The sequence below is a fragment of the Chroicocephalus ridibundus genome, chromosome 5 (genome assembly GCF_963924245.1).
Source record: "Chroicocephalus ridibundus chromosome 5, bChrRid1.1, whole genome shotgun sequence".
NCBI lineage: Eukaryota > Metazoa > Chordata > Aves > Charadriiformes > Laridae > Chroicocephalus > Chroicocephalus ridibundus.
In genome coordinates, this window is record NC_086288.1 from 72,342,760 (window position 1) to 73,348,532 (window position 1,005,773).

At 40.4% G+C, this 1,005,773-nt stretch overlaps 15 protein-coding genes and 1 long non-coding RNA gene across 56 annotated transcripts; 9 read left to right on the forward strand and 7 right to left on the reverse strand.

Moving 5' to 3' along the window:
- The first annotated feature begins 7,518 nt into the window (after positions 1–7,518).
- SRD5A3 (steroid 5 alpha-reductase 3) lies at positions 7,519–15,259 on the forward strand. The gene is made up of 5 exons (XM_063336822.1): positions 7,519–7,888; positions 10,662–10,813; positions 11,227–11,421; positions 12,821–12,943; positions 13,484–15,259. The coding sequence occupies exons 1-5, from the start codon at positions 7,692–7,694 to the stop codon at positions 13,741–13,743; spliced, it is 927 nt and encodes a 308-aa protein (XP_063192892.1). The 5' UTR covers positions 7,519–7,691; the 3' UTR covers positions 13,744–15,259.
- Positions 15,260–15,579: 320 nt separating this feature from the next.
- Positions 15,580–26,428, forward strand: TMEM165 (transmembrane protein 165). The gene is made up of 6 exons (XM_063336746.1): positions 15,580–15,799; positions 17,192–17,417; positions 19,990–20,165; positions 20,999–21,181; positions 24,003–24,108; positions 25,507–26,428. Exons 1-6 carry the CDS (start codon positions 15,626–15,628, stop codon positions 25,581–25,583), a joined length of 942 nt encoding a protein of 313 aa, XP_063192816.1. The 5' UTR covers positions 15,580–15,625; the 3' UTR covers positions 25,584–26,428.
- A 6,837-nt stretch (positions 26,429–33,265) lies between these two features.
- On the reverse strand, positions 33,266–98,946 carry CLOCK (clock circadian regulator). 6 transcript variants are annotated; one of them, XM_063335721.1, is made up of 25 exons: positions 98,828–98,946; positions 87,681–87,782; positions 84,508–84,595; positions 78,416–78,474; positions 69,514–69,628; positions 66,888–66,978; positions 65,184–65,243; positions 64,843–64,991; positions 60,374–60,465; positions 59,043–59,132; positions 57,437–57,557; positions 56,201–56,314; positions 54,020–54,138; positions 50,079–50,161; positions 49,747–49,853; positions 48,954–49,101; positions 48,661–48,736; positions 47,669–47,810; positions 47,180–47,280; positions 46,153–46,242; positions 45,100–45,258; positions 42,733–42,939; positions 41,283–41,491; positions 40,727–40,979; positions 33,266–38,403 (listed from the first exon to the last, which is right to left on the reverse strand). In XM_063335721.1, exons 6-25 carry the CDS (start codon positions 66,932–66,934, stop codon positions 38,221–38,223), a joined length of 2,550 nt encoding a protein of 849 aa, XP_063191791.1. In that variant the 5' UTR covers positions 66,935–66,978; positions 69,514–69,628; positions 78,416–78,474; positions 84,508–84,595; positions 87,681–87,782; positions 98,828–98,946; the 3' UTR covers positions 33,266–38,220. The 6 variants fall into 6 exon arrangements, with proteins under 6 accessions (XP_063191791.1, XP_063191794.1, XP_063191793.1 ...); XM_063335724.1 differs by having other exon boundaries at positions 98,850–98,945; XM_063335723.1 differs by having other exon boundaries at positions 87,681–87,779; positions 98,828–98,932.
- A 4,176-nt stretch (positions 98,947–103,122) lies between these two features.
- PDCL2 (phosducin like 2) lies at positions 103,123–109,942 on the reverse strand. The gene is given in 7 exon segments (XM_063337221.1): positions 103,123–103,235; positions 103,238–103,258; positions 103,617–103,825; positions 105,352–105,495; positions 107,968–108,058; positions 108,540–108,660; positions 109,760–109,942. Coding segments are annotated over 7 exon segments (882 nt in total).
- A 3,211-nt stretch (positions 109,943–113,153) lies between these two features.
- Positions 113,154–130,185, reverse strand: NMU (neuromedin U). Of its 2 annotated transcripts, XM_063336425.1 has the most exons (10): positions 130,005–130,185; positions 126,581–126,639; positions 122,864–122,911; positions 122,706–122,765; positions 122,135–122,164; positions 121,978–122,028; positions 119,724–119,798; positions 115,390–115,443; positions 114,425–114,464; positions 113,154–113,328 (listed from the first exon to the last, which is right to left on the reverse strand). In XM_063336425.1, the coding sequence occupies exons 1-9, from the start codon at positions 130,129–130,131 to the stop codon at positions 114,429–114,431; spliced, it is 540 nt and encodes a 179-aa protein (XP_063192495.1). In that variant the 5' UTR covers positions 130,132–130,185; the 3' UTR covers positions 113,154–113,328; positions 114,425–114,428. The 2 variants fall into 2 exon arrangements, with proteins under 2 accessions (XP_063192495.1, XP_063192496.1); XM_063336426.1 differs by lacking the exon at positions 121,978–122,028.
- Positions 130,186–202,915: 72,730 nt separating this feature from the next.
- EXOC1L (exocyst complex component 1 like) lies at positions 202,916–209,472 on the forward strand. The gene is made up of 3 exons (XM_063336250.1): positions 202,916–203,039; positions 206,450–206,580; positions 208,525–209,472. Exons 1-3 carry the CDS (start codon positions 202,916–202,918, stop codon positions 208,786–208,788), a joined length of 519 nt encoding a protein of 172 aa, XP_063192320.1. The 3' UTR covers positions 208,789–209,472.
- A 4,730-nt stretch (positions 209,473–214,202) lies between these two features.
- EXOC1 (exocyst complex component 1) lies at positions 214,203–246,195 on the forward strand. 7 transcript variants are annotated; one of them, XM_063335781.1, is made up of 21 exons: positions 214,203–214,326; positions 218,537–218,670; positions 219,555–219,685; positions 221,743–221,902; positions 222,775–222,795; positions 223,305–223,492; positions 224,440–224,667; positions 224,911–225,043; positions 225,208–225,317; positions 225,873–225,926; positions 229,627–229,776; positions 231,218–231,323; positions 234,678–234,722; positions 235,884–236,047; positions 237,787–237,897; positions 238,384–238,460; positions 239,015–239,243; positions 240,392–240,575; positions 242,639–242,838; positions 244,349–244,543; positions 245,508–246,195. In XM_063335781.1, the coding sequence occupies exons 2-21, from the start codon at positions 218,547–218,549 to the stop codon at positions 245,658–245,660; spliced, it is 2,763 nt and encodes a 920-aa protein (XP_063191851.1). In that variant the 5' UTR covers positions 214,203–214,326; positions 218,537–218,546; the 3' UTR covers positions 245,661–246,195. The 7 variants fall into 7 exon arrangements, with proteins under 7 accessions (XP_063191851.1, XP_063191854.1, XP_063191855.1 ...); XM_063335784.1 differs by lacking the exon at positions 234,678–234,722; XM_063335785.1 differs by lacking the exon at positions 225,873–225,926.
- Positions 246,196–248,139: 1,944 nt separating this feature from the next.
- CEP135 (centrosomal protein 135) lies at positions 248,140–289,885 on the forward strand. Of its 4 annotated transcripts, XM_063337001.1 has the most exons (26): positions 248,140–248,273; positions 252,040–252,204; positions 253,378–253,568; positions 254,038–254,205; positions 255,592–255,733; positions 257,325–257,409; positions 258,400–258,528; positions 260,242–260,457; positions 261,027–261,092; positions 262,085–262,235; positions 263,511–263,704; positions 264,191–264,334; positions 265,027–265,170; positions 266,597–266,674; positions 266,839–266,990; positions 269,380–269,495; positions 269,566–269,720; positions 270,185–270,240; positions 271,317–271,485; positions 276,218–276,328; positions 278,178–278,363; positions 280,064–280,273; positions 281,239–281,441; positions 286,604–286,708; positions 287,129–287,275; positions 289,101–289,884. In XM_063337001.1, the coding sequence occupies exons 2-26, from the start codon at positions 252,092–252,094 to the stop codon at positions 289,120–289,122; spliced, it is 3,453 nt and encodes a 1,150-aa protein (XP_063193071.1). In that variant the 5' UTR covers positions 248,140–248,273; positions 252,040–252,091; the 3' UTR covers positions 289,123–289,884. The 4 variants fall into 4 exon arrangements, with proteins under 4 accessions (XP_063193071.1, XP_063193072.1, XP_063193074.1 ...); XM_063337002.1 differs by lacking the exon at positions 266,597–266,674 and having other exon boundaries at positions 289,101–289,885; XM_063337004.1 differs by lacking the exon at positions 289,101–289,884 and having other exon boundaries at positions 287,085–287,219.
- A 4,668-nt stretch (positions 289,886–294,553) lies between these two features.
- CRACD (capping protein inhibiting regulator of actin dynamics) lies at positions 294,554–437,219 on the forward strand. 9 transcript variants are annotated; one of them, XM_063335627.1, is made up of 13 exons: positions 294,951–295,154; positions 295,768–295,823; positions 360,891–361,031; positions 374,153–374,224; positions 392,763–392,931; positions 408,665–408,800; positions 419,101–419,265; positions 422,109–422,177; positions 423,495–423,677; positions 425,376–428,832; positions 430,317–430,507; positions 431,387–431,564; positions 434,445–437,219. In XM_063335627.1, exons 4-13 carry the CDS (start codon positions 374,200–374,202, stop codon positions 434,603–434,605), a joined length of 4,734 nt encoding a protein of 1,577 aa, XP_063191697.1. In that variant the 5' UTR covers positions 294,951–295,154; positions 295,768–295,823; positions 360,891–361,031; positions 374,153–374,199; the 3' UTR covers positions 434,606–437,219. The 9 variants fall into 9 exon arrangements, with proteins under 9 accessions (XP_063191704.1, XP_063191697.1, XP_063191700.1 ...); XM_063335630.1 differs by having other exon boundaries at positions 360,895–361,031; XM_063335634.1 differs by lacking the exons at positions 294,951–295,154; positions 295,768–295,823 and adding an exon at positions 294,554–294,573.
- Positions 437,220–437,475: 256 nt separating this feature from the next.
- AASDH (aminoadipate-semialdehyde dehydrogenase) lies at positions 437,476–461,738 on the reverse strand. Of its 4 annotated transcripts, none has more exons than XM_063335636.1 (16): positions 458,718–461,738; positions 457,571–457,824; positions 455,405–455,525; positions 454,359–454,699; positions 453,337–453,529; positions 450,715–450,956; positions 447,807–447,913; positions 447,185–447,357; positions 446,452–446,644; positions 446,164–446,226; positions 445,826–445,944; positions 443,643–444,480; positions 442,302–442,465; positions 441,570–441,695; positions 440,066–440,197; positions 437,476–439,016 (listed from the first exon to the last, which is right to left on the reverse strand). In XM_063335636.1, exons 2-16 carry the CDS (start codon positions 457,798–457,800, stop codon positions 438,609–438,611), a joined length of 3,450 nt encoding a protein of 1,149 aa, XP_063191706.1. In that variant the 5' UTR covers positions 457,801–457,824; positions 458,718–461,738; the 3' UTR covers positions 437,476–438,608. The 4 variants fall into 4 exon arrangements, 3 of the variants coding, with proteins under 3 accessions (XP_063191706.1, XP_063191708.1, XP_063191709.1); XM_063335638.1 differs by lacking the exon at positions 458,718–461,738 and adding an exon at positions 458,669–458,717; XM_063335639.1 differs by lacking the exon at positions 446,164–446,226.
- Positions 461,736–471,519, reverse strand: PPAT (phosphoribosyl pyrophosphate amidotransferase). The gene is made up of 9 exons (XM_063337222.1): positions 471,316–471,519; positions 469,821–469,933; positions 469,575–469,720; positions 468,735–468,807; positions 466,203–466,354; positions 464,814–464,941; positions 464,381–464,602; positions 463,204–463,324; positions 461,736–461,911 (listed from the first exon to the last, which is right to left on the reverse strand). The coding sequence occupies exons 1-9, from the start codon at positions 471,517–471,519 to the stop codon at positions 461,736–461,738; spliced, it is 1,335 nt and encodes a 444-aa protein (XP_063193292.1).
- A 6,149-nt stretch (positions 471,520–477,668) lies between these two features.
- On the forward strand, positions 477,669–519,245 carry PAICS (phosphoribosylaminoimidazole carboxylase and phosphoribosylaminoimidazolesuccinocarboxamide synthase). Its single transcript, XM_063337223.1, has 21 exons — positions 477,669–478,071; positions 483,857–483,943; positions 487,068–487,505; positions 488,617–488,706; positions 491,251–491,286; positions 493,989–494,075; positions 497,268–497,339; positions 498,053–498,454; positions 499,895–499,960; positions 501,023–501,242; positions 507,924–508,003; positions 509,210–509,748; positions 510,066–510,111; positions 510,387–510,584; positions 513,334–513,512; positions 514,150–514,329; positions 514,420–514,533; positions 515,829–515,912; positions 516,017–516,197; positions 517,177–517,335; positions 518,026–519,245. Exons 1-21 carry the CDS (start codon positions 477,684–477,686, stop codon positions 518,190–518,192), a joined length of 3,813 nt encoding a protein of 1,270 aa, XP_063193293.1. The 5' UTR covers positions 477,669–477,683; the 3' UTR covers positions 518,193–519,245.
- A 7,177-nt stretch (positions 519,246–526,422) lies between these two features.
- LONRF1 (LON peptidase N-terminal domain and ring finger 1) lies at positions 526,423–543,199 on the reverse strand. Its single transcript, XM_063336467.1, has 12 exons — positions 542,476–543,199; positions 537,590–537,708; positions 535,026–535,148; positions 534,276–534,425; positions 533,586–533,823; positions 533,414–533,504; positions 532,468–532,582; positions 531,755–531,876; positions 530,423–530,581; positions 530,152–530,314; positions 529,602–529,754; positions 526,423–527,699 (listed from the first exon to the last, which is right to left on the reverse strand). Exons 1-12 carry the CDS (start codon positions 543,074–543,076, stop codon positions 527,541–527,543), a joined length of 2,193 nt encoding a protein of 730 aa, XP_063192537.1. The 5' UTR covers positions 543,077–543,199; the 3' UTR covers positions 526,423–527,540.
- A 270-nt stretch (positions 543,200–543,469) lies between these two features.
- Positions 543,470–689,185, forward strand: TRMT9B (tRNA methyltransferase 9B (putative)). 12 transcript variants are annotated; one of them, XM_063337052.1, is made up of 13 exons: positions 543,470–543,489; positions 543,809–543,923; positions 549,342–549,413; positions 549,923–549,973; positions 634,268–634,425; positions 637,265–637,456; positions 655,363–655,517; positions 658,974–659,147; positions 662,359–663,555; positions 678,856–678,989; positions 684,280–684,355; positions 684,737–684,908; positions 688,471–689,185. In XM_063337052.1, the coding sequence occupies exons 7-9, from the start codon at positions 655,364–655,366 to the stop codon at positions 663,393–663,395; spliced, it is 1,365 nt and encodes a 454-aa protein (XP_063193122.1). In that variant the 5' UTR covers positions 543,470–543,489; positions 543,809–543,923; positions 549,342–549,413; positions 549,923–549,973; positions 634,268–634,425; positions 637,265–637,456; position 655,363; the 3' UTR covers positions 663,396–663,555; positions 678,856–678,989; positions 684,280–684,355; positions 684,737–684,908; positions 688,471–689,185. The 12 variants fall into 12 exon arrangements, with proteins under 12 accessions (XP_063193122.1, XP_063193124.1, XP_063193123.1 ...); XM_063337053.1 differs by lacking the exon at positions 543,470–543,489 and having other exon boundaries at positions 543,798–543,923; XM_063337054.1 differs by lacking the exons at positions 543,470–543,489; positions 549,342–549,413 and having other exon boundaries at positions 543,795–543,923.
- A 1,015-nt stretch (positions 689,186–690,200) lies between these two features.
- Positions 690,201–965,474, reverse strand: DLC1 (DLC1 Rho GTPase activating protein). 4 transcript variants are annotated; one of them, XM_063337039.1, is made up of 18 exons: positions 965,459–965,474; positions 910,570–911,734; positions 870,541–870,690; positions 867,697–867,837; positions 829,249–829,282; positions 718,321–718,392; positions 715,162–715,243; positions 707,095–707,158; positions 702,808–704,234; positions 700,749–700,925; positions 698,646–698,805; positions 698,205–698,403; positions 695,623–695,836; positions 695,106–695,220; positions 693,964–694,185; positions 693,045–693,262; positions 692,690–692,863; positions 690,201–692,155 (listed from the first exon to the last, which is right to left on the reverse strand). In XM_063337039.1, the coding sequence occupies exons 2-18, from the start codon at positions 911,623–911,625 to the stop codon at positions 692,035–692,037; spliced, it is 4,626 nt and encodes a 1,541-aa protein (XP_063193109.1). In that variant the 5' UTR covers positions 911,626–911,734; positions 965,459–965,474; the 3' UTR covers positions 690,201–692,034. The 4 variants fall into 4 exon arrangements, with proteins under 4 accessions (XP_063193109.1, XP_063193108.1, XP_063193110.1 ...); XM_063337038.1 differs by lacking the exon at positions 965,459–965,474 and adding an exon at positions 926,818–927,137; XM_063337040.1 differs by lacking the exons at positions 829,249–829,282; positions 867,697–867,837; positions 870,541–870,690; positions 910,570–911,734; positions 965,459–965,474 and adding an exon at positions 794,653–794,956 and having other exon boundaries at positions 690,208–692,155.
- On the forward strand, positions 832,485–849,725 carry LOC134516629 (uncharacterized). The gene is made up of 4 exons (XR_010071384.1): positions 832,485–832,621; positions 834,346–834,464; positions 841,437–841,539; positions 848,541–849,725. It is a non-coding gene; the product is annotated as an uncharacterized LOC134516629 (long non-coding RNA).
- Positions 965,475–1,005,773: the final 40,299 nt, after the last annotated feature.

Here is a 1,005,773-nt window from a genome sequence, read left to right on the forward strand (position 1 = left end):
CATGACCTCTAGGGACTATATGCAGGCTCCTTTTGACAGCCACTGTAGAGTTTCTCCAAGGCAAGCCAAGTCAAATACGGCAGTCAAATAAGCTGCCGGTCATGCCAACACACGTACAGCTTAGCTGCTCTGGAGTTTGGCCACACGTAGGCCATGCTTTCAGGCTGGCCCTCTGAATGAAAAGCAACCTCCAAATGGAAAGGAGCCACGGAGTGGTCCATTAGATGCGGTTGTAGACAAAGTCTTTCCCTTCAGACAGTTTTGAAGCAACTTTTATCCTCCTGGAACAACTTCTGTAGCCCCAGAGAAGAGCAGCTATGTCCCAGACTCCCTTCTGTTTCCTAGCTGATTCTTATGAAACAGGTACCAGCATTAAAATACTTTCCATACAGACCCAGAGGGCAAAGGGCCACTAATGCCATCCATTTCCACGGAGTGCATAAAGCAGCATACAAATGGTCTTTGTTTCCTTGAGGTAATTTTGACCCTTCCCAATTGTGAGTTATAAATGTTGCTATTACCTTTCTCATCGCCTGCCAAGTTTACTTAGAGCTTTCCCTCTTCAGTTTATAGCCCCGTTAAAACTAACCGCCCTCCATGGCTTTTATCAGCATTGGTCTTTCGCCTCTGGCAGGCAGCAGGTGCCCCTGAACTCTCAGCTCTTGTATTTGAGTCCGAAATTTTCAACAGGAATCTCAGGGTAAAACCTTCACTTTTGAACCCATACCTCAATGCAGTCTCTAGTCCAGGAAAATCATTTTCCGAGCAAATAGATTCTGGCATATTTCTAAAAGAATATAAAACAATATACAGAAGACAGAAACAGGTGAATATGTCTTCCATAATTCCTTTGAGGATTTTTGGTACAGAGTCAGACAATTATTTGCTACTATTAAGGGTCTGAATTCTGCTCCTGCCAAGCCCTGGGGTTGTATCATGGACCAGTGGCCTTTGACAAAGAAAGTATTAATGATGCATCCCTGGGAAGTTTAAGTCATCTTCCCTGCTTTCATTTTAACCATAACTTAACTATAATCTTAACTAAAGGGGTATTTATTTCTCATTAAGCTGTTCGGCAAATCAAAATGATTCAAGCGATAATTGCGAGCTTTAGGTAGTTTTCTCCCTTACAAACTTCCTTAGAAAATGATAGGTTTTTTTAAATCCAAATGCAGGTTCATATAGCAAACAACGACTTGCCCAGTCTTGGCCTTCACAGCACGTGACCAGCCCGTGATCAGCACCATATCACACAAACTGTAATAAAGCTACTTTTACCCCCAAATGAAACGCCAAACTGTCTCCTCAGATTCCAGGTCAAACTAAATATATATACTTGCTAGCTGTGATCAGTGAAAACTCAGCAAATAATATAGCTGGATAGTGAATAAATCATGTGTCTTAGTATCACAGCTCTAAGAGATGCAGAAGTCACACCTTGAAGTCTACGGATTCGTGTGTATGAATCATGCATTAAGAGCTATGGAAACAGTGTTGATCCCAGGAGCACCAGTCCTGCACGGGAGCTCTCCTCTTATCAGAGAGTAATTCCTGCTTTCCGTCAGCTAGTGGAAACACTCACATTTTCTAATTTGAAAACCAAGGGCACGTAGTGATCCTTGAATGGTGGGAAGTGCGTTTCAGTGCAAGTTTCTCACATCTCTAAGGGCTTTTTTTTTGTGCTCTGTGATTTATGTTTTCTTGGCCCCAGTATCTCGGTATTATCTTCCAATGATTAAAACCAGTAAAGCACAGGCTAGTATTTTAGCCTTCAAAATATAGCAATCTGTTGGCTTCCTTGGTTTACTTTCCCACAAATCACAGACGTGTGTGACTTCACCCTATTATGCTAATTAGCTGAATCAAGAAATGCATTACTAATTAAAGTTCCTAGACCCACTGGTACCAACCAACTTAATTAACATAGATTATCATGTCCCATAACTGAGCATCTAGATTTAAGTGTCCTCACCCATATTAAGCCTGTTCATAAAGGTCTGAAGGACAGTGGCCTTGATTTGTACTTTTAAGGTTGTCCTTATCCTAAATTCACATCAAATCCCATCTCACAGAGGTTGCCAAGACACCCACCTGTAGTTATTTTACCCACAAAGATTTTTGGTGTTCGTTAGCAGATTAAAGTCTTCCTTGGAAAAAAAATTTAACAAACCAACCAGCAAAAAGCATCTGAGTAACTGAATAATTTCCCTATTCTTCATCATAAATTAAGAAAATAAACCAAAATCACCACATAAAATCAGTGAGTAAGTCTATCAAGTCCAGAGTTTTTGTCCCTTGCACAGATAAATTCCTTTGAATAATATGACGGTCTGAGTCGGAAATCTCCAAAGCAGACCTTTGCTCTCCCACCCCTACAGGCATTTCACGAAGCGCTATCAGACATGACAGTCCACAGTGGCCCACATGAGTCCAGCTTCGTGGTACATTAATTTGAGCTCTCGTCTGTTCACACCAGCATTTTCTATACGGTTCAGCCAAGCCTTGACCCTCTTTCCCACCCTTTGCGCGCCATCTTTTCAGGCTCTCTCTCCATTCTCCTTGGTGAATAAGTTATGTGATGCCTCACAGCAGCCTATAAACTGTCCCAGCAGGTCTCCTTAACAGGCAGGAAACACGAAGCTGTTACACTCCCAGATAACCCTCTTGTGTGACACAGACCTTTGTGGGAAAGTGCTTTTTTTAATCAAGGTGAAAGCTTTTTTGCATGACACTCATCAAACCAAATCCAGATCCGTGAGGGTAAATAATTTATACCCATTTTTTTTCTGGATCCTTTAAGATTTTCTTCCCACCAGGAGGATCTTCACCAGGGAGGACGATTCAGCTCAACAGCTGAGACATCTGTATTTAGGAAGAAAAAACCTGGCACTCAGGAGATACCCATCTCCATCAGTTATACTAGGAAGCCACCTAACTAGTTTCAGCCAGTTAGGTTTTACATGGGTAAAGTTAGGTAAGCTGAATTCCACCCATTAAGATGCAATAAGTGTCACACAGCTGAGAACATATATTTGCCATGAAAAGCTAACATGCAACCACAAACATTTGCAATTGTCAAATTACAAAGCCTACAAATGCTATCGGTATATCTACTGTCACAAATCGCTAATGCCAGGAGGGACTGCGAGGTGAGAGCCCTGCAGCACTGCTGGTGGAAGGATGCTGGAAGGATGCTTGGAGGATGCTGGAAGGATGTTGCAAGTATGCTCAAAGGATACTGGAAGCATGCTGGAAGGATTCTTGAAGGATGCTCAGAGGATCACAGAATTACAGAACGGTCAGGGTCGGAAGGGACCTCTGGAGATCATCTAGTCCAACCCCCTGCCAGAGCAGGGTTGTCTTGGAGCAGGTTGCACAGGAACGCGTACAGGCGGGTTTGGAATGTCTCCAGAGACGGAGACTCCACCACCTCTCTGGGCAGCCTGTGCCAGTGCTCTGCCACCCTCAAAGTAACGAAGTTCCTCCTCATGTTGAGATGGAACTTCCTATGCTCAAGTTTGCGCCTGTTACCTCTTGTCTTGTCCCCGGGCACCACTGAAAATTGCCTGGCCCCATCCTCCGGACACCCACCCTTTAAGTATTTACAAGCATTGATAAGATCCCCCCTCAGTCGTCTCTTTTTCCAGACTAAAAAGACCCAAATCCCTCAGCCTTTCCTCATAAGAGAGGTGTTCCAGTCCCCTAATCATCTTGGTAGCCCTCTGCTGTACCCTCTCCAGGAATTCCCTGTCCTTCTTGAACTGGGGAGCCCAGAACTGGACACAGTACTCCAGATGATGCTGGAAGGCTGCTGGAAGGATGCTTGAAGGATGCTGGGAGGTTACTGGAAGGATGCTCGAAGGATGTTCGGAGGATGCTGGAAGGATGCTCGGGGACCTCCCGTGCTCTCCCGGGCAGCAGGAGCCAGAGCCCAGTGCAGGGCAGGCGGGCTTCGGGGGAACCGCAGAGTGCTGGTGCCACCTAGAGGGAACCATTCGTCTAAAAAGTGGGAAAATCATTACCGCACACGGGTGACATAATGTGTCACAGATGTACGGCAACGGGGAAAAAAATCCTAGAGAGAAGGGCTTTAACTGCTGTGCAAAAATTATACACAATTATGAGAAGCAGCAGTGTACAACTTACATCTTCTCCTCAACATAACTTGCAAATATAAATATAGAAGGCAGATTTCAGAGGACCAATTGGCAATTCCTCTCTCCTTCAAACCATTTCCCAGACCCACGGCTCTATTCCTTCCCTTCTTCCTCCAATTACCTAAGCTCTGATGAAATAGCCAGCAAATGGACCACATTTGAAGGTCAGATCCCGCTTCCCTGTGCTGCTGCAGCACCGGCCGAGGCTGGAACCAGCTGGCAGCTGGGGGTGCCTTGGGAAGCACTGACTTTGCAGCCAAGAAAGCCTCGGGGATGCAACTTCACAGCCTTCTGCTCATCACCAGCTTTGCCGAATGACCCACCTGAAGTCTAGCGTCTGCCCGTCTAACTGAAAACTGCTCTGCAACACAGCGGGAGAAGAACCAACATCCACAAGCAAAGGAAGGACTGGTACATAAATACAAGTCACCGTCTTTCTTCCACCATTAAATCTGCCACTTGCAACCTACGGGTCACTGTAATAACTACAGCAGTGATGATATATCATGAGGACACTGTGGGACTTGGTGTGGAGTTGCTGATGGGTGACTTTGCAGCTCTTTCATAGTAGATTGAAGTAATTTTTGAGGAAGTGTTCACCAAAACAGTGCTTTTCTCACCTTTAAGCTGCTGCACATGGTCCCTGCCATGGGCTGGTCTGTGGGCATGGCATTCACCCTGTGGCTTTTACTTGTCCCACAGGAAACCTCACGTGGCAGCAGTGCTGGAGCCAAGGAACACGACAGGTACTAAAAAGGATTTTCTCTGTCTGTTACAACTGTACTTCTCCTCAGACTCATTTCTCTCCCTTCCCACCTATATATCCTGACAGAGTGCAGGGCAAGGCTTGGCTTGTGCCAACTAAATCGCTCTTTCCCTGGCTTTGACAGTAACGTTGCAGCCAATGCAACGCAGATGGTGACACAGGGAGCCAAGGAGAAATAAAGCCTCGATCCTACCGTCCGCTACAGACCCATGCATAGAGCCTTTCTGCTCTCCATTCCTTAAACAAAGGTTACTTGCCGGAAGAGTATTTGATATCAAACTTTTGCTAGCTCACTGACCTCCGTGAGAGCTGTACCTCCATGGCTCTGGGTTAGTTAAATTTAGGAGATGACTGAAGTGCCAAGAAGTTGGGTACCTGTCACCCCAAAGGGGGACACGGCACGATGCACTGCGTGTCCCTGGGTGCGTGTGACTGTCCTGCCGGGGTCCTGCTGTCATTCATCAGCTCCATCCCCCAGCAGCACACAGGTAGCCCTTTGCCCGCCACTGTCTCATAGGCACTGTAACAGCCACATTCCTTATCTTTCGTTTTACAAACACCCCCAAAGCCCAAACTGCACAGAAAAACGTAACTTGGGTGCAGTGGAAGCCAACGACCTTCTCAGTACGCTGCAGGGCCATGCCATACACCCAGCCAGGAGTCTTCAGACCATGATCTCAAGAAAATGGCATCCACGCTGGCCACCAAAATTGCTGAGCAAAGCTATTTGAAGTTTTAAAAGTTTAACGTTCAAAGGAAGGACCCTCTTTATGGCCCAGACTATTTCCACCAGGAGAATCTGCAGTGTATTTTTAAAAGTGCTTTAAAACCGCTGTCAACCCCAGCTCCCTGCCGATTTAAGGGATTTGCCTCTTAATTCTGTGCCCCTGACTCCAGAGCTAATCCTGCCCCGTCATGCAGATGACAGAGCTGGTAGGTAAGGAAAGCTCAGCTCTCCTACCTAAAAATCACCACGTATTTCTCACTGATTGAGCTCCGATTGTTTCCCAAAGGAATGTTATTGATGTTATGAGTTCTTCAGCTGAGCACGTGCTGCTTGGTGGGATTCACTGACAGGATGAATTAACACAGTCATACATGTCAAAATAATTTAGGGAGGGTTTCTACGTCTTTTTAGAAGAGTACGTTGGTAAAATTTAAAAATTTTCTTTCACTCAAGCCTGATCTACACCCAAAAAAAAGATAGTATATGGGTTTGGTAGCTGGCTGGGATACAATTAAAGTGCTTATGACATAATTCGATCCCGTATGGGAAGAAGTCACCCACACCTTTAAAGATACCGTGGGAGGTATCACGAGGAAGGCAGCCACACTGGCATTGTGGAAGCGTATCTCTATCAACAGAAGTTCCTCCTGATGTCAAAAACCTGTGTGTACTTCAGGCCTGAATCTCAGTGAGCTGCAAGGTGGCGACATTCGCTTTATTCTCTTAATCTACTGATTTCATGGTGGTTTGAAGTAGCACTAAAGACTTACCAAATTAGGTTGTTCCGTATTTAAAGACTTGGAAATACAGTCCAACTATTTTTTTCCTGAGAATCCTGACTTAAAATCTTATTTCACTCTAGAGCATTAAGAAGTACTAGTATAACTATGCCCACACTAAACTTTATTACTTCTCTCATATCTATTATGAAAAGTTTGAAATATCTTTCGGTACCTCCTCGGAGTCATATAGTTGACTCAGTGATACTTGCTCAGACAACCCAGCACCTGAGCAGCCACCAAGTCACACTTGGGTCTCTCTTAAGAAGGGAAGGCTTGGCCCGCATCCCCATGCGCACGCAGGAGGGATGTGGGCTGGGGGTCATTCCCTGGGGGTCCCAGGGAACCGTCTCCCTTTGGTGCCAAGCTGGTTGGCTTCTTGGTTTCTCAGGGCACAAGGAAGGCAAGGAAAGCCTTTCCTTTCTTGTCATAGAATCATGGGATGGTTCATGTTGGAAGGGACCTTGAAGATCACCTAGTTCTAACCCCCCTGCCATGGGCAGGGACACCTCCCACTAGACCAGGCTGCTCAAAGCCCCATCCAGCCTGGCCTTGAACACCTCCAGGGATGGGGCAGCCACAGCTTCTCTGGGCAACCTGTTCCAGTGCCTCACCACCCTCACAGTAAAGAATTTCTTCCTGATATCCAATCTAAATCTCCCCTCTTCCAGTTTGAAGCCATTACCCCTCATCCCATCACTACATGCCCCTGTAAAAAGTCCCTCACCATCTTTCCTGTAGCCCCTTTAGGTACAGGAAGGCCGCTATAAGGTCTCCTCGGAGCCTTCTCTTCTCCAGGCTGAACAACCCCAACCCTCCCAGCCTGTCCCCATGGCAGAGGTGCTCCAGCCCTCTGATCGTCTTCGTGGCCCTCCGCTGGACCCACTCCAACAGGTCCATGTCCTTCTTGTGCTGAGGGCCCCAGAGCTGGACGCAGGACTCCCGGTGGGGTCCCACCAGGAGCGGGGGTGGTACCGGCGGAGGCCACCGCCTGACCAGTGGCTTTGCCTCTCCCCGGCGCCGTTAAACGGCCGGCACCTCCCCTACGGCCGCGGAACCCGGGGGGAAAGCGGCCATGGAGCCAGCGATGCACTCGGTAACGGCATAAACACAGATCCCCCCCTCCATCCACCACAGCGCCCCCAGGTCCCGCACGCCCCGGTCCCGGGGCTCCCCAGGGCGGGCAGAGGAAGGGGAAGCGCCGGCGTCGGGCCGCGGTGGGCGGAACGGGGCGGGCCTGTGGCGGCGCTGGGGCCGCGGCCATGCTGGGGGCGCTGGCCGCTGCCTGGGCCCTGCTGGCCGCCGCCTTCCTGGCGGCTCTCCTGCTGCTGCTATGGAGAACCGGGCAGCCCGGCGGCTCCGTCTCCGGCCTCTTCCAGGATCTCATCCGCTACGGGAAGACGAAGAGCGGCGGCGGGCAGCGCCCGGCCTGGCTGCGACTCCTCCAGGTGCCCAAGAGGTGAGGGAGGGGGCGGCGCAGAGGGCGGGCTCCGGCCGCCATTTCTGCTCCCCTGAGGGAACGCTGCTCTGCTTCGGGTGTTGGGGAAGCGGGCAGCGGAGGGACGGCCGCCATACCGGGCCCACGTCTCCCGCATTGGAACAAAAACCCTCACCCCTTGGATCCCCGTGCTGTGCAGCGTCTGCAAAACCAGCCTTCCTGGCAAGGCTGAGGTGGGCGACCCGGGAGTACGGACTCCTGAGTGTGCAAATGTACCACGGGTTTACTGTCTCAAACCGATTCTCAGTCGTCGTCTTCCTTCACGGATTCTTTTTAAAGTGTCGCAGCATGCTAATAACAGCACGTTAACATAACAGTCTGGACCCTGCATTGTGAACAGTCTCTAATTAAAGGCGGAAGATCCACTGTATTATCCAAACACATCTTGTAATAGGCGTTTAATAGGATAAAAGAGGGGGGAAAAAACAAAAACAAACCAAAAAAATACAGCTTTCTATACATTACAGGATTTCATCATTTTTTTGATCATTTGAGATTCATGACTAGAACTCACCTCTGACTTGAATGCAGTAGTGACAGGCTCTTGCCTGGCCAGCAGCTTAACCCAATGATCTGATTGCCCCCCGTGTAACGAGCTTGTTAGCTTTCAAACCAAGTTTCATGACACAGCATGTTATTATTTATGGGAAGGTTGTAATGTAGTATTTTGGTTATCAGGCTTCTGGTTACAGAAAATATCCGGGGGTGTGTTTAAGCCCTGAGGTACCCTTAGCAAAAATAAGGGCTCATTAAGGCTTTGTCTTATTTGCAGCGTACTGCAAAGTGCCACGTTCTTAAGGTAGGTTCCCATTTGAGTTCACCTTTCTCCAACAGCAATTTCCCACCACCCCGTCTTAGGGAAGATGGGGTCATGGGAAAATGACTTCTCTGACTTAGAGAAGATGGGGTCATGGGAAGATGACTTCTCTGACTTAGGGAAGATGGGGTCTGAAAAACATGGCTTTTTCAGGGAATTGGTCTTGAGCTCTCAACATCTACAAAGCAATTCTGTTACTTGAGTAGTGAACCCATAACCCTGCTAACTGAAAGAACAGAGAAGATCCAGAAGGTAGCCGTTGAGGCATTTTCTGTTTCCATTCATCTGCATCTTGTTTCCAAACAAGCGCTGTATTTTTGCTAGCCTGGGATAGTCTTTAACTTTGCTGTTCCATCTTGTCAAATGTTATGATTCATTTCGGGTTGGTTTGGCAAATACTGAACATTTGTGTCCTTGAGGGATGACACAGCAGTGCTGGATCGCTCTGTAGGCCAGATATGTCCCCAGCGTAATTGGGATTGCCAAAAGCTCGCAGGGCATGTCTCTGCTAAGCTGGCAGGGCTTGGTTGTCTGCTGGTAGCAAAAAGCAATGCATGTGGAGAAAGTTTCCTAGTGAGTGATGAGACAGAAGTCTACTGAGTAACAGTGGGGAAAGAGCTTGAAACTTGGGAGGTGGAGTTTTTAATCGGTATACAAGTTCTCTTAGTCTTCGAAGCAGAAAACAGGGGAGAGGGGCTAAATTTTATTTCTGCCTTTGCAAATCAACAGAGCAAATGTTGCTGTCTCTGCTTGGTAGGAGAAGGAACTGAAGAGGAGAAGGGATTGTCTGAAGGGAATACCAACCACTAATGGGCAAGGCGCTCTGCAGTGTGCAGGAATGCTCACTACCTCTGCGGTTCGGACTTGGCCTCTGTATTGCTGTTGAGAGACACCTGAGCCTTTTTAGGAGGGGGTCACTTTATTTGGTTTCACTGAGCAAGGGTGTTGTGCCCCTACACTCCATGAAAAGAAAAGTTTGCGTATTTCCAGAGAAATATAGCCTTCTCTGACTATGCAGTTATATCCTAGTTTTGTACCAATAGTTACATTTTCAAGGCAAGGCTGTTGGCATCTTCTCATGGTACATATTTCACCTCTTTCCAGGTGTTTGCAGAGATCTTGATTTTCATTCATACCCAGAAGGACTTCTAGTTTTAAAAGCAAAGGAAATACTGCATCACCTAGTTTGAGCTGGGTATTGTAGGCTGTTTAAGTCCATCCAGTTACCTGTCTTGACCATAATTGCATTTAAGTAATGCATAATGTGCTTTTATAAGTGTGTTATGGGGTTGAGGCTTACTTTGTTTTATTAAAAAAAACGTGGTCTTGCCTTGTAATCACCCAGTGGTTTTGGTGGTCTCTCCTTTTTTTCTATGTGATTGTCACAGACCCCGAATTTGCAGAGGGACAAGATATTTTAGTGCACAGCTGACTAATTACTTCTGAATGCCTTTTGCCATCTGCACTTGTCATTTGTCAACTTAACAAGTCATGTAATGCATCCACGAGAACTAAGGAAAGTGGGAGTGCTGCTGGTGCAACAACCTGGAACTGCCCAGAAAAATAATTTGGACATGCTTTCAGTGGTGTAAATTATAAAGAAAAAGTTGTGCACATCATCATTAGTTGTAAGCGTTGAGGAATACCTTTGCAATGTGTTGTTTACACTTTCTCCTCTTTAGTGCAGCTATGGTTAGTATGGTAAGCTGAGTTAGAGGTTATTCCAGGCAGCATTTTGCTGGGGGACGAAGGCATTAGGGTTATTTCTGCTTGGTATCACTGGAGTCCCGAGTTGTCTACCTATTGATGTGGGAGCCAAAAAGGAACGTACTCACTGTCAGGCAAGCATGTCCTGCAGCTACGTTTCCAACTAAGGAACGATGAGAATATTAATGAAGCCCATTTTTGTTCCCACAGGTGGTTTACGCACTTTTATGTGGTTTCTGTGCTCTGGAATGGCTTTCTGCTGATCTGGCTTTTCCAAGCCGAGTTCCTCGGAGTGTCACTTCCATCGTGGATCCAGCACATGCACCATGCTCTTGGCAGAGATTCTCAGAGCAAGGACACGGGCAAGTATTCCAGCTATTATGATGTGGCCATATAAATGTTAGAAAGCAGCACTACCATCCTGTGCTGAATTTGTATTCCTCAAGTGCTACTTCATCAGCTGCTTTTAAACTAGGCTCCAAGTGACTTTCCTGGAATACCAAGTCCCTTTGTCATTATTTAAGGTAGAAATCATGCTAATTTATGGATATGATGGCTTTCAGCAGTCCTTTTAGCAGAAAGGACTGTTAGCACCTTCCAGAATTAATCTTGCTGTGGTCAGCAGTGCCTCAGATCTACAAATATTTTTCCCAGTGCTCACTTAATTTAAAGTGAGGGTAAAAATATGCTGGGGGCGGAATAGCCTTTTTGAAACATTGTCGGGGTTAAATTGTTCCTGTCTGTCTCAAAGTTGCTATTTTTTATCTGGAAGCAGATTGTGAGCACTTCTCTGTGCTCCTGGTTCTCCTGCTGCTTTGGCTGCATAGCTGTCGAAGACTTGCAGAATGCCTCTGGACCAGCGTATTTTCCAACTGCGTCATTCATATCGTGCAGTATTGCTTTGGACTTGCTTACTACGTGGCCGTTGGCTCAACTGTGCTATGTCAAGTGCCTACTAACGTCAGGAATGGTAAGTGCCTGCTTAGTTATTACTAAAGGCATATTTTTCCTCCCATTTGTTTCCGTCGTGGGAAATGGTTCACTTGGTTTCATAGAGGGCTGCTTGTATGAGAAGTGTGTTAACTGATGAGACATAAAAATACTTACTGGCATAGTTCAAAGTAACTACATTTCAGTATTTCATCTAATCAACGAGAATTACACATATATGCAGACACTGGCCCACACTTTCATGTTAACCATCACTGTTATTTCCTGAAAGACACCTCACACAGATGCTTTCAGGATCATTACCTGTCAGATTTGCATTGAGATACATATGCTTTATGGAGGACAGTAGTAGGTACCAGTTCTCAAATGCCACTGGGCAACTTCCGTTCTCAAACTGGAGTTTGTTTTTTGTTGTAAGCCTTCCTGCAAGGTGAGTCTGCAAGGCTGTCTTGGCCACCTCCTTTGTTTTCCACTGAGATCTTGCCACTGCTCTGCCTTGCATCAGTCTCTTCTTTCCCTCAGTACTGTAATGTCTCCATTAATGCAGGAGAAATTTGAATTATATGACTTATTTCTGCCAACACATCCGCCGAGTCTCACAACTGAGCTGCTGTTCCCCTGTACAGATGAATCACGAGCTGGTTGTAGCGCTTCTACCATGACTAATTCTTATAAGGTGGTCACTGCCAAGTATGTAACTTTAGTGAAGTTTTTAACCACTTCCAACCACATCAGCTCTAGTTTAATCCAACGATTTTTTTAAAAGAACCTTCTAATATCCTATGTCTAGATAAAGCCTTTTTCTTTCTGGACCTTTCTTCTACTTTTCACATCTTGTAGATTCTTAGAGAAGGTGTACTGGCTTGTAAATTGGAAATCATCCTTAATACAGGTAACATTTTTTTGAAGGCCTAAATGGTTCGCACCATGTGTATGTATGTGTTGCTGTATGTATGTATGTACGTGCGTATGTATCTCACTCATTGTGGAAAAGACAAACAACTGTGTATTTAGATGTTGACCTGAGCCATGACAACATCTTTAATTAGGATGGTAAGAATTACAGTGTTGAATAGTGAGGTCTTAATTTATCAATTATGTGTTGGTTGTGCATCATGCTGTACCTCAAGCTACTGGATTAAAAGCTAGTTATATATAATGTATATAAATATATATATATAAAATATATATTAAAATATATATAAATATATATATATTTAGTATAGAGTGGTTAAGAGAAACGAACTACCAGCTGAGCACTTAAATGATGCAGGATTTAAAAGCAGTTTTCAAGGGAATAGGGGCTCACTCCTAGAATTTTGTAAAACAGTAACATATAAAAAATGTATACAGTGTTTTGGGATGATGGTTGGAAAGGTATTTCCTGGTCATATAATAATGAAATGTATTTTGTTCAGGAAAAGAGCTTTCTATGCAGATCTGCTGGTATCACTTTGTAGGAGTTATGATGTACATTTGGGCCTCTCTCCACCAACACAGATGCCTTGTGATTCTAGCTAATCTTAGAAAAAGTAAATCAGGTAAGAAGTTTCATTTCTGCCAATGATTTACTTAGATAATTTTTTCCCGGGTGTTCCAGTAGGCTTCTGTACCTTCTAATACCTGAAAACACACGTATTTTTCAGTTCCTGTAGTGGGGTGCTTTCTGTGAGGCTTTCAGTAGATTAGATGAAGTTGTTGGAAGAGAGATTGGATGGCTGAGTGGGGAGTGTGTGTGTGTGTCTCTGTGTCTGTATATGTAGTTTTATAGAGCTTAAATGAAGGTCTAGCTTCTGTTGTCCTAAGGACAGACACATGCTAATGCTCGGGACTTGTGCCACTCCTCGAGGACCTCCCTTCTGTCTCCCTGTGGGCTTAAAAATAGGTTTCCTTACTCTGTATTTGCGCAACCAGCCAGAGGTGGCGTTTTATTTCATTAAAGAGTGCAAAGCTGCCAGATCAGATGGAGGTGGATGATGATGATAACTTTAATGAGCCTATTGTTCTGTAATTGTGAGTAGAAGATAAAAGTTTGTTTCATGCACGTTTTCTCCAACTGATTTCTTTCTGTTTGTTTGCAGGAAAGGTCATAAGTCTGAGCCACAGTGTACCTTCCGGAGACTGGTTTGAGAGAGTTTCTTGCCCTCATTATTTTGCAGAGCTCCTGATATATGTATCTATGGCCGTCACGTTTGGATTGCACAACGCGACGTGGTGGTGTGTAGTGATGTACGTTCTTTTTAACCAGGCACTGGCTGCTGTTTTGTGTCACGAGTTCTACCAGAAAAACTTCAGCTCCTACCCAAAGCATCGAAAAGCATTTATACCGTTTGTTTTTTAGAATATTTATTCTAAAGTGTCTTTAGTGCAAACTGGAAAATGTTTTCTATAAGGGAATAAGAGATTTACAGTTTATTAAAGCCAAGGTAAAATTGCACATTTTCTCTAATTCTAGCTTAAAAGCTCATAATTTTAATGATATTCTCATCCGTGTTACCAATTTATGTGGGGAAATGTAAGGTCTCTGTGTATCATACAAGCTAAAAAATGGTTTGCTGAAGACCTTAATTCAAACCGAAGAGATGCTAATCAGCTCTTTTCTGTTTTAGAATTCTATCTTATGCGTAAAGCACTTGCTGTTGTGCAGCAAGCCAAAATACATACACATGGAAACTGTGTAGAGAAAGGAGGGTGCAGGGAATCATTTGAAATACTGTATTTCATGCCTTGTCTAGGATTTAAGCGTATTTTTTTTTCATAGTCTCTTTTCTTTGAATCACTTCAGAGGGAGGCAAATTGAGTATTGTCTTTCTGTGCTTCCCTGTTGATAATTAAAACCAACCGCTGCTTTATGACTGCAAGCGCAGAAGCGGGCAGAGAAAGCTGCGGTGGAGGAATGACTCATGCTCAGCAGCGGAGATAAACAGACACATTCTCTGCGTGCTCTTCTCTGCAACGAAGTCAGTATTCATTGATGAAAACTCCTTGTTTATACCTAAGCTGGGAAAATCATGGAAGGTTCTCTGTCTAGAGAGACAGTAGAAGAGAGTTTGCAGGAAATTAATGTTCTTGGTTACGGTTCTGTCATCCTTACTGCAGGATATTGGAATCTCTCGTGTGTTAGAGGGGGCAGTTATGCAGGATGACCGCAACCACGGCTACACTCGTTCATAAACAGCCTGTGGGAGCGGGTGTAATGAACTGCCGAGGCAGAGAACACATGAAAACCTGTACCTGACAAGTGTTGCAAAGGAATTCCTTACTGGGGAGATGATGTCACTCAGTACAGGGTGTTTTTTGTCATAGAATCACAGAATGTTCAGGGTTGAAAGGGACCTTGAAGATCATCTAGTTCCAACCCCCTGCCCTGGGCAGGGACACCTCCCACTAGACCTGGCTGCTCAGAGCCCCATCCAGCCTGGCCTTGAACACTTCCAGGGATGGGGCAGCCACAGCTTCTCTGGGCAACCTGTTCCAGTGCCTCACCACCCTCACAGTAAAGAATTTCTTCCTGATATCTAATCTACATCTCCCCTCTTTCATTTTAAAACCATTACCCCTCATCCTATCATTCCACTCCCTGATAAAGAGTCCCTCTCCATCTCTCCTGTAGCCCCTTTAGGTACTGGAAGGCTGCTGTAAGCTCTCCCCGGGGCTTTCTCTTCTCCAGGCTGAACGACCCTTTTTGCACTGAACCATTGAATATTTTGGTCATTTTTATGATACTGGAGTGAATGATGAGTTTGCGTGATGTAGCATATGGATGCTGCTGTTTCAGCGTGTTTTCTATTTAAATGCATATATTCTTTTATATATAAGAAGAATTTTTATACACTGACATATATCTTATGAATTCTCTAATTAAAACGGTTCGTTACGCCTCCTATTTCTGTTTTGTGCAATTTTTCAAAGCTGAGCTGTGTATTTGCTAGACAGGAGCTGTCACTTGGTACAATATGTGCAGAATGGGCCTCACCGGGTCACGGCGGGGGGGCTGCAGCGGGTCTCCCCGCGTCTCCACGCCGGGTCTCCCCGGGGGTCGGCGTCGGGACCCGCCGGTGCCCCCGGCAGGGTCGGGCGGGGCGGGGCGAGGGGCGGGGCATCTGTCAGCGGCGGCCGTCAGCGGGCGTGCGCAGCCAATGGGTGCGGCGCAGCTCCGCCCCCTCCAGGGGGGCCCGGCCGCTTCCCCGCCCTCCCTCCTCTCAGCACCGCGCTCGGCCGCCATGGCCTCGCCGCCGTTCCCGCCGCCGCTCTGGCGGGCCGCTGCGCTGCTGATGGCGGCTGCGCTGCTGCTGACGGCCCCAGCGGGGCTGAGCGCCGCTCCGGAGGAAGAGTCCGGAAGGAAGAAGGAACCGCCGCCAGCACAGGCGGCGCAGGGAGCCGAACCGCGGGCTGAGGTGAGGCGAGGCAGGCGGGGCTGGGCCCGGCCTGCAGGACGCTTCGCCTTTCAGAGGCCGGCGGACCCCGAAATTCCTCTCTTTTGACAGAAAAAGGGAAGGTTGCAGGGCATTCCTTCGCTGTGGCCCTGCAGCTGTCCCCCTTTCTGCTAACAGGGAGAATTTACGTCCGTTATGAAAAATGGACTAACGCTTTTCTTCACCAGATAAATATTTTTGTGCCCTGCTTTCCTGCATGCTGAGGGGGCTAACCGACCTCTTCCTCAGAAGCAGGTGGAAGCAGGCTTTCTGGCGACTCAGAACCCGCCAGTTTTTTTCCCTCGATATTTAAGATTAATTTCTTTGGGTTAAAACTTTTTTAACTGGTGCTCTTGGTTAGGGGATTCCAGTGCCGGGTGAGCACACTGGATGAAAAAACGATTACCATACGGCTTGATGTAGCACGTAGAGTGTGCCAGATTTTAAACATAAACAGCAAAAAAAATTTCCAGCACTGCTAAAGGTGCAGGAACTCTGGGAAGTCATTGCGTACCATAGAGAGCATGGAAACTTTTAAATACTAAACCCCCAAAGTTACAGCGGTTATAAAAGTGGAATGCTGGGAAGGCACCGTGTTAAAACACGTTGCAGTCTGTCTCTGCTGGTGGATGTGCTGAAACAGGCTTTCTGAGCCGTCTCTGGTCAAGCCATCTGAACATCGACTTCCTCATTGTGGGTCTCGCTCTTGACTGTACGTGTCTTTAAGTCCTGTAAAAGTAAACACTTCGGTAAGTGAGATCTGGAGTCTGCTGGTCTGGTTTGACCGCTGGCAAGTCTTTAAGCTAGTTTTCAACAAATGGAGCATGCACAAAAAAAAAGAGTAAAATTTTAATGCAGCTGAGATGTAGAGATTCTGCAGGGGAAGAAGGTGATTCTGACAGTTTTTCAAAGGACTTCATATTTCTGCTGAGCTACCCTAGTCACCCAATTTGAGTTTGAAGAGTTAATTTCTGAATATTTATATCAGAAAATTGCTTGTTTGGTGAAGGTCATAAAGTAAGTAGCCAGGGATTGGAAAGAAGCAATATTAGAGGTGAACTCAAGCAACTTTCCCCATGTTTTGTTTTAACAGTGGTTCTCATGTTCTGGTAATAGTGTGTGCAGTAAAGTACTGCTTTAACAATCAGTGCACGATCTGATCTTGCGAAGTGCCTACCTAGCAATTTGATGTAGGTGGCAGCCAGTAACTAGTTAATGATCATTAATGCTGTGTGAGAGGTATATACTTAAAGTGTCACACTACACAGTGTGATATGACGGGAGAAATACAAGGCTAGGTACTTCTGCAAACTAATTATTTAAGTATAATTAACTAGTGGGGTTTTCTGTTGTTTTTTTCTCCCCCTCTTACAGAAGGGGTCGTCACCAGTTGCTCCGGTTCACATTGTCAACGAAGAGTCAGCTGACAAGACTAATTTGGGCTTTATTCATGCATTTGTGGCTGCTATTTCAGTCATCATCGTCTCAGAACTGGGGGATAAGACTTTCTTCATTGCAGCCATCATGGCAATGCGGTACAACCGTTTGACTGTACTAGCTGGTGCTATGCTTGCCTTGGGACTGATGACGTGTTTATCAGGTTAGCACTCTCTTCTTCTTGTTTCACCTCTTAAAATGTGCTGGGTACATATATATCAGTAAATCTTAATTGAAATTAAAATGAAGGTAGTCAATATATGCAGTTTTCCATTTTGAGGAGAGTGTGAAGGTTTTCCTGGGGACCATGTCTCAGACTGAATATTTAGGCTTTTACCTGTAATGAGGTGTTTGCACTCCCTAGACCTCACTATGAGTTTAAGGAAGAGGCATGGGATTGGGAGCCTAAGCACCTCTTTTGATTTTTGGGCTGCTAGTTTCCTTTTTATTTTTAGCTCCTATTAAATTAGCATGCCTAAAGGGAATGTGGGAGTGACTTCTCTTTTTCCTCCTAAGGCGAAAGATTCTTAATAGATGTGAAATTTCCCTCGCCTGACTTGTATCCCTGTATGTGTAGCTGTTTGGATTTGCGCTAGGAGCTGCGTAAGTGGAAGATGACGTTCTGCTGTGATCCGTTGGGATGGGTGGTACTGACAGAGCCAAGAGCTGGGGAGGGAGTGAGGTGTCAGGTGGCACTTAAGGAACCTGTAGTCATGGGTGCTTACGTAGCAGCGATCGTAAAATGGAGCAGTCTTCAGGTATATCAGATGCAGCATAAGTTTTGTTGTAGGTGTGCTCATTTCTAGCCATGCCCATTTCAGAAATAATTGAAATAGTGTTCATTGGTTTATATATATGTTGGAGACAGACAATTAACTGGCTTCAGGCTTCTCGGCAATTGTTTCTATGAATGGTTTTTGGATGTGTAGCTATTGCTATATATATATTGTTGCAATTATTATTGCAGTCTTGGAGCGGTTTCCATTTGCACTGTGTGTAATGATAGCATTGTATGAGTTTCTTCAATTACTCACTTAATATTACAGTCTTTGATGGTTCTTCCACTTCTGCACTCCTTGCTTCATTTAATGTTATTTAGTACCGCAGGTGATGAATTATTCTGTAAATCTTGCAACCTCTCTTCTCCTGCCCATTATGGCTTTCACATTTTCTGTATTAAGTCTTTCTTGCTGCTTTTTTATGACAGCTTTTCTGCTTTATCCCCCAGTTAGAGGTTCTCACCTATTTCTTCCTTTTCTAGAAAGGAGCCCTTTTTTTTTTTTTTTTCTTTTTTCTTCTTACCTCTCTCCACTGCCCCTTGTTTTACACAAGCTGTGTCTGCAAATTCCTGGGGTTTTTGCCCACCTTGATTTCATGAAAACATGCTCACTTAAACTCACTGGCTCCAAATGATCATTACTTGGGATTTTTTTTTTTCAAGCTGTGCTTAGAGACAGCTCTACCCTTATGACAAAATAAGCTGCCTTATCATTCTGATTATTCCATTGTTTCTATAGTTGTATACACAAGTAATGCTAAAAAAAAACAAAAAAAACAAAAAAACCTTTTAATATAGTTTCTGGCATTGCTTTACTTCAATATTTTCAGTCTTTAAAAAGAAGTTTAGTTTAACTCCTTTTTTATTTAGCTATGCAAGTAATACTGTTATTCATATATGTACATGCCGTGTTTTCTGGTAGTATAGCCTGACTAATTTTGGTCTCCTGGTCTCACTTTTGGTAGCAGCAGTGTGGATTAATTTCCAGATTACGTAGTAACTTCTGAGTGCATTTTTCAAGTGAGAAAGCGTGTGCAAGAAAATACACACGGTAATATGCTTCCTTTTAGCTAATGGCACATAGAGTAAACCAACAGAAACAGTTGTGAGCACATGGTCCGAGCAGCCTTGGATGTTAGGTGTGGAGTTCTAATTTCCTGTCATTTATACAGGCCTTTTTTGTCCAAAAATGTTAACTAGTCTTACTTTGTGAAGTAGCAAGTACTTTGTCCTGGATACATACTTCTTCTTTGAGAAGTAGTTTTGGCTTCGTTTGATTGCCTTCAATACCCGTAAAAGTAGATGCACCGTGGAGGTAGCTTTTTGGGTTTTGAGTGGGATCAATGCTTTTAAATTAAAGGAAGATCAAAGCTGGACACATTGTTTGTGGGGAGTGTGGGAGAGAAGGGAATAGTAACGTGCAGGTATTTGCACTTGGCAAAAGAAGACAGACATGGATTCGTACAGCTGGATGATTTGTGGGTATGTCTAGTAGATTTACCTTGTAGAAAATCTTATCCTAACTTTATCTGATAAAGTTTCTGGTAAGAGATGCTATCCAACATGTAGTCATATATAAACATGGAATTAACCTTACGTGATTACAGATGATAGTTTCATGGCATGCTTGGAGAAAGACAGGAGTTGCATAGTCCTCGATGGGAAAGATAACGTTGCTTGGACTGGCCACTGGGAATAGCAGCACATCAACTTTGCCTGGTGTGCCTTGTCTGCGTGTTAATCGACCTCAGTCTCTGATACGACTAGTAATGGTTGGAGGTTCTAGAGTGTCCTGCCAAAAAGAATTAAAAAATTATACAGAACTAATAAAAGATGCAATATTTGTTGGTGGATATTTGAATAGCAGACTTTGCTAGCGAACATTTCTTAGATGTAGGAAAAACAATTATGATCCTCATGCTTATTTTTTTAAATGATGCGTTTGTTTTCTTTTCAGTTTTGTTTGGCTATGCCACCACAGTTATTCCTCGTGTGTACACATACTATGTGTCAACGGCACTGTTTGCCATTTTTGGCATCCGAATGCTTCGGGAAGGCTTGAAAATGAGTCCGGATGAGGGTCAGGAAGAGCTGGAGGAAGTTCAAGCAGAAATTAAAAAAAAAGACGAGGAAGTAAGCCCTAAACTTTCTGTGAATTATGGCTGATGAAATAGTTAGAGCCGTGAAGCTGCAGAAGGGCACTGCCATGTTTGGGGTGTTCAGCTGTGTCTGATTAATAATCTGACACACAAAATGTGTGGTAAATGTGGCAGAAGTGGCCCCTGGAGGCTGTTTCAACAGGTTATTCCAGTTCTGGGTCAAGCCTGGCTTCTCAGGAAAAAAGGGACTTTCTCCATACAGTCCTTTTGTTTGTTTGTTTTTTTAATGCATTACTAGCAGAGAGGACATCAGCAGTGTACTCTCATCTCTACTTTTTATTTCTTTGTGTGTATGCTGAGGTTTATAGTGTTGCCGCAAAGGTCTTTGTTATAGCTTTAAATATACTGGTCCATTTCCACGGAATAGTGTGGAGTACTAATCTTATTTATTTAAATTTTTTTTAAATTAATTTTATCAAATCCTAATTTGAGAGCCACTGCTTGGGAAGAGGGGGATCCCCTCCCAAATAGGAGGAAACCAGTGGTTAGAAAGCAGGTGTTGTTCCTACTGAAGTTGCTGCCTATGTGCAAGCAGCACAAGGTGGACAATAACTGGAGGTTAGAGGTGATTACAAGTATATATACGTGTGTTTGTGTACACACACATATGTGTGTGCATATATGTAGCTAGTTTTTTTAAGTGGTGTCTAGTATAAATATTATATTGATAATGCAGCAGTCAGTGGCTAACAACATTCCAGATACTAAATGGCTAGCTTTACTGTTTAAGTATTTCATTTGGGTTGTTTAGATGATGTTTCTAATCTTACGGTTGGGTGGGGTTTTTTTCTCCTTTGTCTTCCACAGCTTCAGAGAACTAAACTGTTAAATGGGCCAGGAGATGTGGAATCAGGGCCGGGAACCACAATACCTCAGAAGAAGTGGCTACATTTTATTTCTCCAATCTTTGTGCAAGCTTTTACTTTGACGTTTTTAGCAGAATGGGGTGATCGTTCCCAATTAACAACCATAGTCTTGGCCGCCAGAGAGGTGAGTGTTGCAGAATGTCCGCTGTTTTTTTGCCCTCTTTGGGTTGCCCGCAGAGAACCAGGAGAGACAAAATACTCTTGCAGGAGGTACCAGATTCACCCTTGCTGTGCCTTAGCATTACAGCTGTGGCGAGACCTAAAAATAAAGGCACTGAAGCTCCGTGTATTATTAAAGCTATTGTAACATGATGGGGACTGCAGAGGCATTTCTGGAAATAGTTGTTTTATATCACGCAGCTGAATACAGTTGTTCTTGTTACAGTGTTGAGAGATGTTACAGAACCTCTTTTTTTTTTTTTTTTTGATCTGTGTGGCCATACAGTTTTAACACAGTAGCTTTAAAAAGAGACTTTCATTACAGGGAACTTAAAGCTGTTAAAAAGACAACTTTTAAAAAATCTAAGTGAATACAGTACAGTGTATAAAACTAAAATAAACTCTAAACTGCTGTGCAGTAAGTAATACTGTAAATGAAATTATATTCAACATAATGATTGGAATGTATATAACTGTATTCTATTTAAACGAAATTTAAGGCTTATACTCAGCCTTTTAATAAACGTAAGTAGCTTGCCTGTGTTCTTTCATGCATTGAGATAATTTACATTTTTTCCCTAGGCCTTCTTTCAGTGCACTTTCAGACCTTCCCTGGGGATAAATCAGGGCTGTGTATGAAGGAGGCTATAATCTGTAGGAACCTCTTTCTCTGTTACAGTTCAGGGAAGGTGCTTAGAGCTAAGGAGGCAGGGAACAGCAGGACGAGAGGATGATCTCATCCTTCAGACAGGTACATGCCATCTTGGAAAACACAGAATCATTATACCGCCTCTTCATAAGTTTTTATACAGTGCTAGGCAAGTTCCTTAAGCCCATCTTTTCACAGGTGGTGGTTGACTTCTGGTTTGCATTTTCTGAGTGTCCCATTAGGAAGTGTTCACGAGACTGTGCCATCCCATCTGTGAAGTGCTGAGCATTGCAACTAAAGCCTGTGGGATGTTATGCCTTTAGCATATGAAGTGTTTGTATAAATGCTACAAAAACAAATGCTGCAAAAAATGAATTGAAGATATCTTGATCTTGTCTTTCAAAATCAGTGAATGATTATGATCTGGATCTTTATTCATTTTATCTGTGGGATTCTTTTTACCTCTTTGTTTCATAATATATTCAGATAAGTCCTTGTTTGTGAAGTACTAAGTTATGTAGCAGGAGTACTACAGAAGTGCTTATGAGGAATGAAATTTTGTTTATTCAGAGACCTAAGTAGTGTGGCGAGTCAGCTGGGACCCTACATTCTTCACTGAAAAGAAAACAAAATCCTACTGCTCATTATTGAGCAGTGTCCATCCTGTCACAGCAAACATACAGGGCTCCTTTGGAGGAAAAAAAAAGGGTGATAATTTGGCTGTCTCAGTGCATACACCAGGGGAATGAGTTAAGTCTGTCTTCATGAATCTAGTCCTGATAGCAGTCCTTAAGAATTTGATTTTACACCTCAGTAGCTTACTGTGTAAGAATTGTTCATCTGTTTAAGGAAACAGAAAAGGAAACTCCATAATGTCCCACTAGACTGGCTTTGCCTCGGCTGCTGTGTCTGAGCATTTCTGCTCCCAGAGACGCTGCACCGAGGGAAGCCGTCCTAACTTGTTACCTTCCAGGGACAGCTCTAGGGAATGGGGTGGGGGGTGAGATCCACCCCCTGCCAGCAGGGGCTATACAGGTAACTGCTGACCGCAGAGAAATGGGGATTTCCACGAACTTTGGGTCCTGATCCTGGAGGCAAGTGTGTTCTGCTGGCACAGCCCTGCTTCCAACCTGCGCTTCTTGGGGGTTTCCTACCTGTCCTCTGCTTGGTACTCGCCACTGTTTCGCACCGGCGTGTGGGTTTGGTTCTTTTGGCCAGTCAGTGATGTCTTTTCTTCTTACCATATAATTTCTTAGACAGTTTTGCTGTTTGCCTGTTAGGAATTCCCGCGTTCCTCACGTGACGGCGGCAGCTTTTTTTTCCTGTCAGAGCTAAAAGCCTTACAGAGATGTGCAGGGGATTCAACTGCACTTTCCCTCATTCATCTTTGTACAACAGAAAGTCACACTCCTACCTTGCCTTCGTTATTGGTCATTAAAATATTGTTTTCTGTTTCCAATGCTGAAGTCTTCCATTTTATGAGGTGCCCTTAACTGTGTAATTTTTAAGTATATCTGAGAAACCTCTTTACGTGGAAGAGTTGCTCACATATTGAGTAGCTGCTTGTTATGCAGTGATGTGAAGGCTGTTGTTGAAAATAAACTTTGAAAACAATCTGTTATCCTCTGAGCTTAAATTCTTTCACACTTCCCTCTTTGGATGATTGGGGAGGCAGAGTGTAGAGCACAAACTGTGTAGCTGGACAAAGGAATCACAATGTTTTAGCTGCCGAAGGCTTTCATTTGCGGTTCATGGATTTATTTTTCTGTTTATAGTTAGGTTGGTGTTCTTCCAGCTGATGCATATTGTGTTTCACAACAGCTGCCACCTTCCCTCTAGAGGTTGCTTAATTGTTTAAGTACAGAAGAGCAATTTCTGGGTCTATATTTAACAACTTGAAGATGCTTCTTGGTTGAAACATGCCATATGCTCCTATATTAGTCAGGTTTTGATTAAGTCTGTCTCGCTAGCTGATGTACATGGTTTCTGGTCTTTAAGGCAGTGATGGATAGCAGAGCAAACACCAGAGAGTATCTTCCAAGGAATTAAGGCATTGCTCTTTCATGGCAGGAGGTTGTCATTGCACTAGTGGCTTTTTCAGCTGTGCTGATGTTTCCTTTCTGTGTTTTTTCCTCAGGACCCCTATGGTGTGGCAGTAGGAGGAACAGTGGGACATTGCCTGTGCACTGGTTTAGCAGTTATTGGAGGGAGAATGATAGCACAAAAAATTTCTGTTAGGACTGGTAAGTGAAAACTCCAACCAAAAAAAATATGCTGGTAGTGTTTGTGGTGTAAATGACTATGTGCTTGAGAACAGTCTTTCTCAAAACTTTTGTAAAACCCCAAAACTTTATTTTTTTTGAGTCTGTGTCTTCTGTCCCAGCTCCTGTCGTGGAGGGGGTGACCCTGCGCTGGTTCCCTGGGCTGGTGCTTCTGAGAGGTCTGGCCTTAATTGAACTTAACAGTTTACTGGCTCTGATTTAAGGAGTCAAAATGGGTATCGTAGCTCCAGGTTTAAGGACGGACACAGGTGAAGCATGTTTTGCTTCACTGTTAGCTAGCTTGTAGGACACCAGATGAAGGAAATACAGTATTTTGAATAGTCGGTACATATTGTTTGACAATAATAGAAATTCTGTCACAATTCTGAGTGCAGACCTTCAGTTGAGCAAGAGAAGTGCATAAGTACAAGTTATGCCAGCCTTATAAAAGCTTTAAAAGCTACTCTGTATGTGGCTTTTTTTTTTTATCATACTTGTTATCTGTAACAGGAAGGACCGGTAAGGTTACAGTGGGTTGTTTGTTTTTCCTCAGGTTAGGTTGTAGCTTGCTTCAACTGTCCATCCTGTGATGTAGTGAGGTTTCTCGCACCCTGGAAGGATTCTGTGAAGCTGCTTCACGCTGTGAAGTGTTCATTCGGAATATTTCTTCCGTAGTTACAGAGGTTGTAGAAAAACCAACTTCACTGCAAAAAGTGAAACCTGCATTTGGTTTTGTTTGTTTGCCGAGGAAATTGATGACGAGGTGCTAATCTAACAATGATTTCATATGCTCCTAATTAGCTCAACGTGGATCTTTGGCCACAGGAATGGCCTAATTAGGTTAGACCAAAGATCTGTCGAACTCATTAGCTTGTTTAAAGAAGAGTAGGAGAACGGTCCAAATACAGTGGTGCGTTCCCAGAATGCTGTCCCAGCCTCCAGCAGATCGTGGCCATTGCAAGCAGTTAATGCTTTTGATACTGTCTCTCTCAATATAGTTACCTAAACTGTGCAAAATATGCTAATTAATATGTCACTCTTCACTGATGGCTTGCTCCAGCATGAGAATATTGTATCTTCTTTTCCCCTGTACAGTCAAATATTCAACAGCAGGCGTCAACTTCAGTTTTATACTAGCTAAATAGTAAAACAAAGTGTCCTTCTAAGGACTGGAATATATTCTCGTAGATGCGGTTAGTGGAATGGCATATGGGCTTCCTGACATGGAGCTAGAAACAACGTCCGCTGTTTGCAGCATAAATTTTAAAGTAAGATTATTTGTGAAACTGACATTTAAAAAAAATTGAAATGTGTAATTTGTCATGGAAGACATTTAACTTTCAGCATCTAATTTCTTTTTGGTTTGTTTTTTCTTTTCAGTGACAATCATAGGAGGCATTGTCTTCTTAGCATTTGCATTTTCTGCACTATTTATAAGTCCAGACTCTGGTTTTTAAGATTTTTCATCACTGCAGAAGAACAAGGATTGGAAGCACCAAGCAGCTGTCCTTGTGCATTTTTGTATATAATGTACAGAATTATAGTTAAACAAGCACTGAAGATGAGACACTGAACTTTTTATAGCGAGTGATTCATGGGACTGACACATTTGTGGACAGCTTCTGCAGTGGAGATCTGCTTATTGTTTGGTTTGTTTACTCTGTGGTGCCTGCTCCTGTGGTGGGATTTGCCTGGTTTTCTTGTTTGCCAGACCTGGCTCAGCTGAGTTTTGAGGATCTGCTCTCACAAGTATCCTCTTTTCTTCCTCTGTTACACATGGCCACCTTTCTTCTTTCTTCAAGAGCTGATTCTCAAGGCTTCTCAAAGCAGATGGTGTCTTGTTCCATGTTGCTCAACAGACGGCGTTAAGGAGAAAACTGCTGGCTCCCACCTCCGAGGACACCGGTTCCAGGTTGCGCCCGAGGCTGGATAATTGAAGCAACAAGAAACCTGGGAGCAGTTCCTATAGCATTGAGTGGCTGAGCCACTGACAGAGAGTTTTATATGCTTAATTTAGAGGGAAAAGTTCTTAATCAGGGATTTTTATCAGGAAACTGATGTGTGGTGATTAACAACCTACCATGTTCAATATGCAATCTGTCTGGAGCTAGTATTCTTTGACTTTTTTTTTTTTAAATTTGAAATATTAAAGTATACGAAAAGTAATAAAATGGTCCAGCTTAACAATATTTCATTCCCAGAACTGAACAATAATGGAATTCTTAGATTTAGATGTGTTCCTGTTTTTCTTTAGGAATAGAAATGTAATCTGGAGGAGTATTAATAAAACACGGTGTCTCCATTTGAGGATTTTTTCAGTATTGTTTTTGATGGTTCCCGTAATTCCTGCCACAGGGGTGATTGTGTAGTTAAGGTGAGGGAAGTTTTATTAGATTTATTGTGGAGACCATAAATGCCAGCGTTACGAAGACTTTGAAAATGTTGACTGCTGAAGATGTGTGGGTTGCAGAAGTGCATGCTTTGTTCTGCTCTGCAGTGACGATTTGGATTCTGAGCTAATGGCTTAAATAACCCCCTAAGATCTACTCAGTCACTCAGTCTTGTAAAATAGAAGATGCGGTTTCTAATATTATTAATTTGCCTTGAAGCCGGAGTAATACAGAGTGCGACAAATTTGACAGTTCCATTTGTAGCTCACAAACAGAGCAGTTGCTAATCCTTCTCTTAGGTTTCTCCGCCCGGAAAACCCACATTTCTCAAGCTCTAAAAGGGCAGCAGCGCAGCGCCTGTCACGCACGGTGGTGTGGGAACAGGCTGCGTTTTTTCAAGCTCCGGGTCTAAATGTCCGCATCTTGGCCTGAAGGAAGGCCGCTGCTGGCAGCGCCATCGCTAATGACAGGGTGAGGCACTGCGTTGCTTTGGTGGTGTGGTTTTGGGGTGGGGTTTTTTTTGTTGTTTTGGTATTTGTGTGGGGTTTTTGTTTGATTTTTTTTCCTTTTGATCCAAACATTGTCAAAACCTGCAGCCTCTCCTTTCCCACAGCCTGGAGACACACACTCTGTCCGTGGTGTGTCGCAGCCCCTGCGCAGAGGGGATTTGTAGCAGAGGTTGTGTTAAAACAGGGCAGGAACAGGGAAAAGCCCAAACTTCTAACTGTTTTCTGGACAGCCGCTGCTTGTATTAATCAAAAGTGGTGCAGCCGCACTACAGCGCGTTCATACAGATGCGGCCTGGGTGAAGTCGCTGTGGTGCCACAGTTCATCCCGCTGAAAATTCTTTCTCAAAGTCCAAAAAGCCAAACCAGTCGTTCATATTCTAATGTAGAAGCTTTCCAAACTTTGCGTGTGCTGCTTAAAGCTGGTTTGATACGAAAACAGCTAGGATCACCAGAGAGATGAAGTTACTTAGCGTGTGGTTTGTAGAGGTCAATGTGAAGTTGGAGAACAAATCTCTGCATCTCCCACACTTATATTTTACTATTCCAAACTTATACACGATGCAAAGGACTGCTTTTGGCCAGTCACAGCAATGTATTTGGCTGGTAGGACTTAGTTCAGATAGTGGTCTTCCTTTCTTTTTAAAAAAAAAAAAAAAAAGGCACAAACATTGACTTATCCTTGGAAATCTATTCCAAAATTAGATAGCTCATGAAATTTTAGTAAAAGCTTTGAGGAGGTGCTTTAGGAGCTGCTACTAATTACACTGATTAAATGTTGTCAAGGGCCTGTTGGAATTTCTCACAATGTAAAGAATCTTGTTAGAGTGTAACTGAAGCCCCTCGAGGGTGATGGTGGCCACCACTGGGGTATTTTTAGCAGCGCGGTGCCTGCCGTGATGTATCTTGCACAGCTGGTGTCCTTCCCCAGCCTCCGAAAGCGCTCGTGCCCAGCCAACTGCGCGTTTTAGCAGCTTTCATCATAATTCCTTCTTCTGTTTCTAGGGCGCTGCCATCGGGGAGGTGTGTGGCACCGTCCTCTCTTGAAATACCTGGATACTTGAGGTATGGCTAATATCTTAGGGACTCCGTGTGTGCACATACATGTTCTTTACAGATATATATGTAACAGTGGCTTACCCTTGAAGGGTGAGTTTGCATCAAAAGCTTCCACGTTTTGTTAAAGCCTTTCCTTTGCCCGTGCTCCTTAGAGCAGTGGGCCTTTGTTGAAGAGGTGGGTGTGGTCGTGGTGAGATGAACTTAAGTCTGGTGAGATGAAGCTAAAACCCCTTCTGGGAGAGTCTGTGAGCTGGGCCACCGGCCCCGGGGCTGAAACTCCCTGGGGATGTTGAAGGCAGAAGGTGAGAAGATCTGACTTGTGGTGCCCTCTGAATTCAGAGGAGCTGGAAGCTCGTGTTGTGACGCTTGAGGTGCTGATGGACGTGAGCAATAATTCATTCCCTGCCCCTCCTTTCCCCACCCTCTGCCCAAAGCGGAAGTTACTGATCTCTTCATGAAAGAAACTCTTGTCCCTCTACTTCTCCTTACGCCAAGAGATAAAGCAGGAACCATGGGGCATGTCTGTCTGATGGAAGGAGCCGTGCAGTTCACTAGGCTCACGGGGTGTTTGGGAATGGATTGTGTTGTCTTTTCAGCAGCTCACTGTAGCACTGGCCTCCTCTCCGCTGAGGTACTGTCCTGACGAGGTATTTACCAAGTCCCAGCAGCATTAAGCCTGCACGTTGAAGCACCAAGGCTGAGCAGAATCTGGAATTGCCTAGGTTGGAAGAGACCTTTAAGATTATCAAGTCCAACCATGGACCCAGCACTGCCAAGTCCACCACTAAACCATGTCCCTCAGCACCACGTCTGCCTGTGTTCTACACACCTCCAGGGATGGCGATTCCACCACTTCCCTGGGCAGCCTGTTCCAATGTTTGATAGCCCTTTCATTGAAGAAATTTTTCCTAATATCCAATCTAAACCTCCTCTGGTGCAATTTGAGGCCATTTGAGGTTAGGGTGACAGAGCACTGGCACAGGCTGCCCAGGGAGGTTGTGGAGTCCCCTTCTCTGGAGGCTTTCAAGACTCGCCTGGATGCAGCCCTGAGGGATGTGCTCTGGGCAATGCTGCTCTAGCAGGGGAGTTGGACTAGATGATCTCTAGAGGTCCCTTCCAACTCTGAAGATTCTGTGATTCCCTCTTGTCCCATCGCCTGTCACTTGGGAGACGTAACGAGCCTCAGCCCAGTGATCCAGCCTGTCCAGATCCCTCTGTAGCGGCTTCCCACCCTCAAGCAGGTCGACACTCCCACCCAGTGTGGTGTCATCTGCAAACTTACTGAGGGTGCACTTGATGCCCTCGTCCAGGTCATTGATAAAGATGTTAAGCAGAACAGGCCCCAGTACCGAGCCCTGGGCAACACCACTTCTGACCAGCCGCCAACTGGGTTTCACTCCATTCACCACCACTCCCTGGGCCCGGCCTCCAGCCAGTTTTTAACCAGCGAAGGGTACGCACGTCCAAGGCATGGGCAGCCAGTTTCTCCAGGAGAATGCTGTGGGAAACGGGGGCGGGAGAGATGTGGTGATTATGGAGACGCCCAAGCTGTGTAATTGCAGCCAGGCCCTCGGGGAGGGCGGTTGGATGCTTTTGGCCACATCAGGTTGCTCACGTGGAAGAGACACGACCATGTGTCTAGTTCAGTCCTGCTGCGGCAGCGATTGAGCTGCTCGCGGGTGGGTTGGGGGGAGCGTTTGCAGGGCTGGGAACTGCAAAATCTCAAAGACAAGAGAGCCAGCCTGATGTGTGTCCTGGGTATAATATATATATATATATAAAATATATAAAACCTGGTGTGTTCCACGTGGTTTTATAAATGCTTCTGTCCCGGGTCATCACGTGTAGCCACCTCCTAGGTGGTGGTACTTGTAGGGCAGGAGCTGGTTGGTGCATTAGCCAGCCAAGGCCTGGCTTTTCAGGGAGAAAATATAGAAAAGGTTTAAATAATAGCGCTCTTTCCCTTTTAAACGGAAGTAAGTTTGGGGGTTGCCTTGCATTTTAGGGCTGGAGCACCTCTGCTGTGAGGACAGGCTGAAAGAGTTGGGGTTGTTCAGCCTGGAGAAGAGAAGGCTCCGGGGAGACCTTAGAGCCCCTTCCAGTACCTAAAGGGGCTACAGGAGAGATGTGGAGGGACTCTCGATCAGGGAGTGGAGCGATAGGACGAGGGGTAATGGTTTTAAACTGAAAGAGGGGAGATTTAGATTAGATATTAGGAAGAAATTCTTTACTGTGAGGGTGGTGAGGCACTGGAACAGGTTGCCCAGAGAAGCTGTGGCTGCCCCATCCCTGGAGGTGTTCAAGGCCAGGCTGGATGGGGCTCTGAGCAGCCTGGTCTGGTGGGAGGTGTCCCTGCCCATGGCAGGGGGTTGGAACTAGGTGATCTTTAAGGTCCCTTCCAACCCAAACCATTCTCTGGTTCTATCTGAAAGAAGCCCTTCAGGTGACCAGCCGAAGTGTTTAATTGCCGCAGTCCCGTGCAATTTCTTGCCCTGTTGTAGCTGGAGAATGTGAAATGAAGTTGAGTGTTCAAGCGTTGAAGGGACGCCCTGCAAATCGCTGCAGATACAAAGTGGGAAATAATAAATAGGCAACTGCCCAGCACAGGTTTCTCATCCGTCCCGCAGCTCTTCCCGCTGGGGACCTGCTGCCAGAGGGACCTCAAAGTAGCATCTAAAGTGGGATGAGCATCTGTCTGCGTGTGCACACAGGGCTCTGAAAGGGCATCGCTACCTGCAACTGCTCATTTCCTGGCAGCAGAGACACAATGGAGACGATGACGGGTCACTTCTACCGGGATGAAAAAAAAAAAAATAACCTCACATCAACCGAGATGTTTAAAACAAGGAAAAGCTTGTGCTTGTTCCTTTGGAAGGTGCCTGTTCCCAAGCCGGGGGTAAAGCCCGTCGCGTTACACCGTACGTGGCAAAGTGCAATCAAGCAGCAACGATGAAGGCAAACGTATGATTTTTCGTCCTGCCGGGACAAAGTTTTTCAAAGGAAACCTGTTGAACCAAAGGGCAGGTCCGGCTCACAGGCAGCTCCTGGGGCAGAGCCGCCAGGTACCGGCAAGGGGCTTGGCCTTGCTCCTTCGAGATGGGCAAGTTGGATACCGAGTCTGGAAAGGTGACGGTGACGGAGCCGGAGCTCTGCACACAGGAGCCATTTCACAGCACGAGTCTGGAAAGGGGCTGAGTCTCCTACATGTCCCTCCCGGATTTTGTATATTAAAAAAAAATGTATATAAATCTCAGCTCTTGAGTGAAGAGGACGGGGCAGTTTCATCCCAACGTAACCCCTGTTATCCTTCATTTCCAGAGACGGGGAGATAACGATGGGTCGGCACGTGCTGTACTGACGTGGCATTTTTCCACAGACAACCTCGTAGGGCCCCAGAAGGCGGCACCGGGGCGAGTCACAGCTCCGGGCCGTCGGGACAGGTTCCGTTTAACCCCTGACATTTTCCGCCCGTATGATGCGTCTGTCTTCTGGAGGATTTCAAGCTACTTCCCAAGTGAAAACGCAGGTGCCGAAGGGGTGCGACAGCGATAGAGACCGCGTGCTCCAAGGAATGCCACCAAGACCAGGGAAATTCTTGTTCCTTATTATATTTTACCCTCCGACAGCTGAAATTTTCTGGAATTTCTCTCACTAAATGCCCGAGACTCAGACGCGCAGGTAACCTTTGGATTGCTAATCTTTACAAGTCCTTAACAGCAGCATTCTCATATAAAGCCCGTTTTTTTTTTTTGTTTGTTTGTTTCTGACTTTGCGCGGCAGCAAAACGCCCCTGGAACGGTGTTGCTTCAGGTGCGGCAGCAAGGTGCAATTCCGGCTCTTCTCCTTGATAAGCTTATGGAAAAATATATTGATATTTCCAAAGTTCAGTTTTAAGAAAACTGATAAATCTTGCTCGCTTCCGCGCTATCGGTCTTATCGTGGGTGGGTGTTGACGGCTCTTAGCCACAACCGGAGCACTTCTCTGGCTAATGTCGGTTTGGCCCCCGGGGCAGGGGGGGTTTATGGCACCTGGAAGCGGTACAAAGCTCGCACCAGGATTATTTAATTCCCCGAGGCAAAAGCTCAGTATCTCCACAGGGCGGTACTAGAGACAGCCCGGGATTACAGGAAGAACTGCAGAAAGAATAGCTAAGAATATTTATAATTTTTCTCCGGGCAGCTTGAATTAATGGATTTCCTTCCCTCCCACCTTTCCTTGAACACGTAATGGATTTCTAATTATTAATGTTCACTCTGGGATGGGGGAGAAAGGACTAGGACCCCCCCCCCGGCAGCTCTTCAGAGCTCTCAGCCCCAGGCGAGTCTCGGCTTCCTTTTCCAGTGGCGCAGCCGGCGTTCCAGGTAAAAAGGGGGAGCTGGGAGAATTGAAGGAGGGCGTTTTGCCCCTGCCAGAAGGGGAGGGAAGGGCCGTGCTTGACAAACGCCCCTCCACGCGCACGCGGAGAGACGGCAGCGGCCACGTCGGGCACCTTCGAATAAACGCGGCGCGAGTAAACGCCGAGGCGGACACGTACAGACACACCTCAAAGGCCTGCGGCCTGCCGAGCGGGGCGGCCCTTTAGGAAGAGATCCAGAGACAAGGGAAAATAAAAAATAAAAGTGACAGTCTGCGTTTTTACTGAAATATGTCAGAGGTCATTTGGTTGGGGGGCAGAGAAGAAGACATGGACACGGAGCAACTTCCCGCAGGTGGGTTCTGGGTGGGGGGGAGAGGGAAAGTGCCGTTGTCAGAGGGGTGGGAGGGCGGGAGAGGCTTCGCCGCGACACCCGGGCAACACCCGCGTCGAGCAACTCGGGAAAGGAAAAAAACACCCAACTTCTAGAACCTCGGAAGCTACAGAAAGCAACAGTTTTAAATGAGTTACATTTATTCAGTTAAAAAATTGACAGTTAGTAATGGTCACATGAACACCAGGGAACTGTATCTACATTTCCTGACGTCAATATGAGCGGCACCGGGGTTTTTCTGTTTGTTTTCCTTGCACGTATACAAATCTAATGCCAGTTAAAAAAAAAACAAAAACCAAAAACAAAACAAAAAAAAACCCCCAAAAAACCAAAACAAAACAAAACCGAAACCCAAGACGCTGTGAAATCAACACTGCTTAAAAACTCAAAATCCCGCCGGATATATTTGGAAATAAATAATTTTTACCTTTCTCATTTAAAAAAAAAAAAAAAAAACAAAAACGACTCGCCGACCGACCGCTTTCAAAGCAGTGACATCTTTAAGACCGTTCCCAGAAGGGTTTCATAAATAATTACCCATTGATTGTCTATTAATGCAGCATCTCGCAGTCTCAGCTGGGGGCTCTGTATGAGGCCATACAGTATTTTGTTGAGACACAGTGTTTTGTTTTGTGTTTTTCACCCCCCCGCCCCCCCCCCCCCATTTTATTTCGGTACAATTTCTTCGACTATAGCACGTCATGCCGGCAAAATTCATGCAGATGACAGAGCATGAAGCGTAGCAGAGCTTAAAATCACCTGTTTAAAACCAAAAACAAAACAAATCAAAACAAAACAAAAAAAGACACGGAATGTAGTGTTAAAAATCATGACAGTGAAAAAGCAACGATCCAGTCCCGTGGACGACCAAGACAATTTCAAACGTTCTCTCACAGTTGTCTACGATTTGTTTAAATACGTCTTTTAAAATCCAAATTCACTTAACTCTCTTCAACTTTTTCCACCAGGGATAAGTAAAAAAATAAAAGGTTAATTATTAAAACTAGTCTCTTTTCCCTTTTAATCAAAATAACCATTTTCCAGCCCTCTGACTGTACATCTAATTTTAATAATGATTTCAAATAGAGACACTTACGAATCTGACACGTTCGGCACCTCCCGATGCCCCGACATTTAAAACACTCGTAACGATACCCGGCCGAAACCTCGCAAAATAGAAACGGGTCTTGAATCGACTCCAACATTGGAAAAAGGCCACATCTTTACACCTTCCCGACATTTCCAGGCAAATTATAATCCTAAGGGACACTTAGAATTACCGAGCAGGCAAACGAGCCGCCAGATGATTCTCTCTCATAGGCAACCGTGCAACTTCAAAAAGCCTCTTTCCTTCCTTCCTTCCTTCCACCCGAGGAATCCTTCCTCGCTAATCCCGTCCCCTGGCCACATAAAACACGAAGCCCCCCCCGGTTTTAGAAGCCTTTTTAATCTTTGCACTTTGAGCCTCGAAGGATCACCGTATTCAAGAAACATTTTCCAGAAATGTCTCTCTTGACAGTTTTACGCATGTTAAGTTATTCCTCGATGCCCCCCCCCTCCCCGGCTTTTAACAGTTTCACTGACTAAAGAAATAAACTGCTTTTCAAATAGTCTTTTCAGTAAAGTGCTTGGTATTACTCAAAAAAAAAAAAAAAAAAAAAAAAAAAAAGAGAAAGTGCTATTTAAGAGAATTTCTTTTGCTGTGAAAAAACCTGCCTGATATAGCTTCAGTTTATTCGTTTTCACCTAAAGCTGAAACGAAACCTCTCTCTCGTAAGGATACCGGGTTACTGGTTTTGGTGTTTGGCAGCAGGCGGGACGCCCGCAGAAGGTGGTGACACACTGGAACCGCAGTGCAGAAGGTAAACCTTCTAGGTGAAATGGAAGGCATATGGAGAGCTCCTACTTAGAATCCTTTCGTATCTATATACAAATACAATATATATTAAATATAATATAAAAATAAGCTATATTCTTTTTTTTTTTTTTTTTCCCTCTGAAGTTATCCTAGAGGCTTTTCTTCAAATCCTCACCCATCGCAGGCAAACAATGTCTGTCTCCTCAGCTCCACGCGGTCACGCCGCCTTTTCCGCGCCACTCGGAACCACCAGCCCGGTCCTTCATAAGCCCAACCCTCTCCTTAACGGGCTCCTTCCCTTCTGTCGGAGCCATCTCTAACCTTTGCCCTCCAGAACCTGCAGCATCGCGGCCTTCGTTACCCTGCTATTTATTAGGAGGTTGCAAATTAAGTCTACGAGTGTAGTAAAGGAGCCCGGGCAGAAGCAAAAGGCTGATTAAGAGGCGACAGCCTGGTTCTCCTCTTCCCACTAAAGATCAAGGAGAGTTCAGCAACTGATCCAGCGACAGGGGAAAAGCTGCAGAGCCTTTAAAAAAATACGCTTTTTTAGTCATTAAGCTGTGAAACAAAGCATCCGCATCCTCGCACGGAATCTGGCGCAAGGTCTACGCCCTCGCTTGCCCGATTCGTGGCAGGAATTTTTCAAGCGCGTGCTCCGTTTTTCCAGTTTGTTTCTTTGAATTTCCCCGTCCCCTCTCCTTTCTCTACTCGCCGGCAGTTCTGCAACGGAGCGACCTCCCTCCCGGGTTACAGAAAAGCTGCGCGATCAAAGCGGACGTTTCGCTAGTTCTCTTTCAGCCATCACCTAATTCCTCTCTCGCCGAGCTTAGCCTTTTTACTGACAGACCGATAGCAGCACACCAGAGTGTTTGGGAAGGGGGAAAGAGGATGAGAAGTTTAAATGAAGCTTTATATAAAAAGCCGCATCATTAACTGTCTGGCTGGCATCTCTATTTTCTGTAATTCTCAGTATAATAGCTTAATAAAACCTATTTTACCGCTATTCAATAGTTCTAACAGCACTATTAAAGCTCTCCCAGTTTTCTTTTTTAGTGCTATATTATTATGGTAATTGGTTAATTTTTAATTTTAATCTAACCTATCTTCCATTAAGCAAAAGTAGCACAGACGTCTAGTCAACGCAGCTTAATTTCGAAACAAGGTGGAATGGCGTGGTAGGGATAATAGAGCAAGGCAGGATTTCTTTACACAGAACTTTACAGAAAGGGGTTTTGGACAATTATTCCAGCCCAGTGAATGCCAGAAATCCCTTTAAAGAAGGGGAAGTTTTCCTTGCTGTGTTTGGTATTGGCATCTGTTCCTCGCTCCAGGTTGCAAGAGGCTCCTCGGAGCAGAAAACCATCCCGTTCTCTTTGGTACTGTGTTTCTCCCACTCTCCTTCCTTGTTCGCTACTCTGCTTTTTTGGTGCCAAACTCCTGCTTTGTAACTCGGGGGAATAACAAAAGATCTAAGGGTGGGACGCGTGCGAAGGCAAAAGCCGGTCTCGGAACGCAACCGACTCCACCAAAGGCTTGGCCAAACCGGTATCGCCTTCCTGCGGGTTTGGTTCCTCCAGCAATACAATCAAACTGCTTCATAGTACAAAATAGTCCATCACCATTTGGTTACATTCATTCAGCTCCTCCTCAGCATTCAAGATTAATCCAGCTTTCTCTCCCTAGTACTAATTTTAACTGCTTTTACTGTTTTTAATCATCAGATCTATCAGCATTTTTTCATCTCCCTCTGAAGTTCTGGTTTCCACAAACTAGTACCTTAAAAACCTACTGAACGTTTACTTAAAATAGCACATCCTATCTGTTGGAACTTTTTATTTTCTTTATAAAGTGAAGTTGCCTTCTGAAGTCTTAGTTCAGTGGTATCTCTTAAAATCAATAGCCTGGTAGTGTTAAATGCAACCATGATCTCCCCCAACGCACACTTTAAACGCTACAAAAATGATTTAAAACAACAACAACAACAACAAAAATCAGCTTATTATTCCTCCTCCTGCAAAAAGAGTAATGGATACTTTTAGATTTTGTTGATCTTTTAAGAGCATTACCTTCAAGGTCTGAGATTTGAGAGACTCCTCTCTGTTTCCGGCTAGTGTTTGAGGGGGAGCACCACTCAAAAATGCTCATGTTCTCAACTCAGACCATAATCAAAACCAACACAGGTACAGAAATAGCTATGAAGAAGAGACACAAGTCTGGCTGACAATGTACTAAGACTTCAAAATCGGAAATGGTTACAGATTGAAGACGTCGTAATTCAAGATGTTCAACGTTATCACCTGAATTCAAATCAAGGCACTATGGGTTTTGTTGTTGTTGTTAAAATGACCCTGAATTAGTTCTGACTTAGTTTTGAAGGAGAATAAAAAGATTCCAACATATTTTAACAAGTTACAATTCTCACCACAGAGAAAGTGTTTAAAAAGTGCCCAAAAGGTTATTAAATGTAAATATATTTTTGTGCAAATTACTCCTATAACTGAAACATTCTTGAAAATTACTCTTTTTTTTTTTTTTTAAACCTTTTACATAAATATTTCCAACTATGAACTATATCAAAAGATAGCTTTGGGGAATAAAATTCCAAACCATCCGCAAGAAAGCAGTGCAAATTCCTATTTTTCAAATAAAACGATGAATTAATTATATGAAACGATGGATGATCCTCATGAATCTGAATGTCCTGAACCCTGATGCGTGATCACCAGTTCAAACAGCTTCATCAATAATTTAACTTCGAGAAGTCAACTAACCAACACACACTGTACCTCACCGGACAAACCCTGACATCACAGACAAAGCACAAACAAGAGACTTGTGCCCACATTAAGGGTGAAAATAACGATGCATCGTGTTGTAAACAAAAAGGGTAGAACAGAGGAAAACATCAGGCTGAGTATGGCGTGAGAATTTAGGGAAACGAGATTCAAACCTACAAAGAACAGATTACGTTTTCATGCATCATATAAAATATTTTGCTCTTTCTCCTTTTATGCAGACATATACACAATATTTTACAGCATCTGTACAACAGAGAACTGGATTTCACACAACATTTTCAAAATATTTACTGTCCCATAATCATCTGAAAAAAATTAGATGGTTTTTGGACTATATTCCTGGCATTTTTTTTTCTGCTGATTCAAACAATTGCTCCGTGTCCATTTTAACACTTTAAAAATGTACAGGATTGATAAAAATACCAATATTTTCAGCATCCCTCTCATTTCAGTCACATTTTGAGATTTCACCTGGACAAATTAACACATGGCAGCAAATCCTTTAGAACACAGAAACCGGGGCAACTATCGAAGTTGGCCACGTCCCCACCACCGTCTTGTGGCTTTTCTTAACAGATTCTGGAAGTCAGGAGTAGATCTCAACACCGCGGCGTTAGAAAGCCTTTGTCCTGCTACCTCCGCAGCCTCAGTGCAACCGTGTTGTGGAGCAGCCCCCTCCTGGTAGTTCGCTTAAAAAAAGAAAACCAAAACCAACCCAGAGGCAGAGCCCCACATTATTGTGGCTGAACTTTGGAAGGATCCGTCATCTTGTCAGTTCTGTGTCGTGACAGTGGCTGCTGCTGCTGCTGAGACTGATGCTGCTGGTGGTGGGACTGAGTAAAAGTGCTTTGTTGTAGTGGGAAAGCAGCAGAGAGGATAAGCTGAGCTGACTGATTTCCGTGAAGTAACCTGGATGTCTAAAACAGGCAAATAGGAAAAGATTATTTTTTTCCTGATGCACCGGGAAACACAGGTCTCGCTGGTTTTTGAAACTTTTCACAAGGGTTCAATCAAAATAAACTTCTGATTTGGTCATTTAAGCCGAGCAAACAATGCAAAGTTTAGCACATATGAGCATCTGACCAATTAATAAAACAGCTGTAACTGGTCGCCGTAATTTCCCGTGACGATGGGTAGGAACACACGGCAATTTGTCTCCATTTCAACCCACACGAGCATAACAGGGCTTAAGGAATCTATTTGAACAAGCGCAGGTGGCTGTCACTGCAGTCAAACGAAAACACAGTCCATGGCTTGGCACAGCCCACATTTATCCCCCCAGCCAAAATGAACAACGAAACCGCCACATTTGCAGCCCCAAACGACTCCTTTGAAGGCAATTAATTACTACTGGAAATAGTACTTTGTCTTAATGTTCATCTTCTTAGAACTAAAAGATGACGGTTACCGAAGAAAAGCAACGAAGGATGGGCGCAAACGCACTTGGATGTCTCAATCCAGAAACATACGCTGCAGCAGAAAATAAAACTACATCGACTGCCGCACCTACAGACTCAGACTGCAAGAAGCCCCAGTGAGCAGAGGCAGGAAAAGCACTTTCCTCCCTTTTTAAAGAGTGTTTGCTTCACTTCAAATTCTAGCACTTTTAATAGCTTGTATTAAAAATACTAAACTTTTGCCTGGAGAGAAACTCTAGGACAGGGAACAGACCTTTGGAGATCTTCATCTTTCACAGATCTTCTGGTTTTCACCAGAATTAAGTCAAACTTGTACAACCTTTATAATTTATAAACAGAGGCACAGACATTACCAAACTGCTAAACGGCATGGTTGTTACGGTATTGTTTTTATATAATATACACATTTATATAATATATATATTTTTAATATATCTATTACAGACTTGTCAGAGAACACATGCCAATCTGTGCTCTGGTTTGATTCAGTTCAAGAGCCTCCCGCTGCATGAGTGCTAAAATTCTTCAGCCCTCTTCTTGAGAGTCAACTTGCAGCCGAAAAGCCTTTGCCTGATGCACGACCGAAATCGGTGTGTTCCCATGAAAGATTTTTTCAACAAGATAGTATTTTCCGCCAATGACCCAGAGGAAAAAGGTTTTACTCAGCCCTAAACACAACCGTAACCATTCCTTGTGCATATAAATGTAGGTTAAACCCCCAATTACTTACTGCACTTGTATATATTCCAACCATGCACAGGGTCCCAAATTTAGTGCAAATGGGAGACCAGACATAGTAAGAAATACTTGCAAAATAAGGATATTTAATCATGCATACTCTTAAAGAGTAAAAAAAAAATAATTTACAATCCCAGAGTAGTTAAAGAATGTTAAGAACGTGCACAAACTACATTGTGGTAGTTACATGGGCTTTATCTTTCTTTGAAGAAGGCAACATCAGAGGTCAAATTAAGATAATTTTTAACCCACGTCTTCTTGGAGGCGCTTCTTCTCACGTTCTTCCTACCACTACATCTCCTCCACCAACATCACCTGCTGGCGAGCTACATGCCCGCGATAAACTGGAATCAACAAACGGCAACAGATTTTCCCATCACTTCTTTCTACCTTCTGTTTCGTTTCTTTTCGAGACTGCCTATCTCTAAAGCCTTTGGGTTTCGCCTTCCTTCTCTTTTAATCTGTCCTCTCTTCTTTCTCCACTAAAACAAGGTTATTCTCTACTTTTTGCTTACAAGGTTACTTGCTGCTCACTGGACAGATGTTCATGCCTCACGTTACAGGGACGTGTCTTGCTTTGGGCTGCACGCTGCTTTCCAGACCAAGCAATTCTGTTTGAGGTCATCTCTTATACCTTCTTGCATTAATATGAGAAAGCAAAGAAAACGCAAGCTGTTTTAAAGGGAAACATCCATTTCTTCATCCCATGCTCAACTAAGAGCAGTGATTCAAAGGAAAGATATAGAACAGGACAAAGCAGAAAGTGAAACTGCAGGAAAGACAAGCTCTCCTTTAAGTAGTAAGATTTTAAAGAATGGCTTCAGAATAAACTTATCTCATGCATCAGGCTTGGTCATAGGTTACCAGGCTGGATGGGGCTTTGAGCAACCTGGTCCAGTGGGAGGTGTCCCTGCCCATGGCAGGGGAGTTGGAACAAGATGATCTTTAAGGTCCCTTCCAATCCGAACCATTCTACGATTCTATGATTTTAAGCGCTCTGTTTGCAGATAAAGCACCTCTAGGACAAGCTAGCAATGCTGAAAGTGTCAGGACTTTGAAAAATTTGCAGAGAACGCTGCTTTACCTGTAGGAACTGCTGGGGGTGCTGGGTCAGCTGCGGCTGAGCTGGTTGCTGAACCGTGGTGAGCTGCTGCTGCTGGTCTTGCTGACTTTGCTGCTGCTGCTGCGATAAAGTCTGTGGCTGCTGCTGTTGGGCAGCAAAAGTGGGATAAGCTGTCACCACCTGTCCCATAAACATAGTGCTTGGTACCATTACTGCTCCACACGCTACTGGGGCCGTGACAAGTTTTGTTACAAGCTGCTGACCTTGAGAAAATCTGTTAATGGAAAAAGATATTTGGAGATTTGGAGTCCCTTTAGGAAAAAGAAAAATCAAGCATCACGTGCAGTTGAGAAATGCAGATTTGTGAAGCTCATACTTTGCTATAACAACAACGGTTTCGATAAGCCTGTGAACATGTTATTCTGGGCAAAGTTTAGTTTAACAGTTGTATCTAGATATAGTTAAAATAATAAATCACGTTATTTTTTACTGCTACTTTAGTTCCTTTTGCATATGATGCAGCTACGTAAGCATATCATTATAGCAAGTCATCTGAATATTGGTCTTGAAGATATACCTGATTTGTCTTTCCTGTGTGAAAGTGGTTACTGCAGCAGCATTCTGGTTATTGTTCTGTGGTAAGCTAGAAGGAACCTGGACCACATTTCCCGTTGTTGGCTGAGAAATCACCATAGTGTTATACAAAGGTGCTGAGACTGTGTTCTGTGACTGACCGGCGAGAGAAGACTGTTGATTGTGTCCACTAACTACATTTTGTTGATTATGCTGAAAAGAAAAAAAATATTTTATGAGACAGTAATTAGAACATAGCCAGGTACTACAGCTGCCCTCCTCATTGTCATTGCCCATTATTCACAACTGACAATGTTTTTCTATTACGAATGAATGCTCAATTTCAAGTACGCAGGTATTTCTGCTGACTGAGGACTTGGAGGTGGGACTGGCCCTCAAACATCTGAAAATCTCTTACATTAACCTCTTTTCCTCTTCAGGTTATTTTTTCCTGTATTTTTTCAGCTACTTGCATACTGTTTGCTCAAGAGCCTGTTTTCTACTCCTTTAGCATCTCTGTGCCAGGCTTAGACTGAAATGTGCACACCACGTCAATCAATTTCTTACTTGCAAGCTTGGAACTAGCTTACTGCCGAGATGGTAACACTGTGCACCACTACTCTGCCTCTTCACAAATCTCGAAAAGAAAGTATGGAATTTGGATAAAGGTTCAGAGGAGGGTGACCACAGAGTCGGAGGTATAAAGAGCCTCCATATACAAAATGATCAAACCCAGCAGAAGTGTTCAGCTTGAAGAACAGGCTTTTATGGAGATACATGTGACAGAGGATTTGAAGTCATGTATGACTGAGAAGATGAAAAATGAATAGCTGCTCAATGTGTTTCCCAGTATATGAGCTTGGTGGTAGGTTTAAAAAACAAACAAAATTTCAGAGATAGAAAAGCTGCAGAACAACACTGTGAGATACTGTGGATTTCAAAAGTTTACATGGAATCAAAAGAAACTGAATAAAGTCATAGAAGAAAAAGGCTATTATAGATGTCATGCGCCTATGGCATCTAACTGAAACTGCTGGAGGGTAGAAAAGTCAACTGCAGAAGCACCAATTTATGCTCGTCCTGCTCCTATGCTTTTCTAGTTATTTGCTAACCTAGTACAATTTTCAAGTTGAGCCTTCCGTCAACAGAAAATTAAGAGACACTCAAAAAAAGGCAAACTAAAAGTTTTCTTGATACTGGTCTTTCCAAAAAAGCTACTTGTTATTAAATATTTACATGCCTAAGTCTTAAAATAAAAACAAGATCTGAAGTTGCATTATCAAGAACATAAAAGCATTTTAATTGTAAAACTTGGAACATCAAGAAATTAATACGACTCAAAGGACATCAGTCCAAAAAAATGGGGAAGGGGATGTCAGGGACGCTATTGTTGTGTTTCAGGTATGGTTTTGAGCATATATTCTCTCCAGCAAAATCAATAATGAGAATTTTACCTGCGTTGCAGTACTCTGCAAAGGCTGCTGCTGTACCATGTGTGGAGCACTTATATGGCCTGTGTTCATCCCACTTTGAGTCTGATTAGTTTGAACAACTTGACCTTGCATGTTTATTGGCGTGAGCTGCTGAACATTTGAAGAATTTCCAGAAGCAAGCTGCACAGAACCAAAGTTGAGTCCAGAAGTTGACTGCTGCAAGAACATCTTAAAAAAAAAAAAATATCCACAAGTTAGCTTTTAAGAAAAATCTGTTAACTGTGCAAGACGTTTTAAGAGAAACTGAACTTAATTATTTTAAATTAATATAAAATAAAGTTTCATCTTGGTAATTAGAAGTGTTGAAACAGCACTGCAGCCACCAACAGCAAAAGGCCCAACTCCCATATGGGGTCAATATTCAGAGACTCTACTGTAATTGGTAAGATACGAATCAAAATCCTGATTTATAGAGCCCTAAACATTAAGGCTTAATATTTGTTCTTGAAGAAAAAGTACTATTTAGAGACTAACGTGCAACGTAGTCTACAACTGTCTACAGACAAAATGTATTTGCGATCACATTTCTGTTTGTAGGATCTCCAGTAGTGAAACAAATTCAAATGAAGAAAATCTCAGAATGAACAGATCCAGGCATAGCACCAAGAATGTAATTTTCCTTGGCAACAAAGAAATCATAATGATTATAGTGATCTTTCCAACATCATCATCATCAGAATAAACTGAATTCAGCACATAAATATTTGAGTCTTTCCAAAAAGTTAGGCCCAAGACTACGAGGGGACAGGGTAATAAGGTAGAATGTGCAGCACTGTTGCGGTTTGGGTATTTTCTCAATTATTTCTTCTATATTTTCCCTAGTTTCCACAGACTTGAACAAGGTCCCTCCACAGTGCATGAGAAGAGAGCTGGGAATGTCTCCTTTTGTGTCATCTCTAAGTTTACTGCTGTCAGGCTTAACGCTAGACATGATAAAACACTGAAAATGGCACATGCCAGAAACTCCTACTCTTCAACAGAACTTAAGCTACATATTCAATACTTCTGTGAAGTAATTTTTTCTACTCTTTATTCACAATCCACACTGAAAATATTTACATTATTTCCTTAAGGTATATTTTTGGTTTGGGTGGGGTTTGTTTGTTTTTTTTTTTCTTAAACTAGAAAAACCTAATAGGGTCATTCTTTTCTTCCAGGGAGCGCTGCTGAAAAGAGAATGTTTAAAATTAGAAAAAAATATACTGGTTAAAATACAGCTATCAAGTAGTCAGCTGCTTGACTGAGTAATGCATCCTCTAGACTTCTTCTCTGGTTCAGTAACTACTTCAGGAATAGCGTGGCCAGCAGGAGCAGGGAAGTGATGGTGCCTCTGTACTCGGCACTGGTGAGGCCTCACCTCGAGTACCGTGTTCAGTTCTGGGCCCCTCTGTACAAGAGGGACATTGAGGTGCTGGAGCGTGTCCAGAGGAGAGCTACCAGGCTGGTGAGGGGTCTGGAGACCAGGTCATATGAGGAGAGGCTGAGGGAGCTGGGCATGTTTAGCTTGGAGAAGAGGAGGCTGAGGGGAGACCTCATTGCCCTCTACAACTCCCTGAAAGGAGGTTGGAGAGAGGTGGGTGTTGGCCTCTTCTCCCAGATGAATAATGACAGGACCAGAGGAAATGGGCTGAAGTGGCGGCAGGGGAGGTTCAGATTAGATATTAGGAGGAATTACTTTACTGAAAGAGTGGTCAGGCACTGGAACAGCCTGCCCAGGGAGGTGGTTGAGTCACCATCCCTGGAGGTGTTTAAGAAACATCTAGATGTGGCACTTCAGGGCATGCTCTAGTGGCAGAGAGTGTAGGTTGTTTGGTTGGACTCGATGATCTCAAAGGTCCTTTCCAGCCATGAAGATGAAGATTCAGTACATCATGGAAAGTACAACCACTTCACCAGGAGGCTATGTGAGTAGACCACAGCCTGACAGGACAGTTTAAGAAACAAAAGGTAGGAATTTGACACCTTTGAGCTAAAAGAGGGAAATACATGCTTATCTTGCACATTTTGGATGAATATTCTAATGGCGGCAAAACTTTGCAAGAAGGAACTACCACTGCATCCTTTTACATTTGGGTTTAGGCAGAAGGTAGGCTTGAGCTGCTCAACACTGACAAGACACAGTGGGGCACTTCCAGATCCATTCAGAAGCAAAATGGCAATTAGTTTCACGAACAGTGGTTTCAGATGCTATGGCTTTTAGGCACACCAGGCCCAGACTGCATCTGTCAGCGGGTAGGGAGGATCAACTTATGGAATTAAGTGCCCAAGTCTCATTTTAGATGCCTGAATTCTCTACAGATCAAACCTGTAAGAGTTACAGTAACTCACCTGGAGCCCTTGACCATGGACAATTTGAAGCTGCTCTTGAATCTTACGCAACTCTTCCTGCTGTCGATGAATATTTGCCTCTATCATGCGTGTTCTTTGCTCTAGCTGGTCCTTGAGATGCTGCATAGCTCCTAATTGAGCTGAAAACTGAAACACAGGCTGTAGTGTAATGAATAAATTAAAAGCTGAGCAAAAATAATGACATTTCATTTACAGGCAGTAAACACGCTTCTCCACAGTAGCAATGAATTCAAGCACCGCTTTTTAAACTGCTAATAACCATAATCTGAGGACAAAATCATTAGCATGAAAAAGTCACAGAACTCACATTTCACTGATGTCACATTTCATTGATGCATCAGAATTGGTGAACTAATAAAAACAAATCCATAGCAAAAGAAATTGACTGGTGTCCAAATCACCAAGACTCTATAAAATGCCATAGGAATTTACATGGTACTAAGAATGTTAAAGCTCTCTCAGGTTAAAAATCAGAATTGTTTACCAAACAGTTTACCAAAAAAAATTAACCAAAGCTAAACCATATGCAAATTAATTTGGGAATACCCGCAGTCCCAAACTGTTGAAGGCTAAGCCCATAGAGAAATTATGTTTGCCACATCTGTTCTTCCCTGCACATCAGTATAACCTGATATTTTGATACTTTGATACAGGACATACTGGTTGGATCTGATACCACTCTTCTTATTTCACAAAAGTGTATCATAGATTAAGTTGCCTTGTGTTACAAGCATATCAGTAGAAAGTTACCAGCATAGTTGAAGGATTTTTAAATTCATATCCTAAAGTATTTTATCTTAAATTGTGTTTGCATCTGTGTTTATAATGGCCAAGGCTGAAAACTACATCCACACATATAACTGAAAGGAAAAAAATAATGGAAGCGTCAAACTGGGGAGTTTGCTCATTTCAAGAGAATAAATAATGCTAAAGGTGACTTTGGCACCAAAGAACGCAATTTCTGAAAGAGAAATTAACCTATTCAGAACCAGAATGTTTAAAAATTAAACAAGAAACCAACTTAATCCATACCTGGGACATGCCAGACTGGAGCTGTAAAGTCGCAGGCTGAGATATGGCTGTCTGTGCTACCGGTTGTCCGAGAGACTGGGAGCTTAAAGACTAGGATTTAAAAAATTGTTCCATAACTGGAAGAGAATGAACTTCATACTTGACATGAAATATTTCTTTACATAAAGTGTTAATTCCAAAATAGCATCATATGAACACATGATAAAAACAAGTAAATGTTTCCTGAACTATCTAACCATAAATATTAGAGAACTGGGAACACAAGAGCAATTGATTGCATAAATACAATACAATATATATATATAATTTTTCCACTGCTAAAAATATACAAAAGCAGTAGGTATAAAACAGGAAAAACAGAAATTACAACTGCTTAAAAGTCTTACTTGTGGTAAGGAAAAAGCTTTTCAACATGTTTGGAAATTGACTCCTTTGATTTATTCTTAAATCAATATTTTTTAAAAATGCATATTTTATTAAGCATCCTATTTTTGAAGTGAATGTATTAGTTCAACTGGAACATGAGTGCCAAGTACAGGAAGCATGACATCTTCTCATGTCACCAAAAAACTATATGAAAGTATTCACTAATATTCTTAGAGTCATAAAGCTACGTGAATTCTCTACAGGGATACACAGCATCACATTAGCAATTTTATATGTATATATATATGTGTGTGTGTGTGTATGAGTGTATAAGTAATTATATACATATATATATATATAAAATGCAGAATTGTAGGAAGAACTTATGTGTGAGAGAAAGCGGAGATTCATACACAGTCCTGCAAACCCTAATGCCAAAAAATGCATTCTCATATCATTAATTATTATATTGCCTTAAAATGCAGTATACCCAAGTTGTATATTGATGATACAATTCTGATAGTCACGTATTCCAAGTGAAACTGTTACAGTTTAAATTATGTGCTTTCAGAAGAAATAAAACAAAGACGATATGGATTTAATAATACCTTTTAAAGGTGAATTACACTGATAATTACAAATTTTTTCTCTGAAGAGTTACCTGACTACTCAGAGACGATCTTCTTTGTGCTGTCTTTTCATGACCAGTTAAGCTTTGCCTCGGAGGAGTGCTAGTGTCCACTGTCATTTTAGTTGGTGTTGCTGACAACGTACAGAGTTACAACAGAGGGAGACACGTTAATAGTAATCTCAATTCTGCAATGCAATAATCAAATCCCAAGAAGCTTTTCACGAACAAAAAAAAAAACGGCTGAAGGCTTGCACTCTTTTTATACCCTGACTATCCAACAATAAGGCAATCCGATGGATTGAAATAGGTTGCTATTGTACTTTTAGAAATAGAAGTCACTATACAACCTCTGCAAATCTGAGTGGTCGGCAGATCTCTGAACTCTCAAAAAGGACATTTTCATTTGCACACTTTTCAGAAAATGATGGTTAACTGCTAGTAATGCATTTGATTAAAGTAAGTAAAGTAGAAAAAGTCTTCACCTGGAAGGCTATTACATTTTCAACAGTTGGTGCTTACATGAATGATCTGATACCGCAGTATGTGAAGATTTTCTTGAACTCCTGGAGGAAGCAGAAGGTGTGGGGCTGGTATCAAACCTTTCCAGTGCTTCTTTGAGACTCACTGTGTTTATGTGATTGTCAGATCCAGAGTCCTGACTCTGAAGAGACACACACAAAGAACAATTATTTTATCTAATCAACCCCCTTACACAGGTGACTGTGCAGAAGCAGTGGCCTGGTTGGTAACTGTAAGCTCAATTCCCATTTGTGGCTTTTATCCTTGGAAAAGAAACCAAACCAAAGCCATATAAGCCTAGAAACCAAAATGCACGCAGACACAGGCCACAAACTGACTGCTGAGCTGACCTCCTTCCCTAGCAACTCAGTTCACTCTGAACACTTGTGTCAGGAGTGAACTGCTTATTCTTTTGAGGGAGGATGAGTTAATTCCACAAGGAGCACTATCAAATGAAACTTGCTGAACTGCCATGGGAAAACACGACAGAGCATCTGCACAAGCTGGCTTATCTAAGACTCACTGAGCTTCCAAGGGCATTAACTCGAAATGAATTTTGTATACTTCAAAGAAGTGGGACAGAGTCACACAATGGACCAGCCACCACTTTCCTCTTGTGAATTCCTTTAAGCCATATTTGTGTGTTGACCTTGGTTTTGCAGATTATGGGTGCCTCCAGTAAGGAAGAACATTTATGAATCAAACTCTGCGAGAATCAGATCTTAATAAGGACTTATGGATGTTGCCATGTTATAACTACATGCGCATGAACTCATGGAAAGAGGAGGGTAAGAGTTCGGGGCAGAATACAGTTAAACGAACACCTTTCCAAGATTTCTTGGATCATTTTACATAGTCACATTATTTAGAGGTCAAAATAATTATTTTATCTGTAACAGGACAAAACAATTCTTGCTGCTGTGTATGTGCTTACATATTGTTTTTACTATGAAAGAAAGAAGAGGTAAAATAAAATTATATTAGACACTCACTTTATCTGCTGTTATCTCTGGAAGAGACTCCTCAATACCAAGTTCTCGTCGTCTTTCTGCTCTAACTTCTGCATAACTAGAAGAACAAACCAAATATGACTAGTATATTCTTGGATGATTTAGAAAATACCTCAAAACCAAACTCCTCGGAGGTACCTTGGTTACAAAGTATCCCAGGAAGTTTTCCAATGATTCTTTAAACTGCTATGACTTCTCTACCTCCAAAAATACCAGCAATACAGCTTCCATGCCGTTAGAATTTCTCTAATACAGATTTTTAAAAGGTAACTTACCTTACAACAGTGTGCGTACAGACAATAAACTCTGGCCTGGAATTCCACTGGTGATAAGTGATGTAGTAATGCGTTTGCAGCCAAATCCATTGCTGTCCCTTTGTAAGGAATCTGTAGTAACATGACTTCCCTTTCCCGTACTGCATCACTATAAAAGTGAAGAATAAAGTTTATTGTCTTTCCAGTCTGTAAACATTGCAATTACATAATAAACATTGTTTTGTGGCTTCATATGGCCCAAAACCATATCCAAATCCAGTATTATGACAATGACTAAGAACAGGTTTAAAACTGTAGCTTTCTTCCAAAGAAATTTACACTGCACTTTTCAGAGAACTCGCAGAATTCAAACTTTTATTTTTCTGGGATTTTTGACATATTGTGATAACTTTATGTAGAAAAAAATTTAAATATAGCTCTATGAAGAAAACCATAGCTAAACAGAAAGCTTATTCTATTACACGTTTAAAAAATTTTTGCATTTATTAAACATCACAAAGCTATTTAAAATGATATTGGAAGAACTGGAGAAATATTAGTCATAGTGCTGTGCATTCCAGTTTACCACAAAGAAAACTCTAAATTATAAAATAAAGTTAAATCTGTTTTCTAGTTCTGTATCAAAAGAAAAACGATGAAGATCAGCGGTGCAATAATGTCAAATGAAGGGAGTAAAGACACTTCACTCAAATACATCACTAAATTTCACTACAACATTTGTACAACTTAACAGACTTTAAACTGACATCTATAAAGCAAACCCGTTTTACTGTAGCAGCTTAGTCGTACTCACAATGCTCGTGACATTTTGCGAGATTATCTAGATCATCCACATGATAATAATCATAGCCTGATGTTCCCAAAACTTCAAATGGAAGATAACCTATTATCGGAGGTGCCCTAATTAATACAAAAATTAATGTCATTTTATTTTCACACACAAAAACCCAACCAAAAATTGTTTCATTATATAACTTTTCTTGTTTACAGTATGTGCTCTGAAAAAAATTAAAAATTAAACCCAACGCAAGCTATGCGTACTTAATGCTGATTAGTGAACTCTAAATATTACAGTCACCACTGCGATTCGGCTACTATTGCTGCTATACATAGAAGGAATTGCACCTGTGATCCAAGAATAGGAACTTCCATTCTAAGCTATGTCTAGATGTGAACTCTTCATTGGGTTCTTCAACAGTGCACATTTCCTAAAAAGTAAAAAAATAAAAATCTCTCTCAAAACTGCTCTATTCTAATTCATAAGCTCTTTCGAAATTCAGACTTACCTAAAGTTAGTAGATAACTTCACAACAGTTATAATGCCATTTTTAGACAGCTTCGTTGTTTTTGCTTGTTTAGATGCATAGTACTGACACAGAAACTAATCTCAGCTGTGCCGGGCTGACACTCAGTTGATTTAAACAGAACAGCCCCGGCATGAGATTAAACTCAAGCTCAGTATCTACAAACACAGTAGTACAAGCAGAAATCCATAGTTGCTGTAGTTATGCTTTTAACGCGTAACAAGCAAAAGAAGAGACGCAACACTCGCACCAGACACTGATCACAGTATATGCTTATAATGGGTAAAAAACATTAGCAAGATGGTTACATTACTTTGACTTTAGGGACAGGATTCTTCCTTTTAGTGAGTACGGAGTACTCCAAATCACTTTGCCTTGAGGGCACAGGCATGTACTACAAATAACACTCTCTTGTGACGTTTAGAACTCATGAACGGTAAGAGAAATGTTTGTATCCACTATTACAACAAATCCTCAAGGTATTCTGTACATCATTTTAAACGTACTCCACTCAGACATACGTGCAATCAGTGCATGTCAGTCGATTTCTATTGTCCCCTTCCAGAGAGGCAAAGACACCCCTCCAAGGACTGTGCCTCCTGCTGAGACAGTAACAAAGATAAATACCCCAAGCCAAGATTCTTTTGCAAACTCCACTCGTACTCCCTTACAAGAAGAAAGATGGATGATGGAATACATGCCTACATACAAGTATACCCCTCAAAGAACTACAATAAAGAACAGAGATCAGTAAATCATTCTTTTTTGGACACCTGTGCACCTTTGCCACACTTGTAGGAGCTTGCAGTGGTATTCCCATTGCTAGGAACACCGTAGAATCTAGCAATGATCAGATACAACAAAAATGTCCTGAAGGCTAGAGTATGGAACCCGCTGCTGCGCTGACAGAGGACGACATTCACGACAGATGTGGACAGACGAGCACACTGCTGCTCTGCAAACATCTATAACTAAAATGGCCCTGCGGAAAAATACAGTAGAAGACGAACTCTTGTTCATACAAAGGGGCCACCTTCCTTTTCATTCTTTCAGGTTATAATACAAAGAGTTTAAGTGGATATTTTGCATTTCTTTAAATAGATATTTCTAAGTTTTCTTTCTATGAAAGAAAAAAGTCAACCTATCTAGGCAATGTTTTTTCCTCACGTTCACTGGTGTAAAATCTCAAGACAATGACCAGAAAGTGAGATATATGACGGAGGTAATGGCCCAAGTTTGTGCCATTGGCACTCGGGGCACAAGTTCGTGACTCTTGGTGTGACTTCCAGTTCGCAAAACGTAACCTTCAAAAGTGAAACTACACCTAAAAGCCAAAGGTCATCTACTTTCCTACGATTACAGCATTTAATAAAGCACTGCTCATAGCAAAGAAATGACAGAGCAAGCCTATATCCTTGAGATATAGTTTTGATTTGTCGTTTCTTTTAATGTAATTATTTTGGCACGAGTTGAAACAAAAGGAAAAATAACTTAAGTGCAGGCAGTAAAATCACAGTCGAACCACCATCGTTAGAGAGGAGCTGACAACAGGTTAGTATCTGATTACTCAATGAATTTATATTAATGATTTACAGATATTCCACTGTAAAATAGCCCTGGGTAGAAGCTATTTTGTTCAACAAGGCATCTTGTTGATGTTGTCAACAACATATCTAGAAAAGACAGGAGTTCCATTTGTAAGAAAAAGTATTCAGGTAGAATCCTTTTGGCTGGATTAATCCTGTTTTCTTGATAGGATTCAATCATTTACCAGCCAAAATGCAAGACAAATGTTTTAAAGAACATATAGAACCAAATCCCTTCATTGGGGAGCAAAATTTGTGGCACATTTTTTTACAAAAGTGGTGGGGTCATATGCAGAAAATAAAAATGTGAACTTTCAGAGATTATTCTCTTGAATACTATGTCTTTCTGCAAAAGCACTGTATACCCTTGAGAAATTATATTCTATGTAAAAAAAACCACAGAACCATATACCATCTGAAATAAAAAGTGGCAGATGAGCAGGCAGGTTCTACCTTAAATAAGGCGATCCAGTACTAAAATACACATCTCATTACTGGCCGCATCACGCATCTGTTAGTAAAGTTACCGGGATGTTAACGTTCCTGACGTAACACTTATTTGCTAGAGTCTAGTCAATGCTAGCCTCGATAATAACAGATGGCATCAAAAGACTATAAACAAGCATTGTCAGATTAAAAGTTTTCATGCTGATGTTAATCTTCTTCACAAGAATGTTTCTCAGATGAACAGCACAAGTTGAAACCCTTGAGAGGATCTTTAAACCCCTGTAACGTGAAAGGTTCCTTAGGCTCTCAGGGCCTGGAAGTTCAGGTGAAGACGGATGAAAATTTGGCCAGAGTATTATCTGTAAGGCTTTCACCCTCAAGAGACCAAGAGACCTGAAAGATTATAAATGGATGTTCCTCATCCTCCAAATATTCTCTTCCAGAAGTAGGAAACACAAAAATTTTACTATTGTACATTCTAAACTGTCAGACTTTAACAGATAAAAATATTTACAAATACTGCTAGGTTGGTCTTTTTTCCCCATGTATTTTGTGAAGCAAAAAATCACTTATTTAACATCTCTACCAACCATAGGCATAACAGGAAGAACATTATTTAGACCCGCACGGGAAGAAAAGCATCAGATGAAAGATTTCCATGGCTTCAGGAAAAATAAACACCAAACTCTCTCTGGCATGCAGGCTGGAGAGACCCAATTCCTATTCAGCCTGACAAAACTGAAGAAGTTTATATGATTCTGCACAGGCTCCCTACTACACTTCCAAAGTGCAAAGTATGTAGACCATGTCTTCAGAGGATACCACCAACCACCTTCAGCTTAAGACACTACTGCATTCAACTTACATGCGGAATATTGAAATATTCAAAGAGTTCTGCATGACAGACAGCAGCCTAACCACGTGCCATACACATTTCATGGCATTTCTTCACAAATGAATTGTAAGAACAGATGTTTGATAGCAGACTATCCTGTACCTTGATTAATATGTTTGTAGAAAACATACAGTCTGAATCACCATCACAGACTATCCTATACTGTATCCTGAGTATTTATTTTGATTCATTTTGGTGAGGAACAGGCTTATACTTAGTAAAGTCTATACATTTCACACACATCCAATTCTAAACTTGTAAAGATATCTTCACTGTGCATTAGCAATTAAGCAAAACGTTCTCTTGAAACAACTGAGTTACTGAATAACAAAACAGTACTGAAACACAAAGACTTTTATTACCTCAAACCTGACTCTCAGTTGCTGACAAATAATTCAAGCTTTCATTAAGCCCTAAAGGATCTGCATCTGTGTCAAACTACAGCAAGATCACCAGCAGCAAAAACTTCACATCCAAGTGTCAACTAAAATGATTAATTTTTCCAGTGAAAGTGGAATCTCAGTGTTACCTTTCATTGTGATTGTTAAACTTGTTAAATTATATTTCTATGGATTTCTAAATTTATTTCTTGCATATTACTATTTGATATGATTATTTAGAAATGGCACTCACGATAGCAACCGTATTTGATACTTTGCATAACATTTAACCTATTTATGTTACCTAAGAAACATAAAACACTTTCAGTTTCATATAATAAAATGCCTTATGTTTTTCGTTAATCGCATTTGAAATGTGTGCATTCTCTCTGAAGTTTTATTGTTCAGGGTACATTTAAAAATGATATATAAAAGTGATTTCATTTGTATATACCTTGATAAATTGAGGTGTAGCTAATCTAACTGTGGCTACAAAGCAAACTTTGTCTTCATACGAAGGCCGGTGCGATCGCTGAATAGTTCCTTCAAAACCGTTGTGCGCCGAGTTGGGAACTGAGGGAAAATAGATGAGGTCAACACAGATTACAATGTAAGCATGAAGGAAAAATGGCAGTAATGTCACAAGACAAATGGCCCAATATTTATCTAATGTGATTTGCTTATAACTTAACATGCATTAAGAAAAATGCTACGTATAATATATACACGTATATATGCACAGAACAGTAGTTGTACAGTAGTACTGGGAACACAGTCATCAACTAACTTTCTCAAAGAACTAAAATTACAGTTAACATGATATTATCTGTGGCAAAGCAGTTTTAAGAAACTAATAACAATTCTAATCCTTCTTGGTAACTATTAAAAATGACTGGAATACATCTTCAAAAATATCTTTAAAGTCTTTATCTTATCCCTTCTCCTTTGTTCTTCAGAGTTTATCTTGCTTTGTAAGTTAGATTTTTAAATTCTGAATGCTTTCATTGCTCTACTCTGAACTCCTTCCATCTGCTTTCCTTCTGACAAATGGCGTCAAAACCAGAATGAGGACATACGGGTGCTAAGAAGCGCAGAGGGATTATTTCATGTGGTTTAGACTATATTTTAGGAAGACTTTTGCATTTTCACAATTTGGTGATTGGCCATGGTGATTTGGTCCTGTTTGGTTTACATTCCACAGTAAATCCTTTTCCTCAAGGCCTGCGATCTCGCTGACTGTAACCTTTTTCCATGTTCAAATAGTTTGTTATTCCTCAACGTAGTGACTTGCATTTGTTTAGTCAACTTGAGGGGTTTTCTTTTTAAAAAAATTATTTTCTAAATGTGGGGCTGAATTCTCATCCTGTTTTTAGTGTTATTGCATCATTTCATGACTGAAAACTGTGTTCATAACATTAATGAAAATACCGATCAAATCCAGTAGTCTATGAAAACTCCATTTTGAGGGTGAACATCAGTAATCTTTCCAACCAGTTTCTGTAGTTTCTCTCCCACTATTTCAATTAACACGTGCTTCTCTTGCACGTTTGTGAGAACAGAATATGACAATTGTCAAAAGTATATTTATAAAGTCCATCATTTATTTGCCTTTTGTCCTCTTACCCATGCAGTGTGTTACTCTTTGGTAGAGGAAACTGAACTGATTTGATGCTGTTTCTACCTGAAAAATCCACAGTGGTTGCTATTCAGTTCCTTGCTAGCTTCCTGAAGCTCACATATATAGCTTAATTATTTGTTGTGGAATATTTCCCAATATTTAATTGCAAGCGATAGGTCTGCAGTTTCTAACTCCTCCTCTTTCCAAGACCAGCACTATATTTGCCCTTTTCAGTCCTGTTTCTTGTCTTTTCTATAATATTACATACCTGCATTTGGCACAAAGACTCAACCTCTCCCCATTTTGTAAGAAAAATACTGGTATCACATAAAAAAGCATAGGTTTATTTACAAGATGCTGGGTTTGCTAATATTTTTCTGGCTGACCAAATAAACCTGCCTCTCAAGGAATAGCACAGGCTGGCCAAATAAATCAGAGATGTACTACAGAGGAGTAATATTAGTACATAACTAATAAAAATAACTTCAATGGAAGGGAGAAAGAATTCAGTGCAGAAAACTGTAATGGCTCATCCACTTATCTGAGTGGTAATTTTTGGCAGTGAAAGCACAGAATCGAAATGGGGGGGAAACCTAAATTTTACTTCCCAGCTCACTGCAGGTACTCTCAGTACCACTGATATTCAAGTTACTTAGTCACCTGCTTAAGTATGGATTATCCGTAATTAACTGAATTCAGGCTATTTATTTTAAAGCATTTGCTTAATTTTCTCTTACATTCTTTTAAAAAATGTTTTACAAGATACTAGTTTTCTTTAATTGAAAGCATTAAGCATAATTACCACATTTTGCATTCAAGCGCACAGACATGTAATACTTGACAGGCAGTTTTTCTTCTTTTTCTTTAAAACAATATAGAAGTGATATAACTCTGCTTCAAGCTCTTCTTTTGAAAGACTGATTTTAGTCCACCATTAAGTTTTGCACAATGGTCCCAAGCCTGTTTAACTGTGAAGGTGCCCAAGTATTCCACTCCAACATCCCTGAAATTACTTACCATTATTCAAACACTTGAAATTTCCTATAAATTTTACATATTCGTAGGTAGGTTGCTCTTTTGGATCTATTGTTCCTCGCAGCATATGGCAACAGAATTCTAGTTGATTTTTTGCTGAGAAAAGAATAAACAAATTAAAAGGCTACATGCTTGATGAAGCTCACAGGAAATGTGAAATGGAAAGCAGGAATAATTAAGCTGCATACTTATTGAGATACTGTAGAAGTTGTGATTACAAATGGCTACTGCTTTTAACCAGCACATTAACTAACCTAAAGAAAAGGACTCCTTTAGAATTTGTGCATGAAGGGTCTGAATGCTAATGACACAGAAACCCCCTGAAAACTAGAGCTATTTTTGAGAAGCACCTGCCCTAAATTTAATTTTACTAAAGCATGTGCTTCCAAAACCCATTAGGCTGCTATGTTTTCATTCCTGCCAACTCCTACAACTGTCTAAATAGAAGCTGTATAAACAAGACGAACATTTCTAATACATGGGGAAGTCATAGAGTAAAAAGCAATCCAACGCTCAAAATTTTTTTTTTTTTTTGGGGGGGGGGGGGGGGGCGGGGGAAGTGCTTCTGTTCTTCAGGGCTCACCCGTATGTTTCTGCTAAAATAACACAGGAAGAAAAGAACTGATCACATGTGATACAAAGCAGATTATTTTTAACACGACTGGTTTCGTCTAGGGTAGAGTGAATTTTCTTCATAGCGGCTCGCGTGGTGCCGTGCTTTGGATTTTGACTAAACCAGCACTGGTAACACAGGGATGTTTTCGTTATTCCTGAGCAGTGCTTGCACAGCGCAAAGGCCTTTTCTGCTCAAGTAGGCTGGGGGTGCATGAGAAGATGGGAGGGGACACAGCCAGGACAGCTGTCCTAAGGGCTATCCCATGCCGTATGACATCGTGCTCAGCAATAAAAGTTGGGAAAAGAAGGAGGAATGGGGAGAAGACGGTTTGTCTTCCCAAGTAACCATTACACCTGACGAAGCTCTGCTTTCCTGGAGACAGCTAAACACCTGCCAGCCGACAGTTAGTAGTGAATTAATTCCTTATTTCGCTTTGCTTGTGTACATGGCTTTTGCTTTACCTCTTAACCTGTCTTTATCTCAACTCACAAGTTTTCTCACTTTTACCCTTCTGATTCTTTTCCCACCCCCCTGGGGGGAGTGAGTGAGCAGCTGCCTGGGGCTGAGCTCCCCACCGGGATTAACCCGCAGTAACTACTTACATTTTAAGTATTCTGGTGTCAATGAATCACTTTCCAGCAGATGAGAAGACAATATTTTATAAATTTCTGAATGTTCCCCCTCTGGGATAAAATTAAATACACTCTGATCCACAAGATCAGACTGAAAGAAAAAGATTTAATAAGCATTAAAATAATGGAAGACATACAATGTCACAAAGCCTACTATTTTAATGCAAAACAATTCCACAGATCAGAAAAAACATGACTGACTCAACAAAGCCACCTGCTGGAATACACATGAATATTTTGCAAGAAAAAATCTCGCTTTGATCTGTCTTAATTTTGACACTGTGAACCATTTAATGAAAAATACGATGAATGCAGCAGAGAGACATACACATCAAAGTTCAATGGAGCTTGAATTAACCTCCCTGGGATGCAACAATTCCAAGTAAAGGAGTATTTTAATTAGAAATTATAGGGTGTTGTTCTAGGGCACTGTAACCTGTCAGTGGCATCCAATACGTTGAAACAATGTCTTGGAACAAAAAAGTGTCTCTCCCTACATCATAGAGATTATTATGTTACCAATAATTATATCTAATTGCAATTGATTTTATGAATAAATTTCATAATCAATTCCCCAACTATGTACACAAAACTGGGAACCATAGAGATGCATGCAATAAAATGGAACAACTGATTATATGCATAAATGCATTTGATTAAGTACTCAGAAAAGATGGATCATAGAATGTATGTTTAGAATATATAAATCACACCCAAAAGCAAAGGACAAATGTGCCTCTGAGAAACTGGTAAACTCTACTTTAAAAAAAAAAATAAAAAAATCACAATTACCTGGACATTTTTGTAAATTCTTGAGCTGATATCATGCATACCTTAGTGGAATTTGTGTTTTGCAGAATCATTTTTTAAATATGCCACTCCAAGACTTACAAAATACTCTTATCACAGTAAGGCAACTAGCCTGTAACAATGACTTGTCCCTCTCTTCTAAAAAATAATTCATTGTTTCGCTTATTCATTGTTTGTATTTTTGAGTACTAGTTAGCCTCATTTCAGAAAAACATTATTCAAAGGTAACTTTAAAAAAAACCCTGGGATGTTACATTTACCAGTGATCTATGCCACCAAGATTAAAGAAGAGTTGAGTGTGATAAAACCCAAATTATATACCTAACTTAAAAAGGAGAACCAGCAGCAATGTATTTCTTATAAGAGTTCTTTGGCAAGAAAGGAGTAAAGAAGTAGTTTAAAAAAATTCCAAGGATATAGCCTTTTAGCAACACTCTTCTGACTGCTGTAGAGACTGTGATAGGTGTGAACTCTAAAGGGTCTCCTGCAGTCAACTGTGTTAGTTCAGTTATGCTGAAGAGAAACTGATGCTGGCCTGGCACTTCATAATTCTGCCTAACAGAGTGCTGACTGCATTCTGTATTTCCAAAGGAAATGTTTAATATAGGAGACAGACCCACAGGACGGAATTGCGCTGAAGAAAAAGCATTAGAACAAAGCATATATCTGTTCTATAATGCCAAAAAGGCTAACAATTAATTAGCACTCATAGCAGAACACCATCCATAGATAAAGTGGTATGTTACAGACAGCAATTTGTACTTACTGGCAAATGTTCAAGTAAGGGAGTTATACTTTCAGACACATATATTATATTTCCATCTGTCATAATTGCTAAAAAAAAACCATCAAGAGCCTGAAATTAAACATAATGGGCAGTTAAACAAAAAGAAACAGAGCATATTAAAAACGTTAAGCTATATTCAACATGGAAAATAATTTAGAACAGTTTTAGTTTCATTTATTATAAAAATGAGAATAACTTTCACTACTAAAACTTCTTAGTCTTGCTTTTACACTACAAGCATTATGATTCCCATACTGTTCTGTTCCTAAATAACCGGTGGTTTCAGAAGCAAGACTTCAGTCCATATACAGCTATACTGTTTCCCCCATCTCCCACTCTGCCTGCCTGTTACTTTTAATTCCATCATAATTTTAAACATCAGAAAACTCCGAAAAATGAGCTAGAGACAAAAGCAAGAAGAGGTGGAAAAACTAAGAGAAGAACAAGTGAAAAAGGTGGTAAAATCAATGAATTTTAGTATTTAAAATCTTAATATTCCCAATCTCAGCAAAATAAAATTACAGCAAGATTTTACTGAGACTTGAAAACTGTGAGATACAGTTCTGACTGCCTTATCTTCTACTTAACTCAAACTTATTTCCACGGAACATAACGCAAGTATCTTTTAGTTGAACACTACAAAACACAAAGGCATGACAGGACCGTATTTCTAAATAGGAAATTTTAAAGCTCACATCTTTTTAACTATGGAATGAAAACACAAAGGGCTTGTTCATTTACTGTAATATTTTTCATTTAGCTATTATTAGAAATTGTTTCACTAGCAAGATACAAAAAACTTCTCATTTCCAAGGAAATGATAGCTCATTCTAAAAGTTTATTTCTAGTAGTAATCCAACTATTCATGTAATCTTCTTTAGCAAAGTAATGCTCACACACCATTTTTGGAAAGTGTAACAAGCAAAGAAATTAAACACTTTATTTCTCACAAGTTACATGGATGTGTTGAGCCTTTTTTATAATTAAGATTTTAAGTTACGCATAACAATTCTTTATTTGACTAGTACCTTCCTTATGTTGATAATTTAAAATACCCACTTTAATTTGACGGTAAAGATGTTCATTTGTGGACTTGCTTTGTTACAATGTTTTATGTAATTGAAATTCAATTAAAATAAAAACTGTTTTGCATTGCACTGCACACACAGGAATTTTGACTGTTTATCTTCATGAAAACATATAGATACAATAAAATACAAAAAGTTATGTCATCAAACTGAAAAAATTCATCGTGGAATGCCTCTCTTCTGAGGAAATACTGTACTCCCAGAAAAACAGAAATAACATACCTCTAACATTAACTGTGTGAACTCTTCATTACTAAGGAATGTTGGTTTCCAGTCCTGTCGAATCTCACTGGCATCTGATTGTGCAGTAATTTCTACAATGAAACATATATACAATATGAGGATCCATAGTTCCAAAAGCCATTCTTTTCCCACTAAGTCATATATACACAGCAGGACGTAGCAGAAGGTTCTCCCCTGTTGTTTATTCATTACATATGCATGTTGCTCCTTAAAAAGCAAGTAAGTATCTTCTCCCTATGTCATAATGAGAATTGTTTTCTCTTTCCTTCTACCAGTTTGTGCTACCATCCTGCCAGACTTCACGGTAAAGCTGAAGTTAATGACAGTAAGTAATGGATTTTGACAATAGAATAATATTCTTTCCTCTGAGACTATAATAAAATGTTTTATTGAGTGTTGTTTTTCAAGGATTTGGAAAGCCAAAATTCCTGATCAATTTAGGTTATTAAAACATATAATCCTCAAGTATCTTGGACAATCCTGGTCATTTTAACCTTTGCACTAAAAGTTGTCATTGTCCTTTTTCTCTTCTTCCCACCCTTTTCTGTAAAGAAATATGGTTACATTAAGAAAAGAATAGGTTTGCACCAAAGACTGTTAAGAGCTGTATGACATATTCCGCTGCAGAATTACGGTCTGGTTCGTACACAGAGACAAATTTTGAAGAGACAATCCTGTAGGACTTGAGAGAAATATATAGATTAACTTCCCATACATAGGTGAGAGAAACAATGGGTGTGAAGCAAAACTAGACCCCAGGTTCTGAAAGCTGACGCTCCCTTATCAACTGATAACTGAAACAACAAGAAGCGAGACCACGTAGTACTTCGGTATTGATGAGCAACAAGGCCATTACAGACGTAACAGTTGTAAGAGCAACCCTGAACAAGTCATTGTGAATGAAGAATTTACACAAACCCAAAGAACCAAACCATGTGGAGGTATTTAAAAGAGCTGTAGACGTGGTGCTTAAGGACATGGTTTAGTGGTGGTTTTGGCAGGGTGAGGCTGATGGTTGGACTCGCTGATCTTAAAGGTCCCTTCCAGCCTAGGCGATTCTGTGATTCTACATCTTTAAGGCCTTTTGATTTCTAAAGCACAAGTCTGTACAAAGGCCGTAAGCTGGTTTGTTAGTTCAGATGGCTCAAAGAGAAGAGAAAACCTGGAACTGAGTTAAATATGCAAAGGGCTGGAACAGTTCAGGGCTTTTTTTCCCAGACTGAAGGGGGAAAACTTTACCAAAGAGCTTTAGACTTAGCTAAAAGAACAGTAAACAGCAGCAATGTCATGCAAGAAACTGGCAAGAAGCAGAGCGCTGCACAGAGAGGGGGAAAAAATACCAACAAATAAGACAAACCAGAATTTCCAATGATCAAATCTCACAAAAGACATAAATTGATCAGGCTTTCACTACCTGTTTTGAAATGGTATCTTTTTGAAAAGTCAGTCTGGCTTCTACAGTAGAAAGGATTTATACTAAAGAAAAACTAAAATTTATGCCTTTAATGAACCATTCTGAATTATCTTACCACGAGTGTGGGAGTTCTTTTACATTTTCCGTAATTTGAACAAGTATGATATTGGAAAACCGAGCCAAAGTAACAGGAAAAAAACTTGTTTGACTTGGTAACTTTAGAGAAATGCTTAAAAATTATGGCAGAGAGTTGCATTCAAAGATAAATGACTCTGAGGTCATGTTCCTGAGCTAGATACCAGACAAAGATGCAGAACTAAGCTTGCACTCATCCAGCCCTCAGTTCCTGGATCTGAAGCAACTCTGCATCAGCACTGAGCATCCTCAAAAGAAATTGCCAGCTGGGGTGCCCAGTGACAGGACAAGAGGTAACGAACACAAACTTGAACATAGGAAGTTCCACCTAATCATGAGGAAAAACTTCTTTACTCTGAGGGTGGCAGAGCCCTGGCACAGGCTGCCCAGAGAGGTGGTGGAGTCTCCGTCTCTGGAGACATTCCAAACCCGCCTGGACGCGTTCCTGTGCAACCTGCTCTGGGCGACCCTGCTCTGGCAGGGGGTTGGACTGGATGATCTCCAGAGGTCCCTTCCAACCCCGACCATTCTGTGATTCTGTGTAGCATTTATCTGCGGGCTGTATGAGTATCAGTCTACTAGTTGTAATTATAAGCAGCAAAATTCTTCAGTATTTCATTATTTTCAAAAATTTCTTGTTTACAAATTCAAAGGAAGATGATAGGCAGTACTAGCCAAGGAGAAGCTCTCAGTAATATAATTTCAGTGTGCTTAGTCTGCTGTTTTTCCCCAATGAGAAACAGAATCCATGCTGGCCAATAACCAGCTCAGAGAGTTCCTCTGGAGCTGCCGCCAGAGTACCAAGCCTGGCCAATGTGGAAATGGTCCAGAAAGAACCAGAAGCAAGGCAGTTAATCAAAACCTGGTGGCTGAACACAGTAGGATTTTCAACAATAAAGCGGCTAATCAGCGCTGAACAATTCATTTATTGCTGGGGTCACTCTCTGCTTTATTGTAACAAACAGATCCAAGCACCTTCAGGAGGCAAAGAACGCTTCTGACCTTTGCCAACATTTTGTCCAGAACATTTTAATGTAAACCAGTGCAGAGCAATGCTACGAAGCACTGGCAGCCAGAGCTTTAGAGACCTTAATATGATACTTGCAGTCACCCAAAGCTGCATTCTGTCCCACCAGGTGAAGGACAAAAGCGTCATGCCCTAAAAGGCACCCATCTCCAGGGCTGCCTTCTTCCCCTTTATCCTAAAAAAATAAAAAAAATAAATTAAAAATAATCTCAGGAAGCACTTAGAAGACAAAATTATGACTGGTGCTGCTGGTCGGCTGACATGTGTTCAGTCTACGCTCTATTTAATGACAGGAATCATCAATACAAAATAAAGTGATTTTGAAACAGAATCAATTTTCACAAAGGCCTTAGACTCTACAGAACTGAATTTTACAGAAAAGGAGCCTTCATACTGTTTTTGTTATGAGAGGAGCATGCCTCAGAGAATTAAAGCAGCATAATCAATATTTAACTGGCAAAAAAACCCCAAACCTATGAATTCTTGCACAAATTACTCTCCCTCCCTTTCCATTTTAATTGTTATGTTTACCTTTTAACAGCAGTACTGAGTACACACCTGGTGCTACTTGAACCATAACACTAATGGAAGAGATGTGCTAGGGCATGGAAAAATATGTATCATACCTTAACATACCTTAAATTGACACACATACTGTTGATAAATACATACCTATCCTTCCACTTCGCAGCTTTACTTATTTTATTCTATAACCTAATAGCTGGTTTTTTTGTGCCTACTGCTTTCTAGTTAGTATGCATGGTCAGAAATTACGCAGGGAAATAGGTTAACTACCGAAGCAGCTCATTTTCTTGAATTTTTAATCTTGTTTTTGGCAGTGTGAACCACAAGGTGCCATATTAAGAACAAGTGTAGGAGCAGGAACAGGGTTTTTTTATATACAGAAATATCTAACAGCCATAAATAAGTGTACACTTGGTAGAAGAATTTTCTCGTGACAGAAATAACAACCTGTAATGAACTTCGGTACAACGTATCTGGGTATATCCCACCATCAGCTGACGCAAACAACCAGAGAAATAAAACAAATCAAGGATGTTCAAAGACACTCATCATTTTGACATTTCACATAATGGTTTACAAAACACCAAACACAGACTCATTGGCTAATACATCAGTGGATATGTCTTGAAAATTAGAAAGTCCAGCTAAAAGTATTTATAGGTTTTCTGTTTGCCTTTTTTTTCCCCAGCTAAAACGAAAAAAGAAAATGCCCGTGCTCCTGGTCTGTATGCCCACTGCATGCCACCCCCTCTCTTCAAACAACCTACCCCGATACTGCTTGCTGGAGACTGCAAGGCCCTTTGTGAAAGCAGCCCGTTGTGTAGATACACAACATGAAGAGAGGGAGCATGAAGTTCCCTCAGACTAGGTTTTTCAGCGATTTATTTGCTGTCTGTGGGACTTGGAAAGACAAACCAACTGTTCAGACCAGTCTTATCTAAATATCAAAATAAGTACTTCCACTGAAATGGATCAGCAGAGTTTTCCTGTGAAGCACAACTTTGACAACTTGGGTCTTATGAAGCCACTATATTCCAAAGGTCTCCATCTGTCCACAACAAAAAACTTGAAGGTTATTTCAAAAATAAATGCTTCTCTTTATGAAACAGATTTCTTTGACAACTATGGGACAAAAAAATATTAGTACTGGCTGTTGCAAAATATTAGCGAAAACATAGTTATATCTCTGCAACCTAAATTAGGATCTTAGGAATATCTTTCTTTGGGGACATTTTTTGACAATTAACTTAAAGGAGCTGCAAAATTGTCAATGTTTTATGTACTAAGTGAATATCATTAAAATAACTCAGAATTTACAATTTTTTTTTTATTATTACAAAGAATTACCTTTGTGCTTCCGTAAAAAGTCAATGCTCTTCTGCAGTACAGTGGATTTATCCATCTTCCGAGCATTACCTGGAAGCATGGAACCCAGCTCTTTGATAAGGACGTTAAACTGATCTCGACGTTTCTTTTCAGACTTGTTTCTAGACACTCTGAAAAACAAAACAGGAAATGTTTTATAACAAATATGACACTTTTTTAAAATAAGCTGCATAACAACAGCAAAAGAAATGCCGTTGAATAATACGGTTGTTTATTAAAGATTCACATTTTTATTGTTTAGAAATTGCCCCAAGTGTACAAGTATAGGATATTTCTTAGTTTTAAATAACTTTAATACTTACCTTTTTGCTTTATCTTTGTCATCTTCTTCCACCAGCCCATCAAAAATGCTTCCATCATTTCTGAAAGAAACAAATATTAGAGTGTAAAATTTCTCTCTTGTACAGTCCGACCACAACAAAGGAGAAAACGATTATTCATTATCTCCATTACATCAAGAAACCAAAGCACTGTTTTACTGTGATGTCTTGCAAAGACCATCATCAATTACCTGAAGCTACGTCTGCTATAAATTTTTCCTGCAAGACACTTAACTAAACAGAAAGCAAAAAACCCTTACATTTCTGACACAACTCAAAGGACTGTCAGACTATTTCTATATTCAAACACTTAATTGAACACTATGTAATTTTATTTTTCTAGCTTCTTGATTATTTGGATTACCGTACCCTTTTGAAAACATAAGAGAGGACAAATAAAATTTATTTTTACTTATTGGCAACTTCTATTGTAATTACTGGAAATATTAATAGTAAGAAAGCAGATTTTTCCTAAATACTGAAGTATCATTACTGGCATATGCTGAGGAATATGCTATACTTCATCCATGTATGTAATTTTATAAATATACAATCGCTATCAACAGTAAACAGTAACAATAATTATTCATTATGTTTGTTTCTTAACAAGTATCACATAAATTTTCCTCAATTCACAACTGTCCATTGAGGCTAAAGAGGTGTTAAAATATCAACATAAAAACATGTTTTCCTTTGAGGATGCCTCAATATGCTTCATACAACACTTCTGTTTAATTTCCTTTTGTTTTAAAAGTCAAGTCAAAACTGTTCTTCTGTTTTCCAGAAGTGCTGTATAATGGATTTTCACATTTTATTTCTCTAACTTCTTGTGTTTGCTTTCAGTCTATTTAGGGGTGTCCACACTGACTCTGTGTCCACCCTTAATTTTTTTATCTTAATGTTTCCTTCCCTTAACGCAAGTGAACGTCATCAAGCAATCATACGTTATGATAAGCAGTGATGTTAGGAAGTAATTATTTTGTACATTTACTACATAAATATAAAGCAATTAAAAGGAATTTGTATATTCAAAAGGCTGAAGTTTCAATGAAATGCCACAAAACCTCACTAAAAGAACTGAGAAACTCAGGCAAGTTTTACCCTTTCCTTTTATTGTTATTTATTTAGAGCAGGTTTAACTTTCTGTAAATTTGATGCAAGTTTCATTTCCTGAGGTCTCAAAAATGGCAACACACAGAATATCAAGGACAGATGTTCACCTAAGCTGCTAAGAAAGTCCAGCTCAAGGAATCAAGCAGAAACCATGTCTCAGCTATTACTTTTCCCTTGAAATAGGTTAGCAGGTCACTTTACTATCACCTGCAGCATCACTAGTTGTTTAAATGTTTTTGTTTTCCTTAATTAAATACTGAAGTACTCAAAAAAAATTGAAGTAAACATCAAAAATCAACTCAAATTGCACAGATGCTGTTCCGTGTCTGAAAACAAGCAATACATTTTAAGACTCATTTCAAACAATAAAAATCATTATTTCCAATGACCACAAAGCAACCCATCTAACAACTACTAAAATAACTTTGTAAAAAAAAAAAAAAAAAGACAAAAACTCACTCCTCTTATTTATTGCATAAATTAATATTCTCTATATATTAACACTGAAGAAAGATTATTAAAGAAAGCATTGAACAGTAATTCTCCCAAAACTCTTACTGTCTATTAACATACCTGTCTGCAATGGAGCTCATTTTATGGGTGCTTATGGTAAAAAACATAACATATCACACTTTAGTCTTGTGGTAGACATTTGTACGTTTGCCTGTAAGAGAAGAAAAACCATCAAAACGTGACTCTGGAGGAACAAGCATGTTCCTCATTAGAGCCTAGTGAAGTTTTTGTTTGCTCTATAAGCTGCTCTAAATCTTCCCCTCTCTTCCAACCTTCTGCTCTGCCCTCCTACGTTCTCTAATGCAGTCTCCATTATCACCACAACCTGGACTTTAATATCTCATTTTACATGCCAGAGAGTTCAGGAGAACATTGTTTTATTAGATTTCATGATAAATAAGTCTGGACTAAACCAATACAAACCTTTTTTCTGTCTATGATTCAGATACAGCTTTTGTTTTCTATTTTAACTTTTACTTAAAAGACTCTCCAAATGTTGAAGATTGAACAGACATAAAGTACACTCCTCAGTAGTAATACATTCTATTTAGAAACTGTACAAACAAAAAGGATTTGGGATACAGTATTTTACAGCTATTATTTATTTCTTACTATATTTTTTTCTCAAGCACATTGTTATAACAGACCTGTGAAATGATGACAGTAAGGTATCTATTAGAATGTGTCCTCCATACTGTGAGAAAGTTAGAGTTAATCTGGCCATTTCTTAAAGCAGTCACTTATTCTTTACAATGGTTCGGTAGGAAGTTTTTCATTTTTCATGTGTCCACATGATTTTGAATAAAGAATGTAAATGAAATATTAACAGAGAGAGCAGAAATATAAAATTAAAATAAGTATTTAATTCAACAAGAACCAACTCTTAGGTACCCCAGAATTACATGAACACATGGAAAGGCTGTAATGTTTGTGAAAACATGAACCAATGCAATTAAACCTTTCTCCTTGATATAGAAAAGTCAGATGTCAGAGGCTGCTCAAAGGGAGCCGCAGGACTGTCACACTGTCAGTCATTAAGGAAGAACTGCATGATGCAAGGAATTTTATATGAGCTGAACTTGCACGTCTTTGGGAATTTTTACTATGTTATAAGCTTAGTAGTAAAAATGCATTGCATTTATTTCAGAGGAGCTAGGTTTAGTCACTGTAGTGACTCATGGTTTGTGAGAAGGAAGGATTTGTTTGTTTCTGATAGTGCCAAATTCAGTGGAACCAGCAGTGGTAATACCACAAGAGAAATGGCAGCTGCAACTTCATGATCCGGACAGTCTGCAAAATGTTCCAGGAAAATTGTATCCCAGTTTTTAAATATGTGGGGAAACTGAGGAAAAAAGCTTATGTCTCCACCGAATTCTCTCAGGATCTACAACAGCCACACACTATGCAGGTTTGCTTCACAAGATGGGGTTTTTTCTCCCCACAAAGTTTTGTAACTTGAGGCAGCGGGGACGGAGCTGGGAGAGCTGTGCTGCAGCACCATCTCCTTCAAGGAGGATCACAAGGTGTGCAGGCAGCTTCCCCAAGTTCCCCACGAGCCCCCGTAGCCACTTCTTCGATTAATGAGGCCCAACTTTATCCTGCCTTTATTCTCCAAAACCTAGTGCCCTGAAGAGACACGGGAAGCAAACCATTCCTTCGCTCCAGTTCTTTAAAATAACAGTTGTACTGCCCATACCGACAAATTAAAATTCCCAAATTAGTTGGCCAGCTTTTATAAAGAAACAGAGTTACGCTATTTGAAAACCAGCCAGAAATGGCAGGAGGAAAGTAAACTGAGAAGAAGTGTTTGGTCAAATTTTTGTCAAAAGCAAGCAATAGACAGGTCGCTGTCTATGTTTGCTATGTTTATTGTTTACACAGTTTACAGACTATGTTTACTGTTAACAGCTGTAAAAACAAACTACCACCACTGGCATGGAATTAGGTTTTAAATCAAGACACCCATTAGAAACCTGTTTTTGTTTAGCTTACACAGTACGTGCTAATACAGGGATATACTGATTACATTTCTAGCCCTTTTTAAATGTTTAATTTAATTTAGTACCTAACATTATAGGGATCAAGAGTAATATGAAATTCTGTAGAAAAAAAAAATACGTTGTTCCATTAATCTGCAAAAGAAAAATACATGTTCAGATAAATACAAAAACCTTTCACCGGTGACACAACTGACACCTTCACGATGCAGAATCAGAATTTAAGAATGGGTATTTTCACTTTAACAAAGCACATGATTTCTAGATTTCAGCAAAATCAATCACTTGTTACAGTATACAGGTCCTACGTCAGAACTAGCAACTTAGATTTGGTATCCAAGACAAATAGTTAAAAGAACTTAAAAGACTACAGGAAACGCACCTGTAGTGCATTTGTTTCTCTTCAATGTCTGACCCTTCTGTCTTTGCATCCAAATTTGCAATACATTAAGCATTTTCAGCACTTACACATGCCAACGGGCAAGACTGCAGAGATAATGCCAATGAAACCACTCAAGTTTAAAGCAAACACTACAAGAAATCAAGGACTATGTCTATTTCTGAGAATCAAATTCCCTCATGTTCTGGAGAACAAAAAGACACTACTTAACACTGCTACTCAGCCCTTCAGCGTTGAAGACTGAAAGCCACGGGAACCTTATTAATTATTATTACGAGTACAATTTTACCTTTTACACTTTGGGACTTGTTAAAGTGTGAGGTTTAGTGATGAAACCTGGTTCCTTTGAAGAACAACGTGGAGTTAGATGTATCCTCTTCTGCAGAAAAGCATTAAATTCTGAACTGTAAAAATATAAAAAAAAGAGAATTTTGTAATCAAGGAGTTTTACAACAATCACTTATTTTTTTTAATAAAAGAGAAGTAATCATTCCAAGAGTAATTTATAAATGTAATATTCTGCGTACTAAAAATACCCCAAGTATTTCACTATCTGAATTCACCTTGCTTTAAAGCTCCTCTTCATAAAATGGATATTCTGAAACAATTTCATTCTGCTTTAAGCTATCACTTTATGCCAATCGTTAATCTTGATGTCATTTTTACCATTGAGTTCAGTATCTCCCACGCCATCTACATCTTCACTTCCACTTGCTACCTTCAAAGTATATCGTTATGCCATTATTTCAACACCTTTTCTATTGAAACTCTTACTTGGGCCTCCACTGGCTTTTTCAGTTATGTCTTTTCCTCTCACAGTCTCCAAAATTGCCACCTTCAGGACTCCAGAATGCGTAAAATGCTGCTACTGGCAAGTACCAAAGTTGCCCAGCTACATTATTGCTGCTCCCTCAGACACAGTCATTAACCCCTTCTTTCAAAACCCACTTCAAAAACACTTTCGAGAATGTATTCCAAACCTACCTCACAAATGCACTTTTTCCATAAAAAAACCTCAGCAGTAGTATAAGTGATCACCAGCTTCCAGTCTCTTTATACCATTACTTTTCATTTATACAGTTTGTTCCCTTGAACCATGCCATTTTCTACATTTTTTAAGCTACACGAAATCGTTTTTTCTCCCTTCTTTATCCCGTTTCTCTCTGCCTTGCTTACTGTTCTTAAAATAAAACGTATTCACTATACAATGTACATGTAGTACTTCCAGAAAATTTAATTTAAAGCCTGTTAAACTCTAAAAAGGAGGCTGGGATCTAAAAACTAAGCTTATGCTACTCCTAAATTCATTAACGGATTTTATGGAAAACACCAGAATTTTCTCTTATTTGACTAGAGAAGTTTCGTTTCTCCTTCCCCTGCACCTAGCAGAGGCTCTTAAGCGGTTAAAATAGAGATGCAAATATTAACATAGGCAGTTAAAGCCCAGCAGAACAATCTGCCAACAGGAGAAAAACAATTACAGCATGATTCAATGAAGCCACTCGCTCTTTTCTGGCCAAATAACCTGCTGGCCCATTGACCTACTTTTTTAGGTGCTTACAGCCTCCTCTCCTATTCTGTTTTGTTCCGTTTGACAAGTGCAAACATTAATAGTGACAGAGAGTCCCATGGAAGTCTAGGTTACAGAGACTGCAACATGAAACCCGTGTTTTTAAACTGCTTGGAGTCCAACAACTCTGCCAACTCTCACCCAGCTCCTAACAGAGTTCCGAGGCGGAAAATTTTAGACCTCATCTCTGCAGTAGTGCATTTAAAAAGAATAATAAATCACAACTAAACACTTAAGACAAACACCACAGGACTTAAGCACAGAACCGTACTTGATAATGTCTAAAAGAGAAGGAAAAATTAAAAAAAAAGGGAAGTTTTTAAGGATATTTCAAAAAGGGATTTTAAGACGAGGAGGAAAGGAATATGTTTATGTCATAAATGAAAATAAGCAAGCTTAAACCAGACCAAAAGGAAAGCTCATCGCAGTGGAAAAGCTTCTGTAACCAAAACCACGCAGATCTCTAACTCAGTAGAAATGGCATGCCTGTGAAAGCCAGCAGAAAGGTTAAGACGCCCACACGCCAGCGTGGTCAGCCTCAAATGTCCAAAGGTCATGGGTCCATCTCCACAATTCATGAAGTTTTTTTAAATACAATGAATTATGTGTATTTGTCTCCAGATACTATGTCTTTTGTACATGTTCAGTGCATGTTTTTAAACTTTTCTGCAACCCGGAAGGCTAGAAACTTACTATTTTTAAGAAAGTTGAGGTCCTCAATCAAAAACCTTAGCTGCTACCATGGATATACAAACTATTAATACACAACATTGCTCAATCCTTAGCAAAATCACAAAAACTAGCAAGACTGCAACTTCTGCGCTATGCTGACTTACCGCTCACGGAGAGGCAAGGAGTCACTGGGTGCCAAGTTATTGCTTGGCCAAAGAAACAAGGTTCTGAGAAAGTCATGGGGTAAAAAGCCACAATCCAAGCGAAGGTAATAGTGAAAAGTTCACACCATCTGATAAACACATTCCATGTTTTAGACTGAAACAACTTCAGTAACTTCAATTTTATCGTTAATACTGGCATGCACGTTGGCTATATTAAATCTTAGAAACAAATTCAAAGATTGAACAAAATGTGAAATTACGCTACAGTCTTGCTCATGACAGATGTTCTGTCGGGACTGGACTAAAAAATGGCTGGGACAATAGTCAATGTGTTGCTTGTACTTCATTTTGTATGTAGTCAGTGACTGAAATCCTTTCGCTTCCAGCACTTCACCGTAACGGTAACATCGCTAAATAGTTTTGAGGAAGAATCAGTATTACCCTTACATTGTAAAAAAGACTCTTATATAAATATCTTGATTTTATAAGTAATGTTTTTGTGACTTTACAGATTACAGTCCTCAGACAGAATTAATGCGAGGTGACATATATTATTAAGACAAATACTTTCACCCAGGAAAGATCACAGGAAAAATATAGGAAACAATTCAGTTTTCCAACACTAGAGTTTCTGCAAACAGAAAGAGATTAACTTCTTTAATACAACCTGATCTCTGTGCCGTAATCCTATTTTGTCGAGGGAGCAAACTAGTTATTATAATCACTGAGGATTAGCTTGAGAGAAGATCTCGTTTAGAGAAGCAAAATCACAGCACGCTGGTCTGCGCTCGTGATGGCCCAGCAGAGCTCCACCACTGGTTCCATACCAGGGTCAGCCAGCCAAGGAGCAGAAACAACACACTGTGAGCAAAAAGCAGGGCCAGAACCCAACTCCCAGTGTAAGCACAGCACCAAAAGCCCTATTCCTTATCACAGAATTGTAGGGTCTGGAAGGGACCGCTGGAGACCATCTCATCCAACCCCCCTGCCAGAGCAGGGTCACCCAGAGCAGTCTGGCCAGGAACGCATCCAGGCGGGTTTTGAACGTCTCCAGAGAAGGAGACGCTACAGCCTCTCTGGGCAGCCTGTGCCAGCACTCTGCCACCCTCAAAGTAAAGTTTTATCTAATGTTGAGATGGAATTTCCTGTGTTCCAGTTTGTGTCCATTGCCCCTTGTCCTGTCACTGGGCACCACTAAGAAGAGCCTGACCCCATCTTCTTGACACCCATCATCATACAGATTCTGAGGATAATTATAAACCTTCTTGATACTCCTTGCCAGGAGCAAAGAAGCATTTGCTTCTGGTAACTTGGATTATGAACTTCCGTGGTTTTATTCTGGGACGTGCCACTGTAATGCACAAGCAGAGATACGTCCATTATCTCACGTCCAGAATAGCGTGTCACCATCACACAGGTTTTCCACTTAGCTCTTTGCTCCGTAGGTTTCCCGCTCCCCTCCCAGACCAACCATTTTTCTCTTTAGCTCTTTTAGAGGGGAGGAAAAGGGGAAGAATTTGCTTTGGTTTAGTTCCTCTCTAGTAACCATAAACTTTTGGAGAGAGTGAGAGATCTTTAGACAGGTAAACCATAACCTGCTTTCTAATCAGATAGTTTGACCTAACAGAACAAGCTGGCAGGTTTTGAGGTACTCGCTCCTTTGCTTGCAATGGTATATACACCAACCGAAAGCAAATTAGGGTAATGACTGATTGATCCCTTCTCACAGGCTATCAAAGGCTCTGTTAAAATACTATGTTTTTATGTCTCTCATTTCCTACCTCAAAATAAAAGAAAAAAAAAAAGCAGAACAAACCAACAAACAAAAATATCAGACGATAGGGCCAAAAGGAATTTCAAGAAATGTTGTCCAAACTTTGCAGCTGAAAAGGTTATTCCAGCAGCCAGGAATAGTCATACAGCGCAAACTTTTCTCTACCGTGTCAACAAACCAACAGTAATCTTGGTCTGGACTTGTGCAAAGAGCTGACCCATCCCAGAAATGTCATCTTCTGTAGATACAGAAAAACAGAGTAGGAGAGTGCTGTTTCTAGCACAGACATCCACACAGCTTGAGCCCAGATGGCCTTTTAATAGGAAAATTTGTGAGTGGACACCAGTGGAGAGAGGAATGATGAACAGGCGTGTTTCCTCTAACCATGAGCTAGAAAAAAAATGGAAATCGCAAACTGCATTCAGTCCCAAGTTACAGAGGAAAGCTCTCTCCTGACAGTGGGACAGACTAATATGCGATGAAGGCAGGAGAGAACTGCTTTTTTTCCTCAAATCCTCATCATCCATCTGTCTATGAGGATATTGCTTACAGGGACTTTTAGCCAGACTTGTGACAGCAGCTTGCTTAGGTCCATTACCTTTGCAGGGAGTAGACAAGCATAAAGGATAATCAAGAAGTAGTACAAACCTAACCAAATTTATAAGAAAAATTTGAAAGGCAGCGTTTAATGACCTGTCCATCGATTGTTATTCTACTTTATTCTCATTTAAAATATTTTCCTCAGTTCTTTGCATTCTCAGTTCCTTACTGGAGAACTCCTTCCTCCAATAACAAAACCGTAAGTGTGGCAGAAATAATGCTTATAAATCCTGTGTGACTAGTCTGTACAAGAGAAAGTCTGCGGCTACGTTACAATTCTACTTGCACTCGCTTTTATTTATGAGGCTCCACCCTGCTTCTTGCCACCCTTCCACGGCTTTTACTGGAGGAGCACACCACTTCAGCTCTGGAGGCACACTGAAGCTGATTTGTGAAATGATGTGTCTAAAAGAACCCACATATCACACAGTTTTAAATATAATATTTATTATCATGTTCTTATTAAAAAGTGTGGCTTCATGTACCTTTGGTAATTGGCACAGCTGAGGAACAGTACCCCTCGACAAGGAGGGGGAGGAACCTCTCAACTACGTCTGCCACTGCTGGATCTGGAACAGGGAGCCACGGGTTAGACTTCAGAGAATACACTGTGTGTGCGCACCTAAAATACCATTTAGCTCATCATCAAGCCTGGCTGAAAAGTACACCTACTGCCTCCCCTTTAAATGGGGCTTAACAAAAAAAACAATGCTTCACAAGGTGAGCTTTAATCAAGAGAAGCTAACATGTTAGTGTTATAATTCAAAACTGAAAATCTTCACCTCTCTCTAAATCTCCATTTCCTTTACTGGGATTCTGAGCAGCAACAACCTGCGGGCAGCCAGCTCAAGAATGGATTCTAAGTTCATGTTCACTGCGCTGCAGAAAAAGCGCTGTAGATGGTGTAAAATCTGGAGATTCTGCTATTCTCTCTCACAGCATCTAAACTTGGACTATTTCACAGCCAACAAATAAAATCCCAGCTTCCTTCTTCCAGTCTCTTAAAGGGAACTAGGAAGGTAGGCAATTGGCAGGGTTTTTTCAGAAATTGAAAAGGGAAAAAAAATACTACACACATGCTCAAAAGTTTAAATTCCTACTGAATAGTAGTAATTATCCCAGAAAACTATTTGCTACATACAAAACAACTCTCTACAGAATAACATTACTAGACGAAAAAAAATAAAAGTCTTCACTTGATGATTTCTCAATATTAATAGAATTTTAAGAAAAAAAATAAAATTAAAATATGGTACCAAGATATTTATCCTGGAGTTAACACCACTTTGAAATGATTCATCCAATTACAAATGTGCATATTTATGAAACAGACCATTAGCAATTTTAAATGTTTTGTATCAGATACAGATGTTAAACAATTGGTCTAAAGCAGTTTGTCTCATTTTCCTCAGAGCATAAATAATACCAAGAATACTAATAAACCTAACCAAAGAGGAAAAATGTATTAAACACTTTATTCCTACACTGGAAAATATATATGAAAATTCAACTGAAAAATGAGACAGACCAAGAAGAGTTAAAACGTTGTTTTTCCTCTACCCCAATAACAAGAGGAAAGAGTGTCTAGATATAGAAAGTAAGCTAATTTTTGAGAACTGTAATGGAGAAAATTAATTACCAAATTCAACAGACATAATTATTACACATTCAAAGCAAGATAAGGCAAATTCTTCGATTCCATACAAAATCTCTGCTCAATGTTGACAAACTCATGTTTAAATTTAGAAAGTGAGACTTTACAACTATCATTACTGTGACAAAAACAAACACTCAGCTATCCACTACAATTAATCTTGCAGAAAAACATGAACCTACGTGTTAGGCGAGGACCTTAACTGCCAGACTTTTAGTATGCATATGTGTGTTGTGAGGTGGGAAAGGCAGCTAAAAAGCAGGTTTTGAAATTCACACTGATGAATCGTTCCAAAATTCTATCCTACACCAGAAAAATCTACCCAATGAATATTTATTAGCTTTTATGTCCAAATGAACACAGCTATACTTTTTTTTTTTTTTTTTTTTTTTTTTTTTTTACACACACATCTTACTACTACATTCTAAAATCTTCAGAAATTCAAGAAGTCAACAGATGGCCAAGATGGTCTGTAAGAAGTTAAGGTACACAAGTTATTTCTGCACCCAACGCTTTTACAGTCTATTTAGGAGAAATTTTAAGGATCTAGCTATAAGTCTTAAATCAGTTTTGCTTGGTTTATAATCCACCTTACCTTTTAAAAGGCAACCAACTATTTCATATCAATAACTTTAGGAAGTTCCACCTAAACATAAGAAGGAACTTCTTTACTCTGAGGGTGGCAGAGCACTGGCACGGGCTGCCCAGAGAGGTGGTGGAGTCTCCGTCTCTGGAGACATTCCAAACCCGCCTGGACGCGTTCCTGTGCAACCTGCTCTGGGTGACCCTGCTCTGGCAGGGGGCTGGACTAGATGATCTCCAGAGGTCCCTTCCAACCTTATGATTCTATGATTCTGTTCCTTTAAGATACTATTTTCTAGCACATCCCTATATCCAGAAACATCTTACCCTTTCTGTTACACATACATTAAAAAGGGGTGGAGGGGACAGAGGGAAAGTGGCATGAAATAAATGCAATTTCTTTTTTTTTTTTTTTTTTAAACAGGAGACTTATTCCTAACTGGTAGACAGGGTACTCACCTAGGATGTGGGAGAAACAGTCTAACTACTTCCTCTGAATCAGTCCACAGGTGAAGAATTACCATATGTAAGACAGCAAAACCAATATATACATAGACCATGGAGGTAACTACATGGCTACAGATGAGGCACTTCACACTGTAATAGTTATTTATATTTTTATGAACTCTTTGGTCAACCTGCAACTTTTCATGTTAGCCTTTGATCATTACTTTGACCACTCATTTCCACACCCATATTGAATTCCCTCTCTTCTGCTAGCATTAGTATCTCTGACCACACATTTGACACAGTCGAAAACTGGTCCAGCCTAAAACTAACTGAAATATTATTTCATTCAGCTAAATCAACTAAATTTGTTTCGCCATATGGCTGCTCAAAAGCTGTGCTGGCACAGGGGAAGGGGAAGCAGTGAATCACCAGGTTAGACATCTTTTGGCAGCAATGCTGTTTCATGCTGACCTACACCGTGTGTTAAATTACAACCAAAGAACAAAATTAGGAAAAATGAGATTCCAATTTGTGCTCAAAGAAAAAAGAGTAGTGTAGCTACTACTTGAGAAGTCTGCTTTATATTTAAATGAAACATCTGTACTCTCCCAAGCATTGCTGCATCTCACATGGCAACCCATCACAAATTAAGTTTCTGGACAGAACAAGGTTTGTTTATATACACTGATCCATCAGCTTCTGGATATGAAAATGAATCCAGAACTCAGCCTTAGAGTCAATGGGAAACTCAAGCAAAATGTAAAGCACAAGAGTTTATATACCTGATGTGTTGCTAAGTCGTTATCAACCTGTCTATCAAATAGGATGTTAATTAGCATGAACTGTGACTGTTTTAAGATGAACCTCAGTACAGACACTTACACAAGGGTATTCACCAAAATGAACGATATGAAACTGAGAAAATTTAATGAAAGAATGATTTGTACCAAGAGTGGCTATTTGTAACTCTTAGAGTTGTATAAAAAGAGATTGGGACAGCCTGCAAACAGCAACACCCAAAAACATGGCACCCAAGAAGTAACAGGTGTTTCAGAAAGTCAATATTTAATCTGAAACATAATTATCCATCTCATGCAGAAATGCGAACACTTAAATAAAGCATTTTAAAAATATTTAGCGATGGGCATAATTTTTTTTTTCCAAGTTGATTGCACAATCCTCGATTTGTGCAGCTGTGGAAGTGCTCTGATGCCTGGATTTCCCAGCGCGGGTGACTCATGCACAGCTAAATTATTCTGTGAAGCTTTTGTGAAGAGTGGACTGTTTGACTGCCTGAAGAATGGAGTAGGCAGTGCACTTCGTCGGAAAGCGTCTTCAAAAAGAAAGAAGTGAGATTTCACGTTCACATTTCCATAAAACGAGAGAGTAGGAACGCTTTAAGCTCCAACACTAAAGCACAGTCCAAGTCAAAAATTACCGATTTAAAAAATTAGCAATTTTTACCAATTACTAATAGCTCCTCCTCCCTGCCTCCCCCACCCCTTTCCCCTAGAAGTCCTCTACATCATCCTGGAGACCGGGAAGCGATAACAAAAGAAAAAAGAATGAGGCAGAACAAAACCAGAACAAAATGAAACACGGCAAACACCGGGGGATGCTAACTTCAGTGTATTCCAAAGTAATTTGTCAAAATACGGTCAGCGTGCTACTACAGAAGCATTATATTCATAAGATTAACAAGATACAACAAAAGTAAAGACTTACTTTACTAAAATTCTGGTGTCTGACAGTGGATCCTTCAGTTATTCCCCCAATACAGCTGCCTGTTGTAGAAAGAGCAAGGTTATTCACTACATAAAAACTAAATGCTACAATTACAGAATTCCTAACCCCTGCATTGCGCTACACCTTACTTTCATGAAACGAAACACTACAGTTGCTCTTTTGTCAGAACTTTAAATGTAACAATCCAGGCTCAACTGGAATTGCAGTGATTGCAAAACCTGAGATACAGTCCTTCACATCACATAGGCAAGAAGTGCCTTAAAAGGAAAGGGAAAAAATAAAACAAAATAAAAAGGTTTTGCAATTGCAGAGAGGAAACGTCTTGGCTAAAGAATGGACAAAACCAAGGCAGAAAGACTTGACTCTTCTTGTCTTACTCTTTGCAAAACACTTTGTAACCACTTTGGGGACAGGTATGCTTTTGCCACCCTGCTATAAGCAAGAATCAAAAAAAAAAAAAAAAAAGAAACAGCCAACATTTAGTCAGTAACTGGACTTGCTCAGGCAGGAAAGATGGTGAGTTATTTGGGGGGGGGGGGGGGGGGGGAATACATTGTATGAACTAAGCAGAAACAGCAACGCAGCGATAGCAAAAAGCCTATAAAGTCAACTCTGAAGTTAATATAATTTTGCTGCACTCCTCCCTCCCTTGTGGCCTGCTGGTGACATGAGCAGAAACTTTCAGAGCTTGTGCCAAATAAGCGAGTCCAGAAAACCCACCGAATTCACCTTCTGAGGGTCACCAGAGAAGCAGCGAAAGCAGACCAACAAATTCCTTTTTTCCATAGATCAGTACGATCTTCAAAATATTGGGCCCAGACAATTTAATTACAAATTAAGTTGATTAATTATGACGACAATATTACTCTTCAAGCATTGGGAATTTTTTAAAAGGAAGGCTTTCTGGACCTTGCAGACTAATTCACCACTCAGCAAAAATTCTGTCAACTATTTCCCATTCCCCTAGCTCTTTCAAAAATATTTTAAGATCACAATATTGATTGAAAGACATAAAACATAATATAACTGAGGAATTTCTAGGCCACACCTTTTTAAGCTTTGCTCCTACCATATTTGAGGTAAGAATTTTCAAGATTAGGTATGGGGAAAAAAAAGAGAGGTCACAAATTCATCTCCTTTTTGTATTTGTGGAAAATCAGGTTCTGTCCTGATACTTACCTATAAACTTTAAAACATTTCAAATAAGTCCTCAAAGTTATTTACGTGAGAACTATTAGTCCCTTTTACCATCTACAATACTCAACACAAAATCATATCAACTACTTGAGACTATACTCACTACATTTGCATGACTTTAAACTCTTCAGCTTTTTTTTTTTTTTGCGCTTTTACCACTTTTCAAGCTTTTCTTTCACAGAATGATCAGACGACACTATTTCTAACTACCAAAACACGTGTCTCAGTCTGCTTACTTCTCGCTCCTCAAAGCTTTCTCTGCGCTCTCAAGTTCTCAACACCTCCCAAATTAGCATCACCATATTTCATTTGCAAACATTTAAAACCTTCCTTTCCAGGTCACTACTGAAGATGCTGAAATTAGCACTGCTTAGAAGACTGCCATCTCCACATCAAGTAGGATCTAGTTAAAAAAAATCACGTTGCATTAGATATATTTTACAATATTTTAGATCAAAGCAAATGCAGTAATCCACCCTTATAGGCTCTTTTCCCACTTTATTAACAGAACCTGACTTAGATCATCCAATTAAGTACTGAAAAGTAACATTATGAAAGCATTTATAAAGGCATTATAGCCATTCCAATTTTCAATTAATATATCAGTTATCAAAAAGTAAAACTATACTCAGATTTTATTTTAAATGGCAATTCTCTTCTGCTCCGAACATTGTGAATGTGGTTTCAATGACCTAGGATCTTGCTAGTAGCCTATTTAACAGTGGCCATCGAGGAACGGGATTCCAAAAGCTGTCAATATTCACAGGAAATCCTGAAATTAATACAAATTGTATGTTGAAGCCACATGCTAAGAGGCTAGTGAAAACAGCTGTACTGTATTTAAGTGCACATTAAGGCATGAAACCTTTTAGTTATGCCTAACACATTAACAAATACGCAAATAGAATAAGAATGAAATACGCACTTCAACATAATATTGCACTATTTGTAAAACAAGATTATCTTGCCGGCTTACAATTCTGATGTTTTGACTCTCGACATTTTTCTTCATTTTAAAATGAGGCTTGAAACTGCCTCCTCCCAAAGCTGCTATATGAAGCAGCTAAGTACTAAATTTTGATTTTTTACTTAACACATTGGTTTTTTTGCTAGCTAAAGTGCTACATACACACATGGCAGTAATAAACGCTCTAGTAGAAAGGATTATACAAATTGAATGGAGAGATGCTTAAGCCTAAGAGAATAAAATATACTTTTATAATACGTTGATGCTAGTTACAACATGAGGGAATAGACTGAATAAAAGCAACTTAAATTACACTGCAAATAACACGATTTGAAAAAAGTATCTGGCTTCATTAAAAAAATGAAAAATGCTGATTCTTGTGCTGCTACAACATTAGATTTTTTTTTAATTATTATATTATAGGGCTGTCCTTTTAAACGTCTCTGTCAATAGAAATCTTACTTGAATCTTGAAAATTTTATGGAAAACAGTCAAAGCTAAGGCCTAGATTCTGCAAAGATCTAATAAACAAGAAGTATCACTGAGTTTAGTCCTAATAGAATCATAGAATCATTTAGGCTGGAAAAGACCCTTGGGATCATCGAGTCCAACCATCAACTCCACTCTACAAAGTTCTCCCCTACACCATATCCCTTAACACCACATCTAAACGACTCTCAAATACATTCAGGGATGGTGACTCCACCACCTCCCTGGGCAGCCTATTCCAGTGTCTGACCACTCTTTCCGTGAAAAATTCTTTCCTTATGTCCAGCCTGAACCTACCCTGCTGCAGCCTGAACCCATTCCCTCTTGTACTATTGCTAATTACCTGTGAGAAGAGACCAGCACCAACCTCTCTACAATGTCCTTTCAAGTAGTTGTAGAAAGTGATGAGGTCTCCCCTCGGCCTCCTCTTCCTCAAGCTAAACAGTCCCAGCTCCTTCAATCGCTCCTCATAAGATTTATTCTCCAGGCCCTTCACCAGCTTCGTTGCCCTCCTCTGCACTCGCTCCAGCACCTCCATATCTCTCTGGTATTGAGGTGCCCAGAACTGGACACAATACTCAAGGGGTGGCCTCACCAGTGCTGAGTACAGGGGGACAATCACCTCCCTCCTTCTGCTGGTCACACTATTTCTAATACAAGCCAGGATGGCATTGGCTTTCTTGGCCACCTGGGCACACTGCTGGCTCATGTTCAGCCGCTTGTCAATTAGAACCCCCAGGTCCTTTTCTGCCAGGCAGCTCTCCAGCCACACTGCCCCAAGCCTGTAGCGATGCATGGGGTTGTTGTGGCCCAAGTGCAGGACCTGGCACTTGGCCTTGTTGAAGCTCGTACCGTTAGCACTGGCCCGTCGGTCCAATCTATCCAAGTCTCTCTGTAGAGCCTCCCTATCCTCATGTAGATCAACACTCCCGCTTAGCTTCGTGTCATATGCAAACTTGCTGATGATACACTCTATGTCCTTATCAAGGTCATCAATAAAGATGTTAAACAGAAATGGTCCCAACACTGAGCCCTGAGGGACACCACTTGTGACCGGCTGCCAGCTGGATTTAACTCCATTGACCACCACTCTTTGGGATCGCCCATCCAGCCAGTGCTTGATCCAGCAGATCGTATGCTCATCCAGGCCATGAGCCGCCAGTTTTTCCATGAGAATTCTATGGGGGACAGTGTCAAATGCTTTTCGAAAATCTAGGTAGACAATGTCCACAGCCTTTCCCTTATCCAATAATCGGGTCATCTTGTCATAGAAGGAGATCAGGTTTGTCAGGCAGGACCTGCCTTTCAATCATTGGCTTAGACATGTGAGATATTACACTAGCAGTAAGTGTGCAAAATTCTTGGGAATCTCCATACTTAAAATTATACGGGACAGACAGGGAGAACTCTTACAAGTATTACTTCAAGGTAAAATGATTTAACATTGGCAACTAATATTACTTAAATTTTTGAAACCTTAACAACTGCCATCTACAACCTCAAATTAAGGAATTCAGTCCAGGAAAAAAAAAAAAATCTGTCTTGATCCATGAAAGCTCAATGCACAGAAAGATGGTAATAAACGCAAACACCTGTGAAGAACACACCTCCATTTTTTGTCTTGATCCTACTTAATGACTGCAATAAAACACTGGACTTTTTTTTTTTTTTCATTGCAGATGAGTGACTCAAGCAAAACACTTAGGATGAGAACTATACAAGTTTTATAATTCTATATGAAAATTATGAAATTAAAGAAATCAGAAGACTGCTATTTTTGACAATTTAACAATATAAGCAGGGAAGAAAAAACAGACTAAACGACCAAAATTTCAAAAAGCAGTTACGATTTAGTCATTTGATTTACTGTCACTTGTAGTATTTGTCTGTTTCCTTGACAGTTTGTATTAACAAAAGTTACAAAAAAACCACCCACCATTAATGACACTTTAAAAGTTGTAAATATTAGCACCAAAACTTGTAACTGGATTTGTAGAATAGACACATGTCACAGATGTTCATTGCCCTCATCTACTGACCTATAACCAAAGTGAACAATTTTGGCTATGTCTCCACTAGCAAGTAATGTGGAGCAGTAGAAATGGATCAGTAGATCAAAGCAGCTGGTGCTGGCACTTCTATGCTAGCTGTTCAAGAGGGTTTAGTTTGGATTAGATTTCACCTGGTGTCCAGAAGCAAATATCACCATCACACAGGCCATTCAAAGTTTTCCCGGGTTTTAATAATCAATTCAGACCCGTATGTCCCCAATAGAGACAGAAGAGCCCTTTGCACCCACAGCAGAACTTACATACTAGTTTTCTGGGACAGGAATGTTGTTCAGACACACTGAGCAAGTATGCGACAAGGGGAGATAATCGAAAGATTTTCTCCAAATCAGTATTAATGATCCAAATCAAAATGGTAATGCATACACCAGAATGACATCCTACCTTCCCAAACCAGACTAATCAAAGCAGGTGTCATCTCACCAAAACAGAATACTTGAGGCAACTGAAAGACTGTACCATGGCAATCTGCTGGCTACCATAAAAAGAATTTATTTCCCCTATTCCACAATTCAGCAGAAGACACAAAACCAGATATCCCTCTCATTTTGGCTGCATTTCTCTTTTCTTCCTTTCTTCACTCAATCTTTTACATCCTTTTTTTTTCCCCACTTTAAATATTTCACTTCTTTTCTTGTCTCCCCTTTATTTCTCTCAGATTTTTCTCACATTTATTTATTTCCTCCTATTACCTGTGCTATTAAATACAGCAAGAGAAAACCAAAGATTCTGGCAACTCTGAACTTTCAGATAGAGCTGTCAGTGCTGGTTTTTATTTGGAAATTCAGGTAGTGTAGACTGAGACAGGTGTGTAAGCACTACTACTGTGATTTAACTTGCCCTAACTCAAACAAAATTCAAAAGATGAGCACGTGTTTGCTTCAATCATTCAAACTGATCTCTAAATGCAGTGCTAAGCAACTACGTGAATTGAGAAAAATCAGATTAATGACAGAGGAATATTAGCCTACTGAAATTAGCCTGGCTGTAAACAACATCTCAAAGAACAGCCACAGAAACACCATGACAGAAATGCAGAGAGAAACTAATCAAGCAAGTTACGTTACAGAAGAACTTCATTACAGAAACACTAGATAAAAATATATTTGGCATACATACAGCTTTTTACCTTAGGAGTAAAGCCAGGAATATATTGCTTAATCTTTGCCCTTTTTTTTTTTTTTAAATTTCTTTCTGAGCTATGTCATTTGTTTATATAATAATTGAATCTTCTACATTTTAGGTTAAATGCCAGACTTTCTCTTAGCATTGGAAGTTATAAACAGGACTTTGCCACACACGATTAACTCATTAGTTGCCTAGAATAATCAAAATATTCAGACACTCACCTAGTTTCACTGACATTCAATATACAACATCCAAGTAATCTTCCAGAAGGTTTTTGCAAATGAAAGAACGGGATTCACTCTGCATTTGCTACAATTTAGATGAAAAGAAAATTAGATCTCTTTAAAGCAATTCCTAAAGAAAAAATTTTTCAAAAAAAAAAAAAACAAACCACAGAACAACACCATACAGTACTATACAAACTTTCACATGTACATAATTTGAAAATTTTAAGTATAATGACAATCCTTTTAATTCCAGAACCTTCCTTTTGTGTGGACCTGGGCTTCAATGCAAAACACCGAGAGTTTTAATGGTTTTAATTCTGCTAATTCTGGTTTTAATAACAAAAATTAGTTGGCAGCAGTTTTCATCAACATTAAAAACAACTTATTCCATTGATTTTTTTAAAAGCCTATTAAACAATTACAGAATTCTAATGTAAGTATTATATTCAGATAATATATTATGTATATTATAATATAACCATTAAAAAATTCTGGTTTTAATAACAGAAAAATCAGAAACAATCTCTTTTTTCCCCTTAAATCTCAGTTAGGAACCAAGAGACCATCTTCAGATCATTAGTTCTTTATACACTATTAAACAAATTTTGATTTAATGACTCACAATTTTTCTTCACTGTGGCAGACAGAGCAGCCCCAGTAATTTTGACCAAGATAACGAACCACCCTACGATACTACATTTCCCATTCCTTGTGGATGGGCTCTGATTGTGCTGCTGCTACTCCTTATTCATTGCCCTTTTACAGCAGGTGTATAAGAACAAATCGGAGTAAGACCGGTTTGATTTCACTGTTCTCCTAAGTAAACGTGTTTTTACATAAGTAGTGATGTGGGCACGTTTCCAGAGAAGCACAGAGGCACTACTGCAAGCACTCACAGCGCCCCACAAGTCAGTGAGAAAGAGCATAACAGCTTTCGAATCTTTCTTCTATTTCTACAAATCAGTGCCAAAAGTATTTTCTCTATATTTAGTGATTTGCTTTTCACACTTCTATGAAAAACATTAAGAAAAACATATAAAAGCCATTTTTTATAAGTAAATACAAAAGTTCTGTAACTTAACAGTTTTAAAATGAGGATTTTCAGCACAAGTTAGAAAAAAAAAAAAGCTCTGAGGAAGAAAGACAAGTAAAAGGACTAATGAAAACATAAATGTGGAGGAAAACAGCCCATGGAGAGACAAGCAGGAAAGAAACTGAAGTACACCCTGGAAAACAAAAATTGTTAATAAAGCAAAGTAAGACTTCGTGGTCTAAAAAGGTTACTTGAAAAGCAACACCAAAGGTGCACAGCATGCCTAAGTTTTCAGGATGCTCAAAACGAAGTTTTTCATAATTTTAACCACACACAGTATGCATTGTTCAAATCAATCTATTTTATTATAGGCTGTTCTGAACACAAGAACAGCAATGAAGAAGAAAAAAAATAAAAATCAAAGAATGTAGAAAAGTTGAATCAAAAATGCACAACAGTTATGGAAATTACTACTGAAGCAGCACTTGACAGACAGAATCAAGAGTAGACGGAGGATGTTGTTAAGGAAAAGTACAAGGAGTGCAGAAGAAAGTCTCCTTATTCAGTGTTTGTACTTGACATTACAATGGAGTAGAGGAGATTAGGCCTGTTTACTTCTCACAGCCCAGCTCGAACATGCTCAGTAGCTCTGTCCGGTTATGACTAAAAGGATTTGGAATATATCTACCTCATCTGAGTTGGACAGATGAAATGGATTTACGTAAATCACTGAACTGGTACAAACCATATTTTCAGAATGTATCATGCCACCTAATGCAAGAGTTTGGGACGGCACAAAACCAAAAACAACCAAAAAAAAGGCAAAAAAAGAGTGCCTGATATTGCAGCATAACAGTTTAAGTTTTCTCCTAAAACCTCGAGTGCTTGCTCTAACATATGGAGGTGCTTTATCTTTCCAGTGGCAAGATTTTCGTTGCATTTTGAATCAAGAAAACAGTACATTCCTTCCCCTCATCCCATTCTCAGACACAGGCTGACTTACTGCTCAATGATTTAAGTCTTGCTAAATTATAATCAACTAAAAGCAGGGTCTTAGAATAGAAAGCGTCAAGCATCATTAACTACAAGCACTTCTACATGTAACTCCATTCACTTTCCTTCACGCACGACCAAACATCTCCAATGCACGAGAAGTCATTAGGAATATAGGAAGGGTTTCTGCCAGCAAGACAAAAATCATCCAGTTTCAGCAATGGCACAGCGTCTGATCTACCCAAATACATCAGTTTCTTGAACCCAGTCAAAAAAACAACGGAACATCTGTAAAAGTTTAACAATAATATCTACTTACAAAGAGAAAACATATGAACACCTACATGAAGGCGAGAGGGGGCCATGGCCATGACCCTCATGATACATTGAATCCAAACCCTTTTGTCACTCCTAAGTCAAACCGCGCTGTCTGTCGTGCATTTCCCTTTGTGTGACCATGGATGTACAAAGCAATTAGTAACCTTACTGCAAGATAAGACAAATCTTGCAAAGATGAAAATCTGCGTTTCCCTGGCCCATCTTCAGCTGGACAGTACATAGTGCCCAATCAAGGAAGCGGGGAGATGCCACCCTTTCAGAAATAAGATGACATGTGAACAGAGATATTGCTACTTGAACCCGTTAAGATGCATTATTTTGCTTTCTATATATTCTTACATTAATAGGGTATTAAGCTCATCTCCACTTTAACAAGAGCATCTGGAAAAAAAAAAAAAAAAAAAGCAACCACCAACACCCAAAAAAGCTGCGAGCACAGCGATAGATATGCCCATTCACTGCAACACATCCCTGGGAGAGAGATTAATTCAGTCTCCAGAAACCACCGGGCCACATCAGCACACTGCACTGCTGGGGGCAGTGCCATCGTGAGGTCTTGGGGTTTTTTTTCCTTCTAGCTTCCAAGGCAGCTCAGGTACAGTTAGTTCAATTGTTTCACTCTGTGTTCCAGTGTACAGGATGAAAGCTTATTAAAAGCTCATTAGAAGTTTATTCTTGCCCCCACACAACATTAATTTCAATCTCAAACTGAAGTGTAATGTCTACCTTGCCTGAGGTTGAAAAAGAGATGCTTCGTTTAAAGCATTACTGTTCTAGTAGCAATAAAAATCTACATACTTACTTAAATTATCTAGAAATGCATTGTGCCTTGTAGAGTGGGTGGGTAGCATTAGTAGTCCAAATGTGATGTCATCTGAGCAAAAGTCTTCTTTGGCACAGTCTTCTGAAAAACAACAACAACAAAAAACCCCACAGTTCTATAAAGGTGAATCCATGCAAAACAACTTTTAGACCTGAGCCCTTGGTTCCTGCTCTTTGCTTTCTCTCCTGCCATTTCAGTCACTTTATTTCCATCCCTAAACTGTCCACGGCTTCACTTTCCAATTCCTCTATCCACCATAATGAAGTAAATACACATGAAGGAGAACTTCAAAATTGTGTACCACCTTTTACGTAGCTTTGGCACTGCCCAAAATCCAGATCCGCGAGACAAATGCAACAGCCTAATGGTAACACTAAAGTTACGGTTCTGACATTGCCTACAAAACATTAATATTACAATTATTATATTACAATTGCTTTGGGGTGTATTGTGACCTTGCAGAACACCAACAATACACCAGGCAAATTTCTGGAAAGACAATACATCAGTACAATCTTAACTCTGTGTGTGTGTGTATATGATGGTTCAAACAGGAGATGAGATCCACCTCAGAACACAGTTTAAAACTCTCCGAGAACATGGCACACAACAGTGTAAGAAAAACTCAAACATCTTCTCCTCACTAATGAAAACTAATTTCACTAAGCTGTACTGAGCAAAAGCTAACTATACAATAGGTATTTCTATTCACAAACACTCTCCTTATTCCACAAAGAAATACCTCCCCATCTACTACAGATCATAAGTTCCACATTCCTACATACAGTGCTGTGTTTTAAATACGCAGGCACCAATTTGGTAATAAAATCTTACCGCTGACAAAACTACTGCTAGTTATTGCTATTGATGCTTTATACTCAGCACTCCCACGTGGCAGGGCACATCCTTTAAGGTATACATAAATCTATTTCCTTCCATCGTATGCAAGGATAGGCAGATTTCCTTTGACACACAAAAAAAAAAAAGGAACATCAAACGCCCTGTTCTTTACCACCTTGTCCCCAGTACATACAACATAGAAAGAAGCAGCTAGGGAGGAAGAATGCCAATATTTGAAGAAGGTCTACTGGTCCAGTCTAATGGGATAAGCAAGGCAGGCCATTATCATTTACTTCTCTACTTTTCTATGCAGTAAAATGAAATATTCTGTTAGAAATCAACGTTTCTAATCAAATACCAGTATAATAAGAAATGCCAAACTGTACCCTACGGTGCAGGAAAAGTGCCTAAGTGCCATTTTAAAAAACAACATATACAGAAGTTTATGAGAGGTTATTTTTCATTTCTTACGCCAGCAATACAAAGACTAACATAATTCAATATAAATCAACCGTAAATTTTATCATCTGTATAAAGGTAGTACCAGTTTAACTAAAATAATTTTGAAAAGCAGTTTCAGTTATTTTAATGAAAAAAAGTTTGCGATCCATTTGACTTCATAAGTGGTAGTGCCTCAATTACCTTTGATGTTAGAAGCTTGTATAGCCTCACCTGAATTGCGCCGAAACTCATAAAAATTCCTCAGCTTATACAGAAACTGGGTGTAATAGGAGATAGTGACAGAGCAACACAAACACCTGAGATTGAATTTTCAGGCACAGTTGCCTGTTGTTTTCCTACTCACTTTAACAGCGAGTTAAATTGACAGCTAAATTTCTGAAGGGGTTAAAAAAAAAAAACCTAAGTACTAGAATTTGCGTCCTGACTTTCCTGCCAAACCCATCAAACCAGCACATGCTCAAATCCTTTTCCTTTCTCATCTTTTTTTTTTTCCCCCAATAAAATCCAAATCCATCAACATAATTTATAAGTTTTTAAATATCTTTTTCCTGCCCCATTTCCTAACATCTAGTTACTTCTCATCTTGATTCAGACTGCTCTTCTGATTTTATTATGCTTTCCAGATCCTGCAAAAAACACAGATTTTCCCTCTTTTCCTTCAAATCCCTATAATATTTGGACTTGCTTTATGCTGTCTCTTGCTTCTGTATTCTCATGTTCCTCCTTGCTGATGTACCTTATTCTGTTCTTAGAAACGACAACTTGTTTAATTCACTCACTATGACTCACTTATTCATTTGAATCCTTGTCCCCATTTCTGAGGTCATTCTCCTCATTTTCTATGTCAGTGCAATTAAGATCACAAGCTCTCCAAGGCTGGAACTGTATCTTACTATCTATGAAACATCATGCAAAGCTTTAGTGCAGCACAAAATGTTTAGCTAATGCTTCTGAGCTGGAAAAAAAAACAAAAAACAACAGTTTGAAAAAAACCAAACCCTGAAGTACAGTATTTTAACAAAAAAAAAAAATTTTTTTCAGAAAACATATTTTAAGCAAAACTGCTGAGATGTTAGAGAGTTATCATTGGAACTACTACATTAGTTTCATCCTCAACCACACAACTGCTAGTAGTAGCTTGATTATATATAATGAATGTTGCTGCCGTTGATGGCAAGAAAAAATTTATTAAATCACATTACTACATTAAAATTTGACAGCAAGAAAAGTGTGTGAGTGGGGGGGACACACAACCTGCATTCCTATTCCGACAGTTCTTGGAAGCCGTGATTCATGCTGCTACTTGCTTTTCTAATCACAGTCAGAGGAAAATCCTGTTTCCTTTAGAATATTTGTTGTTACTATGAAAACTACTTGAAAATAAGCACAAATCAAAGTCACCTAACTATTGTGCAGTCCACTAAGATATTTTAAAACTGACGCATTTTAATACTTGAAATTAATGAATTAAAATTTGTGAATTGAGCAGCGAATTCTCTAGGAAATGAAAGTAGCAAGCTAATAGAATTTTCTTCACTCTCACTAAGTCTATCAGAAGTTTCTCTAAGCCTATGAGTAGGACAGACTAAAATTCTCCACTGAGACTTGATAAAAATCTTATAGGTTGAAAATAATGAGGTAAATTTCAGTCTGCTGTTTATCATGGTTAATAGGTAACGCGAACATAGGCAAGATAGGAAAGAACCAGAAATGTCATTCTAGACAGAAGTCCAGCTCCTTCTGCTTTTCAACTAATAACTCCATGTTACAAGACAGCGGAGTGGGTTTATGGGAAACCCTATTTGGGAGGTACTACCTTTTTTTCCTATGCTGAGAGAAAAATATTAGTCTTTGGCTATTAATGGACATATTCCATACAGTAACTGGTACAAACAGACATCTTTAGACGGCACCCTATCAGTTTTATCTCTCTACTATTAAAAGCACTTATTCCTTACGGCCTTTAGATGGAAAAGTCCTATTCCTTAAGGTCAAGTTACACTTTCTTTTCCTTTTTACTACTGAAAGCGAAGTCTAAGTTCTGGTCTTTTCAAAGAAATACACCAAAACCATTTTTTGCCCCTGAAACAATGGGAAAATATGAATTTAATCACACCTTAAAGCTATTCTGTTTATTTCAGAAGGATTTATTTTACATACTAAACCAAACCCTGCAGTCAGTGAAATATTGTACCATCTAATTCTGATCAGGACAATAATTCCGTGGCTGATGGTCAAAATACCTTTTATCAGCTCAACATTAAGCAAGTTTTTCGGTGGGCAGTAAAGCACCGTTCTGATAGCTCTCCTCTCCCCCAGTACGAGGAGCCAGCTTCCCCTGCCATCGCCCCTCTGACGCACCACCAGATCCTCAGTCCCCATCCCCTTCCAAAACAGCCCCATGTTCTCCTCAAGCCCCGCTGGAACATACAACCCTCTCCGGTTCCTCTATCCAATGCAGAGCCAGCGCTTGCTGAAAAAAAGCAGGTCAGAGCCAAACCCGCATTGCATTATCTCTGTCTCAAGAGAGGGCAGCGACGTGTGTTCCTCTCTACCCAGTTTGCCTGTTTTCCCAAAACCTGTAGGAACATCATGGGCTTTGAGATTTCTCTCTCTCCTACAAACATGGTTGCAATTGGTCAACGATTTCAAAAGCTATTGTTGAATATGTAAGGAAAGAATGAGTGAAAACCAGGAAAAAACATAAATTACATTTCCTTAGGAAATTGGGCTTAAAAAAAGAGGCAACTCCCTACAGCTTTTAATGGAGAAAATTTCTTGGTTGTTTACTGAGACAAGGGAAGTAAGCAGATTTTGGCAAAATGTATCCTGATTTCTTTGGCTTTTCATAACTTCACACTTAGGTTCAAACTATACCTTTAGCGGACTAAGGACTGGGAAAGTCACTCCACGTAACAAACACTTTTTCCCTAATATATCTTGAAGCTTTTGGATGATTGATGAAAACTCAGAAGATCCAAAGCTTTGGAATTTCTCTGACAAGATCCATCTGAAAAATAACAAACCACTACCTTACCACACCAGCAGGAGTCTACCCTCTCTGAATTCACAACCACCTACTCGCCAGCAGCCACCACCAAACTGACAGAATATTGCTCTGTCAGGGTGCACGTCAGTAAGAGCCACAACCAAAAAGGCAAAACCAGCCTCTCACATTACACTAAATATGCAATGAAACAGATAAACACACACATCAAATGCTCCTAAATGCCAGAAACTAATATTTACTATGACATTAAGAACTTTAGTCAAATGTAAAAATAGTCACTTATGTTTTATTTACAACAGCAGCACATTCTCAGAATTGGAAATATGACATTAGCTATATTAATACAGTTTATTTTGAAGTATCCTTTTTTTATTAGGCGCCTTAGTATCTCATACTCTCATTCTCTAAGATCATAATTTAGTATGCGAAAATATGTATTTCCTCAAGATTTCTAATGCACGTTAGGAAATTCTCCTTCCTACAACAGCCACTTGTTACAGGTCTGCCTCCTCTACGGTCACAAACACTTGCCTTGATAGTGTTTAAAAATGTCCTGGAACTTTCTGGATACCCTACCAGTTCAGCAGATAACGAGACGTTTACAGAATCTGAGATCATCCTTCTTCAAGCAATTGAGACATACTCACAAACTTGTGGAGCTACAAGCTAAAAACTCTTGTAGATGATGTTGTTAGCGATACTAAAACCTACTATAAAGTACTTAAAATTCAGGTATCATGCTGGATGATCAGCCCATTCCCAGATACTCCGCCTCTTCTCTGTGTCCCAAAGCAACACCACTACCATGTGACGAGGTAGCAATTAAGCTGTGCTGCCTGCTCTGTCTGTAATAGGCAACACTACCCTAAACTATAGCCTTCACTAAAAGAGATTATTAGCAGGGCACAAAAAGGGGATTTCATACAACAGGATCCACAATTCTGAAGTACCAAAACCAAGGAGAGTTGCATCACTCAGAAAGACTTTTGAAAAAGTTAGTAGGGATGCAAACCATAAAGGTAACCAGTGAACACAATATTATGCCTTCACCTTCACCTGTTTCTGAAGGCCTAGGGCACAGGTAAGGTTAGTACTCACAATCCTGGTCCCTGTCCTTGACAAGCATAGCTAAGCTTTTCATAGAATAGAATCATAGAATCGCCTAGGTTGGAAGGAACCTTTCAGATCATCGAGTCCAACCGTCAATCCAACTCTGACAAAAACCATCACTAAGCCATATCTCTAAGCACTACGTCTACCCGTCTTTTAAATACCTCCAGGGATGGTGCCTCAACCACTTCCCTGGGCAGCCTGTTCCGATGCTTAATAACCCTTTCGGTGAAGAAATTTTTCTTAATATCCAATCTAAACCTCCCCTGGCACAACTTGAAGCTGTTTCCTCTTGTCCTATCACCTGTCCAACCCTCACCTGGCTACAGCCTCCTTTCAGGTAGTTGCAGAGAGCGAGAAGGTCTCCCCTCAGCCTCCTTTTCTCCAGGCTGAACAACCCCAGGTCCCTCAGCTGCTCCTCATAAGACTTATGCTCCAGACCCCTCAGCAGCTTTGTTACCCTTCTCTGAACCCCCTCCAGCACCTCAGCAAAAGGTGCTCCCATCAAAACAGGAGTAATATATTCTTTGAACATGCCAGCAGGTGGAAAAAGATGCCCTCTCATTTTGTCCAGTAGCATGGGTTACAGCACAGTAACCTGCAACAGAAAAGTCTGAAAGCCAATCTCTGTCAGAAGGGGTTCAAACCGTAATCTCTCAGCAGGTGGATCAACTCGCAACTTCTCATTGTGGCAGCAATCTTCACAACATGGAAGAAAAAATAAAAAGGAAAGCTTTGCTGGACAAAACAGAACCAGCAGTGTGCAACGCCTCTCTAGAGAGAGGGGCACCCAAATTAAGAGAGACGAGTCCTGGTTACCAGTTCCTAATGGCATTAAAATTTTAAATGGAAGCAAATACAAAATAGGCTTTGGAACACAGGCCAGAACACAAGTTCTCCCCTCCTTTTTCTCCAACAAAACAAGTGGCCTAGTATCTCTCTTTGGCCCAATTAGACTTTAGTCATCTTATACACAAGCAAAAGTGGATTTTTAGGGTTTGGAGTTTTGTTGGTTTGTTGTTTGTTTGTTGATTAAAGAGACATCAACAAAACCTCTTCCTCCTCCCCCTCTTTGTGTTTCTGAACAAAAGAGAGAGTCACCACAGGGTTTTGGTCTGAGTCCAATCCCGTAGGTGTGCCTGAGGTGTGGTTTGAACATGCCTTTGGACAAGTGAATGCCTAATTTACAGATTGCCTAATTTATGAATAGTAAACAGATTTAGATGCCAAGATGCTCAGTTGTGACAAGATTATGGATGATCTGAGCGAGAACAAAACTTCAAGGTGTTTGGAAGACTTTACTAGTGAAAACTTAGGGACCTGTAAAGTTTAGCCAACACATGGCTACAATTTTATTTGGGCTAGACACCCAAAATCCATCTAAATCACAGTTTTGATTCCTGTATATTATTTTATGGATCTGGCCATATACCAAAGTAACATACATCAAAAACCTTTTCAGGCATACCTGTAAATATCCTTTTTAATGGAACTCTAAAAGGACCTCTACAGAGGAGCAAGGCCACATATATTTAGTTTTTAAATCCACTTTAAATGGATCTGTCTTACTCCACGAACTGTTTTCTTCTATTTTAACATAAGCATAGTATTCTAGTGCCGTTTATCTTGTGGTACCAGGCTGTCATTATAGGTAAAGTAATATTAGCTTCAACACTGAAGCTTTCTCACATACTAAGATTATTAAATTCAGTTATAAGGATGAAGCATTTAAGTAGGTACATTTATGCCTAATTTGGCTACATTTCTATCATGAAGATGAGAAATGCCCATACTATCTACTAAGCTTCATAAGATTCACTCTCTAAATAGAGGTTTTTATCAGTCTTGAATCTCGTGGGTATATCTAATTTTTAAGGATCTATATTTAATAAAATATTAATACTACTAATGATGATTTTGTAATATACTCAGCAACGCTCCTCAGAACATTTAGTGATTTTAATGACAAAATGTAACAGTTGGAAAGAGTCCAAAGCGTGCAACACTAAACTACTGAAAGAATCTGAGAAGCCTTGTTGCTTCCACATAATATTAAATATATAACAACCGCAGAGCACTGAAACTTTTTACATATATGATTATATATTCTGAAAGCAGCTATAATTAAGAATTTATATTATACATAAAAAGTATGGCAAGAGAATATTAAGGCTATAAAATTAAACACTCAGGCATGAGGTATGCCAAAATTAAAGTGGCTTTTGCATTACAAAGGAATTTTGTGGCAGCAGTAGGGTTGAGAATTCAATCCTTCAGGGCAGCACACAGCTGCATTAACCATGAGTCTCCCTCCTCTTCCGTGATTTTGCATTTCACATCTTTCACTCCTGCAACAAACGAGCAGGGAAACAACCAACAAACAGTTTCAAATTATTACAAACCACCATCAACCCAGTTAACAAAATAACTAACTGCAATAGTAACCTTTTTCCCCCAGGTGGACCACCCACAACACTGAATGAGATACCTTCCCATTAGATACAGCCAAATTTGCTTGTGCCAGAGTTACAATGAGACACTGGAACTTTTCATTTCAGACTCTGCAACCTGACTGAAGGCGTGCTTCCTACACCTTTTTCTATTCTGAAAGACCACTAAATTCAAAATACTAATACCAATACCACTACTAATAACTCAGTACTAGTAGAAGGTGAGAGAGACCATTGAATGGTTTGGCTGCGTATCTGAGACCACAGACAGACGTTTTTTTCCCCTCCAGAGACAAAGCCACCTTAAACGAGCTACTGCTTTCCCAGCAGCCTGGCGACTCTCTCCTGTTGTTCTGCCATCCCTTCAGTGGTGCCAGTAGAGCTTTCTACAGGGTGAACCATCTCAATTAACATAGAAAGGTTAAAAATATGCTGCAAAATGAATAAAGAGAAGGCAAGACCAGCAGGAACAACTACTGATGTCTTTGCTATGCAACTATCTACTAATACCTTCTATCCTCGGAAACATTTCTAGATCTGCTTTATCATCCAGCCTTGATAATTTCTAGGATTCATTTGGAAATGAGTACTTTAAAAAGGCTGAAACACTAAAATGCACTTTTCTTTACTTCAAATATCTACCAAAGTCTTTTCCTCAAGAAAAACAAACTCATTACAATGTGATGAAAAGGAAAGCACCTTAGCTGTAATTCTGCTTCTTCCTAATTATATGGAGTGTTTTGTACTAAAAACTATATTAGAGTACTAATTTTCTATTCTGAGAGGAGAACTATCCATATTATTAATCTACAAAACTAGGCTGAAGCAGTGAGGCTTTAGACAGCAAATTATAGATCTCTCCTGAAGGGGTGCATAGCTAAAAAAGGAGCTGTTTTGAAATTATGAAATTACCTGGAGAATAAAATTGCGTTTTTGATTCACAACTATTTTCAACAAAAATCTATTATTTTTAGTATATACAGAAAAAATCACAACTTTTCAATTTGATAAAAACATTTCATATAAAGAACACGTGGGGAGTATGGGGGTCAGTAACTCTACTACTAATTTGTATCTTCAACTTTTTGCACAAATTTAGAATAGGGTCAAAAAAAAAATAGCAAAAGCTCAAAGCTCTTGAAAGCCGCAGTTTCCTTGGCAAGACCAATCCATCCATGAAGATTCATGACTTCATTGAAATTCTATACTAACAAGATAATTAACCAACACTACAAATTAAATTTAAAGTAATTACCATGCAGTTTTTAAATTGCTGAGTACAAAAAGTGTAAAGTTAGCTACAACAGAGAGTCTATGGGGTCCTTAGAGCATTAATAAAGACATTCTCTGCTTTCCTCACATCCTTTTATTTTACCTGTATGTTACCTACAAAACTTTCCCATGTAAGAACATGAAGCGGAAGAAATAAAAACCAAACATGGCTGAATGACATCCTAAACTATTAAATATCAACCCGGGAGATTTTTTTTTTTTTTTCCCTGTTTGGACTGTTTGTTAAGAAGAGGTAACTCTTGCCTTGCCAGCAAATTTCTCAGACCTTAAAAATGCTAGCGCCCACATTCAACCAAAAACTCTAACCCGAACGTGTAATGTTTGGTAATATGAAAGCAGCATCTCTAACACTTTTGAGAAAGTATCTTAAATGGATATGTATGAAAATCAACAGTTTATTAACAAAAATAATCGCAAAGTTACTAGTCCTGTCAAGTAGAATTCCTCTATTATAACAGTCAAATACTGGCCACCTGCAGGTATTCATAGACAAAATCAATTTTATTCCTGTAAGATTGAACAGGGTGAAACAACTGCAACTACTCATATTGAACTTTGCCTGGACTACCAGAGTTGAGGTGTATTTTTCTCAAGTTCTTCTTCCACTAGGGTATTTGCTTAAACAATCCTCTTGCCTTCTGGCACACCTGTCACCCAGAGAAATGCGCTAGGTTAAATATAACCACATTAAAAGGGGAAAAAAAAAAGTAGTTAATTTTAACCTGGATCATTTCCCCAACCCAGTTACAGGCCAGAGTTCCAGGAACCGTTGTGCTGAGGGGGGCAGCAACGAGGTGGAGGGCTGGGAGCAAGGCACAGACAGGCCTGTTTAAGTCAACAACGCCACCAAAAACGCCGCTTGTTAAACTATGTCATCAAAAAAAGATACTTACTTGAAGGATTTAGAGGATCAGGATCTATTATCAGCCATTCTGCCTCTACATGACACTTCATATCCCAGTTACAGCTATACCTGACTTTCCTTGTGCCTCTTAGTAGGTCAACTTTTAACGTGTACATGAAAACAACGGTCTTATAAAAATCTCACTGCAAATATGTTTGATTAGTTTACAAGCATGCCTCATAATGAAAAAAAAATAACAAGATTTCGAACTTATATCCAGGCCTAAAGCACCAGGAATTTGAAAGCGAAGCCAACCACAAATCCAAATCTACCTTAAGAGAAACACAAAAATGAGGTACCAGGGATTTCCAGTCCCTCGCTGGTCGCGTTTCACACAGGCTCAGAGTATCTGACACACCGATTTTTAAGGATACACCTCAGTCGGGAGGGGACCGGGGGTGGGCCACCACAAAGCCCTCACGTTTGAGGGCACGAACACGTTGTAAACACCCCAATAAAGTTAGCAGAGGGGAAACAAATCAGCCCGTACTAAGCCCCGCGGCTCTAGCCCCGCGGCCGCCGGGCCCCCTCCAACCCCCCACCGCCCCAGGCCCCGCCACCCCGTCCCGCCGCGGGGAGGGCCCGGAGGCCCCGCCACGGCCGGCTACCCCTCGCCGTGCAACCACCCCCCCCATCCTCCTCCGGCTCACCGCGGTGCGGCTGGGCTCGGTTCGGCGGGGGATGCCGGGGAGCCCCACGGCGGCGCAGCCCGGGCAGCGGAAGGTTGGGGGGGGATAAGGAGATGGTGGCGGTGGCGGGAGCGGCCCGGTCGGGCGCCGGGCCAGGCGGGCAGGGCTCCAAACGTGCCCGGGAGTTGTGACAGGAGCAAAGTGGGTCACCGGGCCTAGCGGCTGCCCCGCCAGCGCCCCCCGCCCCCGCCGCCGCCCACGCCCTGACCAAGGGCAGCCGCTTCCCTCCCCGACCGCCGCCGCTGCCCCCGAGGCGGAGGGGGACCTGCCGCCACTGTCAAACTTTAACGTCTCCCCTCCGCCTTTCCCCCGCCGCCGCCTCAGCCGGGCCCCGCCAGAGCCTCCCACGCCGCCCCACAGCTCCTCACCGGGCCCAGCACACCGCCCGACCTCTCCCGGCGATCAGCCTCTCCCCGCGCCGCAGCCCCGAGCCCGCCGGCACAGAGCTCTCTCCTCCAGCAGCCAGGCCCGGCAGTATCGTTCCCCCCCCCCAGTTCGGCCCCCCCCCGTTCCCCGCTCCTCCGTCGCCACAGCGCCTGCGCCGCCGAGCCCCACCGCCGGCAGCCGCGGCGCCTCGCGCCACCGCGCGTGCGCCCGGGCGCACTGCAAGCAGCCGCTGCTCCAGCCCCGGGGCCGCCGCCGCGCATGCGCGGGCCCGGCCGACAGCCCGTCTGCGCCTGCGCGCCCGGCGGGGGGGGGGAGAGGGGAGGGGGGCCGCGCGTGCGCAGTGAGGCGCCGCGCCGCCCTGACCTGGGCTCACCTCGCCTCACCTCACCCCGCGCCGCGCCGCTGAGGGGAAATGGCGGCCGCGGGGGCGGCCCGGCCGCTCGCTGGGCTGACGGTAGCCGGGCTGGCAGGTGGGGGGACCTGGAGCGCCGACGGTGCCGCCACGCGTTATTTGGGGGTACAAGAGACCCGGCCTGGCGGTATCTTTTATCGGTGTGTGCAGACTTAATGGAGCGGCAGGGAACGGGCTTGTCTTTCTCGGCCCTTCGTACAAGGTTCTTCATACCGGTTTTATAAAATAGTCTTACTTAGCGTTAAAAATAAGAAACGACCCTAGCCGAGTTTAAAATCTCTACGTTTGATGAAATCCTGTAACTTTTAAAATGCCGTGCTAATATGGCACGGTTTGTGCAGTCTGCGCTGTGCGGCGCTGACATTGGCTGCCGGGGTCTGGGGGATTTCTGGAGCAGCAAACTGTGGCAAGGCCCACAGCAAGTCAGTTTCCCGCTTTCCAGCTTGAAAAGCAGCAGTTTAAGTCCCTTATTCTGGTTTGCCAGCCCTTACGGTTTGGTTTGGGTTTTTTTATGTGGCTGTAAGGTAAAAGAGTAACTGCGAACTTGATAAACTGAAGTGCCCTGTATGGGTTTTAGTGTAAGGGCTGAAGTATTTGGTTAGGCAGAGCACACAGGAGGTGTAGATTTCTTAAGAAAATGTATCATTTTGGCACAGGAAGACACAGCTGTCACGGGGCTTTGCAGGGCTATCTCATAATAAAATTAGGCATTCTTGTGTTTGTGTTGGTAAAACTTATAAAAGCTGTAAGATGTGCCTGTGCTATTGACTGCAGGGAAAGTTGTGAAACAGCACAGCTAATAAATACAGAGAGCATCAGGTGTCAGGGTTAATCGGAGATGACTGACTGATACTGCACGGTCTTTATGTACAACTATAATGGATTCCAGCTGCCTGCAGGACTGGAATATGCTTAAATGTGCAGTGATTATGTTAGCATAAACCTGTTCCTGCAAAATAAAACATTGCTCAGTGCTAATAGTATGTAAATACTCCCTGCTTTCTTTCTCAGTTACAAGGATGTTTATTTTTAAGTTGATCCCCTAAACAGCAATATATCTAAAAACATAATTACAAATGTGTATCTGTAGGAGCTTAATTAGTGTTTGTGTCTGGAATGAAATAAGGAATTTGTCTTGGCTGCACAATCTCATGGATTTTTCTTTCTGGTTTACTTTTTGGGTAGATCACTTTCCCATTTTGATTCACCTTGTGACCAAAGTCATCTGCAAAGGTTTTCTAGGGGCAGGAACCTCTTTAGCAGTAATGCTGCTAAAGAGCTAACCATGAGCTCAGTTTTTCCACTGGAAGAATTTTAAAAAGCATTAGCAAGAACGCTTATTTTTGTTACTTGCTGATTCATAATACTCTATTTCTACCTTTCAATTGAGGAAAATGTGATATAAACAAAATTAATCATTACAATAATACTCCTGTGATAAAATGTAATAAAGATAACAGGATATAGCAGGAATGGAAAATCCAGGAGAAAATGCAGGGATATTTTGCAACAAAAATGCATAATTACCAGAACTAGAATATAGCCAAGAAATCAGGAGACTAAAAATAGCATCAAGCTGTATGTATGAAATTTGCTGCGAGATCTTTAGTAACCACTAGTAATTCTTCAGTAAAAGAAGGCAGAGATACTGTACTGTCTGACTCCACACCTTGCATGGATGGGAGCATAACCTCTACCTACTGCAGTGTCACAGTAGCAAATTACTCTCTGGTATTTGACAAGATCAAAACAGGCAATGTAGCTGTGGAAATCACACATATTTGCATTTTTCCACCAAGGTTGTGGCCTAACCAAGGTAATTTTTTAACTAAGGTAATTTTTTTAATGCTGCTTCTCTTTTGAAAGTATTTTAAAGGATCCTGCAGGAACAGGACAGAAAGCTTAGAAATGGTGTGGGTTTATGAAACTATTCTCCACCTAGAAATACTGTTTTTCTGGCTCTTACTGTCAACATGAGTTTGCTCTGGTGTGTAATGATAGTTTTGTTTCACTCACAAAGGTTACATGAGAGCCAACATAATTTTCAGACGTTGCCAAATTACAAGCAGGAAATCTTCTGAGAATTACTGAACGATGGGACTAAACTGGGTCAGAAATGCAGAAATTTCCAGTTTACTTCCATTAACTATAGCCATGTTTCCTGCGGAACGGTCATCGCCATCTTGTGCATGATATGCTTCAGAGCCATAGAACAATCCTCTGCTCAGAATGTTCCTTTTTGATCCTCACTGGCATATTCAGAACAGGATCTCCTTGAGGAAGCTTCTTTTGAAACTAAATTTCGCATCACTCCAGAATACTAAAATCAGGGGATTTAACAAAGGTGCAGACTTTAAAGCCTGTTACAATCTACATAATCCTTGTAAAGCAAGGTTTACTAATGTTCATTCCTAGACCCTTTTCCTACAAATGGTGTAACCGGCTAAGAACCAGAAACATCTCCTTTTAACCTGCAGATTCCCTTGGATTTTGCTTTGTCGGATGTGATGGCTGTAATCGTGATTGCAGGGTCACTTCACTTGGATGAAGTCAGGGTCACCAAAGGGGAGATTCATCCCTTTCCTGTCATGTCTAGTGACACATTCCTATTGCCTCCAGTGTGACAAAGCGAGCACTTGCAGAGTTGCACATTGTGCCGATGTACCTCACGGCAGCCACAGTAGCAGGAGGGAGCTTCACCGCTAAGAGGAAGCGGGTGGTAGTACTCCTTTTACAGCAGCCGACACTGATGTTCACCTGACATGGCTGTGGAATCATATCTGAAGTCACTGATGACCTATTTACATTTAAAACTACTAGTTCGCTTTAGTTTGAACCGGCAGATAAGCCATTATCTCTGAAATGCATCTACTCGTTATCTCTTTGAATCTGCAAAATAAAAGTTTCTAGGAGAGGTATCTGCTGTTTGGTATCTACTAATACCGCAGCTGTATCCTAGTGGGTGGAAAAAAACAGTGATGTTAATTTTCTTGCTCTTCTGAGGTATCAATGTGTGAACTGTTAAGTGGACTGTTTCTGTTTCATTTTTCTTTCTGCATCCTGATGCTATAAACCATGTCAGCTGTATATAACTAAATCTTCATTAGCACATTGAGATTGGGGTTTTTTTTAGGATGAGTCACTGGGAAAATAACGTTCGTACTGTACAATTTCATTCACTACTCATAATAAAAATGCTGAGTCGGGAGTGTGGTCTCTTCATTTGTGTAATTTTGCTTACCTACAGTTGTACCGTAAACTGTTTTGTTAAGGATGTACTTATTTTTCTTAGGAAGGAACAACTGATCCAACTGTCAGTATTCTAAACGAGTGGGAAGATTATCCTTGACACTGGAGAAAATTCCTGAACACCTGTCAAACAAACGGAACTGTTAGTCAATGGATTCAGGGCTGAATCCTGATTTTGTGTCACTGTACACATAATTGTCTTTGGGTCACCTTTTCAGGGGGGGCACTGACAAGGCACGTAGCAGAGCAGAGTTCCACTATGGTCACATCGCTGAGAGTTAAAGGAGTATCTGGCACGCACGCTGGATAAAAGGAGGAAGAAAGTACGGATTAGAGCCCACCAGCCAATACCCTCCCCTTCCATCGAAGCAGAGTTTGTATGAAAGGGAGAATGCAGGCGCTCGGTGTCAGTGACAGGCATCTATACGTATCCAAAGGTAAGTATTGCTTTCATTTACTACGTCAGTTTTCTTCCACAGATCAAAACGAGAAAAACTTCTTCTTTTAATCGTTTCAGGCTTAGCAAAGGAGTAAAAAAAATACATTTGAGCTAATTTATATCAGAACAGATGATCTGCATTAGAATTTTTTCAAGTAATACGTGGTTTCATCGCATCACTTTTTTGTATCAGTGTCTTCACAAGCAGAAATATTTTGCGCTGACAGTGTCATCATATTCATAATGTCCTTTTGGGGGTTTTCTTCTAAGTCAGTTTCTATTGCTCCAACTTTGCTAGTTTGCATTCAAGCTCTGTAAAAACAAATTACAATTTATTCTAATAATTGCAATAAATTCCTCACTTCAGAGGAAAAGGACTTTTACTAAAGATCAAGCTCTATCTCAACAACAAGAAAAAATAGAACCATCCTTGCAGCAACCCAACTTTATCCCAGTGAAATAGCTAACCATGAAATTGCAAAATATCTATGCTTATCCAATAGTTTTACCACAGAATTAGATAAATTAATTCTTTGCTTTTTGCAGACTTTTTTTCCTACAAAAATAATCCAAACCCTTTTCTGCCTTTAAGCAGCGATCTTTAGATCTAACAGTTACAGACAACATAAAATTTTGTATAATGTGAATTATTTAAAAATATTTCTCATACCTTCCACTTTAAGATATATTCCCCCACATTCAGCTACTCCAATGAACCTGCCTTTTATTTCACCAGTTTTATATACAAGTATTGTGGGTAAGTATCTGTCATGGTAACTCTGAATGCAGCTGTTTACAACGGCTTTGAGAAACTTGACTTCTGGAAACTTCCTGGCCAGCAGGCTGAGATGGTCATTAACCAGTAAACACAGTGGGATGCTAGAAAAGAATAAGGAAGTATGACAATAGCGGTGTAAATGATTTGTAAAATAACTGAAGTTATTAAAAATAAAGCCTTTGAAGAATAAATGTATGTTTTCTTATAGTCTGCTTCTACTGTAGTTTGTTATAAGAATTGCACCACAAATTTTACTTAACTGCTTCTAAGATCATTGTGATTTAAAGAGCTGTCCAAGTTAAAATACATAATAGGCACAGTTTATACAACATGTCAGGAAAGCCAGACGCTTCAAGCATCGTGCCTCAATTTTGTTCTCCGTGAAGATTTTAAAGCTCATTTTGTCCACTTATTCTAGACTTTAAATGAGATTTTTTTAATCTGTAATATACGTTTTACTTTAATTTATTTGAATTGGCTTTCAGTTTGACATTTAATTACTCGTTCAATTCTTGTAGTAAAATCTAAGTAACGTCAGGAAAACCTTTGTAAAGGTTTGATGTTTTTCTGTTGTTCCGCTCTAGCCCGTTAACCTTTCAGAAGTGAGCATCTTTGTTGGAACTGCCAGAAGTTCCAGAAGCCGGTTTAAGCCTATGGACCCTCGACGAGTTCCAGCAGCACCCTCTCGTGGCCAAAGACCGGTGAGGCGGTTTTGTTACTAGCCAGGAGAGACTCCGGAGATCTCGTATTCCTTCCTAAGGAATTAGGAGTTTCCTCACAGACTCGTATTTATGCAATGGTAAAGTGCAGAATTGCTTCACCAGTAAACAAAAAACAATGAAAATCCAGAAAAGCTGCTGTTTTCTTTCTTCAAATCTGTAAATTTAAAGTATTGCAATTTGAACAATTTCATGTGATCGACCTATTCCTATTGCTCCTGGAAATAATACTCAATTCATGAAAACTGAGAAGAATCAAAGAAGCTTCCTCCCAACAGGCTTGAAAGAGAAACAGAAGAGAAAACTCGTCTGAATGTAAAAAATGCATTAAATGTTCTAATTCTTGGTGCTTTTGAAAAACATCTAATAGAGTCGCTAACATATGCTGAACTAATCATGGGAGTCCTTTGACATTTCTGCTGGATCCTGTCACGACTTCTGCTACCATTAGAGAATTTATTGGAAAACTAATAAACCAACAAATTCCCTAGCATTCGTCAGTTTTCACAGCTGAGACTTTTCCTATTGGACTTTTGATCTGTTCAAGTTAAAGGGGAAATAAAGGTAGAATAATCCTGGAAGAGCACTGCTGCAAACGAACTCCTTTAACACAGACAGCGGACACCACTTTCTCAGTGAAACTCAGAAATCTCAGTGAGGTTCAGTAGGTGGTGGTAAGCATAGAGAGCAAAAGAAATCTTTCATATAATTGAACAAAAGTGAAGTGATTCACTCCCACAAAGTGAATTAACAAACCAAGGAGGTCCCATGCTCTATGATTCCATCGCTTCCAAACAATAGCTATTTCATTAGTCTATTGCATTTCATTTTTCTTGGTATTGCTTTTTAATTATCAGTTCAGTTCTCTTTATTGAAGTATTTAACATCTTAAGCAAGAATGTAGTTACCTTGCCCGATAAAGATGAATTATAACTCAAACATCCTCTGGAGCATTTGTAACTTCCTCTACATACTGCTCTCCACCAATTTCTCTTAGCTCCCCATACTTTTGCCTCCTCTGAAGACATTTCCATTCTTGCAAGCGTTGCTGCCTAATTAAAAAGTAATAATAAAATATGCACTTTAAAATAATATCTATTGCATTTATCTAATTACCTTTAAAAATGCTTTGAGTAACCCTTTAGCTCAAGGTCTTCTAATGTAATTTCAGAGCTAGAATGGCTTCCATGCTACTTTTTATTCAATAAGATAACATTAAAATACGGGAAATGGGTAACAAACATGTTGCACAAGGGTTTATCATTTGAGACAAACCAAGAAAAAATTAAAGCAGGTACTAATTGTTTTTATGATTCTGAAAATGAGATTAGTTTGAGGAAGAACTACCAGTACTTATACAAGTATTTACGAGACAATTTTAAAATAATTCATGAAAATGGGAATGTAAAAACAGTAGATGGCAGTCTTCATCTATAAAAATCCTTGCAAATTGGAAAAGGAAGATGCCTCACTGAGATTTGTTGAACTAAAAGCAGAGATTAATTTTACTAACTGAAAGCCACTATAGAAGTGGCTTTTTCAAAAAAGATTATATATCTGCAATGTTATTATACTCTAGCAAAAATGCATGATAATTTAGGTTCCCAACTTCCACATAATTATGTGAATTATTATGTTATGAGAATACAGTACTAGTTACACAGTGTTAGCACTAGAATAATTTTAACAATGCAAAAGCAGTAAGTACAGAATGTAGACAGAGGAAATTTTTGATCATATTAGCATTTTTATTCTGTGTAAAAGCTCTGTGTGCAGAGCTCTGCAGAAGTCAGCAGAGTACTTTGTAAAATGCCTACAAAAATATACATGTGGATGTCCAGTATAGCTATCATTACTAAGTCTGCATAAAAGTTGCCAAAGTTTTCTGAACCTGAATGCATAAAACATGCTGGCTCTGCATGATATTGTGAGTAAAATGATTGGTGTACTCCTATTAAATAGCTGAATAAGGTCCTGGGTTGTGCCACAGTTATGCCTAAGAACAGTACATGGTATGTCACAGAATTGCAGGATGGCTGAAGTTGGGAGGCAGCTCTGGAGATCATCAGGCCCAACCCCTCTGCTCAAGGAGGGTCAGCCTTGAGCAGGTTGTCCAGACGGCTTCTGAACATCTCCGAGTACGGAGAGTCCACCCACAACCTCCCTGGGCAGCCCGTGCCAGTGTCAGTCATCCTCAGAGTAAAAAAAGGTTTTCCTAATGTTCAGAGGGAACCTCCTGTGTTTCAGTCTGTGCCCACTGACTCTTGTCCTGCCACTGGGCACCACTGGAAACCCTCTGTCTCTGTCTGCTTTATATCCTCCCTTCAGATATTTAAAGACATTGATTAGATCTTTCCTGAGCCTTCATTCAATATGAACTTCAAATGAAGTAAGAAATAAAAAAGCCATTAAAATTAGTCTTGGACAAGAAGCAAAATAAACACAATAGTTGTGTATTAGGGGTCCACAGTTGACTTGATAACCATCTTTCAAAACCACACAAGTTTATCAACTATCACCATTCCAGCATCGCAACTGCAGCGTACGATACAGTGAAACTGTAGTTTATAATACATTTTACATTGCATTTTTATTTCAATAATATATTTAGAAAGCATGCTGTACCAGAAATGAGTGCTATCCAAAAGGCAGAAATGTATTTTGTTCCTAATACTCAGATTAATTATTTAATTATCAATTAAAAATACTAAACAGTTTGATTTCAGCACTGAAATACAGTTTTCTTCTTTAATGGCACTGCATCCTGATATAGCTGGCACACAGTCCATATGCACAAACTCAGTATCTTTCACAAAGGTGGGGCCATGTATGTTGGGACCTTGTTTTTCCTAATGTTCCTGTGCAACACGCTAGAAAAGGGATACCCACGACTTACTGTCTGTCCGTTTCCTCCTGCCTTGAAATCCATGGAAATTGCTAAGAGAGAAAACGGAATACAGAACTTCTCCTTTCTTTGAATATTTATCACCATTTCTCTGACTTCTAAGGACTGGAATAAAGTATCTTTGGAGTGGCAGAGTGAGGGATACAGTTTAATCAGGCAAACAGAGAATGAGCTACTTGTGTAGCTCAGGTAAACGCTGAGTACAGAACACTTCAAACATAAAATGCACCTCTACATACAGTAGCACGGTATTTCTTCAGCTGAACTGGGATTGTATAACAGTGGTTTCCACTGTGGCCCTTTCTATTCTTTTTCTTTTAAATATCCGGCTTTGGGACTAAATTAAGTATTTTAAAAGGGGAATAATTTTGTTCTAACAAAATGTAGAAGTAAAATATGGTGTAAACTGCTTCTCTTTGCCACTGGTAATCAGGGAGAAGTAGGACGGTACAGTGAGTGCTGTCTGTCTGCTGGCAAAGGAGTAGAAGATGAAAAAGGGCAGTTGTGTCCGTCAGCAGACATTGCTGTTCAAAAGATTCTGAGTTTATTTTTCAGGGGCATGTACAAGTACAATAGTAACATGTACACTGTTTATCTGGGTAGAAATATTTCACTTTACCTGTACATTTCAATAGCTTTCCTATCAGCCTCATCAAAGTCATCTTCAGCTTTCTTCAGTTTTTCAAGATTCGTTCTTTCATATGGTTTCACTAGAAACAACAAACAAAAAATTAGTTACCCTTTGTTCTCCAAAGTGTCTGCAAACATTTTTAATGTATGAGAAGTATTACACAGGCATGGAACTAATGAAAGAAAAAGAAGTACTATTTCAGAAATTAGTCAACTTTGGCATAACTCTGGGTAAGAGAGAGGAAAAAAAGAAATGTATTTAACTATAACTATAGCGGAAAATACAGAAATACAGGAGCGGATTACTACCAGTTTCTCAGAATGTGAATCTTCCTTTATGAAGTTATGAAACTTAAGTTATCCATACATGTTACATGCCATAATGTTTGTCACTAACTGTGTTGTATGTTTAATTCAGAATCCTTTTTAAAATAACCAAGCGAAAGTAATTAAAATAAAAATATAATTATCGTACATTTACGTTACAAAAAGCATTATTGAAAATACCTCCACTTTAAAAATTTTGTTATACAAATGGCATGTATTTTTAATTTTACTTGCCTTCTGCTTCTTTCTGCAAGTGTAAAACCATTTCTTCAGTTTCATCTTTCAGTTTTTCTTTTGGAGGAAGTATTCTAAAATCTCTCTCTGTGTCATTCCATTCAGTAAATTCGTTTGGATCCTGGTTTGATATTATGAAACAAAACTAAATCAACAAATCAATCTTGTGTGCCTTTTTTTTAAACCAAAACCAGGCCTTTTTCACTTTGGCATATATTAAGGATGTAACAAAAGGAAACCATTACTTAAAGGCTGCAGTATCTTCATGGACCATTCTCTATCATGAACATTTGTCATTTTTCACTTCTGAACAGAAAACGGCAAGGAAAAAAGGTAGAAAGAAAACTCAAAATTTAAGCATAGATAAAACAATTAGTCTCCAAATTATCAGCTAAACAATTGTCTAAAAGATATATGGAAACCTACTTCAGAAACCCCAAACTATACACAGCTTACTTAAACACACTTAAAGAAATAGAGCTTTATACAAGCAAGATTTTTGTATCTTATTTATGTTTTTTTATGTTATTAATAAGGTGTGAATAAACATGTAATAAGGTGTGAATAAACATGTAAAAGCATGCCTAGAATCAGAAGAAAAAGACCTTTTTATTTTAAGTTAATGATTAATATTAATGTGTCAACCTAAGTTACTTCGTAGACCATGTTAATAACACAGGTCTTCTGTAGGTGTTAAGTCTACCTTTGTGGTAATTTTAATTAAATGGTTAAGATAAAGGAACTGTACACTATTTATAAGGCTACATTTCTACGGAAATTATCACATTAAAAGAATCTGTTTATTGTAACTGGACTACTGTTGGAATGGTAGAACGGCAACACATTAGGAGGCCTCGAATATGGATAAGAAGTAGTAAAGCAGATTTTAAAACAGGTTAATCAAAAAGTGTGGGGTTTATGGCCCTGAAATAATGTCTTGTTTGAAAATGTCCATAAAGAAATCTCTATAAATATGTATATATCAGAAACATTTAGCGATATTTATGATTCATTAATAAAGTAGCATCAAATGAACAAAAAGTACATGACAAAAATGTTACCTGAGGAAACATCCAGGATTTCCACTGGATTACTACCATGCCATGAGTACATACATTAGCCATGAAACCATACTTGAGAAACGCACACAGAGAGTAAACAGAATAGTGCTGTTGCTCACAAGGAAGGTAAGTACAGCGGGTTCAGGAGAAGACTCTTACCTCCCCCAGTTTCTTCTGGCATGAGTGAGGAAGCAAGACTTTGGAGGGTTTGGAGTGGAAAGGAAGTGGGAGTAGTTCGTGAGAGTTCCTCGAACACTCATGGAGCATGGGCTGAGCAGACTGCAGGCAAGGGTACTGCTGCCAATAGTCACTACTACTGGAGCATTCTGGCTTTGCAAACATCTAGTGCCTTATTGCTAAGATAAAGAAGAGATTTCATACCTGAATACTTTAATTGATTCCTTCTGCAAAGCTCCTGTATCCAGATTTTGGACTCCATTGTAGTTAGTTATAATATTTGGAAAATTATTTCCTGTAACAGTCTGCCTCTAAGAACATGGTAGTTACATCACCATGTCTTTCAAATATACTAGCAAACTTACTTTAACTTTATCCGCATATGAAAACGTAGATACAGAATTAAGAATAAGTGATGTTTTCTCCTTCTTTGATTGAAAAGTAATTGGTATAATCCATTGGAAAAAATAAAAGAGAAGCTCCATATACAATCTGATGAATTAGATGGTCTCTAATAGGTCTGGAATAGGAAAAACCCAAATGAAGATTTTGCTGCAGTGTAATTCCCCAGGGTTTACTTCCATAAAGAAGTCCTGCAGTCAGTGTTACTGCAAGTTTTCAAGCCTTTACCAACGCAGAATTTTGACTTAGGTACAGCCAGGATATCAAAAAATCCACAGAACCAAGAGGGCTACTCCTCCAAGGGAGCCACTGAAGAAACATGCGTGATGGTGCACGTGCACTTTGGCCTCCACACAAGTGTACGTTTTCCTGTCTTAATTCAGGATCAGATTTCCCCACTGCACAGAAAGCAAATCCTTCTCCATAGCAGAAGGATTACGAAGAATCAGGAGGCATTAAAAACAATAATAAAAATCATCAATCGTAACTGCACAAATAATTTTGAAACCACGCAACAAAAAGGACTACTGAAACAGAATTGGAATGTAGGTAACAAAAGATAAGCTCTGGCCTGTTTTTGTCAGGAAAGATTTTGGCATATTGTGTTTTTTCTGTAAATTTAGGTCCTACCTAAAATCTTTCCATAGTATTTTACTGAAATGGTGTATTTTATACTATTTCTATTTAATGTTTGTAGCACTCAATATGTTTGTGTAACCAGTTGTACATTGGACGTTTTCTAGGTGTTGTTACATCTCAAAATGTAAAAGGAAAAAAAAAACAACTGGATCAGGAGTCCTAGATCACAGTAAACATAACAGAAACAGGTGTCTCTGACCAATCTGAACTCCGGTCTCAAGGAAGAAAAGATCAGAAGCTAGCAGACCTTTAACAATCTTTTAACAAATTGAGTTAAATCAATGTTTTAAAAGTTAATCTTAACATTAGTTCAAGGTTGCAGTAATATGCACAGACCAAATAAATGAAAGTGTGCCAAAAACTTGAGAAGATATTTGAGGGTAAGAGTGCAAAGGAGGCAAGCGATGGCAAAAGTGATCCAACATAAATTGGTTTTGGAGTATGAAGCTAGACCGTTTGAAGCAGTATTACTCTACTAGCAGGCCACAATCCCAAGTGAAAATCTCATAACACTTCTCACTGCTGCTAATGACAGTGTTAATTACCACCAGCTTTGCCAGGGTGATGCATATATCAGGTTTGGGAGCCCAAAGGCTGGGTGACTTCAATCCTCTTGGCCCCAACCACCGCTCCCCCCCAGCCTCCGCCATTTCCTTGGCATCCCAGCACCAACTCCCTCATTGCCCTCCATCTCAGCTGCCGCCCCGCCAGGACAGCTCAGGGCTGGGGTGACCCTCTTTGCCCACCTGCATGGCTCCCCCCAGGCTCTGCCTCTCCTCAGAATGGCCACCAAGCCAACGGTGGCAGGATGGTGGTGGCTGTTGGTGCAGGGCTGCCCTGCCCTCACTGGGTCTAATGATGGCGGCATGAGGCAGGTGGGCAGCAAGGTGGCAGCTGGCCCCAGTCATTTGTCCTGTTGGTTGTCAGTTACTGCTGACAAAACAGTTTCAGAAGAAAAAAAAAGCAGAAAACAAGCAAGAATAAACAAAAACCAACCAAACAAACCCATCAAACAGGGGGTAGTTTCAGCCTGGGCCACCGTAGGCTGGGGGTGCGACTGAAGGAGGCAGCCCTGCTTCCCTGCCCGCCATTCGGCCACGGCCTGCTCCTCCCACGGCCTGCTTGGGTGGAAGCTGTCGGTGGTGTGGTGTAAGGCAGCGTGGGGGGAAAACCGAAACAAATAACCTAACTTAATACAATACAATATAACAAGCGTTTTGTGGCAGAAGGCCACACGTCAGTTCCGACCAGGGGTCATATAAAACGGGGTCCTCAGTTCACAAATAATGGCACCAGCTCGGCTGGAGGCAGAGCACACTGCAGAGTGAAAACCAGTGGGTAAGAAGTGGAAAAGGACTTTTTTAACCCGCCTTCCACCTCGGAGGCTTCCACCTTGTTTTCCCAGCTACCTTCTGGAGCTCAGCGGCTCGTCCAAGCTTGCAGGAGCAGGAGCAGTAATGCTGAGGTGAGTTCAAACGATGTTCAGAACAAGAATCTGCTGCTACACTGAATTAGTCACTTTAAACATAATTACAACCTCAACATCATATTTTAACTCAACCATGGTGTGAAAACAAATTCAGAAGGAGAAGCTAGGAAGAGTGTTAGGCTAACTTGTTCTTTTTGAGTGGAATTTCTTTAATTCTACATCAAAAACACTTGAGTTTTCAAACGGATCCTAATTCTGGAAGAATTTAATTAATGCAGTTAATTCTTCTAAATGAGAACCATACTGCTTCTGTGTTCTTAATAGCTAAAAAAAAGACACAGCTAAAAAAGTGATGTCGTATTTTAGTTGAAAGAAGTAAAGATATTTCTTCAAAACAGGCAACTTATTCACTTTCCCTTAGTTAAGGGAATAGAGATTCTAATTTTTTTCAGCCAGTGAAGCACTATTAACCTGAAGGCTTATTGAGGACTGCCAACTCCTCTGTCATCAACATAGTTGTGTAGACCACCTGCAGAGCACTTATCTCGACCCTGCAGACTGCCGGGAGTCCGCAGGCTACAGCGAAGCCAGTGGAGGGATGGAGAACATCATCTTGAAAAGCCAACCACACCTTTTGTTTGGCCTGCCTCGATAAGCTGGGATTTCAAAGGCTGCACAAACCACTTACGATATCTTCCGAAAAAAAAAAATCGGTAGTCTACATCGCAAACATCCTCATTAAAACAACCCTCTAACTGAGTGCTTTTATTTATAAGGGAAAATAAATGTACATAACTGTTATTAGAGGCAATGTTGCATGCATACTCTGTGACTTTTTTACAGTTGCATTACACACAGCTGTAAACATCATAACACTAGGAAACAAATAATTTTAATATGCTTTTAATATAATCAACAAAGTAAAGAAACATTTGAATCCTAACGGAATCTAATTTAAGAACATTTACATTCTAGTCATTTTTAATTGTACATTGGTAACGAATAATTTTTGTAAGGAAAACGGTATGTCCATGTTCTCAGCATTCCTGCAGCATTCGTTCTAGGTCAGGAATCTAAAATCCTGAAAAATAAGAACGAAGCTTTAGCTGTTGGTACAATATAACACTAAATACTTAAAATATGATGGAGATGTAAGACAGTTGTATAAGTAACTGTTAACTGTTGTATAAGTGCTGGAGCGTGTCCAGAGGAGAGCTACCAGGTTGGTGAGGGGTCTGGAGACCAGGTCACATGAGGAGAGGCTGAGGGAGCTGGGCATGTTTAGCTTGGAGAAGAGGAGGCTGAGGGGAGACCTCATTGCCCTCTACAACTCCCTGAAAGGAGGTTGGAGAGAGGTGGGTGTTGGCCTCTTCTCCCAGGTGAATAATGACAGGACCAGAGGAAATGGTCTGAAGCTGTGGCAGGGGGGGTTTAGATTAGATATTAGGAGGAATTACTTTACTGCAAGAGCGGTCAGGCACTGGAACAGCCTGCCCAGGGAGGTGGTTGAGTCACCATCCCTGGAGGTGTTTAAGAAACGTGTAGATGTGGCGCTTCAGGGCATGCTTTAGTGGCACAGATTGTAGAGGTTTGGTTTTTTGGTTTTTTTTTTTTTGTGTGTGTATGGTTGGACTCAATGATCTCAAAGGTCCTTTCCAACCATGAAGCTTCTATGATTCTATGATTCTACATAAGAAAACAGAGCATTATAATATTGGCATAGGGAAACTTTTTTATATTGCTCCAAAGAGGTGAATGATTTGAAATTAAATCCTGAAGCCGGTACTTAGTTTCAGTGTGAGGTTTTTTGCTGTGTAAGAACAGGAGAATTGCCCACAGGATGTCAGTATATGTTCAATAGCCAGTTGTATCAGTTCTTCCTGACACCATTGTTAACTTTCCAAATTGCTTACAGATCTGGGATATTTTCTATTTCTTGCTGCCTGAAACAGCTGTATGTTCTCAGTTGTAGGAACTCAGTACCTACAGCTTTTATTTACTTCACCTGAACGTACATGAATTGAGCACATCTGGGAAAAGCTTGCCTGGAGAAATCTAAGTTGGCCAAACAATTAAAGGCTTTCTGAGACTACTCCTCAACATAAATATTGTGCTCTATTTGTATAAAAATAAACTAATTTAAATATAGATTGTGATTAAAAGCATTAAATACATACCTCCTTAGCGAAAATCCACTGATCTCCTTCCGTTGCGTGGCTGAAAGACAAATATCCAATAAGCCTTCCATAAAACTGACTGGTTTGAGTAACAAAGCGCCACCCAATTTGGTATGTATAGAAATTGGGAAATTTCTCAGTTCTGTCAATGTGATCATCATTAAAGATAAACCTAAGACCAGTTATTGCTTAATATCCACTTCTGGAGGAGAATTATAAAATAAAAATTACTGTATACAGAGTGAAGAATGAATTATACCCATCTTGTATGATTTTATAGGGGGAGAAAGCCACAAGAAGTCACTCTAAGAGACCATTATCCCTAAATTCTTTTTGCATTTTCTTAAGATGTGCTTCCAGATTGTTGTTATTATTGCAGTGTAAGTGTTGTAATTAACAAAGAAATACATGTCACTCAATGATTTTATTTTTAGACTGTTCTTTAATATAGGCAAAGAGTTTTTCACTTTTCACCATGGTCATTTCAGAAATATTTGCACTACAAAGGAACGTGATACAATGTCTTCTAAAGCTGATAGAAAATCTCTGGCTGAGCTTAATAAGAATTTGCTTTGCACTCTGGCATCATGAATGCATCGGTGTTAATATCACCAATAACTTTGGCCTGTTGTAAGAACTCTGCAGATCCAATCCTGATACATAAGAAATACAACTATACAAACTTGCCCTCTTTTCATTAGCCACTTTCTTATTTAAACAGAAAAAAAGATTAACCAAAACCAAGAGAATTATTGTTAAGTTTGACTTGCCATCTTTAACTTGCTCAATATTGCAAAAATGGAGTAAAAAGGCTCTATGGCACCAAAGATGAACAGAATAGTTTCATTCTCATGAGAATTCTGTATCTAGTTTCTGATCTTACTGGTCAAAACACAAGGAAAATGGTAAAGTATCTGTTTCAGTACATCACAAAACGAAAAGAAAAAAAGTCAAACAAACCATACCCTGTAGAAAAAGTAGCCTCTACTTTGAATCCCTCCAGGTCCTTGAAGTTCTTCCTGAAAAAAAAAAAGTATTTCAAATCATATCTACTCTTGTACGTGAATCCATATAGAGAGGTTGTTTATGTACATATTAAAAGCATTTCTTCAGTACTACTACACAGCCTTGCCCCTTAAGGCATGCTTTATATATATCTCTCCATGCCAGTAACAAGAAGTCCATGCTGTCATGTAGAAATAGCAGAGAACACATGAATGAGGGCCAAATTCCACCTCAAGTTTTGGCTCAGTTCAGATTGCTTTAGAACGGTACTAGTAATGATGAGCAGCCCTTGCCTTCCACTTTCCAGGTTTCACTACCCAGACACAACCAGTGCCTTCATGGTAACGGAGTCTCTATAGACAAAATCAAGTTGGTCTTTGCACCTTGCAGACAGACAACAAGGCAAAGCTTAAAACCCACAAATACTCAGGCTCCAGCCCAGGAATGAGATCGCAGACTGTTTACAGAGGTGTGTCTTCATCACCCCACTCAGATTAACCCCCAAAGAAAAGACCAGTGCTTATGATATTCTTCCCTGTCTGCGCTGCGCACATCGAGAAACAATTGTCTACTAATCCATACAGCAAGGCAGGGGAAACTAACAATGAAGAAAACAGAAATTCCAGTTAAATGTAACAAATACAAAGCATGAAGTATCCAGTTATTTTAATGAGACCTTCATGATCAGAGAACACATAAGCTTAATGACAGGATTCTTATTGCTTGTGCTAATATCCGCTATATGAGTGAGGTGTCGGTCCTGCAGGTGGAGAGACAGGCCAACTCAGAAACAAAATAGTTCGAATCTTGTGCTTAGCAGAATGTAAAATCTAGATGGAATTTATTTAGCAATGATGGTATTTCTCAATTAAGAACTGAGATCATGTGATCTCTCGGGCTATGATCATAACCAGAGTTGTTATAGAAAGCAATCACTCCATTTGCAATTTGAATGTGCTAAGAATCGTGTAAAACAGGATGGCTCCCATCATTTCCTAACACAGGAGTATCTTCAATCCAAGGAAGCTTTCAAATGAAGTAGGGTTTAAGCTATACACTATTTTTTGAGTCTTGGTTTTAATTTCAACTTCAGTTCATCGGGTATACCATTACACCCAGTTTCGTTGCTGTAGGTAAAACATGTGTCTGATTTTTATTCCTGTTGTCCACCTCATCCTAGCATTACCTGGGTTTGAAATACCCATCTCAGATCTATCATCCATTCAACACTAGAGGGAGTTTATAACTGGAAAAAGCTAAAAATTCACCTGTTAGTAGAGTTTTGTGCATTGCCATTGGAGTGTCTAATGGTATTTGTATTTCATTATTTTTCTACTATTTCTATTCAATGTGTGAACAAACATAAAAACAGAAAAAAAACCAGGCAACTGTTGCAAGTTAAAGAAATTAATCTAGAACATTAAAGGACTCAAGAGTACAATTACTAATATGGAATTATGATTTATTTTATGGACATTTAACATACTAATATGCCATTCTCTACTTAGAACCAGACACCTCTTAAAGAAGATTACATCATATCCTGGTTTGATTTCATGTCAGGAGGTTGATATTAGAAAATAACTGAAGCTAAAATCTGTCTTCATTATACGCTTGCCGCGTACTTTTCAAGGGTTTGGAGATGTTAAAAAAACCAACACCCTAATACGTTCTATAGCATACATGCATGTATATTCATAAACCTGCATGTATATATGTATACAGAAACATATGTATTCATGAAGAACTGTACTTATTTAGAGTTTAGTGTCTGCCCTCCAAAAGTTATCTTGTTCAATCTCTTCAATTGACTTGTGAACAAAATGCTTTTGTGTCTTCTGCCTTAGATCATATTATGTCAGTCAAGATGGAGCTCAAGAGGAATCAAATTGGTGACAAAATCTGGTATCACTCCAAACTGGGAAGAAAGAATAAAGTTAATAGAGTATGTTTTCTCCTTCACTCATCCACCATTTCAATTCCTTGCCTGGTCGGGGAGAGAGGTGGGTGTGTTTGTGTACAGCAAGTTTTGGTTTTCTTCCCAGTATGAGGAGAGAAAAAAAAAAAAATCATCAGCAAGCTAACCCTTCCTGAAGCACAGCCTGTGACACCAGAGCCACATAGTCCAACCAAAGGTGGGCAGCCTGTAGGAACTGCACCGTGGGGTCAGAGTTCCTCTGCACATCTTAGAAAGAGTTGCTTTGATTCTCTACTGGTTTTAGGATTTACTGATGCCATTTCCCCATCGGCCCATCTGGTAGAGTCTATGGGAAAGGGAGACTTATAGATTTTTCATAGTCAGAGAATACTTGCCCTACTTTTATTATTGATGGCAGATTTTTTCCGTATTTTCTTCATTTTCTTGTAAACTGCTCTGACCCTTAGCAATAACATTTAGAGAGGATTTTAAACTCTTTTACTAAAATGCACTGAAATCTGCCACATAAACAAATATGATAGGCACAATATACATGAATTTCAAAGGTTTATTATGACATTAAAATAGATAAGGTGCATGCAAAAATACCAAACCCAAAAGCATCTGCAGACAAAATTGATTCCAGAAGATGATAGCATTTTGTAAATGTCCGGTGTTTATGCACTGCACACCAGTAAATAACACCTTTAACAAGAGGACTGGTATTCACAGCAGGAATTGACAACAGGAAAACAAAAAAGTTGCTTTCTATAAAATGCAATTCGATTTAGAATTTCAATTGCTTCCTTAGATTTTGTGTTGGGTTTATGAATATTTTAAAATGGCTATATTCTGTATGTGTTGGCCATGTCACTGCTTCTCTTGGCCTCAGCCTTACAGAAGAAAATGTATTCAAGTGCATATTTAGTATTAGACATTTTCCTTGGGATTTAATGATCTCCTCACTTTATAGGCCTAAATGCCAAACGATAAAACATCACAAAATAATAATTTAAAACAGATAGGGAGAAATCAAAGGTGGTTAAATCCATTAATGACTATTTTACATAACGGTCCAGATGAAGCCTTCAGCTCGGAAGGTCTCTAGGAGGTGCCTGACAAGCTAGAGAGTACACCAGAGGACTGATGGCTCCAAACTTCCTCTGGTCCTTCTACGTTTCTCCTGTCTATGCACAGCAAGATACTGTTGGACACAGGATATTGGACTGGTGAAAATACAGTCTCAACTAGTGTGGTGTTTTTTCTGTCACTGGATAAGAAAAACGTGATTCAGGGAATATAGTTGGGACTATGCTGTGATCCGAAGAGAGGGCTAGATAGTATTGCCGACCACAACCATGACTAGATGAAAGCTGATGTACATAATCATAGGATTAAGAGTTCATTGAAAATTTGGCAATTAGCAACACAGCCTTTATCCGGATTAATAAAGGAAAAGTCCTACTTATGGGGATGCCACTACCTGAGTATTAAATACTATACATTCGTACACTAATTTAACTTGTGTATCAGTGACTATGAGGAATCATATCAGTGAATCTAAGGAATAACCAAGCTGAAGTCAATGTAAACCAAGAAGAATCTGCATCTTAGGTTTTGGTATACTCTATTATAGTTGAATCTTTAGCATTCTTGTAAAGAAAGATTCTTATACATCAGCCTGAATTTTTCTCTTCTCTCCATAGCCACACTAAAGATATGGACATTAATAGCCATCTGCCTTTTGATTTTTGAAATTGCATTTGCAACAAATATACACAAATTTTATGATATTTTGGAAACAGCTGGGCTATTTGAAACTATTGTGAAACTTTTGTTCCAAAACACACTGCTTTTCTATGGAAAATTAGTTCCATAGAGAACTTCCTTATCTGCTCCTTAAGTTAAACAGTAAAATCATCTATAAATTACTTGGAAATTCTTAGTGCTAAAAGTCATAAATAGTATATATTTAAGGAATAGATATGTTTTGAATTCCAAACGGGGGGAAAAAAAGACACCCCCCTAGAAAATATGACTCAACTGCAATTAATGGTGCAGATAACTGAAAGTATTTTTCTTTTTATAAAAGAACTATCAGATCCATTTTGATACACAAGCTCTGTGTTCTACCACTGTTCTGTTAAGCATATATTACTTCAGTATTTTTTGTTTTAAACGTTAAATATCAGCAGCATTATTTTTCACTAATTAATGAATAGAAAAACCTCACATTTCTGATGAAAATACACTACTGTGTTATTAAATCATGAAAATAAAAATGTTATGAGCAGAAAGGTGTACAAGGACATTTTTAGAAGAACTAATAAATCACGAGTGTGAGAACACAAACATGCAGAGTTTAAGATTACATACGTCCACTTTGTATCTCTTCATTCTTCTCTCATTAAGCTGGGGAACGAGTTGCAGCAAAGGATGCAGGACAGACGACTGAGAGGACACGAACACAGACACATGAGCAACAATGAAATTCGGACCATATTATGCAAAAAACGTCTCTTCCTGCAGCATTGCCTTATGGACCAAACATGCACCAAAAAAGGACTGAAGATGTTAGTTGAGAAACTTATTTTTTTGAGCTTTCGGACTTGACAGCAAACAGGTACCAACATTTATATTTACACTAGGACTGTGACTCACACAGCGATGGAGGGAAAAGCTATGCGCCCTCACCATTACTCATTGAAAGTTCAGAACGGCAAATGCAATTATTCAGACTTTAATCAGCCTCTGTGAGTGGTACAGAGAACATTTCCATACACTACTCCTACTAACATTTCTACCATTATCTGCTGTGGAAGTTAGCAGCTTCAATCTCCTTTGTACTGAAAAGTTCATTTTACTCAACGTAACTTAAATTGCAGCAAGAAAAATATTTTTTTGTTAGAAAACAGTGTGCAGGAGGGATCCATTCTCAGGGAAAATTTGTAACCATGGCACTGGTGGCTGTAACATGGCCACTGCACAAGCTCCAATCGTGAAATTCCTTGTGTCCAGCAAGACTTTATGCTTGCAGAGATCCTGGTTGAGCACGGTGGCATTGTGTGCAGTTTAAGTGTCCCCCTCGCAAAACACAACCACGTGGGCTTGTGGAGAGAAGTCCACCGTGGAAGATCAGGTAGAAACCCCATGTTCTGTCAACGACTTTCAACCTTAAACTCATGTAAACATAATTTTAAAAATATTGTATTTTTTAACATTACTTCTTAGAAAAGTGATACAAGAAAGAGAAATACAATTTATGGAATAACTAGAGTTACCAAAGTGATACTCTAGTTAATAGGTAAAATGAACTTGCCTACTTGGAGCCAATTTTGCCTACCTAATGAAGGCAATGTGGCATCATAATAGCTAAAACGGTAGAGGCCTGACATGTCGCGGAGGAGTTAAAGGGCATCCCAGCTGCCCACTTGGGCTCTGTCTTGCAGTCATAGAATCACAGAATCATAGACTCGCCTAGGTTGGAATGGAGCTTTCAGATCATCGAGTCCAACCATCAACCCAACTCTGACAAAAACCATCACTAAACCATATCTCTAAGCACTACGTCTACCCGTCTTTTAAATACCTCCAAGGAAGGTGGAGAGAAGTTAATAAAGCCAAAGAATGATGGATCTCACCTAAGTCAGTATCTCTGAGAACTGGGCTAGAAAGAGTCACTTGAACAGCTAAACCAGGAGAAGTGAGAAAGCGGCAATGCCTGGGAGCAGGCAGGGGCAAAGGCATTCAGGATGGGGACGAAGGGGGATGCAGTAATCTCTGAAGCAGAAATAGCTCATTTCACTGTGCCCGCATTACCATCAAAACCTCCAGAGCAGTTCTATCACAAGAATACTGACCCCGATGTCAGCAATATCACTTTCTAGGAAATATACTGCATATTTCTGAAGAAAAGTAAAGAACAAGGCAAAAATGGACATTAACATATCAGATAATCGTTAAGACGTGAGAAAAAAAATGAATAGGTTGAACTTTCTCAAAATCCTATCATGCACAGAAAAGACACATAGATGCACAGAAAAAACAGACCATGTTTGCACTTTAAAAGCAAGAATGGATCGCGTGTAGTTTTGCTTATGTTGCTGGATTATGAGAATATTTTTATATCAACAATACGAGGCTGGTCTTAAAATCATGTTTTTCATTTAAAATATAAACCAAAATCTGAGTGATACTTAAATACTATTTTGCCTGATGCATATTTACGACATGCACAAATAAATGCATACAATTTAATTAATAATGAATAAAAATTCATTAAGTGTTCTTGACATTTATGGTCATGTTCTCAGCTTCTATAAATCCACATTGTTTCACTACATATGTTATGTTCCAGTACCAGAAACAAGCATTTGGTCTTATTCTTAAATGTCATAACTACAAGATTAAGATGCAATTGGGATTCTGTGAGTGTTTGGTTGTTTTTTTACACTCTTGGACTGTATTGATGATCGTCTTCCATGTTATTAAAGTGTATTCTATATCTTAAACACAAAGCTCCCAGTTCAGAGCTTGCTATGCAGTTGGAGAGACCACTGCAAAAAGGAACGTTACCTTGTTTTTACATACAAGCACACACGTACTCACAAGGAAGTGCTACGCCACTTACCGTGATGTCTGAGTTGCCTGAGTCATGAGTCTTAGAATAATGAAATAAGAACTGTTCAAAAAAATTAAAAGTGGGGTTTTACTACAAAACAGGGCAAGGGTGTTATGATTTTCTCGACAATTTTAGTGTGATCATAAAACATACATAGAAATCTTACCCTTTTGGTGTTGTCTTTTTCATCTAAACCCTGTAGGAATAATAATTGGTAGAGAAGCTTTTATTTGTTAAAAAAAAAAAAAAGCGCAATGGGTAATTTTGGTTACATTATAAACTTTTCAGTACCGCATTGGAATATCATCCTTCCTTGACAGATACATTACATGTCTTTGCTTATCAATGTAACTACTCTTTTTAAACTCTGTAGGGAGCATTGATTACTTTCCAGTAGAAGAGTAGATGGGTTTAGCGGATGCTCCTTTGTATGTCCCTATGCTCTTACAGGTAAATTTCTTTCTCCATAGAGAGCTCATCATTTTTCTAATCTAGAGCAATAAAAACATCTGAAACCTTGTATTCAACCTGAAGATTATTTTCCAAACATTGTAGTCTCCCTGTAGTCTTTAACAGGCATTGAGTTAGGACACATAGCATTTCAGAGTGAGAACTGATAGTATTACTTCCAGCACTGAGGGACACTTCAGACACTGGGTCCTCAGAATTCATTGCAGACATTGGCACACTGAGCTATCAGGCTTCAGAAATGCTACGTAGCCTTTCGTGTGCGTTACCTGTGGTTTCTGGAGAAAACCCACGACCAGAAAACAAAGTTCCTCCAGCGCACTGGACGCCTAATGTAAAGAAAACATGAACTCAGGTATTAGACTTCCAATCCTACTGCGTACAACAAACAGTATCAAAATAATAAAGTAACCTCTTTCTGACTCACCTGAGGCTGGGAATCTCTGGACAGGTAGGCAGAACACGCATCATCTATCTGTAAAATTTCACACCACACAGTTCTTTTTTAAGAAGTCAGGTTAATAAAAACCAGTGAAATACATGTAATTTCAAAAACAGTTCAGTGCAGCCAAAGGTATGGCAAGCTTGTCCACCATCAGGAATTCCTATAGGTACCTTCATAAAATATTTTGTATTCAAGGGGGAAAAAAAGCCCTTGACCAAATAAATTTATACTTGTTTGATCACAACAAACACATACATATCTGGGTCCTTTATTCTCTAACTCCACGCACATCCCTCCTCTTTGTAGCCTTCTCAGACTAAGTCATATTTTAAACTATGATTTTAAGCATCTGGGGTATGGACTATGAGCTTACATCTCTTCTGTGATATCTTTGGATTATACAAAACTACGAAACAAATGACAAAGCAAGTGACTCAAAGAGCAGTCCTCAAACACCACTCTTGCGATTGGATTCCAGCCTCCCTGCAGGCTTATGACACACGCATCTTCTTGAACGATTATGATATGTGCCAGCACGACTTATGCATGCCAGTTAACTTGTGTGAGTCACCAAGCAGCCAATACCCAAGGTTCGCGCTGTTTTCTTTGGCAAATGAGGACCCTCACAAGATTTTGTTTAAAGGACATGGTTCCCAAATCCCAGTGCCGGTAAGAGATATATTCAATGTATTTCAAGAGATCTAAACTCAAAGAGCACCGTGGAAGAAGTCATTGCAATTGAACTTGGATACGTCAGCACAGAACGGAATGTTACACACATAGACACAAAAGAAAACAAAATCCAAAAATAAATCCACAAACCAAAACAAGAAGCCCCAAACCCAATCAGCCATTTCACCTGGATCAAAATAAATGTCTGTTTGGCTCTGCATCTCCAAAACTGGCCATACATTGGCACCCAGGGAAGTGCCTAGGAAGAGACCAGTGCTCTAGTAAAACCCATGCTCTCCAATCACAGTGGGTTTCTGTGCCTTGAATTTAACCAATCTCTCTCTGAACCATCATAAACTTTTAGCATCCCCAATGTCCTGTGGTTTCCTACACAGTGCACTTCCATTTGTCTTGATCAGTCTTTTAAAAGCCAGCTTCATTCAGTGCTGTCACGATCTTGTCTTGGAAGAGGTAATGAACAAGCGATCCCTACCCATCGTTTCCCTACTGTTCATTACCTTGTGTAGACAATTAATCACATCCTCTTTCTATTGTGTCTTTGCCAAGACAAAAGAATTCCATACTCCTGAATCAATTTTAGCAGAGTTGTCAATCAAGAAGGGAGAAGAAATGGAATTAAGAGCATTGGAATTAATGGAAATAATGTTACCAGTGCTGAAAGCTCTAAGTCTTCTGTAAGGAAAAGAAAAAAATCTCAAGTTAACTTTAAAGTTAACTTTAAAGGTTAACTTTTCAGTATATAACTTTAAAATGGTATCAATATCAAGCTGCATTGGTATGCAACATTTCTTGCATTGAATATTTGATACTGTTTGTCTAGATGCCAAAAAGCTTTGCTAGTCATCTAGTTCATAGATGGCATTAAAATTTTTTTTTTTTTAAATAAAGAGTAGGTAATGCAATGGGTCTTACGATTTTATTATATGTAAAAAGCCCTAAACAACACTCTTTAGCAATGAAAACATTAAGTGAAGAAAGCAATAAACAAATAATGCATATCTGAGCGCTTCAAGACAAGAGATGATTCATTTCTCTGGAGACAATCTACGAGGAAGCATTAGCAGAGATACTGGGAAAGCTAATAGCTCACAGAATTCCCCTTTCAAGTAGTTTTTGTTGGTAACAGATCCTCCCCGTTCTCTTTTCCCTTCATCACGCATTTGTTTGTCTCCGGGTATATCAGTTCAGCTTCACCACTTTCAGAGTAAGAAAACGTAGAGGGAGAAATGAGCAGCGAATGAGAGAAACTAAACTGAAGTCATCGTGGAAGCCTCCGCTAAAAATCTGCTGTTTCTTCTTGGTGAGGGATTTTGTTGTTGTTTTTTTGTTTGTTTGTTTATTCTCTTGTTTTGTAGTTGGAGGTGACTATTAGAGAACTACCATAATTCAGTAGCAGGACAAGATACTGTGCCTTCCACTGTGTCAAACACAAATCAGTATCTCTCAGCCAAAACCTGCATGGACAAAACAAAGGCTGAGGAAATGCCATTTTCTGTTAATTCCTTTTAAAAAAAAATAATTAATAGTTCGCATCATCTTTGATGTGCTGGTGTTGGTTAAATAACATAAAGAAATGAAAGTATGTGAGAGACGAGTAGAGGAACACAATACTTAGTTACAAAGTTCCCATATTTATAAACTGGGAGTCATTTACCAAGTTAATGTAGAGGCAAGGCTTCTCCTGAATGATCCACTAATAAAGTAACAAACGGGGAAGAACTGATTCTTTTCATTCCAGAAAACTCTGGTGAATTAGTGTGATTCTGTAGCCATGTTGATTTAGGGTATAACCCTATGCATCTAATTCTCTTTCCTTAGAACCTCTCAACTCCTGCATTATTCTTGCTATAATAGTAAGTATTAGAACAGTTAAGTTGCATAATTTTACCCAGAATTTAGTATTTTATGCATACTTTTTTGTTTGCTGATATCAATGGAAACTTTGCCTTTGCTTCCAGTTGGTGTAGGGACAAATACTGTGTTACAAATAGCAAATCTTAGCAATAAATGCAGAAATGTGTAAAGCAGCAGTTTCAATCCAGAATGTCTCATTTTCATATACTCCTTAGAGCTGTCAGGGCCTTACTTCCCAAGAGACCACTTTCTTCTAGGAGAAAAAGACCACCAGGGCTTGTTCAAGTGCCAGCCTAGGAATATGTTGGTGTTTGAGTCAACACTACCGAAACGTTTTAAGGGGAGCTGGCAGCAAGGGAAGTGTCTCCTGTAAAGCCCACAGTAAGATGAAAGTTACTCTCTGCCTCTATAATCCTGGTGAGTCATTTGCTTTCCAGTGTTATCAGAAGCTACAAAATTAAATGTCAATGGAGTACTTGAAGGTTACAGCCACGCCAGGGCACGTGAGTTGCCGGCTAAACCCTCTCTGCGTGTCGTGCCCTGCCACTCCATCAGTTCCAAAAGGGCAGGGAAGAGCCAAAACACACTTTCGTTTCAAAGATGAGAGTGGAAGTAATGATAGCGATCAGTAGCAAAATGTTAGAGGGGCTAATTGACACGGTACATTACCCTTTACCTAGCAAATTGAGAGGCCAGGATAGGATTAAATACAGTGTCCCAGCCCTGGGAGTGGAACAGAAGAAGTAAGAGGAAAGACTGGATGAGTTGAAACAATTGTGTACAGACTATAAAAATACTAGATGGGACGCTGTGTTTCTCGCAGGGACAGTGACTGCCTGGTCATGGACAGTTAGATGACAACTGTTATCAAACGTAGCTCTCCGTTGAGCCAAGACAGTCTTTTCCCCAAACAACATCTCAACACCCAGCCTCAACATTCTTCCGGAGCAACTATTCAGAAAATCTTTGAAAACAAGATGTTTCACTTCTTCGCTGATGTCAGGATAGGAGATGTACAGAAGAAGCAGGGCTGGAAAAAGAAGGACCTGAACTCCATGCAAGAGAAACACTGGAGAGTGAGGTGTGACCATGGCAAGGATGGGCATAGAAGAAATGGAGTATACCATACCGCAGTGCGCAGATGTTGCTTACCTCTTTCCACAGCTGCAAATCCTGATCTGCCTCGAGTGGTTGGGATGGCATCGGTGCCCCTGGAAGCACAAACCACACTTGGCAGTGCTGTACAGCAAAGGTCGTTTGTATAAGTATCCCGTATCGGTGATTTCAATAAAAACTCCAAACACAAGATGATACCTAGCACACTCATCATTGTCCATCAGTTTCTGCCTGTTCTATGTCAGCAACACGGGAGGCTTCTTCACAAGTTCATAGCAGATATGGACACTCAGATCTCATAGCAAGAGACAGTGTGGAAGTCACTCAGCTTTCACCAGGGGTCAGGCTGGCATTAGTCCGTTCTCAGCAATAAGTAGCAGGCAATAAAATTTGCATGGCAACTCTTGAACGCCAAGATCTGCTCAGGAAAACACATTCCAGCATCTACAACCTCGAGCTTTCTGAGGACTGAGCTCACCTCCAGCATGTTTGCATCGCAAGGTGAGAATTTGGATCCTACCTCTTGCTTTGTTGCATGTCACAGTTAAACAATTAAAGATGTGCTATGTAACGTACTCTTGCATATTAATAATACCTGTGACATGAGGTGACAGACAGTACATGTGTAACTAGCTTTGTTTCCTCTCTGTGGCGTATGTGATGTGGACAAGCTCAGTCCCTTAGAAAACTGAACGCGTTCTTGATTCCATAATGCTGCAGCGATGCTGTGCTTGGCTTGAGGGCAGCTCCTTTCTCCACCTCTGCCCATCCAGGCTACAAACCAGGAATTCACTGTCTCTGGGTCCCTCCTGGCCCAGCACCCAGAATATCCACCTTTCCATACTATTATTTTATCTGTCCGTATCTTTCTAATAATAATACTGCATTATCAGAGTCTCTGTAAATAATAGAAATGAACATCACTGAACTGTGGGCACACTAGAGACCACACAAGTGTATCGATGTGGGGATGTGTTCATAGAATCATAGAATGTGTTGGGTTGGAAGGGACCTTTAAAGGCCATCTAGTCCAACCCCCCTGCAGTAAGCGGGGACACCTTTAACTAGATCAGGTTGCTCAGAGCCTCATCAAGCCTGGCCTTGAATGTCTCCAGGGATGGCGTTGTAACTCACCTGGGAAGGAGGTTGGTTCTGGAGAGGGTGGTGCTTTATCTGTACTGTCCTAGGACTGCAGGAAACCCTACGAAGTCATCTAATTTATCCCCCTGCCCAAAGCTGCTGCCCATGAGCCATGCCTGACCAGTTTATGCACTGTTCTTGCAGTCTTCAGAGTATTAGAGATTTTATAACCTCCAAGTCTATAATTACCTGTGGTCACATTTTTTTTCCAAACAGTTGGACCAAAGTAAACACAAAAGAGGTGATGGTAGATTTAGCTAGAATGGCCAGGTGAGCAGGGTATGAACGTACGTCACCTCCATTTGTTTTACAAGTACCACTAATAACAATAATTGCAACAGCGTTTAGTTCCAGGCATTAAAGGGCAGATTTCAAAACCGTAATTTGGTACCGGTACAGACTTAAGGTGGCTAATTATTCTCGATGCTTATTTTCTGGAAAAAAAAAAAAAAAATTAGAAGGGGTCTTAATTTCACCCTGTGTAGAAGTGGGATATTTCTGAAATCTCTAGGAGGTTCACATAATAGGAAAACTGCTTTCTGATGAAAATTTGCTTTTTTTTTCTTTTTGATGTTTGTTTTAGTTCGAGGAATAACTCCAAATAAATGAAAGGTGCTACAATTCTCTTACTTTGTTTTCTGTTCTTAAATTTCTGTATTCCAATTGCAGTATTGCCTGGGACTGGTATCCTGGTTGTAGAACTGGGCAGCACCTCAAATCAATGCACTTTCCCCATTAAACCTTTGCCTGCCTGTCACTGAACGCTGTTTCTACCATTGCCTGGTTCCCAAGGCTTTCCAGAGGGAGCAGAAGAAATCCAATAGCCTGTAAAGCTTAGGACAGCAGGCAAGAAAGCCTGAATATTACAGCTTACTTTTATTTTTTACTTTTTTTTTTTTTTTTGCCTGGAGCATAAACTTTTGGACAGAGGAGATGCAATTATTTCACCACCTCCTAAGTTTCCTTAACCCTTCTCCACTTATTCACAAAACTCTTATTTTGCGTGCAGTCCCATCTGCTTTGTGCTCACACCCGGGACTATGTGTCCCCCCCGCACAGGTCTTCATCCATTTATACACATACACAATGGCACACGCAGGGAAACAATAAGTTATTTTGAAATATACACAAAATAACGGCGGGGGTGGGGGGGGAGGGTGGTCAAGTGCTATTGAGGAAAGCAATCCTATTCAAAAGGAACATATAAGAGGAAATCCTCCAACAAAATTGATGCTATCCGTGATATATTTGTTCTCTTATCCTTCAATTTTGCCAAATTCTGAAAACTCAGCTTCTCCCAAGGCAGCAGAATGGCAGCTGCACAGTGTCAGTCACTTTTCAACCTGGGATTCACTTCTTACATCTCCTCTTCCCTCCACGGCTCTCCCTACACGAACTCCTGGCAATCATATCTGTGAGAACAATGATCAAATACCTTCCTTGCCCTCCTTTTCCTTCCCTCTCTTCTTCCATGTCTCCGGAATTTATTTTTAACGGAATATTCAGTATACTGCACTCGGATTTCTTTGATTCTTGATATTAAAAAAACCCACATCAAACCAGAACAAAAATTCCTGGTGAAAGTAACTCACACACATATAATACAAACAAAACTGAACTGTTCCTTGCATAGCAACTTATTTTGTAATGTTACTTTACTCCGCAAGGTATATGTAGTTAATCTGTCTGTAGTGGGAAAATAGAATAGAAAGGAGTACATTTTGTTAAAAAGCCCATTAGCTGTGCTTGTCAAACAAGCACTCCCTGTTAGAAAAAATAGCAACTTTCAGGTTTAAGACAACATTTCAAATTAAATCAAGATAATCGAGCTCTCTGCTTAAAGCAGCTCTATCCTTTCCCACTTAACCCCACCCCCAGAGACTCCTCATGCAATGAATATTGCTTCAGGTTAGGCTAAGTGCCTTCCAGAGGGTCCGAATTTTCCCTACAACTCTGCGATACATCGCAGAATTAGCTTTTAAATCCGAGTAAGATATACTTAAAACGAAATTGCTTTTAACAAAAGCCACTTCTCCAAGTTGCTGGCGTGTAGTTTTGCCGAGACAGGCTAATCCTGCCGGGGTACAGGAGGAAAAACCCCCCCAAAACCAACCCCTGAAACCGTGCCCAGCATCTCCAGCCTCCCGCGCATCCCTGCGTCTGCCCCGGCCTCGCGTCCCGTCCCAGCCCGGCGGCGAGCAGGCGGCTCGGCTTCGCAGCCCCCTCGCCAGGCTGGCAACCTGCTGGGGTCACCTCCCCCCCCCCCCCCCCCCCAAAAAAAAAAATATATCGCAGGGATTGCCAAAGGGATGCTCCTCACCTTCGCAAGCAGGCATCGAGGAGGCGAGGAGGAGGAGGAGGAGGAGCGGGGACCCCGGCGGCGCCGCGCCGTCCCCTGCCTTCCTCCGGCAGCGCTGCGGGGGCTGCTGGTGGCAGGGGTGTCCCATGGCCGCGGTGTCCCCCTGCGCTGCCTCCCTGCCGGCCGCTCCTCTGGCCGTGCCCTCCCTCCCCAAACTTTTTAAATCTCCCTGACACGTGGACGAGCATCAGGCTGAGTCCTGCCCACCCGCCCCCCCCCCGCCCCGCCGCTCCCCCTGCCCCTGCTCGCCCAGCCTGGCGGGGAAAAGCCATGGAGGAGGTGGGTGGATGGGATGGCGGGGGGAGGCTCTGAGGATACGCACCCACCTGTCCCCTAGGACCCGCCGGTCGCTGGATTTTCTGGAGGACCCCCGTGCTGCAAAGGGGGTGTGATGGGCTCCTGACTCTCCCCATGCCTTAAATACACACAAAATCACAGAATCATAGAATGGTTTTGAGTTAGAAGGGACCTTAAAGATCATCTAGTTCTAGCCCCCCTGTGGAACAGAACTCAGTAATGTGGTGACATTTGGGGATTAAAATCCTAATTCTGTGTTTAGCAAGGCGTTTTACTCACAACACAGCTGCAGACCTTGTTCTTAGGTGGTATTTATACCTGTAGACAGCTGACACAGCTCCATTATAACATATTCAAAAGCACACAGACCCCAGATCTGTAGAGACACTTCTGCAGCTTAGTCCAGCTGCCCCTGAATCGCCACAAGCCCCATTTTACCAGACATGCCACCCCGAACCACCAGAGTGTGCTCAGTCCCGGCAGGATGCTGGTGCTGGTGCTGAGCTGCTCCTGCTGCCCAGCCCGGCGGCAGGGCCTGGCTTCCTCCAAAGGCACATGCCTGACAGTCCCAGTTCGCTCCGGGATGATCCTGCCCAGCTGAGGTGCGGCTCCAACCCCAAGATGCCACAGAGAGCATTTCAGGGCAGCATCTCCCAATTTACAGTCTATCCTTATGATTTATCTCCACTTTTTCTCTTTTCCCATTCACTCCTATTTTTTAGCTTGGCTGCTTTTTTCTGACTTTTAAAGGAAATATTACATCATGGTCCAGCTGTGAGACAGTGGTAAAATATCAGAGATTGTTCTTAAACAATGTGTACTTCCTTTCGACCATGTCAGTGGATTTTGACTCGGAGATGAATGGGGGGTGGTGGAGTAAAGATGCTTGACAAGAGCGGTGCGTGTCACTGCGAAGCAAAAGGTAACTCAAATTTATAATCATAGCATTGCCCCTTCCATGGAAATGTCCAAGGCCAGGCTGGATGGGGCTTTGAGCAGCCTGGTCTAGTGGGAGGTGTCCCTGCCCAGGGCAGGGGGTTGGAACTAGATGATTTTTAATGTCCCTCCCAACCCAAACCATCCTGTGATTCTACGATTGCTGTCTGCTCTTTGCCCTTACCCTTATTAGTCGTATGTGCTACAAATTGTGCTCTGCCACCATGGCCGCTTTGACGAGCCATCAACATTTCAAAAGCTTTGCCAAGCAGCACGCTGAGATGCCATAAAATTCTCATAGTAAGAGAAGTATCTTCTCTCTCAGATCCGGTGGCAAAGCTTCCCTTAATAGGACTGGGGACACAATTAATCCTTGTGTCAATGGAAAGCCAGTACATAAATTAAAAAGCTTGTATTTTATATGTATTTATATCTACCTAATTAAAAGAGTTGCTTTAAAACAATCCAAATTGAGGAATTGCACTTGGTTCTGGCGTCTGTTAATAAAACCAGAAGACATTTATTCAGAAAACATTATAATAAACGGGAAGTCATCAGCGCTGAAAGGTTATCTTCCTAATCTATCTGAATTCAAATACATGAATCAGTGTCCTGAGCCTTGGCCCGGGGAAGGATTTAATTTGTTATGCATTTTAATTAATACATTCTTGTTAAATATTTAATAGATTGTGAAAGAAAATACAGTATTTTATAATTGGAGAGTTAAATACCTGTAAACATTCTACACCCATGAACGGTGCAGAGTGTTTTAAGAACAGTGAAAAAAAGAGTGAAAGACCTCTGATTAGCCCAGAAACTGCATTTTTGTGATAGCTGGTTTAATACTGCAGACTGGAAAATGTTGCTGAGTCCACTTGCACAAAAACACGTTAAAAGAGATTTTGAAGATGGTGGGAAAAATTTCCAGATGGAAAGATTTAGCTCTTCCATTTACTGGGAAAAAAAAAAAAAAACAACACTTAAGACTTATTTCTATGCTTGGATTTGCATTGCTCCATAATCTTTCACCTGCAAAAGCAGTAACCGTTACGCATGCAATCCGATTTGCACCCCGAGTTACGTCATCTGCATCCGAGCAGGCTACAGTCTTCCAGTTCTTCCAACCCTTCCGTTTTAGACTCTGCCTTTTTGCTAAAAGCAGCAATATAGTTTTGCATTTCCTGATACACGGGTCAGGTAAACTGATTTGGGCATAACTGTAATCCTCCTAATCGCACACTAGAAAAAAAAAAACAATATAACTTTTAGCAAAAATGTATATTTGCATTAAGCCCAAACTGAAGCTTATACGGAGACAATATTTCCACTGAAAACTCTGCGAATTTTGACAGAGCAAGTTCTCCAAGCTTGAAACTCAGTTTATAGGAGGTTTACATAGCTTACGATTGTCATCTTTATGCAAGGAACTCACTGAAATGCAAGTGAGCATCCTTGTAAACAGGAGAAAAAAACACATCTTTTTCTATGGTGTCTGGTTTTGTTTTTTTTTAATTGCTTGATGAAATTAATGTTACACTCCTGCAGGAACAAAGCACATCCTCATTAAACGAATAGCTTGGAGGATGTTTTGGACGCTGTAATTAGCTTCTTTGAAATATTTATGTTCTTCCTAATGTTGCTTGAATAAATGTTAATTATGGCTAGTGGAAAGGAAATCACACAGCTGAGTATGTGAAACCATCATCGTCTTCTGCATCTTCAGAGAAGGCAAGGTCGGGAGGTACGTCACTGCCTCCCTGCGAGCACACACGCAGCCTGCGAGGAGGGCAGCGCGTACTGGGTTTTTTTCTACGACTTTGATAAAAATGATGAGAGATCATTCCACCTACATTCTGAACTTAAGCACTAAGAGAGTTTTTTATCGGTGCTGCACTCCCTTCACCAAAATATTCCAAACTTACTGGAGAGTGTTAGAGATGGGTCCGTGCGTGCGAGCTCACGGGTGTCTCTCACAACTTCAGACGGGTCCGTTAATATCATTCCTCCTTCTGGGGAATGAACAAGTTGCATACATGGATTTTCTTCTTAATTGTTTACCTTCTAGGGAATTAAAATTTGGGGAGGCATGTCTCAATAATCAACTAATGCCTGCTCAGATATTGCACTTCTTCAAGGTATTCTCTCTATATATAGGGCCACAAAGATGATCAAAAGTCTGGAGCACCTCTCCTACGAAAACAGGCTGAGCGAGCTGGGGTTGTTCAGCCTGGAGAAGAGAAGGCTCCGGGGAGACCTTAGAGCCCCTTCCAGTACCTGAAGGGGCCCACAAGAAAGCTGGGGAGGGGCTGTCTGCAAGGGCATGTAGCAATAGGACGAGGGACAATGGTTTTAAACTAGAGCAGGGCAGGTTTAGATTAGACATTGGGAAGAAGTTCTTTACCCTGAGGGTGGTGAGACACTGGCCCAGGTTGCCCAGAGAGGTGGTGGAGGCCCCATCCCTGGAGACATTCAAGGCCAGGTGTGATGAGGCTCTGAGCAACATGATCTAGCTGAAGATGTCCCTGCTTACTGCAGGGGGGTTGGACTAGATGGCCTTTAAAGGTCCCTTCCAACCCAACACATTCTATGATTCTGTGATTGATTCTATGATTCTATGATATTACTAACTAATAATGCACAGGAAGCTTGTATCAGAACAGAAAAAGATCCATGAAGAACAGTCCCTCAATTCAAGAACCAGCATCTCTGAATGGGCTTTTATTAGCGTTGACTTAACTCAAAAAGAGATTCACTTAGTAGAAGTCTTCAGGGACATCTCCCTGTAAATAGGAAACAAACAACAACAAAACCCAAAGGCATGACAGGCCCTGTATTTTCTCAGAATGTTATTTTATTATTTTATCCAAGACGATGCCTCAGTTCTTCCTTTATGAATTAGTAAAATTTAAATGATCTCAGGAGCCTCTAATGAAGGAGTGAGGGGAACTTGGCTGAACTACTGGAAATCAGCACAGAAACAGCAGCCCCTGGGCTGAGAGAGACGCCACTGGGGAGCTGATGGCAGCAAATGTTCAGGGCTCTCCTCAGAAGTCCGAGAACATTTTGTATAAAAGGTCCTTGCATAAAAGAGACATGGCTGAGCTCTTTAAATGACTAAAGAAAATTTGCTCAACAGACAGCAGTGGCCAAATTCAGCAAAAAACATAATAATCTTTCCCAAATAGTGGGTACATATTTAAATTAGGGCTGAATTTGTCTCAATGTGTACAGTGAGGCTGAAACCTCCTCTTCACAGATGCACAGCAAGGGCTCAAACTGCGTAATTCCTCGTTCCTTCAACATCCAAGGAATCCTTAGAGGTAGAATAGGAGATCTCTGGATTTCATCTCTGCGTTGTTCGTAGTCTCAGCAGACAGATCAACGTTCCTATGTGAAAAGTAAGGCATGTGGAGAAAAAGAACCCTCATGGTACGTATGCAGCACCAGGCAGTATGCCAGCTACCATCCCATAGAGAAGAGATACCAGATCCACCATGGATATTTCTACATGGACACCAGCTCACTTCCCAGTGAAGTTAAAAAACGTGAAATAGGATGTTGTGAATCCCTAGGAAAGAAGTACTATCGCTACTAATATAATTATAAAGACATGGCCAAAAAAAAAAAAAAAAAGAAGAGAAAGCCTCAAGATAAAAACCATTGCACAAGCCCCTACTGCTTCCACATATGGATTACTGCAACTATGATCCCACCGTCCCTTCCAGATGAAAAATGGAGAGGACTGTAGTGAGTTCAGTGCTGGGTAAGTTTGACAAGACTGGGGCTCTTCAGTGTGGAAGTTTTATAGCTAAAAAGACCTTAAGGAAGAAAGAAAAGAACTGAAGGTGGACGGCTGCTGACACTTAGGAAATGTCGTTCTGCCTTCCACGTGCCTGTGAGCTGCGCTGCTTTTACAATGGGATCATTTCTCTCTTAAAAAGAGACGAACTAATGCTGTGACTTAGCAATGGTTTAGTGTAATTTATTCCCAAGAGGTACATAAATCCAGTGGGAAGGAAGGCATCCTGGAAGTTTTGCTTATAAAACTCCAGTGTATTTTGCCAAAAGTTTTGAACTCCCATTGGCTTCAGCAAAAATTATAATCCAGGGCTGAATTTGAGCTTCGTCTAAATTCTCTGTTTCTCAAGTCCTTCTCGGCAGGGCTGCTCTCAACCCCTTCATCCCCCAGCCTGTATCGATGCCGGAGTTGCCCCAGCCCAGGTGCAGGACCCTGCACTTGGCCTGGATGAACTTCATGAGGTTCACACGGCCCCACTTCTCGAGCCTGTCCAGGTCCCTCTGGATGGCATCCCATCCCTCCAGCGTGTCGACTGCTCCACACAGCTTGGCGTCATCGGCAAACTTGCCGAGGGTGCGCTCGATCCACCGTCTATGTCACGACAAAGATGTTAAATAGCGCTTGTCCCAATACCGACCCCTGAGGAACGCCACCCGGGTTCCAGCTTTTCCAGTCAGCTCTGTCAGTTTGTCAGGCTGAGTCCAATTCAGCAAGACGGTGTCTGCCACCAGCTTTACTTCCCAGATGTGCAACCTCAAAAATCACACCCGTCTGCCCTCCATCGACGGGTGTTGCACCCATTCTGTACTTAAGTCACCCTCATTTCTCTATAGATAAATGGGAGAAGGTACTGCTGGTTAGTTTATTGACAACCGAACCCAGGATGGGCAGAAGCAGTAGGAGAGACTCATGGACGGTTAATCAAGGCTGCAGGCAGAGCTCTTCCAGCTGCAGCTCTGCCCAAGGGGAGGACTGGATTTCAGGTAATAAAGGGCACCATGCTATCACCTAAAAATTAAGAGCTGCTCTCTGGCAAAGCTAAGGAATGAAGCAGCATAAGGCAGATCAACATATTTTAATAGGTTAAAAATGACAAAAAATGACAGCCGGGAGAAAGGCATGCTTTTTTTTCTGTTTTCTTTAAGTGCACTCAGAAATCTAAGACAAAAAAGTTTTAGCTGCCAGAAAGAGCATGAAGGTGTCATGCCCTTCAGGGAAAAATCAATCCAATCTACATTAATGAGATTTTTCCTTCCTAAATTCTTTGACTTTTGATTTTATATTGTTGTCTTCTCAGGCAAAAGGACTCCTCAAATACACGCACAATCTATGCAAAAAAACCCAGTTTTACCGGTGACGTGAGATTTGTAAAAGGTTATTATTTGTTTCTGCTGGTGAGTATCAGAAATGAAGACTGCAGAAACCCAGGATGTCAGAACGACTCCAACCGAACTGTGACATTGGGAACTCCACGACAAAATATCAAATTAATTCAAGCAGTACATGCTTAAAAATGCAAACTTATTTCTTTTCAAACGGGCTGCAAACTGACAGGAACTTATCAAAAGAAAGACTATGAACGCAAAGTGCAGCAGCTGAGAGGGAAGCAGGCTACAATACTACATAATACTATATAATAGGCTCTAATATATATTAGGTCAAATTCTTGAGAAGACTTAAGGAAATTCTCAGCAAGGATTATTTAACAAATATTACTAGTTGGTGGGCTATGAAGGGATTAAAAGGGCTAGAGCTCAATTGTCTCTCCAGGACACATTTTACCACTTCTGGGTACACGGGCAGAAAGGGGAGATGTAAAGGTTACTTCCAAATTTGCGCTGGGCTGAGCAGAGTTTTACAGAATAACATGACGCAGCCTTTCCCGGGCGAAAAGTGAATGCAAAGCACTGCTAAATCAAAATGGAATCTCTATGTAATTTTTCTTCGGTAAGAAAATTGGGTCAGAAAACAACCGACTTTTTGAATCGGGCTCAAATCTACTTTTAAATTACTGTGCTATGGTTTTACATTCTGCAGACGGCAGCGTTACAGAGCACCTGCCTTTGAGCTGAAAGTCCTCAACGTTGCTCTCCTGTGGAACAACCACCCATAAAAAGACCTTAAAAATTGCAGTCAGGAAAGTTCAACCTAACATATGCAGCCTGAAATCTATTTATACTCACCAAGGAACCAAAGACGTCTTTACAGCAGTTTCTGACGTGACATTGTTTATGGTTAAAACAAAGCAAAGTCTGCTTGAGTTTGAATCACTGTGTGAATGAACAGGATGCTTGATAACACAGGTTCAAATAACAACAGCACTCAGCGACATATAATCATGTTTCTTTTGTCCTTTCTGGGCAATCTTTAATAACATGGAGAACACGGGCAGCCATCAGCCCTATCGGGAGCAACCATGAGTCGACGCTTCGGAGCTTTGCTTTTGTTTTCAGTCGTGGCAGATTTTCACTGACAGATCAGGCGAACCTCATTACTTCGAGGAGTCATGCTTCAGGAAGTGAACACCTTGAAATGTCATGCCCTTTCCACGACAAGAAAAAATGTCACCAAAGGAAAGGGGATAGGAGTGGGAGAAAGGGACTGTGGATTGCAATTAATGAACGTATATTTATTTCACTCTAATATAGTAGTAGGCTTTTTAATGAAAGTGCAATGTCCACCTGAATAGTTAAATTTCTAAGCAGACAGACACAGAATACATGCCCCAGTTTATCAGTCAGTCAGTCCCTGTTGAAAGAGCATCTGCTGCTCTGTTCCTCTGGTTTGACACAGGGGAAGCATTGAAACAACGGAGCTACACCAACTTTAAACTGATATAACACATGATGACACCCAATCAGTCGTTAACGTATTCTGTTCTGGAAATTCTTATTTTAAAGCTACCACTTCGGTGTGTGTCTGGGTTGGAGAGGTAACATTTCACTAGACATTTCAGTAGACATATAGGACCTGACAGCTCCTGACGGTAGTCCCTTGTGAGGAACGCTCCAAATCTAGAGACAGCTTCTGACTTCTGGAAATATTTAAATGAGAAAAACTGTTCAGGGCTTTTGTTGGCATGAACCACACAGTTATGCTGAGGAGAGGTACTGGTGGAGTTACCTGCATTTACGCCAGCTGAAGTTTTGCTCCAGACGATCTTAATGTCTTAGGGCTGAGAGTTATATACAATAATCTATACAGAATTTTTCTCTATGTGCATATACAATATTAGAGTTTTTCGCCATATGTATATACAATATTTTATGCTGCATACAGAGGTCTTGTACAGTTCTTTTTGTACAATAGAGAATTTGTAGAATTTTGTACACAAATATTCGATATACAATATTCTATGCTGCTTATAGAACTTTTCTCCATCTTCCTCCCAAGTAGCTGCAAAAATCTTTAGGCTGAATTCCCCGTTTCCCTGATTATCAAATGGGGTTATTACAGTGGTGTTGTGGTTTAACCCCAGCCAGCAACTAGGACCAAGCAGTTGGTTGGTTCACTCCCCCTGCTTCTCCCCATAGGGTAGGGAGAAGAGGGAGAAAAAGAGGGGAAAGGGAAAAAAAGCCTCATGGGCTGAGATAAAGACAGTTTAATAGAACAGTAATGGAAGAGGAAAATAGCAATAATAATAATAATAATAATAATAATGGTAAAAGAATATACAAAATAAAGTGACACAGCGCAAGTCATTCTCACCACCCGATGATCAGTTGCCCAGCCTGTCCCAAGCAGTGATTGTGGATTCTCGGCCCCTGGCCGAGCCCCGTTTATATCCTGAGCATGACTTCTGTGGTATGGAATATCCCCCTGGCCAGCTTGTCCTGTTTACGTTCCCTCTCAGCTTCTATGGGAAGCTGATAAAGTCCTTGGCTAATGTAAACATTATCTAGCAACAAATAAAACAATATGCGTTAGCAACATTACTCTCATACCAAACCCAAAACACGGCAGCTACTAGGAAGAGAATTAACTCTGAGTTATCTATAATACCTACATATCTTTATATAGATATTATATATATATAATATAATATCTACCTAGCTGAAACCAGGACAAGTGGTTTCTGTGCTCGGCAGCCTGCCCTGCTTGTCTTTTAAAGCTTCACCCTCCACCACAGGGATGGTCCAAGTTCTTCATGAACCAGTGGGTTCGTCAGCCAGGTACAGCCGGGTGCAGGAAAGCAAAGGAGTACGAGCACTGACTTTCCTTAGCGTCCAGCACCAGCTCCTATGTCTTGGGCTGGAATTTGCTGCAGGTGACTCAAAGCTGACTGAGGTGTTGGGCAGATAGCTTGGGGCAAGGGCAGCTACAGGGTGAACTGCCCTGTATTGTGAAATCAGCCCTGAGTTACGCATTCATCACTGTGTACTAGAATGATAGAACATGACAATGACCCAAACTTGTGAAGCTGAAATTTAAATTGTTATTTTTCACCTACAAAACTATCAGTGAAATGCCACAGAGGCTGCATGGAAATATTCCTTAGTCTAATTTCCCGGACAACTATCTGTCGTCATTAAATTCTTGTTCATTTGTAAATCTAATCTTTTAATTAAAAGATCACAAATACAGTTAAGACCCAAATAATTCTAATGCACTGGCTGAAGCAGCTCCAGGGATATGTACAGCGCTGTCTACCCACAGGCTGGTGTTCAGGCCCCAGAGGAGGACACAGAGCAGAAAGTCAAGTGGTGTCCCGTCTCCTGTGCGCTCATCCCGCGCACTGGTGGAGCACAGGGCCATAGAGTGCGGTGTCAAGGCTCCGCTTTTCCTCCACCCTCCAAGCTGGTAGGGGTCCCTGGCGGGAAGGTGCAGGTTAATTCCTCCTACCTTTCCAACAGAGATGTAGTTAAACTCTACCTGAAGCAGAAGAAAGTCGGGATCTGCCTACAAAGAGCGGCCAAGCATGGGGAACAGGCTTCGGTAAAGATGATGGTATGCAGCTGAGGGAAGACTAAGAGCAGGCCTTTGTAAAGGAATCACGGTTACACATTTGGTGAGTTTATAAGCTTTATTGACAACATATTTTTTTAAACCGCAGTGCTGTTTTATCCCAATCACGCTCAAGGAAAGGGTAAGGACACACCGCCATGCCCTGCTTCCTTTTCTTGACTATGTTTTTCAGAAAGTTTGTGTGTGCTTTCTGGTCCCATGGACAAACACTTTTGAACAGAATAGTACTTTTACAGCAACAGATACTTAAAAAAGTTAATTATTGCCATCCTCCCCCAAAAGGAAGGTAAACAGAGTATGTATTACCTACTTTTCTCAAATATGGAGACCGAAGCTAGAAAGTATTCATCAAAGGCCAACAAGGACAGCCATGTCAGGTTTGAATTCCTTGGTTCTTTTTTGAAAACGTGCAAGCATATATCTTTCCCCCAGAAGATAAAAAGAGAAGACATAAACCACAATGCACGCTCCACGTTAGTTAGCTATATCTCACAGGCAGGAAAAAAAGAGAGAAGGGATGAAAACCTTCCACTGGTACAAGGCTCATAATCGGGAGGCTCCTACGTTGGAAAGCAGAGTGGACCCTTCTCTTTGCTGCTTCCAAGAGTGTTTGAAGGACAGGCAGCACTTGTGAGAAACTCCCAGTACCATTAAGTGATTAATACGCCTTGGTTGCATCTGCAAAACGACTGATCACTGTCATTTGCAATTTTCCCCTTTCGGAGGGCATGATTTCACGACTGTCACTCTTAATCTTTTGGTCTGTTTTAGGATTGAAGTGCTACTTTTTATATATTTTTGAAGTTTGATTCAGAAGTGGCAGCTGGGATATTTATCTTCCACAAAAATTGACACATTCCAGTCATTTTGAATTGATTTATACCACATTGCACATTTCCAGATTAAAGTTCTGAAAAATTGTAAGTGCTTCTGTATAATAGACAGACTTAAAACCTTTTCTAGCTGAAGGACACTTAGAAAGTCTTAATGCTCAAATGGGCTTAAATCCATATACTGTGGATGACACAAACTCTTACTCTTTTTTTCTTTTTTTTAAAATCTATGTATTGGTGACTGTCATAAAGCAACTGCAATATTTGTGTTATACCTGTGCAACAGGTAAAGTATCTACAACTGGGAATAGTATTTTATGATACATTCCTTCTTTGAGAGTGGAAGTTCCTTACTTAGATTCTTTTTTTATTCCCATCTTTTCCCCTATTTTGGCAGCATCCTCTTCAGCAGTCCCAAGCATGTGAGTTTTCTCTTTGAGATTCCTTGATATGTCCCCAGAGATTTACAAATCCTTGATATGTCCCCAGCTACAGTCTATTGTAGCTGCAAACCATTTCCCATTTGTCATAGGTAGTAGCTTTAAGAGATTTGTGCAGCCTCTTTATCTGTTTCAGTTTACTAATTCATCCCAAATTATAACACATAGAACCATAGAATGGTTGGAAGGGACTTTAAACATTATCCAGTTCCAAGCCCCTGCCATGGGCAGGGACACCTCCCACTAGACCAGGCTGCTCAAAGCCCCATCCAGCCTGGCCTTGAACACCTCCAGGGATGGGGCAGCCACAGCTTCTCTGGGCAACCTGTTCCAGTGCCTCACCACCCTCACTGTAAAGAATTTCTTCCTGATATCTAATCTACATCTCCCCTCTTTCAGTTTGAAGCCGTTACCCTTCCTCCTATCACTGCACTCCCTGATCCAGAGTCCCTCCGCATCTCTCCTGTAGCCCCTTCAGGTACTGGAAGGGGCTCTAAGGTCTCCCCTGTTCTCTTCTCCAGGCTGAACAGCCCCAACTCTCTCAGCCTGTCTTCAAATCCTACAATATCAGCCTGCAATAGGCATTAAAAAAACATCCTGCAATAGACATTACCTAAAGATTTTCATTATCTGAAGACAAGTTTTGTTTAGCAAAACAACAGTCTTAGAATTAAGTGTACCCAGGAATCTGAAAAATTAGGTTAGGTTCTCTAACAAGTCTATTACTTTCTCACCATCTCTAATTACTCATGAGCATTTCTTGATCTCGCAGTACCAATTTAAAAGCCCATCTTTCTTCTTTTGCTACTGCAGACGTGTGGGGCCATCAGGTTACTTGTGCGTCATCTCCATCCCACAAGAAAAAGAAAGGTTTAAAAAATAATGCCCCTGAATTGAAAGTCCTGATCCTGAAAGTCAAGCATGAGTTGACGTCACTTCTCTGGGCAGATCTAAGTCTTTGAAATGCCTTTTATAAGGGCTGCAGCCTCTGGCACTGTGGTCCTCCTTTCTGGATGCAGGACACTGCTTAGCACTGCTCGTGTCATCAAGGAGACAGTGGGACCTTAACAGTCCAAACCCAGTGAAACGGAGCATAATGCTGTGTTCAGACCATTTAAAAAGCGAGGTCCGTAGGCTCGTGATGTGCACTAGGGCTCTAAATTGGGCTTTTCAGCTCCAGTTGTATTTTCAGATATGTGAGTAATACCCGTGGGGGGAAGAAGTTGCAAATTGGGGTTATGATGATGCGCACTGATACTTCGCATTAAAGAGTCCTTTCACCCCACAGACCTATTACAAACAAAAAGCTCTTTTCTTTCATATTCTCAATATAGTCCTAAGGTAGCAGTTCAGTGAGCTTTCAAAAAATAATATGGTTGATGAGGTTTTTTATTGCTAATATGTTAAAATCAAGCTTATTTTCTTTTGCCTAAAAAGCAAATGAATTTTAAGAAATATGAACCATTTTGGGGGAGAAAGAAAATGAGAGAAAACATTCTCAACTTTTGCAAAAATCTGTGAACTTGAATTAATTGTACAGGCTTCCCTGATGCTCCCTCCAAAATCAGGTGGATGTTGGAAAACCTCAGCACTTTGCCCATCTTTACTGAGGTACATATGTTGAAATAACCAATAAATGTTCAAGACATGAAGAAAAAAGTTTTTAGGCAACAACGTTTATGACAGCAGGGTATGAAAGCCGCTGACACCAAGGAAGCTGCACTGTTATCAGAGAGAAAAATATTATTGAAAAGGAAAAGATTATAATAAGAAAATACTTGAGCCGTTGGTCTAACTTTGTGCATGGAGTAAGTGTGGATACCCCAATATTTGTTTTTTTACATCTTTATACCAGATCCAAATGTAGTTCTTTGTCAAAACGAAATCTTTTTTTATTAATACTGCCCTCTAATCTTGCACTTTCGCACCAGGTCGTTTCCAAGGACACCAGCTGGGGCGATGCCAGCAACAGGGGCCAGTGCTCTGGACTGCAGAAGGTCAAATAAAACAAACCGGAACTGGATAGCGCAGGTACACGCGATCTGGCTTTTGTGCTGTTAGACACAGTGAGCGATGCGGCATCTCTGCGATTCGAGGAGTAAAATTGTTGTTCAATAACTATCTGACTTCAAAATCGCGCATTTTGGGAGCTGCTGTCAGGCTACCAAAACAGAGGCAGAGGAAGCTGGGAGGTGAGCCCCTCTCCCTCTCTCTGCTAAGGAACGAAACGCTCATCCTGGTCACCAGTGCAAGGCCAACGTGCTCCAGCTCTGACCGTGCAGCAGAGACGAGGCTACCGCACTGTTTGCTGGTACCTCGGGACTGCAGAGGTTACCCCACGTTAATCAGCGTGTAGACGGGGGGATGCGGAAGACCATCAACCCACACCGCTTACACCGTGCTGACAAAAGGCACTTTCAAGGCGAGTAACTGCTTGTTGCTGGGACAGCTTTCCTCGTTCCCCAGCAAACCTTGCCTTCCCTCTCGTTTCTCACCACGTGTCACACAAGGATGTGCTGCAAGCGAGAATTATCCATCACAAGGCTTCGTGCTGGCTTTCGGTTAACTTCCGAGGAGAGGGAAGGTACAAGTGCTCTACCTCGCTTCGTTAGGGGAAGATTTACAAAGCAGGTATGGCAGCACCAACACTGAAATGGCTGCCAGTGGGGCTGTTTGTAGGATTTAGTAGTGCTAATAACGGATATAAATAGAAGTAATAACCATTTTCAGCCTGCTGTGAATTCCTTTCTTTCATAATACCGACAACGCATTTAAATTTTAACAATAACCCATTTGCACTTGCAACGATTGAAGTTGTTGGAGCTGGAGCTGCAGGACACTAAAGAACAGCTCAAAACTACCATCCTGGTTCCCCAGACTAATGTTCTCCCTTTTTATGACACCTAACCAAACTGCTAAATATTTAACAGTATAATGACTAGGACTATAGAATGGGTCAATTTAATTTCTCTTTGCTTGGCTAAGATGGCTTTTGTGTTGTCCTGCGTACGTGGCGGTAGGAGTTGTGTATCATTAACAAGAACAGCAGTTAACAATTTCATCTGCACGGTAACTCCAATAGCGGGTTTTCATGCAGCTCTGAAGGCCAAGTTTCTTTCAGATGATAGTTTTCTCAAATGGAGGACAACAGATGTCAGGTTGGCTTAAGAGTTGTAATTTTCTTGACTTTCTTTGTGATGATTTTTTTTTTTCCCCAGCTAGGTAAGCACAATTTGGTTTCAAAGATAGTTAGATTATTATAAACCATCTTCCTGCAATTCGCTGTGCCACAAGCATCTCACACCCAGGTTTTCAAGATTAGCCAGTCCTTTAATTTTGCCTCCCCTAAACTGCCTGGTGTGAGCCATTGAGTTTACTAATAAATCACTTCAAGCACTCTAACCATGATGTATATGAAGGGGTGACACTACAAGTGACGCCTAATACCCTGAGCATCCCCCAGACCCTTTTGGATCAAGTAATCTTTTTGGACCAAGCTCATTACCTAGCATTTGACCTTGTACTCCTCTTTCCAAGTAAGAGAACAAATTGACTGCGCTCACCCGCAAACGATACGCAGCTGGGTGCAGCAACAAGCCGTTTGGTCCTAAGGCGACACAGGGCTCTGGCACACCGGGAGGTGTGATGCTCCAACTGGTTCTGACGGGCGTCTCTTTCACACCTCCTCCCCTCTGCCCTGGAGATGGCGAGCGGTTAAAAAGGAACAGAAATGGGGCGCTGCTTGGTTTATGAGGGGAACAGAAGGAATTTTCCATCCTACAAATATAATCCCACGCCGAAACTTGTAAATAAATTATGCCGTATTCAGACATGTTTTTAATGATGGTGAGAATCTTCTAAATTATAGATGATGGAATGAACTCCAGATTTACACAGAGAGAAGTGTAATAAATTCTCATTCCCCAACAGGCCCAGGGAAAACTTGATATACTAACTGAGAGGAGGCAAACTGTCCATTGAACATCCTGAGATGCTTTATAAGGCCTCCTCAATTCTATACGTAATACTTCGCCGATGGCAGTCTGCAATAGATACTAATTCCCCCTAAAACTTCAGGCTTTGCTGTGAGATCACTGCCAGGCTGCAAAAGTAATCTTAAAACGGTAATGGTAAATCCTAAATCTGCCCCTATACCTCACCAGACAGCCTGAAAAACAGATATTTGTGGGATGGCGACGACCCTGGAGGCAGCGAGCAGAGACGCTGGGGCAAAGCAGCTGGAAATAGCTCATGTGCTGCGAGGGGCACAGGAGCCCTGGTAACGTAGGAGATCACCATCCATGGTGCACTGCTGGACATGTCTGCAGGGCCGATGTCTCTTAGCAAGGTTTTGGCTCAGGGTTCAAAGATTCCGGGCCAGACTCCCTGGAAAAGCGACTGGGTTTGGAGAATTTAGCAAAGGCTGTGGTACAACTGGGATAGAAATCAGTGATAGAAGGACCTGACCAGGGCTGCAGCTCGGAGGATAATCCTGGAGTGTCCCCACACATGCGTGCCCATCTGGTTAACGTGCCACAACTCTGAAAGAGTGCCTTGCCTGTGAAACGAAGCCCCTTGAACCACAAACAGCCAGTTTCTGCTGAATTACACCCGAACCCCGGGTCAAATCACAGCACGGAGAATCCAGAGCAAACCATCCGTCTTCAGTTCAGACCACATTTGGTTCAGCGATTTTTTTTTTAATTATATTTTATTTTTTCCCCTGCTACAGCTGAGAGCAGAACGTGGCCCTCAGCCTGCTGAATAATAAAAATCAGAAAGATGACAAAGGAGAAAGCAGAGTTTAGCTCATACCAGAGTCTGAAAGTTGTCCTGAACTATTTGCCCTTGCAGCTTTTCCTTCACTGCTGTTGTTGCTCCCCCGTGTTCACACTGTGTCACTTCTAATAAACTAACCTCCAGTAAACAAGCAAAACATAAATGATCTACGCTCCCTGACACCAGCAGCGAAGTGTTCAAGTTCAAAAAGCTTTCTCCCAATGCCTGTGTTTCCATACTACCCAGCCACCTGCCTGTTGTTCAGAGGTCCCAGGGACCTGTTTTACTGCTGGATTTCCATTTGCCCGGCCTGGGAAAGCTGCTTCCATCCTTTCCTGGGAAAGCTGCTTCCATCCTTTCCCGTATGCTATGTCCATGCTGGGAGCGATTCTCCGGGTGGGAGCACCACTGTGGGGTGCCAGAAGAACAACCCTCAGCTCCCTTCATGGCAGGAGCCCAGAAACAAGACCTGCAGCATGAAGTCTTCACGTGGGGACCTCTTTACTGCCCACCCCTTCAATAGCTCTGCTGGCACGAACTTTTACTAATTACACAAACTTGAGCATAGGAAGTTCCACCTAAACATGAGGAGGAACTTCTTTACTCTGAGGGTGGCAGAGCCCTGGCACAGGCTGCCCAGAGAGGTGGTGGAGTCTCCGTCTCTGGAGACATTCCAAACCCGCCTGGACGCGTTCCTGTGCAACCTGCTGTGGGTGACCCTGCTCTGGCAGGGGGTTGGACTAGATGATCTCCAGAGGTCCCTTCCAGCCCCTGCCATTCTGTGATTCTGTCATTCTGTGATACATGAATACTAATTGCAGCATTACATGCAAAATAATTGAAGTTCCTGCCATGCTTCCCCACTGCTCCAGCTTTGCCCTGGAGCTCAGAAAGCCTCACCGTGGCAGCTCGCTGTCGCAGGGCTCCCCTGCCTGCCTGCTCAGCGTCCTTCTGGCCCTGCGTAAAATTGGTTTCGCATAATGAACACACTCAAGCACGGCCATGGAGTTGTTAGCTTTACTTCAGCAGTGCTTTTTAATACTCTTTAAAAATTAACTACTGTGTAATCACTATCCTAAGGTCAAATCTTAGAGGTCTTATTAGCATTGGCTGAGTAAAAAGGTGCAGCTAGCTGTTGGGAGAATTTCCCCAGGGAGATCTGGGGACATCTGAATTGTGTAAGGCTGTCTCTATCCCACTGGGCACTGGAGTCCTGGTCCTGGCTATGGGGCCCGGCTCCCATCTCCCAGCCCAGGCTTCACTCAGCTCACAGCTCTTAGGCAGCAGAAACAAAGGATCGGTGCAGGGTCAGCTTCCCTTGAGGGTTCAAGACAGCTGAGGTACATGTGGGAGCTGGGAAGGACTAGAGACATGAACTTAAAATGTAATTCTCCTCATAGTACCATGGTGGTACAATAACTCACAGTACCTTGTGCAGCATCTTGTTTAAAGATCTTGTTCATCTTCTGTTAATATTCCCTTACTGAAGACAGCTAACTGAAAGGTCTGCCTTAAAAGCACAAACAGGACAGTCTAAGGACATGCTGTATTTGACTGGGTATGATGTCCCTGGAAACCATACATGTTACAGAAACTCTTACTGTCATCATCCTTTGCAGTGGAACCGAGCAGGCATAAGATTTTTTGGGGGGGCCAGATCTTTTTTTTGTCAAGAAAGACATTGAGGTGCTGGAGTGCATCCAAAGAAGGGCAACGGAGCTGGTGAGGGGTCTGGAGCACAAGTCTTATGAGGAGTGGCTGAGGGAGCTGGGGGTGTTCAGCCTGGAGAAAAGGAGGCTGAGGGGAGACCTTCTCGCTCTCTACAGCTCCCTGAAAGGAGGGTGTAGCCAGGTGGGGGTCAGTCTCTTCTCTCAAGTAACAGGTGATAGGACAAGAGGAAATGGCCTCAAGTTGTGCCAGGGGAGGTTTAGGTTGGATATTAGGGAAAATTTCTTCACTGAAAGGGTTATCAAACATTGGAACAGGCTGCCCAGGGAAGTGGTTGAATCGCCATTGCTGGAAGTATTTAAAAGACGGGTAGACATGATGCTGAGGGACATGATTCGGTGGTGGACTTGGCAGTGTTAGGTTTGCAGTTTCTCCAGGTTCTTCTTCTCTACAGGTGCCTGTGGACATTACACATACAGAGCAAGTATAGTAGCTATAGAACTAATCATAGAATCATAGAATCTTCATGGCTGGAAAGGACCTTTGAGATCATCGAGTCCAACCAAACAACCTACAATCTCTGCCACTAGAGCATGCCCTGAAGTGCCACATCTAGACGTTTCTTAAACACCTCCAGGGATGGTGACTCAACCACCTCCCTGGGCAGGCCGTTCCAGTGCCTGACCACTCTTGCAGTAAAGTAATTCCTCCTAATATCTAATCTAAACCTCCCCTGCCGCAACTTCAGACCATTTCCTCTGGTCCTGTCATTGTTCACCTGGGAGAAGAGGCCAACACCCACCTCTCTCCAGCCTCCTTTCAGGTAGTTGTAGAGGGCAATGAGGTCTCCCCTCAGCCTCCTCTTCTCCAAGCTAAACATGCCCAGTTCCCTCAGCCTCTCCTCACAGGACTTGTTCTCCAGACCCCTCACCAGCCTGGTAGCTCTCCTCTGGACACGCTCCAGCACTTCAGTGTCTTTCGTGTAGTGAGGGGCCCAAAACTGAACACTGTACTAGAGGTGAGGCCTCACCAGTGCCGAGTACAGAGGCACAATGACTTCCCTACTCCTGCTGGCCACACTATTCCTGATACAAGCCAGGATGCTGCTGGCCTTCTCGGCCACCTGGGCACACTGCTGGCTCATGTTAAGATGGCCACCACCATCAATCAGTCTTTCCTGATTGTTATTCCAGACATGATCCTGTGGGATGTTTTAATGGTAAGAATAATTTTTTTAAATTATACAAGTCTCAAGAGGCACCTTCTACTTCTAGAGGCACATTGTAAGAGAATTAGACTCCTTAAGTCTATTTCTTCAAGTGCCTCATTAAAGGCCTCATCGGAAAAAAATTATTTGACTTTATTTAGTTCTCTCTTTTTCAGTGGTAGTGTTATCTTTGGGGGCACATTAATGGATCTTGAATGTAACTTTTCTCTTGCCCTGGCTCTGATGGTGGGTTTGCCGAAAAAACCTGAAACTGCAGCTCAGTATTCTTTGAATCATGAGGGAAGGGAATCTGCATTTCCAGCCTCTGTAGTCCTCGTATCATGACATAAGAGATGACAATAAAGTTGTTGTTAATGGCAACACATTGTTAAGAGGTTCACTCACCTTCCTCGAGGGGTAATAGCCTTTAGAGACTGATCCACAGTGAAGAAAATTGATTTTTTCTCTTCCAGGGTCTGTCCTGCCTCTCGTAAAAAAGCCTTGGTTTCACACGATTCCTATCTCCAGGGTAGCAGTTTATCTCACTCTTTCTGAGGATATTAGAAAACTGGAAGTTGTGGAAAGATCTTTATGTACATGCCTTTGAGATCAAGCCATAGCCCTTGAGGCCATTTTTTTCGAGAGTGTGTTTCAGAAAGGGTGTAATTGTGCAGACAACCTGCAAACGTTATGTCAACACGTGCTTCCAAATCATCGGTTGGCTTAAAATTAATAACTGAAAAAAAATCTATTGTTTTTAGCTCCGAAAAGAGGCCCTATTCAGCTTAAGCATGCCATGCTTTAAGTTGAATATGACGGTCTACTAACTATATCTTGGTTTACCATAAATTGTATTTCATATACATGCACCCACAGGAGTTCATTACATCTGAAAAATTAAGATTCTCTTCAAAAAGGCATACGTGTGGTACTTGGGCAGTTTATAGAGAGCACACATACAAGTTTTATAAAATAACAGCTTATGCAAAACGTATTAGAAGAATCCCACACAGCTTCTTTGCTGATGATTTACGAGGATATACTTTCACCTTACTAGAAACATAATCCACATATTACATTGAATATATATGTATATACAACTGCCAGGTATGGGAATTTTTGTACTCCAATTCAAGCTGCTGATAATAGGAAGAACCAGCTGCAGGTGGTTTGCTGAAAAAAGACAGTAAAGCAAACAATCCCCCCTTCCCCCGACATATATAGGCCATGAAAATAGCATAAACAGACAATAAAATAGGAGTACACACAAATTTCTAGTGTATCTAAATTATACAACAAATTCTAATCACAGCACTACTTCATTTGTGTGACAACAGAGATTAATATAAAGGTCTGATTTCCTGTTCTGGAAAAAGAGGGGATACCTTTGATTCATTGTGTTTCTACCTTCCCCATGTCCTTCAAACCTAAAAACACAGAATATCTGATTGTCCTTTGAAGCATAATTAAAATAAAAATATCCTTCTGGAAATACCCGAGACTAAATAGTGCTGTATCAAGTCCTTCCAAGTTACAACTAGAGCACGTATGTGACTTTTGTTCTTTTCTCTCCTGCAAATTTAATCTGTTTCGCTACATCCTTCCCAGATATAATGTCTCTAAAAACATTCACCTCTGGCCTTAGCAGAAATGAAGGAGAGAAATTTCCTCCAAAATCAAAACTTAGTTCAAACTGTGACTGGCAGTACATGAAGACAAACAATTTCATTTACCCAGTACCTTTACTCTTTGGATCTGCAGTACTGCGTCTCAAGAGAGACAAAAAATATTTTGCAGCAAATTGAACAGACAGATTGGTTTTCCAAGACCAATGACAAGACAAATGTAATTTTGAGAGCTATGGTTGCTATATAATTCCTTAGCAAATCAGTACTTCTATCGACCGTGGCTTGGGGCAGGGTTTGGACTGCTGCAGTGAAGGACTCAGCCCTCCTCCATGGCGAGCCTAAGGCTCACCTTCACCGTGATGGACCAGAAACCTCTCTCACCCTGAAGATGCCTTCTCCTTATTTAAAGCCAAGCTCGCAAACGCAACCTTAACCTACAGACTGCAGCCGAGCTATAAGAAGGGCAAGAAGCCACCAAATGAAGGAAAGACACATTTGCTTGAGCATACAGAACAAGTCCCATATTTTACACATTTCAGCAAATAACAGGGAAAGCAAGGCCAGGCTTTGCTCACAAATGAGCCAACACCACTCGATTGCATTTTGTTTCCAGGATTACCTACAAGAAGCTCTGGACTCTGTCGGGTTCTGGGGCAGCACGCCACAAATCCGGTGCTGTAGCCATCAGAAGATGGTTGTTCAGCATCTTGTTCTGTCATTCTTCAAGCCAATTATATCGGCCAGCTCTTGGGATACATGACAATTATGTGACATGTGGGAACTGTTGGTGTTCTGTTGTGGAGTGGGTTTTTTTAAATCGTCTCTGACCTCTTCTTGAATTATGTATCAGTTGTCTCTACAGTGATCAATCCCATGGGGCAGCCCGAGGGAAAGACGCCTGTAGGAACCAGGACCTGCTTCACAGACTTTCCTTTTATCGGTTCTTGGCTTACGCAGGAGACAAGTGAACATTCCCTCCAATTGCAGGGTTGCCACAGCTATGGGGAAAAAAGATTCCTGTCCTCGCCCTAAAGGTTTGGAAAATATTTGTCATTCTATGAAACCCTTTTTTATTCACTCTGGATAATCGTTAAAGCCTAATCCATGGTATTAATACAGATGAGAGCTGGAGTGGGCTCACCATAGGCTCAATATGAGAAGGAAAAGGGCATCTCTGCAGAGTGGTGCATAAACTCCTTGGTTACCCCTCATATCTTTCAACATGAAGTGCTTTATACAGCCAAGGTGCACAAACAAAATGAATCAAAGCATTTTTCCACCTAGAACAAGAAAAGTCAGAATCTGTACTCGAGGGAAAAAGATGGCTAAAGCACACACCTCACGGGTCAACTCTCCACCGAGTCTGGCACCCATTTATTACAAGGCCTTACAAAGCCCCATTTCGGTCACCCCATGGCAGTCCAGGCCAGTGTGCAAACACTAGTGGGTATGTTCGTGTTCTGCCTTTGTTTCCACGCTCAAATGCAGAAGGATTTCGGATCATCTGTTGCAAGGTCTCCTGCCTGACCTGCAAGATGCAGGATGGCTTGGTAGAGCTCGCCAACTCTAAAAATGTAACATTTACGTGCATTTTGTTACGATTTCCATTTTCACTGTATTATTATTGGGACTGCTAGTATTACTAATGTCAAACTCCAAGCCTCTTCAGTTTTCTTTGTGTTCCCCCAGAAAACCACACAAGTCTTGTCTTTTTTTTTTTTTTTCTTTTCAGAAATATTCACTTCTTATATATTGGAAAAAATTGCTTCTGTTTCCAGTTACTGACATTTTATGAGCTTTTTCACCTAGCATGGATATTCTGGGACAAAATCTACTCTTCTACTCATATTTCATACATACACGTCACAATTTACAACTTCTATGCTTCTATAGGTCCATTTACAGTAACTCCAGCAAACTATTTCTAGTCAAATTCTGATCTGCCTCAAACGTTGCTGATCTCAGCAAGTCAGATTCACCCCCAATTAACGGTGACAATTTGCTCTGGCAGGACAGCCCAGCGCTGGCCTGAAGCGGATTCCCACGGTACTGCTTTGAAGTAAGTTATAACATATAGAGTCTGAACCTAAGGATACAGCCCGAGGATGCTGGAGTCAGTGAAGACAGAGGCTACAACGCACTTAAATGATGTTTTACATCTGACAATGCAAAATAGTAAACAGGATACAATTGCAAAATAATTTTTACCTGCCAAGTAGCAAGTAACTCAGAAATCCAGTGCACAGCATTCCAGAAATCTCAGACTGCACGTGGAACACCTGAGATGTTAAACCAGCACCGCAAGGGACTTTAAGCGTTGTGGTTGGGGAGGCACTACAGCTCCCTGCAGAGGTAGGCTAAGATAATGCTAGATGGAGTTGGAAACAAAGAAAGTGTTGTTTTGAAGTCGGATGGTTCCTAATTTCCCTTCCCACGTTAATTGGTTGAGCGGTTATTGATCCACAGGGCAGAGGAGGAAAAAAGAGCCTTGAAGGCGCATGAAGATACGTCGACTGGTACGACAGGAATCCAGAAGTCAGGATTCACGGCTGGTTTGTCGTTGCTGGGCTGTGCGAGCCTCCAGACAGACTCACCTGGACACGTACGGACTGAGAGCAACCAGCCAGGCCAGGCAGCAACCTCTTAGTCCACTCTGCAACCTCCTCCAGCTGCAGGGCTGTGGAATAATTACTAAATTGGCCAAGAATACAAAAATACAGCATTGTTCACACATTAAGGAAAGTCATAAAATCAAGAGGCTTCTGAGGCAGAATACAGCCGCAGGTAGCACACGAAGAATGCAACATCTGTGATTCCCTGTACAAGGTTGTTTGTGAAACTACACGAGGGATGGAACGGAACGCGCTTGTTCCGTGGCCTTCCCTTGTGACGAATAGCAGATATGGGGACGAGATGGTACTACGGAACTGATAAGCAGCCTACACGCTACCCAAGCCAACATTTCGTCAAATGTTGATGAAATGCTGTCCTTTTGTGCGAACTTTGCTCACCACAATGTACCAAAACACACCTCCATCCCGGAGGCTATCCGCCCCCGAGGTGTGAACACTCCTCCTTGAATACATTAATCATAATAAAAGTACGTATGACTAAAGTCACTCAAACTCCACTTTGAAGATAAAAAAATAATATAAAAATAGCCCAAGAGAGAGGGGATGTCGGGGAAGACACCATCGCGAAGAATTCCACTGCTGATTTCCGGGATCAGTCGACGGGCTGAGCCCTTCTTCCCCCCAATAGGGACGCCTTTGGGTAAGACTTCGATTACACCGAGCGCTTTCTCGGGGACTTAGAAATTTCTCTAGAGAATCTCTACCCTACATTTATAGCCAGGCTGTATCGTTTATAATTTTGTCGTGCGTTTGTATACTTACCAATATTTTTATTTGCACGTGCTTTGCAGACAGTGTATTTATCACCGGCAATCCTAAAGAACCTGTATATCTGTTGTTTAAATAAACTGCACTGTTTAAGTAGCTAGCCGTTTCGCTTTCTCACTGAACGCGACCAAAGACTCGAGAGTGGCCGTGCTAGTTCAGGAGCACGACTAGACTGAAGGTGCAGTCCACTATTAGTGTATCCAAATCGTAGTAGTTTAATACATATTAAACGCGATTGGACTGATAGTGCTGAATTGGGCATCACTCAGAATTTAAACCTAGCCGCACCTGGCCTCCCACCTCGGTGAGGAGCGTTAGAACGCAGGGGGGTTTATCTTCTGCCAAAACCGCTTGGCCCCGTTTCACGCAACAAGGGCTGGGAGGGTTACAATTGTGCCGGGAATTGCTGGTTTCAGAAATCTGCTTCCTGCTTATTCTTTCACTTGTTGCAATTGTGAATCCCTAGGAACCACTAGCACAGGCGGACCCGCCGTGTCTCAGAGAACGACAGCCACCAGATAATTAACCCCTTTGACCTCTGCTGTTCGGCCCGTGTCTGCCACTACTTTAATTATTTATGTAGCCTACACTAACCACGCAGATGTCAGCACCGCTCGATGTAACGCATCGCGTCTTACCACTTCCACAGAGGGCAGAAGCACCAGGGCTTGAACCCACGGGTGGGGGGACAACCTTCAACCCTGGTGAACTGCTGAGGCAAGGAAATGGAATCGTTCTTAAAGGGAAAAAAAAAGGAATTAAAGTGACTTTTCAGGGAAAAAGCTGCTATTCAAGCCCTGCCGTGCTGCAAGCTCAGAGAAACACAGGATCTGGTACATGTCTCAGATGGTCGGCTCCTGCCTTCTGATGTGTGCACAGCTACCAGCTGGCACCAGTAAGCAGCACGTGTGTGGTCAATCCTTTGTTCTACTGCCCATAAAGCCTTTATAATATTAACATGAAGGAATGCAGTAATGATTTCATAATAATATTTTCCATAAATATTTTGTGGTTAATTTAAGAGCTAACTCTCTAGACAAAACCTGTCTTTAAACTTCTATTAAAGTTGTATTTTAAAATTGTCTTGTGCTAATTTGCTAATGCCTGCCTTGTTTGGAACGGTGGGAATGTTGAAAATACTGCAACTGTTTTATTTTCCAGGAAGTTATACTGAACACATTTGTTAGCTAGAACCAAAACCAAAAGACATGGTATTTTTATTAGATTAGTGCTTTTGGATTGTTTGCAAAACTTGGGTTTGGCAATTTAGCACAAGCTGTCGTAATGATATATTGAACTGAGACACGTAGCAATGCAAGTTTGATGTCGGTGACTTATGTGGTCAATAAGAATCCGACTCTCAAAAGTATTAATCAGCAGAGTCAGTAAATGTATAGAAAAAGCATAAAGCAGATAAATGACTTTTAAAGATACATGAACAGTTGGGAACATTTCCCCAAGAGGAACTTCTGAGTGCCATACCGTCTTCATTTTGCTATTGCTCTGCTAGGATGAATGAAGTCAAAACAACTTTGATTTTAGCAATAATAAGTATTAGGGAAAAAAAAGTAAGATGAAGAATGAAAAAAGTAAGATGAAGTTCCTATAAAATCATCTGCGGGATTTCAGTATTAAATCCAGCAAAAATAGCAAGTTCCAGTTCAGATCTATTGGGTCTTACTTGAACAGGCGAGCTCTGACGTTTGAAGATCAGCCGCCCATAACTTCCCCAGGGTACTTGGTGGAGTGGGACCACCATCTGCAGAATCATCTGCATTCACGTGTGCGTTGTGCGTCTCCATGGTCCTGCACGTCCGCAAGTAAATGATTTCCCATGAGCGCACGCCAGAGTATCATCACCCTTTCACTCACCGAAAGTGAAAACATCTATTTGCCAAGTAAGTAATCACCACACAGGGCTTCCAAAAACAAAATTGAGGTGAAAAAGGCCTTGTGCAACTCTCTAGCTGTTCAATGATGAGTTTGGTCTTTAACACGCTCCCAACCTTCAGGCTAGCGTGCTCCTCACTAATCGTGCTCTCTGTTGGGTGGCCGTTTGCCAGGGCAAGTGCCACTTGTCTGGACTTGATAGTCCTTTTCTAAGGATTCTTTTTTTTTAGGAACAAAGGTGCACTCAGTTGCCTCACTAATGTGTAGAAGACTTAAAGAAAAGATCCACCCAAAACAAGCCTGGTTTCTAAGCAATACAAAAATCTTTTCCTAGATACTCCCACGCTCTGTTGATGCCTGCTTAAATTTGCATGTGCATTTACCACCACGTGATCTGCATTTACCACAAATATCAGATCCAGAATTATAACTAAATCCAACCAGAGAACTGACAAGGTGCAAGAACTAACAATTTCGCATTACATATCTATAGACGAGAGGTAGGAAAGGTGAAGTACCCTACCATTCAGAATAATATTTTCTTCTGTCTGGAAAATGATGGGTTCGTTTTGATCTTAATGAAATCTGCAAAGAACAAGTATGCATTTAGAGACAGGTTAAAGTAAAACTGAATGAGATTATCATCCATATTCTGGGCAGACATTTTGCTGATATGATTAGGGCAATTGCTTTGGTTTGAAATGATAGAAAAATTAAATATATTCTCCTGAGCAGACAGATTTCAGACCACATCAGTTTTGCTAGCCAAACTTATGCGGGGTTTAAAGAGAAGCTACTGTAGCTTCAACTGCAGTTAATTGCAGAGGAGAATGATCGGTTTTCCAAAGCCTCTATTTGATTTAATGCATGTAGTGGCATGGCATTTCTCAAATATCGGCAAGAAACCCGGCACTTGGGAGGAGCGAGCGCAGCACATGTGGAAAGGTGCCAGAGCTGGCTGCACCTCCGGCTGCCGTGTGGCATATCCTCACATTTCAAATTTTAAGGAGCGTGGCTTTGTAGGGTAGAAGTGTCGGAGAATCTCCTCCTTAAGTGAGACAAAAAGGCTAACGTTACGGAATTTTGTGCGGCCCCAAGCAAGCTGTCTGCAGGGTTTGCCAGCCAGGGGCTGTGGACACTAACTCGCATCTGGAATAATATGACGCAAAGCATCATCTGCTGATAGAACTGGTAGCAGAAGCCGTGGTGAAGAGCTGAAGAAGTCACTTCAGGAGGACCTGGGAGAGCGTCTCAAAGCGCTCTAATTCTCAAGCCTGCAGTGATTTTTGTCCATGAGGCATCAATTCTCCAAGACCTGGTACAAGCACCAAACAAACAAGGTCCGTAGTTGAAACGTTCACAATCAGAAAGGCAGCAATTTCTTTATTTTATTCTATTTTATTTTTTGGCTGGACGATTTATTTTGATTGGAAAGGGCTGATTTGTCGCAAGTGACACACTTCCACTCTGAAAGTGAAAAATCGCAAACAAACGGAACAAAAAAAGGCTCAGGGAGAGCAAGGGAGCTGATGCGGCAGTTATAATAATGTAAGCCTGGCACCGAGTTATTTTCTAGACTACTATACATGCAATGTTAATCATTTAATGAACATTGTTTACAGTTTTTGTCCCTAGTTAACATGACAGTTCTCCACTCTTTTATACTTATTAAAAGAAGGAATATATTATCAGCCTTTACTTCACACTTCGCTCTGTAAATTGAGCCTATTAGCGTGTGTGTGCTTGTGCGTAGGTACGAATGCTATGAAGAGCCCACATTTTCGTTAGTAAATAGTAAGACCCCCCCAGACTCATTTCTTTACTTTCCCACAGAAAGTCTCCGAAGCTGGATGAAGCAGAGTCTCAGCTATTCCGAGCAGCCACATTTCCATTTAAAGCCACTGGGGACTGTGTATAGACAACATCTCTACAAATCCTGTCCATCAAGCTGGTATTTGTTTTCGTGAAAGCAGTCATGATGACATGAAAAAAAAACATTCCCCAGATTAATGAAAAGCTGAGCACTTAAAAACAATTTTTTTCCATTCCATTAATGAGCAAAGAAGTTTCCAAAGTAATTTGCCTAAATGTATGTTGACCAGCTTCACGGGAAAAAAGCATTTTATTATTTTACTCCTCAATAAAACAAAATTGCTTTCAACCTAAAAATCCCAAAAGTTCTGGCTTACAGCAATCTTGCTGACATTCTGGAGGCTTACAAAATGCTGCGCAGCGGAATATAGAAAGTTAGTAGGGCAGAAACTACGGCTTTCAGAAACCAATGACTAAACACAGAAACAGGTCGTGATCCACTTTGTCGTTCACGCGGCACCAGCAGCAGACCCGGAATGCTCCTGCAGATCAAGCCCTACCTCTGCAGTGCTGGCAGGCTCTCGGGGGAGCGCAGAGCCAGTGTGGCGATCGCTGGCAGGGCAAAGCCTGACCGGGTGCCGCTCTTGGCTTTGGAAGGCGTGCTCTCGACTTCTTCATTCAGAGCACAAGACCAGCTACACCTCTGACTGTAACTTCTAGGTTTATCTGGTGAGACAAAATAAAAAGGGTCAAGTTACTTTAATTTGCCAGACACTTCCATGCTCCAGCGGCTTCAGATCCCATACACTATTGCATTTTACTTACATCGTGAGGATATCCTCCCTGTCCTCCATTCACCTTCTTCCTCCAAGACTTTCTTTATAATGGCCAAATTTTCTCTTTTTTAACATGTAACAGCTATACTAATTTGTTGTTATTATCTCGAAAATGAAGAACCTATACTGCTCTGTTTTATATTAGGCTGTTCTCTTAAACCTCCGCTTCACTACACGTTCACACACACGTACAAAATTTTACGGTGAGATCTCCACCAGTTAAAACCATTACAGTCAGCGTCAATGGAGACATTTGATGAAAAGACTGAAGATGGAAGGCATATGGTATAGAAATAACCTCTCAGCTCTTCTAGGAACATAAAATATTGTGAAGAACATCTTCAATTTGACCATCAGGCTCAAAATAATATCCAGTCTTTTTTAACAATGGTTCAGGAGGCAGTAAGCAATACCTGAGGAGAGAGGGGTTGCATGACTTTATTTTTATTTTGGGGAAGAAGAGTAAGCAACGAAGGAGAAGAAGGGAATAGCAGTAGAATGTGCTTTTAAATTACTGTAGAAATGTAATAAAAGGAAAGTCTGTTTTAACAGTTGCATTATTTCTACATGACTACACTACAACACTAGAGATGAGATCTTGCTAGTCACACATATTTTTTTGTGGTTTTAAAGAAGTTTAAATACGTGAAAATGACCACGTAGAGAGTTTATCAAAGTAAAATCTCCACCTACATTGCTAACAAAACATCCCAAAGGAGAACGTATGCTTTGACAGGTGAAAGAAATATTTTATAAGGCAATCGGAGAGCACGGGGCTGGGCACAGGAGAGGAACGTGTTTCCCGTGTGAAAACACGCCTGTTGAAAGTGTTGCTGGCAGCAGAGCAAATCCTCCAACAAGAACATTTTATGTAGGGAAGCAGGGAGACTTTTACTATTTCCATAGCTTCATGATTGCCTTTAAGCTAGTAGACTTATAATAAGTCTCTGTCTTCAGCCACGTGCCGATGATGAGGAAGGTCTGCCTTCCCTCAGAAGTTCTGCCTTCATGCTTCGGCTTCCCGACAGAGCTGTCGCTTCCCAGAAGGGCTGCCTGCCCCTGGATCTGCCCTCAGTGCCTCATCAGCGCTCCGACGGGTCACCGAAGGCTCCTCTGGCCAGCAGAGAATGACACGAGGCCGCTGGCGTCTGTTAAACCAATTGAGGAAGATGTTAGAGGAACAAAGTGCTTAAAATATTCATTAGTTTTTAGAAGCACATATATCTTCTTAATTAGCTTTGTCACTGGATCAAAATTAACAAGGTTTTAATGACAGTTAGTAAGTGATATATTAATTAATTTAGGAAATGATTCATTTTCTCTGACTTTTTTAATTCCCTTCTAATAAAATAAATTCTGGCATGAGTTTTTCAATTAGGCATGATGTCTTTATTTCACGTGGTGTAATATTGCAGCTTGAACACCAAGATAGGATGAGTACATTCAAGAAAAAAAATAAAAAAAATATTGTGATTAATTCCAAAGAATTGTGGGACTTCTGAAGTCAAGTTTTTCTTTTCCAAAAATGTGTGTTTGTTCAGTTTTGGCTAAAGATTTATTAGCAGCTTTAGCATACTTACAATTCTTCCACACCGGCCTAAAATACGCTTAAGTACCTCTTGATTAATGTTATTTCTTAGGCATTTTCACTATCTGGCCACATGCACAACATCAGTGCTACATGGCTAAAGGAAGAAATAAAAAGCAGTCGTTGTGATAAAGAGCCATTATTTCAGCAATGCCTAACAAGACCAGCTCCTGTCCAAATCAATCAGACCGCTCACGTTAGTACCAGGCCAGACCTTAGTAAAACATATTTATTATAATTATGCCTTTTATCAGTATTTCTGCAGCGACACGCGAGAAGGTCAAGCTAACTCTCTACTAGTAATTTTAACAACACAAAACTTTCTGATTTGTCTTTGAGTTTCCAGTCTAAAACATTGCACGCGAGAGTCTGCTCCGTGAGGTGTAGGAATTCACCTGGTGACTGCAGGTGTCCGTACAGTTTTGCTTTAATGAATATAATTATTTTTTTCCCAACAAATTAAATGAAGAAGAAAATAAAGGTACAGTATTAGTTACATTATTAGCATGCAAATACCAACGATTTATTCTGAAATTGTTCTGATTACCCAGGACATTTATGTTGGAGGAAGACGCTCTCCCTTTCACATCTTCCGGGCTCTTTAATCAGCCTTTAATCAAAATATGAAATGTTAGCCGTAAGTCTTGGCTCTAGAAATCTACAGTGCTTCCCAGATGGCTCTTGAGGTAACATCAATCATCTTTCCAGCCTTGAAAGACTCTTCATAGTTAACAAACCTCTGTTGATTGATTACTGAGATGTTAAATCTACTTCCAGCTTTCAGGGAGTGCGTCAGGTCTAAGCAGCAAGACGTAGCCATGCACTGACACTTCTCCTTAGTACCTGTGGTTTGGCTTTTGGACAGATGAGCAAAAAACCTGCATCCTGACTGCACAGAGCTACGCAGGGGCTGCTTTATGTGCAAGCACCAACATGGAAATGGGGGACATCATTTCAGTCTAAGAAACTTGAAACCTGTATCTCGTACTGTCTGGGAGAGCATCCAAATAACGGTTCATAGGGTCTGACTGAAGGACTCACACAGATTATATGGGCCAAAATCTATGTATTCCTCGCAATAGCAGCGATGCAATTAATTGTGCAGGGGAGAAAGGAGAGACAAAAGGGAGGGGAACGTCCAATCACCATGGATACACACACCGTGGACCATAAATATTCCTCATACCTGCAGGAGCTTTAGGTCTACTGTAAAACAAAAGCCACAACTTAAGAAGTCCACCCAGGAACAGCACAGGTGAGGACAGGCTTTGCTGAGTCTCTCGTGCCTTAAAACAGTGGGTAATTCATGATCAGGCCCGAAAGGTGAGCAGCAAACTCACCACACTTCTCCTCTCCCTGTTCACTCCTGCCCTGTTCCCAGTCCGGGGCCCTCCAGTTGTGTTTGGGTATTAAATTCCACGGTGTGTGGAGGGTTGAGCATCCTGCCCTGGGGCTGCACTTCACAGAAGGCACCCAAAGGCTAAGTAAAGGGGTGCTTCGCACCACTTTGATAGCGAGATGAAAGGTTGCCCTGAAAATCACCCTCCTCATACCCAGAACGTGAAAACCTCCAGCTCACAGCCCCTCCTCAGAGCCCGAACTCCAGAACAAGCACACAACGCTTTCTCACCGGTTTCCAAGCAGAAGCAAAGCTCTTCCAGGAGGACTGTGGTGTCATCTGAAATACGCAACTCTTCTGCTGCTTGCTGCATTCACACTTTTTCCCTTGCAGTTTCACGGCTGCCAGACTTTTCGTTAGCGTCCTCATGGCAGCTTTCAGCGCCATGCCTTATAAGAGCTTAAATGTACCTCCTGGAAAGCAGGTATCTCTAATATACTTACCGATATTACAGTGACCATACTGGGATAACTCCTGCTCCTGTCCTAAAGAAAGCAGAGAAAATACAAATTCTTGGAAGCAAATCTCTGAAATTTCTTAGGGCGATGGCCATGCCATGGAAGTGGAGGGAATCTGTGCTTTGCAAGCTGCAAAAAGCTGTCTTGAAAACTATGTTTTTCAACATATTTTCCAGTCTGTGGAGAAATTTGGAGCCTTACGAGTAGAAGCACGCCACTGTTCACTTCAGTGGCAGTGTTAGAAGCCGTGTGTTACACTGTTTAGTTATAGGTGGAGTTTTTAAGAACCTATTCTCCAGTCACTAGGAACAATGTAAATCCGGAGCAGCTCCACTGCATTTGGAAAGCTAGAACCTGCAGTACAAATCCAGGGAAATGCTGGCAATATAATGGTGGCAGACCGAGGCAGATAAATACAGTGATAATGCTGCAAAGCAATGGTTTCCTGAGCTATTAGAACTGGCTACATTTGCACCTAGTTATTAACAAATTCTCCCTACTGTTCTGAGAAAAAGTATTCTTTTTTAATATTTGGTTATGTTATGTTTTACTAGCGAGAGTCTGTAATATCTCCACAGGGAGCAGTGGGCGAGAAAGCCACTTTTTTTTCTGAAAAGGGCACCGCGAGTCTCCCGTTGAAAAACAAAACAGGGTTTTATGCTTGTTAATAAACCTCCCACTCTGCTCTGAGGTGTTCGGATGCAATTATATTTTTACTGAAATAGAACGGAATTACTCTTTTTAATTGGGATCTACAGGTCCTTCCATAATCCATAAAGCAGGTAACAACAAAAACGGGGCTTGAAAGGCAGAGGCAGTGCCGTGCCTCTCACCGCACCTTCGGTTTGCCGTCGCTCAGAGATGTGAGAGGTGTTTGCACCGACCTCCAGACACCCCGGCTTTGTCCGGACTCATCTCGGCCCACCCGGGGCTCTGTTTTAACTCATCTAGCTATAGCGGCAATTCTCTAATGAGCTTCGTTTAGGCTTTTGCTTCATTTTGCATGACTGTGTGGTGCAAGACGTAGGTATTTCTGTAACTAACAGGCAGTGACAGCGAGGGGTTATTCTGTGCAGAGCGAGCTGTCTGTGACTGTAGGATAAAAGCGCAGCCTGGAGATGGGAGACCAAGCACCCAACTCATAAACCACAACATATATAGCTAATTCAGATGTAAATTAGCCTTGTGAACTGATGAAAAAAGAGCAAGGTGTTCAGCATGTACAGAAGCGTTGCCAAGCAGATCCTAATGTGAGAAGGAAGAAACCACCACCAACGTACTCCTCTCCGCACAGGACTCATAGAACAGAATGACAGAATAGTTTGGGTTGGAAGGGACCTTTAAAAGTCATCTGGTCCAGCTCTCCTGCAATAAACAGGGACATCTTCAACTAGATGAGGTTGCTCAGAGCCCCATCCAACCTGACCTGGAATGCTTCCAGCGACGGGGCACCTACCACCTCTCCGGGCAACCCAGGCCAGTGTTCACCACACTCATTGTGAAAAAATTTCTTCCTTATATCTAGTCTAGATCTTCCCCCTTTTAGTTTAAAACCATTACGCCTTGTCCTATCACAACAGACCCTGCTAAAAAGTTTCTCCCCATCTTTCCTGTAGGCCCCTTTTAGATACTGGAAGGGGCTACAAGGTCTCCCTGGAGCCTTCTCTTCTCCAGGCTGAACAACCCCAACCCTCTCAGCCTGTCCCCATGGCAGAGGTGCTCCAGCCCTCGGATCATCTTCGTGGCCTCCAGAGGCCCACAGAGGACCCACTCCAACAGGTCCATGACTTTCCTGTGCTGAGGGCCCCAGACCTGGACGCAGGACTCCAGTGGGGTCTCACCAGAGCACAGCAGAGGGGCAGAATCCCCTCCCTCGCCCTGCTGGCCACGCTGCTTTTGATGCAACCTGGGATGCGGTTGGCTTTCTGGGCTGCGAGCGCACATTGCTGGCTCATGTCCGGCTTCTCATCCCCCAGTAACTCCAAGTCCTTGTCGGCAGGGCTGCTCTCCATCCCTTCATCCCGCAGCCTGTACTGATCCCCAGGGGTTGCCCTGACTCAGGAGCAGGACCTGCAGGTGCAGGACTCAGGATGCTGACGACTCTCTGCTACTGAAACCAGCCACGTCAGGATGAAGCGGGGCAGTGGGAAGACGAGACTGGGAAAGGGGGAGATGACAGCAGAAAGTTTGTGTGCATAACACAATACATTCTACTGTCTGCATTTGCTAAACCTATCCATTTTAATATAATGAAAGTTTTATAATGGTTTCACGGTAAAATACTGTATGTTAATAATTATATCTATGTTGATTTTCCATGGGATCTACTCTTTTCCGACCAAGCAGCAGTATCTGGAAATTATACTGTCATATGGCAAATTTAAGGAGATCTGCAGAGGAAGGACCAATGTGCTCATAAGGTGCTTGATTCAATTTTTTTTAATATCCAGAAGCCATAAAAAATTTAATTTTTTAGGGCTTCTGTCCTGCAAAATCCAGACTATTTTTGTTCTAAATTAAATTGGACCCAGGGAAAGGAAGAAAATCTCCCTGTAAAGATTAGTCGAATATGGAACAACATTAGAAATGACCTGCTAAATGCTTTATGAAGTCTAATTTCATGATACATCTGCTGATTAACTAAACAAAACTGTATTACATTGCAAAGCGATAACAACTCCATCTGATAATTTTCCTGGTGTCACTCCTCACAAGCGACTTCATTCTCGTGGCAGTATGTAAGGGTCTTTAAACAAAAAGGAATCAGCAAAGGCTGACGCCATGGCAATCCCTTCCCCATATATGAGGGTAAAAAGGGACACTTGGCGGGTAACAGTGGCAAGTGGAGGAAGAGGAGGGAGCCTGTAAGGTTTTTCAAGGTGTCACCACCAGAAACTCAGAAATGCTGGGTGAGAAAAGCTCCCCTCTCTTCCAGTCCGTCTGTTTTCTCCCAAAAGTGAGATAAAATACAGGGGAGAGTAGGAACGGACAACAGGGAAGCTTCTTGCTTTGGCACAAAGAATGGAGAAGGCTTTCCAGATAGTGCGCAGAGAGAGGGTGGCCCTTCACAGGCTGTGGAAATGGGATGCAGAGCCAGCCCTGGAGGCAGACGTTCTGTCTGCAAGACTTCTGAATTTAAGTAATTTTGTGTTTTGACTTTCATGGACAGTTTGGTAGTAAGTGGACCAGGGGAATTTAAAGTGCCTGCTGTGGAAGAACAGCGCAAGGCATACCTTTGCTGCAAAAGTCATTTTCTTTCTCACACACATAGACAAACACGTGCTTACCCCCAGTTTCTTCTGTAATACAGAAATGAAATAACACCTGTTTTATTCAATTAGGTGCATAACTGCACCTATTTGGAGGTTTGCACATCCCTGATATGAGTTTACCCTGAAAGAGCTTCCTAACGTCCAGCAAGACAATAGGATGCTCAAAGCCCGTGTTTGATCATGCAGCAGGGAGTCAGTGACGTACACTGGTGACATCCCAAACACCACGGCTTTCTTCTCACTGTATTTGAACGCACTGACTTTGGCTACATCGTAGGAACAAATTCTGTAGGACAGAAGACAGGGGACGTCTTCCATTGTCAAGATCAGGAAGTGATATCCAGTCATCAGCTCAACAAGTTTCGTACAAACCAGAGCAAAGTCAGATGTTCTGGGGGGGTCCTGGCCACACTTGTTGCTGCTGGAAAGGCCGTTCTGGTGCCTCCCCTCTCGGTACCACAGGGCGTATCTATCCAGATGGGTGCAACTGTGCGTTCACTCTGCCCATGCTTCAAGCCAGCTGCCTGCAAACTGCAGTCCAGAAGCCACGTAACCACATTAGCGCCGACGGTGCCTGCAGGGGAGAGATGGACTCCAGCCCAGGGCTGTGCTGTCACGGGCAGCCACCATCCTTCAGAGGAAGATCATATTAGAGCAGCGCCGAGGGTGTGTTGGGTTGAAAGTACAACAGGTCCTACGTCGGTTCCTCTCGACAAGCTCATTATTCACTAAGGCTAAATGTGCCAGATGTCGTAAACTTTTCATAAAAATGGTTATCATGAACGCTTCAAAGTGATCCACATGCATTCAAACATTGAGGTTCTTTCCAAATAAAATGTAGTCGATGGCTGTACATTTATCAGGGAATGACGCTTGGCCTGGGTCAGTTTTCATGCATGGGTAGATTTCTGCCTGTGCATACAATCAAGGATTTCTACACTTAAAGTTATCCCATCTTTTTAAATAATAAACCGTCTTGTCCAAATTGCTAAAAATAAATGGACAAGACAATATAGCAATCATATGGCATATTGGTTTCTCAGTTAAATATTTCTAAAGTTGTTAAATATGCTATTACATGAAGCCTTGCACTTTAATATATAGAAATAACACAGTGGAATGAGCATTAATTCATTCTGCCAGTGTTGGGTTGATGGTTGGACTAGATGATCTGAAAGGTCCCTTCCAACCTAGGCAAGTGTATGACTCTATGTTTCTAAAAATCTTAGCATAAACACAGTAGAATAAATTTAATGCTAAACAGACATTGTGTTGAGAATATAACTGTCTACTTTTTTTACTCATTGCTTGTATCTATAAAGCAATAACCATACTAATTTTCTGAAAGCAAAGGCTTTTTCATTTAGAAATGAATTACAGAGCAAATATTTAAAATTTTCAAATAATTACCTAAAGGGCTTTTATTGTTTTTCAAAATGAGCAAAAGCTGCAATAGAAAAACACCCATACAGAGAAACCAGGAGAAATTAATTCCTGCTTCAATTAACACTTATCTTTAAGAAGAAAAAATAAAGTCTGCCTCTGCTACAAGTATTTCCACTGTCAGAGAAGCAAGCTCAAGGAGGTGGTTCAAAAGGCTAGTAGCACTCAATTTTTAGAATCACATCATATTTTTACTTGAATTTGTGCAGTTTTGGTCTCTGGTCACCAGGATGTCTCACGCGGGCAGCTCACACCTGCCTGTCTCCGGTTTGCCTGGGTGGAGATCTGCTGTTCCGCGGACACAGAGGGACCAAACCTGGCTCTGCAGGAAGCCAGCCTGAGCCAGACCACTGGCTCAGATCACAGCTTCAAAGGTTCATCTCATTTCTTCATGTCTCTGGGGAATCCTGCGCTCCTGTTATTTCAGACAACAGCAGGCAGACTAGGTCTTCCTACTCTTTACGCACTTCTCCAACTCTTCTTTCAATCTGCCCAAATTTTCAGTGTTATTCTTTGACTCAGGTCTCTGTCGTGGCTACTTGTCCACCAGGTTGCACTGGGATTTCACGGTCTATCCATCATAAAGCTGCAGCACTTCCAGGTTTGCTACTTCCAGAGATGCTATGGAACGACCTCTGAAAATGCCCTGCCTGCTCTCCACGTCTGTATGTGTACTATAACAAAAATACAAAAAGTCGTATCCAAGTCACCAAGAAATTCAGTTACTCTTTGCTACCTTCCAACACCTTTTGTCTTGATTGGGCCCTTAGCATTTGCTCATTCAATCCAAAGTTGTCCAAAGACAACTTGGACAACTTTGTCCAAAGACAACTTGATGGTGCACTTCCATATTCTTTTTAAAATTCTTCCTAGTGACTCCATGAAAAATATTTCTGCATCATCACAGAAGTTATGGTCTGCACTTCCCCAAAAGAGAACAGAGATATGTAATGAGCAATTCTGGTTTTTCCAGGTTAAAATTAAATATTCAACCAATTACACCTTAAGTGATCAAGTACTAGTGTAAGACAATTCCAGTAACTACAACTCCTTCTGGTCTTTCCAGATTTGGTCCCTTTCATGCAACAGTCCCTTTGCCTTTTGCCTTTCCAGAAATGTTCCCTAATTTTTTCCTGATTGTTTCTTAATTCTTACCTTATGATCTTCCACAATAATCCCCGAAAACTTTATTATTAATTTTTTATCACTGGGTTGTGCGTTTGGCATCTTGTAAAATGTACTGGAATGGCTCTTAATTGTTATTTCCCTTTTTCTGTTCAAATCCTCTCTCCACCTGAATTTGCTTACACTGAAGTTTTGAGCTTTTGGAAACTGTTCCTCGTAAACTACCATGGACAACTGTTCTTTGCTATGTTCATTACACAGACCGCAGGAATATAATACAGAGTTATAGCAGACACCAGCTAATTCTGCGTTTTGAGTTTTCTGTAAAACTTTGGTCCAAGAGTCTCATTTGCTACAGAAAAGCAGACGGAAGCCTTAGACTCCACCAGTGAATAATTTCTTTATTCAGGCTGAAGTTAAACAGCAGCATTTCTTAGCTAGGAAATATTCTAGAAATAGTGTGAGCAATGCTGATGCCTAGTGGTAGAGAACGAAATAGTCACAGGATGACGATGAAGCTAAAGATGCATAAAAATATATGCATATGCATATGTAAATAAGAAAGCGGAGGGAATGTAAGAGCACTAAGAGCAGAAAGCTACAGCTAACAGTGTGAATAATGATGTTTCTGCGGAGAGGGGCCAAGTACAACAACATCTCAGAGAAACAAATTTAAGCTGATCCAAATCTTTGATTTCGACCGATTTAAAGCCAACAGATTTACTTCAAAAATAAATCCAGCTTTGTGAGATTTTCTCCTTAATTCTTTATTTCACAACATTTGAAAAACGATCAGCTTCACAAAAATTCAGAGTTGAGATGGAAAAAGGACGGATACAGTGTTATGTCTTGGGATATAAATGAAATAAAGGCTTCATTTATGACAGTCTTTTGCCACATTTATTATTAAGTGAAGATCATGTTTTGGTCAACAGAAAATTAAGCCTTGGGAGGCAGCAGCACCCAAATATAAGATGAAGGATAAACTTTGAAGCCTTTTTGTTTGACAGGGTAGGAAAGAGGCAATTGGTGAATTAATCAGGACAAAGTCTTTTACTGTCCAAGTCTTTCCTTTTTGTGCGTGTGTTGGAAAAAATGGAAAATCCCAACTGGCAGAAAAATGTTGGTGAAAGTAGACAAGGATACAAAGACAGTTAGACTGTTGAGCAATGGGATTTGAGAAAAGGCCAAAGAGTGTCACCCTGAAATGAAAATGTCTCTCCTCATGAGAATAACTAGCGACAAGCAGAAGACTTGAAAAATCAGTGAGAAAATCTATATATGACTTTCAGCAAGAGAAATTATTTGGGAGTCAAAAAAAAATGAAGGAATTCACCATGTAATGGTGGATTTCTACTGGAAAAAGGAGAAAATTTTGCAAAATCAGTTTTAAAATGTTCAAGTCTAAGGCTGACAAGGTTACTCCCAACTTCTTTGGAACAACAACAAAAAAGGATCCACGAGCCAACAAATTTCTAGTCTTGTTACTGCCAAGGGATCACAAAACGTTCAAGGTCTTACTATTCCTTCATGAGACCTTTACATACAAAGAACAAAATGGGGAAAAATTCAGCAACCTGGCTTTTAGTGTGATGTATAAGGCTACCTACGCCTGGCTTTTCAAATTGAAGCTTTGCAAAATTCATTAAATCGTTGTCTAGTTGAAGCACCAGGATAAGTGGAATGTATAGAAAATCTCCTCAGACAACCTTCTTCTCACTTCCTTCAGAAAAAATTACTTCATTTCTAACCAGAGGTTGTCCAAGGTTCATTATAAAACATTAAACAAGGTTTCCCAGAGACAGCTCGCCCTGGGAAGGACTTTCTGTCCCCTCCAGCATTGCCGTGGGCAAAACCCGAGTGGCAGTTGCCCTCCGAAGGATGGTCAGCTCTTGGGCAGGTAACATGGCACGGGATGAATCAGAAAAGGTCTTGATCTCACACAGATCACAAAGAGTGCCTCAAAAAAAAAAAGGAGTCCCTCAAAATCCACAATAAAATCTGTCCAATGTAAGGAAGGTTGATGAGCTAGGAAGCACAAACAGAAGATGAACTAGGACATGTGTCTTAATGGGTGTTTGAGGTTATCTCCACGTAAAACTCTAGGCACAGATTGTATTTACAGTTGTTATCGCTGAATGGTTGCTTCCCAATAACAGTGTGGACAGCATCCTTTCATTTTCACCAAGCTGTGAAGCCGTGAGCTGTTCTTGTTTGATTCATGTCCTCCTAAGGTTATTGTAGCACATGCCACATGAGTCAGCATCATTTATCTGTCAGTAGCCCAGGCACGTACAAAACGCAACATTAAAAGTTTCATGCCAAGACCATATATTACACTGGGTTTCTTGCAGCAACCACAGTGGTTTCTGTTGTCGACATAAATATCCGTATTTAAATACAAAATCATTATGATTTAACAAGTCCAAATTATCACACTGAAATGACTAAAGCCTAAATCATGTGAGAATTTTGTATAAACATGTATGAGCCACAGTTTTTGGAAAGAAAGTGAAGTATGAGTATATAACTGCAGTTGTTAAAGGTGAGATGTAATCATGAATATAGATTATTTTGTGCTTATATGATGTGTAAGTATCTTTAAAATATATTATTCAATAGAGTTGCCATTTTTTTACATCTACTTTCCTTAGACTTGTGACAACAGAGAAAAAACACAGAAGATGGAATTATTTGCTTAGAAAATATCATACCAATTCTATGTAAGAAACTGTCATTTCAGCAAGTATTTCGCTTTCTGCTCCAATTACACGACAATTTTCTTACCAGTAATCCTTTTAAGAGGACCTCACAAAGTCAAAGTGGCTTTATTTTCCTTCCCGGGGTCCATTAGCTATCACGCAGCACCATCTGGTGGACATTTTTCTACCTATGCCACCAGATTGTCTTTTTTTTTTTTTTTTTTCCCCTGAAATAATTTGACTACCACGTAAAGACAGAGCAAAATTTGCTGAGGTCTGTGTGAGCTCAAGGGTTCTCATGGGCTCTAACGTGGGCTAATACTAGTTCCCAATGTGTCTCAGATAGTTACTTAACTTCTTTGCCTCCATTTACATGCATTATTAAGTAATTCGCAGCGTTATTTCAAAACAATTAAGTTGACTTAAAATAATGGGATTTTTCCTGCTTTCTACAAAGAGGTACAAGCATGCAGAGTGATACTGAAATGTTTATCACTATTACAGAGGGCAAACAATGGAATATTTCCTTTTACAGTTTACAAGACATTGCATCGCAAAGTTAGCCCCATATATGAGGGAACTTCCCAGCAGGGCACAGGTACGTTCTGTAACACGTAGGCATAAGCCCAGCCATGAGCCTTTTTCCACCATCTACTTGTTATGAAAGAGCAGCTTTCATCCGCCACGGGAAATCCTTTCCGTTATCTTGGCACCAGATATCACCAGCCGCCTCATTAAAAACTGCGACTTCGTGGAAAGAAACCGCATGGCTGCCGGGGAACCCCACAACACGTTTAGACACTGTAAAGAGTCTGACCCCTACTAGATATTGGTTGGCTACCCACAAAGGAATATAATATTCAGTGTGCACCAAATCCCTTTACACCCACTTTTCTCTTTCAACCACACTAAGAAGAATAAACCTAGCGTAGCCTAGAAGGGAATAGGGTGGGAGACACGGCAACATATTGGAAAAGCGGTTAGAAATAGTAACCCATCAAAATATTTCATTTACTTGCATTTATGAGAAGGAATTAAAAGTGTCAGGATTCTTCTGTTTGGGGTACTAGGCAAATCGACAAGGAAGATTTCATCCCCCAAACCTCATTTCTAGAGGCTTGATTCCTCACCAGGGTTTTACTTCAAGATCAAATAAGGCAGAATTTATTTCACCTCCCTCCGCTGCTGCTCATTCCTGCAGCTACATCAACCTCTCCTTCTGCTAGCAAAAGCAATTATGAGGCCAAACTGATCTGGGGAGGTTATTGCTTCCTGCTGCTGTTGGATCTGTTTCAACTTGGATTAAGTCCCCAGTTCGGTTTCCCGCACAGTCAACATGAACTTATGCTGGCACAAAGGAGTGCATGGCACTGGAGTGATCAAGGGTGGAGGGGCATACGACTGAGCCTGCCAACAGTGACACCAGCTTATGCTGAGTTAAAGGGTTTCCATAGCCATGTCCCTACATGTAGCACTTTATGTTATTCATTCAGCTCATCCATCATGATTAATCCCCTTCATTTGTTGCAGTGCTTCCCTTTTGTATCATAGAAGTCATTAGACATAGATCTCATGAACATCCCGGCCACAAGCTGGCCCCTAACATAGAGGCCAAATACACGTAAATATGTATAAATGTATGTGAGTTTGACAGAAGATGGGTTTGTGAAGGATTCTGTACCTGATGCTTCCCGGTCTTTCTATCAGAGCGTGGGAAGCCACCTCATGGAGCTATGAACCTCACCTCAGCAGCTATGAACCACATCTTGGGGGGTTTCTGATCCCCGGTGATGAAACACCACTACCCAGGACTGCCATCTCCTGTAATCTAGTCTAGAGAAACCAAGTCACCACCCAAATGTTAAATGACTGCTCGCTCAGTTTTTTGCTGAGTTCATGGTTCTACATTTTGAGACAAAGCAAACCATGAACCAAGACCTCCAGCTATTGAAATTCAGTGGTCTTTAGGACAGTGGAAGAGGAAAGCTTTTGTTCCTGCCTCAATCAGGTCAGGATACCTTACCATTAGGGCAAAATCAGTGCAGTTCTTAAAATAGTGTTAACACCAAAATAAAATAAAATGCAAACTCAAAGATTTGTTCCTTCTCATTCCTCACATTGTGGAGACAGGACTATTAACTCCCTACGCGTGGATAATACACTGGTAACACACTAGTCAACATGAGAAAGTTGGAAAGGCTGACGTGGATCAGTAACAGTAGCAACTGTGCACCCGAGCATCTCTCTCTCTCTGGTCTCTCCTAGTCTCCTTCACTTACCCTAAAAAACCCCAAACCTATTCCAAGAATGAAAGTTCAGAGCTTCTACTTCAAAATTCCACTTTTAATAAAAAAAATATGCATTTCTATTATATGACATACACGAAACAGAAATATTATTTGATCAAATCTTTTGCCTTTTAAAAAAATACATTAACAAGTTCAGTCAAAAATTGCTGCCAAAAATGCCTGACATAGTCCAATCTTCTTAAGAAAAAGGGAACTATTTTAGAAACAAATTAAAATAGAAAACTTCTAAAGATAGGTTTCAACACATCACATTTCTAAAAATAATGCTGGGATCAAATCCCTTTCCCTCAGCCAAGGTTGACTGAGTTGCTGTAAAAAGTCAGGCCACATCACGTTGGGGCTCTAACTACAAGTATACATTAATAATGTGCTTAAATCTAAAAGCAAAACTAAACAGCAACTGTGGTAACGGAACATTAAGCATTATGGGTGGACATGATTTATGCTCCTCAGCAGCCACGTTTCTATCTGAGGTTGCCAAAAGAAGCCCCGGAACATATTTTGGAGTTCACGAAGACTGAAAGAAGGTCAGCGATACCAAAAAGAGAAGGCAAATTCAGGAAAAGAAAAATTGTCAGGAAATAGTTTTTGAAGAATGTTCTGAATGGTTTCGCACCTTCAGAGATTACACAGCTCTTTTTGATTTATAGCATGTGCTACAGGATATAAACGCATCCTAAGAACTTGTCAGTGCAGCTCCCTGGGTGAAAGGAGGTGCTCAGGGACCAAGAGGAGCAGCAACTACCTGCAAGGGCTGAAGGCTGGAGCAACAAGTTGGGCCATGGAAAGGCTGGAGCGGGAAGTTGGGCCATGGAGGCTGTTCAGAAAACACCTGCCCCTGAGTTTTGTTACCTTCCTGCCTTCTTGCTCTCCATCAGAGTCACGGTTCAAGGCCCCCACAACAGGAAAAATGTGGTTTGGGACCAGAACGTTAGCCACCTATGGCAGCTGCTGCACAAACTAAAGAAGTTCACGGCGATATAGAATAAAAAAAACTTGAAGAGATGGGAAAAAAGAATTAAAAGGATATATTGAAATACGTTACCAAGTAGATAGAATAATTACCTACCCTAGAGTGGCCAAATTTTTTGGAGATACATTGTTTTTTTTATACAGAATTGGAGTCCGTGTACTTCTTGTAGGTTAAAGCCCATGCTCCTCAGTACCAAATTTCTGTGGCCATCTCTGGCTAACGGCACCAACCTTTGGGATGCACCCAGGGACGTGAAGAGTGGGAGGTCTTACGTACTGCTCCGCTTACAATACTGTGATGTGGTTGAGATGTTACCATAAAAAAAGAGCACCCAGTCCTAATTAGAGGAACAGGGGGCATGTGGTGGCCTGTATCCAGATAACAGGAATAAATTCTTTCCATAAAATTATTATAAAAATAAAAAGTACTGTTACCAATTGAGAGTCACTCGCACAACCAGCACAAGATAGTAAAGACTTAAGTGATGGTGTAAGTCAAAAACCAGGAACTGACTATACAGCCAGTTTTGAAGTCTTCTGAATGTAGGTCGGTGCAGAACAGGCTGCTTTTTTGCATACACTTCATGCTCTATGGAAAACTAAAATTGGGCGTTTTATCTGATAAAAATATGAAAAGTGTTGTCTTGACAGCCTTCATTCTGTTTAAAACTGGCTTTTCTTTTGGTAACTTTAGAGGCATAAGAACCAATAAAAGTTTGCCTTCCAATAGTTTGTACCAGTTTAACCAAAGTGCAATTAAACCAAATTTTAATTCCGTTAGATGTGCCTGATATTTGTAAATTGGACATAATCTACCCATTTTAATTTATTTGCAACCAGCCAGCAGTGCAGTTTAAATTACTAATGAATGTGCGCCTGGGTGTCATGCATTAAGCCTCACATCACAGCTATCGTGTGTTTTCATTTATATCTGAAAGGCAACTACCATGATATTGACACACAGAAATTAAAAAAAAAAAAAATCGATACACGAAACAGATATAATAGACAAGCATAACATAAAATTAAGATACTTTTAAAAAATCTCTATTGTTTTCCCTGTTATATTTCTCTTTCATGTCTCTGGTATTATATTGATCATTTAATTGATGGCACATTTCACTACCTTGCCTTTTATCTCCATTTTCCAAATCAGATATATTTCTCACGAAACCAACACTGTTGTTAAAGCCACAAGTGAATTTATTCTCAGCATCTCTCTGGAACTATTTAACTCTACGGTTAAATTCCAGATGAGCGTGGCTCGCTATCCAAGAATATTTATCAGCACTCTGCAGTTGTGTGCTCATTATGACCTGATGCATAACCCAGAAGTCAACTGGAGGATGTCAGCTAATATCAGTAGGGTTTAGACCTAATTGTCAACGAAGCTAGATAAAATCCAAAGAAAATGAACAAAGACAGATAGATCATCTTATCCATAATACCTGGCAGTATTACAGCCACGTCTGATTGTCTGATTTAAATCAGCTAGTTAAAGAAAACTTTTCCTTAGAAAGTTGCATATTGTGCAATATTTTTCATATAGCAAATCTGCAAAAATATGATTGAAAACCTGCAAGAAAAAAAAAAAAATTAAAGCTGTAGCTGTGGAGAAAAGTGCAGAGTAAGAAACAAAATATCAGTAAATCTGATGAAAGAAAACCTGGTGTCAGGTTCCTGGGATGTGTTAATTGGTTTTAATGTTGGTTGTTCAAAGAGGATGACACTGTAAAACAATAAAGCCAGTTCTTTGAGATTATTTAGGGACTTGAAGATGTAAATGGGTACTTAGCAGAATTTGCAAAACGCACATTTAAACCCCAAGTACTTTCACAAACTTTACACCTAGTTTTGTGCATCAGAAGCCTTTGGAAAGCCGAGATTACCTCAGCTAGATCGTGTTTATCCATCTGCCTACTGATGCCTCCAAGGAACCCCAAGAATTCCGTGGGGCAGGAGTTAACCTTTACAAAAGCCACACTGATTCTTCTCCAGTATATCATATTTACCCATGAATCTACCCATTATCCTTACAGTTTCTTAAAAAAAACCCACAACATTCTTATGATTTCTACATATTCTGCATGTACATATTGACTTCTGTAATGTCTTATTCATTTTGTGTTATAAGCTAATTTAGACTGTAAGATCACCAGATCAGTATATATCTCTTACACAACAGTAAGTGCTTAACAAGTAACAAATAGAAATAATAATATGGCGTGAGAAATCACTGCATGTGTCCTTTAAACTAACTTTCTACCTTTTAACTACTGGTGGCTTAAAAAACATCCAGAAAGACTCAAATGCTTGTGATGACAAAAGAAACAAGACAACACACCATCGCTCCGCAAAAGTTACTAAAATTGTGCGAGGCCAATACCCCCGCTGGAATGAGAAAGGTGGGCAATCCGCTGAGCACCAGTCCCTGCCATAAACTGAGCCCCTTCTGATCAAACTTCTCTGGACACACCAGTGGGGACACACAGAGTGTCCGTTCTTTTCGGGGTGTCACGTGCGCTCTGGGTGATACGGTATCATGGAGACCAAGCACTGGGTAGCCACCACCCGCAGACTAGATGCACCCAGGAAGGGTTTGTAAGAAATCAACAGTTTTCAGAAGGGAGAACCACAATTACTTCATCTTAAGAAGGTGAAACAAATATTAAAAGGCTTGTTAAGGATGACAGTATAACGTTAGGATAAAAATTTTCAAGTTCCTGGGTGTCCAGTCCCTTCTCAGTTTATTTTGCTCATTTTCTGTCTTATTTTATTCATGATCACTGTTCTTTATACGCTTTTACCTTTAGCAAAAAATCAGACTGTGCCCTGACTAATCTGACACAGTAAAATACACACGTAACTCCATTTCCCTTCACAGCTTTTATAAAAATGCACCTATATGAGAGAGAAAGCTTACACGCAAGGTTCAGGTTTTGTTTGCAAGGATACGGCAATCAAAACCCGTGACTCAGCTTGAACCTCACTGGTGAGAGCTTGCGTGCGGTCCCTCACTCGTAAATCGAAAGAGGGCCTATTCCAGAGAGAGGGGCGTACCCACCCTGACCAGGAGACCGCTCTACGTCCAGGAGTTAGCGATCCACACGGCAGCAAACCTGAGTAGGTAGTGAGCCTGCTGCATGTCCAGCCTGGCCTTCAGGCTGGGATGGGCTGCACGTGTCCCTTGGCCGCAGGGACAACCTCAGCCACCTCACGGCAGCGCTGGAGCCTGTGGGCAGCTCCCACTCCGTACCAGCCATTACACCCCCTGCACGGCCTTGCCTTCACCTGAAAGTGCAGGGAGAAGTGCTCACGGGAACACCCTTTATGAATAGAGTTGTTTTCTTGTAAGAAAAGCGTGTAACAGCTAGAAAGAAGGATCCTCTCTCCATGGAGGGGATCTGCACTGCATGCCATGGGAAAATCCATCCAGGGTCTGTCTGATGCTGCGTGAACACGGCGTGCCCAGCACCTGCAGGGGCTTTACTCACCGTCTGTATTCCTTTCTGTATTATGCTTTATTAAAGGGCTATTTTATTAAGTCATTTGTTGTCTGGCACTTCTTACTGAGACCCAGAAAGAACGCTGCACCGTCTCTTTCCCATCTCCCCACCTCTGCTGCCGGTGAAGAGCAGAGGATTTATAGGTGAGTTTGCACTGATTTAAGTAAAACTATAAATTAAGATAAAACTGTGGTCTCAACTTGTGCCAGGAATTCTTTTGCTCAAATTTTACCTCTAAATCTGATATCTGAGTCATCGCACCTTTCGCTGCCCATTTTTTCCATCTAATGAAAGGAACACCCAGCTACCTGCCTGAAGAGATACTGCTTAAAAAAATTGCTGAAACATGTACTGAAGATGCGAGGTACTACGAAGCACAAACCATTGTCACCCGAAATCCTTGGGGCACATGTGTCAGTCTGGAATCTGCGGCTCAATAGTCTCAACGAAACCACGAACAGAGCATCATGCTGCCTTCTGAAGCAACTTCACAGGCTTTGAAAGACCCCTCAAACCCTTCACACTTGCTTTGCCTCTCCAGGTGTGACGTCCTTCAAAGACAACCTCGCCTAGAGGTGAAAGCGCTGCACCAAGTAACTAAAGAACGAAAACAGAAATAAAGCTGTAATTTAAAAAGCAAGTGGCAGCTCCACATTTACCTCTGCCAGGGACAGCCAGTGTGCCCGGCAGCAGGGCATGCCTTTAGTAAGACAGAACCTTTACTTTAAAAATGTGCCATCAGGTCTATTAGGGAAAGCATCAATAATTAAAGTTAATGCCTGGAAACTGGCATCAGCTACGGGCATGATGACTCAACCTCTTGGAGATCCATTCATTACATTCAACTACAAAAGCTAGAAGTTATAAAAAATGCATGAATAAATTCTTTAAGTATTAACACACTACTTCTTTAAATGTTTGTTCTGACCCAGGTGGCGCTGCTCTGACTTTCTCTGCAGCTTCTTTTCACTTAAATGACCTTAGATTATTGTAGCTGTCTCCCAGGATTAAACAAATTACTCTCTTAAAAATGTATTATTGAAGGTTCCTACTTCGTAAGAGAGAAAATGCTCTCTGGCATGCTCTCTTCAAACTCATTAGGAAATGTTAGGTTTCACAGCAAAGATTATACTCTTAAATTTAAGTATTTTGAGCTAAATATGCCATTTGCCAAATTGACTTCTGGGATGGGCAAAATTAAGTAAAAGCATCCTAAGAAATAGGGAAGAGACCCCTATTTTGTGTCTCCAAACCTCACCAAGGTAAAGCAGGTAGACACAGTTCCACAACGTGTCTTTTGGCCAGCAGTGGTGGCACTCAAGTGTCTTCCACATTAAATCAACAGCAGTAACAAATGGAAAGTACTTTATGGAGGTTTCGGCATTTTTCTTTTGGCAGAGTGAAAACTCTTTTTGTCCTGTGATTTTGGGGTTTAAGTTTCTAGATTGCATTCCTTTCCTGTTTTGCTTAACTTTGTTTTCTAGGGTGACTTATTTCAAGATTTCCCATTGATAGGTTATTTTTGGGGTTCGTCTGTAGTTTATAAGTAGAAGATTCACAGATGATGAGGAGTAATTGTCCGCTTCTTCCTGCACATGACTTTTCTTCCCAGAGCAAGAGGAGTTGGTAGCATTTTCCATATGAAAGAAGAGCCAGAGGTTTCAAAGAAAGAGAGCTTGAACCTTGGTGTTTTCTGGCTCTGCAGCCAAATATCCAGAAATTTCAAGCTACCTGTCATGTTTTCTCAAAAAAGTAATCTTAAAACAACCCAACAGATTACTTAGCAACTGGGTAAAAATTAACGGAAGTATTTACAGCTGTATTACATTACTTATTCCAAGCTAGAAAGAGAATATGGACATTAAAAGAAATAAATGTTTCGATTTAGAAGGCATATAGTAAAAAATTCACTTTTGAAAATCATCGCCGCGTTTAAATACTGCTACCAAGTTTCAAAAAGATCCAGTTCTTCATCTCACATACCACCGCTGTTGTCCTAGATTTTATGGACCACCCACATCTTACGCATCTCAAGTGCAGACTTGGCCATTATTGGCCATTATCCTACCAGCTAAACACTACAGCATCTTTTCGCTACCCCTTAGTACAGCCATGAATCAATCACTGCCGGTATACTGCAGTAAATATATTTTTTTCAAGTATGCATATAGTAGGTTGGATTTTTAAACCCCATTTACATCCTTCTCTGCAAAGTTAAGGAGTTAAATCCTGTGATAGTTTGAGAAAAGCTTGCCAGCCCTGTAAATCATTGAACTCTCAGTTCCCACTGAAATTGATGACGGCTGAAAAACACCGAGCACACCCCTCCCTCCCAGAGTCAGGCCCAGAAAGCAGCGCGGGGGGAATTCCTCCGCCGCAAACCAGGCAGCTGAGATTATAACCAAAAGGCTTCCTATAATGACTTAACAATTCACTACTTCTGGTAACAGCAGCAAGAATCTCGCATCAGCGTTAATTTTGACCCAGGCAAATGTAGTAATGTGCTGCCGAACTCAAAGCCCCTTGATGAAAGCACATTACCGCAGCACTTCCAGCAAGCGGGGCACTGCGGAAAGTGCGGTTATGGCCAGAAAAGTGTCTGTGTAGGAATGACACCTTCATATCACACAAGACTGATCTGCATACCGGTGTAGGCGCTGCATCGCATTTGTTTATCTTCGCAGTAAAAATGCAAAGGCCCCGTGTTCTGACCACTTTTAGTACCGTGGAATGCATGCAGTTACAGAAGAATATAAAGGATTCTTTTTTGAGTCAACCTGTTCATATTTCAAAATAAATTCCAAACACATATTTTTTTTTTACCATAAGATGTGTATGTCTGTAAGATACATAGCTAGATATTGATCATAATTATACCTGACATAACTTCGATGGGGAAAGTTACAGCAACAAAAAAAGTAACTTCACATGCAGGTTTCCATGAGAACTTTCAAGGCTGACAGTAAAAAATAACACATTTTCATGCAGAAACTAAGGTAAATACTGATGTTTCTTATCAACACGAAAACTGAAGAGCTAGAGTTACTTATGCAGTCTGTTATCTAGCTACTAACCTAGTCAGCAGATAAATAACATTCACTGCATGTAAAGGTGACAGTGCAGCCCAGAAATGCCTTTACGAATGAGATTAAAAGCCCAAGAGTTAGAAACTGCATGTTTGTAATATGTCTTTAAAACACAACTACGTTTAAGTCATCATGATAGAGTTCTGTTTTAATGAATCTCATAAGACATCTATGAATTTTTTCATTGAATTCCTGAAAAATTCACCTCAGCCACCTGTCCAGCTGATTAATAAACTGTTACAACATTTACTGCAGTAACTAACTGTCAATGCAATCTAATTATACTGTATACCTTACTACATTTAAAAGCAATAAGACAGATAAGTCAATTAAAGCTACAGAAGATTGACATTTAGCACTAGAGACAGACCTGACCTTCATGTGACTAACTACAGGAGAATCCAGAGCCCAAGGTAGGCATGTAATGTCTATAGACAACACTTACTCTTCATATATGGTTTGAAATCCCTTTAGAGGACTATCCTACCCCCTGGGTGACTACTTTGGCCAGGAGTAAAAGGTCTGTCTTTGGGGTTGGTGGGGGGTGTGAAGGGGTTTAGGGATCAGTACTTTGGTACCTAGAATGACAAAAGATACAGCACTTCTGGGTATAGGCCGAGAGGGTAGAACATTATCCCACTATCATGATGTGGTCAGTACCACAACTCTGACACCAAATTAGTGACTCATCCTCATAGTTTCGTCTTATCCTTTATGAAAAAAAATCCAGTAAAAGTGGTTCTAAAATCCTTCCTAGTATCAAGTTCTTGTGCTTCACTATCTTTATAATGAGTTTTTGAGATCTAATGAAAATCTTCTTGCTGCACATTTCGTTTTGTCCATTGTAAGTATGACATGAAAAACAATGTCATCACCCTCCTCTTCACAGAAAGCTTTTATACACTGGCAGACAATTTCATTTATTCTACAGAGGAAAAACAATGAGCAAGTGATGCAAATTTTCTCCTCAACAATTTGATTTTCTAAATCTCTGATGACAGTGTCATTGACCCTTGGGATTCGTCCATCCTAGTCTTCAAATATGGATCTCAAACTAGATGGTGTGCTCCAGGCACCTGTAATCTCCAAGAATGCCTTCAGGATTTGTGTACCACAGTTGAGGAAAAGATGTTCTTGCAGTGCTTAAGGTTGAACATGAGCCAGTAATGTGCCCTGGCTGCTACAATGGCAAATAGCAGGTCAAGGGAGGTGATCCTTCTCCTCTAGTCAGCACTGGTGAGGCCACAGCTGGAGTCCTGTGTCCAGTTCTGGGATCCTTAGTACAAAAGAGGTATGGACGTACTGGAGAGAGTCCAATGGACTATCTCTCCTATGAGGAAAGGCTGAGAGAGCTGAGACTGTTTAGCCTTGAGAAGAAAAGGCTCGGGGGGATCTTGTCAATGTGTACAAATACATGAAGGGACGGTGCGAAGAGAACGGAGCCAGGCTCTTTTCAGTGGTACCCGGTGACAGGAAAAGAGGAAATGGACACAAACTGAAACAGAGAAGGTTCCCTCTGAACATCAGGAAACACTTTTTCACTGTGAGGGTGACCAAGCACTGGCACTGGTTACCCTTGGAAGCTGTGGAATCTCCATCCTTGGAGATATTCAAAAGCTGCCTGGACACAGTCCTGGGCAGCTGGCTTTAGGTGGCCCTGCTTGAGCAGGGGAGTTGTTTAGGATGACCCCCAGAGGTGCCTTCCAACCTCAACCACTCTGTGATTCAGTGATAAAAATCTTTATGAAGCTCTGTTTCACAGAGACTTAGTATAAAAGAAACCAAATTTGATCTTTGCCTGAATCTTACGGAGCCTTCACTGCAATTGGTATCAGCTGTTACTGGACAGTGCTGACCATTATGTAGCAAAGCATTCAAAAGGGGGAGTTTACAGCCAATGCTACTGCTTTGGGATCTGTACAACACATCTGTTGACTGTAACTGCCATTGCTAAAATACTGGAGAAGTTTGCCCATGCCTTTTATTTCTGCACCGCTATTTATTCATGCAAGAGGTGAAAAAAGGAAACATTTACAAGAGCTACCCACATACTGGACCTCCAAATCCCAAGAGCTGAGAAAGCTTTTAAACTTTTTTCCTGTATTCCATTACCTACTTCACCTCAAGTAGACAAATTTTTATGGAATTTGAACTTCAATCTCTTTCTTGTAAAACAAAGAACCACAAGCCCTTCTGACTCTATGATATTAATAATGCATAAAAAGGTGGATGGACAACTACCATCTGAGTGTGAGACATACTCTCTGTTTCGGAGAGCGTTTCCACAGTCAAAATATGTGTAGTGAAATTCATAAGGAGCAAAAGGAAGCAGAAGAAACATCCCTTTTAAATGGCTAGACTACTGCTGTCTAACCATGGACATATTAAACATCATCCAAATGTAACAAAAATGTTATTGTAAAAGCATAATAATTTTCTTAAGGCCATTTAAACTTCTTGAATGTACGTGTCATCATGCTGGGAGTGGCAAAGTGGCTTAGCAGTTCTGGAAGATGGTCACCATTTCTGAATGGACCACTCAAAGCAGAGGTGCCTTTTAGACCCAGACACGAAATAACTGGGTGGGTAGGACCAGATGGAGATGTTGAGGAGCTGGGTTTCCTCCTGGATGTATTTAGTGCAAAACCGAGATCTGCAGACATGAAATCATACCTATTTTCCAAGGATACAGGGGTATTTTGTCCTTTGTGGAAAGTGATTTACAGTTCTGTGCAGGCCAATATCTGGCCTTTGAGCTATTATGTGGCTCTCAAACTGGCCAAGGCAGCTTCCTTCTGGGAGCTACAGTATTACAAGGCAGGTGAAAGATTGTGTTGGCCTGGAGGAGACGATGAGCCACTGGGTATTTTCAGTGTTAACTGTGGTGCACTACTTGAGACCAGATGTTTACCCACCCTCTTCATCTGCAGAGGAAAGCTGTGCAAATACCGTTGTCTTCTGCATTACCTTCTCCCTTACTACCCAGTTTCCCCAAGTATATGAGATGTTTCTTTCCGTGGCTGATCACACAAAGATTTTGGCATTCAGGTCGTAGAATCAGAAATGTTATCTGCCTTCGAAACAGCTAATACTAAGCCAGTGAATTAATAAAAATATGATCTGTTGTCTGAGGACACAGGGTGCTCTCTCATGCTCCTTCCTATCGCACGATGAAACGGAACAATTCTGATCCTCTGCTCCTTTGAGCAGCTCTGTCTCAAACAGCACTTTCATATCAGAAATTAATCCAACAACTTTGAATCTCAGAGCAAAACACTGAAAAATTTCTTCTGGTTTAGTAAGTACGATATTCTCCAAAATGCAACTTCACCTCTTTTTAAAAGAAAGAGGGGGAAGGAAAAAAACAATTTGCTTGCTTTGTGCCTCAAAGTCTTCACAAAATTTCCATGATCTTTTTTGGGTTTTCCTCAAGCTCTTCCACTCCCTGGATGCAGCTTACTTTTCTGTTTCTGTATCTACTTGTTTCTTTCCTTCCCATACATAATTACACACACACACAAACCAACAGCACTGAAAAATGTGAATTCTACTGCTGAGTAAGATGAAGAGTGAAAAAAGAAGAAATACTGATACACTGAGAGACTATATGAACTACTACTTACTAGGAATACTATAAAGTCTCCCAATGTTAAAGAAATTGATTCCTTACATGGGATACTAACTCTTTGTGCCTACAAATGCCCATTCAAACTCAGGGAAAATCTCTTAATAAGGCCGAGTAATAATACTCTGTAGGAAATCACACTCACAGAGTCCACATCAGAACCATTTCATTCATTGTCTCCGTTAGCAGTTGATTATTCTTCTTAGTGAAGAGAAGTCAGTGGGTTAATTGTGCTCCCTCTCTCCATTCCTCTCTCAATATTTACATATGTAACAACACCTCTTATACATAGTTTCTTTAATGGGGTATTCTGCAGCACAGATTATTATATCACATTTACTACTTTCACAGTTTTGGGAAGAACAAGAAACTAGATTTCAATGTTTTGACTAAGTTCTTTTGAAAAAAAAATTCCACAAAACCATGACCATCACGAAACAATACACTTTGCTAAAAAGTACAGAATGTTTCCTTTGACATTTTTAAATTGAGCTGCATTATTGTAATATATCTTGGCCATTATTCAGAGCTTGATTTATCTTTGCGAATATCAAATATTGACTTTTATTTGGTTAGTATTGACAGAAGAGTCTGATTAAAAATACTTAACCTTTTATACCCATCTAGAACCATTATTTGATTCCATTAAATAATTCTGTGAAGTCTCTCCTTGCTTTCCTGTGTATGTCATTAAACGCACCAATAACCAAAAGCACTTCTGGGCCATCACTGAAGACCACAAAGTGTCCTACAGCTACACTACAATGTTCTAATAGGGTCGGTAAGTTCCCTCATTTCTCCGTCCTCAAACGAGACAAATCAAGTTTCTTACTTCAAAGTTCCCTACAGAGAACATAATCAATTAACTCCAGTACCTGGCACATCATGATATAAAACCTACTGCTTTCATAAGAAAAGGAAATCGCTGAGTAAATAGCATTAGAAAACTACTTAGACAGACTCCTAGCTTCAGGGACTCATCCTCTGAATGAAGACTAGGTCACTCAAAAATGCCTTCAGTAAATAGTTTAGAAATACAAAAAGAATCCTAGAATGGGCAGTAAAAATTGTTCCTTATTTGTAATCTTAAAAAAAGAATAAATCTCCAGCTTTATCTCTGAAAAGACTTCTGTGTCAAATTGTGCTGCAGTTGGCATGCAACTTAGGTCTTGTCTGCTATAACATCAGTTATTTATATACTGCCACATCCTGTCATGGGAAAAACTCAGAACTTTTTTTCCATGTTCAAAGTCTACCCCGGTTCGACATTTCTTCCTCTACAGATGTTTTTTCTGCAGGTATAGAACAAACGTTGCTGTCCCAGGAGCAGCAACGTCATCTCCGTGAGTTTTACTATTTATCAATATAATGTAAGCTGTGCACACCAAACTCATCAAACACCACTCATTATCCTTCATCATCAAAACACACTCATGTGTACAAAAGCGTAGATTTCACTATTTTGACATTATAAATATTATTCAAGTATTAATAAAAAGGATAGAAAATACTTGTCAAAGCGTTGACCTTCCTTCTTTGACTTTGAAAATACAACCTTAAATAATTTAAGAGCTTTTTAATTATTTTTTTAAAATTTGAATGTACACACCTAGTGCTATGAAGTCTCCTTCTTCAGCTTCACATAAAATTTCAGAGACAAAAGTCTGAGCTTTGAAATTTTCACTGCCTCTGAATTTTCCAAACAGTATTAAACAGCATCCACCTGGTGCACGTCCTTGCCTTATAATAATGGTTCCAAATTCACACCTAAAAGACACATATCTAGAAGCAAAAATCTAAACACGAAGCAATGTCATCAGTGAATAATTATAAAATGCTGGCAGCAAAATGTAGACATCAGAATATTTCTTAGAAAATCAAGCATAAGATTCCCTCACCGGGACTTCATGAAGTGTTTTATGGCTAGCAAGACTATTTTTATGTCATACTAGGGTCAGAACAACCCCGAAAGTCACCGACATGTGCACGTCTCCTGTACAATTACCATCAAACCAATATCAAAACACCTGATTAGTAACTTGCATGCACGTTTACTTCAGCAGTTGTCCAACACATTAATCACACTTATGCATTAGACACATAAATACCAATTTTTGCACAAAACCTTTGCACACAGCATTCTAAAAGCCTGATTTTTTTGTACTAAGGTATTGATCTGCGAGGCCTTTCAACAACCTAAAAAAGGAAATAGCAAAGTAATTGCAAAATTCAATTCACTTATGCTGTCAAGACATGTTGCCCATGCAGTCCGCCCTTTCAGAAATGTTTACAAAGGAGCAAATTTTCCAGTGTAATAGGTCCCCAAAACCATGGAGGCACTGCAGTTTTCCAAAGGAGTTGAGCACCTCAGTTCCCTTTGACCTCATCCCTGGATAGGTATACATACATACCCTTTAAAATGTATACCTATATATTTATTTTCATAATAAATCTTGGAATGGTAGATACAGGCTGATTCACTAACATTAATTACATGACTATATGTGCTTATGATACAGGAAATACTAACAACTATTTATTAAGAGCTGGTGGAGTGGGGGTTGCTCGGTGATCCAACTGGGATCTATCTGGTGCGGAACAGAGTGGATAAAAGAAGTGACCTGACTGCAGCAAGAGCAGAGGCGTGCTCCCTACCTGTTCCCCTGCAATACCTGGGATCACTAATGCTCTTCAAAATGCCAAATGTTAAATATCTTACTAGGTCCGAAGGTATGACAAGTCTAACGGTCTCGTAGTTGACAGCCCAGTCTCATACAGCCTTCATCCATCCTCACCACGGCCTAGGCAAAAACGTATCATATTATCCCACAATGCAAGAAAAAGGTGCTCAAAAGAGATCTGAAGACTTGTTGGCACTTTCCCAGTGCTTATCAATAGACTGTTTTTTGCACTGAGAGACCTGTTTTTGCCCCGTGTTCGTGGGCTTTTGTCCGCATCATAAGCCTCAAACAAGGCAACCCCCTGGAAATTAGACAAAATTTTGGAGGGAAGTGGGAGACAGTAGGATAATCTACTTGAGGCTGAGAAATTTCTTGAACAGTTTGAAGAATTTAAAATTTAAATAATTATCGTTAACATTTTAAAGAGTATCCTTCCGTACAGCACGCTGGTTTTGCTGTGTTGCCTATCATTGCTTTTGCCACAGAGGACATTCACTTCTTAACTACTTTGGACACAGTTTGATGGGACTGTGGCTGAACTTGCAAAATGTCAGAAGGATCCTTGTCAATGTCTTATTTTGCAAGGTCAAGAGTCTGAGGTATGATTACCATTTTATGATGAGACTTTGATTTTTGTTTTGTTTGAAAATACTGCTTGTTTGAAGAATGGTACAATATTATTGCCTCTAACTTTTGATAACCTACAGCTTGGCAAAGCTGGAGGTATGTTTTACTAGATAAATACTAAAATGTTCTGTTCTTCTTCAGAATTATTTCAATTTGAAAAAAAGAAATAAAGATTTTTTTATTAATAAAGGGCTTGTGGAAACTGACAAATCACACAAGAGCCACCTCAAGGTACATTGTGATGAAGGTGAAGTTAAACCCTGCCAGAAATTACTCACTGGCAAAAAAAGATTGCAAAGAAGATTTTTGTAACAGCAGCGCTTGACGTCCATTGGCTAGTTCTGTCATTTCTTATCTTTTTGTTATTCTTGTTAGATCAGCCATTGCATAAAGGAGTAAACTGTTCTCCTTGCTTGAAAGTCTCTTTTGCTACGTATTCCTTAACCTTCCTTGAATAGGACGCATACTACCCCCTATATGTCCTATTCCTCTAGGTCTTCCAGTGAAATTATTGACCCTCTGTGATTCAGGGCCCCATGGGAGGGCTCCTCTCACATCTGAAGTGAAAGGGGACAGGGGAACAAGTTGTACCAGTTGTTGCCATGCCCAGTTCATTGCTGTCTGGCCTACAAATTGCTATCCCTCATCAAAGTGCAGGCAGGAGTATCCCAACACCTTCCAATAAAAAGAGAAGGGAGAGGGTTGTAACCTCGGTGGTAGCTCAGTAGAGGAACAAGAGATGATGCCAGACATGCCTGCCTCTTGGAAGAAGAAAGTGGAGTAAGGCTTAGCCTTTCCACGGTCTGAGGAAGAAACCGGTGGGACTGCTACTATGGGAATGAAAACATTTGTCCGTAAAGGTTACTGGTGACAGACACTGACAATAAAGAGTTCAGAAGAGTGTTTGTGGGTCCAAAAGCCTAAATAGTGCCCAAGAGCAGCCTACCACTAACACTCCGAGAGCTGAACTGGGAATTACTTCATCAATGTGAGCCATGAGACTTCGCTTCATTAACACATTTGCCAAATAAATACACGTTCAGTAGAATAGAACAGTGATTATACCATCAATTCCATGAACTGACAAAAAAAATGGTTCCCAAAAACTTTAAACTGGCAGCATTACAGAAGTGATAGCTGGTTTATCAGTCACCTTCCTGATGAGCAAGAGAGCCGATGCTGCAGTCTCTTAAAGGAGGCAATATTTGTCAATATTTACCAAATGCTATAGACCAAGCCTCATGCTTACAGAAAAAGTTTATCCTATTATTGCAACTAAACAAAAACCTATTAACTCTAAAAATTCTGTTTATTTTGTATCCACTAAAAAATGGAATCTAAATTTCTTTGCTAATTATTGTATATAAGAGGATTATTCTATTTACATAAGGTATTAAAACTTAAAGTGCAGAAAAACATCTTGTCCCTCTATGTCCTTCTTTTCCTGCTTAATTGTGAGAAAAAAATTGATAATCCTATAGAGAATGTCCTTGAACTACTTTGAAAGTCTAAAAAACCCTCACGTATTCAGAAATAAATCTCCCATCATGAATACTCATTCCCCTGATATCAAAGAACTGTTTTCAAGCATTCTTAATTATCTTGTTTCACCCTTGTTCTTTCTCTTTCCCCTCTGCAGAATGCTTTCCCCAGTAAAATAACAGCAAAGACTCAACCCAAATTGCTGCTTTCTATAGGAGAAACATTCTCAGTTCTCTCAATGTACCAGCATATTTCAGTAGTGGAGTATTTATGCCTAATAATATATACTGAAGGGCCAGGTTTCCCCAGAGCATACACATTGCCAGTGTTCGATACCGTCATCTGCTCTTCTTTCATACCACAGCAAAGACTGCCAAGCGCAGGTCCCTCAAGATCAGGAAACTGATACCGGCTAGATTAGCACTCTCATACTCAAGGCAGGAATGACAGCTTCAAGTGAAATAATCTAAAATGTCAGAACCATCAATAATGTTGCACACTCCCAGCAAATGCTCTTTCTCCTTCTAAAAGATATTTGCATAGATGCAATGGTTATGTATACGGGGCACCAGTATTACTGGATTAATTATTTATCAGCAGAAATCTATTTTGCTTACCTGCCTGCAGTCTTGCTGACTTCTTTGCTCTGAAAAACTCTTCAGTAAATACTTAAGCTTTTCAAAATCTTTTTTCTGAACAAATGGAATATGCAAATATTGGTCTGTGCATTTATGTGGATTGTGTCCCAGCTTCCTACACAGACACTTACAATATTTTAATTATAAAAGTTTCTATAGTAGTCATGGGGAAACATCTGAGATATGAATTCATTTTTCTTCAGAAAAAGCACTTTAATACCTCTTAATCTATACAACAGATTCTTTACAAAATACAACAATGTGCATGTTGTGGAACACTTGACAGAAATTAGTTTTATCTGAATGCTTTCTACACAAATAAAAACTCCGCCAACACCTACAACCTGCTATTTTGAGTTTCAGCTTCATGCACTAGACAATTCGCTACCTGCTTGGGCCACTACAGAGTCCAGGTCTGAAGCTGGCGTTGAGCTTTCTGGTCTGATTTATTTTCTTACTACTGCTCCAATAATATAGGAAAAGGTGGAAATAACGTGTTGTGATGAGCCCAGGCAGATCATTACGCCTGATCAAATCTCCTATAAGCGAAGGCGGCTGTACATATACGCAGGGCCAACGCACATAGGCAGACTGCAACGAAGTCGAGGACTGAGTGGGTAATACGAAGAATAATAAATCTCCTCATGTAGACAACACCCTGAAAACATTTTGTGTCTGACCTTGCATACCACAAAAATTGGTAGGAATTGTAATATTTATCAGGATATAAATTAACACAGGTGAAACAATCTATTAGGGAAGAGACCATAGGCGTTGCAGAGATAAATCATGGTTGTACGTGTATTAAACTGTCCAAAAGAGCTGGCAATCATATTGGCATGATGTCCAGCTGATGGGGTACACACAGATTTCCAAGAGCTTTCTACAAGCTCTCACCAAAGTTTCTGAAGGGAACCAGAGAGACTGACATAGCCGAGGCTGACGGAATAAAAAGGAAATTCCTCCCCTGGACCCAGGAGTAGGGAGAAGAGAGGAAACAAAAGGCAGAAACGAACTGATGATTTTCACAATGATAAAAGCTACTCCAGGTCCTTCAGGGATCTGCGCTGGGTCCTCGGGTCCTCAACTCTCCAATATATGGACAAGTGAACTGGAAAAAAAGGAATAAATAACGAGGTAACAAAATGTATTGAGAATACAAAAATTTTCAGGTTGGTCAAATCTAGAGCTGACAGTGAGAGACAAATCGGTGGCATTTTGATGGGCTGCTACACTCAGCTGAGAGATCCTCTCCAAAAGTATACGGTAGAACACGGTAAAATTTGAGGCAAATGTAGCGAGACTGGTCATAGACATAAAGTTACAGATTAGGGTCTTTCAGTTTATAAACCATAGGATTAAGGGAGAGGATATGATAAAAGCCTATAAAACCACAAACTATTTGGAAATATACAGTAACCATTCACTATTTCTTACACCACAAGCACTAGGAGATGTTCAAAGATATTATCAGATAGCAGGTTTAAAATTAACAAAAGCAAATACTTTCTTTTCGGACATATTAACTGAATTACGGAACTCTCTGCCCCAGGATGCTAAGGAGGACAAAAGTATAAATCACTTTAAAATTAAATTAGATAACTTCATAGAAGATAGGTCTACTGATGGCTACTAAACATAATGGTGTTCAGTCCAACCCAACCTCAGGCTTAGAAAGTCCCTGAGACATTGATTGCCAGGAGCCAGCTGAGTTCAGGAAAGACCACTACACACGGGACCAACATGGATTCTGATACTGTGTGTCAGAGTCACGGCAGGATACTGAGGAGAAGGGGAAATCTCCATTTTGACCTAATATGGCTGTTTTATCTTCTGGGTATCAGAGCTACTGCTCCTATGTATTCTTACTGTGGAGAACGCATAGACATTAAAAATATCAACCAGGTTACCTGTAGAATAATCACTGGTTTTGAATGACAGATCTCTTCCAGCATGAGACAGCCTCAGGTGAACATTGCCCATTGCACCACAGGGCTCTGGCCAATGTATCTAGAAAAAAAAAAAAAAAGAAAAAAAAATTGTACAAAAAGTTATTACTTGAATGTAAGGAAAAGAATTCAAAACTGCATAAACATTTATGTATGTGTTTTGTTTTAAACATGAGAACAGTTAATCCAATGAGATTGTTCATATGCTTCAAGGGTAAGCAGCTGCAGAGGAGCAACGCAAAGCAATGAAAAACTAGGATACTCCAAGGAAACAGTGGCACACGTGTTTCTATGTGTACATTATTTAAAATGCACATTCATAATTTAAACCATCATAATCATCTGCAACACTCTAGCCTAGAAAATAGGGCATCTGCAATCGTACAAAATGCACACGTGCAAGCGCAGGCAATCACTATTGCCACATACCCAATTTTTACTTCTTTACTTGCTTACTGTTATTGATAGATATTTGAAAGTCTACACAAGAGAGAACGCTCCCAGACCAGTGAGTGCTTCAGCAGTCCATGCTCTACCAGGGCTCCTGCTCCAGAAGAAACTGAAACTGAGGTGATGTGGATTCTCTGCTGCCCAACGGGACATTAATTACGATCAAAACTTTTCCTGCGGCTGGGACATTCACAGCAGCTCCCACCAGCTTGGTCTGGTGAATAGCTCCCACGCAGCCGTAGTGCGACTCTGCCACAAAATCGACCATCCCCCCGACAGAAGCTCTTTGGAGTCCAAGTTTAATTAGTTCCAGAATTAATTAATTATTTAATTAGTTCAACAGAACAGCTTGATTCTGAAATGTTTTTATGTTTGGCAGACATAATGAAATTTCACTATCATGTTGCGATAGGCTTAAATCATTATGCGTGCGTGGAATATATTTGTCGCTTTTGTTCAAGTATCGTTTCCAGACTACTGGAAAAGTGTTCCCAAAAATTAAAAAAAAATAATTGACAGTCTCTAGGTTGGATTGACTAAACCGTGAAACTGGATGAACCCTCTCATCAAAATGACAAACATAGGGGTATTTTATACTTTATGACCAACGTAACCAATGGTTTTTTTTCATGAATATTGCTTCCATCTGTTCAAGATTTTGCAAAAAACATAAAGTACTGTGCTTGAATGAAAGATACTGTTTGCTCTTTTTATTCAGTTATCCTTTGGTGAAAACCTTTTCAAAGGTAACAAATCTGAACCGTTTTGAGTCCCCAGAGGCAAAGTAGCAGAAAAATTGTATTTATATACTTAATGTGTTGTGGATATATGTTTGCTAGGCATCTTTATTAATCATTTACATGGTCACAATGTTTAGACTACTGCCTCATGATCCAGTCATTGCGTTTTATACAATAAAATATTAGCCATTTATTTACAATTTTCATGTAATATTTTGTAATATTCTGCACAGCGTATTTTCAACTTCAAAGACCCACAGGAATCATCTCCAGTCATATAATTTAGATAACACCTAATTCAAAAAGTCCACGTAAACTAGTGTTTAGTGAGGATTTTTCCCTAGATCCAGCTACCTGACTTTCAGCATATACTGCTTGTAGAAGAAGTAGAGGTGTCATTGCCCCTTAGCAGTACAGCACCCGAATTTTCCACTGCCAGTGTAATCAAAATAAGCAGATGCTTATTCTAGGATTTAGTGTATAAATGAACGAGTGGAAAAGCACAGAACCTTTTCAAGCTCTCATTCGCCAGTAGCTGAACGGGCAACACTTGAGTTCACCAACCATTAAAAGTCTGCAACACAAAAAGGATTTTGTAGGTGTTACTCTGCGTGATCAGATTTAGAAAACAAACCAGAGGGACACCAGCAACAATGTTAAAGATCTGAATTTGAATTAGTAAACATAGGGCATCGAATGAGACCTGCACACGTTACAGAAAAAAGCTAGTAAACACGACCCAGTTGTCCAAAGTAATAAGGCAAACAAGTCTGCAACCACCTATAACAACTTGTATATACTTGAAATAAAGACTAAAGAACTTACATAATAATTTAATGACCAAATTGGAAGCTCAAGAGGGCCTTTTCTGTATTTTCTGATTTTAATTAATAGAGATGCCCTTGTTTCAATGAAAGCAAAGTAATTGCAGCATATTTAACTTTCATGTTGACGACAGATGAAACTACCAGGTTTGGGTGTTTTTTAGGATGTATCTTAGCAAAAAATAGGATTCAAAGGGCTTCGCCAAAGATTTCAGAGGTGTGGCTGTAGCTCTTTGGTGTGTTTCCTGAAGGGCAGATCTTTCTGAAATCCTGTATTTCATTGATTGCAGCAACTTTTTAACAGCAGTATGAAATATGTTTGGAGAAAAGAATTTCTCCCTTAATAATGATTTTACAGGTATATCTTCTTCCACACAGTAAATGCTGCAGGTGGAACAGACCTTTCAATGGACAGGACCCGTGATTTTCTGATTACACAGTCCCAGGCCACCAGTGCCTTGTTGACTGATTTGGTTCAGCGCCATCAGTGGTGTTCACTCATGGGTGGAGATCAGCCACGCCAAACCAGGTGCAGGGTCCCAGTCTACATTTCCACAGGGCAAGGACCTTTCTATGTCTTCACCCAGTTCTTTACCAAGATGCTAATGGGAAGGAAAACAATTAATATATTATGTCTGTCTACAGAAGGAGAGAAATGGAGACAACAAAATGTAATTATAGGAAAATGCTAACCGTATGCTTAAGTAACATGAGCCGGCTGAAAAGCAGACAGTCAAGACCTTTCTCTGGTCTTTCACTTGCCATGAGAAGGCAACGGGCAACAGGGGATGTAAGTGTAATCCAGGTTATGAACTGAGGCCTGGCAGAAACAAAAAGAGGCTGACCCACACTTTTCCCATCTTTGTGCAATATTCTCTAGTTCTAACTCAAAATTCAGACAATAAAAAAGATGAAGCACCCTGTAGTTTTATTTTATTGAACTTACACTAGTCTGCAACTATTTTTTTTTTTTCAGTTATGGGGTGAAATGTAAGAATTTAATGAAGACCAAGAAAAAAACATAATGGATCCAAGTTTTCATCACCAAATGTTAAGGAGTTCACAAGTCAAAAAAGCACAAGTTTGCCTTAGACACCTACTCTTTTTTTCAAATGCCTTGCATCAAACCATGACCATTTTATGCATCCAGAGAGCACTAAAGACGTCAAGTGGGTAAGACAAATGGGGGGTACTAGAGTTCTTTAAGTTCTGCAGTTTGGTACTTTATGACCCGTATAGAAGTTGTGGCTCTGATTATGAGGTGACCAGACAAATTATCAATATGGGGTTGATCCTGCCTTTAGAAAGGCGAATGATCTAATTGTCTTGTGAGTAGTTTCAGCTTCCAGTAGTTTCTTCCATGTCCGGGACTCCAACTAAACTGGACAACATAGAACTGACATTTGTCTTCATTGCAACAAATCCTTTTGGCTCCATGAAGAGGATGATAGAAACTGGTTTAAGATCAGATCACATAATCTGTAAATGCTGGGTCATTATATCTCAGTTAATTACCCTTATACTGAACCATGTACTTTGTAATTGACTGAAGTTACTCTTTGACAATGCCAGCCACCTTTGAAAGCATTTGGAGTTTGTGTCCACCCTTCCCTTACTAGCTTTTTCCCATGATGAATTAAATTCACTCTCAACATTTTTGTATTTTATTTATTCTCTAAATATATTTGACGCTAACCTTTTTGAGTAACTGTCAGAATACGAACTGATAAAGATCTATATAGACTAAAACGTATTTTAAGCCACACAACTGTCAACTATGTGCTCATCCCCTAAATACAATATCCACACAAATTATGCAGTTGTATAGATTCCCGACTCTTTATGAATTTTTTAAAAATGGATTAGATATCCAACAGAAGTTTATAGTGTTTTAAGAGTGCTTTGCATCACGTTGATGTATTGATTTTAAATATAAATCCACATTAATCTGAAGTAATTGACTATCTACATTAATAATAATGTTCAATTTTCATGAGGGAAGAGAATGGTTCTTGTGCCAAGACAAATGAAATTTATTACTAGAGACTACAGAGGTAGAGATGAAAATCATTATTAAAACGTCTGAAGAGGCTTTTGACAGAATATCAGTTACAGTTGCTCTGGGTAGCTCTTGAAGAAAAACTGGGTTTATTCAAAAAATTTACAAGCAAATGAGACCATAAAAGGGCAGTTTCATTGGCATCATGACCTAATTTACTTCAAATGTAATTATCAAGGTATTTCCTGACTTCTTGGTCAAGGTAACTCTCTATTGTTCTTTCTCCCCTGTATTTTAATAAAACATGCCATCAAAATTTACTGTTTTAAATACAGATGTCAAAAGCCCGAGCTACACTTTCAAAAGCTTCCAGCTGTCAGAAGATTAAGTCATTTGTTTGCCTAGAAACTCACAGGATTTTTTTAAACTTTTTTTTACTACTTTTTTTTTTTTTTACCTTATCGCCATCTTCAGGATTTTACCTCCACAAAGAAAACTGTCCGACATTGAATGGGTTATATTTGAATAACAAATTGCTGAATCTATCACGCCAGGATTTTATGCTGTTAATTAAATGTGGCTCCAATTCATCAATGTGTTATTATGTGCTTTGCTGAACAGGAACCTAAACTCTTATTATATAAGTTAACTTTCTTAAGGCCCTAATTTTTTGCTCATACACGTGTAAAATTCAACACATGTGAATTCTTCATAGAAGAATTGGATACTTCCTACCTATGTGATATGTTTCAAAATATGCTTCTAAAATTCATCCATAAAGCAGCATCTGCTTACTATCCTATGAAGAAAGAGCACGTTTGCTGTTGGAAGGAAAGCTTTGGATGGGATGTTGCCATGATTACATTTTGAGGATGATAAACCAGTATAAACTCAACATAAACTTGACAAATTCAAGCTTCAGTTTAATCAAATCTCAAATAAACTCTTTTATTTCCTTTCTTCCAAGGAAATACAACTTTTCTAAACCGAGTCGTTACATCATACCATTAGAGAAACCATTCATATTTGGGTTTTAGTGTTCTTTAGTAGAACTGATGAGATCTTGAGTAATCCTCTATTTGAGCACCCATATAGCCTGAGCTGGGTACAGGACTCTTTTAATGGGATCCCAAAAGGAATTCAGGAGAAAAGCAGTTCTACAAAAAAAACCATTGTAACCACTGATATCTTCTCCAGCATGTATTTCTATGCCTCTATTTTAAAATTGAGAAAGTGACTCAAGCCATACCTCACTGAATAGCACTTCTGCAGGAAAAAACTGCTACGTCTGCTGCTTCCAACAGGTTTCAGTACAACTCAACTGGGTCTGTGCTTCACTGCACAGGGATCTAATTGTATTGGCAAAGCCATCACAACATGTGAATAACTAGCCATAGCTAGGAGCCAGATCTTCTATAAATGTCAGTGGGAAAGAGACCTGAAAAAAGTAAATCATTAGCAACAAGATGGAGAAAAACAGGTCATGATCATTCAGAATCGGTTTTCTGAAGTCAGCTTTGGAAACCTCTCTATACAGCCAACTATTGCAGAATGTTTTTCATGATTTCTAGTTCATAGTCTAAAATCTCACCTATGATGTCAAACAAGTGGTCTGGAGCCCTAAAGCTGTGAAGAATACATATTGTCTGTAAGACAATAAACCAAGCATTAACAGAGAAAACCATGCCTGGCTGAAACCTCGAACAGAAACAACAGCTAGAGGAAACTAAATCGTAATTTAACTAAGATGGTAAATGATGCTTTTCAACCCACAGGGATCCTTTGCATCTCAGAGAGATTATTCTGAATCTTGTATTTTCATTCCTTCTTTTTATTTCAGAACATTAGCAAACAAGGGGCAATGGGAAAGATGCTTGCAGCAAACACGGCTTTGTAAGGGTGTGCTTCTTGCCGGGAATTTGAGAGAGATCAAATGTACATCCTCTGGAGGGCTTCAACACGCAGAACACAGTCAAGTCCCACCTAGACACGGTGACCGCTCTGCTGTTCCAGTAATGACTACTCTGAAGCCCACCAAAATCAAAGGCAAACATGTTACTGACTTAATGGATTTTGGATCAAGCCCCAGGTAATCAGTTACATGTATATATACTAATGCACATTAGTAGATCCAAAGGAGTATAGGGACTCATCATAAATATTGTTTTTAAAGCTGGTGAATTGATTTTTACCAGAACAGTGTGACTGAGAAACAATAAAGATTGGAGAGATTTATCCTTTCAGGACCTGCTACTACATCTATTAAAGGCAATGTCTTGCGTACAGAAAGAAAAACTGTATTTGGACATGGGAAAAGTTTTCAGGGAAAAGACAGGGCACAAAAATGAACAGAAGTAATAAATATTTGGCAGAAAGGTCTGAGACACTCCCCTGGTGACCATTTCATGTTGTAAAGGGTTCCGTTGTAGACCACTGTGAGCCTGGGGTGGAGGGCGCACAGCTTTCATAAACATCTGTAGTTCCTCTGTCTGGACAGTTACAGGCAAATCCAAGTTAAATTTGGATTTAAATGTATTTGTGGCACTGGTAATAAGGTGTTTAATCTGTTCTGGTTTATGTCCATACGACACACATTCACGGGCAGGTTTAGCTGAGGGAAGGAGGGACATTTGGCTGGGGTGTTGGGTGCCAGAATGGGAAGTTGATCCCAGACCACAGTTAGCGTGTCCTTGCTGGCTGGGTAAGTTACTGCCCAACTGTTGGTGTTCCGTTATGAACTGTCAGGATCTGGGCTACAGCATTTCAACTAAGGTGGGTCTGAAACCTCATCGCTCAATACATCCCCACAGCTTCTAGGAAACTGTTCCTTTTTCCATTCAGCAGTAATAATACCAGCAAGAAGAAATATTAAAGGGGAAGCTTGCTATGGCAGGTTTTGAGTGGGATGAAATTTGGGTGACCCGGAGAACTTCAAATTGCAAATCACCAGGATTTCCTATCATAGCCTTGAATTGCATATGTTTCTTTTCCAGTCAAAGCATGCTTACACATGTGTAACGGTGCCTACCTGCTCTCGGTTAAACTTTAGCTTTGTATATCAAATATGTGTTTTTTTTGTATAAGTCATCTAAAAAGAGCCTCTAAGTCCCTAAGATGTACATGTTGCAGAAGATTAAAGAAAAAAGAAAGAACAAATATAATATTGGAAGAAAAGCAAGACAGAGAACAGAAACAGAGCAAGGAAACAGAGGACAGAAGAACGTGTAAGTAGGCAAGAAGCTCTGGGCAGGCACTGCAGAGGCTCTTTACTTACTGCAAGAATCATCCTTCACAATATTTAATATACTGACAACCAAGCAAGGAGACATAAAAACTAGCTTTATGCATGCTGTAGAGGAAGGAGATTCTAAAGCCTAACAAGCTTTATTTCCAGCCCACCCAAGTCAGCAAAGTAGTAAAGAAATAGAGAGGAAGGAAGTGATTTTGTGAGTCATCGCAAAATGGGTTGGTCATTTCTCCCCACTGAATTCTAAGAATAGAGAAAAAAACTATGAAGCGTAGGGTAGATGTAAATAAAAAATAAAAATGTTTATGGGCATTATCCAAAATACTACAGGTAGTCCTGATACCAGCTGCACCAAAACTGTCCTGTTACGTTCTAACAGAGGATGGGCGAACAAAGAATCCAAAGAACGAAGAGCAATAGTGAATTATGTTTTTTTTCTGTTTCTTATTAAAGCATTCAACATTAAAACCACCATTGTACCTGTCTATGCATATACTCAGAGTGGTTGGTTAATGTAGTGTTTGAGAATGCATTAAAGGGTATTGCAGAAGTAGTTTAATCTCTACAATACTTTTTGAAATATAAATTGATTTAAGAGGAGGTATGGGGAAAATAGTTACATCACAGGATAGGATCTTCGGAGCACTATCTCCACACAGAACAGCTCAGAAATAAATCCAGAGGAGTCTTTTACCGAAGCCTATATAGCAGTGGTCTTCTTATGGACAGTTGCATCTACCAGGTAGAAATTTTTAAATTACTATATGAGTTACCAAAAACTTTTGCTCCTTTTCCAAAATATTCCTAAACATGAAAACTGTAATTTACCTGTGCCTGTGCTTTAGGAGTAGATGTTTCGGGACACAATATGCAGATATTTATGAATGTGTTTGCCACGAGCCTCACACGTACCCAGCGTGCACAACAGATGCTCAAGTCAGTGTACAGGCAATGCTCTTTCCGTACAGTGAAATCAAAGTAGGCACGGACACAAGAAGGTAGGAGGTAGGGGAGCATTCGTTAGTACATTCGTTAGTACTGCTCAAATAGCAGCTACACAGCCCTAAAGCCCCACCTAAAGCCCAGTTATGGCTTTCAATGTAAAGCTCCGTTAATGCACAAATTTCTACTAGCCATGTACTACTGAGCAGAGTGGCACAATATTATTATGCAAGAATATCCAAAAAGACAGAAAGTTTAAGAAGATTAATATTTCAAACCTCAAAACACTCTTGTGAAAACTGAGGTAGAATGACTCACAGTTTGATCAAACTGTGAAAAATAAAAAACTAACCCAAGAAAGACCAGATCTACACACCACTCTTGTCTCAGCTCCACCACTTCCAAGGTGCCAGTGATGCTTCACCCACCACCTTTGCAGTTCCTCCAGTACCAGCTGAACCTTCCACAAGGGAAAAACTGATGGAAAATTCTTCCAGAGCTGAAGGTATTTTTCTAAGGGTTTTTTTGTCTGTACATTTGTCGCTTCACAACTGCAAAAAAAAAAAAATTCAAGCATCTGAGATGCAACATGAGCTATGGGTTGGCTGAGTCAGAATCAGCCTCCTAATGAGGACTCTGGCACTGAGTACGAGCACTAAACCTCTCCAGCCATGACACTATTAACACTGATGGTGACGAACAGAAGTCTGGGGCACAGGCCTTGACAACTCTGCCAAGGGCTGGCAGAAAAAGAGGAGGGACCATGCACTGCGAGCCAATTTGTGCATCAGTCCCATATATTCAAGGCATGGCCAGGTCACCAAGGCTGTGGGCAGGCATCTGGGGATCCCTGAGCCTCAGCTCACTAGGTGGAAGATCTCCACACCGGGCACTTTGCTGACATGCAGTTGTCTCCCTTTGGAAGTGAGCGTCATGGCCTTATCCTAAGATAAGCTCTTGTAGTGAAGTTCATATCTTCTTTAAAGATAAGAGATGAAATTTGTCCTTACTGTACTAATAAAATGTATCCAACACCTGAAGCTTAGAGTAACTTTACTCTCCCAAAGCAGGGATGAAAATTAACCTATTGATTTAAGAATTACAACTATGTCTCCAAACACATAGGATGAAAAGGAGCAGAATAAATCAAAATATTCTAGTTTCTTTTCAATCCCTTTCCCACTCATCCAGCCACTATGATGACTATCTATAGCAGAGGGTGATTCTCCCTAATTTCACATCATCATTTTACTTGATCCCATTTTGCTTCACATCGGCAAAGGACCGTGTAGACCCTATGGCACTAAATTATTGTAATGGTCTAGTGGGAGGTGTCCCTGCCCATGGCAGGGGGGTTGGAACTAGATGATCTTTAAGGTCCCTTCCAACACAAAGCATTCTATAATTCTATGATTCTAATAATTTTGTCCAAAAACTTTTTTTTTTTTAATCCTCAGATTTTTTTACCTTACCTTCTAAATCTTCACTTTAACACTCAATTTTATTCTAAGGTTAGATTCATTACGTTCCACTGAGACTGTAATGAAAACCCAAGAAGGTATTTAGACATAATAAGCTTGAGCATAAGAATTAGAAGAGCACACCCGACTTCTATAAGCAGCCAGAAATAAGTCCAAAGGGAAAACTCTAACACAGGCTACTCTACACACTGAAATTAGAAGAGTACATTCTCCAGGAATTTTACCCACACACCTGGAAAGTGCCAGGAACACCCAAAATTTCTGCAAATATACTCAGAGGAAACGGCCTCAAGTTGCACCAGGGGAGGTTTAGACCGGACATTAGGAAAAATTTCTTCACTGAAAGGGTTGTCAAGCGTTGGAACAGGCTGCCCAGGGAAGTGGTTGAGTCACCATCCCTGGAGGTATTTAAAAGACCTTTAAAAGTATTTAAAAGGTGTTTAAAATTGTAGATGTGGTGCTTAGGGGCATGGTTTAGTGGTGGACTTGGCAGTGCTAGGTGAACAGTTGGACTCGATGATCTTAAAGGTCCCTTCCAACCTAGGCAATTCTATGATTCTATGATTCTATGTCTGATGTATCAGGCCCCTCACATAGAAAAGCATCCCGAGGATGGCAGATCCTCTGGTCCCCAGGCTGCACCCGCCCTCCGAGGACTCCTGGTGCATGGAGGTGAGTTCACTTCCTGTTCACAACGAGTGGCATAAGGTAATTTTCCCCTTAACTCTATTAATAGCCATAAAGCTATTAGTGCAGTAACAGCTATAAGGCAATGTAATTCCTTTTAGAAGGAATGACTCTTTCCTACTAACTCTTTTATCTACTGATAAAAAGAGTTGCACTAATTGACAACTCTTGGTAAGCTGCCTTTAGTCTGATTCCTCTGCATGTTTCCTTGCTCATTCCAACAGCATCCTGGCCTGCATCAGGAACAGTGCGGTGAGTAAGACTAGCAAAGTGGTTGTTCCCCTGTACTCGACACTGGTGAGGCCTCACCTTGTGTACTGGGTCCAGTTTTGGGCCGCTCACCACAAAAAAAGACACTGAGGTGCTGGAGCGGGTCCAGAGAAGGGCAATGAGGCTGGTGAGGGGTCTGGAGCACAGGTCTTATGAGGAGCAGCTGAGGAAGCTGGGGGTGTTCAGCCTGGAGAAAAGGAGGCTGAGGGGAGACCTTCTCGCTCTCTACAACTGCCTGTAGGCTGTAGCCAGGTGGGGGTCGGTGTCTTCTCCCAAGTAACAGGTGATAGGACAAGAGGAAACGGCCTCAAGTTGTACCAGGGGAGGTTTAGATTGGATATCAGGGAAAATTTCTTCACTGAAAGGGTTATCAAACATCGGAACAGGCTGCCCAGGGAAGTGGTTGAGTCACCATCCCTGGAGGTATTTAAAAGACAGGTAGACGCTGTGCCTAGAGATAGGGTTTAGTGATGGTTTTTGTCAGCGTGAGGATGATGGTTGGACTCGAGGATCTGAAAGGTCCCTTCCAACCTAGGCGATTGTGTGATTCCATGATTCTCTCCCCCTCCGGCAGGGAGGCGTCTCCCGGGCCCGTCCCGGGAGGGAGGGAGGGCGGACACGCGCGGGGCGGGGAGATGCGCGGCCCGGCCTCTCCCCGCTCCGGTGACCGGAGCCTTAACGGCGGCGGAGGGGGCTGGCCGGGGTGGGGGGGACTGTCGGTACCCGGACCCCGCCGGGAGCGATGCCTCCCCCGCGGCCGGGGGGCAGCCTCCGCCGCTGTCCCCCGCGGGTGCGCGGAGCGGCGGCTGCGGGACGCGGGGGTCCGGTACCCGCCGCCCAGGAGCCGGGAGGCGGCGGCGGCGGCGGGGGGGGGCGGCGATGTCCTCGCTGGTGAAGGAGGAGCTGGCGAAGAGGCTGTTCGGCCCCCGGCGGCTGAGGCTGCAGGAGTTCATCGAGGTGGAGGAGGGCTCGGGCGCCCAGCGATGCTACCTGTGCGCCGCAGGTAGCGGGGCGGTGCGCGGGGGGGTGCGGGGGATGCGCGGAGGGGTGCGGGGGGATGCGCGGGAGAGAGGCCGGGGCTCAAACTCATGCACGCTTGCAGGCATCAGTTGTAATTTATAGAGCTTTTGTCCTTTGCCTTGGTCTAATGTCCTATGTGTTGTCCCAGTTACTTTGGTAACAATAAATTAGTCTCGTGGTTTGAATAAATCCACATTTGGGTTAGTAATTAGCACGAACTGTGAGTAAAACAAGATTGCCGTGAGTGCTAAACTTGATTATCTGGCTCTTTGCTAAATTTGATTTCAAGTGTATCTGCTTCATAACTAAATCTGATTTCAAGTGTATCTGTTCCATAACCTTTTCAAAACAAGGTTTCAGAAAAGCTCATTTGTTCTATTTTATTTTATTTCACAACACTGAAGGATACTGCAAAAGAGAAATGCTCTCACCCGTAAGTAGTTAGGTTGAAGTGAATGTTTCTTCCATCCCATTTCCTCTTCAGGCTCAAAACACATATATAACAGGTAGACAAAATCTATGTACTTGAGACATAGATTGGGTTAACATCCAATATGGGGTGATGTCAACCGTATTCTGTGATCATGATCTTTGTAAACATCTGAAGTTTTTAGAATATTTAAGTTGTTTTACAGATTACTGGAAATAGGGAGCAAGCTATGTTCCCTGCACTCACGTGATTTTAGTAGAACAGGCTTTGTATTTTAGAACTGTAAAAAAGAGTTTTAAGAAATGGATTCCTGAATGTCATAGAGCTTGTAAATGCACAGAAATACCAACCCGATTCGTATTTTATAAAACTATCCAGTAGAATTACGTTTAGTTGCATGTGGTAGATCCAAAGAGTTCACTGTTATGAAACATCCAAAGAGGAGAAATAACATTACGGACCTTTAAAATCTTTACTAAAAATTTCTTTTTAAGGTTGAGGAGAACAAGCCATAAGGGAAGCCCCTAATGAGATTAACTGATTGGAAGTGACATAAAGACCAAGTGACAAAGAAGACATAAAGGAAAGCTTATGTAGCATATTAAGAGTGGGATCTCTCCAGTATCCAATATTAAACTCTTAATATATTCAGGCATAGTCAAGTAAGCGGTGAGTAGAGTGGAAATCTGATTCTGAAGGATGGGTTGCATCTGGCTGCCAGCAGCTACTGTAATCTGCTGTGATTCCGTAGCAGCAAAACACATTATCTAAAATCTTACCCCTGACATGCAACCCCAGTATATTCCTGTTGATTTCAAATTAACATAATTTAAAAAAAAAAATAATTAAAATCAGTCAAACTATAGGCAAAACTTTAGAAGGCTGTGCCTTTTGAAATCTATATTGCAACAAAATCTTGGTGTGGATAACTGAACAATCTTATTTTTGTGCCATATGCCCTACATCATTTCCCTTCCTTTTCACAACAGCAAGTCTCAGTTCTTGGGTGATGGCAATAGTGTCCTTTCACCAAAGGCTTTATAAACCCTGGAGGAACCTAAAGCTGAAACGCAACCACATTCAGGAATTTTCACAGTCCAGTAGTGGTATGCCTGAGAAGAAAAGTAGGGATAACATCCTATTTTCCAGCAGAGACTCTGAAAAAGGTGTTCAGTCCATGGAAGACAAGAAGTAGTTTGTGATCTATGAAGGCATTGCCATAGCCCTGCCCTCACCAAGAAAAGCTTTTAGAGTTTAATAGGATGAAATGGCAGATCTAAGCTCATGTTCTATGTAAAAAATTAAATTTTCTTTAACTTTGTCAGCTGAGTGCAACAACAAGCAGTATCAAAAATACAGGAAAAGTAAAGAAAGATTTTTTTATTGTTGTTTTTTATTTTTAGTTGAAAATAGTCCGCCCAAGTTTCACCACTGGGCAGGACATACTCCTGGTTTAATTTTTCTTAACACATCTGTGCTATATGTCTTTGTGCCATATGATTTCTGCTCCTGCATGGGGGTAGACAGGTGGCAGTGTGTGGGACGTGGGGGCCACTAGGACGTCCCCCTGTATTTCTGACAGGACTGGGGGCTTTTGGGCTTGTTTCTTTTCATTTTAACTCCTGAGGGAGACAACATATTCCCTCACAAGCAAGCAAACAAGCAAAATGGGAGAAACTGAAAGCATGAAGAGAACTTTCTAAGATTAGCCTACTAGATTTGCTTGCAAATGAAAACCATTGTAACTTCTCCACAGAAGGTAATACAGTGGTGCTCCTTTGCTTAAAAGTCACTGAGCAACTATGACTCATAGGACCAGAAAGAAAAGCAGCAGTGATTTGTATTTTCCAGGCAGGGAAGCTGTAGGCCGAGCGAAATTGTCATCAATTTATATATTTTCCACTGTTTTTCTTTGCAACGGAAAGAAGGCACATCTCCAACATATATCCTTTGTTTGTCTTTATTTGAATAACTATTTTCTTATAGACGGGTGTGAAGTAAGAGATCTTTTAACAGGAGTAAGATAAAATTTGTCAAGTTTCACGATGCGCTTTCAAAAATCGAGGCAGCACTTAGAAATAAAAGAATTTTGCTCCTGCATCTGTAGCCTTGTGCTGTGATGTCAAAATGCTCCTACGAGACGTACGTGCCGTCTTGCCCTTCCCTTAGGCTACAGGATGGCTTGGGGAAGTAGCCTGCCTGCAGCCATCGTGCTGGACAGGCAGGAGATTGTTCAGGCTCCGGTGCTTTTCACACTCATTGTTGTGTGTTACAGAAATCCAACCTCCCACGCAGCACTCAGCGTAATCAATTAATAATGGTAGTTATTGCAAAGAGTATCTTGGTGCTCTTTTTACTCTCATTTCCCGCCCAAGTTGGAAAATAGTAATTTCAACAAAGACAGCACTGGGTCACTTGAAGCTTTAGGTAATATTTTCGATGTTATTTTTGTTAAGTGTCCTACTTACATATTTTATAGGGAAATAAGAATTTTCTCTTGAAAAAGTAATGGCTTCATAAGAGAATGCCCGGAATGGAAAGTAGAGCACAAGTCATGTAAATACAGAGCCTTGGTAGCGGTTTTCCAGTTTTCTGACTCTAGTACCCCAAAAGATTCCCCTTAGAAGTAAGTAGGATAAGTGGATCTCCACACAGCTCCAGTGCCAGAATTAGGCTTTCATTGCACTGCTGGTGAATTCAAATGGAAGGCTTTTGCACAGACAATATTCTCTTTTCGCAGGATGAATAAAGTAAATCCTAATTCTACTAAAAGCTGCCAGGTTTCATAGGTTGAGAACATGGTGTTATTCCTACTACCTGGGCAAAATAAAACTATTAAGCCTGGTACAGCCCTGCCCATCATCATTTAAGTTATTATCTAAAACGTAGTTTGATTAAGTCTGTTATGATTGGAACTTTTGGGAATCACTTGCTTGCATATCTAAACTATTTTTTTCTTGCAGTGACTAAAAGTGAAGAAGTAGAAATATGCATGGTTAAACACTTGCGAGTGGATCGAGAGGAGAAATATGAAATAGTTGAAAAGTGGTTTTTGAAAGATCTTGAGATGATTGATGGAAAAGAAGCAGATACTGTAAGTGTTATGTATGATTAAATACATATATTAGAGTATACTTTTCTTGTGCTGCAATTTGGGATACAAGTATTAAAATGCAGTTAAAATGCATTATCTGAAAAAGAAAGTTACGTAAAAAAAAATAAAAAAAAATAAATCAAATCTCCAAGGAATTTTGTTTTTTTTGCATGTGAGAGGCTCCACATCGCATTTGCACTGTTGGAGGGGGAGAGGAAGGATAGACTTTCTTGTTTTTGATCTTCATCTCTCTGGCTGAGATCTGGGGCACAAGCTGGATGTTTTCTAATTTGTTCATCATAACTGGGAACAAAAGTTCTCCGCCTGCAGCTCCAAGTGTGAACTGGAGTTAATCCCATAGATTTTAATTTCATTAATAAATAATAATTTAATGACATTAATTAATTTATTTAATTAATGAATTACATTTACTTAATAATAATTAAATAAATAATAATAAATAATTTCATTAAATATTTTTATAGTGATTGTGACCCTGACATTTGAGTGTGTGAACCTGTTCCCTGTGTGACAAAGTCAATGTGCAAAACATCTTGCAAGAAAGTGCATTGTTTGGTGTACCAGCTCATGAAATTGTGCCTCTTTCACGTAGCTTAATCTCACATTACTTTGATCAATTAACTATTTGTGTATTTGTGTGTGTAAATATGAAACAGCTTTGGCTAGATCTGGCTGACCTTACTGCCAAAAAAAGCCCTAATTTCTCAGACACAACTTCAGAAGGGTAAAATGAGCCTGCAGTACTACAATACAGAACACCAATAGTAGAATTAAATCCTATTTTACAAAAGCTAGAAGAATATGCTAAGGAGAATATCTTACTGCGTGGCTGAGAAGACATTTTAACAGTTGTCTGTGCATAATAAATGTAGTCCAGGAAAAATTTTTTATCCCTTTGAAAGTGCTTTCAAGTGAACATAAAATAGAATTCAGGTTACATTATCCTAGTGAAAGAGAAATGAAGAGCTCACAAGAAAGGTTTCAGAGCCTTACTCCCAGGAAAATAACAAACTGTGGTTGGTCTTCTGTCCTGTGCACATTGTCCTCAAGTCTAAATCCAGGAACCTGGGAGACGGAGGAGGTGAGCTCAGCTTCAGAGTATCCCTGCACCCTGGGAGCTCTTGGCAGTTCAGGCCAGAAGAGAAAAAAAGCCAAACCTTATAATTCTTTACATCCCTTCTCCAAGTTATCTTGCTTATGGAGATGATCCTGTCCCTTCCCCAGCCAAGGCAGTCAGGGGATTTCCTTATCACTTGCCTGCATGAGTTTACTTTAGCTTTTTTCTGAAGTGTTGTGCTAAAATATCCTTTAGAGATGATTCAGCCTTCCGTAACTGGGATGATCAAAATCTGTCTCATTTTTGGTTAAAGAAACGCCTAAATGAACCTCAAACTCATAATTATAGGGTGATTAACACTGCTATACATATTCATAATAGTTATTCATACCCACAGAATTTAACGGAATTTAGCCGCTGCTGGGATTAATTGTGCCAAAGAGCCAGAAAGCACAGAGAATTACGATTTAGGCAGGAAGGGCAATCAATATTCTTCTTCTGACAGGCATATATAGTTATAGTTCAAGGCAAGTGCTTTTCATATAGTGTTTTTTAGGCAACATGACAAAATGGTTCATTTCAAAACAAGATTGTAAAATCCCAATAAAGTGCAGCGTAACGCTTGGCCAAACTGAAAGTTTTACTCAGGCAAAGCTCCTAATGGCAAAGAATGGCAGCTAATTACAAACCGCTACTTTGTAAAGTTTTAAAAGATCTTTTAGTATGAATAGCAGAAAGATGCGAAGTCCTTTAGGAGTCCATCAAACTGAGAAAAAGCTCTGAAGGTAGCTGGGCAGAGAACAACAGATTGCAGTTCTAAAATTTGTAATGCATGTTATAATTTCATTCTCTCTCCATTTTTTTAGGATAATCCATATTTTGATATGCACTTCCACAAAGTCTACAATCTGGAAGCATATAGTTGTGCATCTAAATATACCTTTGCTCGAACGCTAAACAAACTGAATGAAATGTACCTTAAGAAGGACTTGAAGATCGTGAACTTTGACGACACCTACCTAAATGATGACTCAATCTGGTCATCCAACAACAGGGATTGCTTAGTACTTATGAGGATATGCTTCTATGCTTCCAACCTTTTATGTCTCTCCCTGTGTCCTTTGACCTAAAGATGCATTTTCTAACATTAAGGTTGACTGGTTGAATTCTGCTGACCAGCATTTCATAAATCATCTGATCAAAAAGATAGTAAGTAATATGCAGCATCTGCTGCATATTTGTAATATGCAGTATCTTCCCTGGAAGATCTCACCCATAACAGAAAATAACAGCTGGACTTGTGACAGCATTATATTACAGTAGAAAGAGAGGATGAATTAAAGCTGTATAGAGCAAGAGCTGAAGAGGAACAAAGCTGACAACAAGAAGCCCAGTGACGTTGCCCAGCGTCAGTCAGCTAAGCTAACCGGCTGCTCTTCCCAGAGTCAATAAAGAAATGCCAAAAACCCAGAAGGTCATTCAGAGAAGCTTCTGGTCAGAACGTCCTGCAAGAGAAGGTTTCCTTTCTCTTTCGGCAGCCAAGAGAGTACAAGGAGACGAGCTGTGGACTAAACCAGCTGCGTACCTAAAGCTGACGGATGTAAATCACTCCTCGGAGATCATGGTCTGGTTACTGTCCTCTCTCAGAACCTGCCAGCTGTAAAATGGGGGAGTCACACAGGGGTACTGTGACTCACACTTTGCTGTTGTCTTTCGTATGGACTCCCACCTTTGAAAACATTTGTGTAAATGTACTTTGGATTCAAAGTTGAATATCATCAAATACGGGAGAATGTATTTGAAAAACTGTATAAAATGTACAGCTTTCTACTTTATTTTTTAAATGTTATCCTACTGCTTGTATATAGGAAAGGCCATACCTTTGATTATCCAATCTGCAGAAATTATGTATTTATTCTAGATATTTGTTGTAAATTACATTAATTCTAACACAAATCTTAATAGTTACATATACCTTGCCAGTCGTGAAGGCAGCTTATGTGGGCAACGCTAATCTTCTGGAATTTGTAAGGACCTAAGCCTTACATTTGCCACCTAAATACTGTTAGAGAGAAGGACTATATCTATAGTAATTGCTTATGAAATGCAGTTGTTCTTTTCAGAATGTCTTTGGGATAATCCAGTGCAAGTATCTGTGTTGTAACATTTGATCCATAGACAGAAGAAGTATTTGTCCAACATCCACGTTTCACAAAACCATCTTCAGTACCAAGTATAATTCAGATTACTGTTACCTATGATACGTTGTCTTGTTTGGACTCTGTATTAATTGTAGAGGTCACAATCTTTTCTGTAGTGTTTACAAATTCTTTGCTTAATAGGCACAAGGAAATATTTTCTGGGTGGAAAGCTCGTATCATTCATCTTGTAATAAAAACATAGAAGGTCTAATAATAAGAACTTCAGAGCATTCCTTTGGAAAAAAGTACAGGTATAGAGGTATAGTGAATTCCTGAAAAAAAATAATTGTTTGTATCATGTTAGAAACTGATAAGCTAAAAATGACTATAATGTTCAATCATATTTAATGGAATTGCATCAGTAGTTTATATCTTTCTATTCTTGTACTGTATAAACATTAAACTGACTATATTATAAGACAAATAAGCCTGCATTTTATGTGCAATAATATGCAATAAAATCTGTTTGGCATTTCTTCTGCCTGATAACATAATATTTCAGACATTCTTCTCTAAGTGATCAGACTAAACAAAAGGAAAGGAGAAAAAGGGACATTGTTCATGTAAATTATTTCAGTTATTATCAAAAGGAAAAATATTTTAAAAGATCTCTGTGGACCTAATCTGGGGACTCTTTACATTTACACTGTTCTTTATAAGATGTCAAATACCAAGACACCGTGTAATTGCTAGACTGACCTGATCGCACTATGGAAAGTCTTTGTCCTGAGGTGCGGGAGATGGTCGCTTTGCGGTTTGTATAGCCTAACTGCACCACAGGAGATAGAGAATATGCTAAATTATAAATGGAAAAAAACTGTCAGGCTAAATAGCCCATCTTTCAATTAATGCAGAATTGTTTCCTACATCACATTTCCTGACATTGGATATATACAGAATGCAGTTTGAAATACAATGTCTGGGGATTCATCTGCTTCTCCTGGAAGACTACTCCAAAATTGAATAAGAAGAAACTTACAGGAGTAAAGGATTATCACAAATGCATTTGTAACATTCTTATAAAAGGTTTCAGTTAACTGATGGAGTGAATTAATACTTGAGGTTGTGGATATAATGTGGATTTTCTTCTGAACATAGAAATTATCAGCTGTTTTTGTTACTGAGAAGAGAAAAAAGATGGCAGCCTGAAAATGAAGAAGATTGATAATGAGCAAACAGAACTTCATGCTCACTTGTTTCAGAGGCAGAGAATAGAGGCTGCCATAAAAGGCAGGTGATGTTTTTTTCCTAAGTGTTTTTTTTTTTACACTCTTTAACCAACATCAGAATTAAGAATATAGGGAAACCTATGACAAAAGAATTTGAGACTATTTTGTACATAGCATTTATCAATACCATATTTGTCTTATTCTATACTTAAAAAACATCAGTTTCCTGCAGCTCCATGCTATAAAAAGCATTTAATATCATAATTCAGATAAGACAGTTGCATATCAATAAAAAACACACTGGTGAAGTTCTACTGGAGTTCATGGATTTAAGATAATTTTCACCATATAAGTCCCATGGCTGTCTATTTAAAACAGAAGGACTCTTCTCCTGTGTGTTTATCTTTCATGCTTAGCTAATCCTTTTCTGCATCTTAAATTAAGCAAATACAAATCAATGCAGAATTTAAAAAAGAATTTCAGAAATGAAACAGAGCAGGGAGCCTGTTCTGGACTGTGCATTCTGGGCTATTTCTCATTCTTCTCCTTTGGATATTGGAGTCTTACACACAGTAACCCACCGCTTCCCAGCGAAAGCCTATACTGCTTCTTTCCCTGTCATCTACCTATTCCCCAATACTTTCAGTCACTTTCAGCATATAAATCTATCTTCTTGCGGTAAAACGAGTGATTATATTACATTATTTGCAATATGTAATTCAGGAGTATTTTGTCATGAGTTAAAGTCAGTATTGGAAGATGAAAGCCCCTTTTTAAAGAGCATCTGTGGAAAGCTGAAGCAGGAGAGGAGAGAATGGCACTGTGCGCCCTGTAAAATAATCACATGTCACTTTTAACATGTCTAACCACATTTTAGCATTAACAAACTAAGTTTTGGGGTTTTTTTTTGCCCTGAAGCAGAATTAACAGCTAAAGACAGGAAACTAGAAAGGTTTTGACCACCACCACCAAAAGCTTTATGAAACCCCATCCAATCTTTTATGGCTGCCTTGTCCAGTCTTTATAGATCTAGCCAGAGACAGTTCCATTTTGTGGCTGAATTGAGAAATTACCAAACTGTAACTTCTCTTTTAACCTTGGCCCTCATGAATGATATATTACAGAAGTATACAGCACGTTTTTTCGTAAGTCAGGAAATAGAAGTACATTCAGCAAGACTCTATTGGTCAGTAATGTTTAATGTTTTAAGTCAAGTGGAAAAATGATACAAGAAGGATGAATCAGTTTTACATGTTAAAAGTCCATGTTTTGGCAATTTGTAACATTAACTTGGAAAAGATGTTTTCTGTTGTTCTTTATTGGTCATGGCCTGGCTAATAAATTTTATCAACCATACCTTAAAGGCATACTGGTGTATTACTGTGAATAAATCATACAGTTCAAATAATCTGTAATTATTTCATCCTTCCCTTAACTCTGCGTGAAAGCCTTGAAGAAATATTATATTAATTTATATGAATAATGCTAAAAATGAATGAAGTATACCAATTGTGTGGAGAACCTCTGTCACAGCAAAGTTTGAGCCAGAAGGCAGTTCCAGTTCTCACTGAATTCAGCAGTGGCTACAAGTAGCTACGAGCAGATGTGAACATCGTTTCTCACACCAAATGGTTAGATACCAAATCCTAAATTTCATGATGACTAGTCACAGAGTAACTGTTCCCTCTGAATTATCACTGGCATTAAAGACTGTCAGTTATTAAGGGCACTTCTGCTTAGGGGTAGAGCCAAAATCTGAATGCTTTTCATTGAATCATAGAATCGGAATACCAGCTTAGGAGGGACCTCAAGGATCAGCTGGTTGAACCTTTCTTGGCAAAAGCACGGTCTAGACAAGATGGACCAGCACTCTGTCCAGCTGAATCTTAAAAGTGTCCAATGTTGAGGAATCCACAGCTTCCCTGGGGAGATTATTCCAGTGGCTGGTTGTTCTCATTGTGAAAAACTGTCCTCTTGTATCCAATTGGAATCTCCCCTGGAGTAACGTGTTCCCATCACACTTTGTCTTTGCCATGGGACTCCCTGTAAAAAGGGAGTCTCCACCTTCTTTGTAGCCACCCTTTAAATACTGGAACATGGTGATAAGGTCTCCCCTAAGCTTTCTTTTCTCAAGGCTGAACAAAGCCAGTTCTCTCAGCCTTTCCTCATATGGCAGGCTTCCCAGTCCTTTGATCATCTTGGTGGCCCTTCTCTGGATCCTCTCCAGCCTGTCCAGTATTAGCAGGGACTAAAACTGAAAAAGGTATTCCAGGTGTGGCCTGACCAGTGCTGAGTAGAGTGGGATAATGACTTAGTCTCTCCTGGTGACGCCCTTGTTGGTGAAACCCAGCATCCTGTTGGCTTTCTTTGCTGCAGCGGCACACAGAATCACAGAATCACAGAACGGTCGGGGTAGGAAGGGACTTTCAGATATTACCTAGTCCACCCCCACCCCCGCCAAAGCAGGTTCACCTAGAACAGGCTGGACAGGAACGCGTCCAGGCGGGTTTTAAATGTCTCCAGAGACGGAGACTCCACCACCTCTCTGGGCAGCCTGTGCCAGGGCTCTGGCACTCTCAAAATAAAGCAGTTTTTCCCCATGTTGAGATGGATTTTCCTGTGTTCCAGTTGGGGCTCATTGCCCCTGGTCCTGTCACTGGGCACCACTGAAAAGAGTCCGGCCCCAGACTCTTTCACTCACATTGAGCTTGTTGTCCACCAGGACCCCCAGGTCCCTTTCCACAGAGCTGCTCCCCAGATGGGTCGATCCCAGCCTGTGCTGCCCTCCTGGGTGACGTTTCCCCAGGTGCAAAGGCCTCAAACTTGTCCTTGTTGAACTTCACGAGGTTGTTGGGAGCCCACCCTTCCAGCCTGTCCAGGCCTTCCAGCAGGGTGGCTCTCCTGAGGCTGCGTCCCCGCTGCGTGGCAGCTGTCCCCTCGCAGCTGTGGGTAGAGATGGGCTTGTCACCTCAAAGTTCTAAGACACTGTCGGAATGCGTTGTGTTTTTCCTTCAGCCCCGGGGGTACCTGCACGCCTTTGGCGGGACATCACCCTTCTCAACAACTCCATCACGACGTCCCCCACCCTGGCGCGGCCGTTACAGGCGTTGGCGCCCACCTCCTTCCAGCAGGGGGCGCCGCGCGGGCTGGGCCGACTTCCTAGCCCGCCGCCTCGCTGATAGCGTCACGTGAGCGGAAGCGGCCGCTGTGGGCAGCGGCGGGGAGCGGCGGCCGGAGCCGCGGCGGCTGGAGGCGGCGGTTCCTCCTTCCCCTTCCCTGTCCGGGCCTGGGCTCCGCGGTGAGAGCGAAGGCGGCCCCGCCATCCCCTGTGGGGCGGGTTGTCTCCGGGGCGCTGTCAGTGGGACGGGGGTGGGAGGTGGTGAAGCTGGTGCCAGACGGGCCCTTGGGAGGCCGCCGCCGCCGTCAGTGGCTCTTCGGAGTTTTCCTGTTAAATCTTTTGATTCCTCGGGGTGTTACAGTTAGGCGACACGCTCGTGTTAGATCTTAACCTGATAGCATGTTTTAACCTGGTAGCGTGTTTTCCTGTTTACCCGCTTGGAGAGGCTAATGAGCAGTGCTCACTGAATGGCCTTACCAGATTGCTCTGCTGAATCCTTCCCCTGTACTTCCCGGACAGGCTGTGCCGGCGGTGTGATCTCTGTGGTAAATTTCCTGTACCCGAGGCTTTGCAACATTACTAGGGAAAAAAAAATGCAGCAGTGTCTAATGGGGTTTATTAGAGATTGACGTGGTCTTGGTTCTCTTGAAGCGTTTTTCTGAGGAAGCAGCTTCATCTCTAGCTCCTTGTGCTTCTTTCTGTGTTCCCTTGGGACAGCAGGACTCACGTGCAAAGAACTTAATGATGTGCTTGTGCCTGGCACATTGTGAGGGTTTTGGTGGCTGTGGCTACGGGGGCTGAGTTTGTAACAGAAGTTGGACTACATGTCAGAGCAAGTCTTTGATCTCGGGTTTAACATGTTCTGTTTTATGGGGAAGGCATGTTCTGCACAACCTGGACAATTTGTATTAGCTCTGAAATGGGAGAGTTGGGGAGTTGCAGCGGTCTGAATGGGATTTAGAGCAGAAAGTAAAATCAGGAAGGAAAAGGGATATTTTTGAAATGCAGCTGTTTGTTGGTATTTCATATGTTCATCTTGTTCACCTGTTGAAGATTAGCAGGAGGGACAACCTGATGCAGTTTGGGAAACGGAAGCTGGGCCCAGCATTTGATGAAAGGGGAGGAAAATTGTTAGATAGCAGCTATGGAGTGTTACATTGCTATAAGGGTATCATATAAACAGCATTTCTTTGGATACCCTGAGCTCTGTACACTTGAAAATACCAATTCCATCTTAATTTATTGCCTCTTGTTTTCCCAAAGCCCTTGGGTTACAAATCTTTAAAACTACCAGATTCGCTAAGATGAGAGATGCAGTGGTGGCCAGCTGAGCTGTGAGGCATAGTGGGACATAAAAGACTAAAGAAAACTTGGTGCCTTCTCTGTTTCAAGTGCCAGGGGAACCTTTTTGTCTTTGCTGTATGTTTGTCAGAGAAAGCAACCCAGGCATCTCCAAGAGAAAAATCCGACCTAAAATTAACCTCTACACACCGTCCCAGCATCAAGCAGTGCATGTGATGTCTATTAATCTTGGGTTTAACACACTGTAGAATTTTAAGGCACAAGTTCAGAGTAGTATTGAAGCTTCTGTGTTTACATAAAAAGATTGAAATGTGATGTCTAAGTGTTGCTCTTTTTAGTCTACCTAGAATTTCTCTGTAGTGTGAGGAACTGTTTTGAATCAGGTGAATATTGCGAATTCCTTAATTTTGTGGAGCTTGGTGGTGGTTTTGTTTTGTTTTGTTTTTTTCTTATCTGATTATCTCTGCAACCTTGAGTATTGGGCATTATCCCACCTTCCCCTTGCCCTGGATTTCTAGAATCTGGTGGGGACTAGACCATGCTCTGCTAGGAAACCAGGTGATTATACTGAAATCTATCTCGGAAGTCTCTTTCAGAATTTTGTGACTTCCTTGGGATTCTGTTCTTGTTTGGTGCATCGTTAATTTAATGTCGGTCATCTTTTACCTCTGCAAATTCTTCATCATAAACGAACACGCTAGAAGTACAAATGCTTTGCTCCGAGCATGTTGCATACTTACTTGAAGGCATTGCCAAAGAAAATCGGAACTCTCAGTGAATGTTTTTAAACAAACCAGTTGTTAATGCATCCCACGAATCTGGACAGTTTTGTCTTCTTACAGCCCCTTCTCACCTTTGCTGTCTCCCGCTGCTGTTACTGCGGAGGTGAATCACTTGTAGGGGAACCCTGTGAGCAGATCCAACTGCACCCCCCCCTCCAGTGTCTCTCTACCTCCTTTTCTGCTCCTCTGCCTCCCCTAAATCACTGTAAAAACCCTATTCTTTACGAGGAGAAAAACTAGAAAGCAAACTTCTGGGTGTTGTTAGGAAAACACTGTTGCTGTTAATGGCGGATGCACCTCATTCGTGCAACCTAATAGTCAGATTTGGTATGTGACATTAATCTGCCAATGTACCAGAAGATCTCAAGGGCAGTCCTTGATGTCCCTGTACAATCTCCTGTGTTTGCTGCTACAGGCTATGAGAGGGAGCAACTAATGTCTGTTTACTGTCTTTCAGCAAAAGTCTTTATTTTTTAGCATCTGGTTAGAGTACAGGGTTCAAGGTCAGCACTTGCTTCCTGGAAGAAATCTCTTGATTTATTACTTAAGCGTAGATGCTTGCTTACGTTCCTGTTTTGAAATATCCTGTTACTCCCTTGCTAGATAAGAAACTCCATAACTAAAAAAGTGTTCCGTTTCTGAGTTCCAGTCCATGCATCCAAGAAAAGGCAGCAAAGTAGTCAAACCTAATGGACTAATCTTTGCAAAATTGTGCTGTGGTCTTTTCACATCTAGACAGCCTTGAAGTTGAACTTTCTACCAGCTACAAAGATGCATTTCTTTATTCTGTATTACTGTAGCAATTGCCAGACCCTCATTTGAGAATAAAGAGGAAGACGACCAGCCTGTTACACTTAATTGAATGTGGTAGCTGGCGAGAGCAGGGAAGCAGGTCTTTGCAAAACATTAAAACACAAAACAAAGAAACACAACACTGTCTTTCTAGAGGCTGAGAGGTTTGGTGTGTATCCGTCTCCATAGTTTGTGTCTTCCAGGAGCTGTTCTAAGGGAGCTTTTATGAAAGAGGCTTCAATATCCAGAAGATAAATTTAAGAAAAAAATTATTAATTTCTATTACATGGTCCCTCTGCAATGTCTTATGTTTTTCTTAATTAAAAAAAAAAAAAGTAATGCCTGTTTGATGGATGAAGTTAAGTTATAAACAGGGTCCGTTCATATGGTAATAATAAGTTTCTAGTAACTCTCCAGAAATTGGCAATGGTGAATTTGACATCGGATAACCACCATAAATGTTCTTTACAGAGGTATGAACCTGAGAAAACTCTAGTACAGACTGTTTGGGTTTTGGTTGGTTGGTTGATTGGTTTGGGGTTTTTTTTGCCACCTAATAGAATGTGATGTACTGCTTCTGCTTTAAAAAAGCTGTTTGATCAGGATACTTAGAACGCTCTCATTACATGGGATCAAGTACTAATTTAGTATTTCTCTTCATGATGCCAAGGGAGGAGGGAGTGAAGAAGCATGCAGGGACACTGATCCTGAATCAGATTGATTTTTTCCCTCTACCAGAAGAGAATTAGGATGTGTATAAGGTACACCAAGACTCAAAAGTAATAATTTGTTAGACTTGAAATTACGGCATCTGGGTGGTGGATTGAATGACTGCCATGGAATACTGTATCCAGAATACATTCCAGAAATCTTCCTGCAAAGCAGGGAGCCAGAGACACTTTTTCTCCCTCTAAATGTAACATTATTTTCAATTTCGCCTGCCAAGTGTGTAACCTTGATTTGGTGAAAAAGTCCTGAAAATTTAATTGAAGGTTTTAGGTATATTTGAAGGATTCTGGACTTTGTTTCATTTAAGGTCATTACTGTAGTGACTTTAGTTTCACATTCTCCGTCCTGTCAAATTTCTGGGGGATTTCGTTCACCTGTCTTCATACAGATTTTTACCGAATCCACAGCATTCATACCCATTCTAAAATTTCACTACTTAGTGAGGGAGTCTTTTTTTTCTTGACTTTTATTTCAACTTTGTTCGTTAATGCCTCACGTTCCACTTTATTTCTAAGAAGCTTTTTGTTCTCCATTAAATTAGGCAGAAGGATCATCCTAGTGTTGGTAAATTACAGTTGTCTATCTGAAGTAAGATAGTAAGCTTTATCTCGGACTTTTTCCTAAAGTGGGTTGGTCTTCTAGCTATGTCATGCTTGTCTAGATTATGATTCATTAAGTTACCTGTAAAATTTAATTTCAAAAAACTGTCATTGCTGTAAGTAAATATTCTTTTTTGTGTGTGTTAAATGTGCCTGAATGTATTATGACTTGTTAAAATCTTTCAGCTGAGAGAAAATGACTGCAATCAAACATGCTTTACAGAGGGATATTTTCACTCCCAACGATGAACGCTTGTTGAGCATTGTGAACGTGTGCAAAGCAGGCAAAAAGAAGAGAAACTGCTTTTTGTGTGCCACAGGTATATAGTAATACCACAGTGTATTTCTTGTCTTCACTTTTGTTTTTTATTCAGTTGCCTTTGTCTTAGCTTTATTTACAATATTTATTCTTGCCCCTAAGGAAAGGGGTACTTTACTTAGTCCTTACTTACTAGTCCTTACTTACCTAAGGAAATAAGTACTTTCCATTTCTAATGGAGAAAATCAGTTGTAGTTTATAGTTACATTATTGCTTCTGCTAACAAAGAAACAAACCCCTTTTATTCCCAGATCTCATTGAAATTTGAAATGAAAGAATCAAAATTATTTGTGTCGGACTGGTGGGCTTTTGAAGCAGGCTTTATATAGTGCTTAAGTGGGGATTTAGTAGGCATCTAGGCTGATCAGCCTAAGTAAAATGCAATAAGAGTACTGGTTAGAGTCCAAGGCAGAAGGCTCTGGAAAGGCAAGTAACTGATCTGAGTTCTAATGTTCCTTTGAGTGTATGTGTATTATGTTACATGTCTTCAAAAAATGATGTGTATCTGTCAATAAATTAGCTTGCTAGAATTTTTTTTTTGATTGAGAATTGTCAGAAAACATTTTTATTCTGACTGTAATCTCCAGTTGCCTCTGTGCTTTGTCGGTTTATGTGGCCATGGTCTGAGGTCTGCTGTATCAAAGAAATATCTGTAAATTGGGTTCATTACTTCAGAAGCTGTATAGAGACATATAGCTGGTTGACTGAGACTTAAACTGAGCTGTGGATATTGTGGATGAAAATGTTTCAAAGGGTTTCTTTTCATCAAATAAATATTATGAAACCTCCGTCACAGGTAATTCATTTCAGAAGTTGAAATACAGCAGAAACAGGTGTTAAAGTAATTTGTGCATTTTGAAATTATTCTTTTACTTCATTTAACAGTGACAACGGAACGACCAGTACAAGTAAATGTGGTAAAAGTGAAAAAATCTGACAAGGGAGATTTCTACAAAAGGCAGACTGCATGGGCGCTTCGAGATCTTGCTGTTGTTGATGCCAAAGATGCTGTTAAAGTATGTAAAACTTTTTTTTCATTTAGTGTTCTATTCAGAGCATCCTTTTGGTTCCGAGTCAGAGTTAACTTCCTTGATACTGACTGCTTTAATGCTTAGAATGATAACACATGAATTAGGAATTACATAAATTCGTGTGCTGCATTTTCATCCAGTTTTTCCAAGAATATAACCTTGGTAAACTGAGTAAGAGTAGTCTAGATATGCTTGGATAGCAATATTTTGAATATCTGCCCAATTTCTTGTAGTGATCTCTCAGTGACTGTACAGTGCTTGTGCTAAGGACCAGTACTTTTTTGTTTGTTTCAAGTCATATGTAAATTTTTACTCCAAGCTTAGTTTCCCCTTAAAAAAAATTATGACCATTTTACTAATGACATTGAGCTGCTTGTAATGTTTTTTGCTAGGGCACTCAATACATTGTTAATGAGCAGTATATAAGCTTGAAGGTGAGCTCTTATTATCTGTTCTCTGAATCATGACACTGGCCATTTGTTGGAAAGTGTATGGTCCTGAGGTGGTGTTCTTTTCCCTAGAACAATGAGAACAACCTATTTTTGACCATTTAAATATATCTGTTGTCATAACCTAAGATGTACAAACAGACAGAGGTGAAAACTCTTTATCCCATGGTGTGTGGTTTTATATTCTGTTAACTGGTGATTTGGAAGAATAGTGCAGAAAACTATGAAGTTGAAAATTCTTTGATTTTTTTCCCCCTCTCCAAGTTTAGATTAAATATATGGATAACTGTAACAACAAAACATACCTGTTCGCTAGATTTTAGATTTTCCTTGCTGTTCCTAAATACTGTGTTGGAGAATTGCTTCTTTCAGTTTAAGGTTCTGTTTAAAATTAGAGCATCTTTCAGGGCTTTTTCTTGCAAAACAGAATTTGGTTAACTGTTTTCATCAATGTGCTGTAATGTATGTACCATTCTAATGAGTGATTTTGAAATTTGCTTTCAAAAAACAAACATCGAATGCCAAACTGTTTCAGTAAAAAACATCAGAATTAAAGTTGATAATCGTGTTTTGGTTTCCAAATGTGATCCTGTGCAACTCTTAACACAGGCCTTTCCTGCACTAGTTGTCGGCCAACTCAAATTTTATGCAATGATACTCTTGTTTTAGAAATTTATGGTAATTATGTTTATCAATATAAGCTACAGAAAAAACAGAACTGCTTTTATTGTGCTCTACAGGAAATACCATTTCCTATCATGTGTGGTTTCATATGCAGCCTGCTTCTGCAGATGGTAGTGACAGCATTAAGTCATAAGTAGCAGCAATAGTAGTTTTTACAAACTATATATAAGTAAGATTTTAACACGTACCTGAGGCAATAACATTTTTCATCATAAGGAGGCTGGACCTTGTGAAAAGCTTGGAATGTGATCTTTAAAACAGACTGTTACCATTTACAGTCCCTACTGAGTTCATAAGTGGCTGTAGAAAGGAAAGTACTTTAATCAGATGTTATCAAAGCAATGTTCTCATCAGACAATAAATCTAGTTAAAAATACTTCTATAGTAGTTTTTTACCATTAAAATACCAAATGGTCTTTTCTATCCTGTTCAGTGCTATCAAATACTATCATATCTATGAAATATATGAAGTACTCATCATTTTTTCCCTTGTCTATTCCCCTCTTCTTGAATTGTGTTGTATACCTTGTCAGTAATTACAGCTATCTTTTTTAGTTTCAGAAGGCTAACACAAGGCCTAAGTCCATCTAAGGACAGTGTTTCAGGGCAGACAGCACTGTCAAATGTTTCTTGGAACTCTTATAGATGTCTGTATTATGTGTTACTGTTGCCTTATCTGGCTTGACAAAATACTGTCTTCATAGCGTGGATTCTGGTCTTTCAACTTCAAATGTTTTAGCACCTTCATTAAGGTGCATCAGGGTGCCAGTGTTCGTGTATCAGCTTAAGGTTGGCTTCTGTGTAATTTCACTTTTATCCTGTCATCTCAATAAATAAATGCTTAAACAATCTCTGCTGCTCAGAGAATCATTTGACTACTGAGCCTGTAATATATCTCATCTTTTGCAGGAGAATCCTGAATTTGACTTGCATTTTGACAAAGTGTACAAATGGGTTGCGAGCAGCACAGTGGAAAAGAACACCTTCATTTCATGTATCTGGAAACTCAATCAGAGATATCTTAGAAAGAAAATTGACTTTATTAATGTTAGTTCACAGCTTTTGGAAGGTACATTTCTACAACTGTATGTTACATATAAAGTTTTAATAATTATTGATGTAAAAAAGATATACTTAAATCATCCTAATCTTGGTGTGTTTTCCTATTCAATTTTAGTCTTTTATATTTTCAAAGTCTTCAGATAAACAAAGTGACTAGATAACAGATTTTCTGTTAGTGAACTGAGAACCAAGACAAAATACTTCATTAATGAAGTTCTAAATATTGATAAGCTTATTGTATTTCTAAGACATTTTGTTTCTTGAATGAAATAAAATTTACCTGCAAGATCTGGTAGGTCTAAATGTATAATGAATCTGCTTTTGTTCCTGTTTTCATTTCCTCTGAATTAAAAAAAATGCTTTAAAAAGCAATGCTTCAGTAACATGCTAAAGGTTATGTGAGGTTTAATATCAGATTTCTAGTTTATAAACTATGAAGCATGAGTGAAATTCTGCTGGACCCCATTACAGTTTACGTGGCTGGTTTTTAAGAAGGCTTTGTATCTTGTTCACTTGTGCTGTAGTAAATATTTTTACAGTCATCTTATCTTTTAATAGTTAATTTTTTTTCATAAAGCCTAATGAGTAAGCATATCTCACATTGAGCCTGTCAGAAGTGGTTAAACTGTTGATATTAAACACTAGACTGGCGTGTGCAGAAGAACTTGAATTAGAAATGTAAAACAGGGAGGGATAGCACTTCTGTATTTAGGTGTTGATTGAAATTTGTTTTTAACCAACCTCTAACTTTTCACGTTTGTGCAATATTAAAACATTAAAACTTACTGCCACTTAAGAATATACACACTGTTCATGCTTTGTCTAGCTAACATTCTCTGCTTCCTTTCCTCTGCTTTCCCATACCTTTTAATTCTTCAGAACTGCCTAAAGTTGCAGAAGGTGCGTAACACCTTTTTCTTTTATTTTGCTTTGTAAGCAATTTTTCTTAAATAATATGCTTTTCAAGATAACTTTTACTTATTCAACGATACATTTCTTAATCAACTTCAGTATGTTTCCCTTATGCTCTGTTTACCAAGAGAGACTCTAACTTCTACTGATCTTCCGCTAACAAGTCTAGTGTAATACTGTAATATATTTTGATGTTGATTACATACAATAAAGGAAGGTAGCTATTTGTATTTTGCTTATGTTGCATAATTTGGAAAACATCACTGTTGGGAACCAGTTCTGGAAATATTAATAAAGCCCATGGAAGACTGAGACTTGAAAAAAAGTGTACACAGGTAGCAGGTGCTTGTTATGAAAAATGTTTCATGGATTCATTTACTTAAAGATAGTCAAACATACTACCTTACAAACAAAGTACTTACAAAGAGTAAGTACTCTTAAAATGCTTGTGCCTTTCTGCACTTGATAACATATTTTATTTCCTTTCTCTACATAAGAGTCCGTTCCAAGTGGAGAGAATCAAAGTGTAGCAGGAGGTGATGAAGAAGCTGTGGATGAATACCAGGAGTTAAATGCAAGAGAGGAACAAGATATTGAAATAATGATGGAAGGGTGTGAATATGCTATTTCTAATGCTGAAGCCTTTGCAGAGAAGTTGTCGAGAGAGCTACAAGTCCTAGATGGGGTAAATGTTTCTTCTGGTGTACAGTGTGTTAGCATGTTGAGCTGTTTTCATTGATACTGACCACGTAGTGTTCCTTGAAAAAGTAGCTAACATGTTCTGCTGCATATTTAAATGTAAGTGTATATCTGCTCCTAAGCAGAGCTACATCCTATTATCAGATTTTAAATATCTTCAACTTTGCTCTTTACCTTCCAGACCTTCGGGGGTGAGTCACAGGCTTTCAAATGAGGAGTTGAGAAGAAAAAGGGGAGGCGTTCTGCATATACCTTTCTTGAACGCAGAGGTGAAGGGAGAGAGAGAGAGAATAGGCATTCATGTCCACGGATGTGAACTCTTATGCCTAAAATACTACTCCCGGTGTAATTAGGAGCATGGTTTAGTCTGATAACATTGGAGTATTCGACTGTCTGTAACAGTACTAGATTGTTCGTTATTTTGCTTTTTAAACAACCCAACATTCTAGAGGTCATTTAGAAAACTTAAGGGGATGCAGGGGTTACAGTCTTGAGGGAACAGTCAACGACCTCCTCAAATTGTCAAGTTGTATGTTGCTCTTATATTTTGAAAATGGCTGTTATCATAGCAATAGCTGATCTTTCAACAGAAAATGTGACCTTATCACCTAAGCTGTTATTCTGGAACTAAAAATATTCCAGTGTAGTACGGATTACTGTCTGGTTTTTAGTTTTGTGCAGATCACTACTTCAACTCTAAGAATCTGAGCAAAGTTTTGTCTTTGTATCGTTTCTTTATGAAATAGTGTTATAGACTGAGGGACTGGTGTGTTCAATAACACTTTAAATGAGAAGTACTACAAGCTTATATTGTCTCTTTCATAAAGAGTTTTGGAAAGTGTTTATTTGACAGCAATAGAGACAGAAGGAGATATCAGAATGCTTTTGAGATATAAAAATGTCTCTTAAAATGTGGCTTCATCTTCTGTACAGGCAAATATCCAGTCAATTATGGCCTCGGAGAAACAGGTGAATATCTTGATGAAGTTGCTGGATGAAGCTCTAAAGGAAGTTGACCAAATTGAGCTAAAGCTGAGCAGTTATGAAGAAATGCTTCAGAGTGTAAAAGAGCAAATGGATCAAATTTCAGAAAGCAATCATCTAATCCATCTCAGCAACACAAATAATGTGAAGCTACTGTCAGAGATAGAGTTCTTAGTGGTAAGCATTTTTATTGTGTTTACTATGGTTGTTCACGTCAGGTATAAAATTCTTTTAGGGTGCTACTGTTTTTAGTAACTGTATATGAGGTTCATTTAAAATAATGAGTTTCTTTTTCTGTTTTATTATTGCACTAACTTCAGTAAGTTTTTATAGTGATGGAATTGTATTTATCATTCTTGATTCAGCATAGCAAGCTAACTTGCTTCTGGCTTATGGACAGTACTATCCATTATTTTGTAGAATCACATGGATTTGGCTAAAGGTCATATAAAGGCCCTTCAGGAGGGAGATCTGACATCTTCTCGAGGCATTGAGGCCTGCACTAACGCAGCAGATGCCCTTCTGCAGTGTATGAATGTAGCTCTTCGTCCAGGTAATGTTTTTGTTAGGCTGCAGTCTAACATACAAAATCTATCTAACTAGTCTTAGCTTTTGGTTCCTGTAGATTGAGGAAATTGTGACCTCTGGTCCTTTTGGTTCCCACGTATGATATATTATTGTATATTTTGTACTCTGTGAAGTTCTTTTTGCTTTTAGGACATGATATGCTTCATGCAGTGAAACAACAGCAGCAGCGGTTTAGTGACTTGCGTGAGCAGTTTGCACGGAGACTTGCCAGTCATTTGAACAGCGTATTTGTTCAGCAGGTATTGTTTCTTACTATTTTATATGAAATTTTCAGTCACAATCTTTTCCTGAGAAGAAAAACAATCCACCTAAAATGGGAAATGTTCTGTGTAATCAGTAAATGAATGGACTGCTAGAGGCACTTCAGGCAGAGATATTACTAAGCACACCAAATCATAGTTGCCTACAGAAGTCTCTTACATTAAAAAAAACAAACCAAAAACAAACCCTCACCTCTCTTTAGTGGGTTTGGTATCTGAATTAAACACATCGTATGATATATAAGGATTTATTTTAATTATAAAGATTGATTAATTGAGGAGAAAAAGCATTGACTTTTTTTTTTAAGGATGTCAGAGGCTGAGAACGTTGGAGTTCTTGCTGTCTGAACTTCAAGGGCCATAAAAAAAATCCCAAAACAAACCATACAGAGTAAAATGTCTAAACATTAATTTTTGTGGGTCTTAACTGGAAAAATTCAGAAATCAGTGTTCCGAGACTTGTTTCCTAAACGCTGGATGTCTTTTATAGCATCAGGTTTTTTTAATTTATGTATTTTTTTTATCTCCAATTAGTTGACTCGGAACTTCCTTCAACTATATAGCAGGTCCCATTCTTTTTCAGTTCCAGTGAGTACATCGGGTTTGATACAAGCTTTTCTAACTAATTTTTTGGAGCTTGACTTTTCTAACTAGCAGCTGCATCTTTGGCTTTACAAAAAGAAATTTATCCTTACCAATTGCAGAGCATCAGACTTAATGTTCCTTCTCCCTTCCAGTATTTTTATCAGTCCTCATGCTTTGTTTATCTGTTTGAGATAACTTTCCTCTCGTCTGATCTCCAGAAATTGCTGAGAGGCAGATCAAGGTGTATGGAGGAAAAGTATTTTCAGGAAATTGTAATATGTGTACAACTGTACAGATACTGCAGTTGTGTGAAATCACAATACTTGTAGACAAAAAATAAATCAGTTCTTATACATATTAGCACAATCAAGGTTTTAAAAGTTTTTGTTTTTATGTATTAGACTGTGTGCAGAAAATGGAATAGAGTTATGCTGGGTAATTGTATAGAAAATTCCATTTGAGAGTACAAGCCTGGCATTTTATGGCAAACATAAGCGCTTCCTATATTTTTTCACTTTGCAGAAGAATTCCAGTTCTACAGCGTGTTAAATTTTTCGCCTTTAGTTTCTGTTCTGAAGAAGATAGGTTTCTCCTGTGAACTCTAATATTTTGAAAACCTGAGCACAGACTATGTGTCCTGACCTCTCAATGAGCGAGTAGAAGCTATGTTGTGTAAGTCCTGTGTGAATGCATTCACAAAGTTTGAATATTGGACTTGCGTATAAAAGTGACTGTTTAACAGAATGTCTTTTCTGATGTTCTGTTCTGAGGATTTTATTTTTAAAAGCAGTAAGAGATTATTATTACTATGTAATACTGCATGTATTAGATGAAATACTTCTAAAGAGACTTTTCAGTGCTATTGAGAATGCTATTACCAATTTGCATATTTATATATCTATTTTTTTTAAAAAATTCTGCTACTAGTAGTGGCCTCACCGTTGTCTTTCATATAAACTTGCCCTCTGGAAAGTTTGGGCCTGCTGTTAGCTGTTATCAGCAGATAAAAAAATATGACCTTGCTGTAAGGTTAAGCAGGAAGAGTTCATTAACTGGAAGAGTTGAGTCTCTGCAAAGCCTTTTTGCTTGTTGCTAAAGAAAAAAAAAAGTTTGTGTACTTCATTTTGAGGTATGGATTCAAGTGTTGGAGGTGTAACAAGATTTTTGTGTTATCTTACTAAAAATGAGCTTGTTTTGTTAGTTTGATGAATAGAATATAGCAATTTTGCAGTCTCATGTTTTTGAAAAGTCTAACTGGGATACTTTGTTACCTTTAACATCTGAAGAGTTGCATTATTCGTTTAGAATGTTGCTTGGAAAAAAAAAAGCACTTCCGAAAAAAACTAAGGCAGATAAAGATTTCTAAATTAAAATGGCAAATGAAAATACAATCATGTCTACACAACTGCTAATACAAGCAAGACATATCCTGATTCGGAGCTCCTTAGATGGAGTTCTTTTTTAAAAACAAACAAACCCAATGCTGGCATTCAAACTACTGTTATAGGATATGAAGGTGCTTCATCTCCTTTATGTAAAATTAAGAATAAATCTTAAAAGTTTAAAACAGAAATGCAACTTTGGATTGACATTCACTGCAGTGTTAAAAACTGTTTGCAGTAACTAACTAATAATAACTAAGTTAATGTAGTTGTCTTTACTGTGTCCTAATAATATTTGATTAACCTTACTGTGTGTCTATAACTTTAAAAAAACTAAATAAATCTTTAACAACGAGGTTCAGCATTCAATTAAAATGCAACTCTGGGCTTTTTGCCTTTGAAATATGAGATAGCTTGAAACTTTAAAACTATGAAATAATTGAGTAACAACCTTACAGTAACAGTTTGTATAAATTTGGTAACAATTATATTGTATATTATATGGTAACAATAATATTGTATGTTATTGTATAACATTTGGTAACGGTTAGTAGAAATGTATATGTAGTGAGAGGAAGCCTGTTAATTAGATGAAGAAGGGATACCTAGACGCTCCATAATGTTTTGGAGCAGACTTGAACAGGACGTAATTCAGGACATCCAGAATGATTAGTCCTGTGGGAAAAGTTGGCTTGGAGAGAGAAATTTATTTTGGGAGGGAATTTGTCATCTAGCTTTATGAAGAATGCAACTACTAAGCAAAAATAAGTTGTATGTGATCAAGGGACATGAATAAAATTGTTATAGGAAAGAAGCAATAAAAATTTGGATAGCTGAGTATATCCTAGCAGTAATATGAACTAGCCTTTGGACTGACATAGTTAAGAAAGCTGTGAAAGCCACCAGGTAAATTATCTTAAACTGTAACGAACTTGAACATTAAAGTGCATGCTGTAGGAACCTTGCACACCGGGGGATGGGAGAGAGAACTGTAAATGGTTTTCTATGTCTAGTTTTTATGGAAGCGTATCAAAGATCTGTTGAAAATATTTGCTATATGCATGCCCAGAAGTACACACGGTATCGAGTGTAACCTCAGGAGTCACATCAGCAGCTAATGCTGTCTGGATTATAATTCCAAATTATATGTTGCAACAATTACACTTTACAAAGTTGGCTTTTTGTTGGAGTCAGGCTACAAGATTGTTTTTAGAAGGGAGATTAACAGTGTGACCCTTCACCATTGTCTCTGAGAATAAATGAATGAAGCTGTCTAGGACTTGTTTCTTTGGGTCCGTTTGTGTCTCAGTTTATGTCGTTGAGAGAACAGGATTTAAAGTACGTGCACGTTCATGTTGGATACAAATAATTATATTATTTTACAAATAATACCAAGGCTCTCATCTTCACTTTTTTAAGACAAAAGTCTGTGAATGTATTGTGGAAGCTTGTAGGGCTTTTTTAACCAAAGACTTGAACTGATTAGTACCCAATACAATAGAGAAGGGTGAGCCAAAGTTGCTTTAGTTTTGACTCTGTGATCCAAACTGGCTTCTTTTCCAACTTAAAGACATGCAAATGCAGTTTTAAACCACCTGCATGTTATGCTACAGGAATGGGAGACCAATTAGGACAATCTTTTTGTGTTGGCATGGCACAAACTATACTTAAGATCAAGTTCTGTTGCTGTATTTATTGCAAGGTAGGTAAAAAAGACTTTACAGAAAACTTTAAAACCATTTTGAAATTAAGTCCCATCCTCCCCTCCATTAACCCAGGGGTGACAGTTCTGTGTTCTGCTACGTGGCTGAAACGTGGTGTTACCTTGCTTGCTTCCTGAATTACCTAGGCCACCCACTGACCTGGGACTTGAAATGTGTTACGGTATGTGGGAACAATATCTTTGAAGAGAAGCAGCTATGCATTTTTTTTTTTTTGGTTTAGAGAAGTAATGTAATAATCTCTTAAATTTTTTCAGAAACAATTGAACACTTATCACTAAATCTTCACTCAAGGGTACCTTGCATTCTTGTGCAAAAAATGCCAAATTGACTCACCCTGAAGGCAAAGTGGTAAACAAGAGCCTTACGATGAACAAGCTTTCTAAGATGAATTATCTGCCACAGCTGTAACATCTCAGTGTCCGTATTATGTCAGGCATCTTTTCAATCTGCATCTCTAGACTTTATTTCTGTGAAAGATATTTTGATGCTTTTCTGTTTGTCTGAATGGGACACTGTCTTCATTTTAAGTTTTTCAGGAAACTTCTACTACATCGGTATAGTGCTTTCAGATTTACTTTAATATTTTCTCTTATCAAGGGTCACGATCAGAGTTCTACTCTTGCCCAGCACTCTGTTGAATTGACATTACCCAATCACCATCCATTTCACAGAGATTTACTTCGATATGCTAAACTGATGGAGTGGCTCAAGAACACAGATTATGCAAAATACGAAGGGCTAACAAAGGTACGTGAAGTGCTCAAATGATGCTAGAAAATGTACAGAATATACTATTTTTGAGAGTCAAAAGAATTGCCTGTGTGTATGTGCATGTGCTTTTAATACTCCTTTACATTAAATTTAATCCACTTTGGATTCCTCTTTGGAGTAGAAAACTTCTTTTTTTTTTTTTTTTTTGGTATTTATCTGGTATTTCTTTCCCCTCCAAGATTCTATGTCTCTGTTCTGAGGTATCATAAGTTATTAATCTTAATATTTATGTAAAACAGGTTTCCCATTTTACAGTCTAGTAAGGAAAATGATTAAGCTATTTTCATGTTGATGTGCTTATTGCCTATGTGACATCTTTATTTCAACAGGTGTTCATTTCACTTGGCAATACCAAAAACTTCAGAGGTCTCTTGTAAAGTAGATTAAATAGAAACATTTTGGCTTTGTATATATGTAGCTTTTATCTACTGTGTTTAAAACTGTCACGTAGTGAAAGAATTACTACAGAAGTATAGAAAGCATTTAGATAGAAGTTAAGGGAAAGTTAGCCCTTACAGAACAAGTTGTGTTTTATTAATAAAAAAGTATGGTCATTCTTAAAAGCTCAACTGTGGAAGATTTAAATTAGACTCTTAAAATGGCTTTGAAATAGTTTTTTTTTATTAGAAGATCATGAAGATGTCAATCATTCATTGACCATTTGCCTTACACTGAGGACAAATATCAACTAAGACGTACATATGTTTATGTATTGTGTGTGCTAAGTAAAAAAAATTTTGAGGAATGTAGGAAAAAAAAATTCGTGGGTCATCTTTGTCAATAAAGTAAAATATTGTAACCTGTGTACTAAACATCTAAACAAGCCAGATAATATTCGGATTTTTTCAGTTATTGTGCCTCTTGTCTTTTTAAAATTTCGGCTTACTTTTGGCAGTGTGGCAAACAAATCATTTTAGGACTAATTGAATCTTGTAGTAAGTAGGCACACGGAGTTTGTGCCTCCCAAAGTTTTCTGGTCTTTTGCTTTTCTTGTAAGAATAGTAATGAAGGAGGTCACGTACTCAGGAAGATGTGTAGGAGTGGCATCCTGTTTGCTTTTTGGGGGCATAGTAAGAGTCAAGTAAAAGACGCTACAAGGAATGGTGCTGCCCTTGAATGGAATTCTATGATGCTTCGCCACTAGTAATCCTATTTATATGTACCCATTGCATATCTTTCCTTATGGAGAAGTAGCAGTTTCTGATTAATGCTCAATGAACTTACTAGGAAATTGAACATAACCTGCTTAAATATCATGTGCATGCTATAAAAATATAAATATACTCACATATATAATGCAAAACAGTTTGTTACTTAGTAGAACTTATATACTTCTGGGTTTTTAAGATCTATTTAACTGTAATAGAACAAAATCAATATGTGTACCTGTTAACTAACTTTACGTTTTTCTTTTAAGAATTATATGGATTATTTATCACGACTATATGAAAGGGAAATAAAAGACTTCTTTGAAGTCGCCAAGATCAAGATGACGGGCACAACCAGAGAAGGAAAAAAGTTTGGTAAGGTTCCAGGAGGCACACATCTTGCTTTGAATCTTATTATTTGCTTATAAAATACTCGTTACAACACCTAGGGCCAATTTTATAATCGTGTAAAATTGTTTACTTTTGGCAAGGTGGAAGAAGCTGGATGAAAACCAGAACCGGTAAAACTTCTGACTTCCACAAGGCCAAAAGTAGCACAACTGAAACCTTGTGAAATTGGTCAAGATAGAAGGATAAAATGTGGTATTTCTCAGCTTTTCAAATCTACACTCAGTTTTTAACAAACTATCAACCATATTTTATTACTTGAACTATCTCACTTTATTACTGGAAAAAATTTGAAAAATCAACTCTTGTAATTAAAGAAAGCTTGGGCAGCACATGTGTGTGTGTTCCTTCTGCTATTACTTCTGCTTTTAGTAAGTTCTGGGTGAATTTTGAAGAAGCTAGTTTTAATGCTAATTCTGCCTCAGGAAACTTGTGTTTTCATTGTGTTTTCAGTGAGATTTACCCATGTAGTCTGAAACTAGAAATCATACTTTGTTAACTTGTAGGTCTTTCTGTTTAAGGCAGTATGTATTTCTGCTAGAATTAAATAGTCTAGTGTGAGTATGGAAGTGAAGCTTTTAAAAAAAAAAAAATAAAAAAAAATCAAACAAACCAAACCTGAATACTTAGAAAGCAACAGTGATATAGGTGTATTTATATATCGGCTATTCTATATTTTAAAGTGCACTGTTTCAAAACTTGTTTAAAATTCTTATATTTGCCACAGTTCACCACTTTCTAAATTCAGAAATAATGTGCAGCTTTAACGAGTATGTTCTGTCAAGCCCATGAACTCAGAACCAAGGTCCTGAACTTATACTTTGAAGTCTGATGGTAGAGAACAGAAAAAAAGTAATGAAAGGAAGCGAGCAGGAAAGTGGTGAGGCTTGCTTGGGGGAGGGGGGGGGAGCTGGAAAGATAAGTCTTGGCAAGCTGTTGGACGTGGAGAGCAAGTGCTGCCATTATGTGTCTTTGTCAGAGCAGTTAAATCCATAAATCTTGAAAAGCTGTCTTACTGCAAGAATGAAACACTTTATCCTAATATAAATTGATTTCTAAAACATTCTAAACACTTCATCCTGGCACTTTTTTTGTGATTTGCATTTGTGAGGAGACAGTTTTTGCAGCAATTTCCTAACATCTGTAAATGCTATGGAGTGATCAGGCATTTTGGAGAAGGAGATCCTGCAATTCATCAGCGGAAAAGCTGTACCTTGACAAAGCTTCTGTCGTGTACTTGTGCAAACCTTATGCGTTTGAACTTTGCACAGATTAGCCAAGGAGGAGAGCAGCGAAGATTTTTTTTTTTTTTTTTTTTTTTTTTAACCGATTCTCTTGGTTTGATTTCTGTTGTAATATTACATTGTCACAGTCTTACAAAGAGTATGTTTATGTCTGAGTCTGTGGCTGACTGATATGCAAAAGTTGGCCCAAGTGCCCAGTTCTTTGAAAATTTGTAGGAACCAGTCACAAAGCCATTACTGGAAACTGTATCCAGTGGGAACTCTCCTAGAATAATTGATGTTATGAATGGTAATTAAGCCATTAAGTAACAGTTATCAGTGGCCACATATTTGAGGACACAAGCAAATTTGACAGTGAATTAGATCAAAAAAATCTTCAGTCCTCAGTACTAATCTAAAGAAGGAATGCAAATTACATATGTTAAAAAAGCTGTTCCTTATATAAATATGATTTCATTGCACCATTTAAATATCAAGTTATGTATTTATTTTGTAACAGCTTATAACAGTGTGTAACTTCACAGGCTTCTATGTTGAAGGTAGTGGTTGTACTATGACTAGTTGCACATTAATTTAAAATGCATCACTCCTTAATAGTAAGCTTATTTAAGGAATAGTGTAGGTGCATAATGCTCCAGTTGTACTCGGACGCTAAAGACGACCTGTTTCCAAGCTGTGTTGGTGTGTGTTCTTGCCTTTTTTTCATGCTTTGGGAATAGCGCTGCTATTTGAATGCCTCAAACGCAGAGGGGGTGCTGGGAGAATTCTGGCATTCTGTGCTAGCGCAAGGTTCTTTGTCTGCATTTTTATGGCAAAAAAAATATCTGGGTCGTAAGCATTCACACTTGTCTTAAGTAGTCTTTTTTTTCTTAATTTTCTTTTTTTTTTTTTCTGGTTAGCCAAGACTTTGATACTTAAATACCATAAAATCAATGTGGGAGAGAGTGCTACTACTGTCGTATGTTTATACGATGTGGCTTCTTAAAGCCACTGTGGCTCCCCTGATTGTCCAGGGCCTGATCTTTGCCTGGATGATGAAGAATGACAGATGCATATGCGAAATATATCGGGCCTAAACCTTTTTATTCAAAAACTGCCAAAACCCCCAAGATCTAAAAACTAGGCTGGAATTTAATATGAGTTTGATGTTACGATTGTCAGTAGTGTTGCCTACTTGAGAACATCTGGTATTTAAGACATGTTTGTGGCATTTAGAAATATTTACTCGTTCTATTACACTAGATTCTGCTTGCCTGCTCCATTTTGGGGGGCTTGTAGCATCCATCCTCATCAAGATCTTCTTAATACCACATACTGCTTTTAGTGTATGTATGCAAATGCCTTTTACTGGTTAGGGATTCTCTATTTACTACAGATGCCTGTTTACTCTAAATTTCATATTGAAGTCCACTTGAGGAAACTGTTCTATTCTGTAAAAAAACCCATGAAAAATCAAAAAAACACAGTGTAACTTTTTTTGCTATATATTTATTGTTTTCATCCTCTCTGAATTTGCAGTCATCAATTTTTGGTGCAGCATGAATACAAAAGATGTATTCTCTATGTAAACATCCTGATTTGTGAAAGCAAAAAAGGTTAGCCAGTTTTACCAGATATGAATGATTTTGCAGTATTGGTGTGTGTTTTTTAAATTAAAGAGGTGGACATTATCTCTGACTCAGTACAAAATTACGTAAATATATTTTAATTTCTTCATGTCTGTTATTGATGTGATGATTGATCTTGGAAACTGAGTCTTCTGCAATATCAACCCTGACAAATAAAACCTTAATTTAATGGAATTCTCAATTTGGGAGAACTTAAATACATGTTACCAAAAATGAAAAAGCAAAGTTTAATACCTAGAAACTTACTCTGTTTTCCATGTAGCTTAGATACTGAATTTCTAGAATAGTACCTCTCCAACTAAATGTGTTTGCAATGTAGTTACTTGCTGCTTATAGTTCTCTGCATGTTTCTTTCCAGTTAGAGCTTAACTTGCATCTTGTGCATGGTTTGTGCAAACTGCATTTTAACTTGTCTTTGTCTTTGATGCTTGCAACCTAATCCATCCCAGCTACACTGCCTCGAAAAGAAAGTGCTGTCAAACAGGAGACTGAGAGTGAGTATAACTAGTTGCATTAGTTGGTATTGTCAATGCATGTGTGTCGATGTAAACATGTGGTGCTGCATCATGGAAAACTCTACCTAACACTGAAGCGCTCCATTCAGAATGAAATAAGCATTATAGCAGAATCGTTGTTTTTGCAAGGCAAAAATGAAGCACGGCTAAAATGGCCCAATGTAGAAGTTGAGAAAGTTTGCAGGTAAAGGCAACAACTTTTGGTTTTCCCATGCTACTAGTTGATCTAAAAAATATGTTTGTGCCTGAGAGCTTGTCGTAGTTTTCCAACTCTTCCAGTAGGTTGAGGTAACAACTTTTATTAGATGTATAGACTTTGTCTTGTTTGTGTCCCTAGCCTAGATACCAACATAGCAGTTAAATGAAACTTACTGGATTGCTTTGGAGTTTCTTTGTGGTTGAGATGTGAGAAGTTTACATGGGGGTCAAATATTGATGATTTCTTGTTCTTTTTTGTTACTAGCTTTCTACATCCTGTTCCAACATTTCTGAAAATTTTGGGGGGAAAAAAAAATAAATATATGCTCCTCACCTAGGAGAAGCCCCCACGGTATCAGGAAGAAATGTCTGAATATTAATTACAATGAAAAGGAGAGGGGAGTGTTAGCATTAGAGTTACTGGGGAATTGTAGCAAAATAGCTGGAGCAAACTATGTTGACAAAAGGATGTTAACAACAGAAAGGTCAAGTTCAAGATGAAAAACATGCCTGTGTGTATATAAAGCTTTTTACATTTTTCCCTCTTGTGGATTGATTCTTTTGCTTGTGGCAGCCTGTGCCCAAAGTACATTCACAAAGATCATAACTGGCCTTTGCTTCCAAGCTTTCAAGGAGAATATCTCGCCCTATAGATATTCCTGTATTTCACAGTTTTGTTCCTTTTATACCTTTTTCTATACTTTACAATGAGGGCTTATACAGCTACATTGTACTTTGAAACTTGAAGAATTTCAGTTACCCTTTAATGAGAAAAGAATGTGTTTATAGCAAAAGCATTTGCAGCTTAGACAAAAATTGAATTGTTTGATTTTAGTGTAGGACTACTAGCAACTCTTGATCTCATACGTTCTGTAATGAACCTGTTCTTGATTATTTTATTCTGCCTTTACTTCTTTCCTTCATAGTGTCTTTATTTCACAGGTCTTCATGGAAGTTCTGGAAAATTGACTGGGTCTACTTCTAGCTTAAATAAACTCTCTGTTCAGAGTTCAGGAAACCGTAGGTCTCAGTCATCCTCACTGTTGGATATGGGGAACATGTCTGCCTCTGACCTTGATGTGGCTGATAGAACAAAATTTGATAAGGTAAAGCCAAAATGTTGCATAGGGTTCTTGCTTAGTTTTTGTATTAGAAGTGTCTTGCCTATCTTTCTTGTAGAGTTTAAAAATCTGTACTGTTTAAATCTTAAGACACGCCAATTTCAAATTCTGTATGTACCACACATCTATAAAGACAGTTTCTAAGAAATATGTAGATCAGAGTATTATTCTCTGATTATAAGATCCCATTTAGTTCCTTTATATGCTTAGTGTGGCCCGTAAGGAATATCAAGCATAAAAATGGTCTATTAATTTTAAGCCAAATATGCATTTTTAAGCAAATTGGAATTGAATTGATGGATTCTTCAACTGATTTTTTTTTTTCTCAATAAAAATGATCATGTGTTCAGTTGCACTTTCCCAGTACGTAAGCCGAAGTGAAAGATAAGAAAGCATAATCTTCTTTTAGCCAGGACTTGCGTGTGGCCCTGACATTTTATTTATACTGGTTTCACATCAACGTTATCATCAGTTTTTAGCTTTAACCAAGTACTAAGTTATTACTGGAGTATCCTCAGCGTCTGTTTAAAAACCTGCTGTACTCAGCATCTGTTTGTTTGGTTTTTTTCCTGAACCTTTAAAAGTGACAGTACTCCTCAATTCTTGTGGAATTAACTCCTCTGTACTGTGGAGGGAAAAGGAGCTGTTTTCACAGTGAGAGATAAAAATAGTTTTCTTGTTCTCTTTTGAATTATTTGATGAAATGAGTATTTTTCTTCTGACCTCTTCAAATCCTTGCTCAGTCATTTTCTGGGAGGACATATTATATGCCTGAAACAGTTATTACACACCTGCAGCAACAACCTGTCTAGAATTAAAATAATAGCTTTTTAAAACAATTTTCTACAAATACAGGTATTGTGCTAATTTTTTCAACAACTTCTGAATTATCTTACGCCCACTGGGGACATGTGAGTGTGACTAACGTATACAGAGTTGTAAGCCATTGAGCTGACCTAGTAGGTTTTTTAAATTTTTTTTTTTCCAGGGGAATTTTCAGTAGTGTGGATTTACTATATAGCTGGATTGGTTTCATTTATGTAAATATTTGCATGTCTTAATCCTTAAACACTTGTGGAGAAAATTCTGTGTTGTGTAAAGATGATGGATTGGAAGTATGTCTAACGCCTGACTTACAATTTCACTGGTTTGTGTGAATAAAATATTTTAATGAATTGTTGCCAAAATAGTGTTTCATTTTAGATTAAATCTAAAAATCATGGTGCATACTTCAATTTCATTACAAAACCTGCTGTTGGTTTCTGTAGCAGCTATGCAGAAATGTTTTCTATGGAGCAGTTATCTTCTGCATACAGTCTACCTGTTTTTCTTCCCTGAGGCTTTTAATTTTGTCTTCTTCCTCTCAGCAACCCAGGCAGAAAAAAGGGCGTCAGAATCCATGACTTACTACTAAAATGTGAATGTTTTCATTATAGCACAAAAGTCCTTCCTCAGGCTGTGACTAGAAAAATTCTAGTTGTGGAAAAACATAGGTTGTTCTTTTCTTCCCAATGTTATATGGATGAGAAGGGGCTATGTTGAAGATGCACATATTGCTTTTAAAGATACAAGGACAAGCTGTTTCCATTTGTTTGATAGAAATAAGCTATCTAAAGCTTACTGAAAATAGAAAGTATAAAATCCTGTGCAACAAAGAATTAGAATTAGCATTACTCACCGCTCGTAGTATTCATTGTGTTGATAAAATGTTTGTGTTTCTTTAGATTTTTGAGCAAGTATTAAGTGAACTAGAACCTCTATGTCTGGCAGAACAGGACTTCATTAGTAAATTTTTCAAACTACAGCAACATCAGAGCATCTCAGGAACGACAACGGTATGACTCTTCATTCTGTCACTGAAGTAAAAAATACTGACCAGGCCTCCTAAGAGACCTGTTTAGAAGATGACTTCTGAATTTATCTGGCAATTATGTGATCTAGGTGATTAATAATTTGGTTTTTCTCCATTAGCTGGCAGAATCTGTATTTTTGGCTGAACAGTACAAAAACTATTGAAGAAGGACTGACATGTTTCTTTTGCCATGGCTTTGCTCATAAGATCCCAATGAACACTTTGTTACGTTATGTAGGAAGGCAATGGGGAGTAATTGTGGATAGTGGTGTATTCCGGGGAACGTGATCAGAAAAATACCAGAACCTTGCAAACCAACATATTTCCTGTTTTGAAAAGAAAACCAAACAAAACGCCCCAAACCCAAGCTGATAATTACGTTGGTTTTGTCAGATATACTTATCACTTAAATATGGAATTGGAGACAATCTTTCAGCTTCCTGTGTATATACATTCCTTGTTCTTACAGAATGAAGCGGAGGAAATGGATGGAGGAACTTTATCTCGTTCATACACTTCTGGTGTTCCACAAACAATATCATCTGAGTATGTGCTGTTTATTACTGATTTTAAAGCCTACATGTGGATTTACTTGGCATATTACAGTTTTTCTCCATAATCAGAAATTGTTCCCTTTTAGTGAAAATGAATAGTGAACTCCTAATTTGTACCTAGACATTGAATATGTCAGTAAAAATAAAAACTTTTTATCTATAGGATGGATGTTTCTGTCTACAGTAGTATAAAAAAGATGCTTAATTCTTTAATAGTTTGCAAAATGAAACTAGGCACAGTAATATGTAAAATATGCTTTGGAAAATATGCTTAGCAAAGTTCTGAATTTGAGTGTGTGGCTGCTTCCAGACAGAAAATTTTTTTTTTAATATTTTGTACCTGTAACTATTGATTTTTTTTTTCTTTTTTACTGTGTGGCATTGGCATTTCTTCCCTTAGCAGCTTTCTGAAAATCATCATACTTGTTGAATGCAAATAAGACTAGTATAGCAAATAAACTTATCCTAAAAATGTTATCAAAGAACATGTAAAATAACCTAGTGAACTGTCATGAGTAATATTTTTATCTTATGTATTTTTAATAGGAAGGACATGATCCGACAAATGATGACAAAAATATTTCGTTGTATTGAACCTGAGCTGAATAATCTCATAGCGCTGGGGGACAAGATTGATAGCTTTAATTCCCTTTATATGTTAGTTAAGATGAGCCATCATGTATGGACAGCACAAAATGTGGACCCAGCTTCCTTTCTCAGCACGACGCTTGGAAATGTTTTGGTGACCGTCAAGAGGAACTTTGACAAATGCATTGTAAGTTCTTTAGTTACTCTGATTAAGCTAGCTATAATATAGGAAGCCCACTCCTACCCAGTTTGATTTTGCATTTCTTTATAGTTAAATTTTTGCTTGTGATTTGAAGTTAGAATGAGTAACTTTATTGCTCTTCAACTGGCCAAACCTTTAAAAAAGATAAACTAATTGGTGGTTGTGTTTCTTTTTCCTCTCCATTCCAGTTTTCTTCAATAATTAGCTATTTTTAAGAAATACGACCACTTACTCACTGCTGTGAGCCAGCTGACATTTTTAGTTGTTTGTTTAAATTTGTACTCTTACTGAGATTAGTGAAGTCCGTCAAGTAAACTAGTTCTCAGCCTTTTTTACTTTCCATAATAAAACCTCGTGGACTAATGCGGGTTTTGCTTTTCCACTTTGAGCATAACGTGCCGAATAGCCATCTCTTCCATGTGTTCTGTTATTTCTGTTTTATTGCTAACAAAATCCTGGTTTAGATAAATGGCAAATCTTTTGGCAGTAGCAGAGGCGGCTTTTACTGTCAGAAACTTCCTTTTTGCTAATACACTATGACCATTATATGAAATATGGCAAGTTTAGTGAAAACATAGTTCTTGGTATAACTTTTTTTTTATTGTCATAAATGTTATTTGACTCTAGGCCAACATAATAAGACTGACCATTCTTGATCAATTTAACGCTTAAAATATTTTGAAGCTGATTCTTTTTGGATTATACTCAAATAAAATTTCAGTAGAAGATTAAAGAAACTTCCTCTAGCAAAAGGAATTGTTAGCTTGGCTGAATCAGAAAAGTGAAGTTCCTTGTTAGATTATAGAATGGAAATGGTTAATTGCTTCTGATAGATAAGTTTGTTCAGTTTTTTTCTTAGTATTAAGTAAGTAAACAAAGGAGAATAAAAGCTGGAAGATTTTACATGCCCGTCTTCCTTTTTTCTTTCCAATTATTTTATTTCTTAACAAATTTTTGAGGGTAAAAAGGGAGGAAGACTAAGTAGATACACTAATTGAAAGATAAAATTATTTCCATGTTTGACTACATGTCAGTTTTTCAATATGTCTGCATTTTTCTTTTCTTTTACTAGTTGTTACATGGTCTGGAGTCATACATTAGAGGCTAACACCTGTTCTTTTTTTAAATTTAAGAGTAATCAAATGAAGCAGATGGATGAAGTAAAAATCTCAAAGAAGAGTAAAGTTGGGATCCTTCCGTTTGTTGCTGAATTTGAAGAGTTTGCAGCCCTCGCTGAATCAATTTTCAAAAATGCAGAACGACGAGGAGATCTAGATAAAGCCTACATAAAACTTATTAGAGCTGTTTTTGTCAGTGGTAGGTCTTCTGAGGTTGTCACAGCTACTAAAATGATTGTTACCTCCTCTTTGCTCCAATTAACAGACAATTATTTTTTTTTTTATTTTTTAAGGCTCTCTATTGCAAGCCATGTGACTGATATTGTGCTGAAATGTTGGTTATGTCTGTTATTGGTAGGAGACCAAGCATAAACCTTTTGATTGTAATACACTTTTTAAGAGCAAACTGTAGATACTTCCCTTTGTACTTACCTGTGAAGTAATTTTTAGTTATGACAGAGGGAAGTGGTTAAGACTCTGGAAGGAGAGAAGAGATGGCAGCAACACAACACGCTTGATCTGAAGTGGTTTCCTGTCTTTTCTCCCCCAGTGTAGCTTAGAATGTCAGGCATTGTCAGGCAACAGCCTTGTTCTACTGGTTTTGTTTAACATTTAAAAAAAGAAAAAAAAGGGAGGTTGGGGGGGATGTAAGCCAATGAACTCTGGAAAAATTGTCCTTCCCTTTTAAAAAGGGGGCAACACAGATGAATGGACCACTCTGTGCTGATTTAGCTGCAAATTTTCAAACCACCTCACGTACAGTAGTTCCCAACCGCTGAGAATTACCTCTTTTTTAGGGGAAGATTGGGCAGGAGGAGACAGTAGAGGAAAGCCGGTCTGAGGAGATTATAGCCTAGTGGTTCTGAACATATCAGGAAACTGTGAAGAGACATCGCTTCACAGTACAGAAAACTGAAGTCCATACGTAGTCAGCAGGAGCATCCCGGCTGATGGGACAGTAAATTTTGAAAATGTTTTTTATTTGATCGCACCCAACTTCTCTATCCTCAAGAATTTACTGTTCAAGTGATTAAGCAAATGCCAATAGACAGGCAAAACTATACAATGATAACTAACTAGTGTAGGAAGAATTTACAAAAGTGTGTTTTAAAAGGGGTTCAAAGTGATGCCAGTCAAACACTGAAGAATAAACAAAATCTGTTTCAGACAAGTACAGAGCAAACTTAAAGAAACAAAGAATTACAATGGGGAAAAATAAGGGATAGAATTAAAGAATAAAGATGAAACAAAGTTAAAAGTATGTACAGAATCAGTGCAAGCAGTATGTTTAATGCAGTAAGATACTTAATTTACAAGTGATGTTTGAAAAAGGTCAGAAAGATGCAGTACTCCAGGTAGAACTGGGGAGGGGAATGGTGTAGAAAATTATATGGGAAGAACAAAATTGGAAGTAGCAGACTTGTACTAGTTAGCAATTCACTGTTCTTACTGAAATGAATTTGTGATCTTTTTTGATACCCTGGTGCTCAGGATCGCTTTCTTGGTGCGCATCCTCATAGTCTGAGGAAAATGATCGATGGATGAAAGGGCATAGACTTAATTGCACTCTTAGTTGAAGCCATCCCCTTTCAGCCTGCTTTTAGGTGCAATAAGGGAGTGCTAGGTAGAATTTCTTTTGCCTGCCCTGGGTTTTTTGGGGGGGAATGAAAGCAAAACACTTATGTGCAGGATTATCCATTTTTATTATGAAACTTGGGGGTTGACAGTAACTTTGACCATAAAACTAATAAGCAATAATTGAGAGACTGAGAAGTACATTTCAAGAAACCCCACCACCTCACTGAAGATTTTTTTTTTTCTAGCAAAGAGGGGAATCTATTTTCTTTGATTTTTCTTAAATAGTTTAAGAAATAGACTTTATTGAAATAGTTCTGTCATGTGAAATTTATTAGGGATAATGAAAGCATGCTTGTAAGCCTCCACAGAATGTGGGTTGTTTCTCACTTATGTAAAGGCCATATGTAGTCACTATTTTCTATCTTTTTATAAGTGACTTTTTTGGCATACAAATTTCATGGTCTTAGAGTCTGCACATACCTGTTACTTTCTTGAAAGCTCTCAGATATTGATTTATTTCGTGGCAATTATGACAATAATTCATATAATTGGTTATCATTGACGTATAATCCGAAATTAATTTTTTCTGACAGTATTATGGTTACCGGTTATGTTTTTCTGAATTTGGTTGTTCTTTGGTTGTCCTTTTGATATTTTAAGCATTTTGCTTCCTTTTTCTTTCAGTTGAGAAAGTAGCTAATGAAAGCCAGAAAACACCCAGAGATGTGGTAATGATGGAGAACTTCCATCATATTTTTGCAACGCTTTCGCGCTTGAAAATTTCTTGCCTTGAGGCTGAGAAAAAAGAAGCCAAACAGAAATACACTGATCATCTTCAGTCTTATGTAATCTACTCACTCGGACAGCCTCTTGAGAAATTAAATGTAAATATATTTGAGTTTATATACATTATCATGGTACAAGAGTAGTCTTTCTCAAGTGTTTAGTTTGCACTCTTTATCACTGCATCTATCATAATCTCTATTTTATTATTTTAGATTCGAGCACGCCTGGCAAGAGTGCTCTACCCATGAGGGCAACAGTCTTGGATGAAAATAACCAAATTTTTCATGGCAATTAATAGTATTGTCTGAACAGCAGTTATGTCTCAAGCAAATGGTTTTGAGGAAGGAAAAATTTGAGAGGAAAAATAATCAGGAGTTTTGGGGATAATTTTCCTCACTTCAGCTTCAGAGAAAATAACTGTAGTTTCTGAACTGCTCAAAAACAACAAAAGTTTTAGGAAAGTTCTGTATGTCCACAGTTGAACTAAGTGTTAAACTGAATGCTGACTTAGGTTCCGACTCATTTCTGAATGTTTCACACTGTTCATTCCTTTTTCTGTAAGCAGGATTTCCAGCCATTTATTTTCTGAAAGTCTAAGATGTATTCTCTTCTTCAAAATCAAAATGCTGTTTTGCCGCTTCCCACTGATGGGTTGACTCTGGACAGCACCTAAGCTGCCGCTTAACTAACTGCTTGCTCATTCCCCCTCTCCCTAAGTGGGACAGGAGAGAACAGGAAGACCAAAAGTGAGAAAACCGGGGGGCGGAGACAGACAGTTTAGTCTGTGAAAGAGAGAGAGGGAGAAAAAAAAAATAAGTGCTGCAAATTACCTCCCACAAGGAGACTGATGCCTGGTCAGTTTCTGAGCAACATCCACCTTGAAGACAACCACCACCTCCACCCCCTCCTCTAACCCTAATTTTTACAGCTGAGCATGATGTTATGTGCTATGGAACACCCTTGGGCCAGGTTTGACCTGTTCAGCAACAAGGAAAACATTGCTGTGTTATCAGCCCTGTTTTAGCCACAAATCCAAAATTCAGCATCATGCGGCTGCTATGAAGAACGTTAACTCTGGCCTGGCCAGGACCAGCGCACCATTTCAGATGATGTTGTGGCTCTGTGTGCATGTTCATAGGCATACTGCCCTCCATTTTTATTGTGTTGAGCCAACTGGTGCTGGGCAGTGAGAAGAGAGGGCAATTATGAACAAACATTGCTGTTGTGTAATTATGGTTTAAGCAGAGAAATTCCTATTCGGATGCTTACTCAGGTTATCCGAAAGATCCAGTATTTTTTCCAGGCTATGGTCTCATTGATTGAGGATTTTGGGGCTGATTCAGTATTAGTTACAGGACTGCAAAGAAAAGCTTGATTGCTTCTAAAAATGATTCATTTCTGTTTTATGCTAGTACTTATGGAGCGCTGTATCGTTGGGCTGTGCTTTAATGTTTATGGCTGAGTACTACTTCATGCCCAATTAAAAAAACAAAAATGGGGGGAACACGCAACAGTGGTCAAGCAGAATCACAACTTAACTACGTATGTGCTTGCCAAATTAATTAGTTTAGATCTGTGATAATCATTAATGCTGTTATTGCTTGTTAGCATTTTTTTGAAGGTGTTGAAGCTCGTGTGGCGCAGGGTATACGAGAAGAGGAAGTAAGCTATCAACTGGCTTTTAATAAACAAGAGCTTCGTAAAGTTATAAAGGAATATCCCGGTAAGGAAGTGAAGAAGGGACTGGACAATCTCTACAAGAAGGTAGATAAACATCTCTGCGAAGAAGAAAACTTACTTCAGGTAAACTAAATCATGGCTTAAAAACCTTGTAATGTTTACACAATGTTGCACCCTTTTATTATTGCTTTTGCATATGTGTTCTGTGAGAAGTGCCTACCTTCAGCATAACTCTGGAAAACCATGAGTTTTCAGTGGAGTTTTTTATAATCCTGCTCTGATTTTATTTGTTGTAACATTGATTTGAACTGTGGTGGTAGAGACAGAGTTCAGAGAGAAAATTCCTTTTTGATTCCGTTATCTGACCATTAATGGATGATCTCTCTTCTGCCAAGTACAAAGAACTAGACTGAAATGAACTGTTAACCTGATACAAAATTTAGCTGGTACACTATAGCAGAATATACTTTCAGTTACATCTTCTTTGATAGTTATATTATATTATCTAAGGTTTTTCTTATACTCTGTTAAGTTGCTTTTTCTTTAAAGACAAAAGCAATCGTAGAATCACAGAATTGCCTAGGTTGGAAGGGACCTTTCAGATCATTGAGTCCAACCATCAACCTAACTCTGACAAAACCACCACTAAGCCGTGTCCCCAAGCAGCCCGTCTACCCATCTTTTAAATACCTCCAGGGATGGTGACTCCACCACTTCCCTGGGCAGCCCGTTCCAATGCTTGATAATCCATTCGGTGTAAAAATTTTTCCTAATAGCTAATCTAAATCTCCCCTGCATCCTTGCAATACCTCTTTTAGGGCAACTTCCTCATCTTCTTTACTAGTTTCTGCTTTTGAGGTTTGGTAGGAGTCATGTAAACATTAAAGATCTTAACCTTAATGGATAAAAAAACTTCATTTTTTTTTTTTCATGCAGCAACTCAGTTTACTGAACTTTATTGTTAGCAGCTTTAGTTTTCAAATGACACCTGAACTGAGAATCAGTTAATGAGCCAATGTTTTGCAGTTGACATATAGTGAGTGTATTGTTCCAGTTGACGTTTCCTGAAGTTTGCTTTCTTTGGCAGGTTGTGTGGCATTCCATGCAAGATGAGTTTATACGACAATACAAGCACTTTGAAGGGCTGATAGCTCGCTGCTATCCTGGATCAGGAATTACTATGGAATTCACTATACAGGATATTTTAGACTACTGCTCCAGTATTGCACAGTCTCATTAAGCTCTAGAAAGGGAAAGAGAAGCTGGCAAAGTCTTTGCCTGTGTATAAGGGAATCAAACACTATAAATGCTATTTGTTTTTACAAGGTGGATTTCCATGTGTACGTGTAAGTTACCTGCCATGTATGTCAAATTACACTCCTGCTTCAAACGTCTTTCAGGGCAAAATGAAACCTTTGGGGATTTGTTGCTCTTCTACTGGGTTGAAGTACTGTCTGAAAGCATTAATTCTGTGAAACACTTTGGATACAGTTATTCCCTTCCCCTAAAGTTCAGATACTTTTATTTATAATCCCTTCTCTTGCTAAAAGCAGTAAGCACTACCTTCATAGTATGCAAAAAAGATACTACTGTTTTCACTAATGTTTTGCATCTTGGAAATTATGTAAGCATTAAAGACTATCAGATCTTTCTCCTTCCTCATTTTGGAAAGTATGGATGTGGAACTTTATGCAGTGGGAATGCTGAGTTCATGTTCTGAGATGTAGTGACTATGGCCATAATTCTTAATTAAACTGTGTTCATGGTATTCTTTATTTCTATGGAGCGTTATTTCAAAAAGGTGAGAATGCAGTGTTATTTCCATTGTTTTGTCTTGGCATTGAAGTAGAATCGATGTATTTCTTAAAGCTTTTTTTTCTTTTCCTTTGGTAAGTATGATGTAGCATCAGTACACTCCCACCCCACCTAACTCCTTCCTCCTCCTGGTGCTTCTGCTGCCTGTGATCCAGGACCTAGTTTTTCTTTACAGCTTGAGGAAATTGCCAAGTTGTTGGATAGAGCTGGGATGCGTGTAGAATAGAAGCAGGCACAATAAAGGTCAACGTGCAGACAGAGGTAAGATTACAGAATAACATTACCTCTTGTCCTGTCGCCAGGCCCCATCCTCCTCACACCCACCTTTTAAGTATTTATAAGTGTTGATAAAGTCCCCCCTCAGTTTTCTTTTCCAGACTGAATAGACCTAAATCCCTCAGCCTTTCTTCCCAAGAGGTATGTTCTAGTCCCCTAATCATCTTTGTAGCCCTCTGCTGTACCCTCTCCAGGAGTTCCCTGTCCCTCTTGAACTGGGGAGCCCAGAACTGGACCCAGTACTCCAGGTGCGGCCTCACCAAGGCAGAGTAGAGGGGGAGGATGACCCTCCCTCGACCTGCTGGCCACACTCTTCTTGGTGCACCCCAGGATACTGTTGGCCTTCTTGGCCACAAGGGCACATTGCTGGCTCATGTCATCCTGTTGTCCACCAGGACTCCCAGGTCTCTTTCCACCGAGCTGCTCTCCAGCAGGTCAGCCCCAACCTGTCCTGGTGCATGGGGTTGTTCCTCCCCAGGTGCAGCACCCTACACTTGCCCTTAGTGAATTTCATAAGGTTCCACTTTGCCCAGATCTCCAACCTGTCCAGGTCTCTCTGTATGGCGGCACAGCCTCCCAGTGTGTCAGCCATCCCCCCCAGCTTTGTGTCATCGGTAAACTTGCTGAGGGTGCACGCTATCCCCTCATCCAGGTCACTGATGAATATGATTGATTGACTGATTTGGGAGTTTGAGATGCAGGTGCAAGAATAAAACCCAAACCCCAGTAATATGAATGGGAATGTTATAAAACTCCGAAGGAAAAACTAGCTTCCTCGATGGCAATTCGGCAACATTGAGGCGCCTGGACTGGGGTGAGCATCTTGTAGCTTGTTAAATCCTGTTTGTCTTTTGATTACTAACATAAAATAGTTGATCCAGGTTGTATATAACCTGCTTACTGCGTCTTTGTGGGTGACAGAAGGCCACCAAAGCAACACCAAGGCGAGAAATTCCCTTAAATTAGTGTATCCGGCCTCTAAACGAGGTCACTCGTTGCTCTGACATCAGACCTGCGCTCCCTGTGGCCTGGCCTCACCGAGGGGGCACCAGGCAACCATCCTGTGGGCAGGAAATGCAGGTGAGACCCCCTGGAAAAGGCTGACGTGCGGCGGTAACCTCTGCCCCTGTCCTTTGGCTGCCACCTGAGCTAAGCTGTCGTCACGCGTGTCGTCATCCTTCCTCGGCACCAGCTCCTTCCTCAGCCCGCCGTCACAGCGCCCGGCGCGGCTCGCAGCCCGCCCCGCCTGCTTCTCGCCCTGACGTCAGAGAGCGAGGGGTTTGTCCCCTCTGGCGTCAAACGTCCGCCGGCGGAGGCCCGCCCCCCCCTTCCTTGCGTCACCCTGCCCCGCCCCTCGGCGCGAGGGCTGCCGGGCGGCCGGCGGGGATTGGCGGGGCGGGGCGGCGGGCGCGGGCGCGTGCCCCGTTGCCGAGGTGACAGGGCGGAAGCGGCCGTTGCTGCGCGGCGCCATTTTCAAACGGCCGGTGCGGCCTGAGCGGCGGGGCCTGCGGCCGCCGGGGCCGGCTGTCCGGCAGGGGCAGGAGGAGGAAGAGGGTGCTGCCGGCGGGACCGGGGCTCCTGGCGGGCGGGCGGCGGTGCGCTTGGGCTTCCGGCTCGGTCTCCGGTGGTGCCGGCAGCACGCCGGCCTCTCCTTCCCTCAGGGATCTGCAGGCCCCCTCCCGTCCCCGCCGGAGCTGCATCTCTGCCGAAGCCTCGCTGAAATGTCCTTAGCGGCTCGCCCTGCGGGAGTTTGCTTTTAATGGTATGGCTGGTAAGACCGACCCGGAGGGAGGGTGGAAAAAGTAAAAATAAAGCTGTTTCCAAAGGGACTGGCCGCACCTCTGTAGTACAGACTGGGGTTGCTGAAAGTTCTTTAAAGCTTCCAGTTTGGTGAGGTAATTGATGAGCAGGCTCATAAACCATAGGGTTTTCTTGTATTGTACAGGTTCTGTACAGGTTTCTTGTACAGGTTGTTCTTGTTTTCTTGTACAGGTTTTGGTAACTCTTTAAAGAAGAAATCTGTTTTTCTAGAGCAAGAGTTGTCTTTCTATAGGCAAAGTGGTGACACTTCATAGCAATGTGGTGTTTGGATATCTAGTCAGAAGTGAACTCCCAGTAAAACAACCTGGAAACAGACTTTGCCAAAACAAGTGCAGGCTCATTCAGTATATCTGAAAATGATGTTGTGGTTATGGCATTTCACAACGCAGCCTTCAGCATCTGTGGAGTGTGTAGAGGCATGTACTGGAGCATTACTATAGTCAAATGGTTGGTCCGTTACCTGGGGGAAAACAAAACTAGCTCTTTATAGCAGAATGAGCTACGTGACCAGTAATTACAGGATAGGAACAGATGTTTTGTTAACTACATTTCATACACACAGGGGAAAAAAAAAGGCCTTTAGCATATCAGTTCTGATGAATGAACGGTGCTGATGTTTTAGACTCAATAAAGAAATTGATTTCATAATATATAAATTTGTCTATGCTATTTTTTTTGTGTTCTATTGTCAGCTATGTATGTGCAGATTTTATGCTGTTTAATGCTCATCTGGGATCTGAAAGAATGGGTTAAAAGGCAAGGGACAAAATTTGCTCATTGTGTGGATGTGTTAAGAGCAGCCCAAAGGTTGCAGAAGGGTAGCACTGGACTGAGTAATAAAGTGGGAGTTAAGTCACAGTGTTAATAAAGGCAAAGTAATACACATCATGGGCTCTAAAGTGGCAGTTATCACTCAGAAAAATTAATCTAATCGATGCTTTAGAGTGATTATAAGGGCAAATGATAAGAGTTGTTAAGAATAGTGAAGGCTACAGCAAAGAATCTTTATAGCTGCTGTGTGGCTGCTCAGAGTGATCTTAATCTCAGAAAAAGCATGGAAAAGGGATAACCCGTACAAGCTACTAGAAAATTTTGGAAAATAGATTTGCTAAAGATGCTATCATGAATGACTGAAAGCATGAATAAGGAACGGTTATTTAGTAGGTCTTACAATTAAAAGAAAAAAAAAAAAAAAGGTTGGGGGATGCACACACCCATGAATTTATGATATACTTTTCCAGACATACAGTTAAAATCAGGGATTCATTGCCACAGGCTATTTCGATGTAAAAGTGCAAAAGATCAAGAAAACAATTAGATGTCTAAGAAAGGTCTATCAAGTACTATTATAATGATTGAAGTTCAACTTTAGGCCCATCAAGTTCCTGTACTATAGGCTTATAGAAAGAGAAGGTATGTAGGAGTAAGATTTGGCTTATGTTTTTTATGTTTTTATACTCTTGCCATAGCAACTGTTGGAGACACGGGGTATTGGGTCAAACTGATCTTGGATTCAACTGTCATATATTAATTTTATATTTCCAGAAAACAGAATTTTCCTGATGGGGATGTTACTAGATACTTTTTGATGTCATGATAAGACTAGTGATAGACTCTTAAGTTTAGGATATGAGTTTTATGCTATGCTTGTCTAATGACAGAGGTCTGGGATTATTGACACATCATTTCTTTCCGATAAAGTACATGCAATGATTATTGTCTTTGAAGACACTTAAATCTGTGGTAAGCTCTCTGAAATAATGACCCCCAATTCTTCTTCCTACTTTCATTCCTGGACATCTTTTGGACCTATACTCCAGCTACTCATTTCCTGAACTAATTTTGGATCAGCTGTGGATCGAAGAAATATAAGATAATGCCCTTTCTTGTTTGATACTGGTGCAATAATGTCTTGAATTAAAAATTCTCAGTCTTTAGGAAGAAGAGTGATCAACTAGAAAGATGTTGGTACCTCTCAATATTAGTATGTTTAGGTAACTACACCTCACTTAACCGTCCATTGCAGTGATTTAGTGAGATCCTGTATCTACTTCCTAGCCACAGTTACTGGAGTGCTAACACCTGTCCATTTATTTTCTCTGTAGTTACTGTAGAAAAACTTTATTCCCTTACAAGCTGTGACACACTTTCATTCTTGATATCTCTTCTGTAAAACTTTCTCGATATGATTAGTAGAAAAATTCTTTCTCTTTCCAAAACACACGCTATTAAATCAAGTCTGATGAATGATTTTAAGCTAATTTAACCTTTTTAACTGATAGGGTGGTTCTTAAAGAATTCAACTGAATTCAACACCGAGTGTTCAATATTAATGCAGAAATACCAAGGTCTCATCACTTTTAGCTTTAATCTTTGTCTGCCAAAGGAGAGGAAAGGGTATTTGGTGCATATCAGTACGTTGACTTCCACTTAGTACATTGACAGTAACCATTTAGTGGAAGGAAGAGCACCTCTTCCTCCTTCAGCCATCCCAGTACAATATGTAAGGAATTGTTCTCCGTGCCATTGCCTAGTTAATATCTCAACATCCTGAACCTCTTCAAACAAATACTTTGGCAGTATCTGTAACTGATGTTGTGCTCATAAGGCTAGTGATTTTTCTCTTATCCATGGAGATGTACCTGGCAACCACAGGCCTGTTGCTAGACTTATTTGTAGTGTTTTGATACAATAAGATAAAATCGTGCTTTTCAGTCTCAAACATGAGAAAAACTTGCATGTTTTCTCATTGTATTATTCATAAATAATTTTATTTTCAAATACCTGCATATATTTATTTAATATCTTTTTTAAATCTGGGGGATTGTGAAACAGCATGGTTTAAATGATATCTGTATTCTGTCCCCTTTATATGAGATGCAAACAATGCTTCCTCAGATTGGTAGTTTGGCTGCTGAGGTCTTTGCAGCCAGTAGGTTAACTCTCTAACTCCAGAAGGACATAATGATGTAAAAATTCTTCCTCCCCTAAAGGTACATGCCAAAACCAAAATTCTCATCTGGATTCAGATACAGTAGTGCTCGTCCAGCCCCTTTTAGATCGGGTTAGTAATTAAAAGATAACTAGTTGGTGAAAAGCAAAAAACACCTCTGATCCTTGAACTGTATTTTCCAGAAAACGATGCAGGTAGAACTATAGTACACCAATGTGTTTTTTTCTTTCCTGTTTTCCCTCATAGAAGAGAGATGTTCAAAGTTAATCTGTCTAGAATTTTACGTATTTTATGCAGTTTTACAAATGTTTGGCATAAGTTATGTTAAGTACTGCCTGTGAACTTTGAAAGTAAGATTTATATATGAAAGAAAAAAGCATATGGGGGTTTTAAGAATAATCTGTCAATTTGCATTGTGGAAGATACCATGACTGAAAAAAATCAGAATCTGGTTCTTAGTCTTCCCACAGAAAAATCTCTTCAGAGTTCAGTTCTTACATACTGGAAAGACAAATTTACATTCATACTCTAACATGTTAGAAAACTAATTGCCAAGGCAAATATTTCTTTTTAAATAAATATGCAAATATACTTAAAACTTTTTAGTTGCTCTATGATTCTCTTTTGATTTACTTAAATATTAAGGACATGCTTATGCACTGTATTTCCTACACAAAAAATATTTTTTCCATTACTTTTTTCTGTATTATTACTTCTTTAAAGGACAAATGACGTAACAGACGATCTTTTGCAGGTGTCCTACTTTTCTTGACTGTGACAAAAGCTGCTTTGGAGGAGTGTTTACAATGACTGCAACTGCAGAGCGAAGGTTCATTAATCTCAGGAAACGACTAGATCAGCTGGGCTATCGGCAACCATTGGGAGTGGAGAGTTTACCTTTGGTGGAAAAGCTTTTTAGGTATTCAAAAAGAGATTCATTGAAAAAACATAGTAACCATATAGTAGGTATTATTTGATTTTTGACGTATAAGGGAGAATGCTTAGTCTGAAGATTGTTTTCAAGCAATATTCCAGAGCTAACATTCAGTTCTTGTGTATGATAAAGTCAAATAGGTTTGCTTAAGTGATGAGAACATCTTAAGATCTCATTTAATTCAGTAGAATTGTTTCTAAGGATCTATGGTCCAGGAAAATTCAACTTTTCTAACCTCATAGGAGAGGCAAGAATAGTCACTATTGACATATGCTTAAAGGACACAGTCTTATAACTGGTTGTGTAAAAAGTAATTCCTGTTGTCTGTCCTGTGACTTAAAACAAAACATTCACAGCTCCGTTTTTATGATCTTATTTGAAGAAGTTTAAATTTTTTATCTCTGTGATTTTTACAGGACACATAACAGAAGAAAAATTATCTTCTTAATATATCTTAATATATCTGCCATTTCATGGCTTTGATGTGAATACAAACATAGTCATTTCCATAGTAATCCAGTTATATTTGCCTAAGCAAATGTAGGTATTCTGGTTCTATTGCTCTCTAGCAGCTAATACAGATGGAAGAATCATAGGCAGGCAGATGTGGAGTAATCTGCCTTCAACATTAAGTCTCATTCTTGCGTCTAACAGATAGGTTTAGTCTCTCAGTCACTGACTTTGATATTATTTTCACAAAAAAGTTTATAGCTATATACCACTAATGGCTTCTGATCTCCATATAAATAGTAGTTACATTATGGCCTTTTTAATTCTTTACTTCAAGTTTCTTCTGTGGTAAGTAGTGCTACAACATATGTAGTGCTTGGAGGAATAAATAATTTTGCCAATTTTGAATCTCTCACTTCATGTAGAAAAGAGAATTTATTGAATTATCAGTGGTAAACTCCTGCTATGCTTTCTAAATATCTTTATTTTTCATATTTGTCCTGTCCTTTACTTTTTTTTAAGTGAATGATTCCTGTCTTTTGGATTTTCTTACATGAATGTTCTCTTTGCCTTTCTTTGAATCCATCTGTTCTACAGTTAAAGTGGTCTCAGGGAAAGGGTTTTGTTTCTCAGGTCATAATAAATATTTGCATCTGCACTCTAAAAGCTGGTAACATTTCTAACATGTCTGATGCTCTTTTATTCTAGTGACCTAGTTCGTACAACTGAGAGCTTGCGCAGTGCAAAGTTATCTGCTGGAAAAACTGAAAAAGAATACAGCAATTATGATGCTATTTTGGAACCTTATAAAACAGAGAATGCTAAACTTACCAGGGAAAATAATGAACTACATTTAGAAATATTGAAACTGAAAGAGCAATCTGATCGGCATGTTAAAGGTAATATAAAAATTATGATACTTTTTTTTTAATCCTTCCATGCCAAAATAAAATTTTGGCCAAATCCCCGAACCACAGATTCACTTATCTGTACTTATAAGTGAGGGTGAGTGGTCATTGACCATTGTGCCTTTAATGAATTAAGGCTCATGCACAGACACTTCTTTTGTGGTTAAAAAGTTTCTGAGGTCTTGAAAATCATTGTTTTAATCAAACGTGAAAATGTTAGAACTCTTCAACTTTCACACCTTGAATGTGCCTTTACTCTACAAAGGGGTTTTATTTGTATAACATGTATAAATACATATTTTTGTGTGTTTGTGTGTATATATATACACATATGTACGTGTATTTGAAAATTTCATGCTATGGAAAAAGAATATAGGATTTCCTTTATGCCTTTTTTGGTGCTACTAGGAAAAATAATAACGAATAAGAAAGGTAATACTGCTTTTTCTCTCCCTTGAAGATTTGAAAGTCTCCCTAAGGAGGGTTGAACATGAGACAGCTGACTTAAAATTTCTGAATAACCAATACATACATAAAATTAAAATGCTGGAAAAAGAGAACAAAGCCAAGACTGAAAAAATCCAGCAGCTTCAGGAGAAGAATCTGCAAGCAGTGGTGCAAACACCTGGTAAGTATAAATAATCATAGATATTTTAACTTTTCTCTGAAATTTTTTTGTCTCTTCAGAATATAATCTTTTCTTTTCTTCTAGCAAGAGAAGTTACTACAGTAAAATAACTATCCAATAGAATAATAATAATGAGTTTTGGCTCTGAATTCAGTCTTTTCTCTGTATGGAAGAAGTTTCATTAGCATGTCACTTGTGCTATGGACAAATTTGAATATAAACTTAGGTTCAAGACTGTTAAGTTAAAATGTGACTGGAAAGCACTGTTAATCAACAGCTATTTTTATTTTTATGATGCTGCACCTGATTTAGTCAGAGGCAGGTTATTTGGCACTTGAATCTTTTCAATGATGTGTAAGTTACTAATTCAGATTTTTGTAGCAAGACCTGAAAGTAACAGGATGCAAAATATTTCTACAAACAAATATTCCAACCCTCTGAAAGTTTACAGTGTTTAAAGGGCCTTTTGATAACTTAAAATGTTCTGGATGCTACTTTCAGGTTAATTTCTTTCTCCAGGATTTCCAGCTAAGGGAAATAGAAGTATTTTGTGAAATTTTGAAACTCTTTTCTTTCCAAGTCATTGAATTACCTATGTATTTTTGTCATCTGAAGGAAATTAATAGGTAGTTAGGGGAAATTAAAATTCCTCTCTGTTTTTCCACACCTTTCTGCATTTCATGTCCTTCACTTCAAAAATGCCATGTTACGCTTTTGTCTGTCTTTCTGCGTACTTGCCACTTGGTCAACATTCTTCTGGGATTTTTCTGTACTTCATCATCAAATATTGTTTGTCCTTACTTAATCATGTGATGAAGAGTAATTTTTCCCTCTGGAAATATTACTATGTCTTCCTTTTTTATTATTTTTTTTTAATAGAATGTTACCATGCAAGCAAATAACCTGTTCTGCTTGATATGCTTATGATATTCATTCACTGAAATAGCAATAGAATAGAATGAAAGAAAACATTACTAAACAATGCAGAGGTTAGTTCAGTCATAAAATAGTTCTTAAATGTGAAAACAAAATGTCTTTTGCGATGTTTTCATTTAGCTATTTTAGTAAAGTAAATCACTAACAGATTCAACAAGTTTGAACTGTAGAATATATAGGGTCTTAAACACTGAGGAAAATTACTTATACTGAACTTCACGTGTTTCCTTATTATTAAGCTGAACTTTTGTCAAAGCTGATGCTAACCTGCAAGAATGATGTTATCTAGAATGCACAAATTTTATCAATTTATGACAGTAAGATTAAAATGGTGAAACATGCCAGTTCAGAAGCAGTGGTGGAATAAATAGGAAATTTCATTTTTGTATTAAAGATGACGACTCCCTTGCTTTAACTCCAAGTAATAGGCATTTGGGTTTGGGCTTTTAGGTGGCAGAAAAAGAAGCATTCCCTTCAGGCGTCAACGCATGCAGATAGACCAGCCTGTCCCTCCATCAGGTGTTAGTGCCTATCCAGTTCCTCAGCCAGAGGACCCTTATATCGCAGACCTTCTTCAGGTGGCTGACAATCGGTAATCTAAAGAACTTTTAAATTTTGAAGTATAGGTGTTAAATATCTTCAGTGATTTTCCAATGCCCACCTTCCTTCCACCTTTCAAATTTGCCTCAAACAAAATGGTATTTCATGAGTTTCAAGAGCACTGTAGTTCTTAAACAGAATTTTGCTTAGTGATTGAGTGCTGCCTGTGACAAAAGTTGCAATGGATATTAATAAGCTGCTTATTTCCTTAAAGGGTTTCTCTTAAGATTTCTATACTGGTTTTAGTGTTATACCTAATTTTAGATTGCGTGTTCTGGAAAAATCTAGGTGTAATATTTTGCATGGGAGTAAACCGACCTTTTGTATTTATTTTGGAAAACTAAAATATTCTTGATTTTTGTAATACTATTTTTGGCTTGGGAACCTATATTATGAAACATATTATGAAAGGTTCAAGTCAGTTCTTTTTTCTTATTTAGGATATATCTGTAAAGGGTTTACATGGCAAGGTGTTGTCAGTGGGGGGACTGCAGGGGTGGCCTTTGAGAAGAGACCAGTGGCTACCCTGTGCTGGACATAGCCAGTTTCACCTGGCTTCAAAATGGACCTGCCACAGGACACAGCTGAGCCCATCAGCCAAGCTGGTGGCTCCCCTGTGAAAATGTATTTAAGAAAGGGTAAAAAACCCAATACTGCACAGCAGCAGGGGGAGGGAAGAGTGAGAAATATGTGAACCAACCCTGGGAACACCAAGGTCAGTGAAGAAGGACGGGGAGGAAGTGCTTCAGGCACCGGAGCAGAGATTCCCCTGCAGCCCGTGAAGAAGACCATGGTGATACAGGTTGCCCGTGTGGCCCATGGAGAGCCCACATCAGAGCAGATACCCACGCTGCAGCCCATGGAGAGGAGCCCATGCAGAAGCAGGTTTTCTGGGAGGAGCTGTGGCCTGTGAGGGACCCATGCTGGGCCAGTCTGTTCCCGAAGGACTGTACTGCATGAAGAGGACCCAGGCTGGAGCAGTTCATGAAGGACTGTATCCTGTGGAAGGGGTCCATGCTGGAGCAGGGGAACAGTTTGTGGAGGAAGGAGCAGCAAAGCCATTTATGAACTAGGCGCAGCTCCCGTTCCCTGTCCCTGCTGCACCACTTAGGGTAGCAGCAAGGTGTCAGGAGTGAAGCAGTGAAGTTGAGCTTTGAAAAAAGTGGAGAGCGGGAGGAAGACTTTTTTTAGTTTGTCTTTGTTTATCACCACCCTACTCTATTTTTAATTAATGATAAATTAAATTAATCTTCTCGAAGTCGAGTCAGTGTTACCCATGACAGTAACTGGTAAGTGAGCTCCCTGTCTTTATCTTGACCCATGAGCTTTTTCATCTTATTTTCTCTCCCGTCCTGTTGAGTAGAGGGAGTAAGAGGGCAGTTTGGTGGGAGTCTGGCAGCCAACCAAGGGCAACCCATCACAATATCTCAAATAAAAGCTTCTGCATTAATATTTTGTATGAACAAAACTATTTTTTGTGAAATATTTACATTCGGGAGCAAAGAGAAAATACTGATATTGAATTGTTGTATGCCTATGATTCTTCCATGAATCCACGTAAACAGTATATTGCTACATTTCAGAATTCATGAACTTCAGTCAGAAGTAACAGAGCTACAGGAAAAACTAGAGATATCTGAACGTGAAATGAAAAATTATAGCAAACAGGTATGTTTACAAATTTATTTTTTTTAATATTATTATTTGGCTGTAGTAGGCATTGGAATGGCCTTGATTATAATTTGTGTGTTAACCTCATTGGGAAAGCATTGTAGGGCTTGTGAAATACAATTATTCTAACTTGCCTACATTGAGCTATTTCTCTCCTCTTTGGGGACTGCAGCAATGATAAAATACTTGCCCGCCGCTTTTGCTGTTATATTTTGTGTATTAAAATTGAATTAAATAAGCCAAACTTGGTGATCATTAAGTAGAATTTGTGTCTGTCTAGGGCTTGTTAGTGCAAAAGCATTAACTGGTCCAAAATAATAATTTGGTCTACAGATAGGTTAGGATAATTTTTTTCACTGTTTGCACTGGTTATATTTTTTAAATTTTTAATTTTTGAAAGTTAATTTATGGACAGCAGATTTTACAATATTTTAATTTGAGTGGATTGATAAAGTGTGTATAATCTTTAAGTTTGCATCAATTGTTCATATCTTTCAATATCTGCAGAATAGTGGACACAATCCTCTCTTTTTGTTCACATCTTGGTTTTCCCTTACCAATATTCCCTGTTTTTCAGCTCTATGATTTTCACACTGAAATAGTCACTTAATTAGTTTATTTAAAAGCTTTTTCCCTAAATTTAGATGCTAGTCTTGGGCAGTTAACTTGCAGCATTCATTTACTTCACTTTAAATGAAAACTGTTGGTTTCTCTTCAAGAAAATAATCTAGTAGGAATTGTTTCAGTATTTTTTTCTGAAAATTCTGTTTGATTCATTTATTTTTATTTCAAAGAAATCACTTTGTTCAGAAAAATCCAGAATGTTAAAAACAGGAATATTAAAGATAAAAATTGCATTATCAGGTACATATCTTTTTACTTAAAGTTATATAGGTGTGTATTTGAACAAAGGTTCTATTAAATGGTATAGAGGATACCAAGGAATGATTTTGGGGTTTTGTGTGTTTTGTTTTTTTTTCTTTAAAGGTTGAGCTAAGAGACAAAGAAATAGAGCGCCTAGTTCTAGCATTGGATGGTGGTCGTTCTCATGAGATTCTCTCTCTGGAATCGAGAAGTAAAAGCAATGAGAAGCTTATCGCCCATTTGAATTTGCAGGTAATGGATTTATTACTGGTGGTTAGTCAAAACTAAAAATATTACCAATCTAAAAAAACCCATAAAACTTCTAGCTTTTCTTTAAAAAAAATTACAATCAGATATAAAATCAATCAGTTGAACTTGCATTGCTTTTTAGGTGGCAGTGTTTCTTGTCTAAGTTTCATTTCTTGTTTTAAAAGTCTATTAGAATGGTTTTGGTAAATAATTCTATGAACTCATATCTGTACATAGTAATATGTTAATCTGAGAGTATTCAGAAAATTTCTGTGTGATGCACTGTTTTCACCAACCTTGAAAATACTTATTTTCTTTCAAATTTCTTTAGTTTATTTTTTTGTACATACCATTTACGTTTTAGGAACTAACAACGGTATATGTATTTATGATAAGGAGTAGTCCTGCAGATAGTCTCATCAGATAGTGGGGAGTCTTCCATGTTGAATTCAAATGGTCCCCACCTTTACTTCAAGATAGACTTGCAAGGAAAGGATAAGCTTAGGATAAAGATGTTTGTGTTTACAGTGCATATTAGCATGCATTCATTATTGGTCTCAGAATGAGGATTTTTAAAGAAAGATACAAGACAGGCTGGAGTAAAACCTATCTCTGGATTTATACCACGCATCCTCTGTTTTTCCAACTGAGTTAGACGTTTTGTATACTCATTGTGCATGATGTACAGTGGCATGTGAGCCAGGTTGCAGTTTATTAGCTTAGGTTCAGTGCTACAAAAATACAGAATGAGCTATGACTTGAAAGGAGTACAGCTGTCTTCAGTGATCCTGAATTAGTAAATCATGCTGAACACAAAATTGATTGTACAGAGAGTGAGCCCACAACTGCATAAAGCTGGTTTTGGGCCATCAAGATGATTTGCTCAGGCTCAGTGACAATATACCGCTTTTATTCTCTCACAATAAATGGATGGGTATCTCTATGTAGTAGTATTCATGACTATGAGAGGGCTTAGACTTTCTTCTGTGTCTCCAGTAATACCTCTTTCTGGAGTTTTGAGGAAAGTTGTATGGAGTTGGAAGTGCAGCACCTCTGTTACCTTGAATCTTCCAAAACACTCCAGGCTCCCATTTTCTTGGGTGGTGTAACTTATTATGTATATGTTTTATTCCTACTCTACATCCCAGCCTCTCTTCCCTTTACTCTCAGGGAAAAGTATACAAGGGAAAAACAATGTCTGTAGAGCAGGGTTTCTGAGGATGTTGTTTAAGATGCTGAGGTATGTTGGGGGCAAGATAGTTTTGGGGAATCTGATCTGTAAAGCTTCACTTTCATGCAGGAGTGAGCCTAAGCCTAGCAAACATACTACAAAGGTAGAGCGAAGAGTGTGTCCTCATATCTTGTGAAATTTAGGGAAACTCTTGAGTACGCTGGGTCTACCGGACTGATGCTGACGACAGGTGTTTCTATACAGATCTCTGCTTTTCAGTACTTTATTTTTAGTATCAACCTCAGGTTTTGGAGACTAGGTAAAGAGCAGTGTAGTAATGAATTCCTTCACCTTGTGCCTTTGTAAAATCGTATTTTTTTATGTTGATAAGCATTACGTTCTAAAAATAGAAAATCTTGACATTTTTAACAGGATGTCGCTTTTTTACTGTGGATATAGAGATACTGTATTTCAGAAGTTTGGGAGGAACTTTTGCTACCTAGTTTAACATACGTATTAATGTTTTAATGAAAAATATCTTTCAGATTGAATATCTTCAGCAAACAAACAAAGAACTTGAAAATCGCATTCAAGACCTCTTGGACAGTAAACAAAATGTGACTAGTGAGGTAGTGCACTTAAGCAACAAAAATGAAGAGCTGTGTCAAGAACTGAATGAAATAGACCACTTGGCACAGCAGTTGGAAAGACATAAGGAAATTGTGCTGGAGACTGCAGATAAGGAAATAGGGGAAGCAAAGGTAATTGCTAACGTGTAACAGCATAAAGAATCTGATCTGCTCAGCTCTCAGGTGGCTTCATATCTTTTAATTGCAACAAATGATCTACGGGCTTGTAAAGAAAGATTAAAAAGATATTTTTTCCAGTTTACTTAATATTTTACAGAATTTCTCACTAAACGATGATTAATCACAGCAATTTTTTCTCTTTACTGTATTAGGTGACATGAGTTTGTTTAAGAGGAAATCTGCCGCCTTCTGTTAGCTTACTATGAAATAATATTCTGATATACTTAAAACTACTGATAGGTAATAGATATTTGCAACAGTGATGCTTGTGTTTGGAGAGTGTTTTTCTATGAGGAGTCATAAGATGATTTATTTAATTGTTGTGCTCAAAAAGAGCATGTGTGTGTATACCATAAATTTTTTGTGCTTTCCCTTTGTAGGAGCTTTACTACTTAAAATTTGGCAGATTACATGGACCTAATTGTACTTTATTTGTCTCTTTCCTTAATTTTTTGTAACAAAGGGATTGTTGTCATTTTTAATATGTAAGTTTTAACATATAGGTTAATTTTGGTTGATAGAAAGAAATTGAAAGAAAACATGGTGAAATACAGGATCTTGAAGAAACAGTAACAAGGCTTAAATCGGTAAGTAAAAATACTTTTGTTTGTAGTGTTTTTGTTTTACTGTCATCCACCTGATTCTTTCATTTACTATAACAATTAACACTTTAACAATTAACAAGAGAACTTTTATAGTATCTCAAGGCTCTATTGTAAAAAATTAATAATTAATAAATGAAAGAGCTAAAGACGCTACATCATATTTTTTCAAAAGTAAACTGAAAGAAATCTCTGTAGACAGTGTGGTTCACTATGTCCTTATTGCACATTTCCTTATTTCTGCTATCTGAAGTTGTAATTTCCGTGATATAATCATTTTTAGCACAAACGAGTTATGGCATCCTAGAGGATTTTCTTCATGTAGAAACTACTTTTTCTCTTCATCAGCATGTGAATAATCACACAATACTTGCTCGCTCAGAAACAAAGCATAGTAGCCCAAGTGAAAAACATCAGTATCACCAATTCCTTGAAGACCAAACTCTTTTCAGCGTGTAGCAAGCTGGGTATTAGTTGAGCACAGTGGGTTTTTTTAGTATTTGTAGTGAACTTGAAAATACAAAAATATTTCGTTTTCAGGCCACCAGATTATAGGAAAGACATGCTAACTAACATTTGATCAGCTGCAGGGGTTGCCCGAGATGCCGTATTGTGATGTACTTTAACACAACAGTGTTACTAAATGCCATTAAAAATTATTTCTTCCTTTAGTTATGACTTTTTTTCATGTTTGTATCCCACTATCCTTCTGTATTGGTTTCTTGAATTAAACAAGGGTTAATCTTGCTTGTTTTGTTACTGATTGCAAACCATGTCAAAACTAATGCTTACTTTGATGTAATTAAAAAGTGGTATAAAAACAATGATGACCTTTAACAAATGTTAAAGCACAAAACATCCAGGTAAAATGGAATTAAACAGTGTTGAATACTAAAAGTTTAACAAAGCTTTTTATAGTTATTTCCAAATGTCTCTATTGGCACTTCTAATTTTTGTAATAATACTTGTTACTTCAGGAGCTGTCCTCATGTCGTAGGGAGAATGAGAGACTGAGTGAAGAACTCTTTGCAAAAACAGATGATAAAGAGAATCTTGAACTGTTGTTAAACCAACTTGAACAAGAGAAGCAAAGGCTAACAGAAAAAACGGAGAACTTGGAAATAAAAGGTAGATCATCAATTGAGGATTCCTGTAAATTATCTTTCTATGATTGTTGAAATAGAAAACCTTGCATATTCAAGATTAATTAATAATCTGAAGTTAATAATACTAAAAGACTTGATATATGTAATCTAAAAAGAAGACTGTATAGGTCTTCAGTCAGACTTGAAGTGAAAACTTTTGTCACAGAAACATGTTTTCATTTGGTATGTGACCTCAAGTTGTGCCAGGGGATGTTTAGGATGGATATTAAGAAAAATGTCTTCACAAAATGGGTTATCAAACATTGGAACAGGCTGCCCAGGGAAGTGGTGGAATTGCCATCCCTGGAGGTATTTAAAAGATAGGTAGACGTGGTGCTCAGAAACATGGTTTAGTGGTGGACTTCACAGTGCTAGATTAACAATTGGACTCGATGCTCTTAAAGGTCCCTTCCAACCTAGATGATTTTATGATTCTATAACTAGAAGTTGAACTTTTTATTGTGATCCCACAGGACATCCTAATATTAATACTATGGCAATTTTATACAAAATAATTTATTTTCTCCAAAACTGTTTTTATTCTCCCTCTTTCTGAGCGAGTGCATTCAGACTGTGTTTCTTGAGAGCTTTATCCAGTTGGATCTTGAAAACTTCCAGGGATGGAGATTGCACAGCTTCTCTAGGCAGCCCATTCCAGTGTCTGTTTATCCTCAGAGATAAAAATTATTTTCCCTGTATTGGTTGTAATTGCCCATGGCAATCAATCACCATTGTTCCTCATTTACCTACTGTGTACCTCTGTGAAGAAATTGGCTCCGTGTTATCTACAGCCCCCTCTTGGTATTGTTAGTCTGCTGTTGGGTCTCCAGCTCTTTTCCAGCCTGAACAAGCCGAGTTTCCTCAGCAATAATTCCCCCAAGGCAAGTATTCTACTCCCTGGCCATCTTGGAGGGCCTCCCCTGAACTCGCTCAAGTTTATCAACATCTTTCTTGTACTAGGGGGGACAAAACTGAACACAGTATTGTAAATGTGATCTAACGAGTGCAAGTAAAGGGGAATAATCACATCCCTCAGTCAGTGTCCCTGTTGAAACAGCCCAATATGCTGCGACAACTCTATCGGTTCCAAAGCACGCAACTCACTCGTGTTTAGCCTACTGTCAGCCAGAACTCCTACATCCTTTCCACCAGATTGGCTGCCCAGACGGTTGCTGGGAGTTAGTCCATCCCAAATGCAAATGTCTTTGTGGAAATTAATGAGATTCCTATAGAGTTGTTCTTATTTCTTTTTCTGCAGAACGAGAACTTGTCCTAGAAATAGAAAGAATGAGATTAGAATACGGTATAGCCCTGGGAGACAAATCTCCATCTCGTCTAGATGCATTTGTAAAGACTTTAGAAGACGACAGAGATTATTATAAGCAAGAATTAGAATATCTTCAGAAAATGATAAAACGAAGACCTAGCCCGAGCCGTAGGACTCCAGAGAAGGTAAAGTTCCTGTTGTCAAGACAAGCTGAAAAAATAATGAAAATACTGTAAAACCAGTTAAGGAGCTATCAAATATATTTTCAAATTCAGTAGCAGTAACTGACTGTAGTATTTTTCTAAATTACATTCATAACATAAAAAATTAACTGAGAGAAACTCCAGTGAACTTGCATTTTATTTTCCTATTCAGATTCTACAGTAACATATTGATTAATTATTGACCAGCTTGTTTGAAATAAATAGAACTAAATGATAAACAGGAAAAGGTTGAAATCTTATTGTCAGCTGTTTTGCTTTTTCTCCTTAACAGTTAGTTCTTATTGTTTAAATTATACCACCAATACCAAGCTTTTTCTTGCAGTTAATATTTATTATGAATGTATTTTTCATGTATTACTACTGGTGTGAATTCTTTCTTTTTTGTATTAATTATCAAAAAAATTTAATTAATATATTATAATATAAATTTCATTAATCACTTTGCAGAGTGAAGATGTTAGATTGATCACCAGAGAAAGAGATGAGCTACGGTCCATATTAGACAGATTTGAAAAACACATGATAGAAATTCAATCCAATGTCAAATTATTGACTGCAGAAAGAGACAGATTAAATGTTCTTTATGAGCAGGTGAGATTGCTTATAATTGGCATTGAAATAACTGATTGACACTTGTACTGTTGTTTATTTAAAATGAAAAAACTTCCTTCTGTAGTAGAACTTGAGGAGTATAGACCTACTAGAATACAACCAATAATAATACAATATATACCTATTTTTATTACTTGTTAATAAAATTGTGTATTCCAAAGTTAATATCTTTACTTCCAAAGTTAATATCTTTACTTCCAAAGTTAATATCTTTACTTCCAAAGTTAATATCTTTACTTCCAAAGTTAATATCTTTACTTCCAAAGTTAATATCTTTACTTCCAAAGTTAATATCTTTACTTCAAAGCCATTATAACTTACTGTATTGACATTCAGAAACGAGAAAGATCAGGAAAAAATAATCAATAGAATGCATGAGGAAGTTGGGTAAGGATACAGGCTAGAAAGCAAGGAAGAAGTAGCAGTTAACTGATAAGAAAACAGAGTGAAGTTAGGCTATACTTGGAACAGTAAAAGGATGATGGCTATGTTGGAAGCATAAGTTGTCATGCTACTGCATGGTTTAGGGAATATATTTTAGTTATCTAGGGAAAAATAAGACTATAATAGCACTTCTATTATAGTAACAGCATTGAAACTTTCTTTTTTGTTAGGGTATACACTTTATTAATTGCAGTCCACGTATGCTAACAAAGAATTATCTTTTAAAGTCTCAGGGTGAATTAAACAGGATGAGAAGAGAAGCAAAACATAGTTTCGTTTCTCAAAGTCATGTGGAAGAAGAAAGAGACAGTGCACTGACTGACTTGAGAAGGCTAACGACAGAAAAAGAAAGCCTCAGAGAAAAATTAAAGGTGAGCTTCTTTGCTTACAGTGAGGTGGCATATAGGGAAGGGCTTATACGGTAACGCTGTGTTTGTGGCTGGCTGGCTGTCCGTTCCCCTTTTCATACCTGATTTCAAACTCACTTGAGAGAGCTCTTTGTCTGAATTATCCTTGTAAACTCGGTTCCTGGGTGGGGGTAGGGGGAGAGGAATATGCTTAAAGTGTCTGAGGGCAAGCATGGCATCACCTTGTGTGAAGAACTCCTCAATCACAGAATATTTTTGTGTATGTATTACTTCTAAGAAGCTTGTGTATCACACATGGTTCTTATCCCACAAACTAGGGACTTTATGGACTTTTTCATATTAACTAATCTTTAGTTATCGTTGCATTTTGTATCAGACCTGTGACTGAACCATCAAACATAGTTTCATAGCAAGCCAAGTTTCATTATTTTTAACTTCTATGAAAATATTTGTTAATGCAATAATTTCCTTGTTACTCTAACCTTTTGATGTCTGTAATTAATGTGCATTAATGTCTTACTTGGTTGTAGTCAAGAGCTTATGATTTCAAGGAAGTTTCCCTGACTTCTTTATTGGGTTGTTAGTATAATGTAGACAGGTTTTTTAAATGTCCTGAAAATTCAGAAATTTAAAATCATATTAATGGACTGATCCAAAGACAACATATGTCAAGAGTGACTGATGAATATTTCCATAGCTTGATTTACTACCACAAAAATAGAGTACTGTAGTGTATCTGAATAACTCTGACCTCTGTGGTTAAAGCATGTGCATGCAGTGGAAGAGATGTTCTTCCAGCTCCATCCTTTCTTCTTATAGGGGACTACCAACATTTTGTATGTGTGCCAATTTGGAATATCTGCAGAAAAACAGTTATCTCAGGCATTTCTAGGGAGTTTGAGAGTTTGTTTAATAATTTCACTGCACTTTGTACAGAAGTCAGAGAACAGACAAATCATGTAAAAAAAATTTTCTTCATAGATTTGGAGAAAGGCCAGTTAGCTTTGTAATCTGTCTTACATTTCATATTAGTGATAATTTCATAAATTAATTTCAATGAGCTATACATACTTACAACCTTTCATATTGACCCTTTGCTCAGTAGTCTTTCTACAATAGGTCACAAATATTAATTTGGTTGGGAGCAAATATAAATACACTTTTTCTTTAAATAAAAAAACAAACAAACAAAAAAAACAACAAACAAATGAAAAACTGAGCGAAATCCAAAACTGAACTCAGTGATGTTATATTGAACTGCAGTAGTGTATTTTCAGCTAATGCTCTGTAGTTTTATAGAGAGAACTTCGCATTTGGTCGTTCACCTAAGAATGTAGAGCAAAGTTTTCTCAAACATTAAGCTTAATTTTCAATGGTTAAATCTAAAAATGTGTATCTTGTTAGATGTAATTCTTTATTTCTATCTCAGATTCAGCAAGAAGCAGCTAACCTTGAAAAATCAAAGATGCAACGTGATATTTCAGAATTAGAGAATAATATTCAAAGAGTAAGTGCATTTTTAGAAAGTAAGCTTTTCTTACTTCTGTAATAGGATAGACTTTTGAAGCAATTAATTTTGTTAGTTGTTTCCAACTTGAATTTATTTAAAAACCAAGTAGTGATAGCTTTCTACAACAATAACACTTGGTTATTTTTTTTTTTAAATTGCAGTTTGAGATGGAAACGTGTGAACTAAAGACTACAGTCTCTATCCTGAAAGAAAGAATGAAGTCTTTGGAAAATGAATTAAAATTGAAGTCCAGTAAACTTGCCCAGACATCTGATGATTCTTCTCAATTTAAAGCTGAGATGTGCTCACTTCAGTAAGTCTAATACAAAATTTGGTGGTCTTTCACAGATGCTAACACGATTTTGTTTGTTCTATAATGGTATAGCAGAGCTGAGTTCCTGGGAAAGACCATAAAATATTTTCAAAATCACTTGGTACTGTTCTTTCATCTTAAGGAAAAATAAATATGACTAAGGGAAGTGCTGTGGTGGCTTTTCACAGCAAGCTCCTTCTGGACTTATTTGATGGCCAGATATACCGATAATTTTTATGGCTAATTGTGAATGAAAATTTTCTCCTCCTTCTAGAATTGTTTCCTCTAACGACCATGTTTTCTGCCTATGAATGTAGCAGAACAGAAAGTTTCTAAAAGGATTTGGAGTACTGTGTCCAGTTCTGGTCTCCCCAGCTCAAGAAGGACAGGGAACTGGTGGAGAGGGTACAGCAAGGCTACCAAGATGATTAGGGGACTAGAACATACCTCTTGTGAAGAAAGGCTGAGGGTCTTGGGTCTTTTCAGTCTGGAAAAAAGACAACTGAGGGGGGATCTTACCAACGCTTATAAATACTTAAAGGGTGGGCGTCAGGAGGATGGGGCCAGGCACTTTTCAGTGGTGCCCAGTGACAGGACAAGAGGTAATGGGCATAAACTTGAGCATAGGAAGTTCCACCTAAACATGAGGAGGAACTTCTTTCCTGTGAGGGTGGCAGAGCCCTGGCACAGGCTGCCCAGAGAGGTGGTGGAGTCTCCATCTCTGGAGACATTCCAAACCCGCCTGGACGAGTTCCTGTGCAACCTGCTCTGGGTGACCCTGCTCTGGCAGGGGGCTGGACTAGATGATCTCCAGAGATCCCTTCCAGCCCCTACTGTTCTGTGATTTCCAAATGCTGTTTGTTAAAAGGAAGACAGATGCCTTTGGAAGCTGCAGCAGCGGAACCAAATTGTGCCAGTTTTACGGATTGTCAGTAATATTGAAAATGTTATGCCAAGCATTAGGCATTGATATTCCACAGCTGAGTGCTTCATGGAGAGTCATTCTATAATGGCATTTTACTTGAGCTGTTTTTACAAATTTTGAAGTTGTTTTAGGAAAGAGCTTCCATCAGGTATCTAAATGTGATGGAACAAGAAGGCAGCTTAGAGTATTGAATAAATTTGGGCAGAAATTTGGAAATCTGGTATTTGGTTTAGGTGGAAACGAGAGCCTTTCATGTAAGAGATCACTACACGACAGGTAATGCTGTAGATGAGATCTTTTGGGTATATTACAAAAGAAACCAGGGTTGGTGGCTTACCTACACAGCCCCTCTCCCCCAACCTGAACAGTACAATACCGCACAGTATTACAGTACAATAGTGGGGTGGATAACTATGAAGAACTGAAGCTGAGAAGCAGGCCTTGGAGTTCATCTAACGCTCCCAATTGCACAGAGAATGTTGTTAGTAAAACCATTAGTGTGTTTGTTGGTAAAATTATGACATCTTTCATAAAAGTGAAATATCTTGTTAGGTTCCTTATAATTTTAGTTGAAAGCATTGATATTATAAAAAGGAGGACGTAAGGAGTAGTGCTACAGTCATTCCAGCATTTGGTTCCACTTTGTGCATGGTGGCAATTTGTTATAGCTGTGTTTAGGCCCCCTCCCCGCTTTCTTTTTTTCCCTTCTAAAGTTTCACTCTAAACTGAGTGAGAGCGGTCTTTACCTGCAGATGTACTGTATTCCTGATTGGTGTTTTTTTTAAAAAATGAAAAGCCTCTCTAGCTTTTGTGGGATCCCACTTCAGAGGGATTTTTATTTCCTGACCTGTTTTGTAAATAATCCATTTAATTACTTTGGAATTTCACTTTGCATTTTTTTTCCTAGGGCACTGATATTTCTTGCTAAGTAAAACAGCTATGTAGATAGATGGTTCCACATATCTTTCCGGCTCTGTATTTCTTAGAAGCAGGATCAGAACTGTCAATTTGGTTGCTTCTTAAAATGTGGTGCTGCTGATGATCACTACTATGAGCTACACATCAAAATCTTTATAAAGGAAAGAGTCAAAAACCACAAGTAACAAGAGTTACATGATGAAGAATAACAGAAGAAACCAGAGGAAGTGAATGTTTCAGACTATCCTTATGGTTCAACTAAGGTTCCATTGCTCCATTTTGGAATGGTGTTGAGGTGGACTTGCTGCAGGGGTCCAGAGCAACCAAGTAGTGTTGGGCTCAGCAATCCTTAATAGTCCTCTCTGTCCCAGAGAGGGAGGAGAGGACTGGGTAGTACGACACAACCCCGTGCTGCTGATTAGTGTGACACAACCCTAACATGAGGTTATGCTGGAACTGTTCCAGCACTTCAAGCAGCTTAAGAGCTATAAGTTGATGACTCCGAATAGGTCCCAGACTTTTTCCAACTGTGTACTGATTTTCCAGGCTATTAAACGACCAACTCCAGAGGTCTGTTGAAGATTTACAGCACCGATTGTCCCTCAAAAATGATGAATTGCAGTCAGCTCAAGAAGAAATTGTAAAGCTAAAGGAGAAAATAGGTAATCATTAGTTATTTTTATGCTTATTTCCTGTTTTTAAAATAGAAAGTACTTATTCTTTTATTTATAGATAGGTTAAACCAGAGGAGCACTTCACAGGATGAAGCAGTCAATGTGCTTAGAAGTACTATTACTGTTTTGGACAAAGAAAAGGACAGTCTTCAAGAAACCGTAGATGAAAAAACAGAAAGAATTGCATGCTTAGATGACAACTTAGCTAACAAGGTATGTGCAGTAAAAGTACTATATTGCAGTCCATTTTTAAAGCGGTTACATTATAAGGAGATAGTTTTCTGTGATGACAAAGCCTGTGCAGAGCTCTAGGCATCACATACACACTATGTTTGGACCCAGCCAATACAAAGAGTCATTTGCCAACTCATTTTAGTTATGATTATTAGTGTATTCCCTAAACGCTCCAAGAAAATAAAAAAGTATTTTTTGCACTTGGAGGTATTTATTGAGATATAAGGTTCTAGGCTGAGGTGGCAGAATCTATAGCAGACTTCCATCTTTTTTGATGACAATTGTATCTCATTAAAGAAAAGAAGCTTGGAAATTTGAATGTGCAATTACTTATTGATAAAGGGTTAAAATAAATGTTTAAATGTAAAGTTCTTTTAATTGAAGTATCCTGTTATATTGCAATATAACAATACTTAATACAACTTTTGCTTTTATTTTCGTAGGAGAAAACAATTACTCATTTACGTCTAACTCTCTCTGAGCTGGAATCCTCAGCAGAGTAAGTAAAGACTAGTGTGCCTTTTTCAGTGGTTTTATGTTATCTAGTGGTTTTAAAGTTAAAGCAGATGGCAGTTTTAGTTATTTTGGTGAAATGGAGTTAATTATGTTTAAGTCAAGTAAAGGAGTGTACTATGTTGAGAAAGATGTACACAACTTCTGAAGAGACTTCCCCTGCAATTGTATTGCAGGCTGTTAAGGTACTGTTAAGACAGCCGTTAGCAATTGTATGTCTGTATTTATTTTCCTAAATTGATAACATTTCTTAATTCTCAGTTAAGAAGTAGCTTTTTAGTATTCTAAGTACTGCACTAGGTATTATTAGATTGACCCAGCTAAAACTCAGGGCTGAACTCTTAATTATTGGCAATCTAATTCTTCTAGTTTAAGCTACAAGTACAGTCTTAATTAAAATATATTTATGCAGTTTTTAGCTGGGCTTCATCTGATCTTTCCTTCTTGCCTCTTTTTAAGCATTACTCTTAAAACTATAGCTTTTAGAAAGAAAATATTGAAACACCAATATTTTAACACTTGAAGAGGTGTGTAACTGAATACTTGGTACATCAATGCATAAAGTATCTGTGGCAAAAAAATAATGCAAAAGTTTACTTAAATTCACACATCTTTATATTTCTACTTTTTTGTTTACGCTCTTCCTTACTCTTTTGATTGTTTTCTTTCAAGTGTAAGCTGTCATCTTCCTTTATGGTTTATAAAATATACAGTGACTAATATACTGTAACTCTACCAAACACAGATAAACATAAGTATCTGTAATTGCTGTTTGCATAACAAGATACATCTTACCAGATACACCTTCAAAGTTAAAAATTAATTCCATTTTATTTGTGCATATTGACATTTTATATCCTTACCTTATGTTTATGTTGAGACCCAGTTTGTCAGCCTTCAGGGAGCAAGAATTTTACCTCTTTTCTTAACGAGGCAAAACAACTAGTCTAATTTAAAAAAAAAAAAAAAGCTTTTGCACATCCAAATCCATGTCTGATAATTTTCAGCAGTGTGTGGTATAGTATAAGAAGGGACAACTTAAATAAAATTTTCACTTGATAGCCAGATGAAGGACATGCTGAACAACAGAGACCGTGAGATATCTAGCTTACATCGCCAGCTTGATACGTCCCACATAGAACTTGCAGAAACAGTAAGAATAAAGGAAATGGCTCTGAAAGAAAACAGACGATTGCAAGATGACCTAGCTACAATGGCCAGAGAAAACCAGGTATGAAGACTGTATGTAATACTGAAGTATTAAACTATTTATTGCCTGCTTACATATCATGGTACATCAAAACCACTATATCCTCAATTTTGATTTGGTATGTTTAATTATTGGTATTTCTTGAACACTGGGATATTAAAAATGACTGGGCAGAAATTGTAAAAGCAATTACTTTATGTACTTTAGCGTAGTCAATACAGTGGGGGAGAAATAGACGAGCTTTCAGTTTAGTCACCCTTCCCTAGATTAAAAAAGAAACCCAAATAAAATAAATCTAGGACATAATTGTTTATACTATAATGAAATTATGTTAATTGGTTATATCACTTGGTAGTTGGTATTTAATTGTTAAAAATGGTGTTGTATTATCTGCGGAACGCAGATTATTGAGAGAGAGAGCAAGAAACCACAAAAGCAGATATCAGATTATTAGTCATAGAATCATAGACAGGTGAAAGTGAGAGGGAGGAGATCGCTAGCGCATCTGAATTTTTTCTGGTGTATAGTGATTCACTAGTTTCATCCATCTCGTTTCCATGAAGCATTGGATGTATTGAGTGAGGTATGCCACGTTTTGAGATTAGAATGTTTTGGAACGTAGATTTTAATGTTTGTGGTCTGTGAGCTTTGGTAATGGTGGCTGTAAAGAGGTATTGGCAGGTCTTCAATTTCTGGTTCTGGCAAGGTTAGTTTCCATTCATATGCATTGCTCTGCAGGAACTTTGCTTTCACTGATGAATTTGGAAAGGTTAATGTTGGGGGAGAAAATTTAAGAGGGATTAAAAGCTACAAGACAGAGGGATTGAAGAAAACTTATTTTTAAGGTACGATAGTGCTGAACAGCCTGAATTTGTTTCCTGATTTCAGGAATGGATAAGGATGCACAGTCGATGGGAACAGGAGGGGTTCCCATTCCATTGTGTCAAGGTTGTCTGGGGTTTTTAGATGGTGAATTCAAAGGTGCCGTCTATTTCCCGGGAGAAATGTTCTTATTGGATTGTCTTTGCATTGGTAAGGTAGGTGTCGTGCTGAGGTGGTATCTTAGAGTTCAGCTGTATATTGCAGCTTTTTTAGTGTGTCAGTTTGGGTTTTGGGGAGATTCTTTTCAGGTACTTTTTTTGACTGCTTGTAGAATTTTATGTTATATATTTTTATTTGTAATAGTTTTATATGATTTCATCTTTCCTTATCTCTCTAGTAGTTTGGACTCATAATGTACCTCCTTGCTAACAGCTAGCCAGTCAGTAGATTTAGGCCAAAAAGCAGGTGGGAAGCGGGTTATGATTGCCCAGAGGACTCTGAGTTGGTTCATGTGTATTCCTGGTCAGCTTCCCAGTTGGGAGGTATACAGTCCCTCTCAGCTGCTGATGGCCAAATACATTTCCTTGTAAAGTGCATGCTATAAAGGCACAACTTAAATTTACATCAAAATCAAAGTTGAAATAAAATCTTCAATGCCTTGAGGAATTACCTATTTCTCTAGGGTATCACTGAATGTTTTATTGAAAGATGATCTATCTCAAGTTGATGGTGTAGGTTAAATAAAAATTTTGCAAGACAGAAATGGTTGAGAGACTCGGTGAATTAAACTGTTTGATTATCATCATTATGATTCTTGTGGCATCTTTATCTTGAGATGTTCTCCAGGGGTCTGCAAGTTAAACCAGCCGCTGGTGTGTAAGGCTTATTCTTTCAAGAGCATAAGGGGCTTATTTGTATAGTATATGTTCATTTGCACTCTTCCCAATCATCATGGCTCCATCTCTTCTTCTTTGGAATTCTCTGGGTCTGGGATCCATGTCTTGGAGAGCCTGAAATGCATTCAGTCTTGTTAATCCCTCACATAGTTTGAGGAATAATGAGTTGGTTTTGTGCATCAGCTGGTTACTGCTCACCAAAAGCCTCCCAACTCCAAGTGCATGACATGGATTTCCCTGTACGATAGGATGCTCGTATGGATGATACATAATAAAAATGTCCAGTATTTTTTAGGGTAAGTAACATCATTTATTGGGCTAGACATTAGAAAGACTACGTAGAGAGTATGTGATTGTGATTTAAAGATCTAGCCCAGAATTTTGTTGCAACTCATTACATTCAATTTTTATAGCAAATACAACTATTGCAGCTCACCAAGAGACTCAAATGGCCTTGTACAATTTTGATGCTGAGATACAAATGTTTGTTTGAATTCATTGTAAATGCCAACACTAAAAATAATCAGGGCCTTGTTAGCTAAACCATTTATTTCAGTTCCCCTCAGTCACCCTGTCTGAGTCTGAAGATAGAAAGTACAATATAGCAAGATGTTTTAAGTGATGTAGTACCCTTGGTAGTTCTCGCAAAACCTGTGGTACGATACGTGGGTATATGGGTGTATTATTGAAATTAGTGATGTCATTCACAGGTACCTAATAAGATAAAATACTAAATATTATCATAATGTGGTGACTAAAGCTTTCCCAGTTTGCTTGAGAAGGCTACCACAGAGATAAGCAAACTGATTTCAACATATGCTAAAAAAGCACACAGTACGTAGGCTGCAGGTAAATTAATATTAATATACTACAAAAAGCAGAAGGGAAAGAAATAAGGCAATTTCCTCTTTCTCCCACATTTGGCAGTGGGGATAGAAGAAGATACTTGCCTTTTTGGTTCTCTGAGCTAGAGGACACAGAGAAAGGTGAGACCTGAACCTGAGTGGGCCAGAGTTAGCAGTTCCAACGAATCAAACAAATTCCATGGTGCATTTTTAATGTCTAAATATGATCTTAATGCATTTAGTTATTTTATCTTGCAATTCTAGTTTAAAATAAATGTTCTTCTGTTATAAAGTTGACATTTTAGTGACACAAAACTTTCCTTCACTCAGGGATAGTGAATCTTAAGGCTAGAAAAATCCCAGCTCCCAAACATTTGTATGTTGAATTTTCCAAAGATCATTAGGGTGTGTCATCAGGGAAGCTGCAGATTTTATGAACTGGTATGGTATTCATTGTTTTCTGTGATTATTCTTACCTGGAAAACTCTTTGTTGTATCTAAGATGTGGGTATCATGGTTTAACCCCAGCCAACAGCTAGGACCACATAGCCACTCACTCACTCCCCCCGTTGGGATGGGGGAGAGAATTGGAAGAGTAAAAATGAGGAAAAAACTCATGGGTTGAGATAAAGACAGTTTAAGAAGTAAAGCACAAGCTGCGCACACAAGCAAAGCAGAACAGGGAATGCATTCCCTCCTTCCCATCAGCAGGCAGCTGTTCAGCCATCTCCAGGACAGCAGGGTTCCCCCACGTGTAACGGTTACTTTGAAAGACAAATGCCATCACCCCGTATCATAGAATCATAGAATTGCTGAGGTTGGAAGGGACCTTTAAGATCATCGAGTCCAACCTTTAACCTACCCTGACAAAAGCCACTTCTAAACCATGTCCCTAAGTGCCCCATCTACCCTTTTTTTTTAAACACCTCCAGGGGTGGTGAATCCACCACCTCCCTGGGCAGCCTATTCCAATGTTTAATAACCCTTTCAGTGAAAAAATGTCTCCTAATATCTAATCTAAACCTCCCTTGACGTAACTTGAACCCGTTTCCCCTCGTCCTATCACTTGTCACCAGGGAGAAGAGGTCAGCCCCCATCTCTCTACAACCTCCCTTCAGGTAGTTGTAGAGGGTGATAAGGTCTCCCCTCAGCCTCGTCTTCTCCAGACTAAACAACCCCAGCTCCCTCAGTCGTTCTTCATAAGGTTTGTCCTCCAGACCCCTCACCACCTTTGTAGCCCTTCTCTGGACACGCTCCAACACCTCAGTGTCCCTCTTGTAGCGAGGGGCCCAAAACTGAACGCAGTACTCGAGGTGGGGCCTCACCAGTGCCGAGTACAGGGGGATGATCACTTCCCTAGTCCGGCTCACCACACTGTTCCTGATACAGGCCAGGATGCTGCTGGCCTTCTTGGCCACCTGGGCACACTGCTGGCTCATATTCAGCCGGCTGTCCACCAACACCCCCAGGTCCTTTTCTGCCGGGCTGCTTTCGAGCCACTCTGCCCCAATCCTGTAGCGCTGCATGGGGTTGTTGTGACCCAAGTGCAGGACCTGGCACTTGGCCTTGTTGAACCTCATACCATTGGTCTCAGCCCATCGGTCCAGCCTGTCCAGATCCCCCTTCTTCCTTCTGTGTGCCCCCTCTTCCTTCTTCTTCCCCCAGCTTTATATACTGAGCATGACGTCATGTGGCATGGTGCTTAGAGATATGGTTTTTGTCAGTGTTGTGTTGATGGTTGGACTTAGACGATCTGAAAGGTCCCTTCCAACCTAGGCAATTCTATGATTCTATATCCCTTTGGTCAGCTGGGGTTAGCTGTCCTGGCTGTGTCTCCTCCCAACTTCTTGTGCACCCCCAGCCCACTCACTGGTGGGGCAGTGTGAGGAGCAGAAAGGGCCTTGACTGCTCAGCAACAACCAAAAACATCCGTGCGCTGCCAACAGTGTTCCCATCCCAAACCCAAAACACAGCACTACTGCTGGCAAGAAAGTCAACCCCATCCCAGCTGAAACCATGACATAGGAGATATTTCTGAAACCTACAAATTCAAAAGACCTTTGGCTAAATTACTTAGAATAGAATAAAATCTACGGCACATGCAATTACTTTGATTTAGTCTGATATGGTAATAGATAGTGTGATTAATTTACTCTAATGCACTGTTTTGCCTTTATGTCATCTCTTTAGGCTATCAGTACTGACCTTGAACATGCAATGCGTGAAAAGGAAGAAATGAAAACCAGCGTTCATAAATATATAACTGAAGTTTCCAGAATTGAGAACTTGATGGCTTCAAAGGTAAAAATATAATCTTGTAGGCAGTTATTACCATATTCAATAAATCCATTGGTTTCAGAGTATAACACATTCTCCTTAGGATACAATAAACAAATTAAGAAATATATGGTCTGGGTCCCGTTCTCCCTGCCTGTTGCATTTCCTTCTTTTATTTTTTTTTTCTTCTTTCCTCTGCGGTATTTCAAACTACTAGTGGATTCATATAAAGCCTTATTAGATCTGAAGCACTGATAAATTCTGGCACATCACAATTTAATTGATTATGTTTCTGTTAGCCATAACAGTAGAGAATGCAAACAAATTGCGTTTGAATGTTGTTTTGTTTTTTGAGTTTTGACAAGGCAACTAGTAAAATATCTGGTAATATTTCATGATTGTAGACAACAAGCAGTTTATATCGTGGTTTTTAATATTTGACACTTTTTAAAAAGAGACGTTTTATATGTGGTTCTGCAGAAAAGTGTAAAAATAGCACATTGGAATGTTTTCTCTATGAATGATAAGTTCAGAGTTTTTGCTCTACTGATAAAAAAGTGTCCTTGTTAAATGAATTTTATCCTGATACTTGGATTAAAAAGTGTGACGTGTGTGAATAAAGACTTACAATCATTTAAAACAAATAGAATTTATGTCAAGACATGAACTGGCAAATTTATTATGTGGCTTTGAATAAGCAAGAATGATTTCTGATCTGACTTCGACTTGCATGTCTAGATGAATGCATGTAAATACAATCAGTTTTTACAAGTAGAAACTGAAGCATAGAGAAAAAAATAAGGTCAGTAGTATGTTAGCTTAGAACTCTCAATTTAAAACACCTGAAGTTTAGTTTTTAAGAATTTTATAATATATCATAGGTCCAAAGCACTTCAGCTACAGATGTGGCCACATCTTTGGCAAACGAGAATCCAGTTGTGCAAGTCAGGTACCAAGAAGTTGTATATACAGCCATTGGCTGTTGATGAAAGGTTGGTTTCAGGGATTTATCTAGTATTACATCCAGATGTTGCTTGTGGTGACAAGGATTTACTTTTCTGCACAGTGTTCACTTGCTTAATCGTGAGGTTTTTGTCTCCTAATGCCCTGCCTCATTCTGTCTGCACCTTTCAAGTTCTCCAGGAAACACAGAAGAAATGTCAGAAACAGTAGCCTTCCTCATTAGATAAATCTGATTCATACTAACAACATGCTTATCCTGCTGTGCATTATACAAACAGGGGAAGAAGGGAATGGAGCTAAATAAAGAATACAAATTAATCACTGCCTTATAACGTGCACTTCGAGTTGGGCCAAATTAAAATTCGCAGGCAACATTTGTGCTATCACTGCATAACTTGTAAGCACTAAAGCTTGTGGTTTTGTGCTTTTACGATGGACTGCTTAGGTGTCTCTGCTCGAATAGGTTATCAGTCTTTCAGGCACTGCTGTGCCTGAAATATTTGTAAGAGCGCTGTAAGTAAAAGAGCTGAAAATGGACTCCTGCTGGAATTTCATGGAAAGGGCAGCACTAAGATCAGTCCATCTCAGTAATGTGACCCCTGACACTGCAGAGACATCCAAAATAACCCCTCTCATGGGAGCCTTGAAAGTCATTCACAACTACTAAACTAAACTAAATACTTCCATTTAATAAAATTGAATGCCATTACTGTGTGTGTTTACTATTTGGCCTTGCAAGAGGGATGGTGCCCTTTAGTAGCTGCCAGATAGTGGGACCGAGGAAATGGGGAAAGATCTACTTTCTTCTAAAAAAAAAAAGAAAAAGATACTGTAGGGAGTAGGCATGAAGTAAGATCAAGCAACTTGAAGATACGTTGATCATTGTAGAGTGATTTACTGTTTCATTTAGGAAAAAGAAAACCAAGAATTGTTAGAGAAGTTCCGAATGCTCCATACGCAAGCTGAAGACTGGGAAATGAAGGCTCATCAAGCTGAAGGAGAGAACAGCTCAATACGACTGGAACTCCTTTCTGTAGATACAGATCGGAGACATCTTCAAGAGAGAGTAGAACTTCTGGAAAAAGAGATTCAAGAGGTAATAACTTGTGCAAAGAAATTCTTTCAAGGAAAGTGAGATACATTCAAGTGTTTTTTTAATGAAGTCATACTATTTTTAATGCTCCAAAGGAAAATAATTCCTATACATGAATGTTTCAAATGTGGACACTTGAGTTTTTGAAACAGTAACTGATTTTGGTTACATGCGCTTTCCTTCTTCCTACCCTGCTTTCCCAAAATTAGAATCACAGCATAACTTTTAATACTTTTAGATCTATTCTGTTGGGTGATCATTACTATTATGTTATTGTCTCTGTAAGAACCTTTTGTTTAGTTGTTTCAAAATATTTGCATATAGCTTTATGTGTATTTTGTCAGCTAGTTTTATGAGTATTTTGTAAACTTAGTTCTTACATTTCCTTCAAGCTTTGAGTGAAGTATTTGAAGTATTGGTGGCTGGAGTAAAGGTAAAAATAGAGTACGATAGTTGTGGATTGACCATATTTTATGTCATGCTTTTAATTAGCCAAAAAGAGTTAGAGACTTTAATATAGAATCATAGAATCGTTTAGGTTGGAAAAGACCCTTGGGATCATCGAGTCCAACCATCAACTCCACTCTACAAAGTTCTCCCTTACACCATATCCCTTAACACCACATCTAAACAAGTCTTAAACACGTTCAGGGATGGTGACTCCACCACCTCCCTGGGCAGCCTATTCCAGTGTCTGACCACTCTTTCTTCCTAATGTCCAACCTAAACCTACCCTGCTGCAGCTTGAACCCATTCCCTCTTGTTCTATCACTAATTACCTGTGAGAAGAGACCAGTACCAGCCTCTCTACAATGTCCTTTCAAGTAGTTGTAAAAAGTGATGAGGTCTCCCCTCAGCCTCCTCTTCCTCAAACTAAACAGTCCCAGCTCCTTCAATCGCTCCTCATAAGATTTATTCTCCAGGCCCTTCACCAGCTTCGTTGCCCTCCTCTGCACTCGCTCCAGCACCTCCATATCTCTCTCGTATTGAGGTGCCCAGAACTGGACACAATACTCAAGGTGTGGCCTCACCAGTGCTGAGTACAGGGGGACAATCACCTCCCTCCTTCTGCTGGTCACACTATTTCTAATACAAGCCAGGATGGCATTGGCCCTCTTGGCCACCTGGGCACACTGCTGGCTCATGTTCAGCTGCTTGTCAATTAGAACCCCCAGGTCCTTTTCTGCCAGGCAGCTCTCCAGCCACACTGCCCCAAGCCTGTAGCGATGCATGGGGTTGTTGTGGCCCAAGTGCAGGACCCGGCACTTGGCCTTGTTGAAGGTCATTCCATTAGCGTTGGCCCATCGGTCCAATCTATCCAAGTCTCTCTGTAGAGCCTCCCTATCCTCATGCAGATCAACAATTCAAATCAAATCAATATTGTAAGCTTAGAAAAAAATAGATTGCATTTAGGGGGTTTTAAGCTTTTAATTCTCTTCAGAAGAGAGCCTGAATCCAACCTCATTCCACTCTTGTATAGTACTTGTATAATTCTTCAAGACGGTGATCAAAAATTGCAGAGATGGTTTATTAGTTGTTCTTAGCTGTGATTTAGGGAGAGGAGAGGAATGTAACATAAAATTAATTTTAAAGGGAAAGTTAATTTTGAAGGGAAAAGAAAGTACTAAAAAAGATCCTATTATCCGACAGAGAACTGTTAACGTTTAACACTGAAGGGGTATCTATATTTGCTTTTTGTTTAGCATATTGTTGCACATCAAGCATATGAATCTCAGATCTCCTCCGTTACAAAAAATATGGCCAAACTGGAAGAGGATATTAAACGTGCAAATCAGGATAAGTCTTCTGTGTTGGCAGACCTGGCTTCTGTGAGGGAACTCTGTGTGAAACTTGAGTCTAACAAAGAACTTTTATCTCGGCAACTGACGTCTAAAAGCATGGATTATGAAAGGGTAAGGAGCAAAGGCAAATTTAATTTGCTAGAATAAAATATCTTCCTTTGCTTTTAATGGTTTTTGTAGAAAAGAATAAATTACTTCTAAGAGCAAGGTAAGTTAATTTACATCACTAGTTTTGCATTTATATATAAATTATAGGTTTATATAGAGAGTCCATATCTGTGGGTTTTGTACAAAAAGAGGGAGTTTCATTCATTATCACTAAAAAATGTGTCAGCATTAGTTTTTCCTATACCACAGAGACAAATTATTTTTATTTGGTTTTATGTACTGTTTTTTAGTTTACTCAAATTTTCAACTTTTAGAAAAAGCACTTCTTATTTAGATATTAAGGCCTTTTCCCGAAGGGATTTCTTCAATTAAATTTAGGTTCAGGTGAAGTTCATTAAATATTTTGAAATAGTTTAAACAGTTCTAAATATCCATAATTTCTGAACTTTTTCTTTACAGCTGATTGTTGTGTCATTACTTAGTGACTTTGTCAGGCTTTCTGTAATATTCAAGGCCTTAAGGACAGTAGTTCTCATCTCCACAGAATTTGTTTATATTCATAGAACTGATCAGGAAAACAAGCTTCCTACATTTTCAGCAAAAGCCAAGAAGCTAATTGTGAACTAACCTGGTCGAATAGAATGAAGTATAGTAAGTACTATTTTTGTACTTGTGCAAAAGCTCACTGCTGTTAAAAACCAGTTAGTGTTCTGGGTACTTATCTAAGAATTTCCAACACTCAGTAATCCAGCTCCCGGTAAAACATTTGACAGATGTACAGCTTGAATAGTTTTTAACTAAGTACAATTTTAAATAATTGTAGGCTTTAATTTGTTTTGTGAGCTTGGTTTCCTATTCATTTTCAGAAAACTTCCAATCGTTTTGGTTTTTATAACAACTCTTCACAGAAGAGAACTGTGTGTGTTTGTAAACTGGTATATTAATAATGTATAAAATTTGTGCCCTAGGTTCTAGGTGAATTAGAAGATATAAAATCAGAAGCAGAATTGCTGAAAAAGCAGTTATCCAGTGAGAGACTTACAGTTCAGAATCTTGAAACATTGCTGGCTACTAGTAGAGACAAAGAATTTCAGAACCATATAGCATCCCATGAGAAAGATTCCGAAATTCAGTTATTGAAAGACAAGCTAACACTCGCCGAGAGCAAACTGTAAGTTTTGACAGGTGTATGTATGTGTTACGTGGTTGTCACGCAGAAGTTTCTTTGTAAACACTTGTGCACAAAGTCAAATTCTTGATGTTCACTATGGCTGAGCAAATTTTTGCAGCAATGTCTTTTAGCCTTTCATGGCAGCGTTTACTTAAAGTTTCAGTACGGACCTTTCGTATCACTTTCATTAATCAGCACTCTGGTGGACATCAGTTTAGTACAAGCAGTAAACTTAAACAGGAGTTCCAAACACAACCTATTCTGAAAGGAAGGAACATCCTGCTGAGTTTTCAGTGTCTTGGGAATAAGCACTCAGTTTCTCTCTGGATTTGTCCCCAGTTTGACTTCAGAAAGTTTACTTCATTTTCTGTGCTGGTCAGTCAGGCACAGGAAGCGATACCTTTCCTGAAGTTCACTTGTCTGATATAAGTCTGCCATCTTTTCAGTGCAATCACTAAAACCTTTCCTTCTGAGCCTCCTAGTCATCATAACTACTTGATGGTGAAGTAGCTGATCTGTTGCAGACATTATTTCCACTACAGAACCAGCCAACCCATGACCACTTGTAAATTTTTTTAGCTGTTGAGTACTTCTATAAATATATATATATATATATGCGTAGCAGTATGATTTGGATATTTAACCTTTGCATCAGAGTGTATCAATTCTCAAAAATATACAACCACCTGTCTCACAGGTTCTGATTTTCTTCTTAGCTTCAGGAAGCAATCTAATTCAACTCTGCTTTTTAAGCAAAATGTCATATTTTTATTTGGCTTTGAAGAGTGTAACTACAAGTTTAATTTTTAAGAGAACACATATTTTCTTAGTCTTGAACTTCTTTTCTTTCTGTTGGGAGAATATTCTGAAGTCTAACTCCTTTAGAACAACGTGGATTCATCAAGCGTCTGAAAGCAAATTGAAAGTAAAAGTTTAACGTGTGTACTGCTCACAAAGAAATACCAAGTAGATTAAATCCATGCTAAATGTGAGTTGCTTACCTACTCAGGATGCCTGTTGTCCTTACTTTGATTAAAGTAAGAATCACTTCCGTAATAAATAGTGAAGTCATAGTGCCTTAAAAAAGCAAAAGTAGTTTTGCTGCTATTAACTGTTAAGGAAAAAGTCTTGTATCATTTATTGTTCCTTTGAAATATAAATGGAACTGAACCTGACAGCTACACTAGATGTGGCCAGCAATTTCCATTATAGCTAACTGCAACTTCTTACGCTGTGCATCTGCCCAGAGTAGAAATGAGTTTTTACACTCGTACAGAAGAAAGACTAATCTGGTTGGAACAATGAAGTTAAGGGGGCAGAAATCTTTGTGTATATGAAACTCGTGTACAAGAGAAGTGGGGGATTTAAAGATTTTTCTTCATGATATGGAGTGAGGAATTGGAAGTTTCTATGATATCTATCATCATGAGGTGGTAGTTCTCCTGGGGATACATTATCTGTCATGGTATCTCTGCATTAAATAGCAAGAAGGAGGAGTGGCCATTGAATGTAAATGGTGGTGAAGAGTAAAGTCAAAGTAGAATTTCAGAAAAAGAAAGTAAGGTACACCCACTTAGTAAACTCTGAGGTAAGGAGAGAAAGGAAATGTATGGAAGGTAAAAGGACATAGAATACTTCCCTATGAGATACAGAATATAGCATACCTAAACTGTTAAAAGCTGTCTGTATCTTGGTGATGCAAATGTGCAAGGAAAATGCTTTTGGTTGATTTACGTAAAGGCTACATCTTACCACTGATGATGGTCCACCCCAAGTAGCAGTGACCTCAATGAATCTGTAGATGACAACACTATTAATCACCCCTGTGCAACTCATTGCTTCACGTTTTAGAATTGCTGAGGTTTGTTTACTTGGGGGAAAAAAAGTTAATTGCATACAAAGAGCATAAGCTAATGGAATGTCCCGACAATGAAATTAAATGTGAAAGTTACAGTTTGTCCCGTCCCCCCCACCCCCCAATAAAAAAAGGAAAGAAGGGGGGGGTTCATTGAACTTTGATTTCCACTTATTTGCATACAAACATTATAAAACTGTTTAAATAACTTCATAGTAATTTTTTTCCACGATTTTTCTTCCACACACATTGTAGGGTTCCATTCTTGATGGTTGTAAATATCAGTACTTGCATTGTTAATGGGGTGGGATATTGCAGGAAGAAGGAAAATATTCTCTTGGAGGAATAGAATCATAGAATCATAGAATTGTTGAGGTTGGAAGGGACCTTTAAGATCATCGAGTCCAACCTTTAGCCTACCCTGACAAGAGCCACTTCTAAACCATGTCCCTCAGTGCCCCATCTACCCTTTTTTTAAACACCTCCAGGGATGGTGAATCCACCACCTCCCTGGGCAGCCTATTCCAATGTTTAATAACCCTTTCAGTGAAAAAATGTTTCCTAATATCTAATCTAAACCTCCCCTGACGTAACTTGAACCCGTTCCCTCTCGTCCTATCACTTGTCACCAGGGAGAAGAGGTCAGCCCCCATCTCTCTACAACCTCCTTTCAGGTAGTTGTAGAGGGTGATAAGGTCTATAGTGATAGTGGCTATTCTATTGAATTGTTTTCCTCTGTTTATCTCAAAGGTTCTGCACGTTGCTAGGCAAATGTTCAGGTGGGAGAACTGGTTGTATATACCTTGTATTTTACTGTGCTGTTTGTAGTAGTTGCAGTCTAAAGAACAGGAACTTTAAATGCTCACAGCTGTGACTGAAGTATGTGACAATTATGTTTGTGTCTTGCAAAATAAAAATGATAGTACGGTAAATGAGATCTTGAGGCTCTACAGTGATTAAGTATAAAATAAACAGAGAATATTGAATAGCTAACTACTTGTTGAGATCTTTCTCTGTCTACTATGAAAGAGCCAGATGTCCTGTGAAAAAATAGTATATTAGCATGTATTCTCATTATATGATGATTACTGTGCATAGGGGTTCCAAATTAAAATGTTTCGTACTTTTTGACTGATTTGCTTCATGATCTTAATTTTGTTTAAGTGTCATTGCCATGGAATAACCTCAGAACTCACAAAACTATTTGCTTTCTTTCTTTATTTTACAATAATGATATTGGGCCCTGAATTCTTACCTCCATCCTGAAAGCATATGCCTGTCTCTGAAGGAATTAGAATAAGATATCATCGAGAGCCGATCCTCTTGTCTTCTGCATCTGTTCTCAACATACTGGATCAAGATTCCATTCTAAGACTCTTACTGATGAATAGGGAAGACAGGAAAAATATTCTGCGCTTCTTTTTGGATCAAATCTCTTGAGTAGTGCACATCTTCCTGGAGTCAGAGACCAGCGAGTGCCAGACAGGATGTCTGTGACTGAGCTAGGAGTGGAACTCATATTTCAGAATTCAAATCCAGTGTTTTAGCAATAAGCTAGTACATCTTTGCTTCTCCAGAAGTGACTTTTGAGCACTACACCTGATATTGGCTTTGAAGACTCTATGGAATAACATAGCTGTTTAGATTCTTGTTTAATCAACTTACTTTACACTCAATGATTTTATTTTTTTTTGCTTGCTTTATAATGAAATTGATGGTGTTTTGCAACCAAGCATTGAGTTGTCCAAGCCGATGATTTGCTAAGAAGTATATTTAATTATATTACTCAAGATTTTCAAAGCTGCTTTTTATTTCGACTCATGCAGTTGAAACAGTTGGGCCCAAACACCCAAGTGTGTAGTTGACAAGTGTGGTGGATTGACCCTGGCTGGACATTGGAGAAATAAGACCTAAATCTTAAAACACCTTCCCCCCACCCCTCCCTTCTTCCCAGGCTAAACTTCACTCCCAATTTCTCTACCTCCTCCCTGAGCAGCACAGGGGGATGGGGAATGGGGGTCGTGGTCGGTTCATCACACGTTGTCTCTGCCACTCCTTCCTCCTCAGGGGGAGGACTCCTCACATGGTTCCCCTGCTCCAGCGTGGGGTCCCCGCCATGGGAGACAGTCCTTCATGAACGGCTCCAGCATGGGTCCTTTCCACAGGGTGCAGTCCTTCAGGAACAGACTGCTCCAGCGTGGGTCCCCCGCAGGGTCACAAGTCCTGCCAGCAAACCTGCCCCAGCGCAGGCACTTCTCTCCAGAGGGCCAGAGGTGCTGCCAGGAGCCTGCTCTAGCATGGGTGTTCCATTGGGTCACAGCTTCCTTCAGGGCATACACCTGCTCCAGCATGGGGTCTTCCATTGGCTGCAGGTGGATATCTGCTCCACCATGGACCTCCATGGGCTGCAGGGGGATAGACTGCCTCACTGTGGTCTTCACCATGGGCTGCAGGGGAATCTCTGGCACCTGGAGCACCTCCGCCCCTGCCTTCTTCACTGACCTTGGTGTCTGCAGACTTGTTCCTCTCACATACTCTCACTCCTCTCTCTGGCTGCAATTGCTGTTGTGCACGTTTTCCCCCTTGCTCCTTCTTAACTGTTATCCCAGAGGCGCCACCACCGTCGCTGATGGTCTCCGCTTTGACCAGTGGTGGATCTGTCTTGGAGCCGGCTGGTGTTGGCTCTGTCAGACCTGGGAGAAGCTTCTGCCAGCTTCTCACAGAAGCCTCTCCTGTAGCCCCCTCACTAATAAAACTTTCCCATGCAAACCCAGTATAAGCTTTCAGACTCTGGGGTTTTCTGGTCTGAGCTTGCATTAATACAGCTTTTACTTAGATTTGATTAATTTCTAGCCAGATAGTTCCAGCCTACTTAATATAATTTTTACTGAAGCCATATCTGTTATAATTTATATTTATTGTGGATAGTTACTGCTTTTTTCTTCTTAAATGTACACAATAAAGACCATCTCCCATTGCAACAGAGGACAGTAAATCAATAAATTAATGATTTAATTGCTTTGTTTGTTTTTATAAAACATGTTTGTGTTTACCTTTGTCTGAAAAAGAACACGATGTATTGTAGTAAGAGGCTTGCCAGCTTCTCACTTCTTTCTCACCTTAGTTTCTTCCAGAAACATTCTGTTGCATTCACTTGGTTCTCGCTGCTTCTAATTTGTCTTTGATTTGGCCTGTGTGAAACAACATGTTCAGTATCTATTTTTGTTTTATCTTGCTGTAATTCATTTAAGCTCCTAGCTGACGGTGTTCAAAGAAAACTTTGTTGCTTCTCCTGATTTTTTTTTAGAAGCGGCTATAACAGAGAGGTTCCCATACTTCGAAGTAAAGCTGCACAGCTGCAGACTGACTGTGATGTTTTAAAAAGGCAGCTGACAACTGAACGATTTGAACGGTAAGATGCCCTTTTTTCAGTGAGGTGACTCTTCTCACGTCTTCTTTCTCACTTTTAAAACTAATGCTTTTTTTCAATACTTGAGGAACTTTAATGGAAAATTGTGTTCCTATTGTCATGCAAAATCTAATATTCTCATCTCGAAATCTGCTTAATTAAAAAAGAAAAAGACACTTACACGTTTTCTGAATTCCCTCGTAAATTTTGTGAGTTTACCATTGCATCAAAAAAAATAATGAAATGCCTTTTCATGGCAACAAGAAGAAAGTTGAGTGACATAACAAGAAAACAAGGTTCTTTGCGAAGTATTGCGAAAATCACCAAGTAAAATTATGGTGGAATAAAAGTTAAGTTTTCTTCTTTTAACATCCTGCAGTATGATGTGAGTGTCATGTAACTGAAATTACTGTCTGTTGGTAGAGAGCGTGCAATTCAGGAAATGCGTCGACACGGACTCTCTACGTCATCATTACGTGCTTCGCCTCCTCTCAGCTCAACATTGAGGTCTCCCTCACACTCACCAGAACGTACCATTGTAAGGACACCTGATCAAGCAGCAGCTGAAAAGTAAGTGATTTGATTTTAGCAGATGGTTTCTGTTTGAGAGTTAGGTTTAAACTGTTTCTAAATTATACTTTTTTAATCATGTGAAATTCTTACACATTTTAGGTGATGCTAAGTTCTTCTGTCGTTGACTCTCCTACTATAAAATATTGATTGGAAACAATAGATGCAAAGTGCTCTCCAAAGACCATATAATGTGGTGGATTCCCGTTCCTGTTTTTGTTAATGGTCTTGCACCAGCTGACAGCTTCCAAATATATATTGCCTGCTTATTTTTGCCATTAATTATATATATGCCATTATATTTATTAATGCTTATATCCAAACAACAAAGGATTCATATTAAGAGAAATGCCATGAAATTCTCTCAAGTACAGCAGTGAAGGAAAAACACTCCATAGGGGAGGGTCCAAATAAAATGTATTTGAACCCTACACACTAGATGAAACTGTCTCTAAAACAAGTGCATGAAAATTATTGATGCATTTTTCATTGTTAGACATTCATAACATTCAAGCACTAAGTTTGTGGTCGTGGGAGTCTGTAAAAAAAGAAATCAAAATCAGTCTCTCCCCTGTTTATTTTCACTGACACTTTTATTTTTTCAGAGATCATTCTTGCTTTAGATGATGTCTGTTACGTGTTTACAGGCCAGATTATTGACTTTATATCCTTTCTGTCCTATATTGTGTAATACATCGCAGTGAAGAGCAGAAGGACAAGGAGAGATAAACAGTGATTGTTTTAGGAAATATATATGCTGTAACATCTATATATTATACTATAACAGCTCATGAATCTTAACTATCAACTGCTTAACTCCAGGAAACAGAATTCCAAACTGATAAGATTCTAAACTTTATTTTTATTTTTATGTTTGTTGGTAATTACATATTGCTTGTTCTTAAGCTTACTTTTGTTAACAAAAACACAGGTTTTCTGAGAATTGAGGTTGGCATGGCATGATCCACATTGTCAGCAAATTTTCTTTTCTTCTGTGAGTTTTTGGACAAAGCGAAAAAGGAAACTGTAGCAAATGAGATGTTGATAGTGGGGATGAAACAGTGGTTATGAATTGCTTTACTGGTGAGCCATTAGGTAAACCCTGTTACGTTGCAAGTCAACATTTTGATTGAGGTAACGATAGATGATATATTTCTGAGAATTAGTATCATCAGTAGAGAATTGTCTTCCGTCTTCCTTACTTTATGGTGAGTCCCAAGAGCAATAAAAATAGGCCAGTTGCTATAGTTGAGGAATACCTTGTAGTGAACTCTTTTTATCCTCTTATTTGCATACTTAGTTTTAACAATGACAGCTCTGTACCATGTGTTATCAGAAAATACGCCATTTTCATGAAGAATGTATTTTTAAATAAAGTGGGTTTTAACAACTGAATTCATATGCACTTTAATTTTTTTTTATTATCTTGCCTTTTAAAACCTATCAGTGGGTTATTACATTAGAATGATCTCAGTAGTACTATCACCATCTTTCACCCTACTTATTTATTCCTTCCTGGGAGTTTACCACAGTAAGGTGTACTCTGCAATTACTGTTCTGTAGTGTTACAACTGTCTTTTTCTCTAATCTGATTTAATCTTTTCAAGACACTCTTCCTCCTCGTCTCACGTTTACTTTGTTAAGCATTTGAGCAATGAGTCAGTGAACTGAATGCAGAGTTTTAGATGATGTGCTAATAGTTGATATTCAAGAATAACAGAAGAGAATATGAGGAGGCGAAACCTAATTATTACTTTTTATCCTAATTTTCATTAGTGAAATATAATAGATAGCATTATTTTGAAATTTTTTCTTTCTCCGTCAGAAATGTGAGCTTCAAGGAATAACCAGGACTTGAGCAACTGAAGCATTACAAGGACTTTTTTTTTTTTTTAAATTATGAAGGCTGATGTGTATTCTACCTCTGTTATCTTCAAATCGGTGATAACCTGTGGAATTTCTGAGAACCTGTGAAGTAATCAACTTTGCAAAATTCTACTTTCCGAACTGGCTGGAATGACTAGGTTTTTCCTGGCTGTTTGATGGGGTTTGTATCGAGGCTGGCTAAGTTTTGTTACTATTTTGCAAACATAATAATTATAAGAAGGAAACAAGTACTTGATGTGACAATCTCTTCTTTTAATTTCGCTATTTTATTTCTGTTTGCTTGTCTCATATGGTTGCAGAAGTTTGTTCATCTTAGTGTGAGCCAACGTAGGAGAATAACGTACAAGATTGTCTTAAAAATGCTGAGCCAGTGTATATTTTATACTCATGACAATTCCCTGTATTTGGGCTTTTAACAAGTGTTTTCTGTTTACATGTCATCCTTCATGGTATTTAAAAGTATGGATTATCTATTTTGTGAATGCATTTTGTTAATTTTCTTAATCAAAAAATATATCAGTTATTCTTTATTAATTTTTTTGTCATTTACTGACTGCTCATCTCCTTTTGTTTAATCTTTGTGTAAAATTGAATTTTAAATACTATCCCAATATTAAATAAAAAATGTAGAGAAAAACAGTGTTTGTAAAGATGTATTGAAATGCTTTAAATATTATAAAATTCTAAAGTATTTTATATTCAAAATTTTGAATCCTATCTGGAGATAATTTTCAAATTTGGGGTTTAAAAGACCCGAGCAAAACCTGGAATCCTTCACACAGTTGAGTTGAAGCTGTTGGAGAGGTGACACAGACCTTTAAGTTGTGACACATGTATTGGGTAAATACAGTAAGAATAATCTTTAAAATATGTGGTGTATTTAGCAGAGGAGCATTTCCAATTTCGGCTATGAAGTAAGATGCGGTTAGCAATCACAATCTTATGACATGTTCTTAAAGTCCATCTATACAGATAATTGCATATCGAATCGTTCTTGTACTCAAGAACATACAGTTTTCTAATAATTACAGGCCATTCAGGTTGGCGTGACGCGTATTCATAGGTACCGTGCAGAGGGCTAGAAGGGGGCGGATGTATTGTTGTACATCCTGGTGCTGGCCAACAGGCAGCGTTCTGCTTGCCTAACGTTGAATAAAAAAAACCCCTGTGATTACCAGCTAACGTTACAAGCATCTCTAAGGTGTAAACAATATATTACATGACAGGGAAAAAGAATTTTCTTTTTTTCTTTCAGATTTTGTCTACATTGCACTAAGATTGTTACAGATAGAAATAATAAAGAATATTGTGTTAACTGGAAATACTGTCTCGTATATTCATAGATAAATAATTGTTGCTGCAAGCTATATAGATATATTTTTCATATATTGTATTTTGTCCGTTTTGTTATTTAATATGTGTCTATATGTATTACATTTTACTAATTAAAAACAACTTAGAACACCCTTAGAAGTACCTGAAAATACTTGTACCGCATCGGGCTTCTGAGCCATTGGAAGGAATTGTTTATTTAAAGTGGGTGCATCTCATGCCAGTTACAGGAATGGGGAGATTGTCATCTCTGAATGTTGCTTAGGTATTCATACTGTCCGTAATTAAGTCAGTAGTTTCCATTGATGCTAATTGACATTAATTATTCAGGATGAAGCAGTTCAATAAGAATGAAAAAATAACTCATTTTCTGCTCTTGATGTCTTCAGTGGTGTCTTTTAAACATCATCTTTTTTATATAAACCCTTTTAAATTGGAGTCTGAATTAAAAGAAGAGCGAGTGTTCAATTTTATTGAAAATACTGTATTTCATTGCACCAAAAAATGTGTATTTTGACCTTGCAATTAAAACCATAACACTTCCATTACTATTAATTCTTACATGAATATCAATTAGGAAGAATTACTGGATCGTTGAGCACAGGTGGTGTAATAAAACGAGTATCATTTCAGTGACCAAAGCCTGTGCAGTTCTCTAAAACTAAAACATTCCTAATATGCAGACGATAGTAGGGCTGGTATTTTGCCTTCTCTTACTATTATTTTATATACATTTTTGTAAGCAAGTAGAGTAAAAGAAAAGTAATAGTTATACAACTTTGCTTTAAAATCAAGTATTTCATTTCATGAAGTACAAAGCAAGAATAAATTTGGGGAAGATTTAAATCTGTGGACTACCAAACACGTCACGTATGGAACCAGCCCTATGTGAGTCGGGGTGTCATCGTGACTCTCCTGGACTCCGCTCCAAGAAGCTGCTGCGCTGCCCTCACCTTCTGGAAGATGAAAAGACCGTGGAAGCCTCATGACCTGCTTTAGTCCTCAGCTGGGGTGAGTTGAAAGTAAAGTGGGGCAGACATTAAGTCATGGGAAAATTCTGAATACTCAAGTTGTTTGTCTTCTGTTTTTCCCTGCAGTTGGGGAGGGGGGAAGATAATAGAGGTGAAGCGATAATTGTTGGGGCTGTTTCTCTACAAAAACAGAAAGTGTATTGTCAGAAGCAGAGGAATCTGGAGAGAGCAGAAGGACAGCTTTTATCTGTTTATTAAAACCTAAACTGCTCAATTAAACTTATCATAATATGTTTTTTAAGAAATTCTTAAAATTTTTTTTTTTTGGTCTCACAGTATGTCCCTAAAATTTAGATAATTAACCTAAAGTCAAATAAGCAATTCTAGGGTTCAGCTGGAAAAAACCATTTTGTTTGTTTTTTTGTTACCCTAAATCTGAGAAACACGGAGATTCCTACGCGATGCTAATTAAAAAAGGTTAAGATTAGGGCTTCAGTCTTTCAATTTAGAATATTTTATACAGAAATTGGTGCACGTGTGGCAAGCCTGACCTATTCCCAGGCTATTATTCCTAAATGAAACCATATGACTACAGACTTCAGGGGGTTTTTTTAAACCATTCTTTGGGGCAGAATTTTATAGTTCCTCTTTTTCTGTGCCAACAGTGTAAGAAACCACTTGTGTGTGGTCTTGGTACCATAGTCCTTTAGCTTTATGTATCCAAGGCGTTCTGGTTTCATTTCATCCTCTGACCCTTCTTGGGCAACGTGATGATCATAATAGCTGCAGCCGTATCAATTGCTGGACCTGAAGTCTTACCGTTCATTCTCCGGTGTAATTACCTTGTCAGCCAAAGGGGGGAAGAGAGAAAGCCTGAAACACCTGATGGGTGGGAGTAAAAAGATCGAGACAGTCTCTTCTCAGTGGTATCCAGGGAAGGTACAAAACACAATGGGCACACATAGAAAATCAGGGAATTCCATTTAAACATACCAAAAAATGCTTTTTTTTCCACGCAGGTGGTGAGTGGAACAGGCTGCCTGGGTAGGCTGTAAAGTCCCCATCCGGGTTGGTATTCAAAACCCGGTGGGACACAGCTTTGAGCAGGGGGTTGGACTAGAGGGTCTCCAGAGGGGCCACAGTTCCTTGACTGGGAAATTTTCTTAACAGCAGTGTGATAAGGAAGTACCCATCCAGCTGCAGGGGTGTTGTCCCTTATTATCTATATTATCATCTTTGACTTTTTTTAAATTATGAGTATAAAAATAATTGCTTTGCCGTTGTTTTGTCTCCATATTAGATTTATCTCCATTGGATGGTGAGTTTTGGAATTTATCACACGACGGTTGCCTGTGGCTCCTGTGTGTGCTGCTTGCTCAGCATCACCCCAGCAGAGCTGCTCCACCAGGTTTGTCAGCGGCGTCTCCTTTACCCTTTCACGGTGACGGTGCGGGAATTAGACTCTTTGCTCAAGCTAACTAGAGAGTGGCACGACGGCAAACAGAAGGAAGTGGGGGAAAAAATGAGAATGTCAGCGGCTGCTTCTTCTCGGTTTTAATACCGCTGAGCGGGGAGGGACGTATTTTCCGAAACGCAAGCACAGAACTGAGTTGCAGCGTGGTCAGTCAGGCGTGAGTAAGCCAAGGTCTGCAGGAGCAGATACTGCTCTTCGGGGAGATTTTCATTGAGCCTCGAAGCCCCAAGGAGCTGACATCTGAGCTTGGTTTTATTTGAAGAGAGATGTGTGGGTTACTGGACTATAGCTGCGTGTGCAAGCTTTATCTGTACCCATTTGCCTTGCGTAAATGCATAAATAAAAGATATTGAATGGGAGGTAGATCCCGGCTCGCTCCTTGCTTTTAAATGGTGTATTTGTGCCACCTAGTGGACCCGTGTCTTTTCTAGCGGCCACGGCGCATACAGAACAGGTTCGGGTTTCTCCGTAGAAATTCTGGATACATTTAATAAACTCAAAGTGAAAAAATTACTAATAAAGCCACACGTTCCTGACGCCCATGCACCACTTCAGTAGTGAGGTTTGTGACTGCATCGCTTTCCAGAAAGTGTCTTAGGAAAAAAATATCTCACTTTAGCATATTTCATCTTCCAGGAAAGTGCAGAGATTGACCTTTGGCAACAATGGTCTGATGTGAATGGGTGATTTGACTGATTGGAAGGAACTGCCGAAGGCAGGATTCATCTCTTTTCTGGTGGCTACTTTTGAAGTTTTCTATCAGTACCACCCAATTCTACTGCCTAAAAGTATGTAAGTGCTGCGACAGCATCAAAGCAAAACACAGCAAAAACCCTGAACCTCTCAAAGGAGTGCTGCAAAATTCAGCTCTGGTCATTGAGGTGGTTTGTATCTGCATATTTTGGATATAAATATAGATATGTAATTGCTAAAGTAAAGATAGCAGTCAACATACTTCACAGCCCTCCAAATACTAGAGCTGGTGCGTGGCCTTCATTTCTGGTTTATCTGTGCCCTGTCTACCATGGCTTTAGCCATGGAGGGGCTGAAAAGGGCATAGACTGCACCTCTCATGGCTTGTATTGTCTCTAGAACACTGCAGATGAAAAAGTGATTTCCAGCAATTAATTAATATTTCTTCCAGACTCACATAGCTAGGGGTTTTGCGCAAATACTACTTCTGACTCAGGACTTCACTGAGCTGCAAATCAGTAAGGAGTGGGAGAGTACCAGTAAATGCTTGCTTGAACTTATACATTATTCCTTTAAACTATATAGTATTGGGCACAAAGACGAAAAAAAGTGTGAGGTGGGTCTTTGGTCTGCCCCAGCATGAGTGTTATTTTTCCTGTAAGACCCTGTTCCCCTCAAGAACAGCAGAAGGACCACTTCTGACTGGGCCAAAAAGTTAAGAAGCAGGCAGGGACCAAAGCTGTACGGCCTTTTTGTCCAGGGAGCGTCTGAAGCTGGAGAGCTGGCTGGCAAAACACATCTTCTTTCTCAGCAGTGGGACATCGTGAATGACATAATCCATTTTGGCTGAAAAAGTGGCAGAGCAGGGATGGAACTGAGTACAGCAGCTGATTTTACTGCGCTCTCCTTGGGGAAACTGGGGAAACCAGCGTCTAGCACTGGTAAAATCTTGATGTGGATGGCTGAATTGGAAGCGTGGGGTCTGAGAAGAGCTGATACAACGGCTGGATTTAAGGATGTGGGAAAGAAGGGCAGCTGTTCTCTGCGCTGCTGTGTTGGGGAAGGGCTGATTTTTGGTTTTGTTTCTTGTAGTTCGGTTTTTTAGTAAATGAAGGGGAGAAAAAATTGTCTGGTTTTATTAGGCGCTGGATTCAGACTTCGGTTTTGCTGTGAGATGAGAACAAATTGGGGTCCAGAGCCCGGGGTGCAGCCGGGGATGCGCATCTCTGTGCAGTGGGCGGGGTGTGTGCGTGGCGGGGGGTGCTAAAGGGAGCAAAGATCGGCGGCATCCCGCTGAATCCGGCTAAATCCAGCCTCACCCCTTCCTCCGCTGGCTGGAGGACGAAGGCAGGGAGCCGTGAGAGGCTGGGGCTGGGAGCCGGGGCGCTGCGGGGCGCCCGTGAGCGGCGGCGGCGGCCGCGCTTCCACGGGGCGGGGGCGGCATCCCACGGGCTGGGCGGCATCCCAGGGATGCAGGAGCCGCCGGGCTCTTCCCTTCTGGCAGCACGGAGACGGAGAACAGGTAGGAAGGACCATTTCTCCCTCCCCACCCCGCAAACGTCGCAGCCCCGCATCCTCCCCCGCGGCTCTGGGCACCCCGAGCGCTTCGCCTTGGCTGCGGGGCGGGAGCGGGAGCCTTCTCCCGGTGCGGGGAAGGGAGGGGGGTCCGTATCCGCGCCCCTTTGCCTTGCCCACCCCAGGCGGTGTTGGCTGGATGTGGCATTTTTCCTTTCTTCACGCCCCGCCACCAGCAGCGGCGGATGCGCGGGGCGGACAGCCGAAAAATAGACCACATGTAAGTAGCCACCGACCCGTATTCGGTTGCCTTTGTCGCGGGAGAGGTGTAGAGAGGCATGCGGGTGAATTTTTTTTTTTTTTTTTTTTTTTTTGAAAGGTGCTACTTCATTCAATGGCTGGGCTGGTCCTTTTGAATCCCTTCTATTTTTCCTTTGTTAGCGTTTTCCCGGGGAATCCTGTATTTTGTGCTTTGCTGGAAAGCAGGAGCTGTCAGAAAGATGACTTTGTTTCCCACGATGCTTCTCCAGAGCAGCGTTGCTTTGTTTAAGCCCCTGTAAGCCATTTATCATAGAACTGCCATCGCCTTGTAATGAGCTATGAAATCTGCTGCTTTTCAGGGTTGAAAGGCAGCGGTACAATCCGTTTCTTACCCTTTCCTTAGGATCCGGAGCAGGTAAGCTAGAGGAAATATTATTTTGCATGGGAAATTGTCTTCCACAATCTCTTCAGTTAAAAAAAATAAAATATCTATTTTAGAGATAGAAGTATGAGTTACACAAATCTTTTCTATGTCATTAAGAGATTTTTAATGAATGAGGGTCTGTTGGGTTTTTTTTTTTTTAAATTAATTTTGCTGGTATTAACAGGAGTCAATTAACAAATCTGCTTCTCTGTAGTTGTAGTAGGCAAAACATTATTATGTCTCTGCTCTGTCGTTTAAAGTGTAAAAACGCCCAGTTAAAAACACAGTTCAAGGGGTAAAGAGAGACCTGGAAACCACAACTGTGCATCCTGAAAATTTAATATGCCTGACAATGATGGCACTGAAAGTGATCCACTCCTGGGTGCGCGGGGGATGGGGGCAGGGAGAAAGGGAAGAGTAATTTACAACCACAGGCCTAATAATAGATATTCTGTCGATAATAGGTGTATAGATAATATCATTCATTATATTCCCCAACAGATTTTCTGTGCATAAAGTGTCTAGCAATTGTGTGAGCAGAGCTCTTTTCTTAGAAGCCGAGCTGCTTCAGCCACCCGACAGCAGTAACGTGTATCCAGTCCTATATTTTAACAGATTAAAGATGACAAATTGGAGTCGGAACTGACTTTTATTTGGTTGTTAGTAATGCACGCTCAACAAATTCCCATCACCAAAATAATCCTCATTGCACCTTGCGTAGACAATTATGTCTTTTAACTATATCATAACATTAATCAGTGGGTATAAATGTCAGTGTGAGTTTCTTCAATGAAGCCGTTGATATTTTTCAATATAGGCAGTAATTAACAGTTCTGCATATAACTTAACTTCACTTGGTTTGAATACAGGTGAGGAATTAAATTAACAAATCCGACACTTCCTTGGCTGCAATCAATTTATCAGATTAGAGGTTGTGTTTGGGTTTGGATGTTTCGTTTCAACGAGCTTGAATTTAACACTGTGAAGTGTATCGAAACTTTATATGAAAGTGATTTGTGTATTTATTTATGTCCCAGTTTAATGGTAATTAGAAGAATTACCCTGAGGTCTTTATTAATAAATATGGCACGTAGCAGAGAGATCGCTGCTGGTTGTTATTGGGTCTTCTTTCTCCAATAGGAAATTGTATCTCAGAGCATCCGATTCTAAAATTAAGGACCCTTTTCAAATATCCATTTGGGCAATCCTGCATTTTAGAGAGAATTGCTTGGCACTTGTGAGCAATAGTTTTTCCCTATATGCTGTATAATGGGATTTTTAAAAGTATATTGGTAGCAAACACAGTTGGTGTAAAGTATGACTGTCTTGCTGTGTTCTCTGCTAAGCTGTTGACTTTTTTCTTTCTTTTTTTTTATAAGTTTGTTCCTTATAGGTCGTATTTTGTTCTGTTGTCTTATGAGGTTATGCAGGTAGTGGCAGTAGTGAATTGGTAATGCGTTAGGTAAAATCTTTTTTTTTTTTTTTAACATCCAGTTCCCAAAAATTTAAATGAAATATATTTACTTTTAAAAGGGCCTGTTACTTTGGCAATGATATTTCATTTTAAATGCAGATACTAAAAAGCAGCCTTTTTAGTTTCACACTTCTGATTACAGCAATAAGAATAACTTTTGTGGTTTCTTCTGCTTTGGCTCTCGGCCACTGTTTTGAATACTGTTTTGCCAGGTATCTCTGAATACTGTTTTGCCAGGTATCTCAGTCACTGAAAATGGATATATCTGTATGAGTAGCGTAGCTTAGGGTTATTTCAATATATTCCTGCTGTAGATGTGTCAGGTAAGCTCTTCTGAAGTAAGAAATACATGGCATAATAAGTGTTGACTGAAATGTGATGATGAGTTTATGAATATGAATATATTTGGTTGTTTTACAATGAAGTGTAACATAAACGGAATTTTTATATAGGCAGTGTAAGCTTAAATGGCTGTGTGTTGTCTTCTTTTCCTCACAAGCCAAGAGAAGAAAAAGATAATTCATTTTTTTTCTTATTCTGAATTATTCATATTTGAAAATTGCTGACTCTGATTGTTGGGGGGGAATTCTTTTTTTTCCTCACACAAAATCAATGTGCAGCCTTTATTCCACAAAGGCCCCAGTAAGAGAGTTGTAGCAAATACAGATAAGCCTACTACTGGCATGTTAGAAAAGTACAGTCGATGTCTTTAGAGTCAAGAGTCTCAGGGCAGTGTAGCTGCGTAAGAGCTTCCATCAGTGTGATGTAAATGTGGAGATGCTCTAAACACCCGTATATTGTCATTGAGCCCATGTATTTGAATGAGACTTAATGAAGTTGTGTGAAGTGCACTGTTAGAATAGAATTCATTGGTTTTGAATAACGTGGTAGAAGACAACCTGAAGTTAACATTGTAACTTTAATTACATTAGTGCTTCCACCGGAGGGGCCAAACTCTATTTTTTAAACTATTATTTAAATCAAGTAGTGATGGATAAAAAGTGTGGTTGTTTCCATGGAGACTCTGTGAGCTCTGTCTTTAGGAGACAATGAGTTGTTGTGTAGACCTCACGCTTATTGTTTCCCATCACTTCCTGAAGGGACTCTCACTCCCTTTGATTCTCTGCCATCCACATCCCACCATTTCTTCGTTTAAGAACTAAAATACATTTTGTCAGAAGGGTACAGCATTTACCCATACTCTGCCTTCAACATTTACACTTGCATTGATGAAGTCTTGCAAGGAAATAAAATTGACTTGTAACAAATAATTTTTAATTAATACCGTTCAAGAGCCAGGGTGTCACAGGGACTGAATCACAGTGATTTGTTAATTAAGTTCGGAGGGAAGGAAAATGTAAAGATCTTGCTGCGGATTATCCTGGGTAAATGGCTTATGCTGCAGTTCCGCAACACATTAAGGAGAGATGATTCAGATGCTACTATAAATGTATAAAGTACATCAATATATTTTTAAACATAGCTCAGTTTCTCCTTTATATATGCATGCTGTATGCTAAATTACAGAAATACAAGTTTCATGCCTCCAACAAGGCCATTAAAGAAAATACTGTCAGATTCATCTTATCTTAATTTATGGGAGAGAGTGATGTAGCTAAGTAAGGGTAGTTATGACTTTGCTGTTGACTGCCTTCATTTGTGATAACCAACGCACAGATTGGATATTAGGAAAAATTTCTGCACGAAAGGGTTATCAAACATTGGAACAGGCTGCCCAGGGCAGTGGTTGAGGCACCATCCCTGGAGGTATTTAAAAGACGGATAGACGTGGTCCTGAGGGACGTGGTTTAGTGATGATTTTTGTCAGAGTTGGGTTGATGGTTGGACTCCAAGATCTGAAAGGTCCCTTCCAACCTAGGCGATTCTATGAAATACTTCGCATCCCAAAGGTGCTTTGAAATGGCTAAGCTTATCATTTTAATGATAACGCATATGCAAGCGTTATTTTCTTCATGTTGATTGCCCTAAGAGAAACTATATGAAAATGATCCAGATGATAATTAAAAGCTTTCCTCGCGCTGAAGCGTTCGGATGTGCAAAATACTGTGCGCGTTGCTGACCTGCTTTGAGCATCTTTTACATTGCTCAGCACGTTTTGAAAGTCAGCAGTCAGACTTGGGCGGCTCCTTAAAGCAGCTCGATCTAACCATTTGTGGTGAGGCTGGGGCAGGCGGATGCTGCACGTGAGAGATTACGTTTATCGTTACGTTGAAACGCGAAGGGGGTGTGATGAAAAGAATCAGTGTGAACTCAACTGGACATGATACTGACTTTCATGTTGCTCTTCAAAGAAAGTTGATTTTCTTCAAAGTAACATGCTGTCTTTTTCCGTGACCTTTAACAAAGCCACGCTTGAAAATCTTTAGCACAGAAAATAAAAAAAAGGTACAATTACAGTGATCTGTGGAACGGTTTGGCCCAGAAGAGAAAAAATAGTGATAGAAACCCCTGTGAATCCGTAGTATCTGTGGGTATCTGTTGGCGCACACGTGATAGAGTTGGGTTGAGTGGCACCATCTGCCAACAAAATTGAACTGACTTCCCCGTTGTAAAACCTCTTTTCTATTGCTTAGAACTTTGCCAAGTTTGAACCATGTGGGTTGTGGTTCATCGCGTGTCTTTGTGACTCAGGCTAATTTTTGTTTTAATACAGCCAAATGATTAATCGAGAATTAGACTAATTGTTTTACCGTGTCAAAAAAAAAAAAAATAAAAAATTCTAAGACCTTTTGGAAACATGGTGTTGTCATTCTGGTTTGCACCTAGGCCCCAGATCCTGCTAAGGCAGTGACCTGTTGTCAAAAATCTGCATTTTTAACGCCTTCATGACAGCCTGCTCAAATTTTCTGTCTTATGTCTTCAGAATGTTGTATTCAGAATATTTTACACATTCACCTGGGAAAACTTGAGGAAATAAAATGACAGATTCCGCCTTGATTCAACACCCAGTACTGCAGAGTATTTTCAACGGTGCTGGTCCTGGGTGGGTGGGCAAAATAAAAGATGGAAAAGAAGCATTTTTCAATTTTTTTTTTTTTTTTTGACAAAGGAGATTGTCGAGTTTGCAAGTGGCAGAAAAGAAGTGGCAGAACTAAAGTTGCCTGGTAAGGATTTAGTCTCTTTGCGTGTATTTATTTTAATTCAGTCTTTACTGATATTACTGAGTTTTCTTTTGCTCACATAACCCCAGCTTTACTGAGCGCTCAGGGCGGATCTGCCCGCGGTGTGAATCACGGCTGTGTCCTGACGGAAGCTGTGGGCTCTGGCATCTGTGGCATTTGTTGCGGAAGCAGGAAGATGTCTGGAGAAATTGAGGCAGAAGGTGGCTTAATTAAAACATTTTCCACGCACCCAAATGGAAAGCTTAGCTAAAGGCACCACAAACTAATTAAGGCTTGCTTTTGCAATTCTGACTTATTTTTAAATAGTTGGTTTTTTGCTTCAGTGGGTAATAGTGATGTACATAAAAGATCAGGTCCTAATTCCCACCTAGCCCAGTGGGAAGCATTAGTACCTCCCCAACCCTGCAGATGACATAAAAGGAGCTGCCTCTTATGGTATGAAGATCAAGAGATAAGAGCTTTTGCTTCCCATTTCTATGTCTAGTGATAAATAAGGCACTTTTTCATAATAAGGCACTTTGTCGTACTGTTCTTGAGGAGAAATCTCATACTTGGACTTCACAGAGCTGTCAGAGCATCAAAAGTTGCTGAGGAAAAAAACAGGGCTGATTTTTCTTGTTCTTTCGGGATCATTTTCCAAGCTCGGTAGATATTTTCCTTTAGCCTACACTGGCCCATCTGGGGGCTATAATGATGAACGGTGCCAGACTGCTCCCAGCCCAGAAGCTTTGGCAGTTGCTGCTTCATCCGCTGCTCGTGTTTGGAGGAAGGACAGGCACCCTCAGCTCGTACATGTGGGTTTTGATGTTCTTCCCAACCACCCTGTTCCGACACCCCCTGTTGAGAGCACAAGGGTGGGTTGTACCAAACAACCCTGCTGTGTTTTTTCTGGCAAGTAGATTCATCTTTCAACCCACCCACACAGCCCGCTGAGCACCGTCACGAGTTACCGGCGTCTGGTATCCTGATACCAACACCTGATCTTTGACAAACTGCGTGCTTCGGGTGATTGTGTTTCTTCAGATAAGACGGGGGAAAAAAAATGTAGGTAAGCTTCGGAGCATATAAACGTTTCTTTAGATGTGAAGCAAAGGCTCCATTTGGCCTGGGATTACATCTCCTCGGACACCTGCCTGCTGGAACACCCTTCCCAGCCGTTAAAGGCTGGATTCCCACTGCTGTAAAGCTCACCTTTCCTGGCACTCTTCAGGAGCCCTTCCAGCCAGAGGCTGCGTCGGTAAGAGGCAGCTGCGCTGTGAGCCAGAAGGGTCACTGAAGTAATTTTTTTCTCATCCCAGGTGTTTTCCTGGAACTATTCTACATCGTCAGAGTGAAAGAGAACATGAAGACCATTTGTGACTCTGACAGCATGCTGAACGTTTTTGTTTGTCAGAGAGAAGGGTGACAGTGGCATTAGCTGCTAGACCTCATTTTGCATTATTTTATCTGCAGCGTGCTTGTTTACAAATCGCAGCTTGACTGGTTGGAGAAATCACCTTCAATTTGCTGCAGTCCGAATCCAAAACCAGTACAAGAAAATGCCATTTCATCTCTAGGTGGCTCTCAGATTCTCTTCCAGGGTATTTGTGACAATGGTCATCCATTTCCCAGTGGGTGGGATGGCTCTTCATCCTTACAGCAGTGACCCATTAGAGAAGGGCAGTTCTCCTGGGGAGATATAGAGCTTCTGCAGCTCACTCTCTGTAGCTTTGGTTCTTTGGTGTCACACTGAGCACAAGAAACATCTCATCTAATGGTGCACTGCAAGCCGGGCTTTGCAAGTGTTGTCCTAGATTTGATGATTGGCAGCTGACCAGGAGATAGGTCCACTGAGGACTGGAGGACACATTCTGCTCACTCTGTTTTGCTTACGCTTGACGTTTTGTCAGCCTTGGACAAGGCAGGAGTCTGTGCTTATGTGAACATGACCAGATACTAAGGTGAGCCTTGCAATATATATAGTTTGAAAGTGTTACGCTTGGCTTTGTACTGTCATGACTTGGTATCATCGGATAGAGTTGACTTTCCTGCCAGCAGCTGGTGTAGTGCTGTGTTTTGGGTTTGGGATGGGAACACTGTTGGCAGCGCATGGATGTTTTTGGTTGTTGCTGAGCAGTCAAGGCCCTTTCTGCTCTTCACACCGCCCCACCAGCGAGTGGGCTGGGGGTGCACAAGAAGTTGGGAGGAGACACAACCAGGACAGCTGACCCCAGCTGACCAAAGGGGTATTCCATGTCATGGGATGTCATGCTCAGTATATAAAGCTGGGGGAAGAAGGAGGAAACGGAGGGATTTTCAGAGTGATGGTGTTTGTCTTCCCAAGTAACCATTACATGTGATGGAGCCCTGCTTTCCTGGAGGTGGCTGAGCACCTGCCTGCCCATGGGAAACAGTGAATGAATTCCTTGTTCTGCTTTGCTTGTGTGCATGACTTTTGCTTTATTTATTTAACTGCCTTTATCTCAACCCACAAGGGTTTTTTTTTCCTTTCCTTTCCCCTCCTTTTCTCCCTCTTCTCCCTACCCTTTCGGGGTGAAAGGGGGAGGACTGTGCGAGTGACTGTGTAGTCCTAGCTGCCAGCTGGGGTTAAACCACAACACTCAGAAAGACTCCTGGTGGCAGGTTGTTCACGATTTTGCAGTCAGATTTGAACTCTTTTTGATTATAGGAAGTCTCGTCCAATATTTTAGTGGCAGTACCTCTTTACTCCTCACCCTCATCTCTTCTTTTGTCAAGAAATGGTGAGGACTTGGTATCCATTCATCTGGTGCTGACCAGATTGTCAAACAGTAGCTTTTGTCTCACAGGCCCTATGTGGTCCAGCAGATGGTCTGAATCACTTCAAGCCAGTGGACCATGTGTAAGACAGCGTTTTTAGAATTAATTTTTGGAACTGAGATTTTAAAATCGGTCTTGTTTTCCATGGAGACACAGAGTGATAAGGAGTGCACTGCCCGTGGGTAATGCTGGAGTCAAAGGGATTTTTGTTTACATATGTACACTGAGCATGTAAATGTGCATATAAGACTCTACACATTGAAGAAACTCCAGTTGTTCGTAAGTGACTTTCCACTTCCATGGATGTTCTGAGTATCTCTACATCACTTAAACTAACCTGTTCACATAAAGTCCTAAATTCTGTGTTCTTCAGTTTGTAGGTGCCTCATTTGGGATTTCTAACTAATATTAAGTCCAGTTATAGAATTGTTTAACATTATAACTTTGACTGCAGTCGACAGGTTGACAGTTGTGTTTTAAATAACCACGTAGTGTTAAGCAGTCTCAAAAAAGCAGGCAGAGATGTTTTAAATTGGACACCCAAAAGTAGTGACTCTGTTATTACCATAATTTCATGTGTGTCTCTACTGCCAAATAGGGCAAAAACATCCTCCTTGCTTCCAGGGTGCTCTGCAGTGTTGACTCTTCCTATCATGATTTGTTTGTCCCAGTGGCACCAGTCTGTCCCACTGGCCACTTTTGACTATTGGGAACCTTTGGCTATCTGAGATTTACACTCTTTGGTATTGCTACTCGCTCGTGGCACAGGGCACAGTTGACCGCAGGTGTCTAATCCCACTTCTCCGGGGGCCAGGATCGCTCAGTTTTGCCCAGCCACACAACGGAGCTGCATATTGAATTTGTCACGCGCATTTATTTTTGCAGAACTGTATTGCGTGTGGCAAGCGTAACAGTATCCTATGACGCACAACGGAGTCCAAGTGTCCAGCAGTAAACCCACAAAAGCCCAAGCAATGACTCTCCATTACGTGCCTCCAACAGGTTCTTTACGGATTGTATCATGGACTCAGCTGTTGATTATGATCTTTTATTGTGTAGCTTTTACAAATTTCAATTCATTACTTTTGCCACGTGCAAACTAATAATGCAAGCTCCCTGTGTTAGTAGCAACACTAAATCTTCTCGTGTTATGTAGCTGCTAGGAGGTGCCGTTTTTAAGCTTCCTCCTACTTCGGTTGCACAGCTGTAATAATTAACATAATTTTATATATTTTGTATGTAAATACATGTTCTAGAAATTATAAATATTTATATAGTGTAGATCTGCATCTAGATCTGCATGGCTAGAGCCTACCTGAAGCATGCTGGTGGTACAATACTGGCTGCACTAGAAAGGTTTGAGGAAATGAATCATTTGGTCTTCGGAGCAGACCGTGACTCCTATGTGGCAAATTCAAGCCTTTGTTTCTAAACAAGAAGAAAAATGTTGCTTAACTGCCTATTAAGTCAGCTTCAGTTTTTCTGTTCTCTAACCTGTTAGCATTTATATCATGGATAATCATGATTTTCAGTCACATTTTAGGTGCAATACCGTGCACGGTTGTGTATTATTGGATAAACTTGTGCGGTGTTTTCCTTTTTTTGCTCAATCTGAGGCAGTCAAGTAGATGTCTCCTGTCTATAATTCACTTTACTCTTCGTCTCATGCGTTTTCTTTACTTGGGCCATGAAGGCCTCAAACCTCAGAATGAGTTAGCCAAAATATGAACGTTTTTATTTTGAGACAGATAATGTTCTAAATAGCTATACTGACACGTTTAGGATTTTCAGAAAAAACATCAGTTTAAAACAAGATTTAAAAAAAAACAAAATCAGATAACCCTAACTGAATTTGAAGGAAATTGGACTAGATTCCTAAAGAAAAAGTATTTCTTAAAACAAAACCCAAATCTCAACCTTGGTTTTTAGGCAAAGAAAAAAAAAAATCCAAGAAAACTATTGACAAGGCTTTTTTTAATATTCACTGCAGCTTGGCAGTGCTCTGTGATTTAAGACACAATACTGAGTTCATAATTTAAAGCTTTAGAACATTGTAAGTTCAGCACTTTCAGACTATGAAGTTGCTTCGTCCACAATGAAACAGAAGGAAAATGGGGATAATAGGGAAAACACCCTAGGAAACTCTTTGGCTTGGCTTTAAGTTTTGTCATTTAGTAAATCAGTTTAATTCCCTTCCTCCTTCTCTTCCAAATGAACAAACAACCCACCCTCCCCAATGAACCCTGCCTTTGGGGGTTTTGGGGTTTTTTTTTGTTCTTTTTATTTATAACGAATATATAAATATGGAAAGGATTCTAGCACTAATAGTATTTTTCCAAATGTGGAGTCTACATCTGTGCTTCTAATTATTAGGACCTATTAAATTATATAGTAATGTATTTATTAAAATATTATAACACAGTAAGGGTGTGTGTATATATAAATACATAAGTGTGTACCTATAAATGCACAAGTGTATTGTTAAATATAACATAATCATAGAATCACAGAATGGTAGGGGTTGGAAGGGACCTCTGGAGATCATCTAGTCCAACCCCCTGCCAGAGCAGGGTCACCCAGAGCAGGTTGCACAGGAACGCGTCCAGGCGGGTTTGGAATGTCTCCAGAGACGGAGACTCCACCACCTCTCTGGGCAGCCTGTGCCAGGGCTCTGCCACCCTCAGGGTAAAGAAGTTCCTCCTCATGTTTAGGTGGAACTTCCTATGCTCAAGTTTGTGCCTGTTACCTCTTGTCCTGTCACTGGGCACCACTGAAAAGAGCCTGGCCCCATCCTCCTGACACCCACCCTTAAAGTATTTATAAGTGTTGATAAGGTCCCCCCTCAGCCGTCTTTTTTCCAGACTGAAGAGACCCAAATCCCTCAGCCTTTCTTCACAAGAGAGGTGTTCCGGTCCCCTAATCATCTTTGTAGCCCTTTGCTGCACCCTCTCCAGCAATAATATAATTAATGATTATCCTGAGTAACACGTTAGGGAAGTCACTTCACGGACCGTGATTTCATGGACCAGCACTAGCCTGGTTATTCTTAGTTCGGCCACGTACCAGCCTTACAGCACCTGCTTACAACCCCACCTCGCTGCACTCCCACCCCAAACTGCTGCTGCTGGGAAAAGGGATGTCAGCAGGGAGAGATACGGGCCGGCGTGGGAGCAGAGGCAGCACACACAAGGGTTCACTGCCCGTCCACTGGTGCTTGCAGGAGCCGTGCCAGATTTGCTTGAGGAAAGAGGCAAAAGGAGCATGTGTTTCTGTTACATACTTCAAAAGCGAGGTCTGGTAAGAGGTGGTGGGGTCAGCTCAGCACCTGGGGAACCGTAAGTTACTCTTCCACGTATGCTTTTGTTGCTGTTTCTGGAACAGCATCTGAGAGGTGTGGTCCAGCAGGGAAGGCTGCTGGGGCCAAGAATGTAAAGAAATCGATAGCTCTGCCGTCACAAATAGACCTGTAGATGGTGGCAAGACCAGTCTGCTTTGGGACTGGTGCCGGGAAGGTCTCTAGCAGTGTTTAATCATTCAAACCATTATCTGGTGACCTTCACGTGTGCCGCTTTGTATGTGTTTGCTTTGGGTCTCAGTGCTCTATGGATGGAGCTGGGGCTGAATTCTGCCTCCGCTCTTCGCGCCCTCGGGGACTGCGGTGCCGGCTTTGCCCTTCTCAGCAATTAATTGCAATTACCCATTGTTCTCTTATCACTCAAATATTTCAGCTCTCTCCTGTGACTTTAAATCCAGAAGTTTTTGTTAACCTGTCAGTCTGCAAACAAAGAGGCGGATTGGATTTCCGTTGTATGCCCTTTCCTGACTGCAAGTGTGATTTTTTTAAGCCCCGTTAATTACTTTTGTAGGACCGTGCATCGTTGGTCCCAGTCAGCAGAAAAGGGGCAGCTTGGGCTTTTTTTTTTTTTTTTTCCAAACCACCTTCTAAAGTTGCAGAAAAAACTCCTTGTTAGAATGCATTATCAAATTTCAATAATTAAGCTATCAAATATCAATAATTGTGATCAAATTTTAATAATTTATAGTCTTAATAATATAATAACAAGTGTTTAGTGGGGTTGCATGGCAAGTGATTAGTTGCCTTGGTTAGTATTACGTAGTGGTTGACATGAGATGGGTAAGGAAATAAGTGACTTTTCCTAGGGAGGTAAGAAGGTGGAGACGTTCATTTATTTGGGAAACTTACATCAATATATTTTATTTTTTAACCTCTTGGTATATCAAAGAATCACAGAATGGTTGGAATTGGAAGGGACCTCTAAAGATGATCTAGTTCCAACCCCCTGCCACGGGCAGGGACACCTCCCACTAGACCCGATTCCTCAAAACCCCATGAGCTTTGGGGCTATGGGGCGGGAAGCAGCCTTCTGGCTCAATAAGAACATAATAAATAAAAGCTCAGTGGCTGTTTTCAGGCTTTTCATCGTGTGATTTAAACCAGAAAAATACAGGCTGATTACACCATGTGCTGGCATCTTGTAATCTTCTGGAGCCGCTAAGGGAAGAAAGTGAGCTCTTTTGCTGTTCAAAGGTTGCCCTCCAAAAACATTCCAGCCATGTTTACCTTTGATATTTCTGTTAAACACTACCAGAGATCCCCTGTGAAGTGGGAAGCAGATACAGATGGCTGCAAACAGCTGCAGGTATCTAGTAGTCCGTTCTTAACTTCTGATGAATTACTGGGTTTTTTTAGAGCAGGAGTGGAGTCGCACCAATACGTTGAAAGTCCAGTTTCAACATTGACATTCCAAGACATAGCTACGTGGTGAATCCGGGGGTTAAGTGGCTGCGTCTTCTGGCCTTGTGAGTTTTTGGATTTTAGTGGGAGAGTTAATGTCTTTCGGCAACTTTGAGCTTCAGGAAAGCAAAACACTACTGTCATGCACAGTCAGTGACATCGCCAGGAAGGATGCTCGAGTCATATGGGTTTTGCAGAGTACTGCTGAGCGTAAGAATGTAAGAAGACTCAGACTAGCCAGCTCCTTACTTATTTTAACATCACTTTCCAGCTTCCATTTTGACCCTTTCATCCTTTTCTTAAAAAGTTTGAATATCCTATAAGCTGTGCAATACTTCGCCCCCCTCCCCCGCCCCGTAATTACTTCTGCTAGTATTTTATTATTTCAAAGTTACTTTTGCATGAATCGCCTATCGGAGCTGATACAGGTGTGATACTGGTGTCAAGTATGACAGCTTGCATGTACGAGTCCTAGAGATGGGTGATGGTGGCAGGAACCTGTGACCTTTAGTTTAGCTCCTCATCAGGTGCCTCGTGAACCCGGTTAGAGGGACATGTTGCACGTGGGTAGGGGTCTGGCTCCTACGTAGTTTTTTGTTGGTTTTTGTCTTTTTTTTTTTTTTAATCCTTTACCAAGACGTGGAAGTCCACTCGATCGTTTGTGTTAAAATAATGCCAAAAGTAAATAAATGAACTTGCAGGTGCTTAGTGTGTTTAAAAAACAGGGAGGACAACCTCGCTGCGCAAGGTGATGTACAAGAAAAGAGGCGACACGTTTTGGACGTTCTGTCTTCTGCTCCTTCATCCTGCCCGTGGAGGGAGAAGGACGTGGCCTTCTCGTGCGGCTGATAGCCGTGTGGGTTTGGTGCGCGTGGGCAGGCTGGGGAGAAAGCAGCCTGCAGGCACAGGGACTGGCTTTTCAAAGAGCAGCTTGCCACTTGAGGTGATCCTCAAGGTGGATCACCTAATGTCTGCTGGGGAGGAAACATTAGAACAGAGAAAATTCTATGTATGGAATATTTATAGAAAACGATACAGAATATAGAGGATAACATTATTTTTTTTTCCTCCATAAATTCTAACGTCTGTTAAGGGGACGCTAACTTTACGTTTTAGTATTTCATGTGCTGTGACAGATCTCCTATTCATAAAGCCATTTACAATGGGTCCTTGACACACCGTTTTCATATCTGAAGGACACGAAGGGCATTTGCTGTAGGCCATTTAAGTCACAGGCCTGGCTTTCGTAGTCTCAGACAATAGTCAGGATAATGTATAATAAACCTGTCCGCCAAAGGCACCAGTCAGCGTTGCTTTCTGTAAATAGTTTCCTGATCGCTTCTCGGTCTGCAGTTCTGAACCTGATATCCTCCTGACAAACGAGTCTTTCTTTTACACGCGGGCAAAATGCACGCAGGTAGCAATAAATGACATGGCAGCTTCCTTACTTCAATGGCAAAAATTCACATAAACCTAAAGCACGGGCTGCATTTCTGTCCTTGGCCCTGGCTCGGGCAGCTCCTGGCCCCTTTCCCCGCCTGATAAAAAGGCGGCGAAGCCCTGCCGGGCGTGAGGGAATGCCACTGCTGGGACGGCTCCACCGGTCAGCGGCTTTTATCCTCCCTGTAAAATGCTCTGTTAAGTTTATAAAAGATTAAAAGGAGGAGCAGTGCTGTGCTGCACATATATTCGCTTCCTTGTCAGCCCCGTCTGTTGTCTCCACCTGACTGACCGTGGTACTTCCATTCTTCCTCTGAGTTGCTGCTATTTTTGTAACCTGTGCCTAATTTCTTTTTTTTTTTTTTTTTTTTTTTTCCCCTCTTTGTCTGATGAGGGCATGCCTAAGATTTTCCTAACATGCAATACATACGTCCTCATTCTTTCAGTTTTCATACAATCTAATCTTCATGGAGTTTTCTCAAAAAATAATTGGTTTTTATTTTATCTTCTACAAGCTACGCTAATGTTTTGCATCTTCCCTGGGACTCCAGTGTCATCATGTTCATCATTATCATTATTTTTTGTCTTTAGCAACAGACAAGTAACAGCCCCTCGTTTGCCTTGCAAAATATTCCTTATTTTCTAAATATTTAAAGAACTGACGTTCATCGACAGTCATTAATTCCGCCATGCAAGCTTGCTCATTAGTATTTTGTATTGTCGACGTGTACATCTGGTCTATGCCTAGGGAGATGGGTTGATTTAAAACCACATAATTTTTCTAGTGGAGGAAACTCTGTGAAACTCAGGTTCTTCCCAGTGCTTTAGAGTGTAAATAAGCCCTGCGCCTCCCAGCAGACTTCGCGGTAAGGATCAAGGCCAATAAAAATACGCATCTGTTTACAAAGTGGATACTTTCTCATTCTTTTGGCATAAAACACCTCTAAAGGGGGATTGCAAAACTGATTCGTGGTATGCAATGAAATGTTTTCGCCATATAGGTTATTTGTTCTTTTTCTTAAGATGAAAACGCATTGGAAGAGGGTGTAATAAAGTGTATTTAGTGCCTAAGGTAAATCTAACTTAGGGATTATCTGTCTAGTGCCTGTATTTTTGCTCAGCTACTACTTAATGCATTAATACCATACTTAATACACTGGTACCATGTTTTTTTAATATTATAACAAGAAACGGTTTGTAGGTTAATAAGTGCTACAGTGATTTGATGCTTCTAGCTGGAGCACATTATATCAGATAACAGTTTAATAGAGAAGAACATTTTGCTTTAGGAAAAGAAAATTTTCCGCTATAAATCCGAATGTCTGCTAGGGAGGAAACATTAGAACAGAGAAAATTCTACGTATTTATAGAAAATGAGATAGAATATAGAGAACAACATTTTTTTTCCTCCATAAATTCTAACGTCTGTTAAGGGGACGCTAACTTTACGTTTTAGTATTTCATGTGCTGTGACAGATCTCCTATTCATAAAGCCATTTACAATGGGTCCTTGACACACCGTTTTCATATCTGAAGGACACGAAGGGCATTCGCTGTAGGCCATTTAAGACACAGGCCTGGCTTTCGTAGTCTCAGACAATAGTCAGGATAATGTATAATAAACCTGTCCGCCAAAGGCACCAGTCAGCGTTGCTTTCTGTAAATAGTTTCCTGATCACCTAAACTATTACTGTGTCTTTAAAAGTAAATAAGTATATATATTTTTACAGCTGTTTAGGTGTGTCTGTTTCTCAAAGCTTTTTTCTTCTGTAATGTATGCAAACCTTTTCTGCCAAGGTTGATAAAAAAACATAATCATATAGACTGTGTCTATTCAGATTCTCCCCCTTTTTTCCCAAAAGTAAAAGAGGGTGGTTTTTTTCTCTGTGCTTATTCTTATTAGACCTATGTCTGTTTTTAACTATGGACACTTTAATATAGCATTAGTGACGTGCCAGTTATTGTCATAATGCAAAATAAGAAACAATATAGGAATATTTTCCCCAACAATATAAGCTACATTTTCATTGCTAGCAAAGGGGAGATGATAATGAAATCTTTTAGATTATTTGCAGTTTCCTGTAGGTGAATGTGAACTATTGCTGGTCTCCAAGTTGGCAGGAGACCCGAAAAAAAAAAAGTCTACAGTCCAAAAATTGCCTGACTTCTTTAGAGTCTTCCTGAGGGTCTGTTCTCATGGCTGCAGGCTCTGGGAGCTGTGCGAAGGGGGGGACACGCATCTCAGTTCACGTCTGGCTGGCAGCGTGTTGTCCCCAGTTACGAGTGACTGATCTTAAAGGCTACGTAGATGTTTTTGGGGCAGCGCTCTGCTAATTGTCTGATGTGTTTGATGTGTTAGATCCATTTAACAGCTGCATCAGGAGGTGGTGGAACTGGGACCCGTGTCATTCACACTGCCCGATTGACACGCTTTTGATCAAAGACCTTTGTTCTGCAGAGCAAAGGCAGCAAATACAATGGGCTGTCCTGATCTATCAAAAAAAACCCCCCAAACTTTCTCTGCTTATCCGATGGCTAGGCAAGTCATAGACTCATAGAATGGGCTGGGTTGGAAGGGATCTTTAAACATCATCCAGTTCCAACCCCCTGCCCCGGGCAGGGACACCTCCCACTAGACCAGGTTACTCCAGGGATGGGGCATCCACAGCTTCTTTGGGCAACCTGGGCCAGTGTCTCACCACCATCAGAGTGAAAAGTTTCTTCCTGATCTAATCTAAACCTCCCCTCTTCCAGTTTGAAGCCATTACCCCTCATCCTATCACTACATGCCCTTGTAAAAAGTCCCTCCCCAGCTTTCCTTTAGGCCCCCTTCAGGTACTGGAAGGGCACTTTAAGGTCTCCCCGGAGCCTTCTCTTCTCCAGGCTGAACAACCCCAACCCTCTCAGCCTGTCCCATAGCAGAGATGCTCCAGCCCTCTGATCATCTTTGTGGCCTCCTCTGGACCCACTCCAACTGACCAGCTGAGGCAGTGTGAGGGATGCCATGTGCCCCACAGCCCTCTGGCCTCCTGGTCACGATCTCTCTCTCATTTGCAGGGCTTTGATGTTTGCATGCAGGCCGCTACCCATTGCAAAATGGCAACCTTTCCTCTTCCGCAGAAATTTTACCCCAGGAACAGCCATTTACTTTTAGGAGCATAAGCACTTATGTCCTTTTTGTAACTAACCTCCTCCAGACTGAAAGCGGTGGGCATGTCATTGGCATAGGGGATCTGGTCACTGTGTGCCTGACCTACAGCACGCGCCGTTACTGAAAATCATCCGCCACTTCTTCAGGTTGTGCATTATTCGTAAGGCAGTACTCGGTTCTTCCCGAACTGGCAGATCTCCCACTGGCAAGAGCTGGCGATGCAGGTACTGGAGTGAGGAAGGGTAATTGTGGAGGTTATTGGCATCTGGAGTCAAGGAGAGAGTTTTCCAATTCATTAGAAAATACAAAATATGATAGAATTCTATTATGCACTATTTACAGAAGAGCTGGAGTCCTCCTGTGCTTGTGTGTGTGCGCATAAAGAGCTGTTTTCTAAACGTTACCCACCCTTTTTCTTTCATATTATTAATGTAACCAGAAAGAATATTGAACTTTTTAATAGTCAGATGTAAATCTCCTGACAGCTGTGGGCTTCTTGAAAAAGCTAAATTCTCGTTAAGTAAGGGAAAAGCAAAATGGTTATCACATGAAATAGGTCTGCTGTCTCTATCTTCTATCTTCTCCTACCTTAGAAAAAAGCTTTCAGAAAAGTTGGTGGCATTTTGATCTGAGCAGATATTTTAAAGCTGACTTAATTGAAAGATATCATTAATATTTTTTTATTTCTGTTTTAGCTCAACTTATTAAAATTGTTTTGTAACTGATTTAGGTTACCCCAAAATTGAAGTCCATACACTGTTTATTAAATTTCTCCTTTTCATGCAGACAAAGCTGATCTATGTGTAGCTTCAAGAAAACCAAAGCAAGTGCCTTGATGCCCAGTGGGGGATGACAAATGACTCGGGACATTAAGTTGACAAACGAGGAATACCAGGTTGCCTGTGACCAAAGACTGACAAATGCAGAACTGTGGGAATTCTGGGTCAAATGCCTTTTTTGTAGTTTTGCCTTTCACACACATGTGTAACTTTAGGCTAAGCAGTTAACCACCGAGTCCTGCTTGATTATCTGTGAAAATACGTACAGCAACATCTGTACGACTTCATCCAGTAACTCAACAGTTTGATTACATTGTTTAATGCCTTTGTGCTTCACTCTGGAAAAAAGACGGCTGAGGGGGGACCTTGTCAACACTTATAAATACTTTAAGGGTGGGTGTCAGGAGGATGGGGCCAGGCTCTTTTCAGTGGTGCCCAGTGACAGGACAAGAGGTAATGGGCACAAACTTGAGCATAGGAAGTTCCACCTAACCATGAGGAGGAACTTCTTTACTTTGAGGATGGCAGAGCCCTGGCACAGGCTGCCCAGAGAGGTGGTGGAGTCTCTGTCTCTGGAGACATTCCAAACCCGCCTGGACGCGTTCCTGTGCAACCTGCTCTGGGTGACCCTGCTCTGGCAGAGGGTTGGACTAGATGATCTCCAGAGGTCCCTTCCAACCCCGACTGTTCTGTGATTCTGTGCTTCTAGACCAAGCAAAGCACTATGTTGGTGGTGTATCACTGGAGTACCCTGTAATAAATTCTCTTAAAGACAAATGTAAAAGCAGAGAGGATCCTGAAGATGTTCTTGCATCTTGGGTTATATGTTTATACACGCCTGTGCATGCATGTGTTCAATATGTGTGACAAATTTGTTCTAGTAGCGTCCAAAACTACCAGCACCGCCACTAATTGCAATGAAGCTGTAACTGCATTGTGCTAGGCCAGGGAAACATGAGTTTCTCTTGTCAGTATGGAAGATAACAAGGCTTGACTCAGATGAGAATTCTAGGTTTGTACAAGAAAAGGGATCTGATCCTTGCTGGGACTTGCAAGAAGCGATGTCTTAGTTACGACAGTCCAAAACAGCTGTTAACTTTACTGTCCAGAATAAATGAGAGGTCACAGTGATATGCCTGTGAGCAAGAAGACAAGTTTAGTTATGCTGACCTCAAGCCAACTTTGTCTCTATGAAGAAAAACAGAAAAAGAGCCAACTCTGGAGAAACCATCCTCTCGACCTGCTGAAGGATTCATGAGCTGGGTAAACAGATCTAGATGAAGACAGAAAACTTGGAGCACCGGCTTTGGGCCTTAAACTCAAAAGAGCATCGGAATTTGTGGAAACTAATCCTTAGCTCACTTATTAATTAATTTCCATGCGGGAACAAGGATTGCCTCTTTGTATCTTCATAACAAGCCTGATATCTTCCTGCCTACACAATATTCTGTCATACTTTAGGGACTGGGGAGTCTTTGCCTTGGACTCTTAAAAGAAATAACAGTGATTTATTTATTTTTTTGCTCAAGAATTTCCGGGCACTGGAAGATTAATTCAAACATCTGTGCTTTAACTTGATCTCCGAAGACTTCTTTCTGCTCTGAAGTGGGTTGCAGTGCACCCCAGGACCTCAGTGGAGCAGCGTTGCTGAGTAGCATAAAGAGAATCTTTTCATAGGTACGGTGCACGTAGCATTGCTGGACTAGTGGTACACTCCTTTTTGCTTTTTAATGCCTGAGACAATTATCTAATGTATGTAATGAATAAGATAAAGGTATGAGAAGAAACCAGTGCAAGCAGAGTCCCACAAGCTCAGCTGCCCGTGGCAATTGAAGAGCTTTCAGGACCAGTGGGGAGAATCAGCAGACTTTGTAACTTGCTTCACAAACCATTACTGGTTTTATATGACATTTTTTGTGCTTCAGTGATTTGCTATGCACGTTACAGATGAGATGTGAAGAACTACAGCATTTGGCAGTGAACGTGTGACCCGGCTCCCAAAGGTAGCCTTGCTGTCAAGCAGCTCCAGTTTGCTGCGCGTGCTTTCCATCCACAGCGATCGTTTCCAGTTGGCTGTCTGCAGCTGGAGTTGACAGTATATAATGTCAGAAACCAGTGTTGGTGTTGAAAGCGGCTATTGTGCTACGCTAGCCAACAAAATAAGTTAAGTCACCCTGGGGCACGAGACTCCGTGCCATACGGCAAACTGGAATCTAAATGAATATATTGTGTCACCCCAAGGGAAAAGTCATTATGCCATTTATACGGTCTGCAGAATCAAGTAGGATATCAGTACCGGCGTCAAACGCGTACAAGATAAAAATGATTGTTTTGCTCATGGTGGGAAATAACGTTGTTCAAACCTTGCGTTCGCCTAAACTTTTTAAAAGGTGATCAACCTTACTCAACAATTAATCAATATTGCCTGGTTTCTATCTGGATAAATATGAGACAACTTTGATCAATTCTTTTTAAACTATTACGCTCAGGTGCAGATCAATAGGCTGAAATGGCTATTCTTCCACAAAAGAACCCTTAAAAAAGGAAGTATGCTGTCTGTTTTGCAGTGCATATGTTATCGCGGAGTTCAGTTGCAAATGCATGCTTCTGTGATAAAAAGAAGAAAATGTCCTCATGTTAGAGTTGATGTTTGCATAACTTTAACCATGTATATGTAACTGAAGTCATGTATCATGAATCAGGTACTGCAAGATAAATATAACTGGGCTTTTTGCAGCCTTGATCGCAGGATGGTTAGTTTGAGTACTGGTAATCATGTTTTGAGAGTAGGATGAGGCTGGGAGTAGGAAAATAAAAATGTTTTTGTGTTCTTGATTGCCAAACTACTGACTTTCTGTAAGGACACAGTAAGGCAATACCTATATTCCACATCAAATACCTGTCAGGCGTTATTCTAACAGTAACGTGCTTCAGCATACGTGGAAGTTCCTAGCTTTTTAGAAGTTGTTTAGTAGTATTTTGGGGCTGAAATTGTAGTCTGCCTCTTGTATTGCTTCTTTCATACCTGTATAAAAACAGAGCATTGCATATGTGATGGAATGGACCAGACCTCTGACTTGCTGTTAATCATGGAATCAGAGAATGGTTTGGGTTGGAAGGAACCTTAAAGATCACCTAGTTCCAACCCCCTGCCCTGGGCAGGGACACCTCCCACCAGACCAGGCTGCTCAAAGCCCCATCCAGCCTGGCCTTGAACACCTCCAGGGATGGGGCAGCCACAGCTTCTCTGGGCAACCTCTTCCAGTGTCTCACCACCCTCACAGTAAAGAATTTCTTCCTGATATCCAATCTAAATCTCCCCTCTTTCAGTTTAAAACTGTTACCCCTTGTCCTATCACTCCACTCCCTGATCCAGAGTCCCTCCCCATCTCTCCTGTAGCCCCTTTAGGCACTGAAAGGGCCTATAAGGTCTCCCCAGAGCCTTAGTCAATTTTAAGACCAATTTCTAATCTAATCTTCTTAAAACCAAAGCATAGATATTGCACCTTTTACATACAAACAAATAATAACTGTTTGTGAAAACAACTTTACCTTTCTCAGGGAAAACCCTTCTAATAAGTCTTCCTGTCAACTTATGTAAGAAGCGGGATAGAAATCTTCCACAGGTGCACAGAAACAACGATTTAATTAGGTTATTCTGTGCATTTCAGGTTTTGTAACGATTCTTAAACTCGGGAAGCACAAGAATTGAACCCAGCCTGGGAATTCATTTCTGGGTAATTCAGAAGCCTGTTAACTGATAGTTATTTAGAACGTAAGTTCTAACTTCATTATAAAGATGAGGCTTTTCCTTTTCTGGATACTATGAAGTAAAACCTAATTCTATTACTTATATTATACACGTGAAAAGATTTGTAGGAACTGCTAAGAAAAATAATATGTGGAAGTAAAGAAGGGAATATAGAGTTACTGGAGAAAATAACAGAGGAACGCTTTGTGTGTGAATTTTTAATGTCATACACATTTCAGCTCAGTTCATATATGACTCTCTCTGAAAATGTCATCTTAACATGACACTGCTTTCTTTTAAATATGCGTTTTAATGCTCTCCCAGCTATCATTAGTCAGCCCTGATAAAGCTGTTAGCACTTTGTACACAGGAATCCTTTATCAGCAATTATTTTAGCCTTGAGTCTCGTGCAGCACTCTCACTCATGCGTTGAAGCTGGCAACTGCCGCTCTGAGGGCTGCAGAGGAAAAAAAGGACCTTTTGCTCTGCTGTTTGACCATGGGAAATACAGATTTCATTCTGCTTTGGCTGGGGAAAGGATGATGGAGCAGACAAGGCTTGGAGCTGCCCTCCTAAACTGCTGAAACTTCTACAAACCAACGTATGCATGGCAGTGGTGACCAGTTGGTTTACTCCATGGCCACCTACGCGGGTTTCCAGCTGATGGTTCCTGCAGGATATTTTCACTGCTAGTGTAACAGGGATCTTCCCTCTTCCTTTCAGCGAGGGGGTGAACCTCCTTCTGCTGCCTGGGTGGGGAACTTGGCTGGACTCTCCACCACGTACTCTCTGAGGGAACCTGAGCCGTACCAGCCTGTTGTCAGGGACTGGATGGCGCCAGAAGTGTTGGATGGCTGCTTCTGCTGCCAGGAGCACAGACAGGACAGATACGGGCAGGAGGAACGCTTTCTGTGGCTGAGATGCAGCTGACGTAGCTCGGTAATAGAGTAAGGTCCTACTTTGCACAGGGTGCAGGATACCCCGTCTAAGGAGAAGTACTTGGAAATGTTTGTTTTCTTTGTAGATTGGGCAAATCTGATTTTTTAGTCACTGCTGTCTAGTCTAGCTGAACACCAGGACTGACAACGCTGCGACAAGGTTCCAGTGGTCTATCTACACTAGCGGCACAACTGATGCTCCTGTTGCTGGGCACGGGGGGTCAGCCGCCGGGCAGGTTCTTAGGGAGAAACTGAGATCATAAAAGGATATACAGATCAGATTTCTCAGACTTTTATCTTCCAAAACTTTACGTTTTGTGCATTATTATGCCAGTCCGCTAATACGTTTCCCTATTTATATTATGAATTGCTTAGTGTGTGTTGTTTTAGGCGACATGTGTAAACAAGAAGCGTCCAGAGCAGCAGAGCAGCTAACGTAACAAAAAGAGGTTGTAAAACAAGTAGAGCTGGATAAAGGAAAAAAAAATAAAAATCAATGGGGGTGTGTGGGGGGGTCTTTTTGCTGCGAATATATACCGGCTTGTATAATAGAGTTCTCTTCAGACGAAGCACTATTCATGTTATGAATAGCCTTTTCAAGCAAATATGGCTCACTGGCATGAACACTGAGAATTGCTATGGCTGTCAGCATCTGTTCTTTTATGCTCAGAACAATTTTTCCATCAAACGTTAGAGGCCAAAAGGATTTTTAACTGTGGTGTAGGGCTACATTGTAATTTTCCTACTACAGTCAGTCTGGCAGCGAAACTTTTCTCAATAAGAAAGTAAAGCAAGTAAGGTTGTTTGGATGGATCCCACTTGACAAAGCTCTTCCTCCACAACACTGCATTAGCACAGAAAGCATTCATTTTGTAGAATGATACGCAGATTTTATGTAAATAAGGGACAGTCCCTTCAGAACAGCTGTTTAATACTTAGCGAAACTATTTTATCACCCTGAAAAATGATATTTTATTCTAAATAATTGCCTTACTGTGATTGCCTTTTAAAATGCAGAATTCTATGAGCAACATTTTAAAAGAAAAAGCCCTCTTTGTATGCGCTTTTCAAACAAGCGCATGCTTCGTTTGTGCTTTGTTTCTGGCACAGCCTCTGCCAGCATCTGCACGAGCTTCACCAAGGAACCCTCACCGCGGTGTTTGGAAGCCAACTCCGGCCACCTCTGGTCGTCCTTAAAGACTGGCGGCGTCTGGTCGCAACAGGAGGCAGATTTTGCGGCTGAAGCAGGCACAGTCCTGAGCAGTTAAGGTGCAGTATCTATTTTTACTGCTTCGGTATGTTGACCCCCGGCAAGGAGGAGAATTCCCTACAGGGCAGACCCAGTGCTCCTCACGCTTGGCTGGGGTGGGGGCCCACATTAAGCAAGGTACTTTTCCTCCCTCCCCAGCGGTGGGAGGGTGAGATCTGTTCTTTATGTCCAGCCGGGCAAGCAGGTAAGATGCAAAGAGGCTGAGATGGCAGAGAGGGGATTTGCTCCTTCCCGGGTAGCGCTTGGGCGGCTGCGAGGGATGGGGCTGGCCCAGGGATTGGTGGCTCCAGCCTCCCGCCTGCCCTTGTGGGCTGCTGTGGATTGCACTTGCCTCCGGCTTCGTCTCCAAATCGTAGATCTTTCTAGTGTCTGTCGCCAAGGTACCCTAGCAACTGCGACAAAAATAAAGGTGGGTGAGAGCAAAGCTTTTTGCTAGAAAGCGGAAGAATTCGAAGAGGTTATAAAGCGTTGCTCACAGTAAGGCTCTCTGTCGGCTGAAATGCCCAAAGTTCCAGCAAGGATGTTGAAATAACCACACGTAACATTGAAGGGAGAAGCCAATTTATGTTTTATTAACCAAACCCCATTTCCTCAGCAGAACATTTAGTGGCAATTCAAAAAAAATGGTTTAAATGTTTCCTTGATTTATTATTTTCATTATTATTGTTGTTATTTAAACATTTCTTTAGCAGAGCAAGTAGATTTTCAGTCTTTCATGGCGGCTGCCTCATGCACTTTCCTTTAATCTCAGTTTACTCAGGGCTGACTGTGTTAAAGTGATTTATAATGGCACTTTTCGCCAGAAGAAGAAGGGTTTGACCAGTCCACCAGTCTGCCTCTGACTGCTGCTGGACTGCATGTTCTGTCTGTTTTGAAGAACGTTAATCCTTTGTATTACAAAATCCTATTTAAAAAAAAAAAAGTAATCCTGGTGTTACATAAGTGATAAGTAATGAATCCTTAGTATATTATCGTGGGTGGGAATATTTCATCACGAATGCTTTTATCCGCGTACCCATCAGTAAAAATGAGAGGGAACAGCACAAAAATAAGACTTGCCCAGTGTCGTTAGGCAGTCGGTGGTACCATCAGGACGTGAGAGTCCTTTTCCAGACCACAGGCTTCATATCCTTTCAGATCATCTTGCTGAATATTGAGGCACGTTGCTGTGCCTCCCTTTCCTTAAGCAGTGTGTTGTTTTCATCAGAGTTCACGTGTCTGCTGTGGGAGGGTTTTTAATAAGGTGCTCGGTAAGTTTAGTAATTTAGAAATAATGGCTGCACTTTGGTTATGCTTAGTTCTGAAAATGGAAATGGTCTTAAAACAACTTTTTTCTTATGCTGGGGGATGCTGGGAGGTACTAACTCCAGGTAACACCATCTGTGCATACAGAAACCTTTTTGAATGCATGATAAAACAACAGCAAATCCTTAAAGGAGTATTTTGTTTCTCTATTTTGTTAATGGAAGTGTCAGAATGATGCACTTACAGCATGATAAAATTTATGAAAGCTTTAAAGCCTGCTTAAAGTATACAAACATGCAGCAGAAGTATGTAGTTTATGTCTTGTTCTGTGTTGATCATTCTTCCTGCCTCTTGTTTGCCTTTGATTGTTGTGATACGTCCTTGCGCACACAAACAGTCCCAAGTAGGAAATCCTTTGTTTAAACAAGTGCTGTGTTGTATTTTTGCCTTTTGGATTAGGAAAAGCAGATGATTTTCTGTTCACTAGGGAACACAAGTTTATTTTTGGAAGATTTGTGAAGTCTTTATCACGTTGTCCAAAGTTACATCTGATTTTGTCCCCAAATGTGAAATGTGTTTATTAGTGTGATGGGTCCTCACCGAGACAATAAATACACTCAGGATGTCGTGCTACCTGCTGGTAACGTGCTGTTAGTTTCAATTACTTGCAACAGCAGTCATCATTTATGTCTACGTGGTGTAGGACACAGAGCAAATATAGAAGCTCACAGGTTAAGAGATTTAGAGGTCCTATCAGGCTGGATGCAGGGGAATGTCTCTGCTGATCTTTTGAAATGTTTTAGAGTTGCAGCGATGTTCTCTGAAAGCAGAAACTTAAACCAGTCATGATTATAGGAAGATCAGTTAGCTGCCCAGAAATCCATTCAGCTTAAAGAAACTATCTTTTATTTGCAGAAAATGCAGAATATAAACAAAACAATCTGTTGGACCATATTCCGAAGTCTTGATTCAAAGGTTGTTTACATGCTCACAAACACTTAACATCGTTTTTTCTTTCCCCCAAATGTCCATCTTCAATTAGAGAATGATGACTCAAAAGGGAGGTGTGGTTCATGCAGCCAAGCACGTTGTGCACTCGGGCTACCTCAGTTAGCATCTTTTAAAATCTAATTATGATAAATTGTTGGGAGACTAATTGGAGGCCCTAGCAAAGCCCATCTGTGGATCCTACTTGGTGACAGGCTTTGAATGGTCTCGTATCCCTGCTTGCAGGATCCAAGTCATAAACTTTTCTGGAAAGTCATGCCCAGGGTGCCATTCTTCCCATGGTCTTTTCCTTCCCTTTCCCATCCCACAGCAGTATGGAACCCCACCTGCCCCTGCCTCTCATTGCAGGTCGGCAGGGATAGGTCCAACTCGTAACCTCTCCCGCTGCTGGAAGACCCAGCTAATGTAGCAGTTGTAACCCACCAGGCCCTTCACAAGTCTGCAAACTGACGTCCTCAGAGCCAGCCAGTTGCCAGGGTGTGCTTTGGAGACTGGAGAGCTTACGTGGATTTTATTTGTGTTTAGTGTTCCAACACCTACCGACAGTCGTATCCCAGGAAGGTCTGTGCTCTGGTGATGAGACCTCACAGGTTCTGAGATTACTATGTGGTCTCCCAGTCTCTTTGTAGGTAGGGTGAACCGGGTTCTGGCTTCAGAAATTTGTCTGTTGGTTTGGAATGCTTCATGAAAGGGAAAAGGCTTAAGATCTCAGTAACCTGACAACGCAGAGGCAAGATGCAATGCTTGCCGTAGCGATTTCTCTGACAAGTAAAGGGGAAATCCTTTGCTGGAATCCCGTGGAGCAGAATGAACTGGTGCGCTTGCATTTGCTTGCTGTGTGTCAGGGACCAGTCAACCCCCTCTGGATGTTTTTTTAGATCTGACATTCCCTGTGGACCCTTCGATGAGTTTGTCTAACTCTTGTTGAGTTCACTTTGGTCAAATTTTATTATTCTATCAATGTCTTCCCCACACACACACACTAGACTAGCCTTTTTATATATATATATAGAGAGAGAGAGAGTGTGTGTGTGTATATATATCTCGTAGTTTACTCATTATAGCTTGAATAGCTGTCACTTCTGGAAAGCATCTTCCTGTTGGAAGCAGTGCAAGGTCTTTACATGCCCTGCCATGACAAAGCTGTCACAGCTGGGGGCTTCTGTCACCAAGAGAGCTGACAATGTCCCGCACCTTGGGATCGTAATGTCAGGCTTAACGTGACAGACTTTTGCTAGTGGTTCTCTGTCCTATTTAATACGTGAAGGCCTCCTCTTTCCTGGCAGCCATTCAGCTCCAGGAATACAGGCCGAAGTGATGGATCCTTTCTGCGTTTGCCCTTGGCTGTGGGTGGAGTGAGCTGTCAAATGTTCGTCCTCGTTGATTTTGCACTGCAGCCGGGCACTGCTAACAGTCAGCCTACAAAACGTACCATTAATATCTGCAGCTCTGCCTTTCCAAATCGCTGTATTTCCAGGGCAGACCGCTCTATTCTGATTCACAGTTTCTCAGCTCGGTGCTCTGCCTCGTCTTCTGGGACACTGCCGTGGGAGCGGCACGCCGAGAATTCAGCTCTTCACAAAAAACACAAGGCTCGGATCACCCAAGCTTGTCCTCGAAATTGAAGCAGATTTTCCATCCAAGTGTGAGAGTCTGTTCTACGTCCTGGTGCCTTCTCAGCCCTCCGTGGCTCTTGCACAAAGCACGTGTTACGTTTGGAATACCAGTCAAAAAAAGCAAGCAAAAAAAGTGTTGTTTTTTTTTCCCCCCCAGCAAACTTTTGCGTGAAGAGCAGTACCTCACCTTCAGCGCAAAATGCTGGCCGTGTGCCCTTCTAGAGCTGAAGGCCGCAATACCGGCGCTGGAGGAATGGGCACCCAGTTCCTCAGCTCAGTGGTCCAGACGCGCTGCGGCTGCTGCAGTGTTTGCTCCGAGAGACTAAGACTCCCCCCGCCCCAGTTCCTGTATATCTCCTGGTGTCCTATTTAAATGTTAGTTAGGCAATTCTCAGTGTTTGTGCTCTGCCAGCGCCCTTCTGGATGTCATTAGCTTGTAGAGACAGCCATTATTTGAGTCTGCCGTGCTTTCCCTGAACACAGTGCTCCCCACTTCCCCGTTGTTTCTCCTTAAAAACAGAGAGAATTTCAGCTTTTTAAAATCACTCTGTCTATTTACAGCGCTCTCAGGCGCACAGAAGAACAGGTGTTATGCTTCTTAAGATCAGAACGTTACCATGTTTCACAATAGATTTTGATGGACTGAAACTTTCTTGGTTTTAGCTCCAGAAAAGGAGCCGATGCCAAAGGTGCTGCGGGTGAAGCTAAATGTTCCTGTGCAAAATGTGCTGTACTTAAATATAGCGGCCGTAACTTTTCCGTTTAATTAGTCAATAGGAATGCAAGACTTGCTTCTCTTCTTCCCAATGCAAAGGAAGCTGAAATCCAACCTATATTTAAATAAAAATTAGGAATGTGTCTTTCAGGGAACAAAATCAACATTTTCATCCACAAATTAACGAGCCACTTATTTCTCCCACAGCAGTACAAGTAAAATTGGTATTAGACGAACATGAAAGATAAAGTAAAACCTGGTGATATTAGTTTTTAAAGAAGGGTAATGGACTCAGCCACATGTCTTTCAGTGGGATTAATGATAGGGATTTAATTAAACCCCTCGAATTACTTCTGTGATCACCACTACGGCATTCAGCTAATCACCTTGCCTTCACATTAATATGGGCCTGGTCTCTTGCAGAAATTTCTGGATGAAACCAGTCAACTATCTGGGTAACAAGTTGTAAATCTCATTATCAAGATCTTTACTAACTTTACAGGATACATATCACTTAAATAGCTGTGTATCAAGAAAAGCATTTTAGGTATCTAAAGCATAAATGTCTCTCATCTAATTTATATTTCTGTGTTAACTTCCAGCCAGCTTTTTGATGATTCCATGAATTTTCTTTAGTGATGGATTTCATATGTTTAACATCATTACTCAACAAAGTCTGTACCTAATTTTACTTATTACTTGTAAAGAAATCAATTTCTTTCTTTCTAAAGTCTCCTGTATTAGAATAGGTCTGTGAAAAAGCATTTCCTCAAAATCTACATCTCCTAAAGTGAAATTTTTTTTTTCAATATTGTGAAAATGTTTTATTTTTTTTTTCTTAGAAATTGGATGAGAAACTACTATATAAACATGTAATTGCCAGATTTATAGAAAAAGGAGAAAAATACACGGTCAGTTAGTTTATCTTCCGTAGCACAGTTATTTCTTTGAGATGAATTTCTTTGAGATTAGATTCAACGATGTGAGTGGAAATGTGCCAATATTTGATATAATTTTTACCATTGTGTTTCTGTGTGTGTTCAGGTGGGTAACTGGGAAAAAAAACCCAACTTCTTTCTTCCCTGCTTACTGCACTGTACTCAAGGTCTGTCCTGCCCTGTACGCGATACTCAGAATACGGTCAAGAATATATGTATTGGATTTAAATGCTCCTTAATGGTTGATAGAATTATTTATTTAATCCAAAAATAAGAGGGTTTTGGCTGTTCTGGAAGGAACCATTAGAAGAAAACAGGCGTTATGGATGAATGAAGGGTTTAACCTTGTTGTCTAAATCTTTATTGGCATAATGGCAGCTCTGTAGCCAAAAGCTCATTGAAAATGTCGATTTCTGCGAATTCAGATTTTCTGGAGTTCCCAGTTTACCCATTTCCCATGATTTTAAGATGTTCTGAAATCTTGCTGTCTTGAGTGAGGATGGTATGCATCCTGCTTGTTTTTCCCTCTGTACGTCCAAAGGCATCAGTATTCATGCTCACGCTTCAGTTTTAGATACCTATCTGCTGAGCAAAAATTGAAAACTGTAACACTGAGCATTGTTTTCGAGGAATACACGGTAGCCAGGGTACAGTACGAGGGCAGAACCCAACCCAGGCTTGTGGCATCATTCACCAGGCACACAAACTCCAGCCTGCTTTGGAAAATGGCTGTATTTCGGAAGGCAGCGCAAAACTGTTGAAGTTATGTATGCGGAATTATGTTGGCACTAACACATTTTTAAGCTTGTGGATTGCATTAAGTCTGAAATCCAACGTCTGGCTCCAATGGCAGTTTTGTCTTACACACTCAGAATTACTAGGGGGGGTTTTGGATGGGATGCTGGCTCTCGGAACAAGGTGACTACGTTGTGTCAACTCCCCTCACCCACCTTGATGTTGGTGTGTCACTGAACCATTGCAGTTGCACCTGCTTCCTGTGCGATGGTTCATTTGCTGCACAGAATGTGATAAAATGCTAAGATTTTATACAGTTTCAACAGCTGGTTAGACAAACTCATGGAGAAGTCTATCAAGGGCTTTTCAATACAAATGTACTGTTTCTAGTTCAGGAAATCCTTGGTCATTAAAAGCTGGAAGACTATACCAGGAGGTGGTATACCATTGGTGACGTCTCTCCTGGACTTCCCTAGCCCCATATGCATATGGCTGGGAAACTCCAGCAGAGGTCACCCCCATGGTATGCCACCATGGCTGGGGAAGTCCAGGAGAGGTCACACCAATGTTATACCACCCTTGTCATATGCTGGGCTAGTCGCTGCCAGGGCTAGATGGACACAGAGGTGACCAAAACACTGGGCCATGTTCAATCTTGCCTTCAGGACAAGTACTTACTATTTTTGTTAGTATAGGATAGTAAAAGCTTGACCTTTCATAGCATCTTCTACTGAAAGTTGCTGGTTTTAATTAAATTGCCCTAGTTAAGCTGTCAGACAATGCTGGGGGCTAAGTCATTACATCTCATTTAACATTTTAGCTGATCAGGTAAACTTAAGTAAGCTTAATAATATTTAATGGAGCTTTTTGAATAGGGGATTTGTAGAACTGGAAGGCTGGATTCGAAAAGCTGGGTTCTTGCTTTTTTGGGGGGAAGATTTCTGATGTTGGAGGATCGCATGAGGGATCTGCCATATCTTGGAGCATCTGAGGGGAGACTGTCCCTCTCCATCTGCCATGTTGTTGTTCTGGGAGTGTAAGACAAAACAGACCACTAAGGACTTGGTTTGCAAAATCCAAACATTTATCAGTTTGGGGAGTGTTCCCTAGATTGAATCTTAAATAAAAGGCTGTATAGATTTTGAAGAATGTGTCAGCTAAATTGAAAGTGTCCAAAAAGACTTGACCTGGAGATGGAATTAATTTCTGTTCTGGCTGTGCATGAAGTATACGAACAGTCGAAGTCAATGAGGTTCCAGCTCCACTGTGCCAGGTAGAGTGATTAGTGAGATTCTGACTTAAAAACAGCTACTAATTTTGTCTTTCAGACACAAACAGCTGTGGACTTTTTATGGTTTTTGGAAAGAAAAAGTTAGAACCAGATGAAATGTGGGGAAAAGAAATCTAGTTCCCATTCCCCAAGAGTGCAGCGGTGCGGGTAATGGATTTGGCGTTGGACACAGCTGGGAGGTGAAAATGAGAAACTGGAGCCAGATGCATTTTAAATTTACCTCTTTATTACTTGCACAGAACTGGCAAAGTTTTGGTCTTGGATTTTCAGCAGGGCTGATGAAATTCATGAAAGCCTGGAAAAGGCAAATGTTACCAACACAAATAATCAAATAAGATCTTTTTTAACTGGAATTTGTAATGAACAGGAGAACGCATCTGGCTTCTAGCCAATATATGTGAAATAATTACTGCATTAAAGATAGAAGGTTTATCTTTTAATGCTGCAGGTTCCCTCTCTAATTACATCTGCTTAACATAATTTAATAGATAACGAGTTAGTATTTGCACATGATAATGGTTAAGATGTAGGAAGCATTTATTTAATATTTTTCCCCTCCAGTAAAGGCTTTTCTAAGCTTGTAGGATGTCAGTATGTTTTAATTTAAACCACTTGTTGAATCCTTACCCCACCTGTTTCTCAGGATGCTTTTAAAACTTTTACAAACTCTACTAGGAATACGTTATGTGTCTTTACAGCAAGTTTTTCCTGGGAGGCAGAGGGGAGGACAATGGTGCTACCACTAGGTGAGACTGCATCCCATAGGGCTTTTAAGAGTCAGCACACGACTTTTTTTTTTTTTTTTTTCTTTTCCCTCAGGAGAACGGGCATTTTTCCAAAAGTCTGTGGGAACCTGGTGAGAGCCAGCCCAGCTGGAGCAGGCTATCCCGGGAGCTCTGCCTCTTAAGCCTCTCCTTGGATGATTATCCCAACAGGGGACACAGGAGCCCGTTCTTGGGAAATTTTGGCTTCTGCCTTGCTGGGGCGATGGCGCCAGCGGCTGCGGAGCTGGGAGCCGGTGGGAACCTCTGTGATACAGCCCAGCTGCCCGCCCGGGCTCCGTCAGCCGGCTGCCGGTGGGGAAGGTGGGAAAGGAGCTCTGGGATCAGCAGGGTGTGCAAAACAGCCGCTCAGAGACGAGATTTAAATGGCGTGGTAATCCAGGTTATGTTTGCTGGGGAATATTTAGTGCTGGAATGTTTAAAAATATTTAGCTTGGAAATAGTTAAAAATAAATATCCCTTGGTTTCTGCTCATAAACAGGATTTTTCTTGCAATTGTCTGACTTTGACCAAGTCTGTTAGTGACCTGAATGGAAACGATGTGTGCGTCCCTTTACCGTTAAAGTCACCGTTACGTGCAGAGGCTGTTGATGCCGGGTATAGTTCCGACTTGCAGAGCGCCAAGCTCCCTGGTAGAGACTTATCGTAATAAAGCAGAAATGTGGTTCCGGTTTTCAGGTACCCTCCAGTCCTTAAAGCCACAACGTAATGGATGTGGGCAACCTACCAACTGTAGAATGTGAAGATTTCGACCTATTGGGGGGCGGGGGTTGCGTGACTTTTCCTTTCTGTAGCATTTCTCCTTTTCTGAATGTTTCCGTTTCCTTAAGAAGTCTCCATTGACTGTTAATACATGTGCATGAAGGGGTTTGTTGCAAAGGCTTATGCAGGTAACGCTGTGATTGGGTTTGAAGGTTGTCTGGACCCGCCTTGTCACCAAGCGATGCTCGCCCAGTTTCTTGTCCTTAAATTGAATTTTAATGTTGCTTCAATATCAGATCCTGATTCTTCTAGGAGTTTCTGATTCAAAACAAGACACGCATAATTCAGAATGCGCTTCCAGTGCTTCTAGGAATAAACCTAGCTTTTTTCTTTTTTTTTAAGCCAGTAAAAATATTTCTGTCTTATGCCTTTTAAAGCCGTAATTAAATGTTCAACTTAACAACTATATATTCATGCTTATTCTAGTTTATTATCTAATGTTTCTTAATGTTATATGGACATTGCAGCCCTCTTTAGATCAGTGTATGAAGGGCAAGAGACCGATACAAATACTGAATTATTAAAAACAATCTCCCAGTTAGAAAAATGAATAATACAGATGATTTCTGTTGCAGTGGTGCCTCAGAAACATTACTTTTAAAGTTTAAAAATTAATTGATCTTCTTAACATAATGCTTCAAACAGCCCACCATCTAAATTTAAAAGCTCAAATGAAAGAGTGTGTGGCACCGCATGGTACAACAGCGCTGATCACTTCCACTTCTCTTCCGGGCTCGTAATGACTCTCGACTAGTTTCCCTTTGCTTCATCTTGGTACAGAACTAATTGGAACCAAATCGGCTTCAATCTTATTTTGCTTTTTTAATTTGCAAACGCAGAGTAAGAGAGGAAAATGGGTTTAAAAGTGACAGTATTTCAAAATTGCTTAAACCCCTTCCTTAAAGTTGTTCTCCTCTCTTTAGGGTCTCAAGTTTTTTGGGCGGGGGGATGATGGATTATTCACTTTCAATAAACCAGAAATGATTTAGCAAATTATTCTTGCAAATATGATACACACATCCCAAATTATGATATCCTTTAAAATACTAGTGATCATCAGTTATGAAAAATTTTACCAGCAGATGGAAGAAAATCTAGAAATTGAAATCTAGAGATTTCTTGAAATCTCAAAAAATTACGATTTAAGAGAAAACCATGAAATGGATAGAATACTGTGCAATACTTTAAAGAGGAAAATATATACTATTTTAGATTAACCTGCAAATCAAACTTAACCCATGGCTGCAAGCACTAATTTAAATACATTTTAATTTTCCTGCTATTATGTCATTTCAGGGTAGAGTTATCTGTATCTTCGTCTTAATGCGGCTGGACCAATACTCAAGGTCTCTCCTATTTCAGAATTCTGGGAGCAGAATGTTTGTTTTGGGAATAATCTCAAAATGTCTGAGTGGCTCCCCCTTTCCTCTCCTCCTCAAATTGCTTGTACGTGGTCTACATAAGATTCAGGTTCCACAAAAGATTTTGTTTTTAATTTCAAAGAGGTGAGGAGGTGGTGTTTGTATTTTCCTCTGACAGGAAATATCTGGATATCAAAGAGAGCGGAGCATTTGAGCCTTTTTAAATTATTCAGGGCTGCCATATATTTTACATGAGGAGATATTCTTGTGTATCTTGATTAAGCATAGGAAACCGGTCTAATATAGTATGCATAAATTTGTAGAACTTCAGATCCTAAAAAAGGAATGTGGTGTGCGTATATACACATATACATATACATTTATATGTGGTATAAATAAATATAAAGTTTACTTATGTGAAGGTGTTTTTGGGAGGGGGAAGACTGGAAATCCTTTGTTTGCATGATTACAGCTGAATTTTCTAGTAGTATAAACATCACCTAGGCTATGCGAAGACAGTTACCTGCTGCCAAAATGAAAAGCTCTGAGGAAAAATAACTGTTGGCAATTTTAATTAAACATGTTTACGTAAGTATTTCTGTTTCACTCAGTTTCAGCTTTGTCCCTAAAGCAAAATTGTTTGAGCAAGGCTTAAGGCTTTAACTGGCTTGTTGGGGAAAATTCACGTGTTTTTACTCTTTAGCAAGGAAGTAAAAATTACAATAAAGGCTTACTCCTAGAGCATAAAAGCCCTAAATAAAAATATTCAAAATGTGAAAACAGAAAATTAATATAATTAACAGCTTTATGTGTTTGTTGATGACATACAGATGTTCCACGTTTTTATACTTGCTAGGCAACACTTCGTTATTTTCAATATTCATTAAGAGACACTCCGTTGATGCCTACACATCCATGCCACTATGTTAAACGCACCTTTGGAATTTTTGGCCTACAACAGGAATTAGTGTGAGGAAAAGTCAGATTACTCATCAAAACTCAGCACAGATACATTTATATTTTTTTGCTTGAGGGAAATTGATATTGAATAGTTGTTGGATGCACAAAGACCTGATATTTACTTTTGTCTTTTTTGAAAAACTCACTGTTCCTTCAGAAACTGGCAATGTCAACAAGGTACACCTGTAAAAATAAGCTTTTTCAGGTCGTACTTCTGCAATAGATGTGGAATCCCGTGGCCACAAGTTTTAGCCTCTCCACCTCCCCCAGAGCATAGCTGAAGTATCGTTATCTGGTGGGCTTTCTAAAATCTGACTGTTATTACCCCTCATCATGGGTACGCTCTAATGCCTACCTTCAGAATAAAACAGAAGAAAATAGGTGGCATCCCACTGCTATGAAAAAGAAGGGTTTCATTATGAAACATTCTCAAATCACCAAGTTAAACTTAGCATCTTTGGATTTCACCAATGCCAGAAATTTAATCCTGCCGGCCGAGTGGAAAATAGAATCGATTTGCATCTAAAAATATTCAGAGTAACCTTATTTACAGAGCAATCATGCTTGTGTAAATATACCTTTAAATGCACATATACATGTAAGCAGCTGCTGCCTTATTTCTAGTATAAATAGTAAAATAAACAATCTTTAAATAGCCTATATATTTGGCCAGTAAACCATGACCGACCGTGGAAAGCACAGGTTTCTCGTCTTCATCTGTTCATTGCGATACCACAAAGAGAACGCTGTGCCAGCTTGGCTGCCTGACTTTGTCACCTCGCTGCGAAGCGCGGGGTAAAGTCTCTGGAAATGGTGGCACTAGGTGTGAAACCATCCCTCACGCGACGTTTTTGATTTCCGAGGCAGAGCATTTTCTGTATAGGGCCAAATTAAATGACCTGAAACAACTGCAAGCACTAATCTTTAGCAAAGTTATTTCTTGCGAAAATTTCACCGGTTTACTCTGGAATATATAATTTGCTTTCATAGACTGTGATCCTTTGGTGATGTGCGGGTGTCTGTGTGTAGTTTTCAAAAGAAATATATTACCAGAAGGGTGGTATACTAGTTGTCCAGTTCAGAGCACCAGAATTCCATGTACTGCTGACAGTCAGTGAGATACTATGTTATACCAAGAAAGGACTTTTCTCAGTGTTTTGGCGATACTTTGGGCTCCATAAAAATAAAAATTGTGTATTCTTTTTGCTATACCTTCAGTGGAATAATTCTCCATCTCCTGCTTAGCAAACAGCAGCAAGAAAGGACGCCGTTTGCCAGTCTTTGTTTCCATCCACCTTGAATAATACTTCACAGTTCATAACGTTGGCTTTGTTGTTTTTGCAGAAAAAAAAATTATCCCATGGTCAGTACAAATCTGTGCATAGTCCAGAAACGCAAAATGTTCTCACTAGGACATGTTGGACGAAATGCTGGCTTCATATAAATTAGTGGGAGTTGTGCCACTTCCTTCAGTTGGACCAGGATTTTTCTCAGCATGTGCCATTTAAAGAATACTGAAAAATTCGGAGCAATTTTGGTGGACCAGATGGTTGTGTTTCAACCTCTGATGGTACAAAAGTAATTCATTTAACTTTTTGGCACAAGGCCTGCGTCTTTTCAAACCGGGGAAATAACGTTTGGAGTTACAGCTTGAACTATTATAATGGAATGGGAAGAGCGCACTAATACAGCAACATAACGATGCTAAATTGGAAACTGTTACCCCCTTCAGAAAACAACGACAATTCACAGTGACGGTCAGGTTTTCCTCCCCAGCACCACGTCCCTTGCAGTTGACAGAAAAATCAGGTCAGAAGATTGTTTTACGGGGTAACTGATTTAGCATTTCCAATCTCTGTTTTTCTTAAAAATTAAAAAAAAAAAAAAAAAAAAAAAAAGAAGTTGTGGATTGCAAAGTGATGCCAGTTGTTTGACTGCAATGAATATAGAAAGTAGTGTTTGGAACTGCAACAACACGTAAGGGCTTAAGGTCAGTATCGAGCAATGCTCAGCGCATACCTAAATACTCTTTAATGCATGTGGCAGCTTTTAATTAACTTATCTTTTCCGTGTTTAGTTTAAATCTTATTGCTCCAGATGAACTAGTATCTAATCTAATAAACTGCACAAGGGTTGTTGATTTTAAGTGTAATCATCTTGTGAAAACAAGACACATGTCCCATACATTATTTCAGATTCCTTGCCAAATGCCAGGAATTTAACTTTAAGAAGTGACAATGGGGCTGTCATTGAATCTCTTTTCCCCTCGGGAAATGTATAAGTAATTAAATTAAATTAATTAAACTTAATTAAATTGAATATCAAAAAGTATTGTGTAGTACTGGAGCACAGAATGAGTTATAAAGTTGATTTCCAGACGCCCAGGGAAAGCAGAGCCCATTCCCACCTGGATAGAGATGCGCTGCTGAGAGTGCCGGGATGACAGAAGTCCATTTCTGTTCAGAGATTCACTTCATTTTATATGCTTTAAAGGAAGATTGGGTACTTTCTTCCCAAAACTCCACAGAGGACTGCCGTAGAAGTCTTCCTAATTAGGTTAGATTTTTTTTTTGTTTAAATTAATGTAAAAATGTACTTTCTTTGGGCAAGGACCGGCCAGCTTAAAACCAGTGTAAAGCCTTCCCTGAACTCCGCTCAGTGCGTAAAAACCACGTAGAAACTGAGCTGATAGTGGTGTACATCGCTTAATTGGGGCATGCTTAATAAGAAAATCTGTTTAATTGGGCTATCTTCCAGAGGAACTGTTTAGGCTGAGACTGAATGGAAATGACTGCCACTTAAATGGAACATTATGAAAAGAAAAAAAATCATCTAAATAGGGGTGCATTTGGCTAGGGACTTTGTGTAGCAATAATTAACTGGGTGGTTAAATAGATAGGAAATGTAGGGCTCTTTTTCTTAAATACAGAAATAGACAGATAAAGACTATGACTTCCTGTAGCTCTGTCCTTAAAATTCCTGGGCTTATGTAAAAGGCACCATAAACCAATCGTGGCCAGCAACTAAGTGAATCCTAAACATTCTCCATTTCCCCTCTGCTCTCCCGGACAGCGTTTGTTTGCTCGCAGGGCTGCACCCGCAGATGGTTTTAGGCAGGCGACAATCATTGCATCTCTCTAAATGCCACGCTTTGATCCCGGTTACTGCGTCTTAAGGTGTCTTAGAGCTTTCACCCAGTCCTGCTCTGGTGGAAGCTCCACAATTCATTTTAGTAGCAACGGATGTAAAATAATAAAGAGGTGAGTGAACAAGTATCCCTTTAACTCTGGTGTTGGGTTTCTGGTCAGGTCTGACACGTTTGATTCAAATCTGACACTTCCAATGTACATAAATCTGCCTCCTGAGATGCATTTTATAAAATGCATCTTGGTGACAGGTTCCTTTACAGCTTCTCGAGGGAGTTGTTCCAAACTGCGCTGCCTCCCCGGTGTTGAACACTGAGCCTCTTCAGCACATTATGATTTTCCCCAAAGCAACTGATGTCTCTGAGCAGCAAATCAGATCTGCGTATCGTATTTGGGGAATGTAACTCTGGGGGCCGCATCCTCATGTGGACGCAGGGTCTTGCTGCCTTTCTTACCCTTCACCTTCCACTTCATCCTCATCACATACGCCATGGACTTCCAGGAATTAGAGAAGGGGCTCTCTCTATGTCGGATGGCGTGAGCGGTTTCTTTAGGCAGGCAAACAAAGCCTGATCTGTGCCGTTGCCGGCTTGGGAAACGCAGCACAGAGGTTCCGTGAAAGAGAAGCCGGGCAGCAAACAGAGACCTGTGTGTTGGTATTACCCAGAACTTTGCCCGGCGCTGAAGAATGCCGTCTGGAGCCGTGATGCCCTCTGAGGTCCGGCTGCAGTAGTGATGAGTTTAAAGACCAGATGGCTTTCCTGGAAGGAAAGATTGATTTGTTGTATGGAATGTTAGCATGATTTTGGGTGTTAATATTTACCTTCAAATTAAAAAACAAAACAAAACAAAACAAAAACACCAGACTCTTTTGATTTATAGAAGGAAAGAATTCTAAAGAAGTAGTCTTAGAAAGGTTTGGGTGATACTACTTGTCCATGTAAACCTTACAGCCTCTCTTAGGTGCCTACGATGGTGGCCAGGGACAGCCTGCGGCTCTTTGCTATTGACCCCACAGGAAGAAAAAGAGGTGTGGACCCCGTCTGTGCACAACGCGGAGAGAAGCAGGTTGAGGATTTAATGCTCTCTTGCTCTTCTGCTATTCAAGCAGAAGATTAGCGTCTCCTTGCGCTTCCAGGAATCTGAGGGATTGGGAAGCAACGAGGAGGAGGACAGGGACTGCCATGTGTGCCTGCATCCAGGGCTGTGGCCTTTCCAAGTCCTCTCCTTTGGAACTGGTCCACTCGATAACATCATTTGGCGAAGGCAGGGTAGAAAAAGCTGTGCAGGATATTGTATTTCCCTTGGGCCCTAGACAAATCAGACTTTTACCTATATTTCAACGAGATAAATTTACTGTCCTTTTAGAGGCTATAGCTTAGACAGGGTGTCTTTCTAAATGTGTCATGGTTGAACAGGAAATAGTTGGACATGGTAAATTAAGGGCTGGGGAAAAGATGCTCTGGCCCGTCACCCAGAGAAAAGGAAAACGGTAACATCTGCTCCTGAGCAGAAGCAAGGGTTTGCCTTTGCGCACCAGTCTCTTTGCAAACAGCGGAGAGCTGACCAGGGCTGAGAATTTTCAAAAGAAGCAGCTGTCTGTGTCGTTAAAAAAGTGGAAATCGATGTCATTATGCTTTGCCTTGTTTTTGATGATAAATTAAGGGTACGAAAACTCCTTGCCCTGCAGACGGTAAGGTGCTGTTCGGAGTGTTGTCCCTGCGGACATGGGGTTGTCCCAGGCATGAAGACACGGTGGTCCTACTGCGGCCTTGCGGGAAGTTACGCTGGGTCTGGGGAGATCGCAGCTCGTTAGAGGGAGCAGGCAGGGCCTCTGCTCTTTGTTTACAGCTGCAATTAACTTACGTTTGTGGTAACTGTTGCAAGAAGGGAGAAGAAACATGGTTAATATTAGTGTTAATGAGAATGGAGGTCAATGCCTTTGTCAGGGAGTGTAGTGATAGGATGAGGGGTAACGGTTTTAAACTGGAAGAGGGGAGATTTAGATTGGATATCAGGAAGAAATTCTTTACAGTGAGGGTGGTGAGGCACTGGAACAGGTTGCCCAGAGAAGCTGTGGCTGCCCCATCCCTGGAGGTGTTCAAGGCCAGGCTGGATGGGGCTTTGAGCAGCCTGGTCTAGTGGGAGGTGTCCCTGCCCAGGGCAGGGGGGTGGAACTGGGTGAGCTTTAAGGTCCCTTCCAACCCGAACCATCCTATGATTCTATGAACACAGTAATATAGAAAGTCTTGTAAGAAATGTAAGCTGTAGGTATAGTAACAACTCCACTCTCTTGAAATTTACATACAATCCAAAAAAATAAGAAAGATGAAGAGGACATGGCATGATGGTTTAGCTTTGTAATAACAATTGACATCATTGTTTATTTGCTTATGTCTTACTTGAAATGTCTATTTCCAAGCCTTCTTTTCTAACCATAAAAAATATTAAGAGCTGCTTCACTGTGTGTATGAAAAAACGTGTTCTGTTCTGTTCCTGAGCAGTTCTTTCAAATGAATGGGAGCTAGAAAGCCTCCAAAACAGAGAACAGACCATATTCTTCTTGACTGACACGCAGGGACCTCAATGGCTTTGAAGGGCTGAACTCTACAAAGCGAAGAAACAAAAACTCGTTTGTGCCCATCAACAAATTTTTATAAAGAAAGCTGTTAGGTAAAGGTTATTGCCTCCAGTGCTAGTCAGTAACATAAAATTAGGATCTGTTTTCTTTTGGATGATCTGGAGTCTCTAAATATATCTGTTGGATTTTTATTTTTTAGGAGCGCATAGCTGTCAGAGAGTTGTATTTTCCTTCTCCAAACGAATGTGGGTGTATGTGAATATGTAATGCCATTAATTGCCCACAGTGGATGACATTTCTTTTCTTTACAGTGCCAAAATAGAAGTCAATTATCACTCTAAAATAGCTTGACTTTCTAGCCTTCAAACAAACAGAGAAGAATATAGAATTTGCGCGTGATGACTATACTTTTGTGAAATTCTTTCCCCTGCATGCCTTTGCTCTCTCTCGTGTTATTACAGCAAATAATAGAATGTTGTAGGGAATGATATACCGGCTTGGTAGAGAGCCCCAGGAGATGGGAAGAGCTTTGTTTTGCCTGAGCAGGTTCTGCAGGAGGAGCTAAGGATCATGTTGCTTAACCTATTTGGTAACAGAATAACACAAAACTGTTACGAATAAGTTGCTTTGAGGCTCAAAATAAGTGCCAGAGCAAGACTAAGACTTAACGATTCTACAGTGCGGTAAGTATGTACATGCCGAATATGAATTGTTTTAGTGTTAGGCAATTAACGGTAACAGTATAAAGGCGGAGTGGTCAACTATGGAAGGGTTTCTCTTGCTGCTCAGGAAGGCGTTCGGCCACCGCTTACGGAGAAATTTCAGCCTTTTGCCTTACTATAGGATTGGCATCGTGAGCCACCACTTTGCCGCCCTCGGACAGTTTGCCAAGAAAGTGGCATGTGTTTATTCAATATAGCTGGGATTGCCGGCGGTTCCTTCAGGAGGCCGCTCAAATTCCAATCTATCTTTGCTAAAGAATGTGTATACTCGTATTTTCTGGTTGGTTTGTTAGGTTGGGGTTTTTTTTCTTTAAATTTCCGTATATTTTCAATACGCAACTTGGATGGTACTATGTAGGAATAATTTGGATTTCAATACACGTGGCGTTCTGCTTTCTTTAGCCTTTGAGTTCCAGTCCACTCCTGTGATGGGCAATTATACCATGCATCGCTTTCATGAACTTATCACACTCCATCTTTAAAACTAGTCACAAGTGTTTTGTTTCTGGATACTCTGTGTTTTTCCAGATTCTGATGGTTTGGTATGTTGGGGGAATGGTAGGAGGGGGAGTTTTGTGTTTGTTTTTTTTCCTATGGCCATTGGATATGTATTGGTTCTCATTCAAGCTGCCCATTCTCTTAAATTAACTTTTCTTTTACGGTATTTACCTCTCTGATGTATTTCTAGAGAACCTTGCCATCCTTCTCTTTTTTGCTTTGGTTTTAACAGACTACAGAATCTGGGGTTTCTGTGCTGTTGTCCCACTGTGCGGTGCAGAACAGACACATACACAAGGATTTTGGCTGGCACGGAGTTATCCCGCTCCAGAACCCAAAGCAGCAGCTCTGTGCCTCAGCTGACAAACCTCGCTGAAAGCATATGGCCTTGCTCATGTAACTCCACTTATTTTAGGATGTGAGACGGTGTCTCCATGCAGGAGACACAGCAGCAGCGTGAGGGTGTGTTCTCCTGAAAATAATTAGGCTGCTAATGTGAGGATTAGGTTTGCTTCCTCTCTTGCTGCATCACCTCTTAAATGCTGAGATACATGGTGGTTAGTAATCCTTCCCTGCAATTTAAGGATTAGTGGTGCGGCCAGATTGGAGTTTCATAACTGACTCTGGACTGCCGCTAACCTGGACGATGCTCTGAGTAGTTCTTAGAGCTGGGAGCATACAGCAGTTAAAGCTCACGTATAGGCAAGTGGCACCCCAACTTGCAGATCAAATCCTGTGTGTATAAGCAATGTATATAGGCAGAACATCTTTAGCTGCCACAAGATCGCCCTGTTCTCTTCCAAAGCAGCGGCTTGTGCTGCTTGTGTTCTGTCACCCACTCAGCGAGGAATCTGTTCCTCTGGCGCTTGGGTTTTTTCTTATTTCTCTTTTAAAATATAGCGTCTGCCACTTGTGAAAGTGCCCCGTCAGTGGCTGTTTCAACACTGATTCACAAAAGAAACTCTCTCAACAAGGGGGGCCTGCTTAAGAGAGAGGGGACGTTTGATCCGAGGTTTTGCTTCATCCCCAGTTTCTGGATCCCAGTCTTTCATTCTTCTAATGAGCAAATCCCAGACTCTCAAGACCCTCCAGCTTGGGGTGCTCAGCCTCTGCCTGTAATAGATGTAGCTGAATAGCTGAAATTTTCCCAGAGTTCGTTCATTTGGGCAGCAGAAATACTTAAGGTATTCAAACTTCATGCTATTCCGAAGCCAAGATTAAATGAAAATGCACTGTTCTTTTAAAGGGTCATTCGTTGTCCCAGACATGGGTTCAGCTTGGTTTGCTCAGAGACTTTACACTCATCACAGGGAATGTGCAAAATCTGTTTGCTCAAGAGGACAAAAGGGAATGGAATTGGATGCATGAAAAACAAATAGATCTCCTGCTCAACCGTCCCTCTGCTTGAAAAGTTACTTAGCTTTTTTTCTGAATTTTCATGTGGAGTTCCTCTATTGCTATTTTTCCAACTGCGGTATAGCAAGCCCTCAGGCCTCAAAAGGCTTGGGTAGCCCAGAAAGGGCTGACTTTTTCCTTCTCAACAACATGCTATATTGCTTTATGTAGATAAGTACAGATCTGTCATGTCAGAGTTACATGCTGTTACACTAAGAAATACTATTGGAACAGGTATTTTTTAAAAAGAATTTCAGAAAATGACAGAGCTGCTATAAAGCATTTTAAGGTACTGTTATTGAATGCTAAATAATGATGTCCTTGCATCCAGCAGGCTGTGATGAGGCAAGTCGTCAGGACAGTTTGGGGCATTTCATTTTTCAAATTATTTGTGCAGGGAAAGATGGGTGATGCTGCCAAACAACAACAATGGTTTTGTTGAAAAGTCTGAAGTGCTGGCATAGACATTAAAAAACTCCGCGCTTCACCGGCCTGCGAGCAAAGCAGCTCAGCATTGCTAAACACGCTTTACATTCCTCTGATTGCGTCGACAACTTCCTTTGGCCGCAGGCACCACCAGAAGGCTATTGCTCAGGGACCACTGTCTGGGAACGCTGTTTTATCTTCAAAAAGGAGATAGTAATTAGATGAAGATATGTACATGAGTGCAGGCATTCGCTAGGTGTTGGTATAGAAGCAGTATAACGTGTAAAACGATTTATGACATCCAAAATATATTATTTTTCTTACCCCTGGCAGAAGGCAGTGCGCTAGTTTTCAAACTTAACGAGTCAACCACATTAGTGGTTTGCCAAAAAGCAAAAATGCTGGTCATCATTCTGAGATGTGGAGATCTGGGTGTCAAGTTTCTTTTGATGTCTTTTGGGCAAGCGGTTAAGAACTCGTTCAGTATTCTGAAAAGGCCTTCCCATTTTGAAATCTTATTTTCCTCATCTTCAAATTGCCTCTTTTCTGGCTGCTAGCTACCAGGGTAGTTAAGAGTCCTCTGTGAGAGCAAGAGATCTTTTGCATTTCTTTCCCTACCATCAAACTATACGTAGGTGACTGGAAAACACTGGGTGGAACTCTTCGAAAACACGGGCTTTGTTCCCTTCCCCCTCCAACATTAATGGCAATACTGCAGCGAGGCAAGGCTTTAGCTGTATGGTTTTACTTTTTATGGTTTATTCTTTTTTCTTAGAATGGGCAAACTTCATAGCAGAGATGTAGTCCAAAATGCAGCACCTAGATGAAAAATAGTATTTTGTCTTTTATGCGCTGTAATGGAGCCATTAACGGTAGCCCTTCTGGTTGTGTTTGTATGATGCTCTGGTAGAATCGCTGCTTGCTGACTCATAAAAGGGATTTGGTTTCACCTAGGAGGAAGTCATGAATCTTTAGTGGTAGTTAATAGAGCAGAAGAAAATATAGATGCCTCCAGAAATGGTTTATTGCTGAACTTGCACAAAATAATTATTGATCTATTTATAGCACTGAAGGCATCTGAGGTGAAATTCTAGTACCCTTTTAATATTTAATGTTAAAGGGTCAAAGGTTTGCCGGTCTAATTCTGTCTTGATAACAGATCCTTCAGACACCAGAGGGTGTCAGGAGCATTAAGAGAGGAGAAACAGCAGGCTGAAGTCCGTACCCATCTGAAGTCCAGCAACTTCATGAAGAGATAGCTCAGCATCTAGTGGAGGCCAGTATCCAGCTTGCCATCGTATCTAAGTTGCAATAAGCTTTGAGCAGTTATTTGTGACATTTCAGGTAATATTTAGATATTTTAGATGTTTAGGTAATCTCGCTTGAGACGAATTTCCACAGGTTTTCTGACCTCAAGGAAGTTTTGGGACAGTACCCTTAATACGTAGTTTCCATAATACATAGCTGAATATTGGGAACTAGAAGACTTTTATCCCTATGTTTTGCTTTTTCCTGCTGTCCCGCCTTCCTGCCTCTGTCACGATACACACCCTGGTCCTCTCAGGTCCCTGATACCGTTCAGCATCTCAGACTATCAGTGTGACACCAGAGAGATGAAGCTCTCCTCTCATCCAGCAGAAGAGCTCAGAGGCGTGAAGCGCTCTGTTCTCACAGACGGCTTTCCAGGAGATCTCATCAGCCTCTTGCAGCAGTTGCTAATGTCACAGCTCAGGATGTGGGGACAATTCCTGGCCATGACCCTCTTAGGAAAAACATGCCAGTGCCTTGTAGCATCCCGAAGTTTCGTTATCCCTCTGCTCGGCTCTGTGAAGCTGAAGGCAGCTGGATGCTCCCGGCATCTGACACAGCACACAAGTCGGCTCGGCACAAAGATGTTTCTGTGTCACATTTCCTGCTGTGCTGTCTGGAAGCTGGTGGAATAAAAGCCCCCTTCTTGTCCGAGCTGTGCAGGATCACATCAGTAACGAAGACAGGAAGAGGGTTTATTTCAGCTGCAGGAAGAACTGACTTTCTCATCAGAAGTAAGCTTTAGAAGAACCTACAAACACCACCCTAACCATTTACCTGGGATCTTTTCCACTTCGGTAATTTCAATTACAGGACACGGTGATTTGACACGCAATTTAGAAACGGTTTTAAACGCACCGGCCGCGAAGGGGTCTTCTTTATCCGACCTAGCTCAGTCCAAATGGCTCTCGGGGAGCGGCGCAGCCCCCACAGCACCGCAGAGAGAAGGGCGGGCTGGAAAATGGTGTGACAGCAGATGGCTCAGTGGGCTGCATCTGATTTGTAGGCACCCAGCTCATGTGAGCATGAAGTATTTATTGCACTCAAGAGCCATTCCTGTTTAAATACCCGTACACAGGTATTGTCTTTAAGTGCCGCAGTTCCTATTATGTTTCCAGTAATGAAGATGAATATGCTTGCGCTAAATCCTTACGTTTGTGAGTGCAATTGGGGATTTCTGCCTGGAGAGCTGTTTCCAGGCATCGCTGTCATGGTATTTAAAATTAATTCAAGATGAGGTGACAGAAGTAGCTTGCCACTGGCCTAAATAAGGAATGTTGATAATATCTCCTGCCTGCCAAGGTCAGCTTGTATCCTCTGGAGCTGAAGGCAGTGGAAACTCTTGGGAAATGTTTGGTATGAAAAATTTAATTACTCTTACCTAGAACTGAAAAGAAGTCAAAGTTAAAGCACTTAGGAAAATAGTTGAGTGGTAAGCATTTTAGCAACAGTAAATGTTTTGGAAGAGATTTGGCTCAGAAAGCAGAGAAGGGTTCATCTAATATGGGCAGATACAGAAATTTTTACCTCTAGTGTCCTCTCCCTTCTCCTTGGCCTTCCCTCCCCACCAGTCTCCAGGGGTTAGGTAAAATGGCATACAGATCTAAGTTCAAGTTTTTTCAAAAATATATAATAAATAAAAACCTATCCTAACGTCGGCTCTTCTTCATTTCGAAATTCAGAGGGATCACTGCAGAACTTAGTTAATATAACCAAACTATGTCTGAACATCAGGTGCAAGTCTCAAACAGGTTTCTTTTCCTCCTGGAAGCCTGGGATATTCTGGCTGTTTCTGTCCTGACAGGTGTGCAGATAATTTTTTATAAACCGTCATGACAAGAAAGTTTCGCACAAGTTTGCTTGGCCTGTTGATATTTTTCACCCAACCTGTTCAGGCATGAGGATCATTTTGAAATGTTTTAAATGTTTCAGAAGAAATTGTCTTTTTACTTTTGGGGAAGTGAATCAGAGGGGGGAGAAGGGAGTTTCTCCATTTTTAAAATGCTTTAAATGCTTCATGACTTAAGCTGAAATTTTGGAAAGCTTGCATGCTCTGGAGTCAGGATTTCCAACGTGGTATGAGGCCTAATGTGGTGTTGTGGCTTTTTCTACCGCCCTCCCAAAAATCCTAGCAAGAGGCTCTCCAAATCTGGAGATGGGAGTCTGTGCACATTCAGTGAGGATTTACTAGATGGTGCTTGTGATATTTGTAAGACAGAACGTCCATGGTTGCTTTCTCAAACCTCCCATGAGATGTGAGTGGGGCTGTGCCTGGGCTACACCGGAGCAGAGAGGTCTCAGCAGGGCTGTCTCCCAATATTGCTTAGTGCTTTGCCCTTCACGTGTGCTTCCTACACCTTCCAGACCTTCTTACCCCTTCTCTTTTTCAGACTGTAGCCAAAATACAAAATATTTGTAATGGTGTTTTATTACCCTGGCCATAGTTGAAAAGTTATTCTCATGTTAACTGTTCAAGAACAATTTTTTTATTTTTTTTTTTTTTTGGTGAGGATGGCACTGCAGGCGAGCAAAGATGCAGAACGAATGAATCTGGAAAAATGAATATTTCTCACCAGCATGGATTCTGTGCAGTGAGTGATACACAAGTGCCACACTGAATGATGGGGAAAAAATAAATGCTTTCAAAACAAGCACTATTGATGTTAGAGCCCTACCTTAGCCAGGCCTCTAGAGTATTTACGGTGTGATGTAGCTCTGGATGGTGCTGTTCCTCTGCAGAGGGTTTGACTCTCTAGATGTAGGGCTCCTTTCTGCCCTTTTCCAACATCAAACCCACCTCCTCACCTGCACATCCTTGTTGTGTTCCCTAAACTGTGTCCACGGAGCAGCTCATTTCTTTGCCTCACTCACCTGCTAGGAAATAACAACGCAAGGCTCCAATTAAATAAGAGTTGTTTCATCTGCCTTGTAAGCATTATGGTAACTGGTTCAGGGGGAAGGCAGGAAAGCGTTTTAAAAAACTGAATGTTCTTGGTTTCCTCTCTGGGCTCCATCCTACCCCGTGGCTTGTTGCCATCTCTGTGCTGGAGGTTTTCTCCTGTATGGTCCTACTCACGCAGTGGGGAGGCACCAAGTCTGCCAGGGTTGAAGCGAGCAGCTGGTGAAGGAGAAAAAAATGGGCTCAAAGAAGGAAAGAAAAGAAGATTGAACTATTACCATTTGTCAAAATTGGTAATAATTGTCCAGGAGCCACAACTCTTTGCTCTTGCATTACTAACCTTGTTCAGAGTTATTTCATTGCACTCTAGGAGGCATCTGTAATTTGTATTTAAACAAGGTAAAGCAATAAAAAATATCTAACAAGACTAGCCTTAGCAAGGAGAAGTAATTTCTTTGTCGTTTGCTGACATTTGAGACTTGATCAGTTTCATGGATTTACAATTCTAAATCTGACTTGCCTGTAGGATCCAAATAGCTGCTTCCAAATTAAAATTCTTGCAAAACTACAGTAATTTGGCAAGAAGGGATTTATCACAGCCTGTTATTGTTGAATAGAGGTGATAACACCTCCTTTGCAGTTTCACACGTTCCCTTTGTTTTCGTGGTGAACTTTCCAAAATTAGATGGCTAATTCTGACAAGGAGACGAAGCTTTTCTGGCACAAGGAACTGGAGCTAAAATAATCTGGCTGCAGCTAAATTCTTCGGAAAGATGCAGGTTATATTTGGAGAGCACTTGACTGCTTCCTTAACAAATTTGATTGGTGTAATCCCCTGGGACAAGTCTCCAGGGGCAAGGAAGCTTTCCTAATGCACTTCTTCAAAGTTCTGTCTCCATTAGTAACTTCGTGCCAAGAGAAGATATTCCATACAACCAGGAGGGCGCAATTTAGAAATTAAAGATGCCTAAGGGTGTAACTTCTCATTCAGCTAAAAGGTACGGCTGTGTACCTTGCGTATGTGAACATTGTGGATGCTCTCACTTTTATATCAATCTGAGAAAGCATTTGAAAGGTTGTTTTAGGGTTTTTTAACTAACCAAAGGTTAAAACTGAGCACTCGTGCTATTAAGGCGTAAACACATGCTTTCACATATTAGCTCCAAATCAGACTACTGCGATGGACCAGGTCAACCCATCACTGCCTGCACTCCGTGAGTACATTAACACCAGCGTACGCACCTCTGCATTTCTTCCTCTTCTCTTTTGATTCAGGTCAAGTGATTAGTGAAAAATCTTGAAGCCTTGTAACTTGTGTATAGACCCTGTGCATATCAGAGGGGATTTTTTTTTTTTTTTTTTTTTGGTCCCATCATAATTAGCAAACAAGGCTGAAGGACTGGCTGTTGAATCCCAGCTCTGTGCTGCAGGGCAGAGGTCAGGATTTGTCACCTGAGGACGTGACCATCCCTAGAACTCATGCCATTTCACCATTTTTCTTCAAATCATAAGTCTTCACGTGGTCTAAGTTCAACGTATGTTTGCTGTGTTTCACATTTGTATTCTATGAATAAATCCTTGTTTTCCATAGGTATACTCAAACCATGGCAGGCTCGTTCTCCTGCCATGAAATTAACACCTTAATCAAGCACTAAAGGTGAATTTAGAGCAGTGGGGTCATCCAGTGATGACTGGCTTCGACCAAAATGAAATGTTTGACCTCTGTAGGAAGAAACTTCACTCATAAAAATCAACAGAGACTGTTTCCTAGTGGAAGCCTGGCAAGAAGGTTTTGCCTTTGTAATGTAATTGAGAAATCTCTTGTTTTCCTGATCAAAATGTAATTGAGTAAAGCATCCTCCCTTCTAGAAAAAAATCTATTAATTTAATAGCATGAAACACAGCTTTACAGGAATGTATTAAGCTTCTGTACAAGTTATTCTAAGATCTGTTAAATTTAAGAGAGTCTGGCACCCTCCCTAATTGCTTATTTTCTAGAATACTACCTATTAAACTGCAAGAAATCTACAGGGAATATGCTGGCACTTACCTGGAAGAATTGCATCTCAATATATTTGATACAATAATATATTCAATCAGTGTGATGTGATTTGTTGGGTTTGTTCGGATCTTGGAAGACAAGTGTTGGCATATCGTTGCTTTACAGCGTGGAGTCAGCACTCCTCGCAAGAGGCTACGGAAGGAAGGAAGGAAGGTTACAGAAGAACTGTGAAACAAAGTGATATGATAAGTGAAGGCCGAGATGTCTTAAATGCATGGCAGATCCTGCTGCCACGACCTGTGTCATGTCTGTTTTGTTAAAAAAAAAAAGAAAGGACTTTCAGCCTTCTAGATCTGTCATTTTTGTATCCACTAATCACAAATATTGACATAATTGACTGAACAGTAAGACCCTAATAATATAGGGAAAAAATATGCCAGGGAATAATGGTAAGAAAAAAATGAAGATTAGTACTGTCGTGTTGGGTAGAGGGAAGTGTGATGATTTCGGTTAGACCAAGGAAGCAAGGTGTGCCTTCCTGCCTGTGACCAGCACAGAGCAAGTCCACTGGTTCCATTTAAATCGAACCATTGAAGTGTTGTTGCAATTTTACACAATGTAACACAATTTAATGTGATATAATTCAACTTCAAAGAAAATTAATGCAGTAGATTAAGCTGGATACAATTCTATAATCTTTAATTTTAGGCTGTAGCATTTGCCAATAGGAATATATAGCGAATCTTATGTAAACTAATAGCTTTACTTTCTTCTTCTGCTGTGTCAAACAGTATTATCTGGTTTAGTGTACAGGAAGCTGTAGACCAATTCTTAGAATTTTACTTTTAAGTGGAAAACAGCCAAACTGACGGTTGGGAAAAGCCATATTTTTTTAATATGTCAGCATATATTTTCTTTAAACTGTCTGTGTTGCTATTAAAACTTGGGAGTTCTCTTTTTTGTTGTTTTGTTTTTGTTTTAAATGAATGAACTTTTCTTTCTCTCAAGCTGTCTTTTGATAACGTTTTGAGTATTTTCCAACATTCATTCTTTTCAGTGTAGGGTACAATTTTTTAAGGGCAGATGGATTTATCGAAGATTTGAAGTTGTATTTGTCTTAGGCATGTATGCTAGACTGGTTATTTAGGCTCATTGAACCTAAAACAAAGATGAAACAAGCTGGAAACATTCACTCCATGATTGCATGTAAAATTTTGGGGAATTCTATTCTGAGACCCTGGCAGCGATATTCTGGACCAACCTTTCTGGTAGTATTTTGGTACTTCTTGGGAACTGAAACAGAGAATACAAAAAACCTTGTGAAGGCTTCTTAGACATTTTATTTAAAAATAGATGCTGAAAAGAACATTCCCAATTTTAGCCAAATGATTCATCTGCTTGCAGTGGGGTATCAGTGCTGGTGCTCTATTTGCTCACCTGCTTTTGTTTCCATGGCAGAGCCCCCATGTTTCCTTTTGTTGGTATGTACACGCAGCTTCTGTAGTTGCTGTTCAGGTCTCCTTAGTTTTTGCCTCCCTGCTCATTTGTTTGAACAATTCCTCTAACTTTTCATTTCCGGTAGAGTTCTCTCAAACCTGACTGCTTACCTCGGCTCAGTTTCTTAACTCCTGGTAGCGTAGTGAACATTTCGTCATTCCATCCCACCGAGAAATTATTTATTTCACAGAATCACAGAATGGTTTGGGTTGGAAGGGACCTTAAAGATCACCTAGTTCCACCCCCTGCCATGGGCAGGGACACCTCCCACTAGACCAGGCTGCTCAAAGCCCCGTCCAGCCTGGCCTTGAACACCTCCAGGGATGGGGCAGCCACAACTTCTCTGGGCAACCTCTTCCAGTGCCTCACCACCCTCACAGTAAAGAACTTCTTCCTGATATCTAATCTAAATCTCCCCTCTTTCAGTTTGAAGCCATTACCCCTCATCCTATCGCTCCACTCCCTGATCGAGAGTCCCTCCCCATCTTTCCTGTAGGCCCCCTTTAGGTACTGGAAGGGGCTATAAGGTCTCCTCGGAGCCTTTTCTTCTCCAGGCTGAACAACCCCAACTCTCTCAGCCTGTCCCCAACTCTCTGAGCCTGAAGAGAGCCTCTATTTACCATTGGGCAATAGACTGAAATACGGAAGAAAAATAACGCAGGAAGTTATTGCAACAATTTTTATTTTTTGATGTGACAACATACCAGTATCACAAATACCAAACTGCTGAACTATTTCTAAACATCTGGAAAAAAGCATCATGATTTGTGTCCTTTTTGGTGCCCAATATCACTTTCATTTTGCTCTCCTTACCTAGAGAAAAGATAGCACTGAATAATGCCTGCGTCGCTCTCAGAAAAGGGGGAAAACAAAAATACAAATGAATACTAGATCGGTGCACTGAAAGTCTTAGGAGACAGAGTTGGGATCTCTGGGTTTAAAAGGACACAACTAAAACCGAATCTACACTCGGAATACTTCCTTGGCAGTGAAGAACCTTGTACTTGTCAATAGCAAACTCTGGTTGGTTGACCTTGGCCAGCTGACCACCCAGCCGTTCTCCCGCTCCCCCTCCTCGACAGGTCAAGGGGAGAAAATAAGGTGGAAAAAAAAACCTCATGGGTCAAGATAAAAGAGGGAGATCCCTCGCCAATTACTGTCACAGGCAACACAGTCTCAACTTGGGGAAGACTAATTTATTGTAAATTAAAAATAGAGTTGGATGGTGAGAAAGAAAAAACTAAACCACCTTCCTCCCATCTCCTTCTTCCCAGGCTCACCCAATACACAAACAGACATCCAATTAACATTTCAAAACTCTCAAGATTTTGGTTGTTTGGCACAAATTTATCTTGCTGCTTAATTACATGAAAAGCATCCTGATACAACAACTAAACGGGAGCCCAGCTCTTCAAAAAGCACCCTGCTTTGTGTCACACGTCACACCGTGCAAGATGTGGCCTGGCTCTGTAAGGGTGGAGCCCGTGATGGAGCTGATGCTGGGTTTTTTCTGAGGTCTCTGAGCTCTACCAGGAGAACCTGCTCCTCCAGAGAAGCTGTGGCCTTGGTTTGCTGTGTTGCTGGAAATGTCAGGTAGGGCACAAGCATCCGTGGAAATATCACAGCTGTATTTGTTCCCATCTCCTTTCATTTCCCTTTGGGGAATGCTGCTTGAATGGGTTTTCGTTCAAATTTCTGCCTGTTTTCCTGCTCTAGGCACTTTCTTACTGAGAGAAAGTAAGTGGATTTAAGTATCTTTGCTACTGACAGTTGATATATTTACCTTCTGCTGTCTCATTGGCGAAGATGCCCTTTTAAGGTTGTTGCGGAAAACTATGAGAAATATAGTGCTGATCAATAGAACTGTCACAACTTACTGCTGATATAGCAGCAGTTCCAAAAAACATGTCGGATGCTTCTCAAACTTACAAAAAGACTTAATGCTTATCCAGAAGAACACGCAAACCATATAATGAGAGCAATCACAGCCTAGAAAATTCAAAGACAAGGCAGGAAGACTTCCTAATCTGTACTTCTTTTTACATAGAGAGAGAAAACGTGAAGATTTCCAGGTGAGTGAAAATATCTGCCAGGGTGAAAACTTATTCAGTGTATCAAAATGCAAAAAGGCAAAGACCAACACGTAGTGCTGTTGCTATGCTGTACTTTCACAGCTACGTTTCTTTCACTCTACATATATTTTCTGTCTGTCACACTGGAGGTGGTGATGGGTTGCACAACCAGCCATACCTGAAAAGAGGTACTGAAACTGCTTTAAAATGTCACCGATTTGATAGAAAGTCTATTGTTCACAACAAATTTCATCCAGGGGAATTTTTTCTGATAATTTGTGATTAGAAAAAGCATCTGATTGATAAGAATCTATTAAATGCCAGGATAGAGATAGTAAAAATAAATTCCTATTAAAATAAAAAAGAACTCATTTTACAATTAGGTATGTAGGTATATGTATTTCTTTGTGTCAGAATAGCTTCTGCAATAGATGCATTTTCCTGTTCGAAAAATAAACACAGTAAAGATATTAACCTATTGCTTCACTTTGCTAGGAGATAGAGCTATTTAAGTGAAGAAAAAGCATGGAAAATGAATAATAAGGAGCGCACATTCATCTTTACTAGGAACTGGAGTCGTAGCCCACTACAATTATCAAAAGATGACTTTTTGCATAACTATATAACATTCAGCATGCATTGCCTTGAGATGACCAAAGGCCTAGCAGAAAGCCCTTACAGTCTGGGTGGGGGAAGAAAAAAAAGCTTTTAATTGTTTTTTATTGTGTTGTTTTATTCAACAAAACTACAAATGCCAAATTGTCATTTTGCAGTTATGTTCCAAGATACGTCCCCTACTTAGATGAAGGGGGAAAAAGACAGAATTTCTAACAACACAGCAGTTATTTCTTTTCAGTCCTTATCTGATATTCAGTCCTTATCTGGTAAGGCCTTTGACACCGTCCCCCACAGCATTCTCCTGGAGAAGCTGGCGAATTATGGCATAATCAAGTGTATTCTTCACTGGGTTAAAAACTGGCTGGATGGCCGTGCCCAGAGAGTTGTGATTAATGGGGTGAAATTCTCTTGGTGGCCAGTCACCAGTGGTGTCCCTCGGGGCTCAGTTTTGGGGCTGGTTTTGATTAATATATTTATCAGTGATCTGGATGAGGGGAATGAGTGCACCCTCAGTAAGTTTGCAGATGACACCAAACTAGATGGGAGTGCTGATCTGCTTGAGGGCAGGAAGGCTCTACAGAGGCTGGATCGATGGGCCAAGGCCAACTGTATGAGGTTTAATAAGGCCAAGTGCTGGGCCCTGCATTTCGGTCACAACAACCCCAAGCAATGCTACAGGCTTGGGGAAGAGTGGCTGGAAAGCTGCCCCGCAGAAAAGGACCTGGGGGTGCTGGTGGACGGCCAGCTTCACATGAGCCAGCAGTGTGCCCAGGTGGCCAAGAAGGCCAACAGCATCCTGGCTTGTATCAGGAATAGTGTGGCCAGCAGGAGCAGGGAAGTGATGGTGCCTCTGTACTCGGCACTGGTGAGGCCTCACCTCGAGTACTGTGTTCAGTTCTGGGCCCCTCTGTACAAGAGGGACATTGAGGTGCTGGAGCGTGTCCAGAGGAGAGCTACCAGGCTGGTGAGGGATCTGGAGACCAGGTCACATGAGGAGAGGCTGAGGGAGCTGGGCACATTTAGCTTGGAGAAGAGGAGGCTGAGGGGAGACCTCATTGCCCTCTACAACTACCTGAAAGGAGGTTGGAGAGAGGTGGGTGTTGGCCCCTTCTCCCAGGTGAATAATGACAGGACCAGAGGAAATGGTCTGAAGTTGCAGCAGGGGAGGTTTAGATTAGATATTAGGAGGAATTACTTTACTGCAAGAGTGGTCAGGCCCTGGAACAGCCTGCCCAGGGAGGTGGTTGAGTCACCATCCCTGGAGGTGTTTAAAAACGTCTAGATGTGGCGCTTCGGGCCATGCTCTAGTGGCAGAGAGTGTAGGTTGTTGGGTTTTGTTTTGGGCTTTTTTTTTTTGTGTGTGTGTGTGTCTGTATAGTTGGATAAGGGGCAGTTCTGTCAAATGGACAGCTATTAATGTGCTCGCTGGAAAGGTTATATATGGAAGTGTCATGGAATTGAAAAAAAAGTGGTTCCGTGGTACCTGGTGTAGGTCATTTCAAGAAGAGAGTAAACTACAGAGACATGAGATGCACAAAGAACTTTAATACACTTAATTCTCTCCAGTCCTTTTAAGTGACTTTTGTTCCTTCCTTTGAGCTTTTTTTGCTTTTATTATAGTTTTACAAAACTAGATTCATAAACACCAATGGAATTTCTGTCTTTGACTACATGTGGTGCTTTATTAAATGAACACAACAAACACTGAAAGTCCTGAGCAAGAAACAACATATCCTTGTGTTTGACAGAAGACTGTCAAATCTTTGTACAGCAAACGGTTTCTTTCCCTTATCCCTTCCTATCTCTTGAGGTTTGCACATCTCGTATTGGATGTCTGTAGGATAACTAGAAGTAATTAGGGAAACTATTGTCCCTCACCACTCCATTTTCTTCCTTCTCTCTTTTTTTTTATGTGAGGGAGAAAATTTAGAAGGTTAAAAATTCTTCAGGGATGGAACTATTGATTATCGCTAAGTAATATTAATCTTGCCTGGCCAAAGTAGCTTTTTGCATATTGATTTCTTGCAGGAAAGTAGTGCCAAGTCTCTGTGCAATCCCACTTCTTAATTTCCACACAACAGAAGTGCAAGAGAGGGGGAAAGCACAAAGCCCTCCCTGCCATTTGCTGCCACCCGGGCAACGACACATCAATATGAGAGAGGAACATGTGAATTGCAACGTGACAGCAAGCAAAAACACCTATCAGGATGAAGATACCGGGCTGCCAGTAACCACCGATCGCAGATTCAGGGTCAAATTGTCACATTAGAACAGTCTGAAAAACTCTCTGGAACACGCTGTAAAAATATGATGATTGAGTTGCTTGTAAAGCTCGTTGGGAAACAAGTTCTTACATGTACAGCCAAGGCAGCGTGGAGCGGTTGTCAGCTAAAATCATGGCATGCAGCTGGCACGACGCTCGCCTGAGTTTCCTCCCCGTGTTAGCAGGATGAAGACCAACGGTGAAGTGCTCCCTCCCTCTCTCACTTCTCTCTACGGAGAAGAAACAAAAGAAAACAGCATGCCAATCACAGGGCCACTGGCTCCAGAGAATCGCCCAGCGAAGCATTAGCTCATTCGACTCACATTACCAGAAACATCTCTTCATCTCTTCTGCTCTGCCAGAGAAGCCAACCAGACAAACGTCTCCTTTTTTTTATTTTTTTTTTTTTGGCTTTTTTCACAGAAATCTTTGCCTTTGTTTGGTTTTCCTTAATGGTGATGCTTGTGCATTGAACAACCTCATTGGTCTTGCAAAGTCACCATCCTGTCTTCATTTAAATGACCTTTGAAGAACTGCTGTCCTCATCATACCATTAAGAAACTTGCAATTGTGAGGACAGTTTGGTGTAACTGAATTTTTTGTACTAGGGGCTGCAAGAGTCTCTGTCAAACGCCACAACGTTGAACTCAGGGGACCTGGATCTGGGTACTTCGGACATACAGAACCATAGAATCATAGAATGTGTTGGGTTGGAAGGGACCTTTAAAGGTCATCTAGTCCAAGCCCCTGCAGTAAGCAGGGACATCTGCAACCATGATCACTCCTTATTTCACATAGCAGCAGCTTTACCCCTGTGCCAAGAGGCTTTTTCCTCATCTCACTTTGTGCCGGCAGCTGCCCTCTCTCCTGACTTTCCCTGTCAGCCTTTGCGTCCTGCATCTTCCATGCTATCATCATGCGAATGGGCTGGGGAAAGAGCTGGGCTGGAGCAGCGGCAGCCACAGGCATCGAAAGGTGAGGGAGCAAGGCTGAAAAACAAGGAAAGTGCCCCAAAAAGCTGGGTTGCTGCTGCCGCGTTGGGTGTGGGGGTAGGTCCTGTCACTCTGTGAGGCTGGAGGAGCTGGGTGGTTCCTAAAACAGAGTTTCTCTTTGTACGTTTGGTCCCCATCTTCCCCAGGACGTTGCTGCAAGCCACAGGTTGGACCATGGTGGTTTGTGCTACCAGCTTTGCATCATCTACCAGCTTAGATGCAATGACTATTTTTGTGTTCTTAAAGGTTGCAAAATGTATTTTACTGCCATCAAGTGCTTCACTTCAGGCAAGCCTTGGATGAAACCAAGAGATAAGACAGGGATCCCCCTCTTAATTATTGAACTGTGCACTCGTCTGCCCTCAGAATCTTCTGCTTTTTGCCACCAATGACCTGTGGTGGTTGAGATAAAAACACGAAGCCTGTCAAAAGGAATCTGCTATGGCATCAGATGGACGCTCTTGTGTGTGCTGCCTGCTGGTGCGTGGCACTGCTGACTAGAAGACTTTCTACCTCTACAGCGTGTTGTTTCTAGGCTTCTCTAGTTACCCAAGGATGAGGTCACTCAGTTCATTAATGATTTATGTGTACGTAGTGCCTTTCTTCAGACAGCTTCCAAGGCAGCTGGCAAATTTATTTCTGCACCAGCAAGTACCTGAAACTGATTGTTAGTGATTTCTGTATAGACCAAGGAGATAGGTACAAGAAGCTCCCTTTCCCCTCTATTCTTGGGTATACATGAGGGTTAGGCATCATTACTCCATGCAGCTTGCACTGTCTGTGTGCTTTGTGATATGACATTCCTCAAGAAGGAGTTTCTCAGGCTTTTCTGTTCCTTTTTTCTTTTTCTTTCAAGTTCTTTTAACAGTCTTTTTACTTTTACTCTTGTAGAGCAGGATCCTACTCCACAAGCAACTTTACAGCCTCATTTAAGCCTGTGGCACAGAATTCAGTGGAGATCCAATAAAGGGAATGGAATCTGGTCACATAATATTGCAAATAATGATTTTTCTATCTGTGTTTGGAAATAGTGTGGGCATATACTCAGGAGTGACACTTGTAGCCATAGAACAGTGTTAAAACATAGCACTTTAAATGGACAGAAAATAACTGGAGGAATTTTACCATCATAAAACAATCTTGCAACAGATGATGACCTGCCTTATCATTTAAGGTACTGCAAGGAAAGCAATAACATTATTTTTTTTCTGAACATTAGAGGTTATAATTGGCACAATAAACAGAGAACCAACACTGTAGATCTTGGCAGCAAAATGAAGAAATGGTAGTATTTCACCTTTTTCTCTTTCAGAGTGTATTAGAAGCATTTCTAATTGGAGATGTTTATAGTCCTTGAGAAAGGACAATATTGCTTTAAAAGAAAAAAAAAACCAACTACCTCTTCTGAAGGCAGTGTGACATATAAACTGTGAGGAAGACAAGCCTAAGCCCAGGGAGAGGTTGGGTTCTCGTTTATTCCTTGCCACTTCACACCTAAATTCTGCCAGTGTAAGTATAACTAAACACTGCAATAAAGTGTAAGTTGATTCACACTTGAGCACGCTCCCCGTGGCTAGGGCAGGTTGAGGTTAGCCAAGGACGAGTATCGCAGAGCTCTGCTGGCCTGGATGGTCTGTTAGAGAAGTTCTAACACCCTACAACACTGGCAAAAATAGGGTTTTATTTTGATTTAGTTGCTGTTAAAACTACAGCATGCTCTGCCTATGCTCCCGCACCGTGGCGCGTTCACGCATTGCGGAAATCCACCCATTTTCCTCCTGCGATGCCGTCAAGCTCCCCTAGACCCACGTGAGTTTTCCCTTTTCCGTACCCCATCAGCAGTAATATCGTGCGCCTCCAGGAGTCTCATTTACCCATCCGTGTGTCCTCTGCTGTCTTTAGATGCAGCTTCGCTGCTCGCCTGTGCAAATACAATTAACCTCCACTGCCCCTGCGTGTGCTGGAGGGAAGCGAGGGAGCGCAGAGGTGACGGGGCCCCGCGGCTGCACTGTGCGTCCGTGGGGGGGGACGCCTGCCCTGCAAAATCTATGTTTTTCATATCAAGACCCGCAGGGTTTTCTGAGAAGGCTATTCCTGCCTTTCATTTTTGGGAGATCAAAGCTTCCTTCCCACTCAGTCTTTTGCATGCGTTTGAATTTTATCTACACAACCTCGACTGGAGAGGTGACTTTTTAATGGTGTCAGCCTGACCCAGGAAAATTACAGTGTCAGCAGCAATTGTTCTGCAGGTCTGTCAAGGTTAATCCAGATTTTCCCTGTTTACTCATGTCATTGTTTGGCTTATGATAAATAGGGTTGTACTTTTAAAAAAAAAAAAAAAAAGAAAGTTTTCCTATTTTCGTTTCCCACATGGAAATTACCTTCCTGGCTTCTCCTCTTCCGTTTTCACAGAACGACAGCATGACTGAGGTTGGAAGGCACCTCTGGAGGTCATTTGGTCCAACCCCTCCTGCTGAAGGAGCGCGACCTGGAGCTGGTTGCCCAGGACTCTGTCCAGTTGGGTTTGGATTATCTCCAAGGATGGAGACCCCACAGCCTCCCTGGGCAACCTGTGCCAGTGCTCGGTCACCCTCCCAGTAAATATGTATTTCCTGATGTTCAGAGGGAACCTCCACTGTTTCAGGCTGTGCCTATTGCCCCTTGTCCTGTCACTTGATGTCACTGAGAAGAGCCTGGCTCTGACACCTTTCTAACTTGTTACGTGCCCTTGCAGGTATTGTTCAGAAGTTCCGGCTTGTGGAATACTCCTGATAGTCAGCTCAGATCTTTTTCAGGTTTTTTGGTCTTTTTTTTTTTTTCCTCTTTTTTTTTTTTTTTGCTTGAGTTTGCACTATGGAAGAGGATGCCTTGCAAGGCATGGCTGAAAATAACCGTGCCAGGAGATATGGGAGAAGTCTGCACTCTACTACTATCGAAAACTGGGAGTGGAACATTTTTACTGCTTGTTTTTCCCTCAGACACGTAGCCCTTGTATGAATTAAATGATATTTTGTGATATCCTAGAGTTCCAGGACATGTCAATGATAATAGATTGAGCTATAAAAGCTTTTCTTATACCAGGTTTCACGCGCTCTTTTTTGACATAGTATTTACTAACCATGATTTTTACATTTTCTGTTATTTGTAGTGCTTTTAATTGCTAGTTCTGAATGTTTAGCTTCTTATTTTTCTCCCAAGAAAGCATAAAAGGAATTTGCTTTTGACTGAGGAGTGAGAAGACTTTGCCCACCGTGTTTGGGTACTATTTTCTGCCAATGGAACAAGAACACAATTTACTCACCATATTTATATGGACAGGAGAGGTGCACTTATTAGTATGGTGGTAGTCCCTTTTGAAATAAAACTCTCTCTGCGACTTTTCTTACGCATTTTGGTAAAACTATGTAACTTGCAGAAACCTAGGAAAGGGCAGGTCAGATCATATCTGCTACCATATTACTTTTCTCTTAATGAGTCCCGGTAATTGCAGTGAGGGGATTCATTCCCCTTGAACAGCCCAAACCTCTGACTTTGGGAAGGAAGCGGCATTTGAGAAACTTAACCTGTCATTCCATGGCGCTGTGCGTGTGTGTGTATATACACACAAATATGTATACATACAAACGTATTCAAATGCATGCGTGTCTGGGGATTGTGCTCCCTGCAGGACCCAGCCCTGAAGGGGCTAGGGACAAAAACTCAACTTTGGAACCATGATAAAATGCTAATATGACCTAATATTGATTTTCTTAGCTTTGAGCAGTTGTGGGCACTATGTGATGCACTGTCAGAGAGGATAATCTAAAGCAGTGAAATTGCATGATGTCTGACGCAGAACCATCTCAGTCTCTGGTACAGAGAAATGAACGTATTAGTGGCCACCAAACAACTGCCTGAGAGTTCTTTTGGTTTTGTTTTTAATTTAAAAACTAAACCTTGGTATCAAAATGTACTATGACTTGTTAGTAAAACAGCTTGTACGGCAATACCAACTTGTTTCCCAAGCCTGACAACGCCAAAAGTGTTTTTCTGAATTGTACAACTTTTCCTGGCTAATAACTCATTGCAAGCTTTTGTCAGGTAAATAGTCTGGGGAAAAAAAAAAAAAGAAGTCTTTTTATTGATATTCTGTGTATTTTTGTATATGTATTGTATACTTTAAATTATAGGTGTTATTCAATTAAATTGGAGAATCACATTTTTTAAATGTGCTAACACTGTTTCTAGTGCAGAGTGGTCTCTCATGTTCTAAAGAAACCGTGCAATTCATAGAAGGATCGTGTTCTTGCTCATGATAGAAAACACTGAGTCACAGCTTTCAGAGTTTTAACTGAAAGATATCTCTACACTCTACTGCTTTTTTCAGGAGCTGTTGATATTGGCTTTCTCTGTCTGATGAGAAACACTTTTTTTTTTCTTTGAATAAGCAGCTTTCTTTGCATGTGAAAAAAAAAAGGATTCTGTGAGTGGAGTTGGTTATATTTACCTGTGGGATACTGAACATATTTTCCTTTTGGAGTGTTACTCAGCTATTCTAAGAAGTTGAAACATGCTCTTAGAAAAACAGGTACTTAATAGGCAGGGGGAAAAGATATAGCAGGGTCCTTTAGTGGTCAAATATTTGGTGGTTTGCCATGCTTAATTGCCTACTAGTCTTGTGTTGCGTGGTAAAATAACAACCATGTGGACTGTGTACAAGAACAACTATTGTCTGAGAAGCTGAAAATAGACCGGTTGATCAATTTACCACTCGTAACTCTAGCATCAGGGTAGGTGTTTTCAGGGATCTGCTTTTATAATGGCCTTTTTCTGTTCTAAAGTTTTATACTATTATTATGTCTCGAGGTAAAGTGTAGATTGTGAAAAGGTGAAATGCGGAGTATGGCGCTCTCTGTCCTCCAACACAATCTCGAGAAACTGAAGCAACTTTTTCTTTCCTGATTTTCATTCTGGTCAGATTTTCATGGGCTCTGGGCCTGGCGTCATTGCTTCTGTCTGCTATTTATTCCTGTGGGATGCAGTAATTTTTCTTAAGTGTATGCAGAATATGCGTCTGCTTAGCTTTCTATGCTGGAAATACAAATTTCTAATACTGTGTTGAATTTTATGGCTGCATTGGAAAAAGATGATATACAGTAGCTTCCTGGAATAATCTTTGAAGGTCCAAATCTTCCGTGCTGGTCTGTCTGTGGGAATTTCCTTTTCATGGAAATGTTTTCCTATCCTCCTGTCTCCACTTCTTCCCCCAAGAAGAAAAAGAAAGTTATTACATAGAAGGAAGAACTTTTCTGTTTGCTTATTAGTGCCAGGGCATCTCCTTGTGTGCTTCTTGAGCTTAGTAGTCAACACTGACTGTGCTTTAAGTTTGAGCTTTTTCTTGCACCTTGAACAATGGAGGTCTGTATTATATCCAGGAGTTCAAAGTCCTTTAGATTCTGATTTTCAGGAACAATGAACTAATTCAGAGGTTGGTCCGTTGCTCACGTGCTTCAAAACCTTAACCAGCAGAATGAAAATTGACTCTCCATAATGGCAGTCACCGGCAGATTTACTGCTCCCCTTGGGATGCACGCAAGGTGACCTGAAGTCTCTGGGTTACAGCAGGCTCTCTATTGCAGGTGCGTTGAACTCCCGGTGTCTGCTGCGCCACAACCATTAGCATCAGTCAGTCAGGTGCAAGAAGGACAGGGAAACATGAAATCAGCAGACGTGTCCCACTGAGCGATGTTTTCTGCTCTGCCAGTGAACAACATGACATCTCTAGGGTAGGGGCTGTCAGAGAGACAGTGCTTGAAATGCCTTTTGGTGGCATGCAGGATTTACGGATAGGAGCTAACAGAGAACTTTATACAATCATAGAATGGTTTAGGTTGGCAGGGACCTTAAAGACCATCTAGTTCCAACCCCCCTGCCCTGGGCAGGGACACCTCCCACCAGACCAGGCTGCTCAAAGCTCCATCCAGCCTGGCCTTGAACACCTCCAGGGATGGGGCAGCCACAGCTTCTCTGGGCAACCTGTTCCAGTGCCTCACCACCCTCATAGAGCCTCACTACCCTTTCCACTGATAATTCTTTACTGGGGGTGCTTTTTGGTGAAAACGTGAATACATTCCTTCCTGTTTTGCTAGAACAGCGTTGACCTGATATCCTGTTACAGGCCACAGACTTTCAGTGCTCAAACCGTTGCACGTGCTCTTTTCAGTACTGCCCATAAGGAAGAGGGTAGTGCTGAGTCCATGTGTGAAAATTAGATTTGAGGCTGATGTGCATGTATGAGACTTTTAACATCTGTAGTTCCCAGCTACACACAAATACCAGCAGTTCGAGACCTTCACAGTTTGTCATAGGCATGAGGAGCACCTTTCTTTTTTTTTTCTAAATTTGGCCTGACAAGGTCTGGATGTTTTCATATTGCATTTTCATATTTCATTCACACCTTGAAAGACATCCTGAATGCTATGAGTGGTGCAGAGTCAATTGAGTGCTAATTTGTCGTTTCTCAGCTTAAATGGACTTTGCCTTCTTCCAGATGGGTTTGTTGATCTACATTATCTGTCCTGGCAGCCTGAGAGCACCCAACAACACGTAGCCCCTGAACTTCAGCAGTAGCTGAATATCGGGGCTAATAACCGCACCATTTAATACCCACAAGCTGTTCTGCTTGATTGCCAAAGGGGAAACAATGCACTTATCTTCATCTTGTCAAATGCAGCATGATTTTGCCGATACCCTAATTACATTGTTCCAAAAAAATGCTCTTATTTGTAGCTGCCTAAGGATGTAAGGATGAATGAATATAGCAAATTATTTATTATTTATAGTAATAACTGTTACACAGTATTTATAGTAATATAGCTATATAGTATTTATATAGTAATATAGTTATATATTATTTATAGTAATAACTGTTAGAGTGTGGGAATAGGATAGTTGCTACAACTAGTACTCACTTTTAGTTATATGCAGAATGAAGGATAACAATCCCTAATGAGGGTCAGAAAATTGTTTCTCAAAGTTGAAGAAACCTTTAAGTCATGATTTTGTTCAAAATCAGTTTCAAATTTTTCATTGTAGAACTAAAAACGAGTGAAACCAGAAGAAAAAATGGTTGAAAAAAACCTAATTCAGTTGCTCTGTGCAATTTTACAAGTTGTTTTCACCTGTTTAAATTTTTCCTACTTTGCAGTCTATTACCATGTCATTTTGTAATAAGAAAGGGGGTTTTTATTAAAAAAGGCATTTTGTGCTTTTTTTCCAGAAAAATAGTTAAAACTCATTTTTACATACTCTAGTTGAAGGAAAATCAAAGTTATGATAAGCTCTCATTTTAATTTTTAGAAGTTGCTAGTTTTTCCTTTTGAGAAACTGGAGTCAAATACCGCATTTTTATTCCAGCCCAAAGTACAGTAAAAACAGTGACATATTTTTCTTGAGATATAATTGATTTAGAACTGCAGGATGTGGCTGTTTGGAAGGAAAAATAAGAAAGTGTTGCTATTTCACTAGTTAGAAAGAGTAAAGAAAGACCATTTTGTATGAAAGTCTCAGAGGGAAATCCGAAGCTAATGAAAATTTCTCGGGTTGCAATATCTTTTTTTTTTTTAGCCTGCAAACATCTCAAACCATGTACAAGAGATGGGGCAGGCAGGAATTGCTCAGCTTATAAGCCACCCCTCAAAAGAGGGAAAACGTAAAAATACTCTTAGGCTAGTGAACTAAAATTCTTTCTTTCCCCTTCATGCCTAGGCAGTCTGGGAGAATGCTGACCGCTGGTCCTTAGCAGCGTATCCTGATTTCTGAGCGGTTATATTAAAGAAAAATCCCCGCTTCAGACAGAGAACAAGACTGTGTGAACAGAGAGAATACCACACCACCGCTTAAAAAAAGGTAAGGAAATGTTTTTCTCCTGATCCTTTAACACTGCAAGTGATGTCTTCATTGAAGATTTCATTAAGTTGAAGGCAGAATTGAAAATGTAGATAATAACTGAACACTAAAGTACTTATTTTAACTTGCATTTTCTAACTTATAACCAGGAAAAAAAGCTTTTTCGTATTAAAGGAAGACTGTAATGCATGTGTTACTGTACTTGGAACTACTTTTTGTGTAGCTTTTTTGTATATTTTGGGAAAAAAGAAAACAAGCACTGCACACAACAGCAAATATTTTCTTTTATTTCAAGCACTGAAGTTATTCTTAGCCATGCAAAGATTTATGTAGTCTCTGGTTTACCAAGCAGCTCTCGTTTTGCCAAGGCAGATATACAGCCTGTTTGTAGAACGCTGCCGCTGGGAATTAGTGCTAAGTAATAGTTCACCGTTTAGGCTTTTATCAGAACGGATCTGCACTGTTTTCCTTTCTGACAGGTTTTGGATTTATTGTTTATTCTAAAATATTTACAAGTCTACTGCCTTAGTCGTTTCAGTTCTGAAAAGTATTGGAAGAAGCTGAAAACAGTTAAAACATCCTATACCGTGCACATTTCCTCTGAAAGTGGAGTGACAGCAGCAGAGGATTTTTTCCATTCAGATTTTCTGTTTTCTTTTTCACTTTATTTTTTTTTTTTTTTGGTCTGGGAAGAACGTTGGCGTTGCAAATGATAGGTAATAATGTGGTCCCTGGGCAAATGTGTCCACCAACGACTTCGTCTGCAAACGCTCTACTCTACACTGCATTCCTATAAAACTGAGTTCGGTGTCCATCTAATGCGTAAATGCTGTCTTTGCTTTTGCACAAAACAACGTGGTTCTGCCATTCGAAGTTATTTATGTGGTTTAGAGAATCTGTCCTGCCTAACCTATATCACCCTGTGAATTAACAAAGGCTGTGAATTAACAAAGGCTATGAATTAACTAAGAGTCCTGCCTTACTTATGACTGTCTTGCCAAAATGTATGTTTGACTGGCGGATATTGACAACTCATTGAAAATTATCAGCTGAAGTACATTGGCTTGTTGTTAATTAAAAAAGGTTCTCTTTTCTTGAGACGATCATGGTCATGAGGACATTCTTCTGCCATAAACAGCTCCTACACCTCAGCTGAAGGTGCACGCGTGTTTTTGAAATACCGATTTGTGAGATGTCGTCTGTTAACGTATTATGGGAAGGATATGTTTTTATTTTTTCAAACGGGGAGATAGAAAGTGTGCCACCACCCATGGAAAGCGCACACCACCCATGCTCGATGCCTGCAGGATGCTGTCTGCCTGCTCTCTCTAACTTCATATTTCCCTGACGTTTGTGTGTAACAATTACAGATTCTGAGCTGTCTTCTGTTTCCTTTTAATAGACTTCATTTTTGCGTGCAATATGGCAGTTTTCAAATAGCACATTTTTTACTTTGCTAAGTAAAATACAATACCCATCGGCTTAAAATACAAATATTCAAAGAGCTGCCTATGAGAGCGTTCAGTCAGAATACCATCTCCTGATTAGCTAATATGAATTTCATTATATAAAGTATGTAACACATATATTTCTGTATAGAATTTGCATATAATTTTTTCCGAGGGAATTAAAGCTATTTTTTTCCTACATCTACCCAGTGTTCTTTCATAACCTGTCCCCATATCCTGTTGTCAGAATATTCTGCTTTTTCCTGCAGAAAATAGGACCAAAACTTTGTCAGGAAATCACTTGTACTGTGAGTAGAGATTTTGTTTATCCATCAGATTCTTTTTGTTGTAAATCGTTTGTAAATGTCGTGTTAGTCAATTTTTGATCAAGTTTACTGAAGTCTAATATTTTATTTTTTCTAAGACGTACATTATTTTCTAGCTCATTCTACTGTTTCACATTTTCTGGGTTAAAACGCTTACAGCTTCAGACCCGTGTTTATTGGTGACCCCATCCTGCTTCTCCAGAGGCTTCAGGCTTCCTTTAAGGCACACTTTTTGTTTTCATTCTTCAAAAAAAGTGGAAGACTAGGAAAAGCTCTTTCATGTTCTACTAAAGTCTCTGATTTCATTTGTATCTTCCAAAGCTGTTTTCCCCCTATATTCCATTAATTTCTTGTTTTCCTTCTTTTGCCTCTCTTGTTCTTTATGTTTACCCAGTTCAGATTTCTTTCTTACAATAACTGATGACTATGGATACAGTTGATTGTGTTCTTTCAGTCACTTTGTGGAAGTACAAACTGCAAGGATTTTATGAAATGAGTCACTGAGAGATAACCAGCTATGCGAATAATTTATTTCCTTATTTTATTGAAGAAGAGGTCCTGCCGAGAAGACAGAGACCATGGTTTAATTAACATTATGTTGTAGCATTTGTTCATGATTCATTTTCTAGGTTTCTAGACTTTTTTTGTATTATATTTGCAATGAATCTGAGTGATAATTAGAATAAGTCTTAATGTGAAACCACCTAGAAAACTCATCCGTGCTTACTGCAGCCACATCTGCCCACTACATGGCCCTCCCCGACTTGTGTCCTACTTAGGAAGCACCAACTCTTTGTCTCCTCCATGTCTGAGGAATAACAACAGAGAGGATGACCTGAGAGTCGCAGCAATCTGAAATTACGTTCACAGTTCCATGGAAAGTATTTTCTGATATGCAATTAACTAATTAGTTCAGAACATCACACCGTCTGCAGAACTGCACAGAACTTTGCAGCAGCAGTTGTAGACTCGTGTGGTTAAATCCGTCTGCTGATTGTGGCAGGGCAAGAATAGGAAGAGGACTTGCACAGTGAAAATTCTAAAGATTTTGATGACCTGAAAACTAAGCTGTAATTATCAGTTACTTATTTCATATATCATTTGGGGAATCTACTTGTGTATATTTGTCTCTGCGACCAACCTATAGGGAGTTGGAGGCTACCAGCCTGTAAGTCCAGGTATTTGATCCTCCTCTTTCTAAGAGTTGTGAGATCCATGCCTAATATTTACCAGGATGGCAACCTGTAAGCTTTTGGAAGTTGAGAGGGCTGGGGTTTTTTTATTATTACTGGTAGGGAAGTGGGAGGGCAGTAGGTAGTTCTACTGTAATGTAGAAGCAACACCTAACTTTGGGATGTCCAAGAGAGCCTGGGGAGAGTGAAGTGAGTGGCACAGGCTCCTGCACAGAAATTTCCTCTGAAAAGTAATACTGTCGTGGTGAAGAACAGAGTTATTTTTGATCACCTTGCTTTGAAATAAGGGTAAGACGACTATAAAGAAAACAACAAATGAACGAAACAAGTTGCCATGTCACATTTTTCATGTTCCTTAAGCCTCTCAATATATACCTACATTAGCTGACTTTCACATCCGCTCTGTTTCCCCAGGAAGGTACCCAGTATGCAAAAACTTGGTTTGATCATTCTGCAAGAATAGAGGGGTTTTTCTGCTTTTACTTCCCTTGGATAAACTGGATGGTATATCGATGTTAAAATCAGTATTTATATTCAGTCTCTAGATGCCTATATGTTTTTGAGTCTTTGTACTTAATATAGAGTGAGAGATTTAGAAAAATGAATACTCTAGCTTCTAAGGCACAGCTAATTTTTGTGAAATGATTTGATTGCAGCAGTACTGCTTGGTTCTAATTAAATATGTTTCTTTATTTTAATTACCAAGTTATAATTGGAATTGAGGTTTTTGTTCCTAGTTAGATTCGATACTTCCAAGCAAGATTTCCGTGCTCACCAGAAGTATTTTGGAGCAGCTTACAGCTCAAAATGGGGCCCAAATTGTGAAGCCTGACTGTTTCTTGAGCTTTTTCAATGTGTTCAAGATTCCTTCTGTCAAGTCAATTTTTTCGCAAGGCCAGGAGCCATATTTGCAAAATTTAGATCAGTTTCTGTTAGGCTTTTTTATTTTTGTGCTCCTGCTGATGACAGGAGTTTATACAATCAATCCAGGTTTAGTTAATCTCTAGGTTAGATTCTTTTGATTTCTTCTGTGCTGAATTCTGAGAGAATATCAATGAAGAGTACTGTCGGCAAAATTATCTGAGGGCAAAAGGTGATTTATGCTTCCTCTAGTACTTCTAGAAGTGGGGCAATGAAAGGATTCTCTATAGGTTTTTTTTTGTACTGCTGCCCCTACATTAGAATTTTAAAGTTCAATTTTGGATCTTAAGGGTACTCAGGAATTCAGGTTTGTAGGTTTGGGACAGGCAAAAACCGTCACAAATCCTGATTTGACTTTGCTGAAGTGGTGTTTGTGTTTGTGATGTCCTGCCCCAAGCATCCAGCAATGGCTAAATAATCTTAGAATCTAATTCAGGAGAAGAGAATCACACGCTCAATTTTAATATGATTTAGTGCTTCCCTGAGCTGGAAGCTCACTATAGCTCTGGGCTTTAGTGGCTGACTAGGACGGAGAGAGGTAAAGCTCTTTGGGAAATTCTAGAAGGAAAAGACACCCATGTAGATATCAGAGCTAATTATGGTACGGCATGTTAAATTCAGTGCTGGCAGTGGACTGACTGTCTGCTCTGTATTCAAAGATTTAAAATTCCCTGTGGCCTTCCTCCCCCCCATCTGAATGAATCTCTCAGCTGAAACGCAGCTCAGAGACTTCCACAGCTTTTAAAAAAGCTGCCCGTGCATACTTTGATATTTTTACTTCGTGTTTCACTGCGCTCCCCGAACTTCTTGGAGATCTGCAATGTCCTGAGCAGGCAGTTTGCAGAGGTGTCTTCAAGACAAGGTCCTTCTTCAGCTCCACCATCTTTACCATTAAGTAGAAAGGGGAGCTGAACTCTCCTGTCACGCTTGGATAATGTTTTCCATGGCAGGGTCCAGCTGAGGATGCTAATTTTTGTTGATATAACTCAGGATAAAACAACGTCATGTAGAAAACAATGTTTTCTATCTTTTTTTTCCGTATTGCTTATGTTATTGTCTAAAAGTAAGACTTCTTCCCCAGAAAAGAATGGTTCTGGAGATGAGATGAAGGAAAGTATGAAAAATATTTAACCAGTAGGTGAGTTTCACTTAAAAAACTCTTCAAGGCCTCTAAGCTGTTATTTTAATCTGCCTATATGTTTTACAGAAAGACAAATGCTGTAATTTTAAAGTCTGTCTTGCTAGATCTGGAAGATACCATGTGCCATTATAATACTTTTACTGCCTATATTACATAGGAGTATCTTTTATTGAGCCCATTAATGTAGCTGTTTATTCCTTGGAGAAACTTAAAGTATGGAAAACGTGCAACTAGAGAGTGTAATTTGAAGAAAGTTGTTTTCTGTGAAAAGGTTTCTTTGTACTTCTGCAGCGTTCAGGTAGCCAATACAGTGCTTTATATTACAATACTGTTTATTATACTGTTTTATATAGTGTTCATGTATGGCACTATTTGTTTATTGTGTTACATAGGAATACTGAAAATATTATTTTAAATATTTATTATATAAATATATGATACTATTAATTGTTTCCATTGCTAATCAGGGGAAGGAATACAGACAGTAAGATGGAAAACATGTCCTGCACAATGTGACTTTCTTATTACAGGGCTCTGTGGTTCCTTGGAGGTATGACTTACTGGTGCTGCTGCATTTTGTTACGAAGCACAGCTATAATTTTCATATATTAAAGATTTCATAATGTAACAACTTTTGCACCCTCACAATACTACTACTGCATAGTTCCCAAAGAAGCCTAAAATGTAAGACAGTTTACTGCAAGAACAGTGATTTAAAAATAAGGGAATATTAAGCTTGTGTTTGATTTCAAAAATCTCAGTGGTTATATAAATGTGTTGTGCTGTACTTCTTGTTTCAGTAACATTTGAAAAATACCAAACAAAAAAAAAACCTACCCAAAAACATGGCTGCAGCTGAAAGGGATACTAACCAAAATATTCACTCTGAGGTACTGGGTACTGATGATTCAGGTACTGTAAAAATAAACTCGTTTTTTTGGTTGTAAATTAAAGAGACAGAACACATTTTCATTTTATTTACAGAGGAAGCCTCTTCCTTCCTCAAAAATTACTGCCAAGAAACTGCTTATGCCTGTGGCTGAAAACTGTAGAGTTGCCCAGGCTGGTCTTGCAGTTCCTTCTTACTGCAGATGGGTCTCCCAGTGTCTTTCTTACATGGTCGGGAGCGTACTTGGTCGCTTGGGCTAGGAGGTTCCAAGTATTTCTGTAGGAAGTCTAAGTTACAGTTTTTTACATTTGGATGCCCCATCCCTGGAGGTGTTCAAGGCCAGGCTGGATGGGGCTTTGAGCAGCCTGGTCTAGTGGGAGGTGTCCCTGCCCATGGCAGGGGGTTGGAACTAGGTGATCTTTAAGGTTCCTTCCAACCTGAACCATTCTATGATTCTATGATTCTATGATTTGATTTAGTGTTTTTTCCCTTGCTTTCCTTTCTTTTTTCCTTTTTCCCACCATTGCAAGCTGTAGCAATGTTCAGCTTAATTCTAGTGTTCTGTGAATGGAAGAGCCCTAGAAACCGGGTCTGAGAAGCAATACTGTATTCAGTTCATTTTGTCTCTCCTCTTTTAAGTGTAGGACTGTTCATTTCATTGTTTCTGAGTACCTTGTCAAGGTGAATACTCTTGCAATTCATATCTGTGCCTAGTCGTTTAATATACTTTATTGAGAAACTTTTCCTGATACTGAATCTAAACTTTCTCTGTCAACATTTTGTCCTAGAAAACACTGAGAGCCTGCTAAACAACCCTACTTCTTTCATTCTTCTACAGTCTCGCAGCAAAAATCAACAAAGTTTAGTAATAAGAGGCAATGCTATCTTTAAGGGTGCAAAATATAATCATTTCTACTCCCAAACTTATGGGATTTCCTCTGTTAAGCTATAAAAAGAAAGCTGCCATAGGGAAATCTCCAGTGACAGAAAGAAATTGTGGAAAACCAGATCATAAAGAAAACAATTCTTTTAGGTTCCAGTTCAGGAAGTTGCTTGAGGATAAATTAAGCTGAATTCGTCAGTTGGGGTTTTGGTGTCTTAATTGCATACATCATCAGTGAAAACAATACCATCTGTATATTTTACTTCTGCTGAAGTGTTATGAAACAGGCTGAAGACATCTTACTTTTTTTCCCTAGTCACGTTCTCAGTTGCCCTCATGGAAACTAGCACCTTTCCGAGGAAACTGGCCCAGCAATTTTAGAATTAACAGGCCAGGTAACACATTTTAAAAGATTGTCACATGAAAATGACAGGCAGTCATCATCACCTATAGCTGAATAAATTGTAATTCATATTAAGTACATAAGGGCAATTTATATAGCCTTTGTGATGTCTAGACAAAGCTGTAAATGGACAAGCCTACAACTCAGTCAGTTGAAAGCGAGTACAAATATGTATGAATGAAGAGATATTGAACACTCTTATTGAAATCTTAATTCTAAAAAGCATAAAGCATTTTCTAAGAAGACTTACTCTGCAAAGAGACGTGACCTATGTTAGCATTAGTTACAGAAGAAGAAGAAAACAATGCTTTCTCTGGCTTTAAAGGATTTGTAATCTATATCATCTAAGTAAAAGTTTGGGGAGCAAGATCATCAAAGATCATTCCACCAATGGTGTTTATTATATTATGCTTATACAATGTTATATATGTTTATATATAAACATATATAATATGTTTATTTTGTTAGTGTGACAGAACTAGACCCAGGCTATTGACCTTTTTCATGAATGCTTGCCTCTGTTCGTGGTGGCAGGGTATATAAATAGTAGAATGATTTTTTTGGGGGGGAAACACTTTGTTGTCTGTATTAAAATAGATGGCTGACCTAATTATGGAATGGGTGTGGGGATTTTTAGATGCTTTTCCCTTTAGACGCAATTTCTCCTTAGGGTTTTAAGAAGCTTGGAAGAACTGTGCAATGGTAGCTCTGAGGAGTTAAAATACTGCTGAAAGTTGCCCCCGGAAGAGTCATCATATAAGCTCATGAACTGCCAGTTTTCTGCTAATTTCATGACCTTGACTTCCGAAATCCCCAAATCCATGAGGCAGTGATTTTAATCTTTACTTAGGATTCACATGTAGCTAATCTTGTTTAAATCCCCTCTGCCTCCTTCTTTTCCTCCCCTTTCGTTTCCTTCTGTCAGCTCTTCATTCTCATTAGTTTGCCTTAAAGGCCCAGGGTGGATGAGTCAGTGATTCCAATCTGTATCTGCTTAGATACCAATTCCCTTTTAGGGATGGCAATATCATGCTTTAGCTCAGTAGGCAGTCATGCTTTTTGAGCGATTTTGACATCTAGAACTTTCTTTTACTAGGTACTGGCTGCTGCACTCTTCTCTCCGTTTCGGAAAAACACGTTCTCTGGGGTCTTTTTAAAAGCAAATGAAACAAACCCAACTCTTGACTGCACAGATATTACCAGTCCAATGAAGATTCAGCCCCGTTTACTCTTGTCTTGATACCTCATTTTCCTTTCTTGTCCACTCATCAGTTGTTCATTCACCTCCGGTCACCTGGATATGTCTCTCCTCACCTCCCACCAGTCCTCTCCTCCTCCACACTCCCCGGGAGCTCCTAACACCGGCACTGCCGGACCTTGTGGCACTGAATTTTGCTTTTGTGTGACTTGACAGTTTGGTGGGAAGCTAATACCATATCTCTCCCTGGCTAGATAAAGAAGAGACTGTAGGTATCTGGAATAAGAAAGGCTGAAAAGCCACAACACCTGATGAGAAGGATACCTGTCGTGCTGTCACCACAGCAACACCTGAGAGCTCGAGCAGGCACGAGATGCTTCTGAAGCACCATAAATGCCACATTTGCTCCGTGCTCTGGAGCTGCAACCACACGCTTGGATTAGGTGTCTCTTACTTGGAGGGGATGAGGAGGAAGGGAATATTTTTCTCCCTCCTTAGTTCTCTCTTCATCTATAAGGCCAGAAGAAAGCTGGAAGGGCAACACATGACTGGTATTGTTCCATGTTCATTTTTCTAATTGGCCAAAGTGTTGAAAATGCTTCTGTCTCTTTAAAATGGTGTGGTATTTTGTGCCGTGACTACTACTGAACGTGAAGTTATTTGAGTGAAGAGAATAACTTCATGCGTGTTGAGGTGTGAGGTGACCTCATTATTCCTAAATCTGTTCCTGTTCTTATTCAGCTCTACTCTTTCAGCTGCTCGAGTGTTTTTATTTCTGCTCTGGTTGTGTAACAGAATTTTTTTTAAATGTCAAAATCACAGCAACATAAATTGCTTAGTTGAGCCAACCTGGTAGAAATTTATCTGCTCATAGATAAGACAATAATGGAGCAAGATTAAACAGGGTTTGTGGCTTAATAAGACAAGAAGCAACACTTTGGTTTTGCTTTGGTGCAAGGATGTTGATTAATACAAAAGATGCTTCTTTCCAACAGAGAGTTCTGGTAAAGACATTCAAAAATCCCCATTTTTGTCTTTGGTTGCATGAAATCAGGGCTTCAGAGAGGTGTTGTGTTAAAAACTCTGGTTTCAGAAGAGCGCATCGTGGGGGGCGCAGGTGGGCGCTCTGCAGTCAGTGCTTGCTCCAGGCCGGAGGTGCACGTCCCCAGGAGACTCTGCTTCCTTCGACCCTTTGTGGTTTTGCTGCCGCTGAGGACCTTGCTGTCGGGACTGCGTATCTGGAAATGGGGCCCCTGTCCACTAGCGAGGAAAATGAAAAACTATTTCTCAAAGTTTGCTCAGTGGGTACCAGGCAGTCTTGCTCGTCATTTCCATGTAGAGTTTATTTGAAGAAGCCAATTGGAAGCGGACGACTGTACGTACCATTGGAAACGCCATATGTTGTTAAATTTCTTATGCTAACTGGAGAGTTTTTCCATTGGAAAACCAGCATTTAAGGGACAAATGAGAGACGAGTCCAACTATGTTACTTGAGACCTCTCTTTATAGCCCCAGAATAGTTCCTATGGGACGTGCTTTGTCTAAATAATATATCCCGCCTTTTGTATCATTAACCACCCTTCAGAAACTCCCTGGCTTCCAGGGAAGTGGTTTTTGCCTGGCTCATTGTCTGTCACATTCATTTACTTGATTTCTCTTACTAGCCTCAGTATTCTCCACTGAGTGCATATAGCTTGGAGTACTTAAATGAAGTAGTCTGTGGGGTTTCTAAACTAGCAGGTAAGTTTTCTGAGCAACCATGCTGCCTGAGTTAAAGGTCCAGTGCCCATGCCAAATCTATGGTTGCATTAATAACCTCTGATATCTACAATTACTTATGACAAGGTTTTAGCAATCTCACTGCCTCAATTTCCTGTCGCATCCAAAATAGCTCAAGATGAAATATGAAGTCAGCTAAGCTGGGGAGAGGGGGCAAACCTCTCAGTTTGGCATCAGTGGATGGCAGCGTTGCCAATTCAGTGATGGGAATTATTTAATTATTCTCTACAGAACAAAATGTAAAAACAAAACACCACATGTGCCGAAATTTTTGTTGCATTTGGCATGAATTAGAGTTGTTTGGGACCTTTTAAATGTCTACTGCATTACACTCTTGAACTATTAAAACCTATTTTCATGTAAGTCAATTGAAAGAAGTTTTATTTTTCCCTTTAAACTTTGACTGCACAGAGTTAACTTTTGCCACTTCACCTTTTGATCCTCTTTCATTTAATTTTTCGATGTATAAGAAAAGCTTGTGTTTCGATTTTCATCCCTGCTTGAACACAGAAAGGCTGTGGCACTGGTGGTGGGCAGTTTGGGAGTGTCTGAGATAACGCTGATGTTAAGAAGTTATAGGGAGAATCGCTTCTCCCTCTTTATTGTAGGATTGTCCATCACTTGTCTTCATGCCCGTTGTCCGACTGATGCTGCTCCTCAGATGCTGTTACAAAAAATTCTTTGATAACCTTGTGTGATCATTAAACACTGCTAATCATTCTCAGCTAGCATATTGTTTCATGGTCATTCATTCATCTCCAACCTTGGCGCTAGATTAGTCCCTCTCAGAGGTACCTCTTGACACCTATGCTTTTTGACATCCTCATGCTCATCTCTTGGTCTTCGAGTTGGATCTCAGTCATGGGGTTTGAAATGATCAAACTGCAGAGGAATTGAATAGCTGCAGAATGTGCCCGGGGGAGTGACCACAGCTGTGACCCACAGAGCATTTGCTCAGGTAGCCATGCAGCCTTTCTGATGGTCCTGAGCCCTGCTGTAAGCTCTCATGGTCTGAATCAATCCTGGCTTGCTGGCTATTGGGAGGGTTGCTACTGGGGTTTAGGGTAGGCTTGAGGAGGCTGGGTAAAGCAGTTTATTTGCTGGAGGGAATCTTGTTCCTGTCAGCTGCTGGGGTGGAGGAAGCAGCCCTTTGAGATGGGTCAAAAAGCCATGCATTTTGTCAGACCAGAGTAGTTTAATCTTTCTGTTCTTCTTCTTTTATTATTATTTTTTTTAGCTCTTTTTAATTAAAAATGAAATTGGGTGAAAGCCATTCTCTCGGCTCCTGAGAATGTTTCATTAATGAAATAAAACATGTCCCTAAAGAAAGAAGTCGCTAAAGTCATTATTACACGTAAGTCTTGATGTATCTGCCAAAAAAAAAAATACCTGTGTGAGATACCTCAGAGGAGAGGGAGACAGGAGGATATTACTCGCAACTTTTTTATTTCATCTTTTCTCATTCTCAGTTCTATCCCACTTTCCTGTGTTTTGGAGAAATGATTCTGCGCGTCTGTATTTCCAGCGCTTGGCAAAATGCGGCCGCTAAGCGGCTTGGGATTCTGAAATGTTTCCCCAAATAAACTAATAATGTGCGTTTAATGGATTGTATAGAGGAAGATTTAAGAAATCAGTATTATTGAATGCAGTATGTACAAAAGATTAATTAAAATTTTCCTCTGTTAAAAGCTTTACCTTACTGACTTCAAAAGTCTCTGTGATGGCTACGCAAGTGCTGAGGACCTCTGTTTAAACCAGAAGATAACGGTAAACTTCTGTGGTTTCACATTAAAAAAGTAAAATCTTTCTCTAGATCCTGAGTTTCACGAGAAGCCCTGTTTGATCTAAACATGTCTGGGATGTAAAGGCCTAAGCTTAGCCACTTGCTGTTGCTGGTCTTTGGGTAAAATTTGTATGGCACGATTTTGATCCAACACCGTGCAAGAACGGAAAAGACAGCATTCAAACATGCATTTCCTGTAGGGGATCTTACTGCGCTATAAGCTACTTGGTTCCTGGGAGATTTGAAAATGAGACCACCCATTTGTATGCCAAACTGCAGACCTGGGAGCCTCGCTTTGCAGGGTCTATTTTCCCTTAAATCCTGGATGCAAAGATCTATTCGTGGAAGACTGGCACCTCTGCGAAAGGAGCTACGGGAGCTCTGGGAAGTTTCATCCAGAGCACAGAGAAGTACTGTAGTGGGCTTTGGCTCAGCCTGTGTTGACAGAGAACTGCATAATGAAGGCTTTTTCAGGTTTTATATTCAAAAGTTTATGGCTTGCTAAGAGGGATTTGCACCATTGTTGCTTCTTTTATGACAATAATATAGACTGCCTAATGCCTGTCCCCGTTTCATGGTACTATAGGGTGCTTCAGAAAACACTAGTGTCTGGCGCAATCTTCCTTGGAAAACACAGCCTCCAGGTTACATGGCAGTTACTGACATTAAACTGTTCTTGTAAAGTTAAAAACATGGATGATAATATAATGACGGTTTTTTTCTGGCTTTATGAAATCCGCTGCTGTTATTCTTAGCACCTGTAAAGAGTTGCCCAGTATTGCAGGTACACCTTATTGCCCTCGTGGAAAAGGTAAGCTATTTTTGGCTTTGTAGCTGGGGAAGACTGAGCAAATAGCAGTTATACAAACCAATGTACCGAATGAATATCGCATGAAAGATCAGTCAGGAGGTCTTAGCTATCAATCCCAAATCACCTTGGCTCTTGATAGTTAAAACCTCCTTTAGCTTTTTCCACAGGAGAGTGTTAAATAAAATCAGAGTGCTGAAATACGTGCTCAGCTTGATCTGTAAGGCTGTTACTACAAGCGTCCTATCATGTTACAATACATCCTTCAGAGTTCTCTCGCAAACAGCGACAAAAAAAGCCAAACAGACCCTTCTCTTTGGTGACTTCATGGCTTTTTTTTCTTCCTCAGAGAAGATCAAGTCTGGAGTTTCTCCGACTTCGTCTGAAATTGTAGGCATGATCAATTTGTTTAAGAAACCTTGTAAGTACTTGACCAATTCTGTAGATTCTGGAGCACATGGTGTCCTGTCACTTGAAAGCTCACTGTTAAGTTTTTGTGGCTTAGGCTGGAGTACTTTCAGCGGGGAGCTGGCTGAGGGGCGAATGTGCTGTGCTTATTGTTTTTAAGCGGGAGCTGCTGCTAATGTATGTGCTGCTTTTGTCCATTTTTATGGCAGTCGTAACAAACTGCGTGTGTGTAAAGTCGAGTCAATCCAAAACAAAGAGGTTTTGCTGGTGAACGTTTTTTTGCAGACAATTCCCTGTGGCATCAGGGGGAGCTCTCTGCACCACCGCGGGGAACTTGACTCCCTCAGCTTGTGTTATGGCAGATGCTGTGCTTTACTGTACCTTTTGAAATGGTCCTTTTAACTGATGAAAGCTTAGAATTTATGGATCTAAATTTTGAAGTAAATAGAAAAGCATGTGCTCATTAAGATCATCCGGATTATGGTCGGTCCAAGTATTTTATGGTTGGACTAGATGATCTGAAAGGTCCCTTCCAACCTAGGCAATTCTATGATTCTGTGATTTTTCAAAGTTGTCAAAAAGTTTGCGATTTTTAAAGCTTACTTCTGGAGTTCTAATTTCAATAGGTTCTCCTACGTTAGTTGTCAGATACTACCTTTCAGTTGCACTGATGCTAATTTACATAATTTCATTTTTATTTCCTGCATTGGATTTGCAGAGATTATTTGACAAATTCAGAATCTATTTGAGCTAAACGATGCAAATGGACGGAAGCAGTATGAAGTTTGTAGCTACGTGTAAATACCGAGCATGCTATCAAGCGGCGGTGCTGAATTAATGTGGTGTCCTTCTGTCCACCTCTCTGTTGATGGGGTCTGGGGGCTTGGGCGGAGGAGGGCGGGGGGAAATGGAGGAGGAAGGTTTGGCTGAAGTGTTTGTCATGAACAGGATTTGTGTTCAACATGAGATGATGGTTAACATCGTAACATGACAAAAGCTTTAGTCTGTTTTCAGGTTTCCTGATTATTTGCCTATTCCAGTTCAGCAGTAAATAGCGTCTCTGTTTCCCCTGGATTGCATGATGTTCCACATGATCTTACCCTACTGAAAAGGTATTAAGAGGGGAAAAAGGCTCTCGCTTGATTCACTAATTGCCCTTCAGAACGAGGCATGAAGTCCCTCTGTCGCTGACGATCAGGGCAAATGCTCTACCAGGGAAAGCAAGGAGAGAGGAGGGAATGTGAAAAAGCCTTTACTTCTCAGTAAGTTACTTAATCGTCTCTAATTACGGATTTAAAGGATGGAAGAAGTAAGAAGACTTACTTGCATGCACTGTTGAGGAATTCGTGTAGGAAGAAGAGACACAAGTGTTTGAAATACCTGGCTAGCTCTCTGTTGTCATCTGTTAATAATTCACACGGGCCTTTCATTTGTATTTTGTTGAGAAAAATAGAGTAGGCTTGAAATATAAAGAGGCTCTTAATTTCCCTTGTGAAGGAGTGGGAGTACAGTGTGTCCATTCAGTACAAAGAAAAGAATTTACTTGTGTGAAGTTTTCAGGCGTTTTTGGTTTTCTTTTCCTAGGCAACTTCACCAGTGGCATTGTGGGAAGGAAACTCTGTTTCTCATGTGGCTTTCACACTTGTGTTGGTTATGATTAGTTAAGTCATAACTGCGCTGCAAATTCCAGAACCAGACTTTCCCAAAATTTGGTGCTTGCTTTTGTAGAAACCCATTTGCTACAACAATTATCACCAAATGACATGGTGCATCGCTGTCTTGTCTTATGCTGGGTTTTGTGTTCGATCACTGTATGGTACCACTGTAAAGACTTAAAAATCCCTGGCAGCCAGCTGTGGGGGATGAACCTGATTCAACGTCATGCGAGTCTTCTCTGAAAGTTGCCATTCTGGGAAGTCTGTGTCCACGGTCGCTGCCTCCTTTAACAGAAAAAGGATTGGCTAAAATATATTTAGTTTCTCGGAGGGTACCTGTGTTTAATGGATAGGATTAAAAGTAGAAAGGTAGAGAATATCTGCAGTTTTCCAGCCTTCTAGCCGAGGTGAGTGATGGTAATTTTTCATGCCTTGGAGGTCTTGTTTGCAGAACGTGCTTCTGTGCTAGGGCTTTATTTTGCCTTTGTTTTCAGTCCCTTTTCTGTCTTAGTGTGTGCAATGGTTTCTGAACTCTTTCACCCACAGCAAACTTTATCTCCCAAAATGGGTGAAGTGACAATTTTGAAATTATTATCATATTAAAATCTTGGTGGCGGTATCGTACTTGGGATATTTTTTTTGTTTCTGATCGCTTAGGAAGCGTACAATTTATGTACGACTTACCTTACTTCTGCATAAGTATAAGCAGAACTCTTAAAAAACAATAACGTGGACACGGGTGATGTACACATCCACAAGTACTCTGGATAGGATAGCAATGCTTTTTATACACGGAACAAGAATTTTTAATAGCTCATGGATGGAGACAGCCACTAATTGTCTAACCCAGTCATTTGTAGCAAAGGCGTTCATTATCTTTGTTTTCTGGGATTTCTTCCCAGTTCTCTTTCAGAAAAGTTGGAGTGTGTGGTCTGTCGGCCTGTCCCCATGGGTCAGGACTGAATTTGAAATGACTCCTCTGCTCCTTGAGCAGACTGGCTGCTCTTGGGAATGCGACACTCAGCGAGGTGGAATTCTTGTCTGCCACCAGCCTTGCCATGCCTGCGTTCATTTTTCCTAATTACAAAACAACTTACACTTAATGAGTTGCAATTAATCAGAGCCTTTTGCTTTGCTACACCTATAAAATTATACTTGCAGTAAAATACTTCATGAACTAATTAGAGATCTCGACCCAGTGTAGTTAGGAGACTTCTGTCCTCCAGTTTACTGCTGTCTTATTAAATAGTGAGATTAAAATCTTGTCTCCTCGTTCCAAAGATGCAATCTCTTCACGTTCTTCTTCTCCCATGGCAGACTACATTTAATTCTTATTCTGGAATGCTGTTTCCCTAAATGACGTGTCCTCTTTAGCCTTGTCCCATTTCACAATATAGCCTACAGCGGGGATGACCAGCTGCTCCGTGGATGGGTTTGTCCCAGTTGACTGCTCAGGTGCTGGAGGGTAATGAGAGGCTGACTCTGCAGAAGGTGCTCGGGGTATCCTGAAGAACTGGTACAAACAAACCTTACCAGTCTGGTGGCATGGTCCAGGAGGGCAGGGCAGAGAAGCACAGCTATTCACAGCAAGGTCAGGTCCTCAAAACTTACTAGCTCTGGCACAGACCCCATTCCGGCAGAAGACAGTGGAGTCCTGCGAGGCTGCCTCGGCGGCTGTGCCCTTGCCCATCAGCATCTTGAGGGGCTTACAGCTTTTCCCATCTGTGGATCTTGAAACAAAACCTAAGATGTTTTCATTTTTAATAAAACAAAGCAAAATAAGCCCCCTTCCCCCTTCAATTCTGGGCTCGTTCTGCTGGAGGCCAAGTAATGCTGGTGATGACTCTGCATAGCTTACCCAGGACTGATGTCTCTGGAGCTGCTGCCTGGGTTCCTGGAGTGCTGTGAGGAAGCACCGTGCTTCCATCACTGCTGTCTTTGGGAGAGTTTGTTTCATTGGAGGTTCTGAGGACTTTTCTACGGGCAGTACTTTGTGGCAGATGCTATAAGTAAACAAACATTTAATGTTTCTTCCCCTCGTCCTTCTCAGAGACGTAAGGTCTTGCACGAGTTTTCACAGCCATCCTTTCTGTGCTCTTACTTGCTCCCAGTTAAATATCAGATCCTTTGGTTGAGAGGCTTTTGGCCTCTTTTACAGTGATGTGCAGCGCGTGTGGTGTCCATGCAGGAACCTGCTGCCCCAAGCGCTGCCAGGCTGGAAGACTCGCCAGCCAGCGAGGATGGCAGATAGGTACCACGGATGGATGTCCCCATCGCCAAGGCACCTCCAGGAGGAACAATTACAGATAGATACCCTGCTTCAGCTTCTGTCCAGTGTCCCTTTCCACTTTGCTCTAAACATTTTATTTAAATAAAATTGGGGAAAACGTTTCCTTGTGCTTTCGGGAGAACTTAGTAAAAAAATTATTGTATTTTTAAAGGCAGTTTGAATAACTTTTGTCACAAAGTAGTGAAATCTCACTGCTCTCTTATTTTCTACTTTTTGGTTAAGTGGTTATCCGGATACTATCTGCATTGCCTTACCGTTCCTGGAGCTTTAGGATACGATGTGGGTGACACCCTTATCTGTTTACCAAAATCAAATACACCTATTTGAACACCTTTTAGTCACATGTTTGACTGCGGTTTCTGAACTAACACCTTCCAAGTAAGTAGCAGCTGCCCTCCTATTAATGAATATGGAGATATAATGCCAGGTAGCTGTATGTATTCTTCCAAGGTTTTTTTTTTTTCCAGATTCATCAGTGATCTGCAATATGTAAGTACACGATAAATTTCATGTACAGAAATATAAGTGTCTGTGCTCATCTTCATTTGTTGGAATGTTAATAAAACAGTGAATTCTCAGGCAGAGCAGCAGATTATTTGTCACTAGTTAATTTTCAGTTTACAGTCTGAAAGACTTAAACTCAAACCTGTTTGTGCGAGTCAGTCAGCCGGAGAGCAGATATCCACAGTATTAACTGTGACTAAACAAAGCAGCTAGAATTGCATTTGCCCACAGTAGTGTTTTCTGCAAACGAATTGTGAACAATCCATATCCTGGCATATATTTCATGCCTCTACCATCAGGTTTAAAAAAGCTGATAAATCAAGCCAGACTGAAAACCAGAAGATTTGGAGGGACAATCACGTCTCTTGTCTCCTATTTTGTTCTGATGCGGAGCGGTTGCGGTTTTGTGGTTTGGCTCCAAATAATTTATGGCAGAAAAGCAGGGAAAGGAGGAACTGGTGTTTCTCCTGCGATTGAGATGTACCCTCTGATGAAAAATCCTGGAGAAAATGTCACTCTGCATTGGCATTACAATGTGTTCCTGCCCCACAACTGGCGACTGGTGTTTTTCTTTCTTCCGTATGCAAGACTTGGTCTAAAAAAGTGAAGAAGAGGGGACGAAGGGGTGGGAGAAGCCTGAGCTTAACTTGTGCACTGTGCAAAGTTGCCTTCATATAACTGACAGTGCTGTCATTTCACATACCAAAATTAAATGGTACTTTCCTCTGACTGTCCTGGGTGGGTGTTCCTGTGCATATGGCTTTTGGGCTTTAGCTCTGCTGTTTAAAGAAGTATTAAGATTAGCACAGTCATTTAGAGCATCAGGATTTTTCCAAAAATGCAGTAGAAAACCTGGTATGAGGATCTAGGGATCTGATGGAGGGCCAACACAGAGCACTGGAATGACTGTTCTCTTCACCTAGGACTTTTGGCTATAAATATTAATTTTCCCCTCCTCTATGCCATGATTTAAAAGACTGCTTACAATGCAAAGCAACAACTACTGTCGTTTCCACACTCACACTTGACAGGTCTTTCAGGAACGATAGTGTGAGGAAGGCTTAAGGAATCACAACCTGGATTTGCTGTGAGATGCTTTGCAGTATCTCAGCTTCAAAATGCACCAAGGAGAGAGATGTGTGCATCTCTTTAGGCTGGTTGGTCACATAATGGAAACTGATTATTTTTATAAACTTTTCTTTTGGCTTTTTTGTACTGTTTTGATTCTTCCAACCTTACATGTACTGCTCTGTAAAGCATCCCTGGGTGATGCTTTCCAGAGATGGAAAAATAGTTTCAGATACTGAGTGCTTGTAGTCTAGATAAATTAAGAATAGATATGAGGCAAGTGAAAAAGGTTAAAACTCGATGAGTACTCACCTCTTTCCTCTGCCCCCACCCTTTCCCACGTTTGGTCTCTGGGATTTCTTTTCAGTGATTGCTCTTGAGCCTTGAGTTGTACAAGTAGAGCCGAAGTATCAGGTGAAGGAGTGTTTTATGCAAGGCGGTGGGAAGCCTACGGCGCCAGAGAAACCATTCAGGAAGGGAGCTAAATACAGTTTGATCAGCATGGGCTTCCCCTGAATCTCATTTTGAACTTCCCGTAACTGGACAGGCAGGGTACCAACTCCTGTACCAAGCTGCTTGCAGGGATCCAAAATGTGCTTCAGCACCCGGGAAACAAGCGCTCAGAGCTGCTGAAACGGACTCCCACATCCAGCCACGCTGGGACACTCAGGCCCTGGCATTAGTCAGTACCGGCAGCAGAATTCCTGTTTCTTGCTCTTGTCGCTATAGCGGGAGAGCTGGAGGGTACCCAGTCTGCCAGAGGGCACCCTGGACAAGTGACATCTTCTGGAGCAATGCTGCATCAGGAGAGGTTGCACTTGGCTGGTCTCCTGGGCTCTTATGGCTGCTGTAGTCCCTCAGAGTACGACAGACACACAACCTGCGCTCCCGCTGTCCTTCCAAGGCTTACAAACAGCATACCTGGATATTCTTCATTCTAGGGTCCATGTTGATGTCATATCCTAGAACCTACAATGCCTTAATTTCCCTTGGCAGTAGTTAAGTTTAACCATCCTTACCCGCACAGGAAATCTCGTGCTTGGCCCGGCCACCTGAGTCCCCCCGTTCCCTATTGTTCCGGGACATCATAAATGGTAAATAAATTCCCGCGTGGGCAGGCGATGTTGGAGAGAAAGCGCCATCTCCCTTCTCGGTGAAGTTTAATCATGTCCAACTTGTGTGGCTAAATTTGATGCATTTCACCAGTTCGGTGGTGATAATGCTTCGTAATCTCAGCGCAGTGAGACGGTGTGTGATTAGCGTGATCACTCACACCCTGGCCTGGCAAATCCTCGCCTGGAACTGAACCAGCACGAAAACAGGAAATAGTTTTTCCTCTTTTTCTCTCTTCCAGATATATTTTAAAAGGAAATGTCTGGTTGTCCAAGTTCAGGGATAGATTTTAGATATTTTAAAAATATTTAGGTTTGTAAACATTTGAGTATCGTCTCTCTATGTTTGCTTCTCTTCTCCTCTTTAAATTTGCCTCTTCGTGAGTAATTAATTTTCTTCTATCATCATAAAATAGAACGGATAGGGAGAGATTTCACTTAGCATCACAACAGTAGCTTAGATTTTTTTCCATTTTGATGGTACAGAACTTATAAAGAAACTTTTCTTGATATTTCTATTTGTAGCATTCCTGCAGATATCCTACTTGCCTGACATTTAAAATAACACTGCTTCTACTTGTTAGTGGTTTATGTTAATACATACACTCAGTGTCAGCCAAATAAAATCAATGTCAAAATACATCTAATTGAGTATTTTATGAAGTTAATATCGTTAGCTTTACAAAGACCAGAAGAAAAATATTCAAGTGGGTTTTATTTCTTGGATATTTATAGGGAAGTCTAAGCTGGAAAATTTCATCAGATTTGTCTGAGATTACCAGTCAATAAGTGTTTCCAGTGACGTCCTCTTTCTCTGTTTTAATTCTGGAAAACAAAGGCAAACAATGATCGCTTCAGTTCTTCAGTTGCCTCCAAATGGCACGTGCTCCACCAAAAATACATGATCGTATTGGGTTTGGTGTGTGTTCTGACTTTTTCTTTCTCTCTTAATAAACAGCAACAGGGAAATACCTTCTTATTCTGTATATTTTATTACGTTGATGACAAGATGAGGAATTGAGTCAATTTTAAGCTGCTTTTCCAAAGCAGATCTAGTGTTTAAGAAAGTTGCCAGAACTTCAACCCTAACCCTTACAGTCCTCTTCCTGCAACAAAAATGTCTTACGTGCGTCTTGTGGCAGCTCTTGGCCCGGGTGGAGAAGGCAACCTGGGCTGAGGGCCCTGGTGAGGATGTGGAAATGCGGTACAATTCTGAGTTCCCTGTCCTGTCTTTGACTCTGCTCTGTGAAGAAGTTGTTCGAAATTTGCCTTTGTGGCTCAGCCTGCTTACCACGTAGGGACAGGTGATGAATAAGGAGTGACAGGTTAAGGTTTGTAAAATGCTTTGAAGTTTGAAATACAATACTAGTATAATTAGTGATTAATGCTAAGGATCAATTTTGCATTTTTGTCTCCATGGTTTGTTTCACCGCTCAAAATCTTGCTACTGAAATTGCTGGTAATACCAATTTCATCCTGAAGCCCATAGTAGTCTATGTTACAAAAATCAGCAATTTCAGAAAAAGGGGGAAATGGCCACCTATCCTGGGCACTCAGGAGATCCACTGCGGTCTGGAAAAACCTGCCCTGTGGCAGCAGGACAGGTAAAAGTGGAGTGCTCCCTGGAGCACAGAGGTGATGCTGCAATGCTGAAGATCATAGAATCATAAAATGGTTTGGGTTGGAAGGGACCTTAAAGGGACCTTAGTTCCAACCCCCTGCCCTGGGCAGGGACACCTCCCACTAGACCAGGCTGCTCAAAGCCCCATCCAGCCTGGCCTTGAACACCTCCAGGGATGGGGCAGCCACAGCTTCTCTGGGCAACCTCTTCCAGTGTCTGACCACCCTCACAGTAAAGAATTTCTTCCTAATATCTAATCTACGTCTCCCCTCTTCCAGTTTAAAGCCATTACCCCTTATCCTACCACTACATGCCCTTGTAAAAAGTCCCTCTCCAGCTTTCAAAGTACCTCTCCAGATGCAGAGGAGCGGGAGGACTTGTAAGCTGCGCGTGAAGTAAGTTGTAAACTCACAGTGAGGATCTACCCAGGTCTGGCATATTTCATTACTATGAGGATCCTCAGCTGAATCTCTTGCTTGTGTGCCCAGGAGGCAAATCTTGTCCCTGGACAGCAGAATAGGGAATGTCTCGGTTTAGTGTCTGCTGATCCTGAGGAGGGGGTTAATCTGGGCTTGTGGTCAATGTCCATAGTGAAAGCAGCTCAGGGAGTGGGAAAAACAGATGTTGGATAAATAGGCAAGCTCACAGATTCAAGCCAGCTGTCCCGAGTCTTAATCTGGCCACAATTAATGTCAATTAGTGCAAAGAGGATTTGTTTATCAGAAGGACTAAGTGAGCCTGCAGGAGTGGTTGGGGAAGGAGAGCATGCAGCAGGAAGGCAGAGGAGGAGCCGTGAGGAGGTGAAGGTGTCCTCCTGCCCTGGCTCTGCAGACCTCCAGCAGAAGAAGCGGCTCCTTACAGGAGCATGGCATTTCCAGGCTTTGGAGGGAAACGCAAAGCAGGTTCTTCACCCCTCGTGCTGCTGACTGATGTTATTTCCCACGATGTTTTGGCAATAGGCTAGCCTGGGGAATGAGTGCCACAGTTCCTTCTAACTACCTTGCCTAACAGAATAAGGTGGTTGAGGTTTGGTTTTCTTCAGAAAAAAAAAAAACAAACTAAACAAAACCCTTCCCAGCCCCCTATTTCTCTTCACTGTGGTTTTTGCCATGCAAACATTCATTTTGGTCTTTGCTTTTTTACCAAAATTGGCTGTAGGATTTCTGAATGCCATGGTTGATACAACTCTTTTCTTAACAAATAGTTGATTTGCTTTACTTTCCTACCCAGCTGTAAACCACAACAGCATGATTTTAATTCTGTGAAATCAGAGATGGTCACAACTGGTTTAGCTCTTTTGGACATATTGAGCCTGAGTTTAGATTTGACTTGGCTTCCAGGTCACTCAAATATGTGGCTTTTTGACTCCTTGAAAAGTTTAGAGATGGTTCTGAGATTCCAATTCCCTAAATTTGGAGAGGGGAGATGGATTTACTGCCTCCTGTTCAGCCTTACCTTTATCAAATTTAATGAGGGAATTATTAAAATAACGTTTCCACTGTGGTGACTGATACTTTGCTTGGAATAAGATCCCTTTTAATCTTGGCTTTTCTCTATCGCTTTATCACTTAGAACTTTGAAAAAGAACACACGGGCATAAAGTAATCACTTCCTTGTTTCTGTTTTTTTCCCTGGCTAGAGTTTCATGTAGAACTATGCCAGAACTTCTTAAAATGTGTTTTTACTGCACAGAATATACATGGTAGTTTTCCTTGTCATCTGTGGAGATGCTCTAACTCAAAAGGAATACTGGTAGTTTCCAAAAAAACCTCCAACCCAATAACCGGATATTCCTTATGTCTGGGGACTAAGTAAGTTCATAAAATCAAAATTTGTGATTTTGTGAAAATTTGTGAACTTTGTCAGTTCATCTGAATTGCAAGGGTAAAAATCATTTATATGTTTTTCATTGTTAAAGTATATTAAACTGAAACTGTGCAAAAATGAAAAAAAAAATAAATCACTCAAAGCCATTCTTTTACACTTACCAGTCACAATGAATCAAAACAAAAATTTTATCTGCTGTTTTTCTTCATTAATTGGTTATTATTATTCTGAGTAGTGACACTGCTTTGAAAGTGCTCCATAAACTGCTAGTTTCAGTGCTTGCAGCTGCTGTATGTCGCAGTGTGTCTGTACTGGTTTCAGTTTGTGTTAGGCAGAAAAAGCGGAAATATTGTATTTTTCATCACGACAAGACATTTTTATCTAATAAGATTACCCTTTTTCAGGAATGAATTTGTTCTGTGTCAAAATGCTTCAGCAATGTTTGCTCTTTTCCCTTATGAAAGAAGGAAAAGAATTTCAAGCCCCAATTCAAAATATCTTGGACGTACCCGCTGGCTTTCAGCCTTGGTTTATTAGCGCCTAATGATTTATTAGCCAGTTGGCTCTCCACCCCCTTGCTCAGGTAGCAATCCCTGTCAGTTCCAGGAGCCCTTTCCATAGGATGAGATGTACTTTTTTTTTTTGTAGATGCGCCACAGTGCTGCCTTTTAATTATCCTGTAACCAGCTGGTGTGGCCAGGGCTGTCTTCTCTTCCTTTTCTACCTGATCAGGGCCAAGTTTTTAGAAGAACGTCTCAGCAATATGCCCTAAATGAACGAGTTTGTACATAATACTTCAGCATTGCCTCTCGTTTCTGTTATCCCAGTCCTCCAGCCATCCAGTCTTTCTGGCACGGCACTCCAACTCTCCTTTGAGTTCAGGATCCCTCCCAACTTCATCTTATCAGCAGCATGCTGTTAGCGCTCGTGTCTTATCACTGAAGGTGTTTGGTCTAAAAGTTTTGCGCTCCCTTCGTGAAAATTAACATTTTCTATGGTAAACCAGTAGTTTCTGTGAGGATGAAATGCTCCTTTTCTCACCGGTGGAAAAAAAATGGGAAGTGGTATGACTTGTTCTAGGGGCTGGAGGGGCAGAAAAAGCAGTTTGGATAACACAATCCCCTGCAAGAATGATCTTAGTAATAGTGATTTGAGTGTAGGATCCTGTCAGCAGCCCGGGCGAGCCCTGAGGAGGCACCAGTGACCGCCAGCAGCCGGGGAGGGGCAGCGGGGAGGTGTTTGGCCGATGAGGGTTGTAGTCCTTGGACTTTGGACCGCTCCGCAGCGGGGCCTCAGGAAAGTTGCTTCGCCCTTGGGAAGTTTATCCTTCCGTCTGCAGCTTGGCCAGTAGTTCAGGTTTTAAATGCTTTCAAACAGGAATTGTCCCATGGATCTGCTGAGGGATTCTCACATTTTGCGGATTTTTTTTTCACTGAGAAGGAAATAACAAGCCAACATCTCTTTACTGCATTGACCTCAAGTGCAGATCTGGAAACCTCCGGTAAAACCCAGCATACCAAAAGGATCTTCCATGAATAACTTTAGTTAATAAGTCTTGCCCTAGTAAAATAAAACTTTCTCCCTTCTGTTACATAACGGACGAATGTTTTGTTGGTGAATCAGAAGCTATTGCGGTCTCGTCTTTTCTAAAAGTCTCACATGCATCACTGAGCCCAGAGCTATTATAAGCAGGTTTTATCTTATCCCATATGTTCTGCAATGCAGCCCGGCACCTCAATAACATCTATCGCATTTACTTAACCCTTTTGCAAATGTCCTTATATGTAAGAACTCCGCCAGCTGCTGTCACTGCCCTCAGGATGCGCATCCCGAGGTGTTTTAAACCCCCTGACTGCTCACTGGGTGACCTCTACCTGGGGCTTCCCCCCTGGAAGCTGGGAAAGAAGAAGGAAACTCCCTGGCCCCAGTAACGTTTGCTGCTGAAGTTTGTACCGATGTCCTCACACTGTTATCCCTGCTGGGAGTCCCCGCTATCCCCAGCCTATCCATCCCACATGTTCCCAAATTGACCTGCCTGCTCTAGGGCTGGCCGTATTTTTCGGAGCGCAGTGTCTTCTCCATCCCAGAGATGCCGCCCAAGGCGGGCAGCAGGATGGATTAAGGAGGCAGGACGTTGGTGTTGGAGTGAAGGGTTGGGTGAGGAACATAAGGCTTTCTGACCTCTAGGACCGCCCATTGTGATCCTTAATAATAATAACCAGCACAGATATAGAAAGACTGGCTAGGAAGGCTTTAATTTATAGATGGGCAAAACAGGAGCTCAAAAGGGAGGGCAGGTGAGACGCTTGCCAGAGTAAATGTGAGTGAAGAGGTAGAAAAGAGCAGTATTTACCTGGCTCTAGTTCTTCTGTTTAATGTCATCTAAATATTTTAAAACTGCTCTTTACTCCTCTTCTCCATTTATATCTCTCTTCCTTGCCACTAAAGGCCACTGTGCCAATCCTCATGCAGTGGAGGTTAAGTCCTTTTGCCTTGAAGTGTGTAAAATAAAATTTTATTCTCCCTGTTACTTCCTTGTTGTGTCAAAAGAGGTGTTGAAATAGCTCTTCCCTTGCTCTGGATGCTAAAGTCTATTACACAGTGTTTGAACGTTAATAGTCTCTATTACGCTGATTCATAGGCATTTCCTAACAGCTGACTACCTCTGCTACATATGGTTTCAAATGGGCTGTTTTTTATGGAAATGCTTTTTCTTCTGCGTTCTTCTGCATTTCCCTTGCAGGTGGCAAAGGAAAACAGACGTTTCTGGAAAGTCAGATTGGTTCTTGCTGTGTTATGGATACTTTAGGTAGCATTACTAGTTTATATCAGGTAATCCAAGAATACCTCATCTCCTCTGTGGGACAAGGCTTGCAAGAAATAGTACCTCTTATAAGATCACTTGATACTCTTGGAGAAACAGGCAAGCGTTGGCATGCTATTTTTCCTTCGCTTTGCCTAGGTGTTTCATGAGACGACTGTGGCTGCACCAATTTGTCACCTTTGATCCCTCTCAATCTTGTTTTCATTTAATGTTCCTCAGGTATTGATTTAATCTCTGGTCATATTATCTTATCTCTGTCAGCATAGGACTATTGCATACTGCCCGCTTTACGAGCGTTGTGTGCTATCGCTAAGCGAGTTGAACTCACTGCTGGGAAGTTACATTATTGAATCTGAGCATCAGTCTATATTTATGTTGATCTTTATTCCCTTTTTGTGTTATCTTAAATGTTTCATCGAGCTCTTTGGTGTTCGTCTCTGCTCTGTCTATCTGGACTGTGTCCATCTATCAACCCCAGCTTTCTTTTCAGCTGCCTGTGGAAGAGAGGGCCATGGACTGAGGGCAGGTCACGGAGGCAGAAGATGTCCAGAAACCAACTTTCCCTGTGAAATCTGATGAACCACATTAGGCACAGGAGATCGTGCCTATTTTAAAACATGGGAAGGCGGTTAAGCAGAGCAGAGCCTGCCCTCCTCCTCCTTGCTCCCAAGCAATTTGTTTCCCTTTCCTGGAGGAGTGGAGACACCTCTGCGGGGAGCGCTGCTCCCGGCTCCGAATGCAAGTGTACCAGCAATAACGAGCAGCTCTGGGGACTCACAGAAATGGATGTACCGAGCCGTGGAGTGGGGGGAAAGCCTGGAGGCAAGTCCCAATCCCGGTTTGCACGGGGAATCTCTGTGCCCTACAAGAACAGACTGGGCCGAGGGGAGACAGGGTGACTTTTTCATTGGGGACCTGAAACACAAAGACATTTGTGCAGATGCTCACAGGGCTGAACAGGGCAGTGCTTATGGTAGTGGATACCCTGAGTTATTTTAAAAAGAACATGAATAACCATACCATCAGCTTAAAATCAAGGTGGGGGGTTTTAAATACTGATACTGGCAGTGTACATCATAAAAGCCTTTTTCTGCTGTAGAGATGTGATTAGAGATGTCAGTCAACTTACCCTCTTAACAGCATTTTTAAGTTCCCTTTTTCACCTCAGCTGCTGTATTGAGCCCGCAGCCCAGTAACCCACCTGCCCTCTCCCTGCCGTGCACTTCTTAACGCTGCATGCATGCGGGTTTCCATTCTCTAAATTCTTTATAGAAATTCCTATTCGATTTAATAATTCATATCCTCATTAATCTAGCCTATTACACCATATTTTACAGCCACTAAATTCACTGACAAAGAACAGGTTACTTTGGAGACAGCTCCTGTACAATGTCTCATGCTACAGGTGGGTATTTCACATAATGAACAAATGTCTGTGAAATCTCCGCAGCTCCCATTGCAAAACTGAGGTTTGAAAAAGCTTGGCCGCAATAACTTCAACTTTAAAAAGTCGCTAGAAATCCTGCTTTTATTTATTTTTCCCCTCAAGGATCATCTTTCTACCCACCAGCTGATGCATTTGCTTGGTGAGCTCTGCTCGGAGAGGTCTCTGCCCACGGGTTTTCTCACCCACGTTATAGTAAGTGCCCCCGGCACCACAGCAAGGAGGAAAAGGAACCAACACCTTGTTACGTGCCTAGGCCTCTTTTCTATGATTATGTGAGACTTTCTGTTTCTCATGTGAAGCTTGCTTTGCTTGAAAATCACTTTTCAGATGTTTCCAGTGGCGTTGACATCTCTTCTGTCCCACCCAGTGGCGTAGCCTCCCCCCTGCACTCTGCCTGTTGCTTGGGACACATTGCTCGCACTCTTTCCAAGCATTTAAATCTCTTCCCTGTGTAAGAGCGGTAGTTAAATCTTTCTTTGACCTGTGCTTGCGTTGACGGCTCTGTGCAGTTTTTGAAAGGCATCACGGCCCAGGAACCCCAATGGGTTTGGGCGACATTTGAGCAGTTTAGCCACGAGCTACCTTATGGGGATTTGTCAGCCGGTGCGTTGCTAAGGCTTTACCAGCTGGAGTCCAAAGGCTGTGCCTGATTTACTGGCAGTAAAACCCATTCCACTGGCTTTCATCTTTCTTAGAGACACATCAGAGTGAAAGAGAGAGGGCGAGAGCAGTAGCTGCTCCTATCGGTCTCCCCTCTGTCATTAGGGGTGGAGGGACCATGTACTGCCTTCGTGATGCCGATGCTCTCCGTTAGGTGCTGCCTGTCTTTAGGCAGCTGACAAATTATATGACGGGTTAAAGATTATTCTAATCTTCTCTGCTACTCTTTCAGAATAAGCTGAGAAGGCAGCGTTTACCATATGTGCTGTGTTATTCCAGCTAGCGTATCCAACCTTGTTTATCTGTCGCCTTCACACCTCATGTTTTTCTGTGATTCGAAACTGATTTACTGTTAACTGTTTACAGTGATTTGAACAGGAGAGGCTTGTAAAACAGACAGGAAAAAGGTTTAATTGCTGGTTTCCCGTGTCCTCCTGGGGCTCGATCTGAGGGTTCCCATTCGAGTGATTAAGGAGAGAGGGAAATGGCCCGTGTGAGCAGACTTGTTTCCTGACTGTCTCAGCAATTGTCCTCGACGCAAGTCGATGCCATTGGGTGTCCCAGCCTTCAGCCTTTCCTATCCCATTTTTCTCTTTCTGCAGTATAGACCGGAGGGATGAGTCATGTTGGAGCTCTAGCATTAGTCGTCTGTTGCAGTGCCCGTGTTTGGATTCTTTTTTGTACTTGTTTTAGGAAGCCTGTTATAGGAAGCATTTTGCCCTGTAGGTGATACCATCCCACATCTTCCTCCGTAAGATCTTGTGAAAAGTTTACGTAAATAGACTTTGCCTTAGCGGTCAGGCATTGCCTCCTTAGAAACCTGGAAGGGCCAGCTGCTCCTTCTCTCCGCGCCAGCAGGACGGGGAATAGCGTGTGCAGCCTGTGCAGGGAAAGGGTGTTCATTGGGTTTGCAATGAGTCACGAAGACTAATTTAAAGAATTCACGCTTAGTAATGTGACAACTGTGATGATGGGGTATGGAGTGGGGAAACAGCTAAGGGACATGTTAAATCTCGGAGAAATGCAGATCTTGGCTGGAGATAACCATGTTGGCTTTCACCCTTTTTGATGAAATGAAAGCTGTGTTGACCTGTCTTACTTGTTAAACGCCTAGATTCATAGTCGGTGCATCAGTACAGTAGATTTGGAGTTGATGAGGTAATTCACAGTTATATCTGAAGACCTCGAAAAGAGGAGGGGACAAGGGCAATGACGGGAATGACACAGTGAGAACCTGTTTTAAAAACACTGTGGTTGAATTAATTGGTTTATGCAGAAAAGCACACAGCCTTTCCTTTCAACGGCTGAGGAAGGAGGCAAGGTGGGAACTGTGGAAAACCAGCTCTTTCATCCGGTCATTTCTCTGGTACTGATGCTTCCTCTCCTGTATGCTCTACCATTTGATTGATGAGTTTTTGCAGGCCGTCTCTGAAGTGCGTGAAGATTTCGGGCAGCTGTGGCCTAGGGCAATAATTTCTCTCTTTCTCTGCATGACTGCCTGCCTGTCTGTTAGGGGTTTCATATAAGAAAATATTTCTCTAAAGTCAGAATTGAGCAGCAAGCAGTCGGTCTGGCTGGAGATGCGAGTCGGTCAGCTTAAGGAAAGTGGAGTTAGGGGACAGGGAGAGTAAAATTCTGTACCCCTTTTTCTACTACGCTGGTAAAGCTGCTGCTTCAGTGGTTGTTGTTTTCCTCATCTGGACAGTGTGGGTCAGCGATGCTGGATCGAAAAATTCTAATGCTGGGCTTGAATTTGAGATTCATAATTTGGCTTGTTATCTTTATGCTGCCTTGTTATCTTAATGAAGTTGCACAAATGCCATGTATCTGAACTGCCCAACGAGAAGAATGACACCTGCGTAAACTTCTTGGGGATCTGTAAAGGAAATGCAGAATTACTCTCTGTTGCGTCTTTGGCTTTATAATTTCAATCTAGATTTCCTGCTTCATCCATAATCAGGTACAGATATAATCAGATTCACAAGGAGCAGCTTGCTTACTCTTTCTGTAAGTTTGGTCCCATCCCTGGGTTCCACACACGCTCGCTGGCACCGTGCTAATTTGGAAACCACTCGTCATGGCAAGTAGGCAGATCACGGTGTGCTTGAGCACATTTTCTCTCTCTAAATACCTTGTAATTATGCCTCCAGCAACGCCAAAGGGGTGATACCCAAATGTGGCTTTGCCATACACAGGTATAGCAGATCGGAGTGCAAAACCTGTTGCGGTACTGAAGAGTACTATCGCACCACAGAAGATTTTTCATGTTTCCTGGTCAAATGTTCCTACAGGGGCCTTCTATGTACTTTGCAACCAAAGTGCTGCTTTCTGCAGAGCAGCGGCTCATAGGGAAGCGTAGCGGGAGCTGAAGCAGTGCATACGCACGCAGCCCGAGAGAAAAGCACGTATAGGGCTTTAAATAGCTTACGAAAATATTTGTCACCAGTACAACAGGATGCTTCTCAAACTGGATTATGATAGGAGGCTAAAAGTTTGGGTTTTGGGGGTTTTGTTGTGTCTTTTTTTTTCTTTTTTTTTTTTTAACTAGCTTGTTTTAAGTAGATTCAATGCAAAATTAAGTTATTTTCTGAGGCAGAAAAGAAATGAAGCTCTTTGCCAGTTATGATGTTTTAGAAATTCTTTGGTGCATCCCAACCCGGAGAAATTAACCTCTTCTTGGAAATGATTAACAAGAAACTGTTGGTACTTCTTTTTAATAGATGTGGGGAAAGCAGTTTGGAGCTGCATTTATTTTGCCCAGTCTTTGGTAGAAAAAAAACGTTACCTTTTTTTCTGATTAACTTTTTCATCTCTTGTTCCTGTCTTCATGTCTGTTTTGTGTTTTTTGCTGTGCTTTTTTTGGTGTAGCTTTTAAAATGTAAGCGTCTCAAGGAAGAAATGCTTGGTCAAAATTCTGCCCTCAGTTACGTGAGGGAAAAAGAAGTCAGACAATGTATTTGTTAATATAAAGCTGGATGTTTATTGAAGTAACCTACCAGCAAACCAACAAAACTTTATCCTGTTCTCTTTGTTCATTTGCAAATTGACTTCTCTGGTTATGAGGCTATGTAAGTAAAATAGAGAAGGTTATTTTTCAATTGCTTTTAATTTAAGGCAGGGGATCCAACACCTGCCTAAGTGGGGTGATCAAAGCAGTGCTTGCCTTTTGGTGAAAAGGTCAAATCAGTAGTGCGGTGTAGAGCCTCAAAGTAAGCCTCAAATAATAAATCACAAATAAATTCTGGCTCTACGAAATTACCCTTTCTCTTCACCCAAATGTTGGGCTGCACTGACACCTCCAAGCAGATCCTTAAACCCAAGAGCAGATGTTTTAATGCTCTTGCGTTTGCTTTCTCAATAAGGACGCGCCAAGGGTGAGTCGCAGCCCTGCATTTACATTGCAAGCGCCGGGCTGCTCCGGGCTGGTGACTTGCTCTTTGCCCTCATTCTTCCTTTGAACCTGGTGCCGCGGTGCCTGATCGCCGGCCACGCCGCGGCACCGTGTCCCTCAGCCCCGCCGCCTCTTTCTCTTCTCATCCGCAGACAAGAAAAAAGCAGGCAAATTCCAGCCTTTCAAGAAGCTCTTCGGCAAGAGGAAGAAAAGGGAGCCGGCCTCGGATGGCGAGGAAGCCAAACTGAAGCCCAGCCACTCCTTCGGCAACGTCTGCAACGGCACCTTCTCCTCCGATGAAGAGCCCAACGGTGGTCTGAGGTAAGGTCACAGGGGTCTGCTGCCGGCCGGCAGAGGAGCCCCTGCAAGCGCAAGGCTTGTTCTCCCTGCTTTTTAGTGGAGTTAAATTTAAATTCTGCCTCTGCTGAGCGGTAGCGAGTTGTATGCTGCTTTTTTCCGGGGTGTCTGCATCCCTGTCCCTGCCCTGAACGTGACACCCGCTGCTGTAGACCCCGAGGTCTCACTTCTTGCATTCATTACTTATTGGGTACGTGCACCAGTGTGTGAAAAAGAAATCCCAGGGCAAAGCAGAAATGGATTTGAATCTGGCTCCGTGATTTAACAGAACTCCACGGGGAACACCTGAGCAGAGGTATTAATGGCATCCCTGTTTTTAAAACTGGGGAAAGGGAAACCTGAACTGGCGGCTACAGATCCTTTATTGCATACTTTTCCCTGCAAGGTGGTGTCTCTGGGTCAGGACAGACACATCTTCTTTCAGTCTATCCCGTACCGGTTTTGCATTGTAATTGGGGTCAACAAACAGGCTGCCTTTATCCTGATCCGGTCTGAACGTAGGGTGGAAGAAGGGAGAGAGGGGAGAGAGGGACGTGGAAATCAGATCGTATTCCAGCGACGAGAGAGGGTGACAGAAGGACAGGGTGAGAATTTGCTGTAGAAATGATGGGAGAAAGAAACCGCACAGAGTTAACTAGTCAGCAATCTCTAACTAGGAACAGAACAGAAAAACAAAACAAAACAAAACAAAACAAAAAACCCAACAAACAACAAAATCCCACCCCAACAACAACAAAAAGCCAAGACCAGATGCACAAGCTAATTGGGTCAGTAAGACTTATTTCACTTTCCAACTGAAAGTCTCAGCTTAGTTGACGCCTTGTCGAAACCTGCTTCTTCGGAAAATAAGGAACTGTTTGCACCGGGGAGTGCGAGTACCTGAAAGTAACAAAAAATCTGAGAGGATCAAAAAACCACACCAAATTCCTCTCCTTATGGAAGAAATGTATACCAGAAACATCACCCTGCACAGTATTCTCAATAGTGCAAAATCATAGCTGTGAGAATGTGATTTTTTTAAATTATATTTTAAGTTCTTGTTAAGGATTTTTTGTTCCATTCTGTGAAATTCTGCAAGTTCGAGGTTTCCTCTTTGGCTTCTGCAATGCAATCTTGTACACCTCTTTTGCCCGCCCCAGCTTTTCGGAAAATCAAGACTGAGCATAGCCAGACTGTAGATGGAGACGTGACTGGCTGCTGTTGCATCGTCGCCTGTGTGCGTGATACCGAGCGACGGTAGGGAATTACAGTACCTTTTGCCTCAAGAGCAAACTAGTGAACGAGAGCAAAACAAAGGGCATCATCTCGCTATCAGGGGTTTCCCATTCAGCGTAACTGAAAAGTCAATGCTGCGCCCAGAAGCAAACAGTGATTTGGGAACTTGTCCAGTTCCTCAAGAGCGAAGTGAAGGTGTGGCAGACCCCTGTGAGACTGTTAAGTGCTCGCATTTTTTAAACATATTAATTTTTCTAATTAATAAAGGCATTAAGCGTAAGCCTCTAGTGGAATAAATCAGACTGCACAATTTGAATTACAGGGGATTAGCAAATGCGAAGTGTCCCACGACTCATCTCAAGTGGAATGTTGCTTTCTGCGCCTGTGATTCATGAGAGGTGCTTCTGGTTGAGCCTGCTGGAAATAGTCAGAACTCTCTTTTCCTTGTCAGGCTTCATGGTGCAAATGTGAGTGGGATTTGATAATAATTTTCAGCTTGCGGGTGGCCTTTGCCACGTTACTCACCCTCCAACAAGCATAAACGTTCAGTGCGGTGCATTAGATTGCTTTGCAGAGCTCAGTTTTGCCACCCCTTTCTCTCTTCGGCAGCATGGCTTCCATCCATCATATTTTTTTGCCTTTAGTATGATTTCAACTGTTTTTGAATTGGATGCAGTGATGGGCTATCTATGTAAGCCTAACTTACTATGTAAGTAAAATAATTTAAACAGTTGTTTACAAGTTGTCTAACAGTAAACACATTACCACACCTTCCATTATTCCTATAGAAATGGACTAGGGCAAATATAAATAACTAGTAGTATATTTATAGAACCAAAACCCTGAGTAGTTTTATAAGACCATCTGCTTCAAACTCTTTAAGAATGTACAACGACCGTGTATATACAAAAAGCTTAATAAAAGTTCCAGTTTTGCAACAAAAGTCCGGGGATGCTCCCATTCCCTTAACAGAGCTATATTTCTTCATCGACCTGTAAAGTACATTCATTTGTTATCCGCAGACGTTTCATGTGGGCTTTTTGTTTTGTTTTGAGGAGGGAGAACTTATTATATTGGAAAGATATTAAGGAAGAAAGCTGCTTCAGGAAGGGAGAGACAAGAAAATAAATGAGCGTAGGCTAAATAAGAGGTCTGTATTGCTTCCAAGACCGAAGCTAGTGTTTCACCGTGTGCTGTATTGGCTTACAAGCCTGCTCAGAGCTAACGCCTGAATCCCTAATGGAGACTGCGCCGACCGGGTGATGCAGATGTAGCAGGAGCAATTTAGGTAATCTGCATATGGTGTAGATTGACTAGCTGAGTTGGGAGCAGCCTGAGAGATCTGCCTGTCCATGCTTTCCTATAGCTGCTTCCTGGACTCCTCGGATGCAAATGCCTTGCTTGGTATCCTGATGTATGCGCGCTGCAACCTATTTATTCATCCATGTTGTTTTGCAATTCCCAGCTGGGAGGTTTGCTCCTGCAATTTGTCTTGCCCTGCCTTGTGAAAGACTGGAACTCCTTTTCCCACTTTTGTATTGCCCTTCTCGAGTTTATAAAGTTAAAGCTGTATTCATTAACTTTCTGTCCTGACCATATGAGCTGGGAGAGAGAAGTGCTTATTACAAGACAAGTTTGTGGAGCTTCACTAAATTCTCCAGAAGCTTCTGTTCTGAGGCTATGGTTTGGCACTTTATGAGATTTCGTATTTGCCTTATTTGTCACGGTTGACACCAGGCAAGCCTTGTGAAGATGTACCTGAAAGGGAACCTGTGCGATGCCCTACAAAAAGTTTGTCATTCTGGGTTGATGTGCAGAGGCAGCAGGGAGTTACATTTCTCTTATAGAGGGTACAATAGAGTGCCTTAACTTGGGATGAATGCGATATTTCAAAGGACCTGGAAGCAGACTTGCCGTGTCTTTAAGACTCAAGTTTCACAACACTGATGATCTTCCACGGAAAAGTCTCTTGGCAAATTTCAGACACTTGAATGTGCCTGTCCATGAAATGGGACCCCTTTATTTGTGAATCCCCATCAAGTTCTGCATAATCCCCGTGAAACTGTTCTCAGGTCGCCTACATAAATCATCCTCATTATGAAGAAACCACCTAAAGATCTTAGTTCTCTCTATATACTGAGGAATACTGCTTGTGTAGAAGGAAAATGAGAGATTTCCAGTCTCATCAGCAACTTTGCCCAATATTTGCTAAACCTTCACCAGCATGAATTGCTATTGGGACTGGGTTGTGGGTCACCCAGCTCTTTGCCTAGTAGAGTTGTGCTAAACTGTACAGCCGTTACTACTCTGTTAATTAATGCAGCTTCCTTTCTACATGTGAGGACCACGTGCATAAGCAGTGTGGTTTCTCCAAATGTATTAATTCTTTGAAAACGCCTCATTTGGGCAAGCAACGTTGGTATTTGCTATTCAAGCTGTATCCTTGATGCACTTGATCAGGTAATTCAGAGAGACGGTATAATTGCATTGTGTCACTTCCATGATTGTAGAAGCCAAAAGCATTCCCTTGCAAATACGAAGGTTGCTTTCTGACATGATTACCAGCAGAACTTCAAAATTATCTCTCCTTGCCAATGGTCCTGACACCTTGCCAGGAAACTTCTATTCTAGAAACGTAAACTGGGCATATGCAGAGCTGAAGGAAAATCTTTCAGTCCTTTTTGTGATATTTGCCCAGTGTCTGCACTCAAAGACAGGCTTCATGTGGATTTAAGGCAAGTATTTTGCACAGTTCCCATCTCTAGGCTATACAGATACGCAAAATAAGCAAGAAACTGTTTATGGACCAAAGCTGGGGCAAGGAGCATAGTGTGTTCCCAAGATGCATCAGGAGTTTTATTGCTCATGACGGGAAGTTCCCAGGGGGAAGGCCCCAGGGTGGCAAACGGGGACACGGTCCCAGAGATGCAGCACAAGTCAGGTCATGCAGCTGTGCGGAGCTGCGAGTTGTGTGAGCGGCAGTCTCCTGGTAAGAACAGAAGTATCCTGAATTTCTCCGGGCAGTCCACCTGCCAACGCCAAGAGTGAATCTTTCCACTTGAAAAGAGCAGAAGAAGGACTGGGGAGAGGAAAAAAAATGCATTTCATTGTCATCTTAAGAGGCCTTCATTTAGTAATTTGCTAAAGGTAATTTTTCTCAGAGGCTGGGTGGGTCGGGCTGTTTCAGTGGTGGTTTGCACCTGAGTCCAAATGGCAGATGGTCTGAAGGCGGAAAGGAGATGGTGGTTTCATACCAGCCATCAGCTTTTATAGTGCAAATTTGGATTCTCTCTGCTAAAGAGAGGCCAAAGGCAGCGGTGGAAAGAACGTCAGTGATGAATGGATGGGGCTTCCACGGGATGGGGCACAGCATGTTTCTTGGTAGATACTTGGCTGCTAGTGGCCTTTCTCAAAGTATTTTTTAGAGCATAAATAATATGATCAAGATTTGATCAGTCAGTTGAGTTGTGGTATCGACAATAAATTCCAGACAGCTGTTGTTGTTTACCTAGGAGATATCTGACCTGTAAAGTACAAATTTTAATTTTACATTAATTTTGAATTCTGTGCCTGAATGGCCACAAATTGCACAAGCACAAATTTTCAGGCGGAAAAAAAGGATAGGAAGCATAGCTATCGACATGGCTAAATCACGATCTCTTTAATGGATTGGAATTTGAGAAAGAAACCTGTAGAAAGCAGAAACAAATAATGAACCGCAGAGGGATGATAAGGAGGAGACTAAATTTTATGAATTCTTTACTGATAGGAGGAAGAGTAAGCGAAGACTTGGTCCTCTAAGTAAGGAGGGAATGATAGCAACAAGTAATGCCAAGAAAGCCTGTGTTTTAGTCCCTTTTAAACTTTTATCTTCATACAAAAAAGGGGGGGGAAAGTGGAAAAAAAGCAGCAGTAGGTGTACTTTCGACATTGTGTCTGTTTTTAGCCTGTGTGAACTTTGTTACTGTGAATGCAATTTATATTGGGTTTGTGCATACGCCGATAGCAGGGACATCACAGTTTTGGGAGAATACATACAACAAATAAAATGCAGGTTCCTCTGGAAGGTGCAGATTGGGACCTGCATTCTTGTGCTTGTTTTCACAGAAGTTAGAGATAGGAGAGGCTCGTTCAGTGCTCAGCCACCCTTTCTGTGATTGTTCCCAGCTGAGCATTTGCCTCAGAAAACAGAATTATTCATCTGATTTTGCTAAACAGTGCACTCAGCTTGGGGATTTCTGCAGGTCTTTGTGGTCTTCTACTCCTCCAATAACAGCCTATTGTATAAGTCGGGTCTAGGAGGTGATGCAGTTTATTCACTATCACTCATCTCTTGTATCTCCATTTTAGTTTCTGAATATTTAATTTTCATTTTGCATTTCATGTGAATGAGAACAACTCATCTGCGTCAAGTGTGGCCTTGGTTACTAACTGCTGATCAATGGCATTCACTCTCGTCGTCATAGAGACTGGCCTGAAAAATGAATGTAATTATATTTTCCTCATCTCTCAAGTGACTCTTTTATTATTGCTCAGGTAATTACCTGACATGTACCTTGCAAGAATACGTGGTGATTTATTAAGTAAGGCAAAAAAAACCCCAAACCATCAGGAGAAACTGCTCGGTCTCTTTCGTTCTGGACTTCACGTGGTCTCTTCAGCAATCCCAGCCCCTGCTTCGATGGCACAGTCACCTTGCAGCTCAGACTTCCACGTCATCTCCGTGGGTAACGTGCTTCACGTGAAGAGTGTCTCCCATGTTACTTTGGTGGGGGATAGTGTAAAGAGTAGGACAGATGTTATGGTCGCCTTTTCTTAGTGTTCTTTTACTACCTGTAAACATCAAATTTGGTGCAGATAACAGTCAGTAGTAGGACACAAAAATTCACGTTCCTGGCCGAGGCCACCTTAGGCATTTCACTAAAGGCTTGATCCCAAGGTACAGTCTGTTTTCGGCATCTCATTTAGATGGGCTTTTATAAAGCAGACATATCAAAGTAGTTGTCTACGGTCTGTCCCAAAATTTCCAAAAGCAGCTCATGATATTTTCAAATCTTCCAAAAGTGAAGTCTTGCTTTTACCTCCAACTCAGACTTGTAAGCCTGATGTACAGGCTTCTAATGTCTGTGTATTGTTTTTTCTGCATGACTATTAGAGGCTCATCTCATGAAAATGATTCACTGCTATTTCAGCTGTTCAGTTACTAAATTTGAGAGTGGGGAGGAGGGAAACCCAACAACCTATAAATGATAACTTGCAAGAATAAAATAGGAAGAATAAGAAAACTTTATTTGACGGATTGGTTTATTAGCTGGTAGTATACCTATACATTCATAAATCCCTAAGAATTGAAGGTGCTGGCTAAACGTGAAAACAGACAGATGTAGAGAATCACAGGCTTTAGAGTCTTGGGTCCAGGGGAATGTCCTGATTCCTTCTTGGACAATTGCAGCCACTACTACAAGATCTTCCCTCTGTCACATCCAGTTTTCATATACTAGGATTTTTTTTTTCTTTTGCTTATCAGCCTAATTTATGCAATTGACTTTTGTCAGTCTCCTGATTTCCCTTATAATTGCCTCCTTTTGAGTGCCTTCCTGACTCCAGGGGGAGTGCTTTGGTGCAGTGGTGCTTGGTGTCCACCTTCTCTTGGAGTCTTCATCTTAGCGGCACTCTAATTTCAGTAAGTATCTCTTCAAGCCCAAGCAGAGCAAAGCAACATATGGATATTGTAAGGCTTTTGGAAATAAAATGTGCCGGTATTTTCCTTACTTTTGCCAGCTGACATGGATCCATGTTGAACAAGTTTCTTATTTCTGGGTTACGGGGTTTATTGCGGGAACAAAGAGAAGGTTGTGGCAAATAGCAGCTTTGTTCTCTCCAGTTCTTCATTTGCAGGGATCCTTTTGTAGGATTTGTTACAGATGTTGGTGAAATTAGAGTTGTTTCACCTTTTCTGTAATTTATATTGCAGCTGAGCAGCACAGGACAGGAGCCACAACCACCGCACGAGTGGCCATTTCTGACTAGTTGTCAGGGCGGAGGAGTGAGGAAAGCCTCCCTGAAATGGTCCCGGGTGTCTTGACAGAACATAAGACTAACATCATGCTCAGCGTTTTTGTTGATTTTACCCTTTCTTGACAACTCGGCTCTTGCCTTCCTCCCTCCTGTCACCGATTTGCTTAAGTCTGTGCTCCAGAAGCTTTGTTCTCAGGTGTGTGAGCTAGGACTTTTCACCGCTTGTTGCTGGTTTATCACTTACTAGGAGTTTGCACTAAATGCTATCAATTTGCCATGGGTTTTTTTTCCAGATGCTACTTGAGTGCAAAGATGCCTCATTATGTAGTCTGCAGTTTGGATGTGATCCTGAGAACTCTTCAGTAGGCTTTCTCTCTGCAACAGCCATCAATGTTTTATACCAGGTCCCGCCCTATGTCTGTCTCCTTTTTTTCTTGTCTTTTACCCTCAGCCCTGACCGTGACTAGCTTCATTTTCACCTTAGTAATCCCAGAACTTTTTTTTTAAACTCTCGTGTTCACTGCTGCCATTACAAATGCTCTCCCTCCTAATCATTATATACTTTATTTCCTTGCAGATTCTGCATGGCAACTGCCTTTTCCGCAGCTGGTAAGGTCTGGGGCTGGGGTCCTGAACCAAGCAGAGTTGTCACCCGTAGTATAACGTGCTGTCTTATTTCCTCTTCCTTTCCTTCCTTATGAGCTGAATGCAATCACTGTATAGCACTTATTCATGCCAAGGCTAACTTAGACTTTTTGTTTCCTTTTCTCTACATTTTGCCATATTTTAGAGCAAATTTTGCATAAACATATGCTGCTGTTTGATAGAACAGTGTCACACGCAGTGGATTTGCCAGGTCACGTGTGAAAGTTGGACCATTTAGAGCCCTGTTCCTTGCACTAGTCTGCATATTTCCATGACAACTGGTGACTTGTCCACAATCTTCAAGCTGTGTTATGGATTCACTTGCAGAGTTACTGGAAGCCAGAGAGCTGCCTTTCTTTGCTCTGCGTACTGAGACTTTCTGAGATTGGAGGAGTTGGTGAATAATTACATATAGTTCATGTGTCAAGAGCTATCTGGTCCCACCCCATTACCTTCTTGTCAGAAAGCAGTAAGGGCAGGGCTGCTCCCTCAGGGAAGGTGAGTGGGGCAGCAAGGGGGTCCCACAGCAGGCTAGGGGTCTCGTCACCCGAGGCCCGGTCCCACAGTATCTAAGTGAGGCAAGCAGGACAGATCCTAGGATGGTAGCCAGCTCCAACCAGCAGTACAGATAAGGCAATATCTGGATGATAAGGCAGGTCTCAAGTTGAGCCAGGAAGCCACTTTGTAGGTCAGGGTCAGATCCATTGATCACCCCGCAGGCCCACAGTGAGAAGGCAGGGCCAAGGGCAAGCTGGGAAATCAGTGCAAATTGAGGTCTAGGTCAAGGAGCTTCATGGCCAGGCACAGTTGTGGCTGAGCTGGAGACCAGCAGTCTTCCAGCACAGCTCAGGCAGAGACCAAAGCCTCAACCATGATCTTAAATGGAGCTCCTGGTCCCATGTGTGTGGGTGGAGGTCCCAGAGGGGACTGGTCAGGGACGTTAAAGCTTATTAGCGCACTCAGAGCCCCAACACTTCCCATGATTACTTTTTATGCCCTTAATGATCCTTATTTTAGTTAGTTTATTAGCTTTGTGTCAGATAATGTTGCATGATGTCTTTTGAAATGAGCAGGGCTACTAACAGGGCAGAACAAGTCATTGACTTCAGTGGGACTCTGGTGGGTCATAACTATGGGGCTGTCCAGATTTCCCAGATTCAGTGCCCTGAAGTTCGGCGGTTCCTGAAGGCCATACAGATACATCTTTAGATTGAGCACAGGAATGATCCCCAAGTTTACTTTATGAAAAAGAACCCTGTTAAAAATTCTCCTTTTTTGCCTGTTCAGCTTGTAAAGACCATGTTTACGGGTTTGGTAATGCAGCGAAGCAACGTGCTGTCTGAGCATGGTTGTAACTCAGAGTTACATTGCAGCATGGACAATATTCCCCATGCAGGTGTGAGTTAGAACCAAAACTCATATTCCAGCATGACAGATGAAAGAGGGGACGCTAAAAATACAGCTCAGAATTACAATCCATTTTCCTCTATTACAGTATTAATGCATCTCTGGAATGACTAGAAAATGCAATTTCTGTTTTTCATCTCCAGCTGCCCTGAGGACATCCACAGGAGATGCAAAGGGTTGGAATCAGATTTCCTTTTTAAAACAAAACATTAAGTAAAGGCATCCTATCATTGCACTTGTCATTTCCCTGGGGCACTATTCTGGGAGGTGACTCTCAGATGTCTTTGAAGGGATTATACTAAGGGTCAATACCTGGCTAAAACAAATTCGTGCTTGCTTTGCATGCTTTGTGAATTTTTTAGTATTAAAAATGGCCCTATGTTAAAAAGTTGTCTCTGTTGTCTAATGATTACCAAGTCGTTTTTTAGTGGAAATCTAGAAGGGCGAAAGTCATGAGATTGTGGGTTTTTTTGGAGTCGGTCTCTACAAACATGAAAGAACAGAACAACTCATTCTTTCCCTTTATTTTCCAGTTTCTATTTCTAACTCTTTAATATCAGAGTGGGAGGAACATTTATGACACACCGAAGAGGCAATTGGTGGTGCGAGCTTTCTGTACTACAGTAATGCACTGGTAGGGGATTATGCAAGATCTGAGAGCTCAGTGTTCTCTGCTGGCAAAAATTCCACTTTTTGAGGACCCCACATTCATCTTTGAGAGGAAAATTAGCTCTGGAGGAAAATGGGGTCTAAACTATAATAGCCACCAGTACTGAGGTAAACTTAGCCTTGTATTCAGTGCAGGATTACCACGGCACGTATTCTGATGTGCTTAAGGGTGCAGTCCCACAGCAGAATGAGCTGATTGAAGTCCGGACTGCAGTTGTCCGACCCTTTCCAGCAGCTCTCTGGCCATGCAAGTGGCATGAATGCTTGTGCCAGTGTTTGCTCAGCCAAACTGGGAAGTTGTGCGGGCTTTGGGGGTTGTTTTGGGGTTGGGTTGTTTTTTTTTCAGTTAGTTACTCAGCTAGAACAGCTCTCAGTTCTCTCATGTGAACCGTGAGCACCAAGCAGGCACAAAAGAGGTGATGGGAACACATGGGGAGGAGGATAAAGGGAGGAAGGGTGATACCTCACCCAGTCCTGACTTGGAGTAGCCAGGGCTGACAGAAGATTGCATCCCAAAGAGGTACAGATGCATAGCAGTGGAAGGCTGGTGGGGATCCAAGGAGAAATCTCTCTCCATTTTCTGGTCTTCATGGGCGAGGAGTAAGATTTCTCTTGTAGGCTCAGGGTGGTCCCGTTCTGCTGTTTCCCATTTCCTAGTTTCTTAGCATACACAGACACCTCAGCAAGAGGGAGTAATGGAAACAGGGTTTACTGCACAGAGGTTTTTGCAAGCCGAATTCACGCATGGAAGCATTAGATCTATGATACTTCCAATGTCCTTCTGATCTGTTTTACCTGTGGTTTTCTGGGATTCTTCCAGAAGTCTAAAATACAGGAGAAGGTGCTCTCCCTTTCCAGGGGAATGAATTTATCAGCACTTAGTTAAACAAAGAGTCTGAGAAACATTCATTTTGCGCAGAAGAAAGATAGTTAGGGATGAGATGTATTTGATGCAACTCTTTTTACAGCTAAATACAGTTAAACTTGAGTTAGGAGTCTACAGACAAGATGTGGTGTGGTCCTTGTCCTCCATGTCTTGCTCTATTTCCCACCCGTTTGACGCTGATGGCTCCATTATTTGTAAAAATCCCATGGGATGGTTGGTTTTGCTGTACTTTTATGCTCTTGGGGTACCCTCAAGATAAAGCTGTATCCTGGTGCACTCTTTTTGTGCCAAAGCCTAGAACCCCTCATACATTCTCAAAAAAGGCAGTAGCTCTTGAGAGAATTTCATCTGAATAACAAAAGGTGAAAAGCGTGTTCTTAGTTTTGCTGAGAAACCAAGTATTCCTACCTATCTTCATGAATCTGAAGAGGGGCATGGGTATGGCAAAGAAAAACCTCTCTGAGAATGGATGGAATTTAACTTTGCTTTGACTATGAGAAAATTAATTTTGAAAATTTGTGTATTGGAACTGAAACTGGAACATGGTACTTGGGTTGCAACACATCTTCAGAAAGAACATCTTTAAGGGTTTGCTAAAAGTGCTTTGTATTTTGGTATAGCACATCCACAAGTCATTTAATTCAGTCAGGTTTCTGGGAAGTGAGTCAGATGATGACTCAATTATCTTCAGCACAAACAGCCTCTGAAGTGTCACTGTCGGTATTATCAACAGAAGTGCTCATAAACTGATGCCACTGTTTTCCCACATCTCTTGGAAGTGATACGGAGGTTTGAAACTGTAGTGCATTCAACCGTGGCTACAACTGTAGCCCAGGTCTCTGACAAGTCTTGAATCTATCAAAAGCCATTCCTGGTGTCGACATGCCTGTTAGTTGAGGGGAGGCTTTCTGAAGCACAGCCTACTGTAGGTGTGGATTGTGAGGATGTTGTTGTATAAAGGCTGCTGAGAAAATCTTCAGAGATGGGAATGGTGGTAGCAGCGAGGGAATCTCAATTATTCATACTGTATTATGACTTAAAAGAAAGTCTTTCTAAAAGTGGAACGTGGAAGAGAGTGAAAAAAGGGATGGAAAAAGGATCTCTGTGATATGATCTGTCAAACTCACAGCTGGGAGGATTTGAAAGGATTGTAGGCTCCAACTGAGTAAAATGAGAGACCTTTTAGAAAGTTCAAGTGGCCTGGAAATCACCTTAAATGCTATTTAAACTGGCCTGTAAAAGAAACTAGGTTACTACAATGTGTGAATGTTTTTTCCAATGTACTTTAGCCTATGTAGACATTTAAGCAAACTTCTTACAAACATTTTTACTAGTTATTGGACATGTGCCTAGCACAATTGCTCAGTCACCCAGTTCTGAAATATCCAGTATATCTGCAAAGCATTTTGGGGGAATACAGTAGAGAGAGGTCTTGGGTTAATTCACTGCAGGGTTTCTTGTGAATGTTTTATGTGTTCTGACAATTTGGAGTATGTTTTGGTAGCAAGTTAATAAGAAAACAAGAAATGGATGAAAGCATTCAAATATGTTTGGCCTCAGCCCTGTGAAACAAAAATGTGTGATGCCATGTAATGAGGAGGTGCCTAAACTGAAAGCAGCTGGTGTATGGGAGAACGTCGGTGAGAGATGCCTAGCATGGTCCTAACCTGCCATCCGTACCATGGTGGGCACTTGTCAATAGGGTTGGACTTTCAGTGGTGATGTACTTCTGATTGCGGGTCACGTGAAGCTCCCAAGATGTTTCACCTGATCCTTAAATGGCCGGAAGCTTTAAATGACATTTTAACAACTCCGATCACACTAGCCATAAACCCAAACCTGCACATAGCCAAAAGCTGGTGTGCTGTGTGTCTCAGTCAGAAGACCCAGTGGATTGGTTCACAGGCAGGAGGTGAGACTAGATCACTAAAGGTGTGCTCAGCTCTGTGGCAGGATGGGGAAGATCTTCACCCTCAGCCGTGTCCTACGCATTCATTAGCACTGACCTCAGAGGTCTCTCCTTTCTCCCATTTCAGGGACTTAGATTTTCAGGCAGTTCCTACTGCCGGAGCATCCCTCCTGCTGGTCGGCTGAAGTTTCGGGGTCTGAACCGCTAGCAAACCCTGTTCAGTTCAAAAGCTGCAGGCTGGATGTTCCCGACGTAAATATTAACAGGCTCATTAGTAAGGTCAAGAACGACTTGCAAACAAGTCACTGAACTCTCCAGTGCCTACTAATTAGTTGTAACAAACAATAGGGATAAACATGAGCTGTCTGATTTTAAGTATGAGAACGCCAGCCCACTGGTCAGTGGAAGGGGAGAATGGCGTCATACACACGGTGAGCAGCCGTGAGACAAAGCCACGAGTAGCTGAGCCGCAGCATTGCTGGAAAAATCTTTGAGACAGGATTCTCTCTGGAACACAACATGACCTGGATTACGTATCCTCAGCAGATCTCTCAGCTCGAAGGTAAATAGTAAACCACAAATTCCCACTGGCCTTGCCTTCGGCACCTGCAGCTGCTTCTTCACCTGTTGCAGGAGGGGTTGGCGTGGGCTAGAGTGTCAAATATTCATGTCCCCTCAGTTTTGGTTGTGAATACAGACAATTTTTTTTCCCCTTGTTCAATGCAGCGCTGGAGCTTTCAGTTCAAACAGACCTACATGGTTGTACGGAAAAGCCAGCTCTTCACTCAGCTTCGTGTCAAACCACTCATTTTGCAAGCCAGCCCTGCTGGGAATTTGTCTCCATTTAAGGGGCATTTCTTAAACTGCGGCTCATGGAATGGCCAAGGAACACAGATATATTCCAACGCCATGCAATTTTACTCTGTGTACAGGCTGAGTCATGACGATTCGATATAGAAACCTTTTTAGAACCGGGTTTAAAAAAAAACTTTTATGGTTTCTCTAATAAAAGGTCTCTAAAAGAAGGTGTGTTACCTTTAGCAGCCAAAGGCAATCGTGTTGTCTTTTTTTATTTTAAAAAAATATCTAAAATAGAATATGGAATATGGCATCTGTTAAATGTTCCCCCTCTTTGATGGCTAAAAGTGCTATGAAATACTGACCATCTCTTTGCTTGATTGTATTTTGCTTTGTTTCAAATGAGGTATGTTGTTCAAGTATTGATTTCGGGTAAAAATTACGTTTTCTGTCAGTCTGTGCTTACACGGAGGATGAAATGATACAGGGAGCTGTGTGTGTTGTCCCCAAAAGCTTGCATGATTTATTTTGTGAGTGCAAATGTATTTTAAATATAAACTGTAGAGAGTAAGAGGTTGTGGGCATTTTTTTTTCTAATATTTTCAGGTTACCTGTAAGAAATTTTGTTATAAAAGTCAAGAATAGCCTATCATTTAATCAGCTGTAAAATGTTAATGTAACTCTATATAACATTCTTTCTTGGTAAGAAAAGGTTGCGATTTTTACTTCAATTATTTCCATACCCCAGGAGAAAAAAAAAAAGAGATAAAAAGGTAATAAATATATTCCAAATATCTTTTATTTCAAGGTAAAAATTAAAATATTTTGAGCACTTTTTAAACAGCACATTTTAGGACGGAGAACAAAGTATATATTGATTTTCTTAAATATGTGAGGCTTTAGCTTTTCTTGTTGTTTTCCTTATCCCTCTCTCTGGAAGTATCATCATTCTTGGTTTTGCTGAAGTATTTGTTTGTAATGTTTTTGTCACACATTTAGTTAGTTAGATTGATATAAAAGTATCTTTTTTTTTTTCTCCAGTTCGTTTGTTTACTGAAGCTGTAAATGGGTTCCATGGAGTTGACAATAGGTTATTAAAAGGAGACCTCTCAGTTCAATTTTCTTCTGCTGTGGCTTTTGTCACGTTTGTATTCTACTGGCTTTCCGCTCACCATAAAATGTTCTAGGCGAGACAAAACATAACTTTCAAACTCAAACATTTTCCCCCAGAATGTCCCCCAGGCCCCAAAGTAACAAACCACAAAGCTTTATTTTTTAATTCTCAGTTTTCTTGGTGAGCCTTTAAAATCTCCTGTAAAAGAAACCACTTTTTTGTTTAATCCCTTTGCCCGTGGATTTAGAGCCGCCATAAACTAGGCCACGCGTGACGCGCTCTCCTCCTCGGCATCGGTACCTGGTTTAACAGTAACGCACGAGCATCTCTCGCCCTTTGTGCTAATCGAACCCACACGAGATGGTGTAATAAGCTTCTTATCAGTCCAGGGGTTTGAAGATAACATTTTATGTCAGTGTGATCACACTTGTGGAACAGCTAAGCAATCAGCAGAACGAGGCAGCTCTTTAGAAGCAGGTTACTAGAGTGTATCACCTCTTTTTTGTGTGTTATAGGGATTCCTTTGCTTGGGACCTGCTGTCTTTCTTCTGGGCCTTGGCCTGACTAAGCAAGATGACTGCAGGCTTTCTTAAATATGCAGTCTGTTAATGTATGCATCATCATCGTCATCATCATCAAAGATGTCCCTGCTTACTGCAGGGGGGTTGGAGTAGGTGACCTTTAAAGGTCCCTTCCAACCCAACACATTCTATGATTCTATGATCTACCCTGTCTCCTAAAAGTGACCTTTAGATTTGAGACTTCTAAGGAAAACCAATTGAACTTCTCAACAGGCCTCTTAAAACCACCCCGCTCTGTGTTCTTCTGAGGAAGAAAACTGTATGTGAAGAAATAACGTGTTAAACTTTTTGTAACAGAAAATGTCTGGATACCTCCCTTCTAAGAATGTTCAAAGCTTTTATGTAGAAGGCAAGGGGGAGGGAAAATCTATACAGCAGAGCAGCTATGATATGAAAGGGCACTCTTATAAATTAATTGCTGTGCTTATTTACTTTTTGACTGGGTTTTTTTCCAGGTCCTCCCATTATTCTATGGGCAGTCGAGCTTTTTCCCATGACAGTATTTTCATACCTGATGGGAGAACAGAGAGCGAGCAGGCCGTCCAAGCAATGTCACAGGAGAACGTTTTAGGAAAAGTCAAAACTCTTCAGGTAAGAAATTGTCAGCGGGGGAAAAAAATATTTAAAATGTAGTAGAAAATTATCTCCAGAATGTGTTAAATGTGGATAAAGGCGGGTTGCTTTTTCAATAGCCTTGGGGCAGTTTCTCAGCCATGTAAGTTGTTTGGCCAAAAGCCAGTTAAATAATTCAGATGATCAGCAGAAGGTCTAGGGTTTGGTCTTGAAAGGTATGGCAGTGACGCTGCAAGCGAATTTGCAGAAATGTCTGCATCTCGTGGAACTCATTTGGATTGAAGTCATGGTTTTGGCATGTCCTGATCTGTGTGCCTGAGACCTACAGATGTGGTACTGAGTGAAAAAATGAGGGTGGTGCTGGTGGCAGGGAATGGCAGGCAGAGTGAGACTTCTTCACAAAGCTGAGTTCGTTATTCTTTTCTACCTAATTTTTTTTCTCCTTCTTTTTCTCCCTGTCCTTTCAATGGTTCTCATGTAAGGTGGATCTGTTCATCTCTCCAAAGTAAACAGCACATAAGTAACTACATAAACAACACATTTGGATATTTGCTTCTAAAGAGCTTTAAATGACCTGCTTTCCTTTCCAGAACTCTGTCCCGTCAGGGCTCTAACTATTTTTTTGCTTTACTTCTTGTACATCTCTAAGATTCCCAGCTCTATGCCTATCTAGACCTTGTCGTTTCAGTTTATTGCTCAGGATGCTGACACGTCCTGTCAAAATGCTGATAAATTTTTAATGCTGTGTATGCGCCGTTACCCTGTAGCTGACTAGTAAAACACCATTGATTTCTTTTACCTCTGAAGTCTGCCCGCAGTACATCTTCTCTGGTGAGCGAGAGGTCATGCATGGTAGACAGATCCAACCTTCAGGATGAAATTGTTCCTTCTGCCTGCCCGGTGCTGTCAGCAGACAGAGCACCTGAACGGCCTTGTCTCTGCTGACTGTGGATGAACTTTGAAGTCAAAACCACACTAAGACAGCTCCAATTTCTCTGTGCTGTTTTTTCAGCTTGAATTTCCCTGGGTCGGGTAGATTCAACGCATGCTGCTTTCCGGGCTAGAAACCATTGTATTTTAAATGACTGATGACTCTGGGCAAAGACGTGAGGTTGGACCTGTCTTGCAGAATGCTTGAGCGTCCTTTGGATACAAAGCCCACTGACTTCTCTTGGATCTGTTGTCTTGGCTTCAGTACATTAGCTTTTCCCTGAACACCTTTTCACTTTGTAGGAGTGGCTTCTCCCATTTCCAAACTCACCTGAAAATTCCCAGTGGAAATTATTGCCTTCACTAAAGTCAGAGACGCGATAAAAAGTACAGTTACTGCAATTGTTAACAACCACCTTCACTAAGCCAATGGTAACTCAGGAAAATTAAAGCAAGAATAGTCACTCTTGAAAGCCACAAAATAAATAGCCAGCAATACACTCTTGCTTGTATGAACCATGAGCCTTTTTTTGGGGTGGTTACTTGAATGTATTTTAAGGGGGAGTGCTTTTTCAGCTGCTTGATGTCAAAAGTATGCTTAAATTTTTATTTAAAACTGAAGGACAGCAGTTAATTTTTAAAATATAGCTGCCACTTGGCCTATAACAACATTTCCAATGTTGTTTTCCCGCTCTGTTGATGATGGAGATACCCAGGGCTACCCACTCAAACAGAATGCAAGTGCATAATAGATTGCAAATGACACTTATAATTATTTATGTATTTACATGGAAGTTATATATTGATCGAAATGGCCATGGATTTCTTTCAGAACCCATGGAAAGGCTCCTTATAACAAGCCCAGGGGCCACCTCTTGATTCTGCAAAACCTGCTGCCCAGCACAAAACTGTCCCCATTTCCCCAGCCATGATTTCTGCAACTATTCCCTGAGTTTTAGGACAAGACCACGCCAAAATCCCATTGCACATTTTTAGGTTGACCTTAGAGCTGAGTCCCAGGTCTGACCAGTTATTTGAACCATCATTCCTGTCTGAAGGCTGTATGCACTCCATACCCCATCCTTTTTTTTCTGATGTACTATTCTAAGAGGATACTGTGTTTGCTGCATGATTTGCAGTCACAGAAAACACCGATAGTCGCTCCCCAGTTATCAGAAGCTTGCATCTACTTTGAAGTGCCTTTCTGCAAGCTCACTCCCACTGGGAACCTCTGTATTTCTTCAAGTGGTGGAACAAGAGGAGACAGTCACCTCTTCTGAAGAGCGTTCCACTCCTTAAAACCAATTCTGCGGCCAGCTCCTGGTAAAGTCATTGCTTCGACACCAGCATTCCTGTGGTTTTGCCCAGACTTGCATGTCACGGTGGAAGCACAGCATTTCCAGTTTCCATTTGCCTGGCAAGGTGCTCCTCAGTAAAGAGGCGCTGCCAGGACTCCATGCCCTGTGCTGGCTCTGAACTCGCTGTATTCCAAATGGAGAAAAAAAACCCCTACAGATCCTTTTCCAGGATTTTTTTGGGGGGTGTTAGAGTGAACATTCCTGGAAAACTTAAATCTTTTTTGGAAGAGGCACCGTGCTTACAAGCCCACCCGATAGCATGGTGAAAAGGGTTGTGAAATCGACTAGAAATGTAAGCCATTTAATACTGACGGTGCTGGATCTCATCCTGCTGACCGCCAAAGTGTTTCCCCCTTCTTGCCTTGCATTTCTGCTGACTTCGGAGTGTCGACGAAGCCACAATAAAATGTCGTGTAATGGTGCCAAACTCTGCAGCGGTGTGGGCGGCGTATGCACCAGCTCGGCTTCTTATTGTAGGAATTCTCTCTCTCTCTCTGATTATGTGCGCAAGATAAATCAGTTCTTTCTGGAATAGCTCTCATTTCTTTTTTTATTGATTTTCAGATTGGCAGCATTCATCTTATCAGGCTTTCTGTGAATGCGTTTGGTCGTGTTCAAAGGTTTTAGCGTGTGCTAAACTTAGCTGGGATTCTGTGGTTCCGTGTGTGAGCAGTCGGGCTGAGAAAAGCCTGACCCCTTGTTCACCGCCAACACCCTTTGTGTACCCTGAAGGTATTTTGTGTTGGCTCCAGCCATCGGCTGCTGTAAAAACCGTCTTTTCCTTGTCCTTTGGATCTGCAGAGATTGATCATTACCTAGTTCTCAATATCCAGCGCAGAAAGCCAGCCTGAACCCGTTCCCACACAGAGACGGTACCGGGCGCTGGTGCTCTTAGTGCGGGACTCACTGAAGTTTCTTGGGATCTGGTGCTTTACCTCCCATACGGGACTGTGAATGAGACACAAGGAAAGTTTAAAATCTCAATCTAGCAGGGTGTCAGAACGAACCTAAAAGAAACTCTGTGAGATTGTTTTTACGTCCTTCCCTTTCATAAGCCAGCGCTGTGGGGTTTTTTTCTTGCGTCAAAGCGCGTTAGATACACTTGCTCACATTTTGCAGCTGTGACTCTTCTTCCTTCTGCTGATATTTGCCAGAAATGAACTGAATGACAGTTTTTTCATTTTTGCTGAATGACATTCAGCAAATGAACTGAAGACAGTTTTTGTTTCAGACCCACAAAACCTGCAGCAGGTAAAATGGAGACTTGTTTTGAGTGTTAGCGTCTTGATGCGTCTAAGCCTTTATCTCCCTTTTGCTGTGACAAACCCATGGTGTGTCACTGCTGCTGCCTCTGGAGGCAGGGGGACACCTTGTTCTCCACCTCCTGCCTTCACTGAAGGTATCCCGGGTTATCTGGCACCCGTGAGGCTGCGGCAGTCACCTGCACGAAGTGTTAAAGGCTGACTACGGCATATGGCTTACTGCATTTAGGATCTACTGGGCTACACCTTTTCTGTCTCATGTGGCCGCATGGTTTAAAACAAACAAACCCTCTGCTCTGTAAATTTGTAAATTCATTACATGGATATTAATTATGATAAAACATGTCTTGGCAATCCAGACTTCTTGGTCAAATTCTAAAGGTCCACTTTTTAGATTCGCACTTGCCTGGCTTTGTAACGAGGAATGTCCCCCACCATTTTCTTCCTCTTTGTAATGAGGAATGTCCCCCATTGTTTTCTTCCTGTCAGACCTAATGAGTCTTCAGTTTTGGATCCCATTTCTTTTAGTCATAGCGTGTCTTAGTCAATGATCAAGACGGTGCTTCCCGTACTGTGCATCGCACATCTGTATTCTACCAGCCATTCCCATTGTTGTTTCTGTCTGATGTTGCCCAGATCTCAACAAGGCTACAAATTCGTTTGCTAAACCTCAAATCTATTATCTTTTAATTTGATGCTCTGCATTTTATAGACTTGGGAGTGAATTTTCACTGTGTGATTGCCCAGCTTTGTATTTCTTACAATGCGGTTCTTTGCTGCCAATATTTCCTAGCGCCACTGCAGACTAATTGGTTTCTTCACGTTTGACAACTGTTTTCACTTTATAAACTGAATTTATCATTTTTTCTTAATTATTCTAGCAGTTCTGGAGCAGACCCCCTTTTTCCTATGATCGTATTAATTAAGTATCTTCAGGCTTCTCCAGAAAGTCTTGCTCTTAACACGTGACCATCTGTAAGTGGTCCATTGCCACCATATACCGAAATCTTCATTTGCCTCTAGATTTGATGCAAATACATATCTCTAGAGATCCATATACAGTTTGCTTCTTCAGCATTCTTTTATTTTGGGCTCTTCCAAAATCTTTTTTGAAGTGTAATTCCCCAAACCACATGCTGCTCCAGCAATGGACAGTGGAATAGTTCCCTTCCTGCATATAATATCCAGAACACCTGTGGTAATACTTCTTATTTTCCTCCTTTCAGTAGGTTTACATGTTAATTTAGAATCATAGAATCATAGAATGTGTTGGGTTGGAAGGGGCCTTTAAAGGTCATCTAGTCCAACCCCCCTCAGTTAGCAGGGACATCTTCAGCTAGATCAGGTTGCATCTAGTTTACATCTCGTTTACTTTCTAAAGCCTTCAGCTATACCAAGACAACTTCTCACACAATGCTTTCCAGTTTATTCTCTCTCTCCGATTAAAAAAATATAAAATCACTTAGGTGGGGTGTTTTGCTTGTTTAGGTATGTGCAGATTTTCCTATTTGAATAAAGCAGTGGGCTCACTTCCATAGAAAGAACAATTAGGTAAACTGTCCTTTGAGCCTAGAAAAGAAATGATAAGAGAGAGAATATGATAGAGATGCATGAAAACATGAATGGAACTGAGAAAATGAATAGAGGCCAATTACTCAGTCTTTCACAGCATGAGAACACATGAGCATCAGTTGAAACTAGTAATACTTTCAAACCAAAACAACTATTTCTTTATGCGTAGTTGGACTGTAGAACTCATTGTCATACAACACTGTTATTTGTGAAATATTTATGAAATAAATTCGTAAGAGAAAACTTCCCAACTGGCTATTTACTCCAGAAGCCCTCAGATGCCACAAAATCTCAGTATGGGCTCGCCCTGTTCTTATATATTCCCAAGGCATTTGAGTTTGGGGTCACTGTGAGAGACTGTACAGGACCGAGTGGAATTTCAACAGTATGGCTCTTCTTCAGACAAGTACTATTGATTAAGTCATTATTTCACAATTACATATAACTAGAAAACATAATTTCATTTATTCATTTATCTGGGCATTGCAAACAGACGTGAAAAATAGGTATTTGAGTTGAAGGCAAAATATGACCAGCATTTCTTGTAAGACCTGTTTGAATGGAGCCCGCTGAAATAGTACGCTCTCTCTTAATGATTTTTAAGTGAACAGAGTTAGCAGCTGGGCAGCTCGGCTTTGGACTGACTCCAGGCAGGGAGCCAGAAGAACGATGTGGTTGCAGGGGGCTGAATCCCACGTGCATGCGAGCAGGCATGTACGCAGAAGAGGAGCCAAGCTGGAGCAAAAGAGGAGATGTACAGCCTGATCTGGGCTCTCTGCCGCTGAATAGGGAAAGTTTGTTCTGTGGCATTTTGTAGGCCGACACAAAGAGCGCTTCGAAAGTCTAAGCTTTTTAATTTGCTGCAGGTGCCAACCAATGCAGAGCAATTTAACTTAGGAGTTTTATTTCTCAAGTTATTAATGGCAAGCTGGTGTAAAGATGTCCGTTAAATAGTATCACATTTTAGCAAATTATTTTGCATGAAATAACAGTGGACCTGTGTCTTGGTCCAGTTACTGAGGAAGATTTTTAAAATTGGATGAGTGCAAACTTTTATTTTTATTTATTTTCTAAATTCCCGGTGTTTCTTTGCCTTTATTAGATGTGCAGCCCTGCCCCTCACATCTCGCTGAATGGCATCAGCAGCCGCCCTGGTTGGGTGGGAACAGACAAACTTTCATGCACCTCTTGAATCTCATAGGAAAAAATTCAGGGATGAGGTAAACCTGGTCTGGAGCACACCTTGATAATCCCATTCCCAACATCACAGAACCATAGAATGGTTTGGGTTAGAAGAGACCTTAAAGATCACCCAGTTCCACCCCCTGCCATGGGCAGGGACACCTCCCACTAGACCAGGCTGCTCAAAGCCCCATCCAGCCTGGCCTTGAACACCTCCAGGGATGGGGCAGCCACAGCTTCTCTGGGCAACCTGTTCCAGTGCCTCACCACCCTCACAGCCAAGAATTTCTTCCTGATATCTAATGTAAATCTCCCCTCTTTCAGTTTAAAACCATTACCCCTCATCCTGTCGCTCCACTCCCTGATCCAGAGTCCCTCCCCATCTCTCCTTTAGGTACTGGAAGGGGCTCTAAGGTCTCCCCGGAGCCTTCTCCTCTCCAGGCTGAACAACCCCAGCTCCCTCAGCCTGTCCCCACAGCAGAAGTGCTCCAGCCTCTGACAATCTTCGTGGCCTCCTCTGGACCTGCTCCAACAGGTCCACGTCCTTCTTGTGCTGAGGACTCCAGAGGTGCTCACAGTATTCCGTCCCTGGAGTGCTACATCCCTGGTGTGTGTGGTCCCTCCAGCTGCTGTTTCACTGTGTAATTGTCATAGGTGGTAGCCATGCTGGTTGGGTGCTGAGGATGGTCTGTAAATCCTGTGGGAAATAGCTGTCCACTGGCTGCAAACAGAGGGACTGGGAGAGCCCGCTGGAGTTGATAAGGCTGGAAGTGGAAGGTGCAGGCAGGAAGCCTTCATCTCTGTCCTTCTGCTCTGTCTGCCAGCTAGATTTCGGAGCAGGGCAGTGATTTCTGGCTGCTAAATTACAAGCCTTCTTGCCCAAAACCAAAAGAGAGCCGGTTCATTTAACTGAGACCAATATGCATCTATGGAGAGATCCAAAAGGGTATCTAAATACCCTGCGCGTGGCTGTGCAAAGGTAGAAGAACAAAATGCCATGCCTGCAACTTCTAATGACACGAGTCGCAAATAATCCTTAGGCAGCCATCATCCACATGCTGTCAGCACAGGGATTCTCAAGTACAGAGGATTTATAGTTTTGTGTTCAGAAATTTATGTCTAACTGAAACGTTTGAGAAATTTAAAGCAGGTGCTGCTTTTCAGGGAATACATCCTCTTCTCACCAGCCTTGCGGCTTACATTGATGTCTCTCTCCATCTCTGGGTTGGACTGTGTGTGTTCTTCCAAGTAAAAGTTGTGGGTTTTTTCTTTTCTTTTGGGGTCGATGCATTTTTATGGTTTTTACAATTGACCAGGTACAGAATGTATCTGTATGATTTTTTTTTGAGACAGGATAATTGCATTGTAGTTAGAGTATAAGCACATTTTTAAAAAGAAAAAGGAGCAGGTTTTACATTGCTCTTTGAAAGCAATAAGAATAAATTTGCTCAGCGGTAACAATAAGTTATTTCAGATTCTGACATTTGGTATTCAGCATCAGCTTTGGAGATTAGAATGCACTGAAAGAAACCGGCCAATGGAAAGCTACTAGTGGTGTTCATTTAAGCTAAATTAGTTTAAAAAATGTCAATAAATAAATAAGTAATGTGAGAGCTACGAGTTTCCTCTTCAATATTCAAATTAAGTTATGCAAGTCTCAGCAAAGAAACTTTTAAAACTTTGACGTAATGTAAAAAAACCCACCTGTGTACAGTGCATAAATATCGAGGATACTCTATATCCTGGAAGTATCAGGAAAATAACATTCTAAACTGTTATATAGACCAGTACGCATTTTTACAGCAGAGCTCTCAAGCATCCCTGATGACAATTAAAAAGGCCATTCTTTAAGCATAATAGCTCCATCCCCACACAACTCCCACCATGCATTGCACACAGTAGATCATGAACTTGATCAGAAAATCAAGAGAATAACACGCCATCCCTTCCTCCAAAACCCATTCCAAGCAATAGGTACATGTGGGCATGTTCTCGCCGTGGAACAGGTGCCCAAATCCTTAGTTTCTTGGGTAGTTGCTCGGGTAATGCTGACAGTTCCAGTTTTCTGCCTGGGAGAACTATTTGTCTAGGAATACAGCTTTTGTAAGAAGAAAGGAGCAGCCTCGAGTTAGAAAACACGTTATCAAATTAAGAAGCTATTCTGAAGTAATTTTCTACCAGCACCACGGGACGTGCGGGAACAGAGCAGAATTACCTCTCTCACACTATCTAATAAAGACTGGTTTGCTCTCTCCAGCTCTCATTTACGCTGGTGGAAACACGTAAGATTTCAAGCCAGAGAGTTGCACTGCTAACACGAAAGCTCGGGAGAACTTGGTGAAACCCTTGCCTTTCCGCTATGGGTGCACCGCCAGTAATCCGGGCGGGAATAAAACTGGCATTCAAAGCTGCCCACTATGCCAAAATGAGGTACCAGATGAATTCCATTACCTTCTGCCAAAATCCAAATGGGCATAAATAATGCGTAACTCAATGAGGAGACTGACAAAAACTATTCTAATTTAATAATCTGATTATAAGGAGTCTCTGCACGTACTTTTTGTCTTCATAATTCAATATTGAAACATGGTAATGTTTTGGGGTAATACAGATAAACTTTTTGCGAGAGTCTAGTCCACTGGGCAACGATGGCAAGCAAGACTGATCTGACCTGAATCATTTTAGAGGTCCATCACTGCTACTAAAGCACGTCTTCCCTTGCCAGCTGCTCACCTAAGCCGTGCCACTGATTATGGGCTATAGGAAAAAAAAATAAAAATCTTTGTTTTACATTCTATCTGCTCCAATTTTCTGCAGCTCCCAGCAGCGTGCTCATGTCAGGGGTCCGTCTATGTACCCCTGAATAGAAGCTGCACAGCTGAACTGGGTATTGCTGAGCTGTAGGTGTTCATAGTAACACAAGACAGAAATGAGAGGTCTCCTTTGGAGAATTTTCTGTGCTCGAGAGAGAGTAAAGCAGGAAAATAGCTCCACAGTTGGTTCCTTCCTTCCTAACTGAGAATGATTCTTTGAAATATTTCAGGAAGCTAATCCATCAATAAGTGTTCCTTACTCCATGTGCTCCTTCCAGAGAATTTCTTTTAACTCTTTTGCAAAAAGTTCACTTTCAGGGGCTGTATGGTATGTGTCTCTGCAGTAGCCAGGGCTGTAATTTCTCCAATTCACCCTACCAGAGGACAGATACTATATAGTACTTATTTGACTCATCTTACGCTTGATATAATTCAAGAGTACCTTCTTGTAACGTTTGGGAGAAGATTACTTCAACAAGGAAAATAAATGGTGGCAAAGCTCTTTCATCCATTCATCTACTGCATGTCTCCTGCATAAACTTCTTTGTGCGAAAGCGGGGACGTGGCAGTGCACGTGAGCATGAGCAGACGTGTTTGTGTGCTTTAAAAGAAGCTGGATTTCTCCTCCTTTGAGAATTTGCCTCCTCTAAGGCAGGGTTATGCCAAACCATTAACATTTAAAACTTACGACTAAACCTTACAATTAGGATATCTTTAAGAACTACAAATGCATGAGATGCAGGGTTTGGGGGCTGGAGAGGAAAAAGTTTGCCTTTTGGAGATGTTTTAGCTTCTCAGTGTACACTTGGCTCATGATTTCATTTCTTTGCAACAGTAAGGCTTCATAATTAGCTTGTATAAACAAAGTCTTAACCTAGGACATAGATTTAAAAAAATAAAAAAGAAGGAATGTTTCAAAATTCACAATAAGTTTTCAAAAGTTGGCAACGCTGATGAGAACTCAAGTCGATCACCCGCAATTGGAAGTCATGCAGTAAATTCATGACCTTGGTCACTTTGAGGGGAGAAAGAAGACGAGGTGGCCACTGCGTTTCAGCAACGTGAGCCTCAAGTTGGTCTTTTTGTCCGGAGTCAGAAGTTGCCCTGAGTGTTCCCGTGCAGCTTTCACATGGAGAAGTGCTAGACTTGGCTTGTTTTGCTCATAACGTAAATACCTTTTCTTTCTTTTCTTGTTTTTCAGCAACAGTTGGCCAAGAACATAAAATTTGGGCAGCCTCCACAAATGACAGTTTCTGCGAGGACAATGGGGGAGGCAAACGCTGGTATAGTAGAGGACGTGTTGCTCAGTAGCCCCATGGAGATCGAGACTCAGCAGGACGCGGTGATCTCAGAGAGCGGTAATAAAGTAAGCGCTTTAAATCGACATATTCATGGCACTATAGCGGTATTAAAACAGGAAAGTTCACTGGGGCTTAGCAGATGTCTCCGGTGAGGCGTATCTGAGCGCAGCGGGCTGTTTTATGTGGGTGGGATCTCTCAGCTCGTGCTTCTTGGACCGGCGAGAAGCGAGTGCTCTTGGCACCCTGAGCCGGGTCCCACAGAATTACCGGTTTGAACGTCTGCTCTGAACTTCCAGCAAAGCAGACATCACTCGCAGCGTAGCTAGAAGACAGGAAATTTTTTTTTTCCTGAGACAGAAAACGTCTTGAAATATGGACTTCCCCGCATGGAAAATTGCACACAGCGTCAAATGGCAAAAAAAAGAAAAATCGTTCCAAAATGAGAGGGGTCTGGAGCCTAAATCCATAAAATCCTGTGTCTTGGGGTAAATATCTTTATTTCTCATGGAGAGGAACTGAAGGCAAAGAAGGGGGAGAAACATTTTGAGACTCCTCCCTAAATCCAAATGCCCGGTATAATTCAAATAATTATTCAAATTATCCATGAAGATTTTGACACTGGGAACTGTAGGCGTTTGGGTGTCCAGAAAGCGCTTGTTCAGGCAGTGAAGAAACACGGCGAGTGACGGAAGCTCTCTGCAAATCCTCCACGGCGAGACTGGTTCTGTGTGTTGCTGTAATGGCTGAATGGAGCATGGGGGACAGAGGGACACCCTTCCCTGCCCGGAGGAGGCTGACTTTGTGCCTGGGAACCCTTGGGGAAGGCACGCAGGAAGCCACCATGTGCGTGCAGCCCCTGAGATCCTGGAGGGACAGCAGGGCATGGGGCTCAGCCGTTGTTTGCTGGCGCTAGTGCCAGCTGTGTGAAAGGCAAAGGCAGTAAGTGTCCTCCGCAGCTCGTGCTTGTGTTCAGCCAAACACACAGAAAGGTTTATGGCTGAGGTGGCCCAAATTCTTCATCGGTCTTTGAGGGGCAATATAGCACTTGTGTGCCCACATCCCTCATGGCTGTGGTCAGATCTGGCAGGGAGCCAGGTGTTTGCCTACAGGAAAGCTGGGGAGGGGCTATTTGCAAGGGCATGTAGTGATAGGACGAGGGGCAATGGCTTTAAACTAGAGCAGGGAAGATTTAGATTAGACATTGGGAAGAAGTTCTTTACAATGAGGGTGGTGAGACACTGGTCCAGGTTGCCCAGAGAGGTGGTGGAGGCCCCATCCATGGAGACGTTCAAGGCCAGGCTGGATGAGGCTCTGAGCAACCTGATCTAGTTGAAGATGTCCCTGCTTACTGCAGGGGGGTTGGACTAGATGGCCTTTAGAGGTCCCTTCCAACCCAACACATTCTATGATTCTATTTGGGTAGGACCTGCACGGTCACGCCTCTCCCTCAGCACTCTGGAAGGATAAAAATGCAGTCAAAGTAAGGTATATTCCTCGTGCTTCACAAATACTCCCTTCTGAAGCAATCAGTTAAGGTGAATCAAGACTATCCTGTGCACAGTAAAAGTGCAGCGTGATTTCGGACAGGCTTTGGCTCTGCACCCTGGTACTAGGCGAGACTCTGTGTTTGGTACCGACGTACATTCTCCGCAGACAGCCTTCTTGCTGGGTCCTGCAGGAGACCCGAATGTCACCTCGTGACCTCCAGCTTGATGGAGAAAATAATTCCAGCACTAGAAAGACTCCAGAGTATTTTTGTGTAATAAAGTGGGAGAGATTCAGTCCTTACCACCTCTACTCTTTTAAATATTATGTTTTGAAACTAAAATTAACTCCCCTCTGCAGAGTTCTTTATCCAAATACTGAAGAAGCAAACATCCCTACTCAGAGGAGACTGCAGACATGGTCAAACCAGTTGTACCTGCATGGGGTCAGCCGGAGCACTGGGCTTTTTCTCTTACTGCGCTCAACTCACTATTGTTTTATCAGCGATTCCTGGTGCACAGCACCTTGCCTGGTTTCTGCTCCTCTCTCTGCTGTTGGCCTTGTAACTCCTTTGCGTGGTTACCTGCATAGGTGCTGGGGGGACGGGGTGGCTTCTGCCAGGAGTCAGCGGCCAGGACCGCCCGGCGCTGCTCTACTTCAAACAGGTCTCCCGTCTTGCTTTGGGACTCCTGATTTTCCCAACCGAGTAACTTGGATGGATGGCAAGAGTTCTGGGTTTCATTTAACCTCTATTTGTGAAGCTGATTTTTCAGCCTTTATGCTAACGATCATGGGCACCTGGTGTACCAGGATCCCAACGTTCATTGGGCTATGAAGTAAAACTGGGATATAATGACTAAAACCAATGTTTCTGGGTGTGACGGACGCTGCTTCAAGCCTTGCGCCTTAAAAATCCCCTCCTGTGAGATGGCTTGGAGAGAGTCGGTAGCTCAGGAGTCCTGGGGACTGGTGGGCTCCGATTTGCTTCGTAGGAAGGGGAGTCGCCAAGAACCTGGAGCCGAAACTCTTTGCGGCAGAGCTGATGCCTGGTCAGGGTCCTGTGTTTTTTCCTTAGGCGTAGGTCAGGCAGAAATAAAGTTATATGGAGCTGACTGAAAACCTTCAAAGCTGTGCTTTTTCTTTTGATTTGGAACCTGGCTATCTTGTTAAGGAAGCGTGAGTGTTTTGCCTTTTGTAGTGTCTTGTAGCAACTGCTTCTGTAGAGACAGCAGTGATCCAAGGAGCAACAAAGAGAAAATCATAGCATTTAGGAACAAGAGTTGTTTATCCGTCAATCCTGCAGTGACGGGAAACAGGGTAAAAATCCTGCTCTAACTTGCATGTTTTCACAAGTCCTTTAAATTCTATTCATTAGATCCTTTATATTTTAATATCTAGCTGTGGTAATCTTCTTCTTTTCTAGTTCAGTGACACTCCAGATTTCTTGAGACCAATGAATTTGCCTGGAATGGGACACGAGGTGGAAGAAAAGGTAACAAAACTTTTACACTCAGTTCGCACCACGTTAATTTCTAATTTCACTTATTAGAAGCCTGAGTGCCCGTGTTTGCTTTAACGCACGTTTCATTTTCTCGTGACCGTCCAAGTTTTTGTGAGCGATGCGCAGTTTGGGGGCCGGTAAATAAGCAATAACTGAGATTGAGAAATCTGTAAGAGCTGATGGGAAGAAACAGCAGAAGTCGGTCCCTGCCAGTCTTGCAGCATTCCTGCATTTGATGTATTAATCACAGAGCCATAATTTTCATAAGTACTTCTACCACTTTGTTATGCCTACAAGTAATTCAATAAGCGTATGCAAAATGTTCCATCAGCTTTTAAGTAATTGGTTGCCTAATTAGCATGTGTTTAACCTGGGAAGATTACAGAGCCGTCTTGGAAACAATGTATGTGATTTTCTTTCCTTACAGAAGATGTTTTCTCCCTTCTGGGTTTTCGTTGTTTTTTTTTTTTTTCCTGCCTTCTTTTTCCACTTGGATTGTGCCAAATGCCAGTCTCAGGATGACGGGGCTCAGTGCCTTACGGGAGAGACTGATTACAGGCTCACTCTTGCACGTCTAGACATACAGTGCCGCTGCATTTACTCATGAGAGGAGTCTCGCTATATCGCTTTGTATTTGCACTTTCCGAACCCAAATACTTAAAGGGCAAGAGAAAAAAGCGCCAAGCCAAGCCAGAATTGTCTTGTTTTATATTTTTTTTGCCGTTCTTTGGCACGAGCCTGGACAACTCCACGTGACTGTGGAGGGAAGGTTTTCCGCAGGCACCGCGCCAGCCTGAGACTCGACACCATAATCATCTCCCATGCAGATAGTTCAGCTCTGTAGCTGTTCTGATATAATGCTTAGATAAGTCAATCAGATTTTCTCTTGCCGAAAGTGTATAATCTAAATTATTTAAAGATGCAGACATTTTTTTCCACAGTAAGCAAACTTTAAAATGTCCCGGTGTTTGACGTTGCTTAAAACTCTGCCTCCGCCCTTCCTGTTCCCAACAACACCTGAGCGGAGATAAACTGTGAAAAAACTTCAGTTAGAACGGTCTCAGTAATTTTTAAGTGAAAAGTATAACCACATCTAGTACTGGAAACAGGAAAATATTACAGCTGTAACTTCCATGTCCAAAGTTCATGATTTGTATAATGGAAAAACAAGGTTTGAAATAATTTCTGCTAATAACTCCTCTGAATTCAAAACTGCAAAGGCATGTGTGTATTATTTATTTATTTATTTATTTATTTAAATGGTACAAATAGTTTAATAATAGCTTTTTGGGTTTGTGATACAAACAGGTCACTCCGGTCAGATCGTCTCGGCCAAAAAGACAATTTTCCTGTTCTGGCACGATTGAAACAATCAATCTGGATGCAGTTCCCCAGGCCGTTGCTCGTCTAGACAACAGTGCAGCTAAACACAAGCTGTCGGTGAAGCCAAAAAAGCAGAGGATGTCAAGAAAGCACAAGAGATTAACAAAGGTATTGAATCACTGGTCAAACAGCGAGAGGAAGGGGGTTGCTTTTGAAGCTGGGTACAAAATAACCATAACGGGGTGCACCAGGAGTAGCTGTAGACAGAGGACTGCCTTAAGCCGTGATTAACACTGTTGGAGACAGCTATTGAAAGCTTCTTCGACAAATCTTCTGTCTTCAGGGCAAAACAAAAAGCACGCTTCTTTCGTTTTGTCTCAAAATCAAGATAGAGACCTAAAGATGAAACCCTAGCCGGAGAGAAGATGCCAAGAAGTTTTAATATGGCCAGTTGAGACAAATACTACTTACATCTGAGGTGCTTCCACTAGGATTTTACACTGGGAGAGCTTTCTGATTCTAGTTTTCCTAGTAAAAAAATGTAGGTCAGAAAGGTCTGAAGGATCTCTGCCGCTGTTCATGCTGCTCTGGTACAGGCAATCAGATAATGCAAAATTTGTGTGGGGAAATAAATGGGTTCTCTAAAACGGGCACGGGTTCTGACAGTGATAATAGCGTTGTCTTATAAGAAAGAACAAGAGGTAAGTAACACAGCTCTTGCCACAGCTAGAGTGAAATATCAAATCCTCACTTTGTACACTTACTGCGTGGCTATTTTGCTTTTTATCCTGCATCTTACCAGTGCTTGTAGACAGGACAAGGCTATTCCACTAACGTGGGGTTCAGGAGAGGCCACTGTCCGTTCTTCCGCACCATTGTACGTGCATTTATCACTCTCGCACCGAAGAAAGTAAATCTAAACCTCTTGTTTTTACAGAATGTTTAGCTGGAGCCAAACGGCGGCTCGACAAATGGTAGCTAGACAGGGCATTAGCTGAGCTGTTTTCCTCACAGAAAGGGCTGGGACTTATTCTTCAGGCGCAGCTCATCTTCAGACCATGTCGCTACAGAGACAAGGAACGAGCTGTGAAGAAAATGTGCGTTGGGTTTATTGCAGGTATTGCAGCCCCGTGCCAGGGCTGCGGGGCCAGCACGGAGAGCCCGTCAGCAGTCGGCGGATGCCTCGGTACGGCACCGTATTGCTGGGGAGCTCCAGGTTCTCCGTCCATGCACGGTCCCGCGGTTCCTGCAGTAGACCCAGAGCCTCAGCACAGCTAATGAGGAAGATATCCTGGCTCAGGATTTGTCAAAAGCAACCGAATTGTGTTTCCCTGAGCGGTTCTTTCCTGGCTAGCGTGGCAGAGCTCTTTTCTGCAGGCAACAGCTTCCGTCTCTGCAAGTAACAGCTAGATTTGCCATGAAAGATCTGGCAAAACAATCCCCTTAAGTGGGTGCTAATTATTTCAGGCTTAAAGCATGGAATTCTAAGTAGTAGAACAGGCATATGAAACTTGTGCTCCATTCCTTGGGCATCTGTAAATTTGAAATGGCAGGTCTCAGTCTGCATTAGCTCGTGTACGCCAAGCGGTGATTCAATATTTAGCATTATACTATTATCACTGTTGGGATGTTTCCTTTCTTTTAAAGGCTATTATCCGAATAGGTGAGAAGTGTGGGATCTATGATGATGTGACCCATAAATTGGGGTGGGTGCATTGGCTCTGGATCTCAATCAGTGGGTTTTTCCTAAAAACAAAACAAAACAAAAAAGTTGCTTTGTATTTGCAACGAATTGTTTGTTGACTGTAAAGAATAACAAGCCAATAGGCGATATTCAGTAACTCCAAACTTGTCTCCTAATTTTAGGGATCACAAAGTTTAACAATAACAGAATTTGAGCCCGAGGACCTAGAAATTCAGCTGTATGGAGACAGATTCCCAGGTTATAATGGACACATCATAGCAGACAAGCTAATCCAGAACAGAGATGAGCAGAAGCAGCCTCAGCCGGCAGAGGAGAAAAGAATTGAAGATCACTGGGGGATCTTTGAGGCTGAAAGGATAAGGCAGATTGTAGAAATGGAAGAACAAAGAGAAATGGAAGAACAAAGGTGCCAAGAACTTGAGCAGATGCAGAAAGACCAGGAGAGAAGGCGTTGTGAAGAAGAGAAGAGGCAGTATCTCCTTGAAGGAGAGACATCTTTGGAAATAGAAGAGCAGACATGCCATAAAGAGGAGAGAAGAGTGCTGGAGGCTGAAAAGAGGCAAGAGCTGGAGGAGCAGAGGCACCAGGAACTGGAGAAGCAGAGGCAGAAGGAGCTGGAGGAGCGACACGGAAGAGAGGTGAAGGAGCAGAAGCACCAGGAACAAGAGGAGGAACAGAAACAAGAGCCGGAGAGGCAGAAGCTCCAGGAACAAGAGGAGCAACAGAGACGAGAGCTGGAGGAGCAGAACCACTGGGAACAGGAAGAGCAGAGATATCAGGATTTGGAGGAACAGAAGAGGCAAGAGCTGGAGGAGCAGAAGCTCCCGGAACGGGAGAAGAAACGTCAGGAGTTGGAAGAACAGAAGAGGCAAAAGCTGGAGGAGCAGAAGCTCCAGGAACGGGAGGAGCAGAGACGTCAGGAGTTGGAGGAGCAGAAGAGGCAAAAGCTGGAGGAGCAGAAGCTCCAGGAACAGGAGGAGCAGAGACGTCAGGAGTTGGAGGAGCAGAAGAGGCAAAAGCTGGAGGAGCAGAAGTACCGGGAACGGGAGGAGCAGAGACGTCAGGAGTTGGAGGAGCAGAAGAGGCAAGAGCTGGAGGAGCAGAAGCGCTGGGAACGGGAGGAGCAGAGACGTCAGGAGTTGGAGGAGCAGAAGAGGCAAGAGCTGGAGGAGCAGAAGCACTGGGAACGGGAGGAGCAGAGACGTCAGGAGTTGGAGGAGCAGAAGAGGCAAAAGCTGGAGGAGCAGAAGCACCAGGAATGGGAAGAGCAGAAGCGCAAGGAGCTGGAAGAGAAACAGAGACGAGAGCTGGAGGAGAAGAAAAGGCTAGAGCTGGAAGAATTAAGGCAACAGGAGACTGAAAAACAGTGCCAAGAGGAAGAAGAAAGAAATTGGCTGGAGGAACAAAAAGAACTCAAGGAACAAAATAAGGAAGAAAAACAGAGAGGAGAGCTGGAAGAGAAAGAACTTCAAGAAGTTGAAATAAAACTGAAGCAGGAGAAAGAAGCGGAGAGCCTCAAAGAACAGAAGAATCAGGAGGAACAAAGGCAGCATTTGAAGGAGAAAGGAGAAAAGACAGAGAAGGAACAACCCCAGCAAGTAATGGATAAGAAAAAGAAACGGGAAGAGCAGAGAAAACACAAGCTCACAAAACAAATGCACATGGAAAGTGCAGAGGGTGTCCCACAAGATGAACTGAAGCAGAAAAAGGAACAAAACGGACAAGAATGGAACAAGCTGGAAGAGCAGGAGGTAGCCACAGGACAAAATCTTCAGCAAAACCAACAAGAAAAATCCTTGGAACAGCAACAGGACAAGGCTCAGTTGTGTCCTGCAGGGGCCTTTATGCATCCCGTAGAGGAGAAACTCCAAGAAGGATCAAGACCTCAAAAACTCAAACAGCCAGAAAAAGGGAATAAACCAGCAGAAGTCCTAGCCCAGAAACTGAAGAGAGAAGTGGAAGCTCAGGAGCAAAAGCGAATAGGGGAAGAACTTAGGTGGCAAGAGGTAGACGAAAGACAGACTGCATCCAGACCCTTCACCTTTCAAGTGTCTTCTGGAGATAAACAGATCATATTTCAGAAAGTTAATCTGAGTCCAGTCATGCCCGCCAAAGGAGAGGGACTCTCTTCTCCATCCGTCAAAGACTACAGGATGCACGCGTCCAGCAAGGGCTCTCACACGCTCCCGTCGTCTGTGTGCGTGCCCCATACAGCTATTTTGGTTACTGGGGCACAGCTGTGTGGCACAGCGGTTAACTTGAACCAGATAAAGGACACGGCTTGTAAATCGTTACTTGGCTTAACGGAAGAGAGAAAAAATGTGGATATTCCTTCACCAGAGAAGGCCCAGAAAAAACCCCAGGAGCCCAAACCCAGCAGCAGTAAAATGAAATACACGCAAGAGGCACTGAACAGCCAGGCCGTACTGGCAGAGTGGGCTTCTATCCGCTCCAGGATCCTAAAGAACGCAGAAAACAGCAAATATAACGAGAGAGACCGAGTAAGCGCCTGCAGACACAGTGATGACTGGACACCCCGAGGACGGGGTGGTCCCCACGGCAACTTGAGGAAAACCCTCTCTGCGAACGCAAAGTTCTCGATCACCCCAGCATGGCAAAAATTTTCAGAAGCTTCAAAAAACAATTTGGAGGCGGAGAATGTAAGTGCGGCAAAAGGCAATGAAACGGTGTCCGTGGGAAGAATCACTGGCCCATCCACCGATTCGAAGGAGGATGCGGCCCCCACTTTTAAGGATAACTTAGCTGAAAAGGCTAAGGAGAAAACGGAACCCCGTAGTGAAATGGCAGACAACACAGAAGGCTGTAAATTTGCAAAAGATCTTCCATCTTTCCTTGTTCCGAGTTTTCCTCATTCTCCGGGTAAAGAATTACCCCAGGCAGAACTCCCGGGTGCTCTGGAAAACCAGCAGAACAACGGCACAAAAAAAGCAGATAAACCAAACGGGGAAGAAAATGTTTCTCCTTTCGGGATAAAGTTGCGAAGGACAAACTACTCTTTACGTTTCCATTACGATCAACAGGCAGAGCAGAGGAAAAAGAAAAGGTACAGTGCAGGGGATAGTTTTGAGGGTGTGCCTGACCCACTAGTCACAACAGAAGGTGAGAAAGAACCCGCTGTTTTTGCTCCCCAAGAGAGTACATCCCCTGGCACGGGGAAAGCGAACGTCACCGGTATTTTAAAAGACTCCAAAGACTCTCCAGTGACTGTGGTGGAGATTTCACAACCAGCGGGCACGCCGCTGGTCCTGCCAGCCACTGGCCAGGGTGCTTTAGCCCCTCATGAGAAACCAGCATGCAAGGCACTGGTCCCACAGAAGCCTGCCCTAGCTCCAAAGCCCGCCAGCCAGACACCGCCAGCCTCCCCTCTCTCTAAAACCTACCGATCGAACCCAGCGGATGCGCCAGGGCAAAGGCTGGTTAAAGCTGAATCCGACGGCGGCTGGAGGAAAGAAGACAGAGCAAATGCGGTGCACCCCGCGCCACCCAACGAGTACAAAAACGAAGAGGAAGAAATCAGAGAAAAGAAGTCCTTTTTCCCATCTATAAGTATTCCATGGAGAGAAAAAAATGACAAAAAGCCTGAGCCACCGAAGAAAGGTATGTATTTTTCAAAGGTCTTTTAGCATTTCCACAATGAGATACTGTAGGTCCAGAGGAAGACATTTGGTCTTAAGCTATAATTTTTACCTGGTGTGTTATTTGCGGAGTACCGCTACTTTGCTTAGGGTTATCTGAATGAATGGGACTTCCCATCCCCACAATTTAATTGGGAAACACACAACTCAGCGTGACCAGCGCGACCTGCTTAAGAAAGTTAATTTCAAGGAGGTAACTGGAGTGCGCGTGTGTGATTTCCTTGGTGGAGATGTTACTTAGTCAGAGGATGGACTCTGTGTTCCACGTGTAACGGTGTCATCAGAGCAGAGGGAGTAATTTTTATAATTTACGTGACATTGTTTCTATTTTTTAGGGGAATATTATCTCGCTTAAAAGATATTAAGATCTAGGTCCCCTTTTAGTGCCTGTCCTGGGCAAATTCTCTGTGTAACCCAATATAGCTGGGCATGGGAGTCCACATTTCAGAGGCACTCATCAGTGACAGGAACAATTACAGTAGGCGCAGTGGCTCTTCAGAGGAGGGCTGAAAGCCCCTGTGTCCTGCAATTCTGTCCAAGTGGAAAAATTACCCTTTTAGTGTAAGGACACTCAAAAGAGCAAGGCAGGAATTCAGCATTGAATTGGGAAATCCCAATATTTTTTTTCCATTCTTGAATTTTGCAAGCATCAAGACACTTCTAAAACCATATCTCAGTGGCACTGAGGCTTATTTTTTACAATTATTTTTTTTTTTTTACACTTTTTCCTTTCAATTCCATTCTTAAATGAGGATTTCTGGAAATCAGTTGGAGGCCCCGCTGCCAGGCGTGGGCCAGTTGAAGGTTTCCGCGCTCACTGAGCTCTGCAGGAGCATCTTTGCACCCCAGTGCTGCTCTGGGCCACTCCTGGCTCCATACTGGGTGCTAGCCCCTGTTTCATCCAGGGTACAGACAGTCAAATGTTCAAGTGGTCATTAGAAAAAAAAAACAAAATGCACCACATTTTTTTAAGAGGGGCTGCATTTCTGGGAGTACATCAGTTCAGCCCCCCTTCTTTTTGGATGAAGTTTGGACGCTCTTTTTCCCTTAAATACAACTGGAAAACCAGGGAACTGCAGTTCCTAGTGGCATTTCATCCCTTTCATCAAGAGGTATAACTAATCAATGCATACGTACCCCTGAAGTATCTCGTGTAGTGGGAGTACATGTAGTGAATTAGGCTGTAGCTCTAAGAGTCTGGGGTAGGCTTTTTCACGAAAAAAAAAAAAAAAAAAAGATTAAATTTGGACAGCTGTATGAGTGTGTTGAATTAGGTCTTATTCTTGAGGAATAAAAACTGTCTCAGGATTTGACATGCAGTCCAGGAATGGCGTGGCATTCAATGGGTTTATCTCCGGAGCCTTCACAAGGTAGAGAAGTTGTACGGGTTTGCTTGAGACAAGAGACGTGCGTTACTTCACCGATTCTTTTCACGTTTTCTTTCAGAAAAGCCCGTCCTGCAGAGCAGGCACTCTTTAGACGGCTCTAAATTGATGGAAAAGGTTGAGACTTCGCAACCACTTTGGATTACGTTAGCACTGCAAAAGCAAAAGGGGTTCCGCGAGCAGCAAGCTACGAGGGAAGAGAGGAGACAAGCCAGGGAGGCGAAGCAAGCAGAGAAGCTGGCTAAAGAAAATGTAAACTGTCTTTACAAATACCAATACCATAATTATACCTGTTTGCTAGTTTTATTACGTGAAAGGGATTTTATTTTATTTTTTTTATGTTTGGCTTTTAAGGCTTCACGAAAGCTAAAATGACAGCGAGTAAAAAATAGTCTGAAAGTCTTTTGCAAAAATCCTGTGCAATAGCGTGACAATTTTAGTGTAAACTCTGCTGCCTTAATATCAGGTGGCGGTTAATGGCAATCATGAGCACAACCACCGCGCAGGTGATGGAACAGAAAAACTGAATGCAGTATGATCCTTTCAAAGCTCGAGTAAATAAGATGTTAACGCTTGGGGAATAACAGCTGAAATACTCATTTATAGGTGAATATTAGTAAGTTTGAATTCATTTTTATCGTAACGTGTATTGTTTGGGTAAAATGTAGATGAATGAAAGAAATGAACCGTCACACGAAACATCCAAACGCCTAAAGCAGGCACTGAATCCAAGTATCACTTCTTTCCCATTCTCTAAATTGCTATTTACTATCCGTGGTTTTCTATTAGCAAGGAAAGCACTTCTACTGACGGCACAGGAGTGATGCCACGCAAGCCGTGATGCCGTATAGATATCACGGATGGTAAAAAAGGGAGATTTTGTGGATAACCAGGTATATTTTGATGTTTGTTATGAGACCCAAATTTCTGAGGGACACGTGCATAATTACAGCCATAGATAATTGTCGTAAGAGACCAGTTTTAGAAGTATCAGTGTTTTGAGTCTTCGTCAAAAAGGAAGGTGAAGGAAAGGACGGGTGATGCATAAAAGCATCAAGTGCGACATCTCTCACGTGTAGCCACTCCATGACAGATTGCTTCTCGTTTAGAAGTTTCCCTTCTCTGTTCTAGGCTGCTCTAAGCAATCAGCCAGATAATAAAAGCAGCAGCAGCAGCAGCAGCAGCAAACCAAGCACGCTGCAGAAATCTACAACGCAAGAAGGGGAGAAGAAAATCGAGACTGCTGTGTCAAGACTAGAAAGGCGGGAGCAGCTAAAAAAGTCGAACACCCTCCCAACTTCTGTGACAGGTAGAGTGAGAGTTCCAGATTTACTCTGGGAGCGATGCACTTCGGAAATGGCGTTGCATGATTCTGAGAAAGTGAACGAACAATTTCCCCCACCCCGCATCTGTCCCCCATAGAATAACAAATGCATTCTGCGTTCTTTCACCACGGAGCAACACAACTTGTCCCAGTCTCATGTGCTGGCCATTGTATGCTGGAAGTACATAATTTTAACAGGTTTTACCAGGTTATTAAGGGCGCACTACTGCATTTCCTTAGAACCGCCTCAGTTCAAGTTAAAAAAATCAGTCTGTTTCCCCAAGCCATATCCAACAGTATTTTTGGAACATGACTAATGCACATTAGAGGGATTTGATTTACTGTAAATTGCAATCGCAGTACTGTTTTGCCTTTAGGTTGGGGGTTAGCACAGAGGGGGAGCGATACTTAATGTCCACAAAGTGTATTTGTCTAGAAAAATAAGCATATTGTGTTCCCACACCTCCCAGTTTGCCAAGGAGACACACTCCCCCAGAATAATGGGAATGAGTGGTGTCATTTCATTCAAGAAATGCAAAACATAATCGATTCAGTAGAAGGTAGCCTGTCACTTTGAATTTAGGGCTTTTCCCTCCCAGTCAAGTATTTGGTATCGAAGGTTGGAACCAGAACCTACTACTTTATCTGTCACTTCAGTTAAGCTGAAACAATTACACATTCAAAAGGCAGGCAGGCTAAAATAAATACTTCCCCAAAGGGCATAATATTTGGGGTGGCGTAGGGTGGTTGTTGAAATAGCGACTTGCCAAGTATTTCCCTAGCCAACACCAGTCCTCGGCAAAGGGATAGGTGTCAAACAAACCTTTTTACAAGTTGCACGGTTAATAGTGTGGGTTTCTTTGAAAGTTAGTCCACATATTATCTGAATCTATCCGGTACCACTCCCAGCCAAGAATTATGGAATGCAGCTATTGAAGGCAGTAAGGTTTATCTGATTATTTTTTTATCTGATCAATGCTACTCTGGCATTACAGGCTGTTCCAAGCTGAACAGCCCCCACGCATTCTGTTGGTTCAGCAGCTGCATGTCCACACCGCAGCTTCACGCCAGCACAGATATCCCTGAGACCTTCCCTTGCAACCTCTGGGGTTGGACTAGGTGACCTTTAAAGGTCCCTTCCAACACAAACCACTCTAAGATCTCACACAGATTGCCCCAAACTTTCCTGCTCCCCGTTAGCCTCCTTCCAGTGTCCAAACTGGTTTTGGAGGCGGGCAGCTGGAGCACCTTCGCAGTGTTCCTGTCAACCTCCAAGAGGGCTCTACTGCAGCCCTGCCCCACCAGAGGCAGCAGTGTGGTGTTACGCTGCGCGTGGTCAACTCCAGCAGCAATCAAACTCCAGCAACAACAGGTGATGCCAAATTAGACCAAAGAACGGCCAAACCCCACTTATCCTTGGTTGGTCTGCCTGCACTAGAGTAAGAGCTTCCTGAGGAAATTCCAGAGGAATTAGCAATTTTGAGTTACCTCAAGTGAAAGCACAGAACCGTGCTGGCCCTCCAGGAAATAGTGACTGGATTTCCGTGTGATTCCGTGGCGACATTTGGAGCCAGGCAGCCATTATCAACAAGCATTTGTTTATTATGGATGACAGCACTGATTTGGGTTTCCCACCATTAGGAGAGCATTTAGGGCAGAAGGGCAGGCTAGAACAAGTTTAAAATAAAAATTTGCCGAGTCTTCCTCTAAGGACATTAAAAAAACACCAAAAACTTGAAAAAGTTGTTATATATCAGACTTAGACTTGAGTCTTGTAAAACAGGAACTGATAAGAGGGTGCAACCTTTAAAATAGCACAAATTAACATAACCTTTAAATTAATTAGTTTTTCAAAGTGTCTGTCTGCAGCAATAGCTGCCACTACTGTTCATTTACTTATAGATAAAAATACATGATTAAAGATGTACTTAAAAGAAAAATAAGCAAACTTTGCCATCCATGCCATTTTAAAGCTTTTTAAAACATTCAAAACCTGAAAATGAAAGGCAACGAAAAGCAATTTGGACTGAGTATGAACATTTAACAAAAAAAGAGCTTTTTGGCTCATAAAAAAGAAAATGGGGAGGAGGAGGAGGAAATAGCGAGGAGTTATTTTGTAACTAAGATTTTGAGAGCCACTCCCCTAGCTTTCAGAGAGGACTCATCTCCACCCAGGCTGCCTTCAAGGGCATTCGCTGTCTCAGAATTAACCCTGTCAAGTCACGTGTTAGAAATCAGTTGCTTATTCAACTCATGCTCCTGCTGAGACAGCTGTTTGTCTGAAATGTACTGTTTTAAAGAAAATGTGACAAAGGGCTATCGGAGAAAGCTGGATCATTTCTCCTTCAGGAGAGTCTCATGGTATGGGAACGGTTAACTGAGGTAGAAAACTAAAGGACGGCTTTCTTCTCTGTGTTTATTTAAGAACTCTAATCTGAAGAGGTAATCTAAATCCTACTGAATACAGTTGGGTTACACGTGCATTACCAAAGAGAAAAAAAAAATAATCCAGCTTTATTTCCCACTGTTTGCTACATTGCAGATGTAATTAAAGACGACGACTGGCAAATTGCAAACGTTTTCTCTGGATCCCACAGAGATTGAAAATTTTGTCCCGATTTTTGTGAGTTACGTTACTCAGAGTCACCTCTGAAAAAAGAAGCTCAGCCCCTCCTAACCTGATTATTTTGCAAATACAATAAAAACTAAACTTCAACTAAAAGAGTTGGGAATAAATCTGAAAGTGTTAGATCAGAACTTCTTCACAGAAAAAGAAGCAAAATCTCTAGAATCCTGCAACAAAGTACAGGGTTCAACTAATACCTTTTTTCTTTTCTTTTCCCCTCCCCAAACCATCAAAACCAGTGGAAATTTCAGATTCTGTTCCGTCAACCCCCCTGGCAAAGGAGGTGGCCAAGAGATTCTCCACGCCTGATGCGAACCCTGTGTCCACAGAACCAGCCTGGCTGGCGTTAGCCAAGAGGAAAGCAAAAGCCTGGAGTGACTGTCCACAGATCATAAAGTAAACTGTAACATTACATCTCTCTTGCTCACTATTAATTGCTTTCTTTTTATTTATTCAGCTTTTTACACAAGACAAAACTGAAAATGCATGTATTGAAGGACTGAAAACTGAACTGATTACCATTTTGCTCTAGCTCACTGTAAAGTCTACTCGAGTCATATATTCCATTGCTTTGACAAATAGCTAAATGAGGTCACGGCAAAGATTTCAGAGCCAGGCCCTCTCAAAAATTTAAGTATGCTCAGATACTGGATGTAAATTTTAGTGAGTATCATAAAAAGGGCCAGAACTTCAGTTCAGAAGCTCCTTAAATTCTGTGGGTATTCGGTTCTGGAATTTTAGATCTCTACACTTAAATGGAGATCTCAGAAAAAATTCTTCAACACTCCATTGTTGAAAATTAAGGCAAGATGCATGTTCCCTTCTCTTATTCCTAATTTATTTTTTAAGTGTTAAACTGCAAGAACTGTCAGTTCTACCTGGTATTTGAAAGCTTCTTCCCTAATGAAGAACTTCAGGAGGTATCTTTCCACCTGCAAGTGATAAGTAGAAAGACGGAACCGTCCAAACGCTGAGGTAATTTCTTTCATCACGGGATTAATACACTATGTCTCCATTCCCTCAGTCCTAGGAAGAAAACAATTCATCCTACTTAACAAAAAGACCATTATTTACGCAAAAGTCAGAAAGAAGCCAGGGAGCCAGTGGTTCTTCTAGTCATTTAAGCACATCACTCTTTGTGCTTGGCCATATTTAAGATGCACAGAGACAGTGATTGCAAATCACAGCTTTAAGTCAGTCGACTGGAACGCAGATTAGTACAGCTTTTCCTGTGCTCGTGTAGCTGTAGAATCAGTCTCGGTGAGCTCCCAGAGGAGTAAGACTTTCAGAACTGAAGTTAGCGGAGAACTGAAAGCTAAGTCTGAGTGGGGTCTCAGGAGTTTCACCTCTGCACTCTCCCTCATTTTACTCCATGTGCAACTGCAGGTACCTCAGACCATAACTTCCTGTACTTTGACCAATACAGCCAGAACACTTCAGAAAGGAGTTTACTTACCCCATCTCAGGTATCTGCTGCGGCAATTGAACACTTTATTACTTCTTGTAACTAAAATAGAAATCTTCACCCCCTCCCTCTTACAAAAAAGGATAAAGTCCGTAATGTAATAAAAATTTTACTGTCCCAAACACCTCGCAGAAATAGCTGGCTCTACACTTTAAAAAGTCACCCTAGTATAAAAATCTGTAACACGCCCGAGTTTGTTTCACAAGGAAGTCTTTAACAAATTTGAACATCTCCTTCTTATAACCATAAGGCTCCAAGGAACCTTTAAGCCTACAACAACATAAAGGGAGAGATTTTCATGAGAATAAATTGCATCGGTAGAGAATGATACCACATATGTTTCATGGAAGTACTTCAGCCAAACTGCTGTACGCAGCATGAGGAGCAGCACTTTAAATTATGCACAAAACAGAATGAAACCTGCCGGATCCTCCCGTTCCAAGAACTAAAAAGGGCTTGTCCGCAGAAGTCATTATTGAACACGCTATTTCCCACCAAACAGAAAGCAACGCTGCAGTATCATGGTTACAATAGCACAAACACAACAAACACGTTCAATTGAGCGGATGTGCAGCAGCAAGATTGGGCTTTTTGGGTCTCAAGCCACCAGTTTTGCTCAGTTTCATATTTAAAACCAGAATCTCTAAAGTAGCTTTTTACCCTTAATGTAAGTGTTTAAAACGTTTTATAGAGAGATGGGTCAATGCTGCTCTCAAACGCTTGGGAAAAAAACATACTTAATGCCTCCAAAGTCCAATCTCTACACAAGCTTATCTGAAAAAAGAATTGTGCCCATAATTATTTTTGCTCCACTAGCACCATAAATTAATGCTCGTTAAGTGAAATTTACACTTTTTCCGAGTTTATAAGCTTGTAGTATGTATTTGTAATTACAAGAACTAAACTGCCTGAAATCCATCTTTATGATTCTTTCTTGGGAGAAGGAGCCAGGCAGAAATATCGAGAAGGTGAAGTAATTTGGGATTAAAGAATTAAAGATACCGGTATTCTGAAAAGCATAGCAAAATTAGGTGCTATTGCGCATGACGTAAGGATGCAATTTTCCAATACAATACATTTAGAGCACATAGAATAGAACTTTCATTAAGGATGGTCTTAATCTAAAGCTTCAAAGCAGAGGTTTTTTCCAACCATAAAGGTATCTAGTGTAATAATGGAAACTGTATTATGTACAGTACTTGGTGGAAACATTTCTGAAGTGTACATGTTCAACAGTGACATTTCATGTTAAATTAACAAAAATTTGCACTAAAGACCAATGAAGTGAAGTGTTACTTTGCTTTAGCTTTGTTGCAACCGTTTCTGATAAAGTGTTGGAAATCTGTAAAAATAAAACCAAAACATTACTACCGAGTTTGAAACAGCAAAAATGTTTTAAGAACCGAACAAACCACTATGTAGTATATTGTCTCAATTTTTTGTAACTTATAAACACAAAATACCATTTCTTCTGACAAGGTTATATACGATTAACCTCTATGTTCATATAGTAATGTATAAAAACTATAAGATGTATAATTGTGGGGTATTTGTTGTGTACTTTTTTAATTTTTCAAATGTTTTAAAGTGCAATTGTTTATTATACTAATGTCATTTTAATTCTTATTAAACTATAACCCAGTCAAAATTATCTAATCAATAATGTATCTATTCTGTGTCTCCTTTTGCTAACCATGTAGTCCAGGTCTGCTTTAGAAATAGAACTTTTTACAGAGCTACAAGTGCATTTCTGCTAACAATAAACTGGAGGAACCAGCCGTGATGAAGCAACATAGCCAGTGCAACTTCTACTCTACTTTTTAATTCAAGATGGTAGAATTCAAAGTAGATGGCTCATCAGAGAGAGAGAGAGAGAGAGAGAAAACAGTTTCTGCTATAGTTCTTTCAGAACACTCATCATTAGCAAGATGCTCTCAGTTAAGTGTACTTCTGTCACCGCCAATACTTGACTCGTGTTACTAAGACCACTGGTAATTCCTTTTAAGACATTAAAGACAACCAAAACCAATTTATACAACCCTTTATTAATAGTTCTCTCTAAAGACACTGTATAGAGCATTCTTTCAAATCTCTTAAAAAATGATTTGACAATGGTTGATTTGAGCAGTGCACACTTCATCTTGGAACTCATACTGTACCTGTCATTGAAATTTAATACATATACACATATTCTCCACTTGAGAATACAAGAAGTAACTCCTACTGACTTCAACGGAGTTTAAGTATATGCTTGGCTGAACTGAAGGCAAAGGTGCGGGGGCAAGGCTCACAAAAGATGAACGATTTGGTTTCTACAAACTATAGTAAACAGCTCACTACTACCGGTATATGCAAGGCAGACCATGTCTTCAGAAATCAAATTAAAAGTTAGATTCAAAAAAGGACTTGGGTTACCTTGCCACAGCATAGAAACCTCGTCAGACTAGACAAACACCAGTCTGATGCATGGAAGAGCCAGGCACAGGCTAGGGAGGAACCTCAGGGCACAGGCGAGGCTGGACTCACAGACAGAAACACATTCCTCCCTCAGGGAGACAAGCACGTTGTTCCAAGCTGCAGAATATGGCACTTTACCACAGTTTCTTGAAGCCAAGCTACTGACTTTCATTTTCTTACTACACAGGTCAAAGCACAACCTTCAAATCCAAACCATTTGAAACATGTTCTTTCATGAATCAGAGCTGGGAAATGAGGGAGGGACGGTGCAACCTCTGGCTGGGTGCTGAGCAGCCATCCTCCCTCAATCAGTACAGCAAGTCAACAAATATCCCTTTACCTACTCTGGACACTGCCTGGTGCAAAATGCTACCCGAGAAGTCTGCAAAGAGCACATCTTGCCTACAGTAAAACAGGCAGAGAGGTAGACAACACCTGTGAGTTCTTAATTTACAAATGTAAACAATAAAAAGGAAGCAGCTTAACATCTTAGCTGTTCTTTTTTTCCTGTTATATGCAAATCTAGGCAATAGACGTAATCATTTCTACAGCCAACAACAAGTTTTGTTCCCCATACTACAGGGGAAGAGAAAACCTCTCCTGGAAGCCTATCTGCTCCTTCTGCTGTTCCACTCTTGGCATTCAGGATCCACACTTTGCCATCTGTAGATACTGCTGCCAAAAGAATTTTGTTCTTTAAGTCATCGCTTTGGAAAACGAATGGTGTTCCATATACACTTGAAGTGGCTTCAAATTTCCACAGTAAATTACCCTCCATACTACAACAGTAGATAAAGCGATCATGGGAGCCAAAAAATATTTCTTGCTTAGTTAAACTTGAGATGCATGGAGATGAAAACACCGGTCCATTAGTGGAAAACTGCCAAACCTACAGAAAGAACATAACCACCTATTATCAAAGGTTGTTCACATTATCGGTTTCACAGGAACTGTAATTTTTTAATAGACTAGCTGTTGACAGGAGAGCATTTTATTTCAAGAGCATACTAGATTTCAGCAAGGGCTGGCAAATACTTGTCAAATTACAAGTTAAGTTTTACACACGGAGTAAGTGCTAAAAGACTCATAAAATAGACGCGCAACAGTTACTACCTTCTGTGAGGCCCACGTAAAGACGGCCAACTTGGGGAAATAGTATTCTTGGGCTGTTGTACGACAATTAGTAAGGAACTTCGAGAATTCTGTTAACATGCCATACTTTGCCAAAAAGGCAAACATTCCTTTTGTAATATACGTTTCCCCTGCTCATGCTAATGATGTGCAGATCCCTCCTCAAGAGAGTATCAGTTCTGCAACGCTGCTGCAAGTAGACAGAGAGCAGGGCATGGGCTAAGACATATTTTATAATCAGAAAGGGCTTAGGAATTGCCATGTGTACTGCCTCCCAGGCAAGCAAACAGAAACAGCGTCAGTTGTTTTAACACCACATACAAACCACATTAATATTATTCTCCTTTAATTCAATGTGAAGGCTAACACATATTTTATCAGAATTATGACTTGGCTGAGATGTCAATGTTTTTTGATAAAAGCGTAAACATTCTAAGAAACCTTTATTTCTAAACAGCCACCATCTTACAGAAGAGATGGCTTTAAACATGCTTGAGCCCCAGAAACAAAACCATACCATTTAATTTGCTGGTACTACTCTTGACCATTTACTTTGGGAGTAAGCCCTGAACTAGAAATTCTGTTACTACATCAAGCAACTTGAGAGTCTGCAGTTTATTTGTGGTTTTGCCATGAACTGCATGGACTACCCCAGCCAAGCAGTTTTTCTTCTTTCTCCTCTATTTAGTTCACAAAAAAGTACACGTTAAACCTAAACATCATTAAACCTAGAAAACAGTATCAATGACGCACCTTACTCGGGGTTTTGTGATGAACACAAAAAAACCCCAACAACAGCATTTTTACCTTTTCTCCAGAATGAGCGTAACAATATACGTTTCCATCCACACACCCAACACAAACGTACTTCTCGTTGCAGTGAGGAGAGGAGAAGAGTGGTTTTCCAAGGAAGCTTTTCCAAATCTTATTCCCCGTCACCTGTAAATGGCAGTGTGGAATATGTGATGCTTAACACAACCGTAAGAAGCTGCGCTAAACAATCCTTCCTTTACAGCTTGACCCAGCCTTTAAGAATTGGGAAAAAAACCCAACAAACCCAAAACCCACAAAAAAACCCCAAAAAACAACAAAACACAAAAAGCAAAGAAAAGCAGGCTTCTCCATTCCAAAACGCATACCAGAAGCAAAACTACTCTTCAAATCTTATTCCAACAAAATATTTAGTGTTTCCCCTGGGATACTAAATACCCCTGTTTCAACCTTCTCTTCCTCCCCCTACACAAAATAATAATAGTGTAGTAGTAGTAGTTTAAATAAATGACAGATTCATTTTTCATTCCATTCCCAGCTCCTCAGTATGTGATGAAGACCAATGAAGGAGAGAATATCTTGAAAACAAGTCATATTGGTTATGTCATCAACTATAAATACTATAAATAAAAACCCACAAGCTCCCACAAGCTATGATTGTCACAATAAGCTCCTAATGTAGCCTGCACGTTCCTATTTTTATAAATAATTATTTGGAGTTACAGTTGGGTTTCTCAACTACCTGTTACTCAGGACTATGGAAAAAGAAAAATTATCTGTTTATGCTTAACCACAGCCCATTAGAGCTGCAAAACCATACACTGGTCTTCTAACAGTAGGTTGGGTATTACTGATGAAGCTTGCAGCGGGCGGGAGGTAAAGACAGTTAGGACTGATGCTCTGGGTTGTCTGAGTAGAAAAACATGAACAGCTGCTCCAAGTGACTGTTCTTTTTATCAGGCAAGACCAGCTGTAAGCCAACAATGAAATCCACACATTTGCTCCACGTTTATCAAGAATGCCATTTCCCCAGCGCAGAGAACAGAACAGCAGTCCAAGACTAAGGGGCACAGCTCTTTAAATGACTACAGGGAGGGAAACAGTAAGAGGAATGAAGGGGCTTCTTTCTCTATTCTGTTCTGATTTCAGTAAGCTCTGTGTATTTTTTTGAATCCTACTTTCAAAGGGAGGGAGGGAGGGAGGGGAAAAATAATCTACGGACATGCTCTCACTCACTAGTTTAACTGATAAGGTAGTATATGGAAACGAGAAGACACCGATTCCAACTTTGGCTTACAGTCAGCACGTAAATTCAAGCAAGTCACTTCAGTTCACTATCACCAGTTAGCTTTCTGAAATACAGGAATTATTATGGTAACCTTGTGTATAATAATAAGGCCCTCAAGTGAAAAGTATCTTATGGTAACATATGATCATCTAGTTCCTTTCATCAGAAAAGCAATCTTAGCTTCAGAAATGCATCTTTGGTTTCATTTAAATTTGAGATTGGGATCAAAGACAAGTAAGCAAAGGTACGTACCGGGTTTACCGCCAATAATAGTCCTCCTAGAGTAGCAACATAAAGATGATGTGGAAAAGAACTTAGACAAGGAGATGAAAACACAGCTCCACCTTCGCAATGTAACTTCCATATACATGCCTTTTTCTGTACACACAAGAAAAAAGAGAAATAAAAAATTTTACAACTGGAGTTGAAGTACATCATGTTTACAAAGACCTTCGAATATCAAAGCTTATCAAACAGTGCATTTATTTACTCAGCAAATACTAGTTAAGAAGTGAAGATATAATCTACATAATATTACAGCAACACATATGCCGCTGGCTGCTTTCTTTTCCAGTAAATAAAGGAAATTCAGCTAATGATGAGGCAGTATCTGCCCCTCTTTATTTTACGTCTCCCTTCATCTACTCTTTTGGAATGTAAGATTCTCTCTCCACCATTAAGCCATAGTTTTATTTCGAGCTGGGTACCCTATTCTGAAACACCCACAGAGAATTTAATAACTAAGACACTTAAGATTTGGTTTCAACCAGGACTAGTAGCACAAGAACCACAGCTGAGAACACCACTGAAACTATTTACTACCACATAATCCTAACACCACTTCAAGCAGGCTTAACTATTCCAAAAGTGTAATTGTGGACTCCTGAGAACACTACCACCTGTGAAGCTTCATCAGTGTGCAACAAATATGGTCTAAATTGGATATTTCTTCTTCTATACATACAACTTAGTCAGTGTTCTTACATAAATATCCAATGCGTACACATGTTGGTCATGCGATCCTATGTAGACTAGTCCACTGGAAGGGTCTACAACTGCAGAGCTTTTCACAGTATCTTCTGTAACAAAAGTCCAGTGTATTTCTCCATCACCACTTTGAAGGACATACACTAAGCCATCATAACAACCTGTGTGAAAGAAAAGAGGGGGAAAAAGGATAATGAATATTTGTATTTATGGTGTGATTTATGCTGCTAGCTTCATCACTGCTGTAAAGAAATAAGATGACTCGCGAGGTACAGTTTCAAAACATTTTCCAAAGCTCCTCCTCTTCTTTTAGCACAAAGTCTTTGCTGATAGTTCATATATCCAAAGTTGATTGTTCTGTGTGTTTTTTCCAGGTTACATTTAGAGTATACTTATTTCACTGCCTTTCTATCAAAATGTTACAGTAATAATATTAGAAGACATGGAGAGTTGCTGAAAAGGGACAATAATAATGTTTTTTTAATTACCTCTTTCCCTAATTTTCCTTTCTGAAAACAAAGACAGAATAAAGTCTGAAAGAACTTTCAGAATATTCTTTCAGAAGAATATTCTGAAAAAATAAAGTCTGTATGTCTTCTAATGAAAACCGTAGCGCTAGAAACTCCTTCAGTTTTAATGAACATTAATGAACATCTAATGAACATTAGATTTTTTTATCAGAGTAAATAGCAATTAAAATACTAGCAAAAAGATGATAACATTAGCTTTGCATAAAAACACCTCACCACCTGGATGTCTGTTCTAATCAGTGATATATAAGTATTGGTTAAAAAGATAACACGAAGATGAATAATGGCAACTCCGTTGACAACAGATATGACAAAACCAAAAAAACTATCCAAACATGTTCTTTATATTTCCAAAAAGAAGAGTCAAAGGAGATAATTAAATGCTGTCAAAAATAATCTGAGGCACCAAGTACTGATTTCTACCTCTATCAAATTTTAAAGACATTTTAGGACTGTATCACCTTTCCATAATTTTTTTTAAAATACTTTAAAGGCCACACCTTAATCAACCACTAAAAAGAAAACATACCCATTGACTATTCCTTAATAAGGCCTTATTAATAACTTGGCATATAATAAATCACAAGTGTGCGTGTGTTAGATAAGCTCCATCACTGGTTATCATGAAACTTAAATTACTTCTTCCTTCTGTTCCTATATTACAATAAATTAGTTCTGAAGAAGATATGGAAGTTTTTGGATAAATGCAGATGGAGGGTATTCAGAGGTAAGAAATAAGATTGTCTGTCACTCCCCTTGTATTTAGCAGAAAAATAATTTCAAATGAAGGCTAAAACAAAAGACATACCAACAACAATGAATTTTCCACACTTAGATACGCAGGCAGAAGATTCAATACGATCTCCAAGGTTCTTCTCCCATTTTACTTCTCCCAAATCTAGATCAATCGCCTGCATTGCATGAGAGTGAGAGCCAATATATACAGATGCAGATACTCCTTCTTCAGCTGGTATTATAACCAGCGGTGATGCATCAACACATTTTCTTGTATTTGACTTCCATCTTATGCATAATGCCAACTCCGCCGTTGTTACATGACTACATTCTGCATGGATTTGCTGTACAGAGCAACAGTCAGTTTTATTTGCCTTGTTCGTAACTGCTAAAATTCTGTTCTTCATTTCATACCCTTGCTCGTGGCTCTTCATTACACTTGGAGTCACTAAATGCAGAACGGATGGTTGCTGTAGCAGTTCCACTCCTACCTGTACTGTATTACCGGGTTGCATAAAAGACTTGGTGAAATTCATAGAAAAAAAATGATTTCCTCTGCTTAGCGCAATAAATGAAATTAACCCTGAAGCAACCTCAAGATCTCTTTCAGATTTCAGTTTAATATATTTTCCATGGAATTCCTCTCCACTGTTCCCACTTAATTTTCTTTTCACAACATTGTCATAATTCATTAATTGGTCTTCATCTGGAAACAGAATTTTAAGAATATGTCCATAAACCTCTCCAATCGAGCGGCTGAGAATAACTTCCAGGAGTCCAGGCACAGCTTTGCCTAATAGCATCTCAATTTCATCATAAAATCGTAGAGCCTTTAAGGAGTCCCCACCACTGTACAGAAATACCGCATCTTTAGAAATTCCGCGGGAATCATCTAGGAGACCCAAAATAGACTAGAGAAAAGAAGAAGGAAAGAGGTAGCAGTCCATAGGTGTTACACCACGTCACACACACAAAAACTCAAGTTAGGTAAAATCCACATAAATACCCAGAAGTCCCGCTAAAAATCAACAACTGAGGAAACTCACTAACCTGCAAAAAATCACACGAAACATTTTAGTACCAATAGAGGTAGTGATGGAACAAGAGTTGGGGACAAATGGGGAAACAGGGAGATACTAGTTCTGTACTACAAAATGTTTTGCTCAATTCCAATTCTGCAGTCTAAGGAATTAAAGCAAATTGTGCTGTATTTTCATTGGCTGTTTTCAATATCGAGTCCATTTATCAATGACAACTTTGCAGATAAAACACTGATGCCTTTTGATAAAATTGGTTTAGATGCTTTATTTTATTAATAAAACTTATATAAACTGGTATCTTTTACTTCTGAATTATTTAAGTAACCTACTTATCTACCTACTTTTGAAACTATAACCCCTTCAATTCATGACAGATTTTGGATTTGGCGTTGTTACTACAACAAACAGCAATTTCTATGTCTCCTCTCACTGTACTCCCTGCTTCTTAAGTCTGGGTGTGAAGTCCAAATCCTCTGGTTTTGGAAACTACCTCCTGCTGTCCATATTGGGTCTAGGGCACATCCCATCCCTTTGGGTTATCATTTCTGTAGCCACCAATACAGTAAGTATCAGCACAGACAAATTATGTTACTAATTTCACTATATTTACTTGTTCAAGTCCTAGCCACAGCAAATCACACTTTCAGGTGAAACTTGGAAGCCTACCTTTGAAGAAAAAAAAAGTAATACTGTTTGGCATCACATTTCAGTACCTTGGAAAACAAGTCTTTAGCACAGAAATTTAGAAACAATACAAACAGACAGCCCAAGAGACAATTACGCAACTGCGCCATCTATTTAAAAAAAAAGACTCTTCCAATTCATAATTATCTTGAGAAATAAGAAACTCTGCTAACACAGTAGCTATTTTGTACAAAGTTTCCATGTCCCAGTTCCTTGTTTCCCTTAGGGACACCTTCTTTGGCATGTGAAGCAGTATTCAAAAAGCTGCTGACAGGTTACGTCCTTCCTATGCTAATTGCTCGTACCTCATAGCCTGCAGTTTTATCTGATAGAGAAATATAAATTACTCCCTCTTGGCCACTGCAGAGCAACTATATTTAAGTATTAACTGAACAGAAAGAGCCGTACTGCTTATATCTATAGGCAGCTAGAACGTTCTGGTTGCATTAGTCATACTTCTTAAAACTGTTTAATTCCTGACACATGTATAATGATCCACTTGCAAAGATAAAAAGGCAGCTCAAAATACTACCTTCCATAAATACTGCAATCTTTCCCACAATTCCTCTGCGTCACTCAGCTTACTGTCACGCCTTCTGGAGTTTAGATGGTTCTGGTAAATCTTGTTCAGTTCAGATATATCAACTTTGCCTTTGTAGAAAATAAAGTACGATTTTTTTCATTGCTCTTTTAGCATTTACACTTCCAAACCTTGCTCTGCCCAAATAGTCACTCTATTCTTGTACACACTTCCTTATTCAAACTCAACTGTACCTGTATTTTTTTTTTTACCTTGTCGATCAACAACACTTAACAAAACCCAATAATGTTTTTAAAAATTTACCCTAGCCTCCCCCCACATAATCCCACCTTTGGGGACTGATCTTTCCACAGCTGGAGTCAGGGGTCTATTGCATACCGCAACAGGAATGACTGAGAAAATAAATAGGCAGTCTTAATACTAAATTGATTTGATTCTCAAACAAAACATTATCAAGAAAACATAATACGTGGTCATCATTTCCTACTAGCAGATTGGTTATCTAACCTACGTATTTAAAAAGCATGAATCAAGTACTGGATTTTTGTAAATTTAAAAAAAAAAAGGAATAGAGACCATTAAAATAAGTGGCAAGGGTACTTAATAGTTTCATTTACCATGTGATGTTAAAGGCAAAGCTTTAATCAGTACAAGCTCATCAGGGACTGCATGAGCTGGTAGACGTTTCTGGAGCTCTTTAAGTGTTTCTCTCTTTTCCAAATCATCTTTGGGTACAACAAACAGGATAAGTTTTTCCTGCTGATACCAGGTCACTGCACAAGCTTCTACCTGACAAAGATCTTCAGCAGCCTGTAATTAAAAAATATTAGTCTTGTCTTGAAATGCAGTTCACCAGTAGAGTAAACGGAGTAAAAACCACAATTAAAAGAGTACACATTTAAAATTTGTATTTGTCTCCAATTCCTAGAAAACATCCTATTAAATACCTTCTCTAGTAGCTAAAGTTTGTATTTCTTCACATAAAAATGGACCCAGAGATATATATATTATTGGCCTAAATGCCATGAAAGAGATATAATCCATTCAGCCTTATAGAACTATCGCTCTATAAGCATTGCAGTGCAACACTCAGTTATTTTTCAGGTGTTTATACAGTTCTCAACTCTGCTGGAAGAAACCATAAAATAAAACAGATTTCCAAGAACTCAGAACCAAACTCCTCCCTAAATTATGTGACTAGATTTTTGATAATATACCCTCCCAATTTCTTTAGGACTCCTAAAAGTCATCCGAAGATGAGTAAATCCCCATTTCTGATGATAACGGTGTGTTCCTTATCTCTCTTCTTTTATACCGGCATACTCTACTCATCAATAGATGTTATATTACCTGCTGCAAACATTCAATATTAAAACGTTTGCCGTGACGTTTAATCTGATTGTCTTTCCGACCCAAGAAGAACAAATTTGCATTCTGCACTCTTACAAAATCCCCTGTTTTTCTCATTGTGCCCGGGGGTACAGTTATTTCATCATCAAGAAAGCAGATTCGTTCTTCACCACCTACACAAGAAAAGATTGTGGTCACAAACATTAAATGGCTAACTGTAAATGAAAATTATAAAGAGTATTTTATCAAATTCTCCTAAACTCTAACAAGCATTGTAAGAAGTACTAAAAGATTATTATCAATGTCTAGACTTCTGCAATGTACAAACTGTCTATGCAGTTAATTCAGTTAATACACAGAAAGTACTTCAACTGAGAACGTCAAAATGCAAACAGGAAAAAAGGGCAACATAATGAAAGCAGAGACTGCAGATAAAATTATGGTAATTTCCTGTTCATCATTCCAACAACCTAAAATACCATCAGAAGGTTCCCAGCTCAAGGGGAACTTAAAATGCTATATTAATCAGTATATCAGTGGCAGACACCAAGTAAAATAGTCAAGGTATTATTAAAACTCAATTAAGAAAAGAATCTTAGAAGAATAAGAAATATAAAATAACCTATAAATATTTGTCCCTCGCCTTCTAGAACTGCAGAACCATTGGTATCTCTGACCTCAACTTTTGTTCCAAGGAGCGGTGATCCCAAAGGTATAGGGAAATCAGTTCTAAATACAAAAAAAAGAGAGAAACAGTAAAAATCTTTCCCTTCTGAACCAAAACAACTGTTCCAGAAATGAGTTATCATACTGGCTTTTAAAGGATTGGTATTAGAGCAAAAGTAGATGCTTGGGGCTTCTTTCTATAAATGTTTCTTCTTTACAAACATCTCAATGTGTTCAAAATTAAAAACCTCATCAGTGTGCATGGGTTTCATTATCATATAACAAAAAAAACCCAGAATGATAGAAAATACGACTTCAATGGACCCTGAAAGACCAGTTTTTTAGTCCCCCGCGTTGAACCTTCCACCAAGTTAACCAACTTAAACACACGTAAGTGCTTTCTAATTCATTCCTTCCCTGTTCTACCTAGTTTGAGCTTTTATTCTATCTCATTGCTGATGTTGTGTCAACAAGTACAGTTGACTCTTTCAGAAAAGACTAAAATAAAAGAAACTGTAATTTCAATGTCATGTATCTATTATAGATGACTTCTGTTGAGCTGTAGACCAACTCCCTCCTTTCCCTTCATTCTCTAGCCTCTTCAAGCACTTGCAGAACCTCATTTATTGAATATATTTCTCAGTGGAAGTAGAGATTAATGTATTTTCTTTAGTAAAGCAAACTTTAAAAAGCAAAGTAACTTTAAATAACTTTGGTAATATATGAAGTTAGGCATGGGTTCCAGTTCAATTTCTATCATAAAGTATCATATTTTAACCCAGCAGTTCTTGTTCAACTCCTGTTACTTAGGCTGTTAAAACTTCTTTTCTCTGATCAGTCAATGAATTCTTTATCTCAAGTTGATCAAAAAAAAGACTAATTTTCTAAAATGTGTATTTCTGCCAAGTAAAAATCTTCTCCTTTTCTTTCTTCCGTCCAGCTTTAAAATATAATTACTTGACAAAGAGGTATGAGAAAGCACCCCAGATATTCAATGTGTCTGCCCCGTACCATGGGAAAGTCCCAAGAAAAAGACAAAACAAAAAAGAGTAGAGTTTAACATCGCCACACAAACCCTCAAGATTCCTACATATTCCACAGAACAGCAAAAATAAAAGACAAACAACACCTCATTTGGCCACTATTATTACAAGATGTGGGATCAGACATTTAATTTTGCCAAACTATCTAAAAAACAGAGGGGGGCAGACCACTAAGGCACTAACTTTGTGCTGATTATTTTCCTTTTCTAGTGTTCTCTAGAAACGGTGCCAGTTTTTATCATTCAGCTAGCAAAAATAAAAGTCCACTGTACTCCAACTGTCCTGCCGATACTAAGAAATGAAGAAGACATAAAATGTTCCGTCTTGGTTTTGTCATATCTGGGGCTGCTTTCTGCAAAGGAACCCTAATTCCCTTTGCAATGAGGCTTAGGGAGAACAGGACTGGAGGTGAAGGGTGGGAGACAACAGTCAGACTATTAAAACTTCCATCATTCTAACTGTACATCAGTTAGGACTGAAGAACACCGCATTATCTCTGGAGCACAGAAACTTTTGAGTAGAAAAAACAGTTTCTGTGTGGAGAAGGTAATGTTCGAACCCAGAGAAATCAGAATAAAAATGAGTTTTGCATGAGAATTTAATAACGCTTTATGACCATCCACCGTTTTCAGTCTTCAAGGGTTTAAGTACCAGGTTAATACATCGCATCGTTTGTCCAAAACATCCCATTTCATAGGACACATCTAACTCAAGTCACATGTATAGTTATCATGCCAGGGAATAATCACACATTTCAGAGAGCAAATGAAACACTGAGCTAACTGGAAGTACTTTTCACGACCTTGACACTCCTGCAACTCTCTTTATAAACTACAATGAACAAAAAAAACCAGTCAGTAATTGAGTGAAAATGGCAGAGTGTTCAGTGATGAAAAGAAAGGACTTGTGGAAGTCTGAATAAAATTACTGTGAGACCTTGGGTGAGCCACTTTGGACAAATTTCTGTCATACATGCTAGTCAAGTAATATCAGTGGGATCATTTGCTGAATAGTATAATACCCAATAGCAGAAAAACCCCACTACCTACACTCCACTTAATCAATTATTTGTGGAGTTTTAAAGACTGTAGGCAAAAGCAGGTACCAGTAAGAAACACACTTATATCTACGGATTACATTTGAAAGTAATCTTTGAGCATTTTTGCTTACGATAAGTAAATCACAGAATTAACATTCTGAACTTGACAGAGCTAAGGTGTGAGTCTATCCTTGTTCCCAGGCTATGACTGAGAGCTACAGAGCCCCGCTTCTTTACTCTCACTGACAGCTTTGTTAGATTTCTCCTCTTTGAACATGGAAGATCTCACTGGAAAAGCCTCATGATGAGCAAGAGTATGGCTAACTGAAGTTACTAGCAAATTGGGTAGGAGCCGTTTGCCTGCAGAAGTGCAACACTGGTTCAATCCTGCCACATAGTCAGAGACAGCACACCTTGGACTAGGCTAGTCCAGGTTCAGCATGTGGAATGCCAAGCTGGAATGAGGAAGAGGTCTAGATACAGACATGACTAAAACAGAGATCGTCACAACACATTATGTGAAACAGGCCTACAAGTACACAGGATTTCAGACTGCAGTTCTGTCATTCAAGAATCACTCATCAACAGCTTCTACTTGAGGGAGGTTATATTAGAGCAAGAGAAAATGGATTAGTCTATTCCTACACAAAAATCAAATGTAACTTGTACCAGCATAAACACTCATGAGGACTCAGTAGTCCTGGAAACAGGAGACCAAGGTTCTATTTCTAGTGATTCTCATCATTCACATGCCACACCACAAAACCAGTTAATTTTCCTACCTAAAATCAGCACTAAAAACTTCTTCAGGAATCTTGTAGTAAGTGGCCCAGCTTGACACTTCAGTAATACCATACAGATTAAAAATACTTGTTTTGTTCTCCTTGTGCTTCCAAGTTTTCAAGAGATTCAGTACAGGAAACGCTTCACCACCAAGGGCTAAGACACGAAGTGAAGTATTTGCAGACAACACTGTTGATTTAATAATGTGAGCTCCAAACCTTCTGAGAAGCGTTGGTGTTGCCTGTATGATATATATTTAAAAAAATTTTAAAAAGGACAAGAGAAAGACCTGTTATATTTTTTCAGTATATGCATAAACCTCTTCCTACTTTATCATATCCACTGCTGTATTGTGGACGTACTTAACAATCTATGTATAGCAGATGGCATCAACCATCAGATACAAGTATATATCATGCTGGTGTTTTGTGAGATTTTGTTTCTTATGTGGAGCCTTTAATGAGTACTATCAGCACCAATCTATATTTTTCTGCAGAGCTTCTTCTATACTTAGATGTGTTATGGGTTCCCTGTTGTTTCTCAGCTATTATCTAAAGTGTGTGCACATTAGTTCTTGTGTTAATTACTTTGAAACAGAAAGCAGCAAGGCTGGTATTCTCTTGATGTTACTGTTTGAGCTTTCCTCCCCTTCATTCCAGCATGTTACAGCTAAAATATAACCTATACATCCGATTAACCTGCATAGAGAATATTTAAAGACCTTTTCATAGCAATAAAAACTCCTAGGATGCCAGATTCTGGATTGTTCCCTATTTGTGCAACTATAACAGTTTACAAAGATAAGTTTTCTGAAAGCTTTCACATCACACGCTAAAATAAGCACAGGGAAAAAAAAGATTAAAAAAAATAAACAACAGCAAAAAAGAAACAAGACAGCTTCCTTAAATACCACTACTTGTATAAAACTATTGGTGACGTAGAGTCTTTTCACTGAAGGGTAAAGCAGCAAATTATTTTAACATAAACAATTCACTCTCATTCTTGACTATTTTTTCAAGTAAGACTAATGGAAAATTTATGGAATTTTTTCTTATCAGGTTACTTTCTTCTAGTAATAGATTAAGACCATCCCTTTTCAACTGATCATTATACCTTTAGTGAATTATAACAAAGAAAAAGGGAGGAAAAAAATTACTCTTCCCCTCCCTCATAATCATTTTTCAGATTTCTCAAGTCTGCTCAAGCAAGTCAAGAAGGGAAGGCAATGTCTTGCTATAATTTAAGAAACATTATAAAATTATTCTTATCAGTTAAGTGATAAGAATATTTTTGTCATTAATTCAGCTGAGAAGCCCTTGCTTCACCGATTAAGATACTGATCAAAAAAACACAAAATCAAACTTTTCTTAGACATCTCAAATACTTTCATTCACCAAATTTCGCCTTTTTCTATTAGCTCTTAACATGCTTTAAAAAATATATCTTAAAAAGTCTTAAAAAACAGACTTTAAAAATCTTGCTAATAGAGATTAATACCTCAGAATTTTCTTCTAAAAGCAAGTGAGCTAAACCGATCAAGAAACTTGATTATGATAGGAAAACCTACACCATCAGGATTTATAGCAATCATCATAAATAAAAATAAGAGCAGAGAATAAAGTTACAAAATATTTGTAACTAGTGGATTTTTTCTGCTGTGGAATCCTCAACTAACTACTCATAGTCTTAAATTTATACCCTACAATCTCAACTACCACCATTTCTCCAAAAGAAAAGGAAATCTTAGCATTTCGATGACTGCAAATACTTCAGAATTACAACGCTAATGACAAACCAAGGCTTGGGGGTTGATTTATCACAATTCATAGACTAATCCCACCATACTCATTTTGTTCAAAGTTACCAGTGAGATCCATTTCTAGCGCCTCTTCCCCCTACACCCTGATTTAAGTTTCTATACTCAATTAACAGTGTTACAAAGTACCTTGTTATAGTACAAGGCGAGGGCTTGGCTTATTAAGGCGTGCTGGACGCTCGTAACTTCAACTACATTTTCCAAAAGTGAACTTTAAAACTATTAAAATTGAGATCGCATAGGACATGATCTATTCCAAGCCTCATATAAGCAGGTGGCCTGAAAACATACCTGTTGCTGTGGAATCAATTATTCTCTTGTTCTCATTATTGTAAAACCAACATTTTATCACCCTATAAATGGCACTGGTATAGTTCTTGTATTTTTAGCATAAAGACTACCACTAAAACTTCAAAGTTGTTTATGAGGAAAGGCTCTAAGATCAAGCCCATTGAAAAGTGCTAAAAAGGTATATAACGGGTTACTCCATTACCGGAATCTTTGGAACTAACTGCTTAATTAACAGCATAATTTAATTAGTTCTTAAGAATTAATGGTTTCTTAAGACAAATGTTGGTTTTATCTTCAGTTCCTTGTTTTCTGCCACAAAATGTTTGACGCTTTGATCCAATGGTAATTTTCTGAACAGCGAATGTGCTACAGCAGAAGGCACAGCATGAGCTACGCTTTCAAGGGGAACGCTCCTGCTCTGTTATCATTAGCATCTGGGCTGATGAAAAAGTAGTACGTATTAGCAAAGGTGAGAAGCAAGACACTGAAGACACTTATCTCAGGTGTCGCCTACCTGCAACACTGTCACATGGTGATGGCGAAATAGAGCAGCAGACAGCTCCACAGGCATCATTTTAATTGTGTTTGGTACCATGAGGAGAGAGGCTCCGCTTGTCAGAGCGATGAACAATTCAACCACAGACGGGTCAAATGTTAGAGGAGAAGCCAGGAATAGCATATCATCCTGTGTGATCTCAAATATGGATCTAAAATAAGAAAGCTAAGAATTACAAATCTGATGCTGGTTGTTGAAATAAATCCAAACTGGAAGAGCAGCATGAAAGAAATGTGTTTTAGCAACGCTAAGGTCTGAAGGGCCGCTCTGAATATATAGGCATATGCAGGGCAGAGAATTCGAACAAGAACTTCTGCATCAAGACAGTAACTACTGATTAAACTAATGAGGTCCTTTACAAAAATATCCACCACACTATGCACCAGTAGAGTATACTGAAGGGCATATTTCAACTAACAGGGGAAAAGAAAGAGGAAAAAAAGAAAAAAAAAAAAGAAAAAAGAGAAGGAAAAAATAGAGAAAAAAAAGAGAGGGAAAAAGAGAGAAGCAGCAGAAAAAGAGAAGAAGAAAAGGTGGTATTTTCCATAATGTTGTTTTAGAAAGTATTAAATGAAACAGAAAGAAACCCAGTTAGCCAAAAAGGAACTAGGACTTAAAAACTACAGAACACACTAAATATAACTGTGAATGAATAATTAACTTTGTTATCTATTTCTTCTAAGCTGCAAGCCAGACTACAAGACTTACAGCAACAGCATATTATTTGAAGTACACCCTTCAAAATTCAGATAAAGCACCACTTAAACACTAAAAATAACATTCAGAGAAATAAAATCTTATATGATACTATTTAGAAACAAGAGAAACAAACACAAATCTAAAAAGGCAGGGAAGGAGGAAGAAGTGAACGAGTGTTAGCAAAACCCCAGCCTACACTCCTCTGAAGTATTAAAAAAAAAGGGTCCCTAAACGACAAATCTGTAAAAGCATTTAAAAGGAAAACTGGAAATCACACTTACTTGAGATGCTGAATATTTGGCACTATACATTTATGAGGCACTCTGACTATTTTGGGGATCCCCGTAGTTCCCGATGTATGCAAGACGTACGCTAAAGGGTATTTCTGGCCAACGTCCATGTATCCTCCTTCTGATGTTTTTACTTCGGTTTGATCTGGGCAAATGGTATATCCTGGCTGCGAGTTACCCGTAGCATTGAAAGGTTCATATTTACTTTTCACATCATCTACTCGTGAATTTAAATCAGCATTGCTCGAGCTTATTTGGAACAGAGTTAAACCAATATGTTCTATTGCGGAAGAATTGTGGTAAAACCAACCAACATGGGACATCTGGAATTTCTGTAAGAGAAAATAAACAATTTAAACAGCAGAACTCAGGATGCACTGTTATTGTTCTATGGTATGCAATGGAATATAAAACAGCATTTCATACAAATAGGCTGTGATTTTTCATCCCTCTAATTTGGAGGACAGTTTTAAGCTCATGTATTTTTATATATTAAATATTAGCAAACACAGACTTTATAAATAAGAAATGAACAACTCAGCAAATAATAGAAAGAAAGGGAAAATATACAAATGAATTCTGCAGAAGACAAAGAATTCTGAATTATAACGAGACAGTCCAATCTTGTCTATTCCTTTTGCAATGAGTGATGGTACAAGATTTGGAAGGAGTTGGACAAAGGGAAACCAAAGAATTAAATACAGGAGTTATTTTAAACTATTGCAAAGATTTCCAATTCTCAACCGTGACATATGGAGAAAGAAGTCTGGAAAAGTCTTCCAACACCAGTGCCCTACAAGCTTGCCTGGACAACACTAATAGGAAAGTAGGCAATTTTTATTTTTTTTTCTTAACAGGGAGAGAAGCACTTTATACTCCCAATTTTAAATATGTTCTTTTCTGAATGAGGAAGACAACCTCTTGACATGAAGAAACAAAAGAACCCCACCCAAGCTTATTAAAACAGAATGCAACCTGAATAGATACGCGTTTCTAAATTGTCCTTTAATGCTTCCTGTGGAAGCCTGAACACTTACATTTATTTTGTCATTCTCAATAAGAATATATTGAAGATTGCTTTTCTTCATGAAGTAAGCAGATAACATTGGTGGTGCATCTGGATCAATAGGAGAATAGGCAGCTGGAACTTGAAGGATTCTAGCAACACAAAAATGTTTTAAATGTATTGAAAAAAAATTAAGAAAATCCTCTTAAATTTCACTAACATTTCTTCTATACTGCAATTAGTTCCCAGAGACAGAAAATGTAGTCATAACATGACTTTTAAAGATTTTGTTAGAAATAAAGTAGGAAGCAAATTATAACCACTGCTGCCTTTTGGTATTTTACAGCAAGGAGAAACATTAAAGCTAGATGAAAACACTCGAAGTTCTTCCTGGCTAAGCAGGCTGGTGATGACAAAGGTACCACTGACATCAACAGCACCACGTTTTAAAAGCTTCTGCTATTGACTAGGAAGAGAAATATAAGCTTTTCATTTATACATATACGTGTATAAACTCATTTTAACACAACACCAAAAGTCTGCATGCTGAAAACACTTTCTGTTCTCACTAGTCTAAAGAATCCAGCATAAGAAAATCTGAGCACGTACTGGAATTTCTTCCCTAATAAACAAGCAGAGGAATGCGAAGCATCATTCTGCTCATTCACTACGCTTTACATTGTGGTGCTTCCTCACCGTTGCTCACTGCAATCCTCCCCTCTAGTGGCTCCATTTGATAAAGACAAGCACTTGAATTCATTAACGCCACAAAAAGCCAAGATGAGTAAGTGGCGACTAAAATATGAACGGTTTCCATAAAGCTTCACTTTTCTTCCAAAGCTGAGCTCCCATGTACAATTAGTTATATTTCCCCTTTGTGCAAATGATCTATCACTGCAGCAATAACGAGATCCAGAACAAAGACTTGGAAACGGCAGCATTCTGCACGCCTGAACAGCCACTGGAATCACTAAGCACTTAAGCCTGTCCTGCATCATATACAGTAGTTAATTACTCAGCAACGATGGCTGTAAGAATCAAAACTCCCCAGTAGTTTCCAGTCACACAGCAAAAGAAAACTGTGTTGCTGCTCAGTTCACTGGGATATAAGACAAATCAAGTTGGAAGGGACCTCAGGATGCCTAGTCCAACCTCCTGCCCAAGCAGGGGCAGCTGTGAGACCAGACCAGGGTGTTCAGGACCTTATCCAGCCAGGCCTTGAAAACTTCCAGGGATGGTGCCTGCAGAACATCTCTGGGCAATCCGCTCCACTGCTGGAACTGCGGGAAAAGTGGCTCCTAATCAGCGAGAAAGTTCCTCAGCGCTTCTGGGAGGTTTATGATTACAGCACTCGCTCACTTCACTGCATCTTTACAGTCAACTGTGATACATCTTACATGGTTGTGTATTTTAAGTGCAGGAAAACACTGAGACAGATCATCCCCCTAAGAAGCACAACTGCTGCTGTATATATCAGCTGGAAGAAATATGCTTGCGATGCTGCGATTCTATATTTCATTATAAATGCAGTGGATATAAAAGATACGTGTATAAACAATACAAACATTAGAATTCATCAGCAGAAGTAGGATTTTTAAAATTGCTGAATTAACATGAGCGTTGAGATCAGAAATATTTCAATTCCCTAGCCATTAAATAATCAATGTCACTTTAGTGCTGCATTGCTCATTACTTTTTTCTACAGTATTTGTAATGGAACTGTAACTGTCGACTCAATTAGCTTAGAGCATGAAATTTGTTTTCAATGCATCTTTTTTTTTTGCTAGCAAGACAAGAATACACTAAAAAACCTGCATACTCCTTTTTTTGTATATACACATTTATTCTTTTACATCACCTCCATTTTTAAACAAGCACTACAAAGATACTAGTAATTAATTTTTAAAATTTCTACAAATATGCTTAATCACACACTTTTTAAGAAAATGGATATAGTTACATACAGTTTAGATCAATGAACTTAAGATTCAAAAAGATTTTAGCAGCGGCTTTTCAAAACATTATATTACTGCCATCTTTTTTCTTAAAGAATGCAAGACTCCGATGCCTCTTGACCACATTACTATGGCATTACTGGATTTTTGTTGTTATTAAAAATATAAACAAACTGAAAATTTGTTTTTATAGAAGTGGCTCTTAAAAAACCTGCACAGATTGCAAGCATTCAAGCCATTACCCCAAGATCCAAGACGGTAAGTTTATTCCTGGATAGCAGTAAAGGCCTATTTCACATTTTCCTTGCTGATCACAGTGCTTTTGAAGGAAAGCTGTTAGTTCCGTGGCAAGCTTAACGACCGTCGCATATGTGTAGAAAGCTGGAGGTTTGTCGTTGCATTCATCAAACCAAACTGCTTTTCTGCCAGAGTACAGGCCAGCTGCCTGATTCACCAGTTCCTGAAGAGTCATCTCGGCTGCATGCCTTCAGTCCCCCTGAAAGATTAACAAAACTGACTGCATTGTCATCTACTAACTTTTAATACTTCAGTCAAAGTACACAAAACACTACCATGTAGAAAAAAAAAGATATTTGGCACAAAACACCCAGTTTCATCACACTTTATATTGCAAAAGCGTAAAGCATAATGCTTTTTACTATGGGTCTCATCCTAGGGCCCACGATACAGTAATTCACTAAGATTTCATTGTGCAGAGGTAGTTTGGAGCTCACTATTGCACCTTTATTTTTAAAGCTAGGCGCAACTGAATTAATAGTTTCATTAACACAACTAAATTAGTAACAGAATTGTGAAATGTCAATCTCTCCTTTGCCAGCAGAAGGACCAACGTCAATTGCCAAGTTCTGTAGGGTACTGGCCGTGCTGGAGCACGTCTCTGCTCTGTGGGGCCCTCCCGCCATAGAATCACAGAACGGCAGGGGTTGGAAGGGACCTCTGGAGATCATCTAGTCCAATCCCCCCAGAGCAGGGTCCCTGCCAGAGCAGGGTCACCCAGAGCAGGTTGCACAGGAACGCGTCCAGGTGGGTTTTAAATGTCTCCAGAGGAGACTCCACAGCCTCTCTGGGCAGCCTGTTCCAGGGCTCTGCTACCCTCAAAGTTTTTCCTCGTGTTGAGATGGAATTTCCTGTGTTCCCGTTTGTGCCCGAGACGGATAACCGAGTTCCAGTCACGGCTGACCGAGCCGCTGACCGGAGCGCTCCAGGCTAAGGAAGGCCGGGTCGGCCTCCACCGCGACAGCGGTCCCGATCGAGGGCAGACGACTCCTCCGCACCCCGCCACGCTCCAAGCCCCCGCCCCGGCCACCGCTTTCACACACACGGTCCGTCCGCTCCCGGACCCAGCGGCACCGCAACACAAGCCCCCACCTGAGACAGCACCTCCCGACGCCCTCCTTCCCTCCGCTGCCACCTAGCAACCAAAGGTCAATGCTTCTGATTGGCGGGACGGCGTTCGTCCTGCCCGACTCGGCAGTAACACGCGCTCTCATTGGCCGGCGGCCGTCGCGCTCTTTGGGCATCCGCAAGCTGCGCCCGGTGGCCTGCGTGGGGCGGCGCCATTTTCTGCTGAGGGTGAGGGGGGCGGCGGGTGCGGCGGAATCCTCCCAGCCGTGGCCGGTTCTGCGGCAGCGCCTCTTCGGAGAGGAGACAGAGGCTACAAAAAGCGTAGGGAGCCGGGGTGGAGAGCGAGGTTTCCTCGCCGCGCTTAAATCACTCGTCTGTCCCCGTCCCTTCCGTCCCGGGAGGTGGTACGGGCCGTAGCCGAGGCTGAGGGGAGGGGACACCGGTAGTGCTCTGCGGGCTGCCTGCAGGGCAGGAGGATTTAACGTAAAACACGGCATGATTTGCCTCAGCTACGAGGCGTTTTCAAGGTGACTTTATTAAAGGAACGCTGGATACGTACTGCCGGCGAGTGCAGCGAAGGGAGAGAGAACGAGAAGACCGGTTCATATGCGTTTTTAATATTGCGCATGGGAGAAGTTAGACATTAGCTTTCTACTGTTTTGTCACATTTTGTAAATGATAATTTGGCACAGTTGCAAATTGGTAATACAGCAGAAACAGTTTCACAGTAAAACGTTAAAATTATACAAATAGCGACACCTAAAACCAGAGGAGTTCTTTCCCTCAACATGGTGATTGCATGTGTGTGTTTGCTGTATGTGATAAAAAAAGGCCTGGTAACCTGAAGCATAAATCCAGCTGTCAGAGAATAAAGTGACACTTGAAAAGTATCTCCCCTTTAGTATATTTTGGAAAATGTGTACTAAAGATGAGGAATGTAGTGTGCCTAAAAATTACAGGGCTTACAGCAGCAGATGTCACATGCGTAACATGGAAGGAAAAAAGGCATGAGGACTCATTTTATCAAAATCAGAATTATGCCACCAAATGCTCAAATCATATTTAAGCAATTACTACCAGACTTCAAAAATAGCAGTTACGTTGAAAAAATGTTAAAAGAGTATTTGCACAGGTTTCGTTTACAGTCTGTTCTATAGACTGTTTCAATAAATTCTGCTTGCAACCATGTTAAACTGTCCACCTAAGTTTTTATCTCAAGTAGAAAGAGCTCCTCACATGTAACCATAACCTAAGATCTCAACTTATCCCTTCTTTTAAAAATGATTGCTTTTTTGGGGGGCAGGAAAGAAGAAAGGTGAAAAATGTTAATGACAGTTTTTCTGTTTTCTCACACTCCTCCCTGGTTAATCTGGAACCTTTTTCTTCTTTGCTCAATTTACTGTCCAGATGAACTGTTACGGTTCTATTAAAAAACAAACAAACTTGCTGATTAGACGAAAGAGATACTCATATATCTCCCAATATGCAGATCTGGGCTTTGTTGAAGAACACACAGAGCCCGCCGCTTATGAAAATCTAGATTCTCCCATAGGCCTGACTGCAAGTAGGTTCTGATTCCACTGCACGAGGCACAGTCTTGACTTCATTAAATGTATTTATGCGCTTTCTTGAATTGGGACTATTGTTTTGTGATTGTCTGTCAGGCACAATTGCTATAAATCCCACATAAGAAAGCTCACTTCTGAATTTAATCACCAGTGCTGTAATTCTCAACCATGTGGAAGATGATGGGGAAGGAAGAAGCTGTTAAACTTCGCTATTATTTTTTTAACAGTGTCACAAACAATTATAAGGCCAAAATACACAATATTAAATACAAAATCTAAAATTAAGTTGCTGGTATTCAGTGAAAAAACTGAGGTATACAAAATATTTTTACAATTGTGCGTAAATTTGCAGTAAGTTTTCAAAAGGTGCTTTTCCATTTTCAGCTAAAAGTGGTTCGTTGTCCAAGTGATCTTCATGTATACAAGTAACTGTGTAATTGTGACCAGTTAAAAAACACAATGCATTCAATAGCTAATGGTTCTTCAGAACTCTTTTTTTTTAAAAAACATTACATTTATTGTAACAGCAGTAATGTAGCAAAATAAGACTATACCCAAAACAACTCATAATCTTGATACGTTGATATGTTGTTTTTACTGTTAAAAATTAAAAGTTACTTTATTTTCAGTTTACTTTGGATGTTGACATATGAAAAGCACACTGAGCATTAGCTCAGAATTCAGAAACTGTGAGGATTTATCCTGGAGAAAACAAGATATAAAACAGAAAAAAAATGGCAGTGCCAAGTATTTTTTCTCCTTCCACATCCTATTGGCAATTGATAAAAGCACACCAAGATAATGTAACTACACTGGACTTCAAAAAAATAAATTTAAAGTTACAAAACTAGAGAGGTTTTGGCTGAGCATTTCCCTGAGTCTTCATTTGTTAAAATCATACACTAGGTATTATGTTCATAGAATCTGTTACAAAGGGCTTGATTAATAAAGGCTGTGTAGCTATATATGCAAAAGTTAGGTACGTCTATTCTTAGAAAGCCTAAGCAAGAACTGCTGAGGAAACGATTCCTCAGAATCTGGTATTTTTCCTAAGGAGAAAAGCAAACTTCACGGACTTTTGCATTAAGATTTTGTTAATTTGAAATTACACCACACGGTTCATGATTTGTGAACAAGTCTAACAGGGATATCATTTGGGGCAAGACTGAAACAAAAAAAACTCTGGGACTGCTACATAATTAAAAAAAAAACTTTGGTTTTTATAATTTTTTGTGAGAAAATAGAAGGCACAACTGTGCATCAAAACTACATGATTTTGTATTTTAATCTGCTTACATTGTTTTTATCGGCACATCGGACTTTCTGCAAGTCTTTACTGTAAAGATGTATTTTATTAACAGTGATTAGTTGGCTGTAATAAGCTTTCTGTATGATCTAAATGTAAGAAGGCCATTAGCATCTTTGAAAAAGGTACATTCCACGAAAGATGAACTGATGCCCGTCCACTAAACGTTCACCACTCAAGCTCCACAGGATACTCCCCAGTGAGACACGCTGTGCAATGACCAATCTTTCCGAGGCGCGATTTTTGGCTTTTAAAGCTGTTCTCGTTCTCTTGTCTCGCTTTGATGCTTTCTTGCACGGACGATACCAGCCCTTCCACAGAAAGATAGACAACGCTGTCTGCGCCTAGAGGAAATAAAGAATATACGTCACCCATATTGCACAAATAGAACCAAAATTCATAGTGTGCATCAAGACTCCCTAAACTCCCTGTAGTGTCCCAGTAGTTGGGGTCTGGAAGCAGATGTGTGCATGGCTGCTGCTTCCCAACCTGCACGGCTTGGACCACAAACCCTTACGGGGACTTGGAGAGGGGGACAACCATCACATTAAAAAACCCCCAGTATGCAGTTCGTGTGAATGTGCTAGCAGTAGGGAAGTTTGAAAGCCTTTTCACGTCATTAGTTTTCTATCGTTTGAACTCATTACTTTGTGAATAATACTTAAAAATGAGAGAGTACGAACTTGAAATACTTCAACATGCCTTCATAATAATTTTGGGGAAAAGAAGTCATTGTAATACTGGAGTAAGTATTTAACACAGGAAATCCAAGTTTACCGTTTTCTAACTGTAACCACAGCTATGTTCTTAAACTATTTTTCAAAATCTTTTGCAGGGCAATAGGCCGCGTATAGTAGATTTCCTCACTCTCAGGCCTTCACATGACTTCTCTTGCTGATACCCAGATGAAGAGCACGTTATTTACCACAGCACAAGCAACATAAGCTGTCGGTTCTTTTGTTCTGCTGCAAACGTGACTCATTCTAGAGATTTGAGAATGTATTTAACATTTTTTGATTAGTTTCAAATGTCATTTCTTTTAAAGTGGACTATATAATGCAGTTAAATTTATTTACATAAATTTAAATTCATAGGAAAATCAGTAGGTGTTTACAAATTCCAAACCTATTTTTATGACTGTATCATGAAAGTGAAACTACATTAGCTTTTTATTATAGGATAGATTTTCACCACATATTTTCTTCCTGGTATTTTGCCGACAGCAGCTCCTTGTTGTAAAGACTTTCCCAGAAGGATCTCTAAGTATTGGAAAGCTGTGTTGTCACACCTTATTTGTAACTTATGTTCATGCAATTATTCTAATGCCTTCTATTGATTGGAGAAATATAATTCACTAACTGTGTTAAAAAAAAAAAGGGTGTAACTAAATTGTTTTGATCTGTAGGGTAACTCACAATGCAGAAATTTAGTGCATCAACCATAGGATTTCTTAGTCAGTTTTGCCACTGTTGCCTTGATGTATTGTCCTTAATCTTGATGTAGACAATAAAATAGCTACAGGTAAAATCTCTCTCTCAAAAAAAAAAAAAAAAAAGAAAAAAGAGAGAAGAAAAGGAGAAAGAAAAGGAGAAAGAAAAAAAAGAGCAAAAAAGGGAAAAAAAGAAGCAGCATTTACCTATATAGTTTGCAAGATCATGGAATTCAGGTCTGTTGGCAATGAGTTCTTCTTTAGTTGGAATGTTTATTCCCATGTAACAAGGAAATCTTATGGGAGGTGAAGCCACACGGATGTGCACCTGAATAAAAATACAGTTTCAAGACAGACCGTTATAAGGTGAAGGGCAACGGATCATAACACAATAGCAAAGTCTCAGTTCTGCAAAATAATCATGAAGAACAGAGCAGAGCACTACACAGAAGTCATTACAGTTAAAAGTAAGATAAAGGGATTTTTTTTTCTGATTTTTAGAATTTATTTTTACAATATTTCCTAATGTTATTCATAGAATCATAGAATAGTTTGGGTTGGAAGGGACCTTTAAAGGTCATCTAGTCCAGCCCCCTGCAATGAGCAGGGACATCTCCAACTAGATCAGGTTGCTCAGAGCCCCATCCAACCTGACCTTGGATGTTGCCAGGATGGGGCATCTACCACCTCTCTGGGCAACCTGGGCCAGTGTTCCACCACCCTCAGCATAAAGAATTTCTTCCTTATATCTAATCTAAATCTCCCCTCTTTGAGTATAAAACTGTTACCCCTTGTCCTGTCGCTACACTCCCTGATCAAAGAGTCCCTCAAAGGCTTTCCTGTAGCCCCCTTTATGGAATGTGCTCTAAGGTCTCCCTGGAGCCTTCTCTTCTCCAGGCTGAACAACCCCAACTCCCTCAGCCTGTCCTCACAGCAGAGGTGCTCCAGCCCTCTGAGCATCTTTGAGGCCTCCTCTGGACCTGCTCCAACAGTTCCATGTCCTTCTTGTGCTGAGGGCCCCCAAGCTGGATAGAGTGCTCCAGCTGGGGTCTCACCAGAGTGGAGTAGAGGGGCAGAATCCCCTCCCTCGATCTGCTGGGTCATGTTGCTTTTGATGCAGCCCAGGATGCGGTTGGCTTTCTAGGCTGCGTTATAAATGGAGACCTGTTCCTCTCCCCTTCATCACCCAAAATACAGTCATACAAAAGAAACTTCTCAAACCTGTCTTCAACAATAAACATGCATTAACCATTGATTTTTTTGCACGCTTGTCCTTTTAAATAGTGAAACAACGTATAGTACAACTGAAGACAAAACCCTGTGCTTTACCCTTCCATCAGTCTCCTATTTACATCTGTAGTGTATTGACTGAAAATTAACTTACCTCTTTGGCTCCTGATTCTCTCAGTAGTTTTATTATGGGTGAAATGGTATTGCCCCTCACAATTGAATCATCAATGATAACAACTCGCTTGCCTTTAAAATTATCAGACAGAACGCCAAACTTCTTTGCAACACCAAGTTGCCGTAACCTCATATTTGGCTGGATAAACGTTCTCCCTACATATCGATTTTTACAGAGTACTTCAACGTATGGTAGTCCGCACTGTAAACAGGAGACAGTTAAACAGAATTAATATCTAAAGAACTGGTTATTTTCAGTTATTGTTTTAAAAAAACAACCTCAGGACTTAGTATGACTTCACAGTAACCAAAAAGCTTTACGAAACTCTAACGGCCCATACCATTATACTCCATTAGAAAAAGAGATATGTGTAAATACACTTGGGGAATAAAATAAGCAAGTTAACATATACCTTTTGAGCATAACCCAGAGCTGCTGGGGTTGCAGACTCTGGAACGGTGCTGACCAGGTCTGCTTCCACGGGTGCTTCGATGGCAAGCTGCTGCCCGCATCTTCTCCTGACTGAATACACCATCTGACCTAAGGACAGCAAAAAGTGGTTTTCCTGGTATGCATAATTCAGATTTCCTCTGTTTGCTCTACAGATTTCTGTGGCAAGTCGCAGGTGTACAAGTCAGTGAGAAAAGCTCCAGAACTAATAAGCGTTCACATAAGGTCATTTTTTATTTCCTTCCATAATGTCATACTTTAACATTCACATTCATATCACCACACAGAGAATTAAAATCCAGTTTGCTCTAATCTGGTAACTAAAGGTCCTGTGGATGTTACAAAATCTATTTACAGGAGGAAAGAAGAAGTAGAAATTACACCTGCGTGTTCATAATGTGCATATTCTATTTTTAGGGTGGTTTCTCCTGCAAAGTTTTTGCAACCCTGCTGTCTGCCTCTGCCCACTTACTAACTTTGAAGCAGTTGGCAAAATTCACCCCAAATTAAGTATGGGGATGAGAGGCCTCAGGAGCTTTTAAGGCCCTAAAAAATTTGCAACGTGGGAGGGTACTGGGAGTATTGTGGTATTGTGGGAGTATTGTGGGATGTGGCAAAGGGTACCGCGGCAGTACTAAGGAATGTAAGAAGGGAGGGTATTGAAGGGCAAAAGGATCATGAAAAAAAGGGATGTGGGATGAAACTGGCTTTATAAAGGTGGAGAACCGTATTGGACCAACAGATGACATGTCCGTAGAAAGCAAAGAAGAGCTTGTTTGTTGGGTATGACAGTCCTAGCTAATACCTTGTCACTAAGACAATTTTGGAGGGCTTCTACTGAAATAATAATAAAAGCATTAGACTGCCAACCCCAAGTACTTACATAATGCATAGAGTGACGTGTTATATTAAAAGCATCTTCCTGAAATAAGCCTTTCTTGCAAAGAAAATGCCAAGATAGAGTTATTTTGCAAATCCTATTTCATAAGTCTAATTTTTAAGAAGTTTTCCAGGAACTAATAAAGTTCCTTTCTTAAGTCTCTCACTTTTAAGGGCTGTTTCCTTTACCTTAATCATGTTTGTGGCCCTTTTCATCCCTTCCATTAGACCACGCAGGCCGGCCTGACTGAGGCCATGTGCAAAGCCAGGAACAGCAAGGTGATGTTATTACATGCTCCTCCTGATGAGTTTTATCTCAAGAACAGTGCCAACCCGTTCTGTCCCAGCCCTGCTCTGCAAGCTCACATTCCATGGTACCCTACTGTGATGCCAAGATCCCTTCCAGAGCCATTGTTCTCCAGGATAACATCTCCTGGGATGGGGAAGGGCTTTGTACATTGTATCTTCTTACCTTCAAAAATACTGTCTGGTCTTGCAAAATAAACATATTCAAAGATGCAGAATGCTGAGGGATCTCCTTCAGGTCTTGGTACAACATCCAGCGTCTGCACATCATATCTGGATATTTTCACAATCTCTCCAGGAAGGACCTCGCGATAGTATCTTGAAAGAGAAATACATGGCGTTTAGAAATGTCCCGAACCTGAATGATAGCTTCAAAATATAAGCAAGATTAAAGTCACAGAAAAAATGCTTTTGAACATCCTAGCACATTTGTTTCTATCTTAGGATTTGACTAGGGTGTTTCAAGACCAACATGCTAAGACAAGTGATCCTTCCTAAAACAGTCTGAATTAATAACCAAAAGCAGTAAATTAATACTTAGTACCAGAGAATTGCAGTATTCTTCCTATACGTGAGCCGTACAGTACTCAGTCTAGTACAGGCTTAATTCACATTATATTTTAATCATTTAGCCCTAGAGCAATACTAGGGAACTTTTCTATGACTATCTATTATAATACAATATAAAAAACATAATCAACAATAAAGATGGGAGCCAAAAAAATCCTGCCCCACAGTCTAGAGAAATACCTGTCTAGTGGTAACAGGTAGCTACCTCTGAATAAAGTAAAACTGACTGGAAACATACATTCCAATTCTCATATCTGAAGAAATATTATGAATTAAGAAATGGTATTAGGTTTATTATGTTACAGTGTTTAACCTTATTATGCATTTTTCTAGATCCTTTAGTGAGTCCTCAGGTGGCTATTCAAACACCTTCAGTCTGAATCTATCACACAACATTGAAATATTCTGGAGATCTAAATCAGAGGGGAGTCAATTTGTGCGTATTTGCTGGTGATATGTTAGCATTAACAGGCAGCAGCACTGGCTACAGCAGAACTTTATAGACAAAATTGCTTTTTAAAAAACTCCACAGGCTTCAGCTGATGGTCCTACATGGTAAGCTTCTCTTAACAGAGATTTTGAAGAAGTTTCAGAAAACAGTTAGATGTAGAATAAATTGTCTCAAGAAAGCCCCTGTTACCAACAGCTAACACAGATCCTACACAGATAGGGTAGAAGTTACAGTAAAAGAACACGGAACACCTTCAATAAATCACTGCAGAATGGAATAAAAGACTACTAAAGTAGCATAGAATCATAGAACCATAGAATCATAGAATGTGTTGGGTTGGAAGGGACCTCTAAAGGCCATCTAGTCCAACCCCCCTGCAGTGAGCAGGGACATCTTCAACTCGATCAGGTTGCTCAGAGCCTCATCAAGCCTGGCCTTGAATGTCTCCAGGGATGGGGCCTCCACCACCTCTCTGGGCAACCTGTGCCAGTGTCTCACCACCCTCAGTGTAAAGAACTTCTTCCCAGTGTCTAATCTAAACCTGCCCTGCTCTAGTTTAAAGCCATTGCCCCTCGTCCTATCGCTACATGCCCTTGCAAACAGCCCCTCCCCAGCTTTCCTGTAGCCCCTTCAGGTACTGGAAGGGGCTGTAGGGTCTCCCTGGAGCCTTCTCTTCTCCAGGCTGAACCACCCCAACTCCCTCAGCCTGTCCTCACAGCAGAGGTGCTCCAGCCCTCTGATCATCTTCGTGGCCTCCTCTGGACCCGCTCCAACAGGTCCACGTCCTTCTTGTGCGAAGGGCTCCAGAGCTGGACACAGTACTGGACAAAGTAGAGTCACATTGCTTCCTGGGTTTGCTTTACATTTCTTTTTATTCAGTGGTTGTGTTCTTCATGCAGTTTTGCACTTTTTTTTATTTGATGAGGATCCACCTTTATTTACTAGCCTACTCCCCAAATGCACATTTTTATAATGTCTGATTAGGACATAGAGTAAATAACTTCCTCGTAATCTTTCTTCCTTCAATTATGTTCTAGTTCACAATTGCCTTCCACTCCAAACTTCTAAAGATCAATTTGGGGTCTCCTGAAGAGCCTCTTCACTTCCCTTTTGTCCAGAGACAGTATCACACGTTTATTTTCAGACTGTCTTAGCTAGAGAGGTAATGTGAATGTCGTCTTGTGTTATGGCTCTGATGGGTGTTTGCACGCGTGGAAATAGTTTCAGGTGCCCATCATGTTTTTCAAACAAGGGGACTGGCTCGTCCAACAGCACAGGCTACAGCTCAGGTTAGTCCAGCCTGTGAACTACCAATGTAACCTTTCTGTAAGTGAAGAATTATTTTGTAATACAACAATTCTGCTGCAAACTAGGCTAAATTTAAAAACTTACACGGATAACCGGGTTTAATGCAACAAGTAAGAGGCACTTCCTTTACAACAGTGAAGTCATCTTTACTGTTACTTTCTGAACACCTAATTCATCTTTTACATGGATCTGTTCAAGAAAATAAACTGGCAAAAAACAGGACTGCCAAAAAAAAATCAACCCTCCAAACAAACTAGTCCTTGACGTCTTTCACATTGTTAAAGATTATGATATTTAGCAATTTGAGGTTTAATGTTTAATCGCTGCTCAAGGGGAGCTTTCAGATAAATTAAGAATTGTGGCACTTACTCTGCACCAATAGACAAAAAGCTACAGGATTCAGAGGAGACGACCCATCCTTCTGTTTCACTGTTATCTTTTCCTGAAATGAAAGACTGCAGTTAGAGTCCACAATTCTTCTTACCGTGACCCCCCGCAATTGCATTTCTACTGCAGTATCTGGCTTGCTATGGTTTAGCTTGCCAAGTGCACAATTAAAGACTGTTGTAATTTCTAACTAAAAGGTAAAGCATTCCAAAGTTTCTGTAATATTATTAAAAAATCCAAGCAAACAATGTAAACACCATAAACCTGCTCTAGGCAGAAGTGGAAGTAACAGCATCATATTCCCAGTTCACAAAGACAATTCCGATAACTACCTTTGTTATCTCTGCACTATTTCAAACTTTTCCAATTCTAGTTCAGTGACTTTAGGTACAGATAACTGTATCTAACTAACTGTACCACTTGTGTGAACTTTTGTAGGTGGCCAGACGACCACCAGAGGTGCCTTCCAGCCTCAACCCTTCTGTGATTCTGTTTGTCCCTGCTTTCCTGTTTAGGTGATGAGATGTTAATTAAATTTTCATGAATATTCTATTACAGTTGGGCTGGCTAATTCTGACACTGTCATCAAGCGACGGGGATTACCTTTTGCTGGGGAACGGAAAAGATGTTTGCAGACTTCCTACAAATTATTTTTTCCTTACCAACATTTTTTTTGTTTTGAATTTTCAAAATTGACTTTTGCATCACATATTCCTACTTACACCTCAGTAAGTGGGGCTTTAATGACTTATCAGTGATATCAGGCACAAACTATACATATACATGTATATATGTGTATATGAATATATATGGATGGTTTACCTTTTCCATTCATGTCCCCTACTGGAATAAGGCGACCAATGCAGAGTGGGCGATTCCCATACGGATCACGTACTGCATAGATTATGTCTTTATGCATAATGAGCAATGAATACGAAGTTGGAGTTTCATTCATTAGATTTTTTATTCTGAAATGAGACATAGGTGAACATAATCATGTGCATTTACAGCAGCGTACCACGCTGAGATCGGACTGCTGTTCTTGATTCCAAAGCCCATCCTCCTCACCTTGCTACCCAGTCGGCTGTATCGTCGTTTTCTAGAGGGGGCGTGAAAGCCAGCAGCTGGGTGATCAGTTCACTGTCAGAACTGGTCGACAGTCCTACACCATGCCGCATAAGCTTTTAAGGCACAAAACAAAAGCGTTACCAACATTTTAAAAAAAATATCCACATAACACTGCTCAGATTTTAATCTAACGGCACATTTGTGCAATGAACAAATGTTTTAAAACACATCAGTGTTTCTGGTGATCAGATCATAATAATGTCAAATTTCTTCCAACAAACCAAATATGTAAAACAAGCTGGTACAATCATCTATGCCTGGTACTACATTTCTCCCTTTGCATCCCGTTCCTTCACTCCACGTGCAACCAAAATTAATACCATCAATATTCAGGGCATAAATTCATGTTTGGGTCATTTAATCAGCTTTGTGCTTCTGCTTGCTCTGGGAAGAGAGGGAAACTATACAAGAGAAAATATGGAATTACCTATAGCAGATACAGAAAGAGATATCAGGGCAGAATGGTGGTTTGGGCACAAAACAACAACAAAAAAAAGAAGTGTGAAGAGAAGCAGAGTGGGATTAAAAAACTGAAATCCCACAACGCAAAGTTTGCTAGACCTGGTTAGTCAAATTGTTCTGTCTTGGCGTATTTATGCTTCTAAGAGAGAAGAGAACCTGCAGTGTATCTAGCCAACTATTACAACTCATTCAATGCTATATGCATTACAGTTCCTAATTTGTATCTTTAGAAATCATTCATCACGTGATTCTGATTCCCTCCTCTGAACGTACACTTCCTCACCACTGTTTTTTTTCTCCCATCCATTCATACGCTTGGGGCTCTGATTAAAGAAGGGCTAGGTTCCTTTGGGCACACCATGCGTTTTCCTCACTTCAATGCAAGAGTATGTCCTCTCGCTTTTGGATGGAACATACCATAGCAGAGGTTTCACAATGAAACATCTGCTAAATTTTAATTCGGTTCTTTAACACATACCCTTCTAGCCACACTATAAAATTTGGCACTTGTTGGTTTATGTCCTGATGGTGCTCATGATTAATTTTGCAAGCCACGAATACAAATAAAGACAATATTCCAAACCAGACATTTCGTATTACTATTACCTCAACTTATTACACCCCTCCTAACTCTAAGCATATGATTTGCTCCTTCTGTCCGGAGCAAAGGTGGCACAAAGGAGCAGAGCTTCAAGCCAACCTGCCTTTTGTTACGGCTGAGTTAGTTTTCTCACTTGATCAACAGGAATGTGAGCATCAGTCTGGAGCACTGATGAATCATTCCCTGTGACAGTTACAAATGTCTCCCCTCCCCAGGATTTTTTTCCCCCCAAAATGATCTATTTTGATTATGGTGCTCTTTCACTACCCCAAATAGTTTGATATTTAGAAAAAGTCATAGCAAACTTATTGCTCATTGCTGCCTCATGCTCATAAAGAAGTGATGCCAGAGCCCCCCAAAGGAGATACTAACCTTCCTCCTGAGCCGTACAGCGTTTGTTAGCTCCCCGTTGTGCGCCACAGCGATCTTCCCATGAAGAGTCTCTACGACAAAGGGCTGGCAGTTCTGCAGCTCAGAAATTCCCGAGGTGGAGTACCTCGTGTGCCCAATACCCAGGTTTGAAACGTACAGCTTCTTCAGGCTGTCTGCGTTGAAGACATGATTTATAAGACCCATTCCCTTTGGGAGAAAAAGAAAAAAAAGTTCTGTTTGGTTTTGTTTTCCTGGCAGCTTCCTCATTTCTCCTGTGGTTTTGGTACAGCACTAATGCAAGCAACTTTAAGAGAAAGGCAAATAACCTGAAAGACACAGGAAAGAAAGAAGCGGAGCAGGTGTCACAGCGATGTATCAGATTACAGTACTCCTGTTTTTAAATAAAGCAATATACATTTTTGTGCTGAGGAAGTTCATGGAATAACCTATTCCCTGACTATAAATACATCTTCTGAAAAACACTACCAAACTGTTGTGGTGTTTAAAAACACTAGGAAAAAAAGACTGCCAGAAGACGGGCAAAGAAGAAAAAAGTTGTAAGAAGAAAATTCTATGTAAAGAATACCTTTTACAAGTTAGTGGTATATTGGATTTACTTTTATACTGGGTCCGTGATAAAGGTTATTAGATTCTACTGTCATTCTTGCCAATGTCAGAAGCAAAGCTTATTTTCAGAGGTTTTATTGTTTACTTAAACCAAACTTTTCATATAGTCAAGTTGCCTTCTATCTAAAGCAGAAATGCCTCAAAACATTTTAGTCAGCTGTCAGGAGCTTCTTTTGGTAACAAGGACTGTGTGGAGACAATTTAGCAGTAGGAATAGTCTGAAAAAACCGCAGAGAGCAGAAGTTAAGACTGGATTCCAGGCCCTCCTACAAACTCCAGCTTCTGCTGCTGCCTGTGGAAAATATTTACATCCTTCTAAGCTCAGTTTCTCTATCCCGTGTGGTACTTGTGATATACACGATGGCACACATGATAACATGCCTCCAGGACCTCCATAGGCGGGAGAGGCCTGAAGTTGTGAATGGTTCATAACCTGTGCTGTAGGTACAACAACAAGAGAGTGGGGTGGGACAGGAATTGGTTGAACTATTTTCAGAGCTCGACCAAGAGAGCTTAAAGAAAGCTCAGCTTTAGGGTATTTTCTGCTGTGACTGCTATAGAGTCAGAATACCAAGAGGCTGTGGTTGCACATGTGATTTCAGGATACTTACTATCACGTTAAAAAGTTCCTGCCTCAAACTGTCGAACTGGTATAAATTTGCTTTATTGTCTCTCAGGTGACATAAAGGTGCTCTAGAGTCTATGTCACGTGCTCATCTATGGACAGAAATGCAAGCGTGAGCTCTTATTTCACTTGGGTGAGCTTTACCCTAACAGGAGATCTGGCAGTTCACAGGTCCGGTGTTAACGGCTGTGGCCGCATTAAGCGTTGCAATAGCTTAAACAAGCAATGTTGTTTCAAAACAGATTTGGTTACACAAATACATAATCTTTTAATTGCCGTTTGAAATCTTCCTCTGATTGAGACTGCACTGGTGTGGGATGGCGAATGTGAATTACACCAGTATAAAAAGTTCCCAATGAAGACAATCTTATGTTTGTATTATACAGGGCCTGGTACGTGCCAGAACATGATAATGGTCTGATGAATAGCTACTTTAACATGTTTTTCTGCATATCCAAGTGTGAAACAATCAGACAAAGTCTTTCCTCTACCGGCATGGCTATGGCTATGCAAGAGATTTAAGTTTTTCCACATCCTGAGCTAATAAAGTTACGACAGTAATGTTTTGTTATACAAATCTGGCTGAAACGCTCCGATAGACAAATCTGGGCAAGTCTTTCTGGGAGAGTTTAAAACCAAGGATTAATAGACTTTGTCAAGGGCTATTAATCCGTGACCAAAGGCTGGCAACAACCAGAAGGGAACACATACCCCTGCCATAGTTCGTAATCTAATACGCGTATTGCCTTCATCTGCTGACAAAGGTGCGTTTGCACGGAAGCATTGGGTAGTAAATCCATGCAGTGAGAAGCAGGCGCCTTTTCCATCCTGTTCTCTCTGCTGTGAAGAAGAGTCAACTGGCATTTGGAGGCCAAATGAATACAGTAGCATCTTAGCTGATGACATTTTTATGGACTAGTTTACAAGTCAGAGTCCTAAATATATTTTCACCAGTGTAACAGACACACATGTTTGTTACATTAGCACCAATTCCAGGATTAAACAAGTCATATAAATTGTACTCCACAGGCTCTTTATTACACTGTGGTTATTACAGATCTTAAAAGTGCTGTAGCTGAGAAACATATTTCAAGGATAAAAGAAAACCACCACATGCTCTGCAACTCTTAAAATATCAAAGCTGATATGATGAGATAGTCAATTAAATTCTTAGCATGACAGCTGAGTATTGCAGCTCAGTATCATGGAAACACTACAAATTATGATATCACCTGCTGGAAGTTCATTCTGAGAAGCTCTTTTTACTATGGGATATATCCAGCAGCCCACTTTAAAGGAGGCTGGAATTCCTGTAAACCTTAAGGAAAGCTGAAACCCAAGCAGGAGCAGGAATGAAGAACAGATAATACGATGTTAAAGTTGAGAAAAGCTGCGTTTAAAAGTGCGTGTGTGTGTGTGTATCAGGCTGTAAGTAACAGATAGGAGGGGGGAAATGCCTGAAGAGGCGACAAACATGATGCTTGAAGAGACAAGATTGTGCGTGAGGCATTAGGCAGTCGTGCATAGATATACAGGCTGCTGCAGCAAAGCAGTTCTTACTCTTGGACTCATTTGAACAGCTTAATTAATCTTCCTCAGAGACCTCTGAACATGAAGACAAACTGCTTTCCGATTGCGGTCAGAGAACACACATCAACAATTGCCCCATGGTTATTTTGCTGATGTAGTTTTATTTCCTGCTCTTCCTGATTCCTTTCCTTCCAGCTCTTCTTTATTTCTCTGCTTTTCCAGGATGGAATAGGCTCGTGATTTTTTTTTTTGCTGATCACTGTTCAATTCAGAATGAGCAGAAATATCCACAGAGCATGTAGGTGTTCTCCTGGCACAATACGTTCAAGGCTATGGCCATTTTATGTCCTGGAATCCCCTGGGATTCTCTCAGCCAGAGAAAGACTTTGAAAAGACGGAATGACCTTCTCAGGCCTCCATTCAATCTTTTATTCTGTTTATTTTTACCTATGGGTAAAGTAGCCGCCACTTCCTTGAGTCTCACAAAGGCAAGAATTAGTCATCCATTTGCTTGTGCATAGCTCGTAGCATTTCTTCTCATCTCAAGTTGCATCGGTGCCCCAAGTTAACACCTTAGGTGCGGGGTGACTTTTGGTAAGCAGTTTTTGTGACATCAATAGCCTGATCTGGATACTTCTGTGTGTCTGCCACTGCGTGCGTGGACGCACCCAGCAGCGTAATGCTGGCATATTTGTTTTAAACATGCACTTAAGACAGAAATTGCACAAGTAATTAGATACTATCATTGACAAAACCAAAACAGTGCATCAAAACATGTTACTTTGCCTCTAATTATTCCGTTTCCTAGCTGAAACAAACTTTCACACATCTCAGTTAGACATCTACAAAACATTCATTTTACCTTGTGCACTTTGAATGCCTGGGATGACTCTCCATCACTTGTCACAATTCCGGCACTCTCCTGGCCCCTATGGACAAAAGATAATCAACATCAAGCACTGAAATGCTTAGAATGAAATGCTTTAACGTACAATGGATTGGTGGTTTTTCATCTGTTCTTTGCAACACAGAATTTTAATGTAAGCTTCTTTATTGTTCTATTTTACAGGCTTGTAATCAAAACTGGTTTCTTGCCCATGTTATGGTTTATTTCAAAACAGTCACATAAGGTTTGTGCCTAAGCCCACTGAATTCAGTGGGAATTTTTCCACTAATAAGCACTGGCTCAGGCTCTTAACTGCAGCCCTATTTCAGTGTGGGCATAAAATAACAACAGATGCTTAAGCTGAAAAGCCACTTTGCAGTGATAGTCTAGGCTGCAGTGGTAGGCTCTATAGCACTACGCTATTTCTGCTTCGGTTTGGGGAGGGGTGTTAATAAACTGATGGTTTTCCCTAAGGATCACCTATGCAGAAGCTTTTGCATTCTTGCACTTGAGCAGTCAAGCTAACATTTACACCTCTAAAGGGTATGTGGACCCTCCGATAAAAGTGTTTTGTGGTGTATGAGGGCCCGGACTCCGGCTGTGATAAGCACGAAATCGTTTATTGCTTCTCAAGCCTCGGCTGTTGTACCCGAGCTCTAAAACTTTCCATGCACCTGCTAGGCAAGTGAACACGTCTTTCAGATCACTAACCCAGTCGCCTTATTCCGTTCCCACTAAGATAAGCACGCGAAGCTGTTTTCTTGTTCCATGTTTATATCGCGAAGCTGTTTTCTGTTCCATGTTTATATTGGACCAGTTCCTCTTCATTCCATCCATATCGACATCTGCGTTCCTGTGTGCTCCGCTCACTGTGTCTTGGGCCGTACGCAGGCCTCTGCCCGTAGATCTGTCACATCTCCCCCTTTTTTGTTTAACACCAGACCATTTATTAACAAGGTCGCCACGACTTATGCTTCTACTCGTCGTGACGCTCTTAGCGGGTTATATATCATACCAAACACAATTAAAAACAGAATCAAAAGAACCCTGCTAAGGCAATAAATACCCAGATTCCTAAATTTAGCCCAGAAAGCCATTTTTTTTGGATTTACCCACGAGAAATCCCTTTGTAATGTTTCAAATGCCTTGTGGTTCATTAAGTCTTGAATCTTTAGTATTTGAGCTATTAGTTGATCATGTAAAGGACGAATATTTTGTTGCAATGACATGTCAAAAGCACCTTGGAGATGGTATTTAACCATTTCCCAGCCATGTAGTGACGTATTCCAGGGGAGAGATGTAACACAAAGTCTTCGAGAGTTGTACTCCCAATCACAATAGAGAAAGACGTGTTTTTAACACATTTTACCGATCCCCTATCCATATTACTGATGCTTCTAAGGCTTGTAATTCGGTTAATATTTCTTCATCTATGCGTTCTTGCGTATCAGTGTCATACCTACGGGAGGGGGAGGCAGTCACAGCACTTCAGGGTGTCCCCTGTATCTTCAAAGTGCGCTCATGTCTCTCTCCCTCTCTCCAGCCCGAGAGAGCCCCCTTATATCCTGCATTGGATTGAGTGGAAAAGTACAGGCTAGAGTCGCTGCACTCATTACACATATTCTCCAATTCCTAAAATCCCTTTATTGGTCACTAGCCCCAGTTGCAGGTAAAGCAAAATTTTAAAGAACGTTTGCTTACAGAAAACCAAACCAAACTTCACACATATCTGAATTAATTTACCCTGTTATTGACACAGATCTTCAAGAGAAAAAGCAGAGATGAGGATATTCTTAAACACGTTTATTTTAACTCAGGAAGATGATGTCCCACCCATAGACACTGACTGGTAGTAAAACCTAAGGGTTGATATACTGCATTCAGCAACTTGAAATTCAAACGTTAATATTACAGACAATTTCCATTTAAACACTGACACTGTCCCTTTAAACATCAACAAAATCAATAAAAGAGAAAGCGGGAAGCAAACATCCTAAAGGAAAGGCCTTTGCAAGTCGTTGGATTATGTCTTTCGTGTAGCACGAATGAAAGGAAGCTCAGTTTCATCGCCACAAAGCTTATACAATTTCACCAATTTAGTGAGGTTTTTAAGTATGCAAGCTTTTTATTAAAACATCACTAATGACCAGTGAATATCAGAGTTAAAAATGTGTATATATATGACCACTGACTCAAAACCAAATAGCACACAGAGACGCAGATGTAAAGCAGGACGATCCCATCCACGTTCCCATCGTACTGCAACTTGTCTGGGGGGGCTCAGCCCCAACTGTCCCCCCCGCGGGAGGCAGGAGCTGCCACAATGCTCAGCAACAAGGGCAGGAAAGAAGGGGTTTGGGGGAAGGAGGGTGTCTTTTGGGGTTTTTTTATTTTATTTTAAAGGGATAAGATGGTGTGGACTCTCTTTTTTTCCCTCTTTCCTTCCCCCCCCAGTGCTGGTACCGGAGCCCCTTTTTCCCCAGCAGGGTTAAAGCCCCCCTCTGCCCCCCCCAGTCCAGCTCCCAGTATATTCCCAGCCTGCTTATTTGGCAGTTTCTCAAGTTACTCCCCTCAGGCAGCTTGAGCCAGTAAAACTAGATCCTTTCATCTCCGCGGAGCTTACTGACAACCAGCCGTCTGGTTTCCTAGGAAACAAAATCTTGGCTAGAAATAGTGAATCATTTCCAGGTCACTTTCAACATGGAGAGTGGAGCAGGGAAGCATTGGACTGAGGAGGAGGTTAAAGCCTTGTTAAGCGTCTGGTCAGAAAAAAATATCAGAAAGCAACTCCACGGCACCCTGAGGAATAAAGGAATATTTATCTACATTGCTAAAAGGTTGCAGGAGTTAGGAGTTTGCAGGGATTGGAAACAGTGCCGTGCAAAGTATAAAAATCTGAAGTATGAATACAGAACGGTTAAATATGCCCACAACTCTGGGGATGTCACAAAAACCATGAAGTTTTTCCATGATCTGGATGCCATATTGCGCTATGAACCTGTCACACAATTAGCAGCAGAAGAAAACGGCAGGTGTTCTGCGACTGAGACGCAGCCGAACACAAGCCCCACAACAGAGAGCACGCAAGGTAAAAAAAAACAAAACTGTTTTTGCTTCTATTTTTTTTTTTTTCTTCCTCTCTTTGCTTAAAACCCAAAGGGAACAAAAAGCCGAAGGCTGAGTTTGCCGGAGCCGGAGCGGAGGTTGCGCAGCCCCAGCAGCGCTGTTAGAACTGACTTGATGCGCTCCTCGCGCAGGGGAATAAAATGTTAGCACCCACCAGTGTCGAAGTCTGTAAATACAGCGTAATTCTAGCAAAATTGTGCTAACTGCTTCTATCGCAGCCTCGGTGAGTACTCGCTGGGTTCAAGGCTCCTGCGCTGGGTTGAAACAGAAATTAAGAATGTCTTTCCCTTTGACATTCGTACTTTGGAAGCAGGTTTGGTAGCGCTCCAATTGAGATATAAACTTAGATAAAAGTAAAGGTTGAAACGGTCATGGTTTGCTTTTTTTTTTAATCGGTGTTTGTGATACAAGTGAAATTTAGGATTTTTATTCTTATTTCTCGGTAACTGAAAATTTAGCTATGATGACTAACGGTAAATTAAATTATTTTGTAAGCAATTCAACTTAAATATTTGAGAAACAGAGGGATGTTTAATAACTTTTCATTAAAAATTGTTATGTAGTGAGGAAAGCAGAAATCATCATGTTTATCTGACTATTTTGAGGCAAACCAAATTATTAGAACTGCTTTTATTCTGAAGGGGTTTTTACCAAATTATTTGCATCTCTTGTTTTATTCAGCTCTCTCTACATATGCATTTAAGCTGTGCTTAACATTTCATTAGGGTCAATCTGCTATTTGACATCACTCAAATCTCCTTGTCACATCCTAAATGTCACTGAAGCATAAGCCCCAATAATAGTTATAAGTACCAAAATAAGATGTCTAAAAAGAGAAATGCAGAGCTTAGCCGTTTGTTCCCACAGCATGGGGCAATTTACATTAATTAAGACTGTGAATCTTTTTAAAGAAAACAAAAAACTCAACCTTAGTATCAGGGGAGATTGCCAAAGGCACAGAAAGGAGCTGGACATCCAGTTTGCCCTTGTACCCTTCCATGTCTCCCTCTACAATGCTGTTTTACAGGTCTGAGGAAAAGAAATTGGCATTTTTCTTGTACTGTTTAGCTTAACGAAAAGCTTGACCTTAATTTGTCATCACTAGCAGAAAGCCTCTAATCTGTCAAAGTCACTTTAAATTAAAAAGGCAATTTTATAATACTGTAACGTGCTCTCTGCACTGTGTATTGCAATCCATTTTTATTTTTAAACTTGCAGAACTGTGGCTAATACAAGCTGTGACATTTCTGAGGACTACATGAAACTATCTGAGGATCTGCCCTCTGTATTTTGATTTAGTTTGCACCAACTATGAATCCTAATTCTCATCTACCTTAGCCCTCTAGCAAGTTTAAATCAGAAAAGGTTAATTTCAGTTGCGAATCCCAAACTAGAATATATTAAAAAAAATTACCCCTGGGTGAGACACACCTCATTTTGAAGCACTAGGACAGTCTGGTTTTAAAGATGATATGCATATATATATCTCTTAAATGCACAAGCATTTCTGTTCCTCCCTTAGAGGAAAAAAAACAAGTTTTATGGATAAACAAAAGTTAAGTGCATCTAACTGTAATAATGCAACACTAATGGTAAGAATTTAAATGCAAAGATTTCCACAGCAACCATAATTCAGCCACAAAGAAAACCCACTAGGATGAAAATGTGTCCTGCAGCTACGCAGAGTGAATACACCCATAACAGGGGTAGAGAGAACAGCTGGGAGAACATCAACTTCCTTCACTTAGGAATACAAGTCGAGCAAGTCACGCTGTGCTGGAGGCCCAGTCCTTTGCCCACTGCGGTCAGAGTTGCCGTGTCTGCCCAGCTCTGTACTTCAGAGGGCACTAAAATGGCACCTGTGGCTCTGGGGCTGATGCTCACACGTCCCGTGGTGGGGGCAGACCTGACGGTGTGGCTCCCACCACAGGAAACCAAAAACCCTCATTTTGGCAGAGCGGGAGGAACCAAGGATGTCTAGGCTTGTGACTTGAGTAGGAAGTCAAAACGCTAACAAACTCAAACCTCTGCCAAATAATACTGTCCACCGTGTGTGGTGTATGAGGGCCTGGACTCTGGCCCGAAATCAATTATTGCTTCTCAGGCTGTGGGTGTTGTACCCGAGCTCTAAAACTTTCCATGCACCTGCTAGGCAAGTAAACACATCTTTCAGATCACTAACCCAGTCGCCTTATTCAGTTCCCACTAAGATAAGCACGCGAAGCTGTTTTCTGTTCCATGTTTATATTGGACTGGTTCCTCTTCACTCCATCCGTATCGACATCTGCGTTCCTGTTTCTGTGTGCTCCGCTCACTGTGTCTTTGGCCGTACGCAGGCCTCTGCTCGTGGGTCTGCCACAACCGTGTACGTCTTTATTTTAAGAACCTAGTAGCTATACTAATTTGTTTTTTTTAAAAAGCATGACAGGGCATGCTCCCAAAGAAATTACTGTGTTTTTTACCATTATGCTTAGCCTCAGTCTAAATATTCATATCCATCCTTAACGTAAGCTACAAAGCACATCTCTGTGTGTGGTTTGGTTGATTATCTCAACTACTGTAAGAGTGCTGGGGAGGGGGAGAAAGGGGAAGGAAGGAAAAAAAAGACTACTTTTATGGAACTGAATGGTATTTCTGTAGTGTTCCCCTGAGTTTTTTCTTCATACCTTGCAAAATCAGTTTTCTTCTGAAAGTGTAATTGAAGGAATTAATACTGAAAATCCCAATCAAATCTAAGTGAGAGGGATCTTGGGACAAACTTGGTAGCAACACACACACAATTCCCAGCTCCTTCATGGAAAGACACTTTTTGCATAACCACACACAGCAGTGCAAGTCAGAGATGTTCCTGTTGTCCTCCCAAAATACACGTTTTGAGAGGCAAACACAGAGTTGTAGCTTAAATAATAATTAAAAAAGATACAACTCAACATGTTCACTTCTCTTAAATTTTAGTTTATTATCCCAGTAACCAACAACCGAGAAAATCCATGTGGAGTGATGATGGTGCACTATGAAAAATGGTATCATTCGTGAGAGTTCAAATGAATGACCTTCCCATTTTGTTAACCAGTTTTGATTGTTTCAAGTCAAAGCAAGTATTAATAAATTGAGTACATGGTTTACAAAGGTAAAGTTCACCTAGTAATTCATGTTAAGTTACTCTCTTTATGTTTAAATATTAACACACTGTCACTTTCCTTGCCATTCGCTTTACTACAGCAAATGCAGAAAAAATATCAAGCCTGAGCAGAAACGCATAAGCAATGACAATATTACCATAGGTACAAAACTCAGACAGCTACTAGAAATGCAAAAAAATCCTTCAGAAATGTTGACTTGAAAATGCCACTCATACATAGTTTTTCACATCTGGACTTTAACATTAACCATGTCATTGACAAGTATTTTATATACATATTTTTTAATAAGCATGCAGTAGTCTTATTGAGTAGCTTTTTTGCTCCTCATATGCTTTTATTGACTCACCAAATATTCTGACATCTTTTTGTGCTAACTGTTTTTATTTACTTAAAATATATTTTTCTTTCTAATATTACAATGTAATTAAACTTGCTTATCCTAGTACCCCTGGCACACACAGCAGCCTTCTGAGAGAGATGTTCTTTCCTCTCTCCATAGTTTGCTCTGCAGCTGGTAAGCAGCTGGAACACCTGTCCTGGGGTGGGAGATGGAGGCAGGGGCACATCTTCCTTCTCTCCTTCCCTCCCATAGCCTGGCCCCAGTGGGCAGCAGCAGCTCCAGGCAGGGAAGCGAGGAGGACAGCTGGGACCAGTCGGAGATCAGGCATCTATGAGTCATTCTGAGCCTTGCTGAAAGCCAGGAGGATTTAGGATAATGTTTTCAAAGGTGGTTTTCAGTTTCATCTACGTCAGGGATACCAGGTTGCATCCTAACCGCACCTCGTTACTGTTCCTCATGACGAACTCCTGCAGTACCTGTGAACAGGTAGCTTTGATCTGTGTGACCTGCCTGGCTGGAGCTGGCAGTAGGTCAACTCCCCACACTCTGAATCAACATTTCAAACCTCCTGTCAACATGGTACATTGAATACAGCATATTAGAATCATCAAATCATTGACTAGTTTGGGTTGGAAGGGACCTTTAAAGGTCATCTAGTCCCACCCCCCTGCAATAAACAGACGCATCTTCAACTAGATGAGGTTGCTCAGAGTCCAGTCCAATCTGACCTGGAATGTTTCCAGGGATGGGGCAACTACCACCTCTCTGGGCAACCTGGGCCAGTGTTTCACCACACTCATAGGGAAAAATTGATTCCTTAAAACTAGTTTAAATCTTCCCTCTTTTAGTTTAAAATCATTACCCCTTGTCCTGTTGCAAAAGGCCCTGCTAAAAACTCTGTCCCCATCATTCCCCATCCCTTTAGGTACTGGAAGGCCACTATAAGGTCTCCCTGGAGCCGCCTCTTCTCCAGGCTGAACAGCCCCAACTCTCTCAGCCTGTCCTCACAGCAGAGGTGCTCCGTGCCTCTCTAAATTTTTGTGGCCCTCCATTGGACCCGCTCCAACAGGTCTTTCCTGTGCTGAGGGCTCCAGAGCTGGATGCAGCACTCCAGGTGGGGTCTCACCAGAGAGGAGCAGAACGACCTCCCTCGACCTACTGCCCACGCTGCTTTTGATGCAGCCTGGGATGCAGTTGCCTTTCTGGGCTGCGAGCGCACATTGCCAGCTCATGTCCAGCTTTTCACCCCCCAGTACCCCCAAGTTCTTCTCGGCAGGGCTGCTCTCAATCCCCCAGCCTGTATTGATACCAGGGATTGCCCCAGCCCAGATGCAGGACCCTGCACTTGGCCTTGTTGAACCTCATGAGGTTCACACAGCCCCACTTCTCGAGCCTGTCCAGTTCCCTCTGGATGGTATCCCGTCCCTCAGGTGTGTCAGCCGCACCACTCAGCTTGGTGTCATCTGCAAACTTGCTCAGGGTGCACTCGATCCCACTGTCTATGTCACTGATGAAGATATTGAACAGTACCGGTCCCAATACGGACCCCTGTTCTGTTACTGTAGAACAACTTAAAAGTCTGTCCTCTGAAAATTAAGCTGATTCAGAACCTGACTTACATATGCTGCTTTCTAACTTACATAGCAATTCCTATAATATTGCTTTTTAAACAAATGTAGGAGTACTGTGAAAAGCTAGACTGAATCCCATCAGCTACAAATGCGTCTGTTCTCTGGTCACAATATTTTCCTGCTTTGTCTAAGCCATTAATGAATTCCACAGATTTCAAAAACTCCTTGCAGAACATTCTTGTTTTCTTCATACTCTTCTCTAAATATTCTTCTTGGATTTTTTTTTTTGTTACATAAATGATTTGCGGTTATCTGAATCCATGTGCAAAGTCCCCTTTTATTTGTATGTCTCTTACTTTTCATTATCTACTTTCAAACTATGCCTTTAATGTGCTATCCATCCCAAATACTGAGTCAGAAAGCATACAAGTCACTAGAAACAAGTCAGTTTCTACAAGAATTTTAAAATACGTTTCAAACAGGCTTCACATGCAAGATATAAAATAATTTAATTTACCTCCTGTAACTTGTGTCCCCTTATGGGGACAGGCCAAATTAATTTTACATTTAATTTAACTACAAATTAAGTGTGGAGATTACAAAGTTAATAATCTTCTCATTGTGTATGGACATCTTCACTTAAGCTAATTTAGTCCATACCTACTTTTCATCTAAAAACTCTTTCCTTCCCAGGTAAAATAACAGTTTCTTTAGAAGATGATGAGGATGCTCCAGGAGATCCACTACTTTTTATGTCCCATGTCAGACCAGTTCAACTAGGTATAGTATGGTGGCACAGAAAGATGAAAAACTAAAAAGCAGCATGGCTGTCAGAGCACTTTCTGATAGCTTGAATATGCTGTCATTCCATTTCTGATCAACATAGTTTTAAAACAGACACACCTTTGCACCATCTCCTTCCCAATTTCAGCACTCAGCAGTCTCACGCATCACAAGATACTGACCACTGTACATGATAGAACATCTGCATGACCACCGTTCACATTCAAAACACATCCCATGCTACGGCCTAATCATATCAACCACGTTAACCACATTAATTTTGTTAAATGCTAGTGGAAAGTATGCCAAATGGTAGCATGTGATACCCATGTCAACTTGTGGGTTTTCTCTAAGTCACGTAATTTCTGCTTAAAGCAGCATGAGCCAGGAGAGAGATGCAGAGGTCAGACCTGTCCCACTGAGCAATCCAGATTTGCAGTGGTCTTCAAAGCAACCGTGTCCTCTCTCCAAGCAAGGCGTGGTCAGTAATGCTTTGGTCCAACCAACCATACAACAACTCATTTGGAATCTGCCCGTAGTTTTGCTCAGGAAAGTCATTACGGAGCAAAAACACAAATCTGGGAAGCCAGAAAGAGGAAGGAGATCCTGGGTGGGAGCCCCTTAAAGGGGCTGCTAAAGGGAATGGAGAAACGTGAACACATTTTAGGCAGAATTAGGCAACCAATGAGCTGATTCCTTGCCTAGGTAAACAGCAGCACTGTCCTGAATTTCCTACGTGCTCTTTCCATTTTTTATATACCCTAACACACATCCCAGTCCAGTTACAACACTTTTCACTACAGAATGTCCGAAGTGCCGTATTGAGGAAGAAAACAAGGCCCCAGCTAAACCTACGGCTTTTACCTTACACACTACACCTCTCTTGCCTGGCATAACAAGAAATAAAGGAAGAGACAAGAATCTCACATGGAATTATATGCGCATATATAGAAACAAAACTTTTCTTGCAGTATCTGATTCAAATTTTACAGGAATATGTCTGTGTTACTCAGTGCTCTTGCAACACACTGCCACGCAGATTCATTTGGCCTGCTAAGAAAATCTTAAATTCTGAGAAAGCTGCTTTGTACAAAGCCAGCAAAATAACTTCAATTGCATGGACTCTCAAGTAAGCACCGAGACTAAAATGTCTTCCATTAGTGCCTTTTTTAATTTTAAGATTACAGGCACTATTTCAGACACCACTGAAAAAAAAAAAAAAGAAGTTGAGCCCTTTGTATCTATATTCCGTAATATTTTCGTTTCGTTTCAGCAGATTTCTCATTTTGAGGAAGCTTAGAAAAAAATCTGATATGCCATAAACGCATCTTTCATATCAAAAATGAATGTATATCCTGTCTTAACAATTTTTTTAAACAAATTAGAGCTAAAATACATTTGAGACATAAGGAAAATTTTCACAGTGACCGTAACAACTTTTTTCAAAGCGGTGCTTGTGGGTGAGATATTTTGAATCAGAATGTTTTCTAAAGGGAACGAGGAACGAACACAGCCACTGTTTTCCACTCTGCGTGCAGCAGAACGAATGAGCAATGCACCGAGTCACTAGAACTGATTTGAACTAATATCCACAACCGAAAGTGAGCTCAGTTGCAAATGAACTTACTACTGAGAAATACTGGTGTATGTTGGTATACAGCCATGGCAATTCCTACGGTTGCCTTCACCTGTAAACAAGCATTTTCTTTCACTCCCTCAGGAAGAAATGAAGAAAGCATAATTGGTATGTTCCCTGAAAATTACCCTCCTCAACAGCGCATCGGTGAGCTGGCTGCTGCAGAGTCACAATTAACACAGGACTAACAGGGAAAAAACGGGTATCTGTTAGTACACCTTTTTCGCAACTAGAATGAATTACAGAGACTAGCAAAGAATGCCTCTATCTAGGGCAGGTTTGCCCCCAGACGGGTTATTATATACAACTACACTTGACTGAAGCTCTATGTACAAGCCAAGGCCAGGTGTTTTTGCCATCACACAAAGCTCGGTGACTATTAAGTATCCAACCTTTGTAACCTGGCTTGCCCATTTAGAATAAGACACTGGCAAAGGCATTTATCACTTCAGTGTGATTGTAAAAAACTGTGTCAGTTACTGTGCACTTTTGTGTTTGCTCTCTTTGATGAAGCACTGGAATCGTGGGGGTTTTCTCAAATAGCTGTTTTTGCAAAGATTTAGAAAATGCATGAGAAACCACTTTCCAAACTAATTTGGTAATCAAAAGGAAATCCTAAAGCAAATTCATAATTAGAAAGAAGGAAACATTAAAAAAACTGCAAGAGATCGTATATCAGTTTTAAGTAATTGCATGGCATCATTTACCTCCTAATACTAAAAAACAAAGTTGAAGACTGGAGAAAATAAAAAATATATTCGTTTTGCAGAGTAAGACAACTCAAACTTTATTTTTTACTTAAAAAAAACAAATATTTTTGATTGACCCGCCCTGAGAAAGGGGGAGGTACTATGAGGACTGGATTCATTATCACACAAATATGCTTGTATGACTTCAGGCAGAAGTCTCCATTCCTCAGCTCCCCAACAAAAGGGAGCTTTGTTAAGAGTTAAGGATCGGATTTTTCAGATCCCTACCCAGTTTAAAATTCTGCATGTGTGTAAAACCAAAAGTATGGCATGAATGCAGAAAGTTAAGTCTTGATGCTCATGTCAGTGACTCAGGGCCTAATTTATCATTGTGCTAACGCAGCACTTCGTATCTTCCAAAGAGGACTCTTCTCCTCGCTAAAGTCTGAAGGACAGAACAGCTCATCGGTTATTCTCAAAGGTGTTAGAAGTAAAAGTTTAGTGTATTAGGGCACGGAAGAAAGAAATGTTCCTCTTAGGTCAATTAAATGTACACACACTATCTTAATATTGGTTTTCAGGAGAAGGCAAAAATGATGTCAGAATTAACAAAAATACCGACAAATTAATAACCAATAGCTTGATTTTAATGCCACCTCTGCTCCATCTTTCTCTGGAGAGACAAATCATTAGGAAATAACATACTTCATTCTCATTCTTTCTGTCCTTTCCCCACCCTGACCACCCAATGCAGGTAACCCATGTCTGTGTCTCTCCCCTACCCCACGTGATGCAGGTCATGCAACGGCAGCAATAGAGGCTTCCAAAACACCGGTTTTTATTCCAACAGTAGCAAATGAAGGAGGAAAACACTGGACTGTTAATGAAGTCAGAGCTTTGATATGCGTATGGTCAGACAAAACTATCCAGCAACAACTGGAGGGGACAGTGAGAAATAAAAGAATATTTGAACAGGTTGCTGCTAGACTTCAAAAGTTCGGAATTGACAGGGACTGGAAGCAGTGCAGGACAAAATATAAAAATCTGAAACATGAATACAAGAGTGTAAAAAGTGCCCAAGACTCAGGGATTGCAAGTAAAAGTATGAAATTTTTTAATGAACTGGATGCTATTCTGGGGCACAGCACCATGGAACAAGCAAGTAAATCAGATAATGATGAAAGTGAGAGGCCTCCAGAATGGACAGAAGCAAAATCAGAAAAGGATTCCATAGGTAAGTACTTCATACCCATATATCATTTAAAATTTTTAGTCTTCCAGCTCTAGAGAGACCTTAAGAGTACCAAAAAAAAAAAACAAAAACGCAACCAGCTAGATTAACCACTTTCCTGGGGGTGGGGGTGGGGGAGTGGCGGGGACAATGAATGTAAATTTATTATTTTGTCCAGTTGTTCACTTTACATTATAACCTAATCTTTCAGAATCACAGAATGGTTCAGGTTGGAAGGGACCTTAAAGATCATCTAGTTTCAACCCCGAATGATTTTTTTTAATAGAATTGAGAAACAAAAAGAGGAAAAAAAAGGTGAAGACATAGGATAAGATGAAGTGATACAGAGAGATCATTCCAGTCAAAGTCATGGCAGAAGAGACTTTTCAGCTTAGCTAAAAAAATAGATGGGAGAGATGGTGAGACTGTGTTACAGGAAAAATGAAGACGTTGAGCAAAAGAAGTCTGTAGTTGTAGACGTTAGTTAAAAAATTAACATTTAAACTGTCTTTCTCTTATGGTCCCCAGTAGCCCCATCTTACTAGCCTTTGGAGCAAGACTCCCAAACTAGTGAGACAACTATTGTGAAAAGAGCAAAAGGAATAGCATCAAGAATGCTGTCAGAGCTTGCCTTTATTTTTGTGCGGTTATTGACAAATAACTTGGTAATGGATGGATCAATGCAGAATTAGAGTAGACTGATGAACCTACGCTACCTAGGAGTTAAAACATTTTTTATTGGTATGTACAACCAGAAACAGGCCTGTTGTTTAAGAACAGAATTAAACATAAAACTATTACACAGTAAGCATCCTACACAGAGGATGATATTATGGTGGCCAAATATAAGACTAGAAGTTAGTAAAGTAATGGAAGAAGTCAAGAAAGATATAACACAGAGACCATCTCTGGCTGAAAACTACAAGAGCATTTTGGGGGAATAGTTACTCTTCAGTTGCGCCTTATAGGCTCTTTACTAATGCATCTACTACTTAGTGCCTGCCGGCATAAGGAGCATCCTGGGTTGGATGGATCTTTTGATTTGACACAGCACAGCTGTTCTTATGTAGTACACAAATGCGGTGCCCTAATTAACATAGCATTATTTACGCAGAAATGCCTGGAGACACAGGTGAAGAGGACTCTGTTAGTAATATGTCAGAAGAACTACGGGTTGCAGATATAAAGAAAGTTTCTGACTCAGGTAAACTGAAAAGCCTTCTATAATATATAAAACTCTAAATTTAGTAAGTTAATATGGATTTCTAAAGTAGGCCCACATAGTAATGATGGTTACAAAATGCAGAGGCCTAAAGAACTTTTAAGGAGGTGATAACGTCATAGCGATAACCATACTTTCAATAAATACAGGCATACTTGCACATTTACAACACTCTGCCAAATTTGATAAAAACAGTCTAGTAAGTAATCTTTTCAAAGATTCGTGACCCAAGATGTAAAGAAGAAACTATTGGTCTAAGCAAGTTGAGTGCAATGTATTACTGCATTTACTTTTACTTAAACTATATCTTCCCAAGGATTAGAATTGTTCAGTCTCCTGTGCATAAACTAATACAGCATTTTTTCACAATAGAATGTGATCGGTATTTAATATAATTGTGTACACTCTTATGTCAGGGGAAGAAAACTTCATTTAAGAGTATCACTACTAGCACTGAGTGTGAAGGTCGTACACTCTTTAAAAACAAAAAAGTTTTACACCTGAAAGCATAAATTTCAGGGAAAGTGGAAATTTAACATTCAGGTAGAGACACATGAAAGTTTCGAAGACTAATGGGCTTGACTGTCCACAGCAGAGGACTTCATAATCTCTTTCAGTAGCATGAGGCAGAATATGTGGTCTAAATTAGGCGTTATGGAGTAATCCTACAGAATTTAAAATGGTCTAACGTGAACTTGGAAGATTTTAATGTCAAATTAAAAATCTTCTGACAGATGATGTTACCGTAAATACTTCTCCAGAGAATCTGGCAGCTCTGCATATAGCAAAAGAAACAGCCATGACAAGTAAGTAAAGCCATGGTTGATCATGAGAGGTAATCTGAGGTATAGTGGACAGTAGTGTTGTTTTACCATTCGAGAGCAATTACATTTATTAATTTAAATTTACTAATAAGGAAATATGTAACTGGCCTTTTACTAAATCACCATAGGCACTTGAGGCATTCATTAGAGGAAAACAGATTGTTGTGAAAAGTGCATTGCCTATATAGGGACCGCATTTTGAGAGAGACAAAATATGTAAGAAATCACAAATAGTACTTTGTGGGATCCAATTAAAACTACTTGTAAAATGCATAAAATTCCATTTCTCCAAACCAGTAACTAAAATTACAACATATGCACAAACAGTTGTTAAGACACTGTAATAATACATAGCTTCAGCAGTGCCACTAAACTGTCATTTGACATAGTTTGCAGCTGCCTGCAGCTGTGTAATATTGTAACTTTTTGGATTGCAATCTTCCAAACGAGTTATTTACGATAAAGTTAACTGAATACTTAAAGTAAAGTTTTGAGTACTCATTTTTGACACCTTAACAGTCCTTTAGGATAAGTGTTAGGTGTTAGGCGTCAATAGCTTACCTTGGTTACCGTTTCCCTTGTCAAATATATGTATTTTAACTGCATATTTTGTTTGTTTTGGGTAATTGTAATTGCAATCTGATTTTGTGGGGAAAGATTAAAATAGCAAGTTTTTCAGAAGCCTGTCCACTCTAAAGACTACTGTTCAAACTTCTGTGGGGAAAAAAAGGCAAAACCACAGCACTGCCTCATGAAGAGATGCAGTTTCAGTTTCCAAAATTCTTTCCCTCATTCCCAAATGAACAATACAGACTCAAATAATTTTATCACAGGTGGTAAAAAACACCAAGACTTTAATGTTATTAATGGTAATGTAATTAGGCATCATATAGAGCAGAGAAAAGATGCACACTTTTTATGTTACAATACCATGGAGACCCTTTATTCTCTAATCGTGGTACGTGCTTCCTAGACAGTTCAAATAAATTCAAAGTGTGAAACTGGTAAGTGAAGTGATTGTATGTACCTTTATATTCACAAATTTACTTGCTGATAAATAGCGAAAAAGATAGTCAGGCAGGGACACCATATTACAGTGGTTCTTAGATATCAGTAGGTGTCTGACAATCGATAGCCTTTAGGATGTGACTTCTTAAAGACTACTCCATATTCAACAGAACTTCTGTAGAAAACTGTTTCTCAACAGGCATGTAATTATAATTTATATATACATACTCATGTGACTAAAAAAAATTGGTAAAAAGAATAATTTGACAAAAATAAGAATTTAGAGATTCTGTTACCCTTGTATCAGGGTACCTTCCTAATTAGTACATGGAGTTAATGTACTCTGCAGTCAGAGTTATGCATACACTTGTCTAGATATATACCAGCTAGCCTGGGCAGACGTCTAATTTCTGGCAACAGCAGCTTTGTAGATACACAGAGGTGCCGAAGCTCCCTTAGAAGCGCACGTGCTTCTCGCGATCTTATGTGTGGATCTGTGTTATCAACCACATAACACTGTCACCACTGACAAACTTTACAAACCGTTCAATCAGGTTTGCCATACTCTAGTAAGGAAAAAATTAAAATGTTATTACTTAGAAGACAAATGCAGCAGTTTCAGGAAAATACCTAGTTATTTAATGTTTCATGGGATTGTTTTTCTCCTCTGCCCACATGTATTCATTCCTCAAAGAGCAGCAAATGCCCACCCGAGAAGGAAAAGACAGAGGTAAATAAATCCTTATACATTCTTCTACAGACTGTAACAGTTTACTGCAGTTTCTCTGGAGCACTGCCCTGGAGTAGTTTTCTCAGCAGGCTGGCCTGCAGAGGGTGCAAGAGCATCATAGCAATCACAAACCCATTTCATTTTTAGCAAAAGCAGCCTAGGAGAGGCTAGCGGCGTCACTGTAAATTTTTCTCCTTTCTGGTAAAAAATACCCATATTAAACCAATCTGGAAATAAAATCTTAATTTAGCCATTTTGACTGATGTTTTCTATTTCATGGGATCACTTTTAAGGACAGTTAATTCCAGAAATCTGTTCAGAATATCCAATTGCTTCAGTTAGCACAGTAGTCAGTCAATTCAAACTCCATTACATGTACATTCCACGTGTGTCAGACTTTGCAGTATGACCACAGACTGTATACAGGTGTTTGATTAAATCTGAAGTGCCAGGGAACAACAGTGGAGATGAAAACAAGATTCTAAAGAATGACAGTAGCCTGATGTTCTTAAAAAAAAAATTTACAGCAAGTATTTTGTTTTAAACAAATTAGTTTTCTTGCCATTATTTTTTAGGATTTCTGGTGCCCCACATACTTTACTATATGTCCCTCTCAGAACAAATTTGGAATAAGTCATGACACCACCAAGATACATTCCTAATCAAGGGATTTTTAAAAATCTGTTGTTTAAAGTTAAGATCTTAAGTTGGTACATACTCGGGCACTTATGTTGGCTTGAACACTTACTGCTGTGTGCTTAGAATTTTAAAATGTACAGATATAAGGTCCAAAGATACATATGCCCTAGGCTGGCATGAAACAGTGTTTCAGGGAAGTGCAGAAGTTCTTTATTATTCACTGACTTAGCCCAAGGCATACTTGAGCCACGGACACAAACTCGTGTCTGTGCATCCAGAGCCGTCTGCATCCAGTCTCACAGATCAGGGAGAGATGGCAGCAACTCTGCAAACTGTTGGGAGAGTAAATTCAGGCCACACACTGAAAAAATTTCCCTAGCTTTGACATTCACCACTCCCCTTTTACAATATACAAGACACACATGAGAGAAAGGATTAGGAGACAAATTACTAATCTTGCCTCGAGAGCCAGAAAACGGGATAAATAGTGACAGTGACAGAGTGCCAAAAGAGAACAGAGCTTGTATCAGTCTGAACGGGTACAAGGAAAGACTGCAACAGCATTGCTCTGGTGGCCTTGTGAGCAACGCTTCAAACACAAAGTAGAGATTAAACATATTTGCTGGCAACCGTCTATAGCTTCACTAAACAATGTGGACGGAGCCACTGTGTTTTAGCCGTGCCAGAAACTGTCGATGGTTTGTTCTCTTTGGCTCCGTCTTGCTCTCCTCATGCCCTCCCTCCAAAAACGCTGAACAGTGGCTTAGAAAAAAAAGCCAGGCTCCCTACCCACATTCTTGGCTTGCCAAAGAAAAAAAATAAATAAAAAGGCACATGATGCTGGTCACATCATAAAGAACGTCTAGTGCAAACAAGGCTGTATTGATTTGGGGGGTAATTTTTAATAAAATGGCTCTAGATTATGGTTTGTTGCTCAATGTTTAGGGACAATATTCTTGAATGGACTGAGAATAGGCCAGGAGCCAGAAACTGCTGTCATCGATCCGCAGTGTGGCCTTCACTATTTAATCTCTGTACAGCAGTGACCTCACCTGGAAATGAGGATCGGAAAGACCACTTGCATCATCCACCCGTCCATCCCAGGGCGGAGGGGTGGATTTCTCCCTTAAACACCAGCGAGCCAATGGCAGCGGAGCGGAGCTCTCCTCCCCATGGAGTGGAGCCCAGGGACACCTCTGTCACCCTGCTCTATGCTGTCCACCCTGCCAAGCCACAGCAGAGGGGATGCTCTGAGGACAGGCATTTAGTACTTTGTCTTTATCACGCAGGCAGACAGCCTTGCAGATCAATTGTCCAGGCACAGCAGCCTGATGCAATGCCAGGACCCTTGCCCCTTTTGGGGCTAATTCAGTGACTTTTGGCATCAGCCACTTGGGAGTCTTTCAGTAATTTCAGTATATGTTGAAGCACCCCTTATGAAAGTCACCATCTTGCTGCTTCTGCTGCGTAGATGTTCACCAGTTACTACATACCTTACAGCCACAATCAGCGAACCATTCTACAAAGCCTGATCCAGGTTTAAATAACTTCAGACTTTGCATATTTAATTCATAAATTTATGCAACTGTTAGGTGGTGTTCTCGATTTATTTTAATATGTAAGTGTATAAACTCTGCTCTTAAGCCCACTGCTTTTTAGAATAGTTTGGGCTGGAAGGGACCTCTAAAGGTCATCTAGTCCCACCCCCCTGCAATGAGCAGGGACATCTTCAACTAGATCAGTTGCTCAGAGCCCCGTCCAACCTGACCTTGGGATGTTTGCAGGGATGGGGCATCTACCACCTCTCCGGGCAACCTGTGCCAGTGTTTCATCACCCTCATCGTAAAAAACTTTTTCCTTAGTCTAAATCTACCTTCTTTTAGTTTAAAACCATCACCTCTTGTCCTATCACTTCGGACAGCTTTGATGGCAGCTCTGATGTATTACGAGATTAAATCTTTAACAACAGTTATCATTAATGGCAGTCTGAAGTTATTGATCCTCAAGACATAACTCAAGACCTGTTTAATTAATAAGAACTCTCTAAATTATTTTTTTTACAGAAATCCTTGAAGATGATGGGGACTTTGCCAGCTCCACCCCAGCAGCTCCGGAAGCTACACAAATAAAGAAGGAGACGATTGACATAGGTAGGTCAAGACTTTGTGTCTTGATGGTTGTAACAGCACATTCTACTTTACTAGCAACTGCGGGTTTCTAAGGTTCATGTGTTATTCCTGCACATTGTACTCATTCTACTTCTAGGTTAAGATAAAATCTGGGGTTTTTTTGATTTCATATTGCAAAAATGCATAAACACTTATTTCTCCCTCCCTCAATTAATAACAAGATCTTATTTTCCCAGACATCATACTCCTCATTATGCTAGATGTGATAAGTCTGCGTTTGATTATGACATAAATACTGTTCTTTCTCATACACAGTTGCTAGAAATGATAAACCGGAGAGCTAAATAGCTGTCTCAGAAACACTGAACATTTTATGCCTTGTCCATTTTTTCAAACTGCTTCATGACGGTGCATTTAATTTCAGACCATTCACTATCAAACAACTGCCACAAATATTCTGAATTATTTTACAAGTTAAACTGAAATCGGAGCCTCAGCAATATGTAGAAGTCATACAGTCAGTGACAAGTATTCAGGAGAAGATTTGTTTTATTAAAAACGTTAAAATTTAACATTAGAATAATTAGAATACAGTAGGGATATAAATCTTCTTGAATAAATGAGCACAGAACCATGGAAGGTTGTGAAAAAAAGGCATCAGAGGAAATAACCATTACATTAAAATCTATTGACCTGACAGCCTAGGTCAAAGTATACTTTACAGTAGTGCTGTTTACACCCAGAAATTAATGGAAAGAATAAAAAACACTATTATAATGATTCTGTGAACAACAATTCTTTGCCCTTTTACAATGAAAGTTTCTACCATAAGAATATTTCTATTGTGTGCATCAATATTTCTGTGATCCAGAGTTTCCTTCTCAGCAATTATGTTATCCGGAGTTTGGGTGTTGAGACACGCTACCCAACGCAGCTTTTACAACAGTTTGCGTATGCTGATCTTGATTATGAAAGACAACTGTAAGGCGTATGGCACTGAGGACAACATCAGAGCAATGCCACCACAGCAATGACATGCAGGAACACAAGTTACGTTGAGGATAAAGCAAATCTGTGTCCCTGAAAGTTCAGAGACATAGCGAAGTCACACTTAACGCAAAGAGAAGAGTTCATACACAATGACACAGGATAAAACATCATGCAGATCGACTGCCTTATACACGCAAATTCCCTGTTCCTGTCATGTAATACCCAATTGAGGATAGCAATCACGCAAGTCAGCAGAACACAAGTGCCATTGCCAAAGGCAGAAAGAGATTAGAGAGCCAGCATAATTGAGAGAATGAGCACATAAATGAAAGCCATGCATTTTTTTGGTAATAGTGTAAAAAAAAAACCAAACTCCTGCTTCATTTTGGCACAAAATTGTATTTCCGATAGCTCCAAGTGTTAAAGGAAGATGGAAACATTTTCTTAAGAGTTATGGGGTAGCCTATTTATGAAAAAACACTTTTTTTCTAGTACCAAGTAAATCACACACTTATGAGACTATAATTCCTGATTCTAAGTTTTCCATAGGTATCAAATTTATTCCTGCATATGGTTTATGAAAACAAGTATTTACCAAATCACTTAAGAGAAAGCAAGTTATAAAGCAGATATGAATTCCAAGTACTACTCTGTGCATATGTTAGCAAGTACCATTATAGAAAGCACATCAAAAGAACCACTGCTTATTTACCAACAATCTCTTATTTCTAACAGAGTCTAAACCATGCACTCAGTTTTTCAAAATGTGAGCAATATTTACTTCTACCCTTTACCAAAAACTGTATTAAAGATAATTGGTCTATGACATCCCCTACCAAAATGCTGAGAACTGGTCTTTTTCTCCCTCCCAACCCAGAAAGCAATTCCACACAAAAGTGAACTTTCAGCCTCGGATAAGCATGAGGAAATGAACCCAAAGCCAGCAGAGCTGCGAAATAGATGATTTCCAGGATTCTGAGGGGAATAGTTTTTACGCTGTGAAAGAGTGCAATTCTAGTATAGTCTCAGCTCTGCAGAAGGAAAAAAAACCTGGCATGTAGACATGCATAAAAATAATATAATGATGTTTCTGTCCTGTTAAGGATGGAATTTTTGAAGATAACTCAGATGCTGGTAGAATAAAAAAATAGTTCTTCTGTCTTCCCTGTTGTGTCATTTAATCCACACAGAAAGGTTTCAGATAGAGCCATCCCTATGTATAGGAAGTGCAATTTAAGCTGAGGCTAAAGATTTCCACAAAAGCATTAATGAATTGTTTACTTTCCGATTTTTCTTTTGCTTGTGTTATCTCCATAATAAAAGCTCTGTATCGGAGACTAGCCTTTCAACCAAAAGTAAACAAACACGGCTGTCTGCTAAAGGAAGGCAAAAGGACAACCTTCCTCAGCAAAGTCTAGCATCCCGACCTGCCCTGGCTCCCGGGATCAGGGAAAGGCACACCTCAGAGCCCAGCTTTGAAACCCACCATGGTAGCTTACTAAAATGGACTTGAAACCACTTTTTTTGTGGTTAAACGGAGTCCTGAATAGAGGAGAATGGGTAGGAATAAGGAGGGAAGGTCTCTTTTCAGTTTCTTCGCAGTCACACTGCATGCAGGTTTGCCGCAGGCTCCTGTGCCTCTCATTCTTCCTCATCACATCCAAACCACCTGCACAGCTCCCAGACTTGAGAGGGGACAGTGGCCTTCTAGGGCCCAAGTCCCTGCTCATCCGTGTTATCAGCAGGGGAGATGGCATGGCCCCATGAAGGGAAGGGCTGCCATCCAAGCCCTGTTCGGAGGGAGTGAATCCGCAGACACGTGCCCTTACAAATGGCCCCAGAGCCTCCCCAAGCCTGCCCTACCCCACATCTGGAAGACACACCTGTGCTAATTGAGGTGTACAAACATGTTATGCAAATTGACTTACATGTGAGATATAAACTATCCACATACGCCTACGTGCTTAATCAAGTACTTTAAATTTATGTTGCTACCTTTTGGAGAATGTAGGGGCAGAAAGAAAGATAGGGCTTATGACAAATGCCAATAAATAATTTGATTTAGGGAGGTACGTGGCAGAAGACCTGTTAGAACTAATGGGTTACAGTAATGGGTTATGACATTTTTAATTGAAGATATGTGTCACCTGCAGAGGATGGCAATAATATTAGCAATTTATTTGTCTAAATCCAGGTCTGTTTTATTTAAAACTGTTTCTATAGATGACGATTCTATAAGCACTACCTCAGAAGACAGATCTTGTACGCCAGTAGCAAAACGGATAGTCGGGACAGGTGAGTATTAATTTCCATGCATTTATTCTGAAACAAAATCACATTGTAATTTCGGTAACAAAACTGGAGCACCCAGATCTCCACTGTAAACACAGCTCTACTTTTCTACTTCTGACTCCAGTCTAGCTTTATCACTAAACTTAAAAACTAGTTTCATAGCTCTATTCCCTGACATGAACAAAACTTGCATTAATACCGTAGTTCAACTTTGCATTCTATACTTATCTGATGAGCAGCATCTGCCTACTTCCAAACATGTAGGTAAGATTTTTTTCTTCTATTGAATTCCCAGTAGCATTTTCATTTGTATGATATTTTTCCTTGCCATTCTAATTTGAAACCGTACTGGAAAGACATTTTCTTATCACTGATGTTATATTGTTGCTTTTAAAGCTTAAGGCCTATTGCTTTCCTGCATATAGCACTGGGATACATCTGTCTAATTTGACAACAGCAGCAACAAAATTACACTGAGAAAATGTGGTATTTTATATGCCTTGGAGAAACAAGAGATTTCACTTGCTACATATTTTGCATACTTAATCAAAATGTTATCATGTATGGATATTAACATTGCAAAGTTAAAAGATTTTCATAACGAGATTATTATAAACATTTAATCCTTCAGCTTGTTACTATATCATTAGCTACAGTTACACTTTAATATATGTATATTCAGCAATGCTCAGTTGTTGCTTTATTTATATTTTCAGACAATCACATTCCCTTGGAAGAAACACAGAATCACTTTAAAGTTATTACAGTTAATGATACTGGAGCAGGCAAACACTGGAGTGATAATGAAGTCAGAGCTCTGATAAACATATGGTCAGATGAAAAGATACAACAAATGCTTGAAGGGGCCACAAGAAATAAAGAAATATTTGAGGAAATTGCCAGAAGGTTAATGAAACGTGGTATAGACAGAGACTGGAAACAATGTCGCACAAAGTACAAGAACCTAAAATATGAATACCGCGCGCTGCAGAAGGAAAATGAGCATCTTGGTAATCCCAGGAGAAAAATGAGATTTTACGATGAAGTTGACTGTATCTTAAGAAGACAGCCTCTGGGTCCCTCGGGCTGGGGATGTGAAAGTTCAAGTCTCCTATCAGGTATTAAAAACTTCAATGATGAGATAAAGCGATTAAAATGAAACTTGAAGTTGCTTGTTGACCCATGCTGTAGGGGTGAAATACGTGGCCAGAATGGGAAGGGAAAGTAATTGAAGAACCTGTATTTGCATGGTCAAGTAGGCAATGCTCAGCAAACAGAAATGGTCTTTGGAGGAGTTTAGAAGTGAGAACATTAACAAAAAGTGAAAACACCTAAGTGTTCAATATTATGGGAGAATCTTTGTGCTTTTGGAAGCTTAAATGAGATACAGTGAAATGGTGCTAGAAAACGTCACAGGTTTTAGAGGTGATCAAGCAGACATGTAAAGTTCTATGGACAGAGAACTGCAAGCCCATACCAGTTAGAACTGCAGAATCTGTAACAATCAAGTGCAAAGACTTCGAAACAGCAAACTTCATTAATTCAATTCACACCACAATCAAGGGAGAGAAAAATCCAGGGCAGTGATGTTTATTTCAGCACTTGTAATTATTATATTAATTTTGGTAAAGCAGAATCTGTTTTCTAAATAGAGTTTGCATCTATTTTAGTAACAACAGACCTCTGATCTAGGAACCCCACGGCTAGCCTTGTCTCTGCTGTAAGGGTTCTCATGACTGGGCGACTGCTCTGGCTCTCACGGCCACCTGCCCCTGCTGCAGGCAGATCAGATGCTCTTGTAGAAGCAACTTGAACACTGCAGCTCAGAGCTCAGTGAGTTGTGGTAAACCAGAACTAATTCTGGTTTTTCTCAATATGTTAGATAATAATTTGCAATATCACAAATGTTAGTTGTGGACTTGAACCATTTCTGCAGCAGAGGCCAGGAGGAGAGCTTGAGCAGAAACCGCTGGAGCCATCCTTAAGCCAGCTGTCCTCACTCATTAATCAGAGCCCTAACAAGGTGTCCAAGGGCACCGTACGGTAGTGACATTAGTTTAGGCTGGAGTGACATCCGCACAGTCATGGGATGACACCACTGCTTCTCACCTGCCTCATTCTTCTGCTCAATTACATTCTTAAGACAGAAATTGCAAATCTAGAAACTGAAGATATTACTGCTCATTCTGCTTTTCCGTGAATGGAATTTGTTAACACCAGGAATATTTGAGCCAACCTGGCTGTTTTACATTTTAGCATGCTGGAAAAGGACTGTGTAATATGTGCTGTGAATGCTGATGTAGAAGATAGTAAAACAATAACTTTTCAGAAAAGAAGCTTTAGTTATTAAACTGCTCAAGGCATCTGCCAAATAAGTGTTTCTCCACCCTGATTTTGTATGCCAACCCAGCACCTAACTTTTCTAGAAGATTCTCATTGCTGCGAGTCACTTGTCCCAATGCATTTGCTTTTGTAGTATAAAGTTTTTTGGTGTGTGACTAACTGTGCTTTGAGAATCTCTGCAAAATACTTTTAACACTTTGCTTTTCTCTTCTAAGTTTCAGTGGGAGATATTACAGCAAACACAGGATCCTTGGGTATCAAGAGGAAAACATGGACTGATGGTAAGAACCCCTGACTTTTTAAAGCGTCTATACAATCCTGTTAAATGGGATCCCAGATTCTAGTTTCCAGTACTAAAACAGTTAAAAAAATAATCCTACAACTAAACACCAAGCTCCAAAACAACATTCTTCTCTCACTCTCAAGAATCTGCAAGAGAAGAGTCCTGATACAAATGCGGGTCTAAGAAAAACTGCAATTTCTTTATTTCAGTCCTCATCCTGCTGTAAATGAGGTAAACATCAGGCAAGACTTTGATTTATAAGAATCAAGTGCAAGGAAATGATTAAAAGATTTTTAAAAGAATATTTCTTAATTATCTGTGTTGCTCAGAGGAAAATAGAGACAGTATCACAGTTGTGGCTGTGGCTTCCTCATATTATACTATGTGTCAGTAAATGAGAGGAGAATCACATGTTTAGACACGTCTAACGCGTTGTACAAGAGAAAACAGGTTAAGACAGCTATTCCAAAGAGAAGATACGGTATAGAATCACTGGGAGAGAAAAATGAAGGGATGGATAGAAATATGCAGCATGCAATCTGATATAGGAAAGGTCAGGAGCTTATTTTTCTTCCTGGCAGAACTGTCAGGCCCTAAAAAATCAAAAAGATCAACGAGGGATGACAAACTTAGTTCTTAGGAGGCTCCCCTTATTTTTAATACTAAAATGATATCTTGTCTACAGACAGATGAACACAAACAGATCTGAACACCACAACATTTCTGAATTCAGCTTGCACAGTACACCACCACAAACCGTGCTATCAGGACTAACTCTGGGTGATTAAATATACTTTCATTTATTGCTTATTAGATAAGTACGTCTTGCAGAACACAGTAGTTAGGCAAAGCTGAAAGTTTCAAATATGAGTGATTCTTACAAGGACTGCTTCATTCCTACCCACCATTATACAATGACCCCTTACACAACACCAGGCAATGCCTGCCAAAAGAGTGTAACAGAAGGACAGCATTGGGAAAATCTAGCATGTGCTAAACTTCAGCGTCAGCAGTTCATTGACTTGTGCACTCTAACTACATACTTTGCTTTTGTCCACAGAGGTGTCACCTGTTCCACTTAAGAAAAGTGCTTCTGAAAACACCATACTCCACTTCCAAAAACTATTAACAGAGAGAGTGCACACAGTAACAGAAGGCAAAAAGTTACTGTTAGAAAGGCTTTGTAAGCAGGAAGAAATGCAAGACCTGAACAGAACACAGCTGTATGCTGATCCATCAGCCATACAACAGGTTGGTCTAATGAACTTTCTACAAAATTAGCATGCAAAGAGATTCTGTCAGACAGTAAGAAATGAAATAGACTCATTTGTGAGTGTAGGTCACCCACGTGATTACATGGTTGCTCCCCTTTAATATATTAACCTTCAGTCATTTAAATTAAAACTAGGTATGAGTTCCCATCATAATCCTTAACTATGAGCTTTTAGTAGTGACATCGGTTAGTCTAGTAAAAGATACAACCTCTGCCTACGTGCCTCGGCTCACCTGCATGCCACAATTAACAGGCTTAATTGAAAGAAAACAATAGTTTGACTGATCATAGAAAACATGTACAGTTAAAATCTCATCCTATCATTTCCAATTACCATCTCTGTCACCTTCCTAACAAGTTAGTCCTCTGCAATTAACCAAACACTTGAAGCCATAAGAGAACTTCTTTCTGCTTAGGCAAGGCTGGTGGGGAAAACACAACATTTCATTCCTTTATCAGCATTCCTTTATCCTCCTAGCCTCGCCACCTGCCTGTGCTGGGGTGGTGGACCATCCCCATATGCCTGCTGAAGTTACAGTGCTGGGCAGCAATGAACTGGAGAATTCAGTGAGCCAGAAAGGACAGACACAAAGCTGATGCCCACCTAGAAGGGGCAGGCACGTGTTCTGGTCCCTGTTCTGTACTGGGCAGGGTCTGCTTTGTCCACTAACCAAATCAAGTACAGAAAACATAGAAACAGTGCAGGGAAAAAGGACATGGTAAGTGACAAATGCCATGCCATAAGTAACTGTTACTCTACAAAATCCTACTAGCCACTACTTTGTTTTGTGATTATTTAAGTACTCTACAGCCTGTACTGCCTGCAAGGCAAGCATTTCCAGGGTTTTCCTGTCAGTGTATTCAAGCAGAACAACTCATTTCTGGATCTCAGTCATAGAGCTGCACAGCCCTGCCAAAGCTAGGTCAGTTCTGGGCATACACAAGGGCACAACTGAAGTCAAATAGTCAAGTCCTTACTGCAGTAGCAACAGCCACCAGGGTGTTTTTATACAGAGAGGCCTAAGTTCCACCCAAATCCCTCTTCACAAAATCTTACACAAAAATATTACTGGATATAGTGCTTTGTTTCCTGCTCTATGATTATTTTCTTGTAATTCTTTTATGAGAGACATTACAAAGGTAAATAATTTCCACCAAGGTAGATTTTATCTGCCATTTGACTAGCATTTTTAAAACAATTCTGAGAAGTCAGAGAAAGATCCCTAGAAAATCATATTTATTTATACAGTGACGTGGACGTACAGTTGTTCCACTGTGTGCTTATCTACCACTTTTCACATTTTACATTGGTTTTTCAGTATAAACCTTCTTTGACTTGTAATACTAGTATCATCATTGGTTTAAAAATTTTTTTTCTCTCTTTGCAATGAGTTATTTCAAAGGTAAATCCTTGAACTCGCATCTGTTATATTACTTGCATACAGAACTGCTGTCTTTTGGTAGGAGAACAAAGGATCTGTCACTGCCATCACAGCACAGTCAGGTATCCTTCTAGAACATGCTGAACCAGCTGAAGACCTCACCATTCCTGGCAGCACTAAAATAACAGGTTTCTCCTTCCACATGTGAACCACAAAATGCGTGATCCAACCCGAATTAATTTTAATACATTTCAACAGTCTAGTTCCATTTAGATTTAAATTAAGTTTTTAAAATAACTGTACTGAAAATAATATGGATCACTTGCGTGTTCTGCTGTACCTGCTCTGTTCCATGAGTGCCAGGCTGAAGTTGCATAGAACAGCTGAAGCTGATGTGTTAACTCACTGCAACGGGATCCTCTTTTCGCCATGCTACTCTGAGCAATGCGATGCTTGCTGGATCCCCTATAAACCAGTTCAGCGCACTAACCTGACACAAGACTAACCACTTGGGAAAAAACAAGGAAATGGTTTCCTGTGTGAGCTGAAGCAGCCCAGCAAGTTTTCAGCTGTGCTAGCCCTAACTTGGAGCAGCTCAAAGGTTCCTTCTGTTGCAGTGACTGGCCCCGCAGAAGAAAGGCTAACCTGAGGGAGGCAGTTAGCACTGCAAAGACAAACTGCACATAAAATTCTGAGTGATGCACAAGGATCCCAATCTTTCCAAAACTTCCTGTCATTCAGTACAATGTCCCAAAAACCCCTTTATTTTCTTCCAGAAAATAAGAAATACTTATTTCATTCATTAAAATAAGCAGATATTTCAAGAAATACGTATCTGGTTTTAAATGCTGTAGTTCAGGAGAGAACTGCACAAAATCACTGAGGCAAAGGACTGCCCAAATTCTTAGTAGGTCACAGCAGAGAACTGCAGAGCACACTTGCAGTCTCTATTTGGAAACTGTTCGTATCAACACTAGAGGGTAGACATGAAGCAAGAACTGACATAAAAAAAAGAACATAAGTGGCTTTCCAAGCAAAAGGGTTTTTTTTCTCGGAAAACTTTCCAGAAAGCGGGATTTACCTGACAAACAAATGTCCAAAGAAGGTGGACTTCCCTTTGTGTGGGATTCCACTTCTATTCCGCTTTGTGGCTGCAAAGCATAGCTTGCTTTTTGTAATTGTTTTGTCAGAAAGCCATCTCTTTCTTTCCTGATCTTCACATTTATTTTTGGTCAAAGATGGTAAGAGACGTCAAGTGGATGGGGCATTTGGCATCATCTAATATTTATGTGCTACTTCCATTTATACAGATAACAACTAGTTTATTTGAATATGTAGGATGCTGAGATACATAAATCAAAGTGGCATCAAGACAACCTTTCTTGCTGCAGTTGTCGTTATGATTCCACATCACTTTTTGCTTAGACACAAAATAACATGAATGTTGTACATTTGGAATTCTGGTTGTCTAGAGCAATGGTCTGTCTCCTTTTGACAGCATCTCCCAGGGTAGTGAAAATGGCCTAAATCAAATGTTTCTAGAGTGAAGGATTTATCAAAAAAGTCCCTTCAAAAATAGCATTCGTTAATCCAACTCATCTTTCCAGTATATTTTTATATCCACTTGAGCTTGTGCTGTGGCTCTGCTCTGACCACAGCTTTACATTTATTAGAGTCACACAATATTTAGTCTAGGCACGCTTACAGGCAAGTTAAGTGGAACTTGGGACACCACCTGACACACGCTAAATGATTATGTGTGAGAGCACTACTGTAAAACAGAAAGGGTTTGGGAGGAGAGGTCCTCCTAGACAGATCCACAACATGGCTCCTTCTAGCAGAAAGGCAGACCAGGTTGTTTCCATGTAACTGCTCCTGGGAATCTTAATATAAATGAAATCATGAAAATGATCCAGCTTAATAATCAAAATCAACACCAAGCAATGATGGCAAGAGCAGCAATCGTATAAAATCAGAGGTCTTTTCTCTTCTACCTCATCAAATATCTGCAGCAGGGGGCCATTCAGATCACTGTGAGGGCAAATCCGTCTCCTCTCCAGTTTACAAATGACTGATACTGAAATTTTTGAGATGTGGCAGATAAATGGAACAATAACCACTCTGACCTGTATTAATACAAGTTCCATTCTTTTCTAAAGCACAGTCATTCACTAAGATGAATGGGTCACTTTACACTTCTTTGATAGGGCTATTACCTTGGAAAGTCCTCTGACTGCCCCATTTAGATTATTTCCTGGTAGACCAAACTTTATTTGGGCCAAATGCTGGAGAATGAGTTTCAGGGAGCAGAGATGCTTATATTGTTGCACTATCAGCATCACACTCAACAGACTCACTACAGACTCACACCCTTTTTTCCTTCCCCTGCAGCAAGGTCTCCCTTTTGTTTGCACAAGCAGTCATGTGGTCAAGCAGATAACTGACAGAACTGATGTAAATGAAAACGAACCTAATAAAAAGCACCTCAAAAAAACCCTGATTTTTTTTAAGTTCAAGGAAAGTAGTGTAAGAAATGGCAGAAAGAGCAGCCAGGACTGTTTATTTGAACTCCAACACCCAGCATGAACCTCCTGTGCTGTGTACAACCTTCCCTCCATGCATTAAGCTCAAATGTAAGGTACAGGCAGACAAGCCAACAGAATAATCCTGTGAAAATTACTGGAGAGCTGTATCATGCCCACATGGATGACTTAACTACAGTCAATGGGAAGAAAAATGAACAGTCTCACACCAACTGTATGGCTAGGTTAATGTAATGGGAAGTCTGTTGGCCACAATAAACACGCTGGCTGTCTCTGAACCATCCTCTTGTATAGAACATTTTAGCACCACTTCCCTCCTGTTTTTTCCGCTCCTTCTTACATTATCTCATTCCAGTTGCTTACTCCACATCCAGAGATAAGAGCTGAGACCAAACTGCATTTGGTGATATGTACATCTAAGAGATTTGAACTTGGTTAGAATGGAAATCTGGCTTATCTTCACTTTCCCAGCATGCAGGAACCTGCGGCCTGCAGGAAGTTACATAAAACAACCTAGCGCTGTAACAGCTCAATACAGCAAAAAGGTCTCGCTCCTCCTCTCTTCCTGTGGGAGTAAGCTGTGTGGCATGTAATTAAACTGGGCTGTCAGCACCTAGCAGCACAGACCATACACCAAGACATAACTAAAAGATCAAGTGTTACCATATACACGTTGAGTAAGTGTCTCTGAAAGTAGGCAGGAATGTTTTACCAGGATATACCAGCTCTATGCTGGTAAAACAGCATACAGACTCAGTCACTAGCTAGACCAACATCTTAGCATTTAGACAATTTAAACATTTAACACTGCAGTTCTTGCATCTGGGGATGGAGGATCTGCTGAACCCATAATGGGTTCTTGAGATGAAGTGAACGAGGTAAATATGTTGCGTACCAAATTATCACAAACACTACCTGTAGCATATCCATGTTCCTCAGAAAATTTCCATCCAATTACTATGACAATTCCAGGCTTTTTCCTTGAAAGATTTACAGTGTAAGACAGCATGCCAACAGCTTGCTAACTAGCCTTTAAAAAAAAAAAATCTATCTGGTAGCCAAGAGGTTGTATATGAAACGGAGATAAACACTTTCATTATGCTGTATTGAGTGCAGATATTTGGAAGGATGTCTAATGGGAAGCAACCAGTAATTTTACTAGACTGAAAGAGAAGTAAAAATTCTTAACTTACATTGGTGATTATTTGGGCTCTGTTGTGTGGGGTTTCATAGTGGACAGTAACAGGGAAAGTATCAAAAAAGGATGCTGGCCAAGCCTCCACTTTCCATTTACTTTGATTCTCATCGCAAATTCCATACATAGACCCAGCTGAGCTGGGACAAGGAGGATTCCCTGACTTAATAGCACTTACACCTGCACAGAAGAGGCCTTTTAGAGACCTTTTCTAAAAATCAGTACAAAGCTGGATACCCTCAGGCTTCAGTACACAGTATTACTGCCAGAAATATTTTCCAGGGAATTTTGCAAAAAGTTAACACAAATCACAATCGTTCCAAGATTAACTTCACAAATTTGTCCCGGTCAAGGCCTCAAATGACGTTTAATAGATTTGTAACTCAAAGTACTCCTCCTCCCTCCCTCACCGCCCCCAAGAAAGTCCTCTTCTTACCAATATCCTCTCACTTTATTTTGGCATGCTGTCAGTGGATTTTACAGTAACTTTGTTCCCTGGCTTACAAATTGTAAAGATGATTTAGAACATCCTCTTTTAAGCCTTGTTAATACTGAAGCCAGAGTAAAAGCGTTCGCTTTAGCAGCTTTAAAGTTTCAAACGTAATGAGAAATCACTGCTAACATAGCTGTAAAATGTGTTACAAACAGATGAAAATAACTTTAAAATGGTCTCAAGTTAAATTGGTACAATGTTCTTAGTGTGCGAAGGCCCTGATTAGCCTATGAGTAGGAATATACTGGTTTTCATTTTAATTCACAGTTTACCATTATAAAGCAAAAGCCAATAAAAAGCTATGTTCTAACTTCTGCTACAAAGGAGTGCAAATTTAAGCCTTTAAAGTTCTTGTTTACATCAAGGTAGTGAAATTCCAAGTCTATCTTTTATCTTTCATGATGAGCCTACTTGTGGGCCCGCTCCAGAACCTTGCTTACAAATACAAACTGATTTTTCATGCAGAATAGTTTCAGTGTAACAATGAGCACCACTCAAACACATGCCATTCAATACTGCCTAAATATTTTGGTGGCTTGATCCAGCATACAGGGTTTCAGGTTTTCAGTTACGAACATCCTCACTGAAGTAAATCTCCCCAGTGCCATAGTATCTTTTTAACACTGTAATACAAACTATCAACTCATTTTAGGCCATTTACCAGAAACAGCAAAGTCCTTCACATTGCTGCAACCAGCTATATCGGAATATAAAGTACATAGAATTCATGCCCCGTGTTTTTGTGGCATGTAACAAATACTTTGGATATTTCTGTATACAGATAAGATTTCAAATATTAGAAATTGTAACATGTTGCCAACAGCTGCTTCTTCTTTGTGCATCAGCCATCTCAAAAATGCAGTTTGATACAATGTCATGGTTGAATATTCTGATTTTTAAAATCTAAAATGAATTAAGGGACAAATTCTATGATTTGTTTTATTGCACAGGACTAATTTACATATAAAAGAACATGCCTATGACTATCTAAAGCCAGTAGTCATTACCTAAACATCCTTACTAATTTGAAGGTGAGGTCTAAGGACTGTTATTTCTGTTTATTCTGGTTTTCAAGTGACATTCCAAAAAGGAGGAGAAAAATAGCTGCTGTCCAATTACCTCCTGAGAGGGATGCCACCTCTTCTACACCTTACAGTAGGAAAAATGCAAAGAGGTTAGAGAGAAACATTTAAGAAGGGAACGGGAACATTAACATCTCAGCTATTTAATAGAATTTTATTGACTGCTTGCAAAGATATACCTAATTGAACAGACTGTTTCACTTTACAGATGCAATAATTTTTATGCCCCTAAGAAAGCATCCCTTAAAGATTTTGACAGTTATTGAGTAGAAGATCAGAATCGGAAGTAGTGCATGTATGCCTTTAGGTGTGTATCTTCCCATAGAACTTGTGAATTGCTTACAGTCTCAGTCACAACATTAGTATTGCGGTCTACAGTTGCGTCCTCCACAGAGAAAATTTGATATTAAAGAGCCCGTGGAAATGAAATATACTTGTCAAGTGCCCATCAGAAAATAAAAAGAAAAAAAACAGAAGGAAAAAAGTGTATTGAAAAACCATGAAATAAGGTTGCAATGAAAATCGAGATAGTAAGCTGCAAAGTGATGAAAATACATCAATCATTTTATTTCCAACTAAGGAACTCCAGGTCTGTGTAAGCACAAATGAGGAAAGATTTTTTTTCTGGGCTCTTCACAGAGAAATGGCGCAACCTAAAATGAGGCTATTGATTATATGGCATTGTTCCTTGGATTCTGCAGCTCTATCGCTCCCAATATAAACAGTTTTGATGGACACTGGCAAATATATATAAGTTTATGAAAGATATGTCTGCAACCCAAAGAAAACTATTAGTATATGACAGTCATGTAGGGATGCAGCATTTTACCAGTAAAAGTATATGAAACTCAGCTGTAATAAACTGTAAGTCTCGATGTCAACAATTTTCTGTTGTTGGTCCAAAACCATTTCAGAGCAACCTCTGTTGCTCTGTTTGTGACCTCGAAAATATAAAGAACATATCATTGTTATCTATTCAGTGCATGTGTACTTAGAGAAGCCCACTTCCCCAGTCTGTCAGGAATGTGATTATTTAGCCCACTTTTTGCCAATGGAAAGTCAAGCGTAGTACGTAGGTGTTTGCACAAGGGGAGCCCAGCATGTAGTAGAAAAGCAGCACGTGCGTGTTTGGCTGTGCATGTGTTCCCACAAGGAGGAGATACCTTTCCGGCACCGCTGAAAAAAATGGTTAGTACGTGTCAGTGCGTAACATTGTAACTTTGAAATACCGAACGGAAGCCGAGCCCAAACTTCATTTTGCAGCTCTGCATCCACGCAGCGAACCTAAGTCAGTTTTACATCGCCATAGACATGTCAGGTAGACAAGAAGTTTCACTCTATCGCGGTGATGGCGGCCGGCAGCAGGGGCGGATGCGACACAAGCGAGATGCAGCCGAGGTCCACAACGGGTCCCAGAGCTGCTCCTCCGGCCGGGCCGGGCCGGGGGAAGCCGGCAGGCGGCGGGGCGTTCCTTGCTCTTTGCCGCCCGCTCCTTCCTCCCGCGGCCGCCGCCGCGGCCGGGCCCGCCAGCGAGACGCCGCTTTTCGGAGGGTCCATCCCCATCCCGACCCCGACTCCCCCCCCCCCCCCCCGCCCGCCCCTTACCTGTGCTGCAGCCCCACCAGTCCCAGGGTGATGACATGGGGCACGTCCAGCTCGGTGGGCCAGGCGCCGGAGGCGATGCAGCCGAACACGCCGCACTCCTCACGGATGCCCAGCTCCTCCAGCTCCATGGCGCCGGCGGCACGTGGCGGCAGGCGGCCCCGCTCCCGCTCTCGCTGCCGGCCCCGCTGTGGCGGCTCCCGCGCGCAGCCGCCGGTAGCCTGACGGGGGGGGGGGGGGAGAACAAGGGGGGGGGAGCGGCCTCCCTCATTTACATCACCCCCCCCCGGACCCCGCACCGTCCCCTCCCCGCCGTGTGGGGGGTGTGTTTGCCCGTAGGACCGGGTTTGCCACGGGGGGCGGCGGCGGGGTGGGGTTCGCCCCGGGGGCGGAGAGAGGGGGGCGTTGGGCGGGGGATTGGCGGGCGGTGCCGGTACCTCCGCCCGCCCGCCCCTTCCGCCGACCCCTTCTTACCCCGGCGGCGGGGCCCGGCCCGGAGGCGCGTGGTGAGGCTCTCCCTTCTCTGCTCCTAGGTGCCTGCAGCCGCTCCCGCCGCCGCCATGGCACCCGCAGCATCAGGTAACCGCCACCTTCGCGGCGGTTGAGGGGGCGGCCCGCGCGCCGCGGCCGTTGGGCGCTGAGGGGGGCCGGTAACGGTCGTTTGGGGGGGGGGGGTTGGCGCGCGCTTCGTGGGCGCTGAGGGGGGCTTGGTGGGGGGGGTTGTCCGCTGGGTCTCGCTTTGCACGCAACTGGGCGTAAAGTATGCGGATTTAGGAGCAAAAGTTAAAAAAAAAAAAAAACTTTGCTCAATCTAAAACTTTTTTTTTTAAAAAAAAAAAACCAAACTTCTCTAGACCTGAAACTTGGTAAGAAAGTTAATGAAGGTAAGACGAAGGAAGTGTACGAGCTGCCGGATATGCCGGGCTGCGTCCTCATGCAGTCGAAAGACCAAATAACGGCGGGGAACGCGGCCAGGAAGGACCGCATGGAGGGGAAGGCTGCCATTTCCAACACCACCACCAGCTGCGTGTTTCAGCTGCTGCAGGAGGCGGGTGAGTATCGCAGAGGTGTGTTAGGGGTCTCGTGTGTCGCGCACAACCGGCCTGTGTGTCGCAGATCTTGTTACAGAGCAGCATTGCTTCCTGTGTATTGGTTTATCCTGCCTGGAGGCTCTGATGTGTCTCTTCTAGTAGTTTTTAGTTGCACTTTTCCCGCTGGTTCTGCAGAGCTGGGCGGGCGACTTGTTAATTTGGGGTATGAAACCATCCGAAGTAATACTCTAATCGCAGATAACACCGCAGTTGTTTCTCCTGGTTGTTTGGACAGACCCCTCCTCCTCCCCTCCACTCCTGTCCCTTCCCTGCACCGCGTCTCCTTGCCTGTAACACGGGACTAGATCCATCTCTCCTTTCTCAGTACACCTGCCTGCGTAGAAGTCACTGCTAGCTAGTGGCACCACAAGACTGTGTCTAAGCAGCACGAAACTGGTGTATGAATGTTAAAAGATAAAATTAAGAGTATCCTTTTATCTTCCCCCCCCCCCTTCCCTCTCAGTTTGATGTGCCAAATCAAGGTAAAATTTCTGTACCCTTTGTACTTAAGCACTTAGGAGGACTATATTGCAGATGCATATTTCAGTCTATTGGGTAGTTAATGGTTACTCTGAAAGACTCAAAATATTTATCATAGAATGTGTTGGGTTGGAAGGGACCTTTAAAGGTCATCTAGTCCAACCTCCCTGCAGTAAGTGGGGACATCTTTGACTAGATCAGATTAAAGATATTTCTGATGCTAGAAGTGAGGTTTTGTGGAGTGCATAACTAACTTGGGTCACTCAAGTAAGTTTTGCACCACGCTTCCAAAAATGGAGCCAGTATTTTTTGCTTTGAGAAAGCATTTTGAAGCGCCTTTGACTGAGAAGTTTGCAAGTTGTAAAGGGGAATTTGCGCTGGCGGGTTTCTAACTTGAGTCTGCAAACAGTACTATAATACAGGCACCGGTAAGCTTGGTTAAGACAGCTTATAGCTGAGCGTTCAGGGCACTTTGAAGCGTTCACACTAAGTTTGCAAAAGTTGTATTATCCGTTGTAAGGTGTAGTGACAGTTCTCAGACAGCCAACCAATAGAGTCCAAGCATGTTTTTCATAGGTGGGGAAGAGAAAGATGGCTTCTGTAGAGTTGTATCTCCCTACATTTCTATGCAAGTAGCTCTTAAAATGTGACACAGATATATCAAGCCATTCAGTACAGTCCTCAATCATTGGCTTTCTTGGGAAGCCTGTTGTCCATACAGTACAAAGAAGCCTGCAAGGTCTTTCTAATTATATTTCCAGTTGATTAAAACTACCAGTTTTCATTTAGGAACAATTTTGAATGAAGATATTTTGCCTAACTCTTAAATGGCAATAGTTAAGATAACAATCAAAATATTTAATATCCTACAGATACGAACTTCAAAGGTGAAGAAGCCATGGTGTAGACCTCAAAGATCCTTAAATGGCTTGTACTCAGTAACTTCAGGTGCTGTGGAAAAATATGCAGAGTAAACCACAGCTGCATTTTAAAGCAAAGAAAGATCTTTCAGGGTTCTTCTCCAGGTTGCTTATTTGACTGGCATAAATTACAGATAATGTGAATGCCTTATCATAGGTTGTTTACTTTGCGCAACTCTTCTTAACCTACCCTTTTTTAAAGGTGATGATTTACAAAGTCCTGTTGAAACTTCTCTTTTGTAATAGAGCTAATGTCAGCCCTTCAAAAGCATGCATCTATGCTGATGAAAAAATGTAGTAGTAAACCACACAGGGGGCCTCAATGCCTGGATTTAGAAGTGACTTAATGGGCTGTTGACTACTTAAATCATTTTGCCCTTGAGGGCAGTGCAGCAAAATCTCCAGAGTCAATGTTAATATACTATGTTTTAAGACTTCTTCCTTTAATTCTTCCTTTATGGCTCCTGAAGCGGAATGGAGTAGGGCTACTTCTTGGTTTGATAGGATGCAGCTCCTTTGTCTTCTATTACTGGCAGATGCCACTTGGGCTTGGCAGTTGTCTTGCCCTGGGGGGAGGAAAATGGGACTTTCCTCAAGAGTAAAATTGAAAAAAAAAAAAAAGCCATTTTGCACTTAGAGCACCTACCAGCACACATTGGCTGTCCCTATTTAATATGGGGCCGTCTTAAGAATTATGTCAGAAGGTTGACTTGCTGCACCAAGTTCGTATGTTTGCATGCGCTTCTGAGTCTTAAGGTCTTCTGCCTAACAAATCACTAAGACCTAGTGCCCTAAATAAATGTTGGTTTGTAATAAAAGGGAGAATGAAGTCATTCTCTTCCCTGCCCCATCCTCCTTTATTAAACAAAGTAATAAAGACTAGCATGCTCCCTAATTCCTTTGAAGCCTCCAAGTACTGTTCCATGTATAATGGATCTTCTACCAGAGAGCATAGTTGGGCGCTTGGTTGCTGCTAACTTTTGTTTGAAAACAAACTTTTAAAAAAAAAAAAAACTCTGTGAACAAAATTATTTGCAAGAATAGAATTTCTGACCAGGGCTTAAGGTTCTGAGCTACAAGCAAGCATTGTATGATAAAATTGGCAAAACTAATGACTTGTGGAAGAGAACTGCATTGATTGCCTTCTGCAAGGCCAGAGTGGGCTTAAAGTACCCTCAGGAGATTCAGTGTGTCCCTTAAGTCCAGAGAAGAACAAGATTCAGTTGTACTTGAAATTAAAGATGTTTGACTCCTGTTTTAACTGTGGAGTGTGCCTAGTAATGGAACTAAGCTGCCATCTTTACATTTAGGAATCAAAACAGCTTTCGTCAGGAAACAGAGTGACACAGCATTCATAGCAGCTCACTGTGAAATGATCCCTATTGAATGGGTGTGCAGAAGAATTGCTACTGGTTCATTCCTCAAAAGAAACCCTGGTGTCAAAGAAGGCTATAAGTTTTACCCACCCAAAATCGAGATGTTCTACAAGGTAAGTTTCCTTTCCCGTGATGTTAATCAAACTTAAACAGAGCTAGAACTCTGTATTATCTCATTTAAAATGCAAGTAGTGCTAGTAGCTGACCAGTCCTCATAGTATTGGTAGTTTTGCCACCCTCATGTTTTCTTGTGTTCTTGTGCAACAGCTGTTTTGTCTAAAGTGCATATAGTGTAATACTGGCTTATAGGGCCATCAAAGAATAACAAGCCAAACTGTACATAAAGTGCTTTATTTGTAAGGTATTAAGGACTCTTCAGGCATAAGCCTAAAGCATTAGTTGAAACAGATGTGTTTATATACTTGAAGAAATTGAAATAAATAGTGCTTGCTTGGGGAGGGTAAGTAGCTAGCTAGTGTCTTCGGATTCTGAAGTTCTCTGGGAATGGGCACTGAATGTGATGTAGCCTGTCACTCTTGGGGCACTCTGCAACCTTGAAGTGCTTTTAAAGATGTTCAGGTGTTACAACAAGTGTTTTCAATGTTGCTGTCACTTTTTTTTAGTGTGAATCATAAAATACTAGTTTGAAGCCTGTAGTTTTTTTTGAAAAACAAAACCTAGTATGATCTTCTAGTTATTATTTTCCTCTTATAGCAAGCACCAATTACATGATTTTGTTTTTCTTAACAGGATGATGCTAATAACGATCCACAGTGGTCCGAGGAGCAGCTAATTGAAGCAAAATTCTGTTTTGGTGGGCTCACTATTGGCCAGACTGAAGTGGATATTATGGCTCGTTCTACTCAAGCTATTTTTGAGATCCTGGAAAAATCATGGCAGCCCCAAAACTGCACTCTGGTAGACCTGAAGGTATAAGAATCTGACTTTTCACAATCCTGATTCTGACAGGAAATATATCACTCTGTAGTTCCTAAAATAGGATTCTGATTGTCTTTTTAGATTGAATTTGGTGTTAATATTCTGACAAAAGAAATTGTTCTTGCTGATGTTATTGACAATGATTCATGGAGACTGTGGCCATCAGGAGACAGAAGCCAGCAGAAGGACAAACAGGTACTGTTTTAGTCTTTACCTTCTAAGGCAGCTGGGAAGGAGAATAGGAAAAAAAATAAACCCTACAGTTAAACACCTGCTTTCAGAGTGGCTTTTTCTAGATAGTCTTATCTTGTTAGAGTAGCTCATAGGGTACCTAATGTCCAATCCTGTTCTCATTATATAGTTGATTATCTGGTTTATGGTAGGAAAAAATCCTCTGCCTGTATACCTTCAATAGGAATGCCCAACAGCACTTCTGACTGGGGCTGTTGTAATGAAACATGGAGCTTCCAGGGGTAATCAGAATTTCTGACTTGTACAGATAATAAATAGTTGGACAAGTCAGTAGGAAGAGTAGAAGCTTTGGTTCCCAGGTCTGCCTCCAGGTTTCTCTGTTTATTCACAGTGGTATCCTCTACTAGTAGAGATCTGGTGATGCATAAGAGGGACGTGCAGGAAGGATGCTTTTCTTTATTATTTACTTTGGTTAAGCTTAAATTCAATATTCAGTTGTCTCTAAGTGTTACTAACAGATTGTTTCTGCATATGAGGGCTTCAAACATAAATTTGAAATAAAATTTGTTCTACGTTTAAACTTGTAGCAATTGCACTTGTCAGATATCTCTGAATTACCAGATAAGTAGTTAGGAAAGAACTAGTTTGGGAATGCTGCTGCTGTGGAGCTTCTGTGACAGTCATTGAGACTAGTAACAGACCCTGCTAGAGAAAGTGGCTCTAAGCCACAAGGGAAGATTTTTAAAGTGTGTGTGGGAGGAGGGGTATTACTTTTAAATTAGGAAGCGGAACTGCTCTGTTGTTTACTTTACTGCAATTATGTAGTAGCATGCTTGAGTGAATTGCTCTAACAGTGCTTTTGCTCATCTCCCTAAAATAAGGCACATGATAACTTTGTGCAGAACCTAGGCTGGCTAATGCAGTGCTACTGCAGGCAATCATGTTGTTAAAAATCCAATTTTAAAAAAGTTGTCTTTCCTTAAACTTACTCTTTTGGAAGTTTCCAAAACCTTGATACCCTTCTGGCTAAAAGCCTTTCATGTTGCAAATGTCCGTGAATTGTAAAGTAGAAAGCTGTTTACACCTACTGAGATAGTTCTTCATTAAATAGCTCTTCCTTGCTTCCATATCCACTCTCTTCTATATCTGTACCAATCTCTGTTTTCCTTCCTGTGGAATTGCTAGAAACTGCATAAATATTTCAATTGGGGTATTCTTGCCAATTATGGTAGCAAAATGAGTGCTTTGTTTACCCAACCCGCATTAACTTCAGTATTTATTTTTTTTCTTCTTTTCAGTCCTACCGGGACCTGAAAGAAGTGACTCCTGAAGCCCTGCAAATGGTTAAGAGAAACTTTGAATGGGTTGCAGAAAGAGTAGAGGTATCTGTTTTTATGAACAACCTATTTAAACTCTGATAACTGCACGTCTTCAATCCTGTTGACTGCCTTTCTTTCCCTTGCCCCCTCTTCACTCTTTTCCTTAGTTGCTTCTGAAAACAAAGAGCCAAGGTAGAGTTGTGGTGTTGATGGGATCCCCTTCTGACCTCAGTCACTGTGAAAAAATAAAAAAGGCATGTGCAACCTTTGGAATTCCTTGTGAGTTAAGAGTGACCTCTGCTCACAAAGGGCCAGATGAAACCCTGAGGATCAAAGCAGAATATGAAGGTAAATGCCAAAGAATTACTGATTTAGATTGAAACAACGTCATGTTCAAGAATGACTTGGCAACTTAAGGATTGGGGGGGGGGGTGTCATTTTTTTAATATTTTTAAATGCTGTTCTGTACTTGCTAATTACATAATGATCGGTTATAGACTCCACTAAGCAATTATGGAGTAATATATCGTCCTGCTGCCCAGCCACAACTTCATTGCTCGAAGTCTAACCTCTGCTTCTATCCCCATACCAGAACTACTTAGCCCAAGCCATGATCATGTTAATACACTTACTGTAGCATCTTGTTGGTGATGCTGGTCCTTCTTGAAATGAGGAGTGGTAGTTTCTGTAGCTGACTGAATATTCTTATGTGTTATTAACAAGGCAGGTGTTGCTCTCATTATGTTTTCCTGCCTGTTTCGTGAAAACGTTCTTCCTCATTATTTTAGACACCATGAGAAAAAGATACTTGATTTAAATTCTGGTCTTTACTTAGAAAACTTGGTGTCTCTTCAGACATGTTTATAGCCTAGCAGAGGAGAGATAAGAGCTATTTATTTTTGTAGGAGTATACTTTTTACTTGGTGAAACTACAGATGTGGTAACCATAGTTGAGAAACACTAAATTTGAGGTGAACTGTGTAAGGTTTGAGGAGAGGAGTGCTTAAAGATCCCAGAGGCTTAATGGCTATGTTCCCTACAAAGCTAGGAGCACCAATTCCTCTCATACTGAGACTTCCTCTCAGAGGCAGAGTAAGACATACTAACTTCAGTTGTGGCAAACAGTAGCTGGGATTTAAGGCTGCAAGATTTAGAAGATATTTCTATAAAGGGGGAATTTAGACACAAAATTCTAGTGCTATCTAATGGAATTGAAAAAATATCCAAGCCTGTCATTCTGTTTGCAGTTAAAGTTTCCCACAAAAGCAAGTGCTATAGAACGAGGTGGATTGCTCATTTCTGAATGTCTTCCTTCCCCCTCCTCCAGGAGATGGAATCCCAACAGTGTTTGTTGCTGTAGCTGGCAGAAGCAATGGTTTGGGGCCAGTAATGTCTGGTAACACTGCTTATCCGGTTGTCAACTGTCCTCCGCTCTCAGCTGACTGGGGTACTCAGGATGTGTGGTCCTCTCTCAGACTACCCAGTGGTAAGATGATCTTCAGTTTATGCTCTTGTTCTGACCTAGCTCTATTTTTGTTACTGTTCTAGTGTACATAACGCATACAAACATACATGGCAAAACACTGGAAAAGTGGCTGGATCAGTACTGAACAAAGTCTCTAGAAATATCTTGCATACCATCTTTGACTTCTTGACAGCAAAAAGTGCAAGAGGCAGGTTAAAGATTACATAGGAATAATATTAAAGATATAAACTTTGGCTTATCCTTGGTAAACATTCCAGTTGGAAATTGGAATTAGTATTAATTGGGATTTAAATGATTGAATTTTGTTCAGTTTTATAGAGCTGCATTTTCCTCCTTTCTCCACAATCAGTGTAGGTAAGAGCTTAACTCTAACTGCTACTGCAGTGCATTGCTACCTGTATGACTAAACTTTTGTGAGTGACTTGAATGGATGCTTGGCAACTAGGAGGCCCAGCAGGCTGTTACCTCCCTGTCAGGAGAGTCGTTTGGTATGCTGGCTTTTGGTTTAACATGTCATGAAGCAGTTGTGTTAGAAGTGGTGGAATGCATGACACATCAGTACCTTTAAAACTAGATCATGTGGTTCCTGGAGGCTGAAACGAATGTAGTCTTAAATTGTTCTTCAGAGGCAGTGTTTTGTTTTGCTATAAAGTAAATATGCTTTAGTAAGTGGCACTCTCTTCTCTGCAGGTCTGAGCTGTCCTACCACTCTGTCACCTGAAGGAGCTGCCCAGTTTGCTGCCCAGATATTTGGGTTAAACAACCATTTGGTGTGGGCCAAACTGCGATCAAACATGTTAAACACCTGGATCTCGCTGAAGCAGGCTGACAAAAAACTTCGAGAGTGCACCTTGTAAGTCATACAAACAAGTAACTCTTACTAGTTACGCAAAGATAATGGCGTGCATATTCGTTCCTATTAGGATTTCCTTTTGGATGAGCTGAAAAGTCCTGCGTCCTTTCTTACAGAAGAAAGCATTGTTAGAGCAGCAGATGAAGTCTGTTGTGCCCTATCCTTCCCTTGTGTATTTTTTTAATATAACAACTTAGTAAAAGATGGGGAAGTAGTATTTTAGGTATCTCTTTCTGTTGCTCCATAATGGTGCTGTTCTGCTTTGTAGTGTATACTGTTAACTACAGACTGTCAAGAGAATGATTTGGTGCGATCTAAATAGAATTCAACTAGTCTTCTGTATTTCTGTAACAGTCACATTCTTCCATAGTAATTATGTATGTCTTGAACCTTATTAACTCAACTGGACTGCTAACTAAAGCCAGTGCTGATGCTGTTCTGCTTGCAATGATGGTATGCTTTCTTTAGCAATAAAATGGCAACATACGCTGTATTAATAGGAAAGGGGGCTGGAAAAATGTTTTAAGAGCCTGAAAATAAATACTTGCCTTATTTAAAAAATGTATATACATACATGTGTGGGGGGTTTTTTAAGTGTGTGTATACATAACCCATTGATAAAGCTGACACCAATTCTCTTGTTCGTTAACAAGCTATAAACACGAGCGGTTTGAATGAACTGTAACTAGGCTTGTTGCCTTCTTGCTGCAACTCTTGCCTGGTCCAGTCTTTGCCCTTTTAAATGCTAGGCAGATCTCTACCTTCAGTTGTTCTAAAGGGCCTATGTGATGTTGTCAGACTGTCTTCATACATGTCAATAACTCTAGCTATTCTATATCTATATTTCCTCATTGTTTCTATGGGAAATCTTACTGAACTGAAGGGGGGAATAAAGAGTAAAGCAACAAACTACTGGGGGGAAATGTAAGCATGACTGTCTTGTCTTTGCACACACTGATCTTCTGAGTAGGTACGATTCTAACAAATATGCAATTACTCAATGTATGTAACTTTCATGCTTTTACAATTATAAATAAACTATTGAATTCAAAGCTTCTTTATGGAGATTTATTTAATAAGTATGCTCAAATTAGCTAGCGGTGCGGTACATAACTTCAGGATCTTAAGTTAGGGAATAAGCTTGTAAAAAGCTTGTGCGCCAAAACCTGCATGGAGTGGTATTAAGGTGACAGTCTTCTGGAAGATACTCTGCTACTTGATTGTCTCACTGGGGCAGGAAGCTGTTGTTGCCTTTTACCTGATGGACTGCTTTATGACCCTGTGGTGGGTCAGGCTTACCCCTCAGTGTGAGTAACTGGGCTGAATGCTGCTATGGGGCTTCTCAGTCACAGGAGGGGACCGTGTTGTAGGTGTAGCTGTATCAAAGAGCTCTAAACAGTGCTCTTGGCAGTGCTCTATTCTGGAGTGAAGTGCAGGGGCTTTTAAATTGATCAAAAGCAAAATAACTTTTCTTAGTATTGAGGGTGGCTGCTTTTCTAATGGATTTCTAAATGAAATAGCAATGATAGTGAGGGTGAGTGATGACAAAGACGTTGAAATGCCTTGGTGGCATACCATCTCTGTGGAAGCACTGACTTCAGTGAAGATCCTTGAGACTGGTTTTTTAGCAAGCAAACTACTTACTAAGGTTGTTCTCCCCTGCCTACTTATGCTAGGACATCTGAAAGCGTGCTGTCAGCTAGCTCTCCTACCACCATAGGGGAGTTAACTTCAACTAGCACAAACATTACCAGGTGAAAAGAGCTGAGTGCACGCGCTTTACTTGGGTGAGGGAATTGGATCATCTTACCTTGTAATCGGACAAGGACCGGAGTCAGCAACTGTAGAGGAGAGCGCAGCCAGCCCTCCTTTCTCCTGGTGGCAGCAGGCTGCCAGCTCGGCTGTGTAACAATACATAACCTGAGGGAGAGGTTACACAAGAGGTGAAGGTGTCATCTCCTTCCCTCCCTACCCAGCACTACACTGGGTGTTAGCTCTGATGGGTAATCAACCTGCCAGGCCCATTAGTCACCTGACTAGCCCAGCACCATGGGTGAGACAGACTACCCTGGCCAGCCGTTTGTGGTTCTTCTTCCACATGCATGGCTGTGTTGTACTGCTGTCTCTGTACCGTCTTTCCCCCCGGCAATAAAAATCACTAACGGACAACAGTTTGAGTGTTACACCTGGAATAGTCTGTGCTGTTTCTAGTCACTTTCCTCAAATTACTTGCACCCTGATTGTACTAACTTAATTTGCAAAATTGTGCCAATTTACGTTGGGCATGAGCGTGCTAAGTGCTTTAGTTGCCATAGAGATGGTCATTCTTCAGCTTTTGGATGGGGTGTGTTGTTTGAGGGTTGTTTTTTTTTTTGGTGCAGCCTGTACTGAACTTTCCGAAGCAAACCCTTGCTTGAGCAGTTGCCTTGCAAAGAAGTACTAAGACACAGCAGCCAGCGGTAAGTGTGGTGCTGTGATCAGCAGAAGAACCCTGCAAAATCTGTCATGTCTGCAAGGACTTTATAGGGTTGTCCTAAGGGCCGAAGTGCTGCGAATCAGCCTTTTTCGCTGGAAGTTCTTCACAGAGCTTTTGCTATGAAATGAAAATACTTTCCCTTGGTTCAGCATTCCGGCTGTTACGTTAATGCAGTAGCCTGAGCCTTTCTTCAGCCAGAAATCGCTCTTGCAGCACTTGGTTTTTAAAATTGGACCAAAAAAAAGCATTCCAACAAATTCTTAAATAAAAAGTGTTTTTATCTTCATAAAAACTACCACATAGAGTGGTTACTGAAATTTATTTGCATTTTTTTTAAATTGAGTTGGAATACCTGTAATGAAAAACTTAATTTTTAAGTACCTGCGGTGGAACAAGGACCTGGGATTAGATTATGTCCTAATTAACAGTTACCTGCTTAACAGTATAAGTTCTTTAAAGATATCAGCAAGGAGCCATTTAGACTTAGCAGAGGGAAGCGCTTGAGGGCAGGACTTGTTTTCCATCCTACGCTGCTTCAGGTAGAGGTGAGAGGCACCTGGTGTCCAGCCTTTATAACATCATTTCACTTCCAAAAAAAGCCAACCCCAAACCCCAAAAAAGCCCGTTGTGTAAAAATGAGGGGAAACCCAGTTGTGCATCGGCCAGCCACAGTTCAAAGGTTAAAGTACCTATCCAGGACCCTGGCGGTACGGTTTGAATGTCCTCTGCCTGCGGAGAGCTGTAAAAAGAGAACTGAAGGCCTAGGAGAGGCTGCGATCTCAGCTTCTTGGGGAGGGCATTAAGGCACTCCCTCTTTTTGATGCCTTTCTTTTTGAAAGCTATTAAAAAGTAATTCATACCCAAAGAAAAATCGTGGCTGTTCCCTCGCTAGAGTGGGCATTTGAACCTTTTCTTGCAGCCCCAGTGATTTCTTTAGCAATGCAACTCAATTGTGAAATAGTGTCCAGAAGGAGATCTTGAGCCATGTTTTAAAATAAAACCAGCGGTGCCCGTTGCACTGTATTTGTCATACGCGTTTCCAGCGCACACGTCCCTCTTCAAAACTTCCAAAAGCTTACACATGAGAATGCTCAATTTCCGGGCTCCGACAAAAATAAGGTGTAAAGGTTGTTTGAACAATCAAGACTTGTTTCAAGGTACGTACAAGAGAACTTTGAAGTTTCATAGAGGGTTGGGTTTTTTTTAAAAAAAACAAACAAACAAACAAAAAAAAACAACGAACCACAAACCCTGAATTTCCTGCAGAGCTCAAGCACCTCGAGAATGGGGTTGCAGTCCCAGTTCCCAATTCCCAATTCCCTATTCCATTTCAGATGGAAGTGGGTGCGTTCAAAGCTCCCCGGGGTTGCTGTGCAATGGCTACTTGAGCGAGAGGGACCTGAAGCCACCAAGCCCATTTTGGGTAGGTGAGGTCCCCTACCACTGAACCATCTGCTGTGGTGCTTTTGCAGAAGCATCTTAGGTCTCGGCAGGTCTCTTCTTACTCATCGAAGCCTCACCAGGCTGCACAAAGCCAGCATTCCAGCCAGGATCCCGAAGCATCCCTGTTCACTCAAGACAGGATACGCACCCTGCAGGTCAGAACAGTCACCTGGGTTACAAGGAATGTAATCCCCTCTCTAGTCAAAGAAAGGGATAAAAACTTTTCCCTTACTTCTTTGATGAATTCTTTAACCACCATCTGGAGATCTGTAGGAAGAGACAATTTTTATTTCCCCTTTTTTCGATTTTTTCAATTTGTTTCCTTAAATAACTGCAACAAGAGTTGGACCACAGCAAGGCTGCAGCTGCCTCTAGAGCTTTGGGGTTCTGCCTCGGGAGTCTTGTAGCGGCCTTAGGCGCATCCTGATCTTTCTCCGTATGGGAATGACGATGGCTGTGAAACATCAGTTCAATGACTGGGAGCTGGGAGCTTTCTGCAGGACTTTTACTGCCTGAAGAGAATGCCCTGAATGTAAAGACCTGAGACTTGGAGAAGACAAATTTGTTGTTCCGCATGGAAGGTAAAATTCAAAACTTCTTGAAGAAGGAATTAAGATGTATCGGTGAAACAGCTTTTCTCTCTCTCTCCCCTCCCAATGACAGCTGTCATCACCAGTAGGAGGATATCTTGATAGGAAAACCGTACAGCAAACAAGTTGCCAAAAGCTCCACAGATTCTTGGGAATATCAAGCATCAAGCTCAAGGTTTTTCAAGGACAGAGCTTTTCACAGCAAAGAACACATCGCCTTCCACAGGAACTTCGAGCCTCCGGGCTAACCGGGATTTCATCCTTCAGGGCGATGAGCAGATCTGATAGACCAGCACGGGGAAGAGGATGGGCTGGGGCAGCCCCAGCAAGTAGCCCTCAGTCAGAGCTAAGTAAGGTCTGACAGAATAGGAAAGGATAAAAAAACAAAAACAAAAACAAACCAAAAAAAAAAAAGAGGAAAAAAAAAAGAACAAAAGGAAAAAAAGAAACCCCCAAAACAACCCCCGCCACCTTCCAGCCCGCTTTGCCGAGCACCTCATACAGCTCTTGGTGCTGATAAATGCATTCCTAGCTGACAGAGCAGAAAGCTCTTGAACGCGAGGAACCAACACGTGCACAAATAGATGATATAATGGAGTAGTTTAAGATGCCAAGCTCCCGAAAATTTCTATTTGGATTGGAAAGTGACTGTATTTGTCTTAATATAGCACAGCTCCCTGTCCCCCGTTTCCCATGACATCATTTCCCTCCTCTGACACACAAACATCCAGTAAATGCCCGGCTTCCGAGCTAGTACAGGTTCATACCCAGCCTGCTTTAAAAGTTACTCCCAGTATTGGACACTCTTCTGTCTCATTTACCAAACAAAATAAAACCCCTCAACCAGAAGTATAAAGAGTTCTTTACCAACTTTTTTCTCGCTAACGTTCAAAACGCTTTGTCCCAGAGAGCCTGCCACGTCCCCAGGGGCGCTCCTGACGGCGTTTAAGCTACATGGCTTGGACTATCACCCCCGCAATCATGCCTTTAAAACCAAAAGCCTGCTGTTGGCCTTGGCTTGTGAAAGCAGTTGCAGTCATTAGCAGCCAGGAAAGTGTAACCACCAAAATCAAGGCCCAAATCTTAACTGAACTCTTTATCTTCGACCGTCCCTTCCAACCCCCACCATTCTGTGATTTATTTTACTTTGTTTTGGTAAAGGCTTTAGAATAACTCACATACTAGCATCTGCAGCTTTTTGTTGTTGTAAAAAAGCACATAAATGAGGTGGTGATGGACACATTTCAGTAAGGTACAAAGTGGCAGGGACGCTGTAATCCTTAAACAGATCTCTCATGTCCCCTCACTAAGTGCAACAACCTTCCTGTTGGAAAAATCCAGCAGTAAAGAGCCAGGTTTATCGTAGAATGGTTCGGGTCAGAAGGGACCTTAAAGATCATCTAGTTCTAAGCCCCCGCCATGGCTGGGGGGGTGTTCAGTTCCTACAGCCTCGAGCAACATTTGAGTCTGGCCGAGGCTCTCGCGGGGTTCAGAGCAAACACCTCTCCCTACTGATGTTCTACCATCACTCCAAGTTCCACAGCCACCCCCACCAACATAATCTCACAACCATCTTTGCATATTGTCCTGCAAGAAACTCAGGACCAGTAAAAAGCCCACAGAGAGAAAATTTGCTAGAAAGAGCGTGATGAAGTTGGTATATTTCCCCACCAAAGCCTTTCCAAAAGAAAAATCCTGTTAGAAAGCTGCTTCTGAACCTGAAGGTCATTGGTTCTCACCCAGGGCATCAAGTCGTTACAGGAAATGCTGTTGGTGAGAGTAATTAAGGTGAAGAGACTGGAGGTGAACATCAATCACGAATTAAGAACTTCAGCAAGACTTCTAGCCACAATTTGGCAAAACTGGGAATGATTCCTTGCCAGAAAGATTTGAAGAACGCACATCACTTCTGGGCAGATACTTCTCATTAAAGCGACTCCAGTTCCTCATGTTGAAGTTTATGACATTTCTCCTATTAACACACACATATATCCAATTTATTGTATCCCTGCTTACCGATCACTGATCTTTCGAGACACATCTACTTTTGTTCTCACGTCAAGAACGCGTCCACGTCAGCCTGTCAGTTGTAGGATTCAACAGGGAAGGTGCAATCCCATAAATGAGGTGCCCCAGCGCTCACCTGGGGCAGGAGACGTCCTTACGTCGCGACAGAGAAATGAGAGGTTGACAATTTCCCTGACTGCTGCTCATCAGCAGATAAGACTTATCATTAATGGCGTTGTACCTTTCCCTTTTTCCCTTTCACTCAAGCCTAGATAACTTGCGTTCTGCTCAGGCTAAATTGCATCAATTGTTAACTTACGTTATTATAACGAAGTTGATCAAACTTGGTCCTTAGCCTGTTGCTGTTTTATCATCCGAAATCTAAAGAACGCTTGTTGTGTGACATGGCGGGGGCGGGGGGGAAATAGTTAAAAAAAAAAATAATCAAAAGAATAAGGCAGTACTCCCCGAACTGCAAACGCTACGTACAAAGCCTAGCCTCTTGGCGGTATTTTACTGCAAGGTCTATGCCAACATTCAGGCGAGCTGCTGGTTCTGCCCCATTCTGCACAAAGCAACACAATCTGGCCCACAAAGCCACCACTTGAAAAAATTCCAACTTAAAAATCCTCTTTTTTAAAAAAAAAAAAAATAAATAAAAAAAAAATCTTTCCTCCCCGTTCTTAATTTCCTGTCATTCCTAACAGCACCTGCCATCATCGTGTGTAAGGTACTGGAGAGCAGCGCCAACGATCACTCTTAACGCAGCATGTGCTCACCACAGGAACTTTTTGTTGCTGTTGTTGTTCAAGTGAAGTTTTCTTTTACATGGTTTACAATTCCAGAAGTAGAACTCACGTATGCACAGGACAGTGCAAGCCAACTGATGCTTTCTCATCTGCATTTTTACGAAAAACTCATGGGAACATATAAAACCACCCAGAAGCCACATCTTCCAATAGACTAGGGAATACTCAATTTGAAAAATCAAAGCTCTTGGCAAGAAAACAAAAAAAAAAGAAATTACCCACCAGAGTGTTTGGGTATTTCAAGCCTGGCAACAGGGACTTTTCGCTGTCAAAAAGAAAATAAACAATAAAATCCTGTCACCTGTATTCTTACTCTTAAGAAGATCTTGGTGATACAGTGTCCTCAAACCAGGACACACAAAGATTAAGTTTCTAAGGTTGTAACACACTGATGTGGAGAACCAGGGGATCCCCTTTCTTCTTCTATTACGCAAATAAAGCTTTCCAAATATTAATCCAGGACTTTATTCATACAATAAAGGGGAAATTTCCCCTAGATAGATGCCCGCATTAAAAACGATCCAGCAGATTTTGGGGTGCCTGCAATATCTCAAGCCTTAAACTCCAGAAGAAAACAAGGCCAGAGCGCGCGATGAGCGAGTCGGTGAAACAAACAAGTGTTCTGCAAGAACAGTTTCCCACAACTTTAACTGAAGTTTTGTGAAATGCAAGCTTCGTACCTGAAGCTACCTTAATTTAAAGTAGATACAAAAGCAGGACACCAGCAAAAAAACTTGTCTGACCAATAATCAGTCTGAAACAGTTACTGCAGGAGAAGCAGATAAAGTACATCCCGGTTACCTCCTGAAGTGCCCACAACCTTGCTGTAGGTTAAACGGTTGCTTCTGGCTTTACTTAAGATCCCAGAATAGAAGCGCAGGGAAAATGAAAGTGATTTTTAGTTTCCGATAAAGTTAAAAATATTACAAACTTTTAGCTTTTATTGAAAATTAAATATATTAGCAAAAGCAAGATTTAAGAAATATTTTACAAATGATTTACATACAAGAAAGCCAGTATCAGACATATTCACAAATATGCAAACCTTTAATTACAAAAAGTACCTAATTGGCAGCATGACGCTAACCTTGCCACTGCAGTGTGCTCTACTATTGATATGAATAAGGCATAGAACTCACATTTGCACCAACTCAAAAAAAGTTCAAATAAAACTTTAAGCTTTTAAATCCTGGATGCACAATCCCCAATACACACACGCACGCTCTAAGATTTCTTCTTCTAAGCTCTACAAACTAAGTGTGTGCCCTGGAAGAACAGCCAGCCTGAAAAGCCCAGGAGAAATGTAACTGGTACTAGCATTTAGTTTTCAGTTTCCTCTTTAACATGTACAGGCCTAGGTATGTAAACCATATTCACAGTTTAAGTATTTTTAGACAGAAGTACCTTTTTTTTTTTTTTTTTGCATTTGTTCCTTAAGATTGGCTCTCAGTTCAGCATACAGTTCATAATGTCACCTGTTTCGTGATGCACGCATTTACAAGATAACTTAAAAACCTGTGCCGTATTCATGGTCAAGATAATTCAACAAGAGTAGTAATATCCAACAGTGACATTCAATACTATAATTTCAAATATTTGTGCAAACAGCAAAAGAACAGTTGTATGAGGCAAACGTTTGCAAAACCTTTAACACCTCCTCAGTGTTGTAAACTTGGACTGTCAGCCTTAAGTCCTGCACTTCCCACAGCTTTAAAAAGTCAGTGGCTAAAGTTATCAAGTCTTAAAAATGTTCTCTTCTACATAGTGCAAATTGTAATGTAGATAACGTGAAAAACATATCCAGCTGGATTGACTCTGTGCAATCGTCAGTGGTCTTCTCTCATCGTCGAGGAAAATGTGCATTCAAAGAACCAGGCGGTTCAGGAAGTCGGGAGGGTGGGGAGGAGAGAGAAAAAGCAGTTCCATTACACTTCTCAAACCAGCGCTAGATGTGCAAAGGCAGCAAAAATTCCAGCTGCTACTACAACCAGAACAGAGTAACTTTTCAGGAAGACCCAGGCGGTTAGTCACTTGGACTGGTCTCTAGAAAAATACGTGAGTATATGTTGGATTTTTATCAGACGGTCTTTTAAAGACATCATGGAGAGAACCGACAGCTGATATCTGGGGTCTACTGGGAGAACAGCCAGAAGCCACCAACACCAAGCAGGACCATTGGGCATTGCCTAAAAATAAAAGATAAGTCGGTTACTCACAACCAGTTCAGTACAGTTGACTAACACGAAGACACTGAAAGACAAAGTTGTCAGCGACAACAGCTAGTTTAAAGTTTGATACTAACTACAGAATTCCACATCCATGACATCAGAAGGGTTACGAAAGGAAGTATTCTGATCCCTCCCCAACTGAGAAGTAAAAGTAAACTTACACTAAGCTTGATAAAGGAATTATTTTTAAGACAAAGCAAGCTCATAGCTTCTTTCGTAAAAGCTGGCTAAGTATAGGACAATCGCCTAATAACAAGCCTCCCTGATAAAAACTAAATCCAACACCTGTCATGCTGTTCTTGAGGCCTGAATATTCGTGAAGCCTAATGTTTTCACTACAATTGTCTTTGTTATATTTGAAGGACTCCAACATCATCTCCCAGTTTCACTCCCTTCTCTCATTACCTCCTCGACAGAGCCAGACTACTTAATCAGTTTCTTCTAAGCTGATAAAACGTACTACGTAATTTTCCCGTCCTTTATTCAATTCTCTACACCAAGCCTTAGATGTCATGCCCAGAACTGGACACAATACCCATCAGTAGAGGCCGTATCGTTGCAGAGAAAATTCATTACCTCTACTGACTTGCAAAATATTACTGGCAGTGGTACAGTCCAGGATGATATTTCCTCTCTTGCATCTGTATCACACAGCTGACACAGTTGTGTTCCATTATAAATCTCAGGTACATACCCACAGTATCGCTGTCCTGCTAGTTAGCCGGGTTTTGCACACTTATTCCCCTTTCCTAGTATATTGTTTTATTATTTTTTTAATTAACTTGTTCTAAAATAACTTCTGAATTCATGCACTGGCCTCCACAGCATTTATAGTCCTCCCAGATCGGTTAATATAGTTTCACAAAAGTACATAGTGGATGGGTGAGGAACAGGCTTTCGTAAAATCCCACTTTGTATATAGAATCATAGCATGGTTCGGGTTGGAAGGGACCTTAAAGATCACCTAGTTCCAGCCCCCTGCCATGGGCAGGGACACCTCCCACTGGACCAGGCTGCTCAAAGCCCCATCCAGCCTGGCCTCGAACACCTCCAGGGATGGGGCAGCCACAGCTTCTCTGGGCAACCTGTTCCAGTGCCTCACCACCCTCACAGTAAAGAATTTCTTCCTAATATCCCATCTAAATCTACCCTCCTTCAGTGTGAAACCGTTACCCCTTGTCCCATCACTACACTCCCTGAGAAAAAGTCCCTCCCCATCTTTCCTGTAGCCCCCTTCAGGTATCGTAAGGCTGCTGTAAGGTCTCCCCGGAGCCTTCTCTTTTCTTCCACTTCAAAAGCCAGATTTTATGTACTTTTAAATATTGCTTTTCTCCAGCCTCCACTCTCTCAGGATCTCACCAACTTTTACTAATCGTTTACAATAACCATTAGAATAGATTGCTGCAGCTAGTTTCTTAAGAAACAGTTGTCAAATCCTAGCAGCTGCAGCAGTTTATGGCACTAGCTCAGGAAAGAGGAAAGTGTTATTGGTGATTACCTCTTTGCCAAAGATTACTGCCTGTACGTGTCTCAGGGAAGAAAATACAAGGTTTTTTTTCCATCTGAATTCTAACAGCTTTACACAAACTAACAGTTTAAAACACTACTGGAACCTAGTGTTCTCAGTGTACTAGTTTTATCTCCACAAGAGTGTATTACCCTTTCCTGCAAAAACTGTTGAACAGTGACAGAATTGCCTTTTGTTGCTCACCATAAGAGAAACAAGATGCAAGCCTTAATGCCTTCAAAGTTGGGAAAAAAGTCTTTTTTTCTTTTTTCCTTTTAATGCTTAGCAGTTGTTAACAGCGATTTCATTTTTAGAAATAAGCACCTAGTAATTCGTATTAAATGATGTCTCACCTGTATATTTTCCTCCCTGTCAGGCATTGGCCCAAAGTGCTGAAGAATCTGAGTGCGAAATTTGTTTCTTAAGTTTTGGAACCAACTGCAGGCCTGACTGTAAACAAAATTGTGAAGTTCTCTCAGTTTCTTTAGTTCTTCTTCATCAGCAACCTATAGGAGGAATGTTATGAAAATATCATTAGAGATAAAGAAACAATTAAGGTGTTTAAGCTGAAATCAAAACTCATTCAATTTGAACTATATTTAGATACATTTCTTGCATCCTCCTAAACCTTGATTGCTAATGACTGAATAGTAAAGTAAGTAAAGAAGTCCTGTGATATTTTAGAAAGTTATAGCTTCAAACAATTGTTCAAATAAAAACCACAACATTTTTTTTTGCTTTATAATAATAAAAAATTAAGCTAGCTTCCATTTCTTCCACGTGCTGGCACTGAGTCTTCCAGTAGTCTAGGGACCTAAAAATTTGAAACAGCTCTCAAGAACAAATCAAGGAAAAATCTTGACATATTAACACTATTAAGTATTTAGACAGCATTGCGAATACCTTAACATCTTCCAAATATTCGATGTCTGCAGTGCAATAACCATCTTTCATCCCTCTCCGTAAAACTCTAAATCTCTTTCCACCAACTGTATCAACAACAGACCGTCCATCAGGTAAAAAATGAACGTTCCTGATTTGCAGCATGCATCCATAATCTGCAAAACTAGGAAAGAGACCTTGTCAGTAATGCAATTACACACTTCTGAAAGGACACTTTTTATAATTAAAAGACATAAGTGACGAGGAGCTTACAATTAGGAAGCAAACCTACCCATTTTGAGAATCACTTATACACATCCCGAACTGTTTAGTCCCAGTTTCCATACTTCTGCGAATCATTAGTCGGTATCTTGGCTCAAACACGTGTAGAGGGCAAGGCACAGTAGGATATGCCATAGTGCAAACAAACATTGGAACATTCTTGGTCAAGCTTTGAGAGAACATCAAAAGAAATTGGTGGCTTAAAAATCTCATCACTGAACTTTGCCAAGACAATACGCTTTTTCAGTATGTTTGCTATATTTGAGGTCATAAAGCAAAGTTTTTCAAAGTTTAATAATAAGCAGATTGTAATAACTTTCCTAAACAATAAAAACACTAAAAACACAGGGACTGAATACCTATGTACTGATTTGAATACATGCTGCACAGTAAGCTTCACAGTTATCTAGTTAGTGAGTATCTAGTCAGTAAAGGAAGCGCTTTGTTACAGGGAAAGAAGCGTTGGTTATTTTTTTTTCTTTTTTTTTGTTTTAGTTTGAGCCATAAAAGTCATTATGCCCTCAGAGTCACAGGTTTCCTGCAACTAAAAAGATGTAGCAGTAACCGCAAGGTAGCTAGGTCACCATTTAGATTATTTTCAATGATGGACTCCAGATCACAAGATGCAATCCAGGGTGTAATTTTTACCTTGCAATATGCCTCAGCAGGCCTAATTGAAAAACAAAGTATTTTTTTCATGCTGTTTTATCAAGCATGTACAGTTGATACAAACAAGTTAGCATTAAAACATTACCTGAAGCATGGATCAGACTATAAAACGTAATTCTAATGTATGGATTCTGTTATGTAAGTTGCGTGGGCTACAGTTTTAAACAGCTTTCCAACATTCATACCTACAATACATGATGCTTTATATAGCTAAAGAACTCTACTAGAGATAAACATCAAGATTACCAAAAACTTCCAACAATTTCTTTTAATCAAATCTATCTATACAACTAATGTCTATCATCAAATGTTTTGAAAGAAATCCGCAGCCAACTCAAGAGGACAATTCCATTAACAGCAGCAAAGCTAAAACTGAAGCTCCACAACGGTGGACGCAGAAGAGAAATAGAAGGCCAAATGTATATCATGGAGGACTTAACAGCCTCACATTGCTACTATCAAAGTGTGATTTTTATTTTTTTTATTTCCACAGTAGTTAAAAGACTGTTAATTTTCTGACATACCCATTTAAGACACCAAATTAACACATCTTTATACTCTCCTTGCATCCATAACACGCCATTATTAACAATCACAAAAATGATAACAAATTTCTAAAAAGGACTTCCCTACTAATCTCTCAAGTTTTCTAGATAAAAGGCACCAAGCTTACTTTGAGTGTTCAGCGGTTTCTTCAGCATGAATTCTTTTTCTCTCATATAATTCATCAGACAAATATTTCATTATTAATTCCTCCAGCAGTTCTGTGATGCTGTATTTTCTGCTTGCAAGGTACTGTAAGCAATTTAAAAAAATTACATTAATATTTCTTTTCATATATATTAAAAAAGACTCAAGAAAATGCAATTTTTATTTAAAACCAAGATACAGGAAACGTGTCATAAATTAGATTGAAACCCATTAAAACTTACAGCTCTGAAGTTCTTATATGTCATTATTTAACGCTTAATGTTACTCTAATATTTGAAAATTAGATTCTCTATTTTAGTTCTTAGTGTCTGACAACTCAATTGTCTAACTCAGGTTGTATTGCTATGCTTACCAAAGACAGAATTAATTTCCCAGGTTATAGAGCCATACAAATAGCGAAAGCAAACAGAAATCCCACAGAGGTTTTACTGAGCAGTTACCAAAGTTTACAAACAGTATTTAATTACACCAATAAAGTAGCTGGTCACAGAAACAGAAAACTTGAAGGCCCTGAGGCAAACCTAAGCAACTTGTATGGACAAAGTTCATCTGAAGTTTTTCCCCTTTCTAGCAGCAATCCACAGCCCAAGTGAAATGAAGTTTTTGGGTTTAAGTGAAACAGCCTTCAAAAATGATACAATATTTGTATTTGTGAGCTCTACTGAGAAACAGTACCTCTTTCAAACTCTCCTTGCAGAGCGGACACTGAGGAGCATGGTCTAAACACCGTTCCAAGCAACCTTTGCAAAAAGTATGTCCACAAGGGGTTGTCACTGGCTCAAAGAATAGCCTGAAACAAAGTTGTTAGAAGTTAGATACCATGGCAAGGGTGTGTTCTGCTAAGAAAAGTCAGTGATCAACCTCTTTAATTTTTAAGACCATAAGAAAGCAATTAATCCCATATCTCCTTATTCTACCTTTTCCCCTATCCTGCAGTTTGTTTCCATTTACCACCACGCTACTCATTTTTTTGTTTTCTGATGAATCTGAACACGTTTCACAACACTAATATCTAAACATTTATCCCATTGTACAAAGATTTTGGTCTTACTACATAGAGATTCAGAATACACAAAATTAAGTGATTCTTTGAGGAGCTAAGTTGTTTTAATAGCAGTATTACTTACTGGTAACATCACTATGGACAGTTTAGTATACACCATATGTTTTAAGGTATTTATTCTGAAAACCAAGATGACCCAATAAGAACTTTCAAATACAACAGCTACACTTAGGTAGCCTAATAGTATGAAGTATCTACATTTCCTAGACAAATATAAGGTTCACAGGCAATACTTCCAAGCGTTATCCTTCCCAAAATAATAAGTTAAATAGTTCTATTGACCGAAAAAGACCCTAACATTTAACAACAAAAGATCCAGTCCTTTTTAGGTTATCAGTTAACAATGCCAAGTTTAATTTAAAAGGGAGCTTGATTAAAATAATGCTGAATTATATAGCAAATGACACATTTAAATAAGCATTTAACTGCAAGGATTGAGGAAGGCTGAAAATTATTGCCTGATAACAGAACTCATCACTCATCACTCAGTTTATATGTGGAACAGGTATGTGGCCAAGCATCTGTAATGGAAAGACTGAATTAAGGAGGAAATCTTACCTCATACATAGAGAGCACTCGAAATCTGATACATCAATCAAATCCCCTGGAATTGTTCCAAAAGGCAGTGTCATGTCCCTTTTTGTACTTTCTAAGGAAAAGCAAGACAAAATACTCAGAGAAAGGCACAAAACAGTAGACGCTTTGAACTTCAAAGTAAATGACTGTTTACCTCCTTGTTTTTTGTGTTTGTTTCTTCCATCTTCACATACAACTGTATCCTGTTCTGAAAAGGAAAGCTTTCTTTTCAACAAAGCACCTTTTTCTTGGCCAGAGAGAAGGGGTTCGGAAGACACTCTCTTTAAGCCATCTTCCTTGGCAAGGTCTTTTGTTGAGTTAAGAGCATGGGCAGACCGTGCACGATTCAAGCTTCCACTGACAGGCTCTGGTACCTCTGACCCTCCTAAACTCTGTAATAGTAAGATGAACTGAGCTGTACTTAAAGAGTAACACAAATCTTAGTATGTAAGATGTGAACATGCAAAGATACATAAGCCAAACTGATACCCATGGCTAGTTGATCAGTTAACGAGAGGAATTTGATAAGACAGTACTCCAATTTCCTTAGCATTAACAATTTAAAAATCTTCACTTGCTTCAAAGAGAAGGGAAAACTGTATTTCTTTTACTTTGGAGTCACTAATATCAAATCTCAGTATCTTCTAATAAGTAGTTCACTGGAATAAGGAGTCTAACACTCCAAATAAAAACACATCACTCCCAAATCACAATTCTATTCTTCCAATTTAGCCAATTACAGAAAGTCTGCATTTAGGCTGGAAAGTAAGTATGACAAAGATATCAGAATGTCTGATGCTTGCGTATCAGCCAAAAAGAAAAGCTATCCTATAGGTTTTGTTACCTGCTCAGGACAAAGCTGTAAATTGCAGTCAGACTCAGTCACCTCAGAACCAAGTATAAAAGGTTTATTTCGAGTATGTGGTGAATTCCATGCAGGTTCCTTCAGAAGACTCTCTCCTAACTTCTCTGGTGACAGCACATCGCACAATGTCTAGAAAACAAACAGCTAAATGTTTGTAATAATGAAAAAGGATCTAGACACAGCTTTATTATAAAACTACATACCAAAAATAAGAATTTAAACTATACAAAGTTATCCTCATAAATAGAGCTTTATTTAAGCAGTAACTGGGAAAGAACAGTTGAGAACAAGCTGAAACCTACGTACCTACATTACTAAAAAGAAATTTATACAGAAATCTTCTACAAGTGAGTTCTTCACACAGAGTTAAGACATCATCAATTCAGTATCATGCGGCTTTTTCAATGTAAACTGTTATTATCAAAGAAAAACTGTTGTGCTCTGGGCACAACAAAAGAGTTCAGCTTACAATATTTAACTTGCTGCCTGTTTTCTGGTTTTCTAGATTTCCATTTAATAACTTCAAAAGCACTCTGAAATGTGTACTTAACACTTGTACATTAGGACTATCTCTTCAACATAGCGTGATGTATCTTGACAGGAACTAGTATGTCACCTGAACCTTCTCTATACGTATCAAGATTTTTAGATGCTCAAAGTCTACCACAATGGGAGCTTAATAAAGGAATCAAGTCAGAGACAGTAATACAGTTTCATAAATAAAATTACCCTTTCTACTTCTAGCTTGGCTGGAAGAAAGTCCTCATCAAGGGCTAAGCACTGTAGAAACAGTTGTAAGGCATCACCTACAAAGCCAGAGTCTTGCAGCACTTTTCCTTTCTGGAAGTAGACCTGAAAAACAGATACCACGAAGACATTTCTAGAGAGTATGTAGAACTGCAGTACTCATCTTACAGGCATTACAACAGAATTAGAACCCTCTATGACAAAAAGAGTGTAGCTCTTCAATAAACTCCAGCTATGCACAGGGTGGATGATCCGTATGCCCGGTCTAACATACATCCCCTACAGTGTTTGAGAAAGAGTCACGGGATAGGCTGCTGTTAATCTCCTGCCAGTAATTTGTTTTGGCTTACATGAAGGGTTAAAAACCTGACCAGCGCTGAATTCACAAAAGGCCTTAATTTCCCCCTTCAGTGAGCCTTTGGAGGGGAAGAAGAGGAGGACACAATGCAAATCAATACATAACCTCATACAAACAGCTTACAGGATACTCTTTTTGTCCTCTGCTTCATTAAAAGCCTGCAGGAGAAGGGTAACTACAAACAAAACCATCCACACAACCATGCATCCCTTACATGCATATGTAATCTATATGTATATACATATGTAATCTATATTCTTAACACAAAACTATGCACTTTTGGAATTGCTTCCTCCAACTATATTTATTCTTGAACACTAGACAGCAGCTAGGGAAAAAAAAAATCGGTTTACTATTTTCTCTAAAAGAAAAAAAAGGGAGAAAAGACTACTGCATTTTGCTGAACCTACCTATATGACACTGCAACTACGTTGTCCCTTATCCAACTTATCTCAATTTTCAAAAGTTGCATTTGCAGTAATATAAATACAAGATGGATAAAAACAACAGTTATCTAACAAAAGTTAGATAAAACAACATCTAGTTGTATATGAGATTTCGGGTAATGAGCCAGAAAACAGAATTTAAAAAAAAAAAAAGAGAAACCCCTCAAACCCCTTCCCCCCCTCAATGTAGTTTCTACAGAATGACTGCCAGTATTAACAGTAAAGTCTGTTAAACAAGGCTGTCAGATGAGGGCATGCATCATCCTTGATGGATTTGGGCAGTTTCATTAAGATGTGTCCTGAAGAAGGAAAGTATGCTAATCTTCCTCTTACAGACAGTTTCTTTTCCTACAGAGATAATAACTGTTAGAGAAATCCATCAAACCAATCTCAGTAAAGTGAGGAGAGGTTTCTTTCCAAACACATAGAAAAAAAAGTAGACAGTACTACCAACGCTGAGAAGCAAAAAGTGGGATGCTCTCTGAGTTTGCAGTAGCCACGAACTGCTGAACACAGGAGGGACCAAGGCAGCAGCAGTTATCTCCCCTTGTGCGGCATGGTCGTGACGCTCCTGCTGTGCTCAGGGTTTAGACATGGCTGCAAAATGCAGGATCTCACAGTTCTGAAGGCCAGTGACTCCCCAGCTGCCTGCACTATTGGCAAAGCTCAGTTCCCACTGAGTTTTTGAAGAAAAGCTTTCCAAGCTAAACCAGCAAAGTGTCCTTCTCTTAATAAAAATTAACAAATAAAACAAACCCCAAGTCCCAGCTGTTACAGGTTACATCATCATAAACTATTCCAACTCCAAGTATTGGAGCCACTAAAAAGGGCCCCAAAACATGCTTACATTTTTTTTACCCAATACTATTGCAAAAGAACTTATTGCTTTTGCTAAATATTTTTTGACTCTTTGGTAGCATTTGGAGAAGAAAACTGTGTTGTCCTATTTATACAGCAAACTATTTTACCAATAAAACTCAAAAAATATGAGAGAAATGTTGACTTAGCACAGAGCCAAGAATTCTAGTCCTGACTGGCAACAGCGATCGCTCATCTCGTGATATTCTCAAGAACAGATAATGCTTAAAATTCTCTGACTTTGGGAAACAGAATCAAAGTGTAAACACGCAGAGCTTTAAAAGGACTAACTTGTACATAGCATAAGAAATTTTAAAACTCAATTACATTAACCTACAGAACGTACAGGCCTCAGAAGTTCTGCTTTCAATCAATTAAAGCTGGCTGCACGATTTCAGCCAACCATCCATTCAAATAGCATTAAGCTGAAGTTAAGTTTGTAAATATTTAAAACCTTCTTTTAAAGAACACAAAAAAGTGTTCTTATAAAGAAATAAAATAATTGATAACAAGTAACTACAGACATCAAAAAAGTACTTCATAATACTGCCCAAGAAGTCAGTTCTACTGCACTTAACCTTTCATCCAAAGACACCATCTCACGTTGGGATACCAAATAAAAATACCCAAGTTTCTGATGAAGGCTAAATTAACAGTTCCAAGTAGATTCGTCAATCAACTCTAACCTGCCATACTCATCAGTAGCCTGTCTCATATAAGTAACTATTTTAAGATACCTTTTGGCATTTTGCATGTCTTCAAGATAACGTTTAAAGTAGATGACGTAAGTTCTTGATGCAAGTAAAATTTAGAATTCATTGATTTTAAAGATAAAAACAGATTTTGAAAAAAAAAAAAAAAAAGAAGAGTTCATATCAACTTACCTCTGGCCAATTTGGCATTTTAGAAATAACAAAATTTAGATCTTCTATGGCTGTTTTATATTCTTGGAGGCCAACATATGACTCAGCTCTGTAAATTCTTAGCATCAAGTCACTGGAATCTGAAGACAAAAATAAAGTAACATTTTTAATAATCCAAAAATTTGTAATTTTTAATTAGATATCCTTTCATAGTGATATGTCAGAACCACACTTTTTCGTACCGTATTTTCAAAATTACTGGAGTACATTCTCCCCCGCCCCCCCCAGTGCCTGGACAGTAAAAGTGGCAGTAATTCCAGGCTCCTGTCTTTCAAGCTAAAGATCAAATTTTGGATCCTCTAATGTACGTTGCAGCAAGAAAAAAATATATTTTAAAAGATCTAACATTGAGAGTGACAGAATACAAGTATACCTCAGTACTGCCGTGTCAACAAAAGTTGAGGACTAAGTAGACTTTAGCTTTACAGTCCACCCATTCAAAAATCACAGAAATCTGGGAATTCACCACATTTGTATTACAAAGCCTAAGTATTACACAGTTTGCTTTCAAGTGTTCAAGTTTTTCTTTAAACTGTCATTTGTTTGTGTAATGCCCAAGCCCTTGCAACTATGGCTGGAGATAGAGATGTCACTTTCACAATGATACCCACTTGGTAAGTACCAGCAATAGACTTTATCTCCATGAGGTTTGAAAAGAGATAGCCAGTATCAGACAGCCTTTAACACCAGCCAGCAGCCCTGTTGTAAGGAGTTGCACTAGAGGAACTTCTGTGATGCGAAAACATCACTATGTGTTCAGTAAAGACAAGTTCCCATGTCCAATATACAGCATTTTGTACTTTTAGTAAAGCACCCTCGAAACGGGAAGCACGCCCGTCTCCATGTCACTAAAACTATGGGTTTCGTAACACAACTAACTGTAGTTGTTGCTTGGAAAAAATGCCAGCACACTGCTTTGTTCTTGGCTATTTATTTTTTTTACTACACCTGTGGTTTTCATTGAATGAGGTAAGTCACACATTGGTCTACTGTAAATAATACTAAATTAAAGAGTTCTTTAAGTTTCTTTCAAGAATATTTTCTTGAGAGGGGATGATTTAAATTCGATATTCTACCTTAGTCTATTCTAAATGTCTAGTTTAAATTTTCATAGTTTCCAACATTAGCTTGTTTTACATTTAAAAGCCAGACTGGTCAATGTTCCCATATATTCCAACACATTGCTTTGTATTTAGATCCACAATGCTACATGTAAAAAGACCTTAATGGAAAAGAAAGGGTTAAGAAAAATCAAAACTGACACAAGATTTCACAGCTGAAACTGAAGTGTCTTTCTGATTTGTTTTTCTTTGGAGTTGACAGTTTCCCTTCAAATACAAATATTCCCAAACCTGGTTTGTTTTTTATTTAGTTTTAGACATAATAAAATGTTGGTATTAACAGAAGTCTGGGAAATTGTCTAACTTAAACAGGCAATTCTGCAGGCAGAACTCTGAAGCCTGCTTTCCTGGGGCTTTGTGTTTTGTGACTGTTACAGCCCAGTAAGGCAGGAGCTTAGATCAAACTCTTCAGACCCTTTTTTCTGTTGTATTTGACTCTTTGCTGTCCAGCAGACCTAGTATCAAACCAAATTCTTTTCTTCAGAGGTAGCAGTAAGTGCGGGTCTTTGATAAGGTACCTATTTGCACATAGTCAGAGGGAGCTCATGTTCTTCAAACTTTCAAGTGTAGAAGATTTAATTTCTAGGCTTTGTAATTGTGAAAACACCAGTTTTGCAATGTTTCAGCGCACATTTTAATGTTTGCCACCTAAAGGGAGGATGCAAAACTAATTCAAACTCTTAGGCCAAAGATTAGCAGAGCAGAAACACAACTTGTGATGCATTTTCAATTTCAGCAACCCAATCTATTGTAAATACAGAAATCACTCACTTCTAGCATACCCAAAGACAAAGGACTTTAATAAAAAAGCCACCAAGTACTTTCAGTGCAGAACTGTGTGTACCTACCAGCTGTTGTTGCATTAATAGGAAAGTATACAAAGGTGTACACACAAAAACCCACTCAAGGGTTTTTTTTTATACCACTTCCAAAGCATCTGCTCCTGGCTACTGTCAGCGTAAGCATACCAATAAATGGACCATCTCTGGTCTGATCCTGCATGCTTTTTATATGGTTCTTAAAAACATACCAAATTCTTCAAAATAAAAGACATGCACATCACAGCCACTATATGGAAAAGCTTTAGGACACAGTATTTATTAGTACAGTACTACAGGGTCACCCCAACGGTCAGGGGTTGGAACATGCAACTCATGAGAAGAGGCTGAGAGAACCAGGCTCATTTAATGGAAAACAATTCCTGAAAGCCTTGGGAGAACCCAGCAGCCTTCCAGAATCCAAAAGGATGCTACCTAGAAGACTCTTGACTGAAGTGCGTGGTGCAAAAACAAGAGACAACAGTTATAAACTGAAACAAGGGCAGTTCTGAATTGAAATAAGGAGAAAATTTCTCACTATGAAGACAATTAACATTTGAGCGGGTTGCCTGGAGAGGCTGCGGAATCTTCACCCTTGTAGGTTTTCATGATCCAGCTGGACAAAACCTTAAGTAAACTGCTCTGAACTCAGTGTTTATTCTGCTTTGAACAGGAGATTGATTGGGCAACACACCTTCTTGAGGGCCACTCCAGCGGGAACAGGTCTGTGATTCAGACCAAACCCAAGCCTATTAGCTGTGTGTTTCAGGATACTTGATTAAAGACAAGCTGCGCTTGGATTTTAATCCAATAGATTTCCTTTAAATAAACCATTTCATTTTAACTCCTGCAAGGAATATATTAACCATATGAATGTTAACATTCCTCATATTTTTCAAAAGTCACTTTTGCACCATGACAAATATTTCTCTTTCAGGTGTTTCAAGAAACATAAGTAAGTTACGAAAAGATGCCATTTGAGTAAAGGTTTAGCGCCAATGCCTTACTTAGGACATCAGATTTATGTTTATCACAATTTTTTAACTCTCCACCTGCATTAAAAATAAACAAAGATGAACTAGCAGTCAGGAAACACTGAAACTGAATGTGAATTATTTTAAACATGAATCAACTTCTTATGCAACGTCTTTTCCACCTCTAAGGGTTTTCAAGAACTCATGTTCTGGAGGAAGATAGAAAGTGTAACAGCTGCTATTAATTAGCTCTCTATTGGCCTGAAATCACCTTCAATTTGCAGCTGTGAGCCCAGAGCTCTAAACTGACATTTAATGTACGTTTGCATTCTGATTCATGAAGTTCTTTAGTAGCTTCGCCAGAATGCTTGGAGTACACTTGGAACATTGAGAGTTCTCAGGACTGGAAACACAGGAATCAGTTCTACAAAGGCTTGTAAACTGACCTTCTAGCACTTAATTCTAGCACATGTACTAAATTTGTATTATAAAACTGGGGATAAGCTTCCCAGCTGATAACTATTCCCAAATTTTAAAGCAAAAATTTAGGATGTAACTTCACAATAAAAGGAATCAAAATTCTTTCCCCACAGATATCTAAATGGTATTGCTAAATCCATAAAAGAAAGATTAACTAGAGCCTGTAGAATTAGTTTTGTCTGTTACTCTTTAAAAACAATCTTGAAACACGAAATGAGATCCCCGTAAACCTTTGTGATCAATAACGGAGTCATCACTTTGCACCCTGAAAGCCACTGAGTTTTGACTCCATTTCTTTGTGACTTGTATGAATCAACGCTGCTGTTCAGAACACATAAAGGAAAAAAAAAAAGAACCAACAGTCTGCTTCTTACAGTTCTAAGATTGAAAATAGATCAGATGCTTTCTCAGGTCACATCTATACCATATCCTACACTTTGGAAACACCTTAGCAAATAAGGTAGAACTGAAAGCCACAACTGAACCCCTTCAAATTAGATTGACAAACAGCGCAGAAAAATATATGGGAGATTTAATCCCACCTACACTGAAAACAGTTTATTCTGGAACTAGATCTAACGTATCTCCCCAGAACAGATTGGAAGGATTAGACTTATGCAAGCTTTTGGGGCTGTTTTTCATTCCGCTGCAGACAACTGTACAAACGTAATCTGTAAAAATTTCTTGAATTTCTGAAGAGAAATAAAGCAGCACAAATGACGAGGGAACTCCACCCCCGCCCCCCCCCCCCAGGTGTTAAAACCCACGGCGGAGTAAAAACACTACAGGAATCCCTGAGTGGAGCCATCTGGGTGCACCGATCACACCGGCCCGGGACCCCGGCTCTACCTCCCGCCCCACCATTAGAACTCCCCGGCCACACCCACCCGTGACGCCACCGCCATTACACAACCTGTCCCCCTCCGTGCCTCCCGCTTATGCAACCGGGCCCGGCCTGCGGCGAACTTGTCTCAGTGACACTTAAAAAAAGACGGTGAAAATAGGTCTCTGGCGGGAAACAGGGTTAAACGCGGCCGCAGAAGTTCTCCCGCCCGCGGCCGAACACCGAGCACAACAAGCTCCACCAACTCCTCTGTAGACGATCCTATGAAAGCATAGGGAGGGTGAAAAAAAGCAAAACAAAACAAACAACAAAAAAAGACGTGAATAAGACCCGTGTCGGCCGCTCTGGAGCGCGCCCCGCTGCCAGGCTTGACGCTCGCTGAGGTGCGCGTCCCGCCTCCGCTCCACCGGCCCCTCTCGGCAAACTCCACGAAACTTCTTTACGTGCTGTATGGGCCCGCTTCCACCCCGGACAGCCTCAACGGGGCCGAAGGGCGGGAAGGAGACGCACCTCACCACCCCTCCAGCCCCCCGAGCCCGGCTACCAGGCGGGACGAGGGTGGGCAGCGAGGCGGCCCTCAGGCCCTCTCCACCCCACACACCAGCCTCACCTGCTCGCAGCGCCTGGCTGGCGGCAGCTAGAGCCTCTCGGAAGCGTCCCTGGGCCAGCAGTTCCTCCAACCGGCTCCCGGTCCTCGCCTTCTCGCACTCGCCCGGGAACCACTTCTCCGCCAGCTGGTTGAGGACGACGCTGGTCCGCAGCGGGGCAGCGGCCGGGCTGGTGCCCCCCGCCGGCAGCAGCCGGTCCCGGCAGCGGCGGCAGCGGGCCCGCAGCTCCCTGCGGAGGCAGCGGCGGCAGTAGGTGTGCCCGCACGGGACGGTGACCGGCTCGCCCAGGAACCGGCCGCAGCCGCAGCAGCGCAGCGGGCCCTGGGTCTCGGCCCCACCGTCCCGGCTCCAGCCTAGACCCTGCCGCAAGCGGTAGTTCAGCACCAGGCAATCCACCAGCGTCCCGAGGCGCTGGGGGCCGGCGAGGGGCCCGAGGCACAGGGAGGCCAGCGAGGCGCCCACCACTTCCTTCAGGCGGCTGCCGGGCACCAGCCCCTCGCCCGGCCGCGGTGGCGGCGGTAGCTCCCGCTCTCCATCCGCCTCTTCGCCGGGGCTGCCGCTCGGCTCCGGCGACACCTCCGAGCCCACGGGAGAGAACGCCATCAGCTTCACGGCTACCAGGAGGAGGAGGGGGCTGTGGGGGGGTGTGGCAGGCTCCCCGCTCCGGCCGCCGGGCTGGGGCTCGTCGCAGGACGCTGAGGCACTGGCGGGGCAGGAGGGAGGAGGGAGCAAGATGGAAGGAGGTTACAAAACACCGCTCCACGCCGAGCGCCGTCACGGGGCGGGAGGCGGGGACGGCGCCGGGGAGTGAGTCAGTCAGGCCGGGGCGGGGGGGGACGACAATGGCGGGCGTCATTCCCTCAGCGCCCCTCACAGCCCGCACGGGGCTGAGAGGGAGTGCGGGGCGGCGGGGAGGGCGGACGCCCTCCCCGCCGCCCCGCACTCCCTCTCAGCCCCGCTGGTTTGCCGGGGAAGAGGGGACAGGCCTGCGGGTTCCTGAGGGAGCGGCCGCTGTGGTGAGGGTGGCGGTGCCGTTGGGGCTGGGTGGCGGCGCGGGGGGAAGCCGGGGAGGGCGAAGGGATGAAGCCAGACCGGGCTGGGAGAGGGGACTCCAGCCGGTCTCCGAGCCCCTCAGGTAGGGGGACTGGGGTCGGTAGGTGCCATGGCCTCGAAAGCTTCACCTGGTGGGTGCGCTCCCCGTGGGTGATGCTCAACACTCCCATCAGTTTGGGTTGGCCCCTTTTCCTTCCGATAGGAAAAAGTGACAAAATTAAGAAAAAATCTCTTTGTCGTTAGGATTTATGTATTTCTCCCTCTTTTCTTGAATGTTTCCAGCGCTAACATGCCCATAAGGATGGAGTCCGGTGCTTTCGTTCGTTAGACTTGCTATGCATGTGCTGCAGCAGCCGGCTGGTGCAGGAAGCTTTATGTTTTTCACGAATGGAAAATAGTAAGTCAAGCGCTTTTGGGGAAGTACCAGATCCGCTTTACCTAAGTAGTAGTCACAGTGCATTTTTGTGAGGAGATACTTAGAGCTTCCAGGTGTATGTCAGCCTCTAATGGAAGCTTAAAGTCTATTGATGATGAAAGATGATCAAAGGACCGGGAAGCCTGCCATACGAGAAGAGGCTGACAGAAAAGAAGTCCGGCCTTGAGAAAAGAAGGCTTAGGGGAGACCTTATCCCCGCATTCCAGTATTTAAAGGGTGGCCACAAAGAAGTTGGAGACTCCTTTTTTACAACAAGTCACATGGGAGAGGCAAAGGGTAATGTGTACATTACTCCTGGGTAAATTCCAGTTGGACACAAGAGGAAAAATTTTCACAATGAGCAAAATTAGTCATTGGAATAATCTCTGCAGGGAAGTGGTGGATTCCCCATCGTTGGACACTCTTAGGATTCAGCTGTACAGGGTGCTGGGCCATCTTGTCTAGACCATGCTTTTGCTAAGAAAGGTTGGGCCGGATGATCCGTAAGGTCCCTTCCAGCCTGGTTGGTATTCTGTGATTTGTTTTCAGCTGTATTTCACATGTGACAGGCTGGAGGATGATCCTGAAGGTTGTTAAGAGGGCTGTAGCAAAGATGCCACGACTGGAAATAACCAGACACATCTGGACTTACATCCCGATGTTTTGTCTGAACTCATCCACCTTAAAATGCACCTTTCGCCTTTACGGTGTCTTTCAAGTTCCTAAAGTTAAAGTAAAAAGATGTTATGGTAATTGAAATATGGGGAAGAACATGGGTATGTTTTAAACATGAAGAGCTAGGAAAGATAGTCTTTTAGGGTAATTAATTAAAAAATGGCATGAGTTAGGAAGTGACAGTCAAAGTAAAGATCAAAGTAAAAGAGATGCCTGTAGTGTGAACTTGAATGGTGGTGGGATGAAGTAAAATGCTTTGAATTATGGATGGTTTGAATGGGTTATGGATTCTGTTTTAGACATGTCAAGTGTGAGCTGACCCTTCACAAAGTATCAAGGAGAGAAGCAGAGAATTTGGACAGAAGTAAAACTCTGTAAGAAGTGCTATGGGCCATCATTAAAGAGAACAGTAGTTTATTTTGTATTTCAGATTAGATCACCTATGGAAATGGAGAAGAAAAATAAACCAGGACAAAGTTCAGGGGTTTGTGGAACTTCCTTAAAAAGCTGGAGTTTGGATAGTTAGTTTGTCCTCTGCAGGAACAATTAAAAACAAGTAGAAATGAAAACCTGTTTCTTTGCACCATTGCTGTTCCTAATGATTCTTATAAAAGTTCATATGTTAGCATTCGTACTGATGATTCAAGCAGTTAGCCACAATCAGCTATTTTTCATAATTCCCAATGTACAGAAACAAAATACTTGTGGAGTCTTGGAGCAGAAGAGTTGAGGTTTTTCCCATCATCCTTCACTTCAAAACAATTAAAAACTGCGGAAGAAGGGAGTTGGGCTAGCATGGATGCATAGATGGGATAGGGAGCCTGCCATTTTACACCGCTTCCACCAGTTTTAGAAATCTATCTTTAATTAGTACTTTTCTTCAGAGCTTGCTCCGTCTGCTAGCGATGCTTACTGTCACTGTAACCCCTTACTGTCTCCTAGTGTTGGTGACCCGTGCTGTTCTCTACATACAGTTGCCCTTATTTTCTTAAGTTTCTCTTGGGAACTTCCATGCGTCAAAGGGAAAAAAAATTGTCTAGGTTCATATAGACAAAAGATTGATTTTTGCTTAAGTTGGTTCTGTGTGGCTGTAGAAAAAGTTGAAGCAGTTCATTAGATTAAAGATACAGACTTCAAATTTGTTCTTAAATACATGCCAGCAGTATGCTGCAAGAATACGGGGATTCCTCTGGATATCGAGTGGTTTTTGGAGCCTGGCATACTATGGTTAGGTTCAAGAAGAGTTTAGAGAAGTTCATAGAAAAGAATCCTTTACGTAAAAGTAATCACTTTTGTATCAGGAAATCCCTAACACACAGATCTCTAGAATATGGGAGATGATTTTGGGGGAAATCTGACTGTGTATTCACCTCATCCTTATTCTCTAGACGTTCACCTTTGATCACTGTTGTAAATGGGATACTGAGCCTAGTTGGACCTTAGTGTGTTCATTCTTACATCTTTAAGGTATGGTTTGGGTTTTGGTGCATTATTTCAACTTTGGCATATATAACTAAAGAAAAACACTCAAATTTTCTAATCTCTCTCCGTCTTACCATCAGAGTATGATAGTTATGTAAGAAAGGGGGAAAAAAAAAAAGACATGCAGCTTTTTACTAGATTAGATAATGCACACAGCTCCTTCACCACTCCATTAAAAATAGCGCACACACAAAAATCTGGTTTTTTTTCCTCTTGTAGGGTCAGATAAATGATACTTTAAAAAAACCAAAATAAACCCATGCCATTGCACAGTTCACGTGGGCCATTCTAAGAAAGATTCCAGGGATTGTCTTTTCCCTTCCAACTGTAGAGCAGTGTTTTACAACTGCTTATGTAAGTCTTGGTTGTCCTTGTTTGGAAAGGGACCTACAAAGTATTATGCCTTCAGTACAGTGAGGTATAAGCACATTCCTTTCTCATGCTGTTTAAGCCATTGATTGGATGTTTCTATAAGCAATTCCTTGTACAAATAGTGTGTGCAACCCAATTAAACATAAGATGATAATAAAATAGTGTTTTAAATTTGATTTGACCCCACGTTAGATAAATGATACACAATTATTGTGATTTAAGATCTTCAGAAATCAACAGCAGTATAAACAAAATGAAGCAAAACGAACCCAGGCTAAGGGAACAGGCAGTGGCAGGCAGTGGACCTAACAATTAATACCTGCATACTGGAGACCTGGAGCTGAGCCCCATTTTTACAATCTCTCTTGGCATATCTCCCAAGAAAAAGTAGTTAACCCAAAGAAGGTAGTTATATTCTAAAAGAAATGTGGTAATGCCTTTCTGGCTGTTTCCCCCTCTGTTTCTTTAAAGGTAGCTAGCTAGCTATCCAGCTGGTGTAGCTTTTTGCCAAGATATGTGTAGCAACGGCAAAATAAAACTAATTGGAGAAAGATTAGGCAAATTAAGAGTCATACTCTTTAAAAAAAAAAAAAAAGAAAAAAGAAACATAATGTTCCTGAGAATTAATTGTTCTACCAGGAAACTATTACCACCTTTTCTTCTAGGAAAAACAACTAAACATAAAACCAAAAATCTCAAACCATATTTTGAAAAAGCAATTTTTGAATGGCGTAGCTTTTGAAGACCTTAGCCAGTGATGTTCGAGTCATTTCAGCCGTGGCTAAGGAATAATGAATCCTCAGAACCAACTAGGTTTTGTTTTGTTTCAGTTTGTTGCTTAGTAGACTATTGGGGCTTTAGCGACATAGTTCCGGCAGGCGGACTTTTAAATGGAAAAAATGCTCAGCATCGCTGCAGTAAAACAAATGCTAATCTTTGTGCAACACAATGTTGGGCAGAAGTTGGCTTTGAGTAAATTTTTTTAGATACGAGAGTCTACAAAAAGCCGCGTTTGCAGCTGGGGCTTAGAAGTTAAAAGTGAGCTGAACAGGGCTAGGCTACTACCACTGCCTCTGGCATTTCTGTACAGAATGAGTTTTCCAAGGGATCTTAATTCCCTTTGAGAAAATCGGTGCTGTGGGTTCTCAGTACTTCTGAAATAAGGCCCTTAGTAAATTATTTAATTACACTTAGTAATTACGTATGCACTAGTGAGTATAAAAAAAATCATCTACACATAGGATAAGCAGTTAACTACATGTTAGAATGATAAGGAGCTCATTAAAAATAAAAGGGGAGGCAAAACATAATAGGATCTAAAATTCTTAACCAGGTAGAGTAAAGACAGAGAGAGAGAGAGTTTATTGGCTAGATTCAATAAAGGACTTCAGTACCTAAAGCAGGATTTAGGGAGAATTCAGGTGCCTAAGTCCAAAAATGCAGTCTGAGAAATCTCACGCAGCTGCTGCCTAACCCAGGAGATGCCTGAAATCAGAAGGCTCTTCATTGATTTTAATTTCTGTCTCTGCTGTGCACATTCAGTGTGCGGCAGCTAGAGCGGTTTAGCACCTGTTTCCCATTCAGCCATTTACAATCCTCAGCTTCAGCGTCCCGGGGCTCTATTTTGTCAGTATTCTCAGGCCACAGCAAGTGCACATTCATATTAAGAGCCTCTTGGTTTGGTGCAGCTGCTTGCTTTAACACGAAGGATGGGGAGATTGAATAACGTTGTATTTAACAACCTGTCTGCTAGATTACTGATCTAAGATTTGGAAGATTCACTTTGGTTCTGTCGGAGAGTGTTCAAACTGTGTGCTGCGCAGTACTGCGTGCCACTCTGGAGTCCTCAGCACAAGAAGGACATGGACCTGTTGGAGTGGGTCCAGCGGAGGGCCATGAAGATCATCAGAGGGCTGGAGCACCTCTGCCATGGGGACAGGCTGGGAGGGTTGGGGTTGTTCAGCCTGGAGAAGAGAAGGCTCCGAGGAGACCTTATAGCGGCCTTCCTGTACCTAAAGGGGCTACAGGAAAGATGGTGAGGGACTTTTTACAGGGGCATGTAGTGATGGGATGAGGGGTAATGGCTTCAAACTGGAAGAGGGGAGATTTAGATTGGATATCAGGAAGAAATTCTTTACTGTGAGGGTGGTGAGACACTGGAACAGGTTGCCCAGAGAAGCTGTGGCTGCCCCATCCCTGGAGGTGTTCAAGGCCAGGCTGGATGGGGCTTGGAGCAGCCTGGTCCAGTGGGAGGTGTCCCTGCCCAGGGCAGGGGGCTGGAACTAGGTGATCTTTAAGGTCCCTTCCAACTCTAACCGTTCTATGATTCTGTGAAACCCGTCTCCTCCCTCCAGGTAATCTATCTTAAAGAGTGACTGCATGAACTGAAATTGTCTTGGGAGGATGAATTAGAGATGAGGATGTGTCACTCCCTGCTAAATGCCCTGTTCCTTGGGATAAATCTCACACATCATTTCTGTTCCTACAGACTACAGAATTCTTTACTTCACAATGGCACAGCTTTTAACAGGAATAGAGCAGAGTCATCTGTGTTTTCAATAGCCCTGTCTCTTGCTGGGTAGGATCACTTTTCTGCCGTATGGTGACTTGAATATTTTTGGTTAATGGGGATACACAGTAACAATAGGTTGTTATATGGGAGGCGTTTGTTTTCTCACTTCCTTCTGTTATCCTGGCTGTGATTTAACAGAATACAATAAGCCCTGCTCCATTTTTTTTTAACAGAATGGTTGGATCCTACAGTTAAGAGAGGACTTTAGGCTGTGAATTGTAAGCACACTAAGGTGCCTGTATCTCCGTCTGAGCTAAGTTTCTAAGGAGTTACAGTTAACGCTGCTGCATTTCTTGCAGACTAGCGTTAAACCGCTGTGATGCCTCAGGACTGTACCAGACTTCATCATACGTACTGTATAGCATACGCAGGTATTTCATCTGGAGTTCTAGATTCTTTGTTGGGAAAGGAAAAAGGGAAAACTGAAAAGCAGTTTGCAATTGCATAATTTTAAGCGTCCAGTTACCTCATTCCTTTGCTCATACCAGGACTGAATGTATCCCCTTCTCTAATGCTACGTAGTTCTCACTATTGGCATGTTTGGGTATATATGGATGTGCTTGTATGGGTATTCATGTCAACTGCCATTAATGAGTGGGGCTTGGTAACTCTGAACATTATACTTTGAAACTGTGGAAAAACATTGACTACCCTGGAAACACCAGTGAGTGGAGTCACTCATTTCCCTGTTCTCATGTTCATTGTCTTTTTTCTTTTCTCCATATATGATGTTGTGCATTTCAAGAGATATGAATGTTTCTACATGTGCAGGACAATAAACATAAAAATGTGATCAAGAAGGTTTTACTTTAAATTTCTCCAGTTTAAAAAAGTAATTTAACTCCTTATATGACATGAGTCATGTTTGTCTTTTCTTTAGGAAGAGAATCCTTGGACTGATTGGACTCCTTCCTTCTGCCATTGTTGTCCGGTAGGAGAGTCACATATAATCAAAATATTTATAAAATAGCTAAATATTAAGTGGAACATTTGCTCCTGTTAATGTATGTTGTAATTATTCAAATAGTAATGCACTTACAGCATGAAATACTAAACTTAGAAAGATACAGAGCTCTGAGTAATCAGTTATTTATTCTTGAAGTTCAAGCTCTTAGTGCAGGACTGTGACTGAATAATGAACAAAAAGCAGAATAACAGCTAAGGAAGTACTAAAAAGACTTATTAAAGAAGGTGTTGTTTTTAATAAGAATTGCTCTTTAAGGAAGTGTGCAAATAGCAAATAAGTCAGCATTTTTTCTGTTTATCAGGATGTTTTTCTTCATCTGAAAGTTGCTGGATGACAGTTCTGTTGCATGTACTAAAATATTTTTTCCGTGTGTTAATGGATTCACATTAAAGAAAAAGTACAAGCTGGTTATTTTTAAAAGAACGTGTATCAAAAGTAAAAGATAGTGATTGGGATATGTGTTCTGTGTTATAATTTGATATTTAAAGAACAATTTATTTTGGTATCTGTTTATATATTCACTAATATTTTCTAATATGCCCCCTGATATATATATATTCTCTAATATATCACTTGCTGTCAAGTTGGATGTTTTGCATCTACTTGGGATCATCCTCTGAGATAAATTATATTCAGATATATTTAGTTTTGAATATATTTTGCCAAACAGGAGGGTTCTCTCTTAACTTCTAATAATTATTGCTGTTCGTTCTTATACAATTAAAAAAAAGGGGGAATAATTACAGTCATTACATTATATTTGCATTAAAAGTATGCCTGTATTGTAAAACTAAATCTTATGCCAAGGGAAAAGGAAGAAAGCTTATTATGCTTCATATCTAGCCTCTTGAGAAAAAAAAAATGCTCTTTTCTGGGTAGTAAATAATTAATGTCAAAAATTACTCTCTGAGGTGTTTGGGGTTTTTTTTTGGTACCAGGCTTACCTTGATAAAAATGGTGAGTGGAATACTCTGATGTTTACAGTACTACTGCCTGGGGGCTAACAGACTCTCAGAATTCTTGAGTTCTGCAACATCATTAACAAAATTAATAGCCAGGCCAGTAATTGATTCCAGGCTTAAATGCAGGTTACGCTGATTGTAGGGCTGATTCATATCTTAGGCAGGGTAGCTGAGTTAAGTAAACTGTTATGGTTAAATAAACAATAATACATCAGAATGAAAGGTTTCCAAGTAAGCTATATGCCAATAGATTACAGCATATCAGAGCCTGCGTGTCAAGAATGGTGAAATGTGAGCAAAGAAGGTGGCAGCCTGTATTCTAATTTATCCAGATGGCATTCTCATTGAAAAAAGGCTTACATTGTAAGAGAAATACCAGGTATTTGAAGAGGGGAAATTTAGGTAGAATAAATAATTGTTGGGAAGGAGGTGGAAGCAAAAGGAAAAGTAGTTCACTTATGTTTTTGAAAGACATACTGCAAATCTCTTTGATTATATTTACACTAGTGTGACTGAGCTGTCCCTCTCGTCACTGAAATCACCTCTTTCCAGAGGGCAGCAAGCTGGCAAGTCATGGATGTGGCTACTTTCCGACTTTCTGGTGTCACCTAGAGCAAAATACAGGTTGTGTTCAGATTGTACCATAGCTCAGATTTCCCTGTGTCCACAGTGTTTTGAGAGCACAGTGATATCTGGAAGAAACCTCTGATCTTTCCTTTACTGCCCCAAACAGAAGAATGTGAATGATAACATGCGCCAGTAAATCTGAAACAAGTCTTCGGTCTTGATACTACTTCACTTTAAGATGATGACTATCTTTCCATAGATCTCATTAGAAAGCCATAAAGCTTTTATAAATTCTTACTGCAAATAACAGTTTCTTCCCGGAATGATTGTTTTAAGATATCATTAAAATAATCATTTTTAAGGTGATTTATGTAAGAAATACAAAGTCTGCTGAATGATTGATCATTGTTTTTTAACATCTTAGATGTTCTAGTCAGTTGATTTTTTGGAAAATTTTGGGTTTCAGAGTACTGAGTTTTACCTTAGATTCTGTTATTGTTTCCACTGCATACTTCACTCCTACAATTCTCATGGCATTATCCTCACTATTACAATATGTACATGCAATTAAATATATATACCTGTGAACAAAGTGTCTACGACCCTTTTAAAAACAGTTTGCATTAGCTTCTTCAAGTAAGGCTTGGTGTTTTCTGAAACAAAAATTAAGTACCGTTTCAAATGAAGAGAGTAACAAGTGCTATTAAATGTTAAAAAAAAAATTACTACTTTTGTCCTGGTTTATACTTCTGTTTGTAAAAGTGATAGTGTGCTTTTCTGCATTCCAGAAATTTCAGTAGTTTATCTTCTCTGTGATCAGCGTGCAAGAAAATGATCTTTTGAACTGTTTATAACATGTACGAGCTTCCCTCCAAAGAAATCCACATTTGTGTCATTAGTAAGCCTCAGCTGTGCGTGCCTGTATTCCTGCTTTAGCCCATATTACAAACTGCCAGGCACCACCCTATCAAAAGGTACATTCTGCCTCAAGAAGCCACTTTTTCTCCAGCAGCAGAGACATTCTCCTGTAGTTCACTGCTTGGCTCTTGGAGTTAGGAGCAGGCCCTATGAAAACAGTCTCTGAAGATGCTCAAGAGTAATTAAAAATAAATTGTGACGGAAACGCATGATACTTATCAAAAATTCTATTGTTACTTATGGAAGGTGTTAGATAGTGCTGAATGAAATTAGGAAGGTGTGGGTTTTTTTCTAAAGCAGTGTCCTATTTTTTTTTCTTTCATTACAGATACAAGTTAATTTTTTAATTTTTGCCCACTCAGTCAAGATACAGACAGACGCACAAATGTGCATCCCTAAAATGGGAATTTTTTTTATTTTTTAACAACTGACCTAAGATGCTTCATTTAATTTCATTTCATTTTCCATTTTTGGTCAGTATCACACAGGAATTTTAGAGGGGTTTGATGTGCCTGTTCTGCTGTAAAAGATAGATTCTCTGGCCAGAATGTACTTCTCACAATGCAGAAGAAATTTCACAGATCTCCATGAAGATGTTGTTTTCCTGCAGGCTTGGCCCTTAGAAGGAATGGAAGTTTGAATTCCTGCTTAACTTGGTAAATGTGCTGCATTGGAGATAGATTCAGTGTTTAATAAACTATTTGGGAACAAGTTTCAGGAAAACAAAATATCATAGTTTGAAATTTTCTTTAGTTTTCCCACTAGAAAATTGGCAGTTAACAATTGCATTATTTGTCAAAAAATCTTTCAAGCAAGAAACTGGAGTCAGCTCTATTTGCATGATGGTCTAAGAGTTTAAGCAATTTTCTGATTACTTGCTGTCATACATAATGCATCCCAGAAACAAAATACGTTTGGATGTAAAAGAACGGCACTTTTAGGAAACCAAAGATAATGACAAAAATAGAGATTGTTGCCAACCTTTCAAATAATTGCTTAGTATAATAAGTTCGATAGTGAACTTTTAAAAGCTACAGGTTTTTCTGAAGGAGATTTTTTTCAGCGGAATAGTGCAGTTATTGAAAACAACAAAAAGAATAAACTATTTTTTTAGTAACAGGGAACAACAGATTCTTTTTTAAGTGTTTTCATTCCATTGTGCATAACTGTTTCAATTAGGAAATTTAATAAATAACTGCAACTTTATATTTAATTCCTTTTGGTTTGTCGTCAAGAGTTTGAATTTCATGAGTACCACGGGACAGTTTCCATACTTGATCTTCATAATCCCCGTGGAAGGCAGCTGAATTCTGGGTTACCAAAGCTTCATTCGTATTAGAGATTGTGAGAGTTTCAGGCGTTAGGTGAGACTATGGAATCCCTTATGTTCACCCAGCCGAGTATTCCTGGGGTTGTACGTGCTTTTAAGCCACTGACTTGTCCTCACGCCCTCCATCCTTTGGTGGCCTCCAGTTGTGTTGTGTCAGAGCACAGTGGGACGAGGTAGCACTAGGAGTCCCTGTGCCCTGTTTTGTTCCTTTTGCTCTCCCCTTACCTCAGCCGTTGTATCTACACCAGTGCTAGAATGATGAAATGCCTGGTGAAGCTGCAAAATACCAGTTGGTTTTGCACTAGAGAAATTCCCATGGAATGCTGGTTTTGGGCATAGGCACAGGAAGCACATGCCAAGGGTATTGGGCTGCTGGGAGCATTTGCTGCCTGTTTGATCTGTGCCAGAGCTGCAGCACTGTTGCTGACTGTTGTGGTTTGAGAAACCCGTAACAATTTATTGTCATTTAGACAATTATTCTATCACCCAGTGACCCCTCTCTACCCGGGAAGGGGGAAAAACAAAGAAACAAGAGTGTTGAAATATAAATAGATTTAATAGGATAAGACTATGAATAATTAGCATTAATAATACTAAAGAAGCAATACTGATCCCAATACCAATATAAAATATCCAAGGATTATACTCAGCCCATTCTATCAGCAGGAAGCCCTGCACTCCCAGCAGGGGACAGCAAATGTGGGACACTGGGAGCGCTGCGGCTTCGGGAGGAAGGGAATGGCTCAGGGCTCCAGCACCGGGGCAAGGAGTTCTCTGGACCACAGCCATTGAGGGAGAGAGAGAGAGAACTACGCAGCAAACTTTCTAATTGATACTGAATGTGACGTTCATGGTATGAAATAATCCTGTTGGCAGCTTGGGTCAAGTGCCAGGGTCTTGCTCCTCCTCATCCCCACACCTGACAAGGCTCAAAAACACTGAGACCTTGATTCCCACATAGCCTAGCTGGATATGAAGTAAATATTTTCACAAATTGTGACACAAGTGTCCTCTAAAAGTGCAGTTTTCCCAAGCAGTAGAAGAGAAATTAGTCCTGTGTTGCTCAAACCAGGACATTGACGTTAAGGTAGGAAAGTGTCGGAAAGCGCAGAATGGCCGTTGCAGCAGAGTCGTCAGTGGCTCTTCCCAGCCATTAATTTCATGCTCTCCTCCTTTTTCCTCCTACTTTATGGATCATGCTGCCACAGGAGTAAAACTTTTTTTATAAGAATTTGCTCTGACTTTCTAGGCACAGCTCATCTCCTCATCCACCCTCGTCCCCTTTTGTACGAAAAGCCCTTTCTGGTTTCTGCAGCCTCAAACAGTATAGAAGTGTCGTATGAAAAATCTGGCTTTTAGGGAAAAACTGCTTGCAGGAGTAATAGTAGGAAGTGCTTATGTAGGAGTATGGTGGGAATTTAAATTTGCTTTGACACACTAGTGATTGACAGTGAATGATGTTTTGAGTGGTCTTTTGTACAGCTGAAGTAGAGTTACGCTGGTGGTTTTGCAACAGTGGAGGTTTCCAAATAATCCCCCAACATACGTACATCTAACAAAGCGACACCACTGCAAAGAAGTGACAGGACAAGAGGCAGTGAGCACAAACTGAAATACTTAAGAAAAATATTTTTTACTGTGAGGGTGGTCAAACTCTGGAACAGGTTGCCCAGAGAGCTTGTGGAGTTGCCATCCTTGGAAGTACTAAAAACTTGGGTGGACGTGGCCTGAACAACCTGATTTAGTTCACCCTCCTTTGAGCAGAGGGTGGACCAAAGACCTCCAGCAGTGCCTTCCAATCTGAACCAGTCTGTTACTCTGTTGTTGTAAGAAAAGCCTGCAATAATCCTTTTCAAAGCAAACTGGTAATTCCCTGGAGTATTGTTCTGGCTAACAACAGTTTGTGGTTCAGAGACTTCCTAATACGTTCTGTTGTCACTTTAGCAACCTTTAATTATTACAAAGGATGTAAGTGAAAATTACACATGCAAAAAACCAGACACCAAAATCATTGTTAATGAATAGCTCCAGTTGTGTAGTCATTAATTAGAAACATTTTGAGTAATAATGAGACAGATTTTGGTTTCTTTGAAGTCTGTAGTTAAAACTTTCATTGACTTCATGGGGCTAGGGATTTGACCCATTACATTTTGTATCTGACATAAAACATGAACTAAGGCAAAGCGAAGAGGTTAGTTATATATTGAAACATTCAATAAAAGGAAAACCTGTGATAATAGGAAGTTCAAGTTACTTCTGCCTCCAACCATCAAGCAGCTCGCTCTGGTCCGGTCTTTGCACAGCCTCAGAATTGCTGTGCTCCAGGCTCTGTGCATTAACTGCTGGCATGATGATTCGTTTGGTAGGAAGGAAGAGCTGGGAGGCTTCACTGTTTCATAGAAAGGCTTTTAAACATGTAGAAGCAGCCAGGGAGTGCACAGTTGAGGAATGGGCCTTTTTTATATGACAAGTCACGCTGTACGTTGCTGTGCAAAGAAAACTCTTGATTTCTGATGTTTGAGAGTGGAAAATTATCCTTCTGTTTGATAAATGAAACTGTTTGCCCCCAAAGCAAGCATATAAGTAATAGAATAAACATATTTGCTCACCAACGGGATAGTTTCAGGAAAAGAGGATTAAAATTCTTGGAAAATCAGCGAGGCAGCTACAAGTGTCAGGTGATTATATGGCCTTATGTAAGTGCAGTGTTTGGTGTCCAGCCAAGTATTTCTAAAACTTATAGGGCAACTTCTGTTCACATTCAGGCCAGCGTAAATCTGAAAGAGCTTCAAAAAAAATCGAAGAGCAGTGCTTGCTCTTACGTTAGAGCTTTTTTTGAAAAGAAAAAAGGTCTGTATCAAAAGAAACTTCTTTACTACAGGGAATTTCTAAAGGGAATGATGTGGTTAAAACAGAGGCTTGCAAGAATTGAATTTTATTCCTGCCTTTCTTGTAGATCTCCTGTACTGTACGGGGCAAGCTATCTTTGTGGCTTAATTTCTGTCTTAACCGTAGCAAATGTATTGTGTTTGTGTATATCTGATATTTAGATAATATAGTGGGGGGTGGGCTGGTAAGTACATTATCTATTTGTTGTATGGCAGTGTATTAAAATAATTTTGTTCATTATTGTTTCTGTTTCATGCAGAAAAACTCTAGTTGAAACTAACTGGGAGAAAACATTTTTAATTCTTTTTTTTTTATTTTACTCCCGTTTAGGCAGGTGGTCCAGGTGGTAATAAACTGCTTCTGAAGTGAACCCATTTTAAATAATCCATTTATTTGTATTGTTTGGTAGATTTTTTGAATGTGTAATAATCTTTCAAAGGCTGTTTTTTCCAAGATAGCATACGGAATGCAAATTGTGTTCCCTAATGTTATTTTTCTTGCACATCCACTCTTTTTTATCTCATGGTTAGTTTTCGTACCATTTGTATCACATTACTTTTTCGCCTCAGCTTTGAAATATCTTTAAACTTGGTGAGAGACGTAATACCATTGAATAATTCTCTTTGAGTCATGCAAACCTTCAGGTATTTAGAATTAGGAAAGCGAGATCTTACATTGGTAGAACATTGCTTGAAGTGCTGAAGATGACTGGCTAAATCTGGTGAGTACTAATTAGGTAGCATTTGTCAGTCTGTCAATCAGTCAATCTTACAGATTTTCCTGATCACATACTGAACGTACACAGAGCAAGAGAACAGATACAGTGAGTTCAAGAATTGTCTTCGGAATGATCCTTCTTTCAAAAGAGATACATGAACTGATGTTCAAACAGAAGCATAAAATGTTTCCAGATGACAACAGAATGAAAGATGTCACAGACGTCTCAGGAAAGGAAGTCAGAAGAGGCAAGAATGTCTTTGGAAATGTGTTGGCTTTTACTGAAAGTGCGAATTTGGACATCAGAGAAGTACTGGAATGCCTGCCAGGCTGTATTCTCTGTCCCCACTAGGCTTTTAGCACTGTAGTTGCCCACCAGGCAGCATCAGATGAATCATCATGAAAACCAAAGAAGACAACTTTACTTGAGAGAGAGAATATGGAATACGAACCCTTGCTGAGACAATCCAATTGCCATCTGTATGTTTTTCTGATGAATGGCATTATCATATCTTTTTGTGCCAAATGAGTAAGCTATTTTCACCACACAAATATGATCTACTCCAGCACATATTACATGCTAACTACCAAGCACAAATTTCAGGATGATCTTTGCAATGTGAATTCACTCTGCCAGTTGGAAACCTATCCGATGAGTTCTGGTTAGAAAACTAATGCCAAAAGAAGTACAGGCCTGTGATTAATGGCTGGGTCATCAAAACCCCACAGCTTTCCAGGAGCTTATAAAATGCAACTGCGTCCATCACTGCCAAGTTAGTGAGTAAGTACATATTAGCAACCAGTTGACTCAGTTAGAGAGATGTACGAGCTGAAAATGTGTAACAAAGAAGAGAACGATGGCAAATAGGAAGATGGTATGCAAGAGCATTTCGGTGAAGAATTGGAAGAGAATAAGGAGAAGAATTGAGATGTTGAGGTATTCTCTAGTGCTTTACAGGAACCTTACAGTATATCTAACCTGGTTTCAATAAGAAAAATAACATTACTGGTTTACAATCAGTTTAAGTAATATGAATATGTATTCCATACTTGTAGTAAGAACTCTTTTTAATCAATACCTAATGTTTATAAAACAAACATTTTTTTTCATAATAAAATAGTTACCATAGCTAAACTATCCCTCAGAGAAGGTTTTCATATTAGCAAAGCCTAGAGATCTGTATTCTCAGAAAGCATTCACTGGCTCAGATGTAGCAACTTTTAAGATCTTAAATTTTGCGTCATTGAGTGGTGTTTCTTTGTGCAGTCTGTCTTCTCATATAATAAAGCCTACTCACAGATTTCCCAAAGCTTCTGTGCAAATCCACAATTTCTGGCAGCTCACGTTTATACCAGGATAATGTGGTGTCAGCGTAATAACGTTAGTAACAGACCAATGGTTGCCTGAGCGAAGCTCTGTGGAAAGAGAAAAGTCACGGAAGAACTTCAAGTTTTCATATCAATTAGAGGAAACTAATTTACAGCAACAGCATATAAATACAGTCAGAGTTCACATTATAAGATGAGTATATAAGGGAAACAATGTGATGTGTTTGACAGGTGTCCTTCCTGGTCTTGGTGCTGTTCGGTATTTCTTGTTCTGTCTTACACAGCACTGATTAGTATTTGATGCTTTCAAAACCAGAGGATATCAAATGCTGTTGGCACATTCCCTCTTCATAACACTGGTAAGTGTAGCATTGAAAAATGCTGCCATTACAGGGCAGTAAAAGTGAGATTTACCACGAAGAATACCTCCATTATACAGCTTTCAGCGGTAGTGCAAAAGGGCTTTCTGGAATTGTGTTGGTATGACCTCAGTCTTTGAAGAGACAGCTCGGATTTTGGGTACGCTTGTCACAGTACATACTGCAAACTGTTGACAAAAAGTTACACTTCTTTTTATTATTCCTTTGTTGAAGATGTGTATTTATCTTGCATTCTGTGTGTACCTTCATCTCAAGATGCATTTAGTAAATCATTTATGAAGCACTGGAGGTTTTTTGTCCCCACTTTTGAGTGGAACAAACTGCTGTATGTCAGCAGTACGGCTTGTGAGGACAAGAAGTAAAGCCCAATGTCTAGTTGATATCGCAGTGCAAAGATGTGAGAAACAAAAAATACACCTTTACAGAAGATTCACCTCTTGACATCGGAATGGGCATCTCTGCTCTCCCAAAAACTCATTACAACTTAAAAAAGTTGTTCTGAAGACCATCTGAAAAAACATCTGAAGAATGCTGGTTTCTGAAATACTATTTTAGTAGAAATATCACGCTCTGACACTGATCGAGTAGAGAATCAGAGATTACCTAATGAATTACGTATGTCATTTCCTGCCGCACCTTAGTTTTACACGCCAGCTCTTCAAGTTGGGTATGCGATCGACTGTTTAACTTTGAGAAAAATAAATAAGAAAACAAGAAGATTCCACGATGTAAATTTAAAATGTACAAAAAGTTTGAACAACTTGGGATTTAATCAAATTTGGAATATTTCACCTTCATAACAAATAAAGCTAACACAAATAATTTTTTAGTATCTCAGACTCATAATGTGGTGATCTGGGGGGAGAGAGGCTTTTTTTTAAGCATTTCCTGATATTATCTGCCAAACTCTGTTAAATGATTTACTGAGTGGTTTCAGGGCTCAGTTATTGTACAGTTCTTCAGTGTTAATATATCACTCTTTCAACTGTAATGGAATTACCAAGAAAATTATTTCTCTTGATATTTTCTTGGAAGCAGTAATCGTTTTTTGTGTCTCATGATATTTGAATTCCATGATGATTATTTAAATGTGTTTAATTTTTTGAAGATCTTTAATCGTTTCCACATAATTTCTTTGTTTGTCTTTCACAAGAACCTCTAATGTTACCAGTAGCTGTACTGTTTCTCTATGTCATTCTTTGCTCTATTAATTATTTGGCTCTTCCTTGCCATGGGGGAATCACATTTTTCTTTCAAATTGCCAATTTTTAAAAATATGTAAAATAAATTTGGATCAGTTTGTTCAAACCTTTATTTATCCTTTCAAACCTGAACAAATAATTAAATAATTGCACGCCTTAAACTTGTCTTTTTTTCTAACTACATCAGGTGGTCCTGTAGAAGATAATGCTTGTCCCACAAACCTTACCTTACTTTCCTGTCAAGTGATCTGCATGCACCGAGGCTATGGTAGGACTAAAATATGTCTGAAGGAGGAATGCGTCTAAAAGAACCAGTGGTTCTGTAACAGTTGATTCTGTTTCTGTGTTAAAGCTGGGAGATGAGTGGGAGCTCGCATCCAGAAACTCTCTGCTATATAGTCGTGGAAGACAGAATGGGTCTTCTTCGAGCCCCGCAGTCCCTGTCTCTGCCACGCAAGGCTGTGCTCCTGTGCTCTACATAGAGTTGGAGTTCAGCTTTTGAGCTTTAAATGCCCCAGAATGAAAGTTTCAGTCAGTTTCCTTGAGAAACCCTCCCTTAGCAGAAGTCCAAACATGTGAGAAGCTTTTTCCTGTTTCTCAGACTAAGTATTATCTACCTTATTTTTATTGAATTCTTCTAGTTATTTTCCTGCCGACAATTCTAAACGGTATCTCTGCAAGCAGGTATGACCCTGCTAGTTGTTGCTTAGCCAGCTGCCTTCTGACAGCGTATTTGATGTCCAAAACAGTCAAAGGAAAGAGCATATTGCATTAGTTATTCTGGTTTTGCAAGTCATTTTCTGAAACAACTTTTGGTGAAAAATCTTTCAAAAGAGAAACTTTCTGTAAGGCATAAAAGTCAGCAATAAGAATTCGTATTTTTAGTTTGTTGTAACTTCTCCAAAATGTCTACCCCGTTGTTGACTCAGAGAAGCTTTCAGAGTAGGAGAACTGGATCTCAGCCATCATACTTACATAAGAAAATTTTTTTTAAAATAAGCAATTTGTTGATCTTCAGTCCTCTGACTGCCCAGATTATCCTCATGATAACCTTTGTAACCTTTGATTAAAACGTGCTACACAGAAGAAATTCTACCTGTTAATGAAGCTTAGTTTACTTGTGCTGGAAATTAAAAATGTGGCTGATAATTTTTCAAACCAGCTTAGTGAATTGTGGTACAGCACTGAGAAGGTTGATACACAACAGTAAACCAAAGCAGGACAAATAGAGAATAAATAAGAAATTTCGAAACTCAGATTAAATTATGATACATGGTAGCTTTGTTAATTCATCAGAAAAGAATGTTATTCTTTTTGAACTTAATGAGCACATGAGTCTGTTTATCACATGCCTCTATAAATAAGTGTCTTTGCAGATGTTTTCTCTTTGTTGAAAATACTTGTTTCTCCCCTCAGGGCATGCTGCACTATTAAATTATACTATGAATTTCCTTGCATATTACAGAGACGCTTAGAACACTGTGGCAGGCATAGCACTGGCATAACTTTTTAATATCAGTTTCAAAAACTATTTACAGATTATTTCAGTAGTATAGCACAGATGTATTTTATCTGGCAAAACTTCGTAATATAAATTTTAAGAACCATTTACACATTATGTCAGTAGTTCATTGATGCTGTGTAATCAAAAATGATTGGCTAATTTCATTGATGGTGATATCTCTTTTAATACAATAAGTACCATGAATTTCACTGACAGTTAAATGGTCTGGGTCACGTAGGATAATTTTCTTACCCTAATTAAGTAATAATTATTTGTCCACCATATCCATACTTCCTATATCTGCAACCCCCCATTCCTTTCATAGTGTGGTTCATATTTACAATTACTGTCTAATTTCAAATGTCGTGTTGTCAGCGTTACCTCAACAAACCCATCTGTTAATGACTGGACAGTTTCTTCAACAGACAGAATAAATGCAATCACAAAACTATTTCTGAAGAGACTTTATAAAACTCCAAAGAGGGAAAGATGAATGAAAAATCAGGAATTACTATGTAGTTTAGGAAAAAATGAATTCTAAATAACAATATACTTGGATATGCTCCCATTTATTTTATATTTCAACCCGAGAGAATTCATTATTAGTCTTTTACAGTGAAATACTGGGATTACTTGGAAATGTAACAGTAAAGAATAATCATAGCTTTCGTTTGCATGCTCTGTTTAAATGTGGTACCAGATGACTTCTCAGCAGTGAAATTTTATTTTTTTAAGCTAAAGTGTTCAAGTCTGGGTCCGCTGACAGAGCTCATACCTGGAGAGTTAAATGCTACAAACCTAAAATGCCTTTGCTTTCCAGTCAAGGTTGGCCTGTACCGATGCTCACAAAGTTAAGCACTTGTCACATTCTTTAAATACAGCTGTCTTGACTGGGCATAAGAAACATTCCGCACAGTTTGCACTCACTGTAAATTACTTTGGGCTCTTTCTAAAGAAAAGTTCCTTGGCATAGTTTCTAAGACACGTTTCCCTCATTAGAAGAACAGTGTAGGGAAATTAGGTGCGAAAACACAAGGGGTGATAAAGAGCTGTAAAATTAGCTTTATATTTTGTGATAATGTCTGTGAAATCCTTCTTCTGGTGATACAGAGTGGACATGATGTGAAAGTGCATTTTTAAAGGAGCTGAGGCTATACAGAACCATAACAGAAGTCCTGACAGGGCAGAGTTCTAGCACTTCATTGTACAGTGGCCAAGGATATAGACACCTTTTGCAAAAGCGTGCAATGTCGTCACGTAACATTCAGTGCCAGTAGATGGCCTTAGCCTGAATCAGCCACCAACAGAAGAAAAGGAAGGAATGTTGGGTATGTGTTTAGTTGTGATAAGTTATTAGTGTTCATTCAACACTAGCATCCATCAGGCACTCTGAAGGAATGGAATGCAGTGGTTCTGCTGTGAGGATGTGTTTATGTTGGATTAGCCTGTGCTAATGCCGACTGTGATTTTCACCATTTTAATCATGCCACCACAATATCCCTTGTGGCTGAGCCACTTTACAACCTTACTGCTGTGGGCTGTGGCTCGAGCACTTCTCACATGTGGAAATGCTTTGCTTTCTGTGTATCTATAGTAACTAACTGCTGACATTTTCACTAAGTGCTGTGCATAGGCTGATGTATGACTGTTATTATTATCTGCTTTATAACTTATGCCAGAAGGCAATGTAGTATGTAGTACCTAAATTAGCTTGAAATAAAACAGTTCATGATCTGAAGTCCTCCAGCTGTGACAGCGAAGATACTTATGAAGTTTAATTGGCCCTACCAGAAATAACCTTTAGTATGTATAGAGACCCTTGGACATTATAATTTAACTTTCTTGATCTGAGTACAGATAAACTACAGTGGCTGAGTCGGCTATAATGCCCCCAGCTCCCATCGTTTCCTTGACTGGTAGACATGCGTTTTAGTTGGTGATACAGCAGTGGGTAGGTGAATTTGTATTTTCTTCAAAACATTGCTTCTGATAAAATGTCTCATCTTCTCACTGGTGTCTAGCTCTGCTGAAGTGTTTCTTTTCAACTCATAAACATTCCTTTCCACAAAGTGTAGTGGCAGTTCCACATGGTGAAGGATTACTCAATGACAGCGTCTTATCTTACCTTTGTGTGGAAGCCCAGAGGTTTTATGATTGGGAAATTCCATGTTGAACAGAGTTTCTTAATGACGAACCTAAAGAAATTAGTTTGAAAGCAAAGCTACAGGTAAAGAAATCATCTGGAAGCAAAATCATGACATGGTATTTCATTGGGCAATTAGTGATACGGCAATCAATATTACTTTGTTGATAACTTTGCACCTTTTCAAGTGAAAGTAATTATGAAGAAAACTTGCCTCCCCATGTTTCTTGTCACCTCTCTGTCACCATTTTACAACATGTATTTTTCCATTATAGCCTATTTCTTAGTAGGTAACATGAGCATGGAGTAGCATGTTGCAGAGTACTCGGTGCATACATTAAGTTCCACCCTGTTTCTTCTAGCATGTGTTGTGTATGTAGAGAGCTGTCATGACCTAAAATGTGTTGTTGCCTTAGAAGCAGACAACGTGAGAAGACTCCTTGTATCCTGTGAATCTGAAGTCAAAGTGGAATTCACGTTACATCACTTTGTGAACGCTGTGGTTTTAAAACTGTGGTTGACAGCTTGTTCTGATATTGGCATTCCATAATAACATTAAATGAGTGTTTGAGAACAGGGCAGTATGTTCTCTGCCATGCTGAAAGTGAAAAATGTGGCTCCAGATAACTGGAAGTTCCTGCCAGACTACACAGTTTGTATTAATTTATCCAACCCTTATGTTGATACTTTGCTGCAATGGTCCTTTGCTCTGCTCTGCCCTTTGTAGAGATGTTTAACAAAGATTTGTCCTTGCAAGAGAAAGTAAGTAGGCTAAACACAGTCATCCTGATTTATTGCTGTAACATCAAGGCACTGTAAAATCTCCAAACAAAGCAGACGGGAGAGGAATCTACGGCTTTCCTAATCCATTTATATCATTTTCAGCTTTTCAGCTCCATTTTAATGTAGGAAGAGAGCACCTCATCCACTTGTACATACAGTCTCTTACCTTTCCCATGCGCATCACTTTTGAAGTGTCAGGATTCCTTCACATCTCTAAATATATTAATTATGAAATCCCATTTGACTGGTTGAAATTAACCTCCTCCAGAATGTCCACAAGTAATGATGGTTGTTGGCTGATTTTTTTCATCATTGTTGATAAAACAGCAAATGATGAATGATCAGACAAGTATTGCAATATTCGGCAGTAATTATTTATTTACTTAAATTATAAGTGATAAAGTAGGGTATGGGCTTATCATACATGAGCTGCGCTGCTATAAAGACCGCCTGTCCTGGTAAGTCTCAGTTTGTAACACCTTACTGGGTGCAAAATTCCTTAAATTCTCTTCAATATGGGGTAAGAGCTGCATAACATGTAACAGCTGGCCTTTTATAAATTCATATTCTAGATTACACAGTGATAACGTTTTGGAGTTAAATATCACGCGTTTGTCTGGGTTTTTTCAGTCTTGCCAAAACCCACAGTATCAAAGTCATAGTTCTCAAAGGCTTGGAAAAGAAGTTGGGTGTGATTTTAAACCCTGCTGCCTTGCTGACAAGGCATAAGCATAAAGCAAAGAGACAAGGTAATACCAATCAGCAAATTAGCAGCTCCTGGCTCCTCCCAAGTTTCAGCTGTGTTCCTACCAGACCTGTGAAGCAAGCTGTAAGAATTATCTTCCTCTAGGCGCTAGGCAGCAGTTTCCAAGTCAGCTTGCTCCACAATGCCTGCAGAAACTTGGTGGAAACAGCAGATTTTATCTTGCCTGGGGATTGCAGTCTGCTGCCTAAAAAGATGGTGGTGACAGTCTGTTCCCTATTAAAAATGCAGTAGTACGGTGTACAACTTACATAATCATCCACTATGAGGACTGTAATAGAACTCTCCAAAGCATGTCCTTACCAATCGCCTCTCCACATAAGCAACGACAATAGCCCTGGGCTTTATCTGAATACATCTGAAGAACAAATGCTGCTTTTAGGATATCCTTGGCTCATCAATTTTGCTTATTCATTCACGTCCGTACCTCAGATATGCAGGTTGAAAAGTCTTTATTGTGGCAACCGATCCCTTTGTACTAGAGCCTGCATTGCCTTGCACTTGCAAAAAACTGTTTCTAGTCTTATTGGATATCAAGAGAATCACAGAAACATTTCATTTGGAAGGGAACTCTTGAGATCATCTAGAACAACCCCCATGCTCAGGCAGGGTCAGCTAGAACTGGTTACCCATGGCCATCAGATTTTGAGTATCTCCACAGATGGAGATTCCACAGCTTCTCTGGGCAACCTGTGACAGTGTTTTACTGCCTTCACAGTAAAAAAGTGTCATCTTGTGTTGAGATTGACTCTTCAGTGTTTTAATTTGTGCCCATTGCCTCTTGACCTATTGCTGAGCACTACTGGAAAGTCTGGTTCCCTCATCCTTGTTCCCTCCCATCAGGTATTTGTACCCATTGATGAAGTCCCCTCTGAGCCTTCTCTTCTCCAGGCTGAAGAGTCCCAGCTCTCTCAGCCTCTCCTCATATGATAGATGCTCCAGTCCCTTAATCAACTTTGTGCTGGACTCACTCCATTAAGTCCATGTCTCTGCTGTACTGGGGAGTCCAGACCTGGCCATGCAGTGTTCAGGTGTGGCCTCACCAGTGCTGAGTACAGGGGAAGGGTCACCTCCTTTGACCTGTGGGCAATACTCTTCATAGTACAGCCCAGAATGGCTTTGGCCTTCTTTGCTGTGAAGGTGCATTGCTGGGTCATGGTCAGCTTGTTGTCCACCAGGACCCCAAGGGCCTTCTCTGCAGAGCTGCTTTCCAGCAAGCGGGCCCCCAGTGTGTATGGTGCCTGAGTTTATTCCTCTTCAAAGTCCTCTTCAGGAGTTTGCATTTCCCCTTAATAAACTTAATGAGGTTCCTCTTCACCCAGTTCTCTACCTTATCAAGGTCCCACTGAATGGTAGCACAACCATGTGGTGTTTCAGCCATTCCTCCCAGTTTTGTATCATCTGTGAACTTGCTGAGGTGCACTATGTCACATCATCCAGGTCATTAATGAAGCTGTTAAACAGTATTAGCCCCAGTAATGACCCCTGGGTTACACCACTTGTGATATCCCTCCAATTGGACTTTGTGCTGCTGATCACCACCCTCCAAGCCTGGCTATTCAGTCAATTTTCAGTCTATCTCACTGTGTAATTATCTAGCCTTTAATTTGTCAGCTTGTTTATGAGGATGTTACAGAGTCAGCCTTACTAAAGTTGAGGTAAACAGCACCAGCTCTCCCCTCATCCAACAGGCTAGTCATCTCGTTGTAGAAGGCTATCAGATTGGTAAAGGCATGATTTCCCCTTTGCAAACCCATGCCGTCTGCACACAATCACCTTCTTTCCCTCATGTGTTTGGAGATGGTTTGCAGGATGATTTTCTCCATCACCTTCCCATGGATAGAAATTTTGCTACGTTGTTTGGCTGTGGTTGCACAGGTTAGGTAATAGATTTTAGAAACTCCTAAATTCTGAAATCTTTAGGTCCTGGATTTTTCAAAATGTCTGTGAATTATCTCATGGAGATTAAACTGAACTTTATCTTGCAGCCAGTGAATGGGAGGAGGTGTGGAAGAGGAGTTAGTAGAAATCCTGTAGAGCACTGAAGACTGTAAGGCTTGGAGGGACTGAGGGGAGAGTTTGGGATGTGTGGACAAAACATTGTGCTTGCAATGAATGCAAGACTGCCTGGTTTTCCTGTTTTCATAGTCTTCTCCTGTTAGAGCAATGCTACATCACAATTGACTTGATTTTAAAAAAAGGTTTGGATAGATTGCATAAAACGTTGTCCCTCAAAATGATTTACTTCTATTTTGGATTTTCAAGATTGTGGATAGACCAACAGGAATGCGTGAGGCCAGTTCTCTTCAGTTGGATTTCGCCTCACCAGGAGCGGATCTGGAGGTCATATTGGTGGTTTCCTGTGGGCAGGTGAGACGTTGCCTACCAAGCTAATCATGACAGAGTAAGGGAGAGAGAAACTGGAAATCTGTCTGAAGATGCCTCAAAGCAATTAATGTTCTGATAGCTAATTTTCATTTGCTTGCTAACTAAGGAGGACAAACTCATTCCTGCTACTCAGACAGTGTTGTTTTTCTCTTTAGTCTTTCCATCAAATGTCAGTCTTCCTTCTCTTTTTAGATGTGGCAAAATCAGACAAGAATCTAGGTGGAAAGGCAGCCAGGCAAAATGAAAATACAAGGCTTTATAAATAATTCTGATTTGTTTTATTGTTTTTATCTACTGAATATACTCAGAGAAGTTGTGTGATTGGATGTGGCATATGTAAAATCAAAGGTCTAAGAGAAAAATTGAAGACTGGCAAAAGCTTTTTGCTTTTGTGATCGAAGAGTAGAAAAAAATGAGCTTCATTATCAGCACCTCATTATCAACAGTGTTGAAAGCTTGATTACTGCAGCAATTAAAAAAAATAATTATGAAAATTATCTGTGCTAGCCAAATCGCTAGAAAATAAATTTTTACTTCTCATCGTGGCCTGTCTGAGTCCATGCTAGTAAGAATTCAAAAAGAGCAAAAACATCAAACCTCCTAATTCTTTTTTACTTTTTTTGGTATTTAGGTTCCTCCTTGCAGTTTAGAATTTGGTCAGTGAACTGACCCATGTATTTTCAAAACTGGTTCTGAAGTTTCTTTATCCTATTCTGATCATTATTTCTGTCCTGCCTTTTTTGGCTCAGTATTCCATCTAGTCTTACCTTTTAATATTATTTTTTTTTGTAAGCATTTGTCTGTACTATGAAAATAATATAAGTAATGAATATATCATGTTTTCCTTTTCTGTTGCACCTCTGGCAGGGTGTCCGCGGTGACAGAGGTGGAGAATTTATCATCCACGATGAGCTTCTTTTGAGACAAATAAACAACTGAGAGCTGAAAGCTCATCTGTTATCAAAATAGTTTATCTCATGTTATGAGTCACTTAGGATTTTGAATATGGAAGAGTGACTGGTAGTTCAAGGTCAATCCCTATATGAAATGCAGTGCCTGCCAGAAAACGCCTGAAACAGGCAAGTCTGGTTTAACTGCTTTTTCTATTTGTGCTCAGTGCTGCTCTGTTTTGAAGAGTGTTGTTAAGGCATACACTACTACACACTCTCCAGCTAGAAAATATACGAAGTTTGTAGTGTGAGGAATCTACTGAAATTGCACTGATGGATTCTTTCATTTTGTTCTAATAAATTCAGAACTGGTATAAAGTGCAGGCATTGCTTGATGTTTCTGAAAGCCTGGCTATCTTTGATTCAGTACAGTCCTGAATCTTACAATTTGCTGTTGTGACTGCTACCGTGCTTGAATATCCTTAATTTAATTTACCTCTTAAGAAACTTAGTCTGTCTGTTTCCTGTGGATAGCTTCTGTTTTCATTCTAGCGGTAGAAGAAAGAAAAGAAAGAATTGTGGTGTTCTGATGACAGGACAAAAGGTGTTGCTTTAATTCTTCCTCTATTGTCCACAGACCTAAGGGTAATTTTGGAAATCTCCTCCTGGTTTAAGAGTTAGTCCACTGATTCTCCAATTTTGATTCTTTAATATCCATGTAAAGCACAGTATATATGGATCTCTTGGGATATAATGTTCTCTCCCAACGGTAGAATGTCCAGATTTGTAATTTCAAACTTAATGGATACGGTCAGCAGTTTCATTGTGTGATTTAGCTTGGAAGAATTGGTGCTTTTATTTTCCTGTGGAAAGATTCTGATCTCACAGTTCTACAATCAATTTTGTTTTGGCATCTAGTTCCTATTTTCCCAAGAGATGTAGTTAGTTCTTGCTCATCACGCCTCATGGCTGAAGGAAAATGCAATGTACATTTTGAGACTTGTTCCTGAAAAGCAGCTTCTGTGGGGTGCTTACACAAGCAGACTGCAGCATACCCTATTTTTAAAAAGTATTTCTGGTATGGCGTGTCTTATGGTTTCAGAAACCCACAACAATTTGTCGTTTAGACAATTATTCTATCACCCAATAACCCCTCCACCACCCAGGAAGGGGGATCTGGGAAAAAAACAAAGAAACCCTGAGGGTTGAAATATAAATAGACTTAAAATAAGACTAGATAATTAACATTAATAACAGTAAAGAACCAGTATTGATCCCAATACCAATATAAAATATCCAAGGATTATACTCAGCCCATTCCATCAGCAGGAAGCCCTGCACTCCCAGCAGGGGACAGCAAATGTGGGACACTGGGAGCGCTGTGGCTTCGGGAGGAAGGGAATGGCTCAGGGCTCCAGCACCGGGGCAAGGAGTTCTCTGGACTGCAGCCATCAAGGGAGAGAGAGAGAGAACTACGCAGCAAACTTTCTAATTGATACTGAATGTGACGTTCATGGTATGAAATAATCCTGTTGGCAGCTTGGGTCAAGTGCCCGGGTTTCGCATCTCCTCATCCCCACACCTGGCAAGTCTCAAAAACATTGAGAACTTGAAACCCACATGGCCTAGCTGGATATGAAGTAAATATTTTCACAAATTGAGACAGTAGTGTCTTCTAAAAGTGCAGTTTTCCCAAGTGTTAGATGAGAAACTAGTCCTGCGTTGCTCAAACCAGGACAGGGTGTCATTTGCTGGACAAAACCATTAGCTGTCACTGTTTGTAATAGTATTGGGATTTTGCTCTTCTATTTCTTTTCTTCATTCCATGTTACAGTCTCCTTTCTGGATCCCTTTGTGTTTGTACTGGTTTAGGGAGTGTCACGGTTTTGTTTGGGATGGGGTTGACTTTCTCACTAGCAGCTGGTGTAGTGCCGTGGTTTGGGTTTGGGATGGGAACACTGTTGGCAGCGCCCTGATGGTTTTGGTTGTTGCTGAGCAGTCAAGGCCTGTTTTGCTCCTCACACCGCCCCACCAGCGAGTGGCCTGGGGGTGCACAAAAAGTTGGGAGGAGACACAGCTGTGACAGCTGACCCCAGCTGACCAAAGGGATATTCCATGCCATGTGACATCATGCTCAGTGTATAAAGCTGGGGGAAGATGAAGGAAGGGGGCGACGTTCGGACTCATGGCATTTGTCTTCCCAAGTAACTGTTATGTGTGATGGAGCCCTGCTGTCCTGGCGATGGCTGAACACCTGCCTGCCCATGGGAAGCAGTGAATCAATTCCTTGTTTTACTTTGCTTGGGTGTGCGCTTTTGCTTTACTTATTAAACTGTCTTTATCTCAACCCACGAGTTGTCTCACTTGTACTCTTCTGATTCTGATTCTCTGATCCTGCCATGGGGGGAGTGAGTGAGCAGCTGTGTGTCATAGTTGCTGACTGGGGTTAAACAGTCCTTTTTGGAGATAAAGACAGTTTAATAGAACAATAATGGAAAAAGAAAATAACAATAATAATAATAATAATAACAATGGTATAAGAATATACAAGACACAATTCACTCTCACCACCCTGTGAATAGGTTGCCCATCCTGAGCCAAGATCACTGATCTCACCCCGGCCAACCTCCGTTATATCGAGCACGACATCCATGGTGCAGAATATTCCATTGTCCATTCAATTGTTCTGTCTGTGCTCCTTCTTGGCTTCTATGGGAAGCTGAAAAAAAGACCTTGACTAGTATAAACATCACCTAGCAACAACTAAACCAATATGCATTATTGACAATCCTTTCATACCAAATCTGAAAACGCAGCAACCCCTAGAAAGACAAACAACTCTATCTTAGCTGAAACCAGGACAGGGAGATACTGTTTCTAGATATTCTGGAATATTTTTCCACTTGGATCTGGGCATCCTCAGAAGATGGTGTTTCTTTATATAGTGTTTTTGGAGAACCATGTTCCTAACTGTCTCTAGCATACTGGATCATTTAGGAATTTTTCTAATAATGGCTTATCTCTCAGCCCCATGTGCTCTCTTGTTTCTGTTAATACTTTTTTCATTTTCCCATAATGACAGTGCAGGATTAGACTGTACAGGGCTGGTTTGAAAGTATTTGCTGATTCACCTTTATTTTGCTGTGTGAGGGAGATTGTGCCTTCTCAAAAATCACACTGTGGTGTGGCATGAAACTTTTTTTATTGAATAGTTTTATGTAAGCAGTTGTAAGCCTTCTGGAACGGATTATATCCTCTCATGCACACCCCATTAGATACACAAGAGTATTCCTTTGTCTCTTGTTGTTGATCTAAACCAGATGTAATCTGTAGGATCTGCTTATCCAGCATGATCATCACTGAAGAGAGAGGTTAGCTAACATGTGGCCATTTCTGTTGTTGCTGCCTTTGGCCAAATTGTTGCCACTCTTTAAGGAATCGGACTGATGCTGTCTGGCCTTAACAACATGCCTACGCTTACTGCTTGTTGCATGCTTGAGTCACTACAGTGCTTTTTCTTTGAGCTTTCTGGTTTTTTAGGCTTGTTGTGCTTCTATTACTGTGTAAGATCTAGGGCTATTGTAGCAAAGTTGGAGCTCTGTCTTGCCTGTTTTTTTCTCCTATTTCTTTTTGCTGGAAAGCCTTGTAGATCTTAGATCCTTATCTAATCTGATTTCTAACACCACAGGAAGATTAGAGACTCAATTTATTGGAGTTAGAATCAATACAAGAGCATTTCCCCCTCATTAATGCTCTCTAATGTTCACCCTGGACGGTGCAGTCTTCACAAGTGATGTATTTAATTTTTCTTTGGAAGTCTGATTGGTAAACAACTTGGATTAAAAACACATATGACAGAAAAGATTTTTTGTCTCTTTTAAAGCATGAGTACACAATTTATTCACAAGGACTCTGAAGGAACTAGGACCTTGCAAAGCCAACGTACAGACAGTGGAAAATGCGTCAATTTCATTGATTTCACACCCATGTTTGGAGGTTTCTTCCTCTCCTCTCTCCTTTTAATCTGCCTTTGAATCTGCCATGGCCACTGCTGTTGTTTTTTTGTGAAGGGAGCCCTGCCTTTGATATTGATAGAGTTATGATTTTATCCCAAGGATTTCAGAAAAACATGCTCGGCAAGTGCACTTTGCCTTACCGTCAGATTATTTCTTTGAAAACCTTTCTATTTAAATGGAAAAACAGATGCATAATTTGTCCAGCTGCTCAACCTTGTCATCAGGGACATGCTCCAGGGATAAGCAGGATTTAGCAGAGGTTAAGGGGGAACATTTGTACAAGAGCTACTTGTTAATATATTAGTGACGTATCACAGGAAGATTCACTTTGGGCAGGAGCTAAGTGTGGGCTTGATTCAGCTGATCTCTGACGATAAGCTCCAATCCAAACTAGATCTCTCTCTCTTTCAAGGTTCGTCACTTTATAGAAGAGTATTTACTGCTTTTGAAATGTTTGAGTAAATACTTACACTGATAAAGATTTAATGGAAGAAATCCAGTATTCATAGTCTTTTTTTTGACCTCAGGCAAAGCGTAGTTGAACTTGACAGCTTCTTCAGAAATATGCTTTCTTTGGCATAAGCACTTAACACATAACCTGTGTCGGTTATGTCTTGCATATTAACTGCTGACGCAGGATGTGATATAATGAAACCCAGAGCATATCTGAATTAAATTTGGCATTGCTGCAGGAAAGAGCCAGTTAATGTCCTTGTGTAATGCTTATGTAATAGATTAGATTCTCTGCCTGACTATTCTAGTTGTCTCTGGTGGTATATAAAAAGCTTGCCACCTTGCTAGTACTCAATTAGCTCATTCGCCACGAGTAAACTAGTTTTCTAGCTTATAGGAGGAAAGCACTTCCAATCCTCTAATTGGTTTATGCATATAATCTTTTCCACACACCAACAAGTGCAAAAGTTGACTAGCTAATAGAATCAGAGAATAAAGTGAGAAGGGGAAAAGAGATAAAGAAAGATCTAAACTCAAGCTATATGGACAACTTGTACAGTAATAGCACCACAATAACAAAATATGGACACTTGTACAGTAATAACTGAAGTCCCTTCAGTTCTTTTTGGTTACTGGAGACACCAGGTAAATCTTCATATAGATAAAAAGAGATCATAGTCACCTAATAGATAAAAATGATTGGGTTGTTTTTTTTTCAGATATACAGTTGCTGTCAAACTCTCAAACCAGATTTGTAGTGCATATATTATATTAATGTTCTAAATATTTTCTTTATAATGTTTTAAAAGCATGCAAATGGGCTTTAGTTGTTCCGTGTTATCAGTTTTTAATAGGAAGTTGTACATTTTATAAAACTTAGATTATAAATCTGGTAAAAAAGGGAATTCTATCTTCAGATAGCACATTTGGAGATGCCATAACAATGTTCGGTTCGGGGTCGTTGAGAAATTATGCTGTGTAGCCTCTTTTATGGCGTGGAAGATGACCTTTTAGGGTTTTTATCTGGAAAAGATAATAATCTCAAGATGATATTTTTAGTGGTCCTGCTGAGCAGGGGCTCTTGAAACAGACTTTCTTCAAGCCTTTAATTGTGGTCATTATCAGGACAGAACCCAAAAAGTGCTGGGCCTTTGTTAGTTGCCGGGTTCCTCACAGGGCAGGAGCTGTGAATGTCAGAGGCAGAAGCACTGTGTCTGACAAGAAACGTTATCCTGAGATTGGAGATTGGATTCCAGGCCTCAGCTGCTTCTCCAGCCTTTCTTACAAGTTTATGACAGCAAAAAATTTGCAGCAATGCTTCCTACAGAGTTAACCCGGACTATGGCGATGCTCCACTTTAAATTTTGTTATGCAGCCCCTTGCCTGACTTCCCACCCATTAAGAGTCCTACCATGAATAAAACTTCAGAAATTATTGCTCTAAAGTATTAACCCTTCATTACTAAGGAAAACACAGATGTATTGGAAAGATGTCAGTAATATCTACTTCATGTTCTGCTTTATTTACTTTAAACAGTCCTTAAAACAGCATAATCTTCTTTGGAGATGGTGAGATGTTTTATAGATATTTTGCATCTAAATATACATTTTCTAGCCTGCTAATCTCATAACTGTTACATATTCAGAATCTATTTTACATACGAGCATAGCAAATCATATAGTTTTTAGTTTAAGAACCTATTTGAGAGTAAATATTAATTGAAAGCTTAATTCTTCTACCAGAGTTTAAGCAGCTCCTTGCCATATGCAGAAGAGCAAATAATTTCCCTGAATACTTTTGATGGTCTTTCTTCTTTTATAAGGTGCAATTGAAAACTGAAAATTTACCAAGGTGCAAATGAAAAGCTTTAGGTAAGAAATCAGGGGCATGGTTTCACTTGACCTACGATTTTAGCTCCTATTAAACTTCAAGAGAATAGCTCAGAAAATAGGTTGAATAATTAAAAAAAAATGCCTCATCAAAGAAAAGATGTAGTTGACTGGGTACACTTGCGTTCTGCCCTGTGCCAGTGAACCTCCTCTGTTCATTGGGCCATGTCTTTTCCACATGGGCAATTTATCTAACTGCTTCCCAAGACAGCCAGTGTAACTCTGTGAAAGAACAGCACCTCCTGAGTATTCTCAGGCTGGACACCTGGTTCTGCCTTTTACTTGGTAAGAATGAAATGTCTTATTGTTTGCCTGTTCCTCTGAACCTCTTTGGTCCCTTATAACCCCAGAAATATTTATCAGAGAAGCTGGATGTGTTGCTTCTCCCCAGCACACTGAGTCTCTGAGACAGAAAAGAATGGCACTCGTAGGGTCTCCTTCTCTGGAATCTCTGAGAGCTTCTATTTTCTCTCAAAATGTAGCTGTAGATACTATCTTTTCCACAGAATTAGATGGTGACTGAAAATGGTGATGACCTTAGTAGCAGTCTTCTGGCTATGCTCTGTTGCTGAGGCTCTTCCCCTGTCCCGTGACTCAGGGTGGGGATATTCCGCAGACGGGAGCAACAAGGCTGGTATGTGTAAGCATAGGGAAAGGGAGTGGGGCTGACCTATACTATACCAGAGAGTTGAGAAATTTGCAGTCTTCAAAAAAACCCAAACAACCCTAAAATAGCTGGCCAAAGTGGGTTTTCTAGGTATGGAAAGGATTTGAAGGTTGATTGGAAAAAGCATGTTGGATTCACAGTGGACTGCTATTGTAATTTTTCTTCAGTACGGTGTTACAGCCTCAGAAGAGCACTCGTCTATGGAGGTGGAAATACATTCCAAGTTGCAAAATGCTAAATCAGTGGTTTTGTACAAATATCTTACTTCACCAATACTTATTTGCAGTTCAGATCTCAGAGAAGTTGCCCATTGGGTTTCACTTCAGTCAAGAAAACATACATCCGATTTTCATATTTTATTTTGCTGTAGAAGAGCAACTTGGACATTTTACATATCATCCACCCAACTATAAACCCAGGCCACATAGCTGGACCTAGGTCTCTATAGAAGTTGTCGTCCTACATAAATTTATGATTAGTTTGTCGTAGGGTCTCAATTAACATAAGTGTCAGAGAGCAGCAAGGGCCAGCAGTGGAAGGTGAGCCAGAAGCTGAGCATAGTTACAAGGTGTTACGGTTTGAGAAACCTGTAACAATTTATTGACGTTTAGAAAATTATTCTATCACCCGATGACCCCTCCCCACCTGGGAAGGGGAATCGGGGAAAAACAAAGAAACACAAGGATCGAAATATAAATAGATTTAATAGGATAAGACTATGAATAATTAGCATTAATAATACTAAAGAAGCAATACTGATCCCAATACCAATATAAAATATCCAAGGATTATACTCAGCCCATTCCATCAGCAGGAAGCCCTGCACTCCCAGCAGGGGCCAGCAAATGTGGGACACTGGGAGCGCTGCGGCTTCGGGAGGAAGGGAATGGCTCAGGGCTCCAGCACCGGGGCAAGGAGTTCTCTGGACCGCAGCCATCGAGGGAGAGAGAGAGAGAATTATGCAGCAAACTTTCTAATTGATACTGAATGTGATGTTCATGGTATGAAATAATCCTGTTGGCAGCTTGGGTCAAGTGCCAGGGTCTTGCTCCTCCTCATCCCTGCACCTGGCAAGGCTCAAAAACACTGAGACCTTGATTCCCACATAGCCTAGCTGGCTATAACGTAAATATTTTCACCAATTCAGACACTAATGTCTTCTAAAAGTGCAGTTTTCCCAAGCAGTAGAAGAGAAATTAGTCCTGTGTTGCTCAAACCAGGATGCGAGGCCAGCAGAGGGAAGTGCCTGGTCCTACCCAGGACGCAGGACTGGGGTGCCCAGGCAAGGCGAGCAGGGCAGGTCTGGTCAGGCCACCCAGGGCAAGGCGCAGCCCAGCAGTCACCAGGCAAGTCCACAGGGACGAGGCAGGGCTGAGGCCAGGCCAGAAAGTCATCCTGCACGTCAGGGTGTGGGCATGAGTCAACAAGGCTGATGGCCAGGCCTGGGCATGGCTGACATGCAGCGGGATTCACAGCTCATGTGGGAGCAAGGGGTAGTGGCTCAGCTTAAAAGCAGTTTGCGTGGGAAAGCAGGGTCAGCCCTGGCAGAGGCCTCCCCGCCACGCTGTCTGGAGGGCTCTGTCCCAAGGTCTGCCGCAGAAGGGGGACCTCCCTCAACTGCACTATCTCTGAGCTGGCCCCAAGCCCACGCAGCCAAACCTCTGGGAAGGGGAATGCTCTCAGGACCCATACAGAGGGATATAAATGCATCTCTAGTAGGACATTTCCAGTAATGGATGTGTCTTTCTGTCCAGTGTCCAAACCTCATCTCTGTTTATCAGTTTCCAGCACTGATTCCATGCTCAGCTCATAAGCCTGCCAAAGGCTCAGGTAGCTTTCTGGCTGTGACAGAGTATGTCTGCCACTGTGGCAGAATGCTTAGGAGAAAAATAAACTCTTGGGTGATTAGGAGTTCATTTCTGCTGATAGATATGGAAGAAGCTATTTGACAGACAGGTTCCGTTTTCTGCAACTGTTAGTTCAAAGCTGTCTGCAGAATCTGAAGTATTTGCAACTGAAGAGCTTGCTAGAAATGATCCACCATTATGCGGTCATTTATATCCAGTAGTATGGAAAGGTTAAATATTCTCCTACAGTGCAAAAGTGAATCATGAGGCTTGCTTTAAGGTCATGCATTACTTTATCTGATACTACTGCACAATATATTGGACACAGGATCGATCCTAAAACACATTCATCTTTCGTAATGCTTGTCATAAGGAAGAGGTCAGATGGATTTTATGAGCCTGTATTCTGCCGAGCATTGTGAAGATCCCTCAAAGTTGACAGAAGCTTTTTTGGACTGCCAAATCTTTTTGGAGGGTTCCACATCTTCTCGTATTGTCATAGTTAATCTCCATTTATCGTAGTTCAGCAGATACACTTTCAAGAATGCATGGTGTAGAATTTAACAAGAAAAAGTGTTAAAATACACTAAATTATATTTAAATATTCCATTTAAATCATTCCTGGCAAAAAATCAAAATAAGTTTGCAAGTTTATAATGCAGAGAATTCTGCGATGCTCTTATATGGTACAGAAAACAATGACAAGAGCTTTCTGTTTTTTGATCCTACATTATCATTACCGCTGTCATTTACAGACATTTGTTTGGGTGTAATTCTAAATAAAAAGACCGGGCTGTCCTTTGTTTAGTGTCTGTGCCCTGAAGAAAGGGGTCGGCATCTGTGAAATTTTTCAGAGACTCCTGAGAAGGAAAACCTCTTATGAAGAGAAGACGACATCTCTGGTTTGCTCAAGAGCAGAATAGTTGGGCCAGCAGCGTCCATTCCATTGCATCTGCATTTCCATTTCTTTGGGTGACATAAACTTGAGGGTAAAAGATGTGATCAACTTCCAGCCAAATCGTTTTCATCACACCTCCATTAAGAGGAGCTCATTACTATCAGTCACGAATTTCTGATTCTTTCCCCCCTTCTCTTTTGGTTGTTAGTGTTGAATTAGTTTACTAGTTGTTTAATTAGATATTTGTAGACCTGTAAGGCCCTCTGCAGTCTTGGTGTTCTGCAGCTAAAGGATCAAATCAAGTGGATTACTTTTCTAATGTAAATAGTTTAATTGATTTTCCCTTTAACACATATTTATGGTTTATCTTAGTTAACAGAAAATCTGTAGACATGCCAGTAGATTATAACTATGGCAACAAGTCCAGAGAAGATGGAACAATTTCTTTTCAGGATGTAACAGGCAAATAAGTCTCGGGGTTGGTTTTTTTCCGCTACCAGTACTCTATTCACAAGTCAGAACTGTTAACGTGTGATATCTGCAACATGTGGCAGTTTCATCACTATGAAATTAATACAATGGGGAAGAAAATGATTAACAGTGGATGTTAGTCAAGTTTGTGATTTGAAGAAATAGCCTACAGAAGATTTGGTGAAATCGGTGTAATCACAGAGGACAGCTCCTCGTTGTGTGTGTGGTTGAGAAACAATGAAAACAAACAATTAAACTGGTGCCAGACTAAGCTTTTACAGCATGGAAGTAATTATATTTTTCATAGAAATTAGCAATGAAATATTCATGAATTCCAAGTTATTTTAATAATAATTATAACAATGTGTATACACTTTCCACTGCATCCAACAGAAAAGTCCATCTTCAAAAAGAAAATCAGTTTCTCATTGAATTGCTCTACTGAGGCTGATGAAGTTTCAAGCCCTTTATTTCTTCTCAAAATTAAAAACTGTGTCAATGACTGTTGTCACTATTTATGATGGTTGTGGTCTCCTCTTTTAGAGGCGTTTTTCCACCACTGAAATGTATGTTCTGTACGACCTGGGTCTCTCCCTCTCCATGCCCTGCCCTCTGCCACACGCGTAGGTGCTCTGGAAGCTGTGCATGAGTTCTCCACTCCACCAGGAGAGCCTGGTTGCGAGGGTCCATTGGCAGTCCAGTGATGCCGGGTTCAATGAATCATCATGGAGGAGAAGGAACCCACAGTTCTGTCTGCTGGTCACAAACACTGGAAATGCTTTGGCATTTCAAGACAGTTTTGCTCTCACTGTCAAACGAAATACTTCTTCCATTTACTTTTCTGTGACAGTTATTTTTTTTCCCTTTTCTTATTATTGAGAAAACAAATGCCTCACTTTAGGGCCTGACAGCTCTTCTGTAGCTACTGCCCTTGGTGGTCTGTGTTGTGACTTCTTAGAAGAGTCATAAGGATCAGGCCAGCGTCCAGGTCAGTGGATTGAATACATCCTCCCACCGGAGGAGAGAAAGCCCAGTGTCTCACGTGGAGAGATTCCACTCTCTCGTAACTGCTGCCTCTGAGCACTCCCTGTGCGATCAGCCCTTGCCAGCTCAGAGCATGAGCCTGAGCTTACCCGAGGCTCAGGGAAAAGTAGGACCACTGAAGGTTTTCCATTCACAGCTGGTGCTATGCTGGAACAGCTCCTTCTCCCCAGTAACTTCTGCCAGCCAGCTAGCATTGCCACCAGGGCCGAGGGAGACAACTTTACTACAGGAAGCAGAGAAGGGCTGACCACCACCTTGTAGAAGCAGTAAGCTTAATTAATCAGCTGAGCAGTATCAAGGGTCAAGAATAGGTTTATGATGATTTGTCCTCACTCAGCTGAAGAGGATCATGGAAATCCCATGAGAAACTAACCCTTCTGAAAAGAGTAAATCACCTCTTTTTAGCAACTGAGCTTCTGTTCAGACCGTTCGTGGTGTTGGAGGCTAAGCCCATCATCGAGCGTGCAGCAGTGGGACAGAAGGATGTTACCATCTCAACTGTTTGTGGCGTAGAGATGGATGAGGCAAGGGGAGGCCTGCAGAAAGGCTTAGAGGCAGAAGATAATTGAACATCTCCTACAGAACTGGTAGTTGAGAAGAAGGTGGGGATGCAGGTCTCCCACAGGAGATCCCACAGTCACAAGCAGTAGCTTTTCTTTTTGCCACAAGTCTTGAGCCTGTTTGCAGCCTCTGATGTTAGGATTCCTGGGATGAACGTGTGCAATCCCAACGTGGCATCCTGGGGAACAGAACCTATTTACTTCAGGACACACACAGCGGTCAGGTGGAGGGCTGAGTATTTCTGCACTTGTTTCCAAACACAATGTGTCCAAAGGTGAGTTAAAGCAGGTAGACCTCTCTTTCTTCTCAGGCTGTTCCTCCGAATGATGAGTGCCATAAGGCCCAGAAACACGCTGGGCTCAACTTTTCTGTCCTCCTTATTTGAGTTTGTGTCTCAGTGCGTTCACCGAGGTCTGCTCTCCAACTCCTGCCTGGTCTGCCAACCCTGCCATGTTTAGTCAAGTCTTCATGTTCTTCCCAATAGTCCCGCTGTGTTCCACTACTGGAATTTAGGACCTTATCTGTGTTTAAACTCAGAAGCCTGCACCTAGCTAATGGTTTTGCCTGTTTGTTAGCCCTGTGGCCAGGGTGAGCATGTAAAGGACTGTAGCTTTCATACTTGTGGGTGAGCCCTATTTCTGTTTTAAGGACTTGGGTTAAGATCTGCTTTCTGGAGTACCTGTTGCCTCCTTTGACTGGGCAGGCTTGCTTACGAATTAGAGGAATGAGTAAAAACAGTGTTTGAGAAGAGGATCAATAGCTAAAACAGAGGGGGGATAAATGTGCCAGGTGTGATGGAGGGAGCTTGGCCTTTGGGCTTTTTTTTGTTTTGCTGAATTTTTCAGTAGGGCTCTTGGCTGCGCGTCCAGCATACATTCAAATAAATAACTTGCAAGTCAAGTTTTTGATATAATTGCTCAATTTTTAGTCTGATGCAATGAATTTGTGGTGCTTATATAATAAAATAGCTCTAATCACACATTGAAAAGAAATCAGGTTTAAATTCAGCAGTTCAGATATTTATAGAAGGGCCAGGACAGGTTTGCAGTGCAATAGAAGAGTTCCTCTTAAGGTGGTTTAGCTTGATAGTGATTAAAGGATTACAGATGCATAGAAATGTGTACAAATGACACGTGTTTCTTGTCTATTTCAAAATTATTCTAAATTAAAAATGTGTGTGTATTTATATATATAGGGGCTTCCTGGAATTTGAACAATTAATGTTTCATTTTGTGCTTTTTTATGTATCTATGCTGAAACAAGATCTGCTATGTATTTAACTGATACCATTACATTTAAAATAATGGCTACTGAGTGTGCTGAACCTCCTGAGAAATCCGTGTGTTGCTCCAGCTTTCCCGAAGCCTTCCCTCTCGGCAAATCTGGCTCCATTTCTTATGGAGAAGTCCTGACTTGTATCTTTTGTTTGCAGAGCGCGTAGCGACGCGATACCTCTCATGCAATTAGAAGACATTTTTTGGAGCCGTGTCCTTTTTCTCGGCAGATGTTGTCTTGTAATTGAAAACGTGACTTTGGTCGTGATACCCGGTGTAGTGATACTTTATGGTTGTGCCTGATCATTTCGAGGTTGGCGTTCTTAGCCGAGGAAAAAATTATTAAAGCTTGCAATTAATCAGTCTGCACACTCATGCATATTACGTGTTTCCCGTTGGGACTGCAGAAAGAGGATATAATCAAAGGGAAGGAGGGAGGCTTGTAATGAACCTTAATACGTGTTAATTATGGCAATTAGTCCAGAAGCGGGGTAAGGCTTGCCGTGCCGCCGGCCCTCCCGGCCCTGCGCTGGCTGGGAAGGAAGGTGCTGCCACCCGCTGGCGCCGGGACGGGGATGCCCGCGGTCCCCGGGCGGGTCCCCGCGGTCCCCGGGCGGGTCCCCGGCCTCACCGGTCCCACGCCGGCACCAGCAAATCTCGTCAGGATGAAGCTCCGGTTTCCAATTCTGCTTTTGATTGACATGAAGAGGGGCGATAAGTGTTTTCCAGCCTTGAGGCAACGCGAAGCGGTTGAGATGCAGGGGGTTTTTCTGGAGTTGTGCAGGAAATCGGTATAATTTTTCTGAAGAACTCTGGGACTCTTTAACATCGATGGTCTTGTCTGACAACTGCCACATTAATACAGCTCTAAGAAGTGTTTAGATTGATATTTTCTCGTTAGTTTTTTGTTTCTTTTCTCTTTTCATATTTTTTTTTTTGTTCTTTTTGTTGTTGCAATGACTGCACTTTTGAGAGTGATATATATTAGGGCTAGTGATATTTCATTGGCAAAAGGCTTCTTTTTGGAATGTGCCCATTTTAGTTATGTACCAAATATAAAATACCACCTGTCTGTATAAAAAGACTATCAGGTAATACCTGTTTTAAACAGTAGCAAGAAGTTCACCCTAGAGAAAAAGAATACCTGTCAGACCTGAGAAGGTTATTTCCACTGTTACAGAGACCTTTGTCTCCCCTCCAATTCACCCAGATGCCTCAGTCCCTCTAAACTCCAGAGCGAACAGATGAGCCTGAAAGCACGTTGTGAAGGTCAACATGTTTTGAACCTCTCCGGTGAAAGTATTGCAAGAGTAAGGCATGTTGGTATGGAGCATTCTGCCAGGATCTCCTCTTATTTGTAAACAGAGTAAAATACCGGCCTCATTGCAGCACAGTGTCACTTAAAAACATTTTAGGCCTTAATTGCTCTTTAGAATGCTCTTAATTAGGATGTCTATGGTCTAATACAAAGATGCACATCTCTCTAGCCTCAGCATGTGTGTGAGCTTTGTGTCCCTTTATTGCTTGTCACCCGTTTTAAGGGTAAGCTAGAATACAAACTACACAAATAGGAAGTATATTAACAGCCAGGTTTTGATTAGCAACCTTAAGCTATCATCTACTTTATTGCATGAAATATTTCAGCTGTCTCAAATTTCTCAGTGTCGGTGTCTCTCTCAAATTTCACAGTCGCATCCCCTAGCCTGGGCATGGCCTTGGGTTACAAGCGTCCAGGAATCTGTCTTGTTATATGAGTTGTTATGGGAGGAGACAGGTATGAAGACGAACAGTAGATTTTTCTGGGAACTAGGAAGGAATATTTCCATACAGGTAAAGACTGGGAAATCTAATTACTTGCAGAGTGACTCTATTTTCTGTGAAGCTTTGATCTAGTAAAGAGTAAAACGACAGTAGAATGCAGCATAGATATCTTGATGAGTGAATCATTTTCGTCTTTAAGGAGCTCACTGTAAGATTGAGGTTACTCTCCTTTATCTTAATTTCTGGAAGCTAACTAAAGCAAAGGTGAAGGGAAGCGGACAAATTGCTGAATTTTTCATTTAATGGAAATAATATTTTCCATTTCTACTGAAATGATCTTTTTGGCATCATTTCGGTTCGTCATAGGCAGGGAGAGTTTAAAATTCTCTCAGCATCTGAGTAGGAGAGTTCAGGATGGAACCGACGTGGGAGGTGACTTACTACTCTCCAAAATAAATAGATCAGGGTCTGGGTGTGGTAACCTGTTACATCTCGGTATAAAAGGTTTGATCTTCTGTACCCACACCGAGTGCTACTGCCATCAGCAGGACTTCTTATGCTGTTTTACAGCGTGTCCTGGGCTGACTGGTGTAGAGAGGTGATAGAAAGGGGTACTGGCTTTGCAGCCTCCCAGTTCTCGCATTATCACATCTGTGATGTCAAAAGAATACGGTTAAGAAGTTACATAAGCGCTTTGTATAAAATTGTAATACAACTTTGACTGAATTTTAGCTGAACTCCTGAAATTAAAACCTAATTGGGCCTTTTGGACCTGGACTAGATGTAGAAACAACTAAACCTCATTGTGTCCTTCCACGTCCACCTGGACTAGGTGTAGAAACAATTAACCGAAACTTAGATCATAGAAATTGAGTCGTTGAAGGATTACCACAGATATTACCTTTACATATCAATAGTTTGTTGAAGGCCAACAAGGCCCCCGGAAGGAGTATGCTCCTGGTCTCTGATCTCAGTATGGGGTGACAAGATGTATAGTCTTTGGAATGGAGCCTAGATATGAGTGTGTCCGAGAGGAGATTTAGGAGATCATAATACTAAAACACACACCTTCTTGTGAATAATGAGCATGCTAATTAAGTGGATCTCCTGAACTGTTTAAAACATTAACTTGAACGCACATGTATGAGGAGGGATGGTAAAGGAGCTGCGGCTCACCGTCAGCTGTATCTTGTCACTATAGATATTGGACTGTCAGAAATGGGTGCTGTGCTGGCTGTTGTTAAATGCCCAGCACCCGATTCTGCAGAATTGAAATAAAGACAAATATCTTGACTCAATGTGGTGATTAGTTTTTGCACACTAGGTGAAGAACCCTTAATTAGGGACAACACGTGGGAGCCCATATCACACCAGGCTGTGCCAATGGAGGGGAAAAAGGCAACCAAGGTGCCCCCGCTATGTTTGGGTATGGTTCTGGGGATGGTGGGTCTTGCAAACCCCACGGCGCGGGCAACAGATGCTGTGGTTGGAAGGCAGAGATTGGTAAGGAGGCTGTTTTGAACCAATATGTTTTGAATAAATGTAGTCTTTTCTTGTTGTTGTTGTTTAAAAAGCGGTGGAAGAAGCCACTCACAAGGAAATAATTAGGAAGGAGACGTAAACGCTCCGAGGAACGACAAGCTAATAGTTTCGCACTTGAGTTTGCCGGTGGAAAGATGCAATATTGCATTTCTGCCACGGCGTGGTGCCGAGGGAAGCTGCAGATCGGCAGGGGCCGGGGATGGCTGCGGCGTCCCTCCAGCCCTGCCGGGGTGGTAACTCTGCGGCAGGTTTGCAAGAGCGTCGTCTCCCCCGGACCGAAGAGCAGGTCGATGTTTGTTGCTGTGATATCCTGGGAGAGGGAGGGAAGAGGCTTTGCAGCTTCTTTCTTTCTCTGTTTTTTGGCCTATTCATAGGCTGTATTATCAGACACGGAGGGAATGATTTGCTATAAATAGGATGAATGGATTAACTCTTCAATCATTCTTTCACTTGAGCTTTCCTTCTTGGTAGTAGATTATTCTATTACATTACACATCCTTGGGAAAAGGACACTGGCGGCAACTAGGGCAAGACACTGCTGTGTTGGGTTTTTTTAATTGATAATATACATCAGTATAAGCAGTAAATCTAGACTCAAAGGAGTGACTTTTAAAAGTTGTGGGATACTGACTCGACTCCTTCTGACAATTTTGTCACGTTACGATTTTGTTTTTCTGGTTTTCTTTTCTTCCTTTCAATGGCTGGTCTTTGTTGTTTGATTTCTTGTTTGGTTTCTGTCAGTTTAAGACTGTGGCTTCACAATTAATTTTAGTAGTGGCTGATCCGGATACCAACTCTGGTCCCCTCCCAACTATGCATGGTCACCTCCTTGCTGGCAGTTACCACCCCAACTGTTCATTCTGCTACAGTAGCCATTTACTTGATTGTTCTATCTGCTAAAGTTTTGTAATAACAAAATTTTATTTTATGATGGGGATTTTAACCTACAGACCTCATGCTACTCTTCTATTTTTAAATTTAGGATAATTTCACAGGTTTGTTCAAGAGAGTGGTGAAACAAATATTAGTATTGGGCAGAACTGTGCTAAATGTAACTTCAGCAGCAGGCTGAAAGGTTAATTATGGGATAATAGGAGACAAATGTACATTTCTGTTCCCTGTATATGAACCTATATATTCCCTACGAGTGAAAGGGTTTTTTTTTGTGTTTTGTTTTTTTTTTTTTGTCAATAACAGTACTATGTTCTAGTTCAAGGCCAAATTTTGGCAAAGACCTTACAGCCCTTTACAGGAATTTGCTCACTGTCAGAAATGGCATTTGTTCATTGTCAGAGGCTGCCGTCCACACGGGGGACACTGGTCTTGTCCCCATCTTTTAAGCCTTGTGGGCAAGATACTTGAATTGTTTTTGTGTCTGCAGACAGGAGACAGCCTTTCTAAGCATGTTGCACTTACACTGGTATTGTTTTACAGGAACAATGAGATATCATTACAAGTTTCACTGCTTGAAACTCTGTGTTAGGGATTAGTATGAAATCAGATTTATGACAAATATATACGTGTATTGTCAGCATTAAGTACTTATCATGAGCAGTGAATAACAAGGTATTCTTATGGACTTTTGATCCAAATAACATTGACTATGGTTAGGATAAAGTAGGGTTGAAGCAAGATTTCAAATTATGCCTTTTACAGATAGCTAAATCATCACTTTTTATTTTGGTTGGGCACCTGTGACACTTCCAAATGAGACCTGTTGATAATTAATTTTTCATAAAACTAGGGGTTTTCTTCAGCTCCAAATTAAGAAGACCATGCAATGATTCCTAGGGCAAACATATGAATGGAGGTTATGTATATTTTCTCTGAATTGCTGACTACAGAAATCAGTTACATAATTTATTTCGTATTGGCTCTCATCAAATAGTAAAGAAATTTCTAAAATATGAAATGTGATGGATTTTTCCTTCTTTCAGTCTCAGTGTACCTGAAATGGATTTGCTGCTTTCCTAAATCGTTTTTTTAGCATGAGCGAGCTCCATTCCAGATAGTGGAAAACATGGAGAGTCATTTCTATCTAATATTTTTCCAATGTTTTTCTTTCTTCTCAAAGTGCATAAGCTTTGAAGTTCATTTAATGAAATCTTAGTTGGGTTTTTTTATTGTTTGCTGGTATACTAGAGCTGTTTTATTAACACAACTGAGCAAGGTGGAAGTTCTCCTGGTATTTTAAAAATAAAGATAATAATTCGTATTCTAAACTGAAAGAATTAGTAAGAATGTACATGAATCTATATTGGTTAATTAAGATGCCGTACAGAAGTGCTGAAGCTAACACATCTTCATGTTGAAAGCAGGGCACTCTGGGTTTCTGTTCGTTAAATCCTTTTTTAAGAAAAAGAGATGAAATTAACGTGAAGCTGAAATTTCAGATACATGTGGTTCCTGAAAACTGAATCTTAAGACAAGCTTCACGTTTCTCTGAATGTATCAAATATAATGATAATACCTACACAGCCCAATCTGTTGAAATCAGGGAACAAGCCGTTCCCTCATTCTGAAATGCATCTATCTGCTGTTTTACATTCTTCCTGTTATTTGGACAACACTGACAGGGACTACTATTTGCAGCTTTGTAAGGAATAATAATTTTTCCTTCCGTGCATGCAACAAACAGAATTTGAAGAGTGACTGCTGGTGTTTCATAATCAAAAGTTCTCTACTTCAGTGGGTGAAAATAAGCTTCCCAGAAGACATGGAAAAATAGACTACACCAAGAGCAGTTACGTGGCGCAGTACAATATTTGTTCCCTTCTCTGCACTGCACTTGTCTCTAATATCCTTTTTCCAATCTCATAAATTTTCTTGGAAATAGTAGTAGCAGTGCTAGTCCGCATAACAATTTATAACTTGTTTGTAGTCCTTTCTACCTACTTTCCACATCTTGGCTGATGGATAACTGAAATGTTTGCCTCAGTTTACATTACATTCTCAGAGCATTACACCAATATTCCGAACGGACTCTAGAAACCTCTTTACATATCCAGATTAGTTTTTTTCATTTGAGAGCATGCTTACTGCATGGGCTATTGCTTCTGGGAATCCAAAAGAGTATTACAGAGAAAATTAAAATTAATTTAGAGGTCAATCCAAGTATGATTACTGGATCCTGTAAAACAGAAGTGCCTTTCTGGTAAAACTTGATTTATGAGATCTGTCTCATTGATTATCTTTCAGCCAGTAGACATTTCAATTTTATTGGTAGCATTACAATGTAGTCTAACTACATTGCAGGTTACAAGTGTACTTTATCCAGTTATTTGTCTAAAATTATTTAGGAGCTTTGCCTTAGGCAGAAATATTACCAGGTTAACTATTTTCCAAGGATTTTATCTTTTTTGTAAATTTATTTTTATCAGACTTACTTTCTGATTGATTTATACTTTTTTTTTTTGTTAGCTATAAAAACATGCAGGTCTCCAAGATCGCATGAAAGTACTGACTCTTCTCTATCCTATCACTGACAAATGTATTACTGCCCAAAATAGCAAGCGCTTGTAGCTGCATCTGGTATTCAGCATAAACTTCAAAAGAACTCAACTATCAGAATACCACAGAACAGCAGTTGCCAATTTTTATTGCTTTCTACTGTTTTCCTTAAATCTCCTTTAAATATTTGACTTATGATCTCTGTTGTTCCAGAGCTCAGCACAGTTGCTGTAATGGGAATGGGTTAGCTCCTGATCTGGTTGCCACTACAATATTTGGAAGCGGCTTGACCACTAAAGCAGTTTCAGAAATTTTCATGCTTCTTTGATGGTCACAGAGAATAACATTTTGCTTCATGCTTTGCCGTTCCCCAGCTTTTTCATATTAGTTCCAAAAAGCATCTAACCTGCTGTGGGCTTTTGTCATTTATTGTTTGCTTTTTGTTTTTTAAGTAAATGCATTTTTTAGTAAATTATATTTTTCAGCCAACGAGGTCACATAGTGCATTGGATCTATACTTCTAGCTGTTGCGTTAACAGGGGAGGCAAAATTGCTGCTGATCAAAAAGTAGAAATTCTGTAAATGCTTTGTGAGTTTAATAATAATCTGAAAGTAATTCCACTTGCTCTTTTGGCACTTGAGTTGCTTTGGAATCCAGCCAGCATTTCAGAGCTTCAATGACTGCGAGCGATTCAGTGCTGCAGGCCATTTTTAGAATTTAGCAATTAGTGTGGGTGGCTGATCTTTGTGTGCATATTCAAGGGATATACCACGTCCCAAACGTTTTCCTTCAGGAACATAAAGACTAGAAACATCAACAGCAACTTTTTAACACTGATTAAATTAATGTGAATGGTCTAAGCAAAAGGTTTTCTCTGCTAGATTAGAACCACTACCAAAACATTCCTTGGTCAGTCTGTCTTTCTGCAAATGTATTTCCCATTGAAGATTATATTTCATCAGTAATTACCTTAATTTTTTTACCCACTGCTTGTGTTGTCCCCAAAATTTAGTACCAGGTAGCTCTCCATCTTGAAGGCTCTTTGGAAGTACAAGTTGGATCAGGGCATGGTGAGTTTAAGCCAATCAACTAATTAAATATATCCAATGGGAAAGAGTAAGTGATAAACACATTTGTTTGTGGTAGATTGTGTTGGTCTTCCACTGAAATATAGAAACTCTTGTAACAGGAACACTGATGACATTGGTACATGATTGTTTCCTGTTTCAATTAAAACCAATTTCTGATGACAGGAAAAATCCCTTTTTCAATTGAACGCCTTTCTTGACATACCTTACTATTAATTTCCATTCAGCTCTTTCTAGGATATTTATACAAAGACTTATTAATGCTGGCATCATTAGGAATAAAATTGCTATTGTATTTACCAAGCCCTTTCAGGAATCTGTGTAAAGGGGCACTAAAAGAAGGAGGAACCTTTTGGACTTCATTTACCTTCTCCTGGTTAGGCACCTGGCTGCTTACAGCCAAGTGAATAAATACACCGTGGCTGTGAATAATGGCTGTGTTGCACTTAGAATGGAGTCATATAATTTTTCCAGTTCTGGAGTTGCAAATACAGCTTCAGTTCAGATGTGTGCACTATGCTTCTATTTTTGGCATGGTTACATAGCACTGAACCAGCTCAGGAGCAGATATATATATATATAATATAGAAAAAACAGAGCTGCTTCTATTATTCCCTTTGAAATTATCCATATAAGAAGTTTTTGTATTTGTTTTTTTTTTTTTTATGTATAGCTTTACTGATTATGCTCTGCCTGAAGTTATTTTACAGAATATATTGAAAAAATAATCAATACAGCTATTCGTTAAAGGTGATGCAGAACTGCTTTTGCACTGGTGAAATGTTGAAGACCATCTCTCATAGCTAAAGTGCATTTAGGTATAGGTTCTAATTCATAAAACACACTATGCTGTGAGGCAAGAATTTAAAATAGCCAAAAAACCAAAACACAACCGTTTCCTTACTCGCAAGAAGATAAATTCATTTTTTAGGATTTCAAGAATTTCAGTCAATCCTTAAAGTAAAAAAAAAAAAAAATAAATCCTATGAGATCCTGTGAGATCACAGTTTTACAGGATCATTGGTGGGAAAGCCCTTTCGAAGGTTCTTGCCCTTCTGCACAACTGCCCGCCCTCTCAGGTTGTGCGTTTTGAAGCCATGCTGTGTACGTAACAAAGATGCAGATAGGAATGAGCAGCTGGGGGCAGCAGAAACAAGGCAGGAATGCTTTTAGCATGGAATTACAGCCTGAATGCTTTTCTAACTGCCTTTTGATGTTACCTTTCCTTTATACCCCTGGAGTTTTGTTCTTCTTTTTCTGTCTCCTCGTTGAAACAATATCCAGAAAAGCCCACCTTATTTTAATGATGTTGAATGTAACCTACCTGTCTTCTTCTATACAAGACCTGTCCCTCTCACTTAATGTTAGAATTACTACCGCCTTGTGCAGGAAATGCCCTATTTCCCAGTAGGGACTACAGTCTTCCAGTAGCTACTGTTCAAACTCTCATCTGCCAGAACAGAGTGTCTTTCATTCCCACCTGTACCTGCAAAATCACACTCTTTATAAGAGAGGAGGAAAATTCAGGTTTTGAATAGATAACGTGATGACAGATGAGTAAAGGTTGTTTCCTCTGGAAGGAATCGCATGTCCTCCAACCTCAGACCAGTGAAGTTTATTGTTAATGGCTGTTTCCATCAGACAGGACTATCCACAACCACGTAGAAGAATATTCACCCTGGATCTCACTGGCTGCATCTGGTATCCCGCTGGGGACATAAATTTTTAGCTCATGCTTTTTCTGCTGAAATGTCCGCAGTCATGTGAGAGTTGTGTCGTGGCTGCTAGAGTGGCGTTTTTGTGAGAGGATACCAGGGTTGTGTACTGCATGCGTGGAGCACGATATGCGAGGGTAGTAGAGACAGGTCTGAGAGTACTGGTCTATTGAAATAGTGTTGGGGGACTGTGTAAGGAGGAGAGAGCCAGCCCTGGTGTCATCTTGTCTGTACTACGCTTAGGTCGAAGTCCTCGGGGGAAAAAATTACCTCTGGACTGCACCAAAGCTTTGTCTTAGAATAGAACCATAGAATTGTTTTGGTTGGAAGAGACCTTTAAGATCATCAAGGCCAACTGTTAACGTAGCACTGCCAAGTCACCACTAAACCATGTCCCTCAGCACTACATCTTTTAAATACCCCCAGGGATGGTGACTCAACCACTTCCCTGGGCAGCCTTGTGAAGAAATTCTTAGAGGAGCTACTCAGTTTGCTCCAAATGAGAGCCTAAGCAGAACTCAGAAGCATGCAGTATGTGTAATCAAGGGACCGAGATCTTGGAAAGAGCTGAGAGCTTGCATCATTTGATGATATAAATTAATTCCACGTACACCTCCGATTATCCATTATGCATATATTTCAGCCATGAGAAATGTCTCTAGTCTTTTCTTTATCTGTGGGTGCAAGGACTGATTAAAAAGAACATCTGACAAAGTAACAGAGGATATTCAAAGAAAAATGTATCTGGGGAATATTCAGAAAGATCAAAAGCTTGTTTTCTTCATAATGCTATTAGGCACTGGAAGTAAAACAATAAATTTTGCATCAAAGTACTACACTGTCTCACTGCAGCATGAATAAAAACCGGTCTGACTTACAGCAAGGTTACTGAACTGCCGGCCTGTGAACTGCCTGGCCTGAGGGGTGAATCTCTCTCAGGTCTGTGTAATTTTCATGCACTTACGCTGAGCACCTAGTTCTGCAAAATACTCTAGGAAATGATAAATTTGATTTTTGTAGGAGTCTTAAAACTCATACCAAGCCACAGTTCTTAAAATGCTCGGCAGCCCTGATTTAGAAAATAAGCTATTTCATTGTAAGAATGTAGCAACTGCTTTTTCTTTTAAATGAAAATAATATCAAAATGAAATACTGGACTATTTGGTATGTTATGATCTAATATGACAGCTTGACATAATATAAACCATATTATGCATTGACAACATCCAGTAACATATAAAGTGTGTACCTGTAATAGAATAAGATAAAAATAAAAAATACAAGCATGAAACAAATCAGTTTTAACACAGCATTTTAATTGTATTTCATAGGAAATATTGAGAGTACTCAGATTTGTTCTGAATTGGAATGAGGTCAGACTTTGAAATGCCTTTGTTGCTCGTGAAGTGGAAATTTGAAGTGCTGATCAGCCCTATTTTTAGGGGAACTTTGTAACTGAGTAGACCTCAGACTAATTAGTAGATCTTGTTTTCAAAAATCCAGAAAAGCAAGCTTTGAGTTCCTGGAATTAGTTTCTGTATGTGTGGTGCAGTATGTACATCTCTGTAGTCAATCTACTTTAAAGTCAATCATCTGTATGCGTATGTAAATTTGTCTTTGTTGATATTCTTTTTTCTCCAATCATCAATAATAGATATATGAAACATTGCTTTCTTCGTTACTTTTCCACTTACCGTCTGTAGAGGAGAAACCATGCTAAAACTGGAGTTCTTAGGGAGGTCAGAATCCTGAACTATTAGGCTGTAGTTACATTGGATGTCAGTGTAATGTACATGAGTCTACATGATTAACTGAAAATTATTCTGCTAAAACCTGTTCTGACTGATTTACCTGATTAGCCTGCACACGATTTTCAAGGTTTGACCTTTCAGCTTCAGCTTAGATAATTACATTGACAAAGATTGTTAGAGCTGCTACTCTGCAGTTCCTTATTATAGACAGTCGGGATTAGTTGAGATTCATGTTTATACGCTTTGAAATTCTGTTTAAAAAAAATGTAAATCTCGAAACTTTCAATCAGTATTTCAAGTTATAATTTATCTTTACCTATAGCATGGCAATATAACAGCACCTCAAACTAGTAAAGCCCAGGCATGTCTTGTGGGCATTTTTGCATTAGTTCATCAGCACACCTCCGCTGATCGTTTTATTGCTATTACACTGGAAAAGAAACAACAGATCCCAAAGAGACTCTGCGTGAAATATAGCTAATGGAATTGGAACTTGGAAACACTTGCATGGTATTTTATAAAAAAATGCCAACGTGCTGAGGATTCATTAACTGCCACATGTTGCCAACAGAGGAATTGCACCTTTTCCACTCCTCCAAGCACAAAGGCCACCCCTGTGTCTTCATCTGACAAACCAGTGACGTGTCCAGGCTCTAAAATAATCTATGGTAACGTGTTTTACTTAACAAAGACAGCCTCGTGAAAAATCCTGCCAGTTTTTCAATCTCAAGATCCACGCTGTATCTTCGTCCTTTGAATTCTTGTAGAGAAACATAAAGAACGTGTCGGTTAGTTAACAATTTGGAAGTGCGTCAAGTACATCCATTTTTCATACAGAGCGAACTCTTGCCAGGAAAATTTAATAAAGTAATTTGCTGAAGCAGAAGAACGTTGATAATGTTGGATGCACTCAGCATATCTAGCCAGCATACTACAATACTGGCACCTAGTTATTTTTCTAGATAAACAGAGAATCTTAGACCTGAATGTTTAAGTGATTCATACGTGCTTACATTTAAAAAACCCAACATGTAGGAGATCATCACCTGCTGATTAAAAAGAAACTGATCCCCATTGTATCTGACAAAGCATCTTAGACGATTTTCTGTTTGTATTCCCACCATTCCAGATTTTAATCCGCAACGGCAGAACTGTGTTACAGAAAATTCCTGTCAAATAGAATTCTGTGGCAAATGCTTTATCATTAGATAATATTAATTCATAAGAACCAAGGCTTTTTCTGAAGAGGATGGTTCTGCCAAGTTGTTTTCTCAACTTGTTTAATTTTCAGTTTCCTTACAATATTGCTGTTTTGAAAAGTGGTTTTGTTTAAATTATAATGAAAAATGATCAAGACCCAGAAGACCTGATGAAATTCTCAGTTTAAAATTTTGGTTGAACTAATCCAATTGCCTATTTTGGAGGCTTGGAAAAAGAGGAAAGAGGGAGGGATTTCTAATTTGATTTTTGCTCTTTACTTTTAGATTTTTCATCCCATTGTAGTTTGGGGGTTTATTTTGGCATCAAAAATACCTTCAGGACTTGCTTGAGGTTTCCAAATGGTCTGACAGATCTAGCTATGTAGATTGCTGGCCATTGAAACTGTCAATGAAACTATTGCCGTTTTTCTGTTGTGGCCTTAGTTCTTGATCTCTGCAGTGGTGAGCCCATTGAGGATTGGCAAATGTGAACATTTTGCATGAAACCGTGTTGTGCTGGTCCAGTGGAATCATGGCAGTTAGGACACATAAGGGCCATGAACAATGAAGAGGCGTAAGTTTAGATCTACTGAACTTTCACAACTGATGTAAGGGCCAGATCTTCAGGTGATATTAATGAGGAGCTATGTTGACTTACTTGGAACTGTGTTTACGCTATAGGAAGATCTCAGAGGATAATGGTATTTTAAAATTCTATCATTGTTGCGACAAACAACTGATAAACAGCTTTTTGTGATTTAAAATTAGTTTACTAAGGAAGCAGCATCAAAACTGAGATCGTGATTTCAAATAATATTGGCATATGTCAGTATACTTATGGGCAGAATGGGAAATCAGGATAAAAAATTATATAGCTATACATGTATTGTGATTACAAAATAGGAATGTGCAAAAGTAGACGAATATGAGAGTTTTCAAGTATTTGTTTTTCCATCATATGTCTATGGGAGAAACCTATGCCAAAGGAAAAAAAAAGCATAAATGGTGATTTTATATTTTCCTTCTTGTGCTGGCATGCGTAAAGCCCAGACTAGAAGTCAGTTGTTATAAATTAGACTTAGCTGATGTAATAAATGGCAAATCAATATGCTGTATCCAGAATTTACTAATGTAATAATCTGTGTATTCCTAATGAGTATTTTCATATAGCTATTTGTTTTAAAAAGCTGTGGCAATCAAACTATTTTCTTAACCAACTTAACCCTGGTCTTTCAGGTAATTTGATGCATTTTTATGGCCCCCCCCCCTTTTTTTTTCTTGTGGATTGTTCTCTTTCAAATGAATTTTGATATTATTACTGGAAGTTCTAATCCATTCAAGTTCATTTAATTTTTCATAGAATCATAGAATCGTTAGGGTTGGAAGGGACCTTAAAGATCATCTAGTTCCAACCCCCTGCCCTGGGCAGGGACACCTCCCACTAGACCAGGCTGCTCAAAGCCCCATCCAGCCTGGCCTTGAACACCTCCAGGGATGGGGCTTCCACCACCTCTCTGGGCAACCTGTTCCAGTGTCTCACCACCCTCACGGTGAAGAACTTCTTCCTAACGTCCAGTCTGAATCGACCCATCTCTAGTTTTGATCCATTCCCTCTAGTCCTACCATTACCCGACAGCCTAAAAAGTCCCTCACCAGCTTTCCTGTAGGCCCCCTTAAGATACTGGTAGGCCACTATAAGGTCTCCTCGGAGCCTTCTTTTCTCCAGACTGAACAACACCAAGTCTCTCAGTCTGTCCTCACAGGAGAGGTGCTCCAGCCCTCTGAGCATCCTCGTGGCCCTTCTCTGGACACATTCCAGCACGTCCATATCTCTCTTGTAGGGGCTCCGAATTGGATGCAGTACTCCAGATGGGGTCTCACAAGAGTGGAGTAGAGGGGGAGAATCACCTTCCTCAACCTGCTGGCCACGCTTCTCCTGATGCAGCCCAGGATATGATTGGCTTTCTGGGCTGCTAGTGCACACTGATGGCTCATGTTGAGCCTCTCGTCCGCCAGCGCCCCCAAGTCCTTGTCTTCAGGGCTGCTCTCAAGCCAGTCACTGCCCAGCCTATATCCGTGCTTGGGATTGCCCCGACCCAGATGGAGGACCTTGCACTTGGTCTTGTTGAACTTCATGAGGTTGGCATGGGCCCACCTCTCCAGCCTGTCGAGGTCCCTCTGGATGGCATCCCTTCCCTCCAGCGTGTCAGACGCCCCACGCAGCTTGGTGTCGTCAGCACCAAGCTTTTATTGTGACACCAATTTTCTTGTGCAATTTATCTATATAATAACGAGATGGTTTAGATTGTAATCCTTTACATGCTGGGACAGCAGGCCAACAAGTATAAATCTTTTCTAAGGCAGGAAGATGAGACAGATTTTTCCCCAGTCAAGGGAAACAAAGAGAAACAGCCTTAGGAAAAGCTCCCTGAGGGAAGCTGCTAAACTTCTGCTTTATTCGACTTTGTTCTCTCCTGTTTTGTCAGATTGTACGTACAGTAGACTTACAGGTATACGCCTAATTAAATTGTGTCAGACTAATTATCATAAAAGCCTTATCTTGGCATTTTAAATCTGTAATCTTCACCTATTTTAGATTGGATGGTAACTTGGTGAAATGCCTAGTAATTTGGCAGGTTAGTGGTTTAAGTGCTAACTTGGTAATATTCAGACTAATAAAATATTTCCTTTCCCATAATCAAATAACCTTGATAGATTTAAGTAACCTTTAAATAGCTTGTCAAGCTGGCAACTTTAATTGCTCAGCAAGTGGTTGGATAGATATGGAGGCACACTGTGCAAGTTTTCAGAAAAGGCTGATTTCATTGACATAATTTCTCACTCCTTCAGCTGCTGGGATCTGGTGCGCGCAGTGAGGTGAGCCCTTGTTTGAGCAGCTGCTGCCAATAATGTGGTTGTCTGAACGCTGTGCGAGCTGCTGGAAGTTTTGTAATCATATTACCACAGTGTGTGCTTTTCTTTGGAGGTGAGGAAGCTGTCAAGCCTTAAACCCTGGCTCAACTGGTATTCTACATGCCGTCGAGAACAGGCTTTGGCCAGGCTAAGTTCATTGTAGGAGTTGTTTAGAAAGGAGAACGTGGCATGGTATTTTCACCACATCCTTTCAGATCTGAAATAGGTTCCGAAATGGGTCTCAGCTCTGCAGTCATTGTCTATGCAAGAGAAATTCAGAGTTGCCTGTTGACATCACCCAAACTGTGAGTGACTCTAATCCACCATAAGGTGCTTAAATCTGGCTATTGCCTACTTCACTGTTCTGGAACATTAACACAATTTCTGGCTCAGACCTTTTGCCTAACCTTTTGCTCCTCTTTGGGAGACAAACTGTAACCAACTCCATGTGCAAAGTCCTCTGGAGCGAGGTTGGAGTCCTTTCCAGCCGCAGGAGCCCCAGTCTCACGCATGCTCTTTCAGAGTTCTTGTTCAACCCTCAGAAAGACAGTCTAGTAGTAAATAAAAATAACTCCTCAGCTACAGCTGCTTTCCTCTCTAAGGACGGGAAAATCTCAAAAGAAAAATAATTTCCGGTCTGATACTAGTCCTTTTGGCTCGGTCTGCAGGTTTTTCATAGGCAGGATCATTTCCTAATGGCAATTACATACAGCTTAATTGGCTTGTTCAGTGGAAAAAAACCCACACCGTAGATAACATATTCTCCCTCTGCTTACAGAAGTAGTGATAGTTTATGTGACAGCAAAAAGTTAGTCCAGGTGCAACCTTATGCTGCATCTAAGCTAGCTGGGTGTCTCTGCTCCAGGCTGCTCTGCGCGTGTATCCTGGAATGGATGTGGGAAAGCAAAGGCCCGTGAGGTTGACTGCAAACTGTGATACGTCTAGAGTAAGAAAAAGAATTGCTGTTTCAGATTCTTACTTACGTGGTCCTGTTGTTTCACAGGCTTGAAAGAGGAGAGGAAATGGTCAAACTGTTGGCATTTGATAAAAATTATTTTGTAGTTGTGCCAGTAGACTCTTAACTGAAACAAGAGCTATGCTGTCATAGGTGCTATGATAGCTCACCTCTACCTCCAAACTGTCTTAACATCCAGATAAGAAGATCTAACGGGGTTAGAAAGAAGCAGCTTTAGAGAGGTGAAATTACTTTCCTTAATTTGTAGATCGAGATTCTCCCACTGAATTAAACTCTTCTTTCAAGACAGTAGCTGTATCTGTTCTCTTTAATTTTTCCAGCCGTGTGTTCCTTGGGTAATTAAGTGAAGTTTGGGGACGGAGTTTTTAGGTATCTTTGGGAAAGATATAAAGGCCTGATTATGCAAAACAGAAAAGAAGATTTTCCACTTTGCAAATGCCAATTAGCTTTTTCAGTGGCTCAGTGTAGGAGTTCAGCGTGATTTCCATATTTTGAAAACAAGAATTGCTGAGAGATTAGAACCAACATGGATTACAAAAACCCAGGTATCATGTTCTAGAAGTTATTGTCTTCCCTTCACAGTTTTGAGTTAACACAATTTTGAGTTAACAGAGCGTATCAGAAATGGTGTTATATGAGTGTTTCATTAAAGAAAATAGAATTGCAAGTACAACCTGCTTTTTTTCTTACTTGGAAAACTTGCTCATTTTTCAGTTTTGTTTTGATTGAAATATTTTTCTTCATGAGCATGTCAGATGGAAATGAACAAGTCAGCAGCGCTTTACTTTTCACTTAATTTCATGTCCACTATATCTCAAGTTAAACCCACCTTGCATTTTTTTACTATTCATTCGCAAAACCTGCTGCATTCATAATTTATGTTTCCCAAAGTGTAGCCAATGAAAGGAGGTTTTACAGCGTGAAATACTTCTACGCTGATGTGAAAACATGAACTGAACTCAGAACTTCTGGCGTAGATTGAATTTAAATATAACTCAGCATGATTGAAAATCTTCTCAGTGTCCTAGATTCGCACTTTAGGTTTCAATTTATACTAGGCGTGAGTAAGTGTTGTTAGCTGCATGAATAATGCATCGTTTCCTTCAGCTCAGCTCATTCCCTTCACATGTTTATTCATTTGTGCTGTTTAAATGAACAGAAATGCTCGTTTCAGTATTCACTGGTGTTCTGACAAGCTGCAGGATAGATCAGTTTCCTTGGGCTTAAAAAAAGCACAGAACTACTTACTGAAGTAGATCATCTTTTCAAATGATCATTTGTATTTAGTTGTTATCTGCATTCAATGACAGAAGCGCCCTTTCATGCTTTTATAACATTATCTTGACTCAAATGCTTGTAAATTTCTATATATCTTTCTAATGTATTTCTGGTGTCAGGAATATTAATTGAAGAAAAGAGAAGTAGCTTTACAACAGAACCCAAATACACCCAGGGTTTGAGACCGGGGTGGGGTGTGTTTCCCTTAGACACATAATACCACCATCAATCCACACCTTTTCAGAGCTCAGGGAGTCCACAAACAGGGATTGGATCAACAGGCGGAGGAAAACTGGGCTGCATTTGTCATGTTTCGTTGTTAGACGAGCTGCACGGGTCTGTTCCTGTCAGCTCTCAAAAAAGAACTTGGGCAGAAAAGCAGCTCTATAGACTAATATTATCTAGTTTCAGATTAATAGAGACTAATTTTATCACTTCATTGGCGATTTATGTTTTATCATTCTGTAGTCTAAATGTCAAAACCTTAGTTTGTATGTAATGTCATTCATTCAAACTTGCATAGGATACATAGTTTATTACTGTCTTTGTGCAGATAATTAGTATATTTCTTTTATATAATGATAGGTTTAGTAATATTTCTTATTGTGCTCCAAGCATAAATTTAATCTGCAAAAGCAGCTTTTTAAAGACATTAGTGATAGGTATGTGTCACACAGCCATCAGCCTGTACGGCTTTTTCCTCAACTTCTTACAGTCATTAATATATTTTCCTCATCCCAGTGCTTGTGTTGTTTGTTACGCACTAGGTACTAAGAAAGGTAAATAACTTGCACACAGTCACAGAAGAAAATCTGTGATAGAAAGGGAACTTAATTTGTATTACTTGAATCTAGTTATTGCCTGGGTTCTATTGCCTGGATACTACAGTACCACCCATCATTTTTATATAGTTGTGTCTTTGAAAATAATCTCTAAATTAAGACTTACTAGCTTTTGGAATTACTCGAATGAAAAAGATGAGATGAGTCTGCTTCTTACTTAATCTCACTCTCACTTCCCGCTTTCTGTAACTGGTATCCCACAAAGACTGATGTTTCTTTGAAAAAAAAAAAAAAAAGAAAAAGAATAAGAATTCAGCAAAATTGGTTTTATGTTTATTTGTGGTGCTGGGTAGAATTTAGAATCATAGAACGTGTTGGGTTGGAAGGGACCTCTAAAGGCCATCTAGTCCAACCCCCCTGCAGTAAGCAGGGACATCTTCAACTTGATCAGGTTGCTCAGAGCCTCATCAAGCCTGGCCTTGAATGTCTCCAGGGATGGGGCCTCCACCACCTCTCTGGGCAACCTGTGCCAGTGTCTCACCACCCTCAGCGTAAAGAACTTCTTCCCAATGTCTAATCGAAACCAGCCCTGCTCTAGTTTAAAGCCATTGCCTCTCGTCCTATCGCTACATGCCCTTGCAAACAGCCCCTCCCTCCTAAAATTTAGATTTTATGTATTATGGCAAATGTGGCAACTTTGCAAAATTTTGCCATGGTGAAGTGAGACAAACCTAGAAAGTTTTAAAATTTAATTCAGAATAAAAATAGGAATAATTCTTTCAGTTTCTGAAGCAGAATTTCTTTGAAATGACACAACTAACTTCTGATAACATGTGAAATTTTTTCCAAAGAAGAATTCCTGATTAGCTTCATATATTGTCTCTCCATCTTCCTGAGACCCATGTACCATTCTTTAATCAGTTATACAAACAAGCAGCTATTCCATATTTAAGAAATAGTAAGGCTACATGAAATAGTATGGCAGTGAGGTATTGGGAACTGTTACTGTCTGTCAGTTTAATAAGACTTTCTCAGAAATGAACAGATTTTCTACCAGTGCAGAATATAGATTTTTCCATCAGCCCAGTACAAATAGAAGTACAGGGAATTTTCAGAGTAAAATGTATTTAAAATACAAAATGAAATAATACAGTGGTCATTAAGGCTCATGTACAATTCAGTGAAATGACCTTAAAGAAAGATAGGTCTGGGAGCTAGAATCCCGTAAAACTTTCCCTTGTTTTTCACGTCTTAGCTCTCTTGTGTCAGTCAACTTAGACTTTAGAACACATTTCTGATGTTTTTCCTAGTTCTTCTCCGAGATGATCAAAAGGGGCCCGTTAGGCCAGTGTGGCAGCATTCTGCATGAATGGGATCCCAGCACTTTGGAGGTAACTCACCTCAACTCAGTGCCTTGCCGTATCTGGGTTGTGGAAGAGCCATTGGGTGGCAATAACTTCTAGCTGCGCTTCGCCAGAGTTGGATCCGCACCAAATGTTTTTAGAAAAGTCTGCTTCACTAAGCTGCCTACATAAACTGTGCTATTCGTTAGTTTCATTAGCAGTCTCAGACGTCGGAAGTATTCCTTTGCTCCTTCCTCCACACACGTGCTGCCTTTTTATCAGCATTGGCACACGCTGCATAGAGTGTAGGAGAAAGCAGCTGCCTGAGATAACTGGCAGTATAATAAATGGGAATTAACTGACACTGAAATAGGAATGCTGGACAAGCAAATCCATGAAAATGAAGGGAGACAGGCCTTCATGAAATAGTAACAATGTGAAAATACGACTTCTATTTAGCAAAATGGTTCTCATGGTTATTTGCCCTGATGGAAACTTGCAGGAATGGAATTTATTTCTAGTAAACGAGGTGTGCAACTACCCTGTTCCTTAGGGATATAGCCCTGTCAGTGCTTTTAAGGCCAAGTTCCCCAGCTCTCCAAATTCATTAGTCACATGAACATCTTCAGTTTTTCCATAAGAGCGCCCACCTGATAGTCCTTCAAGTGTTTCTAGTCCTTAACGTGCCTTCTAGGGCCCGTATAGGTGTGGTACCGATGATCTGCATTCATAAATGCCTCCACCTAGAATGCCAAGTCCTCTAGCACCGATCTCTGTTGTCCATGAAACATAGCTGAAAACACCGTTACCTGCACCAGGGCCCTTATTCTCTCACCCACGGGATGCTTCTTTGTTACTGGGGAAGAACAGGAGCATGCGGCAGTGATATCCAGCAAGGAAAGAAACTGTGACTATGTGCTATATATATAATGATTTTTAACAGCTTATGTAGACTGTGATGTGTAAGTATGAGAACTCAAGCGTGGCAGTAGCAGATACAATTATGTCTTAGCAATATTTAACTATGCGATACTTAAGGGAGAACAAATGAGATAATTGTGAGATTACTATGGTAGTGGCATTGGATAACTCTAACGATTTATGAAATAACTACGAAAATGGCAGTGGATAGCTGTAACAGATATTAGCAGCATTAGTCTTTGAGCCACGAGCAGCACAGTGTTACAGTTATGGCAGCAAATCCCTGAGTTGTTGCAATCCACTGAGGTTCTCAATACCTCTCTCTTGGCCCTCAGAGCCCACGCTCCTGGCACAAGAGTCCCCGGGATGTCCCGCCTCTTATGTTGAGAGGGCCTAGGTGGCTGTTCATCACCGTAACCATTGATTCTTGAGTGCTGGGATCTTCAACACTGATCCTTTTCTGCAAATCCTAACGTGGTAGTCTTTGAGTTGTCTCTTTATGCCCTCAAGGTGCCACAACCTATGACCTTCTGTACTTCTCAGTGTGTACTTCTGTGCATCCTCAGAGAGATTATTCATTACTTCTGTTGAGTCAGTTCAATCTAAAGACAACTGGTCACTGTGTCCCCATCCTGCAGCTGTTTCTCTGCAGTGCTGATTCCATGAAACCATCCCTCTGCCCTCATTCCGCAGCTGTCTTAACTGCACCACTACTACAATATTTTCCTTTATTTTATTAATGGCCTACAATCAGCAATTGGTTAAATTGATTTATTTTAGTCCAGCATTTCCTCTGGTGGTTTTGTAGATATACTAAGGTCTCACACTTGTGACCAGCCATTTGGTTCGTCCTTGCCAGAAACCCCATGGCCTGGAACCTGCTGTTTGTGGCATAAATGAATATTTGTGGAGTTGGCCCTGGCTTGCACCCACACAGCCCCTCACTTCAACGCACACACACCCAGTCCAGGGAGAAAATGGAAAGGATAGAAGCAAGAAGACTTGTGGGTAGAAGTAAAGACAGGAAAATTGCTTACCAAGTACTATCATGGACAAAACAGACTTGACACGGGGAATTTAACTTAATTTGTTACCAGTTAACATAAATATTTAATTCCTGATTCAGGTATTAGGAAACAAAAACCAGGTCTCAACCAGGTGCCTATCTCCTGATCTCAAAGGCCCTTTCCAACCATGAAGATTCTATGATTCCTGAGCACACTTTTGACTTCTTCCCACTTCTAAATCACCATTGGACATCAGGCCAAGTCCATGATCGGCCTTTATGTAACTGAGGATCATCATTTGGGATGATTAGCTATGATTCTATAAATTAATCCCAGATGATGCCAATGATGGCCAGGAGGCAGAGCGCAACTGAGAAAGGAAGGATCTGCAAGTGTTTTATTGCCCTCATCATGAATTATTTTTCCTGTATATCTAGCCACCAGTTCCCCCGCTGCAACTTGTGCCTACTGACTTTTGTCCTTTCACTGTGCATCTCTGGGAAAAGTCTGTCTCTGTCTTCTCTAAAACCCCCATTACGCAGTTGAGTACAGCAATGAGATCTCCCCTTAGCTGTCTCTCTGTCTCTCCTTGTACATCACATACTCCAGCCGCCTAACTATTTTTGTTGGGCCCATTGCTGGGCTCCCTCCAGGTTGTCAATGTCTTTATTGTACCAGACATCCCAAATTAGATGCGTTACTTCAGGTGCAATCTTACAAGTGACAAATAGCAGAGAATAATTATTTCCCTTAACTTGCTGGCCACGCCATTATAGCACACTTATGTTATTAGCATTCCTTGCTGCAAGGGCATGCTGCTCATTTCTATTCAATGTCTTGTCCACCAGGATGCCCAGGTCTTTTTCTGCAAAGCTGCCTTCGAGCCAGCTGGCCCCTGGGCTGTATTTCTGCATGTGATACTTCTCTGCAGATGAGGAACTTTCCATTTGTCTTTGGTGAACTACATTAGGTATTGCCAGACCCTTTCTCCAACCTGTCAAGATCCCCCTGAAGAGCAGCCAAAATTTCCAGCATATTGACTGCTCTCCTCACTTTCTCTTTCCAAACTGCTGCTTTTTTTTTTTTTCCCATTTTGTCCATTTTCTTACAGTTTTGGAGGGTAGGAGACATTAGTAATAGAGGGTCATTCAGTGCCCGTTGGCCTTTATGTCAGGGAACAGTCAAGGGTAGCTTTAATTTACTAGTCCAGAGAACGGCAACAAAGCTGGTGAAGGGTCTAGAGAACGAGTCTTGTGAGGAGCGGCTGAGGGAGCTGGGGGCGTTCAGCCTGGAGAAAAGGAGGCTGAGGGGAGACCTTATCACTCTCTGCAACTGCCTGAAAGGAGGCTGTAGCCAGGTGTGGATCGGTCTCTTCTTCCAAGTAACAGGCTACAGGACAAGAGGAAACGGCCTCAAGTTGCACCAGGGGAGGTTTAGATTGGATATTAGGAAAGATTTCTTCACCAAAAGGGTTATCAAACAATGGAAGAGGCTGCCCAGGGAAGTGGTTGAGTCACCATCCCTGGAGGTATTTAAAAGACGCGTAGATGTGGTGCTGAGGGACATGGTTTAGTGGTGGTTTTGGCAGTGTCAGGTTGATGGTTGGACTCGATGATCTAAAAGGTCCCTACCAACGTAGACAATTCTATGGTTCTATATGCCTCAGTTCTGGGGTGAAAGGGCAGCACAGCTAGATAGTGCTCAGAGCTGCAGTGCTAGATGGTAATGTGTGCTCTGGAAGAACATATGCATGTGGTGTTGGATGTCACCTTCCATCATCAAAGCCGCAACCGCTGAGTCTGTGCTCCAGTGTTGGGTACTGGCCTGTGGGCAAGCCCACTGGAGACCTGGGAGGGTGGCTTTGGAAGCACTTGGACAAGGAGCTCCTGTACTGTACTCCAGTGGTTAGTGAGGCCATGGGAAATAGCGGGAGCATTACTCTCTGTGATTACGATAACTGAAGCCCCCTTCCAGGGAACACCAGATTGGAAATGTTATCTCCTTGATGATCTTGATATATTTAGGCAAATAATTTGGCCTGAAGGCTCTGATGTTTGGGACCCCAGAGAAGGTGTACATACCCAGATGGTATATTACTTCCCACAGCTCCACTGCGATGATCCTGGCAGCGGATTTACTGACACAAAGCTGTTTGTACCGTGGATTCAGGTGAGAGGTGTAATATTTCCCGGCATCAAAAATATAAAGTGATTAATTATAAAATATCAATGTTGAATGGGTTATTATTACATATACACAGCATATGAATTATTTTAAGATGATGAAATCTTGAAGATCTTATTATTTTTAAAACAAATCATTGCAGGTTTGCTAATCAAGGAAAAATGCAAGTTTCTGGCTTTTTCCAGTGAGGAGAACAATCTCAAAAATAGTTCAGAAATCCCACTACCCTCCTTAGAGAACTAGCTTATTCATTGGAAGTTATTAAGAGATGCATTTCACCTTTTGAGAAGCCTAAAAAAGTGAAAGTGATGTTTAAATAATCTAGAAACTGGACATTTATTGAAGAAGTAAATTCTTAATCTTGCAGCCAGCAAGAGTGAATACTGAGGAAGTGTTTCGGTACTGCAGTTGGTGTATTGTATATAATACAGATTCATAGATCTGTTGAAGAATGCAATTCATCTTAACGCTTATTTTATATAAAACAAGTGAGCTGACCAAAGTGAAAAATAACCCAACAAATAAAAAACCCCAAACCTTTAAAACCTGGATTAGTTCATTGATCTGATTTGTCACCTCAGCCCACAAACGGTTGTTCTGGTGTAGTGATTTGGGCAATGTGCGGTCACCCTAAGTCTGCGCTAATGGAAAGAAAGAGGTATATGGAACTAGCTGGCATTTATGGATTAATTTGTTGATTTATTGATATAATACAATTAAGATCCTGGTTCAGCAAAGCACTTAAGACACGTGTTTTACTTTTCCCTAATGTCACAAAGTAGTCACTTTGGGTTCCTTGCACTTTTATGTATATAAATATCTTCCCAGTGTGCTCTCTCTGTTTTGATGAAAATATCTTAAATAAACTTATTATTCTGCTGTCATGCTTTACACAGAATAGCATTGCGCCAAAGCAAAAATGTGATTAAACTGTTTCTTTTTTGAAGAAAAAGAAACTAATATTACATAGGACAAAAAGCACATTCGGTTTTGAAATGGTTCTGTTTTAACAACTGATGGCAGCTAAAGGAGCAGATGTGAGTATTTTGCAATCTTTTAATGTACCAGTAATAATTTGTAAACATTGGGCTATACCTTCCTTTTGTCAACGCTCTTCAAGCATCTCTCATTTTTTAGCTTACACGTGCCTCAGAACACAATGTGTTTGTTCTGTGCCCGGATCACAAAAGGGCTCTTGATCTTAATTGGGCCCTTTGGCTTCTATGGTAATTGGATCTATTAGGGAACAATAGCCTACAGGATTGTTAGGAGTATCAGCAAAGACGTTTAGAAATGCCATTAATGTCAGTTAATGTTCATGTATCATGTGAAAGGCCATTATTACTATGAAGTTAAAAACAGCAAGACGTTATTAAGCTTATAAAATTTACTTTGCCTTTGTGGTCTATGATTTTAATACCAGCAAGTTACTAGTTTACAGTCTGGATTCTTCTGATAATATATTGGATGGTGACTCGGTAGAAGTCTGTGGCCGTCTAATGTCACTTCTGTTTATCCTTTCCATCATCAGTGACCTGCAAACTCCAAACATACGATTCTTTAGGGGATTCACATTTCAGAATGAAATAATGCTTCCTATATGGAATCACAATGATGCTTTCTTAGACATTTCAGCGTTCTTTTGCTGTCATAGTGGTAAAATTTCTCAGGTTGAGAATGGTAATAGTCTGTCTGGTTCTTCTTATGAAGAACAGAAAGTCATCAAAATTTGGTTTCCTTAATAATAACCAAATAAGAATTATTTTTTGTTACTACCTCCTCTTCCAGTTTAGAGACGTAATGTGGCTTTATATAAAAATCAATCTCGATATAAACAAAAAGTATGTAATCACAATTCTAAGAAGAATTGTAAGTTCAGAATGGCCGGGGTGATACGTGTAGCAGGAAACTGAACAATGAAATTGCTCGTGTGTTTTTAGCATCTTCTGCACCACATAATTTACTTTTTTTTTGGTCCAGAGTAGAGTGGAAGGAAATACTATATTTGTGCAGTTGTCAGATTGCTTACCAAGACTGACCTACGCAGATTCGGTAAGGTTTGCATGAGGTCCCTGCTTGCCTGCTATAGCCATTGTCCAGCCTTCAGCTGGCAGCTAAGGATGGAGTCAACCAACCTGGGGAGGCTTGATAGCAGGTGGAGTTTGAGCTGTCACCCATCTTCTGCTTTTTAAGGCTGTGTCTGGTGTTTTAGGAACTGCCATTCAGACAAAGGCAAAACATTGTCCTTCCGCTGAGATGAGCAGCCAAATGCCGTGCTGTTAGGGTCTCATCCTGTGTGCTCTGTTTCTTCTTCTTTAGTCACAGGAAATCTCTGAGATCGTAGGCATTGTGATGGAAAATTCAATTTGGGATGGGCAGCACAGCATTCATAAAGATCAGAAAAAGGAAGCAAATATATATTAATTAAAAGCTAATGATAATAAATAAGCAACAATGGTAAAAAGATTGTCTATAAATAACAGTTAATGAAATATTGTTGTATATGCATATGTCATTCTGTGTCCTTACTGTCGCAAGCTGTTGATTCTATGACTGTGTCCCTTTTTTTAAGGTCTTGTCTACATTAAAACACTCCCAGTATTGTTTAAAAGACTCCAGCTGGGCTGTACAAAGCAGTTTGTTGGCTTAGGCTAATACAGGCTCACCTTACCTAAAAATCTGTAAGTCTCCCAACAACCTTCTTGTGGTTTTTCTGGCCGGGTAAGTAAGTTCTCATATTGCTGACTTAACTTGAGCACTGCAGTGCGAAACACCATGGGATGTCCCCATAGCGAAGAAACAGTGAGGCTACAATTATTTGTGCAGGGACTTAAAATGGGGAATCTGTTGCAGGCTGGGCAGATCCTGGGGCTCGGACGAAGCCGTGCTCTCCGGTGTAGATATAATCCCTACTCTCATCAGGGTAACCACATAGAACTGAATTTCCTCATAGCTGGGGGGCTTATTCCATCTCCTTTTTTAGTGATCTTGGCTTTGTATCTCCTGGTATGCTGTCTTTAATCCTTCAAAGAGTTTTCCTCCAACTTCCTTTCCAAGTTTTTCTCACGTCTCTTCACCCTCAAATCCCCCTTGAAGCGTCGCTGGCCCGGGGATCGTATCTTCTTGTGAGAACTCACTTTGAGCTCTCACTTTCAGTAGCCAATATTCGTTTCTTTTTTAAAGCATTCTCTTTTTTTTTTTTCTTTTTCCCCCCCAACGTTGACTATTTTCTTTTGTAAGGAGAAAATGCAGTTAGTTGGAGAATACAATGTAAATATGTGATACTACAGACAGACCTGGATTTATGAGAAAATTCATCTATTTGTGCGCACTTCTATGCGATGTGACAGCAGGTGATTGTGCAGCCCTCCATTTCCCCCCCTCTACTCCCTGTTTTACTTTCAAGGATATTGTGACTGTGCTCAGCGTCAGCATAACTGCTTTTCTGTGATGGTTGTAGCTTGTGAAGTTAGTGTGCCCATTCAATAGGAAGAAACTTCCAGACTCAGACCTGTTTGGTGACAGCAAACTAATACAATGAAGGCCAAATTTATGGCCAGGCACCTGTTCTCCAGTTTAAAAGGGGCACTGCCTTGTGCAATGTAGCTCATCTCAGTGCTTGATTTATTTCAACTGGCTTAATGAGGAATGTCCTGTGAAGAATAATGCCATACTTCTTGTCCTTGTTTTGTTAAATGCATCACCTGGAGGCATATTCAGAAGTCATGTAAATTTGATGTCAGGGAATTGGCTGGGTTTTTTTTCTCCTTGGTGCTCCAGATAAAACAGCTGTGAGCATAGGGTTGTTATTTCTAATGCACGAAATGAAGAATTTTGTCTTTATGATAAGCTAGCCTAAAAGGAATGTAATATTATTTAACTAGAGGTTTAGGCAGAGCTCATAACTGTAGTATCTGAATATCTGTTTAACAATGAAGGCTGTCTTGAAAATGGATGATCCTCTTATAATGATTTACAGGGTAATAAATGAGTTGTTAAAATGAGACCCCAGCATTATAAGCCTGCACGTACCTGGGCACAGCAGGCTAGCTTGAACGTTGTGGTGCCCTTACATACACAGGTTGTGTTCCTGTTGGAATATTGACCTGGAGACTAAATAACAGAAAGTGTTAACTTACTTAAAATTACTTAAAATGCCGTTGCATGAGGTAGTTTCCACTGTTTAGCATACTCCAAGGTAATCTACATGGAAAAGTTACAACAGAATGGTGAAGTGGGATCTGAAGGTTAACTCCCCAAGCAGATGGACCTTTAGGACACCCAACACATTCCCCACCCTTTCTACAGCAGTCTGAAATTAATGCAGTGACTTTCCTCCTGATCTAATCAGCTTCCTCAAGATTTGTTCTTTAACATCAAATTTAAAGAATCGGATCATTAATTACCTTACTCCTAGAAATAGCTCTAACCTTTAGAAGTATTGATGTCATATCCTCAGATTTAGTTCATAAGAATATCTGGCACGATTTTCAGAAGGCTGTCAGTATGTCACTAAGATTTACTCAACATCATTTACAAACAAGGGGTCTATATCCTGAGAGAGAGGCATCATCCTATCAAGCTGACGTTTCAGGCATCACATTACTATGATTAATGATAAAAGACTAATTAATTTTATGTATATTAGGGAAATTGTAGTTGTTGCCTTCTTTTACGTAAATTCATGTCAACATGGTGCAGCTCGGGTAGCAGGAAAGAGAAACAAGCTCTGTCCAATCTATTAGAGCTCATCTCATCTGAACAACTAAAATTTTTTAAAGAAAAAAAGTATTCTTGCAGGTTCAGCTTTTGTTTTCATTCATAAAGAGAGGGAAAACAGAAGAAGCTTTCAAAGCACTGTTTCTTGTCTTAAGGATACAAGTGACAGCCCGGCTTTTGCTATGATTATTTAGGGGGACTACAGGAGATATTTACAAGCATTCAGTGGAAGGTCTTAAACTGGAGACCTGACATCAGTCATTGAATTTTTGACTCTGAAACAGAGAGCCAGTAACTGCCAGGTGAATGCAGTATTTCAGCTTACATGGGATGGTCCAAGTGTGGAAGGACATCGAGACTAAATGCCAGAATCTCCTTAACACATACTTTTCTCAGCTGGGTGTTGAGAGGAGCAATTACTGCATGATACTCGCCTAGAAGAGGGGAAGATGCCATATGCGCCAAGTTTGATGTTTCCCATAATTGGAATTTTCTTGTCAAAAATACTCCTTTAGCAGCTTTTGGTTTGGTTTACAGAAGTTAGTGTATTTCTCCTGTCTGTATTCTTCGAAAAAAAAAAAAAAAAGATGGAGTTCCTTTCCTTTGGGACTGATACTGGATGATGGGGTTTGTAGATCAAGTCTAGCGAGTTCTTTTGAGGCAGTGTAGCAACAAGCAAGGTCACAGGGATGCTGGATTGCGTCGTTGATTAGCAATGACAATTTTTAAGGCACAAAATGGCAGTGCTGTTCAAGACTAATAGAGCATCCTTACAGGAAAGAAATAAAGAGAAGAAACCCAGTATATTTTCAGCTGCCTGTAACAAATGCACTGAAGTCCCTAGAGACTGCTTTTTTTTCTCAGCAGAGTTCACACCAGCTGTCAATATGTCTGATGAATGATTTTCTATTACGCACACTGAAGTCTGTGAACCAGAGGTGTCCTTTTAATATTTATACAGAAATGAGTTCATTGTTTCCAAGGCGATTTCCTCTAAATCTCTGTTCAGTCTTCAGGGCTATGCCCTGTAGGATGCTTGGAAAATCCTAAGAGCAAGTCTAATTTCTTGGTTCCACAAATTCTTTCTTGGGCAAAATCTGTCCTGCTTTAAGAAAAGATTAATGCCATCTTTTAGGGGCATACAATGTAAAATAATAGTAATAATAAGATGTTTTGAGAATACAGAAGTTGTTCATCGAAATTTCTCAAGATAGAGAGAAGCAATGGATTTTCACAGAATTAAATTAGAGAGGTGATGTATTTCTCTTGGAACAAAAACGAAGCATGCTGGCTGAGGGAATTGAGAGGTGAATTGGCAATAGTTACGCGCCTGCTGCAGGATAAATAAATAAATAAATAATGTATAAACATGCAATTAAAAAAATCCCTCCTGATTTGGGGCTAGTACTATATTGCTCTTGAAAAGCCAATAGAACAGCTGTCCTGGGAAGAGCCCCAAGAAAGAAAGGACTGGCGAGGAGCCAGCTGACTAACACATGTAATGTTTGTAGTGTTTGTGATGAAAGACAAACTCTCTTTTGGGCATAAATCCTAAAGCAGCTGTTACCTTGACAACTGCAGGTAATGGATGGCTGTAGTGTTCATCTCTCCAGATTCACTTTTAACTACTAATAAAAAATTAGAACAGCTTGTCTTTTAAATGGCTTCATGTGGCTCTCCAAAGATTTGGCGCTCAAGTGATTAATCTGTTTCTGTGAGTGGCAATTTTGCAAATAGAAGTGAATTTGGGGAACCTGACACATAGCAAAGACAAACGGTTTTATGCGAGGTCATCTAACTTTGTGGCTGCCTTAGGGGGAAAGTCTTCATATTAGGGAAATAAAGCACAAAGTTTCTATGCTGTATTTTAAATGCAGGTCCTCAGCCTGTGTCTGAGCTCCGGCTCGCTTTCTGTCATATTATCTGAACCCAGGAAAACTGCTGGTGAGCTCACCAGTATGGATGGGCTCGTATGTGCCTCTCTGTGGTACGGACGCAATCTGGCCGTGCCTCTCTGCTCAGGTATTTCATTGCATCCCTCATACTGCAGAGTGGTAACGTGCCATGGCCATGCTGGCTGGGGTCCCTGGTGGAAGAAGGCAAGCTCAGATAGCAGTGCAGCAGAAGATTTATCTCACAGCATAGTCATGTTGCTGTCACTGAATGCTTGGAAATACCTCATGTAGTCCCCCTAAATGCACCAAGAAGTGTGTCATATTTTACGTCGTCCTCAGCAGCAGAGCTCTCAATCACCTTCTTTTACTGGCTATTCTAGGTCAGCATGGTCTGGCTGGTGAACTGCTGCCTCTCCCTCCGAGGAGATAAAATCATAGAATGGTTTGGGTTGGAAGGGACCTTAAAGCTCACCTAGTTCCAACCCCCCTGCCCTGGGCAGGGACACCTCCCACTAGACCAGGCTGCTCAAAGCCCCATCCAGCCTGGCCTTGGACACCTCCAGGGATGGGGCAGCCACAGCTTCTCTGGGCAACCTCTTCCAGTGTCTCACCACCCTCAGAGCAAAAAATTTCTTCCTAATTACCTAGTCTAAATCTCCCCTCTTCCAGTTTGAAGCCATTAGCCCTCATCCTATCGTTACATGCCCTTGTAAAAAGTCCCTCCCCGTCTTTCCTGTAGGCCCCCTTCAGATACTGGAAGGCTGCTGTAAGGTCTTCCCGGAGTCTTCTCCAGGCTGAACAACCCCAACTTGGGAACGGCCATTTTGGCATTTTATGCTACCCTAACAACTGACTGCCTCCTCCTGCTCCTGCTCGTAGCCCAGCAGTTAGAATACAAGCCTGTGCGCGTTTCTGACCTGGCTTGTGTCGATGGATGTGGAGCCTCACCCAGACCTGGATAATGCCTTTGTGCCTTGAGAAGGGAGTCTCTAAACTGGAATTCGGGCCATCCACATGATGTACTTAATCAAGTAACAATGGCTTTATCTTATAAATATTCTTGATTGTGCTTAATTATGATACTGTTAAAGTAAATATAATATTAAGGCTTCAAATTCTCTGTGTGCAAACTTATCCATGAAGCTGTCCTCAGTGCTCCAGATTAGATTCCCGGGGAATTCATCAAGGTTAGCAAGACTACAATTCCCTACTCACTTTTCAAACTAATATTTTTAGGTATACTGAAGTTTATAGCCACTATGTAGGCCCCTAAAAAGAATTGGGTTTTCAAAGACACTCAGGATTTGCATGTGTTTTGTCAGTTCATTTGTTTACTGCAAAAGCAAAGGAAGCTCAGCAATAGCGACTGGGTTTTGATAATGAACTCGTGATGGCAAGTTATGCAAATATCCTTCTGGGCCTGTTAGAAGATTTTCCTTTATGGAAAATATTTGTTAAATCATATACTTAGTTCTGTCACACTCTGATATGTATTTTGATGTTTATCTTCTCTAGCACAGAGGCGTTGTGTTTTCAGATGATGTACATCCAGTTACTTAGCAATAGAATTTAATGTCTTTTATATTAATAGCGTTGTTGGAAAGTGCGAACAGTCCTTTGACAGAGCTATTAAGTCAGCCCTGGGAGCTACTGCTATTTTTATACATGAAAGATAAACAGCGAAAAGTTTAATATTGATACTGAGGATTTTATTCTGATCCGTAACACCTTATCTCTGGCTGCTGTGATATACGGCACGGCCTCAGGGTATGAGCTCTACAGACCTGTTCTCAGAAAACTGTGTAACTGCTTGCTCAGTTCCGGTAATTCTGGCTTTTCTCCAGGGTATATTAACTTCTTTGTTTTTTGTGCATTTTGAGCATGTGCGTATGTGTGTGCATGTTTTAAATTTTTGCTGTAGAAAAACTTTGGCAATTCCCCTCTCTTTACCAACACAAGAAAAATATTCCAGGTGCAGCCCTGTGAGATTATTAAAAACCCACAAGTCTTATTCTTGGCAGTGAAACAAAATTATGTAACTAAACACTCCTGAGACATTCATCCGTTTGATTTGTTCTCTAAGACTTTGTAGAACGGCAGAAAGGCTTCGATATCCTTTGCCTATTTCATACTGCAGCTGTTACTGGTACAGGAGACGACGACACAGAGCGTTATCCAAAATGACCAACCAAAAATCCATCAACGTTTCAAAAGCACGCTCAAGAGAATCAGCAGGGAAGCTGCTTCTCTCTTTCTGCCCTCCTCCTCCTCTCCTGGGCCCATCTGCCTGCCGTCACCATCAGCTTTGTCTGGCCATCCAGGTCTACTAGAGATCTGATGTGCTTTCTTACCCTAGAGATCTGATGTGCTTTCTTACCAATAGGCTGGAGATTCTCATCAGTTGGGTGGCATCGACATCTATGGGTACTGAATAAAGAAAACCCGGACATATATTGAATGCCAGTTTGAAGGCAAGTGGGATAGAAAACAGCAAGGCTTATCCTGTGCTGTAGCAGGTGTTGATAAGCTTGATACAGTTAGGAATATATGCAATTAGAGATATTACATCACATCATTTGATGCAGAGCCAGAGGAGGAAGAGATCTTCCTCTGTGTTACAATACAGTAGAAATTGTGTAACACTTTTAGCAGTTTCCTTTGCAAGGAAAAAATAATTGGGGAAGTAGTTACAGTATTTCCACTGGCCTTAATTCAAGATGGAAATAAAGAGAATTAGCATCACCTACTCTGTCAGGTCACTGCAGAAGGCTCTTTGGCACTCTAGCGAGAGCAGTTTGGTTGCCAGGAGACGATAAGTTAATTTTGGAAGGTAATGCCCTCCGAGCAAGTAATGCCATCGTTCTAGATCAGAGTAAAATCTAATGCTGTATAGTGACAAGCTTGCCTTTTAAAAGGATTTACCTCTCTACCTTACTGAGAATAAACAAAGTGTGCTGCTGCATTGTCTATTGCTGGCAGAATAAAATCCTGAAGAGTAAAATCTTAGGGTGCTGTTAAACAGTCAGCATAAAAATAATGCTCCAGCAGGCTCATCTAGGTTAGGCCATCTGCTAACTATGCTGGTACGTATGTCAAATGACAGATTGCCAAAACTATTTTTCATGACCTTAAAATAAGAGGGAGACCAATGAAATCTTAACAAGGACAAATTCAAGACAAGTCTTCAGCTGTGTGCCATTAATTTCACAGTATGAGAAATGGTAGCTGAAGGCTTTTGGGATACTAAACGTTTACTGATGCTGTTAAAGCCCATAAACGAAACTGTACAGACACCTGGGAACGCAAATGGCAGCAGAGCAATGTAAAAGTAGGAAACGCAAGAAGCTGTATTTCTGACCCCAGTGTCGACTGGTGCAATGCAGGAAGCATTTCTCTTCAGACTAGCTGCAAATCTGAATCCTTCCTATGTTCATATTCAGAGTTGTCAGGGTTGCGGGGAACACACAGAAGACAAGGGTTTGAGACAGGAATCACTCATGAAATCGTCTGAGCTTTTCTGGGTGGAGAGGGGATACATAATCTTAGGGGTTGGTCTGAACTGAAAATCTGGCGATCACGGAAGAGCTTGGGAAAATGGGGAAACAGGCACGTGGACTGCGGAGGTCAGCACACGGTCAGCTCTGACGTTGCATGGTTTTGACACATTCTGCTTAAAAAAACCCCAAAACTGCATAGAAAATATATTGTAGAATGTATGTACTTCTTACTCGTTTTCTAAAGCAATTCTGTACCTTCTTAGCTGTTCCTAAGGATGAGTGGGAAAACGACAGGATTTTATGGCAGCCCTGAAAATGAACAAAATTGTTTGCTTGTGTGTGAATGTGTTTCTTTTCTTTAATCTACTCTTGCTTCATTCTGGACTGGCACGCAAATTAGTTGTAGAGGAAGGGAGATCTAGAGAATACATAAGTTACTGCTTTTTTATAAATATGGTGCTTTTAATCTGAAAGTTCACCAAAGAGAGGAAGTACTCTCATACAGATTTTACAGATGGGGAAACTGATGCACGGACCAGTTACTATGAGTTGACAAGTTACATAGCACACAAGTGGCCTGGTAATGCAGCTCCCCTTCCAGAGTACCAATCCAGTGTTCCCATTGATATTTTCCCCAGATGTAGAAGGATTTCTGAAGAAAAAAAATGCCCCCAGCCCTAAGAAAACCTCAGACTGTAGCACACAAGCAAAGAATTTAAAACAGTTTGAACTAAAGTAGTAGAGTCATGCAGCCTTCCATTCAGCATTTGGGATAACCTTGAAAAACTTTTTGCTGTGCTAAACCCCAGCTCTAAGCAAACAAAGACAATTACAAGAGTAAAAGTGCTTCAGAAAATGACTTTTGAAGAGACTTTGGGGAAAGGCGAAAGAAGGATGTAATCAGAAACTTGGATGATGGGCATCAGGGATTGGTTTTTACCGTTCTTGCAGTTGTCTTGCAATGTATCGCATACTCAAGCCTTGCCATGATCATGAGATGTATGGGAGGGGAAGGTCCCTGCTTGTGCTGCAGTGTAGGAGAAGGAGATGGAAGAAGGAAAGAATGTGAGGATAATGGGAGAAGAAGATGGTGGCAGAAAAAAAGGCAAAAGAGTGCTAAATAGAAACTGGAGAAGGACTTAAAGGGTAGAGACTAAGAGAAAAGGAAAGTGGGGAGTAGTGGAACAGGGAAAAAGTATCTTTTGAAATGGAAGTACAAGTCCAAAAACATTACTTTCCTTAATTGCCTACGAGCTTTTCAGGAGAACAGACACTAACGTCTCCGCCTGCTTATCTCCACTCCGTGTTTTCCATTTTGTGTATCAGTGCTCTTAGCGAAATAGAGAGCTTGTAATTCAGCCTTACCCCATTTTCTTAAAGTTTGCTAAAAGCCTAGGGCAAGAAAATCTAAAGGTAGTCTGCTTTTCGTGCTATTCCTGCTTTTATACAATGTGACAAAGCTGTATATTTTACAAAATACCTTTCAGAACATGTCTATTCAAAGCTATTTTGTCCAATCTTATTAGTCTATCCTGATACATCTTTTGTTCAAAAGAAAAGGTTTTTGGAATTCATTGGCAGTATATAATTTCGTACTGTCTTTTCAGCCTGATGTGTGGGGCAGAAATGGATCTGTTGTGACTTGTGAATCAAAACATTATCATCTGTGATGACTTCATAAGTCCATAAATCAGTAGAATAGACTGAAATAAATTTTCATTGTTTGTTGGTGCGAAAAACATTTATTTTTTTTATTTTTAATTCTAGCCATTGCTATGTTCTCTGATGGGAAATTTTGTAGAGTTTCTGGCAAAACCCAAACAGGAGTGAGACCATTTTGACAGAAAAACAGTGACCTTGGAGGTCATTGCACTAAAAGGGAGTAAACTGGAAAAGCATCTTCATGACGTAAAACTCAAAATGCAGTGATAATTGTGTTAGCTATCATTTACAAATAGGAATTTTTAGGTTATTTGGCTAATGGCTAATCACATTATACAGGAAAACACAGTAAGGATGGGGGAAACGATGATGGGTGGAGGAACACTGCAACGCTGGTAAGTGGAAACAGAGCATCCTGCATCAGCTAACTCCGAAAAACCATCAAGGGAGAGCAATTTCCCATTGACCTCGGCCTGAAGCCCATGCAGAGGAATCAATCAAAAACTCTTTTCCTGAAAAGCAATGCAGGCTGAACAGAGCGATTGCTCAAGTATGGGACCTGCTGTGGGACAAAGGGGGAGAGAATTTAGGGACTAAGTAAGACGACTGCAGAAATGTGTCAAACTTCCTAAGGGTCGTTTAGAGGAAGGACCGAAGGCAGGAGAAGGGAGCGATCAAGGTGGGCTGGAGATGAAAAAATACAGGAAGATAGTGGGAAAATGAGATAAAAGGGTCCGGTCAAGTGGGCAGCTGCATGGTGGACTTACCTGACTGAGCCTTGGACCTGATCACCTCAGTCTGTCCTAACTTCTTATTAATCTTATTCCTAACTGTCTCGTGTGTGTGCACTCTCTGTTCTGAGCCTGTGTGTGTGGGCGCTGGCGAGCTTCAGGTTGGACCAGCCGGTGAGTAGGAGGAAGGGTCTCACTGCCTCTGGGGTCTGTAGGTCCAGATGCCAACAGCTGGGGGCCCGAAGGCCAACACATGCACAGTCTGAGTGTCTGGGGCTGGTGTCTGAAGAGACCTGCACTGTGCGCGTATGTGAGTGCTGGTGAATTTGATGGAATCATAGAATCGACTTCAATCCTGATCAGCAGCAGGGAAATAACAGGACGAGGCCGCCGGTGCTGTTCAGGTCTAGGTGAACACCCTCTGTGCTTATGTGGGTGCTGGTGAGGGCGCTGCTCTCTGTTGGTCCATGGGGTCGGTTGTGTGCCTGTAGTTTGTTTCTGCGTGTGTATGTGCCTGCCGGGCATACCTGCTCAGCCTGGCCAGCAGCTGGACTTTGGGACACGGGACTGCAGCAGCATCCTCACATCTATTGGGCTGGGATAGGAGAAATCCCCTGACTCATGAAGCTCACTGGATTCAGCTACCTTTCACAGCAATCATTACTAAATGAGTTTTTTCCCATTGTGTTTCCTTAAGGGTAGGTAATAGACTACTCAATGTTATCACCAATGATCCAGAAATCAGTGCTGATGAACGTCGCAGATATTACAATAATTGATATAGAAGAGTCTGAATTATTTTCTCAAGTGGGCTATTCGAGAAAAATGAATGTTTAATACAAAAAAACCGCAAGATCTTATCTCCAGGTACAAATAGTACAGGCCTTCTCTAGAGTACGGCAGTGTGAAAAATAGTAAAACATAAAAAGATGTAGTAGATGAGCAATACAATGAATGCTCCGGTTCTGATGCTGTGAAAAAGACTAGTGGAAGTTTTGAAATAGTAAACTAGTAAGTAGGAATAGAAAGGTCACATATGACTTCTGTATGTGACATTTATTACTTCCCACAGAAGGGAGGGCGATTCGAATTTTGTATAATGAGTCTTGGTCATGAATGCTTCTTGCTGAAGAGTACTCATAGCGAAGCACTTGTATCTAGCCTGTCTTCCACCTTCTTAATGTTGCTGACTTGTCTGCACTCCTAATATCCCTTTGCACTTGATCAACTGCATGTACATTTATTTTGTTTCTCTGCTACAAATTTTTGCTATTTCAGATTAGTTCAGGACAGTTTCGCAGTCAGGGGCTCATGCAGTACGTGAGAAAGTTCAAGTATGTAAAGTCAGCAAGTCTACCTGACTGGTAAAATGATTGTAAACTGACAATGGAATTATAGAGTTTAGACAGAAAAAAAATAGTGAAGCCCTAGAGAACTGCAACAATTATTTGAAAATTAGAGAAAATGTCTTATAATGGCATAATTAAGGAGTATAAGATAACCGAAAGGTGACTTGATTATGGCACATAAGTTCCAGGAAAATATCATCAGGTAGTAATATTCTCTTTCAGTCCAAAAAAAAAAACCAACATTAAAAAAGCAATATCTGGGAACAAAACCCAAGCAAACCTGTAATCAGATGTAAAATCGTGTTTTTACCATGTGGATGATAAACTATTGCCACAAACCGGATGTTTTATGAAGTATTAGATTTGGTGAAACACAGGGAAGGGGCTTGTTAGAGAAGGAGATAGAATTATTTAGCTTGGGATGTCCAGAAGGGTGTGATCAGATTACTTCTGGGGGTCTCTAAACACTGTGTCATCATAGATTTTTAAAGGTGTTTGTGCTGCTGTTGAGAAATGATAATGGTCCCCACATCCAGAAAGGATGAAAAGTGACAGGATGCTAAAGAAAGCCAAGTTTATGGTGATGTAATAAAAGATATTAAAAAAATGGGAAACTACAGTTGTGTCTATATATCATAATTTTAATATATAGTCTAAAATATCCATTTTAACTTCCAAATATTGAAGTCTGAATGTAGTAACTATATTTTCCCTCTTAAAAAATGATAAAAAATTAATAAATAATTGACAGGTTATGCTGCGTGGTGACTTTGGGCATTAAGTACTATGCCGTTATTTAAGCTTCTGTTCTGAGGTGTGTCTTGTGCTTCAAACAATAAAATAATTAAATTTCTATTTTTAATAGACTTGTGATTTTTCACCGTATGATTTTTGAACTAGTGTAACCATGGTGGTTATTCCTACATGAAAAAGAATAAATTTGTGATTCTTGTTATTAAAATGCCTTAGTCCAGCTGAGACTTTTCGCCTAGAAATTTCCAGTTCGAGGCAAAGATTGCTACAGCAGCAAAACTGACAGCTTTGATAGAACAGGTGGGGTTGGATAGATAACAATGAAGTTTTTGTAATGGGGTCATTAGGTCTGATGGATAAAATAGGACATAGGACTCTCCTGAATTATTTCCTGTTTGAACTGGTCTATATCCTTGGAGGGGCAGTTTGTATGTGTGAAATCCTGTTACGAAGGTGGACTACAACCTACGGTGAATATAAGTGATTACTATCCAGCAATTCTTTATGGTGTGAGGAATCTGAGCATAACCACTTTTGGGCCTAGACAGATGTATTATTTTACCGCAACCATCCAACCACCACGTTACGGGGCGTACCAACAAAGCATTGCTTGGATGCTCTGTTTTAATCTTGAATGTACATTTTGTGTGACCGCTTACACAAGAGTTGGAAGCCCAGGAGGTTTTTAGGAGACACAAGGAGTCTAATAACCATTGCATTCCCAATCAAACCAAAACCAGTTTCCTTAACTTCAACTTCAGAGTCTTCCCACTGTGAAACTTAAGGGTAAATTGTTATTGAATATACAAGCAATGTCTTTGTTCTTCCATAAGGAGAACTTATTTAGGTGAGCTGATAGAGGAAACTAAAATTCCATGAAACTCTTATGTTTGAACAAGAGTTGACTTAAATGGACTTATAGGTCATTTGCAAAGGATTTTGTTTTGAAATTGAGCTTATCCCCTTTTTAGGCTTTTAAGTTCAGAAAAGGAAATCAGGCTGTGAATGGTGTTACAAATTATGCTCTTTTTGAACAATCTAATGTGAGGCTGCTGGTACAGTCTCTTGGCTAGCTCAGCCATCATCAACTCTCACACTTGAACAGAAGCCCAGGACTTACAATGCTATAACAAAATACCCATGATGTTCTGATGTTAAATGGATATTAGCTAACCACCACCCCCCCCTCAGTTTTTCAGCTCTTTCCACGCTTGTGTCGTCATTATTTTTCCAACTGTTGTGGTTCTTACAGGCTGAATGTGTTTTGTAGTTGTAATGCCAAAGGCAAATCTCCCTGTGTGTTTTAGTACATTTTAGACCATTTCCTAATGTTAAATAAACCTAATAAGGCATAATTCCATCTTCACTTTGAAGTCACTTTAAGGCTTCTAAGTGTTAGATTTATTTGGTCTTGCCTTCCCTTTAGGGTGTTCCATCCATAATCATTTTGAGCCTGTTCCCTCTCTTTTTCTCACTCACTTCCTACAAACTGCTGCAGAACCAAAAATATTGTTGAACATTCAGCGCTAGTATTATTTATTATCTGTCATTATTTTAAATGATGAATTCATATATAAAAGCATATTAGTGAGACCAAATTGACTTTGAGTGTAAGTGTTCCCTAATGATTATTGGAGATAATATTTCTGTTCTCTAATTGTAGCGGAGAGGAATTACTTGCCATGTCCTCTGTGTTGAGCTAAAATCCGTCTCCTTTAAAGTCGAAAGAAGTTTACATTTTACTTCAGTGCAGGCAGGATCTCACTCATTAATTACTGAAAATTAAATATTTAAAAGTTACCTTTTCCCTAGGCATCTAGGACCCCTCAGAAACCTGCAATGGAAAATAGGTGACAGAATGAGACTGGAACATAAAACATGTTGTGGGTACTAAGATTTAGAAGTGCAAAATTCTCTCCTCCACTCTAATACTGCATGATAATCTAATCTAAAATAAAATAAGAAATTAGACTCTTCCTGTTAGCATGTGGGTTTCTAATGAAAAGTTATGTAAAATAACTAGAAGATATACATATATAATCTTGAAAATTTGAAGCAACTTTATTAGTAGTACCTGAGTCACCCCAACATAGTGTGGGGCACGAGAGTAGTTTTGCAATGGGATAGTTTCAGGAATTTTTGATTAGCCGAAGTTCCCGGTAGAACAGTCCTGAATACTTGTAGAAAGGATTATTTCATTATGATCTGCTAGATTTAAATTCTTTGATTTGTATGGATTTAAATTTCCACTTGATGGTAATTTAGTTCGAGTATTATCCAACATATTTAAATTAATGTAAAGAATTAGTTGCATCTCAGCCTGTCAGAAGAAAATAAATACCACTATCTGCAATACTTTAGGCAGCGAACCAAGTCTTCCTCAGCTAGAATGAAAGAATGTTAGTTTGTCATTGCTTGCTAATTTCTTTACATCCATGTGACATAAAAATTGCATATTAAACAAGAAGATGATAGATAATGTGCAATGACCTGTTAGCACTACATAGTATGTCTGCTACGGCTGATGTTTCAAGTAGCAATAATAAAATTAATGAGGAATTTTTTTCTCATATTAACGTACTTAAAGCCATTTCTCCTGCTGATCTACAGCCTTGTGCCAATCACAGTTCATCCGGGTAAAAGAATTCAGCCTTTGCAAAGTGCAAGTAGAAGATTTAAGAGACAAATCAGCTCGGCTTTGGCGTCCACAAAACGGTGCTTGCTGTGCCTCGTGCACAGTGCTGGGTACGGGCACTGGAGACACGCTTTGCGTTTGCCAGGTAATGCCAAGCCTCCAAGCTAAAATAATTTACAGTGCTTATTTATATTTGAAACAATTTCCAGCGCTGTTGTTCAAAACGCATTTAGAGACATTGTTGACGCTAGTGTCAGATTTGTGCAATCTGAGAGTAATTTGACCCAAATGTACGCTGATGTAGAGAAATTGTGTAAGCCTGACAAGTGTTGGGAAAGTCCTGATCCCCAAATTCCAGCCTGGTCATGGAACAACTAGTTTTATGCCAGCCAAGGAGCTGCAATAGCAATGAGTGATTTAAACTGGCATTTGTTGCAGTGTTTGGAAGTATTCTGTTCATTAAACTCCTGTGAAGTCTCCTCAGAAGTCTATTGAAAATGAACCCGTTCTTTAACCTGTTTGCAAAAATTATACTTTACTCTGGGTCTTACCTGATGATTTCTATATTTATGGATTTCATCAATATTTTCATCACATACGTATGAAAAATAAAAATAGAGAAGCCTTGAGGGTTTCGAGGATTTGTTGTGATTATTGAAGATTCTTACGTACATCAATGAAAAGAACGGAATCATTTTGCCAGTAGAGGAACTGAAGACAATTAACGTGCTGTCAGCTGCACTATATAGAAACTGGCGTGCAAAGGATAACTCTCTTGATGTTTTTTTTTTTTTTTGCCATGGAACTCTGGATCTTTTAAAGTGGCAGCAGCTCAGCAACAGCAACATTTATTCAGCCACAGCTCACGACGCGTGTTTGCGTAAATTGCGTTAGGTATTATGGCAAAGGCAAAACGCCTGCGGATCAGACACATAGTCTTTTTAATCGGAAGGTAAATTCTTAACCTCGCCGATGGGGCAGAAGCGGTGGAAGGTGATATTCTGGCCCCGCGGTTCTCAGTGCGGTTCTCTGGTTTACAGTGGGATAGGCAGGGATACAGGGTCAACTCACGGGAACGTCAGACATTAGGCCTTATTTCTTCTCAGTATTTTGGGGCCTAAGGGAACCGTGTTGGTATAATGAGAACGAAGACCCTAGATAATTTTGAGGTGCTTGAATATCTGTATTCCAGAAGATTTATTTGTTTTTATTGAAGTTGATACAGTATGCAATTTAGTTGATAATAACAGCATGGAGCCCTGAAATGAAGCAGCACAGCTAAGGGAGAGCTATGAGGCAAAACATTTTTTGTAAGCACAGACTTCAAAAAACCTCCTCTTCCCTTGAAATCTCTTAAAGATTGCCATCTAAAAGGGAATTTGGTATAACTAAGTAGAACACCGAGTATTTTCAAAACTTGTGTGGGAGAATCACACTCATGTAAGAACCAGTAACTTTAAGATTCTTACAGTTTTAATTATTCTGCAAGAATCACCTTTTTCCCCAGGAAGGCAGCAGTAATCACGATGCACTCTCAAGAAATATATCCAAGTGTCTCTCTGTGCGTATCACCTGCAACTCTAAGTCTAATGACTCATTTTCACAATGTTTTTACCATCTCCTTGTAATATCATTTCTGTTTTGCGGAACACCGAAGGCAACTCGTGGAGGAATTGTCCTCCAATCATGCTAACAGCCATTCTCACAGCTGCTTAGAAGGATTTCAACAGGCGATGCTTATTCACTAGGATGTCTCACTGAATAAATTGTGATTCTGCAAAATGCACACACGTGAAAATCTTCATGCACGTGAGCTGCTTCACTGGGATGAAAGGAACTGTGAGTTGAACAGTGACTGTCATTCAACAGTTAGAGGGCGTAACTCGGAAACTTTTTAGTCCTTTAAAATCGACGGTTATTTCTTTAGCGTCGGTAGTTATTTCTTTAGCGTCGGTAGTTACGACTTCAAGGGATTTGAAGAGGAACCGAAAGTAAATCTCAACTTTCAAAGTTTAATTCTACTCCTTCCTTAATGCTTTCAGATACAAAAATTAGCAAAATTTTTGCTAATGTGTTGATTTTGGTGTGTTTTGACTTTGGAATATAGTCTTTTCCTCTTATCGCTAAGCGTGTCCCCGTGTCCACGCTGTAGGACTGCAGAGTGTTTGTCAGGAGTGTAGCGTGACGTCTCAGAGAAGCAGCGGGGAGGAACCGGCTGCCTCCTGCCCACTTCTTCAATGAAGGCGTTCTGAAGCCTGATACAGTATTTCGTTTGAATTTGTGAGTTCCCTCACTTTGACTGGGAGGTTTTTCTTGGATCTGTGGGAGGAAACAGACATTTTGTGACATACACATTTCTGAGAGGCCAAGAGAGTCTACTGCTGACTGACCGACTGAAATGGGACCTGAATCCCGTAAGGTAGCCTGAGGCCAATTTTTTTTTTTAAAGCGTGTATATGTCAGAAACACGTGACAATAGGGAGCTGGGATGAAGCGGTGCGTTACGGCTGCCTGTGTTATTCAGCGGCGGGTTGGCGTGCAGCGTGTCGGTGCGAGCGCTTTAGCTGAGACGACTGTCACGGGGTAGAGCTGCTCAGCTGTGAGGGACGGCTCATCGGCAGCAGAACAGATGCTTTGAGCTGGAGCAGAGCCTGAGCCGGGAGGCACAGCTGGATGCTGGCTGGCTCCTTGCTGGTCAAACATCTTCTCAAAGCCAGGTATACTGGGAGGCGCAACACAGCGACACCCAGATGTCTCTGAACGAGCTTAACGTGGCTCCAACTTGGAGTCTTAGCCAGAGTTCAGGGCTGGCCCTTGTAGACCTGCCAACAGTGCTCAGCAGTGACAGTCCTGAAGCTCAGAAGGGGACAAGAACAAAGTGGCGGTGGTTCCTGTACCCTTGGAGGGAAGGGAGATGACACTCTGTTTTTTCTATACTTTGCTTTTTAGCTGAGACAGTTACGTGTTAACGCACAGAACAGGCTTGAAGCAGCGCTGTGGCCCCAGTTGGTGTGCTGGGAAATATAAAGCGGGGATGCCCGAGCGACCCTGCAGCACTGGCCTGGTGCGTTACTCATGCACATCCCTGCCACATCCTGAGCTGCTGAAACTACCCAGGCAATTTCCTATGTAGGTAAGAAATAAAAGATTATTAAAAAGGCACTAATAGTACCGCAACTGAGTTAAAGGGTTTGCTGGTTGTATTGGCTGCGGTCAGGATAGAAGATAAAAGTTTTTTAGTACTAAAATATTTTAGAATAAATGTGTTAATTTCCTTTTTAAGCACGGTGTGTTAAGTCTGAGAAGGCAAAGTTGGCTTCTGTGTAGAGGTTGTGTGGGCGATCTTTTCTTCTCATAGATCTAGCCACTGAAATCAATGGTATTGGATGCTGTTGGGACCCCATTAGCATTGGGTTTGCTTACATTTTTGGAGACTAGAGAAGGTGCAGATAAGGTACCAGATAAGCACTGAGGCTCTGTAATATGTAGCTGTTATATGTTTGCCTTGCTGCTTAGCTTCAGCACTGCCAAAGTTTCTTTCAGGACTTTCAGTAAACCCCCAGGATATGTTATAAAAAACTTTTATAAGAACCTGTTAGTAATTGCCATACGACATCCAATGAAAGAGAACCATAGGATTTCTTAACATTAAAACAGTGCACAGAGAATAGGCTGAAATACTGTAAAAAGCACATTTGGAATACTGTCAAGAACTTTACGACGTAAACCACAGCCAAACCTACATCTTTCTTTCTTACTATGTCATATTTTCATGAATTTAATATAATATGTAAATTTGGTCCTTTATTGTACCTTTGAAGGGAAGGAGCCTGTTGTAGTCTGCACTGCTAGCAGGATTCCAGCAGATCCTCGGCTGCCAGAAAACAGGAACATATAGCTCATACCTGAGGTATGGTATAGATATTGAGACCTACCTCCCTGTAGAGTTCAGTTTTTCACCAGTCAGCTGCAGCATGCTCGTTGCCTGCCGTATTTATAACCATTGCTCCTTTGCTCTCGTAACTCTCTCAGGTCCAGAGGATTTTGGGGGTATAACCTGTTGAGGCCCTTTCCCTCAGTTTCAGAAACAACTGCTGCATATATCTAGCAATTGTCACATTTCTTGTCCAAAAGTTTTTGGGTGTCTCTAAAAAAGGCTATCCTGCTCATTGCTTTTGTGCAAAGACCTCTTCACTGCTTCTCTCCTGTGAAAAATGCTGTGGATGCAGCAGAAGGGCTATCAAGGAAAATTAGTCAGGTTAGCAATTCTGTCTGCTTGGGTTGAGACAGGGCAAAGAAATATTGGCTTGAATGGCCGATGATGTATAAGATATGATTTCTTCTTTTGCTTAAGGAAAAATAAATCTGAGTCCCATAAGTGCATCAGTTCCAGGCAAGTCTCATAAAAAGGTCCAAGGACTGTTCTGCAGCAAATTACATATTTATGTTGAAATCTATTGGACATTATAAAAACAAAATGATTTGTCAGGAATGTCAGTTTCTGCTCAAGACAACCTCGTCACAGTAGTTACAATTCTATCACTCTCCTGCATGCCAAATCAATCAGAAAAGCTTGAAAAAATAATCAGATACACATTTTAGAAAGATTATTCTTTGTTTGAATTAGCCCGCAAGATTCTTTAAATAGCAAACCCCACGTTAGGGTTTTTCTAAGCTTCTGTTCATGCCGCCCAATTACGTTAGATTTAAATAGGCTACATACAATAGCCTTTTATTCTTGTAAAGTACCATCAGACCAGTCAGAACCAGACAATATAATTAGCATTTCTTATTCCCTGGACAGTCCCAGCAAGGCTTACTAACTTTGATAACATCATGGAGAATGACTCAGACACACTGGTAGATAATTTTCCATTGTAATTAGGTGCGGAATTTCTATCATGAAACAAGGCAGATTATTAATGCCTCATATTTTGTTTAAAATATTTAAATCTTATTAACCTTTTCAGATACTTTTACAGAAATGATAAAATGAGACTGAAGTGTAAAACTCTAATCGCTGGATATAAATTATAAAAAGATATATCTTTCACTAAGATGCTAAACTAAGTTTTAAAAGGAAGCATACGTAATGGGGCAGGACAGGAAATTTAGACTAATACCCTGGCAGAGCACAGTGCGAAACCAAGACAGAAGGCAATGCCCCTTAATAAAGGGACTTTGGCTAAGAATATAGAGGAGTTTCTTCTTGGAGGCAGATGTAGGTGTCATAGGGCTCATCGTTGAAAGCCCTGCTCTTCAGACGTTCATCTGTCCTACGGCACCAACAGTTTGGCATCTGCCAGAGCTCATCCATATGGTGAGATTTAAGCACATAAGGATGGCATTCATGGAAGAGAGCACATGAATCTTGTCCTCAGCTAGCTGCTAGAAGACAGGAATAATGGATTGTGTGGTTTTAGGAAAAAAAACTACCTTTCCCTAGGAGTTAGATTTCAAAATTTGAACTATTTGGCTCTTTATCCACAGATAATTTCCTGGAAAAGCCTAATCCCTTTACTTCAAAAATTCAGCCTCAGATGTAGGGATTCAATAAAGCTGATTTTCAATGCTCTCATCTGTCACAGAGAGCCAAAACCAAAACACTGTGGCTGTGTCTGTAGTGCTGGCTGAGGTTCAGTGCGAAGTCCCCTAGACTAGGATTCAAGTGAGCTAGCTCAAGTGTTGAATGTGGTCTACCTATGAGTGTGGATCTCTTTGGTAGGTAAATTAAGCCCTGTGTGTTGAAATTCTGCTTGAGATGGTGAACAACGAGGTTAGATACTGATGTCAGAGCCAGTAGGGACTTGCAAATGTATTTGACAGGCAGACAACGCAAAAACAAATTACTTGGATCCCAAGAGCAAGGGCCATTCCTGAAAATGCAACCTTGCCCATTTGTGGTAGGAAGCATGGGTTGAAAAAAGCAGCCCAAGACTGTAGGAGAAGAGGTTGTCCCTCAGAAACCACCAGAGAAAAGGGAAGTTTTAACTTTTGACAGAACTGCATTTTTATAGGCATTTTTATCTGCAGCTACAATTGAAGTTGCTGCTCTTTCCCGAAATGTTGCTGAAAACTTCTAGAGAAATGTGGGAACTTGCTAGAAGATGAGAAGACACACAGTTTCTCTTGTTTCTTTGTTTGCCATGGATGCCTTTATGCTTAGTGAACATAGCTGTCTGCAATGAAATTACTTATGCATCTGTAGATAGCCTTGTCGGTGACATCTTTCTGATTAAACGACTTGGAATGGTAATGACCAAAGAATGCGATATTTCCCTATGTTTCTGTTCTTCACAAACAGCAAAATTTGTTGGTCACATTTCTTTTTTCTTTCCAACAAAAGAATAGAGTAAACTTGCCACAGCAACAGTAATGCCAGCAAAGATCGCACCTTAGGTCAGGCAGCAGCATCCTTCTTATGGTCAAGGAAAATAGCCTCCTCTGTCTAGCCTTTACGGTTGTTATATTTTCTTTTGTGAGATGGTCCTTCCTAAGAAGTATATACATACCACTTCCCCTTCTTCCTTGGCTGCAAGTCTATGTAAGTTTTTCTTCCAGGGGAGAGCCAGCTCTTCTGGACCTCTAAAGAGGCGTATTTTACAAAGGCGTATATTTTAACTTATCTCAAAGTTCCGAAAGGATTTATTTTTTTTTTACCTGAGGGATGAATCAGTCAGAGATGGCAAAGAGTGCCTTCATGCGTTATTGTACATGATTTATGACACCCAAGTTTTCATGGCATGTTAAAAATTCATGTGAAGATTAGATTGAAAATTTAAGTATCTGAACTAGCTGAAGCACTTCTTCAGGCTTGTAATCAGGCAGATACATAGCACTATACACAGCAAGGGAGACTTGGGACTCGTGTCCAGATCGTCAGATGTGATATGTCGCCAGCTCTCTCATTGACAAACAGTCTGAATTTCATCCTTGGATAAACGCCTTGGTCTCTCCCTTTAATCATCCAAAGACAGAACATGTCAGTAATATATGTTCACTCTTGAACAGCCGGATTTTGCTTAATTTAAGATTAATTTCTTTAGGCAGGTTTGGATTGGTAGCCAGGAACAACTTCTTCAACTAGAAAGTGATGATACTGAATGTGAGTGGTGACAGTGACATCTGACCTTGCATTTCCTCATTGATGTCTTTCTGGGCTTGGAAGAGGTTTAAAACAGTAATCTTGCCCTTGATTGCCTTTTTTTAGTCAAATCACGTAGCTTTGTTGGGGCTATATTCCTCCTGCTTGAACATAGCCGTCTAAACATTAATCAAGTGCTGCAATTTAGTGGATAAATAAGAATAAAATAGGAATCTATAAGGTCCTACTTTTGTATAATAACAAAATATTGGCAAATAAACTACTAAGGAAAGAGTCTGCTAGTATTCTCTTAAATTCTTAACAAATTAAAATGATTGACAATGGAAGTAAACAGAATGCTCCATTCATCATTTAAAACTTTTACCAAGATGGCAAATCAAATATCTTTTGATTTGGGCTTATGGGATTTAATTTGCTAAAATCACTTCTCTGAAATTCCTGGAATGAGAAGGCTAATAAACTGAGATGCTTCAACGTTGCCAAATGGAACAGCTCTTTAAACATTAGGCTTGAGAATTTGCGTGGGATGGAGAAAAACTCATTGTCTTCATTGTATTTAAATTTGAAATTCTAGGGAGACAGTCTTCTGATATAGAGGTGTTATAGTTTTGAAAGAACTGAGATAAAGGAGAATGAAAATATTTACAAATAAAGCCTTCTTACCTAAGAGAGAGAAAGCAATAACTGATATGTGTCATGGAAACGTTTATATTTCAGATGTTCTCTGCCAGACTTTGTAAAAAATATCAAATATTCAAAGATATTTTAACTAATCATTTACCTGACTATGGACGGTATAGAGTTGCTTCCTGTAAGTATGTGCATAAGTGGAAAGGCATGCCTCCAGTTCTGTAATATAATTTTCTTGGCTTCGAGGCATCTCCTGCTAAGAAGGGGCTTCTTGTGTAAGAATAAACTGCAGAGAGATGGAAGTATGAGATATTGTACCTTGGCTCTCAGAGAAGGGGCTCTGGTTGTCACAGGAATGGCAGTTCTCCTCCTCTTGACTGATGATCTTGAGCTTTTTTGATGTTGTCTTCGTCTCCATGGAGCCTTGTTATCTCTGACAGGAAGCTCAGCTAGATATGAGAACTTGCACTTAAATTTCCTTTGTGGGAGCAAGGGTAATCAGTGGAGCAGCACAACAGTGGCATATTACTGACCAAACTGGGACCAGGTGGGTGAAACTTCCCAGCAGCTAGAATCAAAATTTGCTAGCTGTGGCTTCCTTTATGAAGAAGTCGATTAGAAGGGCCTCTCCATGGGTGAAAATCTTGTCCCTGTCTCTCCTTATCTTTCAATAAGCAGTGGCAGCCTTGGATTGAGAATGTACAGTCTGCTCTCTGGAGATCAGGGATCTCCTGTCAGGATGATGGTCACTAAGAGTGGAGAGTGTTGCACGAAGAACATGCCCACCTCTGTCCAACAAGTGGTTTGTGTTTCAGACCAATAATTTTTCTTTGAGTGAAGCAAGTTCTTTCAAAACTTGCCATCTCTCCTACTCAGAGCAGACAAACAGATGACCATTGCTGAAATATCATTTTTTCTGCAGAGCTCTGAAAGCCCTCAGAAGTAAAACAGAAATAAAATCTAACTTCTGGGGCTCAGAGGTGTAATGCAGGAACCTGTTTCTGTTTCCCTGCGTAGAGACACCTCAGGAATGTACGTTGCCTTCATTGGGACCAGCCAGCCAGTCAGTCATTTTTGATTTAGGGCTGCACATAGCAGAATGTACAATTTGCATCCACCTTAGGGTGATCCTTTGATCTGGACAACTGAATGCATACCAGCACAAGTTCTGGAAGGGTTTGTTCACATGATCTTCCTCCACAAGAGAACCACTTTCTCGCAAGACTCCCGAATAAGGTCACCCACGCTCATGGAAAGCTTTTAGAGATTTTAGGATATGCTTAAAAGGTGTGACACACCATACCTTCCTGCCATAGTGCTGAATTCAGCTGCTACGTCCTGGTGTAGAGGGCCTTTTGGGCTGGGGTGTCCTCTGAACTCATCTCCACCTTCAGATAGTAAGTTGGGGTGCAAGGGCAGAGCTAAATAGGCATGGCAGAGTTGTGGGACTGCTGTGATGCTGTACCCTTCACGCTACTCATACGCTTGAAAAGTGATTCACATGCTTAGATGATGAGTAGAGGTTGAGTCTCTTTAGAACATGAAAATACAGCAAAACAAACAAGTGAGACACATATGCAAAGCAAACCCATTTTATTTGTAACAATACCAAACAGAAACTAGGCAAAATATTATGAGTCTTGGGGAAGAGCACTGAAAATTTCTGATGGATATTTGTTTCTATTATTATAATATGGTATACATATACATATGGTATAAAGCAAACTGTACAGTAATGCAAGAGAACTACTAATGTTGCAGGAAAGGTGGCTAAAATTGTATTAAAACCCAAGAAGTGACACGCTCCCACAAATATGTGAAGTTAATCTGTATGTAGTACACTGAAGAAGGCAAGTCAAGTTTCTAGTTGGGCTGCTTGTAAGCATTTATTAAAGCAGCGCAAGAATCAAAACGGGCACCTCATATTAGCAGCATGTGCAAATTTGGGGACAGAGTCTGGTCTTGTGATTCTTTCTCTGAATCAGCCAAAAAGAACATATATTTTTGGAAAGGTTAGGACTCATAAATCCAAGCATCCCTATGTTTTGCCATCTGATCTGCTCTCCGAACTCCAGCTGAATAGGTCTGAGTAGATCTCATATTGCCTAAAGGGATCTTAGATACTCACTCAAATGAAGATACTGGGGCTTCGTTCAGTGGTCTAAGTATAGACTTCAGTGTCATTTTTGATGACCTAGGGGATCCTGCCAGGCCTCCACAAACTGCTACAGAAGGGCGTAGGTCTTGTACAGCTCCTGCATGGTATTTTTCGGCCTTGTGTGGCTATTTCAGGTCCACAGACCCCTCTCTGCAGCCATCTGAACTGAGTCATCTTCATCTATGAGGAAACGCTCAGATTCTGAAGATACCTAACTGAAGATATCTTCAAACAGATGGCTCAGCAGCACTCATTTGTTTGATTTAGGGGGAATTGTATACGTTGCTGGAGTATAAGTGTCAGGATGTCCTTATCAGGCTCTAAGAATCTTCACTGTGGATGCAGAACTAGCGCACGGCTACCTGACAAGTGTGATCGGTAGTGGTTAAACTGGTAGACGCAAAACAACTTACTATGTAGGCATATCCAGGGAAGGTAAAGGCTGCATTATGGTATGAAGATAGTCATGAGATACCTGTAAGGATCGTGAATGATACGCGATCATAATGCTAGAGAAGTATTTTCTTTCTGTAGAAAATAGGAAAATAGAGCTGGAACGTTCATCTTGCCACACTGTTCTTTTAGGCACACAGCAATAGCTTTAATCCACCTCCATTTCCTCCTCCTGGTTTTCATCTAACTCATTGCTTTCCATGAGCGAGCAGCTTTCAGAGCTTGTCATCTCTTGTTAAGGCCATGAGCAATTTGCCTGAGTGGCATCTGGAAAGAAAAACCTGGTTTACGGCATGTCTTACACGGCTTTTGTTTGTGAGAGGTGGGCACGCCTGAGCTGAAGCCGAATCAAAGGAGCCACTGCCCATGATAGAAGGGCATAGGACTCCTGTCAGGTAAAGAGGACCTAGGTCTGCATCTATACTGGCAAGGATTAATAAAACCCATTAGGGTCTTGGGCTCAACCACTGTGCTCCAGCTGTCCAAACTGTTTAGCTGTTAGCATGCTTCCTGCAGTATTTTGGCAGCTGCCAGTTGGGATTTCTCCAGACAGTTCCTGAGCTTGTCCCAGAAGATGGCAGAGGGCGGGGATTTTTCCTAAAAGGCAGTTCCCCACTGCCCGTCCCATGCAATAGCGCTCAGCATCATGGTCGGGGCATAGGGGGACCGTGGCCTGTTTGGTTCATCGCTTTGAATGTGGCGTAGAATACCTCAGTCCTGGTACAGATCAGCCATTTCCCTTCAGATCTTTGGAGATGGGAACCTAATGTCTACTAATGCTCAAGAAGGACATTTTGCACATCTTTTTGATTTAAAGGTGGGTTTTTTTTGGGGGGGGCTACATTTTAACCACATCTTTCTGCTCCTCATGTCAGGTGCTTTTCCTGCCAGTGGTCACTCTCTCAAGGCCTCAAAGCTCCAAGTGAGATCAACAGAGAAACATGTTAACTTCTCCTCCCCACCGGTGGCGTTGAGTATAACAGCTGGCTTCCAAAGCAGAAATCTGAAAGTCCTGGGAAAGTGAGCTGTGTGGGTAAGTCTAAAATGGTTACCCATTTCAAAGTCTATGTGACGGTTCTGTTAGGCATTTTGGGTGATCTCACGGGTATTAGGATCTCGCTTCAGACACACAAGAAAAGTGAACCTACAGCTTTAGTAAATTAAAGGAAGTGCGTTTTCAAGATGAGAAGTGACATTCAGGAAGAGGATTTGTTCTAAAAAAAGAAAACAAAAATGTTTTCAACAAGTGGAAACCTCTAGTAAAGACCCAGCTGGACATTACAGGCAATTGCCTTCAAAATCCAGTTAGTTCCGTAAGTCCCTCTCCCAGTACTAAACCCACCACCCGAGAAAGCTGTAGCCACCAGGAAGGCAACTCAGTGCTTACTTGTCCCTGTGACTGCAGTGAGTCCCCCCGTTTGACACGGGTTTTCTCAGGAAGGAAGGCTGTGAGGGAGCTGCTGCCTCGAATGAAGAAATTTCTGAGCGAGGTTGTGTTCTTTTCTTCCTAAACCTGCAAGGGGCTGGAGTAGCAGTTCAGCAGTTTGTTAGGATTTTCCCCAAGATTTTTCTCCTTCCTGGACAGCATATTGAAAAGTTTCAGATATGGAAAGAGAATAAGATTCCTGGGACCTAATAACTGACTGAATTCCTATCAAGAGCACAGCCTAGGGCTGCCTTCATACACCTGCACGTCTGCAATTCTATGGGCTGGGGAGGAGGCACAGGGTAGGAGGGACAGGGATTTACGAGAGTAGATTTTGGGTAGAACATGATACACTGTCTGTTCTTCTACCCCTCCAAAGCTCTAAAAGGCAATATCCCTAGTCTAGGAAAGCTAGTAGAATCAGTAGTTACACAATTTTTGAAGGCTCTCTGATCTCTTAGTCAGACAACTATCACAGCACTGGCTGGAGACCCTCTTTTGTGAACAAAATATTATTTGAAGGTAGAGATGGCCTTCAAGCGTCACAACGTTGTTCTTCAACGCTCACTTCCATTTGCACTTGCATTGCTGGATCTCAGTTTCCTCTTGTTTATAGGAAGGTTCAGGAAGGTAGATTCTGGAATGAAGTGGTCGAGGGAGAAGTTTTTGGTGAGAGGGTGATATACATGGGTAGAGATTTGCCCATCCCGTCTCCCTGTTGGGGGGCCTGTAACAACAATAGGACTTTTTTCCCACATCTTAAGAAGCTCCTACTTAATTTTAGGTTAATTGTTATGGGAGTAAGAAAAAGGCACGTTTTTGAGTAAGTCTCTTGTTCCAGACTGAGAGGACTTTTAAAGACCTGCTCTTTGCTTGGATTTATTTTTAGTAAGGTTCTCTTCATTTCTTTGTTCATTTTTTTTTCCAAATATCTTTTCATAAAACTCAATTAAGCTTTCAAATAAGGGAGAGAAAATCTGTTTGATATTTGCAATGAAGCATAAGACATTTCACTCTGTTACTTTAACTTAAGAATGGGCAAAGGTAAAGGAACAGAAAAAAGATCCTGGAACAGAACAGATCTATGAGCCGCTTTCAAAAAACCTCTCTTCCATCAATCCTGTTTTTAAATACAAAGGAGCAGAGGAAACGCTTTCAGCATTTCACTGGAGTGAGTATGCAGGAGGGAATAAGTTTAGAAATATTAAGACCTCCAATTCAGACTCCCTGATGTTAACGGCTTTTCTTGCCAGGAAAGACCTTTTTTCCCTACTTGGGATAGAAACCCCTGCTATACACGTATGCAGCTAACACAAGACTCTTCCTAACTTTGATGCAGTTTGGACAGGAGGGTCTAACTGGAGTGCATGGCATATATTTTCTCCTCCTTGGTGATCAGAAGGAATTAAATTAGACTAAGCTTCCTGCCACCCCCTAACCCCTAAGAAATGGGTCGATGGGTGAGAAAACAGCCCTGTGCGCTGGCTCGAGATGAGTGCTTTTGTTTATTTGGTCCTGACAGTTATAGGATGTGGGTCCATACGGGAACAATAGGTGCCCCAGGGACAAAGGAGAAAAGACAGAGGACTCTACAGCCCCAGGAAAATGGTTTCTGATGGGAGCTCAGGGCACCAGAATTCAGACATATTCCTATTCATAGTTCAGCAGAGAAAGACAATATTTAAGGCTCAACGTATTCTGAACTCATCTGCCATCTGAATAAAGAAAAAGGTGAAGCACTTTTGCTTCTTGTCTTGGTCTTCTTGTGATGGATCTTGGTCCGCTGTGGACATGGGGAGGCTGTGGACCCACGTGGGTACCGCCAGCGCGACACACATGCACTGCCTTTTAGTGGTGGTGCGTGATCCATTGCATGGAGGGATGATGGGATGCTCGCTTATTACATTTCTGTCTGTCCTGTACACCAGCTACTGGTTGTAAGTAACATTCAGAAACATTTGTTGATGGTTCCGTTTTTACAGTGTTTTGGTCTTGCTCAATATACTAAAATCACAGGAAAACTGAGCCACATACACTTATTTCCAAACTGCGTGTGTCATGGTCTGCGCGGTACAGGAAATTGATAGCAGTCATTGTATCTTTCAAGCGCAATAACTCAGCCATCACAAGACTCAGACGTATCTTTTTTTCAAATTCTAACTAGATTTGTAATGCACCTGGTAAATATCTGCCCTTTCAGAAACACAATTTCCCTTCTGCCAAAATAAGCATTAAGAACACTAATGCAGGTCAAGTAGTTTACTGTTTGTATGAGCAACAGCACAAGTAACCCATAATTTGAATCTAAAATGAATAATGAGTAGCTGCCATTGTATGATTTAAGACTCTCTAAACGAAACAGAAGGCAGTAAGGAAATCCAAGAAAAAGGTTCCTGAAAAGACAAAAGAAAAGAACGTTACAGCTAAGTTGCTTTTCTTGCTTTAGCTGCGACACCAAGGTGGGAGAGCAACTGCGGAGGTGAGTGGAGGTTCAGATAAAGGATTGGAAAACCTATAAAACCTGACGAGAACAAAGAAGCCCTGAATCTCTGCATGAACAGAGCTGAAGGAGCTGAGTCTGAATGAAGCATACTCCTCCAGTTTCCCACATCTCCTGGGACAGCTGGTGAAAAGACTGGTAAGACCCTGTTAACAAAGTGCATAGAGTCACATTTGCCATCATGTGTAGGCAAATCTTTCCTCTGAACAACGTACACCGCGCTGTTCTGGTCTATTTTAAGCTGTTTCTAAGTGGAATGGCTAAAGCAGTCTGGGACGGGGATCAGTGTCTAGAAAGCTGAGCTCTGGCTTTTTCATGGACTCTATGTGTGTTTTGGGACAAATAATTTGACACAATGATTGTTAGTAATGGAGGAAGTAAAGTTGACGCTTTCCAAAGAGAATTAGCAGCATTAGAGGCCTGCAGCTTCCTTGACCCAGGAAAGGACAAGGATCTGTGTTTACTGTACAAGTGCACTATTGAGTCTTGTCTCTCAACCTGAATTTCATTTCATGCTGGAGACATTCAGCGAAGTGCATTTTTATTATATGCTTCAATTCAGATCAAAATGTCAAAACACTATAGGAAAGTAATCTTTATTCTTAGCCACCGAGAAGAAATGCATATACTTGAAAAGTACATCCTTGCATATCCTTGTGAAATGTCTGCAGCACCTTCGCGGAGGCAAGAACTTTAAGTACTATGTGCTTTGTCCTGCAAAGAGACTGCCATTGAATAATAATTAGTCCTTGTAAGGTAAATAAATCCAACTCTCCTTCCCTGCATGGCAAATAGGGTCTTAACGGCCTCAGGATGCTGGGATGCCGCTCAGGGTCTGACAAGGTGCTGCCCTGACATCTATAGTGCGTGCATGTCAGCAGTCCTGAAACACTTGTGTTCCTCTCTCTCCAACATAGTTAGGCACAAAATTATGTCATGGTGTTTCTGTTCGGCATTGTTACGGTTCTGTCCTTCTGCTACCACACAACCCCCCAACAACTACTTCTGCTGCTGAAAACTGACGTTACGAAACAAAGGAGAGGAAGGTTGGTACCAAAATGAAACTCAACGAAGAAACTGTATCCAGTTCTCAGTCTGATTGATAAAGACAACGGTCTCTCTGCATTAATCTTTCTTCCAAAATTTTGACTTAAATGATTTTTAATTGATTTTAAGTCAAAACTAAAATTGGTATGAAGTACAACTTAGAAGTGTACAGATTTTACCCATCCTTACTGTGACTTGGCAACATTTTCAGCTGATATAATTGATGTATTTGGTCCATCTATGGATTTGGGGTTTGGAGTTGTGCTCCATGGAGGATAGTCAGTGGATCTACTTGCGTGTAATAGGACAGAGATTAAGTAAGGATGGCAGAACTGGCACCTTAAGGATCATTGCATTGTTATGTGAATTTCTTGGATCTACTATTGTGCTTCAGAATAATTATTTTTCAAATAAATCTTCTGCAACACTATTACGGTTGTATCTCACTTTAGCCTCTGGTAGTGGAACAAGAAAAGCATTTCACTCTCCTCTGGTCCGCTCTGCTTGCTTTACCTCCTGCAACAACCGTATTGAAACCACAGACTGGTACTAGTGAGGTGAACATGATTTGTCCTGTAAAGCTTGGTTTATAATACTTAAGTATTAAATAATAGTGCTTAGCACTTACGCAATTTAATGCCTTATAATCTTCAAAGCACTTTACAAATCTTAACTGGTTAATCCCCACAGCAGCTCTGTGTGGTAGGTTAGGAAGGCCACACATTAAAAATCTCCCACAAGATGAGCCTGCCTGCCTGCCTGCCTGCACATAGGCGTACTGAGCCTGTGTGAAAAAATACCTGCACAGTTATGGCCCTGCAGTCATGGGTGTTGAATTTTACTGGACTGCATCATGCCGTGCCTTCAATAAATCAGTTCTGCTTTCTTATCCCACTCAAGGTAAATCCATTATACCCTGCAGCAGGGCTCAGCACACGGTAGTATCACAATTTTGAGGATGTCTTTTATTATTAAAACTCCTCGAAGCAAATAAGAAGCAGAGACTCTTAATTTGATTTAAGAAATCAAGTTTCCAGTGCAAATGATTGGGAAGAAAGTGTATGGGAAAGGGTCAGAAAGTCTCTAAATTTAGACTGAAGCACTCTGGAGAGTAACTAACATTTTTAGACACTTCTTTTGAAAACGTGAGTTTTGTGATATTGAGATGGACTGGCAAACAAAATATGCCTATACTCAGTTTCACTGGGGAACTCAAGTCTTCAGAGACCTCACTTCATTTAGGAAATAGTATGCTTTTCTAGCTCAATTTTTTTTTTAAATTTTCATGTTCCAGAAAAACAGAATATTGAATCGTTATTGCTTTAGCGTGTTTCAGGTCTAAAATGTCCCATGAAGTGGAAATAGTGCTTTTAGTCCACTGCAATAACGCCAACTTACTGCTAATGTCGCAAACACCACTGGTTCCAGTTTTTGTTAGTTCTGCTGGAAAACTTTTTAAAACAACATTACAGTTTGAAGGTAACATTAAAATTCTCTGTGAAGACCAGATTCACCAACCAAAGATGTAAATTAGCTCGTGGTTATATCTCAAGCATCTCCGTAGAAAATAATCCTCTGAAAAGTATTTTCTTTTTGTAATACCTAGCGTAGAGAGGATACAACAGCTTTGACTGGTGAGGCCTTCTTCCAAGAGAAGCAAGTAAAAGGTAGATTTTTTTGTCACAAATTAAAAAAAAAAAAAATAATCATAATTTTTCCAGAATATCTACTGAGATAGCGCAGCATTATTTATAAATACAGTATGATCCTTCCCCTCCAAGACATCAGGCAACTTAATGCCTGCCTTCTGCTTTCATCTACAACTGCCTCTCTCTGTAAAGCTTGTAATTTGAGAGCTGATCCTTTGGATGTGATATCATGAAGACTGACCTCAATTCCTTATTTCCCTTCTGCTTCAACCTGGAAACTTTTGTTTCCTTGTTTTTCTTCCCGACTTTGTTTTCCTTCCTTTTCTTTTCATTTTTTCCTCACCTTTGGAGAAGAACTGCCAATGACCTTTAAGGAGTAATTGGCCATCTCTGTGACCCTACGGTAAAAACCTTCACCTGATTCACTACTAAAAGGACTTTCAGACAGACCAGGGAAAGAGAAATTTCCACATGAGAGGCGACAGGGGACGAGCAGAAAAGAGACCCTAGAAAGTAAAGGAATAAATGGATGGGAACACAGGAGGAAACATAATTAGCCACTCTCACACGCTTGCCACTACATAATTTCACATGTTCCAAATGGAGCCTGGTGTTCTGCAGAACAAGCTCATAATTAAGTACAGGGTTGCAATGCACATGCACAAGAGGTCTGAATTAAGGTTTCATGGGTAGCCTTCTGGCTTTCCCAACCTTCGGTCACTTAATTTAGTGACCTAAATCCTTTTTAATATGGAGAAAAAATTGATTTTGATGAGGTCTTTTAATTGTTTAGGGAGGAGGGGTTGTTAAGGACTGCAATTCGTTATGTAATTGTAGATGCATAGTACTTCAAAGGAAAAAGTATTCTATTTTTATTCTGTATAAATTTGTATACCATGCTGAGACCTTAATACCAGTGGTTTTTTCCCTAAAGTGCATTAAGCTACGTGACTAACATCTATTTTAAATGCATCAGAAGCAGGAAGTCTGCCAGAGAACCTATAGGGCCGGTAGATAATCATGGTTTTAAAGAGCATCCAGAAAAGATGAGGTTGTAAGGTTGAAAGGCTGCGTGAACTCACCACGGGGGAGTTTTAAGAGTCTACATCAGAATCCTTTTCCAAGAAAGCTCAATTTGAGGCAGTTGTTTCAAACTGAAGCGCTTTTAAAACAGGTCAATAATTATGTCAACAAACCACGTGGACCAGATAGTGTCCACACTTAAGAAATATTTAGGAAACTCAGGTACAAAGTCACTGCAGATGCCGAACTATGAAATGTTATGTGTAGCCTTTTGCTGAAATCAGCTTGGGACCTGGAGGCAGAATGGGGCAAATACGATGGCATCTGAGGTCTCTGGGAGAATCTGGGAATGGCAGACCCTAATTCCTCTGCACCAGTCGGTTTGGCTGACGCTGCATTCCAGAGTGAAATTAGCAGACGTACGTGGAAGTACGGAGTAGCAGGGACAAGCCAACACAGTGTTTGTAAAGGACGGTTATGTCTTACAGTTACTCCATGCCTTTGGTACTCTTAATAGGATATTAGGTTCATATGTCTTCAGTGCAGTTTTTTCTCTGCTTGTTTTTATAATCCTCCTGTGTCACTGTTGGTTTTTTGTTGTTTGGTTTTTGTTTTTTTTTTAGTTCAGGTGGGATTTTCAAAATAAAAGGAATGCATGTTCCTCAGTCATTCAGGCAGTTTTGAAAATCCCAGCAATACACAGTCATGTTCCCACTATTTTCCCATAGTCCTGTCTCCAGGTACCTTCAAATCTGATTTAAGCAAAAGGCTAGGCTTAGCAGTACATAGTTCAGTACCTTCTGTACTTTGTGCGATGCTGTGCTGAGTTCCCTGCCTGTCATACTGGCTCGTATTGATTCGTCGCATTCTTCTCCATCTGTAATCTCTTATATGTTATGTATAAGGTCTTGCGACAGGACTATCTCTTTAGCTCATGTTTATGTAGTGCTAATAGGATCGGGGTCCTCCTGGCGCATGGCTGGAGTTCTGTGTACTTGTCTAATAAACACCTGTAAATATCATGGAATCATAGGATAGTTTGGGTTGGAAGGGACATTTAAAGGCCATCTAGACCCACCCCCCTGCAATGAGCAGGGACATCTTCAGCTAGATCAGGTTGCTCAGAGCCTCATCCAGCCTGGCCTTGAATGTCTCCAGGGATGGGGCCTCCACCACCTCTCTGGGCAACCTGGGCCAGCATCTCACCACCCTCATTGTAAAGAACTTCTTCCTTATACCTAGTCTGAATCTACCCTCTTTTAGTTTAAAACCATTACCCCTTGTCCCATCGCAACAGGCCCTCCTAAAAAAAATATATGAAAGTATAGAAACAATCTGCCATTTTTAGACTGCTTTAATAGGAATCGATGCTGGAGGGGGGGGGTGGTGTGTGTTGAATATTCACCCCCAGCCCCCTGGGGATGGGAAGCCTGGCGGACAGGACCGAGTCACAAAGGTTAGCTTTGAGCTTAACCTTTAAATGAGCAAAGGCTAATCTTAACCTTTAAATGAGCAAAGGCTAATCCTCCTTGGCCACTTTTATGGCCAGCAGAGACAGCACGGCTCGGTTCAGGGGAGCTCGGGGACCCTGCTGCTCCTCCCCACCTTGAGGGAGCATCCCACCACCATCTCCACCAGCACCACCATCTCCACCAGCATCACCCTGGCAGAAGATGCCCATGGGACGAGACAAGGGTTAACCGGGGGAATTGATAACCCGGCCTTTTTTTTTTTCTTTCTTTCTTTTTTTTTTTTTTCTTTTTTTCCCCGCCTCCTCCTCCTCCTCCTCCTCCTCCTGCCGGCGGGGAAGGACGGACTGGTGGTGCTGGTGGTGGTGGTGGTGGTGGGGACCGGGACCCACCGATCGGGGGTGTTCCCCGGGGGGGAGGGCTCCGCCGGCCCCCCCCCGCGGCCCGGCCCGGGGCGGCGCGTCCGAAGCACCGCCTCCGCGGCGGGATGCAGCCGCCGCCGCCCCGCGGGTGCAGGTAAGGAGCGGGGAAAGGATGGGGGGGGGGGGGGGGCGGGGGGAGAGATGCTGAGGCCACCCCCCTACCCCCCTTCACCTCGAGCTCGCCTTAGAGGGGGGAAAAAGGTGGGGAGGAAACGTAGAAAAAAATGTTAAAAAACCTTAAACCAGCCCCCAAAAAGCGCCTGGCGGCGGGGGATATTTTTTTCTTTTTTTTTTTTTTTTCTTTTTTTTTTGGGCAAATTGAGATGATCCTCTGCAAAACGCCGAACCGGGAGTAGCCCCTCGGGCGCCGACCCACCCCGGGACGGAAGGATTTCGAGATTTAACTAATATTTGACATTTCCCCCCCCCCCCCCCCCCCCCCCCCCCCCGCCTTCCCTTCCACCCCGTTGCAATGGGCTGGAGCGGCGGCTGGCAGCCCCCGGAGGCGGCGGGGATGCTGGCGCGGGATTTGGCGTTAGCAGTTGGGAACGGTAGTTTTTTAAGAGACGGGGGGGGGGTGGGGGGGGTGGGGGGGGGGAGGGTGGAATTTGCGACAGAAATAATAAGTTTCTCCGTGGTCGCCTGGTTAATTGAAAAGGAAGGACGCGCTGTGCCTTGGCGCAGCCCTAGGCAATGATCTGGAGCAATCCTGCGCCGTTAAGAGTTAATAACGGTGTGTTTGGGTTTTGGTTTTGGTTTTTTTTTTTTTTTTTTTTTAAATCCTTTCCTAGAAAAATTCGAAATACCCAAGTATTGCCTTCGTAAATCGACATAGAGCCCCCCCCCCCCCCCCCTCCCCGCGCTGCGGACCGTTCGCTTAATGCATGTTTGCAGAGGGATTTTTCGCTCCCGCTGGGTGTCGGGGCAGCAGCCGGCGCTGGGGCGGGCAGGTCGCCCGCTCCCCGGCTTCTGCGAAGGCGAGAAGGGGCAGCATCGCTTCAGCCGTGCCGGCGGGGTGCGCGGCGGGGCGTTCCCTGCCCATGGAGTTGTTCGGGTGAAGCCTGCTTCTGGAGGTCACGATTTGCGGCGTGAAACTCGAGAAACGGATAAAAAGGAAAAAAAAAAAAAAAAAACAACACCTCCGTGCGGCAGTCTCTCCACGAGCAATAGAAAAAAGTCCTCTCGGGACTTTTTAATGCCCCATAATGGACCCCAGGGGGAGGCTGGGTTTCATTTTTGTGACTTGTTTTCAGTCCAGTATATCAATACGTTTGTTTCAGTTATATATGATATTTATAGAGCGTGTCTTCGAACCAGTGCATTTTTATTTACTGATTTCCTTCTCACATTGTGTGTTTGTAATGGATTGCATGCTGAGATAGTTCAGTGATGCTGCTATTGTTTAACTTACGGAGATGTGCATTTTGGGCGAATTAAATACACGTAGGTAACTGTGGCTGTGCATCTTAATACCACCTCTGGCGAGGAGATCTTCAAAGGCATAAAATGTTTTCAGACGTATATAAAATGCTAAACTGAACTTGGTGAGAAGAAAAAATACAAGTAACTCTTCCTCATTTTCTGCACTTTCTAAGGTAAAACAGTCATAAATCCACAACTGAAGTTACAAAGCAAATTCAGAGTTTGAAATCAGCCCTGTGTCAGGGGATAAACACTTGCCGTGCAAACGCTGGGATTTGCAGGTCTTCTGCCATCCGTTCTGGATGGAGGAATCAGAATATGGGATGGTACAAACAGCATAAGGCTCCGTCCTGAAAAAAGTTATGTGCAAATTCCTGCCTTTAGTTAGTATTAATAGGCCACCTGAGATGAGTAAGATGATTTACAGTGCATAAAGTTAAGCAGATGTCCGGGTCTTTGCAGTACCAGGGTTTACATGGTCGTGTTTAAAAGTGATAATAGATACGGAATAATCCTGTGTGGCAGAAAACCACGGTTTGAGGGCTGCGCGTGTCTTTAATTTATAAAGATTACAGAGATCGAAAAAATACTTTGGACTTTTATAAACTTATGAAATAATTTAAAAATCACTTTAAAATTAAATATTAGCTGCTTTTGTTTATAAGTGCTTAACAGTAAAGACGCTGGTCCTTCAAAAGTTTTGTATGTACCTTCATAAATGGAAATAGAAGTATCAACTGAATTACTGGGAGAGAAAAAGTCTAACTATTGAAAAATAAAATAAATATTTGTGTCTTAGCCAGGCTTTATATACTTGACTGCAACTCATGTGACACAGTCTCCTGACTGATTTTTTTTTCCTGAGAAAAGTTTAGACATAACACAGTTGGACCAAAGGCACTGTATGTTTTGATTTGTGTTTTGCTGTTAAAAAATCCATTTTGAAGAAAACTTTACATTCAGATCTACATGTTGTAGAGCGATCTGATCTGAGGCTCCGAGCAATCTGATCTAGTTGAAGATGTCCCTGCTTCCTGCAGGGGGGTTGGGCTAGGTGACCTTTAAAGGTCCCTTCCAACCCAACACGTTCTATGATTCTGTGATTTCAGAAAAATGAATTACTTGGGAGCCAAAGTTCTAAGAAGATATTTCTGTTGATGCTCCAGATACAGATTTTTGTAGCTATCAACTCTTGTTCCCCGTGATACAATAATTTCCTGGACAATATTGATTTTAAGAAAAAAAAAAAATTCCATCTAAAAAGGCCATGGTATTAAAATATTTTCCAAATGGAGAACTTCTGTGGTGTTTATATGAAATCTCAGCTCCCTCAGGGAGGTTTTCCTTTCCGTGCTGAATAATTGCTTCGTGTAAAGGCCTTTCCCTTAAAATAGAGAGCTTAGAAAGATCAAGTTATGTAAAAAAGCTATCACTTATACTATAAAGCATTTAAAATGAAACAGTCTTTTGATTGTTATTTATGGAAATGAAGGATCTTTTCTAGGGATTTGTACAGGGAGGCTGAGCCTCCTCACTGCTCAGTCTGCTGCAGCTGCGGCTGGAAGAACCCGTGTCTGTGACAGCGGCCAGAGACTCCATGGAGGGTTACACCTCGACCTTTGAGTAACAGCATAATGCAATTTTTCTGGGTCTAAGTCTAACTCTGAATCCTGATAGGATTACTGTTGTGTCTTCAGCTGCCTTTCTCAGCTGCGTAAGCACCCAGTTACTACCAGACAGTTCTTAAGACAACCTTCTGTCTTTGACCACTAACCTCAAAGACACGAAGACACCTTTTCTGCTTCCATGACTAACAATTACAAAAAAATAGAAGCTAATCAGCCAGATTTTTGAGTTTTGTAGGGTGATAAGAATGTAGTACTGTCTTTGCTCTCCTTCTGATGGTCATCTGCTGAGGTTGACTTAATGCCTAGTGCTGTCTGCCACAAGAGCGGTTCTTTTGAAACTGTGTCTGGAGAGTATGCTGAACGCTGAATACGTTTGTATACTGGAAACAAATATGAATATTTTAAGATAGGAAATTATATATTCAGTTATAATAAACATGTTGTAATCAAGAGTAGTTTCTAAAAGGTATCAAGAGAATCCACTTAGTAGTTCTGTAATTACTGTAATGGATTGTATGATATTTTGTATTTAATCTTGGGATCAAAGGTAACCGTTGACAGCCTTAATTTGGGATCCTATTTAATGAGGTGCTGCTTATCTTTCTGCCGCTAAGATATTAAGTTTCAGCAGAAGACGTATTTTCAAGTAATTGAATGTCTTACTTAAGTCGGTTTGTAAATTTTTTTAATTGGGGAGGCTTTGCATATAGCACTAAGTACAATGCAAGTACCAACAGTGATGAGCATTATGGGCGCAAAAAAAAAGGAGAATTATACTGCTTAAATTAAAACTAATCTGCCTGGAAATAGTATTCTAAATGCAATCCCAGAGTGTGGGGAAACAGAAGGAATTTAGAAAGCTATAATTCCAGAATTGTAGGATGACACTGAGAAATCAAATATTCCTGTGACTGTAGCTTGGCAGGAAGAACGCAGACACATGGAGAGGATGCAGAGAATGACAACAGTACTTGTAAAAGACCACCTAGATCGATTCATCGGGGAGGAAGAGAAGTACTAAATATTTAATGCTTGGTGAACTGCTGGTAAATAAGGAGAGAAGACAAGATAACTGTTTGCAAGTATTGGAGGGATACAGCGATCAAGGAGGGAAAACAGCTACATTTAAAGCTGATGAGTAGCGTAGTGTGGCCGGGGGGGTTGAAATACTGGTGCGGGGCTCTTAGGAAACAAACCAACCTGCTGAAACTCAGGAGGAAATTAATTTAGCATCTGTACTAATTTAGCTGCAGAAACAACCCCTGTGTTAAAAAGTAATAAATATTGTGAAGCAACCTTTCAGCCTTTCGTTTTTCTACAGTGGGTCACTGAAATCTTTCCTATAACTTGAAAAATTGGAGTTTTATTCTTCATAGACACACAGAGTCACGAGGGTGGAGGTTGGGGCACCATCTCCCTCCCTAAAGCTGCATCAATTACATCAGTGTGTTTCCTGACAGGTGCTTAACTAACTTAAGTTTTTAAGACCCCAATGACGGAGGCTCCATGACCCACCTACTCCAGAATTGTTTCCAATGTTTTTCTGTCCTTCTTGTTTTTAAAATGCCTCACCTGTGTCTTCCTTGCTATAGTTTGACCCCACTATTTTTTGTTCTACCCTTCATTTTGGAGAACAGATTATTCCTTCCTTCTTTGCAACAGCCCTTCTTATATGAGAAGATGGTCCCCTCTTGTCCTGAGAGGACAAGATCCATCCAAGGAACTAACATCTTTCCCAGAGGTTTACTTGATTTCTTATGTCCTATGGATTTACAGTAATCTCTGATTGGTGTCGTTCTCTTCTGTAATATTTGCAGTGGATCTACACAGTTCTTGCTTGAAATCAGACATATACTCAAACTGATGTAGGGGGCCTACAAGAAAGCTGGTGAGGGACTTTTTAGGATGTCGGATAATGGTAGGACTAGAGGGAAAGGATTAAAACTAGAGATGGGTCGATGCAGACTGGACATTAGGAAGAAATTCTTTACTCTGAGGGTGGTGAGGCACTGGAACAGGTTGCCCAGAGAAGCTGTGGCTGCCCCATCCCTGGAGGTGTTCAAGGCCAGGCTGGATGGGGCTTGGAGCAGCCTGGTCTAGTGGGAGGTGTCCCTGCCCAGGGCAGGGGGCTGGAACTAGGTGAGCTTTAAGGTCCCTTCCAACCCTAACAACTCTATGATTCTATGACTCTATGATATATCAGCAGTGCCGAATGTAGCAGAAGGACAGTTTTACGTAACTTGCAAGTATCTGCCCTATTTCTGTGTGCTGGTGTTTGGTTTTTTTGCAACAGCGTGTTGCAAAACCCACCATAACACCATAGCATGTATGGTGTTAAATCTGTGAAGTGTTATAGATTCTGGAGAACTGCTGCCAGTCATCCCATCCCGCCTCCCTCAGCCTTGTGCAGTTGCTTATTCTTATCTAAATTACTTGTGCAGTTGGTTATTCTTATCTGAATTAAATACTTTGCTTTTGTCTTCTTCAATCTGTCAAAACGCTTGAATTCAAATACCATCATCCAGCGCGTTTGAACCCATGTCAGTTTGGTCCATCTGCAGATACAATGCTACTCTCTAAGCCATCTTGCAAAGAAATCTCTGAGAAGTGTCCAAAAAGACTCCTGAACAACTTTTCTCAGGGTGTCCTTCCAGCGTGACAGGGAATTGTTGATAACGACACTGAACATTCTCCTCCCAACAGTACCAGCTTGTACTGCAATTTCATCTAAACCAACTGTCCCTAATTTGTTTATGAGAATATCATGAGTTTGGGGACTGTACCTGTTGCCCACAGCTTCTCAGATTTCGTTTCTCTTTAGTTTGTCTCTAATTTCTGGTGGATCTGAGACTGGCTAATCTGAGGCTGGTTCCCTACGTACTGTTTATTAGTCTGATTGTTTTGAAAACCCTGACCTTATTTAAAAAGCCCCAACCTACTCTTTCCCATTCCATCCGTTTTCTCTTTGTCACTGATGTATTGGCTGCCTGGTGACAATTAACATGAACAGCGGAAAAGAACAAGAAATTGAAAAAAAAATAGACGCTTTGGTCTCTTCAGCACAACTTATTATTGGAGTTTTCTTTCTGCTCAGCAGCCCAAATTTTTCCTGGTTTCCCCTTCTTTTCTGATGGCTGTACAGAGTGTTTCTGGACAGGACCCGAAGACGCAGAGCCGTGCACATCCAGCAGCAGGGATTCTTGACGGTGTGGGACCCCAGTAGGAAGGGAGTTCGGAGTTTTGATGTGATAGTAAAGATGAACAGACAATTAAAGGCAATGTGCCACTTCGGCGTGAGTACGCTCCTTTCTGTGGTTTTTAATGTCAAAAGGTCTGTGTTTGTGCCTTGTCATCGTAGCACAATGTTACCTATCTACAGAATGGAGTTTATGTACTTAGTGAAATAAATCTGTTTACAGTGCAGCCTTTCAGCCACGCAGACTGTGACCCGAAATGCAAAACAGCAAGGGGAATATTAAATGATGACCTGATCCAAGAATGTGCAGTGAATAGTACTAGGTTTTGCCTGGACTGGAAAATAGAGGTACCAAAGTGAATGGGGTGGTGGATGGTTGTCATTTTGAGTAACTGGAGCTTGAACCATAAACTTGTTTGGTCCAAGACCTTGAAAGAACAGTCTCAGCGCTTTCAATCTTTCATTAGGGCAAGGTTCTCTCTGGTTTTTCAGTAAGAAAAAAATGCAATAATAGTGACTTTATTTCAAACAGTGAAATTACTTTAAAATGCCAGGCTCACAGCGAGCATTTCAGCTAACAGTGATTCTTGTCAAACGTGTCTCAGCTCTTTGTTTTTCACTTCAGAATTTCCCAGATTTTACTGGAGGAAGGGTCCTGAATCAGGACTTCAGCTCAGTAAGTTTGTAGATCCGCTGCACAGAGTTCCCCTCGCTCCGATTCAGGCTGTGTGTTTTTTCATGGGATTATAACAGTTCATGCGTGGGTGAAATTAATTACCAGAGTTGTTAGCCTTATGTAAGCAAATCATCTCATCTTGCTAAACTTTCATTGCAGCTAGTTTAAGTAGTCACAGCAGGATTCTTATTATTTTGTTTCATTATCCTTTATTTACTAATAAAGCTGTTTTTACGTAATGATTCATATCTGGAAGCAATTTAGTGTGTCATCATGCTCCTGTTTTGTTGCCCTCGTTAATGAAATGAGAAAACAGTGTCAATCAGAATGGAGGTTGTTACTATGATTTATAAACTCGGTCCCAAGGGTGAGCAAAGTTCTGATAAAGAAATCCTAGGTCTGTTTTTGAGAAGGGCTGCAATGAGGTTTTGCGGTTGGAGATTAATTGGATTTTTGTATTTGCTCGGAAGAAAGGACTCTGGCTTATAGATGATCGTTAGGGCTGTACGTGTAGCTCTCCATGGCTGCTTCTGTTTGAGTGAAAAGACTGCTCAGTCTGAAGCAAGCTGGAAGTAACCTGGAAGTATAGCTCGCTGTACGGATCATTCTCCCCGTTCTGTAGGTGAAAGGAGAGAATGCAAATTGGAGTCCCGCCCGTTTTACCTCGCCCTCAGCATCAGCTACAGCTGCAGATGCTGCTGCTGGAGAGCAGGGTATGGTGGGACGTAGACCTGGCCCTTGTGGTTTATACTGTTCGATTGAAGGCCAGTGATTAATTAGGCTGTTGCATCCATAGCTGGAGTTGCATGCGTAACCAAGATTGATGTTGCTGTAGCAACCCGGAGAGACACAACTGTGCTGAATTTCCTAGGTCTTTGAAGCAGGAGTTCTCCTAATCCAAAATGGGATTGAGAATTCCCATCAGCGCGTGAGGAGTGTAACTAAGAGGGGCCCTCATTAACAGGCTGACATGTTGCATATCTGACTCATGAGCTGAGTTGAGTAAATTCCTGCTGCTCTTCAAAAGGTTAGAGAAAACAGGCAGCTGCAAGAGGGAGGACAAGAGGAAAGCCTGTGGCTCAAATTAATGGAGAGCAATTGATTTGAAGACAAATAGGAGCAATGCAGGTTTTGATGACTACCGTGAAAATCACAGGGCGCTTCCAAGAGGCCATTGACAAAAAGTTTGGAATGTGCTCCAGGTATTGTGACTGGCCTGGAAATAGAGGCAAGGAGGAACTGAACGTGAGCCCGGTCAAGACTTCGTGGTATTGTACGTCAAATTAAAACAGAGGTGGTGACAGAGCACGTGCAAAGGTAGATGGAGGAAGATGAGAAATTCTCGGGTGGATGGGAGGGGTAACTCGAGGCGGATGAGGAGGGCTGCAAGGGACTCAGAAGAACTGCAGGAAGGTGTGGAAAGCTTTGGGTAAGCTGTGGTAGAGGCAGAGTTTTTGGACTGAACGCTGCCTCCTGCACCTCGATGGTAGGGCACCCCTTGCATTTGGGAGCCAGCAACTGTTCTGTAGATTTGAGGATCAAGTATTTAATACAGTTAGTCAAAATTGCAAGTCAGACGCTTTCAAAAATAAAACAAAACAAAACAAAACGCCTGGGTAAAAAATAAATAATCCTGACTTTTTAAAGTATTGGGAACTGGGATTATTATTTCTTGGTTGTTGTCATTTCAAGGTCACATGTTTAAATGTATTTAGTACTTCAGCAGCGATAGCAAATGTCCAAGCAACATGACTTTCCTTAAAGCAGTCTCCTTGAAAAGTTAATTATCTAGAAGGCTTCAAAATGTTAATGGAAAAGGAAGAAATTAGATTGCCGTGGAGGGAGGGGACTTTTAGTGCGATGTGTAGCTGTGATAATATATGATATCACGTGTTCGTACAATTCCTTTTACCTCCTGGAAGGCTGTAATATTTTGGTTTATTTTTTATTTTGCCTTTTTTTTTTTTTTTTTTTTTTTTAACAAAGCAGCAAGGTAGGAAAGAGTCAATGGGCTATAACCTATTTACTTGATCGTGTTCCACAGTTAGCTGTGGTGGACTGGTGATCCATTGCCCTGCACGTTCCACAGAAATAACACTATGACTTTCGTCCAGTTTTCCCACTTTGTGGATCAGCTGCAACAAGGGCCTGTTTTAGTCTCATCAATGGACCTCGACGACCAGGAAGCACTAAAAGGGAAGAGGATCCCTTCATTTGCTCTTCCTTTGTCATCCAAACTGCTTGTTTGCGGGACTCTCACCTTTCTTACGCCGCGTCCGCGTTTCGGGGACTTGCCAGGGCTTGCTGCGGAGCCGCCAAACAGCTGGGTGACAATTTACTGCGCGCTCCCTGTTCTGCGCCGAGTCTCTGCCTGAGCCCTTTGACAGGAGCACGAGCCGCCACGCGGGAAAAGGAGAATTGAGGATGGGGAGCGTATGTCCGTCATTACCACCTTCTGCTCTTCTCCTTGCTGGCTTACCGGACAGCTTCCAGGTGGCTTAAATGAGAAGTGGAGCAGATGCTGAAGCAGTGGGATTTCTGGACATCTTGGATTTTCATTACCTCCTTTGCAAAACATGCTTTGCAATTATCCTGCAAGTTACAATCCAGAAGTCGGATGAACTGAACATTTTCTGCAGTTCCCGCGCAACAGAGACACTGTCTGGTACTTTCAAGGCAAAAAAAAAAAAAAAAAAAAAAGTTGTAACGATTGTTTTTCTTTATGAAGAGAAATAGAGGTATTGAGTTTGGGTTGTAAAGTCACAAAGTTCTAAGTTTCTGATGTTTTTGGTGACATTAGACTTGCGTGGAACTGGTCCAGCTGCAGCCCAGGAGCCCAGGTCAGATGCTGTGGGTTTCTTGCCTTTCGTAAACATTGAAATGCAGAGGTTTATTGCTGGGACATCTCGCTGCCGTGCTGCGAAGTAAAACCTGGTAGCGTTAAGAATCTCGACTGGAAAGTCAAATTGGCAGGTCTAATTTCATCATGGGACTTAATTACCTACAAAATATAAACAGTCAGCAGGAATGGAAATTGTGATGAAGCGGTAAATGAAATAATTTTCTTTTTTTAGTAGACTACTGTTATTCTAAGATTATAACCACATTATTATCTTGATAATGATTATTAAGCGTATCTAAAAATAATAACCTCTAATGCAGTGTTGTAATACATGTAGTCTCTCGCGTGTCCTGCGTAGCAGAGGACTCAGTGTCAGTCCCAGTGAATGAGAAAGTTAGAGGGAAAACTTAATGGTCGTCTGAGTCAGTAGGAAACTAAGCCAAATCTCAGCCTACATTGGAGTTCAGTAAAGACATTTCAGGAAAAGTATAATATGACATTGTATCAATGGGAGAATTCTTACCATCTTCTAAGTCAAGTCCAGGTCGGCTTTTGTGTTTATTTAAAATATTCACATTAACCGTCAGTTCAGACAGCTACTTCCGTAGTTCACATAAACTGGAATTTCTGTAGCATTTGGAATTCTGTGTGAATGATTGAAAACATTCTCCTTTTTTTTTTTTTTTTTTTTTTGCCTTAAGAGCTGCAAAGATTGAACAAAGAGCTTCAAGTGGAAAGATAAAGAACGCTTGGAAACACTGAACCGCGTAGTAACCAAACATGAAATATAAACTAGAGCAAGGAGCGTATCAGTTGGCAAAAGAAAATAAATGATTGCTAGCCTTTGGAATTTCTGCTTCTAAATAGAGGATCTCTAGGCAGTTGAACAACAAAATAGAGTGTGTTTTGAGGCAGAGAAGAAAGACAGCTGCAGACATGAAACATCCAGTTTGTTTTATTTAAGGGTCAAATAAGAAAAAACAAAAGAACGGGCTTTTGACTTCAAGGAATAGTTATTTGAAATTACTGTAACTAACCCATCTTATTTGACAACATAATTTGAAACGGCATTCTGAGAAAAGTTCTGATTGAGTAACTTCTGGCACATGTAATGTAATTTCAGGTCTGTGTTTCAGTACTGTCTGCTTCTGTTGTTCAGTCTCTTACAGTTGTCTGCTCTTCAAGATGACACTGAAAATGTGCCTACTGGGAATTTACTATACTGCGACTGAATTTATATATGTTTTTTTTTTTATATGTATATATTTATATATATTCAGCTACTAAAGGGTGACCTAATGCATCATAAAGGAAAATTGTGAATCATGCCAGAAAACAAGAAAGTAAGGATTGTGAAAGCAGTGAAGTGGATCAAGTCTTACATACTATTCTTGTAGGCACTCACTCACGCTTAACTTGGAATACATTAGTTGTTTTTTTGTTTGCAGTCATTGGGATTAACTCCCGTTTTCTAAATTAAAAAGATTGTGCTTGTAGGACAGGTGTTTTGAAGAGCTCATACCATTATTTATTATTATATGCAATATTTTATTTTAAATCTTTCCTCATAATAGCGTATTTCAAGAGTAAAAGTGACAGAAAGAAATACTGCTTATTATGATTTGAAAATATATATTATTTGAAAATCAAGGAAAACAAAAGAACTTGTGTGTTTAAAGTCTTTGCTTCTGACATTTTCAAATGCAGCCAAAGGAGTCACTTTTGTAATTTCATCTTGAGAATATATTGCTTAGTTTCTTGAAAGAAGTTTGGAAACAGGCTTTAATCTCTGCTGAGTACTTGGACAATTAAATAAGTTCTGTCTTAATAATGGAAAGGAGTATTTCCTGAATAAACAGGCAGTTTGAATGAGTTTGAAGAATGCCTTAACACTTCGAAAAGCAATCTCATCGGCCTCCATCAGGTATTAAGGTCTGACCCCGTTGGCACTTAGATGAGGGGAAATCTTAAGGAAGACGTAAGATTCTCCGTAAAGGGATTCAGTGTCCGCATCTACTTGGTGTTTTACAGGGGCTTAGGAGTAGTGTTAAAAGTCTAAGAAGATACCACTTTTCAAATGAATCATGAAACTGAAATACTTTGCGAAGCAATTAAGGTAACGGAGTGGGAGCAGGGAAATCATGGTTTTATTGCTGAAAAATTTCACCCAACTCATCCCATCCAGAGGGTAGATAAACCACAAATAATTTAGGCGTGATTTAGGGGCTTTAGTTTCAGGGTCCAGGCTATATTTCAAATAGCATACTAATAGTTTGCCTACCTACTCGCCTTAGCTGCAACTGGAAAGTCTATTCTTAGCTTCCTGTTCTTCATAATTTTGCATTCCGGCTGAATCCAGGCTCCGTTTTGCGCCTGATAAGCTTTTACTATATTGGGGAAGTTGTTTAGGAATATACATATTATTGAATAGACCCCTGCAGTTATACAGCGCTCCTCAGGCAAGGTGATACATTCATGTTTTTTCTTGACTTTTCGTGAAATAGAATCAGACCCTTTCAGTAAAGACCAATTTATAAATAGGATGACTGTTAGGTGGGTGCAATGATTTTATGAAGGCAAACGTAGACGGTCCTGAATGACGCACGTCTGAGGAATGTAAAGCCTCCGCTGTGTGGTGGTGTACGTAGTCTTTCTTCATTACCTTTTCAGGATGGAACATGAGGCTGCCCAGCTAGAAAAGCAGCACGTGCATAGCGTGTATGAAAATACAGCTGCCTACTTTAATGACCTGCAGAGCAAAGCGTGGCCTCGTGTTCGGAACTTTCTGCTGGAGCAGAAGCCTGGCAGTCTCGTCGCTGACATAGGTGAGCCATTCCTTGGGGCGGTGGGAGAGATTGCCTGTAGGCTTTAGTACTTCGTATGTTAATCATCTGTATCCTTCAGAGCAATTGTTTTCAAAACTCATTTGAATTGGTTTTAAAGATTGTTTTAAAATTGTTTTTAAACTCATATGAGATGCCATGTGCCGCTTGGTTTGTTTCCTTATCGGGTAACCAGTAAATGGGATTTTTGCCTTGTTTTGATTGAGCTAAGCCGTAACCTACCAGTTTCCCCACAGACTTGGTGGTCTGTCATTCCCCTGGAGCCCTTGTAAAAAGATGGTGTTAACGGCTCAATTATTTCCTATTTCAGTTTCTTTGCATCTCTTGGTGATCTGCAATTTAATGCTTTTCATTCGTTCTAAAACTCCTCCTATCAAGACTTTAACATAAGAGAAATCTGATGCGATCACTGTTAAAAAAAAAAAATTGTGATCTGAGAATCTCCCTGTGATCGTTAATACAGGCACCAAAACCTCATTTTCCTGCTATGGCCTTATCTTCCCTACACGTTGAATTTACATCTTGATTTTCTGTTGCATCTCCAGACATTTTTGGGGGTTTCCAGATCCTGGTGTGTTTGCTTTGTGTTTGTGCTATGACTTCCGTGCTATACAGCACATCACTGCAAACAAGACGCGCCTTTGCACCACTGGATTTTCCTCACTGTTTAGACTGATAAAGTGTTTTTACATAGTAAAGTGTAATAAAAGTACACCATAGATTATGCATCTGCCTTATCCTATCAGAGAAAACCATTCTTTGAAGATCTTGTAGGCCACAGTCAAAAGACAATATACAATTCTCCAGCTGCTGTTGAGCAGTACCCCCAAAATACCTGAAGCTACCAAGATGATGAGGGAAGTGGAGCACCTCTCTTATGGAGAAAGGCTGAGGGATTTGGGTCTCTTCAGTCTGGAAAAAAGGCGGCTGAGGGGGGGACCTTATCAACACTTATAAATACTTAAAGGGTGGGTGTCAGGAGGATGGGGCCAGGCTCTTTTCAGTGGTGCCCGGCGACAGGACAAGAGGTAACGGGCATAAACTTGAGCATAGGAAGTTCCACCTAAACATGAGGAGGAACTTCTTTACTCTGAGGGTGGCAGAGCCCTGGCACAGGCTGCCCAGAGAGGTGGTGGAGTCTCCATCTCTGGAGACATTCCAAACCCGCCTGGACGCGTTCCTGTGCCACCTGCTCTGGGTGACCCTGCTCTGGCAGGGGGCTGGACTAGATGATCTCCAGAGGTCCCTTCCAACCCTATGACTGATTCTATGATTCTATGAATATGTATTTTCTTTTACATGTCTGCACCGTTTGCACTAATAATCGCAGGAAACATCCTGTGGCATACACTCATTCAACAGCGAGCTTCACGTGATATTTCTCAGCCAAAATTTTTTGTCACCTCAATAGAAGTCATTTGAAGCTAAGCTGAAATTCTTTGAGGGTTTATCAGCAGGCATCACACTGGTTGGCCAAAGCTTAAGATCACCCTGGTTTAGTAGCAGCTGAAGTAATTTAAATGCATGTGATACATCTGGAGAGGAGGTAGATGCTTACAGTTGCCCGTAAGAATATTCCCATCAAGGCACACAAGGTACCTCCTTTGATGAGATTTAGTAAGATTTACAAGAATCTGACTGTTGTGTTTATTTATGGTGTGTATTTTGGGAGGAGGGCTGCTTAGCGGCACCAAAATTTTCAAAATGAGATGTTCAATTGGTAATTTCCTTTTCTGTTTAATACGACCTTTTATTAAAATATTTTTGTTTGCTAGCTTTAAACGAAGCATGGCAATGGTAACAGAATACAGCATCATTTTGTCTAATTGCCTTATTATTGTTCATTCATCAAAATAAATGACAATGGCATGGCTATTGCTAACAGCTTCATGAAGGCATCCACCTCCTGATGACTCATTTAAAAGCGAATCTCCTGCAAGTGTAGATTTTTAGAGGCACTGAGAGTATTGCCATTATTTAGCTTCATTCCAGAGAGGACCCTATACTTCCAGAAACTCACTGTGATTAAAAAGCACTCCACCAAAAGCCATGTATTAAGTAGCCGAGTCATCTAAATTATTGTACGTTTGACTAAATGCGTTCTTTCTGCAAACACAGTAGACAATAACACTTTATACTAATTTTAAAACCTACACTTTCTAGCGTGCAGAGCTTCAGCTTCGTGTTTTATTGCATACATTCCTTGAACTGTATTAACAATATTAATCTTTTCCACTTCTCTCAAGCGTTACTTCAAAGAATAGTGCTTGCTTTTTCCTTAGAAAAACGCTCTTTTTTTCCCCACTGAAGCGTCGTGCTGGTCTCCAGCAGTTCCTGTGCTGTCTCTCTAGATAATGGTGCACATTAACATCGACGGGAGCAGCAGCGCTGTAAGAAGCAGTGATGTTTCTAAAGATAACTCCAGGCCTTTAAATTGAATTACCAACACTGAGATGGTTCTCTTTGCCAAGCTGCTGCCCCGTTGCTTGGCTGTCAACTTTCAGAAATTATTCTTCACTACTGACCCATAACTGCAGTGAATGTTTCCTAATTTAATCTTGAAAAGTGCCTGTTACGCATACGGTCTTGAGGAACACTCTGAAAGATTTCAATTTAGTACAGCAGAGTCCTTGAGAAGACATACTTTTAGGTGGGAGACATTCTGGAACGGTTCATTACATTTACATGCATTATAACGCGTTGGCACGAAGACAGAAGGAGGACGTGCCTGCGACATGGCAGGAACTTTTGTGGTTCACGGTTATTTCCGAGTCTGTATCTGAAGTTAAAATCGTCCCCTCTGACTTGTGTCAGTGACAGCTGTGGTTTAGGACTCGGGGAGAAATGGGGCGCACTGGAGAGGTTTAGCAAACGCTGGGGAAGTGTTTGGAAGAGAGATCTTTTGCAGGTCACTAAAAAGACTGAACACGCTGGCTTCGGGAAAACCCCTGAGCAGAAGGCAGCTGGGAGGGTATTGAGGAAAAGGGCCATAATGCTTATCCGGTTTGGGGTGCCCGTTTATGCTCGTCGTTGGCAGGGGGACACCAGGCTATATAAAGGCTCAGTGTGAAGCAGCATGGTAGGCTTTTTGCTCGACAATACGCTATAGTGGCTGCAGAGGGGCCCTCCTTCCTCCTCCCACCCCCACTTACCCTTCTTCCCCCCCCAAAATACACATAACCTGCTATTACGCAGGGCAGCGTAATGAGTATTTTTGTTGGTGATGTTGGTACTGTTACACTCCTAATGGTGTGAACACGTAATTTCAAACAGTCCAAACAAACCCAGCAGCAGTTAGGCTAGTAGGAGCAACCCCTCTCATTTTGTTTTCCAGGAAACATTAGAATTAGGAAAGCCTTCCCATTTATTTTCACTGCTTCGGGAGGGATAGCGAGTATTTGCAGCATACAGCTTCTGATGTATTATTCTCTTCTTTAGGTTGTGGAACTGGAAAGTATCTCAGCGTCAACACTCAGGTGTATAATCTCGGCTGTGATTACTGTGGACCGTTGGTAGAGATTGCAAGGAAGAGAGACGATGAAGTTCTGGTGTGTGACAACCTTAACCTTCCTTTCAGGGACCAGTGCTTCAATGCAGTCATTTCCATCGGAGGTAAGGCAACAAACATGCATTCTGGCCCACAGCAAGTACGAAGTTTTTTGGATCCTTTTCTTCCCACGTGTCTTCATTTCAGTTAAATTTGGTTTGAAACAATTCTCTGAGAATCGCAGCAGATATTACTGTAATTAATGTAGTAAACACAAAAAAAAAAAAGTGACTTCCATTGCACAGAGGCACTGTTGACCAGGGAAGTATTTGGATCGTTTGTTTGCTTATACGTGGTGTTGTTTACCCTGTGCAGAAAAGATTGCCTTCCAGCATGCATTATAAACAAGTAAAAACTAATATAAACATGGCTGCTGGCAGTTTAAACAAATTAAGTGGTCAAGATAAACTCTGGGTTCCTCCTTAGGATCTGTTTTGACCAGCAAAATGCACTGAAATGAAAACTTGCTTTCTCTACAGCAGGACTTGAATCATGTTAACTATTACGTGTTACGAGTACAAATTTCTCTTAGAATGGTCATGAAATAAGAACTTGGAGCTGTACGAGTGCCTGTTGTCTAAAATGAGTGAAGCATCTCTGCATCTTAGCTCCTCTGACCTCTCCTTTTGGAAATATTACTCATAATTTGAGAAGTATAAACTGGAAAAGGGTAGATGAGGAACAGTTGGAGTACCCAGTTACAGTCTACATTTTTAGCTCTACTCTTGCTTGAACTTATTTCAGGCTGTTTCTCTCTATCAGCAAAAATACAAACCATGATAATTATTATTGGTAGCAAGCAACAAACTAACTGAAATATGATAGAAATGTATTTTTAAATGATAACTATTATTGGTAGCAATCAACAAACTACTCGAACTATGATAGAAATGGATTTTAAAATGTGTTTTTCACATACGCAGGGTAAAAGAAAAGGTGACTAATACGCAGGCCGTATCTATATTATTTTGCTTTCATGTTGGCTATTTGACCAGTGAGCCCTATCCACATTTCAGGTCTTGTAGCATAATTTCAGTGCTATCAGATCAGCTGCCTTTGAAGGATAGCACACCTACTGTATATTGGTATAAACACCTCTTTATACCAGTTACAGGCCTGACAAGATTGAAAGTTGGTATTTCCATACATTTAACAATAATGGATTTTAATCTCTCTTGAATAGAGACGTGGTATGCCTGTGCTCTAAAGAAAGTGTTTTACGTCCCGTTCCAAAGGATAGCAAGTATTTATGTACATAGTCAAATACTCTTCTTAGTTTGCTAATATGATCCAGTTTATAGGATTTATATTTCTTGCAGAACCACCAGAGCGATCATATAATTTTAATGATGAAGAATATTTAATCCATTAAATGAATTGCTTAGATAGAGCTTGCACAGATTCTGTTGGTTGATTGTCACTTCTTTCTGGTGAACTAAGCTGGAAGAGGGGAGATTTACATTAGACATTAGGAAGAAATTCTTTACTGTGAGGGTGGTGAGGCACTGGAAGAGGTTGCCCAGAGAAGCTGTGGCTGCCCCATCCCTGGAGGGGTTCAAGGCCAGGCTGGATGGGGCTTTGAGCAGCCTGGTCTGGTGGGAGGTGTCCCTGCCCATGGCAGGGGGTTGGAACTGGGTGATCATTAAGGTCCCTTCCACCCCAAACCATTCTGTGATGCTGTGAATCTCACACGCTTCTACTGTGTGTGTCAGTTTTGATATTACTTTGCAGGAGGTTCTGTGATGATGTATGGCCTAACTCCAGGATGAGATAAAATATCAGTTCCTTTCTCCCCATCTTGTTAAAGAAATTGAAATAGTAATTTTATAATTTTTTTTTTTGCAAAGTTCATGAAAATATTGATAAGCATTAGGAGTATTTGGAAATAAACACTGGCCATATAGACCAGGGGACTCTTCTCAGGGTTTGCTATCTTGTGTTCTCAGCTGCTTGTGAGGGCCTAGTTAATACCAATTGCCAAGAAAGCTTTTCTTGGCTTGTGGTAAAAAAGCTACATTTTTTTCCCCTTGGTAATTGAATCATTGTTTTGAATGGAGTCGGTGCTAGTTGGACACGCTTGTCATAACTGCAGTGTTGAAATAACACTATTTCTACAAGTAGAATTGGCTACTGTCAAGTGGCACATATAAAGATAATCTTATTTGTCTGAAGGAATGGAGATGTCTTCAGCTAAGAACATATGCTATTACGGTATGTTGTTATATGGGGAGATTGAATGTTTTGCATGTAGAAGTGTCTGGCTCCAAGTCCACTTGAAAAAAATTATGGAATCAGTCCTCTTTACATCATTGATTTGAATCAGATCCAGTACTGATAATACACGTAGAACAACACGACCAACACAACCAACCTCAGTACAAGTTAGTGGTTTTGAGAGTTTAGGGAGCAAAAGCTGCCTTAACTATTCATTGTCTGTTAAAATTGGTTTCTTTGGGTAAGTAGGAAGATATAAACAGTGTGGAAATTTTGAAAAATAGCTTCATTTCACATTGCAGTGAAATTTCAAAATGGGGATATTATCCTGGAAAGAAAATTCAAATTTAGTGATCAATAGCCGTATTTTTCCTTTGTCTTTTTATTTTTTTAATACCATTATATAATGTAACAAAAAATCATCATTCGCAGACATGTGGGTGTAGACCGAGATACTTTTTTTTCATTTTTTTTTTCCTCCAAAACAAACATCTATAAAGGCAGCACCTTTCTACAAAATTAATGCAATGGAAAATATTTCTGTGTAAACTTTCTCACTAGCTCTTTTGAAAGTGCACTGCTATAAAAATGCAGAGAATCTTTTTCGTGATATTACTTTTTGCTGTATTTGTTACACGGTGAAAAGATTTTCTGTTTCCAGTAAGGTAAGTCTGAAATGTGGCCCAAATCGAAAATCGAACTTAATCTTACCTAATTCACCTAAAGGCCAGGCATCTCAGTGAAAGCCAGTCATGCTGTGATCTTTTATGGGTGATGTAGAGAAACAGAAACCTCCAGCTTATATACCTGAGTTATTTTGAAATTAAATTCATTTCCTTCTTTGGGATTTGCCTGGTTTTGTCCGTTGAACAGAAATGTAAAAGAGAGCATTCTGGGATAAATTTGCACTGTCGTACCAGTACATTCAGCACTGGTGCTGACTTGCAGTGAGTGATATTTGTGATATGGCGACTAAAATGATCGGACACGTAGAACAGGCTGAAGACGGAAATGCTATGTCCTTAATAATATTCAATACATAATGCCTTTCCTTTTTCACAGTGATCCATCATTTCTCAACTAAACATAGAAGAATCAAAGCAATAAAGGAAATGGCAAGGGTATTGATACCCGGAGGGCAGATGATGATTTATGTTTGGGCTATGGAACAAAAGAACCGTCGCTTTGAGAAACAAGACGTGTTTGTTCCTTGGAACAAGGCCTTGTGCTCACGGCATTTCTCAGAATCGAATCAGTCTGGAGATAAGGCTGAGTTTGTGCACGCTGTAAAAACCCGAGACGTAGACCCGGCCCAGCTGGTCATCTCTGATTGCAGCTACCAAACCAGTCTGCAGCCAGAAACCGATCCAAAACATGCCCGCAACACGGACCACTGCTTATCCAGAGCCTGCTGCATGAAAATTTCTGAAGAAGAAAACCGATTTTACACTGCTCTGGGAAGATCTTTCCGCTCATGGTTTTTCTCCAGGTCACTTGATGAATCAGCCCTGAGAAAGCAAACTGACAAAACGAAGCCCCCGAAGAATGTCGGAGAATGGGCCGACAGCACCCTGCCCATTCAGCACTCGCGCCACTGCAGTTTGGATCTGGGTCACCACGGGGCACTGCTAAAAGAACAAAGTTTAGATGACGATGACGTGTTCGTGGAAAGCCTGCCTCTCAAAAAACCACCGTGGTCACCAGCCGTAGATGCACTGAAGGATTTGAGTTTAAATGGAGGACACCAAAGCGTAGCTGGGGGCAAGAGTGAAGAAGCTTCATTTACGAACGGCCCGGTGGAAGACAGGGACTACAGCTGCGGTTGCAATAAAGATGGTGCTGGTAAGTCTAATGCCAGCAAGTTTCTCAAAAGAACTTCAACAGCTGACTCCACTGACTCCGCTCTGGATTCAGCAGTGTCTGTTGGGGACCAAACTGATGCCACGTTGGATGCAAAAGCCTTCATGCGTTATTACCATGTATTTCGGGAAGGGGAGCTGTGCTCCCTGGTAGAGGAGAACGTGCCTGAGCTTCGGATACTTTCTTCCTGCTACGACCATGGGAACTGGTGCATTATTGCAGAGAAAAGAGGAACGTAGCTGGGAAGAGAACAAAGCAGAGTTCAGTGACTGAGGATTTTGAGCTGCTCCTGGTGTTCCTGTGGTTGTGCGGTGTGACCTGGAGTTTGAATCTCATGTAGTCGTGTGCCATTCGTTTCTGAGTCATTATCTCCCTGCCTATTTAACTATCTAATGCAAGGTCTGTATATAGGAATCTAAGTGGTAAACAATATTTATGTTTTGTTAAACTTTTATGAAGTTAAAACTGGAGAGTTTTATACTGCTTTTAGCAAATAATTGTGTTTTTAAATATACTTTTCTATTGAGAAATAAAACCTTTTTATAAGACAAGGATCAGGGCATCTTTTGTGAGAATATATCCCCGCGGTTGGAAGTTCAGGCTGTGTTCTTCAAACGCTGAAAACGTGCGACGTCGCTCCCCGTTCTCGAAGCCCTACAAATAGAGACGCAGGGACGTCGGAAAACCGTACTTGCCTGTACGCTGCTGGAGCGCACGCTGCAGAACGGGGAGCAAGCCTGGTCCCCGCGCTGCGTCGTTTGGGGTAGGGTTGTTCATGGGCAACATCTGTGGACAAAACCAAGCTCTGCATATTCTGTCATTTGAGGTGTGTATTTGGCAGCAAATGACAGAACGGATTTTGAGCAATATTTTGGACTTCTGTTTTAGAAAGAATCTAGCGTGTGTCTCAGGTGCAGGTTAAGTTTTCTACGTTAGCTCCCACAAATACTTCATCTTAATTTCCGCTGCTGTAGTTTTTCATTGGTTACGTGTACAGGGAAGTCGGAGGGATTTGTGAGAGTATCAGTATTATGTAAAGGTTACAAAATATCAAATATTTGAGATACATATATCTTTTTTGATAAGCCCAGGAAGCTAAGATAAAATTAATAAAGTTCCAGTGCATATCTGGTCAGCTGGCATATTTGCTCTCCTCGTTCACTGACATGAGAATATATATTAAACGGTGTCTTAAATAACATAGATAGGAAGAGAATACAAGTCCAGTTTGTGTATAAAATACAAAATTCCTGTCTTCTGCAGTTTAAATGAATCTTTTGAGACCTAAATGATAATAGATTGCTTAAACAACTTTCCCATAAGACATAAGTTTTGCTGAACGTGGTGCCCCATCATCATCCAGTTGTACTAGATCGTAGCAGTTACCCTCATATTGTTCTTTACACCCAAATACTCTCACCCCTTTTGGTGGGAATCTTGCAATGTGAAGCTGTATCTGCTGTGGATGAAATCCAGCTGGCTTTTGAAGATCAGTAGTGATACTGTAATTGTTACCAGCTGAAACAGGGCTGGGCTGGGCTAATTGCCTCGTTAGCACAAAGTTACTCCATTTTTAGGCTTTATTTACAGTCAGTGGTCTTCGTGCAGGGCACAGCTTCAGCTGGTGTTGATTTTGTGACCTTTAATGGAGCTGCACAGATTCACCCCAGAGATCAACCCTTTCGATACAGCGGTTTGAGAGACCCACGTAATTAAGGTGTCTGCCCTATCAGTGAGCAAATAACTTTGATTACAAAGCAACAGGAGTGAAATACCAAACTTCTACAGTCTGTAAGTAGATGGATTTGGGGTTGTTCAGTAGAAAGCCCTGATGGTGCTGAGTAATTTTTGGTGTAGCTGCCCAGGAGAATTCCCACGTGGCAATGTATTATAGATTTATCTATTGGACCGATGCCTGTAGAACAATCATCTTTGTCTTCCTCATAGTCTGGGGTCCCTGGGGTGCAGTCAAGCAGGTTGATGAGATCTGGGGTAAACTGAGAAAGAAAAGGCTTCCGTTCTCTTCACAACAGAGGCTTACCGTCCCTGTAAGAGGCTGGATCTGTGTTTCAGGCTCTAGTAAAAACTTTCTGCTCTAGCAGCTGTATGAAAAGACCCGTCAGCTCAAAGCCACTGAGGTACTTTAAACTGTTTGTGTGTTTCTAGATGATCCTTGCGTTGTTTGATTAGAGATTCTTGCCTGGAGATGCTTTTCAAAATTATTTATTTCTGTATTGGATCATCTCTTGTTTTGAGCTGATGCCGTTAAGTTGCGCCACATACAAATTTGAATTGTATTGTTATAAATTCCTGGGGGAAGGAAAAGGAAGGTTTGGTAAACTGCTTTCTTTTCAAATATTCAGCCTTCTGACTGACCGGGCGTCAGTCAGCTGGGGTCATGAACGTGAGGTCGTGCAGACCTCAATTCTTTATTCCCGTATCCAGTCTCCCATCTGTCTGTGGAGGCTGCCCAGGTCTGTAACAGCTTTATCATTTCATAAGAAGCCAGATGACCTCACTCGGAGCATGGCAAACGTCTCTCTTGATTGGTTTCTCTTTTGATGAGGCTCATCTTAGGCAGAATGTAATTTCCAGAAGAATCCATGTGATCCCAATCTTTAATAGCTTACAGGCATACTTAACGTGCTCAGAGAAGTGGGTATATCATTGAAAAATCTATAGTCTATATAAATAAATAAAACCCAGTTGTCCTTGCATGCTAAGACTCTCAGCAATATCCAGACCGCAAGATCTGACTGTTATAAAGCAAGAGGTAATTATGTCCTTGCGTTTATTGTCTGACAGATGGGCAATATTCTCACCCGTTATGCCAGTAACAAACCTGCTTCTGACTGCAGTGGGCTGGGATTGCTCCTGAGCTGCTCATCCAGCTTTAAGTGGCATGTGGAGAAGTCTTGGTTACACGAGAAAAGATTTCCTGGGGTTTTTTTTTACAGTTTAATTTACTGATACTGTCGTCAGTCTGAACTGGCTGAAGAAAAGCTGCTACCTTATTACTCTGACATCCAAATGGACAACTGCAATAAAAAAGATACAGTTGAACACAGTTATTTTTGAAGGATTAATACAATTGCAATCTTTGATAAATGACATTTTGTCGTTTTTTTTTTTTAATGCATGAAAATATTTATATTGGAAATGAAGAAATATAGGTTTGGGGTTTTTTTGTACTAATGGTGCCTAATTTACTTTCTTCCAGGCTTATGGTGTAGGAATTTTAAAAGCACAGGTGAGGAACGAAACCTATAAATATTCTAGCAGATTTTTTTTCTGGTAGATGTTTATGTACAAGTTACTTATGTGCACGGTTTAAAATGCCGAGTGAAGAGCTGCGGGTGTTCCCACCAGCAGAACGTTGTTACTGAACCTCCTGGGTAGGTTCTGAATAGAAATAATGGCTCTGATCCCGTGTCCTCCCTGCAATGTCGTGTCTCCATCAGATGCATTCATATCCCGGTTGGGCTGCGTTAGTATCGGCATTGTGCTGGATCTGCTGGTCTGCCCGCTGTCTCGCTCAGCACTTTCACAGGGTTTGTGGCTACTTTAGTGCGCCAGGAAAATGAAGTGTGTCAGTGTTAAATATATACAACTGTATATCTGTTTCATGAATTCAGCATTTTTTATTCTTACAGTACATGAACTTTGGCAGCTGCCGTTGAGTTTATCTTCCAATCTTCCGGTTAAAACCATGCTTAGGTACTGCTCGTAGTCAATTCTTTGTCCATACCTGCAACTTATTCTCTAGTATTTGACAGAAAATGAATCCTACTTGGTTAAAATAGTATTTCCTACAGAAATCCTGTGCTTTCAGATTAGTTAATAAATACGTTGGCCACTGGAAACTCTGTGTCTGGGGACGTTCTTAATGAATGTTTAATTTGAGAAGACTCTGTTAGTGCTATTTGCTCCATCAGTTAGACCTCATGGACATGATACAGAGCAGATAAGCACAGTGATTTGCTGTGAAGCCAAGGAGTCTGTCTTTACTTTAGACAGCCATAGTCAACCTAGCTATAAACGTGATTATTTGAACTAGGTAAATAAAGGTGATGAAATGTGTTTTGTGACCATGTCAGTACTATACGTCCCGTTGATGATCAAAAAGCTGGATGGCCAGCAGAATTAATTGCAACAGAGCTACATTTCCTGCTCCTTCTCATCTATTTACAGTCATCTGGGACTAAGCTTCGTGGTATAAGATAACATTGAAGTATTTCTTTGGGATTGTCAACGTTCTTTTTGCACCGATTTAAATCAGAGAAGAAAAAAAAGAATGTAATTAGAACTAGGCAATTGCCTGTTGAGGTTACAGTTATACTGTGTTGAAAGTGTTTTTACAGTTGCAATGATCATTTGTTATGTTTGTACAATTACAGTGATCACTTATTCTACTGATATGTTATAGTAATGACTAAGGAATTAGTAGTAATTAAGCACTATCCAGATGAATATTAATACATGCCCAGTAGCACAGAGTGTGTAACCTAATAGTATTTAGATTATGGGAAAGTAGTATGAGCACAGGCTGGACATAGGGTGGTAAGAAATATAATTTCAGGGGGATATGGAAATGGTCTTCATGAAGAGGGAAGATACAGCGTTGAGAAAGGCTAAGAAAAAAGAGTAAAGATAGGAAGCATCCAGAGAAATGAAGGAGAATGGCGAAGATGGGAAATCACAGCGGAGAAAGCACAGTTGGCACTGCTGGATATTCTTAGGATATGCAGAGGTCCCAGTTTTGGCTGCTCTTACTTTCTGGAGGATGCAGTTGAAATCTGCCAGCTGTCTTACTTCAACAGCTTGCGCAGAGGGAGGAACGCACCTTTTTCCCCCCACTTGGAGCTCAACACCAAGTGTTGAGTGTACAGTTCCTTACACTTCCAAGGCTAGGCATACGCGGAGGAAGATTGGTTAGGGATTACAATTTTTCCTTCCTTTATATCTCCATCACTTTGTGGCAGCACGTTCTGTTTTGATTCCTTTGATTCTTGCCGAGTGCTTCAGTTGGCCCGGGTTGGTTTGACGTTCCTCAGCCATGCCCACAATCTGGGGTTGCATTTGTTTGACCTAGTCACCTCTTCTACCAATCTAGTTGCACTGGTACAAGCTTTGCACGTAGAAAGGGTTGTAGGGACAGATTAAATGAGTATTAAGGCACAAAAAGGTGCATATTTTCAGGAGCTAATGGGTACCAGAGTAAAGAAAGGATTGCTCTGTGACTTCGCCTTAACGCATTAGGTATGTAGATGCTGTAGAAGACTGTACCAGCCATATACCTGCATCTTTGATACTTGGAGAGTTTTCCAAGTTTCACTCGCTGCCTTGAGTGAACTACTAGATATTTGGTTTCCTTCTATAGTTGTAACTATATTTAGCATTCTGCATTCAAACGAATGTGATTGCGCAGCCTCTCTTTACTTGACTAATAGCTGAGGGCTCCACTATTCCTATTTCATTTCTGTTTCTATTTCTAATTTCATTTGGTTTCTTCTTTCTGCGTATTTCCTTCCAAAGAAGGAAGCCCGCTTTTTTTCTATTCAGAGAGATACATCCAAACAACAAATACAGCAGTAGCACCTCAGATAGCCACAAATAGGTATGCATTTCTCATTTTTACCTTTAAATCGCCACTTGTGATGATGCTTCCAGGCTGTTTTCATGCTTCTACCTCTGACAGCTGAAGATGAAAGTGGAAGAAAACCCACCTTAATACCTTAAAGCATCATAGCAAAACGATGACCAATTTAGGGGATTATGGGCACTTTAACTCTCTAATAGTGGAAAACGTAATGGTATCATCTATACATAATTCTCTTTTTCCTCCTTTTTTTTTTTTTCCTCCGCTGTTATTTATTCATCATTGTCTTCACTTGGGTACCTTTTGAGCTCTTTAAGCTATGCCTACATCGTCGCAGAGCTTGGGGTGCTTGAGGGCAGCAGATGCTTCTGTTGCTGTGGTGGCAATTCAGCACCTGCACCGGCTGCTTTTCCCTAGAAAAGATGTCTAGTCCCTAGACTAGATGATCTCTAGAGGTCCCTTCCAACTCTGAAGATTCCGTGATTCCGTGCTCAACAGAGAAAAGTCCTCTTAAATAGAATCCAAATAACCTGATTTAAAAAAAACCCCAAACAACTAACCAGCCTCCCCCAAACTAACAACAACAAAAATAACCCTAGTAGGAGGTGCTGCAGCAGTTGTGATCGTATCCAAACTGAAACGGAAGCACAGGAGAAGCAAGAAAATACGGATGTTATGAGTGGTGCTCCGAGCTTTGAAAAGATTCTTGGATATCAGTTCTCCATCCCCTTTGGCCCTGTTGACTCTGCTTTCATGAGGGGTATGTGTATGGGACAGTGGATGTAGGAACAGTGAGACGGTATTAGGTTGCCCTCTTCTGTTGGTTGATTTTTGCAGAAAATTAACTGCTTGTTGTTGCTGTTTGTACAGCATCTCAAATTCTCTTCCCTGAACGAAGAGAGGTTTGCTCCGCGGCTCTCAGTCATTTGGAACTGTCACGAGTAAAAGAGACAAAGATAAAGAAGGTGGGCGTAAACAAGCAGATCTTCACCCTGTAGCTGAAAATATCACCTCTTACCGATGTGCTAACAAAGAAGTCTGTGTGTGCGCAGTCAGATTGAAAGCTGATGTTTCCTCTTGCATGGGGTAAAAATAAAAGTCATTTGTGGGAGGCTTTTTGGTGAGGCAACATCATGTTCTTTTCCGTGTCTCTCTTCTGGCTCTTTATAGCAGAGGCTCTGCCACGTGTCAGAATTACTGAGAATAAATTGACCCTTGACAGATCCACTTCCTTACCGCAGGACTGACAGGACGGTCAGAGTTAGTTTGGAACATTTGGAATGGGTAAAATAAAGTGTTTCCTGTGAAAGGTGGAATTCGCCACTTGGACAGAACAAATGCTCTAGTGCGGAGAAAGCAGAGCCATTCAATACCAGGTTAAACCTTTCTACTTAAAAAGAGGGAAGACAGACTGTTTTGTGGCTCACGGGCCAAAGCCGCTTTCCAGTGTGTCCGAGAGAACGCCAGAGGTGAGACGGTGATGAAATAAATAGAGAGCAAGTCACACAGCCATCTCTAGGCTGCCTTAAATTGGTGTTTTAGTCAATGATGGAGCCTGGCGGAGGTCGTTGGCGGCACTGAGCAGCAGCGGCTTCCGTCAGCATCAGCAACGGTCAAGAGCAGCCACTGCCTCTTGGGACCTGGCCCTCTCCATTGTATGAAGGCTGGCCGTTCCGTCGTTGACCACTGGACCATTTAAAAAGGTTACTCTAACTCCTGTTTTAAATAACGAACAGACACGTATACATGTATATACGTTTTTGTTTGGTTTTCTTTTTTTTTTTTTTTTTTTTCCTTCTGCATGTATTAAAGCTTTTACTTACATTACAATACAATGGTAACTCGAGCTTGGCGCAATTTCTGGAAGGTAAACAAACCACTTGATAATGAGGAAGAAAGGACTAAGCTGTCGGTAGGAATGAGCTGCCAGCCAGGGCATGTTTGGAAGGAGGTGGTGGGGAAGGAAGGGAAGGGTGCCAGGAGAACCGCATTGTGAGAGGAAAAGAAAACTGCTCAAACCTGCAAAGTCTGACCTGATTTTGGGAGTAATTACATCAAAATCTGATTCAAAGTCATCCCTTGACTTCCCTCATCTTTGTATCGGTTGTTCTCAGAAATGCCTCTTTACCCTGGGATTTTCCTTTCTTTGATTCAGAGGAGAAACAAAGCGCCCTGGGCGGTTTATTTTATGCTTAAATATCCAGTGGACCACTCAGTTGAATAGTGCAACAAAGCTTTGACCGCAGTTGCCCGGGAGTGTTTCCATAGTCCCTTGAGGAGTGAGCCACGGGCAGACCCAACCCCCTTCTCTTTCCAGCCTTTACCTGAGATTCACGGGAAAATAAAAATAAAAATCCGAGCGTGAAGAGCAGACTGGGGCTGTGACAGGTCCTCACCTGCTCCTTAAGCTGGACATTCAAAGCACCAAAAGCTTGCATCTGCATTCTTGGCTACCATGAAAAATCCCAAAGCCTCAGCCAGGTGATGCACCAAATTACGGAGTAAAAGGAAACTTTTCACATTTACCTGTGCAAAAAATATGATTCGGTACCTGAATTTGCTTTGAGTTACACCCACTGACTTTGCCAGTGTTTGGATCAAGCTCCTAAATGGGAATTTTGGCACAGGGAGTGCATACCTGCTATCGGGATGCGGACTTTTTTTGGGCCAGCGCAGGGAAATGTCTGTGCGCAGGCCTGCGTGTCCCAAGATTCACCTCTGCCTTTCGCATAAAAGACTTTACAGGAAACATGAAGTGATTTAGTGCTGTGCAAAGAAGCCTTTCAAATGGGAGCTGAATTTGTAATTGACATCTCTATGAAATATTAAACAAACCATTAGTGTTTCTGAGCAGGTTGCCCACATGAGCCCTTCAGCCTGTGCTGGATCATGTCTCAGCGGCAACATATTAGGCTCTGGCTTATTGAGAGTAAAGAAGCATAAATGAGAACTCACTGGAGACGGAGTATCGAAAACCATGTTTAAGTGGATAAATACCAAAGAGAGATTTAATACAGCGTCTACATAAACAGTTTCAACGTTCTGACGTTGAAGGTTGAAATAAAGAAAAAGTCTTGTGCAGCGACAGCCACTCGATGATAATAAATATGGAGACTTCAGGGATGATGGCATGGAAATGGACCATTGGCAGATAAAGCAGAAGCAGGAAAAGTTTGTATCTTTGTGCGCTTGGGTCAGAAGGGTTGTTGCCTATATGGAACAGGCTATAGGATGCCTGTGTGAAATTATGGAATGGAAGGAGGGTTGAACAAGGGGGAGATGAATGCACATTCCCAAACTTCTGAACTTGACCCACTGGATGTCACTGGAGAGATGCCCCTCTCGGTGAATGGTGCAGGTCTGAGACACTCATGGTCCCCCCCTCACACAGGAGTGACCTGTGAATGACAATGATGTTCAACCATTGGCGTGGCCCATATCTGAGCTGCATCCTTGTTGAGGGGTGTTTGGTAGGGTGAGCTTCTCCGAGATGTTAGTTCACTAAAGGCCACGTTGGTTACATTGAGTCGACAGTATGAAAATTATTGCTGCAGCCTCTAATATCTGTAGACCCGTGTTCTTTCTTAAATGCCGGAGGTTCATAGAGAAAGGTAACGTACTCAAGGATCAGTTGACTAGATGATCTGAAAGGTCCCTTCCAACCTAGGCGGTTCTATGATTCCATAAATACCAGCGCAAGACCTGGGGCTGTGTTTCAGCTGGTTTGATCCCTGCACTTCGTATGTACCAAAGCTGGCTGTTCCTGGGTTGGTTGGGTGTGTGCGGAGAAAGACGTGAAGTGACATTTTCCTGCTGAGGCCAAGGTCATTGCTAACGACGTCATAACGGTCTCCTGCGTTCGTGTGCCAGCTTCCCCTCAGAACAAGTGCAGAGGTTTGAAGGAATAAGCCGGAAGGATTCAGAAATGGAAGAGAGACAGAGAAAGAGGATGGAAAAGCAGTAACTAGGATTATTCCTAACACTGCTGCAGAATGGCACAATTAAGAAAGACATATTAAAGTAGTTAAAAATATTAAGGAAATGGAACAAAAAATAGGAACATGAAATATAAAGCAGTGTTTTTCTCACATAAACTGGCCAAGAGTCTATACAAGGGACCACAGGAAGTTTCTCAACTTTTTTTTTTTTTTGTTTTTAATTGAGAACTAAAAGCTCAACAAATAAATGTAGTTTCACTGAAGTCTAGACTAAAGACACTACGCTGCCTGAGGGGATTAAGTGGATAATCAAAAACATTTTGTGGTTTCTGCTGTTCCCAGAGACCAAAAGCAGGGAGAGAGGAAAATGAGAGATGGTAAATGAGCCAAACTGAAAAAAACCCAAAACCCTGCAAAAAAAAGATGATTTTCCCATATCCTGCTAGAGGCCGACTGAAAGTAGCTAAGTGTTATGAAAGACAATACAAACACAGGATCTACAGCTGTGATCTAAAGTCTATTCCTTTGTAGCAATATAAATAGTCAGAGTTTAATGGTCATTTAAGCGACTATTAGATTTTTAACATTTGACTCAGTACGACTCTTTGAATTTATTAAAATTGCATATGACAAATTGGAATGAGAACACAGAGACTAACGGATTCTATAACGTAATGTGATTATTTAATTATTTTGGTAGGCAAAATTAGAAGTAAGACCTAGATCTCTGCATGGTTGGAGTGCAGGAGCTTTTATGGGGTCATTAGTCTGGGATTTTATGGATTGGGTAGCACTGCCTTAAACAGGCTTGGCTTGTGAATAGCTTCTCAGGACCTACTTATATATTAAAGTGACTATTCAGATCAAGTTGTGTAATTTTTTTCGCGTTGCTTCCCTCTAGATCATCGTTGTCAAACCCAACATTCAGATCTCCGGGATTTGGGTGTGAGTGGCACTGCTGGTGGTATCAAGTTTTATTCTCAGCTGCTTACTATACGATCTAGTCTTCATCAAAAATTACGTATCAGATTACCTCTAGACACCCCCATCCCACCCTGTCGAGAGAGAGGAGCAAGGCAGAGGAATGTGGATTTTCAGAGTCAGGATCTGACAGTTTAGACAACTTATTTTTGCAGACTGAGGTACTGGGAAGGAACGGACGTGCTGCCCTGGGGGAGTGAATACAAAAGCTTCTCACTACCAGGGAATTGTGTTTAGAGATTTTTGTCTGCAAGAGAATCCCCTCTGTTTAATTCTTCTCCAGCTGGACCTTGTGAAGTGCTTTCTCAGCAAGGCTTGTAAAGCACAGCATCGCACCAGTACCATCGCGTCTATTAGTCACAAGCACATACGGGTGATGGTACCTACATCAGGCTGTGGGAACTCTGCAGCCAGCTAAGCTATGTTTGGCATTTGTCTCGCATTGCAAAATCCCTTCACAGATGCTGAACATCAGGCGACTACTGAGACAAGCGTCTCAAGCATCTACAAATCCTCATGACAGAGCAAAATGTTCTTCGTATTCTTTAGTCAGACAAAGTGATACCATATGATGAACTTCTCCAAGGCCAATAAAAATTTAGGAAAAAATTTACTTTTCAGTTCTTAGATATTTATGCATAAGTCATTAATAAGGGGATCAGTGATTCTGGTTCAGTAGAAACAATGACTCCAGAAGACTGTCAGTTTTCAGAAGAAATTTATGTATTTATTTACTTAATTAATTTATTAACACTTTAGGGGCTCCCAGGGCTATGCGTTTGCCCGATGTGAAGAAGGGATGAACTGTGATCTAATGCCAGACTCCTTCATTAACTAAAGAATCTGTGTATATTTAAAATGAATTGTTGTTGGTTGTCCTGGCTGTGATTATACTGGATATTTGTATACACTAACAAAATAGAGATTAAAATGCAGGCGATCTGGTAATATTATTGTTTTCTACAATAATGTTAATGTGTACTAAGTCGATTTAAATACTGCCTAAAACGTTCCACCGAGAAGAATGAGAGACAAAAAAGCTTCAGTTTTCCGCTAGGTGTCAGTCGATCTATTTCTTTGGCCAAATAGGATCTATGCAGAAAATCGAGAGCAAAATGCAGATGCAGAGCTGCTCTAAAAATAGTTATTTTCTGTGATTGCCAACCAGAAGTATTTTGGAAGAATGAGACCAAATGGATGACTTTTGTATTTTAATTGTGCCTCCATGTTTTCTTGTTTGCTTTACGTTTTCCCTTTAACAGCAGTCAAGAAAAACTTCAAGCCTGATACAGCTGATCCATGAACAAGCAATTCCGGGGAAAGCAGAAAGCGGGAAGCAAGGGAGGGGACAGGGTGGCCTTGCCTACGGAGACACCACTTGGTTATTTCATGTCAGTCCTGAGCCAGCAGCAGCAGGATTTGACCCTTCCAAGGGGAGAGTGCCCCAGATACCTCTCCTTGCAATGGAAAGCAGAATCCAGCACTTTCCAAGGAAGCTCCAAAGCATTGAGCCTTTGAACTGCTATGGCATTAATAAAACCCAGCACCTTTCATGGTGCAAGGCATGGAAAGGACTTTGGGAAAGATCTTGAGAGTGCAAGAAGAGTGCAGAAACATAAACTGGGAAATCATAGAATAGAATCATCTAGGTTGGAAGAGACCTTTAAGATCATCGAGTCCAACCATCAACCTAACACTGCCAAAATCTCCACTAAACGATGTTGCTAAGCACCATGTCTACCCATCTTTTAAACACCTCCAGGGATGGTGACTCAACCACTTCCCTGGGCAGCCTGTTCCAATGCCTGACAACCCTTTCAGTGAAGAAATGTTTCCTAATATCCAATCTAAACCTCCCCTGGCGCAACTTGAGGCTGTTTCCTCTTGTCCTATTGCCTGTTACTTGGGAGAAAAGACCTACACCCACCTGGCTACAGCCTCCTTTCAGGCAGTTGTAGATTGATTGTCATTGTTGTTCATGATTGTCAGAGGGAGGAGAGAAGAAAAGCAGGTGCGGAGGGAGGAGTGTGTCAATATGGATTTGAAAAGGGCAGCCAGACATAACTCTCCCTAGTGGTAGCCTTGGCCCCGTGTCACTGGCCATAATGGCAATTGAAGGTGATTACTCCTTGCATCAGACTCGGCCAGACCAGAGCTGCCGTGGGGAGGGCAGCAGCCGAAGGGGCTATGGGAAAGGAAAGAAAAATGATGGGAAAAATGATGGTACACAGCACAACCCGCCGATTGGACAAAGTGAGCCAGAGGATGCTACAGAAAGCACAAGAGGAAAGAAAGCAAACAGAGCATTTTCAGCCTGGCTTCGTAAAAACTGAACAGCCCGTCTCTTGTGTGAGTCTGTCCCAGATACACCACTTCCAGCAACGTTTCACATGTGCAGCTGCTCTGAACAGGTCATTCTTACACGGGCTACAGCTTCTGACCTTGCCTACTGTGCCAGGTGGATGCATTAGCATATGTTAATCAAGACTGTTAATCCCTGGGGCTCTGTAAAACCATTGCTCTGGGAGCTGCAGGGTCCTTCTCCACCCCAGCTCAGTAAAGACTGGCAGGGTACCTATGGGAACAAGGATCTGAGGAAATCCGATCAAGGCCCATGATGCAAAAGTCAGAGGTACCTATCAAAAGAGAGCAGCATTTTGGTGATAACAGTTCAGTTCACCAGGAAAATGGTTAAAGACTAATTGTGCTCCGGCAAGATGAAGCCCTTGCTGGAGGAACTGGTGAGCAAAGCCCATGAAGGTGGCAGGGAGAGGGACTGGCTGCCTAAAGAGCTGTTTGTTTGGCCTTTTGCTTTTGGTCTGCAGCTGCTTGGCTGTGTGATCTGGCCAAGCAGAGACCCAAAAGGAACCACCAGTGTGGTATTTTATCCTACAGCCTGTATTTTCTACACGGGCATCAGCGTCAGTCTTGTCTTTGTGATCCCTGGCTCTGCTCCTCAGAGAGAGAACTTTTTTGCTTGCTGCTAACAACTTTTTCTGTAATCCACAGAGGTCTCTTGCCCCAGCAGGATCCAGGTGGCAGAAAACCCCTTCTTTGACATGCTCTTCAATTCTGCTCTTCATTTACTGGTGTACTATTTGCCAGGTTACTACTCTTGTGTGCTGGGATGACTCTCTCCACCTCCGTGCAGCTCTCCCATTCCCCTGGCTGTTGGGTCTCTCCCAGTGGTCATTACAGTGATGGGAATGTTATTAAAATAATCTGGTAGAGGAATTATAAAGACAGATTTTAACACAACCCCTTCCCCAATCTAAAGGTCAGGTTATGATATTTGTTATTGCTCTTCTTTGCTGTTTAAGTGTTGGTTTGGGGGGCTGGCCATGTACGGTGGAGAAAGAACAGAATGTTTTTGTGGGTCTGTTTGTGCAGCTTTGCAAGATGCAGAGAACGGACAGAGTCCTGCGGGCTTCTTGGTTGCTCTTCTTCCCTCTGCAATATCCAGAGCCATATCTCATTTTAGGAAACAAAAGATGGATGTGCCAGAGGAGGGACAGTCATCGCTCCATGTTCTTGCCTGTCAGTGGTGGGGCTGGCGGAGGGGTCGGGCACAGCACGACCTGGAGCCGGAGGTCCTGGAAGCAGTGGCAAGGCTTTGCAAGAGGACCTGGAAGCCAGGAGTTCAGTGGCTGTGTGCTGTGCTTCAGCAACTCCCTTCACCCATCTTCACCCCGGGGAGACCTTATCGCGGCCTTCCAGTACTTAAAAGGGGTTTGTAAGAAAGATGGGGACAAACTTTTTAGCAGGGCCCGTTGCGATAGGACAAGGGATAATGGCTTTAAACTAAAAGAGGGTAGATTCAGACTAGGTAGAAGGAAGAAATGCTTTACAGTGAGGGTGGTGAGACACTGGCCCAGGTTGCCCAGAGAGGTGGTAGTTGCCCCATTCCTGGAAGCATTCCAGGTCAGGTTGGACGGGGCTCTGAGCAACCTGATCTAGTTGAAGATGTCCCTGCTCATTGCAGGGGGTTGGACTAGATGACCTTGAAAAGTCCCTTCCAACCCAAACTCTTCTATGATTCTATCTTCGTTCAGCTCAGCTTCCCTGCTTGTAAAATGAGAATAAAAGCAGCGTCTATCTTCATAGAGTGCTTTCAACCCCCGACACCAGGAGCCTTATAGTGTAACTTCAGGCAGTTGATAAAAAATGCTAAAATTGTCTCTTTTTGCCCATGGTGAGTTTCCCCACTGGATCAGACATGGGAAGATTCTTCCCAGAAACATGCTGATTTGGAAGGTGTTTTTCTTTGGTTGCCAAGGAACACGTTCAGGTACGGTTGTTAATAGCATACCTGCGCTAGCAATTTTTAAAGCCATTTATCTTGCAGACACTGTGCTTTGGAGGTCACCAGGAGCTGGCTTCTGCCATCCTTCCACCAAGATGTGAGTCTCTGAATAGCTCAACTGCAAGCCAATAGGAGATTTATTTTTTTTTTTTCCTGGCAAGGTAAATGTGGGAGGGAGGTTTGGGACCTTCATGTCACATGTGTCTTGGGGAGACTCTTCTGTATGAGCTGGAGGCTCTAGTTCAGCACTACCTTCCCCTGTGTCCCTCAGTTATTTAGCTGTTGTTTAGCTCTTGTATGCCTCTTCTTCAAGTCTTAGACTTTTCTTCCTTTAGTCCGATGTGTTTCAAATCAAGCCCATTCAAATTTTTCAGCCGAAAGGTTCTTAGAGCTTATTTCTGTAGGGGTATCGGTTTGTGACAGTGCTGGAGGAAGGAGCTCTCAGGATGAGCCAGGAGTGCCCATGGCGGGCGGGGGGGGGGGACACTTGACCTATAACAAACCTACAGGAACCGAAACCCAACAAAATGAGCTGATGGTGTTAAAATTGCGATTCTGCTCGAGGCTGATGTCTTCAGTGCTGGGATGGGTGCTGCTCTTACGCTGCGCTCTCTCCCTGCTGTCCTCAAACATCCACGATTTCGTGCTCGGCTGTGTTTTCTTCCCAGTTGACAGAAACCTTGGCTGTGAAGTGTGGGAATAAAACTTGGGATCCGCCGCAGTCAAGTTTTGTTTCGCTGTTGAAATTCTCACCTCTTGTAAAACCATTCCAAAAAAAAAAAAATGTTTTTATTTATGATGTTCTATTTATTTGCTATTTCTGTGACACGTACTTCAGAAATTTAAGAACCCTCCTTTGTTTTCCTGTGTGTTTCCAGCTCGTTCCCAAGAAACGGTGTGGCTGCATACTTGTGTGAGATGATGGAGGCGCGAGGGAAGCGCTGGCTCCCAGTGCCGGCCCCCACTTTAACAGATGGGAGCCGCGGCTTTCCGTGTGCGTCCGCGGAGCCATGTAAGTAAAAAAAGTTCCCTATAGAGGACTTCAGGGCAACCGCTTTCTCCTGCCGAGATGCCGAAATGGAAGCGCTTTGCTGGCTGCTTTCCTTTGAGGCTGGTGCTCTCTTGTCGTACGGCGCAGCTTTCTAATAGCTGACTCCCAGTGAGCCTCCGAAATGCTGAGCGGCTGAAAACCCATCGTGTGTCTCTCACTGTAGGGAATATTGGCCGCTGGACAGAATTACCCATCCTTAATTACTCTGTCTGTGCAGACACTGATCTGCCTGGAGCCATAGTCAGATATAAAGAGGCTCTGAAATAAATCTATAGACTGAGTTCTATATTTATGTGAAGCCCTGACAATTGAGAAGGCCCGCCAGCACAAGTTATTAATGCCACCATATTTTTATCATGTGGATATGGCTGCGTAGTTAGCGATAGTCAGGGTTTCTGGACGCGGCATTGCAGCCGCACAAACAAGGAGTTGTTTCAGCTAGCCGGTTGCGTTTGGGAGCGAATTTCATACTTGCAATTCTGTGGTGAAAGGAACTCCCTCTACTTGAGGAGAAGGAGAAAGAAGCAGCTTTTCTCAGGTTCTTTTTGGAACAACTGCACTGATTTGGAGACTGTAATTCCCCGAGGAAGCCGTGTCTTGGCTATAAATGCCCTCTGAGCCAGCTCAGCAGGTTTATCTGGACTGGGATTAATTTATAGGTGTTGCGTTTGACTCTCCCAGGGGGCATAGTTCTTATTCTCTGTGGAGCACTGATGAGGAAAAATGAGCAAGGGAGAGTCTGGGATATCTTTTAATGACCAGCTTCCCCCAGTGCTATTCTGTACACCTCGGTGAGCCTCCCACCTCTCCCAGAGCGAACGGCCAGAGGACAGTCGGCCTCTGGAGGCAAAGCGTGTGTCTCCAGGGAGAGCAGAAGATGAAATAACAGCTAATAAAGTTCCTTTGTCAGTGTATGTGCCTGGTTTTAAATAATAAATCTTTTTAGAAGTTAAGTCTAGAGTGAAGCTGCCCATGATCGCCAACCCCACCGTCCGTGCCATTGCAAAGTGGAAGGGGGCACCTGGTAGTGGTGGATCTGCTTTTAGCTGGAGCCAGGCGTCTGCCCAACTTATAGAATAGAAACCTCTATGTTTCCTACATTGGAAGAGAGCAGGACAGTAGGGCAAAACATGGAATTGGCATGTGTAGATACCAGTCTGATTAAAGAAAGTTAGAAATATCGCTGTGAGCGGCAGAAAACAAGTTAAACTTAATGTAAGGTTGGCTCTTGCAGAGTATTTCCCCAGAGGAGAGCAGCTGGCGCAGAATATCCTCTCCTGTGTTTCCCCTCTCATTTTAAAGGTGACAGGATTGAATCCTAAGATGCTGCGGTATTAGAACATGTGAGAAGGGTGTTACATTTAGCCATTGAAAAAGCCTGATGAGGGGATTGGTATTGACGCTGTTCTTCTGAGGCCACTGTTTTTGGCCTTGCGGAAATTGATAGGTGACTACAAAAACCACAGGATGAGTCAATTCGGAAAAGGGTGCCACATCCACACGTGTTCTTGTTTGCTAAGAAAGAAAGTAGGTACTTTGCCCCCATCATAGCAGCATTACGGGAAATACGACAGTCAAAAAGCTGACTCGGAAAGCCAAATTCATTTTTACCAGGCCCATAAATACCATAGTTTGGGTTCAAAGGGACCTTAAAGATCATCTAGTTCCAACCCCCTGCCCTGGGCAGGGACACCTCCCACTAGGCCAGGCTGCTCAAAGCCCCATCCAGCCTGGCCTTGAACACCTCCAGGGATGGGGCAGCCACAACTTCCCTGGGCAACCTGTTCCAGTGTCTCACCACCCTCACAGTAAAGAATTTCTTCCTGATATCCAATCCAAATCTCCCCTCTTTCAGTTTAAAACTGTTACCCCTCATCCTATCACTCCACTCCCTGATCCAGAGTCCCTCCCCAGCTTTCCTTTAGGCCCCCTTTAGGTACTGGAAGGGGCTATAAGGTCTCCCCGGAGCCTTCTCTTCTCCTGGCTGAACCACCCCAACTGTCTCAGCCTGTCCTCACAGCAGAGGTGCTCCAGCCCTCTGATCATCTTTGTGGCCCTCCACTGGACCCGCTCCAACAGGTCCATGTCCTTGTGTTGAGAACTCCAGCGCTGCACATCACATAATATAAATATTATAACGTAATAACCTTTTGATGATCCTGAGCTTGTGGGTGCCTTGTTTAGTAACTTAATTCTGTACTTGAAAATAGCTAGCAAGGCTTATTCATCTTTTCTGATCAAGTTCTGATCAAATTCTCCTCTTGTCCCAGCTGGGGAAACTTCTGGACCATCGTTCCTCTTGCATAGACGTCGCTCCTCATGCATTTTAGGGGAAAGGCTGGTTGTTCAGAACTTGAGCTCTCCAAGAGGGTGATGACAGGCCCCTCACCTCCAAGCGCTGCTAAACATGACGCAATCTATAGGCAAAATAGACCACCTCACCGGAGCTGTGCATGCGTCTGAAAGGTTTTGCATGAGGTCAGGGCGGGCAAAGGGAGAAGGAAATGAGATAGCGAGGACCGAGCCTGACCTGGCTGCAGTGCTGGCTCTGGCAGGATGGAGCAACCATCGCGACTAGACAAAACACACAAGAAGGGGAGGACTGCCCCAAAAAGAGAGCTTGCAGGCTGTAACGGGAGGTTTGCAGAACAGAAAGGAGGGGTGCCATGGCCGGGAATGGTTTCAGGAGCTCTTGCTGCTCGTCCATGGCTGGCTGCTCCTGCAACGTTCTACAGAGAGCAACTGGAACACCTTAGCCGTGACTGGGAAGCATTTGCGGGGATTTTTGGTGCTTTTGTGAAATGAATTGTAAGCTGAAGGACGTTTAAGGTAAAGAAGGAAAACAGTATTTTTAGTGGTGAGCCCTAAGGAGCAGCACCCTAGGAAACATTTCCTTACAAAGAGTGTCTTGCAGGCTCTTCTGTTTCATGGCTTGAAACAACTGCAGTAAATATGTATTTTTTTTATCCCATTTTTATGACCCCCTGGAGCATGATAATGGGTATGAAACAGTAATCTGATTTGTTTAAAAATATTAATCCAATTTTTTTGGTTAACGATACAAATCCGGGCACAACAGATAACAAGAACTTACAGGGTCTTATCTCTTTAAGGAGATAGCTAAATGTGATGCCATTCATCACGGTGATAGGTAGTTCCTCAGGCACAAATATGCACATATTGCAGTCCGTGCATGATGGCGACCAGATCCAGCTCTGCTTTCTGTCTGCTCTCCTGCGGGCCGCGATCGGCAAAGAGCGAAGAGCAAGGGCAAAGCAACGCTCTTGACAAATCCTTGGCAAGTGGTTGGGTCGCTCTCCTATGCGCTCCGCCAGCAGATTTTAAACAAAGTCTGGGAACCCGTGTCAGCCACAGAGGGCCAGTGCAGACTGCAAATAAGGCTGCTTTCTTGCAATCAGTCCAGCGTTTTGTTTGAAGTTGGATTTTCCCATCTTTTGGTTAGGCTAAAGCCGATGGCTAGGCAAAAGTGGTCCCAGGGTTCGATGGGTTGAGAAGAGCCGGGGCGAGCAGAGGGCATCTGCAGCAGCCCGAGGGATGCGCGGTGCTTGTGCTGAGTCACGGTCCTATGGCAAAGCCACCTCTGTGTCACCCAGCGCTGACTTCTCAGTAACTTCTTTAAGGTAAGTATGAGGGTGGTGAGATACTGGCACAGGCTGCCCAGAGAGGTGGTGGAGGCCCCATCCCTGGAGACATTCAAGGCCAGGCTGGATGAGGCTCTGAGCAACCTGATCGAGTTGAAGATGTCCCTGCTCACTGCAGAGGGGTTGGACTAGATGGCCTTTAAAGGTCCCTTCCAACCCAGCACATTTTATGATTCTATGAAATATCCTGAAGAGAGGTGGTAGATGCCCCGTCCCATCTGTAGTTTCATCAAGATGGGACTACTATAAATGGATGCCACCAGAGAAATGTGGAAATACTTTAAAAGTCATCCTCATAATCTTTTAAATTACTGTGTTTTCTTTCTTTTCCAGTTATCTAAGCATTCTTTGAACCAGGTTTATCAGCTCTGATATGTCAGAACTTGTTACTGTGGTTAGCCTACAACATTGCGGTTGATTTTTCGAATATTCTAGTTGCATCTCTAGGTCCAAAATTGTTTATGCTCTAGATCCCCATCATGAAATGGGGTTACTAGCACATCTGTTTCATCTCTCATCTATCAAAAGTTGTTTGATTTAGAAATTCTTTGGAGTTGTGTATAGGCAAGCAGCACCTCAAAGGTAAACTTTTTCTCAGCCTGGCCTCTAGGTGGTTTTGTTTCAGCTTTTTGCAAAACTCGCACTTCCAATTTATGATTACTGGAGCAGAAAAATCATATTTTTTTTTCCCCTTGAAATTCTGGGGAAGTCTAACTAGGGAAACTGAGGCACAGAGGGCACGAGGTGGGAAACCAGACTGAGGGACAGGCTTAAGTCATGCAAAGAGCCTGGGCCGAGTTCCCATTTATGCCAAAGGTTTGGGATTATTCATTCATGTCAGAGGCTGGGGCAAAACCTGGCAGGGCGGTGGGGACAGAGCAGGTGGGGAACTGAGTCCTGCACAACCCGGGATACACTCTTGCCCCAACTACGGCTTCTGGGTCCGGTCCCTGTCAGAATTAGGCAGAAGACGAGGGCAGAGCAGAGCGAGCTTGTTTGTTTAGACACACAATGTTTGCCTTTATTTCCCTCTATCTTTTCTAAGGGCCGTGACGGCGCTTCCTTCCTAGTTCATTTGTGCAGCTGCCTGAAAGGGATATGTCTAAATAGGGGTCAGAGCGACTGCAGGGCAGTTTGCTTGTTTGTTAAACAATATGGGAAGAAAACAGAGGCCATGAAGAATACTTCCCTCCCCTCTGTGCCCCGGGGAACATTCTTTATAAAATTTGGCAGCAGCTCTTTCAGCAGAAACCAGCAAACCACTGCAGAGAGCGGCCGGCCCTGGAAACTTTTTTAGCCATTTAACAAGAGAGGAAGAGGAGGCACAGGAAAGAAGTTTTAAAAAAGAAAAAAAAAGAAAAAAAAGTTGTATAAAGTGTCATAGAAAATCTCTAACTCAGTTAAGACAGAGTGTTTAAAGAGTAAAAAAATATATGTGGTAGTTTTCAAGGAATTAAAAAAGAAAAGCGTGTTGGGCTCGCCTTTCTGCACAGGGCACTGTCAACGGGAGCACGGTAAGTATCACGTCGTGTCCCCAATGGTGCTGCTGAGCCATTTAACGGAATGCTCTCTCTCTCTCTCCCTGACAGTGACCGTTATGAGACCGTTCAGAAAAACAGCGCCAGAAACTTCCTGCAGGGTCTTGTGAAAAAAATACGTCCAGAGGTAAGCCCAGGTGGCTAGGGCAGAACTTGAAGCAGGAGAAAAAATAACAGGAACTTCTGTAAATATATTTGTCTCCAAGCTCTGCAAAAAAAAAACCCCACCTCTGAAGCCTAGCAGTGAATTCCAAATGTTACTGGTATACTGAAAATAATTACTGCTGTAACAGAGCTGATGGTGCCAGAAATTGGCTTGTTTCGCCTCCATTCCTCAGACAACTTGGTGCAATTTTGAACCGGTGATTCTGGGCTCTGTTTCTAGCAGTGAGCTTGGGGATATGGGTCTATCCAAGCCTAAAATTTTAGCCACTTAAACCCCTCCAAGGTCTGCCAGTTGCTTAGGTTTTTTGTTTGTTTGTTTTTTTGTTTTTTTTTTTTTTATCAGATACATGCCTAACAGTCTGTTATCCATGACTGGCCTGCTAAAAACTCTGTGCTCCTCGGCGGCGGGGCCTCTGAGCTCCAGCACTGCTCCTGACGGGTCACTCATTCCCTCATCCATCTTGCCTTCTCCAGTAGGATGCTCGGGGCACAGCCTTTCCTCCTTCCCCAGTCCAGTAAGTCTGATGAATTGAACCTAGTTGGATAACTATTCTGCCTAATCTTGTTTGCAACCAGCGTCACAAGAGGAGTGGTTTACCTACAAGGTTATGTGCTATTTTTATTATACAGAAGCATTTATTCTTGTTGTAGTCTGGAAAGGGGAAGAAAGCAAATGTGAAAGTATTTTTTTTTTTTTTTTTAGGCTATGGTTCAGGCATTAGCTAGAAAATCTCTACCTTTCTCCTTGCTCAAGGTCATTCTTAAAAGGCCTCCAAACACAATTTAATGTGTTTTCGGAGGCCTCCAAAGCCAAATCAGGGAGGTTGCAGACCAAGTGCTGTGCTGTGTTAGTGCTGCTGAGTGCACTGTTACGCTCCTGGACTTCACGAGTGGTTACGACCTCTTCTAGACATGGTTTGTTTCCACTTTAATAGAATACTTGCCCCACGTTATTATGAATACGGGCTTCTATGCTGCATGTACCATTTGATCCAAGGAGGAGCAGGGTGTGGAGATGGGGTGTCCTTGAGGGAAGAGAATCACTGTTAGTTCTCACCGCGTGAGACCCGGCATCCTCTGATTTCTGAGGATTTACAGGAGGCAGCACCAGAATTTCGCAGTTTCGGTATTCTCTATGTGCTTCTCCCAGTCTTAGATACCGGAGCATAGTGTCGATGTAGAGGGAGGTCAGGTGCTGTTTTCCAGACACATTACCTTAATGGACCTTCCTTTTTTTTCTTAAGAAGGTCTAGCAAGGCTTTCACAACTGCTTTTCTATGCATCACAAAGCAATTTTCGTTGTTACCTGCTGGTGAATGAAATTGTTCATGGGTAGTAAAGTCTTACCATTTTCTTGCTTTTACTTAAGTACTGACTTTTAGTGTATTTCTAGCTTTGTAGCCAAGTCACTGAGGTGGGATATTCAAAATCAACTTGGATTATTATTTGTATTATCCTTACTGAATGCTTTATTACTTGTTGTATGCTTTAGAAGCCCCAGTTGATAAATACTGTAGGTGACAAGGGCTTCAATAAGCATTTTTATCCTGTGGGCAGTGGTAGTAAGGACTGGACATTTTAGAAATGTTAAGGGCAAAGATTAAAAAATTCCCTAAGGCCTTTTTATGGTCCAACAACAACAACAAAAAAAGGCATTCCTATAGGCCAAGGAAAAGCCCCATGTGTGCTCTTCAGACGTGCTGCTGTGGTGCTGGCGGGTATTTAGAGAAATGAAAAGAGTATAGACTGCTGGGGCCCAAATGAGGGAGTTAAAACAAATATTTGAACATTTGAAAAGGAACCAAAATAGGGGTAAAAGTAGGGGTAAAAAAAAGTGGCCTATAGGAACTGCGCTAACCATACCGTCAGTGTTTCTATGAACTTGAATTATAGCCTAGCTGAAGATTCCATGTTTAACCAGCTCCCAACAATGCCTTGACCAAAATTTGTTTTCTTTTAACTGTTTTTGAAACAAAGGAGAATTCTTACCAGATGACCTGTTGGTTTTGAATAGGTATTTCAGGCTGCTATGACACTAAACACGTCAGAAGTGTTTGGCCAACTGGGTCCTCTTCTTCCTTTTAGAAGAACCCTTTGTCTCTTACCCACACCTTGCACACCACCTTAGTCTGGGCTCTGTGATGAACGTGATCTACTTCTGCTACTAGCTGGCTTATTTAAAAAAAAAAAAAAAAGACAGTTCTCTAAAATGACACTCAAGTGATTTAATTGAGCCCACTCTTTCTTGAAATTCCCATTTCATTTGCTGGCAGTCTTCCAGCTTCTCTAATAAATGAGGCACAAACCCCCGCAAACCAGAGCCATCCCCACTGTACTGTCCCGCCTTTGTGCTTTTAACAGGCTTATCGCATCATATCATGGAAAACGCTATTTCGTTTCGCTCCCTGGAACACACACGTAAGTGCACTGGCACTTTTAACACTCTGTCTTTTGAATGTTTGATTTTTGGAATAGTAATATTCTTTACTTCACTGAGAATTCTGTTCCTAAGGGGCTTTTCTGGTTTTAGTGTTATAAAGCCTTAAGAACTGTCTGCGTGGGTCAGGAGCAGGTGTGACGGCAAGAACCACCACATCACCCTTTTATTACTTGAGCTAATGAAGGGACTAGTAGAAGGCTGGTACCTGGAGAAGTATACAAACACACTCCTTCTAGGAGCAAAAGAAAAAAAAATTGAGCCTGTGGAAAAATGGATTTGATTCCCAGTATGACAGGGAAATCGTGCGTATCAGTTCTAGATCTTTCTGCGGTTTGAGTAAATGTTAGAAAAGCAGAAGACTCTCCCAGTTGTCTGGTAACCTCCCCGTGCTGATCTTCACGCTCTTGGCCCATAGCGGGGAGGCAGGCACAGCATCTTCCCATTTAAATGAATGTCCACTTCGACAAAACATAAGCAAACTGCACTCCACGACCCCCAGTGTAATTCTTAGAGAAAGACTCGCTCATTAGCAACTTCCAAAATAATTGAGTTACTTAATTGTAACTTTATTTTTGGCACCATATTGTTTCTTACTCAGCAAGGCAGCATTACCTGACACTTACAGGTGAAAACTGGTGGCCTTTAAGTCCTGTAATAGTGTCAAATAATGAAAAGAGGATCTTTTTTAGGTTTCCATGATGCTTTATGGAAGCTAGTGCAGAAATGATTCCAGGGTTTGATCCTATGCAGTTTTAAATGACTGACCCTCTCGCGACTTCTCAGGGAGAGATTGTCCCACAGCCTCAAAGACCTCTTGCTGAGTGGAAAAATGCCTTTTCCTTTCCTTCTGCCTCAAGTTTTCCATTAACGAATTTTTATCCCGACTTGTACGCCCACTCAGCTAGTTTGAACTCTTCTCCTGTGTTTTTATGACCTTCCAGTGCTAGTAGACATTTACTGCAGCCCTCTTGTCTACTGGACAGATTACGTGTACTGAATCTTCCTGTATAAATGTACCCCTTCCAGTGCCTTAATCTCTTTTGATGGAATTTTTTTTTTTCTTCTTTGAATTCTTTCCCATCCTTCTCTGCTCTTTACTGTCCCTGGACGCAGCTTGGAAATTCATTTGTTGCGAGCATTCTGGACGCCTCAGGCAGTACAGGAAAATATAATAGGATGGTGCAGAGGGGAGGGCAAAGTGAGCAAGCCTCAAGTGTCTGGGATAGCGCTCAGTGGGAAAGAAGCATGGATGCAAAAGTTGCATGTTAGCAGCAGTAATAAGAACAGCACTTCTTCACCTCCGGTGCTATGGTAGTCATCCTATTAGACGCTGATACCTTTCCTTGCTAGTGAAATAAAATAGCTCTGGGTCGACAGATGAGAAATAGCTGAAAGTAGTTTTTCCGAAATGGTATAATGGGTGCAGTCAATGGCTGTATTGACAAGTTACGTTATAACATAGGCAAAGGAATTAGCATTTTGTCTTTATAAATTTAATGCATTCGTCTATTAAGGCAGTATCTTTATGTCATTCCTTATGATTGTAGGACCCTGCTTCCGGCACTTAGCAGAAGATCTGTGTATAACATTTAATTTTCGTATGTCTTAAGTGGAAATACCTATCTTTTATTATGTAGCCCAAGCCATGGATGTTGTTTTCATACCAACTTCCTCCTGTCGCAGACTACTGTGGATACGCATGAAGTCCTGCTCTTTTCCAGGTCTTGTACCAGGCTGCAGAGGTACCGTCTTGCATCGTTTCAGGCTCATTTTCCCAGACTGTCCGTGTGTGTTCATGACATTGCCTTCTGGCCTTTACAACGAAGGCCACTGATTATTTACAGCTTCATAAATTGCTAATTGTGGAGTGCATTACTTGAGGCATGACAGCAAAATGTTCCTTTTTCCATTTGTTGGAAAGCTGGCTGGACCCGTGCTGCACGGGGGATGCTGTGGAGGCAGTTGGCCATACCAGCACCCTGCCAGAACTGAAGGGGGGACCCAGTTTGTGCTCCTCTGCGGCAACCAAGGCTTAAAGCAAGAGGGCGTCCGAGCAAGAACCAGCGCCGCCGTGACGCCTGACAAGAAACACCGACATGGAAACTCGAATTCTGTTGTCCAGCTGCAGCATGGACACCCGCAGATGAACGTGCCGAGAAAACAAACATTCAGGAGCTTGAGGCTCTTCTGAAGAGTCAAAATTGACTCATGTTTTAGAAATATTTAGGAAAACGCTGATTTGAAAGTAACCTAAATGCACTTTAAACAAAATGCAGAGTAAATACTTGAAGTGCCTGAAGAGTCTGTCATGTATTAGTGTGCTTAAAAATACAAACAAAACCATAATTAGAGAAAAATAAATTAGCTCTAACCCTGCTTGTTCCAAGGGCTCAAACCTGTTGTTTACTTTTTAAATTGTACAGTTGTTTTATTTTTAGTATTGACTCGGGAAGAAAAAAAGATGGTGTAAGAGCCAAACAAATGACAGTCCCTTATCAGAAAGTCTCTCTCTAAAAGACTCTGGTGTGTGAGAACTAGTACCGCGACAGCAAGAGGTTTGCTTTTGCCAGGCTGTGTAGCACCATCCCTCCCTGCTCCCGGGGGAACACAGCGGGAAGCCATCGTGACCAGGACTCGGGGATGCTCAGGCGGAGAAAGAATACGAGGATGTTGGTAACCGAAAGGCAGCAGGCCTCCTTCCAGCTACTCTGTCAGACAAGCCTCACAAATCAAAATCCTCTTTCAGATGCCCAAATTATATTTCTGTTGGCCAAGACTTTAAAAACTTCTTGAAGTTGCTTGAATTAACAGCTGTCTTTGGCTTCATTTTTCACCTTAGTCAGTTGTTTGTATATCCTCCTGGCCTTCTCTTTGGCTTCATTTCACTACTGCGTGTGCTTTAACTTTCTCCAATTACTTTCCCACTTGCATTTTTTAAAGCAAACCTGTGACTCCACAACTCATCACGCTCTCGTTCTCCCCACAGAAAATAGGAAAGCGGTGAATTATTTTCCAGCATTGCATACAGCTGCCTATCTGGTAGGAGTTTGCTTCGCTCCCTGTTAAATTCAAGAATACCTTTCCACAGGACAGCAGCAAAAACAGAGGTTTGTTCTTACTTTTAAGAGAATTTCTGTATTTCTGTCCAGCTGTCTGCCATCATGAAGGCCTGTCTTCCAAAAATTTTGAAATTGCTTTGGTACCTGCCTTTAAAAATGCTAAAAATACCGGCCTGGGAGAGGGCAGGGGCGGCTACACAGTTGGTAGTAGTATGTGAAGAACTGGTGGTAAGAAAAAAGCTTCCACAGGTGTGGAAGGAAGAATGCAGAAGAAAAGAAAAACCATTATGCTTCTCCAATTTTAAACATTTAATAGTGCACTTATTGAGTATATTCTGTACAGACATCTATAGCAAGTTAAACATTTTCCTTTCTCTCATGTAGATCATAGTCATGTAAAGCACATTTACAATAGAAAACATACTTGAGGTACAAAAACCCAAAAAGAATATCTGAGGTATAAATACAGGTATATTTTAAATAATCTTTATCATGCTTTATCTATGTTCGACAGTACACTGTGGGCAAGTATACATGTTTACAATAGAATGGTATGTACAACATACAATTTTACAAATTCAAAAGTGTTTGATGTAGAATATACAAGGTTTTCCTACTCATGAGGAACATTGTTACTGGAAGTACTACATTATTTGCCATAATAAAAAAAATCTTCATCAAAAAGCTTAAAATAATACTGACAATGGTAACAAAGTCTCAGTCAAAATTCCATCTTGCAACTCATTCATACCCTAGCCACAAAATACATTTATCACTTAATACTGCACCTCGAAAGCAAATCTTTACCTTTACAGTAAAACCTACAGAAAGACACCTTTCCAGAGGACCTCAAGACTTCCTACAGTTCATACACGTTGATTCTCAAGGAGGGGAAAACGTCCCATAGGGTTTAAAATCCAACAAAACCCAAGACGAAACCTCACCCTCCTCTCTGCCCCCAAATATCACCCCTCCAAATTGCTCACATCCAGGTTCTGTTCATGTGAACATGCAGCTTTCGGGAAAACTGGCAAAGGAGGGAGAGAAAGGGAGAGAGCTCGTGCGACTCCTCCAAGCCACCTCACCCAACCTGCTGCTGCAAGAGTCCTGCCACCTCCCGGCACCGCAACTCCAGTGTTGACTTTTTCCTCTTGAGCCGTTAGAATACAGTAAAATATATAAAAAAGCTCAGTAAAACACTTGTAGTTAACACAGGTAGGAGTAAAAGCAACATATATTTTTTGGCAAATTAACAATTGACATTACTGGCTCTCTTCACCGTTGCATAAACACTTCATTTCTAAGTTGCTATGTTGCTCAAAAATATATTTACTTAAAATTGCTATAGAATTGTTAATCACTCCTAAAAGATCACCTGGCTAAGGAGCGAACAGTAATTGGAGCAAGCCTCTTGTAACATCTGCTTAGGGTTTTTAACAAGCTTAGAGCTGAGGAAAATGCAGAACTGGCACACGGGAAGGATGGCTACTCCTGGTCCACAGGGGAGTCCCATTCTAGGTTGAACTGTATCCAGCATACTAAAATCCATTCTGGTTGCCTATCAGTGTACCAGACACATTTCAAGTTCGACTTCTGCTATCCTTTCAACCATTAACACACTCATTCACACTTTAATCTCTGTGCAAACCTTTCTCTGCTTATCTCAGTGAGAACACATTGAAGAGTACCAACTATTCCAGTGGATACACCAGTTCCTCAATGCACTACAAATAAAATGACATGGGTATGTACATAAAGCTAAGTATTTCACATGGGAATGATGAGCCTTCACCATATTTCATAATATATTTTGCATTTAAAGAATTTTGCTTCTCAGAAGCAATTCAAACCATCTAATAGTACAATACTACTTTTTTTTTTTTTTTTTTTTTTTGCACAGTCCTCCAATGTATTCCAGTCGAGGCCTACACTATAGACCTTACACAGACAGGAAGCAGCTTTAAAGTGTATGGTATGGCCACAGTCCTATAGTAATGCTCGCGGTCAAGTTCTCATGCTGTCATCCCTTCACGACATGACTTGCAGATGGTACACTGGTCCAGTCTGCAGCGCACGAGCCTCAGTTTTGGATAATGTCTACGTTGCTGAGGTCTGGAGCGCATGGCTGTTCCTCTTCAGTAGTCACCTGGATTTTACTTCTTTGCTCTCAAGACTCTGGTGACTGAAAGAGTCTCGTATCTTAACGACTTCCGATGCACACAAGTGTCCAAAAGACTTGGTGTACCAGTCTGGCATGTGGCCCCTGATGCATGGAGAAAAAAGTAATGATGAAGTAGGTACCGGTAACTTCGTGTACGTTTTCTTAGAATCAAATACATATCTAGCTGGTCAAACGTGCGAGTAGGAAATCTCCTTATTACCACTTATTGCTCAGCTCAGCATTACTAATACACAGACTTGCTCAAAACCTAGTTTGCTGCAGTGAGGAAAAGTTATGAGAATTTTTGTGAGAACTTGGTCCTCTTTACTAACTTAATATTAAAATTAACATGTCCTTGCATCCAAATACATCTGTCAGAGGAAGGGGCGGGATTATATACCAATAGCTATGGTGGAGCCCGTACTGGAGGCTTCCAATGCAACAAACCACACCTGCCGGTAGGTGTGCACTGTGGACAATTTTCATTGACATCTCAGAGACCCGTGTGCAAGCCTTTGAGAAGTACGTACAACTGGCCCAGCTAAAGCCTGTTGAACTGTCTAAATTTTGTGCTGACTACATGGAAACTATACAAGAAAAGTTACCACCCCAAGAGGACAAAGTGGAAATTCATACCTTAAATCAATTCTGCACATGTAGGTAAGTTTGGATTTTCCTGACCCGCAGGGCTCAATCAGATACCTAGACAGGAGCACATTGACTCTAACGCCTGCCACTGGAGCACGGTCATGGTCCACGGAGGTTGCTAAAAGCACGCAAGCTCCTTTAGGGAAGTTTGTCCTCCATGTTCTAAGAACAAAGAAGAAAAAAAAAATAGTCTTATCTTTGACAAAAAGTAATTCAAACATCTAATAAGACTTCAAGTAATACACAAGGAGATATTTACCTATATAACTTACATTCTATAGAAATTGTAGGCAAGGTTGCCATATGTGTAGGATATAAACACCATCGCGTATAGAAGTCTTACCTTAAGACTACGAAGTCCCTGGCCGGGTGAGGTGCCATGCTGTTCTGGACATACTGGTATATATCTGTCTGGCTATCCAAAGGTTCGATTACTTTTGAATCTATAAGATCTTCATCCCAAAGATGCTGCTCTTTAAGTAAACGATTTAGAACGTCCTCTGGCGTAGCTGGGATTTCAATGGTAGTTTTCCATAACCGGAGTGGGGGACCTTCGCACACCTGGGGAAAACCAGCACAGAGTCCTCAGTTTTACTCCTCACACTTTCTTTTCCTTTTCCTTTCCGTTTTAGTGTTGCTAAATACAGCAAATGAAATACATACACGTATATATGTATATATTGTACTAAGCTTGTAGCTCAGGTTAGGGTTGTTTTCCTAACAGCTAAAGGCATCTGCGTGCTGACTTCCAAGTTACTTTTAAGCTACAGTTATCTCCTCCAGTATGGGCCACTGTTAAATTGTGATGCCACAGAAAAATATCCTAGTTTTCCAAGTTTATTTTTAAAATATTTTAAAATCTCGTTGAAACACTTCTCCCCGTGCTAGCTCCGAGCCGTGCAAGATTGGAGCCGAGAAACTCCTTTCCTACTGCCTGCATAGTGACAGTGCTTGGAGGCTTCACTCAGCCTGTCAAGGCTTTGCACACCTAAGTGAAGGCGTGTAAATGCAGCACGGCGAACATTCCTGGGCTGGATAAACAGAAGAACACAAATCAGTGCATGTAAGCTGACTGCTGCTGAAAGACATGTTGCTTTTAGACGTGTGCAACCATGTCAAAAGACTAAGGTGGTTTTTTTTCTTAAATCTGCAAAGTAAAGTTGTGCACTGAACCTTCTGTAATATCCCATGTCAAAAACCTGCTTATATTAGAGAAGACAAGCTAAAAACCAGAGCCGTGGTGTGAGTGACGGGGTACATACCTTCTTGTAGGCCAGGTCTGCTTGCTCCGTGGTGGAGCAGCTGACCCAGCCTTTAAACTTCTCCTTCATCTCTTTGAGCAGGTCGTCCACGCAGTCCTGGAGGTAGCAGTGGTAGTCGGAGGGCTCGGTGGTGCTGCTGCCGCCCCGGAGCTCTTCCAGGCTGAGGGGACGCAGGTCCTGCTCCGTGTACGAGTTCCGGCCCCTGCTCATTTCTTCGGGTATCTGAGGGGCGACAAAAAGGTGAAATCGTCCTCTTGCAGCTCTCCCCCCGCCAAATCAGAGAGTATTAGTCTAGCAGCTTGACAGCCACAGAAAGATGGGTACAGTAGTTTTGTAATGTTTCAGGTCTTATGAAACACTTATGTTTCAGGTCAAGCACTCCATGTGAAGAAATGCCAAAATTAAGTTCGTAACTTTCATTTAACTCAAGTTAGTCTCTCATTTATGGGGTGTCTTATTTTTTCCGTGAAGCATCCCTCTTTGCTACACAAGTCAATACAGCACAGTTTATCCCGCAGACTGAACGAAGGAGGGGTCAGTTGTCAGCCGCAAGAACAGAGACAGGCATCTCTTCAGCTGTGGGCTCTGAAAAGATTCGATGACAGTGAGGAAAACCAGGACTCAAGACTTGCCTGGTTCTCCATCCCGGGCCCTAGAGGGAGTGTGCTTTAGTTCCTACAGACCCTTCAACCTACGGTCTGACGCTGTCATGTTCCAGGATGCTTTTGTGGCCTAGTCTTGCTAACTCTTGGGTATTTAAGTATAAAACAAGCACTGAAATTCCTGGAAATAGCTTCTTGCTTTGTAATTAGAGATGAAGTTCACTGATACTCATGGCTGTGCCGTAAAAGCTTGAAAACGTATTTCACATGCAGCTTGGATGTAACAAAAATGTCCCAAACCCCACAACTGCCTCACGGCTTTTGAGCGCCAGTGCCAATAAAGCAACTCTCTTTTCTTCTGGCACCACTTCTAATTCACATATTCACCCAGATCAGGATGCAAAGTGTTTTAAAAAGCTATTTATCATGTATTAAACTTCACTCTGAAATAAAGAAACATTCCTAGCTTTCCATTATACAGCACATCTAAGACATGTTGGCCAATATTCAGCCCATCAGTTTTGCAAGCAGGTGTTTTACCTGGAAGAGCTTCTTGCATTCAGCGATCATATGAGCTAGTCCTTGGGTTGCAGCCAGATTTTCATTTAGGTCTTTCTGATCGGGTTTTCCCAGGCTTGGTTTTCTTTGCATCACCCTTCAGCGGGAAAAGAGCACACACGCACACAAATCCAGTTATTTAATGCAGAGGAAGAGAGATGCTCGGTAAGAAAACAGTAGGATTCCCAAATCTGCTGGTGATTTAGAGCAGTGCTGCCTGGGACCAAATCTTGGCATGGTGTTACCAACTTTTCTCGCTACTCTCTGTAAACTTTTTCTTTGGAATCCCCCCCTGTTTCTTCCTTCTTATGAACTTGCTTATATTTTAAACAAGTCTCTAACAAAAGGTAGGATCCCATAACTGTTCTACACCAGGTGCCCTTGGAGGTGTCCGAGGTGATCACAACTGGTAGGGTCAAAGCTAGACATGCCCATTGCACATCACCGTTAGCTGTGGTACGGGACCAGCAGCAATGAGCCCAGCTCCCCAGACACCTACCTTGGGGAAGAATTCTCTCTTTTTAGAGTGTTTAAGTGGAAGAGGGAAGGTGCTAAGCAGACGGCCAGGTTTGTTGGTGTCATCTGGTTCTCCTTCACTGCAGCTGTGACATCACTCAGGAAATAGAGAAGAATCTGGAGGACCTCCCTGTTCTCATCGGGTAAAAGCATAATGGCAGCCTTGATAGCCTGGAGACGCTGATCCTTTGGCACATCTGCATAATATTAGTAATTCTCTCATCAGCCCATTGATTTTCCACACACACAGCATGAATACATCCCAAAGCAAACTCTGGCTTCAAATATTTGACTCGAGTTTGAAGTGATTTCCTTCAGGATGCATACCATTCGTAGGAAACATGAAGGAACTTTTTTTTAACCCACTAGTTTAACTACCCTCAGCTATTTCCTGCCTCCCAAGAAATGCAAGCAAGAAGAAGTTGTGCCTAGGCCAGAGTTAATTTTAGATTTAATTTCAACAGCTACATGCTCCCGCAGATGCGCTAAAATGACAGAAGCCTGGAGTCGGGCAGTGAACAAGCAAACAGTCCAGCCAATTTAGAAATTCTTTGGCTTTCAAAGAAATTCAAAACATGAACGCATTTTAGAATAGGTGAATTAATTAAATAAATTGGCTGGCAAACCTTTTTGATGATGTCATAAAATATCCAGAAAGCGCTTTACCAAACACAGAGGGTTGCTTTATTGAGCAGATCATTCAAAGTCATGCGGTGGAAAAAGAAAGTCAACGCTGTGAAGCCCCATACCATTAAACAGCTCCTTGGTTACTAACAACAAACAGCCATTGGAAAAATTTGACGTGTGTGTCTTTACATAAGGCCCTCTCCTCCAAACTTGAAGGGAACGAAAAATGAAATAACCCAGACCAGATCTGCTTCTTATAAAGGGATTTCCAACGAGCCATCTCTCAAGACAACATCAGAGTCAGAGTCCTGGAGCACTTATATCATCATTAGCACCACACCACCCTCGCTGCGTGCCTCATAACACACGTGGTGCTAACCAGATATTTAACTGGTATTTGCTTTGGGCTTCAGCAACTTCGTAAGGCTAGCAGGTGAGTTTGGAAAGCAATTTTAAGCAAAAATCCACTGTTTTTCACACTCTCAAAGCACATTTAAGCCACGTGCGGACAATTCCAGTGCGCAGCCTGGTGCGTAACACCAAAGCAAAGGGAAATTTTGTCCTTTGCAGGGAAGCAAAATACACAGCTGCTTTAAGGCTCTTTGCTTTACACAGAGATAATACTTCCCAACCATGTCTGGGGATTCCTCAGACCTACCGCCTGTGAAAGGAAAGGAACAGATACTTCTGCAATGCTCTGTCAAACTTCTTCTGGCACTAAACCCACAAAGAGTTGCTGTTTAATATGCACAGAAGTTGACAATCTGATTAACGTTCTCCATAAACCTTCTTGGGAACCCAAACAGACACACAAAAAATGCGTGCACCGAAATAACGGTATGTGTGTTTATATTTTAAACTGTCACCTCCACCTACGGAACTCTGAAGGAAGTTCCTGTAACCTTTTTGTAACCAACATCATAAGGAAAGCACAAAATACAGCAAGGGCTCAAAGGTGGCGTTTTTGCAGTAAGTTCCGTTGTAGCCGTGCTACCATGGGAAGAATACATGGGGAGAAAGCTGGGGTGGTGTTAGGGAGAGAAACCACAGGATCAGCAAGGTGCCCAGAGCGCATCCATCAGTTTGGACCCCCAGGAATATTTCAAAAACCTTTAGAGTTCTGGTCAGCAAACATTGATTCAACTTTGGCCACTGAGAGCATTTCCAATGAAACAACGTTGAAGAAAACTTTTAGAAGACAGTGTGTTGTTTGGAAAGATCCAGCACAAAATTACCATTTACAGAGAACTCAATTTATATAGCTCACAAAACGTCTCCCTTGCTGGAGCTGAACCTGCCATCTCAGAAAGATTAATTATTTCTTTACACGTGCATTGATAAACTCTATTTTTGATGTGATTTATTCTAAGTACTTTCTGCTTATGGTACCTACCAGTAAACTAGCTACAAGTCAGTAACAGAAAAGCTTTCAACTTAAACATTGTTTTCAAAAGTTGTGGTGAAGGATAGAAGAATATGAATTATAAGAAAACAGAAATATTTTGGCAGCCTTGCTCTTCCAAAAAAATCTCAGTAATTCAGTGGATTTCAATCCCCTCGAAAGCCCCAAACTCTGTTTGTGTAGTGTTTGCACGGCTCCTCTACCCAGCCACACCAGACGTGGCTTATTTTCAAACCGTAATATCTAGTATGCTGAGAGAAAAGAGGAGACCTTATAGCAAGTGATGGAAGATTTATATTTGTTCCCATACTACAGGGAAAGGTGAAATGAAAAGAACCTGTACTATAAATTGTTAGACAACTGGAATACCAAAAATCAGTTCCTTAGGAGGCAGCCTGAACTGTAAGGGCTGCTGAAGAAAGGCAAAGACCAACCCATGCCACACGTGTAGTGCCCAGAGGAGGAGCATTAGAAAGTTCCACCCTTGTTACACAAACGACCATTTGCCGCCTAGCTGTAGATATCTCAGTACTTACATTGGTATATCTGTAAGAAGGTCTCGGAGAGTTTGTTGGTCATGAGAGGCTCAGGGAGATCGCGGAAGAATTGCTTTAACATGTCTGCTACATCGTAAGCGGACTGGCCTTCGTAGTTGACGCTGTCTGCTGAACTCTCGTTCATTTGACGCAAAGCCTGAATTCTTGATTTGACTCCAGATTTCCTAAACAGTCCAACCTAAATACATATGGAAAAGTAAATACGTTTAACAATGAGTCCAGAAAATTTGAAATGTAACTATGCTCTTTAGCTTCTCGTGTATGGGTTCTAATTTCATGGAAAGCTTTCCATGCATTAATTATATATTTTGTCCTGTTTCGAGTCTACTTTTTCAGTCTGGCCCAGGAACGAGAAAAACTAGTGGAAGGCTGAGTTTTGGGTGCTGCAGGCGTGTGGGAGGAGAGTACAGCAAACCCCACCTGATCCAGGCAGTGGTTGCGGAGGTAGCGCATGGCTTGCTGAATGCTCTGCGGAAGAGGCTGCCCCGTGCGCTGGACGTTGACTTGCAGCGGTACTCCAAACACGTTTCGGTCTTTATAGTCTGGCACCTTTATCCTCTTCATAAACTTTGGTACAGCCCTATTTAAGGCAAAAGGAATGAAAAAAATTAAATTAAACCTCTGTTGACCATTTATCTTATGTATTTGCAAGTAATTCAGAAAGTCAGTGAAAATAAGTGAAGCATTTTAGTAATATGAAAAGTAGTGACAGTATAAATTACCTAATCCCTTCAGGGCTGGGAAGGAGGAGAGGACAGAAAACAGAGTTTCTCTAAGAGAAAGGCTTGACATTCGGGGCAGTATGCTGCCTGCAAGTAGTAATGTGGTGCTACTCCATCAATATTAGTAGGACAAAAGCTACAGGGTAAAACTGCAGGGGCCAGATTGAATTGCAAAAGAGTCAAAATAAATCCTGCGGTCAGTGACCCCTTATAACACTGCTTCTTTAGGTTTTGGAAAAGATGGGCATTTGAACAATGAGCTTTTGTATGTCAACTACTTGTTCTGCAAAGTCTTCAAACTGGGTCCACCACCCACCAGTGTGCATAACAGCAGGAAACTGATGTAATACATTTGAGTTTGTCAGCTAAAAACTTCAGCTCTATAAACAAACCCTTTGAGGGACCCCCCTCCTTGTCAGCCAGTGACTGTTGTTGCCCCCACCTCCTACTCCAGTTTGAATGAGAGGCCTTTCCATCTGCTTATGACTCCAAGGAAAAAGTTACTAAATACAAAAGAATGATTTACCCCCAGGTCCCCAAGAGTATTGGTTTCATGAAGGGGGAAAAAAAAAAAAAGCCATTAAAATGTGAAAATATTGAGATCATTTTCCTAAACAAGGAGAAAAGCTCATGTCCAGTGCAGCAACTAATAGGACACAGTAGCACTGGGAAACAGGGAGACCTATTTAACATTTCAATATACAGTGCAGCTATACAAACAGTGCAGTAGATTTACAGCTGACTAATCCGTTACAGAGTAAAACAGAACCAATTTGTATTGCCATACAGTTAAGTTTAGGACATTATTGATATATGTATGAATAATACTCGCTTTGTCAAAAAACATGCCAATGGAATGTGAAAAAACACATTGCGATCTCCACCGAGAATCTGAAGCATGCAGGGATAACTGGTCAATACTTATTTCTGTCTTTCAGAACAAACAACTTCTGTATTTAGAAAGGCTGACATAATAACAGCCTTTGAACAGGAGGTACTTTGATGCTGAAGCTAAATACTCTCCATGACTCCTGGGGAAGGGAGGAGGCTGGCCTGTGGTAGGGAGAAGAAAAATTTTACTGCGTCTTTTGCATCCTGAAGGTTACACAGGCCGCACTGCAGATACAATAATAAAAGAGCTTTCTATTTCATTCTTCCGACAAAAACCATTCAACTGGGTTACAAACACCTGGCCACAGCAGAAATTGCTGCCTACAAAAATCTCCCGCGGCCCTCTCCATCTTTCCTTTTTATCCCCCTCGTCTTTTTTTGCAAGTTAACTGGATTTACAGTGGTGGATTTATTGTGCTTTAAGGAGGTTTTGGCTAATGAGACACTAGAACTAAAAGGAATTTACATTACTTAATGACATCATTATATAGAGAAACTAAATAAATATTTAAGAATAACTGCAGAAAAGCAAGCCTCTTAAGATCTACTGAGGTTTGCACCCCTGCTCACTAACTGCCTCGATAAACAACCAGTCCTTCTTTAGCTACGGATAGCGGACACCTTCCTGCGCAGAAAGCTCGCCCGTACTTCATTGCTTTTATTTCCTCACATGCCCCCTATAAACACGCTTCTCAAGCCTAATAAGATTACGCTTACGTAAAGGGTTAGTGATTTTCAGCCCTGTCTTAGGAAACCACAAATCACTGTCAGCACAGGCCAGAGGAAGAAATGCAAATATGGAAAAAGAGGGACGGAGAGATTCATTGCATCTTTCCGAAAGTCGCTTAGGACGAGCGCAACTGTCGTGCTCGTACAGCTGGCCGGTCTACACGTGGCACGGTGCCCTTACCAGCTGAAACCGTGCTTGTTGGAAGGCGTGTACTTCTCCAGGAGAGCGGTCAGCTTCAGGAGGGAGTACTTCTGCAGCAGGTTCATCTGGGCCACCGACTGGCAGTTGATCTGCAGCGACGCCGAGCTGAGGCTGGGCCGGTGGGAGCTCTGGAAGCTGTGCCACCTCAGCCTGTGCCTGTGGAGAAAACAGGGGACAGAGCACGGACCCGTCACTGAAACATCTCTGCAAGACACACGCAGGAATTACCAAAAAAAACCTACTGCTGAGCGCCCTGCCCTTGGCAGCCACTGTCTTTGGAGATTTCACACGCAGCACGTAGAGGTGCTTCAGATGGGAATGTGCATGCTGGGCTGACCCACAGCTCAGTGTTAGCTACATGGTTTCGCCCTATCAGATATCCTCCACCACCCTTTTCCATAGGATCACAGAATGGTTTGCGTTGGAAGGGACCTTAAAGATCACCTACTGCCAACCCCCTGCCCTGGGCAGGGACACCTCCCACCAGACCAGGCTGCTCAAAGCCCCATCCAGCCTGGCCTTGAACACCTCCAGGGATGGGGCAGCCACAACTTCCCCGGGCAACCTGTTCCAGTGCCTCACCACCCTCACAGTAAAGAATTTCTTCCTAATATCTCATCTAAATCTCCCCTTTTTCAGTTTAAAACTGTTACCCCTCATCCTATCACTCCACTCCCTGATCAAGAGTCCCTCCCCAGCTTTCCTTTAGGCCCCCTTCAGGTACTGGAAGGCCGCTATAAGGTCTCCTTGAAGCCTTCTCGTCTCCAGGCTGAACAACCCCAACTCCCTCAGCCTGTCCTCACAGCAGAGGTGCTCCAGCCCTCTGATCATCTTTGTGGCCCTCCGCTGGACCCGCTCCAACAGGTCCATGTCCTTCTTGTGCCCTTTCAGTATTAAGGCAGTGCGAGTCAAAAAAACCTCCATTTAGAAAAAAGGGCCCAAATTTTTAAGACACGTCAAACGGGAACTAAGCATGTCTAAAAGTCCCACTAAGTTTCTACAATCAGCTGTAGGCGACTAAATGACAGCAGAAACCAGGCCCTAAATGATCTGCACTGCTTTTAAAGGAAAACTGGAAACAAAGCTAGAAGGAATTCAACTCCTTGCTCTACTCACACTACAAAAATACAGTCATCCATCCCATGGTAAAACTCCCAACAGAAACTGGGAGGCCACTGGAGCTCCCCCACTGCCCCACTGTGCTACAGTGATCAAGGGAAAGTAAACAAACCCCATTTTCCTCACAGATTTAATGCCCTAGCACACTCTTAAGAAACAGCCTGCTACTGAGAAGTGCAATTTTTTTGAAACGGTCTAAAAGTCAAGGCTTTTACTACACACTGACACAAACCAGACCATACTTACACTACTTCTCCTAGCCAACTTAAAAAGTGAATAATCCTACTTGAGGTCCCTCTCCCTCCCACACGCCAGTTCAGTTTGAAGAATCACCATCCCCCAAAACTGCCTTAACATGGCTCCTGACGCTGACTTGCTGAGAGGGCTGTTTTTCAATGACAACTGAGGCTGAACATACAAACATACAGCTACCAAGTGTGGGAATCGCTTGTCTAGAAGTCATGCACACATAATTTCTTCTCCTATAATTGTTTTGGGAGGTGATGGGAACAGCACGTGCGTGCTTGAACGGCCACAACTTCTGTTGCACCTTAACTGAGTGTGGTGCAGCTACTATCATAGAATGGTTTGGGCTGGAAGGGACCTTAAACACCATCTAGTTCCAACCCCCTGCCCTGGGCAGGGACACCTCCCACCAGACCAGGTTGCTCCAAGCCCTGTCCAACCGGGCCTTGAACCCCTCCAGGGATTAGGCAGCCACAGCTTCTCTGGGCAACCTGTTCCGGTGCCTCACCCCCCTCACAGTAAAGAATTTCTTCCTGATTTCCAATCTAAATCTCCCCTCTTTTAGTTCGAAGCCATTACCCCTCATCCTATCACTTGTAAAAGGGCATACTATAGATCCACTCGCGCCGGACCTCACTGGGGCTGCCCCAAGTCCCAGTGCTCATGATCTCACCTGCTGGACCGCGTCAGCGATGCGCCCACCCCAGAGTCCCTCCTGTCCTGCATCCCCGAGGGCTCTTCTGTTTCGTTCAGCGAATTCCCTGTACTGTCAAGGTCACTCGGTGTTGTTCGATCGTTATCTACATCGAGGTGGATCTGCTTTGGAGAGGAAGGACACGGGGAGATGGAGTCGAGTGCCGAGTCAGAGTCTCCTTCATCCGAGAACTTCTCTGACCACTGGTTTACTATTCTCTGCATCCCTTTGACATGGTACAGGATGTCGTCTAGTTCTGGGAATATGTCTTCATTTTCGAGGTCGGCCAGGTCGCTCGTACTGGAATACAGGATCGAGCCTGGCACGTTGTCGTAAATACTCAGGCGGCTGCTCACTGAGCTGGAGGAGTTGCGCCTTTTCCCCATGCCCAGCTCTTTGGAGCTGTCGCTGCTGTTTTCCCTCCGGAGGGCAAGATGGCCATGCCCATGGAAACTCCCTGTCCTCCAGTTCACAGAGGCGTTGCTTTCTGTCGGGGAGAAGTTGCCGTTGGAGAGTGCTTTGGGAAAAGTGCCGGGCTTATGATCTTCAGGGATAAAAAACACTGTGTCTTCTGCAAAGCTTCCCCGGTTCTTGAAGTTCTGCTCCATCACGTCGCTGAATGTTGACTGATTGAAGGGGTCAAAGCCTTCCAGGTACATGCCCACCCTTTTATTGTACGCACTGAGGCTGCGCGTTCGTGTGACGGGACTGGGCGTGCTGACGGCACTGCTCGTCTCAGACTGACTACTGCTGCTGCTGGTCTGAGTGGAATTGGAGACGCTCCTCTTTCGTACCATGGGGAGGCTGATGTGATTGCCATTGAGGGCAGAAATCTCCACGCAGTTAAGCTGTTTCAGTTTATCTTCATCCATGCCCTCCTGTAGGATGGGCCCGCTAATAATAAGGCCAAGCTTTGAAGGGGCTTTGCTCTTGCCATGGTGAGAGCTCTTGATTTTCAGGCTCTCCATTCTCTTGAGCAGGCTCTTTGTTTTGGACTTGGCATTCTTCTCATTTGCTTTCGTGTTGAAGCTGAAGCTATTCAGCTCCCTGGGCGAGGGCAGGCTGCTGAATGAGTCATCATTTGCTATGAAATTGCTCGATGAACAAACGCTCACGACCGAGTTTGTCCTGGTGGTGGATGCCTCGCTCTGCAGGGTTGGCTGGTGGCTGCTGGTGCTGCTGATGCTCAGAATGGAAGCCACCTCCTGGCGTTCGCTGAGGTCTGTGAGCACACTCTCATGGCTCGCCGCGTTAGTGAGGTGAGGAGCTTCTGGGGAGGGGGTATTCAAGTCCGGTTTTGGAGGGAACACGTCAAACTCTTCAAGCCTCGACCACCTCTTGCTGTCCCTCTGAAAAGTCCATTTGCCACTTATTGCACAAGGTTCATCTTCGTCCGAATCTTCGCTCTGCAAGGAAGAAGAACCCTGAAAGTACTGCTTGCAAACCGACAGAAAGGCAAAGGCGGTTGCATTTAAATACAATGCCCACTAAACTGCTTTAAGCATGACCTTGTTCTCACTGAATTTAAAGTGAAAACAGTCTTTTACTTCAGGGAGAGGAAGATTAGGCCATAAAGCCCATCACAGGAAAAGATAACATGGGACAGGCAATATATTTTAACAGTTCTTAAACACAAAAGATATACACTTTGTAAAAAGAAACAAACAACACAATCTGCTTTAAATTGCTCTTTTCTAAAAACCCTAGTATCCGTAGACTTTTAATTAATTGGTCACAGTGGACAGACCTCAGATCAATGGAAATTCCTGGCATGCATAAAATTTTAAACTGGAGTCAGCCGGGGGTTGGGGTCCCCCTGGACTCTCTCCAAAGTTACACTCTGTTGATAGTGGCTGTGTGTTTATACTCCTCTTTGCAATTACGAGATGTTTCTCATATGTTTGGAACTGTAGCGGCTTCATTCCTTACCCATTGGGGAAGTCTGAAGGCTCTCCTCGCTGTGACTAATGAGACAGCAAAAGAAACTCTTGCACTGCAAGAGTGTGATGCCTCCAGGCTCTTACCTGGTCCACTCTTCCTCCCACAGGCTAGCAGCTAACATTTTAAGAATGTCCTGTGAAGTTTCTACTTCAGTCTCGCTCCAGGCAAACTTTAACACTCGTAGATAGCGAGCAGCAAGAGCTCACTGACAGTATAGCACGTAAGTAAATTGTAAATAACATCTCCACTGATGACGTTTGATGTATGAGCAATGCCCGAGGGCGCAATTACACCTACATCGCTTACGCCTGCAATCTTTTCATCTAAATACTGAGAGGGAATGATCCCGGGACTGACATATTTGGTCTTCCAAATATCTGGAAAATTTCACGTTGGAAGAATAAAACCAATGAAGATATTTTAATACGACACCATGAAGCCACAAAATAACCCTTGGTCTTCAGAGTAGGAAACACTAATTGCCACCCAGCTCCATGAGTGTCACTTCATTTGTTTAGATTGCTTTAATTTAAAAACAAACACACATGCATGCCCCAAACTGTAACTATTTGTGTGCCAGCATTACAAACATTTACATTCTGAAAAACAAGTAAATTAGTCATATTTCAGGTATTTTATTTATGCATACTTTAGCTCCTGATCCTCTCCTATTTTTTTAAATAGCACATTTCATCAGGTCAGCAAAATAAGCGAAACACCGTATTTATTTTCTATAACCAAATACACACAGGACACAGAACACGCGTCATTTTCTTTGTTTCCCAGCTACTGCAAACTACTTTTGTCCAGGACTCAGATGAAAACCTAAGAGGACTGGCTTGCTTATTTAAAGTTTTCAGGAGGAGAAAAGTCATCTGAAACTGCCAATGGATAATAATGATGGTTTGGTGGTGAACGTGGTGTGACTGGGAAAAAAGGAGCAGTAAAGTGATCTTAATTTGCAAAGAGGTCAATGAAAACGTAAGGAAACATATGCTTCTGTCAGCACAATTTTTCCCTGGTGTTAAAAAGCTTTAAAGGCTAAGTATTGATCCTAATGAAGTCAACAACAAAAGAGAATGGGATCCAAGTCCATCTGCCAGAACATGGGTGGTGAATGAAAATCAGGAAGGACTGAAACAAACGGTAACATCCAGACTCCGGAAGACCTGGAAGATCTGGGGTTTGGACTCAAAGTCAGGTCTGGTCTGACCTCTAATAGCAATACTCATCATTCCAGCGTTAACAAGGTTCAGGAACAAGGAGGAGGAATCTTCTGGTGGTCATAAACGGCAATCCAGCTGTCTACCCCTACTTAAAGAGTTCCTACATGTGCTGCCTCAGAGCGTTATCTTCTGGAGCTTGGATGCTGTTTCCAACATACCACAAACAGATAGGGAAAGAGGGGATTAATTCCTGGTAAACAACCTCAGAGCATTTGTATGCATTCTTGCTAAGGGTAGGGCAGCATCGTATTGCCTTAGCTCACTCGTCTTTATCTGCAGTTGTCATATCCCAGGGGACCGTATCAACTACTGATCCCTCCTAGGACACACACAGAGTTTTAAGAGAGCTATTGAATGGTACCTCACTAGCAAAACCCAGCAACTCGGCTTTCTGTCGGTGCTACCTTACTGAAGTTACAGTAGGCACTCTCTTATTTCTCACCACGCTCCACAGGGATCCTGAAGATTCAGGAAACAGTTTTAATTCCCGCTGAGCTCCCTAGAAACATGCCAACTTTCTAAAAAGGTAGCCAACGTATTCTGTGAATATTTTGCTTTAATTTTGAGCTACGTAACTAAAAACCAAGGAAACAACGTGCCCAACCCTACAAAGGGTTGGCCCTTTCCTTTGCAGGCCAAGTCTAACTGATCCTGTCTACATCAGAATAAAATAATACAATTCTAACGTGATGGCAAAGAACCAGAACTGTGAATGAAGATGACGTCAAAGATGATGTTCTAACTTTCACCATGGCTGGTCAGGATCTCCTTCACCAAGCCTACTTTTTACTATCCTGCCCGAGGGCAGGTAATATGCTCCAACAGGGACAACCTCACTGGCAGGCAGGGAAGCCCAGTGCCTTTCAGACTGGGAGCAACATGCCGGGGAAGAGTCAGCTAGACGAATAGCCTTTACCTGCAGCCAAGCCCCGCAGTTTCCACCCAGTGAGAACACAAAATGAAACGTAAGTGGAGTTTTGACTGCGTGTCCTTGCCAGGTTCTACTCAGGTGTTGTCCTAGACTGCAACTAAGCAATCCGCTAGATTTTCAATTTTATTAACGTACAATGCCGTAACGGAAGATGTGAAATGAACTTACCCTTTTCCTGTGGGGACTAATTTCTAGCTTCATCACCGCACATTTGTTTAAAGTATTTAAGCGCCTGCAAAGCAAAGGAAACCATATTAAGAGAAGACTCTTAATTTAGCCTGTTTTGACACAGGCTACTCCGGTTCAAAAGCTTTTGTGAAGGATGTCCCCAAAGTGCTTTGCATACAAATAGCCACAAGCAGAGTTTCAATTAGAGCCCTAATTATACTTAACCATTAACCCATTACATTCGGCTGTATTCTAACTTCAGAGGGAGGGACGGATGGATGACTATTTGTCACAATTACCTGAATCAAAGAGAAGTGAATGGAAACTTAGACTTAGTTGAGCAGTGCATTAATCCAATGAATTGTAATAACTAGATTTGTTTAAATAGCAGACATCCGAACCCCGAGACAATGAATCTCAATAGACTGAAATAAGGGAGAAGGCTTCTTATTTGACGCTGTGTACATGTGCACACGTGAAACAGCATGCTGCTTTAAAATGGTACTTTATAAGCTAAAATCTCCCAGAGGAAAACTTATTAACTTATTTTCCACTTATTATTAGGTGCCTATTTTGTTTATGAACAACGATTATCTTCAATACAGTCCTGGGACAAGACAACTCACCAGTTTTAAAAAAAAAACAACAACAACAACAAAAAAAGAACACAACCTGATTTTTCCTTCCTAAACTGAAAGTTTCTTTTATACATAAGAATATTGTTCTGAAGGACTAAAATTTAAACAAAAAAATAAATTGCTGCAGCAACAACAGTTAACGAGCCTTCTTGCGAAACATGTCAGCAGTCTGGATGCATATCTTGAAGTTCTGCATGAATGTATATACGCATCCCTCTACGCCCTGGTGAGTTTATGATCCCGCAAGTATCCCTAAACCAAAAAAAAATTCTCTTCCCCCTCTCCCCCAGAAGCTCGGTGTGCAAACGGCTTAAAGCAGAGCAAAACTCGGCGTTACTAAACACAGCTCCGTGGCAGTTTAAGAAGAAATAAGTGCTGTGGTCTTCTCCTGCCCTTTTTCCAGCCCTCGCCTCCCCAGAAACTGCTCCAGGGACACGGCTCAGCCAAAACCTGCGCTGGTAAAGCCTGGTTAGAGGAACGTCGGTGCCACGGCAAGGCCAAGGGCAGGCACAGGCTGGGGGCGATGCAGAAGGCGGAAAAGCTGAAGCAGCGGCTTCATGGAAGGGATGGTTTGGTCGCTTGTGTTAACACTTCCGCTTGCGAGGCTGCACTGCGGGCGGGATGGGGAGTCTCACCCCGCTGAAAACTCATTTTTTCAATACTTTGTTGGGTTGAATTTCTCCCGGCTCGTTTCCCCAAGCTGTGTGAAGGGTTGTGTGTGCAGGCGGATGGGGGCAGAGGAGCCGAGCCGCCCCTTCCCTTCTAGCCCAACCGCAGCCCAAATTCAACAGGCGCAAAACTGAGCTTTAAAAAGCCTAATTGATCCTGATTCGTTCTGAAGGAAGTTGTCTAATTTTCACACAATTCGGCTGAGCAAAGTGTAAAGAAGAGGCTGCATCAGCAGCTTTGAAAAACTGAAAAACAAAAAAAGAAATGCTGACTTGTCCTGTTGCTTCGGATGAGTCTTTTCAGATTCATAAAACTTGTAACTTGAATCTAGAAAATGTGTGCACAGGAAGAATTACTAGTTTCCTCTCTTTCCTCTCTCCTTTTATGCACAGGATTGGTTGCAGATGGTATTTACACAGGGCTTGATCCTGAGGCCATCAAAGAAAATGGAAAAGCTCCTACTGGTGCTTTTGCTGCAGTTGTGAAGTTAAAAAAAAAAAAAAAAAAAAAGGCAGTTTGATCTATAATTAGACCCAGCCACAACACAGCAGAAAAGAGGAGAAACAGGAAGAATTGCCATGGGTCAGATAGTAGGGCAGTGGCAGGTTAGGAAAGTTATCCAGATCTCTCTATTTTCATCTTTGCTCTGACTTTAAAGGGCAGAAGGCTCAGTCCTCCTGGCTGCAGCGGATGGGTACGTGCACCAGTCCAGCGAATTTCAGAGGAATTGTGTTTTATTTGCAGCACGAGTGAAGGGCGAGTGTCCCATCTACGCGCTACACAACAAAAAACGGGTATTTTGGTTTTTAAGGGGCCACACAGCAGCAGAAAGGCGCCTCCCGCTCTCTGCTATAAAAACATTCTCCTCTCAAACCCCTGGACCTCAAGACCAGGGAATATTAAACTGGTTTCAGTTCTATATTGTGTAATAATTTACAAATTTCACAGCGTGGCAACCTTTGACTTATGCAGAGAGAAGTTATCACCGAATGCCTGTATCAGGCTTTATCTAGCTCCAGCCTGTCTGACCACTAATAAAGACCATCTCTGATTTCACAAAGATTACATCCCCAGACTTTTCTCCTACTCAACTTAAAACCTTGAAATAGGTGGAAAAGGGTAGAGCAAAGACCTGTGTTTCCACAGAGGGTGTTTTAAGGAAAAAAATCCCCTGGCACACACCTCACAAAAATGAGTATGAAGGCAAGATAAGGTAACCCCCAATGAGCGAGGTTAAATACAATAGCAGCGAGGCAAATAAAGGCTCTGTTACATATCTGACATGATTTCACCACAAAACCAGTTTCCCTTTTAAAACCTAAACGCTCTGCAGCAATTGCCTCAGGTCTGCAACTTTCATTATATACATCACACATCCTGCTTTAACTTCTGCTCGAGTTCAGCAGCGCCCGGTTCCTTGAGCCATAGGACACCAAAAACACTGTACAATATGCAAAATGGCCTTCCAAACACATCACTGAGGCTGCAAAGCTAAGCTTGCAAAGTTGGGGCTTTGCCAGGATGAGACTGGAAGGGGTTTTGAGCAACCTGGTCTAGTGGGAGATGTCCCTGCCCATGGCAGGGGGGTGGAACTAGATGATCTTTAAGGTCCCTTCCAACCTAAACCATTCTACGATTCTATGAGTCTATACAACTTTTATTAACCTTCACTTCAATACTTTGCAATACTTTTCAAGCACATAAGCACGCTTTCATTTTCTACAGATCTTCTCATCAAATCTATCCTTGCTAATGAACTGCAATTTTCTCTTCTGGCTCTGGACCTTCTTCTGTGGCAATTCCATTCCCAGGTATAAATTCAACTTATCATTTCCCTACCGACAGTCAGCAGGTCTGCTTCATTCTTTAGCTCTGTCTTATTCTGCCCAAACCTGTCTCAGGGACACCTTCGTGAGGACAAGATGGGAGATGGTGGGATGGGGTAGGATTGCTGCCGACAGCACTTACAGCCACTTTGACTCTCTGGCTATCGCAGTCTTCATTTCTACAATGCCTCCTACCCCCGCCACGTTCTGGATGACAAGATAATATTCTTTCCCATCATTTAGATAAATGCCTTTGAGTCAGCCCTGTCTCTATACATCTTCACATCCAGATGGTATCTTACTCCTGTGGAGCATTACATCTCCAAGACGTCACTCTTCCTCACCCTCTATGTATTCCTAGCTAGGGTATCGTCCTTCTTCACCCCAGCTCTGCAAAACCCTTCTTTCTAAGGGTGGCCAATGCAACAGGACCCTCCCCTCACCCCCAGCCCCTGAGTCACAGAATGGTCAGGGTTGGAAGGGACCTTTCAAGATCATCTAGTCCAACCTCCCTGCCAAAGCAGGGTCACCTAGAGCAGCTTGTATGGGATCACATTCAGGTGGGTTTTGAGTATCTCCACGGAAAGAGACTCCACAGCCTCTCTGGGCAGTCTGTTCCAGTGCTCTGCCACCCTCAAAGTAAAGAAATTTTTCCTCACGTTCAGATGGAATTTCCCATGTTGCCGTTTGTGCCTGTTGCCCCTTGTCCTGTCCCTGGGCACCACTGAAAAGAGTCTGGCCCCATCCTCTTGACACCTACCCTTTAGATATTGATAAGCATTGATGAGATCCCCCCTCAGTCTTCTCTTCTCCAGGCTAAATGGACCCAGGTCTCTCAGCCTTTCCTCATAAGAGAGGTGCTCCGGTCCCTTGATGACCTTTGGAGCCCTCCACTGGACTCTCCAGTAGTTCCTTGTCTTTCTTGAATTGGGGAGCCCAGAATTGGACACAGTACTCCACATGTGGCCTCACCAGGGCACACTAGAGGGGGAGGATGACGTCCCACCACCTGCTGGCCACAGTCTTTTTAATGCACCCCAGGAGACCATTGGCCTTCTTGGCGAAAAGGGCACATTGCTGGCTCATGGTCAACTTGTTATCCACCAGGACTCTCTCTCTGCAGAGATGCTTTCCAGCTGCTCTCCTAACCTGTATGGGTGCATGGGGTTTTTCCTTCCCAGGTGCAGGATCCTACACTTGCCAGAGTTGAGACTGGCCTGTAACAGCCCTGAGCGGCAATTACATGGGGAGCCTGAACCTGCCGCACCCACAACAGGAGGCACCGGAGCTTCTCTCAGGAATGAGCAAACAATGCATTTTTCCTAGTCTTCTCCTCAGAAATGGCCAAACTAGTTTAGCCTGAGCTTCTTTTAAGAAAGGCAGCCCAAACAAGGCATTTGCTATCAAAAACTGCAGTGCAAACAGCTAACTTCAGCTAATTTATAAATTAAAATATGGGCTTATAATATGAAGTCTTTGTTAATCTAAATACCGGTCAGTTTTACGTTGGCTATAGCCCCAGGTAATTCATTCTGCCCTCATTAACAGGAGAAAATTCTCACCCTATGCATCCAAGAAGAGTGGTAGCAATGCAGAATATTAGACTTACTCATTTTAAACTACAATTTTCAATCAGAGTAACTGTATGATCTAGCTTTAAACTTTAAAGTATTTTCTTAACGGATTTAAATTCTTAATTCCTTCTTAGAGGGCAAATTCCAACTCCATTATACCTGTAACTAATTGATGATACAAGGGCTTTCTTGTCTCACCGCAGTGGACAGCCTCTCCGCTGGCTCCTGGGCTTTATCCGCAGGTTCCAACCTGCAAAGGAGGCCAGGTCTCTACAAACCAAATTCTATGAGCCGTGAATGCTGCTCATGCCAATCCACTACAATCGATTTCTTGGACGAGAAGGCCTAATGGTAAAAGATTTAAGCAACCTCTTGCGTAGATAGCGTGGCAGATTTCTAGCTATGTGTAAGGAGATTAAATGGGATTTCCATCGTGGTTTGCTATGTATTTCGTACTTAGCAACAACCTTTTGGATAAGCATGTTTCAGTACTTAGTTTCACCAGCGCATTACGCAGCCAGTTATCCTCTGGGGATAAATTCCCAGTCATTAATCTACATAAAGCCTTATGAAACCAAGGCCAGCGGTACTTTGCGCAGTCACTACGTGAAGCATCCTAGCAAATGAGAGTCGTCGCTCTTACACTTTTAACCCTACACTGCATGATAAGATCACTAAATGACATTTCTTAGCCATCAACCTTCTACTGTTACCAAGTGACATATGCTATCTCTGTAATTCAAGTCTCAACCCACTTTTCACTTAAAATTTTTCAGGAAAATCCTTAATGGGGCGGCTATTGATACCTTTTCCATTTAGAAAGGAATCTGGCAAAACATTTACTAGTAAGCTCTTTAAAGATACATTAGTTTAGTTTTCCTGCTCCCATTAGTCAGATTATTAAACGATAAATTACAATACTGTTCAGATGTAAAATATCATTTTAAATGCCTCAGTCTTAAAAAAAGATCCCTGTCACTGCGATTTCTACAGTCTTTTTAAAAATAATTTCTTCACATGCAGTAATTAGAAGGTAATTAGAACGGCTGGCAGAACACTGGTTATTATACACAAAAGCAGATTCTCAGTGTTACCATCCACTGCATACAGTGTTTATTTAGCTCTGTGCTGAAAATGTAAGTAATTCCAAAAGTATTCTGATTTTCAGTCAAGAAACAGTGATAGACTTAAGGTTGTGAAGCAGCTTTAAGTCTTTTACTGAGTAAAACCCTTTACTGTTTACACACTGACCATGGCATGAGTCAAAATAAACCCAGGCTTCAGGCAGAAATGCAGCATTCCAAACAATGTGCCTTCTCCGTGTTTTTAATGAGCTTTAGAAAATTAAACAAGGAGATGTGGAAAAAAAGTAGAATATCTAAAGGTGGAAATGTGATAACGTACTGCTTTTGTCTAACACATATGGTAAAGGGCCGAATTCAGACATCCGAGATGATTAACTGAGTTACTTCAGTTTTATTCTGAGGTGGGAGCTGAATGCTTCTGGAGGAACATTTGCTTCAGTTTTAAAGTTATCTTCTAAAAGATAACTCTGGTATATACACCACAGGCTTCAGAATGATATAGTTCAACCTTTAAAATCTTTGTCTCAAATTACAGTAAGACCCATGGATTCTTATGCATATTACACTGAAAACGATTTGAAGACGAAAGCGAAGCGGTTATTTTACAATTAGCAGACTTCTGAAAAACTTCCTAGTTTCACGAAATATCTATATACCCACTTCATTCTGGTGTGCTTACCTTTTCTGGAAGGCTTACAATATAAGCATCCGTTCTTAGGATACAGATGTTTTTACTGTCCTCCAGGTTCAGAGAAAGCGCTCACTGCTTTTATCGATCACACTAGCAGCAAATCTCAAAGAGACCTGGAGGGCGCACACCCTTACTCGCACCAGCGAGAAACAGTCTGCTACCTTTTTTTCCCCCCATATAAATAAATAATCCCAGGGTAAAAAGTATTCTCGCAGGCGAGCGCTAGGTCCAAAATATGCTGGCTTGACTGCATCTTGTTTTCCTGGCAAGGGAAGGCCATGCTTCTGGGAACCGTTCTCATTGCTGTACTTTCTGCTCGATGACTTCACAAGTTCCAGAGCACACAAATAAGCACACCGGTGCATCCCATTTTAATATTGAATGGCAGAGGTGCCCTACACTCGAGCAGGGCAGATCTTGAGTGTGATCTTAATGTTAATGAGATTTTCCCCCTCCCAATGATGGGACAACAAATGTGTTTTCGTAGTTTGAAAATCTTGTAAATATTTCTGAAGAACTTCACATTCCAGTCCCTCTCTTTCCCTTCCAAGTATGGCAGTGATGGCATGAGAACACTATAAACTTAAAGCCTTTCTTATAAGGGTTTTGTAATTCATTAGAGTTACTGACATTTAGAGTTGCAGACATCATGCATGCAGTATCCAAACCCATTCATTTTGCAGACAATTTGGAAAGCTGCCATAATGGAGGACAGAGGCAGAAAACTGCACTCGTTTCTGGGTCATAGGATATATGAAAAGTTCAGGCATTTTTTTGCCATTTAAGATTGTGGACGCACACTAGAGGAGGAAACCGATGGATGGGTCAGTGTCAGATGGGGCCACGGTAACTTCCCTAATGACAAAACTGGTAATGCTGAGGCTGTAGTTCTGTAAAAACACACTGCTGCACACCGGCAGGTCTTGCTCCTTCTTTTTCTCTCCCCATCCCTCCTCCTGCCCTGGCAGCTGGCTGTGGGGTCCTGCCCCATCCTTCACACCTATTCTGAACTTCATTATGCCTTTCCACGGGCTGATTTAATTTATTAACCCAGCGAGGAACTATCCGGACTCTTTTTGCGGGGTGGGTTGAACTGGTTTGTGGAAGGAGCTCCTAAACAACAAAGATAGGTACCGGGAGCCATGCCTGAGGGTCTGCCAGCCTTTGCAGTGGTGGTAGACTCTTCGCTTCGCTCCCATTACCCCTTACAGCCATACCCACGTTCACTATGGTGACCACGGTGCACACAGGGTGATGTGCTGAGGTCAGCATGAGAGTTCGGGAATTAGTAAGGAAAGCAAATTAAGAATAATAATAAAAAATATGCCTAGGAAATACTCATCACAAAGAGTCCCGCCACTTTGCTTCCAACTTTGTTTTAAATAAGATCCCCAAACATGACTTAGCCCAACATATTATTCTAATGAAAACTGCATACTGATGGTGGGTAATAAAAAGGTCTCATGCAAATAGTTATTTAACGGTACCTAATTCCGTTGAGGTTATGCTTTCCCCAGGTCATACTTTCCATGACACAGGAAAACTTTTGTTTCAAAATGCAGTGTGATTTTTTTTTTCACCTACCTGCATAAGGCCTCGATAGCATCTCTGTCCAGAAAGTCATGCTCTCGCTTCACTAGGGCGATGTCAATCGGGAAAAGGAGATCTGTAGGAATAGAGACAGCTGAGGAATCAAAACGACTCTTATTCCCATAGGTGAGCTATTTCAAAACAACCATCTGCTTCGAGTTGAGCTCAGCAAGATGCCAGTGATTGGCACTTCTTGGGTAAACACACGTTCCCATCTCAAATGCCAGAAATGCTTCCTTTTCCTGTACAAGCTTTTGATAACTGAAAGTTCATATGCAAAATGGGGGTAAAATGAGCAAAGCAGAGATGAAACAACGGGGGAAGGAAAGAGGCAAATGTGAACTCCCTATCCGACGTCAGAGGCTGAAACTGATTCAGGCTAGCTTTATTTTAAATAAATAGACATTCTCCATCAAAGTACTAATATCTCACATTAAAGAAGAAAGGTCAGTAAACCCCAAATCTCTGGAAAAGAATGAAAAACAGAATCTCCTTGGCTGTTAATCAGGCTATTTAAAAGTTTGACACTGTTGCAACATTAATGAGATATGGAGTGAAATGAAAGCAAGCCAAGCTGCGTGGAGCCCATGCTGCCTCCTTTCCTTAGGAGATTATTTAGATAAACAATTGGGAGAGTGAGGGGGAGGAAACAATGTTGGCAGAGAGCTGAAAATTTACTACAGCTCTGCAGCAGCAACCACATATATATTATTTACTGTCCTCCACAGATTCCTGACTGTCATACAGGTCCTGCTCCGGCATTCCTTGCGCAGCCACAACTCCCACCAAAGCCACTGGGTGTTCAGGGCACACAGCAATACAAGAACACACTCCAAATGCACTGTTGCACTTGCATACATCATCCCTGGTCCAAGGGATTGTCTATAAAATATTTTAATCTCCAGAGACTAGGAAAGAGTGAGCCAAAATGATGAAAAGAATAGGACTGGTGTAAATTTGTGGAAAGGTAATTAATAGTCTGGCTTTTTTTTTTTTTTTTTAATACCAATGGATAAACTCTCAAATTAACTATTTGTCAAAAAAATTATGACACATTCTGTGAAATGCAAGAAATTCTCGCTTTTCTACAGAAAACTGCAGTTTTAGCAAAGCAACTGACAAAGGCTCACTGATTAATCTCCATTTTAAATGCGCACTGCGTGCAACCACTCCGTATCAGCGACTTCTCAGAACTCTTGTACTAGACCCAACTGATCCAAAGGTTCACTATTTTACGCCCAAGGTGCAAGTTAAAGGGTTTGGCACAGTCAAGTGGTATTTTTCAGCAGTAAGCTAATGTAAGTTTTTCCTCCGAGAAAGTCAGAACCTTAGAGTGCCCACAAGAGAACACATGGGAGAACTTAAGTGAGAGAGGTGACTTGGAAGAAGCTCATAGCCTGCACAACTCCTTTTTTTTTTTTTTTTTTAATGCTTAATTTATGCTGCTGCTGTTTTCGTTGTTGCTGCTGCTGCCAGGGGGGCTTGCAAAGGACAATGGTATATTGTTTTCATATAAGGACAGCTGTCCTTTCAATGGGTATGGCTGGCCTTGCTCTCACCTCTGCGGTCCTTTTGATGCTAGGTAGGACATGGTCCTACATTAGAAACTTTATAGAAGTTTAGGGTCTTTAGGTAGGACAATGGTAACCATCAGGTAGGACATGTTTTCTGACTGCAAGTAATTTCTTAGGAGATTTACAGCTCAGCATAACACGAAACCCACAAGCCCACGTATTCAGATGGGAGTCTTGTCCCCCCTTTTAACAAAGAGTGGAAGTACAGTCCCAGCTCTGTCTGCATCCCAAGAAAACCTTGGCATCTCCATTGGCACAAAAAAAAAAAAAAGGGGAAGAGAAATAATAAAAGGAAATTTAATTTCTGAACAGGCAAAGAAAAAGTTTCGCCAAGTGCTGCTTTTGAAAGCGCTATTATCATCTCATATTGCCAATGCAGCTGCAAATCAAAGCTCAACGAGATCATTTTTCAAGAAGGTCAGCTCAGCATTTGCTGTAATTTCCAACAGTTATTCACTGTAAATAATGGGCTTTCTATGCTCATTCTTGCAAGCAGCAGCTGGAGTTTGTTTTATAGAAGAGAAGAGGCAGATAAGAGCGCATAATAATTTCATGACAATGCAAGTAATTTTTAGTGGCGGTGGTGGGAAATTCTGAATGATAATACACCTATATAAAAAGGACCTCTAGGATGTCGCCCTTTAAAACAAACTTCCGTATGTTACTCTGCATCAGAGTGTAAGAACTGCATGCCAAAACTGCAAGTTCCTAGTAGGTTAGAGAGACAGGGTTATCAAGCCTTGGAACAGGCTGCCCGGGGAAGTGGCAGAATCACCATCCCTGGAGGTATTTAAAAGACGGGCAGACATGGTGCTGAGGGACATGGTTCAGTGGCGGACTTGGCAGTGTTAGGCTGGGTGGTTGGACTTGATGATCTTAAAGGTCCCTTCCAACCTAGATGATTCTATGATAGCTTCGCTTGAGCAAAACCTTTGTAAAAGCGGACACTCAGTGAATCCATCCCACAGAAGGACAAATAAAGCGAGTGCAGGAGTCAGCCGTCCCTTCGAGGAGCTGCACATCTGTGCAACGATGGCTTCCATGTTCTTTTTTCCCTTCATAGTGAGCCTGTGTCTTACACCAACTCAAACTGTTCGGAAAAACCACGCAGGACTTGGGAATCACGAGGCGTGCAGATGCATCCATGCTCACACAGAATTCCCTACCTCTGCTCCGTTAGCAGAGCTGGCTGTTGGAGCTGGACACAGCTTCTGTGTTTCTCTAAGACTGGGCTCGTAGCAGCGGATGATTACATTTACAAAAATACGATTCTTTTATGTTTTAACTACAGGGAATGTACCATGGGGATAACATATGATTTGTGCTATGAGGATATTTGGAAGATTCAGACTAAAACAGAAACCTGGAACAAATTTAAATACCCGGTGTATTTCAGAGCCTCATTGGGTTGGGTACATCCATGCATGTAGTAGGTAGCAGAAAGCAGCCCAGTCCCTAAAAGTCATCTTATGTGCTGGCACTTCAGTTGTGCCCCTGAACCTTATTTATCAGTGAATATTACATCTTATTGTCCCAAAATTGCCAGGGGACAATCGACTTGCAAGCTCATGTGCCTTACCTTCATAGAGCTGCGCGTACTGCGGGAAGCCGGCAGCCCGCAGCCAGTCACAAGCTTCCTTGGCCTCGATTTCTGGAAGAGGACAGAAACAAGATACCCTCCGATTAGTGATCTGCAAAGCAAAAGCTTCCTCTCCACCACTGCTACTACTCCAGTTACAAAATAAGCATGGAGATATTCAGCAACTTTGAAGTGAGACAGAGGTTTGCTTATCCCAGTTTGCTTTTCTTCTCATGATCAAACATATTTTAGATTCCGGAAGGTCACCGGCATTCATCCGCGATTTACCAACAGCTCATCATTTTAATAGTTAAAGAGAAACAAGCACAGATGAAAACTGCAGGAGTTACGGATTATTCCGTACAGGTTTTGTTAACACTAGAGAAACTACCACCGCAACCAACTTGAGTGGCATTTGGTCAACAAGTCTTATGATCCTCTTGGCACAACTATTTTGTCTTGACAGAAATTCCCAGCAGAGCTTGTAATACTGTGCGCTTTAACATCTCGTAGACAGTACTGACAGACCCAAGCCCAAGAACAACCGACACACTGTACTGCATCTCACTCAAGCGCGTATTTACTACCCAACAAGGGCCTGGTTTCACTGGAGGTCTTCATGGCATTTATGAGTTACGTGGTATATTACAGGAAATTCAGCTAACTTTCCCTCACACAACCCAAAACAGCATCCCGCAAAATTAAATTCTTCACATACATATACCTGACACAGAAAGAAAGGAAACATTCTGAGCATGGGTTATATTGGTCTGTGAATAAATTATACATAAATTCATTTATTACCTAATGCAACCATAAATAAAGAAACTGTTATCTTATTAGCTCAAACTAGGAATAAAAGGTATTTAGGGTATTCTCCAAGTGTTCAGGAAACAGATTCGGTTAATTTTGTTCTAAACATTCACAAAAGTGCTACTGGGAATTTAGCTCCCTGCATAGAACTGATCAAACAGACAGTGAGCAATCAGAAACTCTTAAAGTTCATCTGGCTTTGATTATATTCACTCTTCTTGATGGACCAGAAAAGAAAAGCTTCATTATGTCCAACTCAGTAGGCAATTTTGCCACCTACTTGGAAAGGATACTATTGCTACCTGCTGCAGAAACCATGCGCAAAGGGTTTTTGCTCAGAATTGCTCCGAATACACATTACTGCATAAGGGCAGCGAAGAGCCAGGCATAACACAAGTAAAATAACTCAAGATTTTGGCACGTTATGAAATATTCCCACTGAGATACAGGTACACAGCTAAAACTGGAAGAACCGGCAAGCACGTTTTGGCATCTCCAAAATGACAGCAATCCCCCTCTAATTTTCCAAGTAGTTACAACAGGGTTAAAATATTTGTGCTTTGCCAGACTTCTTTGCTGAGATACATACCCAAACCAAGGGGTTAAGGTGAGCCAAAGCACAGCATTCCAGATAAATAAACAGCTAAAAATCCACTCTCCCCAAAGTCAGGACAAGCAGGCATTTGTGTAACTTGTGTTTGCTTCACCTTTGGGTTATGGGACCACATGAGAACAAGCACGTACTGACATATTGACTTAGCTACTCATTAAGAAAAAGCATTCTTCAATCCCAATTGCAAGCGATTGTGAAGCTTTGCTTAAAGTAGTATTTTAATTTCGGTATCCTAAGGAAATACACGGGAAAGCTAATAAAGAAGGAAAAAAAAGAATCTAAGATATATTTAAAACTTGTACTGCTAAAGCAAGAACAAACAACGTAATGTTACTGTCGCAGAAGCAATGAAAATACTAATGTAAAAAAATTTGCAATTAATTTTTAAGAGTACTTGAAATAAAATTAACTATCTTACAGGTCACATCCTGCAGAACTCTCTGGATTGAATGAGAATTTTACTTGATTTAAAACTTTTAAAAAAAAAGGATCCCTGATAACCAGTATTTACCTTAAAATGCAGGTAGATGCTTGTAGCGTAATTGAAAAAAGTGTCAGATTCCTTACTACTACAGTGGCCCTTAAATGTGTTTAAATATTTGTTCACAGATCCTTTACGGAGCACCCCAGGTGTAAAATATTTCTAGAGCTAGAAAATTAAGAATATGCATTTATCAGACTTTTTTTTTTAAAGGTTCTCTATAGAAGCTTTGTGTATCTTTTCTGCAAATACGTACGCAAGTTATGTGGAAGTCATATTTTCTGGGCACCCAGGCGTCAGGAGCTTTTGGGATTTTCACAGCATATTTGCTTTCAAAATACCTTTGAGAATCCTCCAAGAAGCCTATCTAGGCAACAGAACAACTGAGTTATTCCTGGTCGGCCACAAAAATTGCAGAGAATAATAAAAGACCGGTACACCTGTCCATGGACTGGGCTCGGCAAACACCTGGGGCTGGGCACCACATAGCACCAAGGGTTTAAAACCAGTATTTTCCCCATTCCCATCTCAAACATTTTGGGAAAGCCATAGCTCCAGGCTCTGGTTCCTCTTGCAAGTCCTAGGAAGTGCGAGGGGTTTGGAGAAGGGGCCAAGGAGTCCCCTTGTGGCCAGGGCTCTCTCTGTGTCACCTCCATCCACCCAACGCCTGCGTCAGAAAGGGATGTGGCAGGGATACGGGTGGCAGAGCAGAGGCAGGACCTAAAAAAGCAGCTCCTTTCGTTCAACTCCAGTTGGCCAAACCCAGGATTGCTCCTGGGCTGTACCGATGCGCTGTGACCAGCTGAAGGGGAAGGTTGTTTCCAGTCCAGTTTCCCCATCTCAACCCTGCTGGTTACCGAGGAGCCAGTGTAAGAACAAAACTCTGTATGTATGTGAAATTCAGGCAGATCAAAACACAGCCGGAGGGAGAATCCAGCCCGGGCTGCGCTGAATAGGCTGCACAGAAAGCTGAGTACACAGAACAAGCTTCCTCACATAAGAGACACAAACTTAAGCAGCTGAAAGTTTCTATAGGTAAAAAGTTCATTACCACAACTTAACTGGAAACTGCCTTTGAGAATAAAATACATTAGTTAAACCTGAGATTCTGGCCAAATAATTTAAACTACGCTAGAGGAGAAAGCTCATTCCCACGCTTTCCAAATACCAGCTCTTCTTTCAGCTCAGCAGCATCAGCCCTGGGACTCTTGGTTTGCCAGCCGCCACGGTTTCATACCCAGGTGGACATGGGAACACGTGCAAGTCTTTGTCATCTGGATCTATGGCAACTGGGATAACGAGGGACAAAAGAGAGAAGAGCAGAGCTTCCAAAATCAGATTTTCCCACTACTTCTAAGACGTTTTAGAAGGGACGGAGCACCCAGAAGCCTTCGTTCAGTCTCCCAGGGGACCTGGGTTACAGATCGTTACCTGAGCCACCAACTCACTGCCGAGCACAGCATCTGCTTGGCTGGGGCCAGCCGAGAGCCACAGGGAAGAGAGGGAGCTGGCAGAAGAACTCTACACCGCTTTCCAACCCATGTCAGGGAAACCCCACTTCAGTCCTAATTAATCTGCCATGATATGCAAAGCAATTTCCCGCCACGAGCATCTTTCCGACGAAGACCCCGGCAGCTGAGCTGACAGAAGCTGCTGCGGGCAAGGGACTGGTCTTACTCCCTCCTCCCCGCTCCATCCCTGTGGTGCCGCTTCCTTTTTTTGAACCAAACATCCTCGCCAGCTAAAACCTTTACAATAAACTACAATTCAGCACACATTCCAGGCAAGAAATGTATGTGCAGCTTTTCAGATGTGCGTCCCGCGCCCTCCCCCAGCAGCAGGAGGTTCTTGTACGCAAGAAAGAAATCACGCTATTATTTCTAAATGTCCTGATACACAAGAAATTCTCTTAGAAAGTAAAAAAAAAAAAAAAAAAACCAAAACAAAAAAAGCCCAAAAAGGATTACAATGAAGTCTTTATTCTTGGTGTCGTGTAAGCAAACAGCAGGCAAATGTGTTAAAGAGGAAACAGGAAATTTTTATTGGAAGCAGCTTTATTTGTTAGTCCGTTTCACAAAGCAGGCCTCCACGCTCAAATCAAGGGTAGGAGTTCCTTTTGTGTATGGTTGGGAACCATTAGTCCTTATTTACCCACTTCCTGGGGGGTTAGGACGACCCAATTCTTCCCCAAACTGGTAAGTGAAAAGTAGAAACTTCTAACTTCCTTTTTGTTTAACTTTGGTTAATCTTGGTTCCTGGCCCTGCAAGTTTGCAGGTTTAAAACGTCATAGCGAAAATATCTCAATTCACACCTTGTTTGATCCTGCAACTGCAGGAGGGAGAACTCTAAGATGTCTATAGTCTTTCATTGGAGGATGTCTTCCTTCCTCTAGAAAATAAAACCCGCAGAGTTTGATGTTGCAGTTATGCCCTTTGAGAAAAAAAATAATCATAGCAGTCTAGCTAGGATCAGTAAGAGCTATTAAAAAGTTAGAAGGGTTTCTGTTTTCCTTTTCCTCTTCTTCCTTGCTTTTTGCTGCCATGCGACCATACAACTTAAGCACCCCTTCCCTCAGCGTCTTCAGGACAAGGTGCCAAGCAGATGTATCTTTGTACAGTCATGTGTTGGCTCCATTTTCACCTAAGTGCTAAACATCATACGAACAGTTCTTCCAAGCAGATGGTTTCCTCCTGCCTCAACTCAGCCACCTTTATAGCCATATTAGCACCTCCACACACCAGCTCCACTCATCTCACCTTTTGGCTCTGTTAAGAGATCAGATTGTAAAAATCTGTAGCGGGACTGGTCAAATCAATGCTGTTAAAATCACATTTCAGCAAAAATGGGCTTCGTTGCCGAAGGTCCACTCCAATGCCATACGTAATAACCATTTTGTTTAGGGTTCTTTTTGGTCTTAATTTTTGACCAGGTGATTTTAGTTTAGAAATTCACTATTTCCTTTTCTCAGAAGAAAGAAAGAAAAAAAAAAAAAAAAGAAGTAAAAATTGAATACAAAACAACCTTCCCGAATTAGCTTACAGGAGAGAGTCTCTCCCATGGGATGCAGAGTCTGATTTCTCACCATGGCAGCTGCAGACGAACCCGACTGCTCCTTACTGCAATGCATAAAACTACCTGCCTGTTTTCTAAGGCACGGATGGAGCAACACAGACAATTCTTTCCCATCCAGGACCGATGCTCCAGTTTAATGGCTGCAAAAGGGCTTGCAATGCTCAGAAATTTGTCCTCTTTTTTTCTGCCTGTATCAGAAATTGCCTGTTGCCATATGCGTCCCTCTGAAATTTCTGCCGCTTGGCAAAATTTGTGTTCAACTGCAAAACACTGTCCTGAGCTATTAAGAAGCTTGAGATCATTTAGGATCATATTTTTTAAGACCAGCTGTGGTATATATGAGAAATATTCTTCTCTGGATAGAATTCCACTGCCGAAGTACAAGCAATCATTTTTCCAAGTGCTTGAATTACATCCCTGACATGTGAACTGTGGTCCCAACGCTAGACGTGATCCCGCTCTTCCAGCCCCTCCGTCTCTAGATACATGAACACGGATGTGAAATCTGAGACAATCTAGGGAAAGAAAAAAAAACCTGCACTATGGCAGCTGTCTACAAATGAGCAGGCCAGGCACCAAAAATGATAAATCAGTTCTGGGCAATGTCATATGCCTGCAGCCCTTTAAAGTTGGGGCAGTGTGACTTCCTAAGAGTTAGCCTGCTATGCGTCCGTGGCCTCAGATGGTTTTCCCTTTGAAGATATGTGGCTGCAGCTTGAAAATAATTAAATTCCTTTTCATAAGTCTGGTTTTTCTCAAACCTATATAGTAAAATATTCCTTAGGCAGTATCATTATCTTAGCGCTCCACACCTTTCAAGAAAGCAGCACGTAGCAAGAAAAAAACCGTAATTAATGAAGAACAGCATTTTATAAGGATAATGCCCTTAAAACAAACACAGGAACTTGGTGAGTTTGTCAATAAACATTCAACCACTAAAAGCTTGAGAATTCTGAAAATCCCATTAAAAGCTCTTGCCAAATTTCTAACACGGTTGGAATCTCTTTTTATTCTAAGAGAACAATCCAATCTTACACCGCTATCCTAAAATACCAGTTTGACACGTTCAGCCCACGAAGGATTCATTTCTGGATGAACCAGTGAGTCCGAGAGAATAACAGGCCTGACTTTTGAACTGATGGTGAGCTTGCAGGTTTTGAAGTGAAAGCCAAACACCTTCCTGAGAGGGTCCCTTTTCTCCTGTCACCTTTAAAGCGTAACGTACATTTTGCAACAGCAGCTGCCCATTGTGATGTGCTCCTGTATCTCACTGTGCTTCTAACTACCTTCCACAGTCAAACGATACACGTTATGATCTCCATGTAATGCTGCGTGCCTCAGCAGTCAATTCAAGCAGATACGGATGCACGCACAATTTGAAAAAAAATATTTCTAACCAAGAACTCTCTGGGGGGCAAAAAAGACAAGTTCTTGAAAGAAACCATATATGACACCAAATATATATACTGTTTTCTAGTCATAAAAACCCTAGAAAGAGGTGGTGGTGCAGAATGGTACTCAAACATTTCTCAACTATGTGATGACGACCGAAGAAACACTCTCCTTGTGTTCCTGCTGGCTTTGGGTTAAACATGGGGATGGTTTTTTCAAGTTCTGGAGCCTTGCAGCAAGACAGTAACTATGCTGCTGGTGTTATGTATAAACCACAGGACACTGGGAGAAGAAGCAGAGTATGTTTGGAATTTGTGTGGGAACAGATGAAGAAGTAAGGAAACAGATGTTTAAGATCATATATTGATATTTTCTCTGAAGAAAATCAGGAAGCTTGAACACCATTTTTTTTTTTCCAGCAGAGCTTTTGGAAAGAGCAAATGGCTTACTTCCACTGATGGGGTTATAAGTTGGATTATCTCCTTAATCATGAAAGCCAAATTAAAATAATTATATATATTTCTATATATATATCTCCGACTGGTTTGCAAAACATCCACATAGGTGTATGTTGGCTGTATGTAATTTCCCTCCCTACTAACTGTACCAGGTTACACAATACAGCAGCTTTAATTGCTCACCAATCCTCTTGGCAAGCACAGGAAACACAATACCGCTTTTGTGAATCAAAATCTAATTACCTTGAATGTCCTTTTCATAGTCTTCAGCACATTGAAATCACTTCAAAAGTTTTTCAGCTCAAAAGTTAGCATGAAAGACAGCATTTGATGAAAACACTTAAAATGTTCAGTGACTGAGCCAACACTTGCTGAAATCAATGGGAGCCTCCATGAATTTCAGAGGAATAAAGCCCATCCCAACATGGATCCCATGAGTCTCTAAAATCCAACATGACTTTTTTAGGAATAAGGGTGATCAGTTTCACAGTTCTCCTCATTATTTTTACCCCCAAAAATATTTAAAATGAGACTTATGCTTTCTCTAAGGCCAGTCATGCTGTGAGCCCCATCCCAAGCGCGGGGAGCATCCCTGGGGTTCATCAGAGCTCAAGGAAGGGCAGTGCCTGATGGCAGAGGGGCAGAGATGGCACAACCACCATGCCCAAGAGCATGGAGGTCCTCCCCTCCATTGAGAGGACCTGGAGCAACTGTTACACTCAGAAAAGCATCAAAGCAGCATAATTTCAGGATTTAATACAGGAATAAAGGATATTCCCAACATCTCTGTCAAGCACTTTCCCTATACATTCCATAACAGATTGCAGTTATTGCTTATTTTCACACTATTACGTATGTTTCTAATTGCCCAAAGTCAGCTGCGTTGCTTCCCAATTTGCTGAAGACTGTGGGAAAGCATGTTCTTGGACATAAAAGAACCATCACAACTTCTGGTTCACATTGTAAATCGTAATTTATTCCTAAATAGTTTTGGCATTTTGAGCATATACAGGAGGATTAAGAAAGAAATTTAGAAAACAACGCAATATAAAGTTAAAAACTAACTTTGTTTAAACAGAAAACCAAAGCTTCATATGGCAATTTTCCTGCCAAAGAACGGTTCTTTTTATAGATTAAAGATGGTCTTCTCCCATTTGTTTTTAAGAAGGTTCACAGATGAAGAGGAACAAGATGTCAAGCAACTTGAGAAAACCTTAAGAAATAATTGGGCACGTGGATTATTTATCTGGCCTGATTAACACAGGGTGGTCTTGGAGGAGGATTATTTGGAGCAGAGAAAGCAGTTAGTCAAATCCTCTGAAGGAGGTCATGTTGACAGATTCCAGAGTGAGAAACGAATCCTCCTCCAAAGACTGAGAAACAGAAGATGGCTTTAACCTTCTCTTCTCTCAGAAATGACTTGGTTAGAATGACCTTTGGGAACATACTGAAGGGCAAACATTAACCATTGCTACTCCCAAGCTCAGCCTAATATTCTTTCATTGCACCCTGCCTGCCAGCTAGTAAACTTGCACACTGTATGCAAAGCTCAAATCAAAGGCTCATTGAGCTCCAGAAGGAGGCCAAGGTGAATAGATCCAGCATGACAGATACTTTGTCTAAAAATGCCCAAAGTCTGGGCTACCTGTTCAGATCTAAGAAATAATAATGGTGTAAGAGCCGATATGAACTGTCTCAACAGTTTACACAGAGGAAAGCAGATTTTATACAGACAGTTACTTCTTCTAGCTCGTTAAGCCTGAACCTCAAAACCATCTGCACACGTAAGAAGAACCATATGGAAGCACTACCTTTGCATCGTAACCATTTAGTGCTTGCCTCACTGATGACCCAGTCCCCAGACTGCACCCCGTGTGGATGATACAACACGAGATACAAAATACCAGTGGCAGTGAAACAGCCCGGCATAAAGCTGGTGGTCTCCCAGCCTGTTGTCCCTACATCAAAACTAAGGATGCAAACGTGGATTTTCCCAAAGCAAATATTACTATGAACTTCTTCTCTCCAGATATTTCAGACAGTTGTATTCTGTCTGTGATCCTGCACACTTGCAAATGCTTTTCTCGGTACCTGACCTAATGGTCACACCTTTCAACTTTACCTTTGGGGATAAGGGAATGGTCTAGATACAGCAGAGCCATGGCAATGGTCCAGGCACTGCAAAGCCAACGCAACACTGCAAAAGAAAGCAGAGAGACTATGTATGGAAAGAAGAAGGGAAGTTAAAATGGTTCATGAAGCTTTACTCTGGAAAGTTTCCTGTATCTTATAACGCACAGGAAATCTGTTACCAGAGGCACATCAGAGACATGTCTCTGCTACCAGAGGCAGAGGGAAGGGTGGTCAGCAGAGCATCCAGTTTTGTGGATCCACAGGGTCGCAGAAAGACCACCCCCAAAACGCAAGAATGTAGGGGGGTGTACTTTTCTTAATCCCAAATTTTCAGCAAATGGCAAGAATAGGTTGGGGAAGGTCAAACCGTGTCCACCGCTGGCTTCAGCGGATGTCTTTCATGCATCTCCCCAGGAGGCGTTCTTTGCACAGACCGAGATGAGCATTTGAGTGGACACTTTTAGATAAATATAAAATAAATATATTTAAGACCAAGCCTAAGGAATTCTGCACCATTTTGGGCTTTAAAAAAAAAATGTCCCTGCCATAAGTGGGTCATCATATTGTGTCTTCATTAGAAGAGAGATCGGGTAATATTTTACCTGATCCAGTCTCATCTAACACAGTCCTTCTCAAGGGAAACAAATCCTGGTCAATATTTGAAAGAACATTCATGCTAACAAATAACAATGCTTAGCATGCTCTTCTAAAGACAACGAAATACTTCAGAAAGATGTGTAGTATTACCTGTGACTTTCAGGTAATGAAACTCAGTGAATTAAGTCATTCTTGACTTCATTTTACTTCTACCAGTTATGTCAATGGTATAGTATACCAAGAGGCCTGTGGCAGAATAAGTGCCCAGTGAAAAGAACCAGAAAGCTCCAATCACAGCCCAGTCCTGCGCCCCTTTCATGAGACATGCTCATCCTTGTTGTAAGACAGACCTCTTTTTTTTTTTTTTCCTCCTTAAAACAGGAGAAGGGGGGGAAATAGAACAGAAAATGAAAAGGAAAAAAGAAAAAAACTTGGAAAAAACTTCGGAAACCAAAAAACACGCAAGACAATCTTGATACCTGCACCAATCAGAATTACTGATGGCATAGGTACAAGCAAGAAATATGCCTGGAATTGCTGAAATTAACAAAATTACTGGCTATCTACACTCATCACTAGAGAGGATATAGTGCTTTGTAGTTCATTGACCCAGGGAAATACCAAGGATGAAACTGTAAGCAGAACAATATAATACCCAATGAAGATATATAAATTTTATAGGGGCATCATCTCTTTACTCAGTGGAGATCAAACCAGCAAGTTTTCTGTGAACTGCAGATCACTTGATTGCTGTATTTCTATAATATGCACAGGAAGGAAGGGGAAACATCTGAAGTTATTTTTATTTCCCCAAGTCTTCTGGCTATACTGTATGAATGCGAGGGTGGGTCTGGCATTGTCTGAAATGTGTCAGGGTCCTTTTGCATAGCCTCATTTCCTTCTTCCTGTTGCTAGGAAGGATAGTTAAGCATGAAAAGCTCTTGTTTACAGTACAGGACCATCCTGTTAAGCACATGAGTTCTCTTCCTCCATCTCCTTTTAACCAGCCAAGGGTGCAGTTGTGTTTATGCTGAAGCCATCAGCAAAACTCCAATCAGAGGGGAACTGGAAGAGAAGTTTGAATCTCTAAAGAAGCCCAAACATAACATACTGTGGTATTCTCACCAGCAAAAAACTTTATCATGCAAACTGCATCTCTAAATATTTGCAGAACTCATAAATTCACATGGCTCAAACAAACCATTGCCTAGAATGTAATGAATTAGAAGAACCAGGAAAGTAAAACCAAGTCACCTCTCATCTCCTTCTAGGAATCCAAATATAAACATTCGAGATTAGTACAGAAGAACAACGGCAGTACCTTTTTCCTGCCCCCACCAGAGGCAAAATACAAGGGGTACTTGTGAGTTTCCACGACCAGCATCAGTCTTTCTCTCTGGCCCAGCAAGGGCAGCTGCAGAACTGGCTGGGAAGACCCTGGCTGAAGAATTAAAAATCCTGGACTGAATCTATACAACTGAGATTCAAAACCCAAATAAAACCATGACAAGATACATCCCTCCTTTTAACTACCACTTAGAAATTAAATTTAACAATAGCTCCCTGGTGTTTAAAACAATGTATCCGCACTTCCTTTTGATAAAAAAACCTCTCAATTAACAAACCAAGTTATTTTAAAAGAAGAAAAAGAGATCAGGAAGTCCCAGAGGTTACAAAAAGTAGCTCCAAATGCTTTGATTCCTATGAACTTGCAGATGAAAGGGATCTTCTTAAAACAATACCTACGTATACTGTTGCATATACATATATTCCATACTCGGAGAATCTCAGCCCTAATCAGGATCCCACAGGCAAACTGAAGGAGCAACCCAAAACCATTTGCTAGGGAGACATGGATCCCACTTCCTGGCCACCTCAGCCTTTCTCTTTTTTGTTGTTTCTACCGGGAGACGGGGATCAGGATGCCTACAGGACATCAATAAGGATACCTGGAAGACGAGATAGCAGGCTACAGCTGCGGAATCAACAGCAGCGCCTAATACCAACTGTGCGCGCTGTCGGCCAGCAGTAGCCTGGTTGCCAGACGGATGCTGAGTCCATCTGGCACCGAACTGTTGATAGATTCATACTCTGAGGCTCGTATGAAACCTGCTTATCTATTAATCTTCCTGAAGTTCACTACAAAAAGCCTTAAAACTTAACCTGACTCAGAGCATTTTTACTGATTTGCTGCTGGGGATTTCTCAGTCAGGGCAGGGCAATTCAAACAGATCACACTAACTCCTGTAAAAAAAAAAATAAAAGCATCTATAATTGATGTCTAAAATAAAATTACATTCCCCACTCTTTCAATTCACATGGTTAAGTACTATGACACATCAGGCAGAACCTTCTGGCTTAGTTAAATACTTCGTTTAAATGTAGTTATTTCTTCCAGTGAAAGAGAATTTTCCCAAAGAGAATGGGGGGGATGGTGGGGGGGGAATTGTTGTGCGAAAAGTGCCCTTGACTGGCAATAGTGCTCATTAGGCTAATGACAACACACCGCTCAACAACTTCACAGTTATGGTGGAAGAAAGTCATGGGTGGGTGTTTGTAGGAACGCGGAGGGTGAGAGGGGAGGTGAGACTGCCCGGCTGGAGAAGAGCATCGCTCTTCTGTTCTTCGGGAGAAGGGGGCGGCGGGGGGGTCGATCCCGGCTGGCAGGAGGTGCCGCTCCTCCACCGGGATCAAAGCCGCCGGGGTGACACCAGGGCTCGCCACCGCCGCACAGAGCGGGGGAGCCACCGGGCTAATTACGGAGAACTTCAAAAGAAACTCTACGTCTCCCGGCTCGCAAGGACTCCCGTAAAAAAAAAAAAAAAAAAAAAAAAGGAAAAAAAGGAAAAAAGGAAAAAAAAGGAACAAAAAGGAAAAAAAAGGAAAAAAGGAAAAAAAAGGAAAAAAGGAAAAAAAAGGAAAAAAAAAACCGAAACTCCAAAAGAGAGATGGCCAGGGTGCCCTGAAAAAAAGGCAAAAAAAGAAAAAAAAAAACCGAAACGCCAAGAAAAGAGATGGCCAGGGTGCCATGCACAGAAGTAGACCGCATCCTGCGCGCCGCTCCGCGCCCCCTCCGCGCTTTCTCTCCCGCGGGTATTAACCCTTTCGGCGCTCCCCCGCCGGCAAAAGCCCCCCAAGGCTCTCACCTGGGGCTCTGCACCCCCGCCAATACGGACGGGGGCGAAAGACCCGCGGCTGGGGACGCACCGCACACCGCGCACCGCACCGCACCGCGGGACGCGCAGCCGCCACCGCCTTCTTCCCCCCCTCCACGGGTCAGAGCCCGAGCTTACGTGTGAGGATCATGGTGCCTCCGCGGGGCTGCCTTCCTCCCTGCCTTCCTCCTCGGAACTGGCCCCCGGCGCGGAGGAGCGGCCCGGCCCGGCCCAGCCCCCGCCCCCCGCCCCGCTCCGCCCGGCCCCCGCCCCGCTCTGCCCGCCCCGCTCCGCGCCGCTCCGCAACCCCCTGAGGCGCGGAGCGTTTCTGGGGGGGGGGGGGGGGGGGATGCTGAGCCGAAGGGAGCCGCGCAGGGTGGGCGGGGGCGGGGGGGGGGAGATGCCGGTGCGAAAAAGGGTGGCGAAAAGCGCTGTGAAACGGTTCAAATGCCCGCACATCATCAAAGGCTGGAGCTGGATGGAAACCAACAAGCGGTGTCCCTGTGGGGACCACAGCACCGCCACAGGCATGGCTTGGGGACAGGGAAGCAAAACCTGGCTTCATAGCTCTGCGCCTGGGAGTCACTCCCTACGCCGTTTTCTCCCCTGTTTATTTCTGCCCTGTATATTCCCCGCTTACTGCAGGGGGGCTGGACTAGATGACCTTTAAAGGTCCCAACGCATTCTATGATTCTATGATTCTATTTCGTGGGGATTGTTCGAACGCTTATTTCTCGGTTGACGCTCGCATTCCAGGCTTTAAAAATGGCACAAAAAATCCCAGCTGCCAAACTATCAGCAGGTAAAAAGAGTACTGCGAAATTTTGAAAATATCTGGGTCCCATCACAGATTATGATTGGTGCGTTTGCTTCCAAGCCAACATCATATATTTTATACTTGCTGGTGTTTTTCTAAGATTCAGTTGTCGTTTCTGCTCTGTGTTCTGTCAGATATAGAGTATATATGGTGTGGTGCCTGAGCAGGCAATTTGCTGAAGAATAAACATCTCCCCCTTCTATAGGCTGCAAACTGTGGCCAGTTGGCTATTATAGTGTTGTTTCTGGAAACCCCTACACAGCTCTAGGTCATTAATTTACTTTAATAGCCCAGAAGAGGCTGGAACTGCGCTATATCTTCGAGCTTGACTTTACATATGTTACCTGCTTAATCAATTACCTCTTCGTATCCAAACGCTCCAGGTCTTTTTGGCACAGCCACATTTACCTGCATTTTTGAATGCTTCTTGTAAGGCACCCACATATATGTTTACAAGGTGGGTCAGGCCCCTAAAATGCGAATTCTTAACTCTAACAGAAGGAAGACAGACATATGCTACGCCCCAGCTGTTGAACAGACAAGGTAACCCCGGTCTAACTGGCTTTCTGTCTGTATTGTCTAGACTTTTTTTTTGCACTTGATAGACTAGGATGCGACAGAATAGTCATGACAGGAGATGGAGAACGCTGGTTACGCACCGTGTGTGATTTTCAGAGTCCGAATTCTAGAAAAGAGAGAAATTGTTTCTCCAATAAGCATCCTCAAAAGGAAGGGGGAAAAAAAAAATCCAGAGCACGTAGAAAAGCATGCTGGTACTAAGGCGTTTCCATCACAGTGATAATGCTGGAACCAGAAGACCACCGCGAGTCAAGTTAATACCTTGTAAAAAGCAGGGTTTATTCCTGTAAACACGCACTGCCTGGGCTGTTTCCTGGACCAAGCCTGCATCTCTGTATGGGAAGCTTTTGTATAGGACCCACAGGAAGATTTTGAAGAGGGAGAGAACGGACTTTTACTCTGCAGAAAAAAGTGGGAAGGGTTTGGAGGACCTGGCAGTGTGAAAGGGAGCTGAAAAAAGCTAGGAACGAGAGGAGGAGACGTGTGTGGCAGTGAAGTAAAATACGAAGTGAAAAGGTTGTGTGATAGATGCAAACCAAGAATTTGAAGTCAGAGAGTTTTGTCTGAGGCTTCTGAAAGAGGTGACGAGATCAGTGAATACTCAACAAATGTGGCCCAGACACGGAAGATGGGAAGCTCTCGGTAGTTACATCAAGGGTTATCAGTCCCACCTCTACCACTTTGTAAAATAGCGAATGAATGATGATGCTGATGATAAAACACCATGTTTGTGCTTTAGTTCAGCTTTCCTATTCTGCTGGCAAAGCTAATCGGCTCCCACAGCAAAGGAGGAATCTCCATCCTCATTTAGTCTTTGTGGATTCCCTCAGCAATGTCCGAACCAGTGACTTTTGTGATGGAGCAGCCTGTCTGCTGGGATCATCGCTTTAATAGATGCCGGAGGATTATCACTGACCTGGATTAGATTCTTGCTGGCAATCTGAAAGAGAAAGGCTTTGATTCTAAGTTTCTTATCAACCCTAGAAGACACGCAGTCTCTCTGGCTTGCATTTTAACTTGGAATTCTATAGGGCTACTTAAGCGGGCATGTTCTTGGAGCTGAAAAGCAAGGCACCGGGTGTCGCGTTCGCTGTAAAACGTGCTCAGAGGAGCATTCCACCTGAGGCATGGGTGTTCAGCAGGCCGCAACCCCCCTCATCGCTCACCCGCCTTTAAAGAGCGTTGTGAAATCGGTGGAGCCTTTAATATTTTTATTTCTTTATCTCTCTGGCTATTCAAAGAGCAGTGAGCTGCCTGCCAGCGACGCGGCGCGGCAGGATTTTAGGAGCAGCCTGCCTAAGAGGATTGTTTCTGTGGAGTACTGTTATCCTTAATGCAATCAATGAGCTCTCGCTGGATGGTGAAGTAATTGTAAAGGACTGCCCGACAGGCACAATTATTCACTTTAAAAGGTGAATTCTCCTTCTGTTGTCACTGCATAAGGGAGTGATTCGCAGGACTGGCATCTAATAATAAGGACTTGATTGTCCTCTGTTTTCCCTCCCAGGCCCAAATGCCTTCATGGTTAACTGTGCCCTTCCCATCCTTTTTCCTCGAAATAGTGCAGCACACAGAGAAGTCCCGGTTCGTAATTAGTCAACTGACCTGCTGGTACAAACCCAGGATTGTCAGACACACGATTGCAATGCTAAATGCCAGTATTAATATCCTCTTCGCCACCGCATGATAGATGATAGAGCCGTTTCGGCCCGAGTTTCCAGGCCTCTGGCTCTAGGCTCGGATTCCTTCTCCGCTGGGATATTTGTCTTCAGCATTTCCACAGTCCAAAGGACCTTCATGTTCCAACCATTGTCAGCGAAATAATTAAGTTTGCGTTTTCTAGCACTTGACTTTACTGAGAAGTAATTATTTTAAGGAGTCTGTAATTGTTCGGGCCTCTTGACAAGGAGTGTTTGCACTATCACTTCTCAGAGATAAGCGGCATTAACAGCCCATTGCTTTCAGGGAAGGAAAACTATTGTTTCACCTACTGGAGAATCACAGAATGAAGGAAAGCATCTTTCCAAAGTACTTTTTAACGAAATACATAGTAAAGTCATTATATTGCATAAACACAGGCACTGATCTACTGCTTGTAATTGACGGGCTCTCTGCTCCAGAAGTCTTCCTTTAGAAATAAGCAGTATTAAGAATACTACTTGTATTCAATCCCAGGCAACATGTAGGTTGTTTTTTTTTTATTTTTCTTTCTTTTAACAGTAAATAATAAAGAAATCTAACTTTGCCTTATTCTTTGTGGTGCATATAACTGACTATTTTAAAAAGAGGGATAAGCGAGCTCTATACTTTTGTCTGCTTTTGAATGCCCTCAAACACCATGAGTTCAACAGTTCAGACTGAAAATGAAATGACCAGGTTCACACTGTACTTAAAGAAAGCTCTATTATATGGAAGCACAAAAGGAAGAGAAATAAAAACTGATTATATAAGTTGAGAAAGAGACAATTTGTTAAAATATAAATACAGATAAACTGAAATAGGAGGAGGAGAGAAAATAAATATTTTCATTCCATATTAAACAGAAGGTAAACTCCTTAGCTTACATGGGATACCATTGGTTTATAGGAATTGGTGGAGATGTAGAGTATCTTTTCCATATTGTGTTTAAGATGCTGTCACTGGTGGTGATTTATTTTTTGAAGGCTGCGGGATTTTCTACTGTTAATGGCTTTGCCTTCCCTTCAATTAAAAGCTATACTTTTACATTAAAAAAAGTGATTCAACTTTGGAAAAATAACCAATTGAATTTAACTTTCAAGAAAGTAGGGAAAGCGGATTTGGGTAAACTAACCCTTATTTAGAAGAAGTGCTAGAGGAGGGTAGTCAGACTTTCTAACCTGTGATGAAGGCTCAGAGATGATCCAGAGTAAATATATAGCTCGTGGCATGCAGAAAAATCCTCCTTCCTTTTACTCCAGAAATTCAGAATAACTGCTCATTTACTGATAAAGACTTCAAATAGATATTACAGAATGATCGAAAGATGAACACTTTGGTGACGGTGTATAATGGAGCAGGGTATATATCTCAGCATTGTGCTCCTTGGGAAAGAAGAGGTTTTTTTCAGACCAACGCTCTTGTTTTCATTCTGTGTTCATGTGGCCGCAGCCACAGGATATACATTACTAGATCAACCAGCTCTTCCCTCCTCTATTTTAAGCAAATGGATTTTACCTTCCACCTTTAAAACCACCAATTTCCAAGGCATTCTAATGGTAAGATGCTTTTTTTTCTAAAAATCTCACTCTGTCTTCATGCATGACCTCCAGTCTGATGAAGGAAAAAAGGTCAGCTTTCACAGAGGGACAACAGTAACCTTCATGAAGACAAGATGTAAGATGCAAGTTGCCCACTAAAGGAGATGAAAACTGAAAGACTGGTGCCTTAAACATGTCAAAACAGTGGTTAAAAATTGGTTTGTGAAGCAGCTGTGTTGTTACAATATACATGAGATGCCAGACTTTTCAGCACGATACCCTGGGACAGACCATGTCAGCCATGCGCTGCCCGGCTGGGGTTAACAGGAGTAGAGGGGAAAGAGAGAAAGTTTTCTTTATTTTTATTATTATAGTAACTAAAAAAATTATGAACAATGAAAAATTTCCTTTCAAGAACAAAGTCTTTCTTACTTCTATCTTGTGTGATCCAAGGCTTTTTAGTTAAACGAACTCTATATTCATTAAACTTATTTCCTCTGGAGGAAATAGGCACATGCATCCACCTGGACCAGTTGACCCACTATGTGAAAGACTGCTGCTGTTTTAGCCTTGGGGAATCTCCAGGACTCAGGAAATAATTTTAAACCCATGACTCAATAAAGCACGATAACTATGGCAACTAGAACACATACGCTGTGATGGCTAATTTCACCTCACCATTCATCGGGGGAGGTACTGCCTTGATACTATAGCCTGGAGAGGAGCTATTGTTAATGTAATGTGAAGGTACAGGGACAGGGAAGGAGGAAAACACATGTTAATAAGGCCAGTGAACAAAGCCAGGCCAGATTCATAATCCTTGTCGGTCCTGTTCTTGACAGAGCACTAGACTGACACTCGAAATATCTGCAGTCTTGTCCTGTTTAGACTTATTGGGCAGCCTTGGTCTATCTGTTTCCTTTCTCATACTTCATTTTTACCTAGATAAAACAGGGAGAATAATACGTGCCTCTTCTGAAAGCCCTTGACATGGACTGCAGAAAGTGCCGTATGAGATGATTACGCTGATACTGTGCCTAGTAAAAAACCTCTTGCAGGCTGCCAGTTTGATTGCGTCTTTTATTGTCCAAGCCCATGCTCTTGCTTATTGTAACTGAAAAACAGCTCACAGCAGCAATTACTTTGCGTTTTACTGGGAGGTGAGGTAGATGTCTACATGCAGACAGTTACTTAAGGGCACCTTAAGTAACTTGCTGGAGTGTCAACACCCATAATGATGTCTGAGGAAAGACGAGAGAAGTGGAGGGGGAAGCTAGCTGTCTTGCCAGCAAGAACAAACTGAGTCGGAGAAGATTTATTAGGTGTATATTACCCAGATAAATGTGATCCTGACTTGAATGAGAGCCAGCAATAGCAAGGGGAGAGGGTCAGGCAGAAAGAAGTGGCTGTTTGGCCTTCGTCAACAGATTCGAGACCTGACGGGGATTAGGAGGAGTAACAGAATTGTTGGGGTGTTCATTCGTCACTCTAAAATTTAGGATTATGGATTCTAAATGGATGGCCGGTTTAGCTGAAAAATGCTTCCTCCTCCTCCTCCCCCATGCTACATTTCTCTTTTTATGCCAGCACGTTGCAGAGAGTGAGAGTACTGTGTGGTATTATTTGTGGACATGATACCATACATAGAAGTGACTGACAGGTTAATAGGAGCTTGCATGTTTTAAAAACAAAGACACATATTCTGTTACATGACCACAAGAAAAAGAAACATGGAAAGCGGTTAGTTTGCTTTCATATTTCAACACTGTCACATTATGAAGGGCTACCTTTTTTCACTCTGCTTGTTTCTGAGGTTTTATTTTTGCCTTCATATCAGTTTACAAAGAGACACGGTAAATGAGTTTGCTCTTGAGAGAGCAAATCTCTTAAATCTAACCTTAGCCCAGAGCAGTTTTTAAATATCTAAATGTTGAATTAAAAAAATAAAAAAGAAAAAAGAGAGATTCTTTTACTATTCCTTATTACTGGGATAATATGAAAGAGCATTATTTTTACTAAAAAAAAATATAAAAAAATCAAGGTCCTCATATTCTGAAATGCCTTTTTTTTTTCATCAGACTTCAAAATGCAAGGAGAGGTAGCAGTGACTGGAGAATGCTTTTACTCTTTGTCCAGTACACCTGACAAACTGAGTCTACCTGGCTGTTATATTAAACTTTATAACAGTTCTGTCACTCAAGCAACAGAGCAAACTCTTCACTCACTTTCTAGTATTTTAAATCGAAAATGCAATGAAGCAGATTCTCTACTGGTGTAGATGGTGATTTTTGAAGCCTTTGGCTGCACAGTGATGTTCAAGAGCTAAGAAGCTGCCCGTGTTAACTCTGTTAAATACAATTTATTCTAGTGTAATGCAGATTTACCTTCCAGATAACAGGCTTACTTGTTCTACGTCAAACAATTCATATTTTTATACAACGCTATTAGTGTAGCAACAAATGCATCCTGAAGAACACCTTTCTTCCATCACCACCAAGTGTCCAGCTTTCCTGGGAATGTGATGTTCCCTGTGGGGATCTGACAAGTTGCATACACGGGACAGGTACAGCTCTGATGTTTTTAAAACCTTTTTGCTGTTGGATTCTTTGGGTCTTTTGTTTCTGATGGTTTTGCTGAAGACTTATTAACATATATGGTGGGTGGTACAAAACAATGAGCTTTAAATAGATGCGGAATCTAATTATTTCTTCATGGACCCCAGTTAAATGTATGAACAACATTATTTATAGGATGTGGTGCCAAGAAGGGTATGTATCATTTCTTGTCTTGTGCTTCTAAAATGAGAAGGATCTGTTCTGGGAAAAGCAACATGGGGGGGGGGGGGGTGGGGGAAGGGGAGCCTGATCGAGTTAACCTGCTTTTTTGTTTGATCACAACTTCAGAGAGTTCCAGGCAGCCAGGGACATACCTGTGCTAGGATCAATGGGGCAAGTGATTAACAGCGATAGGACGCCCTGCACCTTTCATGCTCAAACCAGAGCCTTCTCCTCTTTGAAACAAGAGCCTTGACATCACTCAGTAGAATTCTATTTCTCATGAGCAGCGTTAGAGTACAGAAATAGCGTCGTTTTTCTTTGTTGGGGAATCTTTATTTTTTTCAGATACAGAAAGTCTATTAAACCTCAAGATTAACAGTGTTCCTGGCATCTGATTTTTAGTCAGGAAGTATAAACAATGACTTGAAAGGTGTATATGAAGAACTTCCCATCTGATTTACCAGTACCTCTTTAGAATCTGTCATGCATGTCATATTGACCTTACAAACTTAATTACCTAAGCTCTAAGAAACCACATGCTTGCCTCTCAGCTCCTTAATGTAAATCAGTGACAGCACTAAGAAAAAGCCCTAACATGAAACATCCTGAAACGTAACAAAAACTTAGATTCTAACAGGTCAGAATATGGAATTTCTCAGCTGATGACGAGAATCGAACTCTTTGGAAATAAAAGCCACATCCCACTTGGCCTAGGGTGCAAGAATCCCACGTGTCAAAAAATTATGAGCCAGATACCCCGAAATCATAGATTGCCTTGAAAGCAGTAAGTTTTAAACATAACATTTTAGAAACTTTCTGGGTTTATGTCAAAGACAAGACTTTTATGTGGTTGCCAATACGCAAAAACTGAGTTAAAGCCAAAAACTGGTGCTCACCTCTATGTTAGACAGGTATCTGAAGAGTTTGGCAGCTTATCTCCTATTGCGATTTCTGTTGCATTTCAGAAAGTTAGCTGACTTCATCATGAGATTTGGGCCAGGTGGGAAACTTCCTGGCGAGCGTACAGAATGAGACAGAGGACAAGTCGTCCTTAGCCTGGCCTCTGAAGGAGCTACCTACTGCCCGCCAAGGCAAGCTTTTACCTAACCTAGATTCTTGGGTGCTCCATCTGTTTCCAAGGGGCAGAATAGCTTCCTGCATTACCTTTTGATAACACCTTTTTCTTTCCCTAAGCCATGTAAGGAGCTCTGCACCTGGAATAAGAGTTTCTCGTCTTTATGTCTGTAGCACCTGTGCCGGGTATTTCTTTCACCTGCTGCCAGTTTCTTCACCTCTTTTCTTCCATTTCCTTTCCTTCTATTTCTCTCCTCCTCTTCTTTTCCCTCCTCATAGCTGCTACCAAAAGCGATTGTGAGTGGTAGAAGTGCCCTCCTTAGCTCTTTTCCTCATCTCCTGTTCCTTCAATGCAAGTGAAAAGCAGGCAGAACATTTAACGGTGTCCCCCAATGAGGGAAAAGGGAAAAGCATGCAAACTGAAAGAAAAATTTATCTAGTTCCCAGCAGAAATTGTGAATCTAGAACGCAAAATGAGAGACAGGATCACTGCTAGACTGAGTGAACTGTGCCCAAGTGAACCGTACCTGCAATTGTACAGCTAATGCAAATCTAGCAATTAATTTAATGGTTCCATGGAGTCAGGGGATACCCAGTGCTCAGAACCCTTGTGTATGAACAAACGTAGTAAATGAAACAGGAAAGAGAATGCTCTCCAAGTATCCTGCCGAAATTCTGCTATAATGGCTTTATATAGCAGTTAGTTTTGTTAGAGTGGAAATCAACAGAGCATCCACAGTATAAAGTAAAAAAAAAAATGGAGAGCTACCCACTGTTTTATAGCTGTTCTATAACATAAAGCAGAGCAAAATGGAAAGCTCAGACAATTAAGATGGGTTGGGCTACTTGTCTTGAAATAGTATTTCTCATCCTGCACGGTCTCCTTCCTTGATTAGAAAGGGCTTTGTTTATTTCAGGGTAAAAAGGAATTTAAACCTCGTTCCTACAAATTCATGTCTAGAGCTCTATTTGGGTTGAAGGGGATACTGACATTTGAGCGCATAAATGCTTGCAGCATCGTGGCCTTAGTTTTTAGATGTTGGATTTTCAGGCTCTGTCACAGACCATTTTTGTGATCTCAACCACACTTCATTTGAAACTCGTATTCCATTAAGAGCAGCTTCTCTAGAATGAAAAGCTGATGCTTTATCCTCTGGCCACTTGCACCTACTATTTCTGATCTGGCTGATAATGCGAGAAATCAAAGTACAAATTCTCAGAACAGCAAGGCTTTTCATAATGGGCTCTCTGCATGAAAAGTCCATGTGTCAGCTAAGAAAATGAATTTCTAATAATACTTGGCACTGAATGAGTGGCTTGTCTCAAAGGCGTGCACCAAGCACTGTTTATCTGATCTCTGTAACACTGAAATAGGTTTCACCTATTTGAATGATCTTTGTCTTAGCCATCTTTATATCAAGAAGCTTATACTGGATATGATAACCTCAAAAGCAACACGGGGATTTCTTTTCTTTTAATAAGGGAATAAAAAACACACTAGGGCTATTTACATTGGTGTGCTCAATAGTGTTTATCTGTTGGAGAGGGAAATAAATTCTCTGTGCCTGTCTAAAATTCTGGAGAAGTTAATGCGACTTTTTTAAGTGAGGCAAATATTATGCAGCTTTCTCTATGCACGAGTTTAACATAACTTTTAAAGATGTTACCTGTGAGTGTGATATCCTTTTCATTCTATACGTAATTACTCAGTATCATTTTCAGAACACGCTACTATGCAAACCCCATGCAGTGCCACAAACTTGTGAATGCGGCTCTGCAATTTGCAGTGTTAGCAAATCACTGCTCTTAGATTTCTTTGTAGTAGTTTGACATAGGCTGTGTACGCATATACAGTAAAAACCCAAATATACTCTCTAAGATCAATTTAGAAACGAATACCTCTTTTTTGCTTTAGATTTGAAACAGTAATCTGAAAGAATAAATGCATGCATTAAAAGGCTAATTAGTTATTCTTGGTTCATATAGCAGCAGTTTTAAAAGACAAGCATTCCTTCGCAGGCTAAAGATGAATCAAAGCCCTCCGATTCCTGTAAAAATATGTGTCTCTACAGTCATAGTTTGTTCTGGATCAATTCCAGCGCATTGTGACGATGGGAGCTAGAAAGGAAAACTCAAGAGGGTATTTTTAATCACTTTTACCTCTGTTAACAATGCGATGCTATTTCCATTGTTCCTGTTACAAAAATAAGTAGCTGACATGTTCCCCAGAATTGATGATTGTGTTTTAGTCCAACAGATCAGCCGTCAAGACGTTGCAGCCTATCAGGAAAGGGAGTGGAAAGGAGCAGACAGAGAAACCTCAAAGGAAAGGACAAGACACTGCGTCTTTTGTCCTTTGTTCCGAGATGGAAATAAACTGTCTCCACTTTTGATAAGCTCTTCTTTTGATCTTTGTTTGCAATAATTAGGGTTAGACACTAAGCTATTTTATGAATCCTTTTAGGTTTAGCCCCCTCTAAGTTAATATGAATATGAGTTATTTGTCCTCCGCAAACAACCACATTAATTAGCTTTTTATGATTTAATTGTATTTATGGAGATTTTGCCTAGTATGCAAGTGAACTAGATATTGACAGATTTGGGGAAGATGAAAAGTATTTTTTCTGTAGATTTAATTTCACTTCACATTTTACAAATATGTGAAAACGTAAAAATACATATAAAATATATAAAGTTCTATTTTCTATCTGTCTGTATTATATAAATATCTTTCTATCTATCTATCTGTCTGCCTGTCTGTCTGTCTATCTATCTATCTTTTTGGAGGGAGTCAATTTAGGAGTACTTGTCACACTGTGCTCCCGTATACTTTACATGGTTTGGAAAATCTGCCCCCTACATAAGGCTATAGATTGGTGCCCCTCACTCGTGAGCTAAGTGTGATGTCAGATACCTCTGGCTGCAGAGAGAAGCAGGGTTGTTACTCTAATTCATGCTGAAGGACAAATTGGTTCCAGTCGCTAAAGGCAACCCCGGGAAATAAGAATTTGGGATTCAGCTGGACTATGTTAGAAGTATAACCGGAGCGTTAACCTGCTTCTAGTGCAAGCCTAAGAAGAAATTCAGGTGTTAGCTTAAGAAGAAATGTGTTTTTCTTTGTTTGCGAAGCCAGAATTTGTGCTAAACAAACAAAAAAACCCCACCCACAACCCCAAAAGAACTCCACAAGAAGGTACATCAAATTAATTGCAATTATCTAAGAAGTAAAAACATTGTAAAACTAGGCAGTTTTCACAGATATGACCAGGAGCCAGGGTACTACAGAGTAAACCAAATGTAATATTCAAAGAATGCAGGCAGCAAATGTGTTCATGTATAAACATATTTGTGGTATATAGTAAGTTGTAATTCAGAAAATGGTCCAGAATTAAAAAGTGCATGTACATTTTTACATCACTGCTAATCCATAGATTTTAAGGATCATTGCAACAACCTAAACTACAAATCTTGCTCAGGATCCCTGCTTGAAGTTGTATCTCTGGCATTTTATAATGCCTCCCTTAGGAATGCACCTTGATTTTAACATTTCAAGGGACAAACAACTTCAAAGTTTAGAACGTGACAGATTACTTCAGAGTTTAAAATGTGTGCCTCAATCCAAATTGTGATTCTGTTAGAATCAGTATCTAGTCTTTCAATCTCTTTCTGCCTTTGTCTGCCAGCCCTTGTTCTTCTTCAGTGTCCCGAGGATCACGCTCCAGCTGTAGGATTGCAATACGAACTACAGGATGCAAAGCCATAACATGCCTCCTACTGTTAAGGACAAAAAAAAAAATAATTATCTGTGCTTTGCTGAAACACATCATTGTAATAGCGTACAGTTTCATGCTTGCAGATTTAAAAAATGTCATCGTTTTTTAGTAACTTCCTGAAGCATGTAGAGATATAGTAATTTACTGGAAAATACAGAACGCTCCTTAAGGGATCTAAATTGCTGAATCTTTGTATCTCCAGTGGAATATAGTCTACTCTTATCAGCTGAATAAGTGATACAGTCTAAACAAAGGGTAATAATGTTCAACTGGAATTCCAGGAAAGGAAGCTTAATGCGAACTTCCTGATTTAATCTTACAAAAATAGAAAGGTTGATAGGATAAATGAATCATTCAGAAGAGCAGATTTCGCTTCAGTTAATTAAAACAGGCCATAAAAATGTCAAAGTCACCCTTTGTAACATTTAACTGCAAAACTCGCATACAAAACTACGGAGAGTATCATTTTCATGCGTGAGACTGAGAAGAATCTCTTCAGTGAAACAACTCCATTTTCTGAAAATTTCTTCTCATTTTCCAGCCTGGAAGTCGTGGTGACAGATACATGGACATTTCTCATACAGTTTCCTGTATCTTCTGCTTTTGGTGAGCCAGGAAAAGTCTTCACAGAAGTAAATTTGGAACTTCTGCTTCTGGAAGATATCAGCAAGTCAGAGATGCATGGAAATTAAAGCAAAACAAATGAACTATTTTGAGCCCTAAGAAAGGGTTTTGTTAGGTTCAATTTGAGTTCATTTTGACTTCCTGACAATGGTAGTCACTCAAGTGTGGAATAAACTCACAAAGAAAGCGGAAAGAAGACTTTTTGGACAAGATACCTGGTAAGTCGCTAGGAAATGAGCAAAAGAGATGGTCCTGCATTGCTGGAAGAATGGGAATGACTGTGTTGTAGGCCTTCTCCATCTCTAACTTCTGCAAATTTGTCACCCTTCAACACTTTAAAATACAGCCAATATGAAAAGCGTCTAAAATGCAAGTTAAGCAAGTGACAAGTGGCAATTACAACTTTCTTCTTTCCCCCTACCAAACCAGCAGGAAAACGTGTAAAAAATGTGTGTATACTACCATAACCCTCGTCGGAACAAGGAGCAGGATATCCATGGGACTGCCAGAGGCCATCCATATATCAGGAGAACGTGCTATCCATTTCCCGAGGTCTTGCATATCCTCTAGCCACGATCAATCCTTGCGTTGGGTGGAAGGTGTTTATTTCACGCTTGGGCAGGAACATATCATCTTAGAAATAGCTTTTTTTTTATTTTCAGCAGCCCAATAATTTTCATTTTTTAAACTCTTCCAGGATGGAGCTCTGTTTAATGGCAAGCTGGTAGAGAGGAATCTTTTTGTTCTCTTAGGCAGAGCCTTGGCAGAGCTGTTGACATTTTTTTCCCTGATCAGGGTTCAATCCCAGGTTTTTGGTTTGTATGTTTGTTTGTTTGTTTGTTTGCTACCAGTTTTTATTGCCTTCCAACTTGTTACTTTCCTTTATTTTGTTTGTGGGGTTGTGGGTTTTTCAGCTCGTCCTTACAAGCATATGAAGTTGCTCAGAATGGGAGATCAGAGACTTCATGTGATAGGGCTGCTGTGCGCTTTTATGACTGAGATGAGGGCTGCCAGAAGAAAACAAGGAGAGGCAGACCTGGTGAAACATCACATCTGTGCATGTAAAAGGTCTTCTGAAACACGCTAAGGGTGGATATGGATGACTGATAGCATCTGCAGTTGGAAGAGGAGCAGCTCCAAGTTAATCCTGAATTCTATTTTATTAGCTAAGACTGACCTCTTTTTTATTCATTCCTGATCCCTTGGACAATTCAAGGACAGGACTAACCAAGTTTATTATAACCACAGTGGGTTTTTTTGATGCCAAGAAGTGAAGAATAATGTAAGGAGTCACTTTTACAGATAAAAATACATGGGAAGAAGAAGGAAAAGGTGAAAGAGTGGCACAAAGGAATCCTAAACCACGTGGACCTTCTTCCCTTGCCTGGAGACTGATTCCATAGTGAAACTTAGAGATTATCTCCCACTAGAGATTTAAAAAGGGATAATCCTGAATAATGCTGGAAACCAGGTCAGTGTTTTGTGACGGTGGGAAATAAATATCAAAAAAAGTGAGTTCATGCCGGTCAGCAAACAATGCAATCTCCTCACTCCCAGTTGTGCCTGAGATATGTGGGTGTTTCAGACAGCTGTGAGTGATGAGGCACCCATCTGTGATGAGCTAAGGATGGGATGCGAGCCTTGGAGTCAAAATGGAATTGCCTACTTTTGACCAAAATGTACTTTACGGGCGGGTGTGCTTCCACTGCCAACTATCTGTTTTGTTTTGGCACTAGAAATAACGGTCTTGGATACCTCCCTTTGGAGGGTTAGCTGCAATTACAGATATGTTTCAGAAGATTCTTCCATTTCATAGAAAAAAATGGATGAAAATTAGAAGGAACATGCTCATCATTTGCCAGACTTGCAAGATATATTTTTCCTACATACTTAGTGGTTTGGGTAATTATTTTCTTAATGAGGAGACTTGTCAAAACACATTATGGTGACTGATTTCACATCACCACTGTTTTTCCTAGCACTTTCTGATTACTGATTATATGATACAGGAAAACATTCATTTTTAATTACTGCCAGTAATTTCTTAGAGATCAGTAACAGCCAAACTGCTACAGCCTACCTAAGTATTTTACAGATACTTAGAAAACCAAAGATACAGATACAAGAAAGCCAAAAACCAAATAGCTTTTTTGGCTTAAGAGTTATAGTTGAGTTCAGAAAATGGAGTAGTTCTGTGTTTGATTGTACATTAGGAACTTAAAGGCCAAAGATGATGAAAAAGGCCATGTCTGTCTGTGCTTTTGCTGGACTAGGGAGTCTACAATACGGTTTGCAGAAACTGTGATACCTTGTGTACTTGTTTGCATTACTGTGATACCTTTCAGCTGAGGTTCACATAGCACGCTGCAATCAATGTCATCAGTAATTTTAATATATTTAGTAATTTTAATGCATAATGTCTCATTTTACAGTTAGAGAGACTGAAGCACACGTAAGGGTATTTCTGAACTGTCTGAGAAAGTTGTGAACAAACCCTGTGAGTCTTTTCCCCTTTCCTGGGCTTTACCTTTAGGCACCACTCACAGGATCACATAATCCTCCCGGACTGAGCCAGCTTGTGCCTCGCTTTTGCACCATTGTAGTAAGCGGAAAAAGCTCAACTAATCCCAGCACAAGACCCAAAATTGCTGGAAGTGTCTGTCCTCAGCATGTATCTGACTACTTCTACCACACTTCCAGGTCTACCAGGGCCCAGGAAAGGGAACATCTCCTTTATCTCAGAGAAGGGAGCTCACCCGGCTGACTGCACATCGCTCCTAACGCAAGTCAGTGTCTTGAGGGTGCCATTAAATATAATGGTTATATCTAGGATGCCATGAAAGAAATGAAGTTCTGTGTTGTTTTAGTGAAGGAAGAGAAAATACAGATTGCATTTGATGTATGGGCTTGTATTCAGGTACACATCCCACGTAGTTTACTTTTACCTTATCACTAATATTCATAGTCTGCTTGTCTAGGAATAACCTAGACTGTTCTGTTAAGTGAAGCCCTTGGTGTAAGGCATTATCTTCCCAGTGTAGCTATACCATTCTGTACTGCTTTACCAAAGTAATTTCAAGCATCCAAGGATATATATTTCTTGGTCATTTTAATACAACAGTTATCTGCAGCTCGCATTCTCTGCTAACAGATGTTTTGTTACTAGTGTCCAACATTATGCAATAAGACAGCAAGTCCCCAGAACTCCCTGTCAAGAACACAGAGTACTCTAAGATAGATCACTTTCATATTTTCTGGCATTCAGTGATGGGTAAATCTCCAAATGGTTTGTAGGTCCATTTAGTTTAAACTGAATATCCAGAGCTCAGATTCCTAGAGCTCAGTTTTCTCAGACTACAAAACCAGACTGGTTATCTAATGGGGGTAATGGTACTGGTAAGGGAAATGAGAGAGAAAAAAACTTTCTCATATTTTCTAGAACTGTCCCAGTTCAGCTTGAAATCAACAGAAAATTTCCTGTCTTTTTCCTTTTCTTTTTTCTTTTTTCCCTTCACCCAGTTTTTCATCTTCTGTATTTGCTGCTATTTACATATTCAGGATGAAGTTCTGTCTCAGCTACTTTCACGTGACCTTTTTGAGCTGCATCTTTCTTCTATACGTATATGCGTACTCCAGTGCCAAGGACTTGTTTGGAAATAAAATAAGGATTGTCTGAGACATACAGACTTCAAATTTACCTTCATCATAGTACTTCTCAGGAAGACAACTGAACAGAATGGGCTTCGTTTGAGGTCTGGCTGAAGAGGTCTTTAAAGTGACAGAAACCTTCCTGTTTCCACCACTCTAAAGTGGTGGGAAGAGCACAGGCTGCAAAAGTAGATTTTTTAGTGGTATTAAATGTTAGGAAAATGGGAATAGTTCCATATTGCAGGAGTGCAAAACAATTTGATGTGTTTTGACTGATTTTATCTCCTTTGCACACACTGTATAGTACATTTTCTTGAATGATTGATAATAGATAAATCAGTTCTTCACAAGTTTCTGAATGTATAATTGACATTTTGACACTTTCACAGAAAAAAATTTCCTTACTGAGGCAATTACATTTGAGATGCTGTGTGCACACTTTTTTTTGTTCTAATGGAATATAATTAAACATAATTAAATTACAATTTCCTCATAATTTTGCAATGGTAACATTTTAAAGCCTGTGTCATTTGCTTTTTGCAGCTGTTATTTTGTTCAAGGAGTCAGCGTATGACTTGACTTTTTTGTAAGATTTCCAAGTAGAGCCGCTTTTACTTCCTTTAACCTTACAGTATTTGTCAGGGCTGGGCCAGCGAATAAAGGAGTGAAGAGACTGCATAAGTTTTAGTCAAAAAGCAAATAATTGAAATTGTACTAAAAGGCATCAAGCACCATGGGGTAACAAATGAAAGTAGCCGTTTACTACATTTCCAAAATATAAATACGGTGATCAGGGCTGATACTGCAGAAACTCTGTAGGGTGGAAGAAAGGGTAAAAAATGATGGAGACAAGAGAGGGCGTTTTCGATGACAGATTAAAGGGCATGAGGAAGCACGCTGAAAGCGTTTCCTGTAGCACAAGCGGAGGAAAAGGCTTCCTATCACACTTGCATTTTCTGTGGAGACTCTGTCTGAGGGTCCCCCAGGAGAGCAGTCACGCATGTTGCCCGCACAACACTTTCTTGGGACAGCCACCTGCCCCCAGCACACATAGGAGCACCCGGAAGAAAAGGCCAGTGGGGAGGTTACGAGGGTTGTGTGTTTTCTCCTCTCATTGCTACGCGTACTGTCAACACCCATGAAACACACCGTAGGGTGAGTTCAGGCAAACCAGAGTTTCTTTGCTAACCCTTTGCCTTCAAATTATGGAGGGAACAACAAGCTCTGCCTCCCTCGCCTCCACGATCTACCATGGACTTCAGATCCTGGCTTTCAATTTTCTCCAAACTCAAGTGCCCTCCCCTCCAGGCGCTGCCTCCCATGTTTGCTCTCCCCATCGAGCCCTCTCGCAGCCCAATTGCTGGAAAAATCTTCTCTCTTTCTGGACTTCTCCTTTGTCAGAGGGAAAGCGGCTTATATCATACCCTGCTTTGTTTTCCAAGCAGATTTTGTTGACAGCCTGCAATTCCCCCGGAGCCCTTGCGGGAGCCTGTAACATTGCGCGGGGTCTTATGAGCCATGCCACTGGCCGAGAGGTCCAGGTACTACTTCAGCCAGAAGACTTGCGTGGAAAGGAGGGAGAGGTATTGCACAGCAGACTGATTTACTGGTCCTGGACCTTGGATTCGTACCTCCAGCCTTCGCTCTCCACCCTCCCAAAACTTGGACTGCAGGAGGAATGCCTTTCTCCCTTACTGTGTACATCCTCAGGGTTATATTTGAAGCCATGCGATTTCCATGAAGTCATTTCATGGCACCTAGCTAAATACTTTTAAAAAAGTTGCCTCCTGTGTAAGGAGAGAACAAAATTAAGGACTCTCTGTTGGGGCTGGTGCACAGCTGGGTTTGCGTGGGAGCTGGTGCATGAAAATGGATGCAAATATGTCTTTTCTCCAACTGGATTTAGTATCATAGGACATAAACGTAGCGGAGTGGGAAAAGGCAGAATATAATACCTGTTCAGGGTAATGTGCTGGGTTCAACCCCTGAACTGTCTATTACACCCAAAGCCCAAACGCAATTTGGAATAAAAGGGAGATTTTTTTCAGTGCAAGGAAAGGTCATCAAACCCTTGTCAGAGGCCAAGAGATGGCCACAAGTTAGGAACTGGACAGTAACAGGTCAGGGAAGGAGAAGAAATCTCCTGTGGCCATTTCTGTTGCTGAATCACACTGATTCTTCTGAGGGCTACAGCAAAATGCACATGGGCTTACTAATAATTGTAATTTATCCTTATAAAGTCCGGAAGTGCGAGATGTAGTTATATTCCTTATTATACCCCACTGGCTTGGGGGAGGGTCTAGCTCATATGTTTTTCTCACCTCAGAAAGAGAGACCTGAACACATTTGCTGACAGAAAAGCTTGACCGTAATATTACTCTGTGGCATATGGTCAGTTTTACTATTTTTGTAAGAGCAAACAGAAACGTTTAGCAGGAACAGACAAAGAAAGTATCTCTCCGGAATAAAGATCCCAGAAAAGCAAAGAAGGAAACTGTTTTAACGAAAAACCTGAGATGGGAAATGCTTCAGCACGTATCCCTTTTCCACAGCTCTGTTCTCTTTTCTTACAAAACAGACAGGTGCTGCAAAAAATGGACTAAAAATGAGTTACTGAAGAGTTGTGCCAGCCCATTCCTTGCTGATCTATCAGTAAGTGCTTTAAAGGAAGCAAAGCCTGATTCTCCTAGGTTTACATCCAAACGATTCCAGAAAAGCCAAGGACTCCCTCCTTTTATACATTGGCAAAAATAAGTAGGCCATGAGTATTTTCTCTGATGAGCTTTAGCCATGAACGGCTATAATTTAGAGAGGCCGAAAACAGTATATTTGCAAACACATATGCAAGTTGTCAATATACCCTCTGGAAAATCTGCTACAGCTGGCTGATATTCTTACAATATTATTAAATGTGGGGTTATTATTTCACCATGTTTAGGTCACTTTTGGATGCAACATACAGGAGAGGGAAGCATTGGCCATATTATATTAAGCAATGAACTTTCCATATGTTGGAAATAGCGTCATGAAAAGAAACTGCCCAGAGAAAGAAAACTTGGTATTTATGAGAGGGAGTGCTCAGTACATCACCAATGATCCCATCCAGCAGAGATTCTCAGACTCTGCCTGTTACCATGCTGTCTGATCTCAAAAAGGGAGAGGGATGTTATTTCTCTTAAAGAAATAAAAAATAAAAATAGTTAGGCTATCCATCAACTAAACCCAAGACAAGTGTTTGGTTCTCACTGTTGAAATGGGATATTACTATTCCCGGGGGGATTAATAAGCCTAGCTGGAGGAGTCTGGCCCTTCGGGAGGTCAATAGAGGAATGCTTATGATTAATGTTTTGGTCCGTGGTCTATCTCTATGCTAAGTTAATAAAGCTACATCGTCTTTTACTACCCCTTATTAACACAACATTAAATTTCTATTAACATTGATGTTGCAGACTGGCCTTGGCTCTGTGAAGTAAAATAATACTTTATGGAAAAGATTTTACTGTACAAATAAGCAGATTTAACATCCCAGTTCATTCCCAGCTCTCAGATGTCAGCATTGCCTGTAATTAGCTGTGAGCTGGAATGCGTGTTGCCATGCAATAACCACACCAAGCATCTTCCTTCACATCTTGATTTCCCATTTCAAATATCCCCGTCGAGTTTAGAAAATGACTTGTGGAAGGAAAAGAGAGCAAACGAGAGGAGACTGAGAACCAGCTTTTAAGGTGAACCTAGTGTAGAACCAGCCTGTTAAATAAATACTTTTTTTAAATTTACTTGGCTTCACAAAAAATACAAAACACCGTAGGAAAGCATTGCTTAAACAAAGAGATGCCTCGAATAAAGTAATCTCAGGTATTCAGCAGTTAAAAATATATTTCAAGGGACGGTTTCTATTCTGAAATTCAAAACTCTCAAAATGAATGACTAGAGATTACAGTGACATATTTCCAGGTGCTTTGATTTTTTATAATGAAGATTAAGGGTCTGTGAAAGGTGAATGCTTGCAAGCTCTGCACAGTCGGGTTTTCTCACCCAACAGGTCTGGGATGGCTATATAAGCCTCCCCAGAAAACCCAGTCCTCATCAGTCACTATCATGAAGCTGCTAGAGCAGATTCTCCTATTTAAAGCAAATTTAGTTTTCAGGCTGCCGTCATTCTCCTGACTTCCACAGAGGCGTTCCATCTTTGCACTGAAGCTTCAGAGCAGACCCAGCCTCCCTTGGGCATTTTGATACCAGCAACAAAAACCTCAGCTACCGCTATCGGTGACCATGAGAGACCTGTTGATTATTTCCCAGTTTTATTCTCCCACTTGCCAACAGCCTACACAAATAAATACAGCTGTTGCCTATAGAAAAATGTAGACAACATCGTGACGTGGGCTTTCCTTACTTCCTGACTGTATTTTCCAAATGGTCAAAAATACATGCCAAATAGGCAAAAGATATTCCATGAACTTCAGCTAGTCCAGAAAGCATCTCTCTGGTTCCCACCATACTTTGCTATGCAACTGGACACGCTCACTGAATTCTGGAGGTTTTAATTGCAGTGACACTGGATATTCCAAACACTAGCACTCCTGCCAGATGCAACACTTACTTTTTAAAATAATTAAGGCAGCAACACTAATAGCCATCGCATTTAATCATGTGGGAGCTGTAGGAAAAGAGCGTTCCGTAAAGACGTCTTCTTTTCCTCAAACACTGTTCACTTTGAGGTATCTCTGCAAGGCCTATGAGTTCTTCCAAACTTTCAGTGAGAGATTTAAAGTAAAGGGGAAAGGGGACAGGAGGCAGATATATTCTCTGAACTCACTCTTGTATTGTACCAATCCGCTTCTCGGATTGCTAAAAACGTATGTATTTATGAAAGAGAAATAAATTCAAAAGAAAAACGTTAATATCTCATCCTTGATACAGTGAGTTCTTTTAAATGAATTGGGGCCCCATCCCTGGAGGTGTTCAAGGCCAGGCTGGATGGGGCTTTGAGCAGCCTGGTCTGGTGGGAGGTGTCCCTGCCCATGGCAGGGGGGTGGAACTGGGTGATCTTTAAGGGCCCTTGCAACCTGAACCATTCTATAATTCTATGATTCTAAATATACTCCTATAAGTATCCTATAATACATACCATTTAGGGGAAAAAAGGTAACCAGAAAGCTGGATGAGATGAGATGAGATGAGATGAGATGACATGACATGACATGACATGACATGACATGACATGACATGACAAACACGGTGATGTTTGTGATACACCACTTAACAGAGGGAGTGCTAAATACTACAGCAACCATTGACAGCCTCCAATAAAAATGGCAATAATGTTCAAAATGTGTTGGAAAAGACATGTGTTTTCCAAACCCAGTTAGGAATCGCAGGCCAAGCATCCAGCAACTTTCTCAGGAAAATCGGTCACTGGAGGGGCTGCTGCTTTTGCAATCACAATAAACTTCCCAACACACAGGCGGGAGTGACGAGACTCGGGATGTAAAGGTGCGGCTGTGAATCGTCCCCCAGCCTTCGGACGGAGCGTTGCTAATCTCTCCGGAATATCATGTTAAAGCAATACTTTGTGTTTCCACGTGGATCGCTCAGCCTGACAGCGGTGGTTAGTCCCCAAGTAGCAATGGAGCTGGGTGAGCTCCGCGTTGTGGGGTTGGAGCCAGGCCAGCGTTTCTCCTCATGCTTCTCAGAGAATGAGTCAACACACCTGCTCCAAAAATCTGGATGGAGTCAGCAGCCAACGATGTCATCTTTGGCACAGGCACCAGAACTCCATCTGAATTATGTTCTTTAATTCAGGTTTTAACGCTTTTAATACAAGACGCTATTGGAATTTTTCATGACCGGGAGTTTTTCTTTTCCTAAAAGATGTGCAATAAGAAAGTAAAACCACTGTTTGCTTTAGCTAAAACTTTAATCTTTCTTGTGAAAACTATGATAAATGTTACTTTTAAAATACAAATAAATCCTTTTGTTTTTTTGGCAAGAAATGGTCTTTTCTTTTTTTTTTTTAAATTAGCAGTATTTTCTCAACAATAGTAAGACCGCATTCTGCAAACATGTATTCCTGTGAGTAATTCAATATAGTTAAGGAAGTAACTCATGTGAATAATGGCTTGCAGGGCTAGGCCCGTGCCTTTTTGCATGCTTTCTTAATATACACAAAGCAGAAAGAGAATTTTAACTGAGTTAAAGAAGAATTAAAAAGTCCACAAAATCGTGACGGTTTTCTGAACTTAAAATGAAGTGGCTGCCAATCGTTACAGAAGGATAATGATGCAGAGCATGGTGCAGGAACACCAGCTAAGTTAGAGTACAGGTAACGTAAACCCCACTGCAAACAATTTTGTTGGGGCGTGTAGGAACGGGCAGTGTTATGTACGTGCAAAGAAACACAGCCCATTCCACAGCTAAGATCTAGCTATTACCAGCAGAGAGTTCCGTTTGCAGGGTGGTTTGGAAATGCCGAGCTCCCTGTTCCTCCACAGACAACCATGAACAGAAGCAGCCACTAAACTTTGCTTTGTTTATCGGCACACGGTTGCCAAGTTTTTCCAACTTTCTCCTCGTGCAGTAGGAGAGGTTGCCAAATAAACTCTGCCCAATGCCTGAAGGAAGCTGCTCAAGTAACCTCTACATCTTCCCACTGTTGTATCCTCCCACTTAATTGGTCACACTGGGAACTAGACCAATATGCTGATGGAGCTCTCCATGTTTCAAAGCCAGTAGAGAATTTGGAGCCCTTCATGAATGTTACCTATTATCTAATGTTACAAAACAGAATTAATTAAAAACCAGAGCAAATGGATATCACAAGTGCAGAAAGAAATCCCTACTTATCCAAAATAATACAATGCTGCTCCTTTAAAAATAAAAGTCCAACTTCGCTTTAGATTTGTAGACAAAACACAGCTTCTACGGGGTTTCCTCAGATGCAGTATTGGCCACGTTATTTCCTAAGAAACATTTAACCAGAGTGATAAAGACATCTAATTCTCTAAGACTACCACCCATCTGAAGTGTTAACATACCAAAAGCAGAAAACTGCACTGTGAAAGATCCAAAGTACACTACCGGTTAGCCTTGAGTTCGGTATACTAGGAGGAATATGGAGTCCCTGGCACTCTAGAGATGTTTCTAGCTAGAATCATATTTAAATATATAGCATGTCAGCATAGATGGCTCTCTCCAGATAAGCTGAAACTGTAGTCACTACAGTAGCTGTGACTCGTGCAGGCAGTCCAGCAAGCGTTAATACGAGCTGTGTAGTAATGCAGCATCCGAGGAGAGCTGAAAATCTCTGAAGAGACGTCCTGTTCAGAGGGAGGCCAAAGATATTTTCTTTCCTTACTAGGCAGACACAGCCTAAGGGGAAGGGAAAGTGCGGAAGGGAGAAAAAATCTAGATAGGAGACTGAAAAAAGGTAGAAATTGGAGGGGGGAGGGAGAGAAAGAGCGAGGGAAAGTAAAAGAGAGCAGCGTGCAGAGCACCAGGAGGCTTGGCTTCTATTTCTGTCTCACCCCTGGAATAATGCATGACTTTGAGAGAGCAACGTCATTGCATTATTTCTCTTTTCCATTGTCTTGCCCAGTGTTAACTCTTTGGAACTGGAACCCTTTCTTAATGTTTGTAAATAACCTGCTAAAATGGGCTAGCATTTTCACTGGGGGCCACAACAAGGAGGAGGAGGCAAATGTAGAGAGAGGAGGTACATCTAAGAGTATGAGTCAAATACTATATTCTCAAATATAGAGAATAATGGGTATGCAAAATGAATGTAAGCTGTGAGCTTAATATCCTACCGGTTAAAACAAAGTTGTAAACCCCCTAATGACTGTGTCAAGATTTTTTCATTGTGTCTTGCTTAAAACCTTGTTTTCCCAACAGTAAAGATTCTCCAAGACCTTGCCCTCTCATTGGTTCTTTACTGTGCACCAGACCCACATTGCTCCTTGCAGAATAGTTCACGTACTGTCAGGAAGCCTTTCATCCAAGTGCTGACCCTAAATCTAAGGATATCCCTGAACGAATGTGCATCGTATAAACAAACAGACAAGTCAGAGTTATCACGTGAACCTCAGAGTGGAAAATCTTCATCAGTGCTGCACCCAAACTGGCCAAGGAAGAGGCCCAGGATTCCTTATTCAGCCCAGTGTGCTTGTTTAGCCAAATTCCTGGTTTACGTCTTCTGACCCTCTAGGGAGAGAACTCTGAAGAAATAGTACGCACGTAGACTACAATACAGCAGGAGAGAAGGAAGGGATAGCACGTAAGGCAGGACCAGTTTCAGCAACTACATTTTCAAAGGGATATTTTATTTTCTTGTTTAATCTGGTCAGACTTGACACCAACACTGAGGTACCTCCCTATCAGCACAAGCAAGACTTGTCCTTGCTTTAACAAATGCGTTTGGGCTACATTAATTGTTAGTAAATGGCAGTAGGTGTTTTCAGAGAACTATGTATTGTATGTCTGCTGCCACATCCCCACGCTCCCTCTCCTCCTCTGTTTACCTCAGTTCTCTCCCAGAGCTCCTCATAACCCTCTAGGGAACAGACGGCACCTACTCTGGCCCGTTCTCAGCCTTGTGTGTGCTGACTGGCCGCATGCTAAGGCAAGAGGGCAGGATGATGCTTTAGTCACGCAACAGCGTTTTCCTTTGTGGGTGCTAGTCTGAGTTTCCTTCACCTAAAAACTGTTTTTCACAAGGCTCAAGAGCCTCCTCTAATATCTCAGAAATATCTGCCCCATAATCAAATTCAATTACAGTTGGAGGAATGGGTACAGATAGACGGCTGAAGGGTGAATATTGTCGCATAAGCACCATTTCTTTAGAAAGCTGTGTCGAAAAAGTATACTCTTAATATTTCCATTGGCAACCACAACCTTCTGTCCGAATGACAGGTTGATTGAATCTTAATGCTGCTGTTGCTGCTATGACATACTGGATAATTCATACTCATTTCTGTATTTGGCCAGACTAACTAGTTTCATTTGAGCGTATTTTGTATAAATAGCATGTAGAAAAAGCTTGAAAACATTTCATGATTGCTATTATTGGTTGAAAGGAATGTATTTAGTATTAAAATCCATGTAATTGAGAGAAAACCTTTTAAAATTTTATCTCAGACTTTTAAGCCACATAATAAACTAATAAATAAATTGAACGTAAATCCCAACCACCTGTCTTTTCTTTATTTAACACAGATTAGCAGCTGGCTTGGGCTTTTGTCAAGACTGTGGGAATGAGTTAACATGTTTAAGACAAGCATTTCCACGGCTGACTTGCAGTGCAAGTTGTCTTCCATAATTCAACAGCCGCATCAACAAAACGAAGGCTAGCAAAACAGCAGTAGAAAATGCATTCCTCTCAAACTGCCGGAGCAAGGAGTCTTCAGGTCAAGGGTCCTAAGCGAAATGTGGGCCAACTTAACAGCGCTTCCAAGTGAATCATTTCACGAGCCACCTGCATGTTCATCACTGAAGAGAAAATCAAGGGTTTCTGTGAAAAAGCAAGCCTCACATACATTTTTTTTCTTGTTTCACAAAGAACTGTATCATCATGTATCAATAGGAGTTAAATCAGAAAGAAAAAAATGTTAAAACCCCCCCCCAAAAATGAGTGGGGTTGCTTAGAAATTTCAAGCTTTCCTCCACAGCTTCGAAGTTCAGTCACCTGCTCAGGTATCAAACCCTCCCTTTCCTTAAGTGTTTCTCAGTCATTTTAAGGCTTGCTGGTTTTGGCCAGGACACAACATGACTTTGGCATCTAGGAGTAGCACGGGGATCTCATGCGTTGTGCACCGTCAGCAGCAGCTGACGCTAGCTGGGAGATTGGGTGAGGGTTATAGGAGATTATGCATGATTAGAATCAGGAAAAAGTACTCTTATACTGGGGCAAACTGGAGCGCAGAAAAGTTGACTCTGCTGCCAAGAGGCTTATGGAAATGTCAATGGGGCTATGAAAAAGACCTGAAATAGCCCAAAATAGCCAATGTGTTGTTAATTTGTGGTGTGTTCATCGCATATGAAGATGAACCAGGACTGACGCCAAATCTATGTTTTATTTTGCTTTCAGTAGATTTCAGTTCCTTCAAAGAAAAAAAGAAACGTTTTACTCCCTTCCTCAGTCTGATTTTTTTAGTTCTGGGACTTTCAGATTTTACTCGTAGTTGAGTATACTATATAGGAGCCCAGCTTTTGCTAGAAAAAAATGCTCAAAACAAAGAATCAGTAAGCTGTATTTATTTCTCATGTAAAGAAGCAGTCTTACAGTCCTTACTCAGTTGTGCCCCAATGCCGAGACCCTTCCTCCTCCACCCAGTTGCCCAATGCCTGCACGCTAATCCCAACTTGCTCTTTACCAGGGTAACTGCCCTTTTCAGTCTTGAGGGTTTCAGTCTTCCAGTCCTTACTGGACTTGGTAGCAAATCTACACCGAGTATCAAGAACAGCAGGGCTGGGACCAGGAAGGGTTTTGTATGGTTAAGACCGTCAGATTGGGTGCTCTTTTCTTTTCCCACTGTCTGTACCCCAATATTCAACATCAAAAGCTCACGGGGCTAGTCAATAGATCAGCAGGAGAAGCAGATGGACAATATTTCTAACATTCAGGCTTTAAGCAGCACATGATTTCAGCACGTCCAAATTCTGCAGCTTTGACTCATTTTCTGCGCTTCCCCTCTGTTTTTGTAATGCATAATTGTCATGAAAAAATTCCCTCGGAAACTAACACGATGCAGAGCTCATTGCTGAATGAGTGGTCTATTAATTAGACATCTTCAGAAAAAAGGCTGTTCCATGCTCAACAGATTAAACTGAGCCCTTGAGATATTTGAAGTTTGTTCTGTCACTATCAGATAAACACAACAGAACATGCCGACCTGCAGAGGTTCATGACTAAACTGTTTGCAAGGTTAAAAAGAAAGGGAGAGGAAAAGCCTTGTTAATCTTCTCCATTCCTAATTTTAATAAAAAGTAAATATTTTTGTAAAAACATTTCAAAGGCTTCCACTTTCAGCTACGTGGCAGGTCGAGATTAGGGAAAACCCAAGCACCTCCTAAGGTTAAACACACTATTTGTCTCTGTCTTTCAAACTACATCTGTGAGTATATTTTGCAGATAAGTTTAGATAGGGTAAAGCTCAAACTCCTTTCCTTTGACTTTTTACCTAGAAATACACAGCCAGGGATGCAGTAAGTTCAGAGCAATATTTTCCTCTCATTACAGATATTCTACTCAGTTCTTAGAACTAATAAAAAATTTTATTACATGAAGGGTACAACGATTTGAAGCTCCTATTCCATTACGGATAGAGCACTTTACAAGTAAAAGAAAATTTCTGGAAAATGGCATTTTAGACAACTGGAAAGCTTTAAACGTGCTATTAGACATGCTTTGTTTACCACGTTCAATCATTCAGATTATTAACTCATTTATTAGCCTCATGGAAGAGTGGGATAGCTTAATTGACTTCTGGTAGATAATTTGCCTAGTGTACTTTTGTTTCGAGGTAGGCAAACTACTATGATGATTTGCATTATATTATGGAAATTCATTTTTTTTTAGCTTTGATTTGGAACATTGAATTGGGGTGGGGGAAAAAAACATTTGTACAAAGACCAAAGAAAACTGTTTTCACTTCATTGAGTCTTGTGCTTGGAAGGTCCCCCTAATTTGGATGTGGTGGCAATGGAATTAAACTTAATTTTCATTAATAACATTACAGTTATCCATCAGGCAGGAAAATTCTATAACACAACATAGCAAAAATAGTATTTACAACTGTTACAGAGCAATCACTTCCAGCCAACACAGGACAAACTCCCTGCAACTCCTCTCTCAGGCCTGATTTTTAACATATTCAGACTCATTTTGTATTTTAAAATCTCAGCCTGGGAATAGACTGTGTAAACATTTGTATCTGTCTTGAGTAGTAGGCACAGATCTCAGCTGCTGTGAACTGTCAAAGTGCCAGCATAGTCCAAGAAAACACATTTATTTATAATGATTGACTTTCTGGGCCAATCGCATCCTGGGCTGCATCAAAAGAAGCGTGGCCAGCAGATCCAGAGAGGTGATTCTCCCCCTCTACTCTGCTCTCATGAGACCCCACCTGGAGTACTGTGTCCAGCTCTGGAGCCCTCAGCACAAGGACATGGACCTGTTGGAGCAGGTCCAGAGGAGGCCACAAAGATGATCAAAGGGCGTGAGCACCTCTGCTGTGAGGCCAGGCTGAGAGGGTTGGGGTTGTTCAGCCTGGAGAAGAGAAGATTCCAGGGAGACCTAAGAGCCCCTTCCAGTACCTGAAGGGCCTACAGGAAAGCTGGGGAGGGGCTGTTTGCAAGGGCATGTAGCGATAGGACGAGGGGCAATGGCTTTAAACTAGAGCAGGGCAGGTTTAGATTAGACATTGGGAAGAAGTTCTTTACAATGAGGGTGGTGAGACACTGGCACAGGTTGCCCAGAGAGGTGGTGGAGGAGACATGGAGACATTCAAGGCCAGGCTGGATGAGGTTCTGAGCAACCTGATCTAGTTGACGATGTCCCTGCTTACTGCAGGGGGGTTGGACTAGATGGCCTTTAAAGGTCCCTTCCAACCCAACACATTCTATGATTCCATGATTCTAAATCTCTTTGATTTCCTTCACTGGCGAGAGAGACTGAAGTTCAGGTGAGGATGGACCGGCAGGTGGGCAGATAGACAGATTTTCCTTATGGCAATACCAAGAGATTTGCTGGCAGGGGGGAGGATTAAAGCAAGGGCTTCTTCCGTGGAGAGTCACGGGACTGGTGCGCATCTGCCTCCTCTTGCTGTGCGTCCCGAAAGCCACCCAGCCAGGGACACTCCCAGCACAGTTACCCTAAAACCACATCAAAGTGGGGGTTATACCGCAAAAAGGAAAACAGCAGAAGCTACCAAAGGCAGTGTTTCCCTGTGGTGGGAAGGGTAGGAATGTCTCATCCCGCCTCCCAGCTAGAGGAAGCCCAGCAGCAGCAGCTCTCCCTTCTTTTTTGCAAGGCACAGCCCGCTCGGGGACCTCGGGAGAGGATCTGTCCATAAAAACCCAGGAATGCGGGTAGCAGATGTCGGGGAGCCGAGGGGCCTACAGATGGCTCGCACATGGTTTTCACTTCCATGCCCCGGTGCCGTATCGTGGCTGTCTAGCCACTGCCTTGTCTCCGCAAATTCAAAGGGTAGGGGGTTAAAACGAGAAACAAAGAAGGAAATATGGCACTCTACAGGTGCAAACCCTACAGCAAGGGCAAGATTTGAGGGATTTCCACAGAAATCATGGCAGTTAGTTCAGGCAGGACATATATGCTTCCACAGAGACCATTTTCTGCAAGGCTTTTGACTGGTCCTGCAACCAATCCATGGCTTGAGAAAGTGACTCCTTCCCTTGAACATTCACCCAGTGAAATGCTCCTACTGACAGTATCTCAGCCTGGAGTTTCTTTGTGAAGAAAGCCTTTGATCGCTACTAGCTTCTGACTGAGACAGTTATGTCTTACTTCCAACCTTTGCGTAAATCTTTTTTCTTCCCTACTGTACCTCCAAAGGTATCTTTCTTTTTGCTTCGTGCTCATAGAAATGTCAGACAGGCTCAGAAGAGCAGTTAATCCCCACTGTAGGAGGAAGCAGACTCTGTGGTCTGTTTTTAGGAAAGCTGAATTTAGGAACAGCTTTTTTTCTGAAGCAGTCGGTAAAATGTTGTGTTCAGTTACCTACAGATACTGTATGGGCTTCTCAAGTCATAGGATGTAGTTAGTTCTATCCTGCCACAGTGTGGTCAGGAAAGATGCCTTTTCCTTTCATCCAGAAGTTTAAAATTAAAAGCTATTTGTCACCAACATGACAGCTGTGTTTCTTTCTGAATGGAAAATAAAAGTTGAGTGTGCATTTTTTAAAACTTCATATAAATCTATATGAACTCCTGGCAGGGAAAATAATCTTGTGTGTATGTCAGCATTCCACAGCAGGGTTTTAACAAAGATCACATGTTGCACATTGGAAAGCCAAAGCACAGAAACATTGCAGTTAAAACCAAAACCCCTGCATATCTGAGTAACACAGCCTAAAAAACTATTAATCTGAACAGCTGTCCTGTGCATGATAGGCAATAAAGGACAAGTTCACTCAAACAAAGCATAAAAAAGAAAACCTGCTACGAGAATATGCTTAACTAAACAGAATTTCATCCATTTTTTGCACAGCATACAGTGTTCTTTGATCACAGTAAACAGAGTCTTCCGTGACTTTTCCATTCTTGCTTTCTTGAGGTCTGACTGTAGGAAGAGTTTAATACAGTTCAATCCTAATGCTCAACTTCAGAATTAATTAGTTACAGAAAATGGGAAATGAAAAGCAAAATTAACTGTTGTAATTTTTCTATGCAGAATTTTAGCCTAGTCATTACTTGATTCATATTCACAGAATACACTTTCCAGAGAATATAATCATGTGATATGCTCCTGTATCTTAACAGTGAGAAATTATATTGTTGATTCATGATCCTAAGGAAATTATTTTTGCAAAGATTGGACTATGCACTAGTGTGATGCACAGAGAGAACAGTAATTAAAACATGCTTATTTTGTTTTTCTTATCAGTTGTGAAATTTATTGAGAGCTTTGGTATTTGAATTTCCGTATTTGTTGACAGGAGAAGGAAAGCAGGGGCAGTGACTCTGCGTGTTTGTTCAAAATGCCCTCCAAATAGCCTTCTACCCTGTTTTGATGGGCTTTGGCAGTAATTCAATTTACCGATCCATACCCTTCAGCCAATTAGTGCCTGTTGTAGCAATAGGCAGATGTTGTAGCGTGCATACAACTGTTAGGACGGGATCTGACAGAGTGGATATTAAGAAAGAGCAAGTTCACAGCTATTATCTAAAAATAATTAATTCCATATTCCAGGTTTTCTTTACCACACATTTGCCCATAAAACACAAAAAGCTGAAAATGGTCAATATACTTATTCTCTGCCCTGCTCAGGATAAGAGATACAAGTCTGTTCATACACTGGATGGTCTGGCAAAACAAGTGACCCACATACTAGGATCTGGCACATTTATCCCTTGCAGCAGCAAATTTCAAGTTAGTCAAAAGCTCTTGGCTTCAATTTCACTGCTTTTAGGAGATCATTTATAGTTTGTGACTTCGCTGGTGCAATGCTGTATGAAAGTATAAGATTACAAAGCCTAATTTTAAAAAATGCAGTTATGTAAGGAGATGGTTAAATTCTGAAAGCTTTACTCATTGCTTAGCCTTGATTAATTAGGAGAGAGTTCTTACTGAATAAAATCTGTGTAAGGATTTGGGGATTTAGGTTCTGAGTATTTTCTCCCAAATTTCTCTGAATATCTTTTATTCATGTTTGGATACTTAGTGAACATCTGTGTTTGGAGGTTTGTTTTGGTCAAAAGAGGAGGATTTTTTTTTAAAGCGCAGTTAAACGTAAGTAGTTTAGAGATAAATAACATTCCTGCTCGGTTAAAATACTCTTCTATTGCTTCTGTACGTGACTTGGCCCAGGGCTGATTATTATTCTCCCTGCATCACAGAAGTGTGTAGCAGATATTTTATGGCTGCTTAGAACTGGCAAAAAAGGCAAAGGGTGGGGAAGAAAAGACAAAAACATCTTGTGGTGACTCGGCCCTTGAGGGTTTGTCTGGAGAATGAAGGAGACTTGGAAGTCCTTTGAGGGGATCCACACACTATGTTCATATGAAGAAACCCTTTGCTGGTTAATTATTTAGTTAGAGCTGCACTTAAGCCAAGAATAAAAGTAATGCCACTCAAAGGAGCAGAGGCTTTATAAACAGCTACCTTTGGGATGAAACTTGCTTTAAACGGATCGGGAGAAGGGGAATAAGCAAGTGAGTAGATGACCAAGCTCTGCTTAGAATTACACGTTAGATTTGCCTGGTTTTGAGCTACAAATCAAACCTACAGGTTGCTATTGCCTGACGCCCATTTTTGAAGGAAAAATAGTCAGCCTCAACCTAAGGTAGGAAAATCATGTCAGTCCCACATGGAATTCCATTGGTTAGTGAAATGGTATTATCATGCCAAGTAGGACGTCCATACTATAGCACGCTGTTCTGGGCACTGGTGAAGAAAAAAAAAAAAAGGGGGCAAATAATCAGTCAGAAGCCAGAGGAAGTACGTGCTCCTTACATACAGCCCCCAACAGCCAAATAAAATGGAGTGGCTACAGCTGCTCCAGATCCCTTGTAAGCCCAAGTCATAGCCCCTCTGACATTACTGATTTGAGAAAAAGAATAACCAGCTGTGTGTCAGTCCTCCACATCTCAAGAGAGGTATTTGATTGATTTTGTACAGGCGTGCATAATGGGAATGCAACCCAGCAGTCCTTGTCTGCACCCGTCTCCACCATTGAGATGAAGGTGGCCTCACTGTGTCTCGGTTTACTCACTTGTTCTCTCTCAGACACCTGAAGGGGCTGGGACCCACAGCTTTCAGGCTCAACACCAGTGAGCTTAGGCTTTCCCACTGCATGACTTACGTGATGATGAACCTGGCATAAAACACCTAAAAGCTTGCTGGCCCTGAAATATTGTCACCTATCTGTGCTCTGCTCAGTGGGTTAGGAGTTCAAAGAAATGCAGCTGAGAAGCAGTGCAGAGGTGTGAGCAACGGTGTCCTGAGCTGCTATATCCACGTGGTGTGGTGCAAGAAGCTGTATCTATGTCTTAATGATCTTGGATAAATACCATAACTGCTGGGCTACTGACTAAAAGCACTCAGGGGTAATACCATTGCCCTCTCTTCTGTTTTCTTAGAATCATAGAATGATAGAGTACTTTGGGCTGGAAGGGACCATTAAAGGTCACCTAGTCCAACCCCCTGCAATGAGCAGGGACAGCTTCTACTAGATCAGGTTGCTCAGAGCCCCGTCCAACCTGACCTCGAACGTTTCCAGGGATGAGGCATCTACCACCTCTCTGGGCAACCTGCTCCAGTGTCACCACCCTCAGCATAAAACGTGTCTTCCTTCTATCTAGTCTAAATCTACCCTCTTATAGTTCAAAGCCATTAACCCACCCTTGTCCTATCTCAACAGGCCCTGATAAAAAGTTTGTCCCTGTCTTTCCAATAGGCCCCCTGTAAGTACTGAAAGGCCGCTATAAGGTCTCCCCGGAGGCTTCTCGTCTCCAGGCTGAACAACCCAAACTCCCTCAGCCTGTCCTCACAGCAGAGGGGCTCCAGCCCTCGGATCATTTTTGTGGCCTCCTCTGGACTCACTCCAACAGGTCCATGTATTTCCTGCGCCGAGGGCTCCAATTTTCTTGTGATCGATGATTAAAATGAAGCTTTCGTTAGCATGGTTAGAAATGTCTACAACAGAAACAAAACTGTTTCCTGATTCCAAGTAAGAAAAGTCTTTCTGTTTTAGCAGAAACCAGACATTTCTCCCCAGACTGTTACTCCATTTTATTCAAAATCCATCCTCCTGCTGCTTTGCTTTGGTGGTTAAAAATCATACAAGTCTGCAAGGCTGTGGGAAACCCTGACAAACGTGGTGCGGGATGATTTTAGGCCAGGCATGAGAAGAGCAGTGCGAGGAGAAAGATTTCACAATGGTGTATGCCACTGTTTAGGAAGACTTAGCAGTTATTTGGGGGTAGAAAATAATACCGCAATGGATACAGGATGAGTTCCACATCGGTGTCACTCCCCTACTTGGAAGCAATGAATTTGAGAAATTTTGATTATCATATCTTTTCTGCCCCTCTGAGTCAGAACTTAATTTCTAGCCAAAGCATGCAGCTGACATTCCCATCTGAAATCAATTTATACTCCTAAATGTTAGCTAGTAACCAGTGAGCAAAACCAAATGCTGACATTTCATAGTTTCAGGTAGTTCAGAACTCAGTGTAGCAGCACAGATGAAAACAGGATAATTGTTTAATTAAACTTCTCCTATTAAAAAAAACCACAAACAACAACAAAAAGGAAAAGCTTAAACATTTGTTATTCACCTCTTGCGGAAATAGATGGGCAACAGCTGAAGTTAGACTTTGCTAATAAAAAACTTGGTTCTGTTTTTATCCAACTTATTAAGTCTTAAAGGATAAAGGGACACGCTCTGCAAACTAAATGCAACTGAACAAGGGAATCCCTTTTCCTGAAATCTGCAGTGCGACGCAGTGGCTTGGTTGTATCTTTTAGCCAAAAATATCTTGATATTTGGCTAATACCTGTTCATGAGGCAACAGGATTATGAACACATATTCAAAATGCACACAAAACCAGAGACTGTCGTTAATGAGTCTTTTATACTTCAGCCTCTGGAATAAATCCTGTTTCTTAGATTCAGGCTTTTCTTCACTGAGCTTTAAAGTGGGATATATTCTCTTTGAGTGAGATCCTAAGTCATCATCTTCATAGTCATTTTCTTTTTTCATGCCTGACTATTACTTCCTAGCCACACAGCAAGAACAGAAAATTTTGGGAAAAAAATTCTATCCTAGCTTCAAAGTATTCAACTATGGCTTTGAGGGCTACAAACCTGGCCAGAATTTTTTTTTTTCTTTTTTTTTTCCCAAACTTGGAGCTCAACTACATTTGCCTAAGATCTCTTCAGAGCGGGGAAACAAAGCAGCCATTCATGCCCCAGAAACCCTTTTGTCCAGGTCCCAGGAAGAGACAGACAAACCATAGAAACAAATGATGGAGGCAGGATTTGGGCTTGCGTGACAGCAGTAAAATAATCAAATTTTAGCAGGAAAACAGAAGCCTGCAGAAGAGAAATGGTTTGTACCAGTCTTAACAGTAATTAGTGGAAGCTCCTTACTACTCCCTTCTCCTGGATCTTCTGTGCCCACCTACAACGGGGAGGCAGCAGTTGTACAGAAGTTGCATTTGGCCACCAAAACCGAAGCCAGTGTTGCCAGGATGGGGCACACAAACACAAGAGGCTGTCTTTGGGCCTTTTGCTCCCTGGCATGGAAGGCAGCTCACAGCTTTCTCCAGACAGGACTTACTACCGCTTCCAGTCAGCCGACTGTTTATTAGCTGGATCTGCGGCACAGAAAACGCCTGTGGCACGTTCAGCTGCAGGAGCAGAGAAGAATAAACTGCTTCAGAGGGAGCCTCTGGGGTCTCGGTGGAGGGGCTGATAAACAAATCCCAGTTCCATTCAGCAGCGTGGGGTGCACACATACTTTGTGCATGCCTCGGGCTATGGGATGCATTGTTAATAATCACTTCAAAGTCCTCGATGGGCATTTAAAGTTGCTCTCTGTTTGCAGCCCTTTCTTTGGTCTTTTGGACACTTTTGAAGTTGTGGCCAGTGGCATGCCAGTGCTGCCAGCAGTACAAACTGCACTATTGTTGCGTGCTCAAATACTCCAGGCCTCCTGTCCTGGCATATCAAGTGTGTTTGTGTGTGCCTGTTTATTAAAATTGAAGAGCCTTGTACTATTTGGTGCGCAAGGGAAGAACTTTGGCAATATTTTCTCTAATGTAAGCACAGGATGCTTGTGTAGCACACAGTTGATTAACAGCCATTTTTGGGGGGTGGGGATTGGGATGCTGAGTATTTTATTTTGTATTTACTTACATCATCCTTTTCACTTGGCAAATTATCTTAACAATGGCTTATGTGGAGTCTCAAAGGGAAAGGAGTTATTTGGTTTGTTTATTTGATTAAGAACATTTTAAACCATAGATCATATCAAAAAAATCCTAGGCCCATATGACGGGGCTCATGATAGCTGCCTGGAAGCAGGTCACATATATTGCCTTACATCACAAAATCTGTCATGAAGATCTTTGCAGCAGAGCTACCAACATGTACTTTGAATGTTTTAACTGCAAGGCAACGTATCTGGGGATCAGCTCATAGCATAGATTTTATCTTGTGTAATGAATGTGCTAAGTACTGGATATATATGGACAACATGAAGAATGTAGAGGATGACATGGGGTACAGGAGATCCCGATCCTCCATCGTAACACAAGCTGCTGCCGATCTTTTGGTAGCGGTGAGGCCAGGGATGGGAGGGGATACTTCATTTGGACTTCTGACCACATGTTGTAACATCTCAGCAATGCTCACACCCTGAACTTTTTTTTTTTTACCTGTGTAAAGGCGGATGTGATTTCATGGTCATTTAAAGCTGATATAAATGAGAGCTAGGACCAAAATGTTGCCTCCTTCCTCCGCTTTCCATCCCCACCTATGCACTCCCGTTCCTGCCTTTGTTCTGCCACAACCGTTCACAAGGCCACACAATGACTTGGATCAGGAACTGCCTGAAACTAACCCGACAGCAAACAAACAAACAAACAAAATGAATCGACCCCGCCTCCAAAACCCTGTCACTGATTTTTCAGCTAACTCAGTTTCCTGCTCCATCTCGGCACCTGACAATGCGAACACTCAGAGCAGCACCAAGGCAGGGACGGGAAGGACGCCGCCCTTCTTTTACCACCGTTACTGATCTTCCAGGTCAATGGACTCTGAAGAAGCTCAGCATGTCAAGTCTGGGGTGAGTTATAGGCCATTTCTTCGCTTTCCTGCTCCTCTGGCTAACACTAGCCAAGAAAGCATGTGAATTTGCAACACTGACAGTAAAACCACCCTGGATTATATTTATCAGTTAAAATCTTCTTTAACCACTTCAACACAGCTGTTAGCTGGTAATATACATAGACTTCCGCCACTGTCTTAGACTTTACACTGTTTCAGAAACACATCTATCATTAAAGTTTCCTCGATGGACACAGGGGTGTAAAATCCTCCTTCCCCAAGCTGGAACGGCTCGCATCTCTTCTCTTTTTACTACAAAAACTGTCCCCGTGTCTCCTGCAATTGGACATTAGGATATATTAGGGTGTAATTCAAGAGATTATATCATTCTGCTCCTTTTTTGCTCCCTTAAAGATTCTTGATTACTATTTTTAATTCATTCACGTATCTGTTCCTGACTCCTTAGTTTCTTCTACACCTTCCTATAGAAGTGGTCACTAAACTGTATCATTGTTATCTCATAACCCTGTAATTTTGTAATCTTCTAGGTTTGTCAAAAGAGCCGTGCTCAAATATAGCAGAGAGTAAAACATCTTACATTTCAGAAAGATGCCCACTGTTATGCCATTTATACCAACTGTTGTAGGTCTGATAAAATAAATGTCCGCTGGGCAGGTGAGAGCCAGTTTTATGTAATACATAAACACATGCCTCTTCATTTTACGTCAACATCTTGCAAGATTAAGTAGTCTGATTTCGTACCAGCTGCTTCCACTGGTATCTCCTCTCACCTGCAGATGGGGCCAGGAAGGATCTTGGCTGCGTTTCAGCCAGATGGTGGCTTTTCTTTGCAAAACCATATGTGCACCGATGTGCCACGTTCAGCTGCCAGTTCTGGCCTCATCATAACAGTTCGTTCAGCAGAAATAACGATGTCTAATCTGTAGGAAGCTATTCAGATACCCTGACAGGCTTTTAGAAAGAGGAGACTGAGGAAACACGAGGCAAGACTGGTCATTCTGACTAATGGGCTGAAGCAGTTGGTATTTATTAAAGGAAATGTATTAAAAGAAAAGTCAGAACCTGGTTATGTTAAACAAAACAAAAGCAGCAGAAATAATAGATAGGGGAAAATGACCTGCGAGAGACTGAGTCCGCTGGATTATGCTTTAGCACACGTTTGACAACCTGATGGAATTTTTTGGTAAACTTTAGGGTGAAATATTCTCATTCTTCCTGGCATTATGAGGTACGATTCAACAGACAATAATAGCATGATGGTACAATATAAAAGGAGATATTAAGAAAAGGGTTCTTTTCTTGAGACCAGAAATTATGCAGCACTGCTGAAAATATTTAAGCAAGACAAACACAGTTGTTATAGGAAAAGGTCTTGAAAAGGAAAGCGGGAAGAGTAGGTGGGTCTGAGAATGGGCATTTGGTAAATCAGAGGTGTTACCAGGATTAAAGAAATATTGGACTGGAACTTGTGAGCTCCTGTTCCTTCTGTTTGTGTTAAAATGATCAAGTTCAGTCAATGTGTAGGTGCACAGTTAACGCCTTACTAAGTTTTAGGCACCTCCAAAATCAGAAACAGTGTCTCTGAGTAATGTTGCAAAGAATTTTTTGAGGTTTCATATTTTTCCGCTTTTTCTCCCTACCACATTGGTACAGGAGCATCCTCCATTCTTTAAATAGGGTATTAATCTATACACAATTTGGTATGAACATTGCATGCACGTGTGTGTATTTGATCAGCCTTTGATTGATTATATTACTCAATTTCTTGCTAAAATGCAGAAAGGCTAAAAAAAAAAAAAACCCGACAGCACTATCTGCTGGTGCTTCACAAGCTGGTCAACGGGGCTGGGACGCGTGAGAAGGCAGCTGCTGACTGACACGCAAGTGACGGCAGGGAAGGTGTGCCGGGCAGTGTCAGCAAGACCGGAGGGAAACTGAGCGATGAAACGCAGAAAGACAAGGAAAGGTGATAGCTGATTGCTGGGTAAGCCTAACAGAGCGCTTTATATTGGGGTGGAAATGCCGCAGAAGAAAGCAGAGGGAGCGTCTTTTGGTTTTTCCTGTCCCGCTCATGCAGCATACTACCAGTAGAAGATATTTCAAAACGGGTTAAATGTTCAGCAGCCTGATTTTGGGGAACATTAAGAAGGTCCCTTGGGGTATGTAAAGAAGGTCCCTTAAAACAAAGATGCCTGGAAAGCCATTTATTCTTAGTATAAGGGTTTGTGAAAAAGGAAATTCCGTGTTCCGTGAGTGCCATGTTGATGCAGGGAGGGTCAGATGTGATCACAACGAGGGCGGTGGGAAGGGGACCTGCTTCATGCAGTCTCATCCGAGGAGTGTGCTGTCACTTCTTTCAAATTAAATTAACCTCTACTTAAGCTATGGAAAACAATGTAATGACAGCTAAACACATGGCCAGTATATGCTACGATCAGTCTCAGCTTGCGTTCAGAGAAATATATGAAAAATTTTGGAAAATAATCTGATTTTCTAAACACTAATTTCAGGAAAATCACACACTAATCACCTCTTTTGCCTGTGAGTAAAAAACAAAAAAAAAGAATTACTAGTCAGGGATTATAAAGGGACCCACCAGACAGTGTAGTTAGACCTTTTATAAAATGCAGACCAAAAACTTGCCCAATATCAGGCCTAACTTCCACTAACTTGTTTAGACAGAAGTTATGCACTCCCCTTAAAAGAGATGGTCCATGGCCATAGACAGCTTGGTCACGTTAGTCACTGGGTATTCTGCAGACCCAAGATGAAAATCTGCATTGCATCCAAAAGGGGTTCTTCAGACTCATTTTTTCTTGAATTTGTTTGTTTAACAACTGGGATATCCATGATGCAGGTTTAAACATGGTTCTTACTCTCCTAATCAAAACTGGAGAACATTATACAGCCCGAATGCTTGACTCTTAGTTGAAATATTAAGAGGACGATGGAATAGGCTAAGTTTGATTTTGTGCTGTCCTTTATCACTACATCATGCTCACGGTCCTCTGGATCATGTTCTCGTTTGTATCTTGAATTCATATTTTATATTTTCTCTGATATTCTTATATGTGAGAGAAGAATAAGAAGTCTAGATTATAAATTCAGCATACTTGCTTTTGAATAAGGGAATATTCTCTTTCTTTGTTTCAGATACGAGCATCAGTTGGGACCATACACAGTTCTGTGAAAAAATTCTTGTTCAGTTTCAGCTGAAGTTGCACAGGTGTGCAGACATAGGACATAGCTCTGCCACTAGCTCAAGACTGTGGGTCAGTGGAAAGATGCTCAACGATTTTAGGAAGCCTTTCAACCAGACCTTACATGGTATGAAATTAAAGCTGGGATGTCATTGCATAACCGTTGAGTTTGTGAAGACATTGCAAGTTTTACCACTAAAACCCACAACCATTTGAAGACATAATAAGAAATACAATTTTGCCGAAATCAAGAACCTTCCCTGAGGAACTATTGAAACATTTACATTCAGTGATTCATTAAACATAGCAAAAGAAAAGGTACTAAATTAGAGTTTAGTTTATATGACTCAGAACTCCAGTTCCAAATACCTACATAAACTGGTACCTTGAGCATCCTTTCTGGTCTTTTAGAGCTGTTTGAAAGTGTTTAGTAAGCCATTATATAAAAATCTTGGTTTATTCTTTACATTAGAATCTAAAGTATTGAAAATGATGTAATATATTTGATAGTTTCAATATCAAATGACGATATGGAATATTTACTAAACGTTCGATCCTCAATATGCAGACTTTTTAAACATTTCTGATAATTTCGGACTATTTCAGACTACATCTGTTTTTTATTATATAGTCATAGCCTGTTCTTTATTATATAGTAAAATAGAAAATGGAAATGTTTCCTATGAAATATTGAAACTGTCTGGAGAAACCAGCCCTACTAAGAAAGTGCTTTCATGCAGTATGATCAAGATGCAATTTTTGATTGTCTCTCTTTTACCTTAAATTTCCGTGACCTGATTAGGTACTTTTTTGGAAGAGCTTCAGCCTCTGAGGGCTGTGAATTATTTGACACATGAAAACTACTTTATGTTACAAACATCTTGGGGACTGTGAAGTCAGACCATCCAAAGAGATCGAAGAAAAAATTCCTTTCCAGAAATTAAGTCCACTAAAACATAATTCTTACATGAATATATTTTTATAGAGGAGAGATTGAAAAGCTGGAAGAGTTTTTGTGTTAGAAGACATGAAGCTAACTAAATAAATCAGTCTGTTTTGCTCCCTACGGTTTGGCTTTTGTGCCTAGATCTCCTCCTTGTGTTCAGAAAAAACTGTCCATGAATCAGTCATTACAATCCCAAGTGTATGAAATATTTTTTCTTGTTGAGGAATGTGACATTCTTTGCAAAGTAGGACCAAATGGTGCAAATTCATCTGCTTAATGAGGACTGGCAATCTGAAGTGCGTTTGAGAATGCCCCAAATGCCAGCATATTTTAGAAATATATTTTTGGTGCAATCCGAGGCGTGCTTGCCCTGTTCTGCTGTGCAATATTGGTAACGCGATGGCAACATGATGTGGTCTAGCTTAACGCTATACTTGGAATTTTTTTGGTTTGTTTTCCGCATTCCCTTTCTTCCTTCCTCAGTGAAGCTATTTCCTTCCAAACAGTGTTTAAATCGGTATAGGCTAGCCAGAGCACAGCCTGGGCTGGTTATCAGCAGGCCTCACAACTGGAACGAGTGTCTCTAGATTTCCTTATCCACCTCCCCAGCAGTTACTGTCATCAAAGCAACTGATCCTAGGACACAGATGAATAGCTGCTCTTAGAATAGAAATCTGCAGCAAGGTCAATGGTGTTCAAAACAATCTGACCAACAGCAGGAAATTCCCTCCAAGATTGCTAAATCTTGTTTACAAGAGATGTCTTTCTGCAGGATATACCCTACCCAACGCTGTGCTGGGAATGCCACGTGACATAGCGCATTTTCACGGGTAGTCTCAGAAAGCAGATAGGATGAAGTCCTGGCAAAATTCCCACTTCCTTCAGTGCAACAGGGTTTCAAGCGAAGTGTTTCATTAGAGAAAGGGCAGAAATTTTTGGCGTCTAAAATCAGTGTTGTCAGGTGGTATCTAGGCTGGCACGTGTGCCGAAGTAGAAGATGGCATATAGAGATTCCCTGGCTCAGAATGGGTTGTAGCTACATCACATGGAGAGATGCAAAATAACCAAACTTTCTTGGAATAATATTTCCTAGAGAAGGCTGAGTGAGGACTGGGACACTGGAACAGCCACATCCCACTACCAAATACTCTTGTTAGGAATACCAACAAAATGGTTAATCACTCATCCTTTGGTAGGAAAAAAAATAATCAGTTTTTCACAAGATATGGGACAAACAAACTTGGTGAACGCTTCTGTCAAAGACCTTCAAGAAATACTTGTATTTGGTCATCCCTATTTACAAACAAAAACAAAGGCACAAGCCGACAAATGATTTGGCAGTTTATATATATATCCACTCTGTCCTAGATAATGGCAATAATTTTCTCAGCTGGGAAAAGTAACTGTGGTTAAAGAGACAGTGACTAAAATAATTTTTATATACATTCAGAATGTACAATCATACTTTGTCTTTCAAACCCAATCTATAGTTCTAAGTTCCCACATCTCAAAGTCTCCCACGCATCTCAAAAGTCCTCTACAGCTCCTCAAAAGCTGTTGAAATGCCTAGCTGAAAGTATCAACATGCACATTTTCTTTATAACTATCAACATACACTTTTGCAAGTTGTGAGTGCTTGTCACAATTTTCTCATTGCCTGAACTTTCAAAGTTCTGGCTGTTCACGTCCATTTAATGCAAGTATTAAGACTCTGGACATCAGTGTGACAGGGTGTAGACTAGGTGCCTTAATATCTGAAAGTGTATTAAATGAAACATAATCAAATCCTTCTTTTCCATAACGACCACAGATCCTCAATACTTGGTTTACGTCCTCAGCAAGAACCCGGAGGAGCCGATCCTAAGGGATACGTACTTTGAGGTTCACCAGATCAAGGGGAGAGAAGACCACAGGTAATACACTGGAAAACTGACACTTTTTCATGATCCCTTCTCAAAACATTCACAGAATCACCACATTCATAAGTACATGACTTAGGATCCCCCTCAGATTCTGTTCTTGTTTTTCAGTCCCCTTAAGATCACAAGAAAATAAGGAAATCTCCAAGACAGAAGTGCCCGAGCTGTGGCTTAAGTACCAATACTGGAATGCAAGCTACTTTATAGCAATATCCCAATGCTACCCCAAAAAAGCTGCGCGCCTCTTTTTGCACATCTGGCTCGGCAGTGCGGACCTAGAAACTTTACCAAAGTCATCTCAATGGCATTGACATTTAGGAGGTCTCACACTACCATGAGTGGAGTAGTGGAGTGGAGAGGTGGAGACCTCTTTTTATTTGGAATAGCAAGAGACATAAGCTAATATTTATAGATTACAGACTGCGTCTAACGAAGGTGTCACAAGTTGCCAAAGGTCAGCCAGACTTCACCTTTGCTTTCTCATGTGTGATTGTGTTGCTATCCAAGACAGACTGCTAACCTGTCACGCAGATTAGTAGCATAAATTGAGTGAAAACCGATGGCATCAAAAGCCTCATGAAAATAATATCTTGCTATTTGTTAATCTGCTCTAAGGACAAAATATCCATTAGCACCATCATTTAGATTTAAGTGAGAATGATCAGTTCTGAAAAGAAAAAGTAGATTACAGAAATATTATGGGTTTAAAGTAATACTCATGATATAGCTGGAAAGAAATGACTCATTTTATTGGGTGATATATACTGTTAAATGGGTACTTTCAACACACAGATGAGCAGTTTACTTCCTCTTATACTTTCAGGTTCTGGCTTACTTCTGCTGACAAATTTGAATGCATTGTTTGTGAGCGGCCTTAGATGTGTAGGCTATGTTCAAATTTATTTGTAGGATAAGCTTTGTGTTTGCAAGACACTACCCTAAATTCTGTATTCAGACTCACACAGCCCAGCCCCTTCTGGACTCATTAAGAGACAAGCATGTAAAATTAAGTGCAGTTAAAATCACTGCTCGCAAAATTTAAGTTTGCATGCTTGTAACCTTCAATACTTGTTTCATATGGTGAAGAATAAATCTTGTAAGAGCTACAGTTTTCCATTAAGATGGTCTTTGGCCGTCATTTCCATCTTTGGGAGGAAAACTCAGCTTTATATACACGCGTTGTCTCCGCTATCTAAAGTTAGTATTTGTCAAACAACTGTACAGTTGTTTTTTTTTTTTTAGACAAATAACAAATGCGTGAACAAAGGAAAGCTAAATAAACAAACAAATTTCCTTGAGCATTTTTATAATTGTTTATGCTATTTCTAGTTTGTACTTAGAGCACAGGTTATGCAGCATTTGCTATTGGTCTAAAGCCCTGGTTAACTTTTCTTCTTGCCTTTGTAACTAAATTGGATGACCTAACCTTCATAAATAAGAATGAATAAGGATATCACTCAAACAAGGATAGGGTGGAGAGCACTTTGGGGAGTGATATGGACAAGAGGAAACAGGGAGACCTATTTAAAGTCACTGCTTGTCCTCTTTAGCTGAAGAAATATGTTAGGTTACAAATAGAAACACTAGAATTGAAATTATCTGTTTTCCTTCCTGAGTAGAAAGAAGGGTTTCTTGACATGTTTTACATGAGAGATTTATTTTTCTCAAATTGTTCAGTTTTCTCCTGCATTCTCATAAGTAAATAGAAGTCTTTTTTTTTTGTGAGTACAGCAATCACTCATAAATAAAAACACTGCAAAGCTTGATCACGAAGACCTGGAGAGGACTTGACTCAGGGATTTGCAGTATTTCATCCTCCTATAAGTACTGTTTCACCTATCTGCCAAAGCAGGAGGAAGGAATCAACTGGACTCAAATGGACGTTGGGTCATACCAACATCAGGCACTGAGGCTGTCTTTAATCACACACATGCAGGACTATGCAAAATAAAATACGTGGCATTTTTCATTTCATTTGATCAACTTCCTCAGCTCTGCATGCCAGATGGAAGGAGAGGGAACCATTTAAAGGGCTCCTGTTATTGTCCTCTCAGACAAAATTTTGCTAAGTGCATTACTGCATTAGCCTTTCTCTCCTTTTTTGTCACTGTTCATTATAATTACTGTTTGTCACAATCAGATTAGTGTCTTACAGTTTTGATGGGCTGCTTGGCCATGAGTACGTAGCCACTTTCAGTACTAAGACATTTATCCACAAAGTAGCTTCTAGTACATTTTCTAATGACCTGTCTACTACTGCCTGACAGTCTGTGCTTATGGAATATGGGTAATTTTCTATAATAATGATCTACTGAAAATCTTTTGCAGTAAAATGTACAGAAAAGAGTAATAATGGCGTTGGGTAGGCAGTGTTTTAATTTGATAGCGTAAAGTTTTCCCTATTTGATAAAAAGTAGAAAAAAAGCATTTCTATTAAAGAATATTATGCTTTGAAAACATTTCAGTATTTAAACTGGCCCTCTCAGATTCCAAAAGAAGGAAACCAATGAGATTTTTGCCAAGTAATACTTAGCTCTTCAGATTTGGTCCCAGCTAAATAAGATCTTATGAAATGATGATTTTATTTAGGTTTTCTTAAACTACACAAAGGTTATACCATTCTTTACAATTTCTGTTTCTTTTTCGAAAGCGAGAGCACACCTACTGTTATAATAGCAGATCCAGTCCCTGGGCCTGTTTGCAGCTGGATATAGTTGCAAAAAATAGCAGCTTTTGGTGTTATTTTGAAGGAAAGTTAACTCCAGCACAGCGCTGTCTAATCTTTTTATTTACGACTAGTACAGCGAGATGAGGAGCATCCCATCTCTCAACACTCTAGTTAAACTTGGACACAGCTCATATCGATCAGACCCAGTAACTTCATGTTAAAACGCTTAAATATTTTTAGAAAAAGACGGGTTGAAAACTGAAGTCAGCATATATTAGAAAAACAGTAACGGCAAAAAAAAAAAGCTTTGTTGTTGTCGACCGGGCAAGCTTAACCACACAGTCGATATAACGAAAACAGATGTGCAGACACTACTGAAGGAAGTGGGGCACCTTTGATCTGCTGGCTTCTGCTGCTCGCTCACAAAGGACAGTTGCTTCCATTAATGAGGTTTTTCTAGTTTATTGGGTTCACTGATTTCGTGTGCCCAGAGCAGGAAGGGAAATTGCACTACTTTCCAGGAAACCACTTTGATATCTTGTAAATACAGAGCTATAAAGCACTCAACGTCACTTATGGCCATAAGTGGGACATCTTTGTAAACAGTTGGTATGATTGCTTGATGATATTTAAAGAGTGTGAATGGTGAGAAGGACAGAGGTAATGCGCTGTTAGACGAGCTGATATTTGCTTATCTGTGAGGAATGGACTCAGGTGAGAGAGGAAAGAAATCGTTCTTCCGAATGAGTCAGCATTCTTCAGAATCATTTTTGCAGAAAACTAACGTCTACCAAAGCGAATGTAATGTCTGGCATACTGAGAAATACTTAAACAAATCAGAACAGAGGGCTAAATAAACTAATGATGTCTTATTTGCATAAATCAAGGGGGTCCTATTTACTCCTATTACACTTATCAGTAAAGTGTATTGCAGGTATTTAGCTCACCTATTTATTTATACGATTTGATGAGAGCTGTACTGACCACACACAGTGTCTGACATTCATGGCAGTCCTGATGTGCATACAAATTACATTCTGAAGACAGAGTGCCTAAATCCTGCTAATTTTAAAGTTCAGAATACTAAAGAGGCTTGCAGAGCTTTAAAGGTCCTTCTCTCACGAATGCTATTTACCGTAGCAGCTGTTAAGAATCTGTGAACGGTCATGCCAAAGACAGGTAACATAAGATTCATCCACATTGCTGTTTGTCTAGTTTACTAGCTGTTGCTGAAATACTGGATTATTTAGATTCTTAGTTTTATTGCTATTTCACAAGGCTTTACAGAAAGTAGTAAGTTAAACAGTGAGCTCCTTTCGTTCTCTTCCAGTGAATGTCAATGCTGCATCATTTTTGTTCGACTGGCTTGTGTTCTTGCGTATGCTATTTTGAGCTTCTCTCTTTAATTTCCCATTTTACCCTTAATTTACAAACCTGCTTGCTGAAGACATATGTTTTAGCACAGCATATTCTTTTCCTTTTTTACCTATAGTGACATTTCCATTTACTACAATTTATTTAACGCTACAGTAATATTTAAAACATGCCTCCAGTTCAAACTAAGCTACAAGTGGCAAAGGGGCTATGTAACTCAGAAACCAGACCCCGATTCTGCTGGACATTTAGTATGTTGTCACATAATGGAATTACATTTTGACCATAAAACTTGATTTTGAGCCCTGCTCTATTTTTTTTTTTTTTTTAACGCAAGACTATTTCCCAACCTTTAATTTCTCACACCCGGTGGAGTGTGGGTGCACTCACTTGTGTCTGAGAAATTCAGCTGTAAACCCATCTGCTCACGCTGAGCTGGGGGAAAAAACAGAAATCCCACCTTCACATTCGCCTCCCTATATGTCAAGAGACCAGAGTTTGGTTTGCCTGGCCCCACAGGGAGAGGAGAAAGGTAAGGCTGAAGCACGCTCGCTGCCAGCTGAGTTTATCTGTGACCAGCTGCGGACGTTCGGCACTTCTATTCTCCTCTTGCAAGGAGCCACCCTGCCCAAAATGCTGTGGCTACTGCTGCCGCTATGGTACAGTGCTCATCCTCACCTTGGGCAAAGAGAAGGACGGTTGCTAAAGCTGCATGGGGTTTCACGGCTGTTTGTACCATCACGTTGAATTTAAAGGGACTCCAAAGGAGCAGAGTGTTAGCAAGGCACTGTTAAAAGGGCTCAAGTGTGAGCGAGAAGAATGTTTGAAGCCTTTTACTATCACTCACACCAATATATACATCACATCAAAAATGCTTCTGAAATAATTTGTGCTACTGCCAGTAACTACAGGACGGAGGTGTAGATAAGCATTAAGAGAATTTCCTCTACCCTCACCTGAGACGGTGAGCTCTCTGGGGCAGTGGCTGTGCTCATAGCCTGCCCACCTCCACCAGGAGCTGACTGAGCTGGCATAATTTTTATGGGATGACGTTACTGTATATGCATGTTGCAGGGAAAGCATTAAGAAGTTAGGAAGAAGTTTAGGAAGAAGCTCTTTACAATGAGGGTGGTGAGACACTGGCACAGGTTGCCCAGAGAGGTGGTGGAGGCCCCATCCCTGGAGACATTCAAGGCCAGGCTGGATGAGGCTCTGATCAACCTGATCTAGTTGACGATGTCCCTGCTTACTGCAGGGGGGTTGGACTAGATGGCCTTTAGAGGTCCCTTCCAACCCAACACGTTCTATGATTCTATCATTCTATTTTAAGAAAGGAGATCCTGCAAGAACAGCGTGGCATTTTTGCAAGTAACTTTTCTGGAAAGGGCATTCTTATGTTAGCTTTAGAAGGTCAAAACTGCTGGATGTGCAGGTTTTTCTTCTTTGCCTTTCCTTGGACAGCTGCATGTCAAAGTTGGAATTGTTATTTCTGTTGTACGCATGTAGAGTACTAGAACTGGCAGCAGAAGCACACACGGGGCTTCAGACATGAGAGGACTTTGCGTGTCGATTCTGAATGAGAGACCAGGGAAACTTGCTCATGTATTGTGGGCCTTTTCTAGTGTTATTATCACTATGCTAATGAATATTTGGTGCAATGCCATTAAAATTAATGATGCTTATTTCCTGCTTACCCTGATCCACCAGTTCCAAGCGCTAATTATCCTGTATCCAGAACATAAGTACTTTTATATAACGTACCAGGGCCTTTTAGCACAGCAGATTCATAAATGTTAAACAAATTTAGCACCAGGGGGGTGGTGGTGGTGAGGGAGAGGGGTGTGAATGTTTTCTGGCTATAAGTTAGTTCCAGTATACTGCTTTATTTGTACTGGTCAGAAGCAGTGTTTTGAGGATGACAGAAACAAATTCCTCTGAGATTCGAGTTTTCTGGAGAGGTTGCAAACGCTTCATGAGAAATTTGTTGAAAAGTTTTAAGCAAATGCCAGAGTATGTCTCAGTCAGGCAGAGGAGATTCAGTCTCAGCATAGGAATTTTACTTCCATTTCCTCTTTTTCTAAGAGTTCTCAGTCTTCTGTTGTTCTGGCTTTCTTCAAAAAGCTGCTCGGGGGCACCTCTCTGCTAAAAGTACCGTATCTTTGCCACACCCCAGGAGGAGAGCCTGTTTTGATCTTGCCTTTAATTTAATTATATGTCAGCATTCACACAAGTGGGAAGAAGAGACAAATACACGTGGAGACTTTAGTTCTGTCGCTTAATGTACAGGAGAAGGTGTTCCCATTCCCCAGCTCTCTTGGTGATGTAGAAACATGAAAAGAACTGAAACAAAAGATAAAAAGTCCCCACTTTCTGGGTATAAAATACAGTATGTATTTCAAGAACTGGAATAAATTGGTTTTGGTCCTATGAAACTATTTCTGGTTTTTATATTGTCCTCCTACATTTCTGAATAATATTTCATTATACTTCTCATGCTTTCTAGTAAGCGTTAATGGTAAAAGAGGCAACTGTGCATTCTAACCTCATCTGCTCTGAGAATACAGGAAAATATCAATGGAAATTCTCGTGTATTCCTATACAGAGCCAAACATCTGTGTTGCCCCTCATTTCCACTCCAGCCCTTTTGATCCAGTGTATCGTCACCAGCGAAACAAACATCGACAAACTTATAGAGAAGTATAAGATGTACAGAACAAGAGATTTAGTAATATTTTAAATTTGCCACTGTATTCATAAAAAAAGTAATTACATGAATTTTTAAGCACTAAGAAACTCTGTTATCAAAATACGCTTGTAGTCATCTGTGGGGTTTTTTTTTTTTGCTATGCCCATAGTGGTACTGGAGTTGACAGCTTAACTGTACTGTCTTTAAAACACAGAAAAATTGTAATTTCTAACATTTTAATTTAACTAATTTGTTTAAATACTCTTTTTTTTTTTTTCAGATAATTTTTCCTGCTGGTCTAATTCTGATCCCTTTCTTGCAACACATGGTACAGTATAAAAGATTTGTGCTGTTCAGAAAAAACATTCAGTTTTGCTCATTGCTCTGAATCCGCTGTCCTCAAGCAAAACCTCATCTACAGCACTGTCTCTGCATGGAGAGATGTATTATTTAGGGGGTGCTCAGCACCTGTTCCAGGCACTGCATGAACACATGGTTGGTGTCTATCCTTGTCCTGAACAATTTTGTATCTAATATTGTGAACTGGCTCCTGGCAGAAAACTGAAATGATGGGAATGAAATGGTATGATGCACTGAAGACAAAGGAAGAACTGGAGTGAATGATCTTAAATAAAGGGGGCAGAGAAGAGTTAAATCCCTGTGGAGATTTCCCCAGGTGGTAGATACTGAAACCTCATGTTTGAAATTACATCTTGCTGTGGTAGCTCCAAAAAAATGAAACCAGATGTGCTCATCATTACCCATCAGGCCACCATGGCAAGCTAATTTTGCCAAATAGCCCAAATATACACAAAGCTGTAATGACCTTTAATTCCTAACAGCTTCAGTAGATCTTATTAAAAGCAGTGGTGGGCTCAGGGATCAGAAACTACTGGTTTCAACTTTCAAATGGTCTGTCTGGGGACGCTAACCCCAGTGACATTACAATATAAGATGTCTTATGAGCAAAAGACGTATTATAAATACTACTAATTAAAATATGGAAGAAGAATATGGACTCATGAAAGAAGTAAAGCAAGTTTCTTGGCAAGCATTTTTACTTTTTGCAGTCTGAGAAAAAAAGATAGAGAGGAGATTGTTGCTATTTCTGTTCTTAAACACATAGATCTGATGGGATGATAGTGAGAACAATACAGGAATTCAGACAGTGGGATACTGGGAAAGGAACTAGGTTTTATGGTCACCCATAAATGCTGCCGTGGCAGCTAAGTGCAAGGGTACAAGTTACAAGCTTTTCTATGTAGGCTTGCTGAATTATTTCTGCTTGTCATGGTAGTTGGAAAGATTGAGAAATGTGTACTATCTTTTTATTGATCTTTGAAATCTCATCAAAATACCTATCTTAACATGTTCATATTCTTCTGTTGGACTACATTCTTTCCTTAGTGAAGTTATTGTTTCTTTCACATCAGCAAAATTCCTTGCTCCTAGTAAGACATAAGCTATTTAAATTCTCTGCAATGAAAAAGTATTTCCATTTGAGATCATCTAACTTTATTGCTCCACGTCCAACAGCCTATTACAAGATACTCACAAAACTTCCCAAGCCAAGTTCAAGTTAGCAATATCTACTATTCAATCAACAAATCAACCTGTTTCTTTTCTAACCTCATCTCTCTTTTTTTTTTTTTTTCCATTTTCACTGAGTGTCCATTCTTTCAACTGTTCTGTGTATCTGTCCACTTGAAGAAAAAATCTCCAGAGGATTATACCATAGATATACCCTGCTCAGCTTCAGTAAGGTTAAAATACCATGGAACATAACCACGAATATAGCTCACTGCACTTCTACATTTCTAACAGCTACAGAAGGAGGTTTCTTTTGCAACGATACAATGCGAACATATGTAATATTTTACTATCTCAGGTTGCGGGCCAAACCTTTAAAGCCTGTAGATGACAACATATGCCCAAAAGAAATGGAACAGATTTTACCAAGTACTTTCAAAGAACAGACTCAAATTGAAAAGTGGCTTCAAGTTCTCTTAAAAGCTGCCACGGCTGGGAAATAAGCCAAGGAGTCTGTGTTTCTATAATACTTGTGCTGATGCCAGCGATAAATATTTGTGAAGTCATTTTCCCTCCTGCTTGAAGTATCTGAGTGCTTTGCTTGAGGGTCCTACCAGACCACAGATAATTTTATCTTCCAGTGAACAAAAGACTCACAATCAAATTATGGAAGCTATTACTAGAGTTATGAAAATTCAAAAATAGATATCTGAACTCTTTAAATTAAAATGAAACATATAGCTTTCTCAAATAATGTGCAAGTTATTGTGTGACATTTTATGACATTTATAACGTAGAAGGTTAGAGCTGTTGATCATAATAGTCTTTTTGGCCTTAGAAAAGGACCTGTGGCTATTCCATGCAAAAATCTGAGCTCACAGTCCACCAACAAAGAGCTCTCAGGGGACTCTGGACTGACCCCAAAATTAGACCTAAAGGTAAGGAAGAATCATTAGTAGAGAACCTTAAGAATTCTGACTACAGGGTTGTTTTTGCTTAAGAGTGCTTCCTATCTCATTCACTTCACCCTATTACAGAAATCCAAAAGGCCAATCAACATAGCAAAAGTCATACGTATACCTATGTATGTATGCACTGTACATACTAATATATACTAGATTGAGAAAGTCACGTAGAAACATCATCTTCCTTTTCTTCGTTGATACAACTGTGAAAAAACTTCAAATTCTGGCTACAAGATTGAATGTCAGGATTTTATCAATAGTGTAAGTCTCATTAGGTTCTTAGGTTTCTAAAACATGCGGCGTGCAGAAGAATATGGTCAGCACTTTTGTATTAAAGAGCTGGAATCGTGAATATGTCCATTCAGCAAATTCTTACGGCAGAAAAACAAACAAATTCATCAACATAAATGTCTGATCACAATCCGGTTCCTCCTGGTTCTGCACAATGAGACATTTTTAGGCAGCACCTTCTCATGTCAGGAACAAGATTAGAGTTTTTCAGATTCATTACATGAATCTCTGTCACTGCATCATCGGTTAAAACCAGCGGGAGACAAAATCAGTGTTCTGCTTGACTTACACAACTTGACTGTCCTCAAAATCTCTATCCAAGGTTTCTTTGCCTTTTGAAACCAACCAAACTTTTGTTTTAATCTGATCTCTCTCTCTTCCAGCAAGATCACTTAAAACTTTTGGGGTTTATTTTGGTTTTGTTTTTCCAAATTACTGATTACTCATTAACAATCTAATTGAGAGTAAAGCAAACCTCTCCTTACCAGGCTGCTCAGGAAAGTTGTTTTCGTTTGCATGGAAAGAATTTATGCTTTCTCATCGCTTTAGTACATGGTCGTGTACGGCAGTGCTCCTTGAAGTTCATGTCTGCGTAGGGTTCAACAAAACCTAGAACAGGTTGCCCAGAGAGGTGGTGGAGGCCCCATCCCTGGTGACATTCAAGGCCAGGCTTGATGAGGCTCTGAGCAACCTGATCTAGTTGAAGATGTCCCTGCTCACTGCAGGGGGGTTGGACTAGATGACCTTTAGAGGTCCCTTCCAACCCAACACATTCTGTGATTCTATGATTCTACGAAATATTTGCTGAGCTACTGATCAGCAGGAACATCATGGCAGGTGCCTCTCACATGCTTGAAGCTTTAATTTGCCATCTTTAAATGAAAGTGTTCAGGATGAACAGAAGTCGGCATGGTGAGAGCTAATATATCAAGGCAAACACACCACACCAGGAAGCTGCGTACCTGTCTGAGGGCAAAATAGAGATCACGGAATTTTTCAGAGTTGGAAGGCAAGTGACAGATACGGAGAGAAAACAAAAGATTGAGGCCAGGCTTCTTTCACAGAAGCCTTCTGGGAACACTTCACAGCCGTGTCTCCATCCCCTCAACTCAGAACACTGACCGCAAAGATGTGCAAATGACATTGCAAAGCACGAGCGCAGAGAAGACGAGGCGTTATACGAAAATCATGGCTGGAAGAAAGCTGCTTACTGCCTAGCCTTTCGAAGGGAAACTTTCTATTACATGTTTCAAGGATTCAGCTGCCTTGAAGAATATCAAATTAATGAACCAAGTAAAAGCTAACAGGATCACCTTGTACATTTAATGTTATATAAAGTAGACACCAGACAACACAAATTGGCATTTTTCTCAGTTCTTACGGACCAGAGCCAGCTTGATGCCTTGAGATTTTCTGCCGTGACTGGCAGCAACAGGCAAAGGCACGTGTCAAACCCTTCTTGTCTGTGGCTCGCCAGGGCAGGCCAGTTGTTACTTCAGCTCGGGTGGCAGATACTTTGCTACTGTAGGACGGTTGCCAAAATAGAGCTTCATCATCCAGTAGCAAGAGTAACATGGCAGCAACTCTGAAAGGATGCTGCGAAGTCTGAACATGAGCTTCTCAGGATACTGACAGAGACTAAAAAGCCTTTTGGAGCATCAACAGAGAGAAAGAGACAATTAATCTAAAGCTGAACATAGTCTTGTGTTGGTTTTGTTTTGTCTCCCTGCCAAATGAAGTTGTATTCGTACAGAATGGAGACCTGAAAATTTGAAATTGAAAGCACAAGAGAAAAGCAGAATACAGATTTTCCTTTGTCCCTATGCCTTTTCAACAATTGGCTTTCTATTGAGCTAGTTCCCTTAGAGAAATGCAAACCTCTTATCCCTATTTGCCAGAAACTGCAAAACATAAACCACTCTCATTTATATCAGAGTATAATCCAAAAGCTGCAGTCGTGGATGGGCTCTATTCTATTAGCACATAAGAGAACATGAGAAATTACAGATGCAACTGAAGCCAAATCACGTGAGAGATGGGGAGCGAAGAAATAGGATGATGTCGCAAAATCATACCTTGCAACCCCTACGCACATCTGGTCACAACTTTTCAACATATTACATTGAAAATTCCGTCTCAGGTCTTACTACCTGCTTGTGCTACACTCGTATTTTATTCTGCTGTCCAAGTAACTGGCTAGCTGCTATCCATTTCTTCTTGTGTTCATTCTTTTTTGTATGTTTGATTTACCCCTTGGAAGTAGAATCTGCCTAAACATTCCTCTCCTGTTATTTTTATTAGCTGCCTCTGTATGAGATTAACACAGATACGTGCACATTGAGCACCCTCAGGCAAACACATCCATAACTCCAAAAATAAACCATACTGCTAATTGACCTCGTACAGTCTGGAAATATGGATACCAACGAGCAACCTCTAGTCCAGTGAGATAGTTCCTGCACTGGGAGAATTTGGCCCAATTTTTCTCTCCCCTATTCCTCCACCAAGCGGGAGGTGAGCTGAGCAACACCACTTAGTGGACTGGTAAATTCTCGGCCTGTGCTGGTCTCAGCGACTGCTGCATTTTTTGGGGGGTATGTAATAAACATATTCATATGGCTTCTGAATTTATCTCCTCCCGCTGAGCACTGACAGTGATTGTTTTACAGATTATCATCTCTTCGAAACAGGATTTTCTTTATCTCAGTTTCCTACACAGCGCTAAGGATCCTGCAACGTTTAGTGAACAGTAGTATCAATCGATCAATGCGCTCTGATGTTTCTCTCTCTCTCACCCCCCTCCCAAAACTTAACTGCGTAGCTACACAAAGTGCAAAATGCAAGTTTAGTCAGTTTTTGAAAATCCACTTCATCCTCTTAATGGGATGTGCAGGGCAATGGAAGCTGTTCCGCCAGCATTAATTCTGTTTTCAGTGGGAAAAAGCTGAAGGCCTTTGGAAATGGTTGAACTTCTTGTGAGTGGAATTCTATCGCATATAATTAGCGAACACACAAACCATTTATTGCCACAGAGATACTATACAGCTGTTTGGATCTATATTTTTTTCCTCATACTCTGTTTATCGCCAACATCTTCCTTAAAAGAAGTATTCAGCTAGTTCCTAATGTGTAGGAATATAATATACAATATAACTGGACTCCCTCCTGTGTCTGCTGCAATAGTAGCATTCCCTCCGAGTAATAAATATTCGCTATACAGCAATTAGGTTTAGGCATGATTGTAAATGCAAAGTTCAGGAGGTTGCCGTTAATATTATCTTATGTTCCTGTTTCCTGTTGTCTTCGTAACTTAACATGTTTACTCTTAAATTAGAACATAATTAGCAAATCCTATAGCTCATTTTTTTACAGAAAATAGCAGCAAGGCGAAATGTTTCCTATCATCTGGGGCTGACCTTCCCACAGGCTGCGTATCCTGGAACAGCGCATTGTAATAGGAGAAATCAGCTATTTTGGATCGAGGCCAAACACTAATTTCATTTCTCTGGCTGCCCCCTCCCTCTCCCCCCTCCTTTCCAGCTCTTCTCCCCAGTAACACTCATATATGGGAGTTGGAGTTAAGAAGTTGCAGTTGGTAAACAAAACAAAGGCAAAACTGCTAAGAAGTTAATGAAAACATGAGTAAGTCATAGCATCTGGATCTCATCATCCACCTCTGACGTAAGGAAGATGTCCAGATGTTAGCAGAACTGCAGCAGTTGAAATATTTTGCGAGCAAGGCTCCTTCCCAACAATCAGATGCAAAGCAGTTCAGCATTTTCAGCAGTTTTTAGGAATGTTGCGAATATATATAATGGTCTTTCAGATGCACGAAAGAATATACAGCCCGGGGAGCCGGGTCTGGGAATTGGGAGCCCCCGCCTTTGGGAAGGGCAGGCGGATGTTCAAAGAGCAGGAGAAGATGAGGCCTCCCGGCTGCCTGTCATAAGGAGAGCCTTCTAGCAGAGAGACAACGCTCATCTTGTGGTATCCAGCGTTTCAGACTAGAGTTTAACAGTATCTACAATGATGAATTATGAAACTGGGCCCGGAGAGAGCAGACCATAATTTTCATCTTTCTCACTCGTTTTTAATCCCCGTCTGACAACGTGTACCACATACGAGCCTTGCGTGCTGAAAAGTATATAAATGATGAGGCTGGTTTCCTAACAGGTGGTTGCCAGGTGTATTGTTTTGTTCCTTTCCCTCGTCTCCAAGCTGCCTGACGGAACGGGGATGTTTTTCCCGCCCGGGCGCTCATTCTGCGTTTGCGGAGCCACACGACCGCTCAGTTCCTCTCAGACACGTTTGGCGGGCTGCTCCGGGTGCGCTCCCTCCCTCCTTGGCCCATGCTCCTACAGAATCAGTTTGGAGTCCTCAAGAAAGCAGCAAAGTTATTTCTAAAAGTTGCTAATTGCTGAAGTCTCCTGGGACTGAAATCCTCTTATGCACATCCCAGGCAAAGGACGGGACATGGGGTTGTTGGCTGTTTGCTGCAGTCCCAGAGTTGGCTACGATGACTGTGGAAAAGGAGAATGCTGAAAAAAGGGTGCATTTCCATAATCCCCTCCAGCTGTTGTAACTTGAATGCATGAGGATTTTGTAGCAACCACTTTCACAATATGCTCAGCATACTGTGTACTTCTTATTGTAAACTTGGACAAAATAGTGCCATTGTTGTAGCCTGATTACAGAAATGACGGTGGAGCTCCACGAAATAAATGTTTTAAATTTCACTAATGGAGGAAAATGTGAAAGTCATAAATAAAACTTTCCAATTGTCCAGTCGCCCACCAGCGTAATTTAGCTCTGCTGTATGAAAATATCCATTACAAATAGCCAAGGTGACAGAGTATGTGCGCTTTCTTTTCCCCATGGGTGCTCCAAACTGTGTTGGTATCAGACTTCAAATTAGAAGCACGAGGGTGTTGGAAACAAGACATTCCAGCAGCTGAAAATAAACAACAGCAGAATCTTGCTACAGGCAGCTACGATCTTCTGGCACTTCTCTACATTTTCATATGGAGAGTGAGAAATTAAAAAATAGAACATGGAATAAGAACCTAACGACGCATGTAATTCCAAACTCCATTTTGAATGAGGATTTTGACTGAAGGACTTTGCCTTAAATGAATTCCATTCATTCCACGACAAAACCACCAGTGCTAAAAAAGGCATATAATACTCTATATATCTTATTGGAAATTTAGGGTGGCGATATTTTAAAAAAATAGACAGGCATATGCTGTGTATGAAATGTAGTATTCCTGATTGCATTCGATTATCAGACAATTCTTGTTTACTGCCCAAATTGCTTACACAGCAAGCTTGTTTACTCATTATATGGATAACAACAAAGCTCTTCAGCACTCCCAAAGGGAGGAAACTTTAAGATGATAAAGATATTTAACCATTCAACCGTAACAAATTATTACTACGTTCTGCACTGGATATGCTATACCTGCTTTATTATACAAATAGCTTCTTTTGTTATCAGGCAATTGTTGTTTACTGGTTTCCTGTTTCTTTTCCATAAATTACAGCCTATGTACAAGTACATATCAACTCAATGCCTGATCATTCTCCACCTCATGGCAAGTGGCTATTTTTAATATTTATATAATAGCCTGAGTGAAGCACCAAACCTATAGAAGTTTGTCCCCAGTCGGGGTCAGTAATTGCCTAAACATGCTGATATAGCCCAACAGTGCTATATCTGGAGCTATATATCAAGTAGTCTCGGGTTCTGCAACATATCCATTTTCTAAAACCTTATTTCACCTCCGCACACTGTAAATCTTTCTCCTCTCTCAGAACAAAGCAAACACTTAAAGCAGTAATTTCTCTCCTGCATGAGTATAAATTTTAGGGACAGGTGAAACGTAACGCAAAACACTTTACCTTAACCTGGGGCTTTAAAAATTTCCCAAGAGTGAAAATTCATTTCTTTACTTCCTTTACTTCCTATAGATAGCTATAAATGTGCCTGGAAGTATAAGCAATAGCTGGGAATTGTTTAAGAGTTAGTAAGTCCTATAGTCACAGATTTTGCAATCCATAAAAAGGACGGTTTAAGGCATCGGAGTTAAGGGGAAAGTAAAAGAGAAAACAGCAATTATAAACCCAATGGAAATATAAGGAAGCTGATAACGGAGAACAAAGTAGCCACCAGCAACAGCAGATAGCATGTCACAGATGCGCCCAGTGATCCTAGACAAGTCATGCAAAGATCGATACGGCCAGTAGTAAGAAAAACTTAAATAATGATATAATTGTAGCTAATCATCATAAATTAAAAAAATAAAAGGTCTGCTCAAAGGGGCCTGCAAAGAAACTCTTCATAAGTAGACTCAAAATTAACCCAGCCTTTATTAAAAGCATGAAAACTAGATAAAAGCTGACTGATAGTCTTCTGAAATGAATCTAAATGGAAAAGAATTTTTTGATGGAAGTACTTTCTCTGCAGTCCCAGAGTTCTCTCTGGGGCTACGACTTCAGCAAAAACGTATTACAAGGACATATAGAACCTTTCCAGATGGTTCAAACACGAGCAAAGTCGGCATAATGAGAAGTGCTCTGTAACGGATCTTTGCAAATGAGTCATTTTTCATTTCTTTGGCAATTAACAGAAAACAAACCCCAGAAAAACAAGGGTAGTAAAAGCCCACTTTACATTTAGTGGGCCAAAAGGTTCAAAACTAATTTAATTCTGGGGTAAATGAAATACTGTGATGTTTAGTGAACTTTCACTAATAAAAAAATGACATAATTGAAAAAGATAAATGGTAAGTAGGTAAATAAATAATATAATTTTAAATAGAAAAGTCGAAGGTTTATTCTTAAAACACCAAATCAGTAATGTTTTCCCCCAAACTTTCAATGACTAAGCCACTGCAGCAAAAAACTGGAAGTAATTCACCAAACCTAGACTACCTACACATTCCTTTTTTTATCTATAATACCAGATATTGCAGGAGACAATTTAGCTTTTTCATCATTAAAAAAAAAAAAATTGATTTAAAAGAAGAGTAGTCAGTTGTACTCAGTGTCTGATCGTGTTTTCTATAAAATGCTGGTGAAAATGAGAAAGCCAGGATTGTTCAGTCACGTCATATGATGGACATAACGGGTCTTAGTGCAAAGCAGATGAATGCTACGCTGGGTCATCTACGGTCCATCATGCAGATCATTCAGCCAACAGTGCAGGCACTAGAAGAAATCTGTCTACAGTGTTTTGAGGATATGTGTGTTTGATCCCAGAACGATGCTTGCATACTCTGGGGGAGCTCACTCTGCGCTGCTGCCCTTGTGTGTAAAATCGTGGCCTCAACTGGGAGGTCTCTCCACTGAAAAAGCCAGAACGTGCTTCTCTTCCCAGACGAGGATCTGGCCTGACATCGGTAAGGGGGATAAAGCGGGAATTCCCAAGGAAGTGTTTCTATTTCTCATGAATGTAGTAACAGGAAAAGCTGCAATTTTTGTGTTGCCCATTTAAGGAATATGCCAACTTGAGTCTCATGCTGTCTCTTATTCTTTGCTGTTCATTCCATTGCCCCAAATTGTATCCCATCTCTACTGGGCATTTTTGATGTCCCAGCAATTGAAAATCCTTCCATTGTGTTTGGTGATTTATTTAGTGATTCATTTTCCACATTTTGAGATCACCAGACATGACTATAAACATGTGTCTAGATTTTCTTTGTCTGTGTAAACTAAGAAAGAGGGGAAAAGGCACCGGGTGGAAAACCATGAGCCGTGCTGCCATCAGAAGTAGTTTGACCATGATGTGACTACGCTGAGCTGCAACTCACTGCTCCTCAGGACATGTGTTGTATAAATATATACCGTATTTATACAATATACCATATTTACACAATAATAATATGCCATAATCACAGAATCACAGGATGGTAGGGGTTGGAAGGGACCTCTGGAGACCATCTAGTCCAACCCCCATGGTATAACATTATATATATTATACCAAATTTATACAAGTGTGCTTGGCCGCAGCTGGCTGAGCCACAGGCCGTTCTGCCATGTGATGAGATGGCACGAGGAGTAACTCAACCCTGGTTCAAAAGCAATGTGAGGGTGCTGCTCTGTGGTACTCCATCGTGACCAAGGTAGGACAATACACAGAGGTGACCTGAGACGACATTCCGTATTCATTTGCATCCCTTTACCGTCCCTGCTCAAAATCAAAGCATTTTCAGCAACAGTCTTTTCGTTCCGTGCAATTTTAATGGCATTTTAAATACTTTTGATACTTTTTGTCCAAGACTAACACCACCTCTCTTTTGTGTCGTTAAGACTATGTGATCTAATGGAAAAGACATTTTCCACGATATTTTCCCAGGGTATTTATAGGAGGTAGACAGTACCGCCTGTTTGATGATCATCTCAGATTATATTGCGCGATTGGCTATTTCTGTGTGCAGGCTAGCAGGTTTTTTTAAAGGCAAAACATTTTTTGGATTACTTTTCCTTGAATACGCCACAAAGAATGCATATTTCACATTTTCTTCTTTCTTTTGCAAATATCGTGTGCTTTTTTAAAGGTGTGTCCTGATAACGCAAGCTGCTGATCTAAGTGGATTTCTCATTTCAGTGTCATGACCCTTTTTCAGGCAGTCAGCAGTTTAAACTGCTGATATTCCGGAGAACAAACAGAACAGCAACACAACTTGTTGCTGTTTTGTTTCTCTTCCTGAATCTCTTGTTATTCAAGACGTATTTTCAGAAATACACCCTGATATCTCTACTCCATATTCCACTGCTTATTGGTGGTTCGGCCAGATGATTTTCTGACTTTCTGACTGACAGCAGCCCAAATACACTAGCCGACTGACAAGCCTACACCACCAGCACAGCCTGGAAAATGGAACTGTCACTGCTTTTAAGGGTCCTCTAACATCTAAGCCTTGTATTGATAAAAACTGTGACGGCTCATAACCATCTGCCAAGTAGAATAAAAACATGCCGACCCTTATCAGCGCAGCTAAAGAGGCTAAAGGGTTCACGTTCACTCCTCGTTTCTAAGAATGTGTCAGGGTCTCAAGAAATATAAGTAGCAGTTGTCTATCCCCCAAATATTTGACAATCATATGCAAGGTTAAATATATACGTTTATCAAGGCCTTTTCGTATCCTGATAAAACCTGCATATTTTCGTATGTAGGTCACATACAGAAGGTATAAATTACATGCCATTATACACTTTCCTATGTGAACTGATGAGAGGAAAAGAGTTTTATAGAAGACAGTTGGTAGAAGTTGTCTGACGTGGACACAGGCCAGGGGTACTTGGAGCCTGTTGATGCAAATGCCATTCTGAACTTAACTATAAATTAGAAAGCTTACTTCAAGCATTCACATAAACATCTCTAGCAGGTGGAATGGAAACCAATGCCAGGGTAAACAAGTGTCCAGCTGACCAGGCAACACGCAGATTAAACAAAGGCTGACTTGGCCCCACCATCTTCCCTTTTATAGATTTGTGTAACGTCCTTGCCGTTTTACTCAGAATTTCTTTCCTCTCAGTGCTCCTTCCAGTGGAGTTTCAGCAAGGTCCCAAACATCAGGACCTGTGTTGTGACCACTGCTCCATGCCCTACAGTCTTAAAGCTGCCAAAGAGGTTTGGTTTTCTAATGCGCCTTGGAGAGATGAAATGGACTATCCGCCCAGTTCCGTTTGCCATGGAGGAGAGGTTAATGTCCATCACTTCCACAGCACTGCCATGTTTGTGACTAACTGCTGAGCACTAGAGTGACTGTAATGTCCCCATCTCCTGTGACCATGGGGCCTTACTGTAAAACAGTGGTAAAGCTGAGGTCCTCTGCCCAGGAAACTCACTGTTCTCTGCCACCTATGGGAACAGGCACAGAATTTATCCGGCCACTAACAGGGGGCAGAACAAGGTTTTTACGAGTTGCTCTAATTTAAAGCAGGTTTCTGCCCCTGTGTTTCTTTATAGGCCATGGTCTCTCAGCGCCAGATTACCTGATGTAATCAGTTTCGGAATCAGCACGCCATCACAAATGTCTGTTACGCACTTAGCTGCTCTTATTTCTCCCAAACGCTAGTGCGGGAGAATGATGTAAAACTTCAGTTTACATTAGTAAGCCATGCGGTCTGCCTCTTGGTCATCTCATCCGTGATTTTATCATTATTCCCATTTCTCCTCCCTCCTTCCCTCCCCCCCCTCCCAGGACAACCGCCCCCACTGTAAGTATACAAACAAACCCAAGCGATGCCTCCGGCAGGTCACACCCATGGTGCGTTTCTGCTGCCTTGTCTGAAACCTCCAAACGCCGCAATAATAAAAGTAACAGCCCCAGCGCGGTGAATGAGAAACATTCAATCTAACAGGGAGACAATAACAGAAGAGGAAAATAAAGCGAGCTAAATGATCTCCTCCTCCAGCCCTCTGTTATGGCTTGCCTCGGGTTTTTGAGTCTTTGCAAGTCAAAATAAAACTGTGAACTGCAACCATATAGTTGGTTGGTAATTTATATGTCAGAAGCCTAGCTCTGGCATACCTGACGCTCACTTGGAGCTCACAGCACTGAAATCCTTGCCAGAGGAAATACCAGTAATCGCTCAGTGCACAGCCCAGCTATTCCAACTGACACACTCCTTGGCTGCAAAACACCCCGTAACGCAACTCACTGAAGCACATCACAGCAGTAAAGCTACAGGCTCTGACCTAACAGCAAAATAAAATGCTTCAGCACTCTTCAGGCTGAGGAGTTTGCAGCACCGTAATATCAGACCAAAATTCACCGCTCCTCCTCTCGTAGCTGATGTTTATCTCATCTCGTTAGAGGGGCACATACAGTCCCACCGTAGGCACGGCACCGAAGTATCACGACACAGAAACAAAAAAGCTGGGGAAATACTTAGAGGCGACATCGATACGTTATGCAAATGACACCACTAATGCCATTATTAAGGTCCCTTACGAATCTTAAAATACGCTCACGCAATGTCCTCCTCACCTGCCAATCGCCTGTCTCTCGTGTTTTTCCAGATAACATCCAAGGCTCTCGCGGTGGAGTCCCTGATGTGATCACTGAACGATCTCCTCAGAGGGGCTTTGGCTGGGTGATGCATAATGCAGATCGATCACACATCCAGAGTCGAACGGCTGCAGCCCGGCCCCAGGAAAAAGGGCATTCTTTGCCCCCGGGGATCTGCCTGAATTTCTCGTCGCCAGGCAGGCAGGTTGTTACTTTATATAATTTGTCGTCAGCCTTGTGGAGCTTTTCCTTGAAGAGTCAGGCATTGCAGTTCTCACTGCGGATGCAGGAAAGCTCAGACTGCAGCCAGCCTACTGGAAAGCTGCCAGAATCTTACATCTGGAACAGTTTACAAATGAGCTAACGATACAGTCATTTAGATTTGGGGCTTTATTTGTGGATATCTATAGGATTCTAGCTTCCTGTTTAATCAAATAACTTACCGGGCACATACTTGCGTGCTCATTTATTAGGATAATATTTCCCTGCTTAACTGATATTTCAGGTAATCTTTCATGTTTTGACACGGAAAAGGTAAGAAACAGAAAAGAGATAAAGTAAATTTAAGTATCTGCAGTTCAAGTATTATATTTCCTTACCATATTTTTCTTGCATATCACCCTATCTGTGGCACAGAATAGCGCCTGATTCTGAGTTCCCTGTACTTTATGCCAATGCAGTAATGCAAACTTGAAAGGAAAAGGGGAGAGGAGAAAAAAGGAGAGGGAGTTGGGCCTCCACATCTTTGCCGAATGGAAAGATAAGGTCCCATATGTAAAAAGTTTATGCATGTAACTGAGATTAATAGTCAGAGTAAATGAAGCCATTTGACCTTGCTTATTTTGACCTTTTTAATTGATTACTGTGTCCCATGGCTTCCCTGAGGGAGGGAGGGAAGGAGGGAGGGAGGGAGGAACAAAGGGGCAGCTGAAACTCTCTTTCCCCTTCCTAATATTATGTGTGGTAATGTGTGAAAAGGTGAGAGATCCCAGCCTAAAAACCTAATGCCCTTTGTTATCAGGGAAAGCGAGAACAGTTGAATAAAGTTGTCTTCATGTTAATTCAAGGTGGAGTCCTTCGTTTTTACAGCAACTACAACCGTTAAAGTCAGATACCATTGTATCTGACTTCAGAAGTATTATGTTATCATTAAAACTGATTGATTAACTTCTCACAAGGCTGGCACACACAGATCAAATTACAAAATCGCAAGTTTCAGCCTGTGGATTTCCACTCCCTTTGAATTCCTTCCTAAGAACAAAACAGTTTTTCTTTTCATGCTATACCAGATAATTTATTTCACGCTTTCTTATTTGTTTTAACTTTTTTCCAGTGCCTTCTAAGTTCCCTTCATTTTCTCTAGTCCTCATTTCCTATAGGGCAAATCATGATCTCATTCTGATAACGAAAAGAAATTTACGGGATTTGCAATACTGTAACTGAGAGAAGGATTGGCTCACCACCTATTTAATGCAGATCATAATTCCTTCCCATCTAGGCCTTTGTCTTTTATCTTTATAGAGCATCTGCAAACACTAATGTCCTGTGTATGTCTTTGAAGAAAAGCAACAGCAGCAAGGCATCTCTAGAGTTTGCAATTGCTTCCCTCATTACACCCCTCCTACTTTTTGAGGCCGGATGTAGAAAGAAGCAGCCAACTCTAGAGAAATTTAATATGATTGCACACTCTTGAAATGCGTATTTGTTTTGTTGTTTTGTTTTTTTTTTTTAATTATTATTATTATGGCAAAATTTCCTTGTAGAGCAAGTGACAATGCTTACGTAGGCAAATGCTGACACGATGACTACAGCGTAGTCTATCTACCTATTTTGAAACATGTACAGCCCGTTCAGGTGACATCTGCTGTTGTTTCTATTAGTGACCAGCTCAGAAGAGCACTAGCTCATTTTTAAATGACGATGCAGTAACCAATAGCTAAATCTGGAGCTGAATGTGTATGCTTCCATATTTCAGCTGAGTACCACTGTCAGAGGAGAACAGAAGGCAATGAGAGAGAAGGCAGTCTCAAGCAGATTTCTACTACCAGCAGCTATGTCTACATTACCAACAACGTAATGGTAGAGTGGCAGAAAGAGTAGATTTATACAGCAAAATAAATGGTACCAAGGGTCTGACACATCTCAGGGTGGGGTTACTTTGCACTAGGTCAGCCTGGGTCTCCTGAACCGAATGAATCCTCCCCAGCCGCTGGACATCACTGCCAGGGCGCATCTTCTGGCTGGGTTTAATCTGAAAGCCATTCAGTTCACATGCTCCAAGACTGCTTGGAGATATCGACCAAAAGGTGGTGTTGGGAGATCCTTTTCAAAAGCGTACGCCAGGTCCAGGCTAACATGTCAGTAAAACCATGCCCACCATTATTCATTTTAACTTTTTAAAGTTTAAAAATGAAAAGAGCAATATATATATTGCTGATCAGGCTTTAAGTCTTTGAGAGTTATTGTGGGGTTTGCTACGCATGTAGACATGTCACAGCTCAAAACATTTCAAGCAGTCGGTGTGACCAGTTGAACAAAATGGGCTGGAAAATGCCAGAATGACCCAACAAAGAGCAAAGGAGTAAAGATAAACTGTAACGTATCAGAGGAAGATGGCTAAGGGAGTCTGCTTGTCTGATGCTACTTCATGTATAAATGGATAATCTAAGCAAGATTGTATAAAGAATTTAATTAAATGTCAGAAAATTCTTAATGGGCCATGGACAGAAAAACAATTAGGTATAGACTGGCTAGAAATATGGCTAGGAAATAAAAGGACATTAATTTTAGAAAAGCGTAGACTGAGAGATCTAGTGGGGAAGACAGTTAAAAGCAAATATATACAATCAAAGAAGGAAATCTGAGATGCACAACATTCACTATAGCCATAAAATGAGCTAAGAGTTTGCCATGCAATATGAAAGTATGAAATGATTTTTAAAATACGTTAAAAGGAGGCCTCAGAGTGGAGCTGTGTTTCAGTCTCTAGTGTTGCATTATTTAAATAACACCTCTTGTGGAACAATGCGCTCAGTTTTGTCCTGGACATCTCAATACCCAAAAGATGCTGAAAAGGTATCCACAAAACCCAATTTGCTGGGACACCAGCAGTGGCTCCTTGTTCTGTGCTGGGAAACACCCGTGTGTTCAGGGGAAAGCTGCGAGATGCCATGGCCACGGTGATGTTATCTGATGCTCCTGTTGAGAGCCCTACACTGCATCTCAGGCAAGATCCTCCTGCTTTCCCAGACATGGCTCTGTGTTTGGAGAAATGTTATTGCAAGGCGATGAGGAGCTCAACACGAGCCAGCAATGTGTGCTCGCAGCCCAGAAAGCCAACCGCATCCTGGGCTGCATCAAAAGCAACGTTGCCAGCAGGGCGAGGGAGGGGATTCTGCCCCTCTGCTCTGCTCCGGTGTGACCCCACCTGGAGTACTGTGTCCAGCTCTGGAGTCCTCGTCACAGGAAGGACATGGACCTGTTGGAGCGGGTCCAGCGGAGGACCACGAAGATGATCAGAGGGCTGGAGCACCTCTGCTGTGAGGACAGGTTGAGGGAGTTGGGGTTGTTCAGCCTGGAGAAGAGAAGGCTCCAGGGAGACCTCATTGTGGCCTCCCAGTACCTAAAGGAGGTCTACAGAAAAGATGGGGAGGGGCTTTTTATCGGGGAGTGTAGTGATAGGACGAGGTGTTAACAGTTTTAAACTGAAAGAGGGGAGATTTAGATTGGATATCAGGAAGAAATTCTTTACTGTGAGGGCGGTGAGACACTGGAAGAGGTTGCCCAGTGAAGCTGTGGCTGCCCCATCCCTGGAGGTGTTCAAGGCCAGGCTGGATGGGGCTTTGTGCAGCCTGGTCTAGTGGGAGGTATCCCTTCCCATGGCAGGGGGTTTGGGACTAGATGATCTTTAAAGTCCCTTCCAACTGTAACCATTCTGTGATCTGCCTGAATCACACACCTGCAGTTACCTTTAGATAGTTGGTATGGAAGAGCTTTCCCCATTACTCTGGTAAACTCATCGTCACAGTCTGAACTGGGAGAGGGTGCCACTGGTGCCAAGTACACTTGTACAGACCTCAGCTGGTGAATCTATGATGTTGGTCAACACGAATGTAATAGATTAATTTCTGGGGAAAACTGTTAAACCAAACAGTTAAACTGGAGCACTGGGAATGAGATTAAAGGAAAAAGGTTTTAATGGTGAGATTTACGAACTGGCAAAGAAAATGTTTTCAAAGAAAATGGCAAAACATTTTACTGCTCTATTTGAAAATGTACTGGAAAATCTCCTGAAAACAAATATCTTCCCTTATCTGGGAAATGGCCTATGCATCCTTCCGTATGTTACATCTACAATTCAGTTAGCCGTATACAGGTACTACAGCAAAATGCATGCAAAAATAAGCAAAGTCCTGACCCCCCAGCCAGCATCTAGGTAAAATGTATATGTCTCTGTGTCTTGGCTTCACTGTGTCTGGAAACTTAGGGAAGCAGACACGGGTTTTGTATTTGAATAGCACTCATGGTGATCACAGTCACAGCACAGTCAATATTCCAGCTATCTTCCGAATTTATTTTGTTTTATTCAGTATTTCCTGTTCAATGGCTGAGATGAAAAAAAGCCCAAAGAAATAGTTATGGTCAAAAGGTAGACTGGATGGGTCAACAAAGATGTGTGCCGGACTAAAAATAATATGACAGGAATCTGAAGGAGAGGGGTCTGCTGCTGACAAGCGAGGAATGCAGCCGCCAGTGTTCGGGGAGAAAGGTGACAATATGCCCTCAGGAAAGAGGCGGCCGCGCACACGTGCGGAGCAGCATGCATGCCCAGGGAAAAGTCTGTGTGGAATTCCAGAGGCAAATACTTATAGGGGCCAGATCCCTACCTGCCCGCCCAGCCGGCTGGGCGCTGGGCTGAGCCCTGCCCTCCCCACGCTCCCACCAGCCACGACGGGCCCCACCGTTGCTGCTCCCGGGACGGCGTCCTCCCTGTTACCCAGCGCTAGCCTGCCTCCGGACCGCAGCCACTGACTTCTCCCACTTCTCCGTTCAGAAATATTTTTAGAAATGTCTTGTTAACACCAGTGAAGCTGTGCCTCTCCAATCTCCCTCTCCAGGCTGGATGTCCTTACTTGTAAAGTGCCGCTCGGCGTTCTTAAACACATCGTTCCTAAACCAGCCAAGGGCCGAAGGCAGAGGCTAATTCCCTATAACCTTACCACTCCTCAGCATTTCAAGCGGAAGGATCTAAGCTTGCCAAACATATCTGTTTTCTGTCTTTTAGTGGATCTGTCCATACTTCAGCCTGCAAAGATAACATTTAAGATCCTTTTTCCTCTTTAAGGCAAACAGCAGACAGAACGCGTCAGGTAGTAGGATGGACGGGAATGGTGATCTCATTTTTAGTTCTGGCCACATCCAGATCCTGGGAAGTAAACAGTCATGCAAGCCTCACTCTCTTCAGGCTTGCTCAAAAGGCATCAACTTCCCTTCTGAGTGTTTACAAATGTGCAGATTCTTGTGTTTATCTCTGGTACATCTATGTGATTCTGGCCCCTTGAGTCTGGAAGGATGTACGCATCCAAAATATGCATAGCCAGGCAGAGACACATCATTTTTTAACCGTGCTGCCAGTTTGAGCTTTGCTGTGACTTCCGTCCAGGCTGCGACAAATAGCATGGCAAATTCAGACCCTCTCTGTTGGGTGGTCTATGCAGCTTGCCCGGTCTCATGCTTGCAACCATCTTTCCCCTTGTTACAGAAGCAGAATGGTAATGCCATAACTCTCCAAAAGTATCACAAAACAAAAGAGTGATTCAGAATGAAAATTTTAGGCCTTAATAAAAAAACGCCTGCTGGGCACATAGCATGTGTCATTGTTTCATCTCTCAGCAGATGTCTCCAAATGCTATCTAGGCGACCAGACTGGGAAAGGAGCCCTTTGAATTGTGACTTTGACATGTGTTGCTCTCCAAAAGAAAACCAAAAAACCTGTTACTGCAACATCTGCAATATCAGAGAGATCTGATGCTTATCAGATCTTTAGAAAAGAAGTAGCCTCCAATCAGAGCAGACCTTAAGGATTTACAGAAATTCCTACAGGAACACATGCAAACGTACTTTGTTGAAACAGAAAAGTTTCAATAGAAGCTTGACAAATCTCAACAAAATTCTCAATATGACAAAGCCACGTCTTTATTCAATTTGATTCGATTTTTAAAAAAATCTCCGTTCATCAATCAGATAGAGGTAAAAATACTCAGAAGTTTCATTCAGCACATAGGTGTCTGGGCAATTTTTCTGTCCCATGGACTACTTTCCAGCGCTCAGCTGTCCCCATGCCTCTTTAGGGAGCAGCCCCGGGAGCAGGCTGCAGGTGGAAAGACTTGACCTTACAGTGGCAGCCACTCTCTGTCATCATCATTGTCTCCTTCCCGTCATGGGAGGAAGGGGGATGGGTATATAACGCTCTGGTATTTCCAAAGAGACGCTTTAATGAAAAAATCCTTCCATGACGAGTTTTGCTTTTTTGTTCCAAATTGAGAATAAAAAGTTCAGAAGGACATTATTTTTCTAATTTCTTGCACTAGGAGCGAAAGTCAGCACGTTATGGAAGCCCAGCCCTCCAGACTCGGAAGGCAGGCAGGGTTGGGGTTATAGTGAGGAAGACTATTCTCTCTTCCCATGTTTCAGCCTCCTACTTACAGGGTACTGAGGGAGAATATTAGGATTATTTTTTGCGTCAAGTGTCATTGCGAGGTACAGACAAAAGGAGGTAAAAATGAGGGTCACTGAAGGAAGAAAGTGTGGAATAGGTTGGGAGTCTTCCAACCTGTTTCCATACGGGGAAAACCTGCTGTATTTTGCTCTCAGAAAAGTGCCCTGTGACACGTGTCAACACCCTGTGGAACCTTTAAACAGCCCAGGAGCTAAATGGATGCAATCTGGCAAGAGATAGTAGACCATGTAACAGACAGAGAAAGTTTTCTGAGCTCCTTCCATGGATGGGAAGAGTGCACTGTCTGCTTCTCCATGGTAGCAGAAGTGTAGGGAAGCCCCAAGGACAATCCTCCCCTCTCCAGGTGACAGCCATTGCCTCTCTGCACGCTGCTTTTGTAAGATGTACAGGCTTTATACCCTCATGCCATGCCCAGACCTGGATTTTTGAACAAGAAACGTGTTTAAGTAGTTGGAAAGAAAATGCACAAAATCCACCTTTCCTAGCAGCTGTCCATGACGGAGACCACAACGACTGTTGTTGCTCTCATGGACTTTTCAATGCCTAAACATTGAAGACTTTTTTTTCGGTGAAACACTGAGAAGATCTCGTCAAAATATCTACCTTAATAGATATTAATAATAATATCTACCTTTTGTCATGTGATAAATACATGCAAATGGGTTTATGTAAACCGAGTAGTCTTCTATTATATATTTATGAGTTTCAAATTAAACATGATCCCAAATAAACACTAACAACACTTAGCAAACTTCATGGTGTGATTATGGCCCTGCTTTGCAAACAGCCCCATAGCTTAATTGGAGTTCTGTGCGCTTCAAAGTGTAAGCTTATCTGGCTGTTTCTGAACTGCTGTCTCACTATCACTGTGTGCTCCAAAAATAATAAATAAACCAACAGAGGAAAGCAGAAAACATTTCTAATCACAGCCACAAATCCAAAATAATAAGTAGTAACTGTATAACATGAAAGAAGATCTATTTCCAGTTTCAGTTGTACGTTGTTCTAGATTAACCTGGTTTTTAATGTAACTGGTTACAAACTATCCTTACATTATTAGAAAATCCAGTCCTGCCCCTGCTGCCAACTGTCTTCTGAAATGCTGCATGTTAATGAGAAAAAATGGGACATTAGTGAACACTGGTGCCACAGTTAGAAATTCAAATGAGAAAGGAAGTGTTAACGCTTCATTCTGTTTAGCCGTATGTGAGGCACCTGCCTAGAGAAGTTTATGAAAGTATTAATCTATGGGGGTGTCCAAACACTTCCAAATAGCTAACCTGACCTGGAGCGTTTTCTCAGTTATATCTCTTTCATACAGAATAGTTGATGGCAATAGGCTGTGAACTGGGATTAGTTTTTATCATTAGCCATCTGTTATGCTTAACCACGGCAAAATAGTATTAAACAGCACTGTTTCTTCTTCCTTCACAGTGACCTGACATGAAAATAGCCCATGCTGAGATATCTTTTTGTCAGCTGAGTAATACATTACACCTTGAGTGGTCCTGTCAGTGGGATTAGGGCAGGATGAATAAAATGTCACCGAATAAGATACACCGCCTAAGGTACTTCTTTCATTCCAATGGAAATGCAAATGTGGCTCTATGCGAAACTGCAATAATAGAAAATTGCAGATCCCACCGATATAAAAGAAGCCAAACAGCCCAACACTTCCCGAACAAACAGTCCCCTATCATTACCCCCTATTGAAACTCTGTCTCTACAATCTTGTTTCATAATTAACAAGTTTCCTTCCTTGTCTTTTGTTTTCGCTCTCTCCCACTCTCTCTTTCCCTCTCTCCCGTTCATGTCTACCCTCTCATACTAAGATGGGGAGTTCCTTGGGTTAAAGGTCATCCTCTTTAGACATCCCTTATACAAAAGGGCACATTATAAATATGACGTTAAAGCAACGAAGTCTTTGAGTTTGTCTGCAAAGACCAACATGGACATTCATTGTGAATAAAACTAATTTTCTTGTAAAACGTGAGTTTAAAATAACCTAGCAGGGGCTGGCTGGTGTTTGTGTACCGAGCAGTGAGCAGAACGGGAGTGCGATGCGAGCCAGACTCACCTAAGTCAGAGGGCGAGCAGGGAGCTAATTCAGAGTACAGACTGAGATCATTCTGAACAGAGACATCAAAGAGCTGCAAGAAATCTTAAACCAAAGAAAAAGTCCCCGTGCTTACAGGGTAAAATGGCAAAAACTCATTCCTGAGAAGATTTCCTGAGGTTTAAGGGGCTCATGTAAATTGTCTTCATTAGTACTGCCCCGTGTAATGTGTGTTTTATTAAGTGATGTAAAGAGGCTGTGCCATCCTCCTCCCTTCTCATCCCTGCTGCTGCCGTCGCGGCACTGTGAAACGCAATCCCTACAGAAGGTTTGTTTGTCATGGTGAAGACAAGTGGGATGTAGCCCTGCCTGAATCGCTGGTTTGTGGCAGAGAAAACAGGAGAAAAACTGGAATTTTCATAGGAAGCAATGACATAGGAAGTAGGATCCAAACAATCTAAACTTTTGGGATAGGTATTGGAACAGACCCTCTTACAATAGACTGAATAGATTTCAAGATTTCACTTAATTAAGGTACTGCTGGACACTTTGTGAATGGTAACTTATCCTTGCTCCATTTTTGTGCAAATGTTTATTTGCATAGTTAGATTGGGGATTTATTTTTAACAACGCCTAACTTCCTCAGACTCCTGGTTTCAGTTTCTGGTATCTGCCATCCTTTAACCATTTCCCCTGGAGCTGTCTGTGACATAACTTCTTTGAGGTGCTTTATTTCTGTGTTCATTTTAAATTCCAGCTCATTGAGGAAAATGAATGAAAGGATATGTTATTCTCCTGATGTTGAAAAATTCTAACAAGTAGTTCTTAAGTACTCGGTTATGATTTGGTATGGGAATTTGCTCTTTTATAGACATATTCCTTTTTTCATCTTTCTACAAATCCATTTGCTGTAGCCACTGACAAGCCTCTGAGAAACTCCATTTTACAAGAGTTCAGCAGCGTTGGACGTTAGTGGCCAGCAGCCCAGAAGGCTGCATGAATAGGAGAACCCATCTCTCACCTGGGCTTTTCCTGATCCCGCTGCTTCATTTCACAAAAGGGTGGAAGGCGGTCGGTCCCTCATCAAACGTAGTAAGGAATGAGCAAGTTATGCTGAGGCTGGGAGGGAGGTTTGTATACACAGCTTTGTGAAGCAGAGGCAGGAACAGGGGGAGAGATGCAAGGAGAGGAGAGAGAGTAAGTCTGTCTCTTATCTACTAGAGTTTTAATTGCACGCCTCCATCTGGCAACTAAAATTCAGCTATTACATAGCTAGTGAGAACTTTTGTCGGGTACTGCTCTGGTGGAATGGAATAAACATCGGAATGGAATAAACATCACGTTAAAGAATTATATTTGCTCTGAACAGAAAAGCATGCACTCTTGGGGTCTTTGCTGCTGCAGATTTACTTTTTTTTTTTTTTTTTTTTTTAAATAAAAACTGTTACTCCATTAAGTGTTGCATGCTGTTTTGTAGGATGTCTTTCTTCTGGGGTTCTTTATTTCCACTGAAGTCTTGCAGTAACTGCTGATTACAAGTTCTAATGCCTAATCTTTCAGAGATAAAGAATCTAACGTTTCACTTCACCTTTTGTAAGCTTAACGCACCACAGATGCAAGTTAAAGCTTTATAGGGAGTGTCAAACATAATTATCCTGAAGATTAAAGCAGTCATCATATCAACTCAAAGATACATTCTGTTATCCATAATAAAGCCTTTGTGAATAACAAATGTACACAGCATACCTTAAAAACTTACAAACAAAATTTAAAACTCCAGCTAAAGTTACTATTAGATATTAATGTTTCATATATACTCCATGAAGTTAGCAACACAATTAAATGAGGTTTTAATGAGACACTCTGGTTTGCTATTCTAGGAATCGGATTGCTTCATATCTGTACTTAATTTACTTCACAGCTAATCAGCCAAAATTGCTTCTGCATGCACTTTGTTGTTCCTGCTGGCATCTGATTTTTGACATGGCATATCTGCCCTCTGGAGCATCACTACGGCACGTGGAAAATCTTCACTCAGAGTCAGGTTACAACCCTGGTACTGAGGGCTGGCTGGGGAAGAACCGTGAGCTTGGACGAGCTGGTTTTGGGACCAGGGGTCTGATAGAATACAGCAGTTACTTAGACCAACTTTTAGGTCTTGAGACCAGCTACTGGCTGGAAAGTTCCCCTAATTTATTTTAGGAGGACATTTCAGTATTATATGTTCAGCAAACTTTGCACTTCTCAAACTGGAGAGCAAAGTGAAAATGTGAACAGATTGTGTCTGTAGGGCTGAAACCCTGACCTGTGTTTTGCTATAGCTCTGTATCTGACCTAGTATCCTTTTACTGTCAAGTAATTGTTTTGAAAAGTAAGAGATATATGGTGGTATTCCCAAATGAACCAGGTCTGAAATTAAGATTATCTGATTGTCTGCTCTGGTCTTCTTCAGTTTGAAAATACTGTAGTCATTTTTTGTTAAAAAGATTCTTAAACGATGAGGTGAGTTACATAGGAAAACATAAAATTCTGTTTATATTCTGTGAACTTAAAGTTTCCAGAGAAGTCATAGAATCTTCATGGTTGGAAAGGACCTTTGAGATCATCGAGTCCAACCATACACACACAACAAAAAAAACCAAACCACCCCACCCCAAAAAACCCCAAAACAAAAAAAAAACCAACAAAAAACCCACAAACAACCAACCTACAATCTGTGCCACTAGAGCATGCCCTGAAATGCCACATCTAGATGTTTCTTAAACACCTCCACAGATGGTGACTCAACCACCTCCCTGGGCAGGCTGTTCCAGTGCCTGACCACTCTTTCATTTAGTCATTACTATACTGAATTTATGGAGTTCTTAAAGAAAATAGGGAATATAGGTCTTGCACCCAGGTTCAATGCAAGATATTAATGGCTCTGGAATAATCAAAATTAAGCCTTGAAAAAAATGTGAATATCTAGAATAGCAGCAGCAACACATACATGGAAAAACTACTTACAAATCTTTATGTACGCTAGAAGCAAGTAAGTACAAGTGTTTCTTTAAGTGCTTCATAACAGAAAGGGTGAGGGAAACAATTAAAGAGCTGGTTAAAAAATGGAGAAATTATTTCAAATTTATAAGTAGATGGTATAGAAATTCCTAGGAAAAATATGGTAGTTGGAAGAAGGGAATAAAACACTCCCCAAAGAAGTTGAGGAAGCAAACAAACAAGAAGACAAAGCTGACATCTGAGACTGATAGGTTGAAGTCGTATTTTAAAGGTATTTTTATTAAAAATAAAGTATTGCAGTAATGGTGAAAGGATATATGTCTCAAATGTTTGACTGAGAAGTGTGGTAAAATGTAGGGCAGTTTTTCTTTAGTGTTCCTGACATCTTAATCATAATAACTAATTTGCTCACCTATATAATAGAAAAAACAGCTATTATTTACATTCCCAATATCCCCATAAAGAACAACCACATATACTCTATTTGGCACAAATGAATCCCTTCTCAAATGCAGCATGTAGTTTTAGTCTCTCCAGTACCACGAAGATGTCAACAAGTTTTGAAGGAATTCAGATAACAGCAACATAAATGATTAAGGGGCTGGAGAGCTTGATTTACGAGGAAAGATTAAAACATGTTCTGCTTAGCCAAATGACAGCTAATAATGCAAGGGGAGAGTAATGATAACAGCCTACAAGTATTTAAAGCGCGAGCACACCAAGAAAAGAGTGGAAGTGTTTAAGGCGGTACAAGGTTTCAAAACACTGACCTGATATCTAAGACAGTGTTGTGTTTGTGTGTTTTTCCTCCAAACTAGGACTAATGAAGCTATGGAGCTTATGTAAGGACAAAATAAAATTCACGAGTACGAAATCAAGGGGAAAAAAAAGTGCAAATGTAAAACAGCAGGATGCATATATCAGCAATGGCGCAAGTCCTCAATATAGTATATATTTAAACATAGAAGTTATCAAGATCACAATTGACATAGCAAGATTTAATATGACAAATGAGCAGAAGATAATACTAGAGGAAACAAATATCAGTATCATAGTTCATACCTGCTTTAGAAAGAACCGACCATGAAAGTAGGTTTGCTTTGCTCAGAAAGTTACGCAACCCCTTGATAACCTTCAGCCCCTTCTCGGTGAAAAAGGACCCGCTATTCAGACATAAAATTTGTCATGTCAAAACTTCAGCCTTATAACTGAAACTTGGTCTTCTGATACACGAGCTATAAATACAATTCTGTATTCCTTTAGGTTGATTATTACATGCAGAAATATATCAGAAAAGGAGAAGACGAAGGAAATACCAGGCGAGGGGGGAGAGATGGGAGAGGCTGGAAGAAGCGTCAAATACACACGTACACTAATGAGTGCCCCGAGTGCTCAACTCAGTAGATCTCAACTGAGAGGTTACAGACTGAATCTCATTCTTCCTGGAAGGTTTCCTGAATAGCTTATCTAGGATACATTCAACCTGATATAAGAGCTCTTGTCCAGGTGCCTGTGACTCTCACAACTGACAGTCCATCCACAGCATTCATGAGAGAGCTGCAAGGGCCTCCATCAAACTCCTTTGTCAAAAAGTCTCTTTCCCAAACTCAGGCCGCTCTGGTGTACACAAAAAACTACTCTGATCATCTGCAAACTTTGGAAAAACAGCTTGTCGGTTTTGCATTTCTGGTACCTTTTCATTGGTTATTCTCTGATTATTAGAATTCAGTGAGAGCAGCGAGTCTAAATCCCTTACAAATGTTGACAATTCCACCTTAAATTAATGCCTCCAAGGCACCCTTGGCATGGAGGGTATTTCAGCAGGGCTCGGTTAGCTATGCCTGATGGACAGTGGCAGAAGCTTGGAGATGTCGCAAATAAAGGGCTGAAATATAGTGGTTCTGCCATGCTAAAGACCGCTACTGTAAAATTTTCTGGGAAAGGGTAGGCCTCACATCTATTCTACACAAATTCATCACAAGCTTTAACAAATTGTTATATTTGCACAACTTCTACTTGCCACCTGCTGGTCCTCTCATCCCTGGGAACTGACAGAAAGGGGCTGGCCAGCCCTAGTTATGTCACTTCTTTCATACGATTGATATGACATTTGCAGAATAACAGTGGTCCTGATTTGCCTCACTTGTCTCTCCCAGGCTCAATCCAGAGCAGAAAGTCCACAAAGTTCATGTCATGAACATGGAAGTCTTTAGATCAGTTCTCACCTTATTTTAAAAACTGGAAGAAGAAATGGAACATCACAAGACATGAAGACTGAAGACCATGAAATGACAAAGCTACCAGCAGATGAAAGATGCTCAAGCATCATCATTGGACTTTTACCTCATCATTTTATGTTGGCAGACAAGGATATAATTTCTTTTTCTTCCTATGTGCCATATGTGGGGGGGAATTCCGGTGTTTCATGAAGACAGGGGAATCGGATATCCTCGGTAAATATATTGGCAAACTAATTCACCTATAAGGCCATACATGGCTCTCGATACACCTTATTTGCTCTGAAATAAGGGCAACGTACAGTCTAAAGCAGGGATGAAAACAGAGAGCATGCACATTTTCACGACTCTGAATCTTTTAAAGCCTAAATGATTCATGTTGCATCCACACATTATTTAAGTAATACTTAAAATGCAGAACATTCACACACGTGCTCCTATATACGCCCTCACGTGTCAGTCCACACCAAGGACCTAACCTCCCTTATCAGTCATTATTTGAACACAGAGTAGACACAGCTAGCTAGGGCACCCACTGTACTCAGTCTCAGTACTTGCATACCCAAGGTATTTACAGGCTAAACACAGGTATCGTTGCTTTTTGTACGCCACAAACCAAAGAAAGAAAAAGAAAACAGCAGACGCCTATTGGATGCTTTTTCATGGGCTAAATCATCTCAGCCCTGTTTGCTCATTTTGGCAGCTTTCCGAAGGCACTAGTATAGTGTGTCTTCAAGTGACATTTGAAGGAAAACCAGGAGATTTTTTCACATCAGTGATGCTTTTTAATACTTTATGCACAAGGAACCATATTAAAGAGAAACATTAAGGTTCTTCAGAAGAGGATATGAAAGGATGGCATTTTTACAAGGATGTTGGTAAGGTTTTTTTTTTTTCAATCCAAACATACTACCCTTTAGTCAAGTACTAAAAAAGATTAAGTATGTGGACCAAAATAAAATACTTCTTTATGTTCAATGAAAACTTCTGCCATAAGGTATAGGACAAATAGTAGTACTCTTGAACGACAAGCATGTATACTCTTCTACTATTGTTGTATTCTTAAAAGACTGATTCTAGACTGACAGTTTGAAATTTGGAGTTGGTTGTGGAATGAGTAGCTGTCAGACTACTGATAACAAATTTAAGCTTGGCTAACCAGTCATAAAAGTCAGAAATAAAACAGAAATATATCTCAAAAGGTCAAAACTTAAATCTATATCGTATATGAAAATACATGAGGAAGTCCAAAGGGGCAATTAAAAAACAAGTTTTAATGTAAGTCTTTCAGTATTAAAAAAGCCTTGAAAGATTCTGTCCCTACAAAGTCATGACAGCTCTGAGTTTCAATTAATAGGATTAGATTCAGTTACCTAATTGACCTCATTTCAACCATAATAACCTAGTTATTTGACGTTGAAAACCTCCTCCCCTACATAAAAACTTTAAGTGTTCAGCATCTGGAAAATCAAATTACTAAACAATAAATTCTGTCAGCTAGGATTAAGAATGATGTAGAATTTTGAATAAACTTTCAAAAAAAATCTCTCAGATATGTTCTTGACAGATATTGAAAATTAATTTAGATCAAAGATACATTACTTAGATCCCGGGTTTTGGACTTGCAAGATTAAAGATCTTTTATTAGTCTTTGCCTAGGGAAATCAAGCCCTTTTTAAAGCTTACCATGCCTTGGAGGTGAGGAGACTACAGAAGAATTGTTTTGACTAATTTCAAATTAAGATCTTTATATGCATCTATACACGTGCCCTTGCTACAATATATCAGTAAAGTACTACTGATCACCCTCTGAAACGTGGTCTATATGTAGTTCTCATACCTACCTAGGAAACATTAAACATATACCTCTCCCAAACCCTCTGTAGGTTTTGATCCTCAGCAGTTATATTGTTTTCTCTGTAAGAGGCAATACAAAGTAAACTTAAATATATCCCAAATGAAATCTTTTCCATTTTACCAAGGAAGTCTAGGTTATCTCCAGTTTTCTGGATATTTTAATTTCTTAAAGTTGTTCCTTAAATGCCCTGCTCACTTGTCACATCTAACTTCACGCCTGTTTCAGAATTTCTTATTCTGGAGAAGGTTAGATGTTTCTGCACCATTTTATGTAAAAAGGGACTTTTTCTCCTTATGACTTTCACGTTGTTGTGCATGGTGTGTAAAGACAAGAATGAATGCATGGAACGCAAAGAGGGTCATGCAAACATTTGAAATCACTATATTTAGTTTATCAGTGACAATCATCTCGTAAAGGAACTCTCTTGGAAAAATAATGGGAGACTGGCAGTTAACTCCTAACACCTATCCAGCAAGGAAGTTCAAAAAAAGTAAGGTAAGTGTGAAGCTAAAACTTGAAACAAAGAACTGAACTCTGTGTGGATTTCAGTAAAAAGGCTGCCCTCAGAGAAGCGCGTGTAGGAAGGCAGCTGGAATCATGTATGTTCACGAAATCCGTTGCATTAGCAGCAAGCACACGCTGACCTTAGGTCCCTTCTGCTCCTCCTTGCCTGAGAACCAACGTGCTGGATTCCTGTTGGGCAAAAAATGCTGACTTGCTCTGAAACGGTGTCTAGTGTTACTGTAAACACACACTGCTTTTACAGTTCCCAGCAGAGCGCTCTCTGCACGGAGGTTACATGATCTTTTTTCTCCTGGCAGGAAATAAAAGATGTTAATGGTGGGGACCTCTGTAAAGAACAGTAGCCCTTAGCAAGAAGAGGAAGGAGTAGAGCATGGTTATATATCAACAGTCTATGCAAAGACATGGTTCGCGTTGTGAATGTGTGACATAATTTTGGAAATTATAAAGGATCCGCAGAACATTCAGGCCAGCAGGAACAGATAAGAGACTGAAGCAATGGTCACTGTACAGGTGGGAGAGTGCCAAAAGGCGGCAGAACTGAGGCAAGTCACAGGGGAGTCCGGATGAGGATGGCTACGTAGCTGATACACGTACCTCATGGCCATGCACAGCAAACACAAGGGTAGAAGGGGGGATGTTTAGTCTGCAAACGGAGAGCCTGTAACAGTCTCAAATCTCTGAAGGGAGTCCATAGTTGCTGTTAAATACCAGAAAATGTTTTAGTAGCTTTTGAATGGCTACGTGGCCACTTCAAGTCCTAATTTTAGGTCAGTTAGGATTGCATCTTAGTATTTAAGTACATTTTCTATGCCAAATTCTCTATGCCTGTCCTAAGGCACTAGCAGCAGAAAGCTGCTACAGGAAATATCTCATTCCTTTCTTCAGAGTTTTTTTTTTTTTTCCTCTGTGCCCCTTATTGCACCCAACTGTTCTCTCATTCCGTACTGGGGCAACTGTTTGCACAGCTTGCTGAAAACCAGCTCACTAAACCAACATGGGTTAAAAAATAGATAGACTTCATGTGAACCATTTCAGTGATCCAGTTTACAGCAAATGCTTGAATTCCTGAACTTAGAAGGCAGTGAAATACAGTTGGGGAAGCAGCACTGTGACTCACCTTCAACACAAAGCTCTCTTTCAGGCAATTACAACTTTCATTCTCTCTGTGCAAAGGTGAATCACAAGCTGGCCCACAGAATACATGAAGAAGGATATATATTTTGCAAGCATAGCAGATTCATGCATAATGAAACCCAGGAATTATTGCCTGAACTGTAAGCCAGGCTATAAATCACGTTTAAAAATTGACAGCATGCATTTGAAGAGAAATCCACAGTGAGACCCACAGCTAAAAATTCCTATGACTTTTAGGAATTCACATCCCTCTCTCAACATTTCAGGTAGGTAGATTTCATACAGGTGGCTGAGTGTACTACTGCTGACCACTGTAATGCCAAGGGAAGAAAAATGAAGTATAGACACAGTAAGAACGTGGTGAAAGTATTCAATTCCCATTGAAAGTCTGCTTTGTTCTGCAATTGGGTAGCTTTTCCTTATGAAATAGGAGATAATTAATCATGGTCACCTGGTTATATGTTGAATGAACACTTTAAAAGAACAATGAAATAATGCCTTAAAAGCACATAAGAAGGGAAGACAAGGGATACAATCGTTCTGAGCTAAGACATACGCTTTACAAGAAACAGTATAAGTGTTGGCTGGTATATACGCAAACAGAGGAATGTGCACATGGCTTGTGAGTCCTTGTAGGTGCTACTAAATAAGGAAGTTTCATTCCAGGCTCCGGTTCAGACTCCAACTTTGCTTTTTGGTCAGCTCTCGTGGTGTAGATAATTGGTGACAAACAGCACTGGGGCAACTAGATTTCTATTCGCGAGGAAAAGGCTTGAAGGGATGGAAACTTATCAAAGAGGAACTGTGAAGGAAATGAATTGTTGAATAGGTGTCAAGAAAGCTTTAGCAGAAGATGGTAGAGATGAACTTAGTTTGACAGTTTATCATAGACCGAGTCATCCCTTTCTGTTAATTGCACTAGTGAATAGAGAAACGCTCCAGAAAATGAGCTGGAAAGACTCCCCCATTCAAGTGACATAACGTGACCTACAGTAAGATCCTAAGCTATTCAAGATGACCAGACTTAAGCTAGAAGTATACACCACAAAAGCAAGGAAACCGATGCAAGAAAAAGAATGCTGGATTTGTTATTTTTGTGTTTGCTGTGTCATCAAGCAAAAGAGAATATTATTAAAAAAATACCCCACATACTACCCAAAACTGGTTGGTTTACTTAAAAACTTTAGGTGCTTTAGAAGAATTAAACTGTCGCTTAGAATGAAGTCATAAGTTCATGTCTAGAGGTCTGGCAAGCTAGTTGGGGTCAACTCTGGACCTGGAGGCCTGAAGCTGTACAGTTCTTCTTTGGGAAAGCCCAGTAAACACACTCAGGAGACGTTTGGCGCAGGGCAGTGAAGGCAGAAGGGCTTGGAGGGAAGCACAGACCTGGAGGGCACGGTGGAGTGGAATCCAGCTCAGCCCTCATAAATGCTGTTGAAATTGGGAATGGATTCCCTATTTCTAATGGAATTCATATAGGTATTAAATCCAGAAAGTTCTATAATGTTCAGTAAAAGTTAGAAGGGTGCACAGGAAACTTAACGGAGCGTCATTAAAAATGAATCGGTGACCTGTAAGGTTTGGTACACTTCTTCGTGAGTTTACGCTGCTCTCAACATGAAGCACTGCAGTCTAAGCTACAGAGTAGTGTGTGTCCTCTCAAGGTTAGATGTGAAGTGATTTACTGACTTCAGTCTGCAAGTCAGGCAGTGTCTCTCTCAAGAGATCCAGCGCAGGCAATGAAGGAAAGGAAAAAAAAAAATAATAATGCATTGCACCTTCAAAATCAGTTAACTGTAATTAGGTATTATAGATATAATAATGGTTTAGTCATAATGGTATATTGATTTTATAACATTACTGGAGAGCATGATTATGCCTCTTTGGTTTTCTTACCTTAATCTATTTGATATTCTTTAAGAATAATCCTTAATTTAAATTTTGGCAGCTTGTAAAATTTTGATTTGATGATAACTGCTCATCGGAAGTGTGTTTTATCCCTCAGTTACAGATACGTAGGGTCGGTTGATGCATGTTTTCCACTTAAATGTAGGGATGTTTTTGTGTCTGTGAATATAAATTAGCCTTTTCTTGCTCAAGGAACGTCATCTTTTAGTTGATGAAACATGAAGGCCATTAACACCTCATGAATTAAATTACACTGCACCTGAATTCCTACTATGATTTACAACAGTTGTTTGCTCCAATAATTAGAGATTCAGTAGTAAACACCAATATTTAACAAATCAGGCTGTTTAGCACAATTACCAGGACATCTCTTGCTACAGACTATGTAATTCCTTAGAATGTTGAAAACTGAAATACTTTAAAAATTGTTAAGGGAGGAGTATATAAAGAAAGAGGATATCCTAGTTCTATGATAAAACCATATCCCAAAGTTTGAGCTATTTACAGCATAAACCAGAATTACTCAGAGCATAGCACACTTACCTTATTTCTTTAAGGACTGTTTTATTAATGGATAAGAGTCTAATTGCTGCAGGCTCAGGAAAGTATTATACCTTTGAGTTCCCTTGACTGTCACTTGACTAAATCGATGAAATCTGCTGCTCCTTATCGGCGAAATCTGCTGTTCAAAGGAATAAAAGCAAATCCTGACTCCTGCTGTGCGAGGATGTGTGTAAGGGCAACGCTTGCTCAGTGCCGATAGGGCTGGGATGTTGAACAGGGCTGGTTTTCTCCCAAATTAACGTGGAGCCCTGCCCCTGAGCTTCTTTATCCTCTATCACCCAGATGTGAAATTTTGTCTGGTTTCATCCATTTGTAGTTAGGTTCCTGACAGAGTGAGCACTCATGCAGATAATAATTTGGTATTCAGGCTATAATTACGGCTACAGTGACTTCCACTTAACCCTACTAACAACTCTGCATGCTATCCAAAACATGATTGGTACTGACACGTGAGCAGCAAGCGCTGAGCGTGTCTTGGCACAACTGCCCATTCCAAAGGCTTGTCCCAGAGGAGGGGGAGCTCTGGGGCAGCAACCTCTGGTGCAGAGAGCTGCTCTCCATGGAGGAGAAGCTGGGGCAGTCATTACTGCCTGCCAGGGCACTGCCACACCTCTTCTCTACAGTTATGCCAGGGATTACCTGGCCCTGCAATTCAAGGAAGCATAAAGGCAGCTGAAAGTCATTTGCGTCCCACTCCCCAGGTATGCGGAACAGAGCAGCAGGACAGCTAATTTTGTGGCTCACTGTTTTTTTCCTTTTTCCCCCTCCTGAACTAATTGCTGTTGGGTGGTAGCTAAAAAAATTAAAAGGCAGAAGTGCAGAATCACCAGGCCCATTTACCTGTAACCAAAAGAATTAGTTTCCATAATCTCCTCTTCAGTAAAACCTTGAAGATAGTTTGTCAGGAGTGAAAGCAGAGGGAAGAGTTAGGTGAAAGCAGTAGTTCAAATCCTTATGCTAGACTCTCACTGCGGCATATTTTCCATGGGCTACAAGAGGTATTTCCCCCTTCCCAAACCTTATCTGGGAAGCAAGAGGTGTTTCCACTGAGAAAGCAACTTGCTCATAAATTCATATTTGAATCGTCTAAGCAAGGACTAAACCCAAAGTTGGTGTTAGAAAAAGGAAGCCAGAAATGAATTCATCCGATTGATCTTTTCGATCAAGACCTCACAATGGGAATAAACATAAATCTCCTACTACTGCTGGTTTCAAACAGTCCCTGGCCCATGCAGTCTCCCAAAACATTCATGGGGCTTGTCTAGAAAAGTGACAGATGGCATGGGCCAAAACTACAGCAGGAAGCATGACGATAATTAAACAAGAAGGACAACTGCATGTCAGTACTTGAGCCCATGTCCTGCCTAGTCTACTTGTACAGATGCTGCTCTGGGACTGAGCCCTTGAATGAGGGCCCTCGGTGACAGCTGCTGGATGCGCGCACTCCAAGTACGATTGTCACTTAGCCATTACCTCCCTCTGACAGTGCAAATGAAAGAAACCTATGTGACTCAGCCCAGAGCTCTTTCAAGAGTGGAAATTCCCGGTTTTGGGAGGTACTTTGGTATTGGTACTTTTTTTTTTTGGTCATGACTGGATTTCTAAATCTATCTCCTAGATTTCTAAATGGAGAAGGAAAGAGCACTTGTAAGCAAACATATAGGAAACAACCATAAGGGACTATAGGAGCCAGCTCTTCTGTTTGTCTGCGCTGTATGGGTTTGGCCAGTACAATTCAGGTTTTAAGCAGTGCTGCCACTGCATGGAACGTGGCAGACAGGGAGTTTTGCTGCTGGGGTGTGTCTCACCGGGTAGCTTTGTGCTCGCTAAACGCAGCTGGAACTCTACAACACCACCACGTTTACTTGTCTGTTATCTTTGACAATTAAAATTCTCCATCTCACTTCAGTCTATTAAAATGATTGTCCATACTGCAGAATACTACAAAGACACTTTGTCTTTTTTTTGTTGTTGTTGTTGTTGCTTGATTTTTAAGGGTGTATTTTGCTTTATTTAAGGAAAACAGGTAAGGAAGCTTAAATAACAGATCTCAGGAAATGAGATGATCACTACATCTTTAGTTGAACTGGAATGCACTTAAGAAAATAAGAGAGGGGCTTAAATTAGAGTCATGGGAACTGGTGAACAAAGCACCAAAAAGCATGAAACCCCGACACAGATGTAGCAAAGATTTTCCAGATGTGGAATTCTTTCTATGGATCAGTAGAGTTAGCTTAACTTACTTAAGCTATAATGATTATTCTGGGGAGGGAAAAAAAAAAAAAAAAAGTATGGCTCATTTCTTATCTCTCAGTCTTTTAATATAACTAACTGCAATTTACTTTGCTGAAGATTTTTATCTAAATTTGCTTTATGAAAAGATGTCTGTTTCTTATTCCTCTTAGTTTGTCTAATGTGGCATACATTGCCTTGTTGGAAATGCCTTTGAAAAGTACTGCAAAAGTTAATATTTGTAGCAACTCCTTAGGTTGGAATCTTTCTTGATTAGTTTTTCAGTGTCCAAGGCCTCATTAAAAACAAACTGATGCTAAGTTTTGGTTACAACTGAAACATATGTGTATTTATATCTTTACAGTTTTTAGTAGGGTCCTTGGTCAAGTTTGTGTCTTTATATTCTTATGAAATACGCTCATACTTTTTTTTTTTTCTTTGCTCTTTATTCAGCTGAAGAATTGCCTTGGCTTTCTGTATTCTGATCGTTGATTGACTTCTGCAAATTTTAAGATCCCTCTAATTTTTGCCAGAAAGTTCCCTGACACGTGGAGGACTTTTGCTGTTGTAAGCTATATAGTATTCTTAATTTGATGATGGGTAGTTCATACTGTTTCCTGGAGGAAATACATGTCTCTTACAAAACATAAGAAGCACTCGTGATAAAATTGTATTCAGTGTACATAGTAGGGCATTTTTACTACAAAATACCATCTCTGACACATTAAAAACTAATTCAGTATTTGGGTAGTGACTTATCCACTGGAAATATTGCAACACCAATTTGACATCTTAGGCAAGTTTCAAATTGGTACATTGGGTTACTATTTGGGTAAATCTTACGAAAATCAGTGATGGGACTTCCATTAATTTCATTGAGGGAAGGCTTGTACGAATCAATTTCTCTGTCATTAGTTTGTCTAGAATTTTTCTAAACCTGTATAAAACTTTAGCATCTGCAATATACTGAGAGAAGGAGCCTCATAGTTCAGTTCTAGGTTGTGTGGAGACATGCCTCCCTCTGCCACCTTTATTTGATGTCCTCTCATTCTTTTACAGGAACAGACAAGTAATTACACATAAACGTCAAATGGTTATCAACACAGAGTAATCAAACATGGACAACTATTGTACTGGGAGACAAAAAAAAAAAAAAAAAAAGAGATAAGGGTGCAAAAACTTTTACTGTTGGAAGGAATGGCAGGTATTAAATCCCTGACTGAAAAAGCCAGTACTGCTTCCAAGCGAGCAGTGAATCCTACTCTAACTTGTGTGCCAGAAACACCGTATTTGTATTGTCTGATCCTGCTAATAGCTAATTGAACGGCTGCTAAAAGGCATTTTTCTGACAAATGCTAGTCTGAGATCTTCCTCTAAAAAGAACGAAAGAAATTTTAGGAAAACTAGAAATTATTGCCATGAATATCTTTCAACTTTGAAATAATTTTCCAGCCACAAATGCCCTGACAATGATGAAATTATACCTGATGAAATTTATTAACCTGATATGCACTTTAAAATTTTGCCAGAGCAGGTATATCGGTTATGAACATGAAATAGATCCCTGCCAAAGACGCACTTGTGCTGACACAAAAAATGTTACTCCACTCCAAGAGTCCGCAAGAGCTACACCACGAAAATACGTACTTGGCACTCTCCAGACATTTTGGAGTTTCATCCCTGCTTTGAGAGCCTCCCATGGTAACTACAAGAGCAAAATCTTTCTAGTGGAGGCATGGGCTTTGTTCTGTAAACAGCGCTCCGTGTAAGTCAATTGGCAGATAACAAATTCTTGCAAAAGTCTCAGTCTTTCCTTTTCTTCCCTGCAAAATGGAGAAACCTTGATTCCAGAATGACACTGTAAATTAGACAGCCTGCCTGGGAGGAAGCAGTGGCTCGTTTTATTAATTTTCTTCCTTGCCTTTTAACAGCTATTTAGATTGCCCTTCTCTAATTTCAAGCCTGTGTTTTGGAACATATTAAAATCCCTGGTTACTTTCTCTTTGCCTTTCACTTCTGCTTATAGGCAGCTACTGACATGTGACGTACCTGGCTGTCACTCTGAAGTTAGTTACCAAATATCTCTTCTTTTAGGCCAAAGTACAGCAGCAGGTGGCATTGAATCCACTGTAGATTGGGCTTTAAATTAATACCTACCAATTGTACTAAAGAGGCTATTCACTCACAGGAACTTTCAGGGAAACCATTTTAGACTTGGATTTAGCAAACTTCTAAGCTTCTAAACTTAGTCCAAACTCACGTGACTGGAATAATTACCTGCAGGAATAACTCCTGGCAGATTTATAGTTTATAGGCATTTGGCAGTTGTGTCTATCAATAAACTTCATTTTCAGTTCTTTCTTTATTTGTAATACTTACGAATTGAGCAACAATGTCATGCAGTCATCTGATTCTTTCCGAAAATGTCACTAATAGCCAAAATCAACACAAAGGTAGATTGAAATCAGTAATAAAGCAATCGCATGAGGCAACTGACTGACTTTGCATATAATAATCGTACACTGGTGCATTTTAAAGACGAATGGCATCCACTATATGCTAGAGAATCAGCATTTGATTTGATTGCCACTTCCCAATACGTGCAAAAGCAATCTAATTTTACGAGAGTATTTGGAGAGGCGATTTGCAACAATGGCTAAACTTGATGACTAGATACCACAAGGTATTTAAAAATCTTCAAGATAATGAAAAACACCTTTCATCAGATATGGTTAGTATCTTTGAGTTTATAGACAATAAAAGATCTAGTCGCTCAGGCTGAACATACTAAAAGCAGAAACACCAATTCTCTCAAGTATCACTTGCTGTACCAGAAGGCATTCAGAGCACTAGTCAACAACTCTATAACAAGAGGAAAAAACCCAACAGTCTGAGCAACCTGTGACGTTGCGGTTACATACAGCCCTATCATTGTGCTGCCGAGGACGGTTCCACACGAGGAAGACACTTTGCCTCCAGGTGTGCCTAATCCAGGGTGTGCTTTTGGGTATCTCACCTGAGTTTTCAGCATGTCCTTAGAGGAATGTAAATAAGCATGACTTCTCATCAAACATCAAAGAGCTCTTTCTTTTCCCTAAGAATTTGTGGAAAGGAGCTTCTTATTCTAATAAGACAGGAGTTTAAAGTGTGCATGTAAGTACCCAAAATATATAAAAAACAATCCCCTGTGCTGGCTTTCTGGAGTAAAGCCCATGTCCCAGGTGCTCTGTGACTGAAACCGTTTCTTACCCTTCTGTTTTAACAGATGCAAAAAGAGAAAAGTTATCTTGCCACACTTTAATATGAAAAGCTTAGAGCACTTAGAGATGATTTAAAATTGTTGAACTCTTTGGTTCATCTTCAACAACTCTGAAACAACTTCGCAGTCCAAGTCCTATTTTCGAATGTGAACACAGGAACATAATATGATCTTACAGATGTTTTGAATGTTGTCTAGGAACCCAAAGAAATAAAGAAGAGCTTATTAAATTTTTCAGAAATGACTAGGTACCTTCGTAATTCTGTGCCATGTGCAGATTTTACTGCCCAAAGGTAACCTCTGTTGGGAATCGGTGTACAATTAGCAGGTGTCGCAACAGAGACGATGTTTTTCATCTTCAGGTACATAAATAGCTATGATAATGTAGCCAACATTTAATTTTAAAATTTGGCTCTGGCCACCTCGGCTTTCCAGAAGCTGACTCTATTTCTGGACACTGAAAAAGAAAGCCCATCACCTGATTTCCAAATCAACAGTCACATCACTACTTTGGAAACCATGGCTTAATGATTACATGTCAGTATCAATTAGGACCAAGCAATCTAGTTTATATTTCATCTGAATCAACACAAGTCTTTGCCGTGAACTCGGTCTGAACAAAATTAAGCTAGAAATAACTTGATTAACTGGTTATCACCATTCTCTGTTATTCTTGTTACACCCAAATAAGGCAAGAAAGAACAACTTGTTCATGTTCACTTTGATTTAAAAGCTATTTTTGGTCAGGGACTACCCCTTTTAGAATGTTTCTGGTGTCCAGTACCATAACAGATCACAATTTGGGTTGGGAAATATAAGTGCTACCGAACCACCTTGTAACTGATAACTAAGTTCAAACTGAAAAGCAACTTGATTAAGATTAAATATATGATATAAACTAGAATATACAGAGTACCAGTTTACAGTCTGTATTGTGGTGTTCTAAAATGTGAGTACATTATAATTAGTTCAAATGTAATACTAAATTGAATTTGCTGAAAGTAACAAATTCATAAACCTTCTGCTGTATTTTCAGCTTTGGCAATGAAGAGCTCAACCATGAAACACTGTTTCCCACAATATTTTTGTTTGCAAGTTGGGATTTTGCAGTCTGGAAGGGTGGATAAATAAATGATAAAAAACTGGCTGGAGAGCAGCTCTATGGAAAAGGCCCTGGGGTCTTGGCAGACAGCGAGCTGAGCGTGAGCCAGCGGTGTGCCCTGGCAGCAAAGAGAGCTGGCAGCATCCTGGGATGTATCAATAAAAGCGTGGCCTGTAGATGGGGGGGAGGGATTATCCCCCTCTATTCAGTACTTGTTAGACCGCATCTGCAATCCTGACTCCAGTTTCAGGATCCTCCCAGTACAAGAAAGACATCGATAACAGGAAACAAGTCCAGGGGAGGGCCACCAAGTGGTCAGGGTCTGGATGGCTTGGCCTGTGAGCTGACGCTGCAGCCTTGTTCAGCCTGAGGACATGGCATTTGCGGTCCTACCAGCAGCTCCCCAGGACCTCATGGGAGGGCAACAAGAAGGTGGTGCTGAGCTCTTCCCATTGTGTATGTGAGGATGACAAGAGACAACAGGCATAAACTGAAACCAGAAAGGATTATACTGGATATAAGGAGAACCATCTCCCCCATGGAGACAGTACAGCAGTGGAGCAGGTAGCCTAAGGAGGTTGCACAGGCTCCATCCTTGGAGGTTTTCAAGACCAGACTGGATAAAGTCCAATTTTGTCTGACCTCAGGGCTGGGTCCTGCTTGAGCAGGAGGTTGGAGAAAGGACCTCCAAAGGACCCTTTCAAAAGGGTTATCCTGAGTTATCCTCATGGATAACCATGGCAATGGTTTTAAACTAGAGCAGGGCAGGTTTAGATTAGACATTAGGAAGAAGTTCTTTACGATGAGGGTGGTGAGACACTGGCCCAGGTTGCCGAGAGAGGTGGTGGAGGCCCCATCCCTGGAGACATTCAAGGCCAGGCTGGATGAGGCTCTGAGCAACCTGATCTAGTTGAAGATGTCCCTGGTCACTGCAGGGGGTTGGACTAGAGGACCTTTAAAGGTCCTTTCCAACCCAACACATTCTATGATTTTATGATCCTTTGTTTAACTGTATTTCACCAATAGGTGATGAAGTCTGTTATGAGAGACATTCTCACAACTTATCAATCTGTGGTGAAAATTATATTATTAATGTCAAAATACGTTTAAACGACTTCAGTGCTAATGCTTGTTTCTTTTCTAATCACATAGTTTCTGGGATAGAAATAACTTGCCTTAACAAAGAAAGTATATATTGCCTTAAAACCACATTGGATTGGACAGAAAAGGGACAGCCGAAAGATTTAGCATGATGGCCGGCAGCAGTAATCACTCAGCTGGCGCTACATACATCTTTATTCCTGGCAGGGAAATGTCTTGATTATAATAAGGTAATTCTACTACAGAACTTAAGAAAAGACAGCAAAACAGCCAAAAAAAAAAAAAAAAAAAATCAAAATCCAGTTGCTGACCACGGGAATATAAGGCACTGAGGCACTGCTTGTTTTCTCTAAAGTGAATATCCACATTTGAATAGTTGTTGAGGAAATATTTAAAGTTGTTTCCACAGTTAACACAATCAAAGACTCTAGAAAAATATCATAGATAAAAAAGCATTATAGTGTATGATACGGACCAATGCAACGTAAAAATAATGGCTTATCCTTGTTACTGGCCTAAAATAATTCAGTTAAGCTTGTTTTCCTCTAAGTATTTTAAAGATAAAAATAAATGAGACTATATTAAAGAAAGGAACAAAATTAAAAGCCTTTGAAGACAACAGCAGCATATTTTGATTTAAAAACCTCTTCCAAAGAAGTATGAAAACAGGTCCATACTGACGACCCATACTAATGCAGGTAGAATAAGAAAACAGAAGCTGGCTAAACGTTTAAGAATTCAACGCGTAAGAGGTTCTGTTTGTTCTCAGGTACTTCAGATGTACTTTATTATTATGCAATGATTTCATGGAATTTGTTTTAGCCTTCCAGAAAACACCTGTTTTCCTGTTCAGGCATAGGACCTAAAAGTTTGTGTCCTCCTTCCATGGTATACACCCTTCTGGACTGCTGGCTCCCCCCTCAGAGCACATTCACACTACCTGCCCCTACCCTCCACTTTTTAAGACTTGAGAAAGTAATATACAACAGATAATTATGAGGAGTTTTAGGGGCCATCCTGCTTCCAGTGCATTTAACATGGTTTTCAGTGCACTTTCAGAAGAAAGCTGCAGTCCCAGGATCTACTGTTTCCCCCAAAACCTAAGGAAAATGGTCACGGCACCTTGAGATTAATGAGTCTGGCTTCGCACAGTGCCACGTGTATTTTAAAGCTTATGTGTTTATATCCAATGCATACAGTGAATATGGTGTGACTTTTGAAAGTGAAGTAATCTAATCAGAACAACGACGGTAGTGTGCAGTTAATAAGCCAATAAAAATCAAATACCCCAAATCATGACATCAGCTATTTTACTGCATTTAGGAAAAAAAAAAAGAAAACCCAACAACTAAACATCATCAGGAATCTTCGCATGAAATGTCAGCTTTCGGTATCTATTGGCATCACAAGCCTCTTTTCTAGTAATTAAGTAAATGGAAGAAAAATATATCTATTAGCATCTATTAGTGTTTGGCAGATACCCAGGAATATTCTGGCAGAGTCTCTGTAACTGTTTTTTCTAGTATGACCGATTGAAGCGTGCACGCTCACCTGACATTTTTATTTAGAGAGCCAACACTCAGCTAAAACAAATTTTATAACTGTTGCAACACCAGTAGTAAAAGAAAGACTACTTAGCCAGGAACTGGTACTTCATACTAAGGTCTCACAAAAACACTAATAAGATTGTTCTACTAAAACCAGGTACAATACTTACAAAAAAAGAAAAATTAATAATTCATTTTGCCCAATTTATTCTGGAACACTGGGTAGAGATATTGTAAAGCAGCCAGAAAACGAGTAACTATGCCCATTAACTTGTACTTCTCTCCAGTTTACGTGGAAGCTGATTTCCTGTAGCCAGTCAGATTCGGTTTTTTAGTGTTCTCTCTAGGTTCAAAATAAGTTATGTACGGATGAACCTTTAAAGACTTTATGAAAACAGAGCATCCAGTGGGTGCTGCTCATAGAAAGAACTGATTTCTCTGGATCTAGAACATGTTTGTAAGATCTAGTGGAGATTACTTTTTTCCCCTTTTGATTAGAGCTGCAGTTAAATTAAATGAAATTAAAAGACCTTTACCTAGTATGCCAAGCAGTTGGTCTTTTATGTGCCGTGTTTAATGACAGTGAACCTGTTGCTACTGGGTTTTCAAGGTCCTCCCGCTGCGAGTTCTCACAGACGGTCCTGACCCGCCTTGTCATCACTCCATCGCCTCCTGTTCTGCAGCTCATCTCACCATGGGGCCGAGCACCAAGTGTCCTCTGCTGCCTGACACCGACAACTGGAGTCTGTGAGAGGAAATACCCTGCCGCTAAGGTCCCTTTAATCGTCTGCGTATTTGTCTTCCTTGCGAATCAAAGGCAACCAGAGGAATTAACACCAAAGGACATTGAGCCTGTACTATCTTTACTGGAAATCTAGAGGGGAAGAAAAAAAAAAAAAAAAAAAAAAAAGAGACTTGTTCACCGCTAGGCCCATAGTGTAATGCTAACACTGGGGAGCTTTCAAACACTTTACATTGGCCAGAGATCCAATGAGGCTGCTGTCTTTGACTGCACTTAATACTTTATCCTCTTGCTTGCTCATCACCAAAACCTAGATGAGAAGTGGGCTATCAAATCTGTTCTACTCCATGTCAAAGACTGGCACTTTTATTTGTGCTAAAGTAGATCTCTCTAATCTATTAGAGAGAGTACTGAGATTTACCCAAAGAGGTTATGCACTTTTTCCATAGTATGTCTTTAAGGCAAGAGGGAATATTTTTTGGTAGAATCATGAAAACTCTTAAAAGTACGTTCACTTGCTATTCTACTAGAGAAATTTTACTGCCACGGATGAGTAATGTCACTTGCTTTTTTATATCATCACGTCTTCTGTATCTTTTAATTGATTGAAGTTTCTACTTAATAATTAAAATGTAGTACTCAATGACTTAAACCTTATTTTATTTTTAGAGCAGCAACTTTTCTAAGTGTGTGTTGAAGCAAAATACCACAGGGAAAAATTTATTTATTATAATGCTGAACATCACAGACCAATGGTGCTAATATTTATTTGGGGCTAGACTAAACCTTCTGCCCTGTTTACGTGATAGCACATAGTTTCATCACTTCAAGAGAAATAAGCTGTGCTGGTCCCTGACCAGATGTGGATATTCACTCTGCCTCTCCCGCTGGCTCTGTTGTAGCAATGTTTCTAAGTGACAAACAGAGTTCGCTATTACCTACAAATATTTGAGGTTAAATTGGGAAATCATGAAGTAGGTCCACAAAGAGACTTAGGCAATACTCCTAATATTGACTTTCACCTTTGCTTGGAAGGTGTCATGTTGATCTTGATTTTGATCTTGTTTGCTCCGGGAACTGAAGTTAGCCCTGAATTAGGAACCTCACGGTGGACTCATAACACTGAATGTTGGTATCTGTGTTAGGAGACGTCTTGACTCTACAGTTAGTGGAGAGTTAACCAATACCATTCATCAAGTACCATGTGTGATTGACATCACTAAACCAAATGCTGACATATAGACAGATGAACTATAGGAGGGTTCATATGTTGATCATTTTTAGACTATAAGCAAAGCCAACACTACTAAATCTGACAGACACCTTCATTATTGTCAAGCAAGATGAACCCTCCATCCCTCAAATTTCTTCATAGTTCGTAGACAGAGTTTGAGGATAAAAATCACAGTAGTCAGCAAGGTAAGTAAAGGCTTGGTAATAACTAAATTACTCAAAAGAAAGACAGATGCATCTGAAGAAGTCTTTTGCTGGCCTGCTTTCCTGATTTAGGTGCCGATAGTCCCAGTCCTGAGTCATCTCTTGGCTCAAGCCATCATTTTCCCTGACCGTGCATGTTGCTTGATCTTACCTTCTACCTTAAAAAAGTTCTTTTTAAAGACTTCTTTTTTTCACCATTGCCAGAAATATTGAGACCTCTAAAAAAACGCATTTCTCAGGAATAGCTGATGCTACAACACACCATTTGCAATGCCCTAATTCACACAACTTGAAGCAATAGCGTACACAGTTAGGCATGAAGGATGTTCTGCTCAGCACACTGATCATTTATAGATTTTTGCCACAAGGACTCTGCAGTCACAGGTTTTACTGCACTTTCCACTGTAAAAAATGGTTATGCAACTCTTGAGTTATTAATTGACAAAAGTAGCAATGTTTCCAGATTATGTTTGGCTTTGATCTAAACCTAAAAATAGCGGGGGTTTTTTTGGTTTTGTTTTCTTTTTTAGTACACCATCTGAACGTTTGTATTTGATGTAGTCAAAATTTGCTGCATGTTGTAAACTATATAAAATTGAGAAAATATTTAATTTTAAGGATTAATAACTGCTATAATCATAATCAGTAATGTGTGAATTTCTAAGCTGCTTAAGCAGCTCGGTCCATTTAAGGATCTGAAAGTTTGGTTGCCGATAGGAAAAGCACTTGAAAGTATCAAAGTATCTGGAGTCTACAGAATAGAAAGTCTTGTAAAAACAGGTTTTTATCTGTGTATATAGAATTTCTGAACCAGAAATATTGAAATAACAACCTTACTGCTTTTTTGTGTTTCTCATTCCAGTCATGAATGAAACTAAATAGTATGAAGTAGGAAAGAGGGAGCTACAAGAAATTATTATTTTAAATTCTCAAAAGAAGAAAAGATGTTTGAATAGATATTTTGAGTGCATTTTAATCCAATTTTAATACAGTGCTATCGAATCTCTTTTCCTATTGTGTTATCAGTAAAATAAACAGCTGCTTCTTTTTGTTCTGTAATGTTTTGTAATGTATTTTAGTTTGTAATAATATAAATTAGAAAGAGTTTAATCGTTGGTTCAAATATCAAAATTGGTATTTGGTTTGTTCTCTTAAAGCAGACATGCAAGTATGCTAATTTTTTTTGAAGGCTTTCACAACTTACTTATGGCTTTGTCATTCATGAGTCTTATACAATGTCATTTATCTGGTCAACTGTAAGCAGCAATGATCAAACAAATGCTAATTAAATTGCAAAACACGAGACCTGAATGTCTGAACCAAGATCCAATGGCATTTGAAAACTTAACTACCTCTAGAACCAAGTGACTTCAGACAATAGGCCTGATTTAAATAATCATCTCCCCAACACATGCTTAATTATTTCCAAAAAACCATCATAAGCTTGTGAGCTCCTGAGCCACAAAGAGTTAAATAAAAGCCAAAACTGATTAAAAGGCAACCACATTTCCAATCATAGCCTAGCTTGTGCTCACCTACATGGAAACGTCAGCAAAGTGACTCCACATGGCATGAAGTTTCACCTAATATTTGTAATATCAAATATAATGCTGTCCACACAAACCATAACACTGAAGTCTGGGCAGGAAGGAGGAAGACAGAGACAGATTCATATCCACATGTACAGGTTATAAAGTGTATGTCAAAAATACATTTATTTCATACCATCATCAACACTGACGTGATAGGTAGTTCTGACAATGAAGAAGTAAACACGGAGCTTTATTTCTGATTTTACAAGCTGTTACCTATGGCAAACACTTCTTGCAGCTCTATTCCTCTAGTATAGAACTGGGGTCATTATATCTCTATGCCCTGAGGATTTCTTAATGACTTTCAGATAGCTTTTAGTCCTGTATGGTACACAATTGCTAAAGACGTACAAAACCCTATAATGTTGCATGACTGCTTGACAAGGAATTTGAAATTAGCTGCAAATATGCCAGTTATGATCAGTTTGCACGTTTGGACATAATTTAAAGGATGTGGACAAATACGAGCTGCCTCCGAAAAAGGAATACCAAATAATACCACCTGTGAAACCTATAAAGAAAATGCTTATAAACTATGGGTCACAGTTTTGGAATTATTTGTGAACTTCAAGAGCTAAGATAGCAACTTCCTGACCAGACAGCTCCGTAACTTCTACAGTACTGATTCACGCTGTGGCATTTCTCTCAAAAACTATTTTTAACCTATTCCTCTTCCCTAATAAGCAAAAGGAAAGAAATAATCCAAACCAGGATAACGCAAGGAAATATCACCAACAGAAAATCAGACATAAATCAGAAGGCCAGGTGGCATTTGGATATTTTGAGGTATTTTTCAACCTATATTTGAAGTACAGTAGCAAAATACCAATTAAAATAAATTACGAAGAAACCAACAGATTCTAGAGATCTATACTGCCAGGAGTGGAGTGTCCCCTAGTGCTTATCACGACAATACACCCATTTGACAGCGTCTAGCAGACAATCACTAATAGATTTCATATACCAATACCGAAGTACATCTAGTGTTCAGAGAATACCTATAACAGAAAAGAATTAAAAAAAACCCAACCTTTCAATATTCTGAAAGTACTTAGCCAAAAGAAAAAGTTATTATCTCCAGTGAAATACTCCAGCTAACTGAAATTTCCTGCCATACTTAAAGACAGACGGTAAAGTTCACACTGAGTCATCAAATTCCACTGACTTCAACAAACCCATTGGCATCCTTGTCTGTTAATCAAAACATCAAATAAATCAAAATAGATTTTAGCACCAAGTAACAAGCAAGTACCTAGAGGAAGACTGACACGTAAGGGGCAGCCGTGATCCAACTGGGTACTTTGTAGGATAGTTTCAAACATCTTTATCAGTATCGGACAGAAAGCTGGACTTCTTTTCAGAAAGAGAAAATATCCTATTCAGGAAACAATGAATAACCTTTACATAGGCATTTGTCAGGTCTGTGACCCTGCGCACTTGAAACCCCACAGCTGAAACCCATCTTTTGTCACCTAGTTAAGTAACACTGTGTTCCACAAAACAAATACAAGGAAATGAGAAAACATGTAAATATTTACTCACCAGCCTTCTCCTTCTCTGAAATAACTGGCATAGCCTGAAAGAAAAAAACAAAAAAAACAACAAAAGATACCACTGTTAAAAATAATAAGAATATTAGGGAAATATTATAAAATCTTAAGGTAGATTATATGAGTATCCAGAAGGCCTGGAAAGAAACAAGTTAAGCACTCTGGAGATAAACATACAGTTCCCATTTAAGTGGCTTAATTATGCCACTGAAACATACAGTTCCCATTTAAGTGGCTAATTATGAAACCAATTACTGTTAAAAAAAAAAAAAAAAAAAGGACTATGAGAGAAGGGAGGAGATGGAGTTAATAAAATATTCCAAAGATTACGTTTTGGAATAATCATCCTAGAATACATGCCCACAAAATTCCACTGGGAAATTACTAAAAAATTCTGAAGGAGTGATGACAAAAACTGTGTGGCTGAAGATGAGACTGAAATGATGAAGTGACAAGTCTTTCTTCTGCAGAACTGAAGCAGAGTTCTGCCATTGACTCCATATAGTTATGACTCAGGCTCAAATGTATGTTGTCCTGTAACATACCGATTTCTTACTTTCTGTATAACTTTTTAAAGACAAATAACAGAAGTGTTTTCATATTGGCTGTAATTGGTTTTGGACTTGGAAAATTGTTTTGGTTTGTTTGGTATTTTTTTGCAACAGGTGTAAAAATCTTTCATACTATGCTTTTCTTTCAGACTTCTCAGAACTCCTCTCTCAGTGCATTTTTCCTAAAGTAAGTTATAGATTGAATGAACAGTAAAATGGAATTTATATGGCGCACACATAAACAGAATCAAAGAATGTGCAGATGTGATAAAGGTAAGAAAGGCTGGAGGAGGAATTGGATTGGGTATGCAATGTACGCAGAACTGCCATGTAAGTTAAGGTATCAATGATGGGGACAGGTTATTATCACATTTTAATGTTAGGCTTTATTAGCTATAAAAAAAACAAACCCAAACCAACCAAAGAAGGTGTGTCGGCTTCCTTTCAGAAAAGCTTAGAAAACAACATTGAGCTAACTGTAGGTGTGGCAACAAAGAGCATCAGCACCGTCATAAGCTGTGTCATGGAAAAGAGACATCAGTTTGGCGGGGACAGCTTATGTGAGGTCTAAAATGTGAGGTCAAGATGAACAGTGAACAGCTGTGATGCAGTGGACTGGGGGTGAGCAGTTACAGGACCCGATGGGGATATCAAGAGTGACAAGTACAGAAGACAATTTCTCTGGTGGCTTTATGGCAGACTTAAATGGACTGTAATCACATTGCCTATAACCGCAATGTGAGTCACTGGTGGTGCCTTTGGCCTGAATGGACACTTCTGAATCAGTGCCCATCATTCATATCAGCAGGCATTTTTTTTTTTTCCCCAGCATATCAGATTTCAAAATGTTGTTAATCTTGCCATTTGTCGCTTCAAGTTATTTCCTGGAAATATACAGTATTTCTAATTCATGATCACTAAAACATGTTGATTTGCAACCAAAGATAAATTTTTAGTAAATTTGTTAGATGCTAGCCCTAAAGGTTGTTAGAGTTGTTTAGCGGCTTTAGCCCAGGTAAAAAGCTGTAGCTGGAAATACAAAGAACTGTAATGCCTCAGGACAGATATGCAAGTCACAAAATTAGTACTTTTGTTAACTAGCATGAAGAAGCACTCTAAGTTCCAGACAACTTAAAGGTAGAGTGAGGTTTGGAAATAAAAGTACTTCCTATGTTCCTACAGCATTCTTGCAGCAACTCATTGAGATGGTTGCTAGAGAGACCACTGTGGATTATACAATCTACCGAGAGCAAGAATTCTAAAACCAAGTGAGATGCATGGAAAAAAGCATGCTACTAGAGTATTCAGATAGAGAAATACATTCAACATGATAGCACGACAAAGTATGTAAGTTTTCCTAGAATAATTAGGAGAAGGACCTCATACAGTGGTGACTACCTATCACCATCATTTTTCAGTACTCCAGGTCCTCTGTAGTGCATTATATAAATACAGAGATTTCTTCTTAATGCCTCACTTTTCTTCCTGATATCAGACTTAGCCTCCTTTTTTAGCAAAACGTGGTTTGGTTTCCTTCATGTGCTTTTATAATTAGAAGAACTAGTTTGCTCTGATTTGGTCTTATTGATTAATTGCACAAGAAAAAAGTATGATATTTTCCAAGAACAAAATATTTTCTCAAATTCATGCGAATCAAAGTAAAACAATTTATCTCTAAAAAAAGCCCTTATTGTAGCATCAAATTAATGAAGTAAAATCTTTAGAACAGAATAGGAAGCATATTTTTTCCAAAGAATATCAATATTCTTCTCAGTGTAAAGACTACAAATAACATGATTGTTTGATTCAGAACACGGTGCTATGGCATACTTAAAAATTCTGAATCCATTATAACAGTTACGAAAAAATAATGTATATAAACAAGCAGGTCTTACTAATTAATTCTTTAAGATTTAAGGAGAACTCATATATATATTTTTAGTTAAAGGTTTAGATTTGCTTAGTCTACAGAAAAATTGCAAAATATCCCTATTTTATTAAAATATATAGTAAATGTAAAGTCCCTGATTAAAAAAAATAACCTAAAAAACCACACCCAAAACCTACCCTCTGTAACCACAAAGTACAAAGACATTTTGGATGATACTTTCAAATATGTCTGCTTTTTAAATAGAGTGTAATTCTGCTGAATCAGGACGTAAAGCGAACTAAAAATTCTGTCAGAATGCTCTATCGCTGCTTGAAAGCTGAGGGGAAAAAAAAAAATCCTAAACGAAGATAGCATTTCTTGAAAATGTAAAATAAAGTAAACCACGAGCGAATCTTGTTCGACACAATCTCAGACAGTCCTACTATTGGTTTAGTTTTTTGTTAATACAGCTACCCATACTGCTTACATGCTGCCCAGTGGGAAAACATGATCGTTTCTTATGAGAAATGCTCTCATCTCCAGTACAGTTTTGAATTCACTGGAGACCTCCTTCCAACGAGTTCCATATGTTCCAAATGAATTGCATTCCCAGGAAGTGATTTAACATTTCTGGCAATGGAGCAATTAAACTGGATTTTCCTGCTTGGCCAGATGGGTTCAGTGTAACTTCACATTATTTCTCACTCTCCTCACAGAACTAAACAACTGGACTCACAGTTTCCACAGGGTTGGGTCACGTGTTATAAAAAAGCAGGCACACGTCCTTTTTACACCCCCTCCAAAGATTTCAACAAATAGCCCCTCGCCGCCAAATTCGGGCCCATCTGTGTATTTTTAATAGTACGTGCTCTTAGCAGCACCAAGAAAGAAAGAAAGAAAACAAACAACAAACCACCAAACCAAAAGGAAATCCTTCCAGACAGGTAAGATGGTATGACTCGCCTATGAGATCATTGCTGAAATATACTCAGAATTTTCTTTTAAACTAGAGAATGTGATTTTTAACCTATGAAAATCTTACTTGAAATGTCATATTGAAGTTTTTTGTTTGCATCCTTACTGTGTTGCAACTGATTCCCTGTAAAAACTTTATGTCCGTAAATATGACTGTAAATATGCATGTAAAATGCCATAGGGGACATTTTTCTTTGAATTTGCAGTTGCCTTGCTCAGGTAGAAAAGATTAACAGTAACACCGGGTTAAATAACCACTTCCTTTGAATTTCATTAGGAGTTAGGTGGAAAAGTTGTCTTCTAGCAAGAAAGAAAATGGTAGAAAACTCTGATAAATCACAACTGAATGTGAAACTTTTGCACAAATGAAGTTTTGTTTGACAAAGTGAAAATATCTACTTTTTTTTCTGAGCTTTTAAGACTATTTTGACAGGAAAGAGAAATAAATATGTAAAAAAAGCCCATAATTTTGAACAGCAACCATTCATGTTGGGCACAGGTAGTTCTTCACTATGAAGAGAGGAAAGAAAGAATCCCTCCCCGCTCCTCAAATTAGCTTCCTTCCATTACAGACTCAAAACCCACAGATTTCATTCTCTGAGCTGGGCTAAAAAATTAGCACCGTAGCTTTCCCAATTAGAAGTGGTAGAGTCAGTAGACGTGTGCAGTGCCTTGGTGGTGAAAGGTGGGGGCATTATCTGCAAAGACGACGGAATGCATGTGGGAGCAGCAGTGAGGGGATGCTGAGATGCAGGATGGCCATTGGAAGATGCTGAAGCACATCAAGGCTGACCTGAGCACAGCTTGGCTCTCCCCTAACTGCAGTACAAAGCTGGGGTTTTTTTGTTTGTTTGTTTGTTTTTGGTAGTGGTTTTTTTTTTTTTAATACTGATTCCAAACTTGCAGACAAAGCCATTACGAATAGAAATAAACTAGCTATCTTTTTGTTTCCTTGCACTCACAAAACATGTAGAGCTCTGTCACAGAGTGGTCAGGGTTGGAAGGGACCTCTGGAGATCATCTAGTCCAACCCCCCAGCCAAAAGTAGCCTCACCTAGAGCGGGTTGCACAGGAACTCATCCAGGCGGGTTTGGAATATCTCCGGAGACGGAAACTCCACAACCTCTCTGGGCAGCCTGTGCCAGGGCTCTGGCACTCAAAGTAAAGATATTTTTCCTCATGTTGAGGTGGAATTTCCTGTGTCACAATTTGCGCCCATTGCCTCTGGTCCTGTCACCGGGCTCCACTGAGAAAAGCCTGACACCATCCTCTTGACACCTGCCCTTTAGATATTGATAAGCATTGATGAGAGCCCCCCTCAGTCTTCTCTTCTCCAGGCTAAACAGCCCCAGGTCTCTCATCCTTTCCTCTTACACAACTGACTCATCTGCAAAGGGCTACAACAGAAGGCAGAGGTTTGTATAAACCAGCAAAGTTGGTACTGTAGAGGAGCACGTAACATACAGTTTCTGCAATAAGGATCTGCTGACATCTGTTTATTTTTGTTGTATTTGATAAACCAATTGGAGCGAGTCTTTATTTCAATTTTGCAAACAAGATACAGCATTGTTATGTTATTGCCATGAAATCCATACTTTTTCCCCAGAATAATACCTCTGTGTGGGGGTTTGGGTTTTGGTTTTTATTCTGTTTGTTGGAGGTTTTTTATGTTTTTTTTTTTCCTTTATTACAGAAATAAAGTGGATTTGGCATTACCTGAATGACGTTTTCAATGCTGCCACTGAACCATGATGGATATTCTACAAAGCCCTTCCGTCACAGAAGGCTGTTAGCTATCCAGCCTTTTCTCAGGTATGTATTTGAATAGACATACGGGGAAATTTCCTTGCTCGTGATCTGATACATCTTGATTTGCAAGCATTTCTCTACAATTTTGCCTGTGGAGATAACATCTTCTACTGCCCAGAGTGAAGGAAAAATTCCAGTCCAAGCATTAGCATACTGGGATTTGACTAGAAAGGGAAAATCCAGCCTTCATAATAATTGTGAGCAAGTTACTCAATTGCTGAGCTCAAGCTGTAATAAACCCCCTATCTTGTTTTTGGAAGTGCTTGTATGGTAATCACCTTTATTCCTGCAATTAAAAATCACAGTATAAATTCTCACCTTAGTGGATACTTCTTTTATGCAGAACAGTGTTTAGTAAGATTTGTGCTTTTCATTGAAATGATTTGCTTCAAGACCAAATCCATGTTCCCATTCTAAAAAACTGGAAGCTTTATATCACATTTGGAGCGGTAAAGCGACTAACCTCCAAAGCTTGCAAACATAAAAATGAATGCTAAATTTAAAGAGGATCATTGATTTTAAGACCAGAAACGACTATGTCAATTGAAATATCTGTCATCTTCTTTCTACTCAAACGATCGAAACACAGAAAAATCTAAAATCCTCTAAAGACGAGCAATCTACTGAGCTTCTGACAAGAAAGGAAGGAGATGATATCAACACAATATACAATTACCGAGGAAGGACTAATGAACTGAGTGACAGAGAACTCTGTATTCCACTAAACAAGAGCAATCTTGTACCTGAAAACTGAGGTCAACAACGCTCCGACAGAAAACAAACTTTAAGCATCATGTAATTTCTCATCAGTGTGTTCTGTATCGTCTGGAATCCTTAAATAGACATTTTATTTTATTTAGAAGGTATGCTCCAGTTTTCTTAATTTGGATAAGTGGTAGTTAAAATAGCCCAGTAGTTAACTGGCTTCTTTTACAGAAGAAAAAAAAAATCCACTATCATTGAGATGGTTTGAAATGAGGGAAACATCGCAATACATAACTAGAAGTTTCCTCAGTTATATCCCCGTTACAACACTACAATATTGAATAAATATCTCTATAAGAAAATTTGCATTTTTTTGAAACCAAAGCCTTTTGTGTCAATGAAACAGATTAAGAGAATAAGCATGTAGAAAACTCTTTTGGAAATACTAATGAATTTAAAGTAGCATAATCTTTTGGTATTTGCTTTGAAGTAAAATAATAGCAATAATGTAGAAGAAAACCAAAGAATTATTAGTTTATAATTCAGAATTGTTTACAAAACATTATTTATTAAACTTGTAAATGTTTAAAGTAAGTTTTCAATTAATGACAATTTTTACAATTTTTTTTTGTTTGTTTGTTTTCCAATGGATAAGGAAAGAGGAAAAACAAAACCATCACTTTCAGGACAGACCAGCTTTAGAAGGGGGATTTAGCAAGGTCTTTCTTCTTTGAGGTCTTTCATTATACTAAAGATTGCAATTACTAGAAGTAGAGCAGAAGGCAATTAAAACCCACCCAACAACAAAGCTCCATCAATTAACTCAATTTTAAAAAGGAATTAATGTCACATTCATAGGTCTCTGACTAAATTTGTGGGAATGCTACGCATTTAGTTCTAGAGGAAGTACAAAGCTGTATGCTTGCCTGCATATGTTCTCCTCCAGTCAGTTGTGTGCCTCTCCCCAACTACTTTCTTTTCTGACTAGATATTTCTGTTCGCTCGAGCCTCTTTATGCCACTGAGGTCATGCACAGAGACCCTTTCTAGTTAGTGCTGGGTGGTTGGCAGTTCTCCTTCCACGAGGCACTTGCCAAGAGCCTGCGCTTGGGGTGGTCTGGTAACTTCATGCGTCTTCATCATTCAGCTGGCAGAGTGTGACTCTTGCTGGATTGGAAGTGCAAAACAAAGATGCAGGACAGTTGTCTGTGCTCTGTTTGGTGTTATTGCAGACTTTCCATAGATCAGGCTAAGCTCCCAGTGCTCTGAAATCTGTCAGGACCACATACAGATGGTTTATATGACAGATAAGACAACAGCCTGTCCACGGCTTGTCCAGACCATTAAGTAGAATTTGGCCATAACGTAGAATTAATTCCTTTCTCTTCAGGGATGCTAAAGTCTTCAGAGCAGCAGCTGCAAGTTCCTAAATGCCCTGAGAGTTACCATCACACATCTTGTGAAACATACTTATGACTTTTTTTTTTTTAAATTACCAGTTGTTAGACCTCAGCTTATTTGCATATCAGGACTCAACTTGGAATAAAAGCAGATGTGTAAAATAAACTTGGTTTTGATACTTCCCAGGAGTTCCTCAGATAAGGAACTCTGTTTCCACTTGAACTGCTCTTTAATTACTGCAGTGGACATACAGCACTTGAAAGAGAGGTCAGTTAAATTTTAGTTTAATGTTAAGGAACATTTATATAGCTCTCGATAATAACAAAACTTGTCCTTCCTCCAGTTCCACCAAACATATGTATCTCTTCTCTAAAGAAAACATAGCTTTAATGTTAACACCAAAGCTGAGATGTGACACGCTACCTCTAGAACTGGAGCAGCCCCAAGAGTGCTCAAGCTTTTCATCAATCACCAGAGGTTCTATTAGGGTTCATTTACACATAGAGAGCTTTTTCCCAAGCTCAGAAGTCATTTGTTTAGCTAATGTTTATCTTATAAAACCTTTTACAATAACAAACACATCAATAAACCCTGAAACATTGGCAAAGCTGAACTACTTGGGAACCAGAGGGCACCTAGCTCTATAAGGCAGCAGTAAAAGATAATTAAAGTCTCATGTTTCCCATTTGTTTCAACATCATGTAATGTCTACAAATGTGATTTTGCCTTAAAGCCCTTAAATCTGGAGAGTGCTTCTACACAGCTGACAGGAATCCCAGGTGATTTCAGTCTTTTCTCATCTCTTTATATATAAAACTTACAACCTTAGAATAAGTTCATGTTTCACATAAATAAAAAATTATTTCAATCATGTGATGATAGAAAGTAAAATTTGTTACACGATGACTCTAAGTTACCAAATCCCTTTGAGCACTTACTTGGAGAGTAAAAGGGGAAATTAAAAACCACAAGATCATACCATTTCTGTCTTTCCCTGGCCACCTCAAAGAAAACAAAGGAGCTCTTTGCCCTTCATCCCAAGAAAATCAAATCACTCTTACTAATTTTGAAGGATGCAGACGTGAAAATCAGGAAGCTCACCTCATTGCTGCAAGTGCCAGAGTCTATCATAACGCAGAAGGTGCGTGTTCATGAGCTAACTGAGAAAAGGTTAGCAATATAAATCATCAGATATGTAAATGAGCAATCTGATTCTAATGATCTTTCTGGTGAGTCAGCCCAAAACCAATGGTTAATTGCTATCTGCAGTTTTCAATTCCACTAATGTTAGTCTCCTGGATTCAGATCTCACAGAGGTTAGCAGCAATAAAATAATATTTGGGTTTCTTGAATATCATGTATATAAAGGATTGGCTTTTATGCTGATTGAGGAAGACCTCTGTTCAGCTTTATGTTCTGAAAAAGAAAATTGGGTGTGGAGCTTTGCAGCAACCTGTTGACACCTACTGGGAGGGCAGCAACTACTGACAGCTACTCACACTCTCATCCTGTGTGAGTTTGCTCTCTCGAATCTCTGCCGGTAACCCCGGCTGGCTGCTCTGCCCATTGTCAGCAGCAGCAGCCTGCTGCAACTGTTCAGAGTTCTCTCTCAAAATGCAAAAAGCAAATCCCAAGAAACTTAATTTGTAAAACACTATATGTATGTTTTGGCACAAATCTTTATGCCCACAGTCTCACGTGAATTCAGTCACTGTGATTCTTACGTTTGTTGGACCAGGTGGGAAAGGATCAAAAGCAGATTCCCCAGGGTGGCTCTTGATCTGGAGCTTTATCCAGGCATAGAAGAATAATAAATTGCTACAACAGCTACATCTCTTCTATGATCATGAAAACCTTATTTTCTGCAGAATATCTTAGAACAGCATAGAAGATGAAGAGTCATATAATATGCTAATCATGAGATGATGGAGAGACGAGGGAAGTAGCATGCCAGATAGAGTCAGTGATAGGTTTAGGAGAGTCAGTGAGGTGTTTTATTGTGGAAAAAAAGTGCCTGTAACTTTGGAAGGTAGCAGGGGTGATCATAGGAGATTAAGTGCCAAATTTCAGTAAGTCAGCTAGATGTGATAATTGTCATGTTTCTTCTTGGTTTACTAAAACATAACGAAAATAGATTAACATAAATCACCCTATTTGCTTTCACAAGGAGAAGACAAATAGCAAGGAGTCGAAGCACACAGCAAGACAGTGGCTTTGTCTTGGGTAGGAGGAGGAGCTAGAAAGGAGGGGAATAAACAACTAAAATATGCTATCTGGATCCAATATGCTTATTTGACCATATTCTTGGAATCTCAGTTTGTTCGAGCTCCAACATATACGTGTAGGGAGCGTGAGCTTAAAAATGACCAAACACCAGTACTGTGACCTTAGTAAATCAGTATTTCTCCTGGTCATCCAAAAGATAGAGAGATGAAATGCAATGGGTTCTTTTGAGTGCTCTGTGCATGCGTAGTGTCCTAACCTTTAAGCACTTGTCAAGGTTGTGGGTGACATACAGGGGCAGTAAAACAAAAAGATGTCTTTTGTGTGAAAAAGTAAGAACGCTTGCTTTTCAGTTCACTGAAGGACTTCTGTTTCTTTCAAGATAATTGATTTTAAAAAAAGTAGGAAAGATATTACGTATATGAAAACAAATCCTTTTTTTCCCAAAGACAGAAAAAAGAAGTAAAAATATGTAACAAGTAAAAATGAGAAGTTTCTTTATCACTGGGAGAAGAAACGGGGGCTTTATCTCCTAAGAGGGCCAAAGGAAATGATGCAAAGTAGGTTTTTTAATCCAAATATAACAACGAAAGTTCTAAAAAATACCCCAAGCCCTTGAAAAACCTCTTCGGGAAACAAAACATTCATCTGCACAGCTGTTTTATGCTAAAATGCTTATAACCAAACCCCCCTTTTTTGTTCAAGAAACCCCCCCCGACTGTAACCATTTCTATTTTAATATCTAAATTCTGGTCAAACTGAGTATCAGATTTCCTTTGCTCATATAAGTAAAAGCTTGGTTTCTCTGGCACAGTTAATAAACCAGAGAAATACATATTTCATCTGCCATATAGTTTGCTCAGCTGGAAGTATTACCAGTAAGAGCACAACTCCAGGTCTGTGATACTACCAATTCCTATTACATTTCTTTAGGGTCTTGTAACACCTTGTTTAACTCAGTGATGCCTTTGCTAACATTTCATAGTATGTACCTACATGGACAGGCACAGACAACAGACACCCTACACCTCTTCCATCTCTTGGCCAGCAATCCCATTTTATTGCCAGGTAATATCTGTCATGCAAGGATCTTTGATACCATAAAAATCCAGAAACCAATAGAAGTACTCATACATCTGGGAAGTTTCACTCATATTTTAAAAGCCTGGGAGGAAGGAGGGGTGTTTTGCAATTGACTGCAGGTGACTCTGAATTCCATTCACCACCTTAATGCTCATCCATAAATGTTGCAGGTTAAAGTTAGGACAACCTTACTGCATGGTTAAGATCACACACAGAATCACACAGAATGGTTTGGGTTGGAAGGGACCTTGAAGATCACCTAGTTCTAACCCCCCTGCCATGGGCAGGGACACCTCCCACTAGACCAGGCTGCTCAAAGCCCCATCCAGCCTGGCCTTGAACACCTCCAGGGATGGGGCAGCCACAACCTCCCTGGGCAACCTGTTCCTGTGCCTCACCACCCTCACAGTAAAGAATTTCTTCCTGATATCCAATCTAAATCTCCCCTCTTCCAGTTTGAAGCCGTTACCCCGTGTCCCATCATTACACACCCTGGTAAAGATGACAGGCTAGTTATTACTTTTCTTAGAGTAAGACCACTGGGGATAGTCATGGTCTGGTATTAGAACAAGAATACTAGTTGGACAGTCTTTGCACCAGTTCCAAACACTAGGTTTTTCTCATCTTTAAAATATAAATAATAATGCTTTACCATGGCGTGTCTGGGGGCTTTCAAGTGCCCAGAAAAAAAATTCTGCAAAGTATTCTGATTGTTGTCTGATAGACTTTTCTACTCATTACAGCTAAAAGTGTAGTATGTTACAAGATTAACACGTAACAAATCTTAACTTTTGAATATATACACACTTTTTCCTTGCAATTGCTAAGTTTTTTTTACTGTAAATCATCTAACATGCTGTGTATTTCTGTAGCTTGCATTCTGATAAAAAAATATTTTCCAGTAAGAAGTTCCATACATTAGTCCATTTGTTTCTAAAATTTTGAATGTTAGAATCAGTGGGTGTTAAAGTAGACACAGCTCCTTACATCATAAAAATGGTACTGCATTTTTTATCTTAATTAAAAGGTATAATAATTTTCTATTCAAACAATGGCTAACCATAGCTGGTGAAGGATATGCTCTGTCTGAAAAAGCTTTATTTTATAAACTCCTTTTATAGAACAATTAAATCAATATTGCCATTCATTTATCTAACATAAGTTCCATTATTATTTTCTCTAGATGATATATTTCTAATTCATGGAAAAAAGAAATTTACTGATACAGAGCACGGTTCTGCTGAAGTTAGTAGGAACTTTGCCAACGGCTCCAGTAAGAGAAAGCTCAAGTGGACCCTCTTGACTCAAAATCTCCCTGTCTATGTTGTGTCCATTCTCTTATTAAAGACACAGTTCTGTGTGTGCCTGTATGGATATGCATAAAAGATAAAAAAATCCACTATTAAAAGCCAGGATTTATATCAAACCTTTTAGTAATTGCTACATTTACTATGAAGATAGCCCTTTTAAGATTGTTCCTTTTCCAGAAGTTCTAAAATTGGTCTTCTTTCGGGATCACTTTATTTATTTATTTTGTTCGGAATTTTATTTTTGGTTTCTGCAGGCACTAAGCAAAGAAGTATCTCATTGTCGTCTGTGTTCCCACGCTATTCCCACGAAAATCTCACTCAGGCTTGCAGACAGATGCAGCACAGATCCTGAGAGCAGTAAGTGGGTCCAATTCTGTGAAGTGCTGGACATTTTCTGTGTTTCCCCACGATCATGCTCTAATAGTACAGTTTCTTTCTGAATTGTTCCAACTTTCCCAAACTTTGTGTGGCATATTACAAAAAAGTAGTTCACAGTTTCTAAGCTTTCAAAACTTTCCAGAGGGAAACAGCACACAAGAGTCCAAGTACACTCTTGGCTTTCATACCAATACCAGTCCCCTGAGGAGAGTTTGAATTATTCCATATTTTTGTTAAGAAGGACTATTACAAGTACGAAACATTTTCTGCAAAAAAACTTTTGACTGAGTCTTATGTTCACACTCAGCCCTCCTAGAACCAATATTTCACTAGCATTTGAAAATACTCCTGATCATTAACGATGGTGCAAAAAACTCTAGAAAGCCACAAATCTCATTTCACCACATGAAGAGTAGGTGTTTTTTGAAAGCAGATCGTCTGTGGACGGCAGAGTCGATTTCTAACAGAATACCTGTATTTCATATGAAAAAGATTTTGTGAAAAGAGTTATGTGAGTAGATAAACATAAAATTTTAAATCCACCCACATTAGTCCCTACTTTTATATGTAAATTTAAATTACAGTTTTTGCCACAGGAAGGGTAGATGGCTTTTTTTTTTTTAAAAAAAGGATTTCTTCTTTCTTGTGTCTTGGCAGCAAATAAGCAGAAATATGGCTTAGTGAAAATAAAACACCCAACCAACAAACAAAACAACAAGACTGTACCAATCCTATTACCACTGCCTGTTTTTCATTGGGAAGAACAGAAGAACGCAGTACCCTTGACCACCCATGTACTTTAGACCTTCCAAGCTCAGTGTCTGCCTGCTGAACTCAATGAAGAAGGAATAGTCTGTGTATGAAGCAAGTTGCAAAATCTTGCTACGTCCCTCAAGACAGAAGTATAGCATGCAAGTTCCACTTTACATTTGCCTGTGTTTCAATTTAAGAATAAACATGGTGATAGCAGCAGAGGGTATTCATCACTTTTCAGCTGCTGAAAGAAAAAAACCTTTAGTAGTTAGTATGAAGGAGAGTGAGAGAAAGAAACAAGCCACCCTACAGGTAAATTAGATCAATCTTTTTCAGTACGCTTTTTCTTTATGCTCATTTCTCCGTTATTTTGTACTTCTAGTCTAGTCAGAACCTAGACCATTCTGATTCACTTTTCATTGGCAGATCCCACTCCCTGACATCTGGGCTTAGTATGATTTAGAAATAGAGGAACAGCCAGAAGGGAGGACCCAACAGGCTAGGGACTATTTAGAGAAGCTGGATGTATTCCAACCTGTGAGGCTTAATGAAGTTTGCCCAAGCATGCTAAAAGAGATGGCTGATGTGATTGCAAGGCCAACTAACATCTGTGAAAAATCATGACAACTGTGGGGTGTCCCTGATGGCTGGAGAAAGACACCCATCTTCATAAGAGGCAAAGAGGCAATGATCTCTAAGCTTGTCAGCTCACCTCGGACCAGGGAAAGATCATGGAAAGATCAGGGAAAGATCTCTAGTGGCAGAGATTGTAGGTTGTTTGGTTGGACTCGATGATCTCAAAGGTCCTTTCCAACCATGAAGATTCTATGATTCTATGATTCTTTTCAGTGATGCCCAGTGATGGGACAAGAGCTAATGGGCACAAACTTGAACATAGGAAGTTCCACCTAAACATGAGGAGGAACTTCTTTACTTTGAGGGTGGCAGAGCCCTGTCACAGGCTGCCCAGAGAGGTGGTGGAGTCTCTGTGTCTGGAGACATTCCAAACCCCCCTGGACGCGTTCCTGTGCAACCTGCTCTGGGTGACGCTGCTCTGGCAGGGGGTTGGACTAGACGATCTCCAGAGGTCCCTTCCAACCCTGACCATTCTGTGATTCTGAGTACACCTTGGAATCCATTACCAAAGACATGAGCGACAGGAAGGCAATCAGGAGCAATCATCATCAATGTATCATCCTTGACCCACCTGATTTGCCTTCCAAGACGTAATCACTGGCTATGTGGACAAGAAGAGAGCAGTGAATATAACATACCTTAACTGTAGTGAAACTTTATACACTGTCTCCCAAAGTAGTGTTGTTTGGAAGCTGAGAAAGTAGGAGCTGGAGGAGCAGACAGTGAGATGGGTTGAAAACTGGCTGGAATGACACCATTCAAAACTGTCAAACCATTAAAACTGACATCTTCAGCTAAAATATATAGTTCAAAAGCAGCTTATCTCTAGAATTTTTTTGTTCTGAGTTCCTAATGGGCATCTGGATGCAACTTCAAGATGCAGGATGAAATGGTTGAGAAGATAATGCCACATATTGCTGAAGACAGAAAAGCAGCTCCACAAACAGTCTGAGGAAAAGATGAAATTCTGTGAAAACCAGAATCAGTGAGATTTCAGGGAGTCCCCAGAATAACAAAAGATTGGGACGGTGGCACACAGGGAACTTGTGGAAGCCGAAATAGCTCCTGCTATGTGTACTGAGCTTGGTTTATAGAACTACAAAGCGTAAGAATTTCTTGTCAAGGCATCAAAGAAAGGCATAAATTCGAACTTGAAATCCAAGCAGGAAAAAGATGTTGACTTCAAGCATACCCTTACAGATGCTGCAGATACATGACAGATTGTCCTGAAGTACTAAGTACTTTCCACGGACATCAAGAAAACAAATAATGGCAGCAGACAGAGACGGTGTTGCCATAAGTTGTAATAAGAAATTTTCATGGCTTTCCAAGTGGCCTGAGCAAACTCGATCGATGTTTGTGAGAATGTGACAGCAGTACATAGCTTCAGAGATACATGTGAACGGGACTAAATAATCCAAACTTTCAGCTTAATAAACACCATAGAAAATACCATGTATTTTGGCACTCGTTCTTCTGCTTGCTATATATCTTATGAAACCTGAACATTCCTAATTGACTCACGGTAACCCCATGCAGTCCTGAAATACTGGCACTAGAAACATCCATTTATCTGGGTCTAGAGAAAACCAAAACTTGTTTGTGTATACATAGGAACATGCCTGGCATACGAACAAATACACCGCAGCAAGGTTCCTGATTTTTTTTTTTTTTTTTTCCTACGCTGAACATTCCACAAATAAGTTCTTAGGAAGGTGAGGCTAAGGAAAATATGTAGCAAGAGATTGCTTCAGTACTTCATTACTATAAAGGGCACTTGTGGATAGCCTCTGTCCTCAAGAACTCTTCTCTCATATGAAACTATATAAAAGATGCTGCAGCTACACGTTCCTGGCTGCTGTTGAAAACCTCAGTGTTCTGACAGCAGTTGAATTCTGTTAATACCATCACTAATTACAAAGTACTGAAAATTTTTACTCACTCTTATTCCTATTTCCTTTGCAAGTTGTTTAACATACTTAAGTATTCTAGGAGTTAAATAATTTCAATAACGGAGTTATCTTTTCTCCTAGGTTTTCTTTTTTTGATCCTGTCCTTTGTTTTTTTTTTATGGGACAGCTCGAATTTTCCATCTGAGTATTTTCAGCTTTTATGAGCCTGGATCCAATATCACAGAAATTGCATGAAAAAAAGTAGAACAGAGCAGCTAGTCTGATCTCTGTGTCTTACAGGCAATTATCTACCATTCAGTTCAAGTAAGTAATCTTCAGGAGACTAAAATGTTCAGGAGAGATTCAGGCTGTAGATCATTGAGTGTTTAGCAGTAAATTAATTTAGTAAATTAACTTATACAAGCCAGGTAGGAAAAAAGGCATATTTTGTTTAGGACATTATGATGAAGGAAAAAAAAAATAAAATCAATATTTCTACCAGATGTGCCCGGAAGTTGTGCTCTTGAATATTTGCTTAGTACGGAGCGTATACACTAAACAGGAGAGAAGAGTCTCCATAACATCACTGGTCCTTTCTGCTCTGTATCCTATCTCCATTTGTCATGAATACTTCAGAGAAAAATAGAACTGGTCCTTTGTCCCCTTACTACCCCTAACCAGCCAGGGATAATCATCCTGTTCTGATGCCTAGACGTGATGAAATCAAGCGTGAAGTTTTATTTTAGTTCTTATTTTGCTGAAAAACTAAAGCCAGAAAGTTGCAGGCACACCGATTCAGGACAAATCTTCATCTTCCCATAATCTAGGAAAGAAATGATTGTGCATGGGAACTACTGGAGCAAGAGAGACCTCTGCAACCATGTCACACCTTTCCAGAGACAAGCAGGAAGGATAGATCCAACCTTGTTACATAGGCATTAACCTAATTTGTTTTAAAGACTTAAAACGGTTCAAATCTGTGACCTTTTCTAATAAGCTATATCAACAGTTAACTACCCTTTTACTATGAAAGTGAAAGTTATTGCAAGGTTGAACTTCAATTGCATTCTGTAGCAAATGAATCTTCTTACGCCTTTGCTGGCAAGACTTAAAAGCCATCCACTTTTAGCTATCTTTTCCACATTCCTACATACAGTTATCAAACCACTCATTATCCTTTGGGCTGATTCCTCAGTGCTTACCAGGAACTGAAGATATGATATGCTATAAAAGTATTCACTTCTCTTGAACTGACAAAATTAACCCCAATTCCATGTGTGAGTACTTATTTAATTTGAATTGCCTGTGGATAGATGAACTTTTCCAGGAGTAATCACTGAGCGTGATCCCATGAAAAACCCTGAACGCTGTTACAGCTCTACCACAGGAATTTTGGTAATTAAAAGAAATCAATGGGAAGCCTTCCTTGACTTTGTCAAGCATTGAATTGTGTCCTAGATCACTAAAGACTATCTTTTTCCCTTCTTTTCTGACTTCAAACACTAGGGTAATTGATGTTGCTTTGGTCAATTCAGTCTCACCTTCATGAGATGCTTTACTTGCCCAGTCAGTTTTACAAACTGCTACTGAAATAGAATTTGAGAGAGTTGGTACCTGGGAACCAATGGAATGTACCCCTTTAAATAAGGGTCATGTCATGCCTGTGCCATCTTGTATCTCCTGGGGAAGGAGGTGGAACTGCCTCATGCTCAGAGAGCCTTCTGTCACCTAGCTCACAAATCCAACAATAAGACAAACCCCGCGTCCTGCTGCCAGCTACAGAAAGCAGTCAGAAAACAATTATATTCTGCTCCTCCCTGAGTAATAAGAGTAGATCAGAAGGGTATAAAAATTTTGATTTATGCTGTAGTGTTTAGCGAGAGGAGCCATGTAAAAAAGATTCTTGAAGTTCTATTTAAAATGTCTCCTAACATGATGCAGCCTATGATAACCAAAGTATTTGTTATTCAACTCAGTACTGTAATGCTTGACAATAATTTTCTCAAAGTAACTTAAGAACTTATTACGTGCAATTGTTTAATCTGTGTTATACAGACTTTGTGATGAACAGCTTACTACCTATACATGAAATTACCAAAATCTTTAAAAATTATTTTATTCCAAAATAAAATAGGCAGTACAGCAGGAATACTAGAATTAAATGCAGTGTTAGTGTCTCCCATTTGGATGAATTCATCCTGTAGGTGAAGAACACCGCTCTCTAACACAGTGGGATTGGTACAGTTTTAATGAACGGCTGACTGGGCCAAGACTTGGAAGAGTCACAGACAGAACTGGTAGAATTCTCCTCACGTACTGCCTTTTAATGGAAGGACATCTGCACTGTTTGGGAAAATACTTGCTCAGCTGAGTGAGAGTCCGTTCCAGAGTCTCCAGAATCTGACCGTCAGAGCAGATCTGTTTGATGCAGCAGCAGAAACAGAAATGCTCGGGAAAACACCAGAGCTCCCAGGGCTGAACTTTACAGCTGACCCGCACTGATGCTTGCAAAAATGGGAACTTCATCCATGCACATCCACAGCCCATGAGAGAAAAACATAGTAACAGCATAATTACTAGTTTGAGGAGCTGAGCTACTAGAAACTCCAGTGAAAACAACAAAGAGAGGTTTAATGGCTCGTGTTGCTTCTGTGGGAACTTCAGATGACCACACAGAACTCAATGGGAATTAGGAAAAAATTTCCCATGCATTTTATGGAACAAGTTGCATACTCCATGTGGATCCACACAGGATGGTGATTTACTGGTTGGAAGAACTGAGTCCATTTCTCATTTTGGAAGGTGATAGTCATGGCGTTTTTTTGGGTAGAATTGGCTAATAATACTGACAGACCACAACACAGCAGGGAATGCAAAAACATGCCAGGTTTTTTCCAGTAAATCTTAAAGATTATCTGCTAGTAGATGACAATGATGTGTGGTTTTTGGAGAAGATAAAAGTATAATTTATTCACACAGATTAATGATAACTAGCTAGGAGAGAGAGAATCTTTAAAAAGAAAAATCAAACTAGACAAAAATACGTGCAGACTTTTTTTTTAAATTCCTCAGTCTATTTTATAGCAATAAAAATAGTCTTGTATTTAAACTTCCCACTTAATTCTTCATTTACACTTTCCATCATACTTATGTATCGCATGTATTTGTAGAATGATGCTTTTACTGTGCAACTTCCATATTTCAAAACACAAATTACTCATTGCTTTTGCTGTCTGAAACTGTTTTTATCTTCATCTTCATTTGTATAGTCAAGACCCACCAATTTTGGATGGAAATTGTCAGTCATCATATTTTAGCTAATAGAGTCCAAACCGATATTTTCATTGCTATTCTTTTGTTCCCTGCTTCTCATCTTTACTCTGACAGAGATTTTGACCCCACTGATTTGTTTCTTTCTTCTAGTATGCCTTCTTTCCTGGATGCAAATAGATGCCTTGTCCACTGGCTTATTCATGTCTTCATCTATTGGTATAGAATGAATTTTCAATCCCAGTTTACCAAGTATGGTCAATCATTGATTTCTCTCAACTATTATTTCCCCAAAGACTTATAAGCATCCCTTCCCATGTCAAATGCTGTCCCTAGCCCATTGTTATTTGAAGAGAAGATAATGAGAAAATGTTTTAGAAAATGTGTTACTCGCTAATATTGTGTAATTTTTTTTTGTCTGTCTCCTAGAGTGAACTGCCTTACCTTCGTCTTTAGACTGAAAACTTCTTGAACTTAGACTGTTACTGAAATTAAACAACATACTTGCAGCAATTTAAGAAATAAGAATAATGCTACTATTGGTAGCCTACTAGTATTTTTGCCTTCATTCTCATCAAGATCAGACTTGCTTACACTTCACAAACCTATTTTTAAGTGGTGACAACATTATTTGTATTACTGAAGCACTCAAAAGCCACAGACTTGGACCACAACCTCGTTGTGCAAGATCCTGTACAAACAGGGCAGAAGAATTACCCATACACCAGAAGGAATGTAACCAGTATAAAGCAAGAATCCTCATGCAGACTGATGTGGGAGTAGAAGGAAAACGATCATTTGTGTCATATAAATAATGTTTTAAATAGTCTGGGAACACTGGGATCTTGACTGCTAGCAAACTTTTTCAGATATCCCAGCAAAAGAGTACACTACAGAAAGCATTAGGAACAGCCGACGAGATAGCTTTGCTGACGTATGTGGAGAGGGTCCTTATGAGGAAAAACGCGAAGGAATCCAGTCTCCCATATTCCAGGTTTACCTGCAATTGTGAATGTTACCCTATACGTATTTTTCTGAAGCATCTGGGATCTCATAATCCTAAACATACACAGAATCTAGAATATTTTTGATCTAGAATATATTTTTCTTTTAAAAATACAGTAGTGCTTACAGATTCTTTCCAAATGAATGCTTATTTCCTTTTTTTTTGATATTGCTAAAAGTCATAGCAATGACCAGGTTATTCTTTTCATGAACTGTTTCGTCTTTACATTTGTAGTGAAACATGAACTGCAATTATCCTTTCATTTTCCCCTACTTCCAGTTTCCTCTTAAAGAGGATCATCTCGTTCTGAAGATTCCCAAACACTCAGTCCCTGCGGCACACAGCTGCTCCAGAGGCCAATATGCCCTTATGCCTCCTCTCTCTTTCGCCTCTTTCATATATAAGAGGATTATGAAAAGCACTGACAATTCTGGAGCTTTTGAAGACAGTGGAAGAATTTTCAAAACATTTTTACGTATTCCATGTGGTGGGTGGGCTATACTCAAATGCCTCTTTAGCTTGTAGGAATGAGATATTTTCTAAAGTTCCATCATAGCCATGAAGATGACTTTTGTAAAAACTTGTGAGCTGCCCAAATGTATGATAGAGCCCATAAAAATATGCAATAAAGATTTTATTATAGCATGAATGGCATCATCGTTAAATTAGTTAATATTCCTTAGTAGCTGCTACTCCGTATACGAGTCACGAATCACAGGACTGAAGCATATTTTTTCCATGCGTGCTGAATTTGTTGCAAGATTAGGGTCTGAAATGCCACGTATTTCCCTACAGCAACCTTGCCCACTACCACTTTACAGCCGTCTGGCATACTCACTGCAACGCAGTCATTAAAGGTGATACTAATAGTCAAAGGAGACTTAACAGGAAAAGGGCATTTCTTGACAATGTTATCACTGTGACTTAACAAAACATGATTTAAAACTTAAACTGTGTAAGTACGTGCTTACAGTAATATCAATTAATGCCAAAACACAGTACTGAAAGCATAAAAGGCATGCTAACTGGAAGGGATCTTCTGCCTGTACTGTGATTAACTCCACCTACAGCATTTGCAAGAGATTAAGGAAGTTTAGAATGCGAAAACACATGCGTTACACAAGGATGGTAGTCCAAAAGAGCACGTTGACAGGCAGACGCCCATGAAATGCTGCCTTGGAATTCGTATATTCCAGCTTTCCCTCCTCCTGGTAGCCTGGACAGCAGCAGCGGGAGATCTGATCGGACTCACGTTCTGCAGGGCCCTGCAGCAGAACTGCTGATGACCCCAAGTGATTAAGGGTCAACAAACTCCAGCCTGAAGCAACCGTTCTATGAACTTTGGCACATTCTGAGTCGGCTCCTGCTGGTTTGTTGCCTTTGGCCCTTATCTTGCAGTTTAGCAAGGATTGTGAAATTCTGAATAAAGTTACAAGACAGATCGGGTCTGTCTCAGTGACTCAAGGCCTTGCTTTTCAAATGTTCTCAGTCTTCAAAATTCCTTTGGCAAATAATCTCATCTATCAGCTAAACATTTTCCAATAGGTGTGTCAAAGGACCCACAAAAAAAAAAAAAAAGAAAAAAGAAAATATTTTTCTGTAAATATCATGCGGGGCAAGGAAAACATTAAAACATTATCAGAGATTCTCTATGGTGGTAGCACTTCGGAAAAACTACCTGCATTCCATGTGTGCACAAACTTCAGCCCATAATTGAGAAAACTCTGCTTTGAATCTAGTACTGTGTGTTGTTTACAGATGGATGAAGGGAACAACTACTTCAGAAAAGCACAAATATCTTTGGAACATGAAAAGAAAAAGAGGAAAACAGGAGCTGCACATTTTCAGAAGTAGTTACGAGTCTAACCTCATTGACTCCCAAATGTCCAAGTTGCCTACAAAAAAGGACTTCTAATATAAAGTCAGTTAGACTTCTGAAAATGTGTGTATTTTAACATCCATTCTCCTTTCCCTCTCTCCCTACCTTTTTTTTTTTTTTTTTTCTGAGCAACAGTTCCAATAAAATAATCATAGGAAGAATTTCATTCCTCTGCCTTCCTGCTTCCTTAGCTGGAGCAGTTCCTGGAGAGTTTCTCATCCTAGCTAGGAGTTTTGGAAGAGCACTCAGGTTAAGGTTTTTAGTGTCTACAATCAGATTACTGAATACATAGGCAAGACACTACCAAGCCATTTTCGAAAGTAATTCAGAAGCATTAAACTTAGCGAAAACTGTTCAGCTACAGAGATAACACAAGTAGATAAAGCAACAGGGTTTTCCTTCCTGGAAATCGTTTTAGTCCTGGAAGTCACAGTAGATGCAATTCACAACATTCAGTGGCAGGTTGTTCCCTTGTATTGGTTCAGCTCAGCAGTTGTCTACTTCTGCCTTTAAACATCTAAATGGCTTTTAACAAAATCTGTCTTTCTAGTAATTTTCAGAAATTATTAGTCAGTGGCTCAATTAAGAAAACAATTTTGGACAATTACACGTTCTTCTGAAGTCCAGGATGGCTTCTACGTACCCAGAATGTCTACATTTTGTAAAATAAATCTTAAATACCTTTTTTTTTTAACATAGAGTCTATGTGCTCCGATTTTCCCTTCTTAGAATTTCTGTATTTCCAAGAGATTATCCACGGGATGTTCTAAACAATGTGAGAAACTCATTAAAGATTTTTTTCCTCTTAAGAATACAGAGGTCTCAAAACACTCTGAAATCCCTAAGCATGTTGAAACATCTCTCAGTGATGGCAACAGCAAAACTGGATCTTTCTTGAACTGCTTTTGTATTGGCAAAGCAGCAAAACAAGAATTAGAAAAATTGCATGTGACTCTGTAACAAAGCTCCACAATGAGCCGACATAGTTCAGTTTTAACGGTTTGGAAGCTGGATGTAAAATTGGCTGTATTACTCTCTGGCACGTTTTTGCTATCTGCCTTATGCCTGTCACCCCACTAATTCTCCAAGGAGATACTGAATTGCTGAACTTTTTGTTCATTCAACATCTCAACCATGTGAGTTTATTGTGAAAATAAACTCATTGCTCCTGTTCAGATGTAAGGTCTATACTTAATTTCACTTTTTCTAGACAAACCCACCAATTGCAGCAAATGCTGAATTTTAAACATTGTTATCTTAAAGTTCCTTCAGGCGTTCAAGCAGATGTGTCTTGGCCAATCATTTAAGATGCTTTGAAACTCATCACATTTTAAAGAAACAGTATATTTAACCTCACATTCATCTAATCTCGCAGTTATTTGTCAATACTCATAAGATGTGTTGAACGCTCCTAAGGCCATACTACTGCAATATAAAATATGCTGGACTGAGTGTTACAGCTCTGTAAAGAGCATGCTAGCATTCTGCAGGATCATGGGCAATTGAGAGATTAATTCTGTCATCTACTCCTCTCCCTTCTCTGAAATGAAATCTTACTTTGTTTTCACATTGCAGTCTTCAGTTTCAATGGCCTCTCATGTGAGGTTTTTGTTCACCAAACAAACTACTATGGAAGAATAAACTTTCCCAGCCTAGTGCCATTTACATACAGACAACGTTGTCTTCTCAGAGTGGGAACTCAAAACTTCAGAATGACTTCAGAATAAACACAAGCAAACTAAACACTTTGCTAATCTCTGTTAGAACACAGAAAGCTTCAAAGTATGGTAGTTAATCTGAAGAAAATAAAAAGTGGCAATACACTGGAATGTACAGTTTCTATTTATAGAAAGCCCAACAAACTTGAAGCCCATGCCGTTCAGTTAACAATTTACAACACCTTCATTGTATAGTGCAGTGCAGAAAGTGGAAGGCTGTTTCATTTCTGTATTTCCAGACGCGTGTCATTTCCAACCCCATATTTAATAGTGTGTAACTGCCTGAAGGGGAGAGATCAGAATGTGTGGCATGTCTCACTGAGAGGAATTTTGTGCATTAAAAAACCCCAAACCAAGCTCTTTCAACTATTAAACAGAGAGCTAACCAGATCCCTTGCTCCCACTCTGGCTTTGAAGACCAAAAAAAAAAATTAAAAGGAAGAAAAAAAGAGAAAGAAAGCACAAAGTGAGACATAGCAGAGAGCAAGAGACAGAGAGGGCAAGAGACGGGGAGAAAGAGAGCACAGGAGCAAGAGAATTCCTTACGAGAGGGTCGTATGTAAAGGACAAGAAGAAATGGTTTTCCATGATGTCACTCACAGCATGTCTGTGTCTGGAAAAGCGCTTGAAAAGGCAGACATGGATTTCTTCCATTCCGGTAATGCAAAATATTCATGCCACGTTTTCAAACGATGTTCCAGGAGTAACGAATACCATGTAGAAAGCATGAAAGAAGATAATCTACATATTTACTCACTACCAACAGGCTGATTTGACCAAGCTGATAATTTAGGTCTTGTCATTTCCTCTTTACCCTTTGGAATCCAGTTTTTCCAATTTCCTCCTGCTTTGCAATCTGTCCATTGTTTGTCCTCCCCCCTTGCTTTTTTCTTCTTTCATCTCTCATCCCCTTCAAGAAGCTGATGCAAGGTTTTTTCCTTCCTTCTTCATCATGTGCGTGCTTCTACTTTCCTATGCTCTCCATCTACTGGTAAAGAGATTAAACTGTTGTCGCTACTTTTCTAATTCAAATTCTGTGTCTTCCTCCCCTTGTTCTGCACTCCCTTACTTGTCTTGGATTCAAGCTTGACATTCTTTCTTAGATAAAACACAGGAAATTCTCACCAAAAGACATACTTACATATTACATTGTTTCTTTCCCCTTTAATACAGCTTTTCTTTCTTGAGGTTTTGCATATTCCTTCTTCAGCTAAAAGCACATTACTTCAGACATCACAAATCCCCCCAAAATCAATTAGCTGATAGCACACTTATTATTAACCACAGCTGCAAGTGGAGGCATGGATTCATGGAGGCTGAATTCAGTACTAACACAACTGACAGCATGAACTACAATCATTATTGATGCGCTTGTCCCCCAGAGGCACTGGCCTTCAGTTCACGGCCTGGAAAACATCTAATACCTGTGTTTGCTAGGTACCAATGTTTGAGGTACCTATGTTTGCTAGGTCCAGCCATGGACCATGGAGAGAGAAAGTGTACTTTGGAGCAGAGTGGGTACAATTTGGTGTTAATAACTCTCCTGCCTATAATGCAAGATGCGAATCCAGAATAAAAGTCAGGAAGGTGAAAAAGTCAAAGAAAACAGAAGAAAAAGAGGAGAAAATTGGTGGGGGGTGGGGGGGGGGGAGGGGAGAAAGAGAAAAAGGAAAGAAGAAACAAGAAAGAAAAAAGGAAAAGGACAAAAAAAAGGAGTAAAGAAAAAAATAAGAAGAAACAGAAAAGACCACCACTTTAAAAATTCAGGAGCGTAGCTAAGCTGAAATAAAGCATCGTTTTACAATCGTTCTGCTCTTTCCTGTTTTTATATACACAACTCTTCCAAAAGGCATTCAAATTTCATAACATCTCAACATGGGCCAAAGTCCCATCAAGCACCAAACTTCTGGATATGAATATTAGGAGATTAGTTTAAAACAGTTTTACAGTAAGTGACACTATAATAAATAGAAGCATTCCAATCTTGTCAGGACAACATCTTAATTTCAGTTTTAATGGTCACTAATAGTTATTATCACTTTGAAGATTAGCACAGCAGATGCTCAAAGCAGTAGGTCTCTCGATAGTTTTTAAGTGGCTCAAATGTGATCGCTATACCTGCAATCATAGTGCGTCTCGCCTGCTCTGCGTGACAGTACTATCACGGGACAGCAGAGTGATCTGAATGCCCTCCTTGTGCGTGTCGTGGTTTGGGTGTGAATGTCACACAAAGGAGGAGGAAGAAAGCAGTATTGCCTGGGACGCAACCTCGCCCCTAAAACATCAGCATTACCTTACAAATGAACTCCTGTGATGACACTGTTTGCTCCGTCTTGAAGCCACTCTGAGCTTTCCCTTCTCTGGAATTGCTGAGGGATAAGGTAAGGGTCTTGTGGCTCTCAGTCACAAGATGATATTCAATCTGTGCTATTTGGTTTGACTGCTTCCCTCCCTGCCATCTAATTCCTAGCAAGACGTAATAAGCGCTCACAGAGTCCGATAGAGAAACAATGGATTTCTTCATAGAGCTATCCAAAGCCAAAACTGAAGTTGCCCTTTGGCAAATTACAAGTTAACCAACAATTCAGTATCTAACAACAGTTTATCCTAGCTGAAAGTCTTGTGCAACACTGTTGGACTGAATGAAGTTGCAGCCTTTTGACACCTATTGGTCTACTGGCAAAAAGTTCAAGTTTTTTTCACAGCTGTAAAGCCCCTTAACCCCAGTTCCCAGAAAATCTGCGACCTAGCTTTCTGCAGTGAGTCTCCAAGTAGCTCTCTCCCTTTCCACTCCTTCATACTGTCGAGCAAGGGGCCATGCTGGCCTTTTCTGGAGCCCTCTTTCCTTTGTTCTGGAGATTTTGAGATATCTTGTCTAGTTATTACTGAACAAGGTGGAACCAGTAAAAAAAATCTATGAATATTTCTATTTCCGTGGTGTTTATTAAAGGCTTTAACGCAGAATATATTCTGCTAATTTCAACAGGGTAAAATGCTCTTCAACACTATTTTAAGGACTTGCATCATTAAAAATCCTTATGCTAGTCTTCTGCATGTGGTGAAATTTATCCCACACCATATCTTCCAATTATTTCCTTTCAAAGAGACAGAATTCTAAAAATGGTGAGTTGTACAGATGTAATAACTGATGCAATATGTCTCAGTACAATTTTAACAGCAGATTTCAGATTCCTTCTTTTCAACAGAGTTCCCCAGTAATGTTTGGCATTTACTACTTGCTCTAAAATGCTTTATCAGGCATGAAACAGAGAAGGCGTGTGTCACTAGGACAAGTTATATTGAGATAAAGTTCTATGCAACAGAAATAACTTCCACGTGAGAGAAATAGCCCATCTAAGGGCTTCCATGCACAGCTGCCTATGGTTCAGAGGATGTCGATGGCTGTATTGGATCAATCTAGACTATTTTCCTCTCCTCGAGACCCTGCAGTAGATTAGAGGATGTGTATAAAAACATGGCGATCCCAAGGGCGGCTACAGGGCGTGCGCGTACTGCAAAGGACAGGCCCAACAGAAGAGTTGGCAAACTGCGGCTCTTGAGTCAAATGCAACTCCTGCGTTGGGATTCCATCACATGACTGACGCTAAGACTGTAATGATAATGAGCTGAAGCTTCTATCTGCTGTTTTGATGGGTTATAAACTTTTTCCCCCCAAAAAATGTCTAAGCACTTTTTGTGACCAATTTATTTTTACCTTACATAATATCAGTAAGTTCCACAGATTTAACCTTTTAAAACATTGTCCCCTGTTTTTAAGTAAGTGATTACTTCCTGCATACCTCGCCTATACCAATCACCATCTCCTGCGGTGATCTCTTGCAAGTGTTAGCTCATACCCAAACTAATGCGACTCCATTCAGATGTATAACTTCTGCTTTTTAGCAATTTAAACAACGACAACAAATTCTATTAATAAAACCATTTAGTGCTTAGTGGACTTTGTTCTTCTTCAGGGAATATAAATTCTGTACACCATAGACATTAAGAATGAGTTTACATCTTTTTCAGCAATTTTCCACTCACAGGCTTCTAATTGACAGTGATTTAAGAATTTTGCCCATCTTTGCTCATGCGTGCAACAATAATTCTGAGCTGGATTATGGGATTCAAGGTCTTTAATGCAGAGATGCACTATATGGATCATGTGCTGACAGAGAAAATTTGCAAAGTATTTTTTTTTTAAAAAAAACCACAATGATATAAATGCCATGTAAGCTCTCCTTGACAGGTGCTGAAAAAGAGTTAAAATTTCATACTGATACGCAGTTAAACAGATTTAAGTAACTTCAAGAAAAAAAAGGGAAACTTGGTAAGGATTCAACTCAGTCCATATGGAAGAGCACATAAGAGAGACTTGCACTAAACTTATCAGGCAATAAAATTGGAGAACAAATGGGAACATTTCACGTAGTGTCTGACATTCCGAACATATTGTCATGGAAAGCAAAGCTCAGCAAGCTCTCAAAAAGTCAGACTCAACTAGCTTCATATCAGAGTTGTTTAAGTTAAAAAAGACAGTGATATCCCGTCAGTCTGTCAAACCTACCATTTCTGAATGGCTAGAGAAACCGAGCCTTGTCCTACTGATTTCATATGAGAGAAAGATTTATTAATGAACAACATTTTCTTTAACATCTTTTTTTTAAGTGTAAATACACTGGATTTTGCACAAAGTGTAATTCTGCTTGCTTCCTTCACCTAAAAAGGTTTGTGTCTAATAAAGCAGGCTGGATGCCCTGGCTTCAACACAGCTAGTCTGCAAAATCAGCCTATGGCTGATGAAACATAACATTCAACATAGTGTTGATGCAAGCCCATCTAAAATTTGCTATTTGCTACGTTTTGAAAGTTCTTTAGGCTCTTTATCTTAAACTAAGGGAATGTCAATGTCCACCCACTGTTTCCATCCCCATATTTAAGCTAATCCTTTAATCTAACGGTTAGAAATAGCTTTTAGAAGAAGTCAGTCATTTATTTATAATTTTCACTCAGAAGGTGCTAGCGAATGAGACAGTATATCCATACCCACAAACCACCAGAGGAAGACAAGGTACCTGGCAGTAAGTGTGTCATCATGAGAGACCACTATTTCATTGAAAGAGGTCCAAATAGCTAAATAGGTTACTTTTTTCCATGGATAGTAGATAAACCAACTTTTTTCCTACTTGCAAATTGATGTCTACATATTTCTTTCCCTTCAAAATATAAACAACACTTTAAGAACAACATGGTAGTCAATAGGGGACTGACAAAAGTTCACTTATTTTCAGTCAAAGAATCTGGTAATCAAAGTCACAATGTGTCCTTTCTAAATATAGACTGAAAAATAGACTAGCAACTAATTAAAACTGAGTTATTTATGCATAGCGATCTTTTTGTTAGGTATTATATAGAACAGTCATTCCTCCAAAACCCAAGTCAGTAATCTGTCACGTGAATCTTCATTAATACCAGTTTTCAAATAGCAAGGACTGAACTATGTTATTCAGAATAAGGACCTAGGTCACAAAAGCTTTTTGCAATACTTAAGCCATATTATTTATTTAATTTTGCATCAAAAGGTATATTTCTCGTGAAAAATAGTGGTAAATTTGTCTAAGAGTAACATTCAAACTTTCCAATTTTTCCTAAAAGTTTCGCGAATACCTGGCTTGTTCCTAGAACAAGCCTCAGCTGTTCCCTAGACAATCCTGGGATGCACAGCAAGTAAATCAGAGAGAGAATCGTAAGTTGGTGAGATGGGGTTCTTTGGTTATCATAATTATTGGTTTTGAAAAAGTACTGAAATCCAAAAGAAATGTTCAGAGTAATTAATTCTTTATTACTTGTATATTTTTCCAGAACTTCTCTATTCATAGCTAAATAGAAAATGTCTTTTTTTCCCCCAACTTCACAGTAATTTGTCATACCAGCCTGCACTCTTGTATTTCACATCCCAGCTATTATGATATTCCTGTATTCCAGACACCTTCTTTGCTAAAATTCAGCTTATCATCCTTTTTCTGCAGAAGCTCGACACATTTTTTTAGACCGCTGTACTTGGCAGGACTGAAGTCACAAGGTTATCTTACGGCTACGTTGTGGCAGTTGAATAATTGACACATAGAACTGACTGTCTTGGCTTTTGCAATTTGGGGCACTAGCAATTCTTCGAGGCATCACACATTCGTTTGGAACTGGAGGATGCGTGACTCTCGTTTATATCATGAGCCCGAATGCAGACTCAGGCTGCCCTGTGGCGAGTATCTACATCGCCATTACTTATTAATCAACGGAGCATAAGTCAACTCTTTGAATATAGTCACAGCAGACATGAACAAAGCTTCCTGATGCTTGGGAAAGGTCGCTTATGGTTCTTCTGCATTTTTTAAGATACCAGGCACATGGCATTGGAAGGAGTATTCTGTGTACTTATGGTAATTCATTCTGATCATTAAACCTTTTAGCTGGGATACGAGGACTTAATTCTGCAACAAACATATTCACACTTCGGACAAGATATTAATTTAAACAGATATAGTCCTGTGAGAAAATGCACTTAACTGTTTGCAGAATGAGGTTTAAAGAAACAAACTAAACTAAGGTGAGATTTTAAATTGCATGACTTCGTATGATTCATGTACATATGATTTGTTCTTGGAGAACCTGGAAAGCTCTCTTTCTCTGCATCTGCTCATGATCATTTAACAACAACATAGATGATTTCCTCCTAATAAGCCTTGAGTATTTAAATTTGAGCTACATAGAAGGATACTGGTCTTGAGAGCATCACAATAAAATTCCTCCCATCAGAGATTTCAGTTTCCATTTCTCAAACGTAGATACGGCAGTGCTAATAAACCCAATGCTGATGTGCAAGAACATAACAGGTTTGATTCCAAGTGTCAGTAAGTCTGACCTGCAGTGAAGAAATAGTAGTGCCCAGGACCAAGAGCAAATGGGATGTCAGGGAGCCCACACTGCGCTTTTTAGATTCCCTACAACAGTAGCATTCCTGTAAGTGACCAGAAATAGTAATTCCTTCAGGTTTTTTTGCTCATGCAGAAAAGATGCAAGATACATTCACAGGTCTGAGCTGATCTTAAAGAATTTCGACCTCTTAGCCCGCTAGGTTATAGGCAGACACAACCATAACACATTAGATTGTAACACAGTTAAGCCTGATACCTTTAAATATAAATACCTGCTTGCTCACACTTTTCTACTCAACTACTTGAATATTGGCAACTTCAGGTATGATGATTAGCTTATTGGGATTTTTTCTTACAGAGAAGTTGTTTCCTGTTCTCAAACACAAGAAGCTTGAATAGAATAGAATCGTTTAGGCTGGAAGGGACCTTTCAGATCATCCAGTCCAACAACTAACCTAGCACTGCCAAGTCCACCACTGACTAAACGATGTCCCTAAGCAACACATCTACCCGTCTTTTAAATATCTCCAGGGATGGTGATTCCACAGCTTCCCTGGGCAGCCTGTTCCAATGCTTGAAAACCCTTTCAGTGAAGAAAGTTTTCCTCTAATATCCATCCTAAACATCAAATGGCGCAACCTGAGGCCATTTCCTCTTGTCTTATTGCCTGTCACTTGGGAGAAGAGACCAACTCCCACCACTCTACAACCTCCTTTCAGGTTGTAGAAAATGAATGAGAAGAATGAAAACCACTCTGGATTTTGGAAAACCAAAGAGACTATCTTCCAGGGAGGCTGTGCAACGTTCAGTATTTTTTCCTCCCAGTTGGGTTCACTTGAAGGAATAAGCAACATGCCAAGAGGAACCACTCCAGTATAACAGACTTAATGCTCTTGGACTCACATGCCTCCTATGGTGGTACACATGCAGTTGTGATGTTATGTTGTGTCAGTAATTATGTAGTTGGCTGAAAATGGGATATGACTTTTATGAATGCCAGCATTTCATGTACAAATAAATTATGGCATGTCTGAATATAAAACGAGGAATTCCTAGCGTGAAACTTACAGTTCAAGGGATTAATCTAAAAATCTTCCAAACATCTTAAATCCATTAAGAGCTGAATCTTTCCTCCGTTATTGTAAAATAAATACTTTTTAGGACTAAGTGGACTTTTTTAATATTCTAAAAGTATCCCCAATACCCCGTAATTTCCATGAAAACTTCATTCTCACAGAAAAATGGCAACCTTTAGTCTATCATGTCTTATAGGTATTTAGAATACACCTGTATAAGATGAAAAGCTTTTTCCGTTTTTTTTTTCTTTTTATTGTGAAGATGAAAAGTCTGTATGTTCAATTATGAAATGATCTTATCGGCACGACTGCCTGACATCATGTAAGTGTCTGATGTCCCCTGCCCAGTGCCTTTCATTTACAAGAGCGAGGCAGCAGATGGCAGCATACAGTGAAAAAATGTACTTAACATTAGAAATAGTACAATTAGTAATGCTACTGCTGAAGAAGTCATAAACTTTTGCTTCAGTTTGTAAAAAAAGATTATCGTACATAATCAGAGTGATACAGCGTCGAAGAGTGTCAGCAACTCTAGAGAAAGGAGGAAAACATGAGAAAACCCCCTGTATAAAAGCATAGTTGCTATAAATGAGTTGCGAGAAGAGACAGAAACGTAAACGTACAACTCAACATCTTGGAAAGACTCAGAAGTCTCCATGCTTAGCGCGGCGCAAGCTGGCTGTTTATTTAGATTCTCAATATTGTGTTGGGATTGAATTTGGAAACAAAAGTGGACAGCCTCATACATGTATTTCCTGGGTCATACTGCAGCTATATGAAATGGCAAACCTTCCGTTGCACTGTGAATTTCCGTACACTTTGGTCACTCAGGAATCAATATTGAGGGACAGAAAGAGAGAGGGAGAGACGGTCCCTGACCACAGCAGCACTGTCAAAGATCTCATAACTGGATTCGGTGGTTTTGGTTCAAATTCCAGGATTAGCTTACTTTTATTACAAAGTGCTCACCTATAAGATTTATGGTGCTTAAAAAACTTAAGAGAACAAAAAGCACCTCTGCTATTTGCAGTTTGCTGCTTCTTTCATTTCCAAAAAAACAAAACGCACTTGGGGTTGACACAGAAAGTTATACTTAAAACAGAATACAGATTCCTTTGGGGAACAGGCCAGAGTAAAAAGAAAAACTTTGAGAGGTTCATGTAAGAAACGCAGCACAATCCTGCTGTGATCTGCATGACTGGCAAATGTAGCTTTATGGTAATTTACGTGTTGAAAAAAACTTTTTTGTAGGGTGAAATAACAGGCTGTTAGAATTCAAATGAAAATGTGATTGTGTTAAAATTTGCTTTCATAATTGTCTTACCTTGTCTTCTAAAATAGTTTTTTTAAAACATAGATATGAAAGGCAATACTAACTTAATCAAAATGGTCAGATCCTGAAGTCTTTTCTTATTTTTAATTTGTAGAAATTCTTAAGTTTCAAAGAAACAATATTTTAATTAACGTTGCATAGTGGGAGTCTTTCTCCCTAATGCTCAGCAGAATAACTTCCGGTTATAAGAATTCAAGGAACACCCTAATATCAGCAAAATCTAGAAAAGTGGTATGAGGACTTTAATAAATAAGTAAGTAAATATAAAATAAGGGTATGATTCAGTGACAAAAATCTATCACCTATCAAGTGGCATGACTCACTGTGAAAAATTTGTCTGCACAAATTCATTGACATATTCTGCGTGTGTTTGCACACCTCATAGTTCATTGAATTTACTATAAAACATAATGCAGTGGGAAATTCAAAAATTTCAAACAGTTGCTGCCCTGACAGTTCTTCCTTATGAATATTTAATTCTGAAATCAAGGTTTCCTTGTACTTACCAAAAATTCTAGCTTCTTTCATAAGTTAAAAAACCAGTGTAGTAAAGGAGCAAGAAAATTGAACTCTATTTCTTACTCTACAAATCTATAAGTTATTCTTCACAGAATGACTTGGCTTTCTCTAAATGGCTGAGATTTTAAAATATAATACGAATCAAAAGTATATGTGAAAGGCTAAATCATTTTAGTGCATATAAGTGAACAGTTTGCAAAACTGTCATCTAAATAATACAACTTTTTGTCCCAATCCAGTAACAAGAAAGTGGACTCCTGAGCACATCCAGGGCTTCACTGAAGTCAGTAGCTGCACCTGAATCCTGAATTCTAGTGTGCATCCAGACTGGGTCATTTTGTACTTGCAGGCATAACTGGTGCCTAAAATCACTTTGAGAAATGAATGCATTTTAAATGAGTCATTACAGCTAATCTGAACAACAATCTTCTCCTAGATACCAGCTATTCTGGTGATAATAGATTTCTGATTACCTTTGCACAGCGTGATTAAGGCTAAGTTGGACACTGTTGAAGCAAGAGGGATAAGACTGCCAAGAAAAGCAGTAGAAAATAATCGCGGCTGGTTTTTTTCACCTGGACAGAAAATAGATAGGCTTTGCAGAGCAGATGTTCAACGACAAAAATTTGGCCACAACTTTTAGGCCTTACTTGCTATTGTCCTTTAGCCAATTTTATATATTTAGGGGGGGAAGAAAAAAAAAAAAAGACAACGATAATGGTTCCAGCTTTCCTTAACTAGTTAGCTTTTAACTGGGTGCTGGAGAAGGCTATTAACTTACCTTTTGTTATTAAAATACATTTTTAAATTCTGTAGCCACATTTTGTTTTTATAATAATCAGGCCAAATTTAAAAATAAGTCATTTCTGGTCTTTAGTGTTGAACAATGTTATAAGTGTCCAGATGGGTGGCATTAGTTTGTAGAAGGTAACGACACGTAGGATATTTACATTTCTTGCTCTGTAAATCCAGACCAGGCACTCCCACTTTCCAGCGTTTCTCACGACCATTGGGGCAAAAGCCCGTCGGTTTCATATTTTTTTAAGCTGATTTCAAACCTCGTGTGATTAATGCTTGCCAAGTGTATATCCTCGAGCGTTAATATTCAAAAAACATTGTCTGTTTTGGAGACTGGTGAATAAAAACCCAGAACATAGAGATGTGCTAATTATAGAAGCCTGAACATTCTTTACTCTGTAATCATAAGTAATATAAAGATGCCAAAGACATTTCTTACTATCCAATCCTAAATTATGTGGGAAATGTACCTATTCAATCATGTGAATCCTTGTTTCACAAGGATTGTCCATTTGTGCACCTTTCCAAACATGCACATTTTGAGTTATTTGTTATACGTTGGACCAAACACTCTATTGGTCACGTTCTGCTGTTTTACCCTGACCATGAAATATAATGGTGACATCCTAAATTTGGGATGAAAATTATTCAACTGTATACTCATAAGCCCAAAACACCATGTACATATGCATATCAAAGGCTTTCGTACTGCACCCTGCAGAATTATAGAAAAACCTTTCTATAGAAACACTTTTCTGTGATGCTGTGGGGAGAATCCTGTTCTTCCTTGCTATGCCTGCGTTCGATAAGGAGTACTCCCTGTGCGTGTGCACGCATGTGTACGCTTTTATAGATGTGTACCGTACACAGGCATTCACCCTGACAAGAACAGATTTGACTATCCATAAATGAATATTTATGAAATGTTAAATAACTTGTGTATGTAAACACACCCTGTCCCCCCCCAATTTTCTTTAAAAGAATATCTACTATCCTTTTGCAAAGAAAACTATAATTGATACTGAATTTTAAATATAATTCGGAATACCTCTGCTACTGGAAATCTTGCTTAACATTTCATAAAATCTGGTCATGAAAATTTCAAATATCCTACGTTTGCATAAATCAATGAGTGAATCGATTCCACTAGGATTATAAAACCAAATTCTGCCTATGGATATTCCAGCACATTGTGATATTGTTAGAAATGTTTTGTTTTAAATCCATAGAAAGCTGAATTAACATGAATGGAGAGAGTTTGTCTATACACAAATTTCCTATCTTTATGGTAAGATCTTGTGTGGTTAATATCTTTTACAAGTTCTTTACCGGGGACTTGATTTGAACCCATGTCTCCCTGCCTTATTATTCCCACTCCCCCAAGTCTGCCCATGATGTTGTGTTTTAATTGTACGGTCTGATTTTGATGCAGTCAACAGTTTGCTATAGTTTGTTTAAAAATACCACATATCATTCCATAATGTAACTAATTGCAGTTGTACTCCTGTTTACATATCATTAATAAACACAACAAAATAAGTTGTCCTTGGAGACTAAGCATCTGGAATCCTTGAAGATCTGCAGTTGCAAACACCAAAAAGGAAGTAAAATCTTTGAAACAGCCTATTACCATCAAAAAGGAGCTTGCTGAGTTTTCAGTGCAGATTAAACTCATTCCTACACCAGCTACTCTGACAACAACAAAGTAAAGAAACTACGAGAACACTCTCCCTTACAGATAGAACACCACACTTCGAGGATCTTCACAGGAGATCTTTACATGCAAATCATCTGTAGAGAGACATCTCTGATGTCTCCTCCGGGCAGTGTTTCAAGGAGATGCCCTTCAGTATACCATTTTTAAAAATTCATGCCGAATAGAGCCCAACAGTAAACGTTACAAGAAGAACATGTGAACTTCTTTTCTACTCGTAGGGGTTTGCAGACAAGCACCTAGCAGCAGACTATCTAGCCACGCAGACCAGATGAACAACAGGGGTCAAGACACGTGAGGGTGAGAATGAAGGGTTATTTTCTCCTAGTGTGTTCCAAGAACACCTATGCCTTCAAATAAAGTTTGACTGCAGGTAGGGAGGCAGCTGAAGTTTTGAACAGTTGAAGCCACAGCACACATTAGTACTCAGTTTGCTGGATCAGAAGGGTACACAGTCAAAATCACCTGAAAGCCCAAAGACAAAAGGAATAAAAAAAAAAATAAAATCTGAGAGAATCTTGTTTTTCCCAATTTGCAGGAGATCTACACTCAAGCAAAAGTGGTCCACATTTTTGTACTTATCAGACCTACTGTGATAAAAATCAAAACGTGGTCTTTGTCTGAACATAGTTATAAAAGGAGTCCATCCCCAAATCCCACTATAGAGTGTGATGAGTTGCAGCCTGAAAAACTTTAGGAAAGAGAGTTGATTTTGGAGAAAATTTGGCTTCACTTATAAAAAAAAATTTAAAAAGGGGACTCTGTATTGTACCCCTACAACCCACACATCAGCAGACATTTTTTGAATATTCACAGTTACTCTACAAAGTAAAAAAAGAGGACCTCTCTAAAATCATATATATTACAAATTATGTAATAAAGCAATATTTACAGATATGTTCAGCATGATATACTCATCACAGCAAAAGTTGAATAAATACTTATTAAAGGTGAATTAACACCAGTATCTAACTCCAAAGGAAGCGACCCACTTCTGCAAAGCCAGGCGTTAAGAGTTCCCCAAATATTAGTAGAGAAACTTAAATTCAAAAGGGATGTTTAATACCTTAGAGAGTATCTGTGCTCTTCTCAGGATCTGGCAAAATGGGGTGTTGCCTTCTAGCATAACATATGTACTTATTTGAGAATTTGTGCTGCATTCTACGCAATGACAGAGTGCAGAGCTCTCTATTTGCTATAGTTATGCACTGATGATAAATTGCAAGTGAATTTATTTTTGTACAAGTGAACAATCCTAAATGTAAATGTTTATTAGAACTTTTGTTGCTGCCTTAATCGAAGGCATTAGTTAACTTGCTATTATTGCAGTGCAGTAAGTGACAGTTGGCCTCTATTTTACTTTTTATAAACTTGTTATAAACATATATATTTATGCTAACCGCACTTTATATTTTAATATTTTATCCCAGATTTTCTGCTGGCTTGGTTAGCAGCAGCGGTTGAATTTGTGAACAGATGGAGCAGGAATTATGCCTAGGCAAAGTTTAGTAGAGTCTAGATTTCTCTTTCATGAGGGAGTGCAAGAGGGAACAGAAAGCATGGCAGGAGTTTCAAGGACATCCAAGCTTTTCTGCACATGCTGATGGCTGAGGCGTTAAGAAGAATGATTCTTGAGTAGATGGACAACGGAGAAAGAGAGGACTGTGTTCCTAATAGCTATATGTATCTATGCGTGGATACAGTAGGAGGCTCCTTGCCATATCTGAGCTCCCAGGTCTGCCCTTCCTCACCACCTGCAGCAAAGGGTCTGCCTGCTCCAAGGCTACCCTCCCATCCTCGGCCTGTGGAACCACTTGCCAAATTTAGCCTTAGAATGACATTTTCCCTTCAGTAGGGTAATACCTCTGCCTGCAGTACCCAAGAGTTTAGCCTCTCAGGAGGACTAGGGTGACTGGGCTTGGGCATCACAAATCAGGCTACATGATTCCAGCAGGAAAAATGGGGAGGGACTCTCGATCAGGGAGTGTAGCAATAGGATGAGGGGTAACGGTTTTAAACTGAAAGAGGAGAGATTTAGATTAGATATCAGGAAGAAAATTTTCACTACAAGGTTGGTGAGGCACTGGAACAGGTTGCCCAGAGAAGCTGTGGCTGCCCCATCCCTGGAGGTGTTCAAGGCCAGGCTGGATGGGGCTTTGAGCAGCCTGGTCTAGTGGGAGGTGTCCCTGCCCAGGGCAGGGGGTTGGATCTAGATGATCTTTAAGGTCCCTTCCAACACAAACCATTCTATGATTCCATGATTCAACCATCTTTTTCTCTGTCTGCATTCTCCATGAGATTTAGGAAACGTTCCAAGTGATACCACTTCAGGAAACCTTATCCGTCTGAGTAAAATGGAATAGCTCCTTTCGTTTATTTTCTCACGTAAAAACTCAGCTTACTATAATCATCATCTGATAACAATGTGTTTCTAAATGTAAAACTTCTAGGATTGTTTGTGACACCTTGAGACAACCTGCATTATTAGTCCTTTTTTTTTTCAGTGTCACGCACATAATGCGGTACAATCTCTTTGTGGTACAATATCTTTATTTCACTTCCAACCTGATATCATGAGTGAAGTTAAGAAAATATAATCTTTGTACTCACCCCAGCCTTTGGTTTGGCTCCAGAGCTGGCCACCGAACAGGGAGATGCTATGTCGGGAGCATGGATGTTAGGAGACAAGTTTGTTTGTGAGTGACTTACTGAAGCAACATCCACACCGCTTTCAGAACCAGATTCAACATCCTGTAAAGAAAAGTTGCAAGTCTCTTTAGTAAATGTGAATGTGAAATAAAAATATAGTTCTTCTAAATAATGGAAGTATTTAGACAGACTCACTCAAATATATATGCTTAATTCTCTGTGTAAAAGTATTTCCCCTTACTCTTTTCCATCACCTACGCATTTACTTGCTGTCCTTTTCACTGTGGTGGTTTGCATTAGCTGCTGTTCTGAAATTATAAATCACCACTAACATCAAAGCTCCGATTCCCCTAAACGCTAGAATGCAAGGTAAGAAAAATCAGTTCGGGGCTGCAGAAGTCTGACATTTTTCTCTGATGTTCAGTATTTCCTGTGTGCTCCCACCTTCTGTCTCTGGCAGCGTTGCAGGCTCCGCCAACATCTGTAAACCATTACACAGCTGAAATGACATCACCATCCAGCAGTTTACACAATTCAGAGGTACAGCTCCCTCGATTTTTGGAATCAGCACTTATCAGCCAAATGCTATTTCTGGTTAAAATGCCCTTACTTTTAATGACACTGATTACGTTCCTTTTTTTTTTTTTTTTTTTTTTTTTGAGAATAAAAAGAAGAAATGTAGTATGTTTTATTGTTGAGGAAGTAAAAATATAGCACTCGCTTGATTTACTGCGTAGAGTGAAGGCAGGGGATTATACTGCTTGCAGATAAATTGTGACACGTGTCTGGCAAAGAGCTGGCTATGTGTAGAAGCAGCCGTATACTGTCAGGATTATTCGGCGAGATGCAGCCTGTGTGAATACAGCTCCACAGTACCTAGAAAAATTCTGAACTATTAACCCCAGCCAAGTCTGTGCAGAGAAAGCCCCGGTTTCCTAATACCAAGTTCCTAGAATAGGTGAAATATGGGGCAGAGACATCTCAGGGGTTTTGCTCCTGAACTGGAAAGAAACGGCAGCCCTTTGATTCATTAATTCTGGTTAAGTCTCTGGTCTGCCAGTTAGACAGGTGCCTCTACGCCAAGTAGGCAAGTGTGCTGTTTTCTGAAAAGGGTTAGAAATTAGAGACAAAGCTGCACTCTAGGTAGGACCATTTGAGTCCGATGTTTCCTGCCAGGGAGTCCTCTGCAACGTGAAGCATTGGGAAATGCAGGGGAGCCATGGAAATGCCCCTGTAGAAGTCAGCTTGGGTATGGCTGCTCTTAGAACCTTCTGAGCAGAGCCATGCTGCCCCAGTGCAGAACCAGGCCCCCTGCCCTGTTACCCATGTTTTTGCACCGCGTTCAAATGCTTCATTACTACAAAATCAATGCAAGACTGAACACAATGCATAAATGTCCTGAAAACCAAAGCTTTTGATCCTCAATTTCCAAAATCCGAATCCAAACCATAATACTCAAAGGTTCAAAAATTCCTAGAAAATCAGTGTGTATAAATAGCATATATAACATGTTGGATGCCAGCTGTCTTTCTGGAGGGCTGCTTTGCAGCATGGGAACGGGTACCACCTCTGATTATCATGCAGGCTTATTTATAAAGATTGCCTCAACTCCCTTTATTGCTGTAAGAAATTAGCTAAAATGCTGGCATGGATTGGGGAGATACAGAGAACAGATGTTAACCTCGTATTTCAGCTTTCCTGTGCCATCACTGCTCAAGGAGATGCTGTGAGAACATCGATATCCAGGGGGTAAATGTGGAACTATTAGAAGTGTAATTATGTTACGTCCTTTCAAAAGGAGATATATATAGATATCTATAGTATATCTATAGATATATATAGTATATCTATCTATCTATCTATCTATAATCTTCAGCTGACCAAACCCACTGCAACTTAAATACAGATTTTCTCACCTATAGCCTCCTCACTTGGCTATATAGCAATAATGAAGTCTGGTTTTAATAGCAAACCCCCCTCATTATTTAAAAGAAAATACCACTACCAAAACGAAATGACCTGAATGTTAGCCTAGAGATCTTGGGGCAGTATTTCTCAGGTTTCTCAAATTGAAAACCAGCTGCGGCACATGTGGGTGAAATTAAGAGGAAGCCTGCACAAGAACACCTTGGGTCAGCCATTTCATGTTCTTCATAGTTACACGTGTAAACATTTTTCAGAAAAAAAGAACACATCCCTCATGTCCGCGAGCTGTCCGGTTGCCCTTTGCACTACTCTCAGCAAGGAATTCTTGCATTTAAGTAAATAAAATAATTAAAGAAATTTAAATAATCGAAGTGCACAGTCCTGCACAGAATCTTATTTGGAATGACAGAGGATTTTATGCGTGTGTCCGCCAAAAATTACACAGACCCTCCCGCTAGCAGAAAAACAAGGCCTGTAGCTCAGACTTACTTTTGGTTCTAACTATTTAACGTCAAATGATGTACACATATGCTCTGAGGCTGGTGTGATCCTGACTCTGAGCTGACTCTGCATTTAGAGTAAGTGTTAATTAGAGAGCCAGACATCTGCTGAATCTTGTTGATCTCCCTTTCTTTCATCTGGGAGCTCTGAAGCCCTCATTTATGAAGTGATGCCAAAAGGCAATACTGGATTCCAATATTCCTGCCTTCAAAATGTACGGGCATACATACAAACAAAAATACAAGATAAATTCTTTACAAAAAGAGCTCTAGTTCTAAAATCAAGGAGCTGATAAATGTGAGGACTGAAAGAAAGAAAAGGTGAAGTAAAACCAGGTTCTACTTAGAATAATAAGAAAGATTAAGCAAACTGGCTTACAGGTATGTGTCTCCTCTTGTACGTCGGGGTGCTGGATGGGGAAGAGCCTGCACTGAGAGCATTTTCAATATCCTGGTCAAGCTGGTCCAGTTTCATAATTAACAGCACCATTGAATCCAGTCGTGATCGATCCCGATCTTCTGTTATTTCCTAAGGAACAGAACAAAAAAATTGCTAAATCTGAAATGGCATTACTTGGAAAGAATAAACTTAAATTAAGAAAGCTCCGTTTCTTAATTTGGCATGAATGTACGTTGAATAATAAGCAGAAAAATCTATTTTTTGCAAAAAATACTGTTTTGTGTAGTCAATTCACTGAGCATTGACATACTGCTGGGAAAACTTTTTATATTAATATTTAATATACATCCATTATAGCAATTAAATTTACAAAAACCCTACAATTGTTTAGTACAAATGCATCATTACCACTTCCTTGATACACACACTCTTTAAAGAGCTACTGATTCTAACACTCCTCCAAATATTCATCCCAAGTTAATTAATTTGATTGTATGAATGCAAATGATGAAGGTTAACGTATGATCGAAAAGGGAGAGAAGGAAGTTCAAAGAAGGCGTTTTCCAGCTGAGGGTAACCACAACTGCTTTTCCTTGCACAACTCATGAGCGTAACTATGTTTTCTCAATTCTTAGCAGAGATTTCTGTCTTGGTTGGAAATTCTTGATATACGTGACATAACGTTAACAGTATAGTAAACACTGCACTGTAGATGCACTGATGGGAAAGAGAGAAGGTTGATGGGTATTCACATCACAGCCTTAAAGATCTAGTTTATACAGCTTATTGTGGCAAATGGAGACGGAGAAGATCCCCAAAAGAGCAACCCAAAGCAAGATCTTCAGGTAGGAAGACTAAATCATGCCCTCAAGGAGTTCCTCTGTCTCTTTCCCCTTTATATGGAGAGTTAACACAAAAGTTGGCCAACTAGCCTGCCTCAAAATTCAGGACTATGAAAACCTCCCGTGGTTCCTGTATGGATTTTCATAATAGGAAGTTAGAAAATAGGAAGTTGCATTAACTCACTTAAAATAGTATTTTTATAAATCCTTCTCAAGAAATGGAAAGAAAGATGTTATAATTACTTCTTTGCGTCCGAGAAGTAGGTAACATAAATGACCAAATCAGCCTTTTTTGATAGTCATTAAACTGTTTTTCAGGCTACAAAGAGAATTCTCCAGGTAGTTAGGATTCTATCAGTGAAGTTTTTATAGACTGCTTCAAATACGTCGCAGAACATGAATTAAAGTAACTGTATAGATAAAATAGTCATATAAAACACGGTCTACATGGTCTTTTTGTGAAGACAGAGGTGACGAAGATTAGTTAACTAAATCTCAGAAAAGCAGAAATACAGATCTGTCAGGCCATAGCAGAGTTACGAACAACGTTCATAGCAAAGGCCAAACCCAGGGAGAGTGTGCATTTCATTTTTTATTACAACATGATATTTTGGATTGGGTTGCTGAAAAAGGTGATGAATTTTCAGGACCTCCCGATGAACCTGAACTAAGTTTAGAATGACCCTGAGAGAATATTACCTCAAAACAACGTAGCAATCACTGAAACGGGTTAAGTTTCCGTTTCAAACCGAAAACACAATGTCCCAAATGATTCATTTAAACTCCATGCATCTTCACTTTTAACTGATGTGAAATTGATGTCTGAAAATGTCAGAAAAGTTATTTCTTCTAATCTGCATGGGTGCAGAAAGCCCGATGGAGCAAATAAAGGTCTGCTAACACAGGAGACGTGACCTCCTTTGTGGCATGGGGTGGCGTTTGCCATGGTGGGTGAGATTGTAGCCAGTTTACCCACCCAGAGCAAGGCAGTGTTGCTACCAAAACTAGCCTCCTACACGGTATTTATTTCTATTAGTTTTGCTTGGAAATATACCACCGGAAAGGCTAATCAACCTAAAATTTACACTTGACTTAAAACCCAAAAGTTAACTGCCACACCACAACAAAATGAGTGGAGGCGACTGTGTGGGGTTTCTACTTTGTTTTGTGGGTTTTTTTTTTCAGACTAGGAGATAACAGGCTTTTTACATGAAGACCAAAAAAAAAAAAAAAGAAAAATCTGGAATTTTCCCCAAGCAAAGTGTTTGACTTATCCTGCCAAAAAAATACAATCTTTCTCTGCATGTAGCAGATTGAGAATGCTGGAGAAGAATCTGCTGAAATGAAGAGGTGGTAAAATATTGCTCAAAGTGATATTCAGGCTTGATACAACTGGCTGGCTTTGCAGGCAAACACCGCTTTCAGAAAACAATAATATTATCCGTATGGAATTTAGCTATTCTGTTCAGAAGTCCTCGCAATGGTTTGTGGTTCTGACTGCTGTTGACATCAACCTTGTCATGAGAAGTTTTAACATTTTAACTATAGTTTCTATTTATTACAATTTACCGAATAACACAATAATCACCTTCTGTTTGGCTGGGGCACTATTAAGTTGTGTACGTGAAAACCTAAGCATTATCTAAAAAATTTAACATACACAAATAAAAAAACTTGACTTGGCAATTCAGTACAACACACTAAATAAATATTATTATAAGATTAATTTATGTTTAGACAGTTTTAGCCTGGACGTTATCCAATAAATTTCCAAGAGCTTTATAGCCTATTTGTCTTTTTTGCATCTCCCTTGTGTGTATATTCTGAGATTTTATTACTGAAGTGTGATATGATCTAAAGCCAGGAAGATATTAGCAATTCATTTGTTTTCTTTTGAAAACAATGCATTTCCTTTGCATCCAGTCTTTCACATTTTCCCCCACTGATAGGTAGTTACCTTCTAAATTAGAACGCAAAAATACAAATTACGTTTATAGAATTATACAGAAATCCTGCCTTTATCATTTTGAACTCAAAACTCAGGCATTGGAAGGTGCCTGGTCAAAGACTGCCCTTACAACCTTAATTTCTGCCTTTGCAGACTTGTGTATTGGTCAATTGAGAAATGTATCACAAACACATACAGTAGGTCAAACTTGAGATGTTATTTGTCTGGAGATTTTATTTTTAACATGTCTCCACACAAAGAGGAAATACTTTAGGTCATGAACTGGAAAAAACAATATTTCTTTTAATTTGTATCCTCACTGGTGTGATAAAGGAGCTAGTTAAATTCCAATACAGTCATATGTTTAGAACAGAAAGCATTGTAACTGTTCCCAGAATGAAGGATGCCTGAATTACTCCTAAATTAAGTATTAAACCCCCAAAGTTAAGGTCATATGAAAAGAAATCCAAACATTTTTACAAGGAAAACAGTTCACAAGCCCTGTTGCTAGCATCAGCAAACAACGCTAACAAAATGAAAACATTTTTGAGAACGGGCTTGCAGATGAGATTCAGCCACTTTTTTAGACGCTTTTGTCATTTTGGAGCTTATATTGTTATTGAAAAAAATAACACTGTTTTTTTTCCTTAGGTACTCCTACGCCTTCAAGTGCTTGTTTGCCTTTATGCTACCGAGCTGCTTTGCGCTTGCATTTACAAACCGAAGTTGTTTATTAACATGATGTCCCTATAGCGCTCCGCATGGAGAACACCTGGCAATTCTGAATATAATGTTATTTGTGCACAACGTTATATTTTTATTTTGAACATTTGATGGATAAACAACAAACACTGACAGCATTGATCAGAGTATTTCTAAAACTTACCCCCCCTTATTTTTTTAAAGTTGCAACAGTTTTGTGCCCGTATTATCAGTACGTTACAATGATTTTAACCTACTCAAACAAAAGAAACCAGTTAAGGACTACAACACTAGTTAAGTTTGGATTTAATACATCCATTTTGTCTTATCGGGGTATGGCAAAACAGCTGAAGCCGATACTCTTTACTTCCTTCCTCTCTTAAACCCTGTATGTCTCAAAGTGTATTTTTCCCCTTCTCCTGTAGCCACTGTTTTACACCACACACACACGCGCCACATTTCTTCCTACTGTAGCCCCTTTTTCCCACAGACCTCTTTCAGCTGAATAGAGCCGAAGTAAAGGGTACCTTTTGAAAAGAAATATGTACTGTTAAGAGCAAAACATATTTTAATTTTCACAGCAAAAAAGTAGTTCGTATAGCACTACAGTAGTTAGTACACAAAACTAACTTTGTTCTCTCTCTTAATACCCACAGGGGGACTGAATCACTCCCACCTTCCCTGTAAGTGCTTCCTTTCAAAGGATCTGCTGGTTTCCAGACCAGAGCAAACCCCCGTTAGTGCCCGTGGGGTCCCCTGTGGTTAAGGAGGGGAGAGGATGTCCCACTCCAAGCTACCTCATGGTAGGGCCATCAGGACACCACCAGCCTCCTTCCTCCCTGACACTTTTGTGTCAAGAACATCATCATTTCTTTGAAAAGGAGACCTTTATTTTTAGAGGTAAGCCTAATGCACAACTGACGAGGCGAGCTTGATTACCCACAAAAGAAAGGCATCTTTTACGGAAAAAGCTGGCTGAGTTTTGTCTGCTATTGTTGATCTGCAGCCAACTGGACAGACGTAAAGTCTTGTATTAATGCTGTGTATTTCAGATGGCATTAAATTAGTCGCTCTTGTCTTTCCTTGCTAAAAATTCCCCTTTTTGAGAAATAGGAAGTTATTAAATCACTGATTTTTAGTACTGCGAAGGTTTTCATCTGAACTGAAAACAAGCAAAGAAAACTGAAAAATATGCTATTTTGGAATTGTCTGTTGATTTTTGCTAGCAGGTGTATAAATTGACGTGTAATTTCCATCCTTCTACATTCCAGTGTACAGTTCACAAACTTTGAAAAATACATAACAGTTTAATCTTTCTCTAAATTTTATACTCTACAGTACTATATTAGAGTCCTATTCTTCATTATATTGGAGGGATTGCAGGTGGAGAACATTAAAACACAATGAAAAAGCACTCCATTCATTTTTGACGTAAGACACAAGGCTTGGACACCAGCAAAAATCACAGTAAGATTACTATTATAAATTATATTTTGAGATAATATTTAAAATAGACGGAAAATGAAACAAATAACATGAGCATACACTGGCCTACACATGCACAGGTGAGGAGACATGCTCATGCACACAGCTGTCCCTACCCATTCACGCAAGGTTTTGGGAAGGTATTTTTCCTTCTCATTTTTCTTACAAGATCTTTAGATAGCTGACTCAATTTTCCAAATATAAAGTATTCAATAGCACTGGTTTACATGCACTTTTTAATTCCTGTTAAACCCACAAATAAGTCGTGCTGGCAAAAGAGAAGTCTTCAGAGGCACTTGATTGCCATATAATGTAGCAATTATGATTTTTCACTACCGTGTCCTTAAAAGAAATGTAATAAATGCAATTACATCAGAAAGTCAGTCTCTGAATAACACATGCTCTTAACAAAACAGGTGCTTTTTATACTTCCTTCTGTGGAGCATAGTGCTTACAGGAATAGCGCTGCACTCCCTGGGGAACAGAGGAAAATGTGTTGGAATATGACAGGGAGCATAAAATCCAAATATACCCGAGCTGATAAATTCCAGGAACTGGAAGATTTCAGGACTAGAAGTGAGGTGAAGCTTCTCCATTTCACTAACTTTTCACAAGATCTTTCAAACTCATGTGCTACTTACAGATAAGGTCTGAATTTAACCTGATTTCCACTGCAGAAACTTGACATCTTTCACATTCAAAACTAATTTAATCTAAACAAAAGCATTCCTCTTTAGTAACTTCACACAGAATCACAAAATCACAGAATGGTAGGGGTTGGAAGGGACCTCTGGAGATCATCCAGTCCAACCCCCTGCCAGAGCAGGGTCACCCAGAGCAGGTTGCACAGGAACGCGTCCAGGTGGGTTTGGAATGTCTCCAGAGATGGAGACTTCACCACCCCTCTGGGCAGCCAGTCTGGTCTAGTGGGAGGTGTCCCTGCCCATGGCAGGGAGTTGAAAGGAGACAACCTTTAAGGTCTCCTTCCAACCCAAACCATTCTATGATTCTAAGTGGTCGCTCTTGAAACACGACAGCTCTGTAGTACAAAGTCAGTCAATCACGGTCACGTTCTAGCTAATGTCATATTACCATGGGTAGACGTTAATGGAAAACATAGACTTCTCAGACTGTTGTGACTGCATTAACATTATACCAATTCTCCTGCAATACCAATGCAAATAATAATTGGTGGCACTAATTCAGGTAACCAACAGAACGTAAAATTAACAACTCTAAATGGTATACCTTGTCCAGTGTAGAAGATAATTATCTTATACTTACAATACAACATTATAAACTATAGATGACGGGTGAAATCCAGCTTTCTGTCTTTGGAGTTACACTTGTTCACAGTAGCTGGTCTGATGACACCCAGCTCCCAGTAACCATTCCTGATTTAGGATCGTGTCAGGATTATGACTATGAAAATTTGCCAAAATCAAATCATGCACAGAGCACAACAAGAAAATAATCTGTCTTCATTGGGTGGAAAATGAAAAAATAGAGTTAAACATAAAATCATTAATCATGCTCTTTCCAGCACGAAGAATATTCAATTACTTTCCAATTTCCTTCTTCTCCTTCATATTTCCTAAATTAGCATTATAGTCACCTTTTATGACTACACTCTTATGGCTATGACTTACCAAGTAAGCAAAAAGCAAGTTTTTACCTTCACTGGACCCCATTTCTGTTTGCTATGAGGGGAAAGACTTCGGTTTTGTGGAGAATATTATGAGAGTAATCTGAGCACTAATTATCAGACTGGAAAAATACTGTGATTAAATAGAACTGTGATTAATTGGAATGTGAGTGATAGACGACTGATGCTCCATTTTTTATATTATTGCAAAACTACCTCAGATCTAGTAATTTTGTGCAAAATTAAGAAGAAAAAACTTCAGCGAACTTTTTATTGCTTTCCTATTACGCCATAAATCAGAGACTCAGCAAGGCAAAGTAGTGACTTTATTTTAATCATCAAAATTAAATCAGCATCAATGATATTATGAAGTTTAGCTTTGATATGCGTCTGTTGGCATGTGTTTTACAACTACACAAATAAGCAATTATATTTGTGTACTTATATATGCCTACTTTATAGATTGGTGGAAAGGGAGCTGTTTTGCTTTGATTTGTTTTAGTTTTGCAGTTATATCAGAGGGAGGGTTTGCCCTTCAGGAGTTCCGTTCTGGTCTCTGTGATTTTCTTTAAGCCTGATTTTCTGGCTTTTTGATTCATCAAACTAAATGTTCAAAGAAAATCAAGGGACAAGAACTGATGCCAATGACTGCTTACAAGGGTCATCATATCTATTGAAATCAAATGAATTAAGAATAATTTCTGTGGGAACTCCAAACTCCAAATTGTATCATCGGAAAGAAACAGCATGTGAGAAAATGTAAGTAAATTGATCACAAATCATTGAGTATCTTTGAATTTATCTATTATTATCTTTTGTATTTTATAATATTTAAAAATGTAATATCACAATTTTACTATCTGTATAACACAGTTAAAAATGCAAAGACTTTCTGAGGACTTCAGTTTCCATAATATTAGAGATCACTTTCTTCAGGCAATAAAACTTATCATTTGGAAATCAATATTTGAACAGTGACAAGTTTTTTGGACTCCAACTATTCACATTTATCCAATTTGGAAATGCTTGAGAGTGAGTTACAGGTTTCTGGATGCCTGATGCTGCACAAACACTTAGGACACCTCATTCTTAAAAGAAAATTTGGGCTTGGGAAATATAACTGATATATGACAAACACAAAAGATTTCACATATTTGGCCCATTAGTATACTTCATAAGTTGTGATTTGTTCATCCTTAAGACATGAGACCCTCCTGGAAACAAAAAGGTGAGGATAGTTATAAGCCAGCAATGTAACCTCACGGCAAATAAGGACCAACATTATCTGGGCTGCACTAGGAAGAACGTTGCCAGCAGGACAAGGAGGGGATCCTTCCCCCCCATTCAGCCCTGGTAAGACATATCTGGGTTCAGTCTTGGACTCCCCAGTACAAGAGAGACATAGACATACTGGAACAAGTCCAGTGAAGAGGATTAAGGGCTTGGAGAGTCCTTCATACAAGGAGAGGCTGAGAAAGCTGGAACTGTTTGGCCTGGAGAAGAGAAGGCTCAGGAGGGATCGACCTGATGAGCGAGTAAGAAGATAGAACCAGACACTTACTGGTAACCAGAGACAGGACAAGAGGCAATGGGAACAAACCAAGATACAAGAAATTCCATTAAGACCTAAGAAAAAAAAAAAATACTGTGAGGGTGACTGAGCAGTGGAATAGGTTTTCCAGAGAGGTTATAGAGTCTCCATCATGGAGATATTAAAAATCTGACTGGACACAGTCCGAGGAAACCTGCTCTGACTCTGCTTGGAATAGACAATCTGAAGAGGAGCCCTCCAAATGCACTATTTGGTGATTCTGTGATAGTTTTTAACACTTGCAATATGCTTTTTAAAGACAACACAAATGATGTGAGAACCTGTGTGGCATTTAGGACACTTTGCTTAAACCACTCTCTCCACCTATGATCCCCTCACCTCAATTTCTTCACCTTTTGTCAGTCTTAAGATTTGAAAGAGACAAAGAATAGGTACACGGACAGCAAAAAATAAGGCTTATCACAGGTTAATTTGTTGGATAGGACTTTGGAGGTCTCTAGACAAACCTTCTCCTCAAGTAGGGCCAGTTGTGACAGCAGACCAAGGCTTGATCCAGTCAGGTTATGGAAACCCCCATGGATAGAGAATACCCAAACTCTCTGGTAACCTGCTCTCATCCTTGACTGCCTTTGTGGGAAAAAAGCTTTTCTCTGAAGAGATCATCTAATGCATTTCAAACCTGGGAGGAAGGAATTGTTTACAAATGGAAAGCAAAGCCAATATTTTCAGCTTTACACTGCAGGGAAGATAGTGCAAAGAGGACGGGGGAAGAGGAGTGAATATAAAACCTAGTTTGTCCTCCAGTTTACTACTGAAAACATAGAAACCGGATGATGGCTACTACTTATGTGAAGTCTATTAGTGACACTCTACCCGACAATCTTCCCATAATTGCAATGAACTTTGAATCAGGCCTAAGACAAACATGAGAATTAAACCCCACAAACAACTGTACACTCTAACTTCTCCCAGGTGAGAAATAGAAGTGCTTGTCTTAAACGGTTATCATGCTACCCTAGTAAATGAGGAGTTTTAAGAATAGAGGTTGCGCTATCAAATCAATCTTTTTAGATAAGGTATCCATTCATTAATCTGATTGCGATGTCAATAAATGAAAAAAACAGCCTATTAAGAAACCCACAACAAAATTCCCTCGCTAATAATAGCTTAATCAATTTCCCTGTTATTTGTGTGCATGGAGGGGGGAGTCTCCACCGAGTGTTTCAAGTCTAGTTAACTTAAAAGGTTGCAGAGAATTTGCTGTATTTGCTTTTCTTTGCAACCAAAACGTTTCTGCAAAGCTAGGAGGCATTATGGAAGAAATGTGCTGTTATACAAAAATTATAACAAATCCTCATATAAGGGGAGCTGGTTTAGCTGGTTACTTAACCTTGTAAATCCTGCCACGAGGGCTTGGCTTGAAGACATTCAAGTTATCATTCATGTGGGGGTTTTTTTGGTAAAAATATAAATATTTAACTGCTTCTGCCTTTTACTTTAGTTTTATATTACTCTTTTGAGTCCTGTGGGTTTATTTATATTTCTAGGTATTTACAAGTCAGATAAACACACACACATGCACGCATGCACTCTGATTTGTGCAGCAGAGAGACTTTGTACATTGATGATAGGTTTAAATATGTCAGAAGTAGATATTGCAAGTTTACCTGGAGACGCTAATTAAAAAAAAATAGATTGGGTTGGCTCATTACCAGGAATTGGCTGAGAATTTTTATATATTGAATGACAAAATGTAGGAATACGAAACTCGTTGAAATCAGCCCAGTGCTTTACGGTGTCTGAGAAACTGGTCATTTATTTAGATATCTAGCTAGAGACAGAAGAAGCTGCATTTATCGTTCTGGTTTTGGTATTATTGCTCGAGTTAGCAGTTTACATGAGAGATTCTCTACGCTTGTCTGCCAAACACAGTTTCCAATCCCTCTCATGTCTGGAGGAGGCTGTTAGAAGAGACAGGGAATAGAGGAAAGCCGAGATAGGATGCATTCAGCAAAGAGTATTTTCTTCCCCTGTTCCCTGAAGCATGACTAGATTATAGACACCTCTATAAAGAGGCAACAAAGAAAATATGGAACTTCAGAGCTGATGGTGGAAAGAAGGAAGCAGGGGATTCAATGTGGAGAGAAGAGCTCAAGTTCTTGTACAGAAAGTTATATGATACAGACAGGTATATATCAACCAGACTGAATCTCAGGGATCCAAGCAACCCTGTGTCTGAAAGGATACCCAGGATCAAGGCACAAAAGTGTGAAACCAGATGCATAAGGCCTACTTTAAACAAGTCACATGTTAATCTGCTCTACTGCAGAATGGACCTACTTCGTTTGTGCAGTGAGGAAAGTATCAGAGCATCACATGAGAATCAAAACCCATAAACCACTCTCCAACTTCTTCCAGGTGAGAAACAGAAATTACTTAGATGGTTAAGATGCTAACCTATTAAATTAAGAGTTAAATTAAGAATGCAGGTTGAAAGAGGTGAGGTGATGTGATGTGGGGTGCTCTACGTGTGATATGATCCAGTTACAAGTCCTATTGTCAAGATGGGCAAAATGGAAGATGCAATTTGGGGTGGTTTTGTTTGTTTTTTTTGTTTTGTTTTTTTTCTTTCCTTTGTTGTGCTATTCAGCAACACTAAAGTGCAACACTGTGGATCAGATAACAAGGCTTGCAGAAAAATGAAGGAACAAATAAGTAGCACTAGGATGAAAATGGTATGAAAAAGATAAGGCAATGACTAGCAGAGTGGGAAATATCAGTGCTAATCCAAACAGGACACTTGTGGTACAGAAAACAACAAAAATGCAGAAGTAATTTTCTGTAAATGTAGAAGGGCAAACTTCTGGCAATATACAAAACTTGCCTGCACTGTTAATATTCTGTCCCTGCATAGACCACCCTTCCATGCAAAGCTATTTGGAAATCTCTTTTAAATATTTTGGTGTTACTTCTGGTTCATTTAATCAGAAAAAAATGAACTAACCGAAGAGTTTTGAAGCCATGCAAGTGACCTGAGAGAACTGTTTAAAGATTATTTTAGGCTTACTGTTGTGGCAGATGTAGCAATGCATGATGAAGGTTGTTGCAAACTTCCAGAAGTTATAGCAGAGTCATGTTTTTCTTGTGCAGACATTTCGTGACAAATAGAGGAGGGAAGCTGAGAATTTAAACTCTTCTCTAATAAGACTGAATTTGTTTAGAAACAGTGGACTTCAAAATAGCACTGTTTCTTTCAGAGGCAGAATGTTCTCTGCAACAAAAACACTGGAACAGATTCTCAGAATGCTGCTTATGTTTGCATGTGACTTGAATGACGTGATTGATTTAGTCGCCAGTGTATAGAGAAAAACATTTGTAAAACCGAACAACCTTTTTACTGCAGAGCTTAATCAACGTAACCTCCCCCCCGTATCATTATAACAGTGGTGGCAATTATAGCACGTGCATCTCCACGAACAGTGCATCTCCCCCTTAAATAGGGAGACCAATGTCTCTTCCGACAATTAAGGACGATGTTCAGAAAAAGCTGTGGTCAAACGTTATTTGAAAGTCCCAAAGCTCAAAGATCTACTTGCTTGCCTCCCAGTTTTGCCCACCGTACTGCTGCAAGACTGGTGCTTTGCTGTAAATACAAATATTCTGCGTAGCTTCTCTATACTTAGGATCTGAAGTCTGATTGTTAGCTATATAAGTGTACTTGATCTCACCTCTAGCAATGAGCTGAGCTTTTTGATTATACCTGTCCATGGATTGTGTAAACTGCTCATTTCTTTCTTGCAAAGATGCCTTTCAATACCAAGACGAACTCTAATGGATGTTTACTACTGTATAATAAATCCACTACTAAACCTTACAGTGGCCAATGATTTAAAATATACTTTCAGCTTATATGGTATTAATAACAGTTTAGTATTTCAAGATTCAAGCGTGATCAGAACTCAATTGTTTAGTAACTATGTGCTTGTAGTAGTATTCGGAACTTAGTTTTAAAAAACAGATATCTAAATCATGATCTGTTAGAGGTCATGGTTTCATGGTTACTTTAATTGTCCCAAAATTCACAGTTCTACGACAAGTTGCTGATCCCTCATCTACTCTCCCAGGCCACCCCTTACCACCCCTTGTGCCAGCACCGGTTTCCAGTTTTGAGCCAGTGGGATCCGGCTGAACACGATCCCTGGGAAAGGGGCAGTACTGAGCAGGGTCAGTTCCCTACTCTGGTTCTCCCTGCAGCCATGAAATGCCAGGGCTGGCCAAGGAGCCAAATGAAGGCAGCACAAAAAGCTGTACTGATTTTTCTTTCTTTCTTTTTTTTTTTTTTTTGTCTTTTTTTGCAGGACCCTGGATTTATGTTGGTGCAAAGTGACCACATAACTGTAACCTTGCTTTTACAGATGAGGTTATGCTGATTTTACAGACATTGAGACATTGCAGGGTCTGCGGGCTTCTCAAATGTTTTTCTTCAAGACACCACCACAAGGAACTTAAGGGAGTCTGCACATTTGTAACTTAGTTGGTGAGGGTTTGAGAGAGGTGTATTGTCGAAAAAGAACAGTCAATTGCTGTCCCTTGCCCCGCAATTCACCCATGTATCCTTCTTTAGCTTTGCCAATCTATGCAGCTGATGAAACGCCAGAGATATTTTTTTATGTCACAAGTTTGTAGGAGAACATGATAGCATGAGAAAATCCATTGCTAATTTTTTATATTCAGTGAAAGGAGTTTAAGAGACTTGTTTTCTTCAAAAAGAGCTCATTCTTTCCCATGTGAAAATTAGATTGTCCCAGTGACAATTACTTTCTTATTAAATTACTTCTGCACAGTAAGATTTAAACGAAGGGTAGTTTTGTATCACAATCCATGGCACATTGTTATTTATGAGAACTGGTATCGGTGACTGAGGAGGTGGTGGCAAAAATCTTGATCTTGAATTAGGATAAAGTTTGCATTTGTGAATAAGACTGAACAAAAGTTAGAGTTCATTTTTGTGTTAAGACCCGACACCCTGAATATTCAGAACTCATTTTAGCAAGTGTTTCAACAGAAAGGTAACAAAACCAGATGTTCATAGATGACTTCTTAGCTTGACTATATGGAAGCCTCGTCACAGGCAAATTGAGATCCCCAAACTGAGAGTGGGATTAAATATGTGTGTGGGGGGTGGAAACGTTGATCAAGGCAACTGCTATTCCTTTTCAGCCACACGAATAAAGATTCTAGATAGTTGAAAAAGTCTTCACAGAACACGCTCTCTCTTTAAATTCTTAGTACGTAGTAACAAATGGCAATCAGAGCTTTTGAGAAATTTCAGAATCAAAGGAAGCTGGATTACACCCTATTTTACAGGAAGCTGGCACACACCACATTTTACAGCTGTTTCCTGGATTAAACAGCCAAGATGCTGCTGTCGTGTCATCTTCTCCAAAATTCTACACCAATTGTGAGATGTCTTCTGAAGCACTGATAATGGCCCAGACTGGGTAAAAACAACCAAAAAAACCCTTCTTTACCTCAGACACCCCTTAATAGCATCTGTCTTCTGTATATTGTTGTCTGAAATTCATCAAAGCTAAGTGTCTGACCATGTGGTAAGTGGTTGACTGGAATTTTGTAAAAGTCTGTGGTTCAGACGAGGAATTCCGCTTTTCTGTATAATATATTCAGCTATTTCATGTATGCCTTTGAAATATGTTTATGCGCACTGGAATTATTCTAGCTATTAAATGTTACTTAATGGGATTGATCTGCGCACAGTGCACAGCATTGAGGGCTTGCTCCGACACGCGCGCTGGCCTGTAAACTAGCCTTTAGGGTTGACTATCCCTTCACATCAAAGGATGTAACCCATGTAACACGCAACCGAAAGACAAAGTTACTCTGAGAGCCTCATTCTTCTGCAGCTACCTTTTTGAATCCTTCAGTTCACTCCCCCTAGAAAGCGTGCTGCTTAGATTTTTCTGTCGTTCACTTTAAATACTCATTTTCCTTTAGCATTTCTATCCTAAATCCTTAGAAGCAGGCTCAAAGTTGCACCACTACTAAAGCAATTTTCCATAAACATTTAAATGAATACAATTTGTATACTCGTTTTCAGGCATTCACTGCTTTTTCAACAGCAAGTTCAGCTTCTCAAGTCTAGGGACTATTTTAATCTGAAACCATCAACACTGACTGCTTTAAATATTAAAATATTACACATTTATATACACTATTAATGAGCTAACAATAGAAAGTCATAGAATCATAAAAAATACAACTGTAAGAGATCTTGAAATATCATGTCATCTGTCTCCCTCTCAATGACAGGACTGGCACACTTGATGGATGGTTCTCCAGCTCCTCTTACAAACATCCAAAACTGCCCCAAGCAAACAAAGTTTTATTCCAGTTCTACCTTCCTTAGCACTAAAAACCTATTTTTAACGCAGAATCTCAACCTGTCTAGCTTGAACTCATTAAGTCTTATTTTTTGCCAATTTTTGGTTTGCATTACAGACAGTTCTTGTCCTTGGAGATGGTGTTATGTTCACCCCTAGTCTCTTGTTCAGGCTCATTCCTTCCCCTCTACACTGCAATGTCAGGGACTGGTTTCTTCTATCTCTGGCCATTCTCAAATAAATTCTTGAGTTTCTCCTGGGCTCTCCTCCTGAAGAGCAACTTGCAAAACCCTCTGCCTTCACTACAAGGGGAACTGATGTAAAAAGTGCATCTCTAGGAACGGGAAAGCATGTTTTGCTCAGTGATTTACCTCTTTCCAGTATTCCACTTAGTGTTTGTACTGTTGTTGGATAGGTATTGCTGCTTTTGTATACAGCCTTACCCATACCAGGTACACTTGCCACTCATACCCTGGAGCTATGCCCACCGTCAAACGCATTACACTGCATTATATGATAACGAATCCTCTTCAGGAAGTAAGACAAATAATTTCAAAACTAAATATTAGTGTATACTCTTTTTAAAAGTACTCATAATCTATTGCAACTAAAGTGAAAATTCAGTACCAATAGCATTCCATGGGGATATCGCCATATAATTTGCTTTCACATCATTTCATAACTCAGCCATGGTGAGTATTGTGTGATCTGTACCAGGACCGTCTGAGGAATTTTGGTTCTTCTATCAGCAATAGCAAAAATATATTATTCCAAATTGTATTCACAGCTAGTAGATAGAAAAACAGATTTATATTTTATTCTTCCCCACTGCTTATTTTTCTACTTCCAGTTTTTTTTTTTACAATGAAGAAGAAGTAAAAGTCTCAGACCGTGATGGAATAAGCTGCTCAAAAAACTTAAGTCTTTCTTACTATAAAGTCTGAAGACATCTCATATGGATATACCGAGGGGAAGAAGAAATATTAAGGGAAACAAAACACGTTAGAAATGTTGTGACAGATTATTGTGTATCATACCTGAATTCTTAACACATTTATCTAAAAAACACAGGCTGTGTTTACACCGTCAGTCAAGACAATAATAAGGAGTAAATAAGCAGTAAATGACAGCCTGAGCTGGAACCTGAGCCTCTACCTCCAGGGAGAAGCTAACTAGCAAAGCCCTACCAGGACTCGAGACTGGACTGTGGCCACAGCCTTTTCCTTTTCCTTTTTGTTCCTGAGATTTTCAGCTAGGCTGCAGCAGGCAATGGCACTAGCGCTTGGCTCTGACAGCCAGGACCAGGAGAAGCGCCCGTCTCTCAGAAAGGACACGCTGCTCAAACCAAGGTCAGTCGGTCAGCCTGCGTCACTGCGTCTGTCCACAAAGGACCCAGTAGCCTACAACTTGAACGGGAGGTGACGTTGGTTACAAGTCCTAGTTTTGACTAATACCCAGCGTATCTACATTGTAAATATGACCATAGCTATGCAGGAGATACACAGATATACAAACATAATTTTACATATATATAAAACCATATTTTTTTTATATATATATATACACACATATATACATATATAAGAGGGGAGAAAATGAATACAGAAGTTAATGTTAGTTCTAAGTGTGGCTTTACCAAATCAGAGGTGTGAGTTCAAGAGTTATCTCAAAGAGGAGATGATAGAATGAAAAAGACAAACATTTCAGGGCCAGGATGCAATCAGATATTTTAACTGATGTTCAACAAACCTGGATTCCATTCCAAACTCTTCCCCAAAACAGTATTTGGGGTGAATACGATTTCATTCTTACAAAACAATTTGAAAAGATTTTAATTATTTAACTGCGATACAGTTTTAATTATTTTCAATTTTTTTTTCCCCACCTGAATCTGTATTTCTTGCTGGAAGTCAAGATTTCAGTAACTAGAGAACTCCAGTAATTATGGCTAGAAATATCACTAAAACTCAGAACATGCTGCAAAAAAAATTGGAAAATAAACATAATATTTTGAAAGGTACTAGATTTGTAGTAAGATTTTATTTTGAAAAGACTAATTTTGAATGAAAATGTAAAAATAAACTCTGGCCATAGAATGAGGGCTGAAAAAAAAAAAACCCCACAGGAAAAGAGAACTCCTTGTGAGTTAGAAAAGAGAGAGATATGAAAGGAAAGAATAGGAAACTCAAAGTTGCTCCAGCATGGACAAGAGAACAGTATTGTCAGTCAGCACCTTGCTATGATCTTGGCACTGCACTTCTGACGGTTTTTAACTGGACAAACAGGCAACTACAAACACTCGAGCAGGATGTTGCTAACAATGAACAAGCTGCACTGTAAAAAAGCAGATGGAATAAAACTCGTATATGCCAAGAAGATAGGATACAAAGGGCCTTGGAGAAAGTAGCATTCAAGACAGGGAGAAAAAAAAAATATAGGAAATTCATTATTTTGGGGTTTTCTCTTATTCTTCACAAGTAGCCTGAAGTTTCATGTGCTCAATGAAGTGTAAAAAAGTTCAGATATGAAGAGCAAATAGTGAGGGATATTTTAAAAGTATTGAACATTACCATTTTGAGAAGCCGTACCATTCAATATGGCTGTTAGCTTGGATATGTTGCAGGGAAAATTTATTCATCCGGATGTAATGGGACCTGTTTGGGAGACTTAGCATGGTGTGATTTCCATTTCTTAATGGCAGGGAAGCCATATCAACAGTTCAGGTTCAAGAGAAATAAATAAAACAAATTACATAATTTGTTCAAGCATTTTCAGAAATGCTGGTTTGCCCGCTGCCAAATTCATCCTGCTTCAGGACAGTGGAAAAATCTTAGCCAAGCTCTACTGAAAGATGCCTACCTGACATAAACACCTTCTGTTAATTCTACTGGCCTTAGATCACTAAATGGATCATTAATGATCCACGTGATCTTGGCGAAGGGCCAGTTGGGCTAGGAGTAACATAGATTTCAAGAAGCTCTAGGATTAAGAGGCAATGATCACAAATCACGGATCTCTAATTAAACTTTCCTATACTCAAGTGAATTCCATGACAGTGTTGTCTTTAAGGAAGAGATGACAGATGTGAGGACTGAGGATTGCACAATGAAGTTTCCTTTCAGTTCCTCAGCTTGAAATATTAAAGCCAGTTTCTCTAAAATAAACATTTCTCATGAAGTATATCATTCTCTCTCAACTTTTCGAGAGCATGGTTTTCAAGAGTGCTGCAGGAAAATCTTGTTTCTAAGTCTTTTTTTGACTTTGTCTCCCTGACTCAGTGAGTTATATGGTGTGTTAGTCTGCATTATGTCATTGAAAATATGAGTCTGACATTTGTGGTTTATTAATGGTTGAGCTAAGAGAAAAAAATCAGTGGCAAAATCAGAGATGCAATGACCAACATGCATATATTGTAATAGGGGAACAGCTGTGGGGCACGTTAAGCCTGGCTTTGCATCTTTGATCCAAAAAAGAGCACAAGCATAGACACAAGAAAACAACAAATACAATTAAAGCTGCAAAAACTTCAATAACCAAGTTGTATCGAGCACCTGGTTATAACCACTATGCCACAGGAAGAGCTAAGTCACTGTCCGCTGTGACACATCTGTGGCTGCCAATGGAACACAGTTTGTGAAATACCCAGAAATGATTGCCTGAACTGGTAAACCTGTCTTTTTTTGATGATGCCACCCCACTTTGAGGTAGAATTTCTGCAAAGAAAGAAAACAAAAATAAGCCAAACATCCCAAGATTCCCAGGTCAGGAAGGACAAGGGGTAATTTAGTCTCTGGATAATAGGAAAGTCTTGAATTGCTCTTGAACAGTCCTCAGAGGCTAGTTTATCAAGCTGTGCAAGCAGGATAACATGTAATCCATGCTCAATACTATTGGGTGAAGGCTAATAGGAGAGTCTGGAGAACGTGTCTGATTAATGACTCATGCTAATGAACCGCGTCTTCCTGTTCGATTGCATACTAACGCAAGGATGCAGAGGAGGCGTAGAGAAGTTGTAATGAAACAGTAGAGGCAAACTAAAACAATGAGATGAATAAGTCACATTCAGATCATCATTTAGGCAATGGCAATAGTTGTCAAATACTGAGCCTGAGATCAAAGGTGGCCTTGCAGTCTCAAGCTCCAAGGAGAAAGGAACGTGCGAGACTGACCTTATAACCGAGTCATAGCTCTCACGGTCTGAAAGTTAGTATCTCATTTAAGCCTCAGCTGATTAAAGCCTGAGTGGGAAATTGGTGAGTAAAGCTGGGTGGGAAGGAGTATGGTACAGTTAGGCCAGTGACCAGGATATTTAGCGAGAGACTCATAGACTGCTGCAGTATTACTTAAGTTTCAAATAATGCAAAAGATACTGTAATCTATAGCTAGAAAAGGATAGGACAGATTATAGCAGATGCTAGAACTAATACAATTAAAAGATGTAAAGATATTTTCTCTACTGTTAATGAGCACCATGGGAAGGCCGCTGCCAGGTCTTTGAAATCCAAATATAAGCTCCAAGGATTCGTAACGTTATATTTTTGGATCAGTTAGAGCATGTTAGTGGGCCTATGCAGTGTTACCATTAAATAACAATGATGGTGCTATAGAAATTTAATGCATTTAGAGACTAGTGCTAAGTGAAAGCAGTGAAACTATTGTAATTATTGGGTTTACCAATAATATTAAGGATTGTGCCTCCTGGACCCTTAATTATTTAAGTCAACAGTATGATACCCTAATTGACCTTATAAGATTAAAGTGTAAGAAAACGCAGAACATAAGAATGAAGGATTTTTTTCTGTAACTGTGAAGTTAGATTCAAAAGCCCAGCAATTAACCTGACCTGATTTTCACAAATCCTCAGCTTCTGTTTGCACTGCATTTTCAGTAGTTCAGCCCTTCAAGTTGACAAAATAAAACAAGTTGTGTGCCACAATTAGCGTTACTTAAATAAATGAGTCTCCAAATATGATTCAGTGAATTAAATTCAGATTGGTGTAATCTAGCTATTAACAATGGGGACAGTATCGGGATCAGATACATATAACAACAATTTGTAGAACTGAAAAAAAAATAAAAAAGGGAAAATATCAAGATTCAGTGAGTGCTGATAAACTGAGTTACCAATGAATAATGAAGAATTACCATGGGCTAAGAAGAAGACTGTATACATTAGTGTTTCCCATCTGCATATTCCAGCTTAGCTGGAGTGCAGTAAAGTGCACTGTAATTGTGAAATCTTTTAAGCAAACTGTTACGCTTATATAAATCCGTAAATCTCAAATCCTGGATAATCTTTTGCACTTATATTTGTATGGAAATGTCCGATCATTCTAAGCTTTTCAATCTCTTAAATTGAACAAGCACATGCCATTTTAATTATTAAGCTTTTGTTTAAAGAAAAAAAAAAAAAAAAAAAAAAAAGAAGTTTGCAGACTTCTATTTCAGCTGGGCTGGCTTGTTTTCCAGGTGACTCATTCTGCTTTGCAGCTATGCAATAGGCAGCCTATGGTATGTCACTAAGAAGTGTCTGCTTACATATATAGAAAAGAAGTTTAATGAATCATGAAGCCATGATGCAGTAACGATAGCATGTGCTCAAGCAAAAGGTCTAAAACTGCCACAGAATGGAGCAGAAACATTTCTTTCAAAATTTGCCCTAAGTGGACACATTTATATATTTTTTACCTTATTTTCCTTTGTCATAAAATAAGGTTTTGTTGATAACAAGCTGAAACGCCACTCTTCATTTTCAACTTGATCCTTTGCTTTTCAGGATTAAAATCTGACTGGGTTTGCTATGATTCACGCTTCAGAAATGTGAATCTTAGAAGACTCTCCCAGTGCAACATAGTGACTTTTAGTAATGGGATATTTCTTGAGCAGATCTTTTCTTCAAACATATATGCATGTACACCCCGTACCCCATATTTGAAAGTGTTGCCTTGCTTTCACACAAATCCAATTTGAGCGGTACGACCTCTTAGTTGGAAATGCAACTACAAAATTGCTGAAGCCCAGCTTACTTACCCTTGCAAATGCATGTTAAGTAAACACACTAAACAAAAATAGCGCTGAACATTTCTGAGTATATAATCTTTGGGAAAAGAATGTCTATCGGTTTTATCTTCAGAAGTTGTATAAGACAGTAGGGCAACACTATTTCTATACCTATTATTTCTAGATGCGTCCATAAGATAAACTATCACCATCATCTCCAGTTAATGAGTAAATGTGGCGAGGAATTAAAGGAATGGATACATTCTCGATTGAAACTTTGCTAGCTTCTTTAAAAACAATAGTTCTGCATGATGAAACAGTAACATTACTCTGTCTTAAAACTTTCCCTATATTCCTATAATAACCATAAAGCTGTAAGAAATAACAAGAAGTTTAAAAAACATTTTAGATGCAGGGTTTCCTGATATTAAACGAAATAAACACTGTCACCACATCTTGTGACAAAAACATAAAACATCTTTGAAGGTTGGCATAGCTTTTGCGTGAAATATGTCTACAGAGAAAAAAAAAAGTTGCTTGAGAAGGGAGAATGAGACTTTTGGAATAGCTAAGTACAGAGCAGCTGGCACAGATTAGCCTATGTCCTCATACAATCAAAATGTTTCTATTAGAGAACTTGAGATAACTAGCTTGAGAGGCATTTAAGTGTACTCCAGTATTTTTTTTCCCAATTTAATCAAGCATTATCTCATGAGATATGACTGCATTATCCCAGTAGAATTCAAGAATTACCAACCCTACACTATTTTTTTATATATATATACATATATATACATATATATGTATTTAATATCAGGTTATTGGGCTTGATTTTTATCTGAGGTGCATGCCAACTTTTATTGGCTTAACACAAGACACACCACGACAAAACCAGCTCAGGGGAAGAAAGAAACATTGCATGAAAGCTCTGGCTACCGATTCACAAGTGAGGCCAAAAAGAGTGAAACTACAGCCTGAGAAATGCATAGCAGAAATACATGTCTGGGGAAAGAACCTGACTCAGGCTGCAGCCAGCGCCAAGGCAAGCTGTGGTGATTTATAGCCACCCCCAGCTGGCCTCCCCAGGGAAGAACAGCACCAAGACCACAACAGACTTCAAGTGCATTCAAGGCACCTTATAGCGAGGGGTGCTGGACCGGTGATTGCCCCATTTGAATAATAGGACATCTGGAATCCAAAAGTATTCCTTACTGTCTAGAAATTTAGTATTAAAATAAATGTTAATATTATCAATCCTGTCCTTTTATGTGTGGGAAAAGGATAAATGCATAATTGGTCTAGAATTACCAATAAAATATTTACAAACTGCAGTTCCATCGTTATTTGAGTTAAATCCTGCTTCCTCTGACTCGTATCAACGTGACACATAAATGCCAATATACCTGTTTCACCAAGTCAGTGTGTTTATTAACATGAGAAAAATACCATTTGTCTCTTCTGCATTTAAAAAATTAGATAATAGATCTTATTCTTAGGCCCAGATTACTAGATGACCATGGGTCAAATCTGAGGCCCTTTGAAGTGACTGAGAGCTTGCCAGCAACAAAATTGGGATTTCTCCAAACTGATTTGCATCCTTCTGCTATGTGTCTCATCCAGGGCAACCATGCCTGGGAGAAGCCTTTTAATTCTGAGAGTTTATTTTTCTCTTGTCCAAGGCTCAGTTGCTCAGCAGATGTTTACGCTTAGGAAGATAAATATCTCTAAATATACAATTAAGTTCGATAGTCATATTGATACTTACATACCTTCAAAAAAGGCTGAACTTTTACGCTATTCTTGAAAAGAAGAGAGATGAGTAGAGAGCTGAAAGGAAAACTTGCTTACGGAGAAGAATGACAGAAAAGGGCATTGGGGTAAGTGTCCCATAATTTCCTGAAATTACTGTATGGAAACCTCAGAGAGACAGAAAGCACATGCGAATGAGTGAGAGCACACCTACAAGTTATTTTGCGTTTAATTTCATCTAAACCTAATTTTAAAGCATGGGTGCTGCAAAAATGGGAGACTGTTCCTCACTAGCAACAAACTGTGAGTTTTAATACGGCAGGGGAGGGAGTGTAATGAGCAGGAACAATATTGCAGCTCTGAAAGATGGTTTTTAAGGCTCCTGAGGAACCTATGGTATCTCAGGCGATTGCATAGATCCTAATAATACAACACTTCATTGCATCTTTAATACAGTTAACCCACATTACACGTAACAAGGGAAAATGATATTAACTCCATTTTAAGGATGGGACAATTATAGGCAGGATAAGTGTTTTTCTCAAGGCTAAAGCAAGACTTGACCTAAGCAACAGTGCTGGCCACTGGGCTAAGTTCCCCTCTGTTTTCAGTCTTGCTTCTCTGATCCATCCCTGGAGTGGCAACATTTAGAAGTGGTTAGTGGGGTAACGACTGTGTGTTGCTATGATCGTGCCTGTTGGGGGATGTTTCATTCCTGGTTCTCATGTTTCAGGCTCAGTTCTGACAATGTAATCAAACTGGAAAAAATGTAAATCAGTGTTTTCTTGATATCATTGAATGCGTGTACTTTCTTTCTACATTTAACAAGAGGATTATTTTTTTTTAATCTTCTTCCCCTGCTCCCTTCATCTCTAGAGATTTCCAAAGCAGCTCTGTGTAGCTTTATGTTTATCAGATTTTTTTCTCCTTTTCCTCTCTGAGACAGGAAGCGGAGGGTTTTGACCTTCATCTGGACCTTTCCCAGTGTCAGGAGGTGGTCTGTTCAAAAAGATTCCATGACACTGATTTCTTCCTGATTTATCAGATAGCTACGTCAATAAATAAGGTCTCTACTGTTTTTTCCACAGCTGTAAAATAACCAATGGACTCTTCTGAGAGCTAATTATCAAATCTTTTGAGTTTTTCTTTCAAGGAACAAGCGTTATCTTTCTGGTTAGTAAATTCCACTGCAGCGTAAGTTAGCAGACTGCCTAATTGTAGGAGCTCTGGCTCACACGAAACAGTTCATTTAAGTAAAATATTAGCGCTGGAGACCCGTTTCTTCTTTGCAAATTTTTCTCTGTCCTCCTATCAGTATATTTTGTCATAGTCACAAAACTCTTTTACTGTTTATGAGAAGACTACAGAGCAATTGTCACTTCCAATGAATACACCAAGTGACAAGAACGGGATTCTTCTTGTATGACTTATGCGGATTATGTGGATATGTTGACTTATGTGGACTACAGCGAGGGTACAATGGTGAGTGATAAATGGGCACCGTCCAGATTTGTCATTTCTCTGTCTGCATCCTCCTCGCCCATACACCCAGCCTTCGTGCTGCTGCCGCCTCCCCATACGACTGGCCATATCCTGTCCCCGGTGAGGCGGTTCGTTTGACATTAGATACAACCCGTCAGAAATATCTCCAGCGCTAGTTAAAAAGCATCTTTTCTGACGCTCGGCGAAACCAAGGAAATGTGGAAGGCTCCAGCGACTGCCAAGACAACTCTCTTTAAATGCCCGGCAGAAGTAGAAGCAATCAGAGCACTCCTAAAAGATCATATAGTCCAACCTGAACTGATCGACTCCTATTTTATTCCTTTAATTGAAAAGTCATAATTAAATGGATATTTATTAACAGATTTCACTGATGGTTCAAAATTCCTGGCTACCAAAGGTCAGTCAATAGGCTTAAGCTCGCAAAAATCCCCAGAACACAGCCAAACTCTTTTTCTACTGTCTGTCTTTCTCTTTGTTTCTGTACGTTATATTATTTCAACTGGGATATTCCTTTTATAAGTTACATAATTAATACGATTTTATTGGCTATTTAATAAAATGCTCATTTTGCCTGCATGCTATACCCTCAAGATTTAACGAAGTACTGGAATTCAAGGAAATCCCAAATCCTAACACAAGCTCTGCCTTTGATTGAGAATAAATAAGATGACTTCTCTGTTTTGATTTATTCATGCTTGCACTGATGTTATTATCAGTAACTCTTCTCCCAGGCGGCTACATTTTGGTTAGATTCTCTAAACAACAACTCAAAAAAGTAGGGTGTTTACTGGAGATCATGTGATGAATATTGTATACTGTTTTTAACAAAAAGCTTCTACAATGAGTATTTCTAGAAATTCTCATACTACCTTTTAAAACACAAATAATACACAGATGGAGGTCATTTCTACAGGACAGAATGAACTAGAACAAATGAATGCTTATCTTATTTCCCTACAGAACATGTGAAGTGATATAATCACAACGCAACTGTTCCACACACTGCCAAAAACGAGCAAACCCACTGCCACGTAATACATATGCAGAGAGCATGGGGACTCCCAGAGAAAGGTAGAAGATTTTATGCCTTGGTCATGGGTAGAGAAGACAAATCTCACTATTTGTCATGGGGTAATGGGAACCACTCGGGCAGAGAATGACCAACAATGTAATCAAATAGATGCCATAGATTCCTCTCGACACGGAGCCTCCTCGCGCATTACTGGGTTAAGTCACAGCCCACACTTGCTGTGCCTGCTGCAATTGTGGCCTGGGTGTAAATCTCAGACGGAGTTAAATATGAGAGAGCATCCAAATTAGACAGATGGCCCAAATCCAAAATACCCGCTATAAACTATACTTACCACTACACAATGCTATGCACAACAGAGATTTTTTGCTGTACAGAATTACATTTCAAATTTTATCCAGCACTGTACACCATGGAATCAAATGTTAGGCTTCACAATAAACAAAGAAAGAGTCTTAAAATAAACTGTAGACAAATATTTTCTTTGCATTTTTTATTTACCCCTCCCCCTCAGCTGCCTTGGGATAATCAGGAGAGAGCAATGATTTCTAGCTGCTGAATTTCTCCTTTGTCTTGAAGAATCTAGGGTAATACCAGGGGTAAAACCGTCCCTATTTTCATCTCTCTTAACACTTGGCGTTTAATAATCCCACGAGCCATTTTTGGTGAAAAATGTGTTGCAAGAGGGGACAAATCAGCTATTTCTATTTTAGTCTGCTCATACACTTTCTGTTCCCCCTGTAGAGTCGAACCTTACCTTTGAGGCTCACAATTCTGTCGTTAACAAAGACCGAAGCTAATATTAGTGGGCTAATACTGAAGGGCCTACAGAAGGGAACCGAAGCGTTCCCTTCTACTACAGCCAGTAATTAAGAAAAGTGAAAGAAAGCTAATTGTGTCAGAGACAAAAAAATCTCTATTATAAAAGAGGGAGTCGCTCTCTATTTCAAACACACATTAAGAGCAGTTTAGTGCTTATACCGTGTAATATTTGTTATTTACTCATTCGTCACTTATTCAGACTGAGTTTGATTATGCTTGCATCGCTTTCCCTGTCTGCATCCCCAGTGGTATATAGTTTTGTTTTCAAAAAAGTTTTATGTTGAAGTGGAACAGGACACTGACTTGTGAAACGCTGGGAAAAGCACATCAGGAGGATGCATTCATGGAGAGCTGAACAGCTGGCCAACAGAATGAACGCATTACCACAAGACTACTGGGAATTAGTGAGAGAACTAGAAAGCACAACTACAGGGGAAAAAAGTGTTCTTCACTAGTTTTACATTGGAGCTGATATATTTCAGACAGCTGAAACAAAAACTGTAAAAATCTCAAGAGACTGTGTAGTTTGTTTAGGGGCTAAATTGTAACCTCAAGTCAGAAACTCATATTCTTCTACCAGGGAATATTTATCAAATTCACCTAAAAGGAAACTATAATGTACTGATCTCTTCTAAAAATCTGTCTTCAGAAGGTTTGTTGGTAATTAACATTGTCCAGTCATAACAATTACGTATCTTGCACCCAGTTTGGTTGAGGTAGGGGACAGAGTTGGATGTCTTCACATTGCAAGTCATGGGGGTGTAGAATACGGTGACTACATCTGATAACTAGTCTTTCAATTCATACCTCTTGCACTGTGCAGATAGGAATCTGCTACCCACTGACATCCTTTTTTTCTTCCTAATATCTGAAAAAAATTTCCCTGGCTATTTACAACCCTAAAATACAGTTTTTCTTTCTGAAGCACTGTATTAGCATCTATCAAATCAGCCACGCAGCTATCAAATCAGGCAATCCACACTGCATCTCACTCTCTCACATCTTTCACCATGTCGCTTATCATGCTTTATACCACATCAATCAGCAAACTCACTTCAAAAGCATGCTCCTGGCCCAAACTAAAACATATGGGTAAGGCATGTATATGCCTTAACCCATTAGCACAAAGCTAACTAAAAACAATGCGAAAAATTTCTGCTTCTTTGGGAACTGCAACTCCCATTTTAAAACATGGATTGTTGAATAACACATGCAGCTGTATGCTGAGAATATAAATTCTAATTTCCTCATTTTAGGATTGCAGATGATTTAGCAGCAATGGGAAAGAATACAGAATGGCTTAAGATTCACACCTGTTCATTTTCACAATTACATGATTTTGCTCAAATATAAAATAGCTTGCCTTACCTTACGCAGTAAAAGAGAAAAGCTATAAAAACGTAAAAAAAAAAAAAAATCAGACAGTATGCAGTTTAAAGTACGGATCAAAATTGCCAGATTAAAGAGTTTAGCAATTCTTCTAGTTAAAATAACATCACATCTCATACAATTTTACTAGTTCAAAGTCTCAGAATAACAAAAGCAAAAGCATCTGTGATTAATTTCTCAAGTGACTATTTTTTGATTAGAAGTCAGTACTGTAACAGTAATTAAAACAACTGTTAACAACAATTAAAACAAGTGTATATGTTCAGCTACTGGGTCTGCAAGCTCCCCTTCCCTCCCCAAATGACATACTTTAGCAACAGTAAAGTGACATCATTAAAGGTCGCAACCAGAACTTCGGAGTTTGACAGATGGGCTATCATTGAGCCACCCCCCTTTGGCAAACACAAAAATTTCATAAGTTTTTACAACAGCACTCTCTTAAAGCAGCGGACGGCGTAAAGCATAGGGACGGAAAATCTGTTTCTATTTCAGTTGTGTATCTGGTAAGATGGAAAATTTTTCAAGTCTACACAGATGGTAAATAAATTTCTGCTACATGAGGCAGTTCCTGGAATAAAGAAATTTTCTCAAATAACAAGTGCCAAATTTTTTTTCAGCAAGACCTATTTTTAACTTTCCCAGGGACTTGTTGAGAGAGCTGGAGAAGTGTCCTTTCACCTTCAGAATCCTGGTCTAACTCCAGAAATAGCCTCTAATGTCGTTCTCAGCACAGACGAGTTTTCTTTACGCTTTAAAAGACATTTCAAAGCAAAGATCAAAGCTCCGCAATTATACTTTGCTGCTGGTAAACGCTCCCTCTGAACATAGTGGCTAGAAAACAAGGAATTTCTATTTAAGCCCTAAGACAATCAACAGTGACTAACAGCGCTGACATTTAAACTGTCATTATTATGCTTTGTGAGGCAATGCTGTCGACACAAGAGAGCTTGTCCTCCGTGAACGAAGCGTAATGGAAAGGACGGAGAACGGAAGCCCAGAATCAGGGCCCAAGTCACTGCCGACCATGCCTGCTAAGGAAGCTGCGAAAAAACCCACGGAGCAGTTAGGTTTTTGTCACATAGTCTTACAAATGGATTTGAGCAGAGGCTTTGTGCAGCTGTAGAAATGAGTGCTGGGCAAGGGGACCGGGAACTACTATCACCACTACTACAGAACTAGCTCTTGAGGGCATTTGGGACAGCTCTACCCCTCATACCAAAGTGGAGTCAGAGTTATAGAAGCCGCTGACCCTTTTCTCCAACAGTATTCCCATCCTAGTCTGTTCGGCTCTGCTAGGCTGCTGCCTTGAGCCTGAAATCAACCCCTGTGAAATGATGATCACAGAATCACAGAATGGTCAGGGTCGGAAGGGACCTCTGGAGACCATCTAGTCCAACCCCCTGCCAGAGCAGGGTCACCCAGAGCAGGTGTCACAGGAACGCGTCCAGGCGGGTTTGGAATGTCTCCAGAGACGGAGACTCCACCACCTCTCTGGGCAGCCTGTGCCAGGGCTCTGCCACCCTCAGGGTAAAGAAGTTCCTCCTCATGTTTAGGTGGAACTTCCTATGTTCAAGTTTGTGCCCATTACCTCTTGTCCTGGCGCCTGGCCCCATCCTCCTGACACCCACCCTTTAAGTATTTATAAGCATTGATGCTTACAGGGAGGAAAATACACAGTATTTTCATGTCACTGAGTGATCTTTCCTTTATATATGCATAAGCTCCAAAAGGCTAAAAAGTTTAATACTGCCACACTGAGCTTAGTATGTGAAATGAGGAAGACAAAAAAAAAATCGAAGCATTTCTGAGAGGTAGGAGTGAGCGGGAAGAATCAGTGATCTCAACATGCTGTCTAGAAGAGCATGGGTAGGATGAAGAAGGATTTTTTTTTTGTCTGACAGAGTGTGGATAACCTAGAAAAAAATTAAATTGACATTCTAATCTGAGGCTTCTGTTACTATTCTCAAGAGAGCAAAATTCAGGAATATATGTGTTTCTTCTGAATCTGATTAAAGTTGATTTCCCCACAGTCATAACTATTCATAGGCTTCAGTCTGCAAAAACACAATTGATTGATTTAAAACACATACTGCAAAAGAACCTGCAGTAAGATTTACAACATGACTTTTGTAAAAGCTTAATAAAACGTTGGTGAATTGTGCTAAATTACAAGTCCTGCAGACTATTTACCCACAAGAATATTAATCAAGGTACAGATATGGAGGAATTTCTTCCCAAATTGCCTTTGACTGTTACTGGCAGTACTGATGAAAGCTGGGAGACAGACAAACTGATCAACTGGGAGTTGTTTTTGTGAGCTGAGTTTGTGCAATTAAGAGTTGTATCATCACTTTACATGGAAAAATCAATTAATTTTCACCTACTTATTTTCCAGTCTTATCCCACCTATAAGACAGTCTCTCAAGATCTTTTTTTCTCAATGTCTTTTTTGTCCTATTTCAATGAATATCTTTTTTTTCTCAGTGTCTTTTTTGTCCTATTTCTTCTCTTATTCACTCTCTGGCTATTTTACTTCCCGTATAAGTGTAAAGAATAAACAGGATACTGCTCGTCTGCCCCATCATCTTGTCATCATCTATCAAGCAGTAGAGAATATTTGTAAACAGGTGAGTTTACCACGTTGGAATAAGTTAAGCAGATGTAGTGAGGTGTGATGTACACATACAGTCAGCTACTAAATTTGTGTGAGAGAAATACAGCTTGGCATTTATTAGAAGTGTAGTGTTTCAGAAAATCTGTACGTAGGAAAGGACTTTAGTTTACATTCCCAAAAATTTTGCTCATGGCCATGCTTTTTCATTTTCAATGCAGTAAAGATGTCAGCTTTTAAAATATTTTGAAGCTAAAATTACATGCAGCACAAGCCACGAGCTTCAGCACTGCTGAATTTTTTCATGTATTTCATGCCTCCATATCAAACAGCCGTGAATCACATATGAATGACTATTAGTGCATGCAAATAATCATTTTTAAGAAGGTTGAGGATACCACCCAAGAGATTAAAACATGTAGTAGAAGAACAGAATCGACTCCTTGAAGATTTTTTTTTTTAATGGGTATATAGGTGATCCATTTTATGTTAAAGTAAAACTATCCAAATGAGTAGGACATTCAGGATATCCAACTAGAAGCCTTTCTTTAATTGAATCGGCTGTGTGCAAAAATGTTTGGGAAGGAGGCATCTTACTGGAAAGGATAAATAAACTTCCACTTAACATAAATATTTTACATATTGCATTTTCTTTCTAACCCTCGTGTAAGGTGAGACTGCAAAAACAATGTGAAACTTAAGATATGAAAGTTATTGCTGTAATACGGCACATTACTGAAGGACATCCTCATGTTACAGTGAGCCAATTTTTCATTAACGCAGTGGGCATAAGCCAAGTTCCTTATGTTCCATTGTTGTAAAAGCATTAGACGTCAGCTGTGACAGAGTTATGAAGGAGAGCGAGGATCTGGTTTACATTTGCCATACATTTACCCCAGCGTGCACAGACACTCACGCATACGTATAGAGAGACGCTGTATTGCTGCCTGGATTTTTTTCATAGGAGGAAGAATATCCCTCTAAATTTGAATTCATGACCATTTTAGGCCATATCCTCTTGAGCTTGGAAACAGTTTTTGGCAGCAGAAACAGTATTGTTTCGTTTTGTAAGGCCTTATTCAATACACCCTGTGTATCTGCGACATAGTCCCCCTTGTCTTTATCAACCTCCTATGTTGCCATTAAGAGAGAACAGTAAAAGGACATAAGAAACACGTTTTTAGGTGTTTCAATCATATGCATGACCATGATTGGGAAGCAAGGAAAAAAAACCAAAACACCTCAAAAAGAAAAAAAAGAAAAAAGAGAGAAAAGAGAAAAAAGGTAAAAAAAAGAAAGGTAAAAAAAGAAAGGTAAAGAAAGGTAAAAAAAGAAAGGTAAAAAAAGGTAAAAAAAGAAAGGTAAAAAAAGGTAAAAAAAGAAAGGTAAAAAAAGGTAAAAAAAGAAAGGTAAAAAAAGGTAAAAAAAGAAAGGTAAAAAAAGGTAAAAAAAGGTAAAAAAAGGTAAAAAAAGGTAAAAAAAGGTAAAAAAAGTAAACCAAAGTAAACCAAAGTAAACCAAAGTAAACCAAAGTAAACCAAAGTAAAAAAAGAAAAAAAAGAAAAAAAGAAAAAAAAGAAAAAAAAGAAAAAAAGAAAAAAAAGAAAAAAAAGAAAAAAGAAAAAAGGGTAGAGATATGGTTTAGGGATGGTTTTTGTCAAGAGTTAGGCTGATGGTTGGACTAGGTGATCTGAAAGATCCCTTCCAACCTAGGCAATTCTATGATTCTATTAAAAAAAAACCCCAAAAATATGGAAAACACTTTGCAGATGGCTCCCACCCTGCTGCAGTTCAGCCAATGGTGGGGTTCTCTTTGCTCGTTTGCTTTTAAATACTGCATGGGAATTAGTGAGATGCCCGTGGACTTACCCAACCCCCATACCACCACGGCCAAATACTCCCTGACGGCAGTGGCAAAGACCTCGCTGCTGTAAAGCCTCAAGCCCCAGAGCTGGCCAGGGTGGGCTGCTCTTCTGTGCCTCCTCCTCCGGCTCAGCACCACAAACAGAAAAGCTTTTGCTTTCAGCACAGCTCGTGTCCGCAGTAGAAGGTTGTGCTGAAAAAGCTGCTCTGCCGCAGCTATGGCTTCAAAGGCTCTTTAATACAAGCGGGGGTGCTCTAATAACGTCCCAGCTTACGGCTGTATTTGCTGGGGTTTGATGGCAGCTGTGTCTCTGGGTGCCTCTCACATCTCTCTGTTTTCACTTGATTGTTAATTCAAAGTGAACGTTATGCTTGTGAAAGTGCCAGGTGAACAGTTCTAGGAAGCAAAGTCCTTTTTTTTTTTTTTTTAAAAATTCTTCTTTAACCAGTGGAAAAGTTTATTTGGATAGTGATGTCATGTAACCCAGAAGGTTTTGCCCAAGTGTTTTAATTCCACTTCCCATTTGCTAAACTGTTAAATTTGGTTTTTTGCGTACTATGTCCATTCATTTCTTCCAAGGCAGCTTCCCTCAAAAATGTGGTGTTCGTTACAATCTGTTGTCATTTTAGGAAGATCATTGGTCCATTTAACATGACCTACAACTGAGAGTTTATAGACTACAAACAGCAAATAATCGGCCCTTACCAATCAGAACTTTTTAAAGACACTATTTAAAAACAAACAAACAAAAAATGTTTTAAAAGTTTTCTTCCAGCCAATTATTGCAAACCGGGACAAAATTAGGAATTTCTGAGTGTAAACTGCATGAGACGAGAGCTCCCTACATTGATTCCCGGAAGCGTGTAATATCACTTTGGTGGAGTGATAGTGCGTGACTATGAACCGCGCATAAATACAAATACTTTCATGACCATTTTAGGTAGCTAAACTCCAACTAATGCATAACTTGATGCGCAACAGTCTCTTGGTTTGCAGTCTAGACAACGCTGGCAGCCTTTAAAATTTATTGCTGAACACTGTCACAAAAATGTGTCAAAGTAAAATTTGCATAAAGGTTATACTGTAATGGCCTGGCAATCATCCCATCCTGTTCTGAGCTTGTTTTAAATACTTTTCAGATTGTTTGAAATACATCATACTTCAGTCCAAACACAAAGGAAGTCTGTGGGAAAGCATTCTTCAGCTTCCCAGATGGAGATAATATTTATGATACATATTTTTGTGAGAGCACCAGAGAAAATTCATGGTCATCTAATCATAATAATAGGAGTGCTTTATGACCACCACTTTCTATTAATTACCATAGATAATATGCATAATTTTTTAAAAAATGAGATCCAACTGGTTTAGTCCATTTATAATTTTGAACCACGTCTTCATTATTAGATGTTAAATTTAGGAAGCAACTTTTCAATCCAGAAGAGAGAAACAAATCCTCACGACAGCCAAGAAGGTTTCAGGCTTCTTTTTTTAAGAAATCATACTATTTGTTTTGCTTTACTCGCAGCTCTTGCCAGATTCTTCCCAATGCCTTCAAAATTATGACCATTTAATAGCAATGTGCAAATGCAGCAAATTCTTTGTGGTGAAGCAACTGTGGATCTCAGTAATAGTTGCCCACTGTACTATTACTACAGACTGTAGCTCTGAGACATGTGGGTAGCAACTAACCTTTGAGAAAGCTGCTGTGGCTTAGGATCCCTCATCAGTTTTTGACGGTGTTCATATTCACGTTATGAGTTTGGGAAAACAGACCCACGCTCTTTCCTAAAACCTTTAGAAAGCTTGAAAAACCTTTGAAAAACCTTTAGAAAGTCTGAAAATGACAAGAGATGCAGAAATGGAACTAAAGCAAATCCAAATTTCATACGTGATAAAATAGATTTCCACTGTTTGAATGATCATCTTTAAAAAGCAATTATCAGATTTCCAATATTTGCATTTACCGTTGTCCTTCAGAAAACTACGGAAAAACATTCCCTAGATGCCAATATTGTATAATTCATCTCCATATGTGAAAAATAAGCTATTCTGGCATCAGTGCAGGTCTGAGTTGTACAGGAAATATAGATAACCACATGATTTGAAAGTCATTTTTCTGTGATAGTGCTTCTGTAGTAACTACCTTCTGTAGTCTCTAAGGTTACAAATCATTATAACACCAAAGTTCAGCAAGGCACTTAAACATACTCTAAGAATACAGTAGTTTCATTGGCATCCATTAATGCTTTTTTAATGTCTAGACTTAAGCAGTGAAGCCTTGGTCTCCCATGACCATACTGAAGCAGTGAAACCTTTGTCTCCTACAGCCACCCAAGCAACATTCATTGTTCTCCATATTTTCAGAATTTCTAATGAACATTATAATCTGAGAATGCAGATTTATTTCCTGGTCATTGGATCGCTCCCCTAGAATATTTGCAAGATGATTATCTTTAAAAGATACTCAATGGGAAAACATAAATGGTGGGAAATAAATGCATTTATACATCATATTTTGCAAAGGTGCAATTGAAGATGATTGACTTTGAAAATCACCAACTTTTAGAGCTGTCATTTTCCCCTGACTGACACACATCTGCAGCCTGAATCTCAGAAAAGGGTAAATTCAATTCCCTATGACAAAATCAGGATACAGCAAAATGCACCTTTCCATTTTTAATTAAGATTTCCTGTACATTCCTGTTGCTTTTATTCGTACTTTTATCTTCTTTGCTTGTTTTTCCCGTGCTGACCTGAGTTATTGTTACAGCACAACATTAACAAGTGTGCACCATTGACAAGCCTACATATTACTACTTATGTAGATCCCTACTAAACCAGCTTCTATAAAAAAAAACCCCAATGCTTTAAAAGTCTTAAAAGCTAATATAAAAATTGGTAGGAAAAAAGAATTCATCATTAAGTTACCCCCATTCAACAAAGACAGAACTGAGGTAAAGGGAGATTAAGACTTCAGAAAGACATAGTTGTGAAAGGGCTGGAAACTCAGTCTCTGGTATTTTAACAGCAATACAATAAGATCTAAAATGTTGGATACTATTGTTCACAACAAGCTCACATTACTTTTTAAATAAGAATCTAATGCTGACAAGCGAGTGCTCCGTTGAAAAGGATTATGCAATGTGAACAGCAGAGATGGCAGGGAATAAATTGTAAGGAAACTGTTTCAGTAAAGTAGGTAGCTCTTATAATTTTTTGGAAGATTTCCTACTACCTCTCCCAGGTACATTACTGGGAGGACTAAGCCAACAGGCAAGGCTCCATAGGCTTCCCGTGGAGTCAATTTACAGGGTGATACAAGCAGAAGCTCCTGGAAGAACCTAACTTTCTAACTGGCCATAAAAAGCATAGTTTTAGCCTTGTAAAACAGAATTTGTTACACATCGTAACGGAAGAGAGTCAGCTTCCACATCTCACGGACAAGCATGATACTCAAGTGGCAAATAGGGATGGAAATCCAACTAAGCAATTTTTTTTGTTTTCTCGCATTAGTATAGTTATAATTGATGAAATAATGAAACAAACTTTATTGTAACAGTAAAGAAAAGTCAAGGTCCTGTGTCACCCCGGGTAACCGCCTACCCGGGTTTCTTCCAACATTTACTGCCATCCTTCAGATAATCTTTTTTTGAAATTATTTTGCATCTCCTTGATGCTGGGTGCTGCTGTCACGCTGACATTATCTGTGTCCTTAAGTATCCTTTGCAAACCACACAGCGTTTAATCTAGAAATCTGGATTAAAATAGTAGCCATAATAGCAAGCGTTAGAAATAGCCCTGACCGTTATACTCTTTAGTCTTGTAGGAATGACTTTGAGATAACATCGACTGTTTGAACCTGGAAAGTTTCTAAGCGGGCCCACCATGAAGAACTGCAAGTAGTAAATATTAAAAGCAAAAGCCTCATAGAAGAGGGATGAGGAATTCGTACACCGAAACATTTGTTTACTTCATTCCTTTCTCACTGACAGATGAGCAAAATGTTTTAATGAGACTGAAATGAGGTCTGAGATTATCAGTGAAGGGAAACTGTTACAAATTCGTCACATATACTCCAGTCAGTTTGATACCCCAATTACCCCTTCCTGTAGCAGTATTCTAGGCTATACCTTTTCTCGGAAGAAACACAGCTGACATAAACTTCAAATCACGGGGCACAATACATCAATTACATTTCCTGCAACCAATCATTACGTATCGACTTCTTATTTCATCACACTGTGCAGTAAATTTGCCACTACTTTATCATCTCTAACTTACAGATTTTATTAACGCTTTTAATCTAAAATCTCTGCAGCAAGCTAGAAGTTTCACGTTAGAAGAGAACCCCAAAACTTTCAGAATTAATACCTAATTTAGATAAGCAACCAGAACTTCAAAAGATGATCCACAGTTTGTCTGAACTATTTTGAACTTAATTTCTAAGTCCAAGAGAGTTCATTTTTGGAAGATTTACTCCAAAGCTCTTTCTATGGACCTCTCAAAAAATTACTGTGACAAGTGCCTCTCTCTAGGGACTGAGCACTTCTAGAACCTGTTTCTTCCACAGGTTAATGAAAATAACAAAAAATATTAAGCATTGCAAAGAAATATTGCTTTGAGATGCCTGAGAACAGGCTGCTTTCAGAGATTTCAGAATTACTTTTTTTTTTCTTAAATCATTGCAATCTGGAACATACAACATAGACAATCGAAAAGTATTTCATTATTGCAATGAATAACAGATTTTCAGTAAACTGTGTTTCACTGCAAGTGTAAAGGCATGAAAATGTATATATCTTATCCAAACCAAGAAAACAATTGAACAAGTAACTAACAATTTTGACACGTTCCTTTGTAGATGTTAATTCAATTCTTTTTCTTCCAATATTCAGATATTAAACTGCATTATATCAAAGCAGCCCAAACACATGTGAGGAATGTTTCCTGCATTTACTCTGGATCAAATCAGAATATACTTCTTAAATGCGTGTGTATATTCAGTGAAAAATCTGTTTATCTTTTCACAGATTTATTTTCCCCTCAATCTTCTGGTACTATCTTGCTAAGCTAGTCTGTGGATTGAATTTTGTTTTTAAATATTAACTGCGACTTCCCGAGTTTTATTAAAAAGCCTATTAATAGTAATTCTATCTTCTTGCATGCAGAATGCTTTTCAATACCCCATCTCCTCTTCTCTTACACGTGAGCTGTTGGGATTCCCCAAGGATGACAGCTTGCTCGTTAGTTCCAAAGATTATTTCAATCTTTGGAAATTCAGAATGTACAATTCTGAAGTTAAGTGACTATTTTAAAATCTAAAATTTATTTAACCCAGGAAAGCATACAGGAGGGTCTAGTTGGTGTAGCCACATATAGTTAATCCATTTATGCTTTTGCTACTCTGAACCATTAATAACCATCAATGTCATGTTGTGGGTAAACTGAATTGATTATCAATCAACAAAAAAACAGGAAAGCTTGATTACTGTGGAATCTTTCAATTAGACCCAACATCATTAACTTATCACAATTAAATTCAGGTACTTCCTACTTCCGAGCCTTAGGAAGTCTTCCTGGGAAGCCAAAGGAGAAGGTGCTGTGCATCAACCATCTGAACCCTGGTGATTTGAGGGAGCAAAGAATGCTGTAACAGCTGGACCTGTTTGCAAAAAGCATCTTCGGTGTCAGCACATCCATCATGGCTAAAGCAATTTGCTGAAATGGAGCTAGTGCTGGTCAAAGATGCTAAACTTTAAGCCCTTAAACCCGCATTTGTCTGCAGAGCAAGCACAACAGATCCACACTGTCTCACCTCAACTTCGGTTTGAAGGCAGCAGATCTAAAGATAACAGGGAAGGTCATGCTCTGTTGCCACAATTAAAAGCAGTTTAAAATATGTTAACGAGGAACAGGTTTTCGGAAGAATTTAGTACCAGCAAGAGCAGAATGATGTCTCCTCAAAGGTCCTAAGATCTTAACTGTCATGGCAGTAGCTGAGGTTCAGCACCTTTCCATCATCCCCCACGGTGCCGCCTCAAGGCTTGGGTCCCCAAATACCTTTAGCAATTTATCTCCATGTGCCTTTTCCCATATTCCGACCTCTCTGAGCACGCATTTATGTGCAACTATAATTGACACTGAGCATTAATCAGACAGTGGAGTGTTTTAGGCCTCGACTGCACTGTTTGAACTGCTGACCTTGAGAGAAAAGGTTTTATATACCATTCCCAATCCCTTAAGTCTTCCTGTCACTGCAAAGCAAATACTTGACTTTTATGGATGGATTCAGTTTCAAGTCTGGTGTTTTTCTAATGTTTTGTTAAAATTACAAAAGTGGCTTTCAGGGAAAGTTTGTAAACATAGGCACATTTTTCATTACAGATTATTACCAACACAGACAGGCTTTTGTGAAACAGTGCACGACTAGAGATAAGTGATAAAATCCTGCACACAGGAACATTGTCTGTAGAAGTGTCCGGCGAATTTAGAGATAAATAATACCAGAAGCAAAAGCAGATCATATCTTTTCCCTTTTGCCAAACATTTTACTGTTGTTGGTAAAGACTTCTTTAACCAAAGTGGTACGAGGTCACTCCTCCAGATCTACGGACTCCCTCCCCTTTTACAGTGCACGCAGCTTCGCAGTTGCTGCAGCCACATAACTCTCAACCATCCTTGAAGCAACTCCTTGTATTTTACTCCTTCATATGATCATGTTCTTAGCTTTTCTCACCATTAGTCTCACTGGAATGTTTATATTCCGTCCTTTTAAGTATTTAACGGCACAAACAGATCACAAATGTATTCTCAAATATAATTCTCGTGAGTGTACAGTTAACAGATGAGTGTGCGAACTCAAAACAAGATGCAAGGAGCTACATGGAAACTAGCAACATCGAAGCTGTTAAAAAAATATAGGACAGTACACTGAAAGCTAATGTGAGCAGCCACAGCACAGTGACTGCATATGTACATAATAAAAAGAAGTTTTATCTGTATTTTCAAATAGTAATGATAGGACTTTGAAATTGCATTATAAAAATTAATCTTGCTAATCTTAACCTAGTATGAAATGCACGCATCAATAGGAACAACTACGCTTAGTAAAAACGAATACGAAGTGCTAAAGTACAGCAGCTGAGCGTACGGTTATAATAGTCAACTTAGTTCTCAAATGTGATGTTAATTCGGTTAAGTTTTTCCTTTTAAGCTTGAGCTGCATTGTACAGATGGGTCATTTTAACATTTCTGGTACTGCTAGTCAGGTTTTGCCTTCTTAATTGTAACTCAGAGCCACGCTTACTGCAAGATCAGTGGAATAGTTACCATGTTAACTGTGATTGCGTGAACTACCAAAGGAAGACTGGCTTGGAGGCCTTCGGAAACCTTTTGCAAGACTTGCATACAGCTTCCAACCATATCAATTGTGCGTTAATACTAACGAGGGTTTTACACAAGGAAGCAAGGGCCAGCAGCTCAGGATGCTGTGTTGGCATACAGCACTTTAGAGATATGAATTTGTGCTTCAGTGAAACAGCTGCTGAGGCGCTACAGCTGATGGAAAAAAACCCAACCAACCACACAATTAATAGACAACAGATTAAAAAAAAAAAACAAAAACCCCAAACCAAAAAAAAAAAACAGACCAAAGAAGCTGGATGATGTCAAATGAAAAAAGGCAGAGAGAAGTAAACAATTACAAATTGGTTATTAGCAAGAATAAGCAGCATAGCTGGGAAAGCCAGACTTTGAGATGAATTCTGCAGTGCCACAGCCAGCGGATCTCCCCCCGTGAAAGCCAATGGGAATGTTATTGCCAGGGAATCTGTCCATTAAAGTTTTGTAATGTTACTCTTCCTTGCTCTGTGTAGACAGTGAAACTCTCTGCTTGCTTTAAAATCACAAAACATTGTTTCAAACTCAGCAATACTTCTTTTAGCAGGAACGTATGCTCATGGGGCTGAGCTGAAAACCGAAGAACTACTGCAAAATATTTCCACTTCTTTTTTCCCTTTGAAAGTTTTGTTGCACTTTTTTCCTGTTCTCTTTTTTCAATAAAGCTTCCAAACCTCTACACGCAATCTATTTCCTAAGAGGGCTAATGATACCTGATAAGAGCAGAAAACCAAAAATAAAACTAAACCCATAGAAGATACTTACTTATTTAGCCTTGAACAACATATAAAAAGTATATAGAATTATATATATACAAAATAAAGTGAATATAAGGCACCTTCCAAATTCACAGCTTAGACATTTTCAGACCTCAAAAAGAGCTCAGAAAACTCAGTTGTTGTATAGACACATTAGTCTCAAAACTGTCTGAAGAAAAATCTGACAAGTTCTTGAAACAAGGCTGAAAAATATATTTTATCTCTAATCAATTAGTCACGGAACCACCTTCACAAGAAATTGGGGAAAACACTAGAAAAAAAAATCTCTGCAGCTTATGAGCATCCTACCTTTCTTTTGCGCAGTTTCACTTGACTGTCTGAATGTCCTTGTGTGGTCAAAGGATCCTTTACATGTAAACACTGAATGTCTTCTGCTGAACTGACATTTGAAAGGCATTTGTTTTCAGGGGCCACTTGAGGTTCTGTGAAACCACTTCCACCCAGACCATTTTCCACTGCCGGGATGAGAGAGCATGGAGAAGATTGCATAAGGCAGTCGCTGGATTCCGCCGCTGAACAGAGTTGTCTATCACCGCTGGTGCATGATTCAGAAGAAATCCCACTCTCTACCACATTACACTCAGACTTTCCAAGCCCGTCTTTAAAAGCATCAGATTTCCGGCGCTGTTGTGCAATTACAGCAGTATGAAGCAGCTGCTTCCCAGGCATAATAATTTCTTTCACATTTGGAGAATTAGAAAGATTTTCTCTCTCTACATCTACTACTTCATTTAAGCCTTCATAATTACAAAGCTCCAGGCTTTGGCCAATACTGCCACAAACGTCATCTTCTTTCATCTCCTCTTTAGGAACCGTGTCGCAGCCAGGTCCCTTACTTATATCTCCAATTATTCCAGATGCTTCAGCTGCCTTGTTACTCTCTGTTATTGGTACCATCTGTGTTAAGGAGCCTGCTCCATTTAAATTCTTCTCTTCATCTCTTGGTTCGCTTCCTACAGCAGCGATGTGGTAATTAACACTATCCAGGTTGAGTGCTGAATAGTCATCATCGTCATCAGACACGTGGACTAGAGTTTCTGTGCTGGCCTCCAGAAAATGCTCCTCATCCTCATGGTTATCGTTTTCATCCACCTCCTTTGAAACGTTTCCCAGCTGCTTTGCAGGGAAGCCAATCAGCTCTCCACTATAACAGCACTCTGGAAAGGAAGCACATTTTTCTTTCCGGTCCGCGCTCAAAACCTCATCTTTTTCCATACTTGTCTGCAAGTTATCAGCTACCAGTCCGTGACGACATGCTGTATTATACTCCACAGACTCCAAAGCCAATCCCATCCACTGGGTCACATGCTCTTCCCAGCTTTTCTTTCTGATTGCTAGAGACATGTCATAACAGTTCAGCAGCGGGCTGCAAGGTACCTTCCACGCAGGACCAGAGGAGATGTCATGGCTGCTGAGCACTCCAGAGGGAGACAGGGTTTCATCATTTTAACATCTGCAAGAAATAAAAAAAAAAAAAAAAAAAAAAAGACCAGATTATTGAATCAACTCCAACTAAAAAAGAAAAAAAAGGAAGGAACAGTTTAAACAAAAGTGTAAAAGCAAGATAAGACTGCAGGACCAGAAGGACAGGAATTTAGGAGACTGTTTTGTTTAAAGTTTTAATACTTTTCATACAAAACTTGACAGCACCCATAATTCATTATAACTTTTTTTTCTGATTACTCTCCAATAGCAAGTAAACAAAAATGGTATAAACAGTCACATGGACAGGCAAGTGGCTCCGGAGCCAAATTTTGACAATAAGTCTCTCTTCACTATGTCTGTCATAAGATATGAGTTTCCGTGGGTATAAATGGCATTATGTCTTATGATTGCTTTGAACACAAAGATAAATTGTATTTCTTCCTCATCCAGAGATACCGTGAAGTGCAGAATTCTGGCTGTTTCCCAAAGAGGTAGAGCAGAACTTGAGGGTTATTCCAAATTTACCAATGTTATAAACCACTTGTCTTATGAGCAGCTTTGGCCCATTCAGTGGCCCTCATTTTTATTGTTATTGTTTCACTCTCTTCAGGACAAGTTGTAATTACAAGTGTTACATGAAACTTCAGGGGAAATAAGCCATTGTGTGGTAATAAAAAACACAACCCAAGGAAAACAAATTGAAGTTTTTGGCAGATTCCTTACCGTAAATACGTCATAAAACCTGAAAAAAACCAACCAACCCTTGGTGATTTTATATTTGGGATCTACTACTGTAAGGAAGGTTGGAAATCGTTGTTGAGGATGGGCCTCTCCAGAAGGCTGGCTTGTGTGGCCAGCCCTGACTGTGACGTTTCCCTAGAGTGTCGGGCTCCACCAGAGCCCACTGTCCCCATTCCATCTTCTGGTGGGTATTTGTCACTGAGTGCTGTATCAGGCCTTCTGGATGATGGCGTTTGAGATTATCAATCTCATGACGTTGCATGTATGAATTAGCACAAAGAAAATACCTCATGTAAATTTATGCTTTATGAAACAAAATTAACAAGTTCTTTGTCAAATAACAAAACAAAGCTTCTGGCCCAGAAAACATAAGAGGTTGAAGGAGCAGGTGCTTCTACTTTTCTCTCCCTACGTAAGAACTGTCAGCACTTAGCATGGAACTGCTTATCAATTTTAGCAATAAAGACGATTAAGCACTGAGTTTGTTCTGGGCCGTTTCAGTCCACTAAGGCAAATTCTGATTGCCCACAAAGATGCCTTGAGAAATCACATGCCTGAAGGTATAAAGTATTCATCTTGAAAGAAATGCAGAATGAGGCCTGTGCAACTGAACCTCTGTAAATTATGTCTCGACAAACTGACTTTCAGGATAGAGTTGTACATGCTCCTAGATCTTTAACCTTCTTTGAGGATGGCAGGCTTCATTTCACATTCACATTTTCCACCTCTGTGGGGACTGTGCTTAAAAAGAAAATATATTCATAGGGTAAGAGAATTCCATGCACAAGTCATTAGCGTGTGGGAGGCTGAGGAAAGCGGAAAATAACACACAAAGCCAGGCCAAAGAAAATTATCTGCTTTCAGAGGCAAAATTTGGTAGTAAGAAGTTAATACAACTTTAAGATTCTTTTTTCTTTCCTGATTGAATATGAGAGCAAGCCTAAATATCAAGATGTAAAGTCAAATTATTGTATAGATTTGCAGTGTGTTTGCATTCTTATGCTGACTTCATTTCATATTTTTATTCTCCTACTATTTCTTAGTGTCTGTGGTCCAAAATTACCACAGGGTGCAAATCGGTATTACTTTCAACTTTTACTACACCTTTTCCTGATGGACCCTAAAGCTCTTCAGAAGCAATTAAATTAGCTTTACAGCACTTTGTTTTGACCTCTGAAAAGGTGCAGGTTTACCAGAAGTGACTCTATGATTTCTGCTGCCCTCCATTAGCACTGCTTGGAGTGGCACCTGGGTGCAACTCCTTTGTAGTTTACCTCTCTCTTCCCCTACTAGAACAGGAGCTCCATCTACTTTACAGAAAATTAAACGCGGTTGCTACAGCCATATAGGGGAATTTCTCACAAAAAAAAAGTCAAGAAAAGACACCAGTAATATTAAGTGTAAAAGGTAAAAAATGCATCTTCCTAATGACATTCACACATTGAGGACAGGCTGAGAGAGTTGGGGCTGTTCAGCCTGGAGAAGAGAAGGCTCCAGGGAGACCTTAGAGCCCCTTCCAGTGCCTGAAGGGGGCTACAGGAGAGATGGGGAGGGACTCTATCAGGGAGTGGAGTGATAGGACACGGGGTAACGGCCTCAAACTGAAAGAGGGGAGATTTAGATTGAATATCAGGAAGAAATTCTTTACTGTGAGGGTGGTGAGACACTGGCCCAGGTTGCCCAGAGAAGCTGTGGCTGCCCCATCCCTGGAAGTGTTCAAGGCCAGGCTGGATGGGGCTTTGAGCAGCCTGGTCTAGTGGGAGGTGTCCCTGCCCATGGCGGGGGGTTGGAACTGGATGATCTTTAAGGTCCTTTCCAACCCAAAACATTCTGTGATTCTGTGTGATTCTGTGATCCATCTCCCTAAGATTTAGGCTGCACTTAATGTGCAGAAGGCAGGCATGCAAGGAGTTAATGGGTGTGTGTTAATCTTGCTGCTGCTAAATGGAGTTACACGTGTGCAGAAGGGGGAGAACAGATCCCTTACTGTTTTTCATTTTTTGGATGTGGAGCGTTATATTTCATGGGGGATGAAAAACAAATAAATTTTACTTTAGGAACCCTTCTGTTTTACTTGCGCTATCACTAGTTTTGGCTGCCTCATAGACTGCAGAAAAAATGATTAAACAGGAGAATATCAAATACTTTGCTGGAAATGCAAGGCAAATAAATATACGACAAGGGTACTTCCATTGTTCTCTAAAATATGAGCTTACGTTAGCAGTGAGTATGAAAAATTTACCTTACATACGCCCCTTCTCCAGGCAGCTTCAGCTACCAGTCCCTGAAATCCCCTCAATTCCCATGGCACATGGAGGAGCCCATAGTTTGATGGAAGCTTATTTTTTTCCTGTTCCCCCTCCGCTCCTCAAAGTCTGCTTTATCTGCCACAATTCAGCTTAGAAATTCTTTTCCTGCTATAATTGCTTGACAGTTATGGGCCAACAAGGAACTTTTTTCTCTCTTCTGCCTCCGTATTCAGAATAACCTACTTCCTTTGCACTCACACGCAGGCACATAAGCTGTGCCTTGGAGGATTCACCACTTCAGACTTCGGAATGAGATTCATAACTGCGCTCCTTTCTCTGCCAAAGGACAAAGTGCACTGCCACTTTGCAGAAGAAAGGGTTCCTGCCTCGATCACTGCTTTTCTGCTATTGCTGCTCACTTTTTTCTTTACATGCAGCATCTTTTGTCTGCTGGGAAGTCCCCCTCTCAAGTCCCCTTTGTGTTGTTCACCAAGGGAAGAGGCACCCCTCTTTCTCTCTTTCCATCAATTACCATCCCACAACTAGAAACCTTTATAGCCGATTTTTCCAGAATTCTAAGATGGGCAGATGAACTTTTAGCAATCTGTTGAAATGTTTTGCAGAGTGAAAAGACCTTTTCTTCCGGTCAAAGCATCTGTCAGTATGATACAGTCCACCCAGCTGCTCCCATAATTCAGACGCATATTTTGCCTTTACTTTTCAATAGCACTAAGTTGGATACTGCTTAGAACTATTAAGTTTCTGAAGAATAAAGTTTGAATCAAAATATGAATGATGGGCAAAAAAAATCTGGATCCTGGGTGTGACTTAAGGAGTATTAGCATTATTGACGCAGCAGGCAATTCTTGACCAAAGGAAGGGGAAGCGAGCAGCGGGCGATCACGCTGTAGCAGAATCCCCTTCAAGCACCCCCTGTGATGCTTCACAGTGTTTACAAAACAAGATGTCATTTCAGATTGATTTTGTAATAATTTACTCCCTCTCTCTTTTCACTGCAAAATATAATGGAAATGAAAAATAGGGCAAGCTTTTATGCTTGTTTATTTTTGGAAGTTGTGTATCAAGTCTCACGGAACCGATAGTTAACGCTGCAGCAGATAAAGCACAGAGTGAAGTGATGTATAAGATGAACTGGTAGGCTCTCCTGTAATTACATTGTCTAGCATTTTCCTTCAAGGAGAATTCCCGCGATATTTTTCTGAGAACCTCAAATTAATCTGTTTCCATCAGGCTTTTGAAATTCAGACAGAAAAGCGTCCTTTCTTTATCTCATGAAATTCCATTCAGGTTTGGCTGTGCCATGCATTTTTCAAGACGCGCTTTACCTTATCTCGCTTCCCTCTTTGAGAAACGTGATGTCCTACAAGAAATAGCTGTAAACAAAACAGCCCCAATACCTACGACTGACACACCACAGAAGCCACGCAAGCTGCAGCAGGAAGACCTAGGAGATGGAGCTAGAGTGAGAAAGGAGAGGGGAGGAAGGAGATTCACTCGAACGTCTGTATCTGTGCTGCTCAGACCTGTCAGAGACCCTTCTGGGGCCCAGGATGGGAAATGAAAACCTCCCCGTTACAAGAGTGGGGAGGCAGGGGCACACAACCAAGGCGCTCTGGTCCTCCACCTCCTCCTCAGCCTTCCAGGACACAGGAGCAGAGCCTGCCCTGGTTTTCCCAGGGTGGAAGAAAGGGGTAAGGAGAGAAACATAGAACCATTCAGCAGCAACAGCCACCCCATGAGACAGGGCAGCACACCCCACGTTGCCATTAGGACGGGAGGACTATGGCAAGAGCAGGTCCTCCCTGCTCCGCCGCCATTCAGGAGGACACCTCGGTGGCATCTCCGGTGGGCCAAGGGCAAGGGCAGCCACTGACACAGGACTGACATCCCCGCTGCCCCACCAGATCTCCCATACTGACAATTCATTGCACCACGCACAATCCCCTCCATGTTACAAGAAACAGAAAGGTTTTGGAAGGGAGAAAGTCGCAAAGAACAGGGGAGAGTTGACTAAGTATAAGTGATGGGAGAGCTTCAGAGAGGGCAGCCCAGGCACTACAGCCCCTGCCGTCCTGCCAGGAGAATTCAGTTTTTGCTAATGGTTTACATTCGATGCAAATCTTTTCTGTGAAAAAATAAGGCAAAGCATTAGCTTACGAACTTACACAGAGATGAAAGACTGTTTCATTACATTTTTTACATAGCAGGCATATGTAAGCAACGGAGATCAAGCAGAAATATTTATTTTGTTATCATTATTTTATCTTCGTAGGTCTGTGACCCCAGTCAGCAAACTTTGTTTAAGGAAGTCTGAATGAACAGGGTCTGTTTCCTATAAACTCATCTCACATCTTCCTGGTCTGGCTTACATTCAGCTCGTTCAGTAACTCCATACCAAGCTCTGAGACAGAATGTTGTTTACAAATAATTTGAGATAAAACATAAGCCTCTCGGTCTTCACTCAGCTAGTTATTTTAAAATATCTCCTGTTTTAGAATTTACAGTCCTTCCTTCTCTTATTTCCTGGACATATACCACCCTTTGAATTTTACTGAAGCGGAGGCTCACCTTGTCTGCAGTTTCTATATAAAGAGCTTTTGTAGTGCATAGGTACAGACCATGCTAAACCCTGATGCCCTACAATAGAAATATAAGGATTATTTGTCGTAGGGTAACAATCTAGTGAATACCAGGTTAATTTTCCCTAAGTTCTTTTATATATAAAAGATAATCATGTAGGATCAAATATTAAAAACCGTTTGAACTAATAACTATTTTGAAAACATTTACAACTTTATTCTAAAAATCAGAAAAGGCAGAGTACTTTTAAGACAAGTAGGTCTTCCGAATGAAATCATAAAACACTTGAAATCTTTCCTATAAATTTTAAGGGTAAGGTTTGCATGTATATGGATGTGATGCACTTACATGTTATAAATGTGAACACAGGCCCGTAATTTAGCTGTTGCTGATTTTTGCACAGATAAACACAAACATAGCCCAAGAGTGTCTTTTCACATGGTAGTTGTCCTTTTCTTTGAGAAGATACCTTACTGTTTGTTTTCAGCCATGAATTACTGGACAGAAATAGAAGTACAGCCTTTGGGTAGCAGCGAAAGGTGGTGAGTAATTAATACTCGACTGAAATCCATAGCCTAAGTCCCCTTGGCTCCAACAGAAGAGTTTGGGCTTCCGTGAAAGTATGTGACGCTGCTGCTGCCGATAATCTTGTTTTTCAAGAAAAGCTAAGGCAGTCCTGCCTACACCAAGAGAAACAGGTATATTAAAACCGACTCAGGTACATTCTATATATGGTTCTGCTTTAAAAATTATTTTTTAAGGACTCAAATCAATGCAATCCCTAGAACTACAGAGACAGTACGGCTTACAAGACCCTGCTCAACTAAAACTTTTCTCTTCTGCTTCCTTCTGACGCCCTTTCAAGACAATAAGTAATAAAAGTGAAGTGAACGACAAAAAATTAAAATCCTAACTCCTCTCTTTCCTTACACTTTGTTGATGGATTTTCATTCTGAGAAAGTAATACTAGCAGCAATTTTGGATACACAACACTTAGGATCATAGCTTGTCTCTTAACAGAAGTTGCTTGTTAGTTCCCTGGGAGATAATTAATATAAATATTACTAACAGTTTGACTCAGCTATAACTATCCAAATTGAAATTTTTGACTTAATGCTCTAGTCACACAAAGCCAGCCAGACAGAAAGAGTTTCTGATTTATAATTCAGTCTCAGGTGCATAAGAACTGAATGATACATTACGTTATTTAGGATTACTAAAAGCCGTAGGCTAAGTTTTTGGTAATACCTAATACAACAAGTGCCAATCCCAAAAGTTTTCTAAAATAAGGAGAATAAATACCAGCTATGGACAAAATATAGCCATTTTATTTTACAGAAAATGATATTTCTTTTTTTTTTTAATTGAAATATTTCTATGCAACATGAGTGTGGCTTTCTATGATATGAACCATAATAAAGCGCTTTCTGGAATTATTCTTGGTCCTCGTTATCTGGTAAAATACTTCAAAATAATAGGCAATATTAAAAAAAACACTTATGAAATACTCTCGAACACTAATATCAGAATGATCTTGCACTCCAATATACACCAGAAAGATGCACTACATTGGACAGTGTGGCTTTGGTATCAGTATTTATTACAGAGGTACAGCCTTTCTAGGGTAAGAAAGAGACTTTTTCCACTTTTTTCTTTCTGATCATGAGAAGGAAGAGGAAGCAGGGGGACTTCTGGACCACAAAACCCCTCTTCTTCCTAAGCCTCTACGGGTGGTATCTCTGCACAACGAGAAGGCTGGAGGAACAGGGGGAATGACCCTGCACGCTCAGCCTTGGGCTGCTGCAAGCAATGGTGGCACGCACCGAAAGCTGCTTTTACAATCGAATCAAACAAAGACCACTTGGTCCTGAATATACTTGCAAGTTTGATCTCCACGTGCAGCAAACTGACTGGAAATCTAATGGAGAATGAAAATTAAAAAAAAAAAAGGAAAAAAAGAAAACAGAAAAACAAAAGTGAGATTATATGATTATTTTTTTTTGTAAGGTAGTAGAACCTGTGCTTTTTAGGTTATTCAGAAGGAGAAAAGAAGTGAAATGACAAAATTTGTTAATGATACAGAGGGACCCGACTGGAGTAGACAGCTAGGAGATTAAATTGCATATGAAATTCCCTGTCAATAAATATAATGGTATGCACTTATAAAAAAAATAATTCTTACTATAAATGCACAACAAAAACCTCTATGATATCTGCTACCAATCAGGAAAAAAACCCCAAACCCAAGAATCGCTGTGATTGGTAATCTGGAACTGAATTTCAAGCTCAGTGAAAATTAGAAAGTATGTAGTAGAGTAGGCAAAAGAGAGACTGAGCATTCAGTGGCATAATAATGTTTTCTAGGTTCTCATTATGCCATGAACTGAAAACTGTATGCAGTTCTGACAATTTCATCTCAGAAAGAGAAACGGCGCGGGAAAAGGTATCACAAAAAACAATAAAGAGAATGAAAAGTATGGTGTCGCTTCTGTCTGAGGAGCCATGAAATAGGCTAAGATTTCCTGCCTGGGAAAGACGGGATTTAAAGCCGTATAAAAATGAACGGTATTACAAAGGAGAACGTTTATTCATTGTGCCTCATACTACAGGATATTGAAGATGACCAAAGCAGAAATAGAAAACAGAAAGATGAAAACAGAAATAAGTTTGTGGGCTTTTTTTGCTTTTGCATGTAAAGACATAGAAGTTACAATGTATAGTAAATATAAATTATACACTGCAAAAAGTTCATGACTTATGATAGCAGAAAACCCGCACAAGAAGTTAATCAAGCCATGTATCTGAAGTCATTCTTGTGACTTGATAAGGATTTCCTCTTTCCTGTGGGGATCAGTTTCATTATCCCTTTAGCGTGCTATTTTCTTTTCTCCTTCATAGATTCTGACATACGTCAGATACGCTCATCATAGTTTACTGTCAATGCAAACATGTAATACTGTTAAGGTTGTTAACATCCCTTCTTTAAAAGACATTTAACGTGTTGCAAGCATTGTGATACTGTCCAGCAGTATGATAAGATCTCAATACGTTAGATGCCCCAAACTATAAAGGCAAGTTGACAAGTTTTTCATTCAGAGCCATCCAAAGTCCTGCTCGTTTCGTGAAAATATTATTAGTTCCTAAGGTATGAGCTCAAACTTTGTTAATATGGCTTAATTTATTGTTGGAAAACCTAAAGCAGCATTGAGTTGCTTTACTTTCTATTCCTCCTCAAAAAGCAACTGCCATTACCAGTGCTCATCGTCATACAAAGAAGGGCTTTTGCTTGTAGCCAACAAGTGATTACAGTGGGTTTTAGTTTGGTCGCATTTGTATTTGGTTCATTTCCAGCGCTGAGCCTCAGATCAGCTGAGCCTCTTCCTCAAGGATGAGAAAGGGGAAATGGCAGGATCCAAACTGATCCACAGTTATCCAGGCTTACTTAAGACCTATATTATTTACACCCAATTTAATTATCAAATCAAAGCCAATTTAAAAGATAATTTTAAATACTCAACTTTATATTTTTATACTATTTGGCATTGAATAGTCAATAAAACAGTATTTATAGTATAAAAGTATTAAAGCATTTATAGTATAATTATACTAATTTACTGTAATTTTGCTAATGGCATTTTAACATATTAATGATTAGCATTAAATTCTTATTAGCTGCTATGATAATCAATCACCTTCACCACAGCATGATTCCAGAGTGACAACAGCCATTGAATTTATAACTGTCCACTAGGAAGAAAAGGTTTTAAGCCAAAAAGCATTACTAGCACAGATTATTTTTTTTTAGAAGAAAATCAGAGCTGTGATATCTAGCAATTCTTATCTGTGAGTCTGCTGGTCTTCAAAACTTAGTAGTCTGAAAGACATACCATCTTGATTTCAATATAATAAAAATTACTTAATTCTTTGGAATGAAGAAAAATAACCTAAGATGTAATGGTTTGTAATGGATCTTCTTTTTGCATAGGTTTTTCTTTCCCTAATGGATTTTTTTTTTACTTTTTTCCTTTTCCAAAATGAGGTCGTCTACATAGAAATTTCATTGCCCTTCCAATCCTCCCCCAAAATCGTTTCTGCTCTCCACCCCCAAGAGAATAGAAAAAATAACATATTTGGCAAATTCCTTACACCTCCTTTCCCCTCCCTCCCTTAGCTGGAAGTGCCTTGAAAAGATAAGATGAAATGAGAAAAGCCCATCCCAGAGGATATGGCAACCCAGAAAACTGTGGCTGTTATTTCTGGTCCCAAATTAGGATAATTTTTTTCCTTAACCTCAATTTTTTTCAGGATAGAAGAAATTCCATTTTCTAGCCAACTCTAGTGAAAAAATCATTTTCTAGCTGCAGGAGGTCCTTTTGAAAACAATACAAAATAACCAGATTGTATTCCTGATGCCTTTTATATTTAAGGTTCTAATATAGTGTTTCCATTTAAAGAAAAGTTGCTGGTGCTCGTTATAGTCATGAGCTATGAAATCTGAGGCACTATGGACAATGACTTTTTGCAACCAGTCTGCTTACTGAACAGTAAGGAGCATGTTTTCATTCCTGGCGTAGACAGAAATAAAAAAAAAATATTTTTGACATTACTATGCATATACTTTGTACATAGAGAGTTGAAAATCATTTTGCCCTATGAATAAAAACAAATACTTTATCATCAAGAGTCTAGAGAGAATGACTACTGAGATGGCTGTGCTTTTTGGTGGCAATGAACCATTAACAGTATCATTTGGAATCCCATTTCACGCACCTGTGAAAAAGTACTGAAAAAAGTCTTCCTTGCCCATTACATACCTGCGTCTTGCAGGAGAAAATTCATGAGGATAATAAACAGCTTCATATTTTGTGACGGTCTTAACAAAGATGCTAATAAGATAAAACTAAGGTTGTTGGATGCTCTTTATTAACTGCTTTTGGCTAGGCAAATTTCTCACTGATTCATCTCGCCTCTTCCATTTTCTCTTCGCTCCCTTAGCAGAAGAACACTTTGCAACGATCCTCCATATTACTCTAGTTTTTCCTCACTTCTCAGTCTAATGAAAACGTCTTTTTAAATCTCACCACTGATTCCCCCTTAGTCACAGTGAAATTTTGGATCATGAGGCAAACTTTCCACAAGTACAGAACATTTATTTATTCTAGCATTAAAGATTATTTGTCATGGTTGAGATCTAGTGCAGCAGCTGTACAAAACTCTCCTGATAAGACATAGTACCTACCCTGGAACACCTAGAGCTGATAAAGAGTGAGCTAAAGGGTGTGAGAACAAATAGTGATTCAGAAGTAACCAAAGTTGTTTACAAATTTTCCTGAAGTTCAAGGGTATTTAAGCTAAACCTACTGGGTTCGTACACAAGGTAGAGTAAAATAACTAACAGGAAATACCACGAATCAGAGTAAGAAAAAGAAGAGCCTAGAGAGAAGTGAAGGCTAGAAGTAAAGAGTATATTGTATGAGTTGAATTTGTCCTAATGTAGATACATACAGCCTAAGGCAAACCTCTGTATTTTTATTCAGTGGCTGATGTACAATGTGCCAGAGATGAAGCTCCAGGCATTTCTAATTTCAACATAAGCAATTTTTCTCATTCAAGATAAATAGGCAATTACGGTAATAGTGGATTTGAAATTCTCTACCAACAGACTATTCTTAAAATCATAGAATCACAGGATGGTTTGGGTTAGAAGGGAACTTATAGATCACCTAGTTCCAACCCCCTACCATGGGCAGGGACACCTCCCACTAGACCAGGCTGCTCAAAGCCCCATCCAGCCTGGCCTTGAACACCTCCAGGGATGGGGCAGCCACAGCTTCCCTGGACAACCTGTTCCAGTGCCTCACCACCCTCACAGTGAAGAACTTCTTCCTAATATCTCACCTCAATCTCCCCTCTTCCAGTTTAAAACTGTTACCCCTCGTCCTATCACTCCACTCCCTGGCAAAGAGTCCCTCCCCAGCTTTCCTGTAGCCCCCTTTAGGTACTGGAAGGCCGCTATAAGGTCTCCCCGGAGCCTTCTCTTCTCCAGGCTGAACAACGCCAACTCCCTCAGCCTGTCCTCACAGCAGAGGGGCTCCAGCCCTCGGATCATCAAAATGAGTAGCTTCTAAAAGTATCAACAATAACAATGATGAAATATGAAACAGAAAAAAACCCCAAACCTTGAAGTTCTGTCAGCAGCCCAAAAACATATTCAAATTTAATATTGGTAATTATTTCCATTAAAATAATATTCACAATCCTGCTCTACATAGGATTTGCATGTGAAAATTCTAAATAAATTTTGTTTGTGGTATAATTTTTATACATACATATACACATACATATGTAAACACGTACATACACATATAGGTACACACATAGATAAAAAACACCTGCATATACAGCCAAGCGTGAAGTCCTTGCTAAGTATTCACACTGATCACCATATTTGGAGATATTCAAAACCCAAGTGGACAAGGCCTTGAGCAACCTAGCCCCGCTTTAGGTGAGGGGTTGGACCAGAGACTTCCAGAGGCTCTTTCCTATTAGGAAGGGAATCAAGATCTGGCTCTTCTGGATATTCTGTTTCAATTGCTCTTACCCTTGTGTTACTCCGTTTTCGTCTTTTTCCTTGTTCTTTTGTAAAAGGAACAGAATGCAAAGACCAAAAGCCTTTTGATTTTTCTCCAGACAAACAAACAACAGAAAATGGAACCAGATGACTAAAAGAAAAAAGGAGAATACTCTAAGATGTATCTCCTTTGTGAGAAAAGAGAAAACTGGTTGCAAATTCTCTTCCTCCTTCTGCTACTGCCCTCCTCAGGGAAGCTTTAGATCGAAGATAGTTTTCAGCAGCAAAATTAATGTTAAGAACAACGGTAAAATATAACATAAAATTCAGCATACCACTTCTGACAATTAAAAGAAGAAAAATGAATTAACTTTTGAGACTTGTGAAAAAGTCAAAATGAGCATCCTTTTATTGTTTCATCACCTAAAGAATAATTTAAAAATTGATTTTACGATCAGCAATTTAAAAGAATTACTATAATTATTAAGAATTACTAAGAGTTACTATATTACCTTACATATTCAATAACTGCCTACCCAACCAGTTGTCTTTGCTTTTCCTTTTCTTTTGGGAGGAAATACATTTTGCTTTCTGTTACAGAGATCTTAATAAATTAGGCCCAAATATTCAAATTTATTTTGTTCAAGTGCTCGGATTATGGAATTTAACATGGTGATCAACAGGTATAAGGTCCAAAAGAAAATAAGTGTGCAGGCATATAAATTTATGGTGAAGGAAAGCTATTTGAATATTTTCTATTAAATGAATGTAACCACTTGTGTTTATTTTCCTCAAGGCTGCAGACATGAATTAATGTGCTTAAATGTTCAAAGGAGTCATCTTATATAACTATTTTGGCTATTTTCTTGTTTCAGATGAAAAACATCATGAACATTTCTGAAGGAACAGAGCAAGGTCAAAAACCTTAGATGCTCAGTGCTAGATTCTATACTTCTAATTTTCCATGTTCATTATTGCTATCTATCTATAAAATCATTTTCAGATATTTTTTTTTTAGGATAGTAAGGTTTCCATAAATCCTGTTTCTTGAACACTAAGAGGATAGCATAACAGAGAAGTTAGACCAAGTAGAACCAGGAATTGAATAGCAAGGGTAATTTGTCTTCAGGACTTTTAAATAAACATTCTAAATCAAAAAAGGGGGTAACTCTCTCTGTTACATGTTCTTACAGTCTATAAGAAACTTCAGTGTTAAATGAGAACATACTTCGTGGGTTCTATTCTGTTGTCTACCCTATAGATCCACTGTCTCAGGTGTCAGGTATTTCCATCTGCAAGTGAGGTCAGACGAGGTCATTATATTCTTTAAAAACCAGGATACAGTGCTGCAGAAGGCGCCCCTTGATATGGGATAATTATTTTTATTATTTGGTATTTTCTCTTCTGTTTAACTAGAGTACTCGCTAATACTAACTGCGTACACACATACTTGCAGAAGCAAGTATGGGAATACAGGGCAGTAAAAGCCACTAACGCTAAATCCCTTGAGACATCAAAGTTCCAGCACAAATTTCATGGGAATGACGCAGAGACCGAGCTGTTCAGATTCCTCCCAGCTCCTCAGTCCCACCACCTACCTACCACAGCTCTCCCTCACAGTTCAGAAGAGGCTTGTCCATGAGCAAATGAGCAATTGTGACTTTTAAATTCACCCCAGGACAAGCCCAGGGACAACTTGCTGTCTTATCAGCTGTTCCCTCTCCCCTTCAGACCCATGTCCTTCACCACCCAGGGCTGCTTCTGACCACCATGAACAACAACTGCCTTCCACCTGAATGTCAGTTAAAATGTACAATTCTTAATCTATTGCACAGGAGATATTTGACCCCATTCTGGAGTATTTACTGGTCCTTCCTGTCCTTTCACGCCACAAAATCTTTTCATTACTCACCAATCATTTTGAAAAAATATTCAGTAAAAAGACAGTTAAAAACTTACTGAAATATGTGAACAGAGGACTCCTGTTTGGTTACCAGTCTGGCCAATAACTATACGGACCCTTAATGATGCTCATAAGAAAGAAAGAATCTCTCATATTAGTTTTAAGCAACAACTGTCCTTTTAGATTTTCAGGAAGACAAAGGATACTTTATAGGTTGCCATGAAAAATGCTTCTGATGTCCGTAACAATTTAATAACTAAATCATGTCTGTATGTAAAATAGCAGCAGTTCCATTCAAGCATCAGTTAAAGATAATATCCCAAATTTTCCCCTAAACTCCTTAACAGCAGAATCTTGTTATTTTTAATAGTTAAACGATGAGCAGGTTAAGAAAGAGACTGAGTAAAGTCATATATCTTCACTGAAAATTATAGTCACATGACATTTATTGAATCTTGCTTTCCCTCTTCTAAATGCTAACAAGCACACCCCACACTGCGTATCTAATCGTAGGTTACTAAAAATAATCTAATTTAGCTAATGCCAAGAAATAAACCTGAGAATTTCAGATTTAGAGCGTAGACATTTAAGACTGGATTGTCAGCTATACCACAAACTTCGTCTGGGACGGAGAAAAGGCTAGAGACCAAGCCCAGCAGAGGTATAACTGAGATATCTACCTAAAACACTCCTCATCATCATTACTGCCAGAGAGGAGGGAAGGGAAGGGAAGGGAAGGGAAGGGAAGGTGGGGGGAGAGAAAAAAACCATAGCCCTAAATGCCCTCCCTGCTGGCAAATGAGGTGAAAAAAGAAATCATTCACACGTCTAGCTTTGCTATTTAATGTCCATTAAAAAATGCAAGCAAGACCATGCAGCTCTACTTATATATGAATGCAAATAAACAAAGTTCAGCATATCAAGCATATTTTAAAAGAAGAAAAACGCACGGGAAGATTTTTTTATAGATCTGGCGCATTTTGATAAACAGAATTGGCACAGTCTACAACGAAATGTACATTTTTAATGATTATCATTTTTTTTACCTCCAGTTTTAGTGCTGAGATCCTGAACGCAGAAAGTTCCAGTGCTGGATACTGCTTGTTTCTTTGCTGATTTTTCTTTTCTTTCCCTTTTTTCCCTTTTAAATTTTATTTTCTGATAGTTTAAAGTACAGAAAGATTCCAAGACAGCCTTACCTAGATGAAGAGAATCTGGAGTTCGGACATGACCTCCCTAAAATCTTTGGTCAATAAAAGGAAAAAAAAAAACCCAAAAAACAACAAGACACCACGAAACTAAAAAACCAACCAAAAACCAAAACACAAAACGAAGGAGCAAATAAACAAACAAAAGAGCCCGGTCCCAGTTAGCTCCTGCTAGCATAAAAGTTCAGATTTCGCTACTGAGATCATTGCTCTATTCTAAGCGGTTTTGCTCAATGTGTGACTCTAACAAAAACACCCTCTTGCAGCTGGAGGGAGCCTTAAACTAAGCACGAGCCTGTCAAGCTTTTCCCAGTGACTTCTGTCTACTAAATTCAGACTGATGTTTTGTGAAAGGGGCCTCAACAACCAGGCCCAGATTGCCTGAAAAGTATTTCCTGCCTTTGAGAGAGAGGGAGAGGGAGCGAGGGAGCGAGCCTGCCTGCCTGCGCCAGGGAGAGCGCGCACGGGGAGGGGGGAAAGGGGAAAAAAAAAAAAAAAAGACAAAAAAAAAAAAAAGACGGCAAGACCGAGCATTTCAAGACATTCGGCTGAATCCACTGCTGGGCTATTTCTATCAAACGGGGAAGGTCCGTGCCACAGCTCCGTAACGTAAACATGTTTCCCCACCCCTCCCCTCCTGGTTTGTTTTTCTTTGAAAAAAATATTTTATGCATCTCTTGTGTTCGTGCAAAGGTAACGGTTACCTCAGAACGACAGGAGAACGACTCTGAAACGCCTGGTCTTTGGCACCAGGTAGTGAGAAACAGGCAGAGAACAGCGTGGTCTAAACTCAATTAACACATGGCATCGACAAAGGGTCTAGCGCTATTCTGGCGAGCAAATAGGCAGAGTCAGAGAGATACCGTTTACACGCGCATGCTGAAATCGTATTCCTTCTCAAGAGAATAAGCTGGGTCTGAGAAAACGAAGACTACAGCTTAAAGGCAGTCATATTGCAGGCAGTGGTATATGTTGCTTTACCTCTACTGAGAATCCTCCAGAGTCACACAAATCCAGCTCTGCAAAAACACAAGGACAGACTCCATCTTGATCATATTAGTATTTTGCTGACATAAAACACTTGTAACTACTCCGTTCCAGTTTGACAGGGTGCCTGAATCACGTCTCCAGAGTAACCCACAGCATCTACATCCTTCGCCCTATACAAATTTAGCGAATATCATCTGTTTATCTTTTCTGCTTTCTTCTGCCTCCTCTGAATGACTTCCTCTTAGCCGTTCCAGCCTGAGAACTTGGATTACCATTTGGTTTTGATTAAAACCAGACGGACAGCTCTGTAGAAGTTTGAGGGTAAGCTAATGGAAATGACTAGTATGGCTTTAATTAGTGTATCTATTAATAATAAATATTAGCTCTTCATATACCAAATTCCATTAATAAACACATGCAAAAAACATCCTCGCTCACCGGTCTCATATTTAGTTGAAATAACTTACTCAATTTTTATTTCATTTGATTCAACGTGAATCATGAGGGTAATGACAACGTATGATTTCCAAACTACAGGGTGAAGCCAACTCTTCCCCCCCCCTCCCCCCCGTTCTTTAAAGAAAGAAAGAAGTGTTGCTAAGTTTAATCGCCTTCCCAGGTGATTCAGTGACACATCATCTACGTTTTGATGTCCCTTCAGCGAGTGTAAACCTTCTTTATTACTTATTGCTCTGAGTAAATGATTTTACCGTTACTGATCAGGTTAGTGGTTGGACTCTTTGGCCTTTGGCTGGCCTTCAGAGGGAGCTACAGAGATGCGGATGTAAGACACCGCATACGCTACACAAAATAGTGCCTGGACATTTAGTGACCAGAAAGTCTCTGTGCAGCAGGCCTGCCTCAAGTGGGATAGGATATTTATTCTGAAAGGAGATAGCAAACCTTCATAATTACTCGCTGCTGATACATGAGCTTTCTACCAGCCTCCAACAACTGCCTTTTAACTGTTTATACAACGCCTTCATTAGCTCAAGCGAGTCGTCTTGAGGGCATTTCTTCAGTCAAAGAAAAGCCAGCCCTGTAGGGCTGCCTCCAGCTCCCACTACTATGGTCATATCTGGAGCTAATTTGTCAAGCTTTAGTTCCTCAGCATGTGGAACTTTGTGCTAAAGTCTGCTAAATTTGCCAAATGTGGTCTTCATTGTTGTACATGTAATTTTATATATGCATTTTTCAGCCTTAAAATTACGGTATTAACTTTAAAAGTTAGTTGCAAAATTATGCAGGCCCAAATGGAAGCGGCTTTGAAATTTTTCCCAGTAGCTTTCACGCACGTGGATAGTGGAGGTAGACACCCTTAAGTGGAATGACTTGCCAGCCTAACCTCTGCATCTTCAAAGACAGAGGTCTTTGAAGCCCATAAAAGGCAATGGCATATGTGGTGGTAAACTCTGATCAGACAGAAGGGCAGCCCCAGAGGTAAATAACTTTTCAGAATTATTTTTAACTATATTTGGCTAGCCCGAGAGCCGAACGCTTAACTTTTACGCTACTATAAAGTGTGATTTATGCTATTTTCCTGAAAGATTTCCAGATTTGGAATTCAGCAAATAAACAACAGGCTGCGAAGGGACACATTTTATTTGCAATTATGCGATTGCATAAATTGCACAATTTTGAAATTTATTTTTATGGGAATCAAAATAAAACAAAAAGCCTTTAGTGTCCTTACAGTTAAAATTTAATAAGAACGTTGTTTTTACAATACCAAAAAAGTAATGAAAAATTGAAACACACTCTTCCAAAAAAAAATATTTCAAGACAGAATTTTAATTAATTTTTTTTTTCCTAATTATTTTTCTTCAGCTAAACTTCAATTCATTTGCCACCAGGAAGCTTTGATTTCAGTAAAATAGGGTGGTGGGGTTTTTTTTTTTTTGCAGAAGGTGGTCACAGGAATAAGACAGATTGAAAAATGTGTAAATGAGGACACATTTAAAAGTTATGAAATTATTAGGACATGGTCTGCTCTGTGAAGCAGTTTCACAAAGACAACTTTCACATGTTCTAAGCCTTGATGAATAGCTAAAAAAGAGGAAAGGAGGACATCGTAGACAATGTCTGTCCATTTCCTGTCTGTCTAGGAAAACTGGGGACAGACTGTCTGCTGTATATCTTTTCCTGCTATCGCATCTCCAGAAAGGAGAATAACCAGAGTTTGAATACTTGTTCTAAGATGCTTTAATAAAACTTCATAGTGATACCAATAAAAAAGCATATAGCAGTATTTTATGGTGAAAAAAGAAAAGAGAGAACACACAGAATCAGATCATCTATGTCGGAAAATGTTAATAATTCTGTTGGGCCTTGGACAACCAGTAGAACTGAAAAAGTAAAGAGAGGAATGAAGGATTAATAAGAACCAAAAGGTAATTCACTAATAAGACAAGTTAATAGCACCGCTGTGCTTTGTATGTGGTGATAAAATGCACTTCAGCTGCAGTCACACTGACTATACTACAATGTTAGAATTTATCTCCTTGCTATTTCTGAACTTAAAACGCTATTTTTTTGTTGTTGTTGTTGATACCTCTGCAACTGAGAAAACCATATGGCTCAAAGCTAGGCCATATAAATCAGGTATTCAGACAACTCTAATTTCTGTTTAGGTAATGTTAGATGAACAGTTATAATATTCTATTATAACAACTATAATTTATTTCTAAAATAATTATAAAATGAGAATGATGAAGAAAAATATATCATATATATAATGTTATTTATCTACAAATATAAAATATTTTTGTCATACTAGTATAAGCTGAGTACACCCCATGACATAATATGGAAAGAGAAACTAATAATATACTACTAACATGATCATGTGTAAAATGAACTACCAAAACAATTCAATATATAAATCAATGAGAATTTATCTGAATCGTGCAGCTGGTTTATAGAAAATCATTAACACACAATATAGCTATGTTTTATTGCATGCAAAATTCGAAATTCTTCAATGAAACAGAATCACAAGGTTTGTGGCCTGACCCAATCTGGCTTCAGGCTTAAAAAGCAATGAGTGGTTTTTTGTTTTTGTTTTTGTTTTTTTTTTTTTAAAAAAAAAAAGGAAAAAAAAAAGAAGAGCACCTGAAATCTTACTGTCATTAGTCTTAAGCAATGTGCCTCGATATGCCTCATAGGAAAACATGAAAGATCTGTTGACATCTTCCTTTTTTAACTTCTGTTAATTTTATTTATTATTAACTATATATTTTATAGCTAAGAAGTATAGTTAAACCTGAGATATTTTCTCTAATGAATAAAGTATAAGGAAAAAAATGTATCTATTTTGATTAAATACACCTGGAAACTGCTGAAAGTACAGCAAAACAGAGGCAGACCACTATTTTTTTTAACAGTTTTCAAAGTTTCAATATCTGATTTTTCTTCACAATAGATTTAATGGATTTCATGAATTATTTAATACTCTCGCATTTCACACTATGAAATATATTATTTTGTTCATGCCAGGACATTTCATGAAGAAGTTTTGGATTTGATTAAATGATTATGGATAAAACACAAGAGGGAGCAAGAGAAAGAAAGGGAAAGAGAAGCATTCATCAGGCAAACACGGGGTGGCATAACAAGGGACTGGGGGCAGTGGGGAGCTATGAGAGAAACCCAGACTTCATGTACTTGTTCTCTTCAGGGCCATAAGCGCGTCCCCTATGTCCTTGCTAGGTCCTAATACAGGATAAATGCATTGCATGAAGAAGTCTAAAAAAGGCCTTCTACAATTTCCCAGTTCCGGTAAATTTACAAATAGTTATTTCAATAAAATGACACTCATTTGAGTCTGTTAAGGCTACATCTATAGGCAAAACTCTTCACTGCCAAGACTTTACGAAGAGGATACAATTGGAACTACTCAAGAAATGTCTGCAGCAACCTTTAGATAGCCACTTTTCAGGACTCAAACTCACTATGGTTGGACTCGATGATCTCAAAAGTCCTTTCCAACCATGAAGATTCTATGATTCTCACTAGGAGAAGCGACGGTATCTGTATGTATCACTGAGTAATAATTCGTAATTAAAAAACAACAACAACAACAACAACCCACAAATTAAAGTGGTCCCAAATATACTGTTCATTTGGAATTTGCTAATTACAATTCTGCGATTTGGAATATTGAATTCTAATTGTCAAAGAACCTAAACTTCTCAATAATTTAGACAGAAACATTTAGATCATTGTTTAAACACCTTTAGTTTTGCACATGCTTACATACCTTCCTGTTCGCAGTGACACAATTATCCTTAAGCCATCAAGGGGAAAGAAGAAAGTTAAGGACATTTTGGTTTTTATTCAAAGATCCTAATTTTTCCACAGAAGATAAGCTCTGAAATATGAAGCTGCTCCTGTGACGCACACAAGTGCCAAAATAATATGTCAAATGAGGATTAACATTGATTAAAAGAATGAAATGACTTTCAAAACGGGTAGATGGTAATCCTTATGCCTATTTTTATCCCTATTTTTAGCACTGTTTGATCTATTTCCTGTTTAGGAATTTTTGATCATTCAAATTCAGGTTTGAATGATCAAAAGAAGGATTTTGTTTATAATATATTAGGGTATTTAAAGTGTGTTTGTCAGAGTTGCTTACATTTTCCATGACATGGATTCTTAGCCATCGCTCCAAACAAATCTCACTTATTTACAAGCTTCGCATTTCTGTGTTAGTATTTTAAAAACTTTTCTTCATTAATTTTCATACAAAATCCTTTCAGGCTACTCTATTTCAGTAGGGCAAAGCCTCTTAGAAACACGAAAGGTGGATGCAATTGAGTGTCCTAAGGGCAATTAAACTTTCCTCAAATTCTCTCTCAAGCGTACCCTGTTAGCAGGCATGCTGGTTGATGAACACACCTTTTCTTGTGTTGGCAAATTGATGACAAAACCTGAAAGAGTACAATTACTGCAGTCCCCATGGAAATAAAAACTGTCACAGTCCACAACTTCAGGTTTCTAGATAAGTAACACTAAAGTTCAGCAAGACACTGCAGAGCTATGTGGTCGATATTGTTACACAATGATGTAAACTGAGCTGTGGTTCCAGTCTTGGCCTTGCTTCTACCTTTTAGTAATCAATCAGCGTATCTGTCATAACTTGGCAAGAAGCTCAGGAAGTTGTGTATTGCTGAACTATATCTTACATTTCCTGTTGTGAAGACTCCGTATCTTCTGTTCTGGGGATATCTTTCAAGCAATTATTATTTTTTAAATGAAGCCCCTGTGAAGACAATTTTTGTTTTAAGGATCACAAATTTCAAGCAAAAGGAAAGCACGCGGATGTAAGTAGCTGCCCTCTGTTTTCAAGTACAGTACAAATGTATTGTGGTTACAGGATGAGTTAAAAACTATTGCATGGGTGCAGGTGGTACATTTTACTTCTGTAGAGATGACAGGCACTGATAAAGCAGGATGCGTGCTTACACGTGGTAGATATTAAGGACGTGCCATCAAATATTGGGTATGAGTGGACAATATGCAGTCAGGTTCTTCAACAGTCTTCAGCTCTCAGTGAAGACAGTACTTTCCTTAAATCTCATTTATATGAATGTTCTTGGAAGGGCATTGCAGTACATTTGCATGAAAAGTCACGTTTTGTTGCTGTTATTGTTTTTGTGATAGGATTGAAATAGCTACACTAAACTCAGGGGAGATATTCAGTTTATAGCAGTTAGGACGTGGTCCATTTATTCCAGACTTTCACAAGCTATTTGGATTCACCCTTCCTAATTGTTTTCAGATCTGTGAAACAACAGTCTCTCAATGGTTGTGTCTGTTCAGCATAATCTACACGAGACCTTTATACCTACAATCATTCCAACCATTTAGATTGGAAAAGACATTTAAGATCATCTAGTCCAACCACAAACCTAACACTGCCAAATCCACCCATTAAGCCATGTACCTAAGGGCCACATCTACCCATCTTTTAAATACCTCCAGGGATGGTGACTCAACCACTTCCCTGGGCAGCCTGTTCCAATGCTTGACAGCCCTCTCAGTGAAGAAATTTTTCCTAATATCCGATCTAAACCTCCCCTGGCGCAACTTAAGGCCGTTCCCTCTCATTGTCTACTGATTTGTTGTTGTTGTTTATATTTAAATTTATACTTATATATTTATTTATATTTACTGTTAATTATTTTATTTTTGTCCACCTATTCAAAGTGGAGTCTAGGAACATAAAAGCTGTTGATCCGCTTCCTAAAGCCTCTTTCTGTGGTTGGATGCACAGGAGCATTCAATAACATTCAGGAGCTTATCATTCTCTCTCGTTGTAATAATAGGTAAGTTTGTAGTGTATGAAGGGAGAGAAACAGAGTCTTCTGACCAACTTCTGGGAGTGCTTTCAGCAAGAAACTATGGCAGTGGACCCTCTTCCTAGGAATTAATCTAAAAAAATTACCTGAGTACCAAAAGCATTTAACGAGTACAGGAAACGTTCAGCGGAAAGTCTTATGAACCATTAGGTCAAATCCAGTTCAGACAGGTATATTTCAACAGTGCTATTCAGTTCCAGGAGACAAAACCCTACATTAGTAAAATTATTATCATGGCTATGTCTAAAGGGAATGGATAGGAAAATTGAACTCTTCAACCTGTAGACTATTTGCAAAAGAATAGATTATGAGCACACAAGTAAAACCACTGTATATTCAATTGTTGCTGCTGTTTTTTTCTTACTCACTATAGAGTATTCTTATGCTGCCACTGTTTGTAGTATTGTCTTCTGATGGTGCTAACCGTATCTTACGCAAAGTTTTCTACGTGCCTTATAAGGCTATTAAAGCCACACAGCTATTACCAGAAAGAAACGGGAATTTATGGACCATCACCTTTATGCATGACTGTGTCCCTTAATCTCATCGTTGTCAATGAATAATTGCTGAAAATACTGAACTTTTTTCTGTTTCCAGCTTCCCATGTGACTCTGAATGAAGTATCAAACATTGAGAAACACGGTTATAATTGTAATATGTAACAAAGGCCATGTCTAGATGATTTAGTTACTGCATGCCTATCTATGAGTAAAGTTATTCATAAACATCTATAGAACATTTACATGATAACTAAATACACATTTAACAACGAAACAAGTATCTTGGTGATCGTTATTAGCAAGAGACTAATACACTAACTAGTCATTATAGTCCGTTATTACTTTTCAGAGTTTAAAATAAGAAAATTAATAACAAAAAATGATTTAAAAAGTCATTTAGATTATGTATGTCAAGTCTCCTGCTTATAATGAGCCATTGGCAACCATCTACGGACTTTATGTGCTATAACTGCTCCAAACCACTTGACAGACTGAGGGACACAGAGCTGAGGAGAACCATGCAAATTAAGCTTAAGATGACTTCTGTCTATACCTTAACTCAAGGGATGTCCAGTTAGGTTAGATTATGTGGGGGATGGCCAGTAGACTCCATCTTGCAAAATACAAAATTCTTAAAATATTTATTGCTTCAGTACTGCTGTTATGGAGAACATTATACAACCCTATATACATCTGGGGAAACGTACGCTTTGTTTGAACGTCTAGGGAGTACTTTTCACTTGTTAGAGTTGTGCCAAATATCCCATTAAAAAAAAATAATCCCATAAAAAAAACCCCACCAAAACTAATTTATCTGTGGCTTCAATAATGTTAACCTGCTTTCCAGATTAGTTCTTAATCCACTGAAGCTCACCGTTTTAAGATGCACACCTAGCTGAATACGTGGTGCTATTGTCAATTTTCATCCTATACGGCATAACATGACAAGACCCTGTTTGTTTTGCATTTGGATGTGTACACACTGTTTAACATTTCTACAGAATCTATAAAGTTTGTGCAAACTTTGCCTTTATTTTCTCTTTTGCAAAATACTCCAAAAATTTGCCCTTTCAGTGTCACAGTTCATTCCATTAGTAATCCGTTTCGTCTTCGTAGTCAACAAGAAAATACTCATAGTGGCACTGTGTTTGTTCTTAAAACAAACCAAGCCAGGCTGTTTGCCTGTTTCCTGAGAAAATACTTGGGAGACATAAATACAATTATCACTGTTTTTCTGTAGAAACCACCGATTACTCAGAATAAATTCAGACTTCCCAAACAATAGGGAATTATTGGATTACTTCAGACAGATTCCTTCCTGGTGTCTTTTTATTTAGTGTCATTAACTTAGCTGCGCTGTGCTGCCTTAATCATTAGAAGAAATATATTATTTGATAAGTGGTCATTTGTGTGACAATATAAATCGTCATGTATGATGGCAGAACAATCAATCTATACAAAACATAACATTCTTTCAGCTAAAAACTGTAAGTTTTGAATATAGCAAGAACCGCATGGGTACATCCAGTGAGAGATGCAGGCTTTCAAAAGGATAAACTTACATTCCAGAAATACTTTTAATTTGGGCCAAATACATTTATAGCTTTAATATATTTATAGCTTTTAATGCTGTCCTTATGGAATCAGATTTAGGAGTTACTGCCTCAAAGATGAAGATTCCTGTGTTTTTTAGAGAAAGACCAGGAAAAAAAAAAAAGAACGAACTATTTTTTGGCAGAGAAAGATCCTTCTGTAATTTGTATTATTACATAACAGGAATCTTTCAACAGAATGGGTATGTAAAAGAATAATAATTAAGCACCGGACACATTCGGTTTAGGTAGGAAATGAGAATATGCTTATAACTTCAGAGTACAGGTAATATCGGTACATAATTAACTATAAATTACATTTCTTATAGGATATTCAGTTATTTGCAGCAGCTAGATGTGTTTAGGTATATTTGGATACTGAAGCATGTACTGAACACTACATTTATGAGTGGCAACTGCTAAATGCTAATAGACAAAGTAAGAAAGTCTAAGTTCACATTTTTCTTTCCATTGAAGAGAACACTGCAAAGTGGAAGGATCTTCAGAACAATTATGTACCTACAGTACTAAGCTTAGAATTTATAGAGAAAGTTGTCCCTCTACGGACATAAGCAGTTTTGTTTGACAAAGAGGGAGTCATTCTCATTTCTGTGAGCTACAAGCTCATATCAGTACTTTATTTTTCTAGTATCGTGTGGACAGTCTAACTCTTTCTGTCAAGAAAAAAAGCTTTGAAAAAGGCCAAGATGCCACACTTCCCTAAAAAATAGGTACTACAAAAGTATGCTTTCTGAACTTCCTGGCTTTTATGAAACATAGTATTCATTAATCAAAGGCAGCAGCTGCTCAACGAAACACCACAATATGAAAATCTCTGTTACATCAACATTACTAAAATTTAATCTGAGTTTGATAGAAAAGAACTGGAGTCTGTGAATGCCTCTACTTGTTACCGGGATTTTACACAACAGAAGGAACTGTGGTCTGCTTCTAGTGGTTTTGTCTGTAGCCGTGTAGGCTCTGAAAAGCGGTAAGATTGAAAAGGCCCCAAATCCACCCAATCTCAAGAACTTTCAAAGACATATATGGAACGCGCTGGTCCTTAGTCCTGGAGGAGAAAATGCATACATAAAATGCCTTTCAGATATTTTAGCTAAAATGGAAGTTTCTCAGAAAAATAAAAAATCAGTAATATGACAGTAACTAATCTAGAGGTACAGCCAGCATGCAAGTCACCTCACAGCATAATCCATCTAGACGTATGGTTATTAGCTAACTCAATTAAAAAGAAACTTCAAAAATCTCTACTAATTAAAGAAATAATTACTAAATTACCGGTCGAAAAATATGATGGCTATAAATAATTTGTAAACAAATTAAATATCCTTGTAATACCAAGAGCATTTGGCACTAAGTCATGGACCAGAACCTGCCTTTAAACTTGAGACGGCGGGGTATGTGGGATGTGGATGAAATTTGGCCAGGTACAGCAGTCAAATCTTGATGCCTTTCAGCCCATGGAGTTGAAAGGCACGCAAGTTAATTCTGGAGTTCAGAGCAAGGCCGTCACTGTGTTACTGCAGGTGTGCTTAGCATCGAGCGTTGTTTCAAATCGGTTTTCAGTTACGGAAAGGCTGATTGTCCACATCCTCACATCATATGGGGGGCACAACCCCCCAGCCACATGCCTCACTGAAGGCTTGTCATCTCACCCTGTCCTGGCCCCCCGGCCCACAGCTTCCTAGAGAGCTCTGAGAAAACAGCTTTGAGTTCTTCTGCAACTTGATTTGCTTTTGGAAAATTCAGTCTAGATCAGAATATAAAGGAATCCAGTCAGAGAGCTCAGTCTGCTAACAGCAGCAAACAAAATAATTTAGACCTTTCAGACGTGAATCTGGTTAGTATTTTAAACTCTACAGTGCATGTGTTTTCTAAACTTTAAGGTACTCTCAGCTATGACTGTCTAGTTACCGTGCCTTCCCTTCCACTGCTGATTTTTGAAGTTTTTAATGTATGGTTTTTACTTACATAGAGAGGCAGAAAAAGAATTTGGTTTTAAAATTTGCTTTAACATGAAACTCTGTTAAGATTACAAATATAGAAATTCCAGATGACACATACAATAGTCTCAGAAATGCCATTTAATTCCCTATTGATAACTTTTCTGTTTGTTTTTATGAATATTTTTACAGTATTCCAAAAATTACTACTTACATTTTCCAAAAAAGAAAACCCAAATCAACAACCATATAAATCAGCACAGGTTTCGTTCCAAGAATTGCTTTTATTTATAGACTAGAGGCTCCCAGCTGTGTATAAAATTTCTGTTAGTACCATACTTAGTGTTGAGATCATACCAATTATAAAAGATGGAGAAAGACTGACATTCCACAAGACATTGGCTAGATTTCAGATAGGAAATGTGATCCGGGATGTGTCTGCTGAGAAAGAATCGCTGAAAAACTAAGTGTGGTGTAGATGTGTGTTTTTCATTTTTATTAGGAATTTTATAGGTGCAGATTTTAAAAATACATAGGAAATAATAACCATAAAGGAGATTTTGTGGGAGGGAACGACTTTAGTATAAAACAGTATTAATATTACAGATGTAAAAATCTTCCAGGGTGCAAAGTTAGGCATTTAAACATAATATAAACGTTCACACACAAATAGGTATGACATTGCATCTTGCTGCTCTTTAATCATGCCATAATTTTATTCAGAATTCTGATAAATTAAGGAAGGTCCCAATTTATGATTCGCATTGTGTAAGGTAGCGCACCAAGGACAACCTTTCCTCCATTTGTAATTAGGTGTATCAAGGGCTATTAATCAGACAGACAAACTTCGGCTTGAGTTTCTGAGCTAACCTGAAGACTTCTGAGGAAAATGGAGGGCTAAAGAGAACTACCAGGGGAATGCTCCTCATGAGGTGGTCCTGTTCTTGTATTGTATTCTTTCATGACTTGCCACTACTAGGAGTCTGCTCCTGGCCGCTCTGAGACACAGGATAGTGGGCACTTTTGGTCTGACCCAGTCTTGCATTACAGTACCACCATTCTTATATCATGTTTTCCTATGAGTACCTCCTCCTTCTACAGAATATACGATTGCAAATTCAAGGAAATCCGACATTTCTGACAACTCTTTGACTGTTTTTATTTCCCCCTTAGAGAGGTAAAAAGAAACAGCTGAAACAGACTATTTTTTAATGTCTTAGTTGAGTGTCGGTTTCGTCCGCTTACTAACTTATTAAAAACTGAGAAGATTTAACTTTTTGTGTAAAAGAGCTTTTTTCCTAACTGATCTTTCCAAGAACTTGCATACAGTAAGGACTGGGTCTGCTGGAACCCAAAGAGGAGATGAGCTTCTTTGATTGACTGGGCAAAGGTGCACCCTGTGTAACGGGCTGTGGATGAGGTTTCAGAGGCAGGAATGTGTCCGTTGCTGTGCCTGTTGCTGTGCCCCAAATGAGATGGCTTGACACACCATGGATACCTGGTGAAGGTAACTCCTCCTGCCTCTTTCTGTAGAGGGGGGTAAAATTATTCACCCCTTCTAAAGAATTCATCACATTTTCCAGGGAAGAGTCCCTCCGGTCTCCTCTCCTGCAAGAAGGCCAACATCCGATCCACAAAACAGAGAGCTAGATGATGCTGGGAGAAAAATACCTTGTTTTTTTCTTTCTCCCCTCCCTCTCCTTCCCCCAATTCCAGCAAGTATTAAAGCTGCAGCTACCTACAGAAATACCTCCAATCTTAATTGTCTGCTAATACTGAAACCTCAGAATGACAGACATCGAAACCTGTTTGTTCTTTAGATCCCACTACCTCCCTACAGCACAGTTCGAGATAAGCTGTTATAAAGACGGCTAAGAGCAATCTCGAAACACATGCATGCACATATTAAGCCAAATGTACAGAAAGCAATGACGCAAATGTGAAAATATTTTCATCCTAGTCCTTCTAGTTGCCGGATGGTAATTAGAAGGATACTGTGATGAAAACAAGGAGGCCATCAATAGCTGCAGCAGGTTTTTCAAATGTGGCTTCCATCCAGAAATGGGATAGGACTCTATGGGGATAGTGCATCACTTCATGCAGATTTTGTTAGTGGATCAGAGCATACACTCACTTTTTGTTATAAATATGAGCAAAGACATATCTGCAACATGAACACCAAGTGGGTTGGGGTATCATAGCCGTACATTACATACCAGCGCAACCACATTGCATACATCTCAGCCTATGTGGAGCGATATATTTCTTAAGGTGTTTTTTTAAAGAAACAAAGTCCAACAAAACCCAAACCCCTCAAAACTTAAATTAAAAACAGAGGATTTGATGGTTTCCACATTAATCTGCCCCCAGAATCCATAATGAAAATAAAACGCAAGTAATGTCTCTCTGTGAGCTGAAATGAAATATCTGATATATAACTGTTGAAAAAAGAAAATGTTGATGATTAAGAGTTAAATTTATCATTTCTGCATAGCATTTAGCTATTTCACTATTTCACACAAATGGCAAGTTGCTCCGTGAACAGCAGGGATAATTAAGTCTGATTACTTGCAGTATTGTCTTTTACACTTAGATTCTCTATGCCTAAAAGGATTTGATCTCTTACAGAATACTCTCAGTAGCTTTCACTCTCCTTCAACTGCCTTTGAGCCTAGTATTCCTAAACTGGCAGCAAGCAGCCAATAGGTCCAAAAGTTAAAGGCACGACAGACATACTCAGAGTTGCATAGATGTCACTTATTTAAGAAATCAACCTTCAAAAGAAAGGAGTTTGAAGAAAGGGCTGTGCCTAAGCAATTTGTTTTTGAAAAATAAAGAAGATTGAACAACCGAAATGCATCGAGAGTTAGGAAAAAAGCAGGACAAATGGCTGAAAGACAAAATTTCATCCACATTTTTCTAAAATTAAAATTTTAAGTTCCTGTACTCCAAATAGATTTATTTTTAAAACGTCCTTCTTTATTACTTGTCTTTAACAGCTAATACTGTGAAAAACTAGAAGAGATGTGTTTTGATTCCGTTCATGTAAAACTTTGTGTCCAGAAAAGTCCCTCTTCCATTTTTTCATAAATGCCAGTGAGCCAAGACTGCCAGCTATTCACAGAGCTTTACACACAGCACTTGCTGCACCAGCCTCTACATGATCTTGTGGTCTGTTTCGTCTGGTCGTGCACCACGTGCTTATGTCTACATTGGTAAGTAGTGCCGACCAAGAAAAGTAAACCTGTAGAGGAAAACAGCTGAGGAAGTGAGAACGACATTATATGCATTTCAGAGGTTTTGTTTCTTTGAATATAGCGCTAGTTGGGTGCCCCAGGCGGGATGTATTAGGTGTGCTCCATGTGATGCGGTTTAATTCCATCCCCAAGGGACGATGCTCCTTGAGCCTGCTCTGTAATGCAATGCAAAACATAATAAATAGGGATGACTGGGAGGTTTGCCTCAAAATATGCTCCTGATTTGCACTAACTTGCTACTGGAGATGTATTAGGAGCCTGGAAAAAAAGAAGAAACCTCAGTAAGGGAGTTTCTGAAACAACCTGTCTCAAGGGAACTTTTCTTGGTTTGTCGGGGGGAGGAGGGAACTTAGCTCTTGATTAGACATTGGGGTGATTTGCTAATCTGTCTTTAAAGATGCAATTTATTGAATTCATTATAATTACCATTATGAGATATTTTTTTTCCCCACTAAAAAGGCGTTGCTGATTTTTAGTAGAAAATGAGATCACATACAGCTTTCATCTTGAAGGTTTTCCGCTTCCCTTTTTGCAGAATAAATATTCTATTCATCCCTTGCTGATGCTGTCTTCCTCTTTCCATTCTTGATATTTTCATTGGCAATATTTGGGTCTTGCATGGTATTTTAAAATAGAGTACATTTCTCCAAATTTAGCTTAGTAAGACATTTTTTTGCTCTCTCTCTCAGATTTCCGACTTTTCTTAGTCTGACTACCATGATTGTTCAGGGCTTCCCAGCTGCTAGTCTTTCTAGAAATGGGAAAACTGACAATGATAAAGACTGTTTTCACAGCTTTTTTCAAGACCATATGTTTAACTTGAGCAAAACCAGGATAAGCACAACAGTAGGCTTTGAGTTTGTGTAATATTTGAGAAACGGTGATTGTTCCTCAGGGAGGACTGATCTCAAAGTACAAGGGACAAAATAAATAAAACATAGTGGAGTAAATAATGGCATTGTATCCAGTTTGTTTCTTATTATGACAATGAGAGTGTTCAAAGATTTGAAGGCAATAGAAACTTAAGATAAATAGAAATAAATTCTGTTTTATTCCCATACTTGATCATTTATAGGAGCAACTCCAATTAGTGTTTCTATGTAAACATAAATGTTTAAGTTGCAAGGAACCTCCCCGCTGAGCTAATTAGATAGCTGTGGAATTTGGTCTTTTGAACAGAAGAGTTTATACTGATAAAACAATCCAGATTCAGAACAAAATGAACATTGGCACACAGTGCAACTCAGCATTGCTTGTAAAATCCTATTTTATGTAGCTTATCGTTACCTGATTTACTAACTAGACTTCTCTAAAGGACAAAGGAGACAGGGAGACTCTAGAAAAGGAAAGGTACGAAAATGGGGAAAAAATAAAAAAAAAGGATATTTTATCAAGTGACTTGACAGGAGAAGATAATGAAAAGATACCTGAAAAATGGTGCCGAACTATACACACCAAATATTTTGGAGGAAGATCAAAGAGTAGTAACACATAAGGGAAAAAAACACAAGTTATATATTTTTAAAAATAAGCTAGAAATTGGTAAATTGGAAAGGAAGGAAAAAAGAGCATATGCTGTGTTAAGATCTGAGGACTACAGCAGGAGTTGTGCTCGCCTAAGACTGGTCTGAATCAGACCTGAAGTTTCAGCCGATGACATAGTCAAAGTAAAGGAAAGGAACCGTTTTTGCCCTGCCTCCCATGACAAACTGAGATTTAAAGGAAGAATCAGAGAAGTGAGATATGCTTTACCAAGAGGTTAAAGTTAACCAAAAGGAGAATTTTGGATAACAGTTTGTCATCCCGGTAGTGAAAGAATAATGCAAGATTATCAATGTTTGATAGGAGCCCAACTTCCACAGCCTTCACCCCATACTAGATTTTAAGATTAGTTTGCAAACAGGAGAAAGGAGAGATTAAAAACAGTATTTCTGAGAGAGATGTAGACATCTGGAATGTTTTCTGGACATCATACAAGTTTTTCAAACAAAACGTTTATTTGCTTGAAGTGATAAATATGGCAAAGGCATGTATTGTATGCTTTTGCATGAAACTTTTCTTGCAAGTTGTTTCCTCTATTCACATGTTTAGTCCGCACACACATAGAAACATATATCAAGGTAAGGTATATCAAATGGTTTCATATCCACTGCATTCCACAATGCTTTTTTTATTGTTGCTGTTGTCTTTAATAAATCAAATTTTGCATTAGAAAAGGCCAATGTTTGTATATGCGACATGAACTCTTTCTTGTCTGTCTAACCATGATCAATGGTTGAATTATTTGTCCTGGCTAGACTGATGGGCACTCTGACTTCAGTGAACTCACCCTTTCTATATTTATCAGCATGGTTTTAAAGAAGTCATTGCCATAAATTCTCAGTGACTCAGTTTCCTTTGCGTGTTAAGGAGAGATGCTATTTCTTTTCCTTCCTTACCATTCAAGATAGTAAGAAGTGATTCAGCACTGTTTGCCATAATTACCTAGAAGATACCTAAAAGCAAAAGTAAAGCACTTAACAGGGGTAGCGCAAAGTTGTTATGCTAATCTAAGGGAGGTTCAAAGCAGAGCATGAATGGAAACACTGAGATAAGTTTTTCTGCATATCTGGGTAACCCAGAGTCCATTAGGTATAATTTGCAAAAATCAAAGGGATTTTCTAAGTCCTTTTCACATCTTGCAGTTAGAAAAAAAAGGTATAGTTATTATTAGGCTTCTCACAAAAGTTCATCTTTTGGAGAGAAGGTGTTCTTGATACACAGTGACCCTGGTGATTAAAATAATTTGAGAAAACTCATGAAGACAGGTTCTTCATCAGTGTGCTCACTCTCTATAACACCACAAAAACAACAAACTTGAAGAAAGGAAAAGCAAAACCATCAAACTTGAAGGGAGGAAGGAAGCAAAAACAGAGGAAAACAAAAAAAAAATTGCTGGATATATTGTCTGGGTGATCAGATTAACTGCAATCAGTACAATGAGCTAGAAATGCTAAAGACGTTTGTATACAATTGATATAATTCTTAAAGTGATTTATAAAGTAATTGGTCTTGTAAATGACATATTCATTTTATCAACCTGAAAGGGTGATAATAAAGAACTGCTCACTTTAGTCAGCGCTACCTTCTTGGGTATACTTCCTCTATTCCCATCCTTCCTAGCTGAACTTCAAGGAACAAGGGGAGAAAAATCTAATTCCAATGGACTGAAGGGAAGATATGCAAATCATTATAGCCAACTCAGACACAGAGGTTTATTACCGAAGCAGGGCACCTAATGGAGAAAAACCAGAAAAAGTACTGAAGAGTGGCAAATGAAGGAAAGACAGACAAGTTCCTTTTGAAAGGAAGGCACGGTGATCCAAAATAAGGTCCACTCCAACTAACCTGGAACTATACCATTTGAAATATTGCCGTGTCTCAGTAACAGCCTTGTTGTTAAATAAAACCTATGTTTAAAGTTTTACATTTCCCTTTGCCACTGGCTCCAATTTTATAACAGAAAGCTCAACTCCTTAAATCATTGGAATAAATGTGTTTGGTTTATTTTTTTATATAAGTTTTGGGCTGAGTAATTCAGAGAAAACTGACAAATCTGTAGTAATTTATTTTTTGAGAGATAAATATTCCAAGTAACACAAATCCTAAGATTTGTGATTCTTAGGACTTTAAACTATACTCCTCAGTAAGAGAGAAACCCTCTTAATAGGCAGCTTAGCAGCTGTCACCAAGGACCGCGATGCCTGGATGACTCTCCTCAGACAGGTGTAATTCCATTGTCATTTCTGAGGACGTGACGGGTAATATTAAAATCTAAGAAGAATGTAGTTTTATATTATACTGTAATTGATTTATGTCACAATTATAAATGAATGTAGTAAGTGATTTACAGTGACTACAACTCAAGAAAATAAGTTACAAAAACATATTTCTTTGTTAAGTAGACCTATTTGGTTAGCAACGTGCATAACTGAATTTCTCCTTCTACACTTAGTTACAGTTCAGAATTTAACCTCATAAACAGATGGAAGCAATCACATATCATATGTGGTCTGAGACAACTAGCAAAATGAGCTGGTCTGCAGGATGAAAAATCTTGAGAACCACTGATATGTTACATGCTCGGTGTTTGACTGCAAACAGTTTGTCAGCTCATGAGAATTTACTCACACGGCAGTAGAATTTTCCCATTCCAGCAGAATTCAAAGTGGAATTCAGCATGTATAAAGCCTATTTAAAAAGGGAAACTTCTGGAAGATTTGGAGATTCATCCTGACATATAATGAACTAGATGAACTCCCAATACTTTCTCTTGAAAAATGGCAATTTTCTGGGAGGGCTTCCATCCTGAAAGGTTTCTTTTCTACCTTGATCTCTCTTTTCTTTGCAGGTTCCAGGTACCACTATTCACAATACAGATTTAGTCTCTGCATCTTCAAAGAATTAGTTTATTAATTATTTTGGGAACTTGCTTCCTCTATCCAGCTCAAAGAACACCTTAAGCTCTCCTGCCTATCAAAAGGGTCACAGCAGGTTCTTAAAGGACCCTGTGTAGGTTGTCTATTCTTGCTGTCCAACCTGTATACACAGGCCATATGAAGTGTAAACTTGGGCCTAGGCTTTGGCTGAGACTCAAGTCCTAGTTCGGTGTAGTACAGCTGGCTCAGTTTTACTGAAGGAGTTATTGTTAGGGCGCAAGAAAGTACTTAAGGAGGAGCTGTGTAGAGGAACATGAGGTGTTCTCACCAGGAGGGTGACCACCACATGCTAATCCATAGCCCCCTTAGCACCTACTATTATAGAACAAAAATAAATAAATCATTCACAGAATCACAGAAACTTCAGAGTTGGAAGGGACCTCTAGAGATCATCTAGTCCAACTCCCCTGCTAGAGCAGCATTGCCCAGAGCACATCCCTCAGGGCTGCATCCAGGCGAGTCTTGAAAGTCTCCAGAGAAGGGGACTCCACAACCTCCCTGGACAGCCTGTGGCAGTGCTCTGTCACCCTCACCGTAAAGAAGTTTTTCTGTGTATTTGAACGGAACTTCCTATGTTCTAACTTGTGCCCGTTGCCCCTCGTCCTGTCACTGGGAACCAATGAAAAGAGTCTGGCAACTCTTTACACTCTAAATTCATGAATGTCCTCCTTCTCTCTCTTGTGCTTGTCAAAACACATTCTAAACTAGAGTGATTCTGTGACTTCGATCATAAATTGGCAGTGAGGGTTATGAATTTTTATGGTAATCATTTGCCAGATCGGCACATATATGTAGCAAAGAGGATGTGACCGGGCGACATTGGAGACGAATGAAATTACAGAATTTTCAAAAGGTGTTTAGTAAAAAGAAAACTATGCAACGATGGAAGTTTAATACATATTATGCACTTTAACACACAGCTTGCATGTGTCATATGCAAAAATATACTTTCACAACATTTTCACAAAGCCTTTGATATTGTTCAAAATGAAAGGTTAGGAATGTAAGTTAGTAGAGAGTATAAGATACTGTTACGTTTAGGAGATAAACAAAATCTACAGAGTTCAGTGGTAGCACAATATTCAGGGTCATGTCTACCTTCATAGTTTTTTGTATTACTGGAGCTTTTAGAGAGGTAAGAACAATAAGCATGAAGCCTCCTATGCTATTAGCAGTGATTCAGACTTAATAAAATAATTTCAAAGGAAATTTTTTTCTATTATAAAGTTTAACTACATTGAAGATAAGCTACAGAAGCTTCATGCATTTTCTTTATTTAACTGAAATTGTCTGTGGACAATATGTTCCTGTGCCACTCAGGGATATAAAATAGTTATTAGCGAAATATGAAAGGGCATGTGTAGTCAAATTAACTCCAGATTTATGTGTCTTTACAAACTTACCTCCACGACCTATTTCTTTTATTAGACAAAAGCAATATATATAGCAAATGGGAACAATATATGGAACAAGTTTCTGCATCTCTGCCTCCTGAGTTAGAGTTTAGTATTTGATGAGTTTCCTGGCACAGAGAGTAAGTTTTGCTGACTAAGATCTGTGACAGCAGGAGTCTGAGAGAATGATCCTGAGCGAACACTTGGAGAGTGTCAATAGATACTGCTGCATTTTAAGGGGGCACGAGAGTTTGACAAGGAAATTATTTGATGAGAGTGTGAGAAGAAAGCAGCAGAAACAATATAAGTCATCACAAGAATGAAAACTGTAAATGATGCAAAAGCAAAACCCATTCAACTTTTGCTAGTAATGTTTGTTCTGAGGTGAAAACAAGACTTTCAGGAAAGACTGCTGGCTAAAAAAGGGTCTCACTAAATATAAGCTTGTCTTCTCTCTTGGATTCCCCTGTTAATCAGTGACACTTGACTGAAGAAATGGAAGCCAGAGACACAAATTGCAAAGCAACAGCCACATAACAAAGAAATACTTGGTTCCATCCTTTTTTCCTAACTGAAGCAGCCTCTGAGGCAACTCCAAATACAGATTATTAAGACTGGTACCAATTAGTACCAACTGGGTACCAGTAATGTAGGCTACTGGTAATCAATCCTGACATTTTTTTCAGATTTTTCATAACAATCCAATATGAATAATATTCACATTCAATATTTTTACAAATAATCACAGAACGGTGGTTTGTTTTGGGTTTCTTTTGTTTTGTTTTGGGTTTTTTTTGCATTAAGCTTATATGTTGAATAAGAAAATGTTTTGATGCAATGCCATCTTTAAAGCCGCCTGAAGACTAGGATGCCATTTCGTAATTTTGTGCATTGCAATTGAACATCTGAGTTGTGGTGCGTGACCGGTGATAAGAATTTAATGATGAAACGTACAGTTGCAGGGAAAAAAAAAACCAACCCAAAAACATACAAAACAAAAAAACACACACAGAACTGCCACCTACCCCCCCCATCTCTCCCCAAACACATCTATTCCAAGAAGAGCATAATGTTAAATATCCACCCTTTAACTATGCCAGTGTGGTTTTGTTGTTTAATATACTATAGTATGTGAAAGGTGAAATAGAGCTATAGCAAATATTTGTCTGTATGCTCACAAAAAGTTAAACATACCTAAATATAACTGCTTCGGTAAACCTTTCCAAAACCCATCATCAAAAAATACTGGATGGTGAGCTCACTCACAAATGAACTTTATATATATCCCCCCCTCTCCCCCTCCCCATTTAGACTACGGAAGTCTAAAAAGCTCATGTACAAGCGAAGTGTGGGCAGTGCCCACACTCACTATGAAGTAGCACATACATCTGTGACTAATATGCAGGTCATTCCATTTGTTGGACTCAAGACAATAAAAACGGTGGCTGAAGTTTAAAGAATTTTGTTGAGGATTTGTGGGTGGGCCAGTCAGTATGACTAAGATACAGGCACTTTCTAGCTGCTCCAAATAGACTTCAGTCTGACTGGTCAGAGTCCCTTGTGGCCAGTATGGAAAAAGGGGAAACCACAAAAAAAAAAAAAATATTGGATTTTAAGCATGTTCCTACATAGCTTTCTCTTGATAACTCTTCTTGTCAATGTCATACAGCCAAAAAAGTGGAAAGTGGAAGTATTTTAATGCATTGTTGTCCAAAAATTGCTAGTAAAGTAGGGGGCATTCAGAGAAAAGAAGGCAAAAATTGCAAAAGGAGACTGGAAACATTAAAAGATAATTAGAGATAAACATAGGCTGCCCAGGGAGGTTGTGGAGTCCCCTTCTCTGGAGATTTTCAAGACCCGCCTGGATGCAGTCCTGAGGGATGTGCTTTAGGCAATCCTACTCTAGCAGGGGAGTTGGACTAGATGATCTCTAGAGGTCCCTTCCAACTCTGAAGATTCCGTGATTCCGTGATATATCCTTGCTACCAGAGAAAAATCATGAGTAACATAGTGATCTAAAAATATTAGCTAAAAAACCATAACATAAGGGGATTATTCCAAAATGAATTTGGTATTGATAAGTCATCATTAATTTATTAAAGCGGCTGAGGAACTCAAAGACGGAGTCCTGGAATAGAAAGAGAGACACCTACAATATATAGTTAAAAAAAAAAAAAAATCAAAATATTAAAAATCCGTCCTGAACCTATGTAGCCCACCGGTGTGACAGATCACACTCAGCAGTGTTGTAATGGTGCAGTTGGCATTTGAAGCTCAGTTTTCTTGAGAAGAGCAGAAAGCTCAAACGGATTCTCCGCAAGTACCATGTAACACTGCAGCTGCTCTGCCACTACATCCTACAGACATATATGAAATCACACAGGAAAACCCATTGTAAACGCATTTTAATTATTTTAGATTTACACGAAGACAGAAATAGTCAGGCGTGTGCAACCCAGATGACTCTCGGTTCAGATACCACGCAGTTCTAATACCCCTTAACAGGTCTGTTCCGTGTCTGAAAGTAGAGGAAGCTCATAGCATATGAAATCCGTGGGTGGCAGTCTTTGTGGATTGATCTATGCACAAGTGTAGTCTCTGCTCTTTGGGAATCATGATTGGATGCCACCTGATTCTCTACCTGTTGGTCTACAGCTAAAGACTAGACTACGAGGGTTACCTGCTCCAAAAGCAAACGTCAGGCTTCAGATTACTCTGCAACTGGACTTTGTAACCTTAACTGCAGATAAATTTCCACCCAGTCTAACAGTCACATTCAGTAAGCTCCTGAAATGAAACAGAACCACCAGAATAGGTTTGAGAGAGCTGCTAAAAGGATGGGGTCATAACCAGGATATAATTTACTGCCAAATCAAAAGCAATGATTTGAACAAGGATGAGAATCTAGCCTTAAAAACGTTCACACAATCCACCCACATTAAGAAGATTTTGCTGCGAGACACGCTGCAGGTTGAGGTTTGGGCAGATATTACCAATTTAGGCAAAGGAAGAAAAGACGAAGACAGCTTCTGCTGACTCTGAAAAGGAAAAAATTGACTAAAGGCCAAGACTTCCCTGCTATGCAAGAGGCTGCACCATAAAGCCCAAAGTGACATGACTACCCACTTCCCTGGATGTGTCAGCTGGTAGCTATTTATCTTTTGATTTAATAGACTTTATTATAAGTAAGTGGTCTTCTGCTAAGTGAATGCCTCTCATTTATTTTTCCAGATTATACTCTGAAAACGACCACAGCAGATTCCATGTGGTAAAAATAGCAGCTAGATTGTAGGATTTATATAGAATCCTGTTCTCCCTGTGCACACCAAGAAGTTCTCTGCCTGAAACCAAGTAATAGCTTCACAAAGTGCTCTCATCTGTCCTTACCTGTTTTCCTGTCATTCCTTCTACAGCAACTCACTGCTGCTCTGCTGCTTTCTCAAACTGACCACCTTCACAGTAATAACTTACTACCGCGTTAGACATCGTCCCCATCCTTTTCTCTTAATCATCAAGATCATCACCGTTGGCGCTATTTTTTTGTTGCAGCTACTCAAACTTAAAAGGACAAGACTGTCTTTGAGCAGGGTGCAAATGAAATTTATGAAGTGAGGTTGGGGATTAACGTCTTATAATACATGAAAGGCATGGCATAGAATCTCTCTAAACACTATTTTCTCTGCATGTTTTACTTGCAACATTTCAGCTGTAAGATATTATATCCCCAAGTACAGAACTTGCAATTCATTGCTAACAAAACTCTGTTTGAGAAACCTGATTGCAACAGCAAGGGCTGATTACACTGAACTCCAAATAGCCCAAATAATGCAGTTCATTTATTACTCTCTGATTTCACTGTTGTAACTTCACACATTTCATGAGGGATATAAATTCAGATGCGTAGGTGCATAAAGTATAATGAAAATGTTATGGCATGAAGTTTTCTTTAAATTATTCCATAATAGGGTATGATGCCCTCCCTAAAACCTAGAAAACCTCAGTAGGACCTGGAAAACATCAGCAGATCGTGGAACTCTGATCAGTCTTCCATGTGTCTCAACAAATTCTCAAGTATCTTGTCATCATCCCTTGAAGTCTCTGTCTTCAAGTCATGTTGAACTAGTGGTATTCTTTTAACCTCAGTTTGCTTATCAGTGTTCAAAATCCAGTCCTTGTTTTCCCTTCCTCAAAATTCTTGCCAAGGAGCTATTAGGAGCTGCAGACAATCTGACCTGCACTAGATCGATAACCTACAAGAGGCAGTCAGAACTCAGCCGTCTAGGGGTTGTGTACATGATTTACTACATCAGAGATCAAAAAGCAACGTATTGCTTTTAGTCTCTTGTACCACTGGGAAATGGCTATGTGACATCCTAAGGATGAAGGGAAAACTAACTGAGAGTAATTCATGGCGATTATTTTCTTGCCTTACATAGGATCCACACCTAAGTAGTTCACCCTGTGTCATGGTTTATGTCTTTATTTGGAGCAGTACAGTGGCTTCATATAGCCAGATCTTAGAGAAAGGGGTAGCCACCCATCATATCGACTACTGCATCCTGCATATAAAGAAGCAGAGAACTCCCTGACCATTTGACATTAGGAAACCCAATAGCTTCTGTGAGCCCTTCTGCTCAACAGTATTACTCCATGGCATCCTAACTACTTGTATTCCCAAAAGGAAATAAAGAAGGGGTGGGGGGGCAGGGGAGGGAAGACAAAATCCCAAATAAACCCCCTGTACTGTGTCTCACTGGGGTGGAGTTATGTTTCTTCATAGCATCCCGTATGGTGCTGTGTGTTAGATTTGTAACTGAAACGGTGTTGATAACACACCAATGTTTTGGCTGCGCCGAGCAGTGCTTGCACAGCACTGGGGTTTTCTCTTTTCACCCTGGCTCTGTTCCCGCCCCCAGCAAGCAGGCTGGAGGTTTGCAAGAAGTTGGGCAGGGACGGCTGACTCAAACTGGCCACAGGGATATTCCATACCGTATGACATCATGCTCTGAAATGAAGACTCAGGGAAAGGAGGAGGAAGGGGGGACATTCATGGTTATGGCATTTGCCTTCCAAAGTAATACATGCTGAAGCCCTGCCTTACAGGAAGTGGCTAAACATCTGCCTGCTGATGACAAGTAGTGAATAAATTCCTTGGTTTTCTTTCGTGTTTTGTCCTGGAAGACTGTCTGCTCTCATCCTAAACAAGGAGGAATCGCAGTACTGTCTATGTTTCAGAACTTTTAACATCTTGGTTTTTTTCCTCTGCTAAAAGTAACACAGGTTACTAAAACTAGATTGAGGACTAATAAGTCATGTGATGGCAGTACCTTCTTAAAAGTAAGTCACATATCTACTGCCTCAGAAGATATCTGCCTTAAAACTCTTGACACCGCTTGCCATCAGGTTGAGTGACCCTCCATACACTGAGCTATGTGTCCTTCTGAATTACCTGGGGAGATTTCACATTGCTCTGCAATTCCGAGGTGAGGTCTGTGCAGACCTTCAGCAAAGAACATTTTGTTACCCTGAGTTTTTGCAGCTGCTGCTCATCACCTCAGCCATGGGGCACAGCAACTTCCTACCCATCTGTTTGTCTCATGAGCTCAGAAAAAAGGACTCTAAAACATTTTAGAAAAAAACCTCCCAAAGCCAGTAGCATTGGTCTCTTCTTCAGTGGTAGATTAATTGCCCACAATACTGACAAAACTGATGCGGCATTCCCTAGCAGGACTTTAGTTTTCAGAGCTGATGCCAGAGGGTAGTGAGCTGCCAAACACCTCTTCTCAAACAGTGTATTTACAGTCACCAAAGGCATATTCTTTCTTTATCCCACTGAAAACGGTGCGTAGGCTTTCACAGAAGAGATGACTAACAGTACGGTGAGACAGGAACCATGGGAGCTGGAGTGTGGCTGCAGAGGCTGCAGTCAGGTCTGGCTAACTTTTGTGATATATCCCAAAGCGCAGCAACACCTGAGCCCTAGTCCTGCAATAGGACAAAGACGCACAAGATTGCTCAGATCACAGAATCATAGAATCGTCTAGCTTGGAAGGGATCTTTAAGATCGAGTGCAACCATTAATCTAACACTGCCAAAACCACCACTAAAACATGTCCCTCAGCACCACATCTACCCATCTTTTAAACACCTCCAGGGATGGTGATTTCACCACTTCCCTGGGCAGCCTGTTCCAATGTTTGATAACCTTTTCTGTGAAGAAAATTTTCCTAATATCCATCTTAAACCTCCTCCAGAGCAACTTGAGGCCATTTCCTCCTGTTCTATCTCCTCTTACTTGAGAGACCAACCCCCACCTCGCTACAACTTCATTTCAGGTAGTTGTAGAGAGCGATGAGGTCCTACAGACGATGATCTCATCAGGTGATGATGACCACTTCATATAGAGGACATTTCATGAAGACACAACCGCAAGTGTATAGTAAAAAGTCATGACTGTGTGGACAATGTCTAACCTGCAGCCTCTAGCTCATTGCCGATTAGATCATCCCCCCCACTGTCATCTTGTATCTATCCATCTACGTTGCATGCATACATCCATCTCTATTGGATGCCTTGTAGCATAGCAGATGTAGATGGTAGGAATACCTTTCAGCACACCAGGAACAGAAAGTAGGAATCCTCAGATCTGAGGGCAGGGAAAAGTAGGCTCTCAACCAGGTAAGTAATTCTTATCAGCTTTGGAAAATAAATTTAAAATTTAAAATACTTTTGATACAATCTGTTCAATGCTTTTGAGGGATCTTAGAAGGAGAGAAATTAAAACAGAAGATGCAAAATGTCTTTAAAAAAGAAATTCCTTGAATTTTCAGCTTGGCCTCTAAGTTATGTACAAATAGAAAAGCACTAAAAGGGTAAGAAATGCATTCCTTACTTCAGCATATAACATGTGTTAATGCTTAAGTGACTTGGGTCAGCCACAGCCTCTCTCCCAGGACGGGTGCAGGTACATTCAGAACTACAGCATGTCAGATATTCCACAGAATAATGCAGCCCACGCACAAAAAGCACAGCAAAAATATGCATGGAACATTGTTTAAAAAGCTTTGCTTTCTCCTGCGTTATTTCCTCTGGCTTATTACACCAATCACCTGGAGCATAAATCTGTCATCTTCACCATCTGTTCTTTCTTCTAAAGCAGCTCCCCATTGCCCTTGACTGTTGCTCTTGTATACAATTCTTTATCAAACCTAATTGGAAACAGCATTGAAACCAACACTTACCATCTTCCCAGGCATGCTGCTTAACCCTTCTGCATCCAGAACGGCATTGAACATTGCACGTGAGGGTGCAATCCCTTGAAAGGCAAAGGATTTCCTCTCCAGTGCTGAACCAGACAAGCCCTCCTCACCATTTGGCCTACAGGGTTATTTAGATGTCCCATGGAGAAAACAAATTCAGAATTTCACAATTTCGAGGCTGCCAGTTATGAAGAGAGACAGAAACATCCTACTGTATGAGGTCTTACGGAGCTGACAAGAGAAAGCAGAATTTGGTCCCTTATACCCCTTGTATGTATCACAGTCACCTAGTGAGATAGGTTTGGGAGTTATGGGTAGAATTATAGGTATACCTTAGGAATAAAATAGGTTCAGCCAGGAGGACTCACCTAGAAAGTCCAGCCCAGGCACAGAGTCGCTCCTCCCATTTTAATTCTAGCATCAGTTATGGCAGCGTTGCAGGGAAAACAGAGTGTGTTGTTGCTGTTTTTTAGTTTAAAAAAAATAAAAACATAATAAAACGATATATTTAAAAAAAAAATATTAGTTTAATGCTTGGAAATTGAATCATTCACAGGGTGCACTGCAGGACACAGGGGAAGCACAAAGCTGTTCATTTCCAGCCACCACCAGTTTGCTTTCATTTGTGCTCCATGATTATATACCTAAATCTTTGAAAGCTTTAGATTTTGAACAGCTGAAGCATTAAATGTTGTATTTAGAGAAGCTTCACGTGCCTTTAAAGGAGATGTTTCATGGTAGAAGTAGAATAAGGTGGGTTTCCACACAAAACACACTTGCATCTTTGTACATGAAATAACACAAACCTTTAATGCCTTGATTGGTTTAAAGGTGTGACTGCATATCATCATTATGTCTTTACTTCATTTGGAAGGTATTTGACTATCAAATACACAGAAATTCAACCTTTCTCATTTTATAATTTCAAAATGAGATGTTTTGAGGCTACATTTTATATCATTATCTGTAATAGTAAATAACTTATTTACTAAAGAAAGCAGATAAATCAGTCAATAAAATTCAAATTCACTTTCATATGATTATGAAGTGCCTTAAAAGTGACTCATAGACACCAACTGGCTTTGCAAAGTCAACATCAGATGTATTTCTAAACCACAAGTGTGGATAAGTCTATGACAATATCCTCCAGCAATTTATAATTTCCCTCAACTCATGCATTACATCAGCTCTAAGATATTCCTATATGAGTTTAAAGTTTAACTAATGGCCAGAAAACTATATTCACTTTCTCCAAATCACCACATATTTTCTCTCGAATCCCAAATGCCAGATATTCTGAATGGTAAAAGTATTTTTCAGTCAAAACGAATATATTAAAATTAGAGCTACTGCAGGTCCAGCTTCCCACAGTGCCTTCAGCTCAGACCCCTTCTTTATGTAGATTTGAACACCAAGAGTGTACAGATTGAGGTTAAATCTTCAGTAGCGTCCCTGATCAACAGAATGAACAGTCATGTAACTTGTGGGAGAAAAAAAAAAATAATTAAGTATTGTGGGGTACTAATAGCTATAAATGTTCTATATATTTAACATTATTCTGCCTGAAATGAGAGAGAGAAGGGAGCATAATGCACATATCCGATTCCTTACTTTAGTGCTCTAATCATTAGGCTATTCTTTAATAAGAGTGACATTATACAATCACCAGTTACACATTAAACACAGCTTTGAATTAATTCCTTTCTCAAATGTTTAAATACCCCTTTCTCTAGATAGTTAACATAAGTCAACAGAACCCCAACCCAGATACCTGCAAGTTGCATCTTTTTGCGTGTCTACCTGTCTGCAAGTATTCATATGTGTAGCCATACCACTCATCTAAATATGACTAAATATTTACTCAAATTATTCTTGATAATAATAATATAATAACTCCTTTCACACACTCACACAGCTAGCTTGCTCCTAACTTGATATATAATGAATATTTGATGTAACATGTCCAGTGGTAATCCTGGTCACTTTTAGTTGAATACTCAAATAAATAGATCACTTTTCAATCACATACATGCAGGCAGCAATTTACTGCTCTTTAACTTAACCGACTGTGCCCAGGCTTCTACCCTGTTTTCAGAAGGTGACTGTCTCCTTCCCACAGCAGTTGTATGAGTTGTATGAAGTTCATAGGGGTGGAAGTCCTGCGCTTGTTTCTTTGTGTTTTCATGGTGACTATATTGAGTTCTGAGTTTAAACAAGCTCCAAAACGCGTTGAACGCAGTTTTCATGGGATCTCTCCAAAATTAGAGACTGCCCTGATCCAGTGCCCTTGTAAAAGCTTGAATTCCCCCAAAGGATTCTGCATACCTCCATTTCTTTACCCAGTGGAAATGCCCTTCGTAAAAATAAAAGTTCTAAAAAATTATTTTTGCTATAAAAAGAATTCCAGGTGTATTATCAAAATTATTAATACTATTTAGCAAATAATAGCACAGACTAACTAATAGATCTGCATTAATGATTTGCATTCATGACTTAGAGGATTGGATTGTATTCTGCACAACAAACTATAGAAGCATCTATAAGAGCCCCTTCTGCACAAGAAACTATAGAAGTATCTATAAGAGCCCCTTTAACTGTTAGTTTCTTGATTCTGCTTCTGGCAGCAAAGATTCTCTTTGATATACTTTGAGGGTTTTTTGTCCAATTTTCCAAATTTAAGTCTATAGAAACTTAGTTCTATTATTAACACTGGAAGAAACATCTGGCTATACAGACAGGTAAAAAAAAGCAAGCAAGCAGCATGACACTAGTATCTGTAAAATTACCTTATTTTTAATAGCGTTTTTCATGTTTCTTCTTCAGTGTGCGAGCTGTTTAAGTTAAAGACACAACATCTTTCCTTGTTTCCTAGTTAAAACTTGCTATAACACTTTTTAAACTTGATAAATAATGCATAGCAAAGCAAGCTTATGGCGGGTGAATATTAATGGCAGGAATTAGAGCACAGAAACTAATCTACAGTCAGAGAACACTAAGGCACAGAGTACCAAGTGACATAAGTAGGCTAATTGGATGCTTCTTACAGGAACTGCTTTTCTGCAAACATTAGATTCACCTGACAGAGATTTACTTGATGACTCCTGGCATGAGAAAGAAAGAAAATGTTTCTGTTTTGAGTCAAAGTAACAGATCTGCATCTTGACATCAAGGGGGATAAAAAGAAAAAAAAAAAAAAAAAAAGAAAAAGAAAAGGTGGACCCAGTACCTTAGTGGTATTTTCTGTCCTCATTTATTTCAAGAATCAAACCCATTCTTCTTTCTCTCCTCACAATCCTTTTCCCATCCTTGACAAAGACAACTCAGATTGTCAGAATAAGACAGCATTTAGGAAAATAACTATAGAAGTTTCTCCCAGCTATTTTGCTTTGCAGTATCTTGATCAATGTCTGCACGTGTGCTTGCAGCCCAGAAGGTCAATCGCATCCTGGGCTGCATCAAAAGAAGCGTGGCCATCAGATCCAGAGAGGTGATTCTCCCCCTCTACTCTGCTCTCCTGAGACCCCACCTGGAGTACTGTGTCCAGCTCTGGAACCCTCAGCACAAGAAGGACATGGACCTGTTGGAGTGGGTCCAGAGGAGGCCACAAAGATGATCAAAGGGCGTGAGCACCTCTGCTGTGAGGACAGGCTGAGGGAGTTGGGGTTGTTCAGTCTGGAGAAGAGAAGGCTCCGGGGAGACCTTACAGACCCTTCCAGTACCTAAAGTGGGCCTACAGGAAAGCTGGGGAGGGGCTGTTTGCAAGGGCATGTAGCGATAGGACGAGAGGCAATGGTTTTAAACTAGAGCAGGGCAGGTTCAGATTAGACATTAGGAAGAAGTTCTTTACACTGAGGGTGGTGAGATGCTGGCCCAGGTTGCCCAGAGAGGTGGTGGAGGCCCCATCCCTGGAGACATTCAAGGCCAGGCTGGATGAGGCTCTGAGCAACCTGATCTAGTTGAAAATGTCCCTGCTTACTGCAGAGGGGTTGGACTAGATGGCCTTTAAAGGTCCCTTCCAACCCAACACATTCTAGGATTCTATTCTATGTCCAAAGGATCACCCACTCAGCCTGATCAAAGTCCAGAACCAAAGTGAGTCAGCAGAAAAACTTTGAAGGAAGACTTAAATAACGAAAGGTCAACATACGGAAGTGCCAGGAGTAAGCCCATACTGCACTACAGCTCTGTCAAACTTTAAATCCATTAATTGTATGTTTGATAGAACTCATAAATAACATGACTAGCAACTGCATGAAATCCAGCAAGTTATAGCATTATATTTAATAGCTCCAAACCACCAACTCTTAATCTTAGACATAACTATACCCTCTATAGCATTCAAGGGTGTTCTGTTGTCAACAGCTATTATAGAGGGAACGGAGAGTGTGTAAGTCATGTTTATGTTACTGGTGCTTGTGGAGGCTTTCCTTTTAAAAGCCCAAATTAAAATAGGAAAGCGAGGTTGAGGCAAAGAGCCACCCCAGACTAGATTTATGAACAAAGCAGCTGTGCTGGCAAGCGCGTTCATTTACTGAAAAATCGCTGGATAATGGAGCTTGAGATTCAGTTACTTACACGTAAGGTTCTACTGCTCTTTTAGATGCCAAAAGGTCTCTGAAACTCTCTAGAGGATTACTTTTGTCCCTTCTGGAGCAACAGTCCTTCTGTTCAGGCAGGATACCCTTGGTACCTCCCAGCATATGCCTGAGATCAAACTGTTTCCCTGGTATAAAGTCAAGGTGCAAACCCAGAGTAGCAGAGAGACGGCTGAAAAATATTACCCTAGTTTATACCAGTTTCTAGCAAGATACAGATAATTACACCTGCGTGACTTTTGCTGATTTCAGTAGAGCTCTCAAGTAAGTGAATATAAGGCTAAACAAAGTTGGGTAACTTCCAGTAGCATTAAGGGAGTCTAAATAGAATTAACACTGTAGATAAATTATCCAGAGTGGTTCTGTAAAAGCGGTTGCTAAAACTGTTAGAAGACTTTTGACAGGACTTTACTACAGGGAAGCTATATGTAAAGTAAATGAAACCGGGGGTAAAACTATGAGTACATTAAATAAATGCATTATTACAGAGATAATGAATAGCTACCTCGTTGCTCCCACATGCGTCAATACAGATTGTGATACGTTGTCTTATCATCTTTTCAAAAGCACATCTTACTTAGGTGGTACAGAACCGTATTGCATTTCAAAGATATCTTTGCATTTCAAAAGACTAAAGAATGATTCTCACCTTGTACAAAGACCTGTATCAGAATTGTCATACGCATGACAAAAGTTGATTCCAGAGTTTTCCTTGGAAATATATGTACCAATATCTGAATTCATAGCTTCACACTCTGCTATGCTAATGTTTGCATGGTGAAATCTAGAAGTCTAAATATATCTGTATCTTTATGTATGGTTCAAATAGTACACAATTTGTTCTACATCTGACAAAACACACTGATTTATGCATCTGTATAATACACAACCATACATAAAGTTTGGGATGCAAAGACCTCGTTAGCTTACAGTTTATTAAGAAACAAGTTTTAAATCTTGTGAACTTGCACATTTGTTTGATTTTTGGTGAATATACATCCATATATAATCGAAAACTAAGTCTTTCCATCTCCATCCAAGAACAGATTTTCTTTGTTGGTAATTGTTAGACCTCAAGTAGCACGTACAGTCCTTTGATACATACGCACATATTTGTACTATATCAATGGTTTTATCACACAGGAAGATTTACTTAAAAGGTAAATACTTCATTATTATGACTTCAAGTTAATCAATATGAAATTACCTTATGCCAGAACAAAGATAGTAGAGTGGACGGGGGTGCCTGCTACATAGACGGTAGGTATGAAGGAGGAAATTTGATTTCTTTCTGCTGCTTCCCTGTTATGGCTCTACATGCAGTATTCAACTGCCGGAACATCTCACTTCTATTTTATTACAAATTTCTATTTTCAAAAGAAGAGGATTCTCCAAAATATGCTTTAGCTATATGCTACACTACTATTCCATACTCTTCTACATATTTACTAGCCTTTTGGCATTATGGGATGGTTTTCTATGCGAGAACAGGCATTGCACTTCAAAGTTTTCTTGTTTCAAACACTTAAGAGACAACCAGGCATGGGAAAAAAATACCACACACTGAAACAACAAGTAACAGAATAAATACAGCTTATGCACTTCTACTTGCCATTAGCTACTGGATGGCTGGAGATTTCCAGACCAATCACTGCATTAACAAGTAACTTTGGCTCTAACATTTGCAACTGCGTTATTTTCTCCCTAAAGATGAATCAAGTGATGGGCAGAAATAAGATGGAACACAGCAAGGTGGAGCAAGGAGATGCTCCAAAAAGGTTTATTTCTACTATGCATCTTAATTTCTGTATGATTCACTCCTGGGAAAGGATCATCCAGTGATTTTGGAAATATAAACTGAACTCAGAATATTCAGCATAACAGAGGGATTTTTTTCCTGGTGGTCTGCAGTAAGCATCTATAAGGCCAAGTGTCAGCATGAGAATCCCCCCAGTCATTCGAAGGTACCTTTATCAAAGCCAGCAACTGAAGAGCCTTATTAGCCATACTGAGCCATACTAGCCAGTTTGGTATGAGCAGGCATAGGTGGGTTATTAAGAAGATACTATCAGTGTACTCTATGAAGAGTGCTTGCCCTCGAGGCTCTGCACACAAGTTACATTAAATTATCAATAAAATCTGTATTCCTATAAACATTTTTTCCACTTTTCACCAGACCTCGGTAGAGACAGAAGTGGAGAAAAAAAAATATCACTCCGTCATGCTCCAAGCCTTGCCTGCGGGGCAGTTTTACCACAGTCAGCATGGGCTGATTTGAGAAACCCAGCACACAGGACTTTTAAGAGCTCAAAGCTGCTTCTCTGATGAAAGAGTGGATGAGATGCTTAGGAAGACAATATTACCAACACCGTGTCAACATTTCTGCTATTAATTCTCCCCTTGCTTTCTGAAACATAGCTGAAAGAGGTTTTTACTGGACTCCGGATTAAAAAATAAAAAGGCAGAAAAAAACAACAACCAAACCAACCCTATCCATTCTCCCCTTCAAATTTGCATTCTGCAGTGCACATTTTTTTTATTATTATTATTTAGCATTAAGAGTGCTATAGAATGGATTGCTGAAGGTGATTTCATCATGGAGACATATATTGACAAATATACTCTTTTACCCCACCGTAAAACCTGTGGATTAGTGGCAGGATAGCATTTCACACTGGAGTAAACGAAAGTGGTAACAGAGGTTCTTTCCTTGCCAGGCATGGGAAGGGTGGAATGATTTCTCCCTCCCCCTACACGATATGTTTGCGTTTGGCATGCCTCCATGAATTTTTAAGGTATGGAACTTATCTTTTCACTATATAGTGAGATTGCACTTTGGCCAGAGTGAGAGATAGGGAAAGACGTAGAATTAAGCTTGTAGGAGATCCTTTTCTATGTAGCTTACCAATATAAAAAATGAAATATTAGTATGTGGGATAACTATTTGTGGATATATGTTTTAGACAGAAGAAGGCTCTTCCTTTGGTTTCCCCTCCCCCCCTTTCTTCCTCTTTTTGTTTCTCACTCTGGAAAGCCACTTTTAGTCCAAAGTGTGCAAAAGACCTTTGTGTTTTCTGCTTTGTTTCAAAGGCGGGGGGGGCGGGGAAGAGAATAAATCAAACAGAATCGTGGAATTTTTTAACACTTTTTTGGGTATGGATGACATTCAAGTGCAAAAAGCAAAGGACAAGTTATTGTTCGGTGTCAAGTTTCCAAGGAATCAGACTTTATTTCACTGCACGGTTCTGGGATACCATTCCCAAAGCTTTTTTCCAAGCTACAGGAATGGGAATGGAGGGAACCTGCTCAATTGACAGATGCGTTAACCACTGGAGTGCAGTGAAATGAGCTATAGGATCCATGGGGAAAAAACAGAGGTCCAAAGGCTATTGGAAAAATAAAATTATTTCGTCAACAGACAAAGCATGATTGGGGAATAAAGCCTGCGAAGGCTAGCAAGCAGTCCTGTCAGTGTCGAGTATGTCCAAACTCTATATAAATCAAGAAACAAAAGAACTACGTGCTTGCATGTACTCAGGTACAGCTTTGTTAGTGTGAGGTAGCGGCGGAGAGCACTGGTCGTGTTGCTGCATTGCACGGTACCTCCTGGAAACCGAGCAGCTGAAACGTAATAAGCCCCTGCTCAAGAGCCCGGGAGGCAAAAGCTGGATCTGGCAATAGTAGAATCAAGTTGTTTATCTAAAATTCACATACCCCCAAAAACACGCTCAAAATTTGTGCGCCACTAGTGATGTTCTGAAATTAACTTGGGTGCTGAGAGAGAAACAGTTTCTAGTTCCTTATCAGCAATTTATTCCGTTTAAAGTTTCACCTGGTAAAGCAAATTGTTTATTTTATCAAATAGCAATAGTATACCAAACTTTCAGTAGATGCAGTGATATAGATGAGCTATTGTTTTCTGGATTTAGCATAAGGGAGCCCCAAAAACCACAGGCAGCAAAGCCAATCTGCCTGTCACGCTATTTGGCACATATTCGTATGCCGCTGCACACGCTGAACCACAGCGTGTTTAGGTCAATCCAGAAAAAGTCCTCGGTTTGAAGGGTGAAAGTAGGGCTGCCAAGCTGTCCAGTGGCAGTAATTTTTGCAGTACCTGCTTGCCACCGAGACACCCTCCTCCCTCCCCAACTTTGAAGAGTCATTTAGATATCTCTGTACTAAAATTGTATGCCAGGTTTTGGGTATAGCTCCACCCCTATTCCTGATCACGACACCATCTACTTCATCAGTTCATCAGCCAGCCCTGAGGCATGGGCTGATGCTGTTATCTCATGCCAAACTCCTGTACAGCTTGTCGTAAGATGGACAGGTGGATGGAGCACTGGCAGCAGACGGTTCCTTGCTATCTCTCACTGTTTTAATTTTGCATTTCACTGGTGTTCTGATTGTAACGCCATCTGTACATGACTTATTGACTACATTTACGCTTCTGCAGCCGAACAGCATTTTTTCTTAATCTTTGTTCAGCTCCTTTCCCCAGTCTTAGAAGATGTTAAAACAAGACTTTCAGGATGGCTGCTGTTGGAGGAGCAATGAGAAGACATGGAATCATAAAATAGTTTGAGTTGGAAGGGACCTCCAAAGATCGCCTAGACCAACCCCCATGCAATGAGCAGGGACATCTTCAGCCAGATTGGGTTGCTCAGAGCCAGAACTGACTGACAGATATGGGATTCCACCGAACACGAGGGGGTGTGCAGGGTTAGCAGTCAAAAATGAAGGTAATTCTGATCCCTGTATCCCCCAGAGATGGAGCAGCTGGGGGAAGTGAAGGAAAAACAGCTGTCTCTCCTAATTTTTTTGAGACATGGATGATCACTTGAACATTAATAATTGTTATGACATTTCTGATGTCTGAATCCTAATAAGACGACTTACTAGGATTCAGACTACAACTCTAGTAAGAGTCTAGATCTTATTACATAGTCTTCTCAACCTAACTGTCACTGAAGTAATTTATGCTGTATGTAGCTGGTTATACAAATAAATAAAAATCTACTTCTCCAACAAAATTAAACTGTATTATATTTCCTCATACAGTAATGTGGAGAGCAAACAGTGTCTGAAACATGGAATAAATTTCATAAATTGAGATATTTCCCAGCACTCACTTATGCTTTTAGAATCTGAGAGTAGGGAAACATTTTAAGTGCAGGTTAAAATGATTTTGTCGCTTATAGTTACAAGTAGGTACTCTATACATCATATTGACAACTTAAATCTCCAAAGTATAAATGTCAAAGACCCTTGCCCTGCCTAAAAGCAACTTGCTGGATAAAACCAGGGAATTTCAATTAAGGATGAATGTGCAATTACTTTAAGGAAGAATAAAACCAAGCTCTCCATTAGGAATATATGAGCAGCTGTTTAAAAAAAAAAAAAAAATACTGTCCATTCAATTAACTCCTAACCTTGAAGGCCACAGATCATTTCATTTGTCACCACATCGATTAGTCAGCTCTACATTGAGAGTGCTTCTATGCCATTAGGTTATTAGATCCACCTAATTTGTTTTCCTAGAATTACATGAATACATTTGACACATTAGCTAATTAAGAAAGTTAGAGGATTTGTATCAAGCCCTTTCTATAAGTATAACAAATTACTATTATCAAAACACTGATTCAGAGATAAAATATGTATCTGTTTTTCAAGGTATAACATACAATGGACAATATTTTGAAACTAATATTGTCATTTCCTTGCTGCTATGAAATTGTAAGATACAAGGAAACAATGTTAAGCAACAAACGAATCCTAAATATCATCTCTCAAAATCATAACTAATTTAATCTATTAAGTACAAAAGCCCCCTCTTCACTATTTTTAAATGTTTTTGAACTATATTTCCTCTAAAGCAATCCTCACATCTACTGTTTGTTAGAATGGGAATACTCCAGCACTAACAAGATATTTACAGAGCCAAGTTTAGAGTATTTTAAAGATCACTATTTTTTTTTCCATGTAAATTAAACTGATGCTGCAATATCTAAAGGAATTTTATTCACAGAAAAATTAGAAATGCTTCCTTATTTTGTCATGAGGTGCATAAAAGAGAGCATTCTCCTACCTTAGTCAGAGATGCTTGCTTCTGCCTGACTGGAACAATTTTACTTGCATCCTAGTAAACTCTTGAGCAGTAATCCTGTTATGTCTCTACAGCAGTTTCGTGGGGGTGGGACTTCCCTGGAATAATGAATTCACCAGGGAATCTTTCCTTTCAAAGAATGCTGCTGCAGACAAGGAAACCACTCTACATTTACTGTCACAAGCTTTTGGATGATTAGGTTTAGACGCAGGGAGTAAGTACACGTACATACATACGGTCACGCGGATTAAAATATTTCCTATATGCTAAAGCTTTGACAAATAGGCTGAAAACTGCAGTCTGCTTTACAGGGAAAGAGTATGTATGCATGTGTACAGGTATACACTTTATGTATATCAAAAAGGAGAGTCACAAAAGGTAAATATGAGAAAATTGCTTATTTAGTCTATATGGGTGTGGCAAAACAGCGTGGCTGAATCTATTTGCGATTCTAACCATTTAATCTGAGAAGCAGAAACTCAAAGTCAAGCATGCCAATCCTTGCCTAAAAAAATTTATTTAAGTGTTTCTTAATCCTAAATGGTAAGCTGCGTAAAAAGCAGATGCACATCCGCCCCACTGGCAATCACTCATTTCCCCCTGTATATTGGCAGCACAGATCTAATGAAGAATCTCTGTAATATGTTAACCCAATAATGTCAAAAATAGCTTCCTACAAGCTCTCGGACAAAGAGCGGTGATGTTTATAGTGATTATTATCAAGATTTATGAGCAAAAAAAAAAAACCCAAAACCCTTAGAGAATGTGTGTGGTCACCTGAAATAATAGACAACAAACATGAGAGCAAATTGATATGTCGGCTGAAAAAGAGACAGATCTGGCAGGGTTATGGCAGTGAATATGACAAAGGGTGAAGAAGTGTCCTGGTATTCAACCAACCACTTTAGGGGAGCTGTAAGAAGGATGTTCATACAACTCCATTACTGGACTAAGCGAGTACATCATCCTTTATTAAATCATCCAGCACTTCCCTCACCTCATTTACAGATAAAAAGCAAAACAAAGCAAGATTTATGTCTGGATCTAAAACCAATGCAAACCCAACAAGTTAAAAATAAGACTTTAATACATTTTAGATACCCAAATGAAAAGCACCTCTCCTAAGCCTTAGCTAATGTCTAGACTCAGAAAACCTCTGAAGCAATCAACAAAACAAAAATGAAGTTCCCTACATACCTCTAGATTTGCTTCCATACGTATTCATGGGTGTTCAATCGATGGCAAGGTTGATAATTTTGCCAGCTAGCATTTTCAAAATGCAAGAGTGGACCAGAAAATACAGGTTTCTTTTCCAAAATCCTTCAAGTGACTCCATTTGTCTTGGCACTTACAGCTTTCTTGTTAGCTACCTCGCAACAGGTACAGTCATACCTTTCTTCTCTATAAATTCCAGCTTTCATCCAGGGTGTGGAAGACAAATTCGACTCCCTTCCCTTGAAATGCCACCTTTATTTCCCAACTCCGTGCAAGTGCCCTAACCAGCAAGTCACGAAGGGGCCTGCGTGCTTACCACACCTTCTTTTGAAACTGTCCCAGCAGGGATACAACACCCAAGAATCTGAGCTACTTAAAAGACAAACCAAAAGAATAAACATCATCCTAGAAAGTTCAAACATGAGCACAACCTGAATAGCAGGTAATGACCTTATCTAGAGTAGAATTTTGAAGATTTTATTTCAAGAGAAATGAAAAGAATTTACAGTTGCTTAACTGAAAGGGCAGAAGGTGAAGGAAGACCATTGAGGGAAGAGTATGATAATATTTAACTATGTCAAAAGCAAGAACAGAGATGTTCCCCATCTTTATAGCAGATAGTGTAAGAACCAATGAGTTTAAATAGAAGGAAGAAAGATTTTCGTATGCCTAACATGGATCTACCAGTAAAGATGGAGACTCTACAGTCTTCCATCTTGCCTGGCAGGCTTTAAGCAGAGGTTAAAAATAAAAAAAAACAGTGTCATAATCAACCCAGGGAGAGCTGATTTTGTATTGCCTTGGTGAGGTGATCTGTAAACGTCTACACAAGGTTTTCAGTGCAAGTTCTACTTATTGAACACATAGAAGGATGTAGCTGTCAGAAATATTTTTATCCAAAGCACAAGCACACGATTTTTTTTAACTTGTAAAAAAGTTCAAAAGAATTATTTTGATAGGAATTATTTGTGTCAATAGAAGTATTAATGTCATCTTGCTAATCAGAAGCTCGAAAGCAATATAACACTAATTTATCATTTCAATATCCTTTCAATTTTAAATAGGCGCTTGCTTCATTCTTTCAAAAGCCTTTACCTTCACTTTAGAATGAATAAAAGAATACAGGCTATTTATCTAAATTAACCTTGTTGCTTTCTCAATTTGATACAGAAATTTGGAGCATTTAAGACTGCTTTTCATAGCTGTAAGAACAAAACCTATGTGTCAGGTGTACTAGACTTTTCCAAGTACATTGGTTCTTATCTTTGTAAGAAGTAATTGCACCCTGGTACAATCTTAGAACTTAATTACTCTGACCGAACAGACTAATTTTACTTAAGACTTTCTTTTATTGATCTACTATACAGATGAAATGCTATTTCACCTCCTGGCTTACACATTGCTTGTATTAAATTACTGTCTAACTTGTTTTCATCTACTTTAAAGATTACTTTGTTGAAAAGTGATGCCAGACAGCAAAGGTATTGCCTTTTGAGTAAATAAATTACATGCAGCCCCCTTTGCTACTGTTCGATACCCAAACCTGCAGTTGTGCTGTTGCTATTTGATAGCTGTTACTAGTCAGTAATGGATACAGGTCCTCTATACAGCTGTTCTTTAATCACATTAAACGGTAGCGCTTTGTAAGTGGAAAGTGTCCTTTGATAAAGGAAATTAAATTTCATAAAATGCCATCTTTCTGCAAACACTGATTTGATTTACTGGCATTGTGTTGGAGAACCACAACCAGGGTTTAGCAATACCTGCACATCATCAAACCCATGAATGCTTCTGTGAAAGATGCAAAGTGCTTTAGTTATTGGAGAGTGCATTTCATCTACAGGCTGTAAATAGACACTCCAGCTGTCAGAAACAAATCTGAGCAGAATCATAGTTCAGTGGCGTTTAACACAAATAGGATACAAATCTTTTAGCATCACTGTTTTCTATTCTTCCCCCCTTCCAGTCAGAATGGCTCAATATGCATCTCTGGAAAACATACAAGATCTGATAATTTTCCTTACTTCTCCGTGCTAAAGTACAGATCATGTGGACAATTTGCATCCTTCATGGAGCTTCCACGGATTCTGTATTTCGATAAAATATTGATGATGTCTATCACTTTTACTCTGGTGATACATAGGCTTCTGCATGGAGTCAGTTCTTCTGATCAGTAGGAAAAGAGCAGAGCTCTCACTGCCTCTCCAGGGTAAAAACTACCAACACCAGTATTCATCAGGAACCTACTTCAGATTTTCTTCTAACAAGGGCTGTCAAAAGAGAACCGAGGACAGTCCTCAGCAGAGCCGCTTTGGTGTGTCTAACTAAAGAGACTGCAGAACCGTACTCAAAGATATTTTTGAAAAAGCCCATTAAAAAAAAATGCCATACTGTACCATAACATGAATACCTTGGAAAAGTATTTTCATTGCAGATGTTTGGCTGTACAGGATGCCTTAGCCCAACTAATAAAGTCTGCAGAGCCTGGATTAACACATTTACCGTAAATACAATTCCCATAAAAACAATAATTCCGGAGAGCAGTATAATTGTCAGGAAGAAGATAGTGGAAAAAGTACAAGATGGATCCATACAGTAAAAGTAGACTGGAAAACATCCAACAGTTAATGGAATACATCAAACTGCGAAACAGTTAATATATACCCACGTGCATATTCGCTCCATTAAGTGGTTGCACTCTTCTGATTTTTTTTTTTTAACTATACTCCTCTCTGCTGGTGTGATGAGCTTAATTTATGAAATAAAAGGCTGCAGTCAGAAAAAGTTCTATAAGCTGCTACAGAAAACACTAGCAAAAGCTTATGCATTTTCCAGTTGTCTCACACAACCAACTTTGAGTGTATTAGTTAATGCCAGCCTAAGGTTCTTAGAAACATCAAGGAAAAGACCCGTTTTGCCTTCTACAATTTTTCTGGAGGTGCATCACAGCACTAGCGTGCTACTTAGCACATCGAACAAACTGCTTTCCAAACTTTTACTAAGCACAAGTGTTTACACCAATACAATTCCTAATGCATTCCTGTTGCTAGGATAAGTTTGTTTACAGCTTGCGGGTGAAGTAATTCTCATACATTTTTCCGAGGATCGCCTGTTTTTTCAGTGACTAAACAGTTACATCTAACCTCCTTGACCTTTATGCGTGGGCAGTGCTTCCTCTCTTCGGGTCATGGGCGGTGCTTCGATGGCAGCGTCAGTTCTCGCCAGCACCAAGAGCATTGCGCTGCCGTCCTACTTATACTGCCAGCAAAAATAATTACTTCTCTTCTCTTCTGAAAACTAGGCGCTGGAATGGAAGCAACTCAATACACTTTAACGTGACTTCTTTCTACAAAGGAGTTTAGCCTCCTATGTCATTTCAGAAAATTCAAAATACCTTTCTCTATGTTTAATTAAAAGGTGTAATATGGTTTAGCAGTTATTAAAATTAAAAGGACAGTTTTTCTTCTTTTGAGCATCAGTTGCCTTGGAAATTTTCCTTTCTTACCAACCCAAAGGAATGCATGTTAGGGCCCTCAGACTGGTAGAGAAATAAGGGGAACACTGCTGTGTCTTAAGTACAACTAAGCCATAATGAATTAGATAAAATATTGAAGAGTGAAAGTGTCTTCACTTATTTATTCAGAACTCTGAATTTGGCTGGTTAAATTACCTATGGTATTTGCACAAAGGTGACATATAATTATACCATTATAAGTTTCCTTTGATTATATAACTTAACATTTCAACAGAGAAGTGCGTCGCTTCTCATGGCACTAAGGAGGACAAACATCACGCTCAAAATGCCGCTAAAGCAACTTGCAGGAAAGCATCCTCACTACCCTATTCTACAAAGTACATGCTGGAGAATAATGTAGAAAAGGAAAAAATATAAAGGAATTCCAAATATCCCGTCTTGACCTATGCTATTTTTTTTTCTTTTTTTCTTTTTTTTTTTTTTTTTTCTTTTTATTTATTCATTAGGACATGAGCCAGAACCCATCTGAAAACTGCCAGGTTCAGATAAGAAATAATTTCTACGTATTAAATTGTTTTACACAAAACCCCCAACGTTACTAGAAAGAAGAAACTGATTTCAGAACGTTTACAAGTCTGGATATTAAAATATTTAGTAGTGGGGACCCCAGTTCAAAAGATCTAGTTTGGATAGTTATCAGAACGCAGGTTTCTGGTTTTTCCCTCACCAGTGCAGACCAGCATAGGCATTCAGAATTTTTGCAGGCAATAGACACTGAATGTAGTAAAAGTGCTCATTCATAACAAAAAATTGAGGTTTGGGAGGTTCAAGCTGGAATTTAGAAACAACTTGTTCCTTCAAGAGGTTGAAGAAACTCTGGAGCAAATTACCCAAGTACACTGCACAGTCTCCATCCTTGAAGTTTTCAAGACTCTGCTGGACAAAGCTCAGTTTCAAGCAGCGTGTTCAACTTTTTTTTTTTTAATTTTTTATTCTTTTGCTGTCTGATCTGATATATAGCTTCATTCTTCACTAAGAAGTTGAGAGAAGCACCTAAATCAAATGGGTTTAAGACGTACATTTCAAAGATTATCCCTGCCCAGATAGAGCTATAGAGTTGGTGCAGTTGTAGGACCACTTTTGTGGAGGAAACAAGTGATTGTCCCCAGGCCATTGTTTTCCCAGTTTACATTTCCTAGGTGACCATCCCTGGAAACCTAGGTAGAATGTCAAAGTTTTTAAACATCCATCATGTTGCAGAATGCAGATTGAAGTCCAGGTCATCTGTTGAGAGCAAACCCCAGACAGGAGTAAGAAGAAAGAAACTTCTGACGTTTTATGGAGAGACAGACAGACGGATTCAACTCAGGAGAGCCCATCTTCCTTTCTGAAATCAAGCTCCGTTTTTCATATGCCTACAGGCAGTTTAACTAAGGATGAAAAACTCTGTAGTTATTGGATAAAACCACGACCCCATGATGCTGACGAGGGCTTTATCACTGATTTGAATAGGTCCAGGTTTTCAGCTATCATGCTGTGTTACAGAGTACTTGTTCTTAAAGAAACTCAAAAAAACCCACCAAAACCCGTAAGCAATCCCCACCACCATACACACACCCCCCGCCCCTCCCCAAAAAACCCCAAACCTCCAACAAACAAAACAACCCTGAGACAAAGGTAAATTGAATAACTATCTCATGGAATAAATCTAAACCCACGGCCATGTGGCAGAAGTAAGAACGGACTACATTTTTGCTATCTTGCTTCAAAAACACTGGAAAGTGTTCCTCATAACCCTTGATACCGCAGAAGTTATTGCATTTCTCATGAATAACTAAACAGATTATAAATATTTTCACTTTGATATTCATAGACTGATATCAAAATACTATAACATTCCCCGAGTTTCCTGTTTCCCATGACTTCCATCTCAAATCTTTCTTAGTGACCTTTGAGAAGGGGATTTTTTTTGCTCTCCTAGTTTCTGTGAAAATAAGTGTGGCCAAAACCAGAATTAAGACTATTAATTTAGAGACTATTTTGGTTTTTTTCCATCTTTTTCCCCCCCTTTCTTCCCATGCTTATTTGGGAATTATCTTTCTTCTTCTGTTCACATTCTGATGAACTTTCTTGCCTTGCTTAGAAGTTCAGGTTTTACCATCTTTACGCAAAGCTCTTCAAATACTTGTAAATTATTATGACTTAGTTTACCTGGGTTTAGTTGTCATCTGTTCATCCATAATGCCAATGAGTTGTTTTGAGTGCATATACTTTTTAAAAAAACATATATTATCTTAAAAACATTCATTTCACAGTTTTTCTGAGGGCTGGGGGAACCATCTGAATTAAGCCATAGGAGGTTAACGCAGAACATTAAATGCTTAAAATTAGTTAAGCGATGCAATAAAATGAATTTTAATTAGTAAACCAATATTTTTTTCTAGTATGCTATGGCAATCTTCCAAACAGTAGTAAGATAAAAAGAAAATATAAAAATTAACACAGTTATGCAGACAATGCAAAAAGACTGACGAAACTGTACGAGGGGGTGGTGAGTTTTGTTTTACTATTGTGGTTTGGTGGGGGTTTTTTTAGGTTTGGTTGTTGTTAGTTGTTTTTTTGTTTTATTTAAAACCAAACAAACACCAACCAACCAAAATCCAAAACCACACACTGTATACCTTATCTAAGAAATAACATGTAAAGAAGTGGACTAGAAAAAGAACCAGGGATCACAGAGTAACTGAACTCACTTGTTCAGTATAATGACTGTAGTGAAAGTAGACTTTTCAGAAGCATGACTTGCTGGCATGACACTCTGTAGAAACAAACTCACTTTTAGAGTTTATCTGCCTCTTGGAAATAGCCTGAGTAACTTGCATGAACAGGCAGCGGTTTGGATTAGTAGCTGCTCACAAGTGGCATGCACCGGAGATGGTACTGGGCTTAGAAGTGTTTTTATCATAAATCTATGCAGAAAATGTATTCTCATCAAGTTTAGTGTAAGGAGGTTGTTGATAGGCTGGAGGAGAGCAGAGTTGCTGCTTAGAGGAACACGCACACTGGAGAACCAGACCAACATCAACGTCATGATATTCAAAGACAAATGAGAAGGCCGGCCCCTGGCAAGAAGCATCCCCGTTCACTGCAAAGTAAAGACCAGGCACAGACCGATCAGGTATCCAAAGAGAACCTATGGGCCCTGGTGGAAAGCTGACCAAGGATCAGTAGTGAGCCTCTGCGGCAATGATGGCCGTGTGCTTACTGGGCTGCAAAGAAAGAGCGCTACCAGTGGGCCAAGGGAATGGGTTATTCCTCTCCCCCCGGCACTGGTGAGTCTGCAATATTCTCTGCTGGATTTTGGCCTGCCCATAGGAGAAATAGTTTGTCAGCTGAAATACTGGTGAACAGCGGGGTCCCGTGATGGGTTACTATCATGGGGGCTGAAGCACATGGTGTATGAGGAGAGCCTGAGGGAACTGAGCTTGTTTAGGCTAGAAAAGAGATGGCTAAGGAGAAACTGGTTGCAGTCTGACCATCTAAGAGGAGATTGCAAGACTCTGCTCAGACAAGTAAAGCAAAGGCCAAGGTGACAGTCACGAGTAGGAGCAAGAGAAATTATGTTAGATATAAGGAAAAAACATCTAAATAACAAAAGCAGTTAAGCACTGAAGCAAGGGTCCAGAGAAGATTTGCAAGACAATGGAAAAGCCTGATCTACCTTTAAAACTAACCTGTCTTTGAGAAGGAGCTCGTAGCTCCAGAAGTCACTTCCAACCTAACTTTTCCTAAGATTCCAAAGTCATGCTTCAGAACTGCTTTGCCACCACAGCATAGAGGACACTCTAGGGTTTCATCGAAGCGGAGAAGTTTCCTTCCCCCAGGTTACTAATATATAACTACAGAAAAGTCACCAAAAAATTGTGTCAGGTTTACCCCCTGATTTATTAGCAAACATTATCTGTTTGTTAGACACAAAGTGCAACCTAAATACTGCGTCTGTACCAACGAACAACTCTCCTAGGTACACAGCCTACATTGAGGAGGCCTGCCTCCACAACTTCCACCAGAGATTCAAAAGCTGCCTCACGGTTTTTGCCAAATAGGTTTTTCGCTATGTACTCTCCCATCTACTACGTTAAGGGGTAGAAGGTGAGCCAAAACAACAGGAGTGAGTAGGTTGAAGTTTTTCAGAAATTGTCACTGTCTTTATTTAAAATTTATCACAGATTAGGGAGAGTTATGAATCACTAGAAGACTGCTTCTGCAGAATATTTGTTAGAAGTATGTCAAGACAGTGTTCTTGATGGTACTTGATGCAATGGTACCTGGAAAAAAGCTATCCTGTTGATAGAAACCAGGGGGCACAGAAAAGCACCCTGAAGATGTAGGATTCACACCTATTTTGAAGTGGGTGTGGGAGAACAAAAAATTCCAGTAATTACTTAAAAATAAAGGTGAGGTTTAAGAAACAGCATGGTATTAGTTGATATGGGTAGATCACTTCCAGCAATTTCTGTGGTAAAAATGGAAAAACGCTCCCTTCCCCAGCAGGGAGGGATGACAGAAGAATGATTGAAATGGAGTTTGTGCAGAAGTTTTGAAGATGTAAAATAAAATTTTGTTAAGCTATTTCTCACAACATAAAGTTTTCCTTTTAAGGTATTGACATCAAAGCCATACAGGGGTTCAAGGCTAGCATTGACATAACTATCAAACCTGTGGTAGGTAGAGATTACAATTTACCCTCACAAGAAGAGAACAAGACTGGAACCTAATTTATTTCCTGCATAGATTATAAGACTGAAGATCAAGCCTTAAAAGTTGTTCACACAACGCGCACTCTCACCAGTGAAACGGAACGTGTCAATGGATTTTCATCACATTTTATTTTAAAGTTAAAGCAAACAAATATTCCAGAAGGCAGTTACCTCAATAAGTAGTGAGAGACTGTATTACTCTGATAAAGACGAGACAAGCTATCACCTCTCTCTCCGATTTTGGGGGAGGGAAAAATGCAGAAGTTTATTAGGTCCAATCTCAGCAAAATTTTCTATTTATTTTTGAACTAAAATATCAACTCGGTCTTTCTGAGAAAAACCCACAGAAAAAGTGGTAGGGAGGGGAATACCCTCGCAAAGAGTTACACGATGTAAGCTTGCGTCTCAAACAACAAGAATTACGTTAAACTGAACATTCATTTATTGGTTTTGTTTTCCTCTATTCTCCCCTCCACCCCCACACTTCCTTGCAGGCATGGGAATTTTATTTTTTAGTTATTGTTTTTCAAATTGTGTCCTGGACTTTTTTTTTTTTTGGTGAAAGAGTTGACCTGAAATCAATGTTGCAATCCTTTTTTTTAACACTAAAATAAACAAACAAAGAAAACAAATGAAGAAAAAAATTTAAGCACTTGGCTTACATTCGGGATCAGGTGTTTTGCTCTCATACTTCCTACCTTTTTTTCAACAAAGTACCGAAGTAGCTGCTTGTGTTGAGGTTTTGAGCTTGGGTAGGTGGGTTGGGTTTTTTTGCCTGTTTTTAAGAGGAGAAATCCTGAATTATGGGAGCACAACACTAAGCGGGAAATTAACGAACCCTGAAGTTCAAACCGCTGATCTACGTAAATCCACTGCCAGGGAAGCCGCCGCGAGAGGCCGAAGAGAGGCTTTGTGCCTCCCCATGGAGGGATATGAAAGATCCAGGCAGATTTGCTCCAGTGCCAGAGCTGCAAAGTGCACGTAGGGCAGAACGTGCAGCAGCACCTCACAGAAAAGAAACGTCACAGGGCGTCTTTCTTTCATATTCACAACCCATTTCATCTACGGGAGGAAACAGAGTTATAACGTGGTGCCAAAGGGTGAGGCTGTGATCCCACATCAGCTACAGCTCATCACAAGTAGGTACCCACATAGGCTTCAGGTGTTATCTATATTATTCTCATTGTTGTTTAAATAGATAAGTGAGAATTTCAATTAAAAAAAAAAAAACAACCAAACAAAAAAAACCCACCCAAAGTTTAGATTTCTTTCATGTGCTAAGAAACCAGGCTTGAGGCTAGAAACAGCAGGCCTGGTGTTTTCTCCCTCTCCCTCTTTCTCTCCTCCCTTATTATTTATTGACCCCAGAATTCAACCATTTGACACCTGTGCCCAGAAGAATAATTAACTATTTCTTTTTCAAAAAGTATAATTTCAGGTGCCCTATGGTGAACTCCATGGTAACGTGACATCTCGTAACTTCAAAACTTGCAAGACCAAGACAATAGATGAGGCAAGCAAGATAGAGAACGTAAGTGGATGCATAGAAAGTGTTTTTTTTTTTTTTTTATTTAGTGACAAGGACTGTAATAAGTTTTATGCCACATGCATTTGGCCTGCATATTCTAATTATAATTTACTCAGAGATTTGCGTCTCAAATGCACATCTGGACTTTGTCCATTCGGCTGCACTGTTACTTGCTCTGCTGTTTATTCCAAATTTATTTTCACATAGCTCTGTACAGTGCTTCCTTTTCCCAAGGGAGTTGTTCCTACCAGATGGTATTTACATGTCCACCTCATGCCTAGATTTCAGTAGTTTTTCCACAACTCTGTTTTCAAGTGTCATAAGCGAATTTTAAACATATCACCGCATATAGTTATGTTCACATTACAGGATTCTGAAGCAGAAGGGGAAATACAAATTTGCTAAACTGTACTATGATTACATACTGGAATTGAGAAAAATTTTCTAATGTTTCGTATGTCCCTCATTACGTCACCTTCAGGTCTTTTTATCTCCTATCCCAGGACATTTTATTCTATCTGTTCTTGCTAGAAAAGATCCTGCAGTCTAATGAGAATATACATTATGTGATCCCAACACTAAAGAGATCATCAAGCATATGGTATTTCTTTTGAGACTAAACACCTTGCCACATAGCCTGAAAGAATCTGTATTTTTCCAAAGCTTCAGAAAAGTCACAACAGATTAGAAGAATAGTAATTAATGCTGTTAACAAGCCTTAAAGTTTAGGTTCCTTGCCAGTAAGATTTAAGGTATAAAAATATATATATACACACATACATATTTGTAAGGTAGCTATTCTGAGTCCTTCCATGTATACAGCTACAGCAAAAAGTGTAACCCTGGAGAAGGAGAGGAGCTTGTTCAGAAGAGCAATGCAAAAAAGCATTTTCAGCGATAATTTTTGAGAAGATTCAGCTGCTGGTATTTGTTTGTTTTTTATTAATCTTAAATCTTGTTATACACATCCTGCCAAATATCTATCTTGCATCACTTTCATGTAGCAATTCAGCGATGTAAATTTATAGCAACATTGGACATTAAAAACATGCATATTGGAGAGCAATTTAATAGAGCCCAGATCTTCAGGGTTTTAGTAAGAGAGAATATTCCAACAGAAAATGTTTTTATACCTTTTTTTGTTGTTGTTAGCACTTCTTTCATCCAGTCAGCTTCCTTCTCAAGTGTCAGTCATGCAACATACAAGAAATAGCCTGTTGTTTTACTCATATCTGTTAAATTCCAGTTGGATTTTTTTCACTATTTTCCAGTGGAGTTTTAAGTATTTATCTACCAGTGTCTTACGAGAAAGCAGTCAAAACATTAACCACTTTTATATTAAAGTTATTAAACAACTCAGAAAGCTACTTAAGAAAAAATGGATGGAAAAAAGTCATCTATACAAGCCATAACAACAACAACCCACTGGGACAGACTCCAGCAGCATTTAAAAAAAAAAAAAAAAGTTATGCTGAGACATTAAAATGCTCTCTTATAATGTTAAGACAAGGTTTAAGAATCAAACCAAGATGACTTTATCCTTATGCCCAGCCCTACCGTGGCTCCTTATCTGCATTTCCATAGAACAGCTTAAATCCTCCGGTCCTGCGTGTGATGGGAAACAAAAATGCTACCCAGTGCTTAGCCAGCACTCTGCAATCGCTGTTGGTTGTGTCAGGACACAAAGCGCATTTCCAAGACACCCACTGACACCTGACAGATAACAATAACTGGAGTAAATGTTAGACAGTACCTGACACTCCAGCGCCCAGAAATAGATCCCCACTGCTGTAACTCTTGTCTGAGCAGCGTGGCTTTTAATCACACAGTGGTCATTTTTACAACTTCCCTTTTTAAAGCCTGTATCTACAGCTATTGAAAACAATCACCATTGCAAAAGCTGTGGCAGCTTAGAACCTCTCATACATTAACAACACACAACAGGCTCTAATCCCGTTAGTCTTTCGATATTGGGTAGGCAGGTTTGTTATTTGAACACCAGTCTAACCATCCTTTGCCAGCCAACTACCTCCAGTTACATTCTACCAAAATCAGCAGTTCTGCAAGTGACAAAGAAGAGGTAAGCAAGCAATTACCACTGTTCTGGCAAAGTCTTTAGAAAAATACATATTTGATAAATTCTGAAGGAACCTCTAAACCACGTTCTCTTCACCTGCCCCACCTCTGCAAGCTTCTTTTTTCCGGCCAACACTGTAGAACAGCTAGTAGAAGTCAAAGCAGAGACACGATTCTTCTTCGCTAGCTGAAGTACCATAAACACTAGGCGAGAAAGTCTTCTTTCATACAGTCACTGTATTATTGCATTCCATGAGTAGTGTTTTCATGGGAAGACAGCAGCTGCTAATCATACAGATGTAATCAGGGCCCAAATCCCCTTAAGAACTGCTCTACCTGCTGTTGCCACTAACTGAAGATCAAGTTAAAATGGGAATGTTTATAACCAAAGCCAAAGTACAGGTTTTTATTTTCCATCTACAGCAGAAACAAGAGAAGTAGCTCTTACCAAGAACAGATTCACAGTCTTTAGAGAGATGATAAAAGACAAAGGCGTGAATGACTTAAAATGGATTTTTTTTTCCTTCTAACAATGTGATACTTGTTTCTTGCCTTTCAGTTGACATCCCTTCGTACTGTTGTGCTCTGCAGAACAATAGAGCCAGTTGTAGAAACGAAATGAGTCACAAAAAGCACGTGACTTGGGGCATGTAAGGCAGAACTGACTGTATCACTTTGTCTCAGCTGCCAAAGGGTGTAACAAAATCATGTTTGTTTACTGCTTGAATTCAAAATTTCGTTGTGGATCTGAACATACGTTTTCTTTTTAAAGTAAGACGCTATGCAAGATGCAAAGTTGCTCATAACTTATCAGTACTAACTTACAGTTTGGTCAGCCCTAACGCTGTCATGGTACAAGACGCTGCTCACGTATTGATTGATCATCTCATAATATGGAGGTGACGAATCTGCCTGCTAGAGCAGCAGGTACAGATTAGTTCCTCCATGTAAAACCAGGTCGGCTGTTTTGGCAAGACAGTCCTGTGATTCAAGATATACGAATATTAAACTGAAACTGATTTTCTCCTTCTCCCCTAGAGCTCTGATCGTTACGTACCTACATAGGTGGGCAAGTAGCTGGAAACTCGGTTTTTATTGCATTTCCTTCCTTGCTGACCTTCTTCCTGCTCTTTCAGGAAGTCGCCCTGGAAATAAAAGTTGTAACTCAAGTAAACTATCACCTTCCAAATCTTTGTAGGTTCGCTCCCCTCAAGTGTCCGAGTACATGTCTATTATACACTGTCCATTACACAGTGGCAGCCCGAGGCTGCCTACTCTTATTAGGTACCGGATTAGAAAAAAACGACAAAACAAAAGAAATCCCATGAGAAGTATTTTTGTCGAACTACTAAATTGGAAACTAAGTGCTCTAGATCAGGAAAAAAAAAAAAAAACAAACAAGAAAGCAGCTTGAGCAGAAATTAAATATCTACAGGGAAATTTGTGTGCCAAACCATGCCTATATGAAGCTTCCAGTGCTCTCAGAGCCAAGATTTCTATCCCGAGTTCAATAATCTGTGAGCAACAGTGCTGTTTCTCCCAGTACTATCTGATGCTTAAAATCTTAAATTCTTAAAACCCTTCTGAGATTGACTTTTAAAAGTTGAGGTTGAGTGCTGTTAAATGATCTACCAAATGCAGGTATTCTTTCTTCCCCAAGGAATTCTAGCACAGCACTTCTCCGGCAAAGTGGCAAAGCGCAGACGGTCCCACACCAAAGCTCTTGCAGAGCAGCTCTGTCAGTCAAGGTTCAGCTAAATTTTAAGTGATGTTTGTACACTTATTCCCCCAGCCCTAGTTAAAAAGAGATAATTGCGTTGAAAAGGTATTCTGGTGAAGTTGTACCAGAAGGTGTCTGGAAATCATCCGTTATCATTGCCGTTTTACTGTGCTGACAATATGAGAAATCATCATTCTTGTTGCCCTCTCATCCTCAAATTAAACTTCTAACTTCATAAGCTCTCCTCAGTCAGAATAAATGGTTTTTTTTAAGTTATCAAAAGTCTCAAGGCTCAGATTTAACCACTGAATAATGCAGAAAAGGATTCTCGGGGATTCAGACGTGAACGCGCAACTGAATGCCTTTCAGTTCAAGCTGCACAAATTGCAATAGAAGGGAGGTAACCTTCTAAGCTCCAGTAACTAGTTACAAGCATTCTCTTTGCCACCTCCTGCTGTTAAATACAGCAGTAGGACACTAAGCTAATGTGTCACATTTCGCAGGCTGGGTGGTCTGGGAGCATCCAGAGTGAGTTACACAGCTCAGCTGGGAGGCACTTTCTAAGCTGCGTGAATGCTCTTCTGTAAGACTGTCTGACCACATCCAAGCTGTCAGAAAGAACATTGTTCCTTATGACAGCGATTATTTCAATTTCAATTTTTCATATTATCCACCAGGCATGTAGGTCTTTTTACAAATAAGAAATATTTGCATTTATTACTACAAACCTCACCCTCAGGAAATTTCACGTGTAACTAAATTCCTAGAACGAAGCAGCTATACATAAATATGTATAGTCCAAGAGATCAATAAAAAGAATTATTTCTCCTGAAGTCTGTTTCAACATTGCTTTCATCAGATACAGGTACAATCATATGATTTGCCTGTATTAGAAGGAAACAAATACTTCCAAGATGTTCCTACATATCAGCGTTCATGGAACTTGCAGTTGAGAGTCATTGGAGAAAGGCCTTAAAAAACATTTTCTTGCAAAACAGCATTTTGGTCACTAACTTAAAAAGCTTCAGAAGCAAAATAACGACTCCATTTAGTCTGGCAAATCACACCAGCATACGTCACACATTATTCTGATCAAATGACATTAAGTACATTTTATTCCACTAAGACCCTGGAAAATGAAAAACATCAGAAGAGTCAATATTTCTTGATTGACGAGAGTCTAGTCATTCATAAGACACAGAGTTGGACAGATATTGTCTTCGTATCAGCTATGAAGATAATATCAACATAGAAAGTTATGAAGCTCTAGATTATGATTCCATAACGAAGGCTCAAGGCTCGTATTGAATTACTAGAGATAGTGTTGAAGTGTGAAAGCTTGGGGGGAAAAAAAAATAATCAGCTGGGAGCTATTAGTCTTTTGCCCCCCGCCCCCCTCCCCCCCCCAGTTTCTCTGCACAGTTCTTACCTCTAGATGAGATTGGGTTAATTAAATAGGCCAAACTCTAAGAGCCTATTTGTTTACAAGCACTGTTAAGTAAGAAATAGATGCTCAAATTTCATCAGAAGTAGAAATGCTCTAGTTACCAAGTCATGTTTGGTTTAATGCTTAAGCATTTGCTCTAACAGTACTCTGATAAGTCACTTAAACTAGATTTAAAACCTCAGAAAGAGCAGAACACGTGCGCCAGTCTCACTTTCTCTGGCTGGCCGCAGTCAGCCGGTCAGTCACAGGCAAAAAGAGAAGAGATGAACTTCAGAAGGGAAACCTGTACTTTTGCTTGGGCGAGGAGCAGGGACAGAACTGTGTCATACCACAGGATGAATCAGCAACAGCTCCTGACTCTTCTCACGGGGGGGCAGGATGAAAAGGAAACCACTTTTCTCCCCCTTCCAAAGAGATTTACCTGTCCTCAACTTTCTTATATTTTACAGGTCACTTCAAAGTACCTGGTGTACCATTACTGGCATAGAAGCATTTCGAGAGCTGAGCTGAGGAGAGTGTTAAGAGCCTCAAACAAGAAAGTAGAACAAACAGTGACATCGAGTGGCAAGATTCCTGCAACACACTTCGGAAAGTCCCTGTTAAGAAACTTCTTCAGCAGACCATTTTTAAGGCCTGTGAAACTTCTAATTCTAAACTCTAACTATCAATATTTAAAGCAGGATGCGCAAAATGGAACCACTACTTTTTGTCTTATTTGTGCTTGAACCTTCAGTGTTTCATTGGAAAGTAATCTTAAGTGAAGTTAAGGGGGGGGGGGGGGGGGGGGGGGGGGGAGAAAAAGAACATATAACCACAGTTCACACTAGGAATAGGCTTAATTAACAACTTTAAAAAGACCAAAACTTGAACCTAGGCAGTTTTTGAAGCATTTATAAAGCCTTCTTTTCTGAACGCACCATAGCATCTCTGAAATTGTAGAAAAGTCAGGTGCAGTGGTAAAAAAATGTATGTGTAAGGCATCTGTATATTCTACCAAATCTTCCCTCCCTCTTAGGAAGCTATCGATGAGTTGAAATTCAGGAGATTTTAATTATTCTATTTAATTATTCCCTTTCAGTCCTGGAGAGGAGTCATCTTTGAATGACACTTATATCACTATTAATAGAACTCTAAAGTTTGTGAATGATGTTTAGCACTGCTCTAAGCCTGGTTTTCTAACACACACACACGGAACTATTTTACAAAGACTGTCCTGTTTTTTTAAAGTTCTGTCTCTAAAATGAGATACAGGCTTACTGGTTTTAGACTTTTTTTTTCCCCCCCTAGGAAATATTCCATAGAGTTAACTACTTTTATTCTTCTGTCAGATATGTAGCCAGTGTGACAAGAGCCATATTCATGGCTTGAAATCTCCCAGGACATCATAATACTCAGATAATACCCAGGTGGGTAGTTAGTGACAGAAGAAAGATGGCTTATGCTTCCTAGGACTGCAGCATCATCCTGTGCCCAAGGAACAGTAATACATAGGGGACATCTAGTATGTGACAGCACAGGAGATGGAAGGGGTTTATTCATTATGTTCACAGGTCCTGGGCGAGGTATTTTCTGGGTAGTCCACAGCATGCACACAGCTGGATTTTGAGTGCTGAGAAAACCGTATTTGCTCGTGAGGAATCTTCTTTTCTCTCCCCAGTATCACCCTGCTTATTAGCTGCAAACTCTAAAATTTAATCAGTGGTTTCTGGAGGGCACATACACAAGCCATTTTAAGGAAAGAACAAAAAACGGGCTTAAAAAAAAAAAAAAAAAAGGAGTGCTTCACTTATACCTTTCTGAACAGCAACCGGGATAGGGGAGAAAAGTGGAAGTTGAAATAGATTAACAAGAATGTGACATTAAGAGACACATGCCACATCTTCGGCTTCCTGCTAGAAAGCTTATTTAATTCATTGCATTGTGGGCTGCCATGTCTTTGCTACTTGTCAGTGCAATCCAATACAAAGAATTACCTTTAGAGAATTCATATACAACATGAAACAAATAGAATATTCCTGTGTCCCAACCAGCTATACCCTGTGTGTGTATATATATATGTAATATTGTTATTTCTTCTCTACAGTGCTTTTTTTCCTCCTAAGAATCAGAAAGCCATTTATTCCGTAGTCACCTGTGCTTCTCACATCCCTATGATTTTCCCTGGAAGCGCTAGTACTTCCTTTCCCTAGCTTGCCGCTGAGCAACGAGGGCTCCCAGGTCTGACACAACGACAAGCTTCATTTAATTTCCTAATTATTCTGTCAATTAATCGGAAGGCAAAGAAAGTAATCTTACTTCACCCTGCTTTGCCTAAGCTTCTGTAGCCAAAGAAACTTGCAGAAGAAATAAACCAGCAAACCAGCTGCAAAATGCAAACCAGCCTGTATTTTATTCTATCTTGTCATGCTAGAGAGCTGCCAAGCCAGATGCCACATGCAGAAGGGACAATACTCTTGTTCAGAAACGAAGACAGCCTTTGAGAACAAAGTCTGTTTTAACAACCTGTGGCTAAAATGAACTCAGTAAAGGAATATTTACTGCTTCTCAGCTCCAGAGGTATTTGTCTTTTGCACAAATAATAAACTTTGCATATAAATCCTTTGGCTTTCAAATTAGCTTCTACTTGAAGATCAGATGCTTGCGTTAGCAATGGTATTTTCAAAACAGTGGTTAAACAGATTGGTTTGCACAGTATTTCTAATAAAGAATAAAAAGAAACTAGCAATTCTAAGAAGTTACTATCTAAAATGAGCTAGATGTGCTCTGTATGCAAGAAGTTTAATCAGTCTTGTGTACATTAAGCAAATTGTATCTTCAAACAAGAGGTAAAGAGACACTAAAGACTCTCTCAACATTTTTCATAGAAGCTTTTCCAAATAACAAGGTTAAAGCTTCCAGGATAACAGTTCTTCACAAAATCAATCAATCTGTTTTTCTTAGGGTTAGGGTTTAGGTTTCAGTGCCTAAAGGTACAATTTGCTCATCTCCAAAATCCTTACCATAAAAACTTTGAGTATTGTGCTACTAAGAAATCAGCATCACAAGGCCTGCGCGCGGGATGGGACAATCACTTTACACTGACCTTTTTGGTCCATTAGCTTTCGCAAAGCAGATACCAAATGTTCGTTGTGCCATATGGGCCAGCTGTTTCCTATCTGTATTCCAATCTGTATTCCAATACGAAGCGTTGATGTGCATGGAAAGACTTGTGTGTACTACGCATACAGTGTTCTATTTTGTCCCGAACCTCATCCTTCTTGGAACTTTTCTCACAGCAGCCTACACAGTGGGAAGCCAGCTGGAAGCAAATAGAATTAAGTTTGACCTTCCAGCCCCTTTACAGATTTCCCATGACTTTTCTGCTATACTAACGTTTTTTTTTTTTCCTTTACACAAAGCAGCATCACTCTTGGACAACTGTCAACAAGTCAGCACCGGAACACGGATCACAGATAGTCATTAACAAAGAGCTGATAGAAACATATTCAACATCTCACCTTCAGGAACGGATAACCTCTTTCAGTTAGATATCTTTAAAACCTCCAATAGCAACTGAAATACTTAAAAAATTCTGATATCTACTTTTATATTAGCATTTATCTAGTGGCTTCCCTTATTTCTTACAACAGTCTGAAATAGTAGAGAGAGGCGGAAAGGAACTAGATGTAGTTCAGGACTGGGGCAGTTTGTTAGTCTGGCAAAATCCAAAGCTCAAGCAGAATTGAGCCCCAAACTACAGGCATTAAGATTCAATTTTGATGAACACGACTCCCTTTTAGTGAAGCGTTGCATAAAAAGAAGTGCATTTCACACATGGAATACTGTTATAGAACAGCAATATTATTTTGAATGTCATTTGTTTACATTAAGAACAACATGTTGTTCTCAAAAAGTAGGAAGACTGATATTGCAAATAAAAAATACGAAACCCAAACATCTCCAATAACTAGTTAACTTTTTGTTTTGTCCTTTGACTAGGTTAAAAATATGAACAGAACATGGAGCAGAGGGATTGTATAACATGAGCTTATTTCTAGTCTTTCAGGCAATTGCCACACATTTTTGGTGAATTGCTTCCTTCATTCTGGGATTAGAGCCCTCCAACGGGAGTTGCTTCTGCCTACTCAGATTACTCATATCCCAATATCATGGCGGGAATTTATGTTATCAGCTGCTGCTTGTCACCTCAACAGCAGCCCTTCTCTCCTGGCTTCATCTCCTTCACAGCTGCCAAAAATTGGGTGCTGCTTTAGCCGAGTCCTTACTGCTTACTACCCAGTTGAGCGTCAGTTTGAGAGTGAGAGAGAAGGAAACACATTTCTGCTCCTCCCCCCCACCCTGCCATGTAGGGTATTTACAGTCCCTCAAATTTCTTACAGGCTGATAATTTCACTAGTTTTCAGGAATAAAAACTGGTATTCCAAACTATTTGGTAGGCAGTGGAAGCAGGTGGATGCCACCTTACCTATAAAGGTAACAGTTAAATTGTAGTTTGAACTTGTCTTAGCATTGCCCAGAAGATCGATAACTAAGGGGTGCCATGAAAGGAAGTATCCACAGAGCAGAACTCCTAGTCTTATTGCTGAAAGTATGGGGGACTGTATTTAAACAAGCACACTTCTCCAAAGGCACAAGGCTGTAGTCTGGGTTCATTATTTTGTCACCTCTGCGCATTCATACAGTGAATAAACATCTCAGCAGCCTTCAGTATAATTCTTCTAATATTAAAAAAACAAGCCAACACACATTGCAGTAATTTTAACAGCTAGCACATCTAGATTTGTGGAAAGACAACTCACCGTAAGGTATGTTGACACCAGAAATCCAAGCGTTTCCCTTAGCAGCCTCTCTTCAACAACAGCTTTCCGCCCCTTGAGCCATAGCTGACTTCCGACACTGTGGTCTTTCACACGTAGGAAGTCTGAAGTTTGACACCAGGTCTTTAACCTTGGATTTGGAGTTTAATAACTTCATTTCACTCTTCTCAGAGCCCTCAAAGAGACTTTTAAGTAGTTTTCCCAGTATTTAACAGAGGGAAAATCCAGGTTTGTGTTTAAACTCAGAGGTGCTCTCACAGGCAGGATGTATCCTCCCATGGGCCTTATAGTTTGTCTGAACTACATCCAGGAGATACATCTGCTCAGAAACGCCTCTCTCTGCAATCTTATTGCTATCACAAACTTTATTAGCATTCCTGCAACCTACTGTAACATTATTGTTAATAGCAACAATAGAGATAGATAAATAACAAGCCCTCTCATCTTTCCTCAACACTTCTATCTTCTAAGTGGACTCAAAGCTTTGCTTACTCCCAAAGCCCTTTATTGGTGACTACTCACAGCTGGCACCCATCTTTAATTGGACCTGGCATCTCTCCAGGTGAAAGGAGCTCACTAATTGTTTAATTGTTTAATTGTTTTGGGGTCTGGTTAACTCTTCCAAGGTCAGGGATGTTTGCATCCTCCTCTCCCAGGGCTCCGTAGCAAATTCTCTTGTGTTGCTTTCAGCCTGGATAGATGAAAACTTTTGTACAGAGAATACATTTGCAACAATTCCACGGCATAACTACAGAAGATTAAAACAGAAAGTATTAAGGACCAACTGTTTTGCAGAATATGAGGGGGGAGGAAAGTCCCCAAAGTTGTAATAGTAAATGTATTGAAAAAGAAAGACCAGTTTGTAATCTGTAACAATGTGTTCCAGAAATTCAAGCATGGTTCAAAATCCAAAACAAGCAAATAATAAAAAAACTTTGTGAAACTCTCTCTCTATATATAATATATATGGAAATTATTTCAAATGATGGAGATTATTCCAGAGAATGTCACATTTTTAAGATACCATAAAATTATTACTTACGGGTTATTTACATGAAATATGTTGCTGTGTTTGTTAATATTTGCTTTGCTTTGCTTTGACTATTGGGTAACAACTTCTTTACGACCTGTTTTATACCACATAATTTTGTAGATTTCAGAAGAGCTATTTTGTTTCTCGCTATTCTAAATGTGATCAGAATCATGCTCTTTTCTTTCACTCAGTTTTACACGTGTCTTTTTAGGTTTTCTGGTCCTCAGCCCATTAGATTTGACGTCTATTCTCACTCACAAAAAAGAAAAATACCTGTTCAGTGGTTGATTTTCTCACTGGCAGTTTAATAAGTGCTGTATCTGGTTCTTTCTTGATACAAGAAAGCAAATGGTTATTCTTTGCTGCTCACTTTTCTTTTGTATATTTTCTTTATTCATTGCTGAATTTTCAGTACTCCATTATTAATGCAATACTTTTTAAGTTACCAGTCCAAGCTAAATTGTGTGCCCTTGCTGTATTCTTTCTTTATCTTTTCTAGCTTTGGCTAATGATTTTATTAATGGTTAATTGCCTCAGTATCAGCTTTAGCATTATGGCTTATGTACAACCTAGATCCAGTAGAACTAGTAAAACGAAAGCTCTAGACACCTGCTCATAGGCACAGCGAAATAACTGAAAACATTTAATCTGTTCTGTCATTCATCATCATCATCCACCAGCCTGCCTGGAATATAACAAATAAGGCTGCTGCGTCTTGTATTGAGTTTTTTTCCCTAACTGCAGCATCTTTCTTCCTGTTGTGTATAGCAAAACCCGACAGAAGTCCTGCTGCACCTCATCTGACTTATATGAGGCCATAGTTCTTGATTCTCCTCAAAGGTACATTCAGAACGCTGTAACGCTTCTCTTTGCTTAGGCTAATGTGCTACATCTACACCGTCACTATTATCCTGAGCTCCACCATCCACTGTGTTAGCTCTGCAGCTTCACATGAATGGGAGTTTGTGTACTAGGGAGACCTTCCGTGTTCTTGTCAGGTACATTTATTACCTTCCAGCATACTGTTTCAGCAAACGTAGCCTGCAATGACAGGGACCATTAGGTCTGTGCTTAAACTTCGATGACATGAAAGAACGAAAACTCAACGCATTAGTCTTTTCACTGTACTGGGAAAGAATATAGGAGCAAAAAATAAAAAAAAAAGGGATGAGTTATTATCAATGAAGCCTAGACTTCAGATTCAGGAATCCTGAATTTCTGCGTTGTTTTAAGGAATTCTGAAGTACTCCACGCAACCTGGAACTACGTCATGTTTGGGTCAGGGGACGGGATTCATCTTGGGACTGGCTGTTCTTCAGAAGACTGTGGGAATAATTTCAGCCAGCTGTCTGCAGCAGCAGTTCTGCCTCTTGCGGGAAAAAATTTATTTCTCTTTCTCCTCAGGGAATCCTAAGAATTTCCCTGGATATTTACGACAGATGTTATAAATATTAACGACTCCTATATCAACAGAAAGAAAAAGAAGGCTACAAATATACATGAGTATCTACAGTACTGCAAACTAAAACCACTCAAGCATTCTCTTTCATAGAAAAACTTAAAGAAAATATCCTACGATTCACTTCGCTGAAATTCTTATTTATGGAAATAATAAAAAAAATATGTTGTAAGGCCTTATTTAGCTGTTCTTAAACATTCAGATTTAATATCTGAAAAAAATCTGAAGAATCACGTAATTCTCTTCTAGATGAACTTGACTGCTACTGTCTCTCTGAGAAATGCATGTTACTTCATACAAGTGCAAAAGATAAAAATGGCCACACCACATAGGTGACTGACATCTGAGTTACGCTCCCTAAGATATCGTTGCATTTCTGATTATGTGAGGAAATTGGATGCGGTTATCTGACTAATGGCACAGGCATTACTGGTCACACTTGACTAAAAGTGATGACCAAGGAGTTTGGTGGCATTGAGGAGCTAGAGGAAGCGTCCAACTAGATAATAGAGCACTAATTTTGTACTTTTGAGCTCATTTCTATTGTCTTTTTGTTCCCCATAATTCTCTCTTCTTCCTGTGAGGAAAAAGAAAAGATGTAAGCTGTGCAGTAAATCCTCCTGAAACAGAGCTGTTTGTGAGCAAGTTCCTTTATCACTGAGCTGTCTTAGACACTTTTGGTCTCTCCTGGGTGTACTTCACAGGGGGTTACATTAGCTTCCGGGTGAAACTCTGTAGTTCAACAGCTGTAAGATATCAGAAATGTAGCTTCTTTTTGTTCTCATCCACATCCGCAGGATATTTGTACCTATCTGCCATCCATGTTAAGAAGGCTGTGATCAGGCTGTTGATTAAAATCACTCAAAAGAGACCTCTTTTAAATGGGTAGCAATCTGTTTCTATTCAAGACAAGCGTGCAAGTTTGTTCCCTCAGTGTCTCCCAAAGAGTCCTTCCGTGTTCTCTACCTGCTCAATACCTCATTTTCTTTCCACATCATCTTGTGAAAAATAAACCTTCTTGCTGGCAGAGTGACTTCTGTATGGGACGTTTCCAGTTTGGGGTCACCTGGTGATAACCTGTAGCCCGATGGCTCTTCCTCTTTCTCGAGAGTAGTATACTAAGTTTGTATAGTGGTATATTAAGTTTGCTTCCCTCCAGTATTTAGGCTGTCATCTTTGGGAAGGATGAACCTTGCAAGCTTGAAGAGAGCAAGGGCTTGTCTACCCTTCCCGACTAATGGCACAGCCATCGTAACATTAATTCTTTTGAAGCGGTTTATCTGTCTTTGCTGCGTATCCGTCTTTACTCTGCATTTCTCTGGATGTTTGTTCTCCATTAGCTGCCACCTTTGACTCACATTCTGACAGCCATGCTCGTCTGTAGCAAACAGATAAACTGATGGGGAACATGACATTTATAAAAATGGGATCCATAACTGCTGCGTTCTTCAAGCTCTCCTACAAAATTGTTTCAGTAATTACAGCTCAAGCCTTCTCTGCCTCGTCATTTCTTTTACATGGCAATGTATACAATGATGTTCTTCGTTTTTGTGGCTCTATCAGTTGATGTTCCTTCCACTGCCTTTATTCGTCAAACTCCTCATAATTTTGCTCTGCACAGAGTTGGAAATGTCTTTTTTTGTTTCCTGCAAATGCCTGAGGTTTCTGCAGTACTGTTTGTTATTCTACTGACTTCACTTGTTCTTTCAGGCTGTTATATTTAAGACTGATGAGGCATTCATTCTCAGTCAAGAAGCTTTTTAAAAGTACACCGAGTTGTATAGATAAATTAATTACTACAATTAAATGCTTGTATATGTTTAGGAATGATTGTTGACTTTCCCCCCTAAGCACATTGTCTTTAATCAAAGACTGCAGAGGTGAAAATAATCAATTACTTGCTGCCTACTTCTACTAAAAATATCCTAATTTCTCAGACGGGTTAGCTGACTGACTGCAAGATAATTTACTGTGCGCAAAACAGGTAAGTAGAGAAGAGCCACAAACCCACACTGGAAAAGGAGGTCTATGGTAATTTCAGATAATGTTTCCTCAAATATAAAAAAAAAAAGAGCTCATAAAGTAAGAAATCCATAGGATTAAAGTTTGTTTACGCTCCTAGATTGCTAGCTGCTTTAATGCGTAGCAAGCACAGCTATGTCCCTGAATGTGACTACCACCACAACTCACAAGGCGCATCTCTCTGTAGCAGGCTTTTAAGTACAATTAGAATATCGGGGTATTTTAATAATAGCCTGAAAGGTAGAACTGTCTTAGGAGTTACTCTGTGCTACTGCTGCTAGGTTGCCTGAAACCAGTGTAGGAATTTCTGCTCTAATCTGTAGTGTGGACACGCCTTTAGTACGGAAAATACCATCTGCAAAGAATGTCAAAGAAAAAAAAAAAGTCTTTTTTATATAAATTTAGCACATAAATCACCCACTAAGTGGAGAACATAGATAATTAATGGCAGTTCTAATGAGACTGCTTGTGCCATTTTACATACGAGTTTTACCCTGTAACTGACCTTTTTTTAAAAGGTCAGCAGTTTCATAGAGGAGTAAACTTTAAATTTCAATACAGGTGTATCGAACAAAGACAAAACCAACAAGTCAGGGATGCGATAGGGGACATTTGCTTAAATATTATTACATCTGTAAATTCAATGATAAGATAAAATGTTGTGATACATCATTTATCTCTGAACTAAAGCTGTACCTGTACCCTCTGAGTGCAAAAAGAAGTTATAACAACTTCTAACTAAGCTGACAACTCCTACTGCTACCTCTTTTTTCCCTCTTTTTTTTTTTTTTTTTTTTGTTAAGAATTACTTGGCAGCATAATACAACTCTGTTATGTGACATTCCACTAGGGAGATGTAGTTAATGTATGTCACCTTTGCCTAGCTGATAAAAATGTATCTCAGGGTGCATGACAAAGGCTATAGAGGAAGGCTGCTGAAGGGAGCTGATGTGGTGCTGTAGTACCCTTGGAAGGGGAGTCCTAGTAACATACTGCAAAGACTGATGTCTGAAGTGATGAATATTCACTTTGGTCCCAGAACTGCTGTTTCTGAAGAGAACGTCAGGAAAGAAGATAGATGGCGGGAGAGGAGGAAAGTGAAAAGAAGGACAGGAAGAGCTGGAACCACAGAGTAGAAAAAGTGCCCTTCTGCATGGCCCACTCGCCTTGGTGAGTCGGGGAAGGAGCTGGCTCTCGGTAACCTGGCACGTCTGCACCGGGCAGGGAAGGAGGATGAGTTTGGATCGTGCAGGACAGCCTTGCTTCAGAGCTCGCACCTTGACAAGACGACTCTCCTGCTTTCTGCCTCGACCACAGCTGTGCACTGCCGGTGAGGAGATTTCTGCCTGCTGGGTCGCTGCCTGCCCTCTTAGTTGCAAGACCTACGGGTAACACTCTCAGCACACCTCCTCAGTTACACAGGATAATGCTCTCCGTCTGCTCGTGGGGTAGGACACAGACTGATGTGCTCATCTGTTCACAGAGTATGTGCTAACAGCTTGAGGCTTGTTAGATTTGAACCAAACAGTAGGAGGGGCAATTAGTGTCTTCAAATCTAGGTTTTGCTCCAACACGAGCTGTCTAATGTTTGCTGTCCTTAATTCTGAACTGTTATATTGTAACAGTAGTGTAAGGAAATATTGCCTTTTTGTTTTGTCTTTTTTGTTTGTTTGTTTGTTTTTTAATATCAGTAAGACTAACTAGACTAACTTATTTCAACAGATTCACATCATTTGTTTTTGTACTCAGAAAACATTCTGCAGTGGTGGACTGTACTGGAGAAACGAAGCTTAAACACACAATTACTAGTTAAAATTATTACCTCAATTTCACTGGAACAAATACATGATTCCACTAAGTTGTTTCATTGTTCCTGATAATACAATTAATCAGATTTTCACTGAATGTGTCACCCACAAGCCAAAATAATGCTTGATAATATCAAGCTTTGATATTATCTTTTGAGCCAAACCGACTCAGATAACTCCTGCTGCTAAGGAACTGGAAAAATCTCTTCTCGCTCTTTGTGTAAATCTAGTTAAAGGAGGTATGTAACAGTTGCATGCTAATTACTAGTTACAGCTTAACTATCAACATTACTTTAGAAGAACTTCTGTGTTTATTAAATTTAATGAAAAGCAGTTCTAAACTGAAGAGTTCCTCTACGTACTTGAACTTATCTTCTGGACGTATTGCCATTCCCAGGCAAGAAATGTAGAAAGGAGGATTAGATGAGACTTCTACATGGAGAGGTCTTCCCCTACAGTGGAGCCAGGCTGTTGCTGGAGTGAAGTCCTACACTTGTAAGCTCAGCTCAGGTTATCTAGGCACCTGGAAACCAGATTTTTACCTCTCTCTAAGAGTTTAAAGCACTTTTAAACTTTGTGATCTGGATGAGTTTGGATTAATCGAGAAAAAGGTAAGGTACATTACTTCTCAAGTTTCTCTTTCTCTTCATTGAGCAGATCATTAATTACTTTATCTGGGATTTCATTTTTGAGGGCTGTCTTCACATACTAAGAGCATTCACTGTGCCCTGTGGTTAACCCAAGCCTACAGTTTAAGAGCCTGATTCTCACCTCTCAGTCGAGGATGGCGTTCCATCGTCCTGTGAAGAGTTACTCAAACAGATTGACAAACCCAGTTATCTGCAATCAACTTTATTACACGAAATGTAGTTTTTCTGTCAGCGAGGCTGGCACTGTGTCTATTATACACTGAAGACTGGAAGCAGCCAATGGTGGGATAGGGTTGAGTGAGTGGGATAGCTGGATTTAGCATTAAAAGCTAATAATAGTTACAAAGATTTGGAAACGGTATAAGATTTCTGCTCCTCCTACTGTATAGCAGACTGCAAAAAGGGTCCCACAGGGGTAGAGCATGTTGGATCTCACAGTGGCATTGCAAAGTGCAGATATATTAGATAATTGGCTTCATAAAATAAAAAAATTTTTTTTTTTCTCAATAATTACGGCCGTGATACTGCCAGGTGCCAAGCATGTGATAGTTTCCCTGATGCTTCGGGTACCACTGTCGACAACACAGTAGCTCTTTGTAATACAGACCGTATCCTGTCTTCATTAACCGCTGGTAGATGCTCTTGGGTAAAGTTCTTGCAGTGACATTATAATGCAGAGCTTTTGTAGTTGTTAAAGTAAATTGTATTGAATAATAGATGACTTTATATATAGTTTCTTCATGCTGGTAAAAGGAAAGGAGGGTTTGGCTGTTTTGCATTGCCTAAGGGCGATGTTATTCAGTAGACTGAACTTTTTTTTTTTTTTTTTTCTCTGATTCAGCGAATAACAGCCCCACATGTGACAAGCAGCAGAGAGTAGTTTTCATTTCCCTTTAAACATATTTCACTAGGCAGGGACCTGTACTTTCTGTTTTCAAGTCAGTTATTCCTAAATTCCTACATTTAAGCACCCACAGCGTATATTACCGTCTTTATGAATTTATAACACAAACCCAACCTCCCCTAACCCCTCCAAACCGCCTTAAAAAAGAAAGAAGGGCAGACCTCCAGCAGGTGGCAGCCAACTCTAAAATATCTCGAAATTAGCCCTCTTCAGTGTATGAATAAAAAGACCTAGAGCACAGATGATGCAGAAATAAGCCAGCGGCGCTTTGAGAAGCAGTTTCACACACTTATTGTCCTACCTTTAGGTTCTGAATGTTATACCCTTTAGAATTTCTTCATAAAAGAGAGGGCAGCTTCCCTTGGCTTTAGGTGACAAAATTGCACTTCTTTAACCTATGACAGTCTAATATTGTTGCACTATCAGAAGAGCTATCATCTCTATTCTGAGGAAATAACAACTGGTATTTCCCCTGAAAAATGTTTAGGTTATAAGTTCAAAATAATGTTTTCCAACTTATTATTGTTCATTTAGATCAGATATGCACATTAATGCTTACTTCTCCACAACAGCACTAAAATAATCAAAAAACATTATTTTAAATACAAATATCCCTGAAAGCAATCGTACTTTATAAAAAGTAGTTGTGAAGCACAAGCAAGCATCCTTATATACATACAGAAGGAACACTTGTAGCAGGTCCAGTCTAAGCGAAGATGCTTTTTGCAGCGCATCCTGTAGTACAATGACTAATGAATGTTTTGCTGTTAATTTATTTGCGTTACTATAAAAAAAATATTTTTCAGTGGCGTTATCATAGGACGCAAAAATAAACTGGTTATTCAGTTCTGTAGTTAGTACTACATTATATCACATAAAAAGACAATCCATGTCAAAATATATTCATTTGGTGAATCCATTAATTAAAGTTAGGAAAAAGTTCTCTTTTGGTGGCCAAGATATGGCCGCTCTGTCATCAGAAGGGCTGAAATTTGCCCTCATACACGATGCTGATTGCCCAGTTCAGCCTACCAGGTAAAGGGCTGTTGTCATCGGCAAGAGAAGAGATTCCCAGTGGCTGAGGAAGAGCACATTCTCCAGCCTACTCTGGAAAGACTGCTGCTGGGTCTGGTCAAAAAGTAGCTTTCAACCTTCGCTATTTCTTGCCCTTGTCCATATTCCAACTTCAGCCTGCTAGGCAGGGCACTCGGGGACAGACCGAGTCAAAAGACGGCACGTAATAAGAGCCAGTTATGCAAGACCATGATTTGGGTATACTCGATGAGTGAAAGACCATATGCTTGAGCAGGCTCTGATTGCAAAATTCTAATTGATTTCTTTAGGAGACTCGCTGCCCTCCAGCTAGAGTGATGTTGGCATATCAGGGTGTGAATGCCACCGCTTAGCTAGCAAGGTGCATTGCATTTAGCGGCTGTTATCAGCCTCCCCTGCAGTGCTTAACTCAGAGTTTGAAGATTCCCCAGTGCATAGTCATACCCAAATCATTGGGCTTTATTCCCTTTCTAGTTCTTCAGCAACATTATTATATAAAACATAATTGAATCACTTCCCATTTTTCCCAAGGGGGGAGTTTCAAGAGGGGAGCATGTCAATCTCAGGTTTGCAAGCAGAATTAAATCTTGATGCTAGACTTAATCTGATTAATTTAATTTAACCCAGAATTAAATCTCAAAGTGGACCAAAGGTAGGAGCTGAAAGACTGTTATGGTTCTGGGTCTCCAGTGTGGTCAGCGTGAATGACTACCAGCTTTGGGGCAGTACAGCCCGTGCATCTTGTGATGAATAAGAGCAACTCAGGCTGTCCGGGGGCACCGCATGTGAACAATCAGAATTTCTGTTCTGAAAGAAAATTTGGTTTAACTTTTTATCTTTTAGAATGTGATGATTTTACCAGGACTTAAAAAATTTTTTGTCACTGCGGTTTTGCTGAACCCTTGCACTTGCAGCGGTGACCGAGGTAGCTTACATATCATCACCAGAATTTTTCAGTTTGCTTTATAATCACAACCACACTGAAAATCTTTCCATATCTTCCTGCAGTTCTTAGGCCATACAAATCTGACTTCTTCAGAAGATGCTTTTGGAGATGGGGGGCTGGGGGGTGCCGTTACCGGATCTCAGATAGCAATGTATGCCACAGCAATTGCAATCTGCTTCGCCCAATCGGCCCAGCTTTTGCTTACTCGTACTTAAAATGTCAGAAGACTTTAGGGCAACACCGCAAGCGCAGCACATAAGAGCAAAGGACAAGGAATCTGTGAACTCTGTCCTCTCCTGATAAGGCACCAGACTTTCTTACATGAATACTTAAAGATGACTTAAAAGACTTAAAAAACCTAAAATCTGAATAAATAAATGTGGGATTTATGTTAGCAATTAAAGATGATTTAGTATGCAATATTTTTACTGTTACTTTTCTTCTTATTTGCCAAGAACTTGTTAAAAGCTCTTTTTTTTTTTTTCCCTTTGGTAATAGTTGACAATGCTCCAACATAAGACACTAGTTCCTGAGTAGACTGCCGCCCCTAGGTAATCGTGAAGATGGAAGAAGCTACTGCACCTTTAAAACAAGCGTCGTTTAAAAATTTTCCCATTTGGGATCCTACCATTCCTCAGCAGTGCAGCTCACCTTTAAAACTGAGAAGTATCAAAATATTTTAGTTCTCTTCAACTAATTGAAATAATTCAAAGTCCCATGAGCTTTATTAATGAGCTTGTCTTTCTGTACCTGTGAAGCTCCACAGTGTGCATCTTTTCTGTAATATAGTTGAATCAGTTTGGTTTTTTTTCCCTTTGAATAACAAACTAGTTATTTTTCTATGATTTAGGGCACTCAAAGAGAAAGGTTAAATTTTTGAAGAAACTAATTTATCTTTTATTCAGTTTGCTTTTCACAAAACCACAAATGCATAGCTATGTGTGAGATATCTATCTGCTTCAGTGCATAGATATAATTGTGCAAACACTATAACATTGAACAGACTGTAAGAACATCAATTAATTTATTCTTTCCAATTGCCTGTGTGCATTGCATTATTTAGTCTAATTTTCTCTTTTTGACCCTCTTTTTTTTTTTTTTTTTTTTTTCTCACCCAGAATGCTTCTATGTGACTTCCAGTTCTCAAATTTAAGTGTGTCCAAAATCATTTACCCTTTGGAGCTGATATTTTTTCCCCACTATGCCACTGACATAGGCAAAAAAAAGCTTTATTAAAGGAAAGAAAAATTAAAAAATGAAATGATATTCAGGTAAAAAACGATACAAAGTTATGAAATTGAAGGCAGAAGATTATAACTCTAAGGATCAGTGCCTCTGCTTAAATAAAATAGTTAGAAAAATATAAAAAAAATGAATAAATATTTCATTAAAAAGTTCCCCTTTCTGTGGGTAAAATACAATACCACAGTCTAATAGGAAATTTTCTAATTCAATGTTAGGTTGCAGCGTGCATCCAGATTTTTTAAAAATGTGTAATTGATATCGGTGGACACATCCCTTAAAATACTGGTCATGGTATTGGTATTTCCAAATTAAAAGCACCACTGAAGGGAATCTCACATCAGAGGAAGAGGACTGTTGCAGTGAGAAAGCTTTCCTTAAAAATCTAAATAATTATTTAATATATGTTTTCCTTACTTTAAAATAAGGCTTCCGCCCTGCCCCGCCTTGTTTTGTCAGAGTTGGGTTGATGGTTGGACTAGATGATCAGAAAGGTCCCTTCCAACCTAGGCAATTCTGTGATTCTATAATTACCTCTCAGGACCAAGGAGAATAATAATTCATATCATTTTACAATATTTGAAGTTATCGCAATCATTTTACATATGGGAAGTCTTAAAACCCCATGTCCTTTCTTAGGGTTCCCTTTTCTGTTGAAAAGAATCAATTGAGAGAATTGCTCTTGGTACTGAATCTGATCTTTGCTATTTTTTACAGAATTTGTTCATTTTGTCAAGATCTTTTTTTTGTTTTTTTTTTTTTTTTTTAATTTTATTCTGTCCTCCAAAGAGCTTGCAAATATTCCTACCTTGGTATCACCATTAAATTTTATAAGTGTACTCTCCATTCTGTGATCCAGGTTGTTAACACTCATCTTATGAACATGTCATGTGGAACAGTGTCAAAAGCCTTATTGATGTCAAGGTATAACATAACCTCGGAGTCCCTTTTAGCCGCTAGGTCAGATGCCTTGTCAAAGAAAGAAATTAGAGTAGTTTGACATGATTCCTTCTTGATAGATCCACACTACTTTTTAACGTTGTCTCACTGTTTGCTAGATACTTACAAATGTGTGTTTTATGATCTCGTGTAGTGTTCCTCCAAAAATGAAGCTGGGCTGGCTGGAACAGATTTGTCCAGCTCATCCTCCTCTGACAACACCTGCTCTTCAGAGAAAGCTGCTGTATTTACCTGCCTCCTTCCACATTTTTCTGTACTGCTAATGGTAAATGTCTTAAGCACAGCAGAGCTAAACAGTTGTAATGAGTTTCCCTGGTAATACCAGGTGAATCCATCAGACCTTCTGAAGTTAAGCATCCCTTATTTATCTAAATATTCTCCAACCTCCCGTTTCCTTTTCTTGATCCACACCTCTATTTTGAAACTTTCTGTTTTGAAAATCTATCATTTTAATAACGAATAATTTTTATGAAAAGAGGAAAAGATATTGACTATTTCACTCTTCTCTATTTCATAAACCCGTTATTTACACTTTTGTCTGCCTAAGCACAGGACTGATACATTTATTTTCTGATGCCTTTCCAATGTGCCAGGAATATTTCAAGAAGTTTTGGTCTGCTCTGTTCTACCACTCTGTGTAACTTTCAGAACAAATAACTATTATTACCATGTGAAACACTCTGGAAGTTTTAGTTGCTTTCAAATATGCTCATCTACATTCCCCTTATAGGAGGCTGGACAGTAAATCCTTACTACGTTACCCTTTTCTCTTTTACTCTTTCATAGACACAACGGAATTTTCTTCCACTTATTCCTTCCCCTGAATTCCAGCCCAGACTCTAATTGTACACTGTGAATGGATTTCTATTAAACCAAATTATTGAATCAGAATGTGTATTCCACGAACGCAGCCACATTGCTCATAGGAAAAAAGTTTATAAAGGATTATGTCTTGCTTATTCTAGGCTTTGAGAAGAGGCTAGATAATGTACCAAATGATATGAGGAGGAGTTAGTCAGACACGGTAAAGCAGGGAAGAGTCAAAAGAAAACACCGATCTCTCCGAGGCAGAGGAAGGAAGGATGGAAGGAAAAAAATCCATGTAAGAGAGTTAACATCACAGATCTAGGGTTTCTTAAACTGTATGATTATGAATATATAAATCAAGCTCCAAATATTATGGTAATTTATTTTCCTACGGTTTGGTTATAATGACGGATATAATCAGCACATTACATATTTATCAGTCTTTTTGGCATGCAAATATTACTTGCACCAAAGAATCATGCCTTTATTATAATTTTTAAGAAGACTAAGAAATTTGGAAGTGGGAAAAAAACCCACAAAAACATATATTTGGTCGATACTACTCCAGTCTTCAAATTTAATTCATGAAACATTGAAACATGTGCATGTTTTGCCTTTGATTTGTAGTAGGGACTTATATAGTGGTCCCATGGTATTATACCTCATGGAAAACATGTTTTTATATTAGAAAACAGCATGATACTCCTGTGATTTAGTTCTACACTGGCAAAGGGGGATTATTTACCATTTCTGAGTGACCTTTATCTATCTGCCAAGTTACAGCTGTGTGGTTGTAATAATCCCCACAAGAGTTTTTCCTCTCTGAAAGTTGTTAGCCATGCTGGGAGTCCAAACTTAATAGGACCTTCAAAGAATAGCTAACAAAAAGCTTTCCTATGCATCTTGCTAGAGTATAGTATGAATCTGACCTGCAGTGGACCATGGGTAGTCCATAACTTCTTTGCGGAGACATAGGTGGACAATTTATACCTCTTTCCCTCCTATTTCTACATTTGGGGTTGACAACCAAGATGTATCTGACACTTGCTCCACGGGCTCCTTCTCGCTCCATTCATTGGAGGGTTTGCCCTATCCCCACGTTCTTCTCACTTTTTATATGGTCTCTTTGGTGGCTGCTTCCCTAACAAAGAATAGCCACACTGCGTCGTGAATGGAGTTGCAATTTTCTGAAAAAGCACCTCCAGAAAACAACTTCACAGTGCAACGGTATGAAACGTAAGATGTTCTTTTGTCATAGTAGTCTCCACAGCCCAGGATTAAATATCACAGCTCTGTTATGCAATATCTAAAGAGGTTCAGGGCATCAGAATGGTCTTAATACTGATCAAAAAATGCTTCAAGCAATTAAACAAAACAATATTAGCATCTTACAACTCTGTTTTTGTGAAGACTACAGCCTGGATTTTGTGCTGAGGCTTCCAAGCTTAGCTATTGAAACACCAAAAATACCCAAAACTCATCCCTTTCCAGGTATTATGTTGGAGACACTAATCTTCACTTTATTTAAAGAACTAAAATATTCAGTGAAATTTCTAGATGATCTATATTTGAAGCTATTGTAAAGCTTTTGTACACTATTGTAACAGGAGCATTATTATATCTTTATGAAATGTGGAAATCACTCGTAACTGCTATGAATTTTTTAGGGACCTTCAAGCAGAACACTCTTCAATTCCTTTTTCGACAGTACTTTCACTCTTCTGCAGGCCAGGGCAAAATGGAGAACAACCTAATGTTGAGAGAATATGTCTATATTTATACTAGCATATAGTGTAGCATGACTGGAGAAGACCACTAGATTGGAGCAGCTGGGCTTGGAAGCCTTGCAGCCAATCTGTATGCTGTTTGTGGACTTGGGATTAGCTTCAGTTGGGTCCCCTGAGCCAAATGTCCTCCCCATACACATGGTGCGAAGCCGATCGGTCACCAGTTCAACACTTCATGCAGTCCCTGGGGATCATATTTGGTGCATGCCCGTTGTGGAGCTAAGGTCTAGTTTCCTCAGAAAGGAGCCTAACTAGTGGGTACCAAAACCATTGTGTCAACACAGCCAGTGCACAGTAACTGAGGATGCCAAACCTGGACTACTCAGAACTGAAAAGATAAGATAGATACAGCTAAAGTTGACTGGAATAACAGTTCAAAAGTAACCTACTACTAGATTTTACTGGCATTTGAGAAGGCACGCCAGATCTGACAGTTCTAACAATGCTGGATGTTTAAAATCTGTGCAAAACAAGGCTCCAAAAAATGATAGCATCAAAATATACTGACAAGGAATACCACTGCCTTACACAAATCAGAATTTCTGTATGAGGTCTGAAAATATTGTCGTAAGTTTTTGTCTTCCTCAGAGGCATGGCAAAAGGAATAGACAGAATCATATTGATCTGACAACATATTATTAACTACCTGCAATGAGCAATGTATGCTTTATATTTTATTTTATTGGTTATTTCCTATCAGAACCCCAACTATAAAAAACTTAATCAGGTTTTCTTTTTTTTCTGATTTTGAAATCAGATAGGGACATTTGCTTGTTTGAATGATTAAACGAAAAGAACAGATGTGCAAAGATAGATTCTAAGCAAAGGTGAGGGAAAGGCAAAGGAGGACTGTGATCTTAATACTCACAGGCAGCCATGGAGGAGTCTAGCACTGGATCGTAAGGAACATTAAGCAGCCAGCTTTTGACAGGCTGTCTTAATGTACTGATCTAGTCTTACCAGACATGGGAGCATTTCAGTAAACCTCATGGTTAAGGCTAGGGGAAAACTGTCTGCTCAATCGCTGTTGCACAGTCACTGCATTTTGCAGAATTACAGGACATTCAAAGGACATAGGTTTCTATCTAATCTGTAGCTGATAAAGACAAAATTCCCCAGGCTTCTACAGATACACTACTCATCTAAGCTGGCAAAGCCAACTAGCAGTGCTTGTGAATGCACTATCGAAATCTTTGACAAAGACTTTCATTTTATTGGGAGTTTAGTTATGTGGTTTTGAAGAGGAATCTATATTAGATATTCTAACTGTAGCCGTTAGAGGGAGCTGATTTATGACACATTTAGAGTATATGAATGCATTAATATGAATACAATATTTAGGGGTAGCATGATCAAAAGTGTTAATGTTACTGTTAGAATTAGTATTACAATTAAAATTAAAGGTACTGAGATTTCTTTATCCAAAAAAAAAAAAAAAGGTTATTTTGGCAAACACACAAAAATGTTTTAAATGAAAGAACTTGAGAGAGCAAAAGAGTCCTTAAAAGCACAGCAAATGGGAGTTTTCAAATACGAGGTTGTGCACAATAAAAGCTGGGACAGACCAAATCATATTTCATACTCATGAAATACGAGACTGATACTCAGCGGCAGCCACGTCTGCCTTCGAATTTGAAAAAGTCTTAGCAAAATAGGATGGCAAGTTTAATATGTTTGCCTTGTCTGATCCCCTGTCTATCATGGGAAATTTAAACAACTAAATAAAGAGATTAAGAATATTGTTGTCTAAGTGTGTGTAAAACCAATTTTAATAAATAGATAGGAGTTGTTAATTTCTGTATACAACAAGGAATTAAAAAAACATTGGAAATTAAAATGTCAGATTGTGTATACAGTAGCTATTATCCAGAAATGGAGATCAAGGACTAGTCAAGTTAATGGTGATATCTCACAAATATTGTATTAGAAGTTATCACGGATAGCGGTGGCTCAAGATTTTTTATTTTATTCGTTGAATAAAAAATGGAATGGAGTTGTTATTACTGAGGTCCATTACGAATTACATTCTATTGCCTAGGTAATAATTCTTCATTGAATTCTAACGTATTGAATGCAAAAAATATAAAGGAAGTCCATTATCCCACTTCTGATATTTATTTTTTATATCTAGATTTTATGTATCTATAGCTTTATTATTTTATTTACAAATAGTATCTATAGTATATGCTATATGTATATGTACACTATATAAATAGAGAATTTATGCAAATTTTTAATATATAAATATTGAATATAGCGTATATTTAGGGGTGTCTATATACACACACGCACACAGACACACCCATTATATATACTCCTGGCAGAAGAAATTGGAAGGAAACAATACTTGTAGGGCTGGGCTAGGCAGATATGTTCCTTTCTATTGGACCTACTTACAAATGATGTGGTTTGCAGATTTAAAATAAAGAAAACAAAAATAGAGAGCAAAATTTAAAGGAAAAGGAAATGAAGGCTAAGACAAGGTTTTAAGAATGGAAAACCAAGTGTAAAAGAAAGGAAAATATGAAAACATTTACACACAAAAAGAGGCATTTCAAAAAATATGATTCAAAATAAACAAACAGATCAAGAAGCAGATTGAAAGAAAAGTGATTGATACTTATTGAGTCCTTCATCATGAGCTTAATGAAACACCTAGCTGTCATATGGAAAAGAATAAGTCACCCTTATAAAAGGGGAGAGGAATGTATCAAATTTTAAGAGACGGAACTGAAGGAAGGAACTTTGAAAATGAGAACTCTGCAAACAAGGTCAGAGGGAAAAGCAAGCAAAGCAGGAAGTGGAGAACTGTTGGGGACCTTTGCCCATGTGAGACAGTAAAACTGTAGTGGTGAATGGCAGAAAGAGGGAGCGAGGACCAAAAAAAAGAGGGAGTAATAGTGGGGAAAAAGCTATTCTCCATCTCCTTCTTATGATGTTTCTCCAATTTCTATTTATATAATGTTTACAGTACATATACTCTTGATGCTAAATTATTCATTTAAGGTTCTTGAAAAGGTTCCTGGTTGTAGAGTAATTTAACACCTTTTAATTGTTTACCAACAGAAATCTGGCGGTGTCCAACCAGCTGGATATTACTGTCTCTGAGGGGTTTTCATGTTCATGACATCATTTATGGAGCACCTGCACTCTCCACACGTACATACCCCAGAGCACCCAAGGTTTTAGAATCTCTTTCCCATTCAAGAGTAATAAGCGCAGATGCCTCTAGATGCTGTGGTGGAAGATTTGCTCATTTCATTGACCAGATGGAAACAGAAATTTTTGTTTGGAGTTGAGAGGAGAAAGACACTTTGCCATTTGTTCTCCTTTTGCTCAGATTGAAATGCTGAACTGCTCAGGTTTGTGGGATGAGGGTGAAGGAACCTCCAAGCAGCCAACAGCTACTTCTCTCAATGGGTGTGAGATCCTCAAGCTGAGATCAGGATCCGCCTCCCTGAACTTTCCTGGCAGCCAGCAGTCGCTCTTCCCATACGAAGACTTCACTAAGAGCACAGCTGAAGTAAGGTCCATCTGGATACCGAAGTGACAGGAAAGAGAGTCAAGAAAAGGAGAAAAAAAAAAGTGTGTGATGGAGAATAGGTAACTCTGAAGACATCTGGTGTGGATAGGCAAACATACTAAAAGGCAAAATAGTGAGGTACAAGGAGCTACAGTGAACAGAAAAAGCAGATTCCTTAAAGTATATAGAAGTAACTAAAACAACAGCAAAAAATCCCATGTAATTTAATTTACTAATATGGAACCAAAACCTGATTCCCAATTAGTACGTGAAACAAATTCAGAGGGTTTTTTTCTAGTCTTCTGGAGCTCATTCAGTATTATGCACATTGAATGAATATGAATGGATGACTGGAAGGCAAAACTCACCTTTACTGGACCTGTCTTATCTACAAGTTGTAGAGATAATTTAGAAGTTTGTCTCTAGCTTGAAAATCACATAATTGCAGAACTTTTCAGAAGAATTTCCTCAAGAATAGTCTAATATTTTTAAACCTCCCTGTACCATCTCCAGTTTTGTTAGGAAGTTATTTACATTTCTGACTAAAAATAAAGGTCTGCAAGTTTTAGTCTTCAGGTATCCATGTTCAGATTTGTAAATTTAGATGGGGATAGAGGGGGACAAAAGCTAAATATGGCCCAGATAGTATATGTTCACCTCACTTAAAAATTTGTTGTTCCTTTCAAATCAGTAGAAAGAATAACTAACTCATTTGTGTATGTTGTGCAACTTAGCAGGGCAGGCACAGGGAGGTTAAGAGACACGATGAAGATAAAGCAAGTACCGTCAGAAAAACACAGGAGAATAAGGACACAGTCATTCCTACATGTAGCCCAGGATCATGTCAGCAACAGTAGCTAGTTGTAAATGACTAAAAATGAATAAAAGTAGGACTAGCATACCAACAACATCCTTCCCTTTTATGCTATAAATGCTTAATTTCTTAGAACTCATCAGAAAGACACCACCTCAAAAGCCTTCATACATCTGATAGACTATAACATCAGTCCTTTATCCTGATAACACTCCTCCAAAGAACTCCAAGATGTTTGCAAGGCAGAACTT

Coding starts and splice junctions, on each gene's coding strand:
- CEP135 (XM_063337001.1), top strand. CDS start 252,092: ATGACTGCAACTGCAGAGCGAAGGTTCATTAATCTCAGGAAACGACTA. Junction 261,093..262,084: donor CAGTAACAAGGCTTAAATCG/GTAAGTAAAAAT, acceptor TTGTTACTTCAG/GAGCTGTCCTCATGTCGTAG. Junction 265,171..266,596: donor GCCTCAGAGAAAAATTAAAG/GTGAGCTTCTTT, acceptor TTTCTATCTCAG/ATTCAGCAAGAAGCAGCTAA.
- TRMT9B (XM_063337042.1), top strand. CDS start 654,777: ATGAAACTGAAATACTTTGCGAAGCAATTAAG. Junction 655,518..658,973: donor CAGTCTCGTCGCTGACATAG/GTGAGCCATTCC, acceptor TCTCTTCTTTAG/GTTGTGGAACTGGAAAGTAT. Junction 659,148..662,358: donor TGCAGTCATTTCCATCGGAG/GTAAGGCAACAA, acceptor CCTTTTTCACAG/TGATCCATCATTTCTCAACT.
- AASDH (XM_063335636.1), bottom strand. CDS start 457,800: ATGACTCTTCAGGAACTGGTGAATCAGGCAGCTGGCCTGTACTCTGGC. Junction 453,530..454,358: donor CCAAATATTCAGCATCTCAA/GTAAGTGTGATT, acceptor TTCTTATTTTAG/ATCCATATTTGAGATCACAC. Junction 444,481..445,825: donor GATTGCAGTATTTATGGAAG/GTAGTATTTTGA, acceptor TCTTTTCTCTAG/TCTATTTTGGGTCTCCTAGA.
- LONRF1 (XM_063336467.1), bottom strand. CDS start 543,076: ATGGCGTTCTCTCCCGTGGGCTCGGAGGTGTCGCCGGAGCCGAGCGGC. Junction 533,505..533,585: donor CAAACACAAAAAACAAGGAG/GTAAACAGTCAT, acceptor GCTTTTCCTTAG/AAAGTACAAAAAGGGACATG. Junction 530,582..531,754: donor GAAACCGCTGAACACTCAAA/GTAAGCTTGGTG, acceptor GTTCTCTCAAAG/CTTGACCAAGAATGTTCCAA.
- DLC1 (XM_063337039.1), bottom strand. CDS start 911,625: ATGTCTCTAGCAATCAGAAAGAAAAGCTGGGAAGAGCATGTGACCCAG. Junction 715,244..718,320: donor GTACGCGCAGCTCTATGAAG/GTAAGGCACATG, acceptor CTATTCCTACAG/ATCTCCTTTTCCCGATTGAC. Junction 704,235..707,094: donor TTAGTCCCCACAGGAAAAGG/GTAAGTTCATTT, acceptor TCTTCCTTGCAG/AGCGAAGATTCGGACGAAGA.
- EXOC1 (XM_063335781.1), top strand. CDS start 218,547: ATGACTGCAATCAAACATGCTTTACAGAGGGATATTTTCACTCCCAAC. Junction 218,671..219,554: donor CTGCTTTTTGTGTGCCACAG/GTATATAGTAAT, acceptor TTCATTTAACAG/TGACAACGGAACGACCAGTA. Junction 242,839..244,348: donor AGCCTCTTGAGAAATTAAAT/GTAAATATATTT, acceptor ATTGCTTGTTAG/CATTTTTTTGAAGGTGTTGA.
- PAICS (XM_063337223.1), top strand. CDS start 477,684: ATGGAGAGTGGAGCAGGGAAGCATTGGACTGAGGAGGAGGTTAAAGCC. Junction 499,961..501,022: donor GAGGAAAACATGGACTGATG/GTAAGAACCCCT, acceptor TTTTGTCCACAG/AGGTGTCACCTGTTCCACTT. Junction 509,749..510,065: donor GCTCCCGCGCGCAGCCGCCG/GTAGCCTGACGG, acceptor CTCTGCTCCTAG/GTGCCTGCAGCCGCTCCCGC.
- PPAT (XM_063337222.1), bottom strand. CDS start 471,519: ATGGGTCTTATAAATCATGTCTTCAACGCAGACAGCCTGAAGAAGCTG. Junction 464,942..466,202: donor ACCAGACAGTATTTTTGAAG/GTAAGAAGATAC, acceptor TGCTGTCCTTAG/GTCAGATGGTGTATTCAGTC. Junction 461,912..463,203: donor TGATCTTGCAAACTATATAG/GTAAATGCTGCT, acceptor TATTTCCTCTAG/GCGCAGACAGCGTTGTCTAT.
- NMU (XM_063336425.1), bottom strand. CDS start 130,131: ATGGGACACCCCTGCCACCAGCAGCCCCCGCAGCGCTGCCGGAGGAAG. Junction 119,799..121,977: donor CAGGCAACTCAGACATCACG/GTAAGTGGCGTA, acceptor GTGTCCTCTCAG/TCGTCTGTCCTGCATCCTTT. Junction 115,444..119,723: donor TGAAGAGATACAAAGTGGAC/GTATGTAATCTT, acceptor TTTTTTTTTCAG/GAAGAACTTCAAGGACCTGG.
- SRD5A3 (XM_063336822.1), top strand. CDS start 7,692: ATGCTGGGGGCGCTGGCCGCTGCCTGGGCCCTGCTGGCCGCCGCCTTC. Junction 10,814..11,226: donor TTCTCAGAGCAAGGACACGG/GCAAGTATTCCA, acceptor ATCTGGAAGCAG/ATTGTGAGCACTTCTCTGTG. Junction 12,944..13,483: donor TCTTAGAAAAAGTAAATCAG/GTAAGAAGTTTC, acceptor GTTTGTTTGCAG/GAAAGGTCATAAGTCTGAGC.
- CLOCK (XM_063335721.1), bottom strand. CDS start 66,934: ATGTTTTTTACCATAAGCACCCATAAAATGAGCTCCATTGCAGACAG. Junction 57,558..59,042: donor CCTTACTTGAACATTTGCCA/GTAAGTACAAAT, acceptor TTTTTCTTTCAG/TCTGATCTTGTGGATCAGAG. Junction 41,492..42,732: donor TGCAGAGTACTGCAACGCAG/GTAAAATTCTCA, acceptor TTTTCTTTTCAG/CATAATCAACAAAATGTAGT.
- CRACD (XM_063335634.1), top strand. CDS start 374,200: ATGATCAATTTGTTTAAGAAACCTT. Junction 408,801..419,100: donor GAAAAGTCAAAACTCTTCAG/GTAAGAAATTGT, acceptor CTTGTTTTTCAG/CAACAGTTGGCCAAGAACAT. Junction 428,833..430,316: donor GCCTGAGCCACCGAAGAAAG/GTATGTATTTTT, acceptor GTTTTCTTTCAG/AAAAGCCCGTCCTGCAGAGC.
- EXOC1L (XM_063336250.1), top strand. CDS start 202,916: ATGTCCTCGCTGGTGAAGGAGGAGCTGGCGAAGAGGCTGTTCGGCCCC. Junction 203,040..206,449: donor ATGCTACCTGTGCGCCGCAG/GTAGCGGGGCGG, acceptor TTTTTCTTGCAG/TGACTAAAAGTGAAGAAGTA. Junction 206,581..208,524: donor ATGGAAAAGAAGCAGATACT/GTAAGTGTTATG, acceptor CCATTTTTTTAG/GATAATCCATATTTTGATAT.
- TMEM165 (XM_063336746.1), top strand. CDS start 15,626: ATGGCCTCGCCGCCGTTCCCGCCGCCGCTCTGGCGGGCCGCTGCGCTG. Junction 17,418..19,989: donor ACTGATGACGTGTTTATCAG/GTTAGCACTCTC, acceptor TTTTCTTTTCAG/TTTTGTTTGGCTATGCCACC. Junction 21,182..24,002: donor TAGTCTTGGCCGCCAGAGAG/GTGAGTGTTGCA, acceptor TTTTTTCCTCAG/GACCCCTATGGTGTGGCAGT.